This window comes from Monodelphis domestica, chromosome 4, assembly GCF_027887165.1.
Source record: "Monodelphis domestica isolate mMonDom1 chromosome 4, mMonDom1.pri, whole genome shotgun sequence".
In the NCBI taxonomy this organism is placed as follows: Eukaryota; Metazoa; Chordata; class Mammalia; order Didelphimorphia; family Didelphidae; genus Monodelphis; species Monodelphis domestica.
The window spans coordinates 192325800-193304110 of NC_077230.1; the positions used below are offsets into that span (position 1 = coordinate 192325800).

General features: G+C 36.4%; 3 protein-coding genes and 3 long non-coding RNA genes across 12 annotated transcripts; 3 read left to right on the top strand and 3 right to left on the bottom strand.

Annotated features, from left to right (window-relative positions):
• Window positions 1-118557: 118557 nt before the first annotated feature.
• ZNF385B (zinc finger protein 385B) lies at window positions 118558-672192 on the bottom strand. Of its 6 annotated transcripts, XM_056794085.1 has the most exons (10): window positions 671907-672039; window positions 522019-522324; window positions 248627-248769; window positions 208790-208828; window positions 203967-204077; window positions 175148-175310; window positions 122778-123026; window positions 122286-122464; window positions 121913-122014; window positions 118558-120082 (listed from the first exon to the last, which is right to left on the bottom strand). In XM_056794085.1, the coding sequence occupies exons 2-10, from the start codon at window positions 522320-522322 to the stop codon at window positions 119864-119866; spliced, it is 1509 nt and encodes a 502-aa protein (XP_056650063.1). In that variant the 5' UTR covers window positions 522323-522324; window positions 671907-672039; the 3' UTR covers window positions 118558-119863. The 6 variants fall into 6 exon arrangements, with proteins under 6 accessions (XP_056650063.1, XP_016289212.1, XP_056650064.1 ...); XM_016433726.2 differs by lacking the exon at window positions 208790-208828 and having other exon boundaries at window positions 671907-672192; XM_056794086.1 differs by lacking the exons at window positions 522019-522324; window positions 671907-672039 and adding an exon at window positions 498795-499940.
• On the bottom strand, window positions 172982-175135 carry LOC130453726 (uncharacterized). The gene is made up of 2 exons (XR_008911249.1): window positions 173615-175135; window positions 172982-173178 (listed from the first exon to the last, which is right to left on the bottom strand). It is a non-coding gene; the product is annotated as an uncharacterized LOC130453726 (long non-coding RNA).
• Window positions 506429-508778, top strand: LOC130453727 (uncharacterized). Its single transcript, XR_008911250.1, has 2 exons — window positions 506429-506657; window positions 508535-508778. It is a non-coding gene; the product is annotated as an uncharacterized LOC130453727 (long non-coding RNA).
• A 92330-nt stretch (window positions 672193-764522) lies between the features above and the next one.
• On the top strand, window positions 764523-787739 carry LOC103095563 (uncharacterized). Its single transcript, XR_008911251.1, has 3 exons — window positions 764523-765266; window positions 784435-784569; window positions 787040-787739. It is a non-coding gene; the product is annotated as an uncharacterized LOC103095563 (long non-coding RNA).
• Window positions 787740-789205: 1466 nt separating this feature from the next.
• Window positions 789206-877606, bottom strand: CWC22 (CWC22 spliceosome associated protein homolog). Of its 2 annotated transcripts, none has more exons than XM_007494462.3 (20): window positions 877329-877606; window positions 863064-863216; window positions 853351-853409; window positions 851399-851500; window positions 846780-847031; window positions 844120-844248; window positions 842605-842773; window positions 842255-842308; window positions 838263-838398; window positions 837969-838175; window positions 837798-837860; window positions 831332-831433; window positions 830459-830540; window positions 823856-823916; window positions 803536-803613; window positions 802615-802767; window positions 800268-800395; window positions 797103-797204; window positions 796760-796983; window positions 789206-790625 (listed from the first exon to the last, which is right to left on the bottom strand). In XM_007494462.3, exons 2-20 carry the CDS (start codon window positions 863088-863090, stop codon window positions 790042-790044), a joined length of 2712 nt encoding a protein of 903 aa, XP_007494524.2. In that variant the 5' UTR covers window positions 863091-863216; window positions 877329-877606; the 3' UTR covers window positions 789206-790041. The 2 variants fall into 2 exon arrangements, with proteins under 2 accessions (XP_007494524.2, XP_056650068.1); XM_056794090.1 differs by having other exon boundaries at window positions 877244-877596.
• A 5431-nt stretch (window positions 877607-883037) lies between these two features.
• On the top strand, window positions 883038-892050 carry LOC130453728 (uncharacterized). The gene is made up of 2 exons (XM_056794091.1): window positions 883038-891253; window positions 891722-892050. The coding sequence occupies exon 1, from the start codon at window positions 890265-890267 to the stop codon at window positions 891183-891185; it is 921 nt and encodes a 306-aa protein (XP_056650069.1). The 5' UTR covers window positions 883038-890264; the 3' UTR covers window positions 891186-891253; window positions 891722-892050.
• Window positions 892051-978311: the final 86261 nt, after the last annotated feature.

The window sequence follows — 978311 nt, forward strand, 5'->3', positions numbered from 1 at the left end:
ATCATCTAATGCATGCCACCCTAAAAAAGCTACACAAATTTGATAGTCTTTATGTCGACTCATAGCCCTTCAGTGAAGAGTTAATTTAAAATTTATTTATATAATTTTTTATATAACTTTCATTTTCTAGTATATTCCTTCCCCTTCTCTGTTGTTGTTATTATTCAGGCATTTCGATCATATCCAACTCTTTGTGACCTCTTATAGGGTTTTCTTTGTAAAGATATTAGAATAGTTTGCCATTTCTTTCTCCAATTCATTTTGCAGATGAAGAAACTGAGGTAAAAAGAGTTATGTGACTTGCCTGGAATCACAAAGCTAATAAATGTTGGAGGCTAGATTTGACTCAGGTCTTCTGACTCCATGTGTACACTCTATCCACTCTGCCACCTAACTACCCTTCTCTACCTTATAATAAAGGGGGAAAAAATTTAAAGTGGGGAGGGTGGAGAATACACAATTTGGTAAGACCAATGGAAACACCACCTGTCTGATAATATGTACATTATTTCATACCCACTGTACTTCAACTTTGAAAAGAAGATAAGGAGATTTAGTTTCTCAGCTTTTTTTCTGGGGCTGCATTTGATTGTTAAAATTATGTAGCTTTTGATTTTAATTTTTTCTTTCCTAGCGATATGATATAATTAAAAAGATCTATTGTTTTTCTGGTTTGTTTATTTTACTCTACATTAGTTCGTATATCTTCTTATGCTTTTTTGAAAATCTTGGAATTTTCTTACAGAACAGTAACATTATATTTGTGTACCACAATCTGTTTCTCCATTCCCAGCATCTACATTATTTATAATTGTTTGTTACCAAAAAAGGTGGTGTTATGATGCATTTGGTATATAGGAGAGTTTTGATATGTTGACTCATTTCTTATTGTTGTTTGTCTTTTGTTTCTGAAGAGGACCAATGACATCACTGATGATCTCTTGATTTGTATATGAATTGTATTTAAGTGAGGAAAATTGCAAGAAGTCACTAACCTTCTCACTCTCCCAGATTCTTTGAAGTCCAGTGGCAAGACAAAATTAGGATGACTGAGATGATTCAGATACAGGAAATGACTTCTGAATCTTTGATGTCTTGACAAGCTCTAAGTAGTCCACAGAGCTTTTTCCAAATACCTTCATGGCCAAATTGTTCTCATCTGCCCATTCCACTAAGGGAAGTCTTCACATGCTTGGGGTAGGTACCCCCACACTTACTGATGGGTTTGAGGTGCATAAATTAATCTGAACCTGGTAAATGCCTGCTGTGATGGTTTATCAGGGTGTGGTCACTGTGCATGCTTCTTGGAGCCACAGGTGAGAGTTGGTGTATGTAGGATTCACTCATGAGGAGTGAAATGAACAGAACCAGGAGAACATTATACAAAGAAACTGAAACATTTTGGAATGATCAAATGTGATGGACTTTGCTACTGATAGCAATGCAATGATCTAGGACAATCCCAAGGGATTTATGAGAAAGAATGTTATCCACATCTAGAAACAAAATGGTGGGGATAGAAATGCAGAAGAAAAACATGATTTATCACTTGTTTGTATGGATATATGATCTGGGGTTAAGATTTTAAAAGATTACACTATTACAAAAATGAATAATGTGGAAATAGGTTGTGAGTGATAATACATGTATAACCCAATGGAATAGATTGTCAGGTCCTGGGGGGGGGGTTAGAGGGGAGGGAAAAAATATGAATCATGTAACCATGGAAAATATTTTAAAAATAAATAAATATTTTTTAAAAGCATAGCAGCTAAAAAATAATTTTTTTACTTGCCTTATTGAAAATCTCATCTTTCAAAATGTTAAGGAATAAACAAAGGGAAATTCTATTCTGCATCTGATTCCCACTAACAGGAAGGAACTAGTTGATGGAGTGGAAATGATATGGAAATAGAGCGATGCTCACCATGGAAATAAACAGGTAGGGGAAGGCAAGAGAGAAAGAGGCTGGATTGGGTTGTTGATTGGCTAGCATTTCAAATCCTTTATTCCAAACGTCTTCCTTTTTTATATACAGCTTTGGCTGGTAACAACTCTTTGACCTTTAGTCCTCATGAACTTTTATAATATAGTTGAGAAGAAAAAAGCTACTCCCTCCCTAAGGTACCCCTCCAATAATATATAATTAGAACAAAGGCCTCCTATGTTTAGATTTTTGGTATATGAGGGTCGACTCCCATGTACTGATATAAAGATGCCAAAACAGAAAGCCCTACGAACATATGGCACCTCTCCCAGTCAGAGTGTGTGTCTGGCTACATAGTAGATATTATACTTGAGTAGAACACCATATTGTAGAGTGTGAAGAATGAGCCAGTCTTTCCTTCGCCTGAATTAAGACATACTTCCTGCTTTTATAAAAATTTTCATCATTCAATAAGCTTTCTCAAGCATGATGATGAATATTTGTTTCATAGTTTATACAAAGCTTTCAAAGTTTCAGTGCAAAAAGTGTGCTGCAAAATGGGTAACATCAATTTGGGAATGGCTATACCAACTATGGCAAAAATAAACATAATGGAATATCTCTATGCCATAAGAAATTGACAAAAGAGACAAAATCAAAGAAACTTGAGACTTGTACTGAGAAAATGGTGCAAAGTGAAGTGACCAGAACAAAGAGGACAATTTATATAATAACTAAATAATCTAAAGAAAAATAGCTTGGAAAGATTTAAGAACCTGGATCAATTCTATGTCGAATCATAACTATGATGAGAAAGCCTGTCATCTCGCCTGTTGGCAGAGTGACAATCATGGATTTCATGTGCTTATTTTTTGGAAAGGAATGTGTTCATTTGGGGGAAGGAGTGAAAGTTGTTGGGGTGAAGTGAGACGGTAGTGAGAATGGAACAAAAAAAAAGAGAAAAGAATATCAATGAAGCCGCTAAAAATACACAAAAGAGAACAGAAGGAAATTCAAAAGGGAATACAGAAAAGTAGAGAAGAGCTGGTAATATCATGTTAAACCTGATATACACTTAAAAAAACCCAAGCGAAGACAATAGATATCTTTGATTTTAGATTAAGAAATAAAAACAAACAAAAATGGTCCAATTCTGAATATGAAAACTATAAGAGCTACCTTTGAAATTTTTTAAGGCTAAACAAAGGGAGTACTGACCTAATATAAGCTGAGAAAATAGCCTTACCAAATCTTGAAGTTAACTTTATGTAGTAGTATGGAAGATCTTTAGAATTATACATTCTTAGAGTAGAAAGAGCCTCTGGAATTATCTATGTAAACAGTACCTATTTGACAATAAGGAAATAAAAGAGCCTAAAGTGACTAACCATAGTTTCCCCCAGTAAAATTAGCAAAATTTTGACCATAATTCCCCATTCAGTGCCTTTTCTACTGGTCAAAATTGGTCATGAAATATATATAATCTATATGAAATTTCTTGCTGTCCCTAAGGAGGGAGGAGAGAGGGAGACAGAATTAGGAACTCAAAATTTAAAAATAAACAAATGCTAAAAATTTTTGTTTACATGTAATTAATAAAAAATTAAATAAAATAACATAAAAAACAAGAGTAGGCATGAAAGACAATGGAAAGTAATGTCTAAATTGGCATATTTCACATGACCATTATAGAAATTCTCAGCCTAGAGAATCAAGATGGATATGAATATGATGAGAGAACCCTCTCAAGCCAAGCTCTTCCCAAGGGAGAAATAAAACAGCCTGGGAAAGCATTGATTTTTCCTCTCCATGGCTTGCAGTTAAAAAGATGATTATTTTTCTAAGGCAATGAACCTAAACCTTGGTATAAATCTTAAAGGAAATTTAAAATTTTAAATTAAAAAGTAGGAAATATAATCACTGTAGGCCATAAGTGAATATCTGGCAAAAATCATATCACTATGGATAGACTTTGGTTAATACCTTTCATGTAACTGTAACCATATGGGTTCATAGTAAACCCTGTTTAGGAGCATTGGAAGAGATCTTAGTAATTACCTAGTCCAAATCTATTTTAAGAGGAGGAATCAGAGGACTAGAGAAAGGAAGTTATTTACCTAAAATCAGAAACTAGTTAGTGGTAGAACCTCTAACTTGAATCCCAGTTCTATTTCCATTACAAAGAAATTGGACTGAAAAGTTGTCAACGGAGTATAACTCATAACTTTGGATTAATAATTTATGAATAATATAGAAGCAGCGTTATATATTGATTAAAGAACTACCCTTGGAGTTAAGAAGACCTGTGTTCTAGTCTTGCCTTTGACACCCTCTAGACAATTCATTTAACCTTTCAGTTATCTAGTCAACTCTCTAAGACTATGAGTTATAGAATAGTTGCTGATTTTCCTTGGTGGAGGGCATTTCCTTATTGAGAGTTCCTTGTATCAATGAAATCACATGCCAATAACTGAACAATGTCCTATAGATATATATACTCAAGGGTTCAAGAAATACTTTTTCGAGATGAGGTCCATGTTCTACAAAAAGGTACATCTTTTGGACACAATCTTGGTAATAAATATTCCATTATTATTTTCATTTGGAAAGGTTTGGTTTAGTCTCCAAACCAAATAAGAATCCTATATCCTGTGACCAAACAAGAGATAGAAAACACTGCAAGGGGTAAAGTGGATAATTTTGACTATATGAAATATAAAAATGTTTTATATAAACAAACTAGGAAAACATTTTATAATAAATTTCTCTGATAAAGGTCTCATTTCTGAAATAAAGAGAACTAAGTCAAATTTATAGGAATACAAGCCATTCTTCAGTTGACAAATGGTCAAAGGATATGAACAAGCATTTTTCAGATGAAGAAATCAATAATCACATGAAAAAATGTTCTAAACCACTCTTGATTAGAAAAATGTAAATTAAAACAACTCTGTGTTATTACCTTACACCTATCAGATTGACCAATATGATAGTAAAGTGATAAATGTTGGAGGGGATGTGGCAAAATTGGGATATTGTTGGTGGAGTGGTGAACTGATTTCAAACATTCTAGAGGATAATTTGAAACTATGCCCAAAGGGCTATAAAATTGTGTATACCCTTTGTTCCAATAATACCACTACTAGATCTGTATCCTAAAGAGATAATAAAAAAAATAAGGGGGAGAAAGAACCTACTTGTACAAAAATATGTATAGAAGCTCTTTTTGTGGTGACAAAGAATTGAAAACTGAAGGGATGTTCATCATTTAGGGAATGGTTAACACAATTGTGGTATATGATCATGATGGAATACAATTGTGCTGTAAGAAATGATAAACAGTATGATTTCAGAAAGAAGATGTGCATAAATTGATATAGAGTGAAATAAACAAAACCAGAAGAACATTGTACACAATAACAACAATATTGTGAGATAATCAACTGTGAAAGACTTATTTACTCTCAGCAAAACAATGATCCAGAACAATTCTGAAGGACTTGTGACAAAGAATGCTATCTGCCTCCAGAGAAAGAACTATTGGAGTTAGAATGCAGATCAAAGCAAGGTTTTTTATTTAGAAGTTTTGAATTTATATGAGTATTCTATTACAATAATGAACAAAGTAGAAATAAATTTTGTGTGACAATATATGTATAACCCAGATCAAATTGCTTTCCATCTCTGGGAAAGAAAAAGGAAGGGAGGGAGAAATTTTGATTTTATAACTAAAGAAAAATTACTTGGAAATTTATTTTTATATGTAATTGATAAAGTACAATATCTTTAAATACCAAAAATTAATAAAGTCCTTTCTTGGACAAAAGAAAAAAGAATTCCATATCCTGGCTGGATGTTGAATAAAATTCCATCAGTGACTTGTCATTTGGAATGCATTTCTGCATTGAAGATGGAAATATAAGATTATGATTAAATATTATGATTTAATTCAGTTATACTGTTGAAAATAGATATATCAGGCTCATAAGAACTAATATGTTCTTGAATAAAGAGCATTGCAAATCACAGATAGACAGTGATCAATTACTATCACTTGGTTTTAACACATAGGAAAGAATAGATCATATACTACAGGAAATTACAGACCTAATTACCAAGAGTAATGATGCTGTGCATAAACATCTAGATTCTCAGCAGGAGGTAATTATATTAGTTAGTGATAGGTTTGAAGAATTTGGCATTTAAGTCTCAGTGTGTGAGTTGGTGGGATTTCCACATTAGAATGTATTTTCCAGGGTCCACCATGATGGATTGATTGCCTTCTAAGATGTGTTCAGTGGGCAATAGCACAACATGAAAAATATCCATTGGGACAAATGAGAGTTCTGCTGTTGTTGGGAGGAAAGATAACTTTCCTCAAAATAATAAGCAGAAAGGTTATCTATTTGGTGGAAAACCTCAAACAAAATCATTAGTCAGACATAACTGAACAACAGCAACAAAAAGACAATTAAGAAATACCACTTCTTGTTACATTTGATTATCTAATACTGCAGTGTCTGTGTTAAATATTTACCATAGAAATATTTAACAAAGAAAGCACAAAATAATTGTAAATTTTGTGGATATTTAATGTAGAGGGCTAAAAAGTAGAGGACTTCTACAAAGAAACAGATGACACTTCATAGTAAATTAACGTATGTTTTAATATTTGGTTACTTCAATGCAAAGTTTGAAAATATGGTTCAGGATTAAGGAAAGAGAAAGGTAAAAATTTAGTAGCCTACACAGAATCCTCATACCTCCACATCATGAAAACAATAAGAATAGAAAGGCACTAGATATCAAGTACTAAACAACATTACAAAAAGGAAATTAATTATATTTTAACATATAGGAAAATATTCACTACTGCTGTGGAACTCATTCTTGAATCAGTTGTGCATATATTATCAGACTTGTTAGTAAAAATAAAAATCAACAAGAAATGAGATGGAAGAATAAAATCCAGAAAAAGAAATAGCATGCAACTAAAAAACTCTAATGACCTGTGAAAATGAGTATAATATGGAAGATAATGGAAAAGTGTACATTTGGTTGAACAGGATATAACATATAAACATTTACAATCTTTGAAGTAGTCTTGGATCAAAAGATGTGATCAAGGAAGAAATGAGTGAGGACAAGGGGTGACAGATGGATAACCAGACTTCTTCATTGGTTCCCTTGTAATGTTAGAAGAAAGTGGGAAAGAGGTCCAGCATGAGAGGTGAGCCTCCCATGGTGGGCTTATGGAAACATGTAGACTAGCCAAGAACTATACAGGAAGTGCAGCCATGAATGGCTTGTTATAGGCACCACTGAAGGAGGAGACTTCTAAATCAATCAGATTATCAATCCATTTAATTTGGGGGGTGGGGGATTGTAAAAGCTTTTCTTTATTCATGGCTTATTTCCATTCCTCCATTCAGCCATAATTTATATTATCAATAAACCTTTAAGGGTGGTGTAAAGGATAATTTTAGCATTTTGACCTAAACTATATTAATTATTGGTCGCCATGGATATCCCAAATAAAAAAAAATATCCAAGTCAGCTGGAAAATTATGGTGATTTAATTAATATAGTGGAAAGAAATTAAGAAGAAGGGAGAAGGAAATGATGTAGGATTTCTCCCGCCTGGCTTGTGCCAGGGAGAAGATTAGAGGCTTTAAAAAGGTAAGGTTTTGGAGAGTAAAAGAGGAAAGAATCAGCCTGAACTCCAAGAGGGCTCAGCCAAGATGCCTGAACCTGAATTAGCTTAAGGGCAAACTCACCGCCAAAACCCAGACAAATAGCTGCCACCATGTCAAGATGTTGGAATACTTAGCACGCTGCCAGCCAGAGCCGCCTTTCTGGGGAAAAAGGCCAAAGAGAGAAAGTGATGTGTCCTATATAGACGGTTTTATGTCACTTTCCTGCATCTCATCTGTACCAATGTTAGCTTAGCTTGACTTAGGACACCCCAGGGGTCTGTCAGCTGTTTCTGCACATGTCTTTTGAAGGCCATCTTCTTAGAAACTTAATCCTTGAGTATGGGTGCAGACATTCCTGACCTCATTAAACTAAGTAGGGTGGAGCAATGCAGTGTTCCCAAGACCTGATTCTGTTAGACCAAGTATCTCCATTGTTACAAATCAGGAAAGAGCTAAATCAAATCTTCTAAATTACAGTATGAGTAGGGTGGAGTAGTTTTAAAATTCACAGTGGCAGAGTGTTGGTTCCAGTTTGGATATTGTTACGCAAGGTTCCAGACTCACAGGGTTTGGAACCTTGGCATTACAGAGAGGAAAGATGTTGTCATTTGCAGTTGACAGAGAGACATAGTTAATGGTCCAAGTGTAGTTCAAGTGTATATGGAGAAGTTTAAAACAAAATGAAAACCCCCAAACAACCATTTATTATTATTTTTAAAAAATGTACCTGAGGGGGCAGCTGTGTAGCTCAGTGGATTGAAAGCCAGGCCTAGAGAAGGGAGGTCCTAGGTTCAAATCTAGCCTCAGACACTTCCCAGCTGTGTGACCCTGGGCAAGTCACTTGACCCCCATTGCCTAGCCCTTACCACTCTTCTGCCTTGGAGCCAATACACAGTATTGACTTCAAGACGGAAGGTAAGGGTTTTAAAATTAAAAAAAAAATTTACCTGAGTCTTAGAATCAATACTGTATTCTGGTTCCAAGACAAAAAAATGGTAAGGGGCATAAGTAACTTAGCTAGGGTTACACAGCTAGGCAGTATCTGAGGACAGATTTGAACCCATGACTTCCTGTCTCTGGGCCTAACTCTCAATCCACTGAGCCAACCAGGTACCCTCTAAATATTTGATTTTAAGGAGAATGCTGGTGCCTCTGGGTCAGCTAAGTGGTACAGTTGGTTGAACACTGGGCCTGGAGGACTCATCTTCCTGAGTTCAAAAGATTTTGATATCAATATTTCTGACTTCCAAAGATAGTGGATCTATATCATGTAGACTCTAATATCAGAGTGCTAGGTGTGCTTCTAGAAGGAGAAATGAAATTGAAGAAAACAAAGTTAGAAAACCAGCTACATTAGATGAGATAGACACAAAGAAGATTCATTCAGTTGGTAAAATAATTTTGAGGATTTTGAATAATTGAATTTCAAGTTATCTGAAGGAGCAAATGATACCAAAGGTGAAGGGGAAATACCTTATTACAACAAAAGGACAATTGAGATCATTTACCACTACTTATACCTACTTTCCCATCTATGTAACACTTATGTGCTAATAATCTAACTGTATCAAGGACATCCTTAAGAGGTATTAGAGAATAGGCAGGGTTTTGCAAAGGAAATTCCACAGTAAACTATAACATTTGTTGTTTTGTAGATTAGTTGCATGCAACTATTCTGACCCCATTTGGAGTTTTCTTTTGTCTTTTTATTTTAAATAATTTATTTATTTAGAATATTTTTTTTCATGGTTACATGATTCGTGATTTTCCCCACCCTTCTTCCCTCCCTACTTTTGGAGCTGATAAGCAATTCCACTGGGTTATACATGTTATCATTATTTAAAACCTGTTTATATATTATTCATATTTACAGTAGAGTGATCTTTCAATGCCAAAACCCCAATCATATCCCCATTGAACCACATATTTGATCATATGTTTTTCTTTTTCATTTCTGCTCCCATAGTTCTTTCTCTGGATGTGGATAGAGTTCTTTCTCATAAGTTCCTTGTTGTTGTCCTGGATCATTGAATTGCTGCTAGTAGAAAAGTCTATCATTTGGAGTTTTCTTAGCAAACAAACTAGTAATATTGGATACCAGATTTGAACTCAGTGAGATGAGCCATCTAGCTTCTGTAATAGAGGGGTAAGAAGGAGAGAGATTTGTGATAAGGGGAAAAGAGTGATAAAGGAAATGGAGTCTTCCCCTTCTAAGGAAGGGACAGAGTGAGGAGGTGATATTGATGAGCCAAGGCCCTCCCTCAGCACTCTCTGATAAACCCTCCTCACTATGGCTGCCTTCAACTTGACTGCTGGGTTCTATGAAGGATCTTGTTGAAGAGGCTTATGGTGATAAGGTTCTCTTCTTGGGGAGAGAAATGTCACCCCTCTCCCCCTCACTCTCAAGTTTCCCTCTAGTAATAGTTTGAGTCAGTTCTTGAGTCTTCTTAACTGAAATTTATTGGAGGGAAACAGAAAATGGAACAGGGCAGATGGAAAGTAAGGAATTGATGTTTAGGAAGGAAGGAGGGAGAAGGGACCCCTAACTAACTAATATCCTTTCCCCCAAAGTCAAGCAGATCAGGTTTGGTTCACGTGACGCACTTGGGGTCAGAATAAAGACACTCTAGGTCTTGGCTGCACAGTGAGTGTCCCCAAGTTCAACTTCAAGGAGGTAGATGGAAATCTTCCTTGTTGGACAGCTTATGCTTCAAAGTCCTGTCCAATTGGCATGTCTTCTGGTGAGATCTGGGTCAGGAATTACAGGAAAAGAGATCACTGGATCAAGGAATTAGCCAGAGCTAACCTCTCTGGTGTGTGATACTAGATAGAAGTCAGGTTCCTAACTACTGTATCAGCTCACTTCCCTTCTCTCTTAAAAGTTCTGTGTTCCTTTTCCGCCCATTCTGCACTGCTGTAGAATTCTGCAGCTCCGTCCCAGTTCATTTCTTTCCAAGATGTCAAACCTTCTCTTACACTTCCCTAACTTCATGACTTCACCAACTCATGACTAAACAAAAGGCATAGAGGGTGCTTAATGTTTATTGATTATAAAAAATGTGATGCAATAAGGTGACTGTAAGTAATCTTCATCAAAGTGTCTAAAGAATATGTCAAAACATATAAGAGTCTTTGAAGGATGTAACAGAAAATTAACCTTGTTTATTAACTCTATGGTCATTAATATCACACAAGAAATAAAGCAGAGAAACATGATCACTAAAGGTGTTCATCAGTCTCCTGGGTGAAAACAGAAAGTCCATTTGAAAGAAGGAATTCCTTATGGGTAGTGAGATTCTCCAGATATTTCTGTTTGCTGATGACATTATGCTATGTAATAGTTAAAGGAAATGTAGAGGATTGAAGAAGTACAGGGGATAAGGAAGGTTTTGTAACAGAGAATGGAGGAGTTGAAGGGATAGAGGGAATATGGCTGCTGGTGAGGTAAAAGGAGAGAGATATCCCTTGCTGAGAGGCTATCTTTGAAAAACAGGTTCCAGAGAAATGGACCAACTATGATAGCCTGAGGGGATGTCTACTCTATTGATTGATGTTGTAGATACCCCAGAGCAGGTAAGCATGGCCCTCCTGAGAGATAAACCTTCTTCCTCTCCCCACCAAGGTCACCCAGCAGGGATCCAGTAAGGACCATTTATGGTTGAATGGTTGTCCTTAGGTTCAGCTCCCTCTATGTCCCCCTGAAGTGATAGTCCTCTTATCTGACTATAGGTTATTTAACTCAAGATGAATTTAATAACAGGTTTGGATTGGCAAGATATCAGGGTAGAGGGAAGAGAGGTTCCCTATACTTTTTCCCAGATTGAGTTTGAGTCTCTCTCAGCTTTTGAGCTGAGGCCAGGACTTGCAGGCTTGTGGAGGGTTTCTTTTATTTTTGCCTATGCTAATCTATGCTAGCTTTCTTAAGTTCAAAGTCTTAGCAGTAGACAGCAAGAAGAAGAAAAGATTCTGACCTTTGGAGCTGGCTGGGTCTGTGTCTTCAGGCCAACACCCTACAGACTGGTCTTAAGTTCAAACCGCTCCCCTTAAATCCTTTTGTTTGATGACATGATCACAGAAATACAGGTAGAGCACATAGTTGGGAAATCCAGGAACAAAGGTACTTCTATACAGAGACAGGGAGAGAGAACTCCTTCCAGTTCAAGGGCCAAGAAAGAGAGACCTCAAGAACAACTGTCACTCTTCAAGTCATCCCTCCCCCCATCAACTGTTATCATTGTCAATATCTTCACTCCAACATTCCAACTACTGTTGGCTCCACCTCAGTGGCAGAAAGTCCAGAGTCTGATTCTGTTTTCCTTTCCACAGTTAATTGCATTAAATCCCAAAACATTACAGAGATGCATATTCACTAAAAAGAGATTGGCTCAACTAATGGAGGAAATAGCTAGTGTATGAAGACTGCATAGACTATGATATTCAGGTGAATGAACAGCACTCAGGCATATGTGTGGACACACACTTTATATAGGTATTGCAAATGAATAAGGAATTAGACACAAGAGGAAGAAAGAGGTATGATTAACTTTGGAAAACTCTAAAATTACTTTAATATATTCTAGTTTCTCTCTGAGGATAAGACCCACATTTTAAATATAAAAATTACATTGGGACTATTGGAATATCCCTTGTAATAGTAAAAGAAACCAGATGGGCAACATTAATGCTCTATTAGTATCCAGAAAAAGACATGAAGAAAGGCTTCCATGATGGCTGGATCTTATATGGGGATCTATGGAAAGATTTGCATGCATATGAACTGCAAAAGATGAGAAGGCATGATGGCTGACAGCCCATTCTGGATCTTTTTGAAGATTAAATCTATCTCTATTCAATTTCAAGCTTTGGAAGGGCTAGTTATACAGAAATAGCTATAGGAACCGCCTGCAGTTCCTATATAATTTACCTGTGGGTGGTAACCTGAGAAGGAGAAAGGAGACTGAAGGAAAATAGGTGAATAGAAAATAGAGAAAGAGGGAGAAACACCGGAATAAAGACTCAGAGACAACAAGTTAAAACACGTGGGGAGTCTCGATCTACATGAATACTTCCTATGGACAAGGGTGCCAGAGAATTAGTGGGAAATATGAGGAATAAGAAAACACGTGGGGAGTAAGAACTCCTTAATGCTTCCCATGAGCAAGTGAGCCAAAGAATTAATGAGAAGCATGGGGGAGAGAAAAGAGAGGTCAGGAGGAATAAGATAGGAAAGAACAATCAGAAGATCCAGAGAGGATCTAGAGCATGATCCAGAGATGTAAGAGAGAGATTCACACTTGTTCCCCAGTATTTATTGGATATTCTAGGAATGTGGAGAGGGAGGTGATCAATGAATATATAACATGGCATAGATTTTAACATTGGTTGAATTGGTAATGATGAAATCAAAGAGGTGGAGAATAACCTGACATGCGCCTTGTAAAGGAATGTGGTCTGACAAGGTGGGAGTTAGGACCCTGTGGCTACTCAGGCATTCTCTTCTCTTTGAACTGTAACTTCTATACAATGATCATTAAGTAACCTGACCATGAGTGTGATAAATGAATACATAAGATACAATATCAATACATCAATCATACTTCCAAGACGCTAACATGCCGGGTATGGTATAATAGCAAATCTAATCATAGAATCATAAAATAACCTATCTCATTCATTACAATTAGTGGAATGAACATTTTAGGTTTTAACCAATTCATTTCTACTGAGATTATTATATTTTATAGACAGTTCATACTAAAGGGCAGATCTTTACTAAGAATGCATAGAAATGGTCTTCAAGACAAAATAAATATCAAGTATCTAACTCCATAGCTGACTTATAGACATGAAAGAGTTTTGTTTTTATACTTTGATTCCTTAATGAATCTCTCATTTCATCGATGTGAGTTCTTTCAACAATGACACAATCTACATAGACCCATCCATTTCTCTCTGTTTTATATGATGCATATGTGAGTCTTTGTCCACCCAATATTCTGTAAGTCTTCCTCTCTCATGGGGATCTAATGAAATATAATGTTTCTCTATAACAGCAGCTCTCAAAGTGTGGTCAACAGACCCCTAGGGGTCCTTAAGAGCCTTCAGCAAATCCTTGAAGTCAAAATAATTTTTATAATGATACTAAGATATTATCTACCTTTTAAAATAATCTTCCCTTTTCCAGCTACATATCTGTGTGAGGCTGACTTTTTCTCAAAAATTTTCAACCAAAATGATATATCACAACAGATTGAAGAAGCAGAGATGAGAATCCAACTGTCTTCTGGACAGACATCAAAGAGATTTGTAAAAATATGCCAAAGAACGGCTCTCTTCTAACTTAAAAAACAGTGATTTTTTCATAAAATATTTATAAACAGAATAGGTTCATTATTATTATTTTTAAATGAATAAAGAAATAAAATATTTTAAATATATCCCTTTAAATTTCTAATACAATAAATTTGGAGAAGCATAACCTACATAAAAGATCTTTGGGGTTTTCAATTTTTTAAGACTTTAAAAGTGTCCTGAGGCCAAAAGGACAGAGAACTATTATTCTAGAGGTTGGGGGGATACCAATGACAGATTATTCCCTGGTTTTCTACCAACCTCCCTAGATGACTTACCCATCTCTTTTTTCATTCATGAATCTCTCTAATTCTGCAGTCTTTTCATATCTACCACTCACCCCTCCATTTTGCTTTGGGTAATATGCAACTTCAGTTCATAAGAGAAGATAATTATTACTGTTTCTGGAGGAAAAACAACATACATAATGTCATAAGTTGACACATGCCATAATTTTGTCTTCATTTTATACATAAAATCCATGACCAATACATACCCATTTTCTAATTTCCTATCCAAATCCCACAAGCAATGTGCAACCCACCATGCTATATGCTGGGGTTACAAAGACAAAATGGAATGAAGTCCCTCAAGAAGTAGTCAGGTGGCACAGTGGACAGAATCTGGGGAATGCCAGAATTCTATTTGGACCTCATACATTTACTAGCTGTGGGACTCTTGGTTACATCAGAGGGCAGTTATAAGGATCGAATAAGAGAATATTTGTAAAGTTATTAGCACAGTGTCTGGCACATAGTACATACTTAATGAATGCTCATTCCTTTCCTCCTTCTCTTAAAAGCAGCAACATACTCTCAACTAATACATTCATTACATTGCATTTTCCTATGCTTTTGAAAACTCCCATTAAATCATTTCTCCCAACTCAGTAGGATTGATCGATCCTGAGTTATACTGGCTGTAATTACTATTTTAAAACAATATTTTCTATTACAACAACCAAAATCATCCTCTAAATTATGGGGTTTTTTGAATCTAGAATGAACAAAATTAAAGTTAACCTCAAAATGACTGGGTTCTTCAAATCTTAAACCAAAGCTTTCATTGAGCAGAATCTCATGGGATCTCAGAAGTAGTCTTTTTTATTTTTGATCTTGGTTTTCATTGGGAAAGAGTCAAAAGCACTCAAAGGGAGTCATGGCTAGAAGCTTTAGGCTTACATACACTTTTAGCCTGCACTACTCCATCCTTTACTGCCCCCCAGTGGCCTTTGGGAATTGGCCCGTAAACCGGCATTTTCATTATATTTCTGTTGAATTCATCCAATGTTTGTAATCATTCATTCTCTAAATATGAGAGAAAAGGTATGCAATGGTGCCAAGGCTACTTTTCCCCATATGATTTAGTGATCAGAGATATAGATTTAACAGTGAAACAGAACTTAGAAATCATCTAGCCCAACCCTTTCATTTTACAGATGAGGAAATTGAGGACCAGCAAGGCAGCATGACCTGTAGAAGACTGCACAGGGAGTATCTAGCAGAAGAGCTCAGCTTATGAAAATCATGATGATGATCGCATCAGGTCACATTCTTGTCTGTAAAATCCCTTCCTACAAGAGAGGAGGGTGGTAATTTTGAAGCTCTTATTCATTATAGCAACAGAGCTCAAAACATAATCATGTAGATTAGCTTTTTCTATCACTTTCTGCAAGTTTTTCTCACTCTCCTCCCTTTTCTAGCACCCCTATCTCCCCACTATTAAAAATAATGAATGCCATTTTTTTCTTTCTTCCTGGAGTTTGCCTGTCAACAGAGAATGCATTTGAAAAAATTAACCCAGAATCAGGTGTTTGTGGTAATGAATTCATTACCCTGCACAAGGACATCATAAAAGAAGAGACAGAATCACAGAATCTCCATAGCTAACTCAGACTTACCTGGAAAAAAATTGTATGAGGGAGCTATAAGAAAGGGTCTCACATGAGAAATGGGTAATCTGAGAATACCTGATTATGTGGCAGGAATATTGATATCCTTGCAAAGTCAAAAGAGCTAGAAGATCCTCTCCACAGAGACTCAGTGGACCCTCTGTGGAATATATACTGGAAGATATGGGCAAGAATTGGCAGGGCTTAGATGGGTTGGTATCTTATTGGATATATTTTACTCTATATGTTATGTTATAGATTATATAGTAAATTATATATATGTATATAGTTTATTTATAATATATAGTAAAAAAACCATAAATTATAAAGTAAAATAAATTACATATGCATAGCAGTGGTGAGGTACCTGAGGGGGGCAATTCATAACACAGAGGTATTCAACTTTTTAACAATTATTGATATCTTTTGTTTTTATATCACCTATGAATTTTCCAATGTGTCCTCCCAGTCAGCCATCTCTTGTAATAAAAAGTTTTATGAGGGAAGAAGCAATTCATCAAAACCAACCAAGATACTGAAAAAGCCTGACATTATTTTTAGTCTTCCATACCCATAGTCCTTCACCTTGGTCAAGAAGCAGAAGTAGGGTAAAGTTCCTTTTCATATATTTGCTTTGGATCATAATAATTTCAAAATATTCACCTTTCATTGTTTTTGTGTTGACGAAGTTTTTATGACAAAGTAATTATGCTGTCGAAATCTTTGACGTATATATTTTTTCTGGTTCTTTGTTTGCATTGTATCATTTCATGTGACTCTTTTTAACCTTTTCCATATTCATCATTTATTTTTTATAGCACTGAAAGATTACATTGCATTCATAGGTCACAATCAGTTTAGCTATTCCTCAACAGTTTCCTTTAGTGGAATTTGAGGCATCATAGTTCATTTATGAAAGAGATAATTTTGGATAAGAAGGCATTCTGGTCTCTTTTGAATCAAATAAGATTAAATAATCCTTCATACATGCATAAATACCTTCCTAACAGATATATGAGGATATCCTAACAAATATCAGCCTGCTAATAGGCAGTAAAGGAGAAAAACCTGTCTTAGGCTGTGGGTATTGTACGTATCTGAAAGCAACTTATTTCACTCCATTTTACCAGTTTGCTCTATTTTTGACATTTTCCATACCAATCATTTGTGTCACTGATAAAGAATAATTTCTTCCAAAATTTAATTGATAATGTCTTGGTGCTATGTAACAACAGATTCAGTATTTTTGTCCTAGTATTCTTCAGAACTTAGCATAGTACTTAACATACAGTAAGCACTTAAATACATGCTTCTGACTAATGAATTGTAACACAATTCTAACTTCTTATGTGATAAACTTGATTGAACCCGCAATCTCACTTGGTTCCTCTAATCAGTTGGGGTCAAAGTTGAGGGGGAAATCACACAAACACATCAGAATACATACATAGCACTGGTATAGACAGGGAAAGCCGACAAAACTCGGCAGGAAGAGATAAAAAGAAATTTCACTTAAAATAACTGCAGAATAAAATGTTTTTATAATTTAAAAAATCCCCATCTATAACCCAGATCAAATTGCTTGCCAGCTCTGGGAGGGAAGAGGGAGACAATTTGGATCATATAATTTCAGAATACTCATGTGGAAATTTATTATATGTAATTGGTAAAATAAAATATCTTTATAATAAAATAACTGCAGAAAGTATAAAATTCTTGAGTGTCTACCTGTGAAGACAAACCTAAGCATTAAAGGAACACAATTACAAAACATTTTTTCACACAAATAAAGAGATCTAAACAATTGGAAAAATATTTGTTGCTCATGTGTACAAGATGAGAGTATAATAAAAATGAGAATATGCCATATCCTGTGGGTGGGTCTGCCCTGTTTCATCTTTTCTTGCTCCAGACTATTCTCCATTCAACTACTAAAGTGATTTTTCTAAAGCATATGTCACATCATGTCAACTATGCTCTACCTACCCCATTAATAAACACCAGTGGCTTACTCTTAGAGTACACCTCTAAGTACTAAGTACTACATCTCTAAGCTCTAGGCATTTTCTCTGGATGTCCTCTATGTCTGGAATACTTTCTAACTTTCATTAAGTCCCAGTTAAAATTCTACCTTCTTTTTTCCCTATTGTAAGTTATTTATTTAGTCAATTTAGAACATTATTCCTTGGTTACAAGAATCATATTCTTCCTCTCCCTCCTGTACCCCCACCCTTCCTGTAGGTGACACACAATTCTACAGGGTATTACATGTGTCCTTGGTCAAAACCTATTTCCATGTTGTTGGTGTTTGCACTAGGATGTTCATTTAGAGTCTACCTCCCCAACCATATCCCTTCGATCCATGTATTCAAGCAATTGTTTTTCTTCTGTGTTTCTACTCCCACAGTGTTTGCTCTGAAGATAGTGTAGATCCCTCTGGGTTGTTCAGGATCACTGTACTGCCACTAATGGAGAAGTCCATTACATTTGATTGTGCCACAGTGTATCAGTCTCTGTGTACAATGTTCTCCTGGCTCTGCTCCTTTCACTCTGCATTAATTCCTGGAGATTGTTCCAGTTCACATGGAATTCCTCCACTTTATTATTCCTTTGAGCACAATAGTATTCCATCACCACAATTTGTTCAGCCATTCCCCAGTTGAAGGGCATCCCCTCATTTTCCAATTTTTGGCCAACACAAAGAGCGCAGTTATGAATATTCTTGTATAAGTCTTTTTCCTTATGATCTCTTTGGGGTACAAACCCAGCAGTGCAATGGCTGGGTCAAAAGGTAGGCAGTCTTTTATCGCCCTTTGGGCATAGTTCCAAATTTCCCTCCAGAATGGTTGGATCAATTCACAACTCCATCAGCAAAGCATTAATGTCCCAACTTTGCCACATCCTCTCCAGCATTCATTATTTTCTTTTGATGTCATGTTAGCCAATCTGCTAGTTATGAGGTGATACCTCAGAGTCGTTTTGATTTGCATCTCTCTGATTATAAGAGATTTAGAACACTTTTTCATGTGTTTATTAATGGTTTTGATTTCTTTATCTGAAAATTGCCTATTCATGTCCCTCGTTCATTTGTCAATTGGAGAATGGCTTGATTTTTTGTACAATTGTTTTAGCTCTTTATAAATTTGAGTAATTAGACCTTTGTCAGAGGTTTTTGTTATGAAGATTGTTTCCCAATTTGTTGCTTCCCTTCTAATTTTGGTTGCATTGGTTTTGTTTATAAAAATTCTACTTTCTATAGGCAGTATTAGGATGGAGGCATGGAGATTAGGAATTATGAGATGGGCACTAAAAGAAGTTGAGTGACAGTTGAGGAGGAGAGACTTCTGCAAGGAAAATGGTTGGCTGAGAGGATTCTGGAGAACCTCTTGGGCTTCTGCCTTGGGACCTAAAGCTGGAAAGTCCAGTTTGAGGAAGGCTGAAGGATCACAGAAGCCACCCTAGAAGACCCTGTTTCTTTCTCCAAGCTTGATGCTGTTCTCTCACCTGATACACAACTATTGCTTCCCTCCCACCTGCAGCAAACCTTCTCAGATCCCTGAGAGGGGCTGACTGTATTCTCAAAGCAGAGCACAGCTCCCTGCCTCCCTGAATTGTTTCTTACTTATTTCTTTAGGACATGTTAGTATTAAGTCAATAGAAGGGGCTATTTAGCTGGGAAGGGGCAGAGACATCTGTGGGCACACTACAGGCCCAGGAGACTAAGGACTGTGTAGGTTCCTGGTGGTGCTACCTCAACCCTCACTCCATCTCCCTTCTCCCTGCTTACATGTTCCATAATAATAAGCTATCTGTAGCAGTCAGATCCTGGTCAAGTCTCTCAACTCCAGTTATAGGGAGACAGTCCTTGGGTTTGGGTCAAATCTCATAGTGGGGCCACCTCCAAACCTTTCTGAGAGAGAAACATTGAAGACATCTACAAGGGGGCTGACAGGGGAGAGAAACATTTCATCTCCTCAGCCATTTCCCCAAGAGGCATCAAGGGATAACTGTTATCTCTTGAGTGAGAGAGAAGGTGCTGCCATTCCTTCTCTAACATAGGCTTTCTCTCACACCCAGTTCCTGCTCTCGTCTCACTCAATATTGTACTGGCGTACCATCTCATCCAGTAAACAAGACCCTTGATTACAACAACCCTTGGGTTCAATTTTTACAGAAGCCTTCCCTAATTCTTCTTAATTCCAGTTCTTTTCCTTTTCTAATTATTCTAATTTTACTAATTTGTTCATTTATTCCCTATAAATTGCTTTGTATATATGTATTTGCATGTTGTGTTTTCCATTCGAGTATATGTTCCTTGAGGGCAGGGACTGTTTTTTGAATCCTCAGTACTTAGTAGAATGCCTAGCATGTAACTGTCATTCAGTTGTTTTAGTCATATCCAACTCTTCATGACCCCATTTGAGGTTTTTTTTTTTTTTTTGGCAAAGATCTGGACTGGTTTGCCAATCCTTCTCCAGCTCATTTTATAGATAAGAAAATGGAGGCAAAGAAGGTTAAGTGACTACTTTCTCAGGATCATGCATCTACTATGTGTTTGAGGTCAGACTTGAAATTAGGAAAAGGAGTCTTTATGACTCCAGGCCTGGAGCTCTTGTTGATTGACAATACTACTCAAATTAATTTACTTATTCAATACCATTCCAATCAAACTACTAAAGAATTCTTTATAAAACTAGGAAAAAATTAATCCAAAAGGATAAATGGAGAATATTAAGGGAATCAATGAGAAAAAAAAACTGAAGTAGTACCAGCAGTCCTTAGTAGCACCAGATTTCAAAGTATCACATAGATCAGTAATCAACAAAACAATTTGGTCTTGTATAAGAAATAGAGTGGTTGATCAATGAAATAGACTAGGTACACAACAGGTAGAAGGAAATTGAGCATAGTATCTTAGGATTTGATAAACCTAAAGATACCAAGTAATAGAGAAAGAACTCATTACTTGACAAAAAAAAAAAAGACTGGGAAAATTGGAAAGTAGTCTTGTATAGACCAACATCTCACATTGAATACCATGAAAGTCTCAAAATGGATAGGTAATGTAGACATAAAGGGTTATATCATAAGCAAATTATAGGAGCACAGAAAAAAAATTACCTTTTGGAGCTATGGACAGAGAAAAACTCATGACCAAATAAAAGATAAGAGAGGATAAAAGGAGGTAAAATGGATAATTTTTGATTAAGTTAAATTTTTAAAAATTTAATAACAAATTTCTATATATGTTTTCCAAAGTCATATAATCCAAATTGTCTCTCTCCCTGCTCTCATCCCTTCTGGAGCTTGCAAGCAATTCATTCTGGGTTATACATGCATTATCATGCAAAGCATGTTTCTATATTATTCCTTTTTATAAGTGAATAATCTTATAAAACCAAATCCCTAAAGTGTATGCCCAAATAAACAAGTGATAAATCATATGCTTCCATCTGCATGCTGACTCCAACAGGTCTTTCTCTGGAGGTGGATACATTCTTTTTCAGAAGTCCCTCAGAATTGTCCTGGATCGTTGTTTTGCTGTTACTAGCAAAGTCTATCACATTTGATTGTTCTGCTTATTTCACTCTGAATCAGTTCATGTAGATATTTCCAGTTCTTTTTGAAATCATCCTGTTCATCATTCCTTATAGCACAATAGTATTCCATCACTGTTAATTTTTTTTTTTGCACAATCAAAACAAATGCAGCCAAAATTAGAAGGAAAATAGGGAATAGGGGCAAAGTTTACAGCAAGTTTGTGTAACAGAGGTCTCATTTCTCAGCTACATAGGGAACAGAGTCAAATTTATAATAATATAAATCATTCCCCAATTGATAAATGGCCAAAGGATATAAATAGACATTTTCCAGAAGAACTCAAACATATCAGTAGTCACATGAAAAAATGTTCCATATTACTAATAGATAGAGAAATATAAATTAAAATGAAGTACCACTTCATACCCATCAGATTAGCTAAGATAAAAGAAATGGAAAATAAATGCTGGAGGGAGTAAGGAAAAACTGGCACACTAATGACCTGTGAATTGCTATAGCCATTTTTTCAGAGAATAATTTGGTATGGTCAAAGGAGCTATAACACTATGCATGTATTTGACCCAGAAATACTGTTACTAGGATTGTATCAGGAGAGGTCAAAGAAAAAGAAAAAACTCATGTACAAAAATATTTGTAGCAGCTATTTTTGCAGTGGCAAAAAATGAGAAACTGAGGGAATGCCCATCAACTGGGAAATAGTTAAACAAGTTATGATATATGATTATGATGGAATACTATTGTGCTGTAAAAAATGATGAAAGGGTTGGATCCAGAATAACTTGAGAAGACTTATGTGATCTAATACAAAGTAAATCCAGTAAAAGCAATATTGTAATGATAATCAACTATGAAAGATTTTACAACTCTGATCAATATTATGATCCACTATCCACCTCCAGAGAGAACAGATCATCTCTGAATATAGATTGAAGTGTGATTTTTGTTGTTTTCCACAACATGGCTTAATGTGGAAATAGGTTTTACACAATTCCTTATGAATTATAGGCATTGTATTTCTTGCCTTCTTAACTAGTATGGTAGAGGGTGGAGGGAAGGAAAAAAATTCAAATTGAAAAAGAAATAAAGCAATTAAATAAATAAATAAATATATATATATATATATATATATATATATATATATATATATATATATATTACAAAAGGTTAAAAAAGGAAGAAAAATGGTGGGGTCAAGCCATAGAGAAGAAGACTATCAGTTAGCCATTTCTTCTAAATTTTTGTTAGTGTGTCTTATGATATCTGCACAGATCTTCCTGGCTTGAAATCCCACTCCAATTACCGGCTTTCCACTCTGGCCCCTCTCCTTAGATTTAGCACTTCTGAGAGATTGATTCATTATCAGCTTGGCCTCTAGTTGCGAAGTCTTTGGACTCTATCCGTCTTTTCTCAGTAGCAGATTTCCCCTCAGGCCTCTGATTGCCCTAATCACTGGCATATGTCTTCACAAACTATAACAGATGGATGGATCTGAACTAACCTGCACCCAATGGTTCATTTGATACTAGTTCACTTTGGGGGAAAGGGCCGAAGAGGGGAATTCTTTTATGATATTAGAATCTCCATCATATAGCAGTCCTCTTGTCTTCATTTGTTATTTGTATTTATTGAGCACCCACTATGTATCTAATATGGCTGAGGGGAAGAAAAAAAGCATAAGATAAAGTTCTGACCTCTGGCAGTTTATTATAATCTGTTTGGGAAAATGACACATGTGTATTTGAAACAGTTAAACCAGCCATGCAGGCAAAGCAAAACGGGATTAAATGCTGAAATGACTGGTCATGAGCAGGATCATATTTAGGAATTTTGTGACTATTAGGACCCTAGAAATAGTTATGGGGCATACAGATAAAAGTAATTGAAACATAGGACTTCCAGCTCGGACCCAGACATCTTCAAATGGGGCCATAACAGCAATGATCCAAATGCTATTATTATGGTCCTGATATAGTCAATCTGATAAAAAAAATGAAAAACTTCTGAGAAGAAGCTCAAACTATCATAGAATTTTATAATTCTAGCTTGGAAGCTAAGTCAGCCTACATTTGAATAAAAACACCCCCTACAATAATCTTATAGCAGGGGTGTGCTGGAACCAGCTCAGACCATTTGGTGAGAACTGATAGTTAGATTTTCAATATGAGAATTTACACCTCAGAAATCAACAAATGCTACTTGATTTATTATCCTATTGATTGTTTAGCCTAAAAAAAATGGTGGAGAAAATGTTAATGATTCAGATTAAAATAAAAAGTGTAAAGTGTGGATTTTTTTTTTTCTGGAGAGTTAAACTCTCATTGTTAAATTTTTACAAACATATCTCTTGCTTAAAAGTAGTTATCTAGGCGTTGATTGAAGACATCTATTCAGGGGAACCCAGAGCCTCTCCTGACAGTCCATTCCAGTTTTGGATAGCTCTAGTCACTAGGGAAGATGTTTCCCTACCCCCAAATTCTGTCGAGTTTTTTATTTCCCCTCTGAAATCTGCCTCTCTCTACCTTCCACCCATTGCTCCTAGTTCTGTCTTCTGGGGCCAAACAGAACATGTCTGATCCATCTTGCATATGACAACCTTTCAAATACTTGAAGACAGTTCTTATGTCTCCTCTAAATCTATTCTTCTTTAAGCTAAATATCAGTTTCTTCAACTGATCCTCTCAGGGCAGGCCATCCTGGTAACCCCCTTGTAAATGCACTCCAGCTTGTCAAACTTCTTAAAACATGACATCCATAAACATGCACAAAAAGCCAGATGTGGTCTGACCAAGGAAGTACAGAGCAACTATGGCCTTTTGTGGGCTGAATGTTGCTTTTTCTATTAATGCAGCCTACATAGAGAGCACTGGGAGGGTTTTTTGGCTGCTGTCACTTATTTTGAGCTCATGGGACATTAAAACCCTCAGAAAAATAGGAGCTAGAGTAGTGTTAGTAGAACCCATGGAAGAAATATGACTTGTCCTGCATCCTGAAAGAAGCGTAAGATTTCATTAGGTAGAAAGGAAGGGGATGGGGAAAAGGGTTTTACCACTGAGAAGGAAAAGCATGAACAAAAGATTTGGAAACAAATATGGCATGTTTAAGAAATGTTGATGTCAATTAAGCAGAGTATGGGTTCAAATGGGGGGAGTTGAGGGGAGATAAAGTTGGACCGACAAGAAATGGGAAAATTTGTGAGGATCTTAGATGCCATGTTTAGACAATTAAACTTTATTTTGTAAGTAATGGGAGGCTACTGGTGGCCTTTTAAAAGGGAAGAAATGATTCAATTAAAAAGCAGCTAGGTGGCATGATGGATACCAGAGTCAGGAAGACTCATCTTCCTGACTTTAAATCTGGCCTAAGACATTGACTAGCTGTTAATACTTAACCATTTGTCTCAGTTTCCTCATCTGTAAAATAAGCTGGAGAAGGAAATGGTGAACCATTTTTGCCAAGAAAATCCCAAATTACAAAGGGGTTACAAAGAGTCAGACAGGACTGAAAAACAACTGAACAACAAATGACAATTAATTGGGCAATAATGTGTGGATAGATTTGGGAGGTGTAATAATGGGGGTAAAAGGGGAGAGATTTATGACAAAGGAAGATAAGGTGAAAAGGGAATGAATGGAATCTTCTCCCTCTAAGGCAGGGACAGAGTGAGGAGGTGACATTGATTGGTCAAGGGAGAGAAAAGAGGATGGGTTTGTCTTTCCCCCCTCATTATGGCTGCGTTCAACTCTTAACTGCTGGGTTCTCTGAAGGATCTGTTTGAAGAGGCTTGTGGTGATAAGCCTCTTTCTTTCTGGGGAGAGAAATATTACTTCTCCCTCCCCCCCCCCCCCAATCTCAAGCTTCCCTCTGGTAAAGGTTTGAGGCAATTTCTGGGTCCTATTAACTGAATTTATTTGAGGGAAACAAAAGCAACAGGGCAGATGGAGGGTAAGGAATTGAGGTTCAAGAAGGAAGGAGGGAGAAGGGGTTCCTATTTAACTACTACTTCTCCCCAAAGTCAGGCAGATCAGGTTTTGGTTCATCTGGGGTCAGAGTAAGGAAGTATGGTTTCTTGGCTGCACAGTGGGTGCCCCCCCCCCCAAGTTCAAGGTTCAAGGAAGTTGATGGAAATCTTTTTTAGTGGTCAGCTTATGCTTCAAAGTCCTGTCCAATTGGCTTGTCTTCTTGTGAGGATCTGGGGTCAGGAATCACAGGGAAAGAGATCACTGGATCAGAGAATTAGCTGGAGCCAACCTCTCTGGTGAGGTAATCCCAGACAGCTGTCCATTTCCAACTGCCTCCATCAGCTCTCTCTCCCCTCCCCTCTCCAAAGTTGTGTTCCTTTTTGCCCATCCCCCACTGCTGTAGACTCCCGCAGCTCTTCCAAGTTCATTTTCCTTCCAAGAGAGACTACTTTGAACACTATTCAGACATTACAACAAAGCTAAAGTCTCAGGTTGTGACAGTAGTAAAAGAAAAGAAAGGAATTAGAGGGGAAATTTTTTGTAGAATTGATTGGATTTTCTTATTGATTGCACGAATGGGATAGAATAGCGGGAAGAGTCAGTGATTATTCTGAAGACAACTTTGAATTTATCTCTTCTTTTAACTTGAAATGCAGATATGTCATTCTCAGTCCCAGTCTCAGCCTGGGACCCTGGTAAGTTTTAGGTAATGAATAAGCTCATTTCAATGCTTATGTGATCTCCATCACTAATCCTCCTTTTGATTTATTACATTTTCTATCATATTTATCATCACTGACATAATCATGAGAATTTTAACTGGCATTTATATGGTACCTAAGCTTGCAAAATGCCTCATAGATAGACCCTCATTTGAGTCCCCAAACAATCCTGTGATGTAGATACTTTGGATTTTACAGATAAAGAAAGTAAGATTCTAACAAGTAACTTACTCAAGATCAAGATGCTATTAAGGGTCAGAGGTACTAGGTCTAAAACTCTAAATCCATTAAGCATTTATTAAGCATCTGCTATGTATAAGGCTTTTATATTGTCCATTCCCCCTACATCATAGACACTTTATTTTAACTAGTAAGTGGCAGTTACAGCAAGCATCAAATAACATCATAAAATTATTATTTATTTAGTATATATAAAACTCATTATATATTTATATATTTGTCAAATATAAAATTTATTACATATGGTATATCAAAAGACAGTGGAGTTTTAAAATTTAATAGCTTCAGAGATCTAAATGCTAAAAAACCAAGACTATCACTGAAAGTTTAATTATTTAAATGTATTTTTAATTAGCTTTATGAATTTTAAATAATATATTTTTAATTTTAACAATATAGAGAACCTTGCTATTATGCATGGTGTGTTCTATAGTTTCTGGATGACACTTTCTCAGATGGGTAGATCCAAAGAGGAGCTACTCTTGCTTGACCACTTTAATGGAACTATATTCTGTTAGACTTTTTGCTTGTAGAGTCATATCAAAAATGTAATGCGTGTATCTAAACCTTGTTCTTTGGATAAATTTTAGTTTAGGATTGTAATCTTTTCAGTCACTGAGTAGCAACTCATGAAAATTTTTACATAGTTTCCAAATCAATTATAGAAATGTGTAGCACCAAAGGGTGGTTATGTAGAATTTAATTTATTTTATTTTTAAACCCTTCCCTTAGGTCTTAGAATTAATACTAAATATTGGTTTCAAAGTAGAAGACTAGTAATGGCTGGGCAGTTGAGATTAAGTGACCTATGCAGAGTCACACAGCAAGGCAGTGTTTGAGGCCATATTTGAACCCAGGCCCTCTCATCTCCAGACCTTGTTCTTCATTTACTGAGCCACCTAGCTTCCCTAGGTCTATTCATTTATTATTTTTTTACTTACATAAAGTAAACATTTTCAACAATTGTTTTCTGATATTTTATGATTCAAATTCTTTCCCTCCTTCTTCTCCCTCTCCCCAGACAGTAAATAATTTGATTTAGGTTATGCCAGTGCTGTCTACCATACATATTTCCATATTCCCCATGCCATGAATGAAGACATATTGTATATCCAAGAAAAAATTCATGAAGGAAATAAAATGAAAATGGTATGATTTAATCTACATTCAGACCCCAACAGTTCCTTCTATGGAAATGAATAGATAATATTATGGTTGCTCCATTCAGTGAGGGTTATGGGGCATTGCTTGATACAGGCTTTTTCATTCAAGGTCCTAGAATAATATTACTACTGGGGACTAAGGCGAATTGGTTAGCTATGGTTTGACTTACCTTCTATGTGCTGCATCCTGCTTCTTCCTCAGGGAGTCTTGTTGCCTGATGAATGAAAAGTGAGTAATGGACAGAAGAAGGACTTAAACAGAGACTATAATAATTTTATAACCAATATGAATCCATTTTCATAAAAAGAGATCAAAAGAGCCTAAAATGCCAATATATACTTAATTTACTTGCTAAATAGAGAGAGATGACAACCAAAAGCAATGCTACTTTAGGAAATACATTTTTGGGGGTCTAATCTTACAGAGAAAATGATTGAAGATTACGAATAGTATTATGTCTTAAATCAGAGTAAAGGTAGTGGGGTTGGGGGAGGAGAGTCGATTAAGGACCTTTAAGGATAAAAATATAAGCAAGAAAGATTTCTAAGGTTTCTAAGTCAGGAAAGGATATCATCAGTTTTGGCATTAGAAATTTTATTCTGACAGCTCTGTGAAGGATAGATTAGAGGAGAGATTGGAGGCAGAGAGATTATTTCAGAAGCTATTGCAATAGTAAAGACAAGAAATAATGTACACATTTTAATTTTCTCATTTAGATCAGATTTGAGGTTTCATTGATATAGGAACAATCAATGAGGAAATGCTATCAGTAATACAGATCCATAATTATTCTATAATTTATGATCTTAAGGAGATGCCTGGGGCACTGACAGCTCAAGTCATTTGCCCAGGGACATTTTGCTAGCATGTATCTGAGGTGGGACTTGAATCTAACTCTTTCTAGCTCTAAGGCCAATTCTCTAGCCACTCAAACCATGAGATGGGCTAGGGGCCAGAAAGAGTGTACTTAGTGAGTCCCCATTACTTATCAAATAAAATGCAAATTCTTTAACATGGCATTCAAGACCCTGCATTATCTGAATGTAACACAGAAAGCAGCACAACATGTTGGAATGAATGTTGAATTTGGAGTCAAAGAACTGAGGTTCATATCCTGGCTCTGTCCTTCTGTATTGTTCAGTTGTTTCAGTCATGTCCTAATCTTCATGACCCCATTTGTTGTTCGTTTGTTTTTTTCTTTCCAGAAAAGGCACTGGAGCAGTTTACCAATTCATCCTCCAGCTCATTTTACAGACAAAATAACTGAGGCAAGCATAGTTAAGTTACTTGCCTAGGGTCACATAGCTAGTCAGTGTTTGAAGTTGGATTTGAATTCAGGCCTTTGTGACTCCAGGACCAGTGCTCTCTCATTAAGCCACCTAGCTGCTCAGCTTGTGATGTGGTAGAGGTCATTTCTAACTAGTTTATTTCCTAGATGGATCCAGTTGTCCAGTTTCAATTTTATATTTGACTTTTTTTTACTTAAATCAGGCCAGAGATGGGATCAAGCATGGAGATGAAATGGAGTACACATATCTCTTATCCTTGTCTAAGTTCACTAAATCTATTTTACATTATCAATAAACATTGCTTTAGATCAATTTAGTGTTGCTATGATGGGATTTGGGGTGAGGAAAGAACAAGAGGGAACAAATAAATAAATTCAAATTTATTGGTTGGAAGGGTAGGAAGGAACAGAGGTTTTAGGAGTAAACTATACTTATACTTAACTGAAAAGCTAATATCTAAACTAACTAAACTATATCATTAAGCTAAGCATTAACTTTTCAGCATCCAAGTCTCACACCGGGAATCCAATCAAAATGGGCCAGGATCTTCAGTTGGTTGATATCCTAGCAGGTCCAGAGATCTTCTTACTGATGCTGCCAGCAGCCAGATCCAAAACCTCTTTCCTCTGATGGTCTTAGAAGAAAATATCTTCTTCAAGCCTTAGGTCCTTCCAGGAGAGAAGACTCTGAGATGAAGAGCATTGGGCATAGAATCTTTTCCTAAAATCTCTAGCCTCAGGGTTCCATGTGACCCTAAGTCACATGCTTCTGTCAGCTATCCTCAGAGGTTTGCATCTCTCAGTTTTTGCAAACCTTTCGTCCTTTATAACAGTGTAATGGTTTATCTATATTCCTTGAAATCCCAAACTCAAATGCCACTCCAGGTCTTCTAACCAAGTTCTAAATCTACTATAGTATTTAGACTTATATCTCACTCAAATGTTTGTCGGCTGGTCTTGTTTCTCCTTTTGCTTTCTTGTTGTAGGAAATGTTTTGCATCAAATTCCTTTAACACTTTTGTCCATTTCCCATTTTAAGGAAAAAGAGAATCTACAACTTTTAAAAAGTAGGTTTTATAGGCTGTTGGAGTCAGACAGATGCAGATTGAAACATACTCTCTTTCACATTTATGGTTTTATTTTGGGGTTTTGGATTTGTATGAGTGTGCTCTTACAACAATGAACAATATGGAAGTGTGTTTTGCATGACAATAAAAATAAAGTTAAAAAATGACAATTAAAATTAAAAAACAAAAATAGGTCTTATAACTGCATATGATACCACTATACTCCTTTTACTCTCTTTTTTATTTTGTTTTGATTTTGACTGTTGTTCTAACCAGATGATGATCTGATTATACATAGATTGTACAGTGAAAAAGGAATCCCACAGTAATAACCAGTTGTTTAATGTCTGTTAGGGTATAGCTCACAATTTTATTACTTACAATATTATTTAATGCTGATCATAATGACACATCTTCCAACTCCCCTCTTAAGTGAAGTAGGATGTCTCTCTGTGTGTGAATTTCCTGATAATTTTATAAGCCATCCACTTTTTTTTATCCCAAATCATATTTTTCAACATTTTTCTCTCCTTGTGTTCTTATTTAAAAGAAAAGTTTAACTTCTGTCTTAGAATTGTTACAAGTATTGGTTCCAAGGCAGAAGAGTGGTAAGGGCTAAGCAATTGAGGTTAAGTGACTTGCCCAGGATTATAGAATTAGGAAGTATCTGAGGATGTATTTGAACTCAGGGAGATGAGTCTTCTGACTCTAGGTCAGGCATTCTATCCACTTACCTATTGTATCTCATTTAAAAAAATATTTTATTTCCCCCAATTACATGTAAAATTTTTTTTAAAATTAAAAAGAATTTTGCATTACAAATTCTGTTTCTCTCCTACCCTTCCTCTGTCTGTCAATTCCTTCTACTTTCCCTCCCTCCCTGAGACAGTAAACAATCTGATATAGATTATACATGTGCAATCATGTAAAACATTTTTTCCACATTAGTCATTTTGTGGAAGAGATCTCAAACAAAAAACAAGAAGTGAAATATGGTGTATTTGATCTGTAGTCAGATTCTATCAGTTCTTTCTATGGAGATAGATTGCATTTTTTATCATTTTCTGGAATTGTCTTAGATCACTGTATTGCTGAGAATAACTAGGGCATTCACAGTTGTTGATCAAAAAATATGGCGGTTACTGTGTACAGTGTTCTTCTGGTTCTGATCACATCACTTTGTATCAGTTCATATAGGTCTTTCCAGATTTTTCTGATATTATCCTGTTCATCAATACTTATAGGACAATATTCCATTACAATCATATATATGTCACAACTTGTTCGAGTATTCACCAGTTGATGGACAATCTCTCAATTTCCAACTCTTTGCTACCACAAAAAGAGCTGCAATAAATATTTTTTGTAGATAGGTCTTTCCCCCCTTTTCTTTGGATCTCTGGGACACAGACCTTTGATAGCTTTGATAGATCAAAGGATATGCACTATTTTAGACCCTTTGGGGTATAATTTGCTCTCCAGAATCCATTTTCCAATTTTCACAACAGTTTTTTTTAATCAAATTGTGAGTTCTTATCCCAAAAGCTTGGATATTTTGATTTATCAAAAACTAAATTAATGTGGTCTTTTATCAATAGGTATTGTGTACCTCATGTATTTCACTGACCCACCACTATTTCTTCACTAGTAATAGATTGTTTTAATCATTACTGACTTATAATACAATTTGAGTTCTGGTACTACTAGTCCACCTTCTCTCATTTTTTAAAATTGAATACCTTCATATTCTTGATTTTTTGTTCTTCCAGATACATTTTGTTACTATTTTTTCTAACTCAATAAAATAATTTTTGAGTATTTTGTTTGGTATGTCACTGAATAGACTAATTTAGATATATTTGTCATTTTTTATTATATTTCCTCAGCTAGCCCATGAGCAATTAATATTTTTCTAGTTATTTAGATGTGACTTGATTGTCAGAACAGTGTTTTGTAATTGTTTTCATCTACTGACTGAGTTTGTTTTGGCAGGTAGATTCCCAAATATTTTAAATGATCTATAGTTAATTTAAATGAAATTTCTTTTTCTATCTCTTGCTACTGGGCTTTGTTGTTAATATGTAGAAATTGTGAACTTTGAAACTACTCCACCCTAATTAGACATACTTTAGGGGAAGATAAAGTTATAAACTCCTGATTGAACAATAAAGGTACTTAACTCATACCTTATAGTAAAGCTAGAACCTTAAGCTAAGTCTATTTTTAGATCTAATATAAAAAGGTATTAAGTACCTGTAAAGGTTAAATTAATCACAAAAAGGTCAAGTAACTCACAAAAGGTAAGCATAACAAAGAAGTGTGAAGTACTCAGAAGATATAATCTAACCAGAGAAGGTGAAAATTAAGATGAGAACTAAGAATGGGCAGCCCTGGAAAAAAAGTGTCTACTGTGATTGGTAGGCATGAAAATTTAGGGGAGGTGACATAAGAGAAAATTTCTTTAAAAGGAGGGGTAAAAAGTCAGTTCAGGCAATTCAGTTCGGAGTGGAGGTTCTGACCTCAGTTCAGGAGATTGAGTTCAGTGGAGGACTGAAACTCAGCTTGGAGATGGTTTTGTGGTGAGAAATAAGACTGACTCCCTTTCACTTAGGCTCAGGAAGGCCACTTTGGCCAAGGCCTTTAGCTACTGCCTGGCTCAGCCTGAGCTGGAGAAGTTTAAATTCTCTCTCTCTCTCTCTCTCTCTCTCTCTCTCTCTCTCTCTCTCTCTCTCTCTCTCTCTCTCTCTCTCTCTCCTTAATTCCTTCTCTCTCTATTAACTAAAATCTCCATAATTCCCAGTTGACTTGGGTATTTTATTACTTCGGAATCATCCCTGGCAACCATTAAAATTTAGATTTAAGTCAAACACTAAATTTATCCATACAGTTTTGGCTGACCACGTCGGTTGTGATGAAAACCCTCAAATTTCTGTGAAATCTCCTTCCTTTCTCTCTTTATTACTTGCTTAAGTCAGTCAGTCTTTTTAAACAGCTAACTTGGCTTCAAAACACAGCTGCTAGAGCAGGTGAGTAAAAACATTTTAATTTCTCCTTAAATCAAATAGAACACAGCTGTTTTAAATCTTAGCAACAGTGCCCTAAGGTCCTGGCTAGGAGAGCTGTTTCTAAATCTCCTTTCCTTTAGGGAACAACTGCCTAGATTAGAAGTAAGGGAAATCTGGAGAAAGCTTTGGCCTTGTCCTGCTCCCCATGTGTTTACTTTAGAAATATGTGGTTACAGCTTGTTCACAACTTAACAAATGGCTTATCAGCTCCATGACCAAACTTGTAAAAATATTATTCCTTGTTTCTCTGAAATGGTTCATCCCATGGAACTTATGGCAAAGTCTAATTGACACACTACTGCCCCTTGGGATTTTAATTGTTGTAGCTGTAATATTGTATCTCCTTAAAAAAAACATTTCTTAGTCAAACCAACCGATTGGTCCTTCTACTATTCAGCAATATGCAGAACTAAATACTCAGCTTGAGTTTTTAGAGAAGAGTATGGGGGAGCTCATAGCTTTTATGAAAAACACTAACCCTCCTAACCAACCCACCCCTCCCCCTCCCCATGCCCCCTGCACAATTTTGGCTCCTAGTTCTCAAACTGCCCCCTCCCATACCCAACACACTGCTCCCCCTTGGCCCTAGAAGCCCCCACTCATACCCAACCCACCCCGTCCCCTGCCCAACCTGCTCAGCCCCAGTCCCCCCTACCCATGTCTCCTACCCCACCCTCTCCACTTTAAGTTCACACCCTGCTCATGCTTCCTACCCCACCTCCTCCACCATAAGTTCACACTTAAGTTCACACCCTACTCATGCCTCCAACCCTAACCCCTCTGCATCTTTTCCTCCAGCTACTAACCCTTCTTCCTTTGCCCCTCCTTTCCACCCTGCCCAATTCAATTCCCATATCCTTCCTACCTCTGATCCTTCTGGTACTATGGGACAACAATAAACCCTCCCTCTCAGTGTGCTCAACCCTTCCCTTTCTCATACCTACCCCATTGAGAATGGATCAAGAAGTCTAGAAACAGAAACAGGAGTATCAAATAATTCAGATAATTTATTTCCTTTAAGGGAAGTACCCACTTTTAATAAAGATGGGAACTTGATACATACATCTTTTAACCCTGAAGATTTAAATAAATTCAAGGAAGATCTTCCATCATTTGAGGAAGAACCAATATTAATTATAAAAAGATTAGAGAACATATTCAGAACTTTTGACCCCACCTGGATGGATGTTGAAAATTTATTAGAAAATTTCTGACAAAGAGAGAGAAAAATAATGTCATCTCTCTGGCTAATCAAAAATGAGGTAGGAGAGGATATTATTGGCCAAGTGAAGATCCACACTGGAACCCCAATGTTGAACTAGATCACACAAAACTAAACCAGGCCAGAGAAGCATTATTGAAAGCCATGAGAGCATACACTGATAGACCTGAAAAATGGTCAAAATTTGAAAGAACTCAACAAGAAATTGATGAGACCCCTTCCCAGTTGATGGACAGACTTATTGACATAGGAAATATATATATATATGGACCTTGATTTATCCAGAGAAAGGGACATTAGGCAAATACATAGGCAATTTGTTGAGAATTGTTGTTCAGTGGTAAAAGAATACTTTAAAACTAGCTGTCCTAATTGGACCTCGAAGAATTGAGGACAGTAGCAACCTATGTTTATAAGGGTCATTTAAAAAGACCTGAGGAACACAATACGTTAGTGGTAGATTTAAAGAAAGAAAGAAATTGAAATGTTAAAGGGACAATTGAAAAATAAGGGAGAGACCATAGTCCCTTTGCAGGAATCTACAGGTAAATCAGTAACCTGCCATTTCTGTGAGAAGAAGGGCCACAAAATGACAGAGTATAGAACTTTTCTCAAGATTATCAGAAGGAATACACAGTTTAATAACAACTACAGAAGTGATCATTATAGAAATAACTATAATAACTATAGAAATAAAAATTTTAGAAATCAAAATTATAGAAATAGAAATTGGGAAAATAATAACAGTGCTCCAAATGAAGAAATGATAGTACCCGACACAATGCCCAACAACAATATATAAAAAATGGTGCTTGTCCAAAAAATACTCAAATGCTGAGAGTTTATGTGGGTTTATAATTATATAATAACATAATAATAATTAATTCAACTAATATTTTAGTTTATTCTCTAAGTATACCATTATATTAATTGCAAAATTTGATAATTTTCTTTTTTCATTGCCTCTTCTAATTCCTTCAATTTATTTTTCTTCTCATTTCTATGGCTAGAATTTCTAGTACTAAGTATTTTTATTTTCACACCTAGATTGGCTAACATGACAGCAAAGGAAAGTAATGAATGCTGAAGTGGATGTGGCAAAGTTGAGACATTAATGCATTGCTGGTGGAGTTGTGAATTGATCCAACCATTCTGGATGGCAATTTGGAACTATACCCAAAAGGTGCTAAAAGTCTGTCTGCCCTTTGATCCAGCCATAGCACTGCTGGGTTTGTACCCCAAAGAGATCATAAGGAAAAAGACTTGTACAAGAATATTCATAGCTGTGCTCTTTGGGGTGACAAAAAATTAAAAAATGTCAATTGGAGAATGGCTGAACAAATTGTGGTATATGTTGGTGATGGAATACTATTGTGCTCAAAGGAATAATAAAGTGGAGGAATTCCATGGAGACTGGAACAACCCCCAGGAAATGATGCAGAGTGAAAGGAGCAGAACCAGGAAAACATTGTACACAGAGACTGATACACTGTGGTACAATCGAACGTAATGGACTTCTCCATTAGTGGCAATGCAGTGATCCTGAACAACTTGGAGGGATCTATGAGAAAAAACACTATCCACAAGCAGAGGACAAACTGTGGGAGTAAAAACACTGAGGAAAAGCAACTGCTTGACTACAGAGATGGAGGGGATATGATTGAGGAGAGACTCTAAATGAATACTCTAATGCAAATACCAACAACATGGAAATGGGTTCGAATCAAGGACACATGTGATACCCAATGGAATCATGCATCGGCTATGGGAGAGGTGGTGGGAAGGGGGGGGGGAGGAAAATAAAATGATCTTTGTTTCCAATGAATAATGGAAATGGAAATTTGGAAATGACCAAATAAAATAATGTTAAAAAAAAGTCACCTCTGTAGCTTGGTTAAGTTTTTATTTATTCAGTTCTTCCACTTGTTGACTGCATTACCTCTACGACATCCTTCTGGTGAATCAGCATCTGAAGGAGGAATTGCTATGAGAGATCAGATCCTGGGGCATTTGGTGGTCAAGGAGAGGTGGGCAAAGGAGACCTAGTGTTTTCATCAAGATATTCTTTCAGTGCCCAATTATCCATAAGTAGGGCAATCATAGGTGATGGAAACTTCATTTGGGGAGAATGGTGAAGAAGTAAACTAGTGACCTGGAGCAGCATCTCATTTGAACCTGCTAAGTATTTGTTCTGTTCCCTCTAGAGACAGATGCCCTTTAAGATAAACATTTTATATCCTGCTTATCACTGGGAGAAACATCTGCTCATAGGAGCCAGCCAAAGATAATATCATGGTTGGCACTAAAACATACATTTTTTCCTTGGTGGAGCCAATTTGTATTTTGTGTTATTATCACTTGAAGCCAGAGAGAGAGGGAGACAGAATGAGCACAGGAGTTTTGGCATTCATTCTAAGCTCTATTATTTCCTAGAATAAATGCATGAAAATCGAAGTCTAATTACATTGGAAATGTACAGTATCCACTGACGTCAATTTGAAGAGTTGCAGTAATCTGCAGTCCTTTCAAAGAGCTGCTGATTGATTTTGTATTTATATAGACTCCACAATATGCTGTAATGCTTGGCTAAGCATACAGAAGACATAAGCCTTACCTGTATTATTATTATAATTATACTTATTTCTATAGTCCCTGGGGTACCCCCTAAACACTTGGGCTCCTAGGGAAGCTATTCCAGGTTCAAGGTACTCCATCATTTAGACCCACTCAAAACTATAACTCATGAGCCCCCAGTAATGTATTTGCTTTTAACTATTAGAAGACACATTAGTTCAAAATAAAAGAGATTAAACCAAGTAGTGTGCTAATAAAGTAACAAAAAAAATCTACATACACGGATAGGGTACAGTTGTTGTTTTTTAAACCCTTACCTTCTGTCTTGGAATCAATACTGTGTATTGGCTCCAAGGCAGAAGAGTGGTAAGGGCTAGGCAATGGGGGTCAAGTGACTTGCCCAGGGTCACACAGCTGGGAAGTGTCTGAGGCCAGATTTGAACCTAGGACCTCCTGTCTCTAGGCCTGGCCCTCAATCAAATGAGTATAAATGGACATCTTTTGTTTTAAATCACTGTCATTTCTCAACGTATTCTGTATCCCTTCCCTTCCCAGAGATCCATGTTCTGTATTTTAAAAAAGAAGAAAAAGTATTAAACAAAACTATCTAATATTAAAAAAAAAGGTCTGGCGTTATCTAGAATGTATCAGCTCTGCATAGGAGGGAGTTAAACTGTGGAAAGTCCACTTGGGACACTTGGCCTCAGCAACTTCCACCTCTGATGCTGCGAGCTGCCATTGTCCTGCGGGTACTCGGATACGTTATTCTTTGCTACTCTCTCCTGGGGGTCACATCTGTGCTCTCTGCTGGGTACATTGTTTCTGCCTGGGCAAGTTATTTTTGCTACACTCACTGTTGTTTTGGAAATTGTTTCTCTTCTGTCTATTGCGTAGTCTTCGGGCCATTGCCACTGGTTTCAGAGCTCAAGCTGCTCTCTGCTGCCATCTGCAGAGCCTTAGGATATCTATCCTTTTGGGGGCCAGTTGCTGCTCTCCACCATCATCTCCTGGGATACAATATCTGGAAATCTCTCCCTTGTGAGGGCAGCCTTTTAATGTATAGTTGAGACCTCGGAACCACCATATGGAGACATGGAGGCAACAGAAGCTAGCAGAATGCCCCTGGCAAAAACTGCCTCTCCTTAGATTGCATCTGGTTTTTAGTTTAATGGTCCCATAAAACGATCCAACTTCGGGTTAAGTAATTCCTCTTAACCCCTGTTTATATTCCTGATGGGGGTCATATTTGTGACAGAGGCTGGCATTAGGAAAAAGTGCCAGGCTGAAGAGTATGTGAAATTGATCACCCTGATGGGGGAGGGGCCCCAGGGGCAAATATGCCTCCCAAGCCCATTTTAGAGACTCTGCTGACAAAAATCATAGAAGTTGTATAGAGGCCCTACAAAACCTCAGGCATAGGGCTATTTATCTCCTGATTTCAGTCATGGGAGTGTTTTGTTTTACCTTCAAAACTTACCCTCCTTTGCCAGGAGCCTCCCCTTGGAATTAAAAAGCATCATCAAAATTTAATATCTCTTAAATTGTCTACAAATGTGAAAGATCTGAAATTGTTGAACTCAGAATCCATGGCAAAAATAAAAGAAACATTTTGTATTAGGGTGACTAGCGGTATTCTTGGTGCAGACTGACAGTCAGTCTGTCTGAGAAAGGTGAGATACTCCACCATTCCCTTCCTGTCCAACTCTGACTTCATCACGACTTGGCCCTTTTGACTCAAATATTCCAGTGACAATTTCAGGACCTTCCCCATGGGCCACCCTGTCAAATCTCCTTGGCAGCTACCAACCTCTGTGCCCTGCCCCCAATTCAGTAAGGGACGTTTTGAAACAAAAAAGAAAACCAGTCTCATAGTAAGTGACAAACAAAAAGACATTTCCACCCCCAGCCCCAATCAAAAACCTGCTTTCAGAGCCTTCATTTACACTAAGGTATAAATGATTAACAAGGACTTAAAACATCAGCAAACCTCAAATCTGCATTTAAATAGGCATCAAACACATTATATGAAGCTGTGATTGTGGAATTTCAAGCATCAGACAATGGGAGGAGAAAAGATTGAAGGGCATTAGAGAATTCAGAGTTCACTTACCTTGAGCTTCCAAAACTGTGTAGAAAGTTCAATATTCTACTTAGTTTTCCAAAAATTAGAGGTCATGATGTTGAGGAACAATCATCTGGTTAAATATATACTGAGAGGATCACAGACTTGGAGCCTGAAGATGCCTCTTGCCCAGCGTCTTTATTTAATAAATGAGGAAACTGAGACCTAGTGAGGTTAAATGAGGTCACACAGGTTGAAAGTGGCTAAATTAGGATTTGAACCTAGGTCTTTAGATTCTACCATCAGTGCTTTTTCCACTATAACCACCCCTACCTTAAAAGGAGCAGTGAAAATGAGCTAAGGGCAGCTGGGGGAAGAAGTACTCAGATGGTTTAGAGCAAAGGTATAAACATGAGGTTCATGGAACACCATGCTAACATTCCTGAATGTAGTCTGAACAAGATTAAGTGTGATTGGAAAATATTCAACAAAATAAATATATAGACCATTGAAATTTTTTTTTTCAGTTATATCTGACTCTTCATGACCCCATTTAGGATTTTCTTGGCAAAGATAACTGGAGTGGTTTGTCATTTCCTTCTCTTGCTCATTTTACAGATGAGGAAACTAAGGAAAACAGGGTTAAATGACTCACCTAGGGTCACACGGCTACTAAGTGTCTGAGGCCAGATTTAAACTGAATCTTCCTGATTACAGGCTTGGGGCTCTATCCACTCCTCCATCTACCTGCCCATATATATAAGCATATAAGCAAAGAAACATACATATATAATATATAACATTTAAAAATTTTTTGATTCAGTGATCTCATCTATATAGGGAATTTCCTACTGAAGCAACTCCTCCTGCCAATGCCAAATGGTAAGTCCTCTGCCATAACCTTAGAGTTTCATTGGGACAATAAGAGGTTATGGGACTTGTCTGGCTATATGTGTCAGAGGTGGGATTTGCATTCCGGTGGTGCTAACTCCTTGGCTGGTTCTCTCTCAATGACACTATGCCGTCATTCACCTTGCACATAGTAGGTCTTTAGTAAATGGCTGTGGAATGAAACACAATAGAAATGGAATTCTCTGACCTAGAACCCTTATCCAGAGGTTGGACTAGAGAGAGCCTGACCAGATGTAGGTTGTGAGGGAAGATGAGGCAAGAGAAGCAATAGAGTACATGGCCATATCATTGTCTCTAACCTTTGGTTTTTGGTTGGATGCTACAGAAATTCCAGATTCTGAAGGCTTTAAAAGTTTCACCAGCTTTCTAGATGAAATACGACTTCCTTCCTATCTTCCTAGTAAAAGACTTTGTTACCAACTTTCAAGGACATCTCTTTGACAACACAAGAGTGGCTTTTGGTAACTTTTTTTAATAGTTAGAAAGGATCGGACAGCAGCAAATCATAATTCTTCCTGAAAAGCCACTCGCTTCTCTATTTTTCTCTCAAATTGCCATCTCTTCTAATGTGTGCAAATATTGGAGCTGATTGGTAATCTTGTTGCATCTGAGATAACCTTCTTCTCAGTTTAGTAATAAGCCAAATGCATAAACATCATTTTCTTTCCTTTGCAATACTGATATTTATAAACAGATCATGATTTATTTCAGAGGCATTCGATTTAGTGGATGGATAATTTAAATCTCCATGCCGGAGGATCCACCCAAATTTTAGTTTTACAGTTGTGATAGAAATATACACCGAATGGTCTATAAATAAAGGAGTATGAGTGACTGCACATCATAAATATTTTATTCACAAGTTTATATTTCTCTCTCTATCATGCCGGCCTGTGATATGTAGCTGAAATATGCATTTGTGACAAACACTTCTAGCAGATGCATGATGAGCAGAGAAAATGTCTCAGAGACTCAGGGGCTTTTGTTTTTTGTTTTTGTTTTTTATTTTGGAAGGTGGTGAAAAAATATACTTCCTCCCTGAAAAGATTGTTCTATTACTTTCTTAATTTAGTTCCTAATATATGCTTATGCTGAAAGGTCAAAATTAGGATGACATTCCCAGTAATGAAAGCCATCCTAATATTAATAAAATAAAAATATATAAATATAAAATATAACAGGTAGTAATAATGTAAAGAGAAATTATGATATGCTTAACAATAATTATTATACTACTAGGTAGACACAGCTTTTTTTTTTTAATATAACAATTACATTCCACCTCAGAACTAATATTATGCATTGGTTCTAAGGCAGAAGAGTGGTAAGAGCTGGGCAATGAGAGTTAAGGGACTTGTCCAGGGTCACACAGCTGGGAAGTATCTGAGGTCAGATTTGAACCTAGGACCTCCCACCTCTAGGTCTGGCTCACAATCCACTGAGTTGTGTGATAGAGGCTGGCACTAGAGTCTGGCGCTTTTTCTCTAGTGCCAGCCTCTATCATAGTTACCCAGCTGCCTCCAGACACAGGCTTTATTAAGTGATCACTATGCACTGGGGGTGGGATACAAGTACAAATAATTAAGATAGACAAGATGTTGCCATGCTGGGCTTAAAGTCAGGAAGAATTGAGTTCAAATTTAGCCTTGATACTGGCTAGCTGCATGACTCTTGGCTATTGACTTAACCACCCCATCTGCTTCAATTTCTGCCACTCTAAAATGAGGATAATGATGGTACTTCCCTCATGGGGTTTTGGGGAGAGGATAAAATAAGATAATATTTCTAGAGTGCCTAGCCCAGAGCAGGTGCTTAATAAATGCTTGGGAAATAAAATAGGCCCTACCTTTTACTTACTTCTTAAGGTAGAAAGACAACATATAAAAGGTCACTAAGTTGTATATAGATTTACTATTTGAGCCTGACAATGACCCTTTGGGGGAGACACTGCAGACATTATTATCTCCATTTTACATATGGATGCCTTAGGGGATACCTAAACTCAGAGAGCTTAAGTTGCCAGACCTCCATGAAATTATGAAGAGTGAAATGAGCAGAACTAAGAGAATATTATATACAGGAAGAGAAAAATTGTTTGAAGAATGAATATATATATATATATATATATATTTGTCAGATAATGCTTTCTCTCCTTGGGGGGATGGAGAGGGAAGAAGGGAGTTAATTAGATATTTATAACAAACAAACAAACAAACAAACATAAACAACAATAAGAACAACAAAAAGAATCACATAGCTAGTGAGTGCCAGAGGTGATCATTGAACTCAGTTTTAACTGGATGTCCCAAAGCCAGCATTAGTTCTGCTGCCGTTGTGGCTTCTCATTTTTGAAATAAAATAGGACAATAGTTTGGTGAGGGAAGAGAGTAAACTGGCATCAATAGAATTCTGTTACTTTCTTATCAGAGCAAGGAAAGTCATACCTGTGAACCCTAATATCACGTTGTTTGGCCTTGCAGCCTAGAAAGAAAGATTTGGATGTTTCAGCAAAAATCTGTCAAAAGACGTAGAGTAGATTGTTTAGCAGGACAAAAAAATTGTCTATTTTATAAGAAAGAACCTGAGACTGTGACACGTAAAGCCAGGAGTTGGAGGAAATTATGATTCAGCAGACAGAGGCTGTCTTTTGTTGGCCAGAAAATGGACCGCAGCAAGATAGACTACACTCTATTTTCAAGGTAGATCAGGTGCCAGATGTGTTGATAATGCCTCTGGCCACACTGAGGCAGGTGAGAATGATGGATCTGGGTTGTTGTTGTTGTCTTTTTTTCAGAGTTCTATTCACCAGCTGGTTAGAGATGCTGACTCAATCAGTATAGTTGACTCTCAATTATTCCCTGGAAGACTATTCAATTTAATTCAATAAACAATTATTGAGTGCTGTCTATGTTCAAGGCACTTTGTTAAAAAGATTTGTGGACCCTACATAGTTAATGTTGCTTTTGAAATTTTTGTTGAATCATTCATCTATTTCGCTTGTCATTTTTTTTAGTCTTCAGCCCTACATTTAACTTATAAGCCTTTAGGACTTTGAAAGCAAAGCATTTTAAATCAAACTACATCAGTAATACCCCCCGAAACAAAGAAGAGACAATTTCTCAGATATGTCTTATATCTAAAATCTATAGAGAACTTTTAAAAATATATAAGAATATGAGATATTCTCCAATTCACCAGTGGTTAAAAGATGTGAACAGAATGGTTTTGGATGGAGGAATTAAAGCAAAATTTAAGTATGTTATAAAATGTTCTAAATTATTATTGATTAGAGAAAAGAAAATCAAAAGAACTGTGAGGTATCATCTCAGACACCTATCAGATGTACTAAAATGATAATAAGGCAAAATGACAAATATTGAAGATCCCATGGAAAAATCAGGTCACTAATATATTGTTATTGGAACTGTGAACTAATCCAATCATTTTTGGAGAGCAATCTGGAATTATACTCAGAGTTATAAAACTGTGTATACCTTTTGACCCAGTAAAACCACTATTAGATTTTTTCTTAAGGTGACCAAGAGAAGATGCAAAAGAACTTACTTAAATATAATATAAAAATATTTATAGCTGCTTGTTTTGTGGTGACAAAGCACTGGAAACTGAAATGATGTCTATCAATTGGGGAATGTCTGAATTAATTGTAGTATATGATTTTAATGGAATGTTATTTTGTCATTAGAAATTACAAACAAGATGATCATAAAAAATCCTGGAAAGATTTATATTAAGTGATGCAAAGTGAAGTCAACATGACAAGTAGGAAATTGTATATAGTAACAACAGTAATGTATGATAATCAACTACAAATGATTTATTATCAACAAGGCAAAGCTATGGGACAACACCAAGGGACTCATGATGAAAAAGTATATCTACCACCATAGAAAGAAGAGACTTAGTCTGAAGGCAGATTGAAACATACCATTCATTACTTTATTATATGTGTCTGGTTTCATCACATGACAAATAGGGAAATGTGTGTTATATGATAATGTATGTATACCTGCCTTCTTGGGGATGGGAGAGGGTAACAATGTTCCAGATTTTTGGACATAACTAATGTGAGAATTTGATTATCTTAAATAAGCATATTATTAGAATACAATACAGTCATAACAAATCATATATGTTATATTATGTTACTTATGAAAGAATGTGATATATAAAAAATAAAAAGATGGCAAGGAAAAAAAGAAAAAGAAGATAAGTTAGTCATGTAGCAAGAGAAAGAGAAAATAAACAGACAGCCCACATGCTATATTGGCATCTTCAGGATGCCAAGAGACTTGCCTTCAGCATGTTGGGTGACTGGCCCCATCCTGTGGCAAATTTCCAAGAGGTGGACAAAAGTCCCACACAATAATCAGGAAGGCAGACTGTGATCTGCATTAGCAGAAGGATTTTGACATCAGTGAGATCACAGATCTATTGGAGTCTTGGAGTTATATATGCCCAGAACATAAGGTCTATTCCTACCCAAAGTTAAGTACAAAATCCAACTCTATGGCCAAGGAATGCTTGTAACTGCTGTGCCTCCTTTATTCATTTGGGCTATGGAGAACTTTTTATATCTTTAAAAGAAAGGAAAGTAATTACAGTGGGAGGGGGACAAGAATTAGTAATTGGGAAATATGAGGTTAAAATATGAGAGAAATAAGAGGAATAATCTATAAATTGATTAGAAATGTTGAGTCAAAAATATAATATTTGTAATTTTAGTAACCCTGTGATCAGAACCTCCTTCAAGAAGGATAAAATGGCACCTTAAATTTATATTAAAGAAAAGCCTCAAACAAAGGAAAAGCCTTTACTTCCTTTTAAAATAGAGATGTTGTTACAATCACCACTAGAGGGTTTGGCAAACAATCTTCCTTCCAAGTATTCTAGTTGAGAGCTAGAATAAAAGTGAAATAAAAGGCAGTTTGAGTATCATAACACTTGAAGTGACTGCAAGATGTCATTTGGAAGAAAAATCATTTAGAAATGTTCATCAGATGTGATATTGTGGCCAAGGGCAAAGGTGTATTGGGTGAATTTGAAGGATGAGCTATGCCATAGGGGAAAAATAAAATGAATATTGAGAAATACCAGAATATACTTCTAACTTGATTAAAGAGGAGAAAAAAATCCCTACAAAACTTACCCCAAATCTGGCAACTCTTTCCTTCATCAAGGCTGTTAATTAAGGCTGTTTCTAGAACGATTATATACTTTTAGATTAATTCCACGAAATCTTTAGAAAATGAGAGTATGACGTACGTAGGCTTTCGGAAACCTCAGCAAGATCACAGCTGGCAGGGAAATAAAGGAATATACAAAATCTTTAGCAATGAGCTTGAAATGACTGACTTGGGTTAGATTTAATGTACATGAATTCTTCAGTGAAGAGTATACTATCCTTTCTGATTAATGATGCATGTGTTGCACAAAGTCTACAAATCCCTAATTAGAAATTGGAATAGACCATTGATTAATTTCTAGAATAAACTGTTTCATCAGACTCATTGGTCAGCTGAAATACTACTTTTAAAAAAATCTGTTCTTCAATAGAAGATGATACTCTTAACCCAACTGGCATTTTAAAAATGTTTGAAGAGGACTTTATAGTTATTCTGAGGCTTAGTACAGCCATGTTTCTTATAATAAATCCCATAAATATTTTAAAATGGTGTGGTGGAGAGATCAAAAAGATAAATGGTCTTGTAAAGAAAAAAGTTCTTATTTTCCAATTCTTAATTATAGTTGTTTTTAAACAAGATCAGTTGAAGGGACAATTCTACAAATTACCCTGATTCCTACTCCTGTTCCCTCTAGGTGTTGACCTCTTTTAGTGTCTCATTTGTATTCTGTAGAAAAGAATTATAAATTTATTATGATGGAAATATGTTTTGCATGATTTCACCTGTATGATCCATATCATATTGCTTGTCTTCTCAAGGGGTGGGAGAAAGGTAAATTTGGAACTTAAGAGTTAAAAAAATGTTAAAATTTTACATTTAATTGGGAAATAGTTAACAAAATAAAAAATATATTTAAGTAAATTTAGTGTGAGAGGGATTTGTCCTTTAGTTGTTTTCATTGTTGTATTAATACCCCAAATGCCCAGTAAACACTCAATTTCAATTTCTCTGTCATTTTGGTTTCCCAGGTTCCATTTCATTATATCAGGGTGATACCCCAGGCAGTATATTATAAAGGATTATTATATTTTTTCAGTGAATGAAGTCTCTTGGTCTTCATTGTCCTACACTATAATGCCATCCTGCCTTGTTGTATTGATTCCCTTTAGGAAAAAAAAAACCTTCTAATGATGTTATGGCTTAGTATGAGCTGAAATTATAGCTTTGATAAGTTTTCCAGTACAGTCTAGACATGAGATTAAGTAGTACTAAGCCACTAAACTTATTAATCAGCTTTTTAACTTAATTAAGTTCTGAGTTGGATATAGAAGTAAACTTGCCACATTATCAAGTTTCTATAGCTCAGAAAAAATAAACATTTTATTGCAACCAAAATTTAATAAGTTTTTTTTTTTAGGATTTTCACCCACTAGTCATTTAAAACTAAATATATAAAGAATTAGATTAGTCTTTCAGACAACCCTGACTTGAATATAAGTCAAATATTACCTTGTCCATTGGTTCATTACTGAATATATCTTCAGTTGTACTAAGATATGCAGTAGATTTATTATTAATACAGAAATAATATCAAACTTATTTTAAATTTTAGTAAAACCAGGGGTCAGTACCATTTCTTTTATAAAGGCTGACCAATTGGGATTATATATAACCAATTCTGTGTCTCTGTAACAGATGTTTAGTACTTAAGGCTCAGGACTAGATCTTGGATCTGAATGGATGAAAAATAATTTGTTAAGCACCTATCCTGCCTCAGGTTCTGTGCTAGACTCTGGGGAATACAAATACAAAAGTGAGAGTCTAATCTTTGCTCTAAAAGAGTTTACACTATAGTAGAAAGAATGGTGGTCAGGCAGTGTTGGCCAGGGAGTGAGTGGAATTTGTTTATGGAAAATCTTATGGCATTCGGTGGTCACATTTTTTTTTTACTAGTAATGGATTTAAGAACTTCATTTGATACTATTTGGTTGCTGTTTTCATGTTATTGCATTAGAATACAAGACAAGTGGCATTCACACATATTTCTATAAATTCAGAATTATTTTCTTTCTTTTCTCTCACTACAAACATGTATATCCAAGCAAAACAAATCCCCATATTAGCCATGTCCAAAAATAAAAACAAAGCAAATGTCTCAATCTGTACTCTGAGTCCATGCCCTCTCTGTCTGGTATTAGGTAGCATGTTACATAACAATCTTTTGGAACTGTTGTTTCTCATTGTGTTGCTCAGAGTTCCAAGTTTTTCAAGGTTGTTAGAATATTATTGTTAGAGCAAAGATTCTTCTGGTTGTGATCACTTCATTTTGCATTGGTTCATGCAAGTTTTCTTAGGTTTCTCTGAACTATCCACTTTTATCATCTGTAGCATAGTATTCCATCATATTGATAATACCACAATTTAGTTATCTATTCCCCCATTGATAGACGTTCCCTCACTTTGTAATTCTTTGCTACCATGAAAAGAGCTACTATGATTATTTTTGAACATATGGTTCTTTTTCATTTTTCTCTAATCTCTTTTAGTATTGCTGGGTCAAATACATAGTTTAATATTTGGACATTTTGGACATAGTTCCAAACTCCTTACTTGAATGGCTGATCAGATCATAGTTCTGCCAACTATTATTAATGTACCTATTTTCCCAAAGATCCTCCAGCATGCTATGTTTATTTTTTTTAATCTGCTTTGCCAGTCTGATAAGTATGCGATGTAACCTTAGACTTTAAAATTTTTCATTTCTCTATTTATGATTTAGTACTTTAAAATAATTATTGATAACTTTTGTTTCTTCTTCTGAAGTCTGACTATTCATATCATAGACCATTTATCATTTGGAGAATGACTTTTATTTTTATGAATTTGAATTAGTTCCTGATAGATCTTAGAAATGGGACCTTTATTAGAAAAAACTTGCTGCAAAATTTTTCCTACCAAATCCCCCAATTCCCTAGTTCCCTTCTAATTTTAGGTGCCTTGGTTTAGTTTATACAAAAATTTTAAATTTTATGTCATCAAAATTGTCCATTTTAACTTCTGTGAACTTCTCTATCCCTTATTTAGTCATGAAATTTACCCCTATCCATAAATCTGACAGGGAATTTCTCCTATGTATCTTTAATCTTTTTGAAATAATTCCACTATTTATTACTGAATTATAACTCCATTTGGAGCTTATCTTGTTCTATAGCATGAATGCTGTTCTATACTTAGTTTCTACCAGATTACTTTCCTGTTTTCCGTGTGTGTGTGTGTGTGTGTGTGTGTGTGTGTGTGTGTGTGTGAGAAATGGTGAGTTCTTGCCCCAAATCTTTGGGTATATCAAACAGAGCTTCTATACTAATTTGAATCTATTCCATTGATCAACTTCTCTATTTCTTGCTCAGTACTAAATTGTTTTAATGATTTTAGCTTTACAGTTTGGTTGAGGATATGGTAATACTAGGCCCCATTCCCTACTTCTTTTCATTCTTTGATATTCTTCACCTTTCATTCTTCCAAATGAATTTTTTTAATCCTTTTTCTAGCTCGATGTAAAGCAATCCTTTGATAGATCAATTGGTTAATTAAATTTAGGAAGTATTGTGATTTTTTTTTTATTATATTAGTTCAGCCTGACCATGAATAATGAATATTTCTCTAAATATATAGATCTATCTTTATTTGAGTAAAGCATGTATTTATAATTCTGTTAGGATAGTTCCTGTATCTTTATGGGCAGGTAGATTCCATAGCATTTTATACTGTCTCTAGTTATTTTAAAAGGGATCTCTATATCCTCTTACTAGGGTTTGTTTGTAACATTCAGAAATGCTGTTTATTTTTGAGGGTTTATTTTATATCAAGTGGGGCACTGGACAGAGAGCTGAGTTGGAATCAAGACCTGAGTTTAAAACTCATCTTGGACAGGTATTAGTTCTATGACCTTGAGCAAGTCATCTAACTCTATTTGCCTCCATTTTCTCATCTCTAAAATGAGTTGGAGAAGGAAATGGTAAACTACCTTAGGATCTTTGCCAAGAAACTTCATGGGGTCATGAAGAATCAGACACAACTAAAAAATGGCTGAATAATAACAAATTTTATATTCTTTTACTTTGTTGAAGTTATTTGATTCTCTAGAGGTCTCTAAGTAAACCATTATATCATCTGCAAAAAGTGAGTTTGTTTCCTTTTTGCTTTTTGACTAATAATTTGATTGCTTTTTCTTGTCTTATTGCTATAGGTAGCATTTCTAGCACTCTAATGAATAGTAAAGGTGATAATGGACATCCTTTCTTTACCTCCTATCTTACTGGAAAACTTCTGACTTAACCATATAATAAATAATAGTGGCTCAGTTTTAGATGGATGCTGTTACTTATGATATTTAAGAAAATTCCATTTGTTCCTATGTTATCTAGTGACTTTAAAAGGAATGGGTATTGTAACATGTCAACAACCTTTTCCTTCTGCATTGATATAACCATGTGATTTTGACCGTTTTTGTTAATATAATGAAAATGTTTACTGTTTTCGTACCTACATTCTTGATATTGTAAAGGTTAAAATTAACAGCTAGATGATGATTATATGAAATTACATGGTTGCCAGTATTTATTATATGTTGAGTCAGAAATTAAATTACAAATATTTACAAATAGAGAGGAAATAATAAAGAAGAGAAATCTGAGAGGGATAGAGAAATTATCTATCTTATGTGAATTTTAAAACTGCTCAGACTGTATGTTAGAAGATGTGATTAAGCTGTTCCCCATTTTTAACAATGAAGGTACTTGGTCAGGAATGTATTGAGAACTTTTAAAATTACTCCACCCTACTCAGACAGTGCCTTAGGGGAAGATAAAGTTGCAAACTCCTGATTGAACAATGAAAAGTTCCTAACTCATACATATAGTAAAACCAAAAATTTAAGCTAGGTGGTCTATTTTTAGATCTAATACAAAAGGCTGCTAAGTACCTATAAAGGTTAAATTAGTACCTAAAAGGTCAAGCAACTTACAAAAGGCAAGCTTAACAAAAGAGGTGTGAAGTACTCAGAGGATTTAATCTAACCCAAGAAGGTGAGAACAAAAGAAGATGAGAACTAAGAATGGGCAATCCTAGAAAAAAAGTGTCTTCTGTGATTGGTAGATGTGAAAATTTAGGGGAGGTGACATAAGAGAAAATTTCTTTAAAAGGAAGGGGATTATTGAGTTGGAGGAGTGGGAATTTGGTTGGTTGGAGTTTGGAGTTGAAGTAAGGAATGGAGCTTGCTTGATGTCGATCTTGTGGTGAGTGATAAAGACTGACTCGCTCTCCCTTAGGTTCAGGCCGAGGCCATTTCAGCCTAGGTCCTTTTATACTGCTTGGCTATTTTCTTTTTTTTTCTCTCTCTCTCTCTCCTTCCCTTAATTCCTTCATTTTTATTAATTAAATCTCCATAAATCCTAGCTGATTTGGGTATTTTTCATATTTGGGAATTTCCCATGGCAGCCACTTATTTAGATTTTTAAGTCAAAACACTAAAATTATCCTTTACAGTTTGGCCAAAACCATTACAGTTTGGCATTTTATAGTTTTTAACATTCACACCTATCAACCTAAATATTTTGCTCTGGGTTTGCTTAATCTAGGCAGAGATTAATTAGCTCTCAAGCAGGAAGGCCTCCTCCAAGATGGAGACTAGTCTCTCCAGAAACTAGGAAAGGGGTCAGCCTTTAACTCATCCAACAAAATAATCCAAGAGTCCAAGTAGAAGCTGAGCTCCAAGCCCAGGATCTAAGCCATAGTCTCCAGCAAAGCTCCCTTGAAGACTATCTAAGACTATCTCCAGAAGACAATCTCTACAAACTATCTTCTCAAAGACAATCTGCCCTGAAGGAGTTCAGGGCTTGCTTTTTATGGTGACTTCTTGTCCCTTCCCCTCCTTACAGGGGCCAATCACAGTTTCAAATTGTCTAGCACTGCCCAGGGGGCAGTGTCTATAAGAGCAACTTCTCACCTTCTGAGGGTTAAATTCTCATCAAAAAGATTCACAGATTCCTGATTTGATTGAATTTCTAAGGGTGTGAATTCTCTAAGTACCTTTCTAGCTTCTCACCTTATATTAAGTAGGGTGTTTAATCTTTTGTTGACTCAATTCAAAAGTACATAAGGGGGATTAATCCTGTCTTCAGTCTACTGAAGTATTAAGTAGGGGTATTTAAATTAGTGTTAACTCAGGAGAGACAATAAAGAATTCTCTTTCACAATATAAATCCAGTTTGGTCATATCTTAATTTTTATGTTATAAAGCCTTCTTGATAATATTTTATTTACACATTGTGCATCAATATTCATTAGTGATATTATTTCATTATTCATTATAGACCTGTTAGTTCGTTATTATATGGAACTAATTTCATTATATCTATAGTTTTCTCATTCTGTTTTTTTTTAAATCCTTACCTTCCATTGTAGAATCAATACCGTGCCTTGCTTCTAAGGCATAAGAGTGGTAAGGACTAGGTAATATGAATTAAATGACTTGCCTAGGCTCACACAGCTTGGAAATGTCTGAGGTCAAATTTTAACCCAGGACTTCTCATCTCAGACCTGACTCTCAATCCATTGAGCCACCTAGTTACCCCATCTTATTCTGTTTGATGCTCTTGTTTTAGGTATCAAGACCATATTGTTTTAGAGTAGGAATGTCATGGTATCCTTTCTTTTCCTATTTTTTCAAACAGTTCATGGTATGGTAACTAATTATTCTTCAAATATTTGTTAGAATTCATTTGTAAACCCTTCTGGCCCTAGTTTAAAGCCATCTCACATTGTACTCTCTGCACAATGCTGTTAAGCTCCCTACACTCTCATTACATCCAAACCTGGGTCTAACTACCCATAATGTAAACTTGCTCTGCCTTGACTTCTACATCAAAATTAACTTATAAAATATATTTAATGTTTATTGAATTGTGTAGTGTGCCCCATCTCTCATAATACTGCAAGCTCAGTGTGTCAGTCAGATAAAAATGGAGCCACTTAATAGTACATAAGGATCCTTGAAGGCCACATATTGACTTAGAAAACCACCCATTAACATTATCTATGTTCTAATAAATTTTTACTTATTTTGTTAGTTTCCAATTATATTTCAGTTTGATTTAGTCTTCCTTATGGAGTGTTGTGGGCTATAATAGTAGCTCTGCAGACCCTGTGTTAGTACCAAATGATAATGAGTTTATATGTTATCCTCCCCAGTTTGCCAATTTTCATTTTAATGGAGAAATTCTGTTATTCTGTGGCTAATGTGGATAATTTCAAGCATTGACAACAAGGGCAGAGGGAGAATTTCAGAACGGCAGTGCTGTGATTTGAATCCAAGTCTTTTAACTCCCAATTTAGTAGTTCAAGCCCAGGGTTCTTCCTACCTCATGCTATGAATCTTTTTGGCTAAGTCTTTCATCGCCCCTCAAATCACAACTCTGACTACCCACAAGGAAGGACCTGGAAGCCTCTTCTTTTCATTTTTCATATACCTAACATCATGTTCTTCTTTACTCCTTCAAATGTGTAAATCTTTTTCCATCATAGAGAACAATTCAGCAATTAGAGGTCATGTCTACTCTCAACAAGCCTTTTAAAACAACCCTGCAATTATCTGACCTCCAATATTTTCCCTTCTCCTTAATGCTTTTCTACAACCAAAGAATAAAAAAAGAAGTATCCCTAAAGAGTAGACTTCCACCCAGCCCAGTTGTGCAGAAATAGTGGCACCACCCAGACATCAGTAAGTGTGGTCGTTCAGACTCACTCATCTCTCTTTAACAGCCTCCCTTAAAACTCTTGCCCTTAAGAAGCCAAGCAGTCTTTCACCTGCTTTCTCTAATCACATAGATAAGACTAAATTAACAAAGCAACAAATAAAGAGTAAGTGCTTATGCATGCCCAGATTGGAGCTAAGCAATGTGACATGAGAGAAAAACATAAAATATCACCTTCTATGAACTCTTTACAAGATAAAAACATCTTGAAAAGAGAGAGACAACCAAAAGTCATTGTTGATTAGGGGATCCCGAATGCCTGAGTGTATGCTAGGGAGCTCTGTTCTGGTTAGGAAAGCAGTTTTGCAAAGGTAAGCAGTGCCTTTTGTTGAATCCAGGTGCCTCTCTCTTGGGCTCTTAGAATGCTGGGCTGCGATACAAGATTACAGAAATGCCATGATATTCTTTGGGTTATTCTAAAATGCCACACTATACAATTTTTAAATCATGGAAACTGGCAAATTATACTAGTTCAAATCGAATATTGTATGACTCAAGCACTTAAGACACTCTGAAGCCTACAGGGATTTTTCATGCCTCTACAGGGAAAATATAGGAAAATTGAAGGCATGTAATAGCATAAGAGGTTTTAAGTTGTTTGTCATAGGGATCTCCAGGGTTTTAAACACAGTTTTAGAGTACAAATTTTTTAATCAGAGGGGGAATTAAGAACTAACAAAGACAAAATTTTCTTTACTCTTTTTCTTTTCAGTTAAATTCTGCACTCTAGTTATAAATTTCTTTTCTTTCCTCCCACATTTGATTACTTTAACAAGTCTTAATTATTCTATATTTCTAGCCATTGCATCTCTTTCCTTCCTGGCCACAGTAATACTTCCTATGCCCCCCCCCCAATATGGATTTCTGGTGCCCAATCTTTTTCAATTGTGACCTTAAGTATTGACAACAGCAGCAACAAAGTTCATGTAATTGTTTAATCTGCATGATTGTAAGGGTCCATTTCAGATTTCTGATGAATCAAGTCTATTTGGGACCAAAGCAAATTATGCCTCCCCACCCTAACATCTTTTCCCCAGTAGCCATCCCATCACCAGTTGTTGTCTCATCCCACATCTTCCTTCTCCATAGAAAATACATATTTGAGGGATACACAGTATGAGGACTTTGACAAAGCGGTGTAGACACAGCACCCGAGCAGAGCAATAAGAGAACATCATACCCCTAGATCTTACAGAAAAACATGCTAAATTCTTTCCTACCAAGCTTCCAAGTAGAATCACTATTTCCTTGATCTTCCAAAATTCCTGGGTTAATTGGCATCTTGCCAAACCTTGCTAAATCACCTACCTGCCCATGACTTGAACCTGTCCTCAACTGTAGACAGCTTTGTTTGTATCCTCTCCAGGTACCAATGCCAATTCAGCATCACCCTCCTAGAATGGGCTGTACGGTCCCCCTGATCCAAGTCATCCCTAAGCAATTTTACACAGGCATTGTCTTGACACCCTCCCAACTATGATATCATATTTCCTCTGTTTTTGGTCTTGTTTTTGAATGAACTGAGGTATAGCTGATGACCTATAGTCTTCTCAATCCTCCACTCAATCAAGAAAAAAAGGACTCAGCTTTGCACTGTAGAGCACCCTTAAGGAGGCAGAGACAGTAGGTATACATTCCTGTTCACATGAAAATAAGGTCTTTCTGCAACAATGAGTCTTTTCACGTCACATTTGGTGACACAAGGACACTCTGTGCTATACCAGGGCTTCTAGATCAAAACCAGGAGAGATTCTGAATGGGAAGTTTATGAGGTCGAAAAACACAAGGTGGTTCCTTATAATTCTAGGCATCAATCAAGTTGCCTAACATAAGACATTTATAGTCTGTTGTTCCACTAACTACTTATTCATGGCTAATTATGCCTTTACAAAGCTCAGGAACTTATTATCTACATACTAGATAAAGAAATTGAAATACTGCAGAAATTGATTCAATCAGTGCCATGCTCCTTCAGCAAATCCAGTGAACAAGAGGGCACTGTGCTGCATTCTGGGAATATGAGAGCTAAAACAAAACATCTGCTGCCCTCAAGGAGCTTGGACTCTATGAGGAAGAGTTGTCTTCTCAACTTTTGTCCACCTCAAGAACTAAGAACTAATTTTGTTCATTAACATTCATAAAACCCCATAAGGATGTCTGACTCCTAGATTGCACCTGAAGACTCTGTCTTGAAGAAAGACTGGCAGAGGGAGGTCCTTGGCATGTCAGGACTAAGATTAGCTGATATGTCAATTCATTGCTGAGAACCTTGCCACATTCCAAGTTTCTATTATTATTAAAAAAGTTAGATCATGCAGCCTATAGAACCACCTCTTAACTCACATAGTAGGTCCCTCAGACAAGGCAGGTTCAAAGTTCTAACTCTATGATGCTATGATATCTACTAATAAAAAGGAGGTATGTTTTTTATTTCTTCAGAACTGAGATTGTTCATTACAGTTTATTAGTTTGATTGCCTTTAGTAATGCTGACTTTTTTTGGGTGGGATATCTATTCTAAGAAAAAAAACACATATGTAATTAGAAATTAAAAAATAATATATAGCAAAATCTGCTTTAATTAAATTCCTATTACTCTTCCTTCATTAATATGCTATTCAATGCTCATAGCGACTCTAATAGAGTCTCTCTCTGGAAGCACACTCCTGTTTCTTGACTCTGATTGCCTGCACCTGAAGTCCAGCCAACAGCAGAGAACGGATTAATTTATTGAAATGTTGATGGCTTATATTGCACTTCCTTACCCTCCTGACATACTTGCATTCCCAGCACGAATAACTACATGGCCCACCAGGCTTAAGGATGCAGTTATTCCAACTATATGTTATTGGAAATAAGTCTCAGTAGGAAAGCAGATTAGGGCAGTTTAAAAAAGGAAAAATATAGAAGCTATGAAAAAGCAGAACGAAAATTGATTTCTAAGTACAGTCAGACCTCATGCCTATTAAGTTTTCATGGTTGATTCAAGGCAGAGAATCGCTGTCCTCCATCTCCAGAATTATGCATGTCTGGAGATTTGCAGATTCCTCTCTACTGTGGTCCTCTGGGGCCTCCCATTACTAGGGGCATGACAAGGAGCTTTCCCATGTGTCCATGGTCTGTGCAATGTTTTAATAACATGCTATTCAAAGTGGAATTTCTAAAAAGATTCTCTATACTCAAAAAACATTCCATTTTTTTTGTAGAATAGTTGGTTGTTTTTCAATTAGAACAAATTACATTTGTTAATCTGGATTGAAATTTGATTTTGTTAACACTAGTTGGTATTTCATTTTTTGGTTATGGTTTCTTTTTAAAAAATCAAAACTGAAAAAACAAGAGACTAGCAGAGAATGCCATAAAGAATACTAGCCGAAATTCATATGGCATCTCAAAGTCTCTGAAGAACTTTATCTACATTTCATTTTTGCCTTTCTACAACCTTTTAAAGTAAGTAAGGTGGGACTATTATTTTTATTTGGAACTTGACTGTGGTTACATGGAGGGAAGGCATCAGAGAAAGCTCAGGTCTTTCCAACTCCAGAGGCTCAGTCCATTAGTTGATCCTTCAAATGAAGGAACTCCTAACATAGATACAAAAAACAAACTTGTACATCCCTTAGCTGGTACAATGAGAATTATGATGTAAAAATTGTGCTTCCGTTGGTGGAATATGTCTTAGCACACAAGAACTCCTTAGCTTTAGGCTTTCGGAATTGGCTGAAGAAATCACCTCATAATTTTTATAATATATTTTCTTTAACATCAGTTTGTATGGGGTAGGTTTCTCTTTAAATGTATGAAAACAAATACGTTTTTAAAAACCCCATCATTTAGGAAATGAGAAATGGGCACCATAATTAAGGACTATTGATTTCAGTTGTCTACATTGTTGTATTGTTGAGGGATTTCTTGTTCAGGACCTGGTTGGCCTGGATATACTTTGAGATTCTATGATTCTATTTTTACTAAACTTGGTAGCTTTTTGGTCAAATTCAAAGAGACTCTCTCTCTCTCTCTCTCTCTCTCTCTCTCTCTCTTTCTCTCTCTCTCTCTCTCTCTCTCTCTTTCTCTCTCTCTCTCTCTCTCCCCCCCACTCTATCCACATACATACCACATGATTTGTATTAGCTTTAATGGGCATCAATATAATTTGATAATTGGACACAGACAAGAGAATCTTGTCTTGGTTTCAGGTATCAACTTACTTGGTGGTCTTGGGAAATCACTCAAATCTCATTTTTTAATGACTAGAAAGTAAGCACAGAAACACCAGATCCACCACAATTTATTACCTGTGTGACCTTGAACAAGTCATTGAACTTTTGGTCTTCAGTTTCCCAAAGTATTAAAAAAAGGTATTGTGCTAAATGATACCTTAAGTTCTTGTCATCTCTAGATTTATGATATCATGATGAATGAATGACTTTTTCCCCTCCAGAATAAGTGGAACTAATTTATACCTCTACTAACAATATAGTAGTGTGTTTGTCTTCTACAAACTGCTCTGACAGTATTTCCATCTTCTATCAACCTTGCTTTATGGATGAGCATAAAGTGAAAACTCAGATATTTTAATTTGCATTTCTTTTATAGCTAGTGATTTGGAACATTTTTTTCACATGTGACTATTAGTGGCTTGCAATTCTCATTTTGAAAACTGTTCTTTTTTATGTCTGATTGACTTTATATAACTTTTCTTATGCTGGTTATTCTAAATATCTTATCTAAAATCCATCCTCACTCCCTCTTTAACAACAGAGGACACTTGCCTTTTAATTTACAGAGAAAACTGAAGTCATCTACTTTGAGATTCCTCATTTTCATATGTGGAGATCTCAGCACTTTATCCACCACCCTCCCCAAATAGTCATCCATTCTATCATTTACTTTATTTAAAAAAATTTTTTAAACCTTTGCCTTCCATCTTAGAATCAATACTGCGTAGAAGAACAGTAAGGGCTAGACAGTGGGGGTTAATTGACTTGTCCAGGGTCACAAAGCTAGGAAGTATCTCAGGCTAGATTTCAACCTAAGACCTTCCATCTCTAAGCCTGGCTCTCAATCCACTGGGCCACATAGCTGCCCCCTATCATTTACTTTAGTCTCAGAGGATGAAATTATTTACCTATTTGTCAAGGCTAACATCTACTTTTAATCGTTAAATCCTAATCATCCCCACTTGAACATTTTTTTCATTAATTATTTTTGCCCTCTCTTTATCTTTCTTGAACTCTCTTTTTTCTTTTGTCTCTGTATCTCTCTGTCTTTCTCTTTTTTCTTCTCCCTCCTTTTCTACCTCTCCCTCTCCTTCTTCCTGCCCCTCCCTCCTCCTCCTTTCTCTCCTTGCTCATCTTATAGCCCCTTCCCATATTCTTAAAAACATGCTTAGATCCATGCTAAATTCTAAAACAAATAGCACAATAAAATAGATTTTCCTACATTCTTCCATCACCTCAACCTGAATGTCCTTTTTATTCACCTTTTACCTGAAAAAATAATTATTCATCTTCTCTTGGTAATCATTCTCTATTTACTAAATCAGCAAACTCCTTCATTTCCCTTATGTCCCCATCATTTGTTTGGGAAACTATACTCTTCAAGTTCATCAATGACTTCTTACCTGCCAAATCCAATAGGATTTTCTCAATTTTCATAAATGGATGGATGGGTGGATAGCTGGATGAATGAATGAACAAAAAATTATTAAGAAAGAACTGTATTAAGTGCCATAGACTGTGCACACAAATATGAAATTGAATATAATCCCTGTCCTGAAGGCGTTTTCATTGTAAACAGGGAGAGACAACACATACAAAGGAATGGTTAATAGGGAGTGGAGTTTTAGTTTTGAAATTTGTAAGGATGGTGCATGAATCTTTCTAATAGCAATGGTAGTATTTGTCTGATGTCAGTTCCAGAACCTGAAAACTACAAGAAATGGGTGCAGTGAAAGGGACACATACCATGGTAAGACTAAAGAAAACAGTGCCAAGAAGTAAAGTGAAGTATGGCTGTAGCCTGCCTAAATGTAGTGGGTTATATGAGGTACTCCCCAGTTAAGACAACAACAGAAATCCCCAAATGTCTATCCTTTGTTTAATGTTGTTTTCTACTCTATGATTCTTCTTTGTCTTCCTTGTCACAGTAATACTATGAGAACAAACAACTGGATATGAAGGATGAAAGTCAAAGTTGTATCCTAGTTAACAGTGAAATGGTGGTAACATTTAACAGAAACAGAGAAAGTAGGAGAAAAGTTGTTTATTGGTTTTTTGAGGGTAATGTTGAATTTCATTTTTGGACCTTTTGAATATGAAGGGCTGAACAAACACTCAAGTGGACAATAATAAGCAGTTAGTTGAAAATATAAGCTCCAGGTTCTAGGAATAGAGAAGGTACATCAACAAATTTGGTAGTCATTTACAAGTGATAATTTTAGGCATGAGAGTTAAAGAAATTTTTCAATAGGGAAACTAAAGAGAGGGGAAAAATAGAAGTCTAATGATTGTTTAATGGCCGAATTAACCATTGTATATCAATATAATGAAAAAGTATTATAGTACAAGGAATAATACACATTGGTGAGTTCTTCTTAGAACTTCCATTTAAAAAAAAAACAAAACTCTTCGCTTCCATCTTAGAATCAGTACTCTATATTGGTTCCATGACAGAAGAGTGGTAAAGGCTAGGCAATGGAAGTTAAGTGACTTGCTCCAGATCACACAGCAAAGGTGTGTCCAAGGCCAGATTTCTACCCAGGACCTACCATCTTTAGGCTTGACTCTCAATCCACCAAGCCACCCAGTTACCTCCATAGAACTTCCATTCTGAAGAGAGTCCAGATCAACAATCTTTTCATTCTCCTGATTTTGTTATCGTGACACTCTACAGATATCTTCCTCTCCTCCCCTGCCTTACTATTTTCAGCTCCCTTTAATGTATTGTCTTCCCCTTTTAGAATATAAGCTCGTTGAAGGTATTTTTGCTTATATTTGTATCCCCAACTCTTAGCACAATGCCTAGTTCACAATAAGCAACAAATGCTTGGTGACGCGACCTCTTTCTATAGGTATAGTCATTTACATATATGTATATATTTACATATACACATGTTTATGTATGCATACACATATGTATAAAATAACAACAATGAAAATAAATTTAGTAGAGAGGACATAGGATTTTAGTTAAATGCAAAGGTCAGTCAGTGTTAATATCATCTTATCAATGGCAATGGATGTTCTCCTTCCTGTTGATAATGATAATTCAACTATTTCTTGGGGAGAATTTACTAACAAGATTTATTGGAGTGTTTGGGGGAAAGTAGCTGTTGTGTCAAAATAAAACACATCAATAAAATAAAGCAAAGAAGAAACAGGTCAAAGGCAGATGCTTGAGAAATGTTTGTGTTTGAAGGGGAAAAAGTTGAAAGCTCTAGAATGAAAAGAAATCCTGAAGGTCATCTCATTCAACTCCTTCATATTGTAGATACACATTGGTATAAGAGCCAGAATTTGAATCTATGTAATCAGATTCCAATGCCAGCATTCTTTTATCTACCCATGAAATGAAAAGCCAGCAGAGGAGACAGAAACATCCATCATGGACCTTTCCCTGACTCACTGAACCTCCATAGCAATGATCACATAGTGAAATTATCTGTGTACTTTCTTCATTTCTTCTGCTACCTTGTATACTCTTTGGGTGGTAATGGGCTGTCTTTTATTCGTCCTCATATCCACAGAAGCACTTAACATGGACCACTTAGAAGACATTCAATAGGTATTGACTGAATTGAAGGAAGTACTGAATTGCTTAGTAGTTGTCCAAGAAGGAGCAAGACTTATATAGCCTTTGTACTTTCCCAGGCACAAAACACTGAGCACCAAAGTGTCCTGATCCTTAGTAACTCCACCCCCCAGCCTGGTATCAGACTGTACATTTCCTTCTCTTGCTTTTTGAAGAGAATCTATTTTGCTCCATAATCTACTGGTATACTCAGACTCTCTCTTCTGAAACCCCCCAGGAGAAACCCAGAAAGTTTGCTTCCTTTTATGCCTCAGAGAGTCAGGATATTTCTGAGCCTAAATTTCTTCCCTGATGGGGAATCTACCTCCCTGATAGAGTTTACACTGACAATTTCTTAAAACTAGGGATTTGAGTGGATGAGAAAACCCCATCACTTCAAGTGAGTTAACAAATACTCAAGAGCCTCTTATCCCTGGGGATCTCCAAGTGCTCTGCAGGCTGAACAGGCAGTTGTACAAATCAGACATTAGAATCACTTCATTCACCACAGAAATAAAGTTAAGTGGCAAGTTAAGCTGAATAAGTCATTCCAACCCTATGCATCCCTAAAAGAAATTCTGATTGAAAACACTGTTATCCCAGTAATTTGTGAGTGTAGACTCAGATTTACAAAGTCTGCCAATTTGATCTGATGTTTTCTAACAGAACACTGCATCGCATATTGTTATTTGCCCTTTGTTTCAAAGAAGATCAATGACATTGTGAGATGATATCGTGACTTCTCTGAATTAGATTTAAGTGAAGCAGGCATACACAAAGTCATCAGCCTGCCATCTCTTCTAGAGTCTTGAAGTTCATTGGCAAGACAAAAGTCAGGACGATTGGTAATTGCCTGGGATGGAATAGATGACCTTGGCATCTTAAAGTCTGACCAAACTCTAAGTCCTCTACAGAGCCTGCTTTAACTGCCTTCATGGCTGTTGAATCAAAGTATTCTCATGTTTGGAGAAGACATACTCTTAACTCACCAAGGAGTTTGAGGTCTGCTTGTTACTCTCAATCTGGTTCAGTCCATCTGCAGAGATTGTTTTACCAAGTATGGCCACTACTTATGCTAAGACTTCCTGGAGTCACAGGTAAGAGTTGAATGGCAGATGGATACCAAGGGTGGATGAGTAGCCCTGAAAAGGGCTCAGCAAGCCCTCATACCAGAGGTGGTAGTCTTCCTAGAATACCCTGGGTGTTCCAGGTGCCTCATCAGATATTAAGATAAAGAACAAGGGCAAAGGAAAGCCCCTTAAGGTATTGAAGGACTGAAAAGAAAGAGTAGAGAAATAGAAAAGTGGGCAAGGGGATAGGAAAAGGGAGGAATACTGAGAAGGGTACATATCAAGCAATAAGGGGGCCCTATACCAAGATAAGTTCAAATTGGGTAAATGACTTAAATATAGAGAATGAAATAATGAATAAATTAGGTGAACATAGAATAGTATACCTGTCAGATCTGTGGAAAAGGAAGATATTTAAGACCAAGGAAGAGATAGAGAACATTACAAAATGTAAAATGAATGATTTTTGATTACATCAAATTAAAAAGGTTTTGTACAAACAAAACCAATGTAACCAAAATTAGAAGGAAAACAACAAACTGGGGAAAATCTTTATAACAAAACTCTCTAACAAAGGTTTTTAATTTTTCAAACATATAAGAAACTAAGTCAAGTTAACAGAAAAATTAATCCATTCCCCAATTGAAAAATGGTCAAGGGATGTGAATAGACAGCTCTCAAATAAAGAAATAAAAACTATCAATAATCACACAAAAAAGTGTTCTAAATCCCTCCTGATTAGAGGAATGCAAGTAAAAACAACTCTGAGGTACTCCCTTACACCAAGCAGAGTGGCCAATATGTTAACAAAGGAAAGTGATAAATCTTAGAGGGGAATATGGCAAAATTGGGACACTAATACACTGCTGGTGGAGTTGTGAATTGGTCCAACCATTTTAGAGGACAATTTGGAACTATGCCCAAAGGGCTTTAGGAGAATGCCTACCCTTTGACCCAGCCGTAGCACTGCTGGGTTTGTACTCCCAAAGAGATAATAAGGAAAAAGACTTGTACAAAAATATTTATAGCCTTGCTCTTTGTGGTGGCAAAAAATTGGAAATGAGGGAGTGTCCATTGATTGGGGAATAGCTGAACAAATTGTAGTATCTGATGGTGATCGAATACTATTATGCTGAAAGGAATGATGAACTGGAGGAATTTTATGTGAACTGGAAAGACCTCCAGGAATTTATGCAGAGCAGAAGGAGCAGAGCCAGGAAAACATTGTACACAGAGACTGCACAATTGAATGTAACAGACTTTCCTACTAATAGCAATGCAATGACCCAGGACAATCTAGAGAAAGAATGCTCTCCATATCCAGAGAAAGAACTAGGGAGTAGAATCACAGAAGAAAAACATGATCAATCACATGGTTTGATGGGGATATGACTGGGGTTTTGGCGTAAAAGACCACTCTACTACAAATATGATTAACATGGGAATTGGTTTTGAACAATGATACATGTAGAACCCAGTAGAAGTGCTTGTCAGCTCTGGGAGGGAGAAGGGAAGAGGTAGGGATCATGAATTGTGTAACCATGGAAAATATTCTAAATTAATTAACTAACTCATTAATTAAAAAAAGAAATAGGAGGTAAGGTGAGGGGGATAAGGCAGGGATTCTTATGATAAGTTTAATACAGCAAAAATAAATAGAAGGACAGTGAGGGAAAACAGATTGGAGGGAAATACACAACTTGTTATAATAACATTGAGTGTGAATGGGATGAATTCACTCATAAAAATGAAAATTGATAGCAGAATGCATCAGAAATCAAGACTTGACAATATGTTGCTTTCAAGAAACATACTTATCCAGAGGAACTTATGAGAAAGAACACTATCCACATCCAGAGAAAGAACTGTGGGAGTAGAAATGCAGAAGAAAAACATATGATCAGTCATGTGGTTTGATGGGGATATGATTGGGGATTTTGACTTTAAATGATCACTCTAATTGCAAATATTAATAATATGGAAATATGTTTTGAACAATGATATATGTATAACCCGGAGGAACAGCTCAGGGTGTGGAGGAGGGAAAAGGGGAGGGAAAGATAACGAATCATGTAACCATTTAGAAAATATTCTAAATAAATTAGTAAAGAAAAATTAAAAATAAAGAAACATACTTAAAATGAGAGACACATATAGAGTAAAAATAAAGGGCTAGAGTGGAATATACTATGCCTCAGCTAATACAAAGAAAGCAGGAGTAGCAATCACGATCTCTGACACAGTTAAAGCTAAAATAGATATAATCAAAAGAGACAAACAGGTAAACCATATTATGTTAAAAGGTACCATAGACAGCAAAGCATTATCAATCTTAAATCTATGTGAATTAAATGTTATAGCATCCAAAACTTTATAGGAAAAATTAAAGGAGTTACAGTTGGAATTAGATAACAACAATAAAAATGGGGGGATTTAATCTCTTCTCAGAACTAGGTAAATCTAGCCAAAAAATAAATAAAAAATAAATAAGTCAAGGAGATGAATAGAATCTCAGATAAGTAACATATTATATATCTGGAGAGAATTGAATGGAAATAGAAAAGAGTAAACCTTCTTCTCAATGGTATATTGTACCTTCACAAAAATTTATTATATATTAGGCCACAAAGATATTGTAGTTAAATGTAGAAAAGCAGAAATATTAAATTCTTAATGCAATAAAAATTTATATAAGGGACTGTGAAACAAAAAGTAAAAACTAATTGGAGACTAAATAATCAGACACTTCCTAGTTGTGTGACCCTGAGCAAGTCACTTGAAACCCCATTGCCTAGCCCTTATCACTCTTTTGTCTCGGATCCAATACACAGTATTGATTCTAAGATGAAAGGTAAAGGTTTAAAAAAAATGAAAAAATGTAAAGGAAGGAAGTCCAACAGATTTTAAATTGTATTATAAAGCCGTAATTATCAAAACTATCTGGCACTGGCTAAGAAAAAGAAAGGCAGACCAGAATAGAATAGACATACAATAAATAGCAGTAAAAGAGTATAATAGTCTGGTATATGATAAAACCATAGATCCAGGATTTGGGGACAATAAACCACTCTTTAGAAAAAAAATTGCTGAGATAACTGGAAACTACTTTGGCCAAAACTAGGTATAAACTAATATTTTCTACCACTTAGTAAGATAAGATAAAAATGGATACATGATCTAGAAAGAAAATACCATAAGTAAAGAAGAACTGGGAACATATTGCCTATCAGATTTATATATATATATATATTATATATAGGAAAGGATTTATATGTCAACAAGAGATGGAGAACATTGTGAAATATAAAATGGATAATTTTGAATATACTAAATTCAAAAGTTTTTAAACAAATAAAACAAAAAACTGCCAAGATTAGACAGAAAGCAGAAAATTGAGAGGAAAATTTATAAACAATCTCTCAAGATAGGGCCTCATATCTAAAATATATAGTGAACTTTGTGAAGTTTATAAGAATAAAAACCATCCACCAATTGATACATATGTAAAAGATAAACAGACAATTTTTAGATTAAATCAAAGCCATATATGGATATATGAAGAAATGCCCCATAGCACTACTGGTTAAGAAATGCAAACCAAAAGAATTTTGAGATAATCACCTCAGTCCCACCAGAGTGGCTAAAATGGCAAAAGTACAAAATGACAAACATTGGAAGGGATGTGGAAACATAGGGACACTAATACACTGTTCGTAAAGCTGATCTAACCATTTTCAAGAGCAATTTGGAATTGCACTCAAAGAATTATAAAGCTATATATGTCCTTAAATGCAGTACCATTGCTGGGTCTGTTTCCTAAGGAAATTAGGGGAAAAGGAAAAGCATCCACATGTTCCAAAATATTTTTAGCAACTCTTTTTTTGGTGGCAAAGAATTTGAAACTGAAGAGATGCCTATCATTTGGGGAATTGCTAATCAAACTATGCTTTTTGATTGTGGTGGGATACTACTACTCCATTAAAAAACTGATTAAAAAAAACCATGGGAAGAACTATGAGATAATGTACAGTGAAATACATAGAACCAGGAGAACATTATGTACAACCACAGAAGTAGTACTTGAAGAATAAGCTAAGAATATAACCTCCAGAAAATGAACAGAAAGATAAAACATGGAAGACTTCATTTATATGGGCATGTTGATCTCCATGACAATAACCTATGTGATACAAGAAGGTTGGGAAGGGATTGGGACACTGGTAGGGGGCATCTATTATGCCGATATGAAGAAAAGGAGGTTAAACATGGAGGAGATCTGTGATTTCATTTGTATAGTATCTTCTTTTTCTTTATATGTGAAAATGCTTGTTTTGTTTGTATTGTTTATAAACATTTGGAATACTAATAATTTTTTAAAAAGATAAAGAATGAGATTATTTAGGGGCAGTTAATCTAAAATCCTGGGGTTGGCATTCTGTTTTCATAAAGTGAAATGTTTAAAAAAATAGCATCCTTATGTCCTAAGTCTGAACCTTTTGTTGTTTGATAAGATTGGCAGTTTCTTTGGTAGAATGAGACTCTCCAAGGAGGAAGCTATTAATCTGGGTCAGCATCTTCCCTTCAGCTTTTAGTCTTAGAGGGTTGCCTAGAGTCAAGGTGTCCAATTCAGCCCACCAACCTGATAAGGGCAAGGAACCAGACTAAAATGTAATTGAGAAATATTTAACAAAATAAATAAATGTACAATAAGCATAATTAATGTTAATATGCAGTTTTCTAAGTCAATAGGCAGGGGGCAGGAATCCTCATTTGCACTGAGTAGACTCCATTTCTATTTAAGTCTGACATCATTGGCCTAGAGGATTGAAAGATTAAATAATTTGCTCAATCAGCTGGTATGTGTTTGAGGTCAAACTTGAACCTTGGTCTTCTTGGCTATAAGATTCAATCTAATATGCTCTACCTTGACTTGTTATTTTAAGAATAAAAGTGATTATTATTAAAAGCAGATATAAGGGTGGAACTAAAAATAATATAAGAATGAATGGATTACTTTCCATTAAAATGGTTTATTAAAAAAAGAAAAAAAAGGTTAAATATAAGTTTAAAACACTTATTTAAACTTTGCTGACATTTAAAAGAAATGGCTGAGTGCTTAACAAATATGTATCAATGAATTGATTTTTTAAAAATGATTATTTCAAGTCTTGAAGAAGCAAAATAAGGCAAAACAGAGGTCCTCAACAAAACCAGGAAAGGGCAGGAAACAGGAGACAGTTCAGTCATGCATTTCTTGGCAACCAATTCTCTTAGCTGGTTTTCTGTTTGCTTTTTTTTTTTTTAATAAATCCACCCAAATTACACAAGCAACATCTGATGCTTCCAAATAGAAAGCTGGCATTGACACATGGCAGAGGCCAAGTCTCTAGTCTGTGAGTTTATGATTGTGGCTCCTGCTCAGACCACCCCAGCTCCATCTACAACTAAAGGATGGAATCCATCTTGACCTTGTACTGAAGGGAGAGGGAAATAAGGATGCACCCATTTGCCCAATTCTCCCTGATTTCAAGGGAGACAGCCACGTATCCTTGCATTTGAATCTTGCCAAGTGTACAAAGCCTTGAAGGAAGGAAAGATAAAAAAGGGTAATCCCTCACCCCCTCCATTCTAGTCAGAAAAGCAACCCTGCCTCTTTTACTTTCTCAGGCTGCTTATCTAGAGGAGGGGTACAGGATCTAGAGTTTGGATTTCTAGCTGAAGCTGCCATTCTTTATTATGTACAACATTTATCATCTTACATATGATATTTATAATATTATAATAATTTAAGATAAAGGTAATAAATTTGAGTGAGTGAGAATTTATCAAATGGCAAATGATGCTGTTCTTCTTTAAATCTGATAATTTTGGGAAAGGGTTGTCAAATAAGACAGTCAAATGAAATCTGATGGTTGAAGTATAGGGGAAGGCCAGGATTCTCTATATGCTGACCCAATAGAAAAGAAGGCAAAGGAGAGATAAGATAGCAGTGGGAAGATACAGAAAGGGAAGAATAGAAATACTGGACTGTGGCAACCAAAGATAAAGAAAAGTAAGAAAATTATGTATGAAAATTGAGGTAGACTAGAAACTATTCCCATGGCTCTGGTATATTTAAACCATTAAGGCTTTGCCCATGTTTGCATTCAAAGTTCTGTGAGCTGCTTATCTAAAAATTTATGAGCTACTTATAGCAATAGAAAGCAAAATAGGAATTTATCCTGACACAGATGTGATGTGCTGATAAATACAAATATAGTATGTATGAATGCTAGTAACGGGGAAATTGGGAAGCAAACCATAATTTATTTACACTAGAAATGGGAAAAAACCCTATTCATTAAAAGGAAGAGGTGGAAACTTTCAATGTTATGGAAATAGGGTTATAATTAATTTATAGATTATAAAAGTCTACTCTGACTCAGTCACATAATTTGAGTAACTAAAGTCTTCTAATGGCCTTACAATAGATTTGTAAAAATAAATGGGAAAAATAGATCAAATTAGGGCACCAGGCCAATATAAACATTTGTGTTGTTAGCAATTTATTTCACAGAGTGGAAAATGTCTCAGAAGAATTGAGAAATTTTTCCATGAAATGAGGCACAGCCACCAATCTCATACCCTACCAGAACCCTAGCTAAAATCACACTGAACCTCTTGGGATGAATACTTTGGTGTAAGTGGAAAAATCCTTAGCCTTAGCAACAGGCAAGGCTCACTATTCACTTTATTATGATGAGCAATAATCTCATTGGAGTTGTATAGTTATATGTTCAATCAATATCAAAGTGCCTTATGTTATTAAGTTTCAAGGATTTTCTTTAATGTTGTCCCATATTCTGCCACTCCAGTTAATTAGAACAAGCCAACACCACAAGTGGCTACTTACCATACACGTGTTATGTCACTGTGATCTTAACAGGAGAACACTTAGAAAAGATGTCTCAGTGGTTTATCTTTTAAATTAAATCATTTATCATTAAAGGCTTCACTAGTTTATCACTTAAATTGCAGGGACTTTAAAAGGTGAGACAGTCTAGGCTCCTGCTTCCTGCATTCATCATTTCAAGTCAAATGCAACCTACCTGGCCCAGGGTATGGCCTCCTTGGAACTTATTGCAAAAACATTTTTCACTCCAAACTATCCCTTGACCAAATGCATGATCAATAATTAAACCAAATCCATTCCTGAATAAGCATTTATTAAGCACCCTAGTGGTTGATTATCCAATCAATGACATATCTATTAATCAATAAACATTAATCACTGGGATAATGGTGTACCAGAAGCACAAAAAAAAGAAATTAAATAATTTCCATCCTAAAAGACTTTAAATTATAGTGGAAGGAGCAGGGAAAGAGGGGATACTTGCATACAAAAACAAATAGAAAATAAGTATATATAAATAGAAGGTAATTGGAGGCCATACCTAGGGCAGCATTAGAACTGGTAAGGAAGAATAGTTTTCATGTAGAAGGGGACACTGAAAGAAGTTTGGGGTTATAAAAGCAGAAGTTAGGGGGAAGTAACAAAAAGAGACATGGGAGAACAATAGAATAGAGTTAATGTCAACAGAGAGGGAGAAGAAGAAATGTTACTGTGGCAAACCAAGATTAAAAAAACAAATCAGAAAATGATTGAGGGAAATTAGAAACTATTCCCTTGGCTGTAGTTGATTGAAGCTATTAAGGCCTTGCCCATATTTATTTGAAATTCAAAGTTCTATGAACTGCTTGATTAAAAAATTATGACCTGCCATGCCCAAAGGGCCAAAAAACCATTCATACCTTTTGACCCAGCAATACTACTACTATGTCTATATCCCAATGAGACCAAAGATAGGGGAAAGAACCTGCCTGTACAAAAATATTTATAGCAGCTCTTTGTATGGTGGTAAAGAATGGAAAACTAAAGGGATTTCCATCAACTTGGGAATGGGTGAACAACTTGTGGTATGTGCTGTAATGTAATACTATTATTTGTAATATTTAAAGGAATTGTAGAAGACTGAAGAGGTATAGGGGGTATGGAAGGTTTTGTAATAGGGAATGGAGGAGTTGAAGGGATAGAGGGAATATGGCTGCTGGTGAGGTAAAAGGAGAGAGATACTCCCTGCTGAGAGGCTATCTTTGAAAGTTGGGTTTCCTGAGAAATAAGCCAACTATGACAGCCTGAGGGATGTCTTCTCTATTGAATGATGTTGAAGATACCCCAGATCAGGTAAGCATGGACCCTTCTGAGGGACAAGCCTCTCCCCCACCAAGGTTGCCCGACAGGTGTCCGATGAGGACCATTTATGGTTGAGCGGCTGTCCTTAGGTTCAGCTCCCTCTATGTCCCCCTGAAATTACAGTTCTCTTATCTGACTATGGGTTAATTTAACTCAAGATCAATTTAAGAATAAGTTTGGATTGGGAGGGTATCAGGGAAGAAGGAATAGGGATTTCCCCAGATTGGGTTTGAGTCTTTCTCAGCTTTTGAGCTGAGGCCAGGCCTCAAAGGCTGATGGAGGGTTTCTTTTATTCCCGTCTGTGCTAATCTATGCTAGTTTTCATAAATTCAAAGTCTTAGCAGTAGATAGTAAGAGGAAGAAAAAGTTCTGACCTTCAGAGCTGGTTGGGTCTGTCTCTTCAGGCTGACGCCCCTAAAGACCAGCTTTACAGTTCAAACCACTCCCCTTAAATCCTTTTGTTTGATGACATGATCACAGGAATCCAGGGAGAGCACACAGTTGGGAAATATACAGGAATAGAGGAACTTCTATCCCAAGACAGTGAGAGAGTGCTCCTTCTATTCAGAGGGCCAGGAAAGAGAGACCTCAAGAGCAACTGTCACTTTCCAAGTCACCCCTCTGCCCCACCAACTGTCATCACTGTCCATCAGTCTTCACTCTAACATTCCAACTGCTGTTTGTTCCACCTGAGTGGCAGAAAGTCCAAAATTTGCTTCAGTTTTCCTTTCTACATATGTCATAAAAAATGACAAACAATATAATCACAAAAAACTTTGCAAAGATTTGTATGAAGTGATGCAAGGTGTGAACCTTAAAAATTCTCAGACCCTACTTCATAGGGTTAGGATTGTAAACCTTAAAAATTCCCCATTGGGACCATTCCCCATTTGGGCAGTGAAAGTAACTTAGATCAGGAATGTGAGAACTCTACTTAGATCAAGAATGTGAGAACTCTACTTCACCATACTTAAGCATGCCTTAGGGGAAGATAAAGTTGTAAACTCCTTTCTGAACAATGAAAAGTACTTAAACCCATACTTATAGTGGGACAAAAAGTTCTTAAGCCATGCCTATTTTAGGACTAATACAAAAGGGTGCTAAGTACCTATAAAGGTCAAGCAACTTGTGAATTTACAAGGAACAAAGAGGTGAGAAACTTACTCAGAGCTTTCCTGGTGTGAATTACTCAAAAATATTAGTCTACTCAGGTGTGAACTAAGAATGGTCTGTCCTTTGAAAAACATCTACTGTGATTGGTAGATATAAGGACTTAGGGGAGGTGACATAGGAGAAAATGCCCTTTAATTAGGAGCTCAGATTCATTCAGAGGTGCATTCAGATTGAGGATTGAGCTGGTAGAGGCAGCTGAGATGATGCTGGCCTGGTGTCACTAGAATCCTTGCTTGGACAGATTTTGTGGTGAGTGATTAAGGACTGACTGATCTTTCTCTTAAGGGATTAGGCCAGGGCTGCCCTGGCCTGGCCTATCCTTTTCTCATTATTCCTCTTTTTCTCTCTTTCTCTCCTTTTCTTTAATTCCTCATTTGTATTAATTAAAATCTCTATAAAACCCAGTTGACTTGGGTATATTCATAATTGGGAGTATTTCCCTGGTGACCACCTTATATTTGATTTGAAACAAGACACTGTAGTGAAAACATATTTTATGCGGTCACAATTTACATCCACTTTTATATGTACTACAATTTAATTCTTCCACTATTTAATCACTACAATTTATGACCACAACTAATTTAATTATTAAAGTTTATGGCTCCAACCATTTTAACTCTTACAAAAGTGAAGGTAACAGAACCATTGTACACAGTAACAACAAGAATGTATGATGATCAACTGTGAATTACTTAACTGGGAATTTTTTTCAAGTGTAAGCAATATGTATCTTGTTTCACAATATGATGAACATGGAAATACATATTATATGATAATATATATATATATATATATATAACCTATATTATATTACCTGCCTTTTGGGGGAGGAAGGGAGAGAATATGAATTGTAAAATGTCGAAAAATGAACATTAAAAATTGTATTAACAGGTAATGGAAAGGTAATTGACAGGTATGCCTAGAACAGCTAGGTGGCTCAGTGTATAGTGACTCAGACATTGAGATGGGAGGTCCCAGGTTCAAATCTGACCTCAGATATTTCCTACCTATGTGACTCTGGTCAAGTCAATTTCCCAACCCTTATGTTCTTCTGCCTTGGAATTGATATCTATTATCAATTCTAAGAGAAAAGGTTAGGGTTAAAAAATAAACAAACAACTATGACCTACTCATAGTAATGAAAAGCAAAAGGGGAATTTATCTTGACACAGATGTGCATTGTTGATAAATGCAAATATATGAATGGTTGTGGGGATAGGGGATAGCCTAGAGTTGGTTAGCACTCATAAATAAGGGAATTAGTAACCATTAGTTGCCCACTGTTACTCTTGTGTAAACTCACTGCTACCAGGTATCATGCCAGCAATCTTAGACACCTTTGTAATTATAACTGAAGTTGAATGTAATTTAACTGGGTAATTAAATGCCTGCAGTCTGCGGTAAGCTGGAGCCAGTGATCCTATTGTTAACTTTTCAGTGTAAGTGTTTATACCTCAGAAATCAGCAAATACTACAAAACAGGGGCAGATTTATTGTTTTGTTGATTTTCTAGACTTAAGAAAGACATTAATAATAATGATTAAACTTAAATGTGTGTCATTGATAGATGCCATCCCCTAGTCAATTTTTAAAGATTTATCCCTGCTGCCCCCAGTAAAATAAAATTTGACCAAATCATGTATTTCTCCTAAATAACATAATATGAAGCAGGAGAGGAAACTATGTATTGCAGATTGATATTTGCATATATATCTTTGTTAGAAGATAGTTCTTGGAAAATGTGCAGTTCATTTTCTGAATATGCTGTCTTGAGTTCAGGTTCATTTCCAAGGCTTCTGTTTGTTTTTTATTCTTTGACTAAAAATTTTCTTCAATACTGTGAACTGTCAGCCTATAAGGGAAGGGAGCATTAGAGTACTGAGTTGTATCAGGTAATAATTTCTGTAGATTTTCCCATTGAGGATTTTGAGGGAAAGAGGTGAACTCTTCCACAGTTTCAGAAACAAGGATAATATAACACTGATAAAAGACAGAATGTGGTAAATGCAAAGGATAGTTCCAACCAAATGACTGAGAGAAATTTTAAGGAGAAATCACATTCAGGTAAATGTTAAGGAAACTTAACCCTACTTCATAGAGGAAGTAACATTTGAGTTAAACCTTGAAGGAAGGAAAATGGACAGAGGGTAATAAGGGAACAAGTGGAACATTCATCCCAGGTGTAGGAGACAGTAGAAGAAAAGAAACAAAGATAAGAGCTAAGACCAGTGTAAGAATTTAAAATTGGGTTTTTATGCTAAAATGAGAATTCTAAGGCAATATTGTAGTCACCAATTTAAAATATTATAGCTCAAGTCAAAATGACTTATAATAGCTTTTATTTACAAAGTGGTGAAAAGAGTGAAAATAGAGAAATATAAGAAGAGGGTAGAGAAAATGTCTAGTCTATCACACTAAATGTTGCTCTGGCTCAGCCCCAGCAGAGCTTATTAACTCTCAGCCAAAGGATGCAGTGGTGTCTTACACAAGGGGTTCCATCTACAAAGCCTCCTCCAGGAAAGGAAGGCCTCTTTGGAACTAATCTCTCCAGAAGCCAGGAAAGGAAAGACAGCTATTCACTCACCCAAGAAACAGTCCAAGAGCCAAAGTCAAGATCCAAGCTGAAGGTCAAGTTCAAAGCCACCTCTAAAAGCCAAGTTACAAGGAGAAGCTCCAAGTTGAAGAACCAATCTGAAGATGCCCTGGACAGGAAGTTCAGGACTTTTTAATCATCCCTTTTCCACGTTATTTCCTGTCCCTTCCTTTCTTCACAGGGGCCAATCACAGTTTCCAAATTGCCTAGCACTGCCCAAGGGGGCAGTGTCTGTGGGATCTACCTTTCATCCTTTGAGGATGTAAACCCTTATCAAAGGATTCACAAATTTCTGACTAATTGAGTTAAAAGGGTAGAGCTCTCTAAGTAACTGACTTGTGAATTCTCTTACTTGAAGGCTAACAAAATGTTAAGTAGGGGTTTATTGATTGATTAACTCAAAATAGAGAAAGAGAATAAAGAATTCCCTTTCACACCAGGCAAGAATAGAAGATAGGAAGCAGTTCAGTTTGGCTAGAACTCAAGGGGACTGAAAGAGACCCATACAGGTGGCTCTGACCCTGTCTCTAGAGGAAATGACCAAGCAGATGCCGCTGCAAAACTAGCAGCCATAGAAGGACCTGGATTAATTTTAACATTAACAACCACTGATAATTTAAATTTATCACTTTCCTATAATGAAAAGGAAGTGGAAAAATGGAAACAAAAATTTAAAGCAAAACAGATTAATGGAGTATGGGTGTCATCTGAAGGAAAACCCCTGCTCCCTAGAAGTTTCTATAACCAAATTTGCCAATCTATTCATAAAAATGGTCATTTTGGCACCCAGGGCATCGTGGACTCTGTCAAGAGAGTATGGATAGCCCCTGGTATAACTACTATAGCCTCTAAAGTATGTTCAGCCTGCCCTATCTGCCAGGCATATAACCAACATGCATATTGTGGAAAAGCCTCTGGGGGACGTCCTCTGGCTTACACACCTTTTGAACATCTACAGATAGATTTAATAATGATGCCAAAGGCTGGACGTTATAAATTTTGTCTAGTAATTGTAGATCAACTAACCAGATGGCTGGAAGCATTTCCTAAGACCCGAGCCACAGCAGATTTTGTTGCAAAGATACTTTTAAAGGAAATTATTCCTCGTTTTGGCCTGCCAGCACGTATTGACTCCGATAGAGGGAGTCATTTTACCGATTCTGTCTTAAACCAAATACATTCTTGCTTGGGGATAACTCCAAAATTCCATGTTCCATATCACCCCCAGAGCTCAGGCCAAGTGGAGAGGATGAATAACGAACTTAAGACTATGATTGGCAAATTATGCACTGAGACCCATTTGAAATGGCCTGAAATTCTCCCTCTGGCCCTATTTTATCTTAGAAGCAGGCCTAGAGGAGATTTACATATTTCACCATTTGAGATGCTTTTTGGACATCCGCCTATACAGGCTAAGCCTTTCTCCCCGGCTTATACATCACTATTAGGGGGAGATATTACTATTGCTTCCTATATACAGGAGTTACAGCACAAACTATGTGAACTTCGTGAATCCGGAGCTGCAGTACAAGATGGACCATTAGACTTTTCTCTGCATGACCTGAACCCCTCAAATTAGAGCCTGAACACTTATCAGCTCTATCAGATCTAAAAAAGGCTATCATGTCTGCCCCTGCTCTAGGCATCCCAGATTACAACAAGCCATTTACTTTATATGTGCATGAGCGAAGAGGAATAGCCTCTGGCGTGTTAACTCAGACTTTGGGACCTTCTCAGCGCCCAATTGCTTATTATTCTGCCCAACTAGACCCAGTAGCAGCAGGAGCACCACCATGCCTTAGAGGAGTAGCTGCTACAGCCTTACTAGTAACAAAAACCGTTGATTTAGTATTGGGATGTCCATTAACAATAATGTGCCCACATGAGATAGAAGCATTATTGATAAAACATAGAACACAGGCATTCTCGGATCAGAGAATTACAAGGTATGAAATAACCTTATTAAATAGTGAAAATATTATCCTGAAACTCTGTTCAACTCTTAACCCAGCCACCTTGCTTCCAGATTTACCTACTTTAGGAGAACCATTACATAACTGTGAAACATTAGTGTCCATGGCAGAAAAGCCTCGAGATAATCTCTTGGACATTCCCTTAGACAATGCAGATCTGACTTTATTTACCGATGGTTCCTCTTTTATGAGGGATGGCATACGTTACACTGGAACTGCTGTAGTCTCAGAATTTGCCACTGAATGGTCAGCTTCACTACCTTCTAACATTAGCGCTCAAGGAGCAGAACTCATAGCTCTAAAACAAGCTTGTATAATTGCCAAGGATAAAAAGACAACAATTTATACGGATTCTAGATATGCTTTTGGCATTTGTCACTCAGTCGGGATGCTATGGCTCCAGAGAGGATTTTTAACCTCAGCTGGAAAATCCATAGCTAATGCAGAAATTATTAATGAAGTTCTTTCTGCTCTCAAACTGCCTAAAGCCCTAGCTGTAGTTCATTGCTTAGATCATTATAATTGGGCCCTGATTGAAGGACCTGTTATAGCTTTATTTTTCTTCTACTTGGAATTTTTACACATAAGACTTTGATAGTCTATATTTTCATCCAGAAATTTTTATTTTCTTTTTGATTTCTCTGATGTCTTTTTAATATCTCTTGCCAATTGATTCATATACCTCATACCTCAGCCATGCATCCCTAACTGATTCTGTATCTTTCAATCACCCACAACACGGGGAAATGTAAAAAAAAATATTATTGTAAATTGCAAAGTTTAAATTCCTTTTGAGAAGAATTTTAGGTAAAGAAGATGCTACATCTCTGAATCCAGAAACTGAACTATTGGAGAAGCCACCATGAAGAAGCCTCCAGACCACAAGTTGCACAAAATTGAACTTTGGGTGTGGTTGATTGAACATTTATTTGTATCTGTACTTTCATGCCAAAGGGGACTGCCCCCTAATGACTTTTTGTCAATGCGTTCAGCAATTATTGGTTTTATTCTTTTTTCTCTTATCCTCACATTATTGTAATCTTTTAAGTTTATTATGTTTTTATGATCCTTTGGGGGGAAAATTAATTTTTCCAAAAATGATCACACGGGGAAATGTAAAAAATAGACTTGAATACAGGACTAAATCCCCACGAGCCTTTGCTCCACTTCCCCAGAATGCCTTGTAATCTCACCTGGGCCAAGATCGAGAAGGTATTTAAGCTGATTCAAAGGCTTTTGAGGGGCTCTCTCTTGGCTCTTGGACTTCTGTTTTGGGGCAGGCTTGGTTTTTTTCATAATGTAGGTGAGGTTGTGTCTAGGCCACTCTATGGCCTGGACATGTGTTTCTTATCCTGTATTTTCTTTAATCCTTAATCTTCAATAAACCTCTAAAAAATATAATACTCCTTGCAGAAAGAAACTAATTTCTACCTGCCTCAGATGCCTCAGTCTCCCCCGTCTCCCCTAAATTTTAATCTTTACAAATGAAAAGGTAAACACCTGCAAGTTGTCTCAAATGATATGATCATTGGATCATTGAAGCCTGAAGAGTGGGTGAATTTGCTGTGGTGAGGAACAGAAAGAGAAAATAAGAAGACTAATGTAATGGTAGAGTCTTGGAGGACATCCACATTAAGTGGTGGGAGAAGGAGAAAAGGTCCACTAGAGTGACAGAGAATAGCTCAGAGTCCAGGCAATAAGGCATTTATTACATGCCTACTAGGTGCCAGGCACTGTCAAAGCTTCCTAGCTCTTCATGAGCATATGCAAGTACTGTGTGAATAGGAATGGAAACATTTGAAGAATGGTGGTTAAAAAAAAGAAGTCAGAGTCAGTTTAAGGGACATAAAGCCTGGGAAGGGACTATCCTGAGCCTAAGCCTATAAGTGAGGCTGGGACTCAAGGAATCTACATTATAAGGGGAAAGGACCTTGCCCTGACCCAAGGAGTCTCTGACCAAATGAGAGCATTTATCTACCTCTCTTTATGCTTGGGACCACCATAAGGCCTTTTGAGTCATGTTGTGGAGATTTAATATAAGATATGCAGCTGGTTGCAACATGCAAACAAATTTACACTATGTGAGACGACTTACCTTGTGGCAGAAGTCAATTCTTCTTCTAGCTGTTTTGCAACTGCCAACCTTGAGGGTCTCGGCATGAAATTTGTTAAGCTGGCCTGGGAAGAATGGCATCTGATCACAACATAGAACATACTAGGCAGATATATGCAGTATTATCGAACTTTAGTGACTGCTTGTTATGCATTCCATAGCATATATTAGAGAATACTGAAGAGAAGAATGCTTGGGCACTGGGGAAATTTAATTCATTCTTTTACTAAGTTCACACAAATTTAAAAATAAGTACAATTTTAAATCGCAGCTTCTGATAAATGATTTCTTTATTCTTATCAATGGATGGATCATGACTGCTTATTTGGTACTGTTTCAGGGACATTAAAAATGCTCTTCTTTCTTTTCTACCCTCCAACCCCTTTCCTGACTCTGATTTATGGCTGGAATTCCTTTAATTAAGGGCTGATATCTATTCAAATGAAAACCCTGCTAGGAGGAGAAACACTTTGGAAGGCATATTAGGCATTTGTACCTTAATATAAATGACTTTCAGATCCTTTGCTGAGAGCAAATTTGAACAATGTAAAGGATGGAGAGGGAAAGAAGGTCACTGGGCACCTGAAGGGGCATGGTACAGGGTGCTATCAAAGTATGAAAAGGATTTTAAAGAGAGACACTGGGTGGGTGGCTAAAGCAATTGTGAACTACTTCACAGTTTTGCCTAGGACTGACCTGGTTCTTAAACATGGAATGGAGAAAAGTAGGCCAAAAAAATAATCGTACATTGTCTATATTTCAAAGATGAACACAAAGAAACCTGGAGGGGACGATATTCTTAAACTCTACATTGGCCTTAAAAGAGAACATTCTGTTTCTTTGCCTGGTGTCTAAAATCTACTGGCTTGAAAGAAAGCCCTCCTTTAATTTTTCTTCTTTATATTTGCTCAAAAACATTTTATTTCCCCTTAGTATTTTTGTTTTTATAACTCCTCCCTAAGCTTTTGATATCATGTATGCATTTCAAAGGCTTGGGCACCTCAAGAAATAGAGGACTAATGTGAAAGAAAGAAAAAAAAGAAATTCTCTCTATGGGTTGTGCTAAAGGAGTGTCTGTACTTGAGATGATAACTTTGAAAGAAAAAAATTTTGAAGGTTGACAGAGTTTTAATGCATTTAAACAAAATTGCCCTTTTAAAATTTTGCTGAAGTTCCATTATATACAGACTGAACAGTTTTGTGTTATTCTAACATCCTCCAGAGGGCCCCAAAGGGCATAGCGTTGCTCCCTGTGGTCACCTAAACATTGTAGGTATAATGTTGGCCTTAGGGTCCCATAGAGTCTGCTCTGTGTGAACCACTCAGGACAGCAGTGACCCTCAGAGCAATACTCCAAATTGTAGTCTATAGGCATTTGCTCCTGGTCTGAGAGGGTCTTCTTTTCTTTCTTTTTTAATTAAAAATTTTTTGTCAATACAATTTCTAATAATAATTTTCTGACATTTTGTGATCCATGTTCTTCTCTTTCTCTCAACCCTCTTCCCTCTCCAAGGTGGCAAGTAATATGAAATAGGTTACACATGTGTACATACAATATGTAGTTCCATGTTTGCCATGTGAAAGAAGATACATATTGCTTACACTAGAGAAAAATTCATGGAGAAAATAAAGTGAAGAATGGTATATTTCAATTTGCATTTAGACTCCATCAGTTCCTTTTATGGTGATGCATTGCCTTTTTTTGTCATGAATCCCTTGCAGTTGTCCTGGATCTTTGAATTGCTGATAATAGTTGAAGGAGAAGTCTTTTCAAATATTTCTAAATGGCTCTGATTCAAAAATAGGAAGAGTATGAGAAATACACAATTAAGCCTGTTATAAGAGATGTTAAGGGCGGAGATGTTCAGTCAGAGTGATGTAAGGAAATATGAAAGGTCATTTTCAGCTGGAGGGATAAGGGGAAGCTTCATGTAAAAGGTAAAATTGAAGATATAACTTGTAGGAAGAAGATTTAGTAAGCAAAGATGAAATGAGAATACAATTCAAGGATAGAGGACAACCTTTGAGATGGGATAGCACAGAATAAGATTGGGGAATAGCTAGAGAGTATATGAAGAGGAGCTATATGAAATAAGGCTTGAAAGAGAAGATTTTTGACTGGGGGAGTGGCATCATGGAACCACTGTCTTAGAAAGTCCATTGATAATTTTGGCAGCTGTGAATGGATAAATGGATTGGAGTAGTGATATACTAGAGGTAGACTGACTGATCTGGGTAGTAAGAATCAGATTAATTATACTGGAGGTCCTAGCAAGATAGACACTAAATCATGTTCTTTCATTTCTCTCCAAATTCCCTAGAATTTCTAGGAGAAGCATACTATGAAATTGCTATAGTTCTGGGGAAAGGCTAAAGAAATTTGACAGCATTATTGTATATGCATACAATAAAGCATTGGTTTGGTCTCAGGGTTCCTTCTTCATTCTTTAAAATTATTGAAGGCCCCTCTCAAAAGCTTTAGTTTATGTGGATTATACCTATTAATATGTGGTATTGGAAATTAAAACATATTAGTAGTATATGAAAATAGTTTTGACTTTTCTGACTTCTTAGAGGTCACCAGATCACAATTCAAGAAGAGATTCAATAGAGCATTCCAAAGAAATGTCCAAAACATTTCCTACCCAACACACTATACAGTTCTAGAAAACTATTTAATTGAATTTACAGATTATTAACAGAAAGGAAGGATAAGTTCTTTAACTTTAATAATATTCATCACTTTTTTAATCTCTTGGGTAGTTCTAAAAGATTCCAGACCAGTCTAAAATTTTAGAGCATACGCATAAAACTCTGGCCTATAAAATTACTATGTATTCCAAACCTAGATTAAAATGTAATTGGGAGGCAGCTAGGTAGCAGAGCAAATAGAGCTCTAGACCTGGGAGGACCTAGGTTCAAATCTGATCTTAGACACTTGTAGTTGTGTGACCCTAGGTAATCACTTAACTCTGTTTGCCTAGCTCTTACCCTTCTGTCCTAGAGTTTTTACTAAGATAGAAAATAAAACGTTTACCAAGAAAGAAAGGAAGGAAAAAAGGAAGGAAAGAAAGAAGGAAAGAAGGAAGAAAAAATTAAATTGGAAAATGTCTAATGGAATAAATAAAAATATAATATAAATAATGTCAATCCATGATTTTTATAAGTTAATATATTGGCAGGGATCCATTTCTATTTGAGTTTGACATCAGTGCCTTAGCTCATCCTAGGGACATAGCTAGCTTTAGCTTTATTTTATATATATGTGTGTGTACACACATGTGTATATATGTATTTATACTGACAAATGTATGTTATACATGTACGTACATATATATGTATTGACTCCACTTTGCATTTGCTGCTCTGCCTGGTTTCAACTCCATTGAACAAGATGCCTCCACATTAGACACCCCTTAATGTTCCCCCATACTTTCCTAACTTCTTTTGTGTGTTATCTTTCCTTATTAGATTATAAGTCCTTGAGGCCAGGGATAGTTGTTCTTTTTATTAATTGCATCTCCTGCACTTAGCACAGTGTCTAGCACAAAGTAGGTGCTTAATAAATGTTGATTGGATTGGATTGGCTATATCTTAAATATATATGTACATATTGTTTTCCATTCCTAAAAGAGAGGAATTCTTATTTGGCTAGAAGATATCATCTCTCTATAAAAAGTAAAATGTTGGGCTTTTGGACCTATTCCTATCTTAGCACTATTAGATAGAGAGGATGACCTCTGGATTATTCCAAATGAAGAGCTGACTATTCTCTGAGGTCATCCCTTCTAATAATTTTTAGCCTCAGTTTTGTCATTTATAAAATGAGGATAATATTCAAAGTACCCACCTGGAGTTCCCCTAAGGACAGATCACATTCTCCATTGGTAGCCATATAATGCCAAGAAATCCAGAAGAAGGAAGATCCTCTCCCACCGCAGCATGTTGAGTCGACTTCCCCTGGGTGATTTATGTGTCAGGAATGTACAAGAATCACTTAGGATGAGGCAGGCTGTAAACTACCCCATTGGAGGGATTGCCCACATTTGATACATTCAAAAATCAAAGTCTGGATACCTGCCTCATATACTTGCCTCGAGGACCTTAAATTCTATTGAGGAACTCATGGTTTATTGAATTCTGTAATGAATCCTATTGAATTTTATAATGAATATAGACAAGAAATACAAATCTGATGTTTCCTTGAGAGATTCCTAGTAGGGGGGAAATGCAACTATTATCTCTGAGTCTAAAGGAGCAGAAACCTCTTGGTTAATATGAATTCACTATACCCCCAAAAAGGTGAGGAAAAAAAGAAAGGAAGAGGTCATAGATATAAATGAAATGCACTGCAAACTTTAAAAGCTATATAAATGTCACTTATTGTAGCTAGTTGGTAATAGTTAGTAGAGCTCTGGGCCTGGAGTCAGGAAGACCTGAATTCAAATCCAGCCTCTAATATTTACTAGCTGTGTGACTTTGGCCTCATCATTTAACCTGTGTTTTTTTCCCCCCAATTTCCTCATCTGTTAAATGGAAATAAATAATAGCATCTACCTCCCAAGGTTGTTGTGAGGATCAAATGAGATAATAATTGTAAAGTACTAAGTTTCTGATACATAGTAAGCATTATATAAATATTAACTATTGTAAAGAGGGAAATTATTTTTATTTTTTAATTGACATATTTATTTAATTAATTAATTTAGAATATTCTCTCATGGTTACATGATTCATGTTCTTTCCCTCACCTCCCATCCACCCACCACCCACCACCCACCCCTGTAGCCAATATGCAATTCCACTAGGTTTTACTTGTGTCATTGATCAAGACCTATTTTGATATCATTCATATTTGCACTAGGGCAATCATTTAGAGTCTATATCCCCAGTCACATCTCCCTCGACCCATGTGATCAAGAAGTTGTTTTTCTTCTTTGTTTCTGCTCCCACAGTTCTTCCTCTGAATGTGGATAACATTCTTTCTCATAAGTCCCTCAGAATTGTCCTGGATTTTTGCTAGTAGAGAAGTCCATTACATTCGATTATACCACAGTGTATTAGTCTCTGTGTACAATGTTCTCCTGGTTCTGCTCCTCTCGCTCTGCATCACTTCCTGGAGGTTGTTCCAGTCTCCATGGAATTCCTCCACTTTATTATTCCTTTGAGCACAATAGTATTCCATCACCAACATGTACCACAATTTGTTCAGCCATTCCCCAATCAAAGGGCATCAAGACGGAAAATTATGAGACTGATCATAAATTAATAATTTTATTAAATCAAAAGTAATAGGGGAAAAACAGGAGAGAGAGATATATAGGTTACTTTCTTTTCTGTTCCATTTAGCTTGCTATTCTGTGGTCACCATTAGTAGTCCAATAGCCACACCCACAGGGAAGTTCAGCCAGCCACAAACAAGGAAGAGAAGAGAGAAAAATCCATTCTTGCCTCAGTTTATCAACTTTTTTCTCTGCCTACTAACTCTCACCCATTCTGTCTCTGGAGCCAACTGTAACTTTCTATTTTGCCTGGGCCACTCAGGAGGGCAGTCCAAGGGGCTGCAGGGGACGTCCTCCCTATCCCCTGTCTTGTGATCTCTAGACTCTATGGCTGCCTTTTTCTGGCTGACATTCTATGCTCCTGCCCAATCCATTCAATGATTTCCTTCCCAAGATCCTCGCCTCTGGGTCAAGTTCAGACTCATGCCAGGTATGAAGGTAGCAGGAGATGATGTCATCTGCATGAATCCAGAAAGGGGGAGGGTAAATTTTCTTTGCACACTATTATTATAGCTATTATTACTATTTTAGAAGTATCTGCTAAATGTGTTTTGTCCTTAATCTGTATTAATGTATGCTGAATGACCTATTTCTATTTTTGCTTCAGACTCTTTCCACAAATGAATGGGTTATTTACCTTTTCAGTCTCTTGTCTGGATCAATTCCATTTTTAGTTTCTTCCAAGCAGTTTTGGAGATAGTAGAAATAACTTACCACTTCTGTATGTGAGCAATAATACCTACACTGTGGCTTATTTCTTTTCTTTGAGTGATTTCCCTCTTTTTCCCAGAGGAAGAGATAAAAACCATTGTGTATTGGATCCAAGCTGGACTGAGTTTTCCCATGGAGAACCTGAAAAGAGCTGAGGGAGTCTGCACTTGGTCTAGATCTTTCCCTTTAGGGAAGGAACTGTCCCTACAATAAAAGTGTGGCATTTCCAGATCCCATTAAAAAAAACAACAACTCTATACTCATCAAAATTATTTCCAGCTCTCTCAATGTCAGACTGATTGGGGTTTCACGATTCTGCCTATCCTAAATTCCATCATTGCCTAAGAGCTGAGATCTCTCTTATCTACTTTTCCTCTTGTGCCTGGAAACAGTAACAGGAGTTAGGCAGCTGTGTGAAGTCAAAGGCAGAATGAGAACTCCACTGTCATGATTGTCTAAGAGTTCAGTCAACAGGAAATTAGTTTCATATCTGCCAACACCTCTGAGGCCTTCTCCACATCAGTTCCACCTGCTTCGAGAAACTGAGTTGTGACATTCCAGCAGTTTTATTAGGTGCTACTGAACTCCTATTACCTCTCCTATATCCTCCCTACTCACAAAGGACACTTGGCAGCTCCAGAGCATGGAGGAATTTTTTTTAAATGCTTTCTCACTTTGGCACTTAGATTCTCTTTTTAGCTCACTAGCATTTCAAGGGAGGAATGTCATTAGCCGAATAATGGACACATATATTGCCTAATGAATATTACTCATAATTATTACCTCTAATGCATGACTTCCCAGTGGTCTTCAGAAGATTCCATAATTCATTCATTCAGAAAGCATTTATAAAGTAATTACTCTATGATGGGCACTACGCTAGGTACTGGGGGTATAAGACAACATGAAATAAACTCTGTTCCCAAGGAACTTAAATTCTATAGAGGAACTTACGCCTTATTGAATTCTGTAACAAATCCTATTGAATTTAATACAGAAAAAACAATACAAGCTTGATGTTTTCTTGAGAGATTCTAAGTCCTGGGGAAATGTAACTATCATCTCTGAACTTAAAAATGCAGAAACACTTTGGTCAAAAAAGAAAGGAAGAAGCCATAGGTAGTAAGATATTCATAGCAGTGTTGTTTTGTGTGTGGTAGCAAAAAGACAGATATACAATGGTTTGTCACTGTCATGGAATATTACTGTACTTACAAATTGATGAATATAAGGAATTCAGAGAAACACGGGAAATTTGTCGAACTGAGGCAGAATGAAGAGAACTAGAAAAATGATATACCCAGTGACACGACATTGCAAATGAAAAGAACATAAAACGATCTTGAATTTTAAAAAATGGTATGAATCAAAATTAATCTTGGATACTTTATACTAAATTTTAAATATTTATTAATAGAGAAAGAAAAGAGAAAGAAGCTTTCTAGCCTAACTCCCCAATATCCCTGGCCATGATTGCAAGTCCTAGTTCTTGGATTCAGCAACACCTCTTGCTATACCTTGTCAGAGATAAACGCTATCTTGATAGTGAGAGAGCTCCTTTCACTAGCCCCCCAATTGGCAGAGAGAGTCATTCCTACTTATATCTTGCCCATGATGTTATACCTACTACGTTTTGGATTGGACAGTTTGGGTCATGTGTTGTGACATCCATGAATGTAATTCACAAGCTGCCAATTATGTTATACTTTTATATTAATTTCACATAATAATAATAATAATGTCTTGACTGGGAAGAAGAAATGAGGAAATATCTCTCTCTTTGTTGGAGGTAGAGAATCATAGTGGTGAAATGTTGCAAATGTTATTTTCAACTTTTTTCTTTCTTTTTTTATAAGGGGAAGGTTCACTAGGGGAGGAAGAGTTTAAACATATAAAGAAATGATTGTGATGTAGAAAACCACAGGGATAAATAATCAAACCTTTTTCTGGAAAAGAAAAAACCTCATGAATGAATAAAATGGCAGAGTTTAGAAAGAATTCGATACATTTTCTTCCTCTTTTTTTAAAGAGGAAGATTAAAAAAATTTTTTTTTATCTTATTTCCCCTCAATTACATGTTAAAAGAGTTTCCAAATTTTGAAGAAAAATTTTGAGTCTCTAATTCTTTCCCTTCCTTTTCCCTCTGCTACCACAATGCTGAGATGGTAAGCAATCTGATGTAGATTTTACATGTGTTATTCCTTTTTCCTTATTATTTCTTTTGTGCAAGGAAATTTAAATAAAAAATGAAGAAAGAAAGTGACAAAAGTTTGTTTTGGTCTGGATTGACTCTTATTAGTTCTTTCTCTGGAAGCAGATTGAATTTTTTTTTTTTATTGTGAGTCCTTTGGGATTGTTTTGGATCTTAGTATTGCTGGAAATAGCTAAATTATTCACGGTTGTTCATCTTATAGTATTGTTATCACTGTTTACATTGTTTTCCTGGTTTTGGTTATTTAACTCTGATTCAGTTTGTGTAAGTCTTTTCAGGTTTTTCTGAGCTCCTTCTACTCATCATTTCCTACAGCAAAATAGTATTCCATTATAATCATATACTGTATAACTTTCTCAGCCATTCCCCAATGAATGAGTATCCCCTCAATTTCCAATTCTTTGCACCACAAAAAATGCTTTAAACATTTTTGTACATAATAGGTTCACACCTTTTTTTTTTTAACTCTTTGGGATACAAACTAGTAATGATATTGCTGGATCTGTACTTTTTTATAGTCCTTTGGGCATAGGTCCAAATTGCTCTCTGGAATGGTTGAATCAGTTCACAACTCTCCTAACCTCCAACTGTTTTCCTTTTCATTCATAACAGGGGTGGTACCTCAGAGTTGTTTTTAATTTGCATTTTTTTCCGCATGACTAAAGAAAGCTTTATTTACTTTGAGAACTGCCTGTTCATATTCTTTGATCATTTATCAGTTGGGGAACAGCTTGTATTCTTATACCTTTAAATCATTTCTCTATACAGTTGAAAAATGAAGCTTTTATTAGAGAAATTTTAAAAAAATTTGTACCATTGTGATTACTGTTGTTGACTTTGAAAACCACAAAACTATTAAATAGTCAGAAAATCACTCTTTAATCAAGGAAAAGGGGTTCAGTGTAATAATAGGCCTCCACACAGAGTGGAGTGGTAACAACCACAGAGAGTGCGAGGACTGAACTCTAGATGCTCTGGACACTGACCCCTGGTAGAGCCAACCAAGCAAGATTGACAACTCCAAAAAACAAAAGAATTTGGGGAACCTATATACCATTTGGAGGAAATCCATGAAAGATGAGTGACATCACCATAACTACAAAGAAAATGGGACTGTTCAAACTATACTGATAGAATATAATCAAGCTTGGGGAAAGAATCATAGCTAGAGGTTAGTGTGTAAGGGAAGGGGCTGCTTACAATGGATACTAAAAGGATGGTCCCTGCCCAGGTGTGGGTCTTTTTGGGAAAGGGTCTCTAATACAATAGGGTCCATCATTCAGTCTGAAACTGCTAACCTGACTTTAGGGTCTCCAACTTACAATCGAGTCCTAAAACTTGGGGTTTATCAGATCTCACTAGGCTGCAAGTTTAGGGTTTCTAGATTCCATGTTGACACTGTTTATTACTTGTTTAGTTTCTGACCATCACATCTCTATTTTCCCCGTTTTCTATCAACCACACTCCCCTTTTCTTATCCCTCTCCCTTCCTACTTTCCTATAGGATAAGATAGATTTCTATACCCAATTAATTGTATATGTTCTTCCTTCATTGAGCCAATTTGATGAGAGTAAGGTTCATGTGCTACCCTTCCCAACTCTCATATCTTTGTCTCCACTGTAAAAGCTGTTTCATGCCTCTTTTATGATGTAATAATTTACTCCACTTAATATTTCCCTTCCCCATTTTCCCTATGCATTCCTTTTTCTCATGCCTAAATTTTATTTTATTTTTTAGATACCATCCCATTATACTCAACTTACATCCTTGTCCTCTATCTATGTATACTACTTCTGACTGCCCTAATAGTGATAAAGTTCTTAGGAGTTACAAGAATCAGTTCCCCATATATATGTATAGTTTAACCTTATTGAATACCTTTTGATTTCTCTTTCCTGTTTACCTTTTTATGCTTCTCTTGAGTCTTGTATTTGGGAGCCAAATTTTCCATACAACTCTGGACTTTTCATCAGGAATATTTGAAAGTCCTCTATTTCATTGAATACCCATTTCCCTCCCTGAAGAATTACATTCAGTTTTGCTGGGTAAGTGATTCTTTATTGAAGCCCTAGCTCCCTTGCTCTATGGAATATCATATTCTAGACCTTCAAATACTTTAATGTAGAAGTTGCCAAATCTTGTGTTATTCTGATTGGGGCTCCACAGTATTTGAATTTTTTTGTTTCTGTTTTTTGCTAATTGTAGTATTTTCTCTTTGACCTAGGAGTTCTGGAAATTTGGCTATAATATTTTTCAGGGTTATCCTTTTAGGATCTCTTATAGGAAGTGATAAGTAGATTCTTTCAATTTCTATTTTACCCTCTGATTCTAGAATATCAGGGCAGTTTTCCTTGAACATTTCTAGAAAGATGATTTCCAAGTTCATATTTTTGATCATGATTTTCAGGTAGTCCAATAATTCTTGGATTATCTATCTTGGTTTTATTTTCTAGATAAGCTGCTCCTAGCCCTGAGACCACAAACCTGGACAGTGACCTGAATTTGCATATGGAAAATGTGACAAAAGTCTTATACACAGAGTTTGGCAAAGGAACCCTAATAATCTCCATTTAAGCAGTTTTCCCACCCCCCCCCTTTACTGTCTGTGGCTGAGAGCCCTGGAAGATTTTGCTACTGATTCAACCTCCCTTATGGCCTTGGTGTACTGCTTTGCTCTCCACTTGCACCCCACCGCAATAGATCTTTTTTGTCAGCCTTCTAAGTTGTTTTGGGCTAAAAATTATTTTGCCCCATTTTTTGTGGCATACTGCTTCAGAATTTGTTAAGAGGTGTTATATCATAGTTGTATAGCAGGTAATTTGTTAGGAATCAGGTTGATCTTAATGTTTCTCTGCCATCTTAGATTTAAAATTGGTTGTTGACTTAAAACATATTCTGTTGAATTAAAATACGCCCTCTTGACTGTTTTTTAGACATTGGGAAGGTTAAACTTAATCTGAAACTGACTCTTTCATCTGTCCTTAGGAAATGTCATCAATTTGAGGAAACCATAACATAGAGAATTAACTGAGTTACTCATAAATTAGATGCCAGATTTAATGCATGTTGCCATCAGAGTAACTTACCCCAGTCTCACAAAAGTTCTCACTGGCCATTGATTTGTTGTTGTCCTTCATACTTAAAGAGGACCAAAATGATATCACTAGTGATGACTTTTGACTCATACATAAATCGGATTTAAGTGAGACAGAGTTACACAAAGTTATCATCCTCACACTCTCTTCCAGATTCATCAAAGTCCAGTGGCAAAGCAAAAGTCAAGAAGATTGGTGATGGCCATAAGGCATAGGAGAAAATGGAGGTAGGCAAATTAATTTCAAGTTAATGTGTATTTCAGATCACATACCTTACTTACATTGTGAGGTCTCTTTGCTAAGTTCTGAAGGACCAACCCTGGAACCTGACCCCCTTGCCCCTAGAGCCCCTGACCATACCCTGGAATGTGCTAGGGACTGATAAGGATTCAACCCCCAGGACTTTTTGATCCATGACTTAACCCCACCTAGGACCTCCCAACTTTTCTGAGGAGATAAACAGAACTAGGCTGACTGAAGTAGTAAAATTGAAATAGATAAAGCAGATAAATCCCTGCCAGCATTTTTTAGGGAACAGATCTGCCTTCCCTCCCCCAGGAGGTCAAGTTGTTTATGCAGACAGCAGACCAGTCTCTACTTAGCTTGGGGAATGAGAATTAGAAAGAGGCAGGAGACAAAAGGAATTTCAGGACTCTCAAAAAGTCAGGATGGAAGCAAGATAACATATGGCCAACTAGGGCTAAGTGACTAAGTGCATGTGAAAATAAACAACCCCCAAATAACAACCCCCAATAAATATGAGGATTGTTTTTCTCCCCCCCCCCCATCACTGACCTCACATTCCTATATTAAGGTTTATTTTATTGTCAGATAAGAACCTATATGTGAAAGGAAATAACTCTGTGTCCTATAACCCTACACAAACTGTTTCCTAATGTTAGCCTGGAGCAGCTTCCACTAGGGAAGTCTGTCTCAGCTGGTAGGTTTTATTTTTGTTCTTTTATTAATAAATCACGGTTCCAATAATTGAAATTCTAGGTGTTGGACTCACTTTGTGAAGTGCCCCACTTCACGACACTTGACCACAAGGACCTAACCCTACCCAACTATTTTGATAAGATGTCCTCTTCTGCAACTCAAACCTACCCTATATAATCCTTCTCTCCCCTTGGTTCAGGCCCCCATCTGCCTTGGAGGCAATGGGACCCAAGCAAACTCGAACTTGTAATAAAGCAGTACCTCTTGCTTTTACATTATCCGGTATGCCTCCTAATTTGAGAAACCAGAACCAGGTTGAACAGTTCCTTTAAAAAAATTAAAACTTGCATAAGGGTAGTATCAAATGTTTGAGAAGCAAATTGCTAATGACTCTTTATACTAAGATAGAGGACAAATGACTTTTACAACTCAGTTGTACTTTTACAACTTTTACTTTTACAACTCAGATGCATTGCTTTTTTTCTGAATTTTAGAAAATTCCATCATTCATTTATTCAGTCATTCACCACACATTTATTAAGTACTTACTATGTACTAGGCATTCTACTAGATATTAAGAATTTAGAACAAAAATATAAATTCTACTCAGGCAGTGTAGTGTACCAAAATAGCCCTAGATTCAAAGTTAAACAGACCCAGCATCTTTTTCCCCTCTGAAAAAGGTAAACTATGTTACCTTAGATGGGGCAGCAAGGTGGAACAATGAACAGAGCACCAGCCCTGGAGCCAGAAAGAACTGAGTTCAGAATCTGTTTCATGTGTGACCCTGGACAAGTCTCTTAATCATTTTGGCCTCAGTTTCCACATCTGTAAAATGAGCTAGAGAAGGAAATGGTGAGCCACTACATTATCTTTGCCAACAAAACCCCAAATGGGATCATGAAGAGTCAGATACAACTGAACAATAACATCCTGTTACCTTAGTAAAATTGTTCAATCTCTCCAGGTCTCACTTTCCTCACTGGTAAAATGAATAGGTTGGTCTAGGTCAAGGGTTCTTAACTTGGGGTCCACGAACTTCTTAAAAAAACATTTTGATATTTGTATTTGAATATAATTGGTTTTATTATAATACAAAAGATTTTATTTTATGCATTTAAAGACATTACTCTGGAAAGACTTCAGCAGATTGCCTAAGGGGTCCATGGCACAAAAAGGTTAAGAACCTCTCAACTACTCCTTGAAGACTGAAGTTCCTTCTAGCTCTAAAATTCTAACAGCCTGGGAGAATAATGCCTGCTGTTAAGGCATTAGTGATTCATTTATTAAGCTCCAGTGATCTTAATGGGATCCTACTTGCCTGAGAGAATTGAATGCTCCTCCCATATCATCCATTCTTAGGCCCAGGACATTGAACATTCACTCGGCGGGTCCCTAGCCCCATATGAAAAGCCTTACAAAGTTCTAAGTTGGTTTCAACCACATTCTTAAAGTTCCCAAACTTTTACCAATAGGCTAACAAATTATTCCATATCATTTCAGGAAGTCCATTTTGTCAGCTAAATGGATGGTATGAGAAGATTTACTTGTAGGATTTCTCTTTTTTTCCTAGTCAGACAGTTAATAGTAAATCAAATTAAAATGCTCCCCAAGTCCCCATGACCATGGTGCTCAGTGACAGCTTGGGAGATTTGTGTTAAAGGCAGTAAGAAGGAGACAATGATGTGATTAAATACAATGAGGCTTCACTTAGCCAAAATAACCTGGCTTTCCCCTATCATAGAGAGGTTAAACTCCTCAGGCTTGGGTTATACATTCTAGTTTACCAAAAACGTGTCCCAGGGGCAAGAACTGTTCTCTAGAACAGATCTTTCCTCATCTACAAGAATCAAATGCAGCTTGAAGTCAACCACTCAAAGACAAGACAAAGGGAATATAAGGAAAGAAAGATCCTTTTGCTTTGAGTGTTTTAGAAAAATATTCATTCTCATGGCCCAGGAACTCTTTATTTAACTAGAGGTCACTTATCTTGTAACCATTTCTATGTAGTATGCAAGCTGAGAAGCAATAAGTGGAGGTTGGTTGGGGCTAAATATCTCTGAGTAGCCAAAATGAATGCCATAAAATCCATATGTGAGTGCTTATATACTTTGCTCCTGGAGCAAGAGCTGTAATAGACTTCAGGAATTATATAGTCCAACCTCTCATTTTATGGATGAGGAAATTAAGGTCAATTTCAGTGACTTGCCCAAGGTCACACAGGAAAATGATTGTTAGGGGCTGGATTTGAACTCAGATCTTCAGAGTGAATCCCCCCCCCTTCCCTCAAGATATCACATTGCCTTTATATTTGCAACTGAAGTTTTTTTTGTTTTTTAACCTACTCAAGTCCTGATTCACAGACCATTTAGTTTTGTTTTGGGGTGTACAGTTTTTTCAGGGAAGACTGTAAAAATGGAGATTTGAAACCCAGACTTCAATCCCCAGAAGTCCTTGCTAGTTCCCAGCCAGATTGCCCTATAATCTCCCTGAGTCCTGTAAACCTTAAAATTTCTTAGACTTATAAATGTTGGAAATTTCACCATTGGGTGAAATTAAAGTGATTTCCTTGTCACAGTCCTCACCTGAGTGTGAGAACACAATGGCTATTTAAACTGACTGTACCACCTACTCTCACTAGGCTTCCACTTCTAGGGACACGCAACTCTCTACCAGGCAGGCAAAATGTAGGTTGCATGTGATTTTTCTTATTTTGTATTTTCTTTATTTCTTAATCTTTAATAAACCTCTAAAAATATAATACTTTTAGCAGACAAACTAATTTCAATCTTACCAGTTTGGCGAACCATGTCAGTTGTGATGAAATACCTTCAATCTTCTGATCTTTTCTCTACTGTAACTAAGTTCAGCTTTTAATAGCTAGTGCCTAGAAAAGCCTCTTGATCCGGACCTGTTTGATTCAAATAGCTCCTGCTCTGGCTGCTTCTCCTGGTCTCTCTCTCTTGCTCACCTGGTGCCTGCCCTTCCCGTCTGGCCTGGCCTGGCTTGGCCAGCAATCAGGACCTGTGCTCTCAATCACCTGGAAACCCACCATCCCAGCCCCAGCTAACTCTCACCTAGGAGCCTCAGAGCAGATTGCTCATTGCCCCAGGCCCAAGACTCACTTCCACCAGCTGGTAAAAAAAGGGGATATTTTTTCTTTAGGCTACAATTAGCCTCCACATGGACTTGGGGCAGGGGATAGCAGAGGGGGAGAAAGAAAAGAAGAAAGAGACTTTTCCAAACAGGAACTTACAAGCATGGGGTATTTAAGAGGATATCTTTTAACTGTATTAATTATTTCACTTAGTTCACCTGGAAGCCAGGGGAAAAATTCAGCTCCCTAAAACTCTTTAGCCAAATTGGAGATTCCTAAAATCCCCCCTCACTATGCGGAGGTAGCTCAGTGGCTCAGTGAATAGAGATCCAGGCCTAGAGACGGGAGGTCCTTAGTTGAAATCTGGCCTCAGACACTTCCTGGCGGTGTGGCCCTGGACAGGTCATTTAACCCCCATTGCCCACCCACTACCAATCTTCTGCCTTCTGACAATAGGCATCTAAATGTATAATTAAAAAACAAAAACAAAAAACAAAACAAAACAGGAACTTTGAAGAAACTGGAGGTTATATTTTTAAGGCATTTCAGACTCCATGTTTTATAAAAATCTCTGTATTCTATTGCATTTTGCTGATTGTTTTGTTTAAGGTTTAACTTTGTGATTTTAAGTTCATATATTACTGCATTCAATACTATTCTGTTACACTGGATCATTTTAATGTACTGGGTTTGTTAAATTCTCTTGCTTTCCCCCTATAACTATACTGAACAAACATTATTGAGTCAGCCCATATAAAAACAGCTTTTCTATTTTTGACTTTGTAAATTGTCACATAGAGGATAGATGGACTCCATCAGAAAATTGTTATAACAACCTTTGGAAAATTTAATGAGCTAAATATCTCAAATTCATCTTAAGGGTTCTTTAGACATGATTTTTAGAATTTTTTTCTTAACAATCTCTGATCATTTTGCTTGCCCCTAACACGAGGCAAGGCCCATTTTAGTAGCTGAAGTGAAATACAATTATACATCCCAACTGCCGCATTTATAAAAATGTGAATGGAAGCTAGGAAGTTAATCCCAGGGCATATAGTGTCCCTATAAGCCTCACCCCCAAAAAAGGGGAGCATCTCTCATTTATACTCTTCAGCTCACTTTACAGAGATTTGGGTTTTTTCCTAGACTCCTCTGACACATTTTTTGCAATGATATCTAGATTTCATTTTTTTAACATTATTTTATTTGGTCATTTTCATACATTATTCATTGGAAACAGAGATCATTTTCTTTTCCTCCCACCCTCCCGCCACACCTCCCCTAGCCAACACACGATTCTACTGGGTATCACATGTATCCTTCTTCCGAACCCATTTCCTTGTTGTTGGTATTTGCATTAGGGTGCTCATTTAGCATCTCTCCTCAATCTTATCCCCTCCACCCCTGTAGTCAAACAGTTGCCTTTCCTCGGTATTTATACTCCCATAGTTTGTCCTCTGCTTGTGGATAGTGTTTTTTCTCATAGATCCCTGCAGATTGTTCAGGGACATTGTATTGACACTAATGGAGAATTCCAGTACGTTTGATTGTAACAGAGTGTCTCACCCTCTGTGTACAATGTTGTCCTGGTTCTGCTCATTTCACTCTGCATCACTTCCTGGAGGTTGTTCCAGTCTCCATGGAATTCCTCCACTTTATTATTCCTTTGAGCACAATAGTATTCCATCACCAACATATACCATAATTTGTTCAGCCATTCTCTAATTGAAGGGCATCCCCTCATTTTTCAATTTTTTTGCTACCACAAAGAGCAGAGCTATGAATATTCTTGTACAATTCTTTTTCCTTATGATCTCTTTGGGGTACAAACCCAGCAGTGCTATGGCTGAATCAAAGGGCAGACAGTCTTTTATCGCCCTTTGGGCATAGTTCCAAATTGCACTCCAGAATGGTTGGATCAATTCACAACTCCATCAGCAATGAATTAGTGTTCCCACTTTGCCACATCCCACCCATCATTCATTACTTTCCTTTGCTGTCATGTTGGCCAATCTGCTAGGTGTGAGGTGATACCTCAGAGTTGTTTTGATTTGCATCTCTCTGATTATAAGAGATTTAGAACACTTTTTCATGTGCTTATTAATAGTTTTGATTTCTTTAACTGAAAACTGCCTATTCGTGTCTCTTGCCCATTTTTCAATTGGAGAATGGCTTGATTTTTTGTACAACTGGTTTAACTCTTTATAAATTTGAGTAATTAGACCTTTGTCAGAGGTTTTTGTTATGAAGATTGTTTCCCAGTTTGTTGCTTCCCTTCTGATTTTAGTTACATTGGTTTTGTTTGTACAAAAACTTTTTAATTTGATGTAGTCAAAATTATTTATTTTAGATTTTGTGACTCTTTCTATGTCTTGCTTGGTTTTAAAATCTTTCCCTTCCCAAATATCTGACATGTATACTATTCTGTGTTCACCTAATTTACTTATATTTTCCCTCTTTATATTCAGGTCATTCACCCATTCTGAGTTTATCTTGGTGTTGGGTGTGAGGTGTTGGTCCAAACCTAATCTCTCCCATACTGTCTTCCAATTTTCCCAGCAGTTTATCAAATAGTGGATTTTTGTCCCAAAAGCTGGGGTCTTTGGGTTTGTCATAGACTGTCTTGCTGAGGTCATTTACACCAAGTCTATTCCACTGATCCTCCTTTCTCTCTCTTAGCCAGTACCAAATTGTTTTGATGACCACTGCTTTTTAATATAGTTTGAGATCTGAGACTGCAAGGCCACCTTCCTTTGTATTTTTTTTTCATTATTTCCCTGGATATCCTTGATCCTTTATTCTTCCAAAAGAACTTTGTTATGGTTTTCTCTAATTCAGTAAAAAAGTTTTATGGAAGTTCAATTGGTATGGCACTAATTAGATAGATAAGTTTGGGTAGGATGGTCATTTTTATTATGTTAGCTTGTCCCACCCATGAGCAATCAATGTTTTTCCAATTATTTAGGTCTAGTTTTAATTGTGTGGAGAGTGTTTTGTAGTTGTGTTCATATAGTTCCTGTGTTTGTCTTGGCAGATATATTCCTAAGTATTTTATATCGTCTCTGGTGATGTTAAATGGAATTTCACTTTCTAATTCTTGCTGCTGAACTGGGTTGGAGATGTATAAAAATGCTGATGACTTATTTTATATCCTGCCACTTTGCTAAAGTTGTTGATTATTTCGACTAGCTTTTTGGTTGATTCTCTAGGATTTTTTAAGTAAATCATCATGTCATCCTCAAAGAGTGACAGCTTGGTCTCCTCATTGCCAATTTTAATACCTTCAATTTCTTTTTCTTCTCTAATTACTACTGCTAGTGTTTCTAGTACAGTATTAAATAATAAAGGTGATAACGGGCATATGATAGGATTTTGGATTCTAATCCACTCTGCTATTCAATAGCATTTTATGGGTGAGTTCATTCCATTCATATTCAGAGTTATGTTTACTAGCTGTGTATTTCCCAGCATTTTGATTTTTACTCCTTGTCCTGCCTTTTCTTCTTTCACTATTTCCTTCTACAACAATGTTTGTTTATATTCAGTCCCCCTAGTTCCCACCTTATGTTTCCCTGTAGTCTTTTTAACCCCCCCCCCCTTGTACTGCTTCCCTCCCCACCAGTCCATTTTTTACCCTTCTATTCCTCTATAGGGCACACATCTATTCTCTACCCCAATGGATTCTTCCATCTTTGGGTCAGTTTCAAAGCACATAAGAGTTGAGTATTTCCTATCTCCAACCTCTTTATCCTTCCAGTGTATCGATGTTCTTCCCCCTCCCGCCATGAGCTTCTTTGTGAAATATCAATTTACCCTCAATTGTTTCTTTTCCCATTTCTTTTAGTATTAGCCTCTTTTTTTAAAGTTCTGGTTGTATACACACACACACACACACACACACACATATATATATATACATATATACATACACACACACGTATATGTATTTATGCATGCACCTATTTATGTTTTGTCCTTTCATCCTATACAGTTTGTCACTAGTCCCTCTAAGTATAATTCTTCTAGCTACCCAGGTGATAGCAACAGTTTTTAAGAGTTACCAATGACCTCTTTTCTTATAGGAATACATATTTTAACTTATTGAGTCTCTTAAAAATTTTTCTTGTTGTTGTTTTGTTTTGTTTTTCTTTTCCCCCCTCTTTTTTAATTACCTTTTGATGATTCTCTTGAGTTCTGTGCTTGGACATCAAATTTTCTGTTCAGGTCTGGTCTCTTCTTTATGAATGCTTGGAATTCTTCTATTGGGTTGAATGTTCATACTTTCCCCTATAAGAATATAGTCAGTTTTGCTGGGTAGTTGATTCTTGGTTGTAGACCTAGTTCCCTTGCTTTCTGGAATATCATATTCCATGCCTTTCGATCCTTCAGTGTGGATGCAGTCAGATCCTGAGTTATCCTCACTGTGTTTCCATGGTATCTGAATGGCTTCTTCTTGGCAGTTTGTAATATATTTTCTTTGGTCTGTTAGTTTTTTAATTTGGCTATAACATTCCTGGGTGTTGTCAGATGGGGATTGACTAAAGGAAGTGATCTGTGGATTCTTTCAACTTCCACTTTCCCCTCTTGTTCTAGAATATGGGGGTAGTTTTCCTGACTGATTTCCTGTAGTATTATGTCCAGGCTTTTTCTTTTGTCATGGTCTTCTGGTAGACCAATGATTCTTAAATTGTCTCTTCTCGAATGATTTTCTAAATCATCCGTTTTGTGAATGAGATGCTTCATATTTTCCTCAATTTTTTCATTCTTTTCATTTTGTTTTATAGTGTCCTGTTGCCTTGTGAGGTCACTTAATTCCAGTTGTTGTATTCTGGTTCTGAAAGACTGGATTTCATCCCTGGCTTTTTAGTCATCTTTTTCCTTCTGGTCTGATTTTCTTTGGAGGTTGTCTTTCATCCTCTTTACCTCATCTTTCTTCTCCTTTTTCTCATCTTTCATCTTCTTCACCTCATCTTTCATCTCCTTTGCCTCATTTTCCAGCTGGTTGATTTTGGCTTTCAAGACACTGTTTTCTCATTTTAGTTCAAGTGCCTCTTTTTCCAGATGACTTATATTAATTTTTAAGTTCTTTTCCCAATTGTCTTCAGCCTCTCTTAATTGTGTTTTGAGTCCTTCCTCAGCCTGTATCCAATTCGCTGGGATTTCTGATTTATCATTTGCTGATCTCTCCCCCTCTGTTCTATTTGCTGAGTAGAAGCTGTCTATTGTAGTTTCTTTCTTCTTTTTCCTGTTGTTTGCTCAAATTCACCCCTTCTTTACTCCCCATATTTGTCTGTGCTCTTGCTCCTCTCATTTTTTTGGTTTGGGGGCTTCTGTCAGTCTATCCTCTTGGAGCTTTAACAGGAGATCTCTGGGTGTAGTCTGTGGTGGAGGTTTGTTGGGGTTTGAGCTTCCCTGTCCTCTGGGGGCTTTTGATTGGATTAATGTCCAGCAGTTAATGAGGATGGTTGTGGAGCTTCGACTTCCCTGAGTTCTAGAGACTTTTGATGGGATTAAGTTCTTCTTAGTTGGGCTCGGTGTGCTCTAAGTCCAAAACTTCTTGGAAGGCTGGAGCAAATATGGAGGATCTCCACAGCTCTGGCCAGGCTGCCAGGTCTACAGTGTGAAGACAAGGGGGCCACCCAGCTGCTATGGGGTCAAGGCATTTTGAAAGATATACCACTGGTCTATTCCAAGGCCCTGACCTTTGGGTTAACACCCCTTTTGCAACCCCATGTTTCTCCTCGATAAAGAGTTGGAAGGGTTTTTCAGGGTTTGGAAGTGTTAGGGCTGGTGCCTCAAGCATGGCTCTACGGACGTATTGGAAGGCCTCTTTGGCCTGTGGGGTCCATTCCCAATCTGGGGATTCTTTGGTCAGATTTTATAAGGGCTGTGCAATTTCATTGAAGGAGGGTATCCACAATCTGTAATATCCCACAGAGCCCAGGAACTCACGGAGCTGCCTGGCTGTGGAGGGACATGGAATTTGAAGAATTGTGTCTTTCATGGCTTGAGTTAACTATCTATGATCCCCTTTCAGTTTATATCCCAGGAATTTGATTTCTCGCTGGACCAGAGATGCCTTTTTAGCACTTACTCAGTACCCTAAGTGATCCAAGGTCTTTAAAAGAACTAGGGTGGCTTGCTCGCAATCATCTAAGGTGTGGGTGGCCAAAAGAAGATTGTACACGTATTGGAGGAGGGTGACCTCAGGGTGGGTAGTTCGAAAATCTTGAAGGTCCTAAGCCAGGGCTTCACTGAACAGGGTGGGGCTATTTTTGAACCCCCGGGGTAGCCTAGTCAAGGTGAGTTGTCAAGAGGTCTGGGTACTCTCATTAAACCATTTGAATACAAAAATTGGCTGACTGGAGGGGGCCAGAGGTAAAGTGAAGAAGGTGTCCTTCAGATCTAGAGCAGTATACCAGGTCAAGTCGGGAGAGAGAGAGCTGAGCAAAGTGTAGGAGTTAGGCACAGTTTGGTGAATGTCCTCAACTCTAGCATTCACTTCCCTTAGGTCCTGGACTGGGTGGTATTCTATCCCTCTTGGCTTCCAGATCAGTAGTAAGGGAGTATTCCAGGGGGAGTGACAAGTTGCCAGGATACCTAAGCCTAGTAGTCTGTTGATCTGAAGGGTAATACCTCTTTGGGCCTCCAGGGTCATAGGTTTAATCCAAATAGGCATTGCACCTGGTTTTAAGGTGACAATGATGTGTGTGTGGGGGGTCTGTTTTTGGCTAGACCTACCCTGGAGAGTTCTACCCATACCCCAGGGGTCCAATCCACCCACAACTGGACATCATTATGGATGGAAGGTGGTGGTTGGAAGTAGAGGGGCTCATAGAGGCGTTATTCTTCTGGGAGGGTTAAAGTCAAGACCTATAATGGGACTCCAGTATTGTCTGTGACAGAAACTGCTGAGTCTGTAAAATGAGTGTGGGCCCCAATTTTGTGCAAGAGATCCCGGCCCAATAAGAGAGCAGGACTCTCTGGAATAATGAGAAAAGAGTGGGACATCAGATGAGATCCTAGATTAACAGTGCGTTTTATAGTCCAATTATAGCGGCTGGTTCCAGTGGCCCCTTGGACCCAACTAGCCCGTGAATAAACATCTCCAAGGGGGTTCCTAAGGGCAGATTTGTCAGCTCCAGTGTCTACCAAAAATTTAACCAGTTTTCCCTCCACTTTAGCGGTTACCCAGGACTCGGGGAGGGATGACAAATCCTGTCCTCTTCAATCCTCCTCTCTTTGAAGGGCAAGGATATTTTGCTTCCTCTCTTGCCCACCCCCCACCCCCGCCCCTTCCAGCAGGGTTGAGGGCAATTTTGTGCCCAGTGGCCCTTTTTGCCATCCATCCAGGGGAGGGTCTATAGGGTATCCCTTGAGGTCTCGGATTACCCGTTGGATGAGTCTGAGGAGTCTGAACCAGGCTGGCTGCCAGGATGCAGGCCACCTCTCTTTGGCATCTATGGTCTTTCTGCCTCTATTCCTGCCTATTTTTCTCTTCTCTCCTCTCCTTTTTCTCTCCTCTTTTTCTTCCAGATCCTTCCTTTCAGCCCTGTCTTCCAGAGTTTCTCAGGTGTTAAAAACCCTCTCCGCAACTCGTAAGAGGTCAGATATACTCTGGTTCCCTAAATCCTCCATCTTCTGGAGCTTGTGGCGAATATCTGGTGCCACTTGGTTAACAAAGGCTAAAAGGATGGCAGCCTGACTAGTTTTTGCTTGTGGGTCCATGAGGGTATACAGCTGGAATGCCTCTTGCAGGCATTCTTAAAAAGCTGCCAGACTTTCATCCGCCCCTTGCCTAACTAAATTAACCTTGGCCAAATTAGAGGGCTTGTTGGCCGCAGCCTGTAGACTGGTCATGAGAATCTGGCGATAGACAAGGAGATGTTCCCTACCTTCAGGTTGCTCAAAATCCCAATTGGGATGAGTGAGAGGGAAGGCTTCTTCAATGAGGTGTTACTGGGTGGTGGGATGGCCATCGACTCCATTAAGCACATTTTTGCGGGCCTCTATGAAGATGCATTCATGCTCTTCAAGGGTGAAAAGGAACTGCAAAAGCTGATGACAATCATCCCAAGTGGGACTGTGGGTAGACATAATGGATTTGCATAGATCAATAAGTTTTTGGGACTCCTAGGAAAAAGGAGGGTTTTGGATCTTCCAATTATAGAGGTCACTGGAGGAAAATGGTACCAATATTGGTAAAGTCAGGGGGCTCCTGGACCTGAAGGGCACATTGATTCTCCACTGGGGTTGGGAGGTTGGTAAGAATCATACCTCTGGGGACTAGAACCAATAACATTATAAAATGATCTCTGAACTCTCAGGGGTTACCTAAAGGAGTACTCTAGTACCCTCAGGTACTATATAGTCAGCCTAGCTCTGGGAACCCAATTCATCTGTGAGGGTGAGAGTTGGGATGGGGATACTCAATGCTTATAAGAGCCACACTTTTAAAAAAGTATTTTATTATTATTATTATTTTAAATCCTTACCTTCCATCTTATAATCAATACTGTGCATTGGTTCCAAGGCAGAAGAGTGGTAAGGGCTAGGCAGTTGGGGTTAAGTGACTTGTCATGCAGCTGGTAAGTGTTTGAGGTGAGATTTGAATTTAGGAAGGGGCCACTCTTTTTAAAAGAATCTACAATTAGGACCACATAAATTCTTCACTCAAGCAACTATAGCTATTCCCAGTGTGAGGCTTTGGGTGACAATCAGCTTGGGGATTCTATGCCATGCAATGCCTTAGTTAAAAAAAAAAGAGATTCTCTTCCATTTTCTCAGCTGCATAATGAGGAAAATACTTCCCATCTTGTTTTCTAACTTGATGTCTACGAACTTGTTTAAAAATATTTTGATAAATACATTTCACTATAATTGGTTTCTTTTGTAATCCAATGTATTTTATTTTATGCATTTGAAAATATTAAGAGAAAAAACCCAGAGGCTATAAAAGGAATTTAGGACTCTGAAAATGTTAACTCTTGTTCTACACAGTATTCCCTAATGAATATTCCAAAAGCACAAATCTAATATTAGTCCCGGTTTGGAGATACTTCATTGGGTCCCAACCTGGAAGACAAAATACAAATTTCTCCATTTGTAGTTAAATGGCACAGTGGATAGCATACTAGACCTGGAATGTGGAAGACCTGAATTAAAATCTTCCCTGCAACATTTATTTCTGTGAAGATTAAAATTAACTATCCCCTGATTGTGAAGATTAAAATTTTAACCCCTGCCTATTTTTAGATCTAATCAACAAAAGTGTAAATACCCTACTTAAAAGTTGAGTATGGAGATCTGACCATTTTTAGATCTAATCACCAAAAGTATAAACATCCCACTTAATCATTAAGTGGGAGGTCTGTGACCCACATGTTGTGGAGGAGAGAATTTACAATGCATGCAAAGGACAGAAAGCTGAGGATGGATTATCTGTCAATCAAATGAAAATTCCATTTGGAATGTTACCGGGAAAAGCAGTTGGAGCCAAGCTAACTGTTGGACTGGGCGAAAAGGCTTTTGGCTGATGGTGGTGACTGAAGTGGAAGGATTTTGGCTTTTTGCTGGCTGACTGAGGTGAAGGAAGAAGAAGAAAGACCATAGCCCTTATATATCTCTCTGACTGACTCTACTTCATGCTTGTGACAGAATTGACATTTACCTCAATATCCTCCTAACTCTCATTGTAGAGAATAGGGAAATTCTACTCTTCTTACCTTATCCTCTATCCTTGTCCTGTTTCCCCCAAACAAACACCTTGTTTGACAAAGAAGATTAAGAACTATTTTCATTGAAATCTCAGAACTCACTTGGTGATCTGAGAGAGAAGAAGAAAGGGGGAGGGGAAGCTGAAAGGCTTCTGAAGAGGGAGGAAAAGGGAAGAGGGTAGGCAAACTTGATCCATTAGTTATCTAATATACCATCAAAAATACACCCTCAAATTATCATCGAGTACAGTGTGCAATAGTGGGTGACAAATCAGAATTAAACTAACTACCCCTGGGCAGTCTTAAAAAAAATCTTCAACTGTGATTGGTAGATGTAAAATTAGGGAGACACAGGAAGTGATGCAAAGGAAGTGTCTTTAAAAGGAGCTGTCACTTCCTGTGAGAGACAGGTCTTCATTCTGTGGAAGTAGAGACTGGAGACTTCTTCATTCTTTGGAGTGGAAGCTGAAGGAAAAATCTGCTGACTGGACCTGAGACCCTATTCCTGATGAGACTGTTGGACTGACAAGTGGTGAGTGAAAAAGATAACTCCTTTCCTGTATATTCTCTGAAGAAATTAGCCACAGGAGAGATTAGCCTCTTGAGAGAGTTTTTCCCCAGGTCCTTGACTTCGCCAAGGCAAGTTAAGAACCAACTCTCCCTGCTTGGGTTGGGCTAGGGGCCAGAAGTAAATTACTTAGTGCTTAGGCTAGATATCTTACCCTATCCTCTCTCTGATTTTCCTTACTTCACTCTTTCTACATTTTGTAAATAAATTGTAAATAAATCTCTTTGGAATTAATATAAATTCCTGACCACACTCTTAAATAATCCAGTCCAACCCTTTTAAAAATGGCCCCTTTCCCCCTTATATTACCCTGGACAAATGATTTGACTTTTCTCCATCTCAATTTTCTCATCAGTAAATTGGAAACAATAATAGTGAGGATCAAATGAGATAGTGGGCATTAAATACTTTTATATACTAAAATTCTAGTTATCCTTTTATGATCACTAGTTATTTGATTCATAGTGCTTTACAATTTGGGTGTAAATTGTGTTTCCCGATTGACTTTTGTATTATTTTAACATATGTCCCAGTCAAATTGCTCAACTTCTTGTTTCTCATATTACAATGTTCCTTCTAATTCTGTGGCCTTATACAGATTATTTCCATTCCTAGAAATGTTCTCTCTCCTCTCCATTTCTTGGAATTCCTATCTTTCTTCAAGGTCCCACTCAAGGACTTCTTCCTACAAGTGTGCTTTTCTAGTAATCTCAGACATTAATACTCTGGCTCTGTCTTTCTGTTTCTGTGTATCTGTCTGCCTGTCTCTTTTCCATCCTCTTCCCATCCCCATCCCCATTTTGATTTTATTTCAGATATGCTATATTATGTGTTCAATATGCTCACATTTTCTCTCTTTGGTAGAATGTAAGTTCCTTGAAGGAAGAAATCTTTCCTTTTTTGTCTGTATCCTCAGTGACTAACTCAGTAACTGACACATAGTAAGTATTTAATAAATGCTCATTGAATTAACTTGAATTATCAGGAAACCCCTTGTCCTCTGATTATCAGTGACTGAAAGCTTACACAGATGTCCCTGGTGTCTCTCTAGAAAACAAATCATCATACTTAACCATTCAGCATAGTGATTTCAAATGGCAACCATATTGCAAACTGTAAATGTTATGGTTAAATGTTAGCCTTTGGTTTTAATGAATTCATGAACTTTATAGCCAGCTGTCTGCAATGATATTACACCTCAGGAGAGCTTTTCTCAGTGCCTCCGATTAACAGATAAATGACAAGGTGGATGCCACTGATCCTTGTCTCGGAAAGGTGAGATACAAAATGCAAAACACCAGCATCCTCTGGTAATCTTCATGAAGATGTTCTTTATTTGTCATTCAGATGTTGCTTTTAATATTCAGTCTGATGTGATTAAATTTGGTAGAAAGTAAGTGAAGCAAATGGCTTATTAACATAGGTTAGAGCAGTGGTTCTCAACCTTTCTAATGCTGTGACCCCTCAATATAGTTTCTCATGTTGCGGTGACCCCAAACCAAAAAATTATTTTGTTGGCTACTTCAAAACTGTAATTTTGCTACAGTTATGATTTGGAATGTAAATACCTGATATGCATTATGTATTCTCATTGCTACAAATCAAACATAATTTAAACATAGTGATTAATCACAAAAACAATATTTAATTATATGTTAAGAAATATTAATCCAGCAGGAGGCAGCCTGAGCTCTGGGGGGTGGAGGGGGTGGAGGTAAGTCCTGCCTGGGGAAGAGGTCCGCAGATGCTGCCTTCTTCTTCCTGTCGTCTCCCTCCAGCTCGAGCTGAGGCTTCACTTTGCTGGGGTTACTCGGCTCTGTTATCTGCTCCAGGAGTTATCCACTCCAGGACTTGTTCTTTACCCCTCCGGAGCCAGTGCCTGGGTGCTCTCTCTGGGTCTCTGTTTGAGTCCAGTCTCTAGGCAACAGGGTAAATCCATTGCCCCTCATAGGGGAAGCCTGCTGATAGGTAACTAATATTAGTACAATGTGCGGGCAGCAGGGTCCCCATTCTTTATGAGATCTTGCTGTAAAGTAATGCGATTTCTCAGCGGCTAAAGCCATGGGGAAATATGTATTTTCCGATGGCTTTAGGTGACCCCTGTGTTTTGGTCGTTCGACCCCCGCTGGGGTCGCGACCCACAGGTTGAGAACCACTGAGTTAGAGTAAGATGGGGCCCTCTGATGGAAGAACTAGTATCTTGGCACATCCTTTCCAGTCCAACACCCTTCTCTGGGGGTATGGTGGGGAGGGACATGTAAATTAATTGTTATCATGTAATGGCAGATATTACCTATTATTCCTTTTACCCAATGATACTTCCTCATTCAGAGCTTTGGGAATAATAATCAAACATCAGTCAAATCTTAGCTTTATTGTAAAGAGCATATCACTGTGGGAAAGAGGCCAGTCCATTTCTTTCCAGGAAATTTAACTGTGATAGGCCTGGAACTTTCCTGATGTAACTTCTTTCCTCCCATCTACCATATAGGAAAGCTTTACGTAAAAGAAGAAAAAGCTGCTCATGGAGACCTAATGTCTATGTGACTGATCCTAGCTTCCTTTTTTACCTCTCTATTGTGAAGATTGAATCAAACTTTCTTTGTTTTTCAATTAGTAATTTTTAAATTAACCAAAAACTTAAATGCCCCTACTTAACATGAAATAAAGGAGTTCCCAAGTCACTTACTAAAATGAATGACAACTCCAGAAGTCATGGACCACCCCCTGGGAAGTGCTAAGCAAATTGAAAGACTGTAATTGGTTCCCATAAAGTGGAAGAAGGGACAGGAAGGGACTTGGAAAAAGGACTATAAAAAGTCCTGAACTTCCTGTTGGGAGATCTTTGGCTGGTAACTTGGTTTTTGGAGGTGGTTTTGAACTGCTCCTGGATCTTCTCCTTTGGACTTTGTCTTTGATGAGCAAGTGGCTGGCCTTCCTTTCCTGGCTTCTGGAGAGATTAGTTCTGGAGAGACCTTCCTTTCCAGGAGGAGACTGTGTAGGTGGAACCCTTGCATAAGACACTACCAGGAGGGTTAATGAGCCCTGCAGGGATTGAGCCAGACACCTGAGCAAAATTTAGTGTGATAGGCTAGACATTTTTTCTACTCTCTTCTTACATTTCTCTACTTTCAGTCTTTCCACCTCTTTGTAAATAAATGCTACTAAAAGTCATTTTGACTTTAGTCATAAAATTTTAAATTGGCCACCACAAAATTACCTTAGAATTCTCATATTAGCATAAAAACCTAACTTTAAATTCTTACCCTATCACCCTGCTCTCCAGTCAATATAGAGCAGACCTCAGATTGAGCAATTTCTGTGAATGAATTGACTAGTTTCCCTAAGGTAGCTTCATGTCCATCAAAGGGCATAAGAAAGTCTAGCCAGGTGGATTCACTCCCCTCGGCCCATGTAAACAACATTAGCTAAGCTAGACAAGCCTTGGGCCAGTATATCCTTGTTGCATATTCTCACTGTTAGGACAAAGCAAATCTTGTGCTGACTGTTCAATGGCTTGTGAGGGACTCATTTTGTCCCAACATTGAACCTGAACTAAGTGCTTGCAATAAAGTTGCACCTCTTGATTCAGCATAAACCCCCTTTTGTCCAGTTAGTCCTGTACTCATTTGGCCATAGCTATGAAATTTTAATGAAATAAAAATATACTTCCAATCAAGAGAAAATATTTGTATATTTTACTTCTTATACAATTGCTATTTTCTAAACTGGTAGCACATACTCTCAGCTTTTTTTTTTTAACTGACTATATAAATCCAGGTGTGTAGTTATTCAGTTATTCAGATCCCCCATGTATGACATTTAGTGTCAATAGAAGTAAGAAGTCTATTTTCTGCTGATGGACTATCAGCAATGTTTTAAGTATAGGAACATGGTAGCAAGACCTCCTGGAGAACTAGGATGTACTATTTCTAGATCTTCTATGTCACCTATGCCTATTAGAAGTCATTAAACCTAGAACTACTGAAATCTGTTTTAAAGCTACAATTGAATTCATAGAAGCCATTAGTACTTCAGTGTATGAGTGTTGTTTTCTGATTTAGGCATTCCATTCACCAGGGTAGACTATAACTTTTTGTCTTTTGCAATTTTGTCCATTTCTACCATGGTTCTTCCATTGATGATCTACCCAACATGTTGAAAGGTTTCTTCTAGGTGTTATTACATTTCTTGCCACATGGAGCTCTCACTTTCTTTTCTAATATATCCTGTATATCATGCATAATATCTATTTATGCCACTTATACATTGGTCATTATTTGAAATGTCAAAAATCTATTTGCATGTACCATGAATGTCTCCATTGCATTCTGGGTCACTTGCAACTTTGATTCTTTAATGATTGTGAAGTTATAAGATTTCTAGCCATACAAAGTCAACAAGAGAAAACATTTGTATTTATAAAATGGACTATTCTAATAGGAAACAATTTGGGATCATTAAAAGCATGGCGCAATTTTCCTAAAACCATCTTACCTGCTCTCTTTCCTGCCTTGAGTTTCTGGGTCCTCACATAACCTTTATTTTCAATACCTTTCAAAGATCAGAGCATCACAGACATCAAACTACCTCTAGATACACATTATGATTCCCTAATTCAATGGACAGGCTTCCTAGCCATATATCGCTGGAGCAACAGATGTTTTGCATCATTTACTTTTTCCACATGGATTGTTAGGTCTCTCTCTTTTAAGAAATTTTGGATCTCATGGATAAGGCCTTGACATGATCTATACTTTAAAATAAAAAAAAATCTTCCACAGACAACAGCTTTTGGAGGCTTTCATCGTTAATATGGAATCGCTTTTCCATGAGTAGTCTATATAGAACATTGTCTAAAACAGTAGAAAATACCTTTGGCAAACATATATCTCCCTATTTTAGGCCTCACTTCATTTATAATTGGAATTTCATTGAACAGATTATTTCGGTGGCCACATTTATTGGGGGCACTTGTATGATCCTAACATTTATGAGATATTCCTTTTTGGAGCAGAGAATTTGAGGTGATATACTCAACTTCTATTTTTGAAGGGGACGATGATCAATAAACAATAAACCTAGCAGCATCTTGTATTTTCTTCCCTTTTCAGTCAATTACATGACTATAACATTTAGTGACTGCAGAAAATCATTTGCAAAGACTTACGGTTCCTTTCTCATCTTTTCAATAATATTACCCTCTTACACATGTGTGGCATTGTCATAAAGAACTGTGATGATAGACTAGACATAGAGAAGGAGTAGCTTATAGTGCTTGACGTTTTACAAAGCACTATATACATACACATATACACAAATATGTATACACACATGTATATCTAAGTGTATACACTCACATATACTTACCTGAACCTCACAACAGACTTGGGAAGTAGATGCTATTGTTACCCCCATTTTATAGATAAGGAAGATAGGACTGAGAGAGGTTAAGTACCTTATATAGAGTCATTCAACTGATAAATGATCGACATAGGATTTGAACTCAGGAACTCCTTATTCTGAGTTTGATACATATCTATGATCTCTCAGATACCTTTTGGAAATATTTCTTTGATTATTCCCTATCTGACGGAGTAAGGGTGAAGTTGACACCACTCCACCCGAATATGAGCTCTGATATCTTAACCAGGTGAAAATATATCTCAATCATTCAATCACTTTAAAAAATTTAGACTAAATGCAACAAGTCCTTTGAATTCAAAAGAGGTTGCAGAAAAGTAGCATTTGGACAGATACGTTTGCTCACCTGGGATAGTCTACAAGTTGGCAGTGGAGTAGAGGAGTCGATTCTGGAAAGGTACATGAAATGAGCATGGGGTTTTAGCTGAAATTTCTGAGAAGGAATTGCATGGGTCGGGGTAGGAATGGGGACTTGTAAGCTTTAGCTTCATCGTTGACCAGATCTCCATTTCCTACCTCCCTCTAGCCTGAAAAAGAGCCTTGCTAATTTCAAAGACTGGAGTCTAGTGGACCATCTCATCTTCAAGCCAGTTGGTTAATTTGCCTTTATTAAGCATTTACTGTGTATGAAGTATTGTGCTATTTCCCACTGGTGTATTGTACCTCTAATATAATATTGGTTCCTATCTTCTTATAAATATCCTAAATGTTGCCCCTGGATCAGCTCTTGGCAGAGTCTACATGATCAGGAGCCAATGATAGACTTGTGATTCCACAAGGAGCCCAGCAATCCCCCCGCCCCCCCAAAAAATCCCCACTATACCATACTCAAGGGGGAAACCTATGTATACTATACATAAGAGAAAATAAGTTCTGGCAATCTGTGATTTACGCCTTGGCCACATGGATTAAACTTGAGTGCACTTTTCCCTTGACTCTATATTTACTTGTTTAGAAGAGTGTCACAGACTTTTGCAGGGATGTTTTGTACTAATTGCCATTATTGTACCATTTTATTGAATATTTCTTTCTAAATGGTACCCAAAGCCAGAAGTCTAGATAATTCTCAACTGATAATCTAGAGGGTAAGTAACGAATGGGGACTTACATAAATGGTAACCACTCGACATCTATTGGAAATCTCTAGAATCCTCAAGGGAAGATATAGCTAGTTTTGCTCTGGGAAGCCAACTCATTAGTGGGACTGGGAACTAAAAAAAGTACATAGTTTATATGTACTATAATAGACATTCACTTTATTTAAGGAACCCAATTTTATATTTTATTTTTAAAAAGGGTCTGCACATGGGTCAATGGGGGTATTATTGGGGATGTAGCCTCTAAACGATCACCCTAGTGCAAATATTGATTATATAGAGATAGGTTTTGATCCAAAAAATCAAATAAATAAATAAATAAAGATCTGACCACAAAAAAGAAATCATAGAATTAAAGGAAAATGAATACAACTGAGTGACATGGATCCTCTAATAATTATGTCAGGAATATAAAGTTCATTAGATACTATCACTTATGAACAATGCTTTTTACCACTTTAATATATCAGGGATTTGTAATTTCATCCTCCACCAAAGCAGATCATAACCCATTAGTGATTTACAGGAGTTTTCAAGAAGTACCATGGCTAAAAAATTTATCAATCTGGCTAACCTAGTAATGAGATTTTTCACATTGTTAGATTGTTTCTCAGGTGACAAGACATAGAATCTGCTACCATATCTTCACCTGAAGCTTTTTCAGCTTGAAAAGAGCTGCCAAAGGTTTACTCTTTGAAGGTAAAACCTTCAGGAAGCCAGGGTCGTTGGACCAAATTTGGTCATCAGGAGCCAAAAGCAAATGAACACAGCAGCCAGAGTTTGATAACCCCAGAACACAAATTACTAATGGAAGAACTTCCTATTTGGCAAGATCTATTGAGGCTTGGGAAAACTGTAAATCAGTTTTGTAGAAAACAGGCCTGGATCAGCACTTTATACCAAACATCACAATAAGTTACGAATCAATAAACATCCTAGATAGAAAGGTTATATCCCTTAAAATGAGAAAATAGAAGATCATTTTTTTTAGAAGCATTGTTAGAGGCAGAATTCATAACCAAACAACTGGCAGAGGAAATTACAAAAGACAAAATACACAACAATTTTGTTTACATAGAATTAAAGAGCTTTTACAACAACAAAATCAATACAACTTGAATAAGGTAAACTGGTGAATGGGGAAATCTTTACTTCAGAAATCATTAATAAAAAGCTGATATATGAATATGCAAATAAAACACGAATATGCAAACTCTGATCTGAGTGTCTGAACTTAAGAGGCTGAAGTCATTAGGGAGCTGGGGGGGGGAGGGTGGAGATAGGAATTCTTGGCCCTCTGGGCATCATTTAGAAGAGGTTTCAGGTTGAGGAAAGTCTCAAGAAAAGGTTGGCCTTTTCCCCAACTTTTCTCTATGTCTGACTATCCATAAACAATATAATTTGATGTTTTGTTGCCCAAATATTTCCAGTAAATTGAATTTTTTATCAGACACCAGGACCTAACTAGAGATAGATGCAAATGTAAGATTAGGCTGAGAAACTCAACCTCTGGTTAAGTGTTAGGAATTTTTTCAAAGTGGGGTTTCAGACTGACTGTGAATGAATTCAGATCTTCATTTAAAATAAATTTCCTAGAGGGGCAGCTGGGTGGCTCAGTGGATTGACAGCCAGGCTTAGAGACAGGAGGTCCTAGTTCAAATCTGGCCTCAGACATTTCCAAACTGTGTGACCCCGGGAAAGTCACTTAACCTTCATTGAGTATATCTTACTGCTCTTCTACCTAGGAACTAATATACAGTATTGATTCTAAAATGGAAGGTAATGGTTTAAAAATAAATAAATAAAATAAATTCCCCAAAGCCAAAGAAAAAGGAAACAGAGAGAACTTCATGATTATTATTTTATTTCCTAGTTTTAAAATGAGCTCATTATTCTAATGGGGTTTTACATGAATATGATAGGAAGATGGATTGGTTATACTATGGTGGGTCTGGAGGAGTGCTGACTTGGTGAACTCTCACCAACTGTAAGCCCAAATCCTCAGGGCAGGAACTAGAGTGCAATAGCATGGTAAGAAGATGGCAAGAGAAAAAACTGTTAAAATGAATCAACAGTGTCACAATGAAATCAAAAAGCCTGAATCAATGTTGTTGCTCATTCATGTCCCGCTCTTCATGATCCCTTGGACCATGATGTCCTTGACATTTTCTTGGCAAAGATACAGGATTGGTTTGCCATTTCCTTTTCTAGATCATTTTACAGATGAAGAAACTGAGACAAACAGGGCTAATTGACTTGCCCAGTGTCAAACAACCAGTAAGAGGCTGGGGTCAAATTTGAACTTGGATTTCCCTGACTCCAGGCCCAGTGCTCTAATTACTGAGTGACCTGGATGCCTCCAAATCAATCCTAGGTTGTTTTAATAATCATCCAAATTGGGGGAAGTGGTAATTCCACTGTACTTTGTACATTTCTATTATCAGATCCTGGTCTGGGTTCTCTATTTTAAGATTTTGACAAGAGACAAGATCAACTGAAGGAAGTGAAATGATGTGGCTGCCTCAGCTGCATGCTTCTTTAGCCATCTGTCTGTCCCCTTCTCTGATCAAATGAAAAAATGTACAAAGGCCTGTGCAAACTTTAAAGCACCATATAAATGCTAGTTAAATATTATTATTAATAATATTGTTATCTGATTGAGTGCTGTTAACTGCTACCTCCCTGTTCAATAGGTAGTAAGTAGAATCCCCTTAACCTTATGATTGTGTCATCCTCTGTAGGGTATAAAGTTCCTTTCCTTCCTCGACAGACTAGATGAAAGAAAGAAATGGAAAGAAAGAAACAAAGAAGAAAGAAGGAAGAAAAGAAGGAAGGAATAGGGAAAGAAAGAAAGAAAGAAAGAAAGAAAGAAAGAAAGAAAGAAAGAAAGAAAGAAAGAAAGAAAGAAAGAAAGAAAGAAAGAAAGAAAGAAAGAAAGAAAGAAAGAAAGAAAGAAAGAAAGAAGAGAAAGAAGAAAGAAAGAAAGAAAGAAAAAAGAAAGAAAGAAAGAAAGAAAGAAAGAAAGAAAGAAAGAAGGAAGGAAGGAAGGAAGGAAGGAAGAAAGGGAGGGAGGGAGGGAGGGAGGGAGGGAGAGAGAGAGAGAGAGAGAGAGAGAGAGAGAGAGAGAGAGAGAGAGAGAGAGAGAGAGAGAGAGAGAGAGAGAGAGAGAGAGAAAGAAAGAAAGAAAGAAAGAAAAAAGAAAGAAAGAAAGAAAGAAAGAAAGAAAGAAAGAAAGAAAGAAAGAAAGAAAGAAAGAAAGAAAGAAAGAAAGAAAGAAAGAAAGAAAGAAAGAAAGAAAGAAAGAAAGAAAGAAGGAAGGAAGGAAGGAAGGAAGGAAGGAAGGAAGGAAGGAAGGAAGGAAGGAAGGAAGGAAGGAAGGAAGGGTCAACTGGGTTTTTGGGAACCCCAAGTTTGCCCCTGCTTCCTGCGAACTCACCTCGAGGGAAGTCCCAGACTGACCCATTTTAGACTGAACAATAGACCTTAAAATACTTAATAATCCCAGTTTAGGTGGGACTAGTAGATATAATAAAATGCGAAGTAACCTTTTTGTCTTAGAAGTTTTCTCTTTTTGTATCAGAGTCCTTGCCCAGGTAGCCTAGCCCTTTGGCTGGACCCTTTCCTTTTGTATCCATTGTAAAGCATCAGCCTCCTCCTATTATCCCAGCCCTGTACTCTTTTCCTGGTAGCCATCATAAAGTCAATCAATCATACTTACTGGTCCTGAGTTCCCCCAAAGGTATATAAGATCCCTATGTTTTATTGTTCTTTGGAGAATCATCTAGTGTGGTGATCCTCTCAGAGATACTGTTCCCAGAGTCCCAGAGCCCTTGGCTCTGAGTGTTTTTTAGGTACTTGACTCTGTGCCAGCCCAATATTGAGCACTGCCTCTTTTCTGATTAAAGTCTGGATTTTACTGACTACCTTAGTAGTTCTGTGTATTTTTCCAAGTTGACAATAGATAGACAGACAGACAGATAAATAGACAGAGGGATGGATGGATAGAAAGATGGATAGAGATAGAGATGATAAATAGAAGATAAATGGATAGATGGATTGATAGCTTAATAGATATATTAATAGATAATAGAGATGATAGATGGACAGATGATAATTGATAATGATAGATTGATAAATGATAGATTGATTGACAGATGACAGATAGATTGATAGATGGATAGATGGATAGATGACAGATACACCGGTGGCTGGAAGATAGATAGATAGATAAATGGATAGATGGAGAGATAGAGGCTTATTGATTTTGAAAGGCGATTCTTGCTCAGATAAAGGCTGAGGTGGATGGCCCCTCCAGGCTTAGGACTCTTACAGCTCTGAGATTCTATGAGCTGCCATATACTGGATTTCTTTCTTAGCTCAAGTTACACATGGTAATCCTGTAAAATATGTTGTTTGCTAACCAAAAAGTATTCATTGTCACACAAGGAGCCCCGTCTCAGTGCCAACATTTGGAAATTTTTGTTTATTTATGTAGGAGACTTATATTGCTTCTTTTTCAGCTATATAAAAGCCTCAGTTAGGCTGTAGACATTTTAGCCAAGGACGATGAAGACAATTCCCTTCTGTAGAAAATCCATAGCTGCAGAAAAGCCTGCATTGTCAGGTCTCTAATGAAATCCCCAACACAGCTAATTACCTGGAAGGAAGGAAAGAGACCAAGATGAGCCACCCCAGTGGAATTTGATCTTGTACTTACAGTATTGGGAGTCCCAGTGTTATAAAGTGGATGCTCAGAACACTAAATCAGCCATCTGGCACGAGGAGCTAACTCCCCCAAATAGCGTACATGTCTCCTTCATAATTAATTGACTGCCATCACGTTAACAAAATCATAAACATATCAGAAAGAGACCACAGCTGCTTCTTAGGTCTGGACAGCATTCACTTTACAGAGGCAAATACACCATTTGGGCTGTTGGCAGATGTATTTACCTAAGGAAGGACTATGTGTACAAACTCTTGAAGATTACTGAGCCAGTACAGATGGCTAAATCTATACAGCAGAGTGGAGAGAAAGCTGGATTTGGGGTCAAAAGGTCTGACTTTAAATCCCATTTTAGTCACATAGTAGCTGCGTGACCCTGAGCAATATATTTAGTCTATTTGAGTCTCCGTTTTCTCTTTTGTAAAACAGGAATGCAAGCACCTACCTTACAGGGTGGAGGCAGCTTGGTGGCTTAGTGGATAGAGCCTGGACTTAGACCTCATTTCAAATCCAGACTTAGACAGTGACTAATTATGTGACCCTGGGCAAATCACTTAACCTCTCTTTGCCTTAACCCCCTGGAGAAGGAAATGGCAACCCTTTCCAGTATCCTTGCCAAGAAAACTCCATGGATGGTATGGTCCAAGGGGTCTCAAAGAGCCATTTCACAACTCAGTAACAATAATCTTACCTGGTTATTAAAATGAGACAGGTATGTAAGGCAACCAACTATTAATTAGTATGTATTAATCATATACTATGTGCTAGCCACTGTGTTGGTGTTGGGAATACAAAGACAAAAATTGATGTAATCAGGGCTTAAGTCTACATTTACTTATCATAAGTACTATATACATGAAAACTAATATAATTATTTAGGACCAAACCAGTGTTCTACCACTTTTTTTTTTGTATTAGTCAGGAGTGAAACTCTAACTTGGGTGCCATAGATGGGATTCTTAGAACTGTGGAAATCCTTTATATTTCTTAATTTGTAAGAATTCTTACCTTCTAAGGGTGAATCTCATTAAGTTACTTTTCCCCCACAAAGTATGATTTCCCCCCAGGTCTTCTTTATCACAATAGTGCCTTTGGTGAGATTAAGTGAGAAGACAGACATTTCTCTCTGTCTGTCTGTCTCTTTCTCTCTCATTCCCTTTCTCTCTTTCTTTCTTTGTCTTTCTGTTTTTGTCCCCCTTTTTTCTCTCTCTCCCTTCTTTCTTTTTCTCTTTCTTTCCTTCCTTCCTTCCTTCCTTCCTTCCTTCCTTCCTTCCTTTCCTTCCTTCCTTCCTTCCTTCCTTCCTTCCTTCCTTCCTTCCTTCCTTCCTTCCTTCCTTTCTTTCTTTCTTTCTTTCTTTCTTTCTTTCTTTCTTTCTTTCTTTCTCTCTTCTTCCTTCCTTTCCTTCCTTTCTTTCTTCTCTGTCTCTTCCCCAGCACCTTCCTTTCTCATTCTCTCTCCCTCCCTCCCTCCATATATATATATATATATATATGTATGTATGTATGTATATTTATCACTATATAAAGAGACAGGCATACAAAGAGGGCACATTTCACAAACTTTATAGTACTTTATGAATGTCAGTTATCATTATTTTCATTGAAACATATTTTTTTCTTTTGGAAGCTGAGAGGAGGTAAGGAGAGTTCAGTTTCATTATGCTCATTTTCACACCCCAAAATTATAAAATCAGAGTAAAAAACCTGCGATAATCTGACCCCTATATTAAATAGTTAAAGAACTAAGACCCAAAGGCTTTCCCCTAACATCACAAGCAGGATTTGAATCCAGACCTTGAGTTTCCCAAATCCATTCAACTATAATGGTTCCAATTAGAACTTCCTCAGATGAAGGAAGAAATCCACATTCAGTGGATCCATTGAATGTGGATTTCTTGTTGTAACGTGTCCTATAATATTTATTTGGTAATTATTATTTTGCTTAATATCCCTTTCCTTTTCTTTGCTTATTGCAATGACTCTATTCTATTGATATACTTTGCACAAAGTAATTGTTAGGAGCCATATGGGATACTGAGACATTCTCTTCTTAAGGCTCATGGGAATTAAAATTGGCAGGAATGGCCTTTGTGAATAATTTTGATTCTGTGGTGAGCAGGCATAGCTTTTCAACCTGCAGAAAATTATAACTTGAGGACTAACTTTAAAAAAATAAATATTTTGATAAATTCTTTCAATATAATTTATTTCCTTTTAAATCCTATGTATTTCATTTTATGAATGAAAAGCATTTTTTTTCTGAGAATAGGTCCATAGGCTTCATCAGACAGCCAAAGGGATCCATGACACAAAATAGTTGAGGTCGTGTGTATGTCTGAGAGAAAGAGGAGAGAGGCAGAGACAGAAAGGAGAAAGAGACAAAGAAAAGAGATGGAGAGAAAGAGAGGGAGAGATAGAGAAAAAAGAAAAGTAGAAGGGAAGAGAAAGAGGTAGAGAAAAAAAGGAGAGGGGAGAGAAAAAAAGGAGATGGGGAAAGAGGGGGAAGGGGAGAGAGAAAAAAAGGAGAGGGGGAGGGTGGAAGGGGAGAGAGAGAAAAGGAGAGGGACAGAGAAAGAAAAGGAGAGAAAGAGAAAATGAGAGGTGGAGAAAGAGAAAAAGAGAAAGAGAGGGAGGTAGAGAAGGAGGGGGGAGAGAGAGAGGGGAGAGAGAAAGAAGAGGGAGGGAGGAAGGGAGAGAGGGAGAGACATATGTATGTATCTATCTATCTATCTATCTATCTATCTATCTATCTATCTATCTATCTATCTATCTAGAGGAGAAACAGAGAAAAACAGAGAAAGGAGAGAGAGAGGGAAGGAAGGAGAAGGAAAGACCTAGAGTAAAGGAGAAAGAGAATAAGTGACCCATTGCTCAAAGAAATTGTCTAGAGGCCTTGCTTTGTAAGCCATCCTGATGGAGGCCCTATTTGGATTACTGTCTGCCCTAGTGCAAGATGTATTTTTTCAATGTCTTCTACTGATTATAAGACTATGACAACAACGATGACAACAACGATGACGACGCCGACGACGACTATTGTAGGTATCTTAATTAATCACTATCCTTTTGTACTTGCTCCCTGCAGTGACTTTATCAGGACGTTATAAATCAGATCAGTAAATACAGGCTTCTAGAATCTGTATCACTACAGTGTCAGGACATTTCTCAGGTGGGAGGGTGCCGTAAAATAAGCTCCTTTAATGCTAGGTGGCCTGATGCAAGATAAAGAGAAATACGATTGTCCAGGGAGGCTAGGAAAACCTCCTCAGCTTAACCACACAGTGAAGCTGAAGCAGGATCTAGCAAGATCTTTACAATGTAGTGTCTGAAGACGCAACCACAGCCTAATGGAGAGAACGTAATATGTAGCTGGAGGCGTTTATCGATCCAATAGGTAATATACAATTTCAAATACTGAATGCTGGACAAGAACTCTCAAATTACCCTGACACCCTGCACAGGATAAGGCTGTGTGGAAGTAACAAAGGGTGTTGAACTAGGAACCGGAGGACCTGAGCTCTAGGCCCACGCTGCTATAAGGCACTTAATCTTTCTGTTCTACCTGGGTCTGGTTCATCAGTGAAATGAGGCCACTGATATCCGAGCTCCGTTCCTCAGAGGGCTTCGGTGAGGATCCAATGAGATGATGTCAGCTGTGCTTTGAAGACCATAAAGCCCTAAACAAATGGAGTTTAATGTACTAGTTTACAAGGCAGCCCTTCCCAGTGCATCTGAGCTGTCTTTCCAGTAACTTGCCTTAAGCTAGCTCATCCCCTTTCTATTTCTCTTCTCAACATGACTGTGGTTGGGATTTAGGATGGGGAGAAAATCAGTTCTCTCCTTTCCAACCTCCTCCCCAACTTCCTTGAGGCTCAGTGGATAGCAGTAAAAACCTACATCTCATGGGGAAGTCGTGAAGCTTACTGACCACTCTATGTGGCCAAAAAAAGAAAAAGACTAAATAAATGTTCATTGATAAGAGACAATCTGTGTACTTGCGAATGGCCTTTTGTTAGGTAATTTCAAGTCAGAAACATCTTGGTGCTGAGGGGGGAGAATAAATGTCAAACACCACCGCACTCTATTTTTCCATACTCTTTTATTGCAAAGGTACATTTAAAAAAATACACAGACATTTTACCATTTACAGATTGCAGATACAGATGTTCTAAAAGAGTTAGTTCTATTTTGTTGCTTTTATTATATCTGTCACCCCTGATATCACAAGTAGTTCACTCGTACTGATATCGACTTAAAAAAAAAAGGAGGTGGGGACAGGGAGGCAGAACCTGCAATATATTCAATCAACAGAAAAGACTAGTTGTTTAATTATAAATACTTTATATCCTGTACATTATTGCATTAGGGAGCCACAAAATTATGTAGCATTGTTACAAATGAAAACAGGTTAGAAATGGAGGGAGAAATTATTTACGTATAAATACATGGATTCATTGTCTTCTTGCAGAACACACATGAGCTGAGATAATGTGCATTTAGGAAGCTCAGGTATTTTCCTTTTTTGTTTTGTTTTGTACATTGCTTAACAACTTAAACTAGTGAGGAAGCGACAAAATAAGTTAAACAAATGGCAAACAGGTAGTAATCATAACTATATTATATGGCTTTCTATTTTTAAAAAATATTTCTAAATAAAACATGAAATAAAAGAAATTCTTCATTATCTTGTTTTTCTTTAAAAAAAATAAAAAATACACTTCAAAGCTGCGTTGCTTCCTAACATTTACACAGCAACTAAAATGTTTAATTCAGACAGGAGATACAGTTCTAGTACTACACGAAGTACAACAGGACTTGGGTCTAAAACAGTACACAATCCCTGTCAACAACAGTACACGGGAAAGAAAACATTGGTAATCCATTAATAGGATGTTATCCACAATTAAGCACTTTTGTTAATCTAATTTTTTCCCCACACTAGAATATGCCCAGTTGGATTCCAAAGATTTATTTACAGAAGCAAGAGGAAGACCCTAGTTTTCAAGTCTGTCAGGAAAGTAATCCATTTTTTTCCCAGTAAGCTCACACCCGTGGAAATACAACCAGAGAATTTGGGTGATGTGTCTTTTCTGAGCAACTTGTTTTCAGGAAACCAAATGTCTCAGACATCCAATTAAACATGATTGGAGGCGAGGAGGAGAGCTGGACCCAACCCTAAGAGGTACAGACTCCCGAGTGATAGGACCTGTCTGTGAGCATCCTTGAGTGCATCTAGGGAAGGGCAGAGGGAAGGAGAGAGAGTGGAGCGGGTCTTACTGCATTCTGAGGGAAGCCTTTCCAAGTAAAATGGTTCAATTATTCAATCCCTTTTTGTGTGTGCTTCCTTTCTTAACTTTCCTACTGGCCACAACAATCATCATTTTTACGTGTTAGTATGGAGCAAAAAGGATGGATGCAGGAGTTGCTCGGATGGGTCCGTGGCCTGCCCTCAGGAGGGCTGGTGGTATGGCTGGAGCCTGGAATAATGATGTAGATGGCCGAGGAGGCAGGGACAGTGCAGATGAGACAGCTGCTGCGGCAGCCAGAGGAGAGGAGAGGAAAGCCGGGGCCAAAGGCTTTATCATATCTTTCTGGAATGCAAGTTTTGCCTATGGAGGGAGGGGGAAAAAAAAGGCAAGGGGGCAATGTTAGAGAGGAAGCAAATACTACTTTAAAATGATAGCAATGCTGACAAAAATACATTTTTGCAAGTAATACGTTAATAGCAGAAAGCTTCTCCAAGCTGTTAAAATCTTAACTCCAGGCTCAGGACTCAAAAAAATGGATATGCTTGGCAGTCTAGCTCCTGGCATAGTTTAGCTTTAATTTGCTTCCACTTTGACCCTTTTTCAGTGGTCTTTGCCTCTGGGCACTAGAGCATGGGAAAGTCTCCCCTGAAGAGTTACTCAAGCTATTTTATGATGCTGCATAGCAAGAAAAATAAAAACCATCTTTTCGCACAGAAGACTCTCTGCTTAGACTTCTGAGCTCAATTCAAATTCCCAAGGGTCTTCTTAACCCACAATGCAACTCACTGACATTTTTTGCAATATCTGAATGACCCTTGTCACCTGCTTTAGTAAAAGGCTTCAACATATGGAAATTTTATTATTGTTTTTTAAAATGTGACCTATAACATTGGGGACCAGAAGAGATATATAGTAGGGAAGTTAGTTTAAAGGTATTTCAGTTTAGAAAAAAATGTGCACCCCTTAAGTTTGGGTACAAATAGAATTTAAGTTAAAATGGGTTTTAAAAGTTCGTCAATTAAATACATGAGTTGAAAGGGAACTTAAGAGATTTAGAAGTCACTCAAACCCTGATTAGCATAGCTGTCCTGTAAATCTATATTTTCTTACACCAGCTTTGCTCAATGCAGGGTACACCTGTACACACTATCATAAAGAGGTCAGGTTGTGGGGAGGAACAATAGACTTATAGGCACCAAGCTAGGGGGCCCTGAAGAGGCCGGGAAATTCACCTACTTGTGTATTTACATGGTGCCTACTTAATTCATTTCTAGTCCTTCATCCTTGGATCGTTTCCAATAAAATGCACTGGAAATTGAGGTTTGTAATGAAAACGGATATTTATACCACTGTTAACAACTTGTAAATGCCTACTTTTCTCTCCCAATTTCCCATTATTCCAATGGGCCTGAATTTTCGAGCTATTCTATTGAATTCTACTGAATAGGAGATCCTGGTCTTAAAGAAATGTCATCTGGCTAAATGTAACCAAAGGAAATTTCTTTTACACACAGACATTTGTCAACTTTTAGGTATATTGGGAGAATGAAAATAAAAAGAAATTAAAAAACAAATTAATTTAGGCTTCTGGAGGTCTTAGACCTTCTTGCAAACCCCCCCCTGAAAAATGGAACCTCTTGCAAGGAGGGTAGAAAAGCTGAATATCCATATGCTTGCTGGATACCTACAGTGAAAATACTCAAGCACCCACCCCAGCCCACACAAAATAAGGTGAAGAGCTAGAGAGGCAGGCGAGCAGCGATAAAAAAGGGTAGATTTCTGTTTGTGTTACAGTGATTTCATTAGGTTTCGCACACTCTAGGGTTCCCAAGGCATCACTTGCCCTAGCTCTGCTGACATTACTTCTCCTCTTTATATGCTAATGCATGGTATTGCTCCAGGTGCCAGCAGAGGTTGGGGTGAAGGGCAGGGACAAGAGTCCTTTGAGAGTTTGGTCTGTGCCAGCCCCCCAGGCTTCAGCCTGGATAAGCTTCTCTCAAGAAGATCAGGAATGGGGCAATCACTCCCTTGGGTGTCAGCGTTTCTCGCTCATGGCCTTTAAGGTGGGGACTGAACTAGCTGGGTGACCCCTAGGACCCCACCACCTCCATCCCCATCCCACCCTTCCGTTCCCCAGCTCCCTCGGCCAAGGCTGCCAGAGCATGGGGATGCAGGGCTGGTAGTACTCACGGCTAAAATACTTGGGCTCCGCTGCAGTTTGTTGTAAGGGCTGTACTTGGGTTTCATGGGCTTCCCCGCTACTCTGTCCTTGTGCCTTCTGCTAGAAATGTGCTGAAAAGAAAACCAGGGTGGATGCATTAGCAGTTCGCTTTGTTTCCTTCTTGGGGATACCCGAGTGCTTTCACCCAGTTCTCCTGGGACTACCGGGGTCACCAAAACATCTGAAAATCCAGAATCACCTCTCGTGCCCCAAATACAACCCTGACTGAGGCCAGACAGAAGGCCAAGACGGTTCTAACTCTTCATTTTAAAGACGGGGAAATTCTGGCCCAGAGAAGGGAGCGACCTTCCCAGGCTGACAGAGACATTCGGGGTACTTTACCTGCTTAAGCTGAATTTCCGAATTCACATGAACATCACAGATTTCACAATGAAACGTTTTGTTCTGCAATCCTGAACCCTTGCTGCCATTCTGAATCTTTAACCTGGATCCCGGTCTCGGGTAGGACTTAATTGGACCAGCCCCATTGCGAGCTTCAACCATTGTCTTGTGTTTGGATCCTAAAGGGCCATGAAATGTACACGTGTTACTGCTTTTAATAAGCACGATGAAGTGGACCTCAAGTTCATTTTTGGGTGGAAGTAGTCCACATTGTAGAACATTCTCCAGCTGAAATGACACTAACTAGAGCTGCTAGATCAATGGGCTGCCTCTGCTTTGTTGTCCCATTTTTCCTAAAAGGGCTGACTCCTTGACACCAGAAAGCTGTAATGTTTGCTACGTCTAAGCCATGATAGACAACCAAGAGCTTTAGCAGATAAAATGTTTGCAGTTGTCATAAGCATAATTTAAATTCAAGAGACAGATGCTAACCTGTGTTATGGGCCTCTAGCTGTGACAGAGAGTTCACAGCCACTTTGCATAGTGAACAGTAAAGTAATTTTTTGGCTTTTTCCTCTTCTGATTCAGAAACGGCACTGGGGGCTCCGTTGGTGCTTTTGGAAGGCGAGGTCACTGCTCCCAGGGGTAAAGGGGTTGTTGCTCCGGGTTTGGATAGAAATAAACCTCCATCAGTGCTCGAAGGTTGAACAGAACTATTGGCTTTCAACTTTCCTTTATCTTCTACTAAAAGAAATGCAGATTCATGTCATTATAGTCACAGAAGAAAATGCAAATATATTTGAATCACATCCAAGGGATCTAAAATGGAATTTTAAAAAAATTCTGTTTTTATTTAACCACTGAATTTTGGTTCATGTAGCTTTAGCACGACTGCAAACAACTCTCTATCATATTTTAAACAAGAGTTCTATGTCATCCAGTTCTAAATTAACATAGATTAGATCAAGGGTTTTTTGGGGGAGGTGCGTGGGGGTTAATGACCATGTTCTTCCACTCACATCAGGTTGTGGTACCAAATTTCTGTCTGATGCTACAGGGCTATACACTCTGCTCCAGGGTGCTCTTAACTAGAAATGAAAATCATTATCAACTCAACCCAATCCAATTCTCTTCACAGGGCTTCAGTATCTGTCCATTATGGGAGATAACAGTAACATGAAACCACTCATTAGGCAATGTTAGCTTCATTTGACTACTTAAGTTTTAATTGACACATGAATATATAAAGCTAAAACTCAATTTTTTTATACCATGTTAAAATTTCAATTTCAGGGGAGGCACCTTTAACTTTGGCTGTTATTAGTTAAATTTTCACTGCAATCTGACTGCCAATAGATTTATCCAAATAGGCAAAAGACAAGAACTCCATCCATCCTTTTTCACAAATTACTGCCAATCTAAATTTAAGTATCAAATAATGACATCGCCTGTAAGTAAAATGACTAGGATTAGTCCAACTATTCACAAACATCTTGGCATTTTGTTTGTGCAACTCCTAGAAGCCCATAATCCTTACCCTACATGCAATAGCTGCATGAGAGGGCAGAATGACTTTTACAGAGAGTCTACCTCCAACGATGCTCAATTGCGATTCAAGGTGGGTGCTATTCATCGGTTCCTTCAGGATACAAACTAGAGCCCTGGCTACCCAACAGCAAAATCTGGTCACGTGCCCACATCCAGCTGAGCTGGTGTTTCTGGAAAGCACCAATGGAAATGCTGATAACAGTTCATTAAGCAAAAGAGGGGGCATTAAAGTCCAAATGACATATTTTAGCAGCAATAGCTCAGTCTGATCAGAGCCCTGTTGGCCTGGGAGAGAGAAAGTGGTGGGGTAACTAGGGTAACCAAGGTGACTTTCAGAAGGATGGATGGATATTCATGAAGGCTCCACAGTGGCAAAGCTAGAGTTGAGTCAGTGGGAGAGATTTCAGATAAAATCTAAAGGAACACTGAATGGATAGAAACCTTAGGGTTTTCTTTAAAGCTGGCTCCCACCACCTGATTATCACTCAGGGAGAGGGAATGAGCTATTCCCTTCTCACAGGTGCATACATTCTTTCAGGATGCCATGGGGCACTCAGGAAAAGGTCACAAGTTCCAGGTGGGAAATAGAGGGTAGAAGGTTTTTTTTTTGTTTTTTTTTTTGTTGTCAACAATAGTATCTGTTATCTCATAAAGCAGATCTGTGAGACCACAAACTTCTTGAGGTCTGAGACTCGCTTTCATAAGTTTCTCCTATAAGAATTTTAACTTTTTAGAATAAAAAAAGTAAGCAACGTGGGCACCTTCACATTTGTAATTAGGGAACCTGTGGATCCTGATTCTTGTTTTCATGTTGCTGCCTACTGGAGTGTTTTGTTTTTTTTCTTCTTCTATGATTGCTGTCCCTTTTCCCCCAGACTCGAGTCTAGGGACTCTTCATTTTACCTTCCTTTTCTCTTAATGCTGCTTCTGGACTCTGCTTGGTCCAGGTCATTCATCTTTTGAGATCTAGTTAATGGGAAAAGGAAATTTGCTATAGATTGTTTCTATGACTACTCTATGTTCTCCTGGTTCTCCTAGTCTTCTTATCACTTTTTCTCTTTTGACTTTTTTTTTGCAGTCTCCTCTTCCTTCCACTCTTAAACATGAGTGTCCCACAAGTATAGGCCATTGATTCCTTTATATTTTCTTTTATCCTTTTTCCTTTTATTTCTCTACCTTGCCAATTCATCCCAAGATTTCATTTATTAGGAATACTATGCAGATGACTCATAAAAGTGTGTATTTCTATTTCCATTCTCTTTGCAGAATTATAGGCCCATGGTTCCAACTCTCTATTAGCTCTATCTTCACCTGGATGTCTTGTTGGATTCTCAAATTCAAAATCCCCGGATCTAAACTCATTATCTTCCTCCCCAAACCTCCACTTCATTTTAACATCTCTATTTTGATTAACTAACCTACAATCTACATTAACCAGATTGGAAACCTTAGCATTATCTGACTCTTCCCTCTCCTTATGTTGTCAAATCCTGTGGATTCTACCTCCACCATATCCCTCACCTTCATTCCTTCCTTTCTGTGCCCTTCCTGCAACCATCTTCCTTCGGGTCCTCACTGTGCTAAGCTTCCATTATGGTCTTGCTGATTTCATCCTATCTCCTCTCCATTTCATCAGTGACACTACTTCTGGGGTCATCTTCCCCATGCCATGTTGTGATCATGCCTCTCTTAAGACTTGGAAGCCCTCAGTGGTTATTGCCTGTAGTCTAGGAAAATAAGAGGGAAGGTTTGGGATAAGTAGTGGTGGGAAACTGAAATGAGGTATGGACATCTCATTAGAGAAGTGAATTTTATGTAGCTGCCAAGAGTCAAGAACTGTGTTAAGTGCTAAGGATAAAAAAAGAGGCAAAAGATAGTCCCTGCCCTCAAAGAGCTTACAATCTACTGGGGGAGACGATGACATGCACACAAGTATATTTAAATATATATGGGGAAAATATGAAATAATTAACTGAAGGAAGGCACTAGGATGGAGGGGGATTGGAAGAGGCTTCATGGAGAAGTGGGGATTTTAGTTGGGACTTACAGAAGGCCAGTGGTCTTCTGTGTAACAAAACAGAGGCGGGAGAGCATTCCTGGCAGAGAAAATTCCAAGAGCCATGGAAAATGTAGTGATTTGTTTGTGGAATAGCTAGGAGTCCAGTGTCACAGATTTAAAAAGCATGTGTTTGGGAGTAAGGAAAAGGAAGATTGGAAAGATAACAGGGGGCTAGATTATGAAGAGTTTTGAATGCCAAACTGAGCATTTTTTATTTGCTCCTGGAGGCAACAGGGGTTATTAAGGTTTATTGATTAGGGGCTGGGGTTGGTCTTTTGATCAGACCTGAACTTTAGGAGAATCAACTGGGTGGCTTTTGGTGCCATTTCAGTTGAGTTTACTCTCTGCAACTCATTGTCTCTGAAGATTTTCTATTGTTTAGAACACAGGAATTTCAGTGACTTGCCCAAGGTAACATGGTCAGTGCATGTCAGAAAAAGATATTGAACACCATTTTTCCTGGCTTTAAAGCTAGCTCTCTATTCACAGTGCAGTGTTTCCTTTAACTTCAGATGATTGAGATGAAATGAGACATTTTGGATAAGCTGAAAGTGGCAATTTCAAACTAGGAGGAGGAATAACTGTATCAGCAATTCACAGGAATCAATAATGAGAGACAGAGAGAAAGGGAGAGACAGGGAGAAAGAAACAGAGAAAGAAGGAGAGACAGAGAAAAAGAGAGTAAGATAGAAAGAAAGGCAGACAGGGTCAGAGGGACACAAAGAGAGAACAATAAAACTCACGCCTTTAGAATACTATATGCAAATCCACAAAATTTGGGTAGTGAACTAAGTAAACTAGGGCTCCAGAAATGTATACTTTACCTCAATTAAAAAGAGCATTACAGATGATAAGAAGGTAGATTATAAGTTTAAACTAAAAATGTTAACAATAAAACAGAAAATTTAATTTAAAAAATCTCTGTAAAAATAGTGGCAAAATATTGTTTTTCTTTTTTAGTTTTCTGATTTGGGAAAAAGAAACGATCCAAGCAAATGGTTATTTGTTTTTTTTTAAACCCTTACCTCCTGTCTTAGAATCCATACTAAGTATCAGTTCCAAGGCAGAAGAAGGGTTAGGGGTAGGCAACTAGGGGTAAGTGACTTGTCCAGGGACACATCAGACAATGTCTTGAATCCAGACTTGAACCTAGGATCTTCCATCTCCAATCTAGGCTTTATATCCACTGAGCCACCTGGCTGTCCCTTTTTTTTCCTTGAGTCCAAGCATATGTTAAGATATTTATCATCTCTGAACTTTACAATACCCTTTTTTTATCTTCCATGCTTGCACTACATTTCATAAACTCCTCATCTAGTTTTTCCTTTTGTCTAGGTGGTCTGTTAGTACACATCTGTAGAAGAGGGATTAATCACTTCAATTTCTGTCTCTTTTGATCCTCACTCAAATGTTCTCCACCAAGGTTTTTTCCTTCACCATACTGGATTTTCTCAATTAATTGCATCCAACAAAACCAATGAAACTAAAATTAGAAAGAAATAAAAAACTGGGGGAAAATTTTATATTAAGTATCTCTGATAAGGATCTAATTTCTCAAATATATGGAGAAATGAGTCAAATTTATTAGAACACAAGTCATTCCCAATAGATAAATCATCAAAGGATAGGAAAAGGCAGTTTTCAGATGAAGAAATTAAAACTATCTTTAGTCATATGATAAAATGCTCCAAATAACTATTAATCAGTGAAATGCAAATTGAAAAAACTCGGAGGTACCACTTCACATCTCTCAGATCCCCTAATATAACAAAAAAGGAAAATGACAAATATTGGAGGGGGACATGGGGAAACTGGGACACTAATACAGTGTCGGATCTGATGCAACCATTCTGGAGAGCAATTTGGAAACATGCCCAAAGGACAATAAAACTGTATATACTAGTTCATCCAGCAATAACACTACTAGGTCTGTGTCCCATGGAGATATCAGTTAGGGGAAAAAGGACCTACTTGTACAAAATTTTTTATAACAGCTCTTTTTTGTGGTGGTAAATAATTGGAAGTTGAAGGGATGTCCATCATTTGGGAATGGTTGAACAATATATGATTGTAATGGAATACTATTGAGCTATAAGAAATGACAGAGCAGACATGATGCAAAGTGAAGCAAGTAGAACCAGGAGGATGTTATAACACAATTAACAGCAACAATGTATGATAATCAATTGTGAATGAATTCTTTTCAGTGATACAAGAATCCAAGTCAGCTATAAGGTTCTTATGATGAAAAAGGTTATCCACTGTCACAGAAGGAACTGATGGACTCTGAATGAAGATTGAAGCACACCATTTTTCACTTTATTTTTGTCATGAGTTTTTTTTTTATCTTATATAAGTGATGTGTGTCTTCTTTCACAACATGACAAACATGGAAATATATATTGCATGATAGCACATGTATAACTTTATATTATATTGCCTACTGTCTTAGGTAGGGGGGAATGGAAGGAGAGAGAGAACATGAATTGCAAGATATCAGAGAACAATTATTAAAAACTGTATCTATGTGTAAAAATTAAATAAATGTTGTTTTTTAGAAAGTTATATCCCCCCTCTCTGTTACTCCCACCACCCAGATGTATACTACAGACTACTTGGACAAAAGGAAAAGCTGGATGAGGAGTTTGTGAAACATAGTGTAAAAGCATGGCAGAAAAAGATCATATTTTTAATGTTGAGAAATTATAAATATCTTAACTTGGACTCTTGAACTTAGCTTGGACTTTTTATTCTTCCCAAATCTGAAAGCTAAAAAAAAAAACAATTTGATTTGCCTCAAAGAAAAGTTAAGATTTCCAAAGGCAGAAGAGGCACCAAAAGGAACTGAAAGTCACAGCTTAATTCTGATCAATAAGAAGGAATTTGTTGCTGAAGTAGAAAAGATAAGAACCTTGAGGTGGGACGAGACAGAGAGACAGTGTATTAGTATCATTGAGTTGTTGGTTTTTTAAGAGGAGAAACGGTGCCTTCTTTGGGGGATTTGAAATGGTTCACAGAAAATATGGATAGAATCCAATGGCCTAATATTTTGAAAGGCAAGCTCTCAAGTATGAAATTCTGAAGACATAAGCTGAATTGATTCTGATAAGGATGAAAAGGAGAACCAACTAAAAAGCCCATTGTGGATGCTCAGGAAAATTCACTGACAAACATAGAAGTGGTGGTTGTGATACGTATTGGAAAGAATGCTGGATTTGGAGTCGAGAGGCACAGGGTTAAAAATTCTGGCTCTGTTTTTGGTATGACCTTGGAATCAATCAACACATATTTATTAAGTTTTTACTATATGAGCTAGATGCAGGGGAACACAAAGACAAGAAGAAAGAGTACGTGCCTCAAGGAGCTTGTGTTCTACAAGGGAGATAGCACACAATAACAAAAATAATAGCTAACAGTTATGTAGTGCTTTACATACAAAGTGTTCCAAAAGTCTTAGGTAAATTTAGCTTAAAATTGCATCCTTTATGCATGCCCTTTGATCCAGTAATACACACTGCTACGTTTATATCCCAAAGAGATAGGAAAAATGGGAAAGGGTCTGTTTGTACAACGATATTTATAGCTATGCTTTTTGTGGGGGCAAAATATTGGAAAATGAGGAGATACCCTCCAATTGGAGAATGGCTGAACAAATTGTGACGGAATACTATTGTGCTATAAGGAATGAGGAACCAGAGGATTTCAGAAAGAACTGGAAGGACTTACATAAACTGATGCAGAGTGAAATAAGCAGAACCTGGAGAGCAGTGTGGGATGATCAAACGTAATAGACTTTGCTACTAAAGGCAATGCAATGATCCAGACCATCCTGAGGGACTTACAAGAAAGAATGCTATCCACACCCAGAAAAAGAACTGTGGGAGTAGGAATCCTGAAGAAAACATATGATTTATCACTTATTTACAATATGAGTGAACAATTTGGGGTTTTGGTTTTAAAAGATGACTCTATTACAAAAATGAAAATTATGGAAATAGGTTTTGAGTGATAATATATGTACAATCCAATGGAATTGCGTGTCAACTCCAGAAAGGGGGAGGGAGAATCATATAACCATGAAAAAATTTTTTTACAATTTCATTCTTTGTATTATTTCAATTGCTACTGCCACAGATGAAGATTTATACAATATATACAACATAAATATATAAGTCAAAAACGATTGAGAGCAAGGGCCTGACAACTATGGGGATCCAGAGAGACTTGATGCAGCTTGAGTTAAGTTGTGAAGGAAGCCAGAGAGTAGGAGGGAGTGGATGCCAGACTTGGGGGATAGGCTCAGCAATAGAGGGAGTGTTTTGTGGGACAAAACAATGAAAAGACAGTTTGGATAAACTGTAAAGCTCTACCTTGGAGCCTGATCTTCAGGTTGGTGAGTGCCTAGCTTGGACAATTTTAGTTCAGACTGGATGACATATTTTTCTCTGGACTCAATCTTTCTGAGAAAATTTAAATACTTTTTCTTTATAAGAATTTCTGTGTTTCTTCATTCTCTTAAAAGATGTCAAATTGCTGGAAAATATTAGTCATTTCTCTTCTTTGGAACTAAGTTCAGAGATCATAATACTATTCTCTCTCTCTCTCTCTCTCTCTCTCTCTCTCTCTCATCTTTCATCTTAGACTCAATACAGTGTATTGGTTCCAAGGCAGAAATTGTGGGAAGGGCCAGGCAATTGGACCTTAAGTTACTTGCCTAGGAAGTATCTAGGGCCAGAGTTCAACCCAGGACCTCCCTTCTCTAGGCCTGGTTCTCAATCCACTGAGCCATCTAGCTAGTATTGTATTTTTTATGACTTTTTCTATGTAAAGGGAAGTATTCGCTTGATGTAATAATCTAGAATGCAATTTAATTGAATTAAGGATTTATTAAGGACCTATCACATGGAAGGCAATGGAGCTGAAATGAAAAAATAAAATTAAAATAAATATAAGTGAAAATTAAAAAATGAAATGAAAGAAATAAAATAGTGTATGTCCTAGAAGAACTTACATACCCAATTTTATGTTTTTTTTTCCCAAATGAAAATGAATGATTTTCTAGTTTAATTGTCTTATAATCACAGGATAGCTGACATAAATTTAAGTTTGTAAATATGCTTATGATTCCCATCTAATCTGGGCAAACTACTCTTTGACAACAATTGGCCAACAAAAATTAGACTAAAGCTCTCACATTCATCACCTTGTCCACTCAATCACTAAATACTTGAGTTTTGAGTGTTTTTTCCCCCAAAGACATAAGAAACCTTTATGCCTTTTCCTCAGCTCTCTGTTGTGATTATTTCTAATCTCAGCTGCTTATAGTCCATGTCAAAATCCATTGCCTTGCTTCTCTTTTCTCATGGATATTTGCAACCGCTCTTTATTTTACTGTATTTCAAAATTTAATTTAGTTACCATTTATTTCAGTTTTCCTTTTATAAATATGCTTGTCACCAGAATCTTTTGGTTAATACATATTCCATTCCCACCCTCCAGAGTATTCTCTGACCTATTTTAATTAGCAGGCCCTTCTGACTGCCTTAATTATTTCCTGATGTTTGAACATCTGTATTTTATATTTTGTCTTATAGGCTTTGTTAGATAAAATTTGCTTAGCCACATCAGAATTGCCCTTAATTTCACCTTCTTCCTCATTTACAACATAAAGTAATAAGGCTAATTTAAAAAACAAACAAACATTAGAATTTATATGCCCAAACAAGTGCTGCTTGCCTTCAAAAATATTCAAACCAAAAGATTTTAGCCTTCTATTTTATTGATGCCACCATTGTTCAAAACATTTCCAGAACTCGTTCAGAGCCAGACTAGAGCCATATATCGGTGTATGTGTACATATCCATGCATATGAAAGTGGTTCTCATAACTTTAGGGTCACTTTTCATATCTAAATCAGAGGGGGATGTCACAATTCAACGCTTCACCTTGTTTGGCTCCAAATGACTACTTTAACCCAACTATAAATCTTTATACCCAGTGAAGATATTCAAAGAAACCTGCTACAGACCCCAAAGACAATTTTTAGAGACCTAGTCATACATGAAATGGGTCAGACCCATCTTCATATAGACCTCCAATTATAATACTTAAGAGCAATCCAAATACTCTGCTTCCATTATTAAGTGCTCCATCACTCAGTAACTTCTTGGGCCCTTACAAGAGTAAATTTAAGACAGTCAAATGTTTGCGGTTCCAGTGCATACCTCCACCCACCAGATTTGCCCTTGAATTGAATTACATTAAATGAAGTGTGTCTTTTCAGTCCAGAACTGACATTTTCACAGAGAATTCCCATCAATTCTGAAGGGAGCATAATTCTGGAGAGAAGGTGTGTTTGTTCTTGGAGCCTGGTGATTTTTTTTTGGTCTTCTAAAGCTAGAACACTAAATTAACTTAATGTCTACATTAAAAATAAATCCACTTCTATTATGGGCTAGTGAGGCTGGCTGGTGCTAAGGATTCCAGGGTCATAGGTTCAAGCCCCAGAGGGCTTACACAGGCTTTTAAACCACCTGTTCATTAGTCACAGACTGTCTATACCACTGGCAGCAAGTGAGTAACTGCTTACAAGAAAGAATGTGGATGGCTCACAAAGATGGAAAAACTCCTGAAAAGTGATCATCTTTTGGGTGATTAGTAGCTTGAAGTAGCACATAATTATCATTTTTCTTTCATTAGGCCACTTTATAGTTATTCTATATTTAAGATATTTATACTAAATTTCCAAAAAAGGAAGATAAGAATCAAAATGATCCATGATACAGCATAATGATCATTAATCTTTTTTTTAAATCATTAATGAACTTGTCATAAATGATAGTCCAGATATCTTTAGGACTTTTTGAGATTTGGGGGAGAACTTTAATTTTAAAATGTTTTATAATTTGTTCTCCTCTACCAAAGTTCTCCTCACGTTGACATTAGAGATATTCCTATTTTTAAAAATTTTGAAAGCTATCTGGAAAAGCCCTGTTGATGGGTTGTTTTGAAGCAATTTGGGTAGGGGGCAATTCAGTTATTTATTTAATATTAAAAAATTTTTTTGTATTTAAAACATTTTCATTAATTAAATTAATTTAGAATATTTTTTTCCATGGTTACATGATTCAAGTTCTTTCCCTATCCCCTCATGGAGCCAATAATTCAGCTATTTAAATGATCTTGGGATGGTTACTTCTGTTGGGAAGAGAGCACACACAATGACAAAATTATAGATATTTGAGGTCCTGAAGTTTTATTTTACTTGTAGATTTTAGGCAAGGGGCAGCTAGGTAGCTCAGTGGATAGAGAACCAATTTTGGAGACAGGACTTCCTGGGTTCAAAAGTGGCCTCAGATTTTTTCTAGCTGTGTGACCCACTAAATCTTAATTGCTAGCCCTTACTACTCTTCTGCTTTGGAAGCAATACAGAGTCTGACCTTTAAGTGATGTTAACAAATCAACAAGCATTTAGTAAGTGGTTTCTATGTCCTAGGCACTGTGGAATAAATGAGGAATGAATGAGTCTTCCTTGGCATTACTCTGAGAACAAAATAACCAAGTAGGAGTGAATGAGGCAAGAAGAATGATAGCTGGAGAAACAGAGAGGAGACTGAAGTGGAAGGCTCCCACAAAGAGTTTGCCAAAGTCGTCCTCTAGGGAAGCTTCTAGAAAGATGTCATTCCTGGAGAGGAAGGCTCGGAGTTTTGAAGCAAGAGTCTTTCCTTTCCAGGTTGTCAGGAAGAATGAGATAGGTTTCTTTAAAAAAATTAAAAGAAAAAGAATGTCCCATGGAGAAGAAAAGGAGAAGCAGGTGCTTGTCTCCTGAGGAATAATGCTGTGGGCATATGGGGACTGCCAAGATTAAGGGTCAGAGGAAGGAGGGATGAAGAGGGCTGGTTTGTGGTTCCTTGCAGAGGGGATAATGCCAATTTTTGATCTGATGGGAACAAAAGAAAGACCTGTTGTTTTCCTAAAGGAAATACCCAATGTAGGGCAGAGAACTATCTCAACGGATCAAACCAGTTGACCATTGTCCACTTCTCCTGATTCCCATGAACACAAATTCTACCAAAAATAATCCAAAATCTTAAATAAAATCTCCCCCAAAGACTTTAGGTGAAGAAGTGCTTGGTTCAGAACTGCTGCCGAATGAAGACGAGGGATTCTTAAGAAAAAGGCAGAGAAGTGAGTTGCTGCTTGAAAATGAGATATCTGAGAATGAGATTTAAAGTTCTGAACCTCAGCTTAAAATATAACAATAACAGGTTTTTGGCCAGCTCTGAAGTAAAGCTAAAAAGTTTTAAATTGTTTTGCCTAGAGCCTTGAAAACTTAATTTAGAGGGCTTAGCAAGTGAAAAGGAAGGAGGGGAATTAGAAAATTCTCTCTATATGTCAACTCATGTCTGACTCTTCACGACCCTGTGGACTCTACTGTCCATGGGGTTTTCTTGGCAAAGATACTGGAGTGGTTGCCATATGCCAAAGAAGAAGAGCGATAAAGATACTCTGAAATTTAGGAAATAAATTCCAAGAAAGAAGACAGTAATAAAACCCATAGTTTTAGATGTCTTTATGCAATTGCCAAAAACAAACAACACACACACACACACACACACACACAACTACAAAGTTAATTTAAGGCCCTAAAGCAAGGAAGCAAATTTGACCTTTTGGGGTATCCCTGACATTTAGCAGATCATACCCGAGATTGGAACGTGGCTCTGTAGGGTCCATCTTATTCAAAAGAAACAAGATAACTAAAAAGAGGGATGTAGTGGTATCATCTATTAAGAAAATATATTCGCCTCAGGAAATACTGAAATTAAGCAATGAGGGAGCAGGCTAGCAAGCATCTGAGTGAGTATTAGCAGGGACAAGAAAAAGAAGGGATACCTTCATGGGGATGTACTATAAGGACATAGAAAGTGGAAAGAGGAGTTCAGGAATTGAATCATGAGCCTAACACGAAGCCAAGATTTGAGAAGTAATGCAGAACTTCCATGATCTCTCAGTTTCTCTTTCTCAAGCTTTCTCTTCTTCTCTCAGTTTAAAGCAGAACAGCCAATAATCTCATAAACTGTTCTTAATGAAAATTCATATGACACATTATATAGAATGTTTCTGAAAGATTTTAGAAGTCTGGTCACTGCAAAGGTTCAATAGAGTTTAAGAGAACATTGTGATGGATATCCACAAATAGCTACTAGGAAGGCTGAGACTGGAAGTTCTTTTTGTTTTATTTTTTATAATTGTACATTTTTATTGTTTCTTTTTCCTCTTTAAAGCATTTATTATGCATTATTTACATTACCCCATTTGATTGAATATTAAAAAAAAACAGAAAATAAAACTCTCATAACAAATATGTCTAGGCCAGCATATTTTAAAGTGCTTCCACTTTAAATATGTGGCTGGCTAAGCATATCTGGTGTTTGCAGTTTGGCATTACTATGGTTAAGGGGAATGACACGGGAGAGGTAGTGTACCTCTAAGGAAGGATCCAATGGCTCAATTGGGAAATGGGGCAATTTAAGACTCCTTTGCTGACCAGAATGAGACCTGGCCCATGAGTTACAACCCCTTAACTTCTAGTCTGAGCAAGCTAGGGAGATCTAGTTGTAACATGATAATAATAAAAAAATGAACCATAAGTCCAGATTATTCAAGATAAAACAAGTCACCCACCACTTCCTAATAGAGGCGTATGGACATAAAATTCAGAATGAAGCATATGTATTTGGACTTGGATAATTTGGAAATTTGTTTTGCTAGACTAGGCATATGAGGATATTATTTTCTGTTTTTTTAAATGTCCAATTGAAGGGGCAATGTAAGGAACAGATAATATATACTTGTAAAGAGAAAAAAGAAACAATAAAAATATTGAAGTACAATTATAAAAACTAAAACAAGCTTGCTAATCCCAGTTAAGAATTCCTGAATTAGGGTTATTCAATGAAAATGCAATGTTAGGGATTTTCCCCTCCCAGGAAAAGCTGGATCACCACTTATATAGGGGAAGGGTTCTTGTCCTCAAAGGAGTCAGAGCAAATGATTTCTGAGATCACTTCCATTTCTGTGTTCATAAAAGATTATTTGGGTCAGTCCTTTGTTTTCAAGAGGTTTCAACATCTAAATTGAAGCTTTCCAAAGTAATCTGGTCACCAAACATTTCTGGGCTTGAGTTATAATTTGATGAAGCCTAGAAATATTTGTCTAGAGTTACCCAAGGATATGAAAAATCAAGGCAATAATGTACTTTCTGGGAATTTGGGAGTCAAAATAGAGAAAATTAACTTTGTTTTCTGATTAAAATATTTCTGGGTGAAGTAAAACTTACTAATGAATTAAGAAAGATTGTTCTCTATTTGTTTCAAGAATGAAATATTTTAGAAAACACATAGAAAGCAACTTAACATAGGCTTCTAAAATGCTATACTCGAGAATTGCACTTGGATACCATTTTATCTGACATCTTACTTTTTAGACTGATTATCAGGCTGCATTCCTGGTGTCTACGGTCACCTGGATCCTTTATGAATTAAAATCTAATTGTATGATAAAACTTCCCTTGGATTCAACAGCTTTGTATTAGATGTTGTGTTTTGAAAAAATAATAACTTCCAGGGATTAACAAGAGGCAGAGAGGTGACACAGGGGATAGAGTTTGAGGTCTGGAGTCAGGAAGACTCATCTTCCTGAGTTCAAATATGAACTTAGATACTTCCTAGCTGTATATCTTTAGGTAAGTCTAGGGGTATGACCAGGTATGACTCTAGGTAAGTCACTCAACCTCATTTGCCTCAGTTTCCTCATTGGTAAAATAAAGTGTTAAGGGAAATGGCAAACCACTTCAGTACCTTTGCAAGAAAACCTTAAACAGGGTCACAAAGAACTGGGACTAAACAATAACAAAACATGAGAACAGTCTAGGAATGATATTACTGTTTTGACCAAGACTTTCACATGGAGAAGCAGTATGGTGTTTTTGGGGAAAAAAAACCGAATTCAGGCTTCATTGCTTCCTACCTGAGTCAATTTGGGCCAATCATTCTGAACTTCAATTTTCTAATTTATAAAATGAAAAGTTCAACAAGGTGATTCCTAAGGTCCCTTCTAGCTCTAAGCCCCATGATCCTATGATTCTTGTGAATTTCCTTCTGGTCAGTCCCAAATAATGTTCCATTTACTATAACCACCAAATGCGCTGGAATCATCACTTGCATACTGAAAGCAAGTCACCTAGCATTTATTAATGTGTCAGGCCCTGGCTTAAGTGCTTGTCCATCAAGCTACAGTCCTCTTAGGTTAATGAAAAGAAATATAATTCCAAAAGAAGATTCTGGATTTTTTAAAAAAAGAGAACGGATGTTCAAAAGGGGAAAGTTTTTTTTTTTTTATTGGAGGCAGTGTACGTTGTCAAAGATACATCACTCAGTTTGGAGTCAAAGCATCTGAGTTAAAATCCTGCATCTGTCATTAACCATACACATGAACTTTGGTAAGTCACATAATTTTCTCTGAGACTTTTTCTTTTTTCATCTATAAAATAAGGGTGTTAGACTAAAAGGTTTAAAAAAATCCTTTTCAGTTCTAAATCCATGATTTTATAAAGGATTTTAAATGATTTATTTAATTTATTTATTATTTATTTAAAGGAATATGGAGTATCTAAAGTTGGTTGAACTGAGACATGTTTTTTTTAAAACCCTTCCATATTAGAACCAGTACTAAATATCAGTTCTAAGGCAGAAGAGTGAGACTATAGGCAACTGAGTTTAAATGACTTGTCCAGGATCACACACCTAGGAAGTATCTGTGGCCAGATTTGAAACCAGGACCTCCTGTCTCCAGGCCTGGCTCCCTATCCACTGAGCTAAAGATACATTTTTAAGAGACATTAAAAAAAAAACTTATCAAACACTTTATTTTTGAGAAGCAAAAAAGTAATCTTTTTGTATGTGAAAAACAGTACATTATTATTGAGACTTTAACAACAACCACCATTATTATTACAGAAGGTATAATGTAGGCTTTGGTCTTCTGAGAGTATCTCTTAAGTTTAATTAAAAAAATGTAATAAATCGTCCTGTTTACAGCACAGATTGTATTTCATCTACCTTTTGTTAAAAAATAGTCATTGTAAAAGCAATAAGCTAACTGGTCAATGTTCCCTAAAATCACAGAGCTATATCTGCCAATGATTTTTCTTGACCATATGCCTTGAATAGCAAAAGAACTCTCAGCTACTAGGGAAAACTGTTTAGGAAATCAAGACCAAGATTTTAATGGAAAATCCTTCCTTATTCTAGCTGAGATTACTAAAAGACTCCACTCATCAATTTTTACAATTAATTTTTCTTTATGTACTTAAGATGTGCCAAAAAGAATTAAGCAATTAAGTGACTAGTGGTCATATTCTTTACTGCATTCATAAGCACCTTGTCCAGCGTTCTTGTTCTTATTCCAAAAAACAAAGCAGTGCCATATTATTCCTTCATACTCATTAAATCAAGTTAGCCATCCTTGATAAGGGATTCAGACAGATTTCTTTGCGGCTTTATTTCCCCACTTTCTGAATAATGAGAAATTAATGGGTGTCAGTCAGAATACCTACTTCCTAACCAGTTGTGCAGTCTAGTGAGAAATGAGGATGAAAAACCCAGGAGACTCAGGCAAAAAAAGAAAACCAAAAAAAAAGGAAACCTGTATGTATGTAAATTGTGAGCTGCAAGAGGTCGGTTAACCCTTTTCTTTGCTCTTTGGTTTGCTTCTACTTCTGACACAGTACAAAAGAGAGAACAATGCCAACAGAGATTTAAAAATTGAAATTGGAGTTTCAGTAAGACATCTGAAAGCTTTGCAAGAAGTGATCAAGACGTACACCATCATTCTTTTCTTGTAAAAGGAATTATTTTGAAAATAACATGACACCAACATGATGTTTTAATATCTGATATTCATTGGGTATTAGGCAGTTTGGCACAACAGAAATTTTTAGCAGAGGCCCGGGGTTCGGATGCCTCCCACCTGTAAGAAGACTGGGCAAGTTGGTTAAATTCCTTGGGTTCTGGTTGCCTTATTTGTAAAAACAGGGAGCTGAATTAAGTAGACTCTGAAGTTCCTTTCAGATATATATCTATGACTGTATGAGCTATCCAAATATTTATGGAGCACCTTGGTATTTGCCAGGCATTGTGGAGAGCTACAAAGATCTAATGGGCAACATTCCATCTCTTAGGCCTGGAGTATTCCCTTCTCACCTCTTCCTCTTAGCTTCCCTGGTTTCATTGGAGATTCAACTTGCATTCCTTTTAGAAGAGGCCTTTCCTGGTGCCCAGGTGCCAGTGTCCACTCTCCTGAGACTGTCTCCCATCTACTCTCTCTATATCTTGGAATTGCTTAGTAATTTACTTAGTAAATTACTTGGTAATTTACATGTTTATTTCTACATTAGAATGTGTGCTCCTTGTGGGCAGGGACTATTTTTTCCCTTTCTTTGTATTCCCTCTGTAAAAAATAGACTCGAACTCTGGACTTCAATCCCCAGAAGTCCTTGTTCCACTTCCCTAAAATGCTTTGTAATCTCACGGGAATTCTGAGGTGGGCCGAGATCGAGAAGGGATTTAACCTGATTGCAAAGGCTTTTGCGCTCTCTCTCTCCTTTTGGACTTCCGTTTTGGGGCAGACGCGTCTCTTCCATGATGTGAGGTTATCTTGTCTAGGCCTCTGGCCTAGGCACGTGTTTTTTCTTATTCTGTATTTTCTTTAATCTTTAACCTTTAATAAACCTCTAAAAATATAATACTCCTTGCAGAGAGAAACTAATTTCTATCTGCCTCAGTCTCCCCTAAATTTTAATCATTACACCTCCCAGCGGCAACTAGGTGGCAAGGTGGATATAGTATTGGGTCTGGAGTCAGGAAAAACTCATTTTCCTGAGTTTAAATTTGGCATCAAGCACGTAATAGCTGTGTGACCCTGGACAAGTCATTTAACCCTGTTTGCTTCAGTTCCTCATCTACAAAATGAACTGGAGTAGAAAATGGCAAATCACTCCGATATCTTTTGCCAAGAAAATCCCCAATGGGATCACAAATTGTTGGACAAGACTAAAAAGATTGGACAACAAAATTGTATCCTCAGCACTTAGGACATTGTCTGGTTCTCAGTAAGCACTGAATAAATGCTTGTTAATTTGCCAGCTCAGAACACACATTCTAGTAATATTTATAGTTATGGCTTAGCAAAAAGAATAAGAATAAGAATACTAGAACAGACAACTAGAAATTCATCAGATTAGTAATAGTACTAGTTACAACCATGCAAAAAGAATTAAGAACAATGATATTAGAATAGACACCCAGAAACTCACCAGACAAGTAATATTAATAGTTATGGCTATGCAGAAAGAATAATAACAACAACATTAGAACAGATACTCAGAAGTTCACTAGACATAGTATAAAATCCACAAAAAAAAGCCAGGAGCAAAATTCATGGCTTCAAGTATCTCAACACAAATGTTGAAGGAAGGCAAACTAAAGAAACAGTTCAAGGGGGCAAATCTGACTTCAGGATCACAGGACCCCAGAGATAGGATGTACCTTTACAATATGGCTCTGAAAAGGGAATGTTTTTATTCAAAAGGGCCAGAAAAGGTAAAAGGAGATGGCATGGTAGAAATGTTTATTTATAAGATAGATTGGTGTAAAGAAATTCAGGATCCTAAGGGAAGAAACATGGTGGAGGGAATGGGGTGACAGTCAATGGCAAGTGATTTCACTACTGTAGAATATTACAGACTTTTTAGCCAGAAAGAAAAAATAGCTGAGAAGTTTGGGAAACAGAAAAGAAACCTGGCACAAAGCATAATACTGTAGGATTGGGGAGCTTCAATTACCCACACAACTGCTGGGGCTCTCCTGCCCAAGGCAGAGAGCGCCTCAGGATTCCACAGACTCTCTCAATGATGATTTTATTCTTCAAAAGGCAGAGGACACAATGATGGGAACTACTGCTACTGGACCTAACTCTAATCAAAAGCAGTTCGTTTCTGTGGTAGGAATGATGGGAACCTTGTGGGAAAGCAAGTACTCCGTCTTAGAATTTGTGATAGAAAAGTAGATGAAAGTCTGGTAGTATGAAACATTCTCAATTTCAGTAGAGCATTCAGAGGATTCACAGCAATGTTTAGACTAATATTCTGAAGGATAGGCTGGCCCAAAGGGGATGGAAAGTGTAGAAGAATGAAATCCTGAAGATTCAAGCAGAAGTTTTTACACTGAAGAAGAAAAAACGGAGAGAAGTTATTCCACTGAAGAAGAAAAAACAGAATCAACCAGACAGTCCAATGTAAAGACAAGAGTATTTCATCAATAACTCAGATTAAAAAAAAGACTTGTAGGGAAGATTATGAAATCCAAGCAACTAAAAACGAATATAAACAAGCAGTGTAGTCCAATAAGAATTATGTTGAGATATGCTAAAGCTCAGAATGGGCTTAGATTCACAAGGAGTCTGAATTACAACAAAGAGAAGGGAACATACTAGTTAGGAAACAGAGGATCAGAAATGGGATATAGAACCATGGCTCCTGGAAGAAAGATGACAACAGATGACGGAGAGAAGAAAGAACCACTCAATTCCTATTTTGCTTCTTTTTCTCCACTAAGGAAAATAGCTTTTGTATTAGAAAGGATAGAAGAAAAATGGGGATGATCAAGGACATAGAAATCCTTCATGAGTTCAAGTTACCAGAACCCAAACAAGCTACAAACCAAAGTATTGAAAGCCCTGATAGCTATGATGGGTGAGTCATCATCAGTTATATTTGAAAGATCATAGTTAATGGAAGATATGCCACAGAACTGAAGAAGGGCAAAAATATTTCAATGTTCCTAAGATATGGAGAAGGGGAGAGAACAAGCATTTATTTAGCACCTACTATGTGTCAAAAATTATGTTAAGCACTTAAAATTTTTAATTTATATGTAGAAATAATTTTTAACAATTGTTTTCTGACATTTTAGGATTCAGATTTTTTCTCCTTCATCAAACCTTTCCTGCCCTCAAGGTGATAAAACAGTCTGATATAAGTTATACCAGTGCCTTCATGCAATCTATATGTCCATATTGTTCATGCATGACAGAATACACCTACTACAGTACAATAAAAATCTCATGAGGGAAATAAAGTGGAAGAAGGCATGTTTTGATCTGTACTCCAGACTCCAACAGTTCTTTCTTTGGTTGTGGCTGGCATTTTCATCATGAATCCCTTTGAAACTTGCTTTGCTGATAATGGTTTAGTCCTTCACAGCTGATCATCATATAATATTTCTGTTACTGCATAGACTGCTCCCTTCACTTTGCATCAGTTCATATAAGTCTTTGCAGGTTTTTCTAAACATCCTGTTTGTCATTTCTTATGGTGCAACAGTATTACATTACAACCATATACTATAATTTGTTCAGTCATTGCCAAGTGATGGATAACTCCCTTGATTGCAATTTTTGCCACTACAAAGAGAGATGCTAAAAATATTTTGGTATGGGTAGGTCCTTTTCCCTTATTTCCAATCTCTTTGAGACACAGACCCAGCAGTGGTATTGCTTGCTCAAAGGGTATAATACATGGTTTTATGGCTGTTTGAGCCTGGTTCCATATTACTTTTCCAAATGGCTCTGTCAACACATTTATTTTTTACAAATAATTATCTCATTTCAATCTCATACAACTTTAGGAGTCAGATGCTACTATGATCCTCATTTTACATTTGAAGAAACTGAGGCAAAAAGTGGTTAAGTGACTTGCCCAAGGCCCCCCAGTAGTAAGTGTCTGAGACTGGATTTGAACTCAGGACTTCCTAATTTCAAGCCTACTACTCTATTCACTGGGCCTCAAAAATAATAAGAGTCTGCAAGTGATAGACCAGTAAATGACAACTCACAAAGTTTCAGAATGTTTAAATATACTTAGTATACATTTAGAAAAGGATGTGCTACTCACAAAGAGCTAGCAAAGCTTCATTAAAAAGGCCACATCAGGGCAGCTGGGTAGCTCTTTGGATTGAGAGTCAGGCCTAGAGAAGGGAGGTCCTAGGTTCAAATCTGGCCTCAGATACTTCATAGCTGTGTGACCCTGGGCAAGTCACTTAACCCCCATTGCCTAGCCCTTACCACTCTTCTGCCTTGGAGCCAATACACAGTATTGATTCCAAGATGGAAGGTAAGGGTTGAAAAAGAAAGGCCACATCATGCCATGCCAGTATTACTTCCATACTTGAAAGGATGATCAGAATAGATGAGGAAAATGCTGCAGATACAGTTTACCTAAACGTTGGCAAAGCAGTTGAAGTCTCCTGTTAATGCTGGGCATGGAGAATTCTAGACTAAACAGCAATAGTTAGTTGATTTATATCACGTTGAATGGCTCAATCCAAAGAGCCACTGTGTTCCATGTTAACTGAGGAGGGCTCCTCGGGCCTGTCCTTGGCATTGTCCTGTGTGACATTTTTCTTTCAATGACTTGGATAATGGTCCAGATGGTGTGTCTATCAAATTTACAGATGACACAAAGCTAGGAGGAATGGTTAACATATTGGTTGACAGTCTGGATACAAAAGGAGCTGAAACAGTTGAGAACCTTGGGCCAAATCTATGATAAAAATACAATAGGCATAAATGCAAAATCTTACACACACGCGGGGTTCAAAATATCAACTTCATGATCATACGATGGGGGACATATGACTGAATGAAATCTCGGGAGAGTCAGTATCGTGATCTGACAGCTGGAAAAACTAGTGAGATCTCAGACTAAATTAAGAGAGTCATAATATTGAAGATTAGGAGGAGGAGGCTTCCTTGGGATCATGCTCTGGTCAGACAACTGGCATTTTGTAAGAAATAAAGTCAAGTCCACTGGACCAACTTTTCTAGATTCCTTGTTTTCCCTTTTGAAAATTGGGACATCGATCCTTCTCCAAGTGTGTCATATGCCTCCAATTGGATGTAGACTTTTGAGAAGCATTTTAGGGAAAGCATTAGGATTTTAGGAAGAAAAGTGATGAACTGGAGATGGTGTCCAGGAGAGTGAAAGACCCTGATGTCATGCCACGGGAGCATCAAGCGAAGGAACTAGGAAAGGAGGACATTCAGAAGAAACATAGGAGAAGGCTGGCACACGGAAACGTGCTCTGCTTAGCTCCAGAACATCCAGTGGAAGTGACAGAGACGGAAATTTCAGCTTGATACATCAGAGTACTTCCTGGAGTTATATCCAGATGGAGCAAACTGGCTTGGAAAGTAGCAGATTCCATGTTCCTTGAGTTTTATGAGCAAAGAGATGAACCACTTGTTGGGTGAGTTCTAGAATGGCTACCTGCTAAGGTAGGACTGACTAGATTGGCCTCTAGGGTGCCTTCTATCTCTGAAATACGGTGGTTTAAAAAAACTTTCAGCAAGCCAAAATTCTAGTCTGGAAGGTTCTAGAGCTGTACTGAAGAGGAAGAAGAGGCACTGTATATATTCAGTTAATAATCTTTTGTTGCAACTATTGATCCACCGGGTCCTGAAAGAGTTGTTTGGAAAAGGAACTTTTGGAACTGCTTAACTATTTAAGGTAGGGGGGCAGCTGGGTAGCTCAGTGGATTGAGAGCCAGGCCTAGAGACAGGAGGTCCTGGGTTCAAATCTGACCTCAGACACTTCCTAGCTGTGTGACCCTGGGCAAATCTCTTAACTCCCATTGCCTAGCTGTTACCACTCTTCTGCCTTAGAACCAATACCCAGTATTGATTCTAAGACAGAAGGTAAGGGTTTTTTTTTAAAAAAAAGGTAGGGCAAGTTTGATAACTGAAAAAACTCTGTAGTATATCCTTAAGTAAAATGAATAAGCTTTTTGTAAAACTAACAATCATACTCCTATTTAAGTTTTCTAAATCTGTTGCATAGCCTTCTGGCTTTTAGAAAAAATGAATGAAAAGATTTTGTAATATTCCAGATTGAAGGTTTCTGTGTATTCTGTGATTGCCTGAGGGGACATGGGCAGACACTTAATGAGACAATGCACTGAGATCTATTAACACCTGAAGGGATTAACAACCAACCAAGAAGCAAGAAGGGGATGGGACAGGTTGGTTTAAAGGTGACATTCCCAGGAGACCCCCATCAAGTTAAAAGCCCACTGGCAAACTGGAGAAATCCTAGAAGCACATTAACTGGATAGTGAGTGAATGAATATGGATTAAAAACATTTATTATTATTAATACTAATTCTGTGTCAAGCAAGGGGCACAAAAATAAACCAGCAAGATTTGATTGCAAAGAGCTTACATTGTAATAGGGGAAGACATCAGATAAAAAGGGAGCTATAAAGGGGAAAATGGAGAAGGGTGTAAGTTCAATGGAAGGATGTGCATACAGTGGCATGGCTTGAGGAGGAGGATGTAGTCCAGGCACTAGGTAGATAACATTACCTAGCCAATCAGAACCTGGGACCTCAGAGGCGGGGAATCCAAGTTCCAGTTAGTGGAGAAGATCAAGATGTAGCAGTGAGGCTGGGAGATAGTCAGGGAGTGAGAACTGTGAGAAATTATTAAATGGAAAATAACTGGAGGAATGAAGGAGGTTTAACCTGGAAAAAAAAAGATGGGCTTAAGGGAAGTAGGGAATAAAGTAACCATCTCTGAGATTTGCATTATAGTTTAATTTGTGGTCATTCAGGAGGATAAAAATAGGTGACTGATGTAGGGAGGCAGTCACTTTTGGTTCAATTAGAGAAAGCAATTTCTCATAGATATTTGGATTGACACTGTACAGATACTCCACTGACACGGGCTGCAACCTTCTTATTCTTTTCTATCCTGTATGCTTCTTGAACATGTCTTCTCATAAATCCTCCACAGACCATACATTAAAAATTGCATGCTGATTCTTTTACTATTTCAAGAGTTGTTGTTCATTCCTATCCAACTCTTCCAGACTCCATTTGGGGCTTTATTGGCAAAGAGACTAGTGTGGTTTGCCATCTTTTTCCTCTAGCTTATTTTACAGATCAGGAACCCCCTAACGCAGGGTTAAATGATTTGCCCAGATACACAGCTAGTATCTGAAGACAAATTTGAATTCAGTCTTCCTGACTCCATGCCCAGCACTCTGTTGACTATGCCACCTAGCTACATTATCTTGAGAGAATCAAAGTAGCACTCAGGCTACAATTTATTTCTCTCCCTTAAAAAAAAAACAAACTTTCCCTCTTTTTTTAAATTTAAATTTTTAAACTTTTTCCCCCCATGGTTACATGATTCTTGTCTCTTCCCCCCTCCCAGAGTTGACAAGCAATTTCAGTGGGTTATATATATATATATATATATATAATTCAAATCTTATTTCCATATTATTTCCTTCTGTTTTAATATCAATTTGAAGAGAGAAGAATGGTAAAGGCTAGGCATTTGAGGTTAAGTGACTTGTCTTGGGTCACACAAGCAGAAAAATTTATTATCTTGGTTTTTTTTTTAATTACCTGACCAATTTATGTCCATTCTGGGGGTCATGTGACCTAGATATTTTATGCCATTTTTGGTACATTGTTCAATAATGATGATGATGATGATTACAGATTTATATAGTACTTTAAGGTTCACAAAGCACTTTCCGTCTTGGAGTCAATACTGTGTATTGGCTCCAAGGCAGAAGAGCGGTAAGGGCTAGGCAATGGGGGTCAAGTGACTTGCCCAGGATAACACAGCTGGGAAGTGTCTGAATCCAGATTTGAACCCAGGACCTCCCATCCCTAGGCCTGGCTCTCAATCCACTGAGCCACCCAGCTGCCCCCTACATATATCATCTTATTTGATCCAAATAACCCTGTAAATTGAATGCTATTATCATTCTTTATTTCAGAGATGAGGAAATTGAGGCTGAGAGAGTTTATGATTTACCTAAATTCACATAGCTAAGTCTGAAAGAGGACTTGAAATCAATTCTTTCTGCTTCTAAGTCCAACATTCAGCTCTGAAATTCTTTGGACTTTGATGCCATGCTTCAGCTCTGCTCTCCCCCTCTCTTCTTTCCTTCGTCCCCCTTTCTCTCATTTGTGGATTTCTCCCAGAATCTCCACTTTGAGGACAGGACTTGACCAAGCATCCTTCACTTTCTGTATTTTCCTACCATGCCCTCCCAAAGGTGATTCCCCCAAGTTCTCTTTTAGGTACCCTCTTCCTCCATTACAATGTAAACTCCCCGAGGTCAGGGATCATCTTTTTCTGGGTATTTGTGTCCCCAGCACTCAGCACAGTGCTAGATACTAATGTTTAATAAAATCCTTGTTGACTTGACTATCGTGCCATCTAGCTGCCCCCATAATCACATGCTGCTCTCTCCATGTATCTATCGTGCAGTAAACTCTAAGTCCCCTGGATTTTTTAAGCTTTGGAGACTGTCAAATTCCATGACGTTGAGCCACATGACAGCACTGCAATGCCCTGGCAATGGAGAGGGTTGCACTTGGAGTCACAGGTCCTGAGTTCCAAGCCTGACTTAGTCACTTACTACCTTTATGACCATGGGAAAAATCACTTAGCCTGGTTGGGTCCATTTCCTTATTTTTCACATGAGAGAGTTGGATCAGAGAACCCTGAAGGTCCTTAGGATACTATCCAAGCTCTTTGGATCCTACGGTTCTCCTACTTGCCAACTCTTGGACAAGTTTTTTGTTTTGTTTTTTGAAGGGGATCAAAGGGTGCAGGGGTGAAGAGAGAAATAGAAGATAGTCTTTAAAAGTTTTTTTCCTTCTTTCCTTTTAGTTTCTTTTGGAATCATTTCTTCCATCCTTTCTAGAAACCCTTCATCTTCCATGAATTAGAAATAGAATAGAATATATAGAATTAGAATATAAGAAAGATATCACCTAAGTCTTAACACCATCTCCTCCTGCACAGAAGCTTCGGCATCAGTGATGGGAGCTCACCTCAGGGAGGATGCTCAATATAGCACATCCTCTGCCATGACAGTTTCCTTCAGGATCCAGGATGAATAATAGGCTTTGGAAGACCCTAGAAATTACTCACCTCGATGCGTGCTCACACACTAGTGTTTTCCCCTGCTCCTGAGAATCATGTATATAATAATACTTAGCATCCTCCTCCTCAAACTAGTAACCTGCCAACAAGTTGGAGTGCTGGAAATCAGCAAAAACTCAATGCAAAATATCACCTTAAAAAATCTCACACCTAGTCAAGACACTCAACCCACAGAGCAAGATGACTGCCCAGACTTGCTCTAGCCTGCTCTGTGCTTGTTTGTTGCTCATTTTAGATGGGCTTCCTTTGCTCTAAAGTTTTCACACTTTAGTATGAATTTTAAGAATTCCCTCTCCTCTAGTGGTAAATGTATTTTAACTCTCGGAGATCCCTCTGAGAATCCTCAATTCAAGAATAGGATAATAGGTTTTATTTCCTTTTAGTGGAATTTTATGTACACATAAGGCAGCTGAGATGGAGGTTGAGAGGCTCAAAATCCATCCAAGTATCATTCAAAATTATTATGCCCAGACAACTACCTAGCATTTTGCCTCTGGGTAATCCTAGCCCTAAACCATACATATTATCCCCAAAGTGTGCCTCTAAGCTTTAATAATAAATGGCTTTTAGGATACTCTGGGGCAGCTAGGTTAAGTGCAGGAGATAGATGGAGCACTGGTTTGGAATTGGGAAGACTCATCTCATAGTTATAATTAAGCATTTAACACTTGTGACCCTGGGCAAGTCACTTAACCATGTATGCCTCAATTTCTTCATTTGTAAAATGAGCTAGAGAAGGAAATAACAAACCACTCTAATATCTTTGCCAAGAAAACGCCAAATGGGTTCATAAAGAATTGGGCACTGAACAACAACAATAACAAAACAGTTTAAAGAAATAACAAAAGGAATTTCAGAGAGAATAATCTCATGAAACAACAAAGAACACATGCCAAAAAATCCAACAAATTCAGATGTGGAAATGTTTTTAAAAGTTTCTTGGTACCTACCCATCTTAGTTCAAGCCAAGATAATATACATATATATATATATATAGATAGATAGATAGATAGATAGATAGATAGATAGATAAATATAGCTCTGTTTAATTTATGGCAGAAGCAAAGGAAGTTTTGTTTGGCATAACTGGAAGGTTTGTTGGGGGTGATTCATGACAACATCTGTCACTATCATCAGTATATAATAAAAGACAATTTGACCATACATTATGACTAGTGACATAATTAAACATATAACTAGGGGATATGTTACTTTGGCTGTGGTGGATTATATCAAAAAGCTTATGCCAGCATTGCCAGCTTATAAACTAGCCAATTAATCCTAAAATGTAAGTTAATGAAAGAGGAAATGCAGTATGAAATAGTAAGACTATTTTAGAGTGGCCTCAATGACGCATGCTTGTTGGGGGTGAATGCCAGACCACTGTGGATGTGGAATTGCCAGCTCATTCTAGAGAAAGTAAATGCAGACTTTGAACAGATTTGGCAGATGTGGAAAATGAGGCACAGAGCATTTGAATGACTCACCCATAACCACCAATGAGGCCAACCCAGGAGTAGAAGCCAAACCCAGCCTCCTGGCTTCCCAGTCCAATTCTCTATTTCCTAGTCCATCTTACCCAAAATATTCTACAGTAATGTCATAATCCAATCTTATTCTATTTGAGTAGCTCTGTCTTTGCAACTCACTGGTACCATGTCTGAAAGCTACTTTTAAATATCCTTCTCTTGATGTTTATGGCCTGTATGTCTTTGAGGAAGCCCTCTCCAGGCCTCGGTTGGCTCTTCTGTAAAAATGTTGCTGACCTCTAACATCCCTTCTAGATAGGTGGTACAGCGAATGGCGTGCTAGGCCTGGAGTCAGGAAGACTTGACTTCAAATGTGGCCTCATACACAAAGTAGTAGGTCGACCATGGGCAAATCACTGATCCTTTGTTTGCCTCCGTTTTCTCATCTACTGCAGCCAGTGCATCGAATCCCCCGTTATATGCTTAAATTATGTCACTAGTCACAGCAAATGGTCAAAAGGTGTTTTATTATATACTGATTATAGTGATAGATATTGTTATGAAATGGGATTAATAACCACATCTAGGGGGCAGCTAGGTTTCTCAGTGGATTGAGAGCCAGGCCTAGAGACGGGAGGTCCTACGTTCAAAGCTGGCCTCAGACACTTCCCAGCTGTGTGACTCTGGGCAAGTCACTAAATTCCCATTTCCTAGCCCTTACCACTCTTCTGCCTATTGGTTCCAAGACAGAAGGTAAGAGTTTAAAAAAAAACCAATACATCTACCTCCCAGGGTTGGTAGGAAGATCAAGTGAGATAATTGTAAATCATTTAATATAGTAAGCACTATAATAAGTCTATAAGAATATATTTATATATAAAATTATATTAAAATATATAAATATATTAATAGTTATATTTAAATATATTTAAAATACATTATTCAATATAATATTAAATAATTATATATAACATTATATTAAATATATTTAAAACAAGTATATTTACCTAAATTATATTAAAATATGTTTAAAACAAATACATAAGTATATTTATATAGTTATATTTAAATATATCAAAGATACATTATTGAATATAATCATATTATGTAAATATATAAAATTATATTAAATATATTTAAAACAAATATATTTAAATGAAAATTATTTAAATATATTTAAATCAAATAACTTTATATAAGATCATATAAAATATATTAATATAGAATATTAAAATATATAAACTACATATATTAAAAATTACCTTAATTTCCAGCTGACTTGGGTATTTTATTCATTGGGATATCCCATGGTGACCAATAATTAATTTAGATTTTTAGTCACAACACTGAAATTATCTTTACACTATTATTATTATTAAATCTATGATCTCTTCAGATATGTTCATTTGTGTGATATTTGCTAATGTGAGAAAAATTAAGATGGCTTTCAATATTAAAGTGACTCTTTGTTACATCACTTTACTAATAACAAATTAAAAATAACAAGTTGTGTTTGTTGGGAAGTGAACTCTGACCACATGAAAGGGAGGTGATAATTTTCAGTGGGTCAAAGCAGTGTCTGGCCTGTGCAAATGCCTCAAAGCCAATCTCCATTGGCCCTCAGTTCTGACCCATAACCTCCCTGCTCTTTCATATCCAAGCCAGTCTGGCAACCAAGCCTGGCCATGTTGGGACTTGGTGGCCCATGGAACTGACAGCCAAATCTCCTCTCTTGTGTCCTTGTAGTACTTTGTAATTGGGCACAGGCTGCCAGTCTCTTGGTCAGATAAAAGAATGGTCTCTCTAATTATCAATATGTCAAAAATGGGCAGGCTGTGTCTGCTCCCTGGCACATGTCAGCTGGCCTGTCAGATTTTCCAGGGGAGTACAAAAGAGGGCTTATTTGGCAGAGTTTGATCTAATGAATGGCTTTCTCCTAAACTGAGTAATTTTTTGGCTCCCCATATTTGCTCCATACAGAAACCATAATTTGACTTCTTTGTCTTTTTTTTAGGGGATGGGGGTTCTTTATTTGCCACCAACCAAAGAATTTAGAACTGTCCTTTCCTGAGATGCATTTATAATGGAAATGATAACATAATTCATGCCACTGATATCAAGCCCCACAAGATAAAATTCTGTGCAACTCACAGAATTATGGGAACAATTCCCATAGAGATTCCAAGGATGGAAATAAGATCGCAAAAATGATCCATAGGGAATACTGGCCATAGTCTAGCAAAAGTGACAAATGTGATCTTACTTGGCAAATTGTGACGCTTGCAACTCTACGTACAAAGCAAGTAGATATTCTAAATTACAGTGGATAGATTTTATCTGTGCTCTGTAGAATATATTTAATGAAGTTAAATTATTTTGTGGGGTTATCATTTTAGGTTCTAGGGAATCTGGTGGAAAATCCATGGAGTGAATGCTCTGTACTAAAGTCAAACTCCTGTGTATGGCTGAGTTGCCATTTCATTTAAACTTCTTTGTATCTTTTAACCGATAAAAGCAAACACTGTGCCAGGGAAGAAACACTATCTTTTCCAGAAAGGAAAATGGTTGTTTTACTAGTAATAAAAGCCAAAATCATCCTAAGACTCAAAAGAATAACGACAGTGCCACTGGGCCAGAAATTCAGTAATTATTTTATACTGGTGAGGGAAAATAATGTTTCTGTTGTATTATAAATGAAATAATACTATGGCTTATTTTATTTCAAACTCAACAGAAGATAAATTCTATATTCTTGAAGTATTCTATTGCTAGAAAGAGGCAGTTTAGAATAATGGTTAGAGAACTACCTTTAGAGTTGAGAAGACATGGGTTCAAGTCCCATTTCTCACATTTTTTACCTGAGTGACCCTATCAAGCCACTTACATTTCGCAGTTCCCCAGGTAACTCATTAGATAAGACTTTAATTTAGAGGCTGTAGTGAAGGGAGTTTCCCAAAAGGAGTTCTCCACACAGAGGAAATTATAGATGCAAACCAATTAAGAGAAACAGAATATAATAAGGAGGGAAAGGTAGCTACGTTGTCACACCAAGAGAATTTTTATAGAATTTCAAAAATAAAATAGTTTTAGAAACATTTCTATTAAAAGGGCTTAAAATTGGAATACTTCTTTGCTGTAAGAAATAATGAACAGCAATATCCTTTGAAAAATGTTGGAAACTGTTTTTACATGTAACTGGGAGGAAAAAAATTTAAGTCTAAAAAATAAGAAATAATAAGCAGGTTAATTTTTTTTAAATTGGAAAGACCTACATGAAATTGTGAAAAAGAATGGAACCAAGAGAAAATTATATGCAGCTATAGAATTAATGTTTGAAGAATAATTTGCAAGATGCCCAGAGAAACAACTGCAAAACAGAAACATGAAAGACAGTTTATATATACATTTGGGGGGGGGGGTCAAGTGATGTCTTCTCTAGTTCAGGGAAGGAGGGAGAGAGATATCTGGGAATTTTAATGTAACCAACAGACAAATTAATAAAAATAAACAACAGCATTTAAAATGCAAAAAGATTTACCACTTAAGAGATAAACATGAATTCTGTAGAACTAGATTTTAAAATCTTTGAGTTCTTACAATACATCTTTACATACTTCTGTGCCTAGCCTGGTGCTTGGCACATAGTAGTAGGTTCTTAATAAGTATCTGTTATATCACCTAAAACATTTAGCAGGCACTCCAGAGATTAGAATAGATTTCATTCCTCAAAAATATTAAAGTAAAAAATAAAGCAAAAAGCAGTTACAAATTGATGCAAATCAAATAAGAAGTCACAAAATGGCAAGACTTGGAAGCTCAAAGGCCATATAAAGCTGTATATCTACAAGATAATCTAAACACCCAACTCTTTCATCTTCTAATGGATTTTTTTTAAATGTAGAAATGTTATAAATAAATACAATCATTGGCGTAGCTTTTATTTTTAGCTTTTTAATTTTATTTTTATAGCTTTTATTTCAAATTAAAATAGTTCCCAGATTTGTTTCTAACAGAGGCATAAGCACTAGAGAGGAGAAAGTCCAAGGTTTTGCTTTTAGTAGAATTCAAAGTTGCCTTTCAGCATCTCAAGTGTCAGTCAAAACTAGGGGCCTGCATCATTTAGTAACAAATATTGGGAAACAGTTGGCGGATGCGCAGAGACCAAGAGTCCAGATCTGGCATTATTTCAGAGCATTGAAAAATGTTTTAACTTTTGGAAGTTTTTAAAGGATGGGCTGCACTTGACTGCATACATGACTGTAGCCTTGCCTGGCCAGGACTCCTCCCCGCCCCCCCCCCCCCCCCCGAATTCAAGGTACAAGGGAAAAAAAAGATGCTGACAGTTCCATTTTTAAAAAATCGATTCTGAGAGTCTTAATGATGAATGTACAACTCAACAGAGTGTGGGCCTCAGAATAATGGTCTATTTTCCTCAGACAGATGGGGCTCATTTATGTTCTCTGTGATTGTGTACCCGAAAGAACTTCAGACTTAAGATGTTTGTCATAAATATGTTTAATCTATTGTTTTATGGGGGAATACTAAATCTCTGCTTCTTGTATTTGGATAGATGTATGCCAAATTTATGATGGCTCGCTGTCTATAAATGACATTGGCACTACCCAAGCCGAAAACTATCTTTTCTTCCGCCCAACAGCACAAGGTCCCATTGCTGTGGAGAAAAAGGAGGGGAAAGCCACGGAGTAGACCTTGTTTTTTAATTGATGAAGCATTCAGCATTTAGCTGAAATGGAAGGGTGTCATTTGGAAACTTGGTATCATTTTTAATAGCACATAAAAATATGAAACACTTGAAGGAACACATAAAAATGATGGGAAGCAAAGGTGTCGGCTCTTATCCTTGGCAGAAAAAAAATTTCTCTTCCAACAGAAATGATTAACCTTTACTGAGAGAGTAGCCCCCATTGAAACCATAAAATCTTAAAATGAGTCCATTTCATGATAATCAGACTTATTTGCTAATTGATAACTACTCTATTGGGCGTCAAGGTGTCACAATAGATAATGTCAGGTCTGGAGTCAGTTAGGAAGACTCATCTTCCTAAATTAAAAGTCTGGCCCTGGGCAAGTCACTTAATCCTGTTTGCCTCAATTTCCTCATCTGTAAAATGAACTGAGAAGGAAATGGCAAACCACTCCAGTATCTTTGCCAAGAAAACACCAAAATGGGTTCATGAAAAGTGGGATACAACTGAAAAGTGGCTGAACAACAACTATTCTATAATGTAATCTGGAAACTTTTCTTTTCTTTTTTTTTAATAGTGAAACTTTTTTTTTTTAAAACAGACTAGTTTTTCAAAGTAACACCAAGAGAATGGTACATAATTAGGCCTCTATGGTTTGAATACAGAAAACCTTTTAAAACTATATATTTTCCCCATATTGCATGTTTAAATATAATTTTTAATAATTGGGTTTTTTTACAAACCATATTCTCTCCTTCCCTCCCTGAGACAGCAGGTAATATGATATAGGTTATACATGTGCTATCATGCAATATGTCTTTCCATGTACATCATGTTGTGAAAAAAGACACATATCACCAGAAAACCTTTTAAAATAAAATACACATTAAGAGAACATTAGTTCAGAGAGAATGATAGTCTTCAAAATTAGAAAGATCAGGACTTTCACCCCATTTTGGGACTGGTATTGGTTGGGTGACCCTTTTTGGCTCAATACCTCAGAAGCTCTCCAAGACTACAAATTTTAGAGGAAGAGATGACCTGCACTGATAGAAGGAACTTTCCAACAATGAAATCACACTGATGGGTTTAAAAAGAAATTCTCAGAATAACTTTCTCTTTCTACTTAGTCACAAAAAGCAAGGTTTAGAAAGAACACTGCTATTGGAGTGAGAGGATCTCAGTGCAAATCTCATATCTATCATTTATTACTTAGTAAAATTGGACAATAATACTTAAGCACTCTAAATTGATGAATATTAGGAAATTTTGGGTACACTGAGCTGGTTGGGGACAGTGACTGCTCTTCCTTGCTGAGGCTTCTTCCCAAGACTTCCTTTTTTATTATCCCCCATTATTTTTTTCTTTATTTTTTTCTTTAGTCAATTTAGAATATTATTCCTTGGTTACAAGAACCATATTCTTTCCCTCCCTACCCACCCCTTTCCATAAGCGATGCACAATTTCACTGGGTTTTACACGTGTCCTTGATCAGAACCTATTTCCATGCTGTTGATGTTTGCACTAGGATGATCATGTGAAGTCTACATCCCCAATCATATCCCCTCAATCCATGTAATCAAGCAGTTGTTTTTCTTCTGTGTTTCTACTCCCACAGTTCTTCCTCTGGATGTGGATAGTGTTCTTTCTCGTAGATCCCTCTGGGTTGTTCGAGATCACTGCATTGCCACTAACGGAGAAGTCCTGATTTGCTATTATGATTAAAATTATCTTGAGAAATTTATTTTGGGGGAAGAATATAAGTTTAATGATTCTATAAGGCCAGCATCATAACTGATAAAGTGATAGAGGTCTCCATGCTTCTCTTGCTACCAAGGGATGACCTGAGCAGCAGCATCAGAGGGTCTGATACATAGATTTTAAGAAACTTATTATTCAGCCCCTCTCCTTGATCATCTCAAGACAGCTTTAATTAGTGATAGCTAATTAAGAGGTGGTGTATCATACCCTCAGTCCTTTCCCAAACTGACAGGTGAAGATTTGTACATATGCCAGTAAAATGTTTCTCCCTTTCATTCATTAACCAAATTCTGTTAAGAAGGAAGCTATTCTTTGGGATTCCAAGGGTCATAGAAAATGTAAAAAGTAGCAGATGAGATGGTATCTGACCCAGATCCCAGACATAGGAAGACACAATAATTCTCCCTAATATATAGGAATTAATACATTATATGGAAAATAAGTTCTCCCCCCTCCAAGGCATTACCATTCAACACCATCCACAAAGGAAGGATGTGACACAATAGCATTAATGACCGCCTATAGGACCGGTTCTAAAAGCATCTTGTGATTTTTTTTTAAACCCTTACCTTCCGTCTTGGAGTCAATAGCTCCAAGGCAGAAGAGTGGTAAGGGCTAGGCAATAGGGGTTAAGTGACTTACCCAGGGTCACACAACTGGGAAGTATCTGAGGCCAGATTTGAACCCAATCCACTGAGCTACCCAACTGCCCCCTGATTTTTGAAGTGTGATGGTAGCATCTGACTATGTACAAGGGAATAAAACTGATCTTACATTATAACCCTTTTTATCCCACTTCACCCTTAACCACTGACAATACTCAAAGCACTTCAGCTCTAAGGTTATTCATCCTCTCCTCATTATACTCGCTATGCTGTACTACTGTCTTGAGCCAACCCTTGCTATTTACACAGATGGTGTAAGATCAAGATAGTTTCTTTAGCAGTTTCTCAAGGCCTTTTCCCTTTGAATAAGGAGAGCCCCAGGGAGATTTAGCTCAGTCAGGGGGTATAATTAGGCCGGAGAACCAAAATGGTCTTCTGACCATAAGTTAAGGGACAATAGACTGAGACATCCACAGGAGAGAGGAGAAAGCAAGGCTGTTCAGAGTTTATCCATTCAAAGAAAAATCCTAAGGAGAGAAGCAGTTAATAGCGTTCCAAGACCAGTTCAAAGGGCAGTTCAGGCCCTTTGGCTTAGGATGGATGTCTTCCCATACAAAGTGATGGAGAAGAACCTCTAGCACTTTGGTTGAGTCCACTGAGAAGATAGTGGCAGATGGCTTATAGCAGTGATTGGATAAGAAACCAAGAAAGCTCCCTAGCTTTGGGCTGTGACAAGGATGGAGGAGGATATCAGTAGTCTAGCCACAAGGGTCTGGGGGTGGGGGTGGGATGGGGAAGAAAGCAAAACCAGTTTGGGGGGAGCGGATGAACAAGACCACACATAGCAATGGTGAGCAATGACTGATGGCAGCAGGTTCAGCCGAGGGTTGGACAATGGAATTTAGCGAGAAGACATCAGCAATTTTGTAGTGATGCAGTCAGCTCATGGTTTATGGGGAGGTGGGGGAAATGTTCTACCATTATTTTAATTAAAGTGCTATTTAATTGAGATGCCTTTGTTACGTCTGTGTTCTATAACAGACTAGTAAAACATAATGGTAGGAGATTGGTGACCTATAATTTGGAGAGATCTCTGACTTATAAACACCTAGAATGTGGTTAGCAGATCAGGGATACATTCTGGGGCTAAAAAGATACATTTTTTTGACTTAAAATTTTTCTTCAATTACATGTAGAAATAATTTTTGACAATTTTTTTTCTAACATTTTACAATTCAGATTTGTCCCCAAAGTGGGAAATAGTCTGAAATAGGCTATGCCTGTACGTAGATACATTTAAAGGATATCTGACATAGTTAAGAATTATAGATAAAAATCCATGAGAATTAACAAATGGAATAAATCCAAATATTCTCTTTGATTCTGATATGTAGCTTCTTCAAAAATGAATACAAATGCAACAAGCAAGCCAAAAGGACTGCTGAGTTCTGAATTCAATCCAAAGGCTTCCTATGGAAGTTGCTTTAGGATATTTGTCCTTATTGCTCAATGTTTATGTTCCTGAGTGGAACATGCAAAAAACGCTATAAACTGTATTAGCAATTACATTTGTAAACATTTTAATAGCATTTGAGATCACTTCATTTGTTCTAGAAAGTAAGGATGTAATTTTAGATTTCCATTCAGGTTTGAATATAGATCTGCATGTTTGAATAAGGATAACATTTTCCATTCTTGATGTCCAATTAATTTCTAAAATTGAATCCAAATGCAAAAGAAGCCTATGGACACAAGGAACTAAGTAAGAGAAACATTAACCACTGCAACTGTATGATTATGTTATCTACATTTACAAGAAAACACAGGTTTTTCTCAGGCCTTGCATGCTGTGGCTCTGTTATATGCACTTATATGCTGTCACAACATAATAATGAATTTGATCTTTGGGACATGTGTTATTGCAGGAGTATATATTAACAGTACCATATATTATGACACTTGGACTCTAAGGAGAAATTCAGGTAAAGGGTTTCTAGGCAAAATGTTATAGCAATCTTTCAGGAAGCTAGCTAATATATTCTGAGTTTAGGGCTCCATCTCTTCCAATATATATTTTTCTCCCTATGGACAGGTCTCCTGACTGTTTAAAAAAATTAGAAAAAACTTCAAGAGGTCACTTCTTTATTTCTTTGCCTTTTTGGAAAATGACTGAAATCTTCCCTGGCTTATAGACTATGGAATGTATACTCTGCTTTCTTTTTTTTTTAAATTAGGGAAAATATATATATATATTTCACAGATTACACCTTTATATACAAATTTTAATACTTGTTTTCTGACATTTTGCAATCTATGTTCTTTCCCTTCTAACCCTCCGACTTCCCAAGATGGCATGTAATATGATAAAGATTATATATGTGCTCTCATGCAATACATATTTCTATGTTCATCATCATATTGTGAAAGAAGGTACATTCTTATATTAGAGAAAAAAGACTCACGAAGGAAATGAAGTGGAAAATAGTATGCTTCAGTCTGCATTCAGATTCCTTCTTTCTATCAGTGCTTTCCTTGGCAGGACATAATCTGATATTTTGAATGCTTATAGAACTCTAATGAAGAAGATGCCATGATTTCATCAGCTAACCCTTTCCATTTTTGAAGTTAGGAATCAGGAATCACTAATTTAATTATTGTTCCTGCACTTTAAACTCATTTTCCTCCTCCCCTATCTTCCATCCAGAGATTGATTCAATTATCACCTCCACATGGATGCTTCCCAAATCTATATATTCTGCTCTGCTCTCCCTTCTGATTGTCACTTGCATCTCTTCAATTGTGTTGGACACCTTCTTCTACTTCCAATCCTGTCTCAGACTCCTCCTGAGTTCCAGTCTTATTAGTTGCGCGATCCTAAACAAGTCACTTGGCCCCGTTTGCCTCAGTTTCCTCCTCTATAAAATGAGCTGGAGAAGGAAATGACAAACCACTCCAGTATCTCTGCCAAGAAAATCCCAAATAGGGTCTTGAAGAGTTGAAAGTGACTAGAATAGGATTATAAGGATACTCCATTTAGCATTGGAAGGGATCTTAGAAGTCATTTATTCCAACATTCATTTTACAGATGAAGAAATTGAAGCCATTCCCCAAAGCTGTAAAGCGAGTGCTTGCTTCAGGAGTACACATACCAAAAGTTGTAAAGCTAGTTAGTGGCAAAGCCAAGATTTGAAACCAGGTCCTACAGTTTCAAAAAAGAACTTTTTAAATAATATATCATCCTGCCTCCTATTCCTACACACTCACACAGACTACCATAGCCTTCTCAGTTCTTCCCTCCCATACAGTAACTTTCTACATCTGTCTTTCAGAATCCTCTTTTTCAGGAACAACCTCTACTTCATAAAAATCTGTGTCCTAATCACACTCACCCTGACATCCTTATTTTGTGTATATTTCATCTTCTTCCTTCCCTTGTTCTTTTCTCATTCCACCCCATCCCAGACCCAGTTCCAAAATGGAAGTTTCTTGGGGTCAGGGACCATATTATTTAAAAAAAAATTTCTCATCCTCAGTATCATGCACAGTCCCTTAACACACAGAATCGATATATCAATTTGTAAACCTCAAAATTTCCTTAGACTTATAAATGTTGGAAATTTCACCATTGGGATATTTCATACTTGGAAAATTTCTTACTAATAGTCTATTGGAATGGGAACCCCATTGGCATGGGAGGTTCTTTCTCTTCCCTTCTTAAGATTACTTTAGGACAGAAACCCTTTGCTGAACAATGGAAAGGACTTTGACCTATGCTTAAGCATAGAACAGGAATTTCTTTGAGTCTTGATTGATTTTAGAATTGATACAATGGAGATACTTGTAGGATTGAGTAAGGGCTGCAGCCTAGATCAAAATTTAATTATTCCAATCTCTACCATACTCAAGTTAACAGGATTTAGAAAGGGCTGTAGCAAAGGAGAAAAGATTTAATCATTTGAAAATATGACCTTCAACAGACATGTGCAAAAGCCAGAAACCTCTGGGCGGTCCTGGGTTAAGCTAGAGCCTCCATTGGCACAGGGAAATTGATGAACAATGATTGGTAGATGGGAGAACTGGGAGGAGGAACTTGGATGGTTTCCTTAAAGATAGGAGGGTCTGAAGCGGGAGGAGGAGAGAGGAGTCTTGGTCGGTGTGGTTCCTGGGCTCTGAGAAGGCTTACTCTGAAGGAAGCTGAAGGTGGGGGCCTCTGAGACTGTTTCTCCATTTTGGACACGTGAGTAATAGGGACTGATCTCTTTGCTTTGCCCCAGCTATCTAAGGGCTTGGGCCTTTTGGCCCAGCCTAAAACAGAAGGGGTATTTAAGCCCTATTCCCTTCTCTCCCTTTTTCTCTCTCTCTATCTCTAATTCCTTTCTTACTCCTATTGTAATTAAACTCCAAAAAAGGCTGACGGCTGACTTGAGTTTTTCATTTAGGAATTACATAGCTGATTCCTTGGCGACCTTAAATTAATATATATCAGTCTTTTAAAGTGATTCCCTTGTCACATTGTGGCTGACCACACGGGAGTCTAAAGAATCCTCTCAATAAAACTTTTGAAATTCCTTGCCTTTTTACTATACCGTCTCACCACTTAGTCCTTTTTCTTTTTAACAAAAAACTTGGCTTAAAGACACAGCTGCTAGAACACGTGAGTATAAAAAACTTTTTCTCTTTTCTCCTTAAGTTAAATTGGAATCAGCAGTTTTTTTTCTTTTTCTTCCCTTTAATCTTAAGGGACAGCTGGGTAGCTCAGCGGATTGAGAGCCAGGCCTAGAGACAGAAGGTCCTGGGTTCAAATCGGACCTCAGATACTTCCCAGCTGTGTGACTCTGATAGACAGAAAACAGCTGTTTTAAATCTCAGCAACAGGACTCTAAAGTCCTGGCTGGAAGAACTGTTTCTAAATATCCTTTCCCTTAAGGAACAACTTCCTGCATTAAAAAAAAAACAAAAAAAAACACAAACCCTGTGGAAAGTTTGTTGCTTTGCCCTGCTCCCCACGTGTTTTGTGAAATTACAAAATATATATATATATAAAAATGAGTACTACATTCTTTGACAATTATATGGCAGCTGAAGAAGTAGGGGCATTGAGGAATGAAGGATACCTCCAAATTTTTATATTAATAGGTACTGTCATTTTTGTACTCCTCAATACTATATTTAGAGATGAAAAAATAAAAAATATTGAGGATAAAATAAAACAAAATGAGGATAAAATAAAACAAAATGAGGATAAAATAAAACAAAATGAGGATAAAATAGAAAATATTGAGGATAAAATAGAAAATGTTGAGGATAAAATAGAAAAAAATGAGGATAAAATAGAAAATATTGAGGATAAAATAGAAAAAAATTGAGGATACAATAGAAAAAATTGAGGATAAAATAGGAAATATTGAGAATAAAATAGAAAAACTTGAGGATAAAATAGGAAATATTGAGAATAAAATAGGAAATATTGAGGATAAAATGGGAAATATGGAAGATAAAATAGGAAAAATTGAGGATAAAATGCAAGCCCAATTAGAAGATCTAAAAAGTTTCTTACAGGATCAATTGGCAAACAACCACTCTACCAGAAACAGACCTGTTTCTGAACCTTTGAATGAGGAAATTTCCTTCCCTGAAATAGAGATGGAAAACACCTTCCCTATAGCCCAGTTAACAGACTGCTTCTCTCGTGTAATGCAAATCTTGTCTGAATTTAATCCCCAAAACCCTTCCCCTGCAATCCCAGCTTCTCATGTTCCTTCTCCTACAGAAAACCAAATTCCAATGCAAGGGAGATCTTGTCCTCCTAGAGAAACCTGTCCTTGTCAAACTGACCCACAGGTGCAAAATTCAACTAGAGGCCTGTTTCCTCTAAGAGAAGTACCTGAAATAGGATGAAATGGGGATGTGGTGACTTTAAGACATAGGATACCGTTTACTCCCCAAGAAATAAATGAATTTACACGAAATATCCCCACATATGAACAAGATCCTTTTCTAGTAACAAAAAAGATGGGAGACATATTTTTTCAGTATAATCCGTCTTACAAGGACGTTGAGAGCTTACTACAGGCTTTTTTAAGTGAACGTGAAAAAAATAAAATAATTGCTCATGTCAACAAAACCCGGGGGCGTAATGCAGCACATTGGCCATCTCAGGATCCCGAATGGGACTATAATAATCCTGAGGACTATCTACAACTATACCGTTGTAGAGAGGCCATCCTCACGGCCATGAAGGAATGTGCAGACAGTACAGATAAGTGGATGGAACTGGAAAAAATTAAGCAAAAGGAAGACGAAACCCCCTCCAGATTTATGGACAGAATTATCGAGTTTGGGGACAGATACTTAGATTGGGACTTAACTAAAGAGAATAGTTTAAGACAAGTTAGAAGAATCTTTGTAAACAATTCTTGCAAAGTAATTAAAAATTATTTTAAAACACAATGCCCAAGATGGTCAGATATGGACCTTGAAGAATTGCGAAAAACAGCTATATATGTTTTAAAGGGAAACAAGGAAAAGGAGGAAGAAAATAAAGATGACATGGAGGAAATGAAGAAAAAAATGAGATATTTAATAGATAGGATAACTAAATTAGAAAGTGGGCATGATAATGAACCAACGACAATTGCCCCTCTCCAGAAATCCAATTATCAATCCATTACTTGCCACTTCTGTGAGAAGGGCCACAAAATGATGGAATGTAGAACCTTTCTTAAGATGTTTGGAAGGAATACACAGTTTAATAATAGTTTTAGAAATAATAACTATAGAAATTATGATAATGGTTATAGAAACCAGAATTCTAGAAATTATAATAATGACTATGGAAATAACTATAATGAATATAGAAATAAGAACTTTAGAAACCAGAATTATAGAAATAGGAATTGGGAATTTAATGACAATGTTCCAATTAAAGAAAATTATAATGAAAATGAACAACAACAATATATGAGAAATGGAGCTCATCCAAAAAATACTCGAGGTGCTAATGATCCTCAGAGAGGTGCCCTTCAGGAGGGTGCCCAGGGAACTTCCCAGTATAATAAAGATGATTCTTCTTAGATTGTATTGATTTTGTTGATATTAATTAACCTTTTTCAGTTTTTTTTTCTCCTCTCCAAATAGTAGGAAAGATGAATAAAGAACTTAAGACTATGATTGGCAAATTATGCACTGAGACCCATTTAAAATGGCCTGAAATTCTCCCTCTGGCCCTATTTTATCTTAGAAGCAGGCCTAGAGGAGACTTACATATTTCACCATTTGAGATGCTTTTTGGACATCTGCCTATACAGGCTAAGCCTTTCTCCCCGGCTTATACATCGCTATTAGGGGGAGATATTACTATTGCTTCCTATATACAGGAGTTACAGCACAAACTACGTGAACTTCATGAATCCGGAGCTGCAGTACAAGCCGGACCATTAGACTTTTCTCTGCATGACCTGAACCCAGGAGACAAAGTTTATATCAAGAATTTCAAGTGAACTGGAGGAACTGAACCTTCATGGGAAGGACCATTCCAAATATTATTAACTACTCCAACATCTATAAAGATTGGAGAAAGAGACTCTTGGATTCACTGCTCACATGTGAAGAAAGCATCTTCTGCTGAGACTGATTGACTCTATCCTATCATATGAATTGTGACTCTATCTTATCATATGAATTGGAGATAATAATCCATAGACAAATGGATGCTATTTTTTTTCAAGAATATATTGAATTACTGATTTTTTTTCTTATTTTTTCTTATTTCTTTTCTTTTATTTTTTATCAGAATATTTGATTTTTTTTCTCATTTTTTTGTACTGAAGGTACACATAATTAATATTAATATTTTTTTCCCTGCAGTAATACAAGTTAATATATATACTCTTGCTATAATATCAATATATGCCTAAAAGCTTTAAACTATGGGAACCTGCCATTTATTGATAAAATATTATAGGACTGTGATTACTGTTTGTGTCTGATTCCAGGAAAAGGGATAAAAACAAGGAGCACAGACTAAACCTGAATAGTGCCAATAGAGCACACAAGAAATATTAAAGTGAGACTTGAGGTTGTGACGCTTAACTTATGTTTAAGTCGTAGGACTTCCTTGTATCTACACTCTTTTCGAAATACTCAAACAAGTACAAAGCTTGACTATCATGCTGGCTCCCTATATCCCTGAGGAAAAAATCAGACAAGGGAATGACATTTCCCCATCAAAATAGAATTCTAATTCTTTTCTTCTTATATTATGGCAACTTCCTGTAGTCTTGGCTACAAATGGCTAAGTGAAATATTACTGCATTCTGTCCTACATACTTGTGGGATAGAAATTACTTTAAACTGGACCGTATACAAGGTCTATTTTGAATTTTTCTTATGTTTTTGATTATTTTTCTATTCTTTTGATAATTGACACATATACCCCCATAACTGAACATTGCATTCTGAGCTAAACTTGATATATTTTTTTTAAATACTTACTTCAGGGGGGATTGTATTTTAATTTAAAATCTAAGAATTTTTGAATTTTTTTTTGTTTGAGATTGTATTTTTTATAAAAATCCAAGACTTTTGTTTAAGATTTTACTGTTATAAAAAATTTCAAAGATTTTGATTTTGTTCGAGAAAAGATCTTCAAGAAAGAAGCTTGAAACTTTTATATCCAGAGAATGAACTGTTGCAGAAAGATGCCAAAAACCTACACTTCATCAAGAAGATCAAGAATAAACTTTGGATGTGATTGATTGGACTGAACTTTTGATTGAACATTTATTGTAACATTTATGCCAAAAGGGACTGCCCCTAATTTGGCTTTCTGTCAATGCGCCTAGCAAACATTGGTTTTGCTTTCTTTTCTTTTCTATTTCCTCTCTCACTATTCTAATTTCTCTTAGAAATTGAATATTGTGTATATCTTTAGTTAGAAGTGAATTTAGAACTACAAAATGATTATGTTAAATGATCAATGGGGAGACTAGTCTCCCAATGATCATCAGGGGGGATTGTAAACCTCAAAATTTCCTTAGACTTATAAATGTTGGAAATTTCACCATTGGGATATTTCATACTTGGAAAATTTCTTACTGATAGTCTATTGGAATGGGAACCCCATTGGCATGGGAGGTTCCTTCTCTTCCCTTCTTAAGATTACTTTAGGACAGAAACCCTTTGCTGAACAATGGAAAGGACTTTGACCTATGCTTAAGCATAGAACAGGAATTTCTTTGAGTCTTGATTGATTTTAGAATTGATACAATGGAGATACTTGGAATAAATCTCCACCCTATTCAGTCCTAATAGGATTGAGTAAGGGCTGCAGCCTAGATCAAAATTTAATTATTCCAATCTCTACCATACTCAAGTTAACAGGATTTAGAAAGGGCTGTAGCAAAGGAGAAAAGATTTAATCATTTGAAAATATGACCTTCAACAGACATGTGCAAAAGCCAGAAACCTCTGGGCGGTCCTGGGTTAAGCTAGAGCCTCCATTGGCACAGGGAAATTGATGAACAATGATTGGTAGATGGGAGAACTGGGAGGAGGAACTTGGATGGTTTCCTTAAAGATAGGAGGGTCTGAAGCGGGAGGAGGAGAGAGGAGTCTTGGTCGGTGTGGTTCCTGGGCTCTGAGAAGGCTTACTCTGAAGGAAGCTGAAGGTGGGGGCCTCTGAGACTGTTTCTCCATTTTGGACACGTGAGTAATAGGGACTGATCTCTTTGCTTTGCCCCAGCTATCTAAGGGCTTGGGCCTTTTGGCCCAGCCTAAAACAGAAGGGGTATTTAAGCCCTATTCCCTTCTCTCCCTTTTTCTCTCTCTCTATCTCTAATTCCTTTCTTACTCCTATTGTAATTAAACTCCAAAAAAGGCTGACGGCTGACTTGAGTATTTCATTTAGGAATTACATAGCTGATTCCTTGGCGACCTTAAATTAATATATATCAGTCTTTTAAAGTGATTCCCTTGTTACAAATTGGCAGGCATTTATTAAGTTCTTATTATGTTCCAGGCACTCTTCTTGCCATTAAGGACACAAAGATAGAAAAGTCATTAGATCCTGGGAATATTTTTTTTGATAAATGTAACTATATGGAAAAGTCTCCATTCCTATATCATAATTCATCCTATTGAGTAGAATTCCATGGTAAGAAAGCACATTATATTATCATGAATTAAACTATATATCTTGAAACATAACTTAAAAAGTAATTCTCCTATATAGAGGGTAAAAATAACCAGTTTCTCCATTTCAGCAATTAAAAAGGAATTTCCACTGAACATGGGAAAGAGACCATAATCTCTTCCCAAGGTTGGACAACCTTTGCAACCTATTACATTTTTTAATTAATTTGTTTGTTACATTTAAATTCTTGGGTATTTCCCTTTCCATTGATGCAGATCACAACCAATCCACACTGTTCTTAACCTGTGTGAGTGTAGATGATGGTGGCCTTCCTTGTTTCCCTTTTTGTGAGTAAAAGAAAGTCTCACAGGATGTCCATTATATCCTCTTCCTAGCCATGGCCACATGACAGATCTACTCACTTTTCCCCCCCATTACCCATTTCCTCAAAGATATTCCTAATATACCATTTCTTACATGGAGGTGGTCACAGGAAGCATATTGCAGCTGGCGTGTACCCACAAAGCTGTGCATTTAATTATTCCAACCCTGGCACAAAACCCCCATCAATCCTGGCACTGCTATAGGGGTGTGAATTCTGGCATGACAAAATCTCCTTGGAAAGAAAGCCTCTAGGCTACACAGAACTAAGACATCTGGATAAAAAGTGTGAAATTCAGTGCTACACCTGGATGTTTGGAAAGATCTAGATGTCTGGAGTCAGAAAGGTGAAAAATCCAGCTGACAGCATTTTCTACTTTTCATCCCAAAATTTTGGCAGTGTATGGCTACTGTCTGAGTCAGATGACTCCTCAGATGAAAGGCAAAAGACTACTGTTAGAAGAATTAAAATACAAAACAACTGCCACTCAGTGTAGAATTTAAAATTTGCCTGTTGATTTTTTTTTGCCATACTAATAGGGATTTTTAATCAGGGGCATATGAACTTTTTAAAAATTTTACTTTGATAACTACATTTCAATATAATTTGTTTTCTTTGTAATCCTAAACATTTTATTTTATGCACTTAAAAACATTATTCTGAGTCTATAGGCTTCACTTACTTGCTGCAAAAAGGTAAACGACTTCTGGACTGGAGGGAAATATGCATTCTGAAATAAAATTGACCCATAAGAATACTTCGGTCAATCCATATTTTTTTCTTTTTCGCCCCCTCTGGACCTTTTGTGAGGGAGTTTTTCCCACCCTTTGCTCATTGTAAACTGGAGTTCCAATGAGATATAACCCATCACCACCATCTCTGTGATACAGACAAAACAATCTGAGATTTAAAGATTGAGGAGCCTATGGTTAAAGGTGGCAATTCTGTGCTGTATCTTCAATTGTTTAGTCTGGATTTTCAGTTTTATGCTTTTCATACCATTCATCTGAACAATCTATTAAAAAAAAAAAGCAACAGGTGGAGACTCTTAAACATAAAATGATAGCTGCCAAATATCGAGTACATGTGTTTAGGAAAACAAACACCACTTTTTCTTTTTTTAACCTTCACCTTCTGTCTTAGAATCAAGACTAAGCATTTGTTCCAAAGCAGCAGACTGGTAAAGGTTAATTGGGGTTAAGCGACTTGCCCAGGGTCAAGCTCAGAAGTATCTGAGGCCAGATTTGAACCAGGGAACTCCCATTTCTAGTTCTGGCTTTTTATTCACTGAGCCACCAAGCTGCTCCTCAAATAGCACTTATTTTTAAATGGCACCATTTGCTAATACATCTGGTAAAATTTCTGTGGTGTGCAGGAGGGAACAAAATATTTTAAAATGTTTTATTGGTATTAATGTTTTATAGAATTGAGATGGAAAAAAAGAAATAACACATTGACAGGATTGTAGACTGAGAGCTAGAAAGGACCTCAGGGGACATCAAGTCCAACCCTCTCAGAGGGTTGAGAGTACATGACTTTCCTAAAGTCTCACAGTAATTAAGTGTCTGAGGGAGGATTTGAGTTAAGGTCGTCCTGACACCAAAGTCCACTGCACCACCTAGCTGTCTCTCTTTCTTATGTCATTTAAAATTTTGCAAAACCCTTCATTATCAACAACTTGGTAGGACAAGTAGTACAAGTATTATTATCCCCATTTTGGAAAATGAGACCTCGAGTCGTTAAATGACTTATCCAGAGTCATTAGGCTGGTGTGTCTCAGGCTGAATTTAAACCTAGGTCTTCTGCCTCCACATTTGCCACTTTTTCACTTGATGATGCCTGATTTATTCTGATAACTCAGGAAATAAGAAATCAGGCAAGAAAACATTAAGCACTAGCATGAGCTAGGCACTGGGGATAAAAATACCATAAATAAAGCAACCTTCACTTGCAAGGAGTTAATGTCCTTGTAGGGAGATACAGACACATAGAAGTATATGAAGAATAAATATAAAGTATAATACAGTAATACTACAGTATTAATATTATATATAATAACAATTATATAGTTATAAAGTAAATAAATGAAAATAAAGTTCAAATAAAGAAATACATATAGAATAAAGTAAATAAATGCAAACAGGTTAAATGCAATTTAGTTTGGGAGGAGGGCACTCACTGGCAGTGAGGTGGACTCAGGAAAGGTTTCCTGTACAGTGATGCCTCATGAAGGAAGGGGGGGGGGGATTCTAGGAGAGGGAAGTGACCAAGCATGGCATTCTAGACACAATGTATACCAAAACCATGCCATGATTAATTAGCCTCAAAGTCAGAAAATGTAGGCTGAGGAGACGTTAATAAAAAGATAATAGAAACCGCATCCAGCTAACAGAATGAAAACCAAGATTATTGCTAAACCACCTAGGTCAGTGACAGTGAACTTATGGTATATGTGCCAGAGAGGGCACACAGAGCACTCTCTGTGGGCACACAGCAATCCTCCTCTCACAACTACTAGAAAGGCAGAGGGACTCTGGCAGAAGTGATCCCCTTCCCTTTCCACTGTGCCTGAGAACACTTCTCATCACATGCCTCACCCCTCTACTCAGCAGCCCAATGGGAGTGCTTCCTCCCCTCTCCCTCTCCACCACACCTGAGGTCATTTCTCAATGCCCCACCCCTCTGCCCAGCAGCCCAATGGGAGTGCTTCCTCCCCTCCCCCTCTCCACCACACCTGAGGTCATTTCTCAATGCCCCACCCCTCTGCCCAGCAGCCTGATGGGAGTGCTTCCTCCCTCCCTTGTCTGGGGTAAGGTGGGGGCAGGGTATTCCTGGCATTCGGTGAGGGGGAGGGGCACTGCACAAGATCTGGGCAGTGGGGTGGGGCCCGCCATTATATCTCTAAAAGATTCACCATCACTGACCCAGGTCACAGAAATACAGTGTGGAGGCAGAGGACTATTTTACAGGTACTGAAGATATTCTACTTCAGAATCATCTCCTCTTCTTCCAATGGGGAATCCCCCCACCAACCCTTGGATTTATTCGGCCACTCTCCCTCCTCACCCCAGTCTTGTGGAATCCCTTCCTTGCCTCACACAGCTCCACTGCCTCCTTCTCCAGAGGTCCTTAACCTTCCTGTGCCATGGAGCTCTTTGGCAGCCTGGTAACCCCTTCTCAGAACAATGTTTGTACATGCATAAAATAAAGTACAGAAGAAATCTATTATTTTGATTTTTTTTATTTTTTGTTTTAAAGTCCATGGACTCTGGGCTAAGAACTCTTGTAACATAAAGCCATTCCTTATTCTCCCTCTCCATATTACCTTCAAAAATTTTTTTATAAAAACATATATTTGTTTATATATGTACACATGTCTATACACATATGTATTTATGTTGTGTATACATGTCTATGCACATATATACTTAGGCATCTTTTTTATTAAACACATATATATGAATTTATTAGGTATTTATTTTTATAAAATATGTATGTATATATACATGCCCACATAAGGCACACACATATTTATTTTATAGGAAAACACACATGTGTATATGTCTATATGTCCAAACACACATATTTTATGAAACATACACGTATATGTCTACACAAGTAAATGCATGTTTATTTTATAGTAAAACATTGCATATGTTTACTCAACATATATTATCTGTAGAAAACACACATGTATACATACATGTCTATATACCTGTATTTACTTTGTATGAAACATGTAGATGCACAACATATACATTACACATGTGTTCATTTAATATAAATACATAAATGTATTTATATACATTTCTACACAGGCACATGGTTATTTTGTATAAAACATGTGTGTGCTCATACATATGCATATTTGGTTATTTTATATAAAATGTGTATATGCATATGCATATCTATACACACACGAATTTATTTTGTATGAAGCCATGTGTGTATGTACACATGTCTACATAAATATGCATATTTAATTCACATAGAAAGTACATGCCTAGAGCATACATGTGTGTATTTGGTACATACAGAACACATACATGTTTGTGCACGTGCTTATATAGGTATTCATAAAGAACATGTGTGTACATCTCTGTAGGTATACATGTATATTTGTAGCAACCCACATGTATAGGAATGCCTATACACAGGTATATGCATGTTGTGCTTCCATCGATTATATGCTCCTCAAGAATCAGGGACTGTGAATATTTTTGCTTGTGTCCCTGGCACTTAGCAAGAGACCTGGCACATGCGAAATTCTCAATGAATGCTTGTTTGACTCTCTTCTCCTTGTTTCTAGCAGTGCTATACGTGCCTGGGAATATATACCTGATACTTAGCAGGGAGGGAGGGAGAGACAGAGAGTCTCTTAGTTTTAGGGGACAAGCAGATGTCTGATAGGATCGAGGTGTGGCCTGAAGGTGCATCTTTCTGACCATCTAGAGGACGATCAGAGGGAGATAGTCATCTCAGGACCCTAGAGGGGTCATTGGGTGTTTCTAGGCTCAGAGTCAGGAGGAGGCAAAACAAGGGAGGTTCCCTGACAATAGTTCGCCTGGCTTTCTGGGGTACACTGCCCATGTCAGTGTCTATCCTTTCCTTTTTCTTCTCTCACACAATCTCATCTCCCTTTAAAAATGTTCTCTGTGCTTTGAGGGATCGTGCTCTGCTATGTTAGAGTGGGTGTCCTCTCCTAGGAGGCCTTAGGCTACAGGTACGGTCTTTTGTGGGGGGAGTTTATGTCATGGAGGGGTTCTTATTCATCCCTGGAAGAGACTAGATGGCCTCCGAGAGGCCCTCTCCCTTTTTTTCAACTCTAAGGATCTGTAATCCTGTTGAGTTCTCTCTTTTCTGCTCATTACCTCGCATTCCATCCCCACCCCAAATCCGAACCCCAGGCAGTTCGCTACAATTCTGCTGCGGACACTGGCATCTCAGAGCTCAGTGGCAGAACACCCGCCATCCCTCGCCGTCATCTCCCTGGGCTGGCTATTAAGCCGGAGGCTCAGGTGAAAAAGCCTGCCCTGTACAATTTCTAGGCTAGCACAAACCACTATCGCCTTCATTGTTTCCCCTAGAAGACCTGCTGAAGATGAGAGGCACAATCGGCTTAATAACCCCATGGACAGCAACCTCTTGCCTTCAGAATCTTGCAGGAGACAGCCCTGTCCGAGGGAAAGTACACGGACGTGAGACAGAGCCCAGAGACCCTGCTCAGCGAGGCTGCGTGACCCGGAGCGAGAGGCTGCTCTAACCCTGGACTGTTTCTCAGTTTCCTTAGGGGTAAAATAATAAAGATTACAACTTATGTTTACATAGAATTTCAGGGCTCCTCCCCCCTCCCAAACCCTTACTTTCCGTCTTAGCATTAATACGATGAATTGGTTCCAAGGCAGAAGAGTGGTAAGGGCTAGGCAATGGGGGTCAAGTGACTTGCTCAGGGTCACACAGCTGGGAAGTGGCTGAGGCCAGATTTGAACCTAGGACCTCCCATCTTCACTACTGATTGAGCCATCTAGCAGTCCCCCATTATTTCATCTTATGAATTGTGTGAGTCTATTTCCTCATCTATAAAATGGATATAATAATACACTATCCGATATCCCAGTCATCATAAAAGTGTTCTCTAAGCATTAAGACACTAGAAAAAAGTGCTAAGGTTCTATTAATGAAATATTCTTTAGTCATTTTCAGTTATGTCTAACTCTTTGGGATACCACTGGAGATTTTCTTGGCAGAGATACTGGAGTGGTTGGCTATTTCCTTCTCTAGCTCATTTTACAGGTAAGGAAACTGAGGCCATGGAGGTGAAGGGACTTGCCTAGAGTCACACAGCTAATACATGCCTGAGACCAGAGTTGAACTCAGGAACATAAGTCTTACTGACTCCAAGACAGGCCACCTACCCGCCCCAGGAATGACAGAAAGCAAAGACGTCAAGAATAACAACTGTTATTTCTTAAATCCCATAGGGCAAACTCTAGGCTCTCTAGCTTCGCCAGGGTCATCAGCAAGATGTCAGCTTTCCAGACGTGGCATCCCTCCATGGCCACCATGCTTAATCCACAGGGGCTTTGCACGTGTTTAAAGACCGAGTCGGAGAGAGGCTGGGAGCTTTGCTGAGGAAACACCCCTAGGAAGAAAGTTCACAGATCCCTGAAGTACTTCGGTGACTATCCGGAACCACACGCAATGGATCCAGTCCACAATGGTCCCCCATCTTTGTCCCCCCGGAGCTCAGGAGGTCAACTCCTAGAACTGCGGATTCGTCCCTTATCCCCACTCACTGCTGCCATTCCAAAGGTGCCTTTAAAGATCTATCTCTACTCAAAATCGTTCAGATTGCAGAGGAAAGTCAGAGCCACTGTTTAATCCAACAGCCTGACAAGGAAGTCCCTTGAAAGGGAACAGAGCACAAATGATACAGAAACACCTCCATTAAAAAAAATAGGTCATCAAGTGAAACAAAATGACCCATCCATCAGGCACAGGTCTATGGGAGTGAAGAGAGCCCATTAAAATCCAATTTCATACTATCTCTGTGCTAGGAAACCTGGAGCTTTATTTACCTCCATTCACTGAATCTTTGGGATTTAACACGTCTCAGGAAATACAAGTTGGTCCACCCTAGACTCTTCAGTGTAACCTCTCTCTTTAATTTCTATTCATCAAAGATTTTAAGCCATTGATAGTCACAGAGTGTAGATAGAGAGCTCTACAGTTCAGGAGACAGGGGAAAAAACACACCCCAAACATTTTTTTCCAAGGCCATAGGGAACTAGAATGAGGACTTGATAGAATTTCCAATTCTTAAGATGCTAAATGACAGTTGAGCATAACAGAAAATAGAGAGGACTAGAAGGAAGGAGCCTTGGATTCTAGTCTCTGCATTGCCACTAAATACTGAAAAACTGAAACGTCATTTTCCTTCTCTGGGGCTCCGTTCCATTTGTAAAACAAAGTGGGTTGATGCAATGCTCTCTAAGATTTACAGAGATAGAATATGCAATCTTATGGGCAGTCTCACAGGCAGCTTTTGGAAATTAGACCTCACCCAAAAAGATTTTGCTCACTCTACCCATTTGGCCAGGATGCTCTCCCTCAAAAACCCCGGCTGGAAGTAAATGCGCCTGGCAATTCTTTGCCTGCAATTCTGGGGCAAACCAAGCACTAAATAGAATGGAAAAGAGAGGTAGAACTTATTTAATTCCTTTGGATACCATTTTTATCTTGCTTTGGATCCTTTGTAGCCAGAAAGTCTGCATCTTTTCTTTTAAACCCTTACTTTCTCTTTTAGTAACAACTCTTAAGATAGAAGGGCAAGGTTTAGGTAATTCAGCTGAAGTGATTTGCCCTTGGTCACACAGCTATGAAGTGTCTTGAGGTCACATTTGAACCCAGGTCCTCTCTTTTCCAGGCCTGATTCTCTTTCCCCTGTGCCACTTAGCTGCCCCGAGCCTGTGCCTTTGCTAAATTTCTAAGAGTTTGTATCTACTAATAAGTAAATAAAATCAGAAGCCAGATTTCAATTCTGGGCTCCTTGCTTTTAAGTAAGAATTGCTATGCATTAGAATGTGAATGTAAGATCAATTCAGAGCACATATGTGTGTGTATAATGACTATAACACACATGTATAATTCTATTTCATAACCTGTGGCAGAGACCTTGGAAATCAATCATCCACTTCTATCTTTTTCGTTTTTACAGATAGGGAAACTGAGGCACAGAGCAGGAAGAAATCCCTTGCCAAAAGTCACACAACCACTTAAGGGCTGGAGCCAAGACTCAATAAACCTTGTGCCTTCTGACTCCAGGGCCAGGGTTTGTTTGTTTTTCTCCATTACTCACTCCACAATCTTCCCACAGGGATGAATGGTCTTCTACTGTCTGACACAGATAAAAACATTTAGATGTTGGACAGTGAACAAAACCCTTCCTGTGAAGGAAAACATATTAATACTTACACAAACAAATCATGGACAGTAACATGCAACAACTCAGGAAAACAACAATCAAAAAAAAAAAAAATAAAAGAGAGAGAAAAGGAAGGAAAAAAAAAAGAAAATCACAAAGAATGTAAAGAACCGAAGCTGTCATTGACCTGATTTGTCAGAGCTGTTGCCTGGGACTGGTGGGATGGAGCAGCTGGGATTAGCCTTTGCGCTGTCCTTGGAAGAACCAGCTTTTTGTTTATTTTTCGATGCCTCAAGCGCTTTGACCTTCTTGGCATGCTTACTTCCTTTGTAGTGGGCCTCGGCCTGGCTCTACAAAGGAGAACAAATCAGGCTCACTTTTTGGCTAATTTCCATACACCACAATGGATGATAATGTAGGAAAAAAAAAAGACACTTTCAATAATAGGCATCAATTTTAGAATTCGATTTACATGACTGTAAGATGGCAGACATATCTTATTTCAATCAATCAATGAATAAATAAAGATTTATTAAGCCTTTTATTATGTGCTGGATGTTGGAAATAGGATAACAAAAAATAGAACATGCCTTGCCAACAAGGTTACCTTAGACTGCAAGTTCCTTGAGGGCAGGGACTTTCTTTGGCCTCTTTTTGTATCCCCAGCTTATAGCTCAGTACCTGGCACATAATAGGTGCTTAATAAATATTTATGGATTGATTGATTGATTTAATAGGGGAAGTTTCCATGCTTGGGAGAGCTCTCATTTTGCTAGTGCTGTGTTCATTCATGGGTCACTGACACAGATTGCAATCTCTACCTGGCACATAGTAGGTGCTTAATAAATGTTTACTGATTGATTGATCAATTTAATAGGGGAAATTTCCATGCTTGGGAGATCTCTCATTTTGCTAGTGCTGTGTTCATTCATGGGTCACTGACACAGGATGCAATCTCTACCTGGCACATAGTAGGTGCTTAATAAATGTTTACTGATTGATTGATTTAATAGGGGAAATTTCCATGCTTGGGAGATCTCTCATTTTGCTAGTTCTGTGTTCATTCATGGGTCACTGACACAGGATGCAATCTCTACATATATACCCAAGAGATGGTCTTCATTAGCTGACATATCCCTCCCCCAAATCATCACCTGGTGGCCAGTCCCTAGAGGACAGAGGAACTCTTCATCACTGGTACCATACCATTTATTTTCCATGGACCTCTCCGGCTTAAAAGGACTTTCCAGTTTGCTATGCTTGTGCTGCTTTAGAGAAAGAAACGTCATCTTTATCGGATGCTGAGAAGGCCTGGGATGGCTAAGATGTGCACCTGAGAGATTTTAATGCAGTGATATTCTTTACAGAACCCAGAGCACCCATGTCTGCTTCTCTGAAGGACTTAAGAATCTAGGAAAGGGGAAAACAAAACAGGACCTTGGCAAAATTGTGAAGAAAATGAATTTGTCTTTGGTGTCCATTTCATCTCTCTATTAGTACATTTCTCCCTGTTGGGACAGCCAGGGTGGCCTCCAACTATGTTTCTGCAGGCTGCCCCAGGGTCTACAATGCCTTGTTCCTTTCCCTAGATGGGCTTATACTACAATCTGAACCTTTTCAATTCGCCCCTTTCCACCTTCTCTTCCTAAGGTTGACCTGTTCTGAATTTTAAAACTCCCAAGATTTTGCTCTAATCACAAATGAATACATTTATCTATCAGATAGACTAAATATTATAGTAAACAAAATGATCAATGAAGTGTTACTTTCTCAATTGTATGATGAAAGTGGTCAACTAGTTCAGAGACAAAAAAACAAGAAGTTATAAAATGGGAGAGACGTTCTTGGGGTCCCTAGTTGGATGGAGCAGGAAAGGTAAGGCAAAGCCATCCTTCAGCTAGTTTCTAAAGGACATCCTGCTAGAATTATGACTTCCCTCCTAGATCAAAGAGAAAGAGATAAGATCAAAGGAAAATGACTGGATAAAATATCCATAATGCCAAACAAACAGCAAAAGATGGAGAAAATATTTAATGGGTTCATGGACATTTGAGAAATTCTCCTCTGACTTAAGAAAACGGCCTTGTCCCTTAACACTTCAGTGTACAGACTGATAAAAATTTTATATATAGTCTTTGCAATTTCATATCTAGCATATATGTGCATTTTAGTGAAATGCAGAAGTAGTCCACTGGATTTAATCTTATTGCATCATTAGCCCAACTTCATTGCACCAATTTTCTTTATATTTGCAGTATACTAGTGTAGACCCACCTGTGTGATGATGCTTCTGTTTAATTATCATTTAATTCAACAAGCATTTATTGAAAATCAGAGTAGAGAATTGTGTATTGGAATGTGTACGTGTGTGTACATCTAGATAACACTGAAAGTGGGGGGATGGTAGGGAAAGAGCTATAAAGGAATTATGATCAACTGTGAATGACAACTATTATCAGTCAATCAAGGATCCAGGACAACCCCAAGAGAGACTCAAGATGAAAACGTCTATCCACTGCTATAAAAGTAACTGACTTGAGACTGAATGCAGATTGGAGCACCCCATTCTTCACTTTATTTTTTCCATGAATTTTTCTCTAGTATGAGCACCATGTCTTTTCTTTTACAACATGAGATATGTATTCTATGATAACACATGGCTGTTTTGGGGAGTGGGAAGAGGTTGAAGAGAGGGAGACTATGGATCACAAAATGTGACAAAGAGATTATTTAGAAATCATATCAAGGGGGGTAGTTAGATGGCTTGATGGATAGAGAGCCAGGCCTAAAGGCAGGACATCTTGGGTTCAAATTTGGCCTCTGATATTTTTTAGTTAGCTGTGCAAATCACTTCACTCCAACTGCCAAGCCCTTATCACTTTTCTGCCTTGGAATCAATACTTAGTTTTGATTCTAAGGTAGAAGGTAAGAATTTTTTTAATTAAAAAATAATAATTGTATTGATTTGTTTAAAAAAGAGCTACAGAAGAAATAGGAAGTAGTAAGGAATGGTGAAATAAGCACTAAATTTTGGAGTTAAAGGACATGGATTCAAAACTTTCCTCTGATACCTAATGTGTGAAGAGTAAATTATAAAGCTCCTGAGGCTCAGTTTCCTTATCTGTAAAGTAAAAGGTCTGGTCTAGATGGCCTCTCAGGTCCCTTCCAACTCTCTCTCTATGACCCTGAGATCTGTAAGTCACAACACCTGTCCTCAAGGAACTTAACAAAAGTAGAAAGTCAACCATAATTGATAGAATGAAAAATACCACAGAAGATAATTGATTAACAAGAACAAGGTAACTAGATCCAAAGGAACATAGATGTGGGAAGTCTTATGTTTCCTCATATGTTAAAGGAGTTTAGATTGAATGATGTATAAGTTGCCTTTGTTAAACTGGAAAAAACACAGAACTATTAAATAGTCAGAAAAACCACTTTAATTAAGGAGAGGGGTTCAGGATAATTCCTCAAGGCCTCCACACAGAGCCCCTAGACTCTGGCTGCTCTGGCCACTGACCCCTGGGAATGCCAAACACTCCAGATTGACAGTTCCAAAGAATAAAAGAAATCGGGGGACTTAATATAGGATGGACACAAAAGGGAAAGATCCAGCCAAGCACCAGGCTACCTGGGAAAGGACTTTGACCCAAGGGGAGAAACTACAGGGACAAAAAGGGGACTTCACACCTGATTTGCTAGCTCCACCTAAAGCACTTCAAGGTCTATTGTTAATCCAAATTTGTGAAGTTGGGCTTTCATTCTTAAGTGAGGTCAACCTCAGGATGCTACAACTGTGGGGTTCTCAAGGTTTCCAGATTGGGGTTTCTAGATTCCACCTTGACACCTTCTCGCTTTTATCTTAAGAACCTCTGAATAAGGGGGTGATCCCCTCAGAGAAGTTTTAGGGATGGAAGAGTTCCTATGGCAGAGAAGTTTTAAGCTGGGTTTCAAAGGAGATGATCCAAATGATGGAGAAAGAGAAGCGCTTCAAGGGAAAGGGGTCCCCCAGGCAAATTGCTGAGAAGGGAGAGGGCAGAGGATCACAGAAATGATTTAGAGAAAAATGAAAGAATTTTAGAGAAAACTGGAAGTCCTTGATGACTAGGCAGAGAAATGCATACAAGATGGGAATTATCTTGAAGAAAAATTTCCCTGCAGGAGTATTCTGTTTTAGGAAGTGGTCAGAAAACTGGCCCAGGAGCCAGAAAGACCTGGGTTCAAATCTCTGACACCTATAAGCTATGTGACTGGAAATTGGCAGTGCCCTCTAGGCGACTCCAAGTCTTCAGTTTCAGGTAGGATAGCCAGTGCCTGGCCCTCCGTAGGCACTTAATAAATGCTGGCTCTTTGACTAACTGACTCCCTGCCAGGTTGCCTCTCACAGCCTTTCACGGCGAGGCCAAACCATCTGAAGTTTATCGCAGTGTGTTTTTTTGAGCGTGTCATCTCATTTTCCTGCTTGCAAATCTGCCTTTGGTTTGTTAGGCATGAACTGCTTGGCTAAACTGCTGTCATCCACCCTTATACATGGCCAGTCCCTCCAGCTGGGTGGGAGCGGACACCTAGCCTTTCTGGCCTCTCTGCATTCCAAAGCCCTTGCTTTGGGGAAACCCCTCTTTGGAGCACGGTTCCCAGGGGATGTGGATGGAGCAGCTCTTTCTGTTGAAAAGGACATTGAACTTCGGTCCAGATCTCACAACCATAGAATCAACAGCCTTGAGGCCACTAAGCTGTCTCTTAATCTCTGAAGGAAATGCTTGCTGATCCTGTGTTAGGGTGTGTGGCTTCCCTATCCCTATTTGGACCTAATTCTTAATAATTAAATTAAATAAACATAAATAGACTAAGGTTGTGGGGACTAACCTTAGTATAGCATCCAGTTTCCTTTAACACTGGAAGGATCAGGTGCTTATCAAACACACCAAGGTTCCGTTGTGTCAGGACACAGTCAGCACTTTTCTTGCCTGACTTTTCACATCTACATTTCTAGAGATTAGTCGCCTGTATATCACACCTTCTGGATGCCTGTCTCAAGGGCTTTTGCCAGTTGTGTTAAAGGGAAAAAAAAAACCCAAACCAAAAAACAAACACTATTCTAGAGAGAAGGAAGCATAATCTAATTGTAATTTTCAGGTTTTCTATTTATTTCACTTATCTTAATCTCTGCCCTAGGCTATTAGGGCTAAGGTTGGTTGAACAGGATTTAAATATATTCAGATAAAATCTACTTAGATAAAATATTCAGACATACCCACTGCTTCTACAGAAACAGCTAACTGAATTTCAACAAATATTACTTGGCAATACCTAGTAATAAAATCAAGGCTGGAAAAGTTACTTGAGCACATTTGAAATATATGGAACATAGGTGCCATTATTGAAGGATACCTGTTAAATAAATGAATACTGTAATTTAATTAAAACTAAAAAAAAATAGGAAAAGCATGCTTCTTGAAATGACTGCAGTGGGAAGATCACGTCTCAATGATTTAATATTTAACTACAATCAAGAAGCAATTTAGTCAATCTATGCAACGTGCATTAAAAAAAAACATATTTGGTGGGACGCTGGTAGTGGGTGGCTGGGAAGATGTCATTTTTCAGGGCTCCCAGAGCTGCAGGACACTGGCACGTCCTCTGGTAACTGTTCTCATCCTGGGCACTAAGCTATGTTATGACTTTGCTACATGTTGGTTCAAGAAACTGGTATTCCCTTCAAAAAATGATTTCAGCCCAAGATACCAGAGTGTCATTTCCTCATTAGCTTCTTTCAGGGCTCACTGTAGGACATTAAGAGTGTCAATTAGCACTTAGCTATGAAGATACAGTTCAGTGAAACTGCATTAAATGCCAAGATAAGGATGATCTCCAAGGCCACAATCGCCTTCTTCCCATTAGTCAGAACATGAAGGGGATAATGAAACCCAGGCTCTCATTCAAGCTTTGCTATAACTAAAAATTAATTTCTCTTCCCCATCACCATTCAGGAAAGGTAAAGTAGCAGCAAAAGTAATCTCATTACAGGTGAAAACAGGAATGAGTCTCCTACCCACAGCTCCAGTGGCTCATTGCTCTTGGCTCCTCAAAAATCGTTGGGAACAGAATTGCTGAGTAACAAAACCATCCTTATGAATTGGTTACCTAAGAATTTTTCCATGGGGGAAAAAAAAGGACTGAGGGACAAGCAAGAAAACTCAAGCTGCCAAGGCGTAGAGGACACCATGATTTGGCCAGGCTCATTTAATTTCAGTTCCTTACTTAGCGGCTGAAGTTCTGACAACCACAAGACCCTACTGAAAGAGGCAGAGGTTGGCCATGCCATGCTCCTCCATCCCTTCAGAGGCATCCTGAACCAGAGAAGGCCTCTCTGACAAGAATCCTAGAGTTTCATTAGGGCAGGCTCTGTCTCTTGTCTAGTTCCTATCATTCCAGCCCCTAACATAATGCTTCTCATTCATGAATATTTAATCCAATTGGTTTTGGATTGGAATCTTCTATAGCAGCTGATTTATTATAAATGGAAGGAGTGTCTTTGAAAGTAATAGTGTTAGGGGCAGCTGGGTGGCTCAGTGGAGAGAGAGAGCCAAGCCTAGAAACAGGGTTCAAATCTGGCCCCAGACATTCCCCAGCTCCATGACCCTGGACAAGGCACGTAACCCCTCTTATCTCTCTTTCTGCCTTGGAACCAATACACATTATTGATCCTAAGATGGAAGGTGAGGGTTTAAGAGAAAGTAATGGTGTCTGAGGGTATTTCTTCTACTTTCTCCTGCTGTTTGCTCCCCAGCCTTCTCTGCTCCAAAGCAAAATTACTTATAAATAAATAAATGAATATATATATACATATACATATATATATATATATATATTACTTTAGAGGGAAAGCTTGGGGATATTTCTCCATTTTTTTCCTATTACATCCTATACTTTTATTATCTAGCATTTTATGTCGATGGAATACAGAGGAAGTATGAGTCTAGTAGAAAGTATGCTGAATTTGGAGTCAAAGACATAGGGTTCAAATCTTCAGCTCTCTCTCTAATTATCTGTATGGCTTTGGGCAAATAAGTTACTTACTCTCTTTGTGCCTCAGTTTCCCTCCACCAGAAAAAATGGGGAGTTGGACTAGATGACCTGTGAGGTTCCTTCCATCTCCAATCTATATTCCCTAGGATATATGAATATGGCACCAGGCAAGACCACCATTTTATCTTTAAGTCCTCCCTTCTGGTAACGAAAGAGCCGAATCACTAAGCAAGGGAAATATTTCCACTTGGGCAGATCACAGCCCTCCACATCCCATCCTACATGATTCTCCTCACTCTCGTGTCTTACTAGAAAGACTCTATGGAGGACCCATCCAAATTGCCAGAGATCTTTTCTGGAGAGAAGGCTAACTGTCTATCGAATCCCTTTATACTGATTTCTCTCACTCCACACACATACTTGTATAATCTCCACATTATACACATAATATACATATATCTCCCCTATATAGAGAGCTCTCTCTATACATACACATAGAAATATACATAAATACCCTTCCTATATCCCTTCCTCTCTATATACCTATATAATAATATATAAATAATAATCTATATCTCTTAAATATATAATTACCCATTCCCCTTTAGAACCTCACTTTTCAACTTTCAGGGATTATCAGGACTACTAGTTTGCCTAAATAAATTCACTATTTAAAAACAATGCAAATATATTCCCTTACTTTTGAGAGTCTTATAAAGGGTGAATTATATTAGAGTTTGGGTAATCACTAGGGGAAGGGTAATGTGTGTAGAGGAAATGTGTATTATTAATCTGACATTAGGGTCCCCTCTGAAAATTACTTGTACCATTAAAAATTATCAAAGCATTTCAGGAAAAAAAGTTACCAAAGTGAAATATAATATATATATATATATATATATTTTTTTTTAGACCCTTACCTTGCGTCTCAGAATCAATACTGTGCATTGGTTCTAAGACAGAAGAGTGGTAAGGGCTAGACAATGGGGGTTAAGTGACTTGCTCAGGGTCACACAGCTGGGAAGTCTCTGAGGCCACATTTGAACCGAGGACCTCCCATCTCTAGGCCTGTATCTCAATCCACTGAGCTACCCAGCTGCCACCAAAAATTTAATATTTTTAATAATATGACCTAATCTTTGAAGATAAGCAGGGTTGGGTCTGGTTCGTACTTGGATGGGAGATTCCCTGAGAATGCTGGGTGCCGTAGGCTTAAAAAATATCCTATAGCTTCACAGGTGAATTTATGAAGAGGAAAGTAGTATTGTTATCTGTATGCAGTCTCAAGAAGGTGATCATGCAGTTTTATATTACAAATCTTATTCCCTAGCCCCAGATCATAATCTTCTGTTAAAATGGTAGCTGAAAGATTTATAATGCAGTTCTTTAGTGATTATCAAAAATGAAGGCATGGTACTTAAAATTCTATCAATTGTTAAATATGTTATCAAATAAAGGATAAGATGACCGAGCACACGACTGATTGTTCCCATCTTTTGTTTTAACTTGTAAATATTCTCCCCATTAAAATATGCCACGAAATCAAATGTGGCTAAAGCTACATGAGGCAGAGATTGCACTCAAGACTGACTAAATCACCAAATTGCTAGTTAAACTTTCTGCTGATGTTTGCATTCATAGAAAAGGCAATAATCATTAATGACCTATTTTGATTCATTTTGTTCACCCCTCATCTAAGGAGACCTGCTGAAAACAAACAAACCCAAACAGGATTAAAACTCCTAAGAACTTTTCAGCACTGTGTCTCACAGTCATATTGGTTTCTGATGGATGGCTCAGCTGTCCCTCTCCACTTGGGGCATTCCATTCTAACTGGATTTACAGTGGGCATGCGTTTAAAATAATGTCAGTCAACTCTGAAGATAGCTTTCTCACTGAAGAGAAAGAAGAAAGATGTGCCCTCTCCAACGTAAAATCTCTTTGGAATTAATTTAGAGGCCATCAAAAAGTACAAGGGAGGGAGAAAAAGTACAATCTTTTGCTGCAGCTGTTTTTAAAATGTCACTATTTGAATAAATGGGTTTAGGATACATATTTAATAATCTGAGTTATCAAAAAATTTCCATGTAGGCAAATTAATTCACTTCTTAAAATGAAAGGTCTTAAGCAGTTTTCAAATTAATTTTTCAACTACCACTTATTAGCTAGCCAGGAGTCGTGATGTTCATCTTCACAGAATATAATTCCCCAATAGAATTACTCTATACAGGGTTACTCTGAAAAGCTGTAAATATAGAATGAAAAGAACCAACATAAAGAATCAGAAACAATATAATTGGAATAAGGCATTAGAATACATTTGCTCTTGAAATACTAAATTGATACCAGTTTTTCTTCAGTAAGGACAAAATTTCAGCTACTAAGTAGTTGAAATTTTGTCCTTACTGCTTAAATGAATTTTATATTAGTTTTCAATTCCTTTTAAGTATAGATTTTTCTCTGTCTATCGTGCTGAAATCAATCAATCTATCAATAAGCAACATTTTGTAATTACCTACGCAAATTCTGGACCACAACCATATGGCCGAGAAGAACTAAGGGTAGGCATGTTGGGTCTGAAGAGTGTGGGACACAGGAGCCTCTGAGCATCAGTTTGGTGATGATATATTTTATTACATAATCTAACCTCATATCTTTCTTCTGTATACTACTTCTGCACATTAGCACTCATACTTGAAATTTCTCTTCTTCCTATAAACACACACTAGTGTTACTTATAAACAATTTTATATTAGTGTGTAGTTTGAAATGGAAAATTTGGCCCATATTAATCTTAATTTTTTTAATCATTTTATATCATTTAAGAAAGCCAAAAGAAAAGCAAAATACCTTTACTTCCATATTTACTTTTCCAGTCATGTCACCTATATGGTTTCTTTCTTTCCATGGAAAAATACCTTCAGTTTCAGTGAGTTTCAACAGTAATAATGTCAGTATTAAGGCCATCTTTATATATATATGCATATATATATATATATTTAAACATAAGTGTTCCAGAATTCAATCATTCAACTCAGGAAACCTATCATGTGCAAGAGACTGTGCCAGGCACAAGAATTATAAGGGCAAAAAAGCCTCCTAATAAAATAGATCCTGTCCTCAAGGAGTTAATACTCTACTCAGAAGTGAGCACTAAAATGTCTAAGAAGACTAACCTCAGAATATTAACTATTTCAATTAAAGGTAATTATTTCCGAAAAGTATGTGAATTTATAGTTTTTGGCTTATGGCCAACAGTTAAGTCAATGCATGGATGCAACTATATGCAAATATTGCATGCATTCTACAAAATTACATTTCCCAAGGCAGATTAAATGAGGGGGAAAAACCCCAGCATAAAAATATCTTCTTGCCTAATATAGGAGGAGGAATCAGTGAATCAGCAGAATTCTGATGCTTAATATGCTTATATTATTACATATATTATATAAGATGCTTAATAAATTTATTTTTGAGGCTAGATCCTCATGCTACCAGAAAGATTCTATCCCCTAGAAGGACAATTACGTTTAGTGTTCAGCAGAAAAATTTTCGGGATACAGCATTAGATAGTAAGTAAATAAAAAGTTACTTTAGACCTAATTTTCCCAATTCTAGAACTAAAATGCCTTTGTCATTTTTTAAATGTTTCTGTTGACACCTGTGATTTCATTAGGGCAGCTAAGTGACATAGTGGAGAGAGCAGTGGGCTTGAAATCAGGAAGATTCATCTTCAGGAGTTCAAATCTGGCCTCAGACACTTAGCTGTGTGATTCTGGGCTAGTCAGTTTATACTGTTTGTCTCACTTCCTCTTCTATAAAATGAGTTAGTGTAGGAAGTGGCAAACCACTTCAATATCTACCAAGAAAACTCCAAATTGGCTCACAAAGAATCAAACACTATTAAAACAATTGAACAAGAAGAAATGATTTCCTTAGCCAATTTTTTTTTTTCAGCTTAAACCATAAGGTGGAGAGAAGGTGTTAAGCTACGTTGGTTGAGGAGCATCCTCACTAGAAGCTCTCTGTACAGATGAAATCATAGTCTCATACATCTTTTTTGCAGTATTATTATTATTAAAAGCAGAAGGATAAAAATTAAGACTTCATTAATGGTTGTTTAACGTTCTTTCATTTGCTTCTTGTTTTCAGAATTACTTAAAATGGAAATAATCTTCCATTCTCCAAATTAATTTTACATGCTATATTATCCCTTACACATTTTACTGAATAATTTTCAGCTTCTTTGATGTAGAAAGAAGAGTGACTCAGGGTTCCCAGTGGGTCCCCAGCTACCTCCCAATTTCTTAACATCTCTGGCAGTACAGTTACATTTCAGGAGGAAAATGGAGTGTCATTGTGTGCTTTAAAAAAGGTAATTTAACAATTCAGTACTCAATGACAAGTAATGTAATATAATTCAGACCTATGAATTGAAGCAGTGACTACACAGCTAACTAATTCAAGTCTTTTGACTGTCTTTTAAATTAGCCTACTAGGCTTCCACACATTAATTTTTAATCCATCTAGAAAGCATTACATTTACTTCTATTTTCCATTTTAGCATTAAAGAAATTTACATACAAAGCTCTAAATAAATCTAAAATTAGGTTCAATTTGAGCTCTCCTGACATTTTGATAGTTGAAGCTTAACACTATGAATATTATCTATCAGTAGACAAATGTGACAAAATAACTTGGAAAGTGCAATGTTTAGCAGATCTGTCATTGCAGAGGCTTACAGAATATTTTATGAATACTTTATTATTTCTCATTATTAGTCTGAAATGAACATTCTCACATTTTTATCTTTTAAGAAGTCTTAAAACATTTTCTGATACAGACATGTTTTACTGTGCAAAAATAATTTCTGCATATAAATTGAAAAGTAAATTATCACAAGATTTTTAAAAGAAAAAATGCCAATTACTGGTACTTGAGCATCCCTTATAGTTAATTGTGAGAAGCTACTGAAAAAAAGAGATGCATGTAGTTTTAGCTATTGTCACCTTGGCTTTGAGCCTAAGAAAGATGGCTGTTTAAATGGAATACCAGCTCTACCTGGAAGTTTTGTTTCCAGCTCATATTTTGTCCTAGGTGAGACAGAAGAAGCAAGATGAATGTCAATTAGAACTTTTACTGGCCCTCAAACACTGAAATATCCCTGGGCCTCCACTGCCAACTGCCTTTGTAGATTCCATCTTGAAGTCTGTGTAAGCAGAACTTACAAGGTACAATCCTAAATAATAGTAACTATAACACAGACGATATATTGGGAGGAAAAGAGCATCTGTATCCCTTGTATAAATGTAGGTCTAAAAAAGGGCCATTGGGTTATTTGGAAAAAACTGAATATTCCTGTAATTGTGAAGCCTAACAGATCATGACTAAAGTGGAAAGGCTGGTCATTCAGAGGTGAGTAATACACTTTGTTGCAGTAACCTTTATGAGTGTTTATTTATAACTTTATGAGTATTTAAAAGATAGTCAAAATGGAAGATTTAAAAAAAAGGCTTTTTGAGGCTAAATTTTTTTTTATATGTGCATGAAACCACTAAAAGTAATCAGGGAACAACCTCCAGGAATTGACGCAGAGTGAAAGGAGCAGAACCAGGAGAACATTATACACAGAGACTAATACACTGTGGTACAATAAAATATAATAGATTTCTCTACTGGCAGCAATGCAATAATCCAGGACAATTCTGAGGGACTTTTGAGAAAGAATGCTATCCACATCCAGAAAAAGAACTGTGGGAGCAGAAATGCAGAAGAAAAACATGGTTCGATAGGGATATGATTAGGGATGTAAACTCTAAATTATCACTCTATTGCAAAATAATAATATGGAAATAGGCTTTGATCAATGATACAAGTAAAACCCAGTTGAATTGCTCCTTGGCTACAAGAGGGAGGAGTGGGAAGAGGAGGGAAAGGAAATGAATCATGTAACCCTGGAAAAATATTCCAAATTAATTAATTTAATTAATTAATTAAAAATAAATAAAAAGTAACCAGGGGCAGCTAGATGGCTAAATGCCAGATCTAGAGGGTTAGATGTATCTTGAAATATTTCCTACCTTTGTGACCCTGGGCAAGTCATTTATCCTCAATTGCAAAGCCCTTAACACTCTTTTTTCCTTGGAACTGACACTTAATATCAATTCTAAGACAGAAGGTATAGATTAAAAATAATAATTTAGGTGATTATTTCTCCCCTCCCATTGTGATAATAATACATACAATCTTAAAGGTGAGCATACCAGTTCCTATGATTTGGAAATGCCCAATTCCAAAGATCTGGATTAAGCACTAACAAATTTGAATATTTAAAAGCCAATAAAACTTGCTTTTCAACTTAAACCTCACAATTTCACCACTATTAAACATTTCCATCATCCCTAAGAGAAGAGGGTACAAATTAACAAAATGAAATAAAGGCCGCATTTGCTCTCAGGGAATTTACATTCAAATTGGGGAAAGTGGGAGAATAGGGACCAAAATGGTGCCCTAGTTGGGCAAATGGGATTGCATGTGAGGGGACTGACACTATCCTTCTAGGAACAATGACAGAGTTGATTTGATCTTGGTCCCAGAACTGGAGTAAGAAGTAAGTGAGGTTCCTGGAGGAGTTCCTGGAGGAGGTACTGAAGAAGGTGAATAAATGGTGGGGGGAAGAAGGAGGGAAGTGAGTGAAAAGCAGCTTGCTAGGGACTTTCCTGAGAGAGGGGCCCAGAAGAATCTGCCACCAATAAAAATGGAGAGGGGTGCAAGACCAGGGTGGAGTTCAGGCTGGGCGAGGTCTCAGAGGTGTGGAGTTAGGCTTTTGGAAATCAATCATCATTCTAAAGAAATCCACAAGGACCAGATCAAACGAAGATCAAATATTAATATTCTCCTTGGGAAAAGTTCTAAAATGCTTTGTTTCAGTTGTTTCCTGATCTGAAGTCAAGAGGCCAAGAATTAATGTGGTTAAGATGATTGATGTATAGACCTCAACTGGAAATTTAAAGGCTAAAATAGTTTTGTTCTGCCTTTTTTTTCCCTATTATAAACTACTCTGTCATGTGAGCTGAAGGCATTTGAGTCAGAAGACTTTTGGACAAAGGCAAAGATCAATACTTAAACCAAAAGGAGATATTTAATATTAGGAAACAGTGTTAAATTAGTCCTATTGCTCTTTAACTATAGTAAAAACCCTCTGCATTGGAACTAATAGATTTGTGAAGGGTTTGAAAATAGAAACATTTGAAAGGAAATACAGTTTTGTTATTTTTTCAGTAACAAATTAAACTGAGTTCATTCATTTGAACTGTTGCCTAATAGAGGTCCTTAGGGGCCCTGTTTTAATGAATAACTAATTATATTAATTAGCATATCAATTGCCTACATGTAAATGGCTGCCTCTAAAGTGCTTAAGGGTACTTGAAAAAGTTTGTTCTTTTAGGAGTTATATCCCCTCCAATTATGTTTATGCTATTAATTTATATTTCCTATGAATTAAAGTTTCAAAGAGAAGGTAACTTTATCTGTCTACATGATCATAATCTTGAATTTGTATTGCCCAAATTAGAAAAAATTCCCCATATGTATAAAAATGCAAATACATGAAAATATAACTATCAGATACCTAAAAGCCTAGAAAGTTAGCTTGAAATGAATTGCACTTTAGTTTTTTCTTTCATGGAGTAGGTATTTAATAAAAGCTTGTTGAAGTGATCATTTTTATTTACTTTTTCAAATTTATAACTTCTGTCTCTACACTGCAGATTTTGCTGAATACTCTCCTCTAGGGTCCAGGAAAAGTTATAAATTAAATTTTGAAAGAAAAAAAACAAACTACTGCCGAGATTTTTAGTGATAAAAAAAGGAGGCCACTATATCGCTTTGTTTTGGATTTTTAAGTCATAAAATTAGAACAACCTCTCTGATGAAATCATCCTTTTGAGACTCTTAGACATAAATTGGTCTAACTGGCTTCCTTGTTTCCAGTCTCTCTCACCTCTCCTCTCTCACAACTCTCAAAATGATATTCAGAAAACACTTCTGACCAGATCATTCCTCTGCTCAAGAAGCTTCAAGCATATCTAGTTGCCTCGAAGATAAAAAATAAATAATTGACTAAAATATCACCCTCCCTGCAAAATGTCTCTGCTTAAAGAGACCTTCACTATATGATTCCTATCTCCTTTTATAGACTTATTACACACTACTTTTGGTTAAATACTTGGGCCTACTTGCTCTTCACATCATCCATATACAACACCGCACAGAATAGGGTGCTCGATTTGGAATCAGGAAGACCTGAGTTCAAATCCTGCCTCCAACACATAATAGCTGCATGATCCTAAACAAGCCACTTAATCCTTCTCAGCCTAGTTTCCTAAACTGTAAAATGGAAGTAATAATCACATCTACCTCCCAGGATTGTCCAGAGGATCAAATGAGGTTACAAAGGTAAAGGGACTCTGTAAACCTTAAAATGCTATATAGATGCTATTATAAAAACTGATATTATTTTGTCATCATTTTACTATTATTATTAATAAATAATAAAATAATGATGATAATAATAATTAGTCTAGGCCTTTGAAAATGTCTGATAGGCACTTTTTCTTCCATTTTAATCTTGAATATTAAAATTCCTTCAAGGTTCACTTCCTTGCCCATGTGCTACCCAGAGGGTCTGCCGTGGTCCCTACCTCCCCACTGCCTTCTTTGTTGTCTCTCCTAGAAATCACTTTGCACATATTTTACATGTGTCCATGTCATTCCTTACCAACAGAACATCAAATTCTGGAGAGCAGGAATTGTTTTGTTTTTGTCTTTTTATCATTAGCATCTTGTAAAAGGGCTTTATAAGTTTGTTGAACTGAATTGAAATGAAATGAGTGCTTGGAAAGGAATAATGTTAAACCAAAGTATTCTCAAATCAAAAACAAAATTTTTTTTTCTATAAGGATTGTGGAGAATTACCTATAGGTCATATTTGGCATTATTTCTTTCTAAAGGACTCAACAAAAGAAAGAGCCACAATTTCAAAAAATACTAGTAGAACTAAAAAAAATACACAAAATTATATTTTGTTTTTTTCTAAATTTAACTCTGTTCTATTAGCCATTGTTGGATTTGGGGATATGGAGTGAGAAGGGTCTTTCAAAATCATCTATATTTCAACATCTTCATTTTGCAAATGAGAATACTAAAACTCTTAGGGTAAGGGATTTATCACAGGTCACACGTATGGTTGTTAAGATAGCCAGGATGTGACCCTAAATCCAGGTGATTTATAGTATATCTCTAGGCAATGGGTACAGAGGGTCATACACGCTAGGAAGTGCCTAAGGCCATATATGAACCAATGGATCTTGTCTCTAGACCTGGTTCTCAATCCAGTAAGCTACCCAGTTGCTCCCAAACCTGGAATTTTAAAAGAAGAAAGACTATCCCATATGATCAAAGCAGAGTCCTGCTTGGTCAGGGAATCTACAACAGGTTGAGATCTATTTTCGGCTTCAGGATCTGATGATCCAAATTTTTTTCTTTTTTTCCCCTTCATTTTCCTAACTTTTTCACTTAGTTTTCATTTAATTCAAATCCTACCTATCTGTCTAGGTCTAGCTCAAATCTTATCTCCCTCAGGCAGGCTTCTCTGCTGTTTTACTCTTATCTGAAGTCCTAAAGAACTAAGATTTTGTTCTTTTCTGAACTCCTAAAGAACTGAGTCTGTGCATTGCAAAGTCTACTAGCTTATTAGAATATTAAAATCTTTCCCATCTGTGGTTTTGTGACCATAGCAAGTCTAAAGGAGAATATGAGTTCAATGAAGCTATGGATGATATCACACTTTTTTTGTACCACATTTATTAAAGAGGCCCTCACTGTAGCTATGACACTGAATAAAATGCTTATAAATTAACAATGGATTTTTCTATCCCAAATAAGTCTAGAAGCCCATACTCTTAGTGGATCATGTAGCAGTCCACCCCTAGCTATGGGCAAGGGAAACTGTTGGTATGTACAGATTGCCTTAGAAGAGAGCATGCTCAGTCTTGAGCATGCTCAGTATTGCACATGGCTGGGAAAGCCTTTGACCCTTGACCCCAGCTTCCCCCAGGTTAGGCAGGAACACAGGTTTCTTTGTGCTCACCTGGTTAAGAGAAACCACACCTATACCTTGTCATTAACCAATGAGAATCATCCCTATGTACGGTGTATATTTGCATATCAAAGATTAAATATAGCCCAGCAAGCTCCGCCTCTCTCTCTCTCTCTCTCTCTCTCTCTCTCTCTCTCTCTCTCTCTCTCTCTCTCTCTCTCTCTCTCTCTCTCTCTCTCTCTCTCTCTCTCTCTCTCTCTCTCTCTCCCCCTCCCTCCCTCCCTCTCCTGCTCTTGCTTCCTTCCAGCTCGCACTGATGGCTGGCCTTGGGCCAGGCTCCATCTTTAATCTTTCTCTATCATCTCTCTGACCTGTGTGGTATTGAATCTGGATCTCTGGACTGGTATAAGCCTTTGGAGTGGTCCTTTGATCAAAGCTTGGCTGTGGCTTATGGATAATTAATAAAGACTCATTCCTGCCACCTCATATCTCTAATTTGACTCCGTCATCCCCCTTGTGGTATCTAAAACTTCTATCCTGTCTCTATCTTCCTACCTTAAAGCTTCTCTCCCCTCTGAGGAAGCTTTAGATCAGTTGGCTTCTTCCTATTATTCTTTAAATTTCGGGAAGACAAGTCCAAAAAATGGAATTATCCTGGACATGAGTGATTTTAGTATTTTCTCCCAGATCATTCACTATCAAATAAGCCCAACCAACTGGATGGCTTCTGTAAGGTAGCTAGTTAGAGTAGAAATTTTTCTGATTTGAAGACTTTCAGGAATTGGGAAAACTTATATTTTCCCATTTGTAGTCACTTTCCCCCCATCATGCCACATACTTCAAAGTCTCTTAAAGGTGGCCCTACTTTGCTAAGGAATTGGTTTTTCTTTTATTTTAGAGATCTAGAACTTACATTTTTTGACCTCCAGGGACAAAAGTACACCCAGGAGCTTTTGCACTTTATGCATACATTTGGTTCAAAAGGCTGCTTTTATAGTAACCTCTAGTATAGGATGCTTTTGAGCTTCATTAAACCCAACTTTATAATAAGGGAAATGGAAAAAAATGACCTATTCTTCTTCCCTCCAGCTTTTCATTGTCATTTTTGTCTTTTACAAACACTTCTCTTCCTCATTTCAGAGACTTAAATTTTTATATTTCAGCCCAATGTCAGTTTATGGAACAAAGGGCCATTTATAGGAAACTCAACATATCTTAAATGAAGCATGAACATTAACTTCAAATTATTCGCTTGTGAAATTTACAGATCTGTTCAGTTTAGAAACTCTACCTGACTATTTAGTGCTCCTGGATTTCTCAGCAGGGAATTCTCAGTCAACCCTACCCCAACCTAGTGAAATATTATCTTACTCTTAAAAGATGTGCTCTGACCAATTATAATGAAAGCTTCCCATACCAGGCAAAGAAGAAATAGACACACAACCCAACATATGGGGCCCAAAGAATATGGCTTCTAGGACAATTTTAGAAGGGAAAGAGAAACAATGACAAAAGAATCAAACAGTTCTCAGTGGTCTCTTAAAAACTCCATGAATTATATTTGCCATCCATGTGGAATAGAGTTTTTCACATGAGTAAAGACCTAACACATTTTAAAAGAAGGTTTCAACAATGTAGTCATCAAAGCACACTAAAAATGGAGTTTATTCCAGTGTAATGGAAATAGAGCATAGTGAGCTGAAAGAGGTTTAAATGAAAGGTGACCTAGTCTAGGTTTCTTAATCCTCATTTTGGAAATCAGGAAACTTAAGTAATTCAGAGTCATGATCAAAGTAAATAGGTATCAGAGGCAGCATTCAAACCCAAATCCTTTGCAAGAGCATCAGAGCTCTTTCCAACCTGCTTCCCCCTCAATGTTCAATGAGGAATTGCTTTTCAAGGTACATTTCATAATATTTTGAAGAGATGAAGAGAAAAACACCCATCTTTTGACATTCTTGACATAGCATGAGAGAGGACATCATATGTTGACAGATTTTCATAACCTTGAACTTTACAAAAGTCCATTACTGAATGGTTATCCTGAGGAACCAACTCATTTTGGAAGAACTAAAAAAAAGGGTTAGCTTTGAAAACATGGTATCGGCTAGGTTATAGGATGAACATTTAAAGTTTATTTCCTTCAGACATGTACTTTAAGATCCAATAAGTAAACTTTATGTTATAATGTTCACCCTTCTATCATAAAAAGGCCATAAATTCAAGCAATTCTAATCTTTTTTTTTCCAAGTAGTAGATTCTATTTAAGGCATACCTTTTCCAAATATCCATTTAAAGTAAGGTTCTATTGAAAATGATGCTGAAATCTCAGTAACACAGCAATACAGTAGAAATGAGCCCTTTAATAAGTAACCACTACAATCTTCAAAAAGTCAAGTGAACTTAGTTAAAAGGTTTGTTAAATAGCTCCTATTGAAAAGAACTCTTCGTAAGCTATACCCTGGCACCCTGTAATCATGCAATATTTCTGTCATGTTGAAGCTAAAAATGTTCATCATTTTGTCAGTTCTGTCTACAAAGCAGAGAATTACCTTCACAAGCTCTTGAGATTTATGCTTTTAATTACCTCCTATCTGCTTCAGTACCCTCCAAACCTGAGAATCAATATAAATAGTCTTATTTATGGGAAAAAATGTAAAATGTTTGACAAAAGCAGGCTAGCATTTTCTAGATTTTCATTTGATGCTATTGACCCTCTCCATTTTGAGGATTTTTTAAAAATCAGCTAAGCTTTCTAACTTTTAAAATTATTCAGTTATCTAATATTTTCTGCATGCTTAAAACCAGCTTCAAATTTTTTAAATAAGGAACTTTCTGGCCTCCAATATGGCAATAAGATCATTATCACTGTGATATCTTTTTAATTAATCAGTCATTACAGAATTCAATTTAAAGGTGGCCTTCTCTGGCCCCTAAGGTAGTAAAAAGGTCACCCCATGTGAAGCTCACCCTTCCTTGATGACCAGCTACCAATATTTGTTTTGTTTTTGGACAAGAGTTCATTCTTAGTTCAGTTAAAGTTGGTCATGCACGCACTAGCTGTCTAAATGCTCTCTCCTTGGACATTTTTATTAGTTCCAAGTCCAAAAAAAGATCCCTTGAGACAGTACTACCTATATAAAAAGGTAGCACTATCTATAAAGGAAATATAGTGAAGCAAGGAGTATGTGTGCATGTGTGCATGTGTGTGTGTGTGTCTTGTGGTTTAATTTTTCTTTGTCCTACAAAGTATTCCTTCCCTGATCATGTTATCAAGTTGTCTCCTCTTACCTGATACATCTTTCCTTTTGCTCTGCCCCTTTTCTGTATTTGACTACCTTGTCTGGAAACTTCTTTATTTGGAATATTTCAGCCTGTTATGACCTCAAGAGGGAAAGAAGGAAACAGCAAACTTGGGCAGAGCGTTTCCTATAGCCCTCTGATCTGGAAGCAACCAGGACCTCTGAGCTTATCTTGGAAATACCATGGAAATCATGAAGCATAATCCATGAATCCTAGCCCATTCTGGACTTCATCTTTCTGGAACACTTTAAAGACCATCATGGTCCAAGATCCCTTCATAACATTTCTGGTTAAACCTTTTCCCTACAATCAGTGCTGTTTTAAACAAGGGGATAGTCCTAGAAGACTACCCTACCTTAGGCATGTTACCCTATTATGAGGGGCTTGTGGATTTCCTCAGTGGACAAGTGTCTGCTGTGGTTTTGGTATAAATGTCCTAAAGACTTTCCCTTGTGGCTTCAAAGTCCCACCTCCTGCAAGTGTTCTCTCATTAAGTTGTACCCTTAAAAACTAAGTAAAAGGGCTTTCAATATTGAGTAGGCAGTTGAAATCTTCTGTGAAGCCCTTTTAGTCCCTACAAAAGACACTGACAGTTTTTATGAATGATAGAGAATAGGTTAATACTTGGAAACAATGCCCATTTATCTTAAAATTAATATAGAATAATTGAATAGCTGTGTACTTCTCAGAAATGCTAGGCAAGCTTTTTATTGGTCAGCAAACAAGGTAATTAACTACAGAGGTCCAGAAGGGAATTAGTAATAAAGTATAAATAGTCCAAGAAATATTTATATGGTTAGTGAATGCCATAGGTAAAATTTCACAAGTCATATGAAAAAGGGGGTCTTGTTTTTGTGTTCCTGAAAGGTTAATTGAATTAAATTGCATGTAAATATTTGATGAGGAAATGGTTTATCCATATGCTTTTTAATAGGGGTTCTTAAATTCTTTTTTGTACCATGGACTTCTCTGACAGTCTGATGAAGCCTATAGGCCCCCTCTCAGAATAATATTTTTAAATGCATAAAATAAAATGCATAGGATTAAAAATAAATCCAATTATACTGAAATACAATTAGCAAAATTAAAAAAAACCCAAACCAGAGATTAAAAATAAAAACTAAGGTACTGGTTACATGTAAAATGACTATTTCAAAGAGTAAAATGCAGGAAGACTATCAATAAGAGAATGAAGACTCCCTTAGAAGACTATTATATAATCACAAAAGAAAAAGGCTGGACCTTCAGGGAAGCCAGACAGGTGCCCTTGAAGCTGACTGGCTCTTCTGTTATCACACTGTAAGGTCTACCTTCAAATGCTCTGTCTAGAACAGTGTCACTGTTTCAAGAACCTGCTGGCTTTTCACTGAAGGTATCCCAGCTGCTATGGGGACTGGCCTCCCCATGACAGCTGGTGAAGGAGGTTGAATCTGACCTAGTGGCCAAAAGGAAGAGGAAGAATCAGCCAACGACACATGGAAAGGGAGTCAGTTTGGGACCCAAAGTTGTGGCTTTCTTCCCTAATCTCACTGCTGTTGAGATCTCTGCTGGATAATGCATGAGGGCCAGGGGTCTCTAGCAGAGATGGATTCACATTCATTTGAAGCAGCAGATGGCAAACTAGGGCTGTTTATGTAAGACAGATCAGACTTTCTATTTTATTATTACACTACTGATTGAAGATCAAGAAGTGCCACTCATATGGAATTTGCAAGGATACAAGCATGGAAAGAAAGCTGTGTGACAGAGGGACAACTAGAGAGGGTCTTGTCAAAGTGAAAGCCACTAAGATAGTAAGCTGAGTAGATAGGGTATGGTAACACTGCTGTCATACCAACAAACAAATCCATTACTGGGGCCAGTGGGGATTGTAGGCGTGATTGCTGAGTGAGTGGCTGTATGCCTCTGTGGTCTGAGAATAAATGCTAAGTAAAGAATAAAAAGGACATTTCATACATGTGGTCATCTGCTTCACTTCAAATTGGTCTGAGATAAATCAGGATTTTAAATATTTAAATAAAATAAATTAAAAGTTATTAAACAAATCAGTATAAAGTATTTGTCACAAGACTTTATTTTTTAAAACTCTTATCTTCTGCCTATTGATTCTAAATATCAGATAAATTAGATATATAGATAATACATATAGATAAGATAGATAATATAGATTCTATGTATTGATTCTAATGTAGAAGAGCAGTAAGGGCTAAGCAATGGGGATTATGTGATTTGCCAGGGGTCACACAGTTAGGAATTGTCTGAGGCCACATTTGAACCCAGGACCTCCCATCTCTAGACCTACCTCTCAATCCACTAAGCTACCCAGTTGCCCTGTCATAAGACTTTTTAATGCCCAAGACCCAAAGTCCAGCATACAGAATACTGGGAAATATGTTCTACTTTAAGAAAAAATCTACATATACACAATCAGAGACAGGATAATTGAAATAAATTATCTTAAATGTGCCCTTGAATTAGTTCTCAATTTAGGAAGTTACTAAAAAATTTGGTTGAGTATTTAAGAGTTGATCCACTTGACACTTAATTGGAATACTAGCCCTATAGGTTGCAATGGATTTACCAATGCAAACAAATCAAGTTTTTGAGATGTCAATAAATGAGTAATCCCAGAATTGGAGCTAGGTTACCAAGACTTGCTGCTCACCTCTGATGTACACATTTTTATAGGCTTTTGAAGTGCTAAAGCAGAATGGTAAAATTAGTTTTTGATGATTCTTAACACTCAAATGTTTTACTGGTTGAAAATAGGCAGCCTAAAGAAATGTTCATTTCTGTTTGTGTATTTCATTAGAAGAAGTCAAGCTGCACTGATTTTGTGAGAGGAAGACAATGGCATCTCAATAAGCTCATAGTCCATAATGAAACATGATAACTTCCTCTTTCATCATTACTCCTGCCCTCAGTCCTCTTGGTCCCCATTCTGTTGTCCCAAGGCATTAGTGTAAACAGTTAAATGAGACAACTTTGGGTCCCATCTGTTTTGATCTAGAAAGAAAAATAAGGGGGAAAGTGATCCCCCCTCAAAAAAGAAAAAAAAAGACATTTTGTGCATCTTAGTAAGTATAATCCAACTGATGCCTGTATGCAAATGGCGGAACACAGGAAGGGATCCTTAGATAAGATCCAACACAGAGATGGCGGAGATATTTCTCTGGGAAGCTTGGCATTTGGAAATGGAATTTTTAAACAGACAGTGACTTTGATTTAAGGTTATCAATTCCAGAGTCATCTATATTTGCAACTATGCCGGGCAGGAAGGGACTCGGGGGTCATATTTCAGAATGTTCTTACTCGTCACAAGGTTTCATGACTCCAAGATCTTTGGGTGCAGAAGGAGGGCCAAGGAGAAATATGGAGCAGGGAGAGAGATCATCAAATGTACACAAAAGTGTCTGGCACTCAATGGGAGAGGCATGTTATTCCAAAACCTAGATGCCTGCCCATTGGCAAAGTTAACAGCACTAATTTGTAAAGGTACATTTGGGAAATGTTTGTGATTAATGTTTGCTCATTTCCATAACTTTGTATTGTATAAATAAAGCTGTGGCCTTGGCTCTTCAATAATGTTGTACTCCCCTGAAATGGCAGAAAGCCGGACAAAAGAGGCAACGGGACATTGAAGATAGGTCCTGTTAGATTCGAGTGGCACCCTTTACAGAGAGAATGCAGAATTCAGAATTTGCTGTTCAAATATGCCTTCCAGATTTTTTAATAAATATTTTTTTTACACTGAAGAGTGTAACCAATTCATTCTCATACTGATTTAGAGATGTTATTAAAGGTGAGAAGGACAAGTATCTTTTAAATTCTTATATTAAAATGTAAATAGGGTAATTACAAAATAATAAATATTACAACAAATATAGCATATTTAGTCTTAGAGCTCAGCTATGTCGATTGTATCACCATTACTAAAGACTGTGAACATATATATGTCACACCCTGGATTTGCATCAAGGCTCCAAGACTTGGCTGATGAAAGCCTAAGCGTGACTCAGAAATGTAATTTCTCTCTCCATTATTGATGGAGCTTTTTGAAATTTAACAAAGGAGCCCAATTTAACAGTCATGAACACACACATTTCTTATGAGTCTATTGGCACATATCTCTAATAGCAAAGATGCAGAAAATATCTGACATTGAATTAAGCTCAAATCTGACATGAATCTATATCAAGGGCTCACTGTTGCTAATTCATTAAGAAAGATTGTAAACGATGAATGAATCAATTTGTTAAGCATTTACTAAGTGCCTAACACTGTGTTAGTCACTAGGGATATAAAGACAAAGTATAACAAAACAATCCCTAATCAAAAAGAGCTTACATTTTAATGTGAGACGTGTGTATACAAACAATAAATACACATATATACACACATATGTAAATGTGTATTTGTTTCTTACCTTCTTAATATTTTACAATCTGGCTCCTGACTTAATCGTTTTGAAACTACTCTATCCAAAGTTAGTAATGATTTTATATACATATTATATGTATAAAATATTATATATTAGGTAATTATAATTATGATTTATATAAGTTGCCAAATGCAGTGCCTACTTTTCAATCCTCATTTTCTTCAATATTTTGTCAGCCTTTTATACTACTGATCATTCTTTCTTCCTTGAAATTCTCTTTTCTCTGGGTTTTCTGGATACGACTCTCTCTTACCTATCTGACCAATCCCTCTATCTCCTGTTCTGCATCTCTCTCCAGATTATGCCCTCTATTGACAGTATCCCTCAGGGTTCTGTCCTGGCCTCTCTTCTCTTCTCACTCTTAACTACTTTACTTGATGAGTTCATCAGCTGCCATCAATTTAATGGCCATCTCTATGCTGATGACACTCAAATCTACCTATTCTGTTCCAAACTCTCTGCTGACTTCCAATGTCAGGTCTCCAACCACCTTTTTTTTTTTAAAACAAAAAACTCTTATCTTCTGTTACTGTTCTGTTCCTTATGACTACAGAGGGCCATATCCTCCTCCTCACCTGTTAGGCTGTCAATGTAGGAGGCATCCTCTACTCTCCACTATCTCCCCCCCCCCCATAGTCAATCTGCTGTTGATTTCACCTTTGCAATATCTCTTAAATACACAGTCTAGGCTGTTGGTGGGTCCGCCTGCCTCAAGTATCTTCCCACTCTAATCCATTCTCCATTAAGCCCCTAAAGTGATTTTCCTAAACACAGGTCAGATCATGTCACTTCCTTACTCAAATAAACTCCAGTGGCTTCTTATTGCTCCCCAAACAAAACACAAAAAGCCCTGGTTGGTATTTAAAACCACTCCTCTCCTGGCCCCCTCCCACCTTTCCAGAGTTCTCACTCCTCACTATTGGACACAGAATCTTTGATTCAGGAACATTGGCTTCTTGGTGGTTCTGAGAACAAGACATTCCATCTCTTGGCTCTGGACATTCTCTGTGACTGTTTCCTTGGCCTGGAATGCTCTCCTGCCTCTGCTCTGACTACTGATCTTTAAGTCCCAACTAAAATCCAGGAAGCCTTCCTAAACCCCTCAATTCTAGTGCCTTCTGTCTGCTAATTATTTCCTTTTTATCTTGTGTGTAACTTGCTTTGTACATATCTGTTTGCACGTTGTTTTCTCCATTAGATTATAACTCTTGGAAGGCAAAGACTTGCCTCTTTTTATATCTTAAGTGCTTAGTAGTGCCTGGGAAATAGTAGATGCTTAAATACAAGTCCACCGAATGTTTGTATATAAAAAAATAAAGAGAATAAACACTTAAAAATCCAAAGTAGTTAAATACTAGATAGATTGGGAAGGAGAGCACTATCATTTGGGAAAATCAAGAAAGGTTTTATGTAGAAGATTTTGCTTAAGCTATACGGAAGAGAGAAGGATTCTATGAGGAAAAGGTGAGGAAGGTATTTCTTCCAGGAATGGAAAGAAGTTGTTTCGAAGGCATAGAGATGTTAGCTGTTTGTGAGCAAAAAGAGAAGGCCAGTCTGGGTCTGAAAGGAGAGTAACATACAAAGAATATGGGCTTGAAGAGCTTTAAAAGTTAAACAGTTTCCATTTTATCATATAGGCAACAGGGACTCTCTAAAGCAGTGATGGTGCTCCTTTTAGAGACAGAGTGCCCTCTGTCTATATATATATATATATATATAACTATACCCTCATATTGCAGGTGAGCCCCCCTTTACCCCAGAGAGGGGAGGGAGGAAGTGCTCCCATTGGCTGCTGGGCAGAGGGGTGAGTGGTGGAAGAAAGGTCCTCAGTTGCATGGAGAGTGTGAAGGAAGCAGTCCCCTCTGGCACCCATGCCATAGATTTGCCAACACGGCTTTAGAATTTACTGAGCTGGCTATATTTCTCTTAATGAAAATCACCTTGGCAGTTAAGAGGAGGATAGACTGGAAGGAGAAAGTTTAATTAAAAGGTTATTTAATTCTCTTAGAGAGAGGAAAGAAGAGTCTGAATAATGGTGGAGACTGTGTGGGTATCGCTAAGAAGCCAGTGGTAAGAGACTTTGTAAAGGTAGAAAGAGTAAGATTTAGTGGCTGATTTAGTCTATGGAGAGCTAGGAGCCGAGGATGACCCAGAGCTGATGAGATTTGGGAGCCTGGCAGAATGATGGTACCTTTGATAGAAATGGGGAGCACACAGCATTGCATCTACGGACTTTCCCGGATCTCTCCAATGAGGTATACACAAGATTCCTAAGCAAACTCCCCGATGTTTAGTTTCTTAAGAGGAGAGTAACAGAAGCTAACTTCCTTCTAGATATTAAGGAAACATCCAGAACCGAAAAGGACTTTAGGAATCATTTAATTCACTCCTTTAATTGTATTCCTAAGGAAAACAAGATGCCAAAAGGGGGAATTGCTTGCCTAATGTCCCCTGCCTTATTAGTGGCAGAATTGAGACTATCAGACAAGTTTCCCAATTCTGAGGGAAGGGTTAATTCTACTGTACCACACACTGCTTCTCATTGTTGAAAATTTCTAAACAGTTAATAATAGTACTTATCCTATTACGGTCTATCTGCAAGGGTCAAGGCTGTATTATTTTTGAGATGATTTCTGCTTACTTCTTCAAGTTCCACTAGAAAGTAGAGCTAGATCCTATGACATAATCAGAGCCCATGCTAGTTCTTACAAAGCATATTTAAAAATAAAATTCTCAAGTTATTGAAAGTGGCTTTATTTTATACCACTGAAACATACTTTTCCTGTAAAATTGGATATTACTGCTGTCTGTATTTGGGTCTTATCTCCCTGGTAGATTAGAAGCTCCATGAGGACAGGAATTAGGGTTAATCAGAACTTTGTCCTGACCCAACAGGTAGCACTGTGTTCTAAATAAATGTTTATGGAATGAATCTAGAGAGGCAAAGCAGAGTGGGGAGAGAATTTTAGACCCATAGTGACAAAGACTTTAGCCACTTACAAGTTAGATGATCCTAAGCTAATTAAAGTCTCTTGAGCCTCAGTTTTCTCATTTGTAAAATGGTGATAAAAGTAGCACCTATCTCACAGAGTTTTAATGCATATCAACTGAGAGAGTATAATATAAAGAGCTTTGTAAACTTTTAAATTCTTATAAATGTCAGCTTTTATGATTTTGTAAATGAGGTGATGTTTGCTCTACTTTTGGACATAAATGCTTGTTGAATGAACTGATGAATGAATGATGGTAGGAAGTTGTTCTTAATATGACCATGTGCAATGTCTTTTTTCTCAGGCTTTGGTAAATGGCCAAAGAACTTTTACAAAACCCTGCACCTAAGAGCTCTGAGTTTACAGTGTATTCCCCAAAATGTTTAAATGAATGCTTACATATCAAAATGCAAAGCACACACTTTAACTCTGTGCCAATGTCTTTCATGTCACCTATAGGCAACTTCTGGTTCTTGTCAGTTCTGTTGGTTCCAACCAGGCTGGAAAAATTGAATACAGTGGACTGTATCTCCATCATTGGAGGCCAACCCAAGTGTGCAGAGGAAATGTAGGCTTCCAGGTGATGAATGTTAGGGATACAGGGACTCATGAAGACCATCTACGAAGGCCTGAAAGGGCTGCGATCTGCATTGCTTGAGACATTTACCCAAACCAGGAAATTGAGGGTCTTTAAATATTGAATAAAGAAAATGTAGGATATGATATAATGTATATATAAATTGAATGGGATTCTTAAGGAATATTTATAATTTAATTTTTTCTTTACTGTCATGTTTTCACAGACCTGTCTTTTTTTTTCTTCTCAGTTCAGGTGTTTTTGTTTTGTTTTTGTCAAGTAAATTTAACAGGTGGGATCAAATAGAAAATGTCATTCATTGTGGGTTGCTTGGAAATGTCCCTAATAACGCCTACTGACCACTTAATCTGGTTCTCAGGTTTCCAGGGCTGATTCTAATAACCTTGGAAATCTGGCACCTCAAACACAAGTGGGCAAAGTGTTGTACTTGTCAGAGAGGGGCAATGCTGTAGAGGGTGCAAAGGGAAATGGAGTTCCATATTGAGACTCATCAGGGTCCTCACTCCACAGACTGATTACACAGAGCAATGAAAAGGGGATACTCACATCAGAGTTAAAACGAAGCTGACAGACATTACAAGAAATAACTTGTTTCTTCTTTGGAGGAATGGATACTCCAAATGTGTGGTTTATAACTGCCTTTTGCACAGGATCCATCTAAAGAGCAAATGACAAAATATATCATTTATAACTTCAAAGAAGAATGAATTGTGTGAACAGGTTAAATACTTTTTTTAAATTCAGGATTTTACAGTTAAATTTTTCCAGAGTTGTGCTATAAAATTAAGCCTCATGGTTACATATGACATCTGAGACAGTTAGACTGGCAGGGAATGAATCAGAGCACAGGAAATCCCCACAAAATTCCACGTCAAAAGACAGGTGCCTCCTAGATTAGAAGTCTCCGGATAACATTAAAGTTTTAGGGAGCCCCAAAACATGAGGTCCAAGGGTATAGATTAGTTATGTTAATTTTCTCCAAACACCAAAGGGATGTTAAAGTAATTCCAGAGTACCTGTTAGAGTCTTTATAAGAAAACTAAAGTTATTTCAGTTTTTTTAATGTTGATTGACTCATAGCAAAATTTTAAATAGCACTCTCACATCATAAGACCCCAGTTTAAACTTATGGTGGTTAATCTGTATTTTGCAGTAATGCTAATTACTCATTTTACTCACTCCAAAGTATCAATCACAGATGAAACACATGTCACAATAATTCATTTCAGAGGCTCCCACACTAAAATGTTCAGCATGCAAACTCGGTTTAAATATTGATCTGGTAGATACATAGAATGTCAATATTTCAAGCCTTTTAATAAGATGATGAGTTTTTTTTTCAGTTACTCAGCAAGAACATAAATTCACGTAGGGGAGGTTGTTGGACATGTATAGTAAATAATTTTTTAAGAAGTACTCCATCTGAAAAGGATGCATGATGCTAATGGGAAAAAGAAAAACAGAAACAACATCTGAGTGACATTGCTACAGAAGGACAGCCCCTCTTGTGTGGACCAAATGATCCACCCAAGTAGGAGCTCTTAACTTTCTTTTATGTGTGCCAAAGACTTTTGCTTTGGCATTTTACGGAAACCTATGGATGATAAGAGATAAATGTAAGTAAGGAGAGATATTTTCCCCCATCTAATTTTATAGACCTCCTAAAATCTGTCCATGGACCCCAGGTTAAGAACCCCTGATCTAAAGCATTAATTTCAAATATCTGGCTGTTTCAAAGTCAGCAAAATGACAACATGCCAGTTATAAGCAGAGAGCAATGCAAGAACAAACTAATACCAGCAGATGAAACCTGAAATTTCACCTCAAAATAGCGGATACTCTTTGCTAAAACATGAAAAATTCAATTTAAGTCAAATAAAAAATATATTCTATATCTCATAAATGGAAAGGTCTAAATGAATACCATTATGTCTGTATATGGTTACAACTCAAGAAAGTGCAAGGTTAATAAAGAATGGGAACTTAAAAGTGTGGTAATGTATGAGAAAGAGAGTAGATGTGTTAAACATAGGGCCAATTCAGGAACAACACTCCTGAGTGGTGCCCGAACCAGATTAAAATGTAATTGGGAAATGTTTGACAAAATAAATACAAATCTAAAACACAGATAATGTGAATATGTAGTTTTCTAAGTCAATGTGGCCTGCAGGGGATCCGGTTTCTATTAGAATTTGACAATATGAATGAATAGAAAAATGTTATATTCTGTCATAACATTATAGTATATGTCTACCTCCAGAGAAATAACTGATAGTCTAAATGCAAATGGAATCATACTATTTTTCACTTTATTGTTTTCATTTTAAAAAATGAGTCTTCTCTTACAACATGACCAATGTGGAAATATGTTTTGCATGATTGCACATGTATAACCTAGATCAAATTGCCTACCATCTTGTGTAGGAGAAAGAGAAACAATTTAGAACTCATAATTTTGGAAAATAAATATTAAAATTGTTATTGTGTCATTTTGAAAAAATATAAATAAGATTACAGCATAGATTCTGATAGATTCCGATAGTCAAGAGTGTATGAAGATGGAGGAGAAGAGAAGGAATATCATGGGATGTTAAGTAAGAATCTCTGGGTTCAAATCCCAGCTCTGCCACTAACATAATTTGTAATCCTGGTGAATTATTTGAGTTCTCTAGGCCTCAATTTCCTCACTTATCAAAGGAGGGGACTGAACAAGATGCAACTCAAATTTGCTCTAATTCAAAGAAATACCAGATCATAAAAAGCAAGTTATGAGTAGCTCGAAACAGGAATGGTGACCCATTGCCCTTAGATATTCACAAGAATTTATAAAGAATAAAAATCTGTTTCACACCCAGTAAGCAGAATTTTGGGGGGTAACAAATAAAGATGTGAAATTCCACATTTAGAAATTTTCGTATTCATTTCTAAAGTCACAGTTACAATATATCAAACTAAATTTCAAATTCATCTTCTGGGTCAAAGACATCCTAAAGTACTTAAAATGCTTACATTGAGTGTCAATTTCTCCTTACAAGTGCACATACTCTACACTCTGTCATTCATCTCCTTCCAGACCACAGAACTGGTCTTACTATCTGGGAATGCACCAGTTCATAGACAAACTGGTTCAGCCTGCTCTAAGAATGAAACATTACTATTTTCTCCTGGGAACAACCAACACCAAATGGTATTAAAGGTTCAAAAACATGTTTTGTTCTTCATGCCCCTTTACTCTCGAGTTCAAATATCTTAAGCAAACAGAAAAATTCAGTCTTACAACAGGATGCTGTCTTGGGAGATTTTTATGATCTCAGTCTCTGCAAAGCATGTTAAACCTGGTATTACTACCTGAGCCACATCAGACCCAAGATGGAGCCAACAGAAATTTAGTTTTGTATCTTCAGGAACCCTATACCACTTTTTGTCTTTACTGTTCATAGTCTTGGCATCCTCCCCTGGAGTAGAAGCAATCTTTCAAAATTTGACAAATCTTAAAAAAGCCTTTCTACGTGCTTCCAGAATTTTCAAGTTAAACAGGACTGTGCCTTAGAACTCTTATTAAAAGCACTTATTTTGATGTTCTGAAAGATCCATGAGTTGTCAGGGTAAAAAAAAGAAAAAAAATCTAAAAATCATGATGCAGTACGTCAACTTTCAATTTATGAACCTCCCTGCCTTGGCTGGGCTGCATTTCCAATAAGCGATACCAAGGTAGATGCCATCCTGTACCCAAAGTTTTCAAATTGGTAAGACCTAGGATTATAGGATCAATGGGATCTAGAAGTGGAAGGGAACCTTCCAGGTCACTTTCCTTCAACCTGCTCATTTTACACATGAGAAAATTGAGGTCAAATGAAGTTAAATGACCTGTCTAACATTTCTTGGGGACCAGAGCTCTATCTACCAGTAACTATGTACTCTAGTGCCCACATTGGGTTTCAAGAGCTCAGAGTCAGCACCATAGTGGCATCAGGGCTTTCCTTACTGATGGTTCTATTCTGCCACACTATTTCAATAAGAAAACACTTTCTCTTCTTGCCTAAGACTGACAAGTCTAATTTCATTCCTTATGAGCCACTGACCAGCTTCCAGGACAAGCAAAGTGAAAGATCTTCCTTGTTATCCTAGATAGAATTACAATTCCAGAGGTTCCCAAGAAGCCTTCATCAGATAGTTGCCTCTCAGAGATCTAGACTTTATCACAATCATAAATCACATTTACTAAGTGGCCTTTGACTATTTGTGTTCCAGTGTCACTTTCTCTACCTTTTCAACATCTTGTCTACAGGAATTTTTCTTCTCCATGCTTCTGACTTGGAACTGCTCCCTTGTATTTCCCACCTGACTTTACACTTTATTTCAACTATACTTGGAAAGGGTACAATTTTCCTCCCTGACTAAACCTCTTTATATCTCCCTTTCTCAGTTACTTATCACAGACGTCTATAATTATAGTGCTGGCCTAAGAACATATTTTGAGACATCACTTGTATGAAAAAGACTCTAAACGGTACAAAAAAGAACGTCCCACTTTGCCAAATAATTTCAAACCGCTAAAATAGACAACACTGTCTAGCCAATGTTTTGAATATTTGCCTTCTGATGCAATAACTACAAATACCTGAGTCATTTCAGTAGGCTACAAGCTGAGCAGTAACATAATAGGTGTTTTTACATTTTTTTTAAAAGGCCTACAAAATAGGTATATCCTGAATTTTTAAATTTTTTCTCAAAGCTCACCTATCAAACCTCTAAAATCAATTGAAAGTAAAAGCTAGGATATAGACTAATTAAAAATTGTTTTCTCACTAAAATGATGATGGGCTTCTGAGATCATAAGAAATAAGTAACTAAATCTGTGGCAATTGTTTTTACATTTAGTTACCAGTTTGCAGGATGAATACAGTTCCTATAAATATTCTTGTGATTTCTGAAATATAGAGTTTGATTCAGTTTGCATGAGGCTAAGAATAATAAAGAATGTTTTACTGAAGCAACATGTAAAGTAACTGAATAATTGAAGATTATGACATTCATAAAATTTCTTCATCTTCAGGTTTCATTAGGGGCTTATCTCTGAATCTGGGGGCCATTTTCTTGTTAAAAAATGAAATGGTGATTTAGGATTTTCATGCGCACACACAAAAACTCTTGGCACCACTTCTGCAGTTAGTGGTAAGTTTACAAAAATAAACAGCCTTATTACATAAACCTTTCTTGTTAGTTCACACTGTACATAAAAGCCAATACAGGAATGAAAAAATCAGAATTTGTTGCTGAACAATATTATTTGCTCGAGCCTTTAGGAGTTTACCTCCAAAAAAAGGAAAAGAAAAATTGTCAGAAACTCCACTACCAGCAGTTCTTACCTGGCAGAATTTATTGGTCCCAAACAAGCCTCTTCTTTTCTAAAAAAAGTAAAAGTTAAAATTTGTCACAGATGTTAGAGAGAGAGAGAGAGAGAGAGAGAGAGAGAGAGAGAGAGAGAGAGAGAGAGAGAGAGAGAGAGAGATAGAGAGAAAGAGAGAGAGAGAGAGAGAGAGAGAGAGAGAAAGAGAGAGAGAGAAAGAGGGAGGAAGAAGGAAGAAAAAAGGAAGAAAGAGAAAGATGAGGAGAAAGATAGAAAAAAAAGGAAAGAAGGAAGAAAGAGAAAAGAGAAAGATATAACAAGAAAGATAGACAGGAAGAAAGAAGTAAAGAGAAAGGAAAGACAAAGGAAGGAAAAGAGAGAGAGAAAGAGGGAGGAAGGTAGAAGGAAGGAAAATATATTTCTATTTGGTTCATCTCTGGTTTAAAATGCTGGTAGTTTTTTAGGGTTACAAAGAGTTAACACTTGCTACTTTTTCAATGAAAATTATGCTGGAATGAAAAACAAAACTCATTAGGTCAATTGGCTTTTTAGGTACTAAAAATGAAAGGTGGAATTAGGGTCATTAACTAGAAATAAATGAAATAATTGGAGGCTGTCTATGTACAAATACACTATTAAATTACTGAAACTGGGTTTAGTGAAACATACTATTGTAGTACTAATAGGTAGATAATAAAGTATACAAAGGTTTTCATTTTCATGTGATCAACAGACTGAACACTACAAACCAATATAATTTTTTTTTTTAATTTAAAGATTTTTAGTCTCATATGACATGGTAAAAAGTCACATTATGTTGGTGTGCCTTTTACTAGTTACTCAATATAAGCATCTGAGCAAGGGTACTGAACACAAAATATTACCTAGCTATATGGGACTGAAACATGTTCCTTTCCAATAAAGTCAAACTGAGCAGTACAGGATGTCAAAGATCATGCTTTCCACGATACAGTTTAAAAAAAGCAAACTCCAAATTGTAGAACACCTTAAAAAAGGATATAGATAGATTTAAATAGAGAGACAGAGACAGACAGAAAAATAGAAAGACAGGTAGATAAGATAGATAGACAGACATAGACAGGCAGACAGATAGACAGTCAGATAGGTAAATAGACAGGCAGACAGATAGGCAGACAGACAGACAGCTAGACAGACATGTAGACAGACAGATAAAATAGATAGGTAGGTAGACGAGATTGATAAGACAGAGAGATATGGATGGATAGATGGATATATGGATGAATGGATAGATGAACAGATAGATTTATATCTCCTTTGTGTATATATTAATATTTTAATTTGTATATATTTAATTTGGGCTAGCAAAGTACATTGTTATTACAACTCATGTACTGATGCTGAGTTCTGTGGATGAAGGCAAGCAAATTTCCACTAATCTTGCCAGTTAAATCTGGGAATAGACAGCTGCTGCAGCTCCTGCATTAACAAATGAGTAGAATTTGAATTACATCCCAAAATATCACCATTAAAGTCCCAAAGCGCACTCACTCACTAGTCAAAACAGTCAAGAAAGAGAGGTAAGGTAGCTGCACAGTCAGAATTTTAGGCATCAGAAAGGGCATCTCAGGAGGGTCAGTCAAGAGAACCGCCTAAACGGCAGTATTTTGACTGGACACTCACCGCTCCCAGAAACTTGTCTTTCTTAAAAGCTACCAGGACCTCGACATAATTGTGATCCTATTATCAGCCACAGTTGTCTGTTAACAAGCACTTGAAAAAATATTTAATAAATCATTTCTTAAACACATAATAAATACATGGGGGGATAGGAAAAAAAAAAACAGAAAATGTGTTCCTGCCTTCACTAGGCTACAATTTAAAATAAGGCAAGATATACAAAAAAATATAGAGAACCTATAAACCAGCTTTACATAGAAACCAGTACAAACTCTACTTATGGAACATAAAAGCAGAAATGAAAGCAGAGCATTCCCATAGTCAAAGATTTGGGCTTGGTAAAGTTTATTTTCCTACTCCCAAGTCTTTTTTTTTTCTACATACCTTCCTTTTATGTAGTATCTCCTAACTAATTCAATCCTGAATGGCTCTTCTCTTCCCTCCAAATACTGCTTTCTCAGAAAAAAACTGATTATCAGTCACTCACACTTGAGTAGGAATTTGCTAGTTCTATTCTCCCCATGAAAGTTTTCATTTTAATGTCTCCAGATTTTGTCATATAGGTGTTGTTACTTTTTTTTTTTTTAATCTTTACCTTCCACCTTAAAAATGTAGCAAGAGCTAGGCAATAGGGAGTTAAGTGACTTGCCCAAGGTCCTGTCGTCACGACCTTGCCAAGGACCCTGGTCCTCAGGCCTGGCTTTATCCACTGAGCCACCTAGCAGCCCCCTAGGCTGTGTTGCTTCTTAAAAGGGCTCAGAGCATTGTAAAGTGGATAGAGAATTGGGCGCTTCTTATGTGCCTCTAATTTATACCCATTAAGTAGACATCTATACCACCTCTGTGCAAAGTCAGTTTGTTATGTTTATTAGTGTGGAGGGGAGTTAATTTTAGGAAGTTCTCCCCTGTGTTCCAGCTACATCTTTCTTGCCACAATCTAAATTCATTAACTCCAAGTCTAGCCTGTAGGACTTTTCTCCCCAATAATGACTGGCTTTGACTAACAGACATGAGCAGTGTTGGAATGCTTACACAGATCTACTGGCAGGCAAAACCAAAAATTTGTACCTGTCATAAGACTTAATGCAAAAATGCTCTCATTCATCAAACTCTTATGACTAATGGTTTTCTGGAAATTTGCAAAAGTTATAGTTGAAGTCTTTATCAAATTACTAGTATAGAAAAATATTTATTATTTATTCCCTCCTTTTCCAAGTTATAATCTAGACATATCTCAGAAGAATTTGTGAAAAATAAATCTTTAAAATTCTAAATCTTCAGCAAGATAAATTTATTTTAAAAAATCACTAGTTTCATCAATTAAATTATTTCCGGAAACTCCAAGAAATTGATTTTTGTTTCTTCTGACTACAATGTCTTTGAATTATTGTTTTACTTCTTAAATCTTGGAAAATTAAATATGAGAAAACTGATACAAATGAAAAGATGGTAAATTTCTCCCCTTAAAGGTCAAGTAATGCAAACACATTCTTTTTAATTGGTAAAGTCAAACTCACTCACGCCAGTTTTGCATCATTTTCAAAATGACTAAATCGTTTTAAAATTATTAAAATATTATTATATTTATTATGTATTATTATAATTATTAAAATAAATGTGACAAATGACCTACAATGCTATAGTAGGAATTGGTTCTTCATTTTTCTATTTCATCCTTTGAGACCAGAGCTCCTCAAAGGCACCAAACCACAGATCTCAGTAGGATGAATACCATCTTTTGTGGTACAATATCTTGTTTGGAGAGGATTCTTAATAATCATTTGAATGAATTGGTTTGAAAGAAAGATAAATAGCCCATTTCTCCTTTTTTTACTTTGGTTTCTTCAATTGACAACTATCTAAAACATTAATTATAATTAAAATTAATATGATTTGATATAATATTTGTTATAATAAATACAACATAATCCAACCCAATATAATATAATATAGTATAATACAATATAACATAATAATATAATATAATACCATATAATATAATACCGTATAATACAATACAATATAACATAATAACATAACATAATATAGCATAACATATCATAACATAATATAATATAGTATAATATAATACAATACAATATAATAAAATATAACATAATAATATGATATAATACCATATAATATAATACCATATAATACAATACAATATAACATAATATAACATAACATAATATAATATAATATAATATAATATAATATAATATAATATAATATAATATAATATAATATAATATAATATAATATAATATAATATAATATAATGTAATATAATGTAATATAATGTAATATAATATAATATAATCCGGCAGAGAATGGCTGGCTAACAAAACAAAATCTATGTACTTTTTCTTTGCAGAGATAATTTTATCATTACAGGATATACATTACAGAATTTAGCACACTTATAAAAAAAGGTTTAAATGTGCTATCATTTACCTTAGAAGGCAGATGTAGCAGAGCTGGCTGGATAAGCCATATTCTACCCAAGTCCCTGGCCTGATAAAGCATTTTTTTACCTGAATATTGTAGAGCTCTTAGTAGCTCTGGTTGGTAGAGAGCTGGAAACATGGGCTTACAGGGGGAGTTTGGGGCAGGTTTTCTGATTCAGCTTTGCCCACTTCCCCAGGGAGCCACCAAGTGGAAGCTACAGTGAATACTATTTCTGAAGTGTTCCGCCCCTGGAGACAAGACAGCCAATCAGCCCTCTGGGGGTTGTTTCCAGGGCTTTTCTATTCCATTACAAATGAGTCCTTAAGTTAGTTTATCCACTTTTTGTGTTAATGAATGGAGTTGGATTAAAATGCACTCTTTAATTTTGTTTTTAGGATTTGTTTTCACTGTGAACAACAGATATCATCACTGCCTTTTGCTCCCAGTAAATGATATATCTATTTGCTGAGATTTTTGCCTTGCCTTAAAGAGTCAATTAATTCGTTGCCATACACGGTAGTTCAGTGTATGTGTGTTTGACAAGAGACAATTGTGAAAAAATCTTTGGAGGAAGTTTGGAATAGAAACTTATCTCAAGGATACGGAGAGTCATGTGTTTTCCATTATTGCTAGAGAATGAGAATTCTGAGATCCATTAGTTTCACTTTATGGAAGAGTAAACACTCGCATGCACACAAACACACAAACACAAAATCTATATATGTCATAAGCCAGGGATCCTTTCCTCCCTGCTTCTGAAGAGAAACATTCCCTTGTAGTCAAGTATTTCAGTACCAAAAATGAACTCATCATCTTCCTCCCCAAACTTCTTCTAAATTTTTCAACGTCTATTAATGGTATTAATCACCATTCTCTCTGTCACTCATACTTGAAACTTGTTGTCTCTTACCTTCCTTACCTCCTGCACTCAATCGGTAACACATTTTCAGCTGTAATCTACCTTTTTTCATTTCTTCCATCCCATCTCCTCTTCTTCACTTTTACTGGTCTTCCATTTTCAGGTGCTCTTGCTCAAATTACTATAATATTTTCCTAAGTAATTTTCTTCTGATGCTCCCTTCTCAACCAACCTCTTCAATTCCCTCTACCCCCTACACGACAAATTTACCATTCCCTTTTGGATGGATTTCTATTGTGCATTTATTACCTAATAATAACTTATCTTTTTTTTGCATTTTCCTCCAACCTGCAAGATTATAAACTCCTTTGTGAAGTGGTGCAGGCCTTGTCTCACTTTTAGAGCACTGATTTGTTGCTTATAATAGTCAATGAATACATATTTTAAAATAGAATCAAAATGTAGCCCTAGTCCAGTTCTGTAAATTCCCTTCTCCCATTCATTTGAGGAGGCAATCACTTGCTTGCCCAGAAACTGGCTACATTTCATCTTCAGACGAAACCAGAACTTTGTCTGGGGATGATTACTAAAAACAAATTTTGGTTCCCTTGCTATTCAGTCCATATGTCTTTTTGAATCCCTTTAATGCACAGAGAATCTGCCTAGATGAGACAAAAAAAAAAAAAAAACCAAAACCTTTATGTGAGTAGATACTCAGATTATATGAAGACTGAAAACATTCCACATTCAGGGGTATATCTGTATATGTTTTCAGAAGGAGAGGCAGGTGGGTTGCTGGGAGTTTTCTTTCAAGTGCTGTGTCATGGCCATTTCATATGGGATCAAAAAGTCTCTGCTGTAATTTCATTTTCAAAACAACAAATAAGCTTACTTGAGTATGTGTGAGACGTGCCAACACTTTCTGTCAATGGAGAAAACTACTGACCAGAACCTTCCCAACCAAATCAGTCCCTAAAGCAGTTAGTTAACTTTATGGTGTTGACATTTCAGTGGTACCATTCATAGATTTTGTTTTTTGTCCATAAACAGAAGGTACAAATCACTATTTTGACTTGTCTAATCTGATCATTTTATTGGATAAGATGAAGTAAGCATAGAATGTGGTTTCCCCTTAACATTTTGGGTTAATAAAGTGAATAAGTTAATAAAATATTAATAAAATTAATAAAAGCAAAGGGTTGTGTTTTCTCAAGTATAGGACTATATTTCACCATCCTTCCCCTTTGGGGGATTCCATTTTCTGAATCAATGACAAAGAAACAGTATTCAAGTCATTTATTGTATTTCTAGAAAAAAACATTAATTCTTATCCATGTGGGACAAATAAGAGTATGTCTGTGTGCCCTACTGCAAACTCAACTTTAGCCTGGCCAGTCTATGATCATAAATAAGAAATAGAGGACCCTTTCTTTGGCTTGCTCTGTGAATCTGGTGATTTTCCGCGCTGCTGGGGGTCAGGTCCGAAGCAGTAAAGCTAGACTTGGGCCTCGGGTCATTTCAGAAGGCGAGGCAAAGAACATTTCAAAAGTTCAGTTTCACAAAGAGATTTCAAACTTGGGTTGCCCAATGGGCATGGAATTCAATGAAACGTTTCCCTCATGTTCCAGTTATCAGTAGCAAAAGCTACTGTGTTTTAATATGCACTTGCCATTTAACAGTGAAGATAAGTAAGCTTAAGAATGCTGAAAATGGGGGTAGCTAGGTGGCCCAGTGCAGAGAGTGTCAAGCCTGGAGGATGGAGGACTTGAGTTCGAATCAGACCTCAAATGCTTCCATGGGGGTGACCCTGGGCAAGGGGCAAGTCATTGATCCCCATTTGCCTCACTAGCCTCACTCTGTCTTAGAGCTGTTAGGAAGGCAGAAAGATAGGGTTATAAACAAATTCAAAAGAATGCTGCCAATGCCTTCCTATTCACACCAGGAAAAGCAAACAGTGACCGGCCTAACTGGTTAAAGGGCGATGTTAAAGATGGCCTTTCATGTTTGTCCCATCTTCATCTCCCAACCTCAGTTTTGGAGGGCTGCTCTCTCTGTAGGGAAGCGGCAGTAAGGTAATGACCTGAATTCTATGTCTCCAAAGTAAACATGAGGCTTTTGTTAATTTGATTCCTTTTTTTAAAAAAAAATTATTTAATTGATTAATTTAGAGCATTTTTCCAGGAATACAAAAATCATGTTCTTTCCCTCCCCTCCTCCATCCCCCTCCCATATCCAATGCACAATTCCACTGGGTTTTACATGTATCTTTGGTCAAGACCTATTTCCATATTTGGTAACCTTTCTTGCAAAGGCAAATGCTAGAGACCAACCTGGAAACTGTTGGGAGAGTTTGTTATTTTCCTAGGAGGGGGCAATAAAAATGAGTGAAACCTGATCTTCCTCCTCTCACTACCAAAATAATTCTATCTGTAAGGTTCTAAGATAACCTTTAAAGCTAAGATTGTGAAAAAAAGTAAATAAATAAAAATACTTTTTTTTTTTTGGAATCAATACTGTGTATTGGCTCCAAGGCAGAAGAGTGGTAAGGGCTCTAGCAATGGGAATCAAGTGACTTGCCCAGGGTCACACAGCTGGGAAGTGTCTGAGGCCAGATTTGAACCTAGGACCTCCCATCTCTAGGCCTGGCTCTCAATCCACTGAGCTACCCAGCTGCCCCCTTAAAATACTTTTAAAATAAAATAATAATAATAATAGTAATAAAGAATAAAAATACTTAAAAGCCCCATTCAAGGGAAATAAGAGCTATATATTTAGGAAGGAAATTTTTTTAAAAGATGGAGACTGCTTAGGTGAGGGAATTGTGAGACTAAAAATGGAAGTGTTTGGCAGGGGGAGAACTAGGGAACGTTTTAGACGAGAGTCCCTGCTCTCTAGGAGTTTGTAATCCAAATTAGAATCTACAATATTATACATTCCAGTAAAACAAAGAGGCATACACTGTCAAATTTGGCAATAAGTGCCTTGACTGAAGGCTGAATGCCAAAGCCATACTGTTTAGTTATGACAACTTGGAATGTATTCAACCAAGAGAAGGTAAAACGAATGGGTTTGGATGGCCTGGGTTGGCTAGGTCCTCACACAGAAAAGAACCAGAACCAAAAGGAAAAGTAAAATAAGACATGCTTCAAATGGAGATTTAGAACAATACCTGCAAAATCGCTAATGCTACTTCAACGGGGACATTTTCCCATGGTGCCCCTTTGAAAATGACACCCAAGTTGTATTGAGTCAAACCAAGTCATTTTCCTCCTTCCAACTTTTTTCCCTGCTAAGGGCTTAAAGGGAAGTCTCAAAAAAAATCTCAAGATTGAATTTCCAAAAGAAAAAAAAATTAAATTAAGTGTCTATAAACAGAGGTAAACAATGTTAGCTTTTCTGGTAACAAGAGCACTTCATCTGTTAGGAAAAAAAAGGAATAAAATGACAGAGCTGACATGGTTTGAAAAACTATAAATGGAAAGTATCTGAAATATGAAGACTATAATCAGATCAGGGATGAGTTTGCTGGCTTTCAGGTCTACCCACTGAAAAATGTGATAAAGGCCTTGTAAGAGATGAAGGAAGTAATGGGCTTTCTTGATTTAAAAATCAATAAATCCTCCTGAACAGCCAAATCTGTTAATTGGCATCCTTTCAAAACCATTCTGTCAAAGTTAAATTTTAAAGACTGCTCAGTGACTAATCAGATGCATCTTGATGCTTAAGCAAAACAAGACCATGACACAAATTAAAAAGATGTAAGAAGGAAAGTCCCAGTAGAGAAGGAGCAAGTACACAAGTGGAAAACCTGGGGCCTGTCTGGACGCATTCCACATTCAGCCAGCAAGCAAAGAAATGAAAGGGCTCCTCCCTCCCCCCAATAGAGAACAACAGACATCCTGCATCGCTTCTATTAAGAGAAGTGACCATTGGGAATTGGTAGGGGTCAATGCCACAGGCTAAACTGAAAGCAACAAATACGAAGTGCTCTAATCATGAGGATGTAGTTTCCTAGGATGGCCAAAAAAAAAAAATAGAAAGAAATGGCTAAGATGTGATATGATATTATTCTATCATAATAAAGAATCATATAATTTCAGAGGCGAAAAGAACTCTAGAGACCAGCTAGTCCAACCCCCTCATTGTGAAGATGAAGAGAGTGGGTCCCAGAGGGATGAAGTGACTTGTTATTTCTTTAAAATATTTTTTAGATGCTAAAAAACCTAGTTGATTCTTCCTCACTACTGACCCCAATTAAGCTTCCTCTTATAATTAAGTAAATCAACACTGCATCTGACAATGGATACCTCAATCTCTCCTTCTTTAAGGAAAGGTCAGAGGTGTGGGGAAGAGACTTGTTGGACCCTGAATCTTCATCTTTCCCTCCTCTTTCTGGTACTATTAGTACTAGATCTGCAGGAATTCTGTTTTGTCTCCTTCCTGTATGCTCAGCCAAGTTGAAATTAATATCACAGATGCTTAATTAGAAGAGAAGTCTGTGAGGGCTCTTGTTATGAAGATGCTATCAGCATCTTGAGTATACTTCATTTACTTATTTCCCTTGCCATCCCTTTTTATTGTTTTTTTTTTCCTTTTCAATTCTTTCATACCGTTTCTTTCTCTTCTTTCCTTTCCTCTTTGCTCTCTTTCTCTCTATTAAGTATGAGATAGAGGGGCAGCTGAGGGGTAAAGAAGATAGAATGCCAGGTCTGGAGTCAGGAAGACTACTCTTCCTGAGGTGAAATATGGCTGCAGACACTTACTAGCTGTGTGATCCTGGGTAAGTCACGTCACTCTGTTTGCATCAGTTTCCTCATCTATAAAGTGAGCTGGAGAAGAAAATGGCAAGTCCCTCCAGTATCTTTGCCAAAAAAAACCCAAATGGGGTGTTGGACATGAATGAAACAGCTGAACAACAATAATAAGATAGATATAGATATGTATGTATATATTTTCATGCATGCAAAAATATATGTACATAGACAAATATATTCATACATGTGTGGTGATATATATATACACACATTCACAAATGTACATATATATACATATATATATATATATATATAAAATCACCACATATACATACTTGTAGTTCAGCATTTATAATTAATGTGCTTGGCAGAAATATATGTGTTTAGTGCCCACTGATTATGTTGGACAATGGGAAAAGAATTAAGATCTGGTGGGGGGCAGGAAACAAATGTCATGATTTCTAAAAAAGGAGAATAATGTGGAATCTGAAAACTTTAGGGTGTCTGACTGATTTCTGGAAAAATTCTAAACTGTACCATTAAGGAGAAAATTAAACAACATCTAGAAAGGAACATGATGATCATAATGAGACAGGATGGTTTAACAAAAAGCATTTCGAACCAGGCTGACAGGGCTTTCTTTTTGACAGTTACTGTGGATGAGAACAAGAGAATAATGTATAGATGGTTTATCTCTCTTTCAGGAAAGGGACAGTCTCTCTCAAGCTATTCTTGAGGACAAGATAGACAAAGGAGATAGACGACAGTGCAGTTGGATGTATTTGGACCTGGTTGAACGTATTCATCAAAAAAGGAGTCACTAATATTCTGATATGAACATAGAAGGAAATTTCCATCAGAGCATAACACAGATCTGTGATTGCCTTCATGCGATTAACATTTTTATCAGTAATTTGGATAAAGGCATTGGTGATAAGCTTATCAAATGTAAGGCTGACAAAACTAGCAGGGATAACTAATGTCTTTTTGGGTGAAGAAATTATCCTACAATCTCAACAGGATGGAATTTGGTCTTTAGAGTAGCTCAGAGGCACGGGGAGCAGAATGTGGGGCTTGGAGTCCAGAAGATCTGAATTTAAAACCTGTCTCTGACGCTAACTGGGGGACCCTAGGCTAGTCCCTTATCTTCTGTTTGCCTCAGTTTCTTCATCTGTACAATAGATTTAACAACAGCATCTTCATAGGGTGGTTTGGAGGATCAACTGAAGTACCATCTGTAATGTATTTTGTTAACCTTAGAGTTTTATATGAATTTTCTTCATCAACATCATCATCATTATCCTATTTCCTCATCTGGAAAATGAAAAGGATGCAACATCTTCCCTCCACAGTCCCTTCAAGTTCTAAATCTATCTATGAGCCTATGAACATTGGATTCAGTCTAAAAAGATAACATTTAATATCTATAAATGTTGTCTTACATTACATACATGAATTAAAAAATTCAAATGCATGATTAAACTATGGGGGATGCAGGGCTAGACAGCAATTCATTTGAAAAAAATATCTAGGGCTTTTTGTGGATTACAAATTCTGCACATGTTATTAGGGCATTATGGTAGCCAGCAAAGCTCACGAGATCTTGGGCTTTGTCAGGAGAAGCCTGGCTGCTACGACTAGCAAGCCTTTCGAATCTAGTGATGGAAAAGAGCCCTGCAATGGGTGCATATTTCCCAAAGCAACATCAGTTCAATGTGTTTGTGAACTATCTGCTCCCAAAGATCCAGAGTTGGAAGAACCCTAGGATCGTAGCTTTAGAGCTAAAAGTGATCTACGAGGTCATTTAATCTCACTTCCTATTTCACAGAGGAGAAAACCAAGGTCCAGAGCAGGTTGGTTCTGAGTCTCCAAGTTCAGTGTTCTTTCTACTGACCCATACTGTGAGAAGGGAATTTGTATTTTGATTTGATCAATCAGGGATTTAGACTTCCCTTCCATTTGTTTTGAATTTGGGTCAATCAGCAACCAGGGAATTGATCCCACAGGCACTGCCGCCCCCAGGTGGTGCCAGGCTAAACGAGGAACTATGATTGGCTCTTGGGGAGTGATGTAAGAGAGCTAGTGGGTACAGTAAGGATTTTAGAAGATAAGATCCAGCAGGAAGCTGGGAGTGTTATTTTCTGAGGCTGAGATTCAAGGATAGACACTGAGTTGTTAGTCTCTGGATTATTAGGCTAGGAAATTCTTCACCTCTCTATATTTCTCTCTTATTTTCTTTTTCTTATTAATAAGTCTAGCTAGTAACAGTCTTGTGACTTACGGGTTAATTATAATTTTTGGCGACCACCTATTCTAATCATTACAGTACTCTTCATCCCTCCAGCCCCATCCCCTGTTAATGATGTTCAGCAACATTTTTAGATTCATGGCAGTCTTTTTCAAGTTATAGCCTCCTCAGAGGAGTACAAATTCAAGGAAATTAAAAAAAAAATTGGGGGGGTAGTCTTTTTTTTTAAATCAATTTAGAACATTATTCCTTGGTTATAAGAATCATATTCTATCCCTCCCTCCCCTCCCCCCAACCCTTCCTATAGCCAATGTGCAATTCCACTGGGTATGACATGTGAAGGAAATCAAAATATTCATCTCAAATTCTCATCTGTGCAGTTCTTCACCCTGCCTTCTGCCATGCCCCAGATTCTCTCCTCCTCATCAAAATCTTCTAAGGCCCCATACTTAGAAAATGTGAAGCTCAAACATCAGTATATTGAATATATTAATGTAACACAGGTCAGGGCAATCACTTTCATTGGACCAAATCTGTTTATTGGACCAAAACAATACCACTTACTGCAGTTAATAAACTATGACCCTTCCCAAAGATGGGGGCAAAAACTGGCCTTTAGAAATCAACCCTTCTCAAGTCTAGTTGGAGCTGGGAAACTTTCGTGCTGTGAAAATTGAAATGGAAACTGTAATCTTTAGTGATTGCCCCTGAGACCATGGAAACACAGAAAAGAAAGGCTAGAATGGCTGATAATTTCTGGTGATGACAGATTCCCAGCAAACTTGGATATTTGTCTCAGGCTATATTACAATGGCTTAGACTATAGCACAGATGTACGGTTTCAGCAAACTTTTTATCTTAGCCCCAGTGCTTCTTCAGGAAGCAACTCACCCATTTAAAAGGGCCAGGCAGATCCCTCTGAAGACAATAGGAAGTCTGATTGCAGAAGGGGCGATGAGCAGTGTGCTGGGGACTGTCTTTCTAGAAAAGACTATGTCATAAAATTCATGGCCTTTTGAAGTGAATGATTTAGACAATGTGCATCCCTTCTAAACATTTTGTTCAGACATTGTGAAACTGACACTTCTCTGATGTTAATAAATGTTTTTCACTCTTGCAGAATACTAATGCCTCACTTTCTGAATAGGCTTTGATTTGTGGGACTTTGAATATATTAGCTTATGTGATTTTAAACATTATTTTAGGGTGTTATTTCAAATCTGGGAAGAAAACATTTTCTCACATATATGAAAAATAACTGTTTTATCTTTCTCATATACATATATATAAAATGAGAAATATGTATTCTTTCAGAATGGAATATATAATTATTAATATTAGTCAAATAACAAATAGCCAATTTATGCTAGCTGTTCTTCAGAATACAATAGCAGAAATGGGTCCTTTCTTTCAGAATGATATTTATGGTTAAGAGATAAGATAGAAACTAAGGAAAACCATGAAAGTATTTCAGAAAATGGTTAGCACTTGAGAGGAAAAACCCAAAGATGTTCTCTGAAAGGGTAAAATGATAAAAAAACATAAAACATAACAATTCAAAATTTGGTTTGTTGCTATTAAATTAAAAGGAATATTTTTAAAGTATTGATACCGCACTTAATGGAATACTTTGGGGTAGGTGTTGGAGAATTTAGAAGCTTCTTTACAATGACTCTAGACACTTTAAAAGCCTTCATAAATTACATTAATCATTCAATAAACATTGATTAAATGCCTACTATATGCCAGGCCCCATTCCTTTAAGCACTGGAAGCAGAGAGGCTTTATGGTGTAAGGCTCCAGGATTTTGTTTTTCCTAATAAAAATACATCTACCAAAAGCTTCTGCTTGTCCAACCGCAGTTGCAGGTAAAGTGCACCAAATATTGGCAAACTCTGAAACCCATGAAGAACAAACCCAGTTTCCCTTATTCTCTGTCTTCTCACTGTCTTCAAACCCATCCCAGAGGCAAGTACTGGAGTCAGGCTGATTTCTTACTTCCATTCTATTCAAACAAGAGCAGATCTGCTGAGAGTTATTTTTCTCTGATTGAGTGATTAGTCAAGTATGAATATAGCCTAATGTGCCTTAACCAGGAATTATTTTTCATCTCTAATTTTCAATGAAAGACTTGGCCTTATTAAAAACAGGTAAGGCAACCATAAGCATTTGGGAAATTTTTGGGGGGTTGGATTGGGAATGCCTGAGGGTGTTGGTAAACACTTGAACTATTCTATACATAAAATCTTTCTTGAAGATAACCCCCTGGTTTTCTGAGCTGGAAATGAATTCTGACCCCTTATTGAGGGACATGTATGAATCCTAATCATCTCCATGTGCCTAATTAACTTTTTTTGGGATAAAGAAATGTTTGAAGTTATGTTAATGAAGAGATTAATACTTTGTAGTATGCCATACTGTTGGAGGTACCATCGAACTCCCAATCACCGGAGCTTGCTATTAGGGTGTCCTCTTCCAACGTTCAGGCCATTCAGCTAATATGTTAGGAGGTCTAACACTTTCCACTTTCATCATCTCTCTTGAATAAGTTTCCATCTCTCCACTCCTGGTCTATTGGAATCATCTTCTGGTCCTCTTTCTGCCTCCAGTCTCTCCTCACTCCTATCCATTGATGCTCAGCTGATTTGTCTAAAGTGTAAATCTGACCACATCCCCCTCTCAAAACCCTACTTAACAAATTCCAGGGGCTTCTCTGTCGTCTCCAGGATCATAATCAATCCTCTGATGAGCATTTAAAGCCTTTACAACCTGGCCTTTCCCTGCCTTTCTGGTCGTCTTCTATGCCTTTCTCAATTCCATGTAGTCTATGATTCAGGACGAGGAGCTGCCCAGGAGCTCCTCAAACAGGGTACACTGTCTCCTGACTTCATACTCTTCCACTAAATGTTTCCCATGTCTAGGATAATCTCCCCATCTCTCCTCTGGCTTCTGAGTTTCCCTGTATTCCTTCAAGATTCAGCACAAATTTCATCTACCTCTTATAAGAGGCCTTTCCTGATAGATCCTCCTGTCCCCAGTGGCTAGGGTCTTCTCCTCTGAGATGACCTTCCATCGACACGTTAACTATCGTCAATAAACCTAGTTATTTTCATGTTTGTTTCTCTCATAACAATATGAACTTACAGACCCTTTTTGTCCTTTTCTGTATTATCTTCAGTGCCTAATATAAAGAAAGTGCTCAATAAATGCTTATTGATAGGCTGACTAATAGATAACTAAATTCAGAGTCAGGGAACTGGTGCTCAATAAATGCTTATTGATGGGCTGACTAATAGATAACCAAATTTGGAGTCAGGGAACTGGATTCAAGTCATGACCTGATACAATATTAGTTTCATGATTCAGGGAGTGACAAAACATCTTAAGTGTCCCAGGTAATTCTCTAAGCCTATAAGTTGTGGTTACAGTATGTGTTTGTGTATGTAAGTATATGTAGTAGTATATGTATGTGTGTGTGTGTGTGTATAGAGAGGTGCATTGACAGTAAGAGTTTTATCATCAAGAGCAAATGCAAGCCTAGGTCAAGTCCAAAAAAATTTTTTCTTTTTTCTTTTCTCTTGTTTTTAAAACCCTTACTTGCTTTCTTAGTGACAGCTCTAAGACAGAAGAGCAAAGGCTAAGCAACTGGGCTAAGTAACTTGCACAGGGTCCCACAGTTAGGAGAGATCTGAGACCAAATTTGAACCTAAGTCCTCCTGACTCTAGGCTTGACTCTATCCATTTTCCCCTTTAACACTTTATTTTTAATCAATAATCAACTAATCAATAAACATTTACTGAGTGTCTACTATGCATCAGGCACTATGCTTAAACTTTAAAAAATATTTAACATACATCTCTTTAATTCTCACACTTATTATAAAAAAAAGAGACTTACACATTACATAAGCCTCATTCTCCTTGCAGCCTTTGACACTGCTGATCTCTTTCTTTCTTGATACTTACTTCTCTTTGGGTTTGTGGGACATCACTCTTCTGGTTTTCCTCCTCCCGGACTGGTCTGGCTAAGATTCTCCTCTGGATCCTATCCTCTAACCATACATGGCCTCAGGGGTCCTTTTCTTCTCCCATAGTAGTTCCCTTGATGATCTCATCAGAGCCCAAGGATTTAATTACCATCTCTTTCTTGATGACAATCAAATTTTCCTTTCCTTTCCTGCCCCAATCTTTCTGACCTTCAATCTTAAAGCTATCTTTAAGTGGATGTCTGGTAAACACCTTAAACTCATAATATCTAAAACAAAACTTTCCCCACAGACCTTTCTCTTTCCCTTACTTTATTACCATGGAGGGCAACATCATCCATTCTTCCAGGTCTTAGGCTAACAACCTGGGAGTCATCCTGGATTCTTCACTCCCCTCCATAGCCAAACTGTTGCCAAGACCTATTGATTTCACTTTCATAACATCTCTTGAATACACCCCCTTCTCTTCTGGCACGACTATCACTCTAGTAGAGACCCTCTCCGTCTCATGACTGCATTATTGCAATAGCCTGCTAGTGAGCCAACCTGCCTCAAGCTTCTCCCCATTGCAGTCCATCTTCCAGGCAGTCACTAAAGTGATTTTCCTAAGATTTAGTTCTGATCATGCCACCCCCCACCTTAATAAAAACCACTGGCTTCCTCTTGCCTCCAGAAGTAAATACAAAACATTGTTTTGGCATTCCAAAGCCTTCATAATCTAGATGGCTCTTACTTTTCCAGTCTTCTTATACCTTATTCCCCAAAAGGTACTCTTCAATCCAGTGGCACTGGCTTCTTTGTTCTTTCATGAACAAGAAGCTCCATCTCTCAGCTCTGGGCATTTTCTCTGGTTGTCCCCCATCTCTGGATGGCTCTCTCTCCTCTGCTCTTACTACTGTACTGACCTTCCTGGCTTCCTTTAAGTCCCAACTAAAATCTCAATTTCTAAAGGAAGGTTTCCCCAAACCCCTCTTAATTCTGATGCCTTCTATCTTATAATTATTTCCTATTTATCCTGTATACATCTGGCTTTCAATATATTTATTTGTATGTTGTCTCCCTCATTATACTGTAAGATCTATGAAAGTACAGTCTTTTGCCTCTTTTTATATCCTCAGTGCTTAGCACACAGTAAGTGTATAATAAAGATTTACCATTTAATTGATAAGTAAAAGTATATTTAATCTAGCAATAAATAAAACCCCTTTTCTCAGACTTGATAGGATCATGGATATAGAATTGCAAAATACCTCACAAGCCATCTAAGTCAAACTCCCTCTCTGTCTACAGATGAATAAAATAAATTTCTAAGAAAGCAAGTGATATTTCCAAGGATATTAAGTGGCAAAGCCAAGGTCTCTACGCAGGTCTTTGTACTTTGTGCTTTGCAAAATTTCCATAGTAAGCACTTAATAAATTGCTTGTTGATCAACTGACTTAAAGCTAGGATTCTTTTTCCATTATACTATACTGCCACTTGAATCATATTCCATCCCCACTGAACACCATTCATTCATTAATTCATTTAGCAATTAAATTTATTGAGCAATTTCTATATACAAAGTCATTATGATATTTGGTGAAAGATAGACAAGAATAAGGCATACATAGTCTTGGTGTATATGAACTCCCAGTTTTCTGAATAGATCTGTCTGGTAGATAGATCAGTTTTCCTCCATTTTAATAGAGAAGGAAACAGGATCAAAAAAGTTATAATTTACTTATTGTGACAAATCTGTTAAGGGGAAAGAACTAGATTAAATACTTTCTGCTATTCCGGGCAGTACATGCCTTCTACCTACTAGACAGACCCTACCAGCACCTGTGCAGCTTCCAGAAGTCCATTTCTTATTTTCAGTAGAAGCTAGAATTTGTTCTAGGAAATGAAGACCCAGGCTTGGGCCTTGTCTGTGCTCTATAGAAGGTTTTAGTTCCCCATTCCCAAACCTCTGTTGTCCTACTTGAACATGATACCATCTTTCTACCCTAAGTCTCCCACACAGAAACTGTCTATTTTCTAACCTTGTTGAATTCATTTTACCTCATTATTAAATCTACTTTTGTATTAAAATCTAGGAATAGATTCCAAAGACTTTAGAAATATTTTCATCTTTAGCCCTACTTCTGGATTAGTTCTACTTATTTTTGTGCTGCTGAACAGAGTACAAGAAAAATCATGAAACTGCTCGAGTTCATCATAAATTTATTTTACATAATCTCAACTGGACCCTCACTGTAGTTTGGCCATCTTTTTACACCTCCATAATCAATTCACTATCCCACTCTCCACAGTGGTTCTTCTATTCCAAATCTTTTCATCCCTTTTCAAACCACCCACAGAGCCGAGCCCCTTCCACCTACTGAGCTAAGAATCTTGCCTCCTGTTTCAGTGAAAAAAATAAGCATTTGCTCCTTTTTCTTCTCCATTCAAAATCATTCAGATTCTCTACACGAGTGTCTCTTCCTTCACCCCTATCTTATTTGAAGAGGTGGCCTTTAAAAAATTTTTTTATTTAGAATATTTCTCCATGGATACACGATTCATGATCCCCACCTCCTCACTCTTTCCTCCCCCTTCCTGAAGCTGACAAGCAACTCCACAGGAGTATACATGTATCATTCTTCAAAACCTATTCAGTATTATTCATATTTGTAGTAGAGTGATCCTTTAACATCAAAACCCTAATGACATCCCTATGGAACTATGTGATATGTTTTTCTTCTGTGTTTCTACTCCCACAGTTTTCTCTGGATGTAGATAAAGTTCTTTCTCATAAATTCCTCTGGATTGTCCTGGATCATTGCATTGCTGCTAGTAGAGAAGTCCATTAGGTTCGATTAGATCACAGTGTATCAGTCTCTGTGTACAGTGTTCTCCTGGTTCTGCTCCTTTCACTCTACATCATTTCCTGGAGGTCATTCCAGTTCACATGGAATTCCTCCACTTTATTATTCCTTTCAGCACAAATAATATTCGAAGGTGGCCTTTTTCTTTGCCACTGCCAACCTCTCTACATATACACACGATTCCATTCCATCCCACCTTCTTCAGCACTTCCCCTCTCTCTCAATATCCCCCTGACTATTGGCTGCTTCCCTGCATGCCACATGACAGCTACGTGACTCAGTGGATAGAGTGACAGAGCCTAGAGAGGGGAGATCCTGGATTCAAATCTGGTATTGGATACTTCCTAGTTATATGACCTGGAGCAAGTCATTATTCCATTCTCTAAAAAATAAAACCCTCAAATCATCATCCATTCTGCTATTATATATATATATATATATATATATATATATATATATATATCCTGCTAGTTATTTTTCCAGATTATTCCTCTTTTTAGTGGCTAAACTATTATAAAAACTTTCTACAATCAGTGTTTCTACTTCCTTTTTGGAATTCTCTTCTAAACTCTTTAAACTTTTTATTTTAAACTTTCTAGCTTCCAATTTCACTATTTAACTAAAACTGCTTTCTCTAATGGCCTTTTATCAACATTCATCCCTCTCAACCTCTCATTGACAGTGCATTTGACACTATCCCACTCCCTACCCCCTCTCTCCCCTTCACACTTTTCTCTTTAGTTTTTTTTAATGACTTTCAGACTGGTTCTTCTAACTTGGCTCATCACTTCTTCAAAGCCTCCTTTGCTCAGTATTCATCCAGTTCACTCTAACTGTGGGTCTTCCAGGGTTGGGTGCTGGGACCTCTTCTCCCTCTATGCTCTTTTGTTTGGTGATCTCATCAGCTTCCATGAATTAAATGATCATCTCTATCTAGACGATTTCCCAATTTTTTAATCCAGCCTTAACCTATCTCCTGACCTCCAGGAGCATACACACACACACACACACACACACACACACACACACACACACACACATACACACACACACATATAACTGGTTGTTGGATGTCTCAAACTGGATCCATCTTAAATTCAACATGCTCAAGACTGAACGCATTTTCACCCTCAAAAACTACCCTTTTCCAAACTTTTCCTTTTCTCTCTTTGGCTCTATCACCACCTGGCACAGGCTCTCATCATCTTATACCTAGACTATTTAATATTCTGCCTCGTTTTTCCCCATATTTTAGTCCTTCCTTTTCCCAGATGTCAATGATACTTCTAAAGTTCAAGTTTGACTATTTTATACTTCTCCCTTCCAATCAATAAACTATAGAAACTAAAGAGAGTAACATTTTCCATCTCAGCACTACATAAAGGTCAGCCAGAATCCTGAGGGAAAGGAGAAAGGGGGCTAACAGCAAAGCAAATATTACCTTTGGGAGGTCATAGTGACCTAACTCTTATCATTCTTCTACCTTGGAACCAATACACAGTATTAATTCTAAGACAGAAAGTAAGTGTTAAAAAAAAGTATGTAGAGGGCAAGGGCAGAACTTGGTCATGGCAGAAAGCACAGTTGAAGAATTAAAGCTTTAAAGATAAGTGAATTAAATAAAATCCTGACCTGTGTTTAAATACAAAAACTATTGCAAATCTAAAGATCACCAATAAAAGGTAGAGCAATTCTACAATACTAGCAAGGAAAGTTTCAAAGGAGAAAATGGCACAATGACTACATGAATACCTAGAGGAGATGAAGCAAAAGCAAAAAAATCAAATAAAGGTTTTGAGGAAAGAATTCGAAAGAGAATAGACAACTTAGAAGAGAAAGTGATAGACTTAACCAAGTAACTCTCTTCCTGAAAAGTAGAACAGACTAAACGGAATTCAATGACTTCATGAGACAGCAGGAAATACTGGAACAAAATCAAAAGAATTAAAAAATAAATAGAAGAAAATGTAAGACATCTAATATTAAAAAACAACTGACCTAGACTATAGGTCAAGGAGAGGTAATTAAAGAATAACTAGACTCTCTTCAAAACTGTAACTAAAATAAATCTGGACATTTTATTTCAGAAAATCATAAATAAAACCTGCTTAGACCTATTAGACCCAAAAAGCACAGTAAAGCTAGAACCCACTCATTATATCCTAAAACAAAGTCCAAAATAAAAAGCTCCAGGAATGTTATAGCCAAGATCCACAGCTTACACATCAAAGAAGAAAAACTTTAAGCATCTAGAAAGAACAGTTCAAATACCAATTGGCCACTGTCAGGATCAAATAAGATCTAGCAGCATCTACTAAAAATAGAGGGGATCTTGGAATATAATATTCCAAAAGGCAGACGATATAGGCTTACAACTGGTTTTAATATTAGCATAATCCTACAAGGGGAAATGGAGGGCATCTAAGTAGCAGTGTAGTGGATAGAGTACTTTGCCTGAAGTCAGAAAGATGTGTTTTCCTGAGTTCAAATCTGACCTCAGACACTTAATAGTTGTATATCCACTGGCAATTCACTTAAACTGCTTACCTCAGTTTTCTCATCTGTAAAACAATCTAGAGGAGATAGCAAACCACTCCAGTATCTTTGCCAAAAAAACTCAAATAGGATCATAAAGAATTGTACATGATTGGAAAAGACTGAACAATAACATGGAGGTGACAAGGAATCTTTTAACAGAATAGAGGAATTTGCATCTTTCTGATGACAAGATCAAAGATGGGTAGGAATTTTGAAATGTAATATAGAGAAGAACCAAGAGAAACCTGGAAAGGAAAATTTATTTGAGCAACTAGAAAGTACAAGATAATAAAATACTAATCTTCTAATGGGGGAGAAGAAACAAGTATCCCTTTTTGTGGAATTGTTCAGCTCTGAGAGTTTGAGGAAGGGAAGGAGATAGGATGGTAAAATGAGGAAGAATAGAAAAGAGGAGATATTGTGAATTAGAATAGTGAACAATTTGCTTAAGGGCAGGAATACTGTAATGAAAAATAACTTCAAAAGATATAAAGATGCTTATCAATGAAATGAACCCACACTACCTTTGAGGAAGCGTGTTACCTACCTCCTTAGAAAGAACTGATGGATACAAGGTACGGAGAAAGACAACTGCATTTTTGGACATAGCAACTTTATGGATTCATTTTTTTTTGACTATGCTTAAAAGTCATAGTCATTTCCTTTTAAAAAAAACTTTTTTCTTGAGGAAAGTAAGGGCTAATAATAGTGATGCTTAAAAAAAGACTACTAAAATGCATAGAAGAAAACAGAACACAATTGAGAAAGAAAAACACATGCAAGTAGTATAGTTTTTTAAAGTATGTGTAGAATCAATTATATGCATTTTCTTTAAATGAAATATCTTCCTCATTTTTTCTGTTTCAGTGACTATGAAAATGATCTTTTGGGGGGGGGGTTAAATTAAGATTTTTTAAAAAAATGTTATTTAATCAATTTAGAACATTATTCCTTGGTTACAAGAATAATATTCTTTCCCTCACCTCCCCAACCCCTTCCCATAGCTGATGCGCAATTCCACTGGGTTTTACATGTGTCTTTGATCAAAACCTATTTCCATGTTGTTGATGTTTGGACTAGGGTGATCATGTAGAGCCTACATCCCCAGTCGTATCCCCCTCAACCCATGTGATCAAGCAGTTGTTTTTCTTCTGTGTTTCTACTCCCACAGTTTTTCCTCTGAATGTGGATAGTGTTCTTTCTCATAGATCCCTCCAAATTGTTCTGGATCATTGCATTACTGCTAGTATAGGAATCCATTACATTCGATTGTATCATAGTGTATCCGTCTCTGAGTAAAATGTTCTACTGGTTCTGCTCCTTTCACTCTACATCAATTCCTGGAGGTCGTTCCAGTTCGCATGGAATTCCTCCAGTTCATTATTCCTTTGAGCACAATAGTATTCCATCACCAACATATACCACAATTTGTTCAGCCATTCCCTAATTGAAGGGCATCCCCTCATTTTCCAATTTTTTTGCTACCACAAAGAGCACAGCTATGAATATTCGTGTACATATATTTTTCCTTATTATCTCTTTGGGGTACAAACCCAGCAGTGCTATGGCTGGATAAAAGTGAAGACAGTCCTTTATCACCCTTTGGGCATAGTTCCAAATTGCCCTCCAAAATGGTTGGATCAATTCACAACTCCACCAGCAATACATTAATGTCTTGATTTTGCCATATCCCCTCCAACATTCATTACTTTCCTTTGCTGTCATGTTAGCCAATCTGCTAGGTATGAGGTGGTACCACAGAGTTGCTTTGATTTGCATTTCTCTGATTATAAGGGATTTAGAACACTTTTTCATGTGATTATTAATAGTTTTGATTTCTTTATCTGAAAATTACCTATTCATGTCCCTTGCCCAATTGGGAAATGGCTTGATTTTTTGCACAATTGATTTAGCTCTTTATAAATTTCAGCAACTAGACCTTTGTCAGAAGTTTTTGTTATGAAGATTTTTCCCCCCAATGTGTTGCTTCCCTTCTAATTTTGGTTGCGTTGGTTTTGTTTGTACAAAACTTTTAAATTTAATGTAATAAAAATTATTTATTTTACATTTTGTAATTTTTTCTAACTCTTGCTTGGTCTTAAAATCTTTCCTTTCCCAAAGATCTGACAAGTATACTATTCTGTGTTCACCTAATTTACTTATAGTTTTCTTCTTTATATTCAAGTCATTTACCCATTCTGAGTTTATCTTGCTGTAGTGTGTGAGATGTTGATCCAAACCCAATCTCTCCCATACTGTCTTCTAATTTTCCCAGCAGTTTTTCTCAAATAGTGGATTTTTGTCCCCAAAGCCAGGGTCTTTGGGTTTGTCATAAACTGTCTTGCTGAGATCATTTACGCCAAGTCTATTCCACTGATCCTCCTTTCTGTCTCTTTGCCAGCACCATATTATTTTGATGACCACTGCTTTATAGTATAATTTGAGATCTGTTCCTGGTAGGCCACCTTCCTTCACATTTTTTCCCCATTATTTGCCTGGATATCCAAATGAATTTTGTTATATTTTTTTCTAATTCAGTAAAAAAAAGTTTTTTGGTAGTTTCGTGGGTATGGCACTAAATAAGTATATAAGTTTGGGTAGAATTGTCATTTTATTATGTTAGCTCGTCCTACCCTTGTTTTTCCAATTATTTAGACCTAGTTTTAATTGTGTAGAAAGTGTTTTGTAGTTGTGTTCATATAGTTCCTGTATTTGTCTTGGCAGATATATTCCTAAGGATTTTATATTATCTAGGGTGATTTTATGGAATTTCTCTTTCCAATTCTTGCTGCTGAGATGTGTTGTAAAATATAGAAATGCTGATGACTTATGTAGGTTTATTTTGTATCCTGCAGCTTTGCTAAAGTTGTTGATTATTTCGACTAGCTTTTTAGTTGATTCTCTAGGATTCTTTTAGTAGTTTTATGGGTGAGTTCCAGCTGTGTGTTTCCCAGCATTTTGATTTCTACTCCTAGTCCTGCCATTTCTTCTTTCACTATTTCCTTCTACACCAGTGTTTTGTTTTTCATCAGTCCCCCTATTTCCCATTCTTATTTTGCTTCCCTTCTTCTCCCCCCCTTCTTATTCCCTTCTTATGTTACTTTAGGGTCTTTTAAGTCTACCCCCCCACACTTTCCCCCCCTTGTATTACTTTTCTCCCCACTAGTCCGTTTGTATACTTCTCTATAGGGAGCCAATTATTCTCTCCCCCAATGGATTTGATTGTTCTTCCCTCTTTGAGTCAATTTCAATGCATATAAGAATTAAGTATTTCCTGTCTCCAATCTCTTTACCCTTCCAGTGTATTGGTGTTCTCCCCCACTCCTGCCATTCACTTTTTTAATGACATATACATTTACTCCATTTTGTCTCTTTTCTCATTTCTAATATATATATATGGGGAGGGGGGGTTTTCATCCTATACAGTTTGTCACTGTTCTCTCTAAGTATAATTCTTACAACTGCCCAGGTGATAACAATTTTTAAGAGTTACCAATATCCTCTTTTCTTGTATGGATACAAATCATTTTAACTTATTGGGTCCCTTAAAAAAGTTTTTTTTTAATTTTCCCCCCCTTTCTTAATTACCTTTTGGTGATTCTCTTGAGTTCTGTGTTTGGGCATCAAATTTTCTGTTTAAGTCCAGTCTTTTCTTATGAATGCTTGGAAGTCTTCCATTTTATTAAATGACCATACTTTCCCCTGCAAGAATATAGTTGGTTTTGCTGGGTAGTTGATTATTGGTTTTAGACCTAGTTCCTTGCTTTCCAGAATATCATATTCCATGCCTTTTGGTCCTTCAGTGTAGATGCAGTCAGATCCGGTGTTATCCTAACTGTGGTTCCATAGTATGTGAATGACTTCTTCTTATCAGTTTTTAATATGTTTTCCTTGGTTTGGTAGTTCTTGAATTTGGCTATAACATTCCTGGGTGTTGTCAATTGAGGATTAAGTATAGGAGGTGATCTGTGGATTCTTTCAATCTCCACTTTTCCCTCTTGCTCTAGAATGTTGGGGCAGTTTTCTTGGTTAATCTCCTATAGAATGATGTCCAGCCATTTTCTTTTGTCATGATCTTCTGGTAGTCCAGTGATTCTTAAATTGTCATTCTTCCATTTTGTGGATGAGGTATTTCACATTTTCCTCAATTTTTTCATCCTTTTGATTTTGTTTCATAGTTTCCTGCTGCTTTGTGAAATTTTTTGCTTCTAGTTGTTGGAGTCTAGTTTTTAAAAATTGAATTTCATCCCTAGGTTTTTGGTCTTTGGTCTGATTTTCTTTGGAGGTCATCTTTCATCTTCTTTGCCTTATCTTTCATCTCCTTTGCCTCATTTTCAAGCTGATTAATTTTGGCTTTCAAGACACTATTTTCTCTTGATTTATTTTGCTTTTTAAGTTCTTTTCCCAGTTGTCTTCAGTCTCTCTTTTTATTTTAAACCCTTACCTTCTGTCTTGGAGTCAATACGGTGTATTGGCTCCAAGGCAGAAGAGTGGTAAGGGCTAGGCAATGGGGATCAAGTGACTTGCCCAGGGTCACACAGCTAGGAAGTGTCTGAGGCCAAATTTGAACCTAGGACCTCCCGTCTCTAGGCCTGGCTCTCAATCCACTGAGCTACCCAGCTGCCCCCTTCAGTCTCTCTTAATTGTTTTTTGAAATGTATCTTTAGTTCTTCCAAAGCCTGTGTCCAATTCACTGGAGTTTCTGTGTTTTCACTTGGTGTTCCTTGATCCTCCTCTGTTCCATTTGTTCTTTGTTCATTGCCTGGATAGAACTTGTCAATTGTAATTTCTTTTTTCTTTTTCTGTTGTTTACTCATATTTTTCTCCCTCCTTTCCTCCACATAGTTGCCTGTATGCCTGTAGTCTTGCTCCTCTCATTATGTGATGGTTCTGTGGGTTTGGGCTGTTCTGTCCTGAAGGGGCTTCTTCTCTGTTCTGCTGATTGACCACAGTAGTCAAATCTTCCCCAGCTGACATCAGAAGCTAAGAAGGATCTGGGCTTCCTGCCCTGTTATCAAGGTTGTTGCCTCTAGCTTGTTGCAGTCTTTGCCCTTGGAACTTAATCAGCAAGGCCCTCAGATCAGTCTATAGGGGAGGGGTGTTGGAACTTGAGCTTCCCTTCCCTCTGAATGCTTCTTATCTGCCCTTTTGATGAGATTGAGCCAAGGCAGAGTTGATCTGCAAAGCTGGCTATGCCCTGAGGTCAAAACCTGGAGAAGGGAGGGGTGCAAGATGGAGTGTCTTGACTGTGACTAGGCTGCCTGCTTTGAGCTGCTCCTCCAGCTGCCTCTACACCACCTGTGTTCAATGCCCTGAGCCTGGTACAGCTATGTGTACTCCCTCTGGACTAGTGCCCTTGCCTGTCCAGAGGTTCCAGCCACCACTGAAGTCTCAGCATTGTAGGTGGGGGAGGCATCCTGAGACCTTCCTTCTTCCTTCCCCTTAAACCCACGTGTTCTAGAATTCAGGTTTTTTTGGGCTGTACCTTTTATGTTGAGTCCAGGAAGAGGGTTACCTAGCTCTGTCCTATTTTTAGATTTAGTTTTCAGTCCCCTCAAAGCACTGTGTTTTTGATCAGTGAGGAAGGGTTTGTGGAGGTCCAAACTGTAGCTGTCTCTAAGCCTCCATCTTGACACCGACCCCCAGAATAAATTTTTTAAAGTAATAAAATGTTTTGCCCTCACCCATTTCATTAATTGCTTTGTTTTTCACAGCAAGAAGACCTTGGGCCTGCAATTTGGGTAGTGTATTGGGGGGGAGGGGAGTCAACTTTTTTTAATCACTACACCTGTTTGCTAAGGAATAAACTGGATTACAATTGCTCTCATTGCAAGATGGGAAAATAAAAAAACAAATCAGGAAGAATTACATTCAGATAACTTCATCTATACCATACAAACCCTCAAGATTAACAAAAGATCATTCTTTCATTTTTTTAAAGTACAGCTTATTTTAAAATGTATTTCTATAGATATTATTACACCAAAACATACAGATTATATGTTGTATTTTTCAGTGAAACTGTATTATTTTCTCTGTCTCATCCCCAGCCCCTTTAGCATTCAATAATAATATACTTAAATAAGTTGCTATCACTTTCTTAAAAGCTATTCTTACAAATTTCTCAAGGAAGATTGCTGTCCCTCGTATCACTCAAATTGTAGTGGTACTCTTGATTCTCATTAGAGAGAGAGACAGAACCGGATGGATGGCAACTAATCCATCTGAATTCTGAATTTAATTCTTCAAGACTAAGTCAACCAATTTTACGTTTAAGGCTTATGAGAAAGATTTAAAGGGTGTGAGATTATTCACCCAGAAGAAAAAACTGAAAGGTGATTTACTGAATATCTTCAATTGTCTATATTCCTCTGGGGCAGTGGAAACCAGCTCTCTTCCCTAAGACTAGACTAAAAGGAGAGAGGAAAGATTATCTAGTGTTCATCTTTTCCCATCTTTTTTGCCTATTTATATCCTTCTGCTTTTCTTCAATTGTGTGTACCTGCGTGCATATGCACAACACCCGGGATGGGGAACCCAGGGCCAGGGCACCAGGTATCACCTGGGGGAAAGGGGAATCTTTTCTTCCTAATTAAAAACAGGCAGGATTTAGAGCAAACTCCAGCTCTGCCACCTGTGTGATCTTGGGCAAATCAGCCAGCCTCTCTGGATCTTAGTTTCTTTCTCTGTAATATGAGGGAGTTGGATTAGATGACCTGTAAGGTCTCTTCCAGCTCAAATTTGTGAAGCTATGATCCTCTTGGTCTGTCTCTGCTCATCTTTTTTCTTCAACTTCTCTCCCGTCCCCAAACAATGGGAAAATAGAGAAAATAAGGAAATTATTTTAAAATACTTTGGAAAGTGATCTTGTAAGCATACATATCCATTTATATTGGTCTCATTTCCTTAGAAGGTAACCTCACAGGTTATTTTATTACTGGTTTTTTAATTCACACTGAGTCTATGTAATAAGTAATATGATCACTACTACAGAATCTGAAAGATAATTCTCATTCAGGGAAGTAAGAGTTTTTATTGGGTAAACTCAATGAATCAACATATAGATGGCCAAAGTATTGTTTTTCAAGCTGTTCTCTGACCCTATCAATAGCTGGCTGCAAAGAGAGTTAATTCTCTGTAGATATATCTACTCTTGGGCATTAGGTGGTGTGGTGGACAGAAGACTGGGCTTGGAATCAGGAAGACTCATCTTCATGAGTTCAAATTCCACCTCAGACTTACGATCTGTGTGACCTTCAGTAAGTCCCTTAACCCTGTTGGCTTTGGCTCCTCCTCCATAAAATGAGCTGGAGAAAAATGGCAAATCTCTGCAGCATCTTTGCCAAGAAAACTCCCAGATGGAGTCACAAAGAGTCAAGACACAATCGAACAACAAGAAATATCTACTCTTAAGCTAGCAGCAGGTAAAAGTGGTCAAATTATCTTTCCTGCCAGCCAACCCATTTACATTGTTTACTTGTACTTAGGAAAGCATACCTTAAAAAAAGAAATAAAGCAAATAGGTAGATAAAACAAATATACTTTCTAAAAAATGGTAGAGTACAAAAGCCATTTTCTCAGTCTGCTAAGAGGTACAGAGATTTATTGGGTACTTAAAAATATATATATTTATCAAATGCTCCATGTAGGGGATGTGCTTGCTTTTGTATGCTCTATATGTTATGTTATCAACCACCTTGTATTTGCTTGGATTTGGGATGTTTCCAATGAAGTGGTGCCAGGTGAATGAAACACTAAACTTCAGGCAAAAGATATGGGCTGAACTATTAAAAATAAAAAAGAAAGAATAGACCAGGTCTCTTCTTTCCCACACCAAAATGCTAAAAGAACTAATCATCAATTGTCTATAAAGGCTGCTTTGCCACACTAAACTGGCCCAACACATACACACACAAAAATGGAATTATGTATGTCAGTTTTTCAGTGTCTAAACCTAAAGGTAAATGCCTACAAAGAAAGTTAGAATACATAAAGATTTTCCAAGAGTTCCTCAAAGGTGGTGGTGCCACACAAGTGTTAATCAGCCCTTCATTTTATCGTTAGCACATTCAGAGGCAAATATAAAATCTTTTTGTTATTACGATTCAATCATTTCTAGGTTTTTCTCTTGGAAAAGATACTTGAGTGATCTGCCATTTCCTTCTCTAGCTTAATTTACAGATGAGGGAACCATGGCAAACAGGGTAAAAAGGTGGCCATGGTCACACAGCTGGTAAGTGTTTGACGCTAGATTTGAACTCAAGAAGATGAGTCTTTCTGTCTCCAGGTCCTTTCCTTCACCCACATGGTACCAACCTAGCTGTTCTATAAAAGTTTAAAGGGTGAAATATCCCCAGGCATTGGCTTTCTTCTTTAAAAAAAGACTTAATTCTAAGCAGGAGAAAGTAAAAATGGCTTAACTATTGGATGAGGCCCCAACTTTTTGATATCAGTTTCTCAGGGACTAGCATTATTAATGAATGTTTATTGATCAGTCATGTTAGAAATTCCTCTAGTGACACATGTGATACCCAGCTACGGGGGGTGGGGGGAGGGAAAGAAAATGATCTTTGTCTTCAATGATTAATGCATGGAAATGATCAAATAAAATATTATAAAATTAATAAAAAAGAAATTCCTCTAGTGGGCTGGTGGGAATGAACTGTACATTAAAAGTTGTTACTTTTTATATTTATTGTATTTTCACAGAATGTGAAGACTGTCCAAAGCACACAAAAAGACTTCAAAGATCCTTCAAAGATGCTCAAGAATGAAATTTGCTTTTATTGACTTGGGTTAGTTAAAACTTAGAAGGTCCAACACATCCACACCTGTATATATACTTGTATATATACATGTGTAATAGCCATATATCTATACTCTGTGTACTTATATGTGTGTATATATAGTCATATTATATATACATACACATATATGGCACATATATACATACTAAGTTTAAAATGAGTAGGTCCAGTATGAATACAAAGAGAGAGAGAAAGGGAGGGAAAGAGACAGAGAGGCAGAAAGGAGTGAGAAAGAGAGAGGGAGGCAGAGAGAGAGGGGGAGGGAGAGAGAGAGGGAGAAAGGGAGACAAAGAGTGAAAGGGAGAGAGATGAGAGAGAGAGAGAGAAGGAAGGAGGAAAGGAGGAAAAGAAGGAGAGGGGGACAGAGACAGAGAAAAAGAGTTCTAAGTTGACTCTATTCTTTATAACTGACAAGTTCCTTCTGTGACAAGATTTTCTTTTGCCAGAAAATCTGATGCATCCTCCAAGTACACATAATCCTTGAAACCCTAGCACTGAAGAAGAGGGATCAGAGTAATGTGAGGGCTGAGGCCAGGATAACACAGGGGACAAATGAGAAAAGGCAGAGCGTCCTCTTTGATGGACTTCTGTTAGGAAGTTCAAAAGGCTCCTCTCTCCCTCAACCTTATTTTGTTACCACAGAGCCTAGTCAAGGGTACAGTCTATATTTTGGGGTGAGGTGTATTTGCAGATTTTAAGTATCACACTATATCATATATGTGCAAAATAAAGTACTTGGAATTCTGAGGAGTTATTACAGAAAAGTAAAAAGTCCTTATCCCCTTGGGTCTATAACCTAGTTAGAGCAAGAGGCTAAGCTTGGGTTTATGTGCCCATTCATATAATAAGAATGTAGGTATTCCCACTATAAATGTATAAATACAAATATCAATAGGGCTGCCAAACTAAGTGGATAAATGTAAAGAGACCGAAAAAAAGGTGAGTCAAGAGCAGGATTTTGCTCAATGGAGGGACGTAGTTTACCAGCAAAGAAGGATGGAGGAAAAGCATTCCAAGTATAGGACATATTTGGTGACTCAGAGGGCAAAGGGACAGAATTAGTATAGAAGGTAAGAAGGTTTTTCCTTTCTCCCAATATGCATGTTTGTATAATTTAGTCCTGTCATATATAAATGAAAATCACTGAAATAAATTCTGAGCTCAGATATTTGTGCTGAACTCCCATTAATTCTGTAACATGTCTCAAAGGTCTTTATGCATAATTTTGTTTTTCCTAACAAATCTAGGGTGTATTGTGGACTAGATGGTAACTTTTATTTTTTAATCTTTAGGCTCAATGATGGGTATACTAGTTTTATCTTTCTCCCACTTATATGACTATGAGTTCCTTGAGAAAAGAACAATGCTAGTTTTAATTAAATTATGCTTCTTGCATGATAATGTTCTTATGCAGTATGTTCCTCCATAAATATAGGAAGCTTCAAAAATATTCCACAAAACAATTAAAATATTTTTCTACTATGCTTTTTTTCCCCAACTTAGAAGTAGATGTAATATTAAGTTCAATTTATAGAGCATTTTACAGTGTTTTCCTCATCAACCCTGTTAAGCAGAGGATTCCAGTATGATTATTCCCCTTACAGAGGAGGAAAATGAAGCTCAAAGATCTGAAAGGGCTTTCTAAGGCTGCACAGCTAATAAATAAATGTAAGAGCTGAGACTTGCATTTAGGTATTAAAGTTTTAAGCATTCTTGTCATATGCCATGTGGCCTATGAGTTGCTGTACATACATATGCATAAATATAGGTATTTAAATATATTAATATTACTTATGCAATAAGAGAAACATACTTATGTTTTTTCAAGTAGATGGGTTTTTTGCCATAAAGAATTTTAAAAAATTAAATATGAATATAGATTTAAAGTTGGAAGGGATCTTAGATATAATTTGGACCAATCTCTTGATCTGACAGAATAGGAAACAGAGGCCTCAAGCAGGGTAAGTGACTTGCCCAGGGTCTCACAGTTACTAAGCAGGTGCTAAATGCCAACGCTGGTTTTTGAAATCAGGTCCTCACACATAATATTCATTACTATTACACCAAACGACACTGAGATTAGTCATTATAAATATTCACACTTGAGTAATGCCAACTTAGAAAATCTTGAAATGGCATGTTTAAAATACAAACTACAAAGGAAATCATGTTTATAACTCTAAAGTAACATATAAATAATAGTTTTCTCTGAAGCCATTGCTAAATAAATATATTTAAAAATTAAAATTATTTTGAAAGGTTTCCTTCCAACATCATTAATTGCTTCAGAAAATAATTCTAATCCCTCATTTCTCTTTTAAGTACCCTCTTCTCTGTTTTCCATATTAAGAAAATGGAACTGTAAAAGCACACATTGGTAATAGTATGTGTAATTAATCCAGAATCTCAAAATGCTGACTAGAGATGATAAATGGTAAACCTATAGGCCATATTATAGGTTGCCACAGAGGCTTTTATAGACAATTCACAGAATCATATAAAGAATTAGGGATTTCATTTCAGCAATAATTTTCATTCCCTTCCATATATCCCTGTTCATATGTTGGGGTGAGGTGGGGAGAGGAATCATTTCAAGGTAGGGAACAAGGATCAGATTGTTTTCACTAAAATAAGACTGAAGAAGCTCTCGCAATAAAACATCTATGACCTCCATTGTTCAGCCTTCCTAGAACAGTTGCAAAATTATGTCAGGACTCACAAAGACAAATCAAACAAATAGGTGAGTAAAACGCCTGTCAATTGGCAGCAATTGACGAGTTCCTGCAGTTTGGAGGCTACTCTTGGTTATGGAGATCTCTCGGTACATACACCGAGAGATGCACATCTGTAATAAATATCTGTTATATACCATATACTATATAGTTTATAGTTCCATGGACTTATATGAACTTAAGCAAACCCCTAAACAATTCATTTCACTGGAATTTGGTAAGGATTAGCTTTTGGGTGTCTGTTCTCTTCTTGAGGCAGCTTTTTCTCAGGGAGAATAAAGCAAAGGTAATAAGCTGATTTACAGGAAGGGAGTGGATTCCATGCAAATAAGCCCAGTTCTTTTGGGAGAAGCCCTGGTAGCTCCTTCTGCATATCTATTAATGCCTATTAATTAATAAATGACCATGAGACTCTTGGCAAATATATAAAACATACTAAATAACAAAGATAATGGGAGGGTAGCTGTGCCAGGCTCCCCACAGATGTGTTTATTACAGCCTCCCCTTCCCACCCTGTGCAGAGCTCCATAGTAAAGCCTGCATTTTGCATTTCTTTCTTATAACTTCCTCATATGGGTTTCTCTTCTCCTCTGGGTCCTCCAGAGGTGAAATGCACTACATTTAATTTATTTTGTATCCCCTTGCAGAATCTAGAACGCTCTTCCACACACTTTAGAGACTCCCCAAAAGCTGACCAATGGTGACTGTGACTCGGAGGATTTTCTTAAATGTGGGTCTGAGGGAGGAATGGGAATGGGATAGTTACTGCAGTTTTCATTCAATCAGCAGAGCCTTACAGAAAAGGTAAGAGACAAGCGCTGAGAGAGAAGAGATGGGAGGTGATTGACGTCTTGAGATACAGCAAATATTGGATTATCAGGGGAGACAAGAAAGGCACACACCATTCCATCCTGTGGAGGGCTGCTGGGGGACTCTAGATCACTGAGAGGCAAAGATGCTTTTTTTTTTTTTGCTATTTCCTTTAAAATTTTCTATCTGAATAGCTATAATCCTTTAGCCCTGAATAACTAGAAATCTTTACCAAATTAAAATACTATGATATCTTACGGACATAGAAAAGGCATAAAATATTTAGTTCGTAGGCATCCTTTACACAAAGAATCAACTGTCCAGATACATGGATATTAGAAATACTCATATTATACATATTATATCTGAATATATACATGCATATGAAATATATATACATAGAAGGATGTAATGGCTTTACTCAGTGATCCTTAAGCTTTCTGCCTTTCCTCTGGTGATTATTTCTACTTTATCCTGTATATATATCTTGCTTGCCCATAAAAATAATAGCAGCAGCAGCAGCAGCAGCAGCAGCAGCAGCAGCAGCAGCAGCAGCAGCAGCAGCAGCAGTAGTAGTAGTAGTAGTAGTAGTAGTAGTAGTAGTAGTAGTAGTAGTAGTAGTAGTAGTAGTAGTAGTAGTAATAGTTAGCATTTCAAGAGTGCTACTATGTGGCAGACATCATACTAAATGTCCTGCAAATATGATCTTATTTGATCCTTACAACCACCCCTGCAGGCAGGGATTGTTGTCAATATCTATTTGTTATTTTCATTTTACAGTTTACATTAGAGTTTACAGTAATACAATTATCATCCTTATATTACATTGAACCTCTGATGCTCACAGAGGCCATGACCAGTAAGGGTCTGCAGGCAGGTTTGAATTGAGGGCTCCCTGACTCCCAACCACGCCCTGGATCCCCCATAGCACCTAGCTGCCCTAAGCTGTGACTTACATATTTATCTCCTCCATTAGTTTGTGAGCTCCATGAGAATGGGGACTTTTGTTCCCTTTGCATCTCCAGCTCTTAGCACAATGCCTGGCCAATGCTAGCTGACTCACTCAGTGTCCCACACTGTCAGTTGGCAAAGCACTTTATGTGCATTTTTTAACCCTTACCTTCTGTCTTAGAATCAGGCCCAAGTATCAGTGCTAAGGTAAAAGAGTGGTAAAGGCTAGACAATGGGGCTAAGTGACTTGCCCAGGGACACTCTGCTAGACACTATCTGAAGCCAGATTTGAACCCATGAACTACTGTCAGTCCACTGAGCCATGTAGCTGCCCTGCTTTATATACGTTTTCTAATTTGTTCCTCCAAATAGTCCTATGAGGTCACTACTAGAGAAGTTAAGTAATTCATATACAGTCACAGTATCTAAGGTGACATTTGAATTCAGGTCTCCCTGACTCCCAAGTTCAAGACGCTTCCTCCCTCATTCTCTCTTCGATCTTCCAAACATTTTTTTTCTCTCTCTTTGATTTCCCTTTAAAATTCTAGGGTAGTACAACACAAATCTGCAGCTCCTTGAATACCTAGGATCTGCCAACTGATATCCAGAAACATTTTATTGATTGCAGAATCTGTAAGCCAGGTAAGTTAACCACTAAATGAATGCTGTGGCACATTTTTACATAAAATAATTTTGTATAAAATGTATAAAAATGTGTGTATAAAATTTTGTATAAAATTTATATTAAAATTGTATAAAATATACTTTGGATAGGTGACAGAATTCGGCTTATCCATGCCATGTTTCTCATGTGTCCTTGTCATGAAATGCTAACTACTCTGGGTTCAAGATAGGATCACAGCATTAAAGGCTGGAGAAAGGAGCTTTAGAGGTCACCGAGTCCAATATAGTACTTCAGAGCATTTCTCCTGCAGAAAGAGCTTTTTTTCCTCTAATAATCCTTTGAAAAGGAAATAGATAAAATATTTTAACTTTAAAAAAGACCCCAAATATGTCATTTTCTTGAATCCGAAAGTTTTAGTGTTTATCTCAGAAGTAGGAAAACAAGATGTCTCACACTTGTTTTCTCACACATACTTATTCACGATACCTTCCTTGTTTACAAAAGGATATCAATGGGCTTCCCTTTGGGGGCCCTAGGAATTGAGATGTTTGTACTCAACCCAGAAGTTTGTTCCAAAGAGGGACAGTTTGTGAATTTGCCATCAGAAATGATGGTTGCTTTCTGAAAGAACTCCCTCAAAGATGTTATCTGTACTGGTCTCTGATACATGCAAAACCTTATATTATGGACTAGGTGAGAGAGGGATAAAGGGAAAAAGTAAGGGGGAGAGAAAGGAAGGGAAAGGGAAAATGTGGGAGAAGAGGGAAATTTGGGAGAGAGTAAAAAGGGAGTTGAAGAGAAAGAGGTGACTCAAAATTTGTCTAGAAAATTGTTTTACAGTACTTGCTCAGCTGAGCATAAAAGATTAAGTGATAAAAAGGGTTTGACACATTGCTATATTTACTCCTTAGTCCTTTGGTATTTCAGGCACAAGATCATAGGATTTAGAGTTGGAAGGGGCCTTAAAGATCAGTTCGTCCAACCTCCTCATTTTAGAGATGGGCAAAGTGAGGCTCAGAATGGGTAATTTATCCAAGGTCACAAGACTGGTAAATAGAAGCCAAATTCAAACCCAACTATTCTGGCTTCAAGTCTGGCATTCTAATCAACATTATAATTACATATTTATTTATTCCTTTCAAGATGATTAGGCATAATGATTTTTTTTTGGTAGAATGCTTCTAAAATTTGACCCGAAAACATTGATCATATCCATACATGGCAATTTCTGCTTAAGCTTTTTTTTTTTTTGCCATAGATTACATATCTGTTGGATGAGAACTAAGTCTTTACAGCAAATGAATCTACAGAATAAAATTAGGTTGAAGCAGGGAGTGAAAATGAAAGAAAAATGCCATATGTTAAAAAAGAATCATGGGCATACCCATTAGGGTAGTTACTTTATGGAAAAAATGAGATACTATATCAGTCAATTTAACTAACACTTAGTGAGCATCTATTTTGAACATAATAGTTTTAGACTGGGACACCAAAACAGAAAAAAACACTTGCAAAATCCATAAATGCAAGCTAACAAAAGTCATGCCAAATCTACAAGTTAAACTATATCGCGAAAATCACTAGTAGGCCAGAGCCGGCTATAAATACATTTTGTGATTTAGGCCTATAATTGTATTAATATAAGGAACTCCTAATGAGGAGATTCCTTCTATGAAAGCATATGGACAACGGTTCAGCCACTTCAAGTCTGAGATTTGTAGAAAAATAATATAAAATTGGCAAAGTTTTTCTCTTTAAACCCCCTGAAAAACCTTTTGATTTTAGAGCTACCACTTTTTCCCCCAGGCTATGAAACTGGATTGGGTTCTTCCTTCCTGTCTTTGTTAAGGATAACAGGGTTAAGGGCATCTCACTGGGCTGGCTTTTGTTACATACAGGCAGAGTGGAGAACCTTAAGTATCTGAAATGAGAAATTAGTCAGCTCTGGCTGCCATGTTGGAAAGTAAGGTGGTCCAGCCACTTGGTGAGAAGGAAAGGGTATATTGGTGTCCTTCCAAGACCCAACTCATCCTGTGAAGTGGTGAGGGAGGCTCTGAGGTCTTTGAGGTCACTTTCTATGTGCCTGTTTTCCAGTCAGATATTTCAGGGAAGAACTGAAAGATGATATTATTGGGTGGGGTGGGGGGACATATATTGGCATTTCCAGGAAGTTGGGGCCTTTTTTCTCACCCTGCTTAGTTGTGCTTGCTTATGCCTCTCTCTCTCTCTCTCTCTCTCTCTCTCTCTCTCTCTCTCTCTCTCTCTCTCTCTCTCTCTCTCTCTCTCTCTCACCCCCCTCCCCCCCCCTCCTTCTCCCTCTCCCCCTGTCTTCTGTCTTTGCTCCAGTTCTTCGGCATCTGTTCAGACTGGAGACAGTTAGAAATCTTGAGTGCTCTTTTAAATAAATTACTATTTTAAAATTAAGAAATACAGCCCCTGGAGAATTTCATTCATTATAGGTTGGCACGTGGGGGACTGAGAATTTAAGTGACTTGCCCAGGTGAAGAGGAGGCATCAGAGGCAGGATTTGAATCTGGATTTTCCTGACTCTAAGACCAGCTCACTAGTCACAATGTCATGAGATCCATCATATCAGTTCATTCATTCATATTTTGAACGAGTCATTTTAAAAAAATATTCTAACTGAAAAATTCTTCCAAGAAATGTATTTCCCACAGCAGAGAGTAATAGAGACTAGAGTGAGTATTGAACCAGAGCTTGGCTTCACTGGGGTCTATTCTCTTGCTTCCTACAGAGGGCTCAGTAGAAAACACTTTTCTCGTTAACAAAATGATACTTTCAGGAAAAAAAAAGTTAGGTTTCCCTAAAGCAATAAACAGTGAAATTTCATTTCTGGTCATATCTTTTAGCTAGCTTTTGAAAATGTACCATAAAGGTAAATAATTATGGCATGAGCAACAAACAGAAATGCATGTTGTATATGTTGAAGGGTCCCACCCACAAGCAGAGTAACCTAGGAATTTTATTTCTTGTCTCCAAAATACCTTTCCAAGTTGACATAAATTACAGGTATTATTCACATTTTTAGGTGCAAAGGAGTGGCTATGAAGAAGTGACTGTGCAGTGGCACTGGTGCATAGCCACAGAAATAGTGAATATAGTTCCCCAACTGCCTCTCCATTTCTCTGTTTCCCAAATACACATTAAGAAGAAAAAAAAATAAAAAGAAGAAAAAAAATAAAATAAAGCAATGAAGGTACCAAGGAATTCTGTTCAATGTGATTATTGTTGATCAGCATGTATGTTCAATAAAAGATATAATGGACATGCTTTTTACTTAGTCTCTTGAAATGGTCTATTGCTGTGTTCCAAGAGGGTTTGTATTGATGGAGTTTGGTGAATAGGACAGGGGTAATTTATCTTACCGATCGGTTCCACTGCATTGTAAAGGATGCTTACCATCTTTCCTTTTTATTGTCTGAGTTGTCTCTGAAAAACCCAGTGAGAAGGAGAAAAAAAATCCCAACTGTTTAATCTCCAAGTCAAGGCCACAACTATTTTAAAAAGTTGGCTGATCTGTTACACCCTAATTACCTTACAACTCTGTGCCATGGCAGAAGGCCTGTCAGCAGAATTTATTTACAACCCTGGAGGAAAAAATCCTCTTGCTGTTTTCACTTCGTGCAGAAGATAAGTTTGCAAAAGGAAACACTTGGCAGTACTTCAAACACTCACTGTCTGGTGGTGTTGATAATGCAATTCTCTCCCGATTACAGCAACATTTATGATGCTGTCTAATCCACGTAAACGATCATGTCCAACCACACTGTACTTACTGATTGTACAGAAATCAGTCCCATCATCACCTAAATTACTTAACCATTTTTACTCCTGCAAGTTTTTTGACTGTTAACAGAAGATACCCATGTGGAAGTGGCAAACCAGTTAGTCTTATGAAAGTCCAGCTGATTAGAAGGGAGGGAACTAGTGTTGAGAGAGAATTTTATTAATATCCAGAATTTGTAGAAAGAATTTTTAAGAAAATATTATGAATCATTAATAGATTATTAAAAAGTCTAGTATTTTTTTAAAAGGGTTAATTAAGCTTTCTGAAAATCCTGATTGAGTCACAATCACATCTGACCTACAATAACTTATTTTTTTTAAAAATGCCTAATATGTAAGATTTACAAAATATCTCCAATATCTTGAAAATAAAAAGGCTCTTGGGAAGATAAAGCCCATAGTCATTTTTTTCTTTCTAGTTTAATGAGAAAAAAAAATCAACGTGGCTTGATATCTCTAAATTACAATCTTCTGGCATGTGAACAATATCCCAGAAATAATAGAGGTTCCCATCTTACTGGAAAGTCTATCAAAACTGTGTAAAGCAACAGGTGAAAGTCATTTGTGGAAATATTTGCTAAAATGAGTCTACTGGTCCAACTCTCACAGGTGAGACATTATCTTCTATAGCACAGCTGAAATAGGTTTGTCCAATACTTGGTGCTAAAATTACACTCCTTGGAAAAACAGGCTCCTGTCTATTGGGTATTCCCAACTGCAATCAAAGAAACAGACCAAGGAAGGGACAAATAAATAAATAAAATAAAAATGCATTTACTCACTGTGTTAAAATTTGGAAAGAGCCCAACAGCAGAACTACTGTCCACTGGAAAAGACATAAATGGTTTGATATCCAGGGAAGGCTGCATCATCAGGGTAGGTGTACGCACAAGTGCAGGAAGTGTAGTACTGTGGCATGTACTGCCTGCCAAGAACAACAACGAGAACAAAAAAGGAATTCAATCACTCTCACACTTCATCTCTCTCAGAAACCTATGGGCACAGGAACGAGACTGCTGTGCCGCAACCTGGAAGAGATATATTACACGGGAGTAATAAAAGGGTACAGGAGGAGTCAACACAATTAAAAGGCACCTTACTTTCTCATCGTCTAAATGATGCCGAGTGCTTCCCCATGGCCAGGGCCATGCTTGCTCAGACTCTGAAAAGGCATATGGTGCATGAATCACACTGGCGGGGACTGTCGAATGCAACCGTCTCCAAGTCTGAGCAGCTCCGACAAGCCAAAAAGGCAACAGAAAGAAGGGGAGGAGCTTCTATTAAAGCCAGATGCTTTTTGCCACTCTACAATGGCACTGAATGCTTAGCAGAGACATCTTATACAATCCATAGATTTAGGAAGAGTAGTGGTTTGGTTTGGTTTGGTTTTTAAAGGAAAAGAAATATTCATGTCCTTTGGCTACTCTCTGCTCCCAAGGAAACTCTGACTTAAATGAGTTGTTTTTACAAAAGAAAACAAATGGAAGATTTTCCCTAGGATTGGGGTAAATAAAAACCTATGTTGGGGAGGGTAAGATTTGGAAAAGGGAGGAGAGATTTGGGGGAATGTTGTTTGAGGATAGATAGCTCAAGACCCGACTCCAACTGAGATTTTCTCTGCCCTGAAATTTTAAATTATTATAATAAACTCTTTAATTCCTTTTAACATTACTGTATATTATATATATATGTACACACACATATACATACATACATATATATATATACATATATATATATATATGTATATATATATATATATATATATATATTAGGAGGCTGCTAGGTGGCCCAGTGGATTGAGAGCCAGGTCTAGAGATGGGAGATCCTGGATTCAAAGTGGACCTCAGACACTTCTCCTAGCAGTGTGACCCTAGAGAAGTCACTTAACCCCCATTGCCTAGCCCTAGTATTGATTCTAATTTGGAAAGGAAAGGCTTAAATTTTTTTTTATATGAATAACCATCTCCATTAGGTTTGTATTTTTAGAGTAATTTTAAAATATTTTTTACTAAAATTAATATTTGTATTTTTACCTACCATGCTGACCAAAATGTATAACCAGAATAAGTTTTAGAATCAGTGGGCCCTAGCTAAGAGAGATATAAGAAATTGTATAAAGAAGTACATGGTAATTATGTGGTTATAAACCCTTACTGACTTCAAGGAGAAACTAACAGTAAAGGATAACATCCCACCTATTAAAATTGTCATCCATAGTTACACATGCCATCTTAGAATATTTGACTTTCATAGTAACCTTTATTTTTATTTTTTATTCATAGTAACCTTTTTATAAGTCTGCTACCAGATTTTAATCATTTCATGGCATTACTGACAGTAGTACTGAATTGGCTGGCTGAATCCATTTAGATTAACCCTAAAAAATTAGTAAGGAAAATTCTGAAGAATAAATCTGTAATGGCAAACATTGTTAGAAGTGGCCCATGAAATAAACCAACTATTTTGGAATTCACAGCAGAATTCAGAGAGTAAATCACTGAAATAATAGAAAAGAAAATTGTATCTTTGCTAGTCAATATCAAAGTAAACACTTGATTTCAGTATGGTGTTTACAAGACAGCTCTGAATTCAATTGCAAACTGCCTTTCTAATCAGGTAATGTTATAGCTATTGTTAGTTTTGGGGATCTGTTAGGACAAGACAATATCTTGCAGGGACACATGTTAAAGTATTCTTTTAAAGAGTTTAGTTTTAAATAGAGATAAAACAGCTAACATAGAAATATGCCTTGGGCTCTTAATATTTTTATTATCAGACTTTAAAAATCACAGTCATTCTCATTATAGACAGTCCATTTTCTGATGAATGATTATCTCTTCCCATCAATTTGATAAACTACAAAAGTTCTCCTAAAGGTAAAATAGTTTATGTTTGTGTTCCACAACTGTGGTTATGATGGCTTTGAAGGATAAAGATTCTCTGGAGAAGTTGGAGAGAATCACTTTGTATTCTACTATAATCAAATCAAAGAGAATGTGAGATGGGATAGAATAAACAAACCAGTCCTTCATCATTATAGGTCACTCACTATAATTCCACCTTCTTATCCAATCAAATCTGTATGCAAATATGTGCTAACCAGGAATACTGGGATAAAGAGAAAAAAATAACTCTGGAACTGCCACTGTTCATTATCATAAGAAACTTAGCAGATGTTTACCATTTCATTAGCATTTTAATAACAGACAATTGATCATGTTAAACTCAGATTATTTTAAACTGCTAGTAAATCATCTCAATAATTACAAGCCAACTCTCCACTAGTTGACTCATCTCCATACCTTGTTGCTTTCACTTTTTAAATGTGATTTTTAAAATATAGGGAACTTTTATGTCAATAAAAAGAACCAGGATGAAGACAGAAGCCTTCAAAACTCTTCAAAAAACTTCAAAAAGAAAAAAAAAAGCTCTCAAGTGCCTTATTCTTATTTCTCTGTTGCTAATGAAAATGCCTCTCCCTCAGTTGACTGTCAGAATTATCTACCTCTAAGTCAGTCAGTCACACAGGCAAAAACTCTACCAAAATGCATTTGTCTTTGACAGCAAACTTTTAGTTTCACCAAAACACAAGGACTTGATGGGGAGGGGAAGGGAGTCTGAAATGGAATTCAATAGAATATAATTTGATAAACTATCAAAACAATATCTTACTGTATAGCAGTATAATTATAGTTTGCTTTAAAATGTTGTTATGGAACCAACATTATATTAAAATTAAATAGTTTTAAATTAGCTTTGTGTTATAATTAAATCCTAGCTGACATTTATTTACAGGATATAGTTTTGTTTCAGGGGAAAATAATTTATTTTTGTGCCATGTCAATTTGTGTAACTGTATTATATGATCCAACTGTGTATTTTAAATTTTATAATCTTCCTATTGCTATGTAAAGGCTATTTTTCAGAATAGTCAATCTGTCAACAAACATTTATTAAGCACCTACTATATGCCAGGCAAGGTGCTAGAATGCTGGGGATACAAATAATGGTTAAATATAGTCCTTGCTTTTAAGGAGCCCTTAGTTTAATAGAGAAAACAACGTATTAACAAATCTATAACCAAAACTCATTTGAAACACATGTACTCTTTGCTTGGGATTTTGAAATACAATTTAAAAATTCATGACTCAACAGCACAAATTTTCATCCATGTCTAGTTTCAGGCAATGGCATTCGGCTTTCCAAATAGTCCATAAGAGGTAACCATCTTCTTTTTCAACTTTTTTCTTGTTGGTAGGCCATAATAGACACAGATCAATGATGTATTTGCCCCACCATTATAATTGTATAGATGAATTATTACAGGTAACTGTGGCAAAGACACATGTATATTAATTATGATGGTTACCCACTGGAACCCTTCTGAAGACTTAGTGACACCTGAAATGATTTCTTAAGTCTTTGAACTTGACAAAAGTTTAGATCTCCATTTAAGTTACAAGTTTGAACTCTCCATAGAGTCTTCTTTTGATGTACAGTAACACCAAACTAAGTCATTGCAATCTCTAGAAAAAGAATAAATATATAAATAGCTAGTTATGACAAATCAGTGGAGGGGGCAGCTAGGTAGCACAGTACATAAGAATTGGGCCTGGAGTGAAGAAGACCTGAGTTTAAATTTGACTTCATACACTTACTATCTGTATACCCTAGGCAAGCCACTTAGTCCTGTTTGTCTTAATTTTCTCATCTATAACATGGGCTAGAGAAGGAAATGGCAAACTGCTCCAGTATCTTTCTCAAGAAAATCCCAAATGGGTCCCCAAAGAGTCAGACACAACTGAAACGAATCACAAAAGCAGAGGAGTTTTCATAAGTTTTGGGAATTTTTTTCAGAAGTACTTCTTATATCTGGGTTATTAAACCTTTCCTTACAGCGAACATTTGACTCATAAAGGAGAATGAATTACAATAAAATCTATTAGAAAAGTAGTTTAATTAGAATTCCCACCCCCCAATCTAGAATTTGAAGTATTACTTGCTCTAGCTACATTTTCTCTGAGAGGGATCCTTAAAATATGCTGTGAAATGCATTGGCTTTGGTATCAAAAGTGGTTCTAAGTCACAACTACGTATAGATATAGATATAATCTGTCCATCAGTCTATCTCTGTCTATCTATTCTATCTCTTTCTGTCTCTCTGTCTGTGTCTATCTAATCTATCTTTCCATATAATCTATCTTTCTGTCTCTATCTAATCTATCTTTCTATCTCTCTGTCTGTCTATCTAATCTATTGTTCTGTCTCTCTGTTGAGCTAATCTATCATTCTGTCTGTCTCTCTTCTCTCTCTATCTCTGTCTATCTAATCTATCATTCTGTCTCTCTATATTTCTCTGTCTGTCTATCTAATCTATCTTTCTGTCTCTTTCTAATCTCTCTCTATGTAGATTGGTCATACCTATGTACTGCTTAATAACTATTTTGAATAACAACTGACTATGATATCATTTTATAAAATGTTATAATAAATATAATATGATATTATAACAACTAATTATAATAATAACCAAACAAAATAGTATACATGGGATACACATCTGGTAATGCAAGAGACCTGACAAGACGTTTGGTCCAAGGGTGTTATAGAAACAGTTTATAACAAAATTGGTCACACTGGGAGGAAGGTAAAAACAACTTGGTGATTGCAAACGGTCTTCCCCTACTTGAATGATTCTCTCATTAGTCCTAATCCTGCCTCAGTGTTGGGGGGTGAGGCCTCCTGATCCCCACTCATAGCTCTTGACACCCTTACCTTCTTTAGCTGTGATTAGAAATAGAATGTAGAAAGCATAAAAGGCAGAAAGGAGCACAAACAGAGGGAGAAGGAGAGGCCATTATTAATAGTGGACAAGTTACAGAACTAAGAACTTCTTAAATTAAAAAACAAAACAAAACCCACCACACCAACAAAATAACAAGAAGCGATACAATTTGTATCTAAATTGGAGTTTTTGTCTCCTATCAACTATGGATGTATTTACTCCTCCTCTTTTCTTTCTTCCTCTTCCTTTTCTCCTCATCCCCCCCAGCCCCAATGCTTCGGGTACCTCAACTAGCTTCTTAACATCCTAAGCCTTCCCTTTCCAGAGCCTGATTCTCTCAGCCTGACAGATGAGCCGGCTGTGGAAAAAACAACCCCTGTCAGGTGCCATCAATCATAACTGCTGGAGGTGCGAGTGGCAAGGAGGATAGTTAGCTATGGCCGGCTTTCTTCTGTTGACAAGGCTGTCCACCAAAAACACAAACATTTGCTCACTGATGCACATGGTAAGCGTGCAATGGAATACTGCAAACCTCAAACTGTATTGCTGCAATTTCTTTGGATTGTTTAGACTCAGTCTCTTTTTTGTGAAAAGGGGGAACATAATTAGGGTATTTAAAGGGGACTTATAAATTGAATTTAAGAAAATAGGAAAGATTTTTACTAGTTTAGTACTTATATATATAATTTCTAGAGAATATTATTCCACTTTTATTCAATATTATGGATATTTCATATCCATACATTTCTACAACATGAAAAATAATAATAATTAAGATTAGCTATGTGGTACAGTGGATAGAGTGCAGACCCAGAGGCACTTCAAATCTGGCCTCAGACACTGACTTTGCAGTGTGACCCTGTTAAATCACTAAACCCTGTTTGCCTGAGTTTCCTCATTTGTAAAATGATCTGGAGATGGAAATGGCAAACTACGCCAGTATTTTTGCCAAGAAAACCCCAAATAGAGTCATAAAGAGTGGGACATGAGTGAAAAACAACTGAACAATAATAAAAAAAAAATAAGGGTTTATATTATGTGATGAGGAGTTTGTTCCTTGTTCCTATTACTTTCATCATCATGACAGCCTTTTAAGGTAGGCGATATTATCATTCCCATTCTAAGGAGGGACCCCAGAGTGAGGGAGGTTAAGTGCATCCAGAGTCACCAGGCTAGTAAATGTTTGAGGTAGTATTTGAATTCAGGTCTTTCTGGCTCCACATCAATTAGTCTATTCACTGGGCCCAACTAGCTACATTGAAATAACTAAGGTATGAGCTTGTGGTTTTTTTAGATGCTTTAAAGGAATGTTTAATGTGCAACACCTTCTCTGATAGCATTCTTACAAATGGGAAAACACCCCCCCGACCCCCAAGAAAAACCGAGGAATGGCACCATTCCTCAAGAACCCACAAGATAACTTCGGTTTTACTCTTTATAGGATTTTCTGGGTAATTTCTCCTTCAGACTAGGCCTTTACATAACTTCAAAATCTGGTTAGATGGGCTTTGAGAAATAAATGTTTGGAACTCCTAAGAGAAGATAGATTTATTTTATTAGGCAATGCGGGAGTGTCCTTTCCCTCACTGAAACAACTATTTCAACATTTTCTCTCCCTTCCTTGGCCCCTGGAGGGAAAGAGGAATTATTGAAATACATTTATTCCATCTTTAAAACTTCAGTATAAACTGAACATGTATTTTTAAGGACTTCAGTGATCTTATTTCAAGGTGCTAATTCACCACTGGATATCTTCAGTGCTGTCAGAACCACTTCAGCATGTGCCTGCTTCAGCAACATAGAAAATCCAATTTTAGTATAAAGCAAAAGGCAACCATGTGGGAACTCTACATTTTTATTTAAAATAGGACAACAGGAAACATTTAACTTATAAAGTCAAATCAAAAAAGTTTTCAAAGAAAATCTTCATTGTAATAGTGTTCTTTTTTGTCTGCTTTGAAAGGAAGTATGATTAAAAGCTCACTGCATATACATATTTTATAGTATACATAGTATACTTACAGTATATGTAGAATATATTCTTATAGCATGTTTAGAGTTATTATTCTATATTAAACTATATTATGATATATTATATACCAATAACATATATTAGACTATATAATATATAGCATATATTGTAAATATATTAAATATATAGTATATATTATAAATAACTTATTATAAATATTCTATATTATAGTCTATATATAAATATATTAAAAGCATACAGTCATAATCTAATAGAATATATTATTTTATATGAATATATTACATTTATTATATTGATATATAATCTTATAAATATATACAGTAATATATTATAGAAAATACATATATTTTACAACATAGCATATCATATTACTTATCTATAAAATATATGTAATACATTCTTATATGTATAGAATATATTCTAATAATATATATTCTTATAATATGCATAAATATATCCTTATATGTAGTCTATCTATTCTATAATATTCTTATATGTCTAGAATATAGTCTTATAATATATAGTGTAAAGATTAAAATTAATATTCCATTACTCAAGGATTATATTTATAAGATTTATTCATAATAACAAGTAAAAAAAGGACTAGCTAAAAAAAGGTGCTAACCCAGCCCTCTTGTGAATGAAGAGAGAGCGGGAGGAGTTACAGCAAACTTAAATACAAACAACGTAACAACACGTAAACAGAAGAGAAAAGGGAATTTTGAGAAATGTAGTCTTGGGTACAACATCCTAATTAATACAATAGTATATATATGCGCATATATATATATATATATATTCTCTCTTTCTCTCCCTCTCTCTGTCTATGTCTCTTTCTCTCTCCCTCTCTGATATGATTTACTAAATGACATAAAAAGTCTGCCACTTGTTCAGGAGGCCTTAGGTTTGGCAGCACTCTTTCCACAGTAACTAGGTAGGCCCCCATTTAGGCTGGGAGACTCTCGTGGCTGGGAATGCTATTTTCTCTGAATTCTGAGCAGCCCTTGGTCCCGTGTCTAGCTCCAACTCCTCCTCAGACTGAAACCTCAGTGCTTTGCGACTGGCTCAAACTAGGCACAAGCCACATCCAGGTAGGAGGAGGGAGAAGCTTTCAAAAACTAAAGCGTTTCACCGTCTGGGAGCAAATGCTCCTGCATCTCTTGTCACACTGTCTGCTCATCAGGATTGGTGAAGAAACAGAAGCTCCCTGGGACACTGGTTTTAAGAGGAAGATGAGCAGAGAGCAGCAGAGAATCCAGGGGCCGCTAGAAATGGGATCCGTCCAATGTGCTCTGGCAAGGAGGGTAACAAAGGCTTAGCAAGTGCGAGTTTCATGTTCGATCCTGTTCCCGAGTCTCCCCTATGGCAATTCAAAGTGCCCTCTGGGGAAAAGTAGCAGCAGCAGCAGCAGCAGGCTGGCAAAGCATCTTCCTTTTAAAAATAACTCTGGAGCATCACCACTGAGGTTTACAAGGAAGAACGAAGTCAAATGCATCAAAAAATAGCCATGAGGCCACACTGTGGCAAATTTTAAGTCATGATCTACTTTGAGTTGAGTGGCACCATCCCAGGGTTTATAAAAAGAAGAAAAGGGTGAGCCTTCCATTAGGATGCGACAATATTTCAGAGGTTACATCCTTTTGACACAAACAGGACATCAGGGGGTGGATCAGTTCTAGCTGGAAATCCTAAAGGTACACCAAGTCCTCTACCTACCTAACTCTGATTTGATCTGATTTTAAAAGAAAATTGATGTAGTGGTGAAGGCATGTGAAATATTAGCATGCGATCTGCTAGTGCTCACGGATCGCCGGCCCCAGTCTGGATCGACCAGCCGCCAGGGCTCTAGTCAGTTCAGGCAACGAGAGGCAGGGTGCTATAATTTCAGGGTCATGAGATCTGTGCTCAAGTCCAAGGTTCTCTAGCAGAGAAGGGACTTAGAGGACTACTTGAGGCTGGGATCAGACCCTGGAGCAAGGCAATTAGCCGCATGGAGTCTTGATTTCTTGGTCTAAAAAGGTGGGGAATTAATTCTTGTACTACCTACCTAGGGGGCTTTTGTTCACAATACTTTGTAAGCTACCAAGTGCTTCTATAAGTGCAAATTATTGTTTTTATATTGGTTTTTGTAAAGCTCAGAAAGTCCTAAGAATTTCCAGAGCATGGCTGTATTTAAACTCTACAGTAGACTTCTCCTGAGGATCTCTGGTTTCATAACTAATGAAGACTAACTTCCTTCTCTGAGATGAACTAAGAGCCCCTGAGAATAACCTTTGCGGAGGTTTCCATCTAGAAACAAACAAGTCAGAGGGTTACAATACGAATTTCATTGAAAAAGAGGAGGGAACAGATCCAAACCAATTCTCAAGTTCTTTAAATAATTTTCAATGCCGCTGATTTGATCCTTAATTGGAAGGGAGAATTTTACAAATCCTTTGTTGTTTTTAGAATCAGAGGAAAGGATAACTTCAAGAGGGTAACTAATTTAAGTGGGTTAGATTAAGACAGACCTTCAGATAGGAATGTATTAAAATTACCTAGGCTAGTACATGAATGTAGAACTTAGAAAGAATAAAATTTGTGATAAAAAATATGGTTTTATCTGGTTATAGAAATAAAAATGGCCCTTTTTTTGGTCCAATGATCCTCTAGTGCTGTGGGTCAAGATGCTTTCAAAGGATTTGAGAGCTCGCTCTCTCTCTCTCTCTCTCTCTCTCTCTCTCTCTCTCTCTCCCCTCTCTCCATTTCTCTGTCTGTCTTTACCTCTTTCTGTCTGTCTCCTTCTTTCTCCCTCCCTCTATTCATTCTTCTTCTTCTTCTTCTTCTTCTTCTTCTTCTTCTTCTTCTTCTTCTTCTTCTTCTTCTTCTTCTTCTTCTTCTTCTTCTTCTTCTTCTTCTTCTTCTTCTTCTTCTTCTTCTTCTTCTTCTTCTTCTTCTTCTTCTTCTTCTTCTTCTTCTTCTTCTTCTTCTTCTTCTCTCTCTCTCTCTCTCTCTCTCTCTCTCTCTCTCTCTCGTCTCCCCCCCCTGTCTTTCTCCAACCCCCCTCCCTGTTTCCCTCGTTCTCTGTCTCTGTTTCTCTCCATACCTTCTGCCTTAAAATCAATACTAAATTTTGGTTACAAGGCAGAAGAGCAGTAAGGGCTAGGCAGTTGGGGTGAAGTGACTTGCTCGAGGTATCATATAAATAGGAAGGGTCCAAGATCAAATTTGAACCCATGGCCTCATCTCTAGACCTGCTCTCTATCCACTAAGTCACCTAGCTGGCCCAAGGGCTCTTTCTATAAAAACAAGTGGCATTTTCAGGACTACTTGGGTTCTCTAATAAGAACTTCTGAGGCCTAAACTCTTAGGTGGGATTCCTGAATTGTACAAAACAGTTTGGGGATCTTCTTGAAAACTTACCCCCCTCCCTCCCAAAAAAGTCTAAACCAAGCTCTTTAAATCTCAAAGAATCCTGAAATATTGAGTTAAGTGAAGGGTACATCACAAAACATCCCAGTTGGGAGGGACTTTGGGGATCAACCTTTCTAACACCATCTTTTTAAAGATATGGAAACTCACTCTGAAATGACTCAAAGTCCCTTCTAGCTGTAATATTCTGTGATCTTATACCTCACTTAACTAAATATTTCAGTATTATCTAGAAACTTAAGGTGCTTAGTTTTAGTCATTTGTAGGGGAGGCTTGGATTTTTGGAAGATCTCAAAATCTTTTTGGACAATTCAGCAGTATTACCCTTGGTTTTAGGGCCTTATAAGGCCTGATTAGAGGACCCAAGCAACCTTTCTAATGTCCACTATTTTAAAGATACAGAACCTGGTGCTCCCAAAGGTTAAGGGCTTGTCCAAGGCAATGTTAGTGGCAAGGTTATAACCTATTGATCTGCTTAGGAAAAAAATCAAATTATATTATTCAAATCTGTGCCATCCAAGGTTTATAATAATCAATTAAAATCACGGGATTTTAAAATATTTTTATTTGACATTTTCTTTTCTCATTGTAAATTGATGAGCATCAGTTCTTAGTCTATTATTTCAGTGGGAGGTATTCCAATGAGAAATTAATATCTTTGCTTTGTTAAGCAACCTGGTATGGTATATAGATGGTCTCATCCTTGGAGTCAAGTGGACCTGGGCATATAACAAGATACAATAACAACAAAATAAGCAATCTTGCTTCTGTTATTAACCAGGTGAACATGGGCAAATCATGGCCTTTGTGAGGCTCATTTTGCTCCCCTGTAAAAATGAGTCAAATATGGTACCTACCTGGCAAACCTATTGTGAGTCTGAAATGAGAAAATCTAAGTAAAGCTCTTTACAAACATAAAAGTGCTATTAAAATTAAATGAATCAGAAGATTTGGGCCATACAATGTACCATTTTAATATGCTACTTTATAAAATTTCTGAACAGGAAAACAGAACCAAGTCTATTACAACCTCTTTTTAACCATACTGGTTAAGTCTCTGAAAGGAATTTAAACTACTTAAAGGGAAACAGGAATTTATCATTGAATTCCTGAAGCAGTTTTTATATCAATGGAAATTAGAAGTAGTATTGAAAAAGGCACTTTTACACAAGAAATGGCAACTGATCTTCCATTATGGTCTATGAAAGCAGCCCTACCATTTGACCTTCTCTGCTGCCTCGGTTCTGAGCCTTTTCCTTTGCAGGTCACAAAAATGATTTTGACCTGAAAGAAACCTGGGACATAGTAACTAGGGAGGTCACCAAACAAAGCCACCCAAATAAACCTGTATTTAGGCTACATATTTTGTTTTCCTTCAGTTGATAAATTGAATTTTAACTTATAGGAATGCAAGAAGGTGTTCTGCATTTAAGAACACACAATGACATTTTATTTTACTTTAAAAAATAAGAAAGAGGAACGATGCAGAAACACATTCACTTTAAATAAACAGTTAATGTTTACAACTACTTTTTAATCCCACCTTTGCAGAAGAGGGGAAACTTCCTCAGTTTAAAAATTAACCTAACTTTTCTAAGCTATTAACAAATGGCTGCTCACACCAAAGGAAAGCACACCACCCTATAAACTTCTGTGGTTCCATGTGTGTGGCATCCTCTTTTAAGTACTCTATTTCCTCTTTTATTAATTTAGGCAATTTATATTTTTGTAAATATTCATGCATTTCACCTAGATTGAATTGGGAAAATAGCTCATGTGGCATTCTCTTTTAGCAAAGCTCATTCTTGGTGCTTTTTAATTTTTTTTAAACCCTTACCTTCTGACTTGGAATCAATACTGTGAATTGGTTCCAAGGCAGAAGAGTGGTAAGGGCTAAACAATGGGGGTTAAGGGACTTGCCCAGGGTCACACAGCTGGGAAGCATCTGAGATCAAACTTGAACCCAGGACTTCCCGTCCCTAGGCCTGGCTCTCAATCCACTGAGCTACCCAGCTGCCCCCATTCTTGGTGCTTTTGAAAATCCTTTTCTCTTGTTAGACAATGGTCTTCAAGGCTGGAATTTGAGGATTTGGAGAGAAAAATCTTAATGTCCTGGAAAGGTAGAAAAAGTCAGCAACAAAACTTCCCAGAGAGAAAACCTAACTGTTGATAGGCAGCAGTGGTTGGCGGCTACCAGCTTCCAGTGACTGAGGACTGTCTATTGCTCGGTAAAAGCTGGTGTGTGGATCACCACTGGCTTTGATCAGAGGGAAAGCAGGGAAGTGGGTGACCTGGAAAGATGACAAGGAGTCAGAGACACCTGAACGGGAAAAGTTCATAGAAGAACTATCCCTGATTTTAACCTTAGAAAGGATATTCCTTTTTTTTTAAGTCTTTAGATTGAACTCCAAGATAGATCCTTCTATATGATGTTATTTATTAGCAAAAGCAACACAGATGGCATCTGGGACAAGGGTGAGGTTCTCTCTGGCCAGGAATGAATTCAGCTGGAATAGTAGCCACGTTAGATGAGGCTGCCCAACCCTTTTTGACAAAAGCAGGGAAACAGCAGTCATAAATTGCCTTTGTTTCCTGAGAAAGACTCTACTACCTCTCTCTCTCCCAGGATCATTCAGAAACTTAAGAAAGAAGGTAGGAATGTGTATTATGGGGTTGTCACTGGGTCCAAAGGAAGTAGCATTTTATGTGGCAAAATAGACCACCCCCACGCTTTGCCCTTCCATATTCAAACCAAAAAAGGGACCGTGGATCTAGGACCAGGACTGAAGATAGGCAGACTCACCTGTATAGGTTCAAATCTGGCCTCAGAAACTTACTACCCTTGTGCCCCTGTACAAGTTATTGAACCCTGTTTGCCTCCATTCCATCTTGTAAAATGAGCTGGAGAAGGAAATGGCAAACTATTTGAGGACCTTTGCCAAGACAACACAAATAGGGTCATGAAGGGTTGGACAGGATTGAATAACCACAATGATAATGTCAAACCAGGTTCAAGAAAATGTGAAAATGAAAATTTTTACTCATTCAGGCTTCAAGGTACAGGCAATATTCAAAAGAATACCACATATTTCAGATATTTATATCTTTTTATATGGAACACCTTTATAGTTCATTAATTTAGACTTGGACTGGTCACTAGGGTCTAGTTTAATACCCTCCTGATAAAAGAAGAAACTGAGGCTTTAGGTTAAAGGACTTGTCCACAGTCACTACAGAATTGAGATGGAAACTTCATGATGCTACCCCTAGCACTCTATCTATGAACACTCTGGGATTCTATTTACTTGTATATTTCTATAATGACTTTATGTCACTTTTTAATTTTCCCATTTTTAGGAACTAGCCAAAGATCTTGATAGACATACCAATACACAGTACTACCTATGTAAATGCTATGTAGTAGTATGGGCTTATATATGGTATTAAATATTTGTCTTTTCATTATGTTATTTTTAGAGGATAAAGAAATGGGCAGGTACTTCCACAAAAAGCATTTTATATTGTTAGTGTCCTCCTCCACATATGTGAATAAAAATATAGAAAAACAAGAAGAGAAAAAACCCGTGGAAGTTGAAAAAAAGAGAAAGAAGCAAGATACTAAAAACTATTTTACATCAATCTGTAACCTCTATTATTTACTGATTGCTGATCTATTCTCCCCCAAAATAATGTATTGTGGAAATAGGTTTTGAACAATCCTACATGTATAACCCAGTGGAACTACTCATAAGCTTTGGAAGGGGGGAAGAAAGAACAGGGGGTGGGGGAAAGGGGTATTATGAATCATGTCACCATGGAAAAATATTCTAAATAAAAAGAATGTTTAAAAAACAACCAAAATAATGAATTGGTTTTACCAGAAAACTACCCACATTATCCTTGTTTTACTCATTCTTTTTAAATTTCTTTAGTCTGTCTCTAGCATGAATTTGTTGCTATTATTGCCGCATTTAATTGCTGAGGTCAGATTGCATATTGTTCTTTTGGTTCTTCTCCCTAAATATTTTTGAAACTCATTTTTAAAAATATACACAAATTAAAACTAAAAATTATATGAAAGTATGCCGAGTTCTCAACAAATTCACTTTGAAAAAGGATGTTTTCATCTAAGTTAAAAAGATAGAAACTCAAAGTCCTCAAGTTGTGTGTTTTCTTAATATTTGGAGTTATAAGAAGTTATTTCATTTTCAAATTTTGGTGCCATAAAAATATGCAATAAGGGTGTGTGTGTAGACATACAAATATATGTGTAGGAGGGTTGGCTTTATTTTTACCATTATACTGAATTGCCTACCTCCCCCCAATATCTGTAACCACAAATCAAAGGGTGCCAGCAAGAGCATGCTATTATCAGGATATTATTATTAGGACTGGCCCTGTGAACAAACCAAACAATTAAATTAGAACATCTCTCTAACTACCTCTAGTAGTACGCCGGCTGCAACACCTGAGGGTTGCTTTCATATGGGGAAACATGATGGTATTTGTACTTGGTGTGATATAGTGCGACAGGTTAGGAACTTCAGTTGAATGCACAATAGCAATAGTAAATGTTTATAGCAACTCATTTTTAGGTTATAACTGTGCCAATTCCTTGAATTTATAAAGTCCTGGGATCTTTTCCTCCGAGGAGTCCAAAACTGCTTTCACATGTTTTACATCACTTGTTTGCTGTTACTTACAAGTCTGTCAAATGTGTCAGTGTTATCCCCATTCCAATAGTAACAAAACAGACCGAGAGAAAGAAAGATTGAAAGCCACAAAACAAAAACAAACAAGTTAATGGTGCCAGCATTGAAGTTTGGCCTCCCAGTAAAAAGTTGCCTGTCTTTTGACATGCGTGCTGAATCAGATTCCTGCTCATAACAAGCTAATCACATTAACTTAGATTGGAGAGTTAGTCAAAAGTAAAACCAACAAATATTAGTGTCAGTTGGTCCTTTTTGGAACAGTCCACTGAAATTACAATGTTTGGACCTTGATTCATAAAGAAGTCAAAAAAAAGTTTCTCATTATTTTTGAAGTCATCAGAAAATCCTCAGAAAGTTAAATATATATTTTTTAAAAAATTTAATAACTCATTTTCCATGTACTTTTTCCTAAGTTAGAAGATCCATATTGTCTCCCTCCCTTCTTCCCTCTCCCCTACCTGAGATGACAAGCAATTTAATCTGGGTTATACAGAGAGTTTTAAAAATAAAATCCCCATTCACACTTGTGGCTCTAAATCCTTTCCAAACAAACAATATATATCTATGGTTCACAAATGGCAAACAAAGCTAAGGGGGGGGGGGGGGGTATTTGGGAATGGGAGCTAAGGGACAAAGCAGGGCTAAGAGCCAGGGCATTAAAGCTCCACCTTGTATACATATAAACAGAAGTCTAACTTCATCCTAGGAAAAACTCCCTTCTGACACCGGAAATCACCTGGTTTCCAGACATTTCTCTTTCAAAAACGTGTGAAAAGTATCCAAACTATTGCGTCCTCCCTTAAACAAGCAAGAAGGTTGGGACGCTAGAATGCTGCCCATGCCCACAATCAGATGACAGGAGCATAAATCACTCCCGCTACTCAGTTTCCATACTAACCATCGGTCCATCAGTCCGACCTTGGAATTTTTACAAGCCTGACCAATATACCTAGACGCACGTGCGTCCTGAATCATTTATTATAGGGACAGGGATGCGAGAACACGGCGAGTGGATCTTCCCAGTACACTATCCCATTTTAGCCCACTGACCGATTTGTCCCAGGGAAATGCTTCCCAAACAGAGAAAAGCAACAAATTAGGATAATATAAAGCGTGAAAGACATTCTAGAACGTGGCGACATTTTCATCTTCCAGAGAAAATCGGCAAAACCTGGCTTGAAGTTTATATTGCAATTTTATCCTGTAAAAGCTTATTGGGATAAGAAGAGCATACATGTTTGGACGAGGGAAGGAGTGAATATCGACAAATCCAGTATTCATTTTAGTTCTAAACTCGTCACTTCTCTTTAAATTATTTTTCAGTATTCTCTCTCCCCGCCATCTACTTCGTGGAAAAATAAAACCTCTGAGATGTAAATACTGGTCAATCAGTAATGCTTACCTTAGTTTTAAAGTTTACAGTCCAGTCACTTCTGTATGCCAACACTCTTAGGAGGTATTATTACATTGAGAGATAAATAATTCCATCATTTCGACCTGGTGCTCCTAGGATAGGTGGTGCTAGGAAACAGTGGACTGGCAGGCACGAAGTCTGAGCAAATCAGACGTACTGTAATTGGTGCTTAGCTCTAATTACTATGGAGGATTGTGTTTGCAACTTGATTCCGGAGGGAGGGCAGCTTACCTACTGACGCCACCCGACCAAATAGAACCTAAAAGACTGACACTCGTTTTGTTGCATATCATCATTCTAAGTATTTTCCCAAACAAGTAGCGACCTACTACAGTATCACTGTTAATTTTTTTTTTAAAAGGAAAACAAGGGAGATTTTCTTTCGAAAGAAAGCCAGTTTTTACAAATTTAACCTAGACCTATTTTAGCAGTGTAGAACTCTAAAAGTCAAGAGACATAGAGGAGAAAATATAATTTCAGCTTTAAAAATTATTTCAGGTAACTTTTACCTTTAAGTAAGTTTTCTATTCAAATGGATTGAAATTCCCTTTGTCTTAGAAACATAATCTCAGTTTTTTGGTGAATCAATAACTTTAAAAATTATTTCAGATAACTTTTAACTCTAAATAAGTTTTCTATTCAAATGGATTGAAATTCACTTCCTCGTAGAGATATAATCTCAGTTTTTAGGTGAATCAATAGCTTTAAAAATTATTTCAGATAATTTAACTCTAAGTAAGTTTTCTATTCAAATGGATTGAAATTCCCTTTGTCTTAGAAACATAATCTCAGTTTTTTGGTGAATCAATAACTTTAAAAATTATTTCAGATAACTTTTAACTCTAAATAAATTTTCTATTCAAATGGATTGAAATTCACTTCCTCCTAGAGATATAATCTCAGTTTTTAGGTGAATCAATAGCTTTAAAAATTATTTCAGATAATTTAACTCTAAGTAAGTTTTCTATTCAAATGGATTGAAATTCCCTTTGTCTTAGAAACATAATCTCAGTTTTTTGGTGAATCAATAACTTTAAAAATTATTTCAGATAACTTTTAACTCTAAATAAATTTTCTATTCAAATGGATTGAAATTCACTTTGTCTTAGAAACATAATCTCAGTTTTAGCTTTAAAATTATTTCAGATAACTTTTTACTCTAAATAAACATTATATTCAAATGGGATGAAATTAATTTTGTCTACAGAGGATTGTTTTGTTTTTGTTTTGGCCTCTGTCTTGATAGTATCAGTACTGGAAATGTTAAATTTGAAAAGCCCTCCCAGTGCAGGTCAGGAACTTTGCAACTTCTGTTCTCACAGAGTTGCCCTGATCATTGAAAGGTTAAGTAACTTCCTTAGGGTCACAGAGACAGTACGTGTCAAGCAGCAGAAATAAATACAGGTCTTTTGGACTCCACAGCTTGTCCTCCTATCCAGTATCCCACAGGTGCTTCTTCTAATAGAATACTAATATTCATGAATAAGAAGGATAATAACATGCTTTGCATATATCACTATCTCCATTTGCCTTTCATAAGCAGATAATACAAGTATTGTTATCACTAAAGAAAAGCAATGAAGGTAGAGAGAAAACTTCAGCAGAGAAGACCTAAGTTCAAGTCCCATTTCTAACACAAACAGGACATGTGACCTTGGGCAAACCACTTAACTGTTTGGTGCTCCAGGCAGCCTCTTTGTACCCAAAAGTTTTGAAAATAATTGCCAACCTTACTGGTGGAGCAAATTTCCCTCCTGGGCATTCCCTATACAAATGCAATCACAGGTCCGATCTTCCCCCCAACTCTCAAGTGCCATTTTACAAAGAAGTATTTTTAGGAGAATCTGGAGAATGTTGTACCCAGTAAGAGCAATAACGAATGATCATCAACTGTGAATGACTATTATCAGCAATGGAAGGATCCCACAACTCCAAGGGACATAGAAGACTGAATGCAGACTGAAGAATACCATTCTTCTCTTTATTTCCTCCATGAATTTTTCTATAGAGTAAGTGATGTGTGACTTCTTTCATAACATGCTGAACATGGAAATATGTATTGTCTGATGACATATGTACACTCTATATCATTTGACTGCCATCTTGGGCAGGGGGAGAGGCGGAAGGAAGAAAACGTGGATCTCAAAATGTCAGAAAATGATTTTTAAAAATTATATTGACAATCAGGAAAATATAAAATAAAAATGAATACTATTTTAAACAAGTACGCTTACACAGCTAGGAAATAAGAGAGCCAAGATTCAATTTAAACTTTCTGATTTCTAATCCAGTACTCATTATGGCATAATAAGATAACTGAAGAATTTTCCTTACAGAGCTACTAAAACCAGTAAATGTGCTTGAAGACAAATTATTCACCCTCATGTATTTGTAATCAATTGTACTCCTTACCTACTGACTTCTCCCCATCTAATCCAAACATGATCACTCTGTAATATTTGTGTTATATGCCCGAATTTCAGTGGGACCAATAAACAAGCTATTGCTTTACTTATGGTAAGCTGTGTTTCATTGATACTGATGAGCTGGCTTAGGGGACATTTCATTGAAGGAAAGAGACATGAAGTGACTGATGCTTCCAAATGTCAGAAAGAATCTTGCACCTTTGGCATGCCCCTCTGCTTCTGTGCCAGCCAGGGCCAATAATAACTCAAGTGAACTACCAGGGCATTGACTGGCATGCCAAAGGGAATTCATTCTCCCAACACAAATTCAGAGATCTGGCAGTCTGCTTCTGTCTGGTTTCACTGGGTCACTTTCAAGGACAGGTAAGCCTGTAGTGATTAATGAGATACAGCAGTCAACGTTCTCATTACATAAAGTAGCCCTTGCATGAGGGTTTCTCTGGCTAGCCTAAATAAGCTCCCTCAATTAATGAAAAATTATCAGGAATCCAAAGAGCAAAAATCATTCTACACTGGATCCCAGATTTTTAAAAATTGTATAATGAAATGAAACACCAGTGAAAAAGAACATTTCCATGCACATACCGGATCATAAGAGGATTCAATATATAACCATAAATTTTCATTTGCTATCTTGATTTAAGAAAAATATATAATAAATTTTATATGTAATTTTAAAAAATGTACCACTTTGCTTCCTGCTGAACTTCCTTCTGTTTTCTTCTGTGACTTTTCTTTGCTTTTAAAAAACCCTTACTTTTTGTTTCAGTAAAAACTCTGAGATGGACTAACAAGGCTAGGCAACACAAGTTAAGTGACTTGTCCAGAGTCACACAGTTAAGAAGTTTTCTGAGGCCAAATATGAACCCAATATCTCCCGACTGCAGTCCTGGCACTCTTTTGACTTCATCACCTAGTTACACTACCTTCTATACTTTTTCCAAGGTGTTCTGTCAATACTAGAATTTTCTTTTTCTTTTTTTTTTTGGTGTTACTTGCTAAACCCCAATTAAAAATCCAAAGAAATAAAAAGGTGAGAAAAGCAAAAACCAAGAAACCAACCCCTGTAACAAATAGGTAAAATCAAGAAAAATGAACCTATACAGTGGCCATGTGCAAAAATGTCTTTTTTGTGTGTGTCCACTACCTCTCCATTAGGAAGTGGGCGATGTGCTTCATCACACTGGTCATTGCTTTTATCAGAGTGGTTAAATATTATTAAAGTTGCTTTTCTTTGACATAAACTGTTTTCTCCTGTCTCTGCCCATTTTACTGCATTGGCTGACTCATGCTACTCACGATTTTCTGAAGTGGTTTCACCATTTCTTATGGAGTGCTAGTATTCCGTTACTTCCATATGTTACAATTTGTTCAGGAGTTCCCAAAATATCTTAGGAAATATAAGGCATCTTCTTGGATCCCAGTTCTTTCCTGGCTCCTTTTCATGACCTCTTCAAGATCAGGAAGTTTATTTCCTCTATCCCCTCATTTTCCTGCTGAATTTCTACAGCAAACTATTTCTATATGGGTGTTCAACTAGTCTTTGTCCATTTCAAGATGTGTATTTGTTGATCCCTTCCCTGTCCTCCATTTTTATATAGTCTTCTTCTCATACACCCCAATGAAGAGGAAGAGCAAGTTCCACATCCTTCATTCTCCTTTCTATAGTTTATTCTTCCTTTTAGGGAGGGAGGTGATGGCAGTGGATAGAGTGCCGGGCATTGAATCAGGTAGACTCATCTTTCAGAGTTCAATTCTGGCCTCAGACACTTAATAGCTATATGGCCCTGGACAAATCACTTAACCCTATTTGCTCAGTCAGTTTCCTCATCTGTAAAATGAGCTGGAGAAGGAAATGGCCAACCATCCAATAACGTGGTCAAGAAAATTCCAAATAAGGATATGAGTAACTGAAATGATGGAACAATAAAATTAACTATTGTGATCTTACAACTATAGCTTTAATATCATAGTCATGACAGTCTGACAGTAATTGTATTATAATTAGTACTGCACTGATAGTGACAGTTAAAAGTTTTAAAAATAATTCTGATTATATAATAAGAAGAAATAAAGGTTGAGGTTTTTTCACCTTCTCTTCTTTGGTCAGTAAGAAGGAATAGGGCAATTCAGGGAATGTTCTTTCTCCAGGAATCTCAGCAGAGGTCTTCCTAATCCTCTCTATGATGAAAGACATATCACCTCACTTGGTATTATGATAATCATGTGAGGGGTTTATTTATTATCCTTATTGTAATTCTGAGGAAACTGAGGCTCACTATAGCAAAGTGATTTGCTAAAAGACAGGTAGACAGTAAGGGGCAGAGGCAAGATTAAATCTCAACTCTTTTGTCTCTGATTCTGAGTTCTATTTCCCTATATGGATATAAATATTACTAATAAGAATATTTTCCAATCACTTTTATTTAGTTTTAGATACATATTCATTTCATCTCTAATTTTAAATTGACATTGGCTCTTTGCATTTTTGTCTGTAGTTCTGTGATTAAAAAAAACAATTAAATTCAGGGGCTATGGTGGGAGTGGGCTTGCTACTTAAAGAAGTCTTTATTTTAACCATCTTGCCAAGTAAACAATGCTTTCATAATTAAAAGAACATTCCGCTCTATGTATCTGATTTGTAAGTTTGGCTATTCACTAGTCTCTGCCTTTTGGCAGACAGCTGTATAACTAAAGAGATGATCTGGGCTTCCATGAAATTTATATAAAATATACTTATTTTTTCCTGGTTAAAATTCTAACTATTTGCTAATATCTAAAGACTTCCTGATGTAGACAGCTTTGCCAACTTTGCCATTTCACTATATTTTTTCCTTTATATGATTTTATTGATTTTCTCCGTGTCTAAAAATATCTGTCCCATTTCTCTGTTCAATGCCTTCATATCTTTCTGTACCACTGCTATCTTGGCCTTATTATCTCATAGCCACATGAAATTGAAAAAAGGTAAATGTTGCTTAATTCAATTCCTTTCATTTGAATTTTTAAAAAGCTTTTCTGATGTGATCTGAATATGATATGCTCAGAATCACCTTGGACTGACACCTCAGGCTCCATGTCTCCCCACATTCAAAAGGCTGACAAAACCTCCAATTTCCCCTAATCTCTCTAATAAGTGCTGTGTCTTCCCATCAAACTCTAAAGTCCCTTGTACAGACTTTTATTTGCCCAATTTTATATTCTTGAAACTGACCAGACTTCAATTCAACTCCTTGAAGCTGGAGATTTTTTTCAATCTTTTTCTCCCCAGTGCCTCACGAGACTAATGCATGTCCTTATTCTTACAGAATCAGAATGACAATCTTTACGAAATGTTTAAATCCTTGAAAATTAGTCTACTCGACTTCCTAAAAGTATCTCCTTCAAGGGCTATGTGAGTGTCCTTATTCTGCTCATCCAAATCTCTTTTTTGTACTTTCTATGTATAGGGAAGGGGTTCTTAATTTGAAGCCCAGGGACAAAGGGGTCTTTGGACAGATTTCAGAGGGTCTGTGGATTTGTATAGGAAAAATACCTTTATTTTTAATCTCTTTAGCATTTCCTTACATTATGCTTTAAAAAATATTTAAATTATTTTCAAAAGAGATCTAGATGCTCCATAGAATGGACAAAAGATTAAATGACATACACATGAAAGGTTAAGAACTGTTATCAGGAGTTCATCAATCCATCCTTAAACAAAGATAGATTCTCAGGGAGATATCAAATTAGTAAGATCTAATTTCTATAGTCTCATTGCACATGAAACAATCAGAGAAAATACAAGACGGCACAGATGCTAATTTTTAAGGAAACATACATTAATTCTAAATATATAAAAGAATAAAATTCTATAACTATAGCAACCCTGCTAGAAAAAAATGAAATTAGTCTTGTATGATCTATTTGTGATAAAGCTATAATGTTTCTTTGTGCTTAAAGTTTTTTTTTAATATGGCCAATAGTCATCTCTTATTCATACATTCTAAAGTGTTTGCTAGAAAATCAGCTAACTAGCAAACAATATGTAGACTCCACACGCTTTCCTTTTTTTTTTTAAATCTCTAGTTCAGAGCATGTCTATGTGTCTGTGTGGTACAAGCATCCTTTTCACATTGTGACTTTCCCCATCATGGTTTCATTAGAATGTAGGTCAGCTTAAGAAATTGAATGGGAATGTTGTGGGAGTCATAGCTGACATGCAAAGGTCACCAGACAGAAAAAAGTTTAGAAACTCATTTTTATTTAATGTTGACCTACATATAACCCATGACCAAATAATTAATCCAAATTTCACATCAGAATACTGCAAACATCTCATAAAAGAAAGAAAAAAACATTTAGTCTTTTTCTGGTATAAAGGTAGGGCCAACATTTTTTACATAGGTTTTCCTGATCATATGGGTGTTATACCCATCACCCACATTATATTTAATGGATACCTGTTGTAAATCTTGAAATCTCTCAGACTTGTGAATGTTAAAAATTTCCCCATCAGGGAATTCTTAATTGGAACAAATTCCCTACTGAGAAACATCCCCCAATTTGATGTGAGAACTCGCCAGGATCAGAAATGGGAGGACCTCTACTCCACCCGTACTTAAGACTGCTTTAAGGGAGAAAACTCCTTGCTAAACAATGAAAGTACTTGGACCCATGCTTATGGGGGGGCAAGGAGTTCTTTGAGCCAGGCCTGTTTTTAGAATTGATACAATGGGATGCTAGGTACCTAAAAGGGTCGGGCAAGTTTTCTCTTGATGAGATTAGTTGACTCAGCTGTGTTTTCTCTAGTTCAGACTTACTGAGGATCTTGGTCTACATAGCAGAATTTTTTCTGATTCAGACTTACTGAGGAGATTGGTCGACTTAGCAGGAATTCAGATGGGCAGTCCTTTGGAAAGCATCTACAGTGATTGGTAGATGTAGAGACTTAGGGGAGGTGACATGGGAGAAAAACCCCTATATAAGAAAAAGCAGAATCTCTTGAGATATATATATCCTTTTGGAGGATCTCTGATGAGGATCACTTGGGAAGAATCTCTTGAGAGAGGCTCTGGAGAGAGGCCCTTTGGAACAGTCTCTGGCTGGAAGGCTCTCTGGTAAAGTCAGCTGAGATGGAGCTGGCTCCATCTAAATAAGAATCCTTATTTAGTCAGACTTTGTAGTGAGTGTTAAAAAAAAAAACTGACTGATTTCTCTCTTAAGACTCAGGTCTAGGCCATATTGGCTTGAGGCCCTTCATACTTATTCCTTTTTTACTCTCTCTCTCTTTCTTTGATTACTCATTGTATTGTTAATTAAAAATCTCTATAAAACCCAATTGACTTGGGTATTTGAATAATTGGGAATATTTCCCTGGCAACCACCTTATATTTGATTTAAAACCCAAGACACTGTAGTGAAACATATTTCTGCGGTCAAAATTTACTCACCCTCTCTTATATCTAACACAATTTATATCTTCCACCATTTTAATCACTACAGTTTAAGACCTCAACCAATTTAAATCTCACACTGTATAGATAATCTCTAAAGCCATGAATTAAAAAAAAAACAAAAAAAAACCTTTACCTTCTTTCTTGAAATCAATATTGGGTATTGGTTCCAAGGCAGAAGAGTGGTAAGGGCTAGGCAATAGGGGTTAAGTGACTTGCCCAGGGTCACACAGCTAGGAAATATCTGAGGCTAGATCTGAACCCAGGACCTCCTGTCTCTGGGCCTGACTCTCAATCCACTGAACTAGGTAGCTGCCATGAATTTTTATTAGTTACTCTATTCTTGGATTTTATTTTCTGTGAATTTCTGGGCATCTCTTTCTCTTCTTTCTACATGGAAGCTTTACTCTACTTTAACCTAGTGCATTTATGCTGGAAGTTTTCTTTTTTCTCTTTCCTTTTCAGTTTACAATCTTTTAAATTATATTCATAAAGCATCAGGCAAATATATTTTGCTACACTTCACTGCTGCTCTAGATTCCACAATTCCTATTATTTGAACACAGGATGCAGACAATGGTTTTATTTTTATTATTTGGTTGAAGAGAAGAAATGGGAAAAAGAGATAATAAATCTATTTCAAATAAATTAATTTTAAAATGATTTAGAAATCCAAACCCCTTTATCAGACACCATTTTCTTAATTAGCTATTCATTTTGAAAATCTGCCTCTCTTCTGAAAAACTCATCTTCAACTGGAAGCAATGTTGAAAAAGAGTACCAGTAGACCTCAGTTATACTGTTTTGCCCAAAGCTTTGAAATTCTTAGCAAAGCTTTCTCCTTAAAATAAGCAGTCAGTCAACAAGCATTTATTGAATGCACACAATGTGCCAATCACTGCTAATTTGGGGGAAGACAAAGAAAAACGAAATAATATACCCTGCCTTCAAGAAGTTTACAGTGTAGTTGTTGGAAACAACAAGCAGATAAATAATTATGTACAAAAAAGATGATACAAAGTGATTTTTGAGGGGATGACACTATCAGATAGTAGGGTGAGGGATTGGAGAAATTCACATAGAGAGTTCAGAAGAGAATGAGAGAAGAGGAAATGAAGGCAATAGACAGTCATCTTTCAGTGGTACCCACATAAATCCTCAGAAGTAGACTGCAGTCATCTTGTTTGACAAATCTTGGGAGGATCAGGTATATGCCTTCAAGACAATAACCTCTTTGCTCAGTTGTAGTTTAGAGGGTTGGGAGTTAATCTCTTCCAAGAAAAGTCTAGGAAAACTCTGTCCTTTGAGAGTAGGATACAGCCCTTTCCAGGCCATGATTTCTTGGTGGTTTTAGTCATTATTTCCCAGCATAAAAATGAAGCCTTTCCCTTTTACCGCAGCCTGTGTCTCATTTGTTTAAAACTGTATGTATGTGAATACTTGTATGTATATACACATATGTATGTTTACATATATATTTTAGAATTTTTCATATAATCATATGCTTACTTTTTCCCTCTCCCTCTCCCTCCCTTCTCTTCCTCTCATTCTCTCCCTATCTTCCTCTCTCTATCCCCCTCTCTCTCCCTCCCTCTTTCTTCTTCTTCTTCTTCTTCTTCTTCTTCTTCTTCTTCTTCTCCTCCTCTCTCCCTCCCTCTCTCTTTCTACCTCTTTCTTTCTCTCCCTCTTTCTTCTTCTCCTCTCTCTTCCCTCTCTCTCCTTCCCTCTTTCTTCTCCTCCTCTCTCTCTTCCCTCTCTCTCTCTCCTTCTCCTCCTCTCTCTCTTCCCTCTATCTCCTTCCCTCTTTCTCCTCCTCCTCTCTCTCTTCCCTCTCTCCCTCTCTCTTTCTCCTCCTCCTCCTCTGTCTATCTCTCTCATGCTATCTCTCCCATTAGACTGTGAGTTCCTCAAGAGAATGAACTGTCTTCTGCTTTTCTTCGTATCCCCAACTCTTGGCTAAGTATCTGCTCCAAAGCAGGGGCTTAGTAAATGCCCTTTGACTGACTGATTCATAAGGGCTTTTCAGTCAATATTTTAGCTATTATTTTGTCAATAATGGCATACCAGAGGGTTTCTGCTTTGTTTCTTTTATACCTAAATAGATTAGATATTTGCAAAAATGATTGCTCTAGTTATAGAGAAGTCAGGTATTGCTTAATCAAGGACTAGAATCTGCTGTTGAAGAGAGGAGAGAAGGATGTACTGGAAGATGAATCTTGCCTTATCTTGTAAATAAGTTTAAATAGTCTTGCTAGAGGAAGCTAGATAGCTCAGTGGATTGAGAGCCAGTCCTATAGACAAGGCAGGAAGTCCTGGATTCAAATGTGGCCTCAGAAACTTCCTAGCTGTGTGATCTTGGGTAAGCCACTTAACCCCCATGTCTAGTTATTTCTGCTCTTCTGCCTTGGGACCAAGACACAGTATTGATTCTAAGACAAAAAGTAAACAGTCTTGCTTAAGTCTAGTCTCCAATATTGTCAGCTCATATACACTGGCCTATTCCTATAATCTAGCTCCATATATCTACTCTGCTCTAAAATACAAGACAAAAACATATAAATATGAAATATGTTCTATGCAGAGCATCTTTTCTCTTTCATATAGAAATGTTCAATCTCTTTTATATGAATATCCAGGAACCTTCTACATAAGAACACTTAAAAGTTAAATAAAAGAGGTCAGCAACTGCTAACTACACAATTCAATTTTAATTTTAAAATCTATTTAAAAGTATTACTGTCAGATAAAGACCTGAAATATTTAATTGCAAGTCCATTCTTGTATACAATATCAAAATGTTTTATATCTTATGGAAAAATCACAAGCAATGTCTTGATGAAATTCCATCCCACCTTTAATATCATTATGACAAATAGCTGGATTCTCCAGGTTACCTTCTAATATCTAAAATGGTATGTGATAATTTAAAAGTACTTTTTAAAAGTCCCAAGAATCATTCATTTTCATGGGATGGAATGTAAGGATAGAGATCTCTCTCTAGGTGACACAACGGGCTCAGAAAGACTTGAGATCAAATCCAGCTTCAGATATTTACTATCTGTGTGACCTTGGGCAAGTCACTCAGCCTTGCTGAGTTTGTCTCAGTTTCCTCATCTGTAAAATGAGCTGGAGAAGGAAATGGCAAATCACTCCAGTATCCTTGTCAAGAAAACCCCAAGTGGGGTCAGGAAGAATCAGACACAACTGAAATGACTGAACAATAATAACAAATATTATATATAATAATAATACATAGTAAATAATAAAAATAATAACAAAAATGGCCCTATTTCATGACCACAAAGCAGTTTAATTTGTCTGGCGGGTGGGGAGATGGGGGGAAGGAAGACAGGGTGAAAGCTAGTTTATTAAACAAAACTGGAATAAAACTTCAAAATGATTTACCTTCAAGTTTTTGGATGATTTGGGGGTATTTGGGCTCTGAGGAAGAAACTCCAAATTCCCAGAACTGCCTTTTTGCCAGAGATTAGTAACTATTGCATGGTAACTGATGGATATGGACCTTGTATATTAGTTTTAGTCTTTCCGGACATTTGTCTTCTTTTCCAAATGGGACCCGTCTTTCCTTTTCTCATAACAGAGAGCTGGCACATAGGTCAGTTTTCTAGCCTAACAGGCCACTTGTCTGCTCTTTTGCTGACAATTCTGTTATACAGATACCAGCTGGAAACCTTTGTTGGAGCCTGGAGCAGCTTAGAACTGTCTCCCAGCCCTCAAATCCTTCTGTAATATGTCATTCTTGTGACTCAGTCTCCCACTATTTGGGGGCATGGAATCTGAGGAGGAGGAGGAGGAGGAGAAGCAGGAGGAGGAGAAAGAGGAGGAGGAGAAGCAGGAGGAGGAGAAAGAGGAGGAGGAGTAGGAAGATTTAAGGCTGCCTGGGGCTGAAATGAACTAGAAAGTTTTTGCTTCTGAGAAGATGTGGGCTTTATGGAAGAAAGCATTATTGGGAAACAAATGCAAGTTACTGCAATCACAGGACAATTATAAAGAAAATAGAGGATATTCATTCAACACAAAAAGTTTCAAAGAGGTTCTAAGTAAAGAAATGTGTATTAAAATTGAACAGATTCAGATGGCTCAGTGGATAAACAGCCAGACCTGGAGGTCCTGGGTTTATAACTGGCCTCACACATTTCTTAGCTAGGTGAAACTGGGAAAGTCACTGAATCCCATTTGCTTGGCCCTTACTACACTTCTGCCTTAGAAATAATCTTTAGTGTCCATTCTATGAAAGAAAGTGAGGGTTTAAAAGGAAATTGAATAGGTTCCATTTAGGTCAAGGATTTTCTCAGGATACACACATTTACATAGCTTTAAATGGTGAAAATCTTTCTCAAAATTTGTCAACCAACTGAATTTTCAGAAATCAAATACTGTTTTAAGTACTTTAGCAGTATCATCACTTCCATAATCCTATGATGAATTATTTTGTTTAGTTTTTTTCAAAGTGAATACCTGGGTCAATCCCAAACCAGAAATGAGGAAAAGGAATTTGGAGTCAAGAGATAAATATTTAATGGCTAAGACTGTTCCGAACTAAAGGAATCAAGGGAAAATCTATGCTTGGAGAGGTGTAGTTTAAAACTAACCCATCAAGTTTAGATACCATTTAATCTACGTTAGACAAAATACTGTATACTCACTTTTGATTATTATCTATAATCCTATCTTAATATTTGCAATATAGTACTTTTTACTGTAATTAAAACCAATATGTAGGGGGTTGGGAGGAGGGAGAGTAGTAGAAAGTATTGGGAACAAGAAAATGAAAAAGAAGTAAATATGTCCCCAGTTTAATTTTTTTTTTGGTAGTAGTTTCAGGTTTTATATATTGGTTTGAAAGAGGGTTACACTAGCATGTCCCACCATATCTAATTTTCTGTGTTTTTTTAAGACCTTTATTTATTTAAATATTTTATTATATTTTATTTTCCAAATTACATGTAATAATTTTCCACATAGGTTTGCTGAATTTATAAGATCCAAATTGTCTCCTTCCCTCCCTTACTCCCTTTTCCCTTTCCGGAGATGATAAACAATTTGATCTGGGTTATACAAGTATTGTCATGCAAACTATATTTCCATATTGGTTATCATTGTAAAAGAATACTCATATAAAACCAAAAGCTCCAAATATAAACATAAATATACTAAAATGAAAAATAGTATTCTTTGATTGGCATTCTGACTCCTACAATTCTTTCCCTGGAGGTGGATAGCATTTTTTGGGATATATCCTTCAGAACTGTCCTGGATCATTTTATTGCTGAGAGAAGCTAAGTAGCTGAGTCTTTCACAGTTGTACTATTACTATGTACAGTGTTCTCCCGGTTCTACTTATTTCACTTTGCATCAGTTCATGTGGGTCCTTCCAGATTTTCTGAAATCTTACTATTTATCATTTCTCATATCACAATAGAATTCCATTACCAACATATACCACAATTTGTTCAGCCACTCCCCAATTGATGGACATTTCCTCAATTTCCAATTTTTGCCACCACGAAAAGAGCAGCTATAAATATTTTTGCGCAATATCCTTTTCATTTTTTTCTTGATCTCTTTGGAACACAGACCCAGTAATGAAATTACAGGACCAAAGGGTATGCACGATTTATGCTCCTTTGGAAATAGCTTCAAATTGCTCCCCAGGTATCTAATTTTCAACACTTGGCTATTGTCCACCATTGCTTAAAATCTGTTCAGTGTAGGGAAATAATATCAATACTCTCCTTTAAGTCAGAAATCATCAGTAGATTAATTAATGATAAAAATAAGTAGGACAATCAAAACTCAAAGTATGGTTATACTTCAAGGTGATGTTTTAACTTTAAAATGAGACAGAAGACTCTTGTCACCTATCAGTCCATTTTTGAACATGTAGATTTTGCACTAAGTTTAGTATCAGCTAATGTACATGTCAAAGAAGAATAATGATAATTAATTAGTCTTGTATGCACTTATATTGCACATAAAAATTATAAGTTTTGACACCTTTTAAATTTTCTTAAAATATTTATGTTGGCATCTTATTTGAAAAAGAAAGAAAAGCAGTAAGTTAAAAGAATTTGGAATAATTTATTTTAAGCTATCTTAGAAATCAAATAAGGTGAAATAAATGTATTATTTCATGGATTATGTGGTTAATTAAACAACAGAGGGTAAAATTCAGGACAAAAACTAAACTTTACAGATCCAATGTGCAAAATGCTGCCACATCATTAACTCAAATGCCATATGAATTTTATATGCTTACTCTTGAAAGGAACAAGATCCAGGGGTGATGAAAGATATTTTCTAATAGGGTGGAATAAGAGATGAATGTCTTTTTGAATTTGATGAGGCATTAATTTCTTTTTTAATTAATGTTTGGTTTTAGTTCAAAGATCAAAATACAACATACCAGCACATGTACAACTTTTGACAGGTTTGTGGGTAAGACTGAACTATTTATTTGTTTACTAGTTCTTCCTGGGTAAACAAACAGACAAAAATACTGTTTAAAATAAGGTCTTCTATTATGACCAAAATTTATTACTGTTTATCAAGAAATAAGGCTCTTTCTTGAATTTCCATAACTTTTTTTTAGCATTGACATTATGTAGGGACTATATCATAACAGGGACCAAAAATCAGGCCATATTTTGGGGGCATTAACACATCTGTATTCAAGGTGTAGGTTTTCATCAATCTGATTAATGCTTATTTTTCATAGTGGAAAGTTCCTGATTGATTAGTTTGTGATTTAGCATTTATACATCCTGGGTCTTGATTTGCTCACTTCTGAAACAAAGGGGCTACATCATAATAGGTCTCTAAAGATTCCTTCCAGTTCTAATCTCTTAAGATAGCATTGTAGCAATCTTTACAATCTAGTAAAATTTGATAAATGTTCTTTTCTACTTTTGAAGCTCAAGTTTAACCACAAGCAATAATAATCAAATATGTATGTACATACACACAGAGATATTTTCTCTATTATATGCATGCATGTAACATGTCTCTGGGCTCCTCTTTCAATTCTCACTCCTCCCACTCTCAGGTTAAGTCACCAGAAGACTCACAATTACTCTTAGCCTCTACATAAAACCCTCTAAGGTTATACTTAAGGTTATACACTATTGTTCAGGAATCTCCATCCTTGTGCTTCCATTTTTACAATTAACCAGTATACTTAATTGTCTTTTAGTAAAATAATTTACTTAGATGGAACAATAAGAACAGTTGATGCAAAACATTCTACCCAAAGTTTGGGCTCATTGTCCTCAAAATAGACACACATTCACAGAAAGAGTGAGTTCAAATTTAGAACACACTGGAGATTAGGCACATAGTTAGGAACCACATGTAGTCAAGGTTAACTTGCAAATTCTGTTATTTTGTGGCTTTATATTTTTATTTTATTTAGTTATCATTCTCCTCCAGAGAAAGGGGTCATGCCTCTTGAAGCTGCTTCCTCACTGTATATTTGTCAGTCCTTTGTATTTCTCTCTATTCTTGACTAGACAGATGATGGTCCAATCCTCAATGACATAGTTAACTTGGGAGATGGGGGAAGGAGAAGTGTGTGTATATATATATACACACATACACATACACACACACACACACCAACAAAGGCCAGGAGGAAGAGATAAAATGATAAATTCCATTCAAAATAATAGCTCATATAAAATATTTGGGAGTCCACCCACCCTGATACATAGAGATATTGTACAACTACAATTACAGAATATTCCATATGGAAATAAAGACAAAATTATTGGAGGGTGTTCATTGTTTGTGATTGGGCCATGCCAATATATAAAAAAATGAGAATACTACTTCAGTTGATTTTCTTATTCTGTGCTAGAATAATCAGACTAACAAAGGGTTCCTTTTTAGAGCTACAAAAAATGATAAAATGTATCTGGAGAAATAGAAGGTAAAAAATTTCATGGGACATATATCATAGATCATATTTCCTAAATGGATTATAAAATCTTGTACTTCCTGATCTCTACAATATCCCCAGTTCCAAGCACAGTGCCATTAAAAAAAAACAGTCACTTTTAAAAGTGTTTGTTTAATGAAGAAACTGAATTTTTTTTTGTTTTTGAGAACAGAAGTATCAAAGGTATCACCTATTAATTTGTCAGTGTTTTTAGAAATTAGTAATATATGTAGTGCTCAAATCTGACAATGCATTGGCCTTTTTGTTAAAGAGAAATGTAGTTTTCTCCATGAAGGTCTTTTAATAAATATAACAAACTGACTTCCTGCTCTTTTTTTCCACCAGCTGTTATAAAATGGGATTTTTTAAAGTATTAAAAAAAGAAATCGATACCATGTAAGAAAAAAAGGAGCCAAAGAGAAAATAGGTAAGAAGCCTTTAAAAGTTCCTTTCGATAGGAAAGATTTATTTTTAAGCAAGCTCAGAGAAAAAGGCAGCACATTCTGTCAGGGATTCTGAGTTCTACTTAAGATTGAATGGCTCTGTGGCTTTGTATCAAATCACTCAATTTCTTTATTCTCAGTTTCTTCATGTATGAAAGAAAGAGAATCATAACAACTGCATTGAAGTGCCAGGGAAAGTAATGTTTGTAATGAACTTTGGGTTCCACTAAGTAAAAAATGCCTAGTTATTATTGGAAGCAAGAAATGTGAATTTTCTTTATGCAGACCTATCTGTCCTTGAACTCAATGGATTGATTTTTTTAATGGTCCCTTTACCGTTATGTCCTCTAAGACTGACAAGAGCATTTCTTTCACTAGGAATGATAAAATAATGTAGCAGGCTAAGCAAATTTTAATGGAAGCATTGTCCATGGATTAAGGAGTTTGGACCCTTAAGAAGCATATAAAACAAAATAAATTGCTATTTTACAGAAGGCAAATGCAGCTAAACCATACTCTATTCTGGAGGAAATAGCTTTATACACTTCTGAGGATACAATATCTTCCAGAACTGATACCAATCAGATATACAGCATTGTCCTCTCTCAGAACCCTGAACAACAGAATGGACTTTCCTGGTTATCCCTTTCAAAATGGTCAGGATTCTTACTGCAAACAATAATGTAAGAAACTTCATGGGAGCAGAATCTAATCTACTTCTATTCAGTTCTGGGCACCCTTTTTATCTGCTTTTCCACTGAGCACAGAGTCTGGTAGGCTAAAAACGAAAACTACTAGAGTAAACATTCATAAAATCTACTCAGTAGCTGCCAAAATCATCACTATTGAAACACTTGTATTCTAGTCAAATTAATCCTGGGTATTTATTAGGAAGGGGCCATTAGTGACACAAACTATACATACATTAGATAGAAGCTATATTAAAAGAAGCCAGAGCTTCCTTAGTTTGTATAAGACAAAAAAGTGTTTGGAGGCATATTGGCATAAATAGAGGAAGTGTATCGGCATAGATCATTAGCACTGGTAACATTAGTACCAGAAATGTTACTGTTAGTACCATTAATGTTAGTAATGGCAACAACTGTGAATAACAGTACCATCTTTCCAATGGGGGAAAGTATATAACTAGGGAGGGATGGAAAGACCGCATAAATGATGACAAATCAGCAAGAAAAAAAGATTTAAGAAGGGAAACAGGAAAGGATAGAAGAACACCTGGCAATTATTCTTGGGTAAATCAGTGGAAAATGGATGCAGATACTCTGTTGTTTAGTCGTGTTCCATTCTTTGTGACCTTATGGACCATAGCACACCAATACTGTCCATGGGGTTTTCTTGGCAAAGATACTGGAATGAGGGGCAGCTGGGTTGCTCAATGGTGGAGAGCCAGGACTGGAGATAGAAGGTTCTGGGTTCACACCTGGCCTTAGACACTTCTTATATGACTCTGGGCAAGTCACTTAACCCCCATTGCCTAGCCCTTATCACTCTTCTGCCTTGGAACTAATACTTAGTATTGATTCTAAGAAGAAAGGTAAGAGTTTTAAAAAAAATTAAATAATTTGGAATTAGATTATTTAGTTTCCAATTAATTTTAAATTTGCCTTTTCATGGACTTCGTTCATTATAATTTTTACCACATTATGATCTGAAAAAGTTGCATTTGTTATTTCTGCTTTTCTGCATTTGTTTGCAATATTTCTATGCCCTAGTACATGGTTGATCTTTGAATATGTATCATGTACTGCTGAGAAGGTATATTCCTTTTTAAATTAAATAATTTTTTTAAAAGATACTGGAATGGTTTGCCAGTTCCTTTTCCAGTACATCAAGGCAAACAAAGATAAAATTAACTTGTCCAGGGTCACACAGCTAGTGTCTAAGACCAGATTTGATTTCAGGTCTTCCTGTCTCCAGGCCCAGTGCTCTATTTAGGGAGTGATTTAGCTGCCTCCAAATTGGTCTTGGACTGCTTCAGTAAAAGGATCTTCCAGAATGAGGGAGGTGATAGTATCCACTGAGCCACCTACTAAGAGGGGTATTAAATCCAGAAAACCTTTACTGACACAGTCAGGAAATCTGGATATTCTAATCTGTATAACCCCATAATGAATGTGAGACCTGAAAATAATAATAACCATAAAATCTGTTGAATAGGTATATATTACTAAATCTCATGGTTTCTACATCCTATCTTCTCTAGTATGATATAGCTGCTCTCTCTTTTTAAACCCTTACCTTCTGTCTTAGAGTCAATACTCAGTATTGGCTCCAAGGCAGAAGAGTGCTAAGGGCTAGGTAATGGGGGTTAAGGGACTTGCCCAGGGTAACACAGCTAGGAAGTGTCTGAGGCCAGATTTGAACCTAGGATCTCCCATCTCTAGGCCTGACTTTCAATCACCACCCAGCTGCCCCCATGTTATAGTTGCTTTCTGCTTGAGGTCGTCACCAGTTCTGTAAGGAGTACAAATGAATTTTTGACTACCTGCTAGGAACAAGAAAAGGATTTGAGAAATGTCACTAGATTCTAGCTTATTAAAGCAAATGAATAATCTCTAGACAGGAGAAAGAACTAATTCAGGAAAGAACAAGGAATTATCTGGAAGTGATGTCAAAAGCCAAACTAGCATCAAGAGGGAGTAAAATAAAAATATCTAACATAGTGGAGAAACAGAAGATGGATCTCTGTGCCACTGACATCTTATGAGAGGCTTTTCATCGGAAGGTGATTCCAGACTTTTTAAAAAGCTCATACTTCCTTATTCTATAGAACACTAAGGATACACAAACACTTAAGTAGAAAACCAAAGATACATAAGGATAATCCTATCATAGCCTACAAAAAGTGTGTATGTTCTGGTGGTTGGTGAGGCCTCACCAAGGGTTATGGACATAGCCATTTATTGACCTGGCTGAGCTACACAGGAGATGTACTGTCCTTTTTTGGTGTGTTTTTTGGTGTTTTTTGATGTGGTGAAAGATATAATAGAATTTTTCCAAGGACCAAACCCAATGATTCAACTATTTCTGCCGATTCATATGGGCACTGGAGTCAGAAGGAAGCTTGAATATACTTGTAGAGATTTTGAAGATGTGTGCAATAAATGGAAAGATATGTGTAATTTTCATCTTTTCTACCACAAGAATGTTATGATGCTGTGGAGGAGTAATTTGCTATTTATCCTTTTTTTTAGGAGAGGACCAATGACACCAAAGGGTGATGGTTTGACATGTGAATTGGATTTAAATGAGGCAGAGCCGTACAAAATTCTCAGCCTTACTCTCTTCCAGAGGCATCAAGGTCCAGTGCAAAGTCAGGATGAGTGGTGATGGCCTGGGATGCAGCCAGTGACTGTGGCACCTTTGAGGCCTGACCAAGCTCTAAGGGCTTCCCAGCTCCTGCTTTGGCCACTTTCATGGGCACTGAAACTATTGTTCTCCTCTGTCCCAAGTCTTCATATGCTTGGGGGAATAATGATTTGATTGTGAAGCCATAGCAAGAGGTTAGAAGTTGGGGGAACATATGTGTGTGGTAGCAGGGCAGACTGCAAAGTGGCCGGGCTGGGCACCTGGATTTGAAGTAAGTCTGCTCTGAGGGCATAGAGTAGGTCAAAAAGAATTAAAAGAAGGACCCAGACTTATTAAAAACATTTGTAGAATTCCTTTTTGTGGCATCAAAGAACTGGAAGATAAAGGGGTGTGTATAATTTGGGGAATAGCTTAACAAATTATGGTATATAAATGAAATGGAATTCCATTGTATCATAAGAAAAGAGACCATTTCAGAAAACCCTAAAAAGATTTGTATGAATTAATGCAGAATGGAGTAGAACTAGGAAAACTGTGTAATAAAAATCATTGTAAAGATAAACATTTCTTAAATACCTTAGAATTGAAAGGCATAAGATCACTGATTAATGCAATGGCCAACTACAATTTCAGAGAGATAATGGCCTCAGGATACAGAATGAAATATATCTTTTTTTTGGACATGACTAATGTAGAAATTTGTTTTCCTCTACTATGTCTATTTGTTACAAGGATTATTTTTTTTTTCCAAAGGGAAAATGAAGGTGGGAGGGAGAGAAAAGAGATTTGTGCTAATGGAAAAAATTAAATATAAAGCCAAAATGGATTGTATAAAGAGAATGAAGCAGGGCCACTTTGGGTGTGAAATGACAAGAACTTGGACTAAAATGGCAGCAGTAGAAATTAAATAGAAGGGAAGAATCCAAGTGATTTTGTGAAGGAAGATTCTATAATTTGATAACTACTACATAACAAAAGAGTATGAGACAATGAGCTCTAAGGTTTTCGAGTGAGGTATCAGGGGATTTAATAAGACTTTTGACATAAACAGACTTTGGGAAATTTTATCATTTGGGAAATAAAGACTACTGTAACAACTCTAATTTTTGGTGAGACAGGAGACAATCCAAATTCCCCTACCATGCCAGTCTATTAGGAAGGTCAAGGACACAGGGCTAACTATAGGCATTTTAGCATAGATACCTGTGCCCCTCCTCCCAGTTGAACAAAACAAATTGACTATCTGTACTTTGCCATTGCTGCAGACACATTTTCTTGATTTGCTTGGTTTCCGTCCTCTTGATTATATTGGCCTTGATTTTTGTCTCCATCCCTGGAACCTACTGTTGCCCAGTCTTCCAACCAATTTCTATGCTATATGGTCATGTTCTTTTGCCTCTGGCTCATTCTGCTTTGGCTGACCTGTTTTTATCAATCTTGTCACTAGAGAGAAAGGAAAAATAAAACAACACAAACAACTCATGTTCCTCCCTTAACTCACTGCCTCCAGGGACAATGGAACTATTCAATTCACCAAAATCTCTCAGCTGGCACCCTTTAGAGTTTGGGGCTATCTTGTACTACAAGTTCTAAACCTGTTTTTTCCCCATTTTAACTGAATCTCCCCTGGACTGCTGCAAAAGCCCTCCAACAGGTCTCCCTATCTTAAGTATTTCTCCAGGCCCGTCTATTTCTCCAGTCCTGACTAAGCCCTACTCAGCAGCCAAATGGATTTTTGTAAAGCAGAGATCTTACCATGTTCATTTTTCCCAGTGAGTTCCAGTGACTCCTTATTTCTTTCAATATAAAATCAAACTCCTCTGTTTAACATTTAAAGAGCTTTATAATCTGGCTCTTTACTACATGTCTAGTCTCATTTATGCTGTGAAGATTAAATTTAATTCTCCCCTGATTATAACATTGAAAATACTTAACTCTCCCCTGATTGTGAAGAACAGTTGTTTATTTTTAGATTTAATATCCATAAGTGTACTTAAAAGTTAAGTATGAAGATCTGCCCATTTTAGATCCAATCACCAAAAGTGCAAATATCCCACTTAATCATGAAGTGGGAGGTCTGTGACTCACCTGTGTGATAGTGGGTAATGAATAAGAATTAACTAACTGCCTTCTGAGTAGTCCTAGAACAGGACTTCAACTGTGATTGGTAGACTCTGAATTAGGGGAACACACAGGAAGTGAGCAAGAGAAAATGTCTTTAAAAGGAGCAGTTACTTCCTGTGAGAAGGCAATTCTTCATGCTTTCAAGTTGAGGCTGGTGAAGAGGGGCAGAAGGATCTGTTGACTGGACCTGAGACCGTGTGTTTCCTGATGAGGCTAATAAAGAATCTGCTGATTGAACTGATACCTGGTGAGTGAAAAGCTGCCTCTTAACTGCTGGATTTTTCTTTTTAAAACATCCTCTGGAGAGACTTACTCTTGAGAGACTCTTCCCAGATCCTCGGCTTTGCCAAAGCCAGTTGAAAATAATTCTCTCTGCCTGGAGGGGCCGGGAGCAAATTACTTAGTGCCTAGGCTAGATATCTTACCTTATCCTCTCTCTGATTTCTTGCTTCACTCTTTCTACATTTTATAAATAAAATCTCTTTGGTATTAATTAAATTCCTGGTGACTACACTCTTAAATAATCAAGCCCAACCCTTTAAAAATTAAACCAATTTCCCCCTCACAATGCCTTATTCCTAATCCAGGGACTCTATGAACCAACCATTTGGTCCTACTTGCAATCTCTCCAACACAACACTCCATCTCTCAGTTCCCTTCCTTTGCAGTGTTTGTCCCTCACTTCATGCCTAGAATGATCTTGCTCTTTCAACTCCACCTCTCGGTTTCCCTACCTTCCTTTGGGACTCAGCTCCAATCCTACCTTTTACAAGAAGGCTTATCCCAGTCCATTCAGTTGTTAATGCTTTCCCTTTTCTGATGACTTCATCTATTCAGAATACATGTTTGTTTAATGTAATTGTTTGCTCCTATACTTCTTGAAGGTGGGGATTGATGGTGGGGCATTTTCTTTCTTTCTTTGTATCCCTGGGGCTTAGCTAAGTGCCTGGCACTTTAAATGCCTAATAAATAGTTGTTGACTGACTGACTAGCTGGTTCTTCTTAGAGGAGAAAGAGTGAAAGTGTTCAGGTATAAAAAACTTATAAATAATACGTGTTTCTGGTTGGGACAATCTGGGCAGGACAGAATGATGTGTATGGTTTCATACATGCTGAAAGTCAGGAGCCACTAAGACTTTCAAATGCTGATGATACACCAACAGTCAACCAACATAGAGAGATGGCATGAGAGGTTGGAGCTCAAGATTTGGATGTTATCTGAAGATAATGATAATGACAACCATTAACAGTTAGAGATCACATTTTAAGATTCACAAAGTGTTATAGAGACATCTTATTTTTTCCTTACAACAATGCTGAGTGGTAAGGCAGCATGATGTTTCCCATTTTATAGATGAAGAAACTGAGGCATAGAGAGGGTTAAGCAGTAACTCACCCAGGAGCAAATATGCATGAAGCCAGATTTGAAATCAGGTATTGCTGGAAAAGCAGTTGCCTCCTAATATAGTGGGAAAAGCACTGGGCTGAGGGTTCAGATAATCTGGTTTGATAATCTTCCTTCTGTTACAAATTTACTGTGTGACCTGGGGTAAGTCACTTCATTCTTGGCTTCAGCTGCCTCATCTCCAAAGTGAAAGTGTTGGAATAAATCATATTTGAAGTCTTTTCCAGATCTAGCAATGTTATCAGCATATGCCAGTGATCCCTAGGATGTCAGAAGGTGCTCTAGAAAGATGAAATCTAATGCCTCTAAGAACCTCCAAAAAGTGAGGGTAAAAATGGCATCCTCTCCCCAAGTGAAAATTCAAATGGTAAATTATCAATGAAAACTTTTAAATTCCAGAATGTTGTTCCTCTAAAAACGCCAGTATACATTTGCTCCCTTCATGTAGTTTTAATGAATTTTAATATCTATCTAACCCAAACATAAATAAATAAGGTAAATATGCTCTTTAAAAATCATTACATTTTCTCCAAAACCACAAAGTAATTATATCAGGATTATTCATACTTCTCCTCTCCATTAGTGCATAAAATTGAGAGCTGATTATATGGCAATCTCAATTTTTCAGGGGCTGATTCTCCTGTTTATGGATTATTTTGGTTTCTTGCAAGTTCTTTCCCTTCTACTCCCAGTATTTGGAACCATATCCCTGTCTGTTAGTAAATCCACCAAGTCTGGAGTGAAAATGAAACTGAAGCTTGTCAATTTAGACACTTAAAAGGGGAATTATTAAGTGATTGTAAGGCTGGGGGAAAGAAAGTTAAAGCTGTTGGCTTGAATGGTGTTTCTGAATTATTTATGTATTTCTCCTGATTATATTCCTGGTTTTTATGAATATAGATAATAATGATTTGATTATATATAACATTACCCACATATCTAGGTAGATATTAATATCCATAACCACATATTTATCTACGTAGATATATGCATACATATATCTATATATGAGTATCTATGAGTGGCCCAGTGGATATAGATAGATAGATAGATAGATAGATAGATAGATAGATAGATATAGATACAGATATAGATGTAACTTACAGTGAAAAAGATTGTTTCCTCAAAACCTAAAAAAAAATTTCCAAAAAAGTTTCCCCTCAGACACAATAATTATTACTGTAATTCTCTTACCATGTAGAATTGATATGTACTTTAAATAGTATCTTTGACTGTGCATATGTCAGTATATTTCTGGTAGAAAAAAGTGGTGAGTGGACCTGAATTCTGTTATAATTGCTAGTCTCGAAAAAAATGTCAGGCTAATTTAAGGTTTTATTAAAGCAGTACCCATAAATTGTATAACATCTTATTCTTAAGAGAAAGGGAAGGTACTGCAATTTAATTTTTTTTGAGGTTAGATAATTATGTTTCAGTATTCTTAGCAGGAAATTGCTAAGCAGAAATAAGTTATTTTCTACAATGTTATCTTTCTTGCTAAAGATGAATACGGGCTAATGTCCACAACAGAGAAGAACAATTAACCACATCACCGTTTAAGATCTGGGTTAAAAATCAGGTGTAAAGATAAATAATTTGACTCTGGAGCTTGCCTTGATTTAACACCATTAAAGACCAGGAGTAAATGATGTTTGGATTTCCACAAGCCTTGCATTTGACAGCAAAAATCCAAGCTCAATCAAATCCTGTCTTGAGCCAATTCCCACTAACTTTATGACCTTTCTTAAAACTTTGTCATTCTTCAAAATAAGTGGTTAGCATGTTTTCTAATTATTTTTTTCTGTTGTAATCTAGAATATAACCAGTGTTTCTAAACTTTGATTGGCTCTTTAGATACTACTTGCTTTCTCTCCAAAATAATAATTATTAAAGTGAGCATTTATACAGTGTTTTGTTTGTAAAGCACTTTTACATGTTATCCCCAAATATTCGAAGTTCTAGATAGGCAAGTGCATATGCCCACTGAGCTTTCAAGTTCAAATGCTGAGGACTTGGAGTTAATTATAAGCTATCAATATTACTAATTCCTGTTTGAGATTATAATAATACAAACCATGACCAAGTGGGAAATAATAGATCTTTGCTTTCTGAAGGCATCTAAGGAAAATTCTTAAAGCAGCCTGAATGTCTAACAAGTACCTTCTAGCCCTTCATTGTTTTCTTTATACTGCTTATCACAATCACAAGTAATGACATTTGCATTGCTAATAACCCTTTTTTAAATGCTTGGTTTTGACACTTGATTTTGAATGATTCTTTACACAGTTCAGAATTGTTATGTTGTAGATAGGAACACCTACCTACAAATTAATGTGGATTCATGCAAATTATATAGCAAATACAGAAGTACCTACTCATTAGAAGCCTGGCTTAATAAAATTATAGCAAGGCAAGAGTTACCTATTTTATAGTTACAAAGTATTTTTATATCCATAATTCATAATTCATTTGTGCCCATAATTCATAAACCCATATTCAATTTGATTCTCATTTGATGCAAAATGAATTAAAAATGTACTTTATGAATTTGTCCAGGGAAGCCCTGAAATGTCCAAGCGTGTTTGGCTGGTAAAAGTTCATGTCAGTCTGATTCATTGGTAAGATGATGGCTAAATATTCCTTGTTGCCAGGAGTGACTAGGAACTCATTGTTAAATTTTTAGTGTGAACATTTACATCTCAGATATCTTCAAATGCTAAAAAATTAAGGCTTGATTTATGTTTTGTTGATTGTCTAGATTTAAAAAAAATGGGAAAATGTTAATAATATAGATTATTAAAAGTGTGCCCTGAATACATTTCTTTTTAAGAGATCCTGTTGTTAAGTATTTATCAGCCCGCTCCAGTGTATGGCTAAAATACAAATCCTGACTAATAATGGCAATAGGAATGAACAATTATGAAATATATGAATTCTGTCCTTTCTAATGTTATTTCAAATACATAAACATTAATTTCTTTAATGTATTATGTTTTGCAAATATCTGTTAGCAATTTTGTTTAATCTACTACAAACTCCTATTTCTTTGATCCTGTGCCCTATGGCTGACATATTTAAAGCTTCCTGCTCTGTTCCCCTCACCCAGGCCATTTGGAATTAGGTAAAAACCCTTTTCTCTTTCTCAGTCCCCTCTTCCCACCCTTAGCCTACTCATTATTCTCTTGGCCCTTTTCCTAATGCTTACCTGAGGTTTCAATCTCTGTTGTTAATAGACTTTGAGCCATTCTCAGTATCTTGTTTATTATTTATTTCTTCTCTCTTTGCTACCTTTTCTAATTTTATAGGATCAGCAATTTAAAGATGGAAAAGAACTTAGAGATGGCTTACTTTGACTTCTTCATTTTACAGATGAAAAAAACCCTGAAACTCTGGGAGATTCAGTGCTCCCTTTCTCAGGAAAGCCTTTTCTGAGACTCCTAGTTATTAGGGGTCTCTCCTCCAAATACATTATATTGTCTTGATTTATTAATTATTAATTATTTTTATAATAATTGTTTATTATATAATATATAATATATATTAATATATAATATAATATATAAAATATAATAATAATTAATTAAATGTTCTATTCCCCACAGGAAGAACTAAGCCCTTTGAGTACTGAGATTGTAGTCTCTGAATCTCTAGAGCTTCACTTAAAGCAGGTGCTTAATTAATGCTTGTCAGATAGAGATGCTCAAAGTGATTACAGGTAATAGATAAGTAACAGAGGTTGCTCCTTATCTCATGCACCCCAGACTCACTGGATGCCCAGGAGTGGCCGTAATAAGCCTTGTTCCTAACCCACCTCCAAAAGCTTACTTAGCTACTGCCACTCAACTGCCCTGATGCTAATTGCTGCCCTTTATTATACCCCAACATCCCCAAAGACTCTAATACATGATTTATAGTATTCCTCCCAACCCATATATTCTCTATGACTTCATTGTATTGATGAAGCTTCTAACATCTTGGCTTTTTAATGGATCACAAATTCCAACTCCTGTCTTCACTCTATCTCCCCATCCCAGTTTTCCAGACCTTGACACTGAATCAGTATTGCCTAAAACTGTATTTTCCAGATCTTAAACCCTGAAATTTCCTTCTGTGATTACAATATACTATTCTTTCATTTCACTCAAGTTATTCATATTTCATGGCTGCTCCTCATCCTGATAATGCTCTGTAATATCTTGTTAGCCTTTTGTTCTAAAGACTTACCATTCCTACAGTGGCTTCATTTCTCCCCTTCACAGTCTTGACTTTAGAATGCAAGAATTCAAAGGCTTGGTACTTATAAATCCTTGGATCCTTTTTTCTACTCTTCTCTCCCTACCAATTTCCAACCCATGGCTAATCCCACTGTTTAATTTTTCCATTCTTACTCTCAAGCTACCAAGCAATTGCATCACTGGAAAAAGTCATAAAATCACCCTGATCTATCCACTAAAAAAATAAAGCTCATATCAGATGGGCCCTCTCATGGGTGTAGAACAATTTTACCCATCTCTGACTGTCTCTCCATCATCCTCTTTACAACAGCTGTTCCAAACCGTTTGAAGTTTCCAACTCTACCCTTGGGTATGCTCAGAATGGTTTTATTCACTTCTCAAGTCACTGTCCCTAGTAACATACTTTCTCCTCTTCTCCTAAATTCAGAATCTCTTTGTATTCGCCATTCTTCTTGTCTCTTAGGATGAAGAGGCCCTTTCCCTTGCTAAGGCTGATCCTACTGCCTGTACCTTTGATCCCTTGCCCTCTGGCTTCCTCTAGGATTTCCCTCTGCAGATTATTGCCTCTCTTCTTCAATATAGTCCTCTCTAGGGGCTCCTTCAATGCTGACTATGAATATTTTTAGGTCTTGCCTGTGCTATATAAATCTTCTCTTGACCTTGCCATTTCCTCAAAATCACTCTATGCTTCATCTTTCTTTCACTACTAAACTTTTTAAAAGGACAGTCTATATTTTCTGCCTGAACTCTTTCACCATATACTCAAAGATCATGTAGTTTTTATCCACTGGTGATATTTCTCCAATCAATAAAATCAACCAATAAGTATTTTTAAAAGTATAATGTGTTTCAAATCTGGCCTTAAATACTTCCCTGCTGTGTGACCCTGGACAAGTCACTTAACCCCCATTGCCCAGCCCTTACCACTCTTCTGCCTCGAAACCAAGACATAGTATTGATTCCAAGACAGAAGGTAAGGGTTTTAAAAAAAAAGTATACTGTGTTGACCACTGAAGTTTTAAAGGTTAAAAAGAGTCCCTGCCCTCAAAGAGTTCATATTCTGATTAATTATAATCTTCAAATCCATTCACTTCTTCTCAGGCCTCATCCACCTGACTTCTTTTGATAACATTCCAAAAAGAAGACCCCTACCAACATCTATGATCCTGCTCTGATACGGTTCTCCTACTCCTTTGTAGTTCAATTCACATTGACAAAAAACTTATTCAGTAACAAGCATGTTCCAAGCATCTTCCACTTGCTAGCCGCTCTTCAACCCTCCTTTCGCTGCCTACGCTCTATATTGGAGAACTTTTCTACTCTCCAATTTCTCATCTTTGAGAATCTTTATGAGAGTGATCTTCCACAAGGCAGGCTTTCCTAAATGACTCCCTACATCACGCCACATGTTTACACTTATGCAGATGACTGAAATGGGCAGAAATGACAAAACTTCATTATATTTTATTATAGCAAAGCATCCATTCTTTGTTATTTTTTTTTTATGGGCCAAAGAGCTATGGCGCATCTCAACTCAACAGAGTTGATGGAACTGCATTAAGCATTGATCAATGTTAAGGACATGATCCTGGAGAGATGGGCTGAACACTTCCATAATGTTCTCAATAGACTAGCATCAGGCAATGCTAACTCTTGACCGTATCCCTCAGGTTGGAGCTAAATGTTCAACTGAAAAAGAAGCTTTGGATGGCCTCAGACACCTCTCAGAGGACAAAGCACCTGGTGCTGACTCCATTTTGGCAAGATTTATAGAGCAGGGGGCCCACTGCTCATATAAAAACTGACTATAATCTTCTGAGTAATATGGCAAGAGGAAGTTATCCTCCAGGAGATCAAGAATGCCTCCACCGTCTACCTCTACAAAAGAAAAGGAAATAGGCAGTCCTTTATCAGTCATGGAGGTGGGGATGGGGATCTTCTCTTGGTTATTGCTGGCAAGATTTTTGCCAAACTCCTCCTTATTAGGCTTTCACCGGGAAGCTTGTCACTTACTCAAAGGCCATTATAACTTCAAAAAGGGTCAAGGAATAGTGGATACTGTTTGCTGGCTGACAACTCCAGGGGAAATGCCAATGGCAGAACAGAGATCTGTAGACAACATTCATTAATCTAATGAAGGAAAAAAAGCCTTTGATACTATCAGTCACCAGGGCTTGTGGAAGATCATAGCAAAATTTAGTTGCCTGGAAAATTCATCAATATTGTACAATAGCTCCATGACGGCATCCTTGCAAGGGTTCTGGGCAATGGGCAATGTTCTTGTGCTTTCCCAGTCACCAATGGTGGAGAAAAGTAGGGCTAGGTGCTTGCTCCCATGCTTTTTAGAATGATGTTTTCAGATGCCTTCAATGAGAATTAAAATGGCATTAAAGCCAGCTACTGCACTGATGGTAAATTATTTAACTTGAAATGGCTACAAGCCAAGACTAAAGTGGAGGGACAGTTGGTGCATGACTTTCTGTTTTCAAATGATTGTGTACTCAATATAGCCTCTGAGAATGAGATGCAGCAGAGCATGGATTGATTGCCACTTGTGCTAATTTTGGCCTGACAATTAACGCCAAGTAAAGAGAGGTTCTCTATCAGCCAGCACGGCATCATCCATATATGGAACTGTCAGTTACAGCAAAGGGAGAAATTTTGAATGCTGTGGATAAATTCATTTACTGTGGCAGTATACTTTCCAGAGATGTCCACATGCATGATGAGGTTGATGCATGCATTGCCAGAACTAGCTCAGATTTGGGGAGGCTCTGAAGAAAAGTATGGGAGAGAAAAAGTTAATAGGCTACCTAGCAAATTGAAAATCTGCAGAGTCATTGTGCTAACCTCATTTTTGCATGCTTGTGAAAGCTGGGCAGTATACCAGTGCCATGCCAGGAAGCTGAATTATTTCTATTTGAATTACCTTAGGAAGATTCTGATCAGCTGGCAAGAAAAGGTATCAGACATTGAGGTCCTTTCTCAAGTTGAACGGTCAAGCACTCGAACTCTATGGCAGAGAGCACAACTCTGATGGGCTAGCCATGTTGTCTGAATGCCAAACATACCTTTGTCTGAAAGACTTCTTTAGGGACCAAGTGCTCACATGGAGGTCAGAAAGCAAGCCCTCACAAGGACAGCTGAAGAAGCAATACAAAGACACTCAAGATCTTTCTGAAGAACTTTAGAATTGATTGTGAGGCATGGGAGACGCCGACACAGGATCATCCTGCATGGTGTGCCCCCACCAAAGAAGGTATTGTGTTTTATAAGCAAAGCAGAATTGGAGTAATTAAAACAAAATATGAGAAGTACAAATTTAGAGACATTTCTATCCTGTATGTGCATATGGGCTGGGTCCTCTCTCTAGAAGACACACTATACATTGACCTGACCATGGGAATATCATTTTGGCCCTCTTTGAGTTTGAAGGACAACAACCAACCAACCAAAGCACCAACCAATCATACAGATGTCTTCAAACCCATACATTCTGCCTAAATCCTTCCTCTACACTCCACTCTCAAAATTTCAGTTGCTTTCTAACGTTTTCTGCAGGGTCATATCTTAAGTTCAAGACTGAATTAATCTTTTTTTCCAATCTGGCTCCTCCCCATGTTTGTTCTCATTTATCCAGAGTTGAAACCTTGGTGTTAAGTTTGAATTTAGAGGTAGGAAAGTCAGTGAATTTTCAAGTCATTTGATTCCAATCTACCCAATATCTTGTATATCTCTTCCCCTTTTCATACACTGGCATAATCTTACTTTTTAGGTTCTCTTTAAACCATTTGTCTATTATAATACTTTCCCAACAAGTTTCCTTGCTCATTTCCATCCACCCATCCATCAAACCAATCACTCCATTGACAAGCATTTACCATGTACCAGGTACTGTGCTAAGCACTAGTGAAACAAAAAACAAAAGGTGAAACAGTCCCTTCCCTCAAGGAAGGAGTTTACATTTTAAGGGGAAGACAACATGTACTTATGTAAATACAGACATAATAATATGCAAAATGAATACAAGGTTAATTTGGGAAGGGACTGCAGTAACCATTGTGGTATGAGGGAGATCAGAAAAAGTTTTATACAGAAGATAATGCTGATTTTTAAAGAAAATCAAGGCTTTTAAGAGGTAGAGGTGAGGAGGGAATGCATTTCAGGCATGTAGAGCAGCCAGTCCAAAGGCAAGAAGACTGAAGGTGGACCATCATGGGTACAGACAGCAAGAAGGACAGTATGTGGAGGGATGTAATGTGTAATTAGACTGGAAAAATAGAAATGAGCCCAGACTATGAAGAAATTTAAATGCCAAAAAGAGAAGTTCATAATTCATCCTAGAAGTTAGGTACTAAAGTTTTCTAAGTACATTTTTTTAAAAAAATAGTGACTAAAATAATGTTCCCAACAAATGTGTCATGCTCATTTTCTCTTTTAAAAATTTCAGTTGCTTTGCTCTTATAGGAAATAATTTCCTTAGTCTTGTATATAAGATTCATCACAATCTAGCTCTAAATTCCATTTTCTAGTCTTATTTCACTTTATTCTCACCTTAATGTTCTCTATATGTCCCAGCTGAAATGGACTATCTGCTATTTCTTCATCTTGTCCTGCCTCTTATGCTTCAGTGAAGTAGTACCAGCTGGTTTTCCAGCCTTTATAGAGATCATAGAAAAGAATACACTATCTCTATGGGTATGCTGAAAATTGTCTTCTCTAGATCCATCTCCACCACATAGTAAGCCCAGTATAGCTCAGTTTCTTACATTGCACTGGTCCCACCAAAGACAGCATCATTGCCTGATGAATCCTTATCTCAGTTACTCATGGAGTCCTAAAGATTACTTCTTGCTTGTATTTGTGGCAAATCTGAATTTGGGTATGCCAAGGCCACCCACCTCCACCCCTTTTTGGACATCCACAGTCTCCTCCAACAGCTGCCATGAAATGGAAAATGAGGCACTGAACTTTCCAAGAGTTCTGAGGTACAGAGGAATTAACTTTTGCAAGTCAATGAAAAAGTCTGTTCACTTTGTGGTTAGCCACAGGTACAGAATGTCTGGGCATGCCCCACAGTCTCGGTAAGGTTTTTTTGATTTTGCAAATGAGTTTTCCTATCTTGTCCAACCTAGAAATGCAGTGGCCACACACATACCTGATCTATCCCTGGATCAGTAAATCGGGCAACCAGCTCCATTTCCTACCTAGGGCAGCTGAATGACCCCTTTGTTCCTAGCAGAATATTCTCTTGGTGCTGGACTTAAGGTGGATATTCAATTACCTTAACCCACTGCAGCTTAGAATTCTAGAACTCATGATCCACCAGCCTCAGCCGTCCCTTGCATTGTGAGTTACAGATGGGTACATCATATCCAGCTACCAAGACATTTCTATTTCATGTTATCCCACCTCTTTAAGAAGCAAGCTCCTGTTCATATCCACATGGGAAGATGCCATTAAAGGGGCTCTGTACAAGTATCAGATCTCCATTACATTAAAAAAGCACCTTTTTATCTCATTTTTGAGCCTTCCTACGTCTCTACTCTCCTGAATATCATTCCCCCAATAAAAATAGAAAAATACAAATCTTGTAACAAGTAAGAATAGTCAAACAAAACAAAGCTACACATTTGCCATTTCCAAAAAAAGTATGCTGAAACCTGACCCTTGAGGCTATCATCCATCTAGCTTTTGGAGGGAGGTGACATGCTTCCTCATTAGTCCTCTGGAGTCATGATGGGTCATTGCCCTGATCAGACTTCTGAAGTTATTAAAGGACTTATGAGATCCCTTCTAGCTGGAGGTTTATGATTCTGGGACCTTTATCTCAGCAAAACAGAAGTCTGGGTTGTAGGCTGTCAAGTATGAGATACTGGAGTATGGTGAGGGGTAATAGGAGAGAAGAAAAGGTTGTTGTTGTTGTTTTGCTTTTAATTTTAGCTTTCCAAGATCTATTGGGAAGGAGAAAGGGAAATGCACACAAACAGTTAAGTAAGACTGGTGTGACTACATTTGCATAGCTTAGAACATAGATTCATTCTTTCTTCCTTCCTTCCTTCCTTCCTTCCTTCCTTCCTTCCTTCCTTCCTTCCTTCCTTCCTTCCTTCCTTCCTTCCTTCCTTCCTTCCTTCCTTCCTTCCTTCCTTCCTTCCTTCCTTCCTTCCTTCCTTCCTTCCTTCCTTCCTTCCTTCCTTCCTTCCTTTGCTTTCCTCTTCTTTCTTTCCCTTACCTTTTGACTTAGAGTCAATACTAAGTAAGGGTCAGGCAATTGCAGTTAAATAACTTGCCCAAGATGCCAAAGCTAGAAAGTGTTTGAGGCCACATTTGAACCCAGGACCTCCCATCTCCAGTCTTGGCTCTCTATCACTGAGCCACCTTGCTGACCCTGATAAATTATTACTTAATGCACTTGAGTATGGCTAGTAAAGATTCCATGCCTATGGCTCAATACAGAAGCATTAATTTATAAAAACAGATTAGTGCAAAGAAAATTTTTATATAAAACCGCGGGTATCATATTCCAATTTACTGCAAAAATAGCTTCTTCTGATTCAGTCTGCTTATATTTTTGTAGCTTTATTAGGAAGCTACATTATATGGTTACATATAAAAATAATTTACCTTTTAAAAATGGCTCCTGATGTTTCTTTTCCTTTGGTGCTTCCCCTAGTTAGAACAAATCTACTTCTTACTGCTTAGGGATGGCGTTTGAGGCTATGATAAGATAGAGCCTTCAAAATAAGGATTAAACAGCTCCCCAGGGAACCCAGCTTAAATTTTTGAAAACATTTTATTTGCATTAGATTTGTCAGCCCCAGCAGGCGAAACTCTTTGTCCATCTTCTGCCTTCATTGTCTGCCCCCCAGGAACCTAAGCCTATGAAGAAAATACATATAAGCATCTAAACATGTCAATCTTTTAGAAGCACAAAATGACTACCAATGCTAAAAGGAAATCCTAGTGACCTAGCAATCTGACAAAATCATATTTTTCAGAAGGGAGTACAAGGGTCATAAACTAGGTAGGCTGTTTTTTGTTTGTTTTTAATTTATCTTCTCTAAAATGTCTAGCCCTTTTTCAAAATTCCATTTATTGAATGCTGTGTGTGTGTGTGTGTGTGTATGTGTGTGTGTGTGTGTGTGTGTGTGTGTGTAGATGGGAAGGGAGGAGCACAGTGGTTCCTTGAGGATGTGAAAGAACTTTTAGAAAGGAAGTATTAACATATTCTTGGTGGTATGACCAGAGAACCCTCGAGATGACATTCGCTGAGATTTATATGGCACCTTACAGTTTACAAAGCATGTTAGGTAAGCACAGAAGTCCTATGAGGTGGGCAACCATATTGTCATTTCCATTTTATAGATGAGGAAATCAAGACTCAGAGTTTAAGCAACTCTCCCAAAATTGCATATGGAATGAATGGCAATACCAGGACTTCAAACCAGATCTTCTGGGTTCCAGGCTCTTTGTGCAGTGCTAGTTCTCCCTACCAATGGGTAACAATACAACTAAGTCTGCACAATTTTCCATACTCATTCTGTCTCTGTGTGACATCACTTCAATTAACACCTAATTTAGAAGTACTTGAGTTAGCACAGCACTTGGCAACAGTGGGCACTCAATAAGTGTTTGTTTAATATATCATCATCAACACTTTGGTTTCTTTTCAAAAGACTGGCCATATGCTCTAACATAACACATGACTGCTGTATCAACACAGTGGAGAAACTGGAAAAAATTAAATTATATTTTTAATACTTTTTTTGGACTGGACATATGATTTCTTTGGTGCTGGAAATACCTGATAAGAAAACTTCCTTTGCCATTGCAGACCAGTACCTGGTTCTCAACTTAGAGTTTCAGAGACTCAGGGGAGGGGGAGCACTGAATGAAACATTAGGAACTTTAACAAGATATATGCTAGCCAATCAGTATGTGTCTAAGGTAGGATTTGAACTCAGGTTTTTCCAAAGTCCAAGATGAATTCTTTCTCCTCTACTCAATGCAATCTCTCTTTTAATATTTACTTATCCATGATTAAATTGCATAAAACCATATTTGGTTTATTCAGATTTTTTACAAAAGACTATTAATGGAATATTTTCAAAATCTATGAAAAAATTCTTAGAGGCAGTGGCCTATGAGAGTTTTTTCTTTTTTCTTTTCTTTCTATACTTTTAAAAAATTGCACACAGAAACAATTTTTTTTAACAATTGTTTTCTGACCTTTTGCAATCCAAATTCTGTCTCTGTCTCCCTCCCCTCTCTCTCCTCAGACAGTAAACAATCTCATATAGGTTATTCCAGGATTGTCAGGCAATACATATTTCCATATTCATCATGTCATGAAAGAAGACATGTCTTGTACATGTAAGAAAAAAACTCATGAAGGAAATAAGACAAGATACGGTGTAGTTGGATCTGCATTCATTCTCTGACAGTTCCTTCTTTGGCAATGGATAGCATTTTTAATCATGAGTCCATTGGGGTGGGTGGTCGTGGGAAGATAGACAGAGGGAGGGAGGGAGGGAGGGAGGGAGGGAGAGAGAGAGAGAGAGAGAGAGAGAGAGAGAGAGAGAGAGAGAGAGAGAGAGAGAGAGAGAGAGAGAGAGAGAGAGAGAGAGAGAGAGAGAGAGAGAGAGAGAGAGAGAGAGAGAGAGAGAGAGAGAGAGAGAGAGAGAGAGAGAGAGAGAGAGAGAGAGAGAGAGAGAGAGAGAGACAGAGAGACAGAGGCAGGGGGGGGGGAGATAAGGAGAGACAGACAGACAGACAGAGAAATTAAATGACTGTGGAATCAGAAAGACCTGGCTTCAGGACATATTCCTACCACTTATTAGCTACATGACTGTGGGCAAGTCACAATCTTCCACAGCCCAAAGGACCTCTGTAAGACCATAAATTAGACTGGAAATGCCAACATTAATTGGCAGAAGGAGCTTTCATATTGAAATTCCTCATAGATCCAAACTAAAAAAAAAAATAGATAAAGTCCTCAAGGTATTGTGTTCAATAAGAACAGATATAGAATAAGTCATTTCATCCCATATACATGTCAGTCTTTTATTTACAGTTAGAAAGTAGCTGATGGATCACCATAGGCATATTCAAGTATAGTTTGAAGAACTGTTGTCCTTTCCACAACTACAAGAAAATGCAAGATGCAAAATTATTGGATTACTAAACAATATAGGTTGTTCAGTCATCTCAGTCACGTCCAATTCTTTGTGACTCCATTTGAGGTTTCTTGGCAGAAATACTGGATTGGTATTTTTGTATTTGATGGAAAAATGAGGCAAACAGGGTTCGGTGTCTTGCCCAGGGTCACCCATTAAGTGTCTGAGGCTGTATTTGAACTCAGGAAGAAAAGTCTTCCTGACTCCCGGCTAAACACTGTCAGCTGTGCCACCTAGCTGCCCCAAATGATATATACATTTGAAACATGAATTGTTGCTAGAGATGAGTCTGTGGAGAGCCGTCTTATGCTGTCTCAATTTCCTCATCTATAAGATGGGTATAAAATAGCATTTATGACAGAGGATTGTTGTGAGGATAGTGTGATAATATTTTTTAAATGCTCAATGGATGCTAGCTTATAGATCACTTGTTGCTGTATTTAATAGGATTTATTCTTACGTATTTATGTCTAATACTCCAACTAGATGGTGTATTTCTCTAGAGCAGGAGTTGTCTGGTTTCTTTGTAAGGGTTAGTTGAAAACCACCCAGATGATCAGCCCGGGACAGAGAAGGCTTGAGGGAGGTGGGATGGTAACAAGGAGAGGGAGGATGCTCGCTATGTTTAAGCACTGTGTTTGGAACGTTATCACAAAGTGGGGAGAATGGCACTCTAGACCCCAAAGAGGCACCTACCCTAACCTGGAAAAGTCACGGCGGCACCCAGCAGGAGCCCCAAGCTCCTAATCATATCCATTTAGAGGTGGAGCCAGCAGTCTTGAGCGTCAAGCAGAACCCTTTTTGGAGATGTGGCGGAAGGCAGTCGTGTTCAAGAGCAGGCTTTACAGAATGAGGAAACTGAGACCTGGGCAGATTAAGTGACGTGCCTGAGATCACCAAAGAAGCAGCAGATGCCAGGCCACGACTAAACTTTCTCTAGGCAGAACCAGAATTCTCTGGGGTGCAAAGGCCAAATCCTCCAAGAGGCAAACCAAGAGCCGATGAGGTGACGTACACATATACCTGGAGGCTTTTAACAGTCGTCACCCCTATCCGCAGTCTGTTCGTGCTTTTGGTCCTCCTCCTGAGTCCCATGAGGGTTTAAATGGAGTCACCCCTGTAGACAGCTGCCCATGACCACAACTCACTCACTGGTAAACCACGGGGATCTCAGATTCTATTCCATAGTACCTATTTACTCCTATCTGGTAAGCTCTGAATAAAAGTCTGTTTTTAATCCATGACTCATCCCACCTGGACATTACTGACTCTTTAAACACACCCACACAATACTCACCGTTTGAATGCATGGATGTAAAACTCTGAGCTCTAAAATAATGTATGTGAAACATTTTAAAGGCAATTTCCTTTGCCCTGTCAATTCCACTAGTAGGCTTGTTTCCTAAAGTAATCATGTTAAAAAGGAAAGAACCTATATGATCTAAAATATGTATAGCGACTTTCTTTGTGGTGGCAAAGAATTGGATAGTGGGGGGATGCCCATCCATTGGGGAATGGCTGAAGAAGTTGTGGAATATGATTTTAATGGAATACTACTGCTCTGTAAAAAATATCAAGCAGGTTAATTTAAAAAACAAACAAACACGGAAAGGTGGTAGGTAGGTGTCTCAGTGGATTGAAAGCAGAGCCTAGAAACTGGAGGTTCAAATCTGACCTGAAATACTTTCTAGGTGTGTGACCCTAAACAAGTCACTTAACCCCATTTGCCTAGCCTTTACCACTCTTCAATCTTGGAACCAATACACGGTTATTGATTCTAAGATGGAAGATAAACAAAAATGAAAAAAAAAAACACGGAAAGACCTGGATGAAATTATGAATAAAATGAGCAGAACCAAAAGAGAATAGTATATACAGCAACAGAAATATTGTTTGAAGAATCATGACTCTCCACCTCCAGAGAAAGAACTTATAAATAGAAACATGCATGGCATAGATTATATGAAAAGGGAGCTTTAAAGCCCTGTGGGAGTCAACAACATTCATGTCTCTTGGTTTGAGGTTATGGACCCATGGAGGTTGTTTCTTTCCTTCCATTACTGGAAGGTCCATTTTGGTGGCTTGAAGGCTGTTGGGTCATCTGCAATTCCCTTAGGCTGAGTCAGAATGAGTTTCACTGGTGATGGTTTCTTAGAACCTCTGTAGTACTCAACACTGAAACCTGAATCAATCAATCAATCAATCAATCAATCAATCTCTCTCTTCTGTCTCTCTCTCTCCCTCCATCTCCCTCTGCCTCTCTCTTTCTTTTTCTTTCTCTCTCTTTCTGTCTCTCTGTATGTGTATATGTATGTATACATACATACATACATACATATATATACACATATTTACATATGTGTATCTGATGCCTTCCTCAGTGCAAGGAGGGGAAGGAAGGAAATACTAGGGAATTTTAATTTAACCAACAAATAAATACATTTAAACTGAAAAAAATTTCTTTATGAGTCAGAAAAAAGGTTTCAAGATGGTGTAGTCATAAGAGAGCCTAACTTTACAGGAAACTCAGAGCATATTCTATTATTCTTCATTAGTTTTGCAGGGTTAAATCTAAGAACCCTAATACAACTCTGTCACGGAGAACAGTATTCAAAATCTACTTGCTGTTAAAGGATTTTAGGAAGCAGCAACTCCCCCCCTACACCTACCTCCCCCACAAAAATAGATGCAGAAAAAAATACCACAAAATAAGAGTGGCAAAAAAGAAGAAAAAAGATGTAGAACTTGTTTTTATTCTATTCAATTCATCTTATCTGAGTATGAGATAGTGAAAAGAGTATTAATAGTATTTGGAGTCTTGGGATGTCAGTTTGAATGCTGGTTCTGTGACTTACACTTTTGTGACCTTGGACAAATCAAATAACTTCTCTGGGCTTAATTTTCCTCTCCCATGAATGATATTTAAGCTCTAAATCTGTGATCCTATGATAATCTCCTAGGAAGACATCCTAAGAAGCACAAAAATCATAGACTGTCAGAGCAGCTGGAAGGGATGCTGGAGACAGTACTGCAACCTCATTTTACCAATAATAAGTGATGGCATTTATATAGTGCTTTTAAGATTTATTAAGTAGTTACACATTTGATCTTAACAAAAATCCCACTGGGGAAATTCTATCCCTGTCCTCATTTTACAGACAAGGAAAGTAAGTCTTGGAGAAGCTAGTAAATGTCCAGGGCAGGATCTGAACTCAGTTCTCTCTGAGACCAAGGCCAGTGCTCTTTCCTGTAGACTGTGTATGGTGGAGAAAATGAAGCATTTGTTGAAACTGTTTAGTTACGTTTGTCTCCCATGACCCTTTTTAGGGGTTTCTTGGCAAAGGTACTGCAATGGTTGGTCATCTTCTTTTCCCCGTCATTTTATAGTTGAAGAAAAGCAATTTGCCCATGGCCTCAGAGCTGGTAAATGTCTCAGTCTAGATTTGAACTCAGTTCCTTCTAACTCCAGGGCCTGCACACTATTCCCAGCACCACCTAGCTTCACTAAATGAAGTCTAGTCTGATCTTATGTCACAATATGCTCTTCTTCATATTCACTATAGCTGAATTTGTATAATGATTACTAGATTCTAAGCATCTTCAGAACAGGGACTCTGCCTTATTTGTCTTATAATTTCTTTAATTACTTATACATATAGTACATTGCACATAGTAAACAGGTAATAAATGTTAATGAACAAATGGGTAAAAATGACTTGCCCAGGGTCACACAATCACTTAGTGTAAGAGCTGAAACCAAAACTCAGTTGTTTTGACTCCCAGGCCAGAGCTATTTCATCTCTACCACGGTAACTCCTAAATTCTAAAAATGAGCAACAGAGAGAGTTCAGTCTCTATAGTTGTGATTTGGATAAAAAATTTTACTATTAAATATTTGATTATTTTTTGGCATCATAAATTCATTATTTATTGTTTGTGGATGAAAGTGATATCCTAATTAATAAAAAAATTCTTTTTTAAAATTTGGATTGTATTATTGATTTATTTTCCTCTACCTCTCTTTTTCCCCCTTTTCTTTCTGTTTTTCTTATTTTGGCTAGTGGGGGGGGGGGAGCTCTGCATCACTGACTGACCTTCCAGATTAGGTGTTGATTAGTTAATAGTAAAGTGAGTTTCAATTCCATGAACATATATCAAATAAAGACATGGCAAAATGAAAACAAATCATGATGGTTGTCAGAAAGAAAAACAGGCAAAGGATTAATGACTTAGGGAAGATAAGCCACACAAAAGCTTATAGATTTGGTTGTACCATGATGGCTTTTTAGTTTATTTAGTAACTGGAACATAAGATGGAAAATACAAAACTGTTTAATTTTCCTGAACTAATTTAGTGGTTATGATTCTCAGTCACCTCATCTGCAAATGGAGATTAGGGTTAATCTTACTTTTCACCAGAGGGGAGTGTGGCTGAATCTTTGAATATCAAATAAAAGTTAAAAGAATCATGAAGAAATCTAGTCGATCCAATTCTTTAGGACCACAGATACTACGAAGTACTTTGCTATTGAAAATATTTAATTTAGTGCATTATGATACTTTCAAGGACATGATATTAATATGTAAAACCTTTTCACAATCCAATAGGGCTATGTGATCAACAATCTGCATTTTAATAAGTCTTAACACAGAGCTGATGTGAGGTAGTAGCTGATGTCTCCTGTTAGGCAACACAAACAAGCCCAGAATGGATTCATAAAAAGGAACTGAGGCTTATAAATAAAATTAAAAAGCAGATGTGATCCAGATGGTTAGAAGTTAAAATCCTCGTCCCCCCCATCAGCATACACACAAATACACAAACATTAGAACTTACCCCCAAATGTAACCTTCCTTCAGCCCCACAAACTTTTAGTATTTTGTATTTAGCATTTAGTTCTTTTAGTATTTTGGAGAAGTTACAAAATACTAATGAATATTCCATTTCCACCCCTTCTGACAATGATTTTTAATTTATTATTATTATTATATATAATATATTATATTAACTTTTTAATCCAATAAATTAGCCCTGCATCTCTATTTTCAGATCCCTCCTAAAAGACAAGAGACCTTCTAGATGCAGGAGGGCACTCCAGCTGAGCAGGCCCATGTGGAGAGAAGGTGGAACCATTATAAACTCTGAGGCAGATGTTTGACTCAATAGATAAAATGCTGGACCCGAAGTCAGGAAGACGAGTTCAAATCAGGCATCAGACATTACTTAGATGTGTGATCATGAGCAAGTCACAAAATCTCTTTCTGCCTCAATTTTCTCAACTGTAAAAATAGCAGGATCCTTAGCAGGATAACAAAATACCCACTTCCTAGAGAATATTTGTAAAGTGCCCGGGCAGAGTATCTGGAATACAGCAGGCACTTAATAAATGAACCCTTCCTTCTTTCTTTCCTTCTTCCTTCCTTCCATATCTGATGGACCGATTATAATTTCCCCAGTCCTTGGCTTGGTTCCTCCTGGATCTTTCTGTTGGAAGGCTGGGTATTCAATAGTCCCAACCTTTGGAATGAGTAAACCCTCCCAGTTCTGATATAAAAGCCTTCTCTTAAACGAAGAGAAATAAATGGGAGAGGCATTTCTATTCAACAGCCTTCGAGTCAACTCCGAGCCCGAACAGGGCTCCCTGAAATTTACGGAATGGGGGCTGATGTTTGAGATTTGACAGGCTCACCCCCATTCTGCCTCAAATCAACGATGAACCTAGTTTCTCTCTCCCTTTCAAGCCCGAGGCCATTTAAAGCACCCACTTATCTCCTTCCCTGGCAGGGTGTTTGTCTAGGGGTTGGCTTTTCTTGGCACGGATGACCAATCTCCTTAGCCACTGAAAAGTTCTTTTCTCTTAACAAATAATAGTGATGCGCTCTCTTTTGTCTAAAAAGATGCTCTTTCTGACCTGTGCCACCATCAGCCAGGAGGCGTCTCTCAGAGGCAAAATCTCGAACATGAAGTCATCTCCATTCACAAGAGAAATGTGAACAAGGCACAAACTCTCTAGTAATAATGCACAGGTACAAACCACACTTTAGACCTCTGCCTCTTTGCTTGCTGCTGCGGTTGATTCTACCACAATGCACTTCTTCCCTTAAATGCTCCCTAAGCCCCTGTGTGACTAGACCGAGCCCCTGTCTTGTCCTGTTTCCCAGCCTGCCTCCTTCTATTTACCCCATCTGGCACAATTTCGTGTATCGAACAGAGGCCTGTATATTTACAGCGACACATAAGCATTAAATAATCATCATACCTGAGCACCCTGGGAAGAATTAAGGGAGGATTGTCAGCTTTAATTTGGAATTTTCTTGTTCTCTGTCAGGTTGGCTTTCAGACGTAAAGTCGAGAGAGAACAGAAACTGTCATTACTATCTGATGGCCTCTCAATGGCACAGAAGAAATTAGCCAGGGATTTCTCAAACTAGCTCCCTCTGGATGCTTCTGTCTAGCACACATTTCAGCCATCTCAGCAGAGAGAACAAGCAGTGACTGGCCCAACTCCTTGCTAATATGGTGATGCCATCAAATCAGATTTTCATCCAAAGGTAGGGTGATTTCTTTACACAGGTTCCACTGGTTGGGGTGGGGGAAAGAAAAAGAATGGAGAAGAGGAAAAGGAGAAACTATTCTGAATGGCCTAGAGATAGAAAACAAAGCAATGAGGTAATTTCAACTGTGAATCAATTCTGGATGGGAAATGGGGAGGTTAGTACATATTCAAAATGCCTCCACCCCATTCGCTGGGACACACCAATCACATCAAGTATGGTGGAGAGGAAAGAGTGCTGACGTCAGTTAACTTAAGTTGAAATTGGGTTCAAATCCTGTTCTTATCAAACTGTGTGACCCTGGGTAAGTCACTTCATCTTTGAGTCTAGGATTCTTCCTACATAAAATGGTAGTAACAGCATCAATAACACAGGATTGTTTCAAGGATAAAATGAAAATGTACACAGAGGAAAGGCACAATATAAATTTTAGCTACTATTATTTAACTCATTGGGATTTGGAGGTAAAGGACAGGATTTGACATCAGTCTTAGCAGGAAGCTGGATAGATGACAGCATGAAGGTTTCCCTACCAAGGAGATTAGGTAATGACTGTTGTTTAACTATGTTCTTTGGCCCACAGATAACAGATCTCTTCTAATAAAAAAGCTGATGTTGGAGACTGAAAATTTGAGTTTTCAACAAATAGATGTATGCTTTATTCACCCACAAGTAATTGAATTTTGCCAAAGTAACAATTCTCATCAATACCAAATTCATGTGGAGGGAAAGAGTGCCATGTAATTATGGAAGGTACCATGTTTCTAAGACAAACTAGGGGATAAAAGGATGACAGAATTTGGGCAATGAGAAGAATAAGATAACTCTCATACCAGGAAATGGGTAGCTCGTTACCTTCGTGGCAACACATGCTACTACCTGGCAAAACCAATTTTATACTATTGCTCTTTCTTTGCTCATTCCCACCATTCTTACTCGTTCTCCCCCAACTTCAAAGGACGTTTATTTACAGGCAGAAGTCCAATAGTGTTCATTAAACAGACACTACAAAGATAAAAATTACAAATTGAGTCAAAATTGTCCTTTTGGAGGATCAATGCCTGATATCTCATGCTCAATACTATATAAATCTTTTCTGACTACCACCATTTCCTATCCAAAATATTTCCATCCTTCTCCTTTTTGACAATTACAAATGATAGCTTACTGAGACAGGATTGCTTTTCAATTCCAATAGGATACGCACAAGAACTCTTTCCTCTCATAAAATTTTCTTGCTAAGATCTAAAATTCTAACTGACCTTTTCTGAGTAAATTTTCTATATTTTCATACAACTAAAAGTACTAGTTTTCACAACTTGGTGATTTTGTAAATTCTTTCCTAATAGTGTTCCAAAATGAAATGAATCATTGTACCAAATGGATATTTATACTCTCCTTAGGAGGAAATACTAGGCCTTCACTAAAACATCAGTTACTCAGAAGAATTCATAGCCCAAGGAAAAAGAAGGAGATGAATAAGTGTTTATATGGTACCTATTACATGCCCCTACTGTGTTAAATTATTTTTTTTAACAAATATCCCATTTGGTCTTGTTTGCCTAGGAGAAATAACTAATTTGATCTCACTCACCAACAGTGAAGGCACTTAGTGGGACACAACAAAGATAAGAAGAAAACACATAACTGGGAGAAAAGCATCTGTTGAAAGATATTTTATCTAGCAATACCACTCCTAGGTCTGTACCCCAAAGAGATCAGAGATGGAGGAAAAGGACTTACTTGCAAAAAAATATTTTTAGTAGCTCTCTTTGAAGTGTCAAAGAACTGGAAAGTAAGGGAGTGTCCACTGGGGAATAGATGAACAAGTTGTAGCATATGGTTGTAATGGAAAACTACTGCATCAAAGGAAATGATGAACAGGATGAAATCAGAATAAAATTGGAAAGACTTATATGAACTGATGCAAAGTAAAGTGTGTAGAACCAAAAAAATAATATATATAGTAACAGAAATTTTGTATGATTATCAGTTGTGAAGGATTAAACTTGAGGAAAACAAGGTCCAAAGATAACTCCGGAGGGACTCGTGATAAAAAGTGCTATTCAGTCAAAGAAGGAACAGTTGAATCTGAATACATATCAAAGCAGGCCATCTTTCACTTAAAAAAAAAGATATCTAGATTCAGTAACACATTGTGTTCTCATCCCTTCTGGTCAGTCAATATTGGGGGTAGGGGGGACATCATTCACTCTGACCCACAGGCAAATCAAATGTCCCACCTGCATGGGAACTGCCACATAATCCTACTGGTGCCAAGTGTCCATACTTGGGGAGGAACTAAGCAGCAGGACTGTCTATCTCATTATGAAAGTTTTATCATAAAGGGTTGCCCATGCTCAAAAGCTCCCTGGTCAACCCATCAACCTATTGCAAACTTGATGTATTTTTAATAATCTCCTTTTGATCTCTTTGTCCTAAATTTTGCCTCATTAATTAGAGTAAAAGTCCAAAAAAGAAAGAATTTTTCTTTCAACAAACCTATCTAGGGAACAAACAACAAGGAGTGCCTGACTGTGTATGTGTTCAGGTGTCTACAATGGAAAAACAAAGGTATACTGGATTATAAATTCCTTGAAGGAAGCGTTTGTCTCATCTATCTTTATATTCCCAATAGCTGGAGTATAATGAGGACTTAATGTTTGTTGTATTGAATTTCTCAGATGCTTTATATATAGTATTGCCCAGAGATAGGTGGAGTTTCTAAAAAGAATATATTTCTAATTTTAAGAGCCTTTAGATGTTCTAGTATGGCCCCTGAAATCTTTGAGAGGAAGAACTAGAAGAGTTGCTTCCATTTTATATCAATGGAGAGTTAAGAGAGTAGCCAAAATCTGACAATTAATCTTTCCTCTCTCTTGACTCTCAAATAAGGTTAGTTATCTTAGGTTGTCCTTTCAGTCTTATAATTCTGAGTATCAGCTTTTGTTTTTCCTGAGGCAAAGGCCCAGCATACACATAGGCAACCTTAATGAGGATATTCAACTACTTGGTGTCACAACCAGATGAAGATTAAGTGGTTTCTGATTACCGAACTCTTTGAAAGAGAAACGTATCTTTTGATCATCATTTATTCTCCTGGTGATATATTGGAATATCATTTTTCAAAGAATGAAAGTTGAGGGCAAAGACTGAGAAGCACGTAGTGGCTGTGAATAGGAGACCTCATCAACGACAACTTTTGTAGAAGAAGCAGAATCAAGGATGTCATCAAAGACATTCAAGATCAGGGAATGGGGATCCCTGTACCAAGGCCAAGAATGGACATCCTAAGAGTTCCACTGGTATTTATGCAACATGGAGACACATATAGCAAACACTGAGTGGAGTCCACCAGACCATTGGCAGATCTATGTAGAGACATGGATAAGAACCTCACAGAATGAGCAAGGTTTAATGGGTTTTGAGGAAAGACCATGATTGGAAGGAGTAATCACATTAATGAGAGCACAGCTTCAAAGTGTTAAAGTCATCCTAAATGGGACTACAAAAATACCTTCACCTCAATCAACATCTTAAAATTTATGCATAATTTAGCTGGAATTGGCAGTATTTTTCAAATGCTTGAAATCTACTTCCCACAAATCAAGAATTTATATTTACAATATAGGTTATGACAGATTCATAAAGCTTTTCTGATCAGTAAGGAAATATTTTCAGCTATGAGAAAGCTAAGAGGCTCCCACCCCAATATTTTATCTGGAAAAACAAATAAATTGGTGGAATATCTAATTTAAAAAGGAATTTCCCCAAATAACTAGCAATTACACCTAGCAAGCGCAGTCATGACCATTGTAATTAAATATTTTGAAGAAACTGAGCAATTGAAACCCTTCTCAGTCAAAACCCAATCTACTTTTCTGCAAAATGTCTTTTTCCCCATAATTAATATGCAAGGTTATTTTGTTTTGAAAATTTTATTTAATTAATTTAGAATATTTTTCCATGGCTACAAGATTCATGTTCTTTCCCTGCCCTCCCCTAACCCCCTCCCATAGGTGATGTGCAATTCCACTGGGTTTTACATGTGTCGTTGATCAAGATCTATTTCCATACCATTAATATTTGCATTAGGGTGATCCCTTAGAGTCTACGTCCCCAATCATATCCCTGTTGACCCTTGTGATCGAACAGTTGTTTTTCTTCTTTGTTTCTCCTCCCAGAGTTCTTTCTCTGGACGTGGATAATGTTCTTTCTCCTAAGTCCCTCAGAATTGTCCCGGATCATTGCATTGCTGCTAATGGAGAAGTCCATTACATTTGATTGTACCACAGTGTGACAGTCTCTGTGTACAATGCTCCCTGGTTCTGCTCCTTTCACTCTATGCAAGGTTTTTTTGGGAAAGAATACCCTCCACCCCCAATTAGAAGTCTTCAAGTTAAGGCTAGACAACCATTTGTGAGTTTTCTCATTCAGGTATGGATTGGATCTGTTAGATTGGAAGTTCCCATATAATTGTGTGATTCTATAATCAAACAATTGGTTAAGAATGAGAAACTGAAAGTTGAGAAACTCCTGTGACTTATTTAGAGCTGGAAGGGATCTTAGAGTTTAATCCAATACTTAAGTCAGATAAAAAAAATGGGGTAACAGAGGAGGGAAGTCATTTGCCCAAAGTTACAAAAATGGAATCAGGCCCAGGTTTCACTATCACCTGTCCAATGTTCTCTTCTAATGTGAATAATAAAGTAACATATAATACATCTCCTTGTGATATTCATGAAAATGCAAAAATAAATTATATTATATTAAAACCTAAATTAATAGCAACAAATATGAATCTACATTAAAATCAATATTTAGGATTTTTTCTTTTGATTGAACACAATCACATTTTGATATGAATGTGTTAAAGAGATCAGAAGAAACATAGCTTAGTAAATTGTAAGGCATGGATCTGCATGTGATTACTGGAAAGACCATCATATACATTTAATACATTTTATGATAAAAATTCATAATTGCATCACCACAATGGTGCTGAGGCCATAGCTCTTTTTCTCATTTAACATATGGCTCTTCAAGACCTTGAATTATTTTATTATAATATTTCCCAACTGGCACCTTGGGAATGCTACAGCCAATGGCAGCGTCCTTGGCACAACTGGCTGGAGCCACCCAAATATTGGTTATGAATGCAGAACAGAGTCCTGAAAAGGCGTGGGGGAGGGTTAGGTGGGGTATGGGTTATTACATCCAACTTATTCTCTATTGACTTCTAATGTTTAGACCTCTAACCTAGCTTGAATGGGGAGCAAAGCTCTGCATCTCAATCTGTTCTCAAGGGAGAATTTATCAAGAAACCTTTATTGAGTGCCTATAAAAAGTGGCAAAGCTCTGTGCCAGGAGCTGCGAACTCAAAGACAAAAGATGAAACAGTCCCTTGCTCCAAGGGAGCTTATCTTCTATTGAGGCTTTCTTGGAAAGCCAAGACAAGGATAAATGAACCTCCCCAGTTGGTTCCACTATATTACAATCAGTAATATGCAATAATTGGGAAAAACTGAGTGGAAAAGTATATTACAAAGTCTTTGGACTGTGTTTTTATATAGACAGAATGAACCTATAAAAGATACCTACAGAGTTATTACATTCTATTGTTTCATAGCCCAGGTGGGGATGCTTCATTAGGTGAATTATTAACGAAATAACATACTAAACTGAAAATGTGTTAAGTATAATTGAAAGCTTCATATCTAAACTGCTTACAGAAGGATTTGGAGGCTCTAGTCATAGTATACTTAACTCCTCTGTGTCTCTCTTATTGACAGTGGAGTCTAATGGCTCCTCAAAAATCATTACAGTCTTATATTAAGCATATTATGGAAAAAGCAGTATGAATTTTCATATGGGATTACTGTCTATTACAACCTACCTAGAGAGTCTAAAATCCATGCTTTTTCAATGAGTTTTATTTACACAACCAACCATAAAGGGTTATTATTGGAAAGGAAAACAAAGGAAACATCTGCTTTGGGATTCAATTAAGTTCTGTAATATTAAAATGGTTTTTTATTATGATAAAGAGGAATTATTTCCTATGGACATTTGTATTTCCTGTGAAAATGGAAAAAAAAAGTCCAGTCTGGAAATAGGTTACTCTCTCAAGATATTACATTATGAATAGAAAAATATAACTTGGAAAATTAGTCTTCATACATTATCAAGACTACAGGCATATCTCCTGAAATATGTTTGATATAATCTGATCTCAGAAGCAGAGCAGAGTTAGCCCTTGAATGGAAGAAATTACATTAAAGAAAATTAAAATAGCTTTAGTCCTACTGAGGAACCCTCTGTGACTGTGTGACCACTGTATTTCAGAATAGGAATGTGTTGATTGTTTATATTTTCCTTACAAGGATTGCTTTTCTTTCCAAAATAGCAGAAAAGTAACAACAACCCAATTCACACAACTGACTGACTCTCCTTTTCAAATCTTTGTTGGCTTTATGTTAGCTAAATAGATTTAAAAACCAATAACTAGCTCTCTAAGCTATATCAAGTGAAAATAATAAGAAACACTGTTGCATAGAGAAGGCAAAGTGATCACAGTGACCAGGTGAGGAAAGTCATTCAAATATGTTCATCAGATCTCACATCAAAAAAGCTCACTTGCCAGTAGAACACGTTCAGGATTCTTCTCACACTTCCCAAGCCCACTCATTACCTTATCTTGCCCATCTCTATTTCTCCAGAGGATTCCCTTCATCACAGGACGGGGAGAATTTATTAGGTTATGCCTTTGGTAAAGTATTCCACAAGGCACCAATTTCCATTGAAAACAGGAGAAAACAATATGAAAAAGGAGTAGGAAAAGAAAATAGGGGCAATGGTTACAAGATCGTTTTTTAAATGATGATTTTAAGGAAAAAAGGAGCCCTCCAAAGGAAGGAAGGAACTGAGATCAGGGAGTCAAGCTTAGGGTTGGGAAGAACAGGGAAATGGCTTATGAAAATGCTGAAGGCTCTCTGCTCTCCACCACTCCACCCCCTCGTTCTAGCTTTGTTTTGCCTTTTTTTTTAGGTCTCTTTCTTTCCTTCCTTTATACTCTGGGCTTCCTCTATACTCTAACTTGCACCTTTTCTTTAATAATGTTATTGCTCCTAAACAGCCCAAGGTTAGCTATAAACTCCTAAACTCTGCTGGCAATACCCCAGATGACACTAGATAAAGATCTTAATCAGGATGCGATAATTCTAATAGACATTGCTCCAAGTGTCCTAAACAGCGCCATGCTGCCAAGTGGCAGAAAATCATGCTAATGCAGTTCATCATCAACTCATCTTTGTTCAAGCCACGAGAATACCTGCTCTTTTCTGTGATGCCAGGGCAGACAACACTCCACACTCCTCATTTCGGATGGTCTCTCCGGCTCTGTAAATCTAAGCCCCTGTGTTCTGTGACCAGGACAGAGAAAATAATACCTTCACTAATGACACGAGCCAGCAAATGGCACCCAGCCTAAGGTTGACTCAGTTACTAAAACAGATTGCTGTCGGGGCCAGAGCCATTGTGAGCTGATGTTATCTGTGACCTGAGTAGTTTGGAAACTTGCAGGAGAGAGACATGGTTCAAAGTCACCTAGTGCTGATAGGGAGGGCCGCAACAAAGCAAGGCTCCTTCCCAAGGGGCATTGTGTCTGTGTCCTTTTAAAGCGGACTACAGTATCCAGCCCAGACCAGGCTAGAAGCCCTCTGCTGTGGTTGATTGGAGTGCAGTTTTTATCAGCGAGTGAAGAAATGGATCATCTTGAGACCACTTTGAGTCCTATGAGACTAGAGTAAGTTAAGAGCCGTGAAGGATAGAACATTGACTTTTTTTTTTTGGTAATTTATTATTTTTTTGTTACCAATTACATATAACAACACATTTCCACCCAAGTTTTCTAAAGTTATATGATCCAAATTGTCCCCCTTTCTCCTTTCTCTCCCCTTCCAGTGCTGGCAAGTAATTCAATCTGGGTTATACATGTATTATCATGTATAACATGGACCTTTGCTTTTTTTGGTTAATTTATTTTTTGGATACCAATTACATATAATAACAAATTTCTACCTAAGTTTTCCAAAGTCATATGATACAAATTGTCTCTCTTTCTCTCTTCCCTCCCGGAGTTGGCAAGCAATTTGATCCGGGTTATACATGTATTATCATGTATAACATTGATTTTTTTTAGTATCATTCATATAACATTCATAAAGTGTTTTTTCTCTTAAGATTTTTACAAATGAGTACTGGGGAAGGAAATTTTTAATTTTAATTAAATTTTTTTTTTATTTTTATAAAAAAACCCTTACCTTTCATCTTGGAATCGATTCCAAGACAGAAGAGTGGTAGGGGCTAGGTAATGGGGGTCAAGTGACTTGCCCAAGGTCGCATAGCTGGGAAGTATCTGAGGTCAGATTTGAACCTAGGACCTCCCATCTCTAGGCCTGACTGTCAATCCACTGAGCTACCCAGCTGCCCCCTGGAAGGAGGATTTCTAATGTGCCAATGAGCATTTTTATTAAGTATTATTAAGTACTTACTTTGTACCAGGCACTAAGAAATATAAAAAATGTTGCTTTCAAGGAACTCACAGTCTGATAGGGGAGTCAACTTAACAGATAACTATGTATAAATTGGAAATAATTAGCAAAGGGTGGACACTCAAATTAAGAGGCTTCCTGTAGAAGGTGAGACTTGAGCTGGGACATGAAGGAAGCCAGGGAAACCCTCACTCTAGTGTTCAGCAGCAGAGTATGCAGATGGATTTTCATAGCTCTTTTTGACGGGCTGTGCCTTTCCTTTATTTCTACCATTGCAAAGTTCTTTAGTGTTGACTCTTCTTTATTCAGATAGAGTTTATTGGTGGAGGGAGATTTCATAAGCCAAGAGATACAGAGCTAAAAGAAATCTCAGAGGCTCAGTAGAACCCCCAAAATTTAAGGGACTTGATCACACAAATAGGAAGTAGCAAAGTCAAGATTTAAACCCAGATTCCTCAGATTCTGTTATATATTTCCCCCTTCAATATGTTGCCTCTTCTTAGTTTTTGAGCTTCATTACTGTTTTTCTTTTTTTACTCCTTGTCCTTTTTAAGTTGTGTCTCACAGACTTTGCAACTTCCTCTTATTCCTCAATTTCATACTGCTATTTATCCAAGTGAGAACTCTTGTGAATTCCAATGTGACCATTTTTCCCCTTTCCACATGCATTTCTAAATACTCTGAGGATGAGCCATTCCCTTGGGCTACATCATTCATTCTCCATCCCACAGGAAGTCAGAATGCTACTATTATGCAGGGAATGTTTCAGTTAGGAAGAAAAAACATCCCCAAGTAGAATTTACTACTGCAGATTTTTCTCATCATTTGACATAGGAAATTTTTTATCGTTAATACATGTTTATTAAACATTCACCAGAAACATAGTTCCTTCCCTTCAGGAGCTTACACTCTAATAAAACTAGCAAGAAAACATATACACATAACCATAAGGCAGATCATAAAAAGTGACAAAGGTCTGGTAGAGTGCTGTGGAGGTCTACAGGAGGCAGAAAACATTTCTGATGTGCTCTGTAGTAGGAGAATGGAGCTAGGGTACATGAAATCAGAGAAGGGTTCATGGAGAAGAAAATATTTTAAATGGGCCTTGGAGGACTATGATAAAAATGTGTAGGAATTGGGTGATGGGGAAAAGGATAGAATGATATAATGGAGAGTTGCATGGAGAGTATTTTAGACAGAATGACATAAGCAAAGGAAGGAATCAAATTATTGAAAACCTTCACTCATGTGATTTCCAGCATCTTACACTTGACATAACCCACATTAAATTCATTCATTCCCTCAATATATATTTATTAAGATTTTTAGGTACAGATCTCAGTACTAGGAGATGAAAAAAAATTGACAAGATCTCCTACTAGACTAGGCTACATGAAGGGAAAGGATAAGATACAAACAAAATCAATCAAGAGGCATTAATTAAATGTCTACCATGTGTCAGACACTCTACTATGAGCTAGAAATAGAGATAAATGAAAACAGTCCCTCTTCTCAAGAAGCTAATATTCTGAGCAGCCAGGTCCACAGTGGATAATCTTGTTGGATTTAGGTTCAAATCCCACCTCATTAAGTACAAGCTAGGACTCTGGGGCAAATCACAAACTCTCTCAGCCTCAGTTCCTTCATCTGTAAAATAGAGATCAAAGCACATATATTACAGAGTCCTTGTGAGGATCAAAGGAAATGACATATATACACTGCTTTGTAAACCTTTAAATACTGCTTAAATACTAGCAAGAGGCAACATGTATGGAGGTGCAGAAAAGACAGTAGATGATTTTGTGGAGGACCCTAGCAGCAGGCAGCAGTAGGAAAGTCTACACGTAAGAAGAGGTGCTTTTGTATAACTAGTATATATAACATCCTATGAGGGTGTACTTGTTATTCAGCCATTTCTCACTCTTTGTGACCCATTTTGGGATTTTCTTGGCAAAGAGACTGAGGTGGTTTGCTATTTTCTTCTCCAGATCATTTTGCAGATGAGGAACCCAAGACAAATAGCCTTTAGTGACTTGCTCAGGGTTGCACAGCTAAGAAGTGACTGAGGACTCAGGTCTTCTGACTCCAGGCCAAGTGCTCTATCCTCTGTATCACTTAGCTGCCTTAATGGCACTTAGTTGTCACATAAAGACTAGTAACCACATGATTAGAAAATATTCAAGCTTCCTTTCCAAATTCCCCATCTAGAGTCATAGTTGGCAGACCACAAGCAGCTAGGGAGAGAACTTTTACCTCACACAACCAGAGAAGGTTTTTCCTCAGGAAAGCCTACTCCTGGTCATGCTTATCAGTATACTAAAAGCCAGGCATATTACAATTCTTTTCTCCATCAGGGTTCTCTGTTATGTTCATGGTGATCTGCAGGTGTCTAATCTCTCTGCCATTGGCTCAAGTCCCCAACAACAACATTCTCCAAATTTTAGGGGGCTTCTGCACCCCAGGTCCATTTAACCACTCAATCTTGAGATTAGGTTTTTACATATTTATTCTAAAGTTATAGCAAGAACATACACATATTCCCGCCACCCTGGTTATCATTTCAGTCTCTGGAAAGTAGTCGGGGTTTGGATTCACAGCTTATCTCAGCTCCTATGGTCCCACCAAGTTTCAAATACAAAGTCCCTCTGGGCTGATTTTGTCTCTAGGTGGCTTAGAAGTTAAGGTGCTGCCTCATGGGGTCTTCTCTATCAGGTCAGGCTAACTTTGTTCTCTGACCTGAGTAAAAGATCCCAGCCTTTGACACTTTCTAGCTGCATGAGCCTGGACAAGTCATTTCACCTGTCTTTTTAGAAATTTATTAGCTGTGTGACCCTCAGCAAGTCATTGCACCGCTGTCTTCCTTAGTTTCCTCATCTGTAAAATGGGGGCAATAACAGCACTTACTTCCCAGGGTTACTGTAAGGATAAAACATGGGAGTTTTTGAAGTGCTCTGCAAACCTTAAATATCTATAAAATGCTCGCTATTTCTATCATCATGCTATATAAATATTACCTATTATTTTTAGCTCGCATTATATCATTCATCTATGTAACTGATTAATAGACAGCTTAGTTCTAGTACTGTGCTATTCTGTCTATTTATGTGGTCCAGAGACAAATTTTTTCACTGGTTATATATAATATATGTAACCTAATAATCTAATATATATAAAATAAGCATATTTTATATATTTATATAAATGTATTTATACACACATATATATGTTTATATATGTGTGTATATATATATGTGTATGTATATATATATATATAATTTCAAGTGTCAAAGTTCCCAAGAAGGCTAGATAATGGGCTTTTTAGTTCAGATAAGTTTAAACTTTCAAGATACAATGTGACAATATGGATTATAACAAAAACTCAAATCACAACATAAAGCTATCCAAAATGGGTTAATTCAACCTTTCATGTTGTGAAGAAATAAATTTTAAAAAGGCAAAATTTTGCATGAATTCAAACACAGAAAGTTTCAGTTCAAAGGAAAGATATTTGGGGGAAAACGTTATGAGTTAGCAAAAAAGATGGATTAAGAATATGGTTGTCATGGTAACCATGAGGTTCACCATTGCAAACTATAATATGTGTTCAGTAAAATACCTTGGGATTTGCTTCTTGAGGATGAAAGACATTCTATAAATACAAAGTATTATCAACTACAAAATAATAATAATAATGAATCTGAAGTCACTTCAGCCAGTATCTTAGAAAATACACCGAACTGTATAGGGTTCAAATGCGGCTCTGAGTCTGTCTCCCATAGTATTAAAGTCTCGACTCCCTTCCTTCAGCTACCTTTTGAGCCCATGTCCAGAATGTGCAATGAGGTATGGTTCCAGCTTCAAAATTATGTGCCAATTCCTCTACTTTTTATGCTGCTATTAATATGAGCAGGACAGCACTTTTTCACCAGTTCAGGATGCAGCAGGTGGACACACAGCAAGTAGCAAGCTTTTATATACCAAGGGCTGGAAATACAGTGATGGCCATTGGTAGGACGCAAGCATGGGAGGCTGGCCAGCTGCAGAGAATGATCAGAGAGATAGGAAGGAAGAGAGCTTGCACCAAGAACAGATTTTAAATTGTACCTATGTTCTTAGGGCAGTGTCGCAGTGGCAAAGATGGTCAGTCTTTTGTTTTGTTTGTTTTGTTGCTTTTTAGGTTTTTTCCTTCTGTAACTGGAGCTCAGTTTCTGATATGCGAGACAGCTCCAAAGGGAGAGTTTTCTTGTATCTCTATATGGATCGCTGTCCTGGGATTAGAAAGTGTATCCCCAGTGGAAAAAAAGTGCTGGACCTGGAACCAGGAAGATCCAAGTTCAGATGCAGTCTCAAACATTTAACTAGTGGTGTGAGCCTTGGTAAGTTATTTAATATTTGCCTCAACTTCCTCATCTGTAAGACAGGGATAATAACCTAATAATTTGTAAGATGAGGATACTAACCTAACCATATTTTTCAAAGTTCAAAGGGGATATTTATTTATTTTATTTATATATATGTAATTATATATAAATTATATTCTAAGATGAAGGGTAAGGCTTTAAATATATATTTAAATGTAATAAATTTAATTTAAATAAATATAATGAAAATATATCATTATTTTAATTATTATTTATTATTATTATTAAATATATTGAATATTAAATATATTTAAACCCTTACCTTTCATCTTAGAATCAATACTGTGCATTGGTTCTAAGGCAGAAGAGTGGTAAGGGCTAGGCAATGGGGGATCAAATGACTTGCCCAGGGTCACACAGCTAGGAAGTATCTGAGGTCACATTTGAACCCAGGACCTTCCATCTCTGGACCTGGCTCTCAATCTACTGAGCTACCCAGCTGTTCCCTCAAAGGAGATAAAGAGCTATATTAATGCTAACTCTTAAGAAATCATTAAGATGCCATGAGAAATAGGGGATGTAATTATATCATACATTAAAAACATCTTTAGTTCCCTAAACTCCAGCATGTGTTCAAGAAAAGTACATGTGCATATGTGAAGTTATTTTGATTATGTGAAATGTGTATAAGAATCACCATAAAGGGAAGTAAACAGAAATGCTATATGAATAGACCTTCATATATATGAATTTTAAAAACAATTTTTCAGAGCTTATGCTAAGTACTGAGGATATAAACACAAAAGTGAATACAGTCCCTACTCTCTAGGAAGTTCCATTCTAATAGGGGAGACAACAGAAAAAGGGCAGTGGTAGGCTGGGAAGGGTATTTTAGTCTGGAAAATTAGCATAATGATGACTGGGGCCAAATGGGGAGAAGGCAGACTGACAAACTTTCCAGGAATTATGGCAATATTGATTCGATGATGCTTCTAGAATGGGGAAGGGACGAGGGTATACCTGTGGTAGAAAGGGAGTTGAGGAAATGGACAGGGGATAAAGTTAAATATGGCTAGAATCAGCCTGACTTGAGATTGAGAGCCCCAGGAGGCACCCAGAAACCAGGATAGTTAGGCCTCCTTTGGTATATCAATCAGGGTGGTGAGGACCCCAAGGATGAGATTTGTTAAGAGAGGAAAGTATCATGTCACACTGACTGCCATGCAAAATCTTCCCCTCAAGAACCATGGAGTATACAACTAGGGTCATACCAAAGGAAATAAATATTGGAACTTTGGGACAATTCTGAATTTTAGCTGATGAATGAAAAAAAAAACACTTTATAGACTATATCAGAGATGTTTGTGTCAATGTGGCCTTATGCTACGTCAAACATCTCAGTGAAATGGATTTCATGTAGCAACAAGGAATATTTTTTTGTGTTCATGAACAGTAGGAAGCACTCAATAAAATTCATTATGTTTAAGAAACTTAGTTTCCTCATCTGTAAAATAAGATTCTTGGGTAATAAAGGATTTCAATCACCTTGGAATTTGCAAAAATATCCAAATGTTTGCTGTCTACACACATGGTCTTAGAATACTATACTCTTTTATCTGTGGTAGAGCCCAGTTAATTAAAATTCAACAGACCAGAAACTTCTTTTGTAAAAGACATTTGTCAAATCTGAGGCCTACAATTTTTTTCTTTATATATGTTAGTGAAAATATTTTCAAAAGTATATTTGACACTTTTCATATTTTTTCTATTAAGTGAATTCATATTTTAGTAATGACAACAGCATTTACATAACTTCAACCAAAGCAATACACATGGGCAAGACCTTAAGTCTGCAAAAGGAATGATTACTTATTTATTATAATGAGTCACTCGATGATGCGGCTACTGCTATGTTATAGCGTTTGGGAATTGGGAATCTGGTAGAAGAGAAGAAAGTTTCAGCATTGGATCTACTCTACATCCCACTGCTTTTATTATGTAGATTTCACTACAATAAGTACAGAATTCAATATGAGGTCCGGAGGGATTCATGAGTCCCTTGCAATAACTTGGTAGACTCCCAAGATTTGGTACTTTTTTTAGACTTAAGTGAAAAGAAACAAACCACCCCTGAGTACAATTTCTTAGTAGCTAAACAATTTTACAACTGTGAGGACTGATGGGAAAAATTCATGTACAAGAAAACCCAAGTCACAATAAAGGAAACATGTTTGAATTATAGAATATTTCAAATAAATGCAACTTAATTACATATAAAGTCTATATGTGTTGTAAATCAAGGTACAAATGAGGGAAAATAAATTATAATAAACCGACAAATCACAAAATCCTACTATAATTTCTTGCAATGTACAATAGAGATGTGACAGTGACAATAATATACAGGGGCCTTATATGTACTTGATAGATGTCCCAGGTGATAATGGAGATGCTGCCAAAGCAATATTGCCTTCCACTCAGCTCATGCCCTGTTGCTGGCAAACCCTTAGAAAACCAAGCTAACAATTAATTAACCAATAAGGGAATGCAACATATATTTTCTTCTCATAGGTGGTCCTTCCTTCTCCAGCCAGTGGTCAAGGTGAAGGGCTTGCTAAGGGAGCAGTTGACCATCTAGTCCACCTCCATTCCTACTTTTGTTCACTAATCCGCCTTGCCACTTCAAGATGCACAGTTGTCACTTAATTATCAGATATTTAGGGAATTCAGGGAAGTCAGAATGAAGAAGCAATGACTATTACCTGTCTAATTTCTATGTATTCTTATACAAGTGAGGTACCACTTCTAGGTGCAATTAGATACAGAAGCTTTTCCCAAACGATTTGCTAGGAAGCCACTTGACACAATACAAATAGGGATCTTGAGGGAAAAGTTTAATGTTAACAACTCAACCAGAAGGGATACCTATTCTTGCAGCTTAGAAAAGAAGCCCCTTCCCAACTTTGGCTCTAGTTCCTGTTCTAGCCAAAGTCTCAATTTATCTGCAAATCCCAAGAAGGCCTTCTGAATTTTCATTTAATGTGTGGCCATATGCCAGCTCTATTCTATGGCTCTATAAGAAGTATTTCCATCCTAAAATGTTTTGCTTGTAAAGATCCTTTCAATAGTTGATCTCCTGCAGAAAAGTCTGTCATTTCAGCTTTATGGCACCGGATGACAGGGCAGAGCTTCCTACACAGTGGGCATGCAATAAAGGGTAATGATAACAGTACGTAAAAACCAGATTCGTGGATGTTTCAGGAAATAAACATGCGCACTGATAATTCCATCTACCAAAAGTCAACCAAGAATGGTTCACATTACATAGAAGAGTGAATTTCTCAAGAAACCTCTTTGCCCTCAAGCACTTTTCACAGTTGCTCAGAAAAGGCCCAATTCTTATCCATTCCCGCTGTTTTCTGAATGCTTGCTATCACAACAATTATGTTTTAGGACTTACATGCCCAACATGGGCTCTGGTAATGGTTAATACAAGTGAACACTCTGGCATACTGGGAACTTGGCAGGCACCTCCATCTCAAGCTAAGCTCAATCATTTTCATTAGGCACTCCTTAATATATATGTAGAGACTTAGATTTCAAGTCTGAAAGTAATGAGACAATTCCTTGTGTGGCTCCAAAAATGGACTCGGAAAGCAATTCTCACTTGAGGCTACAAAAATACTTTAAAATGATGACTGCATTCTGGGACTGAATGCGTTGCATAGCCTTACCAGTGTTTGAAGGTAGAAAACACTTATTTGAATGTATCACTTTCGCTATCTTTATTTTTTTTTTAATGAGACTTGTTAGAACCACACTTTATATCTTACTTTTTCCATCTCGTATTCAAGTCTCTGCAGATGTAGGCGCTCTCTCATGGAAGTGACTATTAGTACATTTTTAAAAGCCTTATCTAGAAGTTGAAAGCTACTAACATTAAACTGTTTAACAAAATTGGAGTATCTGTACTATGGCAACGGAAATGTGAAAAGATAAACTCTATTTGAGGAAAATTCTGTTTTTTTGAGCTCGACTTTCCTCACATAATAGCAGCATTCAGACTATCAGTGGGAAGCTGAATGATATAGCCCAAGCAAGTGTCTTATCCTCCAAAGCTTTAGAAATATATGATGGAAGAGGGAAGAAAAAGGCAAACTAGGAAAGTGACACTGAAATATAACCACTAGTTTCATTTCTTAGTTTAAGTGGAAGAAAATAATGTTTTCTGCTACAAACACAAATATGGAGAATTCAGTCAGCAGCCTTTTTCTGAATATAACAGAACAAAAATGTCCATGTTCTTCAAGGGATGAGAGATCCCAGCCCCACGCAAAAGCTTTAATACCTCATATTAATTCTTCAAGAGCATCTAGGTGACACAATGGATAGAGAACCTGGCCTACAGTCAGGAAGACCTGAGTTCAAAACTGGCCTTAGGAACTAGCTGGGTGATCCTGGATAAGGCATTCAACCCTGTTTTCCCTCAGTTTCTCCATCTAAAAAATATGAAAATAATAAAAGTGCCTTCCTCCCCAGGTTGTTGTGAGGATCATATGAGATTGTAATTGTAAATATGCTTAGCACAGTGCACAGAACTAAGTAAAAGCTATGTAAAAGTCAGCGATGATGATGTCAAAGAGCAAACCTCTTCTAAGAAAGTTTTTTCAATTCCAACTTCACTACAATGGTTCTCATTGTGAAAGCAGGACTTAACTTTGCCATCTAGGGGTCTTTCTCATGTGTGTGTGTTTAACAAACTATATTAAATTCATACCTCACAAAATAAGTTCATCCCATACATTGTTGAGGAAGTATGGTGGAGTAGGAAAGTTATCCAAAATAGAATCAGCAGAGATCCTGTCATAAATGAATGAAATTGTAATAATGGTAATAACTGAAATTAACATAGTAATTCCTATAATACAAAATACCTTAGTAGCATTACTTTAATTGGTCTCTTCAACTTTCTGAAGAAAGGGAGTCATTTTCATTTTACTGAGGTGGAAACTGAGGCTCCAAGAGCTTGAAAAATCCATGACTATACAACTACTATATTTTACTTCGGTAATGATACCAGAAACAGAATGATTCCAAGAAAAGATAGCAGAGGAAATGGCGCCAGGAAATGATGTAGTCCAGTTGAAATGACAGGTATACTATTGACTGCTGAGATGCAAAGTGAGCTTTCAAAGCTATGCCAGTATAAAAGACATAGTGGTTCAAGTCAAGCCAAAAATTAAATGCATCACTTGATATAAAGGGAACCATTCATATTCTTGCAAAGAGAAGTTAAAGCTACTAATTAAAGAGTGGCCTAACTAATCGGGCTAGATGACCTCTAAGATCCTTTGCCATTTGGATATTCTATGATTCTAATTAAACATTGACTTGGCAGTGGTGAAGAGTAATTATCCTTAGTCTCAAAGCAATAAAATGGACATCTGCGTGTGTCCGACACAGAACTTTCAGAAAACCTTCAATTGCCAAGAAAGCCTAAGAAATGATGTTTATCTCAAAAACCCATTTATTCAGGACATTAGAGAGGCTGAATGGTATATTAGAAACAGAACACTATTCTTAGAATCAAGAGAGATGTGGATCTGAACAAATTGTGGTACATGTTGGTGATGGAATACTATTGTGCTCAAAAGAATAATAACCAGGAGAAATTCAATGCAAACTAGAACTGAAACAGCTTCCAGGAAAGGAGCAGAACCAGGAGAACATTGTACACAGGGACTGATACACTGTGGGTACAATCAAACGTAATAGACTTCTCTACTAGCAGCAATGCAATGATCCAGGACAATTCTGAGAGACCTATGAGAAAGAACACTATCTACATCCAGAGGAAGAACTGTGGGGGTAGAAACAGAGAAAAAAACAAGTCCTTGATCACATTGGTTGATGGGGATATGATTGGGGATGTAGATCACTCTAGTGCAAATATCAATAATATGGAAATAGTTCTTGATCAAGGACACATGTAAAACCTAGTGGAATTGTGTGTGGGCTATGGGTGGGAGGTGGGGGTGGGGGAGGGAAAGAACAGGAATCTTGTTACCATGGAAAAATACTCTAAATTAATTAATTAAATAAAACTTTCAAAAAAAAAAAGAGAGATGTGGGTTTGAATCTTGCCTCTGACACTTCACAGTTGTGTCCCTTATGTGTAAGATAATTTTACCTCTGAGGTTAGTTTCCTCATCTTAAAATGGGGATAATAAACATACTATTTATATTACATGGTTACTATAAAGATCAAATGAGGTGATTTTAATAAAATGCTTAGAAAATTGTAAAACATTCAACATAAACAAGTCAATAGGCATTTGTTTGTAAGCCAGTATTATTAATATTATTATTACATTCATTCAAATTCCTACCAAAAGAAAAACAACATATGTATGGGGATTTAACATGGCACTTTTTATGCTAACAATGCTTAAAATCTAGTAAGGATGACAAGGCATAAATAAATTAGAATATGAATCAATTAACAAATATTTAAGTGCCTAATAAATGCCAGGAATTTTGCTTAGTATTCAGAATACAAATACAATAAATGAAATAATCACAGGAGTTTATTATCATGGCACCTAGAGTTGGAAGAGACTTTAGGGAACACCTAGAAAGTCTAACAACTTAACACTTTACAAAAGGTGAGAACATATGAGATCTTGAGTTGTTCAAAATCAAATAGGTAGTAATTAGTACATTTAGGTTTCTAATTGAAATTTTCTGATTCCTGATATTTCACTAGCTCAGAGTCATCCATGAGGGGCCTATGCTGTTTATATGAGTTTAGAAAAATGGGAGATAAGGCAGAAAGAATACAGTAAAGACAGCTGTAAACACACATATACAAGTTCCACTGCAGAAAAAACCTATAACAAAGAAGGCATCAAGAGAGGAAGAAAGCCTTTGTGAGCTTTTAGGAACCCTATGAGTTGTAAAATAATTGCTTTGAGGAATACTGGTATTAGAGTGGCATGATGAGGAAGTGGTGTGTTAGAGAGGCAGGATTATTTCACCAAATTCTGTTTGGAGAACCATTGTTTAAGTTTGTATCAGAAAAGTTGTCCTTAGGCTATCAGTTCATTTGACAGTAAGGGGAGAGGGAGAGAGGGAGAGAGGGAGAGGGGGGGGGGGGAGAGAGAGAGAGAGAGAGAGAGAGAGAGAGAGAGAGAGAGAGAGAGAGAGAGAGAGAGAGAGAGAGAGAGAGAGAGAGAGAGAGAGAATGGCATTTGAAATGGGTAAAACAGGGATTACAGAATAAGAAACTTTTTCTAAGTAAACTACTATAGTTGTACAACCAGAAAAATTATTTTAGAACATTAACGTTAAAGAAACTTCCCAAATTTAAACTAGTATGGTAAGGCCCAGAAGTTATCAAGTTTAAAGGGAGCAATCTTCTGACTGGGTGCTACAGAAAATAACAATACTAATTATATTAATACCACAATACTATACTATATATATATATGTATATGTATATACACATATACATCTACTCATTATATAATAACTATGCCATTTCTCGGTGTACCAAAAAGCTTTGCATGTCTGGGCCTAATTTTTATTTGGCATCCTTTAATAAAGATGTTTAACAGGCATAAGTGGGCTCTAGCATTTTGCCAACAGTGACATGTATGAGAAGTGGCAAGAAAAGACATCTTCTGTGAGATATGATGAGAGAAGGAAGAAGGCAACAAGTGCAAGAATGATGGAATACAAATGGAGAGACCAGACCAGATAATGAAATGGTACCATGAAATATTAAAAGATCCAGAAACACTAAGGCAAGTTAGTTAGATAGTCCACGAAGGATTTTTGGAAAGCTGTTAAGACATGGGCATGAGGAAAAGGCTTGGCCCCAAGGAAGAGAGAAAATGTAATTTTTTTTCCTTCCTTGCATTAGTAGGGAATGATGGGTACCAAACTTGTATGTACTATCAGATTTGGTTGATGTTTTGTTTAATCTAACTTGCTTCCCCTCCACTTTGCCTTTTTATTACAAAAAAGAGCAAGGAATAGCTGTCTAGAGAGGAGAGGGAAAGGAAGACGTACATTTAGAAATAAAAGTGAACAATAGATCTCAATTAAAAAAGTAAAACAAGAAATGGGAAAGGAACTACTTGTATAAAAATATTTTGTTTTTTCTAATTCAGTAAAAAGGTTTCTTGGTAGTTTGATGGGCATGGTGCTAAATAAGTAAATTAGTTTGAGTAGTATTGTCATTTTAGTATGTTTAGCAATTAATTAGCATGAGCAATTAATGGTTCTCCAATTATTTAGATCTAGTTTCAATTGTGTGGTAAAATCACAACCTTAGGGACAGTCAAATGCCATACCAAGGTCCTGGGACACAGTAGTCCTTTAATCTTTAACATCTTCAGACTGGGAGAGTCGCTGGTCTCTTTGTTAGGATGACTGGCAATATCTATCATCATGCTACCCTTCTGATCTTCCTTCATCATGGTAACAAATGCACTCATTCTAGGCTCTTGATTGGCCAACTGACATCTTGTACTGCCACCAACCCATACCCCCCAAGTTTTGTCTGAGACTGGCAGTTTACTCTCCAAGTTCTTCTTATAGTGTAACAACATTGGAGTGGAAGAGGATTTTGGAGATTTGCTTATCTCATGCATATCTCATACACATTTTTATAGTGTAATGATTACCCAAAGTCACAAAAATTGTGGGAGGGCTGAAACAGGGAACCAGGTCTCCTGATTCTTCCTCCATTGCTCTGGACACTGTCCTGCCCGTCCATTTTCCTGAATTCTAGTCACTCCAGCTCTCCTGGCCTGAAATCATATTGATGTTTGTTTTTTAGTCGCTATGATGTACCTGATTCATTTAACTAACAGTTCTTTAAAACTGCTAGATTTTTTTCAAAGGAGGTGCTATCTAGCCTTGCCTCATCAGTTAGTGAGGTAGGAGGACAGGCAGGAAAGGTTCCGGTCTCTGCAATAAAGGGAAGAGGGAGTACTCAGCAGTGGTGTTAGTGAGATGTCAAAAGGTGTAGAGAAGGCATGCAAGATGAATGAGACCTAGACTGAGGTTAGCAGATTTAGCAATTAGGAGGTCAGTGGTGACCTTTGAGGGAGTGTGTAGATGGAAGCTAGACTGCAATGAGTTGAGGACAGAGAATAATGAGGAAGGGAAAGTGCCATCTAAAATTTAGACACAAAATTAACTGTACATTCTGGAGGACTTCATTATTTCTGGGGTAGGCATTTTGCAACTCAATTATCTTAGATGAATAACAAAACCAAGTTTGAATTATTTGTATTCTTTGTAATTCACATCCATTATATAGTAATGCCTCAAGGCAGGAATTACAAGGTTCTATTTTCTTTTCTTTTTTTATTGTGTCAAATATATTGTTGTATTAAAATGCATTATAATTTATGATGCTCAAGATAAGAACACAACAATCCATTTCTCTCTTTTCCCATATGTGCCAGTAGCCCAACATGTTATTTATTTATTTTTTAAGATCTGAGTTTTTTCATATGGACTTGTGATTTTATTTCTATAGGGGACTTATAGTGTGGGATTTTCTTTCACTGATGCACACCAGCAATTGCTTGTTTGTTTTTTTAACCCTTACTTTCTGTCTTAATAACAACTCTTAGACAGAAGGGCAAGGTCTAGGTTAATGGGGTTAAGTGACTTGCTCAGGGTTACATAGGAAGGATGAGTCTGAGGCCAGATTTGAACCCAGACTCTTTGGATTACAGGCCTGGTGCTTTATGCCACCTAGCTGCCCCTTTGGCAATTCCTTTGTAATTTACAGTCTTAGAGAGGCCCTTGGGGAAAATGAAAAGTTAAGCAATTTATTTGTGGATATATAGTTAATAACTGGCAAAGGAATGTCTTGAATCCAGATCTTCTTGACTCTAAGGCCATAACTCTAGTCTCTATGCCAGGCTGCCTGCCATCTTTGTATTGTTTTCTTTAAAAAGGAATAGTCATGGTTTATTACACTTGTAAATGCTACCAGATTTTAAGTAACACCAAAAGAACGGCTTCTCTTTCAGAATAAGTAACTAAACTGTCTTTTTTTTTTTAGCCCATGAAATGACTGACTATTCTTTTTGCTATTGTTTGAAGATGAGTGTAAGGTCACCAGCACCTGGCATCCAAATGGAATTGGCTTCCCATGTGCTTTAGGCTCAAGGGATGATGGCATGCAGCCTGTGAGACCAAGATTACTCATTTCCTGATTTATGACCTCAACCACATCTGAAAGTAGTTCATCTAATTTTATAAACTATATTTGAGACTTCATTAGGAAATATCCTTAGAAGGCCTTTAAACAATATTGTTCACTGATTAAAAATATAGCAGGCATTAGAACTTCTTTTTTAATGGTTTTATTTTTAGGGCATTGCACATTGGCAGTTTCAAATTCTCATTAATACAAAAATACATTGAGCAGGACTCTTATTTCCCCTCCTCTTCTCTCCGTGTCTAGACCTATAATTTCATAGTTGAGAGGACTCCCAGTTTGAAAACTTTCTCCCCCAAAGCAAGTTAGCAACCTTTTTGTAACTTAGAGTTTTAGTGGGTTGTCTGGAGGACATTGAAAAGTGACTCAATAATGGCTATGTGGCTACACTGTGGTCAAGACAAGACTTCAACCTAGGTGTTCCGAACATGAAGTCTTGCCCCCACGCCCTACCCTGTTCATCATCACTACATCTATCTGTATTCAAACACTATACTCACCTATCACTCAGAAGGGCTAAATTTGGTCTCTATTTACTAATTTGTATCTCCCTGAACAATGTAACTACTAAATGAATTTTTGCCCTTTTCTAGCTCAACTCTGGCTATTCCATTGTAATGGTAATGACTGTAGAGCTTAGAAAGTCAATATTATATGGAGTATTTTTTAAATGATAAAATCTGAGTCTATCCAATGATATAGTTCAATTGGAAAGATCCCAGAAGTCAAGAATATGAAGTTAAAAGGATCAAAATCTTAATATTCTTTTTATGAACTATTTTAAAAGGTCATTGTTTGCCACAGATTAACTTAATTGAGCAGACTTTTTAAAAATTAAGTCTATATTTTTTTTATTTCTTAACATTTTTAGAGAATCTATTTGGGGAAGATGTTTAAATCTAAATTTTCTCTGGGTTTCAAAATTATTCCCAAATTATCCCAAGACTTGGCTTATAAGTAAGCAATAGAATTTTGGCACAAATAAATATGGATCATTTCAGCTATCTTATTGATGGAAGAATGCCAGTTTGATATCAGTACTATCATTACTACTGATATCATGACATTAGTCATGTATGAATTAAGGTTAGACTTTGGTTCAGTTCAGAGACTAATTATGTTTAGGCAAAGCCTTAATTCCTGAATTAGGATGTCTTACTATCCTGGGAATCTGATTGAGAAATGTAAAAGGATATTTTAATTATTCAGAACAAATATGTCTTAGATGGCTTTGGAACAAACAACATCTTATGCCTTCTGATGTATCATCAAGGAGATGAAACAAGATGAGAAAAAAGTAATTCAAAGGGAAAAATGCTCTCCAAACAAGTTGTTTTCCCTCCATTTCCAAGTTATTTCCTGCCAAACCATTACCCTTAATGGAAGCTGGATACAAATTACCAGTTAGTGAAAAAAATAAAGCAAACAGCAAGAACTCAACACTTGGACAATTTGTGTCTAATAGGTTTTGATGAGTCAGAATTAGATCACCTGCCAAAGAGGTAAAAAAAAAATGTGAAAGGAACTCACCAAGTAGAGGACAAATGGAGATTATGGAAAATACAAATGCAAAACACAGTGTAAGAGACAAGGAAACATTTCAAATATTTAAAAAGTTCAACATAATCAACATCTTCAGAACAAAGGAAATTGAAGAGAAATTATGTAAAGATCTCTGCTCCAGTGAATTGTTCCTTATTTTGATACTTCTAAGGTATAGAGCCATTTAGTCAAAGATAACTATATTAGAGACATCCACTTACTCCTCTTCTAAAACCATATATCTTAAGTTTTCTCAGATCTAATTTGCTATGATAGTATTTGTAGTAATAAAATTAGGTCTATTAGGACAATGATGATCTCTTTGACATGTTCATGTTTTTGTGCCCTTTTAATGACTACGAATCAAACTGAATGGTTTTTCACATATATATTGTCCAAATTCATTTTTTTGTGTGTGTGTTTCCAACTCAAACTAGCTAAGTTCTTTTTGGGGAAATTTTCTTGCCCACTAGGCAAACACCAATTTTTGTCAAACATGATGTCTAGAGGGTTAGGTCAAATTATGTTTTAGAGAAGTATTACAGCATTTTAAAATGCAAACCTTTCACTGTACCTAACTATACTTTGTGCATAATTCCAAAAATATTTCATATTCAGTAGCCCAAGGGAACAGTAAGCATTTTCCTTTCTAGCAGAGGAGGTAATTAGTAAAGTAATTTATTTTACATAATGCATATTTTAAGAAGTACTTGTATAATTTTATGATGCTAGTAACACTATACACATTGACATAATGTGTTCTAGCCAGAATACAATAAATGAAAACACATGGACCTCATCTCAAAGATCTAGAAAGCCTTAGTGAGACATGACTGGGACACAGAATAATTTAGACAGAGAAGTCACACTTTTTTTAACCTATTAGATATTAATAGGTGATATAATTCTCAAGTGTTGGCAAAGCACAATTAGCTCATAACATTTCATTTCCCCAATATGCTGTTTTACTCACTGTGCTTTGATGGACTTGACATACTTTGCAGAAAACCCTCGGATACCACTTCTTTTCTGATGAAAACACAACCCCATGTCCTCCTGTTTCCTCAGCTTTTCATCTATGCCTTAAACTCTGCCCAGCAGCCAATAAAAATTTTTGTATTGGGTGTCATTTTCTAAATATAAAACTCAGAATTCATTATTTACAATCACTAATTGTTAAGGGGAAAAGAGACTACAGGGGGTCAGTTGAGAAGTTCAAAATGGTAGAAGATCCATTCGGTCGATGACTATAGCGGCTGTGTCTCAAGACAATTTGAAGGTGGGACTCGGCCATTTAACACCAGCCATTCATTATGGATCACTAAAACGAATACCGTCTTTCACTGTTTAAAGGGGTCAGCAAGAGGTCATAATCCTGGTAATGTGCATGGTATGACAGACGGCTGTATTAATAGCCAACTAATTCAGGGACAGAGCAATCCTGACTTTCCTTTATCATGTGTCTGCTATGTGAGATTTTATATGGGTCTGTATATTGTACACAGGCATATATACATAGATGTGTGTATTTATACACAAATATGGTATTGTGTATATATATATATGTTTATACATATATACATCTACAAGATATAAAAATGTATACATATACTTATATACACATACGTGTATATATAGTAACATATCTAAAATGTATGTATATACACATACAAAATATATAAACACATGTATATATGCATATAGAATGTAAGTATATATACACATAACATATATACACATGTGTGTATATATAGAAATATATATAAAATGTAGTATACATATACAAAAAATATATACCCATACCTGTGTGTATATATTATATACACATATATAATATGTATGTATATATACCCACCCACAAAAATACTATTTGTATGTATATACACAGGTATATATATATATTTATTTATTATGTATATATATATATTTATAAATAGATGTACTTTCAAAACATAGATGTATGTATATATATTCATACAAGTACATGCATATAAGGGCAGATATATGTGTATATATCCACACTCTAGACACAGATCTACACACACATGCACACATATAGAACGTATAGGTACATATTAATACACACATATATACATACACAAGATATATAGTTTGCATACATATATGTATACACACATAGACTATGTACTTATATATGTGTTCTTAAATAGACATACACATGTACATATACGTGCATGCACACATATACATATACATGTGTGTATGTCTATAAAATTAATTTAATTGTTGAACTACCCTAGGGTTAGGAATTGGAACTGCAATTTCATTGGAAAGTGGAGCTCAGAAGTAGAAACTCTTTCCAGCAATGGAGATAGGCACCATCTTTGAAACTTACCATCTCTGTGAATTTCCCAGAGCCCTCCACGCTGAGGGAAGTGGGCCAGAGTCACAGAGCCGATATGTGTAAATGATCCATTCAAGCCCAAGTCTCTGTGTCTCTGAGGCCAGCCCTCTATCCACTAAGTTATGTTTTCTCTCCAACTATTAGAGGGATGCCTAAAGTCATTCTTACTTTGTGTTCTTAAATGATGTGTTTTCTAGGGAAATAGCTAGGTTATCTGGTAAAAACGAATCGTCATAAACCCTCAACAGCACCCTCCCCACCGGAGAGAATGAGGGCAGCAGAGGTGACAGCGGGATGGGCTTTTCTCATTTTCCTCAGTGTGTTTGATCTAGGACCTTCTGGGCGTGGGGAGGGAAGGCAAGTGTTATATATGCATGACAAGATTCTTTTCATGCTGATGTGTTCTAGAGTTATTTATAACCAACTATGAATAATTCTAAGTAATTAATTTTAAGCCCAAGGGTAAAGATTTTCTCTCTTTTATAGTGTACCACATATCGGGCACTCAACAACTAAGTAGAAAAACAACAACAAAAATAATCATTTTTGTCAATATTTCAATAAGAATTTAAAGTCTGGAAGGGGTAACTAGTAAATCACTGAACTGACACAATGGACAGTTCATGTATTCAAAAAGAAGGGGCTATTTTTAATGGACTCTATATGGACTGAAACAAAATTCGGAAATGGAATTAATTCAAGTCAGCAGTGAACTCAAGAAAAAAGAAATGTGTCTTGTATCATATTTTGGACATTTAATAGGCTAGAATCTTTTAAAGAACTTCCTAGACTCCAAGGTTGATCAGTAGAGCTTTCTTGGGTCAACAGATTTTTTAAAAAGAGGTCCTTTTGAGTGGCTAATCTATAACTTTTGTGCTCCAAGGGACCAATTAATATTTTTACTCTCATTAAATTCTCCCACTCCTATATTCTACAGTCTAGCCTTCTCTCTATTCTTTACACAGGATACCTCATCTCCCATTTCTGTGCCTTTGTACTGGCTGAACCCCAAGTCTAAGGTGCACTCTTTTCTCATCACTTTATGGCTTATATTTCATACTGCAAGAAGTTCAAATACCAACTTTAATTTTTTATAGTTTATTAATTAAATGTAATAAATTTTCACATAAGTTTTCCAAAATTATATGATTCAAATTGTCTCTCTCTCTCTCTCCTATTCCTCCTCCTTCCCTGAGCTGGCAAACAATTCAATCTGGGTGATACCTTTTAGATGAAACCTCTCCTGACCTCATCAATTTTTAGTATCCTTTCTCCAAAACTACCTTGAATTTAATTAGTATTAATTTTATTTTATTTATACTTATTCTGCACATATATGTATATGCTTGTGAGTGTATATGTATCTTGTTGACTATTAGAATAGAAAAGCATCTTGCAAATAGGGATGGTTTCATTCATAGTATTTGTGTCTCCAGTGCCTGCCATTTAGGAAGCATTTAATAAATGCTTGATGATTGATTAATTATATCCTTTATTATTTTGGACAAGGCACCAGAAGCAGCTGTGCTGTTTGCCAGCCAAATCTGAGTCGATGAAGAGTAAGAAATGTCTTGGAGGAGCTAGATGGCTCAAAGGATAAAGCTCTGGGCCTGAAGTCAGGAAGACCCAAGTTCAAATCTGAACTCAGACACATACTAGCTGCATGACCCTGGGCCAACCACTTAACCTGTTTTCCTTAATTCACTGGAGAAGGAAATGGCAAACCACTCTGCTCTCTTTGCCAAGAAAACCTCATGCTAGGTATTGGTGAGCTCTGGTCCATGGAGGCACAATGAGTCCAATGTGACTGAGGAACAAATGAGAGATGCCCCCAATCAGGTTGTGCATTTGAAATATTATATTTGTGCTGTGGTATAGCAGGGGTCTCTACATTTTCCTGTTGAGCATCTCTAACACAAACTAAGTATTTTAGTGTAGGGATATGGGCAAGCAGGAGAAATTTAATCAGGATGGGAAGAGGACATATTTTGTTGAGCAAATAGCATATACTCTGGGAAATATGGGCCTCTTGGTGAAGTAGAGAGAGTGCCCGGTCTAGAGTCAAGAAGATCTTAGTTAAAATCCAGCCTCACACACTTACTAGCTATGTGACCCTGGGTAAGTCATTTAACCCTGTTTGCCTCAGTTTCTTCCTCTGTAAAATAAATAAGCCAGAGTAGGAAATGACAAACCAGTCCAGTATCTTTGCCAAGAAAAACCCCAAATGGGGTCGAGTATGAAATGATTAAATGACAACAGGGGGGAAAAACCTCAGAGAGGTTCCAGAATCACAGTGGAGTGTAAGTTCAGACACAGCTGGGCATACTATTAGCACATCAATACAGGAAAAAGGCCCTACTTAATCCCAAGGTCCAGAGTGAGAGGAATCGTCATTCACAGACACCTCAGACTTCTGACACCTTTCTGTTCCTCAGTTCTGTACTTAAAGTGGCTGCCAGTGACTTTGTTTTTACCCTCTCTACTAACCTTCTAGACTCTTTAAAAACTACAAACTCTGTTTGGTATTTGAATTTAACCTAAATTCTCTTTTCCTCATTCACACCCCACCCCCTTTTCCTACCTCATTAGTTGCATTTACTCCCTTTGGTCCTGATCATTACCTCTAATCACTGACACTCTTTACTTATCCCAACCCCACTATCCTCGTAGAGGAGGGTAACAGAATTGTTTGGTGGCTCATGGTGTAATCTCTGTATGTTATAGTAGAAAAAGGAAATTGTATTGGAACTCAGGGAAAACTAGGTGCTAGTTCAAACTCTGACAGTAAAAACTGGGGGATCCTAGGTAAGTTAAATCCCTTTGCTGGGCCTCAGTTTTCACCATCTGTAAAATGAAAGGGAAGGACTAGATGATCCATAAGAGTTTTTGAAGCTTCTGGGCTCTTATTCAAATATTACCCCCCATGTGACTATAGGAACAGATGAGATGAGTTGAGACTCCATTTTGGCCCTCCATCATTTTCATACACGATATCACGAACTCTCAAGGACCCTATAAGGAGTCCTGCTCTCAGAAAACCTACCCATTGAATTCCAATGGTTAGTGGTTCCACACTAAAAATACGCTCACAAACTATTTCATGTTTCTTGTTTGTTTTTACCTTTTGATATTCAATTAGATACTCTGGAATCCTTTAGTCTTTCCAAAAGACACTTGTCTGCAAAAGCATGGCCCCTGACACAAGTTAGTCTGATAATTTTTTGTTTGTTTGTTTTGCACAATTGCTCATAAACAGACCTATAATATGAAAAGGTATCAGAGCTTATAAAAGATCTTCTCTTCTGCTCCTTTTTACCTGGGTAACCTTAGGCAACCCTCTCAAGCTCTCTGGGCCTCAGTTTTCTTATCTGCAAAAAAAGAGAGAGTGGGATGGATAGCCTCCAAGCCCACTTCCAGCTATGCATCTACAATTACACGTGCCTGGATCTGTATAGGTTATAATTGTTTTGAGGAATCTACCTGAGGTTGAAGTGGGGAAAAAAGGAAAGTCTTGTTGGAGACAAACCCACTATTGACCTTCCTGGGGAGGGGATGATATAACCTAGGTACCTTCCTGACGCATACTCTGGGCTATCCCATGGGCTCTCTTTTGGAGGCCCCTGGAAATGAATGAACAGATCTAGGCTCTGACTCCCACCATTAGAAGGTAAAACTCTAAAAGCTATTAGCAAAAATGGTATTTTAAAAGTTTTTGTTCTTGTTTCATTTTTGAAATGGCTTGCTGTGCTGAGTCACAGGGCTTTGGTAGCCTATCAGCCATCTCATTTTAAAGGCTGGTCCCACTTTAAAAATTTTTAAGTTTAATTTTCCATCCTCACTAAAGAGTTGGGAGCCTCTAATGTTTACTCACTGAGCACTTCACTTTTCACATAATACCTTTCATTCAGGGGGTAAATGGGAGTTTTCAGGTGAATTTTAAAAATGGTGCATCATGTATAATTCATAAAAATTGCCAGTGGCATCAACATAATCCTGTGGTATTTGTCCTACTTGAGAAATGTCATGTGTGATCCCTCTATGAGAGGGGCTGGGCCAGTTATTGAATGTAACTGGCCTCGTCCTGGTGTTCCTTTCCTTGTGGCCAACAGTCACTTGGACATTTAAGAATTTTTTAGCTGACAATAGCAGCTTTTCTCGCTACACTTTTGTTGTTGTCAAGGAGACACAGAAACAGCTGACTAGGGTTTTTAATGCCTGAGAATGTGTGGTCTGCAAGGAGGGAAAATGCTAGCCATGCCAGTAACATGCCACTGAGTTTATTTCTAAATGGTGACTGCATCAAGGTCAATCTCTTTTGGTACAACTTTAAAGAAAACAATAATAGAAGTTTTGCTCTTAAGTTTCTTGGTATCTTACCCAAAATAGTTTCAAGGTATGGGGTAGTTTTGGGGATATTAACTATTTAATTAATGCAGAATTTTAAAAAATCTTTCAGGTATGATGTGTCTTCAAGTAACTACTACAATACTTCTCCCCCCAACACACTCACAGGCATGCACAGGAGAAAATCCCTTTTCATTCACCTATCTCATAATGATTTCAGTTTTCTACTTGGCCCCACCAATTCCCCACACCTAGATCCTATCTTTTTTACTTTTTCTGCTTCTCCAAGTGCCCATGGCCAAATGTCTCTTTTCTCAAATGAATCAGATGAGATTCAAACATGAAAGGCACTTTCTAAACATTAGAGTCCTGTATATATGTTAGCTATGATTACTATTAATATTTTCATATCTGATTATATCCAGAAGCTATTCAGCATTGGTCAACCCTTATTTCCTTGATATAATCTCCCCTATTCGCTGTTAAGGCACTGTTAAACTCTGAGAAATCTTACTGATTCTAAGATTTGGGATGGACATTTTTGAATTGCTAGATTTTCTTCTCAGGGCTGAGGGCCCTGACATACATATAAATATATTTACATGCACACACATATATCTCCATATATACATAGAGGCACCTGTGGCTTAGTGGGTAGAGCACTGGGAGTGGAATCTGGAAAATGTGAGTTCAAATCTAGACTGAGATGTATCCTAGTTGTGTAACCCTGGGTAAGTCACTTAATCTCTGGTTGCCTTACAAAGGGATCCCTGGATCCATTGGAGAAAGAAATGGCAAAGGATTCAGTAACCTTGCCAAGAAAATACCAAGGAATAAATGGTTTATGGGGGGAGGTGGAGGGTCATGAAAAATGGGACATGTCTGAAAAACAACAATGTACATATATGTGTATGTGTATATATGTGTATATATATATATATATATATATATATATATATATATTTGTTTATTTCTCAATTACCCATTTGCAGACCTCCCTATCTCTTCTCAGGGCTGCAGGGAGTCATAGTTCAAACAGTTATTAGGGGTGTGTCAGTGGCCCCAAAAGCCAAATTTGCACAATTTGAATTTATATAAGGTGAGAATTCTGTGTGTGTGTGTGTGTGTGTGTGTGTGTGTGTGTGTGTGTGTGTGTGTGTGTGTACATCTAGCTATTCTCCTGACCGTGAGCCCTATTTTACTTGTGGACATTTAGAAAGTAGACATCCTCAGATAGCTCAAACTGAATATATCCAAAACAGAAGTCATTCTCACTCCCAGTCCCAACCTCAACCCTCTTATGAATTTTCCCCTTTCCATATATGTTACCACAATCCTTCCAGTTGCTCCCAGTTCAGAGCTGCTCTTGATTTCTCACTCTCACCCCACATAGGCAATAAATCACCAAATCTTATTGATTCTAACTCCACAACTTCTCTTGTATCCAATCTTTTCTCTCTACTCACATGGCTACCAGCCTAGTTGAGGTCCTCATTATCTCGCCAATGGGCTACTGCAATGGCCATTTGGTGTTCCTGCCTTGCATTCTCCTTTCTCCAATCCATCTTCACAGATGCCAAAGTAATCTGTGTAAAGAATAAGCTAAAAAAATAACAAAACAAAAACCCAGCACACCTCCTTATTACTTTTAGGATCAAATAAAATCCTTTGTTTGGCATTTAAAATTCTATATAATCTGATTCCAGCCTACCCAATTCAAACTGGTCTTTTGCTACTCCACACACACACCAATCCATCTCTAATCTTTGTGCTTTTGCTCAGGCTGCCCTCTCATACCTGGAATGTACGGTTTCCTCACCTCTCCCTCTTCAGATTCTCAGTTTCCCTTCAAGCCTACCTCAAGTAATAGTTTCTACATGAAGATCTTCCTGATCCTTCCAACTTCCAGTGCTTCTCTCTTCCCCAAACATACCTTATATTTATTTTTTGTATGTATCTATTTTTATATCCATTTACATGTTTTATCACCTAAAGAACATAAGCTACTTGAGGGCAAAAACTTTCATTTTTGTCTTCCTATCTACAGTAGCTAGCATATAACAGGCACTAAGTAAATTCCCCGACTGATTTACTCATTAAATAATCCCTTGTCCTACTCCTGGCCTCGTTTCTGAGGCAACTTGAATCCGAGCCCCAGTCCCAGATCTCAAGTAGGTGATTATTGCTTCCATTTGTAACAGCTGCCAGGATTTAAGTTTCTTGCACAAAGTTAGCTTAGCAGGTGTTAAAAACCATTAGCACCTGGGATTGCTTCTCCCAAATTTAATCAAGAGAACCAGAAAGAACCTTGAAAAGAAGGGAGTGGAAGGAGAACAAGTGGGCTTCTGCTACCTATACCCTTTTACAACTCATTTAAGCAATTGTTTACTTGACTGGCTACTTAAATTTAACAGTGATTATCACTAGTAGTCAAAGCATCTGCTTCATTTAGGTTCGTGCCTACCCTACACCACTACCGTCTTGTCTATCTCTAACTTTATAATTCATTGATTCATTTCCACCTCTATGCAGTTACTCCAGCATTAAAAAAGCCCTGCCATCTCTTTTCTTTAAGTGAGAATAAATGATTAGGTATTGTCCCTCTCCAATAAAATCTCAGTTACCCTCAACTCTGTACACTGGATCTGACCCTTTCTTCTTTCTTCCAGGCCTTCCCATTGGAGGAAGTCATGGGGAAATAGACCTGGACAGACTTTTTTTCCAGCTCTGTTGGGACACAGGAAATCTGAATGCTCGTTCAAGCTCTAACAACAAAAGCTGTATGATCAAGTTATGTTTAAAAACTAGCTCTGGCTCCATACCAAGGAAAGGTTTTCAGCAGTATTCAAATGGTCCATAATTGGGTGACCAAGAGATTATTGAAAAACTACATTAGTGTGCACCTGCTCAACATACTATTGTGAGACTGTTAGACTATTACTGGGTAGCAAATATGCACAATTCAAAGAACCATAGAAAGACTATGAATGGTGTGGAAGGGAAAACTAAAGCAAGTTCTGGACTTTCTGCCACTGGGTTGGAACCAACAACAGTGGGAATATTAGAGAGAAGATATTGACAAGACAGAAGAATTAAGCAGAATCTTAAAAATGTGCAGCTCGAAGAATTGGATCCAACTGAAAGACTGAACAAAAATCACTAATTTAAATGGAAACATTGGGGTGGAGTAAGCTAAACACTAAGGATGTATAAAAAAACAGTCTTGACCCAGAAGAACAGATAATGACATATAATTCACTCTTCTTGGGAGAAAGGCAAAAACTCTAGGGGTGGGGAGGAGTACAACCTTGCCTGCATTATCAAGCATAGCCACTCTTATGGAATGCTTTTGAATGCCTGCTTTTCTTTGTTACCAGAGAGGGCTAACGTTCAGAAGGAACTGTGATATAATGGATAAAAGACACCAGGAAATTTTATATGTAGAAAAGAAAGTATTTGAGCCATGGTTTGCTTTCTTTTAATTTAGAGGCTCCAAAACCCTGATGAATGGTACTTGTAGCCTTAGACATCCCCATGTCCTATTTTCTTGAACTAATGCTACTTAAACAATGGCATAAGAGAGCCAACTGGTATATATGCTTAAGACTGCAGAAGAGGGAGAAATACGGTAGCTTTTGTTTTGTCTCTCCTATCTCAATGTACAATTGTACATAAAGGGTGTAATCATGTAACTACTACTATAAAGCAGCACCTGGCTTATCCTATTTATTGTCACAATTCTAAGAGTTAAGCATGATTTAGGGGGGAAAAAGAATCAAATGACTAGGCCAGGGACAAAACTTGACCACAAATGATCCCTTTTCTTATCACTATAATAGTTTGATTGCTGAATTGATGCCAAATATTTGAGGACAGCCAGGTTAAACTCCCTTGCTGGGTCTCAGTGTTGTCTAGGTGTATCTTCACATTCCATTGCTATGAATATGAAAAATAGGACAAGTACCTTCAAAATCTATGGATGAATAAACTGATATACTCCCTTAGACTTCCAGTCTAGGTACCAGGAACCCTCTTAAATGATGAGCGTGTGCATTGTTTTGAATAAAACAGAGAGAATTTATCTGATTATAATGGAATATATCTTGGTGGCTTATATCAAGAGCAATGATTCTAAGTGTTGAGGCACTGGGATGGATCTGTTTGTTCACTAACTTGGAAGGTATTTATGAGAGGAGAGGCACGCTCCTTAGACAGGTCTAAAGGAAAAACCTTGCTTGTTCACTAATATTATAAAAGATTATAAAGCCCATAAAACTATGCATACATACCCTTTGATTTGGCAATACCACTCATGGGTCTGTATTCCAAAGAGTTAATAAAAAAGAGGAAAGGACCTACTTGTAAACAAATATTTACAGCAGCTCCTTTTGTAGAGAGAACTGGAAATTGAGGAGGTGTCCATCAATTGGGGAATGGCTAAACACATTGTGGTACATGCTGGTGATGGAATACTATTGTGCTATAAGAAATGATAATAAGCAAGATGATTTCAGAAAACGCTGGAAAGATCTGCAGGAACTGATGCAGAGAAAAATAAACAGAACTAGGAGAACATTGTACACAATAACAGCAATATTATATGATGATTATCTGTGAAAACTTGGCTACTCTCAGAGACATAATGATCTGGGAAAATCCTGAAGGACTTATGACAAGGAATACTATCCAACTTCAGAGAAAGAACTGTTGGAGTCATTTTTCACCTTAGTGTGTCTTTGTTTATGTATGACTTTGCTCTTACAATAATAACCAATGTGGAAGTGTGTTTTGCATGACAATGAAAATACAATAAAAAAAAAAGATCACAGAGCCCATTTCTTTTGAAGGCCAGTCTCTCTAAATCTGGCCTTCTGGTTAAAATGGGCTAAAAAAGACACAAACAAAAATCAAACTAAAAGTATCAGGAACTTACCAAATGAATAGAAATTATGTTATCATTCCTGATATCCTATGACAACATGAAGTTTGGTGTTTTTTGTAGATCTGAATAGTCTAGACTTTAAAAGTTGTTTTTATAAATTCTCTTGTCTGTATTGGAGGAGAGCTAGGTTTGGAAAAGCACAAGAGAAGAGCTATGGCATAAAATGTTTTATAATGTTTTAACCACTTGACATGATCCCCTTTATTTATCAGTTCTTACCAACTGTAAATGTAAACTGAAACAAATCTATCTACATCACACTCATCAAAATGCCATTGATATTTAATACTCTTTGATTACATAGATTACACAGTTAGGCACTGATGCCTATTTAGAATGAATAAAATCTAGTAATGACAGTGAACAAAAATAACAACTAATGAAAGGCTAGACAAAATGAAATGCTTTGAATAAGGAAGAGTGACTGTGGCAGTTTAGTTCTCAATAGAGAAAACACCGACTCAATATTTTAGCATCACTCCACCACAGATTTAGAACTGGAAGGGACCCAAGATGCAATCTAGCAAAACCCATTTTTTATAGATATAGAAACTGAAGGCTAGATAAAAGTGACTTGCCCACTGTCCTCCTGACTTTAGATATCAGAATTATTAGTTATGGCTTTGAAAAAATGTTAGGAAGAATTATTTTGTTGCAGCTGAATGCTACTGCCTTACTACTGATATAAGGAAAGGGCAAAGAAAAATTATTTCCTTGAAACTTATAGAAGCATTAAAATAGATTACTAAGAAAACCAAAATTATAAATGTGGGAAAATGGAGACACTAATACATTGTTGGTGGAACTGAACTGATCCAACCATTTTGGAGAATAATTTGCAATTATACTAAGAGAGTTATAAAATTGTGTACACCCTCAGATCCAGCAATACCATTAGTGTATCTCTTTTCCAAGAAGATTAGGGGAAAAGGGAATGAACCCATTATTACAAAATATTTACCTTAGTTTTCTTTGTGGTGGCAACAAACTGGAAATTGAAAGGATGCTAAACAAATTAATGGTATATGAATTTGATGAAATACTACTGTGTCATAAGAAATAATGAGCAGGCTAATTAAAAAAACTTGTAAAGGCTTATAATGTATAATGAAGAGTGAAAGGAATAGAATCAAGAGAACATCACACACAGCTATGGATTTAATACTTGAAGAGTAAATTGTGAATGTTACCACTTCAGAGAATGAACTGAAAAATGGGAACACAAAAGACATAATTTATATATACATATCTGTTGCATGGATGATGTCTTCTATGATGTGGGGAGGTGAGAGAAGGGTTGAGACACTTTGTAAATAAATTCTATTAATAAAAATATTAGGGTTAACAAATACAAAGCAATATTTTTAATTTTCTTCCTAATGTTTCTTGACCAATGACTTCCCCCAACAATTGTAATATTCTTTTACTTACTGGTCCCACATAGCAACTGTTTACTAAAAGCTTGTGTGCTCTTGCCAACTTAACATAAAACACAATGAAACAAAAGGAAAAAAAAATTAACATGATTCAGAGCAACTGTGCAAACTATTAATACTCCCTTCCTTCCCAAAGCTTCGTGTTTGAAACTCTGCTGGGCTTCAATATCAGATCATTAATAAAAATATGAAATAGCACTCCTTGTGCCCTCACAGTTCTAAAAGACAGCCACCAACAGATGTATCATTGTTCTGAAGTCCTTAAGGGTGGGTCAAGCTGGTAACAACTACATAGACATAATAGAGTTTCTGAATTTAACTTCAAGGCTATTTCTGTAGCAATTTCTGCTTTTTAAAAGCATATATTTTACCTGTGGGATTTGGTGACATAGGAAACTCTCCAGGCAAAGCTTCTTAGAACATCTCAGAAAGCCATGAAAGCCAAAAATAAATTTTATTTTCAAAGCACATCCTGGGCCAAGTAAAGGAAAGAAACACACCAGGGAAAGTCCTAAAGGATTTTCAGATTCTTCGTATACACCAGGGAGAGGGAGTGCGTGTAGCTCAATGAGCCAATGTCAGTCTCTTCCAGAAGTCTTAAGTTCTTTGTTCCATTTCAAACTACATATAAGAATAAGTAAATATTTTACTAAAACTAGTTTAAGAGGTTTTTCCAATTTCCTATTTCCACAGATCACCACACCAGAACATGATTTGGCATAATTCTGCAGACCTGGCAGCATCTCCTCACAAGAGACTGAGGACTGGAACAGTCTATTGGAACAGTAATGGTTAGAGGAGAGAGTTGAGGTACACTAGCATGGCCGTCAGCTGGGAAGAAGAACCCGCCTCGACAGCTGGAGCCTACGCTGGGCCAGTTTCTTCCATTACCATTTTCTCACATCACCATCATTACAAGCCCTGCAAATACCCACACACTTTATAAAAACCCCAAATATTTGGATAGATTTTCAAATGAGTTCGTTTTCAATGTGAGTGCAAACAGCAGAATGCATTTTTGAGTGACTGGCAGAATTCAGTGTTTGGAGTTCAGCATTAAGAAGTTCTAATGCATTTGGGGGGAAGCTTATTCTGCATCTCCAGTCTGGCAGCAGCTCTGGCAAGCCTGCATCCCCACCATTTCGGCTACAACAGAAAAGCAATCAGCCGCCTTGGAATCATTGTCTTTGACAAGGAAATGCCCTGAGACTCCAGAACACAAGAAAATAACCAAACTCCTATATCTTTGGCTACAGACAAGCCCAGGATGCAATCCTGGTCAATGGAGCCAATTTTACTATGGTGGAGCCAAGAAGGAGTTAAAGCAATTGATGAGCTCAGAGAAAAAAAGCAACCATGAAGGTGGCAACAGCCATGCACATGAGTTAATTCCGTTCTTGCTAGAGACAGAACTCTCCTACTACTGTCCCTGAGGGGGCTATCATCTCTAATCCCCCAGTTCTGACCCTCACTCGTCCCCCACATCCCATCAGCTGCCAGCTTGTCCTTCCTCCCTTGGCACAGCATCTTCCCCATTCTCACAAGGAAGGCACCTTCATCCAGGCTCTCATCGCCTCTCACCCAGACAAGTGTAACAGCTTTCTAACTGATCAGTTTACCTCACCTCTGCCCATCAATCCCTCCCTCATTCAGCTGCCAAAAGAGATTTTCCTAAGGACCTCATCCCTGAATTCTGCACCTTCCCCAATAAATTCCAGGGATTCTCTATAACCTCGTAGAATCAAATAAAAGGGTCTCTGACACGTAAAACTATTCTCAACCTGGCGCCCTTCCTGCCTTTCCAGTCTTCATACACTTTATTGCCCTCCACTCATTTTATGATCTGCTTACCCTGGCCTCATGAATAACAGCACCTTCCATCTGCACGCTCTGTACTGGCTGTCCCTCCTGGCTGGCACGTTCTCCGTCACCTCTGTCTCATAGCTTCAAGATTCAGGGTAAATCCTTCTTTCTGCAGGAAGCCTTCTCAAGTGTCTGGCTGAAGTGACTTCCCTTCCGAGACTACCATCCCTCTACGACGTATATACCTTGCATGTAGTCTCCTCCATTAGTTTGAGTTCTTTGAGGGGCGGGGGGCCCTTGTTTTTAAAAATAAATATATGTATATACTTAATAAATGCTGGAAAATACATATGTGAATATATTTGTAAATATATACATAGTGGAAATTACATACATAAATACATAAAATATATACAAAAATATATACATAAAAAAGTATGTGCTTACTAAATGGTAGCTGACTCCAATAGTGAGGATATGAAAAAGTCTCCTTATTCAACTTCCTTTGAAAAGTTAATGCAGAGTGCTGGCCTACATGATTTCACATTGGAGACACTTCCACAATACTTTATATTCCAGGGAAGTTGGTGCCTCTTGTACCTCAGTGACTTCTTTGAAAAGGCCCTTTATCAGAGTCTATATGTCCACCTTTGGGTCAGCCTCTTTCCAAATGGCATAAAGGAGACCGGTTCAGTTTGTGTTGTGGGGAAAGGAAGGACACACAGGGAAAGTCCCTAGACTTTGACTTTAGCTCTCTATAAGTGACAATAACATTTGTTCCGGACCTACATTTTTATCGTTGTGGGGTGTTCCCAGAGTAGAACTTCCTTTTTCAAAGGAACACGTGGAGATTTGTTACTTACTGGTTCAAAGAGTTGCCAGAGGCACTGAGAGGTTAAATGACTTTTCCATTGATAGACATCAATTCAGTGTGTTAGAGGCACAACTTGAATTTAGGTCTTAACTCTGGGGCCAGATCTCTATTATTGGCCACACCAGTGCCACCTCCGGTTTAAATAATGATTGATTTTTATTTTAAAGTTTACAAAGTGTTTTAATAGATATTCTCTTCTTTGAGCCTCACTATAATCCTCAGAGAGCTGTAGAAGTAGGAACTAGGTATATTATCTCCAATTCACAGATGAGAAAATTAAATTTCAGAGGGATTGACTTATCCATTGCCATACAATTAGTAATGTCTTTGAAAAGCCTGGATCTTAGTTGTCCCTGATCCTAAGTCCAACCACTCTTTCCATTATATGTCATGCTGCAAGCATAAGATAGTGGAATTGCTAAGGATGAAAGTTACTAATAAAAATAAACCCCAAATTACATTACATAGACTTTTGACAGAGCATGGTTCACAGGTTCATCCTGTCTTTATAATCAAGGGGGGGAAATCTGGGGAAGAAGACAATATCTTTTAAAAGTATGATTCCACAGAATGACTTTTCCAAAAGTGTTTTAAGATTTCAGGTTATAAACACAACCAACCAACAAATCATTCAGCAAGTAATATTAGCCAAGAATGTCACGTACACATGAAGGATTTCATTGCCTCCATAGAAATCCTACTCCAATACCTTTTGGTAAAATGGAAAGGAGCCAGCCTAGCTTTTCAAAGTTTTGTAGTGGAGTCCAAAGTCTACCAACTAAGTAAGAAAAGCTTTGAATTATAATCCCTGCCTAGGCTATTATTCAAGGATTAGTCTAACTAAATATAGAGAGACCTGTCACTGGTTGGCTCTAGAATTAGGTAATAGATTCTTTGGTCACAGAAATCTATGAAACAGATAAAAATATAAAATGGCACTTCAAACCTTGTTGCTCTCACATTTCTGAGATGGGAAGATACTGGAAAAGAAATTTTTAAAAAGGGCTAAGAATTAATATGAATTCAGTGGAACCGTAGTTAGAGTCTTCTCCCTGGAGTCAGAAAACCTTATTATCCAAAGTTCAAATCTGACCTCAGACACTTTCTAGTGGTATGAGTTTGGGCAAAACACTTAACAATGTTTGTTTTAGTTCCTCATCTATAAAATGAGCTGGAAAAGAAACTAGCAAGCTACTTTAATATTTTTGCCAAGAAAACTCCAAATGGGATCATGAAGAGGTGGACATGATTGAAACAATTAAATAAGACAATAAATTTACTATAAATGGTTCTAGTTTAATGACAAATGAGATCTATAACTAGGCTATTCAAATTGTCATTATGGATGATGAATAACTAAGTTCAGAAGACAAAAGGAAGTCATTGCTAAATGATATGATGGCTCACAGGTTTTCCTTATAAAGGCAGATTTCAGTCGGTTTCTTCATGCATTTAAAAGTATCTTGTAAACATAATTTTATAGGATAGTAGTTCATCTCCATTTGCCATAATCATGAAAAGGGGGCAAAAATCCAGAAAGATTACCATCAAGGTGATTTCAAATTTTGTCCCAACATTTTTTGTAGAGAACAGAAAGGTAGAGGAATTTTACAAAGCCTTTGGCAAATTTTCCTAAATAAAATAAAAATAAATTGATACTCTAAGAGGCCAAAATGAAGATGGTAAAGCAATGGAAGGAAGGAAGAAAGAAAGGTAATATGGTTGAAGTTTAAGAAATGAAAGAGGCCAAAAATGTTTTTGTTTCCTACTTAGCAGCCTTACATTTGTATATTATAATTTTTTGAGATGAGATTTGGAAAGGATTACATTCAATGACATCACAAAAATAATAATATAGCATATTATAACAGTCAGAAAATGACTGGTTACTCATGGGAGTAATTTCTGTCTGTGGACAAATACTATTGTCAACTAGTTAGAACAAAGGTCAAAATCAATACAAAATTAGAAGGTAATTATGGATAGATAATATGAGTAATTATAATGATTTTGACCTTACTCATTCAAGATATTAGTGTCCCTAAATAGGAAATGGATAAAATAAAGTGTATTCTAATTATCACTACTTGTTGCAGAAATTTAAGTGATGTGAAAGTCTCCACAATGGAGAGGCTTGTTCACCTGACTCAGATCATCAAAATGTACTCTAAAAAGAACAATTTTTTTAAAAAATAGACTTTATTTTCCAGAATGGCTCTATAAATCTATTCTTATCCTTGATGACAGTTTAATACTTGTATACTTGATTTGCTGTATAAGGAAATATTCATGGTCCTTAAGAAGATAAAATTGAGGAGAGTAGCTAGACTAGACTCAAAAAAATCTCTTAGAAGCAAGGGGATTTCCTGAGTATTGATGGATTGATTTTTAAAGCATGTTAAAGAAATGAATATACTGACAAATTTAAAAAATATACATGGAATATTGCCCAAAGTGAGGCAATGAATGGGGAGGACATCAGTGTCTATTGATCCGTTTGCTTATTTCTTCCCCTCTATAAAATCTTTTATGAAAATAATCAATGTCTATGTTAAGGAAAATAAAAGAATTGCAAATACTTTTCTACAAAATATTGTATCTTTAAAAAAAATTACCTTCTGTCTTAGAATCAATACTGTGTATTGACTGGTTCCAATGTAGAAGAGTAGTTAAGGGCTAGGCAATGGAGATTGTGACTTGCCAAGAATCATATAGCTAGGAAGTGTATGAGGTCAAATTTGAACCCAGGATCACCTGTTTCTAGGTCTGGTTCTCAAACCACAGAACCACCTGCTTGGCCCCCATACTTTCTTAAGTAAAAAATTTGGCTGAAATGTACAGGTAATACAAGATGCCAGGGAGTTTACTGTTTGTTCATTTTTTAAAAATCATATGATTCTTTAGAATAAAATTAAATCTAAAAAGATCATTCCCCAACAGAGTATCTCTTATGCATATGTAACGTTGTTCAAGATTCGCTAACAGAGCACACCAGAGATAATTGTGTCCAATTATCCTTCAGTTATCAACATTGATAGACATAGAACAGAGAGGTATATACTCTCCCCAAAGAGTTTGCCCTCATCATGGAGCTGTAATGGTAGAGTTCAGCTGAAATGGCTTATGATGGTGAAATCCTAAAGTGTTCTTCTATATAGCTACCATTAAGCTAATTGCATCAAGTATGAGACAGTGGATCTCATAGAAAAGGTTCTCCAGACGTGAAAAAAAATCTAGTAATTCACTTAGTAAAGAACATGCAGATCAAGCATCAGCAAACTATAGCCTGGGGGATCAAGTCTGGCCTGCTGCCTGTTTTCGTGCAGCCTTTGAGCTAAAAATGCTTAAACTTTATTTTAAAGCATAAGAACAATTTCTTGACTCACATGCGTGCCTTGCAGGACTTGGCCTGAGGGCCATAGTTTGCTGACCTCTGAGATAGATGATTACATCCACCCTATGACATGCAGTTAAATAGGCAATCCATATCTTAGATAAACAGACAATGAGCCTTGTCCCAAACTGAATGAGAGGAAGAAAACAGGTTGGATTATATTTGAGAAATTGTACAAGGTTTAACTCTATCAAAAACAAAAACCAAACACACACCAAAACAAAATACTTGTCTTTAACATCCATTTTCTCCTAGGTCATCTAGGTGGTGCAATCGATAGAGTGGCCCTGGAGTCAGGAAGACTAATCTTCCTGAATTTAAATCTAGCCTCATACACTTAGCAAGTGTACCCTGAGCAAATCACTTAATCCTGTTTGCTTCAGTTCCTTATGTGTAAAACAATCTGGAGAAGGAAAAAGCAAACCATTCTTCAGTATCATTGTGGAGAAAAATCTGAAATGGGGTCATGAGGAATCAGAAATGATTGAAAAAAGGTTGTGCAACAATAAAAAATAACAAAATCTCCCCCTGAAGTTGTCTGATGGAAGAATATAGTATGCAAATTGCAATTCCATTGAAGAGACATACAGCTGATATGAGCAGACTGTGACATGTTGAGAATGATGATCTACAGTAGAAGGAGTGGAATTTAAAGATATCATACCAGAAATGTACAATGAGAAAAGTTGATGGGGTTCCTTAATACATAGAGAGAGGAAGGAAGAACAGATGGGCAGCAGAAATACTAAAGTGTTGTCCTGATACACATAGAGTGTTGAAAAGTCTAGAGAAAAACTTGCAGGATGTTGCCTAAATCTTCTATGAAGTATTAATGTGAAGACATGGGTAAGAATCATACATAATGAGAAGCTATGGATAGATTTCAGTCTATACGATGTAGGATAAAGGTCCCACATAAGTGAAAGCATGGATTCTCTGAGTCATTGCAGTCCAAAATTTAAATGCAAATGAATTAAAATTAAATTGTTTCTTTATCAGACCTTTAAGCTTATTATATTAAACATAAGAAGATGCGTACCAGTCATTTTTGTATGAAGGTATTGGTTTTCTTTTTGAATAGAATGTCACAAGCAACAGCCAAGAAATGATGATAAATTGTAAACTATCTGTGGCTACCTATCATTGACTTATTTTCCTTTAGAATGACAAAGTATGATCAATCTGCATTACCCATCTTCTCTTCAAGCTAGATTTTTCTTCACCCCTCTAACCTTTTCTATCATTCTCATGACCCACTCGTCCCATCTTCAGAAACTCATACAAAAGACCAAGTTCCCCAAGTCACCTCTCATCATTTCTTCTCTATTTCTCCTTTCTCACTGTCATTTGTCACTCTCTTTTGACCTTCATCAATCTTTTCCCTTGAAATCACTAGTCTGTCCATTTGTGTCTGTCTGTCTGTTTTTCTTGTCTGTCCCTCCTCAAGACTCACCTGCTTTCAAACAATGCTTCCTCCCTTGATCTTTTATAGTCTAATCTATTTGGACCTTCTCTTTGCTGGCCCCTTGCTAAAAAATATCAATTGTAAAACAAATGTGGCTAATTAATTTACTGATTCCAGAGGCTAAAAATGGCATTAGAATTACAATGTCTCTATTCATAAATCAGAACATTCAGACTCTTGAGGATGAATCAAAATAAATATTATCAATGTACAAGGAAGGATTATTAAAGGATTCCCCTCATTTGTCTATTTTTTAACCTGTCCTAAAACAGAGTAGCAAGAGAATAAAGTCTCACTAGAAACTTAGAAGTTTCTTAGAACTTATAACTAAGAAACTTAGAAGCAAACCAAGTCGCCCTCTATGTCTTCCAGAATTAGACTAGCACAGCCCCCAAAATAAAATAGCTAAATATCAGCCCTAATTATATTATTCCTGAAAATAAGCAATGACTATTAGAGGAGGGAAAAAGAAAGAAAAAGATGCTTCCTGGGACAATCTGAAGCTAATTTGAAGTTGTTTGGTGAATTTAAACCCTAAAATACTAAGATGATAAGAAAGAGAAACACTGTGTGATTATCATCACTACCAATTATTTATTAAGGATATGCTGGGCAGTGTGCTAGGGGCTGAGAATTCAAAGAGGTATAAGACCTGCAAGAGCTTTAATATCTATTTGGAGATTTTTGATGAAGATATTTAAGGAAAAATTAATCTCTTTATTTTCTCTGAATTCAAACTCTGCCATGGAACTCCTTACAATTGCTTAGTCAAAAGAGAAAGGAAGATTACCCTAATTCTAACCTAGGCAGACATGAGGCAAACTAGTCCAGAAACTAAGCCAAGCATAACAGAGAAAACCAATTTATTATAGTGCTTACTTGGGCTTCAAGAGTCAGGAACACAATGCTTGCACTCATATGTTACTATCTGTTGTGGAGACACTCCTGAGAACTGAGGAAGGCCAACTGCTACTTCCCTTGTTTTGCAGAGAACGAAACTGAGCCATTCCAAGAAAAAGTGAGAGAATCCCAAAATCTTCTATTTGGAGCAGACCTGAGCTGTCATGCATTCTCACAAAAGTGGCATTCCAGCTTATTCCTCCAACTACAAAATAGGGTCAGGATTAGAATCCATCATCCTATCTTCCAGACTTAAGTCAAACATCTTTTTTGTAGTTTCTTAAATATGTAACATTACTTGTCAAATGTTAAATTGTTCTTTCCTTTAAATCAGGAATTTTTAATTTGGGGTTCATGAATTTATTTTCAATATATTTAATAACTTCATTTCTATATTATTGTTTCCCATGCATTTTATTTTATGCATTAAAAGAAAAACATAATTTTGAGAAGTGGATAGAGCAATGCTTGAAATCGGTAAGATTAGGATTCAAATCTGGTGTATGATTCTTAGCCAATCACTTAACTTCTTTCTGCTTTGGTTTCCTCAATTTTTAAATGAGTATGGGCAGCTAGGTGGTATAGTGGATAGCATGCTGGGCCCGGAATCAAGAAGACTCATCTTCCCGAGTTCAAATTGGACCTTAGACACTTCCTAGCTATGTGGTGCTGGGGAAGTCACTTCACCCCGTTTACCTCAGTTTCCTCATCTGTAACATGAAATGGCAAACCACTCCACTGTCTTCACCAAGAAAATGTCAAATGGGGTCATGAAGAATTGGACATGACTAAAATGGGAGTAATAATAGTAGTGAGGGTTGAATGAAGTAACATTTGTAAAGTACTTAGCACAGTACCTGAAACAAAGTAGGAGTTTAATAAATGTTTGTTTCTTTCCTTTCCTTTCCCCAGACATAGATATCCAAAGAGGTCCATGACTCAAAAAATGTTAAGAAATTCTGCTTTAAATCTTCTGGAAATTGGTAGTATAAAGATTACATACTATAAGCCTTCTGGGCAGTAATGAAGAAGATATTCTGAAATAGAGTAAAACAAAGTCCCTGATCAATTGGTAAAGGTAGTAATCAATAAAGTATATTTTCCCTTATAAAATGCAGGCTTAAGGAATGTGCTTTCTCGGGCTGTACCAACAGATGGTCAGGGGATGGTTCCTCAAGGATGAGATAAATCAGGTATAGGAGAAGACATATAAAGAATGTCCATCCTCCCCAGTAGAGGTACATCTGGCTTGTGTCCGATAAGACTTGATTTCCCTGGTAAGTCTGCCCCAGGCCACATTTCATTTTTTTTAAAACTTAAAGCTATATATCTCCTTCATTAGCTTTGTATGAGCTCATTTTACCTTTTCACCTCTCTCCCATATGTAAGCCTATAAAAACGCTCTGTAATTTTGCATCAAGGTAGCTTTCACTAGGAAGGCTGTCTTGGCCAGTTAGGTATGTATTATTAATCAATAGATTAATAAACAAACATTGGCTCCATTAATTGGATTTCTGGGTGCCTGGACTTGCTTTATGAAGTGCACCACTTCAATTCTAGAAGTATATTTTGTCAGGAAATTCATTACCAGAGTTAGAAATGATATGGGAGATGGAGGAGAATCTGTGAGTGCTTGAATTCTCTCCTCTTCAAAAATTAGGTACTCTTTTCCCTCTTCTCCTCCACACAAAGTGAGCAAAGAGTTCTCAGTGCTCCTGGTTTATGTGGCAAATATTCTCATCTTTTCAGGAATAGTTGCCTGTCAAGTAAAGTGTTGGCTTCACAGACATAACCTCAGTTATCTTGAAGTTTTGAAGAAAAGAAGTTCACACTTAAGACAACTATGCCACAGCCACTGTTGTCAACACTAACCTAAGCAATGAAGGACCAGAATTCACCCAGTGCCATCCAGTACTCAGGATGGGCATTGTTAAAAGGAGTTTCATTCCCAGTTGGTTTTTTAATTGGGGCATATATCTTTATATGCTGTAACTCTCTCTCTCCACCCCCCCCTCACACACACACACACACACACACACACACACACACACACACACACACACACACACTCTATGTGTATGTATATAGACCCATGATAATATGATGCAGGACCCTTCTAGCGCCATCATGTAACATTCACTTTACATTCTGAAGGACTAAAGAGTTCTGATTTCCATCGGGAAAATGGTCACTTTATTGAAAAACAGAGCACAGGATTAAAAAAAAATTTAAAAAAACAACCTTTCAGATGGGTGGTACAGTATATCCCTCGTTATCTTTAAATATCTGATGGGATACAACCCACAGACATAAATGAAATTTTGGATTCCTTCTCATTAGTATCATAGATTATAAAGACAGACTATTTTGTTACCAGTTTTCAAAAAAAGCTTTTTGACCGATAAGTTACCTTCTTTCTAAATTTGAGCATAATTAGATTAAAAAAACATTAAGACTATTTGGTATACAATTCAGTAAACTTGAAAAGTGCTTCATTATTGGTGTTTAACGATGAGTTTAATCTTAAACTTCTAGTGGAGGGAACGAAGGGGGGGAGGCGAAAGAATATCTAAAGAAACAAAGGAAAGAATGTCTTCCGTTAATTGAGGCTGTTATTAATCACCGTACTTTAAGGCAGGATTTAGAAAGTAAAATGGCACTGTTATCAATGACTCAGTTCAAACTAAGAACAAAACTGCAAATGGGAATATTTCTAGTTTGCCAAACTGAGTCTTTGGGCATATACCCTTCCCCAAAGAAGCTACAGGAAACTTCTCATGTCAGCAGGAAAGGAGTACTTAGTATTTAGATTTAATTGGGATCTGGATGTAAAAACCTTTGAAAGGCATATAAACGGGAGGTATTATTATTATTATTACTTACAGTATTTGACAGCGCCAAATGACATTAGCCAAAAGGCTCCCTGGGCCCTTTTAGATAGTGCCATTTTGGCCACATCTCCTTCTGTCACATTAACCTCTAGTCCTTAATAATTAACAGCCAACTAAATGAATACCTATCCAAGCCTCTTCTAGGCACCTGGCCCTGTACCTGAAACATGTAATTCTAAATAATTATAGAATAGTTAGGGAGGAAGGGCTCTAAAAAGAGGATCTATAAATTCCTGTCTCAATCCTGAGGTATTTCTATGTACCTGAGTTTCCTCAAACAAATGTTTCCTTTCTGAGAGGTTCCAGTAAATAAAATTTCTTCACTAGCATACTGAAACCTTTTTTGGTTCCTTTTTCATTAACCTAGTACTATACATATCTAGTCATGACTCTAAATAAACCAGTCTGTGTTATACCTCTTTTTTTTCCTTTTTTCCCCTATTTAAACCTATTTTCTCTATGTTGATTTTCCTGAGAGAGATACTTGCAGGATTCATAGCATTGTACAAAGAATTGGATAAAAAAGCAGTTGAAAATCTTGTTTTTCATAATTGCCTTGAAATAAAAGGAAAAAAATGACCACCTACTAATTAGCAACTGAAGCTCAGTCCTTGGCACATGATTTATTTTTCCATTTGCACCTAAGCTTTAATCTCATCCTGATTCTCTGTTCCTGATGTCAAACCACTAGGAGCAATGTCGACAGATTTTTACAAACATAATTTATATGTTGTGGCGGTGATCTCCTCCATCGTTCATTCTCCATGTTCTCTACCATGTAAAAGGTCTTTATCATTTCTTTCAACATCTCATCCTTCAGTTCTCCCTTCACTTGCTTGGCTATCCTCTGAACTTTCTGTGGAATGCTCCAGTTGTTTATTATATATATCACATATTAGAGAACCAGTCTTGTAGGACTGCCAGCTGTATTTTACTGCGACTATGAAGCAAAATTAACCTTTATAATTTTAAAACAATTTTTAAATGACACAAACACCATTCTTTACTTGTTACCAAAGGGCTATTGCTTTCCAAGGAATAGCCAGTAGTAATAATATCTGGTATTATTTTATATTTTCTTCCTAAACTAGATGTGGGCTGCAAATTTAGAACATTTATACAACATGGGCCAAAAATAAATGGAGGCTACATAAGTATCTGTCTATGCACCTCCATGAATATTACTTTTGACAAAATAAGAAAGCATGTTCAATTCTGATTTCTGGCTTTTAGTTTGATAGCACTGTGGTAATCTCATTGGTGATGGTATAAGCAATGTATTTTCTTCAGTTACAGTATGTTGCCGCCTGTCAAATCTGGGAGTTGCCAGTGAGCATTTTCAGGAAATTTTCCAGATCTATTTTTAGAAATAATATAGACTTTCCTATCTAGTTTTCAGCCATGAGATGTTTTGGCAGACACTGCAGTGGTTATTGCAGCAAGGCAATGTACGGCATCTCAAACCACAGACACCCTGCTCCTGGTACCAGCAACATTAACTGACTGTAATTTTTCTTGAGTAATGTTTACATCCATTTTTGGATTCCTTGGGCCCAAGGCAAGGTCATTTCCAATTCCAAGGCTTCTGGAAACATCAGAGCTTCTTGTTCCTCTGAACCTCAGGAGAAAACAAATATTCAACTTCTTCCCACCCATCTTCCCCTTTCCCCCCACCCCTCCCAAAATATGTTTAATCTCTACTAATTAATTCAGGATAGGTGACCAACCACTCTATAGTCTGTAGTATCCAGTGTTCATTTTCTTTGTTTGTTTGTCCAAGTTGCTGTTGATTTAGAAGGTCTGGAGCACTAGTAAAAAAAACATGTGATGTTTCCATGATCAAAAAGAAAGCAATTTATTCAGGCTTTCTTCTTCTCACAAGGTTTGGTTACTCACGGTTAAATTTTTCCACTCAATAGCCAAACCACTATATGTGGAGAGGCTGTTATGAACTCTATAATGCACAGATTCCTTATTTCACATAGATCTAACAATCTAACATTTAAATATCTTGACATTTAAATGCCAAGGTTTTAGTTTTAATTTGACTGAAATTTAAATTTTAGCTTGCTCTGAGTGAGGCTAAGAACAGGAAAATTACCATCGTGGGTCAAATTCATAGGCCATTTGAGCTGGCATAGTGTTCCTGAAAGGACACTTTGTTGGGGATGAAGGCATGGGTTATTTTCTCAACTTCAGCCTCACAAAGCTTTCAAAAGCCCTATTTTCTTCACCTTTCCATTTTGCACGTACTGTATACACATTTATTTAAGCCTTTCTTGAACTTGTTTTTTTTTTTAACTGCAGTTTATACTTTTTTTTTGAGGTTGGTTGTTTTTTATCTGTCCTCAATTTACTTTTCCAAAATTTAATCAAGTTCCAAGTTCTAATCTGCTGGAACTGGGTGAATAACTGGGTTCTTATATATATATAAAAAAAGATGTGTCCTTAGAAGGCAGGGGAACTGATATTGGCTGTCATCAATTTACAACTGACAAGCAAGAGTTTCACTGTTGTAAAGCCTGCACTTTGAACCAAGTCTCCAGAGCAGGAAAAACTGTAGGTCACCTCAAAGTCTTGTGGCCAACAATTTCTTCTAGTGAGTCCTTTTCTAAATGCATCTTTTTATTAAGTGCACCACTGTCATCCTTTTGGTTGTAGATATTTGCAATCTCACTATCATCCTTTACTCTTCATTCAACTCATCTCATGTGTCCAATTAATGACTAAATCTTGTCATCTCTACTTTCATATCTCTCCTATCCACTCCTCTCTGCTCACATAGCTATTGCACTCTTTCAAAGTCCTCATCTTCTCTCATATGGATTGTTGTGATATAGCTTCCTAATTGAGATCCATTTCATGTCTCTCTTCTATCCAATCTCACCCAGCTGCCAAAATGTTATTTTAAAAAGTCAGTTCATAAATGAATCATGTAACCATGGAAAAATATCCTAAATTAATTAATTAATTTTAAAAAAGTCAATTCATGTTATCCCTCTGCTCCAGAAATCTTCTGGGTCTCCCTATTGACCTTTGAGGCCCTTCACAATTTGCTTCCCCCAGTCTTTCCAGGCTCCTATCTGACATCACTCCTCTTAATTTATGGTTCAATCAATCTGATCTTTTTGGTCCATGTCCCATCTCTGAGCCTTTTCACATTCTCTCTCCATGCCTAGAATAAACTTGTGCCTACCTCACTTCCATTTCTTAGAATGCCTAACTTTCTTCCTGAACTATAAGAAATGATGAATAAGATGAATACAGAGAAGCCTGTAAAGATTTACATGAACTGATACAAAGTGATACAAACTGATACAAAATAACCAAAGCTAGGAAAATGATAACCACAATGACTTTATAAATGGGAAGGAAAGCAACCCAAATTAGATGAAAATTGATGTTGAAAAATAAGCTTGGTCCCCAAAGGAGAACTATGAGAAGACATTCCCTCAGTTCTCTATGGTAAGGGGAAAAATAAGTTCAGAACATTGTATATACATCAATGTGTGTGTGTGTGTATGTATGAATATATTGATTGGTTTTGCTGAAATTTTTTCTCCTATTCATTTCTTTTTTAGTTTTAAAGGGACGGTTTTCTAGGAGGAGTAAGGGGATCTAGGCAATATAAACACAAAAGATATATACATATATATATATATACACACACATATATATCCTCCCACATATATATACAGATACACTATATAGATAATAGATATTTGTATATGAGTCTACATGCATATATATGTATATATATGATCTCCAAGATAATTTTAAGTATGGGTAGATAGGCATAAATAAGTTGGGGCATTAGAAAAGAAGAATTTAAATAGCTTTTGTACTGATGGGGGATCAGGAATCAAAGTTTGACAGGTAACTTAGAGGGAGGGAACAGATAAAGAGAAATACCACTTCCTTCCCAGGAAGAGCTGTCACAGAGAAAATGGAGTTGGATCTCTGACCAGAACTGAAGGGTAGGAGAAAATCCCCTTCAATTTCTGTTACTATTCTCTTCTTTAGATGATTGTTATCTATGATCCCCTTAGTACATTGAAGAAGATGTCTGGTTTCCTCAGTAAGTTAAAAGATCTATTTATTAGGGGATAGGTTTGGTATAGTAGGTTAGTGAAGAGGGAACAGGAAGTCCCTAATCTATTTTCCACCTAAAGTTTCTTCAGGGGTTGAAGATCAGGTCTAGGGACTAAGTCCCAGAAGACCTTAGGATCTTTGTGTAGTCAAGATGATGTATTTTCTTGAAACAGAGGTATAGCTTTTGAAGGAAATCTGATGGATAGGCTCTTGCCTTTCCCAAAAAGAAAAAGCCTCTATCCAACAACTATAAAGACAGATGGTTAGCCTGGATCTCTTCAGTTCAATGAGGGATTTGTAGCCAGATAAGCTCACTGAGATTTGCTCCTTTCCTCCTCAGTTCAGAAAGAAAAAAGGTGTATCCCCAACTGTTCATCTGCTTTTCTTAGGTGGATATTCCATTCCCATCTCCCATTGGCAGTCAAAGTTCTATCTCCTTTTTGCATGAGAAAACACTGCAAAATCCAGTATTTCCTTCAGTATCTCTTTCTTCCACACTTTAAAGAAAGCTAACAATCCTTTTCTTTAATAGATATTTTTTGTGTTTATATTTCCTAGATTACCCTCTGTATCCATTTCCTTTCCTTCTCCCAGAAAAACCATCCCTTATTCTCTAACTCTCTGTTTCTCTGTCTGTCTCTTTAGAGAGAAGGGGAAACATATATATATACACATCTTACATTTATGTATATTATTATATCCCGAAAGAATTTATGTTCCTTTAAGGAAAGTATTATTTGTTTGTTTTGTAAGCATCATCAGCAACTAGCATAGTTTCGGCCCATAGTAGGAGCTTAATAAATGTTTTCTGATTAACAGAAGAAGCATGATAATTGCAGCTGGCTGTTTTTGACATCTGTTTCACTGACTGGTCATCTGCAGGTAATGAGGCGCACCCAGGGATCTGTCTTTCATGAATGGAAGATTTGCTCTGTTTTTATTTGAAAGCTCTTGGAGAAGCTATCTTCTAAGGAACAGTGAAAAAGAGTAAAAAGTATAAAATATGATTTTATGATATGAAGAACATCTATAGATAAATGTTTCTCTTATTCTTTGTATGTGGAAATGATTTAATGAAAAATCAAATAAAAATGTGGAAATCATGATGATTTTCAAATTCATAGTTAATATATACTATCTATTGTTAGTCTTCTCTTGAAGATAATATACTTGTATAAACATAGTACTTTAAAGGTTTAAGTTTTCCAAATGCATCATCTAGATGAATTCTTTACTTTGAGCCTTACAATCACTCTATAAGATAGTATTTCCTTCCTTATCTGGTACTTCATTAACTTATCCTATTAACATCACTTAATCCTCTTTGCCTCAGTTTCCTCATCTATAAAATGAGCTGGAGAAGGAAACGGCAAACCACTCTAATATCTTTCCCCCAAAAACACCAAAAGGGAAGAAGACTGAAAAGACTGAACCATAACAAAAATTCCTATCTAAACAACGAAGAAAATAAAACCATTATCTTCTTGGATAATGCAAGAATGAGGAAACAATCTATTTGAATGTAATTCCAATTCTTTCACACAAAAATTGGATTAAAAATAAATTCTTGACTTCTGTCTGAGAATCCATACTAAGTATTAGTTCCAAGGCAGACGATTAACAAGAGCTAGGCAATTGGGTTAAGTGACTTGCCCAGGGTCACAGAGGTAGGTAGTGTCTGAGATAAGATTTGAACCTAGGACTTCCTGTCTTCAGGCTTGGCTCTCTGTTTACCAAGCCACCTAGCTTCCCCAACAAAATGTATTGTTACAAATATTTTTGCATATGTTAGTCCTTTACCTCTCTCAAACTTATTGGGGTTCATGCATATGAATGGATGGGATACTGTCGCATGCTAAGTAATGGTGAACATGACCATTTCAAAGAAATACAAGAAAACTAGGATGAACCAATGCAGAGTAAAATGAGCACAATCAAGAGGACAACATTTGTGATGTACAATAATATATAAGAAAGTACAATAATGAAAAAGAAAAACAAATCTGAAAGACTTCCAATCAGAAGACTGTTGAAGCATTTTATCTATGCCTTGGGAGACAGTAGAAAGACCAGAGGTTCAAATGAAATCTAAGATTTCAGGCATTGCCTATGTTCTGATTTGTTCTGTTTTTGTTTTTTTTTAACTTTTTTGTTAAAAGGGTGGGATCTGAACAAGGAGATGAAGTGGTGATAATAAAAATATAAGAAAAAAAGGGAAAAACAATAAGATATTTACATCTATGTACACATAAACAGAAAACCAAAGGAAGTGAAAAGGGGCTCATAAACAAAATAAGAAATTGTGTTAAACATTGTTAAATTTAATATCTACTTGGGAAAAAAATCCTATACTTTCAGAAGTTTCTAGTCATTTGAACTGGGGATGAATATAATTCTCTTCTTGTTCTTTGCACATGAAAATCAAACAATAATCAATAAATATTTATTATGTGTTTATTATTATGTGCATGGACCTGTGCTAAGTGCTAGAGACATAAACAAAAATTGGTAATATTCTCTGCTCCCACGGAGCTTACATTATAACAAGAGAAACAACATGCATATACACACACGTACATATGTATCAATAAGTAAAAGGCAGCTTTTAAATAACCTTAGAAGGTAAGGCACCAGCACTTAGGAGGACTACACAAGGTGATGCCTGACCTGATCCTAAGCTGTAGAAATGAAGAGGGGAAAGCGTTCCAGGCATGGAAGACTTCCAGTCTAAATGCATAGACAAAGCAGATGGAGTGCCACATAAAGAAAAACAAGTAGGTCAGCATGGTAGGACAGTAGCACTTGTAGATGGGAACAGATGAGCTGTCAAAGTCCTGGAGGTAACAGAGAGCCACTGCAGTTTACTGAGTAGGGAAATGATATAGCCTTGAGGCAATCAAACCAATTAAATTAGGAAGTTATTTTAATAGTCTAGGTGAGTGGTGGCCAAGTGAGCAGAGAGAAGGGAATGCATAAGAGTAATCCTGTGAGACAGAATTTATCTGAGAAGGGGAGGAGATTGAAAGGACAATACTTTGTTGAGGTGGGGGGATCTGATGAAAGTTTTCTTTTTTTAAGGATGTCCATGGGAAACTTGGGAATGTTTGTAGCCTGCAGGGAAAACATCAGCAGTTGGGGAAAATTAGGGAAAGATATTTGAAATGGTTGTCTTTGCTAATGATTACTTAATTCATAAAAAATATGTTTTTAAAAAGTTCTTCCAACACTGGTAATCTAGCTCCTTAAAATTCTTAAGGAGAATGGGCATGTACCCTTTCTCTCTTTTCTGTCACTGGCAGTTGTTTCTTTGCTGAATGCATGGGGATAAACCCAAAATGTTTTAACCTCATATTCTTGCAGGATCTAGAACAAGAAAGGCTAATTATTTGCAGCCACCCTCTTTTCTTCTTTTTACTCTTTGAACTGTTTGCCCACTTGATAAATTTGGGTGAAATTTCTGTCCCCAAAAGGATCAACTATTTCCAGTTACCACCTGGGCTGAAGTTGATTCGTTAAAATGTGGACAAACATACAAAGAAATTCTATAAATCTTAATCACAAGATTAAGCACTCCCCAATTCAATAACTCCAGAATTATTTTTTCTATTCATTAAAGACCATTCTTTTGACAAATCTTCCAAGGTCCTGTGTTGTCAATGGCTGCTCTGCAAGCTCACTGAACAAATATCTGTTCTCAAAGCCTCCTTTCCACATATTCTCTCTCTCTCTCTTATATGTCATTCCCTTATTTCTTCCTTCCTTTCCTCCCCCCACCTCCTCCTCTTCCTACCTGCCTTCCTCCCCTTGTAGGAAATTACTAGATTCCTTTAATATATTATCTGGCACATTAGAGAATAATTTGATCAATTAAAGATAAAAGTTTGAGTTCAACATTTGGGTATCTACATGTGGAGATGGGATGGGGAATATAGGTACATGTTTTAAGAAGCCCTTAAGGAATATTTTGTCCAATCTCACTTTTACAGAGGTTCAATAACTTATTTAAAGCCACATCAGTTAATGCATATGGTGTCAAGGAAACTTGTGGGTTTAGCATTTATTCCATGTGTTGTTGCCTGAGGTCAATCACTTAATCCTTCTTAATTCTCTCATGGGTAAAATAAAGATGTTCTAGATTACTTCTACAGAACTTCTAGCTCTGTATCTATGATTCCAAGTGGCTTTTAAATAACTCTGCCAGTGTTAGAATCTAAGTTTCTTAATTCTTCACCTGAAATTATTTTTCTTGAAATATATTCTGGCAATAACATAGTAAGAAAACATTTAAATCTCTTGAATTTAAAAAATGAAGCTACAGTAAACTAAAACTTTAGAATAACATCAACCTAGAGCAATTTCTTTTAATGAAGGGTAGAGAGTCCAAATGGGAGGTAAAATAATCCAAAGTGATTACTAATAAAACAATGTCTTTCCTTCCTTTGATGATCAGAGAATTAACTTCAAATGATATGTAGTCAACATGGAAGTTCTGATTTGGAAGAACTTTACACAGTGTCTAGTTTTTCCAGGTTGCTCTCTATCAACCAATTCCTGCACCTTGAGTCAGGAAAAGGGCCAGTTCAGTGTCAAACTGATGTAAATTTTAGTCTTTCTAAAATCTGTTCTGGAATCAAAGAGGTAGTTGTATGTCTTAAAAAACCCCCCCTGCACTAATATACTGTTGGTGGAGTTATGAATTGATGCAACCATTCTAGAAAGCCAATTTGGAATCCTGCACAAAGGGCCATCAAACTGTACATACCCGTTCAGCCAGCAATACCACTACTAGGTGGCAGATAGCAGAAAAAGACCTACTTTTACCAAAATATTTATAGCAGTTCTTTTTGTTCTGGCAAAAAAGTGGAAATGGAAGGGATGTCCATCAATTGGGGAATGCCTGAACAAGTTGTGGTACATAACTGTACAGGAGCACTATTGTGCCATAAGAAATGATTTAACAGGTCAATCATAAACTCTAGAGAGACTTATGTGAAGTGATACAAAGTGAAGGGAGCAGAACCAGGAGAACAATGTACACAATGACAGGAATAAAGTACGATGATCAATTGTGAATGACTTCAACTATCATCAGTAATGCAAGGCTTCAGGACAACTTCAAGGAACTCATAATGAAAAAGGCTATCCATCATCATAAAAGTAACTGATAGAGTCTGAATACAGAATGAAGTACTTTTCCTTACTTTATTTCCTTCATGTATTTTTCTCTAATATAATTGATTTGTGTCTTCTTTCACAATATGATGAACATGGAAATATGTAACACATACAAAACCAATATCATATTACCTTCTGTCTTGGAGGGGGGAATGGTTGGAAGAGAGGGAAAGATCACGGTTAACAAAATATCAGAAAACGATCATTAAAATTGTATCTATGTGTAATCTGTTAAAAATATAAAATAAAAATGAAAGAGAATGAGAAAGTAATAAAGCCAGAGCCCTGGTTCTATAGGAGGTGAAAGGAGAGGGACAGGTATTTTAGAGGCAAACTTAAAGGCAGAACAGTATCTATAAGTAAATAAACAGTTTATTCCTGAGTTAAGAAACCTGAAAGCAAATTAAAAATGTATAGTAGAGATCAACATCGAGTAGATGAAGAAAAGAATAGATCAACATAGACAGGAATTCCCAGGCAAAATTTCACAGAAGAGGTAAGACCTGACTGAAGCTATAAAATTCTTGGAAATTTAGTAATTTTTTTAATGGCTGCCCCTCAAGAAACTATTTTTCTTTGGATACTTTGCAAATTGAGTTGGCTGTAAATAATCTTAATAGATTTAATGATTTCTGAAAATTACTTGCTTTCCTTGAGGTACTCTTCAACTTAAAACAATTCACATTTAAAAAAGAATAAATAATTATAAATTCTTTTCTTCACAAAAGTACTGTGAGGTAGGTAGTATATATATTTATCCTCATCTACCAATATTAAAGATAAAGAAAATGAAGCTTCCTGATTTGCCCATGGTCATAAATCTCAGAAGCGTTAGAACTAGCTTCAAACCCATGCCTCCTAATTTCATATTCAGGCCTGTCTCCATTACACTACATTATAGCTTCAAAGTAGAGAGAGTAGAGCTGTCCTTTGGCAATATTTACACAACACATAGGTGTCTTATGAAAATCAAACATAAAAAAATATAGAGATTTATTTTTGATAGCTTTCCCACTGAGGCACAATTTACATTAGACTCTATACACCAGGGGTCCCCAAACTTTTTACACAGGGGGTCAGGTCACTGTCCCTCAGACCAGTTGGAGGGCTGGACTATTAAAAGAAACTATGAACAAATCTGTATACCGCTGTCTGGGATAGCGGAAGCTGCAGCGCTGGCTGTGATGGGCCTGCCACACCTTGCACATTATACCACTATACCAGGCAGCTGTATACACAGTGTGGAATCAGCCTCCCCCAGAATGCCGCTCACCATGCTGACATCTTCCATTGTGCAGCCACATTATCCTTTGCACAGCACCTCGTTCTTGTTCAGTTACTCTCAGAACAAGGTGCCATGCAAAGGATTATGTCACCGGAAGTAGTACTATACGTGAGCGATGCTGTGCTTTGCAGTGCCGCCACATACAGTGCTCCTCTCACGGACCACCAATGAAAGAGGTGCTCCTTCTGGAAGTATGGTGGGGGCCAGATAAATGGCCTCAGGGCACCACATGTGGCCCTCGGACCATAGTTTGGGGACCCCTCCTATATACAAATCTTAGTAATTTCCACAATTTTTTAAATGACTACAAGGGTCAATTCTTATTTTAATTTTTAATTGATTTGTTAAAATGTTTTACTAATATAGTTTGTTTTCTTTTGCCTACATTAAAAAACAAACAAACAAAAAAACCTTACCTTCCATCTTGAAATCAATACTGTATATTGGTTCCAAGGCATAGGAGAGGTAAGGGCTAGGCAATGGGGGTTAAGCATCTTGAACAGAGTCATACAGCTAGGAAGTGTCTTGGGTCACATTTGAACCCAGGACCTCCCATTTCTAGGTCTGGCTCTCAATCTACTGAGCCCTCTAATTTCTCTCTCCGCCTACATTTTTCATCTATTCCTCTCACCTTTCCTTCTCCCAGATAGCCAACCTGTATCATGAATAACAGAAGAGAAAAAATAATTACAGCATAACCAACCAATATGTAAAAAAAAAAAGGCTTAAGAAGTGCTTCACACCCATAGTATCCCATCTCTACAAATAAGGAGACAGAAGTAACCTCATTTTTGAGATCAGCCTTGATCCATATAATTTCACAATATTCAGTTAGTTGTTTTGTTTTGTGGCTATCTTTTCCATTTCTATTATTGCACTTTAACTCTCTCCCTTATTTTGTCCCCACTACATGCTTCCTAGCTTATAGCCACATACTAATGATATAATATAATGACATGTTTTGTAATATAACATAAACAATGGTTATGTAATGTTAATATATTTAACACCAGCAAAATATAATGTAGTGTGACATCATGTAATACAATAAAACAATACAATGCACTGTCATGTACTATAATATAATAAAATGTTATCTGTTAAATTTTGTGATACCTTCCCTACAAATTTATAAACTCCTTGAGAACATCAAGAAGAAGAAAAAGGTGGAGCAGTAGCATTAGATACATATACAGTTTATCCTGCAACTCCTGTCATGCCAGGGCTCATTTTATGCTTGGAATATTTACCTGGACATAGATAATGAACTCCTATCTTTTTTTTAAAACAATATTTTATTTGGTCATTTCAAAACATTATTCATTGGAGACAAAGATCTTTTTCTTTTCCTCCTCCCACCCCATCCCCCCATAGCTGATGCATGAACACTGTCTTGCTAAAAAAGTCTTAGGGACCTGAACAGAGAATACTCAGTTTTTAGTTGGAAAGGAATGAATTCTTATTTAATTTCCTTCTCAACCCCATCCTGGCATCATACCCATATCCCATGTTTAGCACACTGGTCATCAAAGAGTGCTTGTTTATTCATAGCATTTATAGATTCAGGTGCTATTGTCATGAACAGGTATATCAAAGCTGATTACATACATTATTCAAGATAAGGAATGCTTAAATACAAATGGAAGCCTAGGTAATAGATATCACTAAATGCTGAAAGGATAACATGATATCCTTTGTGCTAACTTGGGGTGCAAGGCTGCATGTTTTGTTATTGAAATAGGAATCTCTTAATTAGCTGTCAGTTGGAAAAAGATGACAAGGTGTCTTAAAAAAAAACTATTTGATTATAGCTGTAACTCTCATTCATTCTGCAAGATGTGGATGCATCATTGCCCCTTATCAAGGATAGAAGAAAAGCACATCAATAAGACAGGGAGGTGAACAAACCTAAAGACACGAAAATACTGGGTAGTTATCTATATAACATTATGAATTTCTTTTGAATCCAAAATTGATGTGACATAGCAGTAGAACTTGGCTGCCTGATAACTGAAACCTTTTCCCATCTTAGGAGGCAGTTAAGTGGCATTAAATCATCAGACAATTCATGTAGTCCTACTTAGATACAATGGAAGAACTGATTAGGGCAAAACAACATAATAGGTTATCTTTACTATCAAAATGGCAAACACATTGGGAAGTATTGCCTTTTGATGATTATTCTGCCACTGAAAATACTGAAGGATTGGCACACAAAGCAATGCATTCTTTAACTGCTATAAATCAGGACAGAGACTCTTTCAAATAATTTCTAAATTCAAGATCTATAGAACAGATTGTTTATTATGATCTCTTTCTTCCCTTTTGGAAAAAATCTGGTCAAAGGGATGAAATTAAGGGAGAAATGGCACAGTAGTCTAACCTTTCTTAGCATGAACATGGCAAACTTCCATTAAAACTGCCATGGAGCTTAGACTGCTTGAATGAGAATGAAAGAAAGGTTAGATTTTTAATTTTCTTATGGAATATAAGATGGGAAAACAAAAATTAAATGGAATACTGCAGGGTATTATTTTGAATGCCATTGTGCAGTATATACCAGCTGAGGCACATGTGTATACATATATATGTGTGTGTATATATATATATATGTATATATATATATATATAGTATATTTTTATTAAAATGAACCATTACCTATGGGGAAATTCTATATGCCATTTCTACAGCTTACCAAATAAAGCAAGATTAATTTGTTTTGATTTATTTTCTCCTTAAATTCAACATAAAGGTCAGGAAAAGGTGACAGGGAAGAAGTCAGAATTCCACAGATCACCACAAAGGTATGTGTCTCCTCCCTATGGATAGGTGGAAAGGTTCTAAGTAGGCACACCCAAATTTTATCACTACAGAAAAATCTGTTGCCTACCTACCTTGTATAAAACAGTGTTAATAAGCCTATATTGCAGTATGTGAAAGGACCAGATAACTGAGTAGAGACAAAGTTTTATACCACAGGAGAATGGAAAGAATGACAGTGCCGGTGACCTTCTGGACAGATATAAAAGAGTTATAAATTACATACCTCAGCACGGGTTACAAAGTATACAATATACATTATTTCATCTACTCTTTAAATGAATTGATTCATGACTTTATGGTTTCATTATTTCTAATAGCAGCAGGCAGCTTTCTAGAGCATTAGGCAGAAGTATTTGGGTGCAAGGGATAAGAACAATGATTTCTAACTCTACTAGTTCAATTAATTTTTTCTTAACTTTCCACTGAGGTTTTCTCTGAACCATGGTAGCTTCAAGACCTAGGAATGGGAACAGTCAGAGTTTCACAAGTATTTCTTAAGCATCTACAATGTTGCATGCACCAGAAATACAAATACAAAAGTGAGCTGGTCCCATCCTTCAAGGAGCTTACATTCTAATAGAGGCAATATATTCCTAAGTAAATAAATATAGAAATCCATCATAATTGGGGTGTGGGTATTAACAACGTGGATGGTGAAGGTGTGGATCAAAAATGTTTAAGGAGGTAGGTGGCACTTGAACTGTGTCTCAAAGGGAACTAAGGGATTTAAGAGGTGGAAGTGAGAAGGGAAAGCCCTGCAGAAAAGGAGAGTGAGCATTCCAGGCATATAAGATAACTTGTACAGGGAAACAGAGGCAAAAGACAGAGTATCACTTAGAGAAAACAGCAGTGCTACATATTGGCTGAAGGATAGAGAAACTGAGGGGATACTGTATAATAATCCTGGAGAAGTAGGTTGGAATCAGAGTGTGAAGGGTTACAAAACATGTTATTTTGGTCTTAAAGGTGCTCTTGAAGAGGAAAATTATTTCATAAGCTAGTACAAACTAAAGTTCCATTAAAGAACCATCTATAGTTCTTGATCTCAGCAACAAGGTTTGAAATTACTCTCCTGGTCAGTTTTCAAATGAAGAAATGATAATTTTCAAAAGTCATATGACAAATATTTACCAATAAGAGGAATTCAAATTAAGACATCTCTGAGGTTTTGCCTCAGATCTATACGATTGGTAAAACTGATGAAAAAGGAAAATGATATATTGTAGGGACTGCTGGAAAATGAGTTGACAGACCGATGAATGGGTACCACCATTCTGGAAAAAAATTTGGAATTGGTTCACAAAATGTTACTCAACATTGCATGCCTTTTGTCCTAGCCATATCACTGCTAGGTCTATACCCAAAGGGGATCAAAGAAAGAGGTAAAGGTCTAAAAAAACTAGAAATTAAAAGAATGTACATTATGTGAAAAAGGGTTAAGTTGTGCTATATGCAAATATAATGGAATGTTAATGTGCTGTAAGAAATGAGGATGTATGATTTAAAAAGACATGGAAAGATATGTGAAATTATATAGAGTAAAGTGAGCAGAATAAGAATGATTTATACCATAACAAAATTATAAATCAAGATAATTCTGAAAACTTTTATAGAGTGAAGAATGATGAAAAAAATGAACAGAACCAGAAGAACAATTTATACAATAAAAACAGCATTGTAAAGGCAAAGAACTTTGAAAGCTGTAAGAACACCGATCAGTACAATGACAATTCTTGATTCCAGATGAAATGTGCTGTTCTCTTCTGGACAGAAAGGGGACAGATTTAAGGTACAAAAGAAGGAAGTGTTATATACAACCAATGAGGAAAATTATTTTGCTTAAGTATGACTATTTGTGAACAGGAATTTGATTTGATTTTCTATTTTTTTCAAAAAGGGTGGGAGGGAGAAAAAATAGATTTCCTTTAATTAAGAACAATTAAAAATGGAGAGGTGGGAAGGGTGCTAAAGAGGTTGAATGTTGTATGGACTTCTATCTATCTATCTATCCATCTATCTATTTTCATTTAATCTCATATTTCATTATCGGAGACCTGGTATGATGTGAAAATAATCTGTAAATGTTTGTAATGTAAAAAGAAAACATATTCATCACTTTTTTAAAAAAAAGAAAATATACCCATTATGCACTATTGTTGGAAGTGTCAACTGGTCTAGTTTCTCTGGAAAGCAATTTAGAATCATTACCTAGAAGTTACTGACCTATGCACACCCATATTAAGTCTATATCCTTAAAAAAATAAAATAAAGAGGAAAAGGACTCATAGGTGAAAAAAAGTTTAGAGTAGTTCTTTTTTGTAGAAGAAAATAACTAGAAACTAAACAGGTGTCCTTCAATTGGGGAATGGTTGCACAAATTATGGAAAATGAATATAATGGAATATAATTGCACAACAAGAAGTGATCAACAGAATGGTTTCAGAGAACATTAAGAAGACACATGAACTGATATAGATCAAAGAGGAGAATTATGAGAACAATTTGTATAACAACAACACAATAAAGACAAATTAGTATGAAGTCCTTAAAAATGCTCTTCAATATGATGGACATAGCTAACTTGGGAATTTATTTTGTTGACCATACATATTTATTATAAAGGCTTTTTCCCTCCTTCTATTCCTGCCTTTTTTCTTTTTTATGGAAAGGAAGTGAGAGAATAAGCATTTATTAAGCACCTGCTATGTGCCAATCACTGCACTGAGTGGTTTATAGATATTATCTCCTTTGAATCTCATAACAACCTTGAAAGGTAAATGGTATTATTATCCCAAATTTAAAGATGAAGAAACTGGCAGATGGTGAAAAGTTACTTGTTCGGGGTCACACGGCTATTAAGAATCTCAGGCTGGATTTGAATTGAAAGGGGAAAGTAGGAAGGAGAGAAAATTGATTTTAATTTAATTTTTTTTAAAAAAAGAAACTACTTACCTGGTAAGTCAGGAAATTATAATTAAATTGTAAAATAATTGATTTAAAGCTAGAAGGGACCTTACAAAGTCACTGAATCCAAACCCCTTCATTTTGCCAATAAAGTAACCGAGTCTGAAAAATGTTAAGTGGCTTGTTACTTAAACTTTTACATAGTTTTTAGGTATCTTGGACAGGATGGAAACCCGGGTCTTTTAACATCAAGACCTCTGTTCTCGTCACAATAGCAAGTACATCTCAAGCTCAAACATCTGATGTTCTTTGGGGGAATGGGATAGATGGGTGGAGACAGCTAACTAGTTGTCCCAATAAAAAACAAAACAAAACAATGAGAACAAAGACATAGCCCAGAGTTCAGATTGTAAGAACAGGTAGAAAATAAATTCTATTTACAAATACAATGTGTGAAATACTCATCTTTTGATATAAAACATTAGCATCATTTAAATCACTAAACCTCCACTTATTTATCTGAAAAGTGACATGGAAAGTTATATAAATAAAGCTGCAAAAATTCTGAGGTGATTAGGCCACTCAAAAACTACACTGAAATGACAATTGCATAATCTTATTTATGTTGCATTTCTAGCATTGATGTTGTTCATTTGTGTCCACTCTTTGGACCCTATTTGGGGGCAAAGATCCTGGAGTGGTTTGCCATTTCCTTCTCCAGCTCATTTTATGGATGAAGAAACTAAGGCAAGTAGGGTCAAGTGACTTACCCAGGGTCATCACACAGCTATTAAGTGTTTGAGGTCAATGTTCAACTTATAACAATAAGTCTTCCTGACTCCAGGCCCAATAGTCTATCCACCTGCACCAGGAGTGATAGAGACCTTTACCTACAGGAATGGGCTGGAGGAGAGTACCCATATTTAAGTGTAGCACAACAGTATGCCTTCAGTCCAAATCCCTAACTATTTCTATTTCCAAAATATCATAGCAAATCAAATGACCAAATATATGTACGATGCTTTGCAATCCTTAAAGTGTTATATAAATGATAGAAATCGTAAGGGAGGCAGGTCTTCCAGGTCATGAATATCCTGAAAATATCCAATTCCATGTATTTTCTCACAAGATTCCATATTCCCAGACAGCTCTGACTTGAATAGGAAGAGAAGAGGCTGTGTGTTATTTATGAAACTGGTATTGATGGGATGACAAGAGACAAAAAATTACTGGTGGAATGCAATCTGCACTAAGGGAGGAAATACCCACTTGGAGAAGACCACAAATGCACAGCCATTAAGAATATACCTTTGACTTGGCATCGACAGCCATAAGTATGGATAACAGAAACCTTTTGTGGGCACGAGAATTCTTTCTGCATTTAGTACACAGACATATTCTATCAGATTTTCTAGAAACATTATCATCACTGACACACAATAGATTGCAAGGGAACACCTGAATCTAAGGTAATCTGGCAACTTTCAATATTAAATTGATCTCTCTGGCATTTCTCACCTTGAAAAGCCTCTCAACATTATTCAAGAGCTTCCATAAAACATTATTAGTCGTATAGAGGTAATGGTATAAAAATGAAAACAAGAAAGCCTGAGGAAGAAAAGGTAGGAGGAAAATGGGATAGTGCGGGAGATGAGGAGCCAGATCAGACTCCAGGGAGAATGTTAGTGCCGAGTTCAAAACCTTGTTGGATATCAAATTCTCAGATTGCCTGTGTGTGTGTGTGTGTGTGTGTGTGTGTGTGTGTGTGTGTGTGTGTGTGTATACACACACTTTCGGGGTGGATGGGGGAGGGGTCCCTGAGGTCCTTTCATTTAGGATTCCCATAGGTGTGCTCTCACAAAACATGTGGCATATGATTGTGGTGGAATATTATTGCACTGGAAGAAATGGTGAACAGGTTAATTTTGGAAAATCATGGAAAGACCAACACAAAACAAGCAGAACCAAGAGAAATTATATAATAGCAACAAAAAAACAATCTTTGAGGAATGCTTTGTGTATGTCCATCTCCAAAGAAAGAACTGATAAATAGAAACAAGACAGTTTCTATATATGTCTTTTTGTCAAATGATGCCTTCTCTAATGGGGAGGCGGGGAGGGAAGAAGGGAGTTAACTAAATATCTTAATATTTTAAGTGTTATAAAAATTAATTAATCAAAATCCCTTTATATCCTGCTCTCCTTTTCTGAGGAGTATGTGGGGGTGAGTAGGGAGAGGTCGTGGGTTTACTAAGCCCCTAAACTTCAGATTTGAGAGGATGAGAAAACATATAATGTGGAAAAGCACTTTTCAGGTTTATTGTTGTTGTTCAGTTGTGTCCAACACTTTGTGACCCCATTGGGAGTTTTCTTGGCAAAGATATTGGAATAGTTTTCCATTTTTCTTCTTCTGTTCATTTCACAGATGAAGAACTGAGGCAAAAGCAGGGTTAAGTGACTTGCCCTGGGTCTCATAGCAAGTGTCTGAGGATGGATTTGAACTCAGGAAGATGAATCTATCTACTCTGCCACCTAGATACCCTCCCATATAACCATATAACTTAATGGTCTGTAAATTTCTAATATTCCCAAAATGCTGGCCATGCTCTTAGAGAATGGTCTAAGAAATATCCCATGGTGGAATCTTTTCCTTTTTTAAAGTTCTCAAAAGACAAAAAGTTTAGAGTGATACTTACCTGCTAGGTGCAATTCCCTTCTCCCTAAATATCTGCCTAACAAGAGCCTTTATAGATTTAGAATCTCTTTGCTTCCTGAACTCAGTTCCTTATTGGTTATTTTAGTTGGAGGAAAATATTCATCACACACATCATAACACTCAGTATATTCTGCTCTTTCTTATTACTGTTTTTCATTTAGGCAAAGTCAAGGGCTATCAGGCCATTCCTACAGAGAATACCTTCTTGCTAATCTGAATTCAAAAGTAGCTATGAGTTAGTTCAGGGGCTAGAATGTTGGGCCTGGAGTCAAGAAGACCTGAGTTCAAATCCAGAATCAGATACTTCCTAGGCATTTGACCTTGAGCAAGTCATTTAACCTCTGTCTACCTTAGTTTCTTCATCTGTAAACTAGGGATAATAGTAGCACCTACTTCCTAATGAATTGCTGTACAGATGAAAATATATCCTGATAGGGGAAAAGAGATGTGAGGACCAAATAATATAATATTTATAACACACTTTGAAAACTTTAAAGATATTATAGAACTCTGACATTAAAAAAGTTGTAGAGAAATAAATAAAAAAGTCATGTAAGAAGTGAAACTGAAAGTGTTAATGAGATGAATCACATACTTTTCTATTTCTCCTACATGTACTAAGAAGATATTGAGGTATAGTAGACGGAACACTGAACTTGAAAGAAGACAAATTAGTATGGAGGCAGCTGGGTGGTGTAGTGGATAGATCACTGGGCTTGGAGTCAGAAAGATTTCTCTTCTTAGGTTCAAATTTGGCTTTAGACACTAGCTGAGCAACTCACTTCACCCTGTTTGCCTCATTTTCCTCATCTGTAAAATGGGCTAAAAAGTTCTGAATGACCCTGAATGAAATGGCAAATCACTCCAGTATGTGTGCCAAGAAAACTCCAAATGGGGTGACAGAGAGTTGGACATGACCAAAATGACTGGACAACAATAAGAAGGCAGGACAGTATATGGGAAAGAGAATCTGGGCTCAAACACTGGCTCAGCCACTGACTATCTGGGTGACTTAGGTCAAGTCCCTTAGCCTCTCCAGGTCACAGCTTCTATATTTGTAAAATGAAGGGTTTGGTCTTCATTACCATTGAGCTCCCTTCCAGCTCTAAAACAAGAGAAACATCCCTTCCCCCCTAACAGGATTTATTCTCATCTGTACAGCAATCCCACTCTATTAGAGGTTAGCAATAAGTTAACTGCTCCAGTATCTCTGCCAAGAAAACACCAAATGGGGTCACAGAGAGTCAGACACAACTGAAATGATTAAAAAACAATAGCAAGAATTTTAAAAAGGCAAGTGTTGGAGAATGGAAAGAATAGTAGCTTTGGAGGCAAACGATGGCTTTGCTTTCCAGTTCTGTCACTCATTAGCTATGTGATGTTGTTCAAGAGACAATCCCTGAGATTCATTTTTGCCATGTGTAAAATTGGGATGATACTTACTCTCTCCTCTGAGGATGATTGAGAGCATCAAATATATTTGATAGCTCTTTGACAAATGTAAAGCATTGTATAAATGCAAATCATAATATTCATTTTTTCTATTCTGACTATTGTTATTTTTTGTTGTAGGTGAAGTTATTTCAGGCATGTCTGACTCTTTGTGACTCCGTTTGGAATTTTCTTGGCAAAGATGCTGGAGTTGTTTGTCATTTCCTTTTCCAGGCCATTTTCCTGATGAGGAAACTAAGACAAAAATGGTTAAATGACTTGCTCAGGATCACACAGCTAGAAAGTTTCTGAGATTAGATTTAAATTCAGGTCTTCCTGATGCCAGACTCAGCAATCTATCCGCCGCCCCACCATGCTGCCGCCCATGACTATTGCTATTAGTCAGTCAAAAAAGTAAAAGAACTTTTAAGAAAAATGATAGTTATTGAGCAAAGGACTCAGGATTCAACTTCTTCCAACATAACACGTCACACTGACCTATGGATTGGATCATGTATGGCATTACAGGCATGTGATCATTTATTTACATTGATTAAAATTATCAATATGCTGGCTGCTGATTTCCAGTGGTTCCCACAGACTCTGCCACTCTGAATAATTCTTTACATGCTTGGGGATATTTGAAAATAAGCAACATTTTAAAGAGAAATATGGCAGTTGATGATATGCTAAATATGAGAAATGCTATGTGTGTGTGTGTGTGTGTGTGTGAGAGAGAGAGAGAGAGACCCACTGGCTAAAATGAGGTACTCAGAACAGTAAGTGGGAAAAAGAATGGATTATGGTCTTAAATAATTCAAAACTGTGCACATGGAGTAAACAAAAACCAAAACAATTTAATGAAACCATAGTCATCAGAGAGCATCACTCGATATCCAACAAAGAATATATTCTCATCCAAAGATATTCATGTCCTGACATCACGTTGATAAGCTTCCTCTATTCACACAATACTCAAATTCAATGGTTCCCTACTGCCTTTAGTCAAAGGACAAATCCTCAACCTAGAATTAAAAATCCTTTACAACCTGACCTACCTTTACATCCTTTTTAAAAAAATACAAACAGTCACCCTTCATGTACTATATTCAACTTGAATGAACCAGATTGCCGATGCCTGGACATTTCATTCCCTTTCTTTTGTGAGTAGTTGCTCTATGTGCTTCCTTCTTAGTTCTACCTTAATAAATATAATAATATTTATAGTTATATAATATATAAAATATAATCTAGTCTTCTGAGTGATACTTTCTACACGAGGCCTGTCCTGATTCTTCCAATGGTAGGCTCTTTGTCTCTCTGAATCATTTCATACGTACTTTGAACAGACTTTGTGATCATGTACTTATCCATTCAGCAGGATGCATATGAATAATTCAGAACTATGCCCAAAGGGCTATAAAGTTGAGCATACCTTCTGACCCAGCAATGCCAGTACTAGGTTTTTATCCCAAAAATATCAAAGGAAAAGGAAAAGTATTTATATGTACAAAAATGTTTATAGTATTTCTTTTTAGGGTGTCAAAGAACCGGAAATCAAGAGGATACCCATCTTTCAGGGTATAACTGAACAAGGTATGGTATATAGTTAGGATGGAATTCTTTGTGCTGTAAGAAATGATGAGCAGAATATCAGAAAAATCTGGAAAGATTTACATGAACTGATGAAAAGTGAAGTAAGCAGAATCAGGAGAACATTGTACACAGTAATTGAGATAGTGTAAGATGAACAACAGGGAATTACTTAGCTAGTCTCAACAATATAGTAATCTAAGACAATCTCAAAGACTCATGATGAACAATAACATCCACCTTCAGAGAGAGAAATGATGGAGTCTGAGTACGTATTGAAAAGTAAATTTTATACTTTATTTTTCTTTCTTTTTCTAAAAAACATGGAAAATATGGAAATAGGTTTTACATTTTTTCATATTCATAATTAATATCACAGTTCTTACCTTTTCAGGAGGTGGGGGAGAAGTCAGAAGGAGGGAGAGAATTCAAAACTTGAAATTTAAAAATAGCTTAAAAATAAATAATATGTTTAGGAAAAAGAGAAAGAATATAGGTTTTATGATGAGAAGGATGGATTCCGTTTTTTGCTTTGTATCTCCAGTTACTATGGTATTTTGCACAAATATATGTACTTTTAAAGTGTTTGGTGAATTTATTTATATATGATTCCTTGTCATATATATTTATATATATACATATGTATTATTTGTAATCATGTTATTAATATTTAATATTACTTTAGAGTAGATAATATGGTATAATTAATATTGTTATTAATTATATTAAATAATAATAAAAATAAATACACACACATATATAAAGCAACTAGGTGGTGCAATAGATAGAGCACAGGGCCTGGACTCAGGAAGACCTCCATTTAAAATGGACTCAGATACTTACTAGCTGGATGACCCTGGGCAAGTCACTTAACCGTATTTGCCTCAGTTTCCTTACCTATCTAATGAACTAGAGAAGGAAAGGGCAATCCATTCCAAAATCCCTGCCAAGAAAACCCCAAATGGGGTCATAATGAGTGAAACGGCCAAACAATAATGGTGGAGGACACAACTCTTTACCTTTCTTATCAGAAATTTGATAATATTGAATATCTTACTTAAGATACTGGGTCTGGGATAAGCAAATTAGGATAGACAGGTTTGCCTACTAGCCTTGCTTCAGACTAGTCCTTGTGAGATCATCAAAATAAAATCATGGGCCTGGAGTGATCTTGAGGTCAGTTTGTCCAATTCCTTCATTTTACAGTTGAGGAAACTAAGGCTCAAGAAGGCTTAAATGACTTGACCAAGAAGACTTTCTATTTCTTTTTTAAGGAGATTCTCTCTCTTATGAACTATGACAGAATAAACCCTGTCACCGCCTTAGCCTTAGTGTTCATTATTCTATTGATTATTGTGTAAATATTAGACTTCCTGGCTGTGGGGAATTTGAGCTTGGTTCCTTTCAGGCCTGTTTGCATATTCCCAACGGCTGCAAAGCTTGGAACAAGAAAGTTTATGTAATATTCCAGAAAACCTGCTGCACATCATGGTTCTTTTAACCCAGGTATGAATAGAAGGCAGAGATGAATTCACAAATACGTCTTTCATGTGAACAGTTAAAAAAAAGTCACCACATTCCTCTTTCCACACTCATAAGGCCCAAACAGCTCTAACCACTGACATAATTGTAGCTCAGAGCTTGTACAGAGCACACTGACTCTCAATTCATGCAGGAAAATCTTTCCCTCAAAAAGGCCTGGGACAAGGGAATAAATCATTTCCCCCAAGTCACACGTTTCCAGTAAACCTTACAGGACAGCATAACAAGAGTGTGACCATTTTACCAGCCCAGCAGAAGATGGAAGTTCAATGAAACATTATGCAAGAGGATTTTTTAAGAAATGAAGTTAGCAAGGACCACTCCCCCCACACACACTTTATTTAGAAATCTCAGGGTCTGGGTGTGACCAGTATATAAACTCTAGCAAGTAATTATATGGCAATAGTAACAATAAAGTTTCCTTAATCAATGGATCACTTTATTTTTACGTTCTATATATACATATATATGCATGTGTCAATGAGAAAGAGAGAGGGGGAGGGAGAGACAGAGATACAGAGAGACAGAAAGAAACAAAGAGAGAGGAGAGGGGGAGAGAGGAAAGAGAGAGAAGAGACAGAGAAAGAGAGAGAGAAGGAGAGAGAGAAGGGAGGGAGAGAAAGAGAGAGAGAAAGAAGAGAGGAGGGGGGAGAGAGGGAGAGAGAGAAGAGACAGAAGAGACAGAGAAAGAGGGAGAGAGAGAAGGGAGGGATGGAAGGAGGGAGAGAGAGAGAAAGAGAGAGAGAAAGAAGAAAGGAGGGGGAGAGAAGGGGAGAGGGGAGAGAGAGAAGAGAGAGAAGAGACAGAAAGAGGGAGAGGAGAGAGAAGGGAAGGAGGGAGGGAGAGAGAGAGAAAGAAACAGAGAAAAAGAAGAGAGAGGAGAAGGGGAGAGGTGGGAGAAGGGAGGAAGGGAGGGAGAGAAGAGACAGAAAGAGGGGGAGAGAAGGAGAGAGAGAAGGGAGGGATAGAGGGAGAGAGAGAGAGAAAGAGAGAGAAAAAGAGAGACAGAGAGAGGAGGGAGGGAGAGACAGAGATAGAGAGAGAGACAGAGAAAGAAACAGAGAGAGAAAAGAGAGACAGAGAGGAGAGAGAGAGAGAGAGAGAGAGAGAGAGAGAGAGAGAGAGAGAGAGAGAGAGAGAGAGAAGAGAGACAGAGAGAGAGAGAGAGAGAGAGAGGAAGAGGAAGAAAGGGGGGAGGGGATTCATGCCTATACCTGATTATAGGGTTTATAGCTTTAATATAGATTATAGGTTGACTTTCTAACTACAAGGTCTGTGAGATCAGATATTTTAAAGGAGAAAGTAGCCAGCTCTGCTTTTTTTCTTTTTTAACCCTTACCTTCTGTCTTAGAGTCAATACTATGTATTTGTTCCAAGGCAGAAGAGTGGTAAGGGCTAGGCAATGGGGGTTAAGTGACTTCTCCAGGGTCACACAGCTGGGAAGTGGCTGAGGTCACATTTGAACCCAGGACCTCTGGTCTCCAGGCCTCTCAATCCACTGAGCCACCCAGTTGCCTCCTAGCTCTGCTTTTAAATGATAAAGTGAGTTCCTTGGGAGCTGTACTATTTGATTATCTTTGTATCCCTAGCACTTAGCATAGTGCCTGGCACATAAGTACTTAATAAATGAATGTTGACTGATAATACATGTTTCTTGACTGACCAAGGTGTAAGTGTTGTGTGAAAGAGGCAGAGTTCCTGAAATCCCAATAAGTTCTGTGACTAGTGAACCACTATTGACTTTGAACTCAATTGCCTGAAGATGGCACCCATGCAAAAGGATGACAGATATTTTTTTTTCCCTTCAGAGAACTGCTTACCATCCATTGGAAGCTTCTGAAGAAAACTAATGAAAGAATAATGAAAAATAAGAAACGTAGAACTGGAAAATGCCACACACATAAAAAAATTGTGTGTCATGCTTCAAATTGCACAACTAATTTCCTTAATAAAAAATGTCTATGTCTCCCCTACCTATCTTTGTAGGCAATACTAATCCCTACTTAAGCTTCTGAGGGATTATTTGCCAAAATCGATATGTTGCATTTTTGGAAGGGAGCTAAAACTGATATATGGGAAAATATTAGAATGATCATCTTGAAATTTCTACAACAAAAATGCAAATGTCTTTCACACTGTAAGGGCTTCATCTTTGCTGCCTGCATATTTGAATAATTTATACAACTGAGAAAATCAGTTCAAATTAAAAATGTAACTGTCTCTTTTAAAATTCTAAGGATAATTTTTGATGGCATATCCAAATCAGATGTCAAATATCACTATATATTTTCATGTGAAATGACCTGAAAAGAAAGGATTAAGTTTATTTCACATGTGAAATGAGTATAATGGATTTTAAAATCTTTGAATTCAAATAAAATATTTTAACCTCAATTTCCAAAATATTTCTGACATATATTCTGACATATAACCACAGATTTATTTCAGTTTATCATATATATAAATGGGATCTGAGTTATCAAAATATATGTACCTTTATGACTGTTCTTAGACTTTTAAAAGTATAGAGAAAAACTAAAATCAATGACTAGAAATACTTCAAGGGTATAGGACGTATCTAAGTTAAAAAATGTATGTTTCTTTATGACTATGTTCTTAAACTTTTTAAACATCTATGGAAAATTCTTGAATCAATGACCAGAAATATTTCAAGGGAATAGAACATATCTCATGCTGTTAATTTACTGTCTCTTATTGGCATTCCTGAAATTTCTAATGAAGCTCTGTCTTTTAAAGCTGCTATATAAAGTAAGGTAGCTTCTTATATCATCTCTTGTTTGCTATAAAAGTGCCTTCCATATGGCAGGTGATCAATACAAGTTTGTACAGTTGAACTGAAATTGAATTATATGAAGTTGTGAAGACAGTGAATGCCTTTGTCAGATTTCTGTACCGAAATATTATTTTCAAACATGGCATGCATCTCTTTTGGAAAGTCTTATTTTACATTTGTATAATTACAACCATTACCATAAATTATGTGATGCATTAACACTTCACTCTTTCAGTGCTCCACTACTTGAAACCAATTTTCAAGGCATGGGATTCTAGGCATTAAAATTCATTTAAATATTAATAAAGTGATCACGTAAAACCGTCTCTTTTCAAACCATTCCTTTTTGTGCAGTTGAAATTGTTTAACAATAATATACATGAAAGTGCAACAAAAAAAGCAGTTTTTATGGCTAATTCAACTATGAATAAAGTTAAGTATGAAGGAAGGTTAACATCTTTAAAACTAGAGTTTAATGGTTGTGTCAGTCACTTTGGCATGTATTGGCACAAACCCCAAATGTCAAGATAACCTTTATACTAAGAAAAAGGAAAGCTAGAGTGGCAGCCAGAAGAGTTTCACTTAGTCCTACATTCATTTAAAAGGCAAAATATCATGATAATTCCAAAGCCCCAATCCCATGGAGCTGAAAAGCCATGCAGTATTAGAAGAGTTCCCCATATTAAAAAAAAAAAACAAAAAAAACCCCAAAAAACAGCACCACCAAAAGTCAACATTAGAAAATCTCAGATGAACAAATTCCCTGAATACTGTTGTGTTTATATAAATTTAGAGCTAATCTAACCTTAAAATAAAAATACTAAGCAATTTCCATTTTATTTTACTTACCTAGAAGCATGTTTTTCATCAATAGTTTATTTGGCAAAACTGTAATTTGTGCAAAGAGAATTTATGACCAAGATCCTGAGAAGGGCTTGAATCTGGCTGAAGTTTTATTACAGATTGAGCATGAGCATTCACAAACTCTTCCTTGTATCCTAAGTCTGCTAAGGTACTGGACTCTACTCTCATTGGTGCACTTCACATGAAACGAACAAACAATATAGAGACTGTCAGTAGCTGTTGCCTCCTTGGCCTAAAGAGCCAAAAATAATTATAAAAAAGTAGGTCATTTCACTGGCATTTGAGAGGCAAATTTTGAATCAATCTTCTTGTTTCATCAACATTCTAAGTAATAATCTGAACTCTTTATGGGAAGAAATAAAGAACTGATACAAATAAGATTTTTTGGGGGGGGACCCCAACTTTCTACTTTTCCCCAAAAATAAACTTCCTTACAAGGATTTTTTAAGGTATGAATTCTGTACTGAAGTATGTGTGTGTTTAAAAACATGGAAAAGTACAAAAATGTTATCATTTATAGAAGCAGCATAAAATATAAATATTTGCTCTGTGAAATCAAGAATTGGAAACATCAATGAAAATTTAGCCTCATGCTGGATTGATCTTATGATTCTGGTATGGAATTTTTTTTAAAATAGCTTTTAAAGAAACTGGAATGACAGTGAATTTTTTTTCTTCGTATTTTCCTTTTTTGACCTAAAGAATGAATATAGCACAAGTTAAGAGTCAATTGATGAAGGACTTAAAAAACAAGAGATGAGGGCTTTTTAAAAATTGAAAACAGCAATTTATATTATTTCTAGTATTTTCAACATTCTATAGCATATCAAACTTTGTTTCAATAGTAATAAATTCAGTGGAGAAAACTGACAAAAACTCAAAGTTCCCTGGGCTCAAATTTCCCAGTAACCTCACAAATTACTGTGATCTTACCTGGGCTTCCTTGGTGATAGTACTTTTCAGTACAGGAGTACCACTAGTCTTTGTTTCAGTATTTATATTCATGTGGAGGTAATTTAGAGAAGGAAAAGCCAAGAAGAGGCATGGGGAGGAGGAAGAAAAGGAGGGAAAAAAAGGAGAATAAGAAAGAAAGGGAGAGAGATCAGGGTAAAAAATAGTGAAACAGAGATTGAGAACTAGAGTAAGACAGAGACATGGAGTGAGAAAGATTTGAAAGGCATAGACATAGAGATATAAATAGAAAAACAGACAGATTAAGAGACATGCACACAGATACAGAAACAGATTCAAAGACAAAGAAAATATGAAGATGTCGTAGGGAGGAGGGAGAAGGGTTAAGAAGAGGGGGAAAGGTGAAATGAGAATAGGAAGAAAGGGTAGAAAAGGAAAGAGAGAGGAAGAGAAGAGTTAGAGATGAGAAGGAAAGATGTAAAGGACCTTAATGGTTACCTAGTTTGAACCCCTCAGTTTACAAATAAGTAAACTGACACCTAGAGAGCACGAAGAAAAGAAGAGACAAAGAAAGGAAAGAAGGCAGGAAGGACGAAAAAAGAAAAGCTATATATTGAGATGCCAAGAACTGTACTTAATGCTGAGGATACAAAAAAAAGCAAAAATTAATGTTTAAAAAAAGCCTCTAAAGTGCTTCCATTTGAATGGGGAAGACTTCACATAAAAGGGAAGAGAAAAGTGGTTACTAGAAGTAGTCAGGAAATCATGGCTGAGCTAGTCTGGGTGTGGATACTTCCTCAAATGGAGGTTCCCATCAAATATTTCAACTCTATACCATGTGACCATTTTAGAAATTGTAGAATAATCATTACTATCATTATCATAACAATAGATGTTTAAATGTTTATTATGTGCCTGACACTATATAAGCAATTATTATGTACAATTATTACCTCATCTGATCCTCACAACAACCCTGGAAGGTAATTATCATCATTTCATAAATGAGGAAACTGAAGTATACAGAGAATTTAAGTGATTTGTCCAAAGTCCCCAAACTAACATGTGTCTGAGCTAGATTTGAACACAAGTCTTCCTAATGCCTAGATTGGCATTCTATCCACTGTATCATCTCACTGCTTGACATACTGATGGCATTTTAAGGAAGTTTCTTATTATTTGCAGATATAAATAATTCATGGATAGATTTCATTTTAGTAAACAATTGATCTTTCCATTGGCCTTAGGGCACAGAAGGATATGCAATTGGGTCCTTTTATCCACAGTTTCACTTACTGGGGTTATCTGAAGTCAAAACACTGGAGTTTCTCAAGAGACACTGGAGATCCTCCTGGATCCAGTGGTAATCTCTTCTACTTTCACTTTTTTTCCAGTATTTTTGGGGGGTGGGAGAAGGAATGGGGTAGAGACTGCTGAGCAGAGGGGCAAGAGCAGGCAGAGAAAGAGCCCATATTTAGAGTCAGCATGTGTTCATTTCTATCAATAGTTTGAGCCATGCAAGGTAGGTCTTGGAACATATCCCCTGAGGATATGGGGTCTTACTGTATCTATAGTCTACACCAGTCATATCAAGCTCAAATTAAAACAGTTTATGAAACTTTATGCATAGATCCCTGCGGACTGCCTAGTAGACTTAGAAAATCACATATTAATGCTATTTGTGTATTCATTTACTTATATAATTTGTTAAATATTTCCCAATTGATACTTCATTCTGCTTCAGTTGGAGGTCCATGTTTGACAGCCCTGCACCACTCTCTTCTGGAAGGTAATGGCACTTTAAAAGGAATGAAAACATTTGAATTAGAGCCAGGGGATGTTCTGGTAAATGTTTTTAAAAGTGGCTCTCTGAAATTTTTTTTAATGTGCCCAAGACACATTTTGTTAGTTTCATCCACATTATCAAAATTTTCTCTACCATTTTGTCTCATCATTTAACGAAACAACAAATCAAGTCTTCATTTGCTGATTTCTGAAGGGTAAATGCTCACACTGAAAATTTAATAATAGGTTCCACTAAGCTGGTCTAAGCTGGCTTTGGCATATTGCTGGAAGCAAGCACAGCACCTTCTTCTATGGAATGCCAGGGCTAATATTTCTCTGAATCCTTTCTCCCTGGCCCCAATTCAGTTATAATAAATCTTAGGGTTCTATTTGTTCCCTAAATGCTTAAAATGAAATAGGGGCAAATGCAATGTCATACCTTGAGGGTAAAAACAAATAGCACAAATAAAAATGTGGTTTACATTGAGGTTTTCTTATTGGACACACAGGAGAAAAAAAAATTAAGGATCTATAATGGCTAGTAAGCTGACCCTGAGTCAACAATGTCAAAGTTGTCCCTGCCATATTGGGATGAATAAATAGGAACAAACCTGTCAAAATTGTACGGCCAACTTCCATTTTTTCAACAATGGTGTGGCATTTTACAAAACTCTATGCTTATTTCTTAGGTATATAACTAAAGAAAGATGACATGGACTTGGGAAAGAATTTGACAAAAAGCTACACCAACATCCTGAAAGGATAGAATATAGCATGTCTGGGGAGAAGTAAAATAAAAAAGTCCAGTCTTTATAAAAAAAATTGGCTTCATAATGGTCTTTGACATAAACTAATAGAAAATGGAAACCAGTTATGCTGCATCTCTGATAGAGGATATGACAGGGGGAAAAGACTTGGAGCACCCATGAGAGATTCAAAGAAAATAGGAAATATTTCTCTAATAATAATAAGAAGATTTACATGGGAAGTTGTAGAAGTGGTTAAGCATAGGATCCACAACTGAACAAGAAAATATAAGTTTGGTCTCAGTGAAAGGATTTGTGGGGAGGGTTGGAAAGAGACTAGATGCCCTCAAAATGACTTCAGCAAGAAAGAATGATTAACAGAAAATTTATTATTTCCTTTTACCAGATATCCTATTGCAGATGTATAATCCTAAAAAAACTGAAAAGGATGAGAGGAGGGGGAGGGAAGAGAAATATTGAGCTAGGCAAAAATATTCATAGCTATGTTATTTGTAATAACAAAACTGATTTATATATCTAATGATAGGGAAAGATTGAATCAACAATGAAATGCTATAGGTCTGACAATTATTTCCAGACAAGGAAATATAGAATGGTATATGAAATGAAGCATATATAGATTAATAGAACCAAAACATCATATACATTGACTATAACTATTAAAGGAAAAAAGAAAAATCCAAAGTGAAAAAAAAAACTTTACAAGTACAAACAAAAAGACTTAGGAACAATGAGACAAAATAATTTTTTTTATTAGTTAACTTTGTTAAAATGGATGGTAAGCTTTTTTCTCCCTTCTTTTTGGTTAAGATGCAAATTAGGAATCTTTGGTTTGAAACTGGTTTTATGTTTGGGTTGACTGGTAATTTTGCAAACATTATATTAAAACAATGTAAGGAAATAATAAAAGCGCTAACATATAAAATGAAAAATCAAACTTTCCTGTATTTTCAAACATTACTACCTGGCTAGTTAATTCAGTTTTACTTTCTTTCTAATTCCATGCCTTCCTATGTAGAGATAGCAGGAGGAAAAATATCACTCATTTATTTGACAAGCAAATATTTGAAATATGGTATTTGTGGGAGTTAGTTATAGGAGGAGACACAATGGTACAGAGTTGGAGTAGTCCAAAAAGAATTCCTAAAACTTACAGCATACTTTGCACAAGGTTGGTCCTCTCAGTTGGTATCTTAGTTATTCAAAGACAAGTCCCAAAATCTCATGGCAGAAAGGAAGCTGAGCAGTCATCTGATCTAGGCAATAGCTGAACAAAAAGGCCTTCTGCAATTTCCTGACAAAATTTGGCGATCCTGGATCTGTTAGAAGAATGCATGCTATCCAGGGGGCAGCGGGGTAGCTCAGTGGATTGAGAGCCAGGCCTAGAGATGGGAGGTCCTGGGTTCAAATCTAACCTCAAGACACTTCCCAGTTGTGTGACCCTGGGCAAGTCACTTGACCCCCATTGCTGAGCCCTTAACACTCTTCTGTCTTGGAGCCAATATACAGTATTTACTCTAAGACAGAAGGTAAGGGGGGGGGGGAGAAGAAGAAGGAGGAGGAGGAGGGAAGAGGGAGGAGGAAGGAGGGAGGAGGGAGGATGGAAGAGGGAGGAGGAAGAAGAAGAAGAGGAAGAGGAAGAAGAAGAAGAAGAAGAAGAAGAGGAAGAGGAAGAAGAAGAAGACATGCTATCCAATTTTTTAAAAAATCATTATCACTGACTAAGATTTAATGAGCTCCTATTATACCAAGGTGCTAGAGATACTACGAGAGAAGACAAAATCCCTGCCCCAAAGGAATGAACATTTTAATAATCTCTAAGGCATGAGATTACTAGACAAAGAAACACCCTTAACACCCCTGTATTGCAGTTTAATAAAATGGCTCCTTAAACTTCAGTAACGACTATATCTAATGACAGCATCCTTAGATACCAAACCATCTTTTTTCTAGGCTATAAAAACATTATAGCTAGCATTCATTCAGTATTACGAGGCTTGTTAAGTGCTTTATGAATATTATATCATTTCATCCTCACAACGATCCTGGGAGGTAGGTATTGTTCATTAGCCTCATTTTATGAATTAAAAAACCGAGGCTGACAGAGGTTAAGCAATTTGCCCAGGATCAAATAGTATCTAAGATAGGATTTGAACCTGGGTCTTCCTGACAAGTCCATCCATCATTACTAGGCAATAACTAGGCAATAACTGAACAAAAAGGCCTTCTGCAATTTCCTGACAAAATTTGGCGATCCTGGATCTGTTAGAAGAATGCATGCTATCCAGGGGGCAGCGGGGTAGCTCAGTGGATTGAGAGCCAGGCCTAGAGATGGGAAGTCCTAGGTTCAAATCTAACCTCAGACACTTCCCTTCCCCAGACTGTTACAGTCATTATCATACATTTCATGGCAGACACACACACAAAAATATTTTGACAATCTGTATGGGTTGTACATATTTCTTTAAAATAACCTTGAAAGGCTGGTAGCACAAATGCTATTAATTTCCTTTTATGGGTGGATAAAATAGAGCCAAAGGAGTGAAAAGGTCAAGTGACTTGTCCAGGGTCACATAGTGAGGACGGGTCAAATTAGAAGGTAGCAACTCAAACAAAAGACTTTTGTTTCTGAATCCAGTTCTCTCTCTGCTACAAATGAAAATTGGGCTGAGTTGGAAACAGTGAAGAAAAGCAGAATATATTCTTCTTAAAATAGAGAATAGAGAGAATTCTAATGAAAATGATAAGGGAAGCATCTAATTAAAGGCACAGCAGGCAAGCAGCTGGATAAAGCACCTCTGGCAACAGTAGTGGGGGAGGTGGGAACAGGCACAAAACTCAGCAAGTAGACAAATGTTAACTGTGCAAACCTAGATTTCATTAGAAATGAATGATGAGAAATGATTGTAGATGTTAGTGTGTTATGGTAGCTATTCTGTTAGAGTATATTACCATATATTATTTTTATCTTGTAAATAGTTATTTAATTCATGCTAGTTTTTCAATGAGAAATTTATTTGGTAAGAAATGATTTGAGTTATATATTTTATTTATTTTGATACTTGTTTAACAAAATATTTATGAATTGCTTACTAGAGATAAGGTCATAACTTCAGTTTTTATTGGTGATTGCAGAAATGAAACATAAATATGGAAGATGATTTTTTTTAACCATTGAGAGATTTACTTTTATAGCAACTAAGAAATCCAGCTTTTAAAGCAAGAATTTTTAACCTGCAGAAAGTGAATTTAAAAATGTGTGAGTGTATATATATACCTAGAAAGGTAAATAATTTAAATAATTTTATTTCAGTGTTGGTATTCTTTGAAATACTCTGAATTTCATTTTAAATATTTAAAAACATTACTTTGAGAAGCCTATCCACATATTTCACCAAACTTCCAAAGAGGACCATGGCAGGAAAAAAATTAAGAAATCCTTGTCTAAACGATTTCCAGAATGACTACTTCCTGCAATAGCACCTTGACAAAGTTCCATTATCCCCTAAGGATACTCCTGGGAACCTGACAAGCTGATCTACCTGAAAATTTCCTATGCATAAACTTAGAGATGATCTTTTGTGAATGAAGAGCTTGTGGATGATGAAAATAAGAAGCACTGCCTCCAACCACATTTAGAGTAATAAAATCTAAGGAAACCCATTTACTGGTAGCTATCTAGAGTGGAACAGAGAGAAGGGAGACTTGTAGAAGAGAGATCTATTAGAAGTCTACTGAAACTTTGGAACAAACAAGCCATGATTTACCCACCAGCTAAGAATTGGCTTATCCTTTTATTTAAAAGAAACAGGAGGCAGCTGGGTAGCTCAGTGGATTGAAAGTCAGGCTTAGAGATGGGAGGTACTGGGTTCAAATCTGACCTCAGACACTTCCCAGCTGTGTGACCCTGGGCAAGTCCCTTAACCCCCATTGCCTAGCCCTTACCGCTCTTCTGCCTTGAAACCAATACACAGTATTGATTCCAAGATGGAAGGCAAGGGTTTAAAGAAAAAGAAACAAAAATAAACTCTAAATAATATTAAATACTATCTCACAAACTGTTAGCATCTGTCAATCAATAGTCAATAAACATTTATTTATAACCTGTATCAAATTGAACAATCGCATCATCACTTAAAACAAAGGCTTGTGATACCAAGTTGCATTTTTCTTAATGCCTATTTTGCATAACAAACTTCTCTCTGGAAAGTCAATCATTCTATATTTTTACTTTTCTGATGTGAGAAATAACTGCATTAAAAATAAATTTGTAAACAGTTGCTTCTTTGATATTAGAAGTATCAGAGGGAACAATTGAAAAAATGTTTCATTTTAGTTTGAAATAAAAATTTGATCACCTCAGCCCAATTTTCTTTGCCTTATGAACGAAAAAAAAAATCACTGTCAATCCATGCAGCTTGGTCCCTTGAGGGATTCATAAATTCTGTTCCCTGTAGTGTTAGAGATAACAACAGGATCAGAAAAAGGCAAACAGAATCAAATCTGTGCAGGATGTATGGGAAGATATAAAAGTTACACAGTATGAGACATTGTAGAAGTGTTGCAGTCTGCATTAATATAGGGGGAAACTTCATGGAGGAAACCAAAGGTCCTTCAAAAAATCAAATATTAACAAAAATAATTCTTAATAGCTATTTCTTTCATTCTGACAAGAATTAGATGACCTAAAAGAAATCTTGCTTTGAATTACTCCATTAATTCACTTTGTTCTTCACTTACCGCGTAGTGAGCAAAGGACAGAGACAGGAGTTAAAATGGCAGCTCTGTTACCAACTAATTTGGTGTCCATGAACAACTCACTTAATTTCTCTGGACCTCCAGTCCTTATTTGCTAAATAGTCATTTCTAAAATGATCTGTATGGTCATTCCTATGGTCTTATAAATCTAGAACTTGAGTAAAAAATTCAATCACAAGAGTATTCCAGTAAAACATAATGAGTGAGAAGTTGAGTTTGGTCTTTGCTCATCCTCTTCAAGCCAGCCGTTCTCTTCCTACAGTACCTTTTCAAAATAACGAACAGTAAAAAAAAGTGTCAAAAAGTAATAAATAACAACAAAGAAAAAAGATATGCAACTGTTTATGTGTCATTGTCAAAACAGCTACAACGACGCCAGGCAGATCTGTGAAAAGGAAAAAAAGCAATTATTATAAGAAAAGGAAGAAATTTTAAGTTAATGGATAATTACTAATCCTAGCTTCCTATCAATCACTATAATATAGCAAGCAATGTGACAACTAAAGTAAAGGAATACTAATGATCAGCAAAGAAAAGAAAGAACTCATCAAAAATAAATACGCATATAGTCATAAAAAGAGAAAATATCAGTAAACAAGTAAGAAAATAAGTCAGTGAAGTGCAAAAATGCTTCAGAGGAAAGGAAATATCTGATGAAAGGGAAAAGAACTCTTTATAGAACTCCATGAAATGACATTTAGGCAAATGTAAAAAATTCCAAAGTAATTCAGATAAGCAACAACAGAACCTTAAAAAGGGATGAAAACTAGAGATCTTCAAGAAGAAATCAATACAAAGGAGAGTATTTAAAGCAAATGAAGAAATTAATAAAAAGAGATTATTTGAAATTGAAAAGAATAAATTTAGCTCTCAGAAATTCAGGATTGGATAAAAAACTGACCAGAATCAAATGACTAAAAGAATGCATGAAAATCTATAAGCCAAGAAAGGTGAACATGAAGATATAAAATGACTATCTAATCTTAAAATTATAGGTCTTCTACTAGGAAAAAAAACATTATACTAAACAAAAAATCTAAATACATTGCTTCAGAAAATCATATGGGAAACCTGCCAAGAAGCATTATAAACAGAAGGGAAAGTATAGATCAATAGAATTCAAACAGATATTCGCAAACAGAATTTCCAAATTAAAAATACCAAGAAACAAAGATCCTTAATTTCAAATAAATTTTCCAAGCAACAATGAGAAACATTTGTACACACTCAGGAAAGTCAATGAGAATTATTTCAAACTACTTAATAATAAAAAATTAAAGATTGGCATACAATATTTTTAATAGGCAAATTGGTTTTCACCTCTTCCCCTCCCACATAAGGTGTCCTTCACTCAATTAAAGAGGCATCCGTTGAAATAAGATGGGTATATAGCAAAAGGAAAAACATTGAGACATTTTTTTCACATTAAATTTTAGGTAATGGAAGATTTGATTGGACAATTCAAAATAAACATAGGAAAGGCAAACAAGTGCAGTTAAAAAAAGATTAAACAATGAAATCAAAATTTTCATCCTAGGAAATGATGCAATTCTGCATTTTTATTTGCTCTTAGACTCTTAGGAGACCATTCAGATAATAGAAAGCGTCTATGAGCAATTTTCAAAGGGGGTAGAAAAATTCAAGGAGAGAAAAGGGTAGAAACTGATCAAATGACTTATGGGTTTGAATCCAGATTTTTTCATTAGGTAAATCTATATTTTTGAGGAGAGGAAAATCACTTAAGAATGCTTTTTAGAACAAGTTGAAGAGAGGAAAGAAAGAGGTGTAGGAGCCTACGTGACAATGCTGCCTAACCTTGGTTCAAGAAGAGTGAACTAAATCAGGGCTTGGGGAGTACAAGAAGTTAGGTCCCATTCATGGAATGGATCAGCATGTTAAGTCCTTCTGCAGAAAACTTAGTAGTGAGCTATAATGGAGGATGACAGTAAGTACCAGAGGAAAATTCCTTTAAAAATGAGAGGGAATTACATAGCAGAGGGAGTAAACAGGAGGACAATTATAAGCAGGTCTCAGAATGAGAAGGTGAATAAAAGACCAAAAAATCCACAATCTCATAATTCTGGATCTAAGATTCCTTTTACTATATCAAAATGCTTTCTCCATGAGCAAGAACTTCTGGAGACAAGATTTCTCACATGATCCTTCTCCCCACCCCAAAAAAAGAGCATTAATAGGAAAAGGAGGCTTGGGAGAGATTTAGGATTACACTTACAGAAAATAATAATGTATATTTGGATATTAAATGTGCAACACATGTTAATATGTATCTATATTATACCTACATATTAACATGTGTTGCACATTTAATATATATTAATATATACATACATATGTACAAACAACTTTATTTTTTTATTTTTATTTTTATTTATTTTATATTTATATATATTTATATTTATATTTATTTATTTTGGAGCCTGAGTCTCCCTACCTCACCTAGGCTGGACGTGCAGTGACTGGCCAACTCACGGACCCCGTCCCACTGATAATCATCTGGAAAACTTGGACCTGTTAAGTTTCCAAGCTGAGTAGGTTCCCTGCGCCTTGGGCAAGCACCAGGCCTTCTGCTCTCTTGCTGCTGGACATAGTGCAGGCCCCTGGTGGGATATAGCCTTCTTGTAATTCCAGACTCCTAGCTCAAGCGATCTACTGTCCTCAGTATTCCCTGGCAGCAGAGATGATGGGGCTGTCCCCAAACACCCAAACTACTTTAATAATTATAATTTTAAATGTGCTAAATAAAATGAAAGAGAATGGAGTAATAGATGAGGAAATAAAACGTGGCAATTTATTGCATATAAAGTCAATAAGAAAGCTTAAAGAAATATAGGAATAGAAAATTAAGTCATGGAACAAAATTTATTATGCTTCAGGCATAACAGCACATACAATGTGACAGTATCATGACTACTGGGAGGATGGCAGCAGGGATCTACATTTTCTTCTCTAGTGGATTAAGGCAAACAGAGATTAAGTGCCTTGCTCAGGGTTATAGAGCATGAATATATACATGCCTGAATCCAGATCTGAACTCAGGTCTTTCTGACTCCAGGTTCAGTGCTCTATCCACAGAGTTGACAAACTACTTTCACTATACGTGGAGAAATACTAAATTTTCTCATTTACCTCCCTTTTCTATTTCCTTACTTTTATCCCTCTTTCTCTATACCGTATCAGTTGTAGTCTGCAAAATTCTTCTCAATGAACTCTCTCTCATCTTGAAATCTAAAGGATATGAAATATCCCTATCTGACTTGGGGTAAGATAAATAATTCCATTGCCTTCTAGCCTTTATTTTCTGTGAAAGCAGACCAGGTTTTATAAACAATACCAAAGAAAAGAGCGTAAGATGTGGAAAGGAGGATTAAGATCATATTGATTTTAAAATATTAATAATATATATAAAAACTATTCAGAATACACATGAACAGGAGAAACAATAATTTTATTTGCCAAATGCTTGTGTTCTGGGATAAAATATGAATTCCTCAGATTTTATATAACTAGATTTCTAGAGTGATTCCACTCCACTCCTTGCTATGCATTCTACATTTCTGCCAAAGGAGCCTACTTGGTTTACCCTATACTCAACATTCTATTTTTAACTCGTGTACCATTGTGCATACAATATTTCCCATTACTTGAATTCTCTCTTGACACATCTTTGCCTCTTGGCATCCCTAATTCTTTATAAGACTAAGATCAAATGCCACTTAATAGTTTATTTAACATATTTTTCAAAGAGACTATAGCAAAACATCCTCCTAAATTTCTCTATGATCAAGGTGTATACAAGGGGTATAAAGAAGAAAATAATTAGTAAAGTCATAAAAATTATATCAACAGATGTGTAAAGCCCTTTCATAAAATACAGCATTCATTTATACTAAAAATTCTAATAAGCATAGGCATGGAAAGATCCTTTTTCAAAAAATAACTTTTTCCCAGTTAAGTTCAGGATGAAGCAAATAAGTCCTCATTTTCCACTGTTATTTGACATATTGCTAAAAATGCTATCGCAACAAAAAATAGACATTAAGGGGAAAATAACAAAAAGGCAATAAAATGATAGTCATAGATATATTATGATATTTCACTTAAAAAACACCAATTAGCTAAGAAACTCAGTGCCAAAAGTGACAAATTTAATAAAGTAGCAGGATATATGACATCTTCAACAGTATCTATGTATATTACTAAGAGACATCAAAAAGTAATGAGAGAAATTTCATTCAGAATAACTACAAACAGGTGTAATATCTGAAAGCCAACCTAGAAACAATTAAGATTTATAACAATACACAATTATGAAAACAAAAATGGACCCAAAACTCCAACAAATAACTAGAGATATTCATTGTTCTTGGTTGGGCAATGTCAATAAAATACAACTGGGAAAACTGTAAAATGATTTAAACAAAAAAAGTTTTATATCAGAATTTTATACCATATACTACATAGTACTTCACATGTAAATAAACAATCTAAATATAAAAGATCATATCATATAATTGCCAGGAAGGAATAGAAGGATCTGTTTTTGAAATTATTATTGTTACATTTCATACCCAAATGAGGCATAAAATAGAATACAAAAAACAAAATAGATACTTTGTAAAAATTAGGAAACTTTGGAATGAATGAAATTAGTGGCACTGAAAGAAAAATTACCATACAATAATATTTTACATTTTAATATCTGTCATAAGTCTGATATTCAAGATATAAAATTTTTCTTCAGTAATATTTATCTTTCCCCAATTACATGTAAAAGACAATTTTTTGGATTCATCTTCTAACAATTTTGAGTTCCAAATTCTCTCTCTCTCTTCCTGAGACAATAAAGCAATTTGATATTGGTTACACATGAGCTATCACATAAAACATATTTCCGTATTTGTCATGTTGTAGAGGAAGACATTTTTAAAAATGAAGAAAATAAAGTGAAAAATGGTATGCTTTTTATCTGCATTCAGACTCCATCAGTTTTTTTCCTCTGGAGGTAAATAGAATTTTTTCATATAGAGATAGAATTATTCATTCATTTCCTATTAGCTACACTCCTTGAACAGGACTCCACCTGCATCATGGTCCCTGGAAATCTCTTCATCAGGAAACTCATCATCTTGGGCGACTAGCAGCTTTTGTATTCACACTTCTGTCCTCTCACACTGTAGGGCTGGAGGGTGGAGAAAGAACTCTGCTCCAAACCTCCATTTAAAGAGGCATCACACACACTCTGACACTTCATTTCTCACCAGCTGCACTCCTTGAACTAGATTCTATTATTCAGGCTGGGTGCCTTCTTTCCCCACCTCCATCCCTAACCTACTCTTTCCAGTCTTCTTTTGGGTGTTGCCTTTCCTCATTTGATTAAAAGCTCTTTGAAGACAGAAACTGTCATTCTTTTTTTTTCTTTTCTTTTAATTGTATCACCAGTGCTTAGCACAGTGCCTGGCACACAGTAGGTACTTAATGAATGTTTACTGATTGACTGAATGAACACAAATATGCAACTTAAATCTCTCCTCATTCCAATCTATCTTCTCTACTTGGCTGTCTAAACGACTAAAACACTCCAATGGCTCCCTAATATCTCCAAGATCCAATTCATAATTCTTTCTTGGCTACCTAAAGCCATTTATAGCCTTATTTAGTCCTCCTTTTGAGTCTTCATATACCTTATTATCAACCACATATCCTGTGGTCCAGTGGCACTGGCCTTCTTGTATTTATCACACATGACATTCAATTTCTAAACTCAATGCCTGGAAATGCTCTCCCTCCTCCTCATCTCTACCCTTGGCTTCCTTGAATTCAAGACTAATCTAAATTTCCATCTTTTTTTTGTCAGAAGTCCTTTCCATTCCTCCTTAATCTTAGTGTCTTCCCTCCAAGACTATTCCAATTTATCCTATATATAATTTATATGTACACAGTTGTTTTCATGCTGTTTCTCCATTTAGACGATGAGCTCTTTGAGAAAGGGGACTATTTTTGGCCTTTCTTGCATTTCCAGTGCTTGGCACAGTACCTGACACCAAGTAGGTGTTAAATAAATGTTAGCTGTTTGACTGAATTATAAATATTACTTGACTGATTGATATAAATAAGTGGTTTTGAAAAAAAGTAAAACATTAACAATCTTATGAAAAATGCTACAAATTATTAAAAGGAAAATGCAAATTAAAACAACAGAGATCATCTCACACCTTTCAGATTGACTAAAATGATGAAAGAACAAAAAACACCTAAGTCATGCATCCATTTTGATTTTAATATGATTAATGGTGTAAGATATGGTCTATATCTAGTTTCTGCCAGACTGCTTTCCATTTTCCCCAACAATTTTTTATTACCAAATAATGAACTGTTATCTCCAAAACTTGAATTTATGCTTTTGTCAAACACAAGGTTACTATAATCCTTTACAACTGTTTAATATATGCTTGTTCTGTCTCACTAATCTACTTTTCTATTTCTTAGCTTATAAAAGTTTTGATAATTACTGTCATTATACAGCTTAAAATTAAGTACTTCTAGATCTTCATTTTTTATATTTTCATTAATTCCTTTTAATAGTCTTAATCATTTTGCTTTCTAAAACATATATAGAACTTTGTCACATTTACAAGAATATGAACAATTGTAAAAATGGAGATTTGAACCCCAAACTTCAATCCCCAGAAGTCCTTGCTAGCTCCCAGAATTCTCTCTAATCTCCCTGAGTGCGAGATCACAAATTATTATTTAAAGGAGCTCTCCCTTGGAGTACATGCGGCTCTCTACCTAGCAGGCAAGATGTGAGTGGTTGTGAATGGGCTCTCTGGACCTAGACACATGCTTTCTTATTTTGTATTTTCTTAAATTCTTAATCTTTAATAAACCTCTAAAAATATAATACTTCTAGCAGAGAGAAACTAAAATTTTACCTGCCACAGTTTGGAGATTTTAATCTTAACACCATCCCTCAATGGATTAATGGTCAAATGATATGAACAGATACTTTTTGGATAAGGAAATTGAACTTTATAGAAATACAAGAAAAAATTCTCTAAATCATTATTGATTAGAGGAATGCAAATAAAAACAACTCTGAGATACTATCTTACATGTATTAACTTAGCTAAAATGACAAAAGGACAAAATGACATATGTTTGAGGGGATGTGGAACCATTTTGGAGAACAATGTGGAATTATGCTCAATGAATCATAAAACTGTATATATTTTTGACCCAGAAATGCCATTATTAGGTTTATTTCCTAAGGTCATCAGAGAAAAAGGAAAAGAATCTAGATGTTCTCTAAACATTCATGACAGTTCTCTTTGTTGTGGCAAAAAACTGGAAATTAAAGGGATGTCCATCTATTGGAAACTGGCTAAACAAGTTGTGGCATAGGATTGTGATAGAATACTACTGACTCATGAGAAATGATGAGCAGGTTAATTTTTTTGAGTGGAAAGGTCTAGATGAAATTATGAAAAGTGAAATGAGCAGAACCAAGAGAACATTATATATGCTAACAGAAAGATTGTTTGAAAAAATAGCTTGTGTATGTCTACTTCCACACAAGGAACTGATAAACAGAAATAATCAAGACATAGTTTTATATACATATATATCTTTTTGTCAAATGATGCCTTCTCTAATAAGGGAAGGAGAAAGTTATCTTGGTATTTTAATGTAATAAATAAACTTTAAATAATAAAAAAATCTGAGGATTCAGACCAAAACCTGATGAAGATGATAAAAAAATCATGAAAACTGGAAGATTAAGTATTGTTGTTACGATTGAAAATTAGTCAAATCATTGAAAACAATTGGAATTATGTGACCCAGTAATTTCAGTCCTAGGCATGTCCACAAAGGACATCAAAGGTAGAAAGAAAAGATTCCTAAATAAAATATTCCAGGCTTTGTTGTGATAACAAAAACTTGGAAATAAAGTGCCAGTTGGAGGATGGCTAAACAAATTATGGTATATTAATATAATAGAAAATCATTAAGCCATGAGAAACCATGAATATAAACAATTCAGAGGAAAATGTGAAGACTTGAATTTACTGATAGGAAAAAAATTTTAAGTACAGAATATACAGATGTAAATGAAGAAATTAAAAGGCAGCTGCACTCAGATGAAATGTGATTTCCAGTACTGGTTCTAAGAAGATTGGTAATAAAACAACTCTCTTTCCCTTTGGTAGTGAGGCGATAGACTATGGACCTTGAATGCTTCCATATGCTTTTGCTTACATGTTTGTTACAAGATAGGGTTGGGGCACTGGGGAGGCATATCAGAAAATGAAGTAGCAATAAAATTTTTTAAAGAAAATCTAATTGAAAGAATTAGTGCTACCTATGAATTGGTTTCTTTGGCAGGAGAAGACCTACATTAGCACAGATTGCAGACTTAATCACTTTCTTCTGAGAAAGGTGAGATGATTTACTTATACTTTGCAGGACTTGGGGTCAAGGAGGACCTGAATTTGAATTCAGTCTCTGATACTTATTAACTATGTAGCCTTGGACAAGTCAATTAAACTCTTTGTGCCTAGTTCCTTATTTATAAAATTGGGATAATAATAGAACCTACTTTTGGGGGTTTTGTAAGGATGAAAGCACTTTGCAAATTTTAAAATTTTATTTTACTTTTTAGATACAATTTTTTAATTTATGGGTATATTTTGTAGGAATAATTTTAACAATCATTTTTGACATTTTGTGATCCATGTTCTTTCTCTCTCTTTCTTCTCGCTTCCCTCCCCAAGATGGCAGGTAAAATGATATAGGTTATACATGTGTTCTCATGAAATACATATTATTTTTGTCATGTGGTGAAAGAAGACATATTTTTCTTATATAAGGAAAAAAAACTTATAAAGGAATTAAAGGGAAAATTCTTCAATCTGCATTTAGACTCCACCACCTACTTTAATGATAGTATATAGCCAACATTTTGCTAATCTTAAAATGCTATAGAAAAGCTAGCTGCTATAATTTATTATTGTTATTGTTGTCATTTTCTTTGGATGATTGACACTATTTCTCTATAACATCGTTTGATCAGCCTTGGAATTAGGTGACCTGGATCCATCTCCTGCCTTTGGCACATATTAGCTGTGTGACTATGAGCAAGTAATTTAACCTTTCATTGCAGCAAACAACTCTCTAAGATAATAAGTAAAATATGAGTTACTGATCAATGTAGGTAGAAGAAATTTCCTCATCCTCACAGGTGAAAAAACTGGTCTAAAGAAAACAAAACAATGTGAATAAGGAAGCCTTTATTGGAATGTAACATTAGTCTGAGGCTCAGCAGTTGATGGGACAAAGAGCTATGAAACACTCCGAGAAGATCACGAACAAAGCGTTAAAAATGAAACAGGGAGGGTTCAGAGAGGTTAGAAGAGAAAATATGTTTATTACAAAGGGTTATTAGATGTAGGAAAAGGTAATTTCCACTTAGAATTCTTTTGTGGTAGGACAAGCGATGCCTGGAGGCAGGATGATAGACTAGTTGAGTTCTCAAGGTCCCTTCTAGCCTTGATGATTCTTTCATTCGAAGAGAGTATGTTTATAAATGACTTACTCATGTGTTCCAACAAAAAGGGAACAGGGCACCCATTGATCACTGCCTCTCTTCCTCTGTACCATAAGCAATGCAAAATAAACAAGACAAAGGAGGATCAATGTGCTAGCCATGCAGAATTTATAGCAAACTTCAAAACAGTTATATAATGTGGAATAAATTTCAGTGTGCTGTATAAATGAGAACTATTATCAATCCCCAGTGCTCCTCCAAGAAATCTCATCATCCCTAGTTTCTACATCCATACAGATGAGGTTTGCACATCCAGTAAAAATGAATACAGTTCAAAGACAGATGTACAAAATTTGACTCTGAGACACCTAAACTCTCGGCTTACACTATTCATTGTCATTGATTACACAGGTGTTTAATTTCTAAATAGGTAAGAATTTACAAGTGGAGGGAAAGAATGGTCCAATGCTTTCACAATAGCTTTCCTCTTATTAATTCAATGTTGATGTCATCAAAATTTCCATGGCAACATAGTGCCATACAATTAACACTTTCCCAGAAAGATCAAATCTTTACACTCCTAGACACATCAAAAGAATCATTATGTCATCAGTGATGATACCAGACAGGGCACCTGCTCCCCTCTTGCAGGATAGCAGCTGTGCTAATAATGTGACGGGTGTTCTCTCAAGAGAAATGCTCAGATGTGACAACAATTATTCAGAGGGGTTAAGTTTGAGTCACTGTTCCTCACTGTCACTTCAAACTTTTTTGAAAACATTTTTTATCTCCACCTCCATAGTAAGAACCCACTGAACCTTGCTCATCTTTATTCATAGTCCTCATACTCTCTCTCAGGCTAAGTTTGCCTAGGGCAGCAGAATGTTTCATAACTGTTTAGAGTATAGGAGTGTCTGCAGGCTGGGAGGGATGTATTTTTTTCGGTTAGTTTGCCCATGGCACATATCAGAAGAAAGATGGACAAGACCTTTAAAACTTTGGATAAGTCAGACACTTGCTAAATTTAAGAATATTCTTCAGACAGTAGTCTTCTGGTATATCCACTTTGGGGAAAATAAATCATTTTAAAAAAAAATATTTTATAGTTTACTAATATTTAATATGCTACAATAGGCAACATTAGATAGGGAAAGTAAGCTGGATTTAGAGGAAGGAAAACCTGGGCTCAGACCCCAAATGTGACAAATATCGTTTGTGGGACCCTGGACAAGTCACTTAACCTCTGAAGTTGCAGTCTACATTGGGTGGTCAATGGAGTTCTTTTCAGAAATGCTGGACAGCAAGGAAACCAGAGGTCTTGTTTTCTCTCTCTGCCCCGCATCACAACCCTCCAAGTGTGTGTGTGTGTGTACATATATATATATATATATATATATATATATGTTATAAACTTTTTAAAATTAACTGGAGGCATGTTTTCTTTCAATTACAGATTTTTGAGAATCAATTTCAAAACTATTCTGTAAGAGGGATATTTAACCATTTATTACTAGCTCAGGATAAACTGGGATTTGTCCCAGGGTGACAACATGGAAGTTGTGGTGGTATTATGTTGCTTTCCACAGTGACCGCTGTCCACATGCCAGCACTAGCTCACTCTGCCAAATGATGCTACTACTTCCACCTCCCCACCTGCCACATTCCAGCTTAATTGCAGAGGAGACAAGGACCAGACAACTCTTTTTACCTTCATGCTTAACAGTTTTTGTTCTGAGTTTAAAAACAGAAACAAAAACATCGTTACAACTCTGTATTTACGAGAGTCAAAATAATTTCTCAGTTTTCTGAAATATGGTGCAGTGAAAAGGACCCTAGACACGCTAATCACTTAGCACACTGTTTTGGGCAGAGTAAGTGCTGAAGAGATAGATAATGGTTGAGTGAATGGAATTAGCTGCCATTTAGCCAGTGTTACCACTGACCAATCGTGTGGTCTCTAAGTCACTTCTATTTCAGTTTTCTGATAATCTAAGAGAGAGCAACCTCACCTATCCCAATCGACTGCAAAGATCAAAGGAGCATGTACCTCAAAAAGTCCTATAAGCAAAAGATGATAGTCATGGAATGGATAGCAAGGCAGAAGTTAACAGCATTTTATAGCATTTCCCCTTGCCTTGTCTAGGATTATTATTATTATTTCAAATGTAGACTCATAGATGGTTAGAGCTAGAAGTGACTGTAGATGTTCAAATAGTTCAAGCATATTCCCCCAAATTTGCAATGCATAATATATCTTTAACCCTGTTTAGAGAAAGGAAGGAGGAGAAACCAAAACTAGTTCAGGCAGCCTTCACCCCCTCTTGCTAGACCATTGCAATAGGTTCTTACCTGGTCTCCTGGCTTCTGACATCTCTGCTCTCTAATCCCACCCCCATGCAGCTAGTTGCCAAATTGATGTTCCCAATCCCAATCCCAGAAGTCTATCCATTTCCTTCTCCAAACTAAAAACTTTTACTGGTTTTATACTAACTCTAGGATAAGATATAAATTCCTCAGCTTGGCATTTAATGCCTAAAAGAATCTGACTCCCACCTACCTTTACAGACTTACAGCATGTCATTCCACTTAATAATTCTACATCCAGCAAAACTAGACTATTAGCTGTATGCCACACTTGGCCTGCCATTTCCTGTTTCAGCATCTCTGGCAATGCTGTGCCCCCTGCTTATAGGGCACGCACTTCATCTCTGCCTCTCAGAATCCTTCTTTTCCTCCTCCAAGGCACACCTTTCTTAAACATTCAGTTCATAGTTCTCTCTCTTTTCTGAAATCATTTTGTATTTACTTCTCTGGGTATGTATTCTCTATAAAAACCCTTGTCTTCCTCTTTATACAACCTTAGGTCCTTTAGGGCATGGAGGGATTATGTCGTTTTTGCCCTTTCTCCAGGACTCAGCACAGTGTCACAATAGCTTAAACATAGTTTTCCTTTGTTGAACTGATCCACTAATCAATCAAACCTTTGTATGTGTGTGTGTGTGTAGCCACTGGGGCAGTTTTCTTCTTTTTAAAAAATTTTTAACTTGATCATACTTAGGTACATTTGAACAGAATTATAATTTCTCTTATTCTTTTTTTTAACCCTTACTTCCATTTTAGAATCAATCCTAAGTATTAGTTGCAAGGCAGAAGAATGGTAAGGGCTAAACAATAGGAGTCAAGTGACTTGTCTGAGGTCATACAGCTAGAATGTGTAACCACTTAGTTGCCCCTCCTTCCCATTCTTTATATTTTGATTATTGACCAATAGAATAAATACATAATGATCAAGCACAGATTTTCCTATAACAACTTAGCTGATCTTGTTTTCATGATTCAATAAGATATCATGATTTTATTACTCCATCTTTGTGTCAACAAAGGGAAAGTTTGAGACAGAAGTCATAGGACCATAGATCTATATCTGGAAAGGACCATCTATGCCAATCTTTTCTTTTTAAAGATAAGAAAACGGAGGTACAGGAATGGTAAGTGACCAGCCCAACCTTGTACAGGTAGAGGACAGTCAGAAGTGGGTCAGTAGAAGAGACAGATGCCAAATTATCAGCTTTTGTCGAACTTAATCCCAGTTGCCTCCTTCATAGTTTCCATATTTAGACTCACTTGAAAACTTCTAAGGGAAATCAACACACTGGCCAGTGACATTGAAAAAGTCTGCAACTGAGTTATAACTCAAAACGTTGTTCTCCAAAATGGTTTTTCTCACCTGAATCTTTTAAGATTTTGCTTATTAAACAAATCTGCCTAAAAGATTAAGCTGCTGCAAATACATTAAATTTCCACTCTGGACCAAGTTTCTTCATCTTTGTTCTGAACCTGTCTATCTTGACATAAAAATACTTCATCTATTTGTCTACATTTGCTCTTAGTCAAAGAATAATAGGCTATTGAAGTTAGAAACTTTGGCAGTCATTAATTGAACCTTTCATATTCCAGGAGGAAAAAGTTTCAGGAAAGAGAAGTGACTTGTTAAAAGCAGAGCTGAAATTAGAACTCAGCTTGTCAAACTCTCATCCAGTTTTCTTTCTATAATACAAGTCTTATTACATATATAAATTGGTCTTTATACATACATATATATTGTTATGTAATTCCATTTCTTGGAGTCGTCTTTGATTCTACAAACACTAGGAACATTTAAAATGGTTTCCATGGAAGGAATAATTTGGCAGTATTTAAGTCAGGGAGAAAACAAACATTTATTAAGGGCTTATTATGTGCCAAGGATTGCATTTAGCACTTTAGAAGTATTATTTCATTTAATCTTCACAACACCCATAGGATGTAGGTGCTATTATTAACTGCATTTTACAGATGAAGAAACCGAAGAAGGCAGAGGTTAAGTGATTTGTGTAGGATCACAGAGCTAGTCTGCAGTCATATCTGAACTCAAGTCTTCCTGACTCTATCTAGGTACTGTTCTCTATTCACTATGGTACTTAGGTGCCTCGTTTTGGAAATTAATTACTCAATACTCAGGACAAGATACAAAATCCCAATTGTATGAATAGTTCAATAGTTCATTTCTCTACCATAATCCCTCATTTTCCTTTTTTTAAAACACTAGGCTGTAGAGTTCAATGGGGTTCAGAATTCTTTTCTCCTGATGTCAACTAAAAAGTCAGTGAGAAAGTCCAAAGTTTTCTTCCCTGTATATTCCATTTCATTATTATTGCTATTAGCCTCCTCCAAGTGGCAGGACAAACTGCACCCTTTGAATGAAGTTCAATATAATTCGTCAGATGATTACCCTGATTTAAAGTAAAGTAGAGAGAAGGTTGAATAGGAAAACAATGTTAACAAAATTTGCATGGACAGGTTTATCATCTCCCTAATATTCCAAATATAGGAAGTATGAATAGCCCGTGGGATTGATACTTATATAACTGGAACACTGGGAAAGTCATCTGCCTAGCCTTCTTGTACTTAATTTAAAAGGCTTGCTGCTGGGGTGGGGTGTGGTACAAAGATTGCCAAATCACCCTGGTGGGGAGGCAATGAAGTATTTGACCCCTAGAAGTGGGTGCCAGAAATAAGACCATTGAATACTGGGGAAACACAGCTTTAGAAAAAGCACTGGGTTTAGTCAAAGAAGCTAGGTAGGGTTGAATCAAGGTTCTGTTTCCGTACTTTGTGGTTATACAATATTCACAGTTTTGTTTTTAACTTCCTTTTTTAAAAATGCTAAAGAATGTTAACCCCAAACTCCTCAGAATATTTCTGTATTTATAAAAGCACTCAAATCACAATTTAAAATTTTACATTTTAAGAATAAATCATAGAACAATTAATAATTTCATTGAAGAAAATGACAATGATGAGGCATTCTTTCAAAATCTATGGGATGCAGCCAAAGCAGTACTCAGGAGGAAATTTATATCCTTGAGTTCATATGTTAACAAATTAGGGAGGACAGAGGTCAATGAATTGGACATGCAAATCAAAAAACTTGAAAGCGAACAAATTAAAAATCCTCAGATGAAAACTAAATTAGAGATCCTAAAAATTAATGGAAAAATCAATAAAATTGAAAGTAAAAGAACTATTGAATTAATAAATAAGACTAGAAGCTGGTATTTTGAAAAACAAACAAAATAGACAAAGTACTGGTCAATTTAATAAAAAAACAGGAAAGAAGAAAACCAAATTAAAAGTATCATAGATGAAAAGGGAAACCTTACCTCTAATGAAGAGGAAATTAAGGCTATCATTAAAAACTATTTTGCCCAGCTATATGGCAATAAATATAGCAAATCTAGGTGATATGGATGAATATTTACAAAAATATAAATTGTTGCCTAGATTAACAGAAGAAGAAAAAGAATACTTAAATAAACCCATATTGGAAAAAGAAATTGAACAAGCCATCAAAGAACTCCCTAAGAAAAAATCCCCAGGGCCAGATGGATTCACAAGTGAATTCTATCAAACATTCAAAGAACAACGAATCCCAATACCATACAAACTATATGACATCATAAGCAAAGAAGGAGTTTTACCAAATTCCTTTTATGACACAAATGTGGTACTGATTCCAAAGCCAGGCAGAACAAAAGCAGAGAAAGAAATCTACAAACCAATGTCCTTAATGAATACTAGCAAAAAAGACTCCAGCAAGTGATCATAAGGGTTATTCATTATAATAAGGTGGGATTTAAACCAGGAATGCAAGGATGGTTCAATATTCAGAAAAACCATCTACATAATTGACCATACCAACAATCAAACCAACAAAAATCACATGATTATCTTAATAGATGCAGAAAAAGCCTTTGACAAAATACAATATTCCTTTCTATTGAAAACACTAGAAAGCATAGGAAAAGAAGGGCCTTTCCTAAAAATAATAAACAGTATATATCTAAAACCATCAGCAAACATCATCTGCAATGGGGATAAACTAGATGCATTCCCAATAAGATCAGGAGTGAAACAAGGATGCCCATTATCACCTCTATTATTTAACATTGTACTAGAAACACTAGCAGTAGTAATTGGAGAAGAAAAAGAAATTGAAGGTATTAAAATAGGCAATGAAGAGACCAAGCTATCACTCTTTGTGGATGATATGATGGCCTACTTAAAGAATCCTAGAGAATCAACCAAAAAGGTAGTGGAAATAATCAACAACCTTAGCAAATTTGCAGGATACATAATAAACCCACATATGTCATCAGTATTTCTATATATCTCCAACATGTCTCAGCTGCAAGAATTAGAAAGAGAAATTCCATTTAAAATCACCCCAGACAATATAAAATACTTAGGAATCTATCTGTCAAGACAAACACAGGAACTATATGAACACAACTACAAAACACTTTCCACACAATTAAAGCTATATCTAAATAATGGGAAAAAACATTAATTGCTCATGGGTAGGACGAACCAACATAATAAAAATGACAATCCTACCCAAACTTATTTACTTATTTATACCCATACCCATTGAACTATCAAAAAACCTTTTTGCTGATTTAGAAAAAAAAATAAAGTTCACTTGGAATAACAAAAGATCAAGGATATCCAAGGAAATCATGAAAAAATGTGAAGGAAGGAGGACTTGCCGTCTCAGATCTCAAACTATACTTTAAAGCAGTGGCCATCAAAACAATTTGGTACTGGCTAAGAGACAGAAAGGAGGATCACTGGAATAGACTTGGAGTAAATGACCTCAGCAAGACAATCTATGACAAGCCCAAGGATCCCAGCTTTTGGGACAAAAAATCCAGTATTTGACAAAAACTGCTGGGAAAATTGGAAGACAGTATGGGAGAGATTGGGGTTGGATCAACATCTCACACCTTACACCAAGATAAACTCAGAATGAGTAAATGACTTGAATATAAAGAAGGTAAATTAGTAATTTACTAAAAAAAAAATCAGTAAATTAGGTGAACACAGAATAGAATACTTGTTAGATCTCTGGGAAAGGAAAGATTTTAAGACCAAGCAAGAGTTAGAAAAAAATTACAAAATGTAAAATAAATAATTTTGATTACATTAAATTAAAAAGGTTTTGTACAAACAAAACCAAATGCAACCAAAATTAGAAGGTAAGCAACAAATTGGGAAAAAATATTCATAACAAAAAATCTCTGACAAAGATCTAATCACTCAAATTTATAGAGCTAAATCAATTGTACGAAAAATCAAGCCATTCCCCAATTGATAAATGGGCAAAGGGCATGAATAGGCTATTTTCAGATAAAGGAATCAAAACAATTAATAAGCACATGAAAAAGTGTTCTAAATCTCTTATAATCAGAGAAATGCAAATCGAAGCAACTCTGAGGTACCACCTCACACCCAGCAGATTGGCTAACATGACAGCAAAGGAAAATAATGAATGCCGGGGGGAATGTGGCAAAATTGGGACATTAATGCATTGCTGGTGGAGCTATGAATTGATCCAACCATTCTGTAGGGCAATTTGGAACTATGTCCAAAGGGCACTAAAAGACTGTCTGCCCTTTGATCCAGCCATAGCACTTCTGGGTTTATACCCCAAAGAGATAATAAGGAAAAAGACCCGTACAAGAATATTCATAGCTGAGCTCTTTGTGGTGGCAAAAAATTGGAAAATGAGGGGTGCCCTTCAATTGGGGAATGGCTGAACAAATTGTAGTATATGTTGGCGATGGAATACTATTGTGCTCAAAGGAATAATGAACTGGAGAAATTCCATGTGAACTAAGACAATCGCAGGAATTGATGAAGAGTGAAAGGAGCAAAACCAGGAGAACGTTGTACACAGATACTGATACACTGTGGTAAAATCAAATGTAATGGACTTCTCTACTAGTAGCAATGCAATGATACAGAACTATTTGAAGGAACATATGAGAAAGAACACTATCTACATCCAGAGGAAAAACTGTGGGAGTAGAAACACAGAAGAAAAACAACTGCTTGATCACATGGGTTGAGGGGGAAATGATTGGGGATGTAGACTCTAAATGATCACCCTAGTGCAAACATCAACAATATGGAAATAGATTTTGATCAAGGACACATGTAAAACCCAGTGGAATTGTGTGTAGGCTATGGGAGGGGTTGGGCCTCGGGAGGGGACTTGTAACCAAGGAAAAAATTCTAAATTGACTAAATAAAATTTTAAAAAATTTATATTTTAGTCTGTGATTAATCTCTAATGGAAAAATTCCCTTTTTATCTGTATTTATTTATTATGTATTGTATTTATCGCTACATTTTCAAAATGGCCAGTGTTAGAAAAGTGGAGAAAAAATATCCTTAAGTGCTTAGAATATTCCTTTTCCTCAGGATATGGGAAGAGGTAGGTTAGTTAACACAGGCAATACAAATGACTCATGCATCTCAGATACCACCAGTCTAAGGCCAGTGTTTATACACTAACAAAATAGATACAAGACATAAGCACTCATCAGCAAAGTTTTTCCTTCCTATTTCTGCACACAAACAGAAGCATAGATAAATAGGGTTATAGAATGCACATGAAAGTTCCGTCTTTAGTTCAATTTTTGGGGTTCTTCATTGTATAATAATAACAATTATTATATATTATATAATAATTTATAATAATTTATTAAATTATAATGATCACACATTTAATTAATTATATAATTGCAAAATAATTGAATTATATAAATAATTAAATTTGATTTAAAATTAGTTAAAATAATATTTAATTATTATAATTTTAGTTATCTCCCCTAGATTAAAAAGATTCTCCCTCTCAACTTACATGCTAATATATTCACTTGGAGAGGAAATTCCCACCATTCTGAGCTCCAAATTTCCCTTACTCTTATATAGTCTAACTAGAAGTGTTTCCCTGTTTTGTTCTGGTTTATTCCAGGACCTTTTGACTTCTTATGGAAAGTATCCTTGAAGTTTCCTTGAAGAAAATTTTTCTGGGGGTCTATTAATGACTTCCTTAAAGAACTGGCAAACAAGGTCACCAGGAGGGGGAAGAGGAGCTCCTGAGTTTTTTATCACCAACTATTTCTAAATTATCACAGTCAACACAAAATAGTACCCTAAGACAAATGAAAACAGACAAAATTGTAACTTTTCCTAGCAGGGTGTCTACCTTAAAGTTCAGAAGAAATTGGAAACAGAGGGGTCAAGTGCCTGGTTGTAAGTCTTCTAGAAATAGCCTCAATTCCATTAGTGAACTCAGGGTTTTTCACTGGTGGCCAGTTTTAGAGACTATTCTTCCCTCTTTCTTCTCTTCATGGGTTGCTAACTGTTACAATTGAAAATTAAGTTAAACTGAGAGACAATTGTTTGAGCATGATCAATTTATTAGTTTGGTTAGCAAAAACCAAGAAATTAGGTCAAAGGCCTCTCTCAATGACTAAAGACCCCAAAGAAGGGATCACTAGCTTAATATATTTGGGGGGTATATAAAACTGGATAGGTTGGGAAGACAATGTAATTGGTTGCAGGGTAGACAACATTGTGGTGGAGACAACATGATTGGTTGGGAATTGGGAATGAGGGCTAGAAGTAAATCCCTCCCTCCCTCCTGTGACTAAAATATGTTCATTATTTTCATCCATCTGCAAGGTTAGAAATAATGGACCAGACTTCTTTGGATAACAAACCAGACATCTTTGAAGGATAGCTTGGTGGTGCAAAGATATTAGACCAGACTCCCTGGTGTCCACTTGCCTCCTTCAAGGGTAATAGATTTCCTTGACACAAAAATAGAACAGTGATTAACAAGAGAACTGGATTTCTCAACTTAACTCATTATCGACCAGCTGAATTTCTGAACCAAGTCCAGAAACAAATTAAAAAAAAAAAGAAACAACATAACCTAGCCTATTACAGGACCAAATCAATTCACTGTAAATAGGATCATTTAAAAATTATAGAGAATTTGTTTCACTTCCTTGGAGCACAATTTTCTCATCTATTAGAATGAAGGGCTTGGACTAGATGATTTCTTTCTTTTTAAAAATCCTAACCTTCTGTTTTAGATTCAGTACTATGTATTGGTTCCAAAGCAGAAGAGCAGTGAGGGCTAGGCAATGGAGGGGTCACACAGCTGGGAAGTGTATGAAGGCCGAGTTGAACCCAAGACTTGCAATCTCTAGGCTTGACTCTCAATCCACGGAGCCACCGAGCTCCCCGCAACTTGGATGACTTCCAAGGCTGCAGCTAAGGAAACCCAAGAATGGCCTCAGCTATTAGGACAACATTGCTCAAACCTATAGATTTCCAAGTTTCCAGATCAAGGACCACATGATCTGCATTGAATACCTTAGTTAAAACTGTGATATTCATTGAAGCTAAAGCATTCTTTCTAAATGCTGGAAAGAAAAGCCAGACAGTTCATAAGTTTGGGGATTCAGAGAGAGACAGAAGGATTCAGAGAAGTCACCAAGCTTTTGCTTTAATGTAATGAGGTGAGACAGTGAATATTTAATCATAAACAGTCTGGAAGAGAAGAAAACAGCCTAAAAAAGGGAAAAGAAAGTAATAGGGCCAGAAGGACTCCATGGGGAGATCCCCTATAGGTGAGAGCAAGAAAAAATGGATTTGCAACATGAGTGATTCAGGTTTTATATAAGTAAGAATTTTTGAATATTCTTCTTTGGCTATCTTCAAAAGTGACATTTTGGAAGACAAAGAAGAGCTCCATTATCTCTATTCTGGCTCTCAAAGTTAATGTCACCTTGCTGAATACAGGACAACTAGAGGATGTAGGAGATAGAGCATTAGACCTGGAGTCTAGAAGACCTGAATTCAAATCTAGCCTCAGACACTTACCAGCTGTGTGACCATGGACAACCCACTTACCCCACTCCAATTCCTTTGCCAAGAAAACCCCATGGAGTCATGAAGAAATGGGCATGACTGAAATGACAGCCAAGATAAGTGAGGCAAAAAGAGTTTATGTGACTAACGCAGAATCTCACAGGAAATATATAACTAAGGAAGATTTTGATCCAATACTCTCACTACTATTTCATGCTATTTCTAGATTCCCTTTAAACTGATTTATTTAAAAGCACTAAAGCATCTTTTAAATAAACCTGTGCTTACAACAGAATACAACTTTCTACAGTACATTTAAACAAAACTTGTGATTTGTGGGCAGGTACTGTGATTTTCATGTTCATAAACATAGCATTTTGCACAGGGCCTTATATATAGTTGGCACCTAATATAGACTTGATGAATCAAATTTTAAAACATAGAAATATAAAGCAGATTCAGGAAAGAAAAAAGTGCTCTCAGATTAAAGTATTCAACTTGTTTTCACTGTCATTTAGTTGTTTTATAGTTGTATTCCACTTTTTGTGGCCCCTTTTGGGGTTTTCTTGGCCAACATACAGGAGAGTTTGCCATTTCCTTCTACAGCTTATTTTACAGATAAGGAAACAGAGTCAAACAAGGTAAAGTCACTTGCCAGTGTCTTCTTGACTCCAGTCCCAACACTCTTTCCAAAGTCACCACCTAGTTTCCTATCTCTAAAAGAAACAATGCAGAATATTAGGGAGAAAGGAGGCAGAATGGAACTAGTCATGGGCTTTATAAGAAGTCCTCAGTACAGATTCTGTCCCTAGATGACACATAGTCTTCTTTGTCCCCTATGATTTGCCACCTGTTATCACCAAGACGGGGACAAAATGGTTCTCTTCCTCTCCCTTTTCCCCTCCCCATCCCTCTGTCACCAATAGCTAAACCAAATTTTTTCTCTGTATTTATTTGTTCACTTTGCCTTGTAGTAGTCTTTGCTATAACCACTGGCTTTTTATGTATTTCTCTGTTTGACAGCAAGAGTTGCAAAAAAAGTCACTGCTGCCACCTTATATTTGACAAGGGAGCAACTCAAAGGAGTCTTCTCTCCAAATACTGGAAGGTTGCTTGTTTTTTGCTGTTGTTTTTATTTGCCTCCTAGCCACAAAGACTCTGGTTAGCTTTAATTCAGAAACATTATATAAATGGTTTGGGGACATTCATCGCCTATGGATTATGTAGTCCTCATTTTTGTTCATTTCTTGGGAAATTTGTGTCCTCTTTGGGAATTTATTACTTAAAAGACAGAAGGATGAATTTTCAGATGATAAAGGGCTGGGGAGGGCCACAATATAATTAAAAGGCTAGAGAGAAATGAAAAAAAAAAAGGTAAAAAGGAGAAGGAAGAGGTTATGAAAGGAAGGTCTTAGATTATCAAAGCATTTTTAAAAGAGAAGCTAATAGAATACCTCTATCTCCTCTAGATTAGGTCAAAGGAAAATGGACTTCACTTGTAGCATGAATGATTCAGCTTTCATATAAATAAGAATGTTTTAAATATCCTCCTTCTGCTGTCTTTAAATGTAAGTGACATTTTCAACTTTCTAGGATACAGCATGACCCTTTTGTCTTTGAGTCTGGGAATGATCCTACCACAGATGCTCAGGATGTTATAGGTAAACAGCTTCTATTAAATACTCTTCACATTAACTGAATTCTGACACAGAGGACCATGCAATAGGATTTTGACACACTATCTAAATTCAGGGGCCTGCTGAGAGAAATCACATGCCAGCATGGTTGAAAAAAGGCATCCTATCAGTCTCTGAGGATAATTTCGTCTTCAGAACAAAGCTTCATATTGAATTTAAATAAATGATCTTTGAAAAGATACTGCAGTGAACAGCTCTGGTGGTCAATTTTTAAGGCTGTCTATAAGGAAGGTAAAGGGATTTTCTTCAGCAACTCACCTTGCTTAAGGATGGGGAATTTTGATGAAATCTTCTAGAGTGAAGCTAGCCTTCAATCCTGATCAAGGATAAATAATGGCCTGTTTACAAGTAAAGCATGTGTCCTTCAAGCCATATGAAAATGCTGGGACTTGATTATGGATGACTTCCTTGCAATATACATCAGGAAACCTAAGTTTAGAAAAGACTAGCTTCATTGTCCCCAGACTGTTGATCCTGATTGCATATTGAAGGAAAGAGGCTTATTACTGCATCACATGAATACTAAGAAAACAACCAAAAAAATCCTTCCCTGCTTGGTCAATGTATTCACTACAGCCCCATTCTTTGCTGCAGGCAAGGTCTGATAGGCAAACAAAAAGGGAGGGGCTGAGGTGGGGAGAGAGAAAGGGAGAGTCAGGGATTTAAAATGTGGGACCATCCTGCCTTCAGATTCAATAGGAACGCTTCCTCACAGAATTCTAACTAGTTAATTACACGTAACTGACAATAAATGCAAAGCAGGTAAAGGAGACTGGAGATGTATTAATATCTCTAAGGGACAGAATAGATATAATGGAAGGTCTCTTTTTCTGCCTCCCCCCGAGTCTACCTTCTGTTCTCCTCCTGTCTTTCCCTCTCTCTTTTTTTTTATTCTAGATTGCTTAACTTTCTAACAGAATGTTTTGTAAGACTGAATATCCACTGACTCACCTCACTAAGTTAAAGCCATTCTTGCTTACATAGTTGTTATTATGAGCAACAAAGGTAAGAAAATAAGATAAAAATTATTTTAACAACAGGAAGATAATGTTCAGGTTCTAGCTTAATGTGAAAAAAAAATCTGTTTTCCTGCATTAATAATAAAAAAAAACCCCTTCATACACATGACTATATATTTGTTGAATTTGATAAAGAATTTTAAGTCCTTTCATTTGGATAAAGGTTATAGATATATAATATTTGCTTTATTTCTAACTATTTTGCTAAAAAATAATATCCTAGACTGGCATCTTTCCTTCAGTTTAACCATTATTTTATTTGCAGGTGACCCATGAGCTTAGTGGTATAATAGCACTTATGAACACACAGATTTGATAATTCAATTCAACAAATATTGTCTTCTAAATGCAAGATGTTCTGAGAAGACCTGGAGATATAATGATGCAAAACAATCCTCCCTCCCTCAAGGAGCTCACAGTCTAACAGAGAAATACAATCCACACAAAGATAAATATGACACAAGGTAGAATTTTAAGAAAGAAAAAAAGACATTCCAGAGTGTTCTAGGAAGAAGGAAGTGGTGCCTATGAATTCTACTCTAGAGGTGGAATGATTGCATATTAGGGCTTTGTTCCTGGGGCTCTAACATAGGAAGAGTGGGAGGATGGGAAGTGTGTTCTACACTTCCTTTTCAGGGTGACTATAGCCCTATTGTTCTTCCACTGGTCTCAACTAAGCAACATGAGGGCTCTTGGGGTCCTGTTGCCATGATACCCTTCTCCTGGGGTTGGCTTTCCTCCCTAAACACTGAGGGAATAGATCCAACTCTCTGGATGATGAGTCTCCATCTCTGCTTCAGTCTATGCATAGCTAGAATGTCCTCTGTGTTGCCTCTGGTCTTTCCTTCCACCACTCAAGGGTTTCTTTAAATCTACTCATTTTAGCTCAGGTGAAATAATTTCTAATTATGGGATATGATTTTATTCCTGATATCTTTTCTCACCATTATCTGCATATATATGTGTATAAACACATACATAAAATACATCATATACATATGCCAGTTCATTTAAAGTTAGGAAATATTAGAATATCACTCTGAGGTAGAAATCTATTCCTGCTTTTCCTTTTTGATCATAGAGGAGATTCCAATAGAATGTCAGATATACTTTTAGTGAAATATATTACCTTTCTGTGGAATAAATTATAATGATCATAAAGGAAATATGGTAAAGAAGTATCATTGATCATTAGTGAAAAGCAATGTGATAGCAGAAAAAAATCCTATGCAACCTTGAATGAATCACTTTTGATTTCCGAGGTCTCAGTTTCCTTATAAGTAAAATGGAGAGAGAAGCATAGATAATTTGTAGAGTTTATCCCATAACCACCATTCTGTGACACTATACATTTCTTTAAATTCAAATTATCAGATTTATGTATGTGATTATTTGATTTAAATTGTGATCTTTTGGAGAAGAAGGGGACAGTGATGAGATGGAATGACTAATTTGGTAAAGGGACTAGAAGCTAAGATATAAGAGAGTAAGTGAAAATATTTAATCTGAAGAAAAAAAAGATTTAAGGAGTATCTGAAAGACTATCACAAGAAAAAGGAATTAGATTTGCTTTTACCTTCAATAGAAAGGACAAGGAACGCTGAACAGAAAATGCAGAGAGGCAGTGAACCCATTTGGAATTTTCTTGGCAGACACACTAGAGTGGTTTGCCCTTTCCTTTTCCAGCTCATTTTATGGATGAATAAACTGAGGCAGACAAGGTTAAGTGACTTGTTCAGAGTCACAAAAGCTAGTATATTAGTTGATATTTGATGAGTTTTCCTAACTCCAGGACCAGCACTGTAGCCAATGAGCCAGTTGGCTCTCCCTGGGTGAGTGGCACTTCCTAATAATTAAAGCAACTAAAAAAGTTGAATGGGCTGCCATGAAGGGAGCTGTCCTCAGTCCTGTTTCTCCTCTTCCCTCCTACTGGAGGTCTTCAAACAGAAGCTGAATGGTCAATGTTAGCAATACTGTAGAAGGGAGTCCCGTTTAGGCATGGGCTCTGTTGGATTACTTCTGAGGTCTTTTCTAACCCTCAATTTCAGTGGGACAACCTAGAAGTCTAATGTCGTCATTTTACAAATAAGGCAACCAACTCCCGTCTAAATATAAAGTCATGTGCCTAAGGTGACACAGATCATATATGGCAGTACCAACGTTCAAACCCAGGTCTTTAGATTTCAGATTTAGTGCTCCTTTTAGGACCACCACTCTGCCTTCTTCCAAGGAGCATAAGCTGTAAACTACACTCACTGCTTGACAGAAATACACACTGACTAAATCTAGTATTGTCTGCATGAGAGAAACTCACTTATCTCCCACAATAGTCAGCAGGATCTAAATTTAGTTTATACTCCTAGAGCATTAAAATAGCATCAAGAAATCTCATGATGTCTAAAGCCATCACATTGAAAGTTTCTGTCTGTATTGTTAATAGCTACTTGCTAAGATCCCAGTTGCCTGTGTGAAGTGATTAAAGCCTCTTAAAAATATGTCCTTTACGAAGTTCCCTAAAAACCCCACCGAACCACAGAAACAGAAACGGGAGTGAGAGTACCAATCCTCCCTAAAAGAATTGCCACACAAATATCACAGCAAAGACATTCATAAGTAATAGATCTCAACCTCAGACAAGAATTAAGTGTTGCATTGTGAAAAGCTTTATGAGGCTTTTTTATTGTTTACTATAAAAGTTAAAATGTTTTCTTCCAGAGTTTCAATGTTAAGATGGTAAATTAGAAAAGCAAATGAACATTTTTATTCAGGCAGAAGAGCTAATTGTCAGGCATGTGACTTAGGTGGAAGTTGAGCTGAGGACAGGGCAGTTAGGGAAGAGCAAAAATGAGATATTTAAGCTTGATTTATTTTGCCTTTTCCATGAAAGAAGACTAAGAGAGTCCACATTTCTAGGCCACTCTGAACCTTAAGGTCAGCTTGAAAGGGTTTTGTTTTTTTTTAAACATTATTTTATTTGGTCGTTTCCATACATTATTCACTGGAAACAAAGATCATTTTCTTTTCCTCCCCTCCCCCCACACTGCCTTTCCCTCTCCCATAGCCGACACATGATTCCATTGGTTATCACATGTGTTCTTCACTCGAACCCATTTCCCTGTTGTTGGAATTTGCATTATAGTGTTCATTTAGAGTCTCTCCTCAGTCTTATCTCCTCCAACCCTGTAGTCAAGCAGTTGCTTTTCAGCGGTGTTTTTACTCCCACAGTTTATCTTCTGCTTGTGGGTAGTATTTTTTTTTAGATCCCTGCAGATTGTTCAGGGACATTGCATTGATACTAATGGAGAAGTCCATCACCTTCGATTGTACCACAATGTATCAGTCTCTGTGTATAATGTTTTCCTGGTTCTGCTCCTCTCGCTCTGCATCACTTCCTGGAGGTTGTTCCAGTCTCCATGGAATCCCTCCACTTTATTATTCCTTTTAGCACAATAGTATTCCATCACCAACATATACCACAGTTCATTCAGCCATTCCCCAATTGATGGGCATCCCCTCGTTTTCCAATTTTTGGCCACCACAAAGAGCGCAGCTATGAATATTCTTGTACAAGTCTTTTTCCTTATTATCTCTTTGGGGTACAGACCCAGCAGTGCTATGGCTGGATCAGAGGGTAGATATTCCTTTGTCGCCCTTTGGGCATAGTTCCAAATTGCCCTCCAGAATGGTTGGATCAATTCACAACTCCACCAGCAATGAATTAATGTCCCCACTTTGCCACATCCCCTCCAGCATTCATTACTTTCCTTTGCTGATATGTTAGCCAATCTGCTAGGTGTGAGGTGATACCTCAGAGTTGTTTTGATTTGCATCTCTCTGATTATAAGAGATGAAGAGCACTTTTTCATGTGCTTATTAATAGTTTTGATTTCTTTGGCTGAGAACTGCCTGTTCATGTCCCTTGCCCATTTGTCAATTGGAGAATGGCTTGATTTTTTGTACAATTGATTTAGTTCTTTATAAATTTGAGTAATTAAACCTTTGTCAGAGGTTTTCATGAAGATTGTTTCCCAATTTGTTGCTACCCTTCTGATTTTGGTTACATTGGTTTTGTTTGTACAAAAACTTTTTAATTTGATGTAATCCAGATTATTTATTTTGCATTTTGTAACTCTTTCTAATTCTTGCTTGGTTTTGAAGTCTTTCCCTTCCCAAAGGTCTGACATGTATACTATTCTGTGTTCGCCTAATTTTCTTATAGTTTCCTTCTTTATGTTCAAGTCATTCACCCATTTTGAATTTATCTTGGTGTAGGGTGTGAGGTGTTGATCTAAACCTAATCTTTCCCATACTGTCCTCCAATTTTCCCAGCAGTTTTTATGAAATAGTGGATTTTTGTCCCAAAAGCTGGGATCTTTGGGTTTGTCATATACTGTCTTGCTGAGGTTGCTTGCCCCCAGTCTATTCCACTGATCCTCCTTTCTGTCTCTTAGCCAGTACCAAATTGTTTTGATGACCGCTGCTTTGTAATATAGTCTGAGATCTGGGACTGCAAGACCCCCTTCCTTTGTATTTTTTTTCCATTATTTCCCTGGATATCCTTGATCTTTTGTTTTCCAAATGAACTTTGTTATGGTTTTTTCTAAATCGGTAAAAAAAAATTTTTGGAAGTTCCATGGGTATGGCACTAAATAGATAGATGAGTTTGGGTAGGATGGTCATTTTTATTATATTGGCTCGTCCTACCCATGAGCAGTTAATTTTCCAATTGCTCAAGCCTAGTTTTAGTTGTGTGGAGAGTGTTTTGTAGTTGTGTTCATATAGATCCTGTGTTTGTCTTGGGAGATAGATCCCTAGGTATTTTATTTTGTCTAAGGTGATTTTGAATGGGATTTCTCTTTCTAGTTCTTGCTGCTGAGCTGTGTTGGAATTATATAGAAATGCTGATGACTTATGTGGGTTTATTTTGTATCCTGCAACTTTGCTAAAGTTGTTGATTATTTCGATTAGCTTTTTGGTTGAATCTCTAGGATTCTTTAAGTAGACCATCATGTCATCTGCAAAGAGCGATAATTTGGTCTCCTCCTTGCCTATTTTAATGCCTTCAATTTCTTTTTCTTCTCTAATTGCTACTGCTAGTGTTTCTAATACAATGTCAAATAATAGAGGTGATAATGGGCATCCTTGTTTCACTCCTGATCTTAATGGGAATGCATCTAGTTTATCCCCATTGCAGATGATATTAGCTGTTGGTTTTAGATATATACTATTTATTATTTTTAGGAATGACCCTTCTATTCCTATGCTTTCTAGTGTTTTTAGTAGGAATGGGTGTTGTATTTTATCAAAGGCTTTTTCTGCATCTATTGAGATAATCATGTGGTTCTTGTTGGTTTGCTTGTTGATGTAGTCAATTATGTAGATAGTTTTCCTAATGTTGAAAGAGCCCTGCATCCCTGGTATGAATCCTACTTGATCATGGTGGATGACCCTTCTAATCACTTGCTGGAGTCTTTTTGCTAGTATCCTATTTAAGATTTTTGCATCTATATTCTTTAGGGAGATTGGTCTATAATTTTCTTTCTCTGTTTTTGACCTGCCTGGTTTTGGAATCAGTACCATGTTTGTGTCGTAAAAGGAGTTTGGTAGAACTCCCTCTTTGCTTATTATGTCAAATAGTTTGTGTAATATTGGGGTTAACTGTTCTCTGAATGTTTGATAGAATTCGCTGGTGAATCCATCAGGCCCTGGGGATTTTTTCTTAGGAAATTCTTTGATGGCCTGTTGGATTTCTTTTTCTGATATGGGATTATTTAAGAAAACTATTTCTTCTTCTGTTAGTCTAGGCAATTTATATTTTTGTAAATATTCATCCATATCACCTAGGTTGGTATATTTATTGCCATATAGTTGGGCAAAGTAGTTTTTAATGATTGCCTTAATTTCCTCTTCATTGGAGGTGAGATCCCCCTTCTCATCCTTGATGCTGTTAATTTGCCTTTCTTCTTTCCTTTTTTAAATTAGATTAACCAGTACTTTGTCTATTTTGTCTTTTTTTTTCAAGGAAAGGGTTTTTTTGATTGGTTGGAACTTGTGATTTTATTGACATGGGCAAATTCCTCGGGGTGGGGGGAATACCCTACAAATATACCTCAGCAGTTTGTAAACTTTAAGGGTTTTCTGGAGTATTGAGAAGTTAATTTACTAGTCCAGGATCCCAAACCCAGTATGTGTTAAATATAGCATCTGAACCTAGAGCTTTCTGATCCCAAGGCTATTTCACTTAAGGGAGATTTATACTTTTAGCCTATTTCCTCTAGTAAATTACATCTATGGGAGATCTTCTAAAGGACACTGGTCACATAATCAGGAAGACTCATCTTCCTCAGTTCAAATCTGGTCTCTGACACTTACTAGCTTTGTGACCCTGGGCAAGTCTCTGTTCTTTCATCTGTAAAGTGAGCTGGAGAAGAAAATGGCCAATCACTTCAGTATCTTTATCAAGAAAACCCTAAAAGGGGTTACTGAAGAGTCAGGTAAGATGGACCAACAGTAACAAAGATCTATTAACCTCCAACTAAAAGCATAATGTAGATATTATTTGGTCATCAAAATAGACATTGGACTGATCTAGCAAAGAACTTAAAGCCTATTAAAGGATTTTCAGTATCCTTGAGGAGTTCAAGTCCCTCCTTTCCCTCTTTCCCCTGCCCTAAAAGGGAGCATTTCTTCTGCTGTTAATTAACCTCCATTTTATGAACTACTTCCATCAACTAGTCCTGTGTAGAGTAGTATGATGGTGGGCTTCCTTTAAGGTCTGACATCTTTCTTCTTCTCTGGCTTCCTGTTATTTAAAATGCAAGTTTACTGAGGTCAGTGGCAGAAGGGCAACCTTCTTTATACATATTTTTTCTATCAATCTACTTGTGAATAGATGTGAGCAACCTTTAGTATAGAAATCCATTTAAAACCTATAATTTTGGGGGATGCTTTTCAGAATGATAGCAGTTCCTAAACTGTACTGTTTAGTGATCCCCTATCCTGGAGATCTTCCGCTAAGGGGGCATAAGTAATTTTCCCTGGTCTCAGAGAAAGCAAAATTTGTTTTTTCCCCCTAACTCTAATAGTATTAAAGTAAAATCTTGGTCAACTCAATTTGGTTTAGTAGAAAACAGTGTTAATGAAATGAAAGGATTTGATTCCTGTGTAATCTCTTTTCCCTCCAGAGATTGAGGAAAAACCCAAACAAACAACCCCCCCCCACCCCCAACTCTTATGGCTATAGTCTAGGTTCTTTATTTTAGTCAGGAATTCTCCAATTAGTACCAAATGTGCTCACAGTGCTTCTAGCTAGAGAGATCAAAGAAGGTATCTTGGAGAAGATGATACTTGAATTGGACCTTAAAGAATAGGTAGGATTTTTGACTGGTGGAAAGGAATGTAGGAAAAATTTCAAGGTGGAAAGATATATTTTGGCAAAAGCAAGAAAAAAGGAAATTAAATGACACATTTAGGGTGATTATAAATAAAAATGGTCAAAAAGATATTATCTGTAATCCTTACTGGAAAAACAATTTAAAATGTTCCCTAAAGATACAATCAACATATGGGTGGAATGGCGAAAAGTGACAGTCAAATAAACATAATAGCCCCATGGTATTTTCAGTTAAAAGCTCACTTAATTTCACATCTTCCAGGAGTTCAAAAGAATCATTTTCTTGAGGCATGCCCTCATTTTTTCTTTTATACTAACATATAGTCATTTTCATACTGATTTCCTTCTTTCCTTTATACCTTTCCTCTCACACCCAACTTTATTGCAACATTTTCAAATTTAAGATTTTCATGTTACAACCCTAAGATCTCTGGAGAAAAGGCAGTATCAAAATTTAGTAAGAAGCAATAATAATGATATATAACATAACTCTCCATACCTTTCCTGAGTTTTAGTAAATTTTCACTCCTTCACTTAGAGAATTCATAGATGATTCCATTAAGATAATATTTTGTGTTGTGCAAAAAATAACCCTAAAACCCATCTGCTCATAGGTGAAATGACTCTTTAAGTAGCAGCAAGTCAGATTTTGTCAAAATTTGTCAAAGGATGTTTTTTCCCTTTTTAATAATGAAGTATATAACTAGCCTACAGTAAGTTATAATGGGTATCAAGAAATATTTATCTAACATTATAGATTTGACTCATTTTAGTCAGTTAAATCTGAAATATTATTAAATATACTTGACATGCATACTTACGATCTAGTTGTATGAATCTTTGATTACTTAAACTTACATTTTAATCAGGTCTAGTATGAAATTGTTAAATATGCATGATGTAAACTTATGGTCAACTTGTATAAAATTACATAAGTCCATATCATCTATACTATTATTTGTTCTTGTTTTGTTATTTCAATTGTGTCTCACTCTTCATGAGTGAGTTTTCTTGGCAAAGATCCTGGAGTGTTTTGTCATTTCCTTTTCCAGCTCATTTTACAGATGAGGAAACTGAGGGAAACAGGGTTAAATGACTTGCCTAAGGTCACAGAACTGGTAAGTATCTAAAGCTGGATTTTAACTCAGGTCTTTCTGACTCCAGGCCCAGGACTCTATCCACTATGCCACTTAGCTTCCCTCATATTATTAGCTCCTTATTAGGCAAATCAACTCCAACATCTTCACTTATCTCATTCTCTGTGGTCACATGGAAGTCATATAACAATATCAATGAGTCCCACCAAATAGCCACTATAAATTACTGAAAAATAAATGGAATATTTCCATTAATTATGGCTAAATTCTTATTCAACAGTTCATTTTTAGTTTAATCTTCTCATTCTCCACAGGTATTGGAAATGTACCAAAACTTTTTATTCTTTTGAGTCTACATTTAAGTTAAACATTTTGCCTCTTACTTTAAAATCAAACGGAGGCCATGAGAAGTGAAACTTTCCTACCTCAAAATGTAGTTGTATTTTCACTCCTCTTCTTCCCTTGTTTTTGACTCCCCTTCTCATTACCTTCAAAGAGTAATCTCTTGTTCCTATCTCCCATTTACCATCTTCTCACCCAATTAAGCTACCACCTCTACCACTTTACTGAAAGGACTATAAAAGGAGATCAATGATGACTTAATTATTAAATCCAATGCTTATTTCTCAGAGCTCTTCAAGCTCTCTGAAGTACTTCACACTCTTGATTACTCAATTCTCCTTCTGCTTCTCATCCCATTTCTCTTAGTTTCTTTCCTTCTGAGTGGCTTTCACTTGTGCTTGCCTCTCTTCATAAGCCCTAAATAAGAAGTTATTCTATGTCCATTTTTCTTGCTATACTTTACTTCTTGGCAATCTTATCCATACCTAAATCTTCAACTATAAACTATGTGTGAATGATTCCTCCCTCCCTCTCTCTCCCTCCCTCTCTCTTCATCTCTCTCTCTCTCTCTCTCTCTCTCTATCTCTATCTCTCTCTCTCTCATTATATTCTTCTAGTCTCACATGGTAGCACCATCCTACCCATAAAGAGAGACAGAGACTGGGGAGGGCAGAGGGCAGAGAGGGAGACAGAGGTGGCATAAAAAGAACACAGGACTTGAAGTCAAGGAATCTAGTTTTCAATACCACTGCTCTACCATTTACTATTTGTATGGCCTCTCTCCCCAAAATAAAGATATTTAGCATTGCAAGGTACTCATTTCAAGCCTTATAACAACTCTTTCAGGCAGGTGCTGATATTCTCCTTTTAAAAAGAGAAAGCAGGCTTAGAGTGTTAAGTAATATGCTCCAGGGTCACCTAAGTCATATGAGAGGCTGAATTAGATCCTATGTCTTTGTGATGCTCCCTTTACCCCTGCTGCCCCTCAGGCACTTATCATGTATCATCACTATATGGATACATATAATATATTCTTATATATGAGTACCAGAAAGGCAGGAAATCAATCTTATTTCATTTTTGGTCTTGATACCCTTGCTCATTAATTGCACCAAGTAGCTGATTAGTTCATAGAAGTTGAAGGCACCATTGAGCTAGCCCGATGTGGATTCTCACCATTACTCCTGAAGTCATGAGGTACATATTGAATGAGGTCTTGAGTGCAACAGGATCTGTTATATATTGATCAACTGAAAAGGATCTCTTCCCATAGCAACGTTTCCTCTAAAGCCCAGTCATTCATTTCTTTGGCTAGGCAATTAATTGGAATCATAAATCCAAGGGATTAATATGCTCCCTTTTGGCTAACATATCTGATGAAATGGAATAACTTCATGTTTTTGTATTTTTGTTATAAGCCACATAGATAATGTTGAAAAAGACTAGTTAAAGAGAAATGTTAGCCAAATGGGGAGAGCCAAGGAATACCACCTTCTAATATTCAATTCAACACATTTATTAAACACCAACTAGGGCAGAGTCCTTTAAACTCTTGATGTCGTGGACACTTTGGAAGTTTGGTGGAGTTCATGGAAACTTTTTCAGACAAATGGTTTCAAAGGCATAAAATAAACACATAAGATAACAAAAAACATTAATTACAATGAAAAATAGTTATCAAAGTAATATTAAAAATTCACAGACCCCAGGTTGAGAACCCTTGAATTAGGGGCATACATATACAAAAGGGTATGAAAACAAAAAGGAAACATTTCAAGTCTTCATCCTGGGGGAAAACATTATGAAGACAAAATATCCGGAGATGGAAAGAAGTCAAGGAAAGATTGAATATTTCAAACTGGAAAGGATCTTAGAGTATATCTAGTCCAACCACCTCATAGGAAATTAAGGTCCAGAAGAGGCTCAACAATTTGCCTGAGATCAAAGAAGTTGGAAGTGGCAAAACTACGATTTGAACTTTGCTCTTCTGATTCCAAACACAGTCAATCTTCTCCCCACTAATTCACCTTACCTTCTAAGATCTCATTATTAGTATGTTCTTTTTCTTTACAAACCCCTACAATAATAAGCTGTACTAAGTTCTAGGGTAGGATTAGCCCATGGTATTTTATTTGCAGCAATAAAGTATCTTCCTGTTCTGTTTAATTAAACAGACATTACTTATGCATCTGCTATACAAAGAATACTGTACTAGACAATGGGGAAATACAGAGCTCTCATAGGAGCTCACAATCTAATCAGGATAAAATATCAGGCACCTAAAATCTGCAATAATACTTAAGAATATTAGAAAGGAGCAAAAAAAGTGCCAAGTGAGGGGTCTGCTCTATCTCACCTGTTTTATTTAAATATTCCCTACAGCTTTGCTGTTGAACAAGAAAGGCATCATTAAAATTGACCAAAGAAATGTGTCCTTCCCATAATAACTCTTGGTATAAATGCTGAGGACAGATTTATTTTCAGAATAAAAATTCTTAAGCAATTTAAGGAAAGTAACATCTCTCCCCCTACCCACCCCCCCAAAACAAAAAATAATTTAACATACTTAAGATAATATAAAGTACTTCACTCTCATTTCATATAACTGTCTCAGCATTGTTATATATTTGCTGTTTTCCTAGTTCTTTTTGGAAAAACAAACTATCCTCCCTTTAAAAAATAATTTCCCCCTTGTCTATATCTAATTGAATAGCTTTCTATCAAGAAACTTAGAGAATGTATAATTACTGCCCTGGGGCTTTTTGTCAGCCATAAATTTGGGAATTAAGAGTTTCTGGTCTTGCTTAATGAAAAGCAGCAGAATTAAATTTTGTTCATATAACAAGTATCATCTTTTGGTAAAAAAAACAAACAAAAAAAAACAAAGAAAAAAAACCAAACAACCAAACAACAAAACTTGGAGAATCTCTTTTAATAGCCACTGGCAAAGCCCATAATTCTACTGCTGAAACAATGAGATCTGTTTTCCAGATCATCAATCTTCATTCTCAAGACGAATGCAATTGTTTGAAGAGTTGCAATTACATTATCCCTTGGTGCTTTATCCTCCACATTTGACTTGTTCTACAGTTAACAATTAAAAGGCCAAAGGAATTGGAAGTAAAGTTTATTCTCTAATAATAAAAAGTTCATGGTATTGAATTTCTTGAAATTGGCATCATTGCCCTTAGTAATTACAAAAGCAGCCATTTTATATAATCTTGCTACAGCCAAAGGATGTCAACAGCACTTACACAGAGACCTTATGAAGAGTTTTGATCAATAGCATTTTATCTAATATTTTTAACACTACAATATTAAAAAATTTTGACTAAACTTAGGAATGCTGATATTCCACAACTTATACATAGTATTCCTAAAGTTTAAAGCTTAAAATGGCATTAAAATTTTGGGGACATCTTATAGTCACTCTCAACTCAATTTGTTATGATAAAGCATAAAAATGATGTCTATTTGAATAACAACAGTGAAAGACAGTTATGGTGAGGAGCAGAGACTGCCAATGAGAGCAAAATGAATAGAATTTGAGTAGACTGAAACAATCAGAATACCCAGGATTTGGCAAGTCATTTAGCTTCTCTATGTCTCAATTTCCCAGTCAATAAAATGAGGATTAGATAACCTCCAAAGTCTGTTCTAGCTTTGTATCTATCATCTTATGATTCCATGGATGTGGATACGAGGATACAACTTAACCAAATTCTCACTGTGGTGGCAAAGAATTGGAAACTGAGGAGATGTGCATCAATCAGGAATAGCTGAACAAGTTGTGGCATATTATTGTGATGCAATACTACTGTGCCATTAGAAACAAGAAGCAGCAAAGTAGAATAACTCTCATACTCAGTTAACTATAGAAACCCACCTTAACCTAAAGGGAAGTAGGAGGGAAGGGATAAAAAGGGGGAGGAAGGAATGGGAAAAAGGAAGATGAATTGGGAGAATTCGTTGTTGAAAACAAACCATCTGTGGATAGAAAAAGCTAAAAGGAAGGAGGGAGAGAGAAAGAAAGAGAGACAGAGACAGGGAGAGAGAGACACACACAGAGACAGAGACAGAGAGAGACAAAGAGAGAGAGTATAAACGGGGAAAATAAGCTAGAGAGAAGCATACAATTAGTAATCATAACTGTGAATGTGAGTAACTAATCCATAAAACAGAAAAGGATAGGAGAGTAGATTAAAAACAAGAATCCTACTATATGCTGCCTACCCGAAACATATTTAAAAAGCAGGCAGACATAGAGTAAAAGTAAGAGGCTGGAGCATAATCTACTATGCCTTAGCTAATGTAAAAAAGCAGGAGGAGCAATCATGATCTCAGACAAAGCAAAAGGAAAACTAATCTAATCAAAAGAGATAATAAAGTAAATTATATCATGATAAAAAGCACTAGAGACAATGAAACAATATCAATATTTAACATATATGTATCAAATGGCATAGCATCCAAATTCCTAAAGGAAAAGTTACTTGAGTTACAGTAGAAAATAGTAAAATGTTACTAGTGGGGGACCTCAACATTTCCCTTTCAGAAGTAGATAAATCTAACCAAGAATAAACAAGAAAAAATTTAAGGCAGTAAATAGGATTTTAGAAAAATTGGATATGACAGCTCTCTAGAGAAAACTAAATGAGAATATAGATGAAAACACCTTTTTCTCAGTAGTATATGGTACCTTCACAAGAGCTAACCATATACTAGGTGATAAAAAAACTCATATCAAAGTGTAGAAAGGCAGAACATTTAAACACATTCTTTTTAGACCATAATGTAAATTACACTCAACAAAGGACCACAGAAGGATGAAAAATTAATTGAAATCTAAATAATCTTATCCTAAAGAATGGATCAAAGAACAAATTATAGAAACAATCAACAATTTCATTAAAGAAAATTACAATGAGCACATATCACAACTTATGGGATTCATCCAAAGATGTACTTAGGGAAAACTTCATATCTATGAATGCTTATATTAAATAAAATAGAAGAGAGCAAATCAATGAATTGGACAAGAAACTAAAAAAACTAGAATAAGAGCAAATTAAAAATCTCCAATTAAACACCAAATTGGAAATCTTGACAAATCAAAGGAGAGATTAATAAAACTGAAAGTAAGAAAACAATTGAACTAATAAGACAAAGAGTTAGTTTTATTAAAAGATAAATAAAATAAATAAACCACTGGTTACCTTGACGAAAAAAAGAAGAAAACCAAATTACAAGTTTCAAAAGTGAAAAAGGCAAAATCACAACCAATGAAAAAATTTAAAGATATTTTGGGAGTTATTTTTCCCAAATATATACACCAATAAATCTGACAGTCTAAGTGAAAAAGATGAATACCTAGAAAATTATAAGCTACCAAGACTGACAACAGAGGAAACAGAATACTTAAACAATTCTATGACAGAAAAAGAAATTGAACAAACTATTAAAGAATTCACTAAGATAAAGGCTTCAGATCCCAATAGATTCACAAATGAAATTTACCAAACATTCAACAAATGATTAACTCCAAATACTACATAAATTATTAAGAAAAATAGGGGAAGAGGGAATCCTTCCAAACTCTTTTTTATAACACAAATATGATATTGATATCTAAACCAGGAAGAGCTAAAATAACTATAGACTAATCTCCCTAATGAACATTAATGCAAAAATTTAAATAAATACAAGCAAAGAGATTACAAAATTTTATCATAAGAATCATAGATATGATCATATGGATTTTATACCAGGAACACAGGGTTGATTCAATATTAGAAAAATCATCAGTATAACTGACCATGTTAATAACAAAGCCAACAGAAACCATATAATTATTTCAATAGATGCTGAAAAAGCATGACAAATTATAACACACTTCTTATAAAAACATTTAATATAATTCCATATAAAATATAATTCCATCAACAAGCATTATCTGTAATGGGAAAAATTAAAACCCTTCACAATAAAAATAAGGGTAAAGCAAGGATGCCCATTATGACTACTATTATTTAATATTGTACTAAAAATGCTTGCAATAGCAATGAGCAGAAGAAGAATATGAAGGAATTAAAATAGGCAATGAACAAAGTTTTGACAACTCTTTGCAGAAGATATGATTGTATCCCTAGAGAACTGACCAAAAACTAAGAGAAATAATTAACAATTTCAGCAAAGTTATAGGATACAAAATAAACTAACAAATTATCATTTCTATTTATTACCAACCAAATACAGCAAGTAATAGAAAAGGAAATTCCATTCAAAATAGGACTAGATAATATAAAATACTATCAAAACAAACCCAGAAACTATATGAATACAATTATAAAACAGTCTTCACACAAATAAAGTCATGCCTAAACAACTGAAAAAGCTTTAGTTGCTCATGGATAGACTGAGCCAATATAATGAAAATGACAATCCCATCTAAATAATTTACCTATTCACTACCATACATATCAAATTACTCAAAAATTATTTCATAGGACTAGAAAAAATAACAACAAAGTTCATTAGGAAGAACAAAAGGTTAAGAATATCAAGAGCATTAATGGAAAAAATGAAGGAAGGATGCCTGGCTGCATGACACCTCAAACTATAACATAAAGCAATAATCAACAAAACAATCTGGTACTACGAAATAGAGTGGTGGACCAATGCAATGAATTACGTAATTACATATGACAGCTAATATCCATAGCAACTTAGTGTTCAATAAATACAAAGATCCAAGATTTGAGAGAAAGAATTCTCTATTTGACAAAAAGTATTAGGAAAACTGGAAAGCAGTATGGCAGAGATTAGGCATGGACACCTCACATCATACACCAGGATAAAGTCAAAATGGGTACTTTAACTAGAAATAAAGAGTAAAGGAAACATGGAAAAGTTTACCTGTTACACTTAAAGATAAGGGAAGAATTTATGACTAAACAAGATGTAGGAAATAATATGAAAAATGAAATAGATCATTTTTATTACATTAAATTTAAAAGGTTTTGCTTAAATAAAACTAATGGAAGTAAAATTAGAAGGGAAACATTAAATTTTGGGGGGAACTCTATATTGTGTGTCTAACAAAAGTCTAATTTCTCAAATACATAGGGAACTGAGTCAAACTTAAGAGAATACAAAACATTTCCCAATTGAAAAATGATCAAAGGATATGAAAGGGAAATTCTCAGAGGAAGAAATTAAAACTGCCCATAGTCATATAAAAATGCTCTGAATCATTATTGATTAGAGAATTGTAAGTTAAAACAACTCTGAGATACTACCAGGTCCACTAACATGATAAATGTTGGAGGGGATGTGGAAAAATTGGGACACTAATACACTGTGGTGGAACTATGAACTGATAAACCTTCTGGAGAACAATATGGAATCAGGCTTAATTGGCTACAAAACTATGCATTCCCTCTGACCCAGCAATACCATATCTGGGTCTGAATCCCAAAGAGATCAGAGATAAGGGAAAAGAGCCTGCCTGTACCAAAATATTTTAGCAGCTCTTTCTGTGATGGCAAAGATTTGGAAACTAAGGGGCTATCCGTCACTTGGGGAATTAACAAAAAAGTTGTGGTATATGGTTGTAATGGAATATTATTGCTCCATAAAGAACGATGAACAGGATGAGCTCAGAAAACCTGAAAAGATTTATGAAGTGATAAAAAGTAAAAGTGAGCAAAACCAGGTGAACAATGTATACAGTAACAGAAATATTATGTAATGATCAACTGTGAAGGATTAAACCATTATCATCAGCAAAGCAAGTCTCCAAGACAACCAAAGGGACTTGTGATGAAAATGCTAACCACAGCCAAAGAAGAAATTGTTGGTGTCTGAGAGCAGATTAAAGCATGCTATTTCCCACTATCTTTCCTTCATGAGATTCTATTATATGTGTGATATGTGTCTTCTGTCGTGACATGAACAATATAGAAATATTTATTACAGAACGATAAAAGTATAACCTGTATCTCACTATTCAGTGACTCAGAGGAGGGGAGGAGGGTTAGGAAGGAGAGAATCTGAAATTTGAAATCTCAAAAAACAATGTGAAAATTTTCATCTACATGAAAGTGAAAAAATTGAAAATTGGGAAAAAAGGCAAAGTGATGATCAGGTTAATTTTAACAAAACATGGAGAAACCTATATAAAATTACGAAGAGAAAAATAAGCAAAACCAGGAATGTTATATAAAGCAATAGAAATCTTGTTTAAGGAATAATTTGTGTATTAATTGTGTACCTCCAGAAAAAACTGATAACACATAGTTTTACATTTACTTATAATTTTGTATGATACCTTCTCTAGTGTAGAGATGGGAGAGAGATGGGGGCTGTAATGTAACAAACAAATAAATTTTCAAAAACAAGTTAACCCAACTTTAATGGAGCACACAACTTATCTATGGCTGGCCATCCTATGTGACTTTAGTCATGTTTCCTCTGAAGTTCTCCACAGTTGGTCTACTCAATGTGCTTGCTTTCCTGGTTTTCTCTTAACATCACAAAACTATCAGTGGGACACATAGATTGTTGTTCACTGATTATCCTTTGAAACTATTATATGACTAGTGTTTCTTTTTCTCATATAATTCTCTGGCAATAACCTTTTCATTATTATTCCCTTGAATTTCTTTGTAAAATGATAATGCTTTTGCTCATTATGCACTTCTCCATTGCCTTCTGGGTTATTCTTAATTTGAATTCTTAAGAGATCACTGTTTTCTGTGACTTGCAGCTATACAACACATGAAAAATATTGGTATTGAAAAGAAAGGCTTTTGGTTCAGGGATAAAGTTGGGGTCAATCAAACAATTTCCCTAAGGTGTTCTGGTCTGATTCCTTCTTGCTATTGAACTCTTGACCCAATTCATTTTCTATTTTCAGTCCCTGACCAAACACACACATTCATGCATGCACACATACATATGCACACACAAACACTCTCACTCAGATGGGCTCTATAGGCTCACTCTCTCAAACCAAGAGAATACACATAACACTCAAATCTTTTAACAATTCTGTGGGTGCTATAAAGATCAACAAAACCCAAGACAATTATGGATAGGATGGGAGTGAACCTATCCAGTTGGTATATAATAGGAATAGCAGTAAAATGGAAACACTTGATTCCTACTCTAAGAAAGAGAGGCTATATTTAAAGAGTTCTACTTTTTACTGGAAACTTCACTTGAAGATGGGCTATATCATAGTATGAGAGAAGACAAAGATTGCACCAAGTTTGGATTTTGGGAAAGGAGAAAGGCTACTTGGTATAGCAGACTGACAGATGAGCATAGTATCTATTTTAGAAATTAGTTCAGGGCAAGTTCTTTCAGCCCTGAAATCAAAAGTCACAAAAAATGGACATTTGTTTATATTTTTATAATGAAAATTATACAGTCTTAGCTACAGGGAATGGGAAATCTCATAAACATTCAGAATTAGAATTTAGCAAATGGACTGTGCATAGATAGCCTAAATCTTCTTGTTTGTTTGAAAAAACTTTGTTTAATTAATTTAGAATATTTTACCATGGTTACATGATTCATATTCTTTCCCTCCTTTCCTCCCAATCTCCTCCCATAGCCAAGGAGCAATTCCATTGGGTTTTACATGTGTCATTGATCAAGACCTTTTTCCAGTTTATTAATATTTGCACTACATTGATTGTTTAGAGTCTACATCCCCAATCATATCCCCATCAACCCATGTGATGAAGCATTTGTTTTTCTTCTGTGTTTCTACTTTCACAGTGCTTTATCTGGATATGGATAGTGTTCTTTCTCATAAGTCCCTCAGAATTGTTTTTGTACAAGTCTTTTTCCTTATTGTTTCTTTGGGGTATAAACCCAGCAATGGTATGGGTGGATAAAAAGGCAGATAATCCTTTAAAGCCCTTTGGGCATGGTTCCAAATTGTCTTCCAGAATGGTTGGAACAATTCACAACTCCACCAGCAATACATTAATGTACCAACTTTGCCACATCCTCACCAATATTTATTACTTTCCTTTGCTGTCATTTTAACCAACCTGCTAGGTGTGAGGTGGTACCTCAGAGTTGCTTTGATTTGTATTTCTTTAATTATAAGAGATTTAGAACACTTTTTCAGGTGCTTATTGATAGTTTTGATTTCTTTATCTGAAAATTGCTTATTCATGTCCCTTGCCCGTTTATCAGTTGGGGAATGCCTTGCTTTTTTGTACAGTCAATTTAGCTCTTCATAAGTTTGGGTACTTAGACCTTTGTCAGAAGTTTTTTGTTATAAAGATTTTCCCCAATTTGTTACTTTCCTTCTAATTTTGATTACATTGGTTTTGTTTGTACAAACCCTTTTTAATTTAATGTAATCAAAATCAAAATTACTTATTTTAAATTTTGTAATTTTTTCTAACTCTTACTGGTCATAAAATTTTTCATTTCCCATACATCTGAGAGGTACACTATTCTTTGTTCACCTAATTTACTGAGAGTTTCCTTCTTTATATTCAAGTCATTCACCCATTATGAATTTCTCTTGGTGTCAGGTTTGAGATGTTAATCCAAACCTAATCTCTCCCATATTGTTTTCCAATTTTCCCAGCAGTTTTTGTCAAATAGTGAATTTTTGTCCCAAAAGCTGGGATCTTTGGACTTATCATAGACTACGTTACTCAGGTTATTTACCCCAAGTCTATTCCACTGATCCTCCTTTCTGTCTCTTCCAGTACCATATTATTTTGATGACAACTGCTTTATAGTACAGTTTAAGATCTGGTACTGCTAACCCCACCCCCTTCACATTTTTTCATTATTTCCCTTGATATTGATCTTTTGTTCTTCCAAATGAACTTTGTTATACCTTTTTCTAATTCAATAAAAAAGTTTCTTGGTAGTTTGATAGGTATGGCACTAAATAAGTAAATTAATTTGGGTAGGATTGTCATTTTTAATGTTAAGCTCATCCTATTCATGAGCAATTAATGTTTTTTCCAATTGTTTAGATCTAGTTTTAATTGTGTGGAAAGTTTTTTGAAGCTGTGCTCATATAATTCCTGTATTTGCCTTGGCCAAGTTATTTTATATTGCTTAGGGTGATTTTAAATGGAATTTCTCTTTCTAACTCTTACTGCCAGGATATGTTCAAAATATATAGAAATGCTGATGATTTATTTCAGTTTATTTTATATCCTGAAACTTTGATAACATCATTGATTACTTCCACTAGCTTTTTAGTTGATTCTCTAGGATCCTTTAAGTAGACCATCATATCATCCACAAAGAGCAATAGCTTGGTCTTTTCATTGCCAATTTTAATACCTTCAATTTCTTTTTCTTCTCTAATTACTACTGCTAGTGTTTCTAGTACAATATTAAATAATAAAGGTGATAATGGGCATCCTTGTTTCACTCCTGATCTTATTGGGAATGCATCTAGTTTATCCCCATTGCAGATGATATTAGCTGATGGTTTTAGATATATACTGTTTATTATTTTTAGGAAAGTCCCTTCTATTCCTATACTTTCTAGTGTTTTCAATAGCAATTGGTGTTGTATTTTGTCAAAGGCTTTTTCTGCATAGATAGCCTAAATCTAAAGCTACACTAAGTAGCCTTTTTCGGATCTCCAAATCCAAACTGGGTGAAATCATTGTCTTCTGTCATCCTAGGATATAACCCCTCTTCAAGTCAAAATTCCAGTAAAAATATATTTGTCTTAATAAAGTTTCTTTTTCTAAGTACAGGAATCAAATACTTGCATTTCACTGCTATTCCTGTTATATACCAATAGTCAATGCGATGATATGACAATATTTTTCATTTTACAAATACTTTAAATTGCCGAATGATTGTAAAGCACCATAGGATGTATTAGACTAGTATGAAATATTGGGGCAGATAGGTGGTGCAGAGGAAAGAATGCCAGACCTGTAATCAGTCTCATCTTCCTGAGATCAAATCTGGCCTCATACACTTACGAACTGTATGACCCTGGGCAAACCATTTCATCATGTTTGCTTCAGTTTCTGGAGAAGGAAATGGCATAGCACTCTAGCATCTTTATCAAGAAAAACCCAAATAAGGTCACAAAAAAATTGGACACGACTGAAAAACAACTGAATAAGAAGTCTAAAGTTTACAAAAGACATGGTGTTCCTGCCCACCTAAGAGCTGCGTCACTCGAGATAAAAAGATCTTAGATGAATCTGTCTTTTTGTGAACATTATCACCCTTTTGTCATAAAACATTCTTTCCTTTTTTAATTGTTTTCTCAGTCTGTCAATTTCTGAATTAATTTCAGTTTCAAAATTTGTCTTCTATTAATTTAATTGCTCTTTAATTCATACCACTAGACAAGCATATTTTCCTTCTTTCCTTTCCTGGTTTTGTTGAACACTATAAAGAGCTGCTGCATGTCTCTTGGCTAGTAAAGAGATGAAGTTGTTACAGGGTGGAAGGGGGACTGGCAACACAATTCCTATAAGGATCTGCTGGATGTCCATCATATAGTCAATTATCACACGCTCTGTCCCTAGGAAGGGTCAATTCATGACTAACTTGTAGATCTTTTCCATGACAGGAGTTCTGAACTCTCTGCTGCCTTAAAAATGGGCTCACTGATGACTACTCTATGACCTCCTCAGACCTATATATTGGGTAAAAGGAGTGTAGAAAATCCTTGGGTTCACTGGATAAAAGGAGTGTTTTTGCAGGGCCAGAAGCCATTTATGGCTGACATTTTCCCTCAAGCTACAAAATAATGTCTTTGCATAGGAGGAATTATGCCCTTTGCCTTCCACACGCCCACGTGATCTTTGCTGCTTCATGTTGGACCTTATAGTACCTGCACACATAGTGTTGGTTTCTGCCTCTCTTCTTATAAACCCTTTTATAAATAAGACACTGAGGAGAGGTTCTAAAATATTTTTACTACTATTTTTTTCAATAACAGCTAAAACAATCAGTTGTTTCTTTTCATTCATTTCTAAAAGTTCAACATATTGGTTGTAACTTTCAGACATTCTCAGGTTTTTATTTGTTTTACAATTAGTTGTGTTCATGTCTGCTCCCTGCTTTTTGAGGGCTAGGACTGCCTCCCTCATTTCCTAAGTAAGCATCTGTCCGTGGGAATTTAGGTGGTGTAGTGAATGGGAGTCAGGAAGATCTGAGTTCAAATCCAACCTCAGACACTTAGCTATGTGATCCTGGGAAAATCACTTTATGGTTGTTTGCCCCAGTTGCCTCAAGTATGAAGTGGGGATAATTATACCACTTACTTTGCAGAGACGCCACAAGGTTCAAATGAGATAATATTTCACAGTGCTTGGCATGTGGTAGGTACTATATTAAATATTTGTCCTATATCCTCCTCTCTTGAACAGAAAGTGCATACTAAATGCTAGTTGAATGGACAACATTTAAAAGACATTTAAACATTTAAAAATTAATTGTTATTTAATTAAAATTAAACATTAAGAAATACATATTAAAAATTCCCCTTAACAGGAAAATGTTACAAAACTTTTATTTTCCCTCTAAAATATATTCTAATGACATCAATGTATTCTGAAAGCACAATGCATTAAATATTAACTTCGAACAAACTGTTTCAGTTATATTCTAAAAAGGCATTCCTTAGAGGTCTAAGAAATTAGTCATAGCGAATGTGTATACTCTAGAATCTCTCAGAACGTTCCTTTCCAAATTCTTATCTTTCTTTTTGTACCATATTTATTACAGTGAACATTCCTGAATATAAAATAGCTAGCTCAAGATCTGTAATGTTGAATTTAAAAAAATAGTTACAATAGTTCTTTCTAGAAAGAAATATTAAATATTTGTTTCTCTTTTTGGTAAGTATTTTAAACCACTTGTATCCCTTCTAACAAAGGGATGATCATCTAGTGAGGTGAGTACCAACAGGATGTATTTAACTCTGCCATATAAAAATATTAGCTCTGTGACCTCTCTGTTAAAGAAGTCATTTCACCTCTGCCATCATTGGAAAACAAAGGACTTTCAATGGCCTCTAAATCTATCCTCCCAGGCTCCTGTGAACTGTGTTCTCCATGGATCTTTTAACCTTTCTGAACCTCAGTTTCTTCATCTGTGTAATAGACATAATAACACCTGTAGTATCAATATCAGAAGTTGTGAAAATCCAAAGAGATAAAATTTGCAAAGCTTTTTTCCATTACATTAAAATGAAACATAAACTTCAGTTATTATTTCTTTCAAAATTAAATTCCTTAAACTAAGCAAAAAATTTACTATAGCTTGCAGAGAATTTAACATACTCCCTTACCCATTCTGTCTAATTACCTAAACTTAATTGAATTATCTACTGAGGAGACCCAAGTTCTATTCCTGATGGGACTACAAAGGAGTCTTAAGGCCTTCATCAAATTGCATTGCCCCTCAGGGCCTTTAAGTTTCCTCATCTATAAAATGAGGGGGTTGGACTAAATGATCTCTTAGGTCTCTACCCACATTTTTTTACTGTATCTTCTTGTGTCTGCTCTCCCAATCTCATACTACTCCCCTAAAACAAGGAAAACCAGCACATTATTAAACCAGTCAAATTAATTGAAAACCTTGATGCTTTCCCTCCACAGCTATTCATAAGTGATCTTGCTTCCTGTTACCTGTGGTGATAACATCCATGACCTAGAGCCTCCCAAAATTGACCTGCACTAACTTCTTTGTCTCGTTTCTGTATTTTTATGTTGCTGCTGCTAAGATAATTTCTCTCATTCCTTTATTTGGAGGGTCTCAAATGATTTATGATCATTCTAAAAATTAAAAGGAAGTACCTCTCATTTTTAAAGATTTACCACTAGATCCTGACTTTTTAATATTCCCCAGTACTGCTCATCTTTCCCGTTTCCTCCCCCACTAACTTCTTCATTATGCCCTTCCTTCACGAACAACAAGCATCATGTCCTTTCCCCTCCTCCTTTGAGGGGGAGAGAAGCCCATTTCATTGCTCAGACCATATTTAGATCTCAGTACTCCTACTGGTACCCCTAAGTAATCACAGTAGAGTGTCCTTTGAGTTCTGGTAGGGCCAACTTGAAAAATTGTGTCTCAGCATCTTACCATAACCAAGTGGAATAATGCACTCTGAGGGAAATGGGCAGAGAATGGACTTCCTTTCTAATCTACCCTAGGTAGTAATAAAGAAATGTGATTTAAGCTCTCAAGTCTGTTACAGGGCTATGGTATTCTGTCCTGACCAAGTTAACTCATCTGTTAAATTGGAGGTATGAAACAATGAATTATTTCTATTATAAATAGGATTCTTGAATGATTAAAAAAGATTTTAGATCCCTGAAGTATTTTTAATGTTAACAAACTATTCAAATAAAAAAATGTATTCTCCAAAGCTTATGGCATTTCTGTTCTGACCAGAGAACTGCAAAGTGTCAAGCAATCTCTATGAAAGAATCAGGGACTATAAAACATTGGTAAAACTCAGGCAGCAAAAAGTGAACATTCTGGTAAAAATATATATGTATAAGAATAACATGCTCATGGGATAACTGATTGTTCTCAATTAGAAATATTCTTTGGCTAAGCAAATATTTAAAAAAGCAGAAGATAAACAAGAACAATGGATAAAATCTGTGACAATTACATATGTATTAAGAAAAAAATAACAAAAATATGAGTATAAATACAAGAGTAAAAAAAGGAAAATCCTAAAAATGAAGATGAAAGCAGAAGATAATATGCCACTATAAAATTTACACAAAAGATATAAAGCTTTATGATTACTATGGTTAGAAATGAAAGTTAAACAAAAAATCCAACTATTGTTAAAAATACAAGATGATGTCTTAAAGTAGGACTTTTAGATACACTATACTAATAACTCATTCAAAAATATTAATACCTATGTTTTCCACATGTTATACTGTCTCAGGGATAAAAGTAAAAAGAATGAAAAAATTCCCATTTTCAAGGAAATTACATTTGAGAAAGATAAGAACGGATATAAATATTTTAAGCATAAATATGTAGCAAATAAATACAAATATACAAAATAGTTAAATAGCTTATCAGGCATTTCATATTAGTCAGGAGTAAGTGGATGACCAAACCTTTAAGCCACACAAGAACATACCATCGTTATGCCTTGATCACTGTAATGTTGTTTTCCAAAGACGTATTCCATTTAAAAAATCTTTATATAAAAGACAATAAAACTAACACTATCTGTAGAGTTGATACATAACCAATGACATATGTGCAGTAATGGTGTGTGTGACCTCAGAGCCTGTCACAGGACCCCCAAAGAATGAGAAATAATCAACGGAACTCTTTCAGAAGTATGTTCATTGAACTGTTGAAGAGGCTAGGTAAATATTAGTCACAGTTTCTATTGCAGGGATATTATGAAATGTACTTACAAAATGTGCTAAGATTCCTTAAGGAGAAAATGCAAGGTTCTCTTTTGAGTTCATATTGAAAAGTTAGTAAAAGTCACTTTGGGTGTATTGTATACCATAGAACTGCCTCAGTAGCAAACCTTCAATAAACAACAGAAGAAAAGGGTAAGATATTAAATTAAGACTGTATGAAGAGTAATAAATGCTCTGGATCAACAAGCTTGCTTCTGCTGCCAATTAAAATTTTATAAATCAAATTCTACACAAATCTTTGGTCAGTCTTATTAGCAGTCTACTTTGAAAAGTCTGTCCTTACTTTGTGTTGTTGTTGAGTTGTGTCTGACTCTTCACGAGCCCATCCATGGGGTTTTTCCTTGGCCAGGATACTGGCGTAGTTTGCCATTTCTTTTTCCAGTGGATTAAGGCTAGCAGAGATTAAATGACTTTCCCAGGGTCCTATGGTTAGTAAATGTCTGAATTTGAACCCAGGTCTTCCCAACTTCAGGTCCAAAGCTCTATCTACTGTGCCACCTAGCTGCCTCCTTCTGAGATAGGTTATTTTACTTATGTTCACATTTCCTTCAGGACTTATGAATTTGTCATTTATATACTGCTAATACAGATTGTTTAACTCAGTTTGTTAAAAGTTAGTGCTAATTATTAGCTGGTGCTGAGTCCCATATGGAACATACAGCTTAATATTTTTTCCATAGATGAGCACCCTTAACCCCAGTCAGCTGTCCCCAAGAGACATCCCCTTATCACATGCAGGATTTAGTAAGACAGTGGGAGTAGATCAGTGCAAATCAATTACTACTGTTTTGGAAATATAAATGGAAAAGCATTCCATATCAATATTGGTTTATATTTCATAGCATTCTAGATATAGAGCTGGAAAGGATTTCAGAAACTAGCTAGTCTAACCCACTTATTTTTTTTAATTAACTCTTACTTTTTATCTTAGAGTAAATACTGTGTGTATATTGGTTCAAAGGCAGAGTGGTAAGGGCTAGGCAATGGGGTAAAGTGGCACAGCTAAGAAGTTTCTGAGGTCAGATTTGAACCTAGGACCTCCCATCTCTAGGCCTGACTCTCAGTTTGCCACCTAGATGATTCCAACTGTAAAAATAAAAGATGAACTGTAAAACTAATAAAGCAATGAATTGATTACTATTTATAAACTGATTTAGATACTCTGCTTGCTGTGCTTACAAAGTATCTTCAGTTCATATAAGTAAAGTGAAGCTCATAAGTGAACTTCTCTTCAGGGCCAGGTGCAAGGATGCTAAAGAGACTCTTGTTATAAAAATATATTTATTGAAAATATAAGGATTAAAAGGATTTCTAATTCTAAAGGACTCTAACTCCACCCAAATAAAACTCCCTAGTTCTACAAAGAACCACTTCTGTTTCCACAGGCGAACTGATCCTTCCTGATCTGACTAACCCAAATTTTTACTATTCTAAATAAATACTATTATCCTTATAATTCTTAACTTTGTCTCCAAGTTATAAAAATAACAAAGGAGAGTTGGCTGAGCCTCAGCAAGAACCAAGTTAGGACTGAGCCTTATCAAACTCAGAGTCCAAATCGAAGACCAGGGTTTTCTTTGGTCTTCTCAGAGTTAAACCAATATATAAAAACAGTAATAGTCAATAGTGTTTCCCAAGTTAGAAAAAGAAAACACTTAGCTCTTTCAGGTCTTTCCCTCCGTTCCTTCTACCTCAGGCAGGCAGGCAGGCAGAGAGAAAAAGAGAGGGGGGGGGCAAAGATGTTACCTCCTCCAAGCCCCCAGAGAAAGAGTGACTCTGCTAACTGCCAGAGAACAAATGCCACAGGAAAAAACAAAACAAAACAAAACAAAACATTAGACTGTCAACATTTGAAACTGACACTCTGTCTTAGCTCTACTTCAAACTCCAATTCTTTCTCAAGCCAGCTTCTCTACTTCTTGTCTCTAAACTAATATAACAAGACTTACTTTCTAATATCATCCTTATACAATCCACTCATTTTTGAGATGGGGAAGTTGAGGTCCAGGGAAACTTAAGGGATTTGCCCTAGGTAACATAAGTTGCAAACATCAGAGATGGGATTTGAACCAACGTCCTCTGACTCCAGACTGTGAGCTCTTTTTGCAGTGCCATGTCAACAATATCATATACAGTTCCATGACTAGCAGAACGCATTATTTAATTTATAATCATACTAATAAGGAAAGAACTAGACAGATCTAATTTAAGCCCCTCTGTTTGTAAATGCACAAATTAAGGTCCAGAAGAAAAGTGACATGCCTAGGGTCATGCAACAACAACAATAACAAAAGTGGCAGGACTCACCGAATAAGGTCTTTTTTTTTATGCCAAAGCCAGAACTCTTTTCCACTCTACCACTCCCTAAGGGACAATGCCAGTAAAGAAGCATCAGCTCTGGTTTAAAATGTGTTGTGATACAGGAAGGCTTTTAGTCAAATTCGTATGAGGCAGAGGAGTAGTTGGAGAGAGAAAGAATGAGGGAGAGAATGGAGAGGTAGAAAAAAAAGATGGAGAGATATGGAAGAAGAGAGAGTGGGGAGGGGGAAAGATGGGTAGGAAAAAGGAGGGAGAAAAAGCAGAAGAGAGGGGCAGGAAGAGAATAAGGGAAAGAGATGGGGGAGGGACAGTGAGGAGAGAAGAAAGAGGAGGGAGAAGAAGAGAAAAAGATGGGTAGGAAAAAGGAAGAATTAAAAGCAGAAGAGAGGGAGAGGGAAGGAGTTCAGGAGAGAATATAAAAATGCAGGGGCTAGCTAGAGAATATATTTCTTAAAGTAAGCCAGATAACCATCATTTTAAGAGAACAGCCAGAAGAAGATGCCATTCTTGTAGCAGGTGCTGAATAAGGCAGGGAGAACTTTTGATTTCCTGGTACAAGGTAAGATTTAAAAGTCAGAATGAGATTTAGGAAAAATTAAGTTCCTATCTGTCCCTGTTCCCTTTTTTCATAACTAATGTACAAACCTTCTTTCTTTATTGAACCATAAGGAATATTGGGGAGATCATTGTATTAAATCTTGATGTTCCCAAATATCAAAGACAACAGTGTGGTATATGAGAAGTTCATAGATTTGGAGCTGAGGAGGAGGCAATGGAGGACAACTCTTTGATTTTCTTAATGAAGAAACTGAGGCATAGTTCCTTGGTTCAAGCCTTGATTCCTAAGACTGTGTGACCTTGAGCAAGTTACTGACTCTTTCTGGGGCACAGTTTCTCATCAACAGAAGTACCCAAAACAATAATACCGTACAGAGAAGTAATTGCATGATGATATGATAAAAATGTAATTTGTGATGCTATTATTATCCCCATTTTACAGTTGAGGAAACTGAATCATTTGGAAATTAAGTGACTTGCCCAGGGTAATACAGCTAATAAGTGAAGCTGGGTTTAAATTCAAATTTCCCTAACTCCCAGTCTAGTACTCTATCCATGTGACAACTAAGTGCTGCTATTATTATTATTATTATTATTATTCTCCTCAATTATCCTTACTTTCTAGATAGCACAATGGATTGAAAGGCATCCTTAGACTCCAGTATCTTGACTTACACTAATTGTGTGGCTACTCTCTTTTATCATAGTACAGAACTGTAATTTGGAGGAAGTTTCAACACTAAGAATTCCCCACAATGATCAACTCATAAATATGTAGGGGGGATGATGAAAACTAACAATTAGAATTATCTTGTGAGTTAATGAAGTGATGTTAAGTAACATAAATATCAACTTTTAATAACAATTTTAAAGAAAGAATGTCAACACAATAACCTCTTTGTATAAAAGATTAATCAGGGGAGTTTTCTCATCAACTTGCTGAGCTTATAGGAAGGAGCCTTTATTCAGGACTTTTGAAAACATCTCTCTATGGAGGACTTGGGAATGTTCACTACCACATTGTTGAGAGTATGAAAGAGATTTCTTTTTGTTTTATTTTTTTAGTTCCCTGAGGGCAAGAATTGTTTCCTTTTTAGTTTTTATATCCCCTAAACAGATTTAGATACACATTAGGTGTTTTGGAAATGCTCATTGATTGCCCAAAGTCATACATACAAATAATAAACGTGAGTTAGATTTCAAACCAGCTCCTTTGACTCTAGATCCAGTGGAATTTCAAAGGAACCAAAATGATATGCTAAATCTGTTCTATTTCAAACAATCAAATAGTGGCTTATATGTAGTAGGTTTTAAAGAAAATAAATTTTTCTTAAAATATTTGATGAGAGGGGGGCAGCTGGGTAGCTCAGTGGATTGAGAGCCAAACCTAGAGATGGGAGGTCCTAGGTTCAAATCTGGCCTCAGACACTTCCCAGCTGTGTGACCCTGGGCAAGTCACTTGACCCCCATTGCCTAGCCCTTAGGGCTCTTCTACCTTGGAGCCAATACACAGTATTGACTCCAAGATGGAAGGTAAGGATTTTTAAAAATATATATTTTTGATGAGAAAACTATGAACACTGATTTTTACCCTATTTGAACAAAAATGAAATTATTTGGAACTGCCTGTTGTAGTCACCCACAGATATCCTAAAAGACATTTCCTAATCAGATCTCAAAGGTCTCAGACAAGTTGATTGGTATAGAACCACATGTTTGCATTCCCCAGAGTTTCACTAAGGGATACTTCCCTAAAGATGAATTGGTTGGTTAGCTCAGAGTTTAGGGAGGATGGATGACTTTTGTGGGAGGAGCTACTGACTGTGTATGGCATATACAGGGGAACTAATAGTCTACATTTGGCTCTTTCTTACTCTTTTCCTTTACATCTTTATTCTGACGAAATCCCAAGGTTGTGGAAAATTGTTATTGGTGTAGTAGTTCCATCCACCATGAGCAATTAGTAACTGCCTTATGGGAGAGGCACAGATACTTGCCTATGTTGTCTGAGGAAAGACTTAGAAAATTTCACTTCGGAACCCTAGCCAAATTAGAAGAGAATATTTCCTTAGCAGTCCCAATTTCAGAGACAGATTGTCTCATGGGTAACCCCATGAGTTTGAGTGCCTGAAGATCTGGCCATCTAGTAATAAAAGGGAAATTTCTTTAGTAACAACTCTTGGTGATTGAACTCATGACTCTGGTGCCAGGAGAAACAGTCACAAGAGATAAAAGCTACAAAGAAACACAAGATGATTTAAAATTGCAATGTGATCCATATTGAAGAATCTTTAGGAAAAATCAAGATCTTTCTCACTTGAAAATCTCGTGAAAGTTTTAAAATATCTAGAGAACCAAGATTTCCACAGTGCCAAATAAATCCCAGAGTCAATTTATACACACTGAAGAACCATTTCTGCATTAAAAGCTATTGCTTCTTCATAAGAGGACCTATAAAACATATTACCTAAAATGAATGATAAATATTTATAACTGTAGCTGGTAGGTTCCAGTTATATAGTTACTGTGCCATTAAACTGGAATGATATGGAATTGGAGGGGGAAAAATAGCAAGATCATAAAAGCATTTCATTTCGTATCAGACCTGCAATTTAATCTAATACAACTTTGAATATTCTTCTCTCTCTGACTCAAGTCAATAAAAAAAGTCATCTCGACTTTTCAGTCAGGCTAAGAAACCATTAACTCAAACTACAAGGTCATCAAGATAAAAATATAATCAAGAGATTGCCCTTCTGGGGCCTTTTCCAATAATGCCAATGTTTATTAGGCACATTCTTCTAACATTGACTCTAGTTTATTCAAATATTACCACTCACTGGAAGTTTTCCTTCTGCTTTGTTGTGTTGAAGCAGCTTAAGCTTTTATTCATACCTTTATATGCTATAGTTCAATTTAAAGAAAAAGCAATAACTTACATTTTTTGGATATTACTGACAGGCTAGGAAGAAATTGAAAGACCGAAGGAGATGGCTTCTAAGGGATGTACTTTTAAAAATTAGAATTAAACTAATCATAAAGGAAATACTATAACAGAAATTTCCACTTCCTGGGTCCTAGCATCATTGTTTTGCTCTTTAGAAAATAATGACTGATAGTATCGTCTACTGAATATTAAACATATTGATACTATTAGTGTCAAAAACATTAAACAAGTAATAGTGTGGAACACCAGCTTCATTTCTTTTGTGTATACTTGTTGATGGCCTTTTCAGTTACATATTTCAGGATCTCCTCATTTCCTCTCAAAAAAACAAGAGTATAAGAAAAATATTAAAAATTCTATGAAATGTGTTTGCAAAATTGTTTTTCTAAGAGGCAGAAAATTTCCTGAAGGGTGAGGGAATGTCATTTAATTAATTTATTACATTTTATATCCCAAAGTGGAGACAGCAGAGTGCAATGTGGATAGAGAGTCTATCTTTAAGTCAGGATCTTAGTTTAAGTACTATTTTACTTCTAAGTGTTGTTGTTGTTTTACCAACAACTCTTAATTTGCAGAAGGAAGTTAGGTGGCACAGTGCATAGGGCACAAGGTCTGGAGTTAGGAAGAATTATCTTCATGAATGCAAATCTGTGTGATTCTAGGCAAGTAACTTAACCTGTTTACTTCAGTTTCTTCATTTGTAAAATGAAACTGAAAAGAACATGGCACACCACTTTGGTATCTTTGTTGAGAAAACCCCTAATGGCATCACAAACAGTAGGACACAAAACTTAAATAACTCAATAACAAAAACAACCACAACATTAAGTTTGCAGAGGTGTTGACCCACATTGACAGAGGGAGTTTCTATTTCTTTTATTGAATGTCAATACAAGTAAAATTAATTCAAATAAATAAAATATCTTTTTCAGTCATCCTAAATCTCTATCAGGATCCTTTGCCCATCTATTCTCATTCATATACTCAGTTACAACACTTGTAAATATAGCTGTTCAAATCAACACATGGCTATTAAATGCCTACTCTTCAGGTGCAGAAACTGAAAATGAAAGTCATGCCTTGTTTTCTTGAACTCCAGAATCTCTAACAACATCTCCCACTTAAAATAATAGAGATTTGCTTATACCTTTCATACGATTATGACATATTAGGGTTATTTGTATATTTAATTTATCATTGCTAGATTGTATATTCCATAAGGGTGACAATTATGTCTTATCTAAATTTTCTCCTTTCCTGTGCACACTACAGATTCCCAGTCAGAAATTTGAGATAGGTCAGGGCTGCAAAATGGGGAACCATGGGGACTCTGACATTTACAGCCTTTATGTTAAAAATACCTTACCTTTTGTCTTAGAATTGATTCTAAGCATGAATCATGGTACCATGGGAAAATATTCTAAATTAATTAAATAAAAATTTCAAACAAACAAACAAACAAATAAATAAATAAATAAATAAATAAATAAATAAATAAATAAATGGCAGTGGGGGAAGAATTGATTCTAAGGATCAGTTCCAAAGAAGAGCTGTATAAGGGCTATGCAATTTAGGTTAAGGGACTTGGCAAGAATCACATAGTAAGGAAGTGTCTGAGGTCAGATTTGAACCCAGCATTTCCAGAAAGCCAAGACTTTCTATCCACTGGTCCACTTAGCTAGCCTATTCACAATGTTTATAACAAACTCCATCCTCTGTGTTCAATGCAGACGTGGAAGCAACACTTCTGATGCTTCTGTTCTGGAAGGAGCAGTTGGAGATGCCAGTATTTCTCCAGGGGGAAAAGGAAGTATGTTGGAAAAAGAGAAGCTTTGTAGAAACCAAGACCAGACATTATTATGATGAGAAAGGATGTTACCAGTGTACAAAGAACATTTGACTACTGGGAGGAGTGTTATGGAAGAGGCTAAGCACTGCGTCCCAGCTGTGAGGGTGACCTTGGATAGGTTCTGGTGTGGAATCATTGTGATCTATGAGTGATTGTCCTGACTAATGGCTAACTAATGAGTAATGGTAGTGGGGATGGATGGCATGGGGAGTGGAATGGCCTTTGCTGCCATTCAGCCTAATCTACAAAATCAATTAGAACGGTGAGCAAGCAATGACAAAACTATGAAATCAAATCCCACCTCATACCATCCATTGCAACTGGACCAACTAACCTTGCTCTCTGTTGCCATCTCTACAACAGGTATTGATGGACAGTACTAGAAAATTGTAACAGCAGAATGTAGAATACGATTATAGAGCTTGGAAATGGAAAGCACCTTGGAGAGCATCTAGTCCAATAACCTCATTCTACTGACAAGGACATTGTCACTTGCCCAAGGTCATGCACAGAATAAGTGACAGTGCTAAGATTTAAGCAAGGTCTTTCAACTTTAAGTCCAGCATTTTTTCCCTTATATGCTATTGTCCTTTTGGGTTGAATTGAGTTGACCTCATTTTTCAAAATTGACTTAAATTGGACAAAATGATTTTTATCTTGTTAATTTTCAAGATGTTGATCCCAATGTCAGTTTTCCTAGCATGTATACTTTGAAGAGTTTATAATCTATTCTGGAACTTTAGGCCTACTTGTTAGATGCCCTCTGTCACGATGAGATGCTGATAGGGCTTAATGTAAAAAAGAAAAGTTTCTCACCATACTGATCACAATAAAATAGTGCTTCTACTTAGCACTCTAAAGAATTCAGAATGGCAAAAAGTATTATTATTAATAGAAATTCTGCACTGGGCAGATGCTGATCTTCATCAATAATTTCTTCTTTAAATGTGACCAGGGTAAGACTTTTCTAGCATTCTTTTCTTTTACTATGGTGCCTTCTTCTCAAGGCCATTTTTCACTATGCAAAATGTGTGCCTTCTGATGGGAAAAAACAATGTTGATCAATTTCAATATTAACAATATAAAATATTTTTATTATCAAAATATTAATATAAAAATTAACAAAATTATAATTTCCCATCAACTGATAAGAACTTTGGCATTTCTAGTTTTTTCATCTTTTTTAAAAAGTCATTTCCAGGTAATGAATAGACTTTAAAGGGGCACAGACAAATGGCGCTTCTCCAGAAGGCAACACAGAATACATTTTAGAAACATCCTCTGGCACTCAGTTCCCCCATTCTAGATGCTAGAGGCATTTAGAAGAACATTTGATTGCATGATTGGCGTGAGTGCACATTCTTTCATACATATTAAAATCTCCTAGATCCAGAGAACAAACAACTTAGCTCACAGTGGCAACTCACTGGTCAGGGCTTTGTCATCTCTGCCTTAAGGAATTCTTGTAAATGAGAGCATATCATCAACAATGACTACTATGATGATGATGGTGGTGAAGTAAATAATCCAATAAAATTACTTGGACACTTTAACCTGAATTGGTTTCATCACAAGGGTAAAATATCAATATATAAATATGTACATGTCTATATTTATATAGAAATATATATATATATACATATATATATATGAAAAGTGACATATAAGCCAGTCCTAAACCATAGCTATCAATATAACGAAGAGCAGGCAAACAAATTTGAACTCTAAAATGATCTCCTTACAACCTCTACATATTTATAAATGCTATCCTCATTCCTTGGAGTCCCCCATTCCCAGTCATTCACTGTTGAAATTTCTCTTTTACCACTCATCAAGATACTTAAGTAGACAAATTATGCCACTATGGTTCAGTGGAAAGAGTGTTGAACTTGGAGTCATAGGACCCAAATTAAAATCTGGCTCAGCTACTTACCACTTGTGTGACTTTGGGCAAGTAGCAATCTCTCTGTGCCTCAATTTCCTCATCTGTAAGATGAGATAACTGGACTGACTGATTTATAAGATCTGTTCCAACTTTAGTCCTTTGATCCTGTAACTTTTCTCTGATTCTTCCCCAAGTAAAAGTGATCTGTCTCTCCTACTATTTCTTAAAACAATACAGATTTGACTACTCCTTTGCACTTTGGAATATTTTGCCTCATATTTTATTTATTTATATATGCTTCCTCTTTCTCCTGATTCTACTAGACTGTAAATTCCTGAGGGGTGGAAATGAGAGAATCACAAACTTTAAGAGAAGGACCTCAACAACCACATAGGTCAAGTCATGTATTTGGTACAATAGAGAAGGTATAACAAATAGACAATGTGATGTACTAGAAAGTTAGCCTCAAGACTAGGAAGATTAGGGTTCAAGTCTCTTCTCTGGCACATATTGCCTGTGTGATCCTGGGAAGTCACTAGGCCTCTCTAGGTAACTCTTTTAACACTATAAATTACAGAGAAAGTGTCACTTGGCTTTGACGGAAGGAATTTCATCTCCTTGAAATGCTCTAAAACCAGTGAAATCACAGATTTAATTGCTATACTTTTGGATGAAATAACTTTTCAGTTACAATAATCAAGTAATGTGGTATAATGGAAAGTGTATTGGCTTTAGAACAGAGGAACTGTGTTCAAATCCCTCCTCCTTTGATTACTGCTTATATGACTCCCCCATGGAAGGAAAACTATGGTAAATCTTGACAGTACATTCAAAAGCAGAGATGTTACCTTGCCAACAAAGGTCCATATACTCAAAGATAAGGCTTTTCCAGTAACCATGTATGGCTGTGAAAGTTTGACTATAAGGAAAGTTGAGTGCTATAGAATCAATGTTTCCTAATTGTGGAGCTGGAAAAGACTTGTGAGAGTCCCTTGGAAAGCAAAGAGATCAGGTCAGTCAATACTTAAAAAAATGTATCCAGACTATTCACTAGAAAGTCAAATACTAAAGCTAAAGCTTAAATACTTTGGTCACAGAATGAGAAAACAGGACTCAGAAAAGATCCTGATATTGGGAAAGACTGAAGGCAAAAGGAGAAGAGGGTGGCCAAGAATGAGCTGGATAGTGTCGTAGAAATATCAAACAAACTTGGACAAATTCCAGGAGATAGTGGAGAATAGAAGGACTTGGCATGCTATGGTCCATGGTGTCACGAAGAGTGAGACATGAACAACAAGAAGTCATTTAAGTTCTTTGGTCTTCATTTTCCTCATCTACAAAATGAGAAGTTTGTACTAAAAGATCTCTGACTTAGTTAAAACACTAGGCAATCCTTTTTCAAACTTTACTTTTTAATAGACTATTGTTGCAGTGTCAGAGAAAAGTAAAAAAGTGTACCAGGATGGCCAATGGGGAGCCCCTGGGAAAAATAAAATAGTATATTTATAGCTATTTCAATATAATAAAAACGAAATTTAAGTTTATGAAAAAGTAGAAAAAAGATGTAAACATTGATATGAAAATAAACAAATACTTTTCAAAACAATCTAGGTAGGAAAATGAAGGTGGCAGAAGGAGGAAGTTAGCAAATATAAAAGTATGCACTGACCAGAGGAAGATCAAAATATACAAGTTGTATTTTTTTATCTGTTTAATCAAGGAAGGTACTAGGAATAATGGGTGAATTATAGGGAGCAGATTTCAGTGAAATAGTCTAACATTTGTAGTTTCCCAAAAATAAAAGGGCTACTTGGTACAGTAGTGAGTTCCCCATCTCTGGAAGAGGCTAAATAATTATCTTCCAGGAATGATTTAACAATAATTCTTATAACTGGGATAGAGGATGGACTATCTGGCTTCTGACTTTATTGAATGTACTGCCAGTGACCATAAAAACACTGCAATATATTATAATCAAATTTGCCATAGCATGGCTTTTAATATAGATGAGGCTATCTTGGATTCATCTAAGGCACTAAATATAATAACAAACTCATTATAAAGAATCCTTTCTATGTGGGAGTCTTACTGAAAGCTCTCTCATGCACTTTAGCATATAACTATGTACTTAAATTGAAATAAAAAAAGGGCAGGTAACAGTTGCTCCTCTTGGTTAAGATTCTAGATTCTTATTTGACCTCTCCTGTTAGCAAGATCACTTGCTCTGATCATGTCTTTCGGTTAACTGTGAAGATTACATTTAACTCTTCCCTGATTATGAAGATTAAATTGTAACCCCTGCCTATTTTTAGATTTTAATCACTAAATGTCACTAAATGTGTAAACATCCTACTTAAAAGTTGAGTATGGAGATCTGCCGATTTTTAGATCTAATCACCCAAAGTGTAAACATCCCACTTAATCATGAAGTGGGAGGTTTGTGACCCACGTGTGTGATAGTGGGTGATGAATCAGAATCGACTGACTGCTTCTGGGGCAGTCCTAAAGCAGGGCTTCAACTTTGATTGGTAGATGTAGAATTAGGGGGAAGCATAGAAAGTGATGCAAGAGAAAGTGTCATTAAAAGGGAATGACAACTTCCTGAAGAGTTCTACTGGGATTTCTTCATTCTTTGGAGAGGAGGCTAAAGGAGAAATCTGCTAACTGGAGCTGAGACCCTGTTCCTGAGGAGACTGTTGAACTGACACGTGGTGAGTGAAAGAGCTGACTCCTTTCCTGGACATCTTCTGAAGAAACTAGCCTCAGGAGAGACTAGCCTCTTGAGAGAGTTATTCTCCAGGTCCTTGGCTTTGCCTGGACCAGCTAAGAACCAACCCTCCCTGCCTGGGTTGGGCTAGGTACTGGAAGTAAATTACTTAGTGCTTAGGCTAGATATCTTACCCTATCCTCTCTCTGATTTTCCTTACTTCACTCTTTCTACATTTTGTAAAGAAATTGTAAATGAATCTCTTTGGAATGAATATAAATTCCTGGTGACAACACTTAAATAATCCAGTCTAACCTTTATATAAATTAACCCCTTTCACCCCCTTACAACTACTACAATTTTTATCTACCACTTAGTGATTCTGGTCCCAGTCAAGCAGCCCTACACCATTGCCTGACACCTCCACCTGTCCTCTTCCCCTTTTTCTTCCCCAACACAATCTATTCTCAACTGTTTTCAACAAAATTGTGTTGATAATTCCATGTTAATATTGCTTTCCTCCCACTCCCCCTTGGTGGCTGCCATGAAATGTCTACATGTCTCTTCAGCTTCTTCCTTGCAAGTCAGAACCTCTTCTTATGGCTGGAACAATATGAACAATTTTTCTCTGAAGCAAGGGATCATTTTTTAAATAGACCACTCCCTCTGAGCATCTGAAGAAAATATATTGATCCATCATTTCTTCTTCTGAGATAAGTTGGAACGAGTTTCTTTTTTATATGTACTTTTTACACTGCATGTCCTTGGCCATTTCAGTCTTCCAGCTGGTTTAAATCTCATAAATTGAAATTATGTGAATAATTTATCATGTTATCTTTTAAAGGGCATTAACATATAAGGAAAAATGGAAAAGTTAGTTAAGGTGCTACAAAGGACTTTGGACTAGAAATCAGTTTCTTTCCTCAGTTCTGCTTGTAACTACACATGCAAAGGTGAACAAATCACTTAACTGCTTCAAGCCTCAGTTTCCTCTTGGGTAAAAGGTGGGGATCCATGCAGACTCTATTTCCTTCAACTGCTAGAAATTTTATAACGTACTTATATAAAAATTTAACTATTGAACACTCATTAGCATATAGTTACCATCTCAGCCTTAAAGTTCAGAATGATGACAAATCAATGAGTATCAGAAATGGTTCAAGATGGATGAAATTACTGAGAAAAGTATGTTCCCCTTAGACAATAATGGTCATTTCTCAACAGTTAAAGAGGAGCTCGGAATCAGCATGGCAAAATTAATGAAGGGTCATTTTTGGATTCACGAAGAACCAAGTTCAGACTCTGACACATATTAGCTATTGTGGAAAGGAAACTAAAACTAGTTCTAGACTTTCTGCCACCGTGTTGGAACAAGCAACAGTGGGAATATTAGAGAGAGAAGACATTGAAAAGACTGACAGTTGGTGGGAACAGGGCAACTTGGAGTGGCAGTTGGTCTTGTGACTAGCACTTCCTTCCTGGCAGGGGAAGTGGGAGGAGGTTGGCTTCCCAGTCTCTGGATTGAGGGACCACTATTTTCTTCAGCCCGAAGAGACAGGCCCAACCAGTTCTGAAAGTCAGAATTTTTCCTATTGCTTGATGTATACTGATATGATTTTAGAAGTAAGAAAACTAGCATAGATATAGTGTAGACAGGAATAAGAGAAATCCTCTACCAGCCTGTGAGGCCTGGCCTCAGCTCCAAAGCTGAGAAAGACTCTAACCTTATTTTAGGGACATCCCTCTTCCCTTTTCCCTGAGACCTCTCCAATCTGAACTGGTTATTAAAGTTTATCTTATTTGAACATCACAGTCAGATAAGTGGGCTATCTTTTCTGGGGCATAGAGGGAGCTGAACTTCAGTTCAGTCATCCAATTATAAACGTTCCTTATCAGACCCCTGCTGGGTGACCAAATTCTGGGGAAAGGCTTGTCCCTCAGTAGGGTCCATGTTTACCTCTCTGGGGCAACTACAGCAGCAACCCAGCGAGAAGACATCCCCGCAGGCTATCATAAGTGGCTCATTTCTTGGACATCCCATGTTGTTCAAATTATAGCGTCATGCAGGGGGCATCTCTCTCCTTTGCTTCACCAGCAGTCATATTCCCTCTCACCCTTCAACTCCTCCATTTCCTGCTACAAACCTTTTCTGTATCCCCTGTTTTTTTCAATCCCCCATTTTTCCCTATAAATATTACACTATATAGACCTGGTTTTCACTTAACCACCAGGTGTACCAGATGACCTTCAAATTTAGCAGTTACAGAGAAGTTTGGTTGCTTATGTGCATTTTTGGAGCAAGTTCTCTATTTTTAAGAAATCATAGGTCAAGATCTCCACCAAAATAGTTAGTTAGGGGCTACCAATACAGTAAAATCTATACAGTGTAGGTATTTAATCAATCAATCAATCAATCAATCAATCTTCTCTCTCTCTCACTTGCTTTTTTCTCTTTCAACCCAAAGTGATTTATTACTATATAAACCGTTAACTTTGGAGAATTGATTTTATTTGTTTTGGTGCAATTAATTAAGCAATATATTTTAATAGGTGCATACAAAGCCACCTCACTTTGTGACATGAAAAATAATGAATTATTACTAAGTTCTGCATTTGTTATTTATTTCATTAAGGATTTTAGTATGCTGTCCCCATTTTAAAAGGCATGCTACTATTTTTTTTGCTTTGCAATACTGTGGAATACTACTGCCTCAAACTACCATGGAAAGAAAAGCAAAGAAAAAATAATATTAAAGACAAAATATTTTTCAAAGCACATCAGCCATAATAGTACTGACCTTGTTGACCACAAACTGACTAAATTTGCTCACATATAACTGTTTTTCTTTCCTTTAAAGTTGTTATGTTCAATGAAATGAGTATTAAATTTGCCTCATCATAGTTAAGGAATAAAAAGAACTTTTAATAAATCAAAAATAAGAAGTACCATAAAAGAAAATATTTGAGTTAAGAAAGTTATTCATTTTCTGAATCAAAACATGGCTCCAATGAAGTTTTTATAAATGTTTAATCATCTTTTATATATCTCTGAAATCTTAGTTCTGAAGAAATGTCTTCCATCAATACCAAAGCCATGCCCCCCACCAATCATAAACAGTGCTTGATTCTTTCATGTCATATTTATATTCTATTGCATGATGATTTAGACTTTTTTTAAATTGAAGATGTTCATGCCCTCTAACATTTCTTGAATGCCATTACTCAACTTTGCTCACCACTTCTTTATTTGATCTACTTTAAAAGGTCTTTATGACCCTAGGAGTCTCTGAATGAACACTCAAAAAAAGATTAAAGCACAGTTGGGAAAATTTAGAGGAAAAGGACATCTATGAACATGATCTTGCTTTGAAGGGGCCTGTAACCTACTGTCCAACAACAAGAAAGCTTCGATTTGTTGGACTACCTAAGTGAGCAGAGACAGATGAAATCAGGGACCCAAATCCTATCTTTATACACTATCGATTAGAGGTCAGCCTGCTTCCTTTATATATTCAATATAATCTTTTGACAACTGGTATCACCTCTAAGGGGCTTGCTCTTCCACCCAGTTGGGAAAATAGGGAAATTGTGGATTTGATATCACGTAGTTTCGGCAATGGAAGACATTTCAGAGCTCAGTCATTATTGAACAACATTCTCCATAAATAGTCATCTAAGTCTCTGTTTGAAAATAGTACGGGTGTATCCCTAGTCCCTAAATTAACCATAGTGGGACAGCTCTAAATGTCAGAAAGTTTGACTTGTTCTGTTTTCCTCTTATTTTTTCTGATTAAAAAAACACTTACTTTCCATCTTAGAATCAATATTATATATTAGTACTAAGGCATTAGAGCAATAAAGGTTAGGCAAGGGGAGGTTAAGTGACTTGCTCAGGGATATACAGCTAGGATGTATCTGAGGTCAGATTTGAACCCAGGATCTCCAATTCTAGATCTGACTCTCAATTCATTGAGTCATATAGCTGCCCCCTTTTATTTTCCCTTTTCTTAAATATACTCTAAATTTCTCTCTTTATAACTTCTGTTATTGCTCCTAGGTCTTCCCTTTGAGCCAATTAAAAAAAAATCATAGCTAAACTGTCTTCCATGTGAAAACTTTTCAGCTATTTAATGACTGCTATCAAGACCACTAAGCGCTCTCTCTCTCTCTCTCTCTCTCTCTCTCTCTCTCTCTCTCTCTCTCTCTCTCTCTCTCTTTTCCCCCCTCTCCCCTGTTTTTTCAACCATCTTTCATATGATATAATCAAGGCACCTTTCATCACTTTTGGACACTTATTTATTATCAATGTCTTTCCTAATATAAATAATGTAGAACTGAATACCCCAGATGTTTGGGAGCTAAGTGGCTCAGTGGACTGATAGAGTCAGGTTTGGAGACGGTAGGTCCTGAGTACAAATCTGACTTCAGATATTTCCTAACTTTTTGATCCTGGGCAATTCACTTAACTCCATTGCCTAGCACTAATTGTTCTGTCTTGAAAAGAGTCTTGATATCAATTTTACTACAATAGAAGAGAAGGATTTTTTTTGTCTTCTTTTGTTTTTTTTTACTACTCCAGATATGTTCTGACCAGGATAGAACAGGTGAGACTATTTCTTCCCTAACCTCGGGCACTCACCAGCTCAAGATCACATTAGCATTTCTGGCTGACAGGGCCAGCATGCCATAGAGGTGGTCTGAGAGCTGGTTTCAGAGATAGAAAGCCTTCAACTCAGGTCCGGCTTCTGACAATGACCAGTGGTGGGACTTTGGGTAAATGATTTAACCTTTTAGTGCCCAGCCAACTTTCTAAGAGAGCAAGTTATAAAACAATTGTTGATCTGCCTTACTACAGGCAATTTTCTCACTAAGAGTTCCCTAAACAAGTGGAATCAAGGTTCTGGCATAACAAGAGCAACCAAATCATACAGATGACTTATATTGGGCTTATAAACTGGAGGATGCCTGAGTCAGCTCAGTGTGAGCATTTATAGTACAGAAAAATTAGCTAATGCTACAAATCTGGGTTTTATTTATTGTTTTGTTGATTATTTAGGCTTAAAACACGGATCAAGAAAATGTTAATAATACAGATGAACTTATAAATATGTCCAACATATATTATTTTTTCCCCTGGAGGTCTGGTTGTTAAACATTTACAGGTAAACTTCTGGCTTGTAGTCTACTCAAACTTCTAAATTTTCTTCATATACACTGCTATTTATTGATAACTCTCCTATCTCTTACCTGTGATGCTGATTATTTTTTGAAACTTAGGTCTTTATGTTTGCCTTTATTAAATTTCTTTTTTAAAATTCATTCAATGCTATAGCTCGTCGAGATGTTTGGAGATCTTGACTATATATCAACTATTCCTCTATGTTATCTGCACATCTGACAAGTATTCTACATACTCTTTTATCCACCTCATTCATAAAAATGAACCTCCACTAAAAACTTCCTTCCAACTTGGACACTGAATCACTTATACCTACTTTGAGACGGGCCACTCAAGCAGTTTCAAAATCACCCAAATGTACTATCCTCCAGCCTAGGCCTTTTCCATCTTATTCACAAGCATAACATGATAAATTCCATCAAATGTCAGATTAAAAAAAGATGTGTGATAGCCACCAAAGATGCAAGTAAGTGTGCCAAAATTTCAAATTTCTTAAGTAGGTCATTTGGACTTCAGCCATTTATATCAAACTGATTCAAAATTCCCCCAAATCGTCTGTGTTTAAATTACATCTCATTTTATTCTTTAAATATAATTTAATTTATTTCATTAAATATTTCCCAATGATATATACAATTTTTGATAATCATTAAAAAAATTGCATTCCAAATTATTTCCATCCCTCCTATCCAACTCTTCTCCTTTAAAAATCAATCAATTTGATGTCAAGTATATATGTAGTCATGCAAAACATTCTCACATTAGCCAACAGCAGCTTATTTTAGGAAGGCTGAAATAGAAATTTTACTTAGAAGAAAATGACATTTAGTTGTATTGTATGAAACTGATATTTTGTCATATAATAATAGCTGTATAGCGTTTTATAGTTTGCAAAGTGCTTTACAGATAGTATCTTATTTTATAATCACAATAAATCCATAAGGTAGGTGTCATTATCCCTATTTTGCAGATGAGGAAACTGAAGAAGACCATGGTTAATGACTTCCTAGGGTCATAAGAGCTAGTATCTGAGGAAGAAATGGAACTTGGGTCTCCTTGACTTATGTCCAGTGAAACTCTCCATTGTGCCACCTTACTGCTCATTTAGATTCATTCTGTCTCTTCCTGCTGTTTGTTCCCTTACTGCACTGAAAAAATCCAGAATGCAAAACATATACAAATGTTCATCAATAATTAAGTGTTCCTATACTTTTTAGAATCTTTTCAGATATTCACTTTGGTGATATTACATATGCATTAAGGACAATGATGCTCTGGGATTGCAGATGGCGGATGGAAAGGGCAAACACTGGTAAGTAACTCTTAGAACTGCCAAGGGTTACTTAGCTAAAGTTTGAGAAGAGTACAGTACATCACATGTCCATATTATTTTCTATGCTAACCTAGGACTACTCAATTGAAATAGGATGGTTTCCCGCCTGATCTGGTAATGTAAAAAGTGTCATTTTCAAAGAAGTTTTCCACAGTTGGTATGCAATGGAAAGAAAACTTTGATTTGGTCCTAAACATCCGACCTTCAAATTTCAGCTTTTTAGTGCCTTTTTAGCTATATTGCTTTAGGGATTTCCATCATATTCCCACACATACCCCAAACCTCATCCATAAGAATTTGATTATTATGCAAGATTACATCAATTTTGATATTCCAGCCTCATCAGTAACTTCTCTCCTGGGACGTCTCTGACTAGAGGAAGGAATGAGGAGTTCCACCCCAAACCTTTATTTTAGGAGGGTGCCTATACCTGCCAAGTCTTCATCTGAACCTATATGTTATCCCTCCTCATTAGACTATAAGATCCTGAAGGCAAGGATTATATTTTTCATATTTGTATGCTCAGCACTTAGCACAGTGCCTGGCACACAGCAATGGTTAGTACATGTTTGCTGATTGTTATGCTTCAGGAGCAAGTCTACACCTATGGTTCTTGGTTTCCTCATTCTAAAAAATAATGAAAATTGGACTCAATAATCTCTTAGATCCCTTCCAATCCAGGTCACATGAGATTACGATCTCAAAACAAAAACCAAAGATTGGCAGAACCCTGGGAGGTGTAGCAGCCTTAGAGTGAGGCAGCCTCGGTCATATTTGTCGCTTTAGCTCCTCAGGGAGCTAGGCTGGGTGATGTAGATGATGTTTCAGAGCTACACCATTCTAATTACAAACAGGAATTTGCCCATGCAGGAATATTCCACAGGGACACAGTATAACATCCTTCAATGACATTTTGACTACATTCTGATATTTTGGAAGCAATTTGCAGTTTGTAATACTCTTTAACATAATATGCCTTTTGCTAAGAAGTTTGTGTATTGGGATGCGATTAGCCAGAAACGAGAGGAGTACTGATTCTACAGATTTTTAGGTAGCCAGATATTTCAGGGAGCACACCGATGATGCTTCAACTAAGCCACATTCAAGTCAGCACATTTATCAGGCATCTAATATGTGCCAGGATGACAAGACGAAGTAAGGCATAGGCTCTTCTCATCAAGGACTTCACAATATAACAGTGGAGGGGAGGCATACATACAAATAGTGATGTTACAGATTAGGAGACTTTGGGTGCAAAAGAGCAGACTTAACAAGATGCTGTGGAAAACTGGAGAAGCAAAGAGCATGCCCAGCTGGAGGAGACCAGGAAGGCTTTATTAAAAATGTTATATGAATTGGCCTCGAAAGGAGGAAACAATTTTAACTGAATGCAATAGTCCTTTTCAGATAGGGAAGATGGGATGGAAAAAAATAGAAACATAATGGATGGAAAATAGAAAGGTAAATGGATAGATAAATGATAAATAGGTGAAAAACACGATAGAGTGATGATGGATACATAGAAGAGAAATAGATGGAAGAGAACAGGATAGGAATGGGAGTCAATGACTAAGGCATGATTCTAATATCACCTATCTCATAGTGAGGATCAGATGAAAATCAATATGCAAAGGATTTAATAAGCTTGAGAGAACTATATAAATGATATTATTGCTATCATTTTATCATGCATTTAGAGCTGGAAAAGACCTTTCAAGTGTTCTGTTCCAACTTTTCTTACATTACAGCTGAGGAAATTGAGATCTAGAGAAGTTAGGAGAACAATGTGTATGGAGAACATGTATCAAAAAATACTGTAAAGTAAGACTAGAAAGGTAGATTTTGTATTTATCTATCTGCTTCTAGAGGGATGCAAAATGAAATTATCTGGAGGATGACCCAAGAGTTTGAGAATATGGTGTGATTAAAGCAATATATTAAAGGGAAAACTGGATACAGAAGATGTTCTATGTCTCTATCTATATATATGAAGATGGACCTGGAATTTTTAAATTCTGGATAAGAAATCAAAAGGGATTGCTCTAGAGAAGTGACAATGGAAATGGACTGGAAGAGGCACATTTGAGAGATACTCTAGTAATAGAATCAATAGGATTTGGCCACTGATTGGACTTGAGAAGTAAGGAAGATACATTCCAAGATGACTCATCTTTTAAGCATGGCTGGAAAGGAGGATAATGATGATGATGATGATGGTAAGAACCATCATCATCATCATCAAAACTAGCATTTATAAAGTGCTTTAAATATTGCACAGCATGTTATAAATATGATCTCATTTTATCTTCATAATAACTCTGAGAAGTAAGTACTCTTGCTATCTACATTTTACACGTGATGAAACTGGCACAGAAGTCTGGTCATTTGTCGAAAGCTACTCAGGTAATAAGTGACTGAGGCTAGATTTGAATTCAGGTCTTTCCAACTCCACCTCCAGTGATCTATCCACTGTTATCTAGCTGCCACCAACAAAAATAGACACCTAAGAGCAAAGACTGATTTTGGTGGGGAAGATAATGGAGTTAAATTTCATAAATGTTTATTCTGAAGGGTATGCAGAACATCTTTCTGTGGACATCCCCAGTTGGCAGCTGGGAGTGCAAGAATGGAACTCTGGGCAGAGGGCTGAGCTGGAGAGAGAAATAGCAGGGGCTCTCACATAGAAAGCTATGTACCACAACATAGGATGGCCAAGGTGGAAAATGAAGAGAATGAACTTTGCCGCAAAGGGAGAGAAGGCTTAAAAACTAGTAATGGAAACAAAATAAGAAACTGCCAAATAGGAAGTAACTAAGTACAGAATCAGAAAAACCAAGGGCAAGGACAATTAAATAGTCAATTTAAAAAGAGTTTGAATGAAAATGTTCTATTTATCTATTTATTGTTGCCTTTTCTACCACATGGAAAAACAAAATAGGAGCTTATTAAAATCCTGGAGATCAAAAGGACGAAGTATATACAATAGTACACCATAAAATCTTGTGCATGGAGATTCATTTGCTATAAATTATGACATATAAATAAGAAAAATATATAATCTGTGTATATGTATGTATATATGTATCTACATATAAATTAAATAAATAAGCATTTATTCCATGCTTACTATGTATTGAAGATTGCCCAAAGGGGTTACAGAGAAAGGCAGAAACAAGGTTGCTATCCTCAAAACTCACATTCAAATGGACAGTAAGATGCCAACGACAATATACACAGAAGTTATACACAGTGTCTGACTCTTCACAACCCTGTTTGGGATTTTCTTGGGAGAGACAATGAAGTGGTTTGTCCTTTCCTTTTCCAAGTCATTTTACAGAAAAGGAAACAGAGGCAACCAGGGTGAAATGATTTGGCCAAAGTCACACAGTCAGTAAGTGCCTGAAGCCAGATTTTAATTCAGGAATTAGTCTTCCTGGCTCTTGGCCCAATACTCTATCCACTGGACCACCCAGTTGCCCCAAGAGACCTTTGGCTATAGACCTAAGACAAGTCAATTCCCAATCTGAGCTTTCACTTCCTCATCCCTAAAATGGCTTCTAGTCTCTCCACTAACCCATTGCATTGCTCTGTACAGATGCTAAAATAATCAGATCTGAACATAATACTCTCTTCCTCAAGAATCACTAGTGGCTTCCTATTGCTTCTAGAAAAGGAATTCTCATTTCTTATGTCATGGTCCTCTAGGAAACGCCTTCACCAAGTAATAAATTTTAAAATATAAAATATATAGCATTACAATGTAAAACAGTAAATTATTAGTATATTATTAAATAATATTTAAATTAAATTTCTTAATTTCAATTTTTAAATTTTAAATAAAACAAAATAATAATATTAAATATTATATTAAATCATTTCTGAAATAATTGTAATATTTCTGAAACTTTATTTTTTAAAAGTTTAAGAGCCTCAGGATAAGAACTGTTGCTAGGTGGGGGCAACTAGACGGCTCAATGGATTGAGATCTAGGACTGGAGGTCCTGGGTTTGAATATGGTCCCAGACATTTCCTAGCTGTGTGACCCTGGGCAAGTCACTTGACCCCCATTGCCTAGTCCTTTAACACTCTTCTGCCTTGGAACCAATACACAGTCTGGATTCTAAGATGGAAGGTAAGGGTTAAAAAAAACTGGTAGGATAAAACACAAATGCCTTAGTTTGTCATTTAAAGTCCTTTTCAACCTGCCTCCAAGCTACTTTTTCAGGCTTATAACAATTAGCTCCTTTCACATATTCTACATTCCACTCAAACTTCCTATGTTTTATTCTCAAGTCCTATATTTTATCCTTCATCTCTGTCCTCACAGGTAGGTGGTACAGTGGATAAACTGTTGGATTTGTAGTCAGAAAGACCTAAGTTCAAATTTTGGAATGTGACCTGAGAATGTCACAAACTGTTTGCCTCAGTTTCTTCCTCTGTAAAACGGGGATAACAATTAGTATCTACCATCTGGGGTTGCTGGGAAAACAAAATGAGATATTTGTAAGTGTTTTTGCTTATATAAAATATATAAAAGTGCTATATAAAAGCTATTCTTATTGCTGTTTTGTTATTAACAACAATCACTACCACCACTACCACCACCCACTACTACTACTGTCCTATTGCTACAATGCACAAATTATCTATCATACCGGAAACACATTCCCTCCTCATTCATTCATATGAGAACACTTAGCTTACTTCAAGGCTCATCACAACTATTAGCTTCTAAGGAATGACCCCCCCCCCCCCCAGCCTTCCACTAGGTTCTTTCTTTCTCTCACAAGCTTTTGTTCTAGACTTATTGGAGCTCCTTCAAGGCAGGTGATGCTTTCGTTTCTGCCTTTGTAGACTAATATAATGCTTTTCAAATACTAAATACATAAATACATATTTTATGGATTGAATGATAATAAAATAATAGTTCACATTTATGCATAGTTTGACAGTTTTCAAAGTATTTTCCTTACAAGTAACCCTGGGAGGTAGTTAGAGAAAGTATTATTATTCCTATTTTATTGACGTTCTGAGAGCTGTTATTCAAGATCTCTTGTCTAGCAGCTGTTAGAGCTGGAACCTGAAGCCCATTCTTCTTATTTCACTTTTATATCTCTTATATCACAATGCTTCTTTGGAATTAGAAATGAGTCTCATTTTTCTTGGCAAAAAAAAATACAAGAGAATTAGAAGACTTTTAGAATAATCAATGTCAAAATACTCTTTTGTCACTCTTAATCATTAATTGTCAAAAGGATAGGGCAAATGTAAGAGAAAGTATTTTCTAATAAAATATGTATACACATCTTGATTTTTAGCTCTCCCCAAAACCATTTAAGCTATCTAAGCTTTTCCTGATTTTTCTCTAACAATGGAGGAAACAACACTCTAATTTGCCCCTAAGGAAATCAAATCTTAAAAACCCCTTACAATATATTAAAACTGATTAATCCACATAGACCGGTTCAGGCAAATGCTTAGGATACATAATGCTTTTATTCAAACACGAATTCAGATCAAGACAAGCAGAAATGTCTAAGGTAATGCACATAAATAGTGTGTGCTACAAATTCAGTTTCAAAAATTGACAACTATTTTGATACTCTAATCCAGACTTGAATAATACAAAAATTGCATTTGACAAAACAAAGATTCACATAAAGTTGAAGTAATCTAAGTTTCCGTTATTTATTTTTGTCTACAGTGTCTTCATTGAAGAAGACATCTAATTTTAAAAATGTACACTCTCCATCTTCATAATCACTGGTAAGCACTTCCACAGTCAGACAGTTGTAAAAATATTTAGCTGTATTTCTAGGTATTTCATTCATATACATGTACATACCTAGATATGTTTAGCTGTGGTTCCCAGGCACTACATAGAAATATATACCAGGGGGCAGATGGGTAGCTCAGTGGTTGAGAGCCAGGTCTAGAGATGGGAGATCCTAGGTTCAAATCTAACCTCAGACACTTCCCAGCTGTGTGACCCTGGGCAAGTCACTTGACCCTCCCATTGCCCAGCCTTTACCACTCTTCTAACTTGGAGTCAATACACAGTACAGAAGGTAAGGATTAAAAAAAAAAAGAAATATATACCTAAATATATAACACAATAGTGTAATAGAGATTATAAAACTATAGATATATCAGAATTATAAAATCATTGTGACATAATTATAAAATAGATGCAATATACATGCATATATCATATGTGTTTATGCATAAAGTTATATATTATGCATATTTTATTTTAATTTTTATGTTTTTATTTAATTAATTTAGACCATTTGTCCATGGCTACATGATTCATGTTCTTTCCCTCCCTTCCTCATCCCCCTTCCCAGATCCAATAAGCAATTCCACTAGATTTTACAAGTATGATTGTTCAAAACCCATTTCCATATTATTAATATTTGTAAGAGTGATATTATGTATATTTTAGATATATTATTGCATATGTATATATTTATGTATTTATCATATGTAACAAATGACATATCATGCAATATATAGTATTGTGTATATTATATTTAATAAAGTACATTAGATATGACACATATACTATATATACATATCACACACTATATACTATTATATGATATGTGAATTATTATTGTCATGCAGTTATTCAGTCCTATAAGATTCCTTGTTTTCTTGGCAAAGATACTATAGTGGTTGACCATTTCCTTCTCCAGTGTGCCCCCATTTTACCTATGTGGAATTGAGGCAAATAGGAGTTGATGAATTGCCTAGGGTCATAAAGCTATTAAGTATCTGAGGCTGGATCTAAATCTAGACCTTCACAAATCCAGGCCCAGTGTTTTATCCTAGTGTACATGTTAGATAAAATACATATCATGCAATACTGTATGATTTTTATGTATAATATATACATATATATTCATGCATATTCTATATTCATCTATAAATACCTGGAAATTATAGCCAAATATATACATCTGTAAAAATATATACACAAGTGTGCATTTTCTATGACCTCTTTTGCTCCTGCCATAATTTTATCTGCCATAAAATATTTAATATTTTTCTATTAATTACACTGGAATTATTTTAGTTATTTTGCCTTACAGAATAATAGCCACATGGACCCCATCTTTTAAAGCTTCAAAATAACAAACAATTAAAAAGATTTCTCTGATTAAAGCTTCAATGTACAGTATTTAATCAACATTATCTAATTTATTAACATCTCAGTGTCAGGAGATGTCAAAAGAAATAACTCTAGCCTACACAAGCTGTGAATTTGCAGTGAAAAGGTTAACCACAAATGCAATATGGGATCCACAATCACTCTTCCTTCATAAGATTACATGAAATAATTTATCGCAAAAGCAAGATCAGGATTAAATTATCTTCAGATAAATTATATTGCATGGACACAAACATGTCTACATGTACACAGGTGTTTACACACACCTCAGTGGAAATCTGCCTTACTGAAATCTACATAAGCAGGTCATTTTCAGAACTTTTCCTGGCTGCCCTAAATTAAGGTGCTGGCTTTTCACAATATATTTTTAGCATGTGTTCATGCTGTTCTCCAGTTCTATAACTCTGGCTGTCAGTTTCTCACTGCTCTATGGTGTGAAATTGACAAGAAATGGTGCAAAACTGACAACTCGAAGCATAGAAATTTAACAAGAAATTACTATTCTAATTGTTTGGGAAAAGTAGGAAAAATTAATATTTGATGACAAGGTCACTGTTCTAATTTGTTGAGAAGTCCCCAATAAAACACTTGGTTTTGCCCAAATGTTTGAGACCTTAGAAGCATATATGTGGAAACATATGAGGAAGAATAACCTATAATATTAATATGTGGAGGGGTTTGGGGTGGAGGAAGAGGTGCTGTGGGAAAAGATTTATAATATTCTGAGAAGGGAATATTGGAGTCATTTTTCTGCTTCTGATCTCCCTCTATTCAAATAGTTGGCTCCATCTTTTGCAGCCTTTCCAATATGCATTCTTTTCCCCCCCATCTTCATGGATCATATTCGAAGGCATTTCTAAACCCTCACTTTTTGTGCTAAAATCCTTCCCTCCCAACCTTTGCTAGTCAGTACAAAATGTCATGATAAAAATGGCCTTCTTTGGCTGGCACTCTCTCCACCATTCTTATGTACTCCTTTCACATATATGTGAGACAGCCTTCCGCTGCCTATTTGTAGATCTACAGTATTTTCAGTGTCTTTATTCTGGGTTTCAAAGGCAGCAGCTGCTTCATTCCTGGTTATGTCACTTCCTTCATCTCTCTTCTCTGCCTTCTTTGACCTCTTTCCACACATTGCCTCCCAAGGCTTTTTTAGTCCACTGAAACTACTCCTGGGTCCTCTTTCATATTAGATCTGAAGCTTCCCCCTTTCCTTCTGTCCCAAATGTCCGAAAGTACCTACATACCTTAACCTCATTCCAAACTCACATCAAATTCTCTGCCTTTTTCTCTGAGGATTCTTGCTTCTTCCAAACATGCAATTATCTTCCCCACTAAAGTTCAATCTCACCAGGACTATCAAGTGAGAAAAATGGAACACAGTTTAGAAGTATATATGACTTAGAAATAAAGGGACCATATAGAAGGTAGTATATAAAGAAGGAGGAGAGGAAAAGAGCACTGGTTTTGGAATAAGGAAGACTTTATCTTCAGGAGATCAAATCCTTCCTCAGATACTTATTAGATGTGTGACCCTGGGCGAGTCACTTAACCCTGTTTGCCTCAGTTTCCTAATTTGTAAAATGAGTTGAAGGGGAAAATGGCAATCAGCCCAGTATCTTTGCCAAGAAAACACCAAAGTGGGGTCTCTAAGAGTCAGACACAAATTAAGACAACAACAACACTGGTATGACATATTCTATCTCCTATATTCCTTCTATCTATATTCCTATGACATATTCTAATCTTGTGCCTAACAGTATGGCTGTAAAGCAGTAAGAATTGTGGCAGACAAGGGGCTCTAGAACCTGTCTCAAGCACAAAAGTTAAACTATAATTACAAATTTTAATGTCTCCCGCAAGATGACTACATTTTACTTTTCTTCCTTTATCTTTCCAGATTCACAGTGATTTTTCTGATATCCTTCTCCTTCAAGTCATTAAAAATATTTTGCTTCCCTCAATTAAAATATATTCTCTCCTACCTCCTTTGCCTAAGTTCCATATTCTTAGATTATTAGATAACACCAATCTATAATGAACTCAGTTCACACCACTTTGTGACCTCCATTTGTTCAGCCTCAACATGGGAGGCGGTAGGGGGAAGTAATATAATACTGGGATTTGCCAATGCGTAAATAGTGATCGGACATGGCAAGAAAGGATTCCAGAGTAGAGGGCAGTATAAAGTCAAACACATTCACTCAGGAGTCAAGCGTAGGAAAGCTAGAGAGTACTGCCAAGCAAAGATGATGGCTGGCAAAGGACTGAGGGATGGAGAGACGGCAATCCTAAGTAGGATGAAGAGGGGGCTCGAAATAAAGGAAGTATAGGAAAAGTAATAGTTCTGGAGATTGTGATAGATTTCCAGAGTTCTTTGTTATAGAAGAGTAGCACTTGCCAGGGGACAGCGAGATGGCACTGCAGACAGAGTCAAGAAGACCCAAGATCAAATCTGGTGTCAGACATTAGTTGTGTGACCCTGGGCAAGTCACTCAACCTCTATCTGCCTTAATCCACTAGACAGAAAAATGGAAAACCATGCCAGTATCTTTGCCAAGAAAGCTCCATGCACACCACGAGTCACAGGGTCATGAAGAGCTGGACATGACTGAACAACAAAGCATCTCCTGGCGATGGCATTATAAAGGGTGGCCACATCTCTGGGTAGACAAGAGAGACTGGATAAAGAGTCATGCAGTTACTGCGGACCTTAAAGGGTTGGGATAGATGACAGAAACATGAACATGTACGTTGAAGCCTTCTAGTGCTACTATAAGAATAACAGCCCTTTCCATTTGTAATCACAATAGCTAGCATTTAAGCGAGGTGCTTTATGTATGTTATTTCATCTGATCACAAGACCCAGTGAGGTAGGCACTTATTTTCCCCATTTTACAGAGGAAACAGATTTAGCACGGTCACGTGACTCGTCTAGTCACGTGGTGTCCGAGGCACGATGCTATGTCTTCTTTCTAACTGCTAGTCCAGCAACAAATGCCACACGCCACCCAGCTGCTTTGTTTGCTTGAGATTTTTGGAGCTTTCACATACATTTGGTACTCCTAGAAATTCTATGCTTCATATGGATCAGGTGTTTCTCCAATTTATGAATTAATAAATCAAGGAGTGAACCTACATGCCCAGTCATTGTGCACGATACACCAAGTTACGGAGAGAGCAGATAATAGAGCCCATGTCTGGGTTTGGAGCATGGTGCTCCTTTCATTATAACACAATATGTGATTTGAATCTATGCCACTTTGTTGCCTAATATGGCCCATGAAAAAAGAAATTGCTCCCTACATATATTGGAGAGAACATCTGCCCTATGGTGAGTGAGGAAGGGAGTGTGCCGCAAAGCTTAATGATGATAAAACATGGTTTATAGCTTTGTTTCTGGGGTGACTGAGGCAAATCGCTATCCAGAGATTGGCACATTAACCAGATGATCCCTTAAGACTCCTTTCAAGGGGAAGGAGGAGAGAAGGGAACAAGAATTCATTAAGGGCCAGACGCTGTACCCAGTGCTTTACAAATATAATCCCATTTGGTGTTCACAATAGCCCCCTGAGGTAAGTGCTGACCCACTCTACAGTTGGGTAAACTGAGGTATACAGAAGTTAAGTGCTATACCCAACATCACGTAACTACTAAGCATCAAAGGTTCACTTTTGAACTCGGGTCTTCCTGACTCCAGATCTAGCCTAATTGTCTTTCAAAGGAAGGTGACCGAGACAATGTAAGGAAAATATCATTTAAATCATTTCCATTTGCTTTTCCAACAGTAGAGTCTCCCTTATCAAGCCATAAGCAGTTCAGAATAAATAATATCTTCTTTTTAATTGTTTTGATCCATATTAATTTCAAGATACATTATGCTACATAACAACAGATATTTATGTAACAATTTAATGTGTGCAAATTATTTGCATAAATGATCTCATTTGAGTGCTACAACCAATCTAAAAGGTAGGTCCCCATGTTATTATTAGTATTATTATTATCTCCATTTTACAGATGAAGAAACTGAGATTCAGAGAAACCAAGTCAAGAATTCAGAGGCTGGACTTGAACTCAGATCTTCTTGACTAGATTTAGCCCTAAATTCATCAAATGAGACAATGTTACCAATCTTAAAATGCATTATAAATGTCTGTTATTATTATTATTAGCAGTAATAGTGTTAACCATGCTGTTATTTCTTCAATATTCTGTCTCACAAAAAACCAAACTTAGGAAGAAAAATACAATGGAGAGGGAAACAAAATTTAAAAACATGCCTTCAAAATATATGGGGATCATAGCAAGTATGCAATAGACAGCTAAATTTGGGCTACCAACTTTATTCAAATTCATTCTCAGAATGAATTCTCATCGCAATTGTCAGTTGTCCGAGAGTTTTAAATGAATAATGGTTTTCAATAAGCTCTTGTTTCCACTGAACTAAGAATTGATACAAGAAGTTTATGGGTTATATAATCAAAATAAATACCCAATAAGCAAGTCTAAATCAAGAGTGTTCTGAATAATTAACTTCAGAAAATGTTATGTCAAACCTAAATTCTAAGCTTTTTAAGCCATATGGAGTGCATCAAAGCAGCCACAAATATAAGTAGAAAAATTTATTTTAAACACTGCAGAAAACTCCAGAAAGGATACCCCCTCCCCTCAGAATACATCACAGGCTAGGTTTTCAATGAGTAACTCATGACATCAGTGGGCATCTGGGCCTTTCCATACAAGTTATAAAAATGTGTATTTATTGGAAGGTTATCATTGATATTGTCATTAATAAACAATAAAGACACTGCTAGATATTTTGAAGGGCGTGCTATCACAGTAACTGTGCTGGATCTTCACACCCAGTTCAGTTCATCCTCTTCAGGGAAGTCTAAATCAGGCTTGACTGAATACCAGAATTCTGAAGAAATTTGCCTAAATTAAATATACAACTTTAAAATGATGAAGGCTTATTATTTCTTTGAAGTCCACTAAGGCAGGCAGAGTAGAGTAGGAGAGTGATAGACAGTCAAAAAGACAAAGATTCAAGTCCTGCCTCAAACTTAATAGCCTTGTGACATTAATGCCTGAAAAACAAGCCTAGAGCCTCACCATGGGGTTGGTCTTAGGGTGATGGATGAATCTTTTAGCCACAGGAAGTCAAAATTGACTGTTTCCAGTAGGCTAGAGGAGGTTCAATTTGCTTTGGTGGAGGGCAACCTCACACCAACAGATTTATAGATTTTTGAAGTAGCAGAGCAAAATGTAACAATTAAAACTAATTCTTAGGAATTCAAAGCATATTGTAATTTAGAAAACAACAACAACAACTGAAACTATTGATACATTTAATCCTGCAGCCCAAGTAGTAAAGCTTTTGGGAAAACTGTTTTAGAAAATAAAATAAGTTCAAATAAAAGGATTTTGGAGTAAGGAGGAAGTCCTATAATATGCTGTGCTCAACACTCCCAGATGTTATTGTTTTAAAATAATTTGAACAAAAGGTTAAACTGAGGCAGATCTCCATTCAAGATAATATTTATCAGCAGAGGCTTGCCTCCATTTATACCAAAGACCCCCACGTAAAAGGACATTTCCTCTTATAAGTTTTAGGGAGTATAAAACAAAGAACAGGATAGGTGACATTATGGAATGATGTACAAAGTGATTGATTACAAAGCTGAGGTACAGGAAACATGATTGGTTGAAAGTTTGTTAATGGATCTAGCAATGACTCCCCTCCCACCCCAATTCTTCTCTCATGAGAGAATAACAATAAGTACTTATTTTTGGAGTGTAGGTGCACAATAGTGTCCTTGACTTTTGGACAGTAAGCCACACAGCCTTGAAGGATAGCTTAGTGCCATAAAAATATCAGGTTCAAACACTCTTTCTCACACATTTCCCCAAAGTTAGCAAAATACTTTGAGGCAAGAAGAGATCAATGATTAGCATGAGATCCTGAATTCTAAACTTAACCCATTATAGGCTAGCTGAATTCTGAACTAAACTCAAAGAATCATGACTAAAGCAGTTATAGGACAAATGCAGACACAGGACAAAATCAATGACTTGTAAATGATACCGGATAAATCTTAATCTTCTCACTAACAAGGGGCAGGCAAGCTAGCATAACTGAATGCTAGCAAGTCAATATGAAGGAGAGACAGGAGGCAAGTCAAAGCACCACTACCCCTTCAACTACCACCTCCACCTCAGTGGAGACAGCCCAGGACTCTCTAAGATCTTCAGGCATAGCAGCGCCCCCAATACCTCCTGGCCCTCTTTTATGGAGGCTCCTGAAAGCATCATCAAAGAGAATAATCCCTGTGCAGGAAGGGATATCTTCACCATCACCAACTGCTAGCCAACTGCCATAAAAGGAAGTAAACCCCTAAATACCAGAAATAGCAACATCTCACCCAGACTTCAAATTTTTCTTTCTTAAATGATTTTTATTTGTTTTTGAAGAACTGACAGTATTAGGAATCTCTGACGTGGCTTAAAGAATTATAGCCTTTATTTATGAAATGTGATAGAGATATACTTCAGGCAGCTTGGTGGCTTAGTGAATAGAGTGTGATAGGGTCCCAATATAGGAAGATTCTCCTTCCTGAGTTCAAATTGTGTAACCCTGGGCAAGTCATTGTAACCCTGGCTGTCTCGGCTTCTTCATCCAAATGTTAAACCACGGAACAACAATGTATGCTTCCAGGTGATATGACCTACAAAGCTTCGACTTTGATTAGTTTTATACTTTGCTTCTTCTACTCTTTCAGACTTCTTCAAAATGGGAATTCTGTTCAGTAGATAAAACAATCTGAGTTGTCTTTCCAGTCTAAGACAACAAGAATCCTAAGGATGTGTGAATGCAATGAACTAAAAGCAAATATGGCTGTAAACCGTTAATGTACTCACTCAGCACTCCTTCCCCCATCGGCCACTATATTCTAGTAAGGCTCTACAAGCCCCACTAATGGACTTGCAACAAAACTCAAATCTACTCCTTCATAAACTGCCATGGAAAACTAAAAGAAGCTTGCTCTGGCTGAGAGAGCAGCCAACAGTGCTCTGCGCTACAAAAGAGCTCAGCCAAAGAAGTAGAGAGCAGAAGGAATCAGGGAAGGATGCCAGAGTGTATGGGGATGCTCCAGGTCTGGCTGAAGTAAAGAGCCCAATATTGAGATAGGGTGTGTTCTATCCTCAGGGAAGTTGCCTGGGATAGAGCCTGAAGCCAATGAAATTTGAATTGCCCAATCAGGGAGGAGATGAAGAGAACTTTAAGGTCTAGTCTCTAGAGTAAACCATAATTAATCATAGACAATAAACTAACATTAATATTAAGTATATTCTGCAAATGCTTTAGCACCTAAATTCACAAATGAAAAAGTAAAGCACAGATAATAAGATAAGAGAGTTGGAGTAATAGAACAGACCTGACAAGGGAAAATCGAGAACAGTGGAACTCAATCACTTTTTGTTCAATAAACTTGAAACCATAAATTACTTAAGAAACTCCCAATTTGATAAAACTACTGCAAAAACTGGAAAGCAGTCTGGCAGAAATTAGCCTTAGGCCAACATCTTACATCCAATTCCATATCTTCTAACTCTTTACATGTCTTTAATATTAAAAATCAGTAGAAAATAAACATTCTTTATCTTTTGTGGCTAAGGGTAGGAGATATTTTCTTAAACAAACCAATGGCAGAAGTGATTACAAAAAAGAATGAAATCAAAATCATAGGAAAGAGTGCTCCAAATCACAAATAATTAGAAAATATGCAAAAATGCAAAATAAAACAACTTTGAAGTTTTACCTTATCTACTTCAAATTAGCAGAGAAAATAAAATATGAAAACAGTCAATGCTGGAAGAATTGTGGGAAGATAAGTAAACTATTTATTGCATTATTGGTGGATCTTGTGAATCAGTTCACAACCATTTTGGAAAGCAATTTGTAATTCTTCAAATAAAGTGATTAAATAGTCTGTACATTTGACTCAGAGATGACAATAATTAGGCTTATATGTACCAAGGTGAGTGATAAGAAGAAAGTCTTCATTTATATAAAAATAATTTATAGTAATACTTTTTTGTGAGAGCAAAGAACTGGAAGAAACTCACTGATTGGGGAATGGTTAAAGAAATGATGACACATAAATATAATTGGATATTACTATGTGAAAAGAAATGATGAATGTGACAGAGAAGAATTAAGAGATACATGAACTCTTGCAGAGTGAAGAAGAGGAAAAAATGAAGGGAGGGCGATAAGTGGAAATTTGTTAGAATATGCAACTGGTAATAGGTAGATAGATAAATAGATAAGAGGAAAAACAATGTTCACAATGATCACAACAATGTAAATGGAAGGAAAATCATGAAAAAATCTGAAGTTAATGTTGCAAAATTGCAAAGAATATGGAAACTTGAAAGAAGAGATATGAGAAGATAGCCTGTCCTACTTTTTGTATAGGTAAGAGGTCTATATGTGTGCCATAATACATATATTTTCAGAGTTCTTTGACATCTTATGCTTATTTTTCTTTGTGAGTTGGCTATGAGAGGGGGTTGGGGGACGGGGGAAAAGAACATGATTTTTGTATTCCTGGAAAAATAATCTAAATTAATCAATTAAATAAAATTTTAAAAAGGAAAAATATTATTTGATATCTAGATCCTATGGCAAATTATGGTGATCATAAAGCAAAGGATATCAATTAAAACTATTTTTTTAAAAAGATGATGATGATGCATAAACATTCCCATTACAAACAACTTTGGAAAAGGGAAAAACATGAACCACAGATACATTAGAACACATTAGAACAATAAAGACCTTTGCTTTTCTATTGATAGAAATTTTAAACTTATGTTATTATGACAGTAATAAAAAGACAAGTCACATCCCACATCCCAACCCAGTGTAATAAAGACTGACACGTATATATCCTTTTAAATTTTGCAAATAACTTTAAATGTGAAATCTCATTTGAGTTTACAACCAGCCTGAAAGGTAGATAACTCAGATATTGTTATTATTAGCTTATACCCATCATTTTACAGATACAGAAAATGAGACTCAGGTAATTATTTGTTCATAGTCTATCAGATGCGATATCTAACAAGAGTCAGGGAGGTATGTGAACCCAGGGTTTTCTGATTCTAAATTCAGCAATATGTGTACAATGTCACACTGCAAGTATTTCCCCTATATTTCTATTAAAATCAATTGTATGCAGGTATTTTGTACTTCAAACTATCAGCCCTGAGGAAAAAAAACCCCAAAATTTCTGTGGTACTGTAATAGCAACTAGGTGTTCTGAAACTGATTTCAGGGCATATAAAATACATAGAAAATGTTCATATAAGAGAAAAGAATTGAAATGTCAGGGGAAAACAACCGAAAACACCATCCCCTATTAAGGTGGAGAAGTGAAGCTTCTTTAAATTTCTGTTTCCAAAAACTCACCAAAAGAAATATTTAATTTACTGGGATGTTTTGAAAGACTCAGGTGAAAAGGCAAGACAAGCAGAACTGAATAAATCAAACAAACATCATTGACAATCAACAAAACTTTCCAGGTGATTAAATACAATTTGAGCCAGCTGGGGGTGAGCCCAATCCAGACAGAGATTCCAGGGGAACAGAATCCTTATGTTTGCAAAATGAGCTCAGAAAACAGAATTGATAAACAAGCCACAGTCATAAATTTCCCAGTATATTGATAAGACTGCAGAATAGACAATGAATAAAGAACCTGAGGGGGTGAGAGGAATCTGAAAAAAGTCTTAAGATTTCCAGTCCAGAGAAAATACTTAGCATATCTACCTACAAGCTCTTACTTTCTCTCTAGGCTGCATAAGAGTAAATGAAATAATTGTTTTTCTTCTCCAATTTTGATTGTTTCAAAATTCCTATAATTTTTCCAAATTCTGTGGAAGAATCAAAATTAAATTAAAAGTAATGCTGAAAATCACAATACTTTCAACAAATCAGTTTCCAATGTTTCTTAAGCACTGTACAATTAAAATATTAGCTGATGTGTATGGCAGTTTTGTTTTGCAAAGTGTTTTTATTCATTTTAAGTCAATTCAACAAACAAAAAATATTCTTAATGAACAAACCCTTTATTTATTCAATACCCTATCTCTTCTGAAAAAAGAAAGCAATCCCCCCTTGACCTTTTTAACAAATGTATAATTGATCAAAACAAATTCCCATATTGGCCATATCCAAAAATCTGAGTCTCATTCTGCATATTTAGTTCAATACTTCTGTGTAGCATGTTTTATTATTGAAAATGCAAAAAGAAGTGAAAAGGACTAGAATAAGTTACAACCTAACAATACTCTAAAAACAAACAATTTAGAAAGACTTAAGAACTTTTCTCACTCAATGATCAATAAATATTCTTTACCCCCACCCACTACCATGGAAGTTATATTTGAGTTACAATTTCTCATTTGTGTTGCTCAAACAATTTTATAAGACAAATACTGCAATTGCTGTTATACTCCTGTTAAATATGGAGAAATCAGGGCTCAAAATGTTTATCTTACTTAAAGTTATATTGTTAAAAAATAATTGGATAGAACTTGAACTCAGGTCTTCTAACTTCTAATAGTATCTTTCTGCTACTTCTCAGCTCTTTGTGTTAATGATTTAATAATATCTGATCCACTCTAAGAAATGTTGATTTTGTATCAGCTCCTTTTTGGCAGAGAGGTGATGGACTAGTAGTACAGAATGAAGTATACATTTTCAATATGACCAATGTGTTGATTACTTCACGTAAGTATATTTGTGTGTCTAGGAAGGAGTTTCTATTTGGGATAGTTGAGTTAATGAGCAGTAACAGATCTACTTAGAAAAGAGTGCCAGTAAGACATCAGAAAACATTAAGGAAAAAATAGTTCAGGAGACACAAACAAATGAGGCAATTTTGTTCCTGTGTGGACAGATTTAATATATGCAAACCACTTAATATACATTCATGATTTCAAATGCAATCTTTTTTTAAAATTTACTTTGTACATTGACATATTTCTGCTTGTTGGTGATTGTTAAGTTCATAATTTTTATAAGATTTTTAAAAGAATTTTTGTTTTTGTCTTTCTGGGCTTTTGTTTAATTGTGTTCATGAATTGTGATATTATGCCACTAGATGTGAATGACTTGAGGAGAGAAATCAACAAAAAATATTCCATCTCTGCCAGTGAAATAGGCACATACCAATAATTATAACAGCTCCTCAGCTCTCAGGGTTCCTGAACTATGGAAAATTCCTGCTGAATCAGAGATTTACATTTTGTCTTAATAATTCTAGTCACTGAAATAGTCATGAAATACCTCAGTGAAAAACTATTGATTTGATCAAAAATTTACCAACTTTTCAAAAAAATTACTGACATGACCTCACCAGTCAGGACTAACCCAACCTCTATACAGTTTCAGATTCCCAAAAGGATAATTTCTTTGGTCTTCCATGCAACCCTTCAAGGCAGCACATACTATATTTTGATACATCAGGTCTCCCTTAAGCTTTCATCAATGCAGTTCAGCCTATCTCAGGTTTTTTTCCTCTCCAGACACCCAATCATTTGAAAATCTAAAGGGAGAAAAAGATAACAAAGTGGAATTGGAATAGGGAGTTTTCTCTATTATCATTTTCCCAAAGGTTAGTCCAGTGGTGATGAGAAAAATTTCTCTGAGCTATGGATGGTGGAAAGTTTGGGAAATGGTGTGACCTTAAAGCATTCCAATTAAATATAGAGGATAGGATTTAAGATCTCTCAAATATGATTTTAACAATTTGGTGCTTCATTAACAACCAGATAGAACAGGCTGGAGGCAACAGGAAGATATCAGTAAGGAACCTGGGATTTAGTCTTTACATGAGAAGGCAGTGCTTTTATTTAGAGTCAGAAAGATCTGAATGGTGTTGTTTTTTTTCACTTACTATCCAAATGACCCTAGGCAAGCTACTTACTTTAGTCTCGGTTTCCTCATCTGTAATAGCTGAAGGACCTACCTTGCAGAGTCATTGGAGACAACATACATAAAGTTCTACCTAAATTTCATTTTTAAAAATGTTCTGATCTTTACAAAATTTGGGTTTACAAATGTAATTGATGCTTTTTGATTTACTCCTTCCATTTCCAAACTCAGCAAATCTTCCATTGCAACAAAGAACTTAAATTAATTTTTCTTCCCCCAACCCCGTCTTAAAAACCCTTGCCTTTCATCTTGGAATCAATACTATGGGCAAGACAACTGGAGGTTAGTGACTTGCCCAGTGTCACACAGATAAGAAGTATCTGAGGTCTGATTTGAACCCAGGACCTCTGATCTTTAAGCTTGGCTATCAACCTACTGAGCCACCTCAGTGCCCCAAGAATTTAAATTTCTTAAACAATTCTCAAAACCAATGGACACAATGACTTCATTTGATAGTATATGGAACAATCCAAGCCTAGAATACCCTGTTCCTTCTGCCTCCATAATAAATGTTACCTTGCATGATATGCCTCAGTTTATCCTTTTGTTCAAATGCTTTTGAAAAAATAGCAATTGAATGATAGGGCACATCATATTGCACAGGACCTCCTAACTCCAAAGTTCATAATTTGAAATTATTTTCTAAAACCATTTTCACAAAAGTTTTAATATTTGGCCTGGAGGATATTGACATATTTGTGATTGTTAATGAGGGAAAGCTTTCCAGAAACATGGGACAATCAGTGCAAAGATGAGGGAAGGACTCTTTGGCAGGAGAACAGCAAAATGACTGAAGATAGCTCTGTTAGTATCACTGAAACTATGTTAATGGATTTGATGATCTTTTTTCTAAAAACAAATGTACCCATGCAAGCATATTATCTACATACACATATAGAAATATGGATATATTTATATCTCAGCATCATCCTCATCTATATAATGGTCCATATTTGTGGAATTGCTCTGTGGAATTAAGGATGGCTATAAATCTAGATGTGAAATTATTATTCTGTCATATTCATATATCACAACTTGTTTGAGTCTTTTACCAGTTCAGGTGTACTCATTTTATTTTTAATTCTTTGGTACTATAAGTAGTTATTCCATGAATATTCTAATATATGGGACACCTTTTTTCCAAAGATCTTTAACCTTTTGGGGAAATATGGAAATGAGATCTTGAGGTCAAAATATATGGATATTTTGGCCACACTTTTTCATAAAATTCCCAATTGCTTTCTAAAATAGTTGGTGCTATGATTGAAGAACACCAATAGAGATCTGTTTCTATGAGGAAAGATATAACTTTATATCTGTCTTTAATCCCAAGCAGCCATTTCACAAATTGAGACCATTATCCAGAGGATGATAGTGAGGAGGATAAAAAGCTTATTTTTTAAGGCATTTTACAGTTTTCAAAGCACTTTATGTACATTAAATCAATGGAACCTTAAAACAACCCAGCAAAGAAGCAGCTCCTTTAGATATTACTAGTTCCGTTTTATCCTTGAGGAATCAGGTGCAAAGATGGCAAGTGTCTGAATCAGGATCTACCCACTCTGGGTCACTGACAGTCATTTGATCATAAGGGGGAAGAATGTGTGGCTAGATCCTACTAACAAAAAGCTTGCATTTATAAAGTAATCTTAAATACTTTTGCCAATCCTGTGAGATGGATAGGGTAGAGATTATCTCAACCCTTCATTCCCACTTTTTTTTTCCATCTAGATCCCTAATTTTGTTGCCATAGGGAACTTTCAGTGAGGAAGCTCCATCTAGCAGCTTGCAACCTAAAGACCAAGAGAGCAGTCTAAGGCATTGAGGATTCAAGTGACTCGCCCACGGTCACGACTCATCTATACAGTATATGTCACGGCCAAGGCTACATTTCTAGTCACGATTCCACTCTGACTCCATTTCCATTTTATGAGTGACAACCCTGAAGCTCATAGAGGTGAAGTAATTTGCCCATTGTCAGATAGCTACTACTTCTCCGAGTCAGTCTGACTATGAGCTCTATCCTTATAATGAATAAGGATGCTCTTGCAGCACTGTGACACTGTGCCATCGTCACTACTGAAAAAACATTAAGGTCAATCACGTTATCCCCATATCCAGTAGACAGAACACTTTAAAAAGCAGCAGCCTGACTTAGAGAGATATTAAAAAGCATTTCTGGGACAATGTAGAGTTAATCAATAGCCAGCTGGTCCTGATACATTTGAATCTACAGTCCTCCAGTTCTACGAGCTGAAAGTTTGAACAGGAGCACTGAAATTACTGCCATTCATGCTCAGTTGGGATTTTGAGCTTATTAAACAAAAAGAACAAGTTAAATTAACATTCACATTCTGCAATAAGTCCTTAGAAGCAAGGGAATTCGTGGTAAAACTGCCATTCTGTCCTTAAATCATCTCATCACAAGTCTGTATTGCAGCCCCAAAGGTAAGATCACCCAGTGTTATGCATTTCTCTAGCAGGGAACTAAATGTAGGAGATGAAAAAAATGCCCTCTGTACAATAGGATGAGTTCAGTCAAGTACATACAGCAAAATGAATTCTGAATGGTGTCACTTTTGTGGATTTAAGGCATGCCTTAATATTATTTTAATCTGGCCTTTCAGTTGTTCTTTCTTTCTTCTCTTTAAAAATGGTAGTGCAACTTGTGTTGAGCTACTTCTACTGACATTTTACAGTTCCATCACAGAAATCATGTCCACTGGGGCGCCATGCTTTACATGAAGATTGTGTAAAGGTAACTGGAAATATTCTACAGGAGACACTTTGATAGGCACTGGAGGGACTGAACCTGCCCATGTAGATTTGACAAGTTCAGCAAGCTCCAGAAGGTAAACAGGATAACTCACCTTAAAGCCAGAAGTAGTTGATGCCATAGCAGGCTTAAGACAACAATACCTGCTCTGGGTTGGACAAAACCTTAAGTATTTCACTCTCAGAGCTACGACCATCATGACACACTAAGTGCTCAGGAGACTAAAGGGCAGCAGCCTGGATGATTATTTAGTGCACAGGTCTGACAGCTACTGCCTTGCATTTCTTCTATTATCATGATTGAAAAATTAAGTATCTATTAGTGAAAATCATAACTCATTAGCAAGTGGTTTCATGATTTTTATTGGGAAGCAGATTCTTATCAAGTTATATCCCATCATTCCTTTTTTTGCTATACCCTGAACCTATATTGACTGGGAATATCCCTTCTTAGCCCGAAATTATATTTTCAACGTGGAAAAGTATTCTTTTTTAAAGAGCAACTGAATCAGGGAATATGTTTAGATTCTCCAAATTCATATGCATACATATATGTATTACATATCCAAAATATTTTTACTTAAAGATAAAATTTCACATGTAATATACAATTGTGAAAAGGAAAAAAATACACTGGCAATATCAGTTTTCTGATTAGAGGTAATAATGCTAACACTTCTAATTAGAGGAGGAATTCATTTACTGACTCAAATCTATGCTTGAAGTCAATAGGAGTATGTGGAATAATTTATAAAACTCTCCATCTTTCTAGGTGTCTGCCCTTGGGGACCTACAACTTTATGTCTACTGAAAAACCAATACAACGATGCTAATTCACCTCACTTTCAAGATTTTATGTCAGGAACTTTGAGAAAACCTTTAAAAATTTACTCTCCCAAATATTTAAAAATTAGAATCAGAATGATAATGCTTCCTATTAACTACTAGTTCTACAATATTGCTAAGAAAAATACATCATCCAGTTTCTGATGTTAAAAAAATTAAGTTCAACTACCTTCTTTGGAAAAACATTTAGGTATTTCATCCATTTGCTCCAACTTGGGAAGTAATGATAGATCACATTGAATCAGTTTTTAGAGCTTGGGTGCAAATCTTGTATCAGATACATACTGACTCTGGACAAGTCACTTGAAATCTTGGTGTTCTAGGTGACTCCCTAAGTCTCAGAGAAAGTGCCAACCTGAGTCTGTGGGGAGTTTCCTTTTCGGTTTACTATACTAATGAAATAATCAGGTAAGTACTTATTCTAGACACTACAATATCTAACTTAGGTACAAAGAACCTTATATTTGGAACCAGTCACCTTGGTGGCTGAAAGAACGTTCCTTCTTCATTCTCTCCTCCTTTAGCCTATTTATACATGAGATAGCACCCCACAATTCCCAGAGGTAGGAGAATAGAAAATGGATGTTAAGTCTTGACTTTTCCTAAGTATTCTCTCTATCCTCTCACCATTGGTCTAACACTATTACTGCTTTTATTTGAGTTCTGGCCCAAGTACTTGTTTCTATACCTCACCAGTGACTTTTTCCTCAAACTTTCTCATTTGAATTTAGGCATTATTAGAAAACAAACAAAAAATATTAATATTCACATTCCACATGGTATGATATGGAAAAACACTGAATTTGATGTCAATGGATGTGGTTCTGAAACCAAACTTTGCTATTTAGTAATTCTATGATTTGGGGTAAGTTATTCAATTCTCTTTGGGGCTGTTTTCTCCTCTATAAAATGAGGAGATTGGACTACATGATCTCTAATGTCTATTCTAGCTAGAAATCTATGATACTATGAGTCTATTATCCTGTTCTCTACTCCAAAGCATTCCTGGAATGAGATATTCAGCCTGGGCAGCCTAACTCTACTTTTCTTAGAGTTCCACTCAATAATTCTGTTATTATTATTCACTATCCTCTTTCACAGAAGTATCTAAAATTCCCTTTAAAGTGAATTCTTCTCGATTCCTTTCACTCCAATCTCCTCCAAATCTGAGTCAGCCAACATGCTTTCCCATTCATACATTTTTATTCTTTCTTCCTCCAGTGCCTCCTGGGATATCTTCCTATAACATACAAATCCTCTCAAATATTTTGACCCTTCTATTGCATCCAGGTACTGTCCCATTTCATCTTTTCATTATTTAACATTTGAAAAAGGTCAGCTATGCTTAATGCCTCCACTTTATCATTTCTTTGCCTTCAGATTCTTGCAACTTGATTTCCTCCTTTACAACTCTACTGAAACTGATAATTAAAAGTCTATTAATGACTTCACTTTCAAATTCACTCTTTTAAAAAAAATTCTCATCTTCCTTGACCTCTTTTAACATTTGGTGCTGTTAATAATCTTTTCCTTGAGGTATATTCTCTCATTCGTTGGCTTCAGAGATGCCTTACTCCGCCCCCCCCCCCCCCGCCATTTTTCTTCCTTTTCTCTGTCCTTCTGTAGCACTTCAGTTTTCTGATCTTAAAAGGTATATTCCTCAGATTTGTTTTCTGATCCCTTTCCTCTACAGTTTCTCCCTTGAAAGTCTGAATTCACTCTTGTGGCTTCAACCATCACACATGTATATCTATACATCTTTACTTCTCAACTTAATTTCAGACTTACATCTCCATCTGCCAACAGAAAACAAAGAGCTAACAGAGGATAGATGCAAAAATGTGGCATAATCTTTTAATACAATTGGTAGCATTAAAACTCATATTCTATGAAGCTAGCGAGGAAAGCCTACAGTATCAAAAACATATAATGGGAGAAGGTTTTGTTTTAAGGTCATATTGATGAAAAGAAAATGGAATTTATAATTTCCGGGAAGAACTGATTTCAAAAGTTATAGAGGAAGGATGGTAAGGATCCTAGAGAGTCAGATTCTATAGGGCAAGTCAAAAGAGAGGAGGTTTTAATAATAAATTTCAGTAGACAAAAAGAGAAACAATTGAGGACTAGTCAATGAGGGCCTAACATACTTAAAGCATGTTCAATATGCTTTTCCTGTTATTGCTTTTATGACTTCCCTAGTAGATAATCAAAAACGATGATGTTCAAGTGCCTAGAAAATGAGGAAAACATTACTTGAACTCTGAGATCTCACAGTACCCTATATCAAAGGAAAGAAGGCAAAAATAGGATCAGGCTCCATCCCAGAAGCTGCTTTACCAGGTAGTTCATGTACAATCTGACTCGATCAGGTGGGAATAAGAGTATTTCCCTATCTTCCCTGCCCCAACTCCAGAGAGTCATCCATATACTCTTAAAAAAAACCCAAGCAAACAACCAACCCTTACCTTCTATCTTAGAATCAATGCTAAGGATTGATTGCAAGGCAAAAAAGTATTAAGGGCTGGGCAAATGGGATTAAGTGATTGTCTAGACTTGTCTGAGGTCAAATTTGAAAGTAGGACCTCCTATCTTTAGACATAACTCTGTTAGCCCTATCCATTTACTCTTAAGGCCAGCAGGAAGAAGAGTTTTGAGGGATTCTGCCTTTAGTATATCCATGGAATTCTTACTCATCAGTCAATTAAGAATATGATGAGAGCTATGAGAAAACAGGCTGATAATGTCTGTGCCTGCTCTAAAGTGGAAGGCAGAAGGGTAAGGACCTCCCCACATACACACCATCCCCTGGCATCATACAACCCCAAGGAGGTGTATAATTCTACTGAGAAGACTGTAGAATTAGAAGGAACTTATTAACCATTTTTAATGTACAGAAAATGGAAGCAAGACCAATAAATAGCATAGAATAGTAAAAAGTGTCAAAAGTGCTAAAAATAACTAAAAAAATGAGAAGAGATTGGCAAGTAAGACAAGGACCACATATTTTTATTGTTCAATATTGTTTTGTGAAAAGGGAAGATTAAAAAATTTAAAAATAGAACCTTTATTTAGAATGGATAGAATGATGATAACTGACAACAAGAGAGAGTCAGAACTAAACCATCCTATTTTGCTTCAGTTTTCCCTGGCAGGGATGATGTTAGCATTGAAAATGGCAGAACTAAAGGGGCCAAAAGGAAACTGACACCCACCTGGATAAGTGAAGAGACATCGAGACCCCCTAGCTACCTTTAATCAATATGTTGCCCAGCCCAAATGAATTTCATACTTGGGTATTAATTGATAAACATTTGAAAGACAGCAGAAATGAGAAAGCTACCACAAAATTAGAGAAGAGCCTTTAAACCAGAGAGTTTGACTTCAATGCCTGGGAAAGTTCTAGAGCCAGTTCATTAAAAAGAAGGTTGATGAACATCTCCACCTCAATTGAAAGCCAGTGCCCTCAGACATCACTCTGGAAAGCAAATCCTTTGGAGATGTAACCTATCAATTATTCCTCCACATGCCACAGCTACTAGAGACCCAGAAAATTATTACCCCCATAGTTCTTAGTACACTGAAATAAAACAAACTGATATTCTTTCTTCAGTGGAAATGGTATTAAAGAATAAACATCAACAATTGTGGGCAGTTAAGTGGCTCAGTGGATTGAAAGCCAGATCCAGAAACAGAAGGTTCCTAGGTTCAAATTTGGCCTTAGATACTTCCTAGCTGTGTGACCCTGGGTAAATCACAACCTGCTTTGCCAAACCCTTACTTGTCTTCTGCCTTGGAATCAATACACGGTATTGATTTTAAGATGAAGGTCTGTGTTATTGAAAATAAATATTAACATTTGCTTTGCTGTTGTAAACTAAAGGAACATAGGACTTTTCCATCTAACTTGTAGCAGAAACCTTCCATGTCTGCAATCTTTCATTAAAATATGAGCTCCTAGAGTGCAAGGATAATCTTAATTTTCTATTTGTATACCTAGAATTTAGCACAGGGCTTTTCAAATAAGCCATTAATAAGTGATTAATTAATCAATCATCTAGAAAACGAAGCAATAATTACAAAGAGCCAGGGAGATTTTATCAAAAACAAGCCAGGCAAAACTAACCTCATTTTCGTCTTTGACTGAGCTATTAAACTGAAGGATGAGAAGAATACTGTATAGACGTGTTTACCTAGATTTTTTCTTTGCTATTATGATCTTAATAATCGAACACAATTTTAATATATTAAGAACAAGAAAATTATATAAGCAACTGAATTATCATTGTTTTTAATAAATTGATGAAAAAATATTTAATCATTCACTAGATGCCAAGCACTGTGCTATTCTCACACACATATGTGTGCATTTATAACTAATTACATACATAGAGCTTATACATTATAATTTATAATAGAAATTTAATACATTATAATGTATAATATATTATATATAATTACACACATAAAATATATATGTATAGGTAAACCTATATACACAATTATATGTATATGTATGTATATGTATATATATCTACATATATGTAAAAATATAAATTTCAAGACCTTTGGAACAACCCAGATGTATGTATATATGACTATATGAGAAAATAGTGACAAATTGCTTTGTGTTCCTTTCTGCTCATTTTTTACTATACATTTTTAAATGTTTGATGTTCTTTTGTTCATGTGTATCAGTGTCCATTTACATACTTCCCCACAGAAGACCTTGATAATGCAGCAAGATGGAACAGGAGCTGGCTGATCAGATTCAAATATTAGTTATTAAAGGTTCAATGTCAACATGGGAGGAGGTTTCCAAGGAATAATCCCAAGAAATTGTGCTTAGTTCTGTGATGCTTGATACTTTTATCAATGCCTTGGATAAAGGCATTGATGGAATGAGTATTGAATTGGTTGATAATATAAAACTGGTAGGTAGAAAAAGCATACTGGATGGTAGAAAGGATCCAAAAAACCTTGACCAATTAGAGTAATGAGCTTATTCTAATGAGATGACCTTTCATAGCGATAAATATGAAATCTTACACTTAGGTACAAAAAGTCAGCTTCACAAATAGAAGATGGAGGATTTGTGGTCAGATAGAAATTGGTTTGAAAAAGATCTTGGGATTTTAGTTGACTACAATTTTAGTGAGTTAGCAGTTTGATGTGGCAGACAAAAAAACCCAAAAAAGCTAATTCGATCTCAAATTGCTGTAAGATGAACTTTATGCTTTAGTTCCAGAGAATCTGTATTTTGTCTAGTCAGATCTCTTTTGGAAAAATTAAAAATGTTCTTTTTAGTTTTAGGCAACATATTTTTAAAGGACAGTGATAAGCTAGAGAATCCGCAGAGGAAAATATCCGACATGGTGATAGCTTTGAGTTCATAGGATGTGAGAATGAGTAGAATAAAATAGGGACACTTAACCAGAAGAAACATAAGCGTGTACATGGCATGAGGGGACTGTGATGATTAGTGTTTTGAAATATTTAAATGGATTTAATCTAGAGGAATGCTCAGTCTTGTATTTTTTGACTCCCACTTGCAGAACTCAGAACAATTGGTAGAAGTTGCAAAAAGGCAAATTTAGGTTTAATGTCGGGGAAAGTGGGGATAAATCCTCCCAACAACTGGAGCTATCCAAAAGTAGAGAGAGTGTTGTCAAGAAGCAGTAGATAACATTTTCTTGGCAATCTTTAAGCAGAGAGTGGAAAACTACTTGTAAGGTTTGATGTAGTGGGGATTGCGATATCAGTTTAGCTAGATGGCTCTTAAGGTCCATTCCATCTCTCAAAAAAAAATTCTGTGATTCCTTTGTGAGAGGGCAAAATTTATCAAGTCATATTTTGTTTGCATTTTCTGTCAGAGAATTAGCTTTGGACTGGGAAAGACAGAAGGAAATGAATAATAGGAATTTAAAAGTCAGTATAAATAGGAACTAACACCTAGCTGACCTTGAAAAGTTTGTCACCCAACCTAGATGAACTATATCCCAAAATACTGAAAAAAATGTAAATGTTGCGACTCCTCAGCATTTATAGGTGATCTGTGAAAGAAAATGAAAAAGCAGAAGAAATTTTACCACAGAAAATTTTACAGAACTTTTCAGAGATCTAAAAAAACTACAGAAAGGCCTAAAATGTCCTAAAATAGATCCAATCCAATAATCCAATAATAAATAATAAAATCCAATAATATTAAAATAAACAAAAGACAACAGAGTCTTTAAATCATAGGACATTGGGTTTGACTCTGCTTTATGGTCAAATTCTAAAATATATTAGTAAAGGGATGATTAATGATTATCTAGAAAGGGAGGAGAGTAATCACAAAGAGATCTTGATTTCATCAAGATCAGACCATGACAGGCTAACCTTATTTCCTTTTTTGACAACATTACAAAGTTTCTTAAACTATTTCTTTCTGTGACAATGACACATAGCCATATTCCAAACATCAGTATTATCTTTAACTCTTTTCTCCTTTAAATATCAATTGCTATGCCCTGGTGGTTCTTTTTCTAGCAACCAAGAAGTTAAACTCACTTGTTTCATGGATAGAAAAGGGCACAAGTCCAAATATATAAAGAAATTCCTTTAACTGTATTTATAACAATCATGCCGACTTTCATATACTCTCATAAGTATATTATGTCAACAGTAGAGGAGATAGGACAGATGGGAGGAATAGTAGCTGTCCATTTTCTAGACACTAAAAGGAGGAAAACAGCTACATCACCACCACAGGAATGCAGGAGCACTATAGATCATATCAAGATTATGCCTTAACAGGCAGCAGTAAGGATCTGGATTCAGGAAGAATTGAGTTTGAATCTGACTTCAGACATGTACTAGTTGTGTGGCCCTGGGTAATTTATTTAACTTCTATCTACCTCGGTTTCTTCATCTTTAAAATGGGAATAATAATATTCATAAAACAGCAAAATTTAAAGCACATATGAATGCTGGCTATAATATAATGATTATTTTCTTTTTTGCAAGTTACTAAACTAGTAAATTGGAAATATCATAGTTATAATTTAATGATATTTTAGCAAAGCATTTGAAAAACATTTGAAAACATTCTACCTTGGTGGAAAATATCAGGATATGTAGGCTAGATGATATCCAACAATTAAATCATATCAGAGCTGGTTGAAAGGTCAAACACAAGTGGCTATAATAATGATTTGATGCCCCCTTGGAAGGAGGTCTGCTCTTTAGTGATCCAGCAAAGTGCTGTGGGATTCTAAGACATAAATTTATAGTTGGAAAGTACTTCAGAAGTAATCTAGTCCAAACCATTTGATTTAAAGATGAGGTAACTGAGACCCATAGAGTTTAAGTGATTTGCTCAAGGTCACACAGATAACGAATGGCAAAGTTGGGATCGAAACTCCAGGTACCATAAATCCAAGGTCAGTGTTTTAAATTCAGGACACTTTCTTCTGCACTGTTGCATCCATTTTTTTAAAATAAAGGCACAAGTGGTATGTCTGCTACATTTGCAAATGATACAAAGTTGGGATGATTTTCTAACACAATTGGTAATAGTTTGTATCCCCAAAAATCTTAGTCTAAAGTATCAGATTGTACATAACTAAATGTAATTTAATAACAATAAACTTGAAGTCTTAATAGTTGGGTCAAAAATCTACTTCACAGGTCCTAGATGATTACTAGATTAGACATCAATTTCTCTGGGGGAAAAAAACCCTAGGTGTTTTAATGGATTGTATAACCAATATAAATCATCAATGTGATTCAATAATAAAATTTAGCTACTATGATTTGGGGCTGTGTTAAGGGAGTCATAGATTCCAGGAATATGGAGATGCTATTTTTATATAGTCAATACTGGTCAGACCATTTCTGGATTGCCATATTCAGTCTAGGAATCATAGTTTAAAAAGGGCATTGACAAGATTTTGAAGAGGGAAGACAATATAGAAAAGGCTCTTGAGTTCATGTCAAAAAAGGATTTGAAAAATGGAAGATCAATATATGGAAGGATTAGCCTAAGGAAGTAAAAAGTGGTAGAGGGGAGTAAGGGAATAGCTAGGAAATGATAGCTATCTTCAAATGTTTGAAGGGCTGTCAAAAGCATTCATGTGTTTTTGTTTGGATGCAGATATGAGAATTAGAAATGTTATATTTAGGCTTGATGTTTGGAGGAGAAAAAAGTTTTAATAGTTAGAGATGCCCCAAAGTAGAAGAAGCTGCCTCTAGGCATGGTGACTTATCCCACCTTCAATGTCTTAAAGCAAAAATTGGATAACTGTCTGCTTGTCAAGTAAATTGTAGTATGACTTATGAATTGGATATAGGGCAGACAAGATGGCCACTATAGTCCCTTCCAACCTGGAAACCCTGTGATTCTATGAAGATACACCAACCAACAGAGTCATGTGATGTGTTTGAGAATGAGACACTGAACAAGTCATTTAACCCCAATTGCCGAACCCTTCCTGCTCTTCTGCCTTGTCACTGGCACTTAGGATCAATTCTAAACAGAAAGTAAGGAAGGGTTTAAAGAAAAAGTTTCCCTCCCTTGATTCTGGCTAGAATTTATGCTGAACATGTGCAAGATTACATGAATATATGCCAAAGCTAGTATAACAAGGGTAAACAACTATAGAGGAACATGTTCAGGATTGATGTTTGAGTGACATGAGGGGTAAGAGAGGATTGATTTTTTTAGGTTATCTAAGATTTATATCTCCCTCAGTGTTCTACACAGTGCTCTGAACATATTTTAGTAGATACTGAACACTTTTGAATTGAACTTTCTCCTGAAAAGTTGATGCATATTCAGTTAATTATTTGTGGAATGAGGAACTCCATTAGCAGACAAGTAAAAGTTCCCCTAAAAAGTCTTGGAGAACAAAAAAGAAAGGGACATTAAGAATAAGTTTTTTAATACCTGTTCCATTTTTTTTACTAACAGAAAAAAGAAATCATAGTAGACTTCACAATCTACAGTGTGTTTTCTTTACTGATTGGAGATAGAAAAGGCTCTCGATTAATAGTAAATTGGGGAAGAGAGAAATATTAGTAGGAAGTAACAATGGTAATGGAGAGAGAAATAGTTGGTGTCTTCTAAATGAGTGAGGTAATCTGACCTGGGAGGAAAAAGAAGTTTCTAAATATTTCCTATACTATGCATCTGGCTTATCCCGCTCAACTCCCTGAAAAGTTTTCAGATATTTATTTAGTATCTAGACTCTAGAGTTTAAATTTTTGAGATGCTATGGTAACCCTCCATCCTCTTCTTTCTATAGGCTAGTAATAAGAACTACCTAAAGGTGCAGGAAGGTAGTTCAAAGAAAGGCAAGACTAAGGATAGGAGGTTCTAGGTTCAAATCTGGTCTCAGATACTTCCTAGCTATATGACCCTGGGCAAGTCACTTAGCCCCAAATGCCTAATAATTCCTCTTTTGCATTGGAACTGATACTTAGTATTGATTCTAAGATGGAAGGCAATTTTTAAAAAATATAAGTACTACTACAGAGATAAGAGTAGCTTGGCATCCTCTTACACCTCCTGTCCATTTACCTCTAGAATCTGACAGCTCTAATTCATATAGTTACATACTTTATGTAATAAAGTATTAAATGATTTGGAATTTTGTCAGTGTGGGTAATGCTTACCACCAATGCATATCGAAATCTATCTATAACATATATGGCCAGCCTTGAGGAGAGAACTGAGATAAATAAAGATGAGGTGATCTGTCTATAGTCGTGGATCAAAGCAGGGTCAGAGCAGGATCAAAATCCAGGTTTTGCTGATGTAAAGTTCATAATTCTAGCCAGGATGTCACCTTACCTCTAACTTATCAGTTGTAGCTCAGTTAATTGTATTAGAGATAAGCCTTTCTCATAAATAAACACATATCTTCATTTTTAAAACTCCTTTCTCTGAACTCTTGCTTCTCTAATATAATAGTAGTTAGATCAAAAACATTCCCTAATAGCCATTAAAAACTGTACTACAATATATGAAGAAAAGATATGATCATCTAGTCAGAATTCCCAAAGTCACATCTAATCCTGTGCCAATTGTAAAAATTCTTCAGAAATGTAGACTCAAATCTTTTCATTCTGACCTAAAAAATCTGGGGCAAAACTATTCTTGGAGGAAGCACTGAATACAGAGCACCACCCACTATAATCAAATACAATAAAGAAATAACTGATTTTAAAGATGTCTACTTAAAGATAGAGCTCAGGGCAGTGAAGTGGCCCAAGTGATAGCTAGACCTGGAATTAGGAGGTCCTGGGTTCAAATTTGACCTCATACACTTAGCTGTGGGAGCCTGGGCAAATCACTTAACCCTGATTGCCTATCCCTTACTACTTTTCTGACTTGAACTGATACTTAGTATTGATTCTAAGACAGAAGTTAGAGTTATAAACAAATAAATAGAATAAAAATAGAGCTCTATCATTGAAACAATTGGAGTAAACAAGAATTATCATTATCATGGGGTTGGTGAGTAAGTTGCTAAATGTGTGAAAAAAAGAATAATTGAAGATTTTTTATGGTGTAGTAGAAATCTTGGACCAAGTCTTAATTTAGATTTTTTTTTTCCTGTTATATCCAACTCTTCATGAATCCATTTGAGGTTTTCTTGCCAAAGATACTGAGGTAGTTTGCCATTTCCTTTTCCAGCTCATTTTACAGGGGAGGAAACTGAGGCAACCAGGGTTAAGTGACTTACCCAGAGTCACTCAAGTAGTAAGTGTCTGGGACCAGGTTTGAGTTCAGGAAGTTCAATCTTCCTGACTCTGGGGCCTGGTATCTTATCCATTGTTCCCCTAATTTCCCCTAATTTAGACTAGGATACTCCTAATATCAGTAATCCACACAGAGGATGCCATTGTTGGGGGTGGGGGTGGGGGTGGAAAGCAACACTTTCTGAAGAAACAAGAAGAAATAAACCAGTAGGTTAACATAATCAGTAGCTCACACACTGTGACCTCTTCAAAATACTAGTAATTTTGATTTATGCAAGATAGTGACCATTCCAATATAATTAAGAAAGCAATTCACTCAGGTTTCTTGAGGCAAAGATTTCAAGTTACATTAATTGATTGAAATTTGGCTGCTCCCATTGATCCTTATTGGGTGCTCTGCCAACCACAAACAAGTAGAAAAAGTCAAGAATGACTAAAAAGCAGGGCAGAAATGAACAGTGACATGTAGATTTTCCAGGTGGGAAACTTTGCCAAATACCACAGAATATTAAAGAGATATATTAATATATTATATTATTATGCATAATAATATAATATATTAAAGAATATAAAGATATCTAGTCTCACTGTTAAAAAAAACAGCGGTGAAAACAGAGCAAGAAACCACCCAGAACTAGCAAAAAGTTGGAAATAGTTAAGAGGGAAAGAAAGGGAAAAGAAACCAAGTTTTAAGGACTGAAATAAACAGATTGTGAAGAATTGCATATTGCCAAAAGAGATAGTCATGAAAGTAAGTTTTTTTGAAATCCTGGAGCTGATCCTTGATACCATCTAATGCACTGCAGTTGCAATTTACCAAATATCTTCTATTAAGAAGTTAGAGTTGACTTTTCCCCAACTATTTATTGCTAAAAATCAATTTCAATAGAGAGAAAGAAGAACAGAGATTTGGGCTTTGAGTACACACATTTAACTGAATGGAAAAACTAGGATTATGCCTAAAAATGGGGACAAATGAAAGGTTAAAAAGATAACTTTTTAGAAAAAGCACCAAAGAAAATAAGCGAATTTACAAAATTCTATTTATTCACAAAAATGAGAATGCCTCTATTTTGCACTCAGTAACATTTGGCTATTATTTCATCCATAAAAAGAACTCTCTTACTTGAAAACAATATGACCCCTTTTTAAATAGAAAAATGGAAAAGGCAGTCATTTTTTTAAACCTTTACCTTCTGAAAAGTGATAAGGGCTAGGCAATGGAGGTTAAGTGACTTGCCCAAGGTCACACAGCTGGGAAAGACCTCCCATCTCTAGGCCTGGCTCTCAATCCACTGAGCTACCCAGCTGCCCTCAAGGCAGTCATTTTTTAAAAGTCAGAATGTCCCAGCAGAAAGGCATGGACTGGGGAGAGGGAAAACCCATGTTCAATTCCTGATTGGGTTGCTTATGACTTGTGTGACTCTGGGCTAGTTACTTAATCTATAAGAGCCTCAGTTTCCCCATCTGTAAAATGGAGGAGACTGAACTAGATGGGCTTTAGATCCCCTCCTACCCTAGCTCTGTGATGCTATGGGTCTAAGGCACACAACCTTCCAAGAGAGAAGATTGGAAGACAAGTATCTTCTTCCTCATCACATGAATCTTATGATATATTGTAAAATGTTAGCAATTTTCTGTACTACACTTTTGAGTTAACTATGAACTCACTGCAAAATTTCCAGGCTCATTTATGCAGAGGAAAAGTAAAAACAGTGGACTCTTCATTTTGTTTACAACAACGTTTCACAACTACGTTTTGACTACTGAATAACCAGATTGCATAATAATCTACTCTTGGAAGGAACCATGCCAAAAATAACTTGTACTCACTGGTACCTTGCTAACAGAGTAAGCAGAGTAGATAATGAATTACTGAGAATTTCTGTCTTGGCTCCATATTGATTTTCTACATAATACTATCAATGACAAGTTGCTATTACCAAGATTAATAAGAGCTCCATTATATTTTGCTTTCAGAAGTGAATTTTTGTGGATTATTTTCATACGAAATAGGCAAAGCTCAGTTTTTAAAGAGAACTCTGAAATTTTAAGCTTAAAAAACAGCTCAACACTGTGTTTCCTTGTACTTTTAGTCAGGTACCTCCTGGCCTCCTTATCTACTGCTCCCCACCCTTCAAAAATGGGTTTGTTTGTTTGTTTGTTTGTTTGTTTTCTCTGAGACTTAGGAAGAAAGCATGTGATGCAAAGGATTTATTTGTAATTTATGTATTTAAAACAAATATCTCTCCTGATAATGAATAGAGGGAAGGTACCTGTACTCTCTGACCACCTGAACCTAAAATGTAAGGATATATGAAGTCATAATTCTCACGGAGCGTCAAAAGCAGGAAGCATGCCCCTGATGATTCTCATTGGTCATAAATGTTTCCATATTTTTACAATTGACTTCTATCCTTAATATTCTTTAAGTGATTCAACAAAATAAAATCTCCAAGTGATAAAAATGAAATTTCCAGTTTTAAAATTTTCCTTTCCCTTCTTTGGAGAGACCAAGATATAATCAAGTATGTTTGAGTCCCATTACATAGATGGATTCACCTGAACACCCATAACTATCATGGAAAAAAAGATGACCATGCACGAATTCTTTAACAAATAGCCTAGCGATTAATTTTGATCACTTGCATTATAAAGCACACTAAAACTCATCAGTATATTTGCACTGAATGGTCCTGTGGTGACCCAAAGGACTGGAAGGAAAGCACCAGAGAATTACCACCAATTCAGCATTCATTAGCATACTTAGATTCCTCATCACTAGCTGACAAGGGGAAAAAATTAACATAGTATTTCTATAATTATGACAGCTGAGAGCTCTCACTTTTCAAGTCAAAGAAATTACATGAAAGAAGCAGTTTTTCAACCATTCTCTGTTCAGACTCTTTAATTGTAGTCTTCAGCAGTCACCAGTCATCAGAAGTAAAGGATATACAGCATGGCAATATATTGTGACACACTATTTTATATATGCGGTAGGATGGGGGTGGGAAAGGAGGGAAGAGGTTGTATTTCTTCACAACAATGCTCGAGGATATATTACCAAACTAGCAAATGAGGGTGATAAAAAGAATTACATGATGTTTCCGGCACCAAGAGAGTAGCTTACTGCACACACATTTCAAAAGTGGGGACAAACGTTACACATGCCTCGACTCAACCATTTCTCTATAACATTTTAAGAACTAACCAGATTGGCAGGTATTAACCTGCACAATCCAGATTAAATCACATGAAAGAACTTTGATGGAATAACTAAAACCTTTAGTGAGCAGACTAGGTGGAAGGTAAGAGTCTCCTTTCTAAGGCATAATTAGGTGGGTTTTCTTTCTTTTTCTTTTCTTTTCTCCCTCTCTCTCACCCTCTCTCCCTTTTTTATCTCCAAGGGACACCTTAGCGGAAGCTATCAGCTCAGACAGAACACCGAAATCCTGGCAGTGAACCATAAATTGACCATTACCATAAAAAGGACTGCTAAATGAGAAACCATGTGCTCAGTATAAAACTAATTTCATGCTTTCAAAAGCACACAGTGGCTTCTAGCAAGATAGTGGCCCTGGGACTTGCAAAGACAGATTGGCTAACACAAATGGTTTGCTCCTGATGCAGTCTGCTTAGCCAAGCTTTACATGTACTGGCAGTAAATGGGAATTCTCGAATCTTCTGTCAAACAAAAACACACTTATCTATAACTTTAGACCCGAAAGCTATAAAACAGCTGCCTCATAAATAAATTTAGCAGGAAAAAAAGAAAAAAAAAACCCAAGAGCTATGCTAGTTCCCAATCAAATAAAAATAGATTTCCCTCTACAATCTCTCCATTTTAAGCAGACACTTAATAAGCATAATACAATTGTGAATGTGCCACAATCGTTGTCAACACCCTTCTCTTCCTTTAGAATATTTTCTGATCACATTAGAATCAGATTAGACTTGAACAAACATAAAGCAAAGGGACTGTAACACTCAGAGGACAGAGGATAACTTTCAGCTTCCCATCATCTAAGTGCTTTTCAGATGCAGGTAAAACTCTTTTTTTTTTTTTAAACAGATACCAGTTCATTATGTAATGTTAAGTTGGGCCTTTCTAAAGTATGATGATTTAGTAAGGCAACTTCACAGGCTAATGTCAGCACCATATTTACATTAAAGAAAATAAAATTTGATGCACTTAAAATGTCACATTTAATTAAACTATACTTAGGCAGAAATGCTTGCAATTTTATGCCTTTCTCAGAAAGAAAACCATCACTGGAAATAAATTACTAGAGGTTGCCCAGAGCCTGACAGGTCATAACTTTTAATTATTAATAATGTCAAGCTTAACAAGATGATAACTCCAGTATGTAATCCATTTCATTTACTTTTTTTAGCTTGTGATTATCAAAGGTTCCATCTATATTTTTCATGTCAAAGATACTACAGCTTACATTCAGTCTACAGCCTTTTTTATACCTGGAACCCATAATCATGCTGCTAATTACCGACTTTGTATAATGATGGCAAATCACATAATATCAGTGACTTGTTTGAAAATGTTTAAAATGCAAAGGAAGTCACCTACTGGTAAGATGTCCTCTGCAAAAAGCTAGCAGTGAAGGAACAGAAAGCTTTGCCTTTCTATATATACAAGGAGTTACTTTAAAATAAAATCAAAGAATCACATATTCTAGGATTTACTTTTCCCTTCTTCTCCATCCGTGCAGCGTGGTAAACACAATGATGACCCTCCAGGATTAACAAGGCATATAAAAACATCTCATACAGACATCTCAGGGCGTCATCCAAGTTTAACAATAATAATAATTTAAACAAGCAATGCTCACCTCTACTAGGAAGTCCACTCCACATTATGGCAGCTCTGTTTCACCAGCTTAAATAGCAACCAAGTTGGTAAACCAAACTTCCCGTGTGTGACCAGTCTGATGCCCAGTTCTTGCTACAGAGCTCTGGCTCCAGCCCTGATCATCTGTGTGACAGTACAATGTTATATCAATGCAGCTTCAAACCTTCCCAGACACAGGCTTATTGCATCGCTCATTGAAAATCCTTTACACGCTGGCAACATTTTAGGGAAGGACAAGCACACTCTGAGTCATTTGTAAAGAAAGCAAAGCAATTTCAGTCCTATATCTTCATGTGTACTGAAAGGCGGGAGCACTGTCAGCCTACAAGTCTGAGGTGGATTTATGCAGAGAAGCCGGCAACCTATGCCTTCATTATCAATGCATGAAATCAGCTACGGTGATCACATTCAAGCAAACCATCAAAAGGAGATGATTGTGAAAGGCTCAAACACCTTCCCCCTCACCCCCCAAGGAAGGATCCTCCAGCTAAAGTGTGCGAAAGGTAAAAATAGCTCTGCCTTTTCAACAATGAGCAGGAGACAGAGAAGAAATCAGTAGTCGAGATTAGAAGGACTTATGATTGTAAAGGCTGCAAAAATCAAAAGAGCTCTAGCTTCCTGAGTCTTCTGTACAGACAAATGAAAGCGGTAAAGGCATTTACAATTATGATCATAGAAAGAAATCCATATATCTGACCACGGATATCCATTAAAGAGTACATTGTGCACATTTTTACTAAGTGCCTGTCTATAAAATAAATAATAAGAATAACTTTATAAGCATAAGGCAATGTAAACATGAGGCAATACATTGTCTTTTCCCTGCAAACTAAGTTCTTGCATAAAAAAGATTTCAGAGCAATCTGGGGCACAGGATAACATACATGAAAGAAAGGAAGGTGTAGACTGATTAAAGAAAAAAAAATTCCACTGCTCTTTCATTCACAGATCTGTCCCCTAAACACACAGGCACACACACACAGAGCAATAATTCATAGTATTTACTTTTCACAGCATTTTCTCTTTCTTTACTAAACTGTAAATGCATGAGCCAGTTAGTTCTCTATACAAACACAAGAGAGATCTACCTCTACAAAGTTTCATGAAAAATGACTGAAGACTTTATTGAGATTATTGGTTTCAAAACATGTGCAGCTTTCCCCCACCCCCATAACACACATATACTCCACCCCACCAATAATATGAGTTTTCTAATAAAACAATAACAAAACTATAGGAATAAGGCTTTAATTAATTTATTTATTTAATAATTTAATTTATACTAATATTTCTAAGAAATGTAAGAAGGGTCTTTTGGGAGAATAGAATGTGTCCTGCAGGCTCAGTGGGGTCATCCATTCAGGATCTAACATGCAGTAAAAAGCCCTTTCTATCTGGGGGGGACCTCAAAATCAGAGTGTATTGTATAGCTTTAGCAATATCAGTAGTTTAGTATCCTTGAGGTATCAGTTGGTCTAAGAAGTCTGTGTAGAGATAAACACATCACAGCTGTTTCCCAGCATCCTAGATATCAGAGGCACTTTTGATCATGGCAGCCCCTAAGGACTAAAGTAGAGACACAATGGGATTTGGGGGAAATTGGTAAAACTGTCTATAAGTCAAAAACTCTAGCTGAAGATCTTTGTGTATCTCTCTCACACGGAAGGGATCATTCCCTCACAAAGGGAATGAAAGAACTGTAATCTTTGCACTCATTTCTATCACTATTTTTCCATTCATTTTGTAGCTGTTGGCAGCATCGCCCAAAAAACCAAGAATCACGATAGACCAAGACAGGCTTTGTACCTTCCTTGGTGCCAACCATAGTATTCTAATTATGTGCACACAGTAGGTGCATTCTCTCTATATCTATATCCATTTATATCTATTGATATATATCTATATATGTTGAGTGCGTGTGTGTGTGTGTGTGTGTGTGTGTGTGTGTGTGTGTAAAATAGCAGTTTGGGGAAGATTACAATCAACCTCCAGGGCTGTGACTGGGATCAAGAAGATAGAATCTAAATAGCATACACCAAGACAACTGTGGTCCTAGTCCTAAGCCACTGGCAATGGTCTTAATAATAACTCACATTTATGTTGCAGATTCATGCCAACAAATGATTCCCTTCGCAATCGTTTTGTATTGTCCATTGTATCCCCATTATACAGATAAGGAAACTGAGATTCATAGAGATTGAAACATTTGCTCACAAATCAGTCTATATCAGACCTAGGATTTGAATGCAAGTCTCCTCCTATATCATGGTTGATCCTCAGAAAGGGGAGAATATAGCATAGTATTCAACTAATTTGTGGCACTAAGATGCCTTCCAATTTCCTGAATTTTAGTTATAAATGTTCATTAGAACTAATTCTGCCATCAGGGCAACCTATAATCAAATGATTTTATGCCACTTTTCTTCCATCGATGCCACCTTGATCTAATTCAGTGTTTGCTTGGTTATATGTTATTTTTGATGACCAGTGTCAGTGGTGCTGATCTTGAGTTGAAAATGTCTAGGAACCAGGTTATCTACCAAATAAGCTTTTGAGGATGACAAGGATAATAATGTTGTTGTTGCTAATGACAACAATGCTCTCTAGAGAGGAACCAAGTGTTTAACATAGGACAAAACTATTTGTTAGGAAAACCATAGGGATTACAAAAGCCTTTGTTTAAGAAAAATAAAGTATCATTGACCTATGAGTTGAGAATCTATGTTTAAAGAGGTCTTTTGACAGCAGAATCACCTTCCTGGGTTGGGTAGAAAGTAGAAGGCCAAGGGTTGTTGTTGCAATTAAAGGGAAAATAAGGAAGCTTTAGGAATGTGGTAATGTAATCATGCAAGAACAGAGGAATAATAATGTTGAAAATCAGGGGAGAATAAGTCATTTGAAATGGATAGGATTATACAAAATGATAAGGCATGAAAAGAGAAAGGAGGACAACCCTGGAAAGAGGTAGGAAAGTATAGCAGGAGGGAATAGAGTTCTAAAAATCAGTAAATGCTGAGGAACTGTAGGAATGCTTAAAGGACAAGACACAAAAGAATCAGCAAGTATTATATTTTTTTCTTGGTCTAACATTAGGAGATTCTGTATTAGCAGCCCTAATATAACTGAATCAACTTAGCCAGCAAAAAAAATAAAAAGCTAAGTGCTGTGTATGATTAAGAAAAATTGAATACCTATAAGTGAATATAAACACAGCTGATGAAAAAATGTATACAAATGAGTTTAAAAGAGACTTTAATAAATTCGTAGATGATGAGGTCACAGCAGATTCTTACAGCTATCTGAAGAATTTAACTAATCTCTAGATATTATCTCACTAGAACTTCTTAGGGGATTTTGTAACTACTTTCTGGTCATTGGTCTGACTCATTATGACATTTCTTATATCTTTCTGAATAATCCGAGTTGGAACTGGTCTAGGCTTCTACCATTAAAATGATTATTTTCATAAAATGATGAACACATTTTTAAATGCTATCATCTTTATGAGATATTTAATACTTCAAGTGATCTCATGTAATTTAATAAATTTCAAACAACCATCAGCTGCCTCTACAATGTGAATTCATGAGGAAGTGCCAGTGTTACCACTTATGAGATAGCGAAGAGCGGAGGTGCTTCTTGGGGCACTATTGCCAGAATGGTGAGAACAGAATGAGACAGGACTAGAGAACCACTTGTAGGATACAGGAATGCCTTGGGATCTTTTGTCACTTGCTGGCTTTTGTGTTCATTATACCATGAGTAGTTTTCAATTAGGTTACTTGAATATGGGTTCAATTGAATACCTACGGTGATATACTTCGCAGAGACCAATCTGTTCTACCATGGCAAAGCCAACAATTCTCAATCCCTACTGTGTGTGTCTTTGTGTATGGCCTCTTCAACAATAGTTTATAAAACAAAAATAAACTCTTTAAGAGAAAGTGGAATATATTACACCATGTCACTTTTCTTCCATGATTCCAGAAAGCAAAAATATGCATCATGTCAAGCTTCACATTTTAGGATATGAGAATCAAGAAAGAATTTCAATGGCCAGGAGGCCGTTTGTATCTTTAGTGGGTCTATGCAAATTCATTCTTTTTCTTTCCTCTCAGAGTGCTCACAAAGACTACTTCATGCCTTGATCATTAATAGTCAGATAATTTATCTGGAAAAATGCATCTTAAGTTCAGCTAGAATGACACATATAAATAACAGTAATGACTATATTGTGCTATATATAATACTTTTGAGAATACTTATAATATATTTTTAGCTTTTTTTAATGGCAGTAGGAGGTTGGGGTTAAAGTTCCAAGAAATCACCAGATGGGGAAAAACAGTGTGCCATAAACACATCAGCACAGAGGATGTAGAACTAAGCACCCCATCCATCACCACCACCAGCATAAAACAAATTTTAAATTGTTTAGTACTAAACAAATTAGTTTATTTAGCTGGTTAAGTACATGTTCTAAAGTAGAAAATATAGTATAATTGAGGTCAGAGGATTTAAATTTGACTCCTTCTTTTGCAATTTATTACTTTGCTATACCATCATATAGACAATGTACGAGTTTCTCCAACTCTTAACTCTACATTTTCACTGTCTGCTCTCATGGCTTGAATTCTCTTTCCTCATCATCTTCACTTCTAGTATTCCTTGGTTACATTTTAGTCTCAGTTAAAATTCTGTTTGGCAAGAAATTAGGAAGGAAGTTATAAGCATTTATTTAGTACCTCTTTTGGGTCAGGCAGAGTGCTAAATGTTTTATAAATATTATCTCATTTGAGCCTCACAACAACTGTAGGAAGTGGGAGATATTATTATTTCTATTTTACAGATGAGGAAACTGAGGGAGTCAGAGGTTCAGTGACTTTTTCAGGGTTGTGAAGTCACTAAGTGTCTGAGGCTGGATTTGAACACCTACATCCAGCACTCTATCAACTTTACCATCCAGCTGCTATTCAAGAAGCTTTCTCTAGTGCCCCTCAAAACTAGTGCTTTCCTTCTGTGATTATCTCTAATTTTTCCTGTATTTTCTTTATACATACTTGTCTACATGATGTCTCCTTCAATAGATTGTGAACTTCGAGGGATTTTTTTTGCCCTTTCTTCATATCCTCCATGTCTAACACATAGTAAGCATTGACAACTACCTGTGTGATATCAAGAAAGAAGCAACTTCTCTGGTCCTTAATTTCCTATCCTGTAAGAAAAATAGCCTCTAAGCTCCCTTCCAGTTGGACATCCATAATCCTATGTATTGCCTCTTACAATACTAATTTCTGAGATTACACTACCCATGTTCTCATCCTAACATGAAAGTACCTCTTAAGCTATATGTAAATTCTGGCAAGTCTTTCCAAGCGATAACATCTTTGAAAATGAGTCTGACCTCAGACCATTGTCTGAAGACCTACCAGGTTAAACAAAAAACTTTATCACTGAACCATCGGCCACCAAGTGATGTTATTGTTCTGTTCAAGACAACCCATAAAACTACCTCCTGTGCCAAGATTTGGCAAGGTTAGTAGAAAGAATATTCATATGGGTAAAGTCATAAATCTTTGAAGAATCAAAGCATAACATCAAAGTATTGTAAATTAAATATTCAAATTTAGTTCTGGTTTTATTGACGTGGTTCTTCCCTTCAGTGATTCAGAATGAAACTCATCCACACCTGTCCGTCCTATGCAACTGTTGTCCAGGTCTTTCTCCAAGGGGTACACCCAACATGATGGAGATCCCCATAAGAACACATATAAACTATATCTTCCTTGTTTCTATTTATCAGTTCTTTCTCTGCAGGTGGATGCACACACATTATCCTTCAAATAATATTTCCATTGCTGTCCATAACGTTTTCTTGGTTCTGCTCATTTGGCATCTTCAGTGTAACACTGGGGCACATTGGTTCTCCATCGCATTCACTAAACGTCCAGTCCACTTTCTTGGGGGACGTCTTTTCCATTTCTTTATAGTTCCTAACTTGTTATTTGTTTCAGACCACTCACAATGACCATGACTTTTCCACTGACCTTTGAGTGATAACTGAGTTTTCAAAATTTGCAGGCTTTCAATTCCAAACAAGTATCATGAGAGAAAACCATTCGGTTTCAGTTCAGTTTGACAGATATTTGTAAAATCTATATGCTATGCAGAGAGCTAGAAGATGGAAGAAGGCAGACTACAACTAAGAATAAGAGAGTCTCTATTCTAAACAAACTTCTAATCTATGAGGGGAAAATAAGGCGTGAGAGCAAATAACTAGTACACACGAGGCTATAAATTCCATGAGGGGAATACAAGTGAGATGATGGATAAAAGCACCACAAACAATAAAAGAAGACACCAATATACCAATACAGAATAATCTTGTGCTCCTGACTCACCTATGAGAGGAACGCTGGCTTCACATTGTGTTTCTAAGGACTTGTATTTCATGGCAGTGAGTTATTTGGGTTTCTATTCCATTAAGGGATACCTGACAGGGAGCTGTGAACACTTCCAGGGGACGACAAATCCATCTCTTTGTAAAAGAGCACCCTTGGAGATCGAACAGCTCTAATTTGAAAGAAAGTCTTCCTTATACTGAACCAAAACCTTCCTGCCTACAACTTCAACTCAATCCCTCGTCCTAGTTCTGCCCTCTGGATCAACAGAGAATAAGTCTATACGCACTGCTGTATGGCAGCTCCTCAAATGTTTGAAAGTAGCCATCCCAGCCCCTGCCGTTCTCTCTTACTAAGCTGAACATTCTGAAAATGCCAAGTCTCATCGTGCAACCATTTCCCGACCTCCAACCAACCCAGGCATCTTTCTTGGAAGTACCCCTGCTTGTCAACGTCTCTTCTAAAATGTGCCACCCCAACGTATACACAGAATTCCAGTTGTGTTTTTGATGAACTACGACTACACCATAAGAAATGATGAGTAGATTAAGTTTTTAAAATGGAAAGACCTCTATGAAATTATGAAGGGAGAAATAAATAGATATGAGAACATTATATACAGTAACAGAAATATTGTTTGAAGCATAACTTGTGTGTGTCCACCTCCAGAGAAAGAACTGAGAGAGAGAAATGAGTAAGACATAGTTTTATATATAAATATATATTTAATTTTTTTGTCAAATGATGCCTTCTTTAGAGCAAGGAGGGGAGGGAGGGACATACCTGGGAACTTTAAAGAACAAATACATTTTTAAAATATCCTACATCGTTTGGCTATCCCCTCCCCTTGATCTTACAACTGCAATCTATTAATGGAATTTACGACTGAATTAGCTTTTTTATAGCTGCTTCACATTTCCAGTTCTTCATATAAATGATTGTCAAAGTGAATCTCTATCCCATATTTATGCAACTGATGTTTTTAAACTAAGTGCAGAACTCTGTGATTATTCCCTAACAACTTCCACTTTTGATCCATCTTTCTAGCTGTTAGGCTTTTCTGGATACCACTTCTGTCATCCAATGACATGTTAATTGTCCCTTGCTACTTTAAGGGAGCCTCAGACTGAATAAGCATGCTTATTATGACTTCATCCACCCTACTATGTCTTTTCTGATTGAAATGTTTTATCAAAGAGAGAGCCTTTGGGCATGACACTAGAGACCTCACTTTGAGATTGGCATCAATTCTTTACTATTTCTCCTTAGTTCGTCTTCTTCCCAGTGGTACAGATCTGTAAAATCACTGAGTGGAGTAAAGAGTTCAAATCTCTAGCTACAGGACTAAAGAAATCAATTAACCCATCTAGGGCTTTAAATTACAGTCTTGGTTTCACTGGCACAGCAGTCTAACCTCATGAGATGTTGGCTATGCACTTAGCTGGGTAAGAATCACTCATCATTCTGCGTCTCATATATAACAGTTTCTTCTTTAGAACATTAACTCTTAAGGCAAGGAGCAGTTTTGTTTGACTGGCGCAGGTAATCTCCATGGATAGTCAAAGCAGTTTATAGGGTGTAAAATGTTCCCGGGGTGGGTCAGTGGGGAAAACTTTCAGTCCAATATATCAGTAGCCCTTTTAGTCCCCAAATGGTGCTATTATGCTCCAAAAGTGTTAATAAGGCTTCCAAACAGACCCATTTTCTTTTAGGAACTGGCATCCTCCCTCAACTGGCCCTTCAAGATATATTCCAAGAGCACCGACACTAGCTAGCACAGCATCTTGTTCTTAGGGAAAACACAATAAATATCAGATTAATAAATGAATTTCCACGTGATGCTGAATTAGGACGTGTATAGGTGTGTGTGTTCTGTATGGTCCAAGGTGCCTGGAATGAAGAGGCCGCTCTAATGGAAAGATCATATTTCACAGCCTGCCAAATTTACCTAATGTGTGTTTACATATATTACATATATTTAGCAGTCTATGCAATATGTTATCATGGTAGTCTACATATATAAGCATTTATTTATGATTTAGAAAATATGCAAATAATATACACATATACCAAATATATATGTATAGGTATATGTATATATATGTATGTATTGGGGTATGTGATTTATATTTAAAGACATTATACATGAACATACGCATTTTACATACTTTTATATAAAAACATATATATGTGTTATATGCATATAAACATGCACATATATGAACAATGGTCTGGCATGTTAGGCATTATGATAGCCTCCTGGGCTGTTCTAGCCTCTAGAAACAATGAGGATTCTATAAATTAGAACAAAAGGACGAAAAGCTGAATTCTGAGATTTGATCCATGCCTGAAAGCCAAAGTCTACACAGACTCAATGCCCACCCAGGTGCAGGTCCCAAATGGATCCAGAACTCAGGACAATGGCAGTTCCCAGCCTGGGATGCTTTGACAGGCATTTTAAATATTGAATGTGTGGATGAAGGTGGAAAAAATCTGGCCAGGATAATGTAATGTATAAATTCCACATCTGGGAATTGAACTCACTGCACCAAAATTTCCATTCAGTCTACAGTCATCGACATCCTTTTCTCTCTGGAATTACTTTATGCCTGCTGAGTTCTCTTTTCAAACCAAGACTCAGAGTTTCTGAAGTGTGCCTTCAGAGATTCAAATCTCTCACCACCCAGATACTCATGCTAGCTGTCTCTAGACAAGTTTCAATACTTAAAAGGAGGTTCAGTATCCTCTTTCATTTTGAAAGTTCGAAAAACTGGTATATCATAATTAAATTTTTGTTATCCCCTAAGACCTAGGATATATTTAAAGTTGATAATTTTAAGAAAACATTAACTACTTTCTCTGTGTTTTCTATTTCCTCCTCATTAAAACAAAAATAGAAGAAAAAAGTTCTACACTGATTTTTTTAAAATTTGAAAATAAAAAAATAAAAATAAATAAATTTGAAAATCAAACAAGCAATTATCTTTATTCTTTTTATTTTAAAAAAATGATCCAGGATTCTTTTATATTTAAGATTTTCTGCTTACAGGTAGTTGATAACATAATACTATAGAAGATAGAATAGTACAGTGAAGGTAATGGAGTATATTGAAAAAAATAATTGTTTTCAGAGTCACTGGATCTGGGCTTAAATATGGGCTCTACAATCTACTACTTGTACAAAACAGAATAAAAACCATTTCTTCCTCTCTTGGTTTTCAGTTCCTCATCTGTATATTTAAAGGATTGTATTAGATTCTTTCTAAGCTCTCCAACTCTGATCACATGAGCCTATAAATGAATTGATATTGGTCTCTTTCAGCTTAATCTTGGCTCCACTCAACTCCCAGGTTTCTATGAAGGCCAGAACACTTTGGGGGAATAAGGATCCTTTCTGTCTCCTTTCCTTTCTGCTGGCTCCACGCACTCTCCTGATAAGAAGACCCTTAAAAGCCACATACCACCAACTCAATGAAATCGGTCAATTCCTCGTCCATAAAGTTCAAATTGCTTCTGAATATTTATGGACACATGCACGAAAGAAAACAAAACTCCTGCCACTTGTACCCCTGGCCCTTGGCTTTTTTTGTTCAGGGAAATTTACATCTTATTTGGTAGAGTTCCTAACAATGCTCATGAAACAAATTGACCATCCTGGGACTGATCTAATTTTAATAAGACTTTATAGCAGGAACATTAATCAATCAACCAAACAACAAATATTTTGTTAAGCACTTCTGTGCTAAAGCTGGAAATACAAAGAAAAAACAAAAATGTTCCTTGTCTTCAAGGGACTTAGAGACAAAATATACATATGTGTGGGAGATATACATGCAGAGAAGATGAAAGGTAACCTTTGAGGAGAAGGCATCGGCAGCTAGGGGAACCAGAAGGGGATCCAGTAGGGATAGGAGAGAGGCACTGTGAAGGGACTCGGGATTCTAAGGGGTGTGCCTAGGAGAGTAAGCATTCCAGAAATGGGGGACAGGCAATGCACAGGGATAAAGGTCAGAAGTGGAACGTCATGGGCTAGGCCAGTATGTTTGGGCTACAGAGGATGGGAAAGGCAGTAAGCGTGTAAGAAGACAGCAAGGAGAGAAAGGGACCAGGTTGTCAGGAAGTCTAAATGCCAAACAGAGGAGTTTATATTTCATTTATATTTCAGCCTACGGATAGGAGGGATTCACCTTATTGAGTAGAAGAGTGACAGATTCAGACATGCACTTAATGAAAATCACTTTGTCAGCTGAGTGGAAGATGAATTGGAGTGGGGAGAGATTTGAGGCAGTGGAGCCAATTAGGACGCTGTACGCTAGTCCAGACAGGAAAAGTCCAGACAAGAAGTGATAAGGGCTTGAACTAGGGGGAGGAGATGTTTTATAAGTCATGTTGTAGATGCAGAGATGAAAAAATCTGGTGACTGACAGCAGATGTGGGAAGAGTGATAACGAAGGTTTGATGACGTCACAGAAGTTGTGAAACCAAATGCCTTTTAGGGTAATAAGGACGTTTAAAAGAGGTCAGTTGGGGGAGAAAGCTAGTGAGTTCTGTTTTGGACACGTTGAGTTTGAGATGTCTACAGAACTTCCAGGTCAAAATGTCCAACAGGCAGCCAATGGTGCGAGAATAGTGCACAAGAAAGAAAACAGGAAGGAACATACAGTTCTGGGTGTACCTGCATGAAGATCATAATGGAAATCTTGGGACCAATGAGTTTTGCAAGTGAAAAAAAAAATAGAAAGGGAACAGGTCTAGGACAGCTTTGGGAATCAACCCAAGGGAAGGCATCAGCCACTGGGGGAACAGCTTATGGTAATATGGGAGATGGATTTTTAAGAGAACCACTGATTCTAAGGGGTGGTGCTAGGAGAAAAAGCATTCCAGAAATGAGGGACAGGCAAAGGCACAGAGACCACAAGTGAAGCATCATGTGAGAGGCCATTATAGTTGGACAACAGAGAATATGGAAGGGAATAAATGTATGAGAAGACTAAAAGGATAGAAAGGGGCCAGGTTGTCAAGAGTTTTAAATGCCAAATAGAAGAGTTTGTATTTCATTTATATTTCATCCTATAGATAGCAGAAGAGTGACAGATTCAAACGTACACTTATTGAAATCACTTTTGTCACTTTTATGAGGGTATGACATGAATGGAAATCTAGCAAAGGAGACTGAGAAGAAGTAATCAGAGCACATACCCTTATTTGGGTTCAGAAAATATAATCATTGTAATAGTAAGTCATAGGTACAAACTCTGAAAAAGATAAAGGGTGTCTCTAGACTGCGTACACAGTGTCAGCTATTTAGGACAGTTTAAGGTGATGGGAAAAGAAGAATTCTTTGAGCAAGGGAATTTGTTTGCAGTTAGACCCATTCTACAGAATGCATGGACAAGGGTTCATAAAGTATACTTCTTTCCCCCCTCAACACAGACAATGCCACATTTGAGGCTAATGCAGTATTGACCAGAATTAATGCAACATAATTATTTATGAAAGAACCCTTAGACCTATCAAAACTAAGGAAAAGAGCTGGATAATTCAGAATATATTCCTCTCTTCCTTCTTTCCTCTTATTTCCCTCTTTAAATGATAAAGCCCATAACCGTTATGAGGCATCCTAGCTTGGTAGATCAGAGTGCCCCTCAAAAGGCTCATATCCAGCCTCTGTGTGAACCTGGGCAAAAACTTCTCAGTATTCCAGGCAATGCTCTAATGTATTTGCCTAAAACAAGATGGGGAAATTGAAGGCCAGAGATATTATAGTAACTTGTCCAAGGTTACACCATATTAGAGGTGGAAATCTGAAGCTAGGCTTTATGACTTTAGAGATAATACTCTGTCCTAATGGAGAGATTGCATTTGTTGGAGGAATCTCATGCAAGTATAGTAAATTTTTCAGTAAAACTCCCAAAGCAGATCCTTAACGAAAAGCAAAACAAATGATTTTAAAAAAACATATAAACATGTTTTTTGTACATTATGATTACCTAAACCTACCAGTTTCTTCCTTAAAGCAAAATTGTGGGGAGTAGGGGTGCAGAACCACCTGAAATAGAGTAACAAAAAATCCTAGGTTTATTTCACCAAGAAGATGATACCATTTCATCCAAGTTCATCCTGTAACCAAAGTAAATCATTATCTGGTTACTAGGAAAAAATCTGATTATTTCAAGAATTCTGACCATGAGGATGCAAGTCATGTTGTTGAGGAAAATGAATAGGTTTTATAATTAGACTTGATTGATTATTTTGTGGCACAGTCAGTGACATTCTACCCAGGTAGTATTGCTTGGTTATATGAATAAAATACTCATTACACATATGTTAGGGATGGAGAGGGAAATAAGCATTTGAAACCATTGGTTTATTGAGGCAGTGTGGTCTGGGGGGGGGGGGGGGGGATCCTGGATCTGAAAACAGGAGATGTGAGTTGGTTTGGCTCAGACCTTTATCACTTGTGTGTGTCTTTGGGCAAGTCATGTAACCTGGCTGGGTCTTACTTCCCTCCTCTATTACAGGAGGGAGTTGGACTAGATGGCTGCTTAGTCCCTTCCAGGTTTACAGATGAATTATAACACCCTAATCTTCTTATAAGGCAGCATTGCACATCAGTATGAATATTGGACTTGGAATGAAACGACCTGAGCTCAAACTGTGGACGGGCCAATGAAGCCTGGCTTCGGTTTCCCATTTACCTTGATTATTGCCATTCGGTCATTCTTCAGGGACATCCAACTCTTTGTGACCCCATTTGAGATTTTCTTGGCAAAGATACTACCGTGTCTTGCCATCTCTTTCCCTGGTTCATTTTACAGATGAGGACATTGAGGCAGAGTTAAGTGACTTGTCCAGGGCCACTAGTTAGTGTCTGAGGCCAGATTTGAACCCATGAAGAAGAGTCTTCCTGACTCCACACCTGGTATTCTACCCACTGACCTTGGGTAAATGGCTTAAAACGTTCTGGGTCTCGGTTTCTTTATATGCAAAATGAAGACATTAGATTGCTATCTAATTCTAAATCTATGGCTCCGTGAAACCTTTATCTACCTAAACACAGTTCAATCCACTACAAGTTTGCTTTAGTTAAATTTGCCTATAATTTTTCACTTTAATCTTAATTTGAAATCATATAATTTTAGCACTGTTCAATGGTCTGGCAAACAGGAAATGGGTGATATGCACCCATATGTGTATACAGAAGTGCTATATTGTGTTTCTTTGATGGAAGAATTCATTAATTCCTCTGATATGAAGAAATATCATACTTTGAAATGATGCAGACTCTTTACTTACAGCATACTTATGGCACCACCTTGTGGCCATTCCTAGGTATTATCACAAGAATTTCAGAAGTGAAAAAGTGGTTGGCAAAGAAACTCTAGGAAGAATTTGGGATTTGGAAACTATTCGAGGGGAATCATGAAGAGTGAAGTCTTTGGAGGATGTGCCTTAAATCTTGTCCAGCCACAGGAATGGTGGAAAAATCTGTGAGAACACTAGGACAAAGAAGAAGTGCACTCTGAAAAGTAAAGGCTATGACGATGGTCATTCATTCATTCAATAAGCATTTATTTATCTCCTACTATATGTCAGTCACTGTGCTAAGTGTGAAAGATATAAAAAGAGGCAAAAGATAGACCTTCTTCTCAAGGAGTTCACAATCTGATCTTGGGAATAAGGTGCAGACAAATATATCCAAACCAAGCTATATAAGGGATAAAGAGGAAATACTTGACAGAGAGAAAATACTAGAATTAAGAGGGTTTGAGGAAAGTTTCCGGTAGAAGGTGGGATTTTAGTAGGGACACAAAAGAAGCCAGAGAGAGGAACAGATAAAGCAGAGGAAGGATAATACATCTAGCCCTACCATCTAATTTAGTAGGTGAGAAAACAACACCTAGAGAGATTGAATAACTTGTCACAGTTATATTAAGTCATGGAACCAAATTTATATCCCAGGGCTTCTGATTCCCAGTCCTTGATATGTTGTGCTGTCTTTAAAGTAGGTAACCCTTAAAAGTAAAAAATAGAAATTCTATGAAGAAAATTTATGTTTTTAATTTAATTAAAAGGGTAACAGATTTCCTCAACCACCAGGAAAAAAAAAACCCAGGTGCTTAAGTGAATGAATATGTAACCAGAAAGGTAATATTTAGGCAAAAATCCAAAATGAGTAATAAATATAAAATAAGAAACATGTAGCAGCCTAAACTATTTTATAATAAAGTACTGCAAAAGAATATCAAACTTAAGTACATATTTTTCTTTTACCTTTTCTCCTATTTAAACTTGTTTCTAATAAAAAGATATAGGACAATCTCAATACAAATAATTATAATTCACATAAATGTTTTATATTAAAGTATGAAAAGAACTTTTCTCATTAATTCAATTTTTCAATAAAAAAATAAAGAATAGTAGAGTTGACTAACAACAGCAGCTCCAGTTCATATCTTTCCTCCAACAGTACAGGAGATATGAAAGACTTGCAGTTAAGTCCTGCCTCAGTTGCATACTTGATGTATAACCTTGGGCCAGTCATTGAATTTGATGGGGCTCTGGTTTGATAAGTTGTCGGGTAAATGCCAATTCAAACAAGAGGAGGAAGTTTCATAATGCTACCTAGAAAAAATGAATGACAGAGCCAAGACCCTCTTCCATCCTCATAATACCCACAAGGTGGGTAGTGTACAGATCACTGCTACCTTTTTACAGGTGAAGATATTGAGAAACAGATAGGTTAAATGACTTGCCCTAATTTGTTGGAGTAAGGATATGAACTGGAACTGCTGTTATTACTCTCAACACTACCATTCTTTCTTTTCTTTTTTAATTGAAATTTTTATTTAATTAATTTAGAATATTTTTCCATGGTTACATGATTCATGTCCTTTCTCACCCCACCCCCATAGGCAATGCACAATTTCACTGGGTTTTTACATGTATCATTGATCAAGAATTATTTCCATATTATTAATATTTGCACTAGGGTGATCCTTTAGAGCAGTGGTTCTCAACCTTTCTAATGCCATGACCCCGCAATACAGTTCCTCATGTTGCAGTGACCTCAAACCAAAAAATTATTTTGGTGGCTACTTCAAAACTGTAATTTTGCTACAGTTATGATTCGGAATGTAAATACCTGATATGCATTATGTATTCTCATTGCTACAAATTGAGAGGTTGAGAACCACTGCTTTAGAGTCTACATCCCCAATCATATCCCCATCAACCCATGTGATCAAGCAGTTGTTTTTCTTCAGTGTTTCTACTCCCACGGTTCTTTCTCTGGATGCAGATAGCATTCTTTCTCATAAGTCCCTCAGAATTGTCCTGGATCATTGCATTGCTGCTAGTAGAGAAGTCCATTACATTTGATTGTACCACAGTGTATCTGTCTCTGTATATAATGTTGTCCTGGTTCTGCTCCTCTCACTCTGCATCACTTCCTGGAGGTCACTCCAGTTTGCATGGAATTCCTCCACTTTATTATTCCTTTCAGCACAATAGTATTCCATCACCATCATCTACAACAATTTGTTCAGCCATTCCCAATTGAAGGGCATCCCCTCATTTTCCAATTTTTTGCCACCACAAAGAGCACAGCTATGAATATTTTTGTATAAGTCTTTTTCCCCATGATCTCTTTGGGGTATAAACACAGCAGTGCAATGGCTGGATCAAAGGGCAGACAGTCTTTTAGCGCCCTTTGGGCATAGTTCCAAATTGCCCTCCAGAAAGGTTGGATCAATTCACAACTCCACCAGCAATGCATTAATGTCCCAATTTTGCCACATCCCCTCCAGCATTTATTAAAGTAATCTGCTAGGTGTTCTAACATTCTTTCTAATGCAACTCAATGCTTTCTTTTTTCCTTTATTAACAAATATCTTTCTTTAGGGTCTTTCCCCCCTTTCCCTAATCAACTAATATTCTAAACTCAGTTTATCCATTTTGCCCATCTTTGTAGACAATTTGACTTTTTGCAAATTCAGATTTTGTAAGCACAATGACATTTGTAAGATGATATAAACTAATGATATATATTTTAACATATTTTAAAACATAATTATCATCAGCCACTATTTTCCATGGTTACTTCTACAAGAGTATACAACTTTGTTAACTTTTAAAAAAATCATACCTACATGTTTGAGAGGGAGGGAGTGTGTATGTATGTATATTTGTGTGTGCATGTGTGTGTGTAAGAAAATATTCTGTTAGTCTAACCTTATAATTCTCAAGACAAGAGTCAAAGATTAACCTGAACAGTGAGTGCTAAAACAAGCAGTTTTCCTTAGGAGTCTTTGACTTGAGTGGAAAATCATTCTTTGCATAGGAAGGCATAAGAAGATTGTGCTGTGTGTACATATGACTGCCAATATGTGTGTTTCCAGTGCCATGTGCTGGATTCATGTTGCTCAGAAATACTCATCCCAAATATTTATTCTTTTATTCTATGATAAACTAGTTGAGCATAGAAGGGAGGGTAGGGGAAAAAAAGTATGTTCCCTATAGGAAACAAAAGACAGGTGAAGTTGTTTCAAAAGATTTCCTCTACACATTCTACCAATTGGAGATTTGTTTGGTTTAACCAACTCCTTCCTCCTTGAGGAGTCAAATAACCCTTGAGAGAGTAAGATCAATCATTTACTCTTCAATATGAATTGTTTTCATAAAAGTACATTACCTTCTTGATTTCTCCCTTGCTTATTTGGATTCTAGATTTGAGGAAAAAGGTCATTTTGGAGTTTGGGACATATGGAAAAAGAATGTATCTTTTTAGAGCATACATAGCAAAGAATATTGAAAAAGTAATTCTTGGGGGGAAATGGAGAATTTTGTTCCATACTTTGGCTATGAATATAAGTGAATAATACCACTGAAATTCCTCTCTATCCAGCTTTTGGAACTTGGGCAGTAACACAAGTTACCAAAGTCTATGGGCCTTTATTTAAATGGCTTCTGGGTAGAATTTATCTATTCTGGAATATAAAGAAAAGCCAAAATATGATGTTATTCCTTCAATCATCCTTGGCTTTTCTTACCCTGGCCCCCACTCCCTCCCCCAGTACCTCTTGCTACTAGTAGGCATCAATATTACAGGAAAAAAAATAAAAATGTATTGTCACTTGTGCTAGAGTGAGGTAGTCACAAGGCCAGAATGATAGAAGAAAAACTGTTATTGCATGCTTTGAAGAATATTAAATACTACTTGGTAATTAACCTGTTAAATTTATTCTGTTGTATCAATTTTTTCTGGCTTTGTAATTTCATTTCAATGGTAAGATGATCAACAATATGATATGGGAAAATGTCAAATCAGCAAGCATTTATTAAGCTTTTATTTTTTTTGTCAGGCATTATGTTGAGAACTGGGAGTATAAAAAAGCCCAAAACAGTTCCTACCCTCAAGAAACTCATCCTCTAACGTAGGAGACAATATGCAAACAGGCATGTGCAAACAAGCAGATACGGACAGGATAAATTGGAAGCTATCTCAAAGGAAAAGAAAGAAGGCAGAGGATGTTACACAAGAGCTCATTCCAGGCTTCGAGGACAGACAGTAGAAATGCATGGAGTCAGGAGATTGTGTCACATATGAACAGTAAAGAATACTATAGGATCAGAGTGAGAAAGAGGGAGTTGTGTGCATTGATTATAGTAAGTCCTCACATGTCTACCCAAACTCCAAAGGGGTTTATGACTGAGAATTCAATTAGAGAGGCATTTAATGAGTGCTTGCTATGTGGGGGCCACTATGCTGGCTTCTGGGATACAAATACAAAACCAGAACGGTCTCTGCCCTTGATGATCTCTACAAGGTGGGTGGGAGACAAGATAAGTGAATAACTGCAAAGTAATTTGGAGGACTCAAGCAAGTGAGGGAATAAGGAAAAAGCTTTTATAAAATGACAATTCTATTGGGTCTTGAAGGTAACTAGATTTTCAGAGGCCCAGATGAGGAAGGAAAACATTCTAGGAACAAGGTTCAGCCTTTGAAAAGCATGGAAGTAGGAGGTGGAATGCAATGTGTGAAGAGCAATTAAACTAGTTGGCTAGAAGAGTGTGTGAATAGGGATAATGCATAATCAACCTGGTAGCCATTCCTATATCAGTCATATTACCTCTGTGCTTGAAGAGTTTATTTCCCTAAGTCCCTATATCCCTATGGATTTAAGGATCAAATTACCCATGTACCTAAGTATTTGTCCAATTAAATACCTACATGTCACTTAAGGCTGGCAAAAGGCAGGAGCTGTACCTGCTACTTACTATCTCCCCATTCAAGGAAGTAGGACAGAGATAGGAAGGAGTAAAGAAAACCATAATGATAGGGTCCTTGGAGCAATTAAAAAAAACAAACAAAAAAACCTTTACCATCACTGATCTAAATGCACAAACATACATGAAGCTGGAGCAGAAGACAAAGCTGGCCAGGAGGGAAGAAACTCCTTCCATTCATATTTAGATTTCACCATGTGACAAACTAACTTCATATAATCCAAGAGCTTCCTACAACCACAGAACAAATTCACTAGAGTCCCTAACAGAAATTCTCTCTGTCCATGCCCAAACTGATGACAGGGAAGGACTTCTATTTGGTATGGTAGGAGGGTCCAAACTCCCTCACTCCCATCTCTTTTTTCCTAGAGGTGGGCGGATGGGAGTAAGTAGAGAATCCCAGGTATACTACTGAAGGAGCTGTATTTATTTTTGTTTTTATATGATTGAATAAAAATGTGCTGAACTTTTACCATTGGGGGGGAAATGGTAGCTAGTACCAAAGTACCTACGTGTTTATGTCCCAAAGTAATCAGTTTGAATGAGACTGAACTAGAATAGACAGTTTGAATCAAATTGGTTTAGACCATATTGAACTGGTGTAAACAGGATTAGAGCAGTTTAGAATGGTTTGGACTGGATTATCCAAATTTACATTGGTTTGATTCAGATTGAACTGGTTTGATTGAATGTTGGCCTGGGCTGAACCAGATTCTTCTAAGCACCTAAGTACCCAAGTATGTAAATATTAAATTAAATGCCAATATAACTAATATGTTGCCTATAATAATAATACCTATGTACTTGAGCACCTAGGTAACTGAATACTAAGTACTTAGTTTGCTATGAAACAGAAGTACTTACTATGGCCCTAATTTACAATGTACTGAAGTACCTAATTAGTCTGATTATATAATTAAGTACCTAATTAGCTGATTATCTTTTACCTAAACAACTCCCTCTTAACTGAGTAGCTATGTACCTAAGTAATTAAGTCCTATTTCTAAACCTAAATAATTTAAACCATTTTGAATTGGATTGAACACATTAGGACTGAGCTTTTGAAGGGAATCTGATTAAAGCTCATTGAATTGTATTGAACTAGTTTCAATAGATTGGAGCTGGTCTAAACTAGGTTAGACTCATATGAACTACTTTGGACCACTTTGAGACTGAACTAAATACATTTAACTCAATTCCTATGTAACTATTTAAGTACCTAATTAATAAACTAAGTATCAAAGTACCTAGTTTCCTAATTGACTGATTGCCAAAGTACCTAATTAAGTATGATATAGTTACTTACTATATGCCTAATTAGCAATGTGCTTAATTACCTAAAGAATCTAATTAACTACTTTTTACCTAACTACCTATGTATTTAAGTAACTAAGAACTTATGTAACTAAACAGTTTAGATTGTTTGAACTGAATTAGATAGATCAGACCTAGACTTTTGACTTGAACCATATGAAAGTGTTTTAAAACTGTTTAGACTGGTTTGACACGGTTCAGATCATTTGAATCAGAATGAACCAGTTTAGATCAGTTTGACTTCCATTGAATTGGTTTATTCCAGTGTGAACAGTGTTGAAATGGTTTAGATGTAATAAACCATTTATTTAGCTGTTAGTCCAGAAATAAAAGTACATAAGAAAGAAAATACTTAAATACCTTACAAAGCATGTACCTTTTTACCTATATAACTGTATATGTACTTGAGTACCTAATTACCTAAATACCTGTTTTAGTTTAACTAATTATCTAATTGTCTAAGTACCTAAGTGCCTCAGTACCTAATTATCTAATTAAATTACGTAATTACTTAATTACCTATGAAACTAAATATCTAATTAACTGCTCAGCTAAATACTTACATAACTAAGTACCTATTTTCCTATGTCTCTAAGTACCCATGTTCTGTAACTACCTAATTAATTAATTACTAAGTATCTAATAACTACCTATGTATCTAAATATTTAATCAACTGATTACTAAGTATCTGATTAATTCATTACCTAAGTACCTATATACCTAAGTACTTAATTAACTAATTAACCTAAAAATGTAATTTTCTATGGACATAGGCAATTAATCTGTTTATAATTACCTTACCCAACTGTTAAATAATTAGCTACCTAATTAAATGATTGCCTAATTACCCATGTACCTAAGTACCTAATTGTCTATGTTCCTAAATATTTGTGTAGTACCAGTTTAACCAGTTTAGACTGGTTTGAATGAAACTCAACCAATTCAATCTGTTTGAATGAGATGAAACCATTTTTATCAGATTTGTGCAAAATTGAACTGATTTGAACTGGATTTAGCTGGTTTGTACTGGATTGAATCAGTTTAGGATGATCTGAACCAAGTTGGTTGGGTTTGAACCATTTGTACTGGTTTGGATCAGTTTAAATAGATTTAAACCAGATTAGAACTATTTTAACTGGTTAGTAGGTCAGTATGAACTGGATTGAAAGAGTTTAAACCCATGGTAAATCATTTATTTCATATTTGAATATATAAATATAAATAATTATCTATGTACTTAATTATCTAAGTACTTGAGTGCCTAGGTAGTTAAAAAACTAACTATTCAGTGCCCAAGTATCTAAGTACCTAAGTGTCTATCTCCTTAAGTAGCTATGCAACTAATTGCCTAATTATTCAATTAACTGTTACCTAAATACTTAAATATCTAGATTCTTAAGTATCTAAGCACCTATGTACATAACTAACGAAGAGCCTATGCATAGGAAAGTCAGATATTACATTATTTCCTCTAACATTGGTCACTGGCATACTGTGACACTGGCCATAAAAGAAAAAAAAAGTAGAAAGTATCAATGTTTTTTAGACTGTTGTTATGAGTGTCATTTACATTGATTGGTCATGGCCAAAGCTCAAAATATAGCTAATTCTTACAGGGAAGAAGGAAATTAGCAAGTTTATGAATTGTTTACAATTGTTTTCTTCAAGTTCAGCCTTCTCTGAGATTTCTCCTTTAACTAAAGCCATCTGTGCTAATTAGAAAAAATAAAAACCAACATGTCTACAACTATGTTTGAATGTGACATTTTGTACTTCATAGCAGAGATCCAAGCTTAGTCAACTCCTTCATGTAATTGTATTTCCCCCCTGAAACTATTAATTATGCTTCATAATATAAGTGAAATGAGAATATTAATGTGTAAGTTCCCTATTACAGATATATCTTTTTTTATTTTAGTATCATAGTCATTACATACATAATATAAGCTTGCCAAAGTAAATTTTTCTATTATAACAAAGAAAAGATTGTAGGAGATTTTAAAAAAATTATTGTAAAATGATGATATTCTGTAATTCAGAACTCAAGGCCTTTGGCCCATCAGCAAATATGATGCAGGAAAAACAATATAAAGGACTTGGGTTGTTTTTTAAGTGACAAGAATTTTCTACCATGATTAATCAAAGTTCAAGTGAAATTAGGTTAAATTTCTATTAAAATTAGATTTTAATTTCATTAAATATAAAATTTCCATCATTATTTCCAGCCTGATCTTCATATGTAGCACAAGTTCCCCTTAAGTTCAATGAAGCATGACATAATATCACATAATCTAAAATCACATTCAGGGATATTCCGACATGCCCTGTTGCCTCTTTATTATGCTTCAAGTAGAGACTTCTGTTCCTCAGACAAATGCTTATTAAATTAGAATTTATAAATATTCCATCATTTTAAGAATGAGTGCTTATTTATGCCTTCTGCTTAAAACCATATATAATCTCCACATTTGTAATAGTCTTCCAGATACTATTAAGTTTCTTTGTTTTGTTTGTTTTTGTTCTTCCACACTGACCATTGTCAAGAAGGAAAAAAGGACCTTCTCAAAGGTAAAATGAATGCCCCAAGAAAAGTCAGCAATTATAATAGGAATGCCAAGATCAACTAAGTTCCTGGTTCTATACTAAAAATAAATAAATGTTAAGAATGGGAGTTTTGGGGATTGACCCTCTGGATGTAGGATGTCTGTATTATTAATTCATGCCAATTCCACTTGTTAGATCAATGATCAGTACAGTGCTAGCAATTCAGTAAAGGACTAGGACATTTCAAATGCATATGATTAGTATTTTTCCTGAAAGATGTTATACTATCTACTCTCAGTTATTAAGTAGAAAATGGATTAAGAAAATTGAAGAAACTCAAAATTATTGTGAGAAAAGAGATGATCTCATTTGTTCATTCTGGAAATATGCTTCAAAAATATGTTCATGAATGTTCACACAGTCTTTGGATATAGGAGGGCTTATGCTCTGATGTATAAATTGTGTCAGACGTTGCTAATCAAAAATTGAAAAGTGACAAATTGCGCCTGAAGTTTTACCTTGGCAAGGAAAGATAATATCATCTTACAGGACCATAGTTGTACAGAGAAAGACTTCTTGTCTTTCCTGAAACTATTCTTTTCCAATAGAAAAGATGCACTCACCCATGTAAACAATGACCTCTTGACACTCGTACATACCTGTACTTGTGCCCACCAACAGAGACCCAGGACTTGAAGAATGTGCAGGGACTTTTCCATCATTCAACTGCTTTACCCTCTTCAGATGTGATTTCCCATTGTAATGGACCTGAGCTTGGGCTGCAGAGTTCAGCTGAATGTTGCACACATCACAGAAGGAAAAGAGAAGTTTCTTTTTTTCTTTGTTCAATTGAGAGTCGGGTCGTTCATGCTTGAGTCCTTTTTCTTCAAAACCTCTCAGAAAGGTTGCCATATTCATAATTCCATCTTCAAGGATATAATCAGGACTTAAAGGGCGCTTCATACCTATGGAAAGAACATGGCTCTTGAAATGTGTTCTGACAATGTCCATTTATTTCCTATCACATTTAAATTTTAAAATCAGTACATATGCAGCCAAGGTTAGCAAAAAGTCACCCAACACCAACTGTTAAGAAATGTTCATTAACTCAGAAAACTTCTAATAAGTGCTAATTATACACAAAATGCAGTGCTAGAGAATGGGGGAGTAACAAAGTTTGGAGAATGACATAGTTCCTACTTTCAAAGAACTTGAATTCTAGCAAAGGAATAAGACCCACAAATAATTATTATATATAGTAAATGTATTTGAGATTTCAAAATATAGCTACTTAAGATCACAGAATTTTGGAAAACTCCAATGGCTCTCTATTACTTCTAGGATCAAGTAGAAAATCCTCTGTTTGTCCTTAAAAGCCCTTCATAACCTGGCTCCTTCCTAACTAGCTCAGTCTTCTTACTCTCCTCCACATAGTTACTCTGTGATCTGGTAACACAAATCTCCTGGCTATCTTTTGCACACTATTCTCTATTTTCCAACTCCTTGCTTTTTCACTGGATGTCCCCCAAGCACGAAATGCTTTTTTCTTCCTCATCTCTGCCTCGTGGCTTCCTTCGTTTATCAGCCAAAGTTACACCTTCTTCAAGAAGTCCTTAATCTTAGTGTTTTTTCCTCTGAGTCTAACCTCAGTTTGTCTTCTTTGTGTATAAATAAATAATATATATGCAGTGGTTGTATATATACACACATACAATTATATACGTGTTCATATATGTGTATATATACTATGATTATATATATATATATATATAAATATGTACATATATGAAACTTGCTAGTCCATTGTTGTCTCTAACATTCGTCTGATAGCTCCTTGAGAGCAAGGTCTCCTGTTTGCCTTTCTTTATATCTCCATATTCCCAGCACTTAACTTAAGCACACAGTAGGTGCTTCATAATTCTAATTGCCTGACATATTGGAATCAGAGGACGTGGGTTCAAATGATATCACTTGGGAGTCTGAATTTTACTTGATAGGCAACTGGGTGACTGTGAAGATTTTTGAGTAGAGCAGTGACATACCTTCATATATGTACAAAGAAAATGATTTTGGCAGCAGATAAGGCTCTCTTGCCCCAACTTCTGCTCTGTTACGTCACTGTGACACAAAAATGAGCCTGAGTTCTTAAAGACTATGCCAGCTGAGTGTAAGATCTGGCAAGTTTTACTCCTACTATAGTACAGGAAACAAACTGTGCCTGCTCTCCAAGTGCCAGCTTAGGCAGAGAGAGGCTAATTATCAGGATGCTTGCCACATGGTGATGGATCATTGCCCACTGAAATACATGAAATATGAATTACCAAATGGCCCTCAGTCCTACCCATCCCTCTTCTACTTGTGCCATCAAAATGGCAGAAGAGGCGGAGAGGTTCCTGAGGATGACATCAGTTTACTTCAACATTAATTTGTATGTTGCCATTCTAAATGGGAGATCTTTGCTCATTTCTACTATGTATAAATGTCCATATGGACATACTCTAGGGAGAAATGAATTATATACATATTGATATTCTCATTTGATATTCAAACCAGAAAGTAAAGAGAATTTGGAAATAAACGGAAGGATGACTCACAAGTCTTGTATAGGTGACCAAATAAAGGAGCTCATCTCATTTTGTGACCAAAGCTAAGAAATGATTGCATGAGACATTTGGTGATCTCCTATTATATCATTCATGATAACAATTGCAAAAAAAGGCCAATAGGGGAATCATTGCAGATTAGATACCAAAAGTTTCTATAGAGAAGATGAAGAAGCCCAGAAATGTTATGAAAAAAGTAAGTAAAAACCTCCCAATTAGGGACATTAATACACTGCTAGTGGAGTTGTGATTTAATCCAACCATTGTGGAAGGCAATTTGGAATTATGTACAAAGGGTTTAAAAGTATGCTTGCCCTTTGATTCAGACATGCCACTGCTGGGTTTGTACCCCCAAAGAGATAAGGGAAAAGATTTGTACAAAAATATTTATAGCTACATTTTTGTGGTGACAAAAAACTGGAAAATGAGGGGATGTCCATAGATTGGGAAATGGCTAAACAAATTGTAGTATCTGATGATGATGGAATATTATTGTGCTGAAAGGAATAATGAGAGGAGGATTTCTATGTAAACTGGAAAGACCTCCAGGAATTTATACAGAGGGAAAGGAGCAGAACTAGAACATTGTACACAGAGACTGATACATTATGGCACAATCAAAAGTAACAGACTTTTCTCCTAGCAGTAATGAAATGACTCAGATCAACACTAAGTAATTTATGAGAAAGAATGCTATCCACATCCAGAGAAAGAACTGGGGAGTAAAAACGCAGAAGAAACACACATGATTGATTATATGGTTCAATGGAGATATGTTTGGGGTTTGGCATTAAAAGATCACTCTATCATAAATATGAATAATATGGAAATGGGTTTTGAACAATGATACATGTAGAACCCGGTGGAATTGCTTGTCAGCTCCAAGAGTGGGGGTGGGGAAGAAGGAAGGGAAAATCATGAAGAAAGGTGGGAAAAATCATGAATCATGTAACCATGGAAAAATATTCTAAATAAATAAAAAATTGAAAAAAATCCCAATTAAAATACTACATATTTAAATATTTGGTGTTAGTAATGTATAGATGTTATTGGCTTAAATACATTGGAAAAATGGCTTGAAAGTATATGAGAAAGGTCAAAGGTTTATATTCCACACAAAAATTTCCTAACTATAAATTATAAATTCTCTAAAAAAAGAATTTGTAGATACTGAATATGGCAGATATTAAATTGTATGATAAACTTTAAATGTGCTTTGGGTTATGTTTTAATGGGCAGGAAATGACTCATTACTGATTTGGGAGTCATTTCTGGGTCAATTATTTATGTTCAGTCTGACTTTTTAGAGGAACCATAAAAATTAATAGAAAGGTAGCAGAATATATTTAAAAACACATGGCAGGAAATTAACAATGTATTCTGAACTAATTAAACAAATCATTGATGCTAAAAGATGGGGAATGGGTAGAGGAATGGACATTGATATGGAATATAGGAATTTTGTGCAGATATTTACTAGATGTAAATTAATTGCTACAGAGAAGAGAACAAATGAACTTAATTAAATGTGCCTGAGTCAACAAACATTTGATTTTTTTTGCCAGAGTATTTTGCAGCCAGAAAAACATTGGTTTAGAATATAAACTTGACAGAAAGATTAAAAGAATCATGAATAATTATTAGCATTAATTTATGAGATAATTTATAATTTACTCAAATGTAAAATTAGACTTAATGGTTCCCAAAGTTCCATCTAGCTCTACAATCTTGGTTTTGGTTCATGGCTCTGTTTCATAACACAAGGAGAAAGAGAAGAACAAAGTATGAAGAAAGCCTGGGAATAGAGATAGAATGCCTGGAATCAAGAAGATTCATTTTCTTGAGTTCAAATCTTGTGTTAGACACTTATTATCTGTATGATCCCAGGGAAGTTGCTTAACCTCTGTCTGCCTCAGTTTTTATAAATGAAAAATGGGGATAATAATAGCACTTATCTCATCTCCTTGTGAGGATAAAATGAGATACCTGTAAGCACTTAGCACAGTTCCTAGAACACAGTATATGCTATGTATTTTGTTGTTCAGTTGTTTCCAACCCTGCATGACCATGGACCATAGCATGCCAATACTGTTCGTAAGATTTCCTTGGCAAAGATAGTGTATCATTTCCTTCTCTGGTCTCACACACACAAGCATACTCATTCCTTTCTCTTCCTCCTTCATTCCAAAAACATTTAAAGATGAAAATAATAATTGCTAGCATTAATATAGGGATTTAAGGTTTACAAAGCACTTTATAGTAATATCTCACTTAAACTTCAAAATTGCCCTGTACGGGAGATGCTGTTATTATCCTCATTTTACTGATTTGGAAGTTGAAACTGAAAAAGGTTAAGTAACTTGTCCAAAGCTCACACAGATAATAAAAGACTAAGGAAGGATTTGAAATTAAGTCTTCCTGACTCCAAGTGTAGTGATATATTCTTATGTCACTTATCTGCAAAAAAAAAAAAAGATGGGGATGCCACCACATGGGACTATAATATCTGAGATCTACATGTGCTTCTTGAGGAAGTGGTGACTGAACAGAAGGAAACAAATGAAAAGAACGGCCAGATGACACAAGTACATGGGTGAGTCCATGCTGCAGAAAAGAAGACACACAATTCTAAGAAGTTGCTGAGGGATCAATCGGAAGAAGAAAAAATTACCAAAAGCATGTAAATAAAGCTCAGACCTTATTATCCATTCCACTTCCCTAAAGGCAACTAAGAGAACATCGATAACTAGCAGACAATAGGCCAGCATTTCCATCTGCATGAAATTTTAATAAGAACAATCTACAGGTGCATTGAGGGCATCCTTGATGAAGGTATCTGAGACAGGCTTTTGAAGGTGACATTCCACAAAAACCACAGTTTGCCATTACACAACTGAAATTTTAGAAAATACCAGATGCCACTGGCCTTATGTTTGCTAACTAAAAAACTGTGATATGGTAACACACAATACCATTTTGAAGGCTCTCTTCCAATGAGGTATGTCCCATTTTCCCATGCAAAAAAAATGTATAGAATTCCTCAAAAAATATAATAGAGAAGACTTTATTTGATGATCCTCTAATAATTAATAACAAATTAATATCAAGCCCTCTAATTAATAATTAAAGTCACATTTATATAGTGCTTACTGTATGCTTAAGCACTTATCTCATTTGATCCTTACAACTCTGTAAAGTAGGTGCAATTATTATCCCCACTTATAGATGAGTAAACTAAGATAAAACAAGGTTAAGGGCCACCAAAAAGTCACACAGCTAGTAAATATCTATGGCTGGATTCTTGAGTTCAGGTCTTCTTGATTTCAGGCTCAGAGATCTGGGCACTATGGCACTGTCTAGTTGCTCAAATAATATTAATATATTGTAACATATTAAAGACATCAAAGTGGAAAACTTATGCTTATGACGAGTTAGATAATATCAAGAAGAGCCAGCACAAAGCACATTTCAAAGAGATTACCTTTAGATCAGGGGTTCTTATAGTTTTTTGTATGTGTTTTGGTCTCCTTTGGCAATCTGGTAAAGCAATAAACCTCATCTTTAATTGTTGATATTTGTAAAGAATGGAAGAAAATGCTATATTTCATTTAGAGCTGCTGAAATCCAAGTTTCCACCTCCTTCAGATAGTGAGATCCTCCAGATGACATTGAGTTCCTTTTTTCTGCTTGTTTTACTCACTCAATAAGCATTTATTTACCTACTGGGTACCAGGCACTGTGCTAAGTGCTGTTACCATGCTGAGTGTGAAATATTTCTATACCAAACTCTTTGTGTTTATGTGGGTATTCAACCCATCCATTTCAGATGAGTGGGGTTTCACCTAATGTCCTTCCCCCTATCTCTTCTTTGTATTCTTTTCTTATTCACCCCAAATATAAGAAATTGCAAGTTTCACCCCCTCTCTTGTTCCTTTCTATACTGCTTTCTCCTTTGACCTACATACTCTTCTCTCTCCTTATGCCCTCAGAATAGGGGAAATATACCTCAAGACCTGTTTTCCCCTATTAAATGCTTTCAAAAATCTTTTAAAGGGACACTTCTTTTTCTTAACTAAAATGTTAACGTTATATATCTCTTTCCAATTGCTCAAGTAAATTTATCTTGCTAGGTTTCTCTGGACTCTTATATTTATAATTCAAAGATCTTACTCAGTTCTGGTCATTTCATTTGAAACTCATGCAAGGCCACTATTCCACTAAAGATTCATTTTTCTCTATAGTCTTTACTCATGTTTGCAAGGTAAGTAGTTCTTAATTTTAAGTCTATATTACATGTTGACTTTTGGAATACTGTGTTATAAGTTCTTCTGGTTTTAGATAGAAGCTGCCAGGTCTTGTTTGAACCTGGCACTGGTTCCTTAGTACTTGAATTCCTTTCTGTATTTTTTCTGGCATCAATGTGGGAGTGTTGTATTTTGCCTATGAAATTCCTGGGATGCTTTTTCTTTAGTGGTTCCTTTCAGGAGGTGATGAACATATTCTGTCTTTTTTATCCTCTTGTTCTAGTAGATCTATTTAGTTTTTATTTATGATTTCTTGAAAGGTAGTATCCAGCCAGGTGTAGTGGTATGAGATGCTACCACAAAGCCTGAGGCTGCTGAAAAGCTAAGCTCAGGAGGTCTGAACTACAATGGGCTAAATTGATCAGACTTCCAACATTAAGTCTGGCACCAATATAGTGCACAAGAGGGCTGGCTACCAAGGCTGGCGCCTTAGAGTGAATTGTCCCAGGTTGGCCACAAAACAGTTCCTTGCCAATAAGAGATAGAAAAGAGGAAGGAAGAAATGGAAAAGAGAGAAGGAAGGAGTAGAGGGGGAGGAAGAAGGAAGGAAGGGAGAAAAAGAGAAAAAAATAAAAAGAAGAATTATCTAGGCTTTTTTCTTTGGTCATGAGTTTCAGCTACTCTTGCATATGGATCTGTTTTCCAGTTAGTCATTTTTGATGTTAGGTATCTTTCATATTCTTCAATTTTTATTTTATTCTAATATTTTTCTGTTTCACAGAATAATTTATTTGTATTTGCTCTTTTTTTCATTTTCAGGTCTCCATTTCTTCTGTAAAGTTCACTTTTTCTTCTAAATTCTTTCCTCAAGAGCTTTTATTTCTTTTTTAATCTCTTGCTTCATTTCTTCTAACTATTCATTGAGTCCTTGTGAAAAATCCATTTTTCTTTTGAGTCTCTATTAACAGTTTTAAAAGAGTTAGTTTTGTAATACATTAAAAAACACAACATAAAGCAAAACCCTTATGTTCTGTCTTAGAAGTATTGGTTCCAAGGCAGAAGAGAGATAAGGGCTAGGCAACTGGGGTTAAATGACTTGCCCAGGGTCACGTAGATAGGCAATATCTGAGCTCAGATTTAATTGCAATACCTTTTGAATACTAGTCAGTATTTACTTTGATTTATGCACAACTTCAGTTTTAGTTCCCCAATTGAGACTGTTGACAACACTTCCTGGTCATTGGAACTTCAGACATACTCTGAAGCTTTTGCTGACTGTCATGGACAACTCAGGTGAGGGAACTTTATTCAGCTGAATCAACTCAGAGTTCCCTCGGTGCGTATCATAGTTTAATATCATTCTCCTGTTACAGGTAAGTAATACTTCTTTGGTAACTGTTAAATGAGCTACATATGTCTCATTTTATTCCATTATCAAATATAAGCAACCAGGGGATTGGTCAGGGACTATGAGATATGCAGTTTGAAACAGGTAGTTTGTGATGTAGGACCACAACTTGACAGATAGTTTAGGGCTTGAATATATAGATCTGAAAGTCATTTACATAGAGCTGATAATTGAACCTGAGGAAATTGGATAAGACAACCAAATAAGAACATAAGGAGAAAAAAAGAAAAGGGTCCAGGGCAGAGTCTTCAAATAAAACATGCCTTCTGGGATGATCAAAGAGGCAGGAGGAAAACCAAGAGATAAAAGTGTCACAAAAATCCAGAGGAGAGAGAACAACCAAGAGAGAAGTCATTGTGGATGAGGATTAAGAAAATATCTTTTTTGTAACCCTTACCTTCCATTTTAGAATCAATACTATGTATTGGTTCTAAGGCAGAAGATCACTAAGGACCAGGCAACAGGTTGGTAGTAAGGAGGAGGAAGTTACTTGCTCAGGGTTACACAGCTAGGAAGTACTTGAGGTCAGATTTGAGCCCAGAAATTCCCATCTCCAGGTATGGCTCTCTATCCACTGAGTAAACTAGTTGTTCCCAAAAAGACCATTCTATTTAGCAACTAAGAGGATGGTGGTAACTTTAAAGAGACTATTTCGATTGAATGATGAGGTCAGACATCAAATTATGGGGGGCTTAGAAGAGAGTGAGGAGAGAGAAATTAGGGGTACCTACTGTAGAAGACATCAAAGAGGTTAGCTAAGAGTAGTGGAGAGAGAGGACAGATGCTGGGATGTAAGGAGGTTTCCTTTGTTTTTTAAGGATTGAGAAGATATGTAGACAGCTGGGAAGAAACCAGCAAATAGGCAAAGATGGAAGATTAGAGAGAAAATGGAAGTAAGAGTGAGGCCAGTCTCCTGGAGATAGAACTAAGGATGCATGTGGAAAGGTTGGTGTTGCCATAAAGAATGTCTCTAATACCTTTTTATTAGTGATCAAAGTAAAGGAGTAGATAGTGAGAGAACAACAGAGGGAGATTAGATGTGGGAAGAGAGAACTCTCAGCAAATGGCCTCAATTTAATTGATATAGTAGGATGCAAGGTGCTGGCAGTAGGGGCGAGGGAAGGTAGTGCTAATGGGAGAGTTAAAGAGAGAGGGTTTAGAAAAATTATTGTCTTGAGTAGGCTAGAGAATCAATTAGGGAGGAGTCCTGGGACTGCCTTTGTTCCAGTGAAGACTCCACTGAGACAATATAAAATAGTAGTGGAACCCATAAGCACACATGAATGAGTCTTGCAGGTGAATAGTGAAAAGTAATCCAGGCAGAAGTTACATAAGGCATGACAATCAGCACTAGGAAGAGGGAGGGAGGGATTTAATAGAGGGTAGTATAATGGGGCAGTGGATAGCCTATTGTCCCTGGAGTCAAGAAAACCTTAGTTCAAATTTAGCATCACACCCTCCCTGCCTGTGTGATCCTGGGCAAGTTACTTAAGCCTGTTAGCCTCACTTTGCTCATTTATAAAACTGATGGAGGCAGGCAGTGAGGGGGCAGTAATAGAAGCAAGACCCTCATATGCTGAAATCTTTTATTTTTCACCAGTTGGCTCTAATTAAAGATCAGCTACAAAATCTGTAGTTTTAGCATTATTCAAGCACAAATTGAAGAATTTGTATCGTTGATCAGTTACCCATTCTGTATCATCAATCACTTCTACTGGACCAGTAATGCTCTATTCTGGCCATCAGCTTTGTGCTGCTCTGTTTTTTTTTTTAATTATTCAGAATCTTTATTTACCTTAGCTTTGAACTGTTAGGACCATTCTGTTATCCCACTCTCCTATGTTCCCATTCCAGAAGTATAGTGAGACCCCTCCCACATTGACGAATGATGACAAGGTGGGCAATGGATTGGGGGGGGGCATGAGACATTCACACTAAGGACTCTGGCATTCCAGAAAGATTCCCCCAAACCTGAACATGTTCCTTATTCCCTTTCGAGTGATGTGTACTCCAAACCACACCTCCACTTGAATGTGGCCATGCCCATTTTGCAAGACTTTGGGGGTGTGATGAGAAAAGGTGAAGATTTCTCTGGAAGCCTCCAGATTCTCAATAAATACGCAAACCCGGATCCATACCTCAATTGTGACTCCACTCCTAACTTGCTACTCCATTACCTATTGGGCTATTCCATCAGCCCCAAGGGCTACTCTATCATCCCAAAGAGCTGCTACTTCATCAGCCCAGAGCTATGGAGCTGCTATTCCATCAGCTTCAGAGATGCTACTCCACCAGCTCAGAAGCTAATCCATCAGCTCAGGGTTATGCTGCTACTCCATCAGATTCAGGGTTTCCACTCCATCACCTGAGGCTTTGGAGATGCTATTCCACTCCTGGGGTTGCTACTCTATTACCTGTTAAGTTACTCTATTAGCCCAAAGGCTTTCCCACCAGCTATGAGGCTACTATACCACCTTGAATCTCTTTTTCTTCAAATAAAATTCTTTTCTTCTGGATTGAAGGGAGTGTGTCTTCCATTCTTGAGACCTTGCTACAAACGTGGTTGTGTTTCTCCCACAATAAAATGACTTTTAAAATAGCAAACCACTTAGTATTCTGCCAAGAACATCCCAAATGGAGTCACGAAGAGCCAGACACAGCAGAATTGACTGAACAATGAAAAGTATAAGCTGAACTGGTTCACCAAATGATCAAAAATGGGAAGGTAAAAGAATGAAAGCCAAGGCAAAGATTATAGCCTGGGAAAGTACTGAGGGATAGAGAGATTTAGGTTATGGTAAAGATGAATATAGGGTTAGGGGGATCATAATACATTTCATCTTTGCATGGAATAATAAAAGATTATGATCAGATTAAGGAATTTCAGAGTTCATGAATATGGAAGTGGAACATCTCTGGGTCAAGGCAAGATAAATCCCTCTGTGTACTTGAAGTAGAGTTGAGGTCATAGTGTTGAGTAGATGAGAAATTGTTAGGATATTTGACATAACTCAGCATTTATATTGAATTCCTCTAGTATGAAAGCAGGATTTGCAGTGGAAGGGAAGACTGTAAGATAGAAATGAAACTCATTAAGAAATGAAGGAGAATATTCTTGAGGTCAGGAGTGTGTCACCACGTTCTGGTTTAAACAATAAATTTGGATAGCATGTAGCTCAAAGGAGGAGCAGCAACTGGGCGATGACAGTAGAGGGAGGATATTAAAGGAGCAAAGAGCAAAGAGTACTCTAAATCTCTTACTATGACCAGGAAGTCAAAGGATATGAGAGAAAATGCAGCCAATACTGGAAAAGGCGGCCAGAGATTTAGTATAGTCAAGGAAAGTGCCAGGTCTTTAAGGGTAAGAAGATAAAAAGAGGGAGAAAATAAGTATCTTAATTAAGATGAAAGTAAATTTCCTAATTATGGAACAGACCTACCAAAGAACATAATAAATGGGGTGGGAAGATCTGGAGTGAGGCACTGGAAGAAGTAGAGTTGAAATGGAAGGAAGGTGTCATTGGTCTTTAGCAGTCCAGATGCCAGTGTCACTGGGATATGGAGATTAAAAGAGGGTAGGGTTAGATGGCTGAATGCAAACCACTGGGGAGAAGGAATCCAGGAAGCCTATCAGAGAATGGGGAAAAGTCTTCTTGGGAAGGCAAGTGATTAAAATGTTTAAGGTCTTCCCTAAATTTCATAACAAGCAGTGTTGCTTTGTCCTGTGAAAACTCAGAAAGCCTGCTCTAGGCATCAGCAGGAGAAGGTATATATGTGTGTATATATATATATATATATATATATATATATATATTTGGGAATTGGCATGCATGGTTAGAAGGCAGGAAAGGGCAGTGACCTAACAGGAAACATGGTCAAAAGTAACATAGGTTTGGAAGGTATGGATGTGTTTGTTACTATCTGTATTGCTGGAAAACATACAAATTAGATCCTAGATTCATGAGAGCATTAGAACATGAGATTCACTGGAGTGAGATAAAAAGACCTATTAGAAGGAAATTACAATAATGTGGGCCCTACTATGTAAGCCCAGTCCTTAATAATGTAGGTTGGTTCAGCAGGCTTTAGTAGTCATAGAGGGCTCAAACAAATTCAGAAAGTAATGAATTATAAAGGAGGCAAAATTGGTTTTCAAGTTAATTGTTTGGAATTCAAAATATATTTTCCCAATGGAATAATATGATTAACATTGCTTAAGTTCCCAGACCAGTCCACAAAGTCCCATTTAACCCATGGCACAGTGAAATATTATACTTTTGCAATAAAAAAAAAGATAGAACACAATGCTATTGAAATACTAATAATTAAACAAAACAAAATTCACTGAACTGAATAAAAACTACTTTTTGTTGTGAATACTATTGCTTGGGGTGGGAGGAAATTTTGTTAAAAGACTATAAGGAAGTAAAGAGCATTTAATGATTATTCTAAATATCAGATGAAATCTTTGTAAAAAGTTCTTTTAACAGGGCCTGGAACATAGTAAGGGGCTATATTATTGCTTATTTTCTTCCTCTTTCCTCTCTTGCCTAAAGATGGGTTCTGGGCATTTTAAAACGGCTTCTGGAGGCTAATGATACTAGTTTATTATTTGTCATATCACTAACAATGGTATCTGGGAAAAGCCTCCTGAATGGGACATATTGTCTGGCATATAGAAAGCAAATCTCAGTTTTCACATCTATAAAATTAGGAGTTTGGACCAGAGGATGTCTTTATTCTAATTGCAATATTATATAACTGGGACAAAGGCAATGACCTTCTTTTCCTTAATACAAATGCATTAACATATTTGTTCTTACACTCACCAGATAAGACTGAGATATTTTTTGACTCAAGGAAGAAATTAAGAAAAGGAAAAAAAAGAATGAAGGAGACTCCATGAGTAAACTGGGCAAGATTTGGAAGGAAAATGGAGAAAAAAAAAGGAGTTACAATTGTGAACTTAGAATAAGGGCTTGTCTATGGTGTGATTAACTGAATTATGAGTATTAAAAGATATAGAGGCAATGTTCATGTTTTGTTTTCTTAGTCTAACCATTTTTTTCTAGATTACATCAATACAATATTTAAATATTCATTTTCTGTTATTTTGCAATCCATGTTCTCCTCTTTCTTCCACCCCTCTCCACTCCTCAGGAAAATAGGTAATATGATATAAATTGTACATTTATTATCACATAATATGCCTTTCCATGTTCATCATATTGTGGAAGAAAACACATTGCTTCTGCCAGAGAAAAATTCATGGAGAAAACAAAGTAAGGCATGGCCTGTTTCAGTTTGCATTTGGACTCCATTTTTTTTGTTTATTTTCAAAAGACAATTGTGCTTGGAATATCCATGACAGGGAAGGAAAGGAGGTGGTAAGGAAGAGCTGCTAGATTAGAGAGCTTTTCCACCAGCTGCCCCATCTTACTCTTGGCTTAAGTCTACTGAACTGTTAGAAACAAGGAGAGAAGGGAGAAGAACAAGAGACAGACTGAGTTGAGGCAATGTATGTACATCCAGCTATATTCATTTTTATAAGATGTTCCCAGGTTGGTTGTTCCTAAATCAGGAAGTGCCTTACAGAGCAAGGCATGTCTATAAAGCAATGCGACTGACTACACAAAGCTCTGAGAAAATCTGTTACATTACTTTACAGTCACACCTCATAAACCTTGCTACAAAGTGCCTCATCTGGGTGTATTGTGAACCAAATCATATCCCCCTGTGAATACAGTGAATGTTTAGCACATTTTTCATCAATATGGAAAGGATATATTATTACATGTATTATCCTTGTTCTCTGGCACCACCATTAGAGAGGGAATCCTGCTTCTTTTTCAGTCTTTTTCAACTGAACCCTCTTTCTTTTCATTTTCTCAAAGAGGCACAGCTTAATCCCCTAGGATCTATAATATTTATATATGTTATATTTAAGTGATTCCCTTTACTTGGGGCTATACTCACACCTAAGAAATTTATGATCTTGACCTCCACATCTGATATGTACCCAATAAAATTGTATTTTCTTTATGAATTTTTAGGAAAAATTAATACCAAAATAAGATTTATAATCCAAAATAATGTATTGCTTCTTCCTTAAAATTCAGAATCCTGCCTTCTGAATTAACTATAACAAGTGGCTAGCTGAACACCTCCCCCACCCAATTTTAAATATGTTATCTCCACAAGACCTTTACAAATGTACTATTACTTTGGGGGCTACTAATTCCCTTCTCAAAATAAGAAAAACCAATCACTTATAACCTTGCAAATCCAGGTCAGGTCTCATCACACTGAATCATTTAAGCTTAAGTGTTGTATTTCAAGGCAAGCTACCAAGATCCTTGACTCAGCTGAGCACTCATGACATTTTCATCTGAAAATTTAATCTCTTTGGAGGTGGCTGGCCTTGTCTGTATCTCCAATTAACACATAGTATTTCACTGAAAGAGGATATGCATTATAATGTTCTGCTTATTTTTTTTTGAGACTTAAAAAGTGACTAATTCAGTTGTATTATCTAGAGACAAAATACAAGTTGCCTGCTTTGCACTGATTGGCATTTGCACTAAAAATTATGCCTTTCATTTCTTCACAATTAAATGGGCATGGCATGCTAGTGAGGAGAAGGGAAGAACCATCTTTCACTTAAAATTAATGTAATGTTTGGCTTTTTGAGAATCTATATAACTTCTGTGAATCCCAACTCCCCTCTGTGACAGCACCTCTCTGATTACCTCTCCTCTAGGCAGCTAACTTCCCAGCTCCCTGGAAGATCAAAGCAGCATTTGGACTTTTAATAACCCAGGCAGGGTGGAATGCCAGGGAATAGGCATCCTGTCCATTCAGCCTCAATCCATTATCCCCAGTTCTGGCTTCACCACACTTCCTCCTCTTGAGACTAAAAGGGAGCCCAGTTTTAACTTCATAAGTCACTAGAGCTAGCTGCCAGACTATATATAGCCCCAGAGGTCACTGGGAATGAGCCTAGAGGTGATGAAGAAAAGGATTCCTGCTTTTCGACCAAGTTGCCAAAATTCTGGGCTTGATCCTTACAGAATATATCCAGGAGAATCTAGAATGCTAAATGGGTGGGCTTCAAGGAATATGAAAGTGGGGTGGGAAATAGTTTTCTTCCTGGTAGGAGGTCAGACCCTTGAGGACAGACTTTCATTTTTGACTTTGTATCCCTAGCATCTTACACAATGTCTGGCATGGAATAGGGGCTTAATAAATGCTTCCTGGTGGTTTTAAACCTTCTTCACCAATAACCTCAACTATGAGCTCTACTTCCTTCATCCCTACACCTTCCCAGTAAGTCCTCTCTCTTCTTTCTTCCTAAAACCTGCTGATCTGGGGAGGAAGAGCAATATAATTTTTCCAACTCCCATGAACTTTTATTCTAAGCTGCACTTTTTGGTTTGAATACCCATCCTTACAGCTTATCAAGACCATTCATCTCTTCATGAAGACTTTCCTAAATCTACTATGCCTAAAAATGCAACAAACAAGGTAATGCCTTTGTCCTCTTCTCCTTGGCACCTTTATACTTTAAAGTTTGCCTTCTGCTTACCAATATTCAATGTATTTCCACTATTTTGCTACAGAAAGAAAAGGCTGGTATTCTAATGTTTCTTTAAAAAAAAACACCTTACCTTCTGTTTCTATATTGATTCTAAGGCTGAAGAGCAGTAAGGACAAGGCAATGGGGGTTAAGTGACTTGCTCAGAGTCACAGAGCTAAGTGTCTGAGACCAATGTGACCCTGGGCAAGTCAGTGGTGTTGAAAAACTTCCCTGCTCAAAATTATCTTCCCTCTAGGTCTTGCCAGCACCTGAAATCCCCATTATTACTACTTAAGCTGGTAATTAATGGTTATAATTAATACCAGTGATGTGGAAAGACTATCAAAATATAAACATTACTGTTTTTTATTATTTATTATTATGAGAATAGTAATATGCTAAACCATCATCCATCACTGATAGCTTAGTTTCCATGATCAGAGTAGGGCATTATTGCTTTAAGTCAAATACTGTTAGTAGACTTACAAAGACTTAGAAAAAAAGATGATAAAGACCACAATGAAAAGTTAGACCCTCAGAGCAGATTTTCTTTTCAAAAAAGGAATCCAACTACACATCATTATAGGGTGATTTAAAGTAATTTCTGAAGCGACTTTCACTCTGATTTTTGACCCAATCAGTACAGAGAAGCTCTAAAACAGATATACACAGACATGTCAGTGCCTTGCCTTTTCTGGCACTTGTTTATGTTGTTTTTATGCTGTGCTATGTCAAATAGTAAGAAAAATAACTTGTCTCTTACCTCACTTTATCTTCTGTACTATATTACCATGGACAAATAGGGACTTACTAAAATACTTTTAGAAGATGACAACAAAACTTTGAAATAGATGCCTACTGGCACTTTTACTAGTATGGTGTAGAGCATCAAGTCCAATCATGAATTTCACATCTAAGAGGTACATATGAAGTCTTCTTAATATTTTTAAGAGTTTCTGGAATTGTGATTTCATTTGTATGGAACTATAGAGGTAGAAATCACAAGTGATAGCCTGTAACATTTAGACTTCCATGGTTGCATAGGGGCTCCAAGAGGTTTTGTCCATGGTCACCAATTGATTAAATGAGCGGGACAAGAAATGGCAAATCACTCCAGTATTTTTGCCAAGAAATCCCCAAATAGTGTCATGAAGAGTGACTGAAAGGTACCCTGTTGAAGAAGGGTGGAAAGACTACAGACTGATGTTTGGAATTAATCAAACAATCTATTAGCTTCTCAGCTAATATGTGAACTTAATGTGAAATACACAGCAGGAATATTCCTTTTAGATATAGGCTATCTGATAGTCAGTTGATGATCACTGTTGAAGCATAATATGCTGGGTGCTAAACCAAGGATACAAAGATATGCTGACCAGAAATAATTAAGTTTGAAGAATGTAGTATTTCTAAGTGAATGTTTTGAAGCAACAATGTACAGTGTTCAGAATGATGGATTTAATGTGAGAGAATAAAAGTCAGAATCAGGGAATTATCTTTTAATATGTGATGTTGGCCTGGAGTCAGGAAGATTCATCTTCCTGAGTTCAAATCTGGTCTCAAATACCTACTAGCTGTTTACCTGGGGAAGTTACTTAACTTGGTTTGCTTTAGTTTCCTCAACTATGAAATAAGATGGAGAAGGATATGGCAAACTACTCCAGTATCTCTGCCAAGAAAACACCAAATGTGGTCACAAAGAGTCAGACATGACTGAAAAAAAATGACTAAACAACAAAATGTGACCTTAAGCAAGTCATTTTTTCTTGGTGTATCTTCAAGTATAAAATGGAGGGGCTGTATTAGATGAGCTTTGAGATTCCTTCCAGTTATAAATTATAACTATAAAGACTCAATTTTGTAGAACTTGGAGTATTTGCAGACAAGTTACTTGTACATCATATATATACATATATATACATATACATATAAGCAGAATTGAAGTTAGATGCTGGAAGAGTCAGTACTAACTGAGGAAAATCAGTGAAGGGTACTTGAGATGGCATCTGAGTTAGACTTTAAAGGATAGATAAGAAGTCAGTAATTGCATTTAAAATTAAGCATTCATTTTTCCCATAGAAAAAAAAAACAGCTGAATAATATATATTGCTCCAATAATGACTGGCAGTTAAATGAGCAGCCCTCTTGAATGGTGGGCTTTATAGGCAGCCATTTGGGGTTGGCTGCTGAAAACCTTTGAAACTACCTTGTTACAGTGTTTTATTAAATGCTCCTCTCTTCCCACCCCCAGTGGTGATTTATCTGGTTTTGTCTGGCCTTGAATCATTACACAGAGAGAGAGCTATGGATTGCATAGACATTGTTCCAAATAGGGGTACCATGACCCTGAGTGTGGATGCTTTTTGTGCCATATCAAAATATCAGGTGAGGTATGGAGCTGGGAGGACTTACTGAACATTAAACCTATCCCTCAGGCAGAATGATGTTTCTAGTGGAAAATTTGCTCAGTCTAGACTCGGGATAGGGAAGATCATGAACCTTTAGTGATTCATGGGCCCACAGAGCTGGAAGGGTTACTAGAAGCCATTTATCACTATAAAACCCTCATTTATACAGATGAGGAAACTGAGGCCCCAGAGAGTTTAAGTGATTTGCCCACAGTCACACAGGTATTAGGTAGCAGAGGTTGGAACTAAACTGAGATCCTCTGATTCCAAATCCATTGCTCTTTCCACTGTACCCTGATTCCTTTCCTGTACCAGTCGCTGCTATAAGAATGTCAGAATGGTGGCAGGGTTCCCACAGCAATAGAAAAATAAAGATTTCTGACTTTTTCTTCTTTCCATCTTCCTTTCCCTTCTTTCCTCATGCCAGCACTGACCATGAGATACTAGGGATGCTGGGAGAGAGAAGAATGGATGATGGAGCCATTTGACCCAGGGAGATAAGGGATATGCTGGTGCAAAGGAGATGCAAGAACATGGAGGGAGAAGTCATAGAGCCACTGGGGCAAACATGAAGTTTCTACTGGCTTGAGAAATGTGTTCAATACACATATGTGTAAGTTAGGGACTATGTATAGGTATCCATCCCAAATATTCTTATTTTTATCATGGATACTTCTATTTTTTTGTGCAAAGAGTCTATAATTTAAAATCTGTTGTCACTAGTTAACTGCCATGTAATTAGCTAGGAAGTTGGTTCCTGTGAAAAATTTCCCCTCTAATATGTATTTGGTTGAAAAAATCTCTAGAAGTAATATATAAAAATAATTGAAAAAGGTTATTACCCAGTATAATTTAATTATTCTCTAAGAAGATTATATTGTCTTTTCAGGATTATATATTCATATGGCATTTTAATTAATAATAATGTTCATTCATACTTGCAATATATCACTTACCTGACCAGAGAGCTTTAAAGATATTGAGACTTATATAGCAATGAATTCATCCTGGGCTCTTAATAAGTATTTTTCTATTTTGCATAGGAAGAAATGGGCTTTGAGAGCAAATGATTTCTACCACGTCAAGTTGGTGAGGAAAAATAGGTTTCTCAATCTCATTGTTTATTCTTCTTCTGAATAATAAAATCTGCTTGTTCAATGTTCAGTTACATTCAATTTTAGCATGCTAACCAATAGTCACAGCTTTGAAGTTGGGAGACCTAGGACCCACACATCTTTTCTGAGTGAATCTTGGGGAAAAAGAACTGAGAAATGCTTTCCCTTTGGGGAAAAAATAAAGCTTTGTCAAATCAATCAAGAAATATTTAGTAAGCACACACTATGTGCTAAGTCCTGTCCTAGGCCCTGGAGATACAAAGATAAAAATGAACAGACCCTGCTTTCAAGAAGTTTACATACTATTGAAGAAAATATTATTTGCAAAAATTACACTGACATACAAGATATGCAAGATGAATATAAGCAGCTAGATGATGCAGGGGAATAAGAATGTCCAACTTACAGACAGGAAAACACAAGTTCAAATCCTGCCTCACTTATTAGCTGTATGACTGGGACCTCTGCCTCAGTTTACTCATCTGTAAAATGGAGAGAAGAATCGGGTTTGTTGAGAAGATCAAATGATATTACATAGACACATTTGCATAGAGAGATATATACACATATATCCTTTTTTTAACCTTAAATTGATACATAAATGCTAGATGTTACTGTTGTTTAGGGATAGGCCTGATAAAGGATATGGTACTTAAGTCAAATTGAAAAGGGAGTCAAGTGTTCTCTTTGGCAGGAATGAGGTCATGAATTCTAGGTATTGGACACCTAATGCAAAGGTCTTGGACAAGCATTGTGGTGTCAAGTTCAAGGCCTGGCAAGTGGTCTACTTTGACTATAATCTAGAATAATGCACCACAAGTCTGAAAAAGAAGTTTGAAGCCAGATTGTGAAGGCTTCTAAATGCCAGTTAGAGGAGTTTGTAGTTTATCCTCAAGAAATTGAGGAAGTCCTGAGCAGAGGAGTGACATCATCAGAGCAGTTGATACTTATAGAACATCACTTTGACAGCTGTGTGGAAGATGGATTAAAGGAGGAAGGATGGAAGTAGGAAGACCATTAAGAGGCTGTTAGAATCAACCAGGAGAGAGAAGATGAAGCACTGAATTACAATGGGTACCATGTGAATGGAGAAGAGGGGAAGAAATAATAGAGATGCCAGGGAGGCAGATATGACATTTGGCATGATTGAAGATGAGAAGGAAAGATGGAGTTAAAGAAGCATTGGGAGTTAGTGAGGATTTCCAGGTCACCAACATGAGTGACTGGAAAGATTTCCAATATATGTTTTCTGAAAATTTAAGATCCCAATTGTCTCCCTTTCTTCCCTGAGATGGTAAGCAATTTGATCTGGGTTTTACATGTATGATCATGCAAACATATTTACATATTAGTCATTGTTATGAGAGAACACTCAAATATAACCAAAACTCAAAAATAAAAACACAGATAAAATAAAGGGAAAAATATTATGCTTTGATCTGCATTCATACTCCAATGGTTCTGTCTATGGAGATGGATAACATTCTTTGTTATAAATCCTTCAGAATTCTTCTGGATCACTGTATTGCTGAGAGTAGCTAAGCCTTTTTGGGGTTTTAATTGTACAATATTGCTATTATTGTGTACAATATTTTTGTCCTTATTACCTATTACATGTGATACTAGAAAAAGTCCCTTAATCTCTCTTTGTCTCAGGTAACTCCCTTTCTATTAAACTACAGAAGGATAAAAAATTTTTAAGTTCTCTATAATGGCTGAGAAAACTGATGATCTTAAACAAAATTAAGTGGAATTTAATCAGAAAGTAGAACTATGTACTTTCTCTAGTCTCTTCCAGATCTATGATTTTATGAGAACATGAACCCCAAATTAGCCAGTCAATAAACATTTATTGATGTTCCAGGCATCAGCTAAGCACTGGGGATACAAAAAAAGGTAAAAGATAGTCTCTTCTTTCAAGGAGTTCACAAACGAATATGGGAGACAACTAACAAACAAATACTTTGTAAACAAGACTATACACAGGATAAATGGGAAATAATTAAGAGAGGGGAGACATTAGGATTAAGAAGTGTGGGGGAAAGCTTCCTATAGAAGACAGGATTTTAATTGGGATTTGAAGTAAGTCAGTAGGTGGAAAAAAGAAGAGAGAGCATTCCAGGCACAAAGAGCAGCTAGGGAAAAAAAAGCACAGAGTGAGAGATGGATTTCTTGTTCCTGGAACAGAGGGTCAAAGAGAACATGGTGGGGAATAAGGTGTACAAAGACAGGAAATGTGGTGGGAGTAAGATATGAAGTACTTTGAACACTAAACAGAATATTTTATATTTTATCTTGGAGGCAATATGAAGCCAATGGAGTTTTCTGAATAGGAATGACATGGACAGATTTGTATCTAAAATCCACATAGGAAGCAACTTTTAACCTTTGTTCTTCTTGCAATTAATATTTCCATTTCCCACTCTACAAAATGGAGAGAATAATGTTTTCACCCACATACTTCTGGCTTATTCTGAAGTTCTCTGTGTATATAATACTGTTCAAGGAAAGGATTAGCCATTGGTTCACTAGAACAGTGATATCATAGATATCAAAGATATTCTGTTACATGTGCCATATTTATGGAGTTTGATACCTAGTAGGTGTCAAAATCAAATTATACTCAGATTCAATAATGGATCCATGAATAGCTTATTGATTTGAGTTTTTGTTTTTGATGCTAGAGATTGTAATCTACCAATCTATGTCCTGTGCAATTCTTATCCACAGTATTGGATAAGGTTACTATAGTAGGTCTAGAGAAAAAGAAGAAAAATCTGTCAAATGAATATAGTAATATATGCAAATATTTTCAACTGTAATGAAAAATGCTATTGACCAAAATGCTATTTTTCCCTTTTGAATATTATATGACTTAAATGAGCCTTTTCAAATGCTTACCATATGCAAAGAACCTGCATAAGCACTAGGCAAAAACAAAGATAGTTCTGGTCCTCAAGCTGCCTATATTCTAAGAGAAAATGACACGCATGGGATGGTAGTGGATAGTCAGGAGCATTTTGGTTGGAAACTAGGATAGGAGTAGGATCAGAGAGAAGGCAAAAATGATTGAGTTGACTCAATTTGATTATGTTTTGTGAGTCCAGAACTGGAGGCACCAGTAGGGATATAGGTGAGAGAAGTAGGTAGTTGGAAAAGGGAGTGTAGAGGAGGTGACTGGTAAGGAGGGAGTGAACTGAAACCTAAATAGGGCATTTCTGAAATAATGTTTATGGAGAAGCAGTCATCCATCAGCAGAATCTGGCTCCAGGGAGTAAATTCTCCTGAGCATCCTGGTGTGATTTGTCAGGCAATTAGTAAAGAGGCTATGCTGGAAGAGGCCAGGAAGGATGAAGCATGTACAGATATATAGCATCTATGTCAACTTACACTTAGCAATTGTCATAGTAAAACTCTCTATTAGTCTGAAGACACCAGCTTACCCTGCATATCTTATTTCATCTGAACCAATGTCAGATTTTTACCTTCTTTTTATAATTAACTTATAAGCTACTATCACTGATTGGGAAAAGAGATTTATAAAAGACATTATGTTAGCCTGGGTCAAAGAGCCCAGCAACTATAAGAATGCTCAAGAGTAATATTAGCAGAAAATAAATCCACAGGGATCCTGGGAGAATTGAGAACATTGAGTCAGAATTCAAAGCTGGCAGTTTGGTCCATAGGGGGTGGTACACATGAAGGCTGTTAAGAAGTGACCCTGAAGCACTCTTTGAGAAATTAATCCCAAAGGTACTATGGTCAGAGGATGATCCAATTATTGTGAAGAAGGTCAGATATATAAAAGATGATGATGAGAAACGGACACCAGAAAGATTCAGACACTGGAATACCTGTGATTGCTGGACATTGATTGTTAAGAGTCAAAATCAGGAGAGTAAACTGATCAGGATAAAAAAGGGGGGAGGGGGAGAAAAGTTTTGGTCAAAATCAATGGCAATAAATTTTTGGAGGCAGAGGACAGGACCCCTAATTTTCTAGGAAAGAAGAATTTTCATGTATATAGTTTCTTCTTTATTCTACTGAACTGCTGACAGTCTGTAGGAAGATGAACCCTGCCTCAGGGGAAGAAAAATGAATGTGGGGAAAAAAGTATTCTTTAACATAAAGGGTAATTTTGCTTAAACTTTTAATTTATTGCCTCTGCCCTGTCTGTCTGATCCATATAGATTTTCTTTTAAATTGTTTTTTGCTCTTTCTAAACTGGTCTTAAAAAATGAATTTCCTTTAAAAAGCATAACTCTGGCTCACAGTGCCTATGACTGATGACATTTAAACATTTATGTTCTTATTTTCCCTTGAAAACAATCAGTGTTTATGACCTTGGCACCCATCAACATATCTTCCAACTAGAGAAGAAAAACTATGTCTGAAGAACTGTCTGAAGTAATTTCTGAACCAAAATTCTTTGTCACCAAATAGTGATGACATCACCAAGTCCTTACTAGGAGTGATGGTATTGTTTAGCTAGTTTGATTGATGTTTAAGGTATTTTCTATAATGTGGGGAGGGGATGGTGAACCAGAAAAACTAGAGAGTTGTTGCAGAGCAGTAGAGATGAGTATCTGCAATAGAGCCGGGGATAAACTCAACAAGGCTATAGTTATAGGGCAAATTCCTATTTTAATTTAATTTAGACAGGTTGATGGCACAGTGGAGTGATATGTAAATGATTTTCATACAATAAATGACATTGTGGAAAGATTAAGACTCAGATGATCTCTGTTTCAGCCCACATCTGCCAGTAACTCTTTGTGGCATTGGACAAGTCAATAAACCAACTGAGCCTTAATTGCCTCATCCATTAAGTGCCTACTGTCAATTCTAAAATTCATCAAAGCATTTTAACTTCCATAAGAGAAGAGTCCATTTTTTGAAACACATCTTCTCTACCTCTCAGGGTGCCTATCTACCACAGAACTGAGAATAGAAGGAGTTAATATTTGTTAATGTAGTGTTCTAGGTATGAACTAATCATGAAGGTATTAAAGGTAAAAAAGTCAATTCAAAATCTGACTCTTATGAGCAATGTACTCATGCACCAGACTTATGGATATAATTCCTATATTTCACATGACTAATTTCTTGATCCTTGTAATAAAGTGGAACTCTAATCTTACGGTATTCTGACTCCTCCCTGTGCCTGCAGTCCAAAGGTAAAATGAACCTCTGGGCTGGACACTGACTTCTACATTGTCTTAGCCTCCACCTTCTTGCTCCTGTGGTTGTTAACTGAGCCAATGTTAAATTCTCTATTAAGTCACCTGTTTGATTAACTACCTCCCATCCCCCATCCCTTGAATCTGCAATGAAAACTGGGTTCACGTGTAGCTCTCTCTCTCCATTCCATCAGAAGAGCAACACAGACTGAATGCCATGCTGTTGAACCATTTGTCTCTGTCTTCCTTCTCTCCTTATGTTCTTTCTCTCTTAATCTTTAAACCCTTCCACCCATTTTCCCAGCAGTCTTCAACTTCCCTTTCGGGTGCTCACCCACGAAAGAATATTTTGTAGCTGCTGGTAAGTTACAGTTAACTAATATCTAAATGTATATTTAATTTGGAGGAAAGCTTTGCCAGTCCCACATGTTAGTAGGTAACAAATCTCAGCTAGGAAAAAATAATTTTTTAAACATCCACAGGATATTATATGACATTATTTGACAATTGTAGATTTACTTCACAGGCCCCTCTTCATTTTCTACATTCTACCCTCATTTATTCGTGACTGCTTAAATAGGCTTAATCATCAATGACAATTGTAAACAATATTTGAAAGATGATCAGATATGGAACATACTGCAAAACGGCAGGGAAAATTCTTGTTTTTCAAAAAGGGAAATAGAATAGGGAGAGAGAGACAGACAGACAGAGACAGAGACAGAGACAGAGAGAGAGAGACAGAGACAGACAGAGACAGAGACAGAGAGAGACAGAGAGAGAGACAGACAGACAGAGACAGACAGACAGAGACAGACAGAGACAGAGACAGAGACAGAGACAGACAGAGACAGAGACAGAGACAGACAGAGACAGAGACAGAGACAGAGACAGACAGAGAGAGAGAGCAATGTGCCTGGAGTCAGGAAGATCTCAGTTCAAATCCAGGCTCAGACACTTACTAAGTAAGTTATGTTACTCTGGACAAGTTATTTAATCCCTGTCTATCTCAATTTCTACATCTATAAAGTGAGGGTGATAATAATTGCATCTATCTCACAATGGTATTTTGAGGACAAAATGTTTGTAAAGTATTCTGCAAAGCTTAAAGACCACATAAGTGCTAGCTAGTATTATTAAAAAAAAAAAAGAACTTTCATACTAAGGCTCATAAGCTTGACCGCCATTCCTAGAAAAATGATGGAATGGTTTGCTAATGAGGTAGATACTAAAGATCTATAAAGGGAAATAATAAAAAACAAAGAACTAGAATGGTTTTATCAGAAACAAGTCATGCTAGACTTACACCATTTACTTTTTCTGATGGGATCACTAGCCTAGTACATTGGAAGAAGGAAAGGAGAAAAGCTGTGGATTTTGTTTGCTTAGATTTTAGTGAATCTTTTGATAAAATATCTCATGTGATCCTTGATCCCATGATCCCTTGATCCCACCTCTTTCATTGGTGGTCCCTGAGAGGAGCACTGTATGTGGCAGTGGCACAAAGTGTGGCTTTGCTCACGCACAGTACTACTTCCAGTGACATAATCCTTTGGGTGGCGCCTTGTTCTGAGAATAACTGAATGAGAACGAGGCACCATGCAAAGGATTATGTGGCTGCACAATGGAAGACTTCAGCATGGTGAGCGGTGATCTGGGGGAGGGGATTCCACACTATGTATACTGCTGCCCAGTATAGTGGTGGCAGTGATGGGCCTGTGCAAGGTGTGACCGGCCCATCACAGCCAGTGCTGCAGCCTCCACTGTCCCAGACAGTGGAATACAGATTTGTTCATAGTTTTTTTTTAATAGTCCAGCCCTCCAATGGTCTGAGGGACAGTGAACTGGCCCCCTGGGTGTCTATTCAATAGACACACAACAAACAGCAGGAAAAGATTATAGTAACCTTGTATTTGACAAAAGCATATATCCAGGTTTTCAGGAGAAAAAAATCATATGGTAAAAATTGTTGGGACAACTGGAAAATAATTTGGAAGAAACTGTGTATAGACCAATTTCTTCCACCATTTACTAGATAAGATCAAAATCGATACATGATATAGACATAAAAGAGACATTCTAAGTAAATTAAAAGAACAGAACATGTTAACCATCAGATTTATGGATAGGAGAGGAATGTTTGAGTCAACAAGATACAAAGAACACTGTAAAATGTAAAATGGATAATTTTGAGTACATTAAATTGAAAAGTTTTTGTACAAATCAAACAATTGTTGCCAAGATTAGAAGGAAAAGAACATTTGGGAACAAATTATATAGATGGCCTCTCAGATAGAGGTCTCATATCTAAAACATATAGAAAATGCTGTCAAATTTATAATAATAAGAGTCATTCCCAATTGATAAGTGGGCAAAAGATATAAATTGGCAATTTTTGGACTTAAAAATCAGTTATGTATGAATATATGAAAAAACACTTTATTATTGATTTAAAGAAATAGAAATCAAAACAACTCTGAGATATCTCATATCTATCTAAGTGGTTAAAATGATAAAAGGGCAAAATGACAAATGTTGGAGGGGATGTGGAAAAATGGGGACACTAATACACTGTAGGTGGAACTGTGAACTCACCTAACCATTTTGGAGGACAATCTAAAATACCCAATGAGTTATAAAATTGTGTATATCTTTTGACCCAGCAATTCTACCATTTTATTTATTTCTAAGGTAATCAGGGAAAAGGAAAAGAATCCATATGTTTCAAAATATTTATGCCAGCTATCTTTGTGGTGGCAAGGAATTGGAAAGCACAGGATGCTCAGCAATTATGGAAGAGCTAAACAAATTATCATATATGGTTGTGTTAGAATACCACTGCTCCATAAGAAGTGATGAGCAGGCTAATTAAAAAAAAATTGGAAAGAACTACATGAGATAATGAATGGTGAAACTAATACAGCCAAGTGTATAGTACACAGTTACAGAATTAATACTGGAAGTATAAATTGTGAATGTAACCTTCTAAGAGTGAACTGAAAGGTGAAAACACCAACATGTTGGTCTCCCAGATACCTTCTGTGAAGCAGAGAGGGTGGGAAAGGGCTGGGACACTTGTGGATGGGATTCATAACACAGCCTAAAAATGCCAATTTTTAGATCACATGTAATACATATTTTGTATGAAACCTGAATGTGTGATGTTGTCCTGTCCTATTACTTCTACTCTTTCTTCCCCTCTTGCTACCAATGCCACCATGGATTTTGCTCATCATCATTACATTTGCAACCACTAAATCTATTTGAGAGATGAAAAACTGGTATGAAAAAGGCATTATTTTGTGGGTAGATATGGTATTTGACCTTTTTCCATGCTCATCTTTCAAGCCAAGTCAGTTTAGGGATTTTAAGCTTGAGGCAGTAGTTAGATCACCCAAAATCTGTACTATAGCTTTTGGCAAATCAATTCCTTGAAAACAAAGAAAGAAAACAAATATTTATTAAACTTACAATGTCTATCCAGTTCTACTAGGCCAAATCTCTGGAACCATGTAACAGTCTAAACACCCCTTTACATGACAGCTCTTCAAAATACTTGAAGACAGTTCTAATATTGCCTGGGACTTTTCCCCAGAATAATCAAAATAATCAGCCCAGTTCCTTGAAGTGACACTTCTATGGCACAGATCTCTGTATTAGTTGTCTTCCTCTATTAAATACCTACCACCTTTTGGGCACTGTTTCACAGGCTTTATAAATATCTCATTTGATTCTCACAACAACCCCTGGGAGGTAGATGCTATGACTATCTCAAATTTATGAATGAGGAAATTGAGGCTGACAGAGATAAAGTGACTTGTCCAGGATTACACAGCTAATAAGTATTTGAAGTTGGATTTGAATTTAGGTCTTCAGGCAGAGAACTCTATCCCCTATTCTACCTAGCTCAGTATGAATTATTTTGTAGTTTATATATGAACAATATTGAAATAAAGCTTTGAAACTGTCAGGAGCTAAGAAAGAAGCACAAAAAATTAACTCTGGTTATTATAAAAACCAAGGGCAACTTAGTTCAAATTTGGCATCAGGCTTTTACTAATTGTGTGACCCTGGGCAAACCACTTACCTCTGTTTGTCTCAATTTCCTGATCTGAAAAATGAGCTGGATGAGGGAGTGTAAAACCATTCCACTCTTTGGTAAGAAGATTACAAGACACGAAGAGTTGGACATGACTGAACGGAATAATAAAAATTTATATTTGAGTATAGAGCTTTGTAAATATTAAAGTATTATGTAAATGCTAGTCATTCATAATATTATCTAGAATTTTTAAGTTTAAAAGCATTTTGAACTTACATAATCTCATTTGGACCTCACAATATCCCTGTGAGGTAGGCACCACAAATATTTTTAATCTCTTCTTTTTTTTCATAGATGAGGTAACAAGTTCAGTGAGATTGTGATTTGTCCATGGTCATTCAATTAGTAAAAGTAGGAGGGAATATTTGAAAATAGATTTTCCTGATTCCCAATCCAATATTCCATCCATGATATTTTGTTGCCCAGACACCCTAGTCATAGATCTTAAGAGTTAAAGGGGACCCCACAGCCAACCAGTGCCTGAAAAAGAAACTCTACTGCCATATACTCCATAGTTCTGGTCCAGGATCGGCTTAATGTTTGGAAGATTTCCTGACATTTAACCTAAATTTACCCTCTTTATAATCTCCACCCACTGCTATTGGTTCCATCTTCTAGGACCAAATAGAAATCCAAACCCTCTTTCACATGGCAGCTTTTTCAAATACTTGAAGACAGCTCTCATGTTTCCTAAGTGTTCTCTCCAGATTAACCCAGCCTCAGTTCCTTAAACTGACACTTACATAGCACAGCCCTCCATAGTCTTGATGATCCTCTGCTAGTTACTTCCTGACTCAATCTCTTCTCTAGAGTGGCACCTAGAATCAAGTCCAAGGATTCAATCATCTCTTTTATCATTCATAGGCTCTATGCCTCTCATTGAAGTTCTAGCTGCCAATAACTTTCTCAGCTAGGCCATGACACCTTTGCTCATATTTTATTGGTAATACAAAAAATCCCCAAGATCTCTTTCATACCAACTTCTATATAACCAGGTTTCCCCCATCTTGAACTGTGACATTAATTTTCTGATTCTAAATGAAAAATTTTACATTTATAGTAAGTAGTATAAAACTACTCAGAATAGTTTCCCTCAGGAAGTCTTTTCCCATTACAGTCCTAGTGCCTTTCCTCCATTGATTATTTCCCATTTATGCTGTGTATGCCTTCTTCATACATAGTTATTTGCCTGTTGTCTCCTCCAGTAGGTGATGGGCTACCCCATGCACTTGCCACAATGCCTGGTGTGTAGTAAGTGCTTTAATAAGAGACTGATTAGTTTTAGAGGTATTTGGTTTTTTTTTTAATTATGTATGTTAATAAAGAAACATAGAATTTAGCACAAGAGAGAACAGAGTCTCATGCTTCACAGACTGTGACACAATGTAAAGCAACTTAAATAAAGTCAGCCAGCTAATAAACAGTAAAATCAGGATGTGAATGCTGTAATTATTTTTGTTTTTAATGGCATTTTAAAATCTCTTTGTGTGCTTTACCAAGATCTTTTTAATAGTATCCCACTGAGCTAAAGTAGAAAGATCACTTCCATTTACTTAAAGGTCACAATCCTAATGCCTCAATTTGTAAACTTAAATCAAATTTTGTTCAGGTTATCAAAGTATTTGCTTATTCAGTATAATAATAGTTATCATTGATTCTGCTAAACCTTAAAAGGAATGTTATATAGACTTCTGAGTAACCATGGCAGTAGTCTAGATGCGGGATGCTTCCTCTCCTCAGCACCCACCAATATAGACTATCTCAAAAGATAAAAAAAATCATTTTCATAAGAATGAAGGGACACTACAATAGGGCGCAGCATTGAAGGTACATGGAAATTTGGGCATTTCCACACTACAAGGGGGTGAAAAAATTCTCACCCAAATGTAAGCTGATCTACCTCCCCCTCCCCTACCTATGGAGCCAGAGTCAGAACCAGAGAGTGAGTGAGGGGCACCTCTAGAGAGAGTAAGGGGAACCTCTAGGTCCTCGGGAGCTGACTAAGACCACCAAACACCTACCCTGAGAGCAGCTACACCTGAAACCCCAGTGGGCGGGGAAGCACAGACCATGGGCACTCCCGTGAAGGTAGCTCAGAGAAGAGCCTCGAACAGCAGAGATTGTGGAGATTCGAGAGCTTGCCTCAGGCAAAATCCTTGCTCCTTAACTCCATATACAGAGAACATGCCCATCTCACTCAGATTTCTGACTAAAAAGGGAAGGAAAAACTTCTACGTTGATAGCAAATTGTGCACAGGACCAACAAACACTCTCAAAAAAAAAAGGCAGTGACCCTCAAAAAATTTTTATGGAGGAAAAATCCAGGCTACAGAGGAAATACAGAAGGAAATGCAAACAAAGACAAAACCTTCTAAAAATGGAAATTGTCCAAAAGCTCTGGAATTGGAGCTTATCAAAAAGATGGAAGCCTTCTGGCAAGAAAAGTAGGAAATGGTTCAAAGAGAAAATTAAAAAATTAGAACAAAAAAAATCAAAAAATTAAAGCAGAAAGCCAAACCTTAAGGACCAGAATTGGGCAACTGGAAACCAATGATCTTGCAAAACAGCAAGAATTAATGAGGTAAAGTCAAAAAACTGAAAAAATAGAAGAAAATATAAAATATCTCACCAACAAGGTTACAGATCAGGAAAACACAGGAAGGAGAGACAATTTGAGAATCATTGGTCTACCTAAAAAGCCAGAAATAAACAGAAATCTTGACATCATACTAAAGACATCATACCAAGAAAACTGCCCTGATGTTCTTGAACAAATGGGAAAAATAAACATTGAAAGAGTTCATAGAACACCCTCTACAATAAATCCTCAAAAGACAACTCCCAGGAATGTAATTGCCAAATTCCAAAGCTCTCAAGCTAAGGAGAAATTTCTACAAGAAGCCAAAAAGAGACAATTCAGATATCAAGGAGCACCAATCAGGACCACACAAGATCTGGCAGCTTCCACACTAAAGGACCACAAGGCCTAGAACATGATATTCAGAAAGGCAAGAGAATTGGGTCTTCAACCAAGCATCACTTATCCATCAAAACTTACTATATATTTCTAGAGGAAAGTATGAGCATTCAACAAAATAGAAGATTTCCAAGTATTTGTAAAGAAAAGACCAGAACTAAGTGGAAAGTTTGATATCCAAACACAAAGATCAAGAGAAACATGAAAAGGTAAATAAGAAAAAGAGGGAAAAGGGGAAAAATGTTTTTTTATTCAAACTCTCTTCATTAAGGGCTACAATTAATCAAATTATATATATACATATATAACTATATGGGGAAAATGTTATTTGTAACTCTCAAAAATTGTATTATTATAGTAATTAGAAGAATCACTCATAGGAAAAGATTGGGGCATTAAGGGATATAATATGATATTCAAAAACAGAAAAAGGGTGGGGGGGGAATCGAAGATGGTACCAAAAGATATTTGAAGAAATAAAATAAATAGGATAATCTTTATCATACAAAGATACACATGGGAAGGGGAGGGGAAAAACACTCTTATAGGAAGGAGAGGAAGAGAGTACTAATGGGTTAATACTTAAACCTTACTCTCAGTGAAATCAGTTTTGAGAGGGAAGAGCATCTAGATCCATTGGGATCTTGAATTCTATCTTATCCTACAGGGTAAGTGAGAAGGGAAAATTAATGGGGGTATGGGGAGGGAGTACAAAAAGGGAGGGAAGGAGAGGGGGAGGGAACTTAAAAGACCCTAAAAAAACAAGAAGGGAACAAAAAGGGAGGGACCAGAAGGGAAGCATATTAAGGGAAGGGATTAGGGGTATTGATTAAAAGTAAACCACTGGTTGAAAAGAATATAGCAAAAGAAGAAAGGAAAGAACTAGGAGAGCATATCAAAATGCTAGGGAATTCACAAGTGACAATCATAACTTTGAACGTGAATGAGATGAACTCATCAATAAAATGTAAACAAATAGGAGAGTGGATTAGAATCTAAAATCCTACCATATGTTGTCTACAAGAAACATATTTGAGTTGGGTAGATACTCACAAGGTCAGAATTAAAGGTTGGAGCAAGACCTATTGGGCCTCAACTGATAGAAAGAAGGCAGGAGTTGCAATCATGATATCTGACAAAGCCAAAGTAAAAATAGACCTGATTAAAAGGGATAGGGAAGGTAAATACATCCTAATAAAAGGGAGTATAGACAATGAGGAAATATCACTAATCAACACTTATGCACCAAATGGTATAGCACCCAAATGTCTAATGCAGAAACTAGTAGAACTGAAGGAGGAAATAGATAGTAAAACTATACTAGTGGGAGACCTGAGCATACCACTATCAAATTTAGATAAATCAAATAAAAAAATAAAGAAGAAAGAGGTAAAAGATGTGAATAAATTCTTAGAAAAATGTGAGTTAATAGACATACGGAGAAAAATAGAGACAAAAAGGAATACACCTTTTCAGCAACACATGGCACATTCACAAAGATTGACCATATACTAGGTCATAAAAATATGGCAAACAAATGCAGAAAAACAGAAATAATAAATGCAACCTTTTCAGATCATAAGGCAATAAAAATAATGATCAGTAAGGGTACATGGAGAACCAAATCAAAAATAATTGTAAATTAAATAATATGCTTCTCCAAAATCGGTTAGAGAACAAATCATAGAAACAATAATTTTATCAAAGAAAATGACAATGAAGAGACATCCTTTCAAACTCTATGGGATGCAGCCAAAGCAGTACTCAGGGGAAAATGTATATCCTTGAGTTCATTTATTAACAAATTAGGGAGAGTAGAGGTCAATGAATTGGATATGCAAATCCAAAAACTTGAAAGTGAACAAATTTAAAAATTCCAGAAGAAAACTAAATTAGAGATCCTAAAAATTAAGGAAGAAATTAATAAAATTAAAAGTGATAGAACTATTGAACTAATAAATAAGATTAGAAGCAGGTATTTTGAAAAAAGAAACAAAATAGACAAAGTACTGGTCAATCTAATAAAAAAATGAAAGAAGAAAACCAAATTAACAGTATCACAGATGAAAAGGAAGAGCTCACCTCCAATGAAGAGGAAATTAAGGCAATCATTAAAAACTCTTTGCCCAACTATATGGCAATAATATGCCAATCTACATGATATGGATGAATATTTACAAAAATATAAATTGCCTAGATTAACAGAAGAAATAGAATTCCTAAATATCCCGTATCAGAAAAAGAAATTGAACAGGCCATCAAAGAACTCCCTAAGAAAAAATCCCCAGGGCCAGATGGATTCACAAGTGAATTCTATCAAATATTCAAAGAACAGCTAATTAATACTATAAGAACTATTTTACATAATCAGCAGAGGGAGTTCTACCAAATTCCTTTTATGACACAAATATGGTACTGAGTCCAAAACCAGGTAGGTCAAAAACAGAAAGAAAACTATAGACCAATCTCCTTAATGAACATAGATTCGAAAATCTTAAATAGGATACTAGCAAAAAAACTCCAGCAAGTGATCATGAGGGTTATTCACTATGATCAGGTAGGATTTATACCAGGAATGCAAGGATGGTTCAATATCAGGAAAACCATCCACATAATTGACCATATCAACAAGCAAACCAACAAAAATCACTTGATTATCTGAATAGATGCAGAAAAAGCCTTTGACAAAACTCATTCCATACAACACTCATTCCTATTGAAACTGCTAGAAAGTATAGGTATAGGAGGGTCTTTCATAAAAATAATAAAAAATATCTATCTAAAACCATCAGCCAACATTATCTGCAATGGGGATAAACTAGACGCATTCCCAATAAGATCAGGAGTGAAACAAGGATGCCCATTATCACCTTTATTATTTAACATTGTACTAGAAACACTAGCAGTAGGAATTAGAGAAGAAAAAGAAATTGATGGTATTAAAATTGGCAAGGAAGAGACCAAGCTATCACTCTTTGTGGATCATATAATGGCCTACTTAAAGAATCCTAGAGAATCAACTAAAAAGCTAGTGGAAATAATCAACAACTTTAGCAAAGTTGCAGGATACAAAAGAAACCCACACAAGTCATCAGCATTTCTATATATCTCCAACACATCTCAGCAGCAGGAATTAGAAAGAGAAATTCCATTCAAAATCACCCTAGACAATATAAAATACATAGAAATCTATCTCCCGAGACAAACACAGGAACTATATGAACACAACTACAAAACACTTTACACACAACTAAAATTAGATCTGAACATTTGGAAAAATATTAACTGCTCATGGGTAGGACAAGCTAACATAATAAAAAGGACCATTCTACCCAAACTTATCTATTTATTTAGAACCATACCCATCGAACTTCCAAAAAATTTTACTAAATTATAAAAAAACCATAACAAAGTTCATTTGGAAGAACAAAAGGTCAAGGATAACCAGGGAAATAATGAAAAAAAATGCCAAGGAAAGTGGCCTTGCAGTCCCAGATCTCAAACTATACTCTACATCAGTGGTCATCAAAACAATTTGGTACTGGCTAAAAGAGAGAAAGGAGGATCAGTGGAATTGACTTGGAGTAAGTGACCTCAGCAAGACAGTCTATGACAAGCCCAAAGATCCCACCTTTTGGGACAAAAATCCACTATTTGATAAAATCTGCTAGGAAAATTGGAAGACAGTGTGGGAGAGATTAGGCTTGGATCAACACCTCATACCCTACACCAAGATAAACTCAGAATGGGTGAATAACTTGAACATAAAGAAGGAAACTATAAGTAAATTAGGTGAACACAGAATAGTATACATGTCAGACCTTTGGGAAGGGAAAGATTTTAAAACCAAGCAAGACTTAGAAAGAGTCACAAAATTTAAAATAAATAATTTGACTACATCAAATTACAAAGCTTTTGTACAAACAAAACCAATGTAACCAAAATTAGAAGGGAAATAACAAACTGGGAAACAATCTTCATAACAAAAACTTCTGACAAAGGTCTAAATACTCAAATTTACAAAGATCTAAATCAATTGTACAAAAAATCAAAGCATTCTCCAATTGATAAATGGGCAAGGGACATGAATAGGCAATTTTCAGTCAAAGAAATAAAAAACATTAATAAGCACATGAAAAAGTGTTCTAAATCTCTTATAATCAGAGAGATGCAAATCAAAACAACTCTGAGGTACCACCTCACACCTAGCAGATTGGCTAACATGACAGCAACAGAAAGTAATGAATGCTGGAGGAGATGTGGCAAAGTCGGTACATTAATTCATTGCTGGTGGAGTTGTGAATTGATTCAACCACTCTGGAGGGCAATTTGAACTATGCCCAAAGGGCGCTAAAAGACTGTCTGCCTTTTGATCCAGCCATAGCACTGCTGGGTTTTTATCCCAAAGAGATAATAAGGAAAAATACCTGTACAAGAATATTCATAGTTGCACTCTTTGTGGTGGCAAAAAATTGGAAAATGAGGGGATGCCCTTCATTTGGAGAATGGCTGAACAAATTATTGTATCTGCTGGTGATGGAATACTATTGTGATCAAAGGAATAATAAACTGGAGGAACTCCATGTGAACTGGAAAGACTCCCAGGAAATGATACAAAGTGAAAGGGGCAGAACCAGGAGAAGATTGTATACAGAGACTGATACACTGTGGTATAATTGAATATATAATATATAATATAATATATATATATAATATAATCTATTAGGCACAATGCAGTGTTCATGAACAACCCAGAGGGATCTATGAGAAAGAACACTATCCACATCTAGAGGAAGAACTGTGGGAGTAGAAACACCGAAGAAAAACAACTGCTTGACTACATGGGTCGAAGAGGATATGATTGGGGAGTATAAAAATGGAGATTTGAACCCCAGACTTCAATTCCTAGAAGTCCTTGGGAGCTCCCAGAATTCCCTGAAATCTCACTGGAGTTCCTCACCTGGGCCAGAGCAAAAGGGGTATTTAAACTGACTACCACCTACTCGCTCCCTCTGTTTCCCCTTCTCAGCACACTTGTCTCTCAAGATGTAGTAAGTGAAATTGAATGAGTCTTTCGGCCCTCCTAGGCACGTGCTTTCTTATTTTGTATTTTCTTTATTTATTAATCTTTAATAAACCTCTAAAAATATAATACTTTTAGCAGAGAAACTAATTTTAACTGTTACAGGATGTAGACTCTAAATGAACATCTAGGGCAAACACCAACAACATGGAAATGGGTTCTGATCAAGGACACAAGTAATACCCAGTGGAACTGCACATTGGCTATGGGAGGGGTGGGGAGAAGGGAGGGAGGAATAGAAAATGATTTTTGTAACCAAGGAATAATTTTTGAAATTGATCAAATAAAAAAATGATGTTAAAAAATGCCTATGGACTACTGAAAGATCAGATTGAGGATCAAGTGTCACTTTTGTGTCTTGATGAGTCACTTGCAACTATTGTTGTCAGTTAAGATGTTGCTTGAAAGAAAAGGAAGAATAGAGAATAAAGTTATTAGTTAAGGTCCTGTTTACTTTTTATTAAATAAATTATTAGTTATAAAATACAAAAAAAGAAATGTTATATCTTGGTAAACTAGGATATCATCCAGAGAATGAGAAGTAAAAGAGAGGGAAGTGAGAGGAAAAGAGAAAAAGGAAGCAGAAAATCTAGATCTCTGTACAGATTCCAAATGACTTTTGAATTCCTAATGAAAGAATGGGGAAACTAATAATCAAATACACAGTATAGGACCTGGCAAGGGAATTGATCATGGAGCAGATTTTTGTATAATTAAATGTCAGTACACATTTTGAAATATTGCCTGATACCTCCCACTCAATCACCCAGTGAGAAGAAAGAAAATATTGTCTATAAGAATGCAGAATTGACAGCATCACTTGTTAGGTACTCCTTAAGGGAGGAGATGCAAAACAGAAGAGACAGCTAACATATTTAAAAGGAAACTAAATTTCAGATTTGAATTGAGTAGGATTCTCATTTCTTATCCTTGAGTGTTTTACTCAACAACTTGTGGAACAAGTATGTGATACAATCAACAACTGGTTTATCATCATGCTGGTTTAGAAGGCTATGGCATAAATGTCTCCACGTCAGAGATTAGGGTTGGGGAGGGTTATGAGTTCTTCTGTATCAGTGAATCAAATAAACCTTATGTATAAATGAAGTAATATCTGTCTAAATGAAATGGAACAGCTGGAAACTCTTCCCTCCTCCCTCCCCAAAACATTCCTAACATGTGCCACTTTGCTATCTGCTATCCAAAATTCTATAATTAACAATTCATTCCTTTAAGTTATACATCAATCACTTATAAAAGGGGCAAGAGTTCTTTATCAAATCATAAATTTGATTTAAAAAAAACAGTGACTACATATAGATTAGTTGAAGTGCAATTAGGTGGCACAGTGGATAGAATACTGGGCTTGTTGTCAGGAAAACTCATCTTCCTGAGTTTAAATCCAGCCTCAGACACTTAATATCTGTGTGACCCTGGGCAAGTCACTAAACTCTGCCTCAAATTCCTCATCTGCAAAATGATTTGCAGAAGGAAATGGCAAACTAGTCTAGTATCTTTGTCAAGAAAACCCAAAATGGGATCACAAAGAGTTAAATATAACTGGAAAATGTCTTAACTGCTAGATTAATATCTTTCCCATTGTGATGACTCTGAGGCTAAAGTTTGAAAGGGCAGACACAGTAGTAATAATAGTAGCAGTCACTGTCATTTTATGAGCAGTAGTTTTAGTAGTAGCCAATAGTTGTACTGTAATTTGAGATTTACAAAATACCTTGCCTATATTCTCTCATTTGACTTGTTAACAATGACATATCAAGTTTAGGATAGATTCACAGGGCAAGGAGGGGTCTAGGTCAGTGGCCCAGTGTATTGAGAGTCAGACCTAAAGATGAGAGGTTCTGGGTTCAAATTTGACCTCACACACTTTCAGATACTTCCCAACTATATGACATTGGGCAAGTCACTTAATTCCAATTGCCTAGCCCTTACTGGTCTTCTGTCTTTGGAATCAATATACAGTATTGACAGAAGGTAAGGGTTTTAAAAAAGATGGGTTCATGGGAACACAGAATTTAGAGTTAAAGGAGTCCTTTGAGATCGCTTGGTCTAACTCTCTCATTGTATAAATGAGGAAACAAATCCTCAGGAGATTTTGATGATTTGCCCAAATTTTCTCAGCTGGTAAGTGTTAGTCTGAGTCCAAATTCAGCTTACTTTCTAGCATGCTATGTTGCCATATGATGGAAAACTCTTGCTGAGCTCTGAAGTCATTACAAAATAAGAAGTGAAATCATCTGCTCATAGAGGAAATGAGGAGGAATAATGAGCTTTTTGAAAAGCCGAGAAAATCTGAAGTAACTCCTGTAGAAATGGTGATAACCAATGATAAATCTTATCAGCTGTAATACCACTAAGATGTAATACTTGTTTAAATCCAGCAGGCATTAGGAATTATAAATAAAGAAACTTTCATTTTCTCCATCAAGGTCAATAAGACTAAGGAGTATAAAATTAATCTTTTTTTTTTAATTTAAAGAGAAGTGAACCCTTTTTGTCCTCATATTCCTTAAATCCATGATCTTGGAGTCACCCAGTTCATTGAACTATATTAAGTTGGTTCAAAAGAAGTTTTGTAAACAAAAAATAACGGCATCAATGAGGTGAATCTTACGGTGACTTAAATGCTGTGCAAGAAAACAGATGTTGAGATGTTCAATTTCATTTGACCAGACTTTACTCTTTGGTCTAGGATCCTAGGCTTTTAATTGCCACAAATGGAAGTCTTCCCAAAGTTGCTCTCTGCAAAAGGAATAGATGGATTATGTAAATTCATGAAGGCAAAATAACAGCAAAGCAACCAGGGACAAAAGTAAGAGTTAATTAGAGACAGTACAGGAATATGGGACTATCAAATACAATATCGCTGGGATAAAAATGTATTTTCTTGTAGAAAACCATTTTCTTCTTTTAAAAATGTTTTTGGTTTATTGTTTTTGTTGCATAGATTGGTTTACAAAATATCTTTTTTTTTAAACCAAAATGCTCCCATATACAAATTGCCTCATTGATCATAAGAAAAATCTGGAAATAATATTTTTGTCGTGTGGTTAAAGAATGACTAAATAAATTGTGGCATATTGGATCATAGATGTGAAACTTGAAGGGATCTCAGAAACCACTAAATTCCATCTTCTCATTTTAGAGATAAGGAACCTGTAGTTCAAGGAGATTACCTGGATCAGATAGGGCAACTCCCAAGTGGGCCAGAACCAGATTTAAATGTAATTGAAAAATATTTAATAAAATAAATAAAAAGCAATAAAACATAGATAACAATATGTAATGTTAATTTTAGGTTAATATGTTGTCTGCAGGAATCATTATATGCAATCATACATATGTTACCTCTATATGAATTTGATGCCATTGGCTTAACTGAGGTCTTCTAACTTTAAAACCATTCTTTACCTTGACTACAGTCTCTCAATTTTTGAAAAAAGAATAGTACTATACCACTAAAAATGAGTTTATAGAAACATAGGAAGGTCTGTATGAAATGCTACAAAATGAAGAAAAGAATACTACTGTGTATGATTATAAAAAACTGACAGAACATAATTGAACAAACAGAAAAGAGAATTTTAAGGAGACATTATTTGCTTTATTTTTTTAATTTATTTGCTTTAAGCTGAAGGGTTTGTTTTTATTTGTGTGTGTAAATCATTCTGAATATACGATATATTTGTTTTTCCTACTTTGCTTGATGTAGCATATTGTTTATGATAAAAATTTGCATACAAATACTTTTGTGTAATTTAAAAAATAGTCATAAAAGTTAAAATACAGAAATTTAAATAACACTTTGGCACAAGAACTATTTGGAATTTCTGTGAGGCATCAGTGAATAGAACTCTTGAGTCGATAAGGCAAAAGTGGTGAACTTATACTTGAATTTAGGGATACCAGGAAAGATGAATGTGAAATTAATTCACTTTAATATCTAAATTATTCTTCACAAAGTTACTTTTAAAAACAATTTCCCATTTCAACTAAATTCTATGAACATAATTTGCATCACTCACTGAATGTCCTACTCTGATCCATCATCAAAGTGGAGATCTTGGAGGTGATATTGGGTTCTTAAAAGACTATGTTAGTAGAGTATAAGCTGACAGGTCTTACCAGGTAGGAAAGGCACAGAGTAGAAATTTGCAAACAGATGAGATGCCTGTCACCTGAAAGACTATCTCAACCAAGTTTGGAAAAGCTTGTTACTAGATAATATTTTTCCCCAGCAACAACTCCAAGATAATAACCCATTCATATACAACAATATTGGATCTGCACCAGACAAAACATAGATTTTTGACATATTGCAGTAATAAGCAGCAGATCTGCATGGAATAATCATACATTTAATAAAAGATATCTGTGCAAAAAGTAGAATGGAGGTAGTGAAAGAGAATAATTTACTAATTTCTATTATCTCTTGCTTGCACTTCATCTCTTAGAAAAGCCAATACTTAGAATTCTTTTTGAAACCATGTATAATTCTTCTGAAATGACTTTGCTACATCATAAGAGATAGATATAAAAGAAATTCTAATTAGGCAAAAGCAAAAACCAGACAGAACACTGGGGTTCTAATGTGACCTTCAATCATATTTGAACATACAAATATGGCCAAACCGTTGACTTCTGGAAGACTGCAACAATATGTCTTTCTTCATTTGCCAAATACCAATTTTTGCATGAATTGGTTTAGAAAGTTTTGTTACCAAAAAATAGAGCCAGACTTCTGAGTTACAAAATAACTCATATAAATAAAAACCCTCTTAATCCAGGTAAGTCTAAAACTATTATATTCCCGACCAAACAAATAGCTTTCTTTGTTTTAGAAGTTCACAAAGTAACTTGCAAATGAAACCCCCATATGTGTGTGTCCTACTAGAAGGTGAGTTATTTGTAAACTTATTTTGCTATTTATATCCTCAGTACTTAATACAATGCTTTGCACATAATAAGAATGCAGAAATGCTTTTTAATTTATCCATTAACTTTTTATTAAAGTACTAATAACTAATTAGGCATTGATTGAAGTATACTGCTATGGTCATAGAACCAGGAGCTACCATTCGGTTCTTTATGACGTGTCAATTTGGTCTGTTTAGATGCAACTGTGAATTGTTCTTCAAGATTCCCAGGAACTAAAGAGCCAAAGATTCCCATCAAAACAAGTTTATTATGCAAATTATTTATAGTGACAGATTAAGCATTTATATAAGTTTATATAAATTAATTGGCAAAATTATGTATTTTAAACCTTTAAAAACAACAACCTATATAAAATAAAGAATGAGAAGCCTTTATTGAATCATGACCCAGGTTCAAATTCTAACTCTGCCACCTATTTATTACCTGTGTGATTTTGGGAAAGTCCTTTTACCAACTTGGACCTCAGTTTCTTCATCTGTAAAATGAATTCTTTAATGACCTCTAAATCCTCTGATGCTAAATATTCGCGATAATGTGGTTTAACAGCTTCCCTCCTTCATTATCTCAAGACACTCAGAAAACTTCTAACAACACAGATGACAGTCAAAGATGGAACATCTCAGGTAGGATTTGGTCCCACAGCACAATTCATTCAAGTCTGACTCATAAGAGACCTTCAGACAAAGAAGAAACATAGAATACAATCTAGTATAATCTCATTTTACTGATGAAGCAACCAAGACCCAGAGAAGTGAAACAATTTGTGATCTGATACTAGAACCCAGGTCCTTTGCCTCTTGTTTCAGAGTCCTTTTCTATGCATTTTGCTACCTACTGTTAAGTGCTTCCTTTCACCATCTGGCAGGAACCAGAACAAATTTGTTTCTCCTTTCTAAGAGTTAAGATGAAAAGACACAGAAGTAGAAGAAATCAATCCAATCACAAAAAGAGAAGAAAACCAACTAATCCTGTCAACTAATGTTAGTAGCAGAAGACACTTGGTGCTCACTTAGATCACTCATTAACAAGGCAGTTGAAAAACAGTAGTGACTAGTTTCATTGAGTTTTTCAAAATCATTACAACATTGGAACCTTAAGAATCCATCCCCCTCTTCCTCGTGGTTCAGTTGTGACTGACTCTTCCATGATCCCATTTGGGGTTTTCTTGACAAAGACACTGGAGGAGTTTGACATTTCCTTTTCTAGTTCAGTTTACAGATAAGGAAATCAAGGCAAACAGGGTTTAAGTGACTTGCCCAAGTCCACATAGCTAGTAAGTGCCTAAGGCCAGACTAGAACTCTGTAAGACTGACTCCAGACCCAGCAATGGATGCACTGTGCCACCTAGCTCAAAAGTACTTGCCTTACTCAAAGAGGAAGTAAAACACGTCTGAATCAGTAAGAATTTTCACGTTCATTTCAACAACATGCCTGCTCTTGGACCCACTTTATGCAGCAACATAATCCTCTTATTCCAGGGCCATCCTACAGAGCCAGTTACTTTACCAATAAAGCTTCAAATAGCATTACAAATGTTATTTGCTTTTTGGAAAGAAATGGTGAGGGTCATTTATAAGAACAGATTTTTACTGATGAGGTTTAATTTAATCAACACCAGTATTACTTACCCTTGATGCAAACCTGACAGTCTATGCATCGAGGACTCACACTTCAAAAGATTTTTACAAGCCCTGCCAGCTCCTAGATGAGGGAACTGCTGGGTGGGTGGGGGAGTCCCCATAAAAGAGATTGATTTGAGGGCTCCTTTAATCTGAAAATATACTCCTGCTTTACTGTGGTTCTCTTTCCTTGTGTGTGTATGTATGCCAGTGATACACTCTTCCATTAGGGACCACCATGCTACAGTCTGCTATATGAATATATTGAACAAAGAGAAGGCCCTCTACAAAGAATGATTAAGTATAAAATGAAAGCCCCAAATTTTTTTGTTATTGTTGGGGTTTTTTGACCTTGTGCAGAAGTAAAACATTTTGTCTCATTAGAGATTCCAATGATGCCAAGGAACAGACTGACTAGCTTCAGTCATAGCATCTCTTGGTATGCAAATTGCAGTCTTTTCCCAAAAGGATCAGAGTCTGGGCAAACTGTACTGATTTGGAAGTGAACAAAATAACAAACCGATAGGACTTTTTCTGCCATTTTCTCTTCCTGTTTATCATTGAGGGTTTACAGCTTCAAACCTGAAAACTTTCAGGTATAATTCCACCAGACTTAGAAATAGAGCTATTCCAATTAGGCTATTCTTAACTCAAGTCAACAAACATTTATTAAGCACCTGCTGTGTGCCAAATACTAGAGAGCCACCCCTCTGATCCAAAGAAGATGACTCCACAGATAGGCGAAGTATGGGCACCAATTGGGCTCTTAGTCCCCGAAAGAAAGTGATAGTACAAACATGAGCTTACACACACACAGTAAATAGGTTAATAAAAAAAATTCCAGGCTTCATATTGGCTTCAATCATATGACTGGCTATTTAAGTTTCTTTCAGTTATATGGGAACAGAGTGCCATTGCTATAGAAATTGTTACCATTTATATGGCACTTTAAGGTTAGCAAAAAGGGCTTTGCATAGATACATAATTTAATTTTATCCTCTAAAAAATCCTTAGTAGTTGTTCAGGTATTTGATACCTCAATTTACAGATGGAGAAAATGAGGCATGCAGCAATGAGCTGATTTGACCAGGGTCATACCAATACTAGGACTCAGAAGTGGCATTCAAAGTCAGGTATTCTGAGTTCCAAGCTCAGCATCCATCCCCTTATCCAACTTTTGACACACACAGTATACAGCTATGTAGTACAGTGGATAGAGTGCCAGACCTGAAGTCAGGAAGTCTCATCAGACATTTCCTAGATGTGTGATCCTGGGAAAGTCCCTTACCCCTGCTAGTGTCAGTTTCCTCATCTGTGAAATAAGCTGGAGATGGAAATGGAAAACCATTCTGCTGTCTTTGCCAAGAAAACCTCAAATAGGGTCACAAAGAGATGGACACAACTGAAAAATGACAAAACAAAACATTGGAAAGGAAAGGTAAAACTGTTAACAGGAAATCCAAATAAGCACACTTTTAGTGCAATTTTTGACTCAAAACTCCCTCATTGGGAGATGGCCTTTGGCTGAAATGAAGTCAATCAAACCTTACTATGAGGTATTATGTGCTTATTATGCTATATGTTTTTAATAAGCTATATTTATAGATTGCTTTATTAGAATAATTTATTTTTTATTATCCTTTTAAAATCCTCATTTTACAGTTAAGGAAACCAAGGCAAACAGACATGAAATGACCTGCCAGGGTCATAGTAACTAAGTGTCTAAGGCCAGATTTGAACTCAAGATGAGTCTTCATGACTCCAGGCCCAGAACTCTATCATCTGTGCCATTTGACTGTCACAGCAAGTAAGTATTACCCAGATTATGAATCTAATTCAGCAGTAATTAAGAAATACAGCTACATTTAATACTATCCATTTTAATTTTTTAATTATAAACATAAGAAGTCAGTGTACTTTATCTTATATTTTAAAGGTTCATTGTTAAGAAAGTAGGAGTTAAAAAATAAAAGGACCAATGAGTAAAATTATACTTTCTAAGAGTTGTTTATTTTCATTAAATTTGATTCAGTTTTCTGTCCTCCCTAAAATCAAACCTGCCTCTAATATTATGACTGTCCATCCTTTTAGGAATTCATAAAAGCAAAACTGGAATATCCCAAGAAATTAAATATTAAAAATGTTTAAAGTATTCAATAATATGTAGAAATCATTTTACCCTTTGATTTCTATTAGATTTGTGCCAAACTAATGAATCAGAAAAGATAAAAAGAAATGCTTGATTTTTCAAAATTTGGATTTTAGCTCCCACTTGTCAGTTTAAATCAAGAACAACTTCAGACCTTGTAACAGCCATGAAACCTAGATTCCATGCACAATCTTATAAAAATTGAATCCTGACCCAAATATAACTCAATAAACCCCTGTCTTTGGGATTTGACATTCAGTGCTGATTTATTGAATGATGCAGCAGAATTTTAATTTAAAATCTAAAAGCTAAAACTAAAAGAAGAGATAAAAACCTTTTTTGGAGGGCCAGGGGAATGGAGAGCATTTGCTAATCTCAAGTGGCTTTTAATTCCAACTCCGAGTATTCAATATAGAGTACACATCTTCCAGATGGAACTTTCTATCTGCAAATTCCTCTCCCAATGCTTTTACATAATTTAATTTGGAAAGGAAATGCCTCTGTATTTTAGTTGAGGGCAAAAAAGAAACCCCCCAAAATTACTCAATTCTCCTTTCAAAAAAACTTAAAGGGTAAATAAACCCTGTATTTATAAAACAAAGTCATAATTTGTGACCTGTTTAATATGATTCAGCAAATAAGACAACAGCAGGTATAAACAAGAGATTGATGCTACTGCATTAAAAACTGACTGCATCCATGGATGCCCTGTTTGAACTTAAGAAATCATACTCACTCAAAATTCTCTATTCTTGCCAAAGAAATCTGAGCCCAGTCTCTCTGTAATTGAAGATGAAACAATCTGTCTTCCCATTTACTTTGAAGCAGAAATATGCTCTGGAAAATGCACACTAAAGATCCACAAACTTCATATACAAAGTTAGTTAAGCAAGAAATTACTCAGAGAAGTGGGTATGAAATTTATGAGAATTCTTTGTCTCATTTTCTCAATTTTAATATTTCAAGCATGCATCCATTCTTTAAGTAATGCAATATTTTTCTTATCAGTAAAAGGGAAGGGCAATAAAAGCTCTTCAGGATAGTTAGATTCAATTAATCCAAAGCATATTTACAGTGCCCATGTTATACAATTATAATTTTGCAAAGTGTGAATTCAAATACATGTGACCTTTATGAACACTAGTAAGGAGCTACTTGTGTAATAGAATTTTATTACTAGAATATTAACAATAGTATACTATTTTCAGGATATGGCTCTAGTTCCCATTGAAGAAGTACTGCATGAATGATAGTCCCCATTTTATAAATGAGGGAATGGGAACTCAGAGCAGCACAGATCTTCTAAAAGACTATTCATTCCCCATTTCTGCAATGTACAGCCTCCTTAGCACAAATTCAAAAAACCCTTTACTTCCTTCATGGTTCAGCACAAGTACCATCTTCTACACAGAACCACTCTTATTCCCACCTACCCCACAGTGGCTGCTAGTAGCCTCCCTTCCTTAATTACTTTTTAATTTTTTGTATTTATTCAGTATCTAATTACACATGTATGAGTAGTTTCATCTAATAGAAGAGAGCAGTCAGTTAGCCAGCATTTATTTATATGCCAGGCTTTGTGCTAAGCCCCAAAGATGCAAAGAATTGTGTAAACACAACTTCTGATGTCAGAGCTCACAACCTAGTGTGGGAGACAACATATATGCAAATAAGATTATAAAGGATAAATTAGAGGTGATTAACATAGGGAAGGGTCCTCTAGCATTAAGGGAGATCAGGAAATGTGTCTTGCAGAAAGTATGACTTCAGCTGAGATTTGAAGGAAGCCAAGAGGTATGAATGAGGGAAGAGAGCATCACAGACAAGTAATCAGTGAAAAACCCCTCATTCAGGAGGTGTCCTATGCAAGAAACAGTAAGGAGGCCACATTACTGGATCACAGAGTATGTGTGTGTATCTATGGGGGAGGCAAATAAGGTTTAATGCTAGAACAATTGGAAAGGATAATAGAAGGAATTTAAAAAGCTAGAGAAATTCATATTTAATTCTGTAAGCAATAGGGAGACACTGGAGATGACTTTAAGTGGGGGGTGGAGGGGTGAGATATAGTTAGATGTGAGCATCTACTCAGGGTCTGGATCATAGTTAGTATTTAATAAATGTTTATTGATTGATTAGGCTCCCATAAATAGATTAATGCAATCTTAGCAGTTTCAAGTGTGAACCACTTATTCTGGATAAATGGTGACAGAAGGTTCAGGATATAGGTATTCCCTATTAAAATTTTATTTCCAATCTTAAAGTTCTGTTTTTAGTTTTAAGTACAGATTAGAAAACTATTGCTTTTCCTGCACATAATATAAGCTCCCTAAGGTCAAGGAATCTCTCTCTCAATCTCTCTCTCTCTCTCTCTCTCAATCTCTCTCTTTCTCTCTCTCTCTCTCTCTCTCTTCTATCTATCTATCTATCTATCTATCTATCTATCTATCTATCTATCTATCTTTATGACCCCAGTACCTATAAATTAGACTACTAATAGATGATAATACATGAAAAGGTATAGGCTTAGCCTTAAACATGAGTCACACAAGGGACTCACAAACCTTAGAAATGGGAAAACAATAATTGAAAATTTCTCGAATCCCACACTGACAGTAAAGATTTTCAATTTAACTTGCATTTTTGGTGTAGATGACACTGTAATTGAGTATAAACAATTCTCATCAAGGGAACATACTGATAGTATACTTGTCCACCTTCATTCACTATTTAGTCAATGATATGGGAAAGCTAGGATATCTATGTAACTATTTGATCCAAGACACCTTGTTTGTTTAGATGCCCAAGTATTTTGTCAATTTAATTTTTCTCTTAGAAGACAAAATACTTAAAGTGAATTGGTTGAGTGGCTGAATCTGGGTAGAATGCTCCTCTTCTCAGTACCCTTCCCACCTCATTCCAAGTTTCAGTTTTTCTTTGAAGGACACCTTGGAAGATATAGTAATGACTTCTTATAATCAGCACATTGATTCACCGATCCTTTGTTACAAGATCTTCCTTCATAAAAGACATTGGAACTACAATAATCAATGGTATTTTCTTTATTAAACAGCCATTTCCATATAACCACAAAAGAACTTCTAGAGATAGCTATAAGGTAATCATTATAATCTGGAATAATTCATGGTGGTCTCAAAAACTCTGACAACAAGGCTTAGGAGAAAATAGTATAGAAGGCATCTATAACAATTAATGGCTTATATCTGGTATCAACTTCAATCTTGCACTCTTGTCCATAATAATATGTCTTGTCCACTCCAATAAAATGCAGAATCATGAGCAATCTTTTCCATTGACTCCATCCGTACAGAGGACTTTGGAATTTATTGTCATGTCAACAGTCAAAATCTGTTGATGCCAAGTAAACTTAAGATCTATGTCTTTTTCCTGACCTTTGTCTTAATGAATTCTGAATATATCCTTTCAAAGTAGCCCTTCTTCCTATAGAACCTGCACTCCATGTCCTTGAAACTGCAAATAAAACCATAATATAATTTTTTGTAGCCTACGTAAGGATTGGTTTTTGTGTTGAACATGCATTTGCTATATTTTTCTGACCCTATTCTCCAGTTCTTACTGCTGTGGGACATCATAAATATTAGAAAATGCTGCTTTAGTTTTCGGGTATGTGATGCCATTATATCTATTGGTTAGGTTGCCGTCCTGGGCACGTTTACATAAGTCAGGATTGGTTTGGTTAAGAGGTGTCATTGTAGAGCTTTATCTTAATTCTACATTCAAAGGAAGTCTGAAACAAGTCTCCTAAGAAATCACGTCTATTGAAGTGTTGTGACTGATGCAACAACCCAGTTGTTGATTCTGTTTGTGAAATATAAATATGTAAATAATCAATGTTGCTGGTGATAATTGGGCTTTCAACACTTTGACAGTCTCACCTTACATTTTAGTCTCAGATGGTGAAAAGGCAGCAAGTGAATTTATTAATCCAGGGAGCTTGCATATTCCTGTTTTAAGACCCATTCAACCCTCATCTAATTTGCTTCTAAAAAGACCATCCTAGGAAGCCTGCTAAATGGTGACCAACTGAGCAGTATTGCTTCTGAGTAGCCAACAGTAAGACTAGGTCAACTCAGAATCCAGAATGGATTATGTTTCTAAGTGCTTTCCAGAGTTACATTGGCTGTTCAGTTTTAACAGTATCCCATTCATATCTGTTGAATGGGTATTAGGCAGATATCAGCTAGATGTGGATAGAATTCATGACCTATATTTAGGAAGACCCAAATTTAAATTTGACCCCAGACACTACTTCAAATCATTCACATTCCATTAGCTTCAGTTTCATCATTTGTAAGATGAGGATAATCATAGCACCTGCCTCCCAAGACTGTTGAGAAGATAAAATTAGATATTTGAAAATCACTTGCAAACTTTAAAATGCCTTGAAATATTTGTTAGTATTATTGTATTAGTAATATGCAAGGGGTAAATATCCTTTGATGGGGAAGAATTTTATTATTAGAGGAAAAACTCTGGAAATCACTTGCAGTGTTAGCCACAGAAACTTAAAAATTATTAGAAGAAAATTAAAATGTCTAAAATCACTTTATATTTTATAGCTCTGTGGTGCTCTCTACAATAAGATCATTTCAAGAAATAGTACCACTTTTTTACTAATTAAGCACTAGCTTATCAGTCAGGAAATTCTAGACTAAATTCCTTATATTTTAGCATAAGCACATTTTCTTTGATTCTCTCCTTGCTGGAGATGAATAGCCAGTTATCTTTTGAGCAACCATGGGCCATGCTACTCGAAGTTCTTTCCAATATCCTTTAAAACATGAACCACTTATTATATTCTGCCTTATGCTTCTGAATGTGCATGGCCCTTTATACACCATACTATCTTGTGTCATCTGCTTCTTGCTAGATTCCCTAGGTCTACCTCTGTTAACGCATCTCATTAAATTCATTACAAAGAACCCTTATTAATTCCTCCCCCTTCTCCAAACTATCCCACTTACTAGACCTTTAAGGAAGGGTTTATTTCAGAAAATAATCCACCTTTAACACCACTCCTCAGGCTCACAATACCCAACGATAATAAAATTAAAATAGCAACAGCCGGGACTATGGAGACAATCTTGAACAACTCTCCGTATGTTTTTTGCCTCCCTAATGATCTGTTGATGATTCTTTAGTACAAATTAAATCACACAGAACTGCCTTCACTTAGTGATAGTTCAAGACTGTTTCATTTTTCAACTCCTCCAGATGCTCTCTTGTCTACAACGATTTACTCAAACATTTTTTCATTGCTATAAACTGACACCTAAAAGGTTTGACAGTCAAAATGAGTTTTCCTTTGTTTTAAAAAAACTGGTAAAATGAAGAAAAAGAATATGAATGTAACTCACTTCTGTTGCTCAGTTGTGTCTAACTCTTTGTGTTCCCCATTTGGGGTTTTCTTTGTAAGTATGCCAGAGTGGTTTGCCATTTCCTTCTCTAGTTCGTTTTAGAGGAAGAACTGAGGTGAAGAGAATTAAGTGACTTGCTAAGGGTCAAAGAACTTGTAAATGTCTGAAGCCAAATTTCAGAGTTGAATCCAGGCCTGACACTCTATTTATTGACTATGCCATTTAGCTGCTCTGCAACTCACTATATTATGCTAAAAGAAATAAGTATAGGAATTTAGAGAAAGATAAAAAGACAACACACGAATTGATTCAGTCAGGTAAAAATGTGAAAATTATTCATCATGACTAAAATAACGTCAATAAGAACTTGAAAATGAAGCTAATGTTTTGCAAAGATTGGAGTGCGAATCAGCTGGCCTTCAGTAGGGTTCCTTTCTGTGGGAAATGTTCTCTGTCTCAGCTCCCCTATTAAGTTTTCTCATTGACTGCCAAATCTACAAGGTTTCTGTTAATAACAGCAAAAATAGGGGCAGCTGGGTAGTTCAGTGGATTGAGAGCCAGAGATGGGAGGTCCTAGGTTGAAATCTGGCCTCAGACAAATCCCAGCTATGTGACCCTGGGCAAGTCACTTAACCCCCATCGCCTTGCCCTTACCACTCTCTGCCTTGGAACCAATGCACAGTTTTTATTCCAAGACAGAAAGTAAGAGTTTAAAAAAAAATAACAGCAATAATAACAAGATGCTTGAGTAAATAAGTGGAGAGAAGAGAACATTTGCAGGACTTGAGAAATGAAACGGACTTGAACAATCACTAAGTAGTCCTTGAGAAGGGAGATTCTTTTATACACACCGCACACCAGTGCTGAATTAATTAGGTAAGTATATTTAGATATACAGTAGGACCTTATTTTTCACGAACTCACCACACATGAATTCAGGTATTTGCAATTAGAAATAAAAAGACATAAAAATACATAAAATAAAACATTTTAATTACACGCTAAAGCTGCATCATTTTCCCGGGCAGCATAAAGTCTCACAGCCATTCATCTAATCACACTCATTCTTACTTTGGGAAGTGTTCGTTTTCAATTCTTGCATTTGCTCCCTCAACAGTTTTTGTTGGGAGTTGTTGCTTGTAATAAATCACGTCCGTATCAGAGCAGTGCTTCTCTTTGTTTCATTAATGCTATTTAGTTATTAATAATGGTCCCAAAGTACAAGAGTAGTAATGCTGGTAGCTTTGATAAGCCTAAGAAAAGCCGTAAAGTACCTAGCTGTGTCTGTATACAAAGTATTTATTAAATAATAGCATTCACTAAGCTGCACAATTTTCATCTTACCGTGAATGATCTTAGAACCTATTGGTCATGCCAAATGACCTCCTGCTGTACCAATTTAGAGGTTAACAGGAGGATGGAGCACACAATAATCCAACTCCCTAGTCTTATAGATGAAAGAGACCGAGGACCAGAGAGGTTGTATAAATTGACCAAGTTCATATAATTAGGAAATAGAGCTAAGATTCTAACCTAGGTCTTCCTTCACCAGATCCAGTGCTCTTTCACTCTTCCATGGCTCAATGTAAAGATCTACAGATGAGTAAATATTTGAGTGCCTACTTAAGATGGGCTCTGTGAGGAAGACGATGATTCCTTGACTTTGTCCTCCATTTGTAATCAGTTGTCTTTCCCACTATACAACTACAACATCACTCCCATCATTCATCTGTTCCTTTCTTCTTTCATGCTTTACCACCACTACCCTCCTGTAGGGACATCTAGACAATTCCAATAGCCTCCCTGCTTTCATTCCCACCAGTTTCAAATCTCCAAAGAGCTGTTAAATTAAGGCAGGTCTGATCTTGTCTTTTCTACTGTTCAAAACATTTCAATGATTCTCTCTTGCTTCTACAGTGGATAGAGCATTGGGTATGATATCAAGAAGACCCAAAATCACATCCAGCTTCAAACAGTTACTACCTTTTTTATCCTGGGCAAGTAATTTAACAACCATTGGCTCATCTGTGAAATGTGAATAATGATAGCACTTACTTTTCAGAGTTGTGAAAATAAAATGTGAGGTTTGTAAAGCACTTTTTGAACTTTAAAGCTATATATGATGAATATGAGCCATACGCTTCTTTCCTCTTCCTCATCCTCCTTCTTTCCCCCAATGCCTTACCTCTTAGCCTCTTCTTCTTTCTCTTCCTATTTTATACCTGTAGTATCATGTGGGATTTTAGTGAGGCTACAATGAGATAATGCCTATAAAATCCTTTGTAAATTTTAAATAAATACACACAATAATAAATAATAAATATACATAATAAAATAGTAAATACATACAAACTCCATAATAGTAATAGTGGTTATTATTTTTATTATACAATATGGCCACTTCGCTATAAGGTATTAGTAGTAATCATATTTTTATTGATGTTATTTCATAGAGAATTTTCCCTATAGTCCAAGTGGCTAATAATACTAATTAAATACAACTTTTTTCTTTCTATTCTGCCTTGATTTAGTGGGTTTGTTTCTAGGTGTTTTACTAGATAATCCCAAGGGTATTAACCCAAGCATATTTGAAGTGCAGAAGGTTCATAAAAGATAGTGAAAGACAAGGGTACAGAGTTTATTAAACATCTTTACCTCTTCCTCTTTTAATAGCACAATATGACTATAGAAATTCATCTGAACCTATCATCCCTAATCCTATGATCTGACTAAGTACATGTCTGAATGCTTTCCTGAAAGGTCAACCAGAAGTGGGCTGGTGTTTAGAATAGAGTAAATTGAATACTAGTGTGTTCACTCCATTCAGCTATTTTCATTTCCATTTTCTTTTGGGGAGAATACAAACAAACTTCTTCATGGTTCTAAAAACACGAATTTATTTATGGTGCAAACTTTTACTTTAGAAAAAAAGAATAGAAGGGACTGAGGAATTCTTCAAAATAAAGCATTTTAAGGGTGCCTAGGGAATGTAGGCTCTTCTGCTGAATTATGAAGAGAGCATATTTTTTCATCCCTGCTCTTACCATTATATTCAATAGTCAAATTGTAGTGGATATATTCACTGAAAGCAAGGAGAGATGAGAAAAAGTTTAGAGAATATAGGAAAAAAATTATTTTGATTGTTGCACTTCTCTGTGTGAACTGATCAGGGATGTGAACTGAATGGTCCTTTCAAAACTAAACTTGTAAGGTATAATTAATATAAATGACTTTAATTTCAGGATCATAATATGCAAATTTAAAACAAAATGGAGTTTCCATTTTGTTGGTCTTTGTCATAGCCAAAATAATATACTAATTAAAATTTAAGTATGAGATGGTTTGGTTTTTTCACTTCTAATTTATTTTTTCTTTCCAATATCTGCAAACATAAATTCAAATAACTTAAAGGAATCCTAAATCTTATAGATCTTTTAGTCCAACTTCTTCATTTTTAAATGAGGAAACCAAGGCTCAGAGAGGAGAAGTGTTCATGTCTGATGATGTTTGAACAACATAAATTGAGAGTAAGAATTAAATTAAATTAAATGTAGTAAAAAAAAATACTTCTATATACACAGAGGAATAGGGAAAAAAGATTGCTCACAAAAGCACCAAATCAGCTATAGGAAAAAAAATGGTGGGTCAGTGATACCTCATGTGAATAGCTGGCATGTCCTATCTGTCCTTTCTTCTGGATGAAGTATATAGATTTGAAAAGGGGGAGGGATAAAGTTCCCTTATAATTTTTAAAACATATTTACACAATGAAGAATTATCTGGTTATTAATTCCTTTGATGAAAGTTAAAAGCATTTAGTAGTATTCTAGTTCTGTATAAAAAGTTAAAGAGATAACATTGCTTAATTTTTATTTAATATATAATATCAAACAAAATGCATTAAAATGTCAACATATGTATTCAGTAAAAAGCCTAAATGATTTGGAGAAGAGAAAATTAAAATGTATTAATATCTGGTCAAATTTTTAAACTCTAATTATTCACTCTAGCAAAAATGTAAAAATAATTATATTAGAGACAATTTCAATTATATAAAATTAAAACATCATGCAAACACAAAATTAATATATCAAGAATAAGAAGAGAAACCACTAGGTAGAAGTAAAATTTTTTCAGAAATTATTTCATAGGGGGGAAGAATAGCAAAATCTTCCAGTAACTCTCAATCCCAGACTATAAAGGGGGATTGGACAGATGCTCAGAAGGAGACTACAGGGGTCTCTTTGCTGGCTCTAGGTGCAAGACTTTTTTCTCATTGCCCATAAAGAAAGCCAGGTCATAGTACAAGGGCAGGATCACAGGGTGAAGGGAAATACTAGAAGACACTAGTACTGAAGCTTTCGTCACAGCTCCAAGGAAGAAGAATGTGCTTGAGGTTACTCACATGGCAGAGCACAGACTGGAAGAATATTAAACACTTCTCTCCTTATATCCTACCACTTTGGAAGAACTGAAAGCAGATTCCCAGAGTGAGTTCTGAAGACAGCTAAAGAAAGAATTTTAAGCTTAGAACAGTGTTCTCTTCATTACAGAGCCTAACTTTTAACAGTTTTAAAAATTTTAAACAAAAATAAAAAAGCAGGAAAATAAGAAAACAATAAATTGAGAAAATTTGACATAGAAAGTTATTTTGGTTATAGGAAAGACCAAAACACAAACTCAGATGAAGACAAGAAAGTTAATTCTACGGCATCCAAGACTTCCAAGAAAAAATATGAATTGCTTTCTAGTGAAAAAGAATTCATAGAAGAGCTCAAAAAGATTTAAAAAATAAGAGAGTCAAAAAATTGGGAAAGGAAATGAGAGTGACATAGGAAAATAATAAAAAAAATGAGTCAACAGCTCAGTAAAGGAGTCACAGAAAAAACCTGAAGAAATTAATAATTAAAAAAACATAATAGATCAATTGGTAAAAGAGGCACAAAAATCCAATGGAAAGAGGAACTCTTTAAAATCATAATTGGCCAAATGGAAAAAGATATACAACAATGTGCTCAAGAGAAAAATTCTTGAAATACAGAATTGGCCCCATATGAAAAGAGGAATACAAATTCACCAAAGGAAAAGAACCCTTTACAAAGTTGAATTGGCCAAATGGAAAATAAAGTATGAAAGTTCCATCAAGAAAATTATGACTTAAAAATTAGAATTGGGCAAAGTGGAAGCTTCATAAGACATCAAGAAACAATCAAAGTCAAAAGAAGGAAAAAAAGAAGAAAATATGAAATATCTCACTGAAAAAACAACTGATCTAAAAAATCAATCCAGCAGAGATAATGTAAGAATTATTGGATTAAAGCCATGATTTTAAATAGAGCTTAGGCATTACTTTTCAAAAAATTGTCCAGGAAAACTGCCTTGATATTCTAGAACTAGAGGATAAAAAAGAAATAGAAAAAATTTGCCAATCACTTCCTAAAAAGAGATCCTCAAAGTTTAAGTCACAGAAATATTATAATCAAATTTCCAAACTCCTAGGTCAAAGAGAAAATATCGTAAGCAGTCAAAAAAAAACAATTCAAATATTGTGAATCCACAGTCAGAATAACACAAGATTTAGCAGTTCCTACATGAAAGGGTTGGAGGAACTGGAATCTGATATTCTAAAGGGCAAAGGATTTAAAACTTCAACCCAGAATCACTTACCCAGAAAAAGTGAGCATAATCCTTCAGTGGAAAGACTAGGTATTCAATGAAATAAAGGACTTTCAAACATTCATGATGGAAAAATCAAAGTTAAATGGAAAATTTGACTCTCACATATGACTAAAGAAAAGCATAAAAAGGTAAACAGGAAAGAGAAAAGACATTTAATAAGTCAAAGATACAGGAATACAATTCACTCTGCAACTAACAAATGGTCAAATGATATGAACCAGCAATTCTCAGATGAAGTAATTAAAGCTCTCTACAGTCATGAAAAATATGCTCTAAATCTCTATTATTTAAAGAAAGACAAAATAGAACAATTCTGAGGCACTATCCCACACCTATCAAATATGACAAAAAAAGGAAATTGACAAAACTTGGAAAGGATATGAGAAAGTTGAGTCATAAATATACTGTTCGGGGAATTGTGAACTGATTCAATCACTCAAGAACAATTTGGACCTATATCTAAAGGGCTATTAAATGGTACATACCCTTTGACCTAGCAATACCATTACTACAATTGTATCCCAAAGAGTTAAAAAAAAACACAAAGGAGAAGGACCTATATGTATAAAAATATTTAAAGCAGTTTTTTTTGTGCGGGCAAAGATTTGGAAAGCAAAAGGATACTCATCAATTGGAGAATGGCTGAGTATGTTACAGTATATAATTCTAATGAAATACTATTGTGCTGTAAGAAATGGCAATCAGGAGGAGCTCAGAAAAACATGGAAAGCCTTACAAAAACTGAAGCAGAATGAAATAAGCAGAACCACGAGAAAATTGTACATAGTGGCAGGAATACCATACAATGAACAACTGTGCATAGCAGCTATTCTCAACAATACAGTAATCCAAAGGACTTAGAATAAAAACTGCCATCTGCTTTCTGAAAAAAAAATGAGAATCTGAATCCAGAGCAAAGCAAACCTTTTTTACTTTCTTTTTAAAATTTTTTTTCTATTTGAGTTTCTTTCCACAAAAAAATCTAATATGGGGAAAAGTTTTTCATAATTGTACATGTAAAATCTATATGAGATTCCTTGCCATCTCAATGAGGAGCTGGGGAGGGAGGGAGAGAACTTGAGACTCAATATTCTTTGAAAAATGTTGGAAACTTTTATATACAATTGGTGAAAAATAAAATAAAATGCACTAGAAATATTTCATGTGGAAGAGATCATGATCCCATTTTGGAGTTTCTTGGCAAAGATACTAGAAATTATTTCCTTCTCCAGTTCATTTGAAGATGAGGAAACTATGGAAATGGAGTTTAGTGGCTTGCTCAGGGTCTTACAGCTGGTAAGTATCTGAGGTCAGATTTCAATGCAGCAAGATGAGCCTTCCCTGACTCCAGGTCCAGCATTCTAACCCCTATGTCACCTAGTTGGTCCTGGTTTTCTTCAAATATCAGTTTAAGCAATACACCAATTTTTTAAACCACTCCTTTCCCTAATTCAGGACAGTTGTTAGTATCCTGTATCTCTAACTATCTCACATTTATTTTATATTTATTCTATATGTATATATTATATATGCTATTTCCCTGGAAGAAATGTATACTCCTTGAAAACAGTAATTGGTTCCTTTTATTCCCCTCACAATCCCCAGGATCTAGCACATTGTATGTGTTTCCCCAGTAAGACTGTGGTTAAATAAACATTATGATTTAATCTATGAAATACAAGAAAAAATTAGTTTACAAAAATACAAGAAAAAAAGAAATCAAAAGAACAAAGAAAAAGCAAAAATGTCCTTGCAAATTATGAAATGTTTCCTTACATGTTACAGGATTTTAAAAAGTTGAAACAACTGCTTTAATAAAGTAGTGGGATGGAAAGTGAATCCACAAAAATCCTCAGCATGTCCACACATTACTAACAAAACCAGGAAGAAATAGGAAAATGAATTCTTTTTAAAATAGCAAGGAAAAATAATTATTAAATATTTGGGAATTGACCTTCCCCCTCCACACACAGAGAGAGAATTTACAATGAAGATAATCACAAAGCAATTTTTACAGAAAATTCAAAAGATCTAAATAAGCAGAGAGATAGTCAATATTCATGATTGGGGCATGTCAACACGGTAAAAATGATGATAGTAATCAAATTACTTTACAGATTTAGTGTTCCAACAACCCTTTTGTGAAGAAAATACTGTATTTCTGCAGATAAAATAGGACAGCATACACATGGAAGAACAAAAATTTGAACATATCAACAGGGACTAGGCAAACAAATAAAAAAAAAAAAAGGAGAGTCTTGGTCTCTTCAGATCTCAACCTGTATTACAAAGCTAATATGCTAACCAAGGTGGTCCTCCAGGGTCTGGACCTTCTCTTTTCCATCTTGCCAACATCATCAACTCCCATGGTTTTAATTATACCTCATGCAAATGATTCAACTATGTATTTATTTAGTCCTTACTTATCTCCTACTTCCAGCTTTTCATTTTTAAAAGCCCATTACACACCTCAAAATGGATGCCCCCTAGATATCTTTAAATTGAACATGTCCAAAACTGAGCTCATTATCTTTTCCCCAAAACCCTTCCCTTTTCCTGACTTCTCCATTATCATCAAAAGTTCCACCATTCTTCTCGTCATTCAGCCTAGGAATCATCTTTAATTCCTCAGGCTCTCATTCTCCAAATCCAATCAGTTTCCAAGTCGTTTCAACCTTCATATTGTCTTTCGCATATGCCTCTTTCTCTCCTCTGACACTGCAACCATCTTGGTCGAGCCTGTAATCATCTCACCCTTGGACTATAATAGCCTGCTAGTCTCCTGCTTCAAGTTTTCCTCACTCTAATTTGTCCTCCACTCAGCTGCCAAAATGATCTTCTTACAGCTCAGATGTAACCATAAGACAGACAACCCCACCCTCACCCTTAATAAATTCCCCATTACTTCCAGAATCACATATAAAACCCTCTGACTTTTAACACTTCATTACCTGGCCCCTTTCTTCTATAGAGGTCTTCTTAATACTCCCACAAATTTGCAATCCATTGATGCTACACTATTTACTTCTCCTCACATGAGAAGCTCCACACCCAAATTCCAGACATTTTCACTGGCTGTGCCCCCGACCTTCCTTTCCTCCTTATCTCCATCTCCTAGCTTTGTGGGATCTTTCAAGTCCCACCTTCTGCAAAAAGTCTTTCCCAGTTCTCCTTCACCTTAGTGCCTTCCTTGTGAGATTACCTTCAAGTTTTCCTTTATATATATTGTTTGTACATTGTGGTACATGTTATCTCATCATTTAGACTGAGGTTCTTGAGGGAAGGGATTGTCTTGCATTTCTTGGGATCGCCAATTGGTAAGCAGCGCCTGGCACTTACTAAGGGTTAAAATGCTAGTTGACTAAACAGCAATTAGCAAAACTATCTGGTACTGGATAAAACAAAAGCAATAGACTAAGTAGGCAAGACTTAGTACATATACTTCAAAATCTAGTGTTTAATGAATCTAAGAAATAAAGTACTAGAGAAGAGATACTTTATTGACAAGAACTTAGTAAACTAGACTGCATTTTGGTGGGAAATTGGTTTAGATCAGCTACTTACTAGATGTTACAATGAATGCAAAATGGATAAATGAGCCAATTATAGAAAAGTTACCACCATAAAATAAGTGGTTTTGACCTTTTTGTATGTCATAGATCTCTTTAGCATTCTGCTTTAGTCAATATTCTTAGAATAATGTTTTTAAATGTCTAACATATAATTACAGAAGAAGCCAATTACATTGAAACATATTTATCAAATTATATATATATATACACATACTTATTATATATAGTGTATATTTGTATATAAAGTATATGGACACATATATATTTAGGTCCAAGTTCATAGATTCCAGGATAAGAACCCCTGCCATTCGCGTTAAAGAATAGGAAGTTATTACTTTTTCAACTCTGGTTGGCAGAAGAATTTGTAGCCAAAAATAAGAGATGAAATAAGACTAAATTGACAATATTTATGTAATATTTAAAAGCTTTTGCAGGAATAAAATCATCACAACTCAAATTAAGAGAACTATGAGAATTAGTTGACATCTCTGATAAAATTCTGTTATAAAAGTAATAAAATTTCAATAATATGCATAAAACTCAGAGTCAAGGGAACACAAGGAATTTACTTTTCATCAAAGATTGTATTTACTAATTTATTACCACATGAACCCATAACAATTGTCCATATTGTGTCAGATAGAATATGTGAAATACAATTATCTTGATCTACAACTAAATGTATCTGGGTGGTACAGGGGATAGAAACTGGGCCTGTAATAAAAAAAAAATCTGAATTAAAATCTAACCTCACTCACTTATCTGCATGAGCTAGACAATTCACTTAACCTCTCTGCCTCAGTTTCCTCAATTATAATATGGAGATGAAAACAGTGCCTCGCTCCCAGGGTTGTTATGAGAATCAAATGAGATATCTGTAGAGTACCACAATGTCCAGCACATATCAGTCAATGCATGCTAGTTTTCTTTCTTTTCCCCTTTATTCCTATTCTGAGTTCTGAGTGATCATGGCAAAAGGAGAATAAGTGAGAGTACCTTATATCTTACAAGTCTCTTGATTGCAGAAAAATGCCTTTACCCCAGATCAGACTCTTTTGCTTCAGGGCAAGCCCATTGATCTATTCCAAACATATACAAGTGTGTAACTATGTACCACTGTAGTAACATTTCATTTATTTAGATGTTGCTTGTCCAGGCATATCAATAAAGAGTTTTTAAAACCCTCTGAGCATCAAGACAGTTGCCAAAAAGGCAACAAGTTATTCATGAGAAATCCCTGTAGGCAGTGTGCCAAGGCTATTTAAATTAATCCATCAATAATACTTATCAAGCACCTGCTATGTGTTAAGGACTGTGCTAAGGCAATTACAAAGAAAGGCAAGATAGTCCCTGCCCTCAAGGAGCCCCCAATCTAATGGGGAAGACAATATGCAACAATTACATAAACAAGGCATATGTAGGATAAATAAGAAATAATCAACAGAAGATTAAAATTGATCCTAAGTTCACAATAATTAAATGAAAGGCTTCCTAAAGAAGGTGGGATGCTAAGATTTGAAAGAAGCAAGAAAGCCAAATGGCAGAGATGAGGAGAATGAGCATTGCAGGAACGGGAGATATTCAGAGAAAATGGTTTTTAGACAAGACTAATATTTTATTATAAGCAATGTGCTAATTGGAATAACAAAAAGGAAGCAGAAGACACACAGCTAGTGGTCAGCACTTTAATGATATTCTTCCTTTCTTGCCTGGTTGCACCCCTTTGGATTCCACCCAACCCACCTTAACTTTCCCTCTTTTCAGATTCCTTTTGTGTACTATCTTCTTCTATTAGATTACAAGCTCCCTGGGGGGGGGTGTCATTTTTATCATTGTATTTTCAGCATTTAGCACAGGTCCTGGCACATATGAAACATTTAATAATTTCTTATTGACTGAAAAGAACCAGAAGTGACAGATGGAAGTCAGAAAGTAAAAAGAGTAAATGAATGCATAAGAATTTAAATCCTTACTCTATTTCAAGCTCTACTTACTTTGTACTAAGCAGTAAGAATAAAATTTAAAAAGGAAAGACAGTTTTTGCCTTCAAGGAACATTTTTTTAAAATTAAAAAAAAATGCTCAGTTTCAAGTTTTCTTCCTCTAGTCACTCTCCCAACCACTGAGAAAGCAAGCAATATGATAATCATTATACATGTGAAGTCATGCAAGACATATTTACATATTTGCCATGTTGCAAAAAGAAAAGGAAAAAAAATATGCTTCAGTCTACATTCATCAGTTCTCTCTGGAGGCAAAGAGCATTTTTCAGTATAAGCCCTTTGGAATTATCATGTATCATCGATCAGAGTAAGTCTTTCACAGTTGATTATCATTACAATATAGCTGTCACTTTATGCAATGTTCTCCTGGTTCTGCTTGCTTCACTTGGTATCAGTTAATATGCCTTTCCAGGTTTTCCTGAAACCATCCCCTTCTTCATTTCTTAGAGCACATTTGTATTCTATCATGTCAATATACTACAACTTGGTTCAGCCATTCCCCAACTGAGGAGTATTCCCTCAGTTTCCAATTCTTTGTCACCACAAAAAGAGCTCTATAAATATTTTGTGCACCTAGAACCTTTTCTTTTTCCTTTGATTGCTTAGGATACAGATCTGCTAGTAGTCTTCTGGGGTCAAAAGATATACAGTTTTATAGCCTTTTTGAGCATTGGTGCAAATTATGCAGGAAACTTATTTTCTTTTTGTTTTAAATCCTTACCCTGTATCTTAGGATCAGCATTAAGTAACAGTTCCAAGGCAGAAGAGCAGTAAGGGCTAGGTGGAGTTAAGTGACTTGCCGTCACACAACTAGAAAGTTTGTAGATCTGAATCCAGGACCTCCCCTCTCCAGGCCTGGCTATTTATCCTCTGAACCACCTAGCTGTTCTGAGAAGCTTATTTTCTAATAATGGGAGAACAAACCACTTAAAAGAATGCTGGCCAGGAAGGAATAAGGAAGCTGAATGGGATCATAGAAAAGAAGACTGATAAATCCCCTTCAAGAATTATGGAATAGTTGATTTGATCACGGTTCCAGAACTGAGGAAGGGACAGCAAGGAGGATGCTGAAGTTGTGGAGAAGATAGCCAGTGTGGAAAGGAAACTAAAACAAGTTCTGGACTTTCTGCCACTGTGTTGGAACAAGCAACAGTGGGAATATTAGAGAGAGAAGAAATGGACAGACTGACCATTGGTGGGGGAAGGGGCAACTGGGAGTGGCAGCTGGTCTTGTGATGAGCACTTCCTTCCTGGTGGGGGAAGTGGGAGGAGGTTTTTCTTCCCAGTCACTGGATAGGAGTGCCTCTACTTTCTTCAGCCCGAAAAGACAGGCCCAACCAGTTCTGAAAGTCAGAACTGTTCTTGTTGCTTGCTGTCTACTGATAAGATTTTGAAATGAAGAAAACTAGTACGGATATAGCATAGAGAGGAATAAGAGAAACTCTCCACCAGCCTGAGGCCTGGCCTCAGCTCCATAGCTGAGAAAGACTCCAACCTTATCTAGGGAATCCCTCTTCCCTTTTCCCTGAGACCCCTCCAATCTGAACTGGTTATTAAAATTGATCTTATTTGAATATTGCAGTCAGATAAGTGGACTATATTTTCAGGGGGCACACAGGGAACTGAAACTCAGTTCAGTCATTCAACTACAAACAGTCCTTATCAGACCCCTGTTGGGCGACCAAAGTCTGGGAAAGGCTTGTCCCTCAGGAGGGTCCGTGTTTACCTGCTCTGGGGCATCTTCAGCATCAATCCATAAAGAAGACATCCCTGCAGGCTATCATAAGTGGCTCATTTCTTGGACACCCCCTTTGCCTCACCGGCAGCCAGATTCCCTCTTTCCCTTCAACTCTTCCATTCTCTGCTACAAACCTTCCGTATCAACTGTTCTTCATAACCACCCATCTTTCCCTATAAATATAACACCAGAGAGTAAGTAAGGAGTGAAGCATGGCAAAAGCCTGCCTGAAACCTCAGACCAGGTGAGGCAGTCACTAGTCAGAACAGTAGAGACCCAGGGGAGACATATTAGAAATGAGAACCTCCAGATGTAACTGGTCCAATTGGCAAGATGGTAGGTGCTCTTACTGATAAAATGTCTGAGGAAAACAGAACAAAGTAAAAAAATGATGATAGTTTACTTGAAATAGTGGGCTAGCAGAAACAGGCACCAACCCAGAGTATGAAAAAATCATTGTAAAAATAATGACAGAAACTTTTAAAAATTGCAACAGTCTTGATCTGCTTAGCATAAGGGCAAAGAACTATAGAGATCTCAATAGCCTTTGGAAGTAGTGCTGTATTACAGTGCCTGGTTTTTAACTGACACAAACATTGATGTTCATAATAATGACTCCAATTAAGCAAGTCAAGGATATAATATATTTTCAAGATAATCCGCTTCCATCCTATTCCAATGTCTTATCACACCACACAGATTATTTTGGGTTCTCAAGGCTATTCCAAAATAATGCCAACATGTCCTACCACAATGGATAGAGTTTGAAGATCAATCTTACAGTGGACTCTGCTTCTAATCAGAGACTCAGAGAGACTTTAGAGGAACTCGCTACAAGTTGGCCATGTAATGATGGACTTTTCAGCCATAGCAATTTCCAAAGAACATCTGCAAAGTTCCTGTGATCTGCATCAAAGGAGGGAACAATCCAAGAAACAAAAGCACTATTCCTTAATGCACTGAAATATATTCTTACAAGAAGGGAGGGACATGGGTAGTATATTTTAAAAATATTTACATCAAAATCAGTTAAAATAAAAAGATTTTTAGTTCAAGGGGTAGTGTTTCAACAATCTGGAAAATTCATTTATGTGGAAAATCTCATTGCCCAAAGATGCCACATAAATGAAATAGTCTGGTACTCTAAGACATCAAAAAAATTAGAATTTGAGCTAATATGCAACTACTTTGGTTACCCAGAAGATAATTTTGTATACTGATCTCAAAAGTAGAATGTTTAAGCATGATTACATATTCAGTTTACATGAAGTGAGGCTTTTATTCTAAAATATACATTTGTCTAAAAAACAAGTTCTCTATACTCTTCCTCACCTACTACCAACCCCTGCCCAACAACTATCTTCAGTCTGTCTTCATATCTTTCCAGTGATTTCTCAGGTAATCTGTGTATTACATTCTGAAATATTATAATCTAAAATTAGAAAATTGATATTTAAAGGACAACCTTTTGCTAAAAAATTTCCTAGGGCAATTAAGTGGAGCAGGAGATAAAGTGCCAGGGCAAGAATCAATAGGACTCCTCTTCCTGAGTTCAAATATGGCCTCAAACAATTATTTGCTGTGTGACACTGGGCAAGACACTTAACCCTGTTTGCCTCAGTTTCCTCATCTGTAATAAAATGTGCTCATGAAGGAAATTAAGAACTACTCTAATACCTTTGCCAAGAAAATCTCCAATGGGATCAAAAAGAGTAAGACAAAATTGAAAAGGGACAAATGACAATAGAAATTTTCCAAATAGGTAATTTAAGAAACAAGACTGCCAGAAATATAACACATGAAATGCTTTCATATACACTAAATGCATATGATCTTCAAATATATTATAAATGCCCCAATTGTTATTCAATTACATATATGTATATAATTATAAACAATATATAATGGATTATATATTAATAGCCTTTTTCTCTCCTTTCAAGTTTTACATGAAATGCAACAATAAACCAAGTGTAATTCATGCAATTGTTGCTTCTATCCTTTTTTCTTCTTCATTAGTAACAAAGTCCCAGAAGATCATTTGAAGATTCTTTTGAAGAAATATGAGCATACGACATGTCCCAGATGGTGCATTTTAATCCTTTAAGTACAAAAATGAATCTTATACTGCAAGGAACAATGGACATTTTCAACAGAATTGAGCAGCATAAAAATAGCTATATCTGCACATTCACCAAAGAACACAATTATGTGAACATTAAGAGAGATTCCAAGATTAAGTGAAAAGTGAGTCAACAATTCATCTTTCCATTGTTTTTCTATAATTATTAAATTATACAAAATTGTTCAATGGTTTCCAATTAAATTAGTCAAAGAAACAAAATTTACAAAAGTCCACTTTTAACACAGATTAATATAGAATATTTCCCATTTATCAACAGCATAAAATGTAGGGTCAAATGTTCCTGACTTTTCCAGAGCATTATTTTTCTCATATCTTGCATCTGGCCAAAGAGATTCTATAGTTATTTGCAAGAGTAAGGTACTCTTTCTTACTTATTGATGTAATCATCTCTCTACCCTTAAATTTCACATATGCAAAAGGAATTAGCTCCTACAGTTCCTTTCCTTTAACTATTTTCAATAGGAACCATTAACTGAATTATCAATCTCTCTCTCAAAATGTACTCTAGAATCAGGATTTCTGATTCATCTACTTTTGATTGTCAAAGATCAGACTAGTGTAAATTTGCAGCCTGGATCTAGACAAAAGTTTTTGAGTTGAGGGTTGGAGAAGTTTTCTACGAAGAATAAAGAAGGTAAAAGGCTTTAAAAACTTTGGCTCAAGTAATTCAAAAGCCCTTTCATATAAAGAATAATCTCTAAATCTTTCAACCAGCTTACATTTTAGTGATTTCATTGTGTATCCCAAAAGATTCGTGATCTCATCTATGAGAGTATTTGCTCCCAAGATGAAGATCACGACAACCTAATAATGTGAGACCCATCCTGTGCAATTCTTGGTGAGATATAAAACAGGGAATTCACCCCTCAATGCTAAGAACCATCCTAGAACTCTTTTGATATCAAGAGAATACTAATTGAGCATGTGAAGTATCCATTTGTTTTTCCATACTCTTGGAACATGTTTAAACCATTTCCCTTTCTGATCACACATTTCTTGGATAACATTATTCTCCCTCTCCTTTGTTGCTCTGTTGATCCTTTGTTGCTCTATGTTGATATTGCATTATAGTTGGCTCATGACCACCATATACCTCTCCATTGCCCTCTAGGTTATCCTTAACTACAAGGCTTTAGTGACTGTAGTGTTTCATAATTTACAAAGATACAGCAACACTGGAATACTCCTCACATTAAAAAGATAAACCTTTGCTTAAGGAAGAGTTTAGGATTAGTTAAAAGAAAATTGCCAGTTCTTAAAAACAATTCAGCCTGTTCTTATTCCTTTCAATTTGGTGCCCAACTTATTGTTTTATTGTCTTAAATATATATATATGTATATATATGTATATATATATAGAAAGAGAGAGAGAGAGAGAGAGAGAGAGAGATTATTGAACTCCATAGATTTTCCAACCAATCACATATTACAATCTGTGCAATAGACATTTTTCATCCACTTTTTTTCTCCAAAGATAGCTAATTTGCTCTAGAATTATGATCTGATATATTGAGCCTCTGTAACATTTGGGGACTTTACATAATCAAAGCAATTTCATTTGCAAATGGGAACACCTAGAAGATACCTTCATCCTAAGAAATTCCTCTTTCAATGCTGACTATGACTGATCTCCCCCATGACTGTTTGTATATCTTTGGTGAGCAGGTCTACCTATTTCATGACTCATTATATTTTAATGAAGGAAGAATCAAACTTAGGTTATTGCTTTCATTCTATCTTTCATGGAATCTTATGTAATTTTGACATAGGCATGGAAGACAGCTTGTTAGAAGAAAATAACAAAGATATGTAAGGGTTAAAAGTAGGAGTTTGACAAAGTGAGGAAAGCAGTTGAATAAAAACACTTAGTTTAATTCTGAAAGAAGTACAGATAGAAAATAGAAAAGAGGAAAGAGATTATTATTCTTGTATCCTACAACTATACTTAAAATTCCTAATAAAATTTCTAATAACCTACCTCTAATTGTCTTCTGAGGACAGTTTCTTCTTGCCTGGCAAATGCCAAGCATACTCTAACCTACTCTATCTATAACTGATTCATTAACTGCCCAACTCCCTAAATAATCAGACAGCCGTTTTCTATAACCCAACTGACAGTAGCCAACTGCCAGTAGCCCTTGCCTCAGAGACAGACCTTCTACTTTCTTGAGATCCAGAAGCAAAAGCCCCTGTCATCGATGCTTCCTTTTCCCTCTCCTGATCTCCCTGGTAATGGAATCTTCAGCTCTGGTTCACTGACTCCTGTCAGTTCTGATCTACTTAGAAACCCTGCTCTCTTGCCTCTTAAGGAGACAGAGGGAGAGATTAAGAAAATCCCTTTAACAGATAGTTTTATGCTACCAAATCAAATCATTTTTAACATATAACACACAAGAGGGAGTTTGTATTATCTATATATTTCCATCAGCTGTGCAATGGTAAAGATATAGTCTATTACAAAATATCACTTAAGAAAACCCACCTGTTCCCTTCAAATATTTTCACATCAATGATACCTTCTCTATATAGAGTATAGATCATAAAAAAATTAGATAGAAGAGTAGGCACTTGACTTGGTAGATGTTAATAATTTAATAATATAGCATGGAAATGTTATCAAAATATAATAACATACCTTTGCTTCCATGCTTTGATGTGTCAGCAATACCATTTATCAGGATACTTCCTACAGAAACATGCTTTGTAGTCCTTCTGAACCTCTCATCCTATATAGTGGTCATTTCTTCACATAAATTGTAGATAGGGGGTCCACCCAAAATATTAGCCACCTACCTCTAGATTAGATGTTCTTAACTTTTGGGGATCTATATTCATTTAACATTTTGGTGAACATCCTTCTCAAAATAATGCTTTTTAAATGCATGAAAAAATATATAGAATTTCAAAGGAAACCAATTATGTTTAAATTCAAGTAGAAAATATATATCTTAAAAACTAAGTTCATGAATCCCAGCTTTTATGCTATTGCTTTTAAAAATTCATGAATACCAATGGTTCATCAGTTGGTTTTCCACCATTCTTGCTACTGTTGTGCTTAGCTTATCTACTTTTATTGCCACTCACCTTTGATGATAACTGTGCAGGTGGAAAATTTGCCACACCTGAGCTACATTCCCAGCATCCTTTTAAGTTACATCCTCATTTTACGTAAAGAAGCTTAGGAGATAAATTTGGCCTATGCTGCAAAGCTATTTTTTTGGAGCTTGTGATTTTGGTAAAGTGCTGCAGGTGTGAATCTCTGGCTCTTTTGCTCTGCTCACTTGACTGAATGAACCTTTTTTCCCTTTCTCTCTCTTTTAATTTTATTATTAAAATTCCTATATATTTTTCAATACTAGGAGTATGTATTTATTTTTATTCCTACATAACACTTATACTACTCCTAATATTTGTTAATATTATCTCCTGATATCTTGCTAATATTCTACAGTCTTTCCTTGGTAACTGTGCAACTCTTCATTAATCTATGAGTGACCTCTATCCTTAGTTTGTGTTATGTCATGATTTTTCAGTTCTGATGTTATGTTTATTGCATAAAGCTCCAGAACATTTCAATGTCCACTCAATGAGATCCAAAACCACTCAACAATTCAGTATTACTATCTACACAGGAAAAACCAATCAGATGAAAAAATACTTGCTATATATTCTATGATATATAGTTGGAAAGATAGCTGGAAAGCCAGTCCTTCATCACCTCTACATTGGATATATAATGAAACAGACCCAGAACTGAATAAGAGAAGGGTACCAGACTGGTTCACATTTTTTTAATTGTGTAGTGTTTTTAATGACACCACAGTCCTCCTTGAAATAAAGGTCTATTTTAACTTCTCTTCTATATTTAAAGAACAAGATAAACAGAGTATCTTAAATCACCTATTTTAATTAAAAAATATGGCTTTACTTAAAAACTATGAAAATTTTGCAAATGATTAAAATGTTTCTTGATTCAATAACACTATTTTAAGTTATAGTTAAATAATAACTTCTCAATATAAATCACAATTAAGAACCTGAACAGCTTATTGAATCTGATACACATACACAAATATGCATACCTAAATACGAACAAACCTATTATCATGGTCCCTTCTAGAAATGCTTCAATTTTTAAAAGATAAATACTATATAAAACCATAATCATTACTTTATATTTTAATTGATAGAACCTCTAATATTACACAAAATATTATTTCAGGCTTGATTTCCCTCCAGAACAAAGAGAATTCTTTATGTCTACAACTTCTTTGTCCATAGAACAGGAAAGAGAACTTTTTTATTGCAGAGTAGGATTTGGAGCTTTAAAAGACTTTTGACTTCATCTACTCCACTCCCTTCATTTTTTAATACTATTTTTTATTTGGTCAATTTCAAACATTATTCCTTGGTTACAAAAATCATATTCTATTCCTCCCTCACCTCCCCCAACCCCTCCCATAGTTGACATGCAATTCCACTGGGTTTAACATGTGTCCTTGATCAGATCCTATTTCCATGTTGTTGGTGTTTGCACTAGGATGTTCATTTAGAGTCTCCATCCCCAATCACATCCCCTCGACCCATGTCATCAAGCAGTTGTTTTTCTTTGGCGTTTTTACTCCCAGAGATTTCCTCTGAATGTGGATAGTGTTCTTTCTTGTAAATCCCTCTGGGTTGTTCATGATCACTTCATTGCCACTAATGGAGAAGTCCATTACATTCTATTGTACCACAGTGTATCAGTCTCTGTGTACAATGTTCTCCTGGTTCTGCTCCTCTCGCTCTGCATCACTTCCTGGAGGTTGTTCCAGTCTCCATGGAATTCCTCCATCTTATTATTCCTTTTAGCACAATAGTATTCCATCACCAACATATACCACAATTTGTTCAGCCATTCCCCAACTGAAGGGCATCCCCTCATTTTCCAATTTTTTGCCACCCCAAAGAGAACACCTATGAATATTTTTGTTCAAACAGATCCTTTCCCATTTTAAAAATCTCTTTGGGATACAAACCTGGTAGTAGTGGTATTGCTGGATCACAGGGCAGACAGTCTTTTATCGCCCTTTGGGCATAGTTCCAAATTGCACTCCAGAATGGTTGGATCAATTCACAACTTTACCAGCAATGCATTAATATCCCAACTTTGCCACATCCCCTCTAGCATTCATTACTTTGCATAGCTGTCATGTTAGCCAATCTGCTAGGTGTGAGGTGATACCTCAGACTTGTTTTGATTTGCATCTCTCTGATTATAAGATATTTAGAACACTTCTTCATGTGCTTATTAATGGTTTTGATTTCTTTGACTGAAAATTGCCCATTCATGTCCCCTGCCCATTTATCAATTGGAGAATGGCTTGATTTTTTGTACAATTGATTTAGCTCTTTATAAATTTGAGTAATTAAACCTTTGTCAAAGGTTTTTGTTATGAAGATTGTTTCCCAGTTTATTTCCCTTCTGATTTTAGTTACATTGGTTTTGTTTATACAAAACCTTTTTAATTTGATGTAGTCAAAATTCACTCCATTTTACATAAGAGGAAATAGAGGTCATGGAGATTAAGTGATTTGTTCCAATTGTCCCTCATGCCTGGAATGTCCTCTCTTTTCATCTGTCACCTTCACATTCCAGTTAAAATCTCACCTACTAAAAAAAGCCTTTCCCCATCCCCTTTAATGCTACTGCCTTCCCTCTGTTGATTAGCTTAAATTTACCATATCTATATCTATATCTATATACTTATATATATATATATTTGCATATATTTGCTATCGTGTCTCCTCTATTATACTGTGAGCTCCTTAAGAACAGGGACTTGTTATTTTATCTTTCTTTGCATCCCACAGGGCTTAGCACACTTTCTGACAGAGAGTATGTATTTAATAAATGCTTGCTGACTTCTGAATAGCGTCAATAGTACCTGTCTAAAACTCTCCTGTTATCTGTACTTAGACTGGCACCCCTTACCCCATGTCAAGCTCCCATGGCCTCCCCTCTCCTAATTGATCTCTTTGCAGAGCCTATCACTACCTTATTTAAAGACTTTCAATGACTCTCTTCCTGACTAGAGGATAAAATCCAAGTTCCTTATTCCAGCAGATAAGGCCTGACACAAAATGGCACCAACCTACTGTCCCTTCACACCTTTGAACAGGCTGGACCTTTTCTAAATGTCTCTTGATGTTTTCCTATCCTCTTCTTGTTCCTCTTTGAATGGTTGGATGAAACATAATAATAAAAAGGCATTTTATACTATGTGCTAAACTCTGGAGGGTAGGGGAGAGGGGGGATTACAAATTAAAAAAAAGCAAAACACTCCCTCTTATCAAAGAACTCACATCCTAAAGGAGGAGACAAAATATAGAGGAAGGTTCAGAAGGAAATCCCCAGTGCTGCCTACAGCAGCAAAGTTATAATGCATCTTTTCTAATGTCATTTACATTGATAAAACCATTCAAACATGTTCTTTTTCTTCTCCCACTCATGGAAACCATTCCTTTCATATCCCCGTCAATTGAAATCTTTCTTTTCTTTTGTCAAGGGCAAATATATACCACTCTTATACCACCTTCTTCATGAAGTTTCCCTTATCCTCTTGGCTGAATATTATTCCTCCCCTCTCAAAATTCACTGTATTGTCAAAGTCTCTTCCCTAAGCTCTTATTGTTCTATCTAGTGTCATACTAATTCGTGTCCCTTTCTTAAATCCTTAATGAATTTTAAGGTGAGTTGAGGAGCAGCATTATTTCCCTAAAGCTAGCACAACAGGTGCTTAATAAATGCATATGAATTTGAACTAATCGATCATCAGTGGGTGACTCTCTTGAGCACAAAAGATGTGCAAAATATCCTTCATTAACCAGGTTTCTGGTTTCCTAGAACATTTTATAGAAAAAAGCATTCATTTAGCACTTTAGGAAAATTCATATTTTGGGTATATAAGAGTATAATGTTTGTTCTTGTCACTCACCCATGAGATGTTTGACATTGTTATATTATAGATGTATGCATATGAAATAAATTATGTAATGACAAATTAAATTGGAGGCCACCCCTAAGCAAAATAATAATAATAATAATAATAATAATAATAATAATAATAATAATATGTCTTCCTTTCTCCATTCCTATTTACCTATACCATGAAAAACTAGTACCAGGTATTCTAAAATTCCTCCTCCTTTGTTATTATCCAAGAAAGAAAGGGGTTAGTTACTTGGTTAGGAGATATGACATATAAACATTAATAGTAACAATTATCCCTTTTTTAAATTTAATTTCCCCCAATTACATGTAAAAATGGTTTCCAACATTTAAAAAAGTATTTTGCCTTGAATTCTTTCTACTTCCCAAAATGGCAAGCAATCTCAAATAGATTTTACATGTGTTATCATGTAAAACTTTTTTTTCATATTAATCCTTTTGTGGAAAGAAATTGGAACAAAAAAATAAGAAATAAAGTGAAAAAGGTTTGTTTTGGTCTGGGTTCAGAGTCAATTCCTTCTATGGAAGCAAAGAGCATTTTAAATCATCAATCTCTTAAAATTGTTTCGGATCACTGTATTGCTAAGAATTGTTAAATCACTCAGTTCTTCATAGCATAGTATTGCTGCCACTATATGCAATATTTTGTTTCTGTTCATTTCACTCTGCTTCAGTTTGATGAAGTCTTTCCAGGTTTTTCTAAGCTCCTTCTGCTCATCCTCTCTTAATGCACAAAAGTTTTTCATTACAAACATATACTATAACTTATTCAGACATTCCCCCAATTTATAGATTTCTCCTCACTTTCCAGTTCTTTGACCCCACAAAAAAAGCTGATTTAAATATTTCTATACATATTGGACCTTCCCCTTTTTGTTTTTTGTCTCTTTGGGATACAGACTTAGTAATGGCATTGCATGGTCAAAGGGTAAATAATGTTTTATAGCCCCTTAGGCATCGGTCCTAATTGCTCTCCAGAATGGTTGAATCAATTCACAACTTCTCCAACAGTGCATTAGTGTCTCAATTTTTCCACATCACCTCCAAGTTTTGTCATTTTCCTTTTCTGTCAAGCCAATCTGGTAGGTGTGGAGTAGTGTTAGAATTGTTCTAACTTGCATTTCTCTAATTAATAGTGATTTAAAATAGACATTTAGAATCAATAGTGATTTTTTTGCATGATGATACAGAACTTTAATTATTTTGAGAACTGCTTGTTCATCTCCTTTGACCATTTATCAGCTGGGAAATGACTTGTATTCTTATACATTCAACTCATTTTTCTAAATGGTTAAGAAATGTGGCCTTTATTAAAGAGATTTGTTTGCCATTATGATTACTCTTCATCTTATTATTCCCTGTTATGTCTCTGATCTCTACCTCTCCCAATTTTCCCTCTTTTCCATCAGTCCCTCTTTCCCTTATCCCCTTACCTTCCAATTTTCCTTCATGGAAGAGATTTCTATATCAATTGATTTTATATGTTCTTCCCTCATTCAGTCAATTCCAATGAGAGTATGGTTTACATTCTCTTCTTCTAGCCTCCCTCATCTTCCCCTCCACTGTGAACACTCTTTCATGGCTCTTTTATGTGAAGTAATTTACCCCATACTATCTTTCCCTTCCCCATCCTCCCAGTGCATTCTTTTTTCTCGTGCTTTAACTTAATTTTTTTATATCTTCCCATTATAGTCAAATCATACCCTTTGTCCTTTGTCTATGCATACTCCTTCTAACTATTCTAGTAATGATAAGTTCTCAGGAATTACTAGAATCATTTCCCTATGGAAGGATGTTTTCAGTTTAACCTTACTGAATGTCTTTTAATTTCTCTTTCCTGTTTACATTTTTATGCTTCTCTTGAGGCTTATATTTGAGAATCAAATTTTCCATTCAATTCTGATCTTTTCATCAGGAATGTTTGAAAATTCTTTATTTCATTGAATACCCATTTTTCCCCTGAAGGATTATGTTTAGTTTTGTTGGGTAAGTGTTTGTTGGATGAAGGCCTATCTTCTTTACACTCTCAAATATCATATTCCAGGTCCTTTGTAGAAGCTGCTAAATTTTGTGTCATTCTTTCGGTGGATCTACAATATTTGAATTTTTTGTTGGCTGCTTGTAATATTTTTTCTTGACATAGGAGTTTGTAAATTTGACTATAAAATTTCTGGGAATTTTCCTTTGGAGATATCATTCAGGAGGCAATTAGGAAGTTGTTCTAATTTCTATTTTGTCCATTGGTTATAGAATACAAGGCAGTTTTCCTAGATAATTTCCTGAAAGATGATGTCTAAACTTTTTTTATTATTATAGTTTTAATTCAATAATTTTTAGATTATCTCTGCTGGATTTATTTTCCATGTCAGTTGTTTTTTCCAATTAAGTGTTTCACATTTTCTTCTTTTTTTCTTCTTTTGATTTTGTTCATTTCTTGATGTCTCATGGAATCAATCACTTTTACTTTGCTCGATTTTAATTTTTAAGACATGATTTTCTTGAGTGAGTTTTCATACCTTCTTTTCTATTTGGCCAATTCAACTTTGTGAAGAGTTCTTTCCCTTGGTGAATTTTTGTATCTCTTTTAACAAAAGTCAAATTCTGTCTTTCAAGAAGTTTTTTTCTTCAGTGCATTTTTATGTATCTTTTTCCATTTGGCAAAAATTGGTTTTTAAAGCACTCCTCTTCATTGGATTTCTGTGTCTCTTTTACCAATTAGCATTTTCTGGGTTTCCCCCCCCCCCCCCCGTTAGCGCATGAACCTAGCATCTATCTTTTATCCATCTATTTATTTTTTTACTATTTTTCCATGTTTACATGATTTGTTTTCTTTCCCTCTTCTCTTCCCTCCTTCCCTCTCAGAGCTGACAAGCAATTCCACTGGGTTTTATATATGTTATCACTTGATATCTATTTCCATATAATTCATTTTTTTCTATCAAGCAATCTTTTAAAACCAAAACTTCAAATCATATACCCAGATATGCAAATGATAAGTGATAAGTCATATGTTTTTATTTTGTATTTCTACTCCTATAGTTCTTTCTCTCAATATGGATAGCATTCTTTCTCATAAGTACTTTAGGAGTGTCCTGGATTATTGCATTGCTACTGGAAGTAAAGTCCATTCCATTGGATAGTTCCACAATGTTCCACTTTCTGTGTAAAATATTCTCTTGATTTTGTTCATTTAACTCTGCATCAGTTCATCGCAAGTTCTCCCAGTTCATATAGAAATCCTCCAGATTATCATTCCTTACTGCACAGTATTCCATCACCATCATATATCACAATCTGTTCAGCTATTCCCCAACAATGGACACCCCCTAATTTTCCTGTTGTTTTTTTCCAGAGTGCAGCTATAGTTTTATACAAATTTTTTATTATCTTTTTTGGGGTACAAACCTAATAGTGGCATAGCTGGATTAAAGGGCATTCAATCTTTTACAGACCTTTGGGCATAATTCCAAATTGCCTTCCAGAATGGTTGGATCAATTCACTACTCTACCAGCAATGCACTAGTGTCCCAAGTTTGCCGCATCCCCTCCAACATTTATTATTTTCCTTTACTGTCATATTGGCCACTATTCTGGTTTTTAAATTATTAATTTCTTCAACATTTTTGTGTCTCCTTTACCAAGCTGTTGCCTCTTTTTTTCATGATATTTCTGTATCATATCACTCTCATTCTCTTTTCTAATCTTTCTCCTCTCTCTCTTATTTGATTTTTAAAGTCCTTGTTGAACTTCTCCATGAATTTTTTTGGGCTTGAGAGAAATTCAGATTTTTCTTGGCGGCTTTGAATGCAGCGATATTGACTTTGTTTCCTTCTGAGTTTGTGATTTGTTCTTCCCTTTCACCAAAACTTTCTATGTTGAATTTCTTATTCTGTTGTTTGATTATTTTCCTGCTTTTTTCATGTCTTTTAAATTTAAAAAATACTGTTAATTTTGGACTTTGTACCTGTAGGTACTAACCTTCAGAGCTAGCTCTGGAGATCTCTAAATTTTCCATTTTTTCCAAGGTAGAAGGATGTAAAAAAATGTTAATGTTCTTCCAGTCTGTGCTCAGGTGTGTAATACCACACTTTTCGGCCTTGGAATTGTGACCAGGGTACCCTGCTCCCCTGTGGCCATAAGCACTTATATGTACTAGTGCTCCTGCTCACCCTGAGCCTGTGACCTAACCCCATGTATGACCAATGAAACAGGAGTCCTGCACACAGAGACAGTAAAGGGATTCCTGTAATCATCACCTGAGTAGTTGTCCAATCCCTCCTTACTGTCTGCAGCTCTGGAAGCTTTTGCTGCTGATTCAGCTGTGCTCAAGGCCAGTTGTCACCATGGGACCAATCTCTGGGTGCTGCTTTGCTCTCCTCTTCCATCCCAGTGCACTAGATCTCTTGTGCCAGCCTTCTAAGTTGTTCTGGGCTGAAAAATTATTTCATTTCATCTTTTTGTGGGTTATGCTCCTCCAGAATATATTTTGAAGCATCATAGTTATTTTTTAGGATAATTTGGTAAAAATAAAGAGGATCTTTACACCTTCTTCACCATCATGGCTTCTCTCTCTCTCTCTCTCTCTCTCTCTCTCTCTCTCTCTCTCTCAACCCTTACCTTCTGTCTTAGAACCAATATTAGGCTCTAAGGGCTCAGCAATGGGGGATAAGTGACTTGGTCAGGGTCACACAGCTAGGAAGTATCTGAGGTCATATTTTTTTTTACTTTTTAAACATTATTTTATTTGGTTATTTACAAACATTATTCATTGGAAACAATGATCATTATCTTTTCCTCCCCCCCCCCACTTCTCCCATAGCCGGTTCACAATTCCACTGGGTTTCACATGTGTTCTTGGTTCAAACCCATTTCCATGATGTTGGTATTTGCACTAGAGTGTTCATTTAGAGTCTCTCCTCAGTCATTTTCTCTCAGCCCCTGTAGTCAAGCAGTTGCTTTTCCTCGGTATTTTTACTCCCACAGTTTATCCTCTGCTTGTGGATAGTGTTTTTTAGATCCTTGCAGATTGTTCAGAGACATTGCATTGTCCCTAGTGGAGGAGTCCATTACCTTCGATTGTACCACAGTGTATCAGTCTCTGTGTACAATGTTTTCCTGGTTCTGCTCCTCTCACTCTGCATCACTTGCTGGAGGTTGTTCCAGTCTCCATGGAATTCCTCCACTTCATTATTCCTTTTAGCACAATAGCATTCCATCACCAACATATACCACAATTTCTTCAGCCATTCCCCAATTGATGGGCATCCCCTCATTTTCCAATTTTTGGCCACCACAAAAAGCGCAGCTATGAATATTCTTGTACAAGTCTTTTTCCTTATTATCTCTTTGGGGTACAAACCCAGCAGTGCTATGGCTGGATCAAAGGGCAGACAGTCTTTTATTGCCCTTAGTTCCAAATTGCTCTCCAGAATGGTTGGATCAGTTCACAACTCCACCAGCAATGAATTAATGTCCCTATTTTGCCACATCCCCTCCAGCATTCATTACTTTCCATAGCTGTCATGTTAGCCAATCTGCTAGGTGTGAGGTGATACCTCAGAGTTGTATTGATTTGCATCTCTCTGATTATAAGAGATTTAGAGCACTTTTTCATATGCTTATTAACAGTTTTGATTTCTTTGGCTGAGAAATGCCTGTTCATGTCCCTTGCCCATTTATCAATTGGAGAATGGCTTGATTTTTTGTACAATTGATTTAGCTCTTTGTAAATTTGAGTAATTAAACCTTTGTCAGAGGTTTTTATGAAGATTGTTTCCCAATTTGTTGCTTTCCTTCAGATTTTAGTTATATTGGTTTTGTTTGTACAAAAGCTTTTTAATTTGATGTAGTCAAAATTATTTATTTTACATTTTGTGACTCTTTCTATGTCTTGCTTGCTTTTAAAGTCTTTCCCTTCCCAAAGGTCTGACATGTATACTATTCTATTTACCTAATTTACTTATAGTTTCCTTCTTTATGTTCATGTCAGTCACCCATTTTGAATTTATCTTGGTGTAGGGTGTGAGGTGTTGATCTAATCCTAATCTCTCCCACACTGTCTTCCAGTTTTCCCAGCAGTTTTTATCGAATAGTGGATTTTTGTCCCCAAAGCTGGGATCTTTGGGTTTATCATATATTGTCTTGCTAGGTCACTTGCCCCAAGTCTATTCCACTGATCCTCCTTTCTGTCTCTTAGCCAGTACCAAATTGTTTTGATGACTGCTGCTTTGTAATATAGTTTGAGATCTGGGACTGCGAGGCCCCCTTCCTTTGTATATTTTTTTCATTATTTCCCTGGATATCCTTGATCCTTTGTTATTCTAAATGAACTTTGTTATGGTTTTTTCTAAATCAGTAAAGAAATTTTTTGGAAGTTCTATGGGTATGGCACTAAATAGATAGATAAGTTTGGATAGGATGGTCATTTTTACTATATTGGCTCGTCCTACCCATGAGCAGTTAATGTTTTTCCAATTGCTCAAGTCTAGTTTTCGTTGTGTGGAGAGTGTTTTGTAGTTGTGTTCATATAGTTCCTGTGTTTGTTTCGGGAGATAGATTCCTAGGTATTTTATTTTGTCTAAGGTGATTTTGAATGGGATTTCTCTTTCTAGTTTTTGCTGCGGAACTATGTTGGAGATATATAGAAATGCTGATGACATATGTGGGTTTATTTTGTATTCTGCAACTTTGCTAAAGTTGTTTTGGTTGAATCTCTAGAATTCTTTAAGTAGACCATCATGTCATTTGCAAAGAGCGGTAGCTTAGTTTCCTCCTTTTCTATTTTGATGCCTTCAATTTCTTTTTCTTCTCTAATTGCTACTGCTAGTGTTTCTAGTACGATGTCAAATAGTGGAGGTGATAATGGGCATCCTTGTTTCACTCCTGATCTTATTGAGAATGCATTTAGTTTATCCCCATTGCAGATGATATTGGCTGATGGTTTTAGATATATACTGTTTATTATTTTTAGGAACGACCCTCCTATTCCTATGCTTTCTAGTGTTTTCAATAGGAATGGATGTTGTATTTTATCAAAGGCTTTTTCTGTGTCTATTGAAATAATCATGTGATTTTTGTTGTTTTGCTTGTTGATATGGCCAATTATGTGGATGGTTTTCCTAATATTGAATCAGCCCTGCATCCCTGGCATAAATCCTACTTGATCATGGTGGATGACCCTTCTGATCACTTGCTGGAGTCTTTTTGCTAATATCCTATTTAAGATTTTTGCATCTATATTCATTAGGGAGATTAGACTATAATTTTTTTTCTCTGTTTTTGATCTGCCTGGTTTGGGGATAAGTACCATGTTTGTGTCATAAAAGGAGTTTGGTAGAATTCCCTCTTTGCTTATTATGTCAAATAGTTTGTATAGTATTGGGATTAACTGTTCTCTGAATGTTTGATAGAATTCACTTGTGAATCCGTCGGGCCCTGGGGATTTTTTCTTAGGGAGTTCTTTGATGGCCTGTTGGATTTCATTTTCTGATATGGGATTATTTAAGAATTCTATTTCTTCTTCTGTTAGTCTAGGCAGTTTGTATTTTTGTATATATTCATCCATATCACCTAGATTGCTGTATTTATTGCCATATAATTGGGCAAAATAATTTTTAATGATTGCCTTAATTTCCTCTTCATTGGAGGTGATGTCCCCCTTTTCATCTTTGGTGCTGTTAATTTGCTTTTCTTCTTTCCTTCTTTTAATTAGATTGACCAGTACTTTGTCTATTTTGTTTGTTTTTTCAAAGTACCAGCTTCTAGTCTTATTTATTAAATCAATAGTTCTATCACTTTCTATTTTATTAATTTCTCCCTTAATTTTTAGGATTTCTAGTTTGGTTTTCTGCTGGGAGTTTTTAATTTGATCACTTTCGAGTTTTTTATTTGCATTTCCAATTGATTTCTGCTCTCCCTAGTTTGTTAATATATGCACTCAGGGATATGAATTTACCTATGATTACTGCTTTGGCTGCATCCCAAAAGGTTTGAAAGGATTGCTCGCCTTTGTCATTTTCCTTGATGAAATTATTAATTGTTTCTGTGATTTCTTCTCTTACAAACGATTTTGGAGTATCATATTGTTTAATTTCCAAATGGTTTTAGATTTGGTTTTCCACGTACCGTTACTGATCATTATTTTTATTGCCTTGTGATCTGAAAAGGCTGCATTTATTATTTCTGCTTTTCTGCATTTGTATGCCATGTTTCTGTGACCTAGTGTATGGTCAATGTTTGTGAATGTGCCATGTGGTGCTGAGAAGAAGGTGTATTCCATTTTGTCCCTATTTGTTTTTCTCCATATGTCTATTAACTCTAATTTTTCTAAGATTTCATTCACTTCTTTTACCTCTTTCTTATTTATTTTTTGATTTGATTTATCTAAATTTGATAATGATTGGTTCAAATCTCCCACTAATATGGTTTTACTGTCTATTTCTTCCTTCAATTCTCCTAGTTTCTCCATTAGAAATTTGGGTGCTATATTATTTGGTGCATATATGTTGATTAGTGATATTTCCTCATTATCTAAAGTCTCTTTTAACAAAATATAATTACCTTCCCTATCCCTTTTAATCAGGTCTATTTTTGCTTTGGCTTTATCAGATATCATGATTGCAACTCCTGCCTTCTTTCTATCAGTTGAGGCCCAGAAGGTCTTACTCCATCCTTTAATTCTGACCTTGTGGGTGTCTACCCACCTCATGTGTGTTTCTTGAAGACAACATATGGTAGGGTTTTGGATTCTAACCCATTCTGCGATTCGTCTACGTTTTATGGGTGAGTTCATCCCATTCACATTCAAAGTTATGATTGTGACTTGTGAATTCTCTGGCATTTTGATATCCTTCCCTAATTCTAACTTTCTTCTTTAGCTCTAACCTTTTAATCCAGTGATTTACTTTAAATCAGTCCCCCTTGTCCCCTCCCTTGATAGGTTTCCCTTTCTAGCCCCTCCCTTTTTGTTCCCTCCCCCTCCCCCTTCTCCTTCCCTCCCCTTTTGTTTTCCCTCTACCCCTCCCCCCTTGGTTTTCCCTTATCCCTACCCTTGTTGGATAAGATGGAATTCAAGATCCCAATGGATCTGGATGTTTTTCCCTCTCAGAGTTGATTTCCCTGAGAGTAAGGTTTAAGTAAAAACTCTCTTCCTCTCCTTCTTATAGGAGTTTTCTTCCCCTCCCCTTCCCATGTGAATCTTTGTGTGAGAAAGGTTATTCTATTTGATTTTTCTTTTCCCTCTATTTACACATTACATTTTCCATATATTAATATATATAGATTGATATAACTGTAGTCCTTATAGAAGAGAGTTTGAATAAATGAAAAGATAACAATTTTCTCCTTTTCCCTTTCCATCATATTTACCTTTTCAGGTATTCCATGCTCTTTGTTTTTTCGATATCGAACTTTCCACAGAGCTCTGGTCTTTTCTTTGCAAAAAGTTGGAAATCTTCTCTTTTGTTGAATGCCCATACTTTCCCTTGGAAGTATATAGTCAGTTTTGCTGGATAGCTGATTCTTGGTTGAAGACCCAGCTCTCTTGCCTTTCTGAAAATCATGTTCCATGCCTTACGATCATTCAGAGTGGAACTTGCAAGGTCTTGTGTGACCCTGATTGGCATTCCTTTATATCTAAATTGTCTTTTTCTGGCTTCTTGTAGGATTTTTTTCTTTTGCTTGAAAGCTTTGGAATTTGGCAATTACATTCCTAGGAGTTCTATTTTGGGGATTAAATGTAGAGGGTGTTCTGTGAGCTCTTTCAGTGGCTGTATTGCCCCGTTGTTCTAGAATCTCTGAGCAATTTTCTTTGATTATATCTTGTATTACGATGTCGAGTTTGCTGTTTATTTCTGGATTTTCTGGTAGTCCAATTATTCTTAAATTATCTCTTCTTCCTCTATTTTCCAAGTCTGTCACCTTGTCAGTGAGATATTTTATGTTCTCTTCTAATTTCTTGATCTTTTGGCTTTGCTTTATTGATTCTTGCTCTTTTACTTGCTGGTTGTCTTCAAGTTGCCTAATTCTGACCTTTAAAGCCTGGTTTTCCTTTTCAGTTTGGTCAAACCGGTTTTGTAGTTGCGTGAAATTCTTTTGCATTAATTCCCACTTTTCCTGCCAGAAGGCTTCCATCTTTTTGATCCTATACAATTCAAATTCTTCAAAAGTTTGTGGAGAGTTTCCATTTCCTTTGGAAGTTTTGGCACATTTGCTTGTGTTTCCTCGTCTATCTTCTCTGTATTTTGTAATTTTGCTCCATAAAATGTGTCCAAATTTGCCCCCTTCTTGTTTTTCTTGTTGTTTTGAGGCTTTTTTGCTTCTGTGCTGTTTTCCATCTCTATCTGAGTGAGGGGGGCTGGCTCTTCTGTTATCTGTCTGGTGTTCAGTGGCTTTAGCCCCAGGAAGCCTGGAATTGCTGGTGTTTCAGTGTTACTACCCTCCTCAGTTCCCTCCTGATGCTTCTCTGTTGCCTTACTTCTATGCTCTGCACCTGGCTTGACACTCTCAGATGTATTTCAATGCCTTTGCTGGCCAGAGGAGCCTACACTCTGAGGGGGAGGGGCCACGGCTTCCTGGAGCTCCAAGGGCTGGTGATAGGATTAACCTCAGACTGAGTATGCCCTGAGGCAGGGACCTTCGGTGAGACTCAGATGGAAGGATCTGGTCAGTGGGCTACAGGTTCCTCTTGTCTCTCTCTGTTTCCCTGCTGTCTGGGTGCCCCCATTACTGGGTCAGGTTGTTTTCATGATGTGGCCTTCAGGATAGCGGGCTCCCGAGGCCCTTTTGCCTGCCCTGAGGTTCCTGCTGCTGCCTCGGATTCAGCGCTCTGGGTTGGGGGGGATCGGTCTTGGGACCTTCCTTTTGCCTACCCCTTAGATCCTAGTGATCTCGGGTTCTGACTTTTGGGGGGCCATACCTTTTGATCCAGGTCCAGAAGGAGTGTTCCTGGGGTCTATTCTGTTGTTTGTTTTGAATTTCAGTGCCCTAGGAACATTCAGTTTGAGATCAGTAAGGAAGGGTTTCTGGAGCTCTGAACTTTAGCTTTCTCTAAGCTGCCATCTTGACCGGAAGTCCCTGAGGTCATATTTGAACCCAGGACCTCTCATTTCTAGGCCTGGCTCTTAATCCACTGAGCCACCTAGCTGCCACTCTCTCCTATCTTTCTTTAATTTTTTTTCCAGATTACATATCAATACTTCTTTTAATTTCTATTTTCTGACATTTTTCAGTCTGTATTCTGTCTCTTCTTCAGCCCCTCCACCCTCCGTAAGGAAGCAGATAATATGTAAGTTGTATATTTCCTATCATATAATTCATATTTTGATTTTATGTTGCAAAACAAGGTACAACATTTACACTGGAGAAAAATCTGGGGAGGAAATAAAGTAAAGAATGGTATGTTTCAATCTTCATTTGTACTCCATCTATTCCTTCTATGGTGGTAGATATCTTTTTTCATCATCAGTCTCAAGCTTGAAGTTGTCCTGGATCCTTGCCTTTAACAGTTGTCATTTATAGGTGATCATCATGCATTATTGTTGTTGCTGTGTACATTATACCGCTGGTTCTGCTCACTTCACTCCACATCATTTCATATAAGAAGTTCCAGGGTTTTTTTTTGTGATCTTGTCATTTCTTATGGAATATTCGTATTCCCTTATGAGCATACACCACAACTAGTTTAGCCATTCCCCAGCTGATGGACATCCCTTCAGTTTCCAGTTTTTTGCCAACACAAAAAGAGCTGCTAGAAATATTTTTTAACAGGGATATCCATTTTCCCCGTCTTTGCTCTCTTTGGGATATAGATCTAGTAGTAGTATTGCTGGGTCAAAGAGTATATACAGTTTTATGGACCTTTGAACCTGGCTCCAGATTGCTCTCCAAAACAGTTATATATCTTTTTTCTTTGACTTGTGTCTTCTTCTGAGTTTCTGTTTTGGTTTTCCCTGTCACCAAAGTGACTTTCTATGTTGAGTTTATTATTTTGTTGTTGGCTTATTTTCCGGTTTTCCCTTCCTTTTAATTAAAAAAAACTCTTGATATTTGTAAGTTGCTTTAAACAGATGAAGACATGTGTCCTTTTTCATGGTACTCATTCACTTTGTCCAAATAGAGAAAACTATAGATCTCCATACAAGAAAGCTGTCTCCCTTTCTCCACAAAAGCCCTGTACTAAAGGCATAGTAGAAAGGATCCTGGATTTGGAGTCTGAGGACTTGAGTTCAAATCCTTCTTTTGATGTTTATTACTTATATGACCTTGGGCAAATGATATAGTTTTCTTAAGCCTCAATTTCCTAACCAAAAAAAAAATGATAATATTGGGCCAGTTAGCTTTTGAAGGCACTTACTTCTCAAGAGCTATGATTCAATAATCTTTGTCTCTAAATGCAATCTGTGAGCAGAAAAACTTAATGCAAGGAATATAACTTGTTTTGGACTTTACTGCCATCACCTCCCCTTCACAACTCATTTCCACAAGTAGTGCCTCAGCTCCTACTATCTAAATGGCATGGTAGATACTAGAGTTGCCAGAAAGACAATCATTTGTAAACAAAACAACACACTATAAGACAAAATATACAAAAGTGAACCTTGCAAAATAAGCTACCTAAATTGTTCTTTTAAATAATTTAGAGATACTTAGAGAGTGCCGGGAAGTAGGGAGGGGAAGGGAATAACCTCCATATCAAAATGCATCTATTTTTTACATTTCCTACCTTTTGGTTTGAAATTCACATGAGAAGTAAAAAAGAAAATAAAATAAACCTCTTAAGTAGTTTCAGATTTAGGTGAGAATGTTTCACATGAGTTTCTACAGACTCTTCACAGGGAGAAAAGCAATAGGAATAGAAAATGAGATGCAATTTAAAAATCATTTGTAATCTAAATTTTTTAGCTAAGGTACTGCACAAGGGTGTGGGAAACATCCAACCTTCTCCTCTTCTCTGACATATTCCCAATGAAGCCTCTATTCCCAGGACTTCTTTGCCGGTAGTTTCCCCAGACTATGATTTATGAAATGCTCTAGGCAGATGTCTCCTAGGAAAAGGTCTCTTAAATCCTGTTGTCTCCATAACCCTCAATGCTTTACAATTAATATTAATATAACGGTGAAGAGAGGTAGTTGAAATTCACAGATTTCCATTGGGGTCCAGAACAATCAAACCAAGAAAACACACATTTTAGGAAAGCCTATGCTGGGGGAGGGGGGAATACCCTTTCAGTTCTGAAGGAGGATTTCTAAGAACAATAACAATAAATCAAGGGTTTGTTTTTAAATAAAATGGCCAGTGCAACACTAATGAGCAGAGAAATTGTTGGTTTAATATTCTATCAAATGGAATCCTTACATATAATTTCTGAAATGTGTACAGGAAAAAGCTTTAGTTGAAAGCTCTTGAGTGTGGTGATTTATTCAATATGAAGAATAAAGATTGTGAATTTTACTCTTTTACTACTAGAATGCCTAATGGGGGAAGGAAATAAGCTTTTGTCTTTATCAGGCTTTTGTATACCAACTTCTGTCACAAACATCTGCCTCTATGTTCTCTTAGCCATCAGTTTTCAAGCGTGGGTCATCCTATACTTTTCAGGCATTAAAATGGATTGATAGATCTTAGTCGATTAATGTAAATTGAGTTTTTGCCTTGAATAAAAATAAAATAGAAAAGGAAGTTCATAGAGTACTTTGGTGAAAAATAAAAGGCTAATTTTTGTCCTTATTCATGCCCTTTATTGTAACTATCTTCTTATAAATTATTACTATTGTTATATTTCACATCATAGCATTAAAATCTTTCACATGAATATTGTGCTGTTTGGTCCCAGAAAAAATTTATAGGAGTATATAAAAATAAAACTAATTTCTGAGACGAGGCTTCCATCTGGGGCCTGAGCATCCCAGCATGAGGAAACAAATACCTCTTTATCATTTTGTGGGGTTATAGTCCTGATTATCATACACACGGGGAGCCCAAGCATTTGTTTCAAGCACTATGGCTGTAGAAACACCACACCGGGTAAAAGAGGGTATGTGTCATTCAGAGGCTACTAATGCATGAATTAAATATTGAGGAGACCCCCAACCCCAGGGAGACTGAACAGATTGAGCTGGCACCATAGTGTCATGTGTTTTAATTTGCCAGCATGGCAAGCGAGATTCCTGATCCACGGAAGTCAAGGGATGTGACCTGTGAGGACTGGAGTGAAATCCTGGCCACTTAAAAAATCTTATGAGAAGGGTTTAGACAAAGCTTAAAAAGCCAGCCAATGGGGCAGCTGAGTAGCTCAGTTGATGGGCAACCAGATCTAGTGATGGGTTTGAATCTGGCCTCAGCCACTTCTTAGTTGTGTGACCCTGACCAAGTCACTTAACCCCCATTGCTTAGCCCTTACCACTCTTCTGCCTTGGAACATAGTCATGATTCTAAGCTAGCTGTGAAGTGGAGGGGGCTTTCTGCCATTTTTGCTTGTAGAAGAAGCTCTCCTGCTGGCAAGCAGTTCAGCACTTATCTATGTAAGCCATCTCTGGCAAGCAGCACAGCACAGGGCTGGCAGGGGTCGTGCCAACTAGGAATCTGGGAACTAAAGGACTTTTCATTGGGGCTGGAGATTTGGGGTAGTTAGGCTGGTAACCTTCATTCTTTCTTTCCTTCTTTTTACTAATAAATAATTATAAATTTAGTATAAAGTGTCCAAGATTAATTTTTTATTTACTACACTAAGGAGAAGTAGACACCATAGTCAACCCCATATTTCACTGCCGAATTTTGGTCCATACCTAGGCTGCCTAGGATATGTCAATTTAATAAGAGATAGAAGGGGTAAGGTTCCTACTGAGGAGATTTTCCCACCTTCAAAAAACACTGATAGATGGTTCTAAAAAGTAAAAACTTCATTACTTTAAAAAATAAATCACAGGCTATATTTCTATTTTTAAAAATTCCTAGAAAGTGATTCTTTTATGTAAAAATAAAATGAATCCATAAATGGAGATTCTGGATTATTCAAACCTTAAGTTATATATATTATACATATATACACACATATATGCACATATATATATATATATATATATATATATAGTAACTACATAGTCCTAACTTGACAGCTAGGTTTTTTAGAGCCATTTGTCAAACACAGAAGGACCAGTTCTTTCCCCAAAGAATTTTAGGAGAGAATATTACAAATGAAAAATAGAAAATAAGACACCTAGGTAGATAATATAATCTTCTTCTTTTCTTATTCAGGATTTACATTGTCCATCAACATAGAATGTCTTGGTATGTGACACATAACTGAGGAATTGACCCAAAGGTCAGTTGGCACATTTGTTCAAATATCAATGTGTGAAATTGGTTTTGGGCTAGTCTAAATAGCCTCTAAGTACTACATTCTTCATGAACCCTAAAATGTTGCATGGACTTACTATGTTCTGAAGAGCAGTTAATAAGGGCTAAAAATGGGACACACTTTAATAACTTATTTTTCTGACTCAGACATTGTTTTAATTGTGTCTCTTTTTTTCATAGAATTTTCCAATGGCTTAAGTGCTACTTTTAAGTAAATTTATAAAAAGACAAACTAAGTACTCTATAGAGCTTTTAAAGAATTGTTTATCTCCATCTTCAAAGAATACAGTGTCCCTTACAAAAAGAATCACTGCTTCAGGATAAACTCTCAGAGGCCATTTGGATTAAATTGTACCAACAAAGAATCCCCAAAAAGATCATAAATGTCAAGTTGAAGGGATTTTTGAGGTTACATAAGCTGAGTTCCTCATTTTGCAAATGACAAAAAAGAAGGAAAATGAATAACTTGGCCAAGGTCACAAAGATAGTATGTGGATTTGCTTCCCGGAAGATGGTCATCGTTTTCTTTTAGAAGACCTCATGTAGGGGAAACTATTATTTTCTGAGCCACCCCATTCCATTTTTAGATTTATCTATGCTTTATTAGGACAGTTCAGTCATACAGTAGATAGAGCACTGGGCTTAGAATCAGGAAGATTCATCTTCCCAAACACAAATCTGGCTCTAGACAGTTAGTAAAAGCTGTGTGATGCTGGGCAAGTCACTTAACTCTGCCTCAGCTTCCTCATCTGTAAAAAGAGTTGGAGAAAGAAATGCAATCCACTCCATTGTCTCTGTCAAGAAAACTGAAAAATGGGCTCACAAGAGCCAGACATGCCTGAAACAACTGAACAACAAAAACAACATTTAAGATATCTCTTCTCATAATCGATAATAAAATTGCTTCTCTAATAATTCTACCATTTATTTCTAATTCTACTCTCTGGGGGAAAGCAGAAATATTTTTGTTACTATTAATAATAATAACAAATTTTAAAATAGCTAGCATTGATATAGCACTTATGTTGTGCCAGGCACTATGTTAAGTGTTCACAAATATTATCTCTTTTGAATCTCCACAACAACCCTGGGACATAGATGCTATATTTTCCCCATTTTACTGTTGAGGAAAGAGGTTAAGTAACTTGCCCAAGGTCACACAGCTGAAGTGTCTGAGACTGGATTTCAGCTCAGGGAGGTCTTCCTTATTCAAGACTCAGCACTTTATCTACTGTGCCAAAAATTAAAACTCTCTTTACTGTGACAACCCTAGAATTACCATTTAAGTTGCTATATCCCACTGTATGTTTCTCCTTTCTAGATGAAAAGAAGGAATGTTCATTTCTTCAAGGTAATCTTTACAGGGCTCCTTTCACCTTGCCCTCTAAAAAAAAGTGGGCTATTTAGTTAGGATCTGACTAATGAGAATTTTTTCTGTATGTCCATCAAAGATGTACATATTTGTGACATGGTCTCGTTGAAACCAATAGATTTCTTTCCCTCCTTCATTCCCACACACAGTACAGAGTGCTCTCTCTGTATCTATGGGAGGGATCATGGAATTAGAGCTGGAAAAAGCTCCTCTTTTTACAGATAAGGAAACCAAGGCAAATCATAGTGTCACAGATGAAATTGAATTCAGGTCTTCTAACTCCAAAGCTAGTGTTCTTTCTACTGAATCATGGTGGCCTATCTTCGTCTTTAAGATTATACAAATGGAAATTTTATAAATCACTATTTTAAGTATATAAACCTCATCATTTCTAAAGTACCATTAAGAGTGTCCTTGCTTCTAAACATCCTGAATCACACTTCTAGAGGACATTTGTTTCTCTATTATTATTAATAAAGAGTGGTTTTGAGGTTTTGTGGGAACAAAAAAAAGAGTTTAAAAAAAGCTTTTAAAGTTCATACTTTGGTTTGTTGGCAACATTTCACAATCCTCTATTGAAATTCTAAAAACAGAATTGATGTAAGAAACTGGTACCTAATCAGGTAAAATGAAAACCAAATAACCTGGCTTGTTGTATGAGTTAAGAATGAAACTGTAATTAATTCTAATGTAAGAAATGCAATGTCAAGTGTCCTAAAGTCTGAAGTGGAACTCATTTGGAAACTGCAGCTGTTATGGTTTAGAGCTTTGGATTAAATTCATCGTTATCATTCTGTTAATACTCTTCCCTGGACCAATCAGTAATCATATGGTGTTTACCATCCCTGGACACTTAACTGACTTGAATGGCCTTTGAGCTATTATTTGTATCTCAAGAGAATCAGATTACTTCTAATCTAAATGCTGTGTGTCCTTTATAGGACAGATAAATCCTAATCCCCAGTTTCCTAAAGCAAAGCCAGTCTAGTGCCTGATAAAACACAAAGAAGCCAGTCTTAGGTTTTGTTTTACTTCCTCCTCTCTTTATTTTTAGGGGAGGAGGTATTTTAAGTAATATGTTATTTGTGCTGTACACAGTCCACTTTTAACTTTTAAAAAATCTAGTTGAGCTTAGAAATTTTCATTACATTTAATCCTTCTGAAGCAGTTGAAAACAACTTGCCACTAAATTCAAATAAACACAGTCTCTTCCTTTAGTTCAGTGCACAAAAAAGGAAAGCATCAAACAAATCATTCTAAAGTAGGAGAATTAAAGCAAAATAAGTGTTCGTTTTCTTTCTAAAGTGGTTCTTTTATACATCATTTCAATTCCGTTACAAAAGATCTGATTTCTTAATTTGCCTACAGTTTGCTAATGGATATAATAGCTTAAAGTGAGCATAGCCTTGAGTAGATCACTAAAAGATCTGGATTTTTTCTGAGATCCCCTCATCAGTTCTGCCCCCACACAGGGACCCCTATGTGCCACATCCCCAGCAGCATTTATTGGGAGGGAAGCCTAGATAGTAGAACTCCCTTCTCCAGCTCATGCAGTAAACCTTTACCTATGAAAACTTGACATCAGGTCCCTGAGCCTGTTGTGGCACCTTTAAGAATAACTCTTTATCTCAGAAAGTACGAGGACCACTTATTTTGGAACTTTACCATCATATCCAGTTGATATCACTGGAATAGGAAGTAAGAATTAGCAAGAGAAGAAAAGCAAAGGTAAACCCAGAGACGAATGAATCCATACATTTTAAAAAGCACCACAAACAGTAACAAGATTCACTATCAAAACCAGTGGCTGTTGCTTTTTGACAAGCAACCTACTTATGGCCAAGACAACATGCATTCAAATAGACAAGAAAGGAAGGTTTTAAGAATTATTTGGGGCTACAGTAAGGATGTATCATGGGCAAATGGCATTTTTTTTTCTTAAAAATAATCCTAAGGGACAGCTGGGTAGCTCAGTAGATTGAGAGTCAGGCCTAGAGATGGGAGGTCCTGGGTTCAAATCTGGCCTCAGACACGTCCCAGTTGTGTGACCCTGGGCAAGTCACTTAACCCCCATTGCCTAGCCCTTACCGCTCTTATGCCCTGGAGCCAATACACAGTATTGATTCCAAGATGGAAGGTAAGGGTTAAAAATAACAATAATAATAATAATAATAATTCTAAGCAGCAATGACAATTTTTTTTAGTTGTTTGTTTTAAGAGTTTAAGGTTAAGGTAGGGAGGTGGAATGAGAGAGTGGAAAGGCAAGAGATATGAAAGAATTTTTTTTAGCAAAGAATTAAAGGTAAGCTTTTTGTACTAACTAGATGAATGATTTCATCCTTCCAGAAGCTACACTGGAATGTTTCTTCAATGCAATCTATTTTTGTGATGAAAAATATGCTACTTTGGTCCTGGGCAAGCCACCTAAACTCTCTTATACCCCTATTGTCCTCATCTATAAAGTGGAATAATAATAACATGAATCTCATATGTAAAATGATCCTCACAACAACAAAGCTGTAAGGTTCATGTTAATACACACACAAAGAGAAATGGGATGATGTGAGGCTCTTGCTATTTATATTATGTGTGTATATATTACATGGGCAATATGCCTGTATATCACATGTAAATTATAAAATAGGCATACATGTGCAAAGCATATATGAATAGATCATATAGTGTGCATTTATATAACACAGGTACACATGCATATGTGTACAAATCACACACTGTACATATAGGATATACATGTGATCGCTGTCATATCATGTATGTTATCTGCATGTTCTCTGTCATATCATGTATGCTATCTACCTGTTCTCTGTCATATCGTGTATGTCATCTACCTGTTCTCTGTCATATCATGTATGTTATCTTCATTTTCTCTGTCGCATCATGTGTGTTATCTACATGTTCTCACACATGCTAGATGCTGTGTTGTGTGATGTCAAGCATGTGTTGTATACCACATTGTTGTATGATGCATATATGTGCATATTTTACATATTAAAAGTGCTAAATAAATGTTAGATATCATCACCACCACCACTATTACTGACAACTCTACTAAAAAGAATTCCTGAGATGCGAACTCCGAAGAATGCAGCATCTGTCACCAAGGATTAAAGCCAAGAGCAAAGTACAACTCCAAATGCCGCCGCCACCAGCACTTAAGTCTGCATCTCCTGGCGCTCCTCGGAAGAGCCTTTCCTGATGGGCGTTTCCGCTTGCTGTCCCTCACGCCCGGGATACTCTTCCTCTTCATCTCCCCCTCTAGCTTCCCTGGCTGCCTTCGAGGCCAAACAAAACCCCTCCTTCCACAGGAGCTCTACCCTCGGACTTCTGGCGCCTTCTCTCTGGTGCTGGCTTCGATTTCTCCTGTCTATAGCCCGCTCGTCCGCGGTTGTTTCCATGCTGTCTCCTTCCCTGGACTTCGAGGGAAGGCGCTCTCTCGTGGTTCCCCATTGCTTAGGACAGGGCCTGGCCCGTAGTAGGTATTTCTAGACTGACTGAGAGCTCATCTAACATAGGCTCTATGGGACCGGCAGAGCTGTAGGGCAACAGGCGCATGTCACAAAGTTAGGAAGGGTCAGAAACCGGAATAAAATACAGACTGCCTGTCAGCTGTTCCTAGTTATCTCAAGCTGATGCCTTTCTTCCACACTGTGGAGGAGCCTCTGTCAATAAATGCTTTGTCCTAAGCGCTCAGCTATGTTTCCATCAACTAAGCCTCCTCTGCAAAAATGACCAATTCAGACTAAGCAGCATTTATGAAGTATTTTCTTTCTGCCAGGTATGGAGTTAGATACTGGACACATAAAGGGGGAAAAAAGAGGAACCTGCTTGAGGGGAGGATCTTACCTTCTATTTGGGGGGGGGGGCAACAGATAACATTTTTTTAAAAAAGCAAATTTGAAGAATATAAATTAATTTGAGAAAGGATAATGCACTGGCAACTGGGAAGGGAGAGGTGAGGAATTGTCAGATAATGACACTAACTAAGCCATGAAAAGAGCTGGAAATTCTAAGCAGGGATTGAGGAAGAAGAGTATTTCAGGCACGGAGAGAGAGAGCCTTTTCAAAGGAATGGGCACAAAAGATGAAATAGCATGAAGAAGAAAAAAAGGCCAGTTTGACTAGAACCTAAAACATATGGAGGTGTAATGTGAAATGAGTACAAAAAGGTAGAGGAGGCACAGTGGATAGAATGTTGGACTTGGAGTCAGGAAAGCCAAAGTTCAAATCCAGCTTGAGACACTTATTAGTTATGTAACCAGAGCAAGCCAGTGAATCTCTACCTCATTCAATTTCCTCACCTCTAAAATGGAGATGATAATAGCACCTCTCAGACATGTGTGACCCTGAGCAAGTCATTTAACCCTATTTGGCTTAGATTCCTCTTCTGTAAAATGAACTGGAGAAGGAATGGCAAATCACTCCATTATCTTTGCCAAGAAAATCCCAAATGGGGTCATAGAGTTAGATACTACTGAAACAAATGAATAGCAATGGAGTCACTTTCAGAATTATATAACTGAAATAAATATATCTTGTTTTATTTTATTATTATTAATTATTTTATTATATATTATATAATTTATTATTTCTTTTAATCTCCCAACAAAGTAACCATTTAAACAAAGAAAATTCCACAAAATGCAAGATGTAGATGTCTTCCCAATCCACCAGGTGAATGGAGGTACATCTGGAAATCAACTGGACCTATATAATGAGTAAAGAACAGTGAAGCATTAAATTGCAAATATTCCCCTGGGCCCCAAGAATATGTAACTACTTTCCTCTGTATTTTAAAAATCACTTGAGCCATCAAGCCAAACCATAACTTGATTCTGCACGGAGAATGACTGTCCATGCAGCAAACATATTCATTCTAGCATAGATTCTGCCTCCAAAACTAAAAAATGTTTAAAAGCTGAGAAATTTAAATATTTTCTAAACTGCTGGTTAGGTTTCTTTATGCCTTCCCCTAGTTTCCTTCATGCCCTGGGCCTCTGCATATGTTTATACAGCTTTAGTAAGTGGCAAGCTGGTGGTATCTACTTTACTTGATAACAAACAAAAACCCACCAACAAAAAAATCCAAAGAATGACTGTAAACACATATACAGTTCAGCTGTGCTAAAAGTTTGACATTGCTTTTTAAAAGGTTCATCAATTCTTTAACTAGGAATGCTAAGATAGACCTCATCAGTATCACTGACACACATTTTGTTATATTAGTGGCTATTCTAAGAAGTTCAATTAATCAATAAACATTTTCATCTCTAGGTGCCAGGCTAGGTGCTAAAGATAGAAATATAAGCATGAAACAGTCCTTCCCTTCAAGGAGTTTCCATTCTAATAGAGGAAGAGAATAGAAAAAAAGGTAGTGATGTCCAAGATGCACATAACCTGCACAAATTACCTATTATAAAAGAAAATTAAAGACATTGAAAGTAAAATCCCAAAGCCTATCCCAGGTAAGGACCCTGTAAGAGAGTCTCTAAGACCCAGAGGAGGTGAAAACAATCAGTCCCATGAGGTCGGACAGGATTCAGAAACCTCTCTAATTTTCCTTTTCATCTACAGAATCTTGCTCTGATCTACTGACAGTCCAAGTCACTCCCCTTGGACAAAAATTATGAAGAAAATCTCAAAGTACAGTCCCTGAAAATGTTCTCTCCCAAATCCAGAGATGTATAGAATTTGGAGTCAGAGGAACCCCAGGCAATCATGAAGTTCAGATGGCTCATTTCATAGATGAGGAAGATGAGGTCCATTGAGGTCCCATTACAGAAGAAAAGTTTACTATTTAGTAAGGATCTGAAGTCAGGTTTTTTTGACTCCATATTCAATATTCTGTTATATCAGTGTACTCCTTTCCTAGAATTATTATAACATATGAAAGTATAAAACCCTTTGCCTTTAAGGACAGATTTTAAATGTTTTTGAAAAAAGGATCTTTACAGAAAGATTTCAACATTTATGTGATCCCATTTTAAAAGGACAATCTGAATAATTTCTGTTGCTCACTCTCCAAGAAAGTGATGTTGCCCAAAAAGAATAACATCATTGTCCAATTTAATCTTTTAGATAAATTGATGTGACATTAGCCAGGCTGCTATGAGAAAGTTTTAAAAGGAAACATTAGTGAAATAAATAGATTACTGGCTATGGTGAATTTGCAAATTAAAAAAATACAAATCATTTCAAGTACAACATTTAAAAATATCTTAGAATACATCTATGTGCTGAAACATTTGTAATTGTATCTCTGAAAATGCTTCAGGGGATCTATATGGCAAGGGAGGATAAAATTCTGCTTGCAAATACAAGGTTTTCCTGGGGAAATGTTTCCCCAGAGATACATAGTCTCAATCTGCCCACACCAAAGTAACAACAATACCAAAAGGTTTCAGTGAATAGAGGGAAGGAGCAGGAAGCGCAATATTCTCTGTCCTTAAATCAAGAGTCAGCCAATCAGCAGTGCTTATACACTAGAGCAGAAGTGGCATGAAGAATTAGTTGAGTGTTTCCAAAATCTCAATGACAACTAACATTTTTTCTAGTTTAAAAAAAAAAAAAACAACCTAAGTGCCTGAATATAGTAGATCATCACATCTTCTACAAGATGGTTATATTGAACACTCCTTTGGGCAGATATGATTTGGTTAAGAAACATCTGGGAACCATAGGCATCATTTGACAACTTGTCAAATGGGTTATTTCTTATAACTTTCCAAACTATACTAAAAGCTTTGAATGTCATAATTTAATGCTACGGGAAACTTCTAGCCTCATGAAAAAGGTGAGGGAGAAACCCCTATTGAATAGGTTAAGGGATTATACATATCAAAAGAATATAGCCTTCTTCACTGATTAATATGCCTTCTTAAAAGTTCCTTTGAGGTAATGAAATATATTCATTCTGTGGAGTCAGAGAAAATGATCTCGTTTTAATGGTCAAAAAGTTAGGATAATTCGGAAAATGTCTTGCAGGTTTAGAATAAAATGAGAAACACAGATGATGCAAGTTGACTCAGTAAATGAATTATAGAGATTTTCATAGGACTTAAAAAAACTCACAGAACATTTATAATTTTGGAGTAAAGAAGTCATTTTCCCCCCAGAGATTCATTAGACATGATGTGCTGAATTTTCAGAGTATATACTTTCAAAAGCCTGATAGGTATCTTCTGTTAAATTTACCAGTTGGACTGAATATTTAATTGGTTGCCAGGCATTTAATTTCCAAATCCCAAAAATGAATTACTACAGTAAAATGGAATTTATGGTAGTTTATTTTACAATAGAGGGAAGATATTAAGAGAGAGAGAGAGAGAGAGAGAGAGAGAGAGAGAGAGAGAGAGAGAGAGAGAGAGAGAGAGAGAGAGAGAGAAAGAGAGAGAGAGAGAGAGAGAGAGAGAGAGAGAGAGAGAGAGAGAGAGAGAGAGAGAGAGAGAGGGAGAGAGGGAGAGAGGGAGAGAGAGCAAGAGAGCAAGAGAGCGAGAGAGCGAGAGAGAGAGAGAGAGAGAGAGAGAGAGCGAGAGCAAGCTGGCTCGTAGCTAGGTAGAAATTCCAAGGCCCCAGTCATGGGAAAGGAGGCTGAAGACGATGGGCCTTTCCTGGAAGCTCACACCTCCAGAAAAGGCAAGGAAGAAAGTCAGCCTTTACACTCACTATGTTGTCAGTTCAATCAACAGAGTCTTTTATCAGCCTCAACTCCAGCAGGCTCCACTCCAAGTGTGTCTCTTTCAAACTCCAAGTGTCCCTCTTCACTCCAAGTGTCTCTCTTCATTCCAAGTGTCTTTATTCCAAGTGACTCCCTTCAAGTGTCCCTTCCCTCCAAGTCTGAGTGTCTGTCCTCTGTGTATTTGTTTCCAATTTTAAAGACCTTTTTCTCTTGTGTCACTTCCCCTAAATTTTACATCTACCAATCACAGCTGATGCTCTACTCCAGGACTGCCCACTATTTCACATGTGGGTCACAAACCTCCCACTCAATGTATGAAATGGGTTTTTACACCTTTTGTGGCTAAAATCCAAAATGGGTAGATCTTCATACTCAACTTTAAGTAATGTGTTTACACTTTGGGGATTAAAATCTAAAAATATATAGGGGATTACAATTTAATCTTCACAATCAAGAAAGAGCTAAATATCTTCATTGTTACAATTAGGGGAGAGCCAAATCCAATCTTCACACTTCTAATAATTTGAAATTTTTATTTTATCAAGAAAAAAACTTCAGTTTCATTTATTGATATCATTGTTTTCTCCGTGAAGGAAAAAAATACTTTAAATTCTGTCAAAGGGTACAAAATTTGCAATATCCCTTAGAAAACCTAACTTGAAATTAGCGAATAATCTTTAGCTGGGATACATTTGAAGCACCTGAACAAACTTTTTATCTTCAATTCAAACTACCTTCAAATTTCTGCCCCAAAAATTTCTACCTCATGATCCAGAGCTCAATTGTTGTTCCATTCAACTATAGTTTCTCATAAGAATTTTAGGGACATGGTGGATAAAATGATTTAGATCATACTAAAGGTTAGCAGAAAGATCTCTAGAATAGAGTCAGGAAATCTGATTTCTTTTCCTGACTGTACCACTAACTGTGTGATCATCAACAAATCATAGGAATAGAAGACCTTTACTGAAAGAAGGACATTTAGATATTATCTAGATAAAAGTCCTTCTTTTGCAGATGATAAAAATGAATGAATATTTAAATAGCACTTTAAGGTTTACATAATGCTTTAAATATATCAACTTTCTTGATCTTCATAACTACCTAGTGAGCTTACATGACAGGTATTACTATCCTCATTTTACAGATGAGGAAACAGAAGCTTAATGATGTTTAATGACTGTTTCATAGTCAATACAGTTTTAATTAGAGATGAGAATCTAAACCCAGGCATTCTTTACCTCAAAATTCAGTGTCCTTGCTATTTCTCCACGTTGGCTTATCATCATCATAATTATTATTATTTTTATTAGTTACTTCTCATCATTTTTATAGAGTTCATTTAGAAATGGCCCTGGAGTTGTTATGCTGGCAATATTCTTTTTTATATTTAATATTATTTTAACTACTTCAGAACATTCACTGTTCATCCACTTGCATTTTTTCTACATCCTCTCACCTAATAATTTCATCAGTTCCCACGGGTTCAAATATCATTTTTATGTATATGGCTTTCTACTCTATATATCCAGTCCTAATTTGTCTCCTGAGTTCCAGTTCCATATTAGTAATTATCTATTGGGCATTTCCATTTCGTCATCCTCGGTTCCCGAGAGACTACTACTATTTCAAATTTAGACATTTCAAATTCAGTTTGCCCAAAATAGAACTCATTATCTTTCTCTATTCATCTTCCAAATTTTCCCATTATCTGCATGCCATATTATTATCCTTGATTTCTCACTCAATCAATAACAATAACCCAGATCTAATTATTGATTAAATTCTATAACACATATAACTACAACCTGTAAGGAAATAAAGTAAGGGTTTGCAAATATATGAGAATTTTAAGATAATGCTGTGGTTGCCAACTTAAAGTATTATAGCTCAAGTCAAAATTACTTTTAATAGCTTTTATTTACAAAAGGGTAGACAGAGTGAAAATAGAGAAATACAAAAAAGAGGGTAGAGAAGATATCTACCCTATCACACTAAGTACTACTTCGGTCCTCAGCTCAACCTGGCAGGGCTTGTTAACCCTTGACTGGAGGACTGGGAGGTCCACCTATATGGCCTCCTCCAAGAAGGGAAGGCCTCTCCAAATCTAATCTCTCTCTAGACACCAGGAAAGGCAAGGCCAGCTACTCACTCACCCAAGAAACAGTCCAAGAGCCAAGGTCCAAGTCCAAAGTCACCCTCTAGAAGTTTATGACTGATTGAGTTATCACCCATTTTAGTAAGTGAGTACTAAGTAGAGGTACTACAAGGAGGTCTGATTCACACTTCACAAACCTCTCCTGTATATGTCTCCTTTTCTCCATTACACATTCAACATCCTGGTCACCTCTTGTTGAGACTATTGTAATAGATTCCTGTTTGGTCTCTCTGTCTCAAATCTATCCTCCATCCAGTCTCCCCCACACCGTCACCAAAGTGAATTTCCTGATCTGCAGGTGGTTGTCATGTCGTCCTCCTACTTGAAAAAACTCCAGTGGCTTCATATTACCTCTAGGCTCATATACAAACTCCTCCATCTGGCATGTAAAGCTCTTCACAAGTCTGGCTACCTTTCCAGGCTTCTTACACAATACTTCCATCCCCTTGCCAGAGTCCAGTCATACTGGCCCACTTGTATTTCCTCACCCACGACCTTATCTCCCATATCTGTCTCCCATATCTCCCATCATCTTTCTTCATGACTAGAATGCTCTCATTCCTCACCTTCCTTCCCCCACCTCTTGGAAGCCTTGGATTCCTCCAAAGCACAGTGCCAATGCCATCTTCTACATGTGGCCTTTCCTGATCCTCTTGGCCACTAATGCCAGCCCTCCTAAAACCACTTTTTATTTATTTTGCACACATATCAATATATCTGTCTCATGTACCCTGTTAAAGTGTAAGATTCTTGGGGGCAGGATATTTCCCTTTTGTCTTTGTAGTCTGAGTGATTAGCATCACTCCTAGCATAAACAAAGCACTTGATACATGCTCATTGACTACTTGATTGCATGGGTGAAGAATGTATTTTTTTCAAAGTAATAGACACATTAGAATGCATGTTTATCATCAAGAGAATCACTAAATGCACCTTTGAGATGACCCTAATGGCAGATAGGAGGGTGAGATTATCTACTTCTTCCAGCTCCCAAGAGATTGTGATGGTTTTTGATAATTTATCAGCATGTTCTCCTTTATTTTAATGGTAATTCAGGTGGCTCTGCAAAAAGTGGGTAGCTTATTATTTCTTTATATTCAATGTTCTATGGACTATTGCACAGCAGATTCATGAAAAGCATCTCCTGTATGATGCCAGTAGCAGACAGAGCAACAGGAATGTTCTCTTCCTCCTCTCCTCAGGCAACTTTGATCTTCTTGGTCAGGTCTTCATATTCTGGAAGCTCTTATATGTGTGTGTTTGAGATGGCAACATATATTTAAAATGTTACTTTAAGGTTTTTAATAAATCAAACTTTTATGTAGTACACATACAGCACCTTCTATATACCAGGCACTGTACTAAGTGCTTTGCAAATATTATCTAATTTGAACCTCACATCAACTCTGAGAAGTAGAGTCACTTATTATCCCCATTTTATAGAGAAGGAAACTGAGGCTGGCAGAGGCTGACCTGCTCAAGGTCACACAGCCAGTAAAGATTTGAAGCTGGATTTGAATTCATCTTCCTGGCTCCATACCTAGTGCTTGATCCCTTGTGCCACCTAAATGCCTATTTCAGTGACTGGCCAACAGACAATGGGCTGATTATATAGTACAGTGTATTGTCTGAGTTCTTCAGAACATTTTATAGTCTCTTCTTTTCCATTAAAAAAATCCTTATCCTCCATCTTAGAAGCAATACTGCATATTGGTTCCAAAGCAGAAAAGCAGTAAAGCCTAGGCAATGGTTGTTAAGTGACTTGTCGATAGCTAGAAAGTAGCTGAATCTCATATTTGAACCCAAGACCTCCTATCTCTACATATGTTAAACCACCAACTTCCCTCTTATACTCTTTTTTCAAAATAGTATGGGTCAGACCGTGAACGATAAGTTTCTACTGTATAATTCTCACTATCATGTAAAACACTATTGGTATTGTTGTCAACATTATTATATAGATGTTTATGTGTGTATATGTGTGTGTATGTAAAATGAGTAAAGAGAGTCAGAGATAAAAATAACTTTTCTGAGATTATATAGCACTTTAAGGTTTGAAAAGTGTTTTATATAATTAATTCATATCATCCTCATGGTAGGTGCCATTGTTATGCCCATTTAGCAAAGGAGGAAACTGAGGATGATAGAGGGGAAGTAACTTGTTTCAATAAACAAACACAACTTGTATGTGCCTAAATCAGGATTTGAACCCAGGTCTTTCTTAATCCAAGTTCAATACCTAGCTAAGGCAAAATTTGAATTCAGGTCTTTTGTCTTTAAATGCTTCTGGAATACTAGTAAAATGATTCAGAGTCAGGGAGTCATATTTAGATCCAAAAGAAAACAGATTACTTATTCCAACCTCTTGACATTACAGATGACAAAATTTTGTCACGAAGAGGCTAATCGTTCTCTCCAGGATCACAAAAGTAGCAAGCAGCTAATTTAGGATTCAAACTAGATCCTCTGACTCTATGTCCAAACCACTTCCTAATGTTCCAGATCAGATATAATAAGTGAGAAAATAGAACTGAGGCCCAGGACTTTTGATTTCACATCCATACACTAATTATAGTGTCTCATCTTTTGGGACCTTTGGCTCCTCAATGATAAAATGAAGGCTCATAATCCCCTGTTCCTCAGTCTTTGGAGATTAATTATTTCTGCTATGGGGTAGGAATATTCTAATAGCAGGGACAATTAGAGCCATTGAATGTTAATGTCCCATACAATGGAGCTGTATGAAAGCATGTAAATGGTGACCTAGCCACATAGACAAAGTATGATGAATCAGACAAACAACGATTTCTGAATGATCATACCTTCTCGGGAGGGACTTGCTTTGTAAATTATGAGCAACGATTCAATGTACTGACACTGGAGATATATCATTACAACTCCAAGAAGAATCTCTGAAAGCTTTTCTATTGCTATTCTTAGATTCAGTCAGTGCAAAGAATGAGTTGGATTCCATATATCCTGTTCCTGAGCATATACTAAAAGACTTATGGTCAAAGTCTTCCACAGATGTAGGCCTATTGAAATCAGCTACTCCAGTAACAGTGAGAACCAAGGAAGGACCAGTTCCTTGTGTTCCTCAATACCCTTTGAGTAAAGAAGCTATAGATGGGATAAGACCTATCATCGAGTCCCTAATTCAACAAGGGATCACAATACTGTGTTTCTCAGTATACAATATGCCTATACTTCCAATAAAAAAGCAAAAGCTGGATCAAGATAGCAGAATTGTCTACAGATTCATACAGGATTTGAGAGCTGTAAATGATCATGTAATAAAGACTCACCCTATAGTACCAAGGCCTGCTGCTATAATCTCATCCATCCTAAGTAAAGCAAGCTATGTCACCATGGTAGATTTATGTTCAATGTTTTTCTTGATTCCAATTCACGAGGATTCTCAAAAGATCTTTGCTTTCACATGGGAGAATATCTAGTGGACCTGGACTCGTCTTCAACAGGGGTATTGAGATTCTCTGAGCCAATTCTCACAAATTTTAAACAGAGTCCTTAAAACAATAACTTCCAAGGAGAGTAAAATAGTACATTTTGTAGATGATATCCTCCTAGCATCTCCATCTGCTAAATTGTGTTTAAGAGATAGCAAGATTCTTTTGATTGAATTTTATAAACGTGGATATAAAATCTCTAAGGCAAAATTTCAGTGGGTTTTGCCTCGTATTAAATATCTTGACTTTGTGTTGTCAGAGGAGTCCAGAAGTATCACTCAGAAAAGAATATCTGATATCCAGAAACTGAGTGCACCTAAGACCAAGAAGCAACTCAGAGCTGTTCTTAGAACAACTGGTTTCTGTAGGCAATGGATACTTGGGTATAGTGAAATTACTAAATATTTAACAGATCTAAGCAGGAATACAGAACCAGGTCCTCTGAAACCCAAATCTGAACATCTGCAAGCCTTAAGTAAGCTTAAGGAAGCAATTTTATCTGCACCAGCTCTTGGAATCCCAGACTATCCTAAACCTTTTCAATTATTTCTGAATGAGATTAAAAGAATTACATCTGGTGTACTGTTACAGACTTTAGGACAAAGTTATTGTCCATTTGGATACTATAGTTGTCAGCAAGATCTAATTGCTCCAAGTACAGTTCCTTATTTAAGGGGTGTAGCTGCTGCAGTTGTGTTAGTTCAGAAGTCATCAGACTTGGTTTGGGGATGTCCATTGACAGTATTTTGTCCACATCAAATAGAAGCACTAATGAGGAAATTTTGTATTCAAGCTTATTCCAATCAACGAATATCTAAGTATGAAATTATACTTCTAGGTAGTGAAAACGTCGAGTTTAAAAAGTGTAGTGTTTTGAATCTGGCTACACTTCTCCTGATTTGCCAAAGAATGGTGAACCATTACATGAATGTGTAGAAGTAGTAGATCTAGTGGATATGCCAAGGATGGATTTAAAAGACACTCCAATCAAAAATCCAGATTTGGTTGATTCACAGATGGTTCTTCATATTTATGTATGGAATTCTATGTACAGGTGCTGCAGTTGTCACAGAATTTGAGACACTTTTGCATGGATCATTATCTAGTAACCTTAGTGCTCAATGTGCAGAGTTGGTTGCTTTAAAGCAAGCATGTCTTCTGGCTGATGGTAAAAGTGCAAATGTGTATACAGATTCCCGTTATGCTTTTTCAGTATGTCATGCTACAGTAAAGATCTGGAAACAACAAGGATTTATTACTGTATCAGGAAAACCAATTGCCCATGCAGAAATAATAACTGAGGTGTTAGATGCTATCCAGAAGTCGAAACAGCCAGCAGTAATCGATTGTAGAAGTCATACTAATAGCAGAGTTTCAGTTGCTAAAGGAAATCACAGAGCTGATATAATTGTGAAATTTGCAGCCAGAAATGCTCTAGTGTGTCATGAACTTCTCAACTATAGAATCTGATGATCTAGAAAAAGCTTATGTAGGCTCAGAAATACGAAAATGGAAGAAGTTTGGAGCAAGAAAAGAACATGATATATGGTTAACAGAAACTGGAAAGCTGCTGTTACCAAAAGACCTGTATACCTACTTGTGTCAAGCCATTCACACAAAAGGTCATTTTGGTAGTCAAGTTGTAATTGACACCATAAAGAGACAATGGGTAGCTCCTGGAATAAGTACTATAGCAAATAAAATCTGCTCAAGCTGTTCTGTTTGCCAAAAATTCAATCAAGGGGCATTCAGTCAGAAAGGTTTAGGTGGTAGACCTTTAACATATTGCTCATTTGAGAGTCTACAGATTGATTACATCAGCATGCCAAAAGCTGGAAGATACAAGTTTTGCTTGGTAATTGTTGATAGATTAATCAAATGGCCTGAAGCTTTTCCATCAACTACAAATACAGCTAGCTTTGTGGTGAAAGTGTTGATTAAGGAAATTATACCTAGATTTGGAGTACCACTAACAATAGATTCTGATAAAGGATTGTATTTTACTCATGACATCCTGAAAAGAGTCTATGAAAATCTAGGAATAACACCAAAATATCATGTTACTTATCATCCACAAAGTTCAGGGCAAGTAGAGCATGTAAATAAGGAACTAAAGACTATGGTGGGGAAGATCTGTGCTGAAATTCATCTCAAATGGCCAGAGATTCTTCCCATAGCTTTGTTTTACCTACGTACAAGACCAAGAGCAGATTTACATATATCATCCTATGAAATGCTCTTTGCACATGCTCCACTACAGGCAAAAACTTGTAAGACAGTCTATACATCTCACTTAGGAGGAGATTGTCAACTTACTTAAGTGCTTTACAACAAAGACTAACAGAATTACATGATTCGGGGGATGAATTCAAACTAGTCCTTTGGATTATTCTCTTCATAATTATAAACCAGGAGATATAGAATATGTAAAAAATTTTGCTAAAACATCAGCAACGCAAGAAAGTTGGTTAGGTCCTTACACTATTGTCTTAGTTTCTCCATCTTCAGTAAAAGTTTTGGGTAGAGATTCTTGGTATCATTGTTCACATATAAAATTAGCACATGGTATAAATAATGAAAATGTACAAATCATTGAAGAAGAAGAAAATGAAGAAGAGATTGCAGAAAGTTAGAATCATCATACAAATTGAGCCTGCAATCAAAAAAGATCAGTAAGGAGAGGACCATTCCTGCAGAAGAGGATAGAAGAGGATGATGCAGATGAAGAGAATTCAGGAATTAATGGACATTGTTAAAAGACTGAAACTTTATAAATTTAAAGACTTTGAGAAATTTGCAATGAAGAAGATTACAGGATAAATGGACTAGTGAATTGATACTTTGGGGTAATGTATTATATTACAAAATAACAGCATTTATTCACATACAAACACAAATATATTTACTACTATGGAATAGCAGAAGAATAATTATTCAAGAGGAGGAGAGAAGAGAAAGCAAGATTCGAAGTAGGTGTATGTTGCATACAACAGTAACATAAAACTTACATAACAATAACACTGACATTAAAATAGCAAAACAACATGACATAGCAAAAATAACAACATAATAAAAACATAAACACAAAACATAAACATGATTAGGTTACATTGAATCACTACTTAAATGAGTGAAACAATGTATAGTTAGGGTACTAAAAATGTTATAATTAGCTATAGATAAGTTAGTTACTAACAAAATGTAGTTAGATACTTAGATTTAGTTTAAGTATAGAAATCAAGTTAGAAGAATTTTAAAGATAAGGATTAGTTTGGTAGGATTAAGGAAAATATGATAAGAAAATTAGATACTGATTTGTACTACATCACACATTACACAACACAAACAACATGTGACATCACATATCAAACAAAATTGTAAATAAATATGTAAATAGGATGTATAATAGGATTATAAATTAATTGTTTTATAGTGTATGTATATATATAAGATATGTATAAATATTCAGTGTATATATGTGTATATGGATGCACATATATTGTATGCATGTACCATATGTACATATATGTAAATTATGTACATAGCTCACTTATATCTAGTGTTACATGTATTTGCATAAGTGAGTTTAATGTTTGGTTTGATTTTCAGTGTAAAACTATGCAATGTGACGTTTATTGTAATTTTCAAAAAATTTTATCTAAGTTTAATGTACTGCAATCATAGTACAATTTTCTGTATTAGCTTATAAGAGTATTTTGAGTTTGATGTTTGCATGGAGGTTATGTTCATCAGTTGATGTTATTTGCTGTTTTGATTTTGTTTCTGTTTGACATTTGTACTTGTTCATTATTTAATTCCTTTTCCTTTTTCCTTGTTAAATTCCCTAGAATAGATTAGTATTAGTTAGAGTAAGATAGTTGAGTGTAGGTTGTTTATTATTTTGGATAGATTTCTTAGTTTAAGTAATTGGTAAGTATTTTAGATTTTGCACAAATATAAAAATAGTGTTTCCAACACAATTTCTGTTTCATGCAAAAGGGGGGAATGTGATAGGGAGATGACGTTTTGCAAAAGACTGTGTAATACATATTAGAGTGATTGACAGGAGCATGTGACTGAGAGCCTAAGGGTCAGGATCTGGGTAAAGATTCTAAGATCCCAACAGTCTTGGCACTTCTCTCTTGATGGACCTGGAGTTAAAGGTCTGAAAACAGGTTTCTGGTTTTTTGGTGATACCAGCTGAAGAAAGGAATCTTTTGAACTGGCTGCTGGCAGCTTGAAAAGAAGACTGAGGGTCCACTGCTCCACTGGACCTGTTTTGGACAGCTTTCATCTGAAAATCCTGGCCCATTTCATTGGACTCCACTTGTGAGATTTGGTTATTGGGGAAACTTACTGTTTTAGCTTAGATAAGATAGGTTAAGATAAATTTATAGAAACTAGGGTTTAAGATTAATTGTAATAACTCTCCTAACCCCTTTTCCTTCCTCCCCTTCCAAAACAATAAATCTGATTTTTAATATGTTTCCTTCTTGTTCATTCCCCTACCCAATCCCACTATTACACACACACACACACACACACACACACACACACACACACACACACACCGTAATCAATTCTTTGGGTTGTTCTCTGTCAATCAAAAGGTATCCATGCTACATCCAACACAAATCTCCTCTCATCTAAATTTCCTTTTGTGCTCAAGCATATTTATTCCTTTGCTCTTTCAAAATTCTTATCCTTTCCATGCCACAACCGACTTTAGATTGAGAATTGAAATAATTCATTATTAGGATATAAATGAAAGTTATGCAGTTCTAATACTCTCTATTAGCTACATTTTTAAATAGTCTGCTTATTAACCAGTCTCTAACTGGTATAATATATTAGGGAACAGATTTCTGAATACAGGAGACTTTCTCAGCACCATTTGTCTAATTTGGCTTCTTCTCTTCTTTGGCAAAAGAACAGGGATAAGTAACTTGGATTTTGAAAGGTGGCCAAATAGTGTAAGTTCACTAGTTCCCCCGTCAAAGTTAGAATAAAACATAAAACACGTACCCATTTTGGCAAAAACTTTTAAATGCCAGAACGTTGTCAGCAGAAATTCTATGTAATGTTTTCTCAAAATAATGGAGAATATGCATCTTCTATTCTTAAATCAAGAATGCTAAATCATTAACATCTATGCCCAAGCACATTATACTTAGAGGAAATGCAAGTCTTTAAGTAAAAACTTTAGAATGTGTAGTCTTTTAGATGGTTATAAACAGCAGATTTCAGGGGCAACTAGCTAGCACAGGGACAGAGTGCCAGGCCTGGAGTCAAAAGGACCCGAGTCCAAATCTGAACCCAGACAATTCTAGCTATGTGATCCAGGACAAAACACTTAGCTCCAATTGACTAACCCTTGCCACTCTTCTATCTTAGAATTGATACTAAAGACAAAAGGTATGGGTTTTAAAAAATGAAGAAACAAAAAAAATCTAGCACATTTCTTGTCCCAATTACTAAAGTTTTGATTCACTGTCATCCAAAAGGAATTTCCTCCCCAGTCCTCAAATCTTATTACTTCAAACTATCCTAAAGAGTGATTAAAAGTGACCGCCAACTTAATCAATCCAGCAATTAAATATTTAAAATTTGAAAAAATTAAATCATTTAGAAAACACATATTTTTAACTGATTAACTACTTTTTCACTTTTACATAATAGGCAGATAGAACCATTTGCTTAAATGCTAGAGAAGAGCAAATGATTGTCCGTTTTATTTGTGCTGCCTCTTTATTCTACTCTGGAATGAATCAATAAATAACCATTAGTAAGTGTTTTCTATGTGCAAAGCATTGGGCTAAAATGGACTTCATTTTATTTTTATTTTAAAGATTGCGGAGTGTAGTGGTTAGGACCTCTGCTTTACAGACATAGAAATATGCTAAAGAAATGATGCTAAACAATTGCATCAAGAAGGAACACTTTGTTATTATTATTAATTATAATTATTTTTATAAATATTATTAAAATATATTTGAAGTAAAAAAATGGAAGGGAAGCTTCTATAAGGATTGCAGCATTTGAGATCCTCAAAACTAAGGAATTAACAGTGAAAATGGAAACCTGTTTCTCCTCCATTCCCTGAAGGCTTAAAGTCACTCTACACATTCATCAACAAAGCTTCCAATTTGTAGTACTTCAAAGTCAAAATCTGCTGAGGCACAGTGTTTCTACAACTTTGCAGCAGCAGAGCTCTTCCACATGTGTTTTTTTTTGCTCTGGAACCTCCAATCTGAATGTCACTTGGAGGTGATTGAGCAGTTACAAATTAAACATGCTTCCCAGTAACACATTTTCCCTTGAGGAGACACTAAGGAAGCTTTAAGAGAAAGTGGCATTCCATGCAACATGGTTCAAAAACAGCCACATCAGAAGATCATCTATATTGCTCAGCATCATTTTTATTTGCAAGGAATTCTATTTCAGCATCATCACATATACAACAAATAGAAAAATTTTCAAACTAAAACAATATACCTGCAAGCTATTTGCATCTCACTTCATTAATATTCCAAAACATCTCAATCAATTTTCTTATGTCTTCTAATGAAATAAAAAATGGTAACATGTAAACAATCACAGCTCACAGCAATTTGGACTTCCCTGTCCTTCTGATGATAAATGAAGGAAGAGCTTTGAACCACTTGCTTTCTTTTCCTCTAGAGTACAGACACTAGGCTCAGGGAAACCATTAAACAATTGGAGGTGTGAACTGATTCTGGCTTTCCACTTCATTAAATCATATATCATTTTTACATGTACGCCACTAAGCTATAAATCATGTAAGACAGAATGAGAGCTAATTAAAGGGTCAGCTAAGCATATAATTTTGAATGGCTATGCATCAGAAAACTAAGATTGACAATAAAATATGAAAAACCAGAAATATTCACCAACTAAAAAAGCATTTTCAAGTTGACACTTTAGCTAAGCAAAAAACTTGTATTTGAAGAAGAAAATTTACACTACACAACATTCTTATACAGTATTGAACTCTCATTGTATTTTATCTCAACATGCTTCTTCAATGTACATTTAGATTTGGCATTTTAAGATCAAGGAAATCTAATTCCCATTTCCACACACACACACACACAAAACGCATGCCTGCAAAATTCACTTCTGAGATGACTGTTGTTATGACTATATAAATATTGTTAGCATTTATATAAAATCTTTCTCATAAGACTATATCCTAGGGAAGTAAGTTAGTGGAAAGAATCATTACTTTTCAAGTGATAAAACGGAAACAAAGAAATACTGAGGAGGCCAAGGTCACTCACCAGGCCAGAAACTATTCTGGGAGCAATATCTGAAAATATGTCTTAAACTCTCCCCTGTCGTTTTCAATTTGCCAACTTTCAATGCTATGTCCATGAGAAATTGGGTGAGAGAAGGGAGCTGGCATTTAAGTTTTTATATTCTTATATTCCTCACAGGATAGGGAATTCCAGCTTTTAATAAAAACAACAAAAAATGGTATCTGCTCTCTTACTCTGAAATAAATATCATGCACATTTTTTCTTCTTTGAAAGTTCCTTATGCTCCATAATTTAAAAAAACAGACACAACCCTGCTAGAAATCTGGAAGACCAAAAAATAAGTTGGAAATGTGAAGACCTAAATACAATAAAAGAACTTCCTGTGGCTAATTAACTATGTCCCACTTTTTATAGCTTATTTAAATAGTTGTCAGATCCCACTATGAATTATGTAACCATAATTAAGACAGTGAAACTTTTAAGGTAATAAAAACCTGGACATTACTTCAATTCCTCCCAAACATAAGCTAGTGATTTTTGTTGCTTCTTTTTTTTCTTTTAGAATATATTTTTCATTCTCTTTGCATTGGGTAAAAAATGAAAATCAAAAATTAAAATCAGGTCTGAAAGAAACAAAGAGATACCAGCTCAAAATGCTATTGGATTTTTGTTGGATTTCCTCGGAGAACTATAGGATATTTCACTGAATTTAAGAGTTCTAAGGTACCACTGACATCATTTAATACAATTCCCCTATTTCACAAACTGAAGACCAGAGAGGCAAAATGTTATCTCAAATGAAATAATGCATTTAGGCTCAAACTCACATCTATTAGACTGGTCCAGATGAAAAGAGAGGAAAGTGACAAATGTTGGAGGGGCTGGGGTAAAGCAGAAACATTTATGTACTGTTGGTGGAGTTGGGAATTTGTTATTCTGGTCTGGAAAGCAATTTTGAACTATGGTCAGAAAATCATTAAATTGCTGCAGACCCTTTGGACCAGTTATATTAGACCTATACTCCAAAAATGTAAAAGGAGCCAAAGAATCTATATGTACAAAAATATTTATAGTAGCTCTTTTTATGGTGGCCAAAAATTAGAAAAGAAGGGAGTGTTCTATTTGGGAATAACTAAATAAATCATGATAAATAAATGCAATGAAATACAATATTGTGATATAAATTATGAAATAAACCATTTGGGAGGAAACTGGGAAGAACTTTACAAACTGATACAGAGTGAAATAAGTAGAACTATTTCTATACAATGTCCTATAGTGGAACTATAACTATACAATGTTAACAGTATTATATAGTAAAACACACTGAAAAACTTTAAAACTCTGATCAGTGTAATGATAAACTTCAAATCCAGAAGAATGAAGAAAACAACCCCACTCACCCCTTCACAAATAGATGATGAACTTAAAGTGCAGAAAGAGACAGATATTTTTAGACATGGTTAATGTGAGAATTTGTTTTTCCAGATTACATAGATATGTATTGAAGGATATATTGATATTTTTCATTTTGCTTTTAAAAATTTGTTTATGGAAGATGGTGGGAGGGAAAGGTTGATTTTTTAAATTATTACTTGAAAACAATAAACTAAAAAAAATAAGGAAAATAAATTACACACAATAGATATTCTTTAAAAATAATGTATATAAAATGTTTTATAAAATTTTAAGTGCTATATAAAAGTGAGCTGTAACTATTACTACCATTATCATTAATATTATACAAGTTCATTAAGTAGGAAGATGTAAAGGCAGGAACTAAAGTCAGGTTCTATGACTTTAAGTTTAATTCCCTCTGTACTATATAATGTGGTCTTATCACTTAGAGCACCTATCTTCACACTCTAAATAAAATTCTACTTTGTGTCATTACCATCTGTAATCTCTATTTCTAGTTATTCAAAGTCAATGGCATGGTTATTATTTGACAATGATATTGCTTTTGTGTATTCCTAAATCAATAAGAAGATAACAAATAGCTAAACTTCATTTATAATTCCACAGATTTTTGTCAGATTGAAGGTCATGCTGCAGTCTTTGTGCCTAAAGAGAAAGGAGAGAGAGTCCTGAATTTGGAGTCAGAAGATGTAGCTTCAAATTCTGACTCTGTCACTTATTAACTGTGTAATCTTAAGCAAAGCACTTTGTCTCTCTAAGTCTCAGCTTCCTGAACTACAAAATGAGGGCAATGGAATAGATCGGTGGCATCAAACTCAATGAAAAATGGGGGACACAATGATCCTTGTGGACCAGATATTGACTTAGTTTAAAAATGTAATTATCTGTACTTTATTGTATATTTATTTTGTGAAGTATTTCCTTATTATCTTTTATTCTAGTTTGGGCCAGACTTAGGAGTGTTTGGGGCTATGTCTCAAACACTTCTGGACTAAATTACTTCAAAGATCCTTTCTCACTCTAATTCTATGATCTTATGAGCCAAAGGACATGGGATGAAAAGAAATTGCTCAGATCTCTGAACCAGAAGGCAAGGTGAAAATAGAAAGAATCTTCTGGTCATCTCCTGAAAAAAAAAACCCTCAAAATAAAAACTCAGGCACATTATAGTCAAAATCCAAAGCTTATAAATAAAATAAAAACATTCCAAGCAAACAGAAAGAAAGGCATGAGGGAGTCACAGTTAAGATTACACTAAATTCAGCATATTTAGTTATAAAAGGAGCAAAGAGTTTGGAATGCAGAATGATAAAAAGGCAAAATATAAAGTACCGTAAATAAGAATAACTTCACCAGAAAAAAATCGAGTATAACCCTACAAGACAAAAATTAACCTCTAGTGAAATAGAAGGATTCCAAGTATTCTGAATAAACAGACCTGAATTAAATGTCAATTTGAAATACAAAAACAAGAATAAACATAAACATAAAAAGGTAAGTAGGAGTAAAAATCACTAGGAATTTAACAAGGATGAAGTGTTTACATTTTAATAGAGGGAAGTGATATGTGTTCCCTAAGAACTTTAGTACTATCAAGAAACAGTGAGTTCAATAAGAGGGAGGGAGTAGAGTGGTTCTGTTATGTTTTGATTATATTAAAATATGAAGGGAAAATAAATACATAAGTGTGGAAGAGAGAAAAGGTGAGAAAAGTTACCTCAAATAATTGTGATACTCATGTAGAAGACTGTGCAAGCAAAGAGAAAGGGGTGTCAAAGAGGAAAATACTGGAACCTCAATTTCATCTTAACTGGCCAAAGGGAAGAAGAAATAAAGCTTCCAGCAGGAGAGTGGAGCCAAGATAGAAGAATGAGTAGAAGAATGAAAGTCCAAATATCTCTGAAAATCCTTTCCAACCAACCTTAAAATGCAGCTTCAAAACAAACACTAGAGAGGCAGAACCAAAAAGGGGGACTAGAATCCTACTATATATTGTTTATCAGAAACACATTAGAAGCAGAGATACATACACAGAGTAAACGTAAAGGGCCATAGAAGGATCTGTTGGCTTCAGTTGAAGTGAAAAAAGCAGTGAGAGTAATAATCATCATCTCACATAAAGCAAAAATAAAAACAGATCTAATTAAAAGAGATAAAGAAAGAAATTATATCCTGATAAAAGGTTCCATTGACAATGAAGTAATATCAATGCTAAACATAGATGCACTAAATGGCACAGCACCCAAATTTTAAAGGACAAATTAAATGAGTTATAGGAAAAGAAACAGTAAAATTATACTTGTGAAGAACCTCAACTTACCCCTCTCAGAATCAAGTAAATCTAGCCAAAAATAAATAAGAAAGAAGTTAAGGTGAATGGAATTTTAGAAAAGTTAGATTTAATAGATCTCTAGGGAAAATCAAATGGAAATAAAATGGAATATATCTTCTCAGAAGTCCATGGTGCATACACAAAAATTGGCCATGTTATTAGAGCATAAAACCTCATGATCCTATGCAGAATAGCAGAAATAATAAATGTATCCTTTACAAAACATAATATAATAAAAATTATAATTGACAAAGGGCAAAAGAAAAACAAATTAAAATTAATTAGAAACTAAATAGTCTAACTGTAAGGAATGGGTACATCAAAGACCATAAAGAAATAATAAGCAATTTCATTGAAGATATTGACATCAGTGAGACAAAAATATCAAAATTTATGGGATACAGCCAAAGTAGGACTTATGGGAAATGTATGTCCTGAAATACTTATGTCAATAAAATAGAGAAAAAGTAGATAAATTAATTGGGTGCACAACTTAAAACGTCTAGAAAAAGAACAAATGAAAATTCTTCAATTAAAGACCAAATTAAAAATCCTGAAATTCAAAGAAATTAATAAAATGTAAAGTAATAAAACTATTGAACTAATAAATAAGACTAGGAGTTGGTTTATGAAAAAATGAATAAAGTAACCATTGGTTAATTTGATTTTAAAAAGGAAATAGATCAAATTATCAGTATCAAAAATGAAAAGGATAAAGTCACCAACAATGAAGAGGAAATTAAGGCAATCAATAGAAGGTATTATGTTCAATCATATGCCAACAAATCTGACAATCTAAGTGAAATGGATAAATATTTTTTAAAAATATAATCTGCCCAGATTAACAGCGGAGGAAAGAAAATAGTTAAATTACCCTATCCCAGAAAAAGAAATTGAAAAACCCATCAATAAACTCCTTAAGAAAAAATCTCCAGGGCTGGAGTGATTCATTAGTGATTTCAATAAAATATTTAAAGAATTAAGACCTATACCATATAAAGTATTTGGAAAACAAGTCAAGTAGGAGTGCTAACAAATTCCTTTTATGACACAAACATGATGCTAATACCTAAATTAGGAAGAGAAAAAATGGAGAAAGAAAATTATATACCAATTTCCTTAATGAATATATATGTAAAATTTTAAAGTAAAATACTAGCAAGGAGACTATAACAACATAGTATAAGGTTCATTCACTATGTCCAGGTAGGATTTATATCAGGAATGCAGAACTATTTCAACCTTATGAAAACTATCAGCATATTTGGCCATATCAATAAAAATTAGTAGAAATCACATAATTATCTCAGTAGATACAGAAAAAAACTTTTTTGACAAAATATATACTCATTCCTATTTTAAAAAACTAGAGAGTATAAATGGAGCTTTCCTTAAAATGTTAAGAGTAATCATCTAATAGTATCCCCTATCTGTAATGGTGATTAACTATAAACCTTCCTAATAAGATCATAGGTGAAGCAAGGATGCCCATTATCACCACTATTATTTCATAGTATACTAGAAATGGTAGTTATTGCAATTATAGAATAAAAATAAATTGAAGGAAATAAGATGGGCTATGAGAAAACTAAACTATTACTCTTTGTAGATGATATGCTGATATACTTAAGAGAATCAACTAAAAAACCTGTTGAAATAATTAACTTTGGCAAAGTTGCAGGATACAAAATAAAACCACATAAATCATCAGAATTTCTATATGTTACCAAGAAAGTCCAGGAGCAAGAGATAGATAGAGAAATTCTATTTAAAATAACTAGACAATGTAAAATACCTGGGAGACTACTTGTCAAGACAAAGACAGGAATTATATGAACACAATTACAAAACAGTTTTCACATAAATCATGTCATATCCAAACAATTGGAAAAATGTTAGTTGCTCATGAGTAGGCCAAGCCAATGTAATAAAAATGGCAATTCTATCTAATTAATTTTTTAGTGTTATACCAAACTACCAAAAAGTTATTTTAGAGATCTGGAAAAAATATCAAGAGAATTAATAAGAAAAAACTATGAAAAAAAGTTGGTTTAGCTGTATCAGCTCTCACAGCATACTATGAAATAGTAATCATCAAAACAATCTGGTGCTGGCTAAGAAATAGAATGCTGGAACAATGGAATAAATTAGGTACACAATATACAGTTATAAATGACCATAGCAATCTAGCATTTGATAAACCTGAAGATCCCATCTTTTGGGACAATAGCTCACTATATGACAAAGATTGCTGGGAAACAGTTTGACAAAAACTAAGTATAGACCAAGATAGGGTCAAATGCATATATGATTTAGAAATAAAGAATGATATTATAAACAAATTTACTTGTCAGATATTTGGATAAAGGAAGAACTTATGACTAACCAAGAACTAAAGAACACCGGGGTGTAAAATGAATAATTTTGATTATATTAAATAAAATAGTTTTTATATAAATAAAACTAATGCAATCAAGATTAGAAGGGAAATGACTGAGAAAAAAAATTTTACAGCAAATTTCTCTGATAACTTATTTCTCAAATATATAGAGACCGGAGTCTTATTTATAAAAATATCAGCCATTCCCCAACTGACAGTCAAAGGATATAAACAGGTAGTTTTCAGATGAAAAAATCAAAGCTATCTATTATTATTTGAAAAAATGTTCCAAAGCACTATTGACTAGAGAAATGCAAATTAAAACAACTCTGAGGTACCACCTCATACCTATTAGATAGTCTAATATGACAATAAGGGAAAAGTGATAAATGTTGGAAGAGATGTGGCAAAATTGGTACATTAATGCATTGTTAGCATCCTTGTGAACTGATCTGATCATTCTGCAGGGAAATTTGGAGTTATGCCCAAAGGGCTATGATATCATAAATACCCTTTGTTCCAGTAATACCACTACTAAGTCTGTGTCCCAAAGAGATAAAAAAAAAGAAAGGGGAAAAGCCCCACTTGTACAAAAATATTTATAGCAACTCTTTTTGTATTGGCAGAGTTGAAAATTAAGGCGATGTCCATCAACTGGGGAATGGTTGAACAAATTATGTTATATCATGGTGATGGAATATGATTGTTCTATAAGAAATGATGATAATGGGAATTTCAGAAAAGAACTGGAAAGATCTACATGAACTGTTGCAAAGTGCAGTGAGCAAAACCTGAAGAACACTGCACAGTAACAGAAATATTGTATGATGATCATCTGTGAAAGACTCAGTCATTCTGAGTTATACAATGATCCAAGATAATTCTGAAAGACTCATGACCAACATTTCTATTCACTTACAGAGGACGAACTGAAGGAGTTTGAGTGCAGATCCAAGCATACTATTTTTCACTTTAATTTTTTTGTATGTTTTTATGTTGGGGTTTTGGCTTTATATGAGTATTATTTCACAAAATGACCGATATGAAAATGTGTTTTGAATGATCAGAAATGTATAACCCAGACCAAATGGCTTACTATCACCAGGATGAGGGAGGGAGAAAATTTGGATTTTTATAATTTTGGAAAATGTGTATTAAAAATAATTAAAAGTAATTGGGGGAAAATAAAATATTTTTTAAATAATTAAAATAAAACTCTTAAAAAGGATGAAAGAATACATATATAGAATACATCATACACATACATAAAATTTAGTGGAAAAATATGTTTCTTTCAACAGTGAAACAAAAGAAAGAAGAGAAATGATAGGAAGTATAAAATCAGGGAAAGATTAGTAACAAGCCAATAATACATAACTGCAACATTAGGAAGTGATCTGTGATTGGGCTCTAGGTGAGCAAAGAAGAAATTGGCAAAGGAGTGGAAGCAAATTGCTTCAAGCCCAGAATACAGGTGCTAAGCATATTCATCACTCACCATCCTCTTGTTTATACAGAGGATGCAGGAACAAATAGAGGGCAAAGCATAAGAATATGGAAGGAAATGCACAATTAACAATCATAAGCAGAAATCTGAACAGGATGAAATCAATCAATAAATGGAAAAGTATAGCAGAATGGATTAGAAAGCAAAATCCGACAATATATTCTTTATAAGAAATACTGTATACTTTAGACATAAAGATTGACAGAGTTAAATAAAATTCTGGAATGAAATCCAATATGGTTTACTTATGTAAAAAAGATAAGTGAAGGACCATGAACTCAGAGCACATTAGCAAAACTAAACTTGATTAAAAACTGGGAAACTGTATTATGAAAAAGGTACAAAAATGAATTAATGACAGTTTTAAATATTAAAGTACCAAATGGCATGGCATCTAAATAGTTAGGGGAAAAGTTAAATGAGTTACACGGAAAAATTGAGTAAAAGCACAATAGTAGGAGATGTAAATATATTCCTTTCAGGTCAAGACCAACGTAACCAGAAAACCAGAAGTTAATGACTATAATAGGATTTTAGAAACCTTAGATATAAGAGACCTCTGCTGATCACTGAACAAATGGCAATACATATTTTTCAGTACTTTATGGCATTTTTACAAAAAACTTTATTCTTTTTTAAAGAATAAAAGTTTTAGGTGAAAAAATACCAGAAAAGGGGTCAGCTAGGTGGCTCAGTGAATTGAAAGCCAGATCCAGAGACGGGAGATCCTAGGTTCAAGTCTGGTCTCAAACACTTCCTAGCTGTGTGACCTTGGGCAAGTCACTTAATCCCCATTGCCTGTCCCTTACCACTCTTCTGCCTTAGAAGATACACAGTATTGATTCTAAGATGGAATGTTAGGGTTTAAAAAAAATACAGGAAAGCAGATATATTAATCTTTTACAGATCATAATGCAATAAAATGATATAACTGGCTACTGAAAAAATTAAAATTAACTAAATTTTAAACTAAATTAACTAGAAAGAAAATAATAATAAAGGATGGGTAGATCAAAGAAAAGATAAAATAAAATTTAACAAATAAACAATTTAATAATAAAGGATGGGTAGATCAAAGAACAAATAAAATAAAATTCAATAAATAAACAATTAAATAGAAATTATAAATAAATTCACTAAAATTAATGACAAAGAAACAGCATGCCAAAATTTGGGGATGCAGCCAAAACATTCCTTAGGGAGAAATGGATATCTCTAAACATTTTCAAAAATGAAAGGAAAGAATAAATTGGAAACACATTTTTTTTTAAATTAAATAAACAAAATTTAGAAATCCAATTAAATGCTAAAATAGAAATCCTGAAAAGCAAAGGGAAGAAGAATTTATAATATTATGAAGCAGAATTACAGAAAATTATTAGAAAACAATTTTAACTCCATACCAATATAACTGACAATCTAAATGAAATAGATGGCTATTTATAAGAATACAAAATGCACATTAACAGAACAAGGAATAAAGGATTTAAATAACCCAATTTTGGAAAAATAAACTGAACATAAATAAATTACCAAGGGGGAAAAATGGATGCCCAGGACTTATTTGTGAATTCTACCAAACATTTAATTAGTTGTTGGAAAAAAATACGAGAGATATGGTCCTACCAAATTCCTAATATGAATAGAGTCTAAACCAGGGAGAATAAAAACAGAGAAAGGAAACTATAAAACATGGAGTGAAATAGAACTATGCAGAAGAAAAAAATGTTTATCATATCAGTATAAAAATCTACTTTCAGTTGCATCCATTATTCAAAGCACAGATAAAACATATTTTAAGGAAATAGAAAATAAATGAAGTTAGGAAGAAATGTTTTCTCCTTTGAGCAAGGATGAACATAAACTATGAAAGCTATGGAATAGTTTCATTACTATTGTAGACCACCCTAAACTGTTGGCCGGGGGGGTGGGGGTGGAGCTGCAGATCCCAAAGAGCAAATGTCTGTAAGGGTTTTAATCCTAAACCCACAGACTTCTGGAAGATATTGTTCTCCACTCCCACTCCCCACACCCCACTTCTTAATACTGTGAGAAGATGGAGGGAACATGCTGAGATTTGGGGACTGGATCTGGAAGCTTGTAGACTAAAGAAGGGGAATGTTGCTATACACTCTGCTCCAGCAGAAATCATGAACTCTCATCTCCAGGTCACCTAATTGAGACATGGCAGAGGTTGCCACAGAAGGGTGGGAAAATGGCAGCCATTGTGCACTGTGGTCAGAAGCTTCATCCATGGATACAGCAACAGTGATCAGAACAAAAGGCAACTTTGATCCAGATATACCACTGCTGGGTTAATACCCCAAAGAGATCATAAGGAAAAAAACTTATACAAGAATATTCATAGCTGCACTCTTTGTGGTGGCAAAAAAATTGGAAAATGAGGGGATGCCCTTCAATTGGGGAATGGCTGAACAAACTATGGTACATGTTGGTGAGGGAATACTATTGTGCTCAAAGGAATAATGAACTGGAGGAATTTCATGTGAACTGGAACAGCCTCTAGGAATTGATGCAGAGCAAAAAGAGCAGAATCAGGAGTACATTGTATACAGAGACTGATACACTGTGGCACAATCGAATGTAAGAGCCTTTTCGACTAGCAGCAATTCAATGACCTGGGACAATCCAGAGGAACTTGTGAGAAAGAACACTATCCACATCCAGAGAAAGAACTGTGGGAGCAGAAACACAGAAGAAAAACAACTGCTTTATTACATGGGTTGATGGGGATATGTTTGGGAATGGATACTCTAAACAATCACCCTGGTGCAATTATCAATAATATGGAAATAGATCTTGATCAATGGCATATTTAAAACCCAATGGAATTGCTCATTGGCTATGGGAGGGTGGTGGAAGGAGGGGAGAGAAAGAACATGAATCATGTAACCATGGGAAATTTTTCTTAATTAATCAATTAAATATAATTGAAAAAAATTAAAATTAAAAAAAAAAGAACAAGAAGCAAGCCTCCAGCCTACTGAGAGCCTCCCAGGAGCAAATTCTAGAAGGTATGAACAGCATTGTCTTTCCATCCCACTTTCTTCTCCCTTCTCTCCCCATTCCCTCTCTTTAGAGAGCTGTGGGGGGAAAAAAGACAATTTCACATCAGAGTGTGCAAGGGGAATAGTTCTGAGAGTCCCTAGATCCTTTCATTTGTGATTGGAGAAGTACCAAGGTACAATTGGCTCTATAATTTGCACAAAAAGTAGAACTTTACATCTTGAATTCAAGTGTTCACTTAGGTTTGCCTTAGAAGAACAAATTGACAGCTATTACAGCTTCTGAATCTCTGAGTCTAAGTCCCTACTTCCCTCCCAAGGTGAAGGAAGAGCTATGAGTGAAGAGCCAGCTGGGCAAGCAGAAATAAGTTAGGATCTGTGAGGGTCTCAGCCTCATCCCCTTGTGCTCTAAAACAGCTCTTTTTAATATTTAGAATCCAAACTTCTCTCATATAAATAACACGTATAGGATAACTGGAGTCTTTCTTTTTAAAAATGAGGGACCATATTGCTTGCCATGTAACCTCATCAGAGACTGATGAAAAAATGTTCAGAAGCTACTCTACTGGAGAAACTGGGTGGCTCAGTGAACAGAGAGCCAGACCTAGAGATGGGAGGTCCTGGGTTCAAATCTGACCTCAGACACTTCCTAGCTGTGTGACCCTAGTCAAGTCACTTAACCCTAACTTCCTAGCCTTTACCACTATTCTGACTTGGAATCAATAAGTAGTATTGATTCTAAGATAGCAGGAAAGGATTTCTTTTTAAAAAACTACTCCACTACCATCAGAGGAATGTTCCACTTTTAAGGAAAAGACATCACTGTCATAATATGAAGCTTAGTCCAATTACCTCATTCTAGTTTTGTGATACCACGTTTTTCTTTGGTGGACATAAATATTGTTCTCATAACTGTCTATTAATATATATTTTCTTTTAGTTAGAACTTTATCCCATCAAACTGTTCTAGGTAAATAGTATAATGAGTACAGATGCCAGCAGGCTACTGTCAGTCAGAGAACCAAAGAAGGACAAGGAAATAGATGCCAGAAAGGGGGAAATGAAAGCTCAATGTGAAGTAATGTAATATTGACATCAATAGCTGAGACATCACAGCAGTCAAGAAGCTATGCAAGAGAAGACCATCAGCAACAAGAGTGGGGGGCCTCAGTTAGCACAGAAACTTAATATTGACCACAAAACTAAAAGAGAAATGCAATAAAAATGACAGGAACAAGAGTGGTTATTGAAAGAAGACACCAATTTCAATCGATGAACTTACAAACTATCTGGGGAAAGAAGCATGAACATGAATTACTACAGTCCTACTCAGCATAATGAGTACCTAGGAGAGGCTCAAAGAAGGATTATAGTAGTAGAAAACCAGAAAGAATTAATGACCTCTTCTAGGCACAGCAAAGAAGGCTACTTGAAAGAGTCAACACCAGAGCTGAAGTTTGAAAGAAGAGAGGTTTCAGCAGGTTATCAGGAAAAAATAGGAAGGGCTAGAGGCAGTCAAGGTATAAAAAGGGGAGCAAGAGGATAGCTTGTCATGAGCTTTTCTGGAGTGATTAGTCAAAGGTTCAGGAGACCCTTGTGCTAGTTGGCATTTTCACTAAATGCCTGACTAAAGTCATTTTTGTAACTTGTGGCCAGGTACCACAATATTCAGGCAATATTTGGAGCCTTGATAGCATCAAGTCTAACTCAGGATCAATAAAGCACTTATTTCAAACTCTTTCCTTTACTATGTCAAACTTAAGACACATAAATTGGTTAACAGTACAACTTTTCCAACATTAAATGTCTGAAAACTGGAAAGATAATGGGGTGCCTTTCAGTTCTCTATTCTATACTCCCTATTAATGTGTGTGTGTGCACTTAGAAAGTATTTGAGAAAACTCTGCTGATAAATAATAGCAACAAACAAAAAGTTCTTGGATCATGTGATGTTTTACTGGAGCTATTATAGTAATTCCCTCCTCTCCCCCCAAGCTAGGCTTCAGCAATTTGTGAACCAAAAATTCTTAGTGCTGACTGATTTCTGGAGAGGCAGGGGAACTAGAGATAAAATTGACGTCATTTGCTGGATTGTGGAGAAAGGAATGGAATCCAGAAAAATATCTACTTCTTCTCTATTGACTACACTTAAGCTGTGTTTCACAGCTTTTGATTTTGACTGTGGATCACAACAAAATGTGGCGAGTCCTCAAAGAGATTAGAATATCAAATTATCTTGTCTCCTGAGGAGCCTGTATATGGGATCAAGAAGCAACAGTTAGAACCAAACATGAAAGATTGGGGGAAAAGTATGAAAAAGCTGTATATTGTCACTTTATTTAACTTATATGCAGAGTTCATTATACTAAATGCCAGGCTGGATGAATCAAAAGTCAGAATTAAGGTTGCTGGGAAAAATATCAACAGTTTCAGATATGCAGACAATAACACTGATGACAAAACATGAAGAAGAATTAAGAAGACTCTTGACAAGGGGGAAGGAAGATAAAAAGCTGGCTTAAAGTGTAACATTTTTTTAAAATACTAAGATTAAGGCAACTGGTCCCATCACTTTCTGGCAAATGGAAACAGTGTCAGATTTTATATTCTTGGGCTCAAAGATCACTGCAGATAGTGACTGCAGCCATGAAATTTAAAAGACACTTGATCCTTGGAAGGAAAGCTATGGCAAATGTGGATAGCATACTAAAAAGCAGAGCTATCACCTTACTAACAAAGGTTTGTAGTCAAAGTTATGTTTCTGCCAGAAGCTATGTGTGGCTGTGAGATCTGGACTATAAGGAAAGCTGAGCACTCCAGAACTGATGCTTTCAAATTGTGATGCTGGAGAAAACGTCTGAGAGTCCCTTGGACAAACAAGGAGATCAAAACAATCAGTAATACTTAAAGACATCAAATCAGACTACTCTTTGGAAGAACAAATATTGAAACTGGAGCTTAAATACTTTTGCTACATAATGAGAAGACAGGAGTCACTAGAAAAGATCTTGACAGAAAATACTGAAGGCAAAATAAGAAGAATACTACATAGTATGAGATGGAGAGTATCATGCAAGCAATGAACATGAGCTTGGACAGACTTTTGGAGATAGTAGTGTGTAATTGGAAATCTGTTACCATAAGAACTACATTTCCCAGAAGCCCATTGACTTCGTCATTAGTGCTGATGTAGACAGGGGGCTATATTGGGTGAGGTGCTTGGTCTTGTTCTCTTTGCTTCCTGTTGGCAATTGTGGTGGAGCGCAGGGTTTTTGAACAGGTAGATTAGCCATGGGCATGTGGTTTTATTTTGTTACCTTTTTATTCTTTTACTTATAATGATCATTAATAAATCTCTTAAAATATAATATTTTAAATTATTTGAGATTAATTTTAATTTTTACAATAGAAACTAGAAAGGTCTGTCAAATTTTGGTCCATCAGTTCATGAAGAGTCAGACATGACTGAACAAATTAACAAAGCCCCTTCTCCAAAATTTGAGGAAATTTGACTTTTAGGCCCATCTTCTCATTATATTATAAAGAACAGCACTTATCAAAGAACTGTAGGATCATAAATTTGGAGTTGAATGTGACTGTAGAAGTTTATCAATTCTATCCTACTTATTTACCGGATGATAAAACTGAGTCCCAGAGTGGTTAAATGGAGGATGTTCAATGAAGCACTGGACCTGGAGTCAAGAAGATCAGAGTTCAAATCTGGCCCCAGATGCTTACTAGCTGAGTGATCCTGGGCAAGTCATTTAACCTCTAATTGCTTCAGTTTCCTCACCTGTAAAATGAGGATATTAGCTCCTATATGGCAAGGTTACTTTGAGGATAAAATAATATTTGTAAAATACTTTGCACACATTAAGATGTAATATAAATGCTACTGATGATGATGATGATTGAATAGTCCAGATCCACAGAGCTAGGATTTCAATCAGACAGGATCTGAACCTCAGTCTTCCTGGTGCCAAGTCTAACCCTCTTCCTACCACAAACTCCCTAATTCTCTCAGAGTTAAGAATTTATTGAGCTCAGAAACCTTTTCATTCTTAAATAATCTTCACTGATATGTTCTCAGAAAAGGGAACTCCTCAATTAAGCATTATGTAATTTTAACTGTTCTAATTGATCAGATGTGTAATCCTGTGTGGTACATTATTACATAATATTTCTGTGCCGGGATTTGCTGACACAACAGTTTTGCTTTAGAGTGTTTTTGCCTATGAGGTGACTTTTAGTCTCTTTGACGAGGTAACAAGTATAGAAAACTATACCTGTGGGTTTTTTCAATTCTTCCCTTCCCATCCATAGTAGTTAGCTCACTCATTTTTTATAGATTGTCACAAAAAATCTCCAGCTGTTCTATAGTATTTTTGATATGTTTCAGAGATATTTACTAACCTATTAGTAGCCTGAGTCGATGTACTAAAATAACAAAGAAAAGCCTTTGGGAAAGGGGAAACATGTGACCTCATGAAAAGAGTAAAAGACCACAAAAGAGAAGAGTTCAATGAGCATGTGGAGTGTCAGTCTTCAGCTTCTTAATAGTTATATGACCTTTGTCAAATGTCCTAATTTATCTGCTTCAACTTCTTTGGTAGTAAATTAGAGATGATTGTGAAGGGAGGTAGGATGTTACAGTGAGAAGAAGGCTCGACCAGGACTGGGTTTTTCCTTGCTTTGGCTCTACCTCTAATTCCTGGGGTCATCCCATGCAAATTGTCCCACTTTTCTGGGTTTACTTCCATCTGTAAAATGAAGAGAAGTTGGGCTCAATGATCTCTAAGGCTCTTTTTGGCTCGAGCGTTCTCATGATTACAACAGGTTGCCCTGTCTACCCTCAAAGGATTGTTAGAGGAATGAATGAAAATGTGTATGAAAACCTTTGAAAAGTAAAATATAAATTCTTGGGGACAAGGGCTGTCTCATTTTTGTTGCAATCTCCAGTGTCTAACACAATGCTTGAAAAAAGAACCATAAGGACCTGTGATTTCATTAGTATAGAGAACTTCCAGGTGTGGAAACATCTTCTCCTGATGCATATTGGCACCTTCTCTGACAATCTTAGATTTGGACAAATGCCTAGAACACTGAGGGGTTAAGTAACTTGGCTTGGGTCACATATGGTCAGCATATGTCAGAGGCAAGTCTTGAAAACAGGTATCTTGGCAAATAAATGTATAATGACTTTAAGTTAAGGGTACTAATCAGAGATAAAATCATGTTATTATTGCATGAGTAAAGAGCTCCCACTTGTTCCCCTCCAGTCACTCTGAAGAGTATTGAAATCAGTGTTTGCCTCAGTTTCTACTTGACAATTTGACCTTTTATAGCAATCTTTAGCCCAGCCTCCTACAACCAGCCCTTTCTATATCTATATATGTCAAGATGAGAGTCTTACTGTCATCCAATTAAACTCAACTGACATTTGAAAATTGAATATTTTATGTTAGAATTAAAAAACAAATTACCAAAAGTCTCTGCAGCATGATTACATATAAAACTAAAAAATAACCAATCACAATCTTTTCCCAGCCAACTATCTACCATCTGCTATGACTGCTATTCATACCCACTTACTCAAACCAAGATCAAGTCTAATGGGCCTTTTCCCTTTCATCAGGGCTTTATATAAGCATGAGGAAGAGAGGAATTACCGAGAGTCACTTAGACCTGAGTATGCCAGGACACCCTGGGAGAATTCCCCCACATTGGTCCTTACCTCTGCCAACAAGGAAATATTTAATTGGAATGTTCCACCAGAGTAAGCCAGAATATCCTGGGGGCCAGTCCTCTGTGCTCACCTGCGGATACTTAATATTCCATGGTTCAAAGGTGCTTAGCAAAAAGACCATTAGAGGGGGAGTAACAGTCTATAACCCTAAACAAGTTAAAACTTCTCAGTTTTAGTTTCTTCCTCTGTAAAATGAGATGGGTCACACTTCTGCCATTCTTTGAATCCTCAAAATTTAAACCAAGGCTTGACACAAAGTACATACTTAATAAATTCGTGTTAACTGACTTGTACTACTACCTTCCTCAAAGTTTTTGGAAGAGTTATCTATCTACCTAAAGTATTACTATTGATGAAATTCCCACTGCCACCCCTCCTGCTCCACAGGTTTTATTCCTCATTGGGTAATCCAACCCTCTCCATAACGCTGTTCCCATAAACTCCTTTAAAAGCTTTAAATTTTTTTTTGTGTAGAAATTATTTTTAACAATTACTTTCTGAAATTTTGTGATTTAGATTCTCTCTCTGCCTCCCGAACCCAATGTACATTATAGCAGTTCTATCATGCAATATAGATTTCCATATTCATCATGTTGTGAAAGACATATATTACATGAACAAGAAAAAACTCATGAAGGAAATAAAGTGAAAAATGTAATGCTTTGAACTGTAATGAGACTCCATCAGTTCATTTTTGGACTGTAGAGAACATTTTTCAACATGAGTCACTTGAAACCTTACTTTGCTGATAATAGTTTAGTCTTTCAACAACTTATCATCTTAAAATAGTTTTGTTATTGTATACAATGTTCTTCTGGTTCTGCTCACTTCACTTTGCATCAGTTCATATAAATCTGTAGATTTTCCCAAACTTATTGTATTTGTCATTTCTTTTGGCTTAATACTATTCCTTTATGACCATATGATACAACCTTTTCAACCATTTTCCAATTGATGAACATCCTCCCCATAAGCTCATGATCCAGTCTGCCCACCTTGAGGCTAGGAACCAAGTTATAGTTATTCATTTGAATTGAGGAAAAGGAGAGTGATCATTCTTTTAGTTTTCTACATAATCATGCTGGATACTTTTGCTAATTTGTCTTTTAATTCTCCTAACATAAAACATTCAATTGCCAAATCTCATTTAAATTTAATTGGATGACAGTAAGATTATAGAGCAGAAGGAAATGAGGATAATATAGAGCTGCAAGTCAGAGTGAAGATGATAAAAGAATGTTGGAGGAAAAGAAGTACAGTCTATTAGAAAAAGGAATAGAATCTTTAAATTAGAGAACCTGACTTCATATTTTAGCTATGTTGCTTAAGACTGGAATCTAAGGAAGTATTCATCATTTAAGGAATGGATGAATAATTTATGGTATGTGAATGTGATGGGCATCTAGATGCTTGGCCTGGAGTCAGAAAGACTCATTTCCTTAACTTCAAATCCAGCCTCAGACAGTTACTAGTGGTGTGATCCTGGGCAAGTCATTTAGATCTTTTCATTTCAGTTTCCTCATCTGTAAAATGAGCTGGAAAAAGGAAATGGCAAACCACTCCAGTATCTTTTTCAAGAAAATCCCAATGGGTCACAGAGAGTCATATGTGACTGAAGACCAACACCACTTATGGACAAGTCACTTATAAAGAAGGATGAGAACAAGCCCTTATTGAGTACCTGCTAGTCACCAAATACCATACTAGGGACTTAATCAATATTGTCTCATTTGATCCTTACAATACCCTGAGAGACAATATTGTTATTATGCTCATTTTATAGTTAGGGCAGTCAGAGGTTAAATGACTTGCCCAGGATTGCATAGCTAGTAAATGTTTGAGGTTACATTTGAACTCAGTCCTTCCTTTGATTCCAGGTTCTATACAATCTGTTTGCCTCATACATATTTGATTATTGATCATCTGGGTATTTGATTAATTTATTATTTTTAAATGTTATATTATCTGTGTCTTGGCTCAAAATTTGTGCAAATAAACTCAGGCTTTCCACGTAACCCTGTGGCAGATGACTCCATGTATCTGAGAACCCTTCCAGATGAAAACAAAGATATGCCTGGAGTTCTCATGTATAGGAATGGAAAAGAAGGCTGAGCACAAGTCTACTACTGTAAAGTATGTAGCTATGCTAGGAATAGAGGAAATAATAATATTTATGTTGGAAACTATGGAGTGTCTCTTTATAACGTGGTTGCTCACAGCCCTCAGATCCTGTATGAATCTATAGAGGTGCTTGCCATTGGGCCCCCTTTTTGGTTTTTTAATGAGAAGGATGTTGTATTCTGATTTACAAGGGATTATTATTCCCTGTGCAATTAATGAGTTTATTACTGAGGTAATACCCTCAATTGGCCTCTTTTGAGAGGGGATACTGAGGAATGGAAGGAGGTGGGCTAGATTTAGTTTTTATCTGCATAGTAACAGCAGATCTAAGTATGGCTACATGAGAAGAAGATGTGGCCCAAACAGATTCTGGTATATCTGTAGGTATTACAAATGTGGGATGCTCTTTCCCCTCCTGACTCTCTGAGAGAATTACAGGGAGTAAATTTAAAAATTCTTCCGGTACTTCCAATGATAAGGAACCATCTGGGGAGCAAGTTATTGTGGCTCTGAGTTTGCATAGAAGGTCCCTCCCCAGTGAATTTAAAGGGGAGTCAGGCATCAAAAGGAAGGAATATTGTACCTCTAGGATTCCTACAGACACCATTCTAGGGGAAAGTTTTTTAACTCTTTGGGGTATTATTGATACTCCACTACGCTTTCTGAGCCAACAGAAAAACAACGTAAATCAGGTATACTCTTTAATACAGACTTGGAAGTTTCAGTGTCTAAAAGATAATCATAATAGGTGTTACCCACCTTTAAAGTGACATGAGGTTCATTAGTATGGGGGGGGCAGTAGATAGGGACAATGGGTAGTAGGACATCAGGGTCTGGAAAATCAAAGATTGTATCCATCCCCCTCCCCATACACACACACCTTCATTGTATTTGGGAAGTTCCTTGGGCACGCCCCTGAAGGGCACCCCCCCAGGGGCATTAGCACCTCTAGTATTTTTTGGACGAGCTCCATTTTTTATATATTGTTGTTGGGCATTGTATTGGGTATTATCATTTTTCTCATTTGAAGCACTGCCATTATTTTCCCAATTTCTATTTCTATAATTTTGATTTCTAAAATTTTTATTTCTATAGTCATTATAGTTATTTCTATCAGTTCTAAAATTGTGATTTCTATGATCATTATCATAGTCATTTCTATAGTTATTATTTCTAAAGTTGTTATTATTCCTTTTTTCCCTGTAGACAGCTCCTACAGACCATCATTACATGGCCTCTCTTCCCACAGAAAAGGCATGTTACTGATTTACCTGTGGATTCCTGTAAAGGGGCTATGGTCTCTCCCTTATTTTTCAATTGTCCCCTTAACATTTCAAATTAAGACTTCCACTGATGCACTGTGTTCCTCAGGTCTTTTTACACAACCCTTATAAACATAGGCTGCTATTCTCCTCAGTTCTTCGAGGTCCATACAGTCCCAATTAAGACAGCTCGTTTTAAAGTAGTCTTTTACCACTGAACAACAATTCTTAATGAATTGCCTATGTATTTGCCTAATGTCCCTTTCTCTGGATAAACCAAGGTCCATATATGTATTTCCTATGTCAATAAGTCTGTCCATAAACTGGGAAGGGGTCTCATCAATTTCTTGTCGGGTTCTTTCAAATTTTGACCATTTTCCAGGTATATCATAGCAATCTCTCATGGCTGTCAATAATGCTTCTCTGGCCTGGTTTAATTGTGTGACCTAGTTCAACATTGGGGTTCCAATGTGGATCTTCAGTTGGCCAATAATTTGCTCCTCTACCTTGCTTCTGATTAGCCAGAGAGATGACATGATTTTTCTCTCTCTTTGTCAGAAATTTTTCTAATAAATTTTCAACATCCATCCAAGTGGGGTCAAAAGTTCTCAATATGTTCTCCAATCTTTTTATAATTTAATATTTGTTCTTCCTCAAATGATGGAAGGTCTTCCTTGAATTTATTTAAATCTTCAGGGTTAAAAGATGCATGGTGTCTTATAGATACCAACTTCCCATTTTTATTAAAAGTTGGAACTTTCCTTAAAGGAAATAAACTATCTAAATTATTTGGTACTCGCGTTTCTGTTTCTAGGCTTATTGCTCCATTCTCAGTGGGGTAGGTGTGAGAAAGGGAAGGGTTGGGCACACTAAGGGGGAGAGTTTGTTGTTGTCCCATAGTGCCAGAAGGATCAGAGGTAGGAAGGGTATGGGAATTGAATTGGGCAGGGTGGGAAGGAGGGGCAAAGGAAGAAGGGTTAGTAGCTGGGGGAAAGGATACAGGGGAGTTAGGGTTTGTAGTATTTATTGGGAAAGGAAATGGAGGATTGGAAAAATGGGGGATAATGGAAGGTTTGTATGGGGGTATGGAGGAGTTGAGGGGAGAGAGGGAATATTGCTTGGTGAAGCAAAGTAGAGAGATGCCCCCCTGCTGAGAGGAAGCAGCAGGGGTCCGATAAGGACTGTTTGTCATTGAATGACTGATCTGAAGTTCCACTCCCTCTATGCACAGAAAAGATAGTCCACTTATCTGACTGCGAATTCAAATAATATAAAGTAAATTACATAAAATATAATAACCAGTTGGGATTGGAGTTTTTTCCTTAGCTTCAGAGTTGAAGCCAGGCCCCACAGGCTGGCAAAGGGTTTCTCCCACTCCCATCTACTCTATATCAGTCCTGCTTAGTCTAATTCAGAATCTTAGCAGTAGACAGAAAGCAACAAGGTCTGACCTTCAGAGATGAATGGGCCTGTATCTTCGGGCTGAACGAAGAAGAGGCACACCACACCAGATTGGGCTAAACAAGCTCCTCTCTCCTCCAACACCAGGAAGGAAGTCCAATCCTGGCAGACAGGAAGTGCTAGTCACAAGATCCAACTGCCACTCCCAGTTGCCCCTTCCCCCACCAACTATTAGTCTAGTTTCCTTTCCACAGGTTGGAGGCATGAGTAGGGTGTGAATTTAAGTGTGAACCTAGGGTGGAGGGGGTGGGGTAGGAATCATGGGCAGGGTATGAACTTAGATGTGAACTTAGGGTAGAGAGGTTGAGATGGTCAGTATGGGTGGGGGAAGGAATGGATTGGGTAGTAGTAAATTGGATATGGGAGGGGCATGTTTGTGAACTAGGAGCCATATTGTCCAGAGCAGGGTGGAACAGAGATTCTGATAATGAGGAAGTATGGAGAGATAAGACACTCCTATTCTGGGATGTTATTGAGTCCCTTTTAATGCCTTTCATAAAAGCTATGATCTACCCCAAACTTTCCTCTATAAGCTCAACCCGAGTATTTAATTCTGCATTTTGTTGAATATTAAAAGGAGCAATTGGTTGGTTTGACTGGGAAATGGATTTTTCAAGGGGAGACTGACCTGAATCTCTTATTTGATTCCATATCTTATGCATGGTATTTTTCGGGATTCTCTTAGAGAGAATTAGATACATTACAGCTCCAACAAGTAAAATCTCAACGAGAAGCATTGTGTAGTATAGCCATTGCCATACATAGTCTGGAATTATGAAATAGACAAAGAACAATAATTGTACTGTAAAAGGAACAATGTATTTAATGAAAAGCCTAAAAACCCAGTTGTTAACTAAGTTGTGAACTGGCTGTAACCCCATATTTCTAAAGTAAACATGTGGGGAGCAGGACAAGGCCAAAACTTTCTCCAGGTTTCCTAGCTAAACAGCTTACCCAGTCCTGCTGCTTTTGATTAAAAAAAAAAAAAAGAAAAACAGCTGTATTCTATCTAATTTAAGGAGAAGGGGAAATATTTTTTACTCACCTGCTCTAGCAGCTGTGTTTTGAAGTAGAGTTAACTGTTTAAAAACACTGACTGACTTGATCAAGTAATAAAGAGAGAAAGGAAAGAGATTTCACAGAAATTTGAGGGTTCTCGTCACAACCAACGTGGTCAGCCAAAACTGTAAGGATAATTTTGGAATTTTGACTTAAAATCTAAATTAATTGGTCGCCAGGGAAAATCCCAAATAACAAAATACCCAAGTCAGCTGGAAATTATAATGATTTTAATTAATATAGAGAGAAGGAATTAAGGAGAAGAGAGAGGGAGAGGAAAGAGTTAATCTAAACTGCTCCGGCTCAGGCTGAGCCAGGCAGGGGTTAAAGGCCTTGGCCAAAGGGGCCTCCCCTGAAAGTCAAAGGAAAGGGAAGTCAGTCTTATAACTCACCATGGTGACAGTCTTAAAAAGAAGTTTGGGTGTCTGTCTTCCAGTCACTCCCCCAAGTCAGTGCCCAAATAACTGAATGTCTGAATGTCTCAAACTGAACTTTTCATCCTCTTTTTTAGACCTTTCACTCTTGTGTCTCCTCCTCTAAATTTTCACATCTACCAATCACAGCAGATGCTTTTCTCCAGGACTGTCCATTCTTTAGTTCTCACCTTCTCTGGTTAGATTATATCTTTTGAGCTATTTCACACTTCTTTGTTAAGTTCACCTTTTGTTTAATTACTTTACCTTTTTGTGATTAATTTAACCTTTTGTATTAAGATACTAAAAATAGACTTAGCTTAAAGTTCTAGCTTCACTATAAAGTGAGAACTAAGTATCTTCATTGTTCAATCAGGAGATTACAACTTTATCTTCTCCTAAAGTACTTCTAAGTAGAGTGGAGTAATTTCCAAGTTCACAGGCTAAAGCAATGGAGTTCAAGTGACTTGCTTGGGATCATACAGTTAGGAAGTGTCTGAGATCAGATCTGAACCCAAGACCTATCTCTAGGCCTGGCTGTCCTCCACTAAGCCACCTCTCTCTCCCCTATATAAATCACATATTTAGAACTAGGCAACACCTTGAAGGTTACTTAGTCTAATCCTCTTGTTTATGAATAGGGACTCAGAATGTTGAATTGAGTTGCTGAGGGTCATCCAGGTCATAATAGGCAAAGCTAATAATCAAAATTGGTTCTGTGATTCCATTACAGATCATATTATTGCTTCCTGAAGTCATTTGTGCATACTGTTCTCCTGGTTCAATCTATATCAATTCACACAAGTTCCCATATTCCTCTGAATTCTGAATTCAGATTCATCATATTATGGCACAATAACATTCCATTTCATGCCTATATATATTCTGCTAATCTCCAATCAATGATCACCTCCTTTGTTTCCAGTTTTCTTGCTACCACAAAAAAGCGATGCTAAGACTATTTTAACCTTATTATTGTAAAGATGGAGAAAGTGAGACCCAGAAAGACTGACTGTATTGATCTATTTCACACAGTGAGCATCTGAGTTGGGACTTGAACATGGGTCTTCTGGTTTCAAGTCCAGAACTCCATATTCAACACCACTTACTATATTAACTGTAGTAGGAAAATATTAAAAAATGGATATATTGGGCTTCAGTTGTGTTGGTATCCAAAAACTCTTATTCTATCAGACACAGGTTTTCTCAGGACTGAAATTTTGCAGTCAGGCTTACTCTCTTAAACAATCTGATTTTATAAAATGAGAAAACTCTATCACTGTGTAACTATCATTGCATCCCAAATACTCATAGGAAAGTTTACTAGCTGTTAAGCTGTCTAGCCACATTTTAATCTTCCATTATTGGAAATCGGCAACTGATTTAAATAATGAAGTTATTTTGATGATAAAAGCTATGATTTGGTATGAGCAGTTTGTTCTTTACTACCAACTTTCATAAATTTTTATAGGCTGTAAGCTCATTGTTTGAGTTCAAAGCAGCTGTGTCACTGTAGCTCAGCCAAGAATTAACAAAATAAGATGTTGACAAAGATGTGTGACATATATGGATGCTTTTAAAGACATATAGCCCCTGATCTCTTTTCTCAGAAGTATTTAGGTATCCTCTACAAAGAGAGAGGAGGAGTTTCTGACCACAGTTAAATGGGTCATTCTTTCTACCCTCGTGTGCAGATTCAGTGCTTCAGTAGGAAGGGACCTTGACTGTCTTCCATAAATTCTGGGTGAATTAGAGATGAGTCTCACCAGTGGATAAACACTTCTGCCAAGAAAACCACACACATAACTGTCTTTATAAGCCAAACACCTGTGTGTGCATATTGGAAGGTTGGGAAGAATGACCCTAACAGTGAAAGGAAACTTCAAAGTCAGACTCCCTTCTAAGTCTCACATTCCCTCTTTATTGGCCAGCTTCAAATCAGGGGAAAAAAGAGAGAGAGAGAAAATTTGGTCTCAGAAAAGCTCTGAAATAGGAAAGGCTCCTTAGAAAGAAAGGATCATTAGAGATCAAATACTCTAAGCCTTTAATTTTCATGAAACCACAGCTGACAATAGATAAACAACTTGCCTGATATTACATGGCTAATTAAACAAGTTTTTTAAAGTATTTTATGTTTGTAGAGTACTTTGTTGGTAACAGAGGAAGTAAAAATTTGGAGAAGATATAGTTCCTGCCCTCACGAACTTTACAATCTACTGTGATGATATGGCACATAAATAATTATAACATAAATCAACAGGAAGCCTATGATGTACTATGTGATAAGGTCTGCGGTCGGAAAAATCATTACTGACAAATCAAGTTAAGAAAGGCTTCCTAAAAGATATGGATGGCATTCGCATTGAGTTTTTTTTTTTTAAACCCTTATCTTCTGTCTTGGAGTCAATACTGTGTATTGGCTCTAAGGCAGAAGAGTGGTATGGGCTAGGCAATGGGGGTCAAGTGACTTGCCCAGGGTCACACAGCTAGGAAGTGTCTGAGGCCAGATTTGAACCTAGGACTTCCCATCTCTAGGCCTGGCTCTCAATCCACTGAGCTACCCAGCTGCCCCCTTGCATTGGGTTTTAAAGCACAAGTAGGAATTCAACTGATGAGGCACTGAAAGCAAAGAAAACTGGATAAGCAAAGTTACAGAGATAAGAAAGTATGGAATAGGTAGAAAGATAGTAAATCATCCAGTTTGGGTGGAACATAATGTATGTTGCTGTTGTTCAGTCACATCTGACTCTCTGTGACCTCAGTTGGTGTTTTCTTGGCAGAGATACCAGAGTGATTTGCCATTTCCTTCTCCACCTCGTTCAACAAATGAGGAGACTGAGGCAAAGGGGGTTCCGTGACCTGCCCAGGGTCACAGAGCTAGTAGGTGACTGAGGCTAGATTTGAACTGAGGAAGAGGAATCTTCCAGACTTTGGGCCAGACTTTGGGGCTGTCCAGAGTATGTGGTAGGGACAGAAAAAAAAATTGAGATCTGCTTCAAGGATCAGGTCATATTGTCTCTACTCTGTCAAGTCGCTCTGATTCCATTCAGGAAAAGTATCCTTTCCCTTCTTCATTAGTCTACTTTGTTCACATCTCTCCCTAACTGAATTTCTCTTTTCTGTGTGTATTAGAATGTAAATTCTAGGAGGGCAGGCACTAGACCATTCATTGGTTTATCTATAGCACATGACAAAATGCCTTGCATGTTGCTTAATATCTGTTGAATTGAATTTTGAAAGGAAGCAAGGTGCTAGATGGTAGAGAGCCTTGAGTATGAAGCAGAAGCATCTGAACTTTAATCAGTAAGTAACACGCAGGCGCCGAGGACACAGCGCAGAGGAATGACAAAAGCAGACCTATAAGAAAGGAGAATAAGTCTGGTCAACCGGATGTGGTTCAGTTGTCCAACTTCCTCACCCCATTTGGAGTTTTCTTAGCAAAGAAACTGGAGTGGCTTGCCCTTTCCTTCTCCATCTCATTTTACAGACGAGGAGACTGAGGCAAACAGGGTTAAGTGACTTGCCCAAAGTCATACAGCTAGTGAGGGACTGAGGTCAGATTTGAACTTAGGAAGACATGCTTTCCCTACTTCAGGACAAGTGTTCTACCCACTGCACCACACAGCTGCCTTTAAGTGTGACTGCTGTGTGATAATAGGTTTGGAGAAGAAAGAGTGAAGGTGAAGAGAGCTATTAATAAACAACCCTGATTTTGTATCGTCATCTGTATCACTAGACCACAGTCCGGGTACCTGGATTTCAGGTGCAGCATTTTTCTGCTATTCTTTGCTGTTCATTTCATGATGGCTGGGAACACACGTGCTTCATGTAGTTGAGGAAAGAGGAAATCCTCTTCTAAGCTTTGCTGATATACATCTATTTTCTCTCTCTCTAGTACATTTGTATATTTATATGTATATGTATATACATATGAAATATCTGTGTAATGTAGACATGTCATTTTAGGATTTACAAAACATTTTCCTTACAACTGCCCTGGGAGGCAGGTAAACATAAGTATTGTTATTGCAGAGGAGGAGGCATAAAGCAACCCTTGGAAAAGTCATGCCGTTCTTTAATGATTGAACTTTGATTTGACCTCAGGTTCTTTCACTAAATACTAGTAATTTTGGAACAGGCAAACAAAATGACAAGTCTAGAGGAAGACATCTCAACTCTCCATTTTATCAGTCAGAATGAAAGGATTTCAAGAAAGGAAAAAAAAAGAAAAAGATGTTAGGGGGAAAGAATTCTCACTTCTTATGACCATTTAGAGGTTGAGGAAGAGACTATAAAACAGAGAATTAAACGAGAGAAAGTGATAGTTACAAAATTCATAGAGTCCAATCTCTTCACTTTTCTGAAACCACAGCCCATGCAGCCCTTGGTGGTAAATTGATTAAACAAATATCAAGAGGCTTTAACCATTTATAGGAGCATTCTTGTGTCCCAAGGAAAAGTGGCATGGATCCATATATGAGATACCAAACAGTAATGGTGAGAAGAGATGAGGAACGGAGGGGACTCAAGGAAACAATTTGTTAACCTGCCATTTACAAAAGAGATGTTTTACATATGTGTTCCTCAAAGCCCATTTATTTTATAATTTATTCAAGAATTTTCACATTTGTAAAGGATTACCTGTTTACAATAACCCATGTAGGAAAAAATGATAATATTAGAAAGTATCTCAAAAGAATTATTATGGATTATTGATTGATTCCTGGGCAAAAAGCAATGATTTTAGGGGAACAATGTTTACATTATTGTTCATTAAAGGGTGAAGATTCAGAAAGAAAGGATTATTTGGGAAGTAAATAGCTGGCTTAGAAGGTGACCATGATATCATAGAAATTGCAAAAAAGAAAAGTCAGATATGCACTATAAATTTTGAGAGAAGAGATTTAAAAGGATTCAAAGAATAGGTGGTTTTTCCTTAGACTGATATTTTTCAAAGGAAGCTCATCCAAGAGGGTTTGGAATTTCTCAGGAATAAAATTCTGATAACAAAAGCAGAAATGATCCTCAGAAAGAAGAAAAGAAGGAATAACCTCAAAAGACTGTTACAGCTAAATGGAATTCATTTACCAACTCAGATCCTTAAAAAAGAATAATATAACCCTGTAAGAGTGTCAAAAGGAGCAAGGATAAACCAGAGGAGAAAGAAGATGAGGAGGAGGAATATTTAGAAAGGTAAGTCATGATGACTAAAAGTTAGTATTACTTCATCAATAACGGGTCATGCCAATAAAATTGCATTTCCTTTTTTGATCAGAGAAGTCAGAGAAGTCAATCTTTAAAAATATGTCAGTGTGTACAGAATAATATAAAGAGTATAAATACAGAATGGGAAAGGAAGGCGCTAGCAATTGGAGAGAGAGTTGGAATAAGTTTATAAAGGAGAGAGTGGTTGAGTAGTAGCATGAAGGAACAGAGGGATTCTCTCAGGTGGCAGAAAGGAAGGTGTGCATTTCAGGTATGGAAGCACCAATACAAGAGATAGAGTGCCATGTGTGAGGAACAGAGGGGTGGCCAATATGACTGAATTGTGGAGTACAAAAAAGGGAGTAATTTATGATGGTATTAGAAAGATAGGCTGGGGCTAAATCGTGACAGGCTTTAAAAGCCACAGGGAGGAATTTACATTTTATCCTAGAGATAACAGAAAGTCACTAGAGTTAACTAAGAAGAAAGTGAGAAGCCTATATATCACCCTAAGGAAAATCACTGTCACTGTGAAGAGGATAAAGAGGAGTAGAGACTTAAAAGTCAAAAGACAAATTAAGAGGCCACTGCAAAAGGGTAGGGAATGTGTGTGTGTGTGTGTGTGTACAGCAAAGCATTGATAAAATCTTTGATGTTATGCTTATAGATAAGTCAGAGAAATATGGGCTACATGGCAGTACAATTAATTAGGTGGCTGAATAACCATATTAAAAGAGTAGTCATTAATGGTTCATTGTCAACTTGGAAAGTTTCCTATGGCATGCCCCACTGGGATCAATCCTTGATCCTATGCTAATCAATATTTTAGTCAATTATTCTCTATGAGGACATTGAATATTTATCAAATGTTCCAATGAGGCAAAGCTAGGAGGGATAGCTAAGAAGATAACAGGATCCAGAAAAGATCTTGACAGATGAAACTGAATAAAAAGAAATATAATTAGGAAAAATGTAAAAACCCAAGTTAAAAAACTCAAGTTAAACCTAAGTTAAATAATTAATTTCAGAAGTATGAGATGGGGTTGCACAGAAAGACAAGTTTCTTTGAAAAGATGAAGATGTTTTAATGGACCGCAAAGTCAATAAAAATCAAAAGTACAAAAGAGTAGCACACACAAAAAAGTTAATACTAACTTTGGCTTCATTAAGAGAAACATAATATCCAAAATAAGTCATAGACCTACTATGCCATAGCCCAATTAATCTTAACAGATATTCTATTCATCAGAACACATGTAGAATTTTATATTTTGTTTTGGGCACAATAGTTTAGGAAAATCACAAATAAGCTAGAGCTTTCCTGAAGAGGGCAATCAGAATGTAGGAGGAGTAGAAGACACAGATTGAAGAAATCATGGGTGCTTCACCCAGAAAAGAAAAGGCTTGAAGAGGACAGATAATTTTCAAATATTTGAAGGGCCTTCAGGTGGAAAAAATGGATTAATCTTATTTTATTTGACCTTAGTAGATGTTGCACAAGAGCACTTGTCTCACCCTCGATCATTGAATTTCATAGCATGGATCTCTCCTAGGTGTCCTGTCTTTTTGAAAACCTCTTTTTCTCAGGGTTCTCTACTGGATCATTATCTAAATCATACTTCTTAATAAGTATTCCTTCCACAACACCACCATTCAAATTTTGTCCTAGATCCCCCTTTCCCTATATATTTTCTCACTTGCCAATCTAGTCAACTTCCATGGATTCAATTATCATCTCTATGCAGCTGATTCCTTGCCCTCTCTTGAGTTCCCATCTCATATCTCAAACAAGATGTCCTATAGGCATTACAAACCCAACCTATCTAAAATAGAACTCATGTTCCCTCTGAAACCCACACTTTTCCCAAACTTCCCTATTGCTGGTTCCATTCCATCATTAACAACCCAGATTCAAGATCACCTTCTCCTTTTCATTTTTCTCAATTAATTGCACCCACACCTAATCAGTTCCTAATTTTCATCATTTCTACCTACACAACATCTAAATTATATTCCTTTCTCTACATTCACCTGCTTTTATAGTATAGCTATAATTTTTAGTCCATCGGGCCTGGACTATAGTTATAGTTGCAATCGTTTCCTAATAAGTTTAGCTGCTTTTAGAATCTTCGTCATCCAAAATATTCTTCACATAACTGCTACCAAAATATTACTATAGCACAGGTCTGCCTCTATCACTTTGCTGATGAATCCTGAGAGAGATTTGACTTCCTGGAGAAAACACAAACTCTAGCTTGGTATTCAAAGTCTTTGATGGTTTGACTGCAGCTCACCTCACCACACTTTTCAGATTAGCCAGATAATTGTACTTCCTGCTTCCCGACTTTAGCACTCCATTTCTGAACACCATGCTTTTGTAGCAGTTGTTCTACACTCCTGGAATGAATCCTCTTTTCAACTCTACTTCTTAAAAAGAACATTTAAAGGCTTTCTATGTATTTCAAAGGGACCAGAATCGCATCTAGCACAAAGACAAGAAGATGGAAAGTGGTTTATGGGATATAGGATAGTTTGGTCAAAGTGCAAAATACCTGAGCAGGAGTAAAATGAAATGAGTTTGGATATGTGAGACAGAACCAGATGGTAAAGAGCTTTCAATTCAGTCTGTATTCTTAGAGGCAATAGGGAACTCTTGTAGCTTCTTGAGCAGGGTAGTGATATGTTAACAATCCTTAGCCTTTTCTCTCTCTCTAGTTTGTTAGCTGCTTTTCACACCTCAAATTAAGTTCCAGTTGCTTATTAGTGTACCTCTCCCTCTCTCTTATTTTTTTTTCAGGATGGGGAAACTCCAACTAAGGAAACTTCAGTCAATGAAGATTGGCACTGTCTCTTGTTTTCAAGGGATTGTTGCCTGGGGCACTACAACATTAATTTATTTACTCAGGGTCACATAAGCTGTAGGTATCAAATTTAAGGTCATTTCTCTAACAATTACTCCATGCTGACTCTCCCTTTAGCAGGCATTTAATAAAGGATTGTATTGAATTCCAAATCCCTTATTATTCTATTTTTACTTGCCTTTCCACCTACCTATACCTTTTTCTCCTTTTCTACACAAACGACAAGAAGCCACTCACTGTGTCATGGCTCAATTTTCACCCACTCTCATGCACAAAGCTCTCTTTATCCCAGTTGCTTGCTCAGAACTGTGCCATTCATAAATCTTGCATCTCATATCTCCTAGAACTTAGACCACTCCATGGCAGGACATTGGAATCCAGAACACTTTCTCAGTGATGGGACAGGCTACCTTGAGACTATTACTTAATTATCAGAATACCAACACTCCATAAGTCAAACTTTGTCCTCAGGCTGACTTGGTCCCTCTAAGTGAGACCCATATTTGAAAATATCCACAAACATTTGAGGATAGGATCTAGTCAATGACCAAGAATATGTACATGTATACGCTGTTTCTGGAGTCATATCACTAATCATTTTCTCTTCTTGTTATCACCCTCACGTTCTATTCCTGGTTTTCAGCATGCATTTAGTTAACTGTTCCATGTTCTGTGGTAGACTACCATCAGTAATGTTTCTAATAATTTAGGACACATGCATGTTTTGGCCAAGGGGTGAGAAAGAGGAGAGTTAGGGGGAAATTTCTTTCAACACATTAAAGCTCACCATGCCTAGGATGAAATTCTAAAGTAATTGACAGTAAGACATGCAGAATTTTGATGTCTAAACTGCTTTAGTCTTTGAGTAAATTCTTCCTCTCTGAACTTGAGTTTTCTCATCTGTAAAGTGGAGATACAAATATTTGCATTACCTATGTCTTCAGGGTTATTGGAAGAAAAATACTTTATAACCTTTAAACATTATGAGTTAACATTATTGAATTACTGGTTGAACCACAGAAAGATATAGCCCAGTTTAAAATCTTGGACAGATTTTATCTCTTTTTTGTCAAATGCTTAAATTTTTTAGTTATTTATAAGGCTTTAATTAAAAATTATTCCTATAAAAATAAGGCATTATCCCTCTATTTTGTGAAAATGGGAAAAAAGTATCTTTAAATAGGAAAAAATGAGAAATAAAGGTTAAAATAGACACAAAGAGAGTTTTTAGAGGACCTAAAAGAAAGTAGCTCTTTTTTAAAAATTTAATTTATTTTTAAATTTGGTCAATTTCAAATATTATTTTTTGGTTACAAAAATCAGATTGTATTCTTCCCTTCCCTCCTCCCACCCTTCCCATAGCCAACACACAATTCCACTGGGTGTTACATGTGAACTTGATCAGAATCTATTTCCATGCTGTTGATGTTTGTACTAGGACGACCATTTAGGGTCTATATCTCCAATCATATCCCCCTCGACCCATGTAATCAAGCAGTTTTTCTTCGGTGTTTCTACTCCCACCGTTTTTCCTTGAATGTGGGTAGTGTTATTTTTCATAGATCCCTCCAGATTGTTCAGGATCACTGCATTGCCACTAATGGAGAAGTCCATTACATCTATTGTACCACAGTGTATCAGTCTCTGTGTACAATGTTCTCCTGGTTCTGCTCAAGAAAGTAGCTCTTGCTGGTAATAAAGATGGTGGCAGTGTATTGTCTCCAAATAATGAATTTACATATTATTGTTTTTTGCTTTATAACTGGGAAACTCAATCAAAAAAATTGTTTGGGAACTACAGGACAACTATATGTTGTCTACATGTCATATCAAACAAAAATGTAGATTGAGTTTCTTAATCTATACGTGAGTAGACCCTAATTTGAAGCAAGAAAAAATATTGAAAGACATCAGTCAAAACTGACAAGAGAAATTCTTTATAAAAGCCCAGATATCAGAAGAGTAAGCACAAAAGCCAATGAAACTAAGAAGCCAGAAGCAGAAACCAGCTGACTAAAGAAAGGTTCTATTGCTGATGTTGGGAGCTGATCTGATTGGAGGAAACCTCTGATGCAAAGAGGTGATCAGAGAAAAGAGATTTTGTGGTATTTGAAGACCTGGTTATAGAAAAAGTTCCTTGCTCTTTAGTAAGTGAGAGAGAGAGAGAGAGAGAGAGAGAGGTATTTTAAGAGGTTCGCTATTCCTTCTCTTTCCCCTCCATGAAGCCTATTTCCCATTTTACCACTTCTTTTCCAATATCCACCAACATGAAAGCACAAAAACTGAGGTCCTGTTAGATTCCTTGAAGGCACACATAATTCTGAAAGAATGTACCTTTAGAGCAATTTGTTAATTTAGTCAGCCCCTTCTGAAAAACTGAGGCAAAGTCAAAACCCAGCAAAAAAGTTTTTTCAAGAGTCACTGTGATGTCCTTGCAAGCATACATTGATGCTGTTCCCTTTCATGTGACTGGTCACCTAAAGAAAATAAGGAGAGATTAATGAGAAAATACCAGTGATGGGATTTAAAGATGCAGAATAAGTTCTGAACTAAACACTCAAAAACTAAGGTTGCCAAAATCTCCCTGGCAAGAGAATGACAATGCACCTATACAGTTTCTGGCATTAATAATTAAACCAGATTTCTACTTCAGTTAATATGAAGAAAAGTTTAATGATAAGTATTTGATATCTTTCTGTATGTAATCATTAATTCATTTTGGAAAATATATTTCATGTATACATGTATGTGTTCATGAACAACCATTTATCTATATATACATAAACACAGATATATGGATATTTATATGTGTATATATGTATACACAATGCTATTCTAAAACGTTTATCACAGAAAGATTTGTTAAGAGCTGGAAGATATCTCAGAGCATCTAATCTAATTTCTCTCCTGAGAGCCATAGAGATTATGATTTGACCAAAGTCACATATATAACAAAGCCAGAGTTTTAATTCAGGTCTTCTAACTCCAGATCCAGAGGCCTGCATGCAAATTCTGCCTTAAATGGTCCTGGACAAGTCACAGTTTGCCTAATTTCTTCAATAAAATGTGAATAATAGCACCTACTTTACAGGAATATTGTGAGAATCAAATGAGATAATAATTGTAAAAAATCATTTAGCACAGCTTTCAATTTAAAAAAATTATACCAAAGAATCTCAAAATAGGCATCTATAAAGGAAATTATCATAAGTGGACATAATCAAATTCTGAGTGTCTTCAGAAAGAATATAATCTCTAGTTGGTGCTTGAAACATATGTTAAGGAATTTAGCATGATCACTGATTTCAATGTGCTTAAAGGGATTTTTTTAAATTAGTAATTAGAGAAGGGAAAAAAAAACAACACACTATATCAAAGTGGAAAAAAGTGCTTTGGACTGGATATCAGAATAACAGGGTCTTGACTCTGCCACTAATTAGCTGTGGGACCCTGAACATGTCACCTCATCTATAGCCTTAAAAAGAGTCATTAAGATAAAGTCTGACCTTAAAGAGAAGATGAGGAGTCACCTTCCACTTGAGAGTAGATAGGTAAAGGACAAAAAGTAGAGAATGTAATAGAATGTAAGGTACAGTTACTGTGTCAGTTGGGTTTTGCTTAGCTGATTTTCTTTGTTTCAACAGGGTTCATTTAATCGTGATGATATGCTGAGTTAGTGTATATCCACAAATAATTGTAAAAATAAAAAGCATCAATAACACTTGTTATTGCATTAGTTTAAAAAAAAAACAAGAAAACAAAATGTACTAAAATCTCCCACCTATCATGTCTATGAAAAATTTTCCTATCTGAAAAAGCTACTAAATTTTAAGATTTGATATTTCACATGACTCCTCTAAGGTTTAAATCCTGATATGGTGACTTTTGTTTTTGAAAAAAATAATCAATTTCTAGATAATAAAAAAATTTTTAATATAGCCTTCTAATTCAGTTTTCCCAACTGTTAAATGAGGGATTAGAGTAGATAAACTAAGGGTTCTTTCAGATCTAAAAAATCTCATGATTCAGCTTGATAGTGTTTTTAAATCATACTTATCCATTCTTTCACAGAATAAGGAGGTCAAAAGAACTTTTATGAAACAATATAAAAACGTGATAGATGTGCAAATATGAACTTGACAAAGCCATTTACCTACATAGTAACAATAACATGTTTTAAAAATATTTTAAAATATCCAACTGTCAAAGAAAGTGCCAATTTCAACTAGTACAAAAAGAAAATCATAGCTTTCTGTAAAATTTTGTATTTTTAATCATAAGTAATCACATTTGAGATTCAAAAGTATAAATTTATTTGTATATTTGGTCTTAGTTAAAAAAAGTTTTTGTTTTTCTATGTCACTGGTACTGTTTCAGTTGTAATGTTAAATATGCATAACACATCCACAAGTCAGAAAAATAAACTTTAAATGAGTTACATTATTTGGGGAATTTTAATTGAAAATGATGTTTTGCTTAAAAAGTCAAGATTATAGAAATACTTAATTCATGGTTATATTGTCACTCCATTTCTATTCTGAAAAGGAAAAAATGATAAAGCAAAACAAAACAAAAACAAAACCTATTTGCAAATGATCAGCAGACAGATAAGCAGTTTTCTATCAAGTTTCTTTTTAATATTTATGATTGTATCTATATGTGCAAAATTGAGTAGGATCCCCCGCAAACTTAGGCCTTATATATATTTTTAGGTTGTTACAGGGATATATTCTCTCAGATAACAATAGTTATTTTTACCATTCATTCAACCTTTGTTATGCTGAGAAGCTTAATGTAATGGCCATGGTTCAGTTCCAGAATGCTGATTGTTTTTTAGCCTGAGTTAGCTAGGATAGGATTAGATACCCACCCTCTGTTTAAAAACAACAATATAATTTTCTGTTATAAACTCAAAAATATAGATATTTAGAAATTCCATTTCATATTTATTCCCCAAATAAAATTGCTCTTCTAAACTCATGAATATCAATCATTTTTATTTCTTGGTGATAGAATGTCTACAGTAAGGAGCTAAAATGCGCTTCCATAAAGGAAGTATGAAAGCTAGGTCATTTCTGAAAGATATCAGACCACATATATTTTGATCTATCTCTGCTATTTATGGGAGCAGAGTGTTTGTATGGCATCAAATTGATCAAAAACAAAAGGGTTATTGGTTTTTATTCATACACAAGCAGTTATCTACATTTTTGGATTTTGCTGACTTCTGAAAAAATAGAAAATCCTTTTCAAATCAGTTATAAATAGCTGAACTTCTTGAAGCTAGACAAAGGGTATCATGGTAGTGTATATGCATTTAAGGCCTGGTATTACTGATTTAATAGAAACAAGTTAGATGAGAGCCTACCAGAGGCTTTAGTATTGTCCTATCATAAAGAATTTATTCTCAAAATAAACTTTACTATAGATAAATGCAACCAACATTACAGTCTGAATATGAGGCATTCATACTAGAAGATAGCATCTTGCCAGGAAAAGGTCATAGAAACATATGATGAAAGCTATCCTTGCTTCCCCTTCTCCCATCTCCCTTGTACCAACAAATCCATTATCCATAGACACTTATCACCAGAGAAACTATTAAGAGACTATCCAAGCTCCTTATTATACAGACTAGGAAACTGAGAACCAGAAGGATTAAGTGACATTCCCAAGGATACACAACTACTAAGTGGCAGTACTGAGTTAGAACATGGGTCTCAAAATGTCCAGTATGGAGTCTCCCCTCAACAGCATCTTACCACTTCCACAGTCAAATAAATTCTCTAAGAAATCAACCCTCTAGGAAACTACAAATATCCAAAACATACTTTTTTTTTTGCTATTTTAATTATCTGCCACTCAACTATGACCTTAATTTATTCAGCTACCAAGTCTATCTGCCAGATAACTTAATAAGGACCCACAACCCCCCAGTTCTATTGAGATCTGTTGTTTTAGTAGGACTCTTTTGGGAGTTAGGAGTGGGGGCAGGGGAGAATTCTTGAAAAAATGCAAATAGCAAGGAAGGGCACAATAAATTCCTATTTTTTTCTTTTTGGAGAGTATGGTGGTGGTAGTGGTGGTGGTGGTGGTGGTGGTACAGAAATACATTAAAAAAGAGAATTGCAGGAAATAAAAGTAGTGAGGAAAAGGGAAATGTCAAAGAAAACAGTTCAATTATTTTCAGTAAAAAAAGAAAATAAAGAGAACAGAAAATGGAAGTGGGAAACAAGAGCAAGGCAAAATAAATTAGAAGAGAAACAAATATTTTGGTGGGAAGCATAAAGTAAGAAAAATGAATGTTACTCAAAGACAAAAATAAATGATAGAATCAACCAAAACCTTCTAACCTGCTGTCAACCACCTTGCCCTGGGAAACAATTCTCTGGCCAACTACACTTTCAAAAGTAAAAACAAACCAAACAGCATTAAGGCAAACATCAACTATGATGTGCCAAGAAAGGAAAATTCAAATGTGAACCCCCCCCCAAGCCTGACAAGAGTCATCAACTATCCTAGTCACTCACTTTCCCCACTCCTACCACCTTCCCCTTTTTAACTCCACCTGAGGGGTGTAACAACAAACACCTGCAGATGAACTTCAGAGGACTATAGAAGACAGCAGGAGAAAGGCCACCACTGAATAGAAGGCAAGAAATGTAGGAACAAAGGGAGCCTAAAAATTTAAAGGGAAACAAATTTGGAAAAGGAAAAAGACTAAACACAAAAACATAATAGACAAGCAACAGAGGTAGAAAGCCCCCCAAAAGTGACAAGAGTAAAACTGAGAAAGAAGATGATAATAGGAAACAAGTGAAGAAAAGAAGCAAAAATAAAAAGGCACTGCTCTCTACCTAGACTTACTGAAGATAAGGGGAAAAAAACAAGAGAAATAGAAAAAGAAATGCAAAAAGTTCTATCTCTTGTTTAAGTGAACAAAGGTTTCAAAAAATGTCTCAGTTCAACTAGAAGTCACTCTTAAAAAAAAAATTATGGTCCCCTGATGACAAACTAATAGACTAACATTGCCCCCAACTAGGTACTTTCGGAACATTCTTTGGACCTGTTTCAATGCCTATAGTCTATCCCATGGTCCTCACTTCCTGTCTTCGAATATCACAAGTAGACTTAGAATTTTCTTGGCATTTTCCTCCCAAATGTTCTCTTCCTGCTCTAAATCATGGCAGGTGAAGCATGTACAATTCCTTTTTAGTAACATCAATAATTGGTGATGGATAATGCTGAGGTATTCTAAAGTACTCAGATCTTCCTTTATTAGTTACACCTTTAAAAAAAAAAGTTATGCTCCATCAGCAGTCAGGTCTTGGTAGTCAGTTATATTTTAGCAGCAAGTACTGGTAACACTTCCTTCTTTGGTTCAAGTAGAGATAAGACTTATTTTTCTCCCCCATTCATTCTCCAATCTTGTTCAATTAGAATGGGTTCTAGTTGTGACTTTATGAATCTGTTTTATTTTTTTAATTCTATCATTTCTACATATTACTTTCCTTAAGTCCACTAAGTAACCTGTATATTAAACTTATATGAGAATCATGAAGGCATTCAGGGCTTAACCTTACCTTTATTATAGCATTGAAAATGAAAAGCCTCACAAATTAAATACAGTATGAAAGGGGGTTACACCGAAAACTATTTAGGACTTTGTGATATGATTGGATCATCAAGATGGATTCTTAAGGTAGATATATTTTTCTGTTAGAGAAAAAAATTCACCTTTCCGAAGGCATTTTTAATCATAAAAGGAATGAAAAGGCCTGTTAGTAGAAATGCAGATTAGCTAGCTACACTAATAAAAGCTCACACCTTTAAAAGCTCATAGGACAAAAATGTGCCCTGTAAAATGTTATAGACTGCTAAAGAGAGTGACCTATTTGGAATAAATCTATTTTTTCTTAAAAAAAAAAAAACAAATAAATAAGCTTATGCCACAAACAAATATAAGGCTATTATATATGACATATTAAAGAAAATCAGGAAAATGAGGACATTTTGAATGGCAAAAAATGGAATTTGAATGGGAAAACATGGAAGAAAAAAATTTAATTTAGAGCACTGAAGGACACAGACAAAGCATACTGACTTTGCAAAAAGAATGCTTAAATTCAATGAGCATATTTGCTATAGTACCATGGAATAGCAGCTGCCAGTGCTTTAGACTAGGACACTAGCAAACAAATGGCGATATTTTGGGTTTCCCCATTTATCCCACCTTTTTTTTCTGTACTTCCATGAAACTTGTAGGTGTATTGATGTAATACACAAACAATAGTCAAGGACAAAACAACAGAAAATCAAACCACACATTATGTCCAAGAAAAAAAGAATCTCTCGCCTTCCCAGCAACTTTTGAGAACTAAAAAAGTGATTTTAGTTTACGTTTGTAAAGGTGCGCTTGTTAATCATTACCCTGCAATATGAAATTTTTTTTCTGGCTCTGCCCACCACATACCCTGATGCCTCTACTTCAGGAACATCCCATCCAGATAAGTATAAAAAAATGTGTTTCTTCAAGAGCCGGGGGATGCTAAGGAGATGCACTTTGGGAAAGAAATGTCTTGCCAGTTCTATTCCCCCCTCTGATGGCCCCCGCATCTGACAGTGTTGAAACAGATGGCACTCCCCCCTCCTCCTCCTTACCACCTCTCTCCACCAACCCTTCCGCAATCCCACAGCATCCTCCCACCCAACTCTGCCACCTTCACCCTGCTATCTCTACAGTGGGTTTGGCACACTTCAGCGCTGGGAACAGGCATAAACTTTGGGGACCTTCTCACCTCTGCCCCATGCCCTCCACGTCATTGAAGTCTCCCTTCTCTCCTCACCCACCACCTCCAGTTTGAGCTAGGATCAGAGCTGCAGAAGATTCGAAGCTAACATCTCGGACTTTCTCCCTCACCCCTATCATCATCGCCTCTCTCTGAAAAGCTCCCCACAGCTAGCCCGTTTTGGACGCCGTACATACTCAGACTGATAACTTCAACTGGCGTTTTCCCCAGTCGAGGGAGGAAGAAGGCGGCTAACAGATGGGTCGCTCTAACTTGCCCTCTCTCCCCCGGTCCTTTCTTCTCTCCTTCCACTTCCAGAGCAGCCTCCCCTCGCTCGGAAACCCCCTGCTCCTGGCGATCCGCCCGCCTTCCTTCTCTTTCCTGCCTACTTTCCTGTTCCGTGACATTGAGCTCCCAGAGACGCCTCTGCAGCCCGGAGCAGCAGCTCCTATCTCAGGTCATCTATCTACAAGTGGGGAAACGCACTCCTAGAGCCACCTGGGGGTAGGGGATGGAGGTAGGAGGACCAAAAGCAAACTCTTGGAGGTTGAGAGATCACCTCAGTCGTCCTTTCTTGCCCCAGGAGGGCACGGGGGTAGTAGGGAATAAGGGGGGTGGGGGGAGTTGCAGGAACATTCCCATCTCTGAGGGACACGAGGCAAAGACGCATGCAGGGAGCTGCCTCCCTTACCTTGCAGCAACCGGCAGCAGAAGCGTCGGGCGCGGGCTCCTCCAGCGTGTGCGCGGGCCGGTGAGGAAGCTGTTGCTCCTGCTGCTGCTACTGGGGAGACCAGCGAGACTTCGGCTGGTGTCAACGCGCAGACGCTTTCTGGCAGCAAGCGATTGCTGCTGATGCTCTTGCTCCCGCAGCCGCCGCCACTGCAGCCGCGGCCCGGGCGAAGTAGCCACGGACCAGATAGCAGCTTCCAGGAGCTGATCCCCGGGAACTATTCAACTCTTCTCCCTAGTGCAGGACTGAAGCGTCCAGCGACTGTCCTGCCAGCTGAGCGCCTGCGCGCCGCCCTGCCCCAAGCCACTCCGCCCCCACACCCCACTTTCCCCAAACCCCAGGTGAGGGGTGTGTACGGTGCTGCCCTGCGGATTGTGTTTGTGTGTCGGTGTGCCTGCAAGCACACGCGCTCACGGGGCTCCCTCTGTGCGTGGGCATGGCTCTGGAGCAGGGGTTCAAAGTGTTCCAGTGTAATACCCTCCAAATCCTCATGCATGAAGGTGGCCCCCTAAAGAGGGGATCTGGATAAGAGGAATGAGCAAAAGGGTAAGAGGAGACCCTCTTTTTAAGAATGGGTTTGCATGCAGAAATCCCATAACAGGGTTTTTTACCATTTGCACAGTAGGGCTTTGCCAAATGCAAAAGAAAACACACTCACAGTCACATACACACGAAAGCTGAAGAAACATTTCAGGGGCTCCTTGACACACTGCAGATTCCCGCATCGACAGAGGGAGTGCCTTCTCCCAAAGCTGGCAAGAGGGAGAGGAGAACTCATTCTGTAGAAGACGACACTTGGGACAGATTTTCCTTGTGCTCAAGTCACTGAAAATCTGCTTGGTAAGAGTCCCACAAAGGTAATACCAAGTGGAGTTTGTCCAAAGCAAATGATGTGGGATGTTTTAAATATTACTTAACTAAGAGTGAAAAATCCCTCTTTTTGAAAGCAATCCTTAAGCGGTTTTTCTTCCTTTTTAGTTAATTCAGAGATCACAGCTCTGCCTGGCATTGACATCCCTTTTTTGGTGTACCTAGGAATATCTGCAGTGTCAAAGGCCCCCACAGCATTGTTTTCAAACTGATAAGATTTTTAAGCCTGGAACATTATTAGGAGAGTGTGTATATATGAGGAATCTTTGATTTCCTCTGTTCTCTGTTCATTTACTTTGTTTTTTAAGTTTTTAGACCTTGCAGCTTGCCCCCACTTGTCTTGGTGTTGACAATTTTCTTTAAATAATTTAGAAACTGCAAAGGTGTGGCAGATTGGAAAGGAGGAGCTTTAGCCAGAGTAACATCTCAGATCTCTGACATTGCAGCTTTAGGGAGAAGTCCAAGTGTGTAAATGACAGCATTGTGCTCCAGGACATGGTCCTCTAACCAGGTGATTTATAATAAAAACAGTCTTCTTTGGTTCTCTACCTAGATGATTGACACTAACTGCCTCATTAATAATTAACATAGCAGCTGGTAATGTCTTGGCACAGGCTGTCCTATATAAATATCTTGGAGTCCAGCTGAAGTCCATTCTTTCAGCCAACGTTTCTCTCCAGAGTGGACTCCAGAGGGAAAGTTTCAAGTGAAAGAAATCCAAAGGCACTCTAGAGCAGTAGTTCAGATTCATTAGCTGTCCCGGATTTTAGGATTGTTGGAGGTTTGAGTGCACCTTAGACAAGTGCGTGGGAAATAATATTGCTTCTGCCCATTGTCTACCATCTCCAAATGTTACCTGTCTACTGCAAACATATCCAAGTGTTTCCTGTGCATTCTGGAATGGCACCCCTCTTCAAACTGCTATTGGGTACTCTTTCAGAAGTTAAAACATCAGTATCAATTGCAGAAAACACAAAACAGCAGGAGCTTTGAATGTGAATCCACACTACTTCCCCCATATTGAAGGTCAGAAGGTTCCAGTTTGTCTAGAAAGGTTAGGTGAAAAATAAATCTTTTACCAATTCCTGAAGGTCAGAAAGGTAGGGGCTCTAGGATAGAAAGGAAATTCCAGAAGCAAAAATTAATCCTTTGGATAAATGTTGGGTTTGTAGGTCCCTGCAGTTTAAATTTGGTTTTAGTACCAGAGGAGTTCACTTGTGGTTGATGTTAATTGCTATGTTGAGTTCTCTAGGTATCTAAAACCCAGATTAAGAAAATGGGGGTAGAGGAGCAACTTTAAAGATAAAAATCAACCACTTTGCATTATACTTGAAAGCAAATGATTAACCTCTGAAGACAAGTGGAACACCTGTGTGATGTTCCCTAGAATGTGCCCAATCTAGCAACGTGTGTATTTCTTGATGCTCTGCTAACTGCAGGATACATTTGTTACTCCTAATCCACTTTAAATTATCTCTAAACATGGTTTATAGAAGAACTGACTATTGTATTTTCTAGTACCACCAAAAAACTACAGCTTCTCCATATGGGTGACTTGAACTGCTTCAGGTTTGTGGATTTTCCTACTGATAACTGGTGTGGAAATTATATCATCTTTCTTCCCAAAACCCCACAGTAGAATTCTTCCTAAACTAGGACCACATTCACTGAGTTGGTGAAGAAGCTTCTGAGTAACAAGAATTGAGTAACATGGAATCCAGCCCAGGAGCTTAGGATAAAAGTTAGAACAATTGCAGGGAAAACTACCAAGTTGGCAGCAATTGAGAAGAAAGCCAAACCAGAGAACAGTGATTGGAGTTCCCTCAGAAATAGGGAGGAAGACAGAAAAAGTGAGTTAATTACCATGCTAAGTCATTTGTTTTAGTGTGGCATAGTAGAAAAAAAAAACTTTGGATGGGCAGTTAGGAAACAGAATCACACTAAAAATGAATCTCAGAAGTAATCTAGTCCAATGGGAATCCCTTTCTACAATGTTCCCAAAGAGTGATCTTCCTGCTTTTGTTCAAGGTCTTTGGTGAAGGGTGATCAATCACATCTCTAATCAGTGCATTCCACTGTGGGACACTCTGATTGCTAGCCAAAATATGCCACTCTGAAACACCTGCCATGACTCAGAATTCTACCTTTTGGGTCCAAGCTGAAGTATAATCCCTGTTCCATATGACAGACCTTCTGATTCTTAAAGACAGTTATCAACACTGTCTTCACATACCAGATACAAGACTAGGTTTCTCCAGTTCTTTCAAAGGGTGATCTCAAGCCCTTTCACTTGCCTGGTCTTTTGGTTACTTTCCAGGTTATTGATGTCCTTCCTTGGGGCAAGTTGGTGGCTCAGTGCATAGAAAGCCAGAACTGGAGATGGGAAGTCCTGAGTTCAAATCTGGTTTTATATATTTCCTAGCTGTTTGACCCTTGGCAAGTCACATCCCCATTTTCCTAGTCCTTAACAATAGTCTGCCTTAGAATAATTTTTTGTTGAGTCTCTTAGAGTTGTCCTGGATCTTTGCCTTGTGGAAGACAGTTGTTACTCACAGTTAATCATTATATATTATTGTTGCTGTATGTAATTTTTTTCCTGGTTTTGCTCACTTCACTTTACATCATTTCATATTAGTCTTTCCAGGTACTTGTGATCATCTTATTTGTTGTTTCTTATGCCATGTGCCATGGTAGTATTCCATTACAAGCATAAACCATGACTTACTCAGTCATTACCAACTGGTGGACATCCGTTCAGTTTCCAGTTCTTTGCTACCACAAAAAGAACTTCAATAAATATTATGGAGGCGTAGGTTCTTTTCCCTGTCTTTGATCTCTTTGGGACACAGACCTAGTATGGATATTGCTAGATCAAAGGATATGCAGTTTTGTGGCTTTGGGGCCATGGTTCCAGATTGCTCTCCAGAATAGTTGTGTCGATTCACAGTTCTACCAGCAGGGTATTAGTGGCCCAATTTTTACACATCTTCTCCAACATTTATTATTTTTCCATTTTGTCATGTTAGCCAGTCTGATGGTTCTTTCTTCCCCCCTCCTGAAGCTGACAAACAGTTCCACTGGGTTATATATATGTAAAAAAATTTATATACATTTTAAACCCTTACCTTTCGTCTTAGAATCAATCCTGTGCATTGGTTCCAAGGCAGAAGAGTAGTAAGGGCTAGGCAATGGGAGTCAAGTGACTTGCCCAGGGTCACACAGCTGGGAAGTGTCTGAGACCAGATTTGAACCTACGACCTCCTCTCTCTAGGCCTGGCTCTCAATCCACTGAGCTACCCAGCTGCCCCCTATTGCTTGCCTTTTAATCTTGGTTACACTGCTTTTGTTGTGCAGAAACCTTTTATTTAATTAATGTAATAAAAGTTACCTATGATAGTTGCATTTAAAATTAGGTTCAAATCATAGAGAAATTATCAGCTTTCTTCCATTTAATCAGGAATGGTTTCAAGTAGGAAGTGGAATTTTGGAATGACTTGAATTATAGGAGAAGCACCAGCAAAGTGAGGAGCTCCAAGTGAAGAAGATTGTTGGTAACTTTAAAGTCTCCTAATGTCTCAATGGCCTTGTAGAAAGAGATACAGGCTTTCAGGGGAGGATGTCAATTAATGCCATCTCACCTTTCTCCTGCCTTTGGGACTTTATAAGCAAAGTAAGGTACTATCAGGTCATAGAATTTAGCCTCCAAGGGTAGCGAAGAGTCTCACCCGAGCCTCTAAAAAGCTGTCAGTGACTCAAAAGCCACAATATGATCAGGTATACTTTAATAAGCAATGACATTAAGTGACTTATGCAGGTAGTCTCTGTATTATCACGTGCCAATCCAGAACAATGGCCAGATATAAATGGAGTGATTAGTGAAAGCAAAGATTGGATAATCTTACAGAATTTACTCAGTGACTTCCTTGTCAATCATAGAATTTTTATGTACTGGCAAAACCCCCATTTCTCACTGGAGGCCAGTAGAAAGAGTGTTGCTGAAGGGCAGAGGAGCAGCTTTCATGTGTGCACAGGCCTTTCTCCTGAACTAGATGAAGGAAAGCGTCTTTGAAATTGTGTAGCCCTAATATAGCTCAGTAAAATGAGATCTAAGCTAGAACTCACTTTATTCTGTGCATGAATAAAGGCAGAGGTGAGGCAGCACGGCATAGGGTAAAGAACACTGAATTTAGAGACAGAAGACTTCAGTTTGATTCCCACCTTTGACATCTACCAGCCGCTCCACCCTAAGCAAGTTACTTAATGTCTATGAAACCCACTTTCCTCACTATTAAATGAAGAGAATACATAATACATCATTATTATGAAAACTTATTATGCTGAAATTGCTTTACAAAACCCTAAAGCATTGTAAATGTGAGGAATTATTGTTGCTTTAACCCTGGGGAATTATTCTCAGCTAGTGTAGATGTTCTAAAAATGGAGGGCTTTGATTTGACAGGATATATATATAGGATATATAGGTATTTGATTTCATAGTCCCCAAAAAAGAGGGATAGAAAGCGATTTGTGCCTCACATATGCATTAAATAATAATAATACTTTTTGTCTGTCTTGCTAGGAAAGCCGCCCATCAATCAAACAGTCAATCAGTTAGCATTTATTAAATGATTACTATGTTTCAGACACTGTGCTAAGTGCTAAGAATATAAAGAAAAAGCTAAAAACATTCCTGCTCTGTAGGACATTGCATTCTAATGGAGAGAACCAGCATTTCAATTATGTATAAACCAAGGTACATACCAAGTAAATGAAAGGTAAACAGAGGAGGGGGCACTAGTAAGTAGTCAGTTGCTCACTTTTTAAAGGTAAGTAATAATCTCTGTTGGACTAGTGCCATAGAAATAGTTGTTCATTCAATTTTCTTGATTAACTATGAATATAGAGAAAGGAAAAAAAAAAACCTCTGGCAAATTTTGTGGGAACTGGTAAATTGATTTTTTTTTACAAGACTGCATAAAAACTGATTTTTCCAAGTCAAAGATTTCTTTAAATCTTTCACTTTTCTCAATGAGACTGGTAACTCATAGAAAACACTCATAGAAAAACACATAGAAAACATGGGGGCTTGAACCAATAGCATTAGAAGAGATCTACTCAGCCTGCTACTGGGTGCATTGATTAGGGGAATAAGTCCAATTAAGTTGTGTTAGGTGTACCACTTAAAAAAAACAAACAAACTCCAAAGATTCATTTTCTTAATTAGTTAATAAACTAAAAAACTCAGGTCAAATGCAGAAATTGTAGTTATTCAAAATTATTCAGAAAAAAATATATTTTTTCCTTGGATTCAAACCATTTCACTCAAGATAGATAATAATGGATTAAACCACGAAAAACTTAATGTAAGTTTGATTACTATCTTTGAATATTAGGAGGTCTTGTAGGAAAATACTTTGTCTTTGACGTTAACCAATTGGCTTCATTCAGCAAGACAAAATTTATCTGCTACAAATTTTATTGCTACATAAATCAATATGCATGGAAATCATTGATGGCATGGAAGTCAGCCTGATTATGCATTCATTATGTCAATATTGTAATTAGCAGCACCTCATTGTACCCCAACTGTTTGAAGCTCATAAGAGGCAAACTCTGCCAAAACAAAAGGTCTAAAAGTAAAGGCACCACAGGCAGTGATTAGATCAGTGACAGCTTTCATTGAATTATAGATCATGTTGTTTATGAGCCCTCCCAGCTTTAGAAGTGGACCACAAATTATGCCAGAGAGAAAGCATCATTTCAGTCCTCACCTTAAGGAAAATCTAAGTTGTATATGGAGTAGATGACTTTATAGCCACAATGATTAACTCACTAATAGTGGTGGACTAGAAGGTAATAGACAATGGAATCAGTACCTGGGTGACCAAGGAAACAATGAACTGGAGTGTAAATCTACCTGTGATTTTTAACCTGAATAATGGTACCTCTCCTCTTCTAAAAAGCCAAGTGAGGGATTGAACTCATCCTCATAAAGGTGGTTGTCTTATCCGCTAAGATGCACTGTGGTGGACATAGAGAGGGCAGCCCTCTTATTCTGGACAAAATACTTCCTTTAAGGAAACAAAGTTGAACTAGCCTTTTTTGACAGCCATATCACACTGTTGACTCATAATGAGTTAACTAAAACCCCATAAACAATCCATGTCTTGACTGGGCATTTTCTCTGGCTGTCTCTCATACCTAGAAAGCTCTTCCTTCTTATCTCTGCCTGTTGGCTTCCTTTAAATCCAAATGGAATCTTATCTTCTACTGGAAGCCTTCCCCAACCTCTCTTAATTCTAGTGCCTTTCACTTTCCTGTATGTGCTTGTTTTGTATATATTTGTTTGCAAATTATCTCCCTCATTAGATTGCAATCTCCTTGAGGTCAGAGAGTGTTATTTGCTTCTTTTTGTATCCCCAGAATTTGTCAGAGTACTCAGTATATAGTAAACCCTTGATAAATATTTATTGAGTGATAGATCTCAAAGTAGCAGGTTCTTTCATTATTGAGCTACACATGTCCCTGGAAGTTTCTAAGGGATCTCTAACACATGCTGGCATAGCCTAGGATGGCCCCATTTCAACATTTCTAACAATTAGAGTTATCCAGAATTACAATAGGGTGCCTGGACATAGATGTCTTAAGGAAAAGGCTGTATGACCACTTGTTGAGTCAAAGGGATTTGTGTTTGTCAATGGGCTGGATTCGAGAGCCTCTGAAGATCTTCTAACTGATGGTTCATGAGTCTGAGATATCCTCTTTGACTTTTGCTTAACAGAAGACAACAGGTCATACAGATATCACTCACTCTCCATTTAGCCTAAAAAAGCTAGATATCTATTTCTCCTCATTTCTTATTTTTGTATCCACGACTTTCAGTCCAGAAGTTGTTAACCACTCAACCTCATGACAGTCTCACTCAATAGAAAGGTATATATAACCAGTTCTCTTTACATGAAAGCAAAACAAAGGCAGCTAGGTGGCTCAGTGGATAGACTGCTAGGAGGTCCTGAGTGCAAATTTGGCCTCAAACGCTGTCGAACCCTGAGTGAGTCACTCAATTCTAGTTGTCTAGCCCTTACCACTCTTCTGCCTTGGAACCAATACAAACGTTTATTAGGGGTCTACTGTATGCCAGGTACTGTGCTCACTTCTGATAATCAAAAAGAGGCAAATACACTCTCTGACTTGAAGGAATCTAATGAGGGAAATAATTTGCAAACAAAAATATACAAAACAAGAACCATTGATTCTAAGAAAGAAGGTAAAAGTTTAAAAAGAAAAAAACAAAACAGCTCAGACACAGAAATTCTATTTCCTCATATTATGCATATTCTTACATTTTATGAGATGCATGTCTGTCCCCTCAAGGTGCATGATAATGAATTCTACCACAAAATTTTGATCTGTTTCTTTATTCCTTTTCTTTGAATTTTAGGGAAAATCTATTGGGAAATGCCTAGGCTTTGATGTTAACCAGTAGGATTCATTTAGAGAGACGAAATTTGACCAGGACATTTATTACTACAAAAATCAATATGGAATGAACTTTAAGTTCATATTTTAATGTTTCATTGGTTTTGAAGTGAATATTTTGACTTTTAGAGCCTTGTAATAAATATTTTGGGGATTTAAATAAAAAGTAGGTTCTCTATGTAGAGAAATTGTAATGAGTGAAAGATGAAATAATTGAGGAAACAACGGTTTGAATTCCCAAGTATATCAATTTATTAAGTAATGCATGCCAACAAATGAGGACCTTTCTCAACTTTGGCTCTGGATCTTTAATACTAGAGGAGATAGTTATATATTAAAAACAAATAATAAAAAAGAATAATTAATTTAAAGAAAACAAGTAACCATGGTACAAAATTAGGTTATCTGATTTCTATTTGGAAGGAAAAATAGGGACTTTCCAAGTCGGGAGAAGGAGAGCACCCTGGTACAATTCCCTGAAATCAGAAAAAGAGGAATTCCACACTCCACAAATGTCTCTAAACAATCAAAGGAACATGGAAACAAAATCGGATTGATCAGCACAGGGTCAGTTTTCAGATGAGACATATATATGGGTTGCTGGAGATATATAGCTGCATCATTTTGGATGTGACTGGGTTATTAGCATAACCCAGGTCCTTAGTTAATAGTTCCTTAGCAAAAGATAGAGGGCGCCCAGCTTCCCAGCCACACAGAGCTAAGTTCAAACAATGTAACAAAGTCCTCTCCCATTTCCCACAATTAAATGAAGTTTTGTCAAAGGACAAAAATTGGACTAGAAACATAATTAAACAGGAAGGAAACTGAACTGACTCCAGAATTGAGTCACAAAATGGTGTCAGTAGGATTCACTCAATTCCCACTACCATTTGGCTATTCTAATCCCTTCAATACAATTTCTTCCTTTTGATTCATGGGGGAATGGACACCAACTCCTTCCATGAATCATTTATAAGTCAAATATATAAGGTTTTTCATATATTCATAATCGGAATTACATGAGTCAGGTTACAGATCCAACTACTTAAAGAGCTCAAAAGAAACTAATTTTGAGAAGGGAGATTTATGAGTCATCAAGGTAACCAAGAAAATTTAACATAAATATAAACACCATGAAACAAAAGTCCAAAGTGATATAATGATAATCAATATTAACTAACCTCAAGGCCCCTCAGCTTTGGCACTAGACCAATTTGTAGGGCAATGGCGGGGGAGCTCAAACCATTTTTTCCTCTTACAATATTTGTGTTCATAATTTTATTATATAATACATTATAAACATTAAGTATTAATTTACATACATATGTTATATATAATAGATACCTACTCTATGTATATGTACATGTATGTAAATATATGTAGAATATTATAATAATAATAAATATATGCATAACAAATATTTAGGGCTAAGTAGCACAGCAGATAGAGTGGCAGATCTAGAATCGGGAAGACCTAAGTTCAAATGTGAACTGATACTAGTTGTATGACCCTGGGCAAGTCACTTAATCTTTTTGCCTCAGTTTCCTCATCTGCCAAATGAACTGGAGAAGGAAATGGCGAAGTATTCTAGTATCTTTGCCAAGAAAATCCCAAATGAGGTCTCAAAAAATAGGACATAACTGAAATGATTGAAAAACAACAAAAATAATATCATTATCTTCATAATAAAAATCTGTGTTTATGTAACACATTAAAGTTTATAAAGCATTTTTCTCACAACTACCTTGTGTATAGCCATTCTCTGAAGGGATGCCTTTATCAAATATGGGTTTTGAGAGGTGATCTCTAATGTCCCTTCCATTTCTAATCTGTGATTCCAAAATTAATTATTAAAGGGAAGGGTTTTTTGTTGTTGTTGTTGTTTCCACTAGAAGGCTCTGCCTTTTTAATTGTGTATAGGTTTTGGGGAACAAAGTAAAATAAAACTCATTGTGAAATTTCTGACTTCTTTTAGGATCTCAACTGTTCTTTTACTTTTCCTCTGGTAAGGCTTTTTTAGAAAAATGTGAATCATAAATATTCCCTGAAAATAAATTGTCTGCCTGACTTCAAAATTAATTTTTTAAGTTGAGTTTGAATTCTTTTTCATCTTCCTTTTCATTTGAAAACTCTCAACAGAAAAGAACCTTTTGTCTTATAATCCTTGTTTACTAAGGTGTATGAATAATCCTCCTCTTATATAAGGATCCTATCAGATGGTTTTGTTTATCATATATAAATAAATAACATAAAAGGGTTTTTCTTTTGCTTCCCAGTGAGACTAAGTATGGTTCTTATAACCTTATAAATTCCTGAGAATTTATATTCTCAACTCAATTGTGTCTGTATTGTCCTACATTGAACACCTTCTCCAAAAGAATAATATCCCATGTTCAGAGGTGATCAGTATTCCTCATAGATTCTAACAAATGCCTTGCTAAAATAATTATGCCTCTTTTCTTATGTATTCTCTACCCTTTTGAAAACTAACCCAGACCCTCATTTGCCCTACTTAATGCTGGAGCATCCTGAGAAGATAGTTTCACTGATTTTATCCCCAAATCCTTTTCCTGATTAGATTGCAAGGTGATTATCCTGGTTAGCACACATCCTTTGTTTGGCTCCTTGTTCTGAAATTAATCATTTTTATGCTTATCTTCTTTGAACTGAATTTGCAGTTTTGATTTATTTCCCCTTTTTTTGTAAATCTATTAATAGGGTGATAATTTCTCATTTGACTCATTTTCATATGCTTAACTTCACTTCCTCGAGGATCTTGATTTCAGTGGTGTGGATATTTCCCTCACAGACGTAGATTACAACCCCTCTATAATTCAATAGTTATTGAGGGTGTGTGTGTGTGTGTGTGTGTGTGCATATTTTAGTTACTCTGGCTAAAACAGTTTATCACAGGGGGATAGACTGATAATTTGGTGATTTGCCTTACCAAACTAAAGCTAATCTGGGTTTGGTCCCATGAGTAGCCTCTATAGTTCCAACTTGAGCAAGATAAGGAATCTCAAAAAAAAGAAAGAAGAAAGAAAAAAGCTCAACAAATTTATTGTCTTTTTTTTTTTTTTTAGAACAGTGGAATGGAGTAGGGTGAGTGAGAGGATGATGGGCCAGGCTTATGAATTCAATGGTAAAGGTACTTCCCAGTGTAGAAACTCCCTGCCTACACAGATGAAGATTTGCAATTCATTTTTAGTTTAGAATTTTTAGAGTGTTAACTGGGGTCCTGAGAGACTGTCTGACTTTTGACAGTGGTCATACAACTAGCATGTGTCAGAGTCATGTCTCCTAATGCCAAGATTCCATCCATGAACCACACTGCCTCTTGTACAGTATATTAGTAGACTCATGTTCTGAAGTCTTCCCAGGAGGGAGGACCTGCCAAAGATTTTGTTCTCCTGGCATAACCCTTGAAAACACAAAACCACCTCCGTGCCACATCGTAGCATGTGGGTGAAACCATTTTATAGATATAATTTTTTCAAAATCCCTGGTGTGCTAAGTCACAGCTGTTTGACAACTTAAAAAATTCGTAATTTTATGCCTTTCTAAACTAAAAATAGTTTTCTATTTTACCATCATTCCAATTGTATAGATTTTCCATTAAGTGTTAAACTTGAATAGTTTACCTATTCAAATTAAACTTAATTCTTCTTTTGTGATTCTTGGGGTTTTAGTTAACTACACACTCAAGTGCCATGTGGCTGTCAGAAAAGCTTGTTCAGTTTTAAGCTGTATTAAAAGAAGTATTTGTCTAATAGAAAAGAAGTATCCATTTCATGTTTAGCACAGTGCCTAGCACATAGTGCTTAAGAAAATTTTATTGATTTCTGGTTGACTCTGCTCTAGTTATCTAGTCCTGTAATAATATGTTTATTGGACACTTCCTTAGAAGGACATTGGCAAGCTAGAAAATATGTAGAGGAGGATGATCGAGAATTTCCTATACCACCAATGATGGAGGAAACATTTCCTGGCAGTGTGTTCCATTTTGGGGAAAGTTCTAATCATTAAGAAATTTTTCTTTATATCTGCCTTCCTGAAATTTCCATCAATAAGTAATAATACCACCTCTGAACAATACGTTCAGTCCCTTTATCAACTTCCTGAAAACTTTTTTGCTTTCCTCAATGACTTTAGCACCAAGATCTCATTTTCTCCATTTATTTAATCCTATGTCATCATCAGTAGCAATTTCAATATCCATATGGAGGATTCATCTAAGTCTATACTTTCACAGTTCTTTAGTGTCCCAGGCTCCAATGATCTTCCTTTATGTTTTACTTCCCTCAGCCATTGGTATGGCCATACTTTGGCCTTCATTACTAATAATTTTCTAATTTCCAAGTTGTGAAACTCGGATATTTCTTAGTAATGAATAAAGAAGGATAAAAGGGATAGAAATGGTGCTGCTAACATTTATCAGTTATTGGAAACTTCTCCTGTGCCAGTATTAGAAAAAACTAAAAATTTAGCTATGAACAATACATATCTCTCCCCCTTTATCTTGACTTTATCTCCTCTCATGCTTGACCTCTTCTATCATCTTGCAATATATTTTATATATAAAATTTAACTTTTTGTAGATTATATATTAATATAATTTCTTAATATTTATTTTCTAATATTTTGCAATCCATGTTTTTTCTCCTCTCCACCTCCCCAAGAAGGCAGATAATATGATATAGGTTGTACACATATTATCATATAATTCATATTTTCATGTTTGTCATGTTGTAAAAGAAGACATATATTGTTTACACTAAGCAGAAATTCATGGAGGAAGTAAAAGTAAGGACTGATATGTTTCCATTTGCATTCAGACTCTATACTTCCTTTGGTGGCAGATATCCTTTTATCATGAGTCTCTTGGAGTTGTCTTGGGTCTTCGTCTGACTGATAATAGTTGTCATTCACAATTGATCAACTTACATTATTGTTTCTATGTATAATGTTCTCCTGGTTCTGCTCAGTTTGCTTTGCATCACTTCATATCAATTTTCCCAGGTTTTTTTGTGATCATCTTGTTTGTCATTTCTTATGGCACAGTAATATTCCATTATGAGCATATACCACAACTTGTTCATCTGTTCCCCAATTGATGGACATCCCTTCAACTTCCAATTCTTTACTACAACAAAAAGAGCTGCTATAAATACTTTTGAACAGGTAGGTTCTTTTCCCCTCTCTTTGATTTCTTTGGTATACAAACATAATAGTGATATTGGTGGGTTAAAGAATAAGCACAGTTTTATCATTTTCATATATATTTAAATCATCTCTCTTCAATGGCTCCTTTTTCTCTGCCTTTAAACATACTCAGAACTCCTCTCTCCTAAAGTTAAGCCTCCCTTGACTTTTTCTACTCTTCCCTTCTCCTTCAAGCATTTTGATCCTATGCCAATATTATTAACCCACTTTTTAAACTTTTACACTGTGATTGTTGTCCTATTATGCTACTAAAACTGTTCTCTCAAAGCTCATCAGTAAACATTTAATAATCAAAGCAAATGGTTTCTTCTGTCTTTCAATCTCTTTGCACAATTCTCCACTATTACATACCACCTCCTTCTTGAAATTATATTTTATGAGCCTTATCATAAATAAGATATAAAGATTATAACCTCATAGTCATCCATTGTTTTTCTCCCCCAGTTCTCTTAAGCGTCCAATCAGTTTTCAAACCCATCAATTCTAATTCCATATCACCAAGAATAAGCTAGTTTGCACAATGGATAGGATAGTCAGAAAGTCTGACTGAAGACTGGAAATCTGGAATCAGAAAGACATGAGTTCAAATTCAGACTCAAGCACTAGCTATGTGACCCTTGGCAAGTCATTTAACTTCAGTCCTCCTCAGTTTCTTTATCTCTAAAATGGAAGTAATAATAGAATCTACTTCCTGGAGTTGTAAAAATAAAATGAGATGTAAATATGAGATATTTTATGTGCCTCATTGACACCTTAAAGCTCTTTAAATGATGACTATTATTGTTGTTGTTGTTGTATCACTTCACATCTATCTCCTGATGTTTCTACCTACTTTTTCCCTAGGTTTTAGCAATGGATTAGGCAGTTTCTTACATCATTTATGTGAACTGCATGAAGAGATGTGGGTCAGATGAGGTAGATTCAGAAGTGTTTGAATGGCCAAACCCAAAGAGTAGTCATTAATGTTAACATGCAAGGCAGACTTTCATGAAGTATCCCAGAAACCTGTCCTTAACATTGTGAAATTTAACATTTTTATTAATGACATATATGCAGATGACAGACACAAAACTATAAACAAGAAAACATGTTGGATAACAAAGACAGAATCAAGAAAATTTTCATCACATTATAATATTACACTGAGCTAGTAAGAAGAAATGCAAAAGAAAGTGGAAAAAATTAACTTCCCAAATACAAGCTAGGGGCAGAGATCAGCTCATCTACTATGCCAGGCTTTGGCTGACAAGTTGCGAAAGATGCATTTGGAAGTTAATTGGAAGTTCAACTGAAAAAGATCAATAGGAGTTGGCGGTGATTAGGTAACTGAAGGAGCCGGGGAGTCTTTTCTTCTGCTATTAGTTCAAGCCTCAGCCTCAGGTGTTCACCCCATGTTAGGGGTCCAGTGAATAGTATCCTTAAGCTCAATTTAGCCACTAATATCAAATTAGATTTTACAAACGGACATTCATTAAAAAATATACCAAGAACAAACATAAAAATATTTACTCAGAACATCTCAGAAGAAAATCGCAGCTCAACTCAGTTTCTTCAGGAAATTCTTACTTAATACAGTCCCATCAAGCTCTACTCAAAATATGGTAGATGCATTTTTGGCTGGGTCCTAGACCTGTGCTCTTCATAGTGTTGCTACTGGGCTGGCTGATATATCTGACCCGGATTCCTGGACTTTTCAATCCCCATGACTCCCTGTTCCAGGCTAGATTGGAGGTTCCATTCTCTACACCTAGACTAAGAAAGAATGAACAAAATAGTCAAAGACGGCCTCTTTTTCTTGGCCACGAGGCTTGGGAGTGGGAAATGGAGGTGAAGACGAATTTTCCACCTCTTTCCCCTTACTACATGGTAGAAGTGAAGGAATCCTTTGTTTAAGGCAGGAACGCAGCAGAAAGACCCTTCAGGTCCTGAGCCGAGCCATTTTGAATTTGCCAAGATTCTGACTACAACACCAGTGGTATAAAGCTGCTCACAAGGATGCGGTAGGACGATGCAAAATGTCCTCACTGCATTCTCCAGGAAGCAGACGTTTTCTATGTGGATGATGCCATGTTAACAAAGCTGAAGGTGCCCGACTCCCGTTACTTTCGGAAGGATCCTGATAAACTGGAGAGTAGCTAGTGGCAAACAAACTGGTCTTAAGATAAAGCCATGTTATACTAAAGGAACCAAAGGTATTTGGCTGGGACAAAAGAAGACGCAGAATGGCAATGAGAGCATTATTTAAGTGTTCTTCCATGTGTGAAAAGGATTACACAACACACACATTACGTTTTCCCTGGTTTACATTGTGCTTTGGCTTTAGGAGTGTTGGAGGGCTTGAACATTCCTTAGCATAGAATGTCCTCCTCCACTATCTCTAACCCTGGAAATCCGACCCACCCTTCCAGATACACTTCCTTCATGAAGATTCTTCTGCTTCCAATGATTGAATATAAGTACTTCCATTCCCAAAACATTTTTTGGATCTTTCTTGTTGCATTTAGCACATTCTCTCTTGCATTTTAATTTTTGTGCCTTGTTTTATCTGCTCAACAGACTAAAAACTCCCTAAAGGCAAGATACATGTCTTATTCATATTCTTGATTTTTCTAAATATTTATAGAATAAATAAATGAGAGGTATTTGAATGACTACCAGTGATCAGATGCAGACAATGCAGAATAGAGAGAAAGGTACCTGGGGCAAAATATCTAAAAACATTTTCCTTCTGTAGGTATAACTCATGAATTATCAAGACTAAGAATTAAGAGAAAACAGATTTGCACAAACAATATTCAACAGTGGACTACTTCTTTGCCATTTCAGTTATTTGAGAGATATAGAGAATATAAGGTCCTATTGAGCTTATTGCTTGTTAATTTAAAAAAGGAGTTAATTGAGTAGAATAAAACACCACTTTAGAAACTCATTTGTAGCAAGATATTTCCTATCCATCCATTAAAGTCAATTTGGGTAGGGGTTCTTAACTTGAGATTCATTAACTTTTTTTTTTGTATATTTTCAATATACAGTTGAAATGAGTTTTATTTCTAGACATGCTTTTCATTCTATTAATTTTCATCCATATAATTTTAATATTCATTTTATGATATTTTGTAGTCCATATTCTCTCTCTCCTTCACACCCCTCTCCTTTCCACAGGAAGGCAAGCAGTATTACATATATTTTGTTATAATATATATTTCAATGTTCTTCATATTATGAAAGAATACATATTGTTGGCATGACAGAAAAATTCATGGAGGAAATAAGGTGAAGAATTTCAACTTGGATTTAGACTGTTCTTTCTAGGTGGTGGATATTCTTTTTCATCATGAGTCTCTTGGAGTTCTCTTGGATCCCTGCCTTGTTGATAATAGTTAAGTCATTCACAGTTGATTATAATACATTATTGTTGTTATTGTGTACAGTGTTCTCCTGGTTCTACTTCACTTTGCATTACTTCATGTAAGTCTTTTCAGGTTTTTTGGTGATCATCTTGTTTGTCATTTCTTATGGTACAATAGTATTCAGTTTCATTCATATGCAGCAACTTGTTCAGCCACCCAACTGATGGACATCCCTTCAGTTTCCAGTTCTTTGTCAGCACAAAAAGAGCTGCTATAAATATTCTTGTACAGGTAGGTTCTTTACCCATATCTTTAATCTTTGTGAGATATAGAGCTAATGGTGTTATTCCTGAATTAAAGGGTAAGCACAATTCTGTGGCCTTCTGGGCATCCCATAAATTTAAAATATGATTCAGAGAAAAGTTCCATAGGTTTCACCAAACTTTCAAAGGGATATAAGACATAAAGAAAAGTTAAGAACCCCAAATTCAGGAGTCCCTGCAAGATGTGACAACAGAAATTATCCTGTTCAATGACTATGTGATAATGAATATAAGTAAATGTACTAAATAGGAACCTAAATGATCACCAAGAATATTTACCCCTTTGAGCCAAGAGATCCATTTCAGAGTCCAAGTTGAGGCATTTCCAGGGAAGAGCAAGATCCGCCAGATGTTTCTGTTTGTAGAAGAAATTGTGTTCATTTTATCAAATCCCAGAACATTACAAAGCCTCCTGGAGGAAATACATAATCACTCCAAGAAATTTGGCATGCTAATCCACATAGGAATGACCAAGTGAATGAAGACTGATTATTGCCCAAATTTCAACATGCCTTTGGATATGGCAAGACTGAAAGATGAAAAGTGGATGGTCAGAATCCTCCACTTACAATGCTGAGCCTTTAGCACATTGAATGGCAAACTTTTGGGAGAGAATCACACAGAATAGGCAAGCATGAATGGAGTGCCATTTATATTGAAAAGGGAACTCCAAAATGATGAAATTACAGGTCCATTTGAGTGTTTGTGGCCCAAACCAATAGAGAATCAAACAGTAGCTTTAAATAGATTTTAGTAGCTGTTCAATAAGAGATGCTGATTGCCTTTGAACAAGAAATTAATCTCAGATTTAAGCATCTGGGGTTTTATTGTTTGAGATATAATCTCACCATAATTTTGTTCCTAAGATTTAATGCCTTCCTCATGAGAGAATTTCATAATATTGACCTGTGGGAACTAAGCCTCCTTAGATGGAACTTTCCATTACTGACTGCCATTTTGAAGGGAAGGAAGAACAGGATTGTAGTAAAGTTCTAATGAAACAATTATAATTACTTTCTGTAGTTGATCTAGTGGAAGAATTATGCATACAAAATACCTTTTATTCAAATCCTTGTTGGTTATCAAGTTATGTTATTTCAAGTGTCCTAAAACTAGTTTCTAAAAATCTCTAATTTATAATACAAAATACACTATTGATTTCTCTCTTTTACTATTTGTTAAAGTAATGGATCAATTCCAACTGCATAATGTTATAATCTTCCAGAATTTATGAACTTAATAACTTCTTTTAAAATCGCTATTTAAGTGTTTCATCAGTTTTTCTTTGAAAAGACATGAGCATAGGTTTTTCAGATTTGCTGCCTTGTCTAATTTAATTGAAAGTAACTTTATTTTTTAATTTGAAAACTGCCTACATCTGTTGTCCTAGGAAAATTGTTGTCTAGTTAAGGTAGCTCTCCACCTGCTTTCTCCTAAGATAGAAGCATAAAAAACATCTGGTTCCTTATCTCCCAAACAATAGCTTAGTTACCATCTTAATTAGTCCAGTTATTTTCTTTTATTTGTTGCCAGTCTATTTGAACAACATTTTACTGTCATTTGAGATGTTTTCTGTAACTTGGTGCTTATTGTTTTATTTCTCTTCTAATATATCATTTTTCCATATTTTGGTTTGTTTACATAATTTCTTTCCTGCTTCGCAATTTTTTGTGTAAATGAGTATTTTTAAATCTATTCCATATGTCTCTGCAACTGGCCTGAGATCTCATTTTCAAGTACTGATTTGTGCCTTTTTTTTTTTTGCATTTCATTGGATAAGTTCACCTAAATTTTGCTGCACTTAAAAAAAAAACAACCCTTACTTTCTCTGTATTAGAAATGATACTAATCATCACTTCCAAGGCAGAAGAGTAAGGGCTAGGCAATTGAGATGAAGTGACTTGACCAGGGTTACAAAGCTAGGAAGTGTTTAAGGCCATATTTGAACCCAGGATCTCCCATCTCTAGGCCCACCAGGATTTCTATCCATGGAATCACTTAAATGTCCCTTTGCTGCATTCTGTAGAAGGATTTTGAGTGAGACAAATTGAATTCAGAGATAATCATGGCAAGTTGGGAGATGGACTGGAAAGACAGGTTGAGGAGTCTGAATTAGAATGGTCCAGACAAAATTCCAGGAAGAACATTCATGCCTTCATGGATACCAGGAAAGGGAGGAACCAAGTACATTTTAAACTATTAAATGCCACTTTTTGAGATTATATAAAGACCTGGAAGAAAAGAAACCACATAGGAATATTGTCTGGAATTTATTGCCAATGTATAGATAAGAAAAAGGAGATGAGGAAATGCTTTCATTTCCACATCTCCTTCTTCTAGCCCTCCACCCACCTACAAACAACCTAGGTTAGTCCTGAGACACATTCATTATGTTTCTAGTACTGAAAAGTGAATGGCATCTTGAATAACAGATGTGTTCTATCACTGGACGATTAGAGTTTTAGTGCAAATATTGAGATCATGCCTGAGGGTTTAAGGAACAGTCTGTATTGGCTACATTTAAAAATTGCTCTTTCTGAATTGCCATGCTCTTACACTTAATAATGCTCTCCTCTCCTCTTAGAGCTGTTCTGAGTGCTTTTCACACCTAACAAAAAGAGATAAGAGTCGAGGTGCTGTGGCAGTTATATATGTATATATTATATATATGTGTATATATATAATTTATATCATATGCATGAAAAATAGGAAATATTTAAAAGATTATTTTGTATGTTGTAGTGTTTCAGACATTTCAGTAATATCTGGTTCTTTGTGACCCCAATTGGAGTTTTCCTGGCAAAGATATTGGAGTGGCTTGCCTTTTTCTTTTCCAGTTCAATTTATAGATCAGGAAACCAAGGCAAACAAGGTTAAATGACTTTTCTAGGGTCACATGGTAAGTTGTCTGAAGTCAGATTTGAACTCAGGTTATCCTGTGTCTACATCCAGTGTTCTATTCACTGTGCCACCTAGCTGCCCCAAAAGAGTCTGTATAAACAGATGCAATTAATGTTACAGAAATGTTGCAGAGTTTGGTGACACCAAGCTAAGAAGAGACACAGTAGGGTTCCTAAAAGTAGGCTCATCATTAAAGAGTTGGAAGGAAGAACTATTTAGTGCAATCTTTAAATTTTACAGATGAAGAAACCAAGATCCAGGGATATCAATTATGCCCAATATTCACAGAGAGGAATCATCCAAAATAATATTTGAACCCAAATTTTCTGACCCCATGTCTGTGCTCTTTCCATTGTTCTATTCCTTTTTCACACATTTTTACAATAGTTCTAAGTGCTCTTCTTTTCTGTGGCAAGAAATTAGCTATCAGAGTGATTTGTGTATGAATAATCAGACCAGAATGAGAGGAACAGGAGTTCAGAAAAACATTCTTTTTTTGATTTAAAGATTAAAGCTAAAACCCCATTTTAAAAGTCTGGGATTAAGGTTTTGACCTCCTTAGGTTCACATTGTACTAAAATATTTGTTTCAAAGGAGCGGGGCAGCTAGGCAGCTCAGTGCATCGGGAGCCAGGCTTGGAGATAGGGGGTCCTGAGTTTAAATAAAACCTCAGACATTCCCTCGCTGTGTGACCCTGGACATGTCACAACCCTATTTGCCTCCCCCTTTCTCTACTAGTCTGTCTTGGAACCAATATCTAAGACAGAAACAAAGGCATTTTTAAAAGGGAGCCACCCTGACTGTTGCAACCACTTGCTTTACGGTTTTGTTTTGTCTCTTAAATGTATTTCTTATTTCTTCTGAAAGCATTCTTTTTCTGCTTTCCTTATTGGCAAAGGCTCTTCCTTAATTCATCACACAGCTTAGGTCTGTTGATGTCTTCATTCTTAAAACACATCCAGCCTGCAGATCTGTGGCACGGTGAGCCTTATAGACACGGACTACTTTCATAACTTTCATTTATAAAAACTATTTGCTTTCACTAAATTCCAATGAATTAAAGTCAAAGTAACGTAGCATGTCCGTAATTTTTGTTCACCTAAAAGTAAATCTATCCATTTTCTGGAAGAACTGCTTTATATCATTTGTCCCTATGAAACATATTTTTGTAAATGTGCTTTCATACCTCAAGAGCGACATTTAGACTAATAAAATTAAAGTCGTTGGAGGCATTTTCATCCTGAAGCTCATTGTTCTCAAAACAAAGAGAAAAAGCAAATCTCCAGAGAAACAAAGCCTCATGGAATAGGTGTACCTACCTTGTCTGGGTTGGTTCGTTTTTATTATTATTATTATTTGCTATAGAAATCATCCCAGAACAATCTGAGAGTCAAGATACGGTCAGTTTTCTTGTCAAGCCTGAAGTATTTGAATGTGCCTTTGGTTAACTGATCTCTTCCAAACAAAGCACCCGCCAGACTGCCATTCAAAACAATTAGAACAAAAACCACTAGAATTTTAGGAACCACCTATAAGGCAGCAGGCCATCAGATTAAAGAAAACAATGTCCAGTGCTGCCATTATGGAGTCTTTATGACCTTCATTAAGAACTCTACAAATAATCCCAGGGGAACTTTGAATTTAAGTACAACTAAGTAAACAAAGCGTGAATTTCACCTATATTCCCTGTCATTACCTTTGCAAAGGAAAATCATAGAAGTTGCTTTTCTGTAGGCTTCTTGAATTTTAGTTAATACATTTAATTTTCCTAATTTGTTTTTTCTAGACATTCCAATACTTCCTGGTAGTAGCATGGACATGATCTGTGGTTTTTAAAGGCGCTTCTTATGGGACTTAAACTCCAACAGGTTCTACTAATCTACAAAAACTGAGTCTAGGCTCCTAGCAACAGATTAAGCCTGTCTTGCTGGGACCAATCTAGCTAGATTCAATGAGGTTCATTACGGGTAGCTCACCAATTGGCAAGAAATTCTTTGACATGACAGCCCATGGCACAAACAAAATTAAAAGGCAAACTTCTTATGAAGGAGATCCAGTGCAAAGTGGAAATTGAAGAGAAATTCCTTCTAGATAGTGGGAACTTGCTATTTTTGTTTATCAAAGAGGTCTTCTAAATGCTTCTGTTAGTGGATAACAAACTGCATCAAGCCACACCTACTGCAGTGGCCACAGAGCATCCATTACCACTCATAAGGGTCTGACAATCCACAAGGGAAATGTCTAGTGGATGAAGAATTTCTGTTGTTTGGACCATGACTGTATATTTGCAAAGGCAATTTATTAAGCTTATCCATCAATCAATAAACATTTATTAAATCCTTTTTTATGCATAGCCCATACTCTGTGCTAAGTTGAGGATACAAATTCAAACAAAACCAAAGGTTGTCCTTGCCTTAAAGAAACTGAAATTTTAATGCCTCATTTACCTTAATTATAAAATTTGGAAACCTCAGTGTTTTCTGGGATCCATCATTTCTTCATTCCTCATCCTACCTTTCTACTCAGTGATTTTGGACTTTTGGGGAGACTCTTTAAAGAAGCAGTCCTAGTAGTCATACAAGTAGGAGATAGACTCACAAAAAAAAATCAGGATAATGTAGAAACCCTGGAGAACAGGACTAACATGGGAAACCTTATTGCCAGTCAACATTTTCCAAATATTTATTCAATGTCTCCTGGGTACAAGGAACTGTGCTATGACCTGGAAATAGAAATACAAAAGTGGAATATTTCCAATCCACAAGAAGCTTGCATTTTACAGGTAGACATAACATTTACACAGACAAGTAAATATAAAACAATTTGAGGAGGAAAAGAGTATTAATACTTGTGGAGGCAATTAAGGAAGACTTAATGAAGCAGTTGACATATAAGCTAAAGAAGTCTTGAATAGGGCAGGTGGAATTAAAGAGGGAGTACCATTAAAGTTGCTTCTCTCCAGCCTTGGGAACATCAGGGGAAAGAAGGAAAGAATATTGGTAGACTTACTAAAACCATCAAGAATTTTTTTGTCCTCTCAGATAGAAGCCCTTTATGTTTGAGTCACAAATGTTCAAAAGCAGGTCACAAAGTTCCTGTGTGGTTTACCAATAGGAAAAAGGGCAATGTTGATTTTGCTCTATGAAGTGGTTCTTATCACATTTGTTTCCAATTTTGTAGAAATCAGTTTATACCTTAGTTTTGGATTTTCCATGATAAATGCAGCATGACAATAATTATTTACAATTTTGTTTCTGGCATAATTTAAATCACTGCAGATAACTGTTTTATATAATTGCAGGTCAACAAGTATTTGTGGAAGCAATAACAAACTCCAACAAGTCCAGTCCTACACAAATTGAAAATAAGACTGGTTGTGCTCTAGGTCTCTCACATTCATTTTGCCCAAAAGAGAACTCATTTTTCCCTCCCAAAAAACTCACTCCATCTTTCTAACCTCCCATTGTGGTCAACACCATCCTCCTCCCAATCACCCTAGTTCAAAATCTGGAGTTATCCTTCACTCTTAACTGTGCTTTGCCCCTGATATCTAATTAGCTGCTAAGTCTTCTCTATTTCAACTCTACAGTCTTCCTCTCCTTCATCCATTTCTCTTTTTTTCACAGAGACACTACACTAATAAACCTCATAATCTCTTTGATGGACAACAGCCACAACTTTCTAACTGGTTTATTTGCTTTTTAATCTTTCCCATTTCCAATTCATCTTCTGCAAAACTGTCAAAGTGGTATTCCTACAACACAAGTCTGATCCATGTTTCTCTCCTGTTTTAAAAGAGTCCAAAGGCTCCCTATTGTTTCCAGGATCAAAGGCAAGCTCTTCTGTCTGACATCTCATAATCTGATTCCAATCTACCTTTCCAGGATTATTACACGTTACTCTTCTTCTTGTACTCTATGGTCCTCACAAATTGGCTGATCTTCTTAGGGACGCCATTCCATCTCTTATCTCTTTGTCTTTGTACAGGCTGTTCTTACCTGGAATGCTCTTCCTTCTCACTCAGAATCCCTAAATTCCTTCAAAACTCAGTTCTACTGCCACTTAGCCTTTCCTGATTTCTCCAGATGTTGGAGACCTCTTTCCCATTTACAATGTGTAAATGGAAATGTATTTACAGTATAATTACAATGTAAGTGCAATTATACTGTGTCAATTGCTTTTGCTTATACATTTACAGAACAGCTAGTGTTGTTTCCCTATAGAATATAAGTTCCTTGAGGGCCAGAATTCTTTCTCTTTTGTTTTTATATCCTTGGATCTGGAACAATTTCTGACACTTTGTGGGTGCTAAATAAAAATGTTTGTTAAGTAATTGTCCCATTGATTGGAGTATAGAATGTGAAATATTTGATGCTCAACAACCAAAATATGGCAGTTGAAATTATAGAGAATTCTTATGTGTGCATTTGTAATCCATAGGCAAAATGAATGATCCCTGTCAATTGAATTCAGAAGATCCTTAATTTCCTTTGGGAGCAGTGGAGGTTAAGAGATTAGGATGAATCTAGATGAATTAGATGAAATTAGGTGGATGAATTAGAAATAGAAATTAGAAATTAAAATAGAAATTAAAAGGATGAATTAGAATGAAAAGGGGTAGGGGAAGTGTTGCTGTTAGGCAAAGAAGAGTCTCCATAAAATATGCTCTAAAGGTTCTGTCCTGTGATTGTAAATCTTCTCTTTTTAGAGGCAAGAGTTTTTACATTTAGAAGAAACACACATCTGTGTTTATACCAGATGGTATCTAGACACTTCCTATTATTATTCATTCTTTTGTCCATTCCTACAGATGCTTTAAGTATATTTTACACTTCTCCCCTTACCCACAGGCTAAAAACGGAACATAGCATTAAACATAACAGTAAAGTAGGAGGAAAAGATAGGGCTGAAATCAGGTGTATAATTACATAAATTTTGTCCTTCTTAATTGTTCACCTCTACAAAACAATATATACTTGTGTGGCAAAAGCTACAGAGTTCAGGATTCTATGTTTTTGTAGAAATAATTAAAAGTGTAAAAAGAACTACATCTTCCTTTGATAAAATTGAATTTTAACATGCTCTCAACATATTGTATTTACCCTAAAATAAAAACTCTAGGTGGCAACTTTGATGTGTTTTCTTAAGTCTGATTTAATTCTCTTTATTAGCCAAAATCTATACTGAAACAAAAAAATGAAGACTATACATCTAATAGTTTTCTGAAGCTTCAAATGCTACTAAAAGAAAAAGAAAAATACTTTCATCTTTTCAGTAATTATATCAATTTGATAACCAGAGAAGGCAGTGATATAGTAGACAGAATGGGGGAAAAAAAAAGAAACAAAACTTAACAGGACAACTGATACAACTAAAATAACAGCTAACACATATAGCACTTCAGGTTTGCAAAGTACTTTCCATATGTTAATTTATGTATTAGATCCTCACAACCACCCTGTAGGGTGGCTGCTATTATTATCCCTATTTATCTATAATGGAACTAAGGTATAAAAAGTTTAAGTGACTTGCCTAGAGTTCTATTATGTGATAGAGTATGGGGCAACGTTTGAACTCGGGTCTTCCTTCAAATTCTGTTTTCTACCTTCTTTGCCACCTACAAATGCTCAGTCAAATCACATTCTTAACAGTAGTTTATGGAAACCTTGTTTGGTAAACTTTCTAAATTAATTGCTGCTACAATGGGTGGACCCTACTTCTTTGCCTCCTTATTCTTAGTAGTTTACTGGGAATCTCAGAGATCTTTGCCCAATTCCCAGCCCCAAGAAGAAGCATTACTGTCTCTCTCCTTTCATTTCTTAGTGATCTCGAAGCTGTAGAGGAAAGGAAAAAGAAATCTTTTATGCTTACAAATCTATTGAGGTCTATATCCATAAAAATATATTACTTTATCTTGATATCCTTTCAAACTATCACCCCATATCTCTTCTCTTTCACTGGCAAACCCCTAGATAAAATCAACAATTTACGATACCACTTCTTCACCATCCACTGACTTTTCATTCTTTTAGCTGAAACGACTCTCCAAGGCTGCCTACTGTCTTTTGACTGCTTCAAGTCACTCTTACTTCTCTGGATACTCTCAGATTTTGTATTCCGGCACTCTTTTCTCTAAACTCTTGTCCTACCTGTCGGACTGCAGCTTCCCATTGTTTGCTCAATAATGATCTATCTCCTGACTACTTACCAGACCTCTGTCTTGATCTGTCTTCTCTTCTTTTCTATTTTTCTTTGCTCTTTTTTGGTGCTCTCAGTTGCTGCCATGGGCTTATATATCAGCTCTAAGTTGATGACTCCCAAATGTATATATCCAACCTTAAACTTTTTCTTAAATAACAAGTGCCTGCTGGAGGTCACTTCCTGGTTGCCTATCTACATCTCAAACTCGTCATGACCATAGCAGATTTATAAATATCTTTTATTTCTACATCTTTCATTCTTTCACATTCCCCCATTTCTATAAGGGTTCTTAGCACTTTTCCACTTATTAAGGCTAACCCCTGAACCCTCCTTTATCTTTCTCTCTCCCCCATTCTAATCCATCATATTCAAATAATTCCCAAGTTTGTGTCAATTCTTTGCATCTCTTGCATATATTACCTCCTTTTTAGTCATGCAGCTACCACCCTAATTCAGCCTTCCCTCCCTCTTGTAATCTCTTTCTTGGGTTGCTATAATAGAATGCTAATTGTTTTCTTGGCTTCCATTCTTTATCTCCAAGTTTTCATCCACACAATTGCCAAATAATCTTTCTTAAACCTGAAGGTGTCATTCTCTTACTTAAAAATATACAGTGGATCCCTCCTGCCTATAGAAAAAGTGCAAGCTATTTAGAGTGGCATCTCAGCTTCTCCTGGATCTGACTCTCACTTGCTTCCAGGCTTGTCTTACACTACTTCACAAACTCTGTGGTCTAGCCAAACTATTCCCTCAACAAACCACATCCCATCTTGGTGCATTTGTATAAGTTATCCACCATATTTTGAATGCACACCTTCCTTATCCCCATTTTTCAGAATCCTTGTCTTTTTTCAAGACTTAGTTCAGTTCCTGCATCCCATGCAAAGCTTTCCTTGAGGTTATTAGTACTCTCTTCCTCTTCATTTGCCTTTAAACTATTCTTGAGGGATAGAGTTTCCACTTAGTAGTTCTTTACATCAAAGAAAACACACTCAGACCATAAAGCAAAAACAAGAACTTTATGCTCATATGTTGTACCCCCTCCCTACCTCAAATGGAACCTAAACTCCCAGAGGGCATAAGTGTTCATTTTTGTCTTTAAAATGCCCAGCATCTACTACAATTCTTTATATTGGGTGATTAATAAATGTTGATTGAATTGGATTGGTGAAATTATATAGCATTTATCTAAAGTTTCTTATATAAATAACATTTTCTAAAATCTAGGAGAAATAAAAACTATAAAAGATCACAGAATTAAAGGACTACTAGTTTCATTGGGTAAAGTATATTTGGGAAAGTAATAAGATTCCAAAGTCAAACAAAATGATTAATCACATGTTTTATTTGATCTATGAACCATCATGACAGGCACAGCATGCCCTGACTTTGGAATAGCCATATGATTTAATGAAAAGAGAAAGCTTAAGAGAAAAAAAATCTCTAATTTCATGTTAGGAATTTCTTGATTGATATATTGGGTTTCTATTATCCAAGCCTTGATCTTGGTGGTCCTCTACATAATGGATTACATATCCTTTATCAAGATGCTCTAAAATCATCTTGTTAGAGAAATCTGTTTCAACAGACTTTCCAGTTGTGTGGAAGGAAAGGGACTCTACAGATTTTCAAAAAGAAATGTCATTTAGAAATAAATAAGAATGGATGCCTTTGACCCTCAGACTGATTATTGTATTTCATTAATAAAGGGGAAAAGAAGAAATACTCAAAGGTTTTATTTCCCATCATTGTACAAACAGTGTAGAGTTGTTGTTGGTGGTGGTTTTTATCCCCATTGAAAGTCTTAACAGGAAATTTACCATTTAGTTCCTACTGAAAAATATTTTTGGAAACATTTTGGCCTTGCTCCCTCCCCTGAAACATTTCTGTTTGTCATCCCCTTGAGCTACTCCTCTCTAGCTCATGTTCTCTTCCCCCATGTATTGTTTTTGTCTTGTATACCACGTGATTCCTTCAAATTCCAGTCTTCTTTCCATCGTGTCTTCTTCATAACTCTCAAGTCTGTACTTTCTTCCCCTATATAAGGAATTTTGGTATTATGAGATGAAAAGTGGTCATTTCTTAATCATTTTATTAGGAACCTCAAATTTCTAGGTATTTCAATTATATTTACATTTGCATCACTGTCTTCTGTATTCTTTTTTTTTTTTAAACCGTTACCTTTCAACTTTGAATTAATATTGTGCATCGGTTCTAAGGCAGAAGAGTGGTAAAGGATAGGCAATGGGGGTTAAGTGACTTGCCCAGGGCCACACAGCTAGGAAATGTCTGAGGTCAAATTTGAACTCAGGACCTCCCATCTCTGGGCTTGGCTCTCAATCCACTGAGCCACCTAGCTGCCCCCCTGCCTTGTTCTTACATAGCACATACAAATTAATCAGGAGTGAACAATATTTATGAAAATAATTATACTCAGAAAATCTAAGTATAACATGTGAGCAAGATAACCAAGCTGACTTTGCAAGAAGCCTAATGTAGTAAGATGTCAATAATTTAAGCTATGCTTATTTAGAAAGCATTATAATTTAGGAAAAGTGCTGGACTATTTACTTTGTTCTCTGTATAAAGCCAAAAAAAAAGGTTTCCTTGGAAAGTTGATAATCTAATGAAGATTAAGCGATATTAAAGTTGTTGAGAAAATGTTATTTCCAAGTACTTAGAGGAGTCCATTTATGTTTTATACATTTAATTAAACAAATATTTATCAAACACTACTCAATATATTGCCATAGAAAACCAAAAGAACAAAAAGCACAAACTAATGTGCTAATTATAAATTATCCTTATTAGTTTGTTAAAATTGAAAAGAACTCTTTTCCACTAATGAATATTTTGCTTGTGATTACTACAAATGATATTAAGTTTATCATAACCTGGTTCCTCTGGTATAAATTTTCCTATTATTTCATTTATATAGGAATTTGTATGGGTGATCATAAGTTTAAGTTACCCCCTGCATAGAGAGAGGTATATATCTTATGAGATTATGAGATGATATACACATGTGGAAAGCAATGTTTTGCAGGTCAAATAAATTCTAATTCTGTTTTTATATTTCTTTTGAAGCTTTGTTCTAGGCGTCTTATGAAATTATCAGAGGGGAAGAATAACATTGTGATTTGGATTTGAGAATAGCAGTGTTAAAAACAAGGAAGGTAGGAAAGATGGCACTGATAAATTTAAGGAGAGCGAATGAATTGGGAAAGAGTATTTGTAAGGATGATCAAGGCTTCATAGGGTACTCTAGTGTAAAGGAATACAGTTCACAGGCAAAATGTTATTCAGCCAGAATTATTAAGGAAGACTTAAAACTTAAGCATTCTTTAAGGAATAAATACAAATATATTCCTGGTGCTTTTATTAAACATAAAATTGAGCCACTACATTTTCCAGATTTAGGGCTAGTAATGTTGTTATCCTGATACTAAAATTGAACAAGTAAGAACCTTATTACCTCTTTATTTTGGTATTCATAAATAAATTACTCATGTGTGTATGTGTCAACAAAACAAAGTAATAATTTTGCAAATTACATATGTATATATATGTAATAACACTCACACATAAACATTGTTTACTGCCTTTTCCTGCCTGGTTGAAAGCTTTATGATGTGCTATGTAGACGTATGTAATTTATTATTAATTCAATATGATACGTTGCAATTATTTCTACAAAAAATCAAGTACAGAACCCTTAAGTCAGAAACATAAACTCTTAGTTTAACATTGTTTCTAGGAGAAAATCATATTGGACTGTCATTATTTTTATGCACAACATCTTCTCCAGGAAAGGAACTTGTTGCCATTTTGAGGGCCACTTGTTTTAGAGCAATTTATTGTAGGGTTTATCCATATAGGAAGCATTGTGCTATTAGATATACTAAAAACTAACTTCACAAAAATGCATTCATGACACTTTAAAGTTTAATTTTCTTTATTATCATTCCCCCATCACTTTTTGAAAAGCCTAAACAATAAAAAATTATAAATTAAAAACTAATTTGTAGGATATGACAAATTTCAAGGTATAAATGTTCACGCTGAAAATTGAACAACCAGCTTTTAGCCACAGCTGTCTCCAGCACACCTTTGCATATAGGTTTCTATTTTTATACTAAATCTAACCAAACAAATCTTTAATTTTAATTCCAAGGTTATATTTTTAATATTTAATTTTTTTGGTTATTCTGAACTTGTTAAACTATGCAATTTCCAAATACAAAGATCAGGAAAAGAAGATTGAGAATGCTAGTAGTGGAAGAATTGATTCAAACATCTTGATTCCTTTTTAAAAGAACACAAAAAAGGATGCCCCTTATCACCTTTATTATTCAACATTGTACTAGAAACACTAGCAGTAGCAATTAGAGAAGAAAAAGAAATGGAGGGTATTAAAATTGGCAATGAGGAGACCAAGCTATCACTCTTTGCAGATGACATGATGGTCTATTTAATGAATCCTAGAGAATCAACTAAAAAGCTAGTGGAAATAATCAACAACTTTAGCAAAATTGCAGGATACAAAATAAACCAGCAGCAGGAATTAGAAAGAGAAATTCCATTCAAAACCACCTTATACAATATAAAATGCTTAGGAATCTATCTGCCGAGACAAATACAGGAACTATATGAACACAACTACAAAACACACTCCACACAACTAAAACTAGACTTCAACAATCAGAAAAACTGCTCATGGGTAGGATGAGCTAATATAATAAAAATGACCATCCTACCCAAACTCATCTATCTATTTAGTGCCATACCCATTGAACTTCCAAAAATCTTTTTTACTGAATTAGAAAAGACCATAACAAAGTTCATTTGGAAGAACAAAAGATCAAGAATATCCAGGGAAATCATGAAAAAAAAATGCAAAGGAAGGAGGACTTGCAGTCCCAGATCTCAAACTATACTCTACATCAGTGGTCATCAAAACAATTTGTTACTGGCTAAGAGACAGAAAGGAGGATCAGTGGAATAGACTTGGGTAAGTGACCTCAGCAAGATAGTCTATGACAAGCCCAAAGATCCCAGCTTTTGGGACAAAAATCCACTATTTGATAAAAAACTGCTGGGAAAATTGGAAGACAGTGTGGGAGAGATTAGGTTTGGATCAACACCTCAAACGCTACTCCAAGATAAACTCAGAATGGGTGAATGACTTGAACATAAAGAAGGAAACAATAAGTAAATTATGTGAGTACAGAATAGCATACATGTCAGACCTTTGGGAAGGGAAAGATTTTAAAACCAAGCAAGACTTAGGAAGAGCCACAAAATGAAAAATAAATAATTTTGACTACATCAAATTAAAAAGTTTTCATACAAACAAAACCAATGTAACTAAAATCAGAAGGGAAGCAACAAATTGGGAAACAATCTTCATAAAAACCTCTGACAAAGGTTTAATTATTCAGATTTACAAAGAGCTCAATCAATTGTACAAAAAATCAAGCCATTCTCCAATTGACAAATGGGCAAGGGACATGAATAGGCAATTTTCAGTTAAAGAAATAAAAACTATTAACAAGCACATGAAAAAGTGTTCTAAATCTCTGATAATCAGAGAGATGCAAATCAAAACAAGTCTGAGGTATCACCTCACACCTAGCAGGTTGGCTAACATGGCAGCTATAGAAAGGAATGAATGCTGGAGGGGATGTGGCAAAGTTGGGACATTAATTCATTGCTGGTGGAGTTGTGAATTGATCCAACCATTCTGGAGGGCAATTTGGAACTATGCCCAAAGGGTGATAAAAGACTGTCTGCCCTTTGATCCAGCCATAGCACTGCTGGGTTTGTACCCCAAAGAGATAATAAGGAAAAAGACATGTACAAGAATATTCATAGCTGCGCTCTTTGTGGTGGCAAAAAAATTGGAAAATGAGGGGATGCCCTTCAATTGGGGAATGGCTGAGCAAATTGTGGTATCTGGTGGTGATGGAATACTATTGTGCTAAAAGTAATAATAAAGTGGAGGAATTCCATGGAGACTGGAATGACCTCCAGGAAGTGATGCAGAGTGAAAAGAGCAGAACCAGGAGAACATTGTACAAAGAGAGTGATACACTGTGGTACAATCGAATGTAATGAACTTCCCCATTAGTGTCAATGCAATGTCCCTGAACAACCTGCAGGGATCTATGAGAAAAAACACTATCCACAAGCAGAGGACAAACTGTGGGAACAAAAAAAATCGAAGAAAGGCAATTTCTTGACTACAGGGGCTGAGGGGTTATGATTGGAGATGGAGACTCTCAATGAACATCCTAGTGCAAATACCAACAACATGGAAATGGGTTCGGATCAAGGACACATGTGATACCCAGTGGAACTGCATGTCGGCTATGGGAGGGGTGTTGGGAGGGGAGGGAGGAAAAGAAATTGATTTTTGTATTCAATGAATAATGTTTGAAATTGACCAAATAAAAATAATGTTTAAAAGTGAAAAAAAAAGAACACAAAAAATTCAACATAGTTGCTTCAAAGTTATTTTGCTATATTATGTGGCTCTTCTGAATCTCTTATTCTTTATTTTCTTTTAGGTTCTTTGTTGTACTTTTCTTTCATTTCTTCCCTACCTTTTTTTGAAGCATTGTTCCTAGCTTCCCATTCTCTTCTAATTCCCCATCCCAAATAATCAAATCTCCCTTGTAACAAATAATTAAGGAAAACAAGCCACATATCTACCATGTCTAAAACCGCACGTCTAATTCTGTATATGTACCCTACCCATCACTTCTCTGTCAGGAGGTGGAAAGTATGCTTCATCATTAGTCATGTTTAGTTATTGCATTGTTCTGAGTTTCAAGTCTTCCAGAGTTGTTTTATTTACTATGTTGTATTGATTGTATACTGATTGTATACTGATACTTTTCATTTTACTCTTCATCAGATCATACAAATCTCAGGTTTCTTTGAATCTATCCTTTTTCATTCCATTTCTCTTGTGTATGGATACCCCTTAAGTTTGCTTGGGGTTTTTTGCAACAACACAAAGTGTTAATATAAGCACTTTCATTGCTTTGGGTATATGACTAATTAGGTATTATTGAGTCAAATAATTTGCACAGTTTATTGACTGAGGGAATAGTCTCAAGTTGCTTTTCATTGTGACTGGATCAGATAGCATCTCTACCAGGAATTAGTGTGCCTATTCTCCCATATGGCCTCCACCAATTATCATATTCTGTGTGTGTGTGTGTGTGAGAGAGAGAGAGAGAGAAAGAGAGAGATTTTCCTTTTTTTCATCATCATTGCCAATCTGACCAATATGAGATAGACCTAAGAGTTATTTTAATTTGCATTCTTCTAAATAATCCTCATCTTAGAACATTGTTATTTGGCTTTCAATGGTTTATAATTCTTCCTTTGAAAACTGCCTGTTCATATTCTTTAACCTTCCATCTTTTGGTGAATGGTACTTGTTCTTTAAAATTTGAATCAGTTCTTTATCATCATGAAACTTTATCAGAAAATTATTACAAAGATTTGTGCTAGGGCTGTACTACATGCCCTCCCACATTCTTGGGTGATGTAAATGAGGTATTGATTGGTTCTGATTTTATTGAAGAGGATGTAAGGATTCTTGTGGCTACCTTCTACTTCCCCTGTTATGTTTTGAGACCTTCTGGATCATCTGGGTTCAGGGCTCTGCAGTCATCGAGGACTGATGAATTCTGGTCAGAACTGGCTCCTGATCCCATATCTGGAGTTACAGTGGTCAAAATCTTATGGGTTTCTGACTACTGTGGAATACTCAAATCATCCAAGCATTCCAGGGTTTCTGTCTCCTAGGAACAAAGCATTATAAGTTGTAGATTTCCCTGAAGCATTTCTGGTTAGAACATGGGCAGATTTCTGGTTATATACCTATGCTTTCACTAGCTTCCATTATGGAGGGATCTTTCAGACTTCTGCCTATTTTTGTTTCTGTTTTTTATATAGTTCTGTAGCAGTCCACCCCTAGCTATGGGCAAGGGAAACAGTTGGTATGTACAGATTGCCTTAGAAGAGAGCATGCTCAGTCTTGAGCATGCTCGGTATTGCACATGGCTGGGAAAGCCTCTGACCCTTGACCCCAGCTTCCCCCAGGTTAGGCGGGAACACAGGTTTCTTGGTGCTCACCTGGTTAAGAGAAACCACACCTATACCTTGTCATTAACCAATGATGATCATCCCTATGTACTGTGTATATTTGCATATCAAAGAGATTAAATATGCCTCAGCCAGCTCTGCCTTTCTCTCTTTTGCTCTTCCACCCTTCCAGCTCGCACTGATGCCTGTCCTTGCTGGAGCCTGGCCTTTGGCCAGGCTTCGTCTTTAATCTTTCTCTATCATCTCTCCCACCTGTGTGGTATTAAATCTGGATCTCTGGACTGGTAAAAGCCTTCGGAAGGGTCCTTTGATCAGAGCTTGGCTGTGGGTCATTGGTAATTAATAAAGACTCATTCCTGCCACCTCATATCTCTAATTCGACTCCATCATCCCCCTCGTGGTATCTAAAACTTCTATCCTTTCTCTATCTTCCTACCTTAAAGCTTCTCTCTCCCCTCTGAGGAAGCTTTAAGTTCTGAGCTGGCTGAGGGATGATGTAATTGTTATTTCTCTGGATTTCTTGATCATTGTTTGATCCAGTGTTCTTTATTTTAGTTTTTGTTGAAGAACGTGTGGGATAGATAGACTCATGTATATTTCATGCCTCCGAATCCCCCAAAGTTATATTGATACAACATTGGTACAAATATATAACATTTCAGTGACTTTGATATGAAAGTCAGAATATGACCCTTCTAAGCTATTGGTGCTTCATTTTTCCACACCTACCTCCTTGACCTTGCCAGGATGGTCAAATCAGTGCCTTTCAGAAAAAATCAGTGCTTTTCAGGAAGGGGAGATCTACTTGGAGAGATATCAATTCATCAACAAGTATTTTTGATTCTCTATATATGCCTAGCAATTTGCTAGGCATTGTAGAGAGATGCAAAAAGAATGTGAGCTCCTGACATCTGGGAGTTTACAATCTGACCTGACAAATTAATGAACATATCCCAAAGGTTTCAAAATCAGTAAAATGTTAATGGAGCATAAATTAATCAAATGTACTATCAGAATTCAGAGAAGGATGAGATTATTTTAGGGTGGAATAGTGCAAGAAGCATTCATGGAATAAGGACTTGATCAAGGCCTTAAAGGAGGGTAGAATTTCACTCAGTGGAAGATAGGATGAGGAAGGACATTCCATTTTGAGGAACTGATGCCTTTGAGGACAGTAGGAAGGGGCATGTGTTTTTTCATGTTTTCTTTGTGAGGTTGCATACGAGGTATGGGAATGCACCAAAAAATCAATTGCTTTCACTGGATTAGTGTGCCTAGGTGTACTTGATTCAATAGTTTATACTTCTGAAAGATATATTTGAGTTCTTTGACCACAGAATCATGAAATATGGAGAGATTTCGAGAGGTTATTAAGTACTCCTGAACTCCAGGCAAATCTCATCTAATCCTTCCTCAATAATTTAGGATTCATTTTTTTACATCATTTAAAGGCAGAAACTGCATAGCCTTTTCATCCAGTGTTTAATAATTTTCATTGCTAGGACCCAGGGGCTTTGAAGAAGGAAACAAGAAAGCTATTAACAGGAATATCTCTAGAAGGTCAAGGTCTTCTCTTGCAGGCCTGTATTTAACCATTGTAACCTTTAATCTTCCTTACTTTGATTTGCACACATATGGAGGGGATAAAGAGAGGAGAAAATACTAACAGAAGGAAAGAATTTTGCTGTAGCATATTCAAATAGGGGAACAAAAAAAATGGTTGTGTTATACCATTATTTTTATTTACAAATCTTTCTGTCTAAAGTTACCTATTAGGGTATGAGTATTCTTGAAAAACAAGTTACTCCCTTGAATTCCAGAAGAACAATACCATGCAATAAACAAGCCAATTAAAGTTAAGAATTATTAAGACTCTAGGGCTCTTTCAACCTGAAATTAGTCCACCATCTCTGTAAGTCCCTGATGGAGGAATATTGGATCAGGCCATCTGGTCTTAGATAACATGAAAAAAAAATCTCAGTCACTTCATCACTGTTTTTAAAGGAGAAAATTTCTTTCCAAAAAAGAGCTAAAACATTTCTGATTCTTAGATTAATCACATCAAGCCTCTGTGCTACAATTATAATTACTGTAGTGAATTTTTACTGTTCGCTACAAATAAAGCATAGTGTACAGTTCTGAGGTAGAAAAGTCTTACTGTTCAAATGTTCTCAAGAGTGCCATGGCACTAAAGAGCACATCAGAACATTCTCTCTTGGCATCATTGCCAGGCTTAGAGGGGGTAGGAAGAGTCAAAGAACTCAGGAGCTGGAGGCCAGCCTACCCTATTCAGATAACATGCTATATACTCCTGTCTTTGCCCAACAGCTGTTAGCAGATCTGCTGCTACAGACTCTCCAATCCCTTCCAGACATCCAAGTGACCCTGATCCTCACGGGTTTTCTGACCCCCCAGCATGAGAAGCACTGAGCTATGCAAACAGAATTAATTATCTCATAAGGCTTTATTTTTATGGGCTGCTGTTTATTCTGGTTTGAACTTTTTTTTTTCTTTCAACTTGCCTGGAATGGCCTGCAAAAGTCCCCAGTAAGCACTGAAGCTCTATTATAGTAGGTAGAAGGGAAATTAAATAGAGAAAAATAGGATTCTGTCCACTCTTGGTTTCCTAGTCTAAATAATTAATACCCTCCCAGTAGTCCTATGAATTTGAGTTTTAATACTAAGATGAAGGTGCTGTATTTTGATGTATATTGGGAAAATGAACAAAAATGCAAAGAGTTATACTTTAGCCCATAGTGGGCTTGTCTTTCTTTTTTTTAAAGCTTTGGAAAGATGTTTATGTTTGATTTTTATAAGGTATTCCAATGTGCCTTGTTGGAGTAAACTAGGGAATACTTAAGTTATCCTGGAATCTTCTAGAAGACTTAGAGAATAGTCCATGGAAGGGGAGAATATATGTATATACATATTATATATATATATATGTATTAGTCTCTGCTAAGTAATATCAGAAAGATACCTGAACTATCATAAGGTAGAGATCTTTGAGAATGGCAAGGGGCAGGGGGCTCTCACTAAGTGAAGTGTATCATTGTCAGGAAAGAGCACTAGAGAAGATTTCATTTTTGAGGAAACACCAAGATCTTGTTTCTTTTGATTCTCTTTGTGCTATGAATGGAGTGATTTTTAGGCTCTCTTACACTTAGAATTTTGAGTCACCAAACAGTGGGACAAGCCCCCTGATTTTACAAGATCCTGGCTATATGACCAAAGTCTGGCATCCAGCAGACTTCATGGGAGCTATTTATAACATCATGAAGCAACGCAAAGTCTCTGAGAGTTATTAACTCAGAGGATAGCTAAACAGCAAACAAGAGCCAAAAGGCAAAGCCCCAGAGGAAAAGGACAACTGGGAGGAAAAAGATCTTGTTCTGGGCTTGTGACTTTGGGTTATCTCAGGGGAAGGGAAGAAAAGAAATAAATTTATCATCACTGATAACATATTGTGCTATCTATTTTCTATTAAAATGTTCTTTTCTACTACATTGGAAGTCAGTAATTAAAATGGAGAAGCACTATCCACAAGCTGTCCATGTGTGGGTCACTTTCCAGGTAGGGACTTGAGCCAAGAGAAGCATGGTACTCCCCAAAATAACCTGGGACATTCTTGTCATACAGATAGATTCTTTTTCAACATTAAACAAGGCACTTAGCCTCCTTGGGACTCAGTCTCTGTCTGTAAATTGAAGGAGTTTTACTAAATGGCCTTCCAGTTTTAGATCTGATTGGATCAAAAGGTATGATCTTAGAGGGCAGACACTGCTGTTGGCAGAGCTAGTTGGTGCAGTGTATAGAGATCATTGGACTTGGAGACAGGAAGACTCATCTTCATGAGTTCAAATCTGGCCTTAGAGACTTTCTAGCTGTGGTGTCCTGGGCAAGTCACTTAAGCCTGTCTGCCTCAGTTTCCTCACCTGCCAAATAAGTTGGAAAGGAAATGGCAAATCACTTAAGTGTTCTTGGCAAAGAAAACCCCATAGGTGTCATAAGGTGTTAGACAAGAAGATTGAACAAGAACAACACATTGAAAGGGCTTGAATGAAGCTTGAGATTCATAATAGACAGGAATATAAACTCTCAGAGAGCAGAGACTATTGCTCTACCTTTTCAAATCATACACACTATTTTGAAAACTCAGAAACATGGTAAATGAATTGTTTTCTTTCTCTCTTGCACCAAAGCAGTCACAAAACCTAAAGATTTCATTGGGATCTTCTTCTCAAGGACTCAGGACCCTGAAAGCAAGAATTTCCTTCTTTCCTTCATTAAATTGTAAAACAATTAGAAAATTTACTAATTAGTTTTGATCAAGACTTTTTATAGAGTACTTTCCATACAACCTTGTGTGATGGGGATGGAACAAGCTTTATGCTCACTTAACACTGAAGAAACTGAGGCTCAGAGAAATTTAAAGGCCATCTAGCTAGTAGGCACTGGAACTGGGATCCAAACCCAGGTTTTCTACACTGCTTGTCCATGATATAAACCTTTATGTTCCACTCTTTGCCCAGTGAGTTGTTTGTATCTGTGTATGTTTCTTGTGTCCGTTTTTTTTTTTTAACTTTCCCTATCCTCCCTATTTTATGAGCTAAGACAGAGCAAAACAGTTGTTTCTCAAGAATCTTTTAGGGCTGCCCCACTCACTGCCTCCAGTGGCACTGTGTGGACTTTATATGCATAGCATTCAAACTCTGTGGGTAACCCTGACAGGGCTGCCCCTCTCCTGGCTAACTTGGTTACAGTATTCCTTTTCTGTTCCTGCTAAAGATCTCATGAAATGAGCTTTGAATGCACTGCTCTTATTATGCTAGAATTCGACTACCGGAAAAGAAGTTCCAGGAAGTCTTTTCCTCAGAGGACTTCTCTGTACAAGGACTGCGAAGCTAAGCTTTTTCTGAGACTCCCCAAAGTAGCTTCAAAATAACGGCAATCCTTAAACTAGATAATTTCTGCTGAAAACCCTAGGCCAGCTCCATTTTTAATTCTTCTAGATAACAGATTTTGTTTTTATTTCTCTTCTTCAAGGAATTTGGAATTAAGTCTTTGAATTTACCCCTTGGACACATTTACATTTTATGTCCAATTTCCTGATCCTTTTAATCAAGTCTTTACTAGAAAATGTCTTTTGGGGGATTACTGTGCTTATTCCTGTTTGCCTGACAAATATATGGCATCAAATATTCATCACTTAAATGTAATTAAAATATAGATTCCCTGAAACATCATTATAATGATTAAAATTGCTTTGGCTTTAATTAAGGAACTTAGGGCAATGGGGGATTAGACATAATATAATGGGCATTTGAGAGACTGTATTTCTATAGGTTTTTAATCATTAAAGCTCTTAAGACTTTTAAGATCAATGTGAGTATTTTTGAGTAGGGTTATGTGTTTGTTAGAAACAAGCAGCAGCACAGCAAAAGGAGGAAAATTATCACTGGATAAATACGTATTCAGCCTTACAAAGAGGTAGGAAAAAACTCTAGCTGCCTAAGGAAAAAATGTTAACCAGCATAGTCTATGGAAGACCAGATGGCAACTGTGAGAAGATTTTTACCTATTCTGCTGATCATAGGAACGTAGATTTAAAATTGAAAGAGAAAGTAGAAGTCATCTATACAGGTCATCATTTGTGCAGTGAAAACGGTCGTTTTCCTGATTAGTCAATAACCATTTGTTAAGCACTTATTCTGTGCCAGGTTGAGAGCAACTGATGAGCCTCAAACCCATCATGAGTTGGGGGATGACTATCCCAAGCATGTGAAGACTTCCCAGTGGAACGAGTAAATGAGAACAGTTTGTTCCAGCAGCCATGAAGGTGACTGAAGTAGGTGCTGTGGAGAGCCCAAAGTTTGGTCAGATATGAAAAACAGAGTCTAACTCCAAGGGACTTATGACAAAAAAGGCCAAACATCTCCATAGATGGAACTGAATGCATATTGAAGCGTATCATTCTTTATTTTATTTCCATGAATTTTTCTCCAGTATAAGACATATGTATCTTCGTTCACAATATGATGAACTTGAAATTATATATTGATGATAACATGTACAACATATTATATTACCTGCTGCCTTGGGGAAGAGACATGGATGGAAAGAAGAGAATAAGAATCACAAAATGTTAGAAAACAATTATTACAATTATTTAATTAATGTTATTTACATGTAATATGGAAAAAGCATGCATTATCCAAAAAAAATAGAAGATGCCAATATCATCTATTGCATCCTGGGCCACCACCAGTCAGTCTGACTTTTGTCTTGCTATTGGACTTGGATAACTCTAGAAGAGAAAATGAGACTGATGACTTTGTTCAATTCTGCCTCTTTTAAAACCAGTTCAAGTGCAAGGCAAGACATCACCCTGTGATGTCATTGGTCCAACAACTGTGTGCCAGGTGCTCTGCTAAGCATGAAAATATAAATAAAGATAGTCCCTGCTCTGCCCTCACAGAGATCACAATCTAATAGAGGAAGGCAACATTAAAAAACCCTCTGAAATGTGGAGGATGAGACGGCATGAACTCGGAGAGATGCTGCCAAATGGGAAATGAAGATATTCTGCAAAATTAGGGGGTTGAGTCAGGAAAACAGCCTCAGAGCTGGAAAGTACTATGAGAGACATTTGGTCCAAGCTCTTAATTTTACAGATAATGAAATCAATATTTCTGTGCCCTAATTCCTCAGGTCTCCTGACTTTAAACCCCACATTCTTTCTAGTAGACTAAACAAGAATTCCTCTATGGAAGTACAATAAAAGAGTTGTATTTAAAATTTTTCTTAAAATTCTTCCTTGCTTGCAGCACTATTTCTCTAGGTTCATTCTACTTTATATCCCTGGGAATTGTGGGGCCATACTAATTTGCATAATTGGAAGAGGTAGTCTAACTGGTGCCTTGGTGATAAAACTTAAATTATAGGTAAAATTTTCCAAATTAATTGGTACCATCATTATTCAGCTGACCTCCAAAATGACTTCATATAAATTATACTACAAAGTATAAATCTTTCAAACTTTGGCTGTCACATTTTCCATATAAACTAACAATAGCTATAAACAGTGTGAACTCAAGCATAAAGCACTTTCCCTATAGAGGCACTAAATGTGAAATCTCTTATTATTTTCAGCCATGTATACTACCAGAGTCAACCTCTCATCTCATTTTTAATTGCGGTATCAGTACATAAAGGGGCCCCCAAGCTCAGTAGCCAACCAAATCATAGCCTCAATTCTGAATGCAAGCACTCCTATGCCTCTTTTAGCCCAAACTCATATCTGTTAATTTCACAGTCATCACTGTGAAACTACAACTCAGAAAACACTTGAGCTTTTCAGAGTTGCTATTTGGTCTTCCATAACATTTTTCATCTGGAGATAACCTTGAGAGAACATCTGGTTTAACTTTCCTCTTTCAAATTGGAAAAGGATCCCATCCTAGAGAAATCTTTGTGTATTTGCTTCTCTGAAGTTACAGGTTTACACTACAATATCCTAAGAATAAACTTTTCTGCCCAAATTTGAGCAGATCACTTTGCTGTGAATTTTTGGTAGTAAATTCAGATTAGTCCATAACAAATTTCCATGGTAAAACATATTGGTCTCTTGTGAACTTTTTGAGTCAAGAAGACAAGGAAAGAATGAAAGAAGAAAAGCTGTGTAGGCTAGCATGGACTCTTCGCTCTCTCTTATTCCCTCTCCCAATTCCTATGTTTAATTTTTTTTTTTGCCAAGTCTTATCATTCCTTATTACCTAACACCTAGACAATAACTTGGTGGTCTCCCTGTCTCATTCTTCCCCATTCTAATTCATCATTTAGCAGTCACAATCATATTCCTAAAGGGTAGGTCTGACCACATCACCCACCCCAACCCCATTCAATAAACCCCTGACTCCTTATTACCTCTAGGATCAAATAAAAACTCCTTTGAACTTAAAAGCTTTTCATATTCTGGTCCCCTCCTATATCGCCAATCTTCCTTTCCCTTATTCTCTTCCATTTATCTGCTAGCCTTTTTGCTATTTCTTACATAAGAAAGGTGCTTCATCTTCTGATTTGGAATGTTCTCTCTCCTCAACTCTTGTAGGTCTTCCTGATTTCCCTGACTTTATTCAAGTTTCATTTAAAATTTCACCTTCTACAAGAACCTTCTCTACCCCTCTTAAAGCTAGTGCCTTCCCACTGAGGTTTTCAATTTAACCTATATATGTTTTGTTTGTACATACTTTTTGTATATTGTTTCCCATCATTAGATTGTAATGTCCTTGAGATCAAGGTTTGAATTTACCCTTCTTAATAGCTCCATCAATTAGCAAAGTCTCCAGAAAATAATAGGCACTTAATAAATGGTAATTGACTTGATTTGTATTGTCTAGCATAGTAGATAGAGAGCTGGATATAATTAGGAAGACGTGATTTCAAAACTTACCTCAGACACTTACTAGCCATGACTTGGGAAATTCTTTTGACTCAGAGTCCCTACCTCACAAGACTATTGTAAGGATCAAATTTAAAAATGTATATGGTATATAAAGTACTTTATAAATCTTAAAGAATTAATGAGATACTAGGACTGTGATTATTATTTAAGACCTCCAAACTTCCATGCTAAAAAGCTATTAATAGCACTGAATTTCATAGACCAGAAAAGTTAAAAATGGAAATTATGCTAATAATCTTGGAAAGTATAAATCTAAGTAGTAAAAATAAGGACATCTCAAAAGATACAGCATGTAAGTCTTGGTTCTGAAATTTGAGGCAAGCCCAGTCTGTAGACAATTTGAGAGATCTTTGCTATTTTGTTGAAATATGCCCCAAGTGTTCATCTATTGGGAAATGGCTGAACAGATTATGGTATATAAACATAATGAAATACGAATGTGCTTTAAGATATGCTGAAAGTAATAGTTTCAGAGAAATCTGGGAAGACATTTATGAACTGGTAACGGGTAAAGGGAGCAGAACCAGGAAAATAGTTTATTCAATAACAACAGCATTTCAAAAACAAATAAAAGACAAACCTCTCTCCTCCCCAAAAAAGCAGAGAATATGATATATGTTGTACATATATGATCATACAATATATATTTCCATGTTTATCATGTGAAAGAAGATACATATTGGTTACACTATAGAGAAAATTCTTGGAGAAAATAGAGTAAACTTTCAATTTGCATTCAGTCTCTGTTCCTTCTATGGAATTAGATATCTTTTTTTTTTTTCGGTCATGAGTCTCTTGGACCTGTCTTGGATCTTTGCCTTGTTGATAATAGTTAAATAATTCACAAGTAAGTATCATACATTATTGTTACTGTGTACAACATTCTCTTGGTTCTACTCAGTTCACTTTGCATTATTTTATGTCTTTACAAGCATTTTTATGATCATCTTGTTTATCATTTCTTATGGCACAATTGGATTCCATTACAAGGATATGCCACAACTTGTTCAGTCATTCCCCAATTAATGGACATTCCTTCAGTTTTCAGTTATTTATTAGCGCAAAAAGAGCTGCTATAAATATTTTTGTATAGGTAAGTTCCCCCCACCCATCTTTAATCTCTTTGGGATATGTACATGTATAACCCAAAGAGATTAAAAATAATATATACATATATAATATTATATATACACATAGCTGGGTCATAGGGTTTGCATAATTTTATTGCCCTTTGGCAATGGTTACAGATTGTTTTCCATAATGGTTGTATCAGTCTGAGGCTCTATCAGCAGTGTATCAGTGTCTTGATTTTTCCACGTCCCCTCCAACTTTTCTTTTTTTCTTTTTTTTGTCCTGTTGGCTAGTCTGATGGGTGTGAGGTGCCCTTTCAGAGTTGTTTTAAATTTGCATTTCTCTAATCAGTAGTGATTCAGAGCACTTTTTCATAAGACTGAAGATAGTTTTAATTTCTTCAACTGAGAATTACCTGTTCATATCCTTTAATCATGTGTCAATTTAGAAATGCTTTGTATTCTTATAAATTTGAGTTGATTCTCTACATATTTGAGAAATGAAGTCCTTGTCAGAGAATTGCTATAAACATTTTCCCCCAATTTGTTGTTTGCTTTTTAGTCTTGGTTATTTGCTTTTGTTTTTGCAAAACTTTAAAATTTGATGAAGTCAGAGTTATCTATTTTTTATTTCATAATGCTTTCTATATCTTATTTTGACCTAAATTCTTCCCTCATCCATAGGTCTGACAGGTATATTATTTTGTGCTCCCCTTATTTGTTTATGGTGTCACCCTTTATTTCTAAATCATGTATTCATTTTGACTTTGCTATGGTATATAGTGTGAGGTATTCGTCTATGCCTAATTTCTACCCTATTATTTTATAGTTTTCCCTGCAGTTTTTGTCAAACAGGGAGTTCTTCCAAAAGTTTGAGTTAGTCAAACAATAGGTTACTATGGTCATTTACCACTGAATATTTAGTGCCTAATTTATTTCATTGGTCCTCCAATCTATTTCTTAATCAGTACCAGAGTGTTTGATTGTTGCTGCTTTATAATATAGTTAGCGATCCAGTACAGCTAAGTCATTTACCTTGATTATTTTTCATTACTTCTTATGGTATTGTAGGTCTTTTGTTCTTCCAGATGAATTTTGCTATTATTTTTTCTTCTCTACAAAATAATTTTGAGTAGTTTCATTGGTAAGGAATTGAATAAGTAAATTAATTTAGGAAGAATCCTCCTTTTTATTATACTGGCTGGCCTACCCATGAGTAATTAATCTTTTTCCAATTGTCTAGATCTAATTTTCTTTGTGTGAAAAGTATTTTTTAAGTTGTGATAATATAGTTCCTGGGTTTATCTTGGCAGTAGATTTCCAGGCATTTTATAGGATCTACAGTTCTTTTAAATGGAATTTCTCTTTCTAATGCTTGCTGTTGAGCTTTATTGGCACTATAGAGAAATGATCATGATTTTTTGTGGCTTTATTTAAATCTTGCAAATTTGCTGTGGTTGTTAATTGTTTTCCATTTATTTTTCTCTGGGATTCTCTGGTATGTGTGTATATATATATACATACACCATAATATCATCTGTAAAGAGTGAAAGCTTTAGTTCCTCATTGCCTATTCTAATTCCTTCAATTTCTCCTTTTTCTCTTATTGCTATAGATAGCATTTCTAGTATAATACTGAATAGTAGCAATGATAATAGGCATTCTTGTTTCACTGCTGTTCCTATTGGGAAGGCTTCTAGCTTATTCCCATTAAAGATAATGATTGCTGTTAGTGTTAGATAGATTCTATTTATCATTTTGAGGAATGTTTCATTTATTCCAATGTTTTCTAGTGTTTTTAATAGCAATAGGTGGTGTATTTTGTCAAAAGCTTTTTTTCTATTGCTTTGTATAAGTTTGACAAAGAAAGAGAAAATGAATTTCATCTCTGACACTGTGTGAATAGCCTCTGATTCAGAAAGCCTGATCAGTACTTTGAAAATACTGCTGCCTAAGTGAAGTCAAAACTGGAAGGTGGGGTGGGGGTGGAGGATAAGGAAAGCGATATATAGAAGCCAGAGGATCAACCAGGATTCAAAATCCAGCTTTGGATCTTATTGACTATGTGCTCTTAGGCAAATCATTTAACCTGGAGAGGTCCCATTTTTTCAACCATAAAATGCAAAAGTTGTACTTGATCATCTCTATTGTCTATCCAAGCTCTAAAGCCTATATTCCTGTATTTAAGTAATAGTTATGATAGAATGATAGATAGATATACATAATATATCTTCAAGATGAATAACAGGAAAAGGAAATGTGCCAGTCATGTTTTAATAATGAAAGACCATAGGGATATGCCTCCCTTTTACTCTGGTACCTCTAGTAGTAGAACAGTAAAGAACTCCTGTAAAATGAATGTATTTTCTGCAAGGTACTGATGGAAGAACATGGACAAGAATCAAGAAGGTGAAGAGGTGGTGATATTCATGGGTGGAGAGAACATTCTCAGAGAATCGTATACATCTACATAAATAAAAAGTCTCTAATGTCCAGGGCTTGCCTTATATAGCAATCATGGTCTTTTGCAAGGAAAGCTCCTTTCTATTTTCAGTAAAAGGCTGTGTATATAATAGTCTAGAAAATATTCTAGTGTAGATGAAGCCAAGATGGTGCTGACATAGGAAGTAAATCTAGAAAAGGCACCAAACTGAATCCTTATGAGAAATCCAGAAAAAGTTATTGTGAGTAATTTTTCCATTTTATAACTCATTCTAGGGTGATAAATATGGAGATCTGCTGACACTGGGGATGGGGTTGGGTAGAAGCACTCTGAACCCAAAGTATTCCAGTGCCCAAAGAGTGGCTGCATACCAAGGAAAAAGAAGGTCCCAGAATCATATAAGATGCCACTGGTCACGACAGTGGGTGCTGTAACTGGAGGTTTAAACTGGAGAATTTGTCTCCTACCACTTAGTTCCTGATCATAGACTCAAAGTAAAGTGAGAAGAGGGTATCTCACTCTGTACAGGAATATTGAAAGAGACATTCCCAGGTAGGAAGGCCCTGGGATGTCTAAGGAAGCAGTTAAAAAACCAGCAACAGAAGTGGTATGATTTAGATCCTAAGCTCAGAGCAGGGTCTCACTTCCAGCATCTATTCCAGCCTCCTATGGGTTAACCAAGTCAGGAATCTTAGACTTAAGAGAACCTACATCTCTTCTACTTTGAACCACAGAGCTTTCCATATAGATATTGGGACAGAATCTAGTAGTTTACTCTTGCACAGATCCATACACTCAGATCAGGAACTTGAAGAATTTTAGACCAGGGAGGGTGGTAATTATACTTAACCTGGATCAGACTACTTTGGGAACACCAAAAGCTTTCTGGGCCCCAACCTATACCTAGATTCTAGAACAGCATAACCCATAACATCCCCCAAAACAACAAAAGGATCAGCCCAGTCCTTCTTGCTAGAAGTAGGGAAAAGCCCAGCCCTAACCACAAATCCAAAGTCAGGAAATAGGATGGAAGAATGATCAAAAAATAATTCTACCATAATGAGTAGGGATGGTAATACAAGGATGTTTAAGACACAAATGTAGAAGAGAATGACCCTAAAACATGTACAAGCAAAGTGTCAGAGAAAATCAAAGCTTAATTACAAATTCAACTAGAATTCCCATAAGACATGAAGCAATATTTTTAAACAAAAGTTCAATGTATTTTTTAAAGTGGAATGAGATACTTGAGGAAAAAAAATTTAAAAAGAAATGAGAACTATGGAAGAATGATAGGATCAGTGGTTGCCTGACACAACTTCCCTAGCTCTGAAGAAAAAATTAGAAAAGGAATTAAGAGCTTGACACCAGAGTTATACAACCTTGCCAAAACAACACACTCACTGACAATTAGGATGTACCAAATGGAAATTAATGACTTTATGAAGCAACAAAAAATAATTACAAGAAAGTAAAAAAAAATTAGCCAAAGAAAATATAAAGTATTGCATAGCAAAAACAATTGATCTGGAAAATAGATCAAAGAGAAAAGAAATTCTCATAGTGTTGATCTCTCTGAGGGCTATAACAAAAAAAAAACCTTAAATACCTTATTTCAAGAAATATTAAAAGAAAACTGCTTAGATCTCTTAGAATCAGTGGGCAAAGTGGCAATACAATGTATCAATCACTTCCCAAAAGAAAACTCAAAATGAAAACTCCCAGGAACTTCATAATCAAAATTCATAGCTTTCAGGTCAAAGAAAAAAAATATTGCAAGCAACCAGAAAAAAAAGAATTTAAGTACTAAGGAGCCATAGTCTACACACAATTTAACATCCACCACTGTAAAGGAGCAGAGAGCTTGGAATATGCCAGAAGGCAAAGAATATGACTTAAATCATTAAATCATTAAAGCCAAGAATAACTTACTCAGCAAAACTAAGAATAATATAAGAAAGGAAAATTATTTTTCCCCTTTTATTGAGAGGATTTCTAAGCATTCCTGATTTTAAAAAAAGATCAGAACTGTGAAGAAAATTTTGAAACTAAAACACAGGAGTAAAGAGAAAAATAAAAGAATGATAAAGAACTTAACAAGGATGAAATTACTTACATTCAAATACTGGAAATTGATATATATGTCTCCATTATAACCTTCTGGACTTAATTTCTCTCAGCTTTATGGGTATTATAATAACAGTACCTCCTCCATAGTCTGATAGTGAGGATCAAATGAGACAATATATGCAGAATTCTTTGCCAAACTTAAAGCTATCTATTTATTGTCTATTTGTCCACAAATTTGTCATGAAGTCATTTTCAGTTGTGTCTTACTCTTTAGAACCCCATTTTGAGTTTTCTTGGCAAAGATGCTAGAGTGGTTTGCCATTTTCTTCTCCAGCTTATTTTATATATGAGGAAACTGAGACAAACAAAGTTAAGTGAGTTGCCTAGGGTCACACAGCTAGTAAGTATCTGAGATTGGATTTTAATTCAGGAAAAGGAATCTTCTTGACTCTAAGCCTAACACTATCCATCACACTACATAATTGTCTCAGTACATATATAGATTGATATAAATGCTAGCTATCAAATTACCTCAAGTAGGAAAGAAAATGTCATTTCCAAGAAAGAATTGCTCATCCTCACCAGCATTTTAAGCATGGATGTGCCATTTCAAAGAGAAGCAGTATGCTGTCATTGTTTACACTGACCTTGAGACCCTGGAATACCTTCAGACTATCTGCCAAATCCATTCGTTCCAGATCTATCTCCTGGACCTGATTTTTTAACTTTATCATTACTTGTATTCCTGGACATCACCATCTGCATGAAGATGCATTATCACAAAAACCTGAATCTGTCCACCTTATGGATCATTGAGAAAGGTAACATGATGTACTAACTGAAAGCTAACCTCAGTATCAGGAAAATCTAGATTCAAGACCTGCCTCTGAGGCATCCAAACCTTGTGACTCTGGGGAAGTCACTGAATCTTCCAGTGCCCTAGGCAACTCTCTATGAGTACACGTTGCTACCTGTATTGGTAGAGGTTGTTTCCTTATAAGAAATTTCCTGTACTATTAGCAGCAGTGCAAGGATACAAGCCAACTCCAAGAGACTCATGATGAAAAAGACTATCCCTTCCATAGAAGAAACTGATGAAGTCTGAATGCAGTTTGAAGCATATCATTCTTCATTTTATTTCCTTTATCACTTTTTTCTTCTATAAGCAATATGTGTGTTCTTTCACAATATGATGAATGTGGATATATATGTATTGTGTGATAGCACACTTACAACCTATATCATATTACCTGTCATTGTGGGGAGGTGGGAGTGAGGGGGAACATAGTTTGAAAAATATCAGAAAATGACTATTAAAATGAGTTTATATTTAATATGGAAAATAAACATTTTTAAAGTACTCTATACTAATGAAATCACAAGTCTGGTTAAAAAATCAGTTGTTATAATGAGCTAAAAACAATCGTACACAAAAGCAAGCTATTCCCCAATTGATAAATGGGTAAGGGACATGAATAGGCAATTTTCCAATAAAGAAATCAAAACTATTAATAAGCACACGAAAAAGTGTTCTAAATCTCTTATGATTAGAGAAATGTAAATGAAAACAACTCTGAGGTATCACCTCACACCTAGCAGATTGGCTAAAATGACAGCAAACGAAAGTAATGAATGTTGGAGGTGATGTGGCAAAATTGGGACATTAATGCATTGCTGGTGAAGTTGCGAATTGATCCAACCATTCTGGATGGCAATTTGGAACTATGCCCAAAGGTCACTAAAAGACTGCCTCCCCTTTGATCCAGCCATAGCACTGCTGGGTTTGTATCCCAAAGAGATAATGGAGAAAAAGACTTGTACAAGAATATTCATAGCTGCACTCTTTGTGGTGGCAAAAAATTGGAAAATGAGGGGATGCCCTTCAATTGGGGAATGACTGAACAAATTATGGTATCTGTTGGTGATGGAATATTATTGTGCTCAAAGGAATAATGAACTGGAGGAATTCCATGTGAACTGGAATGACCTCTAGGAATTGATGCAGAGGGAGAGGAGCAGAACCAGGAGAACCTTATACATAGAGATGGATACACTGTGGCACAATGGAATATAAAAGACTTCTCTACTAGCAGCAATGCAATGATCCAGGACAATTCTGAGGGACTTGTGATAAAGAATACTGTCCACATCCAGAGAAAGAACTATGGGAGTAGAAACACAGAAGAAAAACAATTGCTTGATCACAAGGGTTGATGGGGATATGATTGGGAATGGAGGCTCTAAACAATCACTCTAGTGCAAATATTAATAATATGGAAATGGGTCTGGATCAATGATACATGTAAAACCCAGTGGAATTGTGTGTTGACTACAGGAAGGGAGGTGGAAGGAGGGGAGGGAAAGAACATGAATCATATAACCATGGAAAATATTCTAAATTAATTAATTAAATAGACTTGATTTTAAAAAATCAGTTACTCCAGTGGTCCCTTATATAAGCCGTAATATTCACAGTCATGAAATTTAGCCAGAACTATAATTCATTTACAGGTAGGAGGCATGGGCCATTTATGTTTAGATCCATTTGTAGCAGCCAAGATATGGGTGATGTGATATAGGTGGAAGATTGTCAAAAAAGTACTGTATTTGTGACAGTAAGACCTAGGTTGAAATCTAACTCTCCTATTTATATATTTATGACCTTAATCAAAGTTACTTGATTTCTTGGACTTCAATTCTTTATTTTTAAAGGGAAGGTGCTAGATTATTTTTTAGGTCTATTGTAGGTAAAATCTCTCACCCTTCCCAAGAATAGAAAGGACTGGTCTCAGGTGAACTCATATACTCCCATTAGTGACTAACTGCCCCTGGCAAAACTTGTGCTCTATTTCTGTAGGAGATAATAATCTGGTGATGGGCCATGGTGTCTTACTCAAGACTTTACATATATATGATCATCTGTGAATTTTGGTGGCTGAAACTATGGGATGATATCAGACAGAGTGTCTAGGTGGTTCAATGAGTATATCCAGGAAGGGAAGAGTAATTGGGACAAGCATTTTTTAATACACCTAATATGTTCCAAACACTGTGCTAAGCTCTTTCCAAATATTATCTCATTTTATCTGGGGCAAAGGATTCAATGGGCCAGTTTACAGACTTGCTATAACTGTAGTCAATATCACTCCAGCTTGGATCCTAGGAAACAATGGCATTAGACTCTCACTAATTTGGCCACATCTCAGGGGCACAATGCCATGTTAATAATGGCAGATGCCTTGACCAAGATGACTCATTTCTTCTTAAGTGTTGTAACTGCCTCCTTCTGCGGCTGAGGCTACTGACCTTGAGATTTTTTTTTATTCTATGACCTTCCCTTTAACAAAAACTCTGTTCTAAGTTCTTAGTTCATCTCAGTTTTCTGAACTACTTGTATATTCACAACCCTTCCATTTAAAAAAAATCACCTTTCCATGGCTTATTCCCAGTTTGATGAAAGACAGAATGTACTGTAAAAGTTAAATTTAGTCTCTTGTAATAAAAGTATTATATTTTATGAGGTTTATTAACGATTATTAGAAATCAAGGATACAAAATAATAAGTCATGTGCCTAGGGCACAATTAGCCCATTCATAGCCTACTTACAACATGTTGCAGTCTCTGAGTAGAGGAAGAGAGAGAGAGGCTGAAGTAGGCATTGCAGCCGGTTAAAATACAAATTATGTTCTCACCCAGGTGGGGATTCATGTGAGATTATAGGGAATTCTGGGAAGTAACAAGAACTTCTGGGGATTGAAGTCTGGGGTTCAAATCTCCATTTTTACATTCCCCCTTTGATCATTATTAGGAAACCAGTTTCCCAAAAGGATCATGGAAACATAACTTAAAGATTACAATAATTTGAGGATAAGAGGAAAAAAGAACAAAACCAATAATTGCTAGACACATTGACAAAAAGCCAGTTAGGGGGCAGTCCCCTTTGGCATGAAAGTATACATACAAATAAATGTTCAATCAACCACACCCAAAGTTCATTCTTGATCTTCTTGTCCAGCTTGTGGTCTGGAGGCATCTTCATGGTGTCTTCTCCAAACAGTTCAGTTTCTGGATTTGAAGAGGTATCATGTTTCTTAACCTAAAATTCTTCTCAAAAGGAATTTAAACTTTGCAATTGAAAATAATAATATTTTTACATTCCCCTCCCTGAAAAGGGTGATTGAAAAACACAGGGATCATTTAGGGATGCATGGCTGAGTTATGAGGTATATTAATCAATTGGCAAGAGAAATTAAAAAGACATCAGAAAAATCCAAATAAAAAAGATAATTTCTGGGTGAAATATAGACTATCAAGGTCTTATGTGTAAAAATTCTAAGTAAAGGAAAAATAAATCTATAACAGGTCCTTGAATCAGGGACCAATTAAAATGATATAAGCAAGTAAGCATTTACCCAGTCAGAAGCCAGGACTACAGAAAGTTGCCACACTATGAAAGACAGAAAAGGGACTAGATTATAGGAGCCAGGTAGGAGCCAAATGTGAGATACTCACCTGTAAATATTTTCAAGAAGAGTGTGGATACAAAGAAGGCCTACGTCTTAACATATGTTAAGTGTCGCAACCTTGAGTCTTCACACTACGTTTAAGTCCTTAGTATTGGCTTAGAAGTGCATGAATCCTACCTGAATTGGTTTCTTCTTTTTTTGACCTGTGTGCTCTTGGCCCTGTGAAATGGCTCTTTTGTATATCTTGTCCTGGAATCAGACAGAATCATTAAACAAAGTCCCATAATTTTTAAAAATAATTAGTGGCATCATTTTTATAGTCTCAAACTTTTGGGGCATGCATTGACATTATAGCAAATATATTTTAAACTTATATTACTGCAATATCAAAAAGTTAAAGAAAATCTTAATACTGGTGACGTGCTTCAAATATAAAAAGGAGAGAAAAATAAAAAACTGAAATAGTATATTGCTCATGCAAGAAAAATATAATAATAAAACAGTTTTTTTAATTCAAAAATATAGCTTATAATCATTGACACACTGTGTCAGCTAAGAAAATATAGAATACAAGGCTTTCTCATCAAAAATGAGAACCATTTCCTCTTCATGCCTGGCCATCATCCACTGTGAGTACAAGCAAATGAATTTTACAAAGTAACAGTTTTTTTTTTCATAAAGAACAGTAGTCAAATATGTAGGTATCAATATCCCCAAAATTCTCAATAGCCCAATTAATTACAATAACAAACAAACCCACTATCATATTTCACATAAGTTGCTGTATGGCATTTTTAAAAGCCTATGAACTGATGGATATTTGTCACAATTTTTACAAATGTAGCAAATCTTTCAACCTTGGTAAATATATTTAAACAAAGTAAAACTCATTGGGGTCTAGAACATCATCAAGAAATCTAGATATCATTACAAAAAAATGTGACAGAGGAGTCTAGGAAAAACCCAAACCCCTGTACTGTTGATGTTGGGTAAAGTGAGCTGAAGAGTTATAAATGAAAGATGCTCCTCTTTTGGGAGTGCTCCAGGGGTACCATGCCCTGGGATTAACTTCCCAGCTCCTTGGTATGAGACTGTGATATCCCATCCCTTCACATTTTTTATAAATGTGAGAGGTGGAGATTAAATTTGTATTTCACTTCAGCTACTAAAATGGACCTTACCCCCTGTTAGGGGCAGGCAAAATGACCAGAGTTGTTGGGAAAAAATATATAAAAATCATGTCTAAAAGAACCCTTAAAAACAATTTGAGATATTTAGCTCATTAAATTTTCCAAAGGTCGTTATACAATTGTAATCAGTTTTGATGAAGTCCATCTATCCTTTTTGTGATAATTTACAAATTCAAAAAGAGAAAAACTGCTTTTATGTGGGCTTATTCAATAATATTTGTTCAGTATAGTTATAGGGGAAAAGCAACATAATATAACAGTAGTTAAAACCCAGTACATTAAAATGATTCAGTGTAACAGAATAGTATTGAATGCATTAATATATGAACTTAAAACCAACAAAATTAAATCTTAAAACAATCAGCAAAATGCAATAGAATACAGAGATTTTTATAAAACATTGGAGTCTGAAATGCCTTAAAAAATATAACCTCCAGTCTCTTTAAAGTTCCCTGGTTTGTTTTTTTTTTTTTTTAATTATCCATGGAGATGCCTATTGTCAGAAGGCAGAAAATTGGTAAGGGGTAGGCAGTGGGAGTTAAATGACCTGCCCAGGGCCACACCACCAGGAAGTGTCTGAGTCCAAATTAGAACCCAGGACCTCCTGTCTCTAGGCCTGGCACTCAATTCACTGAGCCACTGAGCTGCCTCCCTATAGTGAGGGTGGGTTTTTGGAATCTCAAATTGGGCCAAAGAATTTCAGGGAGCTGAATTTTTTCCCATGAAGTAACAGAATCAGTGTACTCAAAAGATATCCTTTGAAATGCCTCATGCTTGTAATCAACTTCCTCTTTGGAAAAGTCTCTTCCTTCTCCTCGTTCTCCCCCCTAACCCCTCCTGTGGTCCCCTGCCCCTTGCCACATGGAGGCTAATTGTAGCCTAAGGAAAAATTTCCCTGTTTTTACCAGCTGGTTTTTGATCCTGAAGAAATTGGATCTGCTACCAGCAGCAATCTGGGTCGGAGGCCAGTGTTGCTGGGGCTGGGCCAGGGCTGGGCCAGGTCAGTAAGATGGCTGGAGGCCAGGAGCCAGAGCTGGAGTTGGGGTGGGCAGGGCTGGGACCAGGTGAGCGATATTGAATCAAGAAGGTCCAAAGTGGATGACTGCAGGCCTGAGCGCAGGCAATCAGACTCAAGCTGATCAAGAGGCTTTTCTAAAAAGCCTTGGAGAAAAGTGGCTTAAAAGAACTTTCTCTAGGCTATCTTTTATTTTTAAAAATTGAGAGTTTTTCTCTCGTCCTGTTTGGTTGCCAGACTGTAAAAGTTAAATTTAGTCTCTTGTAATAAAAGTATTATATTGTTGAGGTTTATTAATGATTATTAGAAATCAAGGATACAAAATAATAAGCCATGTGCCTAGGGCACAATTGGCCCATTCGCAGCCTACTTACAACATGTTGCAATCTCTGAGTAGAGGAAGAGAGAGAGGCCAAAGTTTAAATACAAAAGCCAGTTTAAATACAAATTGTGTTCTTGCCCAGGTGGGGACTCATGTGAGAGTATAGGGAATTCTTGGAAGTACCAAGGACATCTGGGGATTGAAGTCTGGGGTACAAATCTCCATTTTTACAGTATCAACCAAAACTTAGAAGAATTGTAAGTCTATTTAGTGCCATACCTTCTACCATCAGGGTTACTGGACCTCCCTATCACCACAGCTAGTTGGTCCATTAGGTGCCACATTGGATAGTTTTGCTGAACTTTGAGTCTGAGTTCAAATATTGCCTCAGAAACTCAGAAACTAACTGAATAATTTGACATATATCAATTTAACCAGTATGTTTCCTCATCTGTAAAATGGGGATAGAAATACTTTCTGGGTTGTCATGGAGATAAAATGTGATAATGTTTTAAGATACTTTCCAAACTTTAAAATGCTCTATAAATGCTAGCTATTGTTATAATATACCCTTTTACAATAACTCTTATTTTCTACCTCCATTTACCTCCTATTTTCACCCCATGCTCAATAGTTCTTAAGGACAACAAATACTTGGAGAATTAAAAGACTGCCCAGACTGACTTGAACTGTATTCTGTAAGTAGCCATAAGGCATACAAATAGGCACATGAACCCTATCATACTCCCAGGGAGCCCTTTAGCATGGGACATCAGGCTTGGTGATCTGTCTATAATCTCTATAGTAATATACTTTCCTAGAAATTTATAGAAAAGGTGTTAAGACCGTTTCTCATCTTTCTAGTCCTTTGGCTTATCAGCTGGGAACCCCACCTCCACCATCTACTTCTTGTTCCCTGGGCTTTGATTATGAGGAACTTACCTTGACTCAAAGTTCACCTTCTAAGACCTTGTCTACCATTGCTAAAAGTAGATTTAGAGTTTTTTATACTCTCAGACTTGAGAGCTAGTTCTAATACCTAGAAGGCTAGCAGAGATATAAAGGCAGGAGGAGGGTCTGGGGGCTGGTGAGCAGTGGACATTCCCTGGCCTTCGTAACTCCACCCTATCAAGCTGTAGATGGCCTCTAGGATGCTTCCTAGGGTTAGAGATAGCATATGGTCCCCAAGCTATGGGACTGAGGAGGAAGGAGGCAGTGAATCCAGTCTGGGACTGAGGAGGGTATCAGTGTCAGCAGAGGCAATAAATACGGTATACAGCAATTGATCTATCTTCTTTAGTAGAGCAACAATTTGGAAGTTTGATTTGTTTAAAAATGAGAAAAAAATGTCAATATTCTTTGACCAAGAGATCTCACTGTAAGGTATCTCAACTCAAGGAGGCTCAATGACAAAAAAATAAATTGCCCAAATCCAAGAAAATACTCATACAAGCATTTTTTGTGGTAGCAAATACCTAGAAATTAAGTAGATGCCTATTAGCTTTGGGACAGCTGAACACATTATAGCATACATTATATTTGAATGGAATGTTAACTGCACTGTTGGAAATGATGAAGGTAAAGAATTCAGAGAATAAGGAAGATTTACATAAGCCAATGCAAAGTTAAGTAATAAGAATCAGGAAATAAATATGCATGATGGCTATAACAATGTCAATGGTAAGAATAACAACAATAACAAAAGAATTTGAGACTTAAGAGTTGAAAAAATGCATCTTTCTCATCACTGAACAAGTAAGAGACTATGGACATGGAATATTGTATACATTATCAGACAGGGCAGATATATTGATTAGCTTCAATATTTTTTGCTTTCTTTTAAAATCTTTATTTCAAGATTTATTTATCCTGCTTGGTTGGGGTATTTTCAGAAATGATTATGATAGAGGAGGGAGAGAACATGAATCATGTAACCATGGAAAATAGTTTAAATAATAAATGAAAAAAAATTTAAACAAGTGATTGTGATGTTTTAAAAACGTATCAATAAAAATAATTTAAAATACAGTTTTAAACAATGCACACCCGATAAGATGATATTTCTTACTCTGTAGACAAAACTGGATATCCCATTTGATGACCTCATATCTAAGTAACTCTTCTTGCCTCTATCTCAAAGAACTTAAAAATAAAAAATCATTTGACCAATTAAATCTGTCAGTTAAGTAATGCATAGGGAAAAAAAATAACAAGCCCCTTACTGAAATAGAATCTTTATTGGTATAGAAGCCTATTTGAGTTATATCTAGAGAGCAGTTTAAAACAGTGAATGCTGAGGGCAACATATGGGACAGGAATTCAAGTGGATGGAAGTATGAAAATAGGGCAGGAAGCTAAAATAGATGTGCACTCAATTTCTTTAGTATAAATAGCATTGTCTGTAATCTTAGGTACATGATTCAGCAATTGCTAACGTAAATCATTTCCAGCAATACAAATGAGGAAACAGCAGATCTATGGAATCAAAGGAATTAAAGAGAATGAGTTTAAAGAGAGGAAGAGTTGCAGAAAGACCCTAAGCAACCTCAACTTAGAGTCTGCTACTTCTGTTGTGGTCCTCAAAAGTTCAGTCTTTGTTCCCTTTCTTAGATTTTGAGCAATGACCTAAAAGGGAATTTGGAAGGATAGCTAGGTAGCAGAATGAAGAACCTGACCTCAGACACTTCCTAGTTATGTGACCCTGAACAAACCACTTAAACCCAGTGGCCTAGCCCTTGCTGCTCTTCTGCCTTAGTACTGATATCAAGCCAGAATGAGAAAGGAAGGAAGGAAGGAAGGAAGGAAGGAAGGAAGGAAGGAAGGAAGGAAGGAAGGAAGGAAGGAAGGAAGGAAGGAAGGAAGGAAGGAAGGAAGGAAGGAAGGAAGGAAGGAAGGAAGGAAGAAAAGAAGAAAAAGGAAGGAAGGAAGATCATCTAGTCCTTGGTGTTTGGGATTGTGTGAGAAGGAATAACTAGGTAAACTTGCAGCAGTTTAGCTGTGGTTGCCTTGTATTCTGTCATAGCTGCTGAATATGGGAGGAAACTAGTGCCTAACCATGTAAGTCATTTGCTCATCAATCTTCAATGTTTCCCCATTGCCTCTAGGGTTAAATGTAAACCCCTCACTTTAGAGGCAGTGGCCTACTGCATAGAATGCTGACTCTGATGGCAGAAAGATCTGTGGGGATAATAATAGTACCTACCTCCCAGGGTTGTTGTGAGGGTCAAATGAGATAATACTTGTAAAGCACTTAGCCATCCCCAGAACATAGTTGGCCCTCAACATATGCTTGCTTCCTCCCTCCCTTGATTCTCTTCCTTCTTCTTTTCCTTTTCACTTCCTGCCTTCTGCCTTCCTTCTTTCCTTTCCTTCTCGCTTCTTTCCTACCTTCATCAACACTTTATGCCACATTCCATAACACATACTAACTTGATACATAATCTTTAACATCATGTTATAAAAAAAATAGGAGAGAAATATATTGTATTGTTCTCTCAGCTACAGGTAGGAGATATGATATATTCTTAAAAAAGAAATAGAACAATTATTAAAAGATGAAATAGATATGTTTATTTACTTGAAACTGGAAAACTTCTACATCTAAGATAAGAAATAAAATGGTCAACTGGGGAAAAAATCTTTGTGTCAAATTTCTCTGATAAGAGTTTGGTATATAAGTCAGTCCCAATAAATAAATGGTCAAGAGATATGAATAAATGAATGATTCTCAAAAGAACTGCAAAATATTCACAACCACATGAAGAAGTGCTTTGAATCACTAATAAGAGAAATGAAAATCAAAGCAACTCTGATGTTTTTTTTTTTACCTCACACTCTTTTAATTTGCAAAATGACAAAAAAAAAGGAAATTCAAGAGGTCAGCAAAGAGATTAAGACTGGATAAGTAGATTTGAAAATCATCAGCATAGAGATGATAATTGAATCCATGGAGCTGTTGAGATCACCCAAAGAAACAGTATATAGAGAGAAGGGGGTCCAAGAAAGAGCAGGGTAGGACACCCATGGCTAGCAGAGAAGATATTTCTCTGGATAAATATTTAATAACAGAAACTGAGAAGGCATTGTAAGAAAAGAACCTTGTCATGAATACTCAGAAAGAAGAAAGCATCAAGGGGAAGAGGGTGGTTGATAGTGTCAAGGGCTACAGAAAAGACAAGGACTAAGACAAAGACATTAGATTTGGCAATTTAAAGATTGTTAGTAACTTCAGAAAGAGCAGTTTAAATCAAATAATGAGGTCAGTACCCAGACAGTAGAGAGTTAAGAAGAGAAGAGAGGAAAGAAAGTGGAAGCCTTTTTTATAGATGATCTTCTCAGGGATTTTAGCCAAAAAGGGCAGGAAAGATAGGAGAGATGCCTGGATCAAGTGAAGGTTTTTTTGTGAAACTTGGGCTTGTTTGTAAGCAGCAGGGAAGCACCCAATGGATAGGAAGAGATTGAGGACAAGTGAGGCAATGAGGATTATAGAAGAGGCAATCTGTTGGAGAAGACAGGATGAAATAGGATCACTTGTTCATGGAGAAGGACAAGCTTTGGCAAGGAGAAGGGCCACCTCTTTTTGGCAGAAGGCATCTGAGTGATGTGAGAAGTAGAGGAGAGAAGAGGGAACTTTTGGCAAATGGCTACATTTTTTCAGTAAAATATGAGGCAATGTTCTTAGCTGAGAGAGTGGGTGGACTGAGAGTTATGCAAGGTTTGAGGAGGGATTAAAAGGTTTGGAAGGACTCCTATGTCGAATAGGATAGTGCCTACTGGACATCTCAAAGTGGATGTCCTGCAGACATTTTAAAATCAATAAAAAAACTGAAATCATATCTTTTTCCCAAAACTCCTTCCTTCTTCCTAATTTTCCACTTGAGGGCACCACCATTCTCCATGTTCCCAGCTACAGATACACAAGCTAAGTGTCATATTTAACTCCACACTCTCTCTCCCTACTTCCTCCTCCATATCCACTCTTTTGCTTAATCCTGTCAATTATATCATTTTACCTTTGTAACATTTCTCATATATGTTCCCTTCTCTCCTCTAACACTGCCATGACCTTGGTATAGGGCCTTGCACCTCACATTTGGAGCACTAGAATAGCCTTTTGGTTAGTCTGCTGCCATCAAATCTCACCACACTCCAACCTACTCTCCACTCTGCTATCAAACTGTAGGTCTGACCATGTCACCTCCCCCTACTCAATAAACACCTGTGGCTCCCTATTACCTCCAGGACTAAATATGGCATTCTCTATTTGGATTCAAAGTCCTTCATAACCCTTCCCACTTTTTTCAGACCTTGCTCATCCTCATGCCCTCTGCAATCCAGTGACACTGAACCCCTCACTTTTCCTCAGACAAGACACTCTATATCCCATTTCTGTGCATTTTCATTGGCTGTCCTTGCATGGAATTCTCTCCCTCTTCATTTAAATCTTCTGGCTTCCTAGGTTTCCTTCGAACTCAAGCTAAAATCCTGCCTTCCACAAGAAACCTTTTCCAGTCCTCCTAATGCTGGTGCTTTATCTCCGATTATCCTCAAGTTTTTCCTTATGCATCGTATTTACACCTAGATGTTTGTGTGTTGTCTCCCCCATTAGACGGTGATATCACTGGGAGCAGGAATTGTCTTTGCTGTTCTCTGGGTCCAGATGTTTAGCATAGTGCCTGACATAAAGTGCTTCATAAATGTTTTTGGTCATCTCTCACGTGGACTATTGCAACACCCATCTAATTTGTCTGCCTACAGCCTCTATTTTTCTCTAATGCAAATTGATCTTGATAAAGGACATTTCTGACCATGTAACTAACTCCCTTGTTCAAGAATTTTTAGTCATTCCCTATTGCCTCTTGGCTAAAATATAGACTTCTTTCTTTGACATTTAAAGCCCTTCACAAACGGGTTCGCACTTATATTCCAGAGTAAATTCTCATTAATTCCCTTTATGAACTCGACTCCAGCTAAATCAGCCTGCTTGTCATTCTCTCTCTATGTGACCTTCCATCTCCTGGGTTCATACTTCTGCCTAGACATCCTAGAGGGATGCTCTCTCTCCTTACCTTTGCCTCCTGCCTCTGGGAACCACATATTCTGTTCCAGATGACACTCAAGCTCCATCTTTCACAGAAGGTCTTTCTTGATTCTGCCAATTATCAGCACTCTGCTATAAAGTTACTTTGCATTGACTTTGTATACACTGTGAATTTTCCTTGCATGGCTATTGTTTTCCCACACTTGATGTTAGGTGAATCTTGGAGGATTAGGATTGTTATCATATTTGTCTTGGTGTCTTTACCTCCCAGTTTAGCCCCTTCATCATAGCTAGCACTTGATGAAATTTAATCAACACTATGCATTGGTTCCAAGGCAGAAGAGTAATAAGGGCTAGTCGGTGAGTATTTAAGTGACTTGCCCAGGGTCACAGAGCTAGGAAGTATCTGAGACTATATTTAAACGTTCTGTCTCTAGGCCTGGCTCTAATCCATTGAGCCACTTAGCTGTTCTTGATAGATCATTTTTTTAAAAAAAGAAATTGATTTTAATAATTTAATAATTGCCATGATGCCAGTTTGAAACATATTTATTTTGTGATTAACATCTGAATGCCAATTTGCCAACGTTTGTATTGACTGATAATTTTATTATATAAATCTTAAATTGTATTGACTTTAAGGTGCCTGTGCATGAACCATTCTTGGATCCTGTGCTGCTCCAGGGCCAAAACAAATGGTAGGTACATCCAAGAGGGAATCTGAGCAGTGATTACGTGTCCCGCAGATTTGTTCTTGAGCTTCACACCCCATCCATGTGACTGAACTCAATTTCTACTCCCTGAAAACAATGCCCAGGTCTCAAGAGTTGAAGTACGGAACCCCTCTTGGTAAGTGGCAATACAGTGGATAGTACTCTGGGCCTAGAGCCAGAAAGCCCTGAATTCAAATTTAGTTTCTGACATTTACTGTGCCAGGCTCTGTCACATTACTAGCTGATGACCCCAGGCAAGTCATTTAACCTTTGTTTGTTTCATTTTCCTCAAATGTAAAATAGGGATAATAAAAGCAGTATCTTGCAGGACTGTTGAAAGGATCAAATGAGATGATATGTATAAAAAGCATTTAGTACAGTGCCTGGCACATAGTAGTATATAAATGTACATTCCCTTTCTTTTTCCCACCATAAAACCAACGTACAATAGATAGTAATACAATTAAAAGGTGAATTCTAGTCCACAAAAATAATGCACCTGAACAATGTTTACTTATTATGACTTTTAACAATGGAAAACAGCATACACATAATTACATAAAATGAAAATACTTTTATTCATTCACCACATGCATAATGTGAATATAGACTGATTTCTAGAATGAATATTTCTAGGGGGCAAGAGTTTGTACATTTGGGTCTATATCGGGTGCTTTTGGTTTATGTTTCCCTAGAAAATATATTAGTCAATTACTTCAGGTGAAAAAAAAATATCTGCTTGTCCCTAAATTACTAGTTACCTCAAACCATCATTTCCCTTTGGTTCTGGGGCCATCGCCTAATGATATTCAATAAATATTAAACAACTGTCTGGGATTTACGTGAGTGACATTGTGCTCCCTTTCATAAGCATCATGAAAATGGATAAAAATAGAAAGTGAATATGTAAAAATAGCATAAAGAAATATGTGGCATAAATTATAAAATATTGGTAAATATTTTATTTCATGAATACAAAACATTGCTTTACAGTTCCATAACTAAAAATATATGGAGGTTCCTTTTAGCAGGGAATGTAAGGCATATCTTACTTTGCAAAATGAATAATGAAATTATATATTATTAGCACTGAAGAGGTTCTTAGAGGTCATCAAATCAAAATCTTTCATTTTAAAAATGATAAATTCAAACAAACAAACAATTTACCTATGGTCATTCAGGAACCCAAAAGCAGAGCAAGGACAACAACCCAGATCTTTCTTTTTTATTTCATTTTTAAAAAATTATGAACTTAACAAATACCAGCAAACACACATATTTCAATTTGCAGATGTAAATAGGGGTGAGATTCCTTCATCCCCAATCAGTCACAAATGACCCAGATCCAAACTGAATCATCAATCAAAACTATACTATGTGTGCCTATATATTTAATCAATTTAAAAGTACCATAGGAGCTTTGGGATGTTGGATAATAAATAACAGGTGCTTCTACACTGGAAATATCTTGTGATTAGTTGAAGATCAAGTCAGAAATCTTGGGTTCTATATTTTAAGAAAGCAGGCTAGCCATGGGAGCTAGTTTGGAGCTAGCCATTCCAGTGGGAAAGAACTCAAAATTTAGGAGCTGAGAATTTCAGACCTCTGAAAGGAACTTGCTCTTGAAAGAGTACCTTCCTCTTTTTCTTGCCCTTCCCCTTCCCATTGACCATGTTATCAAAGAGACTGAACTAGCAGAAGAAAATGCCTCAAACTGAGAATAAAGACATTCTGGATCAAACAGAAGGTCTTCCAAGAAAAGAACAAAAATAATAATAATAAAAGGTCCATAGATGCAGTTAACCAGGTTATGACTAAGTGAACTTAAAAAGAGTAAAAACTAGGAGGTACCATCAATATCAATAGCAATATCTGCTGGAGCCAAGAGCAGTAAATCTTCAGTATCACCACTCTACAAAAGCAATGATCTTTGGAGTCCAGAGAAGTGCTATATCTAAGGGGAACTTCATGAGGATTCTACAAAGGGAGAAAAGAACTTCCAGGAACCAGAAGCTGTGAATTACTGCTTTGCCACACATATATTTCACACATGGGCCTCACTGACACTAAATTGAGCCCTTTTTCCATTCCAAGGATTATATGTCTATTTAGGAGACAGTGTACTCCTAGTTTTGGAGGTTGATCTTTTCCTAACAAATTTTCTTGCGATACTTTCTCAGTAAATAATTGGTGTAAAAAAAACTTGAGAGTACTGGCTGGAAAACAATAGGAAGCACATTCATTGAAGTTTAAGACTAACAGTATTAAAATATCCCAGGAACCATCAGTTATCTGTAGAATCCTGAGAGAGAAAACTCAATGTCTATTGGCTACTGAGCCCACCAATGAGGGTGCAAATCAGGGATATAAGCCCTAGAGAGGAGTATCATAAAAAAGAAAAGAAAAGAGGATTGTATATGAAAAAAAAATGAATTTATATGCAGGGTTTTTTTAATGTAGCATATATTCTCAGCAATGCAATAATCTGGGACACTCCTGGAAGGCTTATGATGGGGAATGCTATCCACCTCCAGACAAAGAACTGTTGTGTTGGAATCATCTTTCACATCAATGTATTTATGGTTTTATTATGGGGTTTTGGTTATATCTGAGCCTATTCTTACAATAATGACCAATATGGAAGTGTGTTTTGCATGACAATAAAAAATGAAACAAAAGTAGCATATGTAAATTGACTGACAAGTTAAGTCCCCGACCAAAGACATATCTCCTTCTTAGTGTTCTAAAGGAACCCAAGGAATTGGCTTTCACTAATTCTTTTGGTTCAAGCCCATATTCTTATGTGTTTTCCCTAATATTGATTGCCAATTACAAATAGTATTTCCTTTATATCATTGATATATTTTAGTGATTAGCACCCCAATATCATTTAATAAATTAATATCAATTAGCTTGTATAAATAAATAATTACTATTACTTAGGAGATGTATCAAGAACAGAAAAAGGAGGGCATCCAAGTAAGCACATTGGTAAAAACACTAAGCCTGGAGTCAGAAGGACCTGTGTTCAAATATGACCTTAGATATTTCCTAGCTATGTGACCCTGAGCAAGTCTCTTAACTCTAGTGACCTTGCCCTTACCATTCTTCTGCCTTGGAACTGATACTTAGTATTGATTCTAAGACAGAAGGTAAGGGTTAAAAAAAAAAGAACACAATAACAAACATGCCCCCCCATCAACCAGGGGGATGATTTCCCCTACCATTTGGGTCCCTAGGGAGAAGGAGTTCAATCTTAAAGCAGAAGCTACAAAGCATCCTCCCTCAACAAGTTCACCCTGCCTTGCGTGCTTAAGTCCTTTTCTGAAATTCCTTCTGTTTTATTCCAGATATTTTTATGCTTATCCATACTCATTTCTTTTTATTTCTTCCTTTTTCTGCCTCACTTTTGTTACCCTAACCTCCCTAATATTAGAAGCCCTTCTTCATCATTAATAAGTATATTTAAGCAAAATAAATCAACACATTAATGTTGTCTGAACATGTAGGCTTCAACCTGCACCTCTAAGCTTTCACCTCTCTACAAGGAGGTTAGAAATCTGCTGTTTCATGTTACCTCAAGGCTTGATACCTCACTGCAATTATCAAAGTTCTGAAGTCTTTAAAAGTTGTTTTCCCTTACATTTTGGTGGTCATTGCAAGTTGTTCTGGACCTATTAATTCCTTTCTGCATAAATTCTCAGGTTTGTCTGAATCTGTTACACTCATTATTTCTTTTTTCTTTTTCTTCTTCTTTTTTTGACCCTTACCATTTGTCTTAGAATTGTCTTTGTATTGGTTCCAAGGCAGAAGTGACTTGCCCAGGGTCACACAGCTAGGAGCCAGACCTCCCATCTCTGGGCCTGTCTCTCAATCCACTGAGCCAGCTAACTGCCCCCATATTCATTATTTTTTACAGCACAATAATTTTCTGTTACATTTATACACCATAAGGACCCAGATCTCCTAATTTCCAGTCTAGGTCTCTTTTCACTAAATCATGTGGTTTGTTTCTAAAAAGTTGCTTATGAGTCAAATCCTATTCTCCCATTAATTTACTTTATAACATTGAGTCTTCATTTATTATTTATCTATCCTCAAAAATTGTTTTTTTAACTTTAATTTTCTTTTCAGGTCAACAAACCCTGTTGTTGCTGTTGTTCTGAAAAAGAAATAAGGGGACTTTCTGTTTAAAGGAAGTAAAGTACAGTAGTGAAGCTACTCTCAAAAAGCTCTATTTAAGCTCTGCTAGAGCTGAAGTATAATATTCGTAGTACCATAGATCCTAACTCTACTGGCATGCCGGTTATTAGGGACCTCAAAGGAGACATAGAAGGATACAGCAGTGGCCCCAGGTGGAAAGTATCCCATATGTATATCCTGCATTTCTAGGAGCGGGGGCAATGTTTGGAGAAGTCTTAGCAAAGTCAGTATCAGGATTCCATGGTTTTCTTCCTTTGAAAGGGTTAGCTTTCACCTAAATGACACAAGTTTGCTAATTAAACATTTCATTGGGACAACTTGACAGTAGCAATTACCACCATTTATATAGCACTTTACCAGTAATGATTGCAATACAGGTATTTGTAGATTATAACCTCCTTGAGGGAAGGGGTTACTTCATTTTTGTCTTTGTATTCCCAATGCCTAGCAGGGTGCCTTGGATATAATAAATGTTTAGTGACTGTCTGGTGAATTGAATTAAATTGACTAAAATAGTTTTCCCCTAAATGACCCTCTAAGGATGTGGATAAATAGTGCAGAAGACAGATTAGCGGTGAATTTATATTGATGATTTTTATAGGGTGTAGGAGTTACTTAAAATCAGGAAAAGAAGAAGGAAAAGGGGGACTTCAGGATTAAAAAAATGAAAAGAGAGAATTTTGAGTAAGCTGAATAGTCCATGGAATCAATTAAATTAATTAATTAACTAATTAATTAAAAAAGCTTTTTAAAAATTAGACCCTAAACAATCTCATTTTTACATGAGATTTACATTTTTACATTAATGAAATAAGGAAGGTTTATGATCTATAGCATCAGGAGAAAATGTACGTATACCTCCAAAATAATTTCAGTTTCCATAGCCCTATGAAATAGGTTGCATCCCTGTACTACAAATGAGAAAAAATGGGACCCAGAGGTTAAGTGATTTGCTTACAATGTTAGTCTGAAATTCCCAGACCAGAATCTGACCAGACAAGCAATGCATTACATTTCTTATAATATATTACTTGCTGCCTTCCACAATAAGTTCTTCTGATACTTATAGAATTATGACTACTCTATAATATTTTGCAGATAGATAACTTGCTTATGTTGAAAAGAAGGTGAAGCAGAAGGACCTGAGTTCAAATCTAGCCTCAGATACTAGCTGTGTGATACTGGGAAAGTCACTTTACTCCATTTGTCTCAATTTTTTTCACTGTAAGATGAGCTGGAGAAGGAAATGGCAAACTGTTCCAATATTTTTGCCAAGAAAATCCCAAATGGGGATGCAAAGGGTTGGACATAACTTAAATGACTGAATAGCAAAGGGGAAAGCAGGGGAGCTCATAACATATCTATGTTATGGAGTACTGGTGAATGACCAGAGAGCCTCAGATAGAAGAGAAAGACAGAAAGCTGCTTCCAGGAGAAACATGATGATGTGTAAGAGAAATGCCTTAGAGGGGCAGGTGGTTTAGTAAGTAAAGGAGGAGGAGGAGGAAGAAGAAGAGGAGGAGGAAAAGGAGGAAGAAGAAGAAGAACAGGAAAAGGAAGAAGAGAAGAAATCATCTCAAGGCAAAACCAAAATGGAGAAAGGGGAAGGAAAGCAGTCCTGCCACTGTATTTAGAAAGGTACATGTGGGGTATTCATAAGCTGAAATGATTGTGTTAGCTTTTATCAAGTCATGTGCAAATACTATTTTTAGACTGAATCTCAGCAAAGAAACACAAGAGTACCAATTCCAGGTGACAGAAACACAGGTAACAAATTTTTATTTGACTTTGACTGGACTGGTAGAGCCATGATTTTCCACCACTTTGATTACTCTGCCTTTTCTCTGATGAATTAACACATCTTGGTGTTTTTTCAGACTAAGTTGAAATTACTTAAGTCTTTTAGCAATTCTTGTAATATCATAGTTATACATCTTTATCTACAGAGACACAGACAGCTAGATGTTGCGGTGATGGAGGTTTTAATTTTTTTAAACTCTTACCTTCCGTCTACCACCACATAGCTGCTCCATGGCTCTTCCAATTGTGCCTCCCTTACTAGCTATGTGGCCCTGGGCAAATCATTTAGCCTCTGACACAGTTGTCTAATCAATAAAATAGAGATAATACCACCTATCTGATGGGGTTTTCATAAGAATCAAATGAGCTGGGACATGAACAGGCAGTTCTCAGCCAAAGAAATCAAAACTATTAATAAGCACATGAAAAAGTGCTCTACATCTCTTATAATCAGAGAGATGCAAATCAAAACAACTCTGAGGTATCACCTCACACCTAGCAGATTGGCTAACATATCAGCAAAGGAAAGTAATGAATGCTGGAGAGGATGTGGCAAAGTGGGGACACTAATTCATTGCTGGTGGAGTTGTGAATTGATCCAACCATTCTGTAGGGCAATTTGGAACTCTGCCCAAAGGGTGATAAAAGAATTTCTACCCTTTGATCCAGCCATAGCACTGCTGGGTTTGTACCCCAAAGAGATAATAAGGAAAAAGACTTGTACAAGAATATTCATAGCTGCGCTCTTTGTGGTGGTCAAAAATTGGAAAATGAGAGGATGCCCATCAATTGGAGAATGGCTGAACAAACTATGGTATATGTTGGTGATGGAATACTATTGTGCTCAAAGGAGTAATAAAGTGGAGGAATTCCATGGAGACTGGAACAACCTCCAGGAAGTGATGCAGAGCGAGAGGAGCAGAACCAGGAAAACATTATACACAGAGACTGACACACTGTGGTACAATCAAAGGTAATGGACTTCTCCATTAGTGTCAATGCAATGTCTCTGAACAATCTGCAGGGATCTGAAAAATACTACCCACAAGCAGAGGATAAACTGTGGGAGTAAAAACACTGATGAAAAGCAACTGCCTGACTACAGCGGTTGAGGGGATATGACTGAGGAGAGACTCTAAACGAACACTCTAATGCAAATACCAACAACAGGGAAATGGGTTTGAATCAAGAACACATGTGATAACCAGTAGAATCGTGCGTCGGCTATGGGAGAGGTGGGGGTGGGGGAGGAAAAGAAAATGATCTTTGTTTCCAATGAATAATGTTTGGAAATGACCAAATAAAATAATGTTAAAAAAAAGAATCAAATGAGCTTCTTAAAGCTTAAAACTACACTAAGATGCTTGGGTCATGCTGTCCAACCTTACAACACTAAATATTAGACATTTTCCCATATATACCTATGGATATAAGATTTATGTGTGTATGTATACACATATGTGATTAGATGTATATGTATATATCATCTAATTTAGCAAAATCCATAGCCTAGCTACAATTGGAATGAACTGATTTTTGTCCCATAATTGGCAAGTTGCTTTTTTTCTTTTATGGTTTTAAATAGCTCTTGACATTCTGTTGAAAACACTAACTTCATTGCTAATCTTCTGTTTTCTGTGCTACTTATCCACACCTTTATTGTATAGGCTATTTATAGGGAAACACCTACAACACATTTACTGATTGATGAAACATTTAGTTTTCTATCCTGAGTCAACTAGATGGCACAATATATAGGGCACTGAAACCAGAGTCAAGAAGCCCTGAGTTCAAATTTGACTTCAAGGACTTGCTAGCTTCATGATCATAGGAAAGTCACATTAGCTCTGTCTGCTTTAGTTATCTCATCTGTAAAATGGGAATAGTAATAGCATCTACCTCTCAGAGTTGTTTTGTTATGCAGAACAAATGAGACAATACTGGTAAACTTTGCAAACCTTAAAGTATCACATAAATGCTAGAAATTATTATTAAAGATAATATAGGATCTGATTAACTGACAGTGAGAAATATAGGAGGAAAAGGTCCTAAGTAGAGGGTCTTCCCTGGATAATCTGTATACTTCATTCAGTTCAACAAGCATTTATTAATCATCTGCTAATGCCATGCACTGTGATGGGTGCTAAGGATTCAAAAACAAAAATTAAACATGACCTATCCTTAAGAAGGGCAGTTAGGTTGTACAGTGCACAGAATGTCTTCCTGAAATCAGGAAGACCTGAGTTCAAATCTGAACTCAGACACTTATAGTTGTGTGACCCTAGGAAAGCCACTTAACCTTATTTGCCTTAGTTTCCTCATCTGTAAAGTGATTTGGGAAAGAAAATGGCAAATTGCTCTACTAGCTTTGCAAGGAAATCCTCAAATGAGGTCATGAAGAGTCAGACATGACTAAAACTACTGAACAACAATAAAAACTCATTTATTTAGATAAAGCATCATGGATGGCTACTTTTACTTTGAGAATCTTTATATTTTGAGTGATATTCACTTTATGGAAGTGAACCTCACTTCTAATTTTGGGTTTGCTGATTGGATTCATCAGCCATTACCTGACAGCTACCCCTTAGGTCTCCCCTCTTAAAGTCTGCCTTATCCTTAATTGTTTACTAGTTTCTCCTTTGCTAGGTAGCCTCCCTTAACTCTACATACTGACTTCCCCTAGATCACTTGGACACATTTCTTAGCTCTCTTCACCTACTCAATCTTTCCCCCAAAAATCTATTCCATAGCTTTATCCTAGCTCATTTTGGTCTCTATGAGCTCCACCCTGATTCTATACATGATTTAAAAAAATAGAAGTTACTGAGGATTTGCATTAAACGTGATTGAATCATCATCTTTCATAGAGGGATTTTTGTATTCATCAAGAATCCAATGAATTTCAGAATTTAAATACAGAATACCATATAAGCAGAAAGAATACTAAACTGAATGTTAAGAGACATGACTTGTAGTCTTGAACATATAAATCACTGGCCATTTGTAGGTAGTTCCTATTTGTAACAATGGATTTTTTCCTAATATTCTGGTTTCCTCTTGGATCTTTGGGTTCTATCAGAGAGTAAAACTGGAAGATTGATTGGAAGTACTAAAGTAACAGGCTTGTCGTGAATTTGGGGGGATACATAGGCCTTTTCTTTTTTTTCAGGAAGTCTCTAGATTGATTTTCAGGCTGGAGTTGCTGCCATATTATTACTCTTCTGGGCAAGACTATCATGAGAGCCATATAAGACAACCACGTAGCCCATCATGAAGGAGACAGAAGTAAGGTATTAAAGGAAGTGTCAGTGAAATGGTAGATATAGAAAACAGAGAGGATACCCTGCTTCTCTGGCAGAAGGAGTGGCCAGGCATCCTCTACCTATAAAGACCAGTGATTTTGCTAGAGATAGTTTAGGAAATTGTCTTCACTGACATTAGTAGCCAGCTGGATGGCACAGTGTTTATTAGAGTATTGGACTTTTGTTCAGAAAGATAGACTCTAATCCTATCTCAGACACTAGCTTTGTAACCTTGGGCAAGTCATTTAATTTTTCTTAGCTTTAGTTTCCTTATCTGTAAAATGTGGGTATCAATAGCACCTATTCACTGGAAGAAGGAAAGGAGGCAACATGTGTAAAGTACTTAGCAAACCTTAAAGTACTACATAAATGCTAATTATTTCTATGATTATTACTGCAGTAAGTACTTTCTGTCCTTTAACTTTGGACTATCTAGGCTGAGTCTGGCATTTTTAAAATGTAAAGGAATCATTTATATATCCTAATACACAAATTTATCTTAATTTTGGATCATTATCTTTCCTTTTGACTTTTCCCCCCTCCCTTTGACACACATCTTGCATTTACCCCAGGAATATATCTTAGGTATCACTTGTGTGTCTCATTTTCACCTTTTGATTTTTTTTCTCTGTCCTCATTCCATGTGACCTACAGGAAAACACACTTACATTATGGTTTAGCCTTGCTTTCCTAAAAAAAAAAATAGAAAGATTATAAAACATGACATTGAGGGCCCCAGGTGGCTGCTCATCTTTCAAGCAAAAGGAACAAAATCTCCATCCCTAGCAGCTGTTACCCCTCCCCTTAATGGCTAAATTCACATGTTTTTTTTCTTCTCAAGGACACTAGTGCTCCCAGAAGCCCATAGTAGAAGGGAAGCATGATTGACACCCTGGCTTCCCCAACAGAATACTTTTCATGGTCATAGAATGATGTATAATACCTTTTGACTTCTCTCTTAAGTATCTCTTCAGAGGCATGAGGGTCAGGAGTCATTTCTATAAACATTTTCCAACATATCTGGTTAGCAGCCTTCTGTACCATCTCCCCTTCTCCTCTCACTGGGTTCTAGCAGGTTCCTGTGGTGTTTCCAACGTCCTTGGTGGTCAGAGCCTCAAACCCCTAGATGATGAGGTAGATACCATCTTCAAAAGTAGGGATCCCTTCATGCCCAAAGGGCTTCAAAAGAATGCATGCCCCTTGATCCAGCAATACCACTACTAGGTGTGTACCCCAAAGAGATAATAAAAAAGGGTTGTTCAAAAATATTCATAGCAGCGCGCTTTGTGGTAGTAAAAAAGTGGGAAATGAGGTGGAGTCCCTCGATTGGGAAATGGCTGAACAAATTGTGGTAGCTGTTGGTGATGGAATACCATTGTGCTGAAAGGAATAATGAACTGGAGGAATTCCATGTGAACTAGAATGACCTCCAGGAACTGATGTGAAGTGAAATGAGCAGAACCAGGAGAACACTGTACACAGAAATGGAAACACTGAGGCACGATTAAATGTGATCAACTTTGCTACTGATAGCAATGCAGTGATCCAGGACAATCCTGAGGGACTTATGAGAAAGAACACTATCCACTTGTAGAGAAAGAACTGTGGGAGCAAAAATCCAGAAGAAAAAGATATGGCTTTTTTTCTCTTGTTTATATGGGTATATGATTTGGGGTTTTGGTTTTAGAAGACTACTCTATTGCAAAAATGAATAATGTGGAAATAGGATTTGAGTGATAATATATGTATAACCCAGCAGAATTGCTTGTCAGCTCCAGGAGGAGGGAGGGAAGAGATGAGGGAGAGAACATGAATCATGTAACCATGGAAAAATATTTTAAAATAAATAAATATTTTAAAAGAAATTATACATGATTGTGTTCCTATGGATCATTCTGGACTTCAGCTTCCTCATCTCTAAAATAAAGGAGTGTTAGATTAAATTTTAGAAAATAAAACAACTTGTAGGGATTCCTTTGGCAGAAAAGGTGAGTCTTGAAGGGTGACATCTCTTATGGTTGGCCATTTAGTAATCTCCTATGGCAGTCTTTTGGTGGCCTGGTCCACCATGGTGGTTCTGACCCCACAAAGTAATACAATTTCTCTCAACAAAAAGAAACAAGCAAAATCCTGCCCAGCCCAATAATTCTTGCCATTCCTACAACTTTCATTTCCTGGGTTTTCTGATCTGCTGGGAAAAAGGCTTTTCTTTGAGATGGCCAGAGACCAACATTAAAGAGTGCCTATGGAGTCTTTGTATGTTGTGTGTATGTATCCCCTATTAGAATGGGAGCTTCCTAAGGGCAGGGGCCATGCATTTTGTTTCCTCTGTGTTTAGCATAGAGCCTGGCACATAGTAAATGCTTAACAAAGCTTGTGCCTGAAACATCCGCCTATGTAAGTCTGCTATACATATAAAAGATGGAGTTGGAATAGATGACCTTTAAGGTTTTCAGACATCAAATGCTTTGATTCTACCCAGGGAGGAAAGCTATCTATTCCCCAAATCAGGGAAGTAGGACCTTAGATTTTAGAGAACAAGAAGATAACACAATGTTGCGGATAGCCTTAAGTGTGATAATACTAAAATTAAAGGACATCTCCGTAGCCAAAAACCTTTTTTTCTACTTATGAGGTAACACACTATCATGGAAATAATGGATTGAGATTCAAGAGATCTGGGTTTGAATCCTAGTTCTGACAATTAGTATTCAGGCAACTCTACACAAGGTACTATTCCTTTCTGACTGTTTCTCCATCTCTAAAATGAGATGAAAATTTGTTTTAACTACCTTCCCAGCTATGGTGTGGTACACCATAGTACAACTTTGTAGAAATAATTTAGGAATTCAAGCAAATACATCATATATGGACATATAGTTTATCATTGGCTTTAAGCAAGTCAATTAACTTATCTGGGCTTGAGTTTCCTTGTCTGTAAAGTGAGTGTTAGATGACCTTTGAAGTCTCTCTAACTCTAAATCATTGATCTTATGATCTGAGATGAGCAATGTAATACTGGACTTGGAATAAGGATAACCAGGGTTCAAAACTTGCCTTTAACACGTTCTAGCTTTGTGATCCTGGGCAACTCAGTCTCTTTCAGCTTCAGTTTCCTCATCCATGAAATGGGGATAAAAGTAGTCCTGACCTCATAGGATTGTTTTATGGATCAAAGGAAATAATATGTTTTAAAAGCCTTGCAATTTTTAAAGAACCATTTAAGTGTCGTTTATTATTATCCTTTGAATAGAAATTAAAGTATTAAAAACAATCAGCCTGGTTGAATCAACTAAGAAGCTAAAGGTCATAAAAACATTAGGAACAGCACCCATAAACTGGGCATTCACTGACCATACTCAGCACTGTTTTTAATGAGAAAATACAAAATTAAGATGAGACTTTCATTTCACAAGAAAATTAATTGCAGGGTAGCATTAAACATGGGAGAGATTTGTGCAATAAAAATGTGTTGCATTTTCAGGAGGTGAAAAACAAATTTAATTTCTCTGGCAGTTAGGAGAATAAGTATGAGCAGTTGATGCATTGCCTCCCTCCCTCCCTCAGTTTTCAAAGCCTCTGCCTACAGATTCTCCAATGGCTTTGCAAATGACTGAATCTGCTGGGAGGCCTCATTTGGTTCCTCAGATGTATTTCCTCATAAAGGAGCTATCGTCTCTAACAAAATCACTGCAAATTTTAAAAGAAAAATGAGAGGGAGAGTCATGTGTGCAATTCCCTACAAAGCTGAGAAATAAAATGCTCTCTCTTTAGATACCCCATCAAGGGCTGCAAAATGGAAAATAATACATTTTGAGGTTTTCTATCCCAGATGCCTTCTCAGTTGGAGAGGTGGAACTGTCCTGATTCAGGTTCTTAAGAGAGTTCTTTATGAAAAGAAAATTACCTTCTAAATGAACCACCCAGGGAATTACTAACTGTGTGCCCATGGGAAAATCACTTGGCATCTCTGGGCTTCTGTTTGCTCATCTTTAGGATGGGCATAATATTACCTGTAGCATCTATCTTGCAGGGAAATTGTAGGCATCGAATAAGACAATGTACACAGATTGTTTTGATAACTTTAAAACATTATACAAATGTCAAAATTATGGTTATTATCATCTGATTTATTAATTATATTGTGTTTGGATCCTCAACTGTCAAAGCTCAGGGCAACAGAATACATTAAATATTCTTCTTGCCTGTAGGCATAATTAGGAAAGCAAAATCTACTTTGAGAGAACACTGTTGCAAATGGTACTTTCCAGCTAACTGCAAGACAAAGTTCAGTTTGTAGCATCATAGATTTATAGCTGGAAGGGATCTTAGATGCCAGCAGGTCCAGCCACCATATTTTATAGATGAGAAAAATGAAGGTTACAAAGGTTAAGTGACTTGCCCAGGGTCACACAGATTTGAAACTTAGGTCTTGATTCCAACAGTCTGTCTACTTTGAGACCCTGTGTGTGTGTGTGTGTGTGTGTGTGTGTGTGTGTGTGTGTGTGTGTGTGTGTATGCAGAGAAGTCATTTTTAATGTTCTTAAATCCTTGAGATCACTAGAGTTGGGAACAGAGTGAGGGGTGGGAAGGGTGAGGATTGGGAATGTCCTCCCAAGGTTCTGACAGTAAAGTTGCCAAGTTACTCCATGGGTAAGGAGTATAGCTCCTAACGACTACTCTCCCTAGTGGGAATCCTGACAAATTTTAGAGAAGAGGGATGTGTGGTCATGGATTTGGGGAGCCACAAGTGAGGCTCTGAGATCTTCCGATAGGTTTCAATCTGTTGGTTTGGTACCTTTAACCAGGGATTTTTGTAATCCGTGGCTAGTTCCATGGGGACCTCATGGATCCATGCTTGAGGTAGATTAGCTTCGAGTGAGGGGGAAATGGAAGGTAACTATTGTAAATTTCAGAAAGTCTTACATTGGCTCCAGAGACCTGATTAATTCTAGAAGGAACTCTAAATTTCTCCACAAATTGTGTCTTGCTCCAGAAACTCTTCTTGGTCAAATAAAAAGCTTTTCAATCTCTTTGAACCTGGGACAAATCCTGAAATGTGTGGCTAGATGCAAATCTTCTATCAATCTGAGAGAGAATTCTTATTTTCAGGGTAGAAAAATGGATAAAAATTGGAGAAACTAAAGTTTCCTAGATCCTCGTGGATGAGGGCTTCATTTTTTAAAAATGACCTCCCAGATGAGAGTCACACTTAAATGTTTACTATGCATATGTTTCCCAAAGCCAATTAAACCCCCAAATAATGGATTATCCATGCCTCGGTTACATTTCATGAATTTCCTTATTCCTTGAAATGCCCTAATCTTCCTCATGGTAAAGTGAGAAAATTGCTACCTTATAAATCAATCGACATGTATTCTAGAGACAACTCTGTGACGGAACCTCAAATTCATCTGTAAAATGGATATTGTACTTCCATTGCTTATCACAAAGCCTTGTTATAAGATTCCAGTAAGATAATATATGTAAATCACTTTGCAAATCTTAAAGGCCTGTATAAAATGGGTTCATTATTCCTTATAGGTTTTAATTGAGGTGTCTTTTTTCATTTCTGATCGTTCTGTATCTTGAAATAAATTGTGACTCCTTTCATTACCTGAACCTCATCCTTTTGGTCTGTCTCTAGGACATAAGCTAGAGCTCAACAAATTTTGACTGACTCACTGAATGTCCTTACAACAAAAATTCGATAATCTTAAGTCATGAAACTTTAAAGTTTGAAAAAGTAAAGATGTTTCTTTATACATTCTAACAGAATCATAATAATTGCTAGCATTTGCTATTATATTTATAATTTATTATCATTAGCACATTAAGGTTTGCAAAGTGCTATATAAATATCTCATTTTATCCCTCCAATAACTCTGCAAGATAGGTGTTATTATCCTCATTTTACAGATGAGGAAACTGAGCAGATGGAGGTTAAATGACTTGCCCAGGGTCACATACCTAATAAGTATCTGAGGCAGGATTTGAACTTGAGACTTCCTGATTCCAGATCCAGAGTTCTGGCTTATCCATTGCCACCTAGTTCTCTACAGATTTTCTTAGACTTGCTAACTGTTACCTACTTGCTAACATTTTACCTACAAGCTTCTCAGATACATATCTGTAATTTGAGCATCAAATGCCATTGGTATGGGACTCCTTGGTGAAGATGGATCATTCAGTGTCTCACACATGCGTATTGGTGAGTGAGGGAGAAAAGAGACATACTGGTCTTTTGATATACTACATCAAGAGAGAAGATGTACCATTCCAATCTCTTGTCACGTTGCTGGAGGGAGAAAGATTCTAGGAAGACATTAACTTGTAGAGGAGCTGGCATTTCAGTTATGTCACTGTTCCCAGTTTACTACAGTACACACTTCAGGGAATTTTCCCTTGGATAAGATCTGATACCCCAGACTCTAATTTGTGCTCTATCTCTCTATCTCTCTGTCTCTGTCTCTCTGTCTCTATCTCAGTCTCTGTCTGTTTCTCTGTGTCTCTCTCTGTCTCTCTCTCTGTATCTCCCTGTCTCTGTCTCTCTGTCGATGTCTGTTTCTGTGACTCTCTGTCTCTGTATTTCTGTGTCTCTGTCTCTGTGTGTGTCTCTGTCTGTCTGTCTGTCTGTCTCTGTCTGTCTCTGTCTGTCTGTCTGTCTCTGTCTGTCTCTGTCTCTGTCTCTCTGTCTCTCTGTCTCTCTTTCTCTCTCTCTCTCTCTCTCTCTCTCTCTCTCTCTCTCTGTCACTCTGTCATTAGAGCTGGATCATCTCACTTCCAAGAGAACAACTCATTCGCTCTATGTATTACCAGGTATATTTTTTCAGGTCTACTTTCTCTGACTTCTGTTTGCTTTCTGTTTAAATAAATGGTTTTATCTGCTATTTGCTTATGTGTATTCATTGTGGAGTTGGAATCTGGTGGGAAGGGAGTCAAGCCTTGTATATATAGCTTGAGGCCCTCCTTCCCCATTAAGGAATAATGATCAGGAGAACAGCTTGAGCCTAATAATCACTTTCTTTAGACTAGCAATATTTAAGGGAGCAGATTGATATAATTCCAGCCTGGTAGCTCCTTTCTCTGAGGAGAACAGAGTGGCCAGCCTATGGTTGAACCTCCCATCTTCCTTCCTGGAAGGAATCAGTCTTCCTTAGAAAAGGGTGAGAGGAGAATACTATAAAGATATCTATTGTTGCCTCTCTGTAAGCTACATCTAGATAGACTTGTATATCTTACAGGGGCAAAAAAAAAAAGAAAATAGGAATACATACACATCCTTACACAAGTATTTTATTCATTTTGAAATAAACAAAGGTAATTTTTTTTTAATTTCAAAGAAATTATTTTATCTTTTGGATTCAAGGAGCCACTAGATTCTGAAAATTATACATTAAAAATAATTTGTGTATGGTACATTCTGTATCACAGAAATGATATTAATAAATCAAATGAGTGAAAAATACAAACATGAATTAGATATTCAAATTGTGTAATAGACAAACATTTACTATTTGGATTGGCCAAGAGTTTAAGAAAAACAAAATAGATTTTTAATAATCAACATTTCTGCCTCTAGAATATTAATCAAAGATTTAGTGTTCTCTAATTCTATTCTATTAATCTTGTACACATATTCTCATGTCATTGATGGTATTTGTGTTCTGTTTTTGGTCTAGATTTTTGTTTTTATTATGAAGGCAATAAAATATCTTTTGAAAAGAGCATTACATACAGTAATATGTCTTAGGTAGATAAGATAAAAGAAAAATTAGTAGTAGTAAAAGAAGTTTAAAAAACATACATTTATTTTATAAATATCATTGCAACTGAGGGCTTACCTTAACTTTGTCCTTTGTATCATTCTCAAAAGAAAAGTGATGGATATGAATATCATATGTATATATACATATCAAAGGATTCTATTTAAATTAAATTAATTAAACATCCTGGGAAATCCTTGTCATTTTTTACAGGACCAGAGGAGACATTTTCAAAAGGTTAAAAATTTCAAATTAGCAAAGAAACCATTATACTCAAGGTCATTAAAAAGTACTTATTAAGTGGCAGCTAGGTGGCTCCATGGATAGAGAGCCAAGCCTAAAGATAAGAGGTCCTGTATGCAAATCCAGTTTCAGATACATCCTAACTATGTGGCCCTGGGCAGGTCTTTTAACCCCAATTGCTTAGCCTATACTGATCTTCTACCTTGGAACTATTATTTAGTATCCATTCAACGATGGAAGAAAAGGTTTTAGAAAACAACAACAACAACAAAATTTATTATACACCTGTTTATTCAGTTGAAAGCTCTGGGGATAACAGAACAAGTAAATTGAAGTAGCCTCTATTGTAATAAAAACCATTGATGTGGACAAGTGTTTAAAAGGACAAGCATGACCAATGTCAAGCAAATCAATTTTAATGAAATATTTACAATAATTTAATTCATGTCATTTGATAGTATGCCTAATACTAAGGGATACACCATCATAGCATTAATATATTAATTATTAATTTGTTGATATTTTTAAAAGTGTTGTATCTAACATACATCAATAGAGTATAAACATTCATATCTATACAATATTGCATTCATTAAAACATAATGCCTAAAATGAAATCTCTTTCAAAGGCAAAGTGTATGCAATAAAAATTAATTCTGAAAAGTTACCACAAATATGTTTACTTTGAAAGGATTTCTTTTTATCTTTTATTTCAAATAAAGATGTTTATGCAATTTTATCATCTTTTTTCTTTTTGTCTTCCTTTCCTTTGTTGTCATTCTCATCTTCCCAATCTTTCCACAATGTGCAAATGTGTACTTTAATAAGTGGCACTTAAAAGATAGTATTTTTTAAATTATAAATGTTTGTTTGGGGGTTGGAAAGGAGTGTGGGGGGGTATTCTTTTCCACACAGGTAAAATTCATTGTCAGAGAAAAATCTACTCATTGCTTTGTAATTCTTCTACCTGGTTTGTGGTTGGCTAGATGACAAAAATAAATGAAAAAAAAAAAACCTCCTTCAGAGATTGTTGTGAAGGATTTATACCCAGGAACACTGAGAATTTTTCATTATGATGTCATGTTACCAATAAGTAGATACATGCTCTAGAGCAGTGATGGAGAACCTATGGCACACTTGCCAAAAAGCACACAGATCCCTCTCTGTGGGCATGCCTGCAGTCACCCACCAGAGTTCATTACTAGAAAGCCAGAGGGACCTGGGGTGGAGCTGTTCCCTTACAGACTCCACTTTCCTGAGGACATTCTTCACTTCCCCTGCCCTTCTGCCCAGCAGCCAATGGGAGTGCTTCCTCACTCCCCTGTCTTAGGTAAGATGCTGGGGGTCTCCGATAACAGCCTGTTGAGTCTGTGGTGAAGGTAATTCCCATGATAGGGTTGGAGAGGAGCTAGGTTTGAGGGGAGCGGAGCTCACAGTGTGGCACATAGATGGAGAGCAACGGAGCACTCAGGCCACTCTCCTCAGCCTCTTATCACCAGCCCCTCTGCCCAGCAGCCAAATGGGAGTGCTTCTTCCCTCTGGAGTAAGGGGTGGTACAGAGGGCAAGGTGGGGTGAGGCATGGCACTCAGTCTCTGGGGGATAAGGCATGGCACTCCATCTCTAAAAGGTTTGCCATCACCAATCTAGAGAACAGAGGACAAATTTGACCTCAGACATTTAACTAGCTATATGAATCTGGGTAAGTCACTTAACCTCTGTCTGTCTCAGCTTCCTCAATCATAAAAGTGCAACAATAACAGCACTTACCTCCCAGTGAAGATCAAATGAGATATTTGTAAAGGGTACAGTGCCTTACACATAGTAAATGCCTAAAAATGCTTATTTCCTTCTTTCCTGGAAATTATGACCAAATCATCTTCTGATGAAATGCTGTGACTCTTTACTTCACAAACAAAATGTCCTCTAAATGCATCTATCTTTTCTATTGTCCTTTTTAGGAAGTACATCAGGCTTCTTTGTCCATGCTATTGATGACTAGTTAATTATAATCCAGTTTCTTTTGTGTTCTAACAATTATTCCATTGTGACTGTTTTGTTTTAATTTTTTATTTGTTAATAGAAATTCTTTTGCTTATTTTGTATGCCTACCACTTGTTATTTGTCCTTTATTTTCAAGGAAGACCAGTGTATCATGGGGTGATGACTTGATCATGAGTTGGATTTAAGTGAGGCAGAGTTTCACAAAGACATCGGCCTAATTCCCTGTGGCACAGTCAGTATGACTGGGGATGGCCTGGATTCAGTGAATGACATTGGCATGTTAATGTATGACCAAACTCTAAGTATTCCACAGCAACCTCTCTAGCTGCCTTCATGATCTTTGGGACAAATTGTTCTAATCTGCCCCTTCTATCTGAGACAGAGAGACATTCTTCCAACTCACTAAGAGTTTTAAAGCCTTCAGTTACTCTCCATCTCATTTAGCCCATCTGCTGAGATGGTTTTACTGGGTTGTGATTGCTGTGCATGCCATAGTCTCTTGAAACCACAGGTGAGAGTTGGGTGAAAAATAGATATCAAGGGTAGATGAACAGCCATGAGAAAGACTGGGCAAGCCCTTATCCCCAGAGGTACAGTCCTCCCTGAATCATACTTAGGATCATCCTAAGCATACCATAAGAACTGGATAAACACTCATCTATTAACCTCTTACCCTTCTCTCTCTCTCTCTCTCTCTCTCTCTCTCTCTCTCTCTCTCTCTCTCTCTCTCTCTCTCTCTCTCTCTCTCTCTCTCTTTTCCTCTCTCTCTCCATCCATCCATCCATCCATCTATCCACCTATCTATCTCTCCATCTATCTATCTATCCATCCATCCATCTATTATAAGGGCCAGAATGTATGCATAGATCCTTGGGGCATTTACATTGGGATATTAATGAATATTCTCTAGTTCTGGCCATCTGGGTAACTCCTAATTCATCTAAATGATTAGCCCACATATCTCCATCTTCCCACTCATCCCCTCCAATGCCCCCCAACTTTGTTGAGTGTCTTGCTAAAGCCTAGATAAACAATAGGCATTGCATTCTCTTGATTGTATAGTTATTATTTAAGCAACTAGTATGAAATGCAATGTGGTAAGACATGAGCATTAGGTGATTATTATGGCAGCAGTGTAAAAGAGGGATCTGAAAGGCAAAAGTGTGGAGAGAGAATGGAGGCAGGAAGATCAGTTAGAAAGCTATTTTAATAGTCCAGGCAAGAAGTATTGAGGGCTTCTATTAGGTTGATGAGTATATATGGCTGTAATAAGTGGCATTTGATTGGATTTTGAGGAGGAGAGTTTGGGGGAAAATAGAGTCAAAAATTCCTCCAAAATGTTGAGCCTGAGTTACCATGAAGGATACTGATGCCATGAGCAGGACATGGAAGAAAGGAGATACTTAGGAGCGTAGAGTGGGAGTGAGACAGACGATGATTTCAGAATTGAACACATTAAGTTTGAAGTGCATGAGGGAGTTGCTATAGGAGTGCAGAGGAGATGCTGAATGTGAGAGACCTGGGGGAGTTTGGAGTTATAGGATTTGCTGCTGATTGGGTCTGAGGGGAGGGGGCGTTGAGAAGGCAATGAAGATCAATGCTAATCTGTGGGTTTCCACTCCCACCAAAGATATATCCTAAAAAGGTTCCTCAGCGGCATTTGGCTTAACTATATTAGCTTTGTTTAAAGAATACACTGTTGCAAGCCTGTTTTATCGAGGATACAAAAAGAAGACAGACAGTTCCTGATTGAGTGAGGAGGAGGAAAGACACAGTGACAACACAAGCAGGAGAATCCAAGGTAGAGAATCAACTGAAGGTTTACGTAAAGATTATGGCAACGCTTCGGCTTCTCAGTCTCCTCCTTTCTCTGTCTCTTAGTGAGCTCTTCCCCACCCCCATCCCCAAATGCTATTATGAGTTATGGCATATGCAGAGTATTATTTTTATTACTATTTATTTAGTATTTTAGTATTGTTAGAGATCTGGAAATACATAATATTGGACATATATAGGAGAGAAATCTTTAGAAGAGAGTCAGGAGGGTTGGTAAGGAAGGAATAGCAGAGTGCGATAGGTAGACAATAGAAAAATCCCTGTGTGGCCTCTGGGAAGTCAAGTTGCGTAGTTAAAGTCCTATACTTCCTATTTCTGTAACTAAACTCAGTATTGTGGGACCAAAAAGCTTAGATGCATCTTTGAAATTCTCTTTCCTTACATTACCCATGGACTTCACCTCTCTACAGGACATAATAGAAGGAGGATGTGATTGGAACATAGAAAGGTTAGAGAGCTAAGAGATGAAATGGGAACCTAAGAGGATAATTTACTTAATAGGAATAAAATAGAAGGAATGGATATGGAGGGAAGATAATAAATTTAATCATATTGGGTATGAGGTACCTAAAAGAGATGGAGGTGGAGATCTCCAGCATTTACTTAGAAATATGAAACTAGAAAATTGATATAGGTGAGAGAAGGCAAAGTTTAGATTTAGAGATCATCTGCATAGGCTTCATAGATTTAGATTGTAGGATTGTGGGTTTTAATTTATTTGGATCATCAATTTAAAGTAGGAAGGAACCTAAAGGATCATCTACTCAAGGATGCCACATTTGAGCATGAACCAGCTTAAAATTAACTGGGAAATGTTTACCAAAATAAATCAAAATCAACATAATTTGTGGCTTTCTAAGTCACTAACTTGCCAGTAGGGATTTTAAAAAAACTCTTACCTTCCATCTTAGAATCAGTACTGTAAATTCATCACAAAGCAGAGGAGTGCAAAGGCTAAGCATTAGAGGTTAAGTGATTTGCTGAGGGTCACATAGCTAGGTAGTGTCTGAGACCAGAATTGAGCCCAGGATCTCCTATCTCTAGACCTGGCTCTCAAAACATTGAGCCACCTAGCTTCCTCTAACACATTTGTTTGTATTTGAGTCTAGCACCACTGACCTAGTCCAACTCCATCATTTTACAGATGAGGAAATGGGATTCAGAGAAGTCAAGTGACTTGTCTATGGATTAGATTTGGTGACAAAGAGGGCAGCACCCTTGGAGGGGTGCTTTGATAAAATAGTTGCTATATTGACATGAATGAAAGATTTCAGGTATGAGTAGATTTATATAGCAGGTTCCACAGAACAAATACATGGAGGAATCTGTAAACCCAACAAGGTTTAAATGTATGTTGGTGGATTATATTCTATCACTGTTGTCAAAAGATTTTTTCTGCTGTCTAAAGAATGGAGAAGAGTTGTGGAAATAAAATATAATGTCATCTATTGTTAGTGCCTGAATCCATGGAACTGGATGAAATACGGTGTCCTTAAGAGAACCAGTCTAGTGAGAAGATCATATATTCAGGGTAGGTAGAGTCTTAGAAGTCTCTCACAGTTGCCTTTACTTACCATATACAATATCCTGCATCAGTACTTAATAATACTTTCTGCTTAAATGACTGATAGTCTGATACCTGCTATGGGATGGGAAGGCAGCAGTGGGGAGGATCAGTAGGAAGAAGAACTGTTGTGACTGCATATATCACTAGAAGAAAATGAAGTGTGAACTCAGCAAGGTCTCTTATCTTTATTCATCTTGCTGCTGAAGGTCCATGTTTAAATAACCTCCGGTTTCAAGTGGAATCAAGCAGTCATTTTTATCAGTGAGATGGAAGCATTTTTATATGTTTTCAGAAAAAGTGGATTTACTTTACCCAGTGATTGAGTTTTCAAGATGCCATAAGATATTTAACAATATATTATCACTGGAAATATAACCAACCTAATAATGGAAGTGTTTTCAGTTACTAATCTACCAGACTGAAAAAGACTCCTGAAGTATTATCATCTATTCTCCCTACCTTGTGTTTTTATCATATCCCCAGGATCCAGCCTGGAATTGTCCCTTTGTAACAGGTAGCACTGTGAAGTGCTCTTGAAAGTTGAGCTATTATTTGCTAGGGATCATGTTTTATTTATCTCTGAATCTCTCCTGGCACCTGGTACCATGCGGGACACCATCTAAGCACTTAATTCATGTTTATTGAATTGAATTGGAAACTGCTTTATGTTTTGTCCTTTTCTGATTCAATATCTTCTGGTTGAGGGTTCTGTCAGAAAATCCACAGTGCACCTGGGGAGGCACATCTCAGCTTAAGCTGTAAAGGGCACAGCCATAGACATGACACACTTTTCTAATTCTGATCATTTAATCTTGGTTGCCCAGGCTGGTTTCTCTGTTTCCTTTTAGGAGGCCCAATTCCTCCCTGAAAGTTATCTTTATCACCCCTACCAAAGATGGTTGCTGTGCATTGGCATTTGTTTGACTTCCTCACCATTGATTTTTGTGTTTGTTTGTTCGGTGGCCAAATCAATAGTTAATGAAGTCAGCAATCCTCAGCTTCAATATTGATTTTTGGTGGGGGAAAAATCAATTTAAAAAGACCTTTATCATAATTTTGCTTTGCATTTAGCACATAATCCAGATTTTCACCAAATGTACTTCACTATACACTCCTCTATGGGACAACTTCTCGAACAGTTAACATATGTGGCTGACAATGCATAAAACAATAGATCTAAAAATAGGCTGTGGAAAGAAAATAGGAACTGCAACTCCAGGAAAGTGAGTTGCTGCCTGATGAGATAGAGCTGAGCCAGGCAAAAAATGAAGACACAAAAAGTGACCTAAAAGCACAGCGAACAGAAAAAAGTCTCAGAAGGAAGAAGCCCCATGATCAAGATGGAGGAGAGAGGGAAAAATGTCTTCTCATGGGGAAGGAACATAAGAAAAAAACCTTTTTGTTCTGTGAAAAATTGCTTTTTACATCACATAGGGAAGGTGAGATGATTTTCATCTTTCAATTCTCCAATGTGTTCATGTCTGCTACAAGAAAAGACTCTTAAAGGTGATTTGCCTAAGCATAAGGGCTCTCCTCTTTTAGAAATAAATACAGAAAACCCCAATTCCCAGAATCTAAAGAAGCATTAGAATGCCTTTTGGGGAGACAAGCAGATTTTTTTCCAAATGAATCATTTCAATTATTTAATTACATTTGATGACAAATTAAAACATAATCTGAAATTGCTAAATTAATACACTACTGAGATTAAAATCAGACTGTTAGTTGGGTTATGGGTAAAAGAAGATTGATTTAACAATGGATTTAATGTTTTCTCTGAAAGAAGGGACAAAATAAGTATGTTGGTTTAAAGAAAAGTAGTCAGTGCGGCAGATTTTAGCCACAGGGTTTTTATCAAGGGTTCAACTTAATATAATAGCCTTAACCAGTCATAGAAGAGGAAAAATGGTTACCATAACAAGAAGAAAATGAGAAATATAAAACTCTTGATTTTACCTACCATGAAATTATAGCTCCCTACAAGTTCTTGGGGAAGAAGTAATTTAAAATTATGTTAGTGCTCTTACAGGACATTGTTTGAGTTTTTCTTACATATAAAGTTACTTATATTGCAATGCTATTTTGGATAGGAGAATTCTCCTACAATTGAGCAATATATATGTTAACAGCATTCCTGATATAACATATTAAAAAAAATGACCACCCAGACATATTCGGAAAAAAAACAATGAATCCTATGCATATATTCCCTCTTTTAAACTGTTACACTTTACATAAGTTTACTTTTTGTAGGTAAGTATAAAGATTTAAAAATTTACAATAGAGTCATATAATTGAGAAGGACACCATTGATCTCAAGAACTACTACTTCCCTTATAGGAGAATCCCTCTGACAAAATCCCAGAGATGTATGAGAGTTTCTACTTAAACAAGTTCTCCAGGGATGGTGAACTCACATGGTAGCCCATTACATTATTAGATAACTCTATCTTTTGAAAAGTTCTGTAGATTGATCTTAGACTTGCCTCCCCAAAATTTTGACCAATTGTACTATCATTTTGTCCTCTGTAAAAATTAAATTAGTTTCTAGTAATAAAAATATTATATTTTAAGAGGTTTATTAAGGATTATTAGAAAATCAAGGAATAAAGAAAATACTAAATAAGAAACCATACGCCCAGGGCTGATTAGCCCATTCAAAACTTACTTACTACATCAGTGCAATGGAAGAGAAGAGCATTGAAGAGAGCGAGGTAGGCATTACTGCCAGTTAAATACCAATTGTGATCTGGCCAATGTGGAGACTCAGATGAGATTATAGGGAATTCTGGGAAATACCAAGGATTTCTGGGGATTGAAGTCTAGGGTTCAAATCTCCATTTTTACATTCCCTGCCCCACCACAGAGCTAAGGAATACTAATCTCTCCTATGGGTCTTGTAAACATACCAGCTAGGAAATTGCAATAATTTGAGGATAAGAGGAAAAGAGAACAAAACCAATAATTGCTAGGTGCATTGACAAAAAGCCAATTAGGGGGCAGTCCCCTTTTGGCATAAGCATGTACATTAAAAATAAATGTTCAATCAACCTTCAGTTCAATCAACCACACCCCAAGGTTCATTCTGGATCTACCTGTAGTAGCTTTTGGTCTGTGGAGGCATCTTCATGGTGTCTTCTCCAAACAATTCACTTTCTGGATTCAGAGAGGTAGCATATTTCTTAACCTAAAATTACTCTCAAAAGGAGTTTAAACTTTTCAATTTAAATAATAATAATAATTATATGCCCCCCCCCAAAGATGGTGTTTGAAAAACACAGGGATAATTTAGGGATGCATGGCTGAGTTATGAGGTATATGAATCAACTGGCAAGAGAAATCAAAAACATAAAAAAATCCAAATTAAAAAAAGACAATTTCTGGATGAAATATAGACTATCCAAGTCTTATGTGTAAAAATTCCAAGTAAAGGAAAAATAAATCTATAACAGGTCCTTGAATCAGGGACTAATTAAAATGGTTTTAGCAATGATGTATTTACCCAGTCAGTAGCCAGGACTACAGAAAGTTGCCACATTATGAAAGACAGAATAGGGACTAGATTGTAGGAGCCAGGTAGGAGCCAAATTTGAGATACTTGTCTGTAAGTATTAGGGTTCAAATCTCCATTTTTACACCTCTGCGTCAAGAGAAATTAAATGTTTTTCTCTTTTCCACCTGAAAACTCTTCAAATATTTAAAAGAATTATATAATTATTAATTATTTTTGAGACTAATTCATTCTTAAAGTCACCTGGTTTTCAATTCCTTGACCATCATGGTCATTCTACCCTGGATACTTTCCAGTTTTCCTGTGTTTGTTTTAAAATATTTCAGATTTTCATCATCTAACCCAATGATTTAGATTTATCATCATCAGCACAGAGTATAGTGGTATAGTGTTATTGCCTTTAACACAACCTAAGATTATCTTTAGCTTTTTTAGCAACTAAATTTTAGAGATCTTTTGCACCTGAATTGCTGGCAAGCTATGTATCTACTGTTATATCTATTCAACTGATATTTTAGATATAGTGTGTTTCAGTGGCAAGAGCATTGACTCTGGAGTCACATCTGACCCAAAATACCAGTATGCCTTGTGGTCATCCCATTTAACTTCTCTGGACCTGTTTCCTCATCTTAAAATTATTGAACTTTACTAGATAACTTGAGAATTCTTCTAGATCTATGAACCTATGCTCCTATAATTGTCCCTACTATAATTCATCTTGCTAGTTTTAGTCTATTGAGATCAAATTTATATTCTGATTTTGTTGAGCAATACCTGTTTTCCTTCCAAGATTTGTACTATCCATAAATTTGATAAGCATGACTTTTTTTCATATATTAAAAATGTCAAACAGAAGAAAGATCAGTCAGAGATACCTGGCACACCACCAGTGACCTGGCACTGTTCAACCAACTACACATCCATATAACTATAATAATGAATATTATAATAATATCAAAGGGACATTGGTGTGGCACTAAAGTTTATGAAAATTTTAAAATAAGCCTTAACTTAAAGATAACCTATGGGAGGCAACTAGATGTCTCAGTGCATTGAGAGCCAGGCCTAGAGATAGGAGGTCCTGGGTTCCAATCTGATCTCAGATACTTCCTTGCTGTGTGACTTTGGACAAATCACTGAACATCTGTTGTCCAACCTTTACACAGTATTCATTGTCAGATAGAAGGTAGAGATTTTTTAAAATCTCTATTTTCCCCCCACAAATACAGAATTAAAAGCTTTTACAAGTGTTTTACTGAGGTTACAAGCCTGATTATTTTTTTCTCCCAGAAATCCTTATCTAAGGGAAGAAGTAAGATTATTTCTTCTTGAATCTGATTTAAATAGACAATTCTAAGTTGGAGCTGACCACAGCTTTTTTCTTCACTTATTCCTTCAATTCTTGTTAAAACTGTTCAGATTCTAAATCAGCACAACACCATAACCTTGAACTAGACCAGAGACAAGAACACCTTTCACCAAAGTCAACACAAAGAGAAAGACCCCCAGAACCAAAGATCTCGAATGCTGCAGCTGCATTGTTTCTTCTAATTGGAACCAACGTTGCCTCTGCACTAATTCCATTCCCTCTCAATTACATTCCCATTTTAAGTCAGCTTAATCCTCCATAAAACTAGCCCATTCCCATTGTGAATCACAAATATCTCTTGATAGCTTTGGTGACATCATTATTCTCTTGGGATCATAGGTCTAGAACTAGAAGGGATGTCAAAGGCTATCTAGTTCAAGACTCGCTTTACAAATGAGGAAGTTCCTTTATTCTTTCTAAAGTTGCCGATAACCCTGATTGCCAAATGCAATGGCTTTACTCATTTACTCATTATTTTTTACTTCTTTGCAGCCCTGGGCACTGTCAATAACCTTATTTTCCTTGATATTTTTCTCTCTTTTTTTTGGTGATATTACTCTATCCTGGTTCTCCTCATACCTCACCTTCTAACTGCAGGAGTTCCTCAAGGCTCTGTCCTGAGCACTTTTCTCTTTTAAATCGATAATATTTTACTTGGTGATTTCATCAGCAAATAATGATTCCATTATGATCTCTATGCATATAATTCTCAAATCTCTTTATCTAACCCTAACCTGCAGGTTCATGTTAACTGTTTGTTGGACATCTCAAACCTGATGATATCTTAAACTCACTATATTCAAACTCGTTGTCTTCCCCCGAAGCCCTCTCCTCTTCCTAACTTTCTTATTACTTTCAAAAACACTACCATTCTCCCGGTCACTTGGGCTCACAGCCTAAGTGTCATCCTTGACTCTTTATTCTTCTACTCCCCACATACTATCGGTTGTCAAGTCAGTTCTAGCATTTGTGATAACTTTTGAACATGTCTTTGAATATGCCCCCTTCTGTCCTCTGACAATGCCACTATACTGATCTCCTCATGCCTGCACTATTGAAAAGGCTTTCCAGTTTCCTGCTTTAGTCTACCCTACACTCAGCTACCAAAGTGATTTTCCTAAAGTTGAAGTCTGACTACATTATCCTTTTATTCCATAAACTCTAGTTGTTCCTATTTCTTACAGGATCAAATATAAAGTACTCTGTCTGGCTTACCTTCAAAACTTGCCCCATTCTTCTAGTCTTCTTATTCCTTACTTCCCTTCATCTTCTCAATGATCCATTACCACTAGCCTCTTTGCTGTACCTTGCACAAGTCTTTTCATCTCCTGATTCCAGACATTTTTTGCTGGCTTGAGTTATCTCCCTCTTTTCTACTTCCTGGCTTCCCAGCTTCCTTCAAGTCTCTGCTAAATTCTCACCTTCTACAAGAAATCTTTTTCAATCTTTCTTAATGCTAATGCCTTACCTCTAAAATTATCTGTTATTCTGTATTTATCTTTTTTTCCTCCTGCATAGCTGTTTGCATATTGTCTCCCTTATTAGATTGTAAGCTTTTTGAGGACAGCACTATGCTTAATAAATATTTGCTGACTTAGGAACCTGGTCTGGAGAAATTAAGTTATTTGACCAAGGTCACAAGGGTGAAAGTTCACAGAGTTGAAAGTTGAACCCAGGACATCCAACTCCCATACAAGTTCTTTTTCCACTGTGCACATCAATTGTTTCTTAACTCTATGTACTGTAGGAACAACCTGACATTTTTATCCTCTTCTATCTCTGGCTTCAAAGGGGGACCTATCTAACTACTGTCCTAATATTTACATTGTCTATACGTTTCCCTTATCTACAATGCAAATGATTATTTGAAACAAAGGTTAGGGATCAAAAAGTTGAAAACTTAAAATTTCAAAACAAATTCCCAGATACAAATGATTAAGTGAAATGAAAAAGCAAAAATATCAGAGAGTGTACAATTCTAGTTTATGGATTTATAGAAGCAAAAGCTGAAAACATCATTTTGGCCTGTAGAAAACACTTGCAGGATAAGCATAATTCTATCTCTGGGTCTTACCCTGGATCCTCTGTATTTTTTTTTTGATGCGTTAATACTTGAGATTTCTTCCTTCTCTCTATCCTTCCTTCCCTCCATTCCTCCATCTCTTCCTTCCTTCCTTCCTTCCTTCTTTCCTTCTTTCCTTCCTTCCTTCCTTCCTTCCTTCCTTCCTTCCTTCCTTCCTTCCTTCCTTCCTTCCTTCCTTCCTTCCTTCCTTCCTTCCTTCCTTCCTTCCTTCCTTCCTTCCTTCCTTCCTTCCTTCCTTCCTTCCTTCCTTCCTTCCTTCCTTCCTTCTTTCCTATGTTTAATACAACACTAAAAGTCTATTAGGTAAAAGTTATTACAAAATACATGTAGAAAAACAGATTAGCAAGATTAACTAAAGGAGCTATGAAAAAACAATTGGTGAACTTCCCTGGCAGATTTTTTTTAAATAATAATTTTATTTTCAACTTAACAAACACAAAATAAAATAGTCATTTCTATATAGATGGTATAATAGAAAAAGAGGATTATACATGAAGTTACAGGTCTCCAGTGTGTACAGCTTGCTTCTTCTAAGTATATACTAAATTCAACCTCTAGACTTCAAAGTTTTCATGTTTGTCAAAGCTTTTTTTGGCATTCCTTTTATTCTCTTCACTGAATGGACGGGTAGTGTTTCAACAGGTAAAGATAAAGTACAACATTCTGAAAATAGTGAATGATGTGACAAAGGCTAAGGTGGAAAGTGTGGAGGATGTCTACAGAAGAGTAAGTAGTGACTAGACTGGAATATGAGAAGGAAAAGAAATGTTATGAGACTAAGGGGCAAAGTATAGTTGAAGATAGAGGGCCTTTAATGACAAGCAAAGAAATTTAAAATAATTAGTAAACAATGGGGAGTCCTGGAAAGTTTTTTGAGCTGGGAAGTGACATCAAACTGCAATAAGGAAATTAATTTAACAGTGGTAATTGGATCACAAAAATATAGTTTAAGAATCCAAAAAAGAGGCTATTGCAATAGTCCTAGAAGTGATTACAGACTTTCTTAGTGGTGATGAGAGTATCATAGATAACTAATATATTAAGGTGTGTAGCAAGGGAATTGTGCAAGGTTGACTGACAGCCTTCAAACCAAGATTCTACAGAGCTGTCTGGGTCAGCATTCTAAGACAGGTGGGCAACTGGCAACTGTCTCTCTCAAGCTGGGTGGCAGACAGACTGTGTGTCAAAGTGTCTCCCTGAAGAAACCAACTGTGGAGCTGCCAAGGACTTGGGTTATCTTTTCAAAGGTTGAGTCAGTGTTCCCTTACACACTGGTGGACTGTGTGAATGGGTGTGAACCTCCTCCCTTCCTGGACCTTGTGAGGACCCTACATCTTGATTCTGCAGTTTGACCCAACCAAGGATCTAGGAGTTGTAAGAATCTGGCCCTATGGACATTACTAATCCCTTGTATCTTTTATTAGTTTATTTAGTTAGGTTACGGTTTATTTAGAATTTAGAATTTAGAAAATATCTGGGTGAGTTGCTAGTAGTAAGTAATCTACTGTTTCCCTTTCATTCCCTTATCCCTTTAGATAATAAACCTGTTTCATATAATTGGTTAGTGTGATCCCTTCCTTAAAACCTGTGTGTTACAGGTGGGATGACAGTGAAGATGGCATTACTATTAACAGATAGGAAGTTAAGAGGAAAAAAAATTTTGGGGAAAAGATGACATGCTCAGTTTTGAACATGTAAACACTGAAGTGCTGGGAGAAAATTTCAAATGAAGATAAATAAATATAGAATTGGAAACTCAGGTATGGAGTTTAGAAAAGAGATAAGGGTTTGACTTTGTATCATAGAATTTGAAAGTTGGATATGGGTTTTGTTAAAAACCTTTACAGATGATAATCTACTATATAGATGGCATTTCTACTGAGATAATGTATTCCTGCCTCACCTTTGCTTCTACTAGTTCTCTTCAAAAGTCAATTCAAGCACCACCTCCCTAAGAAGCCTTTGTTGATCCTTTAGTTCCCATTGCCTTTATCTATAAAATAAATTTAAATTTCTTTTTTATTTTGTATATGCTTATGCTTCTTTTGTTGTATATATTTATGTATCTTCTCTTTGGGGGGAGGGCCTATTTAATTTTTATCTTTAATCCCCCCCAAACTAGAACAGCATCTAATGTATAATGGGTCCTTAAAAAAACTATCTGTTTTCAGACAATTCTAATTATTAGAAAGTTTATCTTTGCATGAAGCTTAAATCTGACTTTCTGAAACTTCTAGTTCCTGATTTTTACTTTTGGCTCCAAATTTGGTCGTTTAAGTATTAGCAGATAGCTCTCCTTCCCTGTCCCACTTTTGGCTCTTAATCTATGACTCAGATGGATCAATATTAAACCAGAAGGTTTCTAGTTGGTTCCAAGGGTTCTGTCTTTGGTCTAGTTCCAATTCCTTGGGTGAACACAAAAGTACACTTAACAAATTTACTGAAGCCATAAAACATAGAGGAGGATATACAAGTTGACAGACATTATCCAAAAAGATCTTGATAGGCTAAAACAATGAGCCAAATCTAATAAAATGAAATAGAGTAGCAATAAGTATAAAGTACTATACATAGGTTAAATATCTTAAGAGCACCAATACAAAGATAATAGTTAATATGAAGGAAATAGAATGGTTTTAGTGGACACAGAAGCCAAAATAGCTTGCTCATTCTTAGGTTGTAATGATTTTAAAGAAATGGCAGTTCCACTGTACTCTGGGTTGGCCAAGGATCATATGGAATGGTGAATTTCTTTCTGGGCACTAGCTTAGAGGACTGACATTGACAAACTGGAATTGTTCCAAAGGAGGGCAGCCAGGAGAATTCATGCCAAAGGAGAATCTCCAGGTGGGTAGAGGAGTAGGAGCAGTATTGAGGCACAGAGAAGTAATTGCCTCACTCACTACAAGGAAAGAGAGAGAACTAGTTGCCCCCAGGGGAGCCTGTTTATACATTTAGTTCCAGGTAAGCAACCAATCAAAGAAGAATTTTCTTTACCACATGGTAATGAAACAGGAAATAATCATAGGTAATTCATCCATATGGAAGATTGCATTGGGCTAAGGACACTGTACATGCTATTTTAGCTAGGCTGTCCTTGGCCAATGTCCCAATATGGAAGATAGCACAGAGTATTTAGATTGTAAGTTTTTGCAGAAACAAAATCAATGTTGTTAAAGTTAGAGGGAAAGAGTTACCTGGGAATAATTATCATAGAAAGCTTTGATAAAGATCTAAAGTTCAAGATACAAGGAACTGATTCAAATATATAAGAATAACCACCATTCTTCAAGAGAGTCACTGGAAGAGAGTTGCGAAGACAAGCTTGCTGTCCCACTGGTCTAGCCATTCTAGAAAGCAATTTTGAAGTCTGCCCCCAAAGTCAATAAACTACATATAACCTCTGACCCAGCAATATCACGAAGTTCTCTATCCCTCAAAGAGACTAAGGAATGAGGGAAAACATCAATATGTATGCAAATAGGCAGAACAGATCTTTCTCTGGAGACAAAGACCTAGAAGCTAAGAAAGTCAACATCAGTTAGGGAATGATTGAACAAATTATAGTTAGGTCAGAAGAGTGTAATGCAATATTATTGCACTGAGGAAATGAAGATGTGGTTTCATAGAAATCTGCAGCTTGTATCATAATGCTGAATGAAGTGAAGAGAACTAAGAGAACAATCTATATAGTAACAACATTATAAAGAACAAGTCTGAAAAACTTGAGAATTCTGCTCAATAAGCACCGGTAAAACCTCTATCAGACTACTTAACACCTGAATGATGTTGGAAGAGAATCTGATACACAAAATGTCAGAAAACAATTGAAAAAATATAAAAAGTTGAATTTTTAAAAATTAAATAAGTTGTTCATTGAAAAGGCCAACTATAACTCTAGAGGTCTGATAACATAGCATGGTACTCACATCTAACAGAATAGTGATAGGCACAAAGTGCACAATGAGACACTTATTTTTGATTATGACATATGCTTGGAATTTTTTTCCTTGATTGTATTTTTTGTATAAGGATTGTGTTGTTCAACCCTTCTTTTTACTAGGGTGGGGAAGAGGGAAGCTGGTAATAGCATTGCCAAAAAAAAAAGAAAGAAAAGAGGTCACTGAAATTTTTTTTTAAATTCAGAGAAAAGAATAAAAAATTTCAGAGAGAAACACAGATAAACATTAAAGCTATGAAAGTAATGTTGAATTTATTATATACTTTATTTTAAAAGCAAGCCATATGAAATGGAAATTCATGATTATATATATAATACTATGTTTATACATAATTATATATAATAACATTTTCTGTTCTACTTTGTATAGGGAAATCTCTGTTGTTGTTTTTATGAAATTGAATTCAGAAAATAATACAAAACATAGCTATTTGTGTCAAAGACTTTTTCTAGTTAACTCTTTCCCCTCTGATTTAAATTTAATTGCTTTTACTTATATACATCCTTTTCAATTTTATGTAATTAAAATTATTTTTATCTCTAGTCTTTAGCTCAGTGCTTTGCACATAGTAAACACAATATTTTTTCATTTATTTATTCACAAAACAAAACAATTTTAGAGTTTGAAGAGACTTCAGGAGTCATCTGGTCTAACTCATGCTTAAATGAATCTCAATACAAACCTACGAAGTGTTCTTCCAGACTTTACTGGAAGAAATACAGTAAGAGAAAACCTACTATTTCTCAAGATCGTCTGTTTCAGTCTATTGAGAAAGCTCTAATTATAAGAATTCTTTTCCTTGTATTAAACCTTATTTACCTTTGTAACTTCTACTTATTCCTTTGAATTTTGCCTTCTGGTACCAAACAGAGCAAATCTGGTCTTTCTTAACATATATCAGCCTTTCAAGTCTTCTCTTCTCCAGGCTTAACTTCTCAGTTCTTTCAACTGATCTTCATAAGGCATAAAATTGAGAGCCCTAAGAGCTTGCCCAGGCACTCTTCTTTGGATGAACTCCATCATATTAGTGTTCTCTTAAAACATAGTGCCAACTTCTGGGATCAGAGCCAAGATGGCAGAGTAGAGAAAGCTCTCAGCTGAGCTCTCCCAACATTCACCTTCAAACAACATTAAAATAATAATTCAAATCAAATTCTGGAGGGACAGAGCCAATAAAAGGTCAGAGTGAGACAATATAGGAGGTTGAAAAGAGAGATCTATGTTATCAAGGAGTAAGCTGGCCTAGAGCCCATGTGGATGAAACACCAATGGTGGAGTAGGTAGTGGCAACAAAAGCAACAGCAGCTTCAGAAGCTCTCAAACCAGAGATGGCAAAGAGATCTAGCAATTGGTCAGAAAGATATTCTAGGGGACCACTATGCTAAAGCAGGATTAGATGTTGTTTTGCAACCCCTTTGCTTATAGCCATTTCAGAATCATAGCTCAAGGGTGGAGAGAAGTAATTTTGGTCAAGAGGAAATGGAATTCCTGAGGGATAGTATCATTTATGGTCCCAAGACCAGGGACACCAAGGAACAAAGAACGTATTGCTTCTGATCACAAAGGAGGAACGTATCTGTTGAAACCCCAAGGCATAAGTTTCCCTTCCTGGATAAGGACAAGAGTGTAGACCAAAAGTACAGTCACTACTCCTCTTCCCAGATCACACCACCTTGGAAGGACTAAAAACTTTTAAACCCACAGAACATACTCTGAAAACAGTGGTACAAAAATGCTCCAAACCTGAGAATAGAAGAGAGAAAATGGGGAAATGAGCAATCAATTAAAAAAAGGACCTGACCTTAAAAATCTACTATGGTAACAGGGAAGATAGATCAAGACATAAACTTAGAAGAAGACTGTTATATCAAAATGTTTTTTTTTCCTTTATAAGTTTTTACTATAAGTAGAAACTCAAAAAAAGTGTGAAATAGACACAAAAACAACAAGAATTCCTGGAGGAGCTAAAAATGATTTTCAAAATCAAATGAGTGGTATTATAAAAATTAAATAATAAAATGCAATAAAAAACTATAAAGTCGAATTAATAGCTCGGTAAAAGGGGCACAATAATCCTGAAGAAAATAATAACTTTCAAAATACAATTAGCTAATTGGGAAAAAAAAGGGGTATGAAATTCACTGGTGAAAATAGCTTCTTAAAAAGAACTTGAAAACTGGGGAAAAGGTACATTAGCTCTCCAGATCTCTTGAAAGAGATCCCCAAATGAAAACTCATAGGAATATTATAGTCAAATGCCAGACCTCCCAAATCAAAAAAGAAAATATTTCAAACAACAAGAGAGAAACCATTCAAATAACATAGGCTCACAGTATTTTAGATTTAGCAGCTACTGATTAGTGGATCAGATTAGATACACAATATACAGGGGTAAATGATCTTAGCAACCTAGTGGTTGGTAAACCCAAAGAACTCAGCTTTTGAAATAAGAACTCACTCTTTAATAAAAACAGCTGGGAAAATTGGAAAACAGTATGGCAGAAGCTATGTCAGATTGATTCAAAGAATAATTGTGATTATATTAAAAAGCTTTTGTACAAACTGTAATGGAAGAAAGGCGGCTTGTTGGATTTTAGGCACCTCAACCTAACTGTGGAGAAGAGAAACCCTTAAACCATCTTTGGAGGTATTCTGTTTGACTGGGAAACATTGAGAAAAGGATCTGATCACACCTGCTGTGTTTTCCAGAAAGGTTTTATCTAAAAATCCTGTCAGATTGGCTTTGAGGTTTTACCTCAGGGGTCAGACCCCCTCAGGTGGACTCAGCCATTTCAGAGCAACCAAAATGGGTTTTGGAGCAGCATTTGAACTAAATCTAACCAACTACTGAGGGTAATAAATAAGTACCTTGGTCAGCTTTTAGGGAACACCTAGACAGAAACAGGGAGCTGGTAAATTAGCCAGAAGACTCAAAGGCTCCCTCTTACAAGGGACATAGAGGGTTGTTGGGTGAATAGCTAGATTCCTTAGAATTAGGGACCCCTTGTTCTGATCCTTAGTTTGTACCCCCTCTTAAAAAATAAGAGATACTGATTTTATATATCATTTGTCTCCAAGGCATTTGTGCAACTGGTCCCATGAGAGAAAGTGATTCTGCTTCACTCTTACTAACCAGAGGTTAGAATACCTAGAGATCATGGCTGGGTATTCAGGGAGATCTTTGAGTGGAAACTACTCTATCCACTTTGGGTCTCCCCACTTTATATCTTTTAAAAAAAACTAATTTAACTAAGATTAAGAAGGGAAACAACAAACTTGGAAAAAATTATAACAAACATCTGATAAAGATCTAATTCCTCAAATTTATAAAGAACTAAGGCAAAGTTATAAGAATACAAGCCATTCTCCAATTGACATTGTCAAAAAACAAGCAGATGAAGAAATCAAAGCTATCAATAATCATATGAAAACATATTCTAAGTCACTCTTCATTAGAAAAATGCAAATTAAAACAACTCTGATCAAATTGGCCAATATGGCAGTAAAGGAAAGTGGAAAATGTTGGAGGGGATGTGGCAACATTGGGACACTAATGAGTTGTTGGCGGATTTGTGAACTGATCCAACCATTCTGGAAGGCAATTTGGAATTATACCCAAAAGGCTATAAAACTATGTGTACCTTTTGATCTGGTAATACCACTACTGGGTCTATATACCAAGGAGATAATAAAAAAGGAAAAAGGACCTACTTGTACAAAAATATTTATATCTGCTCTTTTTGTGTTGGCAGAGAATTGGAAATTATGGGGAGGTCCATCAATTGAAGAATGGCTGAACAAACTGTGGTAAATCTTGGTAATGGAATACTATTGTGTTATAAGTAATGATAAACTAGATGATTTCAGACAAAGCTGGAAAGATATGTGGGAAGTGATGTGATTTTTAAATCTCTATCTTGCTTGGTTTAGCACCCAAAATTGTGCACACCCACACTACCTGGGCATGTGCTAGTCAATGGCAAATCAGAAATAACTAACTGCCCTCCTGGGCTATCCTAAGCCAAGCTTGAGCCACCATTGGCACTTGTGAGGCACAGGAAGTGAGGTAGAGAACAGCCTCGGGAGTTCGCTCACTTCCTATGGAAAGGGCTAGGCGCTGGTTCATTCTAGGAGTTCGAGCAGGGAGGAGGCCTGCAGACAACTTTCCTTCAGATTGGTCATGTGAGTCAAGGACTGATTTCCTTCTCTACCTTGGCTTTCCAGGACTGAACCCCCTCTGACTCTGCCAGAAGGTTGAGTTAACCTTTTTCCTTTTCTCCTTCTTTCCTTCTCTCCCTCTCCTTCTTTCTTACTCCCATTGTAATTAAACCACAATAAAACTTCATACTGACTTGAGTGTTCATTTAGGAATTTCATAAGTGAATTCCTTGGTGACCTTAAATTAATATTATATCAATCTTTAAAAGTGATTTTAATTATCACATTGATGAAGAGTAAAATGAACAGAACTGGGAGAACATTGTACTGTGATGATTAAAATAGTGGAAGACATAAATTGTGGCAGATAAAAGAGTGGTTGGCTTAAATTATGACTGCAGAAAATATGGTTTCAAGACAGTGTCTTGTTTTAAATCAAATATAAGGTGGTCGCCAGGGAAAAATTCCCAATTATTAAATATGCCCATGTCAGATGGGTTTTATAGAGATTTTAATTAATACAAATGAGGAATTAAAGAAAGGGAGAGAGAGAAAAAAAAGGAAATAATGAGAAAAAGATAGGTTGGCCCAGGCCCAAGCCCTAAGAGAAAGATCAGTCAGTCTTTTATCCACTCACCACAAGATTTGTCCAATGGTTCCCATACTGGGAGTCGAACCCAGGTCGCTTGGGTGAAAACCAGGGATCCTAACGGATATGGTTGATTGAACTGAACTTTGATTGAACATTTATTGTAAATGTAGACTTTTATGCCAAAAGGGATTGCCCCTAATTTGGCTTTCTGTCAATGCGCCTAGCAAAACATTGGTTTTGCTTTCTTTCTTTCTATTCCTCCCTCACTACTCTAATTTCCTCATAGAAAATTGAATATTGTATATATCTGTAGTTAGAAGTGCATTTAGGACCACAAGATGATTATGTTAAATGATCATTGGGGAGACTAGTCTCCCCAATGATCATCAGAGAGGATTGTGAATCTTAAAAATTCTCAGACCCTACTTCATAAGATTTGGTTAAGGCCATTCCCCATTTTAAACAATGAAGGGACTTAGATCAGGAATGTGAGACCTCTACTCCACCCCTACTTCCCCTACTAAGCCTGCTTTAGGGGAAGAAACTCCTTGCTGAACAATGAAAAATATCTAAACTCATACTTATAGTAAGGCAAAAGTTCTTAAGCTGTGCCTATTTTTAGATCTAATTGTGACAAGGAAGAAAGGTATTAGAGATAGAGAGAGAGAGGGAGAGAGAAAGGGGAGAGAAGGGAATAGGGCTTAAATACCCCTTCTGTTTAGGCTGGGCCAAAAGTCCCAAGCCCTTAGATAGCTGGGGCAAAGAAAGGAGATCAGTCCCTATCACTCACGTGACCAAAATGGAGAAACAGTCTCAGGGGCCTCCACCTCCAGCTTCCTTCAAAGCCAACTCTCAAAGCACCACCTCCCAGACCAAAAACCTCTCCAACTCCTCTATCCTTAAGGAAACCATCCAAGTTCCCTCCCCTCAGTTCTCACATCTACCAATCACTGTCCATGTCTTCCCTATGCCAATGGTGGCTCTAGCTTAACCCAGGACCGCCCAGAGGTCTGTGGCTTTGCACATGTCTGTTGAAGGTCATATTCTCAATAATTAAATATTGATCCTTTGCTGCAGCCCTTCCTAAATCCTGTTAGGACTGAGTGGGGTGGAAATTGTATTTTCCAAGACCTGGTTCTGTCATTCCAAGTATCTCTATTGTATCAATTCTAAAATCAATCATGACTCAAAGAACTTCCTGTTCTATGCTTAAGCATAGGTCAAAGCCCTTTCCATTGTTCAGCAAAAGGTTTCTGTCCTAAAGTAATCTTAAGAAGGGAGGAGGAGGAACCTCCCATGCCAATGGGGTTCACATTCCAATAGAGTTCCCACTATCAATAGGAAATTTTTCAAGTATGAAATTTCCCAATGGTGAAATTTCCAACATTTATAAGTCTAAGAAATTTTAAGGTTTACATAATACAAAAGGGTGCTAAAAAGACTGATATATATATTAATTTAAGGTCGCCAAGGAATTAAGCTATGTAATTCCTAAATGAAAACTCAAGTCAGCAGTCAACCTTTTATGGAGTTTTAATTACAATAGGAGGAAGTAATTAGAGATAGAGAGAGAGAAAAGGGAGAGAAGGGAATAGGGCTTAAATACCCCTTCTGTTTAGGCTGGGCCAAAAGGCCCAAGCCCTTAGATAGCTGGGGCAAAGAAAAGAGATCAGTCCCTATTACTCACGTGACCAAAATGGAGAAACAGTCTCAGAGGCCCCCACCTTCAGCTTCCTTCAGAGCAAGCTTCTCAGAGCACACACCAACCACACCGACCAACTTCCCAACCACTCCCGAGTCTTCAGACCCCCCTATCCTTAAGGAAACCATCCAAGTTCCCTCCCCTCAGTCCTCACATCTACCAATCACCTGTCCATCAATTTCCCTGTGCCAATGGTGGCTCTAGCTTAACCCAGGACCGCCCAGAGGTCTTCTGGCTTTGCACATGTCTGTTGAAGGTCATATTTTCAAATAATTAAATCTTTGATCCTTTGCTACAGCCCTTTCTAAATCCTGTTAACCTGAGTAGGGTAGAGATTGGAATAATTAAATTTTGATCTAGGCTGTAGCCCTTACTCAATCCTGTTAGGACAAAATAGGGTGGAGATTGATTCCAAGTATCTCCATTGTATCAATTCTAAAATCAATCATGACTCAAAGAAATTCCTGTTCTATGCTTAAGCATAGGTCAAAGTCCTTTCCATTGTTCAGCAAAAGGTTTCTGTCCTAAAGTAATCTTAAGAAGGGAAGAGAAGGAACCTCCCATGCCAATGGGGTTCACATTCCAATAGTCAAGACCCACTATCAATAGGAAATTTTTCAAGTATGAAATTTCCCAATGGTGAAATTTCCAACATTTATAAGTCTAAGAAATTTTGAGGTTTACAAAAGGTCAGGCAACTTGTGAATTTACAAGGAGCAAAGAGATGAGAAACTTACTCAGAGGTTTTTCAGGTGTGAACTTAATCAAAAGTTCAAGCCTTCTTAGGTGTGAATTAAGAATGGTCAGTCCTTTGGAAAACATCTACTGTGATTGGTAGATGTGAGAACTTAGGGGAGGTGACATAGGAGAAAATTCCCTTTAAAAGGAGAGGAGAAACTGAGAGCAGGAACTCTCACTGGAACTCCCTCTGAGGAGACTCTGAGTCTCAGGAGTCTCTCTCAAAGAACTCTCTCTAGAGAAGGCAGCTGGCCAAAGCTGAACTGGTGTCTCTCTGAACACTAGAATCTTTGCTTGGACAAATCTTGTGGTGAGTAGATAAAAGACTGACTGATCTTTCTCTTAGGGCTTGGGCCAGGGTTGGCCAGGGCTGGCCTGGGCTGGCCTATCTTTTTCTCATTATTTTCTCTCTCTCTCTCCCTTTCTTTAATTCCTCATTTGTATTAATTAAAATTTCTATAAAACCCAGCTGTCTTGGGTATATTTAATAATTGGGAATTTTTCCCTAGCGACCACCTTATATTTGATTTAAAACAAGACACTGTCTTGAAACCATATTTTCTGCGGTCATAATTTAAGTCAACCACTCTTTTATCTGCCACAATTTATGTCTTCCACTATTTTAATCATCACAGTACATAGCAAAAGCAATATTGGATGATCATTATCTTTAAAAACTTGACTACTCTCAGCAATGCAATAATTTTGGATAATCCTGAAAGACTTATGAAGGGGAATGCTATCCACCTCCAGAGAAAGAACTGGTGGAGTCATCTTTCACTTCAGTATATTTATGATTTGGAGGGGAGGGGGGTTGGTTATGTATGAGTTTGCTTTTATACCAATGAAATGAAAACGTAAATGAAATAACTGTAGACAACGGAAAGAATATTTAGCAGTCACTGCAATAAAGGAACAGAGGGCATAACATTTGATATTCTAGAAAGCAAAAGAGCTGGGATTATAACCAAGAATAACCTATTAACAAAGCTAAGTATAACCCTTAAAGGGACAAAATGGATATTAATTAAATAGAGAACCTTAAAAGCATTCCTAATGAAGAGATCAGAGCTGAATAGAAAATTTGACTGAAATACAAGACTCAGAAGAAGCATTAAAAAAAGCTATGAAGGAGAAATAAGGGACTCAAGGTTAAACTGTTTGTCTTTCTATATGAGAAGATAATACATGTACCTTTTTAAGAACTGTATCACTATTAGGGAAGTTAGAAAGATTCTATATAGAAAGAAAGTACATGAGTGAGTTGATTATGGTGGGATGATGTAAAAAAAAATGGATAGGTGAGAAAGAAAGATGCCCAAGGAGAAGGTGGAAAGGAAAGAAAGAGTGGGGAAAAGGTTCTCACATAAAAGAAGCATGCAAGAAAGAGTTTTTACAGTGGTAGGGAAAATGGTTGGTAAGCTGGGCAGGTAAACTTGAATATCACATCTAAACTGGTTCAAATAGAGAAAAATATATCTTATATACTTAACTGTGAAAGACTTAGCTACTCTGATCAAGGCAACAACGCAAGAAAATTCTAAAGGACCCATAATGAAAAATGTTATCTATTTCCAAATAGAGGACTGATGAACTCTGAATACACAATTAAGCACACGTTTTTAAATATATATTTTCATTGTTTTATTTGGTTTATGTTTTCTTGGAGTGGAAATACATTGCATAACTTTACAATACAAAATTGCTTCCCTTTTCAAAGACAGGACAGGCAGGGGGAGTGAGAGAATTTGGAATACAAAAATTTTAAAATGCTTGTTAAAAATTTATTTTACTTGAAATCGGAAGCTACTTAACAAAATTAATAAAAAAAATGTAAACTCATGATGCTTAGAATTGAAGACAATACTTCAAATATAGTCTGACCAGGATAGGGCACAATGGGAATATGGCCTTCTTAATCCTGGAAACTTTTAATGTAAAGGGATGCAAATATATTATAGTGATTAAGTGCAATTATTCCTTCCATGTCACAACTTTCCACAACATGGTTTTGCTTTAATGTTGGTTGACATAAGAAATTAAAAGAGAAATTTGGGGGTGTTTTGCTGAAGCCACAGACAACATGCAAAGGCCAGCAGTTGATACAAAAAAAGGTTTAGAAACTCAGAAATGCATATTTAACCCAAAATTTACAATAAGGTACTATATATACCACATAAAAGAAAAAAGGAAAGAAACAATTTAAACCTTCTATAGTATGAAAGGAGGGTCAACAAATTTTGTGAATTTTCCATATTGGGAGGGCACCATATCCCAAAACCACTATGATGTGGAAGGGATAACTGTACTCAGCTGCCTAACATGCCTCCCCTTTGGACATTATGTCCTTTGGACATTATGTGGCTACCAATAGAGAATCTGGACCATACGTTGATTATCCTTTGCTTTTTATTTTTAAAAAATAAGTATTTTTAAAATTAAAAGGCATTTGTTTTCTATTTTTTGTGTTTCCCAAATGTTAGCTGCTACTTCTCCCCCACTCTATCTGAAAAGGAGCAATGAAAATGGAAGAAAAAACCCCAAAGACTCTTGTAACAAATTTGCATAGTTAAAAAAAAGACAAAATCCCATAGTAATCAAATATATATGTATATATATATCTTTCTATACATTTATTCTATCACCTCTCTAAGAAGTGAATTGCATTATTCATCAATGATTTCTAGAATAATAATTGATTCCTGCATTGATCATTATTTATAAGTGTTTTAAAGTTGCATGTTTCTTCAGTCATTATTGAATCAATTATTTTCCTCGTTTTGTTTACTTAATTTTTCATTAGTTTGTAAGTCTTTCCATATTTCTGTGAAAGTCTTCTATATTGATTCTTATCAGGTGTTCTAATATATCCTATTTGGCCATTTCCCAAAACACAGGAATTCCTTTAGTTCCAGTTTGTTTCCTTTCACAAAAAAAAAAAATCTGCTATAAATAATTTTGTACACATTGGATTTTTTCCTCTTTCTTTGATTATGTTGGTATACAAGTCTAGTAGTGGTATAGCTAGGTCAAACACAGTTTAGTTACTTTGGGAATATAATTTCAAATTGCTTTCTAGAATTTCTATATACTCTACAACACTTGTAATTTTATTTATTTTTTGCCACCTTTTTAATTAAATGGATATTAGGTGGAAACGGAGTTATTTTGACCAGTTTAACACTTTTTCTGGTCATATCTGACAGCATACTTTATACAGATTTTCCTGGGTAATTCTTCATTTGTAATGTACTGTATACAATATGTTCACTCTTCCCATATATCTCTCCATTGCTTTCTGGATGAGTTTTAGCTTCAATTGTTCATAGATTGTAGTTTTCTTTAACTGTAGGCATGAAATATTATCAAAAGAATTTTTATATTCAAACAATGACCCTTTATGTCTGGGAGAAATTTAGGATCATTAAAAAAGCACAGTATAATTCCCCCAAAGCAATCCAGAATCTTCTAGTACTGTTTAGGTCATAGTCTATTTGTGTCTGACCATAGTAGATGTACTAATGGATGAGCATCCAAACGCTTATGGTATCCACATGCCAACTGGCATTTTTTTTTCAAATGTATTTCTTGTAGTCAATAAATACTTAAGTGTCTACTATGTATCAGGCACTATGCTAAGCACTGGGGAACCAAAGAAAGGCAAAAGATATTCTCTGTTCTCAATGAATTCACAGTCTAAAAGGGGATTTAGCATACAGATAACTACTAACAAATGTAGAAGAGAGAAGAAAAAATTGCCAGAAAGAAAACAACAGAATTCAGAGGGTTAGAGACAAGTTTCTTGGAGATGGGGTTTTAACTGTACCTTGAAGGAAGCCAGGAGAGGAAAGAAGTAAGAGGAGAACAACAATTAATGCCTGAGGAATAGCCAGTGAAAATTCTCAAAGTCAAGAGATGGGATGTCTGTTTGAGGAACAACAATGAAGTGAGGGTCCCTGGATCAAAGAGTACTTGAGGGATGGCAGGCAGTGAGATATGAGTAGACTGGAACAGGGCTTGGAATGCCAAAGAGAATTTTCTATTTGATCTTGGAGGTGACAGACAGCCTTTAGAGTTTACTGAGTAGGAGGATTGGCATGGTTAGAGCAGTGCTTTGGGAAAAACTGTTACCTTGTTAGTTAAGTAGATGATGGAATGCAGTAAGGAAAGATTTGTGGTGGGGACAACTGGAAGGCACTGGAAAAAACCAGGCATGAGGAGAGGAAGGCTTGGAAGAGACATAGAGAGACAAATTAGGTAGATCTCCTTTAGGAGGCTCTCTTGTGTTTTGAGGCTGGCTGTCATGAGCTAAATGTCATTCGCAAACTGGATCATCTGAAAGACCTCAAGGACTTATAAAGAATCCCTATTTTATTTAGATTCATCATTGGACATGTAAACCTCAAAATTTCTCAGACTTATGAATGTTAGGGGTTTCCCCCATTGGGGAATCTTCTACTTAAAAAAAAAAAAATTCCCTAGCAGATAGTGAGAATTCTACTTAAGTGTGAAAACTCCTTGCCTTGGGAATATCCCTACTCCACCCTACTTAAGACTGCTTTAGGACAGAAAACTCCTTTAAGTTTAAGACCTCAACCATTTTAAATCTCACAGACATCTATTACGACAGGATCAAATTCCACTGGTGAGTATAAATCTCCCTGTTTTATACCTTGTTTGATCTTATTAATAAGAATAGATGTATATTATATATTATGTGCTTTCATGGCAAGAGTTTTTAAAGCATTCTTGCAAAAATAATTGTTTTTTTTGTTTTCAACTGCACTATACAAAAGACTGTCAGAACAATAATAGATCTTCATCAGAGAACATTTATCAAGCACCTAATTGTATATTACACACTTATGTTCTGAACAAAGAGAATTACAGTGATCATTAGTGAATAGATTTGTTTTTTGTTAATAAGAGAACAATAATACTAACTATGCTTTAGTTCACAAATAAACCCATAAGTGCAGATAAACATAATAGGTCTCCCTTCCATATCTTATGTGATGTGTAATACAGACTTGGATTTCACGTTAGTATCTTGCATCTAAAGCTATATTTCTTTTTATTCCAACATCAGAATATAGGGCCAGGAGAAAAGGAACAAGCATTTAGAAAGCTTCTGCTGTGTTCCAGGCACTGTACTAAGTACTTTACAAATGTCTCAATTGGGGGACAGCTGGGTAGCTCAGTGGATTGAGAGACAGGCCTAGAGACGGGAGGTCCTGGGTTCAAATGTGCCTCAGAAACTTCCCAGCTGTGTGACCCTGGGCAAGTCACTTAACCCCCATTGCCTAGCCTTTACTGCTCTTCTGCCTTCCAACATAGTAATGATGCTAAGGCATAAGGTAAGGGTTTAAAACAAAACAAAACAAAAACAAAAACAAATGTCTCAATTGATCTTCACAACAAATACTATTTGTTAATATTATTATTAATACTATTAATATTAAATTATATACTATTCTTAATACTATGAATATTGTATTATAATTATTAATAGAATCACTAATAATTTATACTGATATTATTATTCATTAAATACTATTAACATTTCCATTTTACAGTTGAGGAAATAGGCAATCAGCAGTTAAATGACTTGCCCAGGTTCATTCCTCTAGTAAGCATCTGAGTCTGGATATCAGCCCAGGACTTCCTGATGCTAGACCCATCACTGTGCACTATGCTATTCCCTAATAGAGTTGACTTTTTTCCCCCCTTCATCTGGGCTTTTGATTTTTCCATTTTTGAATCTCCTGGTGTGGAAAGTCATTCAACCAATGAAGATTGGCAACTCATCTAAGACTTATAGTCTTAGGAGTTGTCTGGGATGCTAAGACTAAATGATTTCCCCATCGTCATAGAATTAGTACGTATTAGAGAAGGATTTTTAACTCAAAGCTTCCTGGTTTAAAGCTATACCTTTATTTGCTAAATCATGCTGACATTTCAAAGTATATAGCCTTAGAATTCACATGCATATAGCATCCAACTCTGTGAAAATTAGTCAGTTCACTTTTTCTGGGATGTGTAATAATATTATAAAATGTAGTATTATAATGGAGAATGACTAGATACTTTGCCTTTTGTCCACAAAGTATCCCAGTTCTCCTTGAAGGAAAGTCCGAACCTTCCTTCACTGAGCTCAGAGCACAAACTTGTCTTGGAGAGTATTATGTATATAGAAAATATGTTTATTTGTATTATAAAGGTTAAATATAAGGATTAATAAAATAAGGATGCCTTAACAACCAAGGGAACTAGATTTCTACCCATTCCTCTTTTCATCACAAAATGAAATTCTTCTGGTCTTGGGAATTCACCCAAGCTATTCTATAAATCTTTTCAATAACTAAAATCCCCCCCAAAACACTATCTGACTAAACTGACTAAACTCATATATATATATATATGTATATATATAAATTCAAGTTACTTGGTCAAGGTCACACAGGTAGTATCTATAACCCAAGTTCCTTTTGACCCCAGAGCCATTGTTTTTTCCACTGTAGTTATTTTGGGGCATGGTGAATTTGGTGGAACTTGCAAATAAAAATGTCAAGTAGCAAGTTGGAGATTTAGTGCTGGAACTTGTGGCTGAGGAGACTTAACCTAAACTAAGAAAAAGTCTAAATGTCATAAATGAGCTCCCCAAGAGAAAATAGGCAAAACCCAGGAACAGACAGATTTAGAAGCATATTCAATGACACACTCAAAGAACAAATAATTTCAACACTATAAAACCTATTTGGAAAAAATAGGAAAAGAAAGAATCCTACAGAAGTTCTTCTATGCTAAAAATATAGTCTTGATATCCAATTTAAGGAAAGTGAAAAGAGAAACAGAAAATTATAAATATCTCTAATGAATATCAATGCAAAAATTACAACCAACTTAGTTTCATAATGGGAATTATGGGCTGGTTTGATATTAGGAAAACTATAAATATAGTTGACCATATAAATTTTTTAAAATCATGTTTTTTTAATAAAGAAAAAAGCTTTTGAGAAGTTAAAATACCAATTCTTGTTTAAAATTTTTTAGAAAGGATAGGAATGAACAGAATTTTCATCAACAGCCAGAATTTTCTAACTACCAACATTTCTAATAAGATTAGAATAAAGCAAGAATGTATATTATCACCATTACTATTCAAAATAGTGCTAGAAATGCTAGCTATAGTGATAAGAATAGGAAAATGTGCAAAGAGACAAGAAAAGTAGCATTTTTGCAGTGATATAATAATTTACTTGCAGAACCCTAGAGAGTCAACTAAAAATAATTGAAACAGTTAACAACTTCAGGAAAATTGTAGATATAAAATAAGGCCACATAAATCATCAGAATTTCTGTATATTACCAACAAAATCCAGCAGGAAGAGACAGATATTGCATTTTAAAATAACCAGAGAAATTCTAAAATACTTGAAAATCTACTTGCTAAGACAAACACAAGAATTATATGAATACTTATAAGGAGGATTTCATTTTTCTTTTTTTTTTCCTTAGGGGTTTGAGGATGTTGAAGGGAAAGGGAGGTGGGAAGCAGAGAAGTAGATTTTTGTTAGTGGAAGAAAATAAAAATTTTAATTTAAAAAGAAAGACATCAAATATTTAATTTTAAGTCAAAGCACCAGAATTCCAAATCACCCTGATATATGAAAATCGAAGAGTAAGAAACCAACAGGGAAATGAAGAAGGTCCAAAAGATTGGGGATATCCTAAGAGTACAGTAGACTTCATTTAATGGGACCAATATGGTCCAAGACCCTTGGTATACTTTGAAAATCATACAAACTTCATTATTTAATCATTATTTCTTATACAAACATACCTATGCATTTTACAACTTTTCTTAGGATTTTCAGAGCTGCTAGCATCATCACTACTCTTGTACTTTGGAACCATTATTAATAACTAAACAGCATCAAAGTGAAAACTCTGGACAAAGACTGACTTGGGAGCTAATGTTTGGGGCAAAATTATGTAATGACTCACACTAACTACTAACAGACTGAGGAATGAACATGATTGGGTGAATCACTGTGAGATTTTATGTCCCTTGGGAAAACAGCTCAGATTTAACCCATGATTAAAATTTTTTATTTTACATATTTTTCTGCCTTTTAAAAAATGGCCAGTTATATATACCTGAATTTGTATGTATTGAGTTCACCTAAAATGAGGTCCTACTGTAATGGCAAAAACAGAAGCGTGACAGAGACAAAAATGTACTCAGATCCTTTTCAGTTTCTCTTCTATTCTTTCAGGTCTTGCTCATCCATCTTTGGTTCTTTCCTCTCCTTCCTAGTTCATATCTATTCATTTATCAAGGATTATTTAATGGTAATTATATTGGTTTTGTAGTCTAAGGAACAGGGGTTCAAACCCCAGATGTCAGTTTATTATCTGCACGACGTAGGGCATCTCCCATCTATACTCTTTTGTCTTCCAATACCATCATCATCCTATCGCCCTAGTGCAGGTCTTCACCACCTCACAGCTGGATTGTAGTAATAGTCTGCTAGTTGATCTGCCTACCCAAAGTGGCTCCCCACTCCAGTCCATTCTCCACTCAGGTATCAGTGAGCTCTAGTGGCTTCCTATCCCCTTTGGAATGAAATACAACCTTCCTCTCTCACCTTCCCAGTCTTTTACCTTATACTTTCATACTCTTTGATCCAATGGCACTGGCTTCCATGCTGTTCCTCACACAGGGCACTCCATCCCCTGACTGTAGGCATTTTCCTTGACTCTTCTCTGTCTGAAATTTTCTTCCTCGTCTCCATCTCCTAACTTCCCTAGCTTCCTTCAAGCTCTCACTAAAATCTCACCTTCTACAAGAAGCCTTTCCCAAATCCTTTTAATTTGATTACCTTCCCTTGTTGATTTATTTCCTACTTAACCTGTACCTCACTTGTTTGTATGTTGTCTCCCCCTACTGAACTTCTGGAAGGCAAGGACTGCCTTTCACCTTTCATTGCTATGACTAGCGCACTGCCTGACAAATCGTACATATTTAATAAATATTTATTGGCTTATTATTTATTGATTTATGGTTCACGTGCTTCTTGTAAACTGCATTAAATCCATATTGTAAACAGTCATTCCATATGGTAAACAACATTAAATTCATATGAACAAATGCAGAAAGAATTCTAGTTTTACAAACGCCGGACCTACATTCAAATAATATCATTCTACCTAGGTTTCTTTTTTGCACTTGGATTTCTTCATGTGTAAAATGAAGAGTGGTTGCAATAGGTCCTTAGTGACCCGTACAACTTTAGATCTATCCTAAGAAAGGTGTGGCAGAGGTGGAATGAGCATAGGACCGAGAACCAGAGAAGCTTCAGTAATCCAATCTTTTTCATTTTATAGATGAGGAAACTGAGACCTGGTGAAATCACCAAGTGAGAGTAATGATGGAGAAAAGTTACAGAGAAATATGGAGTTGAAACAAAATTTATTATGCCTCAGTTGAACACAGAAAATCAAGGGGAAGAAGTATTTCAGGTATGGCAATTGCTACAGTAGTCTTAAAAGATATTAAAAAGGAAACTAATATTTTGCTTAAAGGTAAGCTACCAACGAAATGACTTCAAACTGTAACATAAGTACCTAATGGAATATCTTCTAAATGCTTTAAGGAAAACTTAAGTGAATTACAAAGAGAAACAGGGATAACAATGGAAGACCTCAATTTACTTCCATCAGCCCTGGATAAAGCTAACTAAAGAGAAAAAAATTAAGAAGCTGATTAAAATTTTACAAATATTAGATATGATCAACACCTGGTGACTATTGAATGGAAACAGAAAGAATGTGTATTTTTAGCATCCTTACATGACTAAATCATGTATTAGGTCATAAAACATTAGAAAAATGGAAAAAAAAGTAGAAATATTATAAACATCCTTTTCTGACCACAATGAAATACAATTATTTTAAAGAGCAGCTTTGAAAAAAGAATTAAAATCAACTGGTGGCTTTATAATTTAGTCAGAAGGAACTCATGGACCAAAGAACAAATCATAGAAATGGTATCATTAAATATGACGATGAGACAATATATAAAAATTTGATGGGGGCAGCAAGGTAGTTCAGTGAATTGAGAGCCAATATGCAGTATTAATTATGACAGAAGGGAAGGATTAAAAAAATTGGGGGGGATGTAAATAAAGCAGTCCTTATGGAAAATTGTACAATCTCAAATGTTTATATTAACATAAAAGGAAAAGAATAGATAAACAGGATGTGAATTCAATTAAAATCCTAAAAAATCCTAAAATCCTAAAAAAAAAAATCCTAAAATTTACTCAGATATGAATAAAATCACATTCTTTATCTTCTTCAATCCTTTCTCCATAATGCTGCCAGATGAATACTTTTTATTCACAGGTAAATAATAGGTGAGAACAGTATGTAATGTATAATCAAGGAACTTGAAATATGAAGAGTATTGCAGAACTGTTTGACAGAAAGATAGCCTGGTCACATGGCAAAAGAAAGGCATGTCGGACTTCCTGAATGTTTCACTGGTAACCTCAGCAAGTGTTGGAGAAATCTAGGAAGGCTTTCAGGATGCTGGGCTGACAACTTTGATGCATTTTTTGGAGGGATAGGAAAAAAAGTTACATAGGCTAAGGAGGTATGGATGGTTGAAATCTGGATTGTTGGGGAGAACTGAATAAATGAGATCACAGAGCCATTTGAATATTCATAAATCTGCTCATCTCATTCCCCCTCCCTTAAAAAAAAAATTAGAAAATCTCCTGCCTACCCAAATTCAAATTCTCTAATCTGCCATTCAAGGTCTTCTGTAATCTGGCTTCACTCTGCCATTCCAGAATTACCTATTATTCTGCACTTTTACCCTCTAATGACTATCGGTTATGCTCCAGGAGAACTGAACAGCTCTGCTCAGGGCTTTTCCTTTGCTCCAGTTGTCTTTCATGCTTAAAATGTCCTTTACAATCTTTCCCTGTCAAAGTCTGACTAGTCCATTTAAATTTATCAGTTCAAGTGCAACGTTTTCTTTGAAACTTCCCTGACTCACCATGCTATTTTGCTCCCTCAGATCTTATACCTTTCTTTGCCCTTCTCTGATACTTATAAGAAGTTATATTTACATAAATTTGTACAATTATTTGTTCAGGTATGGCAATTCCCTACAAGACTGTGAACTCTGAGAACAGGGACTAAATCATATAATTTTTTTTTGTTAATCTCCATCAGTGTAAAGAACAGTAAACCTAAAGATGTGTTGAATTGCCTTATGATTGCTGAAGTGCTAGAGAACTACAGATATATTAAACTTGGTTATCAGGAGATAAAATCTAGGGCAAAACCACTCATTTGATGGTGCTATGGAAATGAAAAAATGTTGAGTACTGTTATCTTTATCACACCTTGGTTCCATAAGGTATCATATAATTGTTTTTAGTCAATTTATTTATTTATTTATTTTAGTCAATTAATTTAGTCAAACAAGCCATTATGGCATTGCATAGACAAAAGATTTGAATCTTCCCACTTGCACTTCAGGTATTCTTAGCTGGAGCCTGGGAAATAGAAGTACATTGTTTTGTATTCCCATGTAGCTTACACATTTAAATATTATGAGAATTGATCCACTGTTTGTAAGTCTTCTAAAATGGTTGCTGGGTCTCACAGATACCCTGCCTTTGAGAGTGGGAAAGTGAAAGAATTGTACAGAGAAATTTGGCATCAGCAAACTTGGGGCTACTTTTTTCTGTACTGGATTAGTGATAGGGAGGTTGATAGTATGAAGGAAATGAATGTGAGGGGCTTTAGGAATTAATATAATCTCAAATCTTACTTAAAATAGAAGTTATTCATGTAGTACATCCCATTTAAGTGTTTCCAGAATACAAAACACTTGAAATTCATGATGAAACTACACTGAGACGGAAACTGTTTCGTTTTCTCATCTGGTCATCTGTTAAACTCTTTTCTCCATTAGAACAAATGTGCCCACAACATTGGAATAGTCAGATGAAAATGTAACTGGGAGTTGTTTAACAAAATGAAAATGTAATAGCACGTAAGTCATATTACTTTAAAATTAAGTCAGTATGTAACTTGCAGAGATCCTTTTGTATGGATGGGCTGACCCATTTCTGTTTGAGTTTGATATCACTGTTCCATATAACCTCTCACATACTGAAATTCATACCTTTCTAGCTGAGTATTCAAATGTTTTGTTAAGACTGCAAACTGTGCTTAGGCAAGAGTGAATAGAATAGAGAATGTAAACAAAGAATTCAATTAAAGCTAGAACGTAATAGCAAGGCTGACCTTTTGCAAACTATCTGAATAATTCACCCACGATAATAAATGATTGGCTAATATCATTGCTTTGACAAATGCTTCCATCTGAACATACTGTATTTCGAATATTCACAACAAACATAAGAGATACATTTTTAACATTGAGACATCTTGTCTAAAATTTTGAAGTAACTGGGTGAAAGAGATTGGCTATAACTTCTAGTCCCTGGTAACCTAAAATTGTGATTTAAATTATGCTGGTTTAAATACAATAATAATTAAACTAAATTGTTTCTCCTTGGAAAATAACATAATAATCATCAAATGCTAGTTATTAAAAACCTTCACTGACTTAATCCTGTACTACACGGTATGGCTACTTTTAAAAATGATAGTAACAAAAAAAAAATGATAGTAACATCATTTTAACCATTAACATATGAGATAAGCTTAACAAGGATATTTCTAAGCTTCAGTTATTTATTTGTATATATGTCTGATCATACCTGCTAGATTGAGAGCTGATCAGGATTTAAACAAATATCAATAAATTTTAAATCACTATCATTTCAAAAAAAGGATATTTGACTCATTACCTCTCTCAAAAATCTTTCAGAAACTAGCATAGGTGATATTTATTGAAGGAAATAAATTCTTATTGAATTATGTACAAAATTTGCATATACACCTTTGTGTATATTTCTCACAAAATGCTCTCCAAGTATAGGCATCTCATTTTAAAGTAGGAAGGAATTTCTGTAATATAAGAATTTTATTGTAGGATTTCAATTTTATGTACTATTTTTTTGTTTGTGTGTGTGTTTTCTCTCTATGAAATGTGCCTATGTGTATACCAAGCTTTAGGGGGACACTTGGAGATTTAATCCAACTTCATTATTCTGAAATTAAAATGAAATCCAGAAAATTAAATGACATCTTCTCAGATCCATGTATTTCTGTTGTGTGTGTGTGTGTGTGTGTGTGTATTATTGTTGGGCCTTCTAATACATTTTGAAAGTTAATTTGTGTTAGTATGAACACAAAATGTGATTGTGATATAGCTTTTCTTTTAAAACCCTTATTTTCTATCAGGATCAATTCCCAGACAGAAGAGTGGCAAAAGCTAGGTAATTTAGGTTAAGTGATTTGCCCAGGACCATTCGGCCAAGAAGTGTCTGAGGCTAAATTTGAATTCTAGTTCTCCCAACTTGAGGCCTGGTGCTCTATCCATTGTGCTACTATTAAATTACAGCATTCAGACCCTTCCTCTTTCTATAAATTCATCACCATCATTTGCATTTTTTTTGATTAAGGAAGTATCTGCAGATGTATGATAGCATGGCCAATTGTTTAACATGATGAACTTAAAGATTTTGAAGATTTTGGTAGTTTGGGTTTCTGCTTTACCATGTTAGAATCTCATTGCCTTGAAATCTTGATGTATATATGTTAGTATTTTATTTGTATTATATTTAATATTTTTAAAAAGACTATATTTGAATTCTATTGAGTTTGTTGGGGCATGGTACCATCTCTGTTTGCGAGAAAGGGCCAAACCAATGTTAAGTCCCATCCAGACTTATATTAAGTCTACACACCAATATTTTGAATATTTAGAAGACTAAAGAAACACTAGTGAAAAGATTATTTTGACATTACTAATCTACTTTCAGTAATTTTTTTTGTGCACAACTTTTAAAACAAAACTCAAAAAAAAAATCTGAATCACTGTGTGCTAAAGGCAAAATATTGAGAGATTTTTGAAAACCAAATCCATTGGTTAAAATATGCTCATTCTTTTGAGATAACTAAGAACAAGTTCATTAAAAAAATAAGGGAAAATGTATGTTAGAAAATCTGGTTTCTCAGAGGAAATATTTTATTTAAAAAAAAATTAAAAAAAATAAATTGATGTTTTAAGTGGTGGGAATTACAATGATGAAAACCTTTAAAATTATCCACACAAAACAATTTGAATAATCTCACAGTTATGGTATTCATATTTATCACAGTTACATGTTCTTTCACACTGACATATTGTGCCCCATTAAAAATAAATATATTACCTTGCAGTAATAAATTTTTGTAAGACTGAAAGAATGATATTGTAGAAACCTTAAATCTAGCTTTATTAAGGAATCCAGTTCGAAGATGTGTTATTGGTAAACTAAATGAGACCATAACGGATATATAATGTAACATGAGACTAACTTTAAGATAAAGTTCACCTAAACAACAAAATATTTCTGGGAGAGGAAAAAAAAACTGCTTGCCTGTATTTGTATGAGATGTTATATGCAACTTGTAATTATGTCTCTAACTTTTAAAAACCATAACAAAAAAACAATGAATAAATTTATATTAGCAATATCCTCAGATCACCAGAAAATATTTACAGAAAAATATTCTGTTACCGATAAATACACTGATTCAATGAGAATTTGACAATTTTATTCACAAAATATAAGCAAGCATTAAGGTTTCCTCTTATGTGAAAATGTTTTCTTCAAATATGTTTAACTGAATGAGGGAGGGTTTGTTTTTTTGACAGGGGGAAACTGATTATAAAATACCTTCCACTGAAAACCTATTAAAAATGTATAATACAAACCAGTACTTTATACAAAGACTTTTTGAAATAAAGTTCTCCAATGTAAAAAAATTCAGTTTAAACTGAAGTAAGGTATTTCAATATTATTTTCGCCTTGCTGGAGAGTTTTCCCGTCGTCGGTCATGATTCCTTCTTGATTCTCGGGGATGTTCAGATCTTCTGCTGTGTTTCTCAGATTCCTTTTCTGCACCATTCCAACGTCTATCTTGTTCATCTCTGGAGTTTGGATTATTTCTATTCCTTTCTCTTGACTTTGATCTCTCTTTCCTCCTATGATTCTCACTGTCTTTATTTCGGTGTTTTTCTCTTTCATTTTCAGAAAAAGAATTTCTTCTTTCTCCTCTCCTCTTCTTGGTATCATCAGATTTATTTTCTGGATCTATGTATTTATCATGATCTCTGTCCTTTAAAGACTTGTAATTGTTTCGTTCTGTAGTAGAGTCTCTTTCAGAGGCATATTTTGATGAGTTCTCTCTCCAAACTGGATTTCTTAAATTTCGGTCTGTGTTTTTTTCTGATCGTCTCTCTCCTTCAGTTCTTGTCTCTTGCTGTCTTTTTTCCATTTTATTTTCCATGTGTTTCCTTTCACTTGCTTTCTTTTTCTTAACTGTTTTGTCTGTTTCTTTATTTTTCTTTTTCCTTTGCACTTTTTTCCTTTTGTCTTTACCTAAAAGTATAAGCAAAGTAAAAAGTGCATGTAATTAACATTTATTTTAATCTAATTTCTTGATTCATTATAATACTAAAAAAAAAAATCATTCACAGCTTGCCAACAGAGTAAAATTTCATTAACCTCAGGTGAACTGGGAGAAAAGCCAAATTTAACTGAAGAAAAACTCTGAATTATAGCTATTTTAAAAGAAACATGACTGATTCTTAGGCTCAAACATAATTAAGGAATTACACACTAATGCTCTTTGTTTTGTTTCTTGTAGATAAGCTAAAGGGAAAAATGACAGATTTTATTACAGTGATGAACCTTGTATACATTCTTTATAACTATTTTCCTAAAATGGTAATTGTGCTTGGAAAGGAAAAGAATTTACACCACAGTGACAAGGGATCTATAATCTATCAGATCTGTTGAGACTCAACATAAGACCAAGACAGCAAATTTATGGAAGATGCAGGAGGTGGTGGGACATGGAACACTGTATATTTCTCTAAATAAATAAGTATTCATGAAGTGCTTACATGTTAAGAACTGCACTAGCAAGTGGGGACATACAGACAAAAATGAAAAACACGTTCTGGTCCTCAAGGAGCTTGTATTCTATAAAAGATTATATTAATTTTAGCTTTAGAATATTTGTTTTCTCTCTCTGACACTGTCTCCCCTTAAGCTGACCAAACAGGAAGTGCTATGGTCACTCTTGGAACTCTTCCTGCTGCTGCTGCACACTGGAGCTCTGAGCTGCTCTTTCTGCTCTCTTAAGTGTAGATGTGTAATTGGTCTTAGTTCTCCTTTAGTTCAGAATGTGACCCACCTGCTTCAGACTCCATAGTTGTGAGATTACAGGCATATTTCCATCACAATGAATCACAGATAATTTTTTTAAAGGCCATGTGATAGTGTTAGAGGATGGTTTGGGAACTGCTAATTAGCTAACATTCTGACATGTGCTTCTCACAGACTGACAAACAGAACAATAACAGCAATACCTCTGAGAGCTATTAGGGACCTTGATATGTTTCTGTTAAGTGGACTGGAACATCAGCAGAGTATTCCACCCCCACAGTTTTTTTTCTTTGAATTACATCTTTTATATGGCAGAAGTTTTGTTTTCATGTGCTATCAGAGCAGCATTAACTAAAATCATATAGAACTCTAAGCCCTATGAAACCAAAAGTATTAATAAGCATTTGCTTTATGAGAAAATTTCTCAAAATTACTTAAAAAATAGTCAGTCATAAAAATAAATGTGATTATTTCTCAAGTTTTAACTACAATCTTTATTACTTTTTCCTAGAATTCTCTAGTTGGGGTACATGAAATAAAGTAAACTGTTGAAATAAACAAAATTATTTTCTTCATGCTATTGGCTCATGCATATAGAAAAAGAAAAATATGATAGAAAAATACTGTCATACCACATACCAACCTCCATCACTTCTCTCCCAATGCTTACTCTTAACACCCTGCAAAAGCAGTCAGTTTGTCACTAGGGCCTTATCTCTCCAGTTTATATCAAGCAGCTCAACTGTGCTGCAGCTGTCCATGCAGAAACCATCTGGCTCTTTACTGAACCAACGACTCTTTGACCCTGATACACCAAGCCTTCACCTTGTGCTTTACTTTCCTTAACCCTCTAACTTTACCAATATAAACAATCACTTCAGGGATAAGGCTGTGACAATTTCACCATGATGATGCTATACCATAAATATAATACATCCTGCCTCTATGATGCTCACTGTCTAACAAAAATTCACTGTTGAAGTCATATAATAAATCAAATTAATTTTGAATCAGCAAGCTTCCTTACTACAGAACTTCATGCTGTGTTATCATCTGGTCTCAAAACAGATTCAATAAAAGAACAAGTTTTTTTTAGAGTCAGACTAGGTGAACATTAAATGACCAGTATTTATCATATGTCATGTCGAAAACAGGCTTTTCATCAGAAAATAGAACATCTTATCTGAAAAACATTCTAGCCCCTATTTACCTGATTATCATATTTGTGTTCACATCTGAAAAAGAGTATAATATCCCCAGAAACTTTTCAGGGGCTACAGAACACAAAACAAGACCACCTATCTATCTGACTTGATATTCTGTGGCAAAATACTGCAAGGCCTCCCGGGCCACTGAGCTAAAAGACCAGAATACAATCCATGGGTATTGTAACCTAAGAAGTCATTAAGAAAGAAAAAAAGACAGAATTGACACAAGGGAAAACAATAAGGGCTTCTGAAAGAATTTTAGCTAGAATGAATTATACAGTGCAAACGTAAGAATCTGGTAATAGTTTTACTAGGTCAAAAGAGACAATTATGAAATCTGTTAATATATATGCAACAAGAAGTCTCCTGGACCACAAATATCATAATAGCATTTCAGAATATCAAGGAAAACTTTTTTCAATTAAATACAATCACAGACAGTGGTCAAGATGGTGGCTTAGAGACAGCAACAGCTCAGACTTCTATAAAACCTTCCTCACAAATCAAAAACAGAATGCTTTGAGGGTACTGAAAACCAAATCTAACAAAAGGACAGAGCTAGGGAACCCTCCTCCTGGACCCAGCTTAAAAATTACACTCCCCCCAACCCCCACCCCCAAAAGCCTGAACTCTAGAACACAAGGATTTAAGGGGAAGGATGAAGGAAGGTCCCAAGACCCCTCCCCTACCTACTGTTCTGAGACTCCAGCAGTGCCTGGAATCTTTGGGCGGGCAAGGGCACTAGTCTAGAGGGAGTACCTTGCTGGCAAAGCTGTGCCAGGCTCAAGGTATAGAAGCAGCTGAAGGAGAAGCACAGAGCAGGCAGCTCTTGCCCTTTACTCTCTCCCCCCTTTTCTGTAGGTTTTGGCCTCAAGGCACATCCAGCTTTGCAGATCAACTCCTCAGGTGGCTCATTCTCATCAATTCAGCAGTTAAGAAGCCTTCAGAGGGCAAGGAAGCTCAAGCTCCAACATCCCTTCCCCACAGACTGATTTGAGAGCCTTGCTGACTAAGCCCCAAGGGCAAAAGCTGCAACAAACTATAGGCAACAACCTTGACAACAGGGCAGGAAGCCCAGCTCCTTTTCAGCTTCTGTCAGCTGGGAGAGATCTAACCTGATCCATCACCAGAACAGAGAATAATCCCCTTCAGGACAGAATAGACCAAACGCAGAGATATAGCGCATACTGAGAGGAGCAAGGCTACAGGCAACTACAGGGGAGGGAAAGGGGGGAAACATGAGTAAACAACAGAAAAAGAAAAAAAATTAAAATCAACAGCTTCTAGCCAGGCAATGAACAAAGAGCAAATGAAACAGAGAAGGATCAAGGAATACCAAGCAAAAACACAGAATTCCAGAGAATTATACACAGGCTTTGGAAGAACTCAAAATACAATTCAAAAAAACAATTAAGAGAGGCAGAAGACAAAAAGCAAAATAAATCATCTGGAAACAGAAAATAGTGTCTTCAAAGCCAAAATTAATCAGCTTGAAAATGAGGCAAAGAAGAGGAAAGATCAGAAGGAGGAACAAAAAGCCAGGGATGAAACTCAAGCCTTTAAAAACTAGAATACAACAACTAGAAGCAAATGACCTCACAAGGCAGCAGGAAACTATGAAACAAAATCAAAAGAATGAAAAAATTGAGGAAAATATGAAACATCTCATCCACAAAACAGAAGATTTAGAAAGCAGTTCCAGGAGAGACAACTTAAGAATCATTGGTCTGACAGAAGACCATGACAAAAGAAAAGGGCTGGACACCATTCTACTGGAAATTATCCAAGAAAACTCTCCAACATGCTAGAACAAGAGGGAAAAGTGGAGATTGAAATAATCCACAGATCACCTCCTGTACTTAATCCCCAACTGACAACACCCAGGAATGTTATACCCAAATTTAAAAACTATCAGACGAAGGAAAAAAATATTACAAGCTGATAAGAAGTTATTTAGAAGATATTTAGATGGAACTACAGTTAGGATAACACAGGCTCTGGCTGCATCAACACTGAAGGACCAAAGGGCACGGAATATGATATTCCAGAAAGCAAGGGAACTAGGTCTACAACCAAGAATCAACAACCCAGCAAAACTGACTATATTCTTGCAGGGGAAAGTATGGTAATTTAATAAAATAGAAGAATTCCAAGTATTCATAAAGAAAAGACTGGACTAGAACATAAAATCTGATGCTCAAACACAGAACTCAAGAGAATCACCAAAAGGTAATTAAGAAAGGGGAAAAAAATTTAAAAATCTTTTTTTAAAAGGGACCCAATAAGTTAAAATATCTATTCCTACAACAAAAAAGGATATCTATAATTTTTAAAAATTGTTATTATCACCTGGGTGGCTAGAAGAATTATACTTAGAGGGAACAGTAACAAACTGTATAGGATTAAATGCCAAGATATAAATATGTGTGTGTGTGTGTGTGTGTGTGGATCAATATCTCACATCTACACCAAGATAAATGCAGAATGAGTGAATGAATTGAATATAAAGAAGGAAACTATAAGTAAATTAGGTGAACACAGAATAGTATACTTTTGTCAGATCTTTGGGAAAGGAAAGATTTTAAAACCTATCAAGAGTTAGAAAAAAACTACAAAATGTAAAATAAATAATTTTGATTACATTAAATTAAAAAGTTTTTGTACAAACAAAACAACCAAAATCAGTAGGGAACCAACAAAATAGGGGAAAAAAATCTTCATAACAAAAACCTCTGACAAAGGTCTAATTACTCAAATTTATGAAGAGCTAAGTCAATTGCACAAAAAAAATCAAGCCACTCCGCAATTAATAAACGGGCAATGGACATCAATAGGCAATTTTCAGTTAAAGAAATCGAAACTATTAATAAGCACATGAAAAAGTGTTCTCAATCTCTTATAATCAGAGAGATGCAGATCCAAATAACTCTGAAGTATCACCTCATACATAGCAGATTGGCTAACATGACAGCAACGGAAAGTAATGAATGCTGGAGGGTATGTGGCAATATTGAGACATTAATGCATTGTTGGTGGAGTTGTGAATTGATCCAACCATTCTGGAAGGCAATTTGGAACTATGCCCAAAGGGCACTAAAAGACTGTCTGCCCTTTGATCCAGTCATAGAACTCCTGAGTTTATATCCCAAAGAGATAATAAGGAAAAAGACTTGTACAAGAATATTCACAGCTGCGCTTTTTGTGGTGGCAAAAAAAAAATGGAAAATGAGGGGATGCCTTTCGATTGGGGAATGACTGAACAAATTGTTGTAGATGATGGTGATGGAATACTATTGTGCTCAAAGGAATAATAAACTGGAGGAATTCCATGTGAACTGGAATGACCTCCAGGAATTGATGCAGAGTGATAGAAGCAGAACCAGGAGAACGTTATACACAGAGACTAATACACTGTGGTACAATCGAACGTAAAGGACTTCTCCATTAGTAGCAATGCAGTGATCCAGAACAACCTGGAGGGATCTATTAGAAAGAACACTATCCACATTCAGAGGGAAAACTGTGGGAGTAGAATCACAGAAGAAAAACAACTGCTTGATTACATGGGGTGATGGGGATATGATTGGGGATAGAGACTCTAAATGATCACCCTAGTGCAAACATCAACAACATGGAAATAGGTTTTGATCAAGGAGACATGTAAAACCCAGTGAAATTGCACGTCAGCAAATGGAAAGTGTGGGGGAGGGAACGGAAAGAATATAATTCTGGTAGCCAAGGAAAAAAGTTTTAAATCAACTAATTAAATAAAAATTTTCCAAAAGAAAAAAATAATAAAAGATAAAGTGTGTTAATATTAAAAGATAAAATAAAATCAAAGACTAGCCTATTTCCCTTATTCATTTTATTCTCTCCCTCTGAAATTATTTTGCATTTAATTTCTTCATTTTCTTGTTATGTCCCCTCAAGAGAATTTAAGCTCCTTGAAGGCTGACAGTTCCATATTTGTATCTTCGGCTGTGGCCTAGAACCAAATAAGTAAACTACAGCATTACAAAAAATATATAGGAAAACAATGAACTAAAATATTGATCTCTGAAATAACCCAACTTCACTTAGCTCACATGGAGCAAAAAACCAAAACAAAACCACTTGTTAGATCTGTTTTAATACCTGAGTCTGAGCTATGGCCAGAGCTAAGACCACTTGTAGATGAACTGTCACTGCCACTGTCACTGGATGAGTCTGAGCTGGTATTGCTGCTGTCAGAGTCAGAATCTGAGGAATCAGATTCAGAAGAGGAAGAGGAGGAAGAAGAGGAATCTGATGACTCAACATCTTGTTTTTTGGCAATGACGATCTTTGGTGCATTTTTCAGATGTTCTCGTAATTCGTCCCTAGCCAACAAGAAAATTTCATTTAAGTTTGTCTTTAAATAAAAGTATTGGTTAAGTTTAACTTTTAAGAATATACAATTAAAACATAATAGAATTCCAGAAAGAAAGAAGCATCTTACGTTAAACCTCCAAGACCTATTGATGTAAAGAAGTTGATGGCAAACCGAGTATTCCTTGGATTATCTCGGGGTAGTAATCCTTCAAAGAATGGCTGCAGTGTTCTAAGAAAGATAAAAATCAGAATAGAAAATGAATGCAGCAAATAACTTGAATATTGAAGTATGAATGATTTCTTATCAAAATCATCTGAAAATGTATAGAATTTTAAAATATCAAGTAAGTAATTTCCTCAATGACATATTAAGACTAGGCTTGCAGGAAATCAATGAGAGCAAATCATCAGATGTGAGAGTGTGGTACAGTGAAAAGAGAATTCAATTTTCTTTTGTGGAGTCACAAAGTAATTTCAAGTAAACCACTTATTTGTCTGATCTTGAACAAATCACATAAAGCTCCAGGAACCTTAGTTTCTTCATCTGTAATGTGAATCTTAAAAACTACTCAGACTGTACTTTAGAAGATTTGATTTTAGCTATTTTCTTATTGTAACAATGGAGGTGGTCTAACAAGAATCAGGAATGTCTGGGGAACATTACATTACTCCACCCATACTTAGACATACACTCCTGATTGAACAATGAAGGTACTTAATTCATACCTTATAGTGAAGCTAGAACCTTAAATTAAGTCTATTTTTAGATCTAATACAAAAAGGTGTTAAGTACTTGTAAAGGTTAAATTAATCACAAAAAGGTCAAGTAACTCACAAAAGGCAAAGCTTAACAAAGAAGTGTGAAGTACCTCAGAAGATATAATCTAACCAGGGAAGGTGAGAACAAAAGAGTGGTGAGAACTAAGAATGGGCAGTCCTGGAAAAAAGCGTCTACTGTGATTGGTAGATGTAAAAATTTAGGGGAGGTGACAAAAGAGAAAAATCTCTTTAAAAGAAGGGAATTCAGTTTGGAGTGGAATTCATTTCAGAACTCAGTTCAGGAGACTGAGTTCAGTGGAGGACTAGAGCTTCCTTGGAGATGATCTCGTGGTGAGTGATAAGACTGACTGCCTTTGCTTTAGGATCAGGAAGGCCACTTCGGCCAAGGCCTTTAACTATTGCCTGGCTCAGCCTGAGCCGGAGAAGTTTAAATTAATTCTCTCCCTCTCTCTCTCTCCCTCTCCCCACACCCCCCTCCTTAATTCCTTCTCTCTATATTAATTAAAATCTCCATAATTCCCAGTTGATTTGGGTATTTTATTATTTGGGAATCATCCCTAGCAACCAATTATTTAGATTTAAGTCAAAACACTAAAATTATCTTTACAGTTTAATGGAGTAAGTACTTAACACTACCTACTTCAGAGGGTTGCTATGAGGGACAAATCACAGATATGAAAGTGCTTTGTAACAATAAAGTGATATATAGATTATCAGTGAAGTTTTAAGCTTTACTTCAGAAGCATTAATGTTAAAAACTTACAAAACAACATATGAAAAGTAATTATTTCAAATTTTATAATATTGATATATTTCTCATTCAAACCCATGGTCTTATGCTGTAATTGCTTAATTTTCAAAATTTGTAAAAATGTGTATCTGGGACTGAAAGAATTGCATTCGTAACCCTAGATTTAAGAATCTTAAGATTTGATTTTGATACACACATTAATAGTGTTCATGTTAACTCCACTAGAAAAAGTCTAATGGAGATAGATCAGGTGACTAAGGTCAGATGATCTCCTTTTACTGATCTACTAGTCTGAGAAAGAATCATGTAAAAGCTGTTGCACAATCAAAACATAAGGACAGGTTGTCTTGCTTGTTAAAATTAAATATTTATAATTAAAAATTTAAGCTAAATAAGTTTAAAGGAAATTTAAATGTTTAAACTTTAAAATATTTTTTTATTGTAGCAGTTATACTTCAAAATTATTAAGACTTAAAACTGCTTTGGGGGCAGCTGGGTAACTCAGTGTATCAAGAGCCAGGCCTAGAGATGGGAGGTCCTAGGTTCAAATCTGGCCTCAGACACTTCCCAGCTGTGTGACCCTGGGCAAGTCACTTGACCCCCATTGCCTAGCCCTTACCACTTTTCTGCCTTGGAGCCAATACACAGTATTGACTCCAAGACGGAAGGTATGGGTTAAAAAAAAAAAAGACTTAAAAACTGCTTTAAGACTTTTGGACCACCCTGGATAAATGAAATTCTATGTCTGTAACAGTGGCAGCATGTTACATACAAAGGTTTGAAATCTTCCTACTAGTAAATGACTTAAAATAAACAATCATAAATGACTCCAGAGAACTAAAGAGTAAATTACAAAAACAAATTCTTAAATGTTAGTTAACAGAAAACCAGAATCTTAGAGAAACATCATATTTATGCAACAGAAATAAAACTTAAAAGTAGCACATAAAATAAATGCTTGTATGTATGGGCTTATACTATCAAATGACTGTCTTAATATTTAATGAAGTTCATAAGCAAAAGTTTGGCGTTTGGAAATAAAGTGCTTTATCTGCCAAAGTATCACTGTTCATTATTTTTCATCAAATCTTTACAAGGAAAGATTTAGTAATTTAATTTCAGATGAAAGTCATATACCTGCCAATGTGAAAAAAGGGAACAGAGAAATGACAAAGCAACCAATTGAAATTATCTTAATCAATCATATTTAACAAATAAGTAATAGGTAAAAAACTGTCACAATTAAAGTTTTACATAGATTTTAAAGGCCCAGGAAGTAAATCATTTAAATATACACTATGTTTAATACAATAAAATTCCAATATAATAAAATAATATGGACAATTTCTTCAAAGTGACTGTGATGGGAGTGTTAAATTTCATATGTGAACATAGAAAGCAAATATGTTAAGAGAATCAAAAGCAAAGAAAAGCCAAGGCTAAAACGTATATAAATAAAATGTAAGAAGTTAGGCCTAAAGAAATAGAGCGAACATTTAAAAGGCGATATTAATTCAGAGTTCTTTCTTACAACTTGACTTTTATTCAAATCAATGACAAAGTCATATATTCTAAGCCATAGCTTCTAAGACTGTGAAGAGTTAGTTATCTAAATGAAATTAATATCCGTTCTTTTAAAACTGGCCTTTATGGTTGTTGGGAGATAGTAGGCAAAAAGGGGCAGATAGATGGATGATGTATAAGAGGTAGGATCCTAATAGTGACAAAGATAAATAATGAACAATAAAATTATCAGCTTACTCATCCTTTAGTCTTGCATTAAGTTTAGGGAGCCCCATGTATTCACAAAGTTCTTGAAAAAATATTTTGACAAAAATTCTACTGGAAGACGTAGTAGTTTCTTCACTCAATGTTATGCATTCAAGGACCTAAAAATGGGGAAAAAACAAAACAATTTACTCAATTTTGAAACAAAGGAGACTTCAGATTCAGGTTTGACTAGATGGTCAGGAGATTACTTCTATTTCTGAAATACTATGATCTATACTTACAAGTAACATTAAAAACCAGTCTTAAAAAAATTCCCTAAAACATAGCAAATATTTAATTTATATCAGAAAATCTTTAACTTGAATCCCTTGATTTCAATATACATAACCACTTGGCTAAGTTTAAAAGAATATTTCTCTGTACTTGTTTTCAAAACACTAAGAAGACACTATGTCAGGTTTATTTTTTCCCTTCAAGAAGAAAAATGGAACATACTATCATGGAAGGGGAATCAGGAGATCTGGACCTAACTCTGATACTCAAATGATGTGTGGCCAAAAGCAAGTGGCTTCATATCTTCACTTCAGGCCTCAATTTTCTTACCTGTTAAAAATGAAGGGGTGAGGATGAGAGCCTCAGATTTTATATCGGGACTTCTATTTTTGTTTGTCTTCATTATATAATGATGAAAGCAAGGATTATTAGTTCCTAAAATTTTGGAATTTTATTTAAAAAACAATATGTACATGTGTCTAATATAGGAAGTACCTCCCTATAGGACTAATTGGTACTCCTGAGCAATATATGACAAATACTCAAGTAGTTAAGACTATAATCTTATTAAAAGTAAGGATACAGTGTACAAGAAACTACTCAGAATACAAGTACTGAGAACCATCTCTTCCTCCACAGATGTTAAGTTTTATGAGAAGTTAAAAGAAAGTTTCCAATAAATGAGTAGGCTGTGCTTCAATAATTAGTTTGAGGTATTATCCTATAGAAAATATGTCATAAACAGAAGCTCAACTCACATAAGTCTAGTAACTGTTTTAGGATACCTACTATTCATAACATTGTTTCTATGTATGAAAGAGAATTTTTATTCCCTTTGTCTATTTTAAGTTAATCAATCAAGAACTTGACTGATTGATCAAGAAGCATCCTTACTTAACACTGAGTAAGTCACTAACAAAGAAAATTCACACACTACCCCAGATACTGAAAGTCTGTGATTGATTCCTGAGATGTGAGGAGCAGAGCTGATGGGTGGAGAAAACTGCATATTAGCAAAAGTCTGAGAGAGATTCTCTCTCTTCATGTTTGGCTGCTCTTAACCTCATGTACGCTGAAAGTTCTCGGAGGTTTTCAGCATCTTTTTGCTCTTTGGATATCGGCTTCCTGATCCAGACTTTGGATTCTGATGAAGATTTAGCTTCCTACATTGGAGACTTACGCTGAAGAGGGAAGCTTACTCAGGTGAGACTCTTGCCTCTTTGGCATGAGAGACTGCCCTTTGCAGCTCAGCTTCTTTGGCATTGGTTTTTGGTTGTTGGCAAGACCTGATGGGAGACACTCTCATGGACTGATGAGATTCATATTTGCATTCACAGTCTGGAGGCACCAGGATTAGGACTTAGGGTATTTTTAGCTAGATGATATTTTTTATTTCCTTCCTCCTTCCTATATTTCCCACTTTAATATCTCTACCTTGCTATAAATAAAGCTACTAAACAGCTTTTTGACTTAAGAAGTTAATTTTATATACAGCAACCACAATTCTTTTTTTTCATTGTGCTAAAAGAAGAATTGCTTCCTATGTGATCTGCATTGAGAAATAACGGGCTTTTATTGCTCTGATGGAGGCAGGAATTAAAAATATCAAGGATTGCCAATTTACATGGTAAGCAATAAATATTTTATATAAAATATGCCCAAAGGTTGCAAAGCATAAAAAATATTAAGATGCTTCAAGAAATTTTTATAAATTTATAGAATACAATTTGGTGACAGTTTATTTAAGAGATCTTTCTGAACATTTTTACACTTCTGTGATCAGTATAATGGAGAGGAGTGTCCTACAAATATCCTTAGTACCACTGTCAGAGAAAGATCCCCTGGATGATGTTGGATGGTATATCTCATGTTAATCCCTCAGGTTTTGGGGAACTTGTCTTGTGAGAAACACGCTATGGGGAGAAGTTGCAAAAGCAGCAAAGCACCCATTTCATTTAAATGTATATTTCTTCCAAAGTAATATTATGGCTAGATTTAAACGTTTTTCAAATTTAATATTTAAGATAAAATAATAATAAGATATGGTATTTAAAAATAATAATGAATTAGGAAGAAATTTGAAACTATAGATCTTACTACTTACACTCCATGGAAGTGAATCAGTATATAAGAGATGAGCAAACATCTTGGCAACATTTCTTAACTTATTGGTTTCTAAGCGATGTATGGTATCATACTGTTCCTTGAAAATGCCCTCAAAAGATTCCATGTATTCCTTTTTAAGCATGCAGAAACGCTGAAGATTCAAAACAGATTAATTTTTAGTACATCCTACAACCTAATAAATATAGACAAATACATTCTACATCAAATGATACATGCACCTATATGTATATAGTAGAAAGAGATGTTGATATATATTTGATATATTGATATAAATAATAATGAACTCTCCTTGTATTAAAGTAAGTTGTTTTACAAAGGAAGTTAAAAACTTATGGCCCCTAAAAACCCAGAGCTTATATAATATGCTAAAATAAAGTTATATTCGCAAAAGGCTACAGACAGAGGTGTTTTTATAAAGGGATAATACTGCAGCAGGTGTTGAACCCAGAAGATGTATGGGTACATTTTTTAAATATTAATATTTCCTGAACCCTTGAATATGGTGCCTTGCATGAAGAGCAGAGAGGGGGAAAAAACCCCAACCAAAACAAACCTATACATAATTACATTAGGATAGGAAAACTGCCAGAAAAAAAAAGAAATTTCCAGATGCCTTGAGAGGACTGATCACTGTGTCATAGTATCAAGGTGTTTTAAGTAATAATAATGATACATAGGAAACTATGCAGGTGGGAGCTGGGCTGAGAAAAACTTAAAAGAGATGGGAAAATTCATAGTAGCTATTAACCCTGTTTTTCAGTTAAAACAAAGTACAGAAGGTTAGTCTATGTTAATTCTATAATAATGATTATGGTCTACTAATGACAAAAAAAAAACAAAAACAAAAAAACTAGTAGTATCCTGTATTATGGCTGAAAGTCTGAAATGTAAAACTCACCCCAGCCAATAAGCCAAAAAACTTCTCATATGTCCTCTGTTGGGCACAGCAATCAAGTATCATGTTACAAAGTTCTTTCTATTTGGAGAGAGGAAAATTAATGCAATTATTAGTCTCAAGAAAAGCTTTTCAAGAAAAAATTTTTCACACAAATAAAGATCTAAAGAATTCATTACTCCCTAATGAATATAGATGCAAAAATCTTAAATAGGATACTAGCAAAAAGACTCCAGCAAGTCATCACAAGGGTTATCCACTATGATCAGGTAGGTTTCATACCAGGAATGCAAGGATGGTTCAATATTAGGAAAACTATCCACATAACTGACCATATTAACAAGCAAATCGACAAAAATCACATTATCTCAATAGATGCAGAAAAAGCCTTTGATAAAATACAACACCCATTCCTATTGAAAACACTAGAAAGTATAAGAATAGAAGAGCCTTTCCTAAAAATAATAAATAGTATATATCTAAAACCATCAGCAAACATCATCTGCAATGGGGATATACTCGAAGCCTTCCCAATAAGATCAGGAGTAAAACAAGGATGCCCATTATCACCTGTATTATTTAATATTGTACTAGAAACACTAGCAGTAGCAATTAGAGAAGAAAAAGAAATTGAAGGTATTAAAATTGGCAATGAGGAGACCAAGCTGTCACTCTTTGTGGATGATATGATGGTCTACTTAAAGAATCCTAGAGAATCAACCAAAAAGGTAGTCGAAATAATCAACAACTTTAGCAAAGTTGCAGGATACAAAATAAACTCGCATAAGTCATCAGCATTTCTATATCTCCAACCCAGTTCAGCAGCAAGAATTAGAAAGAGAAATTCCATTTAAAGTCACCCGAGACAATATAAAATACTTAGGAATCTATCTCCCGAGACAAACACAGGAACTATATGAACACAACTACAAAACACACTCCACACAATTAAAACTATATCTAAACAATTGGAAAAACATTGATTGCTCATGGGTGGGACAAGCTAACATAATAAAAATGACCATCCTACTCAAATTTATCTATCTATTTAGTGCCATACCCATTGAACTTGCAAAAAACTTTTTTACTGAATTAGAGAAAACCATAACAAAGTTCATTTGGAAGAACAAAGGATCAAGGATATCCAGGGAAATAATGAAAAAAATGCAAAGCAGTCCCAGATCTCAAACTATATTACAAAGCAGTGGTCATCAAAACAATTTGGCACTGGCTAAGAGACAGAAAGGAGGATCAGTGGAATAGACTTGGGGTAAATCACCTCAGCAAGACAGTCTATGACAAACCCAAAGACCCCAGCTTTTGGGACAGAAATCCACTATTTGATAAAAACTGCTGGGAAAATTGGAAGACAGTGTGGGAGAGATTAGGTTTGGATCAACACCTCACACCCTACACCAAGATGAACTCAGAATGGGTGAATGACTTGAATATAAAGAAGGAAACTATAAGTAAATTAGGTGAACATAGAATAGTATACATGTCAGACCTTTGGAAAGGGAAAGATTTAAAACCAAGCGAGACTTAGAAAGAGTCACAAAATGTAAAATAAATAATTTTGACTACATCAAATTAAAACGTTTTCGTACAAACAAAACCAATGTAACTAAAATCAGAAGGGTAGCAACAAATTGGGAAACAATCTTCATAACTAAAACCTCTGACAAAGGTCTAATTACTCAAATTTATAGAGTTAAACCAGTTGTACAAAAAATCAAGCCATTCTCCAATTGAAAAATGGGCAAGCGACATGAATAGGCAGTTTTCAGTTAAAGAAATCAAAACTATTAATAAGCACATGAAAAAGTGCTCTAAATCTCTTATAATCAGAGAGATGCAAATCAAAACAACTCTGAGGTATCACCTCACACTTAGCAGATTGGTCAACATGACAGCAAAGGAAAGTAATGAATGCTAGAGGGGATGTGGCAAAGTAGGGACATTAATTCATTGCTGGTGGAGTTGTGAATTGATCCAACAACCATTCTGGAGGGTAATTTGGAACTATGCCCAAAGGGTGATAAAAGACTGTCTGCCCTTTGATCCAGCCATAGCACTGCTGGGTTTGTACCCCAAAGAGATAATAAGGAAAAAGACTTGTACAAGAATATTCATAGCTGCACTCTTTGTGGTGGCCAAAAATTGGAAAATGAGGGGATGCCCTTCAATTGGAGAATGGCTGAACAAACTGTGGTATATGTTGGTGATGGAATACTATTGTGCTAAAAGGAATAATAAAGTGGAGGAATTCCATGGAGACTGGAACAACCTCCAGGAATTGATGCAGAGTGAGAGGAGCAGAACCAGGAAAACATTGTACACAGAGAGTGATTCACTGTGGTACAATCGAAGGTAATGGACTTCTCCATTAGTGTCAATGCAATGTCCCTGAACAATCTGCAGGGATCTATGAGAAAAAAACACTATCCTCAAGCAGAGGACAAACTGCAGGGGTAAAAACATTGAGGAGGAAAAGCACCTGCTTGACTACAGGGGTGGAGGGGATATGATTGAGGAGAAACTCTAAATGAATACTCTAATGCAAAAACCAATAACATGGAAATGAGTTTGGATCGAGGACACATGTGATACCCAGTGGAATCGTGCGTCAGCTAGGGGAGCGGTGGCAGGAGTGAGGGGGGGGAGAAAATGATCTCTGTTTCCAATGAATAATGTATGAAAATGACCAAATAAAATGTTAAAAAAAAAAATAAAGAATTGCTCATGGGTAGGCTGAGCTAATCTAATAAAATTGACAATCCTACTTAATTTAGATATTCAGTGCATTACCAAACTACCAAAAAACTATTTTCAAGAACTACAAAATATAACAACAAAAGTCATCTGGAAGAACAAAAGGTCAAGAATATCAAGAGAACAAATTTTAAAAAGGGAGGGGGGTGGGGGGACTAAGGGTACCAGATCTTTAGTGGTAATGATAGTGATGGAATACTATTGTGAAAAAAGAAATGATTACTAGGATGATTTCAGAAAGAACCGGGAAAACATTTATGGACTGATGTAGAGTGAAGTAAGCCGAACCAGAGAAAACATTGGACACAGTAACAGCAATATTGTGGAATGATCAACTGAGATAGACTTGGCTATTAGCCGCAATACAAGGATCCAGGACAATTTTGAGGGATTTATGACAAAGAATGCTATCTACCTCCAGAGAAAGAACTTTTGGAGTGAGAATGCTAATGAAAGCATATAATTTTTCAATTGTTTATTTGAGTTTATGTTTTTTGGGTTTTGATTTTATATGATTACTCGCTTATAAAAATGAACAATGTGGAAATGTTTTGTATGATAATACATGCATAACCCAGACCGAATCACCTAACAGCATCAAGAGAGGAAAAGAAGAGCAAGAGGGATATAACTTTGATCATATAAGTCAGGAAAATTTGTGTGGAAATTTTTTACTACATTTCAATATGAAATGGCATTTTAAACTGATCTTTGATAATGTCTTGAATTCCACGGTTAAGGGAAATGTGCATTCCAAGCATGGGGGAGCTGGGGTGGGAGTGGGGCAGGGATGTCTAGGAGAGATAGAATTAAATTTAGAGAACAGCAAAAAAGGTCAATTTGTCTGGAATGTAAAGCGTACAAAGAAAGGTAATATGCAATAAGCCTGAGAGAAGCACCATGAAGCTACATTATGAAGCATTTGGTGTGACAGAAAATGAATTCTTTCCTATACATTTTGAGTTTGAGATGTCCAATAGGCAGCTAATGATATAGGAGTAGAGTCTGAGAAAACTGGGGCTTGATATGTATAGCTAGGAGTTAGAAAATGACGATGTTTAAACCCACTGAAGCTAATGAAAGCACAAAGGCAGAGGGTGAAAAGGCACAGGAAGAGCATCAGGGGTACACCATGAAGAAAGGGTGGAACATGGGAGATATCCAGCAAAGGACACTGAGGAGCAGGAAGTAAATAGAGGGGAACAGACAAGAGATAGCATTGTTAGTAAAAATCCAGGGAGAAGAATGCCTAGCAGGGGAGTGATCAACAGGAGAGCAATGAGAAAAAAACCATCTGGTTTTGTAATTGAGAAGTTATTGATAATCTTGGAGAAGGAAGTTTCAGTTTAGAAATGAGATCAGAAGCCAGATTACAAGGGATGGAGAAGTAGATGAGAAGAGGTAAGCAAGACATGTAAACAACTTCTTCTAGGCCAAAGATATTATTAACTTAGGAACCTCATAAACTTAGAAGGGCTGTTTTTTTTTTGTTTGTTTTGTTTTGTTTTTGTTTTTGGTAATTGCATTTCAATGTTTTTCTTAAGAGCACTATAGATTTCATTTTATGAATTTAAAAATACTATTTTGAGAGTTGTTAGGTTTTGCCAGAATGCAAGAGGTCCATGATACACAAACAATTAAGAATACCTACTCCAGTGTTGGCTAACAGAGAACAGGAACACAGGATATCAGAGGTGGGATGGGATGGATCTAGGCATATCTGAAAGTGGTAGAAGAGGAGACAGTTGCCAAACCATTGAATATTAGGAAGAGGGAGAGGTTAAAGGAAGAGGCAAGAACATGAAGAAAGGGCACACAAACAGCAATTAGAGTTTGCAAAGAGAAAGGTCATCTTTTCCTTTAGGACAGAGTAAAGAACAAAAGTGAGGAATGAAGTAGTGACAAAGTCGGAGCCTGGGACAGATGGCCACAATTCTTTTCAATACTGTGAATAAAGGGTCCTTTGTACATTTAAAACAATCACATTTCCATTCATTTTGTTACTTTAAGGGATATAATTACTGAACTTCTAGGTTACATGTAACAGATTCACCTCTTTAAAAATTTTAATTAATAAGAAAATGCTACTTATAATGCAGGAAAAGCTTTGAAAACAGTCCCACAATAAACAGTTGAAAACTGATTTATTAAATCCAGTGGCCTTTTCCTCAGTCCACATTCTCATGGCCATCTCTTCACTGGCCAGTGTCTGATGGTTCCTTCTCACCGTATTTGGCCAGATCATCATCCATATCCTGGTCCCCTTTTTCGAAAAGCAATACACATAGACACACACAAGAGTAATTTTATACTTCATAATAAATTGTCTCTCATTTGATAAAAGATATAAAAAAGTCTCAATGAATGATATACTGATACCCCCAAGATTATTATAAGAATGAGATACTGGAATGAAATGAAAGAGTTCAGTAAGCTAGATGGATCTTCTCTGAAGAATTTATGGAAAAGGATGGTTTAAGAACTGCACAAGATGAGGAGGAACTGAGGGAACTGTGGTGGGGAAGGGAGTATCCATTCTAATGAAAGCGTGGATCTACCAAAGTACCAGATACCCAATATTTACCCTTACTACCCGGGAAAGATGTATCTTATATATGTATAATTTTCTGGGTACAGTCTGCCATGGTACACTATAGGGCAAAATATCTGAAGTATTTAAGACCCTTAGAGTGTCTAAGAGAAATATGCATATATGTATATATATATTTGGGGGGGGAGGGGAGAAGGGCAGGTGGGTCAGGGAGGATTTAAATGAGTTTAATATATAGCCCCTAACTTGTATATATTCACAGCCTAGTAATCAATCAAGGGACCAATTTTACAGAAAGTACTTGAAAGTCTTGCCTTACAGAAAAGTACATGTTTTGGTTAAAAATGGGTTTAGCATGTTAACATTTTGTTAAAGCAAATTTCTAAATAACAGTAGAAAGATTCTGATCACATAGTATATTAAACTTAAAATTTGTAAATGTATGCAAAAATGTACTAAAAGTATTTCAATCGAATGTTAAATCAGAAAAGTATAAAAACTTAAAGTAACAGTTTTTAAGAGTATTGTCACATTACATTAGCATGACATATTAAAATGATACTAACTTTTAATGTTGTTTAAAAAGAGTAATATTGTAGTTAATTAGATTTTAAACAATGAAATTGGTTAAAATGCTGATACCATTGCTAACAAAATCAGCAGAACTTGCAAAACAAATTATTGTCCCCCCAACCCCCACCACTGGCTTAAATGCAATTACAGCATGGTTATCCCCTGTGGTTTACAATAATTAAGTATTTTAACATTTTAATTAAATATTACAATGATTTTTAAGAGAGCACTTCAGAGAACCATACGGATGAAAAAAGATCTGTTCAGAAAGACATCCTTGCAAATGTTATCAAAAAAAGATTGAGGTGAGTTCTAGAATTAAATATTCTCTGGATTAAAATTAAAGTTTTCAATGCTTTAATTATGTTTTTTAAGGGATGTGATAAGTTCACATTGTAATTCTGTCTCCAATTATAATTTTAAAGGTTAATTCAGTAATATATTTGCTTCCAATGACAATATCTCTAGCAAAAATCAAGGGACAAATATGGATCTCTAAATTCCATTTCATGGTTATTAGCTTCAATTAGGAAAAAGATTTTATTTACTTGAACATCTTTTAAGTTTCAGAAGCAATATTCTTTTCTCAGAACTATGAGATATATATTTTTTTGCTTACTTGGTTACTTTAACGACCCAAGAACAAGAGGAAGATGAGGAAATGTAACTTTGGTGACATAGAGAACGTAGATAAGGAATGTTGCATCCACTATCACAAGTGGAAACAAGCCCTATCAATTATTTTTGCTTTAACTATTCATATTTGTTACAAGACAAGGTTCTTTGGGAGGGGCTGGAAAGAGAGCTCCAGAAATGATTCTGATGTAAAACAAAAATCAATAAAACTTAAAAAACCCTATTAGAATCCATTTGTCCTCAGTCTATAAAAATTTACAAACACAATTTAAAAATCTATTATTCTTGACCTAATAGAATTAGAAAATTTCTACTCAATACACATATTTTTTTCTTTGAAATAAATGAGTATGCTGGCTAAAGTATGTTTCATCACTCTATATCTGTCAGAATTCTCTCCAAGTCTTTCTTTATTAAACTCAGTAATAGCAACTGAAATTGCTCAGCAGAAAATAAAAAGCAATTAAAAAGCAAAATAATGAAGAGATCTTTCTTATGAAGGCAATAAATATCGAAGTAACTTTCTGAAATGCTTGATTAAGTTTTCTAATGACAGCAGTCCCTTACACATAGTAGGAAGTCCTTCCTTCCCAAAATAATTGAACTTTCTTTTAAATGTTTTAATTTGTTTTATTTTCTCAGGGTAGTTGAGTAAGCAACATATAAATAGTCCTGTAAACATCAGTTAAATATATGGCTATAGATATCATTTCCTGGAACTGACAATTGCAAACATAGAACTTATTCAGAACACTGTTCTAGAGATGAATAAATTTTCCTGCTTCTGAAGTAAGTTTCTTATCATAATAAATGATGCTATACACTAACAAAAGATATAGCCTGCTTTATATGATTTTGAATGGTAAAAATTTATATGGCACAAAGAGTACTGAATTTAGAGTGAAATAACCTAGAATCAAATCCTGACTTGTTTACTTATGTAAATCACTTAAGAGCTAAGGGTCTCTTTTCCCTCATTTGTAAAATGAGGAATTTTGACTAAATCATTTTAAGGGGCTATTCCAGTTCAATCTTTTACACACACACACACACACACACACACACACACACACACACACACACGTGCGCGCGCATGTATGTTACATAATAAGTTACCTAGTTGACAAATTTTAAAGTCAAGTGTAGTTTTAAAATAGCATGAAGATTAAGGATTAGTGTCTCAAAACTCATTATTTTTTGCATGTATGTCATATGTAAGCTACAATGGCTTAAAACAAGATATATATTCACATATGATACTCAATACTGAAACAAATTAAATTCCAAGCAGAGTTCAAGTAGGAGAGACTCCTATGTATAGAAAGATCCTCCAGATCTCATATTTATGTTTTTATTTATTTATTTTTAATGAATTCATTTATTTAATTAATTTAGAATATTTTTCCATAGTTACATAGATGTTCAAATTTATGGATGACAGTGCTGCTGTACTAAGCCCCAGAATAATGAAGAACCTGGAAAAGGTCTATAATCATTGAAAGAAATTTCACCTGTTCATCTACACAGAAAAGATCAAGAGGATGAAGAATGTGTATTATCAGATTTCAACACACCTAGAGAATATTCCTCAGCATGTATATCTGGGATAGATAAAACAGATGGACAGTGTTAGACCCTGAGTTAAACAGGAGAAAGACAGTAGTTTGGCTTGCTTTTGGGAAACTGCAAAGCTTCTTGAAAGCTCCCAAACTTATCATGAAATCAAAGGCATGTCTCTGAATACCATCTTCTGTTTCTAAATGCTAATAAGAGAAGGAATACAACTGCCATGAAAGAATTAAAAGTAACACAGAAAAGACAAGAGAATGATACATGGAAAGTGAAAGTAGGCATTAACTTATGCAACAAGGAACTCCATTTAAAAATAGGAGTTAAATATATCATCAAGGAATTGTATGATAGGAAGACAGGCTGGTCACATGGCAAGAATGAAGGGTGTGGAGGGCTGGTGTTCCATGGACAACACTGCTATGCCAAGAGGAATCAAATAGGGCCCTTAGAATGTTAGGTGAAGCCCCCTGTGGCAAATTCATGGGAGAACATGAGCATGATTTAAATCAGAATTGGTGTGAATAGGTTCTATCTATATCATTGGGAATTTCCAAACTGATGAGATCATATCCATTTGAGTATTATATGTGGGAAGGCACACTGTGATTTTCTTTGTTTTTTAGTTTTTCCTATAAATAATTACATTTTAAAAAATTTAAATATTACATAAGAATGAAAAGAAAAATAAGTAGGTGGTATAATAGTATAATAAACTGCAGAAGTAGAAAGTGGGTTTTATTTTCATCTGCTCAATGATTCATCATAGATATTACCAAACATTTTTGTACCTCCATTTTAAGTATTAAATAATAATTTATATCATCTATATCACTCACAGAAAATATTATGAAAAATTATTATTTAGAAAGGATGTCAAAGGCCATAAGTCTACTTGTAGCAAAACAATAATGTCTTTTACCACATCTTCATCTCAACTTACAATGACCATCCAGTCTGCTTTAAACATGTCCAGTGAAAGGAAGCCTGTTGCCTCATAAAGAAGACCATTACAGTTTTGAAAATTCTTCTTATAAAATTTTTCTTTGATGCAAGCCTAAATTTCTCTTTGTAACTTTTCCTCACCATTTTAAATCATGAGAAAATGTCAATTGCTCTGAATTATTTTAGAAGAGAAATCTAATAAAAGCAGACAGAATTTCTATCATATCCCATTTTCATTTTGAATTACTCAAAATGAGATGTAAATATATGCTACACACTTTGATTTGCTTCATTGAAATATATCTGGTAGAAAAAGTAAAACCTCACTATTCACTTTCTAACTCAGGCCATTAAAAAGCAATAGTGATATTTATGTTCTCGGTAGCTAACAACAGTTTTAATATATCTATGAACAGGTATTATATACTTTCTTTCACAGATCATCTTAAAACAATCCTTTTTTCTAGGATTTTTTTTTTATGAAGTCCATGTAATGGATAACAAAACGGCTACTACCAAAAGTAATACAGTTTTGGATATCAAAAATATTTTTAAAAGGAAAACAACAACAAACATCATTCCAATTTGCTAAACCACCCAAAGACCTTGGTTTAAAGGCTAAAACTATGTAAAATTCAGCTTATGTATGTCCATATTTTTCACATGCATTGCTAACCTTTTTTTAACTTCACCCAATTAAAACTGCTCTATCTGAAAGTAATCAATGCCTTACTTACCAAATCTCAAAAAAGTACAGATATAGGCACTACTGTGCTAAACATCCTCACCTTGTTACCAATTAAGCAAGCTAATCAATAAGTATGAAGTACTTCTATGTGTCTATAACAACCAATTCTGTGTGACTGTTAACCACATCCTCCTATAAATCCTCAACAAAGGATATTTTTTTTGCCCTTCTTTCTTTTATTTTGAAAATTTGTTTAATTTGTCACTTTAGAATATTATTCCTTGGTTACAAGAATCATATTCTTTCCCTTTCTCCCCCCATTCCTTCCCATAGCTGACACGCAATTCCACTGGGTTTTATGTTTCCTTGATCAAAATCTATTTTCATGTTGTTGATGTTTGCACTAGGATGACCATTTGGAATCTATATCCCCAATCATATCAACTTCAACCCATGTTATCAAGCAGTTGTTTTTCTTCTGTGTTTCTGCTCCCACATTTTTTCCTCTGAATGTGGATAGTGTTCTTACTTGTAAATTCCTCCAAGTTGTTCAGGATCACTGCACTACCACTAATGGAGAAGCCCATTATATTTGATTGTACCACAGTGTATCACTCTCTGTGTACAATGTTTTCCTGGTTCTGCTCCTCTCGCTCTGCATCACTTCCTGGAGGTTGTTCCAGTCTCCATGGAATTCCTCCATTTTATTATTGCTTTTAGCACAATCGTATTCCATCACCAACATATTCCACAGTTTGTTCAGCCATTCCCCAAATGAAGGGCATCCCCTCATTTTCCAATTTTTTGCCACCACAAAGAGCTCAGCTATGAATATTTTTGTACAGGTATTTTCCCTTATTATCTCTTTGCAGTATAAACCCAGCAGTGCTATGGCTAGATCAAAGGGCAGACAGTCTTTTAGCGCCCAACAAGAGATTTCTAAAAAGCCACTTTCTTAAAAAACAGGGCCTCATTCTGCTACTCAGTAAATTCCAGTAGTTCTGGCTTTATTTCTCATTTTAAGCCCTTAATAACATGCCCTCCAGTAACCTCACCTCTTTTCATCATTATTATATATGATTCTTCTTCTCATTTTCTCTTGTTTAATCAAACTGTCCTTTCTTGTTATTCCTCATACATAATACTAAATTTATGTGTGTACTTTTGCACTGATCTATCCCCCATGTCTACAAGGCATTAACTCAGCAATCTCTTCTTCTTAGAATTCCTAGTTTCCTTCAAGACTTGGTTCAAGGGCAGCAAGGGAACAGGAAATTCTGGGTTCAAATCTGACCATAGACACTTCTAGCTGTGTGATACTGGGCAAGTCACTTAACTCTACTTGTCTAGTCCTTACTTCTCTTCTGCAACAGAAAATAAAGATTTAAAAAAAAAAAAAGACTTGTTTGAAATGCTACCTTCTTATTCAAGTGTTAGCTTTCCCTGATCCCCATTGCTGTTGGTATACTCCCTTCCCCAAATTATCTTTCTTGCATGTATTTTTTAATATGAGCATGCTGGATCCCTCAGCTCTATTATAAGCTATAGGAGAATATTACATATTTCATTTCTGTCTTTCAATCTGTAGGGTCTAACAGCATCAGATGCATTGTAGCTGTTTAATAAAAAGCTTATTTAATTTAAAAAAAAAAGCTTATTTGCTTGATCAAGAACCCACCTAATGTACTGAGGATCTTTTTATAGAATCTCAATCTCTTGAAACTACAGATTCTACTGCAGCATTGACCCTGTCTGTCAGTTTATCCTTTGTTCTGTTACAAGTAGCCCACCACCTTCTATGGTCATATACATCTTTCTGATAGTAAACTTTATTCTATTTCTGCTAGTAAATCTTTGGCTGGCCATATACTGCAACCTACTCAAACTACTTTACTGTTTTTAAGTGACCAGCAATTTTAATATTTTGGAGCAGTTAATTCATAAAGCACAAGATAAAATGGCATGAGAAAAATGTTTTTTTAAAAAGGCCTGTGTTTTAAGGTGCAGTAAGGGGTGGGATCATTAAAAAAATTCTCAAATTTTTCATACCTACTACACTTCCCTATGCTCTTCCTATTCTGTTTTAGGCTCATTTTGCTTTCTATCTGCAATGTCTGTTTAATATCTATGCAAGCTGAGCACTAGGCATTCTTTATTCACTGTGTTTTCCCTGTTTGGATAATTAGGCTAAACCCTTTTGAGGAGCCTAATTTGAATCTCATTTAGAATGCTTTGAAATATTACAAGGCCTGATGCAATCACTATGAAGTGATATTTATCTAGGAACATTTGGAGGGGCTCACCATCTACAAGGATTCTCTCTTCAATTTGGATTCTTCCCTGAACATTCATCAAGACAACAACAAATACCTCCAGGGAATATACCTCTCACTTTTATAAGCCTTTCTTGGTATTAGTGATAAAGAGGATCATGAAACAAAATTATCAGTTTCATTTTTCAAGGAATCTGATGTAATTATGTCACATTCACGGAGATACCTTGACTAAGGGGAACATTTAAGGTGACATTTTGCTCTACTAAATCAAATGCATTTTTTATAGTCAAAAAACATATCTACACTGAGAATCTTGTATTTTCTATACCAGTCAGCTGTGTAATTGAAAAGAGGTGATCTATAAAATAATGTTTGTGAACGCCTTTATGCTCCCTTTTCAAAATTCATTGATGATGCCTTCAATACAAAAAAAAAATCATTCTCATAAAGATTTTATAGAAATGGGGAAGCTTGTAGGTCAGTGGTTATTGATGTTTTCATGGCTATCTTTTTTGGTTGGAATCAAGTCCTTGATTCTTTTTAAGAATTTGGTATTCTCCTGACTTTTTGAAAGCCTAAGAGTGTATATACTTCAACTTCAACAAAACTTATAGAGTTCAAGTATTTTTTTCTTATCTTTTTCTTTAGAGTAATTTTTCCTTCATTATGTAGCATATTGAAGATTGTATTATTGTAGCTTCAATGTAACTGCTATTTGTAAAAATGTTGACAGATCTTTTCCCATTTTTCATCTGTTTGTTGATCTCTCTCCAGGTTAATTTTTAACAATCCTTAGAATGACTGCACTTATTTGAGGCTTTGGCTAAACTGTTTATAAACATAGATTTCTAAGATTTTTGTTGTTGTTGTTGTTTTCTTGATATAATAAGTGATTTAAATAGACTAAATTTCATTAGGACTTGAGAGTTGAATTTTATTTCATTTCTTTTAAACATCAACCATAGTTTTAAAAAGATTTCTTCAATTATATAAAATCATCTCATTTTAATTCATTTTCCCAATCTAATACTTAATCTCTAACATATTAAGCTGATATTCTAATTACTAAGAGATCTGATTTAGAAATGAGTGCTACATTGATGACTGCCTTTTCTCTGATTGTTGGAATGTCATCACAGTACCATTTTAAAAAAATTACTTGATGCTTAACCTGTCTAGTGCCTCCCAGCTTTCTTGTTGAATAAAGTATTCATAATATGTTAGCATGAGGTTCCCTTACAATTTATAAGCCTTTGGTTTCTCGCATTCTTGCTCCTGAAACATTTTACAAAATATTTTTTGCTACCTTCTCCAATACCTTTAGTAAAGTCATTGTGTTTTAAAATATGTTGATTTAGTCTGTAGGTTCTTAGCATGTTCTTTGTAGATATTGCTACATTCTATTATCTGCCACATGTTTGTAACAACAAAAAATCTGCAATTATCTCTGTTGTGGTCTTTTGCAAAATATCGTACATGGCACTATTAGATGACCAAGAATCAATCATGAAATCGTGTTTTTTGATGTCTTTGTTTTTATATAAAACCAACTAACTCCCAATGGTTTTGTCATTCTGAGGAGAACCCATAAACTATTAGTTTATAGAATTGTAACTTATTTTTGTCATTTACAGTGAGAATGTAAATACTGATATAATTTAGTGCCTGTGGTTTTGTGTCTGCTTATTAATCTCTGGATAACAATCTTATTACCAAAAATTAAGATAATATTAATAAAAGGTTTAAAGTCTATAGAGTTCTTAGCATTCTTTGCCCTCTATCCTATAGCTATAACTAGCATTGCAGAAGAATGTGGTTGCACAAAGCAGAGTGAGATTTTGTAGTTTTCTTCTTTTTATTAATTACTCTGGAAAAAGAAATCTTCCCTTTTTTGGTCCTTTCACCCTAGCACTAGCATAGTGACTGGCACATAGTAGGCACTTAATCCATTCTTGATAATTGTTTTCTGAAGGTAGTCTATCTAACTCTTTTGAAAGAAAATATTCATGATATACATGTTTCTATATAGTCTATACCTTTTTCTCCCAAACAATTTAAAAAAAGATTTCACTTTCTCTTTTGATTAACCACAATAAATGTAGTTTTAAACAAAAAACTAAGTAAAACAAAGTTTTGAATCATGAATTTAATTTACTCTTTTCCATGCTATATAACTTTACTAATTTGTCAATTTCCCAACAATTTCTTACGTTATAATGAATTAGTCCAAATAAAGAAAATATCTTATGAGTAAGTTAGAATCCAACACTGCTAGGTTATCAGTTTGGTAATATTTATCAATTCTTCCTTCTGTCTTAATTTAAAACTTTATCAGTCATCCACAGTTGTCTTGTGTTTCTCTTGCCCCAGCTCTGTCCTTAATGGCTTCTGAGAACCACTACTCAATAACTTTGTAATCTCTACCACTTAATGGCTTCTGAGAACCACTACTCAATAACTTTGTAATCTCCTATATATAAAGTTCCCCTATTACTTTGTACTTGTTTCAGGGCACTTTCACTTACTACTTTTGATATAATTACCTTATTGGATAATTTGGGATTATGATCCATAATCGTGGAATTAAGAGCTGGGGAGGCCCCCAAAGATAATCTAGCACAATTCCATCATTTTACAAATGAGGAAAACTGAGTCTTATAGAAGTATAGTGACTTGTTTGCAATCACACGTGGTATGTGAATCTTAAAAAATTCTCAGACTCTACCTTAGAACATTTGGTTAAGACCATTCCCCATTTTAAACAATGAAGGTACTTGATCAGGAATGTGAGAACTCTAACATTACTCTACTCATACTTAAGCATACTTTAGGGGAAGATAAAGTTGTGAACTCCTTACTGAACAATGAAAAGTACTTAACCCATACTTAAAGTAAAGCTAAAACCTTTAAGCTGGGTCTATTTTTAGATCTAATACAAAAAAGTGCTAAGTACCTATGAAGGTCAAATTAATCACTAAAAGTTCAAGCAAGCTTAGCAAGAAGTGTGAGGTTTTAGTCTACTCAGGTGTGAATTACTCAAAAGTTTAGTCTACTCAGGTATGAATTAAGAATGGTCAGTCCTGTGAAAACGTCTACTGTGATTGGTAGATGTGAAAAATTAGGGGAGGTGATATAGGAAAAAATTCTCTTTAAAAGGAGGCCAGAAGGCCTCTGAAAGGGAATCAGCTATGGAGCTGAACTGGAGGCTGGTCTCTGTCTTGGTGGCTAAAAGGTAATTCAGCCTTGGAAGCTGAAGTGGAGCTTCCTGAGCTAAACTGGAGGGTCGCTCTGAACACTAGAATCTTGCTTGGGACAAATCTTGTGGTGAGTTGATAAAAGACTGACTGATCTCTCTCTTAAGGCTTAAGCCTAGCCCTTTTCTCATTATTTCCTCTTACTCTCTCCCTTTCATTAATTCCTTAATTTGTATTAATTAAAATCTCCATAAAACCCAGCTGACTTGGGTATTTAATATGTGAGAATTTTCCCATGGCGACCACTTTATTTTTTATTTAACTCAAGACACTGTCTTGAAACCATATTTTCGCAATCACAGTTTAAGGCAACCACTCTTTTAACTGTTACAGGTATCAGAGGCAAAATTTTTAACACAGACCTGTTTATAAATCCAGTGTTACATCTGCTCTACGTTGCTGGCCCAGAATGCTTTTATCTATTCACCAGTGCCTGGTATAGTGCTCAACACAATAAATACTTCTTAAATGAATTAATGATGCACATATCATTCCTCTTAAATAATATTTTGAGGTACCATTAGTACTAGTGTATATAATTCTATAATAAAAACTACAGAAGGGGAAAAAAAGTTTAAAGTCTCTTTGGAAAATAAAACAAAAGTTGTTTTAATTCATGCTTTCCTTAAAACACTGGGGAAAAATGCCCAAATAAAAAGTGGTACCTGGAGAGCTCTCTGATACAAATTCAAAGAAATGAGATAGGTATAAAACAAAAGAATAAGTTATGCATCTACTTGAGAGAATGCTGAAAGAATACGGGTTCATGGGAGTCTCAAAGCACAAATGAAAACAACGTACTGTCAAAATTATATTACCTACTATGAAAATCAAAAACTGCATGGTATATTTATAAACTCAGGGGGAAAGAACATACACTTAAACTTCATAAAAGTACAATGTAATAGGTTCAAATGCATTCTGATACTCAATATGAAATTAGGAAAACCAAAATAATTAATTATCTCTTGTTACTTAAAGTACAGTAGCTTATAATTTAAGAAGTCTTAGCAAAAACCAATACAACCAAAAAAACACATAGACATTCACCAAACACATTTACCAAAGATAATGAAATCAATAAATGACTATTTATTGATCATTTGTATTGCATCATGTTTGCATTCTACATTATGCAATGACAATGAGCTTTTGAATGACAATAGTCCTATGACCTCTTAATTCTGAGGCATGGTACTGTCATGGGGTTCTCTGAGGTTACAGGATAGGTATATGAGAGTACAGGATAGCCCTATCAAACTCAAAAGGCTTCTTGTAGGGTCCTGGTAAGAGAATTTACATCACATTCTAGCTAAAAGAGGCTCACTAAAAAGTTGGCCATGTAAGATTTTTGGCTGAAGTAAAACCACTGGCTATATCATAAAAAGGTTGAGATTTGCAATAGGTGAATAGTAGAGCCAAACCAACAAAATCTGAAGTCAGTGAAAGATTCCCAACAAACCAAAAGTTTTATACCTTAAAGTAGAGAAACAATGAGTATTTATCATCATTAGGGTAGACTTTCCTCTTTTACACACACACACACACACACACACACACACACACACACACACACACACACACACACACACACACACACGAAGAAAACCCCTGGGAGTTAAACTATGGCTTTCAAGATACCCTGAAGTATTCTCCAAATGGTTCAAAGGTTATGACAAATTTAGAAAGAATTTTCAAAATAAATTTAATTCACTACAAACATTTGTATGTACACACATATAGGGGTCAGAGATGATATCTATTATAAACAACAAACTATTTAAAGAAAATATTTTAAATATTCTTCTACTTTTGGGGTTGCTTAAAAGTCTATGCATCAGTTGTGAATACCTGACATTCCTGAACTGACATGGCAAACTTATACTCTCCTCCAAGAGAACTCCATTTTTCATAGCAGTCCAACTCTTAAGTTATAGTAGTTCCTTTATATGTATATATTCCTGACTTTTCAATTGTACTAGAATCATCAGTGAATTTTTAATTTCCCATTCTTTAATTTCTACTAATCTCTAGCCATAAAAACATACTCAATATTTTTTGAAAAAAAAACATTTTTTAAATAAAATCTAGGGTATTGTCAATGATGTATCTTTATGTTATCAAACTTCAAAATGATAGTCATTTTCTTCAAAGGTTTCTGTGCCTTCCACATCAAAAACTTGTTATTTTTATTACTTAGAATTAAGTCCAAAATGACAATTCATTCTGTTGTTTCATTTAAACATTCTGAAAGGTGAATTTAATAGCAAAGCAAGTCAAAAATACATTAGATACTTTAAGCAGAACAGACTACAAATAGTTTTCAGGTTCACTGACATCCCCCAACCCCAATGAAACTGGCATCTCTGCAAGTCTGTAATTAACAGTATTAGGAGACCATCATTAATACCCTCCATCAAGCTTGGCAATATTTAATATATTTCTATAATGTTTTCTCTTTTTATCTTAACTGGGATGCTCTGCCTCCATCCTCTCCTTACTTAAGGTTTTAATTTACCTTTTTCATGTATAGAGCTACTCTTACTTCTCCCCAATATGGATTTATTTGTATAAGGCATATACTTTCATTGCTATATTACATAGAGCCAATTACCACTAAATTTTAGTATTTATGAGACTATATTTACTTTTTCTGTTAAAATATAGTTTTTATTTAAAGTGCTAAAATATAGTTAACTCTTGTGGGTGGGTATGTAAATATCTTTATAGACATAGACATAGATATGTGAATCTATATAGAAGTTATGGAGGTTGGATATATTTATTGACTTTATGAAATACATCCAAACCCTCAGGGATTATAGTGAAGAGTACTGGAGACTCCTACACCATACCATCTCCTTGTTAATTTCAATTTTCAATTGCGAATTAGTAGATATCATTTTCATTTCTTGCTAAATGCGACCAATCATCTTCCATGTTATCTAGTTTTATCCGGAATAGTTTTCTCTACTCTACCCTCAATTTAATAACAAATCTCATTTTCTTTAAGCTAAGGTTACTAGGCTGTTAGATTAGGCAAATGTAGTTAGAATACATAAATTTCAGAAAAGCATTTGATAAAATTTTGTATTTCAGAGAGATATAGAATAGCATACCAAAGTTAGGTAGGTTTGGAACTGGTTAAACAGACCTAATCAAAAGAATGCTAATTAACGAATTAACATCAACCAAAGATCTTCTGAAATATAGCATGTAACTAGCCTTGTTTTCATTATATTAAAACTTGTGTATCATTTTGTGAAGATGAAAGTAATGTGCTTTGAATTTGTGGCTGACAGAAAGATGGAAAAGTGAAATAATGTGCTGATGAATTTGTACTTTAAAACCCTTTCAATAGCAAGAATGAGTCTGTGCTTTTGCTCACATCACAACTCCAGCATCTAAATAGTTAAATAGTCTAACCAGCCCTTAAAATTTAGCACAATTGACAATTCCAAAAAAAAAAAAGCCTTAATGGGAATACTGAAGTCAATGATTTTTTCTTTCTTTGAAAGCATGCTCTTTATAATGTTAAAAAAGACAGGGTTCCAGGCATTTAAAGAAGGTCTGAACTCAAATTCTACCGTGAAACAAAGTTGTGTAAACCCAGGTAGTTCTATGAAGCTGTTTCCTCATCTTTAAATGGATATGGTACTGCTAATATCCACTTCAAAAGAGAAGTTTAAGTGCTAAGAGGCTCAAATGAAAAAAAATAAAGATCAAATATCACCTCCTAAGTTACGGAAAAGGAGCCAACAATGAATCTTCTTCAAACTATAACTTTCAAGGTTTGAATATGTTTCACATAGAATTATTATTTTCAATAAATGTTTGACACGCTGCTTATAACCTAAAAAGATGATAGACTAGAAATAAATTATTTCCTTTTTTTCTCTAATATCTGAGTCCAGACAACAAATAGCCAGGGGAAATAAGTTGCAGATATCTATGACATATCAGTGCTAAAAATCTATAGCTTTTCTTTCAAAAAATCTCTAATTTCAACAATAGTACATAATTTATTCATGAAAAGTACAACATTTTTCCATGCCTTAGGATATGGTTTTTATGGATGGATATGACCCTCAATATTTATCATCTAGTGGGTGGCTAAAATTCAGATGATAAGCTTTTTAAAAATAGTTAAGCTGGTACTTAGATAACAGTCTATTACTAGATCTGAACTCCAAGTTATGGAGGCTTCAGCCAGAACATATGACTACTTTGACTATGGCCTTTGAGAATCTTGGGATCACCATCAGAATAGGACATAAGAACATAACTTTGGTTGTTCATTTGCTAAGACTATTTTCAAAAGAACAACTAGATGTCCAAATTGTGATAAAAATATTGCAAAAAGCCTGATCTGGCTCACTGATAGATTAATTTAATGAAAATTTATTGAACTTTTTTAGTCAAAGAAATATTCTAGCTGCAAGGATATATTTTTAAAAAGTAGAAAATGTGTTCACTACTCCTCGAAAACGTACAATCAAGTTGGAGAGATTAAAAATAAATATCAAACATAGGAAGAAAACTACTCAGTTCCTTTGCCAGACAGGGAACTATTTGATATTTTAATAATTAGAAAAATTTGGCACAAGCACCAGGAAATAGAGGCAAAGCAGTAGGGATTTGTTTTCTTTCCAAAATCATAATACAATATAATAGTGAGAACTTGGGATGTTTTCTATTTGCATTATAAAGGGATTTTTCACTGTGTGATAAATTCAACACAGAAATCAAGTTCACCAGAGTATTTAACAAATTAAACTTACAGCCAATCTTTCAAAACCATTTAAGCATGAAACTCCATATTTGATGCATTTTCCCCCTTATGCATGAACATGTTAATATGTAGGATGGATAGAATTAACATCAAATGCAATGCAAGATCTGTGATTTAAGTCATTAATGCAAAGAAAAACAATACTTGAAAAATGTTTATGATGGAACTATTTTAGTCCTTACTACATATTACTCTAAATTCATAAAGTCTTAACTTTCCTAAACATTAAATTATACTCTTCCTTAATAAAATGACAGATTATCTTACCGTCTGGCTGTCAGGGAACTCCATTTTTAGCAATTTGTGGGCGCATTCTTCAAAATCTAAACTGCAGACAAAAAATGAGCACATTTTAGATTTGGAACATAAAGAATTCATAAAAACAACACACTTGAAGGCATTGGTTTTTTTCAGCTATTTCATATTTGAAGTAAAAGAAATTATTTAATGCATACATAACTATCATGGTCATATAGTTAATATTATCCCATATAAATTTCAATATAAAGTCTTTCTATTTTAATTGTAAATTAAATTTAATTTTTAAATTAAAATTTAATTAAATTTTATAAATTTATAAATTTATATAATTAAAATAAAAAATATATAAATTTATAAATTTATAAATTAAATTAAAATTAAATTAAAATTAATAAAAATGAAATAGCGAGGATCATGTGGTAAAAACAGAAAAAAAAAGACTGAATATTCTAAAGCTGATGTTAATATTTGAGGAAAAGATTTTAATCATACAACACATAAATATTTAATTTTAAAACATTTAATTTAGTGAGATATTCAAGAGAAGCCAACAAGCATTTATTAAGTACCTATTAAGTCTCAGGCTCTATGCTAAGCATTAGAAAAACAAAAAAAGGGCAAAACCAGTCCTTGCTTTCAAGCAGCTCCCAAGTTACTTGGCTCAACTCATTTTATAGATAAAGAAAGTGAGGTCCAGAGAGGTCAAATAACTTGATTTAGAGTCATACATATATTAAATAGCAGAGTCAAAAGTTGAATCCAGGTCCTATGGCTCCAGGTTCAGTGCTCTTTCCTTTACACCTAATTAATACTAGACAATGTGAATGTCATTAAAAAATAATGTTAAGATTTTTATGGGCTATTAGAAGTATGCTTCTACATTAGCTGTCATTCTGCTTAAATTTAAAATTCTAAATATAAAATAACTCAACATAGATATTTATTAGCTGCATATCTTATTGTGAGATTCACCTATGTTTTCACAGGCTGACTTACCCAACTACAATGAACTATTATTATTTATGAACACAAGGCAACATAACATTAGGGTTGAATTTTTTTTTTTAACCCTTACCTTCTGTCTTGGAATCAATACTGTGTACTGATTCCAAGGCAGAAGAGTGGTAACAGCTAGGCAATGAGGGTTAAGTGACTTGCCCAGGGTCACACAGCTGGGAAGTGTCCGAGGCCAGATTTGAACCGAAGGCCTCCTGATTCTAGGCCTGACTCTCAATCCACTGAGCTACCCAGCTGCCCCATTAGGGTTGAAATATATAAAACAATGGATCAAACTAGGTACAACTATCTACCCAAATAGAGTTATGTTACACAGTTTGTAATGGGAAAGTCAATTTTGGAACAATCATTTTCACATATCCACAAAATCCAGAAAAAATAATAAGTAAACTGTGATGGTGGAAGGATTTTTACCTTTAATTTTCTTAAAAGACAAGTTTCAGTTCATAGGGGAAATCTAAATTCTGAAAAACAAGTCAAGTAGTTGATGGGGGAAGTAATGACTATCCTGTTTTCCCTGTTAAATTTTTTTATTTTCCTTCATGCCTAGTGAATGAAACATCATTGAGAAAGCCAGCTGTGTGAGAGGCTTATTTTTCTTCTTCACAATTTTATTTATAAAGTCTATGGTCATTTTCAAACTTATAAGTAGCCATTTTAAAGTTATATTCATTGTTCTATCAATATTTTTAAATTAAAATAAATTAAAAACTCATAGATTAGTTCCTAGGCTTAAACCTTTAATTTAAACCCATAAAATGAATTTTATTACTGACTCAAAATTTTGAAAATTTATTATTTTGAACACAGCAAATTTATACATAAAGAAGAGTACATTTTATTTTTAAATCTTAATGAGTATTCAGGCTGTGTGTTGCAAAGAAGTGGATTCATTCAATCTTAAAATTATTAGTGGTAGAGAAATGACTTATAAAGAAAGAGCATTACATCTACGACAACAAGTATTGGCCAAAACTGGTTTGGCTCCATACACAAACTCAAAAAAGTAAAATCAGTGGAGACACAGCAGTCCTACTTATTAATGAATCTAAAACTTAAAGACAGGAAAGATCTAAATCATACAAAGTCCTTTAAGATTTCAAAGAAAGCCAAACCAAGCCGAAGTGAAACAAAAAGACAAAGAAACTTAAGTCACTTCAAACCAGTGGTTCTCAACCTTTCTAATGCTGTGACCCCACAATACAGTTCATGTTGCAGTGACCCCAAAACAAAAAATTATTTTGGTGGCTACTTCAAAACTGTAATTTTGCTATAGTTATGATTCGGAATGTAAATACCTGATATGCATTATGTATTCTCATTGCTACAAATTGAGAGGTTGAGAACTGCTGCTTTAAAAGGACAAGCCAATTCTTGAGGAAGGAAAAAAGTTTGTCAGCCAAACTTTTTCGGGTAGGTAAGGTAATGTGGGGATTAGTCTTAATAGGCCAATATGAAAGACAAAAAATGAGAAAAGTTCTTAAACTCAGATACTTTAAAGAAGTTTGTTTAAAAAGTTACCTAACAAAAATGGGTTTGTTTTGTTTAAAATAAGCCATAGGCTATCCACCTCCTTACAGAGAAGCGATGGACTAAAAAAGCAAAATGAGACGTACATTAAGGATATGATCAATAAGACAATTTGCTTGGCCTCACATTTTGATTACTAGGGTTTTTGTTTTTCTCTTTTGTTATTATGTGTGGGGAGGAGAAGTAAATAAATTTTTGTTAATGTTTTAAAAAAATTAATTGAATTTTTAAAAATGTAATGCCTCATAGGCAACCTTTAGTTTGATAGAAAAAAACCACAATCTTTATTGTTACTCCCAAAGTAGCATCTGTAAACCTTAAAATTTCCTAAGACTTATAAATGTTGGAAATTTCACCATTGGGAAATTTCATACTTGGAAAATTTCTTACTGATAGTCTATTGGAATGGGAACCCCATTGGCATGGGTGGTTCCTCCTCCTCCCTTCTTAAGATTACTTTAGGACAGAAACCTTTTGCTGAACAATGGAAAGGGCTTTGACCTATGCTTAAGCATAGAACAGGAAGTTCTTTGAGTCATGATTGATTTTAGAATTGATACAATAGAGATACTTGGAATGACAGAATCAGGTCTTGGAAAATACAATTTCCACCCCACTCAGTCCTAACAGGATTTAGGAAGGGCTGCAGCATAGATCAAATATTTAATTATTTGAGAATATGACCTCCAACAGACATGTGCAAAGCCAGAGACCTCTGGGCAGTCCTGGGTTAAGCTAGAGCCTCCATTGGCACAGGGAAATTGATGGACAGTGATTGGTAGATGTGAGAACTGAGGGGAGGGAACTTGGATGGTTTCCTGAAGACAGAGGAGGTGGTTGAGGAGTTTGTCTGAGTGGTTGGAGTGTGCTCTGAGAAGCTTGCTCTGAAGGAAGCTGAAGGTGGGGGCCTTTGAGACTGTTTCTCCATTTTGGTCACTTGAGTAATAGGGACTGATCTCTTTTCTTTGCCCCAGCTATCTAAGGGCTTGGGCCTTTTGGCCCAGCCTAAACAGAAGGGGTATTTAAGCCCTATTTCCTTCTCTCCCCTCTCTCTCTCTCTCTCTCTCTCTCTCTCTCTCTCTCTCTCTCTCTCTCTCTCTCTCTCTCTCTAATTCCTTTCTTCCTCCTGTTTGTAATTAAACTCTATAAAAGGCTGATGGCTGACTTGAGTTTTCATTTAGGAATTACATAGCTGAATTCCTTGGCGACCTTAAATTAATATATATCAGTCTTTTAAAATGATTTCCTTGTCACACATCACAGGTCTCTTTTAAACTTGCCCTATTCAAATAACTTGGATTGTCTTATTAAATTGCAAAAATAGTGTCAGGCAATTAAAAGAGTAACAATAACCATTAAAAGGTAGGAATAATACAAGTATAAGGTAGTAGGGCGGCTTGTAGCCCAGTTGGCTCATGTTAAGAGGACTTTGCTCTAGAGCAGAGAGCTATACAGTGATGGCCCTCACAGGTAATGTTTTTTGCAATCCAATGACCAGATATTAGGGAAGGAGGAAAAGGGGAAGATCACATCTATAATGTTAGTTATTATGTAATATTATATTAGGCCTAATGATGTTTATTATCTTTTGTTTTCGCCGAAACACTCTAATTCTGTGTCATAACGAGTTCTTTCAAGTTCCTAAAGAAAGTTTTAATAACAAATATTCTACACAAGGAAAGGAAAGAATAGGCTCTCCAATGCTATGTTTTTGCTATTCCAGGGCTGATTCAGCAATTTTTGGAAGGCTTTTCACTAGAAGGCTGATAAAGATAGTAGTAAACATTTTATTTGCTCTGTTTTGGCAAGGATGCATAGCAAGTCATGAAGATTATCTATTAAGCTGTGAGTAATTATAATCTGCAATAGTGGCAGAAAAAAATTGAATTTGGGGTCTTTTGAAGAACTGAAGAAGTAATTTATTTTCTTCAGGTTAAGAAAATATGTACTTCCTCAACAAAAAAAAATTTAAAAACGAAAGCATAGTAGAAACGAGGACTAATTTATAAGAAGTTAGTAGAAATTAGTAGTTGATTAACAGAAAAGGCCAAAATGGAATGTCAATTTGTTATCTTAGAATGTCAGGTATTCATTAAAGAAGTCTCATTTTTTATGATAATTTAGTTTGAAAAAATTATTAAATTGGTATTTTTCTCTTAAAATAGGTGAAGAAATAGTCAAGTACGAACCAAAAATTCCCAACCAATGTTTTGGTGTTTAATATTCTTGCATTTGAAAATGAATCTAAAGCCAGGAAAATTTTCAGACAGACTGAAAACAAGATGACTCCACTTATGAATCATAACTATTACATCATACCAAGTGGAAATATACAAAGCCTAGTAACAAAACAAATCTGTGAAAACATTCTGCCTCCAATATAAAAGGTAAACACTTTATTTACCATCTCAATAGGTTTCCTCACATCCAAAACAACAGATGTATTAATTATTTAACATTTTCATGCATTTTTCTTCATAATTAAACTCAATGACTTCTAGTTTAAAAGGAATCACTTGTTTTCAATATGTAGTATTTGCCTTTACTTAACCTCACTTTGGAGGATCTTTAAAATGTGTCAGAGGACTTCTTTCTATTTTCATGTAGACAGATTTCTTCCCATCTGCACTACAACATAGAGTATGAAAAAATTAGCAGAGAACAACTCTTTTACTGTAAACCTCAAAATTCCTTAGACTTATAAATGTTGGAAATTTCACCATTGGGATATTTCATACTTGGAAAATTTCTTACTGATAGTCTATTGGAATGGGAACCCCATTGGCATGGGAGGTTCCTTCTCTTCCCTTCTTCAGATTACTTTAGGACAGAAACCTTTTGCTGAACAATGGAAAGGACTTTGACCTATGCTTAAGCATAGAACAGGAATTTCTTTGAATCATGATTGATTTTAGAATTGATACAATGGAGATACTTGGAATAAATCTCCACCCTATTCAGTCCTAACAGGATTGAGTAAGGGCTGCAGCCTAGATCAAAGATTTAATCATTTGAAAATATGACCTTCAACAGACATGTGAAAAAGCCAGAAACCTCTGGGCGGTCCTGGGTTAAGCTAGAGCCTCCATTGGCACAGGGAAATTGATGAACAGTGATCGGTAGATGGGAGAACTGAGGGGAGGAACTTGGATGGTTTCCTTAAAGATAGGAGGGTCTGAAGGGAGGGGGTTGAGGAGTTTGGTCGGGGTGATTGCGGTGGACTCGGAGAAGCTTGCGCTGAAGGAAGCTGAAGGTGGGGGCCTCTGAGACTGTTTCTCCATTTTGGTCACGTGAGTGATAGGGACTGATCTCTTTTCTTTGCCCCAGCTATCTAAGAGCTTGGGCCTTTTGGCCCAACCTAAACAGAAGGGGTATTTAAGCCCTATTCCCTTCTCTCCCTTTTTCTTTCTATCTATCTCTAATTCCTTTCTTGCTCCTATTGTAATTAAACTCCAAAAAAGGCTGACGGCTGACTTGAGTTTTTCATTTAGGAATTACATAGCTGAATTCCTTGGCAACCTTAAATTAATATATATCAGTCTTTTAAAGTGATTCCCTTGTCACATTGTGGCGACCACGAAGGGATCACTTTGAATCATGATTCAAAGAAATTCCTGTTCTATGCTTAAGCATAGGTCAAAGTCCTTTCCATTGTTCAGCAAAAGGTTTCTGTCCTAAAGTAATCTGAAGAAGGGAAGAGAAGGAACCTCCCATGCCAATGGGGTTCCCATTCCAATAGACTATCAGTAAGAAATTTTCCAAGTATGAAATATCCCAATGGTGAAATTTCCAACATTTATAAGTCTAAGGAATTTTGAGGTTTACATTACTTAGAACCAGGACGTGAAATCCAAACAAGTAAAAATAAATAATTAAATTTCTACTATATCACCAGATTGTAGGTGAAGTGAATAGCACTTCTCAAAATTTTGTTCATGATTATACTTAACTGCAAGAGAATAAAATGGTTAATATAATTTTTATTATAAAACAAAGACCATTGATAAAAAACAAAAACCAAGGATACAGAGGTTCTTCCAGTATATACAAATAGGAGCTTACCTTGACTGAATAGCAAGATAGATTGTACGCCGAAATGATACCAGATTAATTTCCGTTTTGTCATGTATAGTCACTTTTTGTCCTTGAAGAATACAGCAAAATTTTTAGAAAACAACATCAAAATAAGTGTGAAACAAACGCAAATAAACCTTACACTTCCATAACATCAAATAACATAGATTCTTATAAGGCATTTTCTCAGCTGTACGAAAGGTGGGCAGTTCTAGAATCTGAAGTAACCTCACTGAGACATTAGGGTACAATTTAGCAAGTTCTGTGACAGGCTCTAGGAGAAGACTCAATTAAGTTTATAAAATCTTTTAAAAGTAAAGCCATGGTATGAACCTAAACTTTATTCCTTAAAAATAAAAACAATAACGTGAATTGTCTTTTAGCAGACAGTAGTACTTCAAAAAGTTTCTGAATCAAACTAAGAAATTCCTTAATCTCAATATGTCCACTAATAGAAAGGACTACAATCATGTTGCTATCTGATAAAATAACATTTCAAAGATGGCAAAAGGGATCTATAGACTTTAGAAGAATTCATCCACATCAAGATCTATGGGCTTTAGAAGAATTCATTCACTTCTATGTGAACTATTAACTTTCTAAGAATAAATGATTCACAACAGATCAATAAGAAATCTTAAGTAAAATGTAAATGTGAATGTTAGCTATATTTGCAGTCCCTCTAATTCATTAAAACTTTGCTCATATCTATTTTTAAGTTCTAAAATGAAGCATAGCAAGCAAAATCATAAATATCAAGCTAATTGAAAAAATTAATAGCTTATTGTTAAGAGCTAATTACACAAGTACCATTGTATTTTTCTTAAATACCACTGAAATAATTTGGAAAAAAATGTTTACCTTCTTCATCTTCATCCCCCTCTTCCTCCTCCTCCTCATCTTCTTCACTACTTCTGGCATCTTGGTCTGTATTTGAATCACTGTCACCCTCATCAAGAATTTCTTGAAAAAAAAAAGCAGGTAATAAAAACAAAGCAAAAATTAAAGATCATATGCCACTTCTATCACATTTTAAAAAGAGTACATATGATTCACTGTGTGTTTCAGGGCAGTAGGAGTACATCAATCCCTTAAGAACATCTGAGCCAACTTGGAGTGCTCCTTAGTAACTAGAAAGCATTATACTAACTTTCCTGGAAAATACCATATGCATTATCCTTCTGCCAAAAAACTAGGTGGTCATGACACAAAAGATTGGACAAGCAGAATGAAGACAGAAATTAGCTGGTGGCTATCCAAAATACAATATTAAACATTTTACACTGGAAACTGATGTATTTTGAAAGGCAAACTCATATACATATTTCATCATAGAAAGAAGAACTGCCAGATATAAGAGCATAAACAAGGGTACTAAGAATTCCAGGGTTCTCAAAAGCATTTTAATAGAAAATGCACAAAAAAGTCTCATGATTCCTTTATTATTCATTTCATTCTTTACATAGACATTTTTTAAATGGTGAACATCAAAACTGATAATGTAGTTCATCCATAGAGTGGTCATATGTAAAACCGAGTTGTAGCAATTTTATTTGAAAAAGTACTGACTGTTCTACTAGTCTTACAGTAGAATTTGTGCTAGCTTGAAACTTAGGGCACTTCTGGGCTTCTAAAGTCATTTGTTTGGAAATATTTTCCCTATATTCGGTGAGTTTTGCCTGTCTTCTAAAATCTTTTGATTTTTTTATTTCGTAGCATGGGTAAAACGCTTGCACATCTTAAGTCAATATGATTTATGCTGTGTCCCCAAATCACCTGGCAAGCAAGTTTACCTAGGCTTCTTCTCAGATAGCAACCTTCTAAGTGATGAGTGTCTCTGAATTTATTGAGACTAGAATTTGGACAAAAGGCATATAGTCTGTTGCTGAAACTCTACTTATATTCTTTCTAGTTTGGTAGGACTTACATCTTATATTTAGTTGGCAAAGTCTTCAGGAACATAAGAGTCAACCTCATGCCATTATAAGGCAATTAGAATTCATTGTCAAGTTTTTTAAAAAATTCAAACAAAGTCAGAGGATCATATTAAAATAATTCCTATTTTTATATGGATTCTAAGTCCTTTTATAATAGGTAGCACAAATTTAAATGTATATTTGGAAGCTTCCAAAGTTTTGGAATAATATAAATAAATCTCCTTGGCAGAAGTATTACCTAACACGAAAACAGAATGATACTATTTCAATAGTGTACTAGCAACAATATTTGTCAGTTCTCTTAATGATGCAGAAAAATTATAATATTCAAAGTTCAAAATATCACATCATAGACCCTGGGCAAGTCACTTAACCCCCATTGCCTAGCCCTTACCACTCTTCTGCCTTGGAGCCAATACACAGTATTGACTCCAAGACAGAAGGTAAGGGTTTAAAAAAAAAATATCACATCATAGCTTGGTTATACTTTTTGAGTAAAATAATAAAAGTCAAAGAAAGTCATCAGTTAATAAATAATAAATGGGTGTGTACTATATGCCAGGCATTGTACTAAACAATGGGTATATAAGGAAAGATAAAAGAAAGTCCTGATTTTCAAGGAGCTCATGGTCTAACAGTGAGACAATATCAAAACAACTGTGCAAACAAGCTATACAGATGGTAAATAGAAAATAATTAATAGAGAGAAGGTACAAAAAGAAGGGGGATTAGGAATGGCTTCAGGTACAATGTGGGATTTTATGTATGACTTGATGAAAGCCAAGCAAGCTACAAAGTAGAGATGAAGAGGATGAACATTCCAGTGTTACATTTAAAAAGGAGTATATGACATAAACTGTAAGAGTTAAAATAGTGGAAGACTTAAATTGTGGCCGCTAAAAGAGTGGGTGAGTAAATTGTGACCATAGGAAATGTTTTCACCACAGTGTCTTGTTTTAAATCAATATTTAAGGTGGTTGCCAGGGAAATATTCCCAATTATGAATATACCCAAGTCAACTGGGTTTTATAGAGAATTTAATTAACAATACAATGAGGAATCAAAGAAAGAGAGAAAGAGAGAAAAAAGGAAATAATGAGAAAAGGATAGACCGGCCCAGGGTAGCCAACCCAGGCCTAAGTCCTAAAAGAAAAGATCAGTCAGTCAGTTATCACTCACCATAAGATCTGTTCAAGCAAGAATATAGACACCAGTTCAGCCAGCTATCCTTCTCCAGAGAGGGATTCTTCTGACTGTCCTCAAGAGACTTTTCTTTTCCTTATATAGGGATTTTTTTCCTTTGTCACCTCCCCTAAATTCTTACATCTACCAATCACAGTAGACGTTTTCCAAAGGACTGGCCATTCTTAATTCATATTTTGTTATCACCTTCTTAATTCACATCTTGCTCTCACCTTTTCTGGGTAGACTAAAACTTCTGAGTAATTCACATCAGGAAAGCTCTGAGTAAGTTTTCACCTCTTTGCTCCTTGTAAGTTCACAAGTTGCCTGACCTTTATAGATACTTAGCACCCCTTTCTAAAAATAGACATGGCTTAAGTATGGGTTCAAGTACTTTCCATTGTTCAGCAAGGAGTTTTCTCCCCTAAAGCAGTCTTAAGTACGGGTGGAGTAGAGGTCCTCCCATTTCTGATCCAAGTAGAGTTCTCACATTTTAAATGGGGAATGTTCCCAGTAGGGAATTGTTCCAATGGAGAATTCCCCAATGGGGAAATTTTTAACATTCACAAGTCTGAGAAATTTCAAGATTCACACCAGGCATGGAGAATAGTGGGTGGAAATGACCAGAATTAGGAATGTTGGTGTCTTGTTCCAGGAACACCATGAATAAATGCTGATACCTTCAATGATACCAGGGAAAGATAAAGTTTGTTTTGGATATGATGAATTTAAGATTAATTATGAGATATCAAGTTTGAGATGTCCAAGAGGTAGTTGAAGATATAAGATTAGAAGTCAGCAAAGAGGTTAGGGCTGGTTAAGTAGATTTGAGAATCACTAGCATAGAGATGATAAACTTAATCCATGGGAGCTGAAGAGATCAACAAATGAAATATTGGGGGGAAGAAAAGAACAGGGTCCAGGATAGAACCCTGAGGGTCACCCATGGCTAGCAAGAATGACTTGGATGAAGAGATTTAGAGTACAGGAGACTGAAAAGGAATGGCAAGACAAGAAAGAAGAGAATAGGAGAAAGCAATGTCACAAAAACCTAGAGAGAAAAGTATTCAGGAGAAAAAAATGATCAACAAAGTCAAAGGCTGCAGAGAGATAAAGGATAAGTATCAAAGAAAAGTCTTTAGATTTGGCCATTAAAAGATAATCAGTATAATTTTGATCAAATGATGAAGTCAGAAGTCGGTCTAAATAGAGTTAAGAAAGTAGAAAGAACACCATTTATTCCAAATGCTGCTGGATAGAAAGAAAATATGGGTTATATGGCAGCCCTGTGTTACCTACTGTTATAGTGAAAATCACCTTTAAAGCCAACAATGGCGGTTCAAGCTTGGCTTAGGACAGCCCAGGTGGGCAGTTATTTATTTCTGATTTGTCTGTCATTGACTAGCACATACCTGTGTGGTGTTGGGTGTGCACAAATTTGGGTGCTAGACCAAAGCAAGATGGAGATTTTAAAATCCACACTACACTGTGCCTATCATTTAACACTGCCTTTTCTGGTACCAGTCCCTAGCAATGTAAAAGATTTTTGAAAGAATTAAAGTAAAAGAAACTAGGAAGGGAGAATGGACCGTGGTGGTGGTGGGGAGAGCAGGAAGGAACAAAGATGAGATTTATAATATCTCCAGGATCAAATACTAACTTTACAAAAGGAAAATGTTAAATTAAGCTAAAATTTCTACCTATGTTAATAACCTATGGTAATGAATTTGTAATTATGATTAAAATTTCTTTAACTTTTATTTCTCAAATGAAAATAACCAAGTTGTATAAAAGAACCCAAAATTTGGAGTTTTCAATTAATCAGTAAATATTATATATCTATAATGCATTATACTTGATAAATATAAAAGTTAAAAGATAAAAAGATACTTCAAGTAGATTACATATGGAGATAATACCAAGAGAAATAAGACAAACAGGAACAATTCAAGATAATAAATAATCACTGGATTGTATAATATAAACTTTTAGTGCTAGGATGGGCATTTTAGAGGGCATGGGGAAGATAACATGATATTAATATCTGGAGACAAATAAATGAAATAAATGGCTAGAAGGTTAAGATATGCTAGATCAGAAAGGTGAGGGAAGAGAAAGAGATCAAAAGAGAATCAAACTATGGAAGGCTCTCTAAAACCTAGACAGTAGGAGGAATGACATCAAAATGTTATTTTAGGAAAATTAGTCTGTCAACCGACTTCAAGATGGCTAAAGTTAGTGAAATCTGTCAGATAACTGTTGAGTAATCATGACATGAAATAAGAATTATTTCTAAAGATATTTTGAGGGAATAGTCGACAAGACTGGGAGAACAGACTGGATTTGGACAATTAAGGAGAGGAAATAGTCAAAGGTAATTCTAAGATTTTTTTTGGTGCAAGACATTTGAGTCACCTTGGATAATATCACTTCACTTCTTTTATTCAAAGAATAAAAGGGAGTGGGGAGGAATGAACTAGACAATTTCTAACCTAAAGTCCTTTATCACTCTAAATTCTATATTACAACAAGAATGGGGAATGGGAAGGGAAGCTGATTTCAGGTCAAATTTAATGAGTTCAATTTTAGACATGTTTAATTTGACATAGCTATAGGATATGTGAGAAGAAATGTTCAATAGGGGGATGGAAATGCAGCGATAACACAAAAGTAAAGGTCAAGGTCAGGAAAGAAGACATAGATGTCATCAGCATTTGGATTTGGCTATGTGGCTGATTTTTTTTAAAAAAAGGGTAAAAACTCACTATTAAAAAACAAAACAAAACACACACACAAAATCAGATAATATTATAGATCCAAGCTCCTCGACTATCAGATGAGGAAACCTGAGCCCAAAGAAGAAAATTTTACCTGTTGTTATAATTTTGTAAATGTCAGAACTGCAATTTGAATTTAGGTCCTCTGACTAAAAAGCCCTGCATGTTGCCACCCATAAGGCTGGTTCAGAATCTGATTGTCACAAAAATTCTATCTTCTTGCTGGTTCGTCATTCATCTCATGCCCCCAACTCTTGGTACCCTTAGGACTTTCTTGAGTCATCTTCTCTTTCCCCTTTAAATTTTTTTACTAAGTGACCTCTTTAGTTCCCATGGGTGTAACTATAGCTCTGAATCAGCAACTGCTTATTGGACATTTCAAAGTTGATGTTCCATAGACATCACAAAACTCAACGACTTTATGAAGCCTATTACTTTCCCCAAAAGCTTCTCTTCTGAATATCTCTTCCAATATCCTTCTAGTCACCTAGGATCATAACCTTAATTAGTTATCCTTTCCTCATTCTTACTCAAATTATAAATGAAATCAGTTGCCATTTCTTCCTCCATAACTCTTGTTGCTGGCCAATTCTGCCTATTCAAGGGGATTCTCAGTTAAGGTTCATATCACTACAACATCCTCTATCAATCCTTCATAGATACCTAAGCAATTTTCCTAAAGCATAGGTCTTACTAGGTAACTTTTCAACTTGAACTCTGACAGCTTCCTAGAATAATATATAAAATTTTCTATTTGGCATTTTTAGCCTGGTACCAATCCTATTTTACATTATTCCCTTTCCTAAGCTTTATAGTCCTACTAAACTTTTGGCCTTGTTATTCTTAATGTATGACAAATCAAATTTAACTTGGTGCCTTTACATTGGCATTTCTATATCTGAAAGATACTTTCTCCTTACCAATGATTCAGACTCCCTTGTTTACTTGAAGCAGTACCACCTTCTGTATTTTTTTCCTGAGGCCTCTTCCCCAAGCCCCCAAATATTAGTGCCCTCGATTCCCAAATTACTTTTCATTTCTTTTGTACATATTCTCAATATGCTTATTTGTGGACATATTTTTTTTTTAATACAATGTAAACTTAAGAATAGGGTCAATTTTGTTGTCATACTTCCAGTGTCTAATGTGATACTTCTTACATATTAGCTGCTTAATAAATACATACTGATTGTGCCTTGACTAAAAAGAGGATAGCTGAGCATAGCTCAATTCAATTAGGAACTAACACGTTCTGGCTCCTAAATAATTATTCTGTTTTTTAAAATTCTTGAGTTATAAACAAATAGCGTAGTTCTTTCAAATTAAACATTTTAAGAGTCACAACTTTCATAAAAAATATGAAATTAAATTACAATTGTCTAGGTTGTTTCCTTAACTTCTCAGAATCAATTTAAATAAAATCCTACTTACCTTTCTTAATAGTTTTATATTTCTCTTCATTTTCCATGAAATTAGGATCCAGCTTGAAAACATCTTAAAAAAACAACAACAACAGTATATTTTAAAATCATAAAAACACTCATGGTATTTGTAGCAAACCCCAAACAGTTTGGCATGGTTTTCTTCTTGTGTTTGACTTACTAAGAACATCCTCTGGATTATAATCATCTTCCAATGGAAGCATATGAGTGAACTGATCTTCTTCTTCTACTAGATCAAGTCCTTCCAGAATAACAGGATGATCCTTGAATCCATCTTTACGTACTGCAAACATCACTTCAATCATATACTGAACACGTTTGTCAATTTCAGATTCATGGAGGATGTTGCGAAGCCGTTCAAATATAGCTATAATTCAAAAGAAAAAACTACTTTGAATAAAAGACTAAGAATATTCAACCAAAATGTCAACTCTATAATAAAAGATATGCTTACCATTAATTCCTCTAGGTGATACTTCTGTTAATTTTAGGCCACATTCTTTAAGAAACCCAATTGCTACTTCAACACTATCATCCGTTGGTCTTTCAAGAAGTAAGGTGAGCATCTCTAAACATAAAACTTCATGTGCCTATAAGAATTCAATTTAACGTGATTAAAAGAACATGTTTTTAGGGGGTATCTAGGTGGCTCAGTGGATTGGAAGTCACACCTGGAGGCAGGAGGTCCTGGTTTTAAATCTGGTCTCAGACATACTTAGCTGTGTGACCATGAGCAAGTCACTTAACCCTCAGTGCCTAATCCTTACTGCTCTTCTGCCTTAGAATCAATACACAGAACAGATTCTAAGATGGAAAGTACGGTTAAAAAAACAAACAAACATGGTTTTAGATAATAAAATAACACAAAATAACTTATATAATGTCAATGAAAACTTCTTGTGAAAGAAAAAAATTTTGCTATTTGCTATAGATTAGTTGGCAGCAATATCTCAATTAGACAGTATGTTTATTTTTTCTATTTCCATACATTTAAGATCTGATAAGGAATGTTAAAAATTGTTAAAAAATGTTAATTCAGGCTGAATAAAGGGGCTGGCTGACTGTGACTTGTTCCTTTCTACTCTTTTGCACACCTGGCCACAGCCCTTCATTATGAAGACAAATTCCAGCCTCAGTTATTTTTCACCTGAGTGTAGCCCCAGTTCCTGTGGCCTCTTCTTAGTGGATGGCTCCAATCAGAATCTCCACTAAAAGAAGGAAGGAGAGAAACTCTGTCTTCCTTCCTCCTCTTTTTAGCTTTCTTTTATGTGTTGTCATTCCCATTAGAATATAAGTACTTTGAGGGCAAGGGCTATTTTTCTCAATTTGTATTTATATTTCCAGCACTGGCATAGTGTCTGGCATGTGGTTGTGCTGTTGATATTCAATTATTCAATCCTGTGTAACTCTTACCAACCAGAGCAAATCAGTACTGTCTCTGAGGTTTTCTTGGCAAAGATAACTGGAATTGTATGCTATTTCCTTCTACAGTGGAGGGTATAAGAAAAACAGAATTTAAGCGACTTGCCCAGAGTCATACAGGTAACAAGTAAGTGTCTGAGGTGTGTTTTGAACACAGATCTTCCAGATTTCAGGCTGAGTGCTCTATTTGCCTCAGACATAGTAAGTGCTTAATTGAATGAGTGATTAAGGAAATCATCTTAGTAATAGTCTCTTCATATTTCAATAAATTTAACATTTTACCATCTTCAAACTATAATATAAAATTCAATATTCAAACTGAGTGCACATTTTGTAATTCTGGATTAGGAATTTGCTTTGTATGATTTTCTCTAAAATTAAAGCTTTACATATGCATTTCGATATTCAACCTTTTAATAATATTCATTATGGAGAAGGAAATGGCAAACTACTTCAGAATTACTGCCAAGAAAACCCCATGGATAGCTATAGTTCATGGGTCATGAGTCATGAGGATTTGGAAATAACTGAATGATTGAACACCAACACACAACAAAATTATATGGATTTTTTTTTTAATTAAAAAAAAATTTTTTTTAACCCTTACCTTCCGTCTTAGAGTCAATAATACTGTGTATTGACTCCAAGGCAGAATAGTGGTAAGGGCTAGGCAATGGGGGTCAAGTGACTTGCCCAGGGTGACATAGCTGGGAAGTGTCTGAGGCTAGATTTGAACCTAGGACCTCCCGTCTCTAGGCCTAGCTCTCAATCCACTGAGCTACCCAGCTGCCTCTATTAGGATTTTAATGTTTAAAAAACCCTTAAGTTTTTGGAAAAGGCAAAAGAAAATCTATAAACCTCTGTAAAATGAATCAAACTATAAATGCAAAAAAAAAATCAGGAGCCATGTTTGAAGTTTCATTTTTATAAGTAATACCATAATTATTAACAAATTTAGAATAGAATAGAAAATTAAAAATAGAATTATATTAGGAAAATGTATCAATAGATTACTATTTCTTATAATGCATCCAAAGAATTATAGACAATCCTTTCTAAATATTGCTTATCTATTACAGGGGGAAAGTGTTTAAATTTCATAATGAATAGCATCAAAAATGAAATGAATATAAAATCAAATAATAATCTCATGTCTGACAGAAAAATAATAATTCCACTCCATGAAGACGAAAAAGACATATTTAACTTGGTAGTAACCTTGAAAACATTTTCTATTAGGTTTTTAATATTCACTACAGTATTTAGAAAATCTTGTGCAATTTTGCAGTGCTTCAGTGTATGTGAAATCAATTGTCTACAGTCTCAGGAATAGGTTTATTTGTATTCTCAAGATAGCTAGGGAGGTAGACTTCAATTATTTTTTTTTTATGAATAAGACTGAATCCCTAAAGTTAAAAGAAATTACAAAAAGTGACACTAAAATTCTGCCACTAATTAACTCTAAACAATGTTCATTTTTATATTATTATTCCTCTGAACCTATGAACTACAACAGATATGGAAAATGAGCTTTTAATTAAAGCCAATATCAATTTTACTACTTGCCAAGATTATAAACTCAGTATTTATACTCCATGTAAACTATCAAGTGAGAAAATGTACTTAACTAAGCCAAATGAATTTTTAAAATAGCACACTGAAATGAAAAATATATTTATCAATAATACAGATAACTATTTCTTCTATTTGTTAAACTGAGTCTTTAAAAACCTAAAGGAATATAAGTAGATAAAAAAAATGTCATTTCTTACCATATTTCCATAATTAAGCTACTGTGAACAAACAAGTGGTTAAAATAGCTTCCAAATTTAATCTCAGGATTAAAAAAAAATGAAATTATTTGAAAGTGTGATTTATAAAATGTTCATGTGTAGTTTGGTAGTAATATATAATGAAAATGTAAAAATAAAGCAAAAAATCTTAGATATTTTCTATCTTTTAATAAAAAAATTAGAGGTACTCATCAGTGTGAACTTTAAAAATTCTCAGACCCTACTTCATAAGATTTGGTTAAGACCATTCCCCATTTGGACAGTGAAGGTACTTGATCAGGAATGTGAGAACTCTACTTCACCATACTTAAGGATGCCTTAGGGGAAGATAAAGTTGCAAACTCTTTGCTGAACAATGAAAGGTACTTAAACCCATACTTATAATAAGGCATAAAGTTCTTAAGCTGTGCCTATTTTTAGGACTAATACAAAAGGATGCTAAGTACCTATAAAGTTCAGGCAACTTGTGAATTTACAAGGAGCAAAGAGGTGAAAAACCTACTCAGAGGTTTCCTGGTGTGAACTTAATAAAAAATTTAAGCTTTCTTAGGCGTGAACTAAGAATGGCCTATCCTTTGAAAAACATCTACTGTGAATGGTAGATGGGAGCACTTAGGGGAGGTGACATAAGGAGAAAATTCCCTTTATAAGGAGATGAGAATCTGAGAGCGAGACAGTCTCTTGAAGACAGTCAGAAGAATCTCTCTATGGAGAAGGATAGCTGGCTGAACTGATGTCTATATTCTTGCTTGGACAGATCTTGTGGTGAGTGATTAAAGACTGACTGATCTCTCTCTTAAGACTCAGTTCTAGACCTTTCAGCTAAGGCCCTTCATACTTATTCCTCTCTTACTCTCTCTCACTTTCATTAATTCCTCATTTGTATTAATTAAAATTCTCTATAAAACCCAGCTGACTTGGGTATATTTCATAATTGGGAATATTTTCCCTAGCGACCACCTTATATTTGATTTAAAACAAGACACTGTCTTGAAACCATACTTTCTATGGTCACAATTTAAGTCTTCTACGATTTTAATCATTACAGTTTATGACAACCAACTATTTTAATTATTACGTCAGTCATTAACTAAAATAATGAAATTTATGAACTAAAATATTGAATAATATATTCAAATATTGTGCATTACAAGAAAAAGAGCAATAAAAATGTTATAGTTTGGGTGTCCTATTTCATAGAAAAGGTCAAAATTTCAAGACAAGTACTCACCACATTCTGGTTAATAAGGTGTGCAACAAATTTGGAAGCAGTTAGACAAAGTTGCTGTGAAATGAAGCAATGGAAAGAATATAGTAAACTCAAACTCTCGAATCTTAAATATCTTTAATTTATATAATCTATAGCATTTTAATAATTGATCTAACATAATTAGTAATGAAAACTAAGATGATAAACAAAAAAAAATTTTTAAGTAGCATAGCATGACATTTGCATATACTGAATAAGTTGGAAGTATTAGATACATTAATTCATTGTGATAACCTTTTTTCACAGTATAAGATCTGTTCCATACAGAAGTCTACCATCATAGCTTTCAAAACACAAAATCTATTACATACCTTATCATTTCTTCGATAGCCTTTTCGAAAATTAAGAATTAACCTTTTGAGGATAAGTTCTCCAATGTTTGGGAACTTTGAGTTGATAATTGCCACAAGAGCTGCATAAACATGGGTAAAGATTGGAGATGCACTTTGTGCTTGCAAAACAGATCGAGACAGCAACCCCCTGTGTTTTTTTAAAAAAGAAAATTATACCATGAAAATTTAAAAAATATAAACATCCACCACAATCTTTCCAAAGAAAAAAATACCTTTATCAGCAATTTTAATAAAATAACAGCATTTTCTCCAAAAATTTTAAGAATTAAATAAAAATAAACTAATAAAATAAATTTAATTTAATTTAAAAAATAATAAAAACCAAAATTTCCAAAAATTTTATAAATGTTTTAAGTAGTCTTACTGACCCTAAATTAATTTTAGCCCTCCGACCTTGGAAGTAGATTAACAAAAATTTATACCTTTCAGATTCAATTTCTTTTAAATCTATGATATGAACCCTAAAGGCAGACTAAGAAAAAGATTTTCTTTGACACATAGCCTGCTGGCACCCACAAGGGAAGGTCCTAGAGATAAATCAAAATTAGCCAAAGTTTGTTTGGAAAGATCTTTCACCACTTTTTAAAAATTCCTCTTTCACATCATGGCAAGTCTTATTTTTATTTGCCAACCCTCCCCCAAATCAATACCCTAAAGTGTCCTCTAGTTTTCAGAACCTCCTATTTCAGCACTATAAAGATGTGTGCCCAATCCCCTAATTTATATCTACTCTCCACCCCCCACCTCCCTCCTACCCCTCAGTCAAAATTCCTCAGTCTTAACTAACTGAACTAAGATGAAAACTAACATATTACTTTATACTGTAGTGTGAATTCCCAACAAGATTAAACTTTCCGGCAAGGTATTTGTCATAACTATCCCTCCCTTACCCAAGTAAATGATAAGGTCTTTTTTTCTTTCTTTTTTTAAATCACCAGTACCTAATAACACATAGTAGATATGTAATAAACATTTGGTGAATAAATAAAGAATGGGATATATTAAAGAAATTTTTAAAATGTAATAATCAAATGAATATAAGATTGTATTATTTCTGTTGTTCTCTTACTTTTGTGAACTTATCAAACCATAGTCATCATGTCTCTCTTTTAAAAATGTGTTTCACACTTTCCTAATTCTCAGCCAATTCTCTTATTTTTAAAAGACTACTGAAACAAGATTGTTAAAAGTTTGAGTAATTTAAGGAATTTGGTATGAGTAATAACAATTGGATATAATGAGAACACCAAAGTGTGTGTGTACTCATGTTTTGTGGTGATCTATTAAAATCTAAGTTGAATAGTCTGTAAATTTAATCTGAAATTCACATGAAATATATACATATGCATATCACTGAAAGAAAATGACATGAAATTACAGATTAACATTCATATTTTAAAATAGTAATGTTTGTTTTTGCCATTTTTACTAGGTTTTTTTTTAAATACTGTGAGTGAAGTACTTGATACTTACCTTCCTCTAACTATATTTTCTTGAAGGAGTTCTTGAATGATAATCCCAATGTTGGAAATGTTCACTTTATTTATAAGACCATTGATTGACTTCTTTAATGCCTCCCAGCTCATCCTTTGATACGCTAAGCTATAAGAAATTTTAAAATAGATAAATCCAAGGATATTATGCTACCTTTTAAATATACTCATGAATAATAACAAATAGATATAAAAGTTAATACAATAATAAACAAAGTTGAAAATTTTTTTCATTTTTACCACAAATAAGTACATAGTTCAACATACTATGACCACAGAAATAAATGCCTAACTTCCTAAATTAAAAAAAAAAAACTCTATCTTTCCACATTCTCAAAGGCAAAATTGATACTTAAACCTGCCTTATCATGACAAAACTGTTACCATACTATAAAGAGGAAGGCAGATCTTTTTATAGTTTGTTAAAATAATAACGAAGGATTGTAATCTCTTCTTAGATATCATTGCAATTTTCTGAAAGAATTCATTTCTTGGGATTTAATATGTTAACACTGTTTTGCATTTCATCTCTTTGCGCAGCAATCCAAAATTGTTATGGAGATGAACAAGATTTTTTTCCAAATAAAGCAAAAAAAAAAACCCTATTGCTAATTATGAAATAAAATTAAGTGAAATTTGTGGTGTATATCTGATTTATAATGAGAAAACACTGGATAAAGAAAAATGAGTCACACAAAGAAGCCACAAATAAAATGAGGAGAGTAGGAGCATTTAAGAGAGCTCGACTCCACATTCCTATAAATTCCATCCATTTGTGCTACTTCAGGCCACTTGAAATAGGACTGGCTCTTCTTAAGTCCACTCAGCATCCTTTCAAGTGTTGAAAATTCCCTATCTCCCTTTAATCTTATCTTTTCAAAGCTAAACATCCCAAATTTCTTCCTCTGTTCATATTAAGTTTCCAAGTCCCTGACTATTCCAGCAATTCTCTTAAAGAACACTCCAAGATTGTTAAGTGTTCCTTTTAAATTGTGACTGACACCTAGAATCAATCAATGAACTAACACTGACAGAGTAGCTAATTTCCTGTTCCTCTACAGGCTTGTGTAACAATGGAGTGACATGAGAAAACTCATGTTTTAGGGGAAACACTTAATGAAAGTAGTATATTTCAGGAGCATTATTTTGATAATAGGGGGTAGATAGACTAGGAGAATGGAGTAGAGATTAGAAGCAGAGAGACAGTAATCTAGTCCTGAGGTGATAAAAGATCTGTACTACTTTAGTGACAGGAAAAAGAGATAAGGATGAACTGGATACATTTCAATTGAATGCAGTATTTTGCACACACTATAGACTCTTAATAAATGCTTAAATAGGTTCTGATCAAGGACACAAGTAATAACCAATGAAATTGCGTGTTGGCTGCTGGAAGAGTGGGTGGAGGGGAGGGAGGGAAATAATGTGATTATTGTAACCAAGGAATAATGTTCTAAATTGACTAAATAAACTTATTCAAATGGAAAAAGAAAATAAATGCTTAAATAAATGTTGAATAATCAATAAAACCTAATGGCTATGGAAGCAAGAAAAACCAAAGCTTCTTCTGAGTCAACATCTCTATCAATGACTTTAAAAATAAAGAAATCACAGATGCATATAAAAATCTTATATTCTAAACAATTGTGGAATGTCTGAATAAAATTATAATGGAATATTATTTTGCCATTAAAATTACAAATAGGAAACATACAAGGTGAGACCAATATAATTAGAATTATAAACACACTAACTGAAACTACATAGAAGAAAAAAGATGGAGGGAAAACTGAATCCCAGAGGGTAGACTTTTTGACTGGTCTCCATGAAAATAAATAAAAACAACTTAAGAGCTTGACATTTCTTTTGTATGTATATTCTATTGCTTACTTTTGCAGATGAGTCAGCTTGGAGAAAAAAACAACTTTCTAGAAGTCAAAGCTGTTCAATAATAGATCATACAGCAGTAAAGAAGTCATGACCCCGCTCTCTACCAATTAAGTAGAATCTAAAAGTCTATCAGATCTTTTGTAAAGAGAATTCTCCTGTGCCAAGTAAGTAGAAGCCTGGACTGGACAACCTCTAAAGTCTCTTCTAACTCTCCTTTTAGTCCATCTAGCTATCTGGATCTGTGTATAAGCTATGGGAAGCCTATGAACTAACTTGTTCCCTCTCTTCTCTTACATTTGTAGGGAGATGAGATAGGACAAGACCAATAATGTGATGTTTTACATTGAAATCATATTGCTGTTTGGCTAGTATATTTTCCCATCCAACCTAAAAACAACCTGTAATTCTAATTAGAATGCAAAGGACAAACAAATTTCCTACAACATTCAGATTTTTTTCCCAAAAGCTTATAACTATTTGTAGTAAGTATGGGTATAGCAAGAAAATATATACCAAAGAATGACTAGATATTATAATTAGAAAAAGTACAAGAGTTCAAACTGCCTATTTCAATGTCAGCAATTGGGAAAGAAAGGTTCTAAATACCATTACCATTTCCCTCCAAAAATCCTTTTGCACCTATCGGAATTCTATAAACAAGGTAAAGTCTTATGTATTAAGTATTAAGATTCTTTACTTTTCTCAGTAAGAATATCATTACCCATTAAGATATCTAGTAATGTAAAGTACCTGTTTTTATCTGTAATCTGTTCTTGCATCATCCTGAGCTTTGCTGGAGGAATATAAGCACCACCTGTGCGAGTGAGGAGTGGGTCCACATCATCTTTCTTCTTCTTTGTCGGCGGCTCATCATGAGCAGATGAGCTTTGAGATGCTCCTCTTTCTGCACTCCTTCGGCCTGGGGACGGAGATTTTCTGTACCTTCTGCGATCAGAATCTCTTTCTCTTTCTCTCTCCCGGCGTTTTTCTCTATCCCTCCCTCTGTTATGGAGAAAAAAATAAGAGAAAATTTTTAAAAAATTAAATTAAATTCATTCAGCAATTTCAATTCACAGAACACTAGGCAAATTGCTAGCATGGGTAAAGCAGAAGAAACAATATAATAGCCCCTATTCTTAAGGAACACAGAACCTAGCTGAGGATACAAACATACAAAAAGCAAAATGTTTTAGAAGAACACAAGAGATGTCATAACATAATTAGGTATCAAGTAAGTAGTATAGGTATTGGTGGATATGACAGTTTGAAGAGAATAAGGCATTCTTGCGCAGTAATCAAAGAATAGCATTAACAAAAAGGAAAAAGAGCATTGTATATTCTCAAGAGAACAAGATTAGCATGTGTGGAGTAAAAGATCTGTGTAGAGCATTAATATAGGAGAAAATTTTGTAAAGATGTGTTGGAACTAGATTATGAGCTCTTCAAAACTAGTCTACGGAGTGTGGGCCTTTTGCCTAGATTACTGACAAAACCTTCTAGTTGATTTTCCTGCCTCAAAGTCTCTCTTTCCTGGCTCCAATCCATCCCCTTCAGCTGCCAGATTCATATTCCTTAAAGCAAAGTCTGAGTTGCAATGCCTCCGCCCAGGAAGCTCCATGCCTTCTACATGTGATATTTAAAGCCCTTCACAATCTAGTTCCAATTTGTCTTTCCATGCTCATTACGTATCACTCTCCTTTCATCCAGTCTAGCCTATTTGCTATCCTTTGTATATGACTTTCATCTCTCATGCCTGTGCATGTTCTCAGACCACCCTCTATATCTAGAATGCACTCTCTTCTTACTTCCATTTTAATAATCCCTAGTTTCCTTAGGGACTTCATTCATATGCTACTACTTAAAAAAGGTTACTCCCAATTCCTCTTCTACCATGATACTACTGTTCTCAAAAGATGATTCCATATTCCCCTAACCCAGATACAATGTATGCTTCTGGAAGATAAGAATTGTCTTTTGAGGTTCAGATATGCAAATAAGTCAATAAAAAACAATTTTAAAACAATAAAGTATAAACAACTTGAGACATAATGGAAGTTTTTACTGAAAAGGTTATAAACAAATTTTTAAAGGAAGTTAGGATTCTGAAGGCAATGTGGAACGGTAGAGAGAGTTGATTTTGGAGTCAGGAACACTGGGATTCAAGATTCCCTAACACTTCATACATCATTTAACACCTGAGAGATTCAGACAACTCTCTAAGATTATAAATTGCAAAGTAATTACTGATTTGCATTGGTAGAGGTAGTTCCTTACTAGGAATAACCTAGACCAATTAAATCAAACCCTTTAACCACTTCTCAAAAAAAAAATTTTTTTTTTAATCAAGGATGTGTTGACAAATGTTTAACAACTGCATCTACAAGAAAAAAAAATGCTCATGGAGCACACTTTTAGGTTTAAAGTGTGCTATTAACATCTCTTCGATCACACCCTTAAATCTAGACAATTAACAAAGCAAAAAACCAAGCCTGATTTATATTTGCAAATGTGTAAATCCTTGAATTAAAGATTTAACCATCAACTGTTGGTCTGAGCTTGCTCCAGCACATCCTTGCAAGTGGCAGAGAAGGAGTGAATTTCAGGCCTTTGCAGGGGAGAAGTGAGGAAGTGGCTTATGAAAGAAAGAAATAACTCTTAAGAATAGTAAACACCCAGTGTTACAATTTGTTTTGATCCTACAGTATGTAAAAGAGAGTAATATATGAAATGCTGGACCAGAATGCTGACAACCTTAAAGGCCAGCTACAGAATTTATAGTATATCCTAAGGACAAAAGGGAGTCACAGAAGATTGTTAAACATCAAAGTGACACGTTTTGACCTGTGGTTTCAGAAAGTTCTTTTGGCAGTTGAGTGAAAGGTAGATTGTAGAGAGTAGAGACAGAAGAAAAGACTGATTGGGAAGTTATTAAAATATTCCTCCTATTCCCCCTGAGAGGTAAAAAAAGAGGCTAAAACAGATTGGCAGAAATGGAAATAAGACAGCAGAGAAGAGAAATGCTATTTATAGAGGTAGAAGCAACAGAACTTGACAAATATTTAGACCAGAGTAGAATAGAGAGAAAAGAATCAAAGGTGATTCCAAAGTTTTGACCATGAGTGACAAGAGGTAGGCGATAACCTCAACAAAATCAAGAAGAGTTTAGAGCTACAGTTCTTAACCATTTTTATGCCATGGAACTTTTTGAGTCTGTGATCAATAAATCCCTTCTCAGAATAATATAATTTTTGCCAATTATGTAATTTTAAACATTTGTTATCCAAAATTCTGAGTTCCAAATTCTTTCCTCCCTCTTCTCCCCTCCCCCTAAACCTCAGATGGGAAGCAATTTGATCTAGGTTATTCATGTGTGAGCATGTAAAATATATTTCCACATTGTTCATTGTGAACTTTAAAATTACTCCACCCTACTTAGACAGTGGAAGATAAAGTTGAAATCTCTTGATTGAACAACGAAGGTACTTAGTTCTCATCTTATAGTGAAGCTAGAATGTTAAGCTAAGTCTATTTTTAGACCTTAATACAAAAAGATGTTAAGTATGTATAAAGGTTAAGTTAATCACAAAAAGGTCAAGTAACTAACAAAAGATGAACTTAACAAAGAAGTGTTAAGTAACTCAAAAATCTAATCAAAGAAAGTGAGAACTAAAGAATGGGCAGTCTTGGAGAAAAGCAGATGCTGTGATTGGTAGATGTGAAAATTTAGGGGAGGTGACACAAGAGAAAAGATCTGTAAAAAGAGGTCTATATGAGCAGCCTGGGAGTTCAGTTCAGGTGTGGAACTCAGCCTGGAGGAGCTCCCTCAGACAGCTTCCTTGACATGGTCTCCTGGTGACTTGGGTAAAACTGACTTCCTTTTCCCTTGGGTTAAACTGACTTCCTTTTCCCTTGGGTTTAAGGAGGTCTCTTTGGCCAAGGCCTTTAACTCCTGCCTGGATCAGCCTGAGCCAGAGCAGTTCAAATTAACTATTTCCTCTCCTTTTCTCTTCTCCTTAATTCCTTCTCTCTATATTAATTAAAATCACCATAATTTCCAGCTGACTTGGGTATTTTATTATTTGGGATTTTCCCTGACAACCAATTAATTTAGATTTTAAGTCAAAATGCTAAAATTATCCTTACATCATGCTGTGGAAGACAATTCATACAAGACAAAGCAAAAACAAAAAACAAAAAACACCAAGGAGAAAATGAAGGGGAAAATAGTATAATTTGCATTCAGACTTCCCATCAGTTCTTTCTCCAGAGGTGGATAGCATTTTTTGTCATGAGTTCTTTTTTGTCTTGGATTACTGTATTGCTGGAAATAGTTAAGCATTCATACCTGATCATTGTACAATAATTGCTGTTAATTATATATAATGTTCTCCTTGTTCAGAATATTTTTAAATGCATAAAATACTTAGGATTACCAAGGAAGTCAAAGGTCAGTGAAATAGATATTTTTTTTTCCCCTGATGCCAGCTGGAACCCATGGTTTAGAAGAAAGATAATGAATTTCATTTTAGAAAAGTTGCTAACAGGATATTTCAGTGGAAATATCTAACAGACTCTTAGAAATGGAGGCCTGAAGCCAAGGAGACAGTTATGGGCTGGATATTCAGGTGTGGGAGTCATCTGAGAGGAAGACTGACATAATATTTAAAAAGCTAGACTTTAAGAATAAGGAGATATGGGTTCAAAACCTAGTTGTATGATCCAGAAAAGTCATTTAACTTACCTTTCTAATTGTTTCATAGGAATATCATGAAAGACTTTGTCAAATGCTTTTCTGAAATGTCGATATACAACTATGATATTCCCCTAGTAATGCTGTTTAAAAAGGAAATGAAGATGGTCTGGAATGACTTATTCTTTAAAGGAATCTATTCTGGCTTGTAGAGATTATTGCTTCTTTTCCCATGTGTTTATAAAGTATTCCTATAACAAGTCACTGCAATTTTATTAGGAACTGAAATTAAGCTCACTAGCCTGGATTTCAAGGTTTATTTTTGGAAAGTGGGAACATATTTGTCTCTCCTCAATTCTATGAACCTCTTTCATTATCTTTTAATTTTGCAAAGATCACTTTGTCATCACTTTCTCAAGTTCTTTCAGTATTCTAGAATGCAATTAACTGATCAGGGTGTAGTGACTTTAACATATTAAGGACTTATGCTCAGATTCAGTTCCCTAATAACAACTTTTGTTCCAATTTTCCCAGGCTGAAGAACGTGACTTACTAAAAGTCTATTTCATGTTACATTGCATTACAGTCCATTCCCAGCATAGTATCTGACCTTAAAGTAGCTAATTTTCTATTTCTCATAAGCAAATTCAAATGGTAATTTCAATTTTATAATACAAACCGTGATTCCATGGTACTATCATTAGAATGCCCTCTTCCTGAATAGTCTTGATCTGACTTGCTGTAATCTCTGTCTCGGGGGGATCGCTCCTGTTCTTCATATCTAAAATATTCAATAAAAAAGCAAAAAACGACAAGATGGAAAGTAATGTGGTATTAAATACTAATTTCTGAGAATTCTACTAGTTAATATTATATAATTAAATCACTTTTGAGAATATCTAGAAGACCACAGTGGAACAGGTTCAACCACATCACTCTCCTATTCAGTGAACTACAGTGACTCCCTTTCACCTCTGGGATCAAATACAAAATCATCTTTTTGGCACTTTAAGTCTTTGTAACCTAGCCTCATTTCCCATCTTTTCAATCTTCTTATACGTGACTTCCAGGCACATATTCTTTGATGTAGTGATAATGGCCTCTTGCTTGTTCTATGAACAAGACACTCTAACTTTTGGTTTCAGGCATTTGTTTTCTAGTTGTTCCCCATACAGGGAATAATTTCCTTCATCTTTGCATTCTGGCTTCCTTTAGATTCCAACTAAAATCCTATCTTAACCAACAATTCTTCTCAACTTCTCTTAATTCTAATGCTTTTCCTCTTTTAACTGTTTGACTTCTCTACTACATTTGACTTGTTTGTACCTATCTGTTCTCTGTTCTCCCCCCAAGAGCTATATTTGGTCTCATTTTGTTTCCCTAGCAATTAAGCATAATGCCTGACACATAGGAGGTACTTAATCAATGCTCACTGATTGATGAGCTGTTATTAAAAAATGTTGGCAGCTAACTCTGCTAAGGCTCACCCATCAAGTGTGGGTATAGTTTTTGGATCAAAAAATGAAGAGCCACCTAGCTCAACTCTCTTATTTTACAGATGAGACAAAGGAGAATCAAGAAGGTTAAATCACTTGCCTAAAAGTCACATAAAGTATTCATAAGTTGTAGTGAATTACAATGATCAAGTTTTAGGCCCTGGTTGAATTTGCCTTTGGTTGCAAATGCAGAGCTCAAGTTTTATACCTAAGGCATGCTACCAATATTTGATTATTTATTTGTAACTAGTTGCCAGCACAAAACTTTCAATTCCTGGTGAATTTTTCAACTTTCAAAATAAAAAAGGGAAAAAGGAACAAATTGGGGTAGTGGTTCCTTCACTAATTCTCTTTGTCCAAACCCAACTCAACATAATCATGACCCAATCATACTGTGGTTATCCAACTTATTAGCTTAATGTAAATATTGCATTATGAAACTGTCATACAGTTCTTGAAAAAAATGGATATTTAGGCACTCTTGTCAGCTTTGATCTTATACAACATACACAACAGTATATGGTAACAACTCTAATGGGGAGACAACATGCAAACAAATTTAAACAAAGCAAGCTATATATTGGAAAAACAGAAAATAATTAACATATGGAAGGCACTAGAATTAAGATAACAGAGAAGGCAGTCCTAGAGATGGGAGGTCCTAGGTTCAAATCTGGCCTCAGCCACTTCCTAGCTGTGTGACCCTGGGCAAGTCACTTGACCCCCATTGCCTAGCCCTTACCACTCTTCTGCCTTGGAGCCAATACACAGTATTGACTCCAAGAAGGAAGGTAAGGGTTATTAAAAAAAAAAAAGATAACAGAGAAGGTTTCATGTAGAAAGTAAGATTTTAATTGGAACTTAAAAGGAACCCAGGGAGGTCAGTAGTTGAAGCAGAGGAGGAAGAGTTTCTAGGAATGAGTAATAAATCAGTTCAGAACCCCAGTTCATTCTGTGGACTTGATTGGAAGATAGCTTCATATCTCAGCTGGTTGGAGAGCATGAGACTTCTAGCTAGTATACACTGAAATTGCAATAATTTCTAATCATTCTAGCTCTGTCTCCCCAACCCCAATTCATTTATTTTACCAATTACATGCATCAGTCAGATACATTTGGAACATAAAATTTATACCTATCTTCTGGAGAATTACTTCTCTGAGACAGTCCTCTTCTTTCTTGACCAGAATTATGCTTTTTAAATGAAAAGGGAAAAAAAGAAAATCATATAAGAATTGTTTGAATAAACATTTGTAGTCAATAGTACTGAATAAATGTTACCTAGAAATGACTTTTATTTAACTAGGTGCATATGTTTATTACTAAACTACAATCAATTATGTTCAGGTAAAAAGAGAATACTTTAGAAACACTTTGGTCAATTAATGTATTTTCTCATGTTACTTACAACATGAGGCTTCTGTGCCCAAAGTAAGCACCTAAATGAAGACATTGAAAACTAAACTCTACCACGCTCAAAAATTACTTTTGTCGAAGTCTGCCATTCATTAATTACATCTCTGTTTTTTCACTGAAATGAAATTTCCACTCACTAAAACACAGTTAACTTTAAAAGACTAGAAGAATTATGAGCCAGAACAAATGTGGGACAATTTTTTTTCCCTAAGAAAACAAACTATATTATATAGACATGTGAACATGGATAAACAGAATCAGTAATATTTAAATGATGTTGCTGGCAAAAGGATTCTATATCACAATTATATAATATATCAAACACAAGCATAGCTTTACAATGTAGCCTATAAAGATATTATCACTTTTGCAATTTTCCTGAAAGTAAGAAAAAATGAGACATAGTTGAGTCTCTTAGCAACTTCCCAATAAGAAGTCATTGTGAGAATATTTACAGCAAACTACATATAAGTTATCTTTTTCTGGTTTATTAGACCTATAACTTTCATGCAGATATTTTAGCTCTTAAAATCAGGATAAAATTGATAGAAGTAGGAAATCTATTTTATGTAAAAGAGCTAAAAGGAAATTTTAAAAATCCTATGTCAAGAGACTTCCGGTCAAGATGGCAGCTTAGAGAAAGCTAAAGTTCAGATCTCCAGAAAACCCTTCCCAACCGATCTCAAACTATAAGCTCCAAATCGCCGAAATTCAAAACGATCAACAGCATAGACCCTGGGAATCCTCCTCCTGGACCTGGACCTGGATCAAAAGGTATGGCCCCCCCTCAAAAGCCAGAACCCGAGATCACTCGGACCTAAGGGGTAGAAGCGCAGAGTCCAAGGCTCCAGGAAGCTGCAGCCCCGCCCCCCCTCAGAGAGCAGGGTCATCTGAAACAACAGCAACCCTCAGGGCGGGCAAGACAGCCTCACCAGCTGGATCCTGCTATCCAAGTCTCAGTGAAAGTCACTGCCCTCAGAGCTCCAGGAAGCCGCGCCCCTGCAGAGAGCAGGGTCCTCTGAAACAACAGCAACCCTCAGGGCCGACAAAACAGCCTCAGGGCCAGCTATTCTGAAGGCAACTTTCGGAGAGCAACCCGACCCAGTCCAGTCGAGGGGGCACCTTAGCAGCAGAGAAACAGAGAGAGCCGGGAGAGAGTGTGGCCCCCTGGTCCGACCCTTCCATTCCAGTTCCAGTGAAAGTCATTGCCTTAAAGCAACCCAGGGAAAGCTCATAGAACCGACAATCTACCCAGGACTAAAGTCTCTGAACACCAGACAGAGATAAGAAAAGCTAATCCTCCCCATTCAGAGATGGCAAAGTCCACAGAAGCACAGAAGCCCCAAAATCCCAAGAAAAATAAGAAGAAAGGGGCAACTTTGGACACATTCTACGGAGCCAAAATACAAAATACAGAGGAGATAGAAGACGATACACAAGAAAATGCTCCGAAACCTTCCAAAGGAAATGGAAACTCTCCACAAACCCAGGAAGAATTTGAATCAGAAATGACCAAAAAGATGGAAGCCTTCTGGGAGGAAAAGTGGGAAATAGTGCAAAAGAAATTCACGCATCTACAAAACTGGTGTGACCAAACTGAAAAGGAAAACCACGCTTTAAAGGCCAGAATCAGGCAGCTGGAAGACAACGATCTTGTAAAAGAGCAAGAATTAATAAAGCAAAGCCAAAATACCAAGAAATTAGAAGAGAACATAAAATATCTCACCGACAAGGTGACAGATCTGGAAAATAGAGGGAGAAGAGATAATTTAAGAATAATTGGATTTCCAGAAAAGCCAGAAATAAACACCAAACTCGACATCGTGATACAAGATATAATCAAAGAAAATTGCCCACAGATTCTAGAACAAGGGGACAATACAGCCACTGACAGAGCTCACAGAACACCTTCTACACTAAACCCCCAAAAGACAACTTTCAGGAATGTAATTGCCAAATGCCAAAGCTCTCAAACAAAAGAAAAAATCCTACAGGAAGCCAGAAAAAGACAATTTAGATATAAAGGAATGCCAATCAGGGTCACACAAGACCTTGCAAGTTCTACTCTGAATGATCGTAAGGCATGGAACATGATCTTCAGAAAGGCAAGAGAGCTGGGTCTTCAACCAAGAATCAGCTACCCAGCAAAACTGACTATATACTTCCAAGGGAAAGTATGGGCATTCAACAAAATAGAAGACTTCCAACTTTTTGCAAAGAAAAGACCAGAGCTCTGTGGAAAGTTTGATACCAAAAAACAAAGAGCAAGGAATACCTGAAAAGGTAAATATTAAGGAAAGGGGAAAGGGGAAAAATGTTATCTTCTTCTTTTACTCAAACTTTCTTCTATAAGGACTACATTTATATCAATCTATGTATACTAACATGTGGGGAAAATGTAATGTATAAATAGGGGATAAAGAAAGACCAAATGGAATAATCTTTCTCACACAAAGATTCACATGGGAAGGGGAGGGGAAGAAAACTCCTATAAGAAGGAGAGGAAGAGAGGGTTTTTTACTTAAACCTTAATCTCAGGGAAATCAACTCTGAGAGAGAAAAACATCCAGATCCATTGGGATCTTGAATTCTATCTTACCCAACAAGGGTAGGGAGAAGGGAAAACCAAGGGGGGGAGGGGGAGAGGGAAAACAAAAAGGGAGGGAAAGAGAGGGGGGAGGGGGAGGGAACAAAAAGGGAGGGACTAAAAAGGGAAACTTCAAGGGAGGGGACAAGGGGGACTGATTCAAAGTAAATCACTGGACTAAAAGGTAGAGCCCAAGAAGAAAAGGTTAGAATTAGGGAAGGCAATCAAAATGCCAGGGAGTCCACAAATGACAATCATAACTTTGAACGTGAATGGGATGAACTCACCCATAAAACGTAGACGAATAGCAGAATGGATTAGAATCCAAAACCCTACCATATGTTGTCTTCAAGAAACACACATGAGGCGGGTTGACACCCACAAGGTCAGAATTAAAGGATGGAGTAAGACCTTCTGGGCCTCAACTGATAGAAAGAAGGCAGGAGTGGTAATCATGATATCTGATAAAGCCAATGCAAAAATAGACCTGATCAAAAGGGATAGGGAAGGTAATTATATTTTGTTAAAAGGGACTTTAGACAATGAGGAAATATCATTAATCAACATGTATGCACCAAGTAATATAGCACCCAAATTTCTAATGGAGAAACTAGGAGAATTGAAGGAAGAAATAGACAGTAAAACCATATTAGTGGGAGACTTAAACCAACCATTATCAAATTTAGATAAATCAAATCAAAAAATAAATAAGAAAGAGGTAAAAGAAGTGAATGAAATCTTAGAAAAATTAGAATTAATAGACATATGGAGAAAAATAAATAGGGACAAAAAGGAATACACCTTCTCAGCACCACATGGCACATTCACAATAATTGACCATACATTAGGTCACAGAAACATAGCACACAAATGCAGAAAAGCAGAAATAATGAATGCAGCCTTCTCAGATCCAAGGCAATAAAAATAATGATTAGTAATGGTACATGGAAAACCAAATCTAAAACCAATTGGAAATTAAACAATATGATACTCCAAAATCGTTTAGTTAAAGAAGAAATCATAGAAACAATAAATAATTTCATCGAGGAAAATGACAATGGCGAAACATCCTTTCAAACCTTTTGGGATGCAGCCAAAGCAGTAATCAGAGGTAAATTCATATCCCTGAATGCTTTTATTAACAAACTAGGGAGAGCAGAGATCAATCAATTGGAAATGCAAATGAAAAAACTCAAAAACGATCAAATTAAAACTCCCCAGCAGAAAACCAAACTAGAAATCCTAAAAATTAAGGGAGAAATTAATAAAATCGAAAGTGATAGAACTATTGATTTAATAAATAAGACAAGAAGCTGGTACTTTGAAAAAACAAACAAAATAGACAAAGTACTGGTCAATCTAATTAAAAAAAGGAAGGAAGAAAAGCAAATTAACAGCATTAAAGATGAAAAGGGGGACAGCACCTCCGATGAATAGGAAATTAAGGTAATCATTAGAAATTACTTTGCCCAATTATATGGCAATAAATACACCAATTTAGGGGATATGGATGAATATATACAAAAATACAAACTGCCTAGACTAACAGAAGAGGAAATAGAATTCTTAAATAATCCCATATCAGAAAATGAAATCCAACAAGCCATCAAAGAACTTCCTAAGAAAAAATCCCCAGGGCCTGATGGATTCACCTGTGAATTCTATCAAACATTCAGAGAACAGTTAATCCCAATACTATACAAACTATTTGACATAATAAGCAAAGAGGGAGTTCTACCAAAGTCCTTTTACGATACAAACATGGTACTGATTCCAAAACCAGGCAGGCCAAAAACAGAGAAAGAAAATTATAGACCAATCTCCCTAATGAATATAGATGCAAAAATCTTAAATAGGATACTAGCAAAAAGACTCCAGCAAGTGATCAAAAGGATCATTCACCATGATCAAGTAGGATTTATACCAGGGATGCAGGGCTGGTTCAATATTAGGAAAACTATCCACATAATTGACCACATCAACAAGCAAACCAGCAAGAACCACATGATTAACTCAATAGATGCAGAAAAAGCATTTGATAAAATACAACATCCATTCCTATTAAAAACACTAGAAAGCATAGGAATAGAAGGGTCATTCCTAAAAATAATAAACAGTATATATCTAAAACCATCAGCTAATATCATCTGCAATGGGGATAAACTAGACACATTCCCAATAAGATCAGGAGTGAAACAAGGATGCCCATTATCACCTCTACTACTTGACATTGTACTAGAAACACTAGCAGTAGCAATTAGAGAAGAAAAAGAAATTGAAGACATCAAAATAGGCAAGGAGGAGACCAAGTTATCACTCTTTGCAGATGACATGATGGTCTACTTAAAGAATCCTAGAGATTCAACCAAAAAGCTAATCGAAATAATCAACAACTTTAGCAAAGTTGCAGGATACAAAATAAACCCACATAAATCATCAGCTTTTCTATATATCTCCAACACAGCTCAGCAGCAAGAACTAGAAAGAGAAATCCCATTCAAAATCACCTTAGACAAAATAAAATACCTAGGAATCTACTTCCCGAGACAAACACAGGAACTATATGAACACAACTACAAAACACTCGCCACACAACTAAAACTAGACTTGAGCAATTGGAAAAACATTAACTGCTCATGGATAGGACGAGCCAATATAATAAAAATGACCATCCTACCCAAACTTATTTATCTATTTAGTGCCATACCCATTGAACTACCAAAATACTTCTTCACTGATTTAGAAAAAATCATAACAAAGTTCATTTGGAAGAACAAAAGATCAAGGATATCCAGGGAAATAATGAAAAAAAACACATATGATGGGGGCCTTGCAGTCCCTGACCTTAAACTATATTACAAAGCAGCAGTCATCAAAACAATTTGGTACTGACTAAGAAACAGAAAGGAAGATCAGTGGAATAGACTGGGGGAAAGCGACCTCAGCAAAACAGTATACGATAAACCCAAAGATCCCAGCTTTTGGGACAAAAACCCACTATTCGATAAAAACTGCTGGGAAAATTGGAAGACAGTGTGGGAGAGACTAGGAATAGATCAACACCTCACACCCTACACCAAGATAAATTCAAAATGGGTGAAAGACTAAAACATAAAGAAGGAAACCCATAAGTAAATTGGGTAAACACAGAATAGTATACATGTCAGACCTTTGGGAGGGGAAAGACTTTAAAACCAAGCAAGACATAGAAAGAATCACAAAATGTAAAGTAAGTCATTTTGACTACATCAAATTAAAAAGCTTTTGTACAAACAAAACCAATGTAACTAAAATCAGAAGGGAAACAACAAACTGGGAAAAAATCTTCATAGAAACCTCTGACAAAGGTTTAATTACTCAAATTTATAAAGAGCTAAATCAACTGTACAAAAAAATCAAGCCATTCTCCAATTGATAAATGGGCCAGGGACATGGATAGGCAGTTCTCAGATAAAGAAATCAAAACTATTAACAAGCACATGAAGAAGTGTTCTAAATCTCTTATAATCAGAGAGATGCAGATCCAAATAACTCTGAAGTATCACCTGACACCTAGCAGACTGGCTAACAGGACAGCAAAGGAAAGTAATGAATGCTGGAGGGGATGTGGAAAAGTAGGGACATTAATTCATTGCTGGTGGAGTTGTGAACTGATCCAACCATTCTGGAGGGCAATTTGGAACTATGCCCAAAGGGCGACAAAAGAATGTCTACCCTTTGATCCAGCCATAGCACTGCTGGGTCTGTACCCCAAAGACATAATGGACAAAAAGACTTGTACAAGAATATTCATAGCTGCGCTCTTTGTGGTGGCCAAAAACTGGAAAACGAGGGGATGCCGATCAATTGGGGAATGGCTGAGCAAATTGTGGTATATGTTGGTGATGGAATACTATTGTGCTAAAAGGAATAATAAAGTGGAGGAGTTCCATGGAGACTGGAACAACCTCCAGGAAGTGATGCAGTGCGAGAGGAGCAGAACCAGGAGAACATTGTACACAGAGACTAATACACTGTGGTATAATCGAACGTAATGGACTTCTCCATTAGTGGCGGTGTAATCTCCCTGAACAACTTGCAGGGATCCAGGAGAAAAAAACACCATTCATAAGCAAAGGATAATTATGGGAGTGGAAACACCGAGGAAAAGCAACTGCCTGAATACAGCGGTTGAGGGGACATGACAGAGGAGAGACTCTAAATGAACACTCTAATGCAAATATTATCAACATAGCAATGGGTTCAAATCAAGAAAACATGTAATGCCCAGTGGATTTACGCGTCGGCTATGGGGAGTGGGGGGGAGGAAAAGAAAATGATCTATGTCTTTAATGAATAATGCTTGGAAATGATCAAATAAAATATAAAAAAAAAAAATCCTATGTCAACTAAATGTTCAAGTGCCAAACAGTCTTTAGTCAAACTCACTCAATCAGGTACTTGGAGGAAAAGATGTTTACTACACAATTGGCTTGTGTATTTATCCACATGTAGGACTTATTTTATGGTATATAAATGCATTAAAAATATTTTATTGATTAGTGATAGACCCTTTTTTAATTTTATATTTTCTGGCAAGTAGCAGAAGCAAATCAATAGATTTGCTGATATGGTCTTAGGACACAGCACTAAAGAATGTAATAATTAAAATAATAAAAACAATCCTATCTTTACACAGTAAAAATTATATATATGTCTGTACCTATACATACACATATGTAGAAATCACTTTACATATTTGTATGGATAAATTTCACAATCTAAGATACATAATTATGTATTCAGAATAATACCACACTTCAAATATTAAGCATGGTATAAAAGTCAAAGTTAACGAATAAAACAAAATAATCAAATTCAGTCAGCCTAACATTTTAGACATATATGTCCATAAAGCAAAGCATGACCATACATCTGAAAGACCATAAATGAAAGATTTTTTAAAAAAAATCTAATAAGACTTAATAAAGCTCTAATAAGACTGGTAAATCACAATAATGACCAAGAAACGAGGTACAAAAGAACTCTTCATGTCACCAATAGCTTGGTTACTAATTCAGTTTGACAAATATTTATTGGGTACCTAATATGTAACAGGCAATGGGAAAACAAAGACAAAACTAAGGCTGTCCTTTCCTCTAAGGAACTTAGTGAACACACAAAGAAAAATAATTTGGAGAGCCTATTCTGCCTAGAAAAGGGTAAGAAGGTAGGGCACAATGAGATAAATAAGATTTAAACACAGTACTCTAGAAAGACATAAGGAGAGAGCAATTACTTTTAGTCACAGGAATTTGTAAGGGCAATAAAGCTAAATGAACATGAATAAGTTTTAACTATCTCCCAAACTTGCTGAGGAGACATAATATGAACATAGCCTCTATAGATACTTGAAAATGAACAAATAAATATTTGTTTCAGAAAACTGTCTACTTTTCCAATCAAGATCTCATTTTCAAGTTGTTCAATTCTGATTCCATTTGACAGAAATTTTCAATGTGTAAAAAAGAAATTTAATTAAGCAGCCTCTCATTTGTATTAGCTTAGAATTCCTTTCATTTGATACCTTATAACTGAGTGATTTTTCTTAAGAATACAGTCCCAGGGGGGCAGCTGGGTAGCTCAGTGGATTGAGAGCCAGTCCTAGAGACGGGAAGTCCTAGGTTCAAATCTGGCCTCAGACACTTCCCAGCTGTGTGACCCTGGGCAAGTCACTTGACCCCCATTGCCTAGCCCTTACCACTCTTCTGCCTTGGAGCCAATACACAGTATTGACTCCAAGACGGAAGGTAAGGGTTAAAAAAAAAAAGAAGAAGAATACAGTCCCAGACAAAAGTATGTATAAGTAACCAGATTGAGAATATAGTCCCAGAATTACCTGAGTTATAATCTTAAATGTACGTTGTTATTATATTAATCATGGGTTACTATGTTAATCCTAGATATGCGAAACCATTCTATAATGCACTTTATATCAAATTAATTTTATGTAAGAGACTATAGGCACCAGAAGATCATCCAAAGGTCATGGAAGAGGGGAGCCCTAGAGGCCAGAAGACCTGAAGGCCAGGAACTTCAAAAGGCGAGAGCTCTAGAGCCCTCCAAGGGCTCGTGGGGGTTGAGGATTTCAGGATTTCCTATTATGTCAAGAAAGACCCCTGTAAGTCCCTCTTTTTGCCTTTAAAAACCTGCCAATGTCAAGGATCAGTCTCAGATTTAACAGGGAAATATGCTGAACTCTGGCTTGTTTATCTTGCCCACCAAAACCAGACTTTGTTCAGACAGTACTTTGCCCAGTTTTTTTTTCTTTCAAATGAGGTACTTAATGTCTTTCCATGCCCATTAAATTCCTTGGAGCAGCAGGCAGAAGCCAAGACTTGTGAAACCATGAATTGGGAGACCTTCTCATTGATCATACCATTGATGCAGATTCAGGAGACCTCAGAGGCAATCTAGTCCAACTTCCTCATTTTATCTCTGAGGAAACTGAAGCCTAGGAAGACCAGGTGACCTGCCAATAGGCAGCAACAACAAAAAGGATCAAACCTATAATGTGGGGAAGCCAGATGCACCTTGTACCACAATCAGCTGTCTCTTTCCAAGAAAAGAGTAAAAAAATGGTTCAGAGAGGGGTGTATTTTCATCAAGCTTTCAAATGCTGTTAGTTTTCATAAAATTAAGATTATCTTTATATTTTACAATTATAAATATTCCAAAAGTCTCCTTCCCTTTCCCTAATTCTTGATGAACAATTCTGATATTAGAAAATGTTTTCTTCATTCAATTCCATTTTTAAATGGTGCTTATCTCTTTAATCTGCCTAACGCAAATTTAAAAATACTTACTTTTATGTGAGCCACGCTACTTTTCATTTTCTGTTGTTTACTTCTGTTTGTAGCAGTCTCAGTACACTAACTGCACCAAAATTGGCATTAAAGAATCCAATGATATGAATTCCTTGGTATTCAGTTTTTCCCTCTTGACTGGAGAAATTTCATCTATGAGACACACAAAAATCAAAAGTCCACTTTTAGTAACAATAGTGAAAAATGTGTTTTAAATAGCACAAAAGGTCTTTTTTCAATACAGGAAAGACCTGATACGTTGTTACAAGATAATACAAAAGATAACCTATAAAGTTCAATTTAAGCAACAATAAAATGAAAATGAAAATCTTCATGCAGTTTCATATCCAATGCATAGTAAATATTAACTGAAAAAGATAAAAATAATTGAAAAGATGATTTTCCTTTTTTGTTCCTTCCAGAACATAAGAAACAAAGAAACAGTGGGAAACAATGCAGAAACTACAGGCACAGAGTGACTGCAAAAATGATCAAAAAAGTGGCAGTCCTGCACAGAAAGAATTCTAGGAAGATACTGTCTAGCGGCAATTCCTCATCAAAGTCTAAAGAAGACAAACAAGAAGGACTTTAACACTAAAATTTCTTTATTTAATAATCTGTGTAAAAATATCTTCCTGTTGGGGGCAGCTGGGTAGCTCAGTGGATTGAGAGCTAGCCCTAGAGACGGGAGGTCCTAGGTTCAAATCTGGCCTCAGACACTTCCCAGCTGTGTGACCCTGGGCAAGTCACTTGACCCCCATTGCCTAGCCCTTACCACTCTTCTGCCTTGGAGCCAATACACAGTATTGACTCCAAGTCGGAAGGTAAGGGTTTAAAAAAGAAAAATCTTCCTGTTAGCTTTAACTACTTTAAATTTCTTATTGAAAGTATGACATTAACATACAAATTATAATACCTTTACAAACCTTCTCAAGGGAAAGTGAATTAAGGATTCAACTGTTTGACAAGTATCCCATAAAAATATAAGGACAAATACCCAAACCTTTCTACTTTCAAGCAGAACAGTAATGGCTTAAAAAAATAAGCGGATCCCATTTAACTGTATAGAAATATAAAAGCAAATACTATCAGAAGCACAGGTTAACCATGACTGGCTCTCACACTCTCTCCTCCCTTACTTGGGGGGCATTTAATTTAAAGAGCTTCTATTTCTTCTGTATTCCATCTGTAAATGGAAAGGTTGACGTGAAGGCCCTTCAAATCCTGCCTAATATTTACTATGTCATTTCATCAGTTTCCCCTCAAGCATAAAATACAAAATCCTTTGCTTGGTGTTTAACATGTTTCCTCCAGCCTCTGGGCACTATGTAATGCAGTGATATTTGCTTATTGGCTGTTCCTCAAACAGAACTCTCCATCTTCCAATTCAAGGTATTTTTTGCTGACTGTCTCCCACTTCTGGAATGTTTTCTCTCTTTATTTCTATCCCCTTAGCTAAAATCCTACCTACAAGAAGTCTCTCCTGATTCCTCTTAATTCTAGTGGTTTTGCTGTAGATTATTTCCACTTTCCCCTGCATATAACATATATAGTTGTTTGCGTGTTATCTCCCTGTTTGATGATGAACTCCTTGAGAGCAGAGATGGTCTCTTACCTTTCTGTGTAATGTTAGTACTTATTAGCATAGTGCTTGGTATATAGTTGGCACTTAATAAATATTTACTGATTGAATACTTAAAATTATAAATTGCCTGGACTAACAGGAGGAAATAAAATATTTAAATAAATCTATTTTAGAAAATGAAATTAAACAGGCTATAGAAGAACTTCCTAAGGAAAAAAAAAAGCATCTGGAATAGATGGATTTACCAGTGAATTTGACCAAAAACTGAAAGATCTAATTCCAATATTAAATAAGTAATTTAGAACAATTGGTAAAGAAAAAGTCCTGCCAGACTCATACTATGAAACAATGTTGCTGATACCTAACCAGAAAGAATAAAATTATAGGCTAACTTCACTAATGAACATAGATGTAAAAATTCTAAATAAAACATTAACCAGGAGATTATAATAATTATCACAAAGATTATACATTAGAACCAGACAGTATTTATATCAGGTATACAGGGGTAGTTTAATATCAGAAATGTTATTAACCTAATTGATTATATCAACAAAAACCCAAAAAAACAGAAATCATATGATTATATCTCAAAAGATGCAGAAAATGTTTTTGACAAAATACTTATACTAAAAACACTTAAAATAGGCATAAATGGATTTTTCCTTAAATTAATAAGTATATATTTGAAACTATCAGCAAAAATTGTATGTAGTGGGTATAAGTCAAAGGCATTTCCTATAAGATCAGGAGTAAAATAAGGATGCCCATTATCACCAATATTATTTAATATAGTACTAGAAATGCCAGCAATAGCAATAAGAGAAGAAAAAGAAACTAATGGTGTCAGAATGGGCAAAGAGGTAATAAAATCTTCTCTTTTTGCTGATCACATATAGAAAATTCTAGAGATTAAACTAAAAATTGAAATATGTATCCATAATTTTAGCAAAGTAGCAATAATGATCCATGTGAATCATCAACATTTCTAAATATCACTAACAATGCCCTGCAAGAAGAGATAATAAGAAATAACCCACTTAAATTAACCATAGAATAAAATACCTAGGAGTATAGCAGCCAAAACAATCTACAGACCATATGAATATAATTATTAAACACTTTTCATACAAGTAAAGTCAGATTTAAATATTTGGAGAAATAGTAATTGTTCACTGGTGGGCAGGCCAATATAATTAAAATGACAATTCTACCAAAGTTAGACTCCTTTTACAATGCCATCCCAATTAAATTACTAAAAAAATCATTTTATTGAACAAGAAAAAACAACAAAATTCCTTTAAAAAACAAAAGGTAAAGAATATAAAAGGAAATAATAAAAAATGTTAAGGAAGGGGGTCTAGTAGTACCAGATTTCAAATTATATTATAAAGCAGTAATTATCAAAACTATCTGGTACTGGCTAAGAAATCAAAAAGTAGATTAGTGGAATAGAATAGACATGTAACAAACAATCTTAAAAGATTATGGTAACTTTGTGACAAAGTAAAGATCCAAGTTTTTTTGAGTAAGAATTAACTTTTTGGTAAACATGATTGGGAAAACTAGAAAGCAGTTAAGAATGTTATTATTAAAACATTCGAGCACATAAGTTAGATTTGGTTTAGAAAGATTTCAGATAAACCCAATAAAAAGTTTAAAAGGAACTGCTGCAAAATATGGCCACTATTATTAAAAATAAGAATTTTTTGGTAAAAAATTTACTTATAGTTGCTACCCTATAAGATTTCCATGAAAAATAAAATAAAAAAGGAAGAAGAAAACAAAAATTATATGCAATTTCTTCCTGACGTGCTGTTTTTTTTTTAGTGGGCCTATCAACCTTTAACTAACTTAAATTTCTTTTAATTTTAGAAGAGTGCTTAAGTACTATTTATTTACAAATATAAATGATACTTATTCACATATATATGCATGGCCTAAAGGAGAGGAACAAATTTTGCAGGTCATCAAGAATAGGCAAGACAAAGTAGGACAGTGATGGCAAATCTTTTAGAGACTGAGTGGCCTTACTCATGTCACATATGAGCCTTTAATCCAGACAGGGGAGGGAAGAAGTGCTACCACTGTGCTGCTAGGCAGAGGGGCAGATGATGTGAAAAAATGTCCTCAGATGTGGTGGAGAGGGGAAAGGGAGCAGTCCCCTCCAACACACGTGCCATTGGTTCACCAACACAGGAGTATGAGTTCTTTCCCCATAGTCTGGGAAATTTTCTTCCATTTATTTATTGGTATGAAAAAAAAAGACTATCTTAAGTGTGTGGCTAGCTTGAATAGGTTATAAACTGTTCAAAAGCAGACCATTTTGAAACCTAAAATATTTTTAGAATATTTAAAATAGAATGTCAATAAAGCAAATTTATGAGGAAAACACAGCCAAAATTAGGCCAATAAATTTATATTGTTAGTTTTAAATCTAATAAATACTGTTAAAAGATAATCCTGAACAAAAATTAGCATTTGATGTAAAGACTGAGCCAAATTTACAAAAATAATGATTTGCTAAATAATAAAATGTTCAAATGATATGAACTGGCAGTTTTCAGTTTCATGAAAAAAAGTTTGAAATGATTACTGATTATACATATATGCAATTATAACACCTCTGGGGTACCTATCAGATTGGCTAACATGACAGAAAAGGAAAATTACTAATACTAAAGACAATGTGTAAAAATAGTCACTAATGTACTGCTATAGGAGTTATCAATTAGTCCAACCATTCTGGAGAACAATTTGGAACTATGCCCAAAGGGCTATAAAACTGAAATACCTATTTATAATATTCTCTGATTCTATAATACCACTACTGAATCTGTATCCCAAAGGGATCATAAAAAAGTAGAAAGGGCCTTCTTGTACAAAACTATTTATAACTGCAATTTTTGTGGTGGCCAAGAATAAGGGATATCCATTAATTGGGAATGGCCAAACAAGAGGTATATGATTGTGATAGAATACTGTTGTGCTTTAAGAAATGGTGAGCAATTCAGTTTCAGAAAAACCTGAGGAGACTTTGATGAACTCATGCAAAGTGAAGTGAGCAGAACCAGGAAAACATTGTATACAATAACAGCAACACTGTAACTATGATAAACTGTAAAAGATCCTTCCAGAAATGGAGAGGGAAGATAATTGACCAAAAAAGAAAGTTCCTGTAGATACCAAAATAATTATACCATCACTATTGGTGGTACAAAATTTTTTCCTGGGCTCGGGGAAAAAACTGGAAAGAAAATAGATATCTTTTTGTGGAATAAGAAAACATGAATAGGTAAAAGGATGTGGAATACTGGATAGAATTTCCAGATTTGGGAACATGTTGGCCAATTTTAGTGTTTATTCTTCTTGAGTAGTGGTTTGATATGGTCAGATCTGTGCTTAAGGATTGTCAATTCATTCCCTTTTGTTAAAAGCATTTATTTGGTGCCTGTGTGTCTACAACATTTAACTAATTTTAAAAAGTCCAAAAAACAAAACTAAAAAACATGTAAGATTCAGATCCTGTCTTTGAGGAATTTACAAAATTATTATAATATATCAAGAGACTATTTTTTCCAGCTCCCTTTGAAGTCCAGAATAATTCCATGCATGTAGGTTAAGGACAAGAGAAAACATTTCAGGTTAGAAAGATCCTTTGAGTAAAATAGTCCAAGTAAATTACATTCAATCACACATTTCTAGATAAATAATCTATTATATAACTTATTGATAGTTATCTAGCAAAAGTTCAACCCATGTGAATAAAATGATAGGTCACAGAGAAAAAAAGAAAAGGGGAAGTATGGAAGAACAGTATTATAATGGACAAGAGAAGTAGCAAATGAAATATAGATTAAATGAGGTACAAATTGACAATAGAGTCTGCAGGCTTTGGGAATTCCAGCAGCCATTTATAATCTAATAAAGTAGCCCTTAAAGCAGCTTTGACAAAGTATTGGCAGGTGTGTGGGGCTGGCATGGGATGAGCTCCATTCCCCCTCTTCTCAGAGCAGGAGGACATTTTTTATGCCCTGCCCCTCTGTCCAGCTGCCCAAAGCAAGCACTGCCTCCCTACACTCTCTGGGATAACATGGGGGGACTCACAGGCAGCTCTGAAGTAGCAGTATGAGCACAGGAATTAGAAAACATTTGCCAACCCTGTCTTAAAGGAAAAGGCAATCTCCAATTTAAGTGCCTTGAATGAGTAAAGAAGAAATAGTCTCTTTCACCTAATGGTATGTAAAATTTCAGGTTTGAAATTGTAGGGGGAAAAAACGTTCATCATATACAATAATGTGATGATGAGTAATTTTGTCTTATTACCCACATGATTTGCAGAGGTTAAATCACTTTCAAAATGCCCTGTTAAATGACAAAAAGGGTCACTGTATCAAACTTGTTATTCTATCTTTCAGAGACTCCAGTATAATTTCAACATATGTATAAGATACCTCATTGGAGAAGAGCCTTTAATATATTTTGCTTTACCAAATCAAATGCCTTTTTATAGGTAGTAAGTATATTAAGATTTTGTATACTCTGCATCTTTTGCTAAATTATGTGATAGTACATAAAATGTGGTCTAGATGAATTTCTCATTACTTATCAAAGGAGATATTAAATAGAAGCATACCAAACAAAAGGACTGCCACTGTTCAGGAGATCCAATGTTGAGACCAAATTGAAGGCAATGACCTACCGATAGTAAAACTCCTCCAGATGTCTCTATTTATGCATTGTTATGTGCTAATTACATAAATCCCTCAAAAACTTTGGAATGTTCTAAGTAAAATGTATAATATTCTAACGATCTCAGTATTAACCATCTACACAGAAAAAAAGAAATAGATGAAGAATGTCTATCGTCCAGACTGTGGTATCCACAACCTAGAGCATGTTGTATGTATGTATCTTAGACTGACATTGAAAATGGACAATGAGTCAGACCAAGAATTTAAAAAAGAAAAAATTCCATTAAGAAATTGAGGAGGCAGCTGGGTAGCTCAGTGGATTAAGAACCAGGCGTAAAGACAGGAGATCCTAGGTTCAAATCTGGCCTCAGACACTTCCCAGCTGTGTGACCCTGGGCAAGTCACTTGACCCCCCATTGCCTAGCCCATAGGGTTCTTCTGCCTTGGAGTCAATACACAGTATTGACTCCAAGACAGAAGGTAAGGGTTAAAAAAAAAAAAAGAAATTATGAAATTATTTTTTCACCCCAAACTCTGTAATAAAAATATTATTCTGATCCAAATAATGAAGCACTATAGTTTCTAAAATTGGAAGTTAAAGTACACCCAAGAGTCAATACAGCAGCATACAGGAAGAGACTGTGATACAATATAATTAATAAGGAAAATTAGCTTTAAAAGTGTGATGGAATGCTGTAGGATCAAAGGAGACAATATAAAGTCTATTTATACTATGAAGTGTCCACATATTTTCTTTTGTTATTCATCTTCAGTCTTTACTTTTTTCCCAAATGAAGTTTTGAAATGTTTTTCTTTTCATTTATATCAAATCATGTTAGATATGATGTTTCTTCCCCAGCTCATCTGTGTCATTTCTTACCTTTTTGTCTCTCCACTAAGTTATTTGTTGGGCTATCAGTAAACAATCTGAATACAAACATATGTCTCCAAATTTAAGTGTGAAAGTGACAAGATTGTCAAAATATTGTCCTAGGAGTTATACTAAAATAACGAATATAGCAGTAGTATTATTCAAAATTATCCAGGTCTGTGGGGGAAATTCTTATAGTTCAATATGTGTTGTCTGGTACTTGGAGTAACTGGGAATTCCTGAGATGAGAGTAATTTATATAGAATTTATAGCTCTCTCTGCTCTTCTTAGAATTACAATGCAGATTTTACGATAATACAGAAATAGTACGACTTCTTATCACAAATAACCAACTCAGCAAAACTACACCTGCACTTTCCTACACAAGAATATTTTAAAGCAATCACCGAAGCACCAGTTCAAGATTGGGGTTGAGAAGGAATTTTCTAACCTTAGTCTGAGGATTTAAATATGATCCCAGCAACATATCCTGTTTACTTTTTAAAGATCAACCTAACTAAATAAAATGAAGCTCAACACCAGTTGACTAACCATTTGATGATGACTTTTTGAACACAGTCACTAAACATGCAAAATACAAAAAGGCCCTCAGTTCTGTCATCATTTCCTGAAATAACAAAAACTAGGAATTCAGAGTGAAATAAGGAGAACCAAAAGAATATTCAATGAAATGAATTTAAACATCACTAGAAGGAAATTAAAGTGTAAGTAACTGAAAAATCTAATGCTGGTATTGGAAGATAGATAATGAATTGTCAGATATGGTCACCATATTAATTGGTTTTCTCTTTTAAAATGGAAGACTTGATATAAAGTGGGTGAGTTTCTTCCCTTAAAAATGACTATGATAAAATATAAAAGGCATCAATAAAACCTTATTTTTTAAAAATAAAATTTTAAAACAGACCAACATAATTAAGTTTATGTAGCAACATTTGTAGTCAAGGATGAAGAGGTAATGTCATCAAGAATGGATAAGCCCCTTTAAATCAAATTAACAAATATTTTGACACTATGTGACTTTGAAAAAGGCAGGAATAGAAAATGATGATGAAGGATATGTTGGAGAATATGAATCAAGAGTAAAGAATGAGAGCAGTCAAAGGCAGAAGCCTCAAACTTATATATGGAGTGCCCCCAAAATCTGAGCACAGTTTTAATATTTGATAGTTTAAAACTGCACACAGACTCTGGAAACTCACTGAACTTTTGGAAATAGGTTCAAATAGCATCTCTAGAGATTACTCTGGATGTGACCTGAGACCAATCTCTGCACCTTCATGGGCCTCAGCTTACTCGTCTAACAAAATAAAGGGGTTAGACCATATGGCTGGGGAAGTTTGTCCCATTTCCAGAATTATGATCATCTGATTATAAACTGAAATTAACTCCAACATGGAAGTCATTTCCTGAATCAGCTCTCTGCGTACAATCAGGCCAAAGGCTTGTTAGAATTAAGATAAAAATTAAGATGGAGCTAGAAAAATAAAAAAGGAGAAAAAAGTATCAAATGTAACCGGCTACCTGACATATTTTAAAAGTTTCTAGTACTGAAAAAGGTGATTTGGACAGATGAAAGGACACTCCTAACATCTCTAGTCCACAAATTCTTCTGTCCACTCAGACCCACAGTCCTAGTTTAGGCCCCCTTCACTTTCCTCCCTAACTATTGCAACAGGCTTTTTGTAGGTTTCCCTCCCTAAAGTTTTTCACTCATCTATCACAGGAATCTTTCTAAATCACAGGTCTTTCCTACTCAGTGAGTTCCAGGGGTTCCCTATGATCTCCAGAAACAAACCCAAAGTCCCCTGGCATTTAAAGCTCTTTGTAACCTTGCTGGTCTCTTATTTACCTGTCTAGTCTTTTACCCTGCTTCTTTGCCAAGAACTCTGATATAGCTCTACTGACTTTCATTTCACAAAACATGAAATTTCACCTATTTCTATACCTTTGACCTGGCTGTTTCCCATAACTTGCATGCTCTGCTCCTCTTCCCTCAACTTTTCAGTTGCCCAGCTGCCATAAAGATAACAAAAAAAAAATTTTTTTTAAAGCACTTCATTCAGCCAATATGTGAATTCCTTGCCAAGCAGAGTTATAGACCTAATAGCAAAAATAGTTTCGAATATTTATTTGTCAAATATAAGGGAAAGAAGCAAAGAGAAATGGGAGTGAACTCAGCATAAAGAAAGTTTGGCAAGAAATTTACCAAACCAAAATTGTATCTAGGACATTTAAGAAGCTAAATAGAGGAAAACAAAGAGATGAAAGATGGAAAAGAAAAGGAAAGATTAAAAAACAAAAAACCTCTTATCCACTGGAAAAATTGAGGTCATTTGCTGAAGCTCCCTCTCCTCCTTTATTCTTGTTTCTACAAGCTCATGTCCCCTATATCCTTAAAAAAAATTTTCACTTCATCCATCTATTCTTTGATCTAAACTCCTATAGAAAGCTAAATGCCATTGCTGCCTCCATTTCCTCCTCTTTCACTTTGAAACCCTCTACAATCTGGTTTTTGTCATTATTATCCAACTGAAACCTGTTACAGTTAAAGGACTGTTTGACTTAAACTGTGATCGCGAAAATATGGTTTCAAGACAGTGTCTTGAGTTAAATCAAAAATAAAGTGGTCGCCATGGGAAAAATTCCCAAATATGAAATACACCCAAGTCAACTGGGTTTTATGGAGATTTTAATTGATACAAATTAAGGAATTAATGAAAGGGAGAGAGAAAGTAAGAGGAAATAATGAGAAAAGGTGTAGGCCAGCCTAGGCTTAAGCCTTAAGAGAGAGATCAGTCTTTAATCCACTCACCACAAGATTTGTCCCAAGCAAGATTCTAGTGTTCAGAGAGACCCACCAGTTCAGCTCCTCAGCTCAACTAAGTTCAGCCACCGAGCCCTCCAATTCAATTTTGGCAAGCTCCCTCCTTTTAAAGAGAATTTTCTCCTATGTCACCTTCCCTAAGTTTTCACATCTACCAATCACAGTAGAAGTTTTCCAAAGGACTGACCATTCTTAATTCATACCTTCTTTAGTTCTCAACTTCTCTGGGTAGACTAAAACTTCTGAGTAAGTTCACACCTCTTTGCCCTTTGCAAGTTGCCTGACCTTTATAGGAACTTAGCACCTTTTTGTATTAGATCTAAAAATAGACTTAGCTTAAGGTTTTTGCCTCACTATAAGTATGAGTTAAGTACTTTTTCATTGTTCAGTAAGGAGTTTACAACTTTATCTTCTCCTAAAGTATGCTTATGTATGAGTAGAGTAATGTTAGAGTTCTCACATTCCTGATCAAGTACCTTCATTGTTTAAAATGGGGAATGGTCTTAACCAAATGTTCTAAGGTAGAGTCTGAGAATTTTTAACATTCACAAGTCTGAGAAATTTTAAGATTCACAAACCACTATGCCAATGAGCACTTAAATTGCTAAATTGAATGGCCTTTTCTCAATCCTGAAGCTCTCTGTGGCCTTTGATACTGTCATTCACCCTCTTCTCCTGGATACCCATTCCTCTTGGTTTTTGTGACATTTTTCTCTCCCAGTTCTTTTTACCTATGTGATCAACCCTCAGGGCTCCACTGATGGATTTATATCCAAGTGATGCCAAGTATATGTAGGCATTCCCTAAAGGTCTATGGTGGGCCATCTTCTCCATATGAACTTACTTAGAGACCTCCTCAACTTCCATAGATTCAATTAACATTCTATGCAGATAATTCCTACATCATTTTATTCAGCCCAAAACTCTTAGATATCTAGAACTGGCATATAGGGAATTCAAACTCATTATCTGCGCCCTGCCCCCCCCCCACCTTCTCTTTTGAACTTCCCTGTGAAGGGTACCATCTTCCATCCATCCTCTCAGTCACTTGGGTTCATGAGACTTCATTCAATTTTAGCCTCAATTCCTCATGTGTACTCACTACCCTTAGTTAATCTACTGTTAATTTTTGTTTCTACTTTCATGTCTCTCAGATATGATCCCTTCCTTTAAAACTCACTCACACAGCTAATACTCTGATTTAAGGTCTCATCAACTCATGTCTGGGCTACTGCAATAGCTTTTAGGCTTCCTGTTTTAAGTCTCTCCTCATTTTGATCTACACTCATTTGCCAAAGGCATTTTTCTTAAGCAAAGATGTGACCCTACTCAATTAACTCTAGTGGATCCCTATCACCTTCAACATCAAATATAAAAACCTCTTTAGCTTTCGAAGTCTTTCACAATCTGTCATCCTTTTACCTTTCCCAGGCTTACATTTTATTAACTTCTATACTCTACTATAATCTATCAAAACAGAACTTCTTACTGTTCCCTGAACAAGGCATTCCATTCCCCAACTCCATTCCTTATCACTGGCTATCCTCCATACGTGGATGCTTCCCCCTCCCAACCTCAAGACTCAATTAAAATGTCACATTATGCAGCAGGCCTTTCCTTCTCTAACTGCCCTGCCTGTGCTCCCTTTGCTCTTGCCTTCCCTCTGACATTACTTCCCATTTACATCAATATATAACTTACATATTATTTCACATTTAAGAACAGGAGATCCTTGAGGGAAGGGGGCCATATTTTTGCCTTTTTATCCCAGCTGCCTAGCACACAGTTTTTAATATATGTTTTGATTTCATTTCAAATCTTGACCCTGAACAGTTCAACTATATATCTATATCTATACACTCTACCTTTGAATCTGTCCCCTTATCCCATTTCCTCAACACCAACTCCCCAAATTCCAACTCTGGGTTACCCTTAGCATCTATTTCCTCTATTATCATTCATGTGCTATTAATTGTGCTAGAGAAGTCACATGACCAAACGGAAACCTCATCTGAACTGGGCCTTCATACATCAAGGTAATCCTTATGCCCTTCTCTAATGAATTATCTCAGAATTGCTCTTATAAATTTTTTTAAATCTCTTACACCATTTCCTCTTTTATCCTGAGAAGCAAAAGGCTACTCTCTTATGTTATGAAGACTATTCACCAAGAACTCATTCTTCTAGAACTCAATTCTCCTTGAAATCCTCCCTCATTCTTTCTTCCTTTGCCATGGTTTTTTAAAGTGGTCCTTCTACCAAGGCCATCCCCTCTTCTATATCTTAGGCCATATAACTTCCAGTCTTCCCTAGAAGTTTGCTACTGCAATCATCCTAATATATTGGCTTATTCTTTGCTGCCATCAAGCATGTCAAAGTATCCCTTACCCTTCAAAAACCTTCATTTGACCCTTTCATGCACTCATAACTATTGCCCTCTTGCTTTTCATTTTTATGAACTCCTATAAAGAGGCTTTCTATATTCATCACTTCCACTCTTTCATCATTCACCTAACTTTTCAAGTCTGGCTTCCAAATTGATGACTTTTTTCTCACTTATCTCTGTTAACACTGTTCACCAATTGCTTGCCCTCTACCTGAATAAGCTCAGTCTGGTTCTCCTTCCCAGTCTCCTTTACCTGATCATCATTCACACATTCTAACCCAGTATGAATGTAACTCCAAGGTTCTGTCCTGAGCCCTCTTCTCTCTTTCATAACCACATCAACTCACTTGGGTTTACCTATAACTTTTCTGCAGATGATTCCCAAAAAAGCATGCATATCTCTAGTCCTAGTCTCCCTGCTGAGTACCAATTTCCTTTCACCAACTGCTAATTGGACATTCTCCTGGATGTATTCCCACCTGGAAGCATTTAAAATCCAAAGTATCCTAAATAGAGCTCACTATCTTTACACTCAAAACCACTACCTAATTCCTTTGGTTTTTTTGAGGCCACAAATAGTCATCCTTCCAAACATCCAAGTTCACAACCTCAGTCATTCCTAGTCTTTTTTCTCCCTCACTAACATAAGTAGTTGCCAAGATCTTTGCATCTCTTGCATTTGTCCTTCTTAATACTCACAAGGTCAACATCCTAAATGAAACTAGATTCATCAACTCTTTGTCTTGTTCCTCTTTCCTTAAATAATGAATAAAAAGTGTTTGTCCAAGCCAATTATAGAGCAACTTCCATGAGGGCAGGGACCCTGTCCTTAGTACCCTGTACTCAGTCCTGAGGAAAGAGAGAACAAGATGAAAGATAGGTGAATAGGACGATTAAAAAGGGGGAGAGGCAAGATGATAAAAGAGAATCTGGGAGAAGAAAATGGAGAGAGGAGTGAATGAGGGGAAGGGCAGTAGAGCGGGGGAGAGGAGAAAGAAAGAAAAGAGAGGGGGCGTGGAGAGAATAGAAGATAAGAGGAAGAAAGGGGGAGAGGAGAAAGGGAAGAGAGAAGAGGAAAGCAAGAGGAGAGATGCCAGAAAGGGATGCGGAAAGGAGAGTAAAGGAGAGGAAAAGAGGAAGGACAAGAGAGGGAAAGAAGGTGGAAAGGAGGAGAGAGGGTGAGGAGAGTGAGAAGAGGGAAATGAGGAGAGACAAAAGGTAAGGATTGAGGAAGAACGAAGAGAAGAGGAGGAAGAACGGGAGAGAAGGAAGAGGAGAGCAGAAAAGTAAAAGTGGGAAAGAAGTCAGAGAGGGAGTGGAGGAGGTGGCCAGGGTGAAACGAGAAGAGAAAGAGCGGGGAAGGGGGAAAGCGGAGGGAGGCTAGGGTGGCCGGGAGATGAGAGAAAGGTGGAAATACATAGGGAGGAGACAGGGGAAACGAGGAGTGGGGGTACAGGGCAAAGGTGAAAAAAGAATAGACTAGGAGGAACCTAATTGTTTCCTATATGCCAGGAATTGAGGCGTGCACTGAGTAGACAGTAAGAAATGTTGGTAAAAGCTGAAGTGAGGTCGAGGCGCACTTCCCTGAGCCCCACGTTGTCCCCTCCTCGTAGGGGCAGGTCAACGCCAGCTGGAGCCCCCAGTCCGGAGGAGTTGAGCCCAGACCTCAGACGGCCCGAACAAGTACGGAAGCATCCCAGTCTAGCGGCGGAGGCATACCTCTGCCCCACACATAAAGGAGCAGCGGCTCTGCCGTGACCGCCACTGAACCACCAAGCAAACAGGTCGGAACTCACTCTCCCTTCTCCCCAAGTCCCTGCGGCCCACCAACTTCACGTTCATTCTGCTCCTCCATCCCTCGCTAACGCGTTCAGTAAATACCTGGAGCTCCACTGCGCCGCCATAATACTCGAGTACGCAACTTCCGCTTCCCCGGGCCCTCCCGCTTTACCTCGAGGGTAAGGCTGGGTAGGTGTGTGAAGAGGAAGTGAGTAATAATTGATTTCAAAACCTGAATATTGAGCAGCAGTCGGTATTTTCAGAATTGGATTTTTAATTTTTTCCTGTTTTAAAATAATCCAATATCTTGACACCAAATCTTGAGAAGCAGGAACTTCCCAAACCACCAAACTTTGAAATGCCAAAATGGGGGGCGAGGGAAAGTGCTCAAGAAAACTACAAAGACCAGCGTACACCAATGTAGACAGGAGGTTCCGCGCAATGCATAGTGGATGTTGTAGTCCTGTCTGGCCGCAATGCTTGCTGGGAACTAGAGTTTTTCTTGTTCCCTTTCCCTGTGCTGGCTGGAGGATTGCCCTGGAGTTAGAGATTTCAAATCTTACCTCTGACTGCTAACTACAAAAATAACCATAGAAAAAAACAGAACAGCAATGGCTAGAAGAAGAATTCTGAACCAAGAGTTAGAAATTATCTTAAATGATGAAAGAATTTTGATAATCTGATATTGAAACACTTTTGTACTACGAAATTAGTGCAATTAGGTTGGCAAAGAAGCTATTGTTTGAGTAAAAATCTTTGCCTCAATAATTATTATTTAAGATGCAACGTTCAAGATATATAGGAAGCAAATAAATATTTAAGAACTATTTTGCAATAGATAAGAGTTTAACAGGATTAAAATAGTTTCAGAGGAATTGTAAACTATTAAACATATGAAATGTTGCTTCAAACAATTAATAAATTCAAATTCAAACAATATAGAGTTTTCATCTCATCCCCAGTAAATTGGCAAAGATGACAAAAGATAAGCATATATTATATTGAAGAGGCCATGGGAAGATAGAGCACCTGATATACTATTGTTGGAACTATATATTAGTTCAACTATTTGGGAAAGCAATGTGGTAGTATGTTTAAAAAGTGACTAAAATGTTTAACAAGGATACATTGCTGTCTATGTCAAATACCCATGAGGAAATAAATGAATGAAAGAAATTTACTGCATACATCAAACTATTCTTGTGAACAAGGTTTGTTGGTAGCAGAGAACTGGAAACAAAGTAGCTTTCCATCAATAAATGAATGGCTACATGTAATGGAATATCACTGTGCATGAGAAATAGTGACTATAAAAATTTTAGAGAAGCATAGGAGACAGTGACAGGAAGTAAGTAAAACAGTATGTACAACTACAGCAATATAAATGAAAAAAGCAAAAACAAAAACACTATAATGACCAATCTTGGCCCTAGAGAAGAGTTTTTAAAATGTACTTACTTTGCTTCATTGAAAAAGTTGAGGACAATGGGAATAGAATATGGTATAATCTCTCAGACTGGGTCAATACATTGATTGGTTTTGTTGAACTGCTTTTTCTCTTTCAAAAATTACTGTTATGGGAGTTGGATCATTTGGTGAGGACGAAGGTGATCAAAGGATAGATAGACTCTGAATAAAAGATGATAATAAAATGACTAGTATTAATAGAATACTTTATAAATATCTCATTTGATCTTCACAACAACCCTGGGAGGGAGATACTATTATTATCCATATTAAATTAATAATACATTTATAGACTCCATCTAACTTTACTTTTTCCAAACATATTTAAGTTTGTGGTGATGGTCCAAAACACTGCTTCTGGTTGTTAAATCTTTTTAGGGTACTTCCGGGTAAACATGGCGACAGTCTAGACACAGGATTCTTCCTCTCCTCATCCCCTACTGATATAGACTACCTCAAAAAGCCAAAAAAACCCAAATTCATATGAACAAAGGAACTCTACAGTAGGGCACAGCTTTGAAGGTACCTGGGATTTGGGCATTTCCACACCATAAGGGGGATTAAAAAGCTTCCACCAAAATGCAAGCTGATCCACTCTTCCCCTACCCCACCCATGGAGCCAGAGTCAGAACCAGAGGGTGCTAGAATCAGTTATTGAGCAAGGGGCACCTCTAGAGCGTGTGAGGGGCACCTCTAGGTCCTTGGCAGCTGAGGAAGACCACCAAACACTTACCCCTTAGAGCAGCTAAACCTAAAACCTCAGCAGGCTGAAGAACACAGAACGTGGGCACCCATGGAGAGATAACACTGAGAAGGGCAGCAAACAGCAGAAGCTACAGAGACTACAGAGTTGGCCTCAGGCAAAATCCTTCCTCCTTAGCTCCATACACAGAGAACCTGCCCTCCTCCCTCAGATTTCTGACTGGAAAGGGAAGGAAAAACAACCATAGTTCTGGGAAAATTGGAAGACAGTATGGGAGAGATTAGGTTTGGATCAATATCTCATACCCTACACCAAGATAAACTCAGAATGGGTGAATGACTTGAATATAAAGAAGGAAACTATAAGTAAATTAGGTGAACACAGAATAGTATACATTTCAGATCTCTGGGAAAGGAAAGATTTTAAGACCAAGCAAGAGTTACAAAAAAATCACAAAATGTAAAATAAATAATTTTGATTACATTAAATTAAAAAGGTTTTGTGTAGACAAAACCAATGCAACCAAAATTAGAAGGGAAGCAACAAATTGGGAAACAATCTTTATAACAAAAACCTCTGACAAAAGTCTAATTACTCAAATTTATAAAGAACTAAATCAATTATACAAAAAATCAAGCCATTGTCCAATTCATAAATGGGCAAGGGACATGAATAGGCAATTTTCAGGCAAAGAAATCAAAACTATTAATAAGCACATAAAAAAGTGTTCTAAATCTCTTATAATCAGAGAGATGCAAATCAAAACAACTCTGAGGTATCACCTCACACCTAGTAGATTGGCTAACATGACAGCAAAGGAAAGTAATGAATGCTGGAGGAGATGTAGCAAAATTGGGACATTAATACACTGCTGGTGGAGTTGTGAATTGATTCAACCATTCTGGAGGGCAATCTGGAACTATGCCCAAAGGGTGATAAAAGACTGTCTGCCCTTTGATCCAGCCATAGCACTGCTGGGTTTGTACCCCAAAGAGATAATAAGGAAAAAAAACCTGTACAAGAATATTCATAGCTGCACTCTTTGTGGTGGCAAAAGAATTGGAAAATGAGGGGATGCCCTTCAATTGGGGAATGGCTGAACAAATTGTGGTATATGTTGGTGATGGAATACTATTGTGCTCAAAGGAATAATAAACTGGAGGAATTCTATGTGAATTGGAATGACCTTGTCAACATGGAATCTAGGAATCCCAAACTTGTTACCTAGTGAGATCTGATGAACCCTAAATTTCAGGACTAGCTTGTAGATTGGAGACCCCAAAGCTTGTACTTGTTCCCTGTTCCCATGAGAATCTACCCTGAAGGGAATCCTGAGCTAGCAGTTTCAGACTGAGTGGGAGACCCTCAGGGAAATGACAATCCTGCTTGGGTGAGATAAGCATATGCTAAGGACCCTCTTTGTTTTAGGTAGTCTCCCCTATTGTATCAGACCCTTTCCCAAGAAGATCCACACCTGGGCAGGAACCATCCTTTAGTATCCATTGAAAGTAGCCCTTTTTCTTACACACTAGCCTCTACCTATGATTCCTTTTCCAAGCTTGATTGTGTCCTGTCCAAGTAGTTTGAACACTCCCATTTCCTTTGTAGCTATTGTGATGTCAATCATCTTTCCCTGCCCCTGGACTCTCCAAATGGTATATAGGTTCCCCAAATTCTTTTGTTCCTGGAGTTGTCATCTAGCATGGTGGCACTCCCAGGGGTCAGTGACCAGAGCAGCCAGAGTTCAATCCAGACTCTATGCAGTCTTGGGGAGTGAGGATCTCTGTTGTTGAGGCCTTTTAGCACTGAATACTTTTAGCCCTTGATTAAAAATTTTGTATAAAATGGTACAGAGGGAAGTGAGCAATTCAGGAGAATATACAATAATAGCTACATTGTAAAGAAAAGTTACTTCGAAAGATTTATGAACTGATCAATATGACTCGACTCTTGATTGGCATCCTGATGATTGACATGTCTCATTTATTTTGCTATTTTTAATGAGGTCTTTAGAGATTGGATTTGTATATAGGTAGGAAAATCACCAAACATTTTTTTCAAAGAAAGAAAAATACCTTTTTGTACCTGTTTGTTTTTCATATTTAATAGTTTCCCTTAATTTCTATGTCCATAATTTCATGCATAACTTTTTTCTCGTATGCTATACATTGGAGCTACCATGTTGAATCTAACGTGTAGTTATGCTAAATATCATTTATTAAACATTTACTGTGGGCCAGATGTAGCAAGATTTTAAAATACATTTTCAGAATTTTATATGGAAATGCTCCTGTTTTTGTGTTTGTATAGTTTAACAAAAAGAGTGTGATTTGCTAATATCTGATGTAAAAATTGATTTATGATATCAATTTAGATATATGAAAACTGATTAATCACAGGTAAGGACTGTGTCTTCTCTTATACATTCCTTTCCTATACCTACATGAAAATAGTAGTTAGGAAGGAACCCTTGTCTTAGGGTTTTGAGAAATTTTCCTATATTGTCATTTATAGTCTCTGTTTTTTCCTATAGTTTACCTCTTTAAAAATAGTTTTAAGAAATCCCATTAAAAAATAAAAGCCTTTGAAGTAAAATGACTATTTTGTAAACAAAAATGGAAAAATTTTCTAATATAGTCTAAAGCATAGGGGTAGTATCTCTGGTATGGAGGTGTGACAAGGAAATCACTTTAAAAGACTGATATATATTAATTTAAGGTCACCAAGGAATTCAGCTATGTAATTCCTAAATGAAAACTCAAGTCAGCAGTCAACCTTTTATAGAGTTTAATTACAAACAGGAGGAAGAAAGGAATTAGAGAGAGAGAGAGAGAGAGAGAGAGAGAGAGAGAGAGAGAAAGAGAGAGAGAGAGAGAGAGAGAGAAAAGGGGAGAGAAGGGAATAGGGCTTAAATACCCCTTCTGTTTAGGCTGGGCCAAAAGGCCCAAGCCCTTAGATAGCTGGGGCAAAGAAAGGAGATCAGTCCCTATTACTCACGTGACCAAAATGGAGAAACAGTCTCCGGGACCCCACCTTCAGCTTCCTTCAGAGCAAGCTTCTCAGAGCACCTCTCCAACCACTCAGAGCCAAAACTCTCCAACCCCCCTTCAGTCCTCAGACCCCTCTATCTTTAAGGAAACCATCCAAGTTCCCTCCCCTCAGTTCTCACATCTACCAATCACTGTCCATCATTTTCCCTGTGCCAATGGTGGCTCTAGCTTAACCCAGGACCGCCCAGAGGTCTGTGGCTTTGCACATGTCTGTTGGAGGTCATATTCTCAAATAATTAAATCTTGATCTTTTGCTACAGCCCTTCCTAAATCCTGTTACCCTGAGTAGGGTAGAGATTGGAATAATTAAATTTTGATCTATGCTGCAGCCCTTCCTAAATCCTGTTAGGACTGAGTAGGGTGGAGATTGCAATTTCCAAGACTTGGTTCTGTCATTCCAAGTATCTCCATTGTATCAATTCTAAAATCAATCATGACTCAAAGAAATTCCTCTTCTATGCTTAAGCATAGGTCAAAGTCCTTTCCATTGTTCAGCAAAAGGTTTCTGTCCTAAAGTAATCTTAAGAAGGGAGGAGGAGGAACCTCCCATGCCAATGGGGTTCACATTCCAATAGCCAAGACCCACTATCAATAGGAAATTTTTCAAGTATGAAATTTCCCAATGGTGAAATTTCCAACATTTATAAGTCTAAGAAATTTTAAGGTTTACAGAGGGCTTGTCCTGCCCTTCTAGGGCAGCTCTCCAGCCTCTGACCCCCACCTGACACCCAGCTCTCACTTGTGGCTCCCAGGAGGTGCTAGCATGCGGTAGCGGCCATACCCTGGGCAATGGCTTTGACAGGCCAGCTAAACCTTGTGAGGGTAGCCATTGGGTCGTCGTGGACCCCTGGTGAACCAGGAATTTGCACACCCAGACGCAGCAACAGCAACACACTGTGGAGTGCTTAGGGCGTGTGGGAGCACAAAAGACAACACGGCCATCCAATGAAGCTGAGGAAGTCTCCAGGTGTAACGACGTACCAATGGACCCAGGCTTCCAATGCTGAGAGAGTGGGACTGCCTCTGTGCATCGACTTTTCCACTTAAATCTCCTTCACGCACAGGTGTCTTTGTGCACACTCATCTATCCTACAATAGATGAAAACGCACAAAGACAATCGTCATCCTCGGTTACCGAGAGACTACTACTAAAGAGTGATTTTTGACTATTTAATAGTTCTGTATTTTTTCTAGTTGACATTAATGGAGGTCCCACTGATATCTGAAGTCCCAGCTGCCTGAGCCCTGCTAATGAGGACCCCGAGACTTGAGGCACCTCACACAACCCATTTGGGATTGGGTCAAGAGTCCGGTTAGCAAGGGCCAGGTAAGTGGCTCTCGGAGGTGGGACTCACATCTCGTGTTTGGGAGTGACTTGCTCTTTAATTAGGGGATTATTAGTTGGGCTTCTGTGGGGTACACAGAGCCCCATTGCCCATAGACCCCCCGGGCGCTATCGGACATGAGTAACAGCTTATCTGCTGTCCCCCCATAAAAGGTGGGGACAGTCAGAAGCCCGAAGAACCACCTAGAAATACAGCCGCAAGTTACATGGTTTCGAAGTATGGACCTGATGCAAGCAAGTATTTAGATAAATGACAAACGGTGACAAGGGCCAATCCAAATGTAAGCTGGCCAAGGTGGGGTTCATTTAATGAGGAAAAGATATTGTTTCTACAATCTGTTTTAAGCGAAGCAGGTCCAGAGATTGAAGAACAAAGAGAAGCCTTCAACCAATGGCTGGAGGAATGCACCCGAAGAAAATCCAGGTCAGAACGGTCATAAACTGGGAGAAGGGTAAGAACCAGAGAGAGGTGAGGGCAGGAGAGCAGGTCAGAGGCGTGAATGGTTGGCTGAAAGCTTTGAATGGGAAACTCCGGAGTGTAAGAGCCTGAGTGTTCAACTGAAAGTCTGGGTAACTGCTTTAAGTTGATTAATAGAGAAAATTTCTTCATGAATTGAAATGCCATGGCTTGAAGTTTAAATGGTTATAAAGTTTTGCAAAAAAGCTTCTCATAGAAGCTTAAGAACTTAAGTTCTGGATTTCTTCTCAAAATTTTCTATGGGCTTTTGTTTATATTGTATGTCTAATGGATTTCTTAGGCGGAGACTTCACTAATAATTTCAAATGCTTGTGATTTAAACATTAGCAAACAATGTCTGAAAGATGTTAACAATGAATTCCTCCCAAAAGTTTGAAGAGGCGAGACCAGAGTTGGCAATTTGGATATAGGAATATCCAGCAGGAGACAAAAGGAGGTCCAGAAAAAGGTCTTAATTTTTTTCCTCCCAAAGTTTTGGTATGGTTAATCTGTGAAATATTTTGTATCAAGTGCAGTTAATATTGGCAATAAGATGCATTTTATTCTAGGTATTAACTTGGTTATTCGAGTGCTATAATTTCACTTTTTTTTCAAGCTGTTAATTGTTTTCAAATAGCAAGGTTTTTCTGAAATGCATGTGTGTGAGTTCTGGATTAAAGAAATTTCATTTTAGGATGGTCAACTACAGACCTGACTGGTCATTGAATTGTTGAAAATGACGAGAAATATTAGGGAAAGGCATCGCTTTAAATAATAAGGAAACCCTGAACGTTTTTAAACACAAATTTCCTCTCTAGCTGGGGCTTTAACCTTAGGCCAAAGTGGTTTTTGAGGCAAGGCTAAAAGAAAGGCAAATTTGGAGACAAAAGTAAATTAGAGTTAAGGTAAAAAAGGGAAAGGAATAGTAGAGGTATTCATAGTTAAAGGTAATTTTTAAGCTTTTCTTAGTAATCCTAAATTTTGTGTTTGGAGGAAAAATGTTATGGGTTTTAGTTTCTGAAAAAGTAAACTATAACCTGATTTTTTGAATTTTTAAAGTAAATTTGCAGAGTGCAACCATTACAATAGATAGATTTTTGTTTTAAAAGACCAGTGAATACAGATGACCAATTTTACTTTGTAAATGGAGAGAACTAATGGTTTTGCGAGCATTATTTCAGATGATCATTGGCACATGACAGCTAATAGAGAAGGGAATTTCTCACCTGGGAAACTCTTAAGAAATTTCTAGGAATGCCTTGTATTTTGCCACCCCAGTTCTGGAGTGTAGGTGAAGTGATTAAAACCTATTAAAGTTTTATTTCAAGACGTTTCTTAGGAGCCAAAAGCCTGGACCAGATTTTCCTGCAGCCTAGAATCTGAAGGATTCCTGAAGACATCTCTATGAGAAATCCGAAGGAGCCCCCAAGATACTGAATCTGGATAAGTATTTTTTCTCATCATTTTCATTGACTTTAGAAATATTTCTGTAGCAGACATAAAACTGGCCATTTTATTTCTCCTGAGAATTTTATTTACCCTGAGCAAAGTTCATTTAAGTAGAGAACCAAGAAAGGACAGAGCTATTCCCCAAAGTTAGTCGAAGTAGGAAAGTTTAAAATAGGAGCTTTTTACCTGGTTAAGAGGTTTGAAAGTAAAATCTGTTAATTTGAGAAGTTGCAGCAAAGACTCCAGAGTGCTAGTGTTATGGGGTATAGATGTGTACCCCTGGGGTTCGGGAAAGATACTTTTTGCAAGAATGCAAGACTCCAAAACTTAGCTTAAAAACAAAAAGAGAAATTTATTAATTTAGGAGGTAATGTTGAGAATGGCCAGGAGGATAGCAAGGTGGAACAGCAAGATGGGGAGCAGTTCCTTGGGAGGACAGCATGAAGGGAAAGGCTGTTCCCCATGAGGACAACATGGAAGAAAAAGCTGTCCCCCAGACGATATCAGTTCTGGGGATTTTATACTCTTTACAACAGATGCTGTCATGGTGACCTAGAGTGCTAGTCACTCAGGAATTTGGTGGGGTGAGGTGGTCATCTGACTGGGGTCTGCCTGGAGGCATAAAGATTCCTTAACAAACAGATATCTTGAGGTGCAGCCTGGAGGTGCATCTCTCTGTCCATAATAATTTGCCTGAGTTTCTGGGGGTACAATGCCCAGGTCACTAGTTTGTCTCAAAGTAGTATTGACATGGGCACTGTACCCCAGAAACTCAGGCGAACTATTATTAGGGAAACTCCCTTTCTCCCTTCCATCCTTGTTACTTTGAACCTGGAAACACCCAATGACCCTCCCTTAGGGTCCTGAGATGACTATCTACCTTTGAACATCATCTAGATTTAAAATGGACAAAGAGATGAATCTTTTATTCCCCCAGGCAGACCCCAGTCAGATGACCACCTCACCCCACCAAATGCCTGAGGGCTTACCACTCTAAGTCACATCCCCACCAGGATATAGCATCTGTTGTAAAAAGTATAAAAACCCCAGAACTGATGTCGTGGGGGGGAACAGCCTTTCCTTTCATGCTGCCCTCCCAAGGAACTGCTCCCCATCTTGCTGTTCCACCTTGCTATCCTCCTGGCCATTCTTAACATTACTCCCTAAACTAATAAATTTCTTTTTGTTTTTAAGCTAAGTTTTGGAGTCTTGCATTCTTGCAAAAAGTATCCTTCCCGAACCCCAGGGGTACACCTCTACCCCATAACAGTATCAGAAGAAGTTAGGAAGAATGATGGAGCCAAAAATAATTGTTAGTAATAGAAGATAAATTTATTTTAAATCTGGAGCATGGTTAGTGAGAATTGCCATCTAAGGGTGAATTGTATGGGAAGATAATTGGGAAAAGAAATGCTATGGAGGAAATTGGTTATTGATACAGTCACAAGGATGAATGGAAGGGCTAAGTTTCTGTCAAGTTCTACAGATGATTCTGATCATTGCCAATTTACACATGGCATTAATATTCCAAATTATGGGAGCTATTCTCCCTCATTTTAAGTTACTTCCCACTTTTCTCCTGTTAATAGCAAATTTTCGGTATGATGAAAGGAGCCTCGGGATGACAAGGTGTAGAATATGGAAATTGGGGAGGCAGATAGAAATTTTAGCCATTATGAATGAGTAAGCAAAAACTACTCAGACTCTACTTTAGAAGATTTGATTAAGCTATTCCCTATTTTTTAACAAATGAAGATACTTAGTCAGGAATGTATTGAGAACTTTTAAAATTACTCCACCCTACTCAGACAGTGCCTTAGGGTAAGATAAAGTAATAAACTCCTGATTGAACAATGAAAGTCCCCAACTCACACCTTATAGTAAAGCCAAAATCTTAAGCTAGGTGGCCTATTTTTAGATCTAATACAAAAGGGTGCTAAGTACTTATAAAGGTTAAATTAATCACTAAAAGGTCAAGCAACTTACAAAAGGCAAGCTTAACAAAAGAGGTGTGAAGTACTCGGAGGATTTAATCTAACCAGAGAAGGTGAGAACCAAAGAAGATGAGAACTAAGAATGAGCAGTCCTGGGAAAAAGCGTCTACTGTGATTGGTTGAAGTGAAAATTTAGGGGAGGTGACATAAGAGAAAAATTCTTTAAAAGGAAGGGGTAAAAGGTAATTTAGTAGTTGGAATTTGGAGTTGAAGTGAGGGAGATTTTGAATTCAGTTTGGAGGATGATTTCAGTTCGGAGTGAAAGAACCCAGCTTGGAGATGATCTTGTAGTGAGTGATAAAGACTGATTTGCTCTCCCTTAAGCTCAGGCCTAGGCCTTCCCTTAATTCGTTCATTTTTATTAATTAAAATCTCCATAAATCCCAGCTGACTTTGGTATTTTTCATATTTGGGAATTTCCCATGGTGACCACTTATTTAGATTTTAAGTCAAAACACTAAAATTATCCTTTACAGTTTGGCCAAAACCTTTACTGAGTTTGGCATTTACAGTTTTTAACATTACAGTGGCTAGGAAAACTAATTAATCCATTCCATAGCCAATCCATAGGCAGAAGTTCAATGGTAAATGAGTCCTCATTGCCAATGAATAAATACTCAGGAAAATGAAATGTGTACCCAAAACTAATTTAGTTAAGGCTACAACTCAGTCAAGTCAAAAGAATTATTTTAACAAAATTTTTATCTACAGACTTTACATTAGCTGACTCAGTTACAACATTATTTTTATTCATACTAGGTAATAGGTAATAGAAGTAAAAAGCCTAAGTTATGTAAGCATGGTTATAGTTGTTCAGTAGTTAAAGATGAATGAAAACAGTTGCAAAATCCCTCGCATCTCAACCTCCCGAAAGGGGTGTGTGTGAGGTGTGTGAGAGGTTTTTAAAAATAAGGAAAATTTAGAAGCATTTTTAATCTTGAGATTTTTGGAGTTCATTTCAATATTGAAACTTAAATTTGACTTTAAAAATAGTTTTAAACCTGAAATTGCCATGTAGTCATTTTAATGTGGTTTTGGTTTAAAAGTTTACTTAATGTTGGATGATATTTTAACTTTGGGCCACAAACAGGAGGTAGGGTCACTTCCAGATTTACAAAGTCTTGAATAGCCTGTAATATGGATTTTGTTTCTGCCTTTATACTTCTATAGTTTGTAGGGTTGCCTTTTTGTAATTATTTTGGTAGAGTGTGCAAATTACATAATTTTATAAGTGAGGAAAAGACATTACTAAAATTAATAAGATGGGATTGCAGATTTAAGATTAGCAGCATGGATAATCTTTGTAGTGAATAAGCATATATGGAGTTGACAAAGTCCTGTTAAAGAACATGTTTATGGATTTCTCTTAGTTTTCTCTTACAGCAGCAAGGGAGCTGTCTGATACAAAAGGAGGAATCTGCAGGAGGACAGAAGTCTTCCAGAGAGGAGGCTGAAAGCATCATCAGGACCCACCAGATTCAAGAGACTTAAAGACTTTGGGGAAATGGGGTAGTGTTTTGACTATTAGTTTTTGCCAAGGGCAGACTGCCTGCCTTTCTGGCTCAAATGTCAATGCCCTGGAGGCATTGGGAAATGCCCACAAATGCCAATTGTCCAAACCTGTATCCTTGGGTTTTCTCATCCTTAGGGATGGAGTCCAATCTCATATAGCATTACCCAATTGTCCATTTGTTTGGTCAGCAACATTCAGTCTTGACCAAAAGGGGTGTGTGTCAACATGGAATCTAGGAATTCCAAACTTGTTATCTAGTGAAATCTAATGAACCTCAATTTTCAGGACTAGCTTATAGATTGGAGACCCCAAAGTTGTACTTGTCCCTTGTTCCCATGGGAACCTACCTTGCAGGGAATCCCAAATTAGCAATTTGAGACTGAGTGGGAGACCCTCAGAGAAATGACAATCCTGCTTGGGTGAGATTAGCCCTATATAAGAACAAAGGTTCACGAGCAGCCTGTGACAACTACAGAGGCATCTCACTACTCTCCATTGCTGGAAAGATCCTCGCCCGTGTCATACTCAACAGACTCCTGTCATCTGTTTCAGAGCAGAACCTGCCTGAATCACAATGTGGCTTCCGACCAGATTGCAGCACCATCGACATGGTCTTCACGGTGAGGCAAATGCAGGAAAAATGCCTTGAGCAGAACCTGAGTCTCTACATTGTCTTCATAGACCTGACAAAGGCGTTTGACACAGTGAACAGGGACGCATTGTGAGTGATCCTCAGCAAGCTCGGTTGCCCAGCAAAATTCGTCAAACTGATTCAGCTCTTTCATGTCGACATGACAGGGGAAGTCCTATCTGGTGGAGAGACTTCCGATTGCTTCAACATCTCCAATGGCGTGAAATAAGGCTGTGTCCCCCCTCCGGTACTATTCAACCTATACTTCACCCAAGTATTACGACATGCTGTGATGGATCTAGACCTGGGCGTCTACATCAAATACCGACGGGATGGCTCACTATTCGACCTTCGCCGCCTGACTGCAAAAAAAAAAAGACAATAGAGAGACTCATCCTGGAAGCTCTCTTTGCAGATGACTGTGCTTTCATGGCCCACCAAGAAAATCATTTCCAAACCATTATGGACAGGTTTTCTACTACAACAAAACTGTTTGGCCTGACTATCAGCCTCAGCAAAACAGAGGTGCTGTTCCAACCTGCACCAAGGAGGCCAACGAACCAGCCATGCATTACAATGGACAGCACGCAGCTTTCTGATTGTCAACACTTTCAAGTACCTGGGCAGCACCATCGCCAACGACGGGTCCCTAGACCACGAGATCAATGCCAGGATCCAAAAGGCCAGCCAGGCACTCGGGCGGCTGCGCTGCAAAGTCCTCCAACACAGCAGTGTAAGCACTGCGACGAAGCTCAAAGTGTACAACGCAGTGGTCCTCAGCTCGCTCCTGTATGGTGTGAGACATGGACACTGTACCGGAAGCACATGAAGCAGCTGGAGCAATTCCACCAACACTCCCTCTGGTCAATCATGAGGATCCGATGGCAGGACCGAATCACCAACCAGGAAGTCCTCGACAGAGCCAACTCCACCAGCATCGAAGTCATGGTCCTCAAAATCCAGCTACGATGGTCTGGACACGTCATCCGCATGGACCCACAGCGAATACCAAGACACGTATTCTATGGTGAACTGTCAGCTGGACTCAGGAAACAAGGCCGACCAAAGAAAAGATTCAAGGATCAGCTAAAGTGCAACTTGAAGTGGGCTGGCATTACACCAAAGCAACTAGAACTCGCTGCCTCTGACAGAAGCAGCTGGCGAACCCACATTCACCATGCTGCCACCACCTTTGAAGATGAACGACGTCGACGTCTTGCCGCTGCGCGTGAACGCCGACACCAGGCCACAACCGCACCTCCCATAACAACTGGCGTCCCATGCCCCATGTGCCACAAACTGTGTGCCTCAGCCTTTGGACTCCAAAGCCACATTAGGGTACATCAATAGATGATAATGCACAAAGACAATAGTCAGTCACCGAGAGACTACCACTATAAGGACCCTCTTTGTTTTAGGTAATCTCCCCTATTGTATTAGAACCTTTCCCAAGAAGATCCACACCTGGGCAGAAACCATCCTTTAGTATCTATGGTTAATAGCCCCTTTTCTTACACACTAGCCTCTAGTTATGATTCCTTTCCCAAGCTTGATTGTATCCTGCCATTGTCGTTTGAACACGCCCATTTTCTTTGTAGCTATGGTGATGTCAATCATCTTTCCCTGCCCCTAGATTCCCCAAATGGTATACAGGTTCCCCAAATTCTTTTGTTCCTCAGAGTCCATCCTGAGTCGGTGGCACTCCCAGGGTTCAGTGACCAGAGCAGCCAGAGTTCAATCCGGACTCTGTGCAGTCTGTGCAGTCACAGGGAGTGAGCAGCTCTGTTGTTGTGGCCTATTAGAGCTGAGGTCTTTTAGCGCTGAACCCCTTTAGCCCTTGATTAAAGAGTGATTTTGACTATTTAATAGTTCTGTGTTTTTTCTAGTTGATGACAACCTCCAGGAATTGATACAAAGTGAAATGAGCAGAACCAGGAGAACATTGTACATAGAGACTGTGTTACACTGTGGTATAATCTCCAGTAGTGGCAATGCAGTATTCCTGAACATCCCGGAGGGATTTACAAGAAAGAACACTATCCACATTCAGAGGAAAAACTGGGAGTAGAAACACTGCAGAAAAACAACTGCTTGATCACATGGGTCGAGGGGGATACAATTGGGGTTATAGACTCTAAATGATCATCCTAGTGTGAACATCAACAACATGGAAATAGGTTCTGATCAAGGATACATGTTGCATTGGCTATGGGAAGGGTGGATGGAGGGGAGGAAGGGAAAGAATGTGATTCTTGTAACCAACGAATAATGTTCTAAATTGATGAAATAAAATTAAAATTAAAAAATATGTATATTAAAAATATATTTTTGGCAATAGGTTGCCTCCCCAAATGTTTCTGCCTCTGTCTCCTCTGCAAAGCAATTACTGTTACTATTTTTGTGTTGGTCTCTTTTCAACCAGATCTACTGAGGAAGGGGATGCAGATTTCCAGCTTCTCTCTTTTCCTCCTATTCTTGAAATAAACATTTTCCTTACAGGAGTTTAACAAAAAAGTTAAAGTTGCAAAGTTTTAAGGTTCACTAAACTTTAACAGGAGTAGCTAGCCCTGGTACTTCATGACAATGCAAATTGTTACAGGCATTGTTCTTCCTAAACTTTTTCAATTTGTTGATTCCATTCTTTTAATTTTCATCTCAGTCAATCCTGAAAAAGACTTGTAGATATTTTTAAAAATATTTTTATATGTTCTTTCCCTGTAAGTAGAAAAAAAGTCTTGCCTAAATTTCCCTCCTTCACATTCAATGATAGACCTTGCTAGATTCAGTAGAGGTAAAATGAGGAACAAGGCCAATGATTTTCAGGTTATTCAGAAACTGTGATGGCAAACCTATGACACAGGTGCCAAAAAGGATACAGAGCTTTCTCTGTGGGCACATCTGTGGTTGCCCATCAGAGTTCTTTACTAGAATGCCAGAGGGACTTGGGGAAGAACAGTTCCCTCACCTTCTCCATGCAACTGAGGATATTTCTCATTTCACCTAGCCCCTCTGCCCAGTAGCCAATGGGAGTACTTCCTTCTTCCCCTATCTGGAGTAAGGAGTGGGTAGGGGTAGGGCTCATATGCTATGTGAGGGTGCAGAGCAGACAGCAGCCTATTAAATCTGTGGTAAAGGTGATTCCTGTTGTGGGATTGGAGAAGAGCTAGATTTGAGGGGAGCTTGGCTCACAGCATGGCACATAGATAGAGGGGAACAGAGCATTGGGCCACTCTCCTCCCCCCTCTCCAAGTGCTTCTCATCACCTGCTCCTCTGCTCAGCAGCCCAATGGGAGTGCTTCCTCTCTCTCCTGTCTGGGGTAAGGGTGGGGCATGGGGGCAAGGAGGAGTGTGGGCCCTCACTCAGTCTAGAAGGTGGGGTGGAAGCAGAGGTTAGCACTCTGTCTAAAAGGTTTGCCATCACTGCTCTAGGAGATACATTAATGTCTTAAAAAAGATTGTGGTATAGATTAATAATCTCCAATTCAGTATCCCCTTACCACCATCTTTTCATGTGTCAAAATCATATCAGATTACAGGTTAAGAACAAGAAGAGACTTAAGAGGTCATTAGTCCAGGCACCTCATTTACAAGCAGAGGCACAGAGGGATTCAGTAATTTACTCAAAGCACAGAAGTAGGGAGGGAGATTTATGATCACCTTAGGCTATTTCTTCTCTTAAACACACATACATTCTCTCTCTCTCTCTCTTACACACACATGCACAAAACAAATAAACATATATATTGCATTTAATTTAATATTTGGAATGATATATTTTGAAATCTCTTTATGCTTGTAGTTTCATTCTGTATATAGAGGTGTATTTCATTCTGTATGTAGAAGTGTATCATTAGGGAGAAGTCCAGTAAATTGATTATTAGATTGTTCCACACAAGACTAGGTGGAAGAAAATAGTGAAAAATACTGGTTTAATGCCAAATGTTATTTTCTAAAAATGTTGCATTCTTAGGTGGATTTGACTTAGAAGAATGATTTTAAAAGTACCAACAGTATGTCTGTACCTCTTTTTGCTCCACCCTTTGCCATCTGATTAATCTTTTCTCTTTCTCCTGCCTATAACTTGACTTTTCATCTTTAGCATCATCCATGGGTTAGGAAACAAAAGCAATAATATTTGCCACCAAAAGTGTGATGTTTAATTGTAGATATTATTCACACTTCCACCCCTTAATATATTGATATGCTGTCAGGCAGTTTGATAATGGTATGAGGAGTCCTGAGGAACAGAGGAACAGTGTGAGGAACCTACTTAGAGTGCAAATATTAAATGATGAGCATCTTGTAAGTTATAGGGTGTCAAAAAGGTAAAGGGAGAAGTTAAAACAAATTTAACTTAACTTCAAAATTTATCCAGGACATGCCCTATAAGATAAAATTCCCTTCTTTTAACTAATTTTTGAAACTAGTCTATCCCTAACTTATATTCCTATGCCTCTTCACAGGGGCCAATCACAGCTTCCAAATTGCCTAGCACTGCACAGGGGGGCAGTGTCTGTGGGATCCACACTTCATCTTCTGAAGGTGCCAACTCTTATCAAAGGATTCACAAGATTCAGCTTGATTGGGTTAAAAGGGTGGAGCTCTCCAAGTGACTTGTGAATTCTCTTACTTGATAACAAAGTGTTAAGTAGGAGTTTCTTTGATTAAAAATAAACAAAGAGAATAAAGAATTCCCTTTCACAGTCACTTCTCTGAAATGAATGTTATTTTTATAGCTATTATGCTATATTACCATCAGTCCTCTGGAATAATTGTTATTCATTGTATTGAAAAAAAGCTCTGGAGTTTTTCATTGTTGGCTTCTTTTACATTGGTACTACTCACATCAGTTTTTATCAGTTTATATAAATCTTGATTTTCTTGACTGTCTCCTTTACATTTATAAAGCATAATTCATTCAGCTATTCCTCAGTTAATAGATACCTACTTTGTTTCCAATTATTTGTTATAAGAAAATTTGCTACTACTGAAATAGCCCCCAAAAGACCAAAGATGGAAAAATTACCCCTGTCCGAATTTTTAGGGGACATATCTGGTTTCCCTTCCCTTCAGCTGTTTAATGAGATAATAAGCTGGTTTCTGCTTAGCTTGGGGGGGGGGGCAGGAGACAAAAGAGGAGTTTCAGGAATATCAAAGAGTCAGGGAACTGATATTTGACTTAGTACAGATAAACACTCCTTAGATCACAACCCCAGGATGGACTCCTTGTCTCCTACCTAAAATTCCTGCATTAAGGTATGTTTATTGTCAAGATAAGAACCTGTATGTGTAACTTGTATCTAGGAACCCTATATAACCTGTTCCTTAATCTCAAACCTGCACAGTTTCCATTAGGGAATTCTGCCCCAACTGGTAGATTCTTTATTTCTCTCTTTTATTAATAAATTATGGTTCCAGTAATCAATATTCTAGGTGTTTGAATTCATTTGTGAAGTATCCCACTTCACTACACATGTGTACTTTTATGTCTTCTTTTGTTTTCTTTAAGGAATAAGCTTAATATCAGTATCTTTGGAACAAAGTATGAACATTTTAGTTACTTTTTTTTAAACCCTTACCTTTTGTCTATAAGGGCCAGAATGTAAGGGTTTAATATAAAGGATTGGACTAGATTATTAAGAATAGGGTTGGTTGCCAGGAATTTAATCAATTCCAAAATGATTCTTTTAGCAATTTGTTTATAAAATATAGAAAGAGAGAAAGTAAGAAAATCAGAGAGAGGATAGGGTAAGATGATTAACCTAAACATACTAAGTATTTTGCTCTTATCCCTGGCTCAACCCAGGCAGGGCTAATTAGTCCTTAGCCTGAGGGACCTCAGCCTTGATCTAAGGACCTGGAGATGTATGAAGCCTCTCTCAAGAGGGCAGGCTTCTCCTGATGTTAGTCCCTTCAGAAAATCCAGGGAAAGAGTCAGCCTTTTTCACTTACCCCATGTGGTAGTTCTAAGGGAAAATTCCAAGAGCAATCAGGTCCCACTGCTGGAGCTCCTTTAAGATCAAGTTGAAGGTGAAAGACCTCTTCGTAGGAAGTTCTTGGCATTTTTAAAGAGCATTCCTTTTCGTCACTTCCTGTAACTTCCTTCCATTTTACGTGTGCCAATTACAGCCAAAACTTTGCTTAGGACTGCTTAGGGGGCAGTCAGTCAATTCTGATTGTCACTCACTATTGCACACATGGGTCACAGATCTTCCCCACTCAAGTGTAAATGGGGTGTATATGCTTCTGATGATTAAATCTAAAAATGGACAAGGGAGAATTAATCCCATCTTCACATGTCTTAGAATCAATACTGTGTATTGGTTCTAAGGCAGAAGAATGGTAAGGGCTAGGTAATTGTATTTAAGTGACTTTTCCAGGGTCACATAGGTAGGAAGTGTCTAAGGCTGGAACCTCCTGTCTGTAGGCCTGGCTCTCAATCTACTGAGTCACCTAGCTGCTCTCTAGTAAATTTTTAAATACAGGTACAAATTACTTTTCTTTTCTTTTCTTTTTAAAGATTTTTCCAAGTTTCCATGATTCATTTTTCCCCTCTGTCTTTCCTCCCACCTCCCAGAGCTGACAAGCAATCCCACTGGGTTATACAAATGTTATTGCTTGATACCTATTACCATATTATTTATTTTTGCTATAGAGTGACTTTTTTAAAGCCTAAACCCCAAATCACATACCTATATATACATGTGATGAATGATGTCATATGTTTTTCTTTTGCATTTCTACTCCCATAGTTCTTTCTCTCTATGTGGGTAGCATGCTTTCCCATAAGTCCTTCAGGAGTGTCCTGGCTTGTTGCATTATTACGAGTAGCAAAAAGTTCATTACCTGGGATTATTCCACAATTTTTTTCTTTCTATATACAATGTTCTTCTGGTTCTGCTCACTTCACTCTGTTTCAGTGCACTGAGGGTCTCCCAGTTCATGTAGAAATCCTCCAGATCATCAATCCTTATAGCCCAATAGTATTCCATCACCATCATATGCCACAATTTGTTCAGTCATTCCTCAATTGAGGGACAACCTTTCATTTTCCAGTTTTTTGCCACCACAAAGAGTGCAGCTATGAATATTTTTATACAAGTCTTTTTCCTTATTATCTCTTTGGAGTACAAATCTAGCAGTGGTATTGCAAGATCAAAGGGTAAACATTCTTTTAAAGCCCTTTGCTCATAATTCCATATTGTCTTCCAGAATGGCAGGATTAATTCACAACTCTACCAGCAATGCATTAGTGTCCTGATTTTGCCACAACACCTCCAACATTTATTATTTTCCTTTACTGTCATATTGGCCAATCTGCTAGGTGAGAGGTTACAAATTGCTTTTCAAATGGTTGTACCACTTCACTGTTCTACCATTGAGGGAGACCAAAATGACCAGCCTTGAAAGTACAGGAAGGCCTTAACAAGCTGGCTAGTCTTAGAAGTTAGTCAGAACCATAAATATGCCAAACCCCAGCTGCAGTGGGTACCAGATAAAGGCCAAGAAGACCCCAATAACATAAACTTGTCAAAGTTCCAAGAATAGTATGTAGCAGATAAGAGCCATACATGCTGGCAAAGTTCCAAGGATGGTATGTAGTAGATAAGGGGCTGAAAGAGGGGCCATACATGTATTTAAAGCCCAGCCTTTCAGAAGCAGCTCGGAACTCTGATGATAGAGGTTCCCACTGGTATGTGTATCAGTTCCACAATAAATGGACCTTTTCCTTGCATGATTGCATTGTCCGTGGTCTTCCTTGGTGGTGAGTGAATTCCTGGGCCTTAACGTTTGGGGGCTCGCCTCCTCCCTCCACCTTGGAACCCCCAGGCAGGAGGGCCTAAGGCACTGCCTTGGACTGGACCTTCAGGTGAGCTGAGTGTGTTGTGGCTCTGTGTGTGAATGATGACCAAATGTGTATGGGGGAGACGAGGACCCCTGATGGGCATACGGCTTAGTGGAGCATTTGTCCTTGCGGTTTGTACAAGGGCTCCTATGCCAAGCCCCAGGGCCCGCCTTTTTCTAAGGCAAGAGGCTTTTTAGCCCCGCGGCATTGGTCCGACCCTCCCACCTGTTTCTGAGTGCGGACTCTGTCATAGCTGCATTACTGTGTCCCCCAGTCTGCTCCCCAGAGGAAGCATTTGTGGTCAGGGGTAGGGAACGAATACAGTCTGAGGCACATCCCGAAATCGGAACTTTCAGGGTGTTTGAGGCCCTTGAGCAAGGAATGTCCAGTCTCCATCTGGCTGTCAGGCCCTAAGCATGGGATTTCGCGTCCCTGTCAGGTACCCTTGCACTTTAGGGAATTCCAGTTCCCTGGGCACAGAGTTCGGGTCTCTGTTGGGAAAGGGGTTGTTGAGTCCCCTTTTTGGGAAGATATTGCACCCCTAGGAGAGACTGGGGGATGCCCCACGATCTCTAGGTGATTTTTGGACACTGAGTTTTTTTTGGGGGAGAAGGGGGACCACAGGGGGGTCCTGGCTGTGGCTGACAGCCAGCCCCCAACGAGCAGCCCACAGGCTGTCGAATGCTGGTATCAGGTTTCTTTCCTTGCTGCGGCCTCTGGCCAACTGCAAAAGCAGACTTCTACCGGTGTCAGGTTTCTTCCCTGATTAAAACCTAGCTGCTTTGGGCAGTATTAACTCTTTCCTTGCACACAGGGGAAGAGCCTCCTTAGGCAGCTTTCCTGGCTCTCGGTGACTTGTCTAGGCACACTGGGTCTTTTTGGGAGCAAGGGAGGGACTGGGTAGCCGGCCTCCAACAAGCTGTCACCTGTATCAGGGTTCTTCAAACTCCCTGGTGTCACTCCACTCCTCATTTTCCTCTCTCTGATCTATCTATCTCCTCATTCTCTACTTAACTTCTCTACCCAATATGGGTCACGGCCAGTCCACCCCCCTGGATCTGGTCCTCCAATGTTATGCTGACTTTAAGTTAAGAGTTGCAAACCTGAGTCTGACGGTTCATAAGGGAAAGCTGCAGACTTTCTGTAATGTGGAATGGCCCTCCTTTGAGCGCGGGTGGCCCAAAGGGGGTACTTGGCAGAGCAGCAGCATCTCTGCTGTCCTGAACCAGATCCTCCTCCCTGACATCTTGACCTAGGACATCCCCTACATCTTGACATGGCAAGATCTAGCCTTAAATACCCCACCCTGGTTGAAACCTTACACAGAAGCCGTCCATGTCTTAGTGGCCTCCCTGGACAATAAGTCCAAGAGCCAGCCTGAAAAACCAACCCCACCCCTCCTGCCTCTGGTCCTTCTACCACCCGAGGAACCCCTCCCTGACCCTCCTTTGCCTCCCCCTCCCTATAACCCTCAGTTATACCCTCCCCTCCCCTCTGAGGGTAATGAGGCAGTAGCTGCACAGGGAGCAGGCTTGCCCAGCCCTCCTCCTGCTCACTGCACCAGAGCCCGGGTGCCTTCGATATAGCTGCCACCCCCCTTCCAGTAGAAACCCCCTCCTCTTCTACTGTCCTGCCTGTCCACACTGTTGGGCCCATGAAAGAAGGGGGCCCCCTTGTCTTTCAGTACTGGCCTTTCACTTCATTCGACTTGTATAATTGGTAACACCAAAACCCTCCTTTCTCTGAGCAACCCCCAAAACTAATAGACTTGGTCTAGTCTATTTTTCTCACCCATAGTCCCACCTGGGATGACTGTCAACAGCTGCTCTGCATACTCTTTACTAGTGAAAAACATGATCGGATCACTGCTGAAGGTAAAAAGCTGGTTCTCAGGGAAGACGGGAGACCCACCACTGACCCTGCATGCCTCACTGCAGTGTTTCCCACTGAGCGGCCTGACTGGAACTTCACCACTGATCAAGGTAGGGAGCATCTTCTGTCCTATCGCCAGACCCTCCTTGCTGGGCTTCTGTCAGGGGCTCACAAACCCACTAATTTGGCTAAAATTGACTCTGTAAGGCAGGGCCCCGAGGAGACCCCCGCCACGTTTCTTGAGCGGCTGCAGGACACTTTCCGCATCTATTCCCTGGTAGACCCGACAGCACCCAATAGTCAGACAGCTGTTCTTCATGCTTTTGTTAATCAGTCAGCCCCTGATATTCGCAGGAAGCTCCAGAGGGCCAATGCATTTACAGCCCAATCCTTGACTGAATTGCTTAAAGTAGCAGAGAAGGTTTTTAACTCCTGTGAGACCCCTGAAGAACAAGCTGACCGACTGAGGCAGGAGGACATTGCTAGATAGGAACAGAGACAGAAAGACACCGAAGAGTGGGAACTCAAGAGATTGCAGGACCTCCAGTCTAGGGAAGAGAAGGCTAGGAAGCAATTCATGCAGACCCAACAACAGACAACCCGGGTCCTTGTGGCAGCCTTAACCCAGACCCCTCCCCCTGATGGGCACCCACATGAGCGACGCCCACGGGGCCGGGGGTTATGAGAGCAAAACATCTATCTGTTTTCTTTCACCTTCTCTCTCTCTCTCTCTCTCTCTCTCTCTCTCTCTCTCTCTCTCTCTCTCTCTCTCTCTCTCTCTCTCTCCTCTCTCCTCTCTCTCTCTCTCTCTCTCTCTCTCTCTTCCTTCAAAACCCTCTGCTTAAAAAAGCAGAACACAACTTCCATTCTTCCTTCACAAATCTGCATACTCAAGCTTTATGGACTTTAGAGCAAAGTCCCTCTTTCTTCTGAATTCAAACCCAACATACCTCTTCACCTTCTGACTTGCTTTTACCATCATAAGTCAAACAAACATTCTATTGATATCACTTCAATTGCTAATCGGTAACCCAAAAGAATTCTGATTTAAAGGATTACATCATTGAATCGTCTTTAGCATAGGGCTCATCCATTATAAGTTTCAGTTCATAGAACAAATAGGTAAACTGAGGTAACCACTGAGTAATGAAAAAAATCTATGGTAGAGTCAGGTTTACAATGAGCTTGTTTACATCCAAACAATACTTAAAATACATAGTTTCAGCAGCAACTCACATAACATTTAAAAAAATTTCATAAAGCATTCAGTATTACAGGATCTAATTTAAATTTAGAGATTTGAAACCTTTTAAAGACTGTAATCCTTAAAGCAAGCCTTTTGACAAGCAGGCTGATTATCTATTTTCAACACTAAGAAATTAAATGTAATAATAAAGTTAGTCCAACTTTAATACACTGGATGAAAACCATTGAGAAGAAAACCATTGATAATTTAAGACAAAAACCCATTTTTGGTAAATTTAAACACTGCTAAAACCTGTTTTACAAAAATGATCTGTGGCTTTTCTATACAAACTGAAATTTCACTGTCCGATACAATTAAAATTAAGATGTTATTTTCTAAACCCACATATATACATGATCACAATTTTGAAATAAAATACCAACAAATACCTCTAATAGACAGATTTAAGCATTACTTCCTTTTGGCTAGCAGACAGGAAAAGGAGATTTATCAGATCTTCTTATCTCTCCCTGTTTACCTCAAAACAGAAGATAATTAATAGGTTGTTCTACAAGTTGAAAAAACCCTTAGTTTTAAAAGTGTAAGACATTTAAAAAACCCCAAAATATGGCTTTCTCACCAGTTTTTCTGTTCAGAATCAATCCTTCTTCCTCTGCAGTAGTGGAGGAAGGCAGATCTGATCAGTGAACTGAAAAGCTTCCCCGTTTCCTTCCCCCCATCTTCAGCTGGGTTTCTTGGCGGGCCCTTGCCTTAAAATCCAAGTGAAGAGTAGAGTTTGGAGGACTGGGATCCTGGTGAGAGAATAAATCTAAAAGGTAAGGAGCTTCTGCCCATAAATTATGTCCAATTGCCACCTGGTGTTACAATTTAGGGTAACAAAAAGCCAATTTCCTCATGATTTTTTTTTGATGTTGCTCAGCTATTTAACATGAGAGAAACAAACAAAAACAAACAAACAAACAAACAAATCCAACTGAATTTTCTCTCAAGCTTCTTAGACTTGATCTCTTCCCAACAGGAGAGGACTGCAAGCATGCTTCTCCCTTTGTCTTAATTGGGTTGGCTAGTCCCTATCTGGCTTGACCTCAGGCTGAAAAAAAAAATTGCCATGGATAGGCCATGCCTCTTGCTTACCAAGGATGTGATATGGCCCGTCAACATTACAAAAAGAAATTGGTTGCTTTCTCTTTAAGCTGTTTAGTGCCATTTCCCCCCAATTTTTAAGTATACACCCCAAAGGGGAATCTTGGGGTACTCTCTGTCTCTGTCCCATTTAGATGCGGAATGGCTAATTCCACACCAGAGGGTCTACAACTGTGTATCCACTGAGGTTGCCCAACCAAGAGCTCTCTGTTTAACACTGAGGTGAGATTTCCCACACACCAGAATGTCTTCCAGTATCAGAAGGGGAAGTCGATAGACAGACCCTCAAATCCAGCAGCCAGACTGATCTGGGGCTGATGGGAGAGAGTGCACGAAAGAGTTCCCACAAAGATATCACCCAAAAGATTGGAGTTTCAGGAGTCAAAGAAAAGGCTCCTTCCTACCTGAGAAGCTGTGTCCTTGTGGACGATCCAGAGTACAGGAGTAGTTTTCAGGAGAGCCAAAAACATTCGGCGTCAAAATGTTATGGGCAGGAAGGATACACTTGGGGTTCAGGAAGGATACCTTTTGCAAGCACGCAAGGCTCCAAAACTTAGCTTAAAAACAAAAAAGAGATTTATTAATTTAGAAAGTAATGTTGAGAGTGGCCGGGAGGATAGCAAAGTAGGACAGCAAGATGGGGAGCAGTTCCTTGGGAGGACAGCATGAAAGGAAAGGCTGTTCCCCCATGGGGACAGCATGGATGGAGAGGCTGTCCCTCAGACGACATCAGTTCTGGGGTTTATATATTCTTTAGATGCTATGTCCTGGTGTGGAAGTGACTTGGAGAGTGTTAGTCCCTCATTCATTTGGTGGGGTAAGGTGGTCATCTGACTGGGGTCTGCCTGAAGGCATAAAGATTCATCTCTTTGTCCATCTTAAATCTAGAGGACAAAAGAAGGTAAACATCTCAGGACCCTAGGTGAGGTCATTGGGTATTTCTAGGTTAAGAGTCACAAGGATGCAAAGGCAGGGGAGTTTCCCTGATAATAGTTGGCCTGGGTTTCTGGGGTACAGTGCCCATGTCACTGGGTCAGAAGTCACAGGAGGATGGTGCTGACTCAGATCAATCTTTCTGGTGAGCTTCCCACAGAGAAGTCCTTTCCAACTGACCAGATTATCTCACCTTCCTGTGTTCTTTTTTTAGAACTCCCTCTCATTCATGCCCTTTCCCCTGTTCTAACTGGCCCACAGTATGATGGATCTGCTTGTCTTCTCTTACATGGGGCACATATGGAGTAGGCTATTTCATCAAATGCTTTGCTTTGAACTAATTCTATGTTCTGGCCAAGTAATAAAAACAAACATATCAACAGGGAACTGTGAGTCATAGTTTTTTATTAGATGTAGAAACATGGAATACCTTGAACATGGTCTGATTAGTCTTGGTGAACCCATATTCGATTTGAAGGATGCCTGTAAATGCTCCACAATGAAATGAACAACTTTTTCCTAGAATACAAATGCCCAATTAGGTGCTTTATTAGTTCTCCTTGCAATGACAGTTTCTGATGCCATATGACTAAAGACTTTACTAACCAAGAAAGACTTTTATAAATTCACTTGGCACGCTAATGCAGGACAATATTTTTCTTTCATTTTTAATTTTTTTTTCCTGGATGAGCTAGCCTGGAAAAAACACACATTAAAGTATTTTGTGTTCTTGGGCTTTACCATCCCAATATAATTAATCAGAGGCTATAGCTGTATTGCAAACCAAATAAGAGTATTAAGGCAATTCAATAATATATTCAGGTTAAAACTCATTTCTTCCCTTGAGTTAATCAAGGAATAAGTGAATTAATGAATGTTTGAATTCATCAAAGTATTTCTTTCTGTCTGTCTGCCTTTCTCCCTCTGGTTTGATTACTCATTTCTGTAGACCTGGCTGGAGGACATTTTGTAGTTCTGCATAGCTCTGCTTCCTTTCCAATAAGAGTGTAAGAGTCATAGTTCAAATTTATAGTTCTGTCTGGCAGATTTCCTCAATCATCTTAAGTTGGTTGGCAAAGCTCTTTACTGACACCAACACTATGCAGTCATGTCATTCACAGTAGTTCCTTCTATTTTGGAAAATAAATTAAAATTATAGGTTGGTTATTTCTTCAAATGGATAATTTAAGGATATGTTGAGCAGTCCTATACATACAATTATATCTATATGTTTGAATGCATGTACATGTGTAAATGTTTATTGGTATTTATGTGTTTGCATGTGTATATCTCAACAAACATGTATTAAGTTTATAATATGTGTCAGGTATTATGCTTTGTGCTAAAGGATACAAAGACACAAAATGAAAAAAGTTCTTGACTTCAGAGAACTTCAGTTCTATTAAGGAAGAAAAAAATGAACATATATATGTAGAATAAATACAGAATGTATACAAGGAGACAGAAGGCACTAGCAGTTTGGAGAATTAGAAATGATTTCATGAAAAAAGTGGAAGTTGAGCTAACTTAAAATATGGGATTTTATGAGGTAGAGGTGAGGAAGGAGAGCATTTTAGACATGTGAAGCCAGTATGATGGGACAGAGATAAGAGATGGAGTGTTATGTATAAGGAAAAACAAAAAGAGTAGGTTTACTGGACTTTAAAGTTTGGAAGTATCTACTATATGTATATACATGGATGCATAAATATTTTCTGAAAATTCCATATAAGGATCAAGAATGAGGATCTGAAAGCATCTCCCTTTATCTAATAGATGCAAACATCTGGAATAACCATTATAAAGAATGTAATCAAGTTCTAGTTGTTAGCTTAACAAAATTTAATAGAAGTTAAAAAGTTAAATTTTAAACTTAAATTCTAAGAAGAAACTTAGTGGAACTTATTGTTAATCAGTAGATGAAGGACTTCAAGTCTCAAATAAGCTCTACCCCTGTACTAGTTGAGTATCAGTAACCAAAGTTTGATAGGTACCTGAGAGGAAAGGAACAGCTAAAGAGGAATACCACTTCCCTTCCAGGCAGAGCTGTCTAGAGAAAATGGAGTTGGATCTGACCAGAGCTGAAGGGTAAGAGAAAATCCCCTTCAATCTCTGTTCCTATTTCTCCTTTAGCTGATTGTATCTATGATCCCCTTTAGTACATTTAAGATATCTGGTTTCTCAATTAGTTAAAATATCTATTTGTTAAATAAGAGGTTTGGTATAATAGGTTAGGAAAGAGGGAACAGGAAGTCTCTGAACTATTTTCCTCCTATAGTTTCTTCAGGGGTTTGAAGCTCAAGTCTAGGGACTGAGTCCAAGATGATCTTAGTGTCTTTGTGTGTTCAAGATGATGTATTTCTTGACAAGACATACAGCTTCTGAGGGAAATATTCCTATGGATAGGCTATTTCCTTCCCCAAAGGGGAAAACGTCTCTATCCAACCACCATAAGAGACATAGTTAGTCTGAATCTCTTCTGTTCATCAAGGGATTTGTAGCTAGATAAGCTCAGTGAAAATTGCTCCTTCCCTCATCAGTTCAAAAGGGAAAAGGCTGAATCTCCAACTGCTCCCTTCCTTTTCTTAGCTGGAGGTTCCATTCCCATCCTTTGTAGGCAGCCAGAGTTCTACCTCCTTTTTGCATGAGATAACACTGCAAATCCAGTCCTTGTATTTCCTCCAGTATTTCTCTCTTCCACACCCCCAGGATTTTGGCATAAGCAACCACCATTTTTACTAAAAAAATAAATATTCAACATAAAGTGAAGGAACAGACATCTTCAAATAATTGTGGCTGCTAGTGAATTGGGGAATTATGCCCATTTTATAGACTGGGAAACATTGTTTATATTCCATTGTCTATTATATATGCATCAAAAAATATTCCCCATTAGAGTTTTTAAGTTTTTGTTGTTGATATTTGTTGAATGATATTATCAGCATGGAAGAATCTTAATGTGAAAACTCTTTCCATGAATCTTGATTTTCAACTCTTGATTTACTGAAGATCTGATTAAGATTTTTATCACATTATGATTGATTAAATTTAGGAAATTGAAAGTTGGGTGGAGCCAAGCTTGGGCAAAGTAATTTCTATAATGAAGACACTATTCTAATGGGTCATTGAAAGGAAGGAAAGTTAGTGATCTCTTTTGACCTTATGGTCACATATAAGGAGCCTCCTACTTGGGAATCAGGACGAAGTTAATTAGATGTTATTAATAACCTTAGGAATGAACAAGATTACTCCAAAAAGATAACTTTTGTATGTGCTTCTGATAACATAATTTTTGTATTTAAAAATTTTACTCTTTTCTTTTATTATCAAATTCTGCAAAAAAAAATGCACCTGGTTTTCATTGTGTATGGTAGAGAGAAAAAGAAAGAGAAAGGAGCAGATGCTTGGAGCTATAAGCATCTCAGTATGGCACTGATTTGGGAAACAGGAATATCAATCAAAGTATAGTAGAATGTTGACCTTCACTCAGCACAGAGCTTTGAGCCTAGGACTCATACATTTATAGATTTTATAGAGGAAATCATGGATAGAATTTTAATTCTCAAACTCTGAGTATGGAAGAAAGGGCTGGGAACTATATAATAATACAATGGACCTCCAGACCTCTACCTGACATCTCTCATACTATTTTTGGAAACTATTACTAAAGATAACACAGTATTACAGATGATCTGTCAGTGTATTGCTGATGAGACAAAGGAGTTCCCTAAAGTTTAAGGAAGTCCATGTTATCCCTTACCTTACCCCCCAAAATCTTATTAAGAAGACATAATCTAAAATATAACCCAAGTAAACAAATTAATATGTTTACCACAAAGCAATTCTTTAAAGGCAGCAAAACTTTCATGTGATTGGAATCAGTCAGTCAACCAATATCTGTCTAGTAGTTAACTTATGCCAGGCACTGTTAAGACATTGTCTCTGCTTTCAGGGAGCTCACATTCAAATTAAGGAAGCACCATGTGAACAATGGATACATAAAATGCATATGAGAAATATGAGGTAATATCAAAGAATAGATATTAATACTGGAGGCAGAAGACTGGGAAAGGCTTTTTCAAAGAAGGCAGGATTTGAAATCAGACTTGAAGAAAGATGTGTACATCCATTGAAAAAGCATGAAATTGGGTATTTGGAAGCCATGCATGAGGAACAGTGTTTTACTGAATTGAATACTTGGAAAAACAGGAAGGGATCAGGCTTTAAAAACCAAACAGGATTTTACATTTGATCCTCAAGTACTAGGGAGCCATGGAGTTTATTAAGTAGGTAGATAAAATGTGCTTTAGGGAGATAACAAGGGCAGCTGAGTGAAGGATCGATTGAAGTGGGGATATAGTTATGGTAAGGAGACCAGTTATAAAGCTAGTAGTTCAAGTGTGAGGTAAGCAGTCCTAACACATCTTAAACAAGAATGGAGCCAGTATAACTGAGAAAAAGAGAATTTTAAGAGTGATGCTGTGAATGTAAAAATGATGAAAGTTGGGGAAAGACTGTATATGTAGTGTGAGTACAAATAAAGACATGAAGGTATTGAGACCAAGTGACTAGGAAGGATGGTGGTACCCACAATAGCAGTAGAGAATTTGGATAGAAGAGAGGGTGTGTGTGTGGGGGGAAGAGGGTGTGGATAAAGCATGCTGCTTTGGTCATTTTGTGTTTGAGATATCCATCGGCCATCCATTTTGAGATGACTAAATAGGCTGTTGTAGATATGAGATGGGAGGTTAGGAAAGAGATTAGAGTTGGATAAATACATTTAAGAATCATTTACACAGAGATAATATTTGAAGTTGATTAGATCAACAAGGAAGATAGTACATAGGAAAAGAAGAAGGCACAGGATAGAGCCTTAGTGGACACCCTCAGTTAGTGGATGTGACCTGGAGGAAGATTCGGCAAAGGAGGCTAAAAAATGCTAAGATGAGAAGGAGGAGATGAAGTAAGAACAATGTCATTAAATTATGGAGGAAAGAGTTTCTAATTCTGTATTTTGTGGTTCAATCTTCTAAATTGACTTGACCACTAAGAGGTATCTCCCTAGAGAAAGTTGAAGTTCTGGCTCTTTGGCCAGATATGTTTCCCATTACAAAATTGACATTTCCTATTATTAATTAATCTGTTGTAAAATTGGTCTTTTGTGAATAATATCCAGGGAGGTTTGTCAACCCATAACTGAACTTTTAAATTTAGAGAGCTGATGATTAGATCTGAGATCTCTGGCAATTTGACCATGGACCTGCAAATATAGAAAGTAAGGCTTAGATAGAAATAGACCTTTCTGAACCAGTTCAATTCTAATAAGTTATTAACAATAATAACAACAATGTATGTTTCATTTAAAGGCTTGCAAAATGCTATAAATATGCCATCTCTTTTATCTTCTCAAAACCCGATGATGTAGGTGCTATAATTATCCCTATTTTAGAAGTAAGGAAACTGAGGCTGAGAGAGGTTCCATGATATATCCAGGTCCACACAGTAAGCAAGATTTAAACTCAGATCTTCTTGACACCAAGTCCAGACTCTATTCATTGGGCAATTTAGCTAGTATTGAAAGCTGTGTATCTGTGAGTATGTGTGTGTGTGTGTGTGTGTGTGTGTGTGTGTGTGTGTGTGTGTATGTATGTGTATCAAAATATTATGATCTGTGGAAATAGGTGTAGTTCAGGTGTGGACCATCCTACCCCTGCCTTTCATCCTATCTGCACATATTCTGTGTTTCCCTTCCTTCTCTCCTTCCATCCCCTTTCCCTCTCTGGGCTTGTTTCTTCTAACTTTCCCCCATTTTGGCATGTTGGGTTCCCCCAAGAAGAGGTGGTTACTATAATTACTACTCATGGTTAGGAATAACATTCACAGTTGGATATTCCTACTAACAATGCAATTTCTGTACTCCTATGAGTGTGCTTCCCATTGACAGCCCAAATGACTCTATTAACTCAATCCTGTGAAGATTAAATTTAACTCTCCCCTGATTGTGAAAATGAAATTAACTCTTCCCTGATTGTGAAAATTAAATTGTAAACCCTGCTCATTTTTAGATTTAATCACCCAATATGTAAACACCCTACTTACAGTAGTGGGAAGATCTGCCCATTTTTAGATTTAATCACCAAAGATGTAAACACCCCATTCACACTTGAGTGGGAGATGTCTGTGACCCACGTGTGCAATAGTAGGTGACGAATCAGAATTAAACTGACTGCCTGGGCAGTCCTCAAGCAGGGCTTCAACTATGATTGGTAAACATAGAATTAGGAGAAGGCACAGGAAGTGACATAAGAGAAAGTGTCTTTAGAAGGGAGTTACAACTTCCTGAAGGCAGTTCTACTGACAGTTCTTTCTTTATTTTGAGTAGAGGTTGGTGGAGAATCTGCTGACAATACCCGAGATGTGGTAAGTGAAAGGCTGACTCCTTTCATGTTGGAATTTCTGGAGAGACTTACCTCTTAAGAGAGACTTCTCTGGGGTCTTGGCTTTGCTGAAGTCCAAGGACTAACTCTCCTTGCCCGGGTTGAGCCATGGGCCAGGAGCAAATTACTTAGTGCTTAAGCTAGATATCTTACCCTAACCTCTCTCTGATTTCTTACTTCACTATTTCTATATTTTTGTAAATAAATTGTAAATAAATCTCTTTGGAATTAATATAAATTCCTGGCAACCATATTTTAAATATAATCCATTCCAACCCTTTTCTATAATAACCCTTCCCACCCCACCCCCTTACAATTCAAAGCATTTACTAAAAAGGAAAAGGAAGAATAATGAATAAATTTTCACCCGTTATGCATGAGTAATACTCTCCCATCATCATATGTAGTGTCTTATGAGGGGAATGGGCAAAATTTAAATACAGCAGCAGTCTTCAGTGCTCTTTCCTTCCTTGAATATTGTCTTTGCAAAGTTCACTGATGGATGCTGGATCTGTATAAGATCAATGGCTCTATTGATAAGCTGACTTAGACCTATGCTGAATAACCCTTCTGCTCCCGTAGAGCCCAGTGCCACAGTTGTATGAGTTGATTTACTTTGCTTGTTCAGTTATTTTAGGTTTCTCTTGAAAAGATACTAGTTTGCCATTTCCTTCTCCAGCTCATTTAACAGATGAATAACTGAGGCAAACAGGGCTAAATGACTTACCCTTGGTCATCCCAAGTTAGTAAGTATCTAGGCTTAGATTTGAACTCAAGAAGATGAATCTTCCTGATCTCAGCACTCTATCCGCTGCTCCCATCTAGCTGTCCATGCTGTTCCACTGCTACTCAACTACTAGGCTTCATTCAATTGGGCTCGTTTATGATAATTGAAGGCTCAAGCACTTCCAGCTTTAGGATCAGTAAATGCTCTCAGCTTGATAGTATAATGCTTTTTAAAGAAAAGGACCCCTTCCTCCAGGACTGACAAAAGCATTGGCAGTTCTGCTCCTTCAGCTATGCTTTTCAGTTCTTCTCTACCTCCCAAGTACTCTATAGATAGAGGGTCTTTTATACCAAACAACTCTTCCTGCAACAGGTGGCAATTCAGAGAGGTTCACTTTAACATAGCACTGAGATATTTTCTTTGATGAATTCTTCTTGTCTATAGAATGGGTCTTCACAGTAAGAAATTTCACTCTGACTTATGGAAAATCATTAGATCTTCATTGCTAATTAAGATATAGCCAATCAATGTATATTTGTCTAATAATCACAAAATATTTTTGAAGTTCATAATTGCAGTTACTAACTCCAAACTCCCTAGCTGGTCATATGCAAATGAACAACTATATCATAGCACACTAGAGAAAACTATCTCTGTTCCTGCTTTCTTAATACTTTTCAAAATAATAGCTAGTAAATTTAATTCTTTTTGTTAGGGAGAAAAGAAGCAGAGGTAAACTTGAAGGTATTTTTAAAATGAAATATCAACCAGTGCTTATAATATACTGCTATATAAACATAAATGATGAAATTAGGGGTTTGGAGTGTAGGACTTCAATGGTCCTTGCAAGTCTTAAAATTCCATGACTATAAAAGGAGTGATCATGGAGTATAGATTTAGAATAGAAAGAAATCTTTCTAATGTCAGACTCTCATTTTACAGTTGAGAAGTTGAAGGCTGTAGAAAGTAAGGGACTTGCCCATGATCAAGTAATTGGCATGACCATAATTCAATGATAGTAATGATAATAATGTTAGTATTGATAGTTGTTGGCAGAGCCATAATTCAAACCTAGGTCCTTTGATCCCAAACTCAGCACTTTTCCCACTATGCCACAATAATCTGTGAAGGTATCCTGAAGGAGGTTACTGATAGTTTTTATCTGAGTTTTAAAGGAAACGATTAGTGGTAAATTTAATTGAGGGAGTATGGAGGAGAGAAAAAGAAGTCTGCAGAAAAGGCTGGAAAAGCAAAGACTCCAGAGCTGTCACTCTAATTAGAATGGGGACCAGAAAAGACTGTTGAGAAGGATCAGAACAAAGTGAAATCTGGGTCTCTTTGCCTTTGAGACAGAAAGGAAGAAGCGGTCTTTTTGCCTTTGAGACAGAAAGTAGAAAGGGTCTCTTGGCTTGTGGACTGAAAGAAAGAAGGACAAAGTCCATCTCTCTCTGATTTCTCTGCTGTGTTACAGTGACTGAATTTCCAGACCTATTAACCCATTTCCCCAATCTGAACTATATTCCACCATCCTCCTACCTAGGAATTATCTTAGTATTAGGGAAATCCAAAACCCTCTTTCCCTCCATTTTCTTATCTTTACCTTTCCCCCCAATAAATCCCTTACTTATCTTAGAAAAGAGAAATGAGTGATTTATTTGATATACCACTCTGAGTTGATTGAGAGAGAGCAACTGAAGAATCAATGGGAAATAGGAGGGAGGAAGGGAGGCAGGACAAGGAAGTACAAGAAAGGAGGAAGGGGGAAACCAAGGGTTGAAGGAAAAGAGGGAGGAAGGGAGGAGATTGGCAGATCTGATCTTTAGTTATCATTTATCACTCAAATAATCCTTTATTATAATTTGGCACCCCAGATGAGACTCTAACTGCAGTGAGTGGCATGAGTAAAGACCCAGAAGTAAATGTAACACATCCTTTAAAGTTTTTTGTAAGTTATGCAATATTGCTCACATTTCTCTTATTAACATGATGTTCTTTGTAGTATACTACTTAGAAAAAGAAATTACTAATTCATGGACATCTGTTTTATAATGGGAGTCAAGAGACTTATGGATATAACAGTGATCCAAGAGGTTTATAAAACTGGTAGTAGCAAATAAACAGGAGAAACTAAAGAAGACAATTCTCTGCGAAACGGTTCTGATTTCACTAGAATAGTTGCATTATCATTAATCATTAACAAACCACTAAGCAGCCCAGTCCCTAACAAATGCATCACTATTAAGATTATCGGATAACTAGACTTGTTGGAAGATGCTATAGGGTGGTTGTAATACAGTTTTGTTTACCTTACCACAATAAAAGCTTACCATTGCTGCAGAAAATCCAGAAGAGGGCAATTAAAATTATTGGAGGAATAAATGACTTAGGAATGAGACAAGACTAAGCAAAATAGAACTTTTTGTGTATTGATTCTAGTTTAGTTGTTGCCACTTTGTGATTTTTGGGGTAAAACACAATCTCTTGGGGTTTCTTCATTGGAAAAAAATGAAGGATTGGATAAGATAATTCCTCAGATTGTTTCATGAGCTTCACAGAAAAAAAAATACAAAACATGAAATGGTTGATGAGTAAACACACATGACAAACATCTACTTTGTTGCTTGTTTTTGCATTTATTTATTGCTGGGATTACAATAATGCCTTGGGGTGAGAGATACATATGTTGCAGCAGCGAGTGCCTGGGAACTCAGTGCCACCTCTGGGTTCTCATTCCTCTATTAGTTGTGTGGAATAGGGGTATTTCTAGAAGTGAGAGGCTTAGCTGAGCTGTTCAGGACACTTTTGGGCTTCCAACATCTGGCACATCATCAGGAGCTTTTGTGCAAGTGTTGCAAACACCTCAGCACTTCTTGATCCTTAGTTCATCTCTTTTGATGATAGAGACCAAGGACCCAAACTGCAATGTTCATGCTGCATGTGAGCCCCTCTCCTACTCCCAGACAAGGGATGGAGGAAGCTCTCTGCTTGAGCTGTTGGGGCAGAGGGGCGAGTGATATGAGAAATGTTCTTAGGCACAGGTGGAGAGAGGGAAGGGGGCAGCCCCCTCTAGCGCGCTCAAGCAGGGGTGCCATAGGCTCACCAACACAGGCTTAGAGTTAGTGCCAACTAAATTGCCTCAATCCTAGAAACCCTTTACCCTTCTAGACCATTTAGAAAATTCTAAACCTAATCTTCATTCTCTCCCTAAAATCTTTCTCCTTCCTTTCATTACCAGATGTCTCAAAGAAAAAAATTTTGAACTCATGATAATTTCTTTACTTCCCACTCTTTTTCTTCACTTGATTCCCTCTGGCTTTCCTTTCTACCAGACTATTGAAATAACTATTCATCAATGACCTCTGTAAATTTAAGGACCCAGATAGGGGATGACCAAGCTACAGGATAATATTCACAGAAAACCAAATCACAAAAGATTGTTTAATAATAGAGAATGCCAATTTTATAGTGGAAAACATCTAGCCAAAGAGTCAGACCTTTCTGAGGGAGATTACTCTTCAAGTGGGCAGGTCAATTTAGAAGATTGAATGATAGAATATAGAAATAAAGATTCTCTCCTCTATAATTTAATGATATTTCTTATAGCTTCTTCTATCTATCTTACCATTATTCTGCTTCCTTTGCTGGACCTTTCTCCAGGTCACACCCACTAACTGAGGATGACCCCTAAAGCTATGTCCTTTGTCCTTTTCCCCTTATATACAACATTTCTAGGTGATCTAATCAACAATTGTGATCTCTATGTAAATGATTCTCAAATCCATTTTCCCAAATCTAATCTCTCTTACCTCCCACCTCACATCTATAAAAACCTATTAGACATCTCAAAATGGATAATCAGTAGACATCTCAAACACAAAATGACCTAAACAACACATGTTATCTTTCTCCCCAAATTTTCCCCTAATTACAAAATTCTTATTCCAATTCAGATTTTGCTCCTTCTTTTACTTAAAAAAAATTTTTTTTTAAACCTTGCATTCTGTCTTAGAATCAATACTTTGTATTGGTTCCAGAGCAAAAGAACTCAGGACCTCTAATCTTTGGGCTTGGCTCTCAATTCACTTTGCCACTTAGCTCTCCCTGTAAGGATAATTTAGGGTTGTGACCTAATCTAAATTTAATTTTTTGGTCACCAGGGGATATCCCAAATAATAATACCCAAGTCAGTTTGGAACTATATGGTGGTTTAATCAATATATAGGGAAGAACTCAAGGAGAAGAGAGAGAGAGAGGGTATAGGATTTCTCTTGCCTGGCCTGTGCCAGGGGGAGTTCAAAATCCTCTACCACCAGGTTTCTGAAGAAGATTAGAGGTTTCTAAGTGGATAGTGTTTGGAAGGTAAAAGAGAAAGAATCAGCCTAAAACTTCGAGAGATCTCAAAGAAGACACCTCACCAAACTAGGTTACTAGGCTTCCTCCAGTATGGTATCAAGGAAAACTCACCACTAAAAATTGAACAATAGCAGCCACCATGCCAAGATGCCAACACGCTCAGCTAGCTGTTGCCAGCCACCTCTCCATTGTCCAAAAGCCTGGAGAAAGAAGTGATGCGAAATATATAGACAGTTTTATATCAATTTCCTGTGTCTTACATGTACCAATGATATCTTAGGTTTGACTTAAGACAGCCCAGGGGTCTGTCAGTTGTTTCTGATTTGTCATTTGCTAGCACATGTCTGTCATAGACCATCCTCCTAAATACTTAATCAAGTATGGGTGTAGACATTCCTGATTTTGTTAGACTAAGTAGGGTGGAGTAATCTAAAGTCACAATTTCCTGATTTTTGTTAGACTAAGTAGGGTGGAGTAATATAAAATTCACATCCCCTACCCCCAACTTATTGCACTTTTGAGTGGTCTCACTCAGGGTCCCCTGGGTTCCTTCCCTAAACTCCATTCTCAGGTTTGGAATAAACCTTGTAAAGCCAGATAGTGTCGAACATAAGTGCTGTGATAATTAAAATGTTTGGGAGCAAGGGAAATATATATATCAATTATGACCGTTGAAATATGTTTTCTACTGTGTCTTGGTTTTATATAAATATAAGATGGTAGCCAGGGAATATATTCCCAATTTATGAATATACCCAAGCCAACTGGGTTTTATAGAGAAATTTAATTTATAATACACTGATTAATCAATAGAAAAAGAGAGAAAGTAAGAAAGGAATAAGAATGAATAAATCAGTCAGTTAGTTTTATCACTCACCCAAGATCTCTCTAGGTAAGGCTTCTCATGCCAACCTCAGGCTCCACCTTCAAGAGAGCCTCCTTTCAAGAAATGTTTCCAGAGAATTCTCCTCCTTCAGAGCCACCCTTCTCTCCTGGTCCTCCCACAGAGCAACCTCCTCAGTCTTCCTCCAGAGCCACCTCGCTCCGACCCCAAACCTCCTCAGACCCCGCTATCTTTAAGGAAACCATCTAAGTCCCCTCCCCTCAGTTCTCACATCTACCAATCACTGTCGATGTCTCCCCTGTGCCAATGGTGGCTCTAGCTTAGCCCAGGACCGCCCAGAGGTCTGTTTCCTTTGCACATGTCTGTTGTAGGTCATATTCTCAAATAATTAAATCTTGATCTATGCTGCAGCCCTTCCTAAATCCTGTTACTCTAAGTAAGGTGGAGATTGTATTTTCCAAGACCTGGTTCTGTCATTCCAAGTATCTCTATTGTATGAATTCTAAAATCAATCATGACTCAAAGAACTTCCTGTTCTATGCTTAAGCATAGGTCAAAGCCCTTTCCATTGTTTAGCAAAAGGTTTCTGTCCTAAAGTAGTCTTAAGTAGGGAGGAGAAGGATCCTCCCATGCCAAGGGGTTTCACATTCCAATAGAGTTTTTACTATCAGTAGGAAATTTTTTCCAAGTATGAAATTTCCCAATGGTGAAATTTCCAACATTCATAAGTCTAAGAACTTTTAAGGTTTACAGTGCTGGGCTGAAGAGTTTGTTAGAAGCAGCTATGACTTAGTGGTCAAGAGTCCTGAGCCTAGATTCAGGAAAGACCTGAGTTCAAATCCAGCCTCAGACACTTCCTGGCTATGTAACCTTGGGCAGGTCACTTAACCTCTAATTGCCTAACAAAAGGATCTCCTAGATTCTCTGGGGAAGGAAATGGAAAACTAGTCCAGTACCCTTATGAAGAAAATCTCATGAATATCTATGGTCCATAGGATCTTGAAGAGTTGTACATGGCTGAACAACAACAAAGGAGTTTGTATTTTATTCATTTAAGTAATTGAGAAACATGGAAGAATTATGTTAGGGATATTATATTGTCAAACATATACATTTTGAAGATACTTTTTACAGCACTTCAAAAGGCAGGAAGAAGCTATATAATAATTTGGAGAAACCATGATAGTAGCAATACTTGGAGAAAGGAGATAAAATGTTGTAGAAGTAGCATAGCTAGAACTTGGCAACTGATGAGGTAGAATCAGTAGAAATGATTGGCTACAGTGGGAAAAATGCTTTAAAAATCTAAGGCCAACAGAGATTAAAACAAACAAAAAACAATAATAAAAACCTACCAGTCATGCAGGCTTCATTGATGTTTTTAGAACAACTTTTTCCAGTACCAACTTCTATGGGAATAGAAGTAATCAGTGTAAAATCATGTGAAATCCTGAGTCTCTTCATGTGGCCTCGAATCATCCAACATGATTCAGACAGACTTGTAGAATCACATGACACCAGAAGTAGGAGTAGTTGTATAACCCACTTTTATCCCACGATATAGAAAGTCCTTTTCCAGGACAGCAGTGCTTTGGAAATGGAGCTAAAATACTATCCACCCTTTAGTGTCTTATATTGAACTCATATTTCTAAAGTAATTGTCTGCTATTTCAAAGTATTTATTTAACTGGCTTTCAAATAGAATTATATTCAGAGTTGAGGGTCCTATGTAAAAGTGACTTTAAGGAGAAACTAATGGTTTAGCACCAAATCTGAAAGAAGAAATCTCTATGACATTCAGGGTGAATGTTCTATGATACCCTTAGGGCTAGGGATGTTAATTTTAACTAATTCTGAAGAACAGGATAGAGGATAAATGCAGAATTCATTTTTTGCTTGTTAAAAATGATGAATTACTTGCTATTAGTTGCTGTCATAGAATGACATAATTTGGGGAAGGTTTTCCAGGGTAACTAACAGTGTTGTTTAAAAATAAATAAGTAAATCAATAAAGTTAATGACTTGCATGATCTGTAAATTGATGATGTCACCAGACAAAACAGGCTCTGAAGTTGGCAAAATTTATTTTTGGTGCCTTCTTACTTCCCTTTTTTGCATCCATATTCTCCTCAAACACACTTTTTTTTTTTACCACTCCCACCTTGTATCAGCTCCAATTTCCAACACTCAGTGCCTTCCTGTTTTTTTCCAACTATTCAAGACTCTGCTTGATTGGTAGTACCCTGTTTGACTCTTTTCCCTTTGTCAAAACATTCTTGTTCTATAGCCCATTTTCCTTAGGGTCCTGCTAGGTCATCAATTAAATTAATTTATACTAATGAGTTAATGGTTAAATGATGTCTAATATATCATCCCCTTGGGGGTACTTCCACCTTAATAAATAACTTCTGGAAACTATGGAGCCTTAAACAGAAGGGATGAATCACTGTGGCAGGTTGGCAAGAAAGATATTTTTGCAAAGGGGATGTCATTTCTAAAGAGCCAACTGCCTACTCAGTAAGGCGTTTGGAAAAGTTTCACACCACATTCTTCTGGATTTGGAAGCATGGTATCAGTGGAAAGAACATAAGTAATTGTAGGATTTTGTTACTAGACTTAAAGTTGGTTTCAATATTTTTACTGATTTCTTCAATGAAGGCATTGATGGCATGTTTATCCAAGTCATGTCTGATATGGTACTTTTAGGTATAGCTAATGAGTTGGATGACAGAATTAGCATTTAAAAAGACACTAATGAGCTGACACTGGACCTAACATTAGAAAAGAAAAAAGTCACTTATAAAGCCCCTTGCATTTAGATTTTTTAAAAATTGTGCAAGTATAGGAGGAAAGACATATGATGACACAGTGTTTTATGTGAAAATGTCCTGGAAGTTTTATCAATATGTCGACAGTATGAATTGCCAGTTGTATAATTGAAAATCTGTTACCCTAAAAAAAGAACTACATTTCCCGGGAGCCCACTGACTTCCTGTCATTATGTACTTCCTGTAGACAGGGAATAAATATCCAGTGGGCAGTCCTGCCTGCCTCTCTTTTTGGCATGATGCAGCAATCATGGTGGTGGTGGTAAGGTGGGGATTTTGAAATGGCTATTCAGCCATTTTGTACCCTCTTTATTTCCTTGATTTCTAATGATCATTTAATAAACCTCCTAAAAATACAAAAATTTTATTAAGATATACATTTTAATTTTTGCAGTTGGCAACCAGAAGGGATGAGAAAAATTCTCATTTTTAAAAAAAGATATCGTAGATAAATTTTAAGCCACATTTCTCCTGCCAAGGCTTTTTGCCCATCCCACCCAGCCACCCACCTTCACAAACTCTGAGAGAATTTGAACTCTCTTTAGAGTGGCTTCCTTTTTCTTTTCCTACTTTTTGTCCAGTTGCTTGCTCTCCCTACTGGCTGGGCTATTTTTAGCCAGGGGACTCTTGGTGAAGAGGAGATAAGCCACTTCTCTAGCCCATCTGCTCGAGTCCATGTTCCTCAGTTCCTTGTTGCTGCTGCTCCTACTACTGCTCCTGATTTCACTTGTTCAGGATACTAAATCCCAGCCACCTGTTTCTTGCTCCTGCTCCTGCTGGTGATCTAGTCTCCTGGGTTGTCCCAGCTATCCACTCCTGACCTTCTTGACCCTGATTACTCATCAAGCCCCAGCCCCAGCCCCAGGTCCCCAGCAACTCTGCTCCTGATCTCTGACATCTGACCCAGATTGCTCATTAAACCCCAGGCCCAGCCCCAGGTCCCAGGCTGCTGGTAGCTGCCACTGTGTCTTCGGAAGACCAAACCAATCCAGGTAGGACTGATGAACATCTAAGCCAATACAAAAAGGTCTTGAATCATGTGTGAGACTTGAGGTTGAGGCTGTTTAACATGTGTTAAATGCAGGTCTTCCTTGTACCTCACACTCTATATAAAATACATGACATCAATTATTCTGACTCCATCCTGGTTCCCATTGACTCCTATAATCTAGTGCCTTTTCTCTCTTATCGTATTGAAACTTCCTGGAGACTTGGCTGCAAATGAATAAGTGAAATATTCTGCATTTTGTCATACAGACTTGTGGGACAGATAGTACTTTAATTGGACCTTGGTTCAAGAACCCTTTTATAGATTTATTTTCCTTTACTTGGAATTTTTACACATAAGGCTATTTTATCCAGAAGTTATCTTTTCTCTTTTATTTTGATTTTTAAAATATTTTTTTATTTCTCTTACCAATTGATTCATATACCTCATGACTCAGCCATGCATCCCTAAGTGATCCCTGTGTTTTTCAATCACCCTCTTCATGGAGGTATGTATAAAGCAAAGTTTAAATTCTTTTTGAGGGTAATTTTAGGTTAAGAAACATGCTACCTCTCTGGATCCAGAACATGAACAGTTTGGAGAAGGCACCATGAAGATGCCTCCACAGACCACATGCTGCACCAGAAGATCCAAAGTGAACTTTAGGATGTGGTGATCTGAACTGTGTGGGGTCAAACTCATTTGTTTTGTATGTATACACTTAGGCCGAAGGGGATTGCTCCCTAACTGGCTTTTTGTCAATGTGTCTAGCAATCATTGGTTTTGTCCTCTTTTCTTCTTATCCTCAAATTATTGTAATATCAAAATTGGTATGTTTACAAGACCCACTGGAGAGATTCATCTTCTATTGGACTCAGGGGGGAATGTATAATTGAAAATCTTTTACACTTAAAAAAGAACTATATTTCCCAAGAGCCCACTGAATTCCGGTAATTATGTACTTCTTGTAGATACGGAATAAATATCCAGTGGGCAGTCCTGCCTGCCTCTCTTTTTGGTATGATGCAGCAATCATGGTGGCGGTGGTAAGGTGGGGATTTTGAAATGACTAATCAGCCATTGGCACTTTATTTTGTACCTTCTTTATTTCCTTGATTTCTAATGATCATTTAATAAACCTCCTAAAAATATAATATTTTTATTATTAAGGTATATTTTTAATTTTTACACAGTTTCAAAAGCTAATTAGATCTTAGGTTACACAATGAAAACATAGTATATAGATCAAGGAAGTAGCCAGATCAAGCTTGGAAGTATTGTATTTGAGTTGTTGGTGCCAAATTTTAAAGAGGGGCATTGAGAAGCAGGAACATGTCTACAGATAGTAGATAGGATGATGGAGGGATCTGAAATCATATTATGTGATAAATTAAAGGACTAGAGATTTGTCAATTCAAGAAGACTTGGAGTCAGGTGAGGGAAAGATTATGATAATCGATTTTTAAAATATGAAGGGGTGCTATGTGAAGATTAGATTTATTATATTTGATTTCACAGGTAAAAGTCCATATAAGGAATAATTTTCTAACAACAAGAGCTTCTCAGAGTTGGAAGGGGCTACTATCCTATGATTATTAGGCTAATTCTAAGAGTTAGAGAGATGTTTAAGGTATATCTTTTGTGCCACTCCATGTGTGGAATTAAGTTTTAATTCAAGAAGCATGCAAGTGCCTATAATGTATAAGGCATTGCTATCTGACATACTTGGGCAATGCCAATCTAGCAGAGTGTTGGACAATGCCATCTAAAACTAGTAGACCAAGTCTAATCCTTTTCCCATAAAACAAACATTCATATACTTGACAGTTACAATATTTCCCCCTAAATGTTTATTTTTCTTCTCCAGGTTAAATGTGTTCAATTCCCTTAACCAATTCTTATGATCTTGGGAGTTTTCATGATATTGAATATACAGAACTTTATCATTGTTCTCCCTAAATTATTATTATCAAAACTAAATATAATATTTCAGATTTGGTCTTAATGTTTAGAAATTATATCCCATATTGTGGAACTTATATGTTTATTAATATAACCTATGGTTACATTAGTTTTTGGGGTTTTCTGTTGGACTATTAACTCATATTGAGCTTACCATCCACTAAACTGCAGATATTTTTTTCAGTCAACCAGTCACTAGAATGTCTTTCTTTAAGAAGAACTACTCCCTAGTCATGCCTTAGTAGAGACCATGACTTCCTCAACGTGATTTCTCCCTCTATAGACACAAATCCCATCTCTTCTAGTGCAATTGTTATTAATTTCTTTCTGCAAATCCTCACTGAGTTCAAGTTGAAGTGATTTCTTATAGATAATAGTAATAACAGATAACATTTACATTGTACTTTAAAAGTTTCATTTACAAAGTACTTACATAGTAACTTATTTGTTCCTATTTATAGTTAACATTATTCTGTTTACATTAAGCCACAGAATACTATGGAGTGTCCTTAATAAAACCCACAAGTTTGGTCTAATAATCCATTTAAAAATGGATTTTGTCCAGATTGAGATGTACATTTAGATACATATTCCAATGACTTAATTCATCAATACTCATATCTTAGATGCACTATAGAATAGAATGGCCCAAAATTGCACAGAAGGAAGAGAAAAGGCTGGATTGCATTCGGAAAATTGTGCTGTGCAAGCAACAATCTCCAAGTTTTTCCCCGACACAAAAGTTCATTTTTTAATATAATAATTTTCATGGTAATGCTATATGACGGTAAATCATAGAATATAATAATTTATGATGAATCAAAATTACCAATGACTCAGAGGGCAATGGAGAGTTGTATGGTGTGTATAAGAAGACTGGTATGGGGTTCTTGAGGGAAGTCACTTCTCTAATCACTCTCAAGGAAGGACAACTCTTAGCTTACACTAGCTAGCTTAACTCCTCCTTGAATGCTGGGTACACAAAAGACTATCATGAATAGAGGGTTTGAGAACTTCTAGGAGCCATTGAAAAGTATATTTTCTCACAACTTTCTGTCTCTCAAGGTTGTCTTAAGGATTCTACTATGACTATCCCTTATATAGATATATTCTGCAACACAAGACTATCCTTCTATCCACCTTGCCTGGCTGCAAATGAATCAGCTAGCCAATAATTTGTTAAATGCCTACTATATTAAGGCAACATACTAAGCTAGAGATGTGAAAAGAGGTCAAAGACAATCGCTGCCTTCAAGGAGGAGCAGATAACAGAATGGGGAAGACAACAAGAAAACAAAGATGTAAACAAGTTACAACCACAATAAATAGGAAATAATTAAGAGAGAGAAGGCACTAGAATTAAGAGGGGTTGGGAAATGCTTCTGTAGAAGGTAGGATTTTAGCTGGGACTTGAAGGAAGCCAGGGAATGCAGAAATGAGGAAGTAGAACATTCCAAGCATGGGGGACAGTCCAAAAAAAAATGCCAGGAAATAAGGGATGGAAGGTTTTATTTACACAACAACGAGGAAACAGGTCATTGAATCAAAGAGGACAGGGCAAGAAGTAAATTGTAAGAAGTCTGAAAAGGTAGGAAAGAGCTAGATTATGAACTGCTTTGAATGTCAGAGAGGTTTTTATATTTGATTCTGAAAGTGAAAGAAAATCAATGCAGTTTTTTCAGTGTGGGGTGAAGGGTTGTTGTGGTGACATGGATGGATCTGGGGTGGGGTGTGTGACCCATTCATGCAGATATCTACATAAGAGGTCATACAATATGCATAGAAGGTCTTACACTTCATTATATTCAATGGGAACATTTGCCAGACCTGTGAATCTTAAAACTGATCAGACTCTACCATAGAGCATTTGGTTAAGGCTATTCCCTTATTTTAAACAATGGAGTTACTTAGTCAGAAATGTATTGAGAATTTTAATGTTACTCCTCCCATACTTAGGCATACTTTAGGGGAAGATAAAGTTGTAAACTCTTTACGGAACAATGAAAAGTCCCCAACTTATACTTATAGTGAGGCAAAAGTCCTTAAGCTAGGTCTATTTTTAGATCTAATACAAAAGGATGCTAAGTACCTATAAAGGTTAAATTAATCACTAAAATGTCAAGCAACTTACAAAGAGCAAGCTTAGCAAGAGGTGTGAAGTTTTAGTTTACTCAGGGAAGGCTTAACAAAAGAAGATGTGAATTAAGAATGGACAGTCCTGTGAAAAACGTCTACTGTGATTGGTAGATGTGACAATTTAGGGGAGGTGACATAAGAGAAATTTCTCTTTAAAAGGAGCTGTCTGAACCCAGTTCAGGGGGTTGGAGTTTTTGGAGTTAGTGTGGAGGAGCTGGGTCTCTGAACTTAGTTGAGTTTGGAAGCTGAATTGGAGGGTCTCTCTGAACACTAGAGTTTGCTTGGGACAAAATCTTGTGGTGAGTTGATAAAAGACTGATTAGTCTCTCTTAAGGCCTAGGCCAATTGGCCTAAGCCCTTCCTACTATAAACTCATCTCTCTACTCTTTTTCTTCCCTTAATTCTTTCATTTGTATTAACTAAAAATCTCCATAAAAACCCAACTGACTTTGGTATTTTCATATTTGGGAATTTTTCCCATGGTTACCACTTATTTTTGATTTAATTCAAGACACTAAAATTATTTTTACAGTTTTGGCAATTCACAGTCTTGAAACAAAATTTTCGAGGCCACAGACCCTCTTTTCAAGAGCCAAAGATCTATTTTCTTAACTATTGAGAATTACCTAAATAATCAATTTCTCTGCTACATTGGCCTTAAAGTACTCTTTTCCCCTCCTTTGGGCTTCAGCACTATTTGCTTTCCTAGATTCATATATTTTCTCCCTGAGGTAAAATTGTTAATTCCTCATTTGACATCTTTTAAGATAGTGGGGATTAGCCTTTCAAGTAAGGAATAAGCAATAGAAACAGCAAACATTCTGAATCATATGAATGCAAATGTTATTAAGAAAGAGCTAGTCTGTCAAAGAAGAATTAAAAGACTTTTATATGAATTATCAAATTATTTCAAAATTTAACTGATCTACGTCTTTAAAAAATGAAGCATGAACTGCTTTAGTAAAATTAAGTATTGTACAATAAAATTAACTATCTTCAATTCACAGTAAAATTGCAGCTGTTATTGGTTTTTTAAGTTTGGTTACAATTCTTATGACTCAGTGAAATACTCCCTCAATGCAATGATAAATAATACTTTTTTAATACAACTAAAACTAGTTGTAATATTGCCTCAGAGAGAAATTTGAACTTCATCTAAGAGGCTTTAGTCACTGAAGCACAAATAGGACTTTATATATATGTTCTTCTTAACCTATAAACCACTTCCAGACTTCCTTATGTCTGTGTTACTATGCAGTCTGAAATTAGTGATTAGGGGGCCATGTACTCTCCCTTGCTGCACTTTGTCTAATGGAAGTTCATCATGTTTATACACCATCCAGGCCCATATCCTTATGTCTATTACCATTTATAGTATTTTCTTACCTTTCTTTCCTGGGTTTCTTACTAACACACCTAATGATGGAAGATAGCAGAGTTCTTCCTTTTATCCTCCCTTTTACTGGTTTTCTAATAGCAGCACACCAAACACTGTTTTTTAAAATGGAAATTAATACAAACTACTTAAGGGGATACATCCAAGGAGGAGCAGATATACTAATGGATGGAAAAGGTAAAAATGTTCATGTTGTCAGATTCTTATAGTTCAATCCTTGTCTTAAACATCATATGCAAGGCACTGACTTTATTCATCACATCATCCCTTCTTTTTAATCCACTACCCAGTTTATTACTATTGTTATTAGTTCAACTCTAGGTCTCTTTCTGTGGATTTGGTCAAACAGGTTGCTATATTTTAGCATTCTGCAATCTGGTTTGGCACACACTTATGTGGGAGGGAGGAGCTTGGAGACCAGAGAGGTCATATATTATAAATGCAGTTGGAGCAAGGAGACTAAGTCACCCACATTTAGAAACTATAAAAATTTAACACGTGCAGTTTTAGCTAGTATAGAAATGGACCCAACTTCCCTCAAGTGAATCTGTCTTAATAACTTTTTGTATTATTTTCAAATCACAAAATATAAAATTAATTTGAGGACACAATGCTGTTTTCTCTGGCCTTTCATACTGGTAATTATGATTGATTCAATCATATATCACTTTTCAAAATTAGAAATATAAGCTGGGAATAGGGACTCTATAAATTTACTATTTATATCCTCAGATCTTAAAAATAGTATGTGCTTAATAAATGCTTTTTCATTCATTCATTAACTCACATTCAGGTTATCCATCCATCCATCCATCCATCCATCCATCCATCCATCCATCCATCCATTTATTTGTTCATTCATTTATCTTCATTAGCCTGATTTTTTCACAGGATACAACACTATTGAATTGTTGGCCTGACTTGGGGAATGTCCCCATTTTCCACCTCAAAATGCTGGGAGCCAGGAGTCAAGATGGTGGCATAGAGGCAGCAAATGTTCAGACCTCTGAAAACCCTTCCTTACCAATTACAAACTAAATTCTCCCTAGGGGGCTGAAAATCAAACCTAACAACAAGACAGAGCCAAGGATCTCTCCTGCTAGACTCAACTTAAAAGGTAGCCCCCCCCCAGTCAGAATTCGAGAACACTCTGGTTTAAGAGGAAGGAGGTAGGAAGGACCCGGGACCCCTCCCCCACCTAGAGAGTTAAGCCTCCAGTAGCAGCTGGAACTCTGGGCTAGTAAAGGTGCTGGTCTGGAGGGAGTACCTTGTGGGCAAAGCTTTGACAGGCTAAGAGAGTACAACAAAGGCAGTGGGGAAGCAGATAGAGAAGAAAGGCAGAGCGTAGAGTGGGCAGATGTTGCAACAGCAGAGACACTCCATATTTCCCCCCCTCCCTTCCTCAGGTTTTGGCCTCAGGAAACATCAAGCAACCCAGCTGGACTTAATCCCATCAAAACCTTCAGAGGGCAGGGAAGCTTAAGCTCCAAATCCCCTCCCCCATAGACTTCTGGACTTAATCCCATCAAAGCCTCCAGAGGGCAGGGAAGCTCAAACTCCAACACCCTTCCCCCACAGACTGCATTATGAGATTTACTGACAAAACTCCAAGGATGAAGGTGGGAAAAAAAGCCCCAAACCACAAAAAATGGAAGGAGTAAGAGCTCAGGCAACTGCAAGGAGTAAAGAAGGGGGTAAATATGAGCAAACAACAGAAAAAGAAAAAAGAAATTACAATAGACATCTTCTATAGAGGCAATGAACAAAGAGCAAAAGGAACAGAGAAGAATGAGGGAACACCAAGCAAAAGAACAGAAAACCCAGTGAATTGGATACAGGCTCTGAAAGAACTCAAAATACAATTCAAAATACAATTAAGAGAAGCTGAAGACAACTGGGAAAAGAATGTAAAAACTAAAATGAATCATCTGGAAATAAAGGCACTTGAACTAAAATAAGAAAATAGTGTCTTGAAAGCCAAAATCAACCAGCTTGAAAATGAGGCAAAGGAGATGAAAGATGAGGCAAAGAGGATGAAGGATGACCTCGAAAGAAAATCAGACCAGAAGGAGAAGGATGACCAAAAAGCCAGAGATGAAATCCAGTCTTTAAGAACCAGAATACAACAATTAGAATCAAGTGACTTCGCAAGGCAGCAGGACACTATAAAACAAAATCAAAAGAATGAAAAAATTGAGGAAAATAGGAAGCACTTCATTCACAAAACAGAAGATTTAGAAAATCGTTCCAGGAGAGACAACTTAAGAATCCTTGGTCTACCAGAGGACCATGACAAAAGTAAAAGCTTGGACATCACACTACAGGAAATTATCCAAGAAAATTGCCCTGATATTCTAGAACAAGAGGGAAAAGTGGAGAATGAAAGAATCCATAGATCACCTCCTGTACTTAATTCTCAACTGACAACACCCAGGAATGTTATAGCCAAATTCAAGAACTATCAGACCAAGGAAAAAATATTACAAGCTGCTCAGAAGAAGTCATTCAGAAACCATGGAACTACAGTGAGGCAAATACAGAATCTGGCTGCATTTACACTGAAAGACTGAAAGGCACATAATATGATATTCTGGAAAGCAAGGGAACTAGGTCTACAACCAAGAATCAACTACCCAGCAAAACTGAATATATTCTTACAGGGGAAAGTATGTTCATTTAACAAAATAGAAGAATTCCAAGCATTTGTAAAGAAAAGACCAGACCTGAAAAGAGAATTTGATTCCCAAGCACAGAACTCAAGAGAATTATGAAAAGGTAATTAAAAAAAGAGGGATAAAGAAAAACAAAACAAAACAATCCCCCCTTTTTAAGAGACCCAAGAAGTTAAAATATTTTGGATCCCTATAAGAAAAGAGGTCATTGGTAACTCTTAAAAATTGTTTAATAACAATTTTTATTTTGGCAGCTGTGATTGGACCTGAGCAGGTAGAAGAATTACACTTTGAGGGAATAGTGACAAACTATATAGGATGAAATGCCAAGACATATATATATATATATATATATATATATATATATGCATAAATACATATATGTATGTGTGCATACATATACATATATATACACAATTAAAGCTAATAAAAGAGGTTAATACTAAAAGAAATGGGAAAAAAAACCAAAAGGGGGTAAATTTATACGTCACAAAGAAGCCCATGGCGGAAGTTGGGAGAACATCAATACACTTGAAGGATAAAGAGGTTGGTGATAGGAAATACTCAAGTCTTACGTGCATTGAAATTGACTCAAAGAGGGAAGAACAATCCAATCTATTGGGGCAGAGAAGTGATTTGCACCGTATAGAGAAGTAGAAGGGTAAGAAATGGACTGGTTATGAGGGGAGCAGTACAAGGGAGGGGAAGGGTTGGGGAGTAGTTTAAAAAGACTGTAACGAAAATAAGGAGGGAATAAGAAGGAAGGAGGAGAAGGGGAAGTAAAATAAGAGCGGGAATTATGGGGACTGATTAAAAACCAAACATTGGTGTAGAAGGAAATAGTGAAAGGAGAAAAGGCAGGACTAGGAGAAGAAATCAAAATGCTGGGAAATACACAGGTGGTAATCATAACTTTGAATGTGAATGGAATGAATTCACCCATAAAACACAAGCAAAAAGCAGAGTGGATGAGAATCCAAAACCCTACCATATACTCTGTATAAGAAACACACATGAGGAGGATAGACACACATAGGGTAAAAGCAAGAGGATGTAGCCAAATATATTGGGCATCAACTGATGAAAAGAAGGCAGGAGTCACAATAATGAAATCTGACAAAGTCAAAGTAAAAATAGACCTAGTTAAAAGAGATAGGGAAGGTAATGACATCCAGATAAAGGGCAGGATAGACAATAAGGAAATATCAGGACTTAACATGTATGCACCAAATGACATAGCATCCAAATTTCTAAAGGAGAAACTAGTGAAGCTCAAGGATGAAATAGATAGAAAAACTATATTAGTGGGAGACTTGAACCTTTCTCTATCAGAAATAGATAAATCAAATAAAAAACATAAGAAAGGCAAGAGAAGTGAATGAAATCTTAGAAAAATTAGAGTTAGTAGATATGTGGAGAAAAATAAATAGTGACAAAAAGGAATACACCTTCTTTTCAGCAGCACATGGTACATTCACAAAGATCGACCATATATTAGGGAATAAAAAACATAGCAAACAAGTGCAAAAGAGCAGAAATAATAAATGCAAGTTTCTCAGATCACTATTTAATGAAAATAATAATTAGTAAGGTTACATGGAGGGGCAAATCAAAAATTAATTGGAAATTAAACAATATGATTCTCCAAAATTGGTTAAAGAGCAAATCATAGAAACAATAACTTCATTGAAGAAAGTGACAATGATGAGATATCCTTTCAAAATCTATGGGATTCAGCCAAAGCAGTACTCAGGGGCAAATTCATATCTTTGAGTTCATATATTAACAAATTAGAGAGGGCAGAGGTCAGTGAATTGGGCATTCAAATTAAAAAACTAGAAAGTGAACAAATTAAAAATCCTCAGATGAAGTCTAAATTAGAGATCCTAAAAATCAAAAGAGAAATTAATAAAATTGAAAGCCAAAGAACTATTGATTTAATAATTAAGATTAGAAGCTGGTACTTTGAAAAAACAAATAAAATAGATAAAGTACTGGTCGATCTAATTTAAAAATATGAAAGAAGAAAACCAAAATGATAGCATCCAAGATGAAAAGGGAGACCTCACTTCTAATGAAGAGGAAATTAAGTCAAAAACAAATAAAATAGATAAAGTACTGGTCAATCTAATTTAAAAATATGAAAGAAGAAAACCAAAATGATAGCATCCAAGATGAAAAGGGAGACCTCACTTCTAATGAAGAGGAAATTAAGTCAATCATTAAAAAGTATTATACCCAATTACATGGCAATAAATATGGCAATCTAGGTGATATGGATGAATATTTGCAAAAATATAAATTGCCCAGAATAACAGAGGAAGAAATAGACTACCTAAACAACCTCATATCAGAAAAAGAAATTGAACAAGGTATCAAAGCACTCCCTAAGAAAAAAATCCCCAGGTCCAGATAGATTCACAAATGAATTCTATCAAATATTCAAAGAACAACTAATCCCACTATTATACAAACTATTTGACAGAATAAGCAAAGGAGTTCTAGCAATTTCCTTTTATGACACAAATATGGTACTGATTCCAAAGCCAGGCAGGTAAAATACAGAGAAGGAAAACTATTGACCAATCTCCTTAATGAATATAGTTGCAAAAATCTTAAATAGGATACTAGCAAAAAGACTGAACAAGTGATCACGAGGGTTATTCACTATGACCAGGTAGGATTTATATCAGGAATGCAAAAATGGTTCAATATTTGGAAAACCATCCACATAACTGACCATATTAATAAGCAAACCGACAAAAATCACATGATTATCTCAATAGATGCAGAAAAAGCCTTTGATAAATTACAACACTCATTCCTATTGTAAATATTAGAACGTATAGGAATAGAAGAGCCTTTCCTAAAAATAATAAACAGCATATATCTAAAACCATCAGCAAACATCATCTGCAATGGGGATAAACTAGAAGCCTTCCCAATAAGATCAGGAGTGAAACAAGGATGCTCATTATCACCTCTATTATTTAACATTGTTCTAGAAACACTAACTATAGCGATTAGAGAAGAAAAAGAAATTGAAGGTATTAAAATTGGAAATGAGGAGACCAAGCTATCACTCTTTGCAGATGATATGAAGATCTACTTAAATAACCCCAGAGAATCAACCAAAAAGCTAGTCAAAATAATCATCAACTTCAGCAAATTCGCAGGATACAAAATAAACCCACATAAATCATCAGCACATCTATATATCTTCAACACATCTAAGTAGCAAGAATTAGAAATAGAAATTCCATTTAAAATCACCCTAGACTATATAAAATACTTAGAAATCCATGTGCCGTGACAAACAAGAACTATATGAACACAAGTACAAAACATTCTTCACACAATTAAAACTAGATTTAACATTTGGAAAAACATAGACTGCTCATGGGTAGGACAAGCTAATATAATAAAAATGACAATATTACCTAAATTAATTTACTTATTTAGTGCCATACCCATTGAACTGAACCCATTTTTACTGAATTAGAAAAAAACATAACAAAATTCATTTGGAAGAACAAAAGATCAAGGATATCCAGGGAAATCATGAAAAAAAAATGCAAAAGAAGGAGGCCTTGCAGTCCCAGATCCCAAACTATACTATAAAGCAGTGTTCATCAAAACAATTTGGTACTGGCTAAGGGAAAGGAGGATCAGTGGAGCAGATTTGGGGTAAGTGACCTCAGCAAGACAGTCTATGACAAGCCCAAAGATCCCAGCTTTTGTGACCAAAACCCACTATTTGATATTAACTGCTGGAAAAATTGGAAGATAGTATGGGAGAGATTGGGTTTGGATCAATATCTCATACCCTATACCAAGATAAATGCAGAATGGGTGAATGAATTGAATATAAAGAATGAAACTATAAGCAAACTAGGTGAACACCAAATAGTATACATGTCAGATTTTTGGGAAAGGAAAGACTTTAAAACACAGCAAGAACCACAAAATGTAAAATAAATAATTTTGATTACATAAAATTATAAAGTTTTTATACAAACAAAACTAATGCAACCAAAATTAGAAGGGAAGCAATAAATTGGGAAACAATCTTCAAAACAAAAACCTCTGACAAAGGTCTAATTACTCAAATTTATAAAGAGCTAAACCAATTGTACAAAAAATTCAAGCCATTCTCCAATTGAAAAATGGGCAAGGGACATGAATAGGTAATTTTCAGTTAAAGAATTCAAAAGTATTAATAAGTACGAGAAAAAGTGTTCTAAATCTCTCATAATCAGAGAGATGCAAATCAAAACAACTCTGAGGTATCACCTCTCACCTAGCAGATTGGCTAACATGACAGCAACAGAAAGTAATGAATGCTGGAGGGGTGTGGCAAAGTCGGGACATTGTTTTGGTGGTGGAGTTGTGAATTGATTCAACCTTTCTGCAGGGCAATTTGCAACTATGCCCAAAGGGTGTTAAAAGACTGTTTGCCCTTTAATCCAGCCATCGCACTGCTGGGTTTGTACCCCAAAGAGATAATAAGGAAAAAGACATGCACTGTGCTTTTTGTGGTGGCAAGAATTTATAAAATCAATGGCTGCCCTTTAATTGGGGAATGTGTGAACAAATTGTGGTATATGTTGGTGATGGAATACTATTGTGCTCAAAGGAATAATAAAGTGGAGGAATACCATGGGAACTGGAATGTGTTACAGACAAAAGAGTGGTTGCCTTAAACTGTGACCACGAAAAATGTGTAAATGGCCAAACTGTAAGGTTTTGGCCACACTGGTAAAGATAATTTTTAGTGTCTTGATTTTATACTAAAAATAAAGTGGTCACCATGGGAAAATTCCCAAATATTTAATATACCCAAGTCAGCTGGGTTTCATGGAGATTTTAATTAATACAAATAAAGGAATTAAGGAAAAGGAGAGAGAATACGAGGAAATAATGGGAAAGGTTCCTAGGCCATTGGCCTAGGCATGAGCTTTAAGAGAGACCAGTCAGTCTTTAATCCACTCACCACAAGATTTGTCTCAAGCAAGATTCTAGTGTTCAGAGAGACCCAGCTACTCCAACTAGTCTGAGGTCCAACTCAGCTACCAAAGCTGAATTAATTTCAGCCACCGAGAGAGAGACCAGCCTCCAAATCAGCCCCAAAGTTGAATTAACTTTCCGAGGCCTTCTGACCTCCTTTTAAAGAGAATTTTATCCTATGTCACCTCCCTTAAGTTTTTACATCTACCTATCACAGTAGACATTTTCACAGGACTGACCATTCTTAATTCACACCTGAGTAGACTAAAACTTTTGAGCAATTCACACCTGAGTAGACTAATCTTGTCCTTTGCAAGTTCCCTGATTAATTTGATCTTCATAGGTACTTAGCACCCCTTTGTATTAGATCTAAAAAGAGACCTAACTTAAGGGTTCCCTCTTCAATTTAAGTATGGGTTGAGTACTTTTCCTTGTTCAGTAAGGAGTTTACAATTTTATCTTCCTCTAAAGTATGCCTAAGTATGGGTGGAGTAATGTTAGAGTTCCCACCTTCCTGACCAAAGTCCCTTCATGGTTTTAAAATGGGAAATGGTCCTAACCAAATGTTCTAAGGTAGAGTCTGAGAATTTTTAAGATTCACAAGTATGAGAAATTTTAAAATTCACAAATGACCTCCAGGAATTAATGCAGCAGAACCAGGAGAACATTGTACATAGAGACCATTACAGTGTGGTACAATCAAATGTAATGGACTTCTCCATTAGTGGCAATGTAGTGATCCTGAACAACCTGAAGGGATCTATGAGAAAAACATTATTCACATTCAGAGGAAAAACTGCAAGAGTAGAAACATAGAAGAAAAACAACTGCTTGAATACATGGGTCGAGGGAATATGGCTGGAAATGTAGACTCTAAATGAACATCCTAATGCAAACACCAACAACATGGAAATAGGTTCTTATTAAGGACACATGTAAAACCCAATGAAATAGTGTGTCAGCTGTGGGAAGGGTGTGAGGAGGCAAGGGAGGGAAATAATGTGATTCTCGTAACCAAGGAATAATGTTCTAAATTGACTAAATAAATTGATTTTTAAAAAATGCTGAGAGCCATCAGGCCACAATATCTTGACAATGTAACATGTGGAAGCCAAAAGGTCACAAAGTGGCTCCTTGGCAGGATGGAATCATCCACTCATCCCCCTCTGTATGATTTCTCTCATCAGCGTCCCTTACTAATGGGATTGATAGGATTATTGTCCTCTCCCTAGTCTCAGAAAATTAATATGAGAGCAAAATGCTTGCATACTATTTCCACAAAACATCACCCAAAGATCAGATTCTCAAAACCAAACCCAAAAGACCATCATGGGTTAACTTTTGCTTACGTATATAATTCCTAACAAAAGCTGTTGCCATGAAGCTGTGCCCAGAAACCCCCTATTCCCATGCACTGAAACTTATTCTCCTAAGCCATTACATAAATCATTCATAAGGAGAGGCCTGTACAATATGCCTTAGTACATCATGCCTCAGTGACTTGATTTATGGACCAAAACCCTTCTTGGAAAATTCCCCAACAAACTCTGAAAAATGATTAGTCTAATATTAACTCTGAATTGTGTTTTTAGAACTCCTTTGATGTCTCAACCTCACTACTATGACTGTTGATTATCTCTAGAATTTCTGATTATCTATTTCTATTAAAGGTAATAAGTGATTTTCCTTGATTTTCTGTAGATTCAAGCTCCTCACAGGTTAATGAGAAAATTAAGCCACCTGTGATGAAATCAAAATCATTTATCTTGTGCAAAACCTTTGTGTATCCTGTCAGAATCAATAGTAAAAATATAGGTGTATAAAATGATCTCAGAATGTTACTCAAATAATTTGTTAAAAGTTAATGTTTCACTTTTCCTATTATCTTTATTCAAACATGTATGTTGAATAATGTAGCTGTGTGCCAAGAAAATGGATATAAAAATAAAAGCTAACCCTGGGCATGGTAAAGCAATCATTCCATGCAGAACCTGGTCCCAAGTTGATACACACACCGCTATCTTCCATCATTTATTTCCACCTACACTGCTCCACCTACTAAAGACACCTGGAGCCATGAGCAGGGCTGGACAAGAACTCACAATATCAAAATTAGAAAGTTTCCTCCCCAAATGGTTCTAAAGCTATCTTCCTCTGGGTTTCAGGTATTGATGCAGCATGCCTCACCCCTTACATAGAGATTTGGACCTTTGAAAATTTCATTTTCCTTCCTTGGGCCCTTCTTCTTTACTCTGTCTAGTGTAGGATTTAAATAAACCTTAATTTTAACCCCTATACTAGTTCATTCAAAGCCAAAAAGGTTAGCTGAATTATATGGTGTCAGAATTAGAACTAGAAGAGACTTTAAAAGTTTATCTAGGTCAATTCCCACATTTTGCAGGTGAGGAACCTAAGATTCAGAATTTTGGAAGGAGACTAGAAGGAAGAGTTAACTTTCAAGAGATGCTAAATGACTTCACAAGGGTCACACTATGGCAGATCCAGGATTTGCAATGAACTCTGACTCTAAATCTAGCTCTGCTTCAACTGGATCACAATCTCCAATGGTAGTTAACTCACCAGTTGTTCCCAAAAGTTGTCTTGTTCAGTCTCTGCTCCAGTCTAAAAGAAATAATTTCCATTCTTCCCAACAACATAACTCTGCCCACTCTGGGCTCTTATAGACCCTTCTTCTTGCTCTTTGTCCTTCTATGTGTCTCCTTCTAATCTCTGATTCAAATTTTTTCCTCCCTCCTCCCATTCTCATAGTTCTTCTCTTTTTTTTTCCAGACTGCCCTTAAAACACTTCCTTTGCTTCAAGAAGATTTTCTAAGTCAATAACATCCAATTCTTCTCAATGCCATTCTTACCTCCTTCCTTTTTCTTAAAGTTGTGTTACAATAGAGCCTGGATGTGTGTGTGTGTGTGTGTGTGTGTGTGTGTGTGTGTGCATGTGGTTAAATCATAAAACAGAGATTAAAAAAATGGTCTTAGAAAGCATCTAGGCAATTAGGTAGTATAGTAGATACACGTTAGATTAGGAGTCTGGAAGACTGTGTTTGTATTCTGCCTCAAATATCAAAACAGAATTGTGCAAGTCACTTTCTTCTCTTTGTCTCATTATCCTGATCTGTAAAATAAGAATAATAATGCTGTTGTTGTTTGGTAGATTTTCAGTTATGTTGTACTCTTCATAGCCTCATTTGGGATTTCTTGGCAGAGATACTGGAGTCATTTGCCATTTCCTTCTCCATTTCATTTTACATATGGGGAACTGAGGCAAATAGGGTTAAGTGACTTGACTAGGAAAATGCAGCTAATAAGTGTCTGAAGCTGAATTTTAACACATGAAGATGAGTCTTCCTGATTCTAAGCTCAGTGCTCTATCCATTGTGCCACCCATGAGCAGTGAAAAACAACAGAATCTACCTGATAGGGAATTTGTGAGGATCCACATGAGATAATAAATGTAAATGGTTTTGTAACTCTTAAAGTGATTTATAAATATTAGTTTTGATTGATATTTATCCTCACCCCCTCATTAAATCTCTTTTGCATTTTATAGATGAAGTAATTGTTTTAAATGTTGTTTATGTCTAACCAATGGCAGTAATAGAAACAGATCCCAGATCTCTTGATCTCCAGCCTAATATTCTTTCTGTTTCACAATGATGACTGGAAAAAAAGGAATATTGTTCGGGTTTTCTGAATATTAGGACTGACAGCTCTGTGTGATGGAAAGAGATCTGACTGGAAAGTGTGACAAGGAAATCACTTTAAAAGACTGATATATATTAATTTAAGGTCGCCAAGGAATTCAGCTATGTAATTCCTAAATGAAAACTTAAGTCAGCAGTCAATCTTTTATGGAGTTTAATTACAATAGGAGGAAGTAATTAGAGATAGAGAGAGAGAAAAAAGGGAGAGAAGGGAATAGGGCTTAAATACCCCTTCTGTTTAGGCTGGGCCAAAAGGCCCAAGCCCTTAGATAGCTGGGGCAAAGAAAAGAGATCAGTCCCTATTACTCATGTGACCAAAATGGAGAAACAGTCTCAGAGGCCCCCACTTTCAGCTTCCTTCAGAGCAAGCTTCTCAGAGCACACACCAACCACACCGACCAACTTCTAAAAACCCCCTCCAGTCTTCATCCCCCCTATCCTTAAGGAAACCATCCAAGTTCCCTCCCCTCAGTTCTCACATCTACCAATCACCTGTCCATCAATTTCCCTGTGCTAATGGAGGCTCTAGCTTAACCCAGGACCGCCCAGAGGTCTCTGGCTTTGCACATGTCTGTTGAAGGTCATATTTTCAAATAATTAAATCTTTGCTCCTTTGCTACAGTCCTTTCTAAATCCTGTTAACCTGAGTAGGGTAGAGATTGGAATAATTAAATTTTGATCTAGGCTGCAGCCCTTACTCAATCCTGTTAGGACTGAATAGGGTGGAGATTGATTCCAAGTATCTCCATTGTATCAATTCTAAAATCAATCATGACTCAAAGAAATTCCTGTTCTATGCTTAAGCATAGGTCAAAGTCCTTTCCATTGTTCAGCAAAAGGTTTCTGTCCTAAAGTAATCTTAAGAAGAGAAGAGGAGGAAACTCTCATGCCAATGGGATTCACATTCCAATAGCCAAGACCCACTATCAATAGGGAATTTTTCAAGTATGAAATTTCCCAATGGTGAAATTTCCAACATTTATAAGTCTAAGGAATTTTGAGGTTTACAAAAGTCAGAAACTTGGGCAAATTATATATATTTCTCATCTCTAAAATGAAGGGAGCTCAGAGCTATAAGGGATCTCAGAGGCCTTCTAGATCAATCAATACCCTTATGTTACAGATTAGGAAACTAAAGTGCAGGGAAGCTAGATAACTTCCTAACTGCCTACTAGGCCTACATTTGTTTGCCATGTAGAGGGATATAGGTTTCATTATTTAATGTAAAAAACCTTCATTGACTTTCTTTTTCTTCTTCTTTTTAAATCCTTACCATCTGTCTTAGAATCTTAGAATGAGTATTTGTCCCAAGGGGGGAAAAATAGTAAAGACTAGATTTGGGTTAAGTGACTTGTCTAGAGTCACACAGCTAGGAAGTACTAAGGTCAAATTTGAACCCAGCACCTCCCTTCTAAGGCTTGGATCTCTAACCACTGAACAACCTAACTGTCCCCTTCATTGACTTTACAATCTTTGTGAAAGGACATCAAAGGTATTTAACTTTGGTTATCTTTTAATTTCCTTCATTGAAGTCACAGTGTATATTATTCTCTTGGTTCTACATATTTTTATCAACTTGTATAATTGAAAATCTGTTACCCTAAAAAAACAGCTACATTTCTTGGGAGCCCACTGACTTTCTGTCATTATGTACTTCCTGTAGACAGGGAATTAATATCCAGTGGGCAGTCCCGCCTGTCTCTTTCTTTGGCATGCAGCCAGAGGTGATGGTGGTGAGTGGGGATTTTGAAAATGACCAACCTGCTATGGGCATGTGGTTTTTATTTTGTATCCTCTTTATTCCTTGATTTCTAATGATCATTTAATAAACCTCCTAAAATATAATATTTTATTATTAATATATACTTTTAAATTTCATAAACTCAAGTATCACCTTTTGCATGAAAGTTTTCCTGATTTCCCTAACTGCTATTGTCCTCTCTCAGCTGTCCTGATCCCTTGCCTAATATCTGCTTTGGATATTTTATATATACCTATATATGCTCCTGTCTCATTAGAATATAAGCTCCCTGATGGCAGTCAATGTTTTGATTTTATCTTTGTACTTTCAATATGTAGCAGAATGCCTATTACTGTAAAGGTTAAATTTAATGGTTGAATGCAGTTTACCAAAATAGAGGGGAGATAATAAAGTAGAGATAATAGTATATATAATAATAAAAGATAATAAAGAGAAAATAACTATATATAGAAGATAACTATAACTCCCTCAGCCATGAGGGCAGGTAGAGTAATCACCTAGCCTCCCCTAAGATTGAAGCTTGTCTCTTAGGAAACTAGGAAGGAAGTCAGCCTTTTCACTCATTCAACCAAGTAGTTCAGGAGTCAGAGTCTAAGTTGAAGTCAGGATCTAGAATGCATTGTAGTCTCTGTCAAATAGAAAAAACACAGAACTATTAAATAGTCAAAATCACTCTTTAATCAAGGGAAAAGGGGTTGGTGCTACTAGGTTGCAACAACAGAGCTGCTCCCCAAGACTGCACAGAATCTGGATGCCCGGGTCACTGACCCTTAGGAGTGCCACTGACTCAGGATGGACTCCAAGGAACAAAATAATTTGGGGAACCTATATACCATTTGGGGAGTCCAGGGACAGGGAAAGATGATTGACATCACTATGGCTACAAGGAAATGGGAGTGTTCAAACTACAATGACAGGATACAATCAAGTTTGGGGAAAGAATCATAGCTAGAGGCTAGGGTGTAAGAGAAGGGGCTGCTTACAATGGATGCTAAAGGATCCTTAGCATATGCTTAGTCTCACCCAACTAGGATTGTCATTCCCCAGAGGGTCCCCCCCCCCCACCCAGTCTAGTCTGCTAGCCTGGGATTCCCTTCAGGATAGATTCCCATGGGAACAGGGAAAAAGTACAAACTTTGGGGTCTTCAACCTATAAGCTAGTCCTGAAACTTGGGGTTCATCAGATCTCACTAGGTAACAAGTTTGGGATTCCTAAATTCCATGTTGACATCGCCAATGAGGTTTCTTCAGAAGGCTATCTCCAGGAGGCATTCTCCATGAGACAGCTACACTAGACTGCCAACTCAAGGTTTTTTGTGGCTTTTATGGTGGTTTCCTAACCCCAACTCTCTTTACAGGAGCCAATCAGTGTTTCTAAAATTGTCACACCTCTTATCCTCTGAAGGTAGCAACTCTCCTCTTAGGGTTCACACCTTTGAATTCACAGGTTTCTAAGAGAATTCAAAAGTTTCTGGCTGTTTGAGTTAGAAAAAATGGTAGAGCTCTTCCAAGTATCTTGCTGGTTCCTCACCTCTAAAGGTGTTAACTCTCCTCCTAGGAGTAAGGATTTGTGGACTTCCCTTACTTTAGAGTTAAGTATGTGAGTGTATTCTATTTCGTTGATTAATTCAAAAGTAGACAAAAGAGAGTTAATCTTGTCTTCAGTCTAGTGAGATACTAAGTAAGGGAACTTAAGTTATTGTTATTCCAGAGTTAACTCCAACTAGGCAAAGAGAACAAAGGATTCCCTTTTCACAAGTGCAAACTCAGAATAGACAAAGAGAACCAAGAATTTCCTTTAAAATTACTTAGTAAATACCTGTCAATTGGTTATTTTCTCTGTATTACTTTCATATAAATCTCCCCATGTTTCTCTAATTTCTCATATTTGTCATTTTTCACTGAATAATATTATTTTACACAGATGTATCAGGATTTTAAAAATCGTTGCTCGGGTTGATGGACTATTTTCATTTCTAACTTTTTTCAATCACAAAGAAAGTTATTATGAATATTTCAGTATACACTGGAGATTTGTTTTGTCAACATGGAATCTAGAAACCTCAAACTTGTAGCCTAGTAAGATCTGATGAACCCCAAGTTTCAGGATTAGATTGTAAATTGGAGACCCCAAAGTTTGTACTTGTTCCCTTTTCCCATGGGAACCTACCCTGAAGGGAATCCCAAGTTAGCAATTTGAGACTGAGTGAGAGACCCTCAGGGAAATGACAATCCTGCTTGGATGAGACTAAGCATATGCTAAGGACCCTCTTTCTTTTAGGTAGTCTCCCCTATAGTATCAGATCCTTTCCCAAGAAGATCCACACCTGAGCAGGAACCATCCTTTAGTATCCATTGTTAGTAGCCCCTTCTCTTACACCCTAACCTCTAGCTATGATTCCTTTCCCAAGCTTGATTGTATCCTGTCAGTGTAGTTTGAACACTCCCATTTTCCTTGTAGCTATAGCAATGTCAATCATCTTTCCCTGCCCCTGGATTTCCCCCAAGTGGTATATAGGTTCCTCAAATTCTTTTGTTCTCTGGAATTGAGCAATTCTGCATCTTTGCCTTTCCTAGGGGTCAGTGTCCAGAGTGACCAGAGTTCATTCCTTGGACTCTACAATGGGTGTGTGGGTGCAGCTCTGTGTAGAGGCCTACAATTGCATTGAAACCCTTTCCCTTGGTTAATTAAAGAGTGATTTTTTGACTATTTAATAATTCTGTGTTTTTCCAAGTCAACAGTTTCTACTTTTGATATCTTTGGGATATATGATCAATAGTGTCATTTCACTCTTAATGGCATTACCATTTTCAAAGTCACTGAGATAAGAAATTTCACTCTCAATTTTGACTACTTTCTTCCTTATTCTACCATTCCCATTGGAGTTAGTTACCAATTCTGTAGTTCTTTTTTTTTTTTTACTATTATAGTAGAATTTTAAACTAAGCTCCTACCTCTAGTCTCTCCATTTTACAAAGTATTCATGCCTACCTCAAATCCTACTTCCTTCATGAAGCATTTTGATTCATTTCACCTAAAGTGATGTCTTTTTCTTCTCTGAACCTTTCATAGCATATTATTTGTTCCTTTCTTAAGATGCTTTCCATATTTTGTCATTTCTTTCAGTTATGTACTTGCCTAATCTAAACAGTAAGCTACTTGAGAGGAGGGACAAAGGATGCCTTATCTTTTAAGTACTCAGTGTTTTTAGCATAGTGTGTTGCATATGTGCTCACTAGTAGTTAATAATTATTATTAACTGTTAAATGATACATTATTGATAATAGGGGCATAAAAAGACATTCTCTGCCCATAAGGAAGTTATATTCCAATGGGGGAAGGACACACATAAAAGAGAAATAAAAAGCGAGAAGTGGGAGGAGTCATGGTGATTAAGTAAAAGAATGAGAAATGGCTGAACTAGGACTTTCCCCAAAATGGAGATTCTGGGAAGAATTTACCAATGCTGCAATAAATTTTTGTTTAAACACTGATTAGATTTATTATATTAGTAAAGAGTGGGAGAAGCGGGCAGGGCATGTCTATATTCTCATCTTCCTCTATCCTTAGTCTTGGTCCAGTGCTAAGAAACTTGAAATGTAGGAACGGCAGAGGTACCTGTTGAAAGGCATTAGCTAGAAGTTAACTTTAGGGGGTGGAGTCAAGATAGTGGGGAAGGTACAGATTATCATGTGAGCTCCACCAAATTACCCTCTAATAAACTATGACATACTGCCTTAGAATGAATTCTGGAGCAGCAGAATTGGCAAAAAGACTAGGTGAAGTAATTTTCCAGTATATAGTTGAAACGGGAAGTGGGCAGTGAGGGGCAGTGATGGAAACAGGACCCTTTGCTCAGGGATCTTGAATATCTTACCAAATAGCACTAGTTAAACATAAACTGCAAGACCTGTAGTTTCAGCATTAGTCAAGCACAATTGCAGAAGCTGTCATGTTAATCAGTTGTGTATTCTGTACTGGATCTATAATGTTCTATACTGGGCATGAGCTTTGTGCCTGCTCTACATTATTAATTACTCATATTGTCCTTTATTTACCTTAGTTCTGAACTGTTGGGTATTATTAATTACCTATAGTGGCCCCTTAACCATGTTCTCATTCTAGAAGAATAGCTAGACATCTTCCATATTGACAAATGATGCCAGGTGGGACCATAGGGAAACATGGGACATGCACATCAAGAGCTCTGGCATTCAAGAAGGATTCCCTAAAGCTGTACATGCTCCTTATTCATTTCTGGTGTCTTCAAGTTCACCAATGATGTGTCAAATACATACCACACTTCCATCTAAATTTGGCCTTGCCCATTTCCCAGGATTTTCAGGAAAGGTAGAGATTTTCCTTACTAGCCCTCAGCTTCTAACAAATATACAAATCCTGATCCAGAGGGCTATGGAGATGCTACTCCACACCTAGAGAGCTGCTTTTCTATCAGATCCAGAAAGATTACTAGCCTCTGGCTACTGCATTAGTCCCCAGGCTATTCCATCAGCTATTAGGCTGTTTCATCACCATCTTAAAACTATTCCTCTTCAAGTAAAATGTTTTTCTTACTTCAGGATTGAACAAAGTTTGAGTCTCCCATTCTTAAGTGAAGTGAGTGAACTGAAATGGACATGGAGTGCAGAATGCCAAGGCGGGCCCCACAACAGCAAAAGACCTTGGGTGTGGTTGAAGCAGTGGCAAAGGCTTATGGAGCTCTTATCCACAGATGGTAATGGGTGGAGGGTTAGGCTGTTTCTCAGAAGGAGATTATAGGAGTCCCTTTGCTGTGCCAAACTCTTGTTGAATTGCCCATACCAGAACCAAGTTGCAATCTCGGGATGAAATCTCAAGGTGAGGAGGAGTACTAGGAAACACCAGCACTTGAGGTCACAGTAGAACCCTGGCCACAGTTCCATGGGGGAAAGGAGAGTTTGGGATTACTCACAGACCAGAGCATGATCAGGTCAGGAGAGTATTAAATACAACTCTCTATACATCTCATCTTGGAAGAACTGAAAGCTGATGGATCCCCAGAGCTAGCTCTAAAGGTAGTTACACAAAAAACCTGAAGCTTTGAATGTGCTCAACTCATCAGAAGTACAGAGCTCAATGTTAACATATTTTTAAATTAAAAGAAAAGAAAAAGGCTGGAAAAGGAGCAATCAATAGAAAAAGAACTCAACAAAGAAAGTTATTTTTGTAACAGAAAAGACCAAAACACAAATCAGAAGAAAACAAAACCAATACTACTGCATCTAAAACCTCCAAGAAAAACAGGAATTACTTTCAAACCCACAAAGAATTAAGGGAGAAGCTCAAAATGGATTTTAAAAATCAAATAAGTAGTAGAAAAATTGGAAAAATAAATGAGAGTGATATAGGAAAATCATGAAAAAAGGGCCAATGATTTGGTAAAGGAGGCACAAAAGAGCAAAGTAGGAGGGGAAGGGGATAAGAGGAGGGTGAGGATAATAGAAAAAGGATCAAATTGGTGAATATGGAGGTCAAAACCTAAACAGGGGTAAATAGGATAGAGAGTAATACATAGTAATCATAATGGTGCAAACATTTTTTAGAAGACTCTAAAAAAATCCTCAAAAATTAATTTTAAAATGAAATTTAAAAAAGAATGGCATTAACGATATATTATACAAGATAGGAAAACTACAGTTGCCAGTCATTTTCTCTTCTGTAGTTTAGCATTCCCTTTCATAACCTTTCATGCATTAGTGTGCTATGTGCTAGCAACATAATACATATGATACATAAAGATTGAAGAATCCAGAAATCTAATGGTTCTAGTGATGGGCAGCATTCCTAGCATCCATTCCCAGTTCTGAATATTTCTTCAACTTTTCTGTGCTTTAATATTTTCAACTGAAATTTAGGGGAAAGAGTTGAATTCTAACCAACCAATCAATCCAAAAGCATTTAAAATAAACTAGTTTGTATCCTCAGGGAAATTACATAATGAGGGGACATAACATGCTCAAATACAAATTACATGTAAAGTGATTACAAAGTACTTTCTGGGTAGAAGGAAGCAATAGCAGCTGGATGGAATCAAGGAAGGATTCATCTGGGAGGAGGGTGTTTTTGTTGATTTTTGATGAAAGCTAAGGATTCATGGATTCCAGACTTGAGGAACTACTATTTAAATTAAATCCAATCCAATAAATTGATTAAGTGAACTGATTTGTACATTTTCAATCACCAATCAATTGGGTTGGTCTCTAGAGCAAGAGAAGAGAAAAGGGCTGCTACAAAGATATTATGTTGATATAATCAAAGAGTAGTAATTTTGACATCTACTATGATTTGGTATTTTTCTCCATAAAAAGAGGGATAGAAGGTGAAATCCAACCTATCAATCAAGAAACAAGTTTTTATTAAGAACCTACTTCTTAGATATGGAGCTAGAAAAATTGATGAGTAAAAGATGTGCTTGTAGTTGTTAAATTGACTAACTGGAAAGATCTTGGGACATTTGACAAAGGAAAGGAGATTAGAAAAAACTCAGCTAATAAGTGCATGAAACTTGTGAGGGACACTTTTTGTTGGCTTTAAAAGACAGATATGAGAAATATTTTAAATTTACCTTCTTTTTTATTTATTATTTTTTCCATTTTTTTGTCATGCAAAACATACTTCCACATTGGTCATTGTGGCAAGAGCAAAGTCATACATAACCAAAATCCCAAAATAAAACCAAAGATACACTGATGTGAAAGATGAATCCAAAAGTTCTTTTTCTAGAGGTGGATAGCACTCCCCATCATAAGTCTTTCATGATTGTCCTTTGTCATTGTGTTTTTGAGAGTAGCTAAGTTTTTACAGATAATCATCATCAAATATTGTTGTTATTATGTACAATGTTCTCCCGATTTCTGCTTCTTTTACTCTGCATCAGTTCCTGCCTATCTTCCAGCTTTTTCTGAAGTCATCTTGCTTATCAATAATTTTTTTCCAGATTAAAACAATATTTTATTTGGTCATTTTCAAACATTATTCATTGGAAACAAAGATCATTTTCTTTTCCTCCCCCACCTCCCGCCACCCTTCTCATAGCCAAAGCGAAATTCCACTGGGCATCACATGTGTCCTTGATCTGAACCCATTTCCATGTTGTTTGTATTTGCATTAAGGTATTCATTTAGAGTCTCTTCATTCATATTCCCTCAACCCCTGAAGTCAAGCAGTTCCCTTTCCTTGGTGTTTTTACTCCCACAGTTTGTCCTCTGCTTGTGGATAGTGATTTTTTCTCACAGATCCCTGCAGATTGTTCAGGGACATTGCATTGACACTAATGGAGAAATCCATTACCTTCGATTGTATCACAGTGTCTCAGTCTCTGTGTACAATGTTCTTCTGGTTCTCCTCCTTTCACTCTGTATTACTTCCAGGAGGTTATTCCAGTCTCCATGGAATTCCTCCACTTTATTATTCCTTTGAGCACAATAGTAATCCATCACCAACATATACCACAATTTATTCAGCCATTCCCCAACTGAAGGGCATCCCCTCATTTTCCAGTTTTTGACCATCACAAAGAGTGCAGCTATGAATATTCTTGTACAGATCTTTTTCCTTATTATCTCTTCGGGATATAAACCCAGCAGCACTATGGCTGGATCAAAGGGCAGACAGTCTTTTATCGCCCTTTTGGCATAGTGCCAAATTGCCCTCCAGAATGGTTGGATCAATTCACAACTCCCCTAGCAATGAATTAATGTCCCTACTTTGCCGCATGCCCTCCAGCATTCATTACTTTCCTTTGCTGTCATGTTGAACAATCTGCTAGGGGTGAGGTGATATCTCAGAGTTGTTTTGATATGCATCTCTCAGATTATAAGAGATTTAGAACACTTTTTCATGTGCTTATTAATATTTTGATTTCTTTGGCTGAAAACTGCCTATTCATGTCCCTTGCCCATTTTTCAATTGGAGAATGGCTTGATTTTCTGTACAACTGGTTTAGCTCTTTATAAGTTTGAGTAATTAGACCTTTGTCAGAGGTTTTTGTTATGAAGATTATTTCCCAATTTGTTGCTTCCCTTCTGATTTTAGTTACATTGGTTTTGTTTGTATAAAACCTTTTTAATTTGATGTAGTCAAAATTATTTATTTTACATTTTGTGACTCTTTCTATGTCTTGCTTGGTTTTAAAATCTTTCCCTTCCCAAAGATCTGACATGTATACTATTCTGTGTTCACCTAATTTACTTATAGTTTCCTTCTTTATGTTCAAGTCATTCACCCATTATGAGTTTATCTTGGTGTAGGGTGTGAGGTGTTGATCCAAACCTAATCTCTCCCACACTGTCTTCCAGTTTTCCCAGCAGTTTTTATTAAATAGTGGATTTTTGTCCCCAAAACTGGGGTCTTTGGGTTTGTCATAGACTGCCCTGCTGAAGTCACTTGCCCAAAGTCTATTCCACTGATCCTCCTTTCTGTCTCTTAGCCAGTACCAAATAGTTTTGATGACCATTGCTTTATAATATAGTTTGAGATCTGGGACTGCAAGGCCACCTTCCTTTGCATTTTTTCCCCATTATTTCCCTGGATATCCTTTATCTTTTGTTCTTCCAAATGAACTTTGCTATGGTTTTTTCTAGTTCAGTCAAAAAGTTTTTTGGAAGTTCAATGGGTATGGCACTAAATAGTAGTTGAGTTTGGGTAGGATGGTCATTTTTATTATATTGGCTTGTCTACTCATGAGCAGTTAATGTTTTTCCAATTACTCAAATCTAATTTTGTTGTGTGGAAAGTGTTTTGTAGTTGTGTTCATATAGTTCCTGTGTTTGCCTTGGGAGATAGATTCCTAAGTATTTTATTTTGTCTAGGGTGATTTTGAATGGGATTTCTCTTTCTAATCCCTGCTGCTGAGATGTGTTAGAGATGTATAGAAATGCTGATGACTTGTGTGGTCATGATGATTTTGTATCCTGCAACTTTGTTAAAATTGTTGATTATTTCCACTAGCTTTTTGGCTGATTCTCTAGGATTTGTTAAGTAGACCATCATGTCATCAGCAAAGAGTGATAGCTTGGTCTGCTCATTGCCAATTTTAATATCCTCAATTTCTTTTTCTTCTCTAATTGCTACTTCTAGTGTTTCTAGTACAATGTTGAATAATAAAGGTGATAAGGTGCATCCTTGTTTCACTCCTGATCTTATTGGGAATGCGTCTAGTTTATCCCCATTGCAGATGATATTAGCTGACGGTTTTAGATAGATACTGTTTATTATTTTTAGGAAGGATCCTTCTATTCCTATACTTTCTAGTGTTTTCAATAGGAATGGGTGTTGTATTTTGTCAAAGGCTTTTTCTTTGCTTGTTGATATGGTTGATTATGTGGATTGTTTTCCTGATATTGAACCATCCTTGCATTCCTGGTATAAATTCTACCTGATCAATGTGAATAACCCTTGTGATGACTTGCTGAAGTCTTTTTGCTAGTATCCTTTTTAAGATTTTTGCATCTTTGTTCATTAAGGAGATTGGTCTGTAGTTTTCTTTCTCTGTTTTTGGACTGCCTGGCTTTGGGATCAGTACCATATTTGTGTCATAGAATGAATTTGGTAGAGCTCCCTCTTTGCTCATTATGTCAAATAGTTTGTATCATATTGGGATTAGCTATTCTTTGAATGTTTGATTGAATTCACTTGTGAATCCATCAGGCCCTGGGGATTTTTTCTTTGGTAGTTCTTTGATGGCCTGTTCAATTTCTTTTTCTGATATGGGATTTAAAAAAAAATTCTATTTCTTCCTCTGTTAATCTAGGCAATTTATATTTTTGTACATATTCATCCATATCACCTAGATTGGCATATTTATTGCCATATAATTGGGCAAAATAGATTTTAATGATTGCCTTAATTTCCTCTTCACTGGAGGTGAGTTCTCCCTTTCCATCCCTAATACTGTTAATTTGATTTTCTTCTTTCCTCTTTTTTATTAGATTGACTAGTATTTTTTCTATTTTGTTTGTTTTTTCAAAATACCAGCTTCTAGTCTTATTTATTAGTTCAATAATTCTATCACTTTTGATTTTATTAATTTCTCCCTTAATTTTTAGGATCTCTAATTTGGTTTTCTTCTGAAGATTTTTAATTTGTTCATTTTCAAGTTTTTTGATTTGCATGTCCAATTCATTGACTTTGCCCTCCCTAATTTGTTAATATATGAACTCAAGGATATAAATTTTTCCCTGCGTACTGCTTTGGCTGCATCCCATAGAGTTTGAAAGGATGTCTCATTGTTGTCATTTTCTTCAATGAAATTATTAATTGTTTCTAATGATTTGTTCACTGACTAGTCAATTTTGGAGAATCATATTATTTAATTTCCAATTCGTTTTTTATTTAGCTCTCCTCGTACCCTTACTGATTGTTATTTTTATTGCCTTATGATCTGAAAAGGTTGCATTTATTGTTTCTGCTTTTCTGTAGTTGTATGCCATGTCTTTATGACCTAGTATATGGTCAATCTTTGTGAATGTGCCATGTGCTGCTGAAAAGAAGGTGTATTCCTTTATGTGCCTATTTATTTTTCTCCATATATCTACTAATTCTAATTTTTCTAAGATTTCCTTCACCTCTTTTACCTCTTTCTTATTTATTTTTTGATTTGATTCATCTCAATTTGATAGTGGTAGGTTCAGTTCTCCCACTAGTATGGTTTTACTATCTATTTCCTCCTTCAATTCTACTAGTTTCTCCATTAGAAATTTGGGGGCTATACCATTTGGTACATAAATGTAACTGCGAAAAATGTGGGTTTCAAGACTGTGAATTTCCAAAACTGTAAAGATAATTTGTAGTGTCTTGATTTAAATAAAAAATAAGTGGTTGCCATGGGGAAATTCCCAAATATGAAAATACCCAAGTCAGCTGGGTTTTATGGAGATTTTAATTAATACAAATGAAGGAATTAAGGGAAGAGAGAGAGAAGAGAGAAAAATAGTAGGAAGGGCCTAGGCCAAATGCTCTAGGCCTGAGCCTTAAGAGAGACTAGTCAGTCTTTTATCACTCACCACAAGATTGTCCCAAGCAAAACTCTAGTCCTTCACTGAAATCCTTAACTCCTGAAATGAGTTCAGAGACCCAGCTCCTCCTACTAACTCCAAATTCCAACTAAGTTCAGAGAGCCAGCTCCTCTAAACTAACTCCAAACTCCAACTAAGTTCAGAGCCCCTCCTCTGAACTCCTGACCTCCTTTTAAATAGAATTTTCTCTTATGTAACCTCCTCTAAATTTTCACATCTACCAATCACAGTAGACGTTTTCCCCAGGACTGTCCATTCTTAGTTCACATCTCTTTTTAGTTCTCACCTTCTCTGGGTAGATTATATCTTCTGAGTATTTCACATTTCTTTTGCTAAGCTTGCCTTTTGTAAGTTGCTTGACCTTTTAGTGATTAATTTAACCTTTATAGGTACTTAGCACCCTTTTGTATTAGATCTAAAAATAGACCTACCTTAAGATTCTAGCTTTACTATAAGTATGAGTTAGGGACTTTTCATTGTTCCATCAGGAGTTTACAACTTTATTTTCCCCTTAGGCACTGTCTGAGCAGGGTGGAGTAATTTTAAAGTTCTCAATACATTCCTGACCAAGTACCTATACTGTTACGATAGGGGAATAGCTTAACCAAATCTTCTAAGGTATAGTCTGAGAAATTTTAAGATTCACAATGTTGATTAGTGACATTTCTTCATTATCTATACTCCCTTTTATCAGGATGTATTTACTTTCCCTATCCCTTTTAATCAGGTTTATTTTTACTTTGGCTTTGTCAGATATCATGATTGCAACTCCTGTCTTCTTTCTGTCAGTTGAGGCCCAATAGGTCTTATTGCACCCTTTAATTCTGACCTTGTGAGTATCTACTCGCCTCATGTGTGTCTCTTGTAGACAACATATGCTAGGATTCTGGATTCTAATCCACTCTCCTATTCATCTATATTTTATGGGTGAGTTCATCCCATTCATGTTCAAAGTTGTGATTGTCACTTTTGAATTCCCTAGCATTTTGATATCCTCTTCTAGTTCTGACCTTTCTTCTTGTGCTATGTCCTTTTAGTCCAGTGGTTTACTTTTTGTCAGTCCCCCTATTCCCTTCCCTTGGTATGCTTCCCTTTCTGGACCCTCCCTTTTTGTTCCCTTCTTGTTGTGTAGGGTCTGTTATGTACCCTCCTCCCTTACTTCCCTCCCCTTTTTTATTTTTTTGAGTTCCCTCCCCCCTACCCTCCCTTAGTTTCCCTTTCTTCCTTACCCTGTAGGATAAGATAGACTTTAAGATCGCAATGGGTCTAGATGTTCTTCCCTCTCAGAACTGATTTCACTGAGAGTAATATTTGGGTATCACCTATTAGCACTCTCTTCTTCTCCCTCTTATAAGAGTATTCCTCCCCTCCCCTTCCCATATGTGTCTTGGTGTGACAAAGATTATTCTATTTATTTTATTTCTTAAAGTATTTCTTAGTATCATCGATCCCCCCTCACCCTTTTCCCCCTTATCATTTTATAGCCTTTAATGCCTCAATCTTTTCTTATGAATGATTCTTTTATTTACTATAATAATGAAAACATTTTTGAGAGTTACAAATAACATATTCCCTATATATTAATATATATAATTTGATCTAAGTGTAACCCTTAAGGAAGAGAGTTTGAATTAAAAAAATAATTTAAAAAGTGAAAAATAAGAAGCATTTTCTCCTTTTCCCTTTCTTTCATAATTATCTTTTCATGTTTCTCTTGATCTTTCTGTTTGGATGTCAAACTTTCCACTTAGTTCTGGTCTTTTCCTTACAAATACTTGGAAATCTTCTATTTTGTTGAATGCTCATACTTTCCCCTGGAAGTATAATAGTCAGTTTTGATTGATAGGTGATTCTTGGTTGAAGACCCAGTTCTCTTGCCTTTCTGAATATTGTGTTCCAGGCCTTGTAGTCCTTCAGTGTGGAAGGTGCCAGGTCTTGTGTGATCCTGATTGGTGCTCCTTTGTATCTGAATTGTTTCTTTTTGGCTTATTGTAGGATTCTCTCCTTAGCTTGAAAGCTCTGGAATTTGGCAATTACATTTCTGGGAGTTGTTTTTTTGGGGGTTTAGTGTAGAGGGCGTTCTATGAACTATTTCAATGTTAATTTTGCCCCCTTGTTCAAGAATTTCAGGGCAGTTTTCTTGGATAATCTCTTATAGTATGGTGTCAAGGTTCCTGTTTATTTGTGGCTTTTCAGGTAGACCAATGATTCTTAAATTGTCTCTCCTTCCTCTGTTTTCCTGATCTGTTACCTTGTCAGCGAGATATTTTATGCTTTCTTCTATTGTATCAGTCTTTTGACTTTGCCTTATAAATTCTTGCTGTTTGCAAGATCATTGGTTTCCAGTTGCTCAATTCTGGTCCTTAAGGCCTGGTTTTCTGCTTTAATCTTTTGGCATTCAGTTGTAATTTTTTGGTTCTCTAATATAATTTGCTGATTTTCTTTTTGAACCATTTCCCACTTCTCTTTCCAAAGGGCTTCTACCTTTCTGCTGATAAGCTCCATTTGAGACTCTTCCAGGGCTTGTGGACAATTTTCTTTTTTTTTTTTTTCAGTTTTGCCTTTGAGTTTCGTCCAGTATTTCCTCTGTAGCCTGGGTTTTTTCTCTGTAAAAATTTTCGAAGGTGACAGCTTTCTTTTTTGATTTCTTGGAGGGATTCTGAGGCTCCTGTGCAGTTAGTCATTTTTTTTCTGGATGATTTCAGTTCCCTCTTTAGTCAGAAATCAAAGTCTGATGGGCAAGTTTTTTGGGTATGGATTTAATGGGCAGACTCCTGATTCTCCGAAGTACTTTGTGGCTTTTTTAGGTGCCTCCCTCCAGGGGGCACTCAGTGTCTGTGCTCTCTTGCCCATCTGGTTTTCCAGTTTAGCTGCTTTCGGGGGTGGGTCCCCTGCAGTCCTAGTCAACTCCCAAGGACCCCCAAACACTCCCTGTTTGTTCCAGAGGCACTCTTGGCTCACTCCCTGGCTCTGGTGGGTGTGTTGGCTCTGGGCACCTGAGGTCTGCACTCTCTCACGTGTTGGGGTTTTCTGCCCAGTTGCCTTCAGGAGGGGTGGTCCCCTGCTGTCCTAGTCAGCTCCCAAGGACCCACAAATGCCCCCTGTTCATTCCAGAGGCACTCCTGGCTCATACCCTGGCTCTGGCGGGTACTCTGGCTCTGGGCACCTGAGGTCTGCGCTCTCTTACATGTTGGGGTTTTCTGCCTAACTGCCTTTGGGGGGGGGGTCCCCTGTTGTCCTAGTCAGCTCCCAAAGGCACAGAAGTGCCCTCTTCTTACTTCAGAGGCATCCCTTGCTCATTCATCTTGGCATCACTGCCCCTGGCTCTGGCCCTGTGGGTGGGGGAGGGTATATCTGCTCAAGTTTGGGTGGAAGTCCTTTCACCCTCTTATAGGCTGGTAATGCCCTGATCTCACGCACCTTCACTGCTGCGCCCTGCTTTACTCCTTCACTCCTCTGATAAAGATTCATAAGGTCTTTTGGGGTGATCCTTGTCGGTGTATTTTGGGGATAGTGAGTAAGCCACGTTTAGCTGGCTGCCATACTTACCCAGAAGTCTTAAATTTACCTTCTTAACTCACTTTACTTTGCCCTATTACCAGGAGTTCTAGAATTCAAGTATATGTTTCCACTCTCCTCCTATAATATATGGAAAGCAAAATGAGAAGGAAGGGTTCAAAGACTTATTTCCTAGAATCTCTCAAGTAGGGAAGCCAAACCCTACATACCATGATGTCATCATTGGTGGCTCTGATCAATCCAGAAGGCAATGGGAATCACTAGAGATATGTATGTATTCATCAGAGCTCTGTAAAATGGGCACATATAGCTTGACCTACCAGTACAAAAGTAGGATCCAGGGGCATGAAAATTTTCTTCCTTCTTCAAGGTAGAATATGCATTGCTTACTTGTGAAGGGGAGGATCACTTAAACTGATTTGGGCTTGATCTTCAGAAATAACTTTGTGAATGGAGCAATTAGGCATCCTCAAGCAATACAGCAGGATGTACTTAGAACCTTACTTGGTAGATCTGTAAGACACCTCCCACCTTGACAACCTTTACAATATAACTCTCTCCCTATCTCCATGATTTGGCACAATAACTTTCAAGGAAGGCACTGTAGTCAGTCCTTGTACTCCTTACTATATTTTGCTTAGATTCATAACTGTCAGAACTCTTTTATCCTTTCTCTTGCTCTGCCCTCTCTTCCTAGCTCCTTGCTTAGGGATTTATCTAAGTCTCTGTCCTCATCAGTAGCTCACAGGGAAAGTGGAAAGTAGCCCTTTTCTAATAAAATGGCAGAATTCTCCTCATTTGTCAAATCGAATTCATGTAAACAATAACACTGTATAATTAGAATTGCCAAAAACTTACTGTTTTCCCTCTCCAGAGAAGATTTCTAAAAAAATCTAAATTCTTAGGTCTGGATAGACTTCCATTTTGACTTCATTTCTACTTCAACTTTCCTTTTTGCAGGTATAACATTCCAATCCCCTAACCTTAATAATTAGGATTTACTAAATTAGAAGTTCATTCTTGATTCCAGGCCTTCTGTAGAAAAGAGTTATAGGTTCTTGTGGTTGGGGTGGCAGGTAGGAGAATGGAATTCAGTTTATCTTTTGTTTAACGATTTCTAATTTTTTTTCAATTAACAACTATTTTTTTCTCTCCTCGATGCCTATTCAAAAAATAAAAAAACAAACACCAAATCAAACCCTTATAAAAATTCCATATTGTCCATGTCCAAAAATTCATATCTGTACCTCATTCTATATCTTAAATCTATGACCTCTCTTTCACAGGATATTGGTAGCATGAATCAGTTTTGGTCCCATGAAACTGGGCTTGGTCATTGCATATATCATAATTCTTGAGGAGGAAGGGAACAAGTATTTATTTATTAAGTACCTAGTATGAGCCAGGGACTGTACTAAGTGCTCTACGATGAACTGATCTCACTTGATCTTCTCAGCAGCCCAGTGATTACATGCTCTTATGATACCCATTTTGTGTTTGAGGAAACAAGGAAGACAGAGTTTAAATGACTTGTCCAGTGGTTGTTAAGTGACTTGTTGAGTGTTTGAACTCATATTTTCCTGACTTCAGGCACAGCCTCTATCCACTACATCACCTTGCTGCCTCTTAACTCTTTTTCTATCCATTTGGATTTTTATTTTAATAACAAATTTCCACATAAGTTTTCCAAAGCCATATGATCCATATTGTCTCCCTCCCTTCTCCACCACACCCCATAGCTGGCAAGCAATTCAATCTGACTTATACATGTATTATCACTAAAACATTGTAATAGAGACTTAAGTCTGTCAGTATAGAGAGGGAGAAAGAGTGGAGACCTCCCCTCTCAAAACGGGGTTCAGGGGAGACAGCTGCTGTTTAACTTGGCCAAGGGAGAGGAGAGGGGGAGTGAGTAGTTAACCCCCCCCCCCGACCCCCCCATGGCTGCTCACCCAAACTGCCTCTTGACTTTCCTCTACTACTACTGTCTTTCCTCAGAGAGAGAGAGTTACCTTCCCCCCTCAATCTGGAACTCCTTCCCACTCATGCTAGAGTCAGTTGGGGGAAAATGACAAGCTTTATTCTAAACTAATTCAGGTGGGGAAATAACACAAGGAAATGACTGCAGGAAGGGATTTTGTGAGGAAAGAGGGGAAAAATGGTTTCCCTATTCTATCTACCTCCCTCCTCAAGTTAGGGAATCCAGGCCTTGGCAGCCATGGGCACCTGAGAGAGAGATTCAGGCTTGGATGACCCTGGTCTTGGTCCATAGGCACAATTCAGACCCAGGGCACCAAGAGCTGTTAGATGATCTTCTTAGCTACTTGGCTGTCTTCTCCAACTGTCACTGCAGTTGGGAATTGGTGGGAGAAAGGGTGTCTAATCACCAGAAGAGGTAAGTCTTCCCTCAGGAGCAAAGTCTTGACCAGACCTCTCCTTAGGCTGTCTCTGGATTGAGAGCTAACTGCCTCTCTCTGGCAGAAATTCTTGCTCTCCCAAGATTCCAGAACATCTTCTGGGTCCCCTCCCCTGCTGTGGCTGAGACTCTGTCAATTACCCAGACTGTAACTCCATTTCTAGGGTTTGAAACCTCTATCACAACATATTTTCATATTATTCATTTTTGTAAGTGAATAATCTTATAAAATCAAAACCCCAAAACATATACCCAAATAAAGAGAATATAAATCATGTATTTTCCTCTGCATTTCTACATCTATATCTACAGTTCTTTCTCTGGAGATGGATAGTATTCTTTGTCCTAAGTCCCTTAGAATTGTTCTGGATCATTGTGTTTATGTTAGTAATAGTCTATCACAGTGGATAATTCCGTTTGGGTTAACTCTTTTTTTTTTAACTCTTCCCCTCTATCTTAGAATCAAAACAAATAAATGTACAGGCTAGGCAATGGAGGTTAAGTGTCTTGCCCAGGGTCACACAGTTAGGAAATATTTGAGGCCATATTTGAACCCAGGTCCTCCCAACTCCAGGCCTTGTGCTATCCACTGAGCAACCTAGCTGTCCCTATCTCTTATTCTTTACAATGATTGTTATTTTATATACTTATTCTTCTGGTTTTGCTCATTTCACTTTTTGTCAGATCATATAAGTCCCCCCAAATTTGGCCCTTTATAGTTTCTTACAGAAGAATGATATTCCATTGTGTTCATATACTATCATTTGTTCAAGTATTTCCCAGTTGATGGAGATTACTTTAGTTTCTAGTTTTTTGCCAGTACAAAAAGAGCTCTAAGTATTATTTTGTACATATGAATACTCTTTTTTGGATATGAAGGGTTTGACATGGAACCTCAGAACTGCTTTAATTTGCTTTTCTATAATTATTAGTAATTTTGGATCATTTTTTTCACATGGTTATTGATAACTTGGATTTATTCCTTTGGAAACCGTTGGGCTTAATGTCTTTCTTTTTTTTTTTAACCCTGATCTTCTGTCTTAGAATGAATACTAAATATTGGTTCCAAGATGGAAGAGTCATAAAGGTTAGGCAAGGTAAGACTTGCCCAGAGAACCACAGCTAGGAAGCCTCTGAGGTCATATTTGATCCCAAGACCTCCATCTGTGAGACTGGCTCTCAATCCAAACTGAGTCACCTACCTGCCTCTGGGCTTCATCCCAAGGAGACTTTGGCACTTTAAATTGTCACAGACAATGAAAAACAATATATTTTTTTTTAACAGCAGAAGACCGCTGAACTTTTATCAATTTGTGTATTGTTTTAAAATGCACTCATGATTTGTGCCATTTAGGCATAGTTCCATGTGTTTTTTTAAAAAAAAATTATGGATATAAATGAATGGAAGATCTTTGCTTACATAGGGTAGCCCATTATCTAGCACATAGTAGGTATTTAAATGCTTATTGAATTGAGTTATATTTAAAATACACATTTGCAGCATACCTTTGTTTTTACCGTTGTGTGCACATTTGAATCCATGGGAACTCTGAGGAATAGAATGTTACATAAGCATAACTTTAGAAAAGCACCTTGGGTTCCTTTTATGAATATGCTCAGAATATAAAATATTTTTCCTGTCATTCCTGAGAGCCTACTGGAAGCCTTTCAGAGTCTCTGAAATATACATTCTATTAAATCACCAATCTAGAAGAGATGAATGCAAATTTGCCATAATGTGAATGTTGCTCAGTTAAATTTCATTTTTCTTACTTGCCTTTTAGCAAGTAAAATTCACAGTTTTCCGATTAGCTGATCAAAATTATTCTCTTGCTGCATGCACTGCTTCATGATGGTGGGAAAAAAAGGAGAGAGAGAAGAAGAAAAGAGTGTAGGGATTGAAGGGAGAGGAGAGGGGCTCTGCTCTTTTATCTAGGCTGTTGCTATATGACATAGGGCACTGCTTTCTGTAAAGCAGCTCAGCAGAGATAAAGCTGTTCTTGCAGAAGCCATCTGACTCCTTGCTGAACTAATGCTTTTCTCACCTCCTAACATAATATTTTATACAGTCTTGACTATGCTTGAGTTTGTAATATTTATCATCTCAACAAACTTAAGATGGGAAATAGTGACTTTATAAATTATTATTATGTTAATACATATTATAATACAATAATATGTAACATGTAACTAATATTTATATATAAATTAATTTTATAAAAATAAGCAGTTAATGACTTTGTCATCAGAAATGGGCAAAATTGATCTTGTTGATAAGTGATAAATATTTTTAAGCATCTACTTAGGTGTAAGGCACCTTACAAATGCTAGGGATAGAAAGAAAAAAAATGAAATTATGATAAATTTTTCTGATTTTCAGTGTAGGGAAGGAAGAGGAGGGTAGGTACTGGAAATTATAAATCTGTTAGTTTCTGACTAATTTCATGCAAATCCTTGGGCAGATATGAAAATGATGTTTTATGAGCAAGAATATGTTGATTGTTAGAATTCCCTAACAAAAAGTCATGAATATAGTTCACTAATAGTGAGTTAGGTTGAACTCTTTAATTGTGTATATCTCTAGGGAAAATCAGAACAAAGCCAATCCCTATTCTACATGATAGCCCTACAAATACAGTGTAGCAGTTAAAAATTAATGGTTTGTCTAAAATATATGAAAATTATAAATAATGCTTATGCTCACCAATTCAAAATATTATTGCTCAAAGACGAAATGACTTTTAATAGCTTTTATTCACAAAAGAGGTGGAAAGAGTGAAAATAGAGAAATACAAAAGGGTAGAGAAGACATTAGCCTATCTAACTAAATATTACTCCAGTGCTTCACTCAGCCAGGACTTGACCTTCAACCAGAATTAAACTCTCCAGAAGACAGGAAGAGAAAGCCAGCTATCCACTCACCCAAGTTCCCTCCAAGAGGTAGGTCAAGACAATGACTCGAGCTGAAGGTGACTCCTGAGGCTGACTTTCTTCTTTAAGCTGGCTTCTGTCTTGGAGCTGATTCCCTTCTTGAAGCTGAACTCTTCATGAAGCTGACCTCTCTGGCCTCAGAAATTCAGGGCCTTTTATAGTGGCTTCATGTCCCTTCCCCTCTTCACAAGGTCCAACACAGTTTCCAAATTTTCCAGCACTGCAGTGCCTGTGAGATCCACTTCTCGCCTTCTGGAAGTGTGGATTCTCATCAAAAGGGTTTAAAGTTTACTGGTTGATTGAGTTTCTGAGCCTGTGAATTCTCTAAGTGGTTTGCAAGATCCTCCACCTAGTTTAAGCTTGTGTTGATTCAATCAAAAGGTAGACAAAGGAGAGTTAATCCTGTCTTCACAATCTATTGAGGTATTAAGTAGAGGTACTTAAGTTGGGGTGTATGGGGTGCTCAGGAAGGGGTAGTATCTCTGGTATGGAGGGCTTGTTGTGCCCTCCTAGGACAGCTCTCCAGCCACTGACCCTCACCTGACACCCAGCTCTCACTTGTGGCTCCCAGTAGCTGCTAGCATGCGGCAGCGGCCACACCCCGGGCAATGGCTTTGACAGGCCAGCTAAACTTTGTGAGGGTAGCCATCAGGTCGTCGACCCCTGGTGAACCAGGGCTTTGTTCACCCAGCATGTGAAGACTGCTTTGGCTGAACAGACAGAAGAAACCAATAAGAAGGTTCAATGGCTGAGATGGCGACGCAGCAAAGCACTGTGGAGTGCTCAGGGCGTGTTGGAGCACAAAGGACAACATGGCCATCCAATGCAGCTGATGAAGTCTCCAGGTGTAATGACTTTTCGTGCCACTGGACCTAGGCTTCCAACGCCGAGAGAGTGGGACTGTCTCTGTGCAATGACTTTTCCACTTAAATCTCCATGCACAGGTGTCTTTGCGCACACTCATCTATACACCATAGATGAAAACGCACAAAGACAATCGTCATCCTCGGTTACAGAGAGACTACTACTACTTAAGTTATTGTTAACCAAGGCATTATCTCCAACTAGGCAAAGAGAATAAATGATTCCCTTTTTGCAAGTGTAAACTCGGAATAGACAAAGAGAACCAAGAATTTCCTTTCACAACAGCATGTCCCAAAAATCTTAGTGCAGTTTTAGGCTTTAATAACTTGAGAAATATAAATGATACAAATTTACAAAAGTGTCACTTAAAAAGTTTATTTAAATTTATTTTTCTCTTATTGGCTTTGAAGAATTTTGAATAATAAATTTTAGTAAGATTGGTACTCTGATCTTATATGTTACATGTGTGAGAGTTTAAAGAAGATATTTTCTCAGACTGATAGATCTATAGAAGGTATCCTTTTGCTTGGCCATCTTGGTCATATAACCCAATTCCATTAGACTTTTTCTTGTTATTTAATATAAAAATGTATTAAAACCTCATTTTTTGGATGACATTAAGGATAGATTTATAAATGTGATCCTTTCAGTCACTGATCAATTAATCAATCAATAAGCCCTTGAAAGTGCTTACTATATGCCAGGCACTATGATAAGCCTAAGAGAAGTTGGGGAAAGCTTCCTATAAAAAGTGGCATTTTCATTGGGAATTAAAGGAAGCCAGGGAGGTCAGAAAGTGGAATATAGGAAGGAGAGCATTCTAAAGAAAATGCTCTGAACTTAAATATGGAAAACAGTCAGGAGAGCATTGTCATTGGATCAAAGTATATGTGGTGTGTGAGGAGCAGAGCGAAGAATGATGGAGTAGAGGCAACAATCCATACAAACTATGCCAATATTTCCTTCCAAACAACTTTAGAATAAAACCTCAAATTGAATTCTGGAGTGGCAGAACCAACAAAAAGTCATATTTAGACATTTTTCCTTCCCAAGACAACTTAAGAAGTTTATAGGAGAGATCTATGACTCTAGGGTTTAGACTTGCCCAGAGAACATATGGTGGCAATCCCAGCAGTGGACTTTGGAAGTGACTGTGAAAGCAACAGCTTTAGCTTCTGGAGCTCTTAGCCCAGAGACCATAACATTGATCAGAAAGAGATTATATAGGTACACAGAGATAGATACACTGTGACACCAATGCAATGATCTAGGACAATTCTGAGGGACTTATAAGAAAGAACGCTATCCACATGCAGAGAAAGAACTGTGGAAGCAGAAATGAAGAATGAAAACATATGGTTGATCATATGGTTAGATCGGGATAGGATTGGGGATGTTGACTTTAAGTGATCACTCAATTACAAATATTAATAATATGGAAATAGATTTTTAGCATTGATACATTTAAAAACCAGTGAATTGCTTGTTGGTTCTGAGAGGGGGAAGGGAGCTAGGGAGGGAAAGAACATCAATTATGTAACCATGGAAAATATTCTACAAATAAATAAAAAATAAGTAAATGAATGAATAAGTAAATAAATAACATTTTTAAAAAAGAAAGAGATTATAGGAAACCTGGAGCTGATATTGGGTACAGGACTATGAGCTATTTGACATCTCAATTGCTAAAACAATTTCTTAAAAATTAGAATTGTATAAATGGAAGCTTGAGACTCCATGAGACATTAAGAAATAGTCGAAAGAATAAAAAAAGAGGAAAATATGAAATATCTCCTAAAAATTATAATTAACTTGGAAAATAGATCAAAGAGAAATAATTTAATAACTATGTGACTACTTGAGAGCAATGACAAAAAAAATAGCCTACATATCATCTTTTAAGAAATTATCAAGGAAAAATAACTTAATATCCTAGGTAAAATAGAGGGTAAAATAGAAATTGAAAGACTCCTTTGGTCACTTCCTGAAAGAGATTTAAAAATGAAAATTCCCTGGAATATTATAGACAAATTCCAAAGCTCCCGAGTCAAAGAGAAAATATTATAAGCAGTCCTAAAGAAATTATTCAAATATCATAGAGACATAGTTAGGATCACACGAGATGTAGCATCTTCCACATTAAGCAGAAGGTCTGGTATAGGACATTTTGTAAGGCAAAGTGGATAACTGAGAGTAATCTATCTAGGAAAACAGATATTTCTAGGGGGAAAATAGATATTTAATGTAACAGGAGACTTTCAAGCATTCTTGGTGAAAAGACTAGAGTCAAATAGAAAATATGGCATTAAAACACAAGATTGAAGAATAAAAAGGTAAGCATTAAAGAGAAATCATAAAAGACTCAATAAAGTAAAACTGTTTATATTCCTATATGGAAAGATGATATTTGTAACTTCTAAGAACTTTATCATTATTGGGTAGTTAGGAGGCTACTTTAGAGAATATGGATATTAGTGTAAGAAAAAAACTCTTCTAACAGATAATATATCAGGGCGAAAGTCATTGGAATTCCTGATTATGACGAAGATTTCCATTTATTTGTATATGAGGCAAAAGGAATAGCTTCTGCAGTTTTAGTGCAAAGCCTAAGGCCCAGTTTTAGATCCTTAGCTCAATATTAGATACAGTGGCCAGAGACATGATCCCATGTCTCTGAGCAATGGCAGCCAAAGCATTAATGATTCACAAATCTACAGATTTAGACCTGGGATCCAAACTTAGGGTTCACTTTGCACACCAGATAGAAGCAATACTGAAAAAATGTAACTTACAAGTTTTCACACACCAAAGATTTGTCACAATATGAAATTGTCTTACTAAGCAATGAGAACATCATATTGAAACATTGCAACAATTTAAATCCAGCAACATTACTTCCAGATTTGACACTCAAGGGAGAACCAATACATAACTGCAATGAAACTATATCCTTAGTGGAAAAGACCAGAATGGACTTAAAAGATACACCATTGATAAGCCCAGACATGGAGATTTTCACAGATGGATCTAGTTTTATGTATCAAGGTGAATGATTTTCAGGAGCAGCAGTAATTAGTAGTAGTAGTAGTCTCTAGGTAACAGAGGATGACGATTGCCTTTTTGCATTCTTGTGCACAAAGGCACTTTTGCGTGAAGATTTAAATGGAAAAGTCGATGCACAGAGACAGTCCCACTCTCTCGGTGTTGGAAGCCTGGGTCCAATGGCACGAAACGTCATTACACCTGGAGATTTCCTCAGCTGCATTGGATGGCCGTGTTGTCTTTTGTGCTCCAACACGCCCTGAGCACTCCACAGTGCTTTGCTGCGTCGCCATCTCAGCCATTGAACCTTCTTATTGGTTTCTTCCATCTGTTCCACCGAAACAGTCTTCACATGCTGGGTGAGCAAAGCCCTGGTTCACCAGGGGTTGACAACCTGATGGCTACCCTCACAAGGTTTAGCCAGCCTGTCGAAGCCGTTGCCTGGGGTGTGGCCGCTGCCGCATGCTAGCAGCTACTGGGAGCCACAAGTGAGAGCTGGGTGTCAGGTGGGGGTCAGAGGCTGGAGAGCTACCCTAGGAGGGCACAACAAGCCCTCCATACCAAAGATATTACTCCTCCCTGAGCACCCCAAACACCCCTAATTACTCAGCAGTAATTACTCAGTCAGAAACTCTATGTTATAGATATTTGCCAAAAGACATGAGCACTCAAGGGACAGAATTGGTGGCATTGATAACCACATTACACATGGAAAAAGATAAAAAGGTGAACATCTTTACATATTCCAAGAATGGATTTTCAATAATACATGCCACCAGGGAAATATGGAAATATAGAGGATACATTATAAGTGGAGGGAAACAGATAGCGCATGCAAGCCTAATAATGCAACTTCTTGAGGTCATACAATTGCCTAAGGAAGTGGCAGTTGTCCACTGCAAATTTCACTCACTGGGGAAAGATCCAGTACCATTAGGAAAACATAAGGCTGATATCAATGCCAAATATGCCACGAGAATGGTCCAGGTCCACATATTGAACTTCACTGTCTTAGAAAATGAAAATCTACACAATGCCTATGAGGACAGTGAAATTCAGTCATGGAAAAACAACTTTGGAGCCAAAGACATAGAGGGCGTATGGTTTTCAGAGTCAGGCAAACCCATATTTCCCAGAAAGCTATTTTACCATGTATGTAATAGCATATATAGCAAGAGACACCATGAAACTTGGGGGGTGATAGATATAGTCTGATGAATTTGGTTTGCGCCAGGAATATACTCATATGCAATTAAGGTCTATCAGAAATGCAAAACTTGTATGAAATTCAATCAGGGAGTGTTAAAAAACAAAGGTTTGGGAAGTCAACCTTTAACTTACACACCATTTGAGTGCATACAAGTGGATTTCATCAACATGCTAGAGACAAAGGATTTAAGTACTGCCTAGTTATAGTGGACAGACTGCAGATGGCCAGAAGATTTTCCAGCCAAGAAAAACTCAGGAGCATTCATGATCAAAGTTCTATTAAAAGAAATCATTCCTAGATTTGGAATTCCTTCCAGGATAGGATCCAACAGAGGATCTCATTTCTCAGAGTCCATACTAAATCAAATATATCAAAACCTGGGGATAAAAGATGGTTTACACACAGCTTATCCTCAGAGTGCAGGTCAAGTGGAGAGACTGAACAGAGGCTAAGACACTCCTCGTCAAACTTTTTTCAGAGGCTCATTTGAAATGGACTGAGATTTTACCCATATCACTATTCCATCTAAGAATACGCCCAAGTAGAGATTTACATCTCTCTCCATTTGAGATGCTGTATGGTCATCCAATTTGGTAAGGGAAATCTTATAAATAGGCCTATATCTCTATGCTAAGAGGAGACTGTATTTTGGCATCCTACATACAAGCCTTGCAAACAAGAATAAAGGAACTACACGAAATGGGTGTGATCCAATAAGCTACACCATTGGATTATTCATTACATAACATCAAACCAGGAGCTAAAGTGTATGTAAGAAATTTTAGCAAAAAATCAGTTACAGACACAAAGTAGGTCGGTCCATTTCAAGTTTTATTAATTACTCCGACAGCAATCAAAGTAACAGAGAAGAATTCATTGGTCCATTGTTCTCACGCAAAACTTTACAAGCCTTAAACCACAAATGAAAATCACAGTGAAACTGAAACTAATAGACAAAGTGCTGAGAATTAACATCAAGAAAGAACAGTAGAAATAAGTCATAATTCCAGAGAACAACTCCAACAAAAGAAAAATCATCAGTCAAGTACAAACTACAATCAAGTCTAGATGACAAGCAAAAATACGCACAAAGGGAATGAAACAACTAAAGAAAGTAAGAAAAACGAGCCCAGAGGAAAAGACAAGAAAGAACAAAAGCAGTAAGACAAGACAGAAGAAATATTTTGAACTGATAACTGAGACAGTAAAATCTCTCTGAACTTTGTAAATTTGTATATATTAAGAAGTGGACAGATGATAAACTTGACAATTATATAAGATAGTGTGGTGATAGCATAAAAACAAAAATTAACTTCACACATTAGGGAAAACATGCAACACATAACTTGGAAGAAATGAAGAGAGCCATCAGTCAACAATGAAGACGAATCAAAAAAAGAAGATGTAAGTATTCATGTAACAGTACCTAAAAAGGACACACACACAATACAAAACTGACTATTTGTTGATCTTGTGTAGATAAATGAGAGTCCAAGGTTGCAAAGAAATGCAAAATGTGTAAATATTTAGAAATGCATAAGGTCTTAAACAAATAGAAAAACCAAAAATTTTTCTGCTTGATTAACACCAAGGTGTAAAAAAAAACCTAATTGCTGTACATGTGTATATAATTGATGTAAAAAGTGTACATATGTAAATACATTTAACATAGGATTGCATATTATAGGTATAGGGTTGTACATACTGTATCATACTTTGTACATAGTATATAAACAAAAAATGTACAGAATAGAGAGGGAAGTTAGAATAACTTAGAGTAACAGTTAACAAATAATTTAAGAGTTGCTAGATGCTTAGTTTTGATTAACATATAGGGTAACCATAGGATTTGAAACTAGAGTAGCAGAATAGTTATCTTTAAAGAAGTTATATGTAACAGCATTCGCTGGAAATTGTGTTAATAGAAATGTTATATTTGAATTGATTTTGCTTAGTGATAAAATAAGATAGGAAACTGTATTAGTATAAAAATTGCAAAGAGAGAAAATAGCAATAGTAATGATTCTTGATTTGTGCTTATGTTAATGTATTGCAACAATTGCTCTTATTTTTCTGTATTCATTTTTATAAACCCTAATTCCCATCCCAAACCTTCCCAAAATGTTTTAGCTTAGGGTAGGTAGTTAGATATCTGGGATAATATAGTGTAAGATAAGGATTTTTATTATTTTGGGGGGAGTTTAGTTTAGCAAATAGCACAGGATAATTAAGGCTAAGTATAATAGTTCATGTCATTTAGCTGGTTAGCTCATTGAGTGAAAGGGGACTATACTGTGGGGAAAATATTTCACAGAAAAGGTTTGAAATGTGGGAGTGAAGATTGATGGACAGCAAAGGCAGTTGGTGGGGTGGGGAGGGGAGAGTTGAAGAGTGAGAGTTGCTCTCAAAGGAACTCTTTCCTGGGCTTCTGGACTGGAAGGAGGGCTCTCTCTGCTTCTTGGTATAGAAAACTACCTCTATTCCTGAATTTTCCCCAACTGTTTGCTCTACCTGGATTTCTGAGGATTGTGTCATCAAACAAAAGGTTTTTAGGGGAACAGCTTGAACTGTAAGGCTGGTCTTTAGTGGCATTAGCCTGAAGAGACAGGCCCAACCAGCTCTGAAATTCAGATTCTCTTTTTCCTCTTGCTGTCTACTGCTAAAGACTTTGAACTTAAGAAAGCTAGCATAGATGTTGGATAGAAAGGAATAAGAGAAACCCTCCACAAGCCTGTGAGGCCTGGGCTCAGCTCAAAGCTGAGAGAGACTCAAAAATTAATCTGTGCCAAAGTATAGGGCATACCCTTATTTCTTTTACCCTGATACCTTCCCCATTTAAATTTATTATTAAATCATCTTTAGTTAATTAAACACAGTCAGATAATCTTTGTAAGGGTGAGGGGGGCCTGAAGGAGAAAGAGTTTCATAGGGTAGAAGGTTTTCTGTGACCTCAAGTATGATAAATCTTGAGGTGCCTGTCTGTGTTTCTCCCCTTTTCACCATGGTATATTATCTGTAAGAAGAGTTGTTTTCTTACATTAGTCAATTGTATTACAAAAAAAAAAAATAAAGAAAGAAAAGAGAAAAGGGAATAGTTTGAGAGAAGAGGAAGAGAAAGTAAGTTTGGGGAAGATTATTTCACATTAAAGGTGAACAAGGAAGAGCTTTTACAGTTGAGGGGAAAATGGGAGTGGCTATAGGCAAGGCTTGAACATCACTCTTATAAGAATTAATTCAAAGATGGAAGAATATATATATATATATGTGTGTGTGTGTGTGTGTGTGTGTGTGTGTGTGTATAGACACACACATATTTTAAGTCAATTCTCAACTTTCACAGGAGAAATGTTAGAAAATAATGCTGAAGTAAAAAATGGGATTGTTGATGCTTTGAACCTGTGGGAAATAGAAAGTTAGGTTCCTGTGACCACCACAAACTTTGCTAGAGCTTTCTGAAAGCACACTTTTCTGCATATATCCATTCTTTAAAACAAAGCATTCCTTCTGTTAGCATGCATTTTTCTGATAACATGCACCATCATCATGAAATAATCCATGAAATACAGTTTAAAAAATAAAATTAGTAATATGCAAAATATTTTTATCCCAGCAATCACCCAGAAGTCTGAGCACTTTTGTGTTTGCATGTCAATTAAAAAAACACTGATTTTAGACAATGTTCATTTTTCATAAAACATGCAATCTGCAGTACCAAAAAAGCTATAGAGCAAATAAAATTCTTAAAAATAAAATATTTTTTAACTTGAATTTTATCTTCTACTTTGCAGATAATGGTGTAACAGCATTGTACTGTATACTAATATAACTATCAGTCTCCCTAACTTGACCCACCTCTGAAAACCAAAGGAGAGTTTGCTGGGACTTCATTTGCTGCTGTTGGAAGAAGCTGAGAATGGTGAGATCTTAACATTGCCCCGACACTGTCCTTCATGGCTGGTGGATGGCACTGGAAGCTGTGAATGACTTACCAGCTCGAAATAATCTGTCAGTGAGGTCTGCTTTCTGCATTGTTTGAGATTCTTAAGGGTCTCAGATGATGGGAGCATGACAGAGGCAAGTTGACATTTACCCTCAAGGCTGCCATCAGTGATGTAATCCAAATCCTTAAAGTTTCTAACCTGCTGGTTCATTAGGTCAATTGTGACTGCAGACATTCTAACATGAGGTTTATCTAACCTTTATTTTCTCACAAAGTCACATCAATGACTTCACATTTAGGCTTCTAGCCCAGAGGATTTGTACTATACTTTGGAGGCATGATTGTGACACAAAACTTAAGTTTTAAAGCAAACAATGAAAATATGCAAAAATCCAAAAGAAATCCTTTATTCTACAAGAATGAATGAACAACACCAGTGAAGCACTGTTCCATAAATGTGGGCACAACAGACTGCTCTTTTTCTTTTTTCCTCCCTACTGTGCATAGTGTGGAGCCTGTCAATGGAAAGTAAAAATGAAATCACTAATACAAACATGGCAATGCTTGAAATTGGAAAATTTAACTTTCAAATGTTGAGGATTGTCTTAGTTGGGTATAAAAATATATCTAATCCAAAAAGGAAGAAGGATGGGAAGTAGATAAGAGAAAGGGACTAGGGAAAATGATAAAAAGTAGGGTGGATTAAGGGAGACAGCTGGCATAAGCAGAACAGACTTTATAAGGAGGGACAGAATAAAAATAGAGAAAAAAGAAAATAGGATAGAGGGAAATCTTGATTGATTATTATATTAATGATCAACAATGCTCTATTCCCAGGTATATGAAATTCTATTAGTTTAAACTTCCTTTTATTATATTTTAAACTTACCCTTGTAGGTGGCATGGTGGATGGAACGCTAGGCATGAAGTCAGAAAGACATAAATTCTAAACTTTCCTTATACACTTACTAACTGTGTGATCCTGGACAAGTCCTTTAATTGCTATCGAACTCGCTTTTCTTATCTGAAGAGTGGGAATAACAATGACACCCCTGTCCCTGTGTTGTTGTGAGGATCAAATTAAATAATGTTCATAAAGAGGTTTATAAATACTACCTATTATTATTAGTATTAACAACATATTCTCTCAATGTGGTTCATCTTGAAAATTTCTATTCTGCCATCTTTGAGTCTTAAAAGCAAAGTATTAATGTAACTTTTTACAGTCTAAGGTGGAACTGGTATTTCTAGTTGATCTGTTGAAGCTATGGAGTTTGCAATTTCTGAGTTCTGCTGATCCTTCTTTTTGCATGAATTCTTTGGTTGAATGTTATGGACATTATTACATTATTAACTTCTTTAATTTCTGTGAAATGCAGTGATACAACCTCACTGGCTAAGGTTTTGTATTCAGTCATTATAAATGTCAACTTTGATTTTGTTGAGAAATATTCTTGGAGGAATACATCAAGATGGTCAAGGGGATTCTGCAACATGCTATCTAATAAATCATCCAAATTACAATGTTGAGATGCAGCTCTGTGTCATAAATCACATACATAACAAAAATTACATAAATCACAGCAGGCTTTTGATTCCATTTGTGAAATTTAAAAATCTCTGAACACTGATGGTGTTGATGATGGCAATGAAGAGTATTCTTTCAATTATCTTAGGAATTCACCAAATGTTTTAGTGGGCACACAGATCTTATTATAGCATATAGATCAGAAGCAAAGAATTCTTCTGCACAGAAACCTCTATTTTGTTTGCTTCAAGATCTAAGATTTGCTTTAATATTGCATCTGAATCCTATAGTTTGGGCTTTACATATGGCACCAAGCAACCAGTTTGAGTTTGCTCAGGTTCAGGGTGAAGGCCATACCTTATTACTTGAGAGCAGAATTATTACAATTATTGTGTTTTAGCAGAGCCTATCTCATGGTAGGTATTCAATAAAATGTTTAAATAATTTAATAAATTATTAAATTTAAATTAAATGAACTATTAATAGTATAGTAGTAATATTTATATATCATGTACCAATATATGATATATAATTATACATAATATAATAATAAATAAATAATTTAATGAAAAGGTAAAATATTACTAAAATGTTTATTAATTGATTAATTTATCATTATAAATCATCATTTATTATTGATTCATTTATTATCAGGAATATGTGTCAGATATCAGTAATATTTTCTGATACATTCTTGATTTCAATCCTCTGTTTAGTTGTCCCATGAAGTCATAGAAATATGTTGTTAATATTTTAGTAAATAGTAAGTGGCACAGAGTAGAGAGCATTAGGCCTGGAGTCAGTAAGACCCAAGTTCAAATATAGTCTCAGACACATACTAGCTCTATGACCCTAGGCAAGTCACTTAACCTCTGTTTGCCTTCAACTGTAAAAATAAAGCACCTAATTCTTTTAGTTATTAAGAGGATTAAGTGAGACAATAATCACAAATTCCTTATCACATTCCAAGCATGTAGTAAGTGCTATATTAGCTATTTAATTCTTTTTATTCAGTCAGTAGGCATTATAATACAAATATACCAAGCCCCACTATCAATAACAAAGCTAGGAAACATTTACTTTGAGAGCTAAAAATGATGGAGAATAATAGAATGAAGAAACTTTTCAATTACTCATGAAAACAGGCTTACCTTTACTGATATGCATGAAATATATTTACACATGTTTATCATGCATCTTGATTTTTGGTTCAGAAAAATAATCCCTATTAGTACCAATAACAGTTAAAAGATGAACAGGGCTTCCCATGAAAGCCCTTTATTACAGCAAAAAATACACTGAGCAAAATCACACTCTAGACATCATGTAGTGTTTGGGACTGTAAGAACTTTAAAAGAAGAAAAATGATAATACAAACTTAAAGGGAATAAAAATATTAAGGAGCCTTCATAGTACCTCTTGGCATAACTATAAAACAGTTACAGTATATAGATATCCACATCACTCCATTTGCAGTTACATTTGAGGATCAGTGAATGCTTTTTATTTTACTTTTGGCTTGTTTTGAATCATTGGCTTTTGTATTGCTTTATTTCCCTTTCTTCCCTTTCATTCTAGATCAATTTGATTATTTTTGAGAGCCGTCTATTTTCAGGAAGTAGTGTGAAGTTGAACCTAAGAATCAAAGGATAAATACAACCTAAAGGTTGACTACTGAGAAGATCATATCTGAGATATCTCAGATATGATACTGAGAAGATCATATCTGAAGATAGCTACATTTCCAGATCTAAAGTAGTACACTGGGCTTGGGGAGAACTCAAGGTTGCCAGAAAATCATTCTTTTCTCCAGAATTCACATAGTCCACATAAGTTATGGTACTAATAAAAGACAAGGCTGTCTGTTCCTCCATTAGCTCTGCCCCTTGGAATTCTTACAGCTAATTCTGTTTGATCCTCAAACCCTTTCTGAGGTCCAGGATTAGAATGATAATGATCTCTAGTCTGATAATATTCAATAATATTGGATGATGTGTTCTGAATGTGTACTTAGGTTCCTTCATGGAGAAAGATTTACACTTCATACCCAGGGGAATATTGGTAAGGGGGAAGCCTTTTAGGATGAAAATTTAAGAAAAAGAACAAAATGCAAATTCATGAATAAAAAGATGAAAATTATTCATACTCCTAAGAATCAGTGATGAAGACATAATTTTAAACTGGTCTGAATATTGAAAAGTATCATTACATTCTCCAGAAATCTTCCAAAGAACTGGATTCTTTGTTTTTAAAAAATTCTTTGTTATTGTTTTTATTACTTTATACCTATCAATCAGTATCCATTCCCTTTGATCATTTAAAAAAAATGAAAAATAAAACCTTTAACACATAGTTACATAGTCCAAAAGTCCCACATTAGCAGTGTTTTGAAAATAAATATAACTTTCTGGATTTTAAGTTGATCACCTCAATTCTAGATTTTGTTTTGTACTTAAGTTGCTTCCCTTGGCATCTTGCCCAACTATCAGTTTCTCCACCACTAAAATTTTAAAGTTTTCATTTTCCTTTCTACAATTTCCCTTTTTGCCTTTTATGCTTATTATGCCTTCATGTTTCCTCCCTGGGGTACCTCCCAAATTCATCTCTTTTTTTACTAGATAATGCTAGAGTCTGACATCATGTGGTATAATGATTATTTCTCACTACCACTTCTGAATAATGGGGTTTTGCTCCAGAAGTTATTGTTGCTTTCATGGGTTTCAGGTCTAGGGTTTCCTGTTCTCTAAGACTTTAGTGAGAGCAACACTGCTTGCTATTAGAGTCCTGTCTCCCATAGTTTTTGTTATTATATACTTTTCCATGATAATATGCATTTTGACCTTTCCCATCTCTCTTATTTTGGTCCTGTTAATAGCAATGTTTCATTGGGCAGTTTCTTACTATGTGTCCTTGATGAAAACACAAAAAGCAAGTCCTGGTATCTCTTTGTACCCTCTGTTGACTTTGGGGTGTCTGTCTATACTGTGTGGTTTGTCTCTTAAATGTCTTAATTGTAGCCAGGTTCTTAACCTCCTCTAATTCTTTCTGCCTTAATATTTCAGAGGTCTCTTGGAGCTTTTTTTTTAGATCATTCTTTTCTCTTTCCTGATATAGTTTGTTATCATGAAGATGAGTGGCAATGTCCCTGAGATCGTGTCAAATTTAGGGCAATAGTTCTTGAAGAAATCCCTCAAGTGTTTATCACAGCCCTTGAGAAATTGTCTCCTCATGTGTGCCTCTGATTCTTTTGAATCAGGATTAAAGCCTAACAGTCCCTCCATTTTTTCAATAAGGTGATCAATAAATGTACTTGGGTGTTCATTTTTTTCTTGGAATAATCTGTCAAATTTTCCCCATGCATTGGGTCTTTCTGACAATTGCGTCATTCCCTGCAGTAGATCCTCATGGCACTTTCTTAGATAAGTCATTGATCTTGGATTAGAAAAAATCCAAATCTTCAAAAACTTCTGGCCAGCTCATGAGTGAGAAATCTTTTCTAGTTTTCTCAATAAAGTCTTTATGTTCCTGGGGTGTAAAAAGTTCAGATAAAATAATTTCTACATCCTCAAAATCTGGTTCATAGAGGCAAAATGCTCTTTTTCTTTAATTGTGAGATGAGGCTCTAAAAAAATTTAGGTATGCGTTTACTAAAAGACTCTAAGTCATGGGTGATGAATGACATATGAACCTTTGCATGTAAGATGCCAGAGTTATCAGTGACCTTAGCTACATCATGTAAAGGCATAATCTTTTGAACCTTTGATGCATTTTCAAGATTGTTAGCAGATGCATTAATTGGCACCTTATTGTTTTGTGCCTGTATGTTATTGGCAAGGTCATTTCCCCCTATTGCCCCTAATGGTGTCCCAGTATTAGTATCTACATCATCCTTATTAGTCTGTCCCGTCACATCTCCAATGTCCACGTTGGTTCCCTTTCCCATGCCTTGCTTTCTCTACATGCAATCCTGGCATATCTCAGTTATAATAGGGATCTGACCAAACAATGCCTCTAATCTATTGTTGATGACTAGAGCATGTACAGTTTTCTTCTGGAAGATCAGGCTGATGCCAGCTTTGATGTACTTTAAGGTGTTAGTCACTGCCACAAAGACAACATAGATGTGGGCTATGATTTGTCAGAGGTAATTCACATCTAGATAATTCATTGGTAACTATGTCCATCCCCATAGTCATATTGGTAAATGTCCCCAGAACATTGTCTATCATCTCTGCCACTCTATTATAAATGATAGAGTAGCCCCAATAAATGGCAATTATTCCTACTACAGCAGACCACAGTATTAGTTGTAACATGTTTGCCATTAGATCTTTTCTAGGCTCTAACTGCCAGGAGTTAACAGTTAGAAAATGGTTGTTGTCCCCACAAGTTTGTTTTTAACCAGGATCTAATATGGCTAGATCCCATCACTGACAGCCCTAGTACAGCCTCCCTTTTACAATAGACTCTCTCCCTTAGTTTTGTAACTGACCAGAATGGCAGTTGGTAACTGACTTGTACTCCCCCCAGTAGGAATCAAGATGTTTTTGGTCCTGTATGGAACCTCCTTGGCAGAGCCAGTGACAAAGGTTGCTAGCCTCAGGAGTTGTAATTGACAACAAATTCACAACTGACAGTTGATGACAGTTGGTGACAGTCAGTCACTAAAGCCTTTTTTAAAAAAATAAATGGGGTTCTTTTAAATCCAGGGTGCCATATGTATTATAATGGAGGTTAAGTTGTAACTTAAGTCACTTAACTTAAGTAACTTAAGTTGTAATTGGAAGTTAAGACTTTCAGTATAGAGAGGGGGAAAGAGTGGAAAACCTCCTGTCTCAAAGTGGGGCTCAAGGGAGATAGTTGATATTTAGGGTTTACTCAGAGAGAGGAGAGGGGTTTTTTAATATTTTCCCCCTTCTGCCTTCCCTCCTTAGCTAAAGCTGCTCTCCCCAATTCAGTCTTGTCCCTCTTGCCCCCCCTCTACTACTAGAGACCAAAGGGTCTTCCCTTGATCTGTTCACTCACACTCAGCTTGGGGAACAGATAACTTTTAATGTCAACTCAATCAGGTAATACAAAAGAATAATGGGCAGTAAATAATGGGAAAAGGAAATTGGAGAAAGGAGGTCACTGTCTCTATCTAAACCCTTTCCCCTCTCTCCTAGAGTTTGGGGGGAACTCAGACCTTGGAAGCCTGAGCCCCCTGAGAGAAAGTCAGGTTGACTCACCCCTGGGCCACAGGGGCTGAGGTAAAGTCTGCTCAGGTTTCTCTTCAGAAAGTTCCTTCAATTGGGAAGTGTTTGGGGGTAAAGATTTCCAGTCACCAGCAGGAAAAGTGGGTAACCCTCAGGAGAAAATCTTTTTCCACCTTCTGCCTTTGACTTTTCAAGACTGAGAGCAACCAACTCCTCTACCAGCCAGTTTCTTCTTCTCCTGATTCCAATCCCTTGGGGCCACTCCCCTGTCAAGGTGATCAATTTCACACATTCTTCAGCCTGGCACTTTTTCTTTAGTGCCAGCCTCTGTCACAAATGTTTGAAAATAAATATAACTTTCTGGATTTTAAGTTGATCACCTCTCTCTCAGGAGGGTTACATTTCTTCTTCAGTCTTATGGAATTATGATATATAATTGACTTGATGAGAGTCCTAACATTTTAAAGTGATTTTTCTTTATATTATTACTACTTTCCCAGTTCTCTGATCACTTTGCTCTATATCAGTTCAGAATGTGCATTATATCACATCTTATACCACAATAATATTGCATTATGTTTTCACACAACAATTGATTGAGTCATTCCCCCATAGGAGAACTCCCTTTTAATTTCTAGTTTTTGGACAATTGTATATATAAGTACTTTTCCTCTTTTCTTGATTTATTTGGGGTATTGGATTCATTGTGGTATATACTATGCAGTTTGGGGGTCAAAGTTCCAAATTGCTAACCAGAGTGACTACCAATTCACAGCTTGACCAACCAAATATTTGTCTGTCATTTTCTGTAGTTACTCCATCATATGTCATTTCCCTTTCTTGTCATCTTTGTCAGTCTGATACATATTGGGTGGTACCTCAAAGTTTCTTTAATTTGTATTTCTCTGATTTTTTAATATGATTGTTGACAGTTTAGATTTCTTCATTTGAAAGCTGCCTATTCAAATCTTGGGACCATTTATCTATTTTGGAATGACTCTTAGTCTTGTAAATTTGAATTAGTACCTTATATATCTTAAATATGAGTCCTTTATCAGAGGGTTATTAAACCAATTCCAGTTGAATATGTAAACATGCCTTTGTGTTTGAAAAATCAAAGAGACTGAATAGAAACCAAATGAGTTATCTTTGAATGGGTTATAAAAAATTGTTGGTTATGTTCTTCATAGGAATCTGTTCTTATAGTGTTTTGAATTTCTTCCTCAGTTTTCCCTTAGTATATGGTTGTTGATTTCCCTTCTGGTCAGAGCTCCTGACATGAGGAAAGACATTTTGTATTTAATGTTAATTCAGACACCACAGTCACGGTGGCTGAGCAGTTGAACTAGGGGAGCAAGAAGGCAGAAGTTGCTGCTAACAGCCCTAATAAGGATAAACTACTGGCAAATAGATGGTGTAATGGATAGAATGCTGGGCCTGAACTTGGGAAGACTCATCTTCCTGAGTTCAAATCTGGCCTCAGACACTGTCTAGCCATGTGACCCTGGACAACTAACTTAACCCTGTTTGCTTCAGTTTCCTCATCTGTAAAATGAGCTGGAAAAGGAAATGGCCAACCACTCCAATATCTTTGCCAAAAAAACCCCAAATGGGGTCATGGCACATTTCATGATTGAAATGACTAAACAATAACAAGTACAAAAGGTATCAACTTATCACTTCTGGGCTAAGATGGCCACAGAGTAGAAGCAAGGGTCATCTTCTCACAACTGACCAATATAAAGTGCCTCAGAAGGATAACAATCAAAATCAAATGATTGAAGGGGCTCCACTGTAGGGCACAGCCTTGAAGGTAGGCAGGATTTGGGTATTTCCACACTATAAAGGGGTTAAATTACACCTACCAAAGTGCTAGTTGATCACCCCTCCCCCACTCCATCTACCACACCAGAGTTAGAGCAAGTGCTCAGACAATCTCTATGTTCTTAGGTCCTGGCTGAGGGCACCACAGATTTACCCCCGAGGGCAGTGAAACTTGGAACCTGAGGCTGAGGAAAGTGGAGCTTGGGTGCAGAGATATGGTGGAGGGGGGCTGTTCACAGTAGATTCACAGAGAATGGAAAAATAGCCTCAGGGAAAAAACCACTCTGTAGCTCTGCCTCTCCTCTTCAGTCAGACTTCTGACTAGGAAGGGAAGAAAAAACTAACACAGCAATGTCCACCAATGCCCAAGAACTACAATCTACAACAAATAAGAAAAAGCCTCTGACCCTGTATAACTTCTATAGAGAAAAACAGCATACTACAGAGGCAACAGTGGAGAGTGTCAAACAAGCAAACACATCCAAAAATAAAAAAAAATAAATTGAAATTGGTTACAAAGTCTCAAGGTCTCAAGGAATTAAAAAAGGCGTTTGAGAACCAAGTAAGAAAGATAGAAGAAACTTGGCAAGAAAAGTAGGAAATAGTTCAAAAAGAAAACAACAGTTTAAAAGACAGAATCTTCCATTTGGAAAAAGAAACAGAAATCACATGAAGTAATGAATATACTGGAGACCAGAATTGACCTGCTGGAATCCATGAAAAACAGGATAGACAAAACTGAAAAGGAAAACTAAAAGATCATAGCTGAAAATTAGTCTTTAAAGACTAGAACTGGGCAAGTAGAAGCTAATGATCTCACAAGATAGAAAGAATTAATAAAGCAAAGTCAAAAGAAAAGGTTTCAACTCATAGTCTTCTCTGAGATCTTCTGCAGGCATCAGAAAAAAGCAGAAGGACTGAATTGATCTCTTTTCTTCAATTAGTTCTTAAACTATGGATGTAAAGATGATTGTGTTACTAAGTGATTTTTCCTGGGCACCTATGTTTTCTCCTGTGTTTCTGTTATATCTCTGGGGATATCTTGTGATCTGAGCTATATAGCTAGCTGCTCCAACTCAGGAACAGAGGCACAAAAGCTGTGGGTAATGTAAGGAATTTAATTAAGAGTCAGTGATTTTAAAATTAATACAACCCAAGTCAAAAATGTATTTTTGCAGCTTTTATTTACAAAAAAAGGTGGAGAGAATGAAAGCAGAGAAATGAAAGAGAGGGTAGAGTAAGAAGTCTAACTTATCACCCTAAATGTTCTTCTGTCCCCAGCTAAACCTACACAGGGCTCATTAACCCATTAGCTGGAGGACTTGGTGTAGAATTAAGCAAGTGTTCAACCCATGTGGCCTCCTCCAAGAAGGAGAGGTGTAAAGATGGGATTAACTCTCTCCTGCCCATTTTTAGATTCAATCACCAGAAGCATATACACCTCACTTACACTTGAGTGGGGGAGGTCTATGATCCATGTGTGGGTGATGAATCAGAATTGACTGACTGCCCCTTGGGCAGTCCTAAGCAAAGTTTTAGCTGTAATTGGTACACGTAAAATGGAAGGAAGTCACAGGAAGTGACGAAAAGGAATGATCTTTAAAAATGCCAAGAACTTCCTGTGAATAGGTCTTTCACCTTCAACTTGATCTTGAAGGAACTCCAGCTTGAGACCTCAGACTGCTCTTGGACTTTTCCTCTAGAACTGCCACATGGGGTGAGTGAAAAAGGTTGACTCCTTTCCTGGATTTTCTGAAGGGACTAGCCTCAGGAGAGGACTACCCTCTTGAGAGAGACTTTATGCACCCCCAGGCCCTCAACTCAAAGCTGAGGCCCCTCAGGCTAAGGACTAATTATCCCTGCCTGGGTTGAGTCAGGGGTCAGAGCAAAATACTTAGTGTGTGGGTTAGACATCTTACCCTATCCTCTCTCTGATTTTCTTACTTTCACTTTTTTTCTATATTTCATAAATTAATTGCTAAAAAATCATTTTGGAATTGTTTAAAATTCCTGGTGACCCTACTCTTAAATAACCCAGTCCAACCTTTTATATTAACCACTTGCGTTCTGCCTCTTACAGAGACCTCTCTGGAACTAATCTCTCCAGAATCCAAGAAAGGAAGGTCAGTTTTTCACTCACCAGGAGAAGATTCAGCAACAGTCTTATCAGAAGCAGTCCAAGAGTCTCAGTCCCAGTCCAAGGTCCCTCAACCTGAAAATTCAGGATGAAGGTTTCTTGGGCAGGAAGTTTATCATCGTTTATAGTCCTTTTTAATGTCACTTCCTGTCCCTTCATCCATTTTATGAGGACCAATTGTAGTCTTTTAATTTGCTTAGCATTGCCCAGGGGGGGAGGTGTTTGTAGGTTCTACCTCTTGTCCTATGAGGGTGTAAACTCTTATTAAAGGATCTACTATATTTACAATGTAGTAGTTGTAATAACCAAATTCCACAATCAAATCCTTCAACTAAAATTCTTCTGAGTAGAGGAGGTAAGGAGAGGGGAGGGGTGAGAGGAAATTAGGTCTCCCTAAATTTTCCAAGTTATCCTGTTGATTAAAGATTTCAAGATATATTCAAATTCAGGAAACAAAATGATCTTTCCCTGAGGGGAGATGTTGACAGCAAAGCTGACAGGTTTCTTCTGGGCTAAAACCCAAATGTCTTTTCAGCTCATAGTCTTATGGATAAGGCAATGGCTAGAGAGTAGATGACGTAGTCTGTTTTCCACCTTCTGGTCAAACAGCCAGAGAGGGAATGAATGCTCAGCCAGGTTAAACTGCTTAACTGCTCACTTCAAGATTCCATTGGAACACCATCTCCCCTCCTCTGCTGATTGGTGTTCAAAGTTCTGAGTTCCTTATTTTTCTGTAGATCCACTTGTCACTTCTCAAATATCTTAATTTACAACAAGTTTCTGACCGATTGAGTTGAAATAGTGGAGCTCTCTAAGTGACTTGTGACTCCCCCACCTAGTGCTAAGTAGGGGTACTCAAACTTTGGTTGATTAATTCAAAAATAGGCAAGGGGAGAGTCAATCCCATCTTCACAGTGATGATAAGTCAGTTTCTTAAGGAAAATGATAGCTATATCCTAGACAACCCATTCTGAACAATTCCT

What these genes read in the sequence shown, in the direction of transcription:
- ZNF385B (XM_056794085.1), bottom strand. Translation starts at nt 522,322, where the DNA reads ATGAAGCGCCCTTTAAGTCCTGATTATATCCTTGAAGATGGAATTATG. An exon ending in AGCTTCGTTTTAACTCTGAT is followed by an intron (nt 175,311 to 203,966) that starts GTGAGTATCCCC and finishes TCTCCTTTGTAG; the next exon opens with AGCCAGGCCGAGGCCCACTA. An exon ending in CAACAGCTCTGACAAATCAG is followed by an intron (nt 123,027 to 175,147) that starts GTCAATGACAGC and finishes TTCTTTTAGTAG; the next exon opens with AAGATAAAGGAAAGTTGAAA.
- CWC22 (XM_007494462.3), bottom strand. Translation starts at nt 863,090, where the DNA reads ATGAAAAGTAGCGTGGCTCACATAAAA. An exon ending in GCTATCGAAGAAATGATAAG is followed by an intron (nt 842,309 to 842,604) that starts GTATGTAATAGA and finishes TTCATTTCACAG; the next exon opens with CAACTTTGTCTAACTGCTTC. An exon ending in CTGATTCACTTCCATGGAGT is followed by an intron (nt 800,396 to 802,614) that starts GTAAGTAGTAAG and finishes CCCCATTTTTAG; the next exon opens with GTCCTTGAATGCATAACATT.
- LOC130453728 (XM_056794091.1), top strand. Translation starts at nt 890,265, where the DNA reads ATGGCCCACCAAGAAAATCATTTCCAAACCATTATGGACAGGTTTTCT.